This window comes from Apis florea, unplaced genomic scaffold (genome assembly GCF_048593485.1).
Source record: "Apis florea isolate Af1SG1 unplaced genomic scaffold, ASM4859348v1 contig_2495_pilon, whole genome shotgun sequence".
In the NCBI taxonomy this organism is placed as follows: domain Eukaryota; kingdom Metazoa; phylum Arthropoda; class Insecta; order Hymenoptera; family Apidae; genus Apis; species Apis florea.
In genome coordinates, this window is record NW_028256595.1 from 1 (window position 1) to 1,120,000 (window position 1,120,000).

Here is a 1,120,000-nt window from a genome sequence, read left to right on the forward strand (position 1 = left end):
TTAGGTTAGGTTTGTTTAGGTTAGGTTAGGTTAGGTTAGGTTTGGTTAGGTTATGTTTTCTAGGTTATGAGAGGTTAGGATAGGTTATGTTCTTTAGGTTATGTGAGGATAAGGTAGGTTAGGTTAGATTTTTTAGGTTAGGTTAAGTTAGGTTAGGTTAGGATAGGTTAGGTTATGTTTTCTAGGTTATGTGAGGTTAGGATGGGTTACGTTCTTTAGGTTATGTGAGGATAAGGTAGGTTAGGTTAGATTTTTTAGGTTAGGTTAGGTTAGGTTAGGTTAGGTTGGGTTAGGTTAGGTTAGGTTATGTTAGGTTAGGTTAGGTTAGGTTAGGTTTTCCAGGTTATGTGAGGTTAGGATAGGTTATGTTCTTTAGGTTATGTGAAGATAAGGTAGGTTAGGTTAGATTTTTCAGGTTAGGTTAGGTTAGGTTAGGTTAGGTTAGGTTATGGTAGGTTATGTTTTTTAGGTTAAGTGAGGATAAGGTAGGTTAGGTTAGATTTTTTAGGTTGGGTTAAGTTAGGTTGTGTTCTTTAGGTTATATGAGGATAAGGTAGGTTAGGTTAGATTTTTTAGGTTAGGTTAAGTTAGGTTAGGTTAGGTTATGTGAGGTTAGGGAAGGTTATGTTCTTTAGGTTATGTGAGGATAAGGTAGGTTAGATTAGATTTTTTAGGTTAGGTTATGTTAGGTTAGGTTTGGTTAGGTTAGGTTAGGTTAGGTTAGGTTAGGTTAGGTTAGGTTAGATTTATAGGTTAGGTTAAGTTAGGTTAGGTTAGGATAGGTTAGGATAGGTTAGATTATGTTTTCTAGGTTATGTGAGGTTAGGATAGGTCATGTTCTTTAGGTTATGTGAAGATAAGGTAGGTTAGGTTAGATTTTTTAGGTTAGGTTAGGTTAGGTTAGGTTAGATTAGGTTAGGATAGGTTATGTTCTTTAGGTTATGTGAAGATAAGGTAGGTTAGGTTAGATTTTTTAGGTTAGGTTAAGTTAGGTTAGGTTAAGTTAGGTTAGGTTAAGTTAGGTTAGGTTAGGTTAGGTTTGATTTGGTTAGGTTAGGTTAGGTTAGGTTTGGTTAGGTTATGTTTTCTAGGTTATCTGTGGTTAGGATAGGTTATGTTCTTTAGGTTATGTGAGGATAAGGTAGGTTAGGTTTGATTTTTTAGGTTAGGTTAGGTTAGGTTAGGATAGGTTAGGTTATGTTTTCTAGGTTATGTGAGGTTAGGATGGGTTATGTTCTTTAGGTTATTTGAGGGTAAGGTAGGTTAGGTTAGATTTTTTAGGTTAGGTTAGGTTAGTTTAGGTTAGGTTGGGTTAGGTTAGGTTAGGTTATGTTAGGTTAGGTTAGATTAGGTTAGGTTTTCTAGGTTATGTGAGGTTAGGATAGGTTATGTTCTTTAGGTTATGTGAAGATAAGGTAGGTTAGGTTAGATTTTTTAAGTTAGGTTAGGTTAGGTTAGGTTAGGTTAGGTTATGTTTTCTAGGTTATGTGAGGTTAGGATAGGTTATTTTCTTTAGGTTATGTGAGGATAAGGTAGGTTAGGTTAGATTTTTTAGGTTAGGTTAGGTTAGGTTACGTTAGGTTAGGTTAGGGTAGGTTATGTTTTTTAGGTTAAGTGAGGATAAGGTAGGTTAGGTTAGATTTTTTAGGTTGGGTTAGGTTAGGTTGTGTTCTTTAGGTTATATGAGGATAAGGTAGGTTAGGTTAGATTTTTTAGGTTAGGTTAGGTTAGGTTAGGTTAGGTTAGGATAGGTTAGGATAGGATAGGTTAGGTTGTGTTTTCTAGGTTATATGAGGTTAGGATGGGTTATGTTCTTTAGGTTATGTGAGGATAAGGTAGGTTAGGTTAGATTTTTTAGGTTAGGTTAGGTTAGTTTAGGTTAGGTTGGGTTAGGTTAGGTTAGGTTATGTTAGGTTAGGTTAGGTTAGGTTAGGTTAGGTTTTCTAGGTTATGTGAGGTTAGGATAGGTTATGTTCTTTAGGTTATGTCAAGATAAGGTAGGTTAGGTTAGATTTTTTAAGTTGGGTTAGGTTAGGTTAGGTTAGGTTAGGTAAGGTTATGTTTTCTAGGTTATGTGAGGTTAGGATAGGTTATTTTCTTTAGGTTATGTGAGGATAAGGTAGGTTAGGTTAGATTTTTTAGGTTAGGTTAGGTTAGGTTAGGTTAGGTTAGGTTAGGGTAGGTTATGTTTTTTAGGTTAAGTGAGGATAAGGTAGGTTAGGTTAGATTTTTTAGGTTGGGTTAGGTTAGGTTGTGTTCTTTAGGTTATATGAGGATAAGGTAGGTTAGGTTAGATTTTTTAGGTTAGGTTAAGTTAGGTTAGGTTAGGTTATGTGAGGTTAGGGAAGGTTATGTTCTTTAGGTTATGTGAGGATAAGGTAGGTTAGGTTAGATTTTTTAGGTTAGGTTATGTTAGGTTAGGTTTGGTTAGGTTAGGTTAGGTTAGGTTAGGTTAGTTTAGGTTAGGTTGGGTTAGGTTAGGTTATGTTATGTTAGGTTAGGTTAGGTTAGGTTAGGTTAGGTTTTCTAGGTTATGTGAGGTTAGGATAGGTTATGTTCTTTAGGTTATGTGAAGATAAGGTAGGTTAGGTTAGATTTTTTAAGTTAGGTTAGGTTAGGTTAGGTTAGGTTAGGTTAGGTTATGTTTTCTAGGTTATGTGAGGTTAGGATAGGTTATTTTCTTTAGGTTATGTGAGGATAAGGTAGGTTAGGTTAGATTTTTTAGGTTAGGTTAGGTTAGGTTAGGTTAGGTTATGTTAGGTTACGTTTTCTAGGTTATGTGAGGTTAGGATAGGTTATTTTCTTTAGGTTGTGTGAGGATAAGGTAGGTTAGGTTAGATTTTTTAGGTTAGGTTAGGTTAGGTTAGGTTAGGTTTGTTTAGATTATGTTTTCTAGGTTATGTGAGGTTAGGATAGGTTATGTTCTTTAGGTTATGTGAAGATAAGGTAGGTTAGGTTAGATTTTTTAGGTTAGGTTAGGTTAGGTTAGGTTAGGTTAGGTTAGGATAGGTTATGTTCTTTAGGTTATGTGAAGATAAGGTAGGTTAGGTTAAATTTTTTAGGTTAGGTTAGGATAGGTTAGATTAAGTTAGGTTAGATTAAGTTAGGTTAGGTTAGGTTTGGTTTGGTTAGGTTATGTTTTCTAGGTTATGTGAGGTTAGGATAGGTAATGTTCTTTAGGTTATGTGAGGATAAGGTAGGTAAGGTTAGATATTTTAGGTTAGGTTAGGTTAGGTTAGGTTAGGATAGGTTAGGTTATGTTTTCTAGGTTATGTGAGGTTAGGATGGGTTATGTTCTTTAGGTTATGTGAGGATAAGGTAGGTTAGGTTAGGTTAGGTTAGGTTAAGTTAGGTTAGGTTAGATTATGTTTTCTAGATTATGTGAGGTTAGGATAGGTTATGTTCTTTAGGTTATGTGAAGATAAGGTAGGTTAGGTTAGATTTTTTAGGTTAGGGTAGGTTAGGTTAGGTTAAGTTAGGTTAGGTTAAGTTAGGTTAGGTTAGGTTAGGTTTGTTTAGGTTAGGTTAGGTTAGGTTAGGTTAGGTTATGTTTTCTAGGTTATGTGAGGTTAGGATGGGTTATGTTCTTTAGGTTATGTGAGGATAAGGTAGGTTAGGTTAGATTTTTTAGGTTAGGTTATGTTAGATAAGGTTAGGTTAGGTTAGGTTTTTTAGGTTATGTGAGGTTAGGATAGGTTATGCATTCTAGATTATGTGAGGTTAGGATAGGTTATGTTCTTTAGGTTATGTGAAGATAAGGTAGGTTAGGTTAGATTTTTTAGGTTAGGTTAGGTTAGGTTAGGTTAAGTTAGGTTAGGTTAAGATAGATTAGGTTAAGTTAGGTTAGGTTAAGTTTGGTTAGGTTAGGTTAGGTTTGTTTAGGTTAGGTTAGGTTAGGTTACGTTTGGTTAGGTTATGTTTTCTAGGTTATGTGAGGTTAGGATAGGTTATGTTCTTTAGGTTATGTGAGGATAAGGTAGGTTAGGTTAGATTTTTAAGGTTAGGTTAGGTTAGGTTAGGTTAGGTTAGGTTAGGTTAGGTTTGGTTAGGTTAGGTTAGGTTAGGTTTTCTAGGTTATGTGAGGTTAGGATAGGTTATGTTCTTTAGGTTATGATAGGATGAGGTATGTTAGGTTATATTTTTTAGGTTAGGTTAGGTTAGGTTAGGTAAGGTTAGGTTAGGTTTTCTAGGTTATATTTTCTAGGTAATGTGGGTGCAGATTAGGTTAGGATAGGTTGTTTTCTAGGTTATGTGAGGCTAGGGTAGGTTATGTTCTTTAGGTTATGTGAGGATAAGGTAGGTTAGGTTAAATTTTTTAGGTTAGGTTAAGTTAGGTTAGGTTAGGTTAGGTTAGGTTAGGTTTGGTCAGGTCATGTTTTCTAGGTTATGTGAGGTTAGGATAGGTTATTTTCTTTAGGTTATGTGAGGATAAGGTAGGTTAGGTTAGATTTTTTAGGTTATGTTAGGTTAGGTTAGGTTATGTTTTCTAGGTTATGTGAGGTTAGGATAGGTTATTTTCTTTAGGTTATGTGAGGATAAGGTAGGTTAAGTTAGATTTTTTAGGTTAGGTTAGGTTAGGTTAGGTTATGTTTTCTAGGTTATGTGAGGTTAGGATAGGTTATTTTCTTTAGGTTATGTGAGGAGAAGGTAGGTTAGGTTTGATTTTTTAGGTTAGGTTAGGTTAGGTTAGGTTAGGTTAAGTTAGGTTAGGTTAGGTTAGGGTAGGTTATGTTTTTTAGGTTTTGTGAAGATAAGGTAGGTTAGGTTAGATTTTTTAGGTTAGGTTAGGTTAGGTTAGGTTAGGTTAGGTTAGGTTAGGGTAGGTTATGTTTTTTAGGTTTTGTGAAGATAAGGTAGGTTAGGTTAGATTTTTTAGGTTAGGTTAGGTTAGGTTAGGTTAGGTTAGGTTAGGTTAGGTTAGGTTAGGTTAGGTTAGGTTAGGTTAGGTTAGGTTAGGTTAGGTTAGGTTAGGTTAGGTTAGGTTAGATTAGATTTTATAGGTTAGGTTAAGTTAGGTTAGGTTAGGTTAGGTTAGTTTAGGTTTTCTAGGTTATGTGAGGTTAGGAAGGGTTATGTTCTTTAGGTTATGTGAAGATAAGGTAGGTTAGGTTAGATTTTTTAGGTTAAGTTAGGTTAGGTTAGGTTAGGTTAGATTAGGATAGGTTATGTTCTTTAGGTTATATGAAGATAAGGTAGGTTATGTTAGATTTTTTAGGTTAGGTTAGATTAGGTTAGGTTAAGTTAGGTTAGGTTAAATTAGGTTAGGTTAGGTTAGGTTTGTTTAGGTTAGGTTAGGTTAGGTTAGGATAGGTTAGGTTATGTTTTCTAGGTTTTGAGAGGTTAGGATGGGTTATGTTCTTTAGGTTATGTGAGGATAAGGTAGGTTAGGTTAGATTTTTTAGGTTAGGTTAGTTTAGGTTAGGTTAGGATAGGTTAGGTAATGTTTTCTAGGTTATGAGAGGTTAGGATGGGTTATGTTCTTTAGGTTATGTGAGGATAAGGTAGGTTAGGTTAGATTTTTTAGGTTAGGTTAGGTTTGATTAGGTTAGGTTGGGTTAGGTTAGGTTAGGTTATGTTAGGTTAGGTTAGGTTAGGTTAGGTTAGGTTTTCTAGGTTATGTGAGGTTAGGATATTTTATGTTCTTTAGGTTATGTGAAGATAAGGTTGGTTAGGTTAGATTTTTTAGGTTAGGTTAGATTAGGTTAGGTTAGGTTAGGTTAGGTTAGGTTTTCTAGGTTATGTGAGGTTAGGATAGTTTATGTTCTTTAGGTTATGTGAAGATAAGGTTGGTTAGGTTAGATTTTTTAGGTTAGGTTAGATTAGGTTAGGTTAGGTTAGGTCAGGTTATGTTTTCTAGGTTATGTGAGGTTAGGATAGGTTATTTTCTTTAGGTTATGTGAGGATAAGGTAGGTTAGGTTAGATTTTTTATGTTAGGTTAGGTTAGGTTAAGTTAGGATAGGTTAGGTTATGTTTTCTAGGTTATGTGAGGTTAGGATTGGTTATGTTCTTTAGGTTATGTGAGGATAAGGTAGGTTAGGTTAGATTTTTTAGGTTAGGTTAGGTTAGGTTAGGGTAGGTTATGTTTTTTAGATTATGTGAGGATAAGGTAGGTTAGGTTAGATTTTTTAGGTAAGGTTAGGTTAGGTTATGTTATGTTTTCTAGGTTATTTGAGGTTAGGATAGGTTATTTTCTTTAGGTTATGTGAGGATAAGGTAGGTTAGGTTAGATTTTTTAGGTTAGGTTAGGTTAGGTTAGGTTAGGTTAGGTTAGGGTAGGTTATGTTTTTTAGGTTATGTGAGGATAAGGTAGGTTAGGTTAGATTTTATAGGTTAGGTGAAGTTAGGTTAGGTTAGGTTAGGTTAGGTTAGGTTAGGTTAAGTTAGGTTAGGTTAGGTTAGGTTAGGTAAGGTTAGGTTAGATTTTATAGGTTAGGTTAAGTTAGGTTAGGTTAGGTTAGGTTAGGTTAGTTTTTCTAGGTTATGTGAGGTTAGGAAGGGTTATGTTCTTTAGGTTATGTGAAGATAAGGTAGGTTAGGTTGGATTTTTTAGGTTAGGTTAGGTTAGGTTAGGTTAAGTTAGGTTAGGTTAGGTTAGGTTTGTTTAGGTTAGGTTAGGTTAGGTTAGGTTTGGTTAGGTTATGTTTTCTAGGTTATGTGAGGTTAGGATAGGTTATTTTCTTTAGGTTATGTGAGGATAAAGTAGGTTAGGTTAGATTTTTTAGGTTAGGTTAGGTTAGGTTAGGTTATGTTTTCTAGGTTATGTGAGGTTAGGATAGGTTATTTTCTTTAGGTTATGTGAGGATAAGGTAGGTTAGGTTAGATTTTTTAGGTTAGGCTAGGTTAGGTTAGGTTAGGTTAGGTTAGGGTAGGTTATGTTTTTTAGGTTATGTGAGGATAAGGTAGGTTATGTTAGATTTTTTAGTTTAGGTTAGGTTAGGTTAGGTTAGGTTAGGTTAGGTTAGGTTAGGTTAGGTTAGATTAGATTTTATAGATTAGGTTAAGTTAGGTTAGGTTAGATTAGGTTAGGTTAGGTTTTCTAGGTTATGTGAGGTTAGGAAGGGTTATGTTCTTTAGGTTATGTGAAGATAAGGTAGGTTAGGTTAGATTTTTTAGGTTAGGTTAGGTTAGGTTAGGTTAGGTTAGGTTAGGATAGGTTATGTTCTTTAGGTTATGTGAAGATAAGGTAGGTTAGGTTAGATTTTTTAGGTTAGGTTAGATTAGGTTAGGTTAAGTTAGGTTAGGTTAAGTTAGGTTAGGTTAGGTTAGGTTTGTTTAGGTTAGGTTAGGTTAGGTTAGGTTTGGTTAGGTTATTTTTTCTAGGTTATGTGAGGTTAGGATAGGTCATGTTCTTTAGGTTATGTGAGGATAAGGTAGGTTAGGTTAGATTTTTTAGGTTAGGTTAGTTTAGGTTAGTTTAGGATAGGTTAGGTAATGTTTTCTAGGTTATGTGAGGTTAGGATGGGTTATGTTCTTTAGGTTATGTGAGGATAAGGTAGGTTAGGTTAGATTTTTTAGGTTAGGTTAGGTTTGGTTAGGTTAGGTTGGGTTAGGTTAGGTTCGGTTATGTTAGGTTAGGTTAGGTTAGGTTAGGTTAGGTTTTCTAGGTTATGTGAGGTTAGGATAGGTTATGTTCTTTAGGTTATGTGAAGATAAGGTTGGTTAGGTTAGATTTTTTAGGTTAGGTTAGATTAGGTTAGGTTAGGTTAGGTTAGGTTATGTTTTCTAGGTTATGTGAGGTTAGGATAGGTTATTTTCTTTAGGTTATGTGAGGATAAGGTAGGTTAGGTTAGATTTTATATGTTAGGTTAGGTTAGGTTAGGTTAGGTTTGGTTAGGTTACTTTTTCTAGGTTATGTGAGGTTAGGATGGGTTATGTTCTTTAGGTTATGTGAGGATAAGGTAGGTTAGGTTAGATTTTTTAGGTTAGGTTAGGATAGGTTAGGTTAGGATAGGTTAGGTTATGTTTTCTAGGTTATGTGAGGTTAGGATGGGTTATGTTCTTTAGGTTATGTGAGGATAAGGTAGGTTTGGTTAGATTTTTTAGGTTAGGTTATGTTAGGTTAGGTTAGGTTAGTTTAGGTTAGGTTAGGTTTTTTAGGTTATGTGAGGTTAGGTTAGGTTATGTTCTTTAGGTTATGTGAAGATAAGGTTGGTTAGGTTAGATTTTTTAGGTTAGGTTAGATTAGGTTAGGTTAGGTTAGGTCAGGTTATGTTTTCTAGGTTATGTGAGGTTAGGATAGGTTATTTTCTTTAGGTTATGTGAGGATAAGGTAGGTTAGGTTAGATTTTTTATGTTAGGTTAGGTTAGGTTAGGTTAGGATAGGTTAGGTTATGTTTTCTAGGTTATGTGAGGTTAGGATTGGTTACGTTCTTTAGGTTATGTGAGGATAAGGTAGGTTAGGTTAGATTTTTTAGGTTAGGTTAGGTTAGGTTAGGGTAGGTTATGTTTTTTAGGTTATGTGAGGATAAGGTAGGTTAGGTTAGATTTTTTAGGTAAGGTTAGGTTAGGTTATGTTATGTTTTCTAGGTTATGTGAGGTTAGGATATGTTATTTTCTTTAGGTTATGTGAGGATAAGGTAGGTTAGGTTAGATTTTTTAGGTTAGGTTAGGTTTGGTTAGGTTAGGTTAGGTTAGGGTTGGTTATGTTTTTTAGGTTATGTGAGGATAAGGTAGGATAGGTTAGATTTTTTAGGTTAGGTTTGGTTAGGTTAGGTTAGGTTAGGTTAGGTTAGGTTAAGTTAGGTTAGGTTAGGTTAGGTTAGGTAAGGTTAGGTTAGATTTTATAGGTTAGGTTAAGTTAGGTTAGGTTAGGTTAGGTTAGGTTAGGTTAGGTTTTCTAGGTTATGTGAGGTTAGGAAGGGTTATGTTCTTTAGGTTATGTGAAGATAAGGTAGGTTAGGTTAGATTTTTTAGGTTAGGTTAGGTTAGGTTAGGTTAGGTTAGGTTAGGATAGGTTATATTCTTTAGGTTATGTGAAGATAAGGTAGGTTAGGTTAGATTTTTTAGGTTAGGTTAGGTTAGGTTAGGTTAGGTTAGCTTAGGATAGGTTATGTTCTTTAGGTTATGTGAAGATAAGGTAGGTTAGGTTAGATTTTTTAGGTTAGGTTAGGTTAGGTTAGGTTAAGTTAGGTTAGGTTAGGTTAGGTTTGTTTAGGTTAGGTTAGGTTAGGTTTGGTTAGGTTATGTTTTCTAGGTTATGTGAGATTAGGATAGGTTATGTTCTTTAGGTTATGTGAGGATAAGGTAGGTTAGGTTAGATTTTTTAGGTTAGGTTAGTTTAGGTTAGGTTAGGATAGGTTAGGTAATGTTTTCTAGGTTATGTGAGGTTAGGATGGGTTATGTTCTTTAGGTTATGTGAGGATAAGGTAGGTTAGGTTAGATTTTTTAGGTTATGTTAGGTTAGGTTAGGTTAGGTTGGGTTAGGTTAGGTTAGGTTCTGTTAGGTTAGGTTAGGTTAGGTTAGGTTAGGTTTTCTAGGTTATGTGAGGTTAGGATAGGTTATGTTCTTTAGGTTATGTAAAGATAAGGTTGGTTAGGTTAGATCTTTTAGGTTAGGTTAGATTAGGTTAGGTTAGGTTAGGATAGATTATGTTTTCTAGGTTATGTGAGGTTAGGATAGGTTATTTTCTTTAGGTTATGTGAGGATAATGTAGGTTAGGTTAGATTTTTTATGTTAGGTTAGGTTAGGTTAGGTTAGGATAGGTTAGGTTATGTTTTCTAGGTTATGTGAGGTTAGGATAGGTTATGTTCTTTAGGTTATGTGAGGATAAGGTAGGTTAGGTTAGATTTTTTAGGTTAGGTTAGGTTAGGTTAGGTTAGGATAGGTTAGGTTATGTTTTCTAGGTTATGTGAGGTTAGGATGGGTTATGTTCTTTAGGTTATGTGAGGATAAGGTAGGTTTGGTTAGATTTTTTAGGTTAGGTTATGTTAGGTTAGGTTAAGTTAGGTTAGGTTAAGTTAGGTTAGGTTAGGTTAGGTTATGTGAGGATAAGGTAGGTTAGGTTAGATTTTTTAGGTTAGGTTTGGTTAGGTTAGGTTAGGTTAGGTTAGGTTAGGTTAAGTTAGGTTAGGTTAGGTTAGGTTAGGTAAGGTTAGGTTAGATTTTATAGGTTAGGTTAAGTTAGGTTAGGTTAGGTTAGGTTAGGTTAGGTTTTCTAGGTTATGTGAGGTTAGGAAGGGTTATGTTCTTTAGGTTATGTGAAGATAAGGTAGGTTAGGTTGGATTTTTTAGGTTAGGTTAGGTTAGGTTAGGTTAAGTTAGGTTAGGTTAGGTTAGGTTAAGTTAGGTTAGGTTAGGTTAGGTTTGTTTAGGTTAGGTTAGGTTAGGTTAGGTTTGGTTAGGTTATGTTTTCTAGGTTATGTGAGGTTAGGATAGGTTATTTTCTTTAGGTTATGTGAGGATAAAGTAGGTTAGGTTAGATTTTTTAGGTTAGGTTAGGTTAGGTTAGGTTATGTTTTCTAGGTTATGTGAGGTTAGGATAGGTTATTTTCTTTAGGTTATGTGAGGATAAGGTAGGTTAGGTTAGATTTTTTAGGTTAGGCTAGGTTAGGTTAGGTTAGGTTAGGTTAGGGTAGGTTATGTTTTTTAGGTTATGTGAGGATAAGGTAGGTTATGTTAGATTTTTTAGTTTAGGTTAGGTTAGGTTAGGTTAGGTTAGGTTAGGTTAGGTTAGGTTAGGTTAGATTAGATTTTATAGATTAGGTTAAGTTAGGTTAGGTTAGATTAGGTTAGGTTAGGTTTTCTAGGTTATGTGAGGTTAGGAAGGGTTATGTTCTTTAGGTTATGTGAAGATAAGGTAGGTTAGGTTAGATTTTTTAGGTTAGGTTAGGTTAGGTTAGGTTAGGTTAGGTTAGGATAGGTTATGTTCTTTAGGTTATGTGAAGATAAGGTAGGTTAGGTTAGATTTTTTAGGTTAGGTTAGATTAGGTTAGGTTAAGTTAGGTTAGGTTAAGTTAGGTTAGGTTAGGTTAGGTTTGTTTAGGTTAGGTTAGGTTAGGTTAGGTTTGGTTAGGTTATTTTTTCTAGGTTATGTGAGGTTAGGATAGGTCATGTTCTTTAGGTTATGTGAGGATAAGGTAGGTTAGGTTAGATTTTTTAGGTTAGGTTAGTTTAGGTTAGTTTAGGATAGGTTAGGTAATGTTTTCTAGGTTATGTGAGGTTAGGATGGGTTATGTTCTTTAGGTTATGTGAGGATAAGGTAGGTTAGGTTAGATTTTTTAGGTTAGGTTAGGTTTGGTTAGGTTAGGTTGGGTTAGGTTAGGTTAGGTTATGTTAGGTTAGGTTAGGTTAGGTTAGGTTAGGTTTTCTAGGTTATGTGAGGTTAGGATAGGTTATGTTCTTTAGGTTATGTGAAGATAAGGTTGGTTAGGTTAGATTTTTTAGGTTAGGTTAGATTAGGTTAGGTTAGGTTAGGTTAGGTTATGTTTTCTAGGTTATGTGAGGTTAGGATAGGTTATTTTCTTTAGGTTATGTGAGGATAAGGTAGGTTAGGTTAGATTTTATATGTTAGGTTAGGTTAGGTTAGGTTAGGTTTGGTTAGGTTACTTTTTCTAGGTTATGTGAGGTTAGGATGGGTTATGTTCTTTAGGTTATGTGAGGATAAGGTAGGTTAGGTTAGATTTTTTAGGTTAGGTTAGGATAGGTTAGGTTAGGATAGGTTAGGTTATGTTTTCTAGGTTATGTGAGGTTAGGATGGGTTATGTTCTTTAGGTTATGTGAGGATAAGGTAGGTTTGGTTAGATTTTTTAGGTTAGGTTATGTTAGGTTAGGTTAGGTTAGGTTAGGTTAGGTTAGGTTTTTTAGGTTATGTGAGGTTAGGTTAGGTTATGTTCTTTAGGTTATGTGAAGATAAGGTTGGTTAGGTTAGATTTTTTAGGTTAGGTTAGATTAGGTTAGGTTAGGTTAGGTCAGGTTATGTTTTCTAGGTTATGTGAGGTTAGGATAGGTTATTTTCTTTAGGTTATGTGAGGATAAGGTAGGTTAGGTTAGATTTTTTATGTTAGGTTAGGTTAGGTTAGGTTAGGATAGGTTAGGTTATGTTTTCTAGGTTATGTGAGGTTAGGATTGGTTATGTTCTTTAGGTTATGTGAGGATAAGGTAGGTTAGGTTAGATTTTTTAGGTTAGGTTAGGTTAGGTTAGGGTAGGTTATGTTTTTTAGGTTATGTGAGGATAAGGTAGGTTAGGTTAGATTTTTTAGGTAAGGTTAGGTTAGGTTATGTTATGTTTTCTAGGTTATGTGAGGTTAGGATATGTTATTTTCTTTAGGTTATGTGAGGATAAGGTAGGTTAGGTTAGATTTTTTAGGTTAGGTTAGGTTTGGTTAGGTTAGGTTAGGTTAGGGTTGGTTATGTTTTTTAGGTTATGTGAGGATAAGGTAGGATAGGTTAGATTTTTTAGGTTAGGTTTGGTTAGGTTAGGTTAGGTTAGGTTAGGTTAGGTTAAGTTAGGTTAGGTTAGGTTAGGTTAGGTAAGGTTAGGTTAGATTTTATAGGTTAGGTTAAGTTAGGTTAGGTTAGGTTAGGTTAGGTTAGGTTAGGTTTTCTAGGTTATGTGAGGTTAGGAAGGGTTATGTTCTTTAGGTTATGTGAAGATAAGGTAGGTTAGGTTAGATTTTTTAGGTTAGGTTAGGTTAGGTTAGGTTAGGTTAGGTTAGGATAGGTTATATTCTTTAGGTTATGTGAAGATAAGGTAGGTTAGGTTAGATTTTTTAGGTTAGGTTAGGTTAGGTTAGGTTAGGTTAGCTTAGGATAGGTTATGTTCTTTAGGTTATGTGAAGATAAGGTAGGTTAGGTTAGATTTTTTAGGTTAGGTTAGGTTAGGTTAGGTTAAGTTAGGTTAGGTTAGGTTAGGTTTGTTTAGGTTAGGTTAGGTTAGGTTTGGTTAGGTTATGTTTTCTAGGTTATGTGAGATTAGGATAGGTTATGTTCTTTAGGTTATGTGAGGATAAGGTAGGTTAGGTTAGATTTTTTAGGTTAGGTTAGTTTAGGTTAGGTTAGGATAGGTTAGGTAATGTTTTCTAGGTTATGTGAGGTTAGGATGGGTTATGTTCTTTAGGTTATGTGAGGATAAGGTAGGTTAGGTTAGATTTTTTAGGTTATGTTAGGTTAGGTTAGGTTAGGTTGGGTTAGGTTAGGTTAGGTTCTGTTAGGTTAGGTTAGGTTAGGTTAGGTTAGGTTTTCTAGGTTATGTGAGGTTAGGATAGGTTATGTTCTTTAGGTTATGTAAAGATAAGGTTGGTTAGGTTAGATCTTTTAGGTTAGGTTAGATTAGGTTAGGTTAGGTTAGGATAGATTATGTTTTCTAGGTTATGTGAGGTTAGGATAGGTTATGTTCTTTAGGTTATGTGAGGATAAGGTAGGTTTGGTTAGATTTTTTAGGTTAGGTTATGTTAGGTTAGGTTAGGTTAGGTTAGGTAAGGTTTTTTAGGTTATGTGAGGTTAGGATAGGTTATGTTCTTTAGGTTATGTGAAGATAAGGTTGGTTAGGTTAGATTTTTTAGGTTAGGTTAGATTAGGTTAGGTTAGGTTAGGTCAGGTTATGTTTTCTAGGTTATGTGAGGATAAGGTAGTTTAGGTTAGATTTTTTATGTTAGGTTAGGTTAGGTTAGGTTAGGATAGGTTAGGTTATGTTTTCTAGGTTATGTGAGGTTAGGATGGGTTATGTTCTTTAGGTTATGTGAGGTAGGTTAGGTTAGATTTTTTAGGTTAGGTTAGGTTAGGTTAGGTTAGGTTAGGTTAGGTTAGGTTAGGATAGGTTATGTTCTTTAGGTTATGTGAAAATAAGGTAGGTTATGTTAGATTTTTTAGGTTAGGTAAGGTTAGGTTAGGTTAAGTTAGGTTAGGTTAAGTTAGGTTAGGTTAGGTTAGGTTTGTTTCGGTTAGGTTAGGTTAGGTTAGGTTTGGTTAGGTTATGTTTTCTAGGTTATGTGAGGTTAGGATGGGTTATGTTCTTTAGGTTATGTGAGGATAAGGTAGGTTAGGTTAGATTTTTTAGGTTAGGTTAGGTTAGGTTAGGTTAGGATAGGTTAAGTTATGTTTTCTAGGTTATGTGAGGTTAGGATGGGTTATGTTCTTTAGGTTATGTGAGGATAAGGTAGGTTAGGTTAGATTTTTTATGTTAGGTTAGGTTAGGTTAGGTTAGGTTGGGTTAGGTTAGGTTAGGTTATGTTAGGTTAGGTTAGGTTAGGTTAGGTTAGGTTTTCTAGGTTATGTGAGGTTAGGATAGGTTATGTTCTTTAGGTTATGTGAAGATAAGTTTGGTTAGGTTAGATTTTTTAGGTTAGGTTAGATTAGGTTAGGTTAGGTTAGGTCAGGTTATGTTTTCTAGGTTATGTGAGGTTAGGATTGGTTATTTTCTTTAGGTTATGTGAGGATAAGGTAGGTTAGGTTAGATTTTTTATGTTAGGTTAGGTTAGGTTAGGTTAGGTTAGGATAGGTTAGGATATGTTTTCTAGGTTATGTGAGGTTAGGATGGGTTATGTTCTTTAGGTTATGTGAGGCTAAGGTAGGTTAGGTTAGATTTTTTAGGTTAGGTCAGGTTAGGTTAGGTTAGGTTAGGCTAGGTTAGGTTAGGATAGGTTATGTTCTTTAGGTTATGTGAAGATAAGGTAGGTTAGGTTAGATTTTTTAGGTTAGGTTAGGTTAGGTTAGGTTAAGTTAGGTTAGGTTAAGTTAGGTTAGGTTAAGTTAGGTTAGGTTAGGTTAGGTATGTTTTGGTTAGGTTAGGTTAGGTATGTTTAGGTTAGGTTAGGTTAGGTTAGGTTAAGTTAGGTTAGGTCAAGTTAGGTTAGGTTAAGTTAGGTTAGGTTAAGTTAGGTTTGTTTAGGTTAGGTTAGGTTAGGTTAGGTTTGGTTAGGTTATGTTTTCTAGGTTATGTGAGGTTAGGATAGGTTATGTTCTTTAGGTTATGTGAGGATAAGGTAGGTTAGGTTAGATTTTTTAGGTTAGGTTAAGTTAGGTTAGGTTAGGATAGGTTAGGTTATGTTTTCTAGGTTATGTGAGGTTAGGATGGGTTATGTTCTTTAGGTTATGTGAGGATAAGGTTAGGTTTGGTTAGATTTTTTAGGTTAGGTTATGTTAGGTTAGGTTAGGTTAGGTTAGGTTAGGTTTTCTAGGTTATGTGAGGTTAGGATAGGTTATGTTCTTTAGGTTATATGAAGATAAGGTTAGGTTAGGTTAGATTTTTTAGGTTAGGTTAGATTAGGTTAGGTTAGGTTAGGTTAGGTTATGTTTTCTAGGTTATGTGAGGTTAGGATAAGTTATTTTCTTTAGGTTATGTGAGGATAAGGTAGGTTAGGTTAGATTTTTTATGTTAGGTTAGGTTAGGTTAGGTTAGGATAGGTTAGGTTATGTTTTCTAGGTTATGTGAGGTTAGGATGGGTTATGTTCTTTAGGTTATGTGAGGATAAGTTAGGTTAGGTTAGATTTTTTAGGTTAGGTTAGGTTAGGTTAGGTTAGGTTAGGTTAGGTTAGGTTAGGTTAGGTTAGGTTAGGTTAGGTTAGGTTAGGTTAGGTTCGGTTAGGTTAGGTTAGGTTAGGTTAGGTTAGGTTAGGTTAGGTTTGGTTAGGTTTGGTTAGGTTAGGTTAGGTTAGGTTAGGTTAGGTTAGGTTAGGTTAGGTTAGGTTAGGTTAGGTTAGGTTAGGTTAGGTTATGTTTTCTAGATTATGTGAGGTTAGGATAGGTTATTTTCTTTAGGTTATGTGAAGATAAGATAGGTTAGGTTAGATTTTTTAGGTTAGGTTAGGTTAGGTTAGGTTAAGTTAGGCTAGGTTAAGTTAGGTTAGGTTAAGTTAGGTTAGGTTAGGTTAGGTTTGTTAGGTTAGGTTAGGTTAGGTTAAGTTTGGTTAGGTTATGTTTTCTAGGTTATGTGAGGTTAGGATAGGTTATGTTCTTTAGGTTATGTGAGGATAAGGTAGGTTAGGTTAGACTTTTTAGGTTAGGTTAGGTTAGGTTAGGTTAGGATAGGTTAGGTTATGTTTTCCAGGTTATGTGAGGTTAGGATAGGTTACGTTCTTTAGGTTATGTGAGGATAAGGTAGGTTAGGTTCATTAGGTTATGTGAAGATAAGGTAGGATAGGTTAGATTTTTTAGGTTAGGTTAGGTTAGGTTAGGTTAGGTTAGGTTAGGTTAGGTTAAGTTAGGTTAGATTAGGTTAGGTTAGGTTAGGTTAGATTATGTTTTCTAGGTTATGTGAGGTTAGGATAGGTTATGTTCATTAGGTTATGTGAAGATAAGGTAGGTTAGGTTAGATTTTTTAGGTTAGGTTAGGTTAGGATAAGTTAGGTTAGGTTAGGTTAGGTTAGGTTAGGTTAGGATAGGTTATGTTCTCTAGGTTATGTGAAGATAAGGTAGGTTAGGTTAGATTTTTTAGGTTAGGTTAGGTTAGGTTAAGTTAGGTTAGGTTAGGTTAGGTTTGTTTAGGTTAGGTTAGGTTAGGTTAGGTTTGGTTAGGTTATGTTTTCTAGGTTATGTGAGGTTAGGATAGGTTATGTTCTTTAGGTTATGTGAGGATAAGGTAAGTTAGGTTAGATTTTTTAGGTTAGGTTAAGTTAAGTTAGGTTTGGTTAGGTTAGGTTAGGTTAGGTTAGGTTGGGTTAGGTTAGGTTAGGTTAGGTTAGGTTAGATTTTATAGGTTAGGTTAAGTTAGGTTAGATTAGGTTAGGTTAGGTTAGGTTAGATTATGTTTTCTAGGTTATGTGAGGTTAGGATAGGTTATGTTCATTAGGTTATGTGAAGATAAGGTAGGTTAGGTTAGATTTTTTAGGTTAGGTTAGGTTAGGTTAGGTTAGGTTTGGTTAGGTTAGGATAGGTTATGTTCTTTAGGTTATGTGAAGATAAGGTAGGTTAGGTTAGATTTTTTAGGTTAGGTTAGGTTAGGTTAAGTTAGGTTAGGTTAAGTTAGGTTAGGTTAGGTTAGGTTTGTTTAGGTTAGGTTAGGTTAGGTTAGGTTAGGTTAGGTTATGTTTGGTTAGGTTATGTTTTCTAGGTTATGTGAGGTTAGGATAGGTTATGTTCTTTAGGTTATGTGAGGATAAGGTAGGTTAGGTTAGATTTTTTAGGTTAGGTTAGGTTAAGTTAGGTTAGGATAGGTTAGGTTATGTTTTTTAGGTTATGTGAGGTTAGGATGGGTTATGTTCTTTAGGTTATGTGAGGATAAGGTAGGTTAGGTTAGATTTTTTAGGTTAGGTTAGGTTAGGTTAGGTTAGGTTAGGTTAGGTTAGGTTAGGTTATGTTATGTTAGGTTAGGTTAGGTTAGGTTTTCTAGGTTATGTGAGGTTAGGATAGGTTATGTTCTTTAGGTTATGTGAAGATAAGGTAGGTTAGGTTAGATTTTTTAGGTTAGGTTAGGTTAGGTTAGGTTAGGTTAGGTTAGGTTATGTTTTCTAGGTTATGTGAGGTTAGGATAGGTTATTTTCTTTAGGTTATGTGAGGATAAGGTAGGTTAGGTTAGATTTTTTAGGTTAGGTTAGGTTAGGTTAGGTTAGTTTAGATTATGTTTTCTAGGTTATGTGAGGCTAGGATAGGTTATGTTCTTTAGGTTATGTGAATATAAGGTAGGTTAGGTTAGATTTTTTAGGTTAGGTTAGGTTAGGTTAGGTTAGGTTAGGTTAGGTTAGGATAGGTTATGTTCTTTAGGTTATGTGAAGATAAGGTAGGTTAGGTTAGATTTTTTAGGTTAGGTTAGGATAGGTTAGTTTAAGTTAGGTTAGATTAAGTTAGGTTAGGTTAGATTAGGTTTGTTTAGGTTAGGTTAGGTTAGGTTAGGTTTGGCTAGGTTATGTTTTCTAGGTTATGTGAGGTTAGGATAGGTAATGTTCTTTAGGTTATGTGAGGATAAGGTAGGTTAGGTTAGATTTTTTAGGTTAGGTTAGGTTAGGTTAGGTTAGGATAGGTTAGGTAATGTTTTCTAGGTTATGTGAGGTTAGGATGGGTTATGTTCTTTAGGTTATGTGAGGATAAGGTAGGTTAGGTTAGATTTTTTAGGTTAGGTTAGGTTAGGTTAGGTTAGGTTAGGTAAGGTTAGGTTAAATTAGGTTAGGTTAGGTTAGGTTAGGTTAGGTTGGGTTAGGTTAGGTTAGGTTAGGTTAGGTTAGGTTAGGTTAGGTTAGGTTAAGTTAGGTTAGGTTAGATTATGTTTTCTAGATTATGTGAGGTTAGGATAGGTTATGTTCTTTAGGTTATGTGAAGATAAGGTAGGTTAGGTTAGATTTTTTAGGTTAGGGTAGGTTAGGTTAGGTTAAGTTAGGTTAGGTTACGTTAGGTTAGGTTAAGTTAGGTTAGGTTAGGTTTGTTTAGGTTAGGTTAGGTTAGGTTAGGTTAGGTTATGTTTTCTAGGTTATGTGAGGTTAGGATGGGTGATGTTCTTTAGGTTATGTGAGGATAAGGTAGGTTAGGTTAGATTTTTTAGGATAGGTTAGGTTAGGTTAGGTTAGGTTAGGTTAGGTTAGGTTAGGTTAGGTTAGGTTAGGTTAGGTTAGGTTAAGTTAGGTTAGGTTAGATCATGTATTCTAGATTATGTGAGGTTAGGATAGGTTATGTTCTTTAGGTTATGTGAAGATAAGGTAGGTTAGGTTAGATTTTTTAGGTTAGGTTAGTTTAGGTTAGGTTAAGTTAGGTTAGGTTAAGTTAGGTTAGGTTAAGTTTGGTTAGGTTAGGTTATGTTTGGTTAGGTTATGTTTTCTAGGTTATGTGAGGTTAGGATAGGTTATGTTCTTTAGGTTATGTGAGGATAAGGTAGGTTAGGTTAGATTTTTTAGGTTAGGTTAGGTTAGGTTAGGTTAGGATAGGTTAGGTTATGTTTTCTATGTTATGTGAGGTTTGGATAGGTTATGTTCTTTAGGTTATGTGAGGATAAGATAGGTTAGGTTAGATGTTTTAGGTTAGGTTAGGTTAGGTTAGGTTAGGTTAGGTTAGGTTAGGTTAGGTTATGTTATGTTAGGTTAGGTTAGGTTAGGTTAGGTTTTCTAGGTTATGTGAGGTTAGGATAGGTTATGTTCTTTAGGTTATGATAGGATGAGTTAGGTTAGGTTATATTTTTTAGGTCAGGTTAGGTTAGGTTAGGTTAGGTTAGGTTATGTTTTCTAGGTTATATTTTCTAGGTAATGTGGGTGCAGATTAGGTTAGGATAGGTTATGTTTTCTAGGTTATGTGAGGTTAGGGTAGGTTATGTTCTTTAGGTTATGTGAGGATAAGGTAGGTTAGGTTAGATTTTTTAGGTTATGTTAAGTTAGGTTAGGTTAGGTTAGGTTAGGTTATGTTTTCTAGGTTATGTGAGGTTAGGATGGGTTATGTTCTTTAGGTTCTGTGAGGATAAGGTAGGTTAGGTTAGATTTTTTAGGTTAGGTTAGGTTAGGTTAGGTTAGGTTAGGGTAGGTTAGGTAAGGTTAGGTTAGGTTAGGTTAGGTTAGGTTAGGATAGGTTAGGTTTGGTTAGGTTAGGTTAGGTTAGGTTAGGTTAGGTTAGGTTAGGTTAGGTTAAGTTAGGTTAGGTTAGATTATGTTTTCTAGATTATGTGAGGTTAGGATAGGTTATGTTCTTTAGGTTATGTGAAGATAAGGTAGGTTAGGTTAGATTTTTTAGGTTAGGTTAAGTTAGGTTAGGTTAAGTTAGGTTAGGTTAAGTTAGGTTAGGTTAGGTTAGGTTTGTTTAGGTTAGGTTAGGTTAGGTTAGGTTTGGTTAGGTTATGTTTTCTAGGTTATGTGAGGTTAGGATAGGTTATGTTCTTTAGGTTATGTGAGGATAAGGTAGGTTAGGTTAGATTTTTTAGGTTAGGTTAGGTTAGGTTAAGTTAGGATAGGTTTGGTTATGTTTTCTAGGTTATGTGAGGTTAGGATAGGTTATGTTCTTTAGGTTATGTAAGGATAAGGTAGGTTAGGTTAGATCTTTTAGGTTAGGTTAGATTTTTTAGGTTAGGTTAGGTTATGTTAGGTTAGGTTAGGTTAGGTTAGGTTAGGTTAGGTTTTCTAGGTTATGTGAGGTTATGATATGTTCTTTTCTTTAGGTTATGATAGGATGAGATAGATTAGGTTATATTTTTTAGGTTAGGTTAGGTTAGGTTAGGTTAGGTTAGGTTATGTTTTCTAGGTTATATTTTCTAGGTAATGTGGGTGCAGATTAGGTTAGGATAGGTTATGTTTTCTAGGTTATGTGAGGTTAGGGTAGGTTATGTTCTTTAGGTTATGTGAGGATAAGGTAGGTTAGGTTAGATTTTTTAGGATAGGTTAAGTTAGGTTAGGTTAGGTTAGGTTATGTCTTCTAGGTTATATTTTCTAGGTAATGTGGGTGCAGATTAGGTTAGGATAGGTTGTTTTCTAGGTTATGTGAGGTTAGGGTAGGTTATATTCTTTAGGTTATGTGAGGATAAGGTAGGTTAGGTTAGATTCTTTAGGTTAGGTTAAGTTAGGTTAGGTTAGGTTAGGTTAGGTTAGGCTATGTTTTCTAAGTTATGAGAGGTTAGGATAGGTTATTTTCTTCAGGTTATGTGAGGATAAGGTAGGTTAGGTTAGATTTTTTAGGTTAGGTTAGGTTAGGTTAGGTTATGTTTTCTAGGTTATGTGAGGTTAGGATAGCTTATTTTCTTTAGGTTATGTGAGGATAAGGTAGGTTAGGTTAGATTTTTTAGGTTAGGTTAGGTTAGGTTAGGTTAGGTTAGGTTAGGGTAGGTTGTTTTTTAGGTTATGTGAGGATAAGGTAGGTTAGGTTAGATTTTTTAGGTTAGGTTAGGTTAGGTTAGGTTAAGTTAGGTTAGGTTAGTTAGGTTAGGTTAGGTTAGGTTATGTGAGGTTAGGGAAGGTTATTTTCTTTAGGTTATGTGAGGATAAGGTAGGTTAGGTTAGATTTTTTAGGTTAGGTTAGGTTAGGTTAGGTTTGGTTAGGTTAGGTTAGGTTAGGTTAGGTTAGATTTTATAGGTTAGGTTAAGTTAGGTTAGGTTAGGTTAGGTTAGGTTAGGTTAGATTATGTTTTCTAGGTTATGTGAGGTTAGGATAGGTTATGTTCTTTAGGTTATGTGAAGATAAGGTAGGTTAGGTTAGATTTTTTAGGTTAGGTTAGGTTAGGTTAGTTAGGTTAGGTTAGGTTAGGTTTGTTTAGGTTAGGTTAGGTTAGGTTAGGTTTGGTTAGGTTATGTTTTCTAGGTTATGTGAGGTTAGGATAGGTTATGTTCTTTAGGTTATGTGAGGATAAGGTATGTTAGGTTAGATTTTTTAGGTTAGGTTAGGTTAGGTTAGGTTAGGATAGGTTAGGTTATGTTTTCTAGGTTATGTGAGGTTAAGATGGGTTATGTTCTTTAGGTTATGTGAGGATAAAATAAGTTAGGTTAGATTTTTTAGGTTAGGTTTGGTTAGGTTAGGTTAGGTTAGGTTAGGATAGGTTAGGTTATGTTTTCTAGGTTATGTGAGGTTAGGATGGGTTATGTTCTTTAGGTTATGTGAGGATAAGGTAAGTTAGGTTAGATTTTTTAGGTTAGGTTAGGTTAGGTTAGGTTAGGTTAGGTTAGGATAGGTTATGTTCTTTAGGTTATGTGAAGATAAGGTAGGTTAGGTTAGATTCTTTAGGTTAGGTTAGGTTAGGTTAGGTTAAGTTAGGTTAGGTTAAGTTAGGTTAGTTTAAGTTAGGTTAGGTTAGGTTAGGTTAGGTTAGGTTAGGTTAGGTTAGGTTAGGTTAGGTTAGGTTAGGTTAGGGTAGGTTATGTTTTTTAGGTTATGTGAGGATAAGGTAGGTTAGGTCAGATTTTTTAGGTTAGGTTAGGTTAGGTTATGTTCTTTAGGTTAGGTTAGGTTAGGTTAGGTTAGGTTAGGTTAGGTTAGGTTAGGTTAGGTTAGGTTGGATTACGTTTTCTAGATTATGTGAGGTTAGGATAGGTTATGTTCTTTAGGTTATGTGAAGATAAGGTAGGTTAGGTTAGATTTTTTAGGTTAGGTTAGGTTAGTTTAGGTTAAGTTGGGTTAGGTTAAGTTAGGTTAGGTTAAGTTAGGATAGGTTAGGTTAGGTTTGTTTACGTTAGGTTAGGTTAGGTTAGGTTTGGTTAGGTTATGTTTTCTAGGTTATGTGAGGTTAGGATAGGTTATGTTCTTTAGGTTATGTGAGGATAAGGTAGATTAGGTTAGATTTTTTAGGTTAGGTTAGGTTAGGTTAGGTTAGGATAGGTTAGGTTATGTTTTCTAGGTTATGTGAGGTTAGGATAGGTTATGTTCTTTAGGTTATGTGAGGATAAGGTAGGTTAGGTTAGATTTTTTTGGTCAGATAGGTTTGATGAGGTTAGGTCAGGAAAGGTTATGTTTTTCAGGTTATGTGGGTATAAGTTAGGTTATGTTTCTAAGGTTATAGGAGGTTATGTGAGGTTTGAAAAATGATCGTTTGAATAGAATTAATGAATTGGCGTGTGAAAGGAAGGAATTGATAAATGATCGTGTGAGGAGGAATTGATAAATGTCCATGTGAGGAGGAATCGATAAATGACCGTGTAAAAAAGAATTGATAAATGACCGTGTAAAAGGGAATTGATAAACGACCGTGTAAAGTGCAATTGATAAACGACCGCGTGAGGAGGAATTGATAAATGACCGTGTGAGGAGGAATTGGTAAATTATCATGTGAAGAGGAATTAATAAATTATCGTGTGAAGAGGAATTGATAAAGGTGCGTGTGAGGAGGATTTGATAAATTATCGTGTGAAGAGGAATTGATAAATTATCGTGTGAAGAGGAATTGATAAATGACCGTGTGAAGAGGAATTGTTAAAGGTGCGTGTGAAGAGGAATTGATAAATGACCGTGTGAAGAGGAATTGTTAAAGGAGCGTGTCAGGAGGAATTGATAAATGACAGTGTGAGGAGGAATTGATAAAGGAGCGTGTGAGGAGGAATTAATAAATGACCGTGTGAAGAGGAATTGATAAAGGTGCGTGTGAGGAGGATTTGATAAATTATCGTGTGAAGGGGAATTGATAAATGGCCATGTGAGGAGGAATCGATAAATGACCGTGTAAAGAAGAATTGATAAATGACCGTGTGAAGAGGAATTGATAAATGACCGTGTGAGGAGGAATTGGTAAATGACCGTGTGAGGAGGAATTGGTAAATGACCGTGTGATGAGGAATTGATAAGCGACAGTGTGAGAAGGATTTGATAAATGACCGTGTGAGTAGGATTTGATAAATGACCGTGTGAAAGGGAATTGATAAATTATCATGTGAAGAGGATTTGATAAAGGAGCGTGTGAGGAGGAATTGATAAATGAGAGGGTGAATAGGAATTGATAAATTATCGTGTGAAGAGGAATTGATAAACGACCGTGTGAAGAGGAATTGATAAAGGTGCGTGTGAGAAGGATTTGATAAATGACCGTGTGAAGAGGAATTGATAAACGACCGTGTGAAGAGGAATTGATAAAGGAGCGTGTGAGGAGGTATTGATAAATGACCGTGTGAGGAGGAATTGGTAAATGACCGTGTGAAGAGGAATTGATAAACGACCGTGTGAAAGGGAATTGATAAACGACCGTTTGAAGAGGAATTGATAAATTATCGTGTATAGAGGAATTGATAAACGACCGTGTGAGGAGGAATTGGTAAATTATCGTGTGAAGAGGAATTGATTAATGACCGTGTGAAAGGGAATTGATAAATGACCGTGTGAAGAGGAATTGATAAACGACCGTGTGAAGAGGAATTGATAAAGGTGCGTGTGAGAAGGATTTGATAAATGACCGTGTGAAGAGGAATTGATAAAGGAGCGTGTGAGGAGGTATTGATAAATGACAGTGGGAAGAGGAATTGATAAAGGAGCGTGTGAGGAGGAATTGATAAACGACCGTGTGAAGAGGAATTGGTAAATTATCGTGTGAGGAGGAATTGATAAACGACCGTGTGAGGAGGAATTGGTAAATTATCGTGTGAAGAGGAATTGATAAAGGAGCGTGTGAAGAGGATTTGATAAAGGAGCGTGTGAAGAGGAATTGATAAATGAGAGGGTGAATAGGAATTGATAAATTATCGTGTGAAGAGGAATTGATAAATTATCGTGTATAGAGGAATTGATAAACGACCGTGTGAGGAGGAATTGGTAAATTATCGTGTGAAGAGGAATTGATTAATGACCGTGTGAAAGGGAATTGATAAATGACCGTGTGAAGAGGAATTGATAAACGACCGTGTGAAAGGGAATTGATAAACGACCGTGGGAAGAGGAATTGGTAAATGTCCGTGTGAGGAGGAATTGATAAAGGTCCGTGTGAGGAGGATTTGATAAATGACCGTGTGAAGAGGAATTGATAAATTATCGTGTGAAGAGGAATTGATAAACGACCGTGTGAAGAGGAATTGATAAAGGAGCGTGTGAGGAGGAATTGATAAATGACAGTGTGAAGAGGAATTGATAAATGACCGTGTGAAGAGGAATTGATATATTATCTTGTGAAGAGGATTTGATAAATTATCGTGTGAGGAGGAATTGGTAAACGACCGTGTGAAGAGGAATTGGTAAATTATCGTGTGAAGAGGAATTGATAAACGACCGTGTGAAAGGGAATTGATAAATTATCGTGTGAAGAGGAATTGATAAACGACCGTGTGAAGAGGAATTGATAAACGACCGTGTGAAGAGGAATTGATAAATGACCGTGTGAAGAGGAATTGATAAAGGAGCGTGTGAAGAGGAATTGATAAATGACCGTGTAAAGAGGAATTGATAAACGACCGTGTGAAGAGGAATTGATAAACGACCGTGGGAAGAGGAATTGATAAACGACCGTGTGAGGAGGAATTGATAAACGACCGTGTGAAGAGGAATTGATAAATTACCGTGTGAAGAGGAATTGATAAAGGAGCGTGTGAAGAGGAATTGGTAAATGACCGTGTAAAGAGGAATTGATAAACGACCGTGGGAAGAGGAATTGATAAACGACCGTGTGAGGAGGAATTGATAAACGACCGTGTGAGGAGGATTTGATAAATGACCGTGTGAAGAGGAATTGATAAATTATCGTGTGAAGAGGAATTGATAAACGACCGTGTGAAGAGGAATTGATAAAGGAGCGTGTGAGGAGGAATTGATAAATGACAGTGTGAAGAGGAATTGATAAATTATCGTGTGAAGAGGAATTGATATATTATCTTGTGAAGAGGATTTGATAAATTATCGTGTGAGGAGGAATTGGTAAACGACCGTGTGAAGAGGTATTGGTAAATTATCGTGTGAAGAGGAATTGAAAAACGACCGTGTGAAAGGGAATTGATAAACGACCGTGTGAAGAGGAATTGGTAAATTATCGTGTGAAGAGGAATTGATAAAGGAGCGTGTGAAGAGGAATTGGTAAATGACCGTGTAAAGAGGAATTGATAAACGACCGTGGGAAGAGGAATTGATAAACGACCGTGGGAAGAGGAATTGATAAACGACCGTGTGAGGAGGAATTGATAAACGACCGTGTGAAGAGGAATTGGTAAATTATCGTGTGAAGAGGAATTGATAAAGGAGCGTGTGAAGAGGAATTGGTAAATGACCGTGTAAAGAGGAATTGATAAACGACCGTGGGAAGAGGAATTGATAAACGACCGTGTGAGGAGGAATTGATAAACGACCGTGTGAGGAGGAATTGATAAATGACCGTGTGAGGAGGAATTGGTAAATGACCGTGTGAAGAGGAATTGATAAACGACCGTGTGAAAGGGAATTGATAAACGACCGTTTGAAGAGGAATTGATAAATTATCGTGTATAGAGGAATTGATAAACGACCGTGTGAGGAGGAATTGGTAAATGACCGTGTGAAGAGGAATTGATAAACGACCGTGTGAGGAGGAATTGGTAAATGTCCGTGTGAAGAGGAATTGATAAAGGTCCGTGTGAGGAGGAATTGATAAATGACCGTGTGAGGAGGAATTGGTAAATTATCGTGTGAAGAGGAATTGATTAATGACCGTGTGAAAGGGAATTGATAAATGACCGTGTGAAGAGGAATTGATAAACGACCGTGTGAAAGGGAATTGATAAACGACCGTTTGAAGAGGAATTGATAAATTATCGTGTATAGAGGAATTGATAAACGACCGTGTGAGGAGGAATTGGTAAATGATCGTGTGAAGAGGAATTGATAAAAGACCGTGTGAATAGGAATTGGTAAATGTCCGTGTGAGGAGGAATTGATAAAGGTCCGTGTGAGGAGGATTTGATAAATGACCGTGTGAAGAGGAATTGATAAATTATCGTGTGAAGAGGAATTGATAAACAACCGTGAGAAAGGGAATTGATAAACGACCGTGTAAAGAGGAATTGATAAATGACCGTGTAAAAGGGAATTGATAAATTATCTTGTGAAGAGGAATTGATAAATGACCGTGTGAAGAGAAATTGATAAATTAGCGTGTGAAGAGGAATTGATAAATGACAGTGTGAAGAGGAATTGATAAATGACCGTGTGAGGAGGAATTGGTAAATGACCGTGTGAAAGGGAATTGATAAACGACCGTGTGAAGAGGAATTGATAAACGTCCGTGTGAAGAGGGATTGATAAACGATCGTGTGAAGTGGATTTGATAAACGATCGTTTAATGTAGAATTGCAAAATTTTTTAGGAGAGGAATATTGTAAAAATAATCAAAATAAAACTTCAGTATCATGCTCTGGTTGTACTTTTATATTTTTTCGACGCTTCATCGATTCATAATTATGTTTCAAATGTTAAACAAATTAACAAGAATATGCAGTCAATGCCACTTATCGCCTTTATAATCGCAATTAATTCCTCCGCATTTAAATATATCAGGCCATTTATCCATCTTCACTCTACTCAAAAAAAAAAATTATATTTCTCTAGTTCTTCTAAATTTAAAGTAATCCAATGATAAATGATAAACATTTATATATTTATATATTGTAAAACAAAAATCAAAAATATCAACCAAAATATCGAAAAAAAATTATAGTAATTAAAATTATTTCGTGTTTCGTTATTGTTCACACTATAAAAACAATTAAAAAAAACGATAAATTTTTTAAAAATCTACTAAAAGATACCTTTAAAAAAAATTAAACTATTCGAAAAATATTCAAATTAAAAAAAATCTATAAATATAACGTAAAATAAAGAAAAAGGATTCGTAAATTAATAAAATGAAATAACGATTAATAATTTTACGAATATTATAGCGAACGTAATTCGCGGCAAGACGTTGCGTCGATTGTTATTGTACGTGTATCGACTCAACGTAGTCGGTTTCCGAACGCGAAACGGAACGGACGTATTTACTTCTTCTCTCCGAATCAAGATTTTACCGATATACGATATATTAAATACTTAAAATAATAAAATATTAAGAAAATGTAAATGATTGTTAAATAAATTAAGTATCGATATATAAAGATATAATTACAAATACGTAAATAAATAAAAAAGAGGACCAAATACTCATCGAGTACGAGGATAAATTAAAAAACGAAACGAATCGAATCTAAAAAAAAAAAAAAAAATTTCTAAACGATAAATGAGATTTAAAAAAAAAAGGGGAAGGATGTAATAATTGAAATCGATAAATAAAACAAAAATTTCGAATCATTCGATACTTTTTATTTAATTTCATTTTCAATTTATATATTTTTTTTCTTTTTCTCTTATATTTCAAATATTAATATATCAAAAAAATCGTATTAATTATAAGTCGAATTTAAAAGAAATAAAAATTAGAAAAAAAAGCAAATAACTTGAATAATCGTGTAACGTATAAGTATGTTTTCGAGAAAAAAAATGTACAATAATTGAAAAAAAAACGATAAAGGGAAATAAAAAAAAAGAAATTATCCAATCGTATTTATCTCGTTATCATTTTTCCTTCGTTTCTTTTTGCCTGAAACAACAATAGTATGATGTTAATTATACAATTATACGATAATTTAGAATTTTTAAAAAAAACGTAAAATGCGATATTTATAAGCTTTTTACCGTAAAAACGGAAAAAATATTTTATGATAATTTTATTGATAAAATAATGAAATGAAATAAAGATTAATATTTTTACGAATATTATAACGAACGTGAATCGCGATCATTATTTTATACGTATCGATTAAACGTACTCATTTTCCGAATACGGAGCGGAATGGACACATTCCTCTCTGCTCTCCGAATAAAGACTTTGTCGTTATGTAATATAATAAAATATTAAAGTGTAATTATTAATTAATAATTATTAAATGAATAAGGTATCCAAAATTGTAAAATTATAGTTATAAATACGTAAATTGATAAAATATTTATCGTATACAAGGATATGATGAAATAAAAACGAAACGAGTCGAAACATAAAAAAATTAATTCTTTGATCGATGGAATGAGATTTATAAAAAAGAAAAAGAAATATAATAATTAAAATCGATGAATAAGAAAAATTTTTCGAATCGTTCGATTCCTTTCTCGATTTTATTTCATTCTCGGTTTAAATATTTTTTTCTTTTTCCTTTCCATTTCAAATATTAAGAATTATTCAAAAATTAAAATTAAAATATTATTATTTAATCGATATTTAGTCGATATTTCGAATATAAAAAATAAAAATTTAAAAAAACGAATAAAACTTCGATGCAAAGAATAATCGAATAACCGAATATAAATATAAAACTTTCGTTTGCTTATTTATTTATTCTCCACGCAATTTTCACTTTATTTTTATTCTCGGAATTCGTTGGAATGTCTTATCTCTGTGATACGCTCTATATCCATTGGTTATACATCCATTCGCATATTCAAGAATATTCAAGAATTAACGCTTTCACGATTTGCGAGAAATTGTTAAATACGGTTAAATACAATTATACAAGATTATATTTATATAAAATATTGTAAAACGGAATTAATAATTTCGCGCGGCATCGTCCACGCATTATAGTTTTGAAAAAGAAACGATGAAAATACGTTCGATCGATATTCTGTAGTCTTGTCCTGTGATCATGTGCAAATGTGGACAAAATGTAATAAATAACGGGAGAGAATAGAAATAAGATAAAAATTTTTATATCATTTCTTGAATGCATTGATCACGTTTCTTTAAAGGTTAAAGAATAAAGTAGAGTATCGATATGAATGTATTGTTGAATTTCGTTCTTATATAAAATCATGTAATCGTATTTGTTTTTTTCATATATTGTTTCCATTCCATTTAATATAATCATCTAAAATGAGAATAAAGTGAATCATTCAAAAATTGTTGTCGTAATTTTACTTATTTGCATTTACTTACTACGGATAGATATTTTAAAACTTTTGCTACTAAACATACGGAAAATCACTATTGTCGATAAGTTATCGACTGAGATCGATAATACAGCGAACGATAATAAAACAATTATTGACCAGTCAGTTTTTCTTGATCGTTTATATTATACATTTTAGAAATTGTGACTTTTCAAGAACGTTTAAACATATTGAAAGGAAGATTGCATGAATCGTTGAATGATTTATTTTTTATTGAGAAATCTATAAATCGTAATATAAATACTGTAACGAAATAATGAAGAAATAATTCGCAAAGTCATCGTTTCCTCCCGTAAGTTACGTTGTGCATTTTTTTCTTTCGTCGCAAAAATTATTATGATTATTATTTTATCGATATCTATTACATATCATTTTGTGTATATTCGAAAAATAGAATGGATATGGATGTAACTAAAGAAAATTTCACTATAACTTTTACGAACACGCGTCAATATCGTGAATAGAGCGGGATTTTAAAGGTTGAGTGAGCAGACCGTAGTAAATTCGAGTACGATCGTTGGATGTAACCTGCTGGAAGGTTCAGTGATGCCGTATTGCGTGAAGCGTTTGGATTTCGAGTTGGAAAGAGAAAGGTCGAATCGCGCGTTATGGCTGACGAAATCGAACGGAAATTGTTGGAACAGGTGAAGGAACAAGAAGAACTTGTACGAAAACTCAAAGCTGCCAAAGCCAACGATGTTCAGGTATGATTCATTATTTTTATTCGTTATGGAAATTATTGTTCTTTTTTTTTTTTTTTTTTTTTCTCCATTAATTTCTTCATGCGACTGAAGCCCTCTGACGATACCTTCTGGTAAAATCGATGCTTTTTGCCTCCATGTGGCTCTTTGCATTTGGGAATTATTCGAACGTTTATAGTTTTAATTATTATTCGTGACGAATAGTTTTTTACGATCGATTTATCTTTAAATTTGTATTTTTTTCTCGCGAATAAATGTATCTGTTTCTTCTGTGATGAACGATATTTTGTCTGTACTTAACCTCTATCAGAGAGACTATAGTACATTCGGTTTCTATCCTTTAGGATGCAACGAATTTCTCGATCTTAGAAACGCAATTAGAGAGCATTAACCATGATTTTGCGGATGTCAGTTACGTGTGTGGTTGGATTCCTACCATAAAAGATACGAAATTTTTTGATTTTTGCGTCACTTTTATCGATGATCAACTACTCTCCAAGTGGCCACATTTGAAAAGATGGTTCACAAATATTCAAAGCTTCGACCAAATTGAACGTAACATGTTTCTCGAACCGAAAGAGTCGATTACCTCTTTGGTGAGAAAAGTCGATCACTTAAGGAACCTTTGCCTCTTCGACAGAAATGTGATTGATTTAAAGGTGAGGCGGTTGTTCACTGGCAAGCAAAATACCTATAAATTATATAAATATATATATATATATTATATATACGTATATATACTTGATAAAATTGGTTCTGTTTCGATCGACACTTACCATATATATTGCGTCGAATAACGTCTCTCTGTAAAATGTTTTAGCTCGAGAAACGATATTCGATCTTGCATATTTGAAAATAACAATATTGCGTGAACCATGTAATTTATAGCATTTGCTTGCTAGCTCACTTATATGGTACTGTTTGTTCTTTCGGCTAGTTTAATAATCAACATTGAGGCGGACTTTTCTCTTTCATTCTGGTTCTTCTTTTAAATCGATGGATCATTTATGATGTTGTGTTCGATGTGGACCAACGCCTTCCTACCTGCACGAAAATATTGCCATGCATCGATGCTTTCGAGGCTAAAGGTATGACAAATTATACAGGAAATTATCTTTGATGAACAACGATAAAAAAAAAAAAAACCGTACTAAATATGTCCCACTTTAAATGATAATTCAAGATTTCTTTGTTAAATCTACATTGATTGATTTTTATTTTGTGTAGATTGCGGAGGAAGTTACCAAATTATCGGAGTTGAAAGCTCAATTGGGAAATAAGAACGAGATACCTTCCAAACTTGTTCTTAAAACGCCTAAAGGTACTAGGGATTATGGTCCTGAACAAATGGCGCTACGGCTTGCGGTATTGGATAAAATAGTTACTGTGTTCAAAAGGCACGGTGCGGAAACTATAGATACTCCTGTATTTGAATTGAAAGTATGTAAGAACTGTAAATTATAATCTGTAATTGTTAATTTTAAGTAAACGTTTATCATTAATTTTTTAGGAAGTTTTAACGGAAAAGTATGGAGAGGATTCCAAACTGATCTACGATTTGAAGGATCAAGGTGGAGAAATTTTAGCTCTTAGATATGATTTAACCGTACCTTTTGCCAGATATTTGGCTATGAGAAAAATCTCTTCCATCAAGAGATATCATATAGCGAAAGTTTATCGAAGGGACAATCCATCCACGACAAGGGGTAGATACAGGGAATTCTATCAATGTGTAAGTCTAACGATGCGAAATGTAAGACGTCGCGTATTGTCTTTATCATCTTATCGAATTGAGAAATATGTCGTTGATTTTTCTTTTCTTTTTCTTCTCGGTCTAAGGATTTTGATATAGCTGGACAATACGATCCTATGATACCAGACGCGGAATGCATTCGCGTCATTTCTGAAGCGTTACAGTGTTTGAATGTGGGACCTTACACGATCAAATTGAATCATAGATCGTTATTGGATGGTATATTTGCTACTTGTGGCGTTCCAAATGATAAATTTCATGCTGTGTGCTCGTCTATCGATAAATTGGATAAGAATTCGTGGTCGGAAGTGAAACGTGAGATCGTTGAAGAGAAAGGTTTGAGTGAATCGAGCGCTGATAAGATTGGCACTTATGTGTCGCAATCTGGTGGAATGGAATTGATATACGAATTAAAAAAAGATAATGAATTAATGAAACACGAATCTGCGGTAAATGGTCTTGAATCCATTGAATTGTTGTTCAAGTATTGCAAAATATTCCAAGTGACGGATAAAATAATTTTTGATCTTAGTCTTGCCAGAGGACTCGATTATTACACTGGTGTAATTTTCGAAGCGATATTGACTGGTAAGTTTTCAGTAAGATTTTCGTTTGAATCGAACGAATTTTGTTAAATCGATGAATGTTATTTATGATTCCTTTAAAAATTTTTTTCTTTTTCCAGGCGATGAAGTTGGCGTTGGTAGCGTCGCGGGCGGTGGCCGTTATGATAATTTGGTAGGAATGTTCGATAAAAAGAAATCGATTCCTTGTGTCGGTTTGTCATTGGGCGTCGAACGTATTTTCAACGTTCTAGAAACGAAATTAAATCATGAAAGCGTGAAAACGCGAACCAACGAAGTTGAAGTATTTGTAGCAACTGCACAAAAAAATTTGTACGAAGAAAGAATGAAAATCTTGACAATCCTTTGGGATGCTGGAGTGAAAGCCGAACATTCTTACAAAAGAAACGTAAAATTGCTCGCGCAATTACATCACTGTGAAGAAAGTGGTATACCGTTGGCTATAATAATTGGTGAAGGAGAATTGGCGAAAGGAGAGGTTACGTTAAGAGATGTTGTGTCTCGTGTAGAAATTTCGATTCCGCGTGCACATTTAATCGATGAAATAAGGAAAAGATTATAGAAAATATATTACGACTTATTTTCGAACAAGTTTCTTAATTTATATAGTAATTAAATGATATAATACCATCGACAATTGTTTGATTTTTTGTAAAATATAGAATCACACATTTTTTTAACGATATTGCACGATATCTTCGTTTCAAGTTCAACGTACGAAATAATAAAAGAAAAAACAAAAAAAGTGTGGAAAGCTTCTGTGTAAACTAAGTAATAATAATACATAATTTATTGTATTTGTATGAGCGTTCGAATTCGTATTATTTCAATGATCATTAACAATTACTATATATCTAGCTTTCAAATATTCTTCCGCGCAAAAACAATGTTTCGTGATAATTTAAAATTTATTTTCGTTTTTGATTGTTTCGTTTCGAGTGGTTTGAAGTGAAGAGGTGAAACAAAAAACAAAAGCGAAAAAGAAAACGTTTCTCGTAAAATTTTAGTATATCGATGATATAGCAAAGAAAGAGTAATCGATCTACCTATTTTATATATATTTTTTTTCTTCGAATCCAACTTATTTTTAAATTCTTTAAATTCTTAAAGTTATATTAATTTATATATATTATTATTTATTTTTATGAAAGTGACATGCCGGGAATGGTCACGGGCGATTAAATTTTTATACAACGTAAGTAAGTACTTCGTATTGTCGTATCTCTGTGATGTATCTCGTGTGCTGTTCGAAATTTATTATTTTTTTCACTCGAAAAAATGATGAAAGAGAATCCCAGAATTAATTATATCGAAAATGAATACGATTTGCGATTGTTCCGATTATCGTCCGATTAATAAATGCGTTTTATGAACGAAAACTATGTGTCACGATTTATCGATAGGCAAGTGTGATTTATGCTTCTCGGTTTTGAACTCTGCAAGAGAATCTAACGAATGATGCGAAGAAATATCGGATGTAACTATTTTAAACGGATCAGAAATGATATTTGTACTGGGATCTTCTATTTTTACTTCCATCAATGGTTCTTGTGATTCTGCTCCGACATTAGCGAATAAATTATATTCAGAAATAGAATTATCAGTGAAAGAATCATTCGATGATACTCGTTCTTTTGTACTTATTCGAGAATCGTTGCATAAAGTTGATTCTATTCGATCGCTTAAACGAGAATTAGATATACATTCGTTCGAACGATCATCGACATTCTCGATAGGAATTGTGTGTACGATCGAATGTGATTGAAGTGGATCGATGATTCGTACATTCTTTTCCTCGAGACGAACAGAATTCGTAGAAATAATTTCTTGTGAAAGTGGTGAATATCGTTCCGAATTGGAAACCAAAGATGTAAGCTGACCCGAATTTTCGATCGATGGTACAAATTCATCGGTTTTAGAATTTTTACAAATTGTATCGTGATTATTTTTTTTATAAATAATATTGGATGACAAATGAAAAGGTTCGGTTCTTTCTCCGTGATCTTCGATATGAACGTCGCTCAAACTGAACGCTCTAGCTCGACGTCTAAGATTCATTTGACCAATTTGTCGTTGCAATATACCAGCTTTCCAACGAGGTGCAACTTTTTGCGTAGAAACGTTAGAAGTGTTACCTCCTTTTAAATTAACATTCGGATTTTGAGTTGGTCGTAACGAGAAACGACGATCGCTCGAGGTTGATTTTATCGGTGTTGAAAAACCTGGTGTTCTCTCTGTTAGAATAAGAGGTTCTTTAGGGGATTCGAACAAAAACGTTGACTTAGTTTTCTGAAAATAAAAAACAAAAAAAACAAAATAAAAGATTATTTTTAAAAAAAAAAAAACGATAAATTTTTTTTTTTTCTCTCGAAATGAACTGACCGATAAGAATGGCGAGTCATTTTTTGGAGGCGTCGGTGGACTGATAGGTGTTGCTACAGGTCTCAAAGAAAATCGTCTCGATTTGGCAGCCATAGTAGGATGAGCAAACGCTAAACTACCTCTTCTCGATTCTCGTCTTGTTGTTTGAAACCAAGGTAGTTTATCTTCGTTCCAGTTTATATTAGATTCTTGCGTAATAGTATTTTGATTACTTTGAGTGGTTGATACGGGTGGAGATGGTGAAAATAAGGTAAACAAGCTAGGAAGTTTTGGCGGTGTTAAAGAAGCAGTGCCTAATTTTCTTCGAGGTTGATCACGACGAATTTGATCTTCGTTCGTAGCAGAGGTCCAATTACCGTTGTTGGTAGCAACGCTAGCGTGAAGAACGGTAAGAGCTCTCAAAAAATCGGCCAAACTGGTCTCTTCGAGTAAATTATTATTAACATTGTTATTAAAATTGTTAGCCGCACCGGTATGCGTGTAATAATATCTTCGTGGATTTAAATTGGTCGGGATCGATTCTCGTCTATCGTCGATCGACAAAGATGCTTGTCCTGCCAAGTCTTTACCGTTAATATTGCGATCGAATTCGGAGATTTTTTTTTCCGAACTTATCGAGAAACGATTTTTCCAAGGGCCGGACGAGATCAATGCCTTAGGAACGTTTTTTGTTAATGCAAAATTCCGAAGTTTAGAAAATTTGGTATCTTTAACGTCACGTTCTTTGCCCGATGATTCGTTTACACGGGATTTCATCAATTCCTGAATCTTTCTAGCCGCTGTTGGTCCGGACCAAGTTCGTTCGATGTTTCGATCCTCGTTTTTCGTTTCCTGTATTCTAATTTCACTGGCCGCTCTCGAACGAGGTCTTACGAATCGCGGTATCTTTTCATGCCCGATTGTCCAGATCCTAGAATTGGACGCGTGATTCGATTCTCTTTCCAAAATCTCTTTATTCTCTTCAAGTTTGTCATTGTGATATCCAACTTGTTCCTGGCCAATATAAGTTGTCTGATTTGAACCATCGGCTCCCATATCTTCGGTAGCTGGCGGTATATAACCAAGAATATTCACCAATCTTGCCAACAATTCTGCTGGTTGAACCATTGCATGAGTTGCGAATGTTGCTGTTTTATCGATTCTTTGAAGATCGGTTTCAGAAACGACGCGCGTTACTTGATTTTCCTATCGATGATCGAAAAAAAATATTATATATATATATATATATATATATATATATATATATGAGATCGCTTATTTATTTAAAATTGAACAAGAAAGGAACGAGTAAAGAAAATAAGATGATAAGAATTGGCTAATAAAATACTGAAATTTTGAAAAGAAGAATCCAAATATAAAAAAATTTCGATAATGTTGATAAAAATCTTTCGCTATTGTATTTATATTGAATATTATCTTACACGTGACACGAATGGATATACGATCACCGCTTATCTATCTATAAACTAAATTTTGCATTCAAAATCCGTGTCGATCCGTGAAACAATTGGAATTTGTGGAATGTAAAAATAAAATGTAAAACAATTATTGGATGATTGAAATTACGATAATCAAAGTTACGATGATAAAATTGAGATATTAATCTCGGTTTAACCAGTCACCACAATGTATTTGTCAAAATAATAGATAAACGGCGATCGTATATTGACGCGCACATAATCACGGTATGTATACGTATAATAACGAGAAAAATTTTCATCGATATCTCGAAAACTAATAAATATTCGTAATTAAAATTTTATATTCGAGATATATCTTAGCTTCAAAATGATGATTTCAATATGATGATATCGTATCACAGCCGAATCGACTAACTTACCGTTGGAACCATTTCGCTATTGGCGCGTCGTCGAGGTCTCTGATACGTCTCATCTTTCTCTTTTGAGGCATACAACAAATCTCGAAGATCGGGAAAACTGTTACTACGGCAAAATTTAGACGGTGGAATCTCGTAATTGCATTCGTCAACGTATATTCTCTGAAAGCCGATTATTGAAAAAACCGATTATTAAATATTAAATTGATAAATTGCATTTATACGTACATACGCGTACAATAAGGATGCATCGGAACGAATCGAAAAGCAAGATAAAGAATAGGAGAATTTGTTTTACCTTAACTTTAGATAACTGCAACTCATTGAAAACACGGCGTAAATAGTTTATTTCCTTATTGAATTCATTCCATATTTTACTTTGCGTATGTTTCAAATTGATAGCTAATTTACGCTCTATTCTAGTAATCTTCTTACTTCGCATACCTCGCGTGATAAATGTCATGATCATGACAGTATATCCCAGTCCAAAGGAAATCCAACAAATTAGAAAGATCTTGTATAATATAAAGAAAAACCCGCTACCCTTGCTATTGTCCTGTCCTATCGAATATATGTATATTCAAATAATGATAAAAAATGATCATATCTCTCTCTCTCTCTCTCTCTCTCTCTCTCTCTCTCTCTCTCTCTCTCTCTCTCTCTCTCTCTCTCTCTCTCCTTCTGATGGATTATATAAGATAAAAAAATGTTTTCTCACCTGCCACGTAATCTCCAAAACCAATGGTGGTCAACGTGACGAAAGCGTAATAAACAGCTTCTTCGTAACTCCAACCCTCGTAATGAGAGAAAAGAAATGCTGGGAAAAAGATGAACATAACGAAACCTGGCAACAAGTGAGCAAATATTTGTGCAGCCAATCCAGCTTTTCCCGTTTCGAACGTTGTTAATTTTCTAGGATAATAATTGTCACGGCCATGCTTATAAGATTTATACTTTTGATGAGCTTTAACGAATACACGGCCAAAAAATTCTCCCAATTGTGTCAACAAAATTCCATTCATAGGTATGCCTATCAGACCATAAAATATCATCAGGATGCGACTGAGCCTGTTCGTTGGAGCCAAATTCCCGTAACCTATATATATTACATCGTGTATATTCGATACACGATTAAACAATGAGAATTATAAAATTTTTGTTACATTTCATTCGTGATATAAATCATAAATCGTATTAAATCGTAATTATAATTAGATACGATTAACCGATATTTTGAAAATTTATTAGTACGTACGTACCTATTGTGCTGACGACGGTATAAGCGAAATAAAAACTATTATAAAAATCCCATTTAAGGGGATAATCGCCTTCGGTATAATTGTAAACTGATTTTCCGCAGTATCGTGTCAAGTTCTCGAGAATTTCATCGTGATCGTGATTAAGATTCGGTACATAATGCGTGTGAAGCAAAGCTGAAAAAAACAACGTCGAGATGATATGAAAATTAATTAAGATAATTTGTAACGCGGTTAAAAATTGAGAATTTTGTTATAATTTTGTATAATGAATTTTGTTTTCGAATCACGATTCGTACTTAAAAGACGAATCCAATTTTTCGAATGTACATATATGTGTATATATAAGATTGAAACTTTGCTCGTTCGACAACGAGCTCTTTCGGAAGTCTGCATAATACTCTTCGTTCAAATTCAAACTATATATTGTTCCCGGGAAAATGTTATCTTATCGTTTCGGTTTATTCGTTTATCGTTTATGGTCTCCGTTCGCTTCGAACTAGTCGCACCGTGGAAACAAGTCACGTCGATACAGTTCAAAAGAATATATCGGATAAAAAGTTGGCGCGAAGGTAAAGTTCTTGATTAATTCTTTAAATTCGATTCAAACGTATAGTATTTCGTGTAGATTTCTTTCGATATTTCAATTCGATAGAACATGTATTTCCGATAACATTCGATAACGTGAAAATATATATCGTATTTATACGTTCGATCAAAGATTTTACTTTGATCGTTGTCATCCTTTCTTTACAACGGAAGTAAAAATCTATTCAACCGTCGTATATGTGTGTACATATATGTATCGTGATTATAGTACCTTAATTAAAAAATACTATCAATTTCAAATACTATTAATATCCATTTATCAGCGTTTACCGAGTTGATGAAGTGCAGAAATAATTGATTTTGTGATAATATCGAAATAATAGTTTAGAAACGTTTACGAAGTAATCGATGTTTATGAGAGGAATCGACAAATTTGCTGAACAATTTAACAAGGAGTGGTTGGTCCACATAATTTCGCATACAATTCGTTTCGTAACTTCGAAATAACCGATTCAATGAATTTATTCTCTATCACGATTGCTCATTGTAGAGAGAGAGAGAGAGAGAGAGAGAGAGAGAGAGAGAGAGAGAGAAATACGAGTTTTTTTTTAAACTTATTTAAATAAACAATAGGTGAAAGAGTTATAATAGATCATAGATTATATGTATTTATTGATATTCGCATCGATTTTACTATATTTGAATGGTGATTTGTCCGTAGATCGCTATATATGTATCGAATACATGCGTACATATATCGAATCGAACATTTTTTTGGGCTGCATTTTACAAATTTCAAACTATGGGTGTTGTTTGTTTAATTACACGCTCCATTATGCTCACCGTTAATTTTGATGCGTTCATGTTTGTCTTTTTCAATACGGTCGATCTCTAAGCGGCTCTCGATATGGTAGAAAATGGAAGCACCTAGTAACAAGTATGTCAAGAACAGCATCAACAGGACCAACCATTGCTTCTTCGACATTCTTTAACTGATCGTGTTTGAAATGGGATAAGAATGAGTGTCAGGAACAACAACGAAAAATCTCTAATAAAAATAACGATGCAAATTTTCGTTCCAGTTTCATAAATTTCTTCTTTCCGTTTCAAACATTGTCTCTATTATTTGATAATTGGAAAATTATGATGCTGCTGTTTGAAAGAAAAATTCTTATAATAATGATACAATAGAGCGACCGATTCGCGGATTGTCGTCGCGATTCTTACTACCACTGCACTAAAAACAGATTATGGACGGTCAAGCAGACTACGACATTATCGCGTGATAACTCTTTAGACTCTGATTTCGCGACCTTCAAAAGTCACCTTCTTCTCCCTCGATGACGACTCTGTTAGATATCCGATACGATTTTAAGTGGCAACAACTAACCATTTTATCGATAGGTAATGCGATTATTTTTTCATTTTTCTTTCAAATTTCTTCTCTTCCTTCGAGTCACGGAATATCCTGGAACAAGAATATCAAATGATGTAATTATTAGAATATACTCGTATAGCCGTTCCGTCGAAAATATAAAAGATTTACCTGCTTCTCTGAAATATCGAAATTTTCACAATTTATTTCAAAATCAACATCCACTTCTACGACGCTTCTTTCTTATTACTAAATATTTACGAAAGGCAAAAATCGAAACGCAAAAAACGAATTTATAGAATAAGAAATGTAGCGTCGCGTTGATACGTAAAAGAAAAAAAAACTCCAGTTGTACGAAAGATTTCTTCCGTTCAATAAGACGAATATTCTTCGAATTCGGAATAAGAATGAGAAGAAGAAGAAGAAGAAGAAGAAGAAAAGAAGTCGTGAACGAATTTAAATTCTTACCAGTCGCAAGAATGATGATTCTAACGAAACAAAAGATTCGAAACAAAGTAACTTAAACTATCCAAAGTGGTAGTCGTTAAACCAAATATTTTCTTGAATGTAACGCATTGTTTGAAAATACTGATCGATGATTGCAATTGGACTTAGGGACGTTTACCGTGTGACTACAATTTTCACAGTTACCGCGTAGTTGGCGACAAAAATGTTCCCTTTGACGATACTCTTTACGTAACTTCCACAATGTACTTTGTATAACGTAATATATATCGCGCTAGTTGAAAGATCGATGGAAAAAATCGATCAAACGCATGATTTATCGCGCAAAGAATACATATATTTTTTCTACTTATTACGTTTCCAACATGGTTTGTTATTTACTTCCTGGTATTCTATTCCTCTTTTTTTTTTTTTTTTTTTTTCATTTTTACGCGTAATATTTACTGGCCTGTAACATCTATATTTGAATATATATTTCCTCAACACGTAAAAAGAAGAAAAAAGTAGAAGATAGAATTAAAGGAAATTTTTTTTTTTTAAATTTTCAATTATTCATTCGCGTGAGAAAATTTGTGAGAAATAGATGCCAGATGTTAATATATCTGATATTATTTTAAATAAATTTCATCGTTTGTATATAAGAATGCATGAACTTATCTTTGTTATATATTGAAACAACGCTAAACCAGATATCGAGTAAACATCGATTAACGTGTAGAAACGAGAACGAAATATTTTCGATAATAATAAACTATCAAAAATTAAACGATATAATTATGTTCGATAACGATATAATTTTAATCGCAATTGAAATGAAGAAACACGATCATCTTACTTTGATTTCTAATATAATAAAAATACGCACCTTGATGAAGTAAAATATGTATAATGTATCACGACAGTTGCGATCTCAAGAGTACAAACACGTTTTAATACTGATAACTGCTACGTTAAAAACGTCTCCCGATATATCCTCGTTCATCCCTTGCCTTTTCCCTCATAGTTTGCACTTCTAATTAACTCTCTGTTTTTGAAATTTCCATTATTCTATGCACTCTTATTATCTATTGATATCCTTGTACGGATGTATATTTTTTGCTACAAACTTCGATTTTTTAATCGAATTTTAATGTAATTATAATATAAAATAATTTATAATTTCCAAAATGAAAATTATACACGCTATTCGTTTTAGCTTTAATATTCATTGGAAATTATTTATCGCTGCTTATCGCAATTAAAAGTTTGCAATCTTTACAAATAAGAAACATAAAAAAATTTTGAACAACATTCAAATATTACACATTAGTTTATCCTTCCCCCCTTCTCCTTCACCTCTTTCATCTTTTTAAATCATATAAAATTTAATCGCAATTTCAAGATTATACGTATATGTATATATATATATATATATACCTGCAAAAAGTATTTCTTCTTCGATGATTTTTCGACTTTCTAGTTTTTACGCAATTTGCTAGTACTTTTTTATCATTTTGCCGATAGATACGAACGTAAAAATTAATATAAGTTAGATTACGCTTTATCTAATTAATATCTGTGAATAAAAATATTTTATATTTTTATCAAATAAATTAATTATTACCTTATAACGGTAAAAAGAAATTAAACGATCCATCCCCTCGTGATTTAATAGTTAACACTTATCGAACAATAATGATAAAATCATTTTTTCAACAAACCACCGATATTCATATGTTTTACCCGTTATAACGCAACTTGGTCGAATAACTACGCACATTCTAAAATTTTTCTTTAAATGAAAGAACGAAAGACAGAAGAATGATCACTTCGTTGATCAATCAGTCACGTGCTCGAACTACTTTCGGAAGTAAACGACTTTAAACGATCCCTTGCTCAAACGTATGTCGTAAGAATGTTAAACGCCAAGGTCCACAACTTTATGTAAAGAAGAAAAAAATTAGATTCGTAAAATCAGTTAAAAAAAATCATTCTTTTATCTTATCGCAATAAATTCTAAAACGAAATTAAAGTTGTTTAAGAAAAACTAGAACAAAATTACTGAAAGCACGTCGAAAGAATATACGGAAGAAACAAGCAAGAAATATTAAGATTAAATAAATGAAAAAGATAAAAAATGGAACAGTGATATAGTGGGATGGCAAAAAGGATGAGAGAGAGAGAGAGAGAGAGAGAGAGAAGAAAAAGAAAGAGAGGGAGAGAGTGAGAAAAAGAGAGAGAAGATTGAATCTATTACGCGATTCGCAATATCGCGTCTTGACTTAAATTCCGATTCAATGTTCGTATGTAACTGGTAGAAAAATGATCTCTCTTCGAACTTCATACCTGGACACGTTAATATAGTTATTTGGTTAGTAAATTCGTGCTAATAACAATTGATGTTCTTCTCTGTACGCGGTCAACGCGGTACATAACTGCTTGAAAATAATTTACACATCTCGCAAAGTTTCGTTCTTTAACGAAATATACGATCAAATTCTTGTTCAATTTTATCGCAAGTTTTTTATATTATACGTATACAATGCATATGTATTTATGATGTCATATCAAATGTTAGTGATATTATAGAAAATTCAACGAGATTAATCATATTTCAAAAATATAGAAAAAAAGAAAATCAAAATATTTTTGTATTTTCTATATGTAATGTAATATATTATCGTAATATATTTATTATATATAGATAACATTTCTATAATTTTATATATTCGTCGTTCGAAATATATAACATTTTATGCGGAAGAAATAAAAGGAGATAAAAAAATTAATATGCATCGTACATATAAATAATTAATCTTGCAATAAGTTGAAAAACGTATTGCAATAAGAGAAACGTGAGTAGAGAATCGATAGATAGAAATAAAAGAAATAGAAATAATATGAAAAAGGAAATTTTTGATAGCTTTTCTGCTATCGCAACCATTATTAAACGATTAAAAATCCTGTTTATTTATTTATTTATATATATATATATATATATATATATATATATATATATATATATATATAATGATCAGATGTATTTTCGCGACGATACATTTTTTTATTAAATAACGAATGAATAAAACTTTTTTTTTTTACATCGATAAACGAAACGCTTCATCAATGACCATTCCCAATAATTTAATAAGCCTAAGTTATCTTTACTTCTCGATGTTGAAAATTGATAGTGAATTACAATATGTATATAATATATATAAAAAAAAAAAAAAAAAAAAGAACGGACAAAATTGTCAAAATAGACAAAAGAATATAATAGATGATTTATGTTTTCAATTAATATTCATTGAATATACTTCATTTTGAAGTAATCAATGCCATCCAAGTTCTATATCTTCGATTTTTATATTTAATTCTTCGAAAGAAGTATCGATACCATGCTCGTCGAATTCACCATTTAGTTCGATCTTCTGTAAATACATAAGATATAATAAATATTATCAGATATATTGCTATCGGATTTAACGAGGTAAAACAAATTGAAATAAAGTAAAGAGGAAAAAAATAAAGATATATACAATAAATATATAAAGATAACAAACCTGTAGCGCCGCGATATGCGAAGGATCACCGACTAATAAAATCTGCGTTTCATTATCGTTCAAATCGTCGATTGCTTTAGAAATCTGTATTTGCCCATCTTTCTCTGTAATCTTCGGTTATATACGGAAAAAAGGAACATTTTTTTGAAAATTGTTCTTAAAATGTATTCGAAATACAAAATGTCTTACCTTTAACGATGAATTACCATTGTCTCGTGTAATATTTCTTTTTTGTTTATCTTTGTTTCGACTAGATGATTCTTGAATAGAATTTTTACAAAGAACATCAACGTTATCATCGTTGTCTATTAACGCGTGAGCAGTTCTTTTGTGCATTACGAGAGTACTACTTTGTCTGTATCTCCTAAAACAAACTTTACATTCGAACGGACGTTGTTGCGTATGAACCTAAAAAGAAAAAAAATAAAATTGAAAAGTTAAAATCAATCGTCATCGGCAATTGCAAATAATGATAAAATTACTAACGAGATGATGCTTATAAAGACTAGAATATTCTGTAAATCTTCTTCCACAATTTTCAATAGAGCATACATATGGTTTTTCACCTGAATGAATTCGTATATGATTTTTATAATTTGTTGCGCTCGCGAATGCTTTGCCACATTTAGGTTGTGTACATTTATATGGACGTTCGCCGGTGTGCGTTCTCACGTGAACCTGGCATACATACATACAGAATATAATTTCTTCTATTAACTGTTATTTTATTTATTTGTTTATTTATTTTATTTATTTGTTTATTTATTTTTCCTTGACAACATTATATCATTTTAAAATTTTCTCTTACTTTCCGAATATTGCTCGTAGTAAAAGAACGACCGCAACCATTGAACGGACATAAGAAAGGACGTTCTCCGGTATGTGTTCGTACATGTTTTAATAAATCTCCGGATGTTTTGAAACTTTTATCGCATGTTTCATTTGGACATTTGTAAGGTTTTTCCCCTGTATGCGTGCGTAAATGAGCTTTTAAACTATATCCTGTTGAGAAACTCTTCTTACATTTTGGATGCGTGCATCTGTATGGTCGTTGACCGGTATGAGATCGTTCGTGAACCTGGTTTTATGACATTATTTTAGATATTATTATAAGAAAACAAAATATTGTCATAATATCATAATTTTTAACTAACCGTAATTAAATCTTTAAAAATCTTAATCTATAAGAATCAAACAGATTCATATATATTCATATATATATATTGTTATTATTTAAGTTTCCAAATATGCTTATGTTAATGAAATTCATATCATTAAAAATATTTTCCACTTACATCTATCGATGTAAATAACATTGAACAGGAAATGCTAATTGTGAATGGATCTGAATTGATTTACATTACAATTTGTAATTGGTATCAGAAACGATTTTTACCTTGAGATGGTGAGGCGTACTGTAAACTTTTGAACAACCCTCTCTTGGACAAGGATGTCTTATCCTCGATGTGGATAATTTGTTTAATAAAATTTTCGAATCCTTTTTCTTCAATTTACCATCTTCGATTTCCCACAAATCATTACTAACATCGATGTGACCAGCTACCATATAAGCATTACCATCGATAAATTCCACACGTGGATAGTTTTCAACGTTCTCTATGGTAGTTTGATGAGCTTGAACTAAAGTTGCTGGTTCCAATTCCAATTGAAGTGGTTTACCTTCGGTAAGTTCTGCTACATTGCGAAGCAATATAGTATCTCCGTTCTCCAATTCTAATGTTGTTTGCCTTTTTAAATCCATATCTAAATCGAACGTAGAATAGTACAGATAAAAAATTTGCAGAAATTATAAATAAATAGTTATAATACTTGACTAACTCTACATACTGAAAACATTTAAATATTATTCTATATATTTAAATGTTTTGTTATTGATACGAATAACTAAGTTTTTTAGGGTCCTTTTGCGTTGAATTATTAATTTCTAACCATTATCGTTGAAATTATTGGCAACGAATGCTTGCGTTCCATCGGGTAATGTTACTGCTGTCAATGTTGTGCCATCGCTTAGTAGATGTTCATCCAATGTTAATCCTTCTGTTTGATCATTCGCAGAGTTATTCTCATTAATTAAAACGGATAGACATTCCAATATATCCATACGATTATTCTGCAAAATAAAATGATTAATGACAAAAGATAAACTTGTGAAATAAAATAAATTATACCGTTTCAATTGAACGAATCGTTGAATAAAATAAAATGGTATTTACCTGTGTCTCATCCGACATAATTTCCACATCTCGAGTCACGAAACGATTTGAAAGTTCTGCGCCTTGTGTCGACATATTTCTCTATAAATCCAGAGCTGCGAACAAACAACGTTTCGCGATGATCGCCGATGATCCACGTCATTATTTTGTGTCTTAGTTTCGTGTCCGCAGGTAAGCATCTGTCTCAAAACAGGGGTCATCAGCAACTTGCTTGCGATGCATTGAAGATTCGCGTGTATTGTACCAAGTTATCTTTACCGACGAAAATGAATACTTGCACGAATTTTTCGAGGTATAAACATTTAGAAGAGATATCACGTGCAATCAGGAACATCCACCAATTGATTATATTGAATATCCGCGTAACGATTTTAACACAAATAACGCGCAAAGCATTATATCAATAACATTTTCTGTACCAATAATTATATATAGTCATCAACGATATTTAGAATCGATATTAATTATTATATTTACAAAGGCGGTTATAATGATGACAATCGCGATCACCATGATCGTGGCGAAATGAAAGGTACATAAGATTCATATACGAGCAATGTGCCATTTGTTAATCGAAAAAGATATAAATTATAAAACAAAATTTCAATTATTTACGATAATGTATGATAAAGTAACATCGAATAAAATTCGAACGTCTTTTGTTTCTCTCTCCTATTTTCTTTATCTTTCTTCCTCGTATAGCAAATTCAACTTTCGGTGTTTCGCGCAGCCTCGCAATTTGATACCAAAGAATCTTGGGAAATATTACCCATAAACTCGTATACCCGCGAAACCCCTTGATGGGTAGTACATGTTAAACAAGATAAAGATAATATTTAATACATTATATTAACCTAACAATTTTACGCACCGATAGATATGCGGTTTCAACGATCATATACTTTTTCTTCGAGGCTACATCGTGTTAAACCAAGAGACGTAATCGATAACCTTCCGCAAATTATAGTTATATGTTTCTAAGATTTTAACGCAATTACATAGTTTGAGCTTGGGGGGAATTTTCAGCTCTTATATTCGGTCTGTTCATCACAATTTCGGCATCTTTCATCAACATATCATTTTAAGAAACAATACTAGATAGAGAATATACATTCTTTAACCGCGCAACGACTCGTTTTTGAACGATCCTCCATTACTTGCTTAATCTTACTCTCTATTGGATATTTCTATTGTAACTGTGTATTCGTATAAAAAGATTATATAAACGTTATTCATTTTTTACTTCTTACGAAAGTATATTGCTAAATTTACGAATTTTATAAGTATATTTACTGTATGAATATATAATTAAGAGAATTACATATAAAAATATATGAGATTAATCTACATTTAAGTACATTACGCATGAATATGCATACATGAATATGCATGTGAATATATTCGTGTAGATGGCACATATGTCATTCTAAGGTGTAACCAAGTACTGGCTGAAATGTCTATGTGTGTTTTCTTAACCCATATTATTAATTATAAACAGGTCAAAAAACTGAACCAATATTAAAGATCAAAATTATTAATTTTGTTCATTTTTATCTGTTAATTATTATTAAGAGTTATAGATAAAATATTAAAATCTGTCTTTTATCTATATACAAAGTTGTAAGGAAATTTTGTTGAAGAATATCTATATAAAATATAATAATAGTTGCATGTAAGAATAGTACATTATTAATAAATTAATGCAAAAATTAGTTTGCATCGAGCTACTATCTGAGATTTTTCACTGAAAAATTTCATTATTTTGGCTTCGTACAAAATGAGAAAATTCGATACAGGTAGATTCGTTGATTCATATCAACATGGAATAATATACATATACGCTCATGTTTAACGAACGTATAATATGTGGTTGTTGATCGACGCTGGATTCCACTAATTCAGCGTCCAATGTATTTATTGAATAAAATGATTATATTGCGAAAAGGTAATTAATAATAAACAATAGAAAATTTTTTATATTGTATTTATAATTTTGTAATTTTATAATGTGTTTTCTTGTATTAATTTAAATTATGATTGTTAATTATTTAATTAATGAATTTAGGCTTAGAATGCAACAGAACCGATCGATAGATGTTTCACTTTGGACAACAAGGCCGATTTTAAAATTTAAAGATAAAAGGAATTTTAACGGACCACTCAAAATGTTTGTATCAAGGACACAAACATCAAACAGTACCTTTTATACTGAATTAGAACCTGACGAAGTAATGGATAGAAAAGCTGATCTAAATGAGTTAAAAGAATGCCAGGATAAAGATTTCAACCATTCTGATATAATAGCGGAAAGTGAGAGGCAGGAAAATTATGATGGACATTCATTTCGAAAAATTGCTTCCTTTGGAGGTTTTCCACGATTTCGATCGTTTGTAATGTCGACTGAAAATTCAATGGATCAAGGTGATACTCAAGAAGGAGAAGAGAATTCGATGGAAGTTCCATTCGTACGAATATCGCGCAATGTTTTGGAATATAGGAATAGTAGGTATGTTAATCAATTAGGAATGATTGTAATTTATTTCACGAAAATATTTTTTAAAAAATCTCTCTTTATGTAGATATTTAACTACGGATAGAAATTCTCATCGATATGCAGTGGAATCATTTGCGATAAGCGAATCCGAAAGTGAAGAGGAATCGGAAGGAGCAAAATCATCGGAAACAGATTCCGCGATAGTCGTGAGTCATAATACTGATGACTCCATTCTAGAATTAAAATCGGTTGATAATACAAATTATTTGGATTCCAAAAGGAAAAATGCACGTCGAGTTGCTGAAGAATTGTTGATTACTGAAAAAAATTATGTTAACGTTTTACGATTGATCGATCAAGTATTCCAATTCAAAATCGATCAAGAGAATAGAGCACATCCTATGTTTCCTCCAGAGACTGTTCAACACATGTTCTCTAATATCAAATCGATATATAAATTTCACAATGATTTCTTGTTACCTCAACTTCAAGAGAGAATGCAAAATTGGGATTCAAATCCTAGAATCGGAGACATAATGAAGAATTTTGCGCCTTTTCTTAAAATGTACACAGAATATGTAAAAAACTTTGATTATGCCATGAATTTGATACAGTCTCTTCAAACTAAAGTCACCAGATTTGCTGCGATTATCGATGAGATTCAAAAATTGGATGAGTGTGCCAAATTATCATTGCCTCATCACATGTTGAGCCCTATACAAAGATTACCAAGATACGAGCTTCTTCTGAAAGATTATTTGAGAAACCTCACAGAAGAAAATGCTGATTACAAGGATACTAAAAGTAAGGATCTTTCGAGTTCCATTCGATTCGATGAGTTACTTCCGCATAAAATAATGCGCATCTAGCAAGGACTTGCTTCTATTTAAACGTCTATTGAACGGGGCACGTTTAAATAGACGTCCGTAGATGGCGACGATTATAATCGTAAAATCAAACGAACAGACATGGCTTTCTTTCTCGTAGAGGCATTGGAATTAGTGTCTACTGCTGCTAATCACACGAATGATGCAATGAAGAAGATTGACAAGTTCAAAAAACTTCTTGAAATACAAGAGAGTATATACGATACAACGGATCTAGTCAGTGCTACGAGGGAGCTTATAAAAGAGGGTCGTATCGTTAAAATTTCAGCAAGGAGCGGTGATCATCAAGAAAGACAATTGTTTCTGGTACGTACAAAATAATATTGTACTTAATATATACACAATTTAAATATATCGTGTACACATGAAAAATTTATTTATATATAAATTTTTATTGATACGTGTAACGATGATATCCATTTATAATTAATATTACGCTTAGTTAAATGATGGAAATAATGATTCTTTTTTTTCCGTTTTTCAGTTTAGCGATTTATTATTACTTTGTTCAATAAGATTAATACCTGGGCCATTATATCGATTGAGAGCTAAATTTCTAATCGAAAATTTGCAAATAATCGAAGGTGATAATTTGGAAACAGCAAATACATTTTATATAAGAGACGAAGATAAAAGCGTCGAATTATATACACATGCAGCCGAAGAAAAAGCAGCATGGCTTAATGCCCTGTTCGATACTATGCAAGAAATGATGAAAAGGAAAGCAAGTTTAAAAACTGGTGATGTTAAGACACTTGTCTTAAAGAGTGACGATATATCTAAGTGTATGATATGCGAGGTGATTTTTTCTGTGATGAAACGAAAACATAATTGCAGAGCTTGCGGAATAGTGAGTAATTTTTCTCAATGATATATATCATAATTAGTTGAAATGAAAAAAAAAATGTTATCAATGATAAACTTATAAGGAAATATATTTATCGTTCTTTTTATTATTATTATTATTATTATCATTATTATCATCATCATTTAATGTATAATATTTTATTTGCTATATAGATTGTTTGCGGTAAATGTTCAAATCAAAAGTTATTGTTCGAAGATAATAAGAATACGAGAGTTTGCCGCTTATGTTATACCGCTTTAACGCAACCGCTTGTTAAATCACCTTCTTCGACGTCTACATCTGGACCGGTACCAAGTTTATTACAAGTTTCAGCAAGCGCATCTTCCGTTATATCTGGATATCTTATGTTAAAAACTCAAGCGAGTAAACCTTGGACGCGACGATGGTTTGCATTACACGCCGATTTTGTTTTGTATACATTTAAATCTGAATCTGAAAATATGGCTTTGACAGCAACTCCTATGCCCGGTTTTATTGTTACGGAAGGTATTAAATTATCCGACGAAGATCCTTTAAGTTTCAAGGATAGACCTAGAGCTCTTAAAATGCATCATTCTAGGAAAAGTTACTATTTACAAGCGTTATCGGATGAAGACAAACAAAAGTAAGTTTCATATGTTTCTCGTACATGCGCGTATATATGTATACATTTATATTACGTTACACATTATTAAACTCATAAAATTCAAATCAAATTTTCAGATGGTTCTATGCTTTACAATTAGCTACTAAAGCAGAACTACCTTCATTTGCAACAGTAGAAAACGAAGACGCACAAAAAGATCAGTCGATTGTTCAAATGCGATAAATTATTGTCGATCTTAAGTCAATCTTTTACTGCCGTTATCATGTAAGATCGCAGAACGATAAAATAATCTAATTAGTAGATAATTATTATATGGAAATGATGTTAACTTATGTTATATAGATACATACTTGCATAAAAAACTTGTTGTTGGTGTATTGTCGTCGATTTAATGATGATCATATTGCCAAAACGCTTGTTGTATTTTGTACCATTTTTGTTATAATATATTTAAAAATATATAAGTATATATATTTATATTCGATATGATTAACTCGGACATTGCACCTATACATAATATACAAATTTTATTTCAATGATGTAAAACACAAATTTATTAGATTTTATTAAATAATAAACAAAAATTAATTTTTGTATATATTATAATATATCATAATTTTTACATTTTAACTATAATATAGAATTATCTAATATTATTTAATACTTCATATGTTATTATATATCATTCATATATATATATATATATATATATATATATATATATATATATGAATGATATATAATAATATATATATATATATATCATAATTATAATCGTTTTATGATAATTGGTAGAGAATTAAATAAGAATATGATATATGAAAAAAGAATTTTGCCATTTCAAACTAATGTTTACATACAAAGAATATTTTCTCTTAATATTTTCTTGTAAACATTCAACAATATTTGAATGATAAGCTCAAACTCATTTTTCAAGCTTGATGGAAATCGAATGTGAACGGATCATTGAAAATATCTTTGTACTATAATTCTTCTTTGAATAACGATATAAATTTTGCAATATTTCAATATTTCAAGAAAAATGATAAATTAACAAGCAAAATATGTATAAAACAATTATTAAATGTTAAATGGTAAGATATATTATTTTGCTATACAATTTTAAAAATAATTTAAAAAATTCATATAAAGATCTATTCCTCTCATTGAAAAAAAGTATTATATTACTATTTTTATAGGAAAAATAAAATTGTTATTAATAATTGTTATATTTTCGATATTATTGTATTGATACATAAATAATTATTATTGATTATTTTTATTCTGTACGTATAGCAAAAAAAAAAAACCAAAAGAATAAATTATGAAATACGAAATCAACTAGGGATTTTAATTTTTTTTTCTTCTCTTAATAATGACGAGTATAGAATACTTACAAAGTTACTACAGAAATGTAAAATAACGGGAAATGATTAAATGGGGGAAAGAGTAAGATCTGTATGAAAAATTGGGTGGGGGAAGGAGACAAATACTTATAAACAAATCGCGAATAGGGAAATGTACATAAGTCAATTGTACATAACCTCGGTTCTCGGGATTTAATTCGCTTCGAGTTTCATATTTTCAATGCGTCTTGTAAAAATGTATACATTTCTTTTGGATAATGGCCAAACATACTAAATGTAACTAAATGTAAAAGAGAATAATGTTTGATCTATAAAAGAAGTTTAGAAAATTTATTTTTGTTTAAAAATCAACGTTTTTATGTGACATTATACGATATTTTTTGATGAAAGAATGAGCGATCGAAGATATAAGATACGATGAAATAGTTATGTTGCCTTCGACTGGTTATTTTAAAGCTATTAACTGTCCATTTTATGAAAGTGGAACGTGTGATAGACCTTATTGTCATTTCAAACATTCGAAACGAGGTAAGTCATTAAGTTGTTGTTTGATATTTAATGCACTTTATTTTTCAAGAAATTTATTTTCATTCGAATATCAGAATTTTTTCCATAAAAGATACATATATATACATACAATATATATATATATATATATATATATATATATATAAAGATCTGATTATTATTTTAGAAGATGTTGGAATCACCACAGAGGCGATCGAGACGGTGGAAAACCGTTCCACGGGTCAAGTTGAAGAGTCCAAAGGTGCTACAATGGTAATATCTGATTTTTATTTGGAATTTTACAACAAAAATTACGAAAATTACAAAAAAATCAAAAAAAAATCTTAACTAATCGAAATTTTAATCAGATGTAGATAATAAATTTTCTTGCCAGAATGTTGTTTCTCAGGTAGTCGAAGGATTAGACTCAACGTTAACTTCTGGATCAACTGGAACGATAAATAATGTTACAGCCGATATGATGGAAGAAAGAACGGATACATCAGCATCTGTTAATATGCAACTTCCATGTGTTTATAATCCAACACCGATTGCGGAATTAAAGAAACGTCATATACCAATAGTATCTTATATGCCAACGAGAAAAAGTAAAGTTGCTGTAAAGCGTAAATGTTCTCCAGATGGAGTTAAGCCTTGGTTAAATATAGGTAACGAATCTATGGAATCTCAAAATGTTGAAATTAAATACAAACCTACAATGATAATCAGTCCTGAATCTCGAGATACTATGCAAAGTTACATACCTACATGTAAATCGGATTCAGCTTCGTTAAATTCTTGCAAGGATGGTAGTTCGAACGAGTATTTATTTAAAATCAGGGAAACTTATTATCCAAAATGTAAGAAGAGAAGAGAAGAATATGTTCCAAAGAAAGTAAAAGCTCCGTTAAAATCTGTCGATGGATTAAACGAATCTGCATTTGATCATTTTGAAACTGAGCTTGATATGATGGACGAGGTTACTAAATTTACTAAATCGTCTATTAAATCGATTTCTGATGTACAATCTGACAAAATGTCTCAAGATAATAAATCTTCTATAAATATTGAACCGAAATTTTCTGATGACGATGAAGAAGAAAATAATCGTGATAATGTCGAAAATCATAGTCACAATGACACAAATAAAACCAATACTGCACAAATTGATTCCATAGACACGGAACAAATTGATTCGTATCGCGATACTGAGAAATCCGATTATTTGAAAAATAATCAGAAAATAGATGCACATTATTCAAAGTCAATTAATGATAATAATTGCATTAATGAAAATACATATAGTAACATTTTGAATCGAGATAGATTTCCAAATAAGGAAAATTCGAAAAACTCCTTGCAGTCTGACAAAGGAAATGTATCGGAAGTAGATTCGAATAAAGATACCTTTTTAAATGATAAGGAATATAAGAGCAGGGATAAAAATAAAATTGAAAATCAAAAAGATCATAATACATCTCGTAAGGATAAATATGAGTCGAATAAAAAAACTCATTCCACCTCGTGTAGTAAAAGTAAAAGTAAGAATCATTTGAGACACAAAAGCAAAGGATCAAGAGATAAGAAATATGATAAAGATAAGAATAAATATAAGCATCAGGATAAAGACAAAAATAAAGAAAGCAAACACAAGACGAAAAGTGATAGAAGGGACCATCATAGATCTGAGAAAAAACGTCACGGCTATTCTTCTGAGAAAAGAGAAGAACACGTTAAAAATAAAAATGATAAAAATTACAAACATTCGAAAATAGATCGTAAATCGAATGATATGATAATCGAGAAATTGCACGTACATGAACGAAATAAAGAAGAAATAAATTCAACTCACAAATCGGTAAATTTGATAGAAAATGTCCGTCTGAATTCGTTGAACAATAGCGATGAAGAGAACGAGGATCGTCAAAGTAGTATTATCGATAACGATATTGATGTAACTTTCAGTACATCTGATTCGGATCATGATGTACAAGAAGAATGTTTAAAAATATTTCAGGTATGCACATTAAAAATTGATCTTATCGAGATTCTCTAAAAATTGAAGAATAGTATCGAAGAATATATTTATATATATTTGTGTTACAAGGAATATCAAGTACCTGAACGGTCAAAAGAAATAGAGCCATCGAAAGAATTATCGGCATTCCACGAGAACGAAAAGGAACAAAAAGAAGAGATTGGCAGAAAAAGAGTGGCGCACCCTTCAGCTGCTGCATGTGTTACCAGACAAATTGGAATTAATCAACAGGCAAGAAAATTGATAAATCCGCAACAAAAAATGTATGAAAGGTGGCGTTTAATACGAGATACTGTAACAGAAAAACCTATTACCGCGAGCAGTAATATTTCTAAGGATGTACGCCGAATTTGTCCCGAAACGATAGGGATAGGAACGAGCAACAATGATTTAAAATTAAATGGAAATGGTAATATAATTGTTTTTTTGGGGAAATACACAAAAATATTTTAAATATTATAAATAGACATTGTGTTAATTAATTAGTTACCTATACGAGATTTATTTTGTTTAATAATATTTGTAACAGGTCGCGTTCGAATTGCTCATGTACCGTATGCTAAATCTCTAGCAATAGAAAAAAAAAAGGTGACGGAAAATTGCGTAGGAAAATTGGGAGAAGCAAAAATAACGGATAATTATAAAACAGCTGCGCAAACGGCGAAGAGCGGTGTACGCATTGCTCATGTTCCACAAGTGGTCTGTATTAAATATTTTAAGAGTAGTTATTAGGGTATAATATTTTGTTATAATTGTTGATATTGTTAATTGCCTTTTAGATTCCTCAATTAATACGCCCTGAACCATTGCAAGTAACCACGCAAAAATTTCCTTTAAATGTTCGTCAGTATTATGTGAATATGATGCATGACGTATGCGTATTAATTTACACAAATTCCGAGGATGCAGCTCAACGTGCAGTCAAAGAAGAATACGCTTGTCACGAAAGATGTAAAGCGCTAGCTGTTTATAAAAATTCTTGCATGCTTGCTGCTCATAGATTGAGAAAAGAAGTTGATCAAAATTCATCTGTGGATAATAATGCAACAACAATGCCGGGTAGCAGTACGATGTCTCACGAAGTAATACTTGCTGGGAAAGTTAAAGGTTCTTGGAGTGTTCTTAAGACAAAAAAATCTGTTATGGAATTTAGAGGTGCAATTTTATATAATATGTTAAAAAAATGGATAATGACGGAACAACAACTTCGAGATAACGGATTTCCTCGTCCACATCCCGATGGTCAGAAGGTAAAATATGATAAAATTTAATAAAATTCATCGAATTTATTTATTTTTTAATGTTAAATATTCTTTGAATTAAAGGGCCGTGCCAAAGTTTATGTAACCAATTCGCGAAATCAAAGTGTTCTGTCAAAAGTGCCTAACGAAAGAATTTGTAGTCGATGTGGTCAAACTTACATGATCGATAAACAAGGATTTGCTTTACAACCACAGAATTGTATATACCATTGGGGCAGAAAATTCACAATCAGAGGTGAAAGCAAATATAGTTGTTGTCAACAATATGGTTCTGCAACTGGTTGTTGCGATGCAAAAACACACGTTTGGGATTATACAGATTATGAAAATCTTCGTGGTTATGTAAAAACTTTGCCAAAAAGTAATTCTTAAATATTTATTCTTTTTTTTTATTTCTCTCTCTTTTTCTATTCTTTGTTTTACATTGTTATTATTCTTGTTATCGTTATGTTATCGTTATTGTTAAGATACACCGATCGAAGAACAAGGAGTATATGCGCTTGATTGTGAAATGTGTTACACTACTCAAGGACTGGAACTAACCAGGATAACAGTTATTGACGAGGATTGCAATGTAGTATATGAGACGTTAGTCAATCCGCAAAATCCTATAATAGATTATAACACAAGGTAAAAAAGTATTAAAATTTGTTCTTTCCTCTCCCTTTTTTCCTCTCATCTCCTTTTTATATGGAAAATATATATATTCTTCATTTAAAAAAAAAAAAGAAATATATATATATATATATTTTTTTTATTTATTTATTTATTTTTGTTCTTTTTTTGAACAAATAACAATATTATTCATGTGTGCAGATTTTCTGGTATTACGGAAGAAAATATGAAAAATGTTACAACAACGTTATTAGATGTTCAAGCGACACTGCTGACAATGTTTTCTGAGAAAACTATATTAGTTGGTCATAGTTTAGAAAGCGATTTCAAAGCTTTAAGACTCTTGCATGGAACTGTGGTCGATACAAGCGTAATGTTTCCACATAAAAATGGATATCCACAGAAGAGAGCATTAAAAAATCTTTGCTCGGAATATTTAAGAAAGCTTATTCAAAATGATGGTTAGTTGAAAAATTATTTATTTTCTATTTTTATTAGAAGTATATAATTAATTTGTTTCATAATTTTTTTTATACGATTATTGATGGAATAAAATTAACTGTTCCAATTAATCTTTTAACAACATTACAGTTGGTGGACACGATAGTAAAGAGGATGCCATCGCTTGTATGGAATTAATACTTTGGAAAGCAAAGGAAGAAGCAAAATTACAATAGATGATGTCAGACTGAATTGTGTATAGCTTATGGTTTTACGGATTATTAAACGATGATAATCGTTTTTTTTTTTTTTTCTAAATATTGTATGAATTGTATTATAGTTTTTTATGTATAAATGTGATATACATACGTCAGATAAATTGTGGAATCGATTATTATCACAATCACAACTCACCTTTGAATTACATTTACAATTTTATGATAGTACAAGTTTATTCTTTTGGTCGTATGTAATTCATACTTTTATAAGATTTCTTTATTATTGCGCTTTGATTTTTGAATCGTTCGAATGTAAATAGAACAATATATATGATCTATGTTGTATCTTTTTTCTTAGTTGTCTTCGAAACTATACAAGATGTAAACTTATTTTTGGAGATTAAAAGTCTTGCAATAAACGAACTTGAATATTTTGTACGTGTTCAAATATTTTCTTCTTCGATAATATTTTTTTAATTAAAAATTAAATTATAAAATATATTAATTTACTTTAATTATTTAATATTTATTTTAAGATAAGTAATCGACGATAATAAATAAATAAAAGAGAGAATATAAATAGAAATAATAAATAATATGTACACGGATAATAAAAAATATATTTGATTTTTTTTTGATCCAATTTTATTATATAAAACTACATCGATGTTTCATTCAAATGTGCGTTCAATCGTTTTGTACCAACATGGCATCTTGATTTCAATTTTACCATTGAAACACAATCGATCAACAATTTTTTTACTCGATTCGTTCGATTGAACTAAAACATTTTAGAATGCGTATACTTTGACGTATAACAGGTACCATGACGTGAATAAGCGAGCTTATTTCGTTATTTGCATCTATGGTTTGTATATAAATAGCTCGCAGCTACGTTTTGCTGTCATAAACGGACTCTTTTTCTCATTTTAGCACCGTATTGAAAAATAATCATCATTAACTTTTACTTTTTAAATTTACTGTATCCAAGATTATTTTGTCTCCTCTTTCTCTCTCTCTCTCTCTCTCTCTCTCTCTCTCTCTCTCTCTCTCTCATTCATTTTTTCTTTTCCCCCTCGTGTACATTATTTTCACCTCTTCTCATTTTCTCGTTCAAATTGCAATGAGAAGTAATTCGAAGAAAAATAATTCATGTTTCATTGACACACGTACATATTTACTATGTGTGTGTATCTCATTAGGAAATCTTGAACAGTATTCGAAATATATTGATAAAAGGACGAAGTATCTTCCTTCGAATTGTCTTAAAACGAAATGACGATCGATGAATTTATGTTATGAGTATGTGTAAAAGGAAGCGTTTATATTTTTCATTCGTGTTGGGTAAAAAATAGTTTATCTGTCTCCTTTGAAACAAACATTATTGTCAAGATATATTTATATCCTAATCTTTGGTATTTTGTATTTCTACTGGTTCTTATATTGAATATTTCTCAAATTTTAGGCATTTTACCGCATTCGCGTGTAAAAAGAAAAAAAGATAAAGAAGTACGTATTGCATCGTACGTGTTTCAATATACATAAGTAGCTACATACGTATATATGCATCGACACAATCCTAAAGAGATATCGAATATAATGTCGAATCATTTATATATATATATATCACAATATATATATATATATGTGTGTGTGTGTGTGTGTGTGTGTGTGTGTACATAGTGAAAATATATTTTAAAGTGTCGATAATAGGCTACCTTTGGTGGAAGACTATTCGAATTATGGACTATATTCGCGGGTTGTGTAATTATTATAGCAACATAACAATTTCCAAATATGGAAGCACCCCGATTGACTTTATCGTGTGATAGAAATTGTGCTAATACGTGAATAGATATTGCAAATTAAGCGAAAATGTTGAAAAATAGCTTGCTTTGTATGTGTGATTGTGTGATAATAATAATTATCATGGTATACGAAGGCAACTATTCAAAGACACGTATATAAATCGTATCAACGTAACGAATGATATCGAATATTATTTCATATTTCTCGATTATGAGGTGCCTTTTCTTTTTTCATTTCTCTATTCCTAATTATACTTTTCGGAAACGATACCCATTCGACATCGATTTAAAAAAATTGTTTATAACGAGACATTGCGTCATTTTGTATACATTTACATAATGAAATTTCTATTCTTTCGACGATTTGATGTGAAATAAAATAATAAAATAATTATCGTATAGTATAGAAAAAAGATTTTTAACGAAAAAATATTCATATTTAATTAATTATCACGAAAATATAATACAATATAATATATATTTTTATCTTTCCTCTATATATATATTGGCAAAAGTACAACTTTATGAGATTTTATTTTGGCATTGATTTTTTGAATTCGAATTGCACGTATTGCTTCGTTTTTTTGGAAAGGTATATATGTTATCTTTTTAGATATGCTGTGCTGACAAAATAATTATTTTTAAATTTTGCTTATGAGAAAAAAGAGAAAATATGGCACCATATATCTATTTAATAGCGATATATGTATAATAATTATAAAAACTATGACAGCAACAACATTGGCGATAGCACTGACGATAACGATGATAGGATGGATGTTGTTGGAAAAAAAAGAATCGGAGAAACATTTGCAGAATGCAAGTATACGTATGTAGATATTTTTTAGGGAGGGATTGTTCGATCGAAATCTTGATCTCCAACGAGATAAAGAAATTGAAAAGCGATCGCTAACAAACTGATGCCTAATAAATCTCCCATCGCTGTTAAATATGGAATCGCCGAATTGTCTGGATCGATTTTTCGTTTCCACATCCAATGTATCATTATGTAGGCAATGTACAGGAGAGCGGCAACTTGGAGCATGGCGGCGCACAAGTAAACAAAAACGAAGAGAGGCGTTAATGAAGTGTTGCCATCCTTCATATAATTAATTAGATAAATGAAAATTACGTGGCCTGGTATAACCATTGCCATTAGAACTCTGGTTGTTCTCGCGTGCATACCTGGAAGAAAAAGAAATGGAATTAATCGTTGAAAGATAATGGATAAAAAGAAGAAATTGGTGGACTCAAGTGAAATAAATTTTGCTTTTTACCTTTGCCAAAAAAGTTAGCGATAGGTGTAATAAAGATAACGGGATGCGTGTGACCAGGTGGAATTAGAAGAGTTCCCAGTTCGGCTTGTTTGTGAAGGGCTGTCGATATTCTGCTTGCTTGTACAGCTACCAAATTTCCACCGACGCCGTTGATCACCGGTTGGAAAACGGTCAAGTTTTCGAATCGCGAGACCATGAATTCGAGTATCAGACCACCGCAACTGTTTGGTCAACAATAGCGGTCGTTCGTGTTCACTTTTAATATGTACTCGGTTCGTGCCTTTTTTTTATCCGTTCTTTTATTCTCGACATTCGTAAAACGAAATCAAACGAAACGAAACGAAACGGAACGGAACGGAACGGAACGAAACGGAATGGAACGAAACGGAATAGAACGAAACGAAACGAAACGGAATAGAACGAAACGAAACGAAACGGAATAGAATGAAACGAAACGAAACGGAATAGAACGAAACGAAACGAAACGAAACGAAACGAAACGAGACGAGACGAGACGAGACGAGACAAGACGAGACGAGACGAAACGAACGAAACGAAACGAAATGAAAAGATATACACATATGAATCGGTACTCACCTGCTGATCAACATAGCGATCATGACAGGAGTCCATCCGGAGTAAAGGACATCGTTTGTGTACTTGTTTCTCTTGGCGATCCATACCCAGAGAGGTGTAATCAGGATGTAGCAAGCTATCACGAGGGGTGCGACCCAATCTTGTTTGTTTATTGATTCGTAAAGAATCGTAGATATCCATGAGAGTAAAGCCAAAGAGGTGATATCTCCAAGACTGGCTGCGATCGGTGTCGCGACGTTGTCCGGATTAATATGACAATGTCGGGAAAAAACGATCACACCTGCAGTTATCAATCCAAGGACGAACGAAGCCAGGGATGCGGTAACCAAACTGCTCGCGCACAATAGATATGCATGATCGAACGAGATGGTACCGTTTCGAGATGCTCCCATTACGATTGCCACCACAGAGCCGAGAAATCCAACCACTATCGCCTGGCACTGCCAACACGAACTGATTTTCTTTACACAAACGGTCATACCGAGCGGAAATAATGATTGAAAATGATAAACGTTCGATCGGGAAATATAAGGAGAAGGAAAATCTGTGAAAATTCATCGATATCCATTGATATCATGTATCGATATTGGGAATTCGTTGAATTCGACAAATTTTTTTTTTTTCCGGAAAAATTCTCGATCGAATAGAAAAAATTGTAGAAACGAATATGCATTTTCGCGATAAGTATCGTCATTGCATCTCCAGTACTCGATCAAGTAAAAGAGCGCGACGATAAACATCACGTTAACTCTCGAAGGTCGTTTACCGTTCACGCGTTCAATATCGCGTGTGAGTGTGTATAATCAAATAAAATCGTGACGCCAATGATAAGACATCGGTGAATCGCGTCTTGTCGGTAGAAAGCATCCGATTTTGCGAATAACGGTAAAAATATATTGGGGGGGGGGAGAAGAGAGGGGGGGGCGGAAAAAAAGAAAACGATATTTATATATTTACGAATTTAAAAATGAAGGGAAAAAGTAAAAATAGAATTTGAATCCGACTCACTTGAATCAAGACGAGATTTCCAACGATCATGTACCATTGTTGTTTCGGCGTGTCCATATGGCCGAGATTCGCTTGAGTCGAAAGACGGGATGCAAGAGTCATTTCTAAATTTCCTTTCAAACCCAATAACGCTGGGACTAGAATGATGAGTTCGCTCACTTTCTCGAACACGACCCAATGCTGTGTGGAATAAGAATAAGATAAGAAAGTAACGTAAGAATAAGATGTAACGTGGATGGTCGGTGATTAATGATGCACATAATAGATGAATTATCGATCGAAAGTAACAAAGGAGAAGAGAGGAAAAATCTGAATTGAACGAAAACGAAGAGAAGAGATTCATACTTGAACCAAGTCTAAAACTAATCCTGCCCCCACCATGCCAAGGCCGGCGATAAGAAACGGTATGAAAACTTGAATGGTGATCGCCAAATACGATTCGAGAGGTTCATCTTCGTTTACACCGTATATTTTACTCTGAGCGACAAGATCGGGAAGACGGCCGCTATCGGTGGTTCCCTCGTCGAATATAGGTACATCGACGCGGTCTTGTTCCGCGGATTTGTCGTTGGGATCGGTGACGGTGTCAACCCCGACAACCGTGTCCATCCATGCGTTCGTGCCCGTTCCTCCCCCCATACCCATCATCGTCACCGTAGTCGTGCCTGTGCCCAAACTCGTGCCCATGATCGTTGTGTTTACGATCGTTGATTCCGAGCCAGTGGTCGAACGAGCATCCTCCGACGTTATCCTGTGGCAAGTTTGCTTTTCGGAAAGTAAAGGTTCTTTGCATTGATCACTGTCGACAGAAAATTAACGTGATAAATCATGAGGCATATATCGCATAACGCGATATACACGTTCGAATATGCGAGTATTCGTAACATGGATATTTCGTGCATCGATAGATAATACGTAATAAAGGTATTTTTGATCTCGTTGCGGAAAAAAAAAAAAAAAAAACCAAGAAAATTGTATCTCTACGAATCGTATGAAAAAGTTTAGCACGTGCACGCGTGGATTTGAAAATTGAATATAATGAAATAATTATCGTGTAATAATTGTTGAACGTACTTTTCAAATTTGGATGTAACATCGATATGGGCGTTTTTGTCGGGAGGTAATCGTACCGGATGTTGATGCACCTGGTCCTCTATCATCTTCTACTGAGGATCCCGTGCGATTCGCTGCCACCGATATATAGCCATTCTCCTTTGAGAATGATAACGCTTGTCTAAATGTTCGCTCGTTGTAGTTGTATTTCAGGACAAGAATCGAGCAAATTACGTAACCAACGAGGGACGATATCTCTAGTCTGATTCGCTCTGAACTACATTGTAAGGCACATCGAAAATTAAAACCTATCCACTTTTAATATCGCGAACAAACGACAGATTTCGAATTTCGATATTACGGTTTAAACGTATCAAATATTTTTCTATCGTTCGATCGTGACTCGTTACTCTTCATTTCATTATCTCACCCTTTTTCTACCTTTTAATTAAAACTGAAATCTTGAATAATTTTTCATATTCTTCTTTACGTACATACATATGTCCATACACTTATTTGTTATTATTACTCGTTTAATGTTAAAAAAAAAGTCATTTCAAAAAAAAGAAAGAAAGAAAAAAGAAAAGAACCGATCTTTCTATCGAATCAATCTATATTTCGTTCATGTTATACCACGCAAAAATACGATGGTACGTAAGACGATATTGATCCTCGAGTTTCGATAATTGTTACGTTTCATTTGCGATACTTTTTTTTTTTTTTTTTTTATTTTAAATGATCTTATTTTCTTAAAAGATCGAGTTGAAAGTAAATGAAAATTGACCGTTAATTGTCGCCTTATGCAAATTATCATTTATACGTATTTCCACATAACGTACATGTTTTTTTTTTTTTTCAAAATTTTTCCGCGACATGATCGTCATATCGAACGTTTGTTTTTCATGTTCGATGACGATTTCGAAAAAAATACAGAAAATAGGAAAGAATAAGAAACGTGTACGTATATTCGTGCAGAAGCGCGCGCGCGCGAGCGTGCGTGTGTATGAGAGAGATGTAGAAAGAGAGAAAGAGAGTGGACAATTTTAACATGTATTTTGCCAATTATAGGATGTCGATTAGAGTCCCTGCTGTTTACGTAAAAGATATTAGGATTGAGGAGAAAAAAAATTTTTTTTGAACATAGAAAAAAAGTTACCTTTATCTTCGTAAGGGAATCCTCGATGATGTATCGAACCTTGACCAGATTCATAGACCCGAAAAACCTGATTTTCAATGTTCTCGAAACTGTGTTGATTCTGATAAAAAAGAAAAATTAACCGTCGTCACGCATTTGGTGGTGCAAGGCTGGTGGCCTGGTGCGAGGCCGTTTCACACTATGGTTACATCGCGACTGATCTCGATCATGCATCACGTTTGTCTCCTTAAAACTCGCTTAGGACTTTTACCGGGAACATACGCTAAACGGAGCAAGCGCGAATTTATCGATCGTCAGTCGACGAAGTAAACCTTGATTGCTCGCCTACCTTACCGTCTGCTTTTCCTCGCCTACCTAACTCTATATCTTTTCGTTTTCTTGCCTAACCGTTTAACTATCAATCTACCTACCTATCGCCCGTTTTTCGCACCTGTCTTTCTCTCTTAATCCTTTATCTTACTCATTCCTATTATTTACCTATCTGTTATCTCGTTCACGTAACGTGCCTACTATTTACATCTGTCTGATTAATTATTGGATTATTTCTTCGTTTAGCTACGATCTTTTTAAATATCGTACGGCCTCTTTCACCTCTGCCTCGTCCGTACTTCGAAGCGTTACTTCGCTTCATCGACCTTCTTAACTAAACTAAAAATCGCTACATCAGTCCATTTTAAATCTAATTTTCCGCTAACATTCGATATTTTTGGCGATTAATTGGCTAATCAATAATAATCGAATTGAATCAACGGTGATGATCATTCTAAATTGTTATAAAAAAAATCGAACGCATAAATTACCGAAGGAAACGAAATACGTCGAATGTTTTCTTTACATTTGACGAAAAATTGAATTTTACAATTTCGCTTACACGAGTTAAATCTTATACGAGTCGATATCCATTTATACGCGAAACGTGAAAATAGTATATAGTACTGATGATTGGTCGAACACATAATACATTTTTATTAAAAATTGCACGTTTCGTCGTTAATTTTACTTATCGTTTTATCGTTAATTTTAGCTTTATTATCCGTATACATTATACATAATCTGCGTATACTTGCAATATTTATTTATTATTTATTAACTATATTAATTTAATTACGATAACGTCTATATATAATAGTTTATATTTATAATATAACGTTTATATTTATAATATATATATAAATATTTTGCGTGTGTGCGCATGTGTATTATTATTATATATTTTTATCACACTTGTATGTATTTTTTATCTATATACTTCCTTAAAGATCGATTATGTAAGAACTTTGATAGTCGGTCGTCCGTAAATCGAGCGTTTCACTTTGACATTGAGTTTCGACTCACGAGTATCGCAACTCACCGCGTTATAACTGAATCGAGAGTTTCCTGCACTTTGTGACGCAAAGATTTTTTTCTCATTCATCGTTTAATCCCAATTATCATTTCTTCTTTCGATCCACGTTAATAGAACGAATCATTTTTGATACCTGTAATAATTGGCTCTTTGCATCTTATTATGCAATAAATTATATATTATAAATTACTTACACACACACACACACACACACACACACACACACACACACACACACACACACACACACACACACACACACACACACACACACACACACACACACACACACACACACACACACACACACACACACACACACACACACACACACACACACACACATTGACGTTCGATTGATCTTAGAAGTGTATATACATCGTATATGAACGAGTAATTGTAGAAAAAAAACTGTCAAATTTGCATAATTTATACGCAAGAATAAACGAAGAATATGAAATTAACTATAATGATATGACTGTTTCGTTCGAAATAAATATTTGAATATTCGTACACGTGTACGTAAGAACAGTAAATAGAAATATAGAATAAATAAGAATAATAGAATAGAATAAGATAGAAATGTGTAGAATATAATTAAATTTTCGATTTAAAAATTATATCTAAATGAGTATCTATTGATTACTATTGAAATAATAAGGGACGAGCGCGCAAATGAGTGAATTAATAATGATTTAGATTGGGAGGGAAAAAATAAAAGAAATAAAAGAAGAGTTGGACGATGAGAATATTATCGCGATTGTTATATTATGTTGTAATATCACGTGGAGATAAATATACGTACGTAAATTTGACGTGTTATTTTTTTTTTTTCTCCGTTGTTTTACACCCGCGATAATATACATATCTCTTAAAATCTAAATCTATCTTGTTGTTAACATCGAGTTTCTACGGATATGCGATACGTGTATGCGAATTAAATTCTTAGGTATGATAAATAATACTCGAGAGATTGTGCGATGCGTATGTATATAAATCGACGATCAAAATCACTCTATGAAGAGAGAAAATACTTGTTGAGTAAAATGAAAGGTAAAGTTGTTAATTATAAAAATAATAAGAAATAAAGTGTGAGTGTGAAAAATAGAAATTATGCACAATAGAAAATCAAACGAGACATTGTGATATTCGTGCATCGGGATTTGCAAACATTGCCGTTTAACGTTAACGGCGCGCGAGTACGAAGCACTTCCGTAACATATTCACAAATTGATAAATTACTCCACGTGTTTAAGTTCGACCATGAGGAGCAATAACTTAACATACGTTTTGATACTTGGTTCCCGTGACCCGCGAACCGTGCTTTCGATCCCGTTTCTTTCGTTTATCGTGGAAGGCCAAGAGTCGTTCGTTCCTTTATCCTTTATATACTCGTTTTTTGCTATATCTCGTAAACAAAGGTACGAGGTATAATTGGTTTGTATCATAATTATATTTATACACGGCTGTGATTATATCGCGAGATGAAAAAAAAAAAAACGAAGAAAAAAGATTTCATGAAACAAGGATCATTTGCGCGCGATCAGATAAAAATGTTTTTTATAATTCGCGTTTTTCCATAGATCATTAAATGCGTAATGTTTTCTTTCTTTCTTTCTTTCTTTCTTTCTTTTCCTATTTTAAGTACAAACTTAACGCATTATACAGCTCGATAATCGATATATATATATAGCAATTTAACTTTTCTTAAGCTTAATATTAATTTTTATCCTATATCTTGTTTTTTCTTTCCTTTTTCCGTTTCATAATAATTGACGATAGACAAACGAAGAATAAAGAATGGATTATGATATACGATGATATATATCACACGTATATATGTATGCAATGTACAAATAGAAGAACGACGAAACGCAAACGAGAAAAGAACAACACGGAGAGATTTGAAATATCGATAGACGAAGATAGATTCGAAGATTTATTTTATCGATTGATCCGTTTGTTGGAATCCGTTTGTGTTCAACGCGATTAAAAAAAAGAAAGAAAAAAAAAAAAAAAAAAACGTAGAAACGGGATATTATCTTTTGATAAATAAAAATAACAACCGACCCAAGATTCGCGGCACTTTCTCCGTTTATTCTCGACAAATAGAAGCTACCGCGACGGATGTAAAGAGGTCGGTATAAGAACTATTTTGAAAAAAATGACTCGATCGAGCAACGCGATAGATAAAATGTAAAAGGCTCCACCGAGAACGAGGCGATAGTTGGCACTGACAGATCTAACTATTTCATTGACGGAGACAGGCTGATGTCCCTCTCGACCACAACTTGGTCGTTTCGCGTTTGTACGTTGTGCATGTACGAATCGTTGACTGATGTTGATGTGCACGTGCAAGTATCACGATATACATTCGTTGAACGCACACGCTCAGATCTGCCTCGTTTATGCGATTACGCTTACAAACCTTTAAGCCCTATTCGTAACTCGATCGTATAATATTGTACGAAAGAAAAACACCGCGCATTCTCTATCTCTATCTTTCTCTCCAATCTCTCTCTCTCTCTCTCTCTCTCTCTCTCTCTCTCTCTCTCTCTCTTTCTCCCCTCCCCCCATACACACACACACACACACACACACACACACACACATTTGTAAAACTTTTATTTTATTACAATACTCTTTTTTTTCCTTTTCTTCGCTCTTCTCGTATCCTATCCTCTATTCTCTTTATTCTGCATCATGTATTACTGCATCATATGCATATATATTATCCCATTTATACTTTTTAAATTGACTCGAATTCGTTGTATAATGCGTAATAAAAAAGAAATATTTAAAAATTTAACGACATACAAGACGTATACGTATATGTATCTATAAGTCGAATTTATTTCGCATAAGTACATTATTTGGTACAAAATATTTGAGCATGTCTCGTTATATACGATATGCGGGATGTGTATTCGCTTCAAATTTAACAATTGAAACGAATACTGTATTCGTTATTATATATTTTTTTGTACGCACATGGACATTTAAAAATTATTATACGTGTAAACTTTACCCATATATTGCAAATTATAATATTTGATCGATGTTGAAACAATTTTTAAAATTTGTTTCAAAATCTTATAATTACTTTAATTACTCGTCATCGCCATCTATTTTTCTTTTTAGTTTTGCATTTTTCAAACCGATATGTACAAACATACACGCGAGCACGCATGCACGCAAGACTGTACAATGGAAAATATCGAAGAAAAACAGGAAAAAACATTGTAAGGACGTAACGTTGAAGAAAACAGAAAGAAAAAAAAAAGAGGAAAAAAAAAAAAAAAAAAAAAAAGTAAAAGAAAAAAGAAAAGAAAAGTGAATAATATCGATTCGTTTCAAATAATGTAATTTACAAGGATAGAAATAGCACGAAATATCTCGATATTTGATCAAATATCGCGCAATATAGTATCAATGATGAATATGAACGTTATGCTCGTTGCCCTTTTTTTTTTCTGTACATATTCGTTCTAACTTTAGACTTAAAGTTCCATCAATCTCCAACATCCGAATCTCCATCTCCAATTGCGTAAAGCAAGTGAAATGCGATTCCTAATAGAGCTGTCCCTATCAAATCACCCGCTGCAGTTAAATATGGTATGGCAGAACTATCTGGATCCATTCCTCGTCTCCACATCCACACGACCATTAATTGTGTGATATATAATAATAATATTACCTAATCAAATCAAATAAAAATGCAACCTTCTAATCGTCTGTTAATTATTTGTTTTATATCGATTGTATATTTATGATATTGGAATTAGCTATATGTACCTGTACCAAAGCGGCGGTTAAATAAACAATAAGAAATATAAGTGTAAAAGAAGTATGACCAGCTTGAAGATAACTGATGGTATAGCCGAATATTAAATGGCCTGGTATCACCATTGTTAACAAAACTCTAGCAGTTCTTGCATGCCCGCCTATAACGTAATCCTTTTTTTGTAGATAACGCAAACACACGTTTGTTTTTCAAGTTTGACCATCGTTGATCTACGTACCTTTTGCACAAAAAATATGGAATGGATTGAAACGGACGACAAGTATTTCTTGATTGTTGGATCGTCGTCCATCTTTATGTAAAGACGTTGATATTCTACTAGCTTGAACAGCGGCCAAATTACCGCCAACACCGTTTATTACTAGTTGAAATACTGCTACACCTTTGTAATTGGATACAGTGTAATCTAGTATTAAACCACCCACGCTAAAATTCAATAAAATTCAACCCACGTTAAGTAACGATATAATTATAAAAATTATATAGATATATATATATATACTTTCAGAATAAAAAACATGGAAATACCTGCTAATTAACATTGCGCATATTACAGGTGCCCAGCCATAATCTAATATTTCTCTGGTAAATGGATTTCTAGCTGCGATATAATACCAAATTGGTGTGACGATAATGTGAAATGTTATCAACACAGGTGCTATCCATGGTGCATATTCTAAAATAACGTTACAAATATTTGATTAATGGCAAATTAATTTTATAAATAATAACTTTACTTACGTTGTATTTATTGCTTGCATATATATATATATATATATTTACCTGATGCTCTATAAAGAAGAGACGCTATTCCTGAAAGAAGCATTAAAGTAGTTAAATCACCGAGAGAAGCTGCAATTGGCGTGGCTATATTATCTGGATCGATGTTTATCTGTTTGGACAATAATATGACTGCGACCATCACCAAACTTAATAGAAAACTTGCTATAGATGCAGTAACTAAGGCACTGGCACATAATAAAAATGCATGATAAATATCGAATTGCGCTTCTGGAATCCAACCGAGCACTATAGCAGCCAAAGAAGCCAGTAAGCCTACTACAGTTGCTTGACATTGTATCAAAGCAAGATTTCCAACGATCAAAGCCCATTGTTGTTTCCTTGTATCCATATGTCCAAGATTTACATGGGTCGAAAAACGTGAGGCTAATGTCATTTCTAAGTTTCCTTTTAAACCGAGCAATGCCGGTACTAATATGTAAACTTCAGACACCGTTTGATAGACGGGCCAATGCTATAAAAAAAGAAGAGATAATTAAATGAGATGATTTCGATATATACAATTATATGAATTTCTATTAAATTGAACATATCTAACATTACCTGTACAACATCCAGCAACATACTGGCAGCTACCATGCCGAAGCCAGCTAACAAAAAAGGCACGAACATTTGTATAGACATAAACCAAACATTTTCATCTTCAAATTGTCTAAATTGATTGTCTCGGGTAATCGATTTTTTAGCATTATCATTTATACATCGATGATCAATCGAAGATGGTATAAGTCGTTGTTTATGTTCTTCCTCGCTTTCCGTTTCTTCGTCAGTTTTTATTTCCACTTCCATAATAATATCGGATACATTCGATCGAAGCGATTCATCACTATCCAAACCAACCATTTCGTTCATGTAAAATTTCTTTTCTGATTTTCTGTGCCTTATATTTAATAAATTGTTTCCATATACTTTCATTCCTATATTAGCATGGTTCATTCTTGTTAAATCGCTTTCCAAACCGTACTATCGAGAACTGTAACGAAAAAATGATTATGCTGCTATTCTTTTAAACTTGAAAATCAAAAACTTGTATCTTAATGTGAGTGTAACTTTTGTAATTGATATCTAATTATCGAGCATTATATATTATTGTTGTTGATTTTGTTTAGATTAAGATCATGATGATCATCGTCGTTGACTATTCATCCATTTTTATTATCAAATATCCTTACAGTCATCTTTATTAATATCCTTATAATTCTCATCATTTGTATCTCTATTCTTCATTTCTTTTTTTTTCTTTTTTGCTCGTTTCCTCGTCCTATCATTATCATCGTCATCGTCGTTGTCCTGGCCATCATCATCATCATCATCACCATTACCATCATCATCATTATCGTTATCATCATCATTATCATCATCATCATTATTGTCGTCGATCTCATTGTCATCATTACCATCGTGGTCGTCGTCGTCGTCTCATCATCATCATCATCATCATCATCATCATCACCATCACCATCACCATCATCATCATCATCATCATCATCATCATCGTTAGCATTAATATTATTACATTGTTCGATCTGAATTCTGTTTTTGATATTCTTTTCCTTTTTTACGATACGATTAAAAATATCAATAAATCATTATATATCATTATATATTGGAATAAAAATCTTTTTCCACTTTTATACATACAATTTATTTTGGAATTTTGCTGTATAAAACTGTTAAACGAAAATAGTATTATACGCGAAATAAAACGCGTAAAAAAATAAAAAAAAATGTATTATGAAATTATAGCGAAAAGAAAAGTATTTGAATAATAATATTACGAATACTTATTTTAGAAGTATTATTTTTTTTTTTCATATTTCATACATTGTAATTGGATTAAATGTGTATCGATTATTATTTAAAAATTGATTTAAATATTTTTACAATTATAATCCATTGAGATGAAGTCAAACGCTTTAACTGTCTTATAATTAATTGTTTTATAATCCTAATCGAATCGAAAAAATTCGAAAAAAAAAAACAATTTATAGTTAATAAGTGAAAGGATAAAAATGTAAAATAACGTTCGTGAGGTGACGAGGTGAGGTTAACGATACAATAACAAATTAATTATTAAGATACGGATAAAAAAAAATATCGTAAAAATCAAAATACGATTGAATATGAAAATAATTAAAACTCGTTTAACGACACGTTTACATATATGCACAGTTATATATAAGTTTTAATGATATAAAAGTGTAATTAATAATATATGTAGAAATTCGTTATCGTTAAAAATGATCTGAATGTGGAAAAATTGTGAATACAAAAATTGTCGAATACAATTTTCTATAACGATATTTCATTACGAAAAAAAAGAATATAGTATCGTAAAGAAAATTTTGTTAAAATGGTGATAAAATTACGAATTGCGAAATTATTATATTTGTAAGCAAAACAGATATTCCCATTGTAATCGCGTAACTTAATATTTTTAATTTTACACACGAGATATTTTAATTAATCGATATGAATAATTTGGCTGTTTGTAGCGTTTTTATAAATAAACTTTTGGCAACGACGCGAAAAAATATATTGCCAAAGTGACGATACTTCAACGCGAAAACATAACCTCGATACCGTATAACCTACCTTGAACGTAGAATACGGCTCCATATTTGTTCGTCGTTCAACCACGTGGAGGCGTTCTCACTGTCGGTCAACAGATGAAAAACTATGAAAAATTATATATAATATAAAATTGATTGATATTACGAAACATGATTACAGGAGATTTTTGATTATATTTTTTTTTTTATTTGACGTAATATCTCGTATATCAGCACATAAATGATATGATATCTATGTCGACAGGTTCAAACATGTCACAAGCTCAAAATTGGAATTTCGGAATTTGGAAAAAATCGCAAAACGAATATCAAAAATATGAGATCACGTACGTACAATAAGAAAATAAAAAAATTATAACAACAACAACAACAATAATAATAATAATAATAATAATAATAATCGAGTTAACAAATTGTTCATGTATGGTACAAAGAAATGTATAAAGAAAAGAAAGGAATATACTTTATCGATAATTTTTGAATTTTTTACACAGAAGAAAGATTTTTTTTTTTTTTTTTTTTTTTTTTTATTTGAATTAAAATAAAAATGTACACATGTATTAGGATTAATATTTCACCGATTATATATTATAATATCGATATAGTTGTTTTAACTTTTGTCGTCCAATATTTGTAAAGAAATAAAATCAAAATAACATAACATTAAAAAAAAAATGTTTACTTTTCCTTTTTTTTTTTTTTTCTTGTTAATTTTAGTACGTATCTTAAAATAAAGAAAACGTACAACGAAAAGTTAAAAAGAAAAGAAATTGGTAAAAAAAAAAAAAAAAAAAAAAATAGGAATAATATTACAAGGATAGACGAAAGATAAATACGTTTTTTTACTTATATTATTTTTTTATATTTTTATATGTTCATGTATAGAGAATATCGCAATTTTTGTTGTGAAAAGAAGAGAATATAAAATGAAAAAATAAAGAATATAAGAAAGAAAGAAGAAAAGAGAAATAGAAAGTTTAACATCTGTAAAATATACGTAACGCAATATAACGGATTTGATTTCGGAGAAAAATTTAAATAAATATTCGAAAGAAGATATAAGAGAGAGTTTTATGTTAATAAATGTATACGTGCAATTGTAATTCAATTTAGATACGTTACCCCGGGAACAGAGGGTATATATTCAAGGAACGACGCTCGAAATACTACTACTTTTATCCGGGCACCGGGCATAGTGCCCACAAGTAAGCTCTGTCTTTTCGACAATGCAAGTATCTTGCGAGATTTCGGCCATGTAATTTAACGATTCATTATCGTGTCGTTTTCGCTTTCTTAAAGTTTCACAAAGTTTCGATTATACATTTCTGTTACTTATATATTCGAAATATATATATATATTTTTTTAAATAAAATCGAATAATTATTCCCACAATCGTAATCGACAAAGTTCATATAGTTCAAGAAATATAGAATATTTTTAGTATTATTTCATATAATTGCCGTGATATCAAGATTAAGCGTAACGTTTCAAGGTAAGTTTTCCACAAAAAATCCACAATCGTGATAAATTTTTAACAAAGTTTAAATTGCTCGTAAAACGATAATGTCTTTTCTCTGTCTCTCTCTCTCTCTCTCTCTCTCTCTCTCTCTCTCTCTATATCACTTTTTTTCTTTTTTTTTTGTTTCCGCATTTGTTTCCGCTTGTGTTTTAAACCGACATAAGATTTAACAGATATTAAATTTAACGTGGATATACGTGGTTGATCGACAAAGATTGGTCAAAAATGTCGAATCGTCGGTTTCTTTTTTTTTTAATTTTTTTTTCAAAATTACGAGAGAGAGAGAGAGAGAGAGAGAGAACGCGAAATACGGATAAAGTTGGAACAAATTTGCGATGAATTCAAAAGCATCGATGCGAAAAACTTTTAGATGGGGCGCAAAAAGCACGGGCGTCGAAGCAAAGGAAACGGGAGATTATCGTTGAGGAGATCGAAATGCGAGGATCTCGATTGCGTTGACGACAGGAACGCAGCGAAAACGGCGGAGGAGAAGGAGAGTGGGGGAAAGGAGCGGAAATTTTCGAGGAGCGGAGGGGAGGAGGAAGTGGTCCCGTCGAAGGTCCCGATCGATGCGCGTACCCGATCGATGGCCACATTTTTACGGGGCGACGATCCATCGGCGACGATTTGGCGGGAATCATCATCGAGCGAGGACGAGAACGAGGATGAAGAGAGAGTCGAGTTGAACGTAAGGCCGCGATTCGTGTTCGCGTCGAGCCTTTGCGCGATATGTATGGAGAGGTCGAAATTGTTTTGCGATCGTTGCCGAATGGTGTCTTATTGCTCGACCGCGCATCGAGCCCAAGGATCCACGAAGCACGGCGAGTTGTGCGAACCGTTGAACGAGATTCGTTCGTCGATGGCGTCCACGCTCTCCGACGGGTCGCGGCTCGACGCGGAACAGTATCGCGTTTACCGATTAAAATTGGCCGCGTTTCTCGAATCGAGGATCGGAAGGCCGTTGCAACTTTGGGAGAGAGAGATCGTCCTGTATCCGAGAGTTTGCAGGAGTTGTCGTTGCTTCGGCGAGAAATCGATTTGCTGCTCCCGTTGCGGAATGGAATACTTTTGCGAGGAGCACGCCGGGGAACACGAGAATTGGTGCGCGCAGTTTCAAATTTTGCAAAGGGTTTTACTATTCCAGCATAGATACGGTTGGGTCGATCCGAAAATACCGAACGAATACCGCCAAATATCCATTATCCGACCCGATCTCGATCTCGACCGCTTATTATTCGAGATATACGGCGATCGCTGTACGTACTATCGAAACATGGACGCTTACACGTACTCGACGTTATCCCAATTGTGCACGATCCCACTCACGGCACTTTACTCCACGCAAACTTGTTGTCCCGAGTGGGGGGATAAAATCGAGTGGACGATTCATCTGGTTGGCGCGGAGTTTCAATTCGAAGGTATGAATTTACGGGTTTGGGAAAAATTGTTCCTTCATTTTTTGCCAAATTTAAAGAAGCTCCGTTTGATCCTGATCGGGCCGGAGTTACGATTGCCGAGCGGCGTGCCACCGAAACTTTTATCCGCGGTTCCATTGTGCAAGAAGTGTAAATCCACCGGTAGAGCGGTCATCGTCACGTTTAAACCCGAGACGCTTTATCACGAGGCGTCGGAACGTCTGGTTGCGCCCGATCTAATTTGCGTCTACAATCCTGGCCTCTATCGAAGAACCGGGTTCGGGGGGAAAGATAGCTGGCTGGAAACGATACGCGAGTTTTGCAAAGCGTCGGTCCCCGTCACCGTCACCTCTTATACCAAGCGCGAAATCCTGTGGGAGATAGCTCGTATAAGTTCCGTCGCGGATGTACGAGTCGTTTTGCAACCGCGTGAAAATCCATTCGCATCGGTCAAACCGGATCGAAACTTTGTCAGCGACGATACCGATCCCCTTATCTACAAGAATTACTATCTCACCATCGTGAGAGGTGAATCGAATTTATCGATCAACGACCACTCGTAGGTGATGATCGATTCGTATATATACCACCTTTGAAAAATTCTTTATTTCCATTCTTTATTTCGAACAAAATGATATGGAAGAATGGGGACAGGAGAAGGGGACAGTTCGTTTCGTGTATGTTCGCGTATACGTATTTCGGCACGTATTCGTAAGCGCTTGAAATTTGGTCGAACGTCGAAACGATTGCCGTTTCCTTCCGGCAATTTCTATTTCTATTATCTAGCCGTGAATCACTGCACACAGTAATTTCGTTTGCAACTGAAGTGCGTTCCGAAAAGAAAGACAGATTATAATTATACAAAACCATTTGCGCCGCGTTGGATAAGATACATAGAAATCGCGAGAGCGAATATATATATTAATTAAATTACAATTAGGGATTGTACAGTTATTACGAGCTAGTTTTCGTATACATATCTATATCACAGACGAAACTGCATTAATCGGATATAAATATACGTATGCGTTCCGATTCGAACGATGGAACGCTTGTAAACGCGTTATACCTTGTATACTTGTGCACTTGTGTACGCATACCGATACAAAATATACCGATTATATTCGACTATGATATACGTACAATACAAATTGTTTACCTAAACAATATAATTCGAAACGTGAAAATTATGTACACGGTGTATCGTACAAGGTGTATCGTCCATCGCGTTTCAGATCGTACGATTAATTACTTAATGTATTCACACACGTCTCTTTGTTTGTGCGGTTTTGTACTGTTTTCAAAATCGAAGAAACAAAAGAGATGAAGGGGAAGAAGAAGAAGAAGAAGAGGAGGAGGAAGAAAAGAGGAGAAGCGAAATAGAAAGAAACGGAGCGTGTAATTTAACGCACTTGCTTATACGTACGTATAGGTATAAATTATTTAGATTGAGTGGGGAACAGGGATCGGAGATATTATTTGGATGAGAGAGAAGGAGGCGAATCAATTATATATATATATATATAGAATGTAGATCCTCGATGTATAGAATCAATATTGACGATTGGCGATCGTTGAGAGAAGCAGCAACAACATCAAGAGAGGCAAGACAATGGATGAATTGGTATTACGATTCACCGAGTTGGCCACCTGGTAGAAGTAACGATTGTAAACGTTGTCACAATGGGAAGGCCAGTCTTTGAAGCAAGCCGCATACGCCACTACGTGAGCGATATAATTTTGCTCAAAAGTACCGCGAATCAAGTGGGAATACGGACCTGTCGGGAAAAAATCGAAATGTAAATATCGATCGAAAAAATCGTCGGATTAATGGAAGAATATCTCGATAAATTTTAATGCGTTGTATCGCACGCATCGCTACGCGTACACACGCGTAGAGAAAAATAAAAGAGAGGATAATAAATAATTCTCGTTACCTATCGCGTAAACCCCGACATCTTCGCCCCCGTGTGTCTCGTCCTCCAAATATATACCAGCCATTTGAGTGTAATACGGATCACCGCGTGTCTGATCCCGATCGACGGGCCTCCACGTTTCGTTCACGTTGCTGCTATCGTTTCGTCGATGGTAAAAGAAGCCTGGACCGTTGATATAACTGAGCGTCTCGTAAGCCGGTACGTTCGGTTTCGATGGATCGTTGGCGAAACCGAGGATATCGTTCCCCCTCTTCGGATAACCGTTAATGGTGAACGCGTGGGAATGATCGGCGGTCACGAGCACCAATGTTTCTTCCAATTTGACCAGTTGAAGAGCGGTCGATATCGCCTCCTCGAGTTCCGATAATTCCCGCAACGCCAACTTCGCGAAATTATGATGATGGGCCATGTCTATCCTCCCGCTCTCGACCTGCGCGCCACCAGAACCGAGACATATTTTATTATATATCGTAGTTCACAACGGATATTTTCAACGGATGGAACTCACCATTAAAAGGAAACCATTGTCGTTCTTTCGAAGCAATTTGATAGCTTGTTCGGTCATGTTGGCCAAACTCGGGGTCTCCTCGGTTTTGACGGCGTGATAGGGGAGGTGGTCGGTAGCGAAAATGCCAAGGATTTTCGACGTGTTGGCGATATCGACGGAGAAAAGTTGTTCGGAGTTGGTCACCACTTTCCCGTCGGGGTTATTTTCCTCCCAGTACTTCGCCAAATTTTTCCCATCGCCCCTGACGCACGTATCGGGATCTATCGGTTCCATCGGCAAGCCTAAAAGTTGCGCTCCACCGCCCATGATTACCTGTCATGTTTTTCATCCGACGATTATCAATCCGCTCGATTCGTTCGGAGATAAACGTAAGAGGAACGTAAGTTGACACTTGCCTGAAACTTGTTTCCCGGTTCGTCCTCCACCAATTGTCTCCCTATATCTTTCACGCAATCTTTGTATTGTTTCGGTATCGAGGTATCGCATTCCCAATCACGATTATTCACGTGAGCGTACAATCCTGCCGGGGTGGCATGGGTCACCCGAGTCGTCGTTACGAATCCTATACGAATTTCAACGTATTGATAAGTTTCGATAAGAATACAGTATTTTCTTTTTTTCCTTTTTTTTCTTTCGAAAACGAACCACACGTCGATCGATATGTTTATTTCATTATATAACCGTGATAATGCGTGAAAAGAGGAGAAAAAGAAGAAGAAGAAGAAGAAGAAGAAGAAAAGAGATAGAAAGATATATATATATATATATCGCGACCTAGATAAAACGGAAGGTCGTAGCGTGTCGTTTTTGCGCTCGTCCCGGCAAGGTCTATCCGACGTTTAACGTTTAACACCGGTAAGTCGACCGTGAGTCGATCGTTGCTGCTACCGAGTCACGTTTGCGCGCGTGCTACGATTTATCTTCAACGTGTTCGATATTCGGCCGAGTTGTATACACGCGTTATTTACCTTTTATTTTTCTTCCTTCTAAGAAAAAAAAAAAAAAAAAAAAGGAAAAAAGGAAAAAACGATCGCTTACCCGTGTCCATGCCGCTTTGCTGAGCCCAATCCGCGACGGTCGTAACTTTGCTCGCTTGATTGATTTGCTTGTCGCATTGATTGTACGAGGATCTCGTGTCCAATCCGATAACCTTGTAGCGACACTTGACGCCGGAAAATATCGCTGTAGCTGTTCCAGCCGAATCCGGAACTTGCTTGTCCGTGTTGTAAGTCTGTAAGGAAGAAGAGGAGGAGGAGGAGGAGGAGGAGGAGGAGGAAGAAAGCGAGAAAAATTAATTGGATTTATGCGTATTATACGCACAAGTAGATGCATGATATATGACACGATACCTTGGCGAATCCAGTGTTGGGAAACATTTCGAACGCCAATTTATATTCTTCCCCGGTGTTACCCTTGATTTGGCCTTTGTAGATTCGGCCTGCCGTGATCGTAGAAATTCCCATCCCGTCGCCGATGAAAATAATAATATTTTTCGCGCGATTCTCGTTGTTTCGATGAGCTAGGATCCTTCGAAGATTCTCTTGACCAGATTTCAGCCAATAGGACATATCTACGAATCGTAAATGTAAATGTAAAATATAAAACGAGGACAAGATTTTTATCCGAAGAAAAAAGTGTTGGTCCGATCGAATAAAACTCGAAATTAAAGTTAAAGAAACGATACCTACCTTCGTAATCGGTCGCGTTCCGAGGTAGGGGTTTGACAAACTGGAGAAATCCCATTAGAGAACAGATTAATAATAAGAGCGGTCGTTTCATGCTTGCGTCGAACGTGAGAAATCTGTAACAAATTGTATACATCGTATCGCTAATCTTCGATGATGCAAACTGTCGTAAAAATCGTTATCTTTTATATCAGCACGTACGTATGTATGTAACGCGTGTTGAGAGTAGGCGACGAAAAAACAGGGGAATAAAAAAAGACGATGATATCTCGCGATGTTATGCGATGTTCGTCGCGCGATTTATTTATAAATTAAATAAACGTGGAAGATGAAGATGCATCGATGAAAACGGACGGAAGAGACGGATGAATTTTCTAATCGATACCTCGCCCTCGATACCACCCATACTTCCATACCGTACCGTATACGTGTGTGTATACCTAGGGTAGGGTATTATTTATACGGATAATAAGTAGCTATTGTAAGTGGATTATGATAGCTATTCTTCGTTCGTTCGTTCGTAATTTAAGGTTTCTTTGATTCGCGCGTATGCCGATTGGATAATGACAGGTTGGAAAGGAAATATAAAAAGCGACGTTTGAAGCGGGAAACGTTTATTCTCGGATTACGCGTGTTGGCGCGTGTCGAACAGGTTAGACAGAAATGATGGAAGGTATACGAGGAGGACGAGCGACGAAACGAGCGATGAAAAGGGGAAACGTTAATATTCGGGTCAGTCAGCGGGACGAGTTGCGTTACTCTAGAGTCGGTGGCAAGGCTATTGTGTAGGGTGTACGAGTGATATAATCGTTCGGAATACTCGAACGCGGGTATAGTATAGAATCGCATGGAATAGCGAAGGATAGCGGTCGGTCGTAAAATGGTACACGAGCAGGTAAGTAGCAATTTATTCGTGCAACGAATGATAATGTGACACCGGTGAAAATGAATTACCTACCTAGATTACGTTAATGCGAGAAAAGCGCGTATTTCCTTTCCTCTATCCCTCTGTGAGATACGAAGAAATAATAGATTTTATTCGTGTATATATATATATATATATATATATATGTATCTATACATCTATATATATATATATATATATATAGATCTCACGAAATGGTGTATCGAATCATCGTTGAACGGTTGAACGTTGACGGATGCGGAAGAAGAAAGAGTATCGATCGGTGGGTGGCGGTGAGCGATCGGTCGCGTGCGGTCGTCCTTGGAGATGGTGGTTGTTCGATCGAACGGCGCGCGATCGATGGTAAAAAGTTAAAGGAATCGTTATCGATTCGATATTACCGGAGCGAAACGCACCGAATACCGTATTAACGCCGATACAGCGCAACCAAGCAAGTTTGTCACTTTATATAGCGTTTCAAAGGCCCTGGTAGATTGTGTACACGAGGTGGAGAGCGTGCAAGGGACACTGAGAGTACAGATTCTCGAGGAGAGACGTGGTTTGGGGAGAAGGGGAACCCCTCGTGTACCGCTAATCCGGGCGTAATTGAACAGCTCGCTGCCATTATGTCTTACGTCCGCGAAAGATTAATACGAACGCGAATCTCCAACCGTGATCTTGTGCAACTTTCATCTTCCCTTCCTCCGTCTCCTTCGCCCTTTCTTCCGTCCTTTTCCTCCCCCTCCCCCACCCCACATCACCCCTCTTCCTATCACTCTCCTCTTTCGATAATCTTCCGATAAATCGTTTCGAAACGAAACACCGGGTCCCGTATCGCTCCTCCTTCCTCCTCCCCCCCCTCCCCCCTCCCCTTTATACTTGTCCTCGCTAAAATTCGTATCCGTGAACGTATCGTATCGTAACCATCCGATCGATCTTTATCGTCGATGATTGAGAATCTCGCGAGATCTCGTCGAGAGAAGGAAAGAGAACGAGAGAGAGAGAGAGAGAGAGAGAGAGAGAATCAAGGCCACCAAACCGACGACGCGATATAGTGGCATCCGTTTCTTTATTTTTTTTTTTTTTTTTTTTTTTTTTTCGTCATTTTTATCGCTCGATCGAATTTTGCACTCGCACTCGATCGGATTCCGGGAAAACGATTCCGCGCGAGCACGAGATCGATGCGTTCGTGCACGATGTGTCGAGAACAATGTAACGGTGACGTAACGGCGAGAAAGCTCGATCGACCAATCAACTTTTTGAAGTTGCCTCGAGCCTGAGAGAGGTGAGAGAAAAGCTTGATTCCTTCCATTGGTTCGAGATACGATTCGAGCGCGTGCTCGTTCCATCTCGATTCCCACGTTCTGTGCACGTGGCGAGCGAAGAAGAATAAGTAATTTTGAAATTTCTTGCGTCTAACGCGTGATCGCGTTCACGTTTCACCGATATAAAATTATGATCATTGCCTGTGATAATGATAATCACGAACACGATTATCTTCGATACCGCCGCGCTCCTTCTTCTTTTATTCGATCGATCGTATTCCCTTTCCCTCGCACGCCCGACTTTTCTTCCTTTCTTTTCCTCATCTCCATCTCCTTTTTCCTTTCCCTCTTTTCTCGCTCGTCGGGTATCGTTTTATCGCGCGCATTAACAACAGAGACGCGATTTAACGATTTACCACGATATCGAAAAATGTGCTTTTTCGAAACACATTTAAGATAACGTGTTTTATTAAGCGTGCAATAAGCGACAATTATCTTCTTTCTTCTCCTTTTTCCTCTTTTGTTTCGAAAAATATGGAATCGATGGAACGATATTTTCCCCGATTTGAAGGTATTAAAGGCTGGATTATTTTCTCGGTTCTTGTTGTTGTCTCGGGGAAATACGAGAATACGAAGCTTGAAAATAAATAAAATTTTGTTATTTCCTTTACGATCTGACAGAAGAGTTTTGAACGAGTTCTATGCAACCTTGTGTTTCTCGTTTTTAAAATAGCCAGGGAAAATCATTCGCTTACAAAAATTTGCGTTTTTATCTCGCTATTTTTCAACGATCGTAAAATCGTAATGAGATTAAATTACAACGTACGTATGTATCTACAACGAAATACGCGCTTATTCTTTTTTAACGATAATAATTAAATATATTGTATGCATCATATATATATATATCGATGCCGATTATACGATTATAAGGTGATGTAATCGTAAAGATTACTAAATTATATAATTATTATTAAATATTTAATAGAATCGATTATCCAATGCGATTATTACAAAAGGATGGAAGCGATCCTATCGCACATGATTCTATGAATAATTTCTCATACATTATGACGTGAGAAATTTTAAAAGATAACTGAAAAGAAACGAATCTTCACTAATACTTACTTACTTACTTGCGATTTAATTTTAATAAAAGTTTATAAAGCTTGCACTCTTGCTCGTTCGATCCTCGTTTACGAATACCCATGTTTATCCATCCATACCATTTTATTTAGCTCATGGCTCGCAGTTCGGAAAGATCAATTCGAAGTGACGATCTGAAACAACGAGAATCTCGATCAATTTTAAATTTTATAGAAAAAAAAAAAAAGACGAAAGTTGTTGGAAAAGTTATTCGAAAACGATTCGAGATAACGAAAAAAATCATGTTCGATCGGTTGGAAATGATAATTCGTTGATATTGTTTCATAATCCATTGCCAACTAGATACCGTGTCCACGAGATATCCACGAGTAATCCATAATCGGAACAATCTTTAATCGTTTCTTTTCATTTTCCTAAACCTTTTTTCTTACCATTCTCGAGTTTAATTCTATAATACGCGCATTCTATCGACCAAATTACAATTTTCATTTCTTTTACTCTTGTTTTTTTTTTTTTTTTTTTCGAACACGAGCATTGCGAGCAAATTTTTTTCCAAGTCTTTTATCATCGTGCATTCAAGCGTGCACGAACAGATACGCGTCAAGTTATTCTTTCGATCCGCGTAATTTTACACGCATATTTATCTACAACAGATTTTAAAAATTCTTACATTCGTTGTAACAAAACGGAAAGTAGAAGAGGAAAAGAAGGGAAGAGAGAAAAAGAAGAAAGAGAAGGGGAGAAATGAAAACGTAAAAGTAAAAATAAATTTGATTGAACGGTGTTTCTGTAACATTTCATTTATATATTCTATAGTTTCTCACGATCACCGCTTAGAATTATCGCGATTCCATTCTAGAGCGGGTCTCGTGGATAACAGTGAGCGAGAATAATACGTATTAACGAGGTAAGACGCAATTGTTTAAACATGTATTAAAATACAATGATCACAGAGCGACGGAAACGATAATTCGATATTCGCGTGCGCGATATGTCTCTGCTTATTTATAAAAATCTACAGATTATTTCTCGACAACGCAAATTATAATGGTTGTTTCCATCGCAAAATACTTTAGAAAATATATATATATATATATATACACACACACATACACACATACATATATATATATATATATATATTGATTCGCAGATTTTTATCCTCTCTATGTACATTGACCATTTTTCGCAAAATCGCTATACTTTCTATATCGTTTGCACCATTTGTTTTCAAATTTCGTTTCGAATTTTTGTTCGAATCGATTGCTTTGCTTAAAATTACTCGATCAAAATTACTTCTTAGATCTAGACGTGTAAATTTTAATTGGCACATGTTCACCATTATGAATAGATATACGTATATGTATGTCTTTTCGCAATTCGGAAATTTTTGTATAAAAATATCATTGAAATTATCCGCTCGAATCGAACGTCATCGCATCAAGTTATTATTCTATTCGAATATTATCGGTTCATCGAGATTTGAAACCGACGTTTGAAGCGACGTTCGCGTCCTCGCGAGGAGAGAGAGAGAGAGAGAGAGAGAAAGAGAAAAAATAACGAAACAAAGATGTGGAAAGAATTTTTTAAATAAATGATTGAAATATCGCTCGATCGATGATACGAAGCGAAGATGAGCGCAATTTGCGAATGAAAAGAATCCCGCTTTAATTAAAACATCCAAAATAAATCCGTCGTTATTTCGGACAGTAAGTCAACGCGATATGCAATTTCAAGTATACATTTTAAGATTTTAGTTTGTTCGTTCGTTCGACCGAACTCGCGACCTGCGCGAGTTTTTCCCCCCACAAACGTGCGCGCGCATTATTCGCGCATTATTCCTGTGATCGCGAACTAACGATAAAAGACGCGCGGCGAGTCAGTTTCGAGGTTAGGTTCGAGAGAAGGACGATCCTATCGTACAAATATTACGTGCACCATGGTAATATCGTTCTACGTATAAAACGTACGTAGTTCGTATAATACGTATGTAAGTAAAGGGAGTAACGGCCAGCCGTTGAGGAAAGGTAACGATAAAAGAAGAAAACGTAACGCCTCGTGTCGGCGATGATCGCAAAAATCGCCAACTGTTCGACCAACTGTTCGCCTCTCTCTCGACCGATGGCTCGCTACGTATCCGTCATACGCTCGTTGCCAACTCGTTCATTCGATAAATAATAGCCGAACACGATTCGAATCCAATTCGATTTGATTCCGTTTGAATCGTGTTACGCGACGATATCCATGTCGGAGGAAGAGTTGGGCGTGGTCGGCGCCAAACTACCGAGGGTGTCCTCGTCCGGCAGCCCGTGTTGACAACCAGTCTGCGTTGGACTCAACGGCGGTAGATGGGGCGAGGAGAGCATAGGATCGCCGCTATGAATCGGCCCGTTCCCATCGTCCTCCATCAGATCTTCCAGTTGGGACATGCTCAAACTCGTTGCTTCTTCGGTAACCAATTCTGGAATCTGTTCGAATACGAACGAATATATATATATATATATATGTATATATATATATATAGAGAGAGAGAGAAAGAGAGATATCGTGTTACATACGATGTTTCGAGAAAGAGCGCGGAGAATGGAAAACTAAGAAAATAAATCTATCTCGAGATGGATATTGAAATCCGCGAAAAAAGATCGTAATAATAGGAGATACGATTCAAATTTTCTCGTTATCTATGCGGAACGATCTTTCCTCGTGGTCGTGGTGGAAGGAAGAGGTGGAAGGAAGAAGAAGAGAGGGGGAGGGGGGGGAAGAAAAACGATAAGCGACGATAAATACGATTGGGTGATAAACGGGGGAACAATAAGTGGTTGGAAATAGTGGGAGTAAGGGAGAAGAAGAGTATCGTCGGCGGGTATATCGAGTATAAAATTGTCTATTTATGCGTATATAAAGTTGGAAAGAGAGAAGATAGAAGGACGAATAAAGGAACGATATCGTGGTAGTTACATAGTAGTCTGGTGATCGGAACAGATGCGAATTACGAAACCAGTCTCGGGAACGAAGCGAACGTTTATTCGGATCAAGGATCGTGAAACTGTACATCGGTGTAGGTATATCGGCGTTGATCGGGATAACCTTGACGAAAAATTCATAGGAATCGTGGTTAGACAGCACGAGAATACGTACGTTTCGTCGTTATGTAAAAACGGAAGCACGTACGTACATAACTTAAACCGAGAGGAGTAGTATCTCTCTCTCTCTCTCTCTCTCTCTCTCTCCCCCTCTCTTTCTATCGGGAAAAAATGGAAAAAAAAAAAGAAAAAAAAATAAGGAATTAAAGGTTGGATTACCTTGCGATGTTCGAGTTTGTTTCGAGCAAAGGCGTTTAACATGCTACCGGAAGTGGAGGCCCAATTGAAATCGGAAACCGGAAGGCCATGCGCTTTTGCTTGCAATTCCAACTCTTGAACTCGTAAAAGGAGTCGGCGATTCTGATGTTCCAATTGCTTGTGCCTCGCTTCGTTCTGTTTCATTCTTGTCAACTCGTTTTTCAACAATTTTATGTATTCCACCGAGGACTTGAGTATCGTGCCTTTATTCGGCCTAACGTCTCGAACGATTTCGTAATACCTGAAACAAAGCAACCAGCCATGAATCGGTGTTGTCGTTTATTACGTATAAGCATTCGTTCTCTCTCTTTTTTTTTTTTTTTTAAGGCGAAATTTTCTTCCCCTTCACGCGCCTCAGGCTACGATACACGCAGAGATTTCAAAACAAATCTCGAGCAAAATGCAAAATCGTTCCAGCTCGAGGCGCTGGAACAGAGAGGGGTTTAATAAATTGAAAAACGGAATATCTAAACGCATATATCGACGATTTTCGATTTTTCAATTTTCGATTCGAAGAATTATCCGTGTTCGATTCGTGTGTGAATTTCGTAAGAGAATATGAAAGCAAATACGATATATATATATATAATGTTTAACGAGTCGTAAGATACGCCGATACGTGGACGAAAAGAAAAACGGGGTCGTATGGGCATGTTTGCCATGTAATTAGACTCGTTTTGTTATCGAGTCGCGACACCGTAACTTGGTCTACTGTTATCGAGTCGTACTTGGATACTCGCGTCTCTTTCGCGCGACACATCCAACAGATTGAAAAGTGAAGAAGAAAATCGTTTCATTCATCCTCCTCGTTCATTTTTCCTCGTTTTGCAAACCGTATGTTTATGTTTGTTTAAAAAAAAAAAAGAAAAAAGAAAAACATAACGCAAACGTGTACGAACGCGTACATTACGGAGCGAAAGGAGAGAGAGGAAAGAAAATAATTGGATTCGGAAGGTACTCGATATCGTCGCGTTATCGTCGCCGTATTATCGTCGCGTTGGACGACGATATGACGAGATACAACGTGAGAAGACGCGAAGAAGAGGTAGGAAACGAAAATGTAAATTACTTACGGATCGTTAGTTTTAGGTAAAAGAGTGCCGAGCTCTTTGATCCTGTCGTTGATGTTGAACCGTCTTCGTCTCTCGACTGAAAATAATAATAATAATAATTAGCTATCGACGCATTTTGGGATATTTTTACGTGATTGGACAAAGAGGATGGATAGAAAAAAATATAGCATCGCGGTTTTCGACGGGGAGGAAAAAGAAAGGGAATCCTGGTGTTAAATCAATTATTGCAATTGGGACGAGAGTTGGTTTGGACGGTGCTGTTCTCTATCCGAGGAATACGAATAAATTATTACATGGTTTTTCGCATGCTGCTACTAATTGACAGTAACAGGGTAGCGGAGCGACGATATTGACGCAACAGCCGATCTTGCTTACTTACTCATATTATGATTATCTTTCTTTTGTCGATCTTTGGCAAGCGCATGTATCTCCGCCTCCGTAAGTAACAAAGGTTCCGGTTTGATTTGCAACTCGGGGATATTGGTCAGGCTTCCTGATTGGCTGTCCTTTAAATTATCACCTAGGGAGTTGGCTTCGAACGACAATATGTCGTCTAAGAGATCCTCCGCCTGTAATCGGACAACAAATCAGACGTGACCGAAGAGTAGCGAACGCGTGGTCCATCGTCGGATTCTAAACGACGGATGAAATCGAATGAAACGAAGCCGAGAGATGATAAAACTATCTCATCGATCGTATAACGCTTCGATTCAATTTCTCGAAATATTAACTTCAACATTTCCGTTTTAATCCGACATATACATTCTACATTCTGCGTATACATTAACATAACGCTGCTCGTTTCTTCTTCGATCGATTAATTTTTCGATCGATTTCGTTAATTTTGGGAAAAAAAAGTATCGAACGCGATATTTATTAGGGGATAACGACGAATTATTTATTTTTGAACGCAAACAGGGGAAGAGCAGAGAAGAAAGAAAGAAAGAAAGAAAGAAAGAAAGAAAAAAAGAAAATGACGAGAATAGGAAACGATGTAAAACGAACGGATCGTGGTGAGATCGCGAGCATCGACGCTCAACGAACGGCGCTTATGCCTGTTCGAGTTGCGTACGTGTACGTTACGTAAACATTACGTAACAATAATAACGAGTAACGTCTGTCCGTGGAAGAACGTGTCGATGGAGGAGCGTGGCACGTCACAAAGGCAACGAAGTGAAACGGAAAGTGAAACGGATGGAAAGATTCGAATTTGTAGTAGCGGAGAAAGTGAAAAGAGATGGGGGGAGGAAATGGAAAGATTCGATCGATTACCTTTCAACGAAATCGATGTTAAAATCGATCGTTTATCGCGCGTTGAGCAAATTATCGACGATAAAATCGACGACTAGAAAATACAATATAACATATACACAGGAAGGAATATACATTTACATTTAATCGCGAATAGTTTGCGTGGACGGAGCAATTATCATAACGGAAGTTGTATCGGGTTTTATGTTTCGTCGTTTCGTCGAAACATACCACGTTGTATCTCTACAGCTGTAGCGTGATAAAACGAGCGTATATCGGCGATATTCGATTTTATATAGATTTTTCGGTTTGGTTTCGTCCTCTGGAAACCAGAGGATGAATAATTTTTGAAGCGAGCGTAGGTCGGATAGAAAAATTGTGCTCGATATTGTACGTTCGTGAGGAATGAAACTGGAAGCTGTCCTTGGAATTAGTTGAGAACGATTAAACGAAACCGAAATGAACGAACGGTAGATTTCACGGTAGATTTGCTCCAATTTTTTCAACACGTACGTTTCATCGCGCTCCTCTCTCTCTCTCTCTCTCTCTCTCTCTCTCTCTCTCTCACTGACTCGCCGTTTGTTTCGCTATCTTTGTCGATATTATGCAAAGCAAGACATCTTTCACAAACATATTAACATCGAGCGAGAACGAATTCGTGATATCGTCGAGGTGTTTTTTATCTAGATAAGGCGTTATCTGGACGCGACTGTAATCGCTGCCTCTTATCTCGAAAACCTTCTTTTTTTTTTAGCCTTTGATCGAGAAAGATTTATTTTTCGTTTCTTCGAGCAATCGGAAGTGTTGTCGTTTATCATGCGTGTTTCCCTCGTCGATACACGATGAACGATAAAGCAAAGCAAAGAGAGAGAGAGAGAGAGAGAGAGAAGAGAGAAAACGAGAAAGTTTCGTAAGGTGGAAATTATTCGTCGTGTTCGTGGATTCGCGTTTCACGTAGCGATAACGGGATACCACCGAAATCTACGAAATATCACGGCACACGTAGTATCACGCGAGAGAAAAAGAAGGAAGAGATAAGGCGATTCTTCGTCCCGTCGCGACTTTTTATCTCTGTTCTTCGTTGAAAATTGATAAGAAGGGATACATATCCTTTGGTTCAAGCTCGTTGTTCTATTATATATCGATATCGCGCGCGATCGATTATTTTCCCTCCGAAAAAATTTATATTCTCTCTCTGCCTCTGATTTTGTCTCTCGAAACGACGTATTGCTACGTATTCGATTCATTTCATCCGCTCGGTTCGAGATATACGCGCGCACGTGTTGTGAAATGTAACGCCAATAATCGAATAGCGCGATAACGCAATAACGCGGTGCAATTAACGGGAGCGAAAAACCGCGTGGAAAAAGATGTACGCGAAAAATATACGGAATGAGATGCGGAAGAGAGAGAGAGAGATACACGTTCTACGGAGATCACTATCGGAGATGATATTTAAACGAATGGAATAAAACTCACCTTACACCTGCGGGTAATTATATTGAATACCGGCATGTTGTCGCCGCTTGAAAGAAAATCCGACGATGAAAAAGTAAGAAGAACCGTGTGTATTCGTATGCGGTCAGACCGAGAGAGGCATGCGCGGGCGGGTCTGCTGCATGCGTGCACGTGGTTAGGAGGCGCGCGTATTCGTGGTATGCGTGAGTGGTATTTTCGATTCGAATATGCAAACGTAGAGAAGAATGGCGACGAATGGAATAAAAATGTTATTAGTCCTCAACTTCTTCTTTCAACGTTCAAAAAAAAAAGAAAAAAAAAAGAAACCATATTTTGCATGTACGATCGTTGTTGCAATCGTTGGAGTTATTTCGATAGAACTGTATCGTTGGAACTGAATCTCTGGAAATTATCTCGTCTCGAAAATTTGAACAATAGAGATCCGGTATCGCCGTTATCGCGTTCGTTCATGTCATCGTCATCACTATCATCCTTGTCACCGTTCTCATTGTCACAGCCACTGTCGCCATCTTCGACGTCATCGCAATAGTTTTAGTTCTCGCTGCCTCTCGTTTCGTAATTATCATCGTAAGTAAGATACGATTAATCTTCTTTTCCTTCGTTTCCTTCTCTTTCCCTGTTCTCCCTCCTTCTTCGAAAATTCTCCACGACGATCTTCTTCTCTTCTTCTTCTTTTCCCTCGATGCGCGATATTCAAGGTGCGTAAAATATAAGAGGAGGCACGAAGGAGGAACGAGAAGGATTTGACGAACGATTCTTAACCGATTCAATGGTAGAGGAAGGTTGGCGACGAAACGAACGTGAACGCGAATAGGAATGCGGATGAAAAGGCGGATCGATCGAGGAACGCGTGCATTTTTGAGCAACGCGTCGCGCCGTTTCGAACAACGAACTTGCGTTTTCTCTTCGTATCGCCACTTCGTCGCGACTCGGCTACCTGCGATTAAGCGCACCTCAAGGTTGCGGTTACCCAATATCGTGTCTCGCGCGTTTTTCGAAACGGACAAGAATCGGGACAAGAATAGGGAAGGACGAAGAACGGAAGGAAGAGGTGCGAACGAATGGAAAAACGATGATCGGATGAGGCGAGGCGAATGTGTCGCGCGTTAAAAAGAATCCATTGTCCGAAAAAAAAACGGTCGGCTTATCGGCTCCAAATTGTGCGAGGCGATAAATTTAAAAATAGTGCTCATCGCAATAGTACGCATTACTTTTTCTTCTTTTCTTTTTTTTTTTTTTTTTTTTTAGAAAAAAAATAATCCGCAGATACCGTGTTACGAACAGAAACAACACGAGTTGATTAGAACGATCGAAATAAATAATATCGAAGTGTCGATGACGGGTGTTAATCTTTCAAGATGAGATATTTCAGCGGATCGGCAATTTTTCCTCTTGTCGTCGTTATCGGAGTGTTTTCCTCTCGACGAATCCGAAAATATTCCGCATTCGATGATCCGACGTGGTTCTCTCTTTCTCTCTCTCTCTCTCTCTCTCACCCCCTCGAGTCGAGTCGGTTGCGAAAAGACGTGAAATTACGTCGCGTCCGTCGATGGAGGCGATAGAAGGAAACGAGAGGAAAGAGAAGACGTGGAAATCGTGTCGCGAAACGAACATCGAACCACCAACGACGCTCCACGAAGGTTTGCTCTCGCGCGCGAACCTCCACCGTCGATCGGCTCGCTTCGGTACTGCTCGCTACTGCTCGCTACTGCTCGAATGCTCGCCACGCGCCACCGACGCTCTACCATGCCCCACGCCTGTTGCGCGCTATCGGCTATCGTTAACTTACCGTTTCTATCCGATATCCCCTACTATTCCGCTCCGCAACTATTGTGTTCACCGCATAACCACATTGTAGTACACGCGTTTTCGCTCTCTGTCGCTCGATTCGATATCCCATTTCCATCGTTCCTTCCTTCTTCTCTTCGTTCGTTCTCTCCCCCTCTTTCTCTCTCTCTCTCTCTCTCTCCCCCCCCACTCTCACTCAATCCTTCCATCCTTTTCTCTTAATCCATCTTAAAAATACTTTTCGAGTCGATTCGTTGCATCTCTCTCCCATTCTTTTTCACCGTTCGTTTCGCGACACACATTCTTTTCTATATCGTTATATTTCGTTGTAAACGATCGGTGACGAACGAAATTTTTGCGTTGCGTCAAATTTCTCTCGATTCTGTTATTTATTCTACTCTCGTCGAGTCGGTTGTACGACGCGTCTTAGGTATTGAATCGTGGTAACGGATTCGGTTTCTCCGTTAACCCAGTTGTTTGGCGTGCTCGTGGAATATTGCATGCAACAGACAGCCGAGCGTAGCTAAAAAAGATAGCAATGTAAAAAAAAAAAGTTTAACCGATCAAGCTGACGGAACGTATTTTATATTTTTCTTTCTCGTTTTTTTTCTCGAGAATCGTATCGCATACGGGATGTTTTTGCGTCAAAAAAACACGAGGATAGTGATATTTTTGATAGATCGATAATAAATCGCAGGATTATAGGTTATTATTGTAAATTATTATTGTAAATAGGAAAGAATTGTTTAACGAAAAGTTTTGCACGATAAGAAAAGAGTCACACAAAAATTCGCCAAATAAAGAAGGATTCGCAAGTCGTATCTATGTCGTGTGTAAAAAAAAAAAAAGAAAATATCTATTCTTCTTGTAGAGATACAACGTGGTACGTAACTATAATCGAAAACTATAGGCGAAAAACATTATATGTAAGTATATACGTATGTATGTTTCTGGCCGACTTTCGATGCCAGACGAATAACAAAGAAAAAGAAAGCGAGCGTACGATCGATTCAACCTTCGGGATGTCAAGTATACTTACGAATATGATCACAACTTCTATTTCGCATTCAACCTTACTCTTCAAATTGTGCTATGCGCATCTAGTTTTTCTTTTTCTATCCTAATGACACACTGTTACCGCTCAAACCGTATCGAGCAACCGTGCTTCTTCGTGGTTTCTTTTCTTTCCTTGTCTATTTCGATTCCATATATTTTCATTTTCCTATACGAAAATCGAGGTTTTCTTCCGTTTTCTTTCGATCATTCGACCCGGTTACTAGCCAGTGTGTATACGTGGAACGTATTTAGAATGAATGGAGGAAATTCAAATTTTGAGAGATAAATTACCTCGGAATTGCTGGTCGCGACACTGGAAAGACCCGGTGACATAGCACCGGTGGTAGGATCCGGACTGGCCGCAACCTGATTACCAAGCGGCAACACCGTGGGACCGTGTGGATACGAAGCCAGATGAGGATGCTGCGGCTTTGGATGATGCACCGTTGGACCCGGTGGTGCGCTCTGCACTATCATCGGTGCGGATGTCGGCACGCCTTCCACGGAATTTCTACCGAGAACGTTCCCGTCTCCAGCGCTGATCGTGCCGTTACCGCGAAACGACTCGTGAAGGTATTGCCGCACTTGATTCTTCTGCTTTTGAACGACATGGTAACGAGTCGGATTCTCCAATAATGTCCGCACCTGTACCGAGCAAAAATTATATACCTAATTTCGTTCCCTCTTTCTTCACCTTTATTATTATTTACAACTCTTTGGCCTTTAAATCGGTTTGTTTATTTGCGCGAAAAGGGAAAAAACACCGCTACTACACTTGTCCTTTTTTGATTTTTAAAAGTTCATGAACCGCTACACGCCAACTATTATATTATTATTCTCATCGTTCTCCTATATATATATTAAAGTAGAGATCTAAAAAGAAGAGATAAATAATCGGATGTATCGTTCGTGCACGATATTTCTATGTGTATGAAAGATATTTATATAAAAGGAACGACAGGTTATAAAGGTGACGATAAAATAAACGACGATGAAAGAGGTGGAGTGAAGTTTGGGATAGGGAGAAACGGTAATAAAAAAAAAAAAAAAAAAAAAAAGGATGCGCGACAACGAGATAACGAGATAAAATAAACATACTTGTAAGACTTGTGGTGGCACGTCTACGCCGATAGTCGAGAGTGAGGTAGAAGGTACTGGCCTGGGAGGAGCAGCGGTTGGTCTCTGTTGCTGCAAATTCTGACGAAATTCAGCTTCTCGCCTTTCCTGCTCTTGCAGCTGTTCTCGCATCAGCTGAAGTTTCAGTTGTGTACGCGAGGTGGGTGTTGCAGTCTTAAACGTTGGTGGACTGAAAACCATCGAAAACAAATTGATTTTATGCAAAAAAAAAAAAAAAAAACTTTATCTCTCTTCTTCGGACCGATATATATTTCTTATAATACGTTTTAATTGTATATTCTAACTAGAACGATCGATCGTTTCTTTTCAATTAGTACGAGAAATGATTTAAAATTTCAAAAAACCTGATCTATTATTTATATATATATACACGTACATTATAAACTAACGAGAATGATATACAAAAATATACCTTGCTTGTTGTACAAAATTCGTAAAAGAAATTCAAATTTACGAATTTAAAAAAAAAAAAATCTAATCCGAAAATATATAACTTGTAATATATTCATTAAAATTCAAATCTATGACTCAAGATGAAAATGAGCATGCAAAATAAGCATGTGAAGTTTCTTCGTGTTCGTGTTGTGTTAAAATTCTTTTTAGAAAAAAAGAAACTGTTTGTATCATTTACATCGCGATATTCGAGATGTATGTAGATATATACGTTGTCGTTCAAATTCTAATGAAATGTTTTGTGCAAGAGATAAACGTGTACAAATCGCGTGGCGATTTGACAGTTTATCAAGGAGGAGTGGTAGTAACGAGTCGCCTAAAAGGTATTCTCAATTTTGGAGCAAGGCCAAATTATAGCCATAAGAAAACCAAAATAGAGAGATTGTGCAATTTGGATCGAGATTCGATTCTTGTCCTCCGAGTCGCGATCTTTTCTTCCGGATAACACATCAAAAACGGTAACGTGTTAAAAACACGCTCTCCCTGTTCTCTATCTCTCGAAAACGATCAAGATCTCGTCCATTTTGTACATTTGTCGCGCAACTATATCACAAGTTATATAATCATCTTCGGCGAAAAAGTAAAGTAATCGAGTTGCTCTACATTCTTCGTTCGTTCTTTATTCCTCAAATTTTAAATTCGTTCTTACGCTCTTACGCTCTTTTTTTATCTTTCTTTTCTATCTTCTTTTTATCTTCGTGTCCACTTCACACGATACAAGAAGAAATAGAGATACAAATCTTTCTCAAAGACGACGAACATTAACGAATAACGAATTGAACGATATTATACGCTAAACGATACTTTATTACACATATTTATCGACGTAGTGTGATAAACGTAAAATTATTTTATATATATATATATATAAATTTGATTTCGTCATTGATCTTTTTTTTCGAAAAGGAAATAGTTTCGATACATCTCTTTGTTTTCTCTCGACAAACGAATCACTTTAATAAATAAAAATAAAAAAAAAAAAAATTAGATAAATAGAAAAAATAAGAAAAATATCGAAATATAAAAAGCAAGAAAACGACGAGAATCGTATATGTACGATGTATCGCCAGATTCGCGAAATACATTTACGTGTAAGAACCAAGGACGCGTTTATATTTAGATGCAATGTTTACGGTCGAGAAGAAGGTAGATGTGGCGGTAAACGGAACATACGGACACATACTTTGAGCTTTCGTTAAAAGAGAAGGATAATTTAACGAGAAAGATCTCGCTATTCTGCACAAATGTTGTATATAGTAAAGTAAAAAACAATACCGATGTATAGCGATGAAAAATAATATATATATATATATATATATATATATATATAAGAGAGAGAGAGAGAGAGAGAGAGAGAGAAAGATCGAATGAATGAAAAAAACAAAAGAAAGAGAAAAAAAAAAAGAATATATGTATGATAGAATCGAAGAGTTGATTTATAATAATTTGATATAAAAAATTGAAAATGAAGCGAACGTGAATCGATTAGATCTCGAACCGTTTTAACAATTCTGTACCAGCCTTGCGGGCGAGTTGATCGTAACGGCCGAGCAAACGCAACGTGACCATTGTTCCGAGAGTTGGCGTGCAATAGAGACGATGTGGGCATTCCGTCGACGATCGACGGATCCATGTCGAGGATCATGCGTAAATCCTCGTCGATACCGATATGCACGCGCACACGTTGTTCTTGTTCTTGTTGTTCTTGGCGTTCAATTTCTTCCTCCTTCTGCCGATGTTCCGAAATAGATGAACAATTAATCGTACGAATGGCGGACTTGACGGCGGTTCCGATGTGCGAACACGTGCACGAGCAGTTTGAATCTTGAACGTAGTGTCGCGACAAAGGAGCAGAGTTTGATTCCTGTTTGTTCAAAAATGGTAACGATACCGATACCGATGCCGATGCCGACGTCGACGCAGTCGTCGACGCCGGCACAGGCACCGTATCCGATTTCGATCCCAATTCCGGGGCTATAGAACGTGAAATTGGTAACGATCCACCAATATTTCCCCAATTCGACAACGTCTTTGTCGTTGTTGTTTTCGTTAACGTAGTCGTTATCGTTGTCGTTCTTGCTGCAGATATCGTTGTAATTACGGTTCCGATTTTGTTCTCGATAACAGCACCACCGATATTGTTCAATGGTCGCCCAACGTCGTTTATTCGATTCAATCGCGACACTAAATCCTCGAATTCGACGATTTGCCGCACTGTGTCGGATAACTCTTGCATGTCCTCCGAAGGAGGTGAAAAAGCTTTACGGCCAAACCAGGCCAGAAGTCGTGGCACTACTAAACCAGATGTCGCATCTTTTTGTTGTCACGGACATTGTCGACCACGAAAGCTGTCAGCTACGAAAAACCGACGCTCGTTGCTCTAAACCTGGATCCGTTATTCTTCTCTCTTTTCCACCCTTTCTATTTCTCTCGCGCGCCATTTTCGCGCATTCGCATATCCGCGCCAAATCTCGTTCGTCACTTAACCACCAATTATCAAATAGACGTCAACACTTGAGAATCGGCAAGATTTTTAGGATTAGAAACATGATAGTTGATTACCTTGTTATTTTCTTTCTTTCTTTTTTTTTTTTTTTTTTTTTTTCATATAATTTTCTCTATAATTGATTTGATCGAAAAGATCCCATTTGATTAGAAAACACGTATCCCTCTCAATATTGACATACGTACATAAGTCATGTATACATCCACGTGACACGTGAAACAGTTTACGACAGTTTAAGAAAAAAATTATTTACGAAACGACACGAGACGTAACTGTTTTGCGTAATGCCAAGAATGTGGAAATGTGCTTCGGAAATATTATTCGGATTTTTCTTCCGAGATCGAAATTAAGATCGAAGAAAGTGCAAGTGGAACGATGGTGGATAGAACCGAGGCCGAATCAAGCCGAACGTGAACCGAGATAAATCGATGTGTAACGAAATTAGCCGAAACAAGCCGAAGCAAGCTAAGAGCGCACGTATGACGGAGACGAGTGGAAGACTGCACATCGTAATCCAAAGAAATTACAAACGGTTAATCGATATCGAGATACGAGTTTAAAATTATTCGGACTATCTATTTTTAATCGTCGATTTCATTTATTTATCGCGATATATAGATTTTAAACATACAACGATACAACGTACCTGTCAATATTTGGGGCTCGGCTCTTTAATTCATAATACATGATGTCTTGTAGCGGCGTCGATAAAAAGGATAAAGCCTGTTCCCAATCATTATCGTGGTTATTCCTATCTTCGTTTTCCAGTTTATTACCACAACACGATTCATCGATACCAGTTATTCCATTTTGTTTGTCCTGACATCGACGATTGCACAAATTCGCTTCGCGATGTTCCAAATCAGCGGTAATAGCTGCCAGATCGAAACCCATGTCGATTCCAGATTCCTCCATTCTCGTATGTATATATACTTTTACTATTGGTAAAGATGCAATAAAAGAAAAATGCAACGCGACGCGACGCGGCGCGGCGCGAATTGTAGCGTCGCGACGCCACTTGTCGCGAATAAACTATGATTCTTGATATTTTTCTCGGTGAAAACGATCGCGATTACAGAGACAACGATGTTCTCGAGTTTTGCTTTCTAGTGTGGCGCCTCCCCACTGGTAGAAGCTAGGACGCGCGTGTCGAGCGATAATCGTAGCGAGAGACGGGAGAGACGGGCCTCCCGAGAACTTGTACCGAAAACTGTTAACCGATTGGTGATGAGCGCGGGATGCGTTTGTTACTCTCGACTATCCACGCTATCCGATGCTCGATGCCCGATACTTTCGATGCTCTATACTAGATCTCGGCTTGATGCCCAACCATTCAACGAGGGGACAAGAGAGATGAGTAGATCACGAGTTTCTCACTAACATCCGCGATCCCCCTCCTCCCCCATGTTTGCTATATGTCCATTCTTTACAACCGCATCACCAATACTATAATATGTAGTCCCAGCGAAAGCGAACAGACGAGAAACACTAATAAATTTGACCGATTGATCCTATACGCAAGCGCACTGCGAAACGATTTAACGAATCGTATATAAAAAAAAAAAAATTAATCGGATAAATTTAGAAATATCATAATGTTTTGTTGTAGGTTGATACGATAATGAAATGAATCGTAAACGAGAGTTACGGTAATTACGGAGTGATTATTTATATAAGAAAACGACGGGTAAATTAACAAATTAATCGTCGGTCAATGCACGAGTATGCATGGCCGGGATTATTTCTTCTCTAAAAGTACCACGATTTCTTGCAAGTACAGCCATCTCACGACAAACTCTTCAATCTTTCGCGTCGATCCATTATTCGTAACTTCATCGACATTGCATTCTTGTTCTCTTTTTGCTTTCTACTTTTGCTTTAAACGCATTTACTACTCGATGCAATCGATTTAAAACCGGAAGAACGAATGATAATTTTCTAACTTTTTTTTCTCTCTTTTTTTTTTTTTTTTTTTTTTTGCTTCTTTAAAAGCATAGAAAGATATTAGTTGTTTTTATTGCTTTTTGATTTTTTTTTATGGTGAAACGATAAACGGTATCAAGTAATGTCAAGTGCGGAAAAAGTTACGCGATATTTTGAGAATATATCTATACTGTGTGTGTATATTTGAGATGATGCAAATATTATAACTTATGCTTACGTAGCTACAAAATTTATTAAAATTGCTGACACAACCGTTAATTGTGCCACCGTATCGTTCGACACATCGAATGAAAACAATAGCAAGGCCCGTACCTTGATCGTATCGAAATAACGAATACTCGAATCAGTTGATCGAATCGTCGAAGGAACAAGATCGTCGCGTACGATCGAATCGATTTTCATTTTAATTCTCTCGAATCAAGGTATATTCGATGTATATTCGATTTTGCATTTTCCCAATTCTCTTTTTAGTCGCATGGAGCATCGATGGGATTCAAGTGTTCGGAAAGCAAAATCGTTTTCCTCAAGAAATATCGAAAAAATTGGACGAGTATTGGAACTCATACAAGGTACTACATGTACATACATCTACATACATACATACATGTATTATATCAAATATAATGGATTAACGTGTATGGATTAAAATATAGGATGCAAATCTGTTGTTTGATAAATATCCAATTTACCGTAATAATCATTATTTTGATATAATTTGTTTGTATAAATCAGGCCCGTTACAATAAAAGTTACTCCGGAGATCTCGAATCTAGTCGAAGAATGACTTGGGAAGAAAATTTAATAACGATCTATAAACATAATATGATGGCAGCTGCAGGCCACCACAGTTATACATTGAAAGACAATCATATTGCCGATCTTGGAACTAGACAATACATTCGAGATATGGTAATATACATATATATATATATATATGAATGATTAAAAAAATTTTGAGATTTACAAGTATAAATCGATATAAGATTTCATCAAATCGGATATATTTTTATTCGATATTTTTACTCGTGAAAAAGAAGAATTATTATTTATCGTTTAAACGATAATACGATCTTCTCTTTTTATTTACAGGTGAAATTGATTCCAAGTCGGAAGCGACGTATATCGAAAGAAACATTGGTTGGTGTAAGTTTATCCGATCACCAACGAGATATTCCACGAGAGCTCGATTGGCGCGAGAGTGGATTTAAGACACGAGCAGAAAATCAAAGGGATTGCGGAAGTTGTTACGCGTATTCCATAGCTGGCAGCATCGAAGGACAAATCTTTAAAAAAACAGGCATGTTGCTTCCATTGAGCGAACAACAATTAGTCGATTGCAGTACATCCACGGGTAATTTAGGATGTTCTGGAGGATCTTTGAGAAACACGTTGAGATATCTTGAAAAAGCAAAAGGTTTAATGGCTAAGAAATATTATCCGTACAAGGCGAAAGTACGTACTTTCTTTCTTTTCTTTTTTTTTTCTCCTTTCTCTTTTTCTTATTTTTCACTCTTTTCGCAAAAAAGAACGATAGACAATATTAATATATACGATGATGGGTATATTTAGCGCGATTTTTAGAAGATATTATATTCGTGAAATTATCGAAGGAAAGAATAATTAAATCATATTTATATTTTTGGAAAAATAGCAAGGTCCGTGTCGTTTTAACGAAGATTTGAGCGTAGTTAACATAACCTCTTGGGCAGTGTTACCGGCACGTGACGAGAAAGTTTTGGAAGCTGCAGTAGCGACCATAGGTCCAATAGCTGCCTCGATAAATGCCAGCCCAAAAACGTTTCAACTTTATCAGTGAGTATCCGTATCATTCTTTTTTTTCTTTCTTTTTTTGTTTCGAAACAAATGAAACTCGAATTTGCAAAAAAAAAAAAAAAAAAAACAAACATTCCATAAAATTTATTACACTACGATACGATTATTACCGATTATTATACGTACGAATTATATAGCATACGTATAGTGAAATACGTGAAAAATGAAATAGAGGGAAGAAGAAGGAAAAGGAAAAAGAGCGAATGATGGGTGAGAGAGAGAGATAGGGATAGGGTAGTAGCGAGGTAGTAGTAGAAGAATAACGAGGGAAGACGAAAAATGATGGAAGAAAAGGAACAAAGCACTTTTGACACGCAAATGATTCGTGACTTGGACGAGTGTTTACGCGAAAGTTAAGAATACGAAAACTCGTATCATCCCCCTCTGGTAGATATATTCGAAGAAATTGGTCCACTTGCACGATAACCTTTGGTGCATTGTTTACGCGACGATGAGCCTGAAACGGCAACGAACCGAAAGTCAGTGAACTTGCGTTTCGGAACCGAAAGGAAGTTTTACATTCGCTTCGATCATCGATATTCGCTCGTCGTTTTTAATCGCTCAGTCAATCAACGAGTCGGAAACGTAAATGTGCAATTCTTCCTTCTCCTTTCTATTCTTCTCTCTCTGTAATTATTATTTTTATTTTTTTCAAGCTATCGTACGGGACGATATTTAATATTTCCCGATTCGATCGATTTTTTTTTTTCCTTTTCACAGCAAAGGAATCTACGACGACGAGGTTTGTAGTTCGGACATGGTGAATCACGCTATGTTGATCGTTGGATACACGCCAACCGAATGGATCTTGAAGAATTGGTGGGGCGATGGTTGGGGAGAAAATGGATACATGCGTTTGGCAAAGAACAAAAATCGATGTGGCGTTGCGAATTATGCGGCGTATGCGAAAGTTTAACTCGATAAACTGGAGAGAGAGAGAGAGAGAGAGAGAAGAAGAAGAAACGATCCATCGTTGATTTACGCTTACACTGAAATTTACATTTTGCGAAATTTCTTCGATCGAAACGTAAACGCGATTGTGAGAAATATATCTGTCCATCGAAATCTGAAAGGATCGGTGAATCCAAATTCGATTTCGCATCGAATATCCCCTACCTCTTATTTTTGTTTTCCCATACATGCATGCATACATACATACACACGCACACACACACACACACACACATATATATACATTCGAATTAAAAAATTATCTATCTCGAGGTGTAAAATATGTTTGAAATTTTCGAAAAAAAAAAAAAAAAAGAGAAATCGTTAGACGGTTGGAACAATAAATCGGCTCGATCTTTCTCGGAAGCGATAAATTTGAGTTCTTAACCTTGAATTCTACCACCACCGTGGTAATCATTTTCTGGCTGATAATAATAATTCCTTTCGATTACCCAACGACCGCGTTGGAGAAAGTTTCGGCTAGGGGGGGGGGGGAGGTAAAGATTTATCGAGAAGAAAGATGATAGACGCGCGCGCATCGCGAATCGTCGATCGAGCGGAAGAAATTTACGCGGAAGAAATTTACGTATCGGCGTATATTTTCATTCACATCGAACTGTAGTAGTAGGGGGGGTGGGGGGGTAGGGAGGGGGGGGTATATCTTGGGGTATGTATAAACGATGCGATTAAACGGCGAAAAATAGGGGAGGTGGGCGCGTCCCTTTCGCATCGTTCGCGTTCACCCCGAATCGGACGAGGAGCTCGGAGAGAATGTAGGTGAGAAGGATGACAAAGGGGACGATGAAGCGAAGCATGTTCGTGACGCGTGTTTCAACCGGCGATATCAGTACGATTCGTCTCCATCCAATCCGCTGTATCCCCCGCTCATGGAGCAAAGTTCAGACTGTACCAAGAACCGATGCGTGACTGAAACCATCCCAACGATGTATCTTTAGTCTTGGCGGATAAGGTGGTTGAGTGAAGAAGACGGCTGGATCGATCGAAAAGATAGAATCGAGACAATCTGAGATCCGGGTCACTCGTTTATTTATTCAGTGGATCGAACGTGTTCCGATTCTCGTCGAACAAATATATATTTATATATATATTATAGAGCCGGGATTTCGCGATAAATAAAGGAAGTGAAAGGAAGAGGAGGAAAGAGGGAAGAGAGGGTGAGGGGGAGGGATGGTGAAAGGGAGGAAGGAGAGGAAGTCGGGAATGAGGGAGTAAGGGAGTAAGGTAAGGGTAGCGAAGGAAGGAAGGAAAGGAGAGAGAGAGAGTTGGTAAGGGGAAAAAATTGGTAAAATGTAAGGAGAGAAGATATATTTGGAAGCGAATATTTTGGATCGTTGATGGGATTAATCGGCGATAATTGGAATCGAATATCGAACGTTTTCACGAGGAAGGGAGGAGTCGATGGGAAACGAATGGACGATCGTTTGCACGAGATTGGTTGGAAAGAAGGTCGAAGATAGAAATCGGTGAATAAGAGAATAATTCGAGGTGGAGAAAACTCGTGAAAGAGGCGAGGGAGAGTTTAGAGGGATTTATCGATAACCGTGAAAGAAAAAGGAAGGAGAGAAGAGATATCGGAACGATGCGCCCGATTCAACGATTGTTGTTACTTTCCCTTCTGTTGTTGGATAACCAAGTGGAAGTTATTTTACCGAAAGTCACGAATACCATCCCTGTCGTTCGATGGAGCTCTTATTCGCGATCGACCAGCTCGACGTCTTCGTCCTCGTTTTTGTCCTCCCTGTCATCGTTCAAGGAAGAAGATTGCGCCGGATGCGCGCAAAACAAGGTTGGCCTGATCACCGTCACGGATCCAATTCTAACCGAGCTAAGAGTCGAATATGTCAAACAACAAATCCTCAAGAAGCTACGGCTTTCCAAACCACCCGAGATATCGATGCCGCTCTCGACCTTGCCAAAGCCTCTGATAAATGGCCGTGTGCTCGAACTTCGACCCGGAGCGCCACTCGAACCGGAAAAATCAGTCGACAGTTTTTACGGGAAAACCGATCAGATTGTCGTTTTTCCAAACGAAGGTCAGTCCCTGTTTAATTCCTTTAATTTCCATATACGTATATATCTTTCTCGCCAATACCGTACCTTCGCGTGTAATCCAATTTTCTAAAAAGGAGAGCAAAAAAAAGAGCAAAGAAAAATCAGAGAAGACGGAGAATTTTCGTGCTTAATCGATCGATAAAATTCGATAAAATTCGTTTCGAATCTCTCTCTCTTATATATATATATATATAATAAAGTCGATTTTTATAAAGTCACCGTTTCAATTTTATTCCCCGCATTTTCGTTGTTGCATTCTTTTACTCTTCGATCCTCGCTCGATCGAAAAGAACGTTATTCTTTTCTCCTTTTTTTAGGAAAAAAAAAAAAAGTGAAACAACTTCGTGCTCTCGCTTTTCTCTTTTCAAATTACATTTTGAATGATTCGAGTAATTTTGTAATAAAATGAAAAATGTTTAGGCAAAAAAAAAAAAAAAAAAAAGAAAGAAAGTTATATCTCGAATCAAACGCAAAAAAAGAAGAAGAAGAAAAAATACTTGTGGATCCGTGCGTTGGAACGATAAAACGGGGGATGATATAATTTCAGGTATCGCAGATTCGAAAAAGTGCCGGCAAAGATCGAACCATTTGACGGCGTGCTTCACGTTTTATCTACCGAACGAGATGCAATTCGTGGACGTGACCTCGGCGCAGCTTTGGTTTTACAAGGAGTACGACGAGAACGACGAGCGGAATCAAACGTTTGTATTGTCTGAACTCGATCATTGGGATTTGTACGGAAACTTTGAGAAGAACATGATCATGGCTATCTTCGAGACCGATATCAGAGGTGGGTCGGAATCGAGATCAATGTTTTTTTCCGCCCTTTCGTTCCACTTTCGAAGGATCTCGCGCCACGCCATCTTCGCCTTTCTCCGTTCCATTCGGAACGAAATTATTATATTGTCGGAAACAGGAATTTTGCCGTGTTTTCGAGGTCCAAAGAGCTCGAGCTGAGCTTGCTTGAACTTCACTGGATTGATAATCGCACGCGCGATAATCGCGAAAAATTGAACGGGGGGGGAAAAAACGGGGAACGAAAGAAACGGGAACAGGAAATGGATGAATCGATGGATAAAGCGGATAAGCGAAAGGAAGGAGGGGGAGGAAGAAGGGGTAATGCATAAAGATACAGGGAAAAAAGTCGGCAGAAGCAAAGCAAAACTATGCAAAGATAAAACGGTTTCAGCTTAACAAGGACTTTAGACCGTGCTTCTCGCTCAAGACTTTAGACCGTGAAAGGGTATACGAAAAAAAAATGCAACGCTGTCACGATATAAGCATTTCGTGCTGCATTGCTAAAAGATCGCGTTACAGAATCATATCGATGCGCGTTTATACTATGCTGCTACTATAAATAACACATTTTAACGCATTTTTCTCAAATCAAATTAAAAATCGCGAATTATAAATCGATCAGAAATTTCAAACCGAGCCGAGTGTCGTGTACTACTGCCGTACCCAACTCTCTTCTTCTCCTCTTTTTCTCGTTCACGCGAGGATGATCTCGTTAATATTGCACGATCGTAACGAGAAGAGAAGAGAAGATGAGATGGAATCGAAGTATCCTCGATTAAAACGAGTCGTTCGTTGTTTCAGAGGGATGGGTCAAGGCCGACGTGAGCTTCACCTTGAAGAAATGGGTGAAGGAACTTCGGTTAAATCACGCGATACAGATAGGTTGCAGCACTTGCTCGATCGATCGAGATACCGCGCCTGTATCCATTCGGCGAACTTTGAAACCTTTTCTCGTCGTGCACACGTCCCCGTTGCCGCAAAAGAACAGGCCGAAGAGAAACTCGAACTGCTTGCCGGAAATGAAGGAGTGCTGCAGGGACGAGTTGTACATTAATTTCGAGGACATCGGTTGGAGCGATTGGATCCTCCATCCGAACGGATATCACGCGTATTTCTGCCGTGGATCTTGTTCTTCCGCAGCTTCGTTGACCATCAGTGGATCTCTCTACAATAATGTGATCAGAGTGGGTATATTTTTGTTTCTTTTGTTTCTTTATTATTACTATTATCTCTCACGAGATATATTATCGTATTATCGTATCTCTTGTTTCAGAAGTTATTGAGCAAAAATGGGAATACGATACATCGAAAGAACGAGATCGTTCCATGCTGTTCACCTACGCAATTATCGCCGATTCAATTGCTCTACGTCGATTCGAACAATACGATTACGCAAAAAACGTTGCCGAACATGGTAGTCGAGGCGTGTGGTTGCATGTGATTTATCGAAAAATCGATCGGTTCTTTGTTCGATAATGCCCTAAAATCGATTTTTCCAAATTTTTCTTTCAATTTCAAACTTCGTTGTACCTGCCCCGTTCGAGTAGACACGCGCGTGTATACAAAATTCTCCCATGTTCTACGTTGAATGATGAGAAGAAGATGATTAAGAAAAATGTTGCGTTATATTTAAATAATTTGATAGAGGAAACACCGTCTTACAGAAAGATCAGAATTATTGTGCGAAAATAGAGCCGAGAAGAATGCGTAAATTGCCTTTGATCTTGGCTTTGATATCCAACAACGAATCGTCGCGTTATATTATATATACTATATATATATATATATATATGGTATAGTATGCAGAAATTTGCCATTTTTTAATTTTTCGAGAACGTTATTTATAAGTTGATAAGTTGAATACAAAGTTGCGAAACGTCGATCAGGATCACATGCTTATACGCGTACATATTGCGTACATATTGCGTACATATTGCGTAAATAATCGAAACAGTATTCATTTTCTAGCTATATTTTCCGTTATCGTAAAAATCGTACGTTTTAAACTATTACTTATTTCATATTTAATCCAAAGACAATTGTATAATTATGCGCGCACGTTTTGATAAAATATATTTATTATCGAGTCAAATCAATTATATATACACTAGAATAGATAAACAATCGCTAAAGTCTACGATGGAACTCGCTTCTACGATAAATTCAGTTCTGCTATGGTTTTTTTTTTTTTTTTTTTTTTTTTTTTTTTTTTTTTTTTATATATATATGAAAAAAATCGCGATACAATCGTTCCCACTTGTTCCCCTATTCCCATGTTTACCGAGGGAATCGATCGTAGGATGATGCTTCCGTGTGACTACGATCAATCTTCTCTTCTATTTATTTATCGTTTAATTGAAACAATAGAAAAAAACAAATGGTTGAACGATCGAATTAATTGTTATTGCAACAGATATATTTTTATTCTATATATACGCATCGATTCTAAAATATTTTGTTTTATTTTTATTTTATTTTTGTACCAAACGTCGAATATTAATAATAACTGAGAATTTGCAAGTGCAATTATTATGGATGAACTAATGAAATAAAAATAAGATAGAGGGGCTAAAATGTTTTATAATTACAAGTCGAATATGCGATTCTATTCTATTTCTGTAATAATATACTTTGTTCTCTTTATACAGATTCAGATGAATAAACAATTGATTGGGACGCTGATTCTGAGTAAATGTTAATGTAGTTTATATGTAATGTGATCGATTAAATGATAAAAAAAAAACGTGAAAATAAATTCAAGAAAATAATTCGTATTATAAATGATACGTGTAGAATTTTATAAACATCTTATGGACGAATGTTTCTTTATCTGAAATGTCAATTATTCGTATAAAAAAATGAAAAGATTCGATTAATCCTCTTTATGGTATAAAACAGAAAATTATTGTTAAAAACATTTGAAAATATTTTTTTATAATATTTTTCGCAAGATCGCCAAATTTTTGTTAAAATTTTTATTGGAATATATATTCCATATAATTTCGTTTATGATATTTTATTTGATATAACATTTTTTACATAAGATTAGATTCTATAAACATTGTAAAGATAAGAATATATATATATATATATATTTTTTATTACATTAAAGATTAAAATATATCTAATTTTAAAAAAAATATATATATTCAATTCATATTCCGTATTCGATCGTATGGTCACGTGCCAATGGTAAATGTAAACAAGGAAAACAAATAGTAGGAAAAGGATAGAGATAAGATTATTTATAGTTTCATCTGAGATATTCCAGAAATAGATTCTGATTCCCGAATTTTTATTCTTTTTCTATTCTTCTTTTGCTATTTCCTCTTCTTATCTATATTTATTTTGTAAAATTTATGCGTTCAAAAAACAACTCTGATATTTTATATAAAATATATTAAGATATATGTACGTTTGTTAAATTTTGATATAAAAATTTACAAAGAATATTGCTTCAATTCTTGAGTGATTGAAATAAAGAGGATTACCACATTTTGGCCAATCAAAAAATTGTTATTATGGCGAGATGAATCAGTGTTTATTCTCAATGCGCATGTCATCAGTTCATGATTGAAAATTGTAGTGACAAATTGTATTTCATTAACAAAAATATGTAATTATGTAAAATTTTTATCGAGTATTTATTATTTATTGGTCATTCAGCTTCATTATAGATTATTAAGTCTTATTTAAGTATACTTCCTTCTTTCCTTTAATTTAATTTAATCATATATCGGAATTAAATTGTTTTTTTTTTTTTGTTTACAAATTATCGTTTGATCGAAGTTTCGAAGGCAAGGTAGTTTTAAAAATGTAATGTTTTTTGAAATAATGATTTTATGTAAATATGATTCTATTTATTTTAACAGAAATATAGCGTTTTTTCTTTTTCTTTTATTTTTCTTTTCTATCATTAAATAGATCTTTCAATTATTCATTATATTATTAATTTTAATTATATTAAGGATTAAAAAAAAGGATTTAGATAATAAATAGGATTTACAAATATTTAATCGTAGATTGAAATTTTATTAGATAATGCGTAATATATTCTCGTTTCAGTTTATAAAGTTATGAAGTATATAAAAACAGATTTTTATTTTCTTTACTTTACTTTTTCTCTACGTATTTAAATTATATCATATTAGATGGCGTAAAAAATACTTTGATCTGTTTCTATTTAAGGTTGGTATTTTAAAATATGTGATACAAAATCTTATAAGATGTCGCATCTATTCAATTTCTCATTTATGGTTGAGTCTCGTTTATTTTCGAAGTCAAACTATACAAAATAACGTAACAAAGTTTATTTGATTTTGTATTGATATTTTAAAACATGAGATAATAGATGGGTTTTATATAAATTTATATAACATTTTATTCCGTACATCGTTTTTGTGCAGGTGATATGTACAATTTTTTCTTTTTCACAAATATTGTAAAAATTTGTAAATATTTAGAGTATCATATATATTTATGGAACAAGATGTTAATCTCGGACGAGTTATAATAAATATAAATATATACGATGTTAAAAATGTATGCAATATTTTAAATCAATGTACAGCTAAGCCTATGTATGGGTGAAATTTTAAAGAGTGGAATTAAAAAATTGTGTTTTCAACGCAATGCTATCCGAAGTTGACGTATTTATCAGTAATTATACTCTTGTTGATCCTGAAATATATCAACTTTGGGTTGATGGCCATTCTTGTAAGTTAGACGAACATAGAATTTTTTGTCAAATAAAATTATATTATTTTTGCATTATAAAATATAAATATAATTCATATGATTGCCTTTTTAATTAATTTAGCAAGCGAAGCAGTAAACATTTTACATCAACGAGGAATATGTCATCAAACAAATGCTCCGATTGAATTAGTGGCTTCTGATATTCTTGATCATTATCGGACGTATGCTCTTCTGGAAAAATTACTTCATACACCTACTAAATTAGCGAGTGAACAACTCGCGTTTCAAATAGAACCACAAACTAGTCAGATGCTTATCGAAATGTACAAACAAATTTATCTGTTGCTTGTATTCTTTACATACATTTTTATTTCTTTCTAATACATATATTCTTTTTCAATTACAATTCGCAGGTACTATGAATTCGATGATGTTGTTATTAGAGAATTATTAGGTAAAAAATTAACATCAAAAAGTAGAAAAGATATGGACGAGGTATCGGAAAAAACAGGTATAACTTTGAAAAGTTGTCGTCGGCAATATGACAACGTAAAAAGAGTGTTCAAGGTAGTTGAAGATTTGCCAGGTTCTTTGGCTGCCAATATTGAACAACATTTTTTACTCTCTGAAGATCTTGCTAAGTAACATTAAAAATATTATTATTATTATTTCTGTTATTCTTTTGTATTAATCTATGTGTATTATGTGTATTAAAACATATGTAAAAATTTGATTTAACATTTACGATCGATTAGGCGATACGCCGCTGTGGTATTCGTAGCATGCCTTCGATTTGAAATGAATAAGAGAAAACTTCAGTTTTTGACATTTCCTGATTTATATCATTGCGCCAACAGTATGATGTCATCATGGACATATCGTTGTGTTGGATCGGAATATTTTGATACTGATTTGGATAGAGAATTCTTGTTAGAGTTAGCAGAATGTAGGGTACTCTTGGAAAATGATAAACATCACAAACAGTAAGCTTATTATTCTTCTTTTTTTCGTAGAAACTATAATTATATTATATATTACACATTATGTACAAGATCGTATCTTATTTCTTTACAGTTTGGTATGCATCAAGCTTAAACCTTTACTCTTAGAGCGTTCAAGTATCTATCAAGAGATAGATGCAAATTTTCGTTCGTATACAAGAGCTATTCTAGGAATAGGATGTAATCTTCATCGTTCTAGAGATTTACGATTTTTCTTCTTGGAATTAGTAGAAAGATGTATAGAACCGTGGCGTCAAGTAAATTGGACACATACAGATCTCAGAAATTTTCTTTCAGTCTACACTCAATGTGCATTAGATATGGATGTTCTTAGGTAAAAAGAAAAAAAAAAAAAAAAAAAAAACATTGTTTTTATAACAGAAAAAAAACGTAACAATGTGTTTCCTTACGATTAATTATTTAATTTTTTAAATATTTTATTTATCAGAGACAATGAATTGAGGGATGCTTTTGAACGTTATATGACTGTTGTTACGTGCTGTTTATTGCGTATGTATCATACATGACTATTAACAAGTAATGAGGAAAATACAATGCAAAAAATAAATGCAATTGGGAATGATGATAAGTAAAATGTAGAAAATAAAACGAATCGAGAACGATGTAGCTATATTTATTTATTAAATTTTCATAATAAATAATTAATAAACAAATATGATATATTTATTCATTTGTTTCATATACATCAAGAATTTACAATTTTTTTATCTGTCTATTTATTTACTTATCGAATACTTTTAGAAATCCCTTTTGATATAATAATTTAAAATGAGTAATTGCTCTTACTAACTCTTTATATGTATTTATTTCATATGGCAGTATTTCAATAAGCTTTTTCTTTTATGTGCAAAGATATTAATTTGCCTCAATAGATAGACTTTAAAAATCCTATGTTAAATTGTTCAAAATTCTATCAAGGAATCAAAGTATTCAATTTCTTTTATACATAGTATTATCTCGAATCTCGACGCGGGTTTATGTTTTTACGCACCAGTATGTATAAATATTACTATACACATTTGTACATACTAACAAAATCAAATACTTATAATAAACACCATAAATTATTGGCAGCATGATGCCACAATGACATTTTTTTCTATGTCGCTGGCATTTTACAGTCAAATAATTTTTTATTTTTCGCTATATTGATGCTACAATCTAGCTATATCCTAATTGGACTATACATTTACGAATTTTTATATATGTACAATTATGGGAAGTTGAATTTATTTTCTATTAAGCAACTTCAAAACAACTTCCTATTAATTGTTAACATTTCTAACTTTTTACTCCCTACCTATATGAAAAATCTACAAGAGAAGATCGTAATATAAAGGAATAATTTGTGTAAAATTTGAGTGAGTGAGATTGAGAATGAAGAGAGAGAGAGAGAGAGAGAGAGAGAGAGAGAGAGAGAGAGAAATGGGAAATTTTAATTCTTTTACCTAATGATAGATATAAATAACTACTGTACCAATCCTAGTACTTTATTTACTGTATACACAATATCATTCGCTTGTGGCAGAGATGCATTTTCTAACGTTCTGGCATAAGGCATAGGTGTATCAACACCTGTAACGCGTATTACTGGTGCATCAAGATGATAGAAAGCTTCACCTGAAGAAACAAATGTAAAATACAAACGTTAAACATGCACGAAAATAAATTCTTTATATGGATAAAATGGATTAGGAGAACTTACTTTCTGAAATCCTAGCACTAATCTCCGCTCCGATACCACATTGCGGCCAACCTTGTTCCACGGTTACAACATGATTCGTTTTCGCTACTGATTGTACAATGGTATTTATATCTAAAGGTCTTAAAGATCTAAGGTTTATTACTTCCGCTTCTATCCCTTTTCCTGCAAGTTCATTCGCTGCTTCAAGAGCTTGTTCAACTGCTTTGGAATGTGCCACTAATGTAACGTGTTTGCCAACACGTTCAATCTTCGCTTTACCAATTGGCAAGATAAAATCTTTTGATAAAGCTTCGTCAGACATAGGATATTGAACACCGTATAATATTTCATTTTCTAACACAACAACTGGATCAGGATCTCGAATGGCAGCTTTTAATAATCCTTTTGCATCTTCGCTAGTATAGGGTGATACTACTTTTAAACCAGGACAATGACTATACCAAGCACCAAAACACTGTGAATGTTGTGCTGCCACTCCTGCTGCTGCCCCATTAGGTCCACGAAAAACAACTGGTACATTTACTCGTCCAGCAGACATATAAAATGTCTTTGCAGCAGAATTAATAATTTGATCGATTGCTTGCATAGAAAAATTGAATGTCATAAATTCACATACAGGACGTAAACCAGCCTAGAATATTTAATTGTACAACAAGCGTTAATAAGCATTAATAAAAGAAAAAGAGAAATCAAAGAAATGATTTATGAAAGATATCAATGATATATACCATAGCTGCTCCAACAGCTATACCAGCAAAGCCTGCTTCTGTGATAGGAGTATCGATAACACGTTTATCTCCATATTTTTTCCAGAGACCCCTAGAAACTTTATAGGCTCCATCGTACAATGCCACTTCCTCTCCAAGTAAAAATACTCTTTCGTCTCTTTCCATTTCTTCATCCAAGGCTGAATTTAAAGCATCTCGTACCGTCATCTATATCGAAATTATATAAATTAAGTGTAAAAAAAAAAAAAATAAATAAATAAGTTGAAAAATATAATTAATAAGCTTCGCTTTTTTTATAACAATCGACAATCATTACAAATGACAGTATATATACAATATAAATCGAATATCGTAAGTTTCAATGCATAATTTATCATCGAATAATTGATATCGAATATGGATGACCTTTATCGTCCTTCAACATGTAATAATCAGATTGCATGATTTATTGAAAATGATTATAATAAATTAGATAAAATCTTTCGTAATGCAACGAATAACTATATCTTTTACAAATGTTAAGTCTGTTAAAGGATTAGAAAAACCAATGGCGCGAGTATGATCGTGTCAAAGCAAAAATAGGTTATATTCGAACAAACGCAAGTAGAGAAAAGAATATTTGAATAATAGTCATTGTTAATCCTACCTGCTGCACGGCATTCCATTTCGACGTTGAAAACGAACGTCGGATAACTCTCGTTGCAATTGACTAAAAATAATAAATAATCAAAAATATGAATTTTTCATTTTGTTCCCAAACTATAAGCATGTCATATATTTTTTAAGATTTAAATTCAAGTTTAGACTCTTCGAGTCTACTCTAACATATATTTACCGAAAACATTGTAGCCGTCAAAAGATTGATAATAATTGATTAAATTTTAGATCGTTTCTATCGATTTAACTATTCTAAGTCGTTATTCACATGAATCGCCAGGGCCTCTGGTTCGTGACTCCGTCTTTACCATAAATCGAAATGCGGAACGGTACCAGAGCAGCTCAAGGTCAATAGGCAAACTCTTATGAAACGAACGCTATGATTTATACGATGATTTAAAACATATAATCGAAGGATAGATTATCAATGATGCAATTTTTTTTGCATTTTAACTATTTTTGACACTTTTTCTTTAAATTCTTTCGTGAAATTATTAAAAAAATGTAATTGCATTATTTAATTAATAACGATTACAATGATGACGACAATAAATAGGAAGCGCCACTTTTTCTGACCAATGATAAAACGTGGAGATTATGATCTGACCAATCACCGCTAATGAAGTAGTTTTTTTTCTATTGAAGAACACGAGGAGCATAGAACCGCGGTTAATTTGGAATACGACGAAGTATAAGTGAAGTGACAATGAGTACAGCACGTATATAAAATTAAAAAATAAAAACTATTTCTAATTTTATATGAATTATCCAAAATTATATCCAAAGATGAGAATAAATTTATTTTTCTTATTTCTTTTTTATTATTTATTTCGATTATTTAGACCCTTAAATTTTAATTATTTTCTAAAACATATAAATACATATAAATATATACATATATATGTATATAAATGTATAGCGTGTATTTGTACATACGTGTAATATATGTATATTATATATACTTATATATAGAATATATAGAATATGTTGTCCATTTTGTGATTATTTATTGTCAATTTCAATTATAGATAAAAAGAAGAAAGAAAAAAAAAAAAGAGAGAGAAATAGGAAAAATGATTGAATTAATAATTGGATTGTTGAAAATTATATTACATTATTATGCAATAATATCATTTCAGCGCTTATCGAATATCATGTCATGTCTTATACATATGTGCAACGTACGTTTGTTGCTTGTTGAATGTCGTAAATGAATAAAAAAAGATTAAAGAATTTTGATAGTTATAGAAATATATTTTGAATTTTGCGAACAATGTTTATGCGAATGGAAAATATGATTGAGAGATGAAAATAAATATTGAAAAAAAAAAAAAAAAATATATATATATATATTGAAATTAGCACGTGGAAATGTTACATATTAAATTTTATTTTTATAGAGAATATCAATCGATGAAAAATTTATGATTAATTATGATCGGATTATAATCGGATTAATTTTATTCTCGTACGAAATCATCAAAATTGAATTACGAATCCTTAGATCAAGGAGACAAAATACCAACATTAGCACATTGTTTATTTACAAAAAGTAATCATTCATGGTACAATGACAATGCTATGTGAAAATGCGTGTTGCGTGCATGAAGATTGCCTTTATAGAAAATGTATATTAACATACATATATACATACATATATATATATATATGTGTTAATATTCATACAAGAACATTGTATGCGAAGACATTGTGCATCGTGATTGTATTTAGATTCTCGCGTTCCAAATGTACGTAATATTAATTGCTGGAATAAACGAGGGGAAAAGAATGTTTCATGAAACGTAACGAATGATGTAATATGACTCTCCGTGCATCGATATCTCGAGAAGGAAATTAAATTTGGGTATATACGTTCTAGACCGTGATATTATTCTTTGTCGGATTTTTTATTAACGAGAGAACAACAATTGCATAGAAGTTTAATCGAATAAAATACTAACTAGGATAAAAGATCGTCTATTTAAGTTTTTAATTAAAATCACGATAACGCAATCGAGATCAAGTAAGATAACAAAGAGAGGATCGAAAAGTATTGGGATTTCGTAATTCCTTTACTTTGTAATTGTAAAAGTAATTTATCTGTAAAATCTGATATTTTGCTGAATATGCGTATGTCCGTATGTATACGTACGTTTTATATATATATATATATAGAGAGAGAGAGAGAGAGAGAGAGAGCTGTAAAATAGAATAGAATAGAAAAGAAAAGTAAAACGGGAAGAAAGAAAGAAAAAAAGAGAGAGAAAATGGATAGAAGAAGGGATGGAAAAGATGGAAGGTTGAAGAAAAGATCGAAGTGACTAGCGTATAATACTGGGATCGGAGCAAAAAGAGATCGTTTTTTTGATCGTCCTCTAGTCTAATTAGCCGTAGATAACAGGAGAATCATGGATAGTAAGAATGATCATAATAATCGTAGTACCGTTAGCATCGGCTGTAAATACGTTACAACTTGAGTTAACTTGAGTTTTTGAAAATGTTCACTAGTCTCGATTGTACGTTCGTTTTTCAATGTATCCGAGTTCCGATACAAATACCCGTCTCGTTGCGCATTATTTAAAAAAAAATATATATATCGTTGACAAATATATAAAAATTATAATCGCCATGATTTTATCAAATCATAAAGTTAATTCGTTTGAATTGGAAATATTGATATATCGTTATTCATTACGAAACGCACGTTTGTTTCGAAATGATTGATCGCTGTATTTACTTAATGATAAACGATCGCAACGAAGCGAAGTGAACCATATTTAAAAAGAGAATTGAATTGAATTTTCGATCGAATTTTAATTTAATACGTAAAAAGTAAATAATTTATCGGGATTGTTAGATTACCAATTACTGTATTGCCAATTGATCGTGAAACATCGTATATTTAGCTAACGATCTACGGGTATCGATACGAGAGAATACGTAAGGCATCTCTGATAAGAAATAGCAAAGAGATAATTGTGACGCGTTACCGCGTCAAGAGATTCATACCGAAATAATAATCTAGGAAATTTGTTTACACGAAAGAGAATCGAACAATAGAGTTGTATGTAGAGTTCTATCGGCGACACGGTTAAAAACGCTTGAGCACGGGCGCAGGCCTGGGTTCGGCGTACGTGTCATACGATTGGACGCATTAAGCGATGCTTATAAACATCATTTCAACGCGCTAATTTACACCACGATATAAAAATCTCCTTTTGTCTGTATCGTTTTCTCGCTAATATACATATATTGTATATATATATATGTACATTTTTTTATATATATACAATATATATATATATATACATATATATACACACACAAATAAACATTTATCAATAACTGTTCTTGAATGCAGCACGCATTCTCCTCGAGTAAGGTATATGTATTTAAATAGAGCTATCGCATTTCGTTCATCAATGTTTCTCTATTTAATGACTAACGTTTGTTTCCTCGTGCGTTGAACGGGAACGAAACGATTAAACGTATAAATGTATATGCATTTGTTCCATGCACATTGGAAATGGCCAAAGTACACATCGATCGGAAGACACACATCGAAATCTTTTATAAACAATTATTTTTTAATACTATTACTTTTGCTTGTACGTACGTACGTACGTACGTTCGTTCGTTCGTTCGTTCGTTCGTTTGTTCGTTCGTTCGTTCGTTCGTTCGTTTGTTCGACGATTCGATACATTCTCTATTTTATGCGTAACTTCGAATTTTATTTTCGTGTCATTGAGATATATCAATATGCGAACAATTTGAGGTAGACGAAATATTTCGAGGCGTCAACGATCGTTTGATTTCCTATTTAAATATTTGATATTACGAAAAAAAATCATGTATATAATCAAAAAGTCAACGTTTTTTTATATATCGAACAAAATATTTCACATAATACAATGTATATATATATATATATAAAGATCGAAGATTAATTTTGAATCGTCGTAATAACAAACGAAATTTAGAGACAAATATTCGTTGACAAGTTTTCGTTTATAGATGTTAAATATGCTTTATATAATATATGCATACTACGTCAGAAAAATAATCGAATAAATTATATCGAATAAAGATAGATATTTCTGTGATAAAGAATTATATTAATACGACGAGTGAAAGAGAAATTTGTAGATAAAAGAATGAAGAGAGAGAGAGAGAGAGAGAAACGCGAAAACGAAATTTAACGTAAATAAATATGATTAATATGAATATTGTATAGTAAAACTTTTTCTCACGCGAATATATATATATATATATATATATATATATATATATATATATATATATATGAAATTCTCGTTCAATCAAGATGAACGATTCCTGTATAAATCGTTTGGAGAAAATATTTTCAAAATAGATGTCAAATTAATAATTAAAACAGTGGATCGATAGGTTTACCGCACAAACGAGATATATTATTTCTATAAAAGTTTGATCAAAAGATATATATTAAGTAGAAAGTACATATTTATCGATGCACAGATAGAGAAAGACAAAGGAAAAGACCTTTCGACGTTACACCGATCGCGTTCGCACTCGTTCTCACGTTACTTGTTTTGACCAAACGTAAGAAATCGATAAAGACTCGAGATAAAAAGCGTGATGCTTTCGTTTCGGGACACGAACAATCGAACGTAATCGAACAACGAAACGAAGTTTTGTCGAAAAGTCTATATAGAATTCGTGAAATCTAACGATAAAAGGGTTGTCCTTTCGATCGATTGTAACGAATGACGATTCTTCTTCGAAGAATGCTTAATTCGAACAAATTTCTAAAGTGTACTATGGACAATCCTGTTGTCGAAACTTTTGTTTTGTTTATATACATATTTATAGACGAAACAATCTATTAGTTCGATATAAAGTTATTATGACCAAATGTTTAAAAGTAATATATATAACAATCGTAATAATCATGATGATTGAACGATAATAATGATAATAACGACAAAGATGAAAATAACGTAGAATAATAATAATAATAATAATAATCAAGTAACAATTAATCGTAAAAATTATAATTTAAATATAACAATAATAATACGAACAAGAGAAAGAAAAATACAAAGGGATAAAAGAACGGGGAGGGAAAGAAAATGAAGAAGAAATAGAGAATAGGAATATGGTAATACCGAATAATAAGAGAAAAGATAAAAATGAGGGAAAGATAGGCGATAATAAAATAGTAATAATAAGATAATATAAAAAGAATGATCAAAACCAGCTAGGTCCACCGAATTTTGTCGAAAAGCCACCAATGCCCTTGCCAAACATGCTCCCAACTTTTTCAACAACGTTCGAAGTAACGTTGCTGATAATATTCGCGTCCTCGCTGTTGACCGTTTCCACGACCGTTACCTTCGGTTTTGGTCGTTCTACCTCGTCATCGTTACCGTTCTCCGAAAGACCTCTACGGAATAAGAAAGGTGGAAAAAGAGACGTGTATCTTTGTCCTCGATAAGGTAAAAAGAAGATGGATGCAAAAAAAAAAAAAAAAAAAAAGGAAGAAAAAATAACGCATATAAAAAGAAATCACTCACTCTTCGTTCTGAACGCTCGTTAAGGCACAAGACGCTTCTTCCGTTTGCATCCTCTTAGATATAGTCTGATATGTCGTCGAATTGAGTTTCTCCTCTATAACACCTTGTAACTCGAAGTCCGAGTAAATTTTTTTTACGATATGGGCCAAACAGGTACATTGGTATAGATGTAAGCTATGGTCGAGCCTTTCCGAGAGCCACGTGCACAGCATTTGAATTTGCGCCGTGTACCATTGCTAAAGCGAAGAGAAAAAGTGTAGAATCACGCGTAAGAGGAGGGGGAGGGGAGGAAGGGGGAAGGAGGGGGAGGGGGGAGGGGGGAAGGAGGGGGCTCAACGGTCAGAGAGGAAATAACGTAACGCAAACGTAACATGATCCATCCTTTTTACCTCGAAGAACGTTAAAATCCATAATTCGTCCAAGACTTTTCCACGAATCTGGTCCATACAATTCCTCGTAAAGCTTACGTAGGCCTGTCCCATTTCCTTCCCACTTCCCGACACCTTCTAAAAAAAATTTTTGTAAGCGGCTCGATCGTCTGGTCGGGACGGAATTGATTAAATTAACCATGAAACGGGGAAGAAAGAAATACCGTCAAACTGAGAATGGAACCTATGAAGGATCCCTCGTCGTAACGGGACAATTTGGACAGGGTCGTCTCCAAAACCGTGACCAGCTTGTTGATCATTCCTTGGGTCATAGCGGCCGATGTTTTTTCTATCAAATCATCGATTTTCGCGTGATATTGGTGCTGAAAATAAATATAGAGATCTAGAGAATAAAGGTTCGAGATGGTAGAGAGAAGAAAAGAATTAATTAACGGAGGAGAGAAACGAATGGAACGTACCACGTCGACGCCATCGATGGTGCACAGTTCGAAACTTTGGTTTTTCGCGTCGAGAATAACGTTTACCATCGCGCACATTTCCGACGGTATGATATAATCGGTGGAAATAAAAGTTACGCCTTTCTTCAGCCACTGTTGAAACGCGGCATCCGTCCGTTGAATGCAAGTTTCGATCATATCGCAAGCCATTAACGTTAATCTTTGCTCTAGGTGCTGGCGAAATTCTTGATCCGGCCAATGAAGATCGCGGATGAACGATTGAAGAGCGTCCAATTTCCAAAATAATTCGCCGGAAGTCGCGCATCCGTTTCCCTTTATTTCCCAACGTTCCTTCTCGAAACCTTTGTAAATCGATTGTGCGATCGATGTTTCCATCAAATCCACGTAACGCACCACCATAGGAGAAAAAGTGTCGCGAAGATGCTGGTGAAATCTACCGTTCTTCAAATTATCTACAAATTAGGAACAAATATTTTTCTTTTTCTCTTTTAAAACGAAATAACGACAGAGAGAGAGAGAGAGAGAGAGAGAGAGAGAGAGAGAGGAGAAAGAAGGAAAAGAGATAACGATAAGAATAATACGTATTTGTTAAAAAGGGAAAAAAGGAAAGAAGGTTATTAAAAAAAAAAAAAAAAAAAAAGAAAATGATACGTACCATCTTCTCTCAGATAGTCGTTCAAGATTTTAAAGAGTGGAAAACTGTCCCAAGTATCCCGTGGTTGTTCGGCGAGCACTTTGTCCATATCGTCGGCGAACAAAGACCAGAAGATCTCGGCGTGCTCCACCATGAGATCGCTAAACCAGGCGAACGCCTGCGGTACAGTGTAGTAGGAGCGACTCGTGAAAATATTGGACGTCACACATATGTACGTATACGAGAGAGAGTATTATATGAAGGCGATGAAATCGTCATCCCTGAATCGAAGAATCCTCGAGTACGGTAAATACGATCAAGCTAAATCCTCTGTATATATGTATAATCTGATCTTTAGAAAGAATAGATAAAAATAATAAAATTCATAAAATTTAAACCAAAAAATAAAAATATACGCGATACGCGTTAATCATAGCACGCAATACATACAAGAAACGGAAGAATAAAATTTGAAAAATACACACGTTACAAATATTCCGTATCTTTTTAAATCATATCGATCGATTCGATCTAATGGTAGAAATGGTGCGATCGTACGTGATCGTGATTTACCGTTTATTTTCCCTTCTTACTCTTACTAACGTGCAATCTTACTTCTCGAGGATCCAAGAGAAGATGATACTCAGTTGTAGAAACCCAACTAATACCTTCGAATAGTGCTCCCCGTTTTGTTGAAGCAGATCGACGCACATATCGGCAAGGTGTATGAGATCTTCGAGTTTCTTGCTAGGCGGGACGCAAACCTCACCGCTGAAATCGTCCTCGATTTTCGCTTCGGCAGAGAGCTTCGTATAATTGACGAGAGCAGCCTTCTCGAGACAATTCTTGATCAATGTCTTCACTTCTTCTTGAGGCACAGGGCTGACGCCATCCTTCATCATTACTCGTTCCAACAGGGACAGGGTTGCCTTCAACGCGCCATCCGGCCGACCGAAAGGGAAACTGTATCTGTGTTTCACGAGATTGATTAACGGTTAACAACGAAACGGAACGAATCGTTGTTGAATGTTATGACATAAACGACGAAACGTTCGTCGTTTATACCTGAAATTGGTAATTTGTTCTTCGAGAATTTGTCTGAGTCTCTCTTTGATGTCTTGAAACTTTTCCTTCTCCTCGTGAGTAATGGAACCGACTCGATCCGTGCGATTCCCGTAAACGTGAGTGGCGCAAAAGGCGAAACTGAAGTGAATCAGGGTCGGATCGATCATTAAACCGCGGTCGATTCTATCGAGTAAGTCGTTCAAGTAGCACAAGTGTCGAAAACATCCTCGAACTCCGTATCTGTGAAACGAAACGAAATGGAACGATACTTGTTTCTTTTTCACGTATGTGGAAAAAATATTGTTGGATATTTTGCCGCGTTTTACCTCGCGCAATACTCGTCCAGAACGAATACTTGGCCAGGCGAAAACCAACCGAGGGAACAGTAGGGATCGTTCAATCGATAATCCAGAACCAAATTTTGCAAAAATTTGAAGAGAATGTGATGATCGAACTTGCAAGGATCCGCGCTAATGTAATCCTCCATTCCATGCTTTTTCGCTCGATCGGCATCTCCCTGTATCTTGCTGATGGTGGAATTTTTGTCCGCCACGGATACCGGCGGAGTCGGTTTGTGGGATTGGCCGGTCGCTCTGTACATAACCATTACCCAAGTTTGACACTCGTTCTCGTCATCCGCGGCAAATACTATGTTGTCCCCTTCGCGGACAGCGTTGAAATAAAATCTGTAAAGAAAAATTACGATCGATCGCAATTACAATTGGAATATGTTAAATAATTCGATCGATCGAATTCGATGATAAAGTCGTCCACGCATACGTATAACAGAATGATGGTTATACCTTCCGTCATCTAAATCCATACCGACCATTAGATTGGCCGAAAGAGGTTCGATATAATCGACCGTGTAACCGTCGAGTTGCATCATCTCGGATGGCTCGCTCCTTCTCTCTTTGTACGAGCACATCGCGAACGTGTATTGGGATACTTGAACCAACACGTGGTATCGTTTCTTCCACTTTTTCCACACGGATTTGCCCATCGCGTAAAGGTAGCCGCAATGTTTCATGTTGAACGGTTTGTCCATACGGCAGCCAACTTTGATGAGAAGTTCCTGGTCGGGGCAATTTTTCGGGACGGACATTCGATACCATTCCGGATGTTTACAGGAGAACGGTGTAGGTCGTAGATTCACCTTGCCCAATTCTTTGTCCTCGAGCGCGAGCATCGCCGAATTCTCGGTGTACAGTCGAACCTTGACCAACGGTAGAGGTTGCATGGTGGTGAAATCGCCTTGAGTGTCCCACCTGTAAATCGACGCGGCGAAAGAGAGAAAAAGAAAGACAGAGAGAGAGAGAGAGAGTGTGTGTGTGTGTGAGGAGAGGGGGAAGGAGGGGAAGAAAAGAACGAAACGAGGGAAACGAGTGGCGATGGATGAAGAAAGAAGACGAAAAGACGAAAAGAGGAGAAGAGTTGTCTCGAGTTTCCGCTCGGTGATCGAGTATTATTTTCGATTCGGTTGCTTTTCGAGGATGTACGTGGGGTGTACGTTCGTGTACTACTCACATAGGTTTCGAGGCTTCGGCGTGATCGGTTTGCAGCTTTTTACCACGATCGACTTCCATCGTGCAATACACGATCTTGTTGGGTGGTAAACTCTTCAAGCCCCTGACCTCTACAACCACTACAGCCAATTGAAAGGTGAGGCCTACGTCCATTTTGGTTAGCTGCGGTTCCGAGTCGGCGGAGTCGCTCTCCAATTTAACGAGGGAACCCTGACCGCGGCAGCGGGAGCGCTCACGTCGGTGATTGCAGCGCTTCAGCTTCTGCAGCCCGTATTTGCTGTCTGTCGAACCTTTCGAGACTGGCAACGACTCTAAATTAGCCATCAACAGGTTGATAGACGACTTTAGTTCCTCGATGTAGAGCGACTCCATTTCTTTTAAGAGAAACTTGGGCATAAGCTTGCGATTCTATACAAGGGAAAATATATATATATATATACGTACGTGACGTGCGTTTGAAGTTGAAAGAGATGGAAAAAGAGTAGAAGGGAGGGGTGGAAGGGAAGGGAAGAACTCGAGCTACCTTTTCCATTTCGTTGACCCTCTGGAGGCGACCATCCAGCTCCCTCCTGATGGCGGCAGCCTGTTCGTCGGCTGAATCCAACAGGAGGGCGTTGAACAGAAGCTGATGTTCGAACTTCTTGATCCCAAGAATTTGCTGGAACATGTCGTACAGCTGCTCCTTCGGCAGAATCATCTCCGAGATCAAAGACTGTTGTTGCATCCTGGAGGGCCTCTTGGTCTCCTCGTCCCCCGTACCTTTCATGATACAATCGAATTTGGCCAACCAGGACGTAAGTACAGTCTCTTTGCTCAATCCATCGATTTCCGGGAAGCGTAGAACACGAATCTTTATGTTCTCCTTGAACACCTCGCGGAAGTCGAGTTGCGAGCAAGCACCGCTTTGAACCATTTGCATCACGCGGTCCGACGTTAGAAACACATCGTAGTAATTCTGTATGGCGTTTCGAAACGCTTCATCCGCCATTATTTGCGTTTCTCCCTTTAGGAAACTCTGTAAATTATAATGAAATTTAATTAATCTCTCTCTCTCTCTCTCTCTCTCTCTCTCTACATATATATATTCTCTATCTTTAAGAATCAATTTATCGTTATTCTATCGGCCACCTGAAAGGTGAATTCATAGACGATGAATTCGCGCGTAAAATACGGTATACGGCTTCTTCCATCGCTTACGTTACATCTTATCCAAAAGGTTTCTTTCGTGCGATCTTTCTTTATTTTTTTCTCTTTTTTGATACTTCTATCATTTATATATAGATATTTATATACATACCATATTGAAATCGCGATCGTAAGAGGATCATATATAATTAAATAAAAAAAGTAATTGCGATAAGAAATAAGGAAAGAAGAGAGGAAAGAGAGAGGAAGGAAGGAAGGAAGGAAGGATTACCTGAAAACGAGAACATATCGTTTCGAGTTGTTGCTTGGTCACTTTTAGCGGACGTTTCGTCATATCCAATGGTTGTTTGGCGTTAAACGGATATGCAATGCATCTCGATACGAACACATACAGCTGTATCCTGGTCTTTCTCTCCTCTTCTTCTCGCTCCTGTTTGTCCTGTGTGAAAAACGTACGAAAATGTAAGAGAGAGAAAAGAAAGAAAGAGAATAATAAATAAAAAAAAAAATAATATATATATATATATAAACCTGAAGATCGGTTTCGGTTTTCTCGCTGGCGACAGAGGGCGAGGGGCTGGTAGGTCTCTGAGCGTAACTAGCCGCATCCTGGGCAGCAGACATCGACGGCGATAACGAGTTTCTCGCCGCGGAGAGAGAGGAAGATGCGTCGGCATCTTGGCCGGCGCCCCCGCCAGCTCGAGGTGTCCCGACCGGTCCGTGGATCGAGCCTCCTGGAGAGGCTAACGAGCTCACGCTACCCGAGACGGGACCGCTCGCGGTGGCGAGGCTCCCTCCGGGTCCAATCTGTCGCCGGGATCCGTACGAGCTACCGCTCCCTGCGCGAGCTCCACCGCTGCCTCCGCCACTACCGCCACCGACACTTCCGACGTGTTGAGAACTCTGGTCCTCCTCGCTTTCCGACTCCGACGAGCTCGGATCGATCATTCTGCTCCCTCAGGATATATACTTTTCGATATTTCCTTTTCCGATCAGTTATCAATCCCTTCTTCTTCCCCGTCCGTCACACCTACGATCAATTTCTTTTCATCTTGGAATATTCATATATATATGTATATATATATACACACACACACACACAAGCACACACGCGCATACACACACACATATACGCGCATGTTTTTGCGTGTACCGATGCACGCTAGCAATTAAGATAATTAAAAAATATTAGGAAGGGAGAGAGGAGATAAGAAAGTTGAAACGCAAACGAATATCGATTGCCACCATTCGTTCGTTCGTCTCCGTCCAGTTCCATTTTCTTTGTTGCTCTATCTATCGCGTCACTCTAGTACTTCCTTGTTCGATCTGAAGGATTGACTTGCGCGAGGATCGAGTCACGCGAGATGCACGCGAAACGAAACGCGGCGGTGGTCGATTCGAATTGGCGATCGTTGGCGAGCGCGACAAATGTTGCGAGACGAAATGAGATGTCGAGAAACCTAGCCTGGAGCCTAGTCGCGTGCTCGCTACGGGTATATCACATGTACATCAACTTCAACTAGTTATATACACGTATTTAGCACAGATATGCAAATATCTGCAACTTAGATAACGCTTGTAACGCGTGTCAGAGTACCAGTTTATATTCGAGTTCGCCGACTTTAACGATCGTGGCACGGTCACGCTTTATACGCTTCGTATTTCACGCGCGTTTTCGCCTTTGTTTTCCTTCCTTCTCAACGTCCCGTATTGGCCCACATTTCCGCGCATTTCCCATTCTATAAATAACACGTACACGTGGTTCCTCCTTGATACGTTTCGTATCGATTCTTCTTATTCTTGGTGCGTCCAATGTTTATACACACACCCTCTCCTCTCGTCGATTTAACTCGTTAATATTTTCCACGAGTACGTGCGTTTAAATATACAAATGTTCCAATTAAATTGCATATAGTATAATGTATATCTATTCGTGATCGAGGATCGCGTGTTTCTATTCCTTTCATTGTCGCATTCATTGTTTTTATGACGAAGAGAGCGATAACGAATACAACGTTAACGAAAAATTCGACCGGCCGATCAAGGATCGCTGTCAACGAGACGCATTATACACGCAGTTTATATCGACACTTCCGCATCGATATCAACGGGTAGAAACGCGCGCAACTACCGGCACCGGTACAGCTCATTATCGTAGATATTCTTTTCACTCGTAGATATCCCTTTTTCCAATTCTCGATATGCTAATCGTTTTTATCGTTTTTAATCCTTAATCGTTTTCGTCACATTCGATTCCCAATAAAACTTGCGTAAAAATCAAAGCTCTTTTTGCTACGAAATTTTATCGTATCAAACGAAATCGAATTTATGTTTGAACGCGGAACGTAACGTCGTCGATTCGATGCTAAACGAGAAAACGAAAGATCGTATCCAGTGTTGAAGGGTGTGTCGCGACACGCAGGAATACCGAAACGAATCTACTTGTTGGAGCGAATCTCTCGCTCTATCTCTTTCCCTCTTTTGCTTATTGCCATACAGTCGCTCGTGTCCTATCGTATTCCCATTTCCTCTTTTGCACTCTCGTTCTCTTTCGTGCATGCGCACGTGTCACAACTTTTGCGATCGTTATTACAAGCCCACTGAAACCAACCTTTTCTTCAAGCAATACGCGGCCACAGTGTCCCCGAATATCGACAGATCATCCTGTGTTCATGTTATCGCGCTCGAATGCACTCAGAAATCTTGTTTTGCGTTACAAATGTCAAATTATTCGTTATTTTTCTAAACGCGTCGTTATACGACAATGCGATCTATGGAAAAGAAAAAAAGAAAGGGACAGTTCAGGGTTTTCTCTGGTATATACGATTTACAAACTTGCCACCGTTATTAACAAGTGTGAACGAAGGTTAAAGAGAGTGGACGGATTGAACTCTCAATGATCACGACGTGTCCCAACGTACTCGACCGCCTTCGTTCGTCTACTAACCAACCACCGATATGATAGCGCCGACGCCGATAGTGACACCGACACTGATGTCCCGACGCCGACGCCGACGCCGACGCGGCCACTGACGTTGCACATCACTGGGGAAACACTCGCGAGGATAGAGATAAACTGTCAGCAACAAGGAGAAATAGATGGAAGAAAAAAAAGATAAGTGAATATATATTCCGAAACACCGTAATGTGAAATGTGTAGCAATCAAGGAGTAACGAAATAACGATGGAAAATGTCAGATCGTTCTGTGAAAAATATGATTATACGCTTACCTCGATGAATGGTCGGAAAAGAAGAGAAAATATTCCTTGTAAAAATAATCGCCTGTACTTTGGAAATCTAACTTGAAGTGGGAAGAGAGTAAAAATGGAAGAAAAAATAGTCCTCGATTAAAATAATAATATAAAATAGGAGCGAAAACGTGAAAAGGGAGCATAAAGTAAATCGAGTTGGAGAGTGGAGGAACAAATAGAGAATGGGGTGTGTCAAAGAAGGGGATTAAAAAGAGAGGTAGAGAGAAAGTAAGAAAGACGGGTTGTAGGCAGAAGCAAAGTGGCAGTGGGCCATCGATTGGTTGCGCGCGATTGTCAATGTTGGCGGTCATTCGACGTTACTGCCATCGTGTCGCAGCGCGCCGTCTTCTCTCTATATCGATGTAATATATGTATCTATCTATATATTTTCTTAAATAGTTTATTGTTTCCTTCTCTCTCTCTCCCCCTCTCTCTCTCTCTGTCTCTCTCTCTCTCTTCCTTGTCATATTCTACTTTAATTTGTATTTAAGCGAATAAATTTTTCGTTTATCAACGATTATTAGGTTAACTCGATCAACGATTGAACGATAATCAATGTGTTATAAAATAATTATTTTCCATTTGAGCAAACTCTCGTTCTTTTTTCGCAAAGAAAAAAAAATCACATGGTTTTTAAATCCAAATGAAAAAATTCTGATTGTCCATTCGTTAACAAACCAACACGCTTTCTCGGTGTTTTAGGTCAAGTGGATTCTCTCTAGAGTCCTAGTGTCTAGAGATTCTTGCTTTACTTAGATATTTTAAATTCTAAAAAAAAAAAATAACATATTCATCTTGTTATCATTAGTTGGATGTTTTCAAACAAATTTCGTAATATTGTTTTTTTTCGATTATATACATCGATTTAGAACATTATTAGTGCAAATTTTTCTTTGATTTACCAACTCTCGAAATCATTTCATTTTTATGCATCAAATTTAAAGTAAAGAAAAAAAAAAAAAAAACAAAGTTTCCTTTTGAATAAAATTATTCGATTGCAAGAAGGCATAATATTTATCCGAGGATTTTTATTTTTTATTATATTAATTTTGTTACTTTTATAAATACATTTATTCTTTTTGATAATTATATATATATATATTTCGATCGATACCTAAAAAAAAATGAAAATTAAATGAATCAATTCGATATATTGCTGCAACAAACCTGTTATAACGATTCGATAATTTCGATTCTATTGTTAACAATTTATCTTATTCAGTCAGCAATATTTTTTTGTGAAAACATTCTTGACCCAGGATAAGGTTACGCCATTTGCTTTCCCTTAGAGTAGGCGTAATCAGTTGAAATTCTGGCACTTTGCCAGTTACGAAAAAATAGGTTATCGATCAAGCGTTTGTATTTAACAATCTCAAATTTGTCGAAATACCTAGCAAAGTGTACATTTTTTTTTTGTCCTTTAATTCCTCCCATTTTTATTTCTCTTTATATTTTCTTATTTATTCGTTTATCATCTTTTTTTTTTTAAATTTCACGATATAAAATAAAGTATTTTACAATTATCTTTCATTTTATAAAACCCGATTACATTTAAACGACTCGAATCACAAATTTTCTAGTTTTTCCCAGTCAATCACAATGCAAGTAAAATTAATAATCTGATAATTACTTGCTAAAAAGAAAGATCAATCGCTTTCCCGATTTTTATAAAAATGGACGATCGAATGAAAATATGAAAGTAGCAACAACGACATCTCGAAGAGAAATCAGGAAATAGAAATATTCGATAGCGAAAAAAGTATCGTTCGATAAGTCTAGTTCAATCGAATATCTCGTCTCGAAACGAGTCTTGCGATTTTCGATATAAAGTCGATGATGATTGATGGATCGGAAATTCAATGTCATCGATATGAAATATGTCGATATTGTGGTAAAGAATAAATACAATGGCAGTGAGAACGATTCTTTTATCTTACGAAACGTATGAAGTTACGTAAATTCGTTTGTGTAAATATTAATCCATCTTTTTCGGATAGTTGGACTAAAAATCGTTGTTTGTCACCAATGTGTAACACAATGCATGAAAGATCAAGATCATATTTTGATTGAAAGATCAACACGGAGATTGTAAAAAAAAAAAAGAAGATTTTTAATGATTGCTGCTACACTGACCGACCATCTGTTCTAAATATACTCGATATCATGAGACGAAAATGAGAGAAAAATCGAAATATCTTTCGTATAATCATCTCATAAATGAAATAATATGAAAATAATCTCTTTATCTAAATACCTGTCAATTAGTTTTAGAAACATTCGGAAACACCGTTGTAGAGTTTGAAGAAACTCGTAACGTTGTTAACCCGATCGGATAGCATAACAATAATGTAGATGAAGAAGAAGGAAAAATTCGAAGGAACAAGCAAGGAATAAACGGGTAAAAAAAAAAAAAATCGCCATGTATCAATTACTACATTTTCGTAGTCGTTCTTTACGAACTCTTATCCTGGGATTGATTTGCTTGACTTTTTATGCATATTATCGTACTACTTATTACGATGTCTCTCAATATAACGTACCACGAAATGTCAGTGAGTATGCTATGCTGATATTCGAATAATATTTCATGTTTACTTGTCATGAAAAAAACAATGAAATTAATTTAACATTTATTGTTATCATTGATGGTATGTTTATTAATATATTTAATAATAATAAACTTTGTATTTATTATTCAGGTCGACCTACGTCTCAGGAAATTTATAAGCAACGATCAAATGTCACTATAGAGCCTCGTATAGGATCTTTATCCAAGAATGATTCTCCTGAATTATCAATCGTTGACACTTATAATGTACAAAATGTTAGTAATCTTTCAAATTCTTTGATTACTACGCAGTCAACATCTAGCTCTCAGACGACAAACGTATCGGTTCTTGTTTCCAAGCAAAGCAACGAAAAGTTACAGATACGAGTGGAAAAGATCATAAATGAGACCAAAGATGTCTCCGTTCCTCCAAATGAGTGCTCTGCGCGTGCTATTTACGAAGCTGGTCACATGGTACCAATTCCAGAAAAATGCCCAAATTTTGGTAAAGAAATGGATCTGGTAATCATAATAATGTCTGCGCCGACACATCTAGAAGCTAGGATGGCGATACGACAAACATGGGGTCATTTTGGTCAGAGAAGTGATATCAGTATCTTGTTCATGTTAGGTGCAACTATGGATTCCAAAGTGGAAACGATTTTGAGAAAAGAGCAAAAAACTTACAACGACGTGATACGCGGAAAATTTTTAGATTCTTATTCCAACTTGACGCTTAAAACGATATCTACTCTTGAATGGGTGGATAATTATTGTTCCAAAGTTAAATTTCTTTTAAAGACTGATGATGATATGTTTATTAATGTTCCACGTTTGCAAGCTTTTGCAATTAAACATGCGAGAGATAAAAACGTAATATTTGGAAGATTGGCTAAAAAATGGAAACCAATTAGAAATAAGAAAAGCAAATATTTTGTGTCTCAAGCTCAATTTAAACATGCCGTATTTCCAGACTTTACTACCGGGCCAGCATATCTCTTATCCAGTGATATCGTGCGTAAATTATATGATGCTGCATTGGATCAAACGTATCTTAAACTCGAAGATGTTTTTGTGACTGGTATAGTAGCGGATAAATTGGGAATAAAAAGGACACACGCTAATGAATTTTTAAATAAAAAAATTTCATATAGTGCGTGTAATGTTCAACGAGGCATTAGTATTCATATGGTCAAATACAGCGAACAATTTGATCTTTGGAAAAAATTATTTGATGGTAAAAGTAAATGTAAATGATAAACAGCGCTTAAAATAATTAGATATTCCATATCCTATTCGCGCGATACATCATTTGAATCTCATGACGATCGATCAAAATACACCATTCGACTATGCTCAGTTAGATGCAACAAATAATAAATTAACTTTTTTTATTCGAATATTTAATTAATCGTAATAGAAAATTTTCTTTTTCTTTTTTTTCTTTTTCCTTTCTATTTCTTTCTTTCTTTTTTTTTTTCTTTCAAATCAAGAAGGAACAGGAACCATGAATTGAAATTATAATTAATATACGTTGTATCTTTTATATTCGTGAATGGACAATTCGTGGTTTTATGCCTTAACTATCTAATATCTAATAAATATAATACTCGTATAATACTCATAGCGTACTTAATATTTTAATATTTTGTAATAGGATAATTAGAAAAGCTTCCTATTTGCTAACAATTTCGCGTTAATTTCGATTGAAGTTTGTGTATTGTGTATTCATGACAAAGCGAACGCTAATTGAGAATTTACGGCTGTTTCTGTTAAAATATTTTTCGGAGATAGGTTCGTGTTAGATATTAATAGAATAATGCAACGATTTAATATGATTTAATTACAGAATCGATTGTTTGTATAGGTAATGATATATACTAATATAAATAAATTACATTAGATCTTTTTTTATTTCTACGATGAGATACATTATCGAGCGATCAATAATATAATATTTAAAAGTTTTATCGATAATCTTGATAAACTTTAGCAAACTTGAGCAAGTTTATTGAATAAACAGCCTACATAATTATTAAAAATATATGATTTAACGCAAGATCTTTATTTCTCTTAAAAAAAAAAAAAAAAAAGAAAAGAAAAAAGAAAGAAAGAAAGAAAGGAGGAAAAAGAAGAAGAATAAATAATCGCAGTTTTAACATTCGAAGGTGTATATGAAAGAACGTATTTATCGTATGATTGATTGTGTATTATGCATGTACTGGTTTGCGATTGATCAAAATGCATTTTGATTTTCTTTGATCGAATTAATGAATTTTGAAAAATCACGAAAATATCATATTTGCAACGTATTATTCGAAAATGAATGTTTCCCGTAAAGAAAGGAAGACAGGAAACGAAGCAATCTGATATTATTTGGGAAGAATGAAATGTACAATATAAAAATTAAATTATATATACCATATTGTACTTATATACCAGTATTATTGATCGTGCATATCAGTACATAATACACGAAACAATGAATAATGACTTAACGATTGTAACATGCCTTCCGAAATGACCGATATCGATTTATATCAAGGATTGTGTAACGCGTATACGGTCATTATTTATCCACATTCCATACTTTTGCTAAAGTAATTAGTATTCTTGAACGATTTATATTTTATTCTTATACAAACTCATTACAAGTATTTTGCGAGATTAAACAAATGTATACATGACATATACGAACAATTTCCATATCGATTTTTCGATAAAACAATTGTTATTGCTTTACATAATTTATTTTATTTCGTAAACGAAATTTGTCTCGATTCAAAATTAATATAAAGGAATCACAGACACAGAATGTGCTATTATTTTACAAAACGTAAATATATCTAATTTTTCTAACGATATCCTGATTTACTGATTTCTATGAAATATTGCCAAATTTTTCACACTGACGCGTGAAAGCTCTAATTACTCTAAAAGCTCATAATTACTTCAAATATGTTACAAACTATGTAGTATTCAAAAAAAGTTTTTTTTTTTTTTTTTTTATTTATTTAATATCTTACACGGAATTTAGATACACGAATGATGATGAATGATGCTGAAATATGCTTTATTTTTTATCCAATATGTATCTTCTGTGTGTATATGTATGTCTGATATATGGCAAATTGAGTAATTGAAATTAATATCAATTATTTCTAAATGCCATAGATGAAATATATATATGTATGTATAAAAAAGGCAGGAAATAGTAAAAGGAGAATGTAAATGTAGGATATAAAATTGACTATCGACGCCATCTTTCGAGTATCAAGAACATATCTTTAAAAGAACTCAAACAGATGGCGCTATTATTATTTCTATACTTTGCCGCACTTTGGAAATGGCGTTGATTTCCAAATCTCTATCTTTCTTCCACTATTTCCCCTCTTTTTCTCTACTTGTTCTTGGCGCGTAACGAAGGAGAGAACATCAATTAAACGTACTTTCATCATTTCTTTTTTCTTAGGATTACAATGTCTTAATCTTTAATGTAAAAGAAAAGAAAATATATATATTCTCGACTTTACAATATGAACGATTACTTCGAAAAACGAACGTAACGAATCTCGATATATTCAACGAGTGCTATATATATATATATATATATATATCGTTATATAAGGATAGATAAGGCGTAGATTATACAAAAGAATCATCGAGTATAAAAATTTACATCTTTGTGAATGGAACGAAAACTTGGAAGATATTGTAATATTATAATATTATAATATTCTTAATATTCGTAATATTTTAGTTCGATAAAATATTACTAGTAAATGATTATTTTATTATGGTCGATCGATTTGATTACGTCATCAAATTATCAACAAATTTGAGTCGATATATTTTTTTCCATCCATTCCATTTGTCGATAAATAATAAAAATAAAAAGAAAATCGTGGAGATTGGTTAATATCCCGTGTTTCGAAGAGATGTAAATTATCGGCACAGTATTGGTAGCGTTTCGCAGCCAACTTTAATTCTATTGGCCATCTCTTGAACATATACACTTACATGTATATAAGGTGGAACGCAAACTCGAGTAGTATCAGTGGATGGAAAATGGCGACATCGAAAAGTCAGCGTTGGATGGTAGATTCGGGCATTCTGCGTAAAAGAAATGGAGAAGAGGAGCCACAGGAGCTGTTGGTGTTTGGATATAGCTGCAAATTATTTCGAGATGATGACAAGGCGAAAATGATTGATCAAGGAAAGCATTTGATACCATGGATGGGCGATAGCACGTTGAAAATAGACAGGTCCGTTTCCCTAACCTAGACAAATTTATCATCTAGGATATTTATTCTTACATAAATGCACCGTACATATAACCTTTAGAAGAACGATTAATTAACGAAGCTAAACGAAATGCAGCAATTTGGGAAAATTCAAGCATAAAAATGGTTTACGTACGTGGATAAGCAATTTGGAGACTGTTTAAGGTTTCTGCAGGTGTCTTGGCTGCTTGAACAGGCGGTGTGGAAGCGCGGTATATACGCGCTCTGCACGGCCGTAGAGCAACGTGCTCTCGTGACGTTGGTGTTTGTGGCTGACCGTCGGCGCAGCAGCAAGGTGAGACACAGCGTAGAGAGACAATCGGCAGCTGACGATTGTAGGTGTACTACAATCGTTCAGCATGGTATGTATTTTAGCGTTCTAGAATCGGGCGTATCGGTACATAATAATGTACATAATGATGTACAACGCAGAACGCGTTTCCTGTTGTTCGTTACCGCTTCTGGATCCGTTACCAAAATTGAACGATCATCGTGAAATTAGGTAGAAAACGGTCGTACGTGTAAGATTTCGGTCGTTGATCGAATTCGAAAACGCGAGAATTCGATATACGCGTTTCGTGAGATCGGTTAAGAAAAATTTCTATCGACTATTCGTGACAGGGTAGAGAACGATTAATGGATCGATTAACAATTATCGCCGTTGTTATGATTTTGTTATGATATTTGCAATTCGCATCGCAATTTTTGATTTTCAAATCGATGATATAAAAGAGAGAAAACGCGAGATAGACGGAATAGATGAATGTAAAAGAAAAAAAAAAAAAGAAAAAGAAAAAAAAATATGTGATCGAGTATGGTATAATTGTATTCTATTTCAGAGAAATTTTGACTTTGACTCAAGCAGGGTTCGCTTCGTGACATTAATTTCCAGATGCCGCAATCGGGCAAATTCTCCGAAACGCATACCATCCCTTCTACCTTTAAATTGATTTATGTATGTGTATAGATACGATGGACGCGGTGCTCTGGGGGACTTGCGGATATACGAACCACCGACAGGTGGGTTCGATCAACGAACCATCTTGACGGAAGATGAAATAAAAGTGGAACAATTATGCGACGAAGAACGGTATCGGTCTCTCTATAACAACGAAATGGAAGATTCCGTTTATCACGGTAGGCATACATAGAGATAATGTATATATATTCGAGATTATTCGTTGATAGAATGAAATTTAAAAATCGAAGAAATATAGGCGAAATATTACGAGGATATTACTTTATTGTCGTCTCGTTTTACAGAGGAAGAGATGAAACGATTGCATCAAGCTTTGGACTCTGAGAATACGTACAGTCAAGTGGCGTACGATTACAACGAGGAAGGAAACGGGTCAAAAATCGCGTGTGACGATTCGCAAAGTCCAAAACGATCGGAGGGATCTCAAGAAGAGGATCAAGCTTTCGTTCCACCGGCCGATCTAGAAATTCCAGAAGGCATTCCATTGGTTGGTAACAATAAATAAAAAAAAAAAATATAGAATGATGATCATATGATCACAAACAAGATATTTGTTTGTCGAGAAAATTTTATTACGCAACTTGTAAATATATGTATATATATATATATCGAGTGTATCAATGTATACGATATTTATTTTTCATTTTTTCATTGCACGAAATAGCCGGAAACGCAAAAACTGAACGCCATCATAACAAAAACGGCGTTGTTTATAAGTCGTCAAGGTGGACAAATGGAGATTCTGATTAAGGCGAAGCAGGCGAATAATCCACAATTTTCCTTCCTGTCGATAGACGGACGGCTTCATCAATATTATAGATGTATACTGGACGCGATCAAGAGTGGGAAATATAATCCCGAAAAACAGCCGGAGAAAGAAGAATCCGGTACGCATATTGTTTTTTTTTTTTTTTACTTTAAAAGAATCTCTCACATCTAATCGGAACATTTTCAAATTGTTATTGTCGTGTTAAAATAATCGAAGAGAGTTAAAGCAGGATTTATTTACCCACATCTACTTTGATTCTACTTAGCTTTTCCATCCGTAAGTACTTCCACGTTATATTTGTTGATCCGTATTAACCTTGTTGTAACACATAGGAATCACTTAGTAAACTTGTATACACCTGAACGTCCCGTTAAAACTTGTATTATTTTCAATGATAGAGCAAGAAGAAGGATCATCCGATCAAGACGACGAACCGTATCTTCATCCGAGCTTGGCTTCATCGTTCACCAAGATCGAGGCGGTGTGTATTCCGAATTTGTGTGTTCTGAAACGAAAACCTCTTCCTACATAATAATTCATCTCGATTCGAATCGGTCGGTATTACAGGCTCCCAGTATACCGAGCATACAATACAAACCATCGGCGGATTGTGCTTATTCGATGCTTGTAAATAAAATAACGGGGAAACCACCGCCATCGAAAGCACCGGTTCAACATTCCGAAACCACGATTCAATCGGCAACTGGTATAGGATATTATCATCACGTGCCAGGACAGGTATACATACGTGTATATATATATATATATGTATATATATATATATATATAGTATATAGGAAAAGTCTAATCCGAAGATGGAAAGCGATGTCTAAAAACGTGCAATTCTTTGTTTTTTTTTTTTTTTTTTTTTTTTTTTTTTTTTTTTTTTTTTTTTTTGTAGAGCTACAATGCTTATTCAAACACGGTTACGGGGACAGGGACGATGACGGCGGGAGCGGGGACAGGGATGGCTACGACAGCAATCACACCTGTACAATATTCCCATGGGCCGGTGATATACGGGCCAAACGGACAGATACAATCACCGTTACAAATCACCGTAGCGAATATACTGCCATCTGCGAACGAAATGGGCACGTCGCAAATCACGACGAACGAAACTCAGCTACCGTTGGTACCGTACGGATCCACGTCTCAGAAACAATTGAGCAGACCCTCCTTCATCGTTCCACCGGCGGATGTGCAAATAATTATCGACAAAATGGCGAGTTACGTTGCGAAAAATGGTAGGGATTTCGAGGCGATCGTGAAAAACAAAGGAGACCCAAGATTCAATTTTCTCGAATTGTCGCACCAGTATCACGGTTATTACGCGCATAAGTTGACGATATACGAGGGTGCGGTGAATCCGAAGGTATTGACGGAGGAGGAGTTGTTGCAGAAACAGGAGCCGCAGGAGGAGAAGCAAAAGAAGTTGGAGGAATTGCAGAAGAAGCAGCAGAGGATGGAAGAGGTTCAGAAGAGAGTGAAGATGATACAGGCGAAAAAGAAGTGCGAGCCCAAGTTGAAAGAAACGACGATATCGACGGCGACGGGCACCGCTACGGCGTTGGCAACGGGGGCAGGGGCGGGGACGACGGCGGCAACGAGCACGACGACGATGTCGACGAGCACGACGACGACAACGACGACGATGTCGACGACGACAACGACAACGACGACCACCACCACGACGACGATGATGGCAACGACAACGGCCACGATGACTACAACCACAACTATGACGACCATGTCGACCATGTCACCAAAGATGACCACGACGATGATTATGACGACGACCACGACCACGATGACGACGACAGCGGCAATGGCTGCCACGACGACGACGACGACGACGACGACGACGACGACGACGACAGCAGCGGCAACGACGAGCGCAGAGGGTGTAAAACAGATAACGACGGTGTCGTTCTCGATAAAGAAGCCAAAGGACGGAGAGACGGGGGTGATCGAGAAGCGAAACGCGCTTTTACTGGAGGAGAGCGACGAGGATATGGAGGAGGAGAGCAAGGAGAGCAATTCGAAGCCGAGCTCGCCCCAAGATTCGAACGAGCAGTGTTCCCTGCTCGTTCTCGGGACGTCGGTGGAGAAGGAGGTGGTCGGTGGAGGGTGGAAGCCGGAGAAAAAGTGGAAAAACGAGGAGAAGGAGTTGGTAGATCTTACGGACGAGATTCTGGAGGATTGTCAGAAGGAGATTAGGCACAAACAGGCCTCGGAAGATAGAATAAAGGATAAATTGGTCGCGGCGGCGCGTGATAAATTGGCGGCCACCTCGAGGGAGAGGCAGCTTCAGTTGGAGAGGAAGAAGAAAGCGGCCGCGTTTTTGAGCCAGATACAAAGCAGCGGTTTACCAAAGGGGGCAACGGCGACTAATGCAAATCAGTTAGGGACGAGGAAAGACGATTCGGACGAAGTGCATTCCGTTCCGTCGCCATCCCCCTCGCCCTCGTTGGAAGACGCAAAATCTTCCTGCGACTCGAGGAGCACGGGTGGAAATTCTTCTTTAATGGACAGATTGAAGAGCGCCGATTTGACCGGGAAAAGGTCTAGGCCGCGATCGAGGAGTCCGAGTGGAAGTCGAAGTTACACAGATAGGCAAAAGTTTCACAAGAAACATAAAAAGAAGAAAAGTTCTCACAGAAGGTAACGCGACTTTTTCGATCGATTTAGATCACGTGTAACACTTACGTTCGACGCGACGTAGCGACGACGCGATCATTATCACTTGGTTAATTACTCGACTCTCTCTCTCTCTCTATCTCTCTCTCTCTCTCCTCTGTTTCGTTCTCTTCTCTCATTCTTATTCTCTCTCTTTCTCTCTCTCTTTCTCTTTGTCTCTGTATCTCTCTCTCTCTCTCTCTCTCCCTCCCTTCTACTGCTCTCATTGATCTTCTCTCTTCCTCCGTTTCTCTCGCATTCATCGTTTGTTTGTCGCAGCAACCACGACAGTCCGAGCAGTTCTCGATCACACAGATCCAAGAAGAGCAAGAAGTCCTCTTCCAAGCATAGGTCTCCGTCGCGAACACCGTCTCGAAGACATCATCATAGCGCGCGACGAAAGGGAAGCAACTCCTCGTATTCGGATTCGAGTTCATCTTGAGAGCATCTTGCTCTCCTCGTATTTACATATAAAACGCGCGTAAAAACTTATCTACACACACACACGACACATATATACATACATATGTACGCATACAAGTTATATATAAGTGTGCGTGTAAATACGTATGTATACATAGTTTCGAGGATATCTATGTTGATAATTAATGAATGCGTCGGCGATAATCGAAGGGTTCGTAACAAAAACGATCCTTCGGTATTAACATATATTAAAATTTCAACGCAATTTCACGATCCGATTAGATATCGTTTCTTGCGCGATGCGATTTAAAAAAAAAAAAAAAAAAAAAAAAGAAGAAAAAGAAAAAGAAAAAAAAAACCGTGTGACGTTTGTTCGTTTATAACGTTCGATGTATGTAACAGAACGAGTATCATTTTGTAAGTAAATCGATGAAAGGAATCCGTTCTTTTGAAGAAGGGAAGAAGGAAAAAATCGGCAAGGGTCGTTTTTGATACGAATCCCTTTTCAATTTAATATAACTTTTGTCCAATGAGAAATAATAAAAAAAAAAAGAAAAGAAAAGAAAAGAAAAAAAAAATAAAACCAACGAAAAAAAGAAAAGTGGAAGAATAAAAAAGAAGAAAGTTTTAACAAGATATCGTACTGTATCGATCAGCTGTAATTTATTTATTGCTTTTCCTTTATCCGACTACGGATAAATACAAATATAACGCGCAATTGAATAAGATAGATAACGAACGAGGGATGAATCGATGACGATCACGGAAATGACGCGACCCGTGCGAAATCGTACTTGCATCGATCTTCGTAATCGTAAAAACATCTCGACGATCGCGATGTATCGCTCGTGAACGATGAAGAAATCGATTCGAGCGTATCTTTCTTTTTTTTTTTTTTTTTTTTTTTCTTTTTCAAATTCGGCAGAGCAACACTTTCTTAATTTTTTTTCCCCCGCGAATGGATAAATATTTTGTTACATTGCATATTATATTTAACATCAAAGGTTATCGATTCAAAGTATTCCACGAGGTTGAATATAACATAATATATACGCGCGGTATCGATGCGGATTGAAACGCAAACAAAGAGGGAAAAAAGCAAATGATGCAAAACGCGATTCTACCCGCGAGTATTCGTTTCCACTCCCCACCCCCCTCCTCGAACGTTTCGTATCGTCTAAATAAGTAAGCCAAGTAGCTCTTCCTCGGTAATTCGTGGTATGAAAATAGCATCGATGCGTTATGCATTTAACACCGATCGAATATAAACTGCCACGAGGATTTATTTGCGCCAAATCAATTGTCGCCTAATTGAGTTTAATAAATCGAGAACGGATCGTTTGAATTACGCAAAAGGCTACTCGGAAGGCTACAACGAGAAGAGGAACACCTGTTTAATAATGATAATATTTTCTTTCTTTCTTTCTTTCTTTCTTTCTTTCTCGCCAGAAAGTCGGTAAAGTCGGTAAAACGTAAATGTGGCCAACTATGGAGGATCGAAGACGAACGTTTTTTCTCTCTCTCTCTCTCTCTCTCCTATCTCTCGTTTCTTCTTTCCCTCCTGAATTCTATTCTCAAAGAAAGAAAGAAAGAAAGAAAGAAAAAAAAAAGAGGGGGATCATGGATGAAACAGAGTGACTTTTCACAAACGAATAGAAGGCTATCGTAACGCGTTCGTTATTTTTCGCATAGCCGAGTATTCCTTTTTTTTTTTCCCCTTCTCCTTCTTTTCACCGAATAAAGAATACCATTCACGCTATCCCAGATCTATCTTTGTGCGTCGCTTTTGACGCGATTACGTCAAATTATGCCTTTTGTCGCTTTATATAACGGCATTGATCAATTCGAATCGCGGAATAAGAGTATCTGCTTTCATAAAAGGAGAAAGAAAGAAAGAAAGAAAGGAAGAAAGAGAGAGAGAAGAAGACGAAGCGCGGACAAAGAGGAAGGGAAGAGAGGAGAGGGGAATCTGATTATATATCGAGTATGATCGGGTCGAATTGTCGTTGGAGAAGGAATGCAAAAGTTCGGAAGGAAAAAAGAAAACTTTCCCGAGAAACTGGGACGCGACGACGATGTATTGTTCGTGCGAGGGAGGGGGAGAGCGAAAATCCCGCGTTGAGGAGACGCGTCGATTGGGGTATCGGCGAGTGCATTAGTGTGGCAAATCGTTAATAATTCCACGATCATTCTTTCTTTTTTTTTTTTTTTTTTTTTTTTTTTGTTATTCCCGTCTGTTTAGAAACGCGCGCGAATGTGTCGGATCGAGATAACGGATGTATGGAATATTACACACGTGACCATACTTTGATCAAGCAGAGGTCAAGTGTGAATTGCCTCAGATTTATAAGTTAACTCGGTCGCATGGGATCGGTCAGTCAGTCAGTCAGTGTTGCATGCTCAATATCAGTCGGAATATAGCCATACAGATAGATAGATGTCGACGCAAACGTTGGTAAGTATATCAACAGCGAGAGATAGAGAGAGAGAGACTTTACTTCTTCTCTCTCTCTCTCTCTCTCTCTTCCTCTCGCGATGAACGGGGAAAAAATAATGGGAAATTCAAATTCTCTCCCCGTTGATATTTTACCTATCACCTGTTACTCGCAACGGGATTCGAAAGAATTCGAAAGATGGAAAGGAAGGAGGAGAGAGGGAGAGAGAGGGAGGATAATCAGAGGATTTGGGGGGGGTGGCGACGACAGTTACAGCCGCGACGAGAGGCGAGGATTTTGGATCCTTCGGACAAGTATCGGCCGGAGCCGGTTTACGCGGGAAAATTGAAAAGGGAGTTCAGGGATTACAGCGAGGATCGGAACGATCCGGTTAAGGAACGGGTGAGAAAGACATATCGCAAGATGCACTCGAATCAAACCGTCGAGTTCGTGCGATGTGAGTAGCCAGGGAAAGGATTAGTTTCTCGATCTCGAATCGATTTCACCAACCCCCTCCCTTTTTCCTCAGCGCGTATGAAGGAGTGGTTACGATTCGACAAGTTCAGAATGACGGTCAAGGAGGCATTGGCCAAGTTGAACGATCTGGTGGACGAGAGCGATCCGGACACCGATCTGCCCAACATCGTGCACGCGTTCCAAACCGCGGAGTTGATCAGGAAAGAGCACCCCGACTTGGATTGGTTCCATCTCACCGGTTTGATCCACGATCTGGGCAAGGTAAGGGACCGGCCGACGAAATTCCACGTTTTCCTCGATGACTCTCTCCTCGCGCAGGTGATGGCGTTCTACGGGGAGCCACAGTGGGCAGTGGTGGGCGACACGTTTCCAGTGGGATGCGCCTGGGCCGACTCGATCGTCTACAGAGACACCAGCTTCGAGGATAATCCGGACGGGAAAGATCCTCGATACAAGTGAGTAGAAGTTGGGAAGAGAAAGATCGGAGGCATTTTTGTCGTTTTTCAGCACGAAGTACGGTATGTACGAGGCGGAATGCGGGATAGACAATTTGCTAATGTCGTGGGGCCACGACGAGTATCTGTATCGCGTGCTCGTGCACAACAACTGCAAACTGCCCAACGAGGCTCTGGCGATGATTCGTTATCATTCGTTCTATCCGTGGCACGCGGGTGGCGATTACATGCACTTTTGCACGTCGAAAGACATGGAAACGTTGAAATGGATCGTCGAGTTTAAGTGAGTTAAGAGAGGGTTGTTATTACGTAAAATGAAGAGAATCATATCGAACTCGTTTTCAGCAAGTACGATCTGTACACGAAGAACAACGAGGTGCCCGAAATCGAGAAATTGTGGCCGTATTACGAGAAATTGATCGACAAATACATCCCCGGAGTGTTGGAATGGTAGAGGAAGCGCGAGCGAAACACGAGTGTTGGATCGAAGAAGACGTTGTTTTGGCGCGTGACTTGGCGCCGCACACGCGAATCGATGGATCTTCCGATTCCATGTTCCTGTCCTGTAGAGTAAAATAAAAAATGGATAACCACACATATCCATCCTTTAGCCAATAAGTACGAAGAAATCGAAATTTGTTTATTTCTGTAATTTTTTTCTCACTCGGTAAAATTCGCTCGATCGAAACAAATCGACGATGATCCAATGGGTCAAGGTTCTGCAACGTGTAGTTTACTCGAAGGAGGAGGAGGAGGAGATGGCGGTGTGCAAACCCATCCTTTCCTTTCCTTTCCTTCCTGTCTCTTTCGTTTCCTCTATCGATCGAGCTTTCGCCCCGATCGGTCGATGATTTCCCATTTTTAGCAAGAAACGAACGAGATAAAGAAACGCATCCCTCGTTTCAACGAAACGACGACCGAGGGAGAGGAGCGGAATTTTTAGAAGAATTTTGCGACGCGATGCCTCTGCCCGCGAAACGGGTTGGGAAGAAGCTCTATAAACCACTTCGGGTATGCGTGGTTTCGCGGGTAATCGAAAACCCCGTCGTAGTAGTCGTCGCCCACTTTCGAGAAGACCCATCCGTCTTTCCCACGTAGATCCCCATCCGATTCCAACTCTTCGACTCGAGATGGAGGGGAGCGGCGGAAGCGCACGAAGCGCTTCTGGGAGAAAATGACCGCGGAAACGCGTTTGGGAACCAAAACTCTGCACAACAGAACCAACTCTCTCTCTCTCTCTCTCTCTCCGTGAGTGGCGTTCGAGCGCAAAAACGTCGGAAACGACGACGACGACGACGACGACGACGGCGGGGCTACGATGAGGCTTCCTCTTTACGTTTTTTAAGAAGAGGTCGACGTCGTCCGTTCCATTCGATTTCGTTCGGGGTGAGAAACGCGTTTCTCTGCGAATCTCGCGTAGGTGGTGGTCGTTGGAGTGGAGGTTGGTTGCGGTGGCGTGGCGGCGACGAAATTGGCTTAGTCATCGCCGCGTTATTACGGGACATTACGGGGTATTAGCGAGCGACAACGATTGGAGGGGAGGGGGAAGATCGGCCTGTTCGTGAATCATTCGCTTCTCCTCCACCTTGCGAACCTCGTGCTCGAATTCCAGGAACGCGGCGCGAGGTGGAAACCGAGCGAATGGGAGGAGAAAGGGGGGGGGAGGCGTGAGATCGTACGGCGGAGCGTGAGAGGCAGGGCGCGTCGAATATCCCCGTTTCCAATCTCGTTAATTCCTTTCTCCGTCCCTCTTTCTCTCTCTCTATCTGTCTCTCTCCCTCCCTCCCTCCCCCCTTATTCAGGATCGATCGATCGACGAGGATGAGGACGGAGGAGGGTAGGCGCGAGGCCTATCTTTCCAATGATGCAAGCTCGCGCGAAATTCCGCGTGACGTGTCGCACGAAAACGCGATCTCACGCCAACTGTTTTGTTGTTCCACGAAAGAAACGCGCGCCACTAGCGGGAATTCGTTTCACCGATCGATCGATTCCCCGAAATCTCGTCGTTCTCCTCGTGTATAAAGCGATACCTCACCGGGGATACTTTCGAGGTGGTGTGGTGACGATTCGACGAGAATAGATCGGACGAGAGAGAGAGAAAAGAATAATAATTTCGTTCGTATTGCACGAGACGAAAGTGGAGTAAAGTGAATCTGAAGAAGTAAGAGAGTAAGAGAAGGAAAAGGAAGAAGAAGAAAGGGAGGGGGGAGGGGGAGGATTCGGTTTCGTTTCGAGGCGACTTTTGACCTGAACCAGCGCGATTACTCCAATCTCTCTCGGCTCCGTTCGTTCTCTACGATTTTGTTCCATTTAACGGTTCTTCCGGTGATAAGAAGCCACGGACGAGGCGGCGCCTCGTTGCTTCCGCGTCGCGCGTGAAACGAGAGGAAGAGAGAAAGAAAGAAAAAAATCTCGAGAATCGACGAAGGTGTACGACAAAAGGTATACGCGATTATAATTATTCGAGCGGGTTGATCGACGACGACGACTACGACTACGACTACGACTACGACGATCGAAGAACGAGAAGGAAACGGAATCGCGGTGGATCGCGATTGGAAGCGCGAGTAGAGCAGTCCCCAACCGGCGGGGAGCAGTAAATGGGATGGATATATACGCGAGTGTGCGTTCCCGAGTACGGTATTCGGCAGTCGGCGCGCGACGTTCGAACGGAGCGGGTCGCGTCCCGTTCCGTTTCAAGTTGTCTCCCTTCGATATTCGATCACCGTCGTCGTCGTCGTCGTCGGAAGGAGGGAAGCTCGGGTAAAAATCATCGATAAAAATCGTCGTAAATGTTGGATCGGCTCGTGTTTTAAGATGACCGCCTCGGCGTTGCCCCATTCGTCTTCTCCATCCTATCCCATCCGACTCGATTCCGCCTCGTCCTGGTCCACGCCTCCGCGGCCCCGATCCTGGTCCTGGCCCTCGCGATCCTGCTCGCCTCGTTCCCCGTTACGCAGAAAGAAGAAACCGAGCCGGTGGACCGTCCATCGTTGCGATCTCTATCGTTTGAGATTACGTCATTGCGCGATAAAAACGCGGGTCGAGAACCCGATTCTCGGTGGCGAAACGTCAAAATAAAAGAATCGCTCGAGGGGCGGGGAGGGGAGGGGGGGAAGGAAGGGTTTCAACGGGGGTGGAAGGAAGTGAATTGCTCGTGACGTAATACACACGCGCACGCACACGCACACACACACGTATACACACGCAGAACGTGACGCAGAGAATAAAAGAAGAAAGAAAAAGAAAAAGAGAAAAAAAAAAGAAAGAAGGAAGAAGAAAAGCGAGAGGGGCATGTCGATTCCAAGTGTCTCGGAGGATATCGTCGAACGGGAAATCAGAGAAACTCGGGAGAGGACGATCGAGACGAGGGAGGAAAGTGAGATATAAAATATTGAATCGAGGGGTGAAAGGTGGATCGCGAGGTTAAACTCGTGGATTGAGGAGCCGGCTATGAGAGGAAAGCTCGTGGCGACTCGTGGTCGACTCGTGACCCGTGACAACGAGGGACAAGAAGAAGAAGAAGAGAAGAAGAGGAGGAGGAGGAGGAGGAAGACATCGGCGCGGTCGCTCGAGCGTGATTCCGGCCGCGTCGCGCCGCTTCCTATTCGCGGGACGACCATCCCACGGATTGGACGGATCGAGGATCGGCCGAGGATAGTCCACCGTCGTCGAAGGTTCGAGGGAGATCGGAGAATCGTTGGGCAATGGACGAGCGAGAAGAAGGATGGGCGCCGGGTGGAGATCGATCGTGGATCGCCGATCCCTCGGTTGTTCGGGATAGCGACGTTGGTGGCGGTGGCGGCGGCGCTTTTCGTGCCGATCGCGTCGCCCGTTCCGCTCTCTGGAACCGGTCCCCGGGCACGCGAGGACGACCTCCACCGCTTCACCGGTCTCGAGGACGTCTACGAGGATGTTTTCCGAGAAGAGGATCGGGCGTCGAGGAGCGGCGACGAGACCGAGCTCGATATTATCAGGAGGAGCATAGCGCGTGGTCTCGGCCTCGAGAGGATACCCGACCCTTCCAAGGTGAGTAGTCTCGTCTCCCTTCCTTCCCCTCCCTTCCTCCCTCTCGCCGTTAAAACTTACTTACGGACGATCACGATCGATACGGGAAGGAAAATAAGGTATCCTCGCTCGTGGAGTGGAATAACGAAGTATGCGAAGAGAAAGGAGAGGTTACGTGTCGGTATAGAATATTGTACGTTGTACGCGCGAGGTGAGGTGAGGAGAGAAAAGGAAAGAAGAAAAATGGGGGAGATGAAAAGGACGAAAGAAAAGGATGGGAGAGAAATGGCGGGAATCGCAGCGATGGTGCAACGCGGTGGGTGGTCCGCCGTTGCCCCACTTTCGCTACGTATGCACGAGCACGTGCGCATTCCTGCTAGTATGCAGAACCGGCTACGCTGTCCACGTGCGTGTGCCAACTCGGCTTCTTCGTTTTCTCCAACCGCGATCGGTCGTTGCACCGTTAAAAAACTCCGTCGAGTTTCCATCTCCACGTTGCGATCGATCGTTACGACTCGAATTCCGCCTCGATTGGGTCGATGACGACGCTCGTTCGGATCGAAGCGCGGTGAAGAGGCGCGCAGAGGGGCCAAACACCTGTTGTCGCAGCCTCTATATCTCTGCGCCGTTATACGTGCACGCGACACGACCACAACGTCGATTCTTGGCCGTCCTCCAAACTCGAGGACATCCTCGAGAAACGCGTGAGAGCACGCGGCTCTCGAACCTATCTTATATATATATATATATACATATACGTATATTCTATACCTGTGGTTACATACGCCAAAGGGAAGATGATAGAACCAGTTATCTTTCTGGTTCCGCTTACGCGTACTATTCTCGTCTTTTACCTCGTTCCACTATCTGTCCACGTATCTATCTATCCATCCATTCTCCATTCTCGTGTACACGTTGTGACATTTTTTGGAAGGAAAAGAAAGGGGAGGGAGGGGAAATCTTTTCGACGGAATCGTCCACTTTCACTCCTCTCTTCGAACGCGCGACGAAGGCAGAGGAGGCAGAGGGTTAAGCGAAGAATGCGGACCGACTCGTCGTCCCTCGACGGATACACCTAGGCGTGGAACGCCGTGCCACACTTCGCGAAACGTCTTTTCTCTTCGATGAGATTTATCGCGTGGGAGGTAAGCGAGCGTTCGTTCAAGGTCGTCCGCATTCGTCGTGCCAACGTCGTCGCACGACGTCGCGCGAAACGGAATTTCGAATTCTCGAAGGGAATCGTCCGTTCTCCTTCTCTCCTCCTCCTCCTCCCTCTTTTTCACTCTACCGTTGTTATTTGCTCGCCGAGAAAAATATCATCTTGGAGTTTCGCGATAACGGGCGTCGTTGGGTAAGCGAGCAAAAGAGGCAAACCGAGACGAAAGACCAACGAACGCGACGAACGTGACACCGATGACCACAGCTGACCGACCTTTCGAACGAGTCAAGCGGTTGGGGCACCGGTCGGCAAACGATCTCTTTCTCTCTCTCTCTCTCTCTCTCTCTCTCTCTGCTCTTTCCATCGATTCACCGAGCGTTTCTTAATCGATTTAGTCGCGACCAACTTCCCTTTTTCGTATACTCTGTGTGTGTGTGTATGTGTGTGCGCGCGCGTGTGCGTGTGTGTGTAGCGCATAAAAGTGTCGAGTTTGAAAGAAAACGAACGGTCTCGACGAAACGGAACTCGTCCCAGCCGAGTTTAAACGAGCGGAGGCGTCTCCGCTGGATAAAAGAAGAAAACGACACCGTCTGTGTCCACCGAGTTGGGTGAGAATCGTGGTCCTTTGAGAACAACGCCGTCTCCTTTTCTTCGATCCTACGAGAGGGGATCTATTTTCCTCGGTCGGTTAAACGTCGGTTTCCAACGTTGCGTTTGTCCCCCGCTGCGTGCCGCGAGTAGCTAGGCCCACGCGAGCTGGTTAATTTTACCGGAAACGTCTAGCGTGTCTGGACTTTCTCACCATGGAAATTATATACCAACATCGGCGACGGCGAGAGTAAAGTAGCGAGAGCGAGGAAGGAGGGTCGTGTTTCGAGTGGAGGGGGAGGGAGGGAGGGAGGGAGGGAGGGAGGGACTCGAAAATTGCAGCAACCAGCCTGGAGGAACGACAAAGGAAAGGCTGAAGAATAGGAGAAGAAACGAGTGCGAAGGGGTGTTGGGGAAACAACGGAGAATGACGGATGAATTACGAGTGGCGGCGAGTGGCGAGTTGCGAGTGACGGACGAGACGAGACGAGACGAGACGAGACGAGACGAGAGAGAAGAGAGGAGAGACCAGTAGAGTCGTTGAGCTATTGACTAGCGACGTTGGAAAAAAAAAAAAAAGAAACGAGTAGAGAGAAACGATTTTCGTTTCGGAATCGATTCGAATTTCTCCAACGCTCGGATTTCGTTCCTAAAAATGTGAACGATCTTCTTCGCGTTCGTTCGTCGGACGTTTACACACCTCTTGTTTCTCTCCTTTTTTCTCCTGCTTGTTTTATCCTTCTTTCTTTCTTTCTTTTTTTCTTTTTTTTAGGCAAACGTCAGTCAAGCCGAATACGAGAGAGCGCACAGAGAGTACCTGATGAGAGTACAGCCCTCGTTTTCCAACGAAGCGACGACATTCGGAAGCGAAAAGAAGCTGCACGTGTTTCCCGCTACAGGTAATTGTACCACTCTTTTATCCTCTTCTCTCGAATCATCGATACTTTACTATCCGGTTCTTTCGAACCGGAGATCTTTGGAAACGCGAAATATCGTACGGTCTTTCTGAAAAAATATACATACGCACGCTATAATTACTACTCGTGTAAACATCTAACGTTCGAGTTTCCGCCAGTCTGGCAACGTCGGCGAGATTTTACCTCGCGTATCTGGAGTCGAGACACGCATCCCGCCGACACAACCGCGCGTCTCTATCCACCTTCCATTCCCCTCTTTATCTCTATCGATTCCCGTTCGATCGAGAAAAATAATTGCGAATCGAGCGCAAAAGGGCAAACGCGATTTTCGCGTTCCGAGTTTCGTTCCAAGTTCTAACCTATACGGATATCTCCGCGAGAAGCAACTACGTTATTATGAAAGAGAAATTCCGACCGGCATGGAATGCCGAGTAACGAGTTCCCGAATGCAATAAGAAGAAGTCGTGGAGGAAGAGCAATTTCTCGACGACTCTCACGCATCACTTTCGACCACCGATCATAGACTTGATCGTAATCGTTTTCGTCGCGACTTACTACTGCTATTTACTATTACTATTACTACTCGTCCGCGTATCGAAAAATTATTCTTGAAGACACGATTTTGTTTCGATGTCAATCGAATGTAAATGCGAATATTTTCTTCTCGATAACGATAACCGAGAGATTCAACCTCTTTCGATCGGTCACGCGTGTTAAAAAAATAATTACAATTTCTCTTTTCGCTCGATTTCGTAACCGCTAATCGCTCTACACGTGACGCGTGTAGCGACTTCTTTTCCCCCACTCTTATCGATTTTTAACGTACAATATGTGCATCCAACAAGTATCTACGTATCTCTAATCGTTGTAACGAACGAAATGAAAATTGGACGCGTGTCCATCCACAAATTTCCTCTGGAAGAGTTGATAATTCGACTAATTAATCGATGAAAACGGTTTGAGCTTTGATACGCCGGATACGTACGAGAGAACGTGCCTATTCCTTCTCGTACTCGTATACATTTGTTTTCATCGAATCTTCTGGTAACATCCAGGAGCCGATGATCGCGAAAGAAAAACAAAGGTACGGAGATGAGAGGATTAGTTAGAAAAAATCGCGTATTCGAGGATTCAAGGATTTTTCATTTACGTAACCGATTCAACGTCGTCGTTTATTCCGTTCCGATTTGATTGTGTGTTGCAGCGTATCCTGGAAACGTATCGACCGAGACAAGCGAAAGGGAAAAACCTTACCGTCATCGCTTGTTCTTCCCCGTGGAGAAGGATCTGGATCGCGCGACCGTCGATCACGCAACGCTTCGACTGTTGCTCCACGGGCCTACGACCGACCAATATTATTCCCAGTCTTCCGAATTGGACGTGTTGCTCTATCTCGGAGTATCGTCGTTCCCTCGTCGGTCGATAAGATTGATCGATCGTACAAGAATACGATCCGAGGATTGGCGAAACTCGAAATGGCTCGAACTGGACGCTACTTTCGCCGTTTCCTCGTGGATCGAAGCTCCTCTTTCCAATCTTGGACTCGAATTAGAATTTTTATTGGACGGAGAAACGGTGACGCGTACCTTTTCCTCCCCGGTTCTTAACGTGTTCACCGCGACTCCTTTCGCGTCGACCACCGCTCTCAGACGCAAACGTTCATCGCCCGAACAAGTGATGTCCCTTCACAGAGGTCGTAGAACCAAGTGCAAAGGCGAGGGTAAAAAGTGTTGCAGACACGAACTCACCGTCATGTTTAAAGACTTGAAAGGTTTCGAGTTTATCGTTTATCCGAAAACTTTCGATGCCGGATATTGTAAAGGACGATGCCCGCCTAGATACAATCCGGCTCATCATCATGCTCTTCTACAAAGTCTGTTGTGGAAAGAAGATAGAAAAAAAGTGCCTAAACCGTGCTGCGCGCCGAGTAAACTCGATCAATTGATGATCGTTTACTTCGACGAGAATAATTCCACTCGGTTGAAAGTTTCCGATTGGAAAAACATTCAAGTACTCGAATGCGCTTGTTCCTAAATATTTCTCTACTTTCTTTCGGTCTTATTTTTCGGAGGAAGGGATCAAACAAATCGACCGATGGTAATTTTTAGCCGTGAACCAACAACGAACTTACCAACAACAAACCGATGGATAGGAACGATCGATCGAACCGAAAAAATCTGCGCGAAAGGACCAGAGTTTTCATAGTTGTAGACGACTCACCAAAGAATCGTCCGAATGTTGTTCGTTCTTTCTGACAAATCCAATGTATTTCTTAATAACGCATTGCACCAATCTTTCTTTTCCCGTTCAGTCCCTTACTGTGCTTCATATATGCGTATGTATATGTATATGTATCTATTCCGTCGCGAACGTTTACGAACGTAATCGATCGATGAAACAGTCTTTTATGGAAAACGAAAACACGAAAGAAAAATTTGATCGTATTATGATCGTATTACTGTTCGACGGTCGATTCGATTCGACCGAGATATCGTCGAAAGCCCCGGTCGTTTGGTCCAGGCTTTTGCATTGACTGTGATATTGAAAAATGTCTAACCCTTAATGGTCGAAAGACTGCGCTTAAATCACGCATATGTTATAAAAAAATGTGTCGATCGTTAAGGGCTAATATCTCTGCTTATAGTAATAGTATTTCATACTTATATCCTTTACTTACCTATCTTCTTTCTTTTATTTTATTTTTTTTTTTTCAACTATTTTGTGTATATGTGCTGCCCTTCTTTTTCTCTTTTTTCCTATATATTTTTTTCTTTCTTTTTTTAAATAAATACCATATGCGTATACAATGATCATTACAATGACAACAGGGAATTCCTAATGGGAAAAAGTGCAACGGCGTTTTCGATCGTATGGTTAGTATCGTTTAAACGAAATAGTTTTATTCTATGTATTATTTATTTGATCAAATATTCAACGAATATAGTTCGTACATCAAAACATTATCGAACGAACTTTCGAGAGATCATGTATATATATATATATTTTCTTTTTTTTTAAATGAATTTAATTGAATAAACTTGCATATATATATATATATATATATATATATATATATAAAATTTTTAAAAAGATCGAAGGTTCGATCGAGATTTCGTAAACATAACTGACGATCATCTTTGCACGTCGAGAAACTTATTTACGGACTTACGGACGTAATAAATATTCATGGACTATTTACCAATAGATTTTAATAAATCTTGCTTCAATTTCGATGTAAATGTATACACGTCAAATACAATTCTACTGGTCTTGTTAGTATTAAATAATATAAATTAGTATAAAAGTTAGCCCTATTATTATATTGTATGTCGTGAATATGCGAATGTACGTTGTTCGCCAAGTCAATTTCGATCGCGCACCATAATGGACATTGTGACCTCGCGTTATATATTCTTTAATTGACTACTATCGATGATGTAAAATAAAATTTTATTCCTTATTTATACAATAATTTATGACTATTATTCGATTCGATAAAATAATATTCTTTATTCGATTCCCAACTTTCTTTTTCTTTTGTCTAATAAACCTCGTAAATATCATCCGAGTGCTTGTTGACGCAATGACGATACAAAGCGACAATAGACGTTATCCAACGCGACATATGTTTGATATAGGTTACACAGGAAGAAATACGAATCTACGAATAAGGCAAACTTTTCAATACCGTAACATGTATACAGGGTTATCACTGTGCGACAGCAATAAACTTTCATTGCTTACCCTACGAGGCCAAAGCTCATTCTACCGACATAGGATTATGCAATCCGAGACAATTCATTCATATTGTTGCGTTATCTTTGATCTTATTTAAAACCAAGTTATTTATGGTCACTGTATTATAATGATGATATCGATATTCGTGCGACAAACGAATCGACTCGATGAAAACTCGAAAAAAATTTTCGAAAATAAAAAGTAATTTCGTAATATCATTATCTCCTGTCCGTTTTGCCAATGCCTCGTTTTCCCGAGAATAAATGTTTTGGCATTTTCGTGCCGATGAATCGGTCTGCTTCTCCCTTCAACCCCTTCTTTACAATCTTTTTTCTTAAAGCTTTATGCGCAATGTTCTTCAATTTGCTCTTCATCGCAACATCTTTAATACCCATTTCATCGCGGCTTGGTTTTGAACTACTTCGTCCCCTAGATCGAGACTCAGATTGCAATCTTATGCGTTTCCTAGCTGGTTGCGACAATGATCTTGAACGTCCTCTCGTCTTGGTAAAGTGTGCCTGTTGGAATTAAACAAAACAAACGATAGTTACGAATCTTATACCTTATTATATATATATATGAATCTTATATTAGTTATATTTCTTTATATTTCGATGCGTTACTCACATTTTCACTGTCTTCCATATCGATACCCAAATCTTCCATTTCTTCTTTCAATTTTGATACTGATCTGTCGCGAATTTTAGCCGCAGCTGTACGCGGCATTATGGGTTTTGTAGAAGCCTTCTGTATTCGGGCTTCATCTTTCATGATGGCTTTCTTTTCTCGAATTTGTTTGGCCATTTGTACAATTTCTAACATCGTATCGGATAACATTGGCACTTTATAATCATACATTCCTGTCTCTTCGCGAAGTTGTTCCTCTTTTTCCAATTCGTTTAATTTCTACGGATAAATATATATGTATAAATATAAAGTTATATTCGAACAAATTATCACATACACATTTTGATCCAACGAATACAAACATTGAATATTTCTGGATCGATATAATCAGTGATATTATGTCCTTCCCAAATTTCTGGAATCACATCGTATTTTTGATCACCCTCGATATCGTAATTTTTCTTCAAATCAAGTACATAATCATCTCCCATTTCTTCCTCTATTTCTCGTTCTAGTTTTCGTTTTGCTTTTGATCTCTCTTCTATATTTTGTCTCTTTTTCAAAATGTTTTCGGGAATGCAAGGGGCACGAACTTTTTCATCTCTTGGTACCGGTTGCGCAACATGTAAACGATTAAGTAATCCCTCTACCTAAAATCGAAAATATCGCAAGATTTTATACTTAAATGTTACAAAATATTAAAATAAAATATTTAAAAACTATTCAACTTACTTTCTTTGTTCTTATTTTCTGATCGACACGATATGCTAACAAACGTTCACAAGCTTGTATCTTTACGTCCATTACTCCAAAATCTGTGATTGTACTCATTTCCAACAATGGAACATCTTTATCCTCCAACGATTTTAAAATTACTCGTTTCTCGGTTGAAAGTTCTTCCAAACGTAAAACGTCTACTTTGTTTAATATAACTGTCAAAGGCTTGTTAGCAAACAAAGGTTTAATCGATTCAAATAATTTCACCTACAAATTGAAACTATTGAATTATATTAAAATAAAATTTATATATATTCGCGAATTACAAATTCAGTTAAGCAACATTTTACCTGTTCTTCTAAACTATGACCACACTGTTCCGATATATCGCAAAAATAAAGTACAGCTGCTCGCAAATGTGCGAGTGCAGTTATCGCTTGCATTTCTATAACATTTCGTTCTTCGAGCGGATGATCCAGAATCCCAGGTGTATCGATTACTTGCCATCTTAAATATTTGTAATCCGTATGACCAACATATAAGGATTTTGTTGTAAATGCATATGGTTGAACTTCAACATCAGCACGGGTTATCTAAACACATTGACCAATATGATTTACATCTTTCCATTCACATGTAATCTAATTCAATTAATTATTTAAATTAAATTACCTTATTGATAAAACTGCTTTTACCAACATTTGGGAAACCGCATATTATTATAGTACGAGTATAAGGATCTATGCTAGGTAAACGAGCTAAATGTTGACGCACTTGTTCTAAATATGCTAGATTTGCTGCTTGTCTTTTCATTATTGTGGCCATACGACCTAAGGCAGCTTTCTTCAATTGTTTGCACCGATATAAAGAATCTCCATATTTCATCAGTCGAACATAATCCTTTGCTACACTATTGCAACGATATATATATATTTCATTGAAACATGATATTTAGACAATGATATCTCTATATATGTATACTTACTTATCGATTAAATGTCTTGCAATATTTATTTGACCAAGAGCCAATTTGTAATGATCTTTATCATAAAGAACATTCATTAAATCAGCATAAAATGGATGAACATCATCTAATTTGGGAAATTCCTGTATGATTTGAGATAATCTGTCATGAAAATTTTGTTGCGTAAATTTCACTTTACGCATGTAAAATGATCGTATCCTTGCAATTTTATAATGTTTATGTATAACGGTTGGAGTTTTCCGTTGAGTTTTTGATAAAATTATATCAATAAAATCCTAAGCGAGCAAAAATATTTATTAAATGGAACAAATTAATTATAAAATAGAACATTGAAGATATAACTAACCTTTGCAGTAGGTACAATCGCGATTTTTTTGAAATTGTATAAACCCATTATTATATGTTTCTTTTAAACTATCGTTTTACCAAAATTTTACACTATAAATTATATATTTAATATTCAATTTTGATAATAAAACTCAAATCAGAAAATTAATGAAGAATACAAAACCACGTGTATACATTATAATTTTACCTACGGATAAAAATACATTAAATAACGATATCAGCGCCATAACGGCAAAGATAGAAAATTAAGCTTATAATTGGTTATGTTACACACAAAAAGATTATAATATATAAATATATAAATAAATTTCTTATTTATTTATTTACTTTGTTTAATTAATCGTAAAATAATATCATTCAAAAATCATTTTCTTATAATTTACAAATATGAATACAAAGTTAGTATCAAACTTTCTGTTCCTTTTTAAATCTGTATAAAACTTAGTACACAATCTTATATATATATATATATATATATATATATACATATATATACATATATATATATATATATATATATATATATATATATATATATATATATACATATATATAATTCTCTCTTCAATCAATTAAATATTATATATATATATGTGTTTTAAGTTTAAATACATTATATATTTATTGTAAATTACAATATAATATGATTTGATGATGTAAAATATTTAACTATTATAGTTTACTGTTAAATTGTAAAAAAGAAAAAATTATAAAATATATATTATTTTTGTTATATTTTAATTTATTAGAATTCATAGAATATTCAAAATTTACCAACTATTTACATTGCAATAAATAACTAATTTATTTCAATTTTATAAATTACTTCATATTAATATTTTATAAAAAAAGAAAATTAAAATATAATGATAATCAAAAAATATCTTTTACGAGCAAAGCGCAAGCGCGACGGCGAGTATGTACTACTTGGAATTTGTCGAGACCGATAAAGAAGAATTGTTGACGAATGGGTAATTTCAATAACTTCAAAATCTTTTGAACAAAGTTATCGTTACTTTCGTATTAACGAAAAATTCTACGCGTCAACGTGTCATCAACGCAAAGCGAATTGAAATGACAAAATAGGGGCTACAAAGTGTTGAGAAGAATGTATCGCACAAGAGGTACCGTAGTTTACAAACGATCGTTAGCTAGCAAGAATTAACATGATTCGTCCTGCCATCTTGAACTGTACCATATTCTATCATTGCTAAATATTTTGTTCAAGAAACAAATATATATATATATATATAGTATTTATATGATATATACATCTATGAATATTGCACGTATTTTTTCATTTTTAAATTTAAATCCAACTAAAGATATAAAGTAGATTTAGAATTCAAATGTCACTCTTTGCCATTTATAACAAATTGATCTATTTAAATGATGTATGTTATAAACTATTGTAAAAAATACACGTAGATTGTAATTAATTTCGTATTCGCCTTAAACCTTTTATAATTATTAAATGATAAACAATGTAATGTTACGATAAAAAAAGAAAAGACGAAAGTAAAGAAAGTTCACTTCACTTTAAGTTTACGAATGAATTCGTTAATAAAGTTACCTAGTAAATCCATGTTTTAAAAGGTACATATCATTCTGCGATTTAAAAAATAAGAAGAAGATATTATTCGAAGAAAATATTTTTTCTATAAGTATTTAAAATAGAAAAATTAGATGAAAAATTAATATTTTTTAAATTAATAATTTTTAAAAAATAAAATTCTTTTAAAATAGCAGAGATCTTCGCTACTATCGATATTTCTTCTATTAGAATATCGATTACTGTCATCGATTAGTAAAAAAGAACAAAGTTTTTATTTTATATATTCACAAATAAAAATGTATTTATTTAAAATATAATACAAGATTTTTGGAAAATTTAAATTATTATAAAAATTATTGTAACTTAAAGGAAAAGAAAATATTTTCATCTAAAAAGAATCGATTTTAGAATAAAAAATCAAATTTGAAAAAAAAGTTAAAAAAAATTTGTTAAAAAAAATTTTTTTTAATATTTTCTTTTTTTTTTTTTTAAGAAAAGAAAAAAGAGACTTCTTAAATTCTATCTATTCTATTTATAGATCTATTCAAACTTTAAGTTATTTTGTCTAAATAATAATAAAAAATCATTTGATCTATCAAATCAATATTTTAGATGTTTTTATTCAAGATATGTTCAATGATAAGTTTTCAAGCTCCTTTGTTTTTCTTCTATTTCTTTACAGAAATATTTATTTAAAAAATCGTCAGTCGTGCATTATTTTGTAAAAATTATAACTTGTTATTTCGATATTTAAATTTTTTATTTTCATCATTAATAAGATATTATTATAATTCTATTTTTTAAGATGCTAAGATATCTTTGTAAGTACTATAATATCGATTATTTTTTTCTCCTTCATAAAAGTTTTTATCATATATAATATGAAAGTATATAAGTATATAATATGAAAAATTAAAATTATATATAGTAAATAAATAAATATATAGTAAATAAATATTGTTGCATATATAAAATTTGATAAGAAAATTTAAAACAATCCCTATATATCACAATATTTTTTAAATCTTTTTATACGCAACAATTTACTTTCGAATTGTAAATTTATTATGTATTTAAATTTCTATATATTATTTTGATATAATTATTTAAACATGTATAATTTTTTAAAAAATTTTTAGCATTATTGTAAAAAAATAATTTTTGAAATGATTATATTATATATATAATTATATACAATTTAAAACTGTTAAAACAAGATAAGGAAGGTCAGAAAATATATTTATAGGAAGGAGTAATTAAGTAAGTGCTTAGGAAAATATACTATTAGTATGTGTCCCTCTGGTGGCAAAAAGGGTTGCCACAAAGATAATGCGCGATGTGTCTTCATTGTATCATTTGTGTCTTAAAATTACTTGATAATTTGATTATTGCGTTTAATTATAATTTAAATTTCATATAAAGTATAATTTATAACGTGGTGATCAAAAAAATTTTTTGTGGAATACCAACTTTGAGGTAGAAGGCAAGAAAGGTCGTCCGATTATCTCAAAAATTATTGAACAGGTATATGACTGATAACCGCGAATTTATAATTTTTATTTAAAAATTGGCTAGTTTTTTTTTATACTTTTAATAATTTTTCATATATTTTAAATTCATTTTTCTGTTTTCATATTTATAATATATTTTATCAAAATTTAAATATTCGATATTAATAAAGTGTAAATGACATTTGTGATCTATATAATTCTTCCTTTTTTCCATTTTTTAATTTTTATGACATTGATAATTAGGAATACACATAAAATTATCTAATATTTTATGTACATTTATGATTAATAAATGATTATTTAAGAATAAATAATAGAAACAAATATCTTAAAGTATATAAATGTTATATATCAATTTGTCTTATATAATTTTATAATAACTTAAAATAATACAAAAAATATTTACTTGTAATACTTATAATAAAATTATAAACAACTCAAAATATAATTTCTTTTGTTCTTCATATTTTATTATTTATATCAATATATATCTTTTTTATACTATGAATTGTTTTTTTTTTTTTTTTTTTTGATATTTTAATTCACATAGAATTTCTACAGTTTTTTTTTTATAAAATATTTTTGTATATAAAATAATTAGAATTGATAAATAAAAATTCATAAAAATTCAAGAACAAATATAACGAACAATTATAAAATAGAAAATATAATATCTTGAACAAAAATATATTGCAGATAATTTTGAAGACATGAGATACTCAATGTTACAAGAACAAGAATATGGGGTAGCTTTACCTCAAAATCAATTGCCCAATGAAATAAATGAATCTGTGACAATTGATACTGATACCATTGAACCAGAAAATAATAATCCTATAGAAGAAGGTTCTATGGTATCAAATCTTCCTCTTTTATTTGCCAATGGACACCCAACATCGCTAGAAAAAATTACATTGGTATGAATATTATTTTTTATAATTATCATTAAATTATAATCCATTAGGCATCAAATTCATTTCAATTACTTTGAGTTAATTTGATTGTATTTGTTCTAACATGAACAATTATATTTTATTACAATGAATGAAATATTATTTGAAAAAGTTTTTTGAAAAAATAATTAAATAAATATAATAAAACCTATCTATATATATATTATCATGCACTTCGTGTATTGTTGAAAGATCTGTTTTTGGAGGATTAAAAAATTATATATTAATATAAAAAGAATTTATATTTTTTAATAAATAATAGGTAATAATAGTAGGTATAAATATTATAAAAAAATATTTAATTTTAGGCACAGTTAGAACGTTTTGTTACATTTATGGTACAGTGCTCTTTAGGTCATGATACCAATGAAGTGATCAGTGTACCACAATGGTGGCCAAAAGAAGTTAAATTTTCGAATCCCTTAATAAGACCTAAAAGAGTAAATGATGTAAGTTAACTATGTTATTCATAATGTAAATGTATAAATAATTGTTTTTGAATGATAAAGCATTTGATTTTCAAAATGGGCATTATATTTTAGAATTGGATGGCTAATTTGAAAAAATTAGTATTCAGATGTTATACATACCATAGAAGCGAATATCTCTTACGCTTTTGTTCATATCTTGCACGATATCCACAAGAAGATTTGGAATATGTCAACAATTGGGATTCCACAACAAGTTTATATCACAAAAATACTGGCAAATTATTAGTAACATTTCGAAATGAAAATATGGTTTGTTACTTAATTTATGCTTTGTTGTATGTAGTATATAAATTTTATAAAAATTAAATAAAAAATATAATTTGTTTTATTTATAGAATTATGACAAAAGAGAAAGAAGTCCTCGAAAAAAGTTATTATCTTGTAGTGGAGTAATTTCTTCTTATAATAAGTCAAAACAGCAGCAACATTCCATGATGATGGTTGAGCATCAACAAAATGTTGAGTTATCAACGGAAGATATTTATCTATGTGACAATTGTGATGCTGAATTTATAGGCCTAGAGAAAATGAAGGTACATTACGCGTGCCCACGTGTGCATATAGATTATAATAAAGAAGATAAATGAAATTAATGATAATTTCACATAGGAACACGAACGTGTATGTTATGAACAAGAACAAAACGGAAATAATTCGCGACCTACAACACCAGAATTGTCTATTATAGAACCTGAATTAAAACAAGATCAGTTCTTGGAATATTTTCAGTTGTGTTCAATAAACTCAGAATCTAAATCTGCTGAAAATAGTAATGGTGCTATAACAGTTAATAGTAATAATAATATTAATAATAATAATAATAATAATAACAACATTATTAGACGCACCTCCCGTCGTGTTCGCGGAGCTATCAATTTTACAAGATGTCCAAATATTCCTTTTTCTTCTCCCGCTGGTATATTATTAGCTAAAAAATCAAAAGCAATGACGGAAGAAACACAACAAGAAAGACTAGAAAGGATAGAAAGACATCTTATTGCTCCTGTTTTAAACAATTCATTTAGACCAAAGTGGTTAGAAGCAGATGTTGATCATGATAAATGGATTGTTACATATAAACCAAATCGAGAAAAGATGGCATGTGATTATGTTCATCAATATAAATTTGCAAATTCTGTTAAAAAAAAACCAAGTGAGTATTTAATCTTTGAAATAATTTCATAAAAATTCCCTTCTTCCTTTTTATATTCACATAATAAAGATCGTATTGTATTTTATACTAAGATTTATTTTACATTAAAACTTTTTTCTTTCTAGTGTTAAGCATACAATCACAATTATTATATGTTCTTTGTCGACCTGTTTTTGTTCTTTTAAAACGATTAACCCAAGAACAAATGCATAATCTTGAACGAAATCCGTCAAAATATCAGTGTCTTGTTCAAAATATTTCAATCGATAATAGAGGATCAATATCAGAAGATGAAAAAACAAAACCAAACATTTCTTCAAAACGTAAAGCTCCAAATGACGAAAGTGATTTAAACGAGACAAAAGAAAATGAAAAAGTTTCCAATGAAATTAATGTTATAGAGTTGATCGATTTTGAAGGTAAAAATCTTTGTGATGAAAATAATACGACTATCATTCATTCAATTAAAGAGACCACATTGTGTGTAAAATCGCCGAATGAAATTACGGTGATTGATCTTTGCTCTTCAGATGAAGAAGAAAATCCATGTATTCTTACATCTTCGGATAAAAATAAAAATTCGACGAATTGTGTATCTGAAGATGTAACAAATTCGTTATTAGAAAAGCTTTCTTCGAATAAATTCCAACTAAAATCTCATATTTGTTCAACACAACAAAAAAACGAATGGTTGTCGAATAATATTTTAAACGATGATAGTGAAAATTATACAAATAAGTATCATAGTACAATGTTAAATACACGTACAAGTTTATCCCCAATCCTTGAATCAGCACCATAAAATGTTGATTATTTGATATACGAAATTTTTCGTATGCGCGTTAAATTTGCTACAATATTTATTGTTTCAATTCTATATGATTATAAAATATGTAAAATGATTTTACACATATCATTTTTATTATTCACAGCATATTGTCATTAATTAAAAAGATTTCAAGTGTTAAGTAACAAATCGATCAAATCCTAGTATTTTTCAATCACGATTTATCAAATCAATCACATATAACAAATAAGGTACAACATTTTTTATATATTATATATAACAACAAAAAAAGAAAGAGAAAAAAATAAGGAAAGGAAAAATAAAATCGAAACGAATGTTTTTTTGTTTTTTTTTTTTTGTTTTTTTTTTTTACAGTTAATTTTATTTCTATTTTATTGCAAAGTGATCGTATTTATATTTTATTATTTTTTTAAATTTTTCTTTAATAACAATTTTTATCTTAGTAAAAAAAATCATATATATATATATTTATATATATATATATATATATATGTGTGTGTGTAAAAAATTCAATTTTGTCAAATTTCAATAAATTACACTATTTTTATTCTTGTTTTTTCTTTGGTTTAACGATTTTTTTAATTAAAAATGAAAACAGTTTCTCCTTCCAATCCATTTCAATACGTTTTAAAACTAATCTTTTAGTTGAAATATTATGGAGTGGTCCAAAGGCCATAGCAACTGCTGTACAAGCTAAACAAATTACATTGTACGGCATACTAAAATCAGGTGTAGGCAGGCTAATTAGTAAAGATTCAGTTCTCAATTGTACTATATATCCTTCTCTTGAAGCGTTAAAACTGAAAATTTAAATGCATCTTTAGCAAATAGTGAATATATATATATATATATATATATATATATATATATATATATATATATATGTATATATATGTATATGTATATATATATATGTATATATATATGTATATATATGTTGCGTTATATTGTGTTATTGATTAATATAGCCAATTTTTTAACCTTGACGTTATAGTACTTCCATCGAGCGGTAATGCACTATAATTCCTCGCGATCGGAAGTAATGCAGTGATTATAGCGGGACCCATGTAAAATCCATGATTAGCATCCGGTGGGTATTCTTGCCATTTAAGAAAAGAATATTCCATTTCTATAGAAAATTTAGTTACCGATTGCGGTGGTAAGCGTAAAATTAATTCTAAATGGTAAGGACTTTTCCTTTCTTTGCCTGGCAGATAACGTTGTGCCACTATATATAAAATTTTCATAGATCAAAACAATAAAGAATATCTCGCCGAAATGAAAAAGAACTACAAATTATTAAAAATAAATCACTGCCTATGATAATATGAATAGAACTACTCACATGGTACAATATTTTTTGTTCCACAAGTTATTGTGACAGAATGTAAATATACTGGCAAATACCATGGAATACTTTCTAATAAAATAATGTCGAGTGTTCGCCAGTAATTATTGTAAATTTTTGTTACTAAACTACCTCTTTCTTGTCCATATCCTATATGAAAGAATTTTTGTTTTTTTTTTTTTTTCCTAGTATATATTTTCTTTCATATGTCTATTATAATTTTATTATTTATACAAACCAATGACATATCTATTTGCAAACAAAATTGAAGGATAATTTAAACCAGCTGTGTGAGTAGTATTATATAGAACTCCAATATTAAATATTCCTTTTGTGGAATGTGATCTTATATCATAAACTGCAATTTCATTCAATTGTCCTCCTCGAAGACTAATGATTTTTGCACTTGGTGGAGGTACTAATTCATAAACTTGATTTGTACCATTACTAGATATGTCAATATATACATTGCTTAAAGTAGCAAGAGGGCATGCTCCTCTAATGCCTATTCCAAAGAATTTTCGAATTGACCAATCCTATGGAAAGATTCAAATAAGTACTAGTAATTTCTTATAATTTGATGTGAAAAATTTTCATCAATTTTACCTGTGATACATCCGTTATAGTATCATATATCAATGAAACAGACTGACGTAACTCTAATGATGTTTTAGTACAGATCATGTTAGAGCATATAACTCGAAAATGTATTCCAATGGAATGATAATTTGTATTATGAATATAAGCAGAATTTAATAAGGTTGCCAAACCTTTCTATTATAAAATATTATACATGTAAGTATCTGGTATACATAATATATAAATATAAGATTATATACCTTAGAATTACATGGCAGTAGTTTCTTAAATGGAGTTAAATTTTCAGTACAAACTATTTCTCTTGGTAATGATGAATAGCGTAAATGACTAGAATTGATACTATGTTCTACTACACCTGTAGGTCGGAATGTAAATTCTGGAGAGATACTATTCGCAGGATTAACAAAATTCAAGGAAGCACAAAATAAACCAGCTAAAGCATTTGTTAAACCTTCCCATTCCATATCAACACTGACAAAAATATAAAATAATATTAGTGTTAATATTATTTACATAATTTTTAAATTAATAATACATTTCATATGTTAAACTTGAAATGATATTTTACTTAGCAACATCTTTGTGAAACCATGTAAATATTTCAGCACCAGGACCAGCATCATGATAAGGATATCCCCATTTTTGATAATTCCATAAACCTTTGGTTAAAGTAAGATGTAATTCATCTACATTATGACGACTTATAATTTCACCAAGGCCTCTTGGAAATAAATGAGAATGTTGAACTAAAATATAAATTTAGTTGTAAAGAAAGAAAATGAAAAATAAATATTTTTCTCTAAAACATGCTAAAATATATATTATAATATATATATCTAAAATATATATTATAACTTACATGTCTTTATGTCTTTTGTAGTTTCCCATACCGTAGTAAATTGAAAATATGCATAGACATAATTATTTGATAATGGTTTTAACATTAATTCTTCATCAAAAAAGTCATTTTGAGAAGATGCAAATTTTATAGATATGACAAAGATAAAAAATAATATTTTAAAATATATCATATTGCGTGAGAACTGAATATTTTTAATATAGATACTTATCACTACTATTGTAACGTAAATTTTAATTCAATTTCCTTATTGTTGTGAGAAACATAAAGATTCGAATTAATAAAAATTATATGTTTTTTAATACATTATATGAATCCGTGTTTAATTCACCACGATTATCGGCGAATATTGATGAACAGAATATAAATATGAAGTAATACATCATATTACATTATTTCAAATATTGCTAAATCTCTTTCAAATTATTTACTACTTTATTAATAAACAATATAAAAGTTCATTATTTATAAATAACAACAGATAATGTACAGTTACAAAAACTAACTAACCAAAAAATTCATTTAATAAATTTATATCAACGGATAATGTCATGAAAAAGTATAACTATAGACTTATAACTGAATATGTATATGCGTATATATATATATTTCTTTTCTATCTTGAAGATTTTTCAAATTTTATAGTTAAATATATATAGACATATATAACATTTGAAAATTGTACAATTTTCATGTAACAATTTTATTATTAAACGAGAGAGAATAAAATAAACAAAATTAATTTAAACAAAAAAAAATTTCTTAAAGACTGAGCTTTAATTTATATGTTATACTTGATCTGTAAAATTTATGTATTTAAAATAACAATTTATGCATTTAAAGTATCTAATTAACTTTGCTATTTTTTAAAATAAATGTAAATATATATATATATATAAAATATTGAATCAATTAAAAAAAATAAATATGTATTAAAAGTTAGATAGATTAAAATTTTTATTTATTGTTTACGTATACATATATTTAAATACACTAAGCTTATTTGTTTATTAGCTTATTTAGCTATAATTATCAGTTTAATGTGTTAATAAAAACAATTGAAATAAGACTTGTAGCAAAAATTCAATAATTATAGATTTATAACTATATATAGTATATATAGTATATGTGGTATACATTCATGATATATTAAGGCGGATATATAATATTAGAAATCTGATGAAAATCCTCCTTACGAATCAATAATTGTGAATTTGTAATAGTGTTTGTTGCAGTGTCTGTTTTGTTTAATCATCGTGATACAAATGAAATAAGATAGTTTTCTATCATTTAATAAAAACGCAACGTGAAAAATATTAATTATTTGTTAAATATGGAATCGGAAGAAGGGGAAACATATCCAAAACAAGGAACGACAATACGTAGCGAGAAAAATACAACTATCGATTACGATGAAGACAGAGTAAGGTTAGATTTAATAAATCGTGTATAAGGATAGTATTTGTATTTGCAAAATACAATTAATTACAAAGGATTATATTAAGAGGATTGATTATAATCATTTCAGTTACACGAGATGACAGCCTCCTATTCGGAAATATCATTCGATTCACAATCATCACCACCGGTTTCTGAATTAAGATCGTTAATCGATTCTCCGGATATTGATGGAAAAAAGTTTTTGGAAGAAAGTTTAGATAAAATGAATGGAATTGGTACTAGACCAGATCAATTGAATTTAAGAAATAGAGAATCTAGTCCAGTTGAGGATGAAGATATAGATCCTCCAAGTTATCATAAAGCCATGGGATATTTGCAACTTGAGGGAACAGTGATGCAAGATGGCGATATGGTATTATTTGTTGCAGAAGATTTAGAAAACAAAATTAAATTGTCCAGTCCCGTGACAAAAAAAGGAGAAACTCCATCATTTCCTGGTTCTCGAAGTTCTACACCTTGTTTATATAGGCAAGCCCTAACCCCTCAGGTGCCTCTTCTTGATCATAATGTGTTAAATGAATTAGAAATGGAAGCGAGAAAAGTGGCTACATCTGTTGATGCATTAACAGAAAATTTGGCAGCTATTTTGCATAGTGTAATCTTTTGTGACAATTTATTATTTTTCATCTTTCTTTTATTAAATTTTTAAAAAATTTTATAATTAAAATTATTTTTAGGCTTCCGCACTCACGGTAGGTTGTTTAGAGACGTATAGGGATGCAGTTTGTAAAACGTGCGACGCGGTGGATCATAATATTAAATCGATGTATCAATTAATGGCAAAATGTGAAGAATTATCAAAATCAATGGGACCTGTATATAAATTAGCGGAAAAAATGTAAGTATCGGAATATTTAATCTTATACGTATATATTCCTATACTTCATTTTTCTAATTCATATTAATGTTTTTTCCTTTTTTTTTTTTTTTTGAACTTTTAGCAAAGAAATGAAAAGAATGTTGGAACTGTTTGAAAGTGCTATGAACTTATAATTTAGATATATACTGTTTGATTAAAGTTTTTGTTTTTTTCTCTTCCAATTTATTGGATTATTAGAAAATTGTAAATTCAGTTTCTCAATTATTCAATATTAAAGAAAATAATTTTGGCGAAATTCATCATTTCTTTCTTTTAAGTAAGTATTATTATGTTGAAACATATTATTGCACAAATATAGAAATCTTATATAATAATCTTTGATATAAATAAAAAACGATATATTTATTCTTTCTAATCTAATTATCATTTTGAATATCAATATATAACTCAATGATATAACTCATTTTATTTAATTTTTACCCACAGATGACATTGTATAAATTAAACAAATATTTTGTAATAATCTTTTCAGTAATTTAGATCTTTATATCTATACATATAAAATATTTCCCTAAAAGATTAAAGAAATGGATCTTTTGGAATCTCATATAAGTGAAAATTTATTATATATTATGTAACTGTTCCTATTCTTGAAAGGAAAATATTGAATCTCAACGATACGTTATCATCTTTCTCGTTAAATATAGAAATCTATCACAGCAGTTATTATTATTCAAATGTATATGCTTAAATTAAACGTTAGCGTTTTATTAACAAATTTCTTGAATGTATCTTTTTTAACCTTTGAACAATTAGTTATTAGATCTAGTATATTATTTTTTTATAATATATACAGTTTCATTCTTTTTTTTCGGTGATTATTTCTTAATTTTCATTTTCAATAACGTGAGGAATAAAGTTTACGAGAATACACGTTATATTTTGTATCTTTTTTGCATCTTTTGTTGTGAAATGATACAATGTAAAGAGTAATTCGCCGAGGTTCAGTGACGATCTATTATAAATCAAAGCTGTAAATAACATTATCAAAAAGCGACAGAGGTAAATGCGTCGCGACGCATGTCTCATTTAATGTATTCGGCCGACGTAATTATTAAAGACAGTATGATTTTAAACCGGCTTGGAAAAAAAAGAGCGGTGATCCCATCCGGACAAACACCTCGTTAATTTATTCTCCTGGCCCGACATCCATTGAGATGGCAGGTATGTGTATGAATCATCCCTCGTGTGTATATACTACATTCTACAAACATGCTCATACATTCGCTCTTTTGCACGTTCTGAATTCCCGCCGATGAACACTGATTCTTCCTCTCCTTCTTCTCTCACAATCTCTTTCCCCTTTACACATTTGTGTACGACTTCAATGGAAAACGATACGTTTCTCAGATTTTAAATAAAATGTTTGAATTATTAATATTTTCGATGCTATTATATCGTGCCTTTGTTTATCAATCAATTTAATTATTAATTTATCAAATAATCAAATAAATGCAATCTTATCGATCCTTTTCGAAAAAGGAAAAAGAAGAAAAAAGAGATCGTAATTCAGATCGTAATTCGTACACTTTTCGTCAAAGAAAAGATATATAATTTCGTTGCACAGTTTGTGCGATCGAATTTTGAAAAAAAAAAAAAAAAAAGAAAACTCACTTTATTTTATTTTTACGAATCGAAAAAGTGCTCTTTGTCTTTGAAATATGTAAATGATTTAAATTGCGTGATCGGATAGCGATCAAAAGAATGAAAATAAAAGAGACGAACGGAAAGTGTGAAAGACGCAAAGGAAAAAGAAAAAAAAGTGAAGAAGAAAGGATGAAAAGAAAAAGGAAAAATGTTTGGCAGATCACAGACCGTCTAATTAAAAAGCTCGCCGTCACGCAGAATCTTTTTTCTTTAATTTCAGCTAGGGCAGATAGCGGTAAAATCTCAGGAAACTAATATCTTTCTCTTTTCTTTACTCCTGCTTTAATTATGTATTCTCGTACACATATCCGTGAACGTTCGTTCGTGATTGTTCGATAATGAATCGAGGATATCCTCTTTCGAAACATTGGTGTTCTTCTTTGCAAGAATTAAGATGGAAGAAAACGAATGAATATATATGTATATCTATATACATGTCTTGTATAAAATAATAGGAAGATATAAATCTTTCGATAATCACACGATAATAAATATCGTGATATTTGCGTGATCTATCTACGCAATTTGTTTGGTATGATTATTTTTTCAAATTTCTTTTTTTTTTTTTTGTTTTTAGAAAATAGTTTTTCTTATTGTGCGTCTTATATGCGTGCTATTATATTTATTTTATTCGATCGATACGAATCGAAATAATTGATTATCCGTTCAACGCATTATTTTTAGAAAAGCATATCGAGCCTCTCATAAAAAAAGACCCTACTCCGTAGAAGACAAAGTTTAAAGAACCTTCAAGAACTGGCCAATTAAATTGCGATTCGCAAATTAACTTTGGTAATTATGAGTGGGCTTCTAGAGAGCAGTGCGGTGAGGAAGGGTTGGAGAGTTGGGATTACAAACGAGACGGCGGGCTTGGCAACTTTTCAGTCGCTTTTTATACAACTTTTCTTGTTAAGATCGTGATTATGAATTTTTCTATTTGATCACCCTTCACAAGCACTTATGACGTATTATTTATTTTCACGATTGATCGCGTTTATGTGCAAAACTATGCGCAAATTTGCGATTAATTAAAGTGCGACAAAATCGTGCGAGAAATGTGGGAAAAAAAGGATTAAAATTATAAAATATATATTTTCAACGTTTAATCGTATGATAAATAAATAAATTGATAAAAGTTATTTAGATATATAAAGAAATATATATAGGTGAAAAGAAAAGAGATCTATATTTACATACGTATATTTGAAAATGCATGAAATGTACGTATACGGATAGAAACGTATCATTATACAAAATGTGAATCAAACAATAGGTTGTAAGAGAATGTATCACTTGTGTTATCGCATTGCAAGCGTTGCAACCGGTAGTTTTGGATAATCAGCATTTGTAATGTAACTCTCTTTTAGTTTTGTGTCATTCGATCGTCTCCACGAATCGAGGCATCTCGTTCCATTCCATTCCATTCCGTTCCGTTCAATCCCGTCGCGTCTGTTTCTCTTGAAACCATTTCTCTCCTTTCCTCTCAGCTCCATTTCGTTACGCTCTGTTCCACACCACTCTACTCCACTCCTCTCCTCTGCAAGCCGCTCAACTCCCTCTAACAGTTGCAACCAGTGTGACTATGGTTTCCGACGGTCGGTCGCTCATCCTTTTGCCTGTCTCGATCTAACGCGATGAAAACTATTCTTTCTCTCTCTTACGCTTTCTTCATCCCTTCTCCGTCGCGATAATATAGCTCGATCTCGTTCTGTCGCACACGCGAGACACACCTCCCACTCGTAGCGCGCGACTGGCGTTGTGTTCAGTCGACGTCGAGCCGGCACGCGTGTTGGCTGAATATTTTTCTCGCGTGTTCCCGGGGTTGCGCCGTTTACCTTCTTTCACCTCGCCTCGCCTTGCCTTGCCTTGCCTTGCCTCGTCGTGCCGCGTCTCGTCTCGTCTCGCTTTACCTCTCCTCGCCTCTCTTCCTTTTTTTTTTCTCGCGTCCAGTTGTGAGTTCCGGAGAGTCTCTTTGTCAACGAGTAAATGCGAAAGTTGCGTTCGAAACGAGTAACCGCTCTGTTCGCTTTTGTGCCGTGAAACCGCAATGAGGCGTGCAGCAACGATGCTGGATCATTGGAGTGAGGACGATCTAACCGCCTCGTGTCGTGTGTGACCGCCAAGTCTTCGTCGTTTCGAACAAGTGGAAAGAAATGTCGAGTGGAAGGTTTGCCAGCGTAATTGCTTTCGTTCGATATCCTTCGCTTCTTTCTTCGAGTTTCTCGTACCACAGTAACACGCGATTGAAACTAAACACGTTTTAATTAATCTTAACTTCGACGTTAATATCTGCCATCAGTTTTTCATCGTAAAACATAATCAACTCGTGTTTCACCATCAGCTCCGGTCCTCTGAAACATGGATTTCGTAATTTTAAAGGTAAATAATTTTCTTTGATTCTTATTCTTTACGTCTTAATGCGTTCAATTTCAAAAGTCATGGCCATTCCATTTTATACATAATACGATTTAAAATGTTGCACTTCGTCTGAGAACAATTGTATATATAAGTACAAGTAGTATCTCTGAAATTATTATACATAAATTTTACAAAGAATATCGTTCAAAATAAGAAATAATCAAAATATTCGGAATTGTTGGATGCAAAAATTTTTCACCGAATCAAGCAACAACAATCATAAATTTTCACAAGTAAATGTGATTTGCTATGAATAAGATAATAGAAATTACGAGTTTGAAAGTCTATTAACCTTTGCGTTTAATTTTTAATTAGAATGATTTCCATGATTTGTCATCAATTATGAGAATTAATCTTTATTAATCTTTGTTAAATCTTATTCGATTATTTTTTCTGAAGTAAATTGGCACGTGGAAGATGAATATTTTTTCTTATATATATATATATATATACATATATACATACATGTAAGAGCGTGATGCAGAAAAATATAGATTCATAAACGAATTTATATGAAATTTTATATATCTAAAGAATAATTGCTTTTTTAAGAAAAATTTATAAAATTAACATTCTATTTTCTTTAACAACTTTGTTATTTGTAAGTTATGATCAATTGTAAATCCTTGGACAAAATTGGAAGAGATATTTGAATTTCTTAACACATTCGCGTTAGATAAATACGACGAACGGAATACGACGATAAGAAAGAAATTTCTACGAAACCTAATGGCCCGAAATATGCGTTTATCCGTTGGTCGGTTATCGAAAAAACTGGCCCTGTTGTACTACACATTTGTACATGTTTCGTTTAATTTTAGCATTCACGATGCGATCTAGGGGATGGCGTATTTCTTCTCTTCTTTCTTTTGGATCCTTTGGATCTTTCGTTTCCTTTCTGTTACGCAGAATATCGAATGATCCAAGTTAGAAGCATTTCGTTACGACAAAAATTGTCTTTAATTCGAAAATATACAGAAAATCATTCAAAGGCAAATATTAGCGAGAAATGACCGGTGATAAACGATGTTGATAAAAGAAATAAGAAATTGTTTCTTGTGCGATAGATAATAAAAAATAGAACAAAAGATTTGAACGCGATTGAATTAAATGAATTATACGCGAATGATTATGCGTGAATTTCATCAGAATAGAATATAAGTTACAAATTAATACGCAATTATGTTCGCGTCGAAGTGACAAAGAGGATCCGTTTAAATCGGTAAGCGTGAAATAACGATTGGGGAATGATTTCGCAGTGTCACAAAAAGTGTCATTGTGCATTTTCGACACGAATCGATGAAAAGATGAAAGTTGTCGGATTGAAGTGAACGTTAAGCGTTAAGATAAAAACGTTTAATAAGAAGTTGAAATGTTCGAGGAAACGAGGAATAAGACGCGCGGAGTGCATTTGTTTCTCTGGCACGGGACACGATACGATATAAATTTTTTTCTAGACATAACGAGTCTTTTATTCTTTGATCAATGATGAAGTATTGATAACATCGCTACCACTTTACGTGTCGTTAAACACGCGTCGCCTTTACTCGACAAAGCAGGAACTTAAGTTGCACTCTCCGAACTTTGTAACGTATCTATACGTATACATAGATTTAATTAGCGAAGGAAACCTGCGTGTCGCGCTTTAATATCGGAGCTTAATTTAAATGCATATCGTGCGACATGATGCAACACGCTTCTCTCTGCTTTGCTTGGTCGGAAGAGTGGATGGATTATTATCATAGACGAAAATAGCCTTTCTGATGGATGGCGTAAAAGGGAAAAAAGGACGTTGTTTTTTTCTTTCGATATCTCGAGATATTTATAAATTTCACTTAACCTTTCTCGACATAATCAAAAATGAAAAATGGATGAAACGCGATCCTCCTAATTTAATTTAAAAGTTAAATAAGATGAATATACGTTTTTTTCCCTTTTTTTTCCAATTTTGAAAGAATTTTGTTTCTTTCTTTCGTCGATTCGAACGTATTTGCGAACGTATTCGATTGATATTCAAAGCACGATTTATATTCTCTTTACTTTAGATCATCTCATACGGTTCATACGAAGCAATTACGAGAGTTTATTTGCTCGGGGTTTTCAAGATAAAGTAATCGGTGTTTGGTGGAGAGAAGAATAGAGGAATCACGTTTACGAGAGAACGTAGATCTCGCGGTAAAATGGTGTCACGATACTCGTAAGATTTCCAATTTAATTTGTTAGTTTTGTAACGATGCGATTGGATGGACGAAACGTATAAAATATTCGTTATAATGAATCGAAGAGAAGAGGAGAAGATGAAATCGCAAAAATTACTCGATAACTGGGAACTCGGTTGAAAATATTAAAATTTTTTTTTTTTTTTTTTTCCTTCGAACACTTCTCGTACTCGAGATAATTGCCATTTGCGCCAATAAAGTCGGAATCTCGCCAGTTTCTCGTACCTGCTGTACCTACTTCTCTTGCTCGTCACCGTTGTTTTCCCCCTTTTCCCTTTCTTCACCCTACCGTCGAACCCCCCACTCTGTTCTCACTTCTTGCTTTCGTTCGTACCTTCGTTCGTTCGTTCGTTCGTTACATGTTCGCTTGGTATGCACATTTCATGTGCGTTCCTAGGCCTTTTCTTTTCGATCGCTTTTTCTCCCCTTCCTCTTTTTCTTTTACCATCCGTGCGACATATCGTTCGATCTTATCTAACCACAACGAGAAATTTTACGATTATCGGTTAACGACCTTCTTCTCTTTCCCTTTAGCTGGCTGCTAGAAATATTAAAAATAAAATTACAAAAGGATTTCTTTAATTCTCTGTAATCGAGGACACGAATGTGGATGTACTACATAGTATTGCATAGTATATAAATACGTAGCATATTTATTGATCATATTTAATTTCAATTATCGATAAAAATATTTAAATGAAAAACAGCGTGTCTGGTGGCGTTGTATCGAGGATTCGTATCGAAAAGAGATAAAATAGAGGGCGCAGCGAAATCCATGAAATCATTGCCGTTGATCGCGTATTCGCCTTTTTCATTTTACACAGCTTTTTCGTAATACCTACTGTTTACAACGCGACATAGAAACATAGTCGTTACTCGATAAATTGATACGGAAATACAGTTTGATCGCACGTGTATTTTTATCGATCGATAAATCGAACACTCGTACGATGGGTTTTGGCACCGTAATAACACCGTTACCACCATATAAGTTCGTCGGGACGTTTTAATTAAACGATCGCCAATAACAGCGACAATACCATTGTCACCATCAAAACTGACCGTAGTTCTCAACCACGATTATTAATCGCGTTAATTTTACAAATCGTCGATAAGTATTCTCCCGTTAAAAAAATCTTGCCTAACACGTTCCGACTCTCTCTCTCTCTCTCTCTCTCTCTCTCTCTCTCTCTCTCTCTCTCTGCCCGTCTGTTTGGTGTGTGTGTGTGTGTGTGTGTGTGTGTGTGTGCGCGTGTGTGTGTGTGTGTGTGTGTGTGTGTGTGGTATCGATCGACGAAGAGAAAAGAGAAAGTCGAGATGGAAAGGGATGGAAACAAATTGGGTTTTTACGTTCGACAAAACTTTGTCAACAACGAAAGGATATGTCTTTATCCCAAATCGTTTCGTTACCGAGAACACAGCGGTAGCGTGTCGATTTTCGTTTTGCTTCTCGGATTACGCGGACACTCCCCCCCGAAAAGTGGACTTGGCGTTGCAGCTGGCAAAACTGAAACGGAAAGAGTGAAAAGTGACGAGAGTGGAACGATATCAGCATCGGGGAAATACATAAAAGGGAAACTTTTCAACCGAAAGAACGTATCGTGTGACCGTAAATGTGTACGCGCCCGCGCGCGTCTACACGTCTACAGTGCGTGTATACGTGTATATATATATACACGTATATTAAAGTCTGCCTGGTGGTCGCTATTTTCTCGCATCTCGTATTTCATCCACTCTCCACCGCATCGTGCACAACTTTTCTTACCAAGCATCGTGTTTTCCAATTCCCAAAGATCAATGCGCGTGAACCCGTTCCGTGAACGAACAATGCAAGATATCCATCGCGCGCTAATGTTTTCACACCGTGTTCGCACCTCACCATCGCTTTCCTTTCTATCGCTATCGCACCCCCCCCCCATTTTTCCCTTCCCTTTACCGTTATACCGAATTAATCGATGATACACAATCGGATATTTCGTGGCAAAATTTTTTTTATCCTTTCAATCAACTCGTTCAATTGTCAGCTTTTATGAACTGCGAACGAGAAGGAGACAGGTAAAATGAAAATACACGATGCGATTAATTATAAAGTTTGAAACAATGCTTACGCACACACGCGTATACCCGTAACTCTTGCTTTGCTTTGTGGGAAGGCAAACTTCTCGTTCGGATTCAATTCGAATCGATCACTTTTCTCGAGTTTCTCGAGTTTCTGGTCGGTCGGTCATCGTTAAGCGGTTATCGATCTTGGGAGAAATCGTGTTCGCTGTTTATCGAAAGTGGGTTCGTCGTGGCCGGAGCTCGTTAGCGTGCTAAAACTCGTTCGGTAGCGTGATAATAATGCGTGTCGAGCAGCGTAAAGAAAAAAAAGATGGTGGATGGAACAAAAGAAAAGAGGGGGGGCGGGGGGAAAGCGAAGCGAGAAGGGAGGAGAATTTGGAGGACGTACGTAGGAGTTTCGAATGGATTTCGAATCGATTTAACGATCGTTTTAACGTCGTTCCGTGAGAAAATCAAGAAACGAATACAAAAATCGGGGTTGAAAGTTGCAAAAATTTCTTTCTCTCGAATTCGTTAATTTTTTTTTTTTCCCCTTCTTCTTCTTCTTCCTCCTCCTCCTCCTCCTCCTCCTCCTTTTCCGCGTGTGATCCGTGGAACGAAATAGGTCGCGAGGGAGAGAGAGAGGGAGGGAGAAGAAGGGTGGTGGAGAGAGAGGGAGACAACAAACGTTGTAAGTGGTAGAATGGAATCGTTTGCGCGCGCAGATGCATTTATCGTCTTTATTACGAGCGTCGGGAATCACGAGTAGGTAGGCGGTTATTCAGTAACTATATTCGACCACGAAATCATTAAATAAAGTGGGCTTAACGAATGCACAAGTGTATAATCGTTGCGCCTCCCGCGCTACATTTGCACGCGTTTCCTCGTTTATTTCCCTCACACCATCGAATCCCGCCAAATTAATTTCGTCGAGCATCTCTACCTTCCATTATCGCGCACATTCCCACGGAACTGGAGGACACGCGAACGAACAAGAGAAACTGCGGGAAGCTATTCCCCAGAGCCATTTTCAGTTCTCGATCATATATATATATACATCCTCGCCCAGCTCGACCAGTTCTTTCGCCCTTCTTTCTTTCTTTCTTCTTTCGAATTCGGCGAAAATGTGTGTATCTGTCTGTAAAGTTGTCGTCAAAATGTCAAATATGCGACAACATTGCATTAATTCTCTTGATAAAAATCTAGACGTAGGTAGGATAGGATGCGTGGAAAGCTGTCGCCCTCGATGAATATTCAGAGGCGTGGTGCATCGTCCTTTCGAATATTCAGTGGGCGCTTCCTCGCTCCTCGCCTAGATATTTCGTGTAGAATACGGTGCACGTATATCATCCAATTTTTTGACCAATGTTTAACGCTCGCATCCCAGCTCTAATTGGGCCCGAAGATGCAATATCGTAATGCATCGTTTCGTTCTAGTTTTCTCCTTTTTACAAATAGGCGAGAAAGAAAAAAAGGAACGAAACGAAACGAGGGATACGCGCGGGGTCTTGGTTGAAACGCGTCAGAGATTATTAGAAAATTTCGGTAGGTATAGTATAGTAGGAACGCGCGAAAGGAAGCCGCGCCACGATTCGTTCGATGCGTATCGACGTTTCGAATAACGCCGTTTCAAACTTGGAAAGTGCTTACTCGGCCTTACCTGGAGGATATATAATTAATTTGCTTACTACATATATATATATATATATAGTCATGGTTTACGAGTTACTTTCTGTAATTTCTCGACGCCAATAATACTCGTGTAACGAGTTTCCAAGCGAGGCGCACGTTTTCAATGAAACAACGTATGAAACAACGCGCAGTTTTCGATCATCAGTGAGCCAAGAAGTGAATCAATTAGGAAGCGACGATTCAATTTATCCTACTTCTCAACCTTGGTAGCGAGAGAAGGCGAGAGATGGTGAGAGATACACGCGAAAAGCTGGGTACGTGGGTGTACATGTATGTATATATACACACATATATATATATATACATATACATACATATATACTCGTGAGAAGTACACGAGGCTCGAGTAGAGCAGAGAGGCTATGGTAACTGGCCGCTGGTTGACGTTGAATGCGGTGCATTCATCGAGGGAGAGGGAAGGTTCCGCGGAGATGAGCGGAGAAAAAAAAAACGGGAAGATAGCATCGCCGTTTGAAACGGTTTAAAAAGGAAGCGAGAACCGACACATCGTTTTCCGGCCCTTCTTCCACGCGAGATCGTGTTCGATATCTTTGATGCTCCCGGTATAATAAATCATAATCCGAAATAATTCGAATTTCTTCTCGACTTCGTTTCCACGCCCTCCCTTCACCTCTCCACCCGTAACCCGCAATACCGATTATCGATCGATTATCGTCACGCGCACAATAATAGGCAATTAGGGATAAATGGAAACGGTGGTGTTGGATTCGGTTTGCTCGTGTCGACGATGCGTCGTCGACGCGTGTGGACGGGGGGAGGGGGGAGAGGCAAAAAAAAAAAGGGAAGGGAAAAAAATCCGCATCGAATAAAACACGTGAGAATGATCAGAGTTTTGCGGTTTGAGGGGGAGAGACGAAGAGGGGGGGAAAACAAGGGGAGAGTGAAATTGGGCGAACGGAGGACACGGAGGAAGGAGGGGAGGCTTGGTTCGAATTAAACGAATAGCAGGTCGACGCGTTGTGCCAGACGTTCGATCGGGTAATTCGCTGGCTGTCGATCAAACGATGATGCATCGCTGCTCCCATCGGTAGCTGGCGCATCGATCGATGGCGTTACACGCCGTCCTTTCTTCCTTTTCCGTCCATTCGATTCCAACCATCCGACGGATGTAAGAAGAACGGAATGTCGTCGAACGCGTCGCTATATTTCGAACCGATGACCGAGCGCGTGTACGTGCGTGCGTGTGCGCGAACGTTTATCGCGCGTTCGACATTCAAAAATCGCGATATCCCGCGCAATTATTCAGCATTATTCTCGCTTCGAATCGTTCGTTTTTTATCGATCGATCTCGATCTTTGGATTATCGTGCCAAATCGGCTCGCTCTTTCCCGCTTTTCAAATTTTCGCCCGGATGATTAGCTTTCGATCTTCTCGAGCGAAAACAGATGCGTGAAAACAAACAACAAATTTCCTTCCACAAATTGCTTTGTAATTACCTCGTATATACACGTAGATGCGCGCATATATCGATCCCCCGTCCATTCTCTCCGCTATACCGTACGATAGAGAACGAAAATATTCGTTCGATCTATCCTTCTATTTCTCCTTCTATTTTCGACAGAGGATCGCTTTATACTCGAATTTATATTCCTTATATTTTTCTCTTCCAATCGTACCTGCGCGCGATCGCAGTCGAGAGTGCTCTCTTTTGCTTCGTTCGATTCGACTCGAAGGATCGAATCGAAGGAGTGGAATACGGGAAGGAAGAGCGTGCGCTTTCTTTGCACGCGTTTCTCGGCGAAGGTGGAAAATACGCGAAAGAGCATCGAGGTCGTTGTATTCCCCGTAGAAAGGAGGGTGGGGTCTTTTCGCAATGTCGAACAATCGCGACGCCCTTACTTTCCAACGTGACCGGGACAACGCGCGAACATTTCTTTCCCGCGAGCGAAAGAAGGAAGAATTCAAGAAAGGAAAGGAAAAATGGATCCCCTGCGTTTCATCCGCGTTTCAAAACGACGAGGGAGAAGGAGGAGGAGGATACGAGTTTCGAATCTCGGTCAAGTTTTCTTTCTTTTTTTTTTTCACCTCGCTCTCGCCTCGAAAAAATTCGTTTCGATTCGATCGCGAATGAGAAAAGAAACGCGCTCGAAAGAGAGAGAGAGAAAGCGTGTATCCACACTCGATATACACAGAGAGAAAGGGAAGATGGATAGAAAGAGATAGAAAGTGGAACGTATTCCGACGATGGTTGCCTCCATTGTCCATCGTAAGCGAAAGAATCAGGGCCTCTCTTTTTTCGTTGGTTCGTTCATTCGTATTCGTTTCTCGTCGCTTCTTTCTCCCATCCCGATTTCGCGTTCCCTTTGCTCTCGTATCCGCCTCTCTCTCTCTTTCTCTCGAGCCTTTCTCGTTCATTTTTTTCCCTTTTTTTTTTTTTTTTTCTTCATTTATCTCCAGTTTGTTCGACGTTGTCAAGACCGGTGACACAAGCCAAGACCGACGCCAAGACCAACGGCAACGCCGTCCCCTAAACACGGATGACTCGATCTCCCGTTCTCATTTCCATTCCCCGGCATTTCTCTCGCTGACCCGTTCGATATTTTTCTTCCGCCTTGGAGCTACGACTCTGGAGAAGGAAAGACGCGAGCAGTTTTCGATTACTGTTGGCAACGCTACTGGTGGCAACACCGCGACACGCACGCAACCGTGCTCATCGCTAGGCGATGACCGACCCACTCGCGATCACGGAGGGGAACGCGAATGGGATGGATTCTCTCGAAACGCGTGCCTTCCGATATATGGGTTACTACCGCGAGCACAATCATCCCCGAAAGCTTCCACGCTGATTTGCGTTCCCGATATTACTTCGCCTCTCGAGCCTCCCCGCCTTCCACCTCCCTTCCTTTTTCATCATCTCCAAGGATCGAATACACTGGATCGATTCCCCTGCATTTTCGTGAAACAAGGAAAGAAATTTGATCGCCTTTCTTCCGCGCGAATATCTCGTCAACGTTTCCTTCCCTCCCGATAAATAAATTTTTTTCGCATCGTTTGTTGAAAAAATACATGGGAAAATACACGGGACGAGCAAAAACGAGCGCGATAAAAAGAGGAAAAGGAACGTTAAATCGCGCGTTCGAGGTGTACGCGCGTGTTTATCGGAATTCCATTTACGCGTTTGCGGCGGAACAGTCGGCAATGTCGTTCGAACACGCTGCGTGGCGAGGAGTGGGGCGGACGAGAAGGAACGGAATCGTGGAGGGGGAATGCAATCGAGCGCGAGTTTGGTCGCGTATTAAAAGCTAATTTTTCCCCGGCTCGGTGCCGTTTTCGGTTAGATTTATTTTCCACCGTGAATTCTGGATTCTTGTCCAGCATCGGCGATACGTATTGTTCGCTCGATACGGATCCGCGTCTGTCTATTGACGTTGTCGTTTGTCGAACGCTTTCTCTCTTTCCCCTACTTCGCGTCTTCTTTTTCCTTTCTCTCCCTCCCTCCTCCCTCCCTCTCTCTCTCTGTTTTACGACATTACGTCCTTTCCTCCTCTCCCCTCTTCACAACGGCGAGCCGGTGTCGCCGTTCGTCGTCTATTATTTCTCTTTTTCCCCCTCCCGACTCCCCACACTCCCGTTGTAACGCGGCACACCGAGCGCATCTTTATTAGAATTTTATTGGATCGCCGCGACCGCTTTCATTAAGCTGGATGTAGCTAATTGAGTCGAGGCTTTACTTCCGTTACTCCCTTTTTCTCAGTGTCCCGCGAGCCAACTGCGGGCCGACATAGGTCGATACGAATCTCGTTGCGGCGCATCGTTTCGCCGGGAACGTCGTTTCTGCCACCGTCGCGCCGTCGTCGTCGCCGTCGCCGTTTCGATTCCATCTATTTCCTTCTTATCCCGTCGCCGCAACGACAGGCCTCTCGCCTCTTTTCTTTTTCCTCTCTTTTTCCTCCCCTCCTTCCTTCCTTCTCCCACGTCCGCGTTTAACCTTGGGAAAAGGCGAACGCGTCGGATGACTGGCGCGTTGCCACTTTTTTCCCTTTTATCGAGATTCAACCAATTAAAGTTCGTTGTCGCGCAGTAGATGGAACGATCGATTCGAAAAGAGATGGATGCAAGCGTAAAAACGGTTCTCGACTCGATTCGAGTGCACGGTGCAACGAGTGTACCGAGCGATGCGCTTGCACTCGAGTTGTTGAAACTCTTCTATCTCGCGAAAGATGATAGAAGCGTTGATAGGTAGCGGAGGAAAAGGGCCGATGTCTCTCTCGGTTAAGATCTTCGTACACGAATCTAACGATTTCCTTGAAAATCGATCGGCAAATATTGGCTCGGCTGTTATCGCTCTCGCCAGGGATGCTTTCGACGAGGGGGCAATTTCTTCGAAATTGCGAATCGCGTCGTGAAGGATGTAAGTAAGTAAGTAAGTAAGTAAGTAAGTACGTATCTATCTCGATCCTTGACAGAGAGAGAGAGAGAGAGAGAGAGAGAGATTCGATCTTTTTTTCTTTATTCTCTTTTTCGTTTTTCCATTCCGAAACGTGGTGGTTTGTTCGGATGATGGATAGGGGGGGAGAAAGGAAAAAAGTTGAAAGAAAGCGGCGAAGAAGATCGTGGCGGTGAACGCGGATAAAACCGATCGTAAATTATTCCGCGCGTTTAGGGGGTTAAGCGACTCGCGTCCCTTTCAGCCACTACCAGTCTTTCGTTCCTTTCGTTTTTTTCGACGGGGAGAGGCCATCCTTCTCCAACCGTTCCACACCAAACGCGAGTCGAAGGAATGAACGGAGGGTAGAAATCCGAGGATCGCGCTCGTCGCCACCATCGTCGCTATCCTTTTTCCCCTACCTCCTCCTCCTCCTCCTCCTCTTCTTCGCGTCGATTTTGATCCTTTTTACACTCGTATTTATATTTGAGAAGAACGTAATTATATCGTACGTGTAGAATGTAATTAATAATTTAACCAATGCGAATTATACGTATATAATTATAAAACGTAGGATGGCGATTATACGCGTTAAAATAACGCGCTTTTTTCCACCTCTCCCTCCCTCCCTCCCTCCCTTCCTTTCTCTCTTCCTCTTTTCTTTTCCTCTCGCTCGTAAACCGTCGCGTTTCTATCCTTTTCCCTCGAGCAATTAGATCCCTCCCAGGAGGGGGAGGGGAGCTCCTTTTTCAGCGCGCGCACAGAGAAGTCCAGAGAAGTCCAGCGGAGGCAAAAGTCGCGATAAACGTCCACGAGAGCGTCGCCCGTCGGCCCTTCATTTATGGTTCGAGACCTCGAGAAGTGGCACCTCGTTCCTTACCCAACCATCCATCCATCCTTCCTTCTCGTTCCTCTCGCGAAACGAGCGGTCAGGGAAATGGGATGGAAAATGGGAAGGAGAAGTTTGGCGGGCGGGGAAAGGGAGAAGGATGCGAAGCCACTCTCGGCGCTCGATGGCCGCGTGAAAGCTTTCGCAGACGGGAACGGGGGGAAAGGGAGGAGGCCAACCGATCCCTCCCTCCCTCTTCTCTCACGCATCATCCGCGTGTCGTCCCATCGTCTCGCGATAATCGAACACACCACCGCGACACTCGCAGCAGCCACCGAACCGAATCGACAATTTTTTCCGCTTCCACCGCCGTTTTCTCTCGAAGATGAAGAAACAAGTCGGCGAGCGAGCGAGCGAGCCAGTCGGGGACACGCTCTCTCTTTCTCTCTGCCTGTCTGTTTGGTGTGTGTGTGTGTGTGTGTGTGTGTGTGTGTGTGTGTGTGTGTGTGTGTGTGTGTGTGTGTGTGTGTGTGTGTGTGTGTAAGTGACCGAGAGAGCGAGAGAGTAAATGTGAGAGAGAGAGAGAGAGAGAGAGAGGTGGTGGTGGAGGATTTATTCGTTGGGAGGAGGAGAGGAGAGAGAGTGTAGGGTGAATGTCGTCGTCGTGATACGCGGTGGCCACCGTTTCATTCAATCGGGCGATCCAATCTCTATCCCAATCTCGATTCGGGAATCCAAGTCCCTGAAACTCGCTTTACGATCCCTATCCCCTCCCTCTTTTTCATCCTTCTCGCGATCCGACTTTTTCCTCCTCCTTTTCTTCTTCTTCTTCTTCTTCCTGCTCCTCGACTTGACGTCTCGTCTCACGGCGGAGATTTTTCACGTTTTTCGAAATCTTCGTCGCCGGGATCGTCACTTTTTGGGGAGGGGCCGCGTCTGGGTTTCGGGTAAAATTGCGGGGAAAATACCTGGTTGATTCGCATACCCTCGACGAACGGGGAAGAAAAAGAAGAAGAAGGAGGGGAAGGGATAAATAGACGGGGGGGTTGGCGGGGATAACGGATTTCTGAGAAACGGCGCGTTCGTTAATCGCGGCAATGCGGCGGCGGCATTAATTGCTCGCGAAGAATCGTTGTTCGACCCGATCGATCGAATCCTCTCTGCTATCTCGACGGAGTGGAGGGGGCGAGGAATTGGCGAATTTGCGAGAAGGTGAAGGGGAGGGGAGGGGAGATTGGGCGAATCTTACGGGAAGACTCGCTCGCCGCAGACTCTCTCGAATGTGTGCCGGCCGATTGAAAGAGTTGGCTCGAGTGGTTTCGCGCGTACACCTTGAAACGTGTACGCGGTCGCCCCTGGCTCTCCACCGTGATGACGGTTTAGATCCCCGGAGCGTGATAATATTGTGTGTCGAAGCCAGTATTTGCCGAGGGGGTAACCTCGCCTCGGCCACGAATCCGAACAAACTCGCCTCCTCCTTCCTCCTTTCGTAGCCAACTCGTCGTAGTCTACGTCGTGTCTACGTCGTCGTCGTTTCTCGTCGTCCAAAGAAATCCCTTTTCATCTCTCGTTCCTACTCCCTCCCTCTTTTCGAGATCCGTGCACGTCCCGCGTCGTCGTCCCGCGCGCGAGAAAAATCTTTCCCGCGAGATCGATTGTTCTTCGAAATGGATCGACTCGACTCCATTTCCCCCGAATATTTTTTTTAAGGGGAATGCATCATCGATCGATCCTCCGCACCAGCGAGAACGCACGGGCGGTTTTTCATCGCGCGTAGGCAAACAGTTGCTTTGTTTTTTCCGCTCATTAGCGAGGCCAAGAAGGGAAGTTTTTCATCCCGACCAAGAAGGGTTTAATCTCAAGATTCCACATAGCGAAGCGATACGTCCGCTTACGTATGGGAGCAAAGCCCTCGATACCCGTGCACCACAATACCGCAACCGCGTAATGAACCACGCGAGGTATTCGAGTCGCGAGAACCGGTAATTGCGAGCCTGGATGGGGTGAGTGGGAGGGAAAAGCGTTTGTTATATCGGTCGCCGTTGTACGGTCTCTCGTTCTCCGCTTTTCTGGGGGGGGGATCGAATCGTTTTTCCGCCCGAGAGAGAAGGGAAAGCGGCGCTGATCGGGGATGTAAGTGTAATTAACGAATCGACGAGAATCGTGGGAACAAAAGTCGGACGCGCGATCATCGAAATCTGGGGGAGGGGAGGTGGACGAAAGAAGAAGGAGGACGCGACGAAAGCTCCGCCCGCCGCTGGAAATTCTCGCATGGGCGAACATTCCAGCTGGGAACGCTCGAATTTCTGCTCGTCGACGTCGTTTACGTGTCGACGATTACCTTCCGCGTTCGCTCGATCGAGGAATCCTCCGTGGAGCGTGAAAACCGAGGGATTACCGGTTACCGTGGCGGAACGAGTTAACCGGATATCGCTTGCCTCTCCACTCGTCGTTAAACTCGTCGATAACTTTGGCCGTGAGTGAATCTCGGAATAGGAAGGGAAAAAAAAAAAAAAAATGGTTTGGATCGATCGATCGATCGATCGATGCTTCGACGATTTCGCTGCGAATAAAAGGACGACGAGTAACGCAAGGGCGGGATGCACGCTCGATAGGAAAACTTTGACCAGGAGACGAGAAGATTCGCAGACGCAAAGGGAAGGAGGAATAACGTAGAGAGAGAGAGAGAGAGACGAGTTCGATTAATTCGCAATCTTGCCGCGACGACACGGTAGTATCCTTGATCCATGACCCTTCCGAATCTTCCCTTTCTTCCAGTTCCACTTCATCCAATACGACAACTTTCCTCCCACGAGAAAATGATCGAAAAGTTGGTTTCCCCCTCCGTCTTACGAAACTCTTTATCGAGAGACGACGACTATTTTCCTACCAACTTTTCTACCAACTCTCTCTCTCTCTCTCTCTCTCTGCATTCGTATTCTCGATAAAATTTTATTCGCGTTAACCCTTTCGACTTCTCCGCCACTCCCGTTCAACGAGCCGCCGCATCATCAAAAATGTGCACGGCGCTCGAGAAAGATCGCCAGCAACCGCGTTTACGCCTCGCAATTCGAGTTTGCTTTGACGGTGTTTATTGAAAAAAAAAAAAAAAAAAAAAAATTGACGATAAAAATAAAATATCGATTTCCAGTGAAAGATACTCGATAACTTCGATCGCTCGTCATATCGTACAATACGCGCTATCTTATGCGGAGCGGCTATAATCGCCCCTAGTACCTCAGTGACATCTCGCGCAGAGCGACTATAGTCGCCCATAGCGCATCAATGGCATTTTAAGTGAGCGACTAAAATCGGCCGTAAATGCCCCAATGGCATTTTGTGCAGAGCGACGACTATAGTCGGCCGTAGCACATCAGTGACATCTTGCGCAGAGCGACTATACTTGCCCGTAAGTGTCACATCTTGTGCAGAGCAATTATAGTCGCCTTAGTGGCATCTTAGTCGGGCGTAGTAGCGAAAGAATTGACGAGGCGCGCGTAGTGGGGATCGTAGGAGATCGAAAAAAAGGAAAGAAGCGACGATCTACGTCCGATCGAGTCGACGCTCTTTCGACGGCGGATACTACGCGAACTAAACGCGACGATCGCGAGGCCGTCCGTCTCCCGTTACTTGGCGACAACGATTACGGCCGGAATATGATAGGTAAGATAACGGGTGTTGGATTCTCGAAAAGGAAAAGAGCGGCGGGTAACGATCGGCGGTGCGCGACGGAGGAGGGGGGAGAGCACGACGATTGGATAGATTTTCGAAAGGCGGGAACAATGGTGGTTGGAGCGAGCGAAATTGGATCGCGTCTGGATGCTCGCCCGATAAAAAGCGAATCGTTTTCATCGCTGGTGGACGGTCGGAAGCAGAAACAGCAACGGGAGGGGGAGAGGGAGAAGAGGTTTGGCATTTGCAAAAAGGAGAAAAAAAAAAGACGAGACTCGATTTCGTCGAACGATCCTTTTTTCTCCTCCCCCTTCCCCTCTTCTTCCCCGCCGACGCTTTCGATTCGATCGCGAGTTTCCCGTTCGATCGAAATCCGCGATTCGAAGGAAGAGTAGAAGAAAAAGAGTAGTCGGACGAAACCGATTGGACGAGTTGGAAAACTCGTTTCCTTCCTTCGCTCGATATCTTTTTCTTCCGGCCCCGGGACAATGGCGGGAAAAATTGAATTTCGCCCGCCCCACCCCGCGCGGATGAGCGGATGAGAAACAAATTGGCCGAGAATCCGTGAGGGGGAGTAGAGGGGGAGGGGGCGAAGGTGACCGAGCGGAGGAAAAATAAAAGGAGCGTGAAGGGGAAATGGGGAGGGGGAGAGGAAAGGGATCGGTTGCCGCAGGGGATGGTTAAAGAATGGGTCGTCCGTCCCCCTCTCTCTGTCTCTCTCTCTCTCTCGGTTGGTCTTCTCGGTAAACGAGAATGTTTACGCCAAGTGGCGCTAACAACGGCTATTATTAAGGAAAATCTTGCTCTCCTCTCTTCTCTTCTCTTCTCTTCTCTTCTTTTCTTTCGAAAAAAGAAAAAGACTCGGTCGTCCGCGCGACGCACGCCCACCACCTCTCTCCTTTCTTCACCTGGATGGACGCATTTCGCCGACACTTTTCTCTTCCTTCCCCACTCCCCACTCTTTCTTCTCCTCATCATTCGTGGTCGATTCGAAATTGCCGCGCGAATTCTCATGGAGGAGATAATAACGAGAGAGAGAGAGAGAATGATCCCAATTCGATGTTAAGGATCCGGCGTCAAGTGAGTTAAGGAAGAGCAACGCAGGAGAGGGAGAGGGAGAGAGTCTGGATGGAAACCGCGTGTATCGCGGTAACGAGCGGAGGGAGGGAGGTGCGCTCCAGACAGAATAAATTAATCGAGAACGAAGCGCTGGCAGAGGTCCAGTTAGCCGCGTTTCCATGGGAGTTTCCTCCCCCTCTTCCCCCGTCCCTCGAGAACGAACGGGGGACACGCGTTCTCCGAAACCCCCGTGGTTCCTTGGACGAGCGAGCGTCGAAACCCCTGTACGACCTCCCCTCCGAGAGGGAAGCGTGTGGATCACGGATGGCCGAGCGGAAAAGCAATGTTATCCGCTTCGCGAGGCCGCGACTCGACCGAGCGAGAATCGCGTGATCCGATCGTATCCGTTCGATTACGAGCGAGATGGGAAGGGAAAGGGATGCTCCTCCTCGCCCTATTTTTCCACCCCTCGAAGCTTGTGGCCGAGGATTTTCCACTGCCTGGATCGCGTCGCTCGCCACCCTCGTCCGAACACGGCTGGAGGATCGACGGAAGGGGAGGGGAATTATTGAAACGAGTCGGATTGAAATTTCTCGAATTTTTCATCGAGAGGAGGAATGGGTGAGAGAGCGTCGTTTATCCTCCCCCCCCCCCTTCGAAAAATCCTTTTTCCTTCCTGACGAAGGATAAATAAATAAATAAATAAATAAAGGGGATAGAATTTTTTCGCGCAATTTTGCCGGCGGGGCGGGAAAAAAGAGTAAAAACGAGTAGGAAGGAAGGAAGGAAAGAAGAAGAAGCACTTGACCGCGACGGTGAGTCGCGGTGGGAAAGGCGGGGAGGCGAATAAGCGACCCGGGATATCTACGCTTTTTTTTCCCTTCCTTCCTTCCTTCCTTCCTTCCTTACTTGCCGAGCGAGAAGGGAAAAAAAAAGTGGGAGGGGAAATCGAATCGCGCGTTGTAGTACGCGCGAACCTGTGCCTTCTTCGTCGGCAAGGGGACCGAGAGCGAGGGGGGGAGGGGGAAGGGGGGAGGAGAATGGGAGGGAGGAGGGAAAGGAAGAGGAAGAGCGGAAGCGAGGCTTTTCCCGTTAATCCGTGGCTAGAGTGGAGCTGGCGTTGCGTATAGACGAGCGCGAGATTCGCCGACGTTTTCACGTTTCTCGGCCCATGCGAGATACGCGGCTCGCCTTCCCCCCCCTCCCCCGCTATTCGTTTTCAATTTTCCTCTTCCTCTGCCCGTGGTTATTTTCGTCTTCCCTCCCTCGCTCCTTCTCTATCCTTCCCCCCCCTCCCCTCCCCTCCCCCACCGCCGTCCCCCGATGGTTGGGATATCGGTGGCGGGATCATCGACGATGTTTCTCCTCGTCGAAGGATCGATCGTAAAAATTCGACGTTCCTTTCCGTCGCTCGTATACGCCGTAAAAACGTGAGGAAACGCGACAAAGACAGAGAGAAAGAGGGAGAGAGCGAGAACAATCGATCTAGGATAGTTTTTTCTCGATTGGCTCGCGTTTGGTGGTAAACGATTTCGATGAGTGGAGAACAATTTGATGGATTGGTGAATTTTTTAATTGGAAACGCGATATCGATCGTTCCAGCGTAAAAAAAAAAAAAAAAAAAAAGCAACGTTATCATCGTTAATTTCTCTTCTCGCTCGAGCTCTTCCCGATTTCCCGTATGCGCGCAATTTCGAGCGAGGAGCAGCCTTCGCCGAGGAAACGTCTCGATTCGTTCCGCTCGTGAACGGATGCGGCGACGGCGACGACGACGACGACAACGTTGTCGGTTCAACGGACGACGATGTTTCAAGGAGAAGGGGGGGGGGGGGAAGAGAAAGATCGTACCGTTTTCGTATCGCACGCTTCTCGAATCGATCCATTTGCATTTTCATATTCGAGGAAAATATTTGTGCGCGCTTCCCTTCTCCTCTCTCCTTTGCTCCCTTCATCGACGATTTGCTTTACGAGCGGTCGTGTCGAATGCGCGAAAATATCCCGTTCTTTCTCCTTCGCGAAAGTTTTCAAAGTTTCGTTCCACAGGGATCAACGATCGAATTCCTTCCTTCCTTCTTTCCTTGTTCCTTCCTCCTCGACGGTATTCGTCCGAGATGTCGAGGAACCGAGGGAGGGAAGGTTCAAATTTACGATTACTATTAATACTTTGAAAGATTCGGGGCGCGTGCCGCGACGCGACGCGACGAGACGCGACCGGGATGGGATGGGACGAGACCGAGTGAAATCGGAGAAGCGGGGTTTTTCTTCGAGAAAACGTTATCCAAGCATCGGGATAATATTGTAATCGCGGCGAATTGTCGGCGATCGTAACGCTCTTGGTCGTGGTGGTGGTCGTCGACGTGGTCGATGTTCAAAGACCGAGCACTTCAGACTTCCGTGTTTACGGAACGCGAGCGACAGCTCGACGGCTCCCTTTTTTCTTCCTTGTACGCGATTCCTTCTCCGCCGCACTTCCCTCACCGCCTCTCGCGCTCACAATTCGCGCTTTGCCGACAGAAATGCCAGCTCGTTCGCCTCTTCCCTCTCGCCTTCGTTCTCGCCCTCGCCTTCCCCTCCTCCTCTTATCCCCTTACCTTTGCCCTCTCCCTTACCTTCCCCCATCCCCTTTTCTCTCCTCTCCGTTTTCTCCTTACCGCTCTTAACCACCACCACCACCACCACCACCACGATCACTACCACCACTACCACCAACACCATCACCCGGCCGATTCCAACTATTTTTTTTCCTTTTCCCGCGTCAACATCGCGATCCTCGTTTCCGGGACCGTGTTCCCCGCGACGCGAGAAATACACGATTTGTTACGGATCGACCGCGATCCGAAGAATTGATCAACCTGTGACCGAAACGATGAAAGTGAAAAAGAACTGTGGAAACGATTGGACGGGACGCAGACGCGATCCTCGTCGCGGAATGAAAAGGGGGAAGGGCAGAGGGAGGAGGAGAGAGGAGAGGGAGAGGTGAAGGCGAGCGAGCGTTCTTCGTAAAACGGTGGAAAGCATCCTTCGACCGTGACTAATGGAACGAAAAGATGGAGCGATTGTCGAGAGAGAGAACTAACCAGCGAACCAAACTATCGATCGGAAAAATTACAAAGAGACTTCTGGTTTCTTCGCTTCCTTTTTTTTTTCTTCTTTTTTCCTTGCGCCCCTTTCTTTTTTCCCTGCCGATTGATCGGTCGATTGAAAAGAACCAAGTCGGTGACGCGAGAAAACGAGATCCGTTTTATCCACGATGATATATATATATATATATATAACAATAGACGATGGCAAGATACGGTTGGTAAATTACTCGAAATGGGATCGAGTCCTAGTGGGACGAACCTAGGAGGCGCGACGAGCTTTTTCCATTTGAAGAAAAAAGTAACGATTAACGCATCGAGTGTTATCTCATCTTCGCCTCGTTTCCTAACCGCGTTTGAACGTCTCTCGAACTAGGAGCTCGTTCCTTCCACTCTTTGTTTCTCTTTGCGTTTTCCCTCCAATTGACCTAGTCGCGTTTATTATTGATACATATTTCCAAGCCGATTATTAAAAGAAAGGACTCGAATTTACCTCGAGATATCTACTTGGAATCGTTGAACGCGTAATCCATCCGCTCTCCTTTCTCTTTGACTTGATATGTGACTTATGATTTCGCTTGTTCGCAGGTAAATGGTCAAGACGTGTCGAATTCGAGCCACGAGGATGCGGTACGTTGTTTTCAATCGGCCCAAGAGCCGATCATCGTGGAAGTGTTACGACGTCAGCCGCAACAACAACAACAACAGCAGCATTACCACGGTCACCGAACGCATTGTGCTCAAGAGGAGAAAGAGTCGGAGAGACGAGAGCACGGAACGAGCAGCAACGCTTGGCCGAATCTCGTCTCGACCGCAGTGCAGACCGATTGGGCCGGGCTTATCGAGACCGAGGAAGAGGTCGTGGACGAGCAACCGAACGACAGTTTCGAAGATTTCCTCGCGCACGACATCGACTTTGAGGTAAGTAAGGAAAGATGATGGTAGGGGGCGCGCCACTACACGATCGCTCTTCCATCATCCGCCACACGAGTTCGGCGCAGTGTTCGCGCATCAACCGAAACTTGAAAAAGTTTATTGGTTAAAAAATTTCCAAAAATCAAATTCTCCTTGAATAATGAACACGTTACTATCATCGTACGATTATTATCTTATCTCGAACGACAAATTATCGAGGTAAATTTCGTTCGTAAACTTCGATTATCAAATTTTGCCCATCGACTGACTCGATTAACCGAGTTAACGGTCCCGATTACAGGAGGTCACGTTGCGGAAGACGGGCAGCGCCGAGAAGCTGGGGCTCACCGTCTGTTACAGTTCCGGTTCCGGGAGCGAGGACGCCGACACCGAGGTTTACATCTCGGAAATAGTTCCTGAAAGTTTGGCGGCGCGCGACGGCCGATTGCGGGAAGGCGATCAAATCCTCAGGGTAAACCCCCACTGTCCGACCCCCACGAATCCGAGTAGAAACCGAGTTCATTCGATTACCAACCGCCTTCTCTAATTCCAACCTGTGCGCCACCCTTCTAATCCCGTTAAAGGGGATCGTAATCGGCGGAACAAAGACTCGGCCGAAATCGGATCGAGGAACGAACGGATTTCCCCTTCCTCCCCCCTCTCTCTCTCTCTCTCTCTCTCTCTCCTTCATTGGGAGAAATATATATCGGGCGAGGGAGAAAAAATTTCCCCGTTTCGAAGAGATTTATTTATTAGAATGGAAACTATCGAACACTCGTTTGTTATCGTAGGTGAACGGGAAAGACGTGGCGAACAAGGAACAAACGGAAAATCTTTTCGCCGAAACGAAGAACGCGGTGACCATTCTGGTGAGCCGATGCCTGTATCAGGTAAAAATCTCGCTCTTACCCCTCCTCCCTCTCGAACGTTCCAATCCCCGCAATCTTTTTCGAACCAACACCGATTTGATCCGAATCCCCTCTGTTCCAGGACGACGATTACGAGGAGAGGCGCGCGTACCGTCGGGTAAGTGGGACGACGATATCGATACACCCTCCTCGAACGATTTTACCATTTTTACCATTTTTGCCATTTTTGCCATTTTTGCCATTTTTACCATTTTTACCATTTTTACCATTTTATTTTTCAGGTCTCGCCGTTGCTCTCCCCGGACCACATACCCTCCTATCAGAACAGTTTGATCGAGCAACTGATCCGGCAACAGCAACAGCAGACGGAGGAGCGGGCCAAAGACAGGGACGAGGAGGAGGGGTCTACGTTGAGGCCCCCCGTCCCTGGTCACACCCCCTCGTCCACGTGTTCCTCCCAGACCTCGCAAAAGGGAGGCAGGAACGGCGCGTCGCCGGCGCGAGCCGTCGCGGATCACGAGCGCGGCAAACAGGGCTGGGTGCAAGAGGCGATCATCAAGGATTGCTCGAAGAAGATGGAGGGACTGTGCGTGCGCGGGCAATCGCAGACGGCGGGTTCTGGGCCGGAGGGTGGGGGAGGGGGAGGAGGGAGCGGCGAGGGAGGGGGAGGGACGACCCCCTCCTCCTCCTCCTCCTCCGCCTCGGTCAGGCTGGCGGAGGCGTACTCGAATCACGTGTGGAGCGAAACGGAGCACATATACGAGACGATACCGGAGTCGGATAGCGAGCCGATCTACTCGTCCCCGTACGAGCACCACCGCCATCACTGGCATCATTCTTCTAATCACAATCATCACGGGTCGGGCGGCGGGTCAGCCACGGGTCAAACCACAACCGTCTCCACGACCGTTGGGTCGAGCACCGTGGTCCAATACTCGCAAAGCAGTCAGGGGAATCAAACGTCGGGCGGTAGTAGATGGTATTGCTCGTCGAAGAGCAATAGCTCGGGCGAGGAGAAGGACAGCTCGAGCGCTTACAACACCGGCGAATCGTGCAACAGTAATCCGCTCACGTTGGAGTTGCAACGCGGGGAGAAAGATCATCACAAGAGCACGCTGGTTCTTTGCCCTCCCAGAGTGTCCACGATTCACCATCATCAGCAGCAACACCAACAACAACAGCAGCAGCAACAACAGCAGAGATTCGGGTGCACGTGTTCCGCATTCACCAACAAACAGATTAACAGAAATTATTCGAACAAGAGAGTATCGAGCTCGCAATATTACAAGGATCGGGGAACGGATTCGACGAGCGCGAGTAATCTGCCCGCCGACACCATGTACACCAATATCGCCAATCTTCAACAAACGATGCTTTTGCAGCAACAATTGTTCAAACAGGCGCTTGATCGAAGAAACTCGACGATCGGTGGTTCGAGGGAGAGCAGTAGTGGCATGACCGCGGTCGCCGCCGTTCCAACCAGCACCGCGAAAAAGTCGAGATCCCACGGTAACTTTCAAGCGCCTAACTTGACGCGATACCAATTTGTCGGCAGCCAACAGGTGTGCACCTCGTCGAACTCGTGGATACCCCCGGAAGACAAAGGAGGGAACGAGGTGCAAATGGAATGGAAAGTGAAAAGGCGAGCGGACGGAACGAGGTACATCGCGAGACGACCGGTTAGAAATCGTATTCTGAGAAACAGAGCGATCAAGATATCCGAGGAACGGGCCGGTCACAGCACGGAGGACGACACTATGTCGGAAGTGAAGGTGGTTGTTCGAATTCCATCGGCATTTCCACACCTTTTCACACGTTTTCTCATTTCTTCCTCGTGTTTCAGGTCGGCAGATACTGGACCAAAGAAGAACGTAAAAGACAATTGGAACGTGCTCGAGAACGTAAGCAGAGGCAGCAAGAGTTTCAATTGCTGCAGCAACAGCAGCAGCAGCAGCAGCAACAACAACAACAGCAGCAGCAGCAGCAGCAACAACAGCAGCAACTTCAGCAAAGCAATGAGTTATTGACATCCGAGCATGGAGAACACGAAAAGCTCGCGAAAAAACCGCTCAATATTCTCGAGCTTAGTCACAAAAAAATGGCTCGTAAGAAAAACACTTTGGACGATTTTACCACGGTTCAAGAGATGTTGGTCCACGGGAACAGGGTTGGTGGAACGGGAGGTCCTGGAGGAACCGGAGGCAAATTGATGGGCCTTCTTTCGGTAACGACCGTTTGAATCGCACCCGTCGCCACTTCTTCGTGCTTCCTTTCATCCACCGTTTCACCCTCAATTCTGATCTCGTTGCTGTTCCTCCACTTTTTTCCACCGTTTGTCTTATCCTTTCGACGATCTTACGATTATTTTGCATGACACGCAACTCACGTGAACTACGTGAAATTAGGAATATGATCGTTTCACGAATTTCTATTCTATATTTGTTTCGACGATTTCGGCGATTTTTCGTTCGTTTCGATCGTGAAAATTAATAAACGAATCGCATCGTATCGTTGAATATCGGTAAACGCCAACACGGTTGTACATACTTCTTTATAACGATATAACGATATAAATGTATGTAGATTATTTTACACGAGTTAAAACTTGTATGGACTTGAAGAAAATTAATAGAATAAAAACGCTTTTGTAGATATGTACAATAACGATCGATTATGTAACGAATAAGACGCGGATAAAAATGGCAAATCAGGATTCTGTGCCCCACAAGGAAAGACGGAAGGATATTCGCATTGTTTCCTAGTAATAATGTACAATTTTTTTTTAAATTCTAAAGTTTTCTTTTTTTTCTTTTTTTTTTTTTTTTTTTTTTTTTGAGAACAACTCGTGATATCGAGTTGTCGTGCGAGCAATGTGAAACAGGTAAAAATGTGCCGTAAGAGAAAAAGATGAAATATATATGAAGAATCACATATTTTATTACGAAATTCAAAAATCCTTATCATCGACACGTGTATCTGTTCATGTATCTATTTAACGATTTATATATCCATCTATCTATTGCATGAACGATGCGTTGATGTTTAAGCTGCTTAAAACTTTTCGTTCCGGAATATTTAGATGCTGGATGTACGCTGGAAAGCAATGATGGGTCGAAAAATTTAATAAAAAATCTTGCAGATATTGACTCAAATTCAAGTGATAGATGGAATCTTGCAGCAAATCCGGATCGTCCTCGTCTTCCTCAGCTTCGTTCGCAGCTTCTCCCAACACTAAAATGATAATTTTAAGCGAAAATATATTATTACGTTAATAATATTATTAGCGATATAATATTATTCGATGAACATTTATTTGCAAGAAGAATTTCAGCGAATAAAAAAAAAAAAAAAAAAAACAAAAATAAAAAATACCGATGGTGCCGCGCATCCCACTTACGTAACATAGTTTCATAGCCTGGATCTAGATAGGCATTTTCACCGTCATCTTCGTCGTCTTCGTTGTCCGATTCCTACGCGTTAAAGACTGATTGATTCGAGCCATCGAACGAGAACAATATAATCGTGGAAAAAGATGGAAAAATTTGTTATACTAACGTCCGTGTCCTGATTAGCAGCGACCGCTTCGATGTCGTTCGATAACTCGTTAATTATCAGCTTGAATATCTTTGCCAAAACAGGTATAGTGGTCCATTGATAAGGCTGTGATTCGGCTTTACTCCTAGTCCTCACGCCTTCTTCGTTTCCTACGTATTCTCGAATTTTAATTAGTCACTCGCTGTTTTGGAATAAATATTTTATCGACATCTTGTATTGATTAAAATTAAAAATAAATATTCAAGAAAAGAAAAAAAGTGACAAAGAACAATGATGTCCCTATCAATTTATATATGCGAATGTACGAGCAAATATTTGTAAATCTCTTCCTAACTCGTTCGAATATTTTTTTTGCAAAAATGTATAAAACTGTACAACGACGGTTTCGAATACGAACCTGAAAATATTTCATCTCCTTTGACAGTGATCTCGTTCAATCGACTATCTCCGTGAGTAACACCGTACTCCAATATCTTGCAAAGCGCGACCGTTGCTACCTTTCGGTCGTATCTGCCGAAAAATAAATGTTGCCTGCTCACCCATTCAGAGAGCACAAATGCGAGAGCGCTCTGTCCTGTTGGACCGGGTACGGTCGACAGAAAATTTAGGACAGCGTCAAATTCTGTGTTTATCAGATGAGCGTATATCATGAGCAAACTCTGTACCACGGTCAACGTCTCGGCTCGCTGCATTTTACTCAGCACAGCTTTCAATAATAGATCGAGATTTTCTCCCAATGTGTTTCCCGCTTTTCTAATTAACGTCGTCACCAATCGTCCGACAAAAGTCGCTGTAAACTCGCTCGACTACAAATGCGACACGCCTCGTTAAAAAAATCAATTAATTGACATAATACAATTCGTGTGTCGAAATAATGAGACGGGATAAAATGAAAAAAAAAAATTATCGAGTTACCTGAGGATTCAACAGCTGAGCGATGATCTGCAGTATGTACTGCAGGCCTGTTTGACCATCGTTATCTCGATGTACCGTCACTTGTCGAGCCGCGACAGCTAGATAAGTCCGTATTACTTCTCCACCGCTTTGCAAGGTTTCGTTGTCCTCTGAATTCAAAATACAATGACAAGCGGCAGGAAACGCAGTTTCGACCAATGCGCTGCTCAGAGGTCTAGGAGAATATTGTACCAATACTTGCAAAATATCCAGAGCTACGTTTTGACATCTTTCTATTGTGATAAACAGAAATTCGAGCAAATAATTTCGATTCTTTACGCAACAATATTCGTGCTCACGTCTGGACGATAAGAATGTTACGTCAAATATAAAATAAAGATTTACCATCTTTTGATTTATTCATAGGAGTTACAGTCATCATGCTGGTTAACGTCGGTATCAATCGGGTTTGCAATGGTCCTATACAATCAGGATTTTGCGTTAAACTTTTAAATATGTCTTGACACAAATTCAAAATTTCAGGATCGCTATAAAACTTTAAAAATGCAGCGATAGTTAAGGGACAAATTTTATTCTCCATTGAAGCAGTAAATGCTTTGTCTAACTGTAAAAACAAGAAGCAAAATTAGACGTAATGATTACGAATAATAATAATAAAAAAAAAAGAAAGAAAGAAAGAAAAGAATAATGAATAAATAATAATGAATAATAATATTTTATTACCGAAACCAAAACTTGCAGAGTTTCCATTACTAATATTAAAATTTCCGTTGATGGTTGATTGGCTAAATTGAAAAGTCCTTGGAATATATTTGGCAAATGAGATCGTATAATATTGCCGAGGGTATTGTTATTTTCCATCATCGATGCCTTGCAGAACCAATAAATAGCTTTCACTGCACTGATACGAATACACGAAAGTTGATTCTCTTGCAACCCATTAACTGTTGCTTCTAAGAAACGTGAACTCATTTCTGGTGGCATTATTTCAGCATATTTGCCACCGATACATAAACAACGACCAAGAAGTAATGGTGGTGCTCCTAAAAGTTATCAGTATGATAAGAAATAACGATGGAAAAAATTAATTGTTTTTTCATGAATGAAAAATAATGAAGCAATATCTGAATACCTGAATCCTTTAAAGTAGCTAAAACGATTGTATCCAAAAATCTAATAATATCGAATTGAAGAATTCCAGTTTGCTGCCTTTCCACAACGGCATCTTTTGTTTTACTTAATGCTAAAATAGACGATTCTCGTAATTTCCACCACGTTTCATTATTCTCGCTTCCATTGTTTGTACTTTGTAATCTACTAGTTGCTTCGATATGACGAGTAACTACTTCGCAAAGTGCATTCACCGCTTTTTCCTCGGAATAATTCACTAAAGCCTACAAAAAAATCGATAAAAAAAATTCAATTTAAATATTATACTAATCATCAACGATATTAAACTGTTTCGTTTTATCATTTTCTTCTTGATAATACATATTTACCGTTAAAAGTTCCTGAGCTGAAATGCGAACGTTATAAGCAAATATATCGTCTTCTTCGACAAATTGATTAGGACTAGTCGTCCATAATTCGATTTGATCATCGGTTATTTGCATAAAAATGATTAAATAATACATCACTTCTTGCATTAAATTATCCAAAAGATTTGAAAATCGTTTACGATCTACGATAGAATGAATAAATTCGAATATCGCAATAATCAAATTATTAAAGTTAATTATTTCACCTGTAAAAAGATAAATTGTTTATTGCAAACATATTAATCCTTGATGAGTACAAATTGAATTTTTTAACGGAAAATTTACCATCTGAATCGACCTCTTTATCATTTGTATCTCCTTCTCCATTTACAGATCTTTCTTGATAGAGTTTAGCACTTTGTACTAAAGTTTCCCAAACTGGTGGTAGCATCTGAGGTAAAAATCTTGATATGTACTTAGGTAATTTAGTAACTAGGCAATTTATAGCTTTAATAACATCGGTTTTAAGCCCGCTATCGCTAGTTGAACCATCAGACAGTCGTAAACAGTGAACAAATTTTTCACAAAACATGGGGATAACCGGTTGTAGATATTGCTCTGTAAATCCTTTTTGATAAATTCCAGTAGCGGCAACTAACGTTGTAATTGTAGTAAAAATTTCGACAGCACGACCACGGGTTCTAATAGAATATTGCTATAAAACATAAATCGATATTGTCATAATATTATTATATGATAAATATTCAATATAAGATATTAACGAACATACGTTTTCACTTTGAAATATTCTATACATTTCTTGAAGAATTACTGGTCCCACATTAGGTAATTGATTATCAGTAAGATCTGAAGTAAATTCTGTTAAAACTCGCATTGCTCCGTGAACGGCATACTCGCTTTCCCCGCTTAAACAACTAACAAGTATATCGAATAAACCTGGCCAATTTTCTGGCCAATCCCAATGTGCAATAGCTGATATCGCATATGCTACTGCTGTACGTACCTGAATAATTAACGAGATAAAACATTTTTATATTTGATATATATAACATTCATAAATCAAATTATAAACATATATTACTTTACTAATGGATTCACGAAGTCCTAATGGCAGTAATTCTTTAATTCTTTCCTTTGTTGTATATTTTATTTCAGGAGGACGAAATTTCTCAGCCACAGAAGACCAATGAGTTTCAACATATTGTTTTAACAATACAGAAGCTAATTGTCTAATAGGTAAATGTCCATTAGGATCTACTACAAATTCTGTCAAATGTATACCAAATTCCTCTGTAACTTCCAATGCTTGTATTCTTTGTTCAGCTGCTTGTCTTGTCTCTGTATGAGGAGACAAAATTCCACTTAACGTTTCATACAAAGCTTCTCTCAAAGAACCTTGTACATCCATTGTGTTATAATTATAATAATCTCAACTTCCTTTTATTCCTTGTTTCCTATATATATATATATAATATTTGTTTATTATTGTTATAACAATTTAAAGGTTTTATTCTTAATCTTATTTAAATCACATAACATTTATCTTAACATATGTTAAATGGTTATTATTTTATTGGCATTTATTGTTTTCACAATTGCTTTAATCTCTAAAAAATAACATAACATAATTTTTGTAATTAACAGACTAGTCATTATAAGAAGGATTAAAAAGAAAAATAAATTGTATTATATAAGAAAAAAAGAATAAATATAAAATCAAATTATAAAAAACTTTACTAATAGCATTTACATATATATTGTATAATCTAATAAGCACTATTATATAAATTTTATAATAATGACATATTATAATAACATGATAAAATTATAAAAAATTTATTTAATATATAATATTTATTCTACTTTTAACATATTATAATTCGATGAAGCCGGCTTAACAAAATGACACAAAGGTTAGAGTTAAAGTTATTATTGTTCAAATGATACATAAATAAAAAATGAATATTTTTAAGCACAATATTTTGTAAACAATATATTTATATATTTAACTTTATATTCATAACAATAAATGCTTATTTTTAATAATTTTATGAATTTTTGTAAATGAACTCATACGTACATGTCCAAGATAAAAGTATCGAACGTATTGTATAATATATATACGCGTGCGCATATACATACTAGAAATTCAAATATTAAAATATTATATTATATATAAATAATATTACAATGATAATATGACTAACTACATGACAAACTAGATAAAATAATGAAAAATATATTTTAATTTAAATTTTCATTTTTGTATATTGCTTATGTGTATATGTATATTTTCATTTTTATTTTAAATGATATTAAAGCAATAATTAATTAATGATCGAAATTATCATAGTATATCAATTTTATAGAGAAAATGTAAATAGAATAAATAATAAAAGAAGAATAAAAATAGAATAAAAATTTGAGAATCAGTTCCATCTTCAGAATGTTGCAAACAAACAAAGAACAAAAATTAATGAGAGAAAAATAGAAATAGAATTGATTATTAGTGCCATTTCTTGAGTATCAAAGAATACAAATGAAATAGAATAGATGTGATTTACATACAATGTTTTTTCATGTTATAAATTATAATCAATCACTTTCCTTTACATTTCAAGTAATATTTCATTTCTTTTCGTGACAATATTTAAAATTAATTGTTTTTTTATTCATATTGAAACAAATATATAATAATTAATTTATTACTTGTTAAAAATTCATATTTCTTTTTTAAATTCCTTTTTTAAATATGTTTGTATAATTTACATTATCTTTATTTTTTATCTATAATATTTTCGAGGTATGAAAATATTTCTTGTTATATAAGCTTTTTAAAAAATTGTTTTCATATCATGTTTGACATGTTTCGACTTGTTAAATTATTCTTATTTTAATTGAAATAAGGAAATAAAAACAGCATTAAATTATCTTTTTTTTTTTATTCATTTGTTTGATGTTATATTATTTGTTTTTAAAATTGTAGATAGCTTACATATTTTTGAGATAAAATTATCATTTGATTATCATTTTATTTTAATATAATCGATTAATTCTATACATTTTAAATATTTATTTGAAAATATTGATTTTTTTGTATAGATTATTAATTATTGATCTATGTTCGAAAACGAGAAAAGTTTCAATATGAACGTATGAAAAAACAATAAAGTTTGATTTTTTCATTGCGGACAATTAGAACAAATTATATTGTATAATATTTTAATTTTCGCGCGAATTTGAAATAAAGAATCGCACAGCTCTAACCAATCAAAAAGCTGCTAAAATCAGCTGCGAGACGAATCATTGCGCATTATAATGCGCATGGCGTTAGTCTAAAGTTGAAAATCGTAATGACAAGCCGTTCAATTTCGGTTGAAATGCATAATTGTGTAAAATATTTATTGATGGGATATTACAATATGGTTATTAAGTTTAATTATTGTTTATTAGATCTTATTATTATTAGGTCTTGTGTAACTAATACTTATTTGTTTAATCATTATTACCAGAATTGAATATCTTTGTGCAGATTATTATTTGATTGTTTCGAAGGCAGAATGTGTAGTAATAGTATAATATTTTTGCATTATATGTGATAATTAAAAAATAATTCAACGACTTTTATGCAAATATGGTAAGATTTTTATTTATTTTACTAGAAATAAAATATAATATATAAAATATATATTATATATAATTTTTGTTTCTTTCTATCCACAGATAGAACTAATTAGATTATTATTATTATCAATTCAAATATATGCATATTTTATATTTTATCATATATTTATTTTTTAAATGCATTATCAACGTTTAACTCATGTATTATTTTATTATTTTTGTATTTGTTTTGATTTTACACTCAATCTCAATGCTGAAAACATTTTTTAATAATACAATCTTTTCTTACATATCGTGCTACGCTCGATATTTCGATTTATCGAATTATTGAAATTGTTGAAATGTATCCAAATATCTTCTCATTTATAATTCGATATCGCAACAAGACGTATAATTCTGTTGTCAAAACTCATGATGGCTAGACGTTTTATTTCAGATATGTGATCTACTTGTTTCTATAATTCTTATTTAATAATTATTCTTTTTTCTCTTATATTAAAATTTTATTAAATGTTTTTTCAATTATTTATTAAATATGAATATGAATATTATTATAATTAATAATTCTTTGAATAATAATTTATTATTTTTTTATATTTTATCAATAACTTATAATATGTTCATATATTACTAACTTATATTTTGAGCTTTTAAAATAGAATTTGTGTTTTATTTTTTAATATAATTACACATCAAAAAAAGAATTTATATAGAAATAAATTTTTGTATAAAAAAAGAATGAATGAAGATTCCATATAATTAATATCCCATATGAATAGGGTAGGTCTCCGATTCGCAGCAATCTCCACGCGGTGAGACCTGGAAATCATTCTTATTTTATATACTATTTATAATTATTTTATATATAGCTCTATGATATAATTATAAATTGTTATAATAGCAAATAAATGAGCTAATTGGCTACGTACGCCATTAGATCTAGTTAAAAGATTTATTTTATCATTCATGATATATATTAATGTATATATAAATTTTTAGCATGAAATATAGATTTTTATTTTTTAAAACAATTTAATCAAATCTTTGAATTAAAAATTTAAAATATAAAATTAAAAAAAAAATAAAATAATAAAAAATCGAAAAATTGTGAAATTATAGAAAATTATTAGACAAATTAAATTAGACTTAAGTTGATGAACTTTTTTAAATAAATACAAATTTTAAAATATAGGATTGATAATATAAAATAAAATTTATTTTAGTTTAAAAAATTGAAATATTCAAAAATTTAAATTCTGCAGTCTAGTAATTTTTCTAATTTCATTTATTTAATTCTGTTCGTACTTAAAATTATTAATAAAAAAGAAATATCTTCGTAGAAAAGTTTTTAAAATGGCTTTAACAATCAGTTCTTACTCTATATTTATCTTTCTCTCATTTTCTATTTTTTCTTCGTTTGTTTTATTCATTACTTTCTGATTTCTAAATTTTTATTACGTTTTTTTTTTGTACATATCTTTTAAAATCTAAATAATTTTAGAGATATTACTAATTACCCTTTAAATTTTTACCTATTTCTTTTTTTATTTTTATTTTATTAAATTTTTACTTTTCTCTTTTCTTTATCTATATACTTGTTCTGCAAAATTTATGCATTTAAGAGACGATTTCAAAATTTGATTAACTATATTTATTTTTAAAATAGAAGTAAAAATGTATAAAAAAATATATTGAGATATGTAAAAATATATAATATATGTATGAATTTGTGAAAAAAATACACATTTATTTAGAATATCTATTTATATATAAAAATTTTATGGATTAAAATTCGGTTGCATTTATTATATATATATATATAGATAGATAGATTCAAGATAGATATATATACAAATCTATTAATAAAATATTGGGCAATAGATTTGTGAAAATAAAAATTAAAATAATGAATAAGATTTTTCGTAACAAGTTTGATCAGCGATAAATTATTTTTTATTTCCATTTTATATCCCTTTTTCATATTCCATGTATAATTCACTATACATTATAATTCATTATAAATATAACATATATATTGGTGAACTTATTAACATAAACGATTGTAATAATTTTACTACCACCGATTAAATTGATGCATTATACAATTATACATTTTTTCTTATAATACAAATAATTGAAATTAAAAAAATAATTTTTTTCCTAAACCTTTTTACCATAATCTTTCGTAATATACACATCATAATGTACAGTATATGTATACATTATGTAAAAATTATAATATTTAAATATTTTATACAATAAAAAAGAAATAATTTAGAATAATTTTAAATAGTAGAAGCACCTAGTTCTAGAAAAAGTATTAAAGATTATATAATAAGTTATCATATAAAAATAAATTATCAACAAAAATTGATAGTGCCTGAAATCTGCAATAGTGTTGCTATTGATAGTAATGAATTATTTCTTACAAAAAACTTATTTTTCAGGTACTATATTACATTAAAATATCTTCTGCTTTCTTTCCAGTCAATTTCATTAAATCAGAATGAATCCTAAATTGTAATCTAGATTCCAATAAATATCCAGTAAAATTTTTTCTGCAAAAAAATAAAAAAATTTATTGATAATAATAATAAAAAATTATCCCAAATATTCTTAAGACAAAAATTATTTACTTAGCATCCTCTAAATATCCAAGAGCGAGTTGAATATTTCCTTGATCTTGTGCCAATAAAGCTAATTCTACTGTTGCATAAGGAAGTAAATAAGTATCTTCCTTGATTAATTTATCCAATTCGAGAACGCGTTTCAAACAATTTTCAGCTGAAAGAGGATGTTTCAATTGTCGCAAACAAGCACCTTTTAGAAGCGATAAAAGTGCTTCATTATCTGCATGAAATTCTGTTTTCCTAGAAATTATTTGATTTTTTATAGTTTATACTGTCAGATGATATGATTTAAATTAAAAGAATAAAATCGATCGACAAAAACTTACGAAGTTTTTACAAGTTTTTTTTCAGCTTCTTCAATTACTTTAAACATATTTAACATTAAATCTTGTCGTTTTCCTACTATGCGAAACAAATTCCATACATACATAAGTTCAAATATAGGAAGTACTAGGCTTTTCTTTTGAGCAAAATATCGTTCAGTTTTTTTTATTACAAATTTTTCCATTGGTAATGATTTACCCGCAATACGTTGTTTAAAAGTAGGCGCTTGCATCATTAAAGTATCTATCGTTTGTTTTTCTTCGCTTTGTACCGATGGATTTTGCATCATAAGTATCGCAGCTCTTTGATACAAATAAATTGTACGTGACCAATGTGATTCTTCAGCTAAGTGACCTGCGAACATTGCAGCTTGATTCCATTGTTGCAGCGAACAATGTGCCCACATTAATTCCCAAAAACAAATATGATGAAATTGAGGCCATAAATCTTGACTTTTCCAAGATTTAGTATACCATTCTAAAGAGTTTTCAAATTTCCCTCTCGTTAATTCTAATCTTCCTTTAAAAAATAAAAACCATACGCCATTTGGATAAAGACTCAATTCTTCTTCCAAAACTTTTTCACACCAATCTAGATCGCCGTCGGTATGACTTAAAACGAACGATACCAGCAGATTGTAAGATAAAAGAAACATTGCACACAATACATGTCGTAATCCTCTTCTTTCTTGATATCCTGCTTCTAATTCTGACAAACCATATTCCTAATAATAAAAACGATACATCATTATTATGAAATGATAATGTTTATAAAAAAATAATTTTTTTTAATTATTTTAATTATCTTATTTCATTACCTTATCACCCGAAAATCCAATAAATTCTAAAAGTTTAATGATTTTTGCTGGCAATAGAGAGATCATCTATAAAACTCAAAAAATAGTTATTACATCTTATTTTATTACAATAAAATCATTCTTCTACATACCAAATTAAATGCGCCAATACCAGTGCGAACTCCACTTTCAAAATGTATTTTATAAGCATCATTTTCCCATTTACGATTATTTAAAATTGTTAAACATTCTCTGAAATAGAGAAATATACATAAAATAATATATGGTTTTTCAATATATATAAGATCAGCATAAATAATTCACAAAATGATGATTTGTTTACTTATATGATAAAAAACAGGTACGAATTTTCAATCCAGCTTTAACAAAGCTGACCAAAGTTTCGTCCTCCACGAACGTGAGCATTGATTTTAAAAAAAGTGATTCAGCATAACAGAGTTCTGCATGCACTTCATCTGAAACAATAATTCTATATCATTTTTGTTTCATGTTTAATAATATCTAAAAATCAAGTATGTCATATCATATTATACATAGATAATTTATAAAAAAATATGAAAATTGTTTTTTAATGAATAAATTCATATAAAGAATAAGTTTTTGTAATTAATATAATATAGTATTGAATTATTTAGATTGGTATACAGAAAATTATATATGTTTATGTAACAAATAACTCTGATTATACTCTCTAATTTGTGCATAAAGTTAAAATAAAATACAGAATTTTTTTTTTAATGCTGAATTAAAATATAAGAATTAGATTGATGGAAATAAAAAGTTATTTGTTAATTAAAAAAGCTCTTTTTTCTGAGAAATAATAAATGTGATTTTTGAGGAATTTTATTTTTATGATGCAATATATATCAAAATAATAAATTGTATATACATTACCAATTGTATAAGCATCATAATTAGTCTTCTTCACCATTTTGCCAATATTTTGCGTTAATGTTACATGTTTACGTTGCTTCAAGCACACAGTCATGCATTGTTTTACAGCTCCAGCTGCCTTTTCAATGTATTTCTAAGCAACACATATTACAATATATTATTGAAAAAACATATATTTTCCAAATATCACAATTTATTGCGATTTAATACTTGTTCGAATGTAAGAATAGCCTCGAGGAATGCAAATATACTTGTTCCTAAAGAATGATACATGCTACTGCTTGCCCATGGTTCCATAATTTTTCTTGCTTCTTCAAAATCGTTATTAAAAAAATAATGTATCGCTTTTTTTGCTTCCATTATTGCTGTATCTAAATCCATAGAAGTAGGCCTTAAAAAAACAAACCATAATTAATTTAAAATATATATAAAATATATAATATGTTAAATTTATGTATGTACAGTAATATATATAAAATATACTTACTGTGGTAAAGATTCCTGAGCATCTTGAAACTAAAATATTATAAAAATAAAGAATATTGTTAATTATCATATTAATTATTAAAAATAGAATAGTTTTATTTTTGACATTGAACTTGATTCATACCTCATCTTCTTCGATGTCCGACATTTTGAATTAATATTTGAAATATGCTTAAAAAAAATAATATTGAATGTTATTTATTGAAATTATTTTCATTTAATTTATGTGTGAAATTTCTATTGTAATAAAAAAAATTCTCACATTCAATAAATATTTTGCATAGAGATTTTACAAGAATTATATTTTACAAGGATTCTTTTATGAACTAGATATGTTAATTACTAAATGTGAAAGTCATTCTTCAACACAGATTTCTCATGTGCTCCTTTTACAATTTTAAGCCAATAAATTCAATTATTTTACTAATATTGCAACAAAGACATATATTTCATAGACATATTAAAATTATGATTACAACAAATGAAAATAAAAGCAATTTTTTATTATAATATATATATATTATTCATTTTTAATATATTTTTATAAGATATGCTTTGCAATATAAAATTATTCTTAATAATCATTATCAACAAGTTCATAGATAAATATATAATAATAAAGAATGATAAGATAAAATTCTAATATCACAATAAAAATATTTCACAAACATATTAAAAAAAATTATATTTCACAGACATATTAAATTTTCAAGTTAATAATTAATCATATTTTCAAAAATAAACAAAACTGAATTTTTACCTCAAGTTATGTAAGATATAAACATACTCTTGTTATAGAATTTTATATTTATTACATTTCTAGCTTTATGAATAATATCTTCTTTAAATATATCCAAAAAAAAGAAAATATAATATAATACGCTAAAAATGAAAAATACATATAATATAATATACAAAAATAAACATATACATATGATGTATAAACGAATTGTATATTAATTTTTCTTAAAATGTATTCAAGTTCAGTTTAAAATAGAATATTAGAAGAAAACATAATGGAGTTATATCGCGATAGACCTAAATTTCTCAAAAAATCAATTTCGATAAAAATGTAATTAATAAAGTAAATAAACTATACGGTCAATATTTATAAATTAACAAAATAATAATCTTATTTCACATTCTATATCGTAATATTCTATAAATTATTTTGCACATAGATGATTCAAAGTAACTTACCATTAAACCATCAAATGTCAAAAGATAGAAGAATAAATTCACAAAAAAAGTAATGAAATTAATGTTTATTTAATAACATCTTTAAACTAACATGACCAGATTTTAGATACTTATAAATGTTATAACAAATTATAATTATTTTTACATTTTTATTCGAGATTTACAAGAATTCTTGAAACACGCCGCTACAAACATAACGGCATAAAATGTACGCAACCGACAGTATACTGATTATGACAGGTGAATCGAGTCGGATCAACATAAGTAAGTATATAGATATCTACTACTTACGATAAGGATACAACTGTACACGTGACATTATCTTCCATTACCACAGTGGTACTTAATATATATAATACTAAAAGTTTTATATAACATTGAAACAATGATTTGAAAAGAAACTAATCAGATTAAAGCCAGTCAAAATTAGTTCTCTCATTAACTCTCAGTTATATTTATAATATCAACATGATTCAATTGTTTTTAATATTTTTTATTCATAAAAAAAATAAGAAACACAAAAATTTAATCAAAGATTAAGAATCACTGATGATTATGTGTTATTTTTACAAATATTATCTCCAATCTAAAAAATATTAAAGTATATATAATTTGTATGATTAGATTGAAATTATATTATTCATATAAAATTTGAAAAAAAATTTCTGATTAAATTTGATATTCTATTTGATTTGTTATTTTAATTATATTTTAATTATATAATTAATATTTTTTACATTACTACATTATTTATTACATTTTTTGTTTGTATGAAATGACAAAATTTAAAATAATAATAAATTTTATATTTAAATGAAAATTTATAATTTTACGATTTTTCAAATTCAAAAATAATTTTTTATTTTAAAAATTATATACTTTTTATCTTTAAATTATAATGAAATAATATATATTAAACTTCTTAAATAATAAGTATCGCTAATACATTATCTTGATAAAGATTGCATTATTTTCTCTACCGCGAAATATAGTTGAGAGATATACTTTTGCCATTATATTCGTATTTTTAAAAAATATTCTTTATTATACTTTATGTTTGCAATTAAATATAAATTTTTTTTATAAAATCTATATCTTTCGTGTGGTTTAATTTACCATTTATTTAATTTAATGTGTGTGTGTGTGTGTGTGTGTGTGTGTGGAAAGTATGTAGTATATATATATATATATTTACATATTATTAATATTTCAAAAAATATTTATATATGTTAGAATGTATTTATGTATGAATCGATGTGTATATATAGTAATATGAATAGTCATGTATGAAAAATTTAATTTAGCCATTTCGTCGATGGCAGCACTAGTATAGACGTGTCGTACGTCAAAAACAGTGAATGTACATAGAACAAAATTTTTTATTACAATTTACTTCTTATATATTTGGTAAATCCTTTAATAGCCATCTTATGACGTATGTTTTATAGTAATACGTTTATTGTATCATTTATCATTGAAATTTCAACTATATTAAAACTAAAAATCTAAAATAACTCTTTTTATGCGCACAGTGTTCCATACTTTAAACATTATTTGATGATAATTGCTTTTTTAACTTGTTCGTTATTGATAAAATTATATCATTAAAAATTCTTAGATGTAAGAGTATGTTTTTTATACATTTTACTTATTAAAATCAAAATATTTATAATTTGTAACATAACCTGCTTTGAAAGTAAAAACTAATATTTATAGACCTCTCTCTTTGATAATGCAATATTTTTCTATAAATATCATGTATAATTCCTAATGTAATTTATATATATATATGTATATACATACAAGCATATATATATATATATACAGATATATAAGAAAAAAATTCTCATATATATATATATATATATATATATATATATGAGAATTTTTATTTTTCATAAATATAGCTATATATTATTTTTAACTATTAATATGCACATTTATCATGATAAACCATAAGATGATGAAATATATATTATATTGTATATAATATATATTATATAATATATTAAAGTTTACATAATGTAATATAATAGAAATTAAAAAAAGATGAAATAGTTACGTAAGTTTTATAATATTATCTATTATTTTTTTATGTTTTTATATAAAATGAGATATATGAACTTTGTAATTTAAAATGTTCATTGTAATGACAATATGATTAAAAAGATAATGATTAAAAAAAAGAAGATTTTAATAAACATATCATCAAATCCTGTTTCAGTAGTTTTTTCTAAAGGAATGAGGACCTTGTATTGTTTTTTCAATTGTCTAAGAAAGGTGGCAAATGCTAGTTAACACAATTTGTTATAATTATGGAAAATCAAAGTCACCAAGGTGAAATTTATCAAAGCCATCAATCTTTTTGGAAGAAAAATACCCGTGCTGTTCCAGGCAGGTATGTACAATGATATGCTTCTAATAATATTTAAAAAATAAATTTATAATTAAATTTTGATATAAATTATTAAATATAATATAATTCTTTATATTTTGCCCAATAAAAGACCAAGTCCCAAACAAGATGGTAAACTTAGTAAAATAAGTACTGCTACATTGATGTCTGGTAGTTCAGCTAATATAATATCTACCAGTGGAACAATATCGGGAAGTAGCGGAGGTTCTACATCGTTTCAAGATTTTCAAGAAAGCGTAGATGATGCTTGGGATTCTGGAGATGATGAATTTTGCACTGTCTCAGATGTAAAAATATCAAAACGAGTTAGCCATTCTGCTGCTATTAGCGTTATTAATAGTCATAGATCAAGAAAAATGTGCATAGATTCGGGGGGGACAAATGTAAAATCTTCGCAACGCGTTCAAGAAATTATTCCCGAGGAAAAACGAGCAGAAGCTCTTCAAAGATTAGCCGTGCAACCGTTACATTTGCGAAATGTTAATTTATCTACACATTCTCAAATGAATAATAGTCAACATTCTTCGGAAGATACAGATATTAAATACGGTGCTTCCCCGCAACATAAACCGACGCAATTTCCAGGCAGGCCGCAACCGTTGAGACAAACAATCGCACCTACCAAATTTTTTATACCTTCTAAAGAACAAGGTACTTATGGAACAATTTTTTTTATATATCCATTCGATCTCAACGTATTCTTAGTTTTGATTTGTTAATAATTGTAGATGGGGAAAGTAAAATAGATAAATTTCAGTCTCTTCTGGAAGCTTCTGTATTAAACTTAGATGAATTAAGACAATTATCATGGTCTGGAATACCTGCAAGATTGCGATCTGTTACATGGAGGTTATTGTCTGTAAGTAAGAAAGGTAAACTATGCTGTACGTTTTATATCTAATAACAAAACTTCATAAAAAAAATATTAAATCATCATTTGTATTCTGCATAATAGGAATATTTACCAGCCAATTTAGAGCGAAGACAACACGTGTTAGAACGTAAACGTTTAGATTATTGGAATTTAGTGAAACAATATTATGATACTGAACGAGATGAGGGATTTCAGGATACATATCGTCAAATACACATCGACATTCCAAGAATGTCACCGCTTATTTCATTGTTTCAGCAAACAACGGTACAATTAATCTTTGAAAGAATACTCTATATTTGGGCAATTCGACATCCCGCTTCTGGTTATGTTCAAGTATGTATTTTTCGCCGTTATCTTCATCTCTGATATCTTAATATATTATTTTCATCCTTGTTTTTTTATTTCTTCTAGGGAATGAACGATCTAGTGACACCTTTCTTTCTTGTATTTTTGCAAGAAGCAGTGCCTGTATCAGCATGGCAAGATTTAGAAAATTACGATGTTGCATCATTACAAAAAGAACAACGGGATATCATAGAAGCAGATAGTTTTTGGTGTTTATCTAAATTTCTGGATGGTATTCAAGATAATTATATTTTTGCTCAATTAGGCATTCAGCACAAAGTAAATCAGTTGAAAGAACTGATACAAAGAATCGATGGTATATATATATATAAATATATATAAATCAAAATCATTTAAAATTTTTTTTTTTTTTTTTTTTTTTTTTTTTTTTCTATTAATCATGTATATAATTTGTTTCTTTAGCGCCTTTGCATCAACATCTACATCAACATGGTGTAGATTATTTACAGTTTTCCTTTCGGTGGATGAATAATTTATTAACGAGAGAAATCCCTCTTCATTGTACAATTCGTTTATGGGACACTTATTTAGCGGAATCCGATCGATTTGCTTCGTTTCAACTTTACGTATGTGCCGCGTTTCTTCTTCGTTGGAGACGTCATCTTTTATTGCAACCAGATTTTCAAGTAAGTTAAAATTATAATATTTCTACAAATTAAATAGTTCGAGATAAAATTATTTTTTAATTATTAACTATGTGGAGAAAAATCTTTTTATTATTTTTAAAGGGACTGATGTTAATGCTACAAAACCTGCCTACACAAAATTGGACAGATTCAGAAATAGGAATATTAGTAGCGGAAGCGTACAAATTAAAATTCACGTTTGCAGATGCTCCCAATCATTTGCAAGCTCATGATACCAGGTGACCATTTTGCGATGCGTTTAGATAACGGTGTTATAATCGGGATCAGAAACATTGGCACAAGTGATTTTGTGCTAAATCGATACGCCTATTTTTACGATCATCGTTTACGTTATCATACACCTCGGTGGCTCATAATTAATTTTAGGTTGTTTTCTATCTGATTACAAGTTATGAATTTTTAAATGCTTTATCCTGTAGTTCAAAGAGAAAGTTCTATGCTTACGTTATGTTTTTAAAAAATCAAATGGTGTTTATAAATTTTATTATTATTATTATTATTATTATTATTATTATTATTATTATTTTGTTATTATTATTATTATTATTACCATAATTATTATAAATATTATCATAGCAATTATTTTTAAAATAATCGAAATTAAGTTTTCCCGCCATTTCTCAATTAATTAAAAAATATACATGCAAGTTGAATTATAAAAAATGTAACGCGAATCGATTATCACTCATTTGTGATTCGTATTACATTTGAGTAATAATATATTTAGGATTATTGTGTACATCAGTAACATAAATAAGCGAAAGGTTTTATAAACCAGCTATACAATTATATAATTGTTATTTTATGTAGCGATTACAAGTTTTCTTCTACTCGTATAAATTTTCAGTTTGTGTTCGCTCAACAATGGAATTGTGTTTTTAATTTAAACGAAACGAAAGTATGCAGAAGTATGTCGAAATATATACAATTTACAATATACAAAACACGTATAAATAGAATATATAAGCAACTACAATGATATTATTTCCGTTTTTGTCAATTTTTGTTTTTAAATTTCAAGATGTTTATGAAAAGCGATATTCGGAATTTAGAATCTCGTATCGGAGAAGATTTTAAAATGTGATCTTTGCCATGTTATGCATTGCCATAAAGATAAAGACATATAATTGGAAAGACTATTAAATACCTTTAAAATATTTATACGTTATTCTTAATTATTTTACGACCATCTTACAAAGTAAATTAAAAAGCGTGATATATTTATCTTTTATCGGTGATCCAATTGACGTACGAACGAATAATTTAAAATATCGTTTACGCACGATAATTTAATGAGATATTATAAGTGTATCAAAAGATGCATTTGTCTGACAACATATATACATATATATATATATATATGTTGGAAAGAACCAATCGAAAGTTATAAAAGGAGAGAAAAAAAAATAATGCCCGTTCTATAAGATAAATCATACCTTTAACCAATAACATGGATTATCATTATTATCATTCGATCGTTATGTTTTTATCGATTAAATCTAAAAGCATAATGTTCTTTCATTGTCCGATTATCAATTATTTAATTGCAAACTTGTACACACCGAAGCGTGTAGCGTCGTTGATTAATAAAAAAAACGAGACTGTCTTTTTCTTATCTATGCATCTATATATACCTATATCGAAACATTTCCTGGAGAAGATTACAATCGAATATCATTATACAGATATATGCAATTATTTGCTAAATATACGATGCTAATCGTTGACAATACGTATTGAATACTCATCGTCGAAAGATATGTATGGCATTACATTGATAAAAGTTTTTCGCGTCGAGTGTTTGTGAAACGAGGAAGGAATGATACGTTCATCCATTTCGTGATTCTTCAAGTGTCATCGATATCAATTTGACCGTAATCGATGTTCAATGGTTGTAGAGATGCCAACGAATCGTTGAGATTGAACATTTCCTAAAAAAAGAAAAAAGAAAAATATGCGAATCGAATATATATCGGATATAAAAATTGTGGATTAGAAAAATAGATGGTTCGAAAAGAAAAAACTCACATAATCGACGGAAATCGGAGTTGGATATATGCAGGGGATACATTCCATTCGTGTGACACCATTATTATCGGCAGTGCATTCACAGTTTTGACAAGGATTAGGTTGCGCGGTCAAGGCTACTCTCTTCGAGAAGACGCTGGCGAATTTTTTAATCGAGGCCAATTTATCGAAGCGTAATTTATCACCGCTGAATATGGTTCCGTTAATCTCCAAAGATAAAGGTGTACAGTAGCCGAGCGCGCTTTTCGGAAGTTTCACTTGCCTTCGTAAATCGGTATCGCCGGTTAACGTTCTAGTATCCTTCTTCGTATACGATTTCGTCGCGTCCAATCCGTAAAAGATCTTGTTCAGTCTCTCTTTTTCGAATTCGAAATCACCGTCCATCAATATGTGAAGCGTGATATCGTGTTCCAATAATACCTCGTGTACCACTGAATAGTCCAGCTGGAAGGGAAGAAAAAAAATTGTTCAACGATAAGAGAAAAAGAGGAGAGGCGACTTGACGAATCGTTTCATTCGTACCATTTGATTTTCCGGCTCGCAATGCGAGCAAGGCATTAAAATGAACGTCTTGGATACACCGGCACGGAACACGAGTTTCGAGGCGAACGCGATTGCCGCAAAAATATCGCGGCTCCCATTGCCAACGGGCACGTGGTCGAAGAAATCGATAAATCGCGCCACGTTTTTGGTGAATATTTGCCCGTCGAAAGCTATACTCCTCGGATGATCGAAAACACCGTTCGCTCCGAAAGTAACCAAAGACCATCGATTATCCGTCAAACCATGATCCCTGAATTCTTTGTTCAACTGGGTGATCAACTGATCGATACTACGATTCTCTTTCACGTTACGATTACATTCTTTTCCCTCGACGATGAACACGACGTCGGTCGAGCTGGGCACTCGATCGCCCTCCAATTTCACGAATTGCCCTTCTGCTACTTGATCACCGTCCATCATGCTGCAATTGCTGCACACATCCGGTATCCTGAGATACGTGTCGTGGAACATGCAAATCTGCATGTAAGACAACGCCACGGTACAAGCTTCCGACACACCTTTGCTCGTCACACACATTTTTGAATATTCCTTCGGCTTGATCACGTCGAAGCAGCTTACGAACTCTGAACTTTTGTTCACGAACAAAGTATCGCAAAACTGCAAGATCATCGGATCGTCTTTCGATTCAGCGACCGGACCGGCCTCCGTTTTCCCAACAGTGCAATCATCTTGCCGATCGATCGACCAACTTTCGCCGAATGCGGTCACGTTTCTCGTCGCGATTCCGTTCGAACCTGTCATATCGTCCATCGGCTCGTAATTCATCGTTCCAAGGATACCGGCGGTTTTCCCGTGATACCAGCCGGACAATTCTAGCGTGCACAAATCGAATTTTAAATTGCACTCGAGCCGAAATTGATCTTGCCTACGTTCCACGATAACCACGTTTTCCGCCTGATAAACGTACGTAGTCCCATTTTCCAGTTGGATCGGAAGCACGAGATTGTTCGCTTCGCCGGGCCATCTTTTCGAGGCAAGTTTGACGCTCTGCAAAAATATCGTTATTTATATAAATAGACGAGAAAGAGGATCGAATCGAAATTGAATTCGTCAATTGTGGGACTAAAATAGTTAATCGAACCACACACACACACACACACACACACACACACACACACACACACACACACACACACACACACACACACACACACACACACCTACAACACACCTACAACACACGTACAACACACACACGCACGCACACATATACTAACGTCGTTGAAAAAATCTATTTCGAGAGCGTCTTTCCCAAGCAAGACAATGATCTTGCGCGTAATTCGATCGGATCGTTGCTGATACTCGACAAGAATGGCAAAGGTATCTCGCACGAAATCACGAGCAAGCAAGTAGGTGCAAGAGCCGACGAAGTCCGTGTGTCGGCCGTCGAAAGTAATAAAGTGTTGCGAGCCGATGATCATAGCTTGGGCTGAAATTCAAAATTCATTGGTGAGCAAAAATTCATCGCATGGTGGAACGAGAAGCAAGCGTGGTTATGTTGTACCTCTGAACGGTGGTAGCCAGTTAAACGGATCCATGTACGGTTTGTACCGATAGAGACTCCAGAAGGACACATCCGAGAAAGTGAAGTACGACTTGGCGTCGGAAATAGCTCTGATTTCGGGAATCTCGTGAAACTCAGGCGTTTGGTTGAACGCATGCCACGACATGGGAAGTTTTTGCTCGAAACACATGAGACCCTGCCTAGGATCGAAGATGAACTTTGTTTTCGCTTCCCTGTACCTGTTTTCAGCCTGCAAAGCTGTCTGGCTCACGTCCATTAATTTCATGTGAATCAGTCGGATCGCGTTTTCGATCTTCGCCCGTATCTCGAAATATTCGTAAACGTCGTACGCCCTGTCGTAGATCTGTTGCATCTTTTCCAAACTGTACCGTATGGATGGCAGTTTCTGCAATTCTTTCAATTCGGACACGATCTCGTCAACCACGTCCTTCAACTCTTTGCCAAACGGGACGAAGGTGAAATATCTCTCCTTCAAGAAACGTATCGTCAAAGCCGAGTACTTTTGAACGTTGGTCACGATGTCGTTCGCCTTGATATCCCGATAAAACTTGTCGATGTCTTGGGTTAAATTACTGAAACGATCGAAATAGGGGGATGCGATGAGATCGTTCCTTCGATCGTAAAGAAAATCGACAACTTCTTTGCTCGCTTTCCAAACGACCGTCTCCAGATAGTGAATAAATCTGATGAAAAGCGGCTCCACGAGCAGCAAGAAACGATTCCATTGTTGAGAGATCGACTGGGACATCTGCTCCCATAGATTCCATATGTATTTGACGAACGACACGTGAAGATCTTTCACGAACTTGTCGTATCTCTCGAGCATCTTGTCGATTATGGTGGCCAATTCGGAGATCATGTCGCCTCTTAGAATAGCGGTGACGAACTCGGGAATTTTGTTAAACGTGTCCTTGATCGTTTCCATCACCCAGAGCAACGAGTTTCTAATCGCTTGCCCAGATTCCCCCATTATCTCCCATATCTCGTTCAAAATGCTCGGCAAGGATTCTATGTGGCTCCGTAACGACAACTCGTCGATCACGTATAATCCGAAATGCACGATATCCTTGATATAAAAGTCATTCGCGTTGTAAGAATCGTTTAAATATACCTTCAACTCTTCCAAATCCGTGCGAAGCTCGTTCAGATTGCTGCGATAACACGTTGTCGTTACTCGATGATAAAATCACCAATTATACATTTCAACAATAATGCAAATAGCAGAATGTTAAAATTAATTACTCACTTCCAATCTTGGAGAAATTCTTGAAGATCTTGCTGAGCGTCGTCCCACACGTCGGAAACTATGTTCACGGTTTCGCTTTTCACGTATTGCTTCCAATAATAGATATCGTTGTTTATACCGTCGTACGCGTCTATCACCGTTCCTTTCACGAGAGCCTGCAACGAAAACAGCTTGGAATCTTTTTTCCTTTTTTTCGAGAATCGAAATGAGGGAGGGGAAAAAGGAAAAGAAGAAAAAAGAAAAAGGAAGATCATGTACAACGATATCGGTCCTGAGCTCGGGTCTCCAGCGTAGCGTGGACGTTACGAGTCGGGAGTGGTTGAGCTTCAAGTAAAAAGAGACATCTGACACGGTTGGATCATCCTCGTACGTTCTCCAAATGTTGAACACAGCATTCCGGGCATCGGGAATTCTGCCGTGCATTCGTAAACTTTCCACGGCGTCTGTCGATCAATTTTTACGAATAAATTATACGATGAATTATGAACGAATGGATTATCGAAAGATTACGCTAACCTGGAGTGTAGTTGACCATCATCCACGTTAATTTTTCACTGGGATCGAGGAAAAAGGCGCCGGTGGCGTTCAAGTTTGGCGTATTCGCGACACTTCCGTTAACAACGTATCGGCCATCGAACGAATAATACCGAATGTTCAAGTATTTGGCAGCTTCGTTGTGCTCTCGTTGGAAAAACAGTTCGTCGCGAACTAAATCGAGCCTCGCGTTCAATTTTCCGGTATCTCCGGTTATAAAGTTACGTTTGTAATTTCCATCGTTCTTAATCACGAATAGCGTGTTGTTATGCGTTTTGAACACGAATCCGTACACGTTCAAATCGAATCTCGTGCTTGGATGCCTGCCCCTTATTCGATACGAGTATCTGTTGAAAATCGGTAAATTACTTTCGTTTTTCAACGTGGCGGACAGCACGAACAATTTGCTCGGATCGGTGGAATAATCGGCCGTGAGAGTGAAATTGATCGAATCTTTGGAATTAATTTTCGCTAACTCGCCCGTCAAACAGGCCCGTTTCGAAAAGCTGGGATGCTTCAAAGCGAGACTGGCTCGGTGATGCACATCGTTCTTATCGTCCGATGATGACAGTTTTCTCCAGTCGAACAGCGCCCCCACAGTTTTAGGGCTTTCCGTCTCTCTGTCCCAGTCGAGTTTCAACTCGGACTCGAGTTTCTCGCTGTTGATCCAATAAAAACCGTCGAGGCTGAAATTTCTTCGGGGATAAGAGACGTTCAGAACCATAAATTGATTCTCCACGTCCTCGGTCGTTTTGTTCAAAATGTTTACGGAATAAGAAATCCAAACGTCAGGAGCCAGACTGAACCAGCTTGTTTGCTCGAATTCACCTGGCAAAACTTGATACTCGGTCTTCAATTGCACGGTCTTGTTCGAGTGCATCGCCTTCAACCGGATATCTTGGCCGGTGTGAGTAGTTTTGATCCACGATTCACCCACCACGTTGAACGCCGTTTCGTTGTCCAATCGGTACAAGTTGACATGTTTGAATTCCACCGTTGGATAATTCGTTCCTTCGTTCCCCGCACTGTACTCGTACTTATTTATATAAACGATGCCTATCGGTTTATACGAGTTTTCGATCATGATTCGCGTATGATCTTTTTCGAAACCGGCCCTCGACACGCTCGTCGAATTGTATCGACCGTGAAGAACATTATTCCCGTTGTACGTTAATTTGGAATAACCGGTGGTCGTTTGTGGCCGTTTCTTGTAACCGTACGTCAAATGACCGACATGGCGCGTGTTCAAAGGAATTTCCGCGTGCAATATTCCTTCGAGATCCGAGTTCAACTTTTCGCTTCGATAATTGTAATCGGAATCGAGGATCGCGATGTTCTGCGGCCAATACACTTTCGCGTATCTTCTGTTTCGTTGCCTGCAACACGTAATTATTGATATTGTAATTATTTACGATCGAAAACGAGTAAACGACGAAAGATTCGACTTACAGAGTGGTGAACACGATGAATTGGCAGCCTAACTGGGAAATATTGGTCAAAGGTAAGATGGAATCTATGGTCCCGTTCACGTTCATCAAACTTTCGTACGATACGTTTGCCGAGGCGATGCGCGTGCTCGCTGGATAATAAAGTTTGGCGTTTATCGACCGTTTGTCGCTCGACTGGTCCATAGCGTTATAATCGAACAAGAGAACTAACGTTTCTTGTTGTTGAAATTTCGGAGTGTACAGCGAATATCTCAGTTCGATCTCTTTATTGTCGAAGCTTAAATTGAACACGTTATTCACGGATTGAACAGGCAACATTCCCCAGGAGGCTCGAATATGTCCGTTGATGTCTCCCGTATCCATGTGTATCTGTACAGACATATCATTATTACCATTTGATCTACATTTGATCTACCATATCGACCGAATATGAAAACACACGCACACACACATACACACACACACACACACGTACCGAGCCATCGGAAGCATAGTTGACTTTGGCGCGCAGAGCGTTGTAGCCGATCACGTAAGACGCATCTTTGACACCTTGGTTGCCGTGATAGCTAACGAGAAGACGATGATCGTCGTTGTTGGGAGGTGGTAATCTAACGGTGAACACTCCGTCGATATTCTCGTGATTACGAAATCCGATCGTCGCGTTCGCCGCGAATTTCCATTTCTCGCGATCGACGTCCAAATCGAAACCAAGGTCCACGTTTCTGAACGCGTGACGAGGATTCTTGAAAAATAATCGGCTGTCGACGACTTTATCCTCCGCGTTTTTCGATCCTTGATGTCCGATCAATACTCTTCCTAACAAATCTTCCATGTATAACAACTTCCATTGAACGGTCACGTATCGAGATTGCTCGTTCAACCAATTAATCAACCGAACGTCACCGCTGTTGTTCGACGTTAACACACTTCCCTCCAAACTCGCGTTTCGAATCTCGGCCAATGGTGTTTCAGCGCCAACGTACAACGTCGCGTTACCATTCTTCTCGATCTTCGTAAAAGCGATCAATCCAATTCGATTTTTTTCGCCTGACGATTTAAGGATATTCGCATCGACTCGCACATCCCAATTCAAAGAATCGATCAATTTTGCATCGATCGATCCGTTTATCGCGTGACCTATCAAATCAACGTTCAATCCGTGCTCTTCTTTCTTCAATTTCACAAGTAACATATTCTTGTTATCGATTTCGCCTTCCTTTGGCCACACTGTCACGTTAAGAGCGCGCAAACAACCATTTTCCGTCGATTCAAAGGTACCAGAAACATTGCGCGTTTCCATTGTTACGCGATTACGCAATTGGCCGTTAAACGCGCGCACTTTTGAATCGTTTGAAGCCATTTTCGCGGTTTCGCCGTGAAAATCGAAATGTGGCTTATTACTCGAGGCGGGAGTGTACAGCTCAACTTTCATGATACCATCTTTGCTATAATTCCCCGATAATTTATAATGGTGATTGAGCAAGTGTCTCGCTAAAATGTTCAAATTCGCGGTACCGTTGCTCGCGATCGTGTTCGAATAAGAAAGCTGGATTTCGACGTTTTTCAATAACTCTATCCAAGATTTGAAAGCAACGAGAGCTTTGATATGATTTTCCGTCGCGTACCAGTTCGATTGGAACGAAAGCGAGATGGGTTCGGCTATTTCACAGGTCACTCTCGCGTATTTTTCTTTCACGGTAAATTCACGTTTAGCGGTGACGGTGGATTTCGGTAACTTGAGCAACGGTGTATCGATTTCGACAACAAGAGTCGTATCCGTTAAAGTTTCTTCCGATTCGAGAGTTCCGGACAAATCGATCGTACTATTCGGCGCGCGAATATCGACTTTTGCCCTGTAAACGTTCTCATCGATGTCCAGGCTGGTACTCGTGCGCACGAACTTTATAGATTCCAGAGGAGTTTTCAAATTCAATTGTAACGCGTGCATCTGCGAGTCGTCCGATTCGTTCTCGCGATAAGCGTAAAGCACGAACAATCCGGTCTCGTACCAAGTCGTATTTTGTCGCACGTTTACGATCACTTCCATTTTATAATCGATCGTCTCTAGATCGACGATGAACGAATTTACGCAAACGATCTCGTTAACGAACTTGAACGGAACGATCACGTTCAATTCGTTTTTAATATTGAAGAGATCCTCCATCCAGAATGTGTCGTCCAATAGAATCTTTTTATCGAAATATCGCAAAGATCCGGCAACCTTGTAAGTCGATCCTTCTTTATCGACATCCAGTTCTCCTTCGACAGGCTCGACAATCGCGAGACAAACGTCGAATTCCGCGTGCCAATGAAGGTTAGTTTCCTCTTCCTCCTCCTCCTCCTCCATGATTTCTTCCATCCCCTCCTCTTCGATAATATCTTTTTTTCCTTCGGTCATCTCCCTATTAGTGTCATGTTCCTGCGAGTAATCCCGCGTTTCTCCAATTTTCGTGCGATTGTTCGCCGTGATAATAGGTATGTTGACTGGTGCAGGTTTTGGACCAGCTTTGGCTCTCGCACCGAGTTTCGTCTCGCCTAATCTTTTATCGGACAATCTTAAAGAGAATTCCGTATCGATTTCGAAATAATTATCTTGGGTGTTTATCGCGATCAATTTGGCAACGATTCCGCTCTCCTCGAAACCATCGAGCGGCGTAAATAGTACGTATCTGTAATGAAAATCAGTGATGTTGCGATAATGCCAAATACCTTGAAACCCACCGACCATACGATTGTATCCGACACGAAAATCGGCCTCTCGCTCGTTCAACTTGGCGATCGTGAGTAACCTGCGAACCATTTCCAACGGGGTTGCGAGCAATAGCTGGACGTTAAAATTGTGATTCGGCGTGAAGAATTGGCATAGCGCCTCGAAACCGATATCACCGACAGGTGTCACTATCTCCGCGACCACGTGTTTATTCTTCTCGGAGAGGCCGAATCTTCCACGCACGAGGGAGAACTTTTCCAACGGAGTGGTGACGTTGAATTCCACCATGGATTCCTTCAAAAGATGCAAATCGCCCACCAATCTTCCGGTATAAATTTTCTTGTCCAGATTCAAGTTAGCCGCACCTAAGAACTTCCAATCCGGCAACGCTTGCAATTGGCATCTCATGTCGGTCATCTTGTAACGAGTTATCGGCGATTCGAAATGCAAATTACCGGTCAAGTTGAAAACATTCTCCGATTCTTTGTCCAAATACCAAATACTCCAAGCGTTGATAACTTTATCCAGATGATATTTCGCCAATAGACGAGTGTCGGCGATTTCCGAATTGACTATTTTGTGGGTTATGTTGACGATAGTGGACGGAATGAATTGCACAGAACTGTTCAACCCATAATTGATCCTCCACTCTCTAACATCGTCGTGTTTTTCCGCGCTCCCGTCTAACTCCGCGATCAATCGTTGCGAATCCTTCCAATACGCGCTGCTGCTCACTTTTATCCGATTCCGTTCCTTCGTATACCTGCAAAACGATACGAACCGATTCATTATATACGTATATGTACGCATAGTAAACCCATTGTAAAAGTAACTTTATTTCAATTACTTATTAAAACATATATTCACAATAACTATCACAATCGATCCGCTTCTTATATAATCTCGGCTGTTTGCCGTTACAATTATTTGCAATTGTTATTACTGTTCGATAAATTATTCGAAGTAACTTTACTCGTAACTTCGTAATACACAATTCTTCGTCGTGGAGAAAATACACCGATCGAGATTAATGGGACAAAAATTTCCAACTACTTGCCTAGCGTTTAAAGCAGTTTTCTTCCAATTTTCAAAGGGTGTGATCAATCGTGTCTCCAAACTGGTAAACCTGATCACCTCGTTCACCTTGTACTCCGTCGCGATAAATAATTTGATCGTTTGTTCCGGATTCCAATCGAGCGAGGCGTCCACGATGTAATCGTAATAACCGCGCGCCGTTACCTGACACGAGCAAACAACGAAACGGCCCGGATACGTGAGGGTTGCTACAGCGCTAACGTTCCTCTCCGTTAATTGTTCCTCCGAGTTAGCGGCCGGCAGCAATTGAATCGTTTGCCAATTTAAGGAGGAGAACAGGGCGAGCTTCAACGCGGGGTCACGATTCGCGTCCCATTTCACTTCCGCCCCGAACCCTTTCTCGTTCCTCTCGTTGATGCCTGTCAACGCGAGATGCACGTCTCGCCACTTGTCCAAGTGTATCTCCATTCGGATCTCCCGCTCGGTGTTCACGTCGGTCGTCACCGAATACACGCTCCCCTTGTACCTTCCCTCCACGTACGATATCGAATTTGTCGGCGTGGCAACCGTGTGATTTAAGATGAACGCGTACTTATCCCGATCCACCTGCTCCACCCGCAAATCGATCCTGATGTCGCTGTAATTACGATACAATTTGCAATGGACGAGAATGTCGTTGGCGAAACTAGGGGATTTCAAGACGAGTTTCAAACTGTGGCTGACCACGGTTGCCACCGATCTGTCCGAGTAGGTGCCCCGTGCCGTCACGTTGTGCCCGCTGAACCAAGTTCCCGAAAGATCCAGCTCGTACATTCGCTTCGATCTCTCCGTGATTCGCACGTCGACCAGCATCGAGTTGAAGTTTGGAATGGTCAAGTTCGCGTGGCCCTCCACGGCGAACGTTGGGCCACGTGGCATCAACAAGTTCACCGTTAAACTGATCTCTTTTCCTGAAAAACAAATTGATTTTGAACGAATTGAAGGGACGCGATCGAGCAAGATGAATCGAGAGAGATATGGAACCGACCTGGAGCGTATCCTATCAAGAAGCTCGTTTTCGACTCTGCTCCCATAGAGTAGTGATTAACCTTCGCTTTCACGTCCAATTTTTGAATTGGTTTCGTTATGGCGATTAACGCGCTCACCTTCGTGTCTTGATTTTGAAAATACGTTTTTGAATAAAAGATGACCAATTGAGCGGTAAGTTTGTGACGCTCGTCCATAAGATACGGACTCGAATTCACTTCCGCGTGCAACTCGAGGTGGCCGAGCGCTTGCTGGTACCAGGCGATTATCACTGTATTTAATTGTGGATACGCGGTGGAGTGTAACTTCAGATCGATCGTTTTATGCGTCAAAGTTTTCGAGGAGCGATTCGAGGACGATAGCTCGAGACGAACGGTTTCCTTCTTCGGCATTGTTTGCAACTGATACTCCAAGTTGAAAACGCTGGTCAAGCTTATGTTCCTGCGGGCGATGTAACCTACCAGCTTGCTCCACACCTTCTTCGTTTGAAACGTCAGATCCACGTTGCATTGGGAAACGTTATTTTTCGAAGCGTTTCGGATCGTACCTTCAACCAACAGCCAATCATTAAAAATTGTGTTCTCTTCGATTTCTCGAAATTGATGAGAAAAAGATAGGGAAAAATATATATAGAGATAAAAAAAACCTTGAAGAGCGGCGATCAGTTCGTTGTTCACGATCAGATGCATTTGAGGGGCAAACGTGTATCCGTAGTGAAATCTTTTAATCGCGTAGCCGAAACTCGCGTCCAGATGCTTGGTGCCATTTATATCGAAACCAATGTCCACAACCGTCTCGTTTTCCGTGCTCTTGTAGGTACCTAAAAAACAAAAATTATAAATAATTCGTGTCTACATTTTTCGTTATTCGATCTCCTCGTTATTGCGAAGAAGCACAATTGCCACATTACCTTCAGCCACCAGAGAATTTCCAGCGGATCGCAATAAAACGGTAACATTGTGAGTTTTCGCATCGAAGGAAATCATCGCGCTTAATTCCCTGTTCACTTGCGACCCAGACGTGTCGTATGCGATTTTAAAAGTATTTTCATCCTGCGATAAAAACGAAAGGGAAACGTTAACGAGCTTTGTTCGTTGAATAGAAGGAAAAAAAAAGAAAAAAAAAAAAGGAGAGAAGAATACCTTGTTCTTCTCCCACGTATACTTGAAGAAGTAATTTTTGGCAGTCGGGTCGGCTTTGATCAAGGCAATCTTGAAGAGCGTGGGACCGTTCAAAATAAAGTAAGGCGCGTTAGGATTTTTGGTGACGTTCGATAATTGATAATCGAGGCACAGCTTCAACCCTACTAATCTGTCAAGAGCGGCCCAAGTGCAACTCGTGTTGGCGATCACGTTCTTCGGCAAGGATCGTGTCAAACTTGGTTGATCGTTGCTGTGCTGGCCAGCGATCAGAACTCCGAGCGGCTTTTCCTCGTGTTCGGCCCCGTTACCTCTCGTCAAAAGAATATCGGTGGCGATCGAGAACAATTCCGTCCTTTTATTCGGTAGGCCTAAACTGAGTTTGATCGAGCGCACACCTTTCACCTCTAGATGGATTTGAACGGCGCCCGAAGAGTACAGGTTTGTCCGCAATTTAGTTCCGGCCGTCTTGTAAAAGGCGTCCACCGTCATGCTACCGGTCGTGTCAACGTTTATGCTGTACACATACAGGGGGAAAGAGGAATCAAACGCGTAAACGTGATCGATCGATACGTATTACGTGTGTATGTTGTAAATATAACTATTCGTAATCATACCTGGGTGCAACGTTGCTGATAAATTCGATTTCCGCCTTGGAGATCGCTCTGGTATCCAATAATCCTGACATCTTGAAATTGCACGCCGCAGAGCCAGCAAGATCCAAACGTACAGGCAGCCCCGTCGTCATTGGAACCACGTAAGTGAAATCCAAGAACATTATTTCGTGGTGAATTTCTTTCCCAGAAATGATTTGTTTAAACTTCTCCCATGGATTCAAGTGTGTCAAAGCTTCTCTAATTTCACGATCGCCGTTCAACGTCGAATATTTCAAATCATTCCCGAACACCTGCACGAAACCGAAAAATGATCGTTTATATCGACGGATATGACGCTTCGTCGGACGATCGTCAAACGTTTTTTTTCCCCCTCCCTCTCACCTTGTAAGTAAGACTGATTCTTGGCTCGTTGAAATTATTGTCGATAATGTTCGGTATCCGTTTCACGCGTTTCCAATAATCCTCCTCCTGTTCGGGAGCTGCTCTGAAGCTTCGAAATAATTGAAGAAAGAAATTCGATACTTTCTCGTTGCTGTACGGTCCATCGGGACCGAAAAATTTCTCCGCGTAATATTCAAGCCCTTCGAGTCTGGTCGTCACTTCGACAACGTTTACGGATTCGCCAAACAGATCGAAAGTCAGGTTAAACGTAAGTGATCTAGGTATGTAGGATTTAGGAGAGAAGATTAGATTCCCTTGGTAATTGGCGCCGAAATTGTACTCCTCGGAAAAGAAGGAACCGTCGTAATTCCGCGAAAACTTTCTTCTGTCATTGTTGAACTTGTCGTTGAGATCGCGATCCGTCAACAGACTTTGAATTTCCACTTTGGTCGGCGAAGCGGAATTGTAAATATTGGTTAAATGGCTCCAAACGAATGTACCAACTGTGGGTAAAGAGTTTCGAGAATCGTATAATCGTAACGTGGATTTTTCAACATCGATTTCGATAAAAAAAAAAAAATTAGGAAAGAAAAGTACCTTGATTAATCTCCTCCAACTTCAAAGTGTGTTTGATCGTTTTCACGATGTTATAATCGGGACAACGCATCACTTGCAGGTAAGAAGCAATGCGTAATTCGGTGTCCATGCTAAAATTTCGATAGTAATTCAGAAAATAAAGGTCTCGCGTTCTCTCGCAAGATGGCATTCTACGATGGGCATCGATACTCGCTACGCGGATCTCCATCGGCAGAAATCCTCCCACGTCGTCTATACATTCTTTCAATAATTTTGACAATCTCTCCGTCTCTAAACCCATATTTCCGATCGCTTTCAACGCCTCTAATGTCTGTAAAATCAAAAGTAAAAAAAGGAAACGAAAACAATCGAAACGTTCCTCGAACTTTATTTATCTTGAAACGTACCTCCTTGTTCGTAGAAGAGGAATGCGTTCGAGGTGCGCAACCCTTCTCGATTTTTTGCTCTAAATATGAAAGAAATCGCGTCACTTGTTCGACGTTGACGCAACGTTGCACGCCCTGGTTTGAGCAAAAAGCGTATATCGTCGCGGAATAGCTCAATATGAATTGAGTTTCCGAAAGTTGGCGAAGCTCGAGTAGGGGCGATAAAATATTGATCGTGTTTCGATCCGGTTGCGGGATGAACGCGAACGCAATTATCCACATGTCGATCGTTGTTTGATCCACGTATCGTTTTACCATCAAATCTCTCATCACGTTCAGCGCAGCGTTGCTACCGACGAATGGCAACGCGTTCACGATGTGTCTCCTGGAAAGGAAGATGAAAGAAAAATGGAAGAAAAATCGTGCATCGTCGCGGGACGATGATTATCGATCGAAAAATCGATAAAGTGGCCGCTACTCACTTGCCGGTTTTGCAAATACCGTCCGCTCTTGCGAACAATTGCGACAACGAGGGATAATCGAGAAATCGCGCCGATTGAACAAACGCGGTGAACGCCTCGGAGAATCGTTGTTCCAACTCGTCCGTATTTATTCCTAACCTGCACATAACCTTCAACAAATCCCTCGAACTTCTCAACTCGCCGTGCATCGTCCTCGGCGTTTTCGAATAATCGTATAGCAAGTTGCTGCTTCTTTTCCCGCGATTCGATCTCTCTCGTCTCTCCTCCTCCTCTCCCTCCTCTTCCTCCTCATCCTCCCCTCGCTCAGTGGCCCCGTACTCGTCGCCCGCTTCATAACCGTCATCGAAACCGTGATACTCGTCCCTCGATTCCTCGATCAATCGAAGCGTGGCTGTGGACTCGGTCCTCGCGCCCGTGTCGCCGCTCGACAACGGCAGCAATTGGTGCAACTCCTTGCACGTGATCTTTTCGTAGATTTTACGATCGATTGTCAACTCGCAGTCGACGCGAGACGCGAGGAGCGGGTGGCGAGGAGACGCGCGAGAGTCGGAACGTGGACTTTTGTACGAGTTGGAACGGATCACGGAGAAATATTTGGAACCGTGGACGCAGTTCGACAAATCTTTCGTTCTCTTCACGATCAGGCTGGTTCGTTTCGCTCCGTGGAAGCGGTAATTCGTCTCGCAGACACCGTTCACGTCCAGATCGGTGGCGCGGTGATCCACGTCGAATCTGTGCATAGTGTTCTGCAGCATCGACAGCACTCCCCTCTTCAGATTCAACGCCCATATCGGCTCCCGCCTGTTCGGGCATAACTCGTCTATTCGACCGTCGTCGAAAGTGAATCTCAACGGGAAACGTTCCAGATTCGCCTTGAAATCCGCGCCGGCCCGATCAGGAAATTCTGGATTGTATGTTCGACGATCGTGGGTCAGGCTCGTGTTCTCGAATCTGAGGCTAGCCTCGCAAGGCCCGTTGAAACGAATCAACAAATCCGCGTCCAGTCGTAACGTTGACTCGTTGTCGGGAAAATCGGGCGACGATAAAATTGACGACGACGCGTTTGAATTCGCGGCCAGATTCGTGCTCACATCCACCGAATATCTATACCAATACGACACGTTCTCTTCGTATTTGAATTTTTCGCTACCCGTCGCTGTAAATATATATTTTTGATCAATCAGCTTTTCCTTATCCGAGATATTCTATCTTGGAGGATCTTTAGATACGTATTTGTTTACCTTTGCATCTCGTTCGGCCACACGATGTTGATTCTTTGACAATTTCTGTGAATGAGATTTTGAGTCATCCAGTGGAACAAAGCTTCGTTTTATTATATTTATTCTTACTTAGAAATCCAATATATATATATATATATATATATATATATATATATATATATATATATATATATAGTATATATGGTACAGATATTTGTTGCACTTTAGCGAGATAACGAGACGACCGATACGCATATATTCGTACACGTTCTAAGATATAAATTCTTGGAAAGAAAAGTTGAATAACACGCGCCATATAGATAACTGAATGATAAAAAAAATAAAAAAAATAAAAAATAAAAATAAAAATAAAAAATCGACCGATATTAACGAAACGATAAATTATTTTATAAATTTGATTTCGTTTGATCTTGAAAAAATTAATATTACCAGCTTGTGCACCGAGTACGAAACAGATCGTCGGGAGAAAAAAAATGATCCCTTGGCCCCACAATCCTGGTCCCTGATTCCAAATCATATTGCTGGTTATGGCAGCCGAGTTGAATATCTGATTATTCGTTCATCGATAAATCCCCTTCATCCCCTTGGACGAAAAATTTTTTTTCGTTGTAACTTTCAAACTGGAATGAGATCACGCGCGATTCAACACTAGAACACCTTTGACCGAAATACAATCCGATGTTTCCTTTCCTCTCTTCTTTTTTTCTTTTTTCTCTCTCACTCTTCGCGATCCCTTCAGTTTTAGCCCTTAGATATCGAATGATTTCGAAAATTTAATAAAAAAAATAATGAAATAAAGTTCGAAACAATTAAGATGAAAGATGAAATGGTATACCGAATCGAAGATATATAGATACTGTATCAAGGATTCACTGATCGAGCGGAAAGATCGAACTAAGGACGGAATTGGGGTGCAAAACAGGCCGCGGCGGTACTCGTTTGGTGGGAAGCACAACGACACGATAGATCGGTTAAGTAAGTGCTTCCTGCCCCAATCGTTTTCGCTGACCGAATGGACAACGACATCGAACTAACTACGCTTCTACTCTTTTCAGAGGGGAGAGGATCAGTACCAAAGGTCTTCTTTTTTTTCGTGTTTGTTAAAGGTTACGGGTCATAACTAGATAAGATAACCACGAAAACGATCCTTTCCGTCTATCTAAGATTCTTATATCGTATTTTGTACAAATATTGTTTACATTATGATCACTGTTCCTCGTAATTATACTTTTTTCTATTATCTTACTTTCTCGTTGAGAAAATTTTTTAACACTATTTTAATAGTCATAATAAGTAATAAACTTTTTGTTTTCTTTTATTTTAGAATTATCATTATTCGTATTGTGATTATTATCTACCAAAATCAAAATTTTTAAAAACAATCGAAGGAAAATCGAATATCTGAATTATATTTCTTAGAATTACGATTTAAAAATAATAAAAATTATTAGTGATAATTTTTTATACATTTTCTTTGCAAAATAAACGCAAATAATTGATCAATTACGAGTTGTTCAAGATCTATTATATATAAAATAAAGTTTAAAAGTTTAAAAGTTAAAAAGGTCAAAACTGCATCATTTACATAAATAAACTTTTTTGTATGTAATATAAATTCTCAAATAAAATATTAAATTTTTACAAATTGCGTACTATTTTTAAATTAAAAAATAATTAATGACATCGATTTATAAGAAATTTTCACAATCCTACAAAATTAATCCAATGAATAAATAAGACTTTAGATTAAACTTTGCTATTCATATTATACATATTATACAATCATTCTATCGTTAAAATATCTTCTTGAAATCATTATTCACATTTGATTAATGATAAATAGCATATTTTAAATCCTAGAAAATATATTTAAAAAGTTACTAACTAGAAACTAACATAAAAATAATGGCAAGATTTTTTTGAATCGCTTCGAATCTCGAAATTTAAATTAAAAGAAACAACGCATGCTATGTTTCACGACTGATTTCACGATATGTCGAATTTTAACAAACCAATCATAGGTTAGTTGCCGAATGTATTTTGGAAAGAACATAATTATACTTGTGCAAACTCTTTATATTGTATGGAATCACTTCTCGCTGATTGGATGTTGGAAAATGCGACATGCTTCTAACAACGAATCAAAATGAAGGACCTTCTACGCAGTAAGATGAAAGCGGTGGTGTGTACTAAACGTTTGAAGAACGTAGCGCGAGGGATGTGAAAAGTGTTTTTTCACAATCTGTGACTAACTGGCCTGTTTTTTTTTCTCATTACGTCTTGTTGGATGCGTCGGGCACTCAGCTGTGGTGCGGGTATGTGACGACGGAAGATGTTTTGATGGTAAAGATTCGTATACCGAATTTTCACCCGAAACACGAACTGTCATCCGTTCGAAGATCGAAACGGACTTCGTTACGTGTATCGGCGGAAAAACAAGCAATTTATGATGGGGACAGATCTCGAAATATCCCACGTCAAAGTTATCGTGATCGTTTAATCGTGACGTTGGGATTAAAGAACCAAAGTACGTTGTCCGAGAAACGCAAAGCTAGAACTGACGTTCTTTCAAAATGGGAAATTGTTTGAAACGCGCTGGAAGCGGTCAACAGGACAATACCACTTTGCTGAGTAACAATCCTGATCCTCCTACATTGACTAGCGGTTCTTTACAAGAAGGCCTTGGACCTCCGATACCTAACAATGTAATTTTCTTTCTTTAATTTGACCAATTGTAATTTTATTTCTTATTTTTTTCGTCCTTGTTATATTTATATTTTATATTTCATCTTTTTTCTTTGGTTTTACTTTTATATTTACGATGAGAACATTTTTTTTTATAAAAATGATATGACGATATATATATATATATATATATATATATATGTATAGATATGTGTGTGTGTATATATATACATATTAATCATAATAATTGATTTTTGTCATGAGTTTTGTCACATTTGACAGTATCCAGTTAAATTTCTATTATTCAAGAAGTTAACAATAAATTTTGTTACTTTACTAAATTTTATTAACTTTTTGAACTTGGTTAAACTTATACTTGATTTCACAGGAGGCTGTAACCTTTTCTTATGCACCAGTTTTTACAAGGGAACTTCATCTTCAACAAATTGGCATTGGTGTTAATCTAGGACCAGGTAGTGAAGAAGAACAACAAGTTAGAATAGCAAAACGCATAGGACTTATTCAACATTTGCCTATGAGAGAATATGATGGGACTAAAAAAGGAGAATGCGTGATATGTATGATGGAGCTCCAGGTGGGAGAGGAAGTGCGTTATTTACCCTGTATGCATACTTATCATGCAGTATGTATCGATGATTGGTTGCTGCGTTCCTTGACTTGTCCATCGTGCATGGAGCCTGTAGATGCAGCATTGATTAGTTCATATCATCCGACCACTTAACACCAAGGAGATGGAGAATGAAATAGCTAATCGGTAATCAAACTATATTATCGCGATGAAACAGAGAAATTGGAAAAGATTATTAATTTTATTATCACATATAATGGCTTCTAAGTAGCAAAAGGATATTTTCTTCTTGTTAATGGCTAAATTTGCCATTGTATTCAAATATATCTGTTCGCATGCTAATAATAATACTGTATTATAAGAAATTAGAAATTTCTTCTATATAGACATCATTCCCTCTTACAGGGTAATATTCTGCACATGGATCATAAAAAGAAGTAAAGTGTATTTACGATCAAAATGCAATCGCCATAGTTATTAATTTTCTGCTAAATCTAAAGTAGCTTTCCTTTCATATGGCTGCAAAAGATATCCTATTTTATGCTCAAGTAACTGGAGCAACCAAGAGATGTAAGATTTTGCTGAAAACACTTTAAGTTGAATAAAGAATAGCAGCTACTTGACTTTGGTGATTTGGTCAAGTAATTATAGACAATTATACGCATTGTGAATATCATGAATAATATTCATCACAAAATGTCACATTATGTACATTTTTAACTTAATAGTTGCAAAGGTTTCATATTTTCAAATATTTGATTTCATCTTTAGAAACGTGGAAAACAAAAATATTAAAATTCGAATCTTACGTATAATCCGAATTATTTTACACAAAAACTGCTTATGATTATATATTCATATTATTATTTATCATTTATATATACTTTTTATATATGCATTACAATGCATTTAAATTATTTGAAAGTTTCAATTCATCGGAAAAAATTTGTATATTTGTATAATTATGGTTATAGCGAGCATCATATGTATTATCGCGTTAATATTTTTCATCATAAGCAGTGCAATTATCAAAGTCTTATTCAATGGAATTAAATAAGTATTATTTTAATGTTTTTCCATTTATTTTTTTTGCTGTTAGTAATGAATACATAACACAATAGATATCTACAAATAAGAAGAAAAAAAAATCATTCTTTATTTTTATAAAGATATTCATAAAAATATACATCTTAAGATTTTTGTGAATGTTATCATTGAAATTCAAAATGCAATTTCAACTACAAATGAAAGAACGGGGCTCGCGTAATAGTTTAAAGTTGATCAATTCAAGTTCGATATAATCGAAATTTGAACAAAGAAATTGCACGATGAGTAAGTTATTCAATTTAGATTTTCACATGGACTTAAAACTCGTAAATAAAATTTAATAACAATAAAAAATTATAATAATTATTATAATTTTCCAATACATAAAGTTGATAATATATAAAAATTCAACGATTCGATCGATTTCATATAAAGAATGTAAATGTATATATATTCTTTTAAGAATATACGTACGCATATGCATACATATATTTCCTACTTGGACGAAAATATTTTAATGTTTTATGAGAGCTTCATGTGTGTAATGTTATTGATTTGTTTGGAAAAAAAGTGATGCTGTGAAATAGTGATTTATTGACAAAATATAAATATAAAAATAGTGATCTAATAATAATAATACAAATATAAGTATTTAGTAACAATTTATGATTTCTTCAACAATACCTACCCTTATTTATTAAATTTAATATAATATAATTAATATAATAATTTAAATAATTTATTAAATAAATTTCATTCTCTTTTGATCGTAAATTAAAATTCATTCTACGAGAATTTTCATATTATATAAAACTATAATGAAAAAAAATAATCATAGAATATTTTTGTGCTGAATATTAATTAAAATAAAGTAATCTTGAGATATTTCATAATATACATTTCATAGTATACATATTTTGCAATTAAATATATGTACATGTATAAACCAGTTTTGTAAATAATTCTACATATTTTACGATAGCATTAGAAATATTAATATATATTCATCGAATAAAAATATATAAGCTAGTGACAATTTATTTTGATTGTTTTCAAGTACTTTTTATATACAATGAATAATTTATTAACTTATGTGGAAAACTTAAAAGTAAATCTTGATCCTTATTTTTTATTAAACATATATGGTTCGCTACTATACTTAGAAAATATTACTAGCTAGGAAATAAATTTCTAGTAATATGAAGGTTGGATCATTGTGAAGAAATAGATACATGGGAAAGACAGAAAGAAAGAAAAAAAGAGAGAGAAAGAGAGAAAGAATAGTATCGCGCAATCAGTGAGGGAGTTTCGCATCGGTCCGTGGGCGTCATCATGGTGTGTAGGTTGAAGCGTTTTTAAGAGACAAGTTTGTTTTTAATCGATAGAACGTGGTAATTTTATATTATTACGGTGATGCTTTTACAAGAAATGTTGCCGTTATTCCACGAATCGCTATGGAGAAAACTATTAGTACGCAGTGTACAGTTACGAAATAAATTTTAAGCGAAACAGTACGACGGTGTATACAATGTCGAATACAGAACAAATTTTTTTCGATCATCGATTTGTGTGGAAATACAAATGGGCGATTGTTATATTATCAATATTATTTGTAACTTCATCAAATTTTATAAAAGCCAACAAGATATCGTATGGCAACACAAAGGATAATCAATGTCCTGTTGAGTGTGACTGTCTTGGAAATGTGGTGGACTGCATTAACTTACAATTGATTGGAGCACCCAGCGGACTACCACCATGGACAGAGATCTTGTAAGTAAATAATTGCATATTATCCTATCAAGAAAAATGTACATCATCATTGTATTATCATCACCATTGTATTGTCTTTCATGGTTTGTTTTAATTCGACTTGTTTTCGAAAATTCATCAGAACATCGTGATATTTAATATCGATAGTTTTGTTATTTAATGAATTATCATTAAAATTGTATTCTTTTTTAACTTCCTGTTAAATTGGTTCAAAATTAGATTAGAATACATTAGATATTCATTACTTAAAATTTAAACTAAAAACTATGTATGCAGTGTAACATGATCTGACAAGATAAGAGAATACATTGTAAATTTATAATAGAAATGTGAACATAAATGATAATGATCTCGATTTCATTAAATAAATCAATATAAATACTATATATTATTATTTTAATCTTGCAGACTCTTATTTAGAAAATTTATTATTGTTAATTTATAAATATTCTATAAAACTAACTTTTCTTTACTAAGATTATGTAATTTATTGAGTCCACTATGGATAAATACAACATTAATATAATCAAAATAAATAATTAATATATAATTAAATCATAATTTATTATTATTATAATATTTTAATATTTATCAATTAATTTGTAATTATTACTCTTTATTTATTATATACAAATAAAATATTATGTAGTTTTATTTTAAACATTAACAAATAAGATTGAATATTGAAAAACAAATTTTCTTTTTCAAATATACTTTTAAAGATTTAATACTTAATACTTGATGGAATTAAAGAGAACAAAATTGAAATGAAAAATATTTTTCTTTATATTTGTATCATTTATAGTTAAATTTTAAATATTATACAAATATATTATATATATAATATATATATTCATGAATGATAATTATTATATCCATGTATATATATTAAATTAAATATAAAATATATTGATTATGTTAGATAAGTAGATAAGTAGATAAACAATAAATAAAAAACATAAAAAATTTTGTTTTTTTTGCAGAGGATTAAAGGGGAACAATATAGCTAGTTTGGAGCCCGATGTCTTATTACATTTAACTAAATTGAAAGAATTGTGAGTAATATTTTTAAAAATAAAAAAATATTATAGTTCAAGTGATGATGTATCTTTAAAAAGAATTATTTTAATTAATATTTTGATATTATTACTAATTATTCAAGAGATCTCAGTGGAAACAAATTTGGAGATGACTTTAAAATTATTCTATCAGAAGGTACGCATTTACAAATGCTTAAAGTAAATAAAAACCAATTAACACAAGTGCCAGACATGTTTTTTGTTAAAAACATAACACATCTTGCATTGTAAGTATATTGCTTATATTATTATTATTATTATTATTATTATTATTAAATATTGTGAGGATAGTAGAGATTATAAGAAAAAAATAATATAACAATATAAAAATAAATAATATTCTGTTTTTATAGAGCTCACAATTCAATTACCGATATAAATGGAACTGCATTACTTAACTTGCAACGACTTCAAAATTTGGATCTTAGTGGAAATAAAATAAGTGTTATTCGAAACGGATCCTTTCTTGCACCTAATTGCCTTACACATTTGTATGGAACGACTTCATTATTCTTGAATGTATAAAACTTGTAATATAATTTGTAAACCTATTTAAAATTTTTCTTATTTTCTTACAGAAATTTAAATAAAAATCAAATAAAAGTCATTGAAAATGGAAGTTTAGATAATTTAACTTCATTGGAAGAATTACGATTGAATAAAAATCATTTGACGCAATTGAAAGATCTTTTTACAAACTTGAAAAAATTGCGTATATTGTGAGAAATTATCATATGATTTTTTTCATCATTATTGTTTATATCATTATTTATATATATTGATTATATGATTAATATACAATGTTTTTTTTTCTAGGGAAATAAATAGAAATGAATTGCAGACAATCCAAGGACTTAGCCTTAGAGGTTTAAAAAATCTAAAAGAATTACATTTAAAAAAAAATAAAATTGAAACATTAGATGATGGTGCGTTTTGGCCTCTCGAAAATTTAACGATTCTAGAACTTGATTTTAACTTATTAACTATGGTGAGAAAAGGTGGTTTGTTTGGATTAGAACATTTACAAAAATTAACGTTATCACACAATCGAATACGCACCATTGAAATACAAGCATGGGATAGGTGTAAAGAAATCATCGAATTGTTAGTAATATTTTAATTCTGTAATACACTGTAATAGAAAATTAACAAAATTTATCATTTTATCAATTTATTCGATTGTAATGAAAGATATATTTGCAGAGATTTATCATACAATGAAATATCTACAATTGAACGAGATACTTTTGAATTTTTGGAAAAATTGAAAAAACTTAAACTGGATCACAATCAGATTACATACATTGCAGATGGCGCATTTAGTTCAACTCCTAATCTACAGATATTGTACGTATAATATATCATACAGTAACGACATGAAGATTTATAAAAATCCAACAAATTCCTTATAATAATCATATTATATTGTCAAAGGGAATTGAAATTTAATAAAATTTCGTACATGGTGGAAGATATTAATGGTGCCTTTGATCCACTTGGACAATTATGGAAACTAGGATTAGCGCACAATAGAATAAAATCGATAAACAAAAATGCGTTTACCGGATTAAGTAATGTAACCGAATTGGATTTAAGTGGAAATAATATAACAAGTATTCAGGAAAATGCATTCGTTTCAATGACTAAATTGACTAAATTGAGAATGAATTCGAGTATGTATAAGTATATAAATATGTTTATAATGTTTTGTGATTTAATATTTGCATTCATTTTTATCTATTTTTATCTTTGTTGTGTAAAGGTGTTTTAGTTTGTGATTGTGGCTTACAATGGTTAAGTATGTGGTTACGTGAGCATAGTTATACCGATGCAGAAGTTTATTGCGGGTTTCCACATTGGTTACAAGGAATGTCATTAACTCAACTTCATCATAAAAATTTTACATGCGGTTAGTTTAACGATCTAAAATTATACTTTTAACATAATTTTATTTCATATAAATTCATTATTGATACAAAAATGTTGCAAATATATGGGATTCAGATGAATATCCAAAGCCAAGAATCATCGAGGAACCTAAAAGTCAGATGGGTATTAAAGGAGACAATGTGACATTGGTTTGTCGAGCAACTAGTACCGCTATAGCAAGACTACATTTTACTTGGAAACACGATAATATTGAAATTAATGATGAGAATTTACAAATAAACACTGATTCTACGGAGAATGGAGTAACAGAGGCAACTTCTATTTTACATCTCACTAACGTTACTCATGCAAATGCTGGAAAATATCAGTGTATGGTAACCAATACATACGGAACAACATATTCTACAAAGGCAAAATTAAGCATTTTAAGTGAGTTATATTAATTCAATCTTGAATTATTAACATATAATATCTCATCTGTAGAAATATATCACAAATAATAATGAAAATTTTTATTATAGTATATCCATCTTTTTCAAAAATTCCACATGATATACGTGTAATTGCTGGAAGCACTGCTCGCCTCGAATGTTCAGCAGAAGGGCAACCATCACCGCAAATAGCATGGCAAAAGGATGGTGGTAATGATTTTCCAGCGGCAAGAGAGAGAAGAATGCATATGATGCCGACTGACGATGTATTATTCATTGTCGATGTGAAAACTGCTGATAGCGGCGTTTACTCGTGTACCGCGCAAAATCTTGCTGGCTTAATCGTTGCAAATGCTACTCTCACAATATTAGGTAAATTTTTACATAATTGTTTGATATGAAAATAGGTATACGAAATTGCCGTTTCTTGGTAAATAATTTGGGATTATGATTTTTTTTTTTTTCATCTTTTTTCTTTAAAAAGAAACACCGTCGTTTGTAAAACCGATGGAAAATAAAGAAGTGACAGTTGGTGGCTCGATCGTATTAGAGTGTATGGCAAGTGGTATGCCCAGACCAAAGTTATCTTGGCGTAAAAATGGTAATCCTCTATTAGCGACTGAACGACATTTTTTCACTGCTGAAGATCAGCTTTTAATTATTGTCGACACTAGAATTAGTGACGCTGGTAGTTACGAATGTGAAATGAGCAATTCATTGGGCAGTGTTGTTGGTGCCTCTCATCTTACTGTAAAACCAGGTAAAATATTTTTTTCAGTTAAATATTTTGTTTTTCTTTTCTTCTTCAAAATTTAAAATAAAATGTAATACAAAAATGTTGCTTGTTCTATAGCTCCGATTTCGACCCCCAGCCCCGTGTCGGTAAACGAAGACGATATACTTGGTTTGATAATAATCACAGTTGTATGTTGCGCTGTTGGTACATCTATAGTGTGGGTAGTTATAATCTATCAAACTAGAAGACGATTGAATAATGTTGCTCAAGGTAGACCGCATGCACAACCAACGTCGACTTTAACAGGTACTGTAGCAGATACGCAAACACATATATATTTGGAGACGAGTTCCCAGCATAGTAAAGACAGCGGTACAGGAGATAGTACCAATCCTAGTAACGATCAATTACAATTATGTTTACCCGGTAAGTAGAAATATTTATATTTTTTTTTTTTCTTTTTTTTTCTTTACTATTATCCTAAAATTTATCTATTATATCTATTTTTAGAGGAAATCGTTACATGTTCCGTGAATAATGAGGAAGAACCAAGTGCAGTAGTAAATGTAGGGGCTCCATTGTTAAGATACACTAATCATGAACGAATCGTTCGTGAGAACAAAGACTGTGCCGTTTGAAAAAATGATAAAAAATGATTTTTTTTTCTTCTTCGTAACTGATTCGTCATGTTTCATGCATGAACGTTTTCACTTACAATGTGCAAAATAATTATTGAAAAACTATCAAGCAGAATCGTTCTGATCATTAAACAACAAAGTTAATAGTCACGGCAATCGTACAGTTTGATAAATTTATTGTGTCATGAACATTATTTTTGTGATGTATGATGATATGAACGTGATATGAACGAGATATGAACGAACGATAGCTTATTTTATTGTGTTTTAGTTTTCATGGAAAAAAAAAAAAAAAAAACTTCAAAAGAAGAAAACTAGAAAGTACTATTGACGTATAATTTGTAAATATTTAGAGTAAGAACTCGCCGCGATTGATGTGTAATTCAATTCATGTCGCCGAGGAAAGAGTAAAGTTAACACGAGTATGTTGACACCGGGAATAAACCCGTAACCCGCAAAAGCCACTTACTATGTAAACCAGTCTTTTGTGATAGATATTTATTTTTAGGATTACTTAATTACTATTAGATTATACAATGACTATATTTATAATGCCCCATGACGTAAGTTTGCCTAAAAAAAAAAAAAAAAAAAAGAAAACGAAAAAAACAGATGAAACGAGCAAAAGAAACGTACATAGGTCCACGCACAGGTATTTTGTATTCAACAAAGCGCGTTAATCATGTGTAAATATACATCGAAAAGAAAAGAAGTGTGCGTGCATACTTTCGTATACGTCTGTGTGTCTGTCTGCGTGCATGTATGTGTATATGTGTGTATATGTGTGTGCTGTGTGTGCACATTGTTATGCACCAAAGTGCTAATATGTAGACATTTAATAATTTGTCTTCCTCTTTATTTTTTATTCATAGCTAATCATTATGTCACATTTAGATAAACTAGTTTTGAAATAATTTAATCGATCAATAATGATTGCTCATCACGGATAAATATCAATATAATTTTTCTAATATTTGATTATATAATATCGTCACCGAATCAACGATTTTTCTTTAATATTAAATTTTTAGTGAAATTTCTCTCCATATAAAGAATAATTGTATTTTGTTAGTCAATTATATACAAGCGTCGTTACATACACATTTCATCGAGAAGAAATTTTCACAAAAGAAAATACATATTTTTCTTCTTTTTTTTTTTTTTTTTTTTTTTCCATCATTTTGTATAATTAATTTTTGAACACATATTTATACGTTTCAATAGTATGGTACTTTCAGTTGAAATGCACGCACGAGAATAGAAAGAATTGTGATTAGTTGAACGTGCGATAAAACGATGATCGTTATGTAACAAAACTCCAATATGAATATTATAGTTTCTGTGAGTTTTTGTAAGTTAATTTGTGATATTTTTATACCCCATGAATAATTTAAAATTCTCACACCAAGCATAGCACAAGAATATCGAACGACAGCGCGAAGATTGGCAAATGTCCGAAACTTAAATAAAAATTAATATTACGACGATCATTGTTTCGATGTCATGATGCTTTGATAATGATGATGATGATGGTGATACGTCTTATATATACATATATATATATATATATATTTTTAGATCTTGTATTTCGAGAGAATGAAAGAAAAAAAAAAACGAGTGACGACTATCTCTTTTGATGGATAACAAAACGTCGTATTATAGCATTACTATATTAAATGCGATAAATAATTATTTGGTTAAAGACGAAAAAGGATCGAAATGAAATTTATACTTCACTTTTCGAAGCATTTGCTCACTTTTTTTTTTTTCTTCCGTATTTCATCGATGAATGACTTTTGTGGTTCGCGCTGTTTTTACACGAAAAAAAGAACGGTATTTCGACATCGTTCATAATTGTTTCTCAAAGAAAAAAAAATGAAAATTCAACATGATCAATATGATCGACAATGAATTCACTAATTAATCGCGAATGATTGCGATTTAACATTGCGTCCAGCAATCTAATAGATTTAGCAAGATCATGCAAACTTACCAGTGACAAGTATTATACATCGTATTTTGCCAATAAACGAAGAAAAACTCTTTTGCGAAAACATCGATGGGGTTCGCATATGTGCGTGCGTATGTGCGTGCGCCTTTAAACAAGGCGCCCTCGTGTAATTCAGTATTTTTTCCTTGTTGTTACGTGGTATATTATAAACAAATACAAGTAATGTATTAGGATAATTAGATTTGTTGTAATCGCGATCGAAGCGAACAATCCCCGACTTTTTTTTTTCTTCTCTTTATTATACACTTTTTCGTTTCTTTTCTCTTTTTTTTTTTTTTTTTTTTTTTTTGAACTTTATTTACCAAACGAGCATACTTTGTTAAAATATAATTGCTGATACATGTACATATACATACGAGAAAGAAACAAAAAAAAGAGGGAAAAAAAAAAAAAAAGGAAACGAATTTTTAGTAATCTTTTTAAAAATTTTCAAATGATACGCCAGCGTATCATAATCGTTTATTTTTCCTTCTTTTTTCCTTTTTTTCTTTTATTTTCCCTTTTTAACGAGCATTATATCTGTCGAATGTACGCGCAGGTGTGTACATACTTTACGCGGTCACAATATCCCTCGATTTTCAATTTTCCATTTACAATCATGGTTATCGTGGAAACACGTATCGCAAGTATTTTTTACTTTTAAAAAAAAAAAAAAATGAAAAAATACTCGATTCGTGTCCAGACGAATTTAATATCGATTTTCTCTATATCATTAGATCGATCCGATCGATTGTAAATCGCTGAACGGATTCGAATCGTTCCATTCTAACCTATATGGAGGGATGGCGATCTGCGATTTGTTTACGAAAAGTGAACGGAAGAAAGAAATAATTCTTCAGAGAGAGAGAGAGAGAGAGAGAGAAAAAATCAATATTTGCTATCTAAATTTCCAAATATCACAATGATCAAAGTATCGTAACGCGTAAGAGTGTTTTCACGATGTTCTTACTCGGCTCTTTGTTACGAAGGACGAGAGACCGATGATCGATGATGAAAAACAAACGATTGGTTTTCCCGAAACGAGATTCCGTAAAGCAACAATAGGGAAAACGTGCATCATGATAAGTCAAGGGGGAGGGGGGGAAATATCTATAAATAAATAATAAGGATATGAGAATATTTAAATGAGATAATAAACGAAACAATAACGTCTCTCACGAAAGAGATTTCTACGACGTTGATTATTCGTTCATCCTCGTAAATGAACATCGTTTTTTTTTTCAATTAGTATTATAATGCATTTACGAAATAATATTTTTCTTTTTTTTTTTCTTCCATTTGTTCTAAGGAAATCGTTATGATTCTCGTTCTATTTTTTTTTTTTTTACAAATCGCGGCGACAGTTTTTTCTAAGATCCTGCTTGTCAAAATTGGCGCCCGTTTCATTGGCTGAAAATAACAGCGAATGATATCCTGCACGAACGAGATAACTAGAGTTTCCATCATCGTTGATGAAAACGTCAAAATAACAAATTAATTTGATCGCAATATATATATATATGTATATATGTACACAACAGATGATATCGAGACCTCGCGTAGAGATTTCGGGATACGCATACGAATACATAGAAATGGTATTTTGTAGATAACGAGAGACTTGTTATTTGAGCGTATCGTATTTTTCGTCCCCAGGGCGTAATCCGAGTAAAATTTCATCATTCGTAGCGTTCAACGAAATACCGCGATATCGATTCTTCACCGATCATTATTATTACTTAATTGATTCGCGGCAAAATCGAACGGTGCGTATTCGTTCACATTTGTAACACAAAATTCTCTAACTAATCTATTCATTTATCTATCTAATTAACTAACTATATTTATCTATATTTATACGTATGTATTTCGCGTTGTTCACGATAAAAGTAACAGTGCTTCGAACAGTGTCGAAAAATCATGAAAACGCAATGTTTGCTCGTTGATCAACGATGGCGAACCGTTCGATCCTCCATTTCTTTTTTTTTTTTTTTTTTCCTCTCCTTTCCTTATTTTATTCCCGCAATCGTCCGCGAATACGGATAATTATACAAAGAGTCTGTTTCTCGTATTTACGAACAGAGGAGAATACGTTACGTCGGCGAACGGTGCGCCATCGTCAGTTGTCGATTTTGACTAAATCGCGAAAGCGGCTAAACGGATTTATCTCATACAAAAATATCCGGAAAAATACAAGATTTTTATCGAAAATTTGTTATCTACACATCTCGAATCGACGATCGGTCATTTAAACGACGATCGCTCGTCTATAAACAACGTGACGTAAAAAGCGCTATCTCGTTGCTACGAGTTACACACGACGTTCACGACGCATTATTATGGATTTCGCTCGATCGTCCGAAATTCTCTTCGCTTCTCATCTTCAAAATCTCGATATCCGAGATTTCGATCACGGTGTCGAACACGCGATCGCTGTAGAGAAAAATGTGATTAGGTGTCATTAGGCCGGATGCGTCGAGAGGGGGAGGTGGATGGGAGGGAGGGGGGAGCTATCCGCACAGCGAGAGGAACGGCGAATTCGTTTCGAATTCGCGATGCCGCGCGCGTTTTCGAAAGTCGGGGAGGAAAGAAGGAAACGGTCGCGTTCGAAACGCGACGACCAATAGGAACGAGTCGGTACCGTGTATCACCGTGTCACCGCCGTTTCACCGTATCACCTTCCCCGCTTCCTCGCTAATCGAAACGCGATCACGATCGATTTATCATCGAAAACGGGGAAAGAAAAAAAAAAAATAAAAAGAGAGACGTCTGGTGAACACGCGCGAATCGCGACCATTCGAAGAGAACGAACGTTCGCGAGTGGAAAAACTACTAAATAATAGTAGTAGTAATAGTAGTAGTGGTGGTGGTAGTGGTGATGGTGGTAGTGGTACACACGCGGTTAGTGCACGATCGAATTGCGCGAGAACGAAGTATCGGCGAGTTTTGCACAGTGTTTGGTCACGGTCGATGATCGCGATCACGGCAGTCGAAGCAACAATGGGAAGCAAGTTCGACCAAGTGTTTGTTTATTCGCGTGTCCTTGTCTCGCCCCGCGTGCCGTTATCGCGTCTCGACGGTCGCTTCGCGCAGAAGCTTGAGCCCTCTAGAAAAGTAACGGTCGTCAATAGTTGTTCATGTCCTTGAGCTCGGTGTAAGCGATCCTCTTTCGATAAAGATTCCCACTCGGCGAGATCACTTTCCTCTTGTTCGGCATCGTGGACGGGCCCGGTACGTAGTAATGCCGCCTTTTGTACACCACCATTCTGTAAACGATTAGCAAACGATTATTGCCTTTTCTTTAATCTCTATTATTACGATCGACGAATCGTCGTGCATAGAACGAGAGTTGAACGAGTTTTATGAACCGTTCCGCGATATGCATTCATACCGTATATGTTGCGCGCGCATAATAAACGATAAATCAATTTAACGCGTTTAATCCTTCGTTCGCTCGTAAGTATTTTGCGTATATTCGATGATATCGCACGAGACGGGAAAAAGGTATAGATTTCGCATTCCAGGTTAATGGATCGGTTTGCCGCGGCGTAAAAGATAAAATCGCGGCGTTACGTGTACGATTGCGGCAACTTCCGGCGTTTCTCGAGTCGTTGTCGTCGTCATCGTCGAATTAATCGTAGTTTCGAAGCGAAGAATTGTGACTTTCGATCGAATTCCAAATGAATTTCGTTCTATCCAAGATGAGCGCGTTTAATTGCTGCGCGTTCGACGATAATCGAGGAGAGCGGAAGGAGATAAAGGAAAAATATTATACGAGAAAGAACGGTGTCAACGTTTATACAGTTGTTTATGCGAACTGTCAATACAATAACGAGAGTATCGTGTGCCGAAAAAATATATATATATATATATTTCGTTGGCATTGCAAAATATAACGGATAAAGGAAACGTTTGTAATATAATTCGTGAATATAATCGTTGGAGAACAGGTATCGGGTAGATTTTCTGATTTATACACTTTATTGAAATGTTACCACCACACAGGCAAGCAAACGTAGGTAAGGCATAGCGATATATATATATATATATCGTTGATCGAAACAAATTAAATTTATCGTCATCTACCTTTCCCTTGCGACGATACTTTTAGATATAATTTTGCTAATCTCTAATCTCTAATCCAGTCTTGTTCCGGTCGTCCTGCAACCCCTACTCAATCCAACCGATTCGTCAATTTTATCGATCGATCAACGATCCGCTGCGAAATGCGTCAACGATAATTTCTTACGTTCTTTTATTGTTATTACAGATATCTTAAAACGAGCGAAATATTCATTTTTGACGATAATAGGTAGGAACGTCGAGTTATCGCTATCTACACGGCAATAAGTATACACCTTTGTTAAAAAAAAAAAGTTTAACAACAATATTGCCGGAAAGCGTCGACTAATCTAAAAACGGGCATAAACATTTTTCACCTCGTTGATAAAATAATGCGACACGTCGAGATCTTGTAAACCCGGTGGTCCCCTTCTCCAAGTGGGAAATAACTTGGAGATCGTCGTACAAGATAAAAATTATACAAAAAAAAAAAAAAAAAATAAACTCCGTTTATCCGGAATGGAATAACAACAATAGCGAGCGAGGTTGACGGTTCATCCGAAGAATGATCCAAGATTCATTGGTACGGCCCTCTTTGGTAGTGTGATACGATGTAAGGAAGTAGACATGTTGGTTCGTTCGAGAAAAAAAAAATGACTAGACGAATACATATATATATATATATATACACATATACATATATATATTCGCTTCCTCGATCCTTCGAATAAATCGGCTTCGATCGAAATCGGTTTATCGATCGACTCGTCCTTTCCTTCTTGACCAACTTTGTTTGCGTGCTTCGCTTTTCGAAGCGAACAGAAAAAAAAAACGAACAAAAAAAAACAAAAACAAAATTCACTCCATAATACTGCGAGTTAACACACGCGTCCTTACTTAATCCTTACTTAGAAAAGAGCGATCCTCGACCAGCGAAGACATTACGCAACGGGGAGGGGACACGATTAAAAATCACAGAACACGTTACTAGAAAAACTAGAAAAAGAAAAGGAAAGAGAGAGAGAGAGAGAGAGAGAGAGAGAGAGAGAGAGAGAGAGAGAGAGAGAATCGCGAAATAAACGGGGAATAAAACATCGATTGTCCGATTTCCTCCTGAGACGTGGTAGACAGACTCCTTGTGGAATTCGGGGGAGAGGGGAGGAAGGAGGAGGGGAGAAGAGAGAAACGGGGGAAAAGGGAGAAAGCGAGATCGGCGCTTTTTTGTGCGCGCCCGGCGCAAAAAACATTCTCCCAGATAGACCGATAGATAGACGAACAGGTGCAAGCAAGGATATCTGAAACATAAAGCAAAAAACAGAGGAGAAGTTGGTTTATTGTATCGACGAGCGAGACAAAACTCGTATGTGTATATATATAGATACACACACGCCCAAGGGATGGACGACAAACGACTCACCTCACCCGATAAATCCCGCGGCCAAGGATATGACGAGGGCGAGAATACCGGTCATGACTTGGCCGGCGGTCGAGACGACGACCGGTTGAGGGGTCGAGTTGGAATGGAAAGTGGCCACGAAACGATCCTCGGCCGTCAATTTGTCCCCGTACCTGTTCAGCAAGTCCAAGATAACCCCGTTGCTCCAACCGAAACCTAGCTGGACCTCGTACTCGCCACCGCCTCCGTGCCCGCCCGAGACGGTCGCGTCGTACTGCGAAAACGATCGAGCGTGACCGAGTGTTGGCGACGAGCCAAGTAACCGATTATTGCGTCCTTTATTATCGCCTTCTTTATTACCTTCTCGAACATACTGTGCGTCTCGTTGTACGCCTTGTAGTTGCTTCGTACCCATCGCTCGCTTATCTCGTAGGCGAGCCTCTGTGCCCACGGGTCCTCGGTGTTGTTCAACGCCATGATCACGAAATATTGGAGGGGGGGCCAGGCGTTGGGATAATCCCATTGCTCGCCCGAGTGCTCGAGCGTGCTCGGTATACCGCCCAGATTCAACATTATCTTGTTCTTCTCCAGATACTTGAGCACCTTGGACACGTACTCCTCCCTCTTGGCGAGGTCGTAACAATCGGTCCACAGGGGAAGGATATTGGTCGGATAGAAGTAATCCCTCTTGATGTCGTTCAGCATGTCGTAGTCGAGCCAGACGCCGACCTCTTCGTGCCACAGCACAGCCGTGATCGCCCTCTTCCATTCGGCCGCCCTCTTCTGGTAATACGCAACCTTCGACTCGTTCCCCATCCTCTGATTGTACTTCGCCAGCAGCATCGCGTTCCGATATATTATCGTGTTCAGATCGACCGGGATAATGTATCTCGTTTTCAAGTTGGTCAGATTACCTGAAGAAGAAAGAGTAGGATCGATGATCGGGTGTCCAAGAGTTGGAATATTCGAATAAAGGAGGAGACGCGACGCGATCTCGTCCAAGGTTTAGGGGATCGATTTGGAAAACGAAAGAAGAGTAGGAGGAAAAAAGCGAGAGGAGAGATAGATAGATAGATAGAGAGAGAGGAAAAAAGAGGAAGCATTTATCAACGTGGTTATTAACAATCGCGTCGTATTACGTCGCGAAACACACGATTATTACATCGTTCCGAGTTTGCTCGAACCGTGTCGAAGATAGAAAAAAAGGAAACAAGAATTACCTTTGTTCGTGCCGTCCAGTATGAACCAACGGCTGGAAAAATCCCAACCGGATTCGGCAGCCGTTTTCAACTCCGCGTAATAATTGTCCTTCTCTTCGTTGGTGCGAAAACTTTGACTGGTGAGGTAATCCTCTCTGAACGATAAAAATTGAACGATTATATATGGGGAACGTGATCTACGGGGACTCGGTTACTACTTACTTGTAGGATTCCGGCCGAGGACCGGACGATTCCTCGTTGTATCTGGCCATTACGTAATTGACACCGTCCACCTCGATCTCGACCGTCCGATTGGTCATCCAAAAATCGAACTCCTTCTCGAGGAGGTAAAGATTGTTCTCGAGCCACTCGTAATCGTGAGTGGTCTTCAGATACTCGTCGACCATGGAGATCAACATGGGCGGTTGGGATCTCATCACGTAATATATCCTGCCTCCGTTCGGGATCAAACCGATCTTGTCCACCAGGGAGACGAAATTGCTCAACATTCCTTTCACGGTGGTGTACATCTCCGACAGGAGCAATCCTTTCACGATCCAATACGAGTCCCAGTAATAAAATTCACGAAATCGGCCGCCGGGGACGATGACCGGATTCGGCACGTAGATGATCGAGTACAGTTCCTCGTTCACTCGGACGTCGTCCTTCATCTTTCGTCCCAACATTTTCCAAATACTGTTCAAATCCGAGGCGAAGTTTCGGAGATCGTCGTCGAGAATCCTCGAGAGAAACTTGGGCCTGAACGTCCAATCGTCCGGATCCCATTCCTCGAACTCGGACCCTTCCGGGTCGAACGTGTCGTTCACGAATCGCTCGATCTGGTGCCTGGTGGGCATCTGATCGTGCCGATCCATGAACTCTCGAAACAACTTCAACGTCTCGTGTGGCGGATGTTTCATCTTCATGTCGACGAACGTTTTCGAGTCCTTGTAGATCGAGGCCATCTGTATCGTGTGCAGCAACTCGCCTCGGCAGTAAACGTCGCTGCAAGCCCAACACGCACACGTACACGCACACACTCTCGTCGTACAATCGTGTATATTCGAAACAATCCCGTTTCTTTCCTATCCGCTATCTAAAAAAACCTCGATAACCTATCGTCTCCCCCTCCCCATCCTCCTCCTCGGTGGTCCCGTTCTCCTATCGCGCGGATCTCGCATCCCCTCGCCATCTTTTATCCCCTCTCCTTTGCCTAATTCCTAATAATCAGCAATTATCGCGATAACGGAGAGACTCTGGATTTGTTTTATTATTTATTTTTTTTTTTTTTTACTTATTTATTTATCCCAACCGTTCGCGTTATCTCGATTCGCGAAACTCCTACAGCTTATCTGGCCACTTCTTCCCTCCTCCTCCTCCTCCTCCTCCCTCTCTTCCTTCCTCGTCAAAATCCGACTTCATTTCGTCGTCGAATTGATCTCGTGATAAAAATACGCACGATAAATACACGTATAAAAAGAAAAAAAAAAAAAAAACGAAAAACAAAGCCGTTTCAAAGATATTACTTCTTTCTCGGATAACGTAACGAGCGTCTATTCGTTTCGAACGAGGAAAGGAAGAATTAATTTCTCGAACGAAATTAACAAACTACTCCCGAGTTGTTATCCGTTTTCGCGTTACCGATGTTTACCGATGATAAACGGAGAGTCGCTCGAAATACCAGAGAACGTGCTCGCGTCCGTGGTGCGATCCGTGGACGCTGTAAGGTCACGTTCATTGTACTCGCGGAACACGATAATTTAAAAAGCCGGTGTTCCGTCCGTTGCCGTTTCGTTTCGAAGTTCATTGCTAAGGGCATATCTCTTAATTCTCGACGATTCTGCGATTCGCCGAGGAAGCTGCGGAACGCATGCCTCCTCGTTTGGCATTGTTGCGCTCGACGCGATGAATCACCGAGCAAGAACCGCCGGTGTGGGTCGCTCGCTCGCTCGTTCGTTCGTTCGTTCGTTCGTTCGTGCGCGTGCTCACAGATCGAAGCGACTGGCCAGCAGACACGAGATCGAACGCTCTATTCGATTCGTTTGGAAAGATTCCACTTGCCCTCGTGCTCGCCTCGAACAATTAATTTGGTCGAGAGTCACGCGTCGCCGTGCCACGTTAGCCCAGTTAGGGCAGCCGGTCGTCAACGTGACGACCGATGCGAGACACGAGCGACGCGCGTCATCGTTGTTACGCGCGTCTCGTATTACGCAACGAAACGTATAGGCGGGAAAACGATCCGAGAACGGGACGGAAGGACGCGAGGCGGGGCAGGGCGGGACGAAGCGGGGTGAGGCGAGGCGAGGCAAGACATGCGAGGCGAAAAGAGGAGAGAAAGGTGGAGAGAGAATTCGCGATTGGCGAGGAACGGCACGCGCCACGGGCTACCTCAGCGACATTGTACGCGCGTGTTATTTACTTGTACTCCATGTTGTGTGCTTTACTTACCTCTGGCACGGAGGTGGTTTCTCGGCGTTGGCGAAACATCGGAGAACGACGAGGAGCGCGAGGAACGTTGTAGCAGCATTCACCAGGATATTTCTCGAACCACACCGGATGGAACAGCTCGAGGCCATTTTCTCTTCACCGATGATGATCCCGCGATCTCTTTCTCTTCCCTCTTTCTCTTTTCTCTTACTTTCTTCTCCCTATCCTCTTTTCCTTTCCTTTTCGTCCTTCTCCTCCTCCCCTTTTATTTCTCTCTTTTTCTTCTTCTTTTTTCCTCTTTTAGGTTTACCTTTCTTTAGCTTTACTAAATTTCGAAAAAACGGAAGCGTGTGCGCGCGCGCGCGCAGCGAATCCTTTCTCTATTTTTTTTTTTTTTTTTTTTTTATATAATCGACTATATTTCGCGATAAAATATATATATATATTTTATATATACTGAGTTATGTATGGTGTCTATGCATCCTGTCTATCATCACTTTTTTCGGATAAAAGTATCCGTTCCCTTCTCCTTGTTCTCGTAGCTTGCTGCGTCCGTTTCTTTCCCCCTTTCTCTCACTCTTTCTCACCCCCCTTTCTCGCGCTTAAGCTCTTTTTTTTTTTTTTTTAGTCTTGCACTCACTTCGTATCGTTTTGTTCTATCTATCTTATGTGATATTATTAATAATCATTTGCGATTGCGCTAGCAACGAGTAAAAGACGAGACGCAAGACGATATTAGAGCTTTTCTTACTGTCTAGTGATTGGTCGTGGACGAGGAAAGGCCGACTGGCGTAGTCTACGGGGTGGTCTCAGCTGCGAGAACAGGGATGCATCTTCCCTGAAACAAAAGAAAATTCGAGTCACGGATTAATACACGTTTCGGTGTAGCGAGATCGACGCGATGAATCGTGGTCGAGAGACGGGCTGAATCGGGGTATCCACCGTTGAAAGCGGTAAAGAGATTGAACGGAATGTCGCGTGATCTATTCGACGAGGTTTTGAGCGAACGAAAGTTTTTGACGAAACGTACGTTGTTTAAAAATAACGAATCCCGAACACCAGGACCCTCCTTCTTAATACACCACCCAGTTTCTGGCCGCCACGAATTCGTTGGTTTAACGCCAGAATTGTTCGTTATAGAGAGAGAGAGAGAGAGAGAGAGGGACTAACGACTATCGTGTATCCGGGCGGCGCAGAATCGACAGTCGATGTTGGGCGCGTTACGCGGGATCGCATTAGCTCGATTAGGAAAATTTCCACGAGCGGCGAAGAGGCGCGAGCCGAAGCGAAAATCGTTTCGATGATTTATCTTACGACCGTTTCGCCCGTTCGATCGAAGAAATTAGCCCGACGGCCGCGCTCAAACTACGATTACAACAGCCAAAGTGTACACCTGCTATACTCGCGTCGCTTCGTTTATTAACCAACCATTCAAACGCCTCTTCCTCGAACCCTAATAGGTCCAACGGAGATTGGATTTGATTCACGATCTAATCATCGAGAGAATAAGTCGAGTAAATCGATCCTCCGCGTGACGGGGACACGCGATATCGTAAGACTATACATTTTCGGCGCAACGCAATACCTTTGAGTATAACGCGGACACGATTCTATAATCTTTGTTAACGATACCTTGCTACTTCCTTCCTTCCTTCCTTCCTTCTTTCCTTGTTTCCCTGTTTTTCTCTTTATTAAGAAGTTGGATTTAAAAAAAAAAAAGAAAAGAAAAAAAAATATGAATATCGATGCATCTTCCTTTTCGACCTATTCGTACTTACGGCGGCGATTCGGTGACGCAAATGCGAAAATCTTGGTTATCTTACGACTGTCACGGATCGTAATGATTTGTTGTTTGAAGAGAGGTTGAAAATCGAGAAGAAAAAAATTAATCGTTTTGGAGAATTTCGAGATAATAAAAGATCGCTGATATTCGTGCGGAGAAGGTATACGGTGTACGGTACGCGGTGAGAGATATACGGTACGCGACTAAATCGGTCGAGATGATACGCGGTCGCTTTATGAGCACGCGCGATCGGCTATGCGCGAGAAATACGTCAAGAATGCGCGAAGAACGCAAGAGGCGAGCCTCCAGCATCGAGAGTCCCGATTGGTCCCGATTGGTCCCGATTAGTCCCGATTAGTCCCGAACGGCCCGCATTGTTGCACGCGTCATAACGCACTGCTGCTACAAGACACATACCGTGTTACAGATTCGAACTTACTCTCATTCCCCGCCTCCAGTTGTGCTTGTCAACTCCTCCTAACCACGATAAGCCGCGAATTATCCCATTCTTCGCAACTCGTTCCTACACGATTCACACACGGTTATATTCGATCGGTCAAGGACACGATAATACGATTTTTATCCAATCTTATGCTTTAGAACGAAAAAACTCGACTCAACGCATCAATCGTAATTGCGATTCCATAAAAATATAATATATACGCGAACAATATATTTCTCTTTGAAAACAAATAAGGAAAAGAAAAAGAAAAAGAAAAAAACAAGACAAGAGTTTCTATCTTCGTTTCGGTTGATATTTTAAGATCAAACATCACGAGTAAATTTGATAGAGGTGACAAATTGCACATGTCTCGTTATCCATAGCAAAGAGAGTATCGTGATATGCATGATACCTTCGCGACGAAAAACCATGCGTTGGGATTGGTCGAAGAAAGAACGAGGAAGGGAAGGCAAAGGGAGTGTAAAGCCAATTGCGCGTAAGAAGTCTTCGAGTTTAATAGCGATATGCCGCGACCAAATGAACGTTGCTGTAACGACAATCATTCTATTGGCTATTTTTAGATGGAAATAGGTCGGAGCGGAGGGCTCGCGGTATCGAGAGGGCACACGGTGACGATGACGACAATAATGACAACCAGAAAGAAGCAAAAATTTTGATATCGCGTTCCTTCTGACTCTCGTTCGACCGAATTATCAAACAGAAAGATACCATGTATACATGGTATATGACAGAATGGAAGGTTAAGATATATAAACAATAAGCAATATATAATTATCCATCCAGTTACAACTGTGTACAAAATGTAATAAAGAATTAATTGTTATTCACGTAATGAGACTGTTATTATTATTATTAGATAATTCAGTAACGCACGTTTTATTTAAAATGTTGCAATATAGCTGCTGTATATCTGCAACTTACGAAATATGCATGAAAACGCACGTTCCGAATAATATCGATAATATCCATCTCTTCTTTTCTTTCGCGATTCAAACTAAATATTTATCAATGAACGTGACCCAATTGGTCAACGTCCACGCCAATAGATTGACCTTGACAATTTTACCGAATATTTAAAAGAATCTATACCGATTACGGAATATACGCAAAACTTAGATTATCGAATCTTAAAAGATTATTTTTCTCAATTTTAAAATCGTGCGCTTATTTGTAAGGAATATCAAAAATAATTTTAGTAAATTATACATAAAAATCAAAATTATTTTTTAAAATTAAAAAAAAAAAAAAAAGTTCGACTTCAATTCTAATTCAAATCTAATAATCGATTTCTATATTGATCATATCTTATGATTATCGTTATATACATGATGAAATAATTAAGAAAAAACACATCATATAGCAATGCGCACGAAAACTAATTATTTGTATATTATATTTTTTTCATTTGTATTATTTTGCAATATAACTGCATATATATATTATTAAAATATTTCTATATATATTCTTGATAACGTATTCTCTATTCAAATATGAAAAATCATTGAAAATATTAGTGCTTCCATCTTTTAAGAATATAACAAAGAAGAATAACAAAGTACATAGATCATTACTGATATTGGTAGTAGGCAATGACGGTCTTGGTCGATAATACGAACATGAAACGACTGTTGGTAATATGAAGCTTTCGATACACGACGAAACAAAAGAATAGATTTACGCAATAAAAAAGTATACCACAATCATGGATCGATGAATCAAATTCATTCATTAGCATTTAATACTCTAGAATAGCATTTTTTACGCATAAGAGAACCGAATATTTCGAATCGGTTTCTAAGAATACTTGCTTTAAATTTGACCACGTTTGCGATGAGCGATGTGGCGTGTGTATCGGCACGTATGCCGAAATATGTTCCGTTCTATGTTAAGAAATAAAGTTGAATTATATTTAATTATATCGCATTTTATATCATTAAAAAAAAGAATAAAAAAAAGGATTAGAAATTTATGAATTCGTTAAATAAAAGGAGACAATAAAATATTACTTTGATCTATTGTTTTTGCTTCTTACTCATCGTAAACTTAATTGATATAAGCCCATTTCTTTCGAAATTCATCGAAAATCTGTATGATCGACGCATGGATAAATCATCGCTTAAATTTCTCTGATGAACCTATTTCAAAACGGAGGATGTCATGGAAAATTTTTTATCGCTATTACGACTCGTCGATAACGTCTAATCACAATAATTCTGATATACCAAGATCAATTCACAGGGAAGGAACAAAATAATAAAACGCAATTGCGCGAGCCCCCGATTATTTCATTGCATGCTGACGTCAAATTACTCGTCGACCAATCGTCAAGCTTGCGTATCGATGAGCCCCTCGTTCGAAAAATCGACGAACACGCATACCATTTCCTCACAATTTTAATGGTCACGTTTTTCAATGACGCGTTAGCAAATTTAATAAAGTTTATGATGTCAAATATTTCCTTAATATTGTTCGCTAATTAATCGTTCGCTTTTGATTTTATCGAAAAAATTGAAGAACCAAATTTATGAATCTACAATAAGAAAACATTGCCGAAATGATTATTTTTTTTTACAATTTTTTGAAAATAACATTCGTTTTTCCGATTCAATCATTGTTTATTTTATTTATATTTAAATGCTATTAATCATAAAAAAAGAGGAAGTAATTCGAAACTTAGATCATTAATTAAATGAAATGAAGATACATCTGCTAAAGAGAATTTCATTTTCTTTGTTGAGATTTTCTTACGCGATTAAAATCGACATTTGTAATGTTTTTCTGGCGCTTTTTATGCATTTATATTTATATTAATTAATTTATATTGTTACAAATACAAATTAGATGCAAATTTACTCATTAAAATCTTAATGTTTATTTTTCATTTTACTTTATAATTTTTCCATTTTAATTTGTACTTATATGTAAAAGAATTTGGTTGTCATGACGAATCGCATAATAAGTCCTATATATATTTAATATACGTGAAGAGTAAAATATTATGGTGAACAATGATGCTTTTCATCATGATCGACAATCGTGAATTGGTTTCTGAAAGAGATAAGACATAATATCATTGGAAGAAAAACGAATTAGGCTATCAAATTGATTTGATAGCAAATATGATTTCGAATCGTATTGACGTCAATGAAATTTTTTTTCTATAATTTACATCTAAGAATAAGAAGAATTCTCGATATTATTCTAAAAAGAAAATATAACAATAATCGTCTATCTATGCAATTCTATGCATCTCGACATAATATTTATATATATATAGCATATGCTACAATTTATAATTTTAAACGAACATTCACTGCGTTGCAAATTAAGAGAATTAAGAAAATATTATTTCTTTTTGATTAAATTAACGTCAACAAAGTCTTTTACAAGTAATTGTTCTTAATTATACGAATCAAAAATTTTTTTACACAAATTAATAATTATACGCACTGAAGTTGCCGCGAATGAAATTGCAACGTCAGTAAGCATACATCTCATTCTCATTCGAGATTGTACAAAGTCTCCTAGCGTGTCTCATTACGTCACAAGAGTTAAAATAACTGCTTGAAACTAAATGATCAAAGTTTCATCACAACCATAGTATCGTACAAAATGATATCGCCAATGAAATGCGTGAAATCGGTAAATCCAATATATGTATACTTGATAGTATGACCTTTTGAACTTGGCATCGAACTTGAACAACACATTGTATGTAGGAAAATCAGTGAATGTGTGCATGTGAATTAAATGATATAATGTTATAATAACAAAACTTTTTAAATAGACAGATTCAATGAAGAATATCATCGCATTATTCCTAACGAAAACAAATCATAAATCACTGAATAAGAATAAAAAATTGCAATTGAAGAATATCAAGAAAAAGGAAAAGGAATGAGATCCGCTGGGGATCGAGCCTCTTGGCCGATGACCAGTTGAACCAATAGTAAAACGTCTCGGAACCAACGCCTACCAATTCAGCCAATCGCAGATTAACTTTACCGAAGGCGCGTCATACGTATCCGCTTTTTCTGATCATTGAGAACCAAACATCATTGACTCTTGATGAAATGACGCATGATTGAATAAATTTTATAATCGTTCTTTTCAATATCTATATTTTTTTTAAACTTATTGTGAGATAAAAAAATTTTGATTTGTATTGTTTGATAAATTTATTTCATTACGCGATTATTTCATTTTTACTTTAATTAATTTTGCTTCTATTATAATTAAATATATGATGAAAGTATATCCTCATGGGGGAGTAGCTACAGAATAAATTCATAATATTATAACACAAAATCTAATAATACCATTAGGTCGACCCTCTAACTTACTTTGAAATCAATTTTGGCAACTGCTCAATTGTGACATTGCCATACTAACATTATAATCTAACATTACTTAAGACAATGCAAAATTTCATTTAAATCGATTTAAGCTATATAGATCGATTGGTCGATAAATGGATTTCGTTACTGAACGATTGTTAATTTTGTCGGAAAAAATTTAATCTTGTAATAATATTTCGACATGTCTCTATATTCATCAATATCATTTTTTTTTCTTCCTTTATTATCTATTCTATGAATTGCACACTACCAAAACGAAAAACATTTCAATGTGACCCGGAGGAAGGAGGGAGCAGTAAACGCGCGCAAAATGCGAAATACCAAATTCAAGGCTATCTTTCATTTTTATTTTCTATGCAAAAAGCAGATATATGCGTATTAATATTAAATTAGTATTAATTAATTATATAAAATATTTTTGTTCGTCTAAAGTCATTTATATAAATTTAAAAACAAATTTAATGTCAAACCTTTAAAATTTTTAAATTTTATCTTGTCTCGCGTATAAAATATACGTATGAAAGATTCGAAAAAAAAAAAAGAAAAAAAAATTATATAAGATTATCTAAAAAAAAAAAAAACTTTCATCCAATAAGAATCAAATATATAGCAGTAAACGTCAGAACACGTGTTTTCAAATGAATCAAGAAAACGCTATATGTAAAAGGTTAAAAGAGTGCATCTCTTTTACGTAAATAAACGTACCTTTAAATATTTTATTATTGAACCAGATGAAAAAGAAAGGAAAAATTATCACATAATAAACCCACTTGCATCCTCGACTAATCACTCTTGATATCAGAACAACGAATCACACAATTTTAGAGACGAAAGCACACGCGATACGAATGCGAATCAACGAAACAGTACGAATAAATATGTAAAAATATAGTTTGATGACGAAAATTAATCAGTTTATTGCAGAGAAACGAAAATGTACTCCCCGTTCCGCGTTGCGTATGTGACTGACCGAGAGTATCCAAGTCATTCCAAGCGAACCTCCATCGTTCAGACACTCTTTTGCTCACTCGTTCATTCTCTCTCTCTCTCTCTCTCTCTCTCTCTCTAACTCACTCATTTCGTTCCATCCTTTTCTTTTATTCGACGCTTGTATTTTGCTCTCTATCTTTCATATCTCTCTCTTTCTCACATTTGTTAAATCTTTCTTTTTTTTAAGAGACAAGTATCATTCGTATGTCTACAGTGTTTCAAATAAAAGCAACTATATAAATTTTCGTATAAATCATAATAATAAAATCATATATATTTATTGCAGAAAATGTAAAATGTTAAATAGATATGTTAGAAGGAAATAATTGAAACATTTCCTGGAAGAACTTTCTTTTTTTAATCTTTTCACTTACGTTTAAACTCGATCTAGTCTCATGAACAACCCGGTATGAACTGGTTTGTAACAACGTATGTGTGCATCGTGACGACTACCTAAGCATCGAATTTGCGCGAAGATCAGCGAAAACAACCGAAGACAAACACGTGTTCATGATGCGAATCATTCACTAATTTTATCTCAACCATAAATGAACAAAATTTTCATTGTTATTATTATAAGTTTATTCAATTAGTAAATATGTTATAGAAAACTACTTTGCCAACATATATTATTCAGATAAAATATTTCATTTTATTTATCGATATTTCATATTCGATTTTTTTCATTTATGTATATGAATCTAATGTAATCTATACGAGTTTTTTGCTTACGACATCTCATAATTTTTTTTTGATAGATTAAACAAATTTGCCAAATAAAGAGGCGATACATATGTAAGAATGATTAAAGTATTTTTGATAATGTTCATTTTTTTATATTTTTTTCTGAGATAAGAAGATAATTTTTTAAAAATCTAAACATGAATTGATAATTTTTACAAAAATTTAACATACGAAAACTACCGAATCGATACGGAAAGAATCGAATGTATCACGTGTCACTTACAAGTATATATTCTTTCATCGTTACAGAATAATTGATGCTTCTGAACACTCAGATTTTTTTTTAATAATCAATCTTATGATCTTATTGTCAATGTTCGAAATTTATTATTACTGAAAAATATCATAGAAGTGATTCATTTCTTACGAATATGATAATTCTACAAATAAATATTCGCAGAATTAAGATTGATGATCGGAGGCAAAGAGGAGTGATTAATTCATCATGAAATTGATATCATTGATATATTGCAGATATATATATATATATATATATATATATATATATATAAACGAATGCTTGATTAATATAATATAGAGAATAAAAATTGAGTATCTGTACTATCTATCTTTGATCTGTGAAAGAATGTAATATATCATAAATAAAATTTTATCGTTACCAATCTTTTTCATATTCAATTTCATCCTTTAACTTACAAAATTTACCTTAGTATAATCATTATATAAACATATGGTTGCTTCAACGAAGGAATATCTTTTAGTAATTCAACACGATAACAATGACGATCGATTTTTTCTCGCTAAAGGAATGTATGACTTAAAAAATCGATTCGTTTGCTTGTACTGTTATCTTTAAATTGGTGATAATGAATCATATAATAAATGAAAAGCGCTAAAATTATGATCAAAAATAACGTACATATAGTAATAAAAATAAATAAATACCTAGAAAGATATGTATTTTTAAGAATATTTGTTTCCAAAAAAAAAAAAAATAATAATTGCTCGTTCGTCGATAATGAAAAATATTATATACATACCGTTTGAAATGACCTCAGATTCTTTTTTAGCGTCCTTAACCTCGATACTATTTCATCGATGAAAAATTCGTAGAAATCGAAACACAATAAATAAAATAAACATCAATTTTAAATTATTTGCATTTTCATCGGTAAAAAGTTTTGTTTCAAAAGATTTGCACCATATAATTTTAAATCATAAACATATCATAAAGAAGAATCGCGTGAATGTTGAACATCACACTATTCCAATACACGTGACTTCTTGCTTATAAGTGTTAGATATCTCTTGTCAGCAAACTAATATTGTTAGAGGTTAGGTATCACTTTTAGTTTTCAGTTTCACAATTATTCCTTAACTCAGTTGAATTGATTAAACCATTGATTAGCGAAAATATGCATGAATAACGATGTTGTATTTAATAAAGAAGAAAGTTATTATCCGAAAAATTAAAATAATAACGAAATAATGAAATCATACTGCAATGTACCGTATACGGCACTGGCAACAAGGGAGCGCAACCTTCGAAATGTACAAACTACACGACATCCAATCGCTCACTGACGTACCAGCGTGAATCGAAAAAACTTTTATATACTTTTCTTATCGATACGTTTTGCCGATAATTATATATTACTTACCTGTTATAATAAATAATATTTTTTGTTATTTTTTTGACTTTTAGAATCTATTTTTAAAAATTATTTATAAAGTTATTATAACTATTTTAAAAAATATATATTTTTTTACTAATTTAATGAGATATATATATATATATATATATATATACTTGTTAATAAAAATGATTGTCACAAATTCATATGACGCGATACTTTATAAGTTAAAATAATAAAAATATATAAATGAATTACATATACATATATACATTTCTATATTCGTTTTTTGTTGTTGTAATTCAAGAAATAAAAAGTATCCAACAATGACAAATTTTACTAACGTTTTTTTAGTAATTATTCAATTGTTATGCAATTGAAATAGTCCACAGATTAAGAAAATTAAACTGAAACACAAAGAGTTTAAACAATTTAAACAAACTTATATATACAAGTTATCACCAAATGTTTTTATCACAATATAATTATAATTTTATCTATGTGATCTAGGTTCGTGTTCATTGTAAGACCAATACTTTTATGCAGTCAATTTCAGTCAATTTGTCTTATATATACGTGAATTCGTCTTTCATTATGAATACAGTAAATAATAGAAATGGAAATATTTAATATCAATTGATATAATAATTATTTTTCAAAGCAAAATACGATTTAAACATAAAAATTAATCGATGTATGATCATTGACATGTATATATATATAGCGATTAAAAAATAATTGAAAAATAATCAAATAATGATTTGATTATAATATGTTTTATACAGATACATGTAATAATAATAGTAATTAAAATATATTATTATTACTTAATTCAATATATCATTCATTATCATAATATGCAAATCTTACACATATTTGATTTGAAATTATCATGAATGTTTGTAACAATGTTTTTAGCGGCGAAATTTTTCCACGATTAAACGATTCGATCAATTGGTCGGGTCAACGAGAACGGAGAATTACTGGGGTCCCTAAGTACGTTGACACAATGTCCAGAGTTCTGTACATATATACATGCGTATACGTAATACTAAAATGTGATTCACTAGCGCCGGCGTTCAATTGATTTAAAATGCTGTAATAAGTTCTTATATGCGTGCATTGAACCTTGGACCACAAGATAAGCAAAGTTATTTTCTAACGTCCATTATCCATTAGTCTTTGAATAATTAATTTGCATTAAAGAGTCTGCATTGGACGTATAGAGAACCATTGACTCAATATATAAAAAAAAATATATTAAAAAAAAAAAGAAAAGAATACATGATAAATAATATGTAAGAAAAAAATAAAATAAACCTCTGAATAATTAAATTATATATAAAATTACATAAACAATTTAACAGAAAAATTATTTCGGTAATTAATTAATTTTTACTATATTTATATTATTGGAAGAATGTGATCGGGGGAAAAAAAAGAAAAGAAAATGTAATACTATAAAATGAATGAAAGATTAAATTTGATCGATGAAATTGATTAACAAATTTATTGTATATATTAACTACGATTTCACAGACTTACCGGGTCCGAATTTGATATTTATCATCGATTGATCTATAATGAAGACGCAGTTGGTAGCCTTGATGAGTGCGCTGCCCGCTGCAACTCAGGCAACGGCGAGCTCCTTGCCAAACAAACAGCATCACTAGACAATGAAACGAAGATTCCTCAACCTCTTTATTCCAACTTTCTAATCAATTGTATGCTACATATAAAGTACTGACTCGCGTGTGTATGATACAAACTTGAAATCGTATTACGAAATAAAAATAACATATTTTTTTTTCAATTTTTATATATTAAATTGTATGTATAATGGCATGTTTGATTATAACAATGTGCTGTACAATTACGAAGTAATTTGTCATTGCAATAATTGAATAGAATCTGATTAAACTTCAAATTAAAATGTTTCATTATACGATTTAAAATTTTTTTGAAAACTTTATCTTTGATTTGATTTTTTTTATTTTCCATATAAACTTAATCAGTAATATTATCATCTATTATAATCCAAAATTATAATAAGAATTTCAATTCAAAATTTATCCGTTATCACGATATGATCCTTTTATAACTTTTTAAATAAATACATATATGTTTCTAAATGAAATAATTTGTCGCAAAACGATATTTCATCAAATTTGTACAAATGCATGCAAATGACGTATATCGAGTAATTTACAATAATAATTAATAGTTAATAAAAATAATAATAATTAATATTATTGTTATAGTTAATGAAAAAAATATAAAAAACAATATTTTACTTATAAATCTTTTTGTTCCATTTATATTCAAATTTGTTTTATCACAATCTTACATTTGTTACTATATAAATGTTATAATTAATAGTTTTGTCTACTATAAATAAGAAATGTATGTGAAATATTATATATAAAAGTTTTTATCATTTATATATATCAAATATATATATTTATATATATCATTTATATATAAAATTACAATAAACGTATAAAACATAAGTACAATGATATTAATATTATACTTGAAATAAAATTTTCAGAAATGAAATGTAACATAGACTTAACACTATGAAATTTCATGTTTCACCATTATAAAAATATATCACAATGATAATAAAACTGAATATCGATTTTGAATATTTTTTAAACATCGAAAAAAATTTTTGTTGTATATTTTACAATCTATATTAATAGCTATCACTAAATATTAATGCAATCAATAAAAAAATTGTTCATTAATATTATTTTTTGTAAAAAAAAAATTTAAAAGTAATTAATATTAAAACTAAGACTAAATATAGACTATACTTATATTGGATGCATTTTCTAACGAAATAACATTCTTATTAAAAAAAAAAACAAATAATTATGAGAATTAATATATTACGCATCTATTTTAATCGATGACTGAGAATAAATAAATCGCAGAATATAAGCATAAACAACATTGTAAAATTGCTGCAACAATGATAAAATTCAAATTTTTTAATTTTTGATATAGAAAAATTATTGTTTGTATTTCTTCCCAATGGAATTCTATAAGCAAATTTCCAATTTGATATTTTAAATCATAATTTTATGTTTTTGCTTTCATTGTTGCAGTAAATATGCGATATAGATATTACATTTATGTTGCAAAGAATACATGTATAATAAAATTGACAAAATACGCATGTTTTTCGGATGAAAATATATATATGTATATATGTGCAAGCATATAAATCTATAATTGAGCTGAATTGAACTGAAAAAAATATAATTTATAGCAATTTAATGAGTCTTAGTTTACAAAAGTATTTTTTTTTTTTCTTTCATCTCATTATAATTTTTTTACGTAATTCACATAAAATAAATATGACAGTTAAATACAATCTTATAATCTTATATAAAAATATTGAAAGTTTTTTAGAATTATAAATAATTAATAAATAATTATTAAATAAATATATATAATTTAGAATAAAATTTAAAAAATTTATAAGTTGTTGATATCATTGATTAACCTGATGCCACTTAACCTGATATATAGAACGAAAAGTTTACGATATTTTTAAATTATATACCATTATATATAATATATATATTGAAACAATATATGTAAGTACAATTTTTCTTTTCTTCGGTACTTTCCATTTATAATTTTGTTTAAATTAGTGAGTTTTCCCAAATGATTATTACTGGTTAACCTGATTTTTGACTGCTTTGTACTCCTACCTTAAACAGGCAATAAGAAGTTTAAGTATAAATGTTATTTTAACTTATGAATTATAAAAATTTTTATATTTTGGAAAGTGATACATTACTTTCACACACAATATATAATTTTATTCTGTTTTGATATTAGACATGATATCATGTGACACGAAGATGCATTGCATGTTAGAACTATGTTAATATTTCGATTAGTATATGTATATGTATTTACGTAAACTACAATATGTTATTTTAATTGATTTTCCGGATATTACATATCTTCTTTTAGAAGAAAATATTCATTATAAATTTATATGTGATTCAATATGTTTATTGATAGTATTTTACATGACAAATGAGAAATCATTATCTCAAATTTGAAAAATGATATTTTCATACGTATGCCAATCATTAATATTATAATCATTTTATTTAATATAGCAATTATACGCAATATAGTTTGGATTTAATTTTGAACTAAGAGAAGAAATGATGAATCCTCGTGATGAATCTATTTTAAGTTCAAAATAATATGTATGTAGAAATATTATTGCAAAAGCGGAAGTCTCTCTATAAATTATTCGTCAATAGTTTATATATACATTTCAAAAATATAATTTTATCGTCAATTCTTTCAAATAAAATATTATTATTAAAGTACGAAGAAAGGAAAATTTAAAACCTCCATTTTTTATTTTATAACATTTAAATTTTTTCTGAATTAAAAGTTTCATATGTTTATTTCAAAATAATTATTTTTAAATCAAAGATCTGAATGAATGGAAAAGCAAAATAAAAATATTATCGTAGTAAAAGTATTACTCGTATTAAATTTTCTACACATAGCAGTACAAAATATATATTTTCTTAATTTGACCATTTAAAAATACATACGATTTTACTTACCTTGTGAACGTGTGAAATACACGATAATGTCTTGAATGTTCCACGCGGTCGAAAGAAAGCAGTTTAAGTCCTAAGCGGTATTATTGTATATCACAATTTATTTTTTACTATTAATTCACTGTTCCACGATCGCTTCACGATTCATACACTATCGAAAACGCCATAAATTCTGAAATATTTTTTGTAGAAAAAGACACAAGAATTTGATACTGATTCGAACACAGATGTTGAACACGGTGAAATTGTTAAAATGTATATACACTTGTACATATTATTAATAACGACACAGCGAATGGACGGTCAATAAACGTTCTCGCGAGAACCTGTCAGATCAACATGAAATTTTACAAAACGATCAACACTAATCGAGGTACCATTGAATACTGCCAAGTATAGACAATCGCACGCATGCGCTCACATTCCTTTGCATTCTAAATTCAGCGGGAAATATGAAGTATCTTTTAACAGTTCAACTCATACATCGCAACTATATATAAAAGTTACAACGAATACATACTGCATGAATGTAAGTATGAAAACTATATAATTTAATTAATGGTATCTTACAATTAACAATTATATAAATCAACGATTAAGTGAAAAATTGTATCATTGATATTTGCCAATGAAAGCGATAATAAACAGAGCAATTAAACAGCAACAATACATGCATACCATATGCATGCGTGCGCACGCGCAATGTTTGTATTTCTTGACATATGTATATCATTGATTAGAGATTGTATATCATGTATTAAGAGATATACAAAAGGATTACACGTTTTATCGAAATGATAATAAATCACACTATAAAATACGTTAAACTTTTCTTTAGATGTATAAAATTTAGTTATTTGAATAAGTTATTAAATATTATCGTATATATCAAAATGAATATAATTTGGTATCAACTGAAAATAGTGATAAGTACAAGATGTAAAAGTAACGAAAAGCACATGATCAAAATGAAAATTTTAAATAAATTTATACAAAATATTATCCCATCTTTTTTGTTATCATGCAGCTATTATGCTGTATAAAATTTGTTACAGTTATTAAATAGTTAATTGAAAAAGATATAATATGCTACAGCCTCTTTACACTCGTATGGATCGATAATCTTATTCTTTTTTGAATTGTTAACGAATATAGTTTTAAAATAAAATCATCGTACATATAGAAGGAGCTTCTGCAAGCGTTCACTATAACATAATTTCTTGCCGAAGTAGTCAAGTATCAAAACATACAGTATATATTATAATATACGACGTCTTAAAATCAAATAGTACGATAATAAATATAAATATTTCGTTAAAAAAACGATCGCAATTTTAAAAACTAGATTCTTAAGACAAATATTAGATATACTACCTTAATGATTTCAACATATTTACATAGCAATGTACACCTATTACATTTTTTTTGTACACAAATGGAGAGAGTGATGTGATGTATGTATAGCTCATTGCGTTTTTGATTTTTTTTACTAGTTGTTCTATCTAATGCATCATTTTGTGAAGTTTCAAAATTTTTCCTAAGCGTTGTTTAGCCGTTTTCATCCCTTTCTTTGGTTTTCGTTCTGAAAATGTAGATTAATATTTTGAAAATTGATTATAAAAAATTTCGATAAAATGAAAAATATGCAAAGAAAGAAAAAATAAACTCAGAATTATATATTACCAACTGGAACCGGGGCTGCTAGTTTTGCTTTTACATCTTTAAGCCTATTGGGGCTAGTTAATATTGAACCGAATCCGATGCTTGTTTTTACAGTATTTTCTGAAGTTGTAGTTGATGTACCAGTTGTCGATGTTACGGATGGATTTTTTTGCTTCTTTTTATTATATGTCCGCTTGGTTGTGCTCTATTATTTTATATGCAATAAATTAATTTTATTTTAATTATTGTTCAATAAAACAAAGAAAGATATGACAATCGTAAGAAATTTATTGTTAATAAAATTAATACTAATTTATAAATAATTGTGTACCAAGAAGTTAAAAATTAAAATGTAAACAAAAATTTATTTATTTTTATAATTTTATATACGACGAAACACAAATATGAATCGAATGGTTATCAAAATACAATCATAAATATACATGCAACATACGTTATGAAACGAATAGTGAAACCGTAATATGCCTACCAATTTCTTCTTGGAGCCCTTATCCATGTTGTTATCCAGATAATCGTCCTATACGATATGAGTATGCAAGAAAGAAATAATTATGAAAATGCATATGAATGTAAATATAGAATATATAGTGTAATAAATGAGTTAATTTGTGTTATAAAAACAAATCTATATTATATGATATGAGTGTAATAAGTATAAATAAGTTAAGAATAAATTTAATTGTCAATTAATATAATAATCAATATTATGATGATGATGATGATGATGATGATGATGATAATGATAATCAAAAACAACGAAAAGAATAAAAACACCGACAACAACAATAATAACAATAACAATAATAATAATAAAAAGAAAATGAAAAAACAAAAAAGAAATTTGTATATACCGATTGTTTCGCGCGTTTTGCTGCTGCTGCTTCGAGTCCTTTTTCAACAGATGTTTTCTTGACACCCTCTCGAGCCGGACGATTCGTCTTTGGCAGGAGAGGTCCCACTCTGGCTTTTGGATTCCATGCTTCGTCTATTTGACTTTTCGCTTTTGGTTTAAAGAGAGAATCTTCGTCATCCGAAGCGTCAAGGGACGGGTAAACTACATCGAAAAATATATGATAATTATTATTAAATGTAATTTCATTCAAATAAAAAAAAATAATATTTTTATGGTTTTACATACTAAAATCATCGTCCTGGTGAACTTTATCGATATTTTCTATCGATTGATCGTCGTCTTCATCAGGTTGCACTTTAGTGATTTTTGTAGATTTCGATGTACTGTTCGATGTAGTTGAATAGCATTGTTCGCTGAAGGACAACATCCCAGCGATTGCTTCTCGAGTAGATGGAGATGCCCTACCAGAACTGGTTGTTTTCAATTTATAAATACTAAGACACCAAAAACATAAAACGTAACAATACTATACTATTGAAAAGTATAATAAAAATACGTGCATGCCCAAATCATATATAAATTATATGTTTCTTAATATGTTTATTTAATATTAAAAAAAAGAGGGAGAACGAATTGACAGGCAAATTAATAATAAAGAGATATTAAACATGCTTTATCAAATAAATTTTTCAAAGATGTCAACGTTTAATATCATCTTACCCAGTAGGTGGTGGTATAGGTTGATTGTACTGTGATATCATCGTTGTCCTATAATCAAGGAATATTATAAGGGATGAAATTATTACAATTTATTGAATAATTAATCATGTTAACTTACGTTACATCTAATCTTTGAGCACCATTTCCCAAAGTATAAGCCGAGGCTTTCAATAATTCTTCAATACCGTTTTTTGGTACATCATTTAAGACATCAACATCTCCATCATAGTCGCGTTTTAACCGTTTTTGCGTATTAATTCTGGGTGCCCTTTTTCGTTTCGGTGATTCATCGATAGTGAATCGACCATAATCACTTTCATTGCTACCATCATGAAAATCGTATATGGAAGTTTGCTTCCAAGTTAATTCTTTCGGTGTTCCAAGATGATGATCAGAGGTAAACTCATTATACGTATTTATGTCATCGTGTGTACTACGTACGACTTCGTTATTGCCAAGTTTAAATCTAATTACAGTTGGACTCTGTTTTCCTTGTTTTGACGATCGTTTATTACTAATGGAAGACGTATTTTTTTCCTCCAACGTTGCATTTTGAGTTTTGACATATGGATACATTATAGGTTTCGGTAGAGTTAATTTTAACGGTGGTCTACCCGATGAGGGTGATTCCGAGATCGTAGAACTCGTTTTGTTCGTCTCTTTTAATGTTGCTTTGAAGGGATTATCAGCCATTTTATCGGCAACATCATAATCTACGAAATCTTTGTTTAATGGTTTTTTTTTCTTGCGTTTACTCTCTCGCTCTGGTTTCGGAGGATTTAACGACATTAAGTATCGTTCCGCATGTCGTATTTCTTTACTAAAATCTTTTAGTAATTTTTGACTATTTATTGTTTCCGGTATTTGACCCCTGCTAATCATATTATACTGAAATAGAAATTAAATACATTCTGATATCTATCTAAATAAAATATCTATCATAGAATGATTTTTCCAGAAAGAAAATAAACATACATCTTTATCTGTGTTCCATTGTTTCAGAATGCTGAGTAATGCTTTAACACCCTGTAAGAGATATGTGGGACATTTCTTTCCCTCGTTATTTAATTCTTTCAATTCTTTCAGTAACTTTTTTGCTGCAAACCAATTGATTGTCTCAAAACCAGGATATTGAAATTTGGCAGGAGTCTTCATCTTTTTTTCTAATTCATATATTCTATAGAATTATGTTATGATGATTAAAATGGTCATTATTAATTGCATTTGCATATATAATACTTACTGTATTTGCGTTGGAATGTTAAGACTATGTACAAAGTTTCCACCAAAAACTAAAGAATCGATAGGTGTTAACACTGCGTGTATCCATCCCGTTGGAATCATCATGGTTTGACCTTGTTTTAAAACGCATTTGTAACACGCATCAGCTTGGTCTCCAAAAAAAGTTTCGCTCTGCGTTGAGCTACACATCCAATGTTGATATAATTGTAAATTTGCGGGAGTAGGCCTGATTAAATAAAACACTTTTTCTCCACGTAGCACGTGATACCACACAGATGTGCCACCAAAATCGATATGGAAATCTGTGAAACTGTCTTTGACCCCCATTAGGCAATATTTTTGTACTTCCGGACGTTTTATGTCACTATCCTCGGGCCAATCGCGTGGCCAAACGGAATTAACCCAGTCGAGTTTACGCGCGATGTATGGTGCCTCGACCATTGGAGAAAGACTGCAACGTTTATTTGTCAATTTATATATTATATTTATATACATATACTTCTTAGAAACATTTAAAGCCAATATGTGGCAAGGCAATTAATATTGGTATACCCAGTGTTTGTAAATTCAAGACTAATCACATTAAGAACCCTTGTTCGGCAAGGGGAATTGTAATATTCAACAAAGTCTCTTAATTTCATTCTGATATTATTTTGTCTTGTAACATCGATCACATCCATGTCTCGATCTCCACCTGAGAAGAAAAAAAATTTCATTCGATGCAATATTTTTATTATGTGAAAATAATAATATAATATTAATACTAATATCACAAAGAATCAATACCTATACAACTTTCTATATCGTAAACACTGAAGTTTGGAGGTGGAACGGTCATGTCAAGTCCATCTTTTCCGTCTATTATAATGGGACTCTCAAAGCCATTAGTTTGCAAATGTTGAAGAGTCAATTGCTGTCCTCTAACATGCTTAACAACTTCATCAGCTTTTGGAAAATGTCTGGATTTTAATTCTCTTATAAAAACTGGTGTGCCAGTTTGTACTGGTTTTGTATCCGCATCAGGTTCAGAATAATCGTGTCTATGCCAATTTAATCTTACTTTCACTAAAGTACAATCATTGTTAAAATGATAGGAAATTTATTACTTATCAAAGAATACAATGAAAACAACAAAAAAAAAAATATAATTTCTATATACTCACTAATCGATGGCCCGCACATTGCTTCACAACGCGGACAATGATATTTGTCAAGATCTATCGACATATATTCCTTTATGGATACACATCTATAAATCAAAAAATATATAAATTACTTTTAAACGATATTGGTAAGATTTTTCTTATATAATATAAAATATATATAAAAAGATTACAATTTTTATATATATTTTTACTTTTGTATCGAAAGATATCGCATCGTTCGGATAGGTTATGTAAGTATCAACAAAACTTGTCTCTGTAAAGCTATGTCGTAATTATTATTTTCATACAAAAAGTTAAGGGGAAAGAGAATTAAGAAAAAAATAATTAAATTACTTGAAAATTTTTTGCAGAATAGAAACCAAAATCTATGTTTACGTGTGTTTATATTTAATTTTACAAAACATAATCTTGTCACAGTATTTAGATCGTTGTTTTTAATTGTCACAATTTCTGGACGCTTACCCTCCATGATACCATTCTTTACAAACGTCACATTGTATCATAAATTGTTCGAAATCGTAAGAACGACCGCATAAACAATACGTAACTGGTAACTCCATTTTATGTGAATATTAATGCTAAATACTGCCGCGACTTCGTATCGTTAACATTGGATGGTAACTATAGTAGCCGTGATGCGTCGCTGAGGTGCCGCTCCGTCATCCTTTTTTAAACGTACTATTAAAGAAGCGTTTTCATTTTTTTCCTATAGAGATTCAATGAAAAATCAACCTTAAACTAGAAGCTAGTGTTTGGTATTTATTTTACAGATACATATAGATGCTTATGCACGAACATTTATAAACGGAGTCTTCCTTTAAAAACGAACCGTAATATTAGTTTATAAGAGATATAAGGTTAGTTTTCGGAAATGCGTCCTATAAAGATCTAAACTTTTTTCTTTATATACATCCGAATTTTATAGAACGTAAAAATGAAAGTAACACAAGCGAAAAAGTTAAGAATATCACAATTCAAAAATTCACAAGTTACAAGGAAAACCAAAGCGTAAGTAAATATCGAACTATTAGAATGCTTCTTAATAATTTTATCTGATGTAATTAAAATGTTGATTAGATTGCATCACAACGCAATATTGTTTTGACGAAAAAAATTGTAATTTTTTAATTTAGAAAATTGCCGCAATATAAAGTGCAAAACAAGTTAATCCAAGGAGAAAGAGTATCCTATTCGAATATGAATCCTTCTTTCAAAAGAAATAAAAATTATCAGAACAGTTCGTTAGTGGAAAGTTCATTAAGTAATAAACAATTAGTTTTGCAACGTAATTTGAAACGAAGAAAGAAAAAATATGCTAATATGAAAGGAACACAACGTAAGAAATTTATGCATTCTTTAATTATTGAACTATTTGAAATCGCGTGACTTGTGTTTGTACATCGGTGTAAACACCGCACGATATTTGCAGGTTGAAGATAAAATATGGTATAATACCTTTATTCAAGTAAAGAACACCATTATGGAAAGGGATTGCTTACATTTCAGATTCTATGGATCTTTCCTTAGAGTCGTGCGATGACTCTTCTGAAGCCAGGGATAGAAGTGACAAACGGTATCGCGACATTTTAGAACAAAGAAATATAGGTTTACCTGTAATAGTTGAAACACTGTCAGAAAATTTATCTTCGTTAAGCATACCTGAAGTATTTAAAGAGAGCGAACAATTGATAATGGGAGATGATATTTTTGATAATAATCCATCATGTATGGTGAACGATTTCAAAAAGGATGAAGCTTGTGTAGTTGTTGCCGAATCATTAAATCCAAATGATAATTTATACAATCGAGGAAACGATATTAAAATTATGTCATTATCCAAGAATAATCGTAAACCACGTGTAGATAAGAAAAAATCGCGAAATAGTAATTCAAATATTTCTGTTAGTCCGGAAAAGGCTAGTCCAGAAATGACTAGTCCAGAAAAACAATTAATAGTTTCCACCGAAGAGACTGAAAAATCATTCGATAGGTGCGAAGAAAATAATAGTTTCGATGATATAAGTGGAAGGAACGATACGTTCGAAGCGAGAACATTGAATAAAAATGATATTCCGTCTGTTGGACAACAACCAGTACGGTTTTATTGCGTTAAGAATAAAGTAGTCGCAGTGATGTCGAGAAGGGCACGATTTTGTTTTACCGGAAAATTGGTTGTAAAAGTAATATATGGAGCGATAGAAGTTTACGGATTTTTTATTACCACGAAGGACGATCCGATCGATATCTATTCACCAAGAGGATACAGTAACGTATCGATCGAAGTAACCGAAAAATCCGTGGAAAATGTCGAATCGGATATATGGACGTCTCTATCCACCGAAGGTATCGATCGAAATCAAAAGAACAAATTGGTCGACGAGATCGAGCAAATTCAACCTGGCATGGCTGTTCTTTTGTTATCCAACTTGGATAACAAATTGACTAGATTTTTACACGTTTTCTATCCATTTAGGCTGTTTCCAAAAATAAAGAACACACAACATTACTCTTGGGCCGATCCAAAAAGAGCCGAAACGATATTGCAATCGAATCTTTATATCGATAATTCCACGTGTAAGGAATTAATTATCGATCCGCGTATCGCGCAAGAAGTTAGCGAGAAAATGTTGAATTGTTGGCGTTCGAACGAATGGTCGTGCACTTTAATTGCCGGCGGGAAAGGTGTCGGTAAATCTACTACGACGCGTTATTTGATAAACAGCCTATTACCCGCCTCAAAAATGGTGATTCTTATGGACGTTGATCCAGGCCAAACGGAATGTACACCAGCCGGATGTATATCGTACAGTTTAATCGAGCAACCTTTAATGGGACCAAATTTTACGCATTTAACGAGTCCAGTTTTCCAATTGTATATCGGCGATGTGAACGTGTCACGTTGCATCACACGATATATCGAGGCTGTCAAAATGTTATTCGATAAATTGTTAAATTGTCCAAACTTGTCGCGTCTACCAATCGTGATAAACACGATGGGTTTCTCGCAAGGCATTGGTTGGGATATCATCATGTTTACAATTAAATTGATCCGACCTTCCTTCGTGATACAAATTATGTCCGAAAAGCCAAAGAACAATTATATCGGATACTTGAGCAAGCAAGTAGTAAATCGACAGGTATTCGATATCTATCTTAACGATTTGTATATTCGAATAATTTCGCAAAGACGGAAAAGTCTATTCTTTGTAGGAATTATCATGGACGACATGGAGCACGAACGTTGTCGCTTGGAATCAACCGTGCGATCACGAGTTATTCGTGGTACGTTCGCACGCGGAACGTAAACCTGGCCCAGGATACGAAACGTGGAACATGGAACCGTATCAGCAACGAGAACTCGTTATGATATCTTATCTCAGTGAAATTGTACAAAACTCTTCGAATTCTACGTAAGATTTGTGAAAAATGAAATTTAATATTGATATTGAGGTTATACGATATTGATTGATATTGATTATCATGTAACAATATTGTAGAAAGCACATTTTAATAATAACAATATTGTATTATTTTCTTTAGAACACGTTACGACGCTTTATCGTTGAGCATCAACAAAGTTGTGCCATATGTGTTAGTATTTTCTCCTCGTATACATGGAAGAGATCGTCTTCTAAATCATTCTAATATAGGGAAATCTTCTTACTTGCAGAACATCTTTTGCATCGTTGTTCATTGCAATTCCGCGGCCATCTACGTCTTCGTCGCACGTGTTAAACATAGTGAATGGCAATATAGTAGCATTGTGCGGAATCGATATGAACAACAACGAATGGCAAGAGGCTGGATCTGGCCCACATGTATTAAACAGATCGCCTCTTTGCGCCTGTTACGGATTCGGTAAGCATTTCGGTGCAATATACAATTTTTCTTTCCCTTTTTTACCGACCGATAATTTGAAATTTACACGTACAATTGGTTTCAAACGCAGGTATCGTTAGAGGGGTTGACATGGAGCGGAAAGAGATATTTATAAACACACCGTTACCAGTCTCCATAATGCGGTATGTGAATTGTTTGATGGGATGTATACCTGTTCCTATTACGCTATTACAAATTAATCAACACAGAAACGTACCTTATACCGGTGGAAATGACGTTTTACCAATGAGTCGAGAGCATCGCAGGGGATACTTCCGTATGAAATATCAAAATGTGCAAAATAACGTTTAGAACGATATGCTTTTTAAAATTTTTATCATTATCATAAATTTTACACATCGATATTCCTTTCTGTTACTTACTTCGAAATTAAACTTATAAATATAGGGGTTTTTTTTTTTTTTTTTTTTTTTTTTTTATACCATTACTTATAAGAAGAAGAACAACAAATGTACAAAAATATACTATTATGATATTTTTGAACCGTGAAAAATATTTCGTATATACGATATGCGAAAGGAAACTACGCAGAAAGTTGGAATAGAAAATTGGTATTGGAGAAACAGTTTGAAATGTAAAGAAAACTTGTTTGTTTGTTTCGTTTCGATTTGTCTGTAACAATGTTGAAAATAAATGGTTAAAAGGAAGAGAAGAAGGGAAAAAGGAGGGAGGGGAGGGATAAAAGAGAAAAAAGAAACGAAACGGTTGATTAGATATACTTGTCTCACTTTAATCACCTTTTGTTTAAATCCGTTTAGGTTCGATCGGTCCATCGTTCTTTTTCCCTTTAATCGTGTTTCTACGACTCGTCCTTCGCTTCTACGACATCGCACTCGAAAAATGGGCAAAGACATTTGAAAATGGCTGTCAATGTTTGCACGCTCCAAGATTTACCTATCAATCTCTGCCGTTTCGTCGCCGATAAATTCTTTACGTCCGTGTAGTGGCGAGGGAATCCGAATATCTCCTCGAGTTCGGTTATCCACAAGGAGTCGCTCTCGTCCTTCATAATAATTGGTTTCAACGCAAGTTTGCCTGTGAAAAAAGAAAAGGAAGAAGGGATTATCGAATCGCTATCGAAAGAAATGCATCTCGATTACCTTGCTTCAACGAGTTTACTTTCGTAGTGACGGTACGTATCTTTTTAACGAGCGAGTAACGTTGGCAATGTGGCGTAAGTATATCTTGCACGTCCTGCTCCCTTTGGGACGGCAACAAGTCTGGCTCTATAGGGAAATTATGCCAGTAGAGTCTCAATCTGTGCTGGGGTGAAAAGTCTGCCGAATCTATCACGTCTGGTTCCTGTCCTAGATGCCTTTTATTATACAAGAAAATATAGCCAATTTCGATTGGATAAAAAGCAGAAAATTTAAGGAAAATTTTCCATTTTCATTTACTTGTTAATCTCCAATCTGTACTCGCTGGGCATCGAGGCGACGTTTTCGTACAACCAAAACAAATGTCGTTCGTTATTAAGCTTCTTCACTAGTTTCAGAATTCGACGATACTCGAAGAATAGTATACCGGTTCCTTTCGGATCTGAAACGAGAGATTCGTGATACGCGTGCTCTTATACACTAATCATTAAACCTTTCCCGTGCTTTAACGAGTCTGATGTCGGGCCAAATGTAAATAGTCACCAAGTGTAAAAAAGTAGCTTTACATTTAACAGAATGTTATAAATATCGTATCGATCAGATTTTTAGAGTAAGTATTTTCCTAGATTTAGATATTGTTGAGCATTACTTATAATTAAATTTTTTTTTTTTTTTTTCTATTAATATTAACAACCCTTTGCACTCCAGGCCACAACCAACAACTCCACACGATTTCACCCGTTGATGAATTTTTTTCTTGGCTAACTTAAATTGATTTCACACACGAATTAACGTATAAAACTTTTGTATTTTAATATTTTATCTATCTTATCTATCTACATATAAAGAATGATAATTTATCGAGTATTAAAAATCTATATTATTGTGCGACTATTTTGACAATAAAAGTAATTACTAAGAAGCATTCTCAGTTTATCACAGGAAATATCGTAATAAAATATCGTTACAAATCCAATAAAATGCTCTCATTTATCATCTATTATTCTTATTTTTCATCTTCTTATACTATATCTCTATTTTTATCGCTATTTTCCTTCTCTTGTTGCATCTCAATTTTCATCACTATTTTCTTTCTCTCCGTCGTCAATTTCTCAGAACGAATAGAAATAATTTCGTTATTTAATAACGAAAAATCAAACTCACTAATTTCATTACAATACTCCATGCTTCCATGCATATTTAAAGAGGTTAGGAATCTTTCGTGAGGCGATATTTTAAAAAAAAATCGAACATAAATAAATATTGCCGTTGTTCCAATCGCTGCATCGATCCAAATGATGTCTGAGAATCACCCTTGGAGCGCAAAGGGTTGACTATTTATTATTTTTAAGGGTAGCGTATCGTTACATTCCTTTGAACAAAGGAACATTACTATAATTTCTATTAAACTATTTACGAAATATATAACAGTTCTAAAACTGTTGTTCGTCGTTCGTTGAAAAATAATAGAAACAAGAGCTGTGCGAATGGCACGGGCAAGGTTTTTAATATCATCAACTTGAACGCAAAATCGGACCGTGGAGGCCGAGTCGGGCCGGGTTGGCCAAACTGAGATCGTTGCACGGTGATCCGCCGATCAGAAGATCGATGGGCGCTATCTCCTTGATCGTCTTGTTCGTGATGTCCTTCACGTTGCCCAATTGAAGGATACGGTCGCCGAAGTGGGAGGCGGTGACCAACAGCGCGTCTGGATCGATCTCGCTCGCGTAATACGCGTCTACGTTGAAGCCCAGTTTCAGAAGCACAAGCAGACCTGAAAACACCTATCTTCTCGTAGAGATCGAAGAAAGATGAATAAATGGAGGGTAGAAGAGGGGAGAATCGGAGAGAAGGCCACTGTACCTGTGCCAAGGCCGTCGAACAGGGAGAGAACTCGTATTTTTCTCCTCTCTTGATTGTGCCCTGCGACCAAGTGTCGCCCCCCGTTCGACTCGCAACTCGTGCGAAACATATTAATTATCCTGTCCTTCCAATTAGCCCGCGGTCTCACGATCGTGTCGGTGAACGATCGAGGCATGGAGGACGTGCAGAGGAAGCACTCCCAAGGATCCTCTTGGAGCACTTGCTCGTAAGTCGTCGGGCATAACAGGTGTTTCATGCAAGCGGTGCAGTAAACCCTGGTGAAGAGGAAAGATTTGTCGAAGAAAGGAAAAAAATTTTTTTATCGAAAATCGAGGGGAGAACATTTACCTTGGGCAATCCTCTTTGTCGCAGATGATCACCATCCCGGAGGCGGCGCACACCGTGCAGTAAAACTGATCGATCGAGAGAAAAAGGCGGGAAAGGGGGTTGTTGATCATTAAAACGAGAGGAAACGGGGGGAAATACTTACGCATTTGGAGTCGTTACCGAAAACGAACATGCAGGGTTTGTACCGTTCCTGAAACGTGACCAAGCAAAGTGATTCGAGAAGAAGGAAAAAACGTTAGGCGAAGATCTTCTTACCGAGCAATCTTTGCACAAAGATCCCTCGAAGAACGGATGCACGTCCATTTTATCGTTGGAAACTCGAAGACACTTTAGGCACAACGATTCGAACGAGATTTTTCCGCTTATCGCCGACCGCAAATCGTCTGGATCGAAAGAATACAGTTTCGTTTTAATCTTTCACACCTTTGCTATCCATCAACTTACCACTGTTGTTTATATCGTTCGCCCGTTCGTCGTCCACGTTCGGATTATCCTTCAACTCGTTCAACTTTTCGGCGATACGAGGCGAATACTTGTCATAGATTTTCACCGAATTTTCTTCTCTTTTCGAAGCGTTCGACGGCGTTTCGTAACGATTCGCTTTGTTGGAAATATATTCGAACGCGTCGTCCAAAGTCCAGTTGGCGGTTTTGAATCCTAGACGGGAGCAATAATCCTGAAGAGAAGTGAGAATGTAATTTATAAATAATAAGTTAATAATAAGATCGAGAGAGAGAGAGAGAGAGAGAGAGAGAGAGAGAGAGACGAAGCGAGATAAACGATATTACCTTCGAGGCTTGGAGAACTCCGACGAGATAAATATGTTTTTTCGTGTTGTTTATGTATTCGCGCATTTTTTCCATCCCCTTGTCGAATCTCAAAAATAATTGATGATGCACCTGACGCACAAGGAAAAACTACGTACGATCATTTCCATTTCGTGATTTTAAATATATACGTTGGATAATTTTTACCTCTGACAGTTTGTAGTCGCCGTACCACATTATCCATTGGCAACCGAACGTTGGTTCTCGCATGCAACAATCGCGATAATCGATAATCATCGCTGCGAATCACAAAGGGCGTAGCGTGTTTTCATTCTCTTTTTTCGCTTTCGAATCGATTTTTCCATCGAATCGAGATCGATCGTTCTCGAGCGTTCTCGAATGAGCGATCGAATCGGCGCATGCGCCACTCCACGCGCGAGCCAAAACTTGAGAAATCGATCGATAAAGTGGAAAAAACGAAGATGTGTACGAAGCGTTTGTAAGGAAAGAGTATATAAAGGAAAAAAAATAGAAAGGATATTACCTGGCCACCAATTGTGCCCGGCAATTTTAGCCCAGGCTATAATTCCTGGATTCTGTTCTTTCAATGGCAAAAGCGTCAAATCTACGTTGACTTTTTGCGGCGAATCTTTCGACTTCTCGGCCAGTTTTTTCTCCTGATTCTCTCCTATCGACAAATTCACCCATCTTCATTCTCTACCTTCGACGAGGGAAGGAAAAACGAACGGACGAAGAGTATCGAATACGTACGTTTTTGATCCAATAAATATCTTTCCGTTACTTTTGCGTTTTTCTCTTTAAGATGGTCTAATCTTTGTTGCATTTTTACCGGATACGGATAAAACTTGATTTCGTCCAACACTTTTGCGCGAAAAAAAAAAAGGAATAAAAACGTTAATCAAAAAGAAAAGAAAAGAAAAGAATATTAAAATATTTCCATTCGATCGCTTACTTTCGATCATATTTTTTGGGAAATTGCTTTCGATCCACGTGAAATACGGCTTGGTCAAAGTACTGCCCAATTTTTTGCGCAACATCTGAAAGAAAGTCGTACGTTGAGCGCGCGCTCGAAAAAGGGAAAGGAAGATGAAAAGCGAAGGAGGAACAAGATGGAAGGAGAGAGAGAGAGAGAGAGAGAGAGAAAGAAAATGGAAAATAAAACCTGCATAGTTGCGTCAATGGCACGAATTCGCGGTACGTTTAAATTCTGCGTCAGTCTAGCCTTGAGGTTACACGAGAACGGTTCGATCTGCGTCTTTTCGTTCAACTGAAACGAAAATAATAACGGTGAATTTCGAGAGACGCGTACAAATATATTAAAGATAAAGATAAAAGATAGATAAATAGATAGGTAGATAGATAAATAGATAGATAGATAGATAGATAGATAAATAAATAAATAAATAAATAAAATATTCACTAATGATATACGAGCTTCTCCGATCCAGTAAACCCATAATTTCCCTTCCTCGGACAACATTCCTACATGGTCGGCATCGACAATTAACGCTGTAATATCACATAGAAACGTTTACTTAGGACTAAATGGCTAATCTCGTCTCGTCGCTTCTTTTCGCGGTAACGCGCACGATCCTAGTTGCAACTTTGTACAAACTTTCTGTACTTTTCGCGACCTTTTCGGTGCTGCGTCGATCTCAATCGGTTAGGATAATACCGATTTTACCGATCGAACGCGAATAGGAAACTCGTGCAGGGAGAATTGGAAAGAAACGTATAACGGGAAAAATCCTTGCCTGGCCACCATCCCGCGCAATAGCCCCACACCAATTTGCCGACGGACAGATCCTTCCCAATTTTCATCGATCCTCGCGTCACTCTTCTCACCTCCTGATTTTCCTCGTTACCTTTCAACATTTTCGCTCGAACCTTCTTCCTCTCGTAGGAGGAAACTTTTTTTACCGAATCTTTCTTTCCAGCCTCGTAAACCGTCGACTTCTCGACGTCCGTGTCCCGGCCATCTTCCCTCTCGTTCTCAACGCCGTAAACAGCACCGCTCTCGCGAAAAATTCTCTTCATCAAGGGAAGCGTGTGAATCTCGTCGAATCTCGTCGTCGATTCCCGATTCTCGTCCCGTTTCGAATCCTTCGACTCGAATCCCTTCTCGCGTTTAGAACGCGTAACAACATTCTCGATCGTATTTTCGTCGTTCGTTTTTTCGTGAAGCACAGTTTTCGTCGAACTTTTCCACGCACCGTTGTCGTCCCGAGATACTCGTCGTGGCTCGAAAGCTCGTGGAGCGTCCGTACCGTTGGCGAGAAGGACGTTATTGTTGTTGTTATTGTTGGCCGAGCGTGACCGAGTCGACCGACACGACTCGTCGGCCAAAATAGGACGACGATCGATCGAGGAGGATAGTAGATCTGCGGAACGTTTCTTCGGTCGGCCGGGCTTTCTCTTGCAAGATTTCCAAAATTGATCCACGGTGATCGTTGAGTCGTTCGCGTACATCTCCCTCCTCTTTCCACTCATTTTCCCAGATTTCGACGCTCGTCTCCTTCTTCTCCCTCCTCCTCGTTTCTTTCGAAACCGCGGCGTGGTTCTCAGCCGTGGTGAGATCCGTAAGGGTGATTTGCTCGCGATCTCCGATATCGGGCGAAACGAGACCTCGTTGTTGTTACGAGAGGCGGTATCCGATATCAAACCCAATTCCATCGCGCACACCAACGACCAAACACTTTTTCCCGCCCACTGGTCCAACGTGTCCTTCGTTGCTGCTTTCATTTCCTCGGAGATCTGCAACAACACGCGCTCGTTAAAACCCGATACACTCGTTGTTTCGCATAGGAAGCGAAGTAGGAAGAAGCAAGCGTGGTGGAAGCGCGACGGACGCGAGGAGAAGGATCGAAATCGCGTTTGAAACACCGTGGTGGAGGAGGGTTGAAAAGAAAAAAGAAAAGGGATAGGGGGGGGGAGAGAGAGAGAGAGAGTTAGGGAGGGGTATGCGATCCACGTGGCGCCTCGAAAGGCATTTCTCGAGGTCGCGGCGTGCTTTGCCGGGGTCGACCTGATGAATGGAAACGTCGGTATTATTGTGTTTACACGCGGGACACACGGGGGCCTCTCTCGCTCTCTCGCCACACTTGGCGTGGAAACATTCATTCATAAAGCGTTCCGCGCGTTCCTCTCACCACCGCGCTCTGTCCCTCCTCCCTAGCTAGCCCCGTTGCGCCTCTCACCCCTCCACTCTCCAGCCGCCGTTATACCCCTCTACGCGAGGGTACACGACCCTCCGCCGTCGAGTGTAGAGGGGTAGTACCAGTGACGTAGCCAGAATTACGACAACGACCTGCTGATTCGCTTATTTTATTGTCCCCCTCCACCCTCCGGATCGTGTCCACTCGCAGTCGGCTCGTCCATGACCGCGTGCTTACTCGCCTTCTTCTTTCCTTTGTCTCTCTCTTTCTCTCGCCTTCTTCTTTCCTTTGTCTCTCTCTTTCTCTCGCCTTCTTCTTTCCTTTGTCTCTCTCTCTCTCCCTCTATCGCCTTCTTCTTTCCTTTGTCTCTCTTTCTCGCCTTCTTTCCGAATCGATCGATCGGAGATCGATCGAGGAGGGAGGATGCGATCGTACCGACCGAATCGCTGGATTTTTCGAGAACGTTTTTTCTCGGGAACGAAATTCGTGAAAAAGGCGTGGAAAATCCCGTTTTCCAAAGAGACAACTCGTACACGCGATCATGCGTCGCGTGACCGACTTGCCGTTACGATATCATCTTGTGCGACAGTTTTTTTTTTTCCTCGCTCCACTAAATTTTCCACGTTCGTTCTCGTGGACGAGAGGGAGAAGAGAGTTTGTCGGGATTTGTAAAAAAAAAAAAGTTTCGTAAGAAAAAGAAAGAAAGAAAAAAAGAAACGACGAAGCACCGCTCGTACGAGATGACGGAACAAGGAACGATACAGCAATGTTTACGCGTACTCAGCTGATATGAATGGACTAGGAGCGCGAGCGAGTGAACGTATTTGTGGATTCGGTCATGACGACTTTCGGTATAAATTGAAACTTCTCGAGGGTGTCTCGCCGCCGCCGCTGCCGCCGCCGCCGTCGCCGCCAGTGGGAGAATGTCAAGGGGCGAAGGACAGAGAAAGAGAGAGGGTGCGTATGCGCGAGAAAGAGAGATACAGAGCGCGATACTCGAAGTAACAGGAATACCGGACAAAGATGGAAAGAAGCAGCGAAATAGAGGGGAGAGAGCGACCGACTGACAGAGAGACAGGGAGAAGGAGAGACAGAGAGAGAAAGAGAGAGAGACGGATGAGCGAAGGGTACAAAGCCACGAAGCTGGGTCAGTTCCGTTTAGTACGAGATAGGCTACGATTCCGTTTGGATCGGAGAATGTGCACGGATCGAGATCCACGAATCGCGCGATCCTCTATCGAACCAATTTCCATTCTCTATGATGATTCCACGCTCTTTCGACGTTCAACCAATATAACACGTTTCTTCACACCTTTTCAGAATTTATTCCCTTCTTTTTTCCTCTCTGTCAGCCCTTTCTATTCGCGTGATATTGCAATTACGCTATTATCCTTCCCGTATTTGAGTATCGGAAATCCGAAAAAGTCACTCCCTCGGTCCTTCATTTCTGAAAGCGAGAAAATGCGGGACCGAGAAAAGAGTGGTGGGAAAAAAGAGATTTCAAAGGGATAGTACCGGCAAAGCGGTGCAGATTGACGGACAGGTTGGTCGATCCACGATTTGCCTCGATCACACGCGCGCACCCGCGCGCGTGTCTTTTCCTTCCTTCGCTACCAATTTTTTTCGAACAAATGGTTTATCCGTTGGTAGGATACGTTACGTGACGTTTCACGTTTGCGTGGTGGAGCGCAAATAGAGCCACGAAAGGAAAAAAGAAAGGAAGAAAGAGAGAAGAAAGAAAGAAAGAAAGGAAGGAAAGAAGGAAGGAAAAAAAGAAGAAAGAAAAGAAGAAAGAAAGAAGGAGAAACTTAAGAAGAGAAAGAAGGACGAGAGAGTTTTACTCGCCTAGCGCAGCGTGGGCTTTTCTTGTATTCTATTGATTTTTCCGAAAGTTCGCGTGGTGGGAGTCTCTGGCAGGCAGCAGCAGTGTGCGAGCTTGGCCAGGAACGTGTTTGCGTGAGCTTCAACGATGGCGATATCGTCTTTTCCTTCCAACTCTCTCTCTCTCTCTCTCTCTCTCTCTCTCTCTCTGTCTTTCTCTTTCCGTTTCGTTCGTCGCGGAGGATGGTTGTACTCGACTCGCAGCGAGCGCTCTTTCTCTTTCTTATCCGAACGTTCCTCCTTTCGTTTCTTCGCCGATAGTTCTCTTTCCGTTTTGAGGATCAGTCCGTACGCGCTTCGACGCGAATTGTTCGCCTCTCGCTTGGTCGAGCGCCGCGCATTTCCTTCTCGCTCGCTCGGCTTTGCGTGAAATCCACCCTCGACCCCGCTCTCTGCCACGACTCGTTCGTGCTTAGACCCGGTGCTATATGTATACGTATGACCGGCCATGGCGCGCGTGTGCATACACACACACATATATATATACATATTATATATATATATACACACACGCACACGACATACATACATTGGTTACTCGAAACAGGAACGTGTTAAGAAATTTGACTTTGACATTATTTTTATCGCGACGCTCGATCGAAAAAATCGCGCGCGACACTCGTCGAATATCGACGCGCCGATCGAACTATCACCAATCAACATTCATCGTTTACAGAAGAGACGAGAAAACGAAAGGTTAAATTGCATTGTAACTTTTTTTTTTCCTCTTTCCACGAAGGAATAGGTTGAAAGTTGTTTTCCACCAACTTTTAAATAGCGATGCCCGAAGTTTAAGAAGAGAAGAAATCGCGGAGAAACGCTCGTTTGGAGCGTGCGCGAATTCACCGAACGGAAAGAGTTTATCCAGTCCATAGACTGGATCACGGTAGATCGCGTTCCCTCCATCTAGATGCGACGATCTAACGACGAGACGAAGCTTGCCCCTCGAATCGAAGAGAAAATAATATTTCTCGAGGGACGAATTATCGATAGGACGAGAGAAACGTCGCGATACGATATCTAGGTACAGCCCTGGTATTCCGTCCACCTACATCGCGGCAGGGTCACCGCTTGCACCACTACCACAGCGCGCGCTCGTGCATACGTGTACGCATACGTTCCCTTATATACCTCAGAGCTGTCTCCGTTTCTCCGTTGGTCGGTCCTTGTCTCGCAGTTGGTCTCTCGGCGATATACGCGCCAGCGCGAATGAGCACGATGCGTGTGTTACGTATATATGTGTGTGTGTGTGTGTGTGTGTGTGTGTGTGCATGTGTGTGTGCGTGCGCGTGTGTGTATGTGGACATGTGTGCGCGCGCGCGGGTGCGCGTTTCTCACCCACGGGTTCGCACACGGTCGTGCGCTCGCGCTCGAGCTCGCCTTCCCACTTGGATGTACACCCTCGCGGCGGACTCGGTCGAATGGATTGCACGCGTTACACGGACACGCGTGCACCGAGCCGCGTTTCGACGCGTGTATGCACGTACGGTGAAGCGCTGGGAGCGCAAGCCGCGCGCACGGTTCGCCGCCACCTCTGCCGTGGCCAGGCACTCGGCCAGCGAGCCAGTTAGACTGGCAGGAAATCGGCCAACCAACGGCCGGCTCAGCCGCGCGACGCTTCGATCGATAACGCGGATCGATTTTCCCCACGGAATCTACAACGACGGACTCCCGTTTGACTCGCGGCAACTGCCCACCGATGACGAGGATAATTTCGTCGTTCGTGCAACGAAACTCGAGATCGCGATTCTTAAAATTGCGAGAACGCGAAAATGAATTATCGGTTCGATGCTTCGACAGAATTTCGCGAAAAGAATCTCGATCTCTCTCGCCTCGAGAGAAGAATATCGCGTGCAAAATTTCTCAACGAGACTCGATATAGTCGTCCAACTCAATCGATATAATACTATCGATACCATCGCAACAATAAACGACGAGTATCTTATCAAAAATTCTACTTTGAAAGTAATTCGGCCTCGAGAGTCTAAAATCGATTCATCTCGATCGAATATCGATTAGTTTCGATCAACTATTACGTCTGACAAAAAGAAACGGTAGGCCGACTTTCTACACCAATCGAGAGTAAAATCGTTTCTATTTTTTGTTACCAACGTCGTCCTCGTCATCCTCGTCGCCGTCGTCGACGTCGTCGTCGTCGTCGTCGTCGTCGTCGTCGTCGTCGTCGTCGTCGTCGTCGTCGTCGTCGTCGTCGTCGTCGTCGTCGTCGTCGCCGTCGTCGTCGTCCTCGTCGTCGTCGTCGGTGTCGTCGTGGTCGTTACCGCCGTTGCCGTCGCCGTCGTCGTCGTCGTGATCGGCGGGAGGCTATGAAACCGAGCGAGACCGAACATAGTCGATGGAGGTCGGAAACGCACGAACCTCACGGCTCGAGCGACCGAACTAGCGACACGATCAAGCAGTGCGGTGCCGACTCTTGCTGCCGCGGCTTCGACTTCTGTGTTATTCGTGGACGAGTGTTTACGCGACAGAGGACTTCTCGTCGAAACGAACACGGAGCAAGGCGTGTACGATAGAGAATTAGGAGGGAGAGGATTAAAGAGAATACAGGGCAGAGTTGGGCACCGAAGAAAAACGATCCAAACGGTGATCGAACAAAGACGGCGAAGAGGACGAGGAGAAGGCGCGATCGTCGTAGTGTCGAGCACAATATCGAGAGAGGTTTAGAAGCGATACGCGTCGTCGTGTTATCGAATACGAAATAACTCGATTCGTCGTCCGGTTGGAGAAACGACTGAACCGTTCGACGCTCTCGTATTCGGGGAAATATAGGAAAAGACGGAAGAGGGAGAAGGAGGGAGATAGAGATAGAGAGAGAGAGAGAGAAGGAGAAAGAGAGAGAGCGAGAGAGAGGGAGAGAGAAAGGCGGAAGGCAGAGAAAAAAAGAGAAAACATCGTGCCGTCTTTATCGTTCGGGGCGTGGGTGCAACGCGAATGCGAATAATCCCTCGGACGAAACCGCTTTACCGTGAGCGAACGTGACGACCAGGAGCGAGGATATAGACGAGGGAGCAAGAAAATAAGAGAGACGACGAGTGGTTGGGAACGTGGACGTCGGTTGCGAGAGAGGATTTGGAAGAGAATCAGCGGGGAGGCCACTGGAGAGATCGGGATCGAGAACGGGGGACACGGAAGAGGAGAAACTGGAAAAAGAAAGTTTTCGATCGAGAGGAATAATCGGATTCGGCGAGCGATCGTTGCCGAAATAGTGGTCACGTGTGACCGCGTGCGGGTGAAAACCGTGAAAGACACTCTCGCGCGGACTCTCGAAAAGGAGGAGGCAGGGTATCGCGGTCTCGAGCCGAAAGTAGCGAGACAGCCGAACACCGTGGGTCCGGCTATCGTCCGAGCTCTGCCTCTCTGTTCCTCCTTTTCGCGTCTCCGCGGGTTTGGATTCGTCGAGGAGTCGAGGAGCAGAGGAAGAAGAAGAAAAAGAGGAGGAGGAGGAGGAGGAGAAGGAAGAGTTCCGACGGAGGATCGAGGCGCTCCCGAGACCGGCCGTCGGATATCCTGGAGGACGATGACGACGGTGGAAAGGAAGATCGCGAGCGGTAATCGGAGGACGAGCAGCACTACGAGGGGACTCGATTGAACCTTGATCGAATCCGCTCGATTCGCGGCGATCGTCGTCGTCGTAGTAGTAGTAGTCGCGTCGTAGTAGTCGTCGTCGTCGTCGTCGGCGACCGACCGAGGTTACCGTCGGTCTCGTCGTCGCGACGGTACGACAGATCACGTTTCACGTTCGGGTGACAGTGTTCCACAGTGAGTGTTGTTGGTGCGAGCGTTTTTCAGTGACGCGAGATCGCGCGCGTTTCTTCGTCTCGCGCTAACCTACCGACGGCTCGCGTTCTCTCCGCGAAGCCGTCGGGAACAGTGGACTTGCCTGCTTACCCTGCTACCTCTTCACTCTCGTCCGTCTGTTCCGATCATTCTCTCCCGGGAATTCCCTGTTTTCAAGCCGTATTGTTGGGAAAGTGTACAAAAGGGTGGCGAATCTATCTGTCGGGAGCGAAGGTGTGACAAGTCTAATCGAGGGATATAACGATCAGCGAGGATGCAGGTGGCAACGCTGTTTCGGGAGAGCGCGAATCTGCTGGGTGCCTCTAGCCTGGATCCCCCGCAGACTCACCATCACCAGGCTATGCACCCGCAGCAGCAACAGCAACAACAGCAACAACTTCAACAACACCCCGCCGAACTGCATTTGGCTCATCATATGCAGCATCACTACAAATTGTAAGTCCGTACCTTTCAACGGAAATGGTAGAGTCGCGAGATCGTCGGAGAAATCGACTTCCGTCGGCGGTAACGGAAATGGAAAAAGTGGAGGACTTTGTTCTGGAGCGACGATGCGACGGGAACGGAACGATGATTCTCCGTTCCAAGCTTTGTCGCGAACGCGCGTTATCGCGTTGTCACCGATACGGATATCTGTTCGCTATGCTCTGTCCGTTCTCTCGCTCGAGCTTTTTACGAATTTCGTCACGCGCCATCAAGGGACAGGGAGAGTAGCATTTGTATTCGTTGCGCAAGGTCCGGTCGTGCCCTCGTTCCTTAAACCGTACAATTTGTTTCCACCACCGCGTAGACGGGTGTGATCGATGTCGCGACGATAACCGTCCACAAGGTAACGCACCGATCCTTTAAAATCTCCAATCTAAATCCGTCGGTGAGCGAATATATATATATATATATATACACGTATACGTATACATTATATATATATATACATGTATATACGGCGATAGGAACGAAGATTTTTTATTCGGAAATGTCCGGTCTAGAAGCGGAGGAATGAGAGAGAAAGAGAAAGCGATAAACGCGTTTTACGCGGTGGCCTCTGGAGATCCGAACCGAACCGAATCGAATCGAAGCGAAACCGCGAGAAGTTTGGACCAGACGCGAGGCCGCCAATAGGTCAAGGCTAGATTCTGCGCTTCGACCGGTATCCGCTATCTCTCGCCTACCCGTTTCCCAGCAAATTCCTGACCAACTTTCCTCGCGATTCGATCACGCGCGTTTCTTCTCTCTATCCCTTTGGAACGTGACGAACGACGAGACGAGGATAAATTCTTAGCGTAGCGCGAACCGACGATCGCCACCGGAACGATTGCAACGAAACGAGAGCCACGTGGCGGGAAAGATACGGTAAACGATTTCATCGGGATAGCGCACTCGATGCGCTCTATTGCGTCTCGAAACCGAATGAGCGCGAACGCTGTCACGCGTCGCGAAATAAATCGCGTTAAATCATCGATAAAAATCGAAAAGATCGATAAGATCGAGCCTCCTTTTCGATTCTCTCCCTCTCGCTTTTTCGCCATCGCTTGGTCTGCGCCAAGTATTATTCATGTATTCTATAAGTTTGGAATACATGAATGGTCTACGAGATCCAAGTATCCGGGAATCGGCTTCGACAAAGCCGTATTCCTTGGCCGCGCCAATTTAACACCGTTTAAGCTTTTCTCGCGCGCGCGCAAAAAAAAAAAAAAAAAGAAGAAGAAAGAAAATCGATTCTTTCATTCTTCGCTACTATCAACCGTAACGAACGCATGGAACGTCGCGTTTCGGCGCCAAGGTCGCGTTTCACGCGGACAACTTTGATCGTGCACTGATGCACGCTTCCTTCGAGCGAAACCACGTTACCATCCGTGCAACGATTTCGCGTCAAGTTGCACGGATGGCATGAACTTTGCGACTCAACTTTGACGCATCGTCAGAATGATTGGTAACGATACGTCCATTGGTCGCGTCACGAAGAGAAACGTACGCACCGAATTGCGATGCGATGATTATCATCTTTGAGCGTTGGTTTCGAAACAATCGTACCTATATCCTTTCTTTTCGATGCGATAGAAATCGAAGAAAAATCGAAAGAGGATGGAGCATAAGTTTTGGAACGAACGATTTCGTAAATAGCAATTTTCGAGCGAAGCAAAATTCTAGCTCGGTTGGTTCCTCGCGCGATCGCCGCTTCTTTTTTCCTTCTTCCTCGTAGTTGGTCCGCGTTATACCTTTCCCCTCGACCTGCCTCCTCCTCCTCCTTCTTCTTCCTCCTCCTCTTCTTCCTTCCCTTCGCCCCGATCATTTTACGCGGCTCCTTCGCGCTTTTACACTCCCTGCTCTTTCTTTTCTTTCTCGGTACGATGGGTCGGACGTCTCTCCTTTCTCTCGCGTCTCGTACGGTTATCTCCTCGCGTTTTTATTTTAGCCCGAAGCAAACGTCGAGGTGGAAACGACGAGCCGGAGGAAGGAAAGGTGATGGTGGTGGTAGTAGTGTAGCAGTAGTAGTACTAGTAGTAGTAGTAGTAGTAATGTAGTAGACTAGTAGTAGTGGTAGTAGTAGTGTAATAGTAGTAGTAGTAGGAGAAGGAGGAGGAGGAGATGAGGAAAAGAGAGAAGAGAGTAACGGTAAAGGAGGAAGAAAGAGGCAAAGCGAATAAACGAGCGAGAGAAGGAAAAGTAGGAAGGTGGATGCGAAAGACGGGAAAGAGGCAAGGGGCGAGGGAACGGAAGAGGTGGCGGTCGAGAAGGGCGCGGGGCGAAAGGGGGTGGGCGGCGGGGGTGGCAGGAGGGATAGCAGGAGGAGGAGAAGGCGGCGGTAGCGGCGGAGGACGGAGGAGGTGGACGAGGAGGTAGCGGAGGAGGAGGAGGAGGAGGAGGAGGAGGAGGTGGTGGTGGGAGGAGGAGGAGGAGGATAGAACACAAACGGCCGCACGAAGAGAGCTCGTCGAACGGGCTCTGCTCTCCTCTTCTCCTCCTTCGGTTCTCGCAGGCTATGGTTTCGTAACACGCGTCTTTCCCGCTCTCCGCCTCTCTCCTCTTCCACGGTTGTTCGTTCGTTCGTTCGTTCGTTCGTGCAACGCGTTCTACCACGTTCGTGATACGCGTCTCTTTTCAAAAGTCGGGGCCCCGTTCCACCGAATCGTTCCGTAGAATCGAAGAGGGCGGTGATGAGAAACGCGACGAAATTTCAGGTGACGAGATTTCTTTCGCTTGGCGATTAAGAAGAAAATCGCGACGCATCACGGATAACGCGCTTACAAACTCGCTACGCCAAACAGCACCTAAGACACCGTCCATACGGAGATCTCTAGGGAGCTCCGTGATTATTCCGGGCGCAAATTTATTTTTATCAGCCTGTACCGGTCTGTTCTCGCTTTGAGGGCAACGTTGCCGGATTACGAGTTTTTCCCTCGATTTCTACAAAATTGACCAACTTTTGCGATCCGTATCGGTGACGATGGAAAGAAAAAAAAAGAAAAAAAAAATGAGAGAAAAAGTAAAAGAAAGAAGGAAAAAGATAGGAGCGATTCGCGTTGAAAAAAAGAAAAAAACGATTCACAGACTTGGTCGAGAAGAGCATTTCTCGAGGCGATACGTGATATTTTCGGTCAACGGTAGCAGTGAGAGTATCGAAATTGGGAAAGCTCGGAATACGAAACCCGTTTCGACTCTGTTTCCTCGGTATCGCGCGTGCGGAGAAGATAACGAGCGAAAAAGAAATTCCGTTGGCAACGGAACGTTTACGCGTTTTCGCGAGTATCTCGAACAGATCGATGGAACGAAAACTGCGATGGAACGAAATATGATCGAGGAAACGATCGACGCGCTTCAACTTAGAATATTTAAAAGAAAAATTAAGAGAATCGAAAGAGAATATATCCGAACGGCTTGGAAGTTTTACTCGTTACGTAATTTCATTAACGCGCTCGATAGACGTAGCGACGATCGAAACAGACGAATGGAGAATAAGAATTTCGAAATCTCGCGAACACGCAGGGTGAACACTTCTTCTTCGGTTGTTCCATCGGAATAGACCGAGACCGATCGTAAATAGCCGGCGCACCAGAAACGGTCGTAAGGGTTTCCCTTATCCGCGTCAGCATTTCTGCTCGCTCGATTACCTACGGTTTCCTTCGCGTACCGGAGAAGTCTGCCACGGAACCGCTTCTTTTTTTTTTTTTCCTCTCTCTTCTTCACCTACTTTTTTTCTCTCCCCGTCTTTCTTTCGATAATGATGCGCGCATAGGTGTGCACCTCGGCCGCGTGTATGCCGTTCGTGCGTATCCGTTGCGTTTCGGCCTTCTCCGGCTTCCCCACGGTTTTCGCTCATTTCGACCTTTTCGTCCCGACGACGGAGGAGTCGATGTAAGCAACGCCGGCCGCATCGTTTGCCAACGAGAAACGCTCGTTAAACACTCGCGCAACTTCGCCATGCCTGACGTATCCCACGTTTCATCCTTCTTCTCCGTCTTTCTCCTCTCTTCCACTCGACTCTTGTGCTTCGAACTTTCGAACGCGACGAGGAATATAACCATTCGTCTCGTCGATTATCGTTGTTCGATCTTCTCGATTGTCGCGCGTTCTCGTAATTTCAGTGTGTGTGTGTGTGTGTGTGTGTGCGAGAGAGAGAGAGAGAGAGAGAGAGAGAGAGAGAGAGAGAGAGAGAGAGAGAAATGGACGAAAAGAAACGAAGGAACGCAAAAGCGCACCGTTTGCCCGTGTTAATGAGACGCGTATCGAGTTCCATTTGACGAAGAACGCGATAGCGAGCGTTCGATGAGTCATCTTGCTTATCGAACGCGAAACAAATTGCAGAAAGGTGCACAACGAAGACGTTTAACCGTTGCATACGTTCCGTTACACTTCGTTCGTTCGTTCGTTCGTTTAGACGATTGCCTTATCTGTAATAAACGCGATGATACAGCGAAAGAATAAGAAACATTCGCGATACACGAAAAAAATGATATTCGTCGAACCGGTTTTCGCGAGGATAGGGAGGGGGGGGGGGGAAATGTCGCTTGTTTCGACCGCTTGCCGAATGACTTGGAAAATGTGTTTTCCATGTATCTCGTTTCGCCTTTATCTATCGGTCGAAGAACGAAAAGAGAAACGAAATCGAAATCGCAAAGGACAATCGTGGACGCGATCTTATTAAGACCGCAATTAGGCTATATTACCGAATTACGTTACAATTGAGAATAACGAACACACGCGGTAATAAATTACAACGGCTCGCGTAATCATTACCTCCAAGTTTCGTATAACAGCGTCCCTATCGGTTTACATTCGACTTTAATTGCATCGCGGAACGGACGGCGCAGCTTTTTAGAACAGATTCGCCTCGGACCGGACCGATAGTTATAATAATTCGAATAATTACGCGCACATTTGGTAAATTAATACAATATCGCTATTCGTTTCCCGGATATTATTTAACGCGTATTTAATTATATCTTGGAATCGTTACACAGGCGTTCGCCTCTCTCGCCCGACTCTTCTTCCACATTTTACGCCACGATCGTGAACGAGAGAGATCGTGGATAAGATCGGGGGATAAAGATTGGAAAAATTTCGAGGGGACGAGTTTTTAAGAAGAAACTCGGCATACCGTGCGCACGATTATTGTATTCTCTTTCTCGACGATTAGAGAGAGCGAAAAACGATTCGTGTCGGTTGACGCGTACTTATCTACTTACGTAGGTAGGTATGCGCGAAGAGACACCGAGGAAACGTGGATCGCAAATACTCGGTTGCATACGCGATGCGTGCATGCAACAAACGTACATAACGCTTTTTTCACGCCTCGCGTTTTTCGAGTTTATCGCGATATGATATAACGCACGGGAACGAGAGTTTTCCATTTGCAGGGAAAAAGGTTTTTGCTCGCGTTTCCCCCGATCACGACGATCGGCCAACGCGAAACCACGCGGCACCCTCGATAACGCGTAATCGCGGTACTCGCGAAATTGCCCGTTACCACCCGAACAATTTTTCTTTCTTCCCGAAAATCTCGACACCATTCTCCACCAGTAATATAAATAACGCGGACTTTGACGCTCGTCTTCGAGCGGATAAAAATCGAGCCTCTAATTTGCATCGATTCCCATCGATGCAACCTTCCTCTCTTCCCCCCCCCCTCTCCCCCCTCTTCCTCCGCGCAAACTTGGCGGAATTCGGCGAGAAAGTTGGAAACACGCGGCATCCCCATTTCCCCTCTCGCAACGAATTTTCAGCCCGGTTGTTGACAAGTTTGGGAAAGTCGTCCATGAATATCTCGAACCGATCGAAACTTCGAACCGTGTATATGCCCTCTCGGCCATCTTAGCTATGCTCCCTGTCCAAGATATCCAACGTACCTTTCCCCCACTCTTTGTTTACTACGCCTAGAGCATACCTACTACTGCTGCCTCGACCGTTCGCAGCCATCGGCTTTTCGCTTCGTCTCGGGGACTCGAAGGACGAACGGACGATCGATCGGTCGATCGTTTTCTTAATTTTTCTCGATTTTTCCTCGATTGTTGGAGGGAGCGCGCGCGAATCGTGACTGGTGAACTTTTGGCACGGGTAAATGGTTTATCGTCGGCTATGCGAGAAATTACGAGGCAATGCGAGGAGAGGAGGTCGTCTGGGAGGGCGGCGCGCTTTCTCTCTCTCTCTCTCTCTCTTTCTAGTTGGCGCACCTCGCACCCCTCTCACCGGCCCCACCAGCTGCGCCGCTCTCTCACCCTCTCGTCCTCGCGTCGCTGCTGTAGGAGTCGCTTCAAAACTCGGTCAAAGTCTCGTCGCCGTGGCGTCTCGCTTTGGGGATTCGAAGGAAGGAAGGAAGGAAGGAAGGAAGGAAGGAAGGAAGGAAGGAAGGAAGGAAGGAACGAACGAACGGAGGAAGGGTCGTTTCTCTTTCTCTTCGTCTCCTTCCATCAATCCTACCCACCAGTTTCGTCTTCTTTTCCTTCCCTTCTTTTTCTTCTTTCCAACATTTTGCTTTCCATTTTTTCCTCTCTCCTCCTTTCGTCCTTTTCGGGTCAAACGAGTCTTTCGTGGCCTCGTTTCGCACCGTCCGAAATCGACGATCTGGAGCGTGCAAGATTTTCGAAGTTATCGGGGGAGGGGCGGAGGAGGAGGAGGAGGAGGAGGAGGACGATTCGAGAAATCTTCGAAAATTGTCGGAAGTGTCGAACACTTCGTGGCCGACAACAACAACAACAACAACAACAAGGAAGGATGGTACGGTTGGCGTCGTCGGTATCGTTGTCGCTCCTTCCCCCCCTCCTCGTATTGTCGAGAGACGTGAAGGTCGATTTCGTTTCGTTTCGTTTCGTTTCGTTTCGGTACGGCACGGTCGCGACGCGTCGATAATTATCTGGCAACGGACACGAAGCGAAAAGAAGACCGAAGGTCGGCTCGCGATTAACGACCAGCGAGGTAGGGAGCGGTGGATGGAGGAGGAAGAGGAGAAGGAAGAGGAAGGAGGGGAAAAAAAGGAGAGATGATAGATGTTGATATTTCATTGACGAGTTATGCGCGAGGGGAGGGGTGGGGAGGGGGTTGAACGCGCGAGAAGAAGAATGAAACGAGAGGGAGGATGGTGCGGGGGGGAGGGAGGGAGAGGGAAGTTTAAAGCGTCGAATAGAAATTCGATTTATTGACTTTCGAAGTCACTCTCCCTTTTTTTCGCGGAGGTCGCGCGGCAGGGGACGGGGGGGGGGAGGGTAGGATGGAAGTACAGAGAGAGAGGGTTGGATTGGGGAGGGGAAAAAAGAAAAAAAGAGGGGCAAGAACGAAAAGAGCACTATCGGCGGTTGAAACGGGTGGCGGTAGGTCAGGATCGCGAGGAACGAGATGGATACAAATCATAAAATTTGATTGGGCCGACCTAGGCCGGGGAATACCACCACCAGCTGTGTGTGTATCCGATATATTGACTCACTTGCCGTATTCTCCGCGTATTTTCCACTGGAACACAGAGGAACAGAGAGAGAGAGAGAGAGAGAGAGAGAGAAACGGCGCGCGATTCATTCATTCTCGTTTTTTTTTCTCTTCCCATCCTCGAGATAAGAGGGGAGGGGGCAGCCAACTTGCCCTCTACCCATCAACGGCAGAAGAGACGAGTCGTTTCGCATCGCGATCCGATGTCTCGTCCTCGCGCTTCGTTTGAATTACATGAAAATCGAGTATGCTTCTCGAGAGAGAGAGAGAGAGAGAGAGAGAGAGAGCGGAGAATCCTCTCGATCGATCGCAACTGCACAGATTCGAGGCAAGATTATCGCGCCTCGACCGCAAGAGTTGTTGCTCCTCGAACGGCTGAGAGGAAGCAACGAGAGCGCGAGGGTAGGGAAGGGAAAGAGAAAAGAGAGACCGATTACTCGTTCTTGAAGAAGAAAGAGAGACGAAGACGATTTTTCTTGACTCGACCACCACCGATAACGATAGATCGACGGATTGCCTGCTAGAAGTGGCTTGAACGAAAATCGATTCGCGTTTGAGAAAGGGAGAGGGGAAAAAAGGGGGAAGAAAGAGAAAGAACTCGATTTATTATATCGCGTGAAATACATTGGAAGGGGGGGGGGGAGAAAAAAAAAGAAAAAGAAAAAGGGGAGGAGGAGGAAAGAAAGGTTTAAAAAGTGTGGCGGTGTCCTTTAGGGGGTTCCGATGCACGTGCTACGGCTCGAGGATTTTATGAATGGGGACCACACGTGGTTCGAACGCACGTTCCGATACGCGGTGTACGGCTCCTGCGAGCCAGTTAGGCGACCGAAGGGAAGAAAAAAGAGGAGGGGGGGCGAAGGAAGGCGAGAGAAAAAGAGGATGGACGGGAGGAAAGAGAGAAGGACGTCGAAGCAGAAAGAACGGGAGAAGAAACGGTGGAACTCGGTCGTCTACCCTGTAATTTATAACTGGAAACTTGGAACTACGACGCGACCTAAGGCGATACGTCGATTCCACTCGGGGGAATCCTCTCCCTTCTCCGTGTTGGCGAAGGTCGTTCGACCTTCGACCATCGTCGATCCTCCTTTCCTCCGTGTCTTTTCCTTCGTGCCGTTGCAAACCCGAATTCGGCTTTCGTACGTGGTTCGCGCGCTCTTTCCATCTCCGGTTGCCAACCGACTCGAGTTCGACACGGCCCAACGTCACCACCGTTCCATACGCGAGATAAATATTCATGGTACCGATGGTAAAAAATCGTTGGTTCGGTGCTGCGGACGCGGACCGTCGGAAGACAGTGGCGCCACAGACCCTCGTTTTCTCCGAGTTTGGAAATGTCGGCGAGCCTGTGCTCGGCTTTTCGGATTCTCATCCTCCGCCTCGTAAATTTTTATCGCGAACGCAGGACGCTTCTCTTCCTTTCTCTCTCTCTCTCTCTCTTTCTCTTCTTTTTTTACGAGGGCCGTTACGTGGGTCGCCACGTAAGCTTGCGTCACCGACTCTTTCCCCCTTTTGCCCGTTTCTCTCTTTCCAATGGATGAACGCGACGAAGGACGATGCGTGGCCCGAAATCACCGATCTTCGGTGTCGCGAGACGAAATCGGGCGTGAAACGTTTCTCGACGTACGTTCGGGAGAAGAATCTGGCGAAGATAGCGATCTCGTGGAAAAAGGGAGAATTTTTCCTGAAAAATGAATTCATCGCGCGCGAAAAATTCGAGAAATTGAAAAAATACTGGAAAAGAATATTGGCGCAATACAAGAACGATGGAGCGTGTGCGAACGAATACAACGATCGAGCGAGCGAAGGAACGAACGAACGAGCGAGCGAGCGAGCGAGCGAGCGAGTGGACGAACAGGCAGACGAGAAAGATGGTGAGAAAGAGAGAAGGGCAAGAGGAGAGAGCGAAAGAGCAGTGGTTTTTCGTTATCGACATTTTCCAGGACGCGCGAAGGTGTGCGTGAGCGTACGTGCGTGAGCTCCTCTCGTTGCCCCCTTTAGCGGCAAGCGTGTGCGAGCTGGCGACCGTGTCTGTGCGTAGTGTATAGGTGTCTCTGCCGGTGTGTGCGCGAAAATTTGTATGGGTATGCGTATACGTGTCAGCGGGCATACGGCCAGTGTGTGTGTGTAGAGTTTTCTGGAGGTTTCCCCTAGCAACGAGCAGCAGCAGCAGCAGCAGCACCAGCACCAGCACCAGCCACAGCCCGGCTTAGGGGTAGCTACGAACCCCGCGCGAGACCTCGCCTCTTTCCCTCTTTTCCTTTTCTCGATTTTTCTCTCCCTCTCTCTCTCTCTCTCCTCTCTCTCCCCCTCCCTCTCTCCCTTCCGAATCTTCCTTTCGCGTTCGATCGTTTCATCGATGAATCCGGGCAAACCAGAGAGGACGACGCAACTTTCCTCAACAACGCCTCCTACGTATTCTTTCCCCCCCCTCAATCTTTCGAACGTACAGTAGGACGCGCTGTACGAAAAACGGAGAGTCGAGATAAGAAGCGGCTACGTCTCGATCGCATTCGATCGTAATCACGGAATAAAGTAAGCAGTAATCCAGCGTCTGGCGTCGAACCATCGACTTGGAAGTTTCGATTTAGGAAGGATAATACGCGTAACTCGATCCGCGAAAAGAATTTCGAATAGAATTGCCCGAATGGATCGATTGTCTGGATCGACTCGAGAATTTTTCTCAATTATTCGACAATTATTCTTTTTTTCTTTTTTCAATCATTCTCGAAACTCCACTCCATCGAGAAAACGAACAAACGTCGTTTTCTTTCCACGTTCGAAAGAACGTTCTCGAGCAACGGTTCGAAGCTTTCCCTACGAAAGAGGAGGGAGTAAAGCGAAGAGAGATGGAGACGAGAGAGCGAGAGAGAAAGACAGAGTGCGAGAGAGATGCGGCGAGGGCGAGGGGAGAGGAAGAGAAGCGTGAGCGAGAACGAAGAGGAGGGAGGAAGAGAGACGGATAGAATCTCTCCATTCCCTTGCCTTCCTCCCTCGTCTCACCTCCCGTTCACTGCCCTAGTCGTTTCCAGCAAGTACTTCTATGTACCAACCATCTCCTACACGCTACCCTTATATACCTTGTATATTTACCTTGGTGGCATGTACGCGCGCACCTATATATATATATATATATATAGTTTATATATATATATATGTATATATAGCGTGTGTACATCGGGGCCCGCGATACATAGGTCCGAGCGCTACGTAAAAAGTACATAGACCACCAGCAGGTATAGCTCCTGCTGAAAATTATTCCCAGTATTTTCGAATTACCGTGCAAAAACGAGCAACGGTCGTCGCACGAAGAAAAAAAAAAGGCCGACTACGAAACGTAGAGTAGTATCCACCGATCCTTCGACGCGACCAAATATTCCTTCGCAAACGCCTACGCTTTGATCCCTTTGACCTTCATTTTTTCGACGAAATTTCACGCCAGCTATCTTCTTCGATGTATATATATATTTCGAGCAATACACGTTCGTGCGCGTTTTCGCGTTCGTCGATCTCGACTCGAACGTCACGGTCGTTTAATTCGTACGAGGTACAATGTAACGACGACGACATGTCGCTTGCCACGTCGTTTTCCATCGGACGGACGATGATTACGATGTACGAGCGGATTTTTTTTCTTCGCCTATGCGTTTCGGCTCGTTTTCTCTCCTCGCGATAACGAAGAACGCAGCTGCGGAGCGACGTATGGCTCGGAAAGTAGTTTCCAGCTTTTTCACTTTGGCCAACGGTTGCGGAGAAAAAAGGAGAAAGACACGGTGGACTACACGGTTTCCTTAAATGCATCGGAACGATCATTTTCCAGTGCGCGTTGCACCGTGAATACTCGACGCGTCGCGTCGATAGCACTACGAACGAGTGCATCCCATGGTCTTCCTACCTATCCATCCACCCACCCACCTACCTACCTACCTATCTACCTACCTACCTACCTACCTACCTACCTACCTACCTACCTACCTACCTACCTACCTACCTACCTATCTACGAAGCCACTTTTATCGCGGCTTCCTTTTTCCTTCCCCCGTCTTTTCACCCAACAGTATCGTCTCTCCGCGAAAATGAATTTACACGGATATCCGCGAGAGTAACGCGATACTCGATTTTCCGTATCGGCGTTTATCACCCCCGATTTTACCAACCGAGTTTACCAGCACCGACCACGGAATATCGATGAAACGATGGAAGGAAAGACGAGGCGATCGCTTCGTCACGATTCCTCGAAAATGCGAGGCATCCGCTTTCGTAGACGCTACGCTTCGCGAAAAGAGAAAGTAAACCACATCCTTCCTTTCTCCCGTGTCTCGATCGTACGCGTCGAAAATCGTACGTTTCTCTCGTCTTTGCCTAATTTTCAAACGTAACGTCTTCTCTCCCCCCTCCTCCTCCTCTCTTTCCTTGGATCGTAAACGCGAGACGAGGCGAGGCGAGGCGAGGCGAGACGCGTATAGTATCCCATCTCTCTCTTTACGTAACTCTTTCTCGTCCAGAGCATCGCGCTGTCTCGAACAGCGGGCCGTTCCCCACGTTTCTCTCGTCCGGAAAACGTCTCTCGACGGAAAAGTAAACGCTCGCGTTTCCCTACCACGTGACCTTTCCCGACCGATGGGATCCGCGAAGAAGAATCTTCTTTCTCCGGCGCGCGCTAAGAAACGATTTTACCGTCGGCGAAAATTACCTGGGGCGCGTGGTCCGCTATTATTAGAGTCAACCCCCTGCGCGACAATCGCGCGATCCATAATTCAAAGGTGGGAGGGGGGAGGGGAATGGAGGGAGGAGGAAGAAGGAAATTTTCAAGTTCTCGGGATCGAAGTTACGCACGAGCGGAAACATCGTATCGCGATTACGGTATTTAGATGGAAATTATCGAGTGATATCTGTATAATATAACCCTCTCCCTCTCCCCCTCTCCCCCCCCGCTCCTCTTACCGGTACCCTTACCTTTCTTACGAATCGACCTATACCGTGGGAAAAGTGTACGATGCGAGGAATATCGATTCGACGATCGCGCCGTATCCCTGTAATTTTCAATTTTAACGGAAACAAAGCATCGGCTGCGCCGTACAACGTTGCTCCGTACAAACCGGATTGTTTGTATTTAGTCTCGAGCGTAATATTTGTAGCGCGGAGACCCATTACGCGGCTCTTCTCTCTCTCTCTCTCTCTCTCTCTTTCTCTCCCTCTTCCTCTCACTCTACCGTCCACGTCCATCGACTTTCCCCGTGGTGTAGAGTGACACAGCTTTTAGACCGTTGGCTGGTAAACCGAACCGATCGCTCCAAATTCGAGCACGGTTACACACTTTGCCTCGTTCTTTTGCCCACCACCGATCCTCCGCAACGCGAGGAACGATTCGAATTGTCCGCAACTGTGCGACCCGCTCTCGCGGCAATCCAACGATGCGACTAATTTGGATGCGGCGAAGCGCGTTACCGACGCTCGTTTGTGCGTGTCACGCGAGCTTCCAAGATCCGACGATTACCTGCTCGAGAAAGATGGACGAACAAGGACGAGGGGAAGGAGGAGGACGCCTGGCGACGAACGGAACGATCGTAACCGACCGTTGGCTCGTTTGTGCGAAGTAATATAGATTAAGTAGGATACAGTTGCGACTTTTTTTGCCTCGCGGTTTTTTCGTACGCGATTCCTTCGTTATTTCTTCGCTCGAAATATATTTTGGAAATATAGTTCTCTTTCTAAAAGAGGCGAGAAAGAGAGAGAGAGAGAGACTAAGGGGAAGAATATTATCTTCGAAACGAGTTAAAATTACCTGTTGCTGGTCGATACGATGGAAAGACATATTTCCTCCCGCCGTTCTCCTTCTTTCCGTTTCTCTAAGAGAGAAAAAAAGAAAAGAAAGAAAAGGAGGGAACGGTGGATAGGTATATATATATATATATTCGAAATCGAGTTTCGATCGCGACTTGGCGGCTGTTGGCGAACTATGAACCGTATCAGCCGAGATAGCGATATACGCTGGTTGACGTAATTTCGTAATCTTTCTTTGCAGATCGTATCCGTCGCCTGTGCAAAACGGAGGGCCACCAAATGGGACACCGATGAATTGCGCTGGTTCTCAAGGTGAGGATTGTGGAATACGTATCGAACGATAGATAGATAAATGGATAGGAGAAGAGGAGATCCGATGAAATTGCGCATTACTTTTTTTTTTTTTCCTTTTTTTCCTTTTTTTTTTTTTTTTTTTTTTTCCGAATACGAAACGCGTATTTCGCAATAAAGGGAGAGAAACGCTGATTAATCGAGGCAGGGAAAAATTGGGGAAAACGTTCTACATATTAAATTAGCGTTGTATCAAATTTATCGGGAGAATTCTCTTTTAAAGATTGGCCGCGCATCGAATACGCGTACCACGCGAACAATTTCCCAACAACTATCAAACGGTGACGATGTATAAAAGCAACAACGACTCCGACGATATTTCGCAGAGAAAAGTTTCGCAACGACGGGAGAGCAGGAGAGAGAGAGAGAGAGAGAGAGAGAGAGAGAGAGAGAGCAGACAGACAGAGCGAGGAGAGAGCGCGCGAGAGAGAAAAAAAAAATAAAAAAAAAATTACCAGCCTCGTGACAATTTAATATCGCGCGATTACGCGGACAAAGGTATAACGAATCAAATATCGTTTTAATTTTATATATTGTAGCTCTCAAATGCGAGTGTACGCACACCGACCGGACGTAAGTGATTCGTGCGTTTGGCATCCCGCAAAAACCCGCGCGCCACCATCATTTTCAGATACGATCCGGAACGAGAATATTTCGCGTTTTCCCCCATCGAAAAATAATTATTCGAAGAAAATCGTTCGAAAACGCGCGGCGATCTTTCGATCTTCGACCCCATGCGTGAGAAACGGGCGTAGAAACGGGTATCGGGCGAAGCTGTAACGATAAGTTAACCCGCGAGAGCGCGATTGTACGAGCACGAACGATAGCGAGAGTGCGAACGCATGATTGGAAACGCGTAAAAAAAAAAAAAAAAAAAAAAAAGGAAAAAAAAAGGGAAAAAAAAAAAAAAAAAAAAGAGGGAAAAATGTGGAAAGCGTCGATTACCGAGGATATCACTGGGGGTGGCAAATATTTTTTTTCCGGACTCATTGAACAATCGCACGCGCCGTTGAGCATCGCTCGAACGCGTTCGCCGTTTCGACGAGATCCTCGGATTCGATGGATTAATAGAGTAACCGAGTTTATCCGTTACGGTTACGAGTTAAAAAGAAGATCAACGTTTCTTTTTCTTTCTTTCTTTCTTTCTTTCTTCTTCTTCTTCTTTTTCTTTACTCGCGATCAGGAGATACGTGGCCTTCCTTCGATGGAAGAAAGGGGAGGGGGAGGGAGGGAGAAAAGCGTGCGGTTTTATTCAAACTGGAGAGAAGAGATACTACTACTACTACTACTACTACTACGGGTCGACATTTACGTAAAAAAAAAAAAAAAAAAAAAAAAAAACGTTGACTCACCGCGTAAAAATATTAGCCGCGTTGCGAGTAAGAAGCGAGCCGAGAAGAAATAATAATAACGCGTCGCTCTTTGGGGATCGATATTATTAAAAGTATCGAAATGTAGCGGAAAAACGAGGGAGGGGGCGCGCGCGCGCGAAAAGGGAAGCTTTTTGGGGGAATCGGTTTGGGCGATCGGTTCGAGTTATCGAGGCGAGGATAGATGGAGGCGACACACAGCGTCGGGTACGACGATGTCTTTTTCCGTGTGCACAGGAGTGATGGTAAAGCAGGAAGCGAGGGATGACGGTTACGAGACAAGTCCGGACCTCGAGATGAGGAGCACCGGTGGTGACAGCAGTCAGCAGTACCACACGCCGCTGACACCGCACACACCGCACACACCGCACACGCCGCACACACCCCTCACGCCGATATCGGCGACAGCGCATCAACCCCAGCAACCTGCCTCCGCCGCTTCCACCCTCGGACAGGTGAGTTTTTTCTATTTTCTCTCTCTCCCTCCCTCTCCCCCCTCCCCCCCCTCCTCCCTCGACGCGCGTTCTTATCGATCGAACGGGATCGATATCGATTTAAGAAGATCGGATCGATCGCGAGATCGATGAAAATTTGAAACGAATCGGAGGAATTTCGATTGACCAAGGGCCCAAGAAGGATGGATTTGGTCTATTTCATATCACCTTCGATACTCGTCCTAACGTCCTATATATATATATATATATATATATATAGCAAGGTACGTATACCATCGTTGTTACGTAGAAGCGAGCGAGCGAGCGAGCATTCGATAGAATCGAAATTGCCGTTCGTTTCTCTCTTAACTTGGAACACGAGTCGTATACGTATATACGGCGGACTGTTCGCTATCGTAACGAAGATAACCCAAGATCGAGGCTATCGAGGCGAAAGATAATCGGTCGCGACGACCACCAGACACCGATAAAGAGTATATCTCTTCCTTTTGTGCTACGCTCTATATTTTGCTACTCGCGCGTATATACGCGCGTCCGGAGGTTGCGAGCAACAACCGGAAATAATGGTGTCGCTATCGGCCGGTTATCTGGTCGCGAGATCTAGACGAGAGTTGGAGACGATTCTTCCACGAAGAATCGATGAAAACCACCGATCAAAACCGCGAAGACTCGAAACGCGAGACTCGATTTCGAGAGAAAGGGAGAAAATTTTTTTTTGAAAACAAGCGAATTTTCGCGAACGATTGATTGATCGACAGGTGGCGATCAAATGCGAGACCCCGGTGGACCCGTACTCGTTCGTGGACGAGGAGATGTCGATGGGCGGCATAAGGACGGCGAGCAGTCCGGTCGGGAATCCCGAAAACATGACGTGTCCAGGTGGAGGGCAAGCGGTGCTGGCTACGCCTACGTCGACGCCGCCCGGCTCGCTCTCCGCACCGCAACATCTTCAAATGAACCTCGGCGTGATGAACGGCAACGTGAATCCCCAGTTGACGGCGCATCAACCGAAAAAGAGGGGCCGCAAGAGGAAATCCGAGATGATTCTCACCCCGGAAGAGTAAGAGAGAGAGACAGAGAGAGAGAGAGAGAGAGAGAGAGAGAGAGATGCACGCCGATACACGCCTTATATACGCTTCACTTTTCCGAAATCGATCGTGAATCACCTTTTCTTTCTTTCTTTCTTTTTTTTTTTTTTGCTCTCGGAATCGCGTATAGCATTTGGCAGACCGCGCGTCGGCCTGGTATTCGCGGTCAACGGATACAAGTTCATTTCTAAATAATAATTCGCGGTAAGGTCGATAGATGGTGGATCGATGCGACTAGACTCGATTATAGTCGTAGTCGGTCGACTGCAAACTTTGCTTTTCCACCTCCGTTGTCCTCCTCCGTGTCGAATTTCTCTCTCGCGAAATTATATTATTGCTTTTTTTCTTCCTTTCTTTTTTTTTTTTTTTTTTTTTTTGTTTCTTGGCGTTAATCGAGCGCTGTTTCTTTTCTTTTTTTTTTTTTTGACACAGAGCGGAGCTGGCCGAGGCGAAGAAACGAGCAAAGACGTACAAAGAGAGGAAGAAGCACGACAGATTCGACGGTATGCCGGAAGAGGAAGTGAGCAAGCGCGTACTTCCGGATCATCTTACCAACAATTTGGACATTATCATAGTAAGTGGCTTGCGAGAGGGAACGTTTCGTCTCTCTTATTTTTTTTCTTTCCTCTTCTTCTCCCTTTCCCTTGTTTCGTCTCTCCCCCCCCCTCCCGACCCTCCTTCTCTCCCCCCCCCGCGAGAAGGGAAGAAACGATTAATCGGATTAGCCGTAACGGGGGCCATAACGGGCGTCTGGTTAGCGAGAAAATTCGGGTGGAAGGTAGCGAGACGACAAATAGCCGTTTGTAGCGGGTTCGTCAGGTGTCGTAATCGCTTTAATGGTCCATACCCAATTCGGTTATCACGCTCGACGTTGGTAACGAGCGCGTTCACCACCTTTCTATCGCGGCCCGTTTCATCGGGCGCACCAATGTCGATCCAAATCGTCCCATTTCCAATCGACGACTCGCGTTTTCCATTTTCCCTCCGTTTGTCAAACTTCCCCCCCTCCCCCCTCCCCCCGACGACCTTGACTCGACTCGAGATAAGGTTACGATGCGATCGAGCGTGTGTTCGAGGAGAGAGGGGGGAGGGGAGGGAGGGGAGAGAGAGAGAGAGAGAGAGAGAGAGAGAGAGAGAGAGAGAGAGAGAGAGCGAGTTGGTTGATATTCATATATTACGAGTAGCGAGCGCGCGGTCGATCATCCGTCAAACGGTGTAAACGCTTTAACGGGCCGTGGGCAATTCGGTTATTACGGGCGTCGTTGTAATCGAACGCAGCGGGACACCGGTGTCGGCCGGCCTTCGTCGAGGCTCTCTACCCCTGGATCCCTACCCTCGTGCCGCCGCGGCCGCCCCTCTCTACCGGCCCCCTAACCCAGACCCGATCCGCTCTCATCGACAAGCGTTGTTTTCAATCGGCGACAATTCCACACCCTACTCTGCCTTCCAACCTCCCCGTGTCATTTTATCCTCGTTTATCCCGGCCGAAGCGCCATTCGACGCCGACCGACCGGCTAACGCATTGGCGTTAACGCGCTAATGCGATACGTACTTTATGTACAGAGGGAGAGGACTCGACCACCCGTATAAGCGACCAACGATATCGCGCCATTTTCGTCCCACCAAAATTTCCCATCCCACTCCTATTCTTGGCGACCGTTATTTCCGACTCTTCTTCTTCTTCTTCTTCTTCTTTCTCTTTCACGGACGAATGAAAAACGATCGACGGAAAAAGAAAAAAAACAAAACAAAACAAACACAAGAGGAGAGGAAAAGAGAGAAAAGTGGCGCGACGGTCGAGGATAGAGGATAGACCGAAAGCGGGTCGCGGATGCGAGGACGCGTCGCAACGTCCAACACAACACACGACGGCCCTGTCGCGTATCCTTGGACTTTGTCGTTATTAATTGTTCAACCGACGGAGCGAAGAGCGAAGATAATGTGGTTGCGCAACAGGTACTACCACACCTGTCTCTATCGCGTTGCATAATCGTGGCTAAGAACGGTGTATGCGAAATCCGTGTTCGCGTGTTCCGCGCCGGGAAAGGAATCGACCGTACGAAACGGAAAACTCCGACGCCACCGTTCACCGCGATCGTTATCTCGGACGTACGCGGATCGAGGAGAAGAAGAAACTTGCTTCGCTCGCTTTCGCTCTCGCCGTTTCCACACCGAACAATTCTGTATATATATATATATATATATATCGCGCTGGAAGAAATTGGAAGTAAGCAGCGGTGATCATCTCTTTAGAAGGAGAGATCGAAGCCAAAAGTATCGTTTTGGATCGTTGGGGTAAAAAAATCGATCGAACGCGATAAAGATAAATTAAACGGATCCGTGATGCGATTTTCTTTGCCCGTTTGCGGTATGTTTGCGACGACGAACGGAAGAACGAGTAATCGTTGCGAATCATCTATCCATCGATTCGAGATTAACGGGATCGATTTTTGTGTCGTAGATTGGAATCAACCCAGGACTGTTCGCCGCTTACAAGGGTCATCACTACGCCGGACCGGGGAACCACTTCTGTGAGTTGAACCACTCTCTTCTTCTTCTTCTTCTTCTTCTTCTTCTTCGTTTTCTTCTTCGTCATCATCATCTTCTTCTTCTTCTTCTTCTCGTCATCATCGCGTTGTCCCTTCGCTCTGGAAATCGGAGAGAACGCGGTAAGATCGGCGAATCGGTGATTAACGGTATAACGAGAGAGGCGGCTCGCTTGGAACGCAAATTATCCGAGCCGGTTCGCGCGTAACGCGCGCGCTCATCGAAAAACTCGGTCGTTCCCCCTATTTTTCCTTGGCTCGGTGCGTGCTCGACGCGATCGACCGAACAACGATCACCGGTTATTTTTAACGCGGTTTCCAACCGAACGACCGACCGACCGACCGACCGACCGACCGACCGAACCAACCGACCGACCGAACCAACCAACGAACGAACGAGGCAGGGAGCAGGGGGAAGGGGGGGGGAAGAAGGAACGACACCAACACTCACGAACGGAAAGAGAATAGTCGACGATTCGCGCGGCCCACGACCGATCTCACGCGGCCGAAAAACAACGCGTGCTCGACGCGGTCGAACGACGAAAGAGAGGAGGAGGAGGAGGAGGAGGAGGAGGATAAGGAGAAGGATCGTTGGAGATCGACCTTCGAACGATCTCTCTCGCGCGCGCTCTTCTCCGCCGCGTGTATTTTACGAGCGTATACAACGGTGCGCGTGGTATGGTCGCGCGTGCATAAGCACACAGGGAATACTACCTGGACTAGACGCCGTATAACAGCCGCTTGTACATAACTGTGTGTGCGCGGTCGCTCACGTTTCGTACGCATACGTTATATATATATATATATATATATATATATATATATACATATGCATTTATATTATATATATGCGTGTATATACACACACACACACATATATATATATACATACATATGTATACGTATAGAGGGTGAAGTTAGGTATACGCTGCTGGATTTTCCAGGGTTTTCCCGGGGTTGCGGTAGAGCAGTGGATGCGGGTGGTGGTGGCGTGCAGGAGGTGGGATACGAAGCGGGTTGAAGCGGACTGCGAAGAGCGGGAAAGGGGTGAGGGGGGATGGTAGTGTAGTGGAGGGAGCGACTATAATGAGTGGTGCGCGCGAGGGAGAGCGGGATAAAAACGGGGTGAGAGGAAGAGGAGGCGACTCGGGTGGGAGGGAGAAGAAGGAGGAGGAGGTGGAGGCGGAAGCAGGGTAGGTACGGGGTAAAAAGGTTGGAAGCTGTGGCGAGCGGTGGAGAGGAGCGGAGGCGAGGGTGGAGTGTGGAGCGCGAGGGAAGGAGGAGGAGGAGGGGGGGGTTGGTTTGCCAGCGCGAGAGGCAAGGGGAGGGGGAGGGGAGTGGGTGGGTGGGAAAGGAGGATGGGTGGTGGATCGAGAACGACGGGTCAATTTAAGCCGCGAAGGGAGGGAGAAGCGGACCGGGCCTAAAGGCAGTAAACCCCGAAAAATTCAGCGCGGTTCAGCCGATTCGATCGGTGGAAAGCGAACGCGGGGTCCCAGTGATCGGATCGAGGCTGCTCGCGCGCCCCGATACTCGCAGTGCGGTGCGGTACCCGCGTCGAGTTGCGCGCGATCCTTGCACGCCGCGAATGTTTTCGCATCGCGCTACGACGACCGCGACCACGACCGTTACGACCGATACGACGAGTAGTAGTGCTTGCTTGTGCCGCCGGGATAATCGTGTTTCGCGCGTGTCCCTCCAGCTGGGGAGAAGAGAGTTATTATACTGGCAAGTTGTTCGATCGATCGAGGCGTAACGCTCGACCACGCTCGATCGATCCCACGAGTGGGTACGAGCAGTATCGGTGGTGTCGATCGATCGGTGGACGAGAGAGAGAAGGGTCTCGCTCTCCGCCGTTTTTTCCCCCTTCACGAAATTCAAACTTTCTCACTGCGACGACGAGTGAAAGTGAAGAAGTTGGGAACGAACGCCGTGCGTCAACGCCTTCGACGTGACGAGAGAGAGAGAGAGAGAGAGAGACGCGTGTAAGAGCGAGATCTTTTCTCGCGAAATTTGTGTTGTTGATTGCGCGCGAGAAGAAGAGGAGAGAAAAAAAAAAAGAAATGAAATGAAAAGAAAAGTGCGAAAAGTCGTGAAAAGACGGTGTTTGGAAATTCGAAGAACGAGACGGAGCGAGATACGAGGAAAGTTTAGCCCGGGGAGGGGGGGAGGGAAGGAATGGGGGCGAGAAAGAAGGGCCGCCGTCGTATAGGTAGGGTAGAATCGCGGGGAGGGGAGGAGAGAGAGAGAGAGAGAGAGAAACGAGAGTCGGCCGGTCGGTGACCCAATTCGAGCGGCGGGCTTTTTCCAACGGCGCGAAAGTTGAACGTGACCGGGGAAACTTTTCGTGGTCGTGGCAATCGAGCCGTCGCGCCTCTCTCGCAACAAGGAGAAGGAGACGACCACCACCGCCGTTCCTTCACCCTTGCGCTCTCGCCTATACTACCACCGCGCCTGATATTCCACTCCTCCTCTCGCTACATTGTTCGCGCCTTCCTCCCTGTCGTTCGTCCTCGTCTAATCGTTCCTTCCATACTTTTCCAACGAGTATCGCGACACGAGATACTTGTCCTTATCTCTCCCGAAATCGCTCTCCTTTTACTTTTTCTCTCTCTCTCTCTCTCTTTAATCTCGCTCTTATCTCGTTGTTCACGAAGGAGAGAGAGAGAGAGAAATCAGGAGGGAAGTTGGAAAGTAAGTAAATTATCGCGATAACTCGGAGTTTGGTCGATCGATAACGATGACCGATTTTACCGTCTTTGCGGTATCGCCGGTGTTGCAAAGTAGAAAGTAAGTCTAGACGCTCGTTAACTTGAAAACTAGAGTTCCGACTTCCGCTCTCTTGCTCCACGTTACATCCTTCGATCGTCCAACGTACTTGCTTACTTACTTACTTACTTACTTACTCACTTACTCACTTTACTTACTTACTTAGTTAGTTAGTTGAGAAATACTTCGAATCGAGTTTTCGTACGCGGAACACTCTTTCTTCCCCGAATGGAATGTCAGCCATATATCGATCGTATCGATTATACGGATCGAAGATGTTAAGAAATTTCTATATCTTGGTCGGTTCGCGCGCGAGGCCGACGGTGGTCGAGTTTGCGGAAAAATTTGACGAACTTGGGGGCAATTTCTCTCTCTGGAGGAGGAAAGAAAGAAAGAAAGAAAGAAAGAAAGAAAATATCCGTGGGAAGGAAGGAAGGAAGGAAAGAAGACGTATTCAGCGCGTGGAAGAGTATCGCGGAGTAGCAGTGACCTGCGAAAAGATTGGGGAAGCCGGTTAAATGCGCGAGTCGGAGAGAGAGAGAGAGAGAGAGAGAGAGAGACGCGAGGTTGATGGTTGTCGATGTTGGTGCGAGTGGGAAAGAAGGAGGTGGCGGAGGTTAGGGTTGGTGGTGGTGGTGATGGTGGTGGTGGTGGTGGTGGTGGTGGTGGGAACAATAATGAGTGGCGGCTGTGTCGGGCGAGAAGGGAAGAGGGCGAGGATGAGGGCGGTGTGCTCGAGGGTGAAGAGGAGAGCGAGAATGAGCTAGGAGAGGAGAGAGGGAGAGTGGGGGGATGGACATGGTGGAGGAGGAGGAGGAGAGAGCGAGAGAGAAATATGGTGGGAGGGAGGGTGATGAAACGAGATGGAGGGTTGGCCGGTGGGAAAGCCTCCCCCTGCCCCTTTTCCACCCACCGGCCACCCTTCTGCCAGCTTGCTGCTCGGTCCAAAGGCAGGGGAGGAGGAGGAGGTGGGGAGGAGGGAGGAAAAAGGGAGAACTAGAGCTGGCCGAGGGGGGAGGAGGGGACAGGGAAGGGGTTGTCGCACGCCTATCCGCTCGATAGCAGCTTTCAGTCCGTGCACGTTTACCACGCTACCCCCTGCAATTTTCGTGCCCCATCCTTTTCGAAAAAATTCGTGCAGAAAAAAAAGAGGAAGAAGAGGAGGAGGAGGAGGAAGAGGAAGAAGAAGAAGAAGAAGAAGAGGAAGATGACGCTCGCGCGTCAAGTTTCGACGGCCGAAATCGGGCGAATTGAACGGCGCCGGCTATGATCGAGATCGAGACAACGGCTCGGATGATGGATAATAATAACAACGTCCCATCCCTCCCCGTCCATCGCACCGCCGCAATCGTTTTGCCGTTCGATTCCCTCGAAGAAAGAGGGGAGAGGGGGAGAAAAAAAATACCTCCCCTCCTCCTCCCCAGAGATCGCGGACCGGATCGGAATTCTCACGGAGGATGTCGTTAGAAACGCCGTCTACACGCCGGTTTTATACGTGCCTGTTCGCAAATTGTGGCAGTTGGATGGATAGCCGGCTGCTGGTTGTAGGTAGGAACGATAGAAATAGGGAGCATCGTGGTACACACTTGACGGTTTTCCTAGGTCTCCGTGAACGGGTCTTCGTCCTGGAAAACCCTGAAAATTGATTTTCCAGGCGCGGTCTCTCCCGCGGTACCCACGCACAGGTCTCTCTCTCGCTCTCTCGGTTGCATCGATTTTCACCTGACTCTCCTCGCATCCCCTGCAGCGAACTCGAATCAGCCGTTCATTCAGAATCGGAGGAAAAAGGACAAGAAGGAAAAATCTGGGTCAACGAAATTTCGAGAATTCGAAGGAATACGCTCGGAATCGTTCGATTTCTCGCTCGATCCCTTCGATTTGCTTAACTTCCTTTCGAATCGGGAACGAGGAACGGGAAGAAGAGCGCGCGAAACGTCAAATTCTCCGTAACGCTTCGGAAGAAATATGGAAGAACGGGAGAGCGAGAAGAGAAATGCAACGCCGAGGAGGATCCTGTTGCTCTGCCGAGAACCGTTCCCGGAACTCGGGTGAACGAGTTAAGTCGGTCAAACCGGAGAAAACCGAAACTTTTTCGACTTTGAAAGTTTCCGGATAAATTTACGAACGCCTGGGAAATCGGCAAACTCGAGTTTGCTCTCGTTTCGAGATTACGCATGGCAAATACTTCCCTATTCTTTTTTACGCGCTGCTCTATCGACGCGCCTCGTTCGAATTCGTTTCTCTTTGAGTCTTCAGAGAGATGGTATATAGATAATAATAAAAAAAAAAAAAAAAGAAAGAAAGAAAAAGAAAAGAAAAAAAAACGAGAGAAAGAAAATGATAAAAGTTTGAAAGACCGATAAGCCGAGATAAGGTGAGGTAAGGTAAGGAAAGGTAACGAGCGACGCGAAAAGGTCGAGGGAAGTCAAGTTGGGTTAGGTTAGCGGCGCGAACAAGGGAGGGAAGGAAGGAAGGGTCGCATTTCGCTTCGATAAAGTTTGTTCGATCGGTCGTTAGTCCTGTTCCTGAACAGACCAACAGGCTTGTCGCCTTCCCTCCCCCTCCTCCACGTGTATAGATGTAACGATCGAGCCGATACTTCCCTCCCCCCCCGCGAGAAAAGAAAGGAAAAGTTTGCGCGTCGAATTTAAGGGCACAAAGGAAGGAACAGGTCGTCCCGTTTCACCGCGAGAACCGCGATACCCGGCTACGACCAGAGAGAGTTACGACTCGGCGCGGGTATGGCTACGGCTTCGGGAACGGCAATGGCCACGGCAGACGAGCGTTTAACTTTGTTTCCAAGTTCTCCAAGGTCGTGTGGTGCGGTTGTAGGTCGGTGGTGCAAGAGGAGGCGAGACCGAGAGGACAAGAGGGAGAGAATTTCCGAGGCCGCGTCATAAATCTCTATCTGGTGGTGCTGGTTGTAGGGGTAAACGCTCGCTCGGGATATACTTGGCCGACGTCTGTAATTTCGCGCCATCAGACTTTACTCCCCGCCGCCTTCCTCCCATTCTTATTCTTCTCCCCTCCATCCTTCTTCTTCTTCCCCCTCCACGCCCGCCTCTCTCCGTTCCCCCCCCCTCCTCCCTTACTTTCTCTCCTTTTTCTCTTTCTCTTCCAAATTATTCCGATCCGTGTGACAAACCGATCAACGACGAACGGTATACGCGTATACCTGAACCTGAAATTTTCCCTTCTCTCTCGTTGCACGGAAGAAGAAAGTGACTTATGACTCTGAACTTTTGAAAGAAAAACAAAAGAGCGAGGCAAGCTTGACCCAGACCCGTTTAATCCGTTAAACGGTACTGTTTCCATTAACCGTCGCGTCGCCTGCGTTCGTTATTACCGACGAGTATTGTCGTTGTTGCCGAGGGTTTCCCTCCTCGAATTGCACGAAATTGAAAATCAATTTTTTTTTCACGAACGCGACGTTAATTGGTAATTAAAAGGAGATGGAAAATGCTGTTTCTCGTCGAGTGTCTACGATTCGCGAGTTTTCTACGAGACGATTTCGTTCGTAAAAATTCACGTTCCACGGATGAATAAACGGCGTGTAATTGACGATGACGAGAAGCAAAAAGCGAACAATTTAACACTTGTATACCATAACTGCGCCATCTATCGTCGAAGATATCTTTTCCCTTATTTCGACCCGAATCGATTTTTATCGTTTTCGAACAATATCTATTTGAAAAACACGAGCAATGAATTTTCAGAAGAATGAATTTGATTCGGACGATCAGTTTGATCGAACTCGTAGAAATTTTCTCTTTCGATTCGATTGCAAATCGATTGGAAGTTAATGAGGAAATGTTGGTCGACGATCTTTCCGCGAGTTCTTAAAAATTGATCGCGAGACGCGTCTTTTGACTTTTCTGACCACCACGATCGAACTGCTTCTTTTCCAGGGAAGTGTTTACACTTGAGTGGATTGACACCCGAACCATTGACGGCAGATGATGACTACAAGCTCTTACGCTTCGGTATCGGTTTCACGAATATGGTGGCTCGCGCTACCAAAGGCAGTGCCGATCTAACGAGGAAAGAAATCAAAGAAGGTCAGTATACGAGACGATACATGTACGCAAAGGCGAACGATCTCACGTGGGCGCGATATAATATGTACGTAGAACGATATCATCGTTGTTCGTATTCGTAAAAAAAAAAAAAAAAATATATATATATATATAAAACGATAAAAGATTATTTTCTTTCGATCGATAATTCTTTTTTTCTTTGAAATCGAAGAAATTGAAAATATAAATATTAAACGTAGAAAAATACAACGCGATTCGTCCGTTAATTAATAACTCGAGATTACGTTCAATTTCAAAAGAAGAACAAAGAAGGATTTCCATGTAAGATATGCGCGCGCACACACACACGAACATGCACACGCACATACGTATACATACGTATCTAATGTGTGCGAAAATTTTAAACGGATCGTGCACATATGGGCCACAAAAACCAGACTGTTTTAAACCGAGACGAACACACGTTTTAACGTTCATTGGGTTATTCGAATCGAGATAGATCGAGCATAGTTTCGAAGCTTATCGTACATAATATTCGCGAGTTGACGAAAATAATCGAATGCGATTAATTTCGCAAAGCAAAGCGTTGTTCGTTAAAATAATTTACCTATTCGATACTGGTTGTTTTATATTCCAATCAAAGAATAACTATATATAACATACAAATTATCTTATATTAACATAAACGCTGAATAATAATTTTCGTAAGAATAGCTTTTCCATTAACTGTTTCGAGCCGATCAAATTTTCTTAAAAATTTTCTTTTTCTTCGTCTTCGTAAAGGAAGAATCTTTTTCTACGTTGCTCGAGTTTGATACAGTTGAATACAATTTTATCGTTTTATGCGATTGTATTCGAACATTTAACCTCGAGAATTAACGCGAAGAATGAAATGAAACACTGATTCGAAACTGTACAAAGACGTAACGCGGAATTGACCTATATAGACGAAATGGACGAAAACTCGAGCAACATCGTACGTTTATCGATAAACGTTCGTTTACTTACCACCTTTGGATACCTGCCAGTGATGAAAAATTTCCCGAACCACAAGGTTCGATTCACGATCTATCGGATGTTACGAACACCAACAACAAACTGTTCTCACTTGTAAGCTAACCGGTGAAAAACGATCGTCGTTTCGTTTCGGTTAACGTACTGGGGGAGGAGGGGGGGAGAATTAACGACGATCACTGGCTAGATTATATTCGAATCAACCTTTTACTCTTACTCGATACTCTTCGCGATCGTCGTCGCGAGAAGACTGGCGGCACGCGGTATCAGTGTTACCAACCGAAACCGTTAAAATTCTCTCGGCCGCGCGAATGACGAGTCGACTTGGTCGAGCGACTCAACGAATCAAAAGACAAAATCCAGTGAAATTGAAAGATATTTCTAACGCACGTACACAAGCGCGCATACATCGTTCCTACATCTACGATGAAACTTTTCAAAGCTCGTTTCTGCTTTTTTTACAGGCAGTCACATCCTGTTGGAAAAATTACGAAAATACAAGCCGAAAATAGCCGTATTTAACGGTAAACTTATATACGAGGTATTCTCTGGAAAGAAGGATTTCGGATTCGGTAGACAACCCAACTTGGTCGAAGGTACAAACACGGTAAGAGAAAGGCGGATTTCGTAACGAATGAATTTTTATTCCGTATAACGCAAAAAAAAAAAAAAAAAAAAAAAAGAAAGAAAGAAAACGTAATGATCCATGTTGAATGTATTCGATTCCAGTACATGTGGGTGATGCCATCGAGTAGCGCGAGATGCGCGCAACTTCCGCGAGCGGCGGACAAGGTGCCATACTACGCGGCGCTGAAAAAATTTCGCGATTACTTGAACGGCACGATCTCTCATCTGGACGAGTCGGATATAGTGTTCGCCGACGCGAAGTTGAAGAAGAAGGAGCAAGAGGCGATCGAGGATAAGAAGCCCGCGTATTGCGAGGAGTTGACCAACGATGGGGAGAGCAGGATCGGTGAGATGAACGGTATCAAGCACGATTCTCAGATACCCGGGAAGAAGAAGAGGGGCAGGCCGAAGAAGATCAAGAATCCGGAAGATCAACCGCCCCCCGACCCCGAAAAATTAGACGCGAACGGGGAGGTGATAAAGAAGCGGCGCGGACGGCCGAAAAAGATTCACCAACAGCAGAAGCAACAGGAGCGGGAAATGAGGGAGAGGGAGCACCAGCAGCAACAGCATCAACAGCAGCACCCGGGTATGGGCCATCTCGGGGACGGTTACGGGGTGGTGCCCAACTGTTTCTCACCGCCGAAGACGTTCGCGCACATGGCCCCGTATCCCCAGCCGATCAACGATTCCGGATATTACGGTCAAACGTTGAACGACAGCCCGTACAGTATAAACGCGAAACAAAGCCCGGTACACTTGCAACACTACAGCCAAAGTCCAAAGTCGATGTCGCTCTCGTTCACCCATTCCGATCTGTCCTCGGAGATAAACACGGCCATCTCCTCGGAGAACAACTTGGAACCGTCGCCGTTGACCTCGCCGAGCGTGGAACACCCAGACTTCGAGCCACCGACGAGTATATCCCAGCAAAATATGAGCAACGATCATCGCCAGTACAATCCGGCCGGGAACCCGGAGAGCACGGGGCATCACGGCAGCCCGGGGACACCGTCCCACCCGAGTTACACGAGTTACATGGGCTATCACGAGCAAACGTCCGAGCCCCACAATCCTCATCCCCACCAAACGACGCCAACACCGTTGAGCCAAACCACCGACGAACATTCGCATCACTCCCACCCGACACCACCGCACACGCATCCTCACACGCCGACTCACGCCTCCATGTCTCCCCACCACCATCCGCACGAGCAGTACGCGGCCATGAAGAGGAGCGGGGGGGGAGGGCAGGACGTTGCCTCGAAAAGTTTAAGCGATCTCGAATCTCTAGTCGATCAGATACCGAGCATAGCCGATGGTGGTAGCCAACGTCTCCAGCACACCCATCCCGGGATGGGATCCGACGATGGGTCCCTCGCGGAGAAAATGGAAGCCCATCACCAGTCCTATCTGTCCGGATTTTCGGGCATGCCGAACGCGGGCATGTCCAACTACAGCCCTCCTTTGGCGCCCGCCGGTGCTATTTATCCAACTTCGTTGCATCACTCGCCCAACGACGGTTACGGTTCCCTTTACGGCATGAACGGGCGTCAACATCAAGATTCGCAACAGCAGCAGCAGCAACAACAGCAGCAACAGCAGCAGCAACAGCATCAACAGCAGCAGCAGCAGCAACAGCAGCAGCAACAACAGCATAGCAAATCTTACACGGTGGAGAATCTAGCGTCTAGCAATTACACGCCGAGCATGAGCCACGGGCATCCCGGTAATTCGTATCCGAATATTATTCCTGGACCTCATTATCCCGTGCCAATGGGATCGACGAACGGGTATCTTTTCGGTGGCCTTGAGTCAAGCTTGATGCAACGAACCTACGGGATGAGCGGTATGAGCGGTATGGGGGGAATGCATCCATCCCTCGGTCATATGGCCAATCCTTATTCCTACAATGGTTCGTACTCTAGTTCCTTCGACGCCTATCCGGCCCCACCGGCTGGGATTCACGCGCCCAGCGCCAATTATCCCGGCGGTTACACGAGCGTTGGCACCACAACGCCAGGTACTTCGCCAGGCACGACGCCACCGTCTTACCTCCCTTCCCATCACAGACCGTCGGTCGACCTCGCTTACGATGGTGTATGATAATCGATGTAAAACTATTCCACGTACAAACGCGCCGCTCACACACACACAGATACACACAAACACATACACAACAAAGAACACAGAGGCACGTACGCATAGTGGCCACACGAAATACTGGACATACGAATAGCACACACACACACACATATACACAACACATAGACACGCGCTTACGCTCACGCTCTCACTTCATTCGTATCTGCGCGTACCTGCTCGCGCGCGCGTGTCAATCCATAAAATCAGGCACACAAAGGTATGCACAGGCAACAGACGGAGAGACGGACGGACGGACAAACAGACGGGCAACAAGCAAACGATTCGAGCGCTACGTTTATCTTTTCTACGTATTTTTACACAGTTTAGGATCCGCCGGAACAATCGCCTCCTTCTGGCGTGACTTGGTACTGCGATTTGCGCGCGCATTTTCTCTTCCCAATCCTTCCTTCTTTCACCCGTTAATCTCTCTTTCTCTCCAACTCCTTCTTTCACTTCTCGATCCGCCCTTTCGATTTTCCCTCCGTTCTCTTTATATCCACGGCCGATTAACTGTTACCTAGATGAGTACCTATATGCCGCGAGTAGCAACGAGCGCACGGTTCGAAATTGCGTTGAAAAGTGGTGTGAAAGGGGAAGAAGAAGGGAATAAAGCGAAGAAACGAACGGCACGTGCTACGAAATCAGTTGATATTATTGTATGGAAACGCGTTAATAATTCGAAAGATGGCGTGCTCGTCGATATGCTATTCGTCTCTGTTCGCGGTGATCGCGCATCGATCCTCGATAATGGAAAATGTTCAACGTTGATCGCTTTTCTTCATCGTTTTCCGACCTTACTGTTACACGCTTTCGTTATTGTTGACAATTTTTCGGATGTTTCGCTTTGTAATGGCGAGCATGTGCGATCTGTTGCTGTTTCAACGAATCGGTATACATTTCTTTCCGAACGTGACTCGTTACAACTTGGAAAATTGACCGTACACGTACATGTATATGTACTCTTTATTGTTATTTTATCCTTTTCCCGTTCCTTTCGTTGTTTCGAGAAAAGGTACGTAGTTGGTTAGTTTGTACACGACGAATCGTTTACATCACGTTATTAGCTGTAATCGATGTATCCACAAGTGAGATTGCTATTTGATAAGCGGTAGCGTTCGACTTTTGTTCGAGCATTTTTTACAACCCAATGGACAAAATATATCCGAATTGATGGAATATGTATACGATACGATACGATACATAGTGGTACAGTTTGCGATTGGAACATTGACCGATATAATAATCGTCAGCGCTCTACGATCGGAACTCGAAAAATCACGAAAGTCGATCGATCGATCGAGAGACGAGAGGGATACGATACGTTCGATGATATTCCGAAAAATTTGGAAATATTTTCAGTTCGTGGTGTAAACAAATGCGATGTCGTTTTTTCGACCGCTGCATCGTATACACATAAGTATATGCGTGTGTTATACAGTGTATGATACGTTACGTCAAAACAATAACACGTGTACGCGTGGGCACATGATTAATTGAAAACTTTATATGTTTAATGCGAATCTAGTCAATTCGATTCGTTGAATCGTGGCGGTTTATCGCAATCGACCGAGCAATTTTGCACGCGGTTTAAATTGAAAAAGAAAACTAATAAATGGAATGGATCGTGATTAAAATTAGTCGATCGTGGACAAAGTCGATTTTAAATTAAATTCCAAAATATTAATTGTAATCTTGCGGAACGCTTCTAAATTCTATATGCGTTGTTTTTTTTTTTCTCTCCTCCGTCTTTGTTGTACGATTTAGAGAAACAAATTTGCTTGACTCGCTTCCGTTAGAAGAAACTGTTCCATCTAACGGGCAAGAAGCGACGGATCATAACCTATACGTACGTACACGGTATAGTATAGACTTACCAGATATAGCATGGAAGAATAAACGCTCACGATCGACGATCATCTTTTGAAATTTGTCGTCTCTTAGCTCCTACATCTACGTATATGTACAGTAGACGTATTCCGTTGCGTGTACACGTGATTGTGCCACAGGATGGAAACGACTCGATGCAACCATGATGATTTTATGATAACATGTTTCGATTGCATCGTTTTTATCGTAACATATACGGAACGAATGATCCAAGATCGATCGACCAAGCTCTTCCAGATAGATTTATGTCGTAATTTTTCTTCTAATTCGAAGAAATGTGTATAGAGAGAAATGTATTGGAAAAAAAAGAAAATGGCGGGAAGGATGGAAAGATTGGGGGGAAAATCCGAAAGATCGATCTGTTTGTAGATTTTTTAATATGGAATGGAAAGAAATCGAAAATGGAAATGGAAGAGAGATGGGCCGCGAATAAAATCTCGATAGTCGATTCGATAGACATCCTCGCTTTCGTACCTCGCACTCGCTACAGCCATAGCCATAACCGTTCTCGTTGCAATTTCTTTATCGGTTAATGCGTATCGGTTAATCGTTGACTATTGACGTCGTTGTGAAATATCATGCGTTACCGTGATTTTTATAGTTATCGCGTTATGTTGTTTCTCGTTTAATTGTATATTTCATTGCCGCATTTCGAGCAATCGAGAATTACAGTGTTTATCGATACACGATCACGAACAGTCGATATAGATGTATGCTGTAACCGACATCTTCTTTTGTCGCTAATCAACGCTGTAAAATTACGCATCTAGCATGATCTACATGCAAAGAAATAAATATATGCACGCGTACGTACGTATACGCGAACGTACCTACATAACAAAATACATAAATATGTATAAGTATACACACGTGTACGCGTCGCGTGCCTATACTTATAGGATACACATACAAAGTATAAATATTATATATTGACTATCTACGATAAGCGAGAAACATTTATCGAGTAATCACATAGGATGTGTTGAAACATTTAAAATGATGCACAGGGTATAGATGAGAAAATCGTTGATATAATAACTGATGTCTATATAATGAATGTTTCTTTTGTTCTATCGGCCTCAAGGACACAAAGCGCGTACGATCGACAATTAATCTATGGTAGATGTTTTTCAGAATTCATTCCGATTCAAAAAGGACGGTTCTAGTATAAGTGTCGTCGGTGTTAATCGTTCGTCGATAATGAAACGAAGAAGAAAAAAGAAGGAAAGAGAAACAGGGAAACGGAAATGAATGTATGCCGTGCCGAACGGAACGAACCATCGCTGCGAATTAATCGATCCTTTCGATTAATCGAATCAATCGATTGTAAATTGATCGCTAAGAATTAAGTATTAAGTATAAATATATTATACAGATTTAAGTGGTTTCGCTGTTGATCGTATCGAAATAATAATAATAATAATAATAATATTAATAATAATAATAATAATTATAATAATAATAATAATAATTATAATTATAATAATAATAATAATATAATAGTAATAATAAATATTAATAGTAAAGATAAATAATAATAATAACAAAATAATAATAATAATAATAATAATAACAATAATGATGATAAAAATAATAATAAAATCAGAAAAAGAAAGAAAATCGAAAGAAAAGAGAGGAAAAAAATTCGAGCGTAAGCGAGTAAGAGAGCTTGGGCCAAAACCGGCCTCTGACATATTTTTTAATCGCTTGTGGAACCTCTATTATTCTACCTTTTAAACTTAACGGTGTGAATGTCCAGCTGACCGACCGATCGATCGATCGATCGACCGACCGATCTGTCGATTCGTGGCCGAAACAGTAATCGACCGCTCGCTCGCTCGCTTTTACCTTAACCACTTCTCTGTCACAATTCTCATTATCAGCATCGTATCGATCGCTCGGATTATCGAGATGTGTTCTATATCGACCAACAATATACTTGCTGAGTATTTATAGCTGTTCGTACAACTCGGAAAAGAAGGGCAACGCATCTTTCATTATTCGCAATTTTTATTTCGTTTTAACATATTTTGCCCTTCTCTTCCTTTCTTTCACTTGTTAGATCGATTATTTCTTGCTTCCAAATTGATTCTCGTCAACCTGCCAAATGTTTCATCGAGAACCATACTGTTTGTTTTTTTCTTTTTTTTTTCTTTTTTTTTTTTTATTAATTTTACTCTTTTTTTTTCTTCTTTCTTTTAATTTTACATTTCTATATTTTACTCTTTCATCTTTCATATTTTGTTCATCTTCCTTTATTAGATCGAGATCACACGAACAAATCAATGTCGAAAACGTTTCGTTTGGATTTTTTACACGTGTGCAAAATTTATATATAACTTATGCATAATTCTCAATCAAAAATAAAAAGAAAAAAAAACAAACCAGAAAAGAAATAAAAAAGAAGCAAAAATTGAAAGAATATAAAAAAGAAGAAAAAGAAAGATTTGATCGTCTGTTCGATCGATGAGAAAGAAAGCAAAATCAATTCGGCATAGACCTTTTCTTGTCACTTTCTCTTATAATATAAATTTTTACGCCTTTTTATTGAAAATTTTTCCAATAATCAAAAATTAATTATTGACGATTAAAGAATATCATTAAAGATTCGAGTCGCTTATATTTTTATATATGATCGTTCGAACGAACAAAATAACGATAATACTGTACCATATGTGTTTACAATTGAAAAAGTGTTCAAATACGCTATGAATAAAATGAGCTCGATTGTCTCAATTTTAATTAAATGCATGCTATTCTTTCGCTTCTATGAATTTGAAACATCATTACTGGTTGTTCGTTCGTTCGTTCGTGATGTTCAAGATACGTGATAAATTCTATCTGCTTCTCTAATATTCGTCCGAAGGAACAAATCGATGTATTTACGCTTAACGATCTCATGACCGTGTAGCATAGCTGGATTCGTAATTCTAAATGTGCGTTGAATGTTACATTATTAATCTACCTTGGAAATCGGTCGGTAAACTAAACTGTATTCAAAGAGTGCATTGGTTATCCAACGATTTATTTTTTACCAACCGTGCACATTTCGATTGCTGATTCTTCGATCGAATTTGCGATCGTTTCCTTATTATCAATAAATGATACGTTTTTTTCCTTAAAACAAGGAATTTTCTCTAAAATACGTATCTCTTTTGCCATTTGTCTTTTCTTTAAGGAAAAAAAAAAAAATGTCATATATATTCAATTATCGATATCGAATTCCTTAAATTAATTAATTATAAATGAATAATTTATTCAGTTTGCGATATTAATCTCTATTGATATATTTATTCTTGTAGACAAGAAAAAGAAGGATAGCAGAAAAAAACTATTTACATGTTTATCAAAATTATTTAAAAATATACAAGAAAAAAATTTAAAATTTAAAATTTAATTTTATTCTTATATTTGATGTATTACGCTTAACATTGAATTATGATATTGCAATCATAAGAATGAATAATTTGCAATTAAAAAAAAATGCACGATATAAGAATTGTGTATTTTGTACAAAAATATGATTCAATGTTATTATATATATTTATAAATTACATATATATAAAATTAATTTATATACAAAAATTTGCATATGTTAAATTACACAACATTTACATATAAAATTAATTCTAATTGATATCTCGTGTTGTCTCGACTCTATTTTGACAGAATTTACATATGAAATTTAATTTATGATATTAAAGCTTTTTATTAAAAGCATATTTTTAATGATCTATTGTCATTTTGTTAGAATTCTATTTAATCTTTTTAACGATCATATTGCAATCCATTTCGTTGTTACTGTTCAAATATAATTATAACAATATTATCGAAGATCAGTGTCGCGCAAAACTGTCATTGATGAAAAAAAAAAAAATGCCGAAATCGCCAGTATGCGTTAAATTGTGTGGTATGTGAATGAATGAACTCGCATTATGCAATCCTTCTTGTAAATTTTAAATATAACGAATCCTGTGAAAACATTTTTCTCTTTTTGGGCTCAATTTACCTGAGTCATTGGCAGTTCGTGTCAAAAAATAAATTGATTCGTTAAAAGAAGATTCGTTCTGTGTTCATTATTTTAAGATAATCGTGTATCTTATATTAAAAAAAACCTAAATTACGAAGAACATTAAAAATATACAAATTTTTTATTTAATTGATATTTCTATATCAATCATACTTTAAAAATATTCGTTCATATGTTGTTTAAAAATATTATTATAAATTTGTTGAAAGAATTTTTACGATAAATCTTTAATACGAAAAAAATTCTGCCATCTATCGAGGAATTCTAGAAATATATATTTTCATGGTTTATCTATACATTATTTAGTTCATGCTTCGCAAAACGCAAAGTGTGGGTTAATTGTGTTTATCAGTATCTGTAATTATAATTAGAATTATTAGAATTTATAATGCCGTTGGAAAATTTGGAAGAAGAGGGTTTAGAGAAAAATCCCAATTTGGAATTGGCCCAAACAAAATTTTTATTAAGTCTGCCGGAACATAAGGATGATCCATATTTAAAGAACAAACTGTTAGATGCCATTAAAGCAGAAAGTGAGATTGCACTTTTTACATTTAAGTTAATTATTTCATTTTATTTATATAATATAAAATTTCAATAACAAATTAAATATTCGATATTTAAAATTTAATTGGTATTTTTATATAAACAGAAACTAAAGGAATTGCCATAATATTTATTTTAACCTTATTTCTTTTTATTATTAATCATTTCTTTCATATAGTTTTAATGCAATAATTTTCTTTTTCTTTCTTTTCTTTTATTAATATATATATATATTCATTATTCATTATTAGACAATCATATTTTTCATTATTATTCTTCATTTTCAAATTTTAAATCATATATTTATAAATATGTAATATTATATTATTAGAATTATTATTAAAATGATAACTAATAAGATATATGTTAATATTTTAATATTGTTTTAAAATATATAATTATTTTTTTTTAGATATGGCTCCATTTTATGAAGAAGTTTGTAAAGATTTGAATTGGCCGGTCGATGATACTCTTTTAACTTCTATGAAAACTAAGAATATGGAACAGTTGAAAGAATTAGATGATGCAATTGAAGATGCCGAAAAGAATTTAGGTGAAATGGAAGTGAGAGAAGCCAATCTTAAAAAATCAGAACATTTATGTAGAATAGGTGATAAGGAAGGTTCCATTTCTGCATTTAAAAAAACTTATGATAAAACTGTATCATTAGGACATAGATTAGATATTGTATTTCATAATATTAGAATTGGATTATTTTATTTAGATCATGATCATGTTACAAGAAACATAGAAAAAGCTAAAAGGTACATATATATAAATTTGAAAAAATTACTGATTCAATAAAATAATATATCTTAGTTACAACATCATATAAATATTACCTTTTTTATTTTAGTTTAATAGAAGAAGGTGGTGATTGGGATAGACGAAATCGTTTAAAGGTATATCAAGGAACATATTGTATAGCTGTTCGCGATTTCAAAGAAGCTGCAAATTTCTTTTTGGATACAATTAGCACATTCACTAGTTATGAGCTTATGGATTATAATACGTTCGTGAGATACACCGTATATTTAAGTATGATAAGTTTACCTAGGAATGAACTTAGAGATAAGATTATCAAAGGTTCAGAAATTTTGGAAGTGCTTCATAGTAATCCAGATGTCAAGGATTATTTATTTTCTTTATATAATTGTCAATATGCTGATTTTTTTAAAAATTTAGGTATTAAGATAATTTTTTTAAGTATTAAAATTTTTTAAATTAATATATTATTTTATTCTAATATTTGAATATATTTTCAGCACATGTCGAAGGTTTATTACGTAGAGATTACTTAATTTTTCCGCATTACCGATATTATGTTAGAGAAATGCGTATTCTCGCTTATACACAACTTCTAGAATCTTATAGATCTTTAACGCTTCAGTATATGGCTGAAGCATTTGGTGTTACAGTAGAATACATTGATCAGTAAGTTTTGCAATAATTTTTGTTTCTCTTATTCTATATATTTAGTTATTATATATTTAATATATTTTATTTTAATTATTTTTTACAGAGAATTATCACGTTTTATTGCTGCTGGAAGATTGCATTGTAAAGTTGATCGAGTTGGTGGTGTAGTTGAAACTAATAGACCAGATAGTAAAAATTGGCAATATCAAGCTATGGTTAAACAAGGTGATTTGCTACTTAATAGGGTTCAAAAGTTATCGCGTGTTATTAATATTTAAGTAAATGGAGAATAAATCATAATATCATATTTTAACATCTACTTATTGTCTGATGTGTTCTTGAAGTATTTTATTATTTTACCCTCTTAATTTTGTATCAAAGATTTAATATAATTTCCGATTTTTACAATAGAAATATACATCTTAAATGTCATCTCTGACAAATTCTGATTTTAATTATCCTATCTTTCCAAATTTTTAACGATTTTTTGATTTGAAACAATTTACAATCGTTCTTCAAAAGATGACACTGATTCTTTTTTTTTTGAATATTAACTATATTAACTATTCTTTGATATTAATCAATAATATATTTTATAATTTCCACTATTATTTGTATTCAAAATATAAAATTATAATATATTTGACAATATTTAAAGTAAGTCTTTTTTTTATAAATTTGTAAGTAATGTTAATTTTTTTATCAAAATATTTGTAAATATATTTTTATAATCTATATAAAATATAAAAAAGATTATATTTAAATTTATATATTGAACAAATTCAATAAAATATACGTACACACACACACACACACACACATATATATATATATATATGTAAATTATATGAAAAAGTAAAGCTCGATAAAAAAATGGAAGTATAATTTATATATCTACTTTGTAACTATAAGAAGTTGTGTAAAGTTAATGTAAGTTTTAGTATAACGTTCAATCGAATTCTCTTTAAAGAAAATATTATTGCATTTTGTAATGATTTTAGAGACAAAAGTCGAAATATAGCAAAAATTTTATCAGATTTATTTTTGAAAGAAGTTTGTCATTAAATTAATAACAATATCAATATTATCAGAATCTATTAATATGTATGATAATGAGTTGATACGTGTAATATTATCAAAACAAAATATTTGATACATTTTTTTAATTGTTGCTGTTCGTATTTAATATTAACGATTTATTTTATTTATGATAAAAGTTTTTGATAAATATTATATAATATATATAAAATTAATAAATATATTGTTGATATATGAAAAATTAATTGATCAAAAATTAAAAAAATGTTATCAATAGGAAATTAAAAAATTATATATTTCAAATGAACAACAATAAAATTTTATGTATAATATAAAAGAATTAGAGTTTAATTTTACATTTAAAATGATAATCATACTATATTTTAATCGATTTCTATATATAAATAATTAATTCAATTAATTAAATCTGAACAATTATTTAATTAATTAACAAAAATTCATTATTCATGGATTATCTGGAAAAATTTTAAAATACGCGCTGTACAACTTTCTCGAAATAAAAAATGACGTGACTTTTACTTACATTGTTCATCGATGTTTATCATGTATCAGAAGAGAAGTAAATATATTAAGAAATTAACATTTTTAAATTAATTTTAATGCAATTTATATGCATGATGTATATATTTGTTTACTGAGAAGAAAAGATAAAAATTAAATATCATTTCTTTTTTTAAAGAATGTGAAAATTACGATTAATCTAATTAATTATTTTTAAAGAACGATACGTTGATTTCATAAACTTTGCATGACGTCCGTCTTCGTCATCATCCAAAAATATCAAAAGACTTGTCGTGTAAAAATCGATTGATGTGTATTTTAAAAAATTAAGTTATTTAATTCAATTTAGAATTGTGTGTATTGCAATTATTATAATGGATAAAACAATATCGATAGCCGATGGATGGGAATTACCACCTCTTCGTAGTTTATATGATTTTCTTTTGGAATCCTCACGTTTTCAACTCCCTAATTTTAGAGATTTAGAAAAATGGGGTAATAGAGTAGCAAATAATCTTGTATATTATCAAACCAATTATCTTTATATGTGTATTGCTATTATACTAGTTATAGCGTAAGTAAAATGATTAAAATTTGTTTTGATAAAGGTTATAAATTTTTATGATATTGTATTTTTTTAATCATTTAGATCAGTGCATCCAGTGAAAATGATTGTTGGTATAACAGCAGCGATGGCAATATGGGGTGAATGTATTTATTTATTTAGTGAAAAAGAATCATTGCTTAAATTTAAACGAACATATCCTCAAGTTGGAGTAATTCTTACTATTATTTGTGGATCTTTTGTTATTTATACCATAAATTCAGTCCTTTTTGTATTATTTGGTATTTTATTGTCATTTTGTGGTAAGTTTTTTTTTATATAAAGTATAACATGATAGAAAAGAAAATTATATAATGATTTTATTTATAATAATATAAAACTATAATTAATTTGTATTAATGTAAAGATTTAATGTTAATTTTTTAGTGATTTTTATACATGCATCTTTGAGATTAAGAAACGTGAAGAACAAACTTGCTAACAAAATAGAGGGTATGGGATTGAAACGTACGCCAATGGGAGTTATCTTAAATTATTTTGGTATGAAAGAAGAATTCTTTACATAAATTGGTATTGATTCAATTGTTAATGAAAGGTATACTTTTGTGTGTTCTTTCAAGATTATAGAGATATATATATATATATATATATACACTTATTTATGACAAGATGTCCATTGTTAATCTTAGAATTAGTTAAGAATAGAAAAATTAATATATAATGTTACAATTTCTGATTACAATTCAGTTATTTTTATAATTGTATTATGATAGCATAGTTCATATGTAATATAATTTCCTTATATATACTCATTTTATTACATTTTATGTATAAATTGATAAGTTAAAATTTAAAAACCAATTAATGTCAATAATTGTAGGAATATATAAAATCTGTGATTTTATAATAATGATTTCATATTTTTTACTGTTAAATCTATATAATAATTTTACATAAAAAATTTTTCAAATCATGTATCATTTATTTAATCTATTTAATTATGTACATAATATATTTGTATTAAATATATTTATTCTTGAATATTATATATTATAATTATATATAACATACATAAAGAAAAAGGTTAAATCATGAATATTTTTAAGATTTCTATTAACTATTTATTGTTACATTAAATTTTGCATTATTATTTCTTATTTCATTACGCAGAACATACGAGTGGTATAACCTTGCGCACACAAAAAACCTGTAATCAATCGCTTCACTAATAATCAGCTTCATACAACAAATTGTAACAACGTTTGGCAGTGAATATGTGTCATTAACAGTCGGATGCTGCTAAAGTCACAGAAAAATGTTTGTGGATAATTAGGTGAGAATTATATATATAAAAAATTTTACATAGTTGCAAAGAACAGAACTACATTTTGAATTTACTCACACAAAAATTCTTTCTTACTATTAATATCTATATTATAAAATAATAATTATATTTAAGTATAGCTGCAACAAATATGAACTATGTAAATTATCCTAAAAATAGGTTGTCTATTTGTAAGTCATATGAATATAACTGACATATATTGTACTGAACATATACATGTAATATAAAATAATATAAATAAATAATTTTATGTAATTTGTACAAATCTTACAATATATGTAAGATAAAAAATTTAATATTATCCAATATAATTTTTCCATTGAAATATATAAATAAAACTTATTTATTTCAGTCTTTCTTAAACTGAAAACTTATAATTATATCGATATGAAAGTATAGAAACTTATTTTGTAATTGTTTTTAAAAATGAATAGTATAATTTCGTTTTTATTTATATAAAAGTCAATCGAATTTTTATAATTCATTCATTTTATGTAAAATATTTTAAGAATTATTGAATATTGACAAATATAATGATTTTGGAATTATACACAAATGAATTGAATATTTATGCATTTCTAAATACTTTAAGATTCATAATATTTATCGAACTTATAATATATTTTCTCCCTAATGTAATACGATAAAAAGAGATATTCGCGCTATAATGTATCATCTGCAATAGAGCATAACATATTTTTTTTATTTAAGTATCATTTAATTTTTTGAAACATACACAAACGCACTTACCTAATAAATCACTATATCTTTGTTATAAATACTGTATTTGCTGGAAATAAAATCGTATCTGATAAATATGTTTGTGGTGGAAGCGCTCCAATATTTGTTTTCGGAAATGGTACTAAATAAGTATGATTGGTTGATGTATAACCCATATCTTCCATTGTATTTATGAATTTCTATTAAGAAAAAAAAAAGGTTAACATGTATTATAATTTACGGCTTTTAAGTACATTGTTAACAAAAAATTTTATAATTACTTCTATTGTATCAGTGGAGGACATTGACACTGTTTCTTTCTTACCATTTGGCAGTCTTAAACAAAGTCTTATAACAGATTCATTGTCTATAAGAAAAATATATTTTTTATTAATCTAAAAATATCATTTATAATAAAGTTTAATATAAATTAAATTAATAATTTTTTACCGCTTTTAATTTCGTTAAAATCGGATTTCAATTTATACGATTGTTCATCCTATAACGATATATAAATGTATATTAATCTTAATTAATTATATATATTAAATTATATGCATACTTTAATATACCTTTGAACTTGTTTCCTGATTTACTTCATCTGATTCATTCATTTTCCTTTTTTTACTTATATTTTCAAATGTATCAAGAGATATATTTGTACTTGAACTTTGAATAGATGTTAAATCATTCTTAATACCTATATAATATAATAATCTCATATTATGTATAATAATCTAATAATATAAATAAAAGATATTAAACATTTTAAATATTTATAAGTATATATTTACCTGTGTCATTTAAGTTATCAATTGTATGTTTAAATGCCTTAATAGTACTATTACTACAATCCTATAAATAAAAATAATTATTTATGTAATAATTTTAAAAATAAATAAAAACCAAAAGATTTTAATTTAGTAAATTTAAATTTTCTTTTCTATACATACTGATGAATTAGATGAAGAACATTCTTTTGTTGTTGTGGCAGTGCAATTATTCCATTCTTTAGAATGAACTGAATCACTTGATACACATTCCGGTGATGGATGAGAGCTCAACATATCATTTAAAGCAGATATTAAAATATCTACAGTAATATGATTGTAAGTTTTCATACATTCTCCTGTCCTAGGATCTATTACTGCTAAATAAGGATATTCGTATACATCATATAAATGTACATAGCGACTTCCATCACTTGTATTTGACAAAACCTATTTAGAGAAATATAATATTGTATATATATATATTTATAAATATATTCTAAATATTTTAATAAAATTTAAATATAAATGTTTCAAGGTAACTTACTTGCCACAAAACAAAATGATCCTTTACGATTTCTTGAATTTGTTGATTGGACCATACATCTCTATTAAGGATTTGACAAGAAAATTCTTGAGGATTTTGAATATTTACAAGTAACCAACGATTTAATGATTTGGCATGTTCACGGGCTTCCATAAAAGAACCCAGAAAGAGAATATCACATGGTGGACGAAATAAATCTTCCAATCTTTTTGATTTGCAATAAGATATTTGTTTAACTCCAGCTACTTTTCGGGCCATTTCTTCTTCTTGTCGTTCTATATAATTATTATATAATTATATTCAATAATAATATTATACATTATTTATTGATAAAATATTTTAATATATAAAATGATAATAAATAAAATGATATTCACGAGTCTCTACAGCAAAATCTCTGAATCTGTCAAATACATTAGTGGACAATCTTGGAAGAGAACATATTGGACCAGATGGCACTAATACTTCCTGCATTGGTAAAATAGGAGGTCTCACTTCTGGTTCTGGATCAGGTGTACATAATGGTTCAGGTGCTTGACTACCATCAAACATTAAACTTATTGCAGTTTCTACATTTCCATCAGCTAATGATAAATATTGACGAGCTGTTGCCTCATTTTCTCCTAATAATTAATATAAAATAATTTATCAACAATATTTAAATATAGACTAATATAATAAATATGTTATTTGTAAATTTTTCAGCCAACAAACATTTATGTAAAATGTATTTGTGTAATTTTTCATATATTATTAAAATAATATGTTACTTACCCGTCACTTCTATAAATTTTTCAATAAGTTCTTGATCCATTATGTTTCTAAATTACAGAGATGTGGAAAATAAAATACATAAATATTAACATAATTTATAAATTAATATTAATTACACGACATTTCATATCGTTTAAGAAGCTGAATTGATTTTAAATTTAATATTCCATAATCTTTACATTGCAATGATGCGAAGCGTCGTTCATGTACTACGTTGAACACAAAAAGGTTGTCTGCACTGTGATTCAACATTCAACGATTTCAGAAATATTATAGTCATAAACGATATATAAGATAGATCTAACATCACCATATTTTTATAATATACTTTAGGTATATAATTAAGTTTATCTATTTATTTAATATGTAAGTAATTATCAATATTCATTATTTGACATATGTTACAATACCAGAGTTTAAAATTATAATTATAATTATAATCAAAACATTAAAAAATAGACTAAATAATAATAAAGAAAAAAAATATAAATTTATACAATGAACATTGAGTCCATCCTCTTTTTATTGTATTATATATCTTATAATAATTTACTAATTCTTTCAATTTTGTTTAATTATTATAAATAAATTAATTTCAAATATTACAAATATTAAATGGAGTTTCTTTTATGTTAAAATATTTCATAAAATAGTATACATATATATATATATAAAATAAGTATTATTGAAATGAGTTTCAATATCTGTTTATTTATTATTACATTATTACGTTATATTTTAAATTAGGACATATATAATATGTCCTTCCTGTTCTACGATATCTTGAAAGATTTATTTTCAATTCCATCATATATATTACATATATACTACAAATGAAATACTATATTGTATATACTACAAATGAAATACAACAGAAATCTAATTTCGAAAGAAACTCTGCGATTGCGCAAATTTTAAAAATAATTTCTTAAACGTATTTTCATAAATATATGTATATTAGATGAATTTATAGATTCTTTAATTACTGTAGGTAGTTAAGTATTAATAAACCTATATATGACTTTCTAGAACGGAAAAAAAGTAGAACAAGTATAAAAAAAAAAATAGCGAAAAAAGAATAGAAATTGATTAAAAATTAAGGAATCATTTAACCTATTTTTATCCTTCTCCCACTATTTTGTTTTTTAGTTGTTTTTTGGGCAATGACAATGTGTTTTAATCTTTAATATAAAAAATATAAATATTACATTTTTAACTTTATGATATATTTTTTTTAGAATGATAACTTCGTAAAAAAAAATTTTTTTTTTTAATATTTTTTCAAATATTTATATAAATTGTTTATATAAATAATAATTACATGTAAAATGTATTTCACATACGTTTATAAAATATTCTGTAATAGAATATTTATTCTGTTCTTATTTATACTTTATATTGAAATTTAATTTTAATTCCAGCTATTAAATAATTAAATAATAATGATTTCAATGTTTTGTAACTCTAAGCCGAATCGGTAATACTGAGAATGATATTAAAGTGATAATAAGATTTAGATAGAGACATCAGACAAAAAATATATTGAATATATGATTTATTTTGTATTTTGTTATCATTGTCTTTTTTTGCATTTGAATTTTGAATTTGGAGTGACTTACAGTTATAGTTATAATTGACAAAGAATGATTAGTCATGGAGGAATATTTGACTTTGATTCTTAAAGAAAATCGTTTAGAAGTGAACAAAGAAAAACTTGCAAGTAAGAGTTGCTATTTTGCATCTCTTTTCTCTCATAATTTTAATGATTCTCATAACAAGGAACATGTTATTAATTATGACATTGCTTTATATACTTTACAGGTTATTTTTATGATTTATATTAGATATTTATATTAGATAAGTAGAAAAATTTTTTTATATTATTATGGTAATTATGTAATTTTTATATTTTTAGAATTTTGTCGAATGGATCCATAATGAGCAACGTGTAGATATTTATTATCATTCCATAAAAGTGTCTATGACAAAGTTTTTACAAAATAATTTTATAGAATTATTGAATTTATTACAGTTGAGTGTATTATTTATCGTTGATGAATTAATAAATGATATTATAGAAATTATAGTTTTATGTTGGTTATTACCAGAGAAAGTAATTGATATATGGTTATTAGCACAAGAGTTGAACATAAAACCATTACGAGACATTTGTCTGTCTGTTTGTTTAGACCGTTTCAAGGAGCTTCCTTTATCTATGCTTATTGAATTAACTACAGATAATATTAGTCAGTTAATACGAAATATTAATGTGAGATCTAGTAAAAATTATTTGTATTTTGTACGAAACAAATGGATGAAACATCACACGGTAAATAATATTTTTTCATATTTACTTAGATATATATGTAACTTTTATAATATATAAAATTTGAAATATTTTAACTACAGATATCTGATACCATAGATATTAAAGAAGAAAGGGAATACAAGTTTATAAAGGGTACAGTTGTTTGTGAGAGAGATGATAACAATGATAACAAAATTGCAAATTTGTATATTTGGGACAATAATATTTTATGTAAATCCATACAATTAAAAAGTATTCAATATCCAGAGAAATGGATAAATGGAATGCAAGTTATTAGTAGAGGTGTGTTTAATGTTTACTAATGAGTCCTACAGATTATTAAAGAAAAAAATTTATAATCATCAGAAATATTGCTTTAGGTTTCAGTGTATATACAATTGGTGGAGAAGTAGGTTTAGAAGGTGGACAATTTAACGAAATTATTTCACGTTATTGCCTTTTATCTAAAAAATGGTATTATCAAGCAGAATTGCCAAATCCAAGGAGACATATGATTGCTGTATTTATAAGCAACAAATTGATTATAGTAGGTGGTGTGGGAAAGCATAGGGTGAAGTTACGTTCAGTTGATATTCTTGATATTCACACAGGTTAAAAATCGAATTGAAAGAAATATTTATAAAAATTTTGATTATAATGCACAAACAATTTCAGGTGAATGGAAAGAAGGCGCATATGTCCCTGAATGTTTTACAGAGGTTCCTCCTCATTGTGTTTTAAATGGAAGATTATTTTTTTTAAAATCAACACTCTATATTTATTATCCTGAAAATAATTATTGGCGTATCGTTAAGGGTTTGTACAATAATCCTAATTTGCAAAGAGTAAATGCACTTCTTACATATGATTCAACGTTATTTTTGATCGGTAAATATGGAAAAATATATTTAAATATAAACTTGTAATACTTGTCTATTTTTATGAAAACTTTTAACAAAATTTTCGTAAAATAATAATTTAGATGTGGCGATTCTTCTAAGAATCGATATTACGAGAAGAAATTCTATTTGTAAAAAAGAAGAATGTTTAAAAGGACGCGTTGATCATACTTTATTAAGTTTTGTCATATACAAAGATCGTTGGTGCGAGTTAAGATACGTAGAGATTGATCTAACTGGTATAATGATATTAAATGTTTCTGAAGACAATAATCAATTTTTGCACACAGAGATAAAAATGGGCCTCGAAGATTCTATTTCTCCCATGATGAACTGTTTTAATATCATAGATCCCCATACTTTATACGACACTGTTTAATAAGAATTTTTTGTACTTGAATATGATGTTCAATTATAATTTTATGAAATTATAGTATACTAATGATAAAAGGAAAATAAAAAAAATCAAATCAAGTTTTATATTTGAATTATTTTTTATTTATCTGAAATTTTGTAACGGAAGCAGTCTTCAAACATGTATAACACGACAGTGCGTACGATTACATGGAATAAGGACGTACATCTCGACAGTGTTAAATTCTATCGTATAATCATCTAGCAAGATAAAGTGTTGTTGTTTTCCACAATGTACGAGGATGCTGGTTATCTTGCTATTTGATTATAACGAAAATTTTGTATATTATACTGCCGTTTATGTACGATTGTGTATTTAAAATATGCTAATTCGTGTATACAGCAAAGCTCGTATTAGCGTATAGATTGCGCGTGCTATCCGTATTTCTTAACGCTTTGGATTCGTTTTTCATCATATAATATCATTTGTTTTTTTTTGTTTTGCGATATGATAAGCACACAAAAAGTAAATATAGCGTTCCATGATAATTTACATATAGAATAGCATGAATACAGTAATTTTCCAATTTTTCTTTTATACACGAGCATTATGTTGCTTATAACCGCAATTATTTTCAAGTTGCACATTTATACAATTCATTTTTACATTTTTTTTCTTATTATTGCCCTCCTGATAATATTTTAGAAACTGAAAGAAAATGTATTAAAAGAAATAAATGTTGAAACTAATATCGATATGCTACTTTATATAAGAAATGATATGGATATAAAAAGGAGAAATAGAAATTTTCGTCAAACCTTATTGCATCGTGACTTGTCATGTGTGAAATCAACGATTTCATTATTCATTAGCACTGGTAACATTCAGGGCGAAAGCAGCATTGGTCTCACCCTTTTTACCAATCGCACGAGCAATATACTGACCCACATCACTAGCTGTACATGATTTAATACGCAACTCAAACGATTTGTCACCATCTGAACTGAACAAGTATCTGCTGCTAGATTCTGGGAGCGCTTTTCCATCTTTCAACCACGTTACTGTAACATTACAAATATAATAATATTTAATATTTACTTATAAAAAAAAAAAAAAAATTATCAACGTCTTGTACACTAAATTTTTACAATAGAAAAAAATTTTTTTACTTACCTTTCAAAGGCGCGGTTTCAGTCTTGCATACGAATGTAACTGATTCGCCTTCGCTTACCGTTGCAGATTGTGGGAATGTCGCGAAGACTGGACTTTTCGGTTCCTCGTTTGGAACTATAAACAAAATTGCAAAATAAGAAGACATTTGTTTTATTAGTAATATAAACAAGTAAAATAAACCATTCGATTAATGATCAAATAACATACCAAGAACATTTAATGTGCACGATGAGAAGCTTTCTCCTGCATCATTGAATGCCTCACAGGTATAAGTACCAGAGTCTTCGGGGAAGATTTCGGCAATGTTCAATTTATAAATATTAGCTTCGTTGCTGTACTGGAAGTCTTTGCTAGGTTTGATTTCCTTATTGTTATGCAACCAGACTACGTCGAATTTTTTTGCACCGATTATTCTACAACTCAAAGTTACAGGTTCACCATCCTTTACGAACATACTGCTCACATGGTCTACGATCTTGGGAGGTTTGTCATCGGTCTTTTTCTTTGAAGATCCACTCGTCATAGCTAAAATGCACACATTTATACAAATATTCTTCTCTTATTATCTTACATATTAGCAGAATGATTTTTTACTTACGTTTTACCGTTAATTTGCACGAGGTAGTTACGGTACCAATGCTATTGCTTGCTTGACAAGCATATTCGCCCTCATCTTCGGGGAATACTTCGTTAATAACGAGAGTCGCGACACCGCCTTTATATTTTAAGCTCATGATTCCTGACGAACTCAGCGTCTAATGGAAAATGCTTATTAATTTTAAATTACATTTCGATTTCAATATATCATATACTTGCCTTGCCATTCTTGGACCAAGTTACTTGTGGTTCTGGATCACCGTCAACATTTACGCTAAGTTCTAATTGTTCGCCATCATTGATAGTGAGATCGTTCAATTTCTTTGTGAATTTTGGTGCTCTCATAGATTCATCCGGAGGATCTTAAAAAAAAAAAAAAAAAAAAAAACAAACAAACAAATTATCAGATTGTTTATTCGATATAATTATTTCGAAAAATATAAGATATTTTACTTACAGATTAATTCTTTCGTCGTACTTCTAGAACGAGATGGACTGCCGGTACTATCAAGTCCATACTTCTTGACACTTCGTTTTTCTGTACTGGACTCTGTAGCCTAAAAAAATTATATGCATCAAATATTTATCTTTCTTGCCTTTTTTTTAAGGAATAATACAATAATACTTTTTTTTCTTTAAACTTACTTTATAAGAACTCGTGGAAGTGTTCTTAGCGGAAGAACTACTGTAGTTGTAACCCTGAGTGGTTGTAGAACTGTATCCACTATATCCACCAGCTTTATGTACCGTCACGATCGGTGGTGGTGCCGGTTTCAACGGTTGCTCGATGAATTTTCGATCTAAGATGAAAAAATATAAATTTCTTTTTCCTTTTTTTGATAATTACAAATGGATTATCATCAGACAAAGAAATTAACAAGATTAATTTTAAATTGAATTGAATATAAGAAAAATTAAAAATAACAAGGATTACACTTTTTACCTCCGGAATGTAGGAGATCGTGCGCTAATTTAACTTGCTCCTCAGTTTCTCCAGTGCCTGCGAAAAAATTTTTTACAAATGAATATTTTATTGTAATAAGTGTATAAAAGTAAAAGGAAAAAAGAGAAAGAAAAATAAAATAACAATATATATTATACATATTTGATACAACGCTTATGAAAAATTGAATCTCTTCTGAATTACCTTCAACAATGACTACGCAGCTAGTTTCATCCTTTCCATGAATGTTGGTCGCGACGCAACGATATTTACCGCTATCTTCCGGTTTACAGTCAATTATTTCCATCGTGACAACACCGTCCGCGTGCGTCATCGGATAATGATATTTCGACAGTTCTTCTCTATCTTTGTACCACTTGACTGTTGGTGGTGGATTACCACTGAGACAGCAAAGAAGTTTGCACGTTTGCCTGACTTGAATAACACGTGGTCGAAGAAGGAAAGTAAAGTTGGGTGCCGATTCAATAGTTTCTAACCAAACGTTGTAACCAAGTGGCTCTCTTCTTCGAACTGGATGAAGTTCTGGCCTATACTTTGGAATCTCTTTAGGTAGAGCTATAAAAATAATCAAGAAAAATAATTTTCGATCTATCACTTGTACGACAACGAACAAGGCTTTTCAAATGCTTACGTTGCACATTCAGGAAAACGACTTCCTCTCTATAGCCATAATGATTCTCCGCTCTGATCACGTATTCTCCTCTGTCCTCTAGTTTCACCCTGTTAATAATGAACGTATAATCATCACCGTGATATCGTTTCATGAATTTCACGGATTGGCGGAGTTCTTGATTGTTGTGGAACCATGTAAGAGTCGGAGAGGCGATCGCGATCACGCGACACGTGAATTTGACGCTTTGTCCTTCATATGCGAACGCACTTGTTGGTTTGATAACGAATCTAGGTGCCGCTTGTCGTCGATCTATGTAACATTGATGACAAAAAAGTGATTTTATTTCAAGATCAAAGAAAATTACGAAGAAATTGTTCTCTTTCGACGATTGTTCTTACCGAAGCAGGAATCGTAGATCTTGTATTTGTCGATCAACAATTTTCTGAGTGAAGAATATTCGGCTAATCGGCCAATAGGAAGAACATATTTATCCCAGTTCTCATACTTGGCTCGTAGCCTGTCTCTAAAGTTTAGATACCGACTGCTTGCAATCGGTGTCGTACGATTGCTGTGATCGCCCGTCAACCATGGATGAAGGAGACATTCGTGGGCAGTCATACGCTTTCTAAATGCGAAAATACATTACTAAATATGCAACATCTATATAGAGATTGTACATTTTAACAATGTAACATACTCTTTATTCTTGATAAGTAATCGTCTAATGAAGTCTTTGCCTTCTTCGGACACATCGCGGAACGCTTCTTCGTCAAAGTCCCAATCGCAGGCCTTGACGTTCTTCAACGTCTCGATATCGTTGTCTCCGGCAAACGGCGAAAGTCCGCTCAACCTGTAAAATTCGTTTTTTAATTTAAAACGAATCGAAGTGAAAGGAACGCGCGAAAATGATCGTCTCAGGTATCATTCGCTTACAGGACATAGGCCAAAACACCGCAAGCCCACATATCCGTGTAGAAACCGACCGGTTCGCGTTCGACGATTTCTGGTGCGGCAAATTCTGCCGTGCCAGTGCTAATTTTCACCACCTCGTTGGGATCGAGTTTCGTGGCCAAACCAAAATCGATCAATTTCACGTTGGTACTGTTGCGCGTTTGGCACATGATATTCTCAGGTTTGATATCTGCAAAAGGGAATTTAACATCAGAGTCACTTTCTTACTTACGTAAACGTAAAAATGCGGGGTAACGAGGATATTTTTCTTTCACCTAAATGTATGATGTTCTTTTCGTGCATATGTTTCACGCCTTCGCAAATCTGTCTCATGTAGTTGATAACTTCGGCCTCGGACATGGTGTAACCTTCTGCCGTGATTCTCTCGAAAAGTTCACCACCGGATAAGCTGAAAAAACGAACGGTGAGATAAAAGAAATGAGCGAGAAAAAGGAAGAGAAAGGTAACGACGCTTTAAAATAAAAAATGATATTTACAATTCGAAGATCAGAACCATCTCGTCATCGTCTTCGAAGGCATCGTGAAGATTGATCAATTTCGGATGATGGAGTTGATTCATTATATCAATTTCCTTCCTAATAAGTTCCTTCTCCATCGCATGGGACACGGGAATAAACTTGGCCGCGAATATATTTCCGGTCGATCTCTCTCGGCAACGATGGACAACACCGAACGCGCCAGTTCCGATCTCCTCGAGAATATCGTATCTATCGTAGACAGAGATGTGTTTGATCTCGACAGGCTGCGGCACATATTTACTGTAAACGTCGAATACGAATTGATCGTAATCTCGCGGTTTCTCATCGCTTCGTCCACGAATCTTTTTGCCGGTCTCGTCCACTTTGTACTCCTTTTGTTTAAACTCTCTCTTGACGGTGCCCTTGGTCGTGATCAATGGCGTCACCTCGCTCGGATCCGATCTTCCGTAAATATTTTCGGCGCAAACTCGGAAGTCGTATTGGTGTCCCGGGCTGAGCCCGGTAACCGCCATGGAACAGAATCTGGTGTTGCCGACTCTGATCCAGCTGGTCATCGGATGTTCTCTCTTCTCGACCAGATAGTTGGTGATGTTGCTACCTCCGTCCCAAACGGGCGGTTTCCAGGTCAGAGCCAACGAGTCGTGGCCTACGTTGTCCACTTGAGGGAATCTCGGTGGATCGGGTCTATCGCTGATCTGTATCTTAATGATCGCGCTATCTTGGCCCAAGTCGTTCTCCGCCGTGATGCGGTAAGGGCCGGAATCGATACGATTTCCATCTATAATTGTGAGCACCGCGTGCCTTTCCTTCACCTCCACCGTGTAATGTCCTCCGGATTCGATCAGCTCTCCCTCCCTGACCCAGGTTATCTTCGGTTTCGGATAACCGGTGAACGGGATCTTTATCACCACATTGACCCCTTTGTCGAAGAAGGCGGTGTCGCGGAATCGTGGGGGCACGTTCAGTTTCGGCGGTGTCTTGATCAAAAGTTCACCCTTGGTCGATTTCACGCCGCATTTGTTCACGGCGCGGCAGAAGTACTCGTCCGCGTCCTCCCCGAATACGTCATGAATGATCAAGTTGTGCACGTCGCCCTCCGAATATATGTTGTATCGGGATCCGCTCACGATCTCCCGGGCACCCTTGAACCACGTGATCGTCGGTTTCGGAATACCGATGATCTTGCACTGGAATTGAGCGTTGTGGTTCTGCACGCAGCTCACCTTGTGCAACGGTTGAATCACTTCCGGTGCTTTGGCCGCTTGCGGATCGGCTATCTTGACCGAGGTCGAGGCTTTCGATTCCGGCCCGAGGCCGGCAGCGTTCTGGGCGAACACGCGGAACTCGTATTGCCTTCCTTCGATCAGATTCGTGATGTTGATCTGGGTGGGCAAGCAGATGATCACGTTGACGCGTACCCATGCCTGGCTACCTACTTCGCGTTTGTCGATCCAGTATCCTTGAATCTTCGATCCACCGTCCGATTCCGGCTTCTCCCACGAAAGGTTCACGAAATCTCCGCCAACCTCGGTCACTTTCGGCGTACCAGGAGGACCAGGAGGATCGAAAGGCGCCTTCGCTTTGATAGGATTGGTTCCCTCGAGAGGAGGTCCCATACCGTTGTCGTTCACCGCCATCACTCGGAACAGATACTCTTGTCCCTCGGTCAGACCCTGTACCATGAAACTACAATCCTTGCAGAAGGAGGAAACGATGATCCAATGGGTGTGGCTGACGTCCCGACGTTCCACCACATAGTGAGTGACGCGTACACCACCGTCGAACTTGGGTGGACGCCAGGACACGGTGCAGGTGTGTTTGTCAATGTCGGTCACCTCGAGAGGTTCGCTCGGCGGCCCTGGTAATCCCGTGATGTACACGTTGAACGAACCGCTCACGCTACCGCTGTCGTTCGTTATAGAAACGTCGTACACGCCAGCGTCGTCCTTCTCAATATCTTTGATGAAGATGATCAAGTACTCGTCGAACACGGTATACTTGATGTGGCTCGTCTCCACCACCTTTCGCCCATCTTTCTTCAACGTAACGTCCATCGGTTGATCGCCGCTGTAATAAATCTTGATCTTCGTGTTGTCGTTCTCGGCCAGATACAACACGTCGGGCATACGCTCGATACGGGGCGGAGAGCCGATCTTCAATCGACACGTGGTCGTGGCCAGACCGAGCGGATTCGAAATTTGGCAGCTGTAATCGCCGGTATCCGAGTCCGAGACGTCGGATATCACCAGCCTGTAAATTCCATCGAACGCTTCTGCACGGAAACGGCCGCCGATCGTGATCTCCCTGCCGTTCTTCAACCACCTAAAATTCGTAAGATAGAGATGGATCATCGTAAAATTAAAAATCGTTTGAAAAGGAATTTCGACAAACCTTGCGGTGGGCAACGGTTTCCCGGTTGCCTCGCATTCGAGCACCGAGGTTTTGCCGAGAGGTACGTTGGTACTGATCGGTAGAGTTCTGACGAATTCCGGTTTCTCGCCACCCTCCACCTCGCAGATCTTGACCGGTGTTGTGCACGAGCTCGGTTCCGATCTTCCAGCGGCGTTCACCGCGAAGATTCGGAATTCGTAATCACCGCGTTCGATCAGATGGAGAACGGTGTACTCGGTGTCGGTCACGTTGTACTCGTTGCACTTGGCCCAGATCGCGCTTCCGACTTCGCGCTTCTCGATCACGTACCCGGTGATGCGGCTGCCTCCGTCGGAGATCGGTGCTTCCCACTTCAGGTCGACGTAGTTCTTGCCAACTTTGACCACTTGTGGCGTGCCAGGTGGCGAGGGCACGTTGAACTTGCTCTTCAACTTGAACGGTGGCGAAGGTGGACTAGGTTTGCTGAAACCGGCCGCGTTCTTCGCGCGTATTCTAAACTCGTACTCGTGTCCGCTCAATAGATTGTAACAAATGTAAGTCGTGTCCTTGACCAAATAATCGTTCGCCACTCGCCATTGAGCGTCGTCGGCAGGGTCGCGGAACTCGATCTTGTAACCCTGAAGGGAAGGAAAACGGCCGATTTATTAGTTTCGAGATTTAACTGGGAATGCTCTGTATGCTCTGTGTATCTTTTACCTGGACACGGGATCCACCGTCGGATATCGGCCGAGTCCATACCAGGGTGGCGTTCGAGGTGTCCCAGTCGATGACGCGTGGCTGTCCAGGAGGATCGGGGACGGTGAACGGGAATTTGGCGGTGATCGGCTCATCTGCTTGCAACGGTTCCGATATACCATACTGATTCTCCGCGCGAACTCGGAAGTTGTACTGGCGATTCGGCTCGAGACCGATCACATCGTAATGAGTGTTTCTCACGAAACTGCTCAATTTCACCCAGTACTGAAATCGTTTCATAAAGTCTAGTCATCGTTTAGAAGAAAAATAGAGGTAAGGAAGGAAGGAAGGAAGAGAGGTGTACTCACGCCAGCCGGATCTAATTTTTCTACGATGTAATTCGTAACAGGCGAACCACCATCGTCGAACGGTGCTTTCCAAGACAATGTACACGTTTCGGGAGTAATATCGGAAATGTCAAGCGGTCCTTGTGGGGGAGACGGTTTATCTACGAGAAGAGTATATACATAATAGTGGAACAAAAAAATTAGATCTTTCTTGATAATGGTATTAAAAAGAAATGGAAGAATGGTTTCGCACGAATACTCACCGACGACGAGAACTCTGCACGAAGCGGAATCCGTGCCGACGGTGTTCGTGAGATAGATCGTGTATGTTCCCGTATCGGATCTCTTTGCTTTTTTGTTGATGAATTGCGACGCGATGTCAGTTGTGTCGAATTTGATTCTATCGCTGGTGAGCACTTCTTCTCCGTTGATGGACCAGCTCGGCCTTGGTTTTGGATTCGCCGTGTAGGGCACGGTAATCGTGAATGGTTCTCCGGCGATGACCGTCATGTCGCGAATACTGAGATCAGACGTGATTCTCGGTGGGACTGGAAAAAAAATTCGTAACAACAACGCGGCATGACATACATAGAATATTTCGATCAAACCGAAATGAAATATACTTACACGGTGGTGCACTGGCTCTGATAACATCCGAGTTGGAACTCCACGGTCCGCGTCCGGCTGCGTTTTCGGCTGCGACGCGGAATTCGTAGTCATGATTCTCTATGAGACCAGTGACCCTACAAAAATTGAAACGATTAATCGATAACAATACAGGATCGATAAGGTGTTCGATCGATCGAACGAGTATTACCTGTAATTAGTTTCGTGAACGAGGGATGGAGTGGCCTTCATCCATTTATCCTCGCTCAACAAACGCTTCTCGATGACGTATCCAAGGATAGGAGAACCTCCGTCGTGACGAGGCTTCGTCCAGGTAATCGTGATGCTGTCCTCCGTCGTTTCAACGCCCTTCGGTGTTCCAGGTGGTCCAGGCGGATCGAACGGATGCCTGGCCTTGATCGGATCCATCGTGGTTACAGGATCCGAGGTGCCATATTGATTTTCGGCCATTACTCGGAATTCGTACATGCTTCCGACAGTTAGATTTCTTACTCGGAAGAACGGTGTCGTCACGTAGCTGCTCACCTGTCGTAGGAACAGAAAGAGAATGAGCGAAAGATATCGCGAAACGAGGACGAGTTTTCAAGATCGTAACGCGCGAACCTTGGACCACGAGCCCTTCGGTTCTCGTTTCTCGACGACGTAGTTCGTGATGTCAGCCCCGCCATTGTCTTTCGGCGGGTTCCAGAATAGCGTAAGAGCATCTCCGCCAAATTCGTCGGCGTGAAGGTTCTCGGGCGGATTTGGCCGATCCAGAACCTTGACGTTCACAGTGGCGGTGTCGAAGCCCGAGGAATTGCGTAACTGAAGACGGTACTGTCCACCGTCCGAACGTTTCGCATTTTTCACCACGAGACTGCGAAGAAGAGAATTGGTTGCGTAATTGCGACAGATCAATTTGTAACAATTGTGATCGATAAGTGTACCTAGCATAATCGTCGCCCAATTGTTGATGCACGCGTGGTTCGGTCTCATCTTTGATAACGTCGTTGGCGTACCAGGTAGCGGTGGGTTTGGGGAAACCAATGTAAGGCACGTGAATGGAGAAATCTTCGCCAGCACGGACGGTAATGTCGCGAACTCCTCCGAGATCCATGACAGGTTTGTTGGGTTGTTCCTCGATAACGATCGGATTGCTCGGCCGACTGGGATCGCTGTTGCCCACATCGTTGACGGCGATCACTCTGAACAGATATTCTTCTCCCTCGGTTAGTTTTGGCACCGTGTACACGTTGGTCGGTATCAAGGCGCCGTTAACGTCATCCCATTCCTCCTGGGCTCTCTGCTTCATCTGAATGATATAACCTCTAATCTTGGCGCCACCGTCGCTGCGTGGCGGCCGCCAGCTCAACGTCACCGAATCTTTCGTGATTCTGTCAGGTTTCGGTGGTTCGGGAGCATCGGGACGAACTGAAACGCGATGATCGATAAGTTTTCTTCCCACGATTTCTTTGAGAAAGTTATATATATATATATATATGTTGTAATGTAACGTGTCTATGTTATACTTACGACGCTGATGTCCAGCGGTAATAGGCTCTGTTGGTTTACTGGGTTTACCAGGTCCGGCTTCGTTGACAGCGATAACACGGAATTCGTATTTAGATCCTTCGTGAAGATCTTGTACCGTGAACGTTGTATTCGGAGTAGGATAGTTGTTGACTTTGAGCCATTCGCCACCCCGTTCCCGTCTTTCCACGTAATATCCTGCGTGTGCATAGAGGTTAGATGATGAATCGGTATATCAACGTTTGATTCATTGAAGCACGCATTTCTACGAAACAAAAGGAATATCAAACCTGTGATGGGTTTGCCACCGGTATTGAGCGGTGGATTCCAGAAAAGACTGCAACTATTGGGCGTGTATCCAAGAATTTCGGGTTGGCTGGGAGCATCCGGTGGATCGTATGGGCTCTTGGCGATGACCGGTTTGCCTTCCAATGGTTCCGACACACCGTACATGTTTTCGGCTCGCACCCTGAACACGTATTTCTTGCCTTCGGTAAGACCTTTGGCGGTGTAGCTCGTTCTTGGACAATATCCGGGCGTTTGCCGCCAGTTGTCGGTTCCATAGTCGGATACCTCGACGATGTAATTGGTAATGTCGGATCCACCGTCGTCCACAGGTCGGTTCCAGGACAACGAAACGGATTCTTGCGTGGTGCCGGTGTATTGAAGCGGACCTTGAGGTGGTCCCGGTCTGTCGACCACGATCACCTCGATATCAGCGGAATCTTTTCCATGCTCGTTCGTTGCTGTAATCGTGTAAATACCGCCATCTTCCCGGACGGATTTTTCAACCAACAAGTTGGTGCGATCGCTCTTGGTTTCGGTCTGGAAGGTTATTCGAAAAAAAAAAAAAAAACAGTTAAAACTAATCGCTGAAACAATTGAAATTATCGGTAATCGCAAACTCACCGATATTCTGAGAGTTTCGAAGAGAGGCTTTCCGTCTTTCGTCCATACGATAGTGGGAGTTGGCGCACCGGACAATGGAATGTTAACGTTAATAGGTTCTCCGGCACGGACTTTGATCTTGCGTCCAATTAACGCGTCCAGATTCAATTTCGGTTTTTCTTTCATCGGTTTCGCGATGAATACGGCAGATGTGTCGCTAGGTTTGCCCGAGCCAGCTGCATTTATCGCGGTCACTCGGTACTCGTATTGATGGCCCTCGGTCACATGGTCGTCGTAATATTCGGCATATTTGGCCGGTTCCTTGGTCAATTTCAACCATCGACCAGTCGCACGATCGCGTCGCTCTACGTCGTAGCCAATGATCTTCGATCCACCGTTGCTGATCGGCGCCGTCCATTTGATCTTTATGTGATCCTTGTCCGCGTCCACGCATTCCGGTTTGCCAGGTTGTCCAGGTGCGACTGATAATGAAATAATATATGAACGATGATAATATAAGATTCTTAATCCCGACTACGCGTGATAAATGGTAAAAAAGTTTACCGAATTGGTTCTTGGCGACGATCGAGTGGTCAGTAGTGAGCGGATCCGAGCGTCCCTGAAGATTTTCCGCGCTTATTCTGAACTCGTAAGTCGTACCTTCGAGCAATCTCGGTACCGTGGCGTGGGTATATTTAGGATTGACGTGCGTTATTGCCGGAACCCAACCACCACCATGGGTCAAATCACGTTTCTCTATTATATATCCACTGTACAAACAAACGATGTTATTTTTCGTTTCTCATTCTCATAACCAATTTACGTCTTACGTAAGTATTTACTCACGTGATCTCGCTACCGCCATTATCTTTAGGTGGTTTCCAGGACAAAGTGACCGATTGACTGGTGATCTCTTCGTATTGTAGAGGACCTTCCGGCGGACCTGGTCTATCGAGAACGATCACCTGGAAGCTACCTTCGTCTATTCCGCTGCTGTTCTTCAATAACAAGTGATACAGTCCAGAATCGGATCTCTGGGCGTTGACGGTGTGGACGATGGTGTGATAACCTATCGAGGTAACGGTCGTTCTCTTGTCACTTTCCAATTCTTTGCTACCAACGGTCCAAGTGACTTCCGGAGTTGGTTCACCGATAAAGTCGATATCCACGTGGAAGATAAGGCCAGCCTTGACTCGAATATCTTGCAAAGGTGTCTTGATCTTTGGAGCCACTGAAATATTAGATCGCACGGTTGGATGAAACATGACTCGCTAACAACGAATTAAGTAAAATTATATTACTCACGGTAACGTGGTTTGGCAGTGACGAGATCGCTTGGCTCTGAGGGTTCTGATTGTCCAGCAGCGTTTACGGCAATCACGCGGAATTCGTATTCTTGTCCTTCGGTCAAATCGGGAACAGTCGTGTTCGTCTGATTTGGAGGTACGTGAATCGCGTTCACCCAGTACGGACTACCTTTCTCCTTCTTCTGAACGATGTATTCCGTTATTGGAGAGCCACCATCGCTGCTCGGAGCTGGCCATTGCAAGTCGACGTGATCTCTGTCCCAATCCGTGATCTGTGGTTTTCCAGGAGCATCCGGTTCGTCTGAGAGCCGAACGAATTGTATTTATAATAAATCCATCGATAGTATTGCGATACTACATTTTTAATTTCGTTTAGTGTAATACGAGTGTAATACCAACCGAATTCATTCTTAGCAACGATACTCTTGCTCGCTTCGAGCGGATCAGATTCTCCGATCGTGTTGACAGCTTTAACCCGGAAAAGATACTCTTTTCGATGGGTTAACCTCGCCACTTCGTGACTCAATATCATGCTCATTCCAGCATCGGACCAAGTTCCTCGCGACAAATCCATCTTTTCGATAACGTAGTGTAATATGGGGCTGCCTCCATCGTCCAACGGATGGCCCCAAGCCAAGTGACAACCTTCCTTGGTGATCTTGCTGATTTCGAGTGGTTTCTGCGGTGGCGATGGTCTGTCGAGGACCGTGACTCTCGCGCTTGCACTGAAACAATACATTCACTCTACTGATTTATCCCGCTCGTTGCACATACATTCGACGTATGGACGAGTAACGATTACCTGAACTTTCCATGCTCGTTTTCCAAAGTCAGAGTATATCGACCAGTATCGGATCGTACAGAGAATGGAATCTCGAAAGTGGTCTCGGTACTAGTAGTGTACATCTCGTGACGAGAATCGGCCATAATCACGGCTCCATCGAGGGACCAAGTAGCAGTAGGTTTGGGCGATGCTTGAATAGGAATGATGTAATTGATTTTCTGCCCAGCACGAACAACCAGATCGCTCAACGCGTGTGGATCGAAAGATGGGGCAACTGCGTATAAAAAAAAAAAAGTTATCGTAATTAATTAAGATAATTTAAAATGAAATAAAAAAGAGAATGAAAATAAGAGAGAGAGAAAAATTGATTACTCACGGAAACGTGGTTTTGCGATGATTGGAGAAGAGGCTTCGGATGGTTCGCCAGGACCGGCTTTATTCACGGCAATCACTCTGAACTCGTATTCTTGACCCTCGACCAGATCGGGAACTCTAGCGCTCGTCTTAGCTCCATCGATCTCCAAAGCTTTCTCCCATTGACCGAAACGAGGCTTCTTTTCGATGATGTATCCCGTAATCGGCGATCCACCGTCCTTTTTGGGCGGTGTCCATTCCAAATCGACGCGATCTTTATCCCAATCGGTGGCGACGGGTGTTCCAGGTTTGTCGGGCTTGTCATACGGATCCTTCGCTGTAATCGTGTCCATGCCAGTGAGCGGCAAGGATTCTCCTTGTTTGTTCACCGCACGCACGCGGAATTGATAGTCGTGGCCCTCGATCAAGTGATCCACGTGGGCATACGTGGACGAAGCTTCCGCGACGGGCACCCATCTCATGTTCTCCGTATCCATCTTCTCCACTTGATAGTAGAGAATCTCGGAACCGCCATCGTCTTTCGGTGGACGCCATTTCAAATTGCAACCGTTTTTCGTTACGCCATCGATCTTGAGAGGGCCTTCCGGTGCAGATGGCACATCGAGCACGTTCACAGTCAAGGTGGCGCTGTCTCTGCCGTTGATGTTCTTCGCTTCCAGAGTGTACACGCCGGAATCGGAACGTCTTGCCTCCATCACGCGAACTTTCGTGTTGTAATCTTCGTTCACGATCTTGATACGGTCATTGGACAAAAGTACCGTACCCTTTAGCGACCATTCTTTGGTCGGTGGTGGTTCGCCGATAACGGGAACGTCGAAGTCGTAGAAACCACCGGCTTTAACTTTTACGTCCAACATGTATTTTCTGTCGATCTTTGGTGGAACTGAAAACGAAATGTTAATTTTTTATACGTGTACGTATGTGCTATTCGCTGGTGGAAAAAAGTTTCGCGGGACTGTATAGGGGCAAGGGGAGATCCTTCGCTAGGACCGCCTATCCCCACTTCACACATTTTGTTGGCAATCCTGACACACCACACATTATGTAGTAGTAAAAAAAAAAAAATATAATTTGAATATTCATTTGAATATTAATCGAATAATTATATTTATAGATTAAGCTATCGTTACAAATCGTAATTAGCCTATACGTATGAGAGATAAAAAAAATTCTTTGTATCATATCGATAGAATTCTTTAGATATCTATGATGCCAAACGCTAATGTAGGCGTTTCCTTCCAAATTAACCAATCAGATTCGCGTGACTTCTTTCCAGTGAACGGTGAACAGTAGATAGAAAGAAATAGGTATATAAAAAAGAAGAGATAATTACGATTCTTGGGTCGAGCCAAGTGAGATTTGGAAGCATCGGACGGCTCACCAGGTCCGGCTTTGTTAACCGCTCTAACACGGAATTCGTAGTGTATACCCTCCACCAGATCGTTCACTTTTCCACGATTCACGTCACCCTCAACCTCGGCGCATTTCTCCCAGTTAGGATTATATTTGTCCCGTTTCTCGATTATATAACCAGTAATGGGCGAGCCACCGTCTTCCTGTGGACGATCCCATTGAAGCTCGACAAAGTCCGAGTCGTAGTCGCTGACCACAGGTGTGCCAGGTTTTCCAGGTTCGTCTGGAAAACACCATCGATCCATTAATCTAATAGGAAAGATCATCGTAAGTGTGTACAAGACATGAAAAAAATTGACTCACCGAAAGGATTCTTCGCCTCGATGCTTTGCATCGCTGCCAACGGTTCCGATTTACCCTGTTTGTTCACAGCCCGAACACGGAATTTATACTTGTGACCAGGAGTCAATCCCTCCACTTGCAAAGAAGTTTGCGGACCATCCGTTTCTCCTGCTGGTACCCAACGACCAGTCACTTCGTCCATTTTCTCCACGACGTATTTATCGATCGGTTGACCACCGTCGTCTTCCGGCGGTTTCCACGTCAAGGTGCATCCTTCGGCGTGCACGTCCGATGCTCTGAGCGGTCCTTGAGGCGGACTCGGCACGTCCAGAACCGTCACCTTCACGAACGCCTCGTCCACGCCGTTTATATTCTCGGCGATTATGCTGTACTTGCCCGATTCGGCTCTTGTAGCCATCCTGACGCTCAAGCTCGTGTTGTAATCGACGTGTTTCACTTTGATACGCTCGGTAGGCCGAACTTCTCGTTTGCCCAACATCCATTTCGTGGTTGGTGGAGGTTCACCGGAAACCTTCACGTCGAAGCTGAAATTTTGGCCAGCCTTGATTCTAACCTCTATCAAATTCGTACGATCGATCTTGGGCGCCTGGTTTCGCGGTTTGGCAATGATCGTTGGCGTTGGATCGGAAGGCTCGCCAGGGCCAGCTTTGTTTACGGCTCGAACGCGGAATTCGTAAGGTTGGCCTTCGATTAAGTCGGGAACGGTGGCCGACGTTTCATACGCCGGCACTTCTACAGCCTTCTCCCACTCCCCGTATTTGTCTTTCTTCTCAATTATGTAGCCTGTGATGGGTGAGCCACCGTCGCTTATTGGTGGAGACCAAGCGAGATCAACATGGTCTTTGTCCCAATCGGTGGCGCGAAGATCGCCCGGTTTGCCTGGTTCGTCTAAAACAATTTTCAAAACCAACAGAATTTTAATTTTCGTTCACCACGTTCAGAACGAGTGATTACGGGATTCGTACAATTCACTCACCAAACGGATTCTTGGCTAAGATAGCTTGTTCCGCTTCTAAAGGTTTCGATTCTCCTTCGGCATTCACCGCCGTAACCCGGAACAGATATTCTTTGCCCGGTGTTAATCCGGATACTTCCAGATCTAACGGAAAAAAAAAAAAAAAAAAAAAAAAAACAAGAAATAGATATTTTTACTCTTCTAGGGAAAATTTTTGTTTATCTAGGGAAAAAAGAAAGAGAACTTACTAGGCTCGGTAGATCGACCGCAAGGTACCCAGCAACCAGTTTCGGGATCCATTTTCTCCACCTGATAATATTCGATCGGTGTACCACCATCGTCCTTCGGCCTCTTCCATTTCAATTTGCATCCCTCTTTGTGCACGTCCGAAACTTGAAGCGGACCCTCTGGCGGCATCGGTTTGTCCGTAACCGTGACTTGCACCGTGACGGAATCCCTTCCCGACGAGTTAGTTGCCGTGATCGTGTAATCGCCGCTGTCGTCTCGAGCCACGGGACGAATGCTGAACTTGGTGTTGTACTCGGAATTGTCGATCTGCACCTTTCTGTCGGAGTGCAGGGGAATAGCGCCGTATCGCCACTCGATGTGCGGCGGAGGTTCACCGATAACGTTAACGTCGAATCTCAGCAACGAGCCGGCCGACAACGTAACATCCCGCAGATTGCGCCGATCGATCTTGGGTGCCACTGTCGATCGATACAAATTTATACGTGAGTCGATCGTTCGATAAGTGCCAAAAATCGAATTCACCAATCATTATTTATAGAGCGTTGGGTGTACAAACGGTATTTTTTTATCTGCTATCCGTTCGCAAACTATGTATGGAACTATATTTGCGACAAGGATATACGCTTATGTCAGAGATACAATGCGGTAAGCGAATAAATTGGATCGACGCCACGAAGCGTTTTGCTTATTATACAATAACGGAACGAAAAAGTTACTTACGGTATCGTGGTTTAGCGGTGAACGTTTTGCTCGTATCGCCAGGCTCCGATTGACCAGCTTTGTTCACGGCTATCACACGGAACAAGTACTCGTTACCCTCGATAAGGCCGTGAACCAGACCTTTCGTGGTAGGTGTCTCGATTTCCAAAGCCTTTTCCCACATCGTACTGTACTTGTCCTTCTTCTCGATGATGTATCCAGTGATGGGTGATCCGCCATCGCTCACCGGCTCCTTCCAAGACAATTCGACCTGATTGGCGGTCCAATCGATCGGTTCAGGTGCACCAGGAGGACTTGGTACGGCTAAATAAATTATATAAATAAATAAATATATATACATAAATAAATAAATAAATAAATATATATATATATATACACTTACTAAATGGATCTTTGGCCACGATCGAGCTGTACGTCTCCAACGGTTCCGACTCTCCTTCTTTGTTAAGCGCTTTCACTCTGAACTTGTATTCGTGTCCAGGTGTCAATCCTTCCACCTTCATTTCCGGGCCTGTCGTCTTACCGACTGGTAACCAAACACCCGTATCCGGATCGAACTTCTCCACTAGGTAACCCTCGATGGGTTCTCCACCGTCGTCCTTCGGTTTCTTCCATTTCAAAGTGCATCCCTCTGCGTGGATATCGGACACTTCGAGCGGTCCTTCGGGTTTTGCAGGTTTAGCTACAAAACAATCGAGTCGATCGTTATTTTTCACGACGAGAAATTTCTCTTGAAACGAACAGACGAACACTACTTACAGACAACGGTGACTTCCACTTCGGCGGTATCGGATCCATACTGGTTCACAGCCGTAATCTTATAAATGCCACTGTCCTTTCGTTCCGGTTTATCGTTGAAAAATTTGCTGTTGTACGGGACATTTTGTATCCTGCGGTACGTCGTTTGTTGGATACTCTTGTTGTTGATTACCCAAGTGACGTCAGGCGGTGGTTCTCCGATTATCTTCACGTCGAAGTGGAATCCTTCATTCTCGCGTACCGTGATATCACGCAAGTTCTTCCTATCGATCTTTGGCGCCACTGTCGGAAAACGATGGAGTCACGTTGAAAGGTTAGGATAGAGAAATCGATCTATCTATCGATTGAGAGGAATTATTTTCAAAAATATGTATCGAACATTAATTAAACTTGAAAATTCTCGGACACGATATTGCACAATGGAAATGTTTCGATTGGAAAAATTATTTTCGAAAATATAAAAAGAGAGACGTAAATTCAGATACGCGATAGGCAACAGATAGAAACAAATGTTGAAAAGTCATTTTACAAAAATATAAAAGATACGATCGGGCTTCAAAAACCATCAGAAAAAAAAAAATGTTCTTACATCGTCGGCTTTTGGCCGTGATCGGTTTACTGGTGTCGGATGGTTCACCGGGTCCAGCTATGTTAACAGCTTTCACACGGAACTCGTATTCGACACCCTCGTCGAGATTATCGACTCGTCCCTTGCATTCAGGTCCGGTTTCGCACGCCTTTATCCATCGTGGGCCGTCTTTCTCGCGCTTTTCGATTATGTATCCAGTGATTGGAGATCCACCATCGTTCAAGGGTGGAGTCCATCTTAGGTCTATATGATCCTTGTCCCAATCGGTTGCCTCTGGTCGACCAGGTGGACCTGGTTCGTCTAATGAAACGAAACGATTCATCATCATCATCATCATCATATTATTATTATTATTATTATTATTATTAATATTTTTCTATCAGATATATTTAAGAGAAAGAAAAATTGAACGCTAACCAAATGGATTCTTAGCTACGATTCCATGATCCGTTTCCAAAGGTTCCGATTCACCCTCCGCGTTCACAGCCGAGACTCGGAACTTGTACTCTTGACCTGGCACCAGATTTTCCACGACCATGCTCGGTTCTTTGGTGCGTCCAACCGGTATCCACCTTCCGGTTTCCGTATCCATCTTTTCCACCACGTAGTGATCGAGTGGCACGCCACCGTCGTCCAACGGCGGATTCCACTTCAACGTGCATCCCTCTTTGTGCACATCTGACACTTTGAGAGGTCCTTCCGGTTTACCGGGCTTGTCCAACACCAGAACCTCGATCGAGGCCTCGTCCTTTCCGGAACTGTTCTCCGCCTTCAGCGTCAACGTACCGCAATGAGCCCTCGATGCGGACGACACCAAGAATTTGGTTCTGTAATCCTCCAGCTCGATGGTCAACACGCCGCCCGAATCCTGCTTCGCTTTGTTCAGATACCACGTTTTCGTTGGAGGCGGCTCGCCGGTAACCTTCACGTCCAATCGAATATTGGTCCCGGCCTTGATCGTCAGATCCTTCAAATTCGTGCGATCGATCTTGGGCGCGGCGTAACGATCCTTGGCGACCAGGCTGTCGCTGGGCTCGCTCGGTTTACTCTGACCGCCTTTGTTCACGGCCTTCACGCGGAACTGATACTTTTGCCCCTCGATCAATCCCTCCACCCTACCCTCCGTTTTATTTCCAGGTACCTCGGCCGCCTTCTGCCATTTCCCGTATTGATCCTTCTTCTCGATTATGTACTTCTCTATCGGCGCCCCCCCATCTTTCTTCGGCGCTTTCCATTTCAGGTCGACGTGTTGCTTCGACCAATCCTTGAGATCCGGCTTGCCAGGAGCGTCTGGCTCGGCTGACGATCGAAGGAAAATTATTAAAATTTTCCCTTTTACCAGGTTTCGAAAGAAAATGAAACGCGCTTACTGTAAGGATTCTTTGCCGTGGTTGGGATCGCCGTTTCCAAAGGTTCGGATTCGCCTTCGGAATTGACAGCCTTCACCCGGAACATGTAGTCCTTGCCTTCGTTGAGGCCGGTAACGTCAGCTTCCGGTGTTTTGCTAGTCGCACAAGGTACCCATCTTCCTGTGTCAACGTCCATCCTCTCGATTACGTAGTGATCGACTGGCTCCCCGCCATCGTCGTCTGGTTTGTCCCATTTCAGCTTGCATCCTTCCGCGGTTACGTCCGACACTTCGAGCGGCCCCTTCGGTTTGCTAGGTTTACTCACCACCTGAAAGGATAAAGGATTTTTAGTTTCTTTTGTACGTAAATATTTAATCGCGATCATAATCATCATACCAGGATCTCAACGTCCACTTGGTCGGTACCGCTGTCGTTCTTGGCGACGACCGTGTAAGTGCCGGTATCGGATCTCTGCAATTTACTTATGACAAAGGTGGTGTGATAATCTTCGTTCTCGATCTTGAGACGATCCATGCTCTTCAGCACGGCGTCCTTCAGCTTCCAAGTAACGAGCGGCGGCGGTTCACCCTGTACATCCGCCTCGATTCGCAACAATTGGCCAACTCGCATAACCTTCTTTTGTAGATTTTTTCGGTCGATGCGGGGCGCCACTATACAAAAGAAAGAAGAAAATAGATATAGATAAAGAGAGTGCGATACAATATGTTAACGCCAGAATTGGGCGTTAACTCGGTGAAAAAGTAACTAGTTAAAAATTTCGAACGAAGTTACTTTAACTAATTACTTATTAAAATGCTTAAGTAATATTTAATCATTTATATTATGGTGGGACCGCTACTCATATAACCTCTTGCCTTTACAATTATTTGCAATTATTATTCAAAATTAACTTTATTCGTAAAACTATTAAATTTTGCCCATCGACGAGTCAATGTCAAAAATATACAATTATGACTGTCGACTAAAACGACAGTTCTCTTATCTTCTCAGATAACATCATCTTTTGTTTAGATTTAATAGATATTTAACTTGATTACTATTAAAATGCTCGAATATATTTATTCATTTATATTATAGTCGCCTTGTTTCTCATATCTCAATCTCATATAACCTCTCGCCCATTGTAATTACTTGCAAAACTTATCCAAGTAACTTTACTACAAATAATTGATTCAACTATTAAATTTTGCCCAATCAATGAACTGAAGTGTCTCAAAAACGAATCTTCTCAGATAACAGTTCATTCTTTGCTTAGATTTTTAATAAAAGTCTGAGAGTGATAATAACAGAAAAAGCAGTTTGTCTTTGTGAGCAAATCTCGCGAACGTATATATGTGTGTGTGTGTGTGTATATATATATATTCTTACAAAATCGTGGTTTGGCCACAACGCTTTTCGAGGTGTCGCTCGGCTCTCCAGGACCGGCTCTGTTCACGGCAACTATTCTGAACTCGTACTCGTGACCTTCCTCGATACCATCGGTGACCTTGGCTGTGGTGCGATCCCCAAGAACTTTCGCCACGTCTATCCATTGGCGGCCTTCCTTGTCCCTCATCTGCACGATGTACTTTTCGATCGGGGCGCCACCGTCGTCCTTGGGCGGGGTCCATTCGAGATCGACGAAGTCTTTGTCCCAGTTTTTGATTTCGGGCCGGCCCGGTTTTCCAGGCTCGTCGAACGGATTCTTCGCAATGATGGATTTGTCCGCTTCCAAATCGTCCGATTCGCCCTCTCGATTCACAGCCTTCACGCGGAATTTGTACGGTTTCCCTTCCTGAAGACCAGTCACCGTCACTTCCGGCTCCACGGATTTCGCGCAAGGTATCCATTGGCCTGTCAGAGGATCCAACTTTTCGATCTCGTAGTACTCGACCGGTACACCACCGTCGTCATCGGGCTTCTCCCATTTCAACTTGCAACCGTGCTTGTTCACGTCGGATATTTCCAGAGGACCCTGCGATTTAATAATTTTATTATCAGTAGCGTACATTAATTGGATAAAATTCTCAAATGTATGAGAAATAATCGTTTCCGTAATAATACCGTATTAGATTAAATAAAATTTTAAATCCTTTCTTTCAAACAGATTTTACAGATTGAACAAAGTGTATAGTGCAGACAATTGATGCGATGGTTGAGAAATATTTCACGAGAAATTTTGTGAATTGAACTTAAATTTAAGTATAATTACTTAAGTATTATAGAAATTCATTAATGTAATGATTTCTCAATGATTCTCTATATACACGATGAAAAGTGGAAACTTTTTACTTTTTTCAATATTTTTGCTATATTCGATTCGCAAACCTATATTAAAATTAATATTTATCAATTTTAAGCTAGCTTACATTGTAATATATGCATTTCTATCATTGTTTATTTATTATATCTTAGAAAAATAAGCAATAATAATATTTCTAACTTTGTTACTTGACAATTTTCTTATTCCTTCCTTTCGTTAAATTATTATCGTTTAGGCCTATAACTATTGAATAATTTATAGCATTGTTAGGAACCGTAGCAAATATATCCCATAACTTGTTCTTTTAATAAGCATTTCTTCTTTACAACATCATTTCCAATTCTCGTAATCCAACGTTTATTCTACAATTTTCTCAAATTCTTGTCTGCCACAAATCTTTCTTCCTACATCCACAGGAGGATTCAAATCAAAAATATTAACATTTGTGTGTTCGTAACATTATTTAAAATTTTTAAGCTAAATGATCAAATTCAAGATCTCGTACCTTTGGCTTGCTCGGTTTACCGATGACGATTATCTCGACATCGGCACTGTCCTCGCCCACCTCGTTCCTCGCTTTGATCACGTATTTTCCCGTGTGCGCTCGTCTAGTCTTCAAAATGAAAAACTTGCTGTTGTAGTCGATATTGTCGACGCGTATCGTGTCGTCCGACACGATCTCCTTGTCTCGGAAGAACCAGGTGACGGTTGGTGGCGGTTCACCAATGACGTTCACGTCCAAAGTGACGGTGAGACCGACTTTCACGGTTATCGGTTGCAAATTGGTCCGGTCGATGAACGGTTTCACTGTAACCGAAAAAATCAACGAACGTAAAATCCAATTTTCCCAAGAAATCGTTATATTAACTACTCACGCCAACGGGCCTTGGCAGTGTGAGGATTGGTAGCCTCGCTGGGCTCTCCTGGACCCGCTTTGTTCACAGCTCGAACTCTGAACTGATATTGATTTCCCTCCTCCAATCGTGTCACTGTTCCCGTACACACCCGCCCCTCCACCTCGGCAGCCTTCACGAACGTGGTACCAAACTTGTCCTTCATTTCGATTATGTAGCCTGTGATGGGTGCACCACCGTCCCGTATCGGTGGCTCCCACTTCAACTTCACCATGTTCTCGGCCCAGTCGATGATTTCTGGCAGACCAGGCGCCGAAGGAGGATCTGAAATTTCGAGTTTGCATTAGTTACCAATGAAAACGAATGTATAACGTGTATATGTATCGTTCATCGTTGAAAAGGAAGTCTCAAAGAACGTGCGATTCGTTTCCAGCATATATTTGTTACGTATAATAAAGCGGAATCGAAGTGGAGCAAGACTTCTTTTCACCAGTACCATAAGGATTCTTAGCGACGATAGGAACATCCGTCTGCAGAGGTTCAGATTCTCCCTCCTCGTTTACGGCTTTCACACGGAATTCGTATCGCTTTCCAGGTTCCAAACCAGTGATAGTCTGTTCCGTTTTGTCTGGATCGACTATGCCAACCGGTACCCAACGGCCGGTCGTGACATCCATCTTCTCGACCAGATAGCCGGACAACGGTAAACCGCCATCGTCCCTGGGCTTGTTCCACTTCAATTTGCATCCTTCCTTGTGTACGTCCGTCACTTCCAGAGGACCCTCCGGCTTCCCAGGCTTGTCTTGAATGATGATCTCCACGTCTGCCTCGTCCTGTCCAGAATCGTTCACAGCTTTGACGGTGTATTTGCCGCTCAGCTTGCGGCTGGTCTGGGTCAAATGAATTTTGCTCAGATAATCCTCGTTATCGATTTTCACGTTGGCACTTGTTTGGAGGAGCGCGCCTCCAAAGTTCCAGGTGACGGTTGGCGGTGGTTCACCTTCGATGTCAACTTCCAGTTTCACCATTTGACCAGCCCTCACTTTAATCGTTTTCAGCTTGTCGCGATTTATGTGCGGTTTCACTGGAAAATGAAAAATGTAGATGGTACGGATAGATGTATATTGAGAGAGATCCACAATGCATTAGAGAATTTAAAACGTGATCTAAAATTTGACATTATTTCTCATAATGTGTGTCTCATAAATTACGATTTGTTGGTTTAATTTATTTTATATTCGAAATAAAATAAAAATTGTACGTATACAAAATAAGGTAGACATATAGATCATGAAATAGAAATCTTCATATAATATAATTTTTACGACTTTGAGCGTTCAATTAATAACTCTTTTACTACCTAATACAGTGTGTGTAGCGTCAAGAAACAAGTGTTCGAAGAATAGACGGTGCCTCCTCTTAATTAATCTTTTGTCAAGACCTCTTTGTTGAGACTTAACTTTATTTCATAACACTTAACACCAATAGTGTAGAGATTATTTTTCATTTCACGTTAAGTCACGTTAGAATAATCATTTAAGCTGAAATATTTTTGTCAAATTATTAATTATTTTGACGTTGTTTTACGTCTACGTAAACTATAACGAATCGAAATTACATTTACAAATCAAACTGTTGTTACAAATCGTAATTATAGTTATGAGAAATTCTTTGAGCTTTATGCTTTTTTTATGCTGATGCAACGAGGCTTAGCTCGCTCGGCGTTTTCTTCCAAGAATTCTTCGCGTTCCAGCAATAAACACTTACGATGTCGCGCCTTTGCCACGTGCGGCTTGGTTGGATCGCTCGGTTCCGATTGTCCAGCTTTGTTAACCGCACGAACGCGGAATTGGTACACGGAACCTTTCTTCAATCCCGTGACACGCCCTTTCGGTTGGGGCGAGTCGGTTACAGTTGCCTCTTGCCAATTAGGCGACGGCTTCTCCTTCATTTCGATTACGTAGCCCGTGATAGGTGCGCCACCTGTACTCTTCGGCGGTTCCCATTTTAAATCGACACGATCCACGTCCCAATCCTCGAATTCCGGCACACCGGGCTTGCTCGCTACGTCTGAAGATCGCACAAGTGGAAACTTTCTTGGTATAGAAATATTTTTGTTTTAAAAACAAACAAAACGCGTCTCTCTCACCATAAGGATTCTTCGCAATGGTCGAGCTGTCCGTGACCAATGGCTCGGACTCCCCTTCTTCGTTGATCGCCTTCACCCTGAACTCGTACTCGTGTCCCTCTTGAAGACCTTTTACGTCCATCTCGGTGTCCGAGGGTCCGGCGCGGCCGACAGGCACCCATCTTCCCGTCGCTTTGTCCAGTTTCTCAATTTGATAACTGGTAATGGGTAGGCCGCCATCGTCTTCCGGCTTTTCCCACTTCAATTTCAAACCGTTCTTCGTAACGTCGCTCACTTTCAAAGGGCCCTTCGGCTTGCCAGGGGCAGCTGTTGTTGTAACATTTATGGATGAATTAATGGATGAAGGGAGTAACAAGCGTTGATTTTGTATCGCGATTCGACGACTTACAGAGTATCGTAACCTCGACCTCAGCCTCGTCCTCACCGTGAGGATTAACAGCTTTTATCTTCCACACCCCGGTATTTTTTCGCACGCAGTCGGTAATGTTCAGCTTCGTGTTGTAATCGACGCTTACAATTTCGATATTCCCGCCACTTTGAACCGCCTGGTTCGCGTGATACCAGGTGATCTCCGGAGCCGGTTCACCACGAACATCCACGTCGTACTTGATCGGCTTGCCAGCACGGACCGTGACAGGCTTCAAGTTCGTACGATCGATCTTTGGTTTCACTTTGGGATAAAAGATAAAAGAAGGTAAGGAGGGAATAATTACGACGAGTAGAGAAGGAAATACAGGCTACACTCACGCGCCTTGTGCTTGCATATCTGCATCTTCGAAGCGTCTGACGGAGGAGATGGGCCCGCTTTATTCACGGCTATGATCCTGAACTGATATTCCCCACGTTCCTTCAATCCCCCCACCTTGGCCTCCAATTGATCTCCAGCTACCTCTCCAGCTTTCTCCCAATCCGGTTTGTAACGATCCTTCTTCTCTATTACATACTTCTCGATCGGTGCACCACCGTCGAAATCGGGAGGAGTCCATTTCAAACTTACGGATTCGTTGTCGTAGTCGGTTATCTCGGGTGTTCCAGGTTTATGCGGCTCGTCTAAAAGAAAGTAGAGGGAAATTAGTGGATCGCTTGATGAGACAGCATCAAGAGAACGGTTCTTACCGTACGGGTTTCTGGCGATGATTCCGCGCTCGCTCTCCAGCGGCTCGGAATCGCCTTCGTCGTTGACCGCGGTAACGCGGAATTTGTATTCGCTTCCCGGGTTCAATCCCGTCACCTCGAACTCTGTGAGCGGCGCAGTGCCCGGAACTTTTCCCACCCTCACCCACTTGCCAGTTTTCGTGTCCAACCTCTCGATCTCGTACTCTTTGATCGGGACACCACCGTCGTCTTCCGGCTTCTCCCACTTCACCTTGGCCGAGGTGGCGGTAACATCCGTCACCTCCAACGGGCCTTTAGGCGCGTCTGGCTTGCCTGAAAGATGCGCGAAATAGTTCATTCGATGTTACGGATCGATAAAAGTGGTCGACAATTTTTTTTACCGAGAACCGTAAGTTCCACGGTTTCCTCGTCCTTCCCGTTAACGTTCTCCGCGACGAGGGTATACTTTCCGGTGTCTTTGCGCATCGCGTTCACGATCGTGAAGTCTGTGTGATAATCCACGTTCTCGATCTTGATACGTTCGGTGGTGGTGAGAGGTATGTCGTCCCTCCAAATCCACTTAACCTCCGGTGGCGGTTCCCCGGTGATGTCCACCGACCACTTGTGCGTGCGCCCGGCCTTGATAACCACAGACTTGAAATTCGTCCTGTCGATTCTCGGTTTAACTGAAATTTCAAATCGAGAATGCAATCACACGTGTATATATTATAAAGCCTCTATTTATACATACAGCATGCGTATAATACTTTTATTTATTTATCAATGTTGTTCGATAAAAAAGTATCGTTCAAATCAAGTGATATATATATATATATATATATACCAATAAAGTAAAACAAATATATAATTTTTTATTCCATATTTTAATTCTTTTGTGTAAAAAGAAATGGTCTGCTTTGAATTGTTGCGCGAAAAGAGAAATTCCATTTCTTGCGTTGCTTTCTTTGTAGAAGAAATGTTCCACAATTAGGGAAAATGTTGTTGGGGCAATCAAGATGATGAATTTCATCGTCAGCACGTATAAATATAGCCGCATCGACGTTGTCGAGAACGATCTTACGATTCTTGTGCTTGCAGAGATGATTGTCGGTGGGCTCGCTGGGCTGGCTGGGGCCCGCTTTGTTATGAGCCCGAACCCGGAACTGGTAAACCATCCTCTCCTTCAGACCTTCGACCTTCGCCTCCGGAGTGGCGTCGGTGGTTTTCGTTACCTCCACCCAGTCGACAGCGAACTTGTCCTTCATCTCCACCGTGTAATGAGTGATCGGTCTACCGCCGTCGTTCTCAGGCTTCTCCCACTTGAGGGATACGCTAACGTTGTCGTAGTCGAAGATCACGGGTTTGCCAGGCTTGTCAGGCTCGTCTGTGGAGGAGCGAAAGTAAGGATGAAGTGGATTAGAAAAAAGACAATCGTTATCATACCATAAGGATTCCTGGCGAGAATCGCTTCCTCGACTTCGAGCGGCTCGGACTCGCCCTCCTTGTTCACGGCTTTCACGCGGAACTTGTACTTTTTCTTCGGTGTCAACCCCGTGAAGTTGAAGCTGGTCTCGTCCGGCCCCACCTCGCCCGCTGGGATCCACCGACCCGTGTCCACGTCCATCTTTTCCAACACGTAGCCGGTAATTTCGGTCCCTCCGTTATCCTCTGGCTTCTCCCACTTGACTTTCACGTGGTCGGCCCGAACCTCCTCCACTTTCAACGGGCCGGTCGGCTTCGAAGGTTTGTCTGACGATACGATAATTCATGACATGAATCGAGATCCAGAAGCGAAACGATCATGTAATTACAAAAGTAGAGAGGTTTTTCTATACCGAGGACAATCACGTCAGCGTGGCTCTCGCAAGTCCCAGAGCTGTTGGACAGAACCAGCTTGTACTTCCCGGAATCCGGCCTAGTCGTCTTCCTCACGGTGAGCACCGTGTTCCTCTCGTATTTATCGATCGTGATCCTCTCAGCCGTGTCCTGGACCAGCTCCTTCTCCCCGAGGAACCAATGCACCTCCGGTTCAGGTTCGCCGGCGTACTTGATGTCGTACTTGATTATTTGCCCCTTCTTCACGATCAGATTCGTCAGCCCGTCCCCCACGATGTAAGGCTTGACGAAACGGCACTTGGCTATGATCGGTTTCGTGGCGTCGGACGGCTCGCCGGGGCCGGCTTTGTTCACGGCTCTGATCCTGAACTCGTACTGGCTACCCTCCTTCAGCCCGTCTATCGTCGCCTCGGTCACGTCCCCTTCGATCTCCTTCCCCTTCACCCATTCTTTCCCGAACTTCTCCTTGTACTCGATTATGTATCCCGTGATGGCCGCACCACCGTCGTTCTCGGGCTTCGTCCACTTCAAGTCGGCGTGATCCTTGTCCCAGTCGGTCACCTCGACGTTCGTCGGCTTACCCGGCTCATCTGTGCAAGTTTGGAGGATAAGTAAAAGGCTCGTAAAAGATCATTGTAAAAGGAGATCGAGAGGAAGGGTTTTATTTATTTATTACCCCACGGATCTTTGGCGAGCACCGGTTTTCCAAACATGGCGGGCTCGCTCGAGCCGAGTTTGTTCACAGCTCGGATACGGAACTTGTACTCCTTCCTTGCAACGAGATCTCGAACCTTGTACGAGCACTTCTCGCCGGCCGTCACTTCGCCCACGTTGTCCCACTGCGCCTTCAAGCTGAGGTCGAGACGTTCGACCACGTACTTGGTGATGGGCGATCCACCGTCGTCTTTCGAAGGTTTGAAAGAGACCACGCAGGAGTCTTGGAAGATCTCGTTTACGTCCACGTCTCTGGGCGGGGACGGCACGTCTGAGGAGAAAGAATTTTCAACGATTGGGCGTGGTGGTGCAAGGTGGTGTTTGAAGGAAAATTGAATACCTTGCATGTTGATGTTCACGTCGTTCACTTCCTCCCCTTGATTGTTGCCGATCTTCACCTGATAAACGCCGGATTGGTCGCGAGAAGGCTTCTTGATCTTGAACGTGATCTTGTCCTCGCCGACTACTATCTCCACGTCTTTCAACGGCAATGCTTTGCCGTCCTTCATCAGTTTTGCTTCCACCTGACTCTGCTTCGTCCCTTCGACTGCGAAAGAGGACTTCTTACACGATTATGAATTAACTAACTGCCGATTTATGTATTGATCCTTTGCACTCGGGCGAACCCACACACGTTGATGAATCTCTTACTAGCTGACTTGAAAATGATTCCAATTAATATATAAAAAAATCTTTACATATAAAGGAAGATCGAATTGTTGAATCTATGTTGTTTTATAATAAAATAATGTAATTATTAATTAAGCATCCTTGGTTCGTCAAACTCTCGTTTATTGTCCTCATTATTCTTATACTTTTTATCACTATTTTATTATCACACTTCTCTCTCATTGTCAATTTCTTAATACGAATAGAAATAATTTCATTGTTTAATAACAAAACTAATCTCACATTCACCGTCTATCATTCTTATTTTTCGTCTCGCTGCATCTCTATTTTCCTTCCTTCTATTCTTTCAATTTCTTCAAATGAACAGAAATATAATTCTGTTATTCAATAATAAGGAAAAATCAAACGCATCTCCATTTGAACTAATTTCATTCATACGGTATTCCATGCTTACTTTTGTAAGCAACTTAGGGATTTATTCATAAAGCGATATTTATAAAAAAAAATCAAGCTTAAATAAATAATTTGTCGCCGTTCGAATTGCTGCAAGTGGTGTCATCGTTGGAGCGCAAAGGATTAATTTGCTTCAATTATATCAATCATAAGAGGAGATTTATACGATATATCTAGAGAAATCAAATATATAATACGAATAATGTCGTCTCTCCGTCTTGGGTTACAGCATTTATAATAGAAAGTGAAGAGGAACTTACTCTTGTAAGGTACAACGAATACGAGAGGGGTGTTGCAAGGTCCTTCGACCTTGTCAGGGATTTCAACGATGGGTTTGCTCTCGCCCTTCTTCACGGTGAGTTTACAACTGCTCTTCAACTGTCCGCTCTCGCAACTGATCTCACCGTCGTCGCTCATCTCCAACCTGTTGAAGATCAACTGATGCTTTCCACCTCCCAAATTCTTGATCTCCACTCTCTCGTTAGGCTCGATTCGATTCCCGTTAAAGAAGAAGATGGCGGGCGCCGTTTGATCTTGGAGCTCCACATCCAACACCAATTTTTCCCTCTCCACCGCCACCGTGTCCTTCAACTTCTTGTTGAAACGATTCGCGTCTAAAGGAAAATATCACTTATTACTTTTCAATGAAAAATCTAACACTTTTGAAATTACCGTTACCAATTATTTGCAATATTGAAGTAGCTTATCCAACCAACTTTATTCGAAATTTTTTAACTAGTTTACCTCTTCAACAAATCGGATTAATATCCAATTTCTAATTTTCTTCTCATTAACATGAACACTCACAGTTTATAACTATTTCAGCTTCGGTCTTATCGGCATTGCTCACGCACGAGTATTGGCCAGCATCCGTAACCTTGGTGTCTTTGATAATCAGCTTCCTCTTTCTGCCATCCTCTTTGATCTGTACCCTGCACCAATTATTATTCCACCATTAGAAAAAAAAACTTTTCCTCGATAAATGTACAAAACACAGAAAAGGCGAAAATTAACTCCCCCACCTCTTGTCAGGTACGATCTCTTGATCACCTTTGAACCATTTTACTTCCCCACCGGCATCGTCCAACTCGCAGACCAGCGTCAACGTTTCTTTCTCCACGAGTTGCTGCGATTTCAACACCTTCACGAATTTGTACGGGTATTCTGCGCGGGAGGAACGAGCAGTATGAGAATTTTTATCACCAATTTTATATGAGAATTAGAATTTTCATCTCTTCGGATAATTGAACACCCACCTACTACGGTTAGAACCGTTTCAGTTTTGTCCGTTTGCTTGTTGATCTTGCAAACGTATTCGCCGCTATCTTCAAGGGTAGCGCTCTTTATGGTCAAACGACAAACGCCGTTCATATCCTTCGATATGCTGTACGTATCGCCATCCTGAAAAGTTATGCAAACAGATATATATAGATGTCTTACGAAAATTGATTCATAATAGAATTTTTACCTCGAGTTTGGTCTTTCCCTTGTACCACGTGACTTGAGCTAGATTCGAGCTGACGGTGCATTCCATGTAGACCTCGTGCTTCGTGTAACCGCTCGTCTTCTTCGAGAGCGGTTTGGTGAACGTGTAAGTTGGATCCGGTTCTGTCGAATGCAACGAATATCGTGATTCTAAATTCTCGACCGATCCGAACAAATCATACTAACCTTCGACGTTGAGGAAGGCGGTACTCGAGACGCCCGAGATTTCGATCGTGTATTTTCCCGTGTCCTCGACCTTGGGATTCAGGATGATGAGCTGGTAGCAATCTTCCTCGTTCTTGAACTTGTATTTCGACGAAGGGAACAGTTCCTGTTTTAGGAGGAAAAAGGTTTGAGAGGATAGGATAAAAATAAAGGAATTATTAAAAGAATAGAAAAGATGAACTTACGTCCTTTCGGAAGAACCATTTCGGTTTGCAATTCGGTTTCGAGAAATTCGCCTCGAACACGACCTTTTTGTCTTTGCCCTCTTTGGCATATTGATCCACCAGCGGTTTCAGGAAACTTTCCGGCTTCTGTGAAACACGACAAGCGTATCTGTTAATCGTTCATCTCTCGCCGACGAACACCTGGCCATTCAGATCTAAGAACAATAACGCCAACGTTGCTGGCCATACAAGGAAGATGAAACAGAGTCAAAACAATGTTTGGAAAAAAAAAAAGAAGGCGCCACAAATCACAAATCATCTCGCGAGAAATCTCTCGCGAGGGAAAAAAAAAAAAAAAAAAAAAAAATCTGTGGAAAAATGAATAAAATAAAAATATTTCGTTGTTGTTGTTGTCGTCGTCGCCGAGGACGAAGAAGCGTTCTCCCGAGAGGCGATAGCTAGGTGGAAAATTCTATATTTAAAAAAGAAAAATTAAACGCAACGCAAAAAAGAAAAATTCGTTCGTCGTACAAAAAAAAAAACAGATTGGACGCAAGATATATATATATATGTATCAAGGAGAAAGAAAGAGAGAAAGAGAGAGAGAAAGAATTATGGTGAAGAACAATCCGTACGAACGTAGAGAGATACGAGAAGAAGGAAGAACGAAGAAGATAAGAGTGCGTACAGGAGGAGAGAAGAGAATGAAAGAAAAAAGACTCGTGAATAATTCACACTTCGGTGAAGAAACGATTGCACGTACAGAGAAAGGTGAATCGCATAACCGATAAGAGAGAAAAAGAAAGAGAGAGAAAAAAATAGAGAGAGAGAGAGAGAGAAAGGAAGGAATATAAAGAGAAAGAGATCGATATCACGCGAGGTCGCTGGTCGATCGTTTGAAACTGTGTTTCAAGATGCCGAGGAATACGATCCCAACCTCCGTCTTGGTGAAATGGTGCAGGGTCGGCCAGTCGGGAATTAATTCGGCGAGGGAGGGTCTACGAGATCCACTATTCTATAAAACAACAAAAATCATCGACGATCACAGGTCTGATTCGCTACACGGGTATTATGCATATTCTTTTTTTTTTTTTTTTTTTTTTTTTTTTTTACACGTTGAGGCTGATGGCAGGCAAATCTCAAGCGCAAGAAACACAAAACTCTTTGCTTCTCTAATCGGATACACTGTGTGTATATACTTTTTTCTATATAACGAGCGAAAAATATAATCGATGGAGACGAATTATATTAGTCGTATTAATACGAGTGGTTTAAAGTAACGCGAATTTCCTATAGAAAAGAAGGAAGCGCAGGCCAAAGCAGGATTTATTACTTATTAAGATTTAGAAAGATTTTGGATCGCGAGAATTTCATCGTCCGTGCGAAGCAAAGAAGCTAAAAGAAGAAGAAAAAAACGCGACGAGGAAAAATCTCGCGATCGTAAAAAAAAAAAAGAAAAAAAAAAGAAGAAAATCAGAAAAATCTCTCGGTTTTCAGTTGTTCTTTCAACGGATGTCTCTCTGTCTTTTTTTCAGAAAGTTGAAGTCGTATTCGTTGAAGCTTTGCAGGGTGTATAGTACAGGCGTTTATATTCTCTTCTTCGAAGCTTTTAATCCTTTGGGGAAGCGATGCCAAGTTTCACCAACGTGACAACGCTGCGTTTATATTTCTCGATTGGCACGTGAGAGTGCGCTGAGGAAACGCGGAATTCGTTGGTTCTCGTTATCGAGAAAGCATCGCCCAAGGGATTAAAGTAGAATCGAGGGAGCGGCGAATGGATTGGAGAAAAAGTGTTGGAGTAAACAGTTTTCGCGAACCTTCTGCTTGACCCTCGTCGTTAATATCGGCCAGTCGACGATTAGCTCCTGCAAACTTGGCCTGCGCTGAATGTCGAAGACGTCCTACATGCCCGGTACACACACACACGTACACGTTAATCCCACTCTTTACATCGCATGTCGAGTGTATCGCGGACGACCCTGATCACGAATCCAAATATTTTTTTTAGAAAAAAGATGCTCGTTTTTTTTTTTCCCCAAATCGACATCGCGTATCAGAGCCTTCCGCCTTACAACATTTGAAACACGTTTTTTTTTTTTTTTTTTTTTTTTTTTTTTTTTAGAAACATTTAGAGATAATGCTTGCCGGTTACACATGCGTTACACATTCAGTTTCGATATTAATATCGTACAAGAATGCGATTTTATTCGAGACAAAAGATAGATATACGTCTACTCATGCATTGTGAATCAAATAACAATCTCTTATCGTTAACGATTAACATTCGAGTGAAATTAATCTTTGGTTAATCGACGATTGGTTAATGAATAAATATGAATGTGAATATCTACGACACGATACGATACGTTCGAGCAATACTCGAGAATACGAATTCAAGTGCAGCATTAGCTCTAAACTAGCAATCTGTACGCGAGAATATTAATTAGAAAACGTCAGTCATCAGTTTCGTCGCGTCGGTTTGTACGTATCCGCTTGTCCTCGAATTTTTTTTTCCTGATATATATAATAAACGTGTAATAACGTAACGGATTAGTAATAGAAATTTCTGTTTCCACAATTTCTTTCGTTCACCTTTATCTTTCAGATTTTTTTTTTTTTTCACGTGTACCAGTGCAGACCAGTGGAGAGGAAAAAACTTATCAAAGATAAGATCCTAAAATTGTAGAAAACAGAAGGGTAGGGATTAGTTCGTCCTTTCTTAGACAAGTTTTGTCAAAATTGTCGGGAAAATTATGTAATGGGGATGATGGCTGAAAACCTTGAGCCAGCTCCAGTTAGTTTCACCCTTCTTGTCTAGAGGAATTCGAAGGACCTCCTCACCCTCCGCCAAGATCACTATTTCATCCCCGTCTTGATACCAGCTCCTTCCGTGCATCTCGCTGTCGTGCAGCGACTACGAAGACAAACGTGTACACAAAGAGGGAACAGGAGAGCAAAAAAAAGAAAGAAACGACGTATCGGTCGATAACCCGCTTTTCTCTATTTCTCATATTACCAATCGATCTTCTTTCCACAAATGTTAAATCGTCTAGGTTTTTTTTTTTTTTCACCTACTTACCAACACGTCGAGATTATCGTTGACTCGTTCCACTGTATACGCTAAATATATTCGATCAATAACTCGCACCATAATGCGACAACGTATATATATATATATAATCACGCTTCAAGAAAATCATTTTTTAATTAAAGCGATATTTTCTATATTGAACGATACCATCCACGTAGCGTACCGAGCTGTTATGCGACATTTGACAAATACTATCGAGAATACGAATGAAGTGCAGCAGACTTGCAACGAATCATAGAGTAATTCATCATGCATACCATAATAAAAATAAACAAGCTCCGTCAAGACATACAAGAAGAAAAAAAAAAAAGAAAAAATATAAAAATTCGATATTCGAAGTATCGAACCACGTGATCATGAATCGAATAACGATATAAGCGTATAATAAATATACACGTACCTTTTCCACTTTTTTCAAAGCTGGCATCGGTTTCTCCACTTCCTTCAAATCTACCTTTTCTTGCTCTTGCTCCTCTCTTGCCCATTTCTGATACCTTCTCTTTTTCAACATAGCACGGAAGTCCATACCACTGGCGTCTGGCGAATATACGTCGAATATAAACGAATATAAAAATCGAGTCGAGATGGGGGGGAGAGAGGAGGAGGTTTTCCATACCGGAAACGTAAAGCTGCATCTCGGCGGAATCCTCGCCATGGATATTGCTCACGACGATCTTGTACGTGCCCTCGTCGTTGGGCTTCGTCTTCCTCATGCAGAGGGTGATCGTATTGGTCTCTGTGTCCGTAAGGAACTTGAATCGGCCACCTTCGATGATCTCGGTGATCCCTTTGTAGAATTTGAAAGTGGGCGCTGGCGTACCCTCAACACCAACCGTGAGGTACGCCGTCGAGTCTAAAAGGCAGTGATGAGCGTAAAATAATTGAGGTTACGAATAAGGTTAATTTCGATAGTTTCTCGTTCAAAATGTGATAACAATCGTAAATAATTGTAGTGGCAAATGGACGAGGTTATGTGAAAAGCGGATCGACTACAACAGTTACGAATAAAATGTTATTTTAATTAGTAAGTAATTATTTAAAGTAAACTTTGTTCGAAATTTTTAACTAGTTACTTTCTCAACGGGTAAAACTGGACTAAAAGAAAAGTGGTTGTTGTGTCGATAATTCGATCGGTCGATAAGTTAGTTAACGTACCTTCCACCGCGGAATACGATTCCTGGACATCGATGATTTGAGGTGGTCCCGGTGGTCCGACATCTCGAAGAGGTGTGCTCGGCTGATTGATCTTATTCTCGAGGTCCGCCACGCTGGGTCTTCGGACGTCCGTGCTCGGACGACGACGCTGTATCAATCGATCGTATTCATCAATCGATAAAGCGATTTTTTTCCATCATTTATCTTTTTTATTTTTTTTTTATTTTTTTATTTTTTTTTTTTTTTTTTCGTTTCAAGCATCGAAAGCTTTCGGAAGAAAGCGAACAAGCAGCAACGAATCAAGCGCGCGACTTTCGCCCACTCTTACCTGCTTCGTCGATTTCTCCGATCGAATAATTATTCCATATATAATTCGATGAACAGGGCGAAAGTTACGACTCGGTTCGATATTCGGGTGCATCTCATGCCGTATGCTATGTGCCGTGGTGCCGTGAATGATTAATCATGCCTTTAAATTACAAACTGTTTTAGTCACATCGTTAATCTACGTGGTTAACACGAAGCATTAAGATCGTTCATCGTTATTCACAATGTTAATGCAACTAAATCGAGGAAACGAGATACCAAGACTTTTGCTTGTCTTCTTTTATTCAGATAAGGGGGAAGGTAAAATGATAAATCAAAATAATAATAAATTGCAGCAAAAGTCTGGTGATATCATTCTGATTCGCTTCTGTGATACGAAGAGAATCGGAATAGTGGACGATTCGAGAAAGGGGGTATACAATATGGGACAACTCATAAATGAAAGGTTGTGCGAGTTACGTGGAGAGAGAGAAAGAGAGAAGGGTGTTGATTCGAATTCTCACGAATTCGACGCTTAATTTTCGCCAATTGATCAGTCACAGGGTTAAACTTAACGCTATTTAACGAGATTAAATCTGAAAAGTTTACGAAGTTCGTGTCGTGAGAAGAGCTTCGCTACGAAACGATAAATACGCATAAAAATTAATATAGGAATACGCATAAAATAAAGGGAGAGTATTGTGCACCGCGTCGATCGATGCATATTCCTTCGCGAATTTTCGACGAACCAAGTAAGTAAATATTGTTCACTGCTGGTAAAAAGTCTCGTGGTAAAAAGTGGAAAGAAACGTCTATTTTTGTTTCTACGCATTTTTGTTTCTACCATGATATTTGTCACAAAACGATCTATATCTATATCTCGATATATAGAATCCAAAGAATTTTAATGTATCGATATGATATAAAAATTTTATTTCTCATATTATTTCATATGTATAAGCTAATTATAATTTATAACGATAGTTTAATTTATAAATGTAATTTCGTATTCGAGTTGTTTAGATATTAATTGTATGTGTACAAAATAAGCTAGATATAGATATTAATATTATATCAAAATAATTAATATATACTTTATACTTTTGAAAATATTTTAAATCCACTTTCAGTCTTAAATGATTATTCTAACATAATTTCATAAAATAATTTTTACGATTTTGAATATTCAAATTATAGTTCTACTACTATGTAGCGTATGGTGTCAAGATTGTCAACAAAGCGTCTGAAGTGGGGATAGGCGGTCCTAGCGAAGGACCTGCCTCTTGCCCCTCCCTTGACATTCCCTCGACCTTCTTTCCAACAGTAAACAATAAGAGAGTAAGCGATTCATTTTGAATTATCGATCGATGCGTTTACAATCGCATAACGACGATACGTGCAAATAAAAAAAGTCGTTTGAACGGGATTATAAGTAGATTCGTTTAGTCACAAAAATCGCTTGTCCATTCGAAGGATACTCGATGCGGTATAATAAAAGGTATAATACTTTTGTGACGTTCATGAAACTTCTCGATCATCGTCACATCATCGCTGTTAGATACAATTGCGATACATAAGGCGTGGTTAATAAACATATATATGTATAGGAGAACGAGGATAATGAAGATAAGAGAGAGAAAGAGAGATAGAAAAAGTGAGAGAGACACAGTTGACAATTTATAAAAAATTGAGGAAAGGAGGAAAGAAAATCGCGACTCGATTACCGCAATATGGATTATTTATAAAGAGACATCAAAGTGTACATATAGATAATACACAATTAAATAAATAAACAAATTAATAAACAAATATAAACGTCGTATGATTACTGTATAAAGATTCGATTATTAGAGATGTGTAACGATATGAGAACGATCAATGATCAACATGTATCGATTACTTTCATTCGCGACAAATTAACATTAAGAACAAGCAACATTTGAGTTTCACATATATGTATCATATTTCAAATAGACCTGCCAGTATTGTTACAATGTTTTAAATTTCGTAATTCCGTATATAATAGAATTCAGTACAGAGATATTTGACCAAACCATCTCTTATATTGCGGTCCGTTTGACTTGACACGATAAACACATAAAACATTCGAAGGTTACTCACGAGACACGAAAAATAATAGAAGAAAAAGAAATATACATTTGGTCAAAATTCAAACATCGATTAAAAAACACGTAAATATTTCTTACCACCATTATCTAATTCTACTGTTTTCAGTACAAATAAATAAGTATTCGCTCGAATTAAGCAAAAAAGTATGTTGTAGTATACATAGCTGCGGAACGTTTCAATCGTAAATGAAATGTTTGATCGACAATTATCGGTGGAAAATGACGTAAAAATTCGTCAAAGACGAAACGCCCGGAAGCCTGTTGAGCGGTTTTTTGCAAAATATTTACAGACGCGCATTGCAACATGTAGAATTGAAAAAAAAGAAAAGAAATAGAAATAAATATTCGAGATAACGCAAGTGCAATTCGAAAGATAGTGAATATAACGCTAACCTCTTTCCCCTGCAGTTCACCAGGGCGGCCAGATTTATTCTGCACGTTGTGCGTGGAAAAATGAAAAAGAAAAAAAAAAAGAGAAAAAAAGAAAATGAAATGAAAAATCGACGAGAAAAAAAGTTTTTTTTTTTTTTTTTCGTTTCGAGAAGGGATTCGAGATATCTATAAGGGGAATTTTTATCGGAAAGAAGAGACGGATTTACATCTGATTGCCAGTGTACTCTCTCGAACACGTAGAAACAGGCCTCGATGGTAGAGATAGCGGGGAGTGGGCAGCAGCGGCGACAGCTTGAAAAAATATAACTAAAAAAAGATTGCGTGATCGCAAAATGAATATTATATCGGCTTTCCATGGTGGTATGCGGCATTTTCTGCATTTCCTGCGTCTGGGAATACAACATTTGGCTGGTTTTAGTTTATCGCTGTTAAATTGCTCTTTTTTTATATATATATATGTATTTATATATAATATAGCTTCAATTGGGAATTCGATTAAAAAATCCTTCGTGGTTGGGTCAGGTATATAAAAAATAGAAATAGAAAAACGGAGAAAGAAAAAAAAAAGTGTAAAAGTAGTAGGAGCAAAAATCGAGGTTCGATGAAGTGAGAAACATATATATAGAGAGTATAAAAAATTTCGCAGGTAAATGGTGTTCGGGCAGGTAAGCTTTGTGTTATAGCGAACACAAATCTCACCTTAGTGTCTAACACCTCGCCGGGGCGTAATTTTCCCAACTGCAAAAAATTATAGAGACGAAATGTCAGCATTCTTTCAGAGTTTTTCAGATAATCTTCGATCGCGAAATCTTCTAGTATCCTTTGCTCTTAACGTGATAGCAAACGTATCTTAATAACGCGTATCCGAAATATTTATTTTTTTAAATTATACATATTATAAAAACGCAATGAAAGAGAAAGAGAGAGAAAGAGAGAGAAAAAATTTTTAGGAGGAAAAATGGAGATATACAGTACAGGAAAAGTAAATAAAAAAAGAAAATAAATTTTTACCGACTGTTTTGCCGATAAATTCGTTCCTCTTTGTTCGTTCGTTCGTTTTCGCGCAAGCGCTGTTCAAATCAGAGGACATACCAAGTTTCATATTTCGAGTGTAAACACAAATACGTGTAGTTGGTAGCGACTCGTAGCGACGCGCGATCGTTTCGTTTACTTGGAAAGAATTTAAGGGAGTTATAGAACGATCGAATTTTTCTCGAGTCGAACCGTTGATAATTCGATGTGAAAATCCGTGGCGTGTCTGCGTGATTCGGCTAGAAATAAACGATCGAATGGCCGCGTTTGATTAATAGACGGCAAAGTATTAAATGTACAATAGCATAAGTCAAAGTCGTCCTTCGCGTCCGGCAAATTGATAGTTTTGTCCGACCGTTGGCAGAAAATAACAAGTGTTCGGATCGTGGAAAACGTATTCTCACTTACCATGTAAACGATATATACGTATATATACGTATAGTATATGTACACGAATACATAGATTGATAATGTTGGAAAGTAGTTAGTAGTAGATGTTTGTCTCTGGTCTAGGCATTTGTTAACGCTGATGCGTCTGTCCTTTCGGAACAATCCTTTTGCCAAAATGTAATCTATGAGCCGTAATGTATGTTAGAAGCGAATACGAAACCTTATACACCAATGATTTAAGATTTAAGGTGGAGAAGAGAATCCGTATCGCGCCAGACACGTCTCGAATCGTTTTTTTTTTCTTTTTCCCTTGTCGTTATTTTTCACGATTTGTTTGATGTTTTATATAAATATATATATATTAATTATATTATCTTATTAACGGTATTAATATTAAATAGCGATCGTGGAATATATAAAATGGTCAGAGAAAGAGAGAATCGGTTGCAACAGATCCGTGCCAGGTGCAGAGATGCGTTGGTGCAATGGTGCAATTGTGCATATATCCATGATCAATAATATATTATTAATTCATAAAAAAAAAAGAGGAGCCGAGGTTTTCTTGAATCGATAGAACCTCTGCTTCGAAAAAATCCGACAATCTTGCGCTCGATCTTCGTTGAAACGCTTTCCATTCGAAATTTATTAAAAAATTAAATATAAATAGGAAGCGAAATTTTTTCCCGCTTCCGGTTCATCGAGCGCAAGATGATCGAAGAAGATGAATGTAAATATTGTGCTAAAAAGTAATCGAGGTGAGCAGGCAGAGTCGAACGAAGAGATCATGATCGCGAAGAGAATAATATTTTAATTTCGCTCTTCGTTCGATGTTTATTCGATAAGTACGCGTATCGTAATAATAATTTGTGTGATACAAGATAAAAGAAATAACGTGCGAGAAAAAGAAAAAGAACAAATGTGAAAGTGAAAAAAAAAAATAAGTGCATTGGTAGTCGAGTAGTAAGGTTGCAGACGAGGCATTCGCTTTTTTTTTTCTCTCCATTTTCTCACCTTACGCTCATCCACCACCTCGCCTGGTCGCAGCTTTCTATTCTCCTATGAATCAAACTCTCCTTTACTAATTTGTTTGTATCGTTTCGAAAGATTTCGTTGTATCGTACACATATATCGCTCCTCGAACGAATTCCTTTTCTTTAGCTTCATCCCCCTCCCCCCTTATTGAATTACCTATTTATTTTTCACGCTTACACAATTCGGACAGCAATTTCTCTCGAAGCGTGAGAGAAAGAGAAAAAGGGTTTGTGTTTTGGTAACAAAGGGAAAATGATTTGGTTTCTCAGAAGCTGGGCTGTTTGGACGATTCACGAATAGGATGAGATGCTGTACTAGCATTGCTGACACTAACATCAACGTACACACCCGACACGTAATTTGGTGTCGTGATCAGACAAACACGTCGGGAGTTCACGTGATTTGGACATCTAGCTCTAAGACTATCACGATTGGGATCACTAAATCACTGACGTTGCTACGAAACTGCAAAATAAAAAAAAAAAATAATAAAAAAAAAAAGAAACTCCAATACAATTCTAGGGCAGTCAGCCGCTGGATCTACCTACGCTTGTATCTATGTGTATCTTTTCTTTACACGAGCTACCTACGATTGCTTTTTTTTTACATTACTTTCGAATCTTCATTTTTTTTCTTTTTTTTTTTTTCCTCTACGGGATACTCTCGATCGTCTTTCTTCTCCACCGTCTGTTTACGTACGTAAACATACGATTGAAAAAGATTTTTTGGAATCGAGGATCGCGAGTAACCAGCAAGGATTTACTCGCTTCTCGAGAGACGAACAATCGATCTGCTCTGGTTCAAATAAATTATCATTGTATTCCATCGATCCTGCCGTCTAACGGATTAAGAAGTTGAAGACACGCCCAATTAAGATCCGCGAATCAAAAATTAAGTAATGAGTAATTGCACGAAAATAGGAGCGAACGCGTTTATTTCTGGAATGGTATTAGACATCGCGGGCTATTAAGAACATTGCTTGGCAATTTGACAAAGGGAGGTTGATTAACGGGTATTTCGCGATAAAATTCCGTTACCATCCAAAAAATCCAAGAGCTTCCATGTTTTCCCACCCGGAGCAGATCGATCGCTCGATCGTTCGAGGCGGGGGAACGGCCGCCAGAATATCGATTTCTCGAGAGAGAACGATATCTTTTCGCAGCGTGTTCGCAAAAAAAAAAAATATATATATGTATATATAAAAACTGGATATGTATATATATATGTGTGTGTGTGGTATATATACATACACGTACGTACGTACATACATACATACATACGTACGTACGTACACTTTTTACAAGAGTAGAGAGAGAATCCTCGTAACATACCTCGTCACTGATGATCAGGCTGGGTCTGCGACCCAATTCTTCGGGCGGTATCAAGGAGCCCCGTCGACTGGTCGTGCCGCTACCAGGAATCAACGAACTCTTTCTGCTTCCAGCCGGCGTTACGTCTTTGATCACTTCGATCTTCGGTGTCTCTGGCGCTTTGATTTCTGGCACTTTCGGCTATACATGCGATCAGATAAATCGGTCAATTTTTTTTTTTTTTCTTTTTTAGGCAATGCGTGTACAGGCAAAGCGTTTCACCCTCGATTCGAAAAATCGTGTCGAGAGAGAAAGAGAGAGAAAGAAAAAAAGAAAAAAGAAAAAAAAGAGAAAAAGAGAGAAACACGGGCGAACACGATCGAATTTACCAGTAAATCGAGATTGGTCGTCGATGGGACGAATTCGCGTCGATGGTCGTGACGAGATTAAGCCCGAGTCGAGACTGATCCCTCTGAAATCGGTCGGGTGAAATCGAAGCGAAGAGATATGGCGGGCACGAGGCAGGAGGGACGTAATAAGACCAAAAATAGCGAACGACATTTTCTCCATCCTAATTTTCGAGTCGAAAAATCAGGGATCCGAGGGGCGTGATATACGAGCCGGTTATTTGCCAAAATATTCCCCCCTCCCCCCATCTCTTTGGTTGATAGAGGAGAGAGGGAGGATTCATCGGTTGCCAAACGATGATTTTATTCGTTCGATTATTAGTACGTGCGATCGTGTTGCGTTAATTAAAAGCTCGAAACCGGGTGTCGCTCCGGGTATTTCGACGTTTCGTCAAAAACCACGATCGAGAATCCGAGAAAAGGATTTAACGATCAACCGATCTCTCGCCGATCGAAGTCGAACCCGTTGAAAAAGTTAAAAATTTCGAATAAAGTTTGTATTTTGAATGAATGATTACTTGTTAAAATGCTCGAATAACATTTATTCGTTGCAGCTGTTACAGCCGATCCGATTTTCATAATAAATTTCGATCGTTTGCCACTATCAGTTATTTAGCAATTGTTATTACGATTTAAATTAACTTTAAGTAACTTTATTCGTAACTTCAACCATTGAATCTTGCACATCGCCCGATTTCTCCCGTTTTCATCGATGTTAAAAACCGATGGAGAATCGGTTACGAAATTCGAGGGAAGAAGACGCGATAGTATTTAACCGGGGACGTTGCAAAATCTTCCTCTGTATCTGATGCAAAAGCGAAGCGGGCAGCAATTTGGCAAATTTCGTTTTCTTATTCCCGTATTAATAATAACTGATCGATTGCTCACCTTGGATTCGAATTTCTGCCCGGCCGCGTGAAAAGAAAATTGATTAGTGTCCAGGTACAAATGACATATTTAATAAAATACGTGTAATCTCACTTAATCGATAAAAATAAGAAGAAAATAATAATATTCTTCCCTTACCTGCGTCGCTGGTCTTTCCAGCTTAGTCTTGTCTCGAGCCACGTGCTCCCCAAAGTCGAACTCCTGCGGCTTCTCCAGCACGGGCCGCTCGTAATCTGGAATCTCTGGAAGCTCGTAGCTCTTCTCCTTGGCCGTTTTCGCAACTTTTGTCTTCTTCGCCTCGACCTTCTCCGCCTTCTCCGTTTTCTGCGCGAACCAATCGAATTTAGGATTAATGCTCTCGAATCTCAATCGTTGTTCGAGCTTCGAGAACGAGGTTAAAGCTGTTTCCATGAAAGGTAGATAGATAGGCGACAGATAGAGCACAGATTGATTTCAACATAGAAAAAGAAAATTCCAAATCCCAGAAAATAATGTTTTTTTTTTCTTGTGGAGGCAGAGTCGAGAGAACACCTTAGAATTTTGTTATACATAGATTTATCGATGAAGTATTTTGGTATTAGAAGAGAGAGAGAGAGAGAGAGAGAGAGAGAGAGAGAGAGAGAGAGAGAGAGAGAGAGAGAGAGAGAGAGAGAGAGAGAGAGAGAGAGAGAGAGAGAGAGAGAGAGAGAGAGAGAGAGAGGAGATCGAAGATGGAGAAGAATCTTCGAATTATATTAATTTATATTACGACAATTTGTATTTCCAATCATTGTTACAGACAGTTGAGAAAGAAAAGCAGAAATAACGTTGAATAGAGAAAGGATAGAAGATGAGAAGAATATCGTACAAGAATATCGAAATTCTGTAAATTTGATAAGCACAGAGAGAAGAATTATTCAAGGTGTGTGTGTGTGTGAGAGAGAGAGAGAGAGAGAGAGAGAAAGAAAGAGAATAGAATTGTTTCCTAGTCACAATGAAGATAGAACGATTGTAAATTCGATGATAAGTATCCAACATGTAGCATAGACAAAGAAGAATGGAAGGAAAAGATATAGAGATGTAGAGATGCGAGAGAAAGAGTGCGAAAGAGAAAGAGAATATATACATATATATATATATATATATATACATATTGGATATATATTTAGAATCCCCTTCACGAAAGAGAATACCTTCAAATCGATACTGCCATTTTCAGCTTTTTGAGGTGTTTTAGGATCCCTCGAAACTGGTTTAAGTTGGATAGATTGAAAGTTGTCGGCTTTAATTTCGTATTTCGGTGGTTTGCGTAGTCCAGATCTCTTCTCGTTCGTCTCGGCTGCCACTGGCTGCATTTAACGTATCATTTATTCGAGAAAAAAATTTCAACTTGCGAATAACCAACCCGGCAAAGTTGTCTCGCAATTACTAACCTTTCTAATTAACTACGGAACATTATGATTCGCGAGAAAAAAAAATCTCACACTCACCTTGAGTTCCACCTTGTTCAGAGTCTTCGCTTCCTCTTCGATCTGTAATTTAAGAAAATCAATATATTTAGAAACGAAGCGATAGAAAAGCGGATGAAAATTTTATCTCTCAGTTGTTAGTTTAGTCCAATTAAATTTACCTTCGCTCCCGGCTTGAGGCTAAGCTTTCTGGTCTGTTCCTCTTCCTGTAAAAAAAACGAGAAAAAAAAGATTGTTTAAAAAAAATAGATCTCAATAGTTACGATCGATGAATGAAATTATGCTTCGATGAATTAATTGTTGTTACGTATAATTTTTTAGCGATTGCTGAAAAATAAATATGATTAAATTATGCGAGATGATGATCTGCTTCAATTTAGTTTGCTTCAAAAAAAATCTTTATTTAGTTTGCGAGATAAAAAAAATTGAAGTAGTGAAATTACGTGATATACACGCTTGTGCAAATGCATAAATGGATGAGTGCAATAAGAAGTAGTGTCATGTACGTATATGAACAAATTAACAAATTAACGTTGTGTTATACGAGTGAGTGATTAATTTCGTGTACCTTTGGTTGTTCGGGTTTACCAAATGTAACTTTAGGTTTTGGAGTAGGTTCTCCCTTCTAAAAAAAAAAAAAACCAATTGTGTGGCTATTTAGGATCGTATTTTGCGTAAAAATTGTGGTATCTAACTAAGCAAAAAGAGGCGCGATCTTATGTACCTTGGCTTCCTCAGGTTTACCAAGTGTGGTTTTAGCTTTTGGGGCAGGTTCTTCCTTCTAAAAAAAATCAATTGCGTGGCTATTTAGGATCGTGTTTTGAACGTAAAAATTGTATGGATCTAACTAAGAAAAAAGGGATATGATCTTATGTACCTTAGCCTCCTCGGGTTTACCAAGTGTGACTTTAGGTTTTGGAGCAAGTTCTTCTTTCTAAAAAGAAAATCATCAATTGTGTAGCTATTTATAGGATCCTGTCCTGGATATATTGTGGTATCTAACTAAGAGAAAAAAGGGGACGCCATTTCATGTACCTTAGCTTCTTCAGGTTTAGTAAGTGTAACTTTAGGTTTAGGAACAGGTTCTTCCTTCTAAAAAAAACCAATTGCGTGGCTGTTTAGGATCATGTTTTGTATCTAACTAAGAAAAAAAAAGGAATGTGATCTTATGTACCTTAGCCTCCTCGGGTTTAGCAAGTGTGGTTTTGGGTTTTAAAGCAGGTTCTTCCTTCTAAAAAAAACCAATTGCGTAGCTATTTAGGATCGTGTTTTGAGAAAAATTGTGATATCTAACTAAGAAAAAAAGGAATGTGATCTTATGTACCTTAGCCTCTGCGGGTTTAGTAAGTGTCTTAGATTTTGAAACAGATTCCTCCTTCTAAAAAAAAATCAGCAATTTGTGGCTATTTAAGATAGTGTTTTAGATGCATATAAAAATTTTGGTATCTAACTAAAAAAAAAAGAGGGGCACCATTTTATATACCTTAGCCTCCTCGGGTTTAGCAAGTATGGTTTTGGGTTTTAAAGTAGATTCCTCTTTCTAAAAAGAAGTATCAATTGTGTGGCTATTTCAGATCGTGTTTTGTGTAAAAATTGTGATATAACTAAGAAAAAAAGGAATTTTATGTACCTTAGATTCTACAGGATTAGTAAGTGTGGTTTTAGATTTTGGAACAGATTCTTCCTTCTAAAAAAAGTATCAATTGTGTGGCTATTTAGGATCATGTTTTGTGTAAAAAATGTGTGTATCTAACTAAAAAGGGGACATGATCTTTTGTACCTTAGGCTCCTCCAGTTTAGCAAGTGTGGTTTTGGGTTTTAAAGTAGATTCCTCCTTCTAAAAAGAAGTATCAATTGTGTGGCTACTTAGGATCATGTTTCGTGTAAAAATCGTGATATAACTAAGAAAAAAAGGAATCTTATGTTACCTTAGATTCTACAGGTTTAGTAAGTGTGGTTTTAGATTTTGGAACAGATTCCTCCTTCTAAAAAAGTATCAATTGTGTGGCTATTTAAGATCATGTTTTGTATAAAAATTGTGTATATCTAACTAAAAAAGGGACATGATCTTTTGTACCTTAGTCTCCTCGGGTTTAGCAAGTGTGGTTTTGGGTTTTAAAGCAGGTTCCTCCTTCTAAAAAGAAGTATCAATTTTGTGGCTACTTAAGGTCATGTTTCGTGTAAAAATTGTGATATAACTAAGAAAAAAAGGAATCTTATGTTACCTTAGATTCTACAGGATTAGTAAGTGTGGTCTTAGATTTTGGAACAGATTCTTCCTTCTAAAAAAAGTATCAATTGTGTGGCTATTTGTGTAAAAATTGTGTGTATCTAACTAAAAAGGGGACATGATCTTTTGTACCTTAGGCTCCTCCAGTTTAGCAAGTGTGGTTTTGGGTTTTAAAGCAGGTTCCTCCTTCTAAAAAGAAGTATCAATTGTGTGGCTACTTAAGATCATGTTTCGTGTAAAAATTGTGATATAACTAAGAAAAAAAGGAATCTTATGTTACCTTAGATTCTACAGGATTAGTAAGTGTGGTCTTAGATTTTGGAACAGATTCCTCCTTCTAAAAAAGTATCAATGGTGTGGCTATTTAAGATCGTGTTTCGTGTAAAAATTGTGATATAACTAAGAAAAAAAGGAATCTTATGTTACCTTAGATTCTACAGGATTAGTAAGTGTGGTCTTAGATTTTGGAACAGATTCTTCCTTCTAAAAAAAGTATGAATTGTGTGGCTATTTAGGATCATGTTTTGTATAAAAATTGTGTGTATCTAACTAAAGAAGGGACATGATCTTTTGTACCTTATCCTCCTCGGGTTTGGCAAGTGTGGTTTTGGGTTTTAAAGCAGGTTCCTCCTTCTAAAAAGAAGTATCAATTGTGTGGTTATTTAGGATCATGTTTTGTATAAAAATTGTGTGTATCTAACTAAAAAAGGGACATGATCATTTGTACCTTAGCCTCCTCGGGTTTAGCAAGTGTGGTTTTGGGTTTTAAAGCAGGTTCCTCCTTCTAAAAAGAAGTATCAATTGTGTGGCTACTTAAGATCATGTTTCGTGTAAAAATTGTGATATAACTAAGAAAAATAGGAATCTTATGTTACCTTAGATTCTACAGGATTAGTAAGTGTGGTCTTAGATTTTGGAACAGATTCTTCCTTCTAAAAAGAAGTATCAATTGTGTGGTTATTTAGGATCATGTTTTGTATAAAAATTGTGTGTATCTAACTAAAAAAGGGACATGATCATTTGTACCTTAGCCTCCTCGGGTTTAGCAAGTGTGGTTTTGGGTTTTAAAGCAGGTTCCTCCTTCTAAAAAGAAGTATCAATTGTGTGGCTACTTAAGATCATGTTTCGTGTAAAAATTGTGATATAACTAAGAAAAAAAGGAATCTTATGTTACCTTAGATTCTACAGGATTAGTAAGTGTGGTCTTAGATTTTGGAACAGATTCTTCCTTCTAAAAAAGTATCAATGGTGTGGCTATTTAAGATCGTGTTTCGTGTAAAAATTGTGATATAACTAAGAAAAAAAGGCATCTTATGTTACCTTAGATTCTACAGGATTAGTAAGTGTGGTCTTAGATTTTGGAACAGATTCTTCCTTCTAAAAAAAGTATGAATTGTGTGGCTATTTAGGATCATGTTTTGTATAAAAATTGTGTGTATCTAACTAAAGAAGGGACATGATCTTTTGTACCTTATCCTCCTCGGGTTTAGCAAGTGTGGTTTTGGGTTTTAAAGCAGGTTCCTCCTTCTAAAAAGAAATTATCAATTGTGTGACTAGAGTCGTGTTTTAGATGTATATAAAAATTTTGGTATCTAACTGAAAAAAAAGGGACACGATCTTATGTACCTTAGCCTCCTCGGGTTTACCAAGTGTAGTTTTGGGTTTTAAAGTAGATTCCTCCTTCTAAAAAGAAGTATCAATTTTGTGGCTATTTAGGATCGTGTTTTGTGTAGAAATTGTGATATAACTAAGAAAAGAAGGAATCTATGTACCTTAGATTCTACAGGATTAGTAAGTGTGGTCTTAGATTGTGGAACAGATTCCTTCTTCTAAAAAAAGTATCAATTGTGTGGTTATTTAGGATCATGTTTTGTGTAAAAAAAATTTTGGTATCTAACTAAGAAAAAAAGGGGCGCCATATTATATACCTTAGTCTCCTCCGGTTTAGCAAGTGTGGTTTTGGGTTTTAAAGTAGGTTTCTCCTTCTAAAAGAAAGTATTAATTGTGTGGCTACTTAGGATCGTGTTTTGTGAAAAAATTATATGTAATTGTGTAATGTAATTGTATCTAACTAAAAAAAAAAAGACATGACATCTTATGTACCTTAGTCTCCTCTGGTTTAGCAAATGTGGTTTTGGATTTTAAAGTAGGTTCTTCCTTCTAAAAAAGAGTATCAATTGTGTGACTATTTAGGATCGTGTTTTGTGTAAAAATTGTGATATAACTAATAAAAAAAGGAGCGGCATCTTATGTACCTTAGCCTCCTCGGATTTAGCATGTGTGGTTTTGGATTTTAAAGTAGGTTTCTCCTTCTAAAAGAAAGTATTAATTGTGTGGCTACTTAGGATCGTGTTTTGTGAAAAAATTATATGTAATTGTGTAATGTAATTGTATCTAACTAAAAAAAAAAAAGACATGACATCTTATGTACCTTAGTCTCCTCTGGTTTAGCAAGTGTGGTTTTGGATTTTAAAGTAGGTTCTTCCTTCTAAAAAAGAGTATCAATTGTGTGACTATTTAGGATCGTGTTTTGTGTAAAAATTGTGATATAACTAATAAAAAAAGGAGCGGCATCTTATGTACCTTAGCCTCCTCGGGTTTAGCATGTGTGGTTTTGGATTTTAAAGCAGGTTTCTCCTAAAAAAAATTATTAATTGTGTAGCTATTTAGGATCGTGTTTTGCGTAAAAATTGTGGTATCTAACTAAGAAAAAAAGGAGCGCCATTTTATGTACCTTAGCCTCCTCAGGTTTAGCAAGTGTGGTTTTGGGTTTTAAAGCAGGTTCCTCCTTCTAAAAAAAAATTATCAATTGTGTAGCTATTTAGGATCGTGTTTTGCGTAAAAATTGTGGTATCTAACTAAGAAAAAAAAGAGCGCCATTTTATGTACCTTAGCCTCCTCAGATTTAGCAAGTGTGGTTTTGGGTTTTAAAGCAGGTTCCTCCTTCTAAAAAAAAATTATCAATTGTGTAGCTATTTAGAATCGTGTTTTGGACTTATATAAAAATTGTGGTATCTAACTAAGAAAAAAAGGGGCGCCATTTTATATACCTTAGCCTCCTCGGGTTTAGTAAGTGTGGTCTTATGTTTTGGTGCTGATTCTTTCCTCTAAAAAGATAAATATGTTAAGGATTGTGTCTTACGTTATAAAAACGTATAAAAAAATGATTTTTAGTGTAGTGTTGTGTACCTTCACCTCTTCGGGTTTATCAACGGGTGTTTTGGATTTCGCGGTGGATTCCTAAAAGTTAATAATAATCTTGTGTTCAAAAAGTTTGTTACAAATATTAGAATTATTACCAAAAAAAGGACGAGATAGGTGAAAAGTGTACCTTGGTCTCCTCGGGTTTACCGAGAGTCTTTGATTTTGAGGATTCTTGTATCTAAAAATGAATCGTGTCGTGTGAAGTCTTTGTGTTGTACGTGAAAATATCGATAAATAACGTGTCGTATTCGTTTTATGTATACCTTAGATTCTTCTACTTTGAGTGTGGGTTTGAGTTCCTCCTAAAATAAATGAAAGTGAACTTAAACACTTATATTTGGTGTTGTTCGTTTTTATGTACGTGTATAGCATGTAAATTGCACGTGTAATAGATTTATACGTTCATTCTGTACCTTCTTTTCTTCCTTTCCAACAGTTTTAGCTTTAGCGACGACTTCTTCCTTCTAGAAAAAAGTACAGAAACGATAAAATTTATTCGCCGTTCGCCAATATGATTTTTCACGTTAATGCGAAAGGTTAACACACTTGATAAGAAACACATTTATGTAAGTACCTTTGTTCCATTGGAAACATTATCCCTTTCTTTAGAATCTGACGTAGGTTCTTCATCCTGAATAATATTCATACGAATGAATAAAACGTATAATAAATAAAAAATATAAAATAAACAAATGGAAGAACTGTAACAAATTCGTGAGATATTGCAAACTATTGTGCTCTCTATTCCCTGTACCTTAGACCCCTCTGTAGACTTTGTCGATGATCTACGTCTCGTAAGTGGTTCCTTTTTCTAAAATTGTAAATGGAGGGAAAAAATTATATAAAAAAAAAAAAAAGACAAATGTAATATATCGCGTGTTCGAATAGAATTAAATAGAATTTTAAAAAAAATAATAAAAAAATAAAATAATACCTTGCTCGCTTCGTCAAGTTTGCGAGAAGTAGATTTTGGTTTCGCGTCTTCTTTCTAAAACGATCAAAATAATAATTGTAGTTTCTTCATTAAACTATGTGTTCTGATAATGTTATGTCTTATGTATGTATGTATGTATGTATATATGTATGTATAAATAAATGTTGTATATGGTGTACCTTGCCTGTTCCAACTTTCTTACGAATTTTTTTTATTTTCGGTTCAACTTTCAACTCCTAAAAAAATATACTTTTTATTTTTTTTAGGTCCAACAAGGAAACGTGGACAGATATATATAATGATTATATTAATTATAATATTCTACCTCTACTTTATTAATCACGTCAACTAAGGGCGATTCCGATTTTTCTTTCAATGTTTCGGATTTGTCGTTTATTTCGTTTAAATTTGATTTCCAATTGTCCTAAAAAATGTTCGAGTAATGAATATAAACAAGAAGAATGCGTTACAATTTTATATTTTAAATTAATGACGCACATATGTATGTACCTCGGGTACTATGTGCTCTGTCCGTGACAAATATGTTCTTTGCGAAGCCTAAAATAATCATATATACATATTCAAAACAAAGAAAGAATAATTATTACGATTGAAATTTCAATTAAACAAATCCTGTGTACCTCTCTTAAAATTGACTTAATTTCTGGTTCTTGTGGTCTATCTGCCCAAATGTCCTATAAATTGTGCATTGTATATATAAATTTTATTAATATTAATTTAACCAAAAAAGAAAAAAAAAAAAAAAAGAAAGTACCTCTATATCATTGTCCAATTCTTCAATTTGTTCAGGTATAATTTTTGGCGTATCCTGTAAATGTGTATGCAAAATAATAATGCATAAATATGAAATCAAAATGAATCTAAAATAATATATCAAATGTAATCTAATATCTAATGAAATTTAAATTTATTAATTTGTAATCTGTTTGTTCATTCGTTAATTACTTCAGGAATTATTATATTGAATTTAAATTCATTTTATAAAATAAAACAAAGATCTTTTCATCAAAAAAATGATTATTGTATATATAAATATTATGACAAAAATTAATAACAAATATCTACCTCGTTATATTTAATCGATTCTCTTTTTTCTGTGCTTGGTCGTGGTTCAATGGAAACCTAAAATTATTACAATGGTTGATGATTCAATAAAGTTTTACCGAAAATACGAAATTGAATGTACAATTGTACTTTGTATACCTCGATATTTTTACTAGGTCTATTTCTACGTGACGTAGATTCGTTTGATATAAATGCATCCTAAAATTTATATTTTTATAAGTAATCATAAATTTAACAAAAAAAAAAAATTCATTTGTTATATACCTCGTAATTATCAAGCACTAATTCGTCACGATTGGTGTTATCCGGTTGTAATTTTTCCTACAGAAATATATAAAAAAAAATTTTAATTTTGATAAAACATCTATCTTCAATTTTTCAATGAAATGCACGTTTAATTGGCGAATATTTTGTATCTCGCGTATTCTATGATTATATCGCGATACAATTAAATGAAGTATTTCGTGATAAAATGAAAATTTTAAAATTGTGAAACTAATATGTTGTACCTCTCTTTTTATAATGGATCTTATTTCGGGTTCTCTTGGCACTGAAGCCCAAATATCCTACAAACGCCGTTTTTTTTATAAGTATTATGTCCTTGACTTTAATACGAAATTAAATATCTTTTTAATGAATCGTTTACCTCGATTTCATCATCAGATTCAGGCTCAGTACTATCTCTCGATAATATCTATAACGATAATGTGTATATTTTAATTGTATATATATATATATTTATCGAAACACCGAATATGAATTTAATGAATTATATTTAGTATTTTGTGTACCTTCGTGTGATGTGTTGGTGTTATTGTGGATCTAAAATTCGGGGTCTCTTTATCTACCTAAAAAATTGAAAATAAAAAAAAAAAAAAATTTCCGAAATTTCTTCGTTGAAAATAAATCGTAAATTGAAAAAAAAACGGTAAAGTTACAAAAATTACATCAAAAGAATAGCATTGAAATAAGATAAAAGTTACGACGAGGTTATAATTCGGATAGCGTGATATAAGTCAGTGATATACGTGACGTAAGTGACTACAGTCTACTATATCATTTAGAATAACTACTCTATTCGCATACACATAATATAGATACTTATGTCAAAGCAATTCGCTTCGCTTCACGCTAATCTTTCTCTAAAGAGTTACAATGCTAATTACGAACAAATTTTCATCAAATAGAACATTTATTGCGACTCTCTTGCCAAATTCAACGATTAATAGATACTATACGTACGTAAGTCACACACAAAATATTTATTGTTAAATGTTACTAGCCTTCTTGAGTCATTTGCAAGAAGGTTAGACTCACACATGATACTTACTGTTTACTATTCGTAAGAAAGAGATTATTTTCAAATTTAAACACTCGTAATAACTTTTAACACGTTAATATAATAAAAATTGTATATAAGATATATTAGAATTTTAAGTTTATGGAAATTACGCACAACAAAGAATTATAAAAAATGTTTTTTTTTTTTACCTTTTCGGTGATTACTTTCTTTTCAACGATGGAAGCTCGCCGGCTCTCGGTCTTCACTTCTTCGATCTGTTCAGATATACATAAAAAAAAAAAAACTGATAAATGTAAGAATGACACATTTTCTTAAGATAAATGGCATATGAGAATAAATATTATAAGAAATTTTAATATTCAATTATTTTATATTCTGTCGTACAAGTCTATTTATTAAAAAATAAATAAAAAATAATATGTAACCTTTTCGTCAGTTGCTATCAAAGAACTTCTTCGACTTTCTGTTCGTAATTCTTCTACCTGTTAACAAATCAAAAGAAAGCAAATATTACGCAAGTTTTCTTGCAAATATTTTATAAATAATTTTATAAAAAGTTGTTACTTACTTTGCTAATAGATTGTTTTCGAGATACTGTTTTTTCAGCTTTAAGCAGAGCTTCCTGTAATAGAAGAGAGAAGTAAATGATATAAATAGAAATGTAAAGATTTAAACGATAATAAGAATAAAAAAATTTATTCTTACTTCTTTCTTTTCCTCTTTCTTCGCAATTTTTTTCTGTGAAAATAAAATTGTTCAATTTCCAAACTAATAATTAACGTAACAAAGATTTCAAATTTGGATTAAAAATTATTACCTTTTCAACTTCTTTCTTTTCTTCGATTTTTTCTTCTGGTTTCTTCTACACAAAGATAAAACAATTTCAACTATCGATAATTAACGCACAAGAATAAACTATATAATTGCATTCTCAACCTTACCATCTTTTTCCAATTTAACGATTATAATATCGTTAAATAAATATACACTAAAAAATTTATTTGAAAGCCAAACAATATGGAACATAAAAAGAAACATGCAAACGATAAAACGAAAAAAGAGGAAGATAAGAATGGGATGAGAAGTTTTGAGGAAAATTTCATAGCCCAGCTTCTAAAGTAAAAATATTTTTTTAAATTTGAAGCATTATAGTGTGCAAATTAAAAATGCATAATTGATAAATGAGTTTAACTATTTCAATCTGAAACAAAAATAATCTTAACACAATTTAAAATAATAAACGCTGAAACATATTAAAGTTTATTAATTAAAGCTGCACGTATTGGTAAAGCTGTAAGGAAAGATCAATTCATTCGATAATAGCTGCAAATAAATTTTCCTATTGTAAACATGCGTTATCTCTTTCAATTTATTTTACTGAATTTATAAGCATTAAAAGCCATATGGAATAATCGTTCACAACCATGATTTTTTGCAATGCAATTGAAAAGTCGATTTATAATTCGAGCGCATACTTTATTCGAATAAAATTTTTGATATTCATTACTCACCTGTATGACTTCCAGTTTCTGAAACAAAAAAAAAACCAATCACGTTTAATTCTTGATTACTTTGCGGATATTGCACGTATATTATAATGATTTTTAAATAAATTTTCATATTATTTTGTTTATATAACACAAATACATGAAATAAGGGGACACATAACATTCACAAATACAACTACAAGGAATCATCGGGAAGCGCGTAATAGGAAATAATATTTGTGATATATTTTAAATGTTTACCGTGTGAATAAAAAGAATTTCACTCACTTTAATAAACGATAAAATAATCTTTTCACTTTTGTGAATCGAAATAAAAAAAAAAAGTAATCGTACCTTTTTAGGAGCAGATTTGTCGATACCGTTCGGTGTGTGGTCGGGTATATCCTTGAAAGTAGTTTAAAAAAAAAGTGTTGATTAATTTAACAGTAAAATTAAATAAAAATTCTCTTGATTAAAAGGAAAAAAAATAAAAAAATAACAAAGTAAAAAGATAGATTGACACGAAAAGATATTCAGTGAGTGAAAATATATTTTATATATTTGTGAAATATGTGTAACGTGTACGTGTATGTGTGTACCTCCATTTGTGATATCATTTCTGAATCTGACTCTTCGATAATCGGCTCTGCGATGCTGGACTCGATTACACTCACCACTTCCTCCTCCTCCTCCTCCTCTTCCTCTTCCTCTTCCTCTTCCTCCTCATTTTTTTCGAAAAGATTCTCTTTATCACGGTTTCGAATCGAGTTTTTTACCTTCGCATCGCAATATTGAAACGTATTTCAAAAAAGCCGAATTACAGTGTAAATGACAAAAAAAAAAAAAATAATTATATCATGAAAAGTCTTTCGATAAGTGTTAACTTTAAGTGTTGTTTATGCAAGTTTGTGTTCTTAATATGAAAAAGGTGGATGAGTATTGGTTATAGGCAGACAAAAGGATAGACAAATAGCGAAAGAAAAAATATCCTCTAGGAGAATTAGATTAATAGCGAATAATAGCTGTAATGATAATGTTCGCTACCTTTTCCTCTTTCTTTTCTTCTTTCTTTTCTACCTTCTTTTCTACCTTCTTTTCTTCCTTTTTCTCTTCCTTCTTTTCTACCTTCTTTTCTTCCTTTTTCTCTTCTTTCTTTTCTTCCTTCTTCTCTTCTTTCTTTTCTTCCTTTTTCTCTTCCTCTTTCTTTTCAACCTTCTTCTTTTTCTCTTCTTTTTCCTCTTCCTCTTTCTTTTCTTCTTTTTTCTACAATAAGGACAAGGAATTGCATGCAACATTCAAGGACAGATAGACTGTTTGTTTAACCGTTATGAATTTAATACCGGAAGGAATATCATTTTATAACGTACGAATAGGGGATGAACAAATCTAAACAGAGATTTATATCTAAACACACGGTATAACGACGTTGTAACATTAATATATATATATATATATATATATATATATATATATATATATATAAAGAGAGACGAACGTTTGACCATTTTCTAATTTCTTTTCTTACCTTGACAACCAATCGTGCCGACGATTCATCTTGACCGTATTCATTACTAACGACTACTTTGTACGTTCCAGAATAGGAAGTGGAAGCAGATGTGATTGACAATTTCATATCCACACCATTGAAAGATATCATCACGTCTTTGGAAGCTTTGACCACCGTGGAATCTCTGGAAGAAGATGAAATGAATGTACAGCAAATGACTCGAGATTAAAGAATAATCGGGTAGAGTTGAAATAATTTATTTAATACCTGTACCATGTGACGGTAACTTTACGATCCTGTTTGGAGAGACTGGCAACAAGTTCGATCGATTTACCTTCCTCGATCGTCTAAAAACGAAAATATTAACGATTATGGAAAATCGTTCAAAGATGGAACACGTGAAAGAAAAATAATTACCGCTGACTTCAAACCGGATATTATCTTAGGTTTCTCGCCTTCCTCCATAATTTCCGTGACTTCTACAACTTGGGACGTTGCCTCGCCTTTCTCGTTACGAGCCACTAACTTGTACACACCTTTGTCGGAGGCTGACACTTGTTCGATTTCTAACTTGACAGCAAATTCTCCCTAAAAGCATAAATTTTGTTAATTTCTTTTTCCTTCAAAATTCATCTTCTTATCTTCTCTTCTTTGGCATCTACACAGAATAGACGCACCTCCTTTACTTGCTCGACGTGGACTTTGTGCCTGTTATCCGCTTTCACAGCTTTTGTCTCTTTGAACCAAGTGCATTCAGGCGTAAATTTGGAAAGCACGTGGCACTCGACTATGACCGTTCTCTTCTTCACGATCTTCACGACCTTCGGTTTTTCCTTGATCACGGGTATAACTATAAAACAGAAATGGATTCGCACGAGGAATCGAGGAATTAAACGGGATTGAAAGGAAAATTCGAAACTCACTTTCAACGTTGAGCGTTAGATTGGCGTTCAATTCGCCAAGAGCGTTTTTGATGTTACACTTGTATAAACCTGAATCTTCGGCACCCGGATCGTTCAACGTCAATTTGATGTAATAGATATCTTGCTTCTCTTGAACAATACTGATCGAGATCTTGGACGACTCCTTCACTATCTTGCCGGCATGAGTCCATACGATTTCGGGTTTCGGATTCGCCTTCACCTTGCAATCCATGATCACCAGTTTACCCTGGTTTTGCGACTGTATCCGCGGTTTCTCGACGAAAGTCGGACCGTCTCCTTCCGGCTCTGGCTCCGCCTCGATGTTCAAGTTCAAATTCGCATTGCTCTCGCCATATTCGTTCTTCACGTGACACCTGTAAGTGCCGCCATCAGGCGCCGAAGGATCCTACCACATAATCGATAATCGTACATTACATATACACATACGCGCATACACGTATACACATATACGTTACCTTGATCTCCATGATCAACTCGTAAACGTCCTCTTCCACGGTCTTCGTCTTGATCGAAATCTTGGAAGATTCTTTGACGACACTGGCCCCACGGAACCACGTGACTTCCGGTTTCGGATTCGCCTTACACTTGCATTTCATCGTGATCAAGGTGCCGGTTTCGTTCGGAATGATACGAGGTTTTTCGACAAACGTCGGCGCGAAACCAGGTCCCTCTTCTGTATCTTAGAAAGATCAATGGTTAAGCACAGCTCGTCGAAAAATTTATATTCGATGATATTTGTGGCGATCGAAAAAAAATGAGGGAGTTGGGGGGGGGGGGGAAGATATTTAATCATCAATATCTCGATCCTTCTCGCTCGAAATTCAGCGCAAGGATCATCGCAGCGAGTTAAACAGTTTTAAGCAAACGAGAGAAGAATTAGTTAGCTTTATAGCGCAATCATGCACTTACCTACCTGTATATCTATATACACGTATAACGCGAATTTATTTATACCGCGATATAATATAATTATCTTTCTATCTTGACATCGAAACAAGGGAGAGAGAGAGAGAGAGAAAAAAAACGTGCTAGGAAAGAGATATATATATATATATGTAAAAAATAATCGTGGCGTGCGTCTGATTCGGAGGAGGACTTGCCTTGGAAGTTGAGGGAGATGTTTGCGTTACTCTCGCCGAAGTTGTTAAACGCGTTGCATCGATAATTTCCGCCGTCCGCCTTGGTCGGATTCGATATCTCGAGCGTGAGCAAATAAGTATCCTTCCCGGTCGCCTTGCGTGACATCTTCACGCGTTTGCTGTCGGTGATTGTCTTCTGACCTTGGTACCAAGTTATATCCGGGACCGGGTGAGCTTCCAAGATACACTCCATGATCAACACGTCCCCTTCTTGTCGAATTGTTGGCTTCTTTGGGAAACGCGGTGGTTTACCGTCCGGTATTCTGCGTCAGATCGACACGTCAGATCGATACTCGCCTCGATTCCTCGATCACGCGGACGAATTCGTTCCTCGAGTCGAGAGTCGTCAAGGCGTCGCCAGAAAAAAAATTCAATCATTCAAAATTCGATTCCTTAAAATTCAAATCGTTCGAAATTCGATCGTTGAAAATTCGATCATTAAAAATTCGATCGTTCAAAATTTGATAATTCGAAATTCGATTGTGCGAAATTCGATCATTAAAAATTCGATCGTTCAAAATTCGTTCGATATCTCGTTTCTATCCATTTCCATCGAGAGATCGAAGAAAGCGAAAGATTTGGCGACGCGATGACCATGCGCGGCTCGATAATAACGCGGCGTATGCGTACTTCAACTTGTCACCCCCCTCGAAGTTCAAGTTAATGGTCGCGACACCCTGGCCATGCTTGTTCTTCGCCACAGCTCTGTACTCCCCGGCGTCGCCTTTCGCCACGTTGTCGATTCTCAACCTGGCCAGATGGTACAGCTTCTGATCCAATTCCAACGACATCCTGTATCTTCCGCTTTCTTTCAACTCTTCGCTACCGTGATACCTAATTACGTACGCCCATCAAACCATCATCATGTATATACGCTGCTCGAAAGATAGTGGACTTGGAAGTACGTTGTACGTTGGAAATGTTTCGCTCGAAGTAATGTTCGAACGAAAACTGTGTGTGCGTGCGTGTCAAAAGAGAGAGAGAGAGAGAAAGAAAGGAGAGAAGGGGAAAAATATCCAAGACGTACTTCCAGAATGCGGATGCGCGCGTATAATCTTACCACTTGACGGTTGGTTTCGGGTCGCCGACTAATCGACATTCGAAGGTGATGGTGTTACCGTCGTCCGATTGCCTTATCACCGGTCGTTCGGTGAAAGTCGGTTTAATACCGTCGTCGGGTACGGGTGCCTCGTCGCCTATGTTCACACAAACGATCTACGTGTCGATATCCTTGTATACAATATCTTTTATCTGTCGCTTAATCCCTTCGCGACGGAAGGTTTAAGCTCTTCGATCCAAGGTCAGAGCTACGTATCGATCCCAAGTTTACGCCACGTCCTTTGCTTTTTTTTTTTTTTTTTTTTTACCTCTTTCACTTTCGCCGAACTGTGAAATTACGACTAAGATTTCGCCTATCAAACCGACATCTCCTTATTTAGGTTGCTTTCTTATCTCTCATCTTTTGCGTCCGTTCTTTCTTTTTTCCTAATTTCCTTCCCTCGTTCCTGTTTGTCCTGATCAATCGTCCATTGTTGGCGATGAAATGCCTCGAACCAAGTCGCGATCGAACGTAATTCGAACGTAAAAAAGAGAAGAAAAAAACTACTTTTTCTCTGTTATTCGCGTTATTTTTTTTTTCTAAGCTTGTGTACTTGTTTACCACTGCATAAAAAAGTCTGTGTGTAAGTGCGATTAAGCCGGTTAAAGAAACTTGTGATTCAAAAATGTATTTAGGTTTGTTCGGTTACGGTTTAAATTTCTTTTTTTTTTTTTTTTTTTCTTTTTAGTAAAGTCAAATTAATCTCTTAAAACACAGCAATACGCATGAGTATAGTATGCGTGTACGTCTATATCTACTACTTGTATCGCCTAACCAAATATTATAATATTACAACGTCAGTGATATTCACACGGCAAACGGTTGTTTGCACCGGTAAAAAGAAAAAAAGAAAAAGGTATACGCGATTTTAGCAACCTAACGAAGCGTCAGCATAAGGCGATCCGCGTTCCATCTACCGACGTTTCAAACAATACAAGTCGGATACGTGGAACGCCAATCGAAAAATTAATACGTGATTCAAGCAGCTTTTACGTTATTAATTAGAATTTCATCTGCGATCTATGCGAACTATCCTTTTCCTTTTAGTAGTTTCCTTGGGCTGTATATCGTCGCTCCGTCGAGCCGACAATCGATACGTGCTCATTGCTCGACCGAGATAAATCATTAAAAAATAAATATTACGCGGACGGATGGAGACACAGAGAGAGGATGAAAAAAATAATGAATAAAACAACAAAGAAGAAGAAAAAGAAGGAGAAGACAAAAGAAAAGACCGAAGAAGGAAAATGACGAGTTAAGAGGGGAGGAGGCTAGAGCCTGAGAATTGAAAAGAACCGGAAAACGTAGAAATAATAAAGGATCACCGATATACACCCCGAATTAATAAAGATAGAAAAAGTGAAAAGGTAAGTAACGATTTACGTTTATTTTCTCGAATCGTGTTCGATTTATCTATCGAAGAAAAATAAGCATGAACCGTAAAACATCGATGTTCGAGCATATGGATATTGAAGAAAATTTTCTCTATTATACTTACTATCGAAGTTTAAGGAAATAGTGGCGTTGGATTCGCCGAGCTCGTTCTTCGCGGTGACCTTATATTTACCAGCATCCTCAACGGTCACATTTTTTATTTCCAGTGTGGCGAAGTACGAGTGGCCGTCTTTGTCGACGGTTAGCTGAAATTTCAAGGTTGGTAAATAAAAAGAGAATAACAAACGACACGTAGATGGATCTACTGTTCCACTACTGCAAAAAAAGTCTCGCGGGACGGCACAGGGGTAAGAGGTTCTTCGTTAGGACCGCCTATCCCCACTTTGGATGCTTTGTTGACAATCTTGACCGCTAGTCAAATTGATGTGCTAGTCATGCATAGAAGTAGAAAAGCATAGTATATCAAGCTTACTCGTATACGTACAATTATTATTTTGATTACTCAAATACGAAATTACATTTATAAATTAAACTATCGTAAACAAATCGTAATTACTCTACTTACATATTATGAGAAATAACAAAATTTTTATATTATATCGATACGTTAGAATTCTTTTTTGACTTCTATGCCTACGCTAATGCATCGAAGTTCAGATACGGATCGTCGTTTGAATTAGTATATGTGTACAAATACTATGGTAGAAACAAGAATGCGTGTGAAAATAGGCGTTTCCTTCTTTAAAATTAACCAATCAGATTCCACCCGCGATTTCACGAGACTTCTTTCCACCAGTGAACAGTGGATATATAGATAGATAGAGGTAACCAACCTTGTGCCTCGGTGAATCTTTTACCATATTTCCATCGTGAAACCACGTTACTTTGGGCGTGGGATCAGCCGTGATGCGACATTCGAAAAGTAATCGTTTACCATCGTCTTCTTGTCTAATAGCGGGCTTCTTCGCGAAAGTTGGCGCGATTCCATCGATTTGTCTACAAGTGCGAATCACAAATTTTAAAGTAGATGCAAAACTGTTATTTTCATTTCAGTAAAATAAAATCACACTGCAAACGCTGATATCATTTCGACCATTATTATATAAACACATTGCGACGAGTTAGTACGGATGGCATTCGATTATCGTATTGTACAGATCAGTGCATGATTAGACGAGCCAAAAATTATAGGATTTTAGATAAATAGAGATAAATTTGACCTAGGATCACGTTTAATTCTAACTTTCGTTTCAATGATGGTATCGTACTGTAGACTCGTTGTTACCTATAGCGAGAAGAGAGACCCTTTGATGGCTCGTTTTAGAGACGCCTCAACCAATCAACGTCTTTAAAACGTCTAGTTCAACGACCTCTTTTCGCGCAAACTTATCTTGCATTCACGGCAAAATTTCCCTATTTTCTGCCTACGTATATCGCGTATATCGAACCTCGAGTAATAGATTTGTCAATGATGAAATGGCAGTTAACGATAAAGATGATAAAAATAAAGAGAGAGAGAAAAAAAGAAAGAAACGGAACGAAACGAAGCGATTCCAAAGTGTAAAAGCAACAAGATCGCGCGATCTGTAAAAGAAGGCAGAGAGCAGAAGGGAGGAACGTCGAAACTAACTTTAGCAAAGAAGTAGGCTGCAGCTGTTTCCTCCTGTTATACGCGTTACAGTCGATTACAACCGATTCGTCTCGCGGATCCGTTCTCTTCGCTTCTGCTATCCTGCTACGAGAAGAAAAGCGTTTCGAGGGGAATCACACACCCGATCCCGAATATCTGGAAAAAGTATGCTCGTCAATGGCTCGAGTTACTTTTAGAAATTCACGGGGAATCAAAATGTCTGTCGAACTGATCCGAAAATATAACATTTCGCCGAGCGGGCTTGGTCACGCGCGTCCAACTTTCGACCCAATTTCTACGAAGAAGAAATTCGAAATTCGAAGTGATTATTCGAATAAGAACGACGGGGAAGGGGAGGGGGAGAGAATAATCTAAAAATATTCGGATAACGCGCAGATCCATCCAGATTTAACTTTCCATTCCTCGATCGATCGTATCTGAACATTCTGTACGAGCAATCCGTTCCGATTTACACAAAATAGGTACAGATTTTTAAACGGAAGAAGAAAACGATTCGAATGGATGGAACGCGATGATTCAAGTTAAACGGATGTTCCATCGAACAAATGTCGTCGGTTAAAAAAGATCGAGGATGAAAATAGAGAAAGACAAAGAGAGAGAAAGACTTTGTCGAATCTATTTTCACGGCGGACAAGTCAGACTCACGTTATGCGTGGGCAGAAGAGGAAAATTGAGCGATCGGAAGAAGCATTAGCTGTCCGGTTTTCTCTTATCGGACGCGCGCGTGAACACACGTGAATACGCGTGCAAAAATAGCGAGCATTCCGCGACGATTATTATTAGTTAGCCGCATTCGATGCGCACCTATATAAACATCCACTCCTTCCTCCCATCTTCCCTCTCCCTATATCGTTGGTTAGTTTTAACAAACGGCAAACCGTTTTCGTTAATAACTCGCACACTCGTTTTTTCTTTTTTTTTTATTTTTTTTTTTTTTTTACGACGAGCAAGCGTTCGCGGAGGGGGGGAGGGAAAGGGGGGGGGAAACGAAAACGCAAATCCCTGTTACTCACCCTTCCCTGTCTGCCTCTTCCGCCGCTAAAATCATGGAAGAAAAAAAAAAAGAAGAAAGCGTGATAAGCGTAATAAGCAAACGAAAAGATGAGAGAGAAAAAGAAGCGAAAGAAAAGCGTTAAAAGAAGAAAGAGAGGAGGGGAGGGGGCAGAAGCAGAGCCTGGAGAAGCGACAAACAAAGTTTTCATTCGTTCTTTTTTTTTTCTTTTTTTTTTTTTTTTTTTTCTTTCTTTCTCTTTCGAAAACTTACTTCTCTCTAGGCTCATCGACAGCTGTAAAAAAAATAGAAGAAAAATTGATCAATTGAAGGAACGAGGAACACGTACGTGTGTTCGAATTAATCGCGGCGAAAATGATCTCGTGACGGAGGGGGGGGGGGAAGGGGAGGGATATTTTCGGGTTATAAGGGCAGGGGCAGAGCGAAAACGAAAGGGTCAAGAACGTTTCTATAAAAAGAACAATCTTTCGAAGCGCGGTGCACGCATCGAAACGAGCAACGCGTTGCGTTGCGATGCGTTGCACGATGGAAAGGAAAGGAAAAGATAAAATAAAACAAAATAAAACGAGATAAATATATATAACGAAGGGGAGGGGTAGAGGGAGGGGAGTGAGAGAGAGAGAGAGAGAGAGAAGAAAGAAGAAAGTGATCATCATGATTACTCACGACTGAAATTCAGGTTAATCGAAGCTGCGACCTCGCCCATCTTGTTCTTGGCCTTCACCTTGTAAAGGCCCGCGTCGGTCTCGATAACGTCGTCGAGCTCGAGCACGACGAGGAACTTGTTCGTCCCGACGCTCTGCATCCGGAAGTTGGTCCTCGAGTCTGGGGCAAGCTCGATCTCGCCCCTATACCACGATATCTCGGGTTTCGGCGAGCTGATCAGCTGGCACTCGAATATCAACCGATTTCCATCGTCCTCCTGCCTGAGCTGCGGCTTCTGGGTGAAGCTCGGCGCGAAATCGTCGGCGACCCCCATGTTGCCGGCTCGCCCCTCCGCCAATGTCTCGGGTGGCGAGCCACCCTCCGATCGGGCCTCCCCTCCCTTCTCCTCCTCAAAAGGGAATCGCCACCCTCCTTCACGCTGCTGAACGGTTTAAACGGCGCCGACCCGCGGCACCATCCAATCGACCTTGCCCTTCCTCCGCCGCCAACCAACTCCTCTCCTTTCTTTCTTTCGGATAAAAAGAAAAAAAAACACTTGCGTCATTCTCATCTTCCTTTCTGGATTTTGCAGGGGATTTTCCAAAAGCCAGGAAGAAGAAGCCCAAGGCGTATAATGACGCAACGAATCTCTATTATTAATTCAACTCTTGGCTCGAAAATATGTTGAATCGGTTATCTCGGTTGAATCGGTTATTATGCTTGGCAAGTCTGAATTTAGGAAAAATTTTAGGAAGAAAAAGGGGGGAAAAGAAATACACGAGAGGAGATGAGAAGAGAAAATCGGACGTGGAGACGTTGAAAATTTGGCAATTTGGGGAGAGAAACGGCTTACTGGCCTATTATCGTTAAGTATCGTTTCAACGTTTAACATTTTTCGGGAAGGCGAAAATGTTCGAACGGCGTATAGGCTTTCGAGCTGTGAGGGTAGGAAGGATGGGAAGTCGTAAAGTTCGCGTGTTCACAGAGCGAAGAAATGCGAATCGGGAGCGTGTGTGCACGAACGTTACAACGTCACTGGGTAAGACTTGGCAACGAGCCTCGAAACATTCCTTGGATTGCTCGGCTTCGTAACGCTCGTTCTCATTCTAATCCCTTTCCTGCGCCTCATTTTTCCTGCGTTCCATTTGACCGATAATTAAGACCGAATTGAATAATCTTTTTCTCGTCATCTAGAAATAAGCACAATAAGTTTCTCGATCGAAACTTCGTATTTCGATCACATTTGACGTATATGAAAAAAAAGGAAAGGAAAGAAGAAGTTGGTGGAGAATCGATTAAAAAATATGATATATTCGAAATTCCTTGTTTCTCCACGTTCGAGGAAAATAAAAGGGGAATTTCGATTTCACGAAAATTTCCGAACGGCAAGTTCCTTGCTCTTTGTTCGAGATGCGCAGGTTTGACAGGAGCGTTCTGTTCCGTGCCAAGTGAAGAAGGGAATGACCGAAGATCGGAAGGGATCTTTCGAACGCGACGTCCATCTCTAACCTTTCCTCGAGAAATTTCCTCGATAAATTCGAAAACTTGCTTGCTCCCGCCCGAGGATCGAGGATATATACGTATATATCTCTTCTATCGATCGAATCGTCGATGACAATTAACGCGATCGTGTTAACGCCATAGATTCGAAAGGACAATCGTTTGGCAATCACCTAGATCGGAGGTCGTGGTTGGCCATTTTATAAATAGACGATACCTCTATTTAGAGGAGAGATGGACATGGCATTTTTATCAATGGGAGAGGAGACGGAGATCAACCTTGATCGGCGATCGATGCGTTCGATCGGTGTCTAAAAATATTAAACGAAAACGGCCGTTCGAGGAGAAGGGAAACACGCGCGAAAATTCCGATCGATCGGAATGTGGAACAGGTGTTCCACGAACGCATGCCGCGATGTCTCGATATTTTTACGCTGTACATGTAACTCACTTGGCACAATAATTTTTTATCGTGATGATAAATGCATAGGTAGAAATATTGGACACGACACGGGCCGACCTAATTAACAAGTGGCACGGTGTACACACGTTGGGTTATAAAAAGCGATGGATTGAATGAAACGAATAGTTTGGCAACGATGGGACGAAAATATCGTTGAGGCAAAAATGATGTCGCCGATGTGTTATTGGAGGGGGAGGGGGGAGGGGGTAGAGGTAGAGGGGGGAGGGAGAGGGTAGGGAGAGGAGGGAGGGAAAAAAGCTCGTCGCGATCGGAATTTTCGCTTATTATATATATACGCGATGGCGATCGATCGAAGTTACGTATTCTCGCGAGAGGATGATTCACGCTTTGGGATTACTTGGGATGGAAAGAATATTAGGTCATCGTGGGGATAATACAAGCTTGCCGCGCGCTCTAATTCCGACCTAGAAGTTATAATTATTATAGTCGAGGCACGCGTTACATCTCTTCTCTTCTCTTCTGTTGTCTATAAGTACCACTATTTTCTCTGCATCGCTCTCGTCGCGGCTTCTATTTTCGTGGACTGACTCGAATCCACGGTAATCGCGAAATCCTGCTCGTCCACACACACGTCGAGAAATGTCGAGATACTTTCCTTTCGTTTCGAGTCAGACACGAGTTCGAGAAACCAGGCGAGGGAGATTAAAGATCGGATATTTATTTATAGCTTGCAATATCGCGAGGCGCTATGATGCAAGAAGGGGGTAAGGGTTTAAAAAAAAATCGAACGATATATCGATACGCGCATGATTCGACGATGACAAGCAACGATCCAAACAATGAATTAGTCATCCGTGCTAATTTCGATTTATAAGTCTGACGATCAACAGGTGAAATTTTCACTTTGTTAAACAAGCTTAATAATATCGCGGACATCGATTATTATTAGAGGGGAGAGAGAGAGAGAGAGAGAGAGAGAGAGAGAGAGAGAGAGAGAAGCGATGTATCGTTAAAACAAGAACCTTTAACTCATATAGAGAGACAGAAAGAAAGAGAGAAAAAAAGGACGAAACAAGAATGACACGAGGAATGACGAATCGAGCGAGGAGGAAGAAGAACGCGAGGGAAAAACGTTAAAATAGAAAATATATACGTATAGTTGGAAAGATGATCGGAACGTCGAACGAGACGACGAACCGTTCCTCCTCACGTTACGTTTTTCTAAAAATAAGTAGACTTCGAGCCTAGATACCTAGATAGTAGTCTACGAATAAGTTGGTAGTTGGGCGCGAGCAGACTCGTGGTAATTAGTCACCAACACGCTGCTAGATCGTTTCGACGATCAATGGTCGAATTACATTTCAAATATTCGCCGATCGATCTTTACCAACCTTCGTTATCTTACTTATTATCTCTCGTTCTTTTTTGGAAGCGACAACGCGTGTCAAGGTCGTGTGCCTTTCAATCGTCAACGTTTCGCGTAATCGTATCGTTTCGTATAATTCTATCCGAAGGATAGAAAGAGGACGAGTCGCCGGAGATTAGTCGTTGATCTATATCACTGGCGCGTTACGTTTCGTCGAGACTCGCACTGAACTCGCACGTCTTCCAAACTATTTATCTCGAATCCATGTAACGCGCACAAGAATCGAATCGAAAGAATGGCGACGCACTTTAAGCGCGGCAATCTGATCCAACTACGCGAGAGAAAGAACGAACGAGTACGCGACACTTGTTCGTGTGCTCGCGAACGAAACGTAACACTTGGAAGCACTGAACCACCAAAAACACCCACGTTTCACCATGAACGAAGGAGAAGACAGCATACAGTGAGAAAGAAAGAAGAGAGAGAGAGAGAGAGAGAGAGAGAGAGAAAGAGAGAGGAAAGGAAAGGAAAGGGTATGCACTATGTATACTATGTGTGTACGTGTATATCAACGATTCATTTTCGCACATTCGTCTCTCACTCTCTTTCGAATCGATCTGTCAGTCTGTCAAAAGTCAAAAGTGGGGAGAACTTACTTGCAGCGAGCGATGAAATATCCAAATAATTAGAAATCCTCGATTCCAGCCACCTTGGCGAGTTTTTTTAACGTTAATCTTTCGTTAGCTCGAGTGGCGCGAGCTCACGCGGCTCGTTAACGCCGTTCGCGCACTTTTCTTCTTCTTCTTCTAACGGAATTAGAAAAATAATGACATTAAAAAAAAAAAAAAAAAAAAAAAGAAGGGAAAAAAAATACAGGAGAAAGAAGTAGAAATTTGTGAAGAATATTCGGTCGTGTTCGTCGTGGTCGTCGTCACTGTGTGGTCGTCGCTCCGTTTATAATATATCCTGTTCGTTTCGCCCTGCCCTCTTGTCTCTCCTTTTATACGGAACGTCTATCTTGGCCGTCCCAGTCACCGGGGCCCCGCGCGCCAACTAACCGCACGAAATACCGCCGTCACACCTCGACGTCCAGTCCAGAGATTCTGCGTCGGCGCCACTTACTCTCGATAATTATTTCTCCCTGATCCCCTCCCACCGCCTGCGCACGCCTACGCCCCTCCTCCTCCCTCCCCCCAATTTCGAGGCTGACTCCTGACACTGAGTCGCCTGACCACCACCGAGTCCTGCGCGATCTTTCGCCTCCTATCAACTCCATCCTTCGCCTATCCGAGGTATCCACCCCTTTCTGCCCCTCGCGTCTGCGCTCACACCTTCCACCCTTATTCTTGGCACTTCCGTTGCTATTGAACTTGAAACCTTGTAATTAGTGGGGGAAGGGGCGAGGGGGATACCGATCGAGTTGACGCTACCGCGAAAATAACATGGTCGAATGGTCCTATTGTTCGTTTTCGTTACACGTTTCGTGTGGACAACGGTACGAGTAAAAACGGATAAACAATAGTCTCATAGCCGAGTTAATTATCATTGCAACCAAATTAGCCGGATGACGGAACGTCGAAGAAATCGGTGTGCAAGAATTTTACGTTTGTGTCCTTGGATTGAAATTAGATTACGCGTAGCAAACTTGATAGGTATTCTTATCTTTAAATATAACCAAAGTAGATTGAGTGTAAAAGTAAAAGATCGATGAATCAACGAGAACGAATTCGACGAATATAATACGCGCGAGGATATAAGACGCGATCAAAGTTTCATCGAAAGTCGATTCATTGTCATCCATCTCAAGAAATTTAATCGTTGAATTTGATTTAGATAGCGAACAATAGCGGAAAGGTATCAATGGTAATAGGAAATAGGACTTCGCGCGAACGAGAAGTAGGTCTTGGCCACCATTCTCGACGAAAATAAGTTTTTCACTAGCCATCGACAGTTTCGACGGTTAATCGATGTTTTTTTCGCTTCGAATGGCGCCACGTCATCGCTACAACTTAACGGATAATAACGTTCAATTTACAAATCGTCAAATTTGCAAACATATTTAATTTTGAACAGTGTTCGAAACATTTTTGGCCAACTTTCAAAACTTCGATCGAGTACACACTGTCGATATCTGCTCAAATTTCTTACAATTCTCGTCTGACTAATGCAGTTTATCTTTCCTCTTATTCTCTTTCCGCCAAATTGATCACACCGAGACAAATCGAAATAGATGTACGAACATCGACCCTTTACGAAACTTATTGGTCACTTTTTAACATAAAAATTTGTCTTCCTAATTAAAAATATACCTAAAAAGTCTAGAAAATAATGATGGGAAAATGACATTTACGTCAGAGAAAGTTCCTAGCCCCGCTGAATCATATTTGATACACGAACAGTTGCAATATGCGATATTACGTGTATAATAGATATAGAACATTTTTTCGTGTAAATAAGGAAATGTTACGATACGTTCTTAGTGAGTAACAAATGAGATATCGTGAGAGAGATAAAGAGGAGAAATCTCGCAGCCGATGTCGAGATACGAGTCTCTCTCAGTTCTGGCAAGCCAGGCACTTTTCTAAATATACACGATCACCCCTCACCGCTCAATCTATCTTTGCGTATTAGAATCTATACCTAACGACCTGAACACTCGCGCTTCCACGTCGTCGATATCCACGAATCCGATCTTATTCCAGAATCGGGTGATCAACAATAATGTTACGACAAAAATTCTTCCCTCTCTTTGTCATCCAATTACGACTAATTACTGAAAAGATTTAACAATTTAATAAATACGATAATACACGTCGTAGAAATAGATCATAATAATTAAATCTTAAAACCTAAGATTTAAATCTTGTCGATTTGCTCGATAGTTATTCCCTCATGATTAGAAAAGCGTTCTGCGCATCATTTTTCAAAGCGACCGTGAAAATTTTACCTGGAACGATCGAGACGAGAAGATCGATACGATTGAATCGGATGTTGCCGAATGATTTATGGGAAAAGGTATATGGTTCATCACGGGCAAATAAGCAAAGCCGCTATGTAAATTTCGCGTTTTCGCGGAAACAAAAACATCAGAATTAAAGAAGAAAAATGCCAGAGAACGTTTTAACAGAATAAGCGAGCCACACGAAGTTTATCTTTCCGTAATGGTACTCTGGTTTCGAAACTGCATCGTCAATGCTTTCGTTGTCCATGACGTAGATACTTTTCTCGCAAGTCTGGAACGAATTTTCCAGAATCAGTTGCGTCGAACATGTCAATCAGATTTATCTCAATTTAATCTCTTTACTGATTATTAGTTATGCACAAAGCGGAATACTTTCGGTATTCATATGTCATGTCAGCACACAAAATTTTATATGTACTCAAACGATCGAAAAAAAAACTTTCGTTACGAAACGAATGATCCATGCCACTAAAATTTCACACGTCTTATGCTCGAAATATTTTTAGGTTGCTTTACTTTTAGCACGAAAGACGAAAAAATAAAGGTAATCCGTGACTCTTCCAATTTATTAGTTTTCATCCAAGTTTTCCACATCGAAAAATATTGTTTGTTTAAGCTTACATCTTGGTATCTTTTTTATCTAGCATCGTGTAATCGTTTCGATTATTCTCGATACAAATCGATATATCTTGATCGATATAAATACAGTAACACGTGTGCAGATTTGCGTGCAGAACCACCAATATTTTTACAGTGCTACCAACTGCGTTTGTTATCGTTCATTGGTTAACGGTCGAAATGGCACTATGCGCGTACATGTTCCGCCATCTATCATCCTTCCGTCAAGAGAAGTAGAATTAAATGGGAAAAAAGGGATGTTTCGATAAGAATTGGAGTAATCACGAATCGTTTATTTGTACGTTTATCAGATTTTCCTGCGAGCAAGTGGACCCGAGTGGGCGAATGGCTCGAGTAATATGGAACAGCCGATCTAAACTTAGTCGTTGGTCCGTTCTGGAAATAGATGTTATGAGTGCGAGGACAAGACAAGATACCGGCCTCTATTATGCGTACGAACACGTATCGCGAACGATCTGCTTTCGATTCTCCCTTCGATCACGAAATTCTTTTAAAGCGATGATTTCTTCCTTCCCGACAAAAATTTCAAATATGTCAAATATATTGATGAGACAATTGACGATTTTCAATACGAACAAAGAATTTAAAATATCTATGTATTATCTTTTCCTTCATTCGTTAATATTAATAATATTTTATTCACTTTGAAACGTTTCGAAACATTGCGTGCTTAACTTTAAAATACAGTAGAACGTCAATTATTTAAAGATTAGTTATTCAAATAAATTCAAACACAGAATGAGAATGTATTTAAACTAGCATATCTCCCTATGTTTATATTCTGAAACACGTATTCTGAAAAACGATTAAAAATTTAATTGTAATGCAAATTCTCTTATTATGAATTTTTTATTTAATAAACATCCATGTTTGAAAATTGTTCAATTTTAGTTATTTGCGAATATAATTATTGAGAAATTTAACTCTTCCTTATCAATTATCTGATTTTTTTTTTTTAATTAATTCGATAATCGATATTTTATTGTATATAAATCTACTGTTTACAAGTTTCCATATCCTAACTAGACAGTTACTGTGCAAAAGTGTCAGCAGAGTGTTTATAACGTCTAGCGATGCATTTATTTAGCGAGCTGATATCTATTTTGGGAGAAATTGCATCTTGGAATAACGCGTTGGAAAGCAGCACAGTCAACAACGGATCATGTCGAGTTAAAATAACGTCAACGATTACCGAACATTTTGAAATGTTAACCATGTGTACAAAGCAAGGTATTCGAGAAATGAAAGAAGAATTGAGAATGAAAGAAATTGTAATCAAGTAAAATTTAATATATTTATATCGTAATTGATTTTAATTGTGAGCAAATAATTTCTTTTTAATTCGAATAAATTTGATTAAAATCAATGAAAAAAATTCCGTTCCTAAAATTCATTTTTATGTATGTACGAATGACAAATTCAAAAACCATTCTGCATTTCTTGCCTTTCTATTCTTAGAGTATTAAACTCCCACGCGGTTACTTAATGTCCCAGACTCATACTACGTAAGTATTCACTGATTTACACAATTTGATAATTTTATCATATAACAATATCATACGCACTTGAAATTTTATTTCAAAATATATCACTCGTTAACTTTCACTTGTTTTCCTTTTATTAGAAATTATATCGATTTATCCTCGATGTTCTTTAATGTCATCCCCACGTTAATGTCATATTAGCTAGTTATTCTACATTAACTTCCACATATCGAACTAGTATATAAAAATAGATAATAGTAAGAATAATTATACATTCCTTGTTTAAGGTTATGAAATCTAATGTTGTCACTATATATTTTCTTATTGTTTTTAACAATTATGTATCTTCAATTCCGAAATCGATGATTTGCAGCAATGGTATATTTGTTGTTAACGTATAACGTCAAAATCGTTTCAATATCGAGAGTGAACGAGACGATCGGCACAATTCCAAAAAACAGGCAATCCTCGATAATCTCGAAATAACGAGAACCGTATTCCTTCTCTCACGTAGCATTACAACGACACATCTTCTCTCCATCTTCGTCGTATAAGAGACGTATCTATATTTCTTCTTCTTCTTCTCACCTATACATAGTTGCACGACTGCCGATTATTTTTGGATGTGGCGCGACAAAGAAAATGTGATTTCTGAGTGCATACGAATGACCAAGAACGCTAATCGATGTGTCGGAAAGAGAAAGATCGTAGAAAAGTTGGATCGAGAGAGATGTGAGTGTATGCGTACGCGCGAGTTTGAGAAGGAAAAGAAGAAGGAAAGAGAAATAGAAGGAGAAGGAAAAAGAAAGACAGAGAAAGGATAAACGAAAGATAAAGATAGAGACGAAGGGAGGAAAAGAGAGTGGAACAAGGAAAGCAAATATCGTGAAAACGGTTAGCGCCGTCGACGTAACCTGAGAGCTTTTCGGACCCTGCATCCATATATGTCCGCCTCATATACTCTTTCTCACTCGCACTACATTCAATCCCGTTGTGCTTTCTTGCTTCCACTTATCAATCAAATAATCTGCCTTTGTAACTCTTTTTTCCCTATTTTCTTCTATATATTTATATGCTATTGACCTATTAGAATTCATTAATTATTTATTTTATTTTTTTATTCGCAATATTTTTCCTTTTTTCCATATTATCAATGTATTGTTAATGTAATCTTTTCATATACTGCACTGTATACTGTTCTACTATGCATACTATTTCCTTACAAATATCAAATCTATATACATTTATATAATTTACTATTATACATATTTTTTTCTAAATCTATACAATAGCAAATTTATTATTGATGCTAATACTAATATATTTTTATAATCGATAAATTTTAATTGATTAATTAGTTATTTTTGAAGAATTTGTGAAGAAAATTGTTTTACCATAAAAATAATTACATCCACGAATCAACAAGACAAGACAAGATATAGAAGTTTTTCGCATTTTAAAAATGATTAATTAAAATGAATATTTTATTAAAAGAAAATAAAATAAAAAAGTATAATAAATGTTTCTCATAATTATTCATCAAATCAAATATTTCATAGTAATTCAAATAAAGTATTAAAAAAACAAGTATTAAAAATATAAAATTTTAGATTTTTTTTTATGATTATAACATATCCTATTCTAAACTACAGACGAAATAAAGAATTTATATTAATATCTTTGCCCCGATCGTGCAAGAAATAAAGATTTTGATAAATTATCTATGATTTAATACATTGATTTTAGAAATTATATCATAGATATGATATCATGTCATATGAAATTTTTTATATTTTAATTTTAATCTTAAAAAAAACTTAGAATAATACAGATAAGAAATAGAATAGACATGGAAAATTTTGTCTTATATATTTTAAAATACCGATTATAAAAAAAAAATTAGTGTTTCTTATCCCCTTTAGTAAATTATAATCTAAACACATCAAATTTAAATTGAAAATATTGAAATATTTAAAAAAAAAAAGATTTTAGAAAATGATACAACTGATCAAATCTCACAAATTATCTACACTGTCATTTGTGAACAGTATGAAAAAGTAAAATAACTTATTAAAATTAATTTAAATATTAAATAATTTAAAAAAAATTTTAAAAACCAAGAAATCACAAGTAAAACAATGAAGTTAATTTAATCGATATTTAATCGTCTCAGAGATTAAAGAAGGATAACAAATAATATAAGAGATAGAGATAGGGTAAAAATTAGGAAATCAACGCCATCTCTAGAGTGTTGTACACAACATGTAATAGACAGAAAAGAAAAATAAATGACAGGGAAAGGATAGACATAGAATAAGAATTGACCATCAACGCCATTTTTATCAAATTTTTCTGAAAGTTATTAAGAAATGACGCTGATTGTTAATTCTTACTCTACTTTATCCTTTGAAAATTTTATTTTCAATTATCAAATTTCTATTCTATGTTGTATCACTAACCTTGAAATTGACACTAAAATGAATACAAGAAAGTTTTCGCGTTGTAATAGCGATAAATTCACTACTGTACATTTCTAATATAAAATTAAGTTACTTATAATTTCTAAAAAATAAATTTTATAAATAATATTTTTGCATATTAACGTTTATCTTTATTTAAAATTAGTTTTTTAAAGAGATGTAAAACCACATTCTATACTAAAATAATAATGAATATTAATTAATTATAAGTTTTCAAATGAATAGTAAAGAAGAAGGTCATAAAAAAAACATGAATAATATACATACATACAATACTATTTATACAGAGATGTATGTAGATAAACATAATTTGATGAATAACGTACAATTAAGTATTGTCATCGAAGCTAATTCTTAAAGTTATGCTTAGAAAATACATTAAACATGTGCAATAATTGTAACAATATATGTATTTAACTCTTAATTAGAGCATTTATATACATTGCAAGAAATCGGTGCAATAATTCGTATGAAAAATTAACACTTTAAAAAATTGTAAAATATAATAATATTTTGATTATAAAATATTACTTTGTTTTCAGTGATTACAAATTTGTGATTTATTTTTTTAATAGAATAATAAATTTTTATACCAGTAAAAATTTAAAAATACAAGTTTTAAGCATAAAGAATCATTGATTTAAATTTCACACTATGGCATAATATGCTATAAATATATTTTTCTGCAGTTTTATATTAAATTTTAATTGATATGAAAAATGAATAATTTCTTTTCCAATGATTCTCTAAATTTAAAACTTATATTTTTGTAATCTATCTAAATTGAATAATTATCAAAAGAAAATAAATAAAATATTTCTGATCGCTCAAAATGAAATTTAGGCTATGATTTCAAATTAGATACCGATACATTAATTTCATTTTTAAATTCGGATAATTTTGAATGCGTTATACAATAGCCGCCACACAAATTATTATGTAAAATAAGATATAATAGCAATAATAGGTTGCACCGATCTTGATACTCAGAAATTTAATATTTACAAAAATGAACATGCGTATACATCGAACTTCGCAAAAATATTGCGATAAAACGAAAAATATGTAAAAATTTATACAATACATATTCGATACAAAATATTAACCGATAGATAAATGAATTAGTTTTAAATGATCCGATGTTTTTAATCAAGAATACGATTGATTAATCAGTCGCTGTAGCATGCAGCGTTAACATTCGCAATTCAAAATAAAATTTGAATTCATTTCACATTGATTATTAGTAGAAGGCAAAAATACCAAGAAATTTGAATTTGAATTTAAATACAACAAAAATGATAAATAAATAAAATTTTACATAAAAATTATTTTTCTAATTGTAATTTTCTTACAAATTTTTTAATTTCTTTCTATAACAAGATTATTTTATTATATTTGCAATTTACGTAATTGTTCATTGTCATGACCACTGAACAATTTTCTATTTATCTATTTTCGATTTACGTCATAAAAAAAAATATATCTTTTTGCACATTATGAAATTTTTTTCAAAATGATAAGAGCTTTAACGAAATTATGGATAAAAGAGAACAATTATGTTTGTCGTGCTTTAGATAAGAATCCATACAATTACAAAAGCGTCTGATTTTATCTATTTCACAAAGATAGACGCATAGTACAAAATATCATTATTCTAAAAAATTATAGTTTAAAATAATATTGTTTAGGAATTCTGTTATCAATATTCATATTAGATCCATACGAAACATGATGGTTAATTAATTTATCAATTGAATATTAAATGCATTATTTTGATATTCATTACTTGACTAAAAATATATTTAGACAAAATTAACTAGATCTCAAATTTGCACAAAGTCTCTCAAAAAACAATGAGAAGATCAATAATAAATTATTCTCTTTCGTTGTAACATTTAATCAGAATACATGATAATAAATTTATCGATATTTATCATGACTAAAGAAATTATCGCAAGATGAAATGTATATCGGTACATATCGTGCGAAAAAAAAAAAACAAAACATCTAGTTTCCAAGTATTCACGTAAAATATGAAACACGACGCAAAAGGATCACGACGACGATAATTGAAAGTTACACAACAAGTTGTCGTAATATTTAGCAATGTTAGAGAATAGTTTCCTGCAAATCCTGCGACTTTCGGTTCGTCCCACACGCTATGTGCAACCTCTAATGGGACAAGGAAATTCGCCCAAATCTTCTCACTATTGTTTCGTCGCATTTTTACGCGCTGTTACATTCCTTAAATTACATAATCCGTATGAATGTTGGCAGAATCTTTACTGCATCAAATATCGATCGATTTTTATCATAACTTTCTTTGTCCATGTCGCAATAACTTCGAGATATCTTAGCTTTGAAAAAAATATACATTCTTTCAATGCACAATAAAAGAACGAGCGATATATTAAATTTAAAAAGAAATAATAGAAATTATCGATGACGCACACGTCACGCGACGCGCGTCGCGCAACGTCCTACACTTTCTCTCGCATCGTCGTGATCGTCCTTGATGCGCATAATTTTCGCTATAGTTAACAAGATTACTGTATAGTCTACTAGAATAAGAAACTTTTTTTCCAATCGATTGGATATGTTTCAACAATGTTCACACTTTGGAATAATTCGTAACATTTTGTTGTGCATTGTTCCCTTAATATTTATCAAACATTCATATTATTCAATTTTAAAGAAACTATGTGCACGTAATCTATATATATATATATATATATATGTGTGTGTGTTAAAAGTTTCGAAAATTGTTGGAAATTTGAAAAGATTGTGCGCATGCGTTAAGTTTAGCGCGTATAAACGTAGCCCGATGTCCATCCGAATAAAATCGACCACGACGTAAGGATTCTATCTATTAATAGCGAGATAAAAAGGAGCACCGCGCATAGTCGACAAATTATCAAACGAGGCAGACGAAATTGCCGTTATAACTTTTGTACGATGTCAAATTTGTCCTTGAAACCGATCGATTCTTTCTTCGGATCGTATTTCTTGCGAAGAGCTAGCTGGGCTCTAAGTTCTTTGGCACTCATTTTCAGGTTCAAACCCTGTCGTGACTCGTTACCGGTGACGTTCCCGTTTCCTGTACCGTGCACGTGCGCCATCGTCGTCGTATCGTTCTTAATACTGTTCCCGTTCTCTTGGCCAGTTTCCTCGCGTTCGCTCTCGTTTTCGTTATCGTTCTCGCTTCTGGTCGATGTTCTCGTTGCACTTGCCGATACCGTGCTGCTCTCGCTATGCAACGTATCGTTCGATCCACTTGATTTTTGTGCGTTCTGAAAATAAACATTCCTTTTATTCCCTTATCTACGTATAATATACGTTATTTTTCTTCTCTCTCTCTCTCTCTCTCTCTCTCTCTCTCTCTCTCTCTCTCTCTCTCTCTCTCTCTCTCTCTCTATAACGAACAAAGAGAAACAAAGCAGAATTCAGAAGAGGGGCGAGAGATAGCGGAAGACGCTCGGGTCACGTATGAAAGACGATCGCGTAAATATGCGTTCCCAAACAAGTGAGTCGCGGTCGCGCTGAAAGAAAAAAATATCAACTGAATTTTTTTCACGAATTGGTGTTAAACGAATGAGTGAGACACTTTTATTTTCCACCGTATGGCAACGGCAATATATTTCGCTTTAGATTAACGGAAAGTAAAAGCAAAAGGTAATTAACAAAATAGGATAAGCTTTTTTTAAAAACCAATAAATTTGGAAGAAGGTGGAGAGGGGGGGGGGGAGGGGAGAGGGTTCAAAAACGATGGACAAATTTATCTTATAAGAGATTCAAAATGACCTTGGCTCCTGATGCAATATTCCGAACGGTACTTAAAGGAATTCCATCGACTAAAGGCAAGCGCGACGGAAAACCGGTTCCAAACCACACACCGTTTAAATCTCTTCGAAATAATGTTAGTCCGTTTGTCCTTTTCTAACACACTCTTATCGTGTCCGAAATTGAAAAGAGGAAAAAAAAAAGAAAAAAAAAAAAAAAATTTCACTTCTCCAGAAATTGGACTTGGACTATTTGATGAAGTCGAATAATTTCAAACGTATCGTATCGTATATTTTCACGCGTAATAATTGTGATCGTAATAATTGATCATGACACATGCGCAAGAACGAAGAGAAAAAGCTCGCTATGAATGACTAATGCTAACAAAGATTAAAATAATGAAGTAATCTCTCCGTAAAAACTGAGAATCTATGCCGCGGCATTGAGATTAATTCTCTCAAACGAGTTTCTTTGTTTTTTTTTTTTTTTTTTTTATGCAATTGAACAGTGTTGTAACCAATCGTAATTAAAATCAAATGAATCGAGCAATCTTCTTAGATATTCGAATATTCTTTTCGAAATTATTCTTGTTGGGGAAAAACAATTGTATTTAACATGATATTAAAAAATTGCAAAACGAATATATCGATATTTTATACCGTGCATACCTATATATATATGCTTATAACAGTTTTTAATTAATTCGAACAACGAAACACGATATGCACCTAATGCCCTGATTCTTTTCGAGAGGGAATGACCTTATCTGCATATGCATATATTCGTCCCGAGTTTTTGGCACGCTTTCTTTAAAAATCGCTTGAACGATGCACACGGAAATAGAATAAGAGCGGATAACGGACTTTTAAGGCTAAGTCAGTCGTTGTCACGAAAGAATTTCACCCGATTTTACCCGTGACATCGTTACCATCTCTCCATCTCTCTCCAACCGATCGTGAAATATTTCCAAAGATCCTCGTTCCTTCCACTCGAGGTAAACGATTTTCCCTCTCGTTCGCGCACCGTGCACGCCACGCGACGGTTGCTCTATTGCGCAACTTGAAAATGGTGACAGGAAGTTGACCAGCAGCCTGCCTGTAGAGAGGCGATTAACTATGTATTTACTACACGAGTGATCGAACTGACGAATCGTGAATAACGCATTCGCGTAAAAGAAACATTTCTACAGACACGTTGTTGATTCATTCCACATTTTCTTTTACTGTTTTATCCTGGATAGACTGTACGTATGTATATATACACGTACACAAGTTGGTACGAACAAGGAGAAATTTACGTAACTTGACGCCGCGAAAATGAGCGGAAATCCGGTGAATCGTATCGACGGAGGACAAATCTTTGGATCGCGAGATAGTTGGCATGATCGGGTTCCACGTATCGCGGCAAGATGATCGAGCGCGGATCCCATGAAGGCGAATTAAGGCCAGCGACGAATGTGCCATTTTCTAAAGGAGCAACTTCCGCCGATTAACAACCGTAATTGTTACACGCGAGAATGGTTATGATATCGGTTCAATGAGAACCGATGGCCAAACAATTGAAACAATTTCCGATAAACTTCGTCACGCGTCTTGAAATTCCATCGAGAAAATTGATCGCGTGTAATAACTAAAGAAACGAATCTTGTGATATATGTTTTTTCTTTTTCTTTTTTTTTTTTTTTTGTACGTGTCTTATCGCTCGCGAACAAAACGAATGAGTCACTCGATGCTCGCGAACGCTTACCTTCTTGTGCTTACCGATGAATCGCAATGGAAACAAGGAAACTGATGCCGAAATAGAAAAATTACTTACTTTATAACTGCTTCTCGAACAAGAGACGGGAATGAAAGAGGGAAAGAGACAAAGCAGACAAAGAATAACTAACGAGGAAACAAAGTGGTTTTATACGATTTCGTGACCTTGAGAAAAAATTCCCAGTATTTGATTTTACTTCGTGATTTTGTTACCAAGTCAAGACATTTACGTCGGACATGATACGTTGAAATAAATAAGAAAAGAATAAAAGAAACGGTTGATTGCATCGTAAATTTCAATCTTCAATTCGTTTCCCGCTAAACAAAAAGAGTAATTTGTAGATCAATAGAATAGTATTGATCACGAGTTAATTGCTTAGTCTTTCTTAAATGACTTCAATAATACATTAGAACGATAAAAAAAAAAAAATAAATAAAAGAATTTAGAATTTTATTAAGGATAAAATAATAAAATAAAATAAAAAGAGAAATGGAAAAAAGAGATTTTTATAAAATATAATTAGCGATTGTAACTATGAGACACGCAAGATAAGCGGTATTCATGGAAGCTGCGATAGGAGTATCAACATCAAACATGTTATCGTCGGATGGCGACCAGAAAGAAATCAACGGATGTAGGTACTTACATTGTAGTTTTTCGTTCCTAAATACAACAGGGAATATTCAACGTATCGAAATATCATACAAAAGTTCGTAAACACTTGCTGTCATGTATTATACATATGTGCACTAGTTGCGCAACATCTGTTTGTGAAATATTAGTTTTAATATCGATAATTTTGTTACGATGAAAGATAATTTCATTATCGAATTGTAAATCATCGATCAAAATCTGCTAGACCGATGAACAAGTTATCCTGAATTGTGTATATTATTCAAATATCGCATTTCATGCAATCTATATTTTTAGAATACAGAATGAGAAATCGAAACTCTCCGCTTCTACTTTATTCGTTCGCATACTGTAATATATGGTAAAACGACGCAACATTCCCCACGTATGGCGCGTTAACTTTTTTCTTGTTTTTACTCTGCTGTAAATTGCAGCAAACACAGATGTTCGAAAACTTAGACCGGTGAAACACTTACTTAACTTATCTCAAAAATATATATATATATATAAAAAATGACATTTTTCTCTCTTTAAAAAACATTGTCACATATGTTGATAAGATGAATTGCGAACAGACATCATATAGTGATTATTTATAAAATCAAAATTTACTTTAATCCTAAGAAAGAAATAAGAAACAAAAAAACACGTTAGGATGAAACATGATTTACTACTTTAATTAAACCGTCGGATTTGATATCAAAAGATAATAAAAAAAGATAATAATAAAATAATGCTTTAACAAAATTATACAATGTATGATAGAAGATCATATATTTTAAAATTGTTAAAAATTATTTAGAACTTTTTAGAAGTAGAATAGAAATTCTATCATTATTTTTATGATATTAATTAAAAGCAGAATATTTCTCGAAGAATTCTTAAAAAAAATTTGGAAAAAGATATATAAAGATAACTAACGATTGCCTTCTAAAAAAACGTGTTTACATGACAGGTTATAACGAATTATCAAATGATAAATACAAATTATCGAAGCAACAGGTGGAGTGGACTCTCAATTCTAAGATCTTCTATGTTGAGCAATAGATAACTTTAAAAATAATAAAATGATTATGAATATATAAATAAACAAATAAATGATACACACCTCATCGGTGGAGGCATTGCTGCCGTTAAGCTCTTCTTGTTCGCTACTATTCGGATTCTTTTCTGGGGTCTTGATCACCTTGACGTTCGCCATAGTGCCCTTGATAACGATGTTGTTGGCCCTGAAATATTCGTCGGCTTCTTGGTCGACCACCAGAAGCTTCGTCTCATTAGGAAAAGCCTTTATGCGTTCAACAACCTGCTTATGAGTCTCGTTTGCGATGTTGATTTCATTAACCTCGATGATTCGATCACCTTGTCGTAAACCAGCGGCTTGACTAGGAGAACCGTCATCCACCTTACCAATAAATTGACCATTTTTTCCTTTTTCTGCGTGTAGATTAAATCCATAGCCGTCAAAATCATCCCACTTGACGATATGGCAAAGTCGGGCACATGGAATTTTATCACCCTTCAAAGAAGACATGTCTCACCTTTGTAGTTATGTAGTGCACTGAACGAAATAAAAAAACAACCGAAACAAATTGAGACCAATCGACGACTAAGTGACAAAAGAAAACAGAAAAGTAACACGTTACACAGATAGCTGCGCGAAATTTTGTATACCGTATCGCACCGCAATAGGTAACAAAATTTCTTGTGGAAAATTGAGGTGCGATTTCGTGGTTCGTCCGTACTTCATACGGCGACTAGTTGACTAGGTGATTGGATAGCTGGCAGGCTCGGCCTCGCCGATTTTCGTCTTCACCTGCCACGAGGCGATTATTCGAACCGACTGGCGGTATGCATCGTCGTGAATCGAAGTGAATCAGTAAGCACTAGCGTGGGGGATTCGAAACTTAAAGGTTGGTTCATGCGTACACGAGATCACGTGATCAAAACCGCGAACGAAATGACAGTTAGAATTTTTAGAAATATTATTCTAATAATGAATTATTCTAATAAGATTGAAAGTAACGCTTATAAAATTCATGCAAGATATTAAAATCTGACTTTAATCAAAAACTAAAAATATGAAAATAAAGTAAAAAAAAAAAGAGAGATAAATTAAAGATTCTGAGAAAAGGGGAACTAAAAGAACAAAGGTGAACCTGTACACCGATCGTGTTGATGTAATGGAATGGCTATTATTTGCACATAGCACCATCTATCGGTAAATTAAGAAAATTCAAGTAAATATATGATCAAAATATAAATCATGATTAAAATTTCACAATTTTATATTGTTATATTAATACGTGGATATATTGTTTTTCCATGATTGTTTATAACTATTATTATTTGTTAATTATGATTAAAATAATTGTTTAGATTATTGCTTTATGAAAACTATCAATATCTATTGCATTGTACATGTTTCATGAGTAAAGGATTGTGTTAATGCATAAAATTAAACGATAAAATTATCTTTATGAGATATAATATAATGTATCATATATGTTAAATGGAAATAATTTCAAGTGCATAATAATTGAGACAGAAAAATCATTGCATAATTTTTAATATTTTTTTAAAGAATTTTTTTGCATTATAGTTGAAATGCGATCTAATTGTTAAGTGACTTTTATTAATCATCAAACTTGACTTGGTACGCTTTGAAATTTTGTAAATATGCGAAGAACAATTGTATGAAATATTACTTTATACGTTACATATACGTTATACGACATTTGTTTTTAAAAATGCATAAATTTTTTAAATTCAATGTACCGTTTGAATTGTGACATTATGATAAAAAAGCATTATAGTACCAAATATTTTAATTCTTACAAATTTAATAGATATCTACATGTACATGAATATGTAATGAATACTATGTACAACCATGTTAATATTCGTAAAAATATAATTTTTTAATCATTTTCGAGATATTTCTATCGAAATAAAACAATAACATTTCGCATTTTAGCATTTTCATAAAATTTTAAAGAAAATTATGATTTAATATATTTAAAAAAATTTCAATATATATTTATATAAATATGTAATATGTAAATATGATTTATATATATTTATAATTATATACGCATATACGTATATAAATTAAAATTTTTTTAAATTAAAATTTATAGGATTTTAATTATATATGCATATTAAAATTTCTATTTATTTAAATTCAATGGATGAACAACAACATATAAATCATATGTTATAGTCGATATTGATTATAGATATTAAATGGTCTATAATATGCAAACATATATCATCGTACAATCGTCATAATGTTAATCTGACAAATAAATACTACGTGTGTGATAAAAAAAAATAAATCTTGCGATAACATAACCATGACGAATCTGTGATAAAATAATACATGATAAAAATATTAAACGATTTGATTAAGATGCATAATTCTTCGAATATTTAACAAACATGTTTTTTCTCAAAAAAAAAAAATTGTTTAATTGTCTATTTCATTTCATATAATTCATTAATACTTAAAACTGTTTTATCATTATAATATGTCTCATTTATAAAAAAATTTCAGTTATAAATATTAATCAAAAATACGTATTGTTTACTTATTTATTAGTTACAAAACTATACATACAATGTTTGCATATTCAATTCTCTAATTTCTATTTATTTGTGTATTTCCGTATTTTACCGATGACTAATCACAATGATTACACATTGATGGACTACTTCATATCTCTAAATATATACGATGTATATAAACTTCCTTTTAAAATAACAAAATAATTACTATTTGTGAAATATATAACAAAGAAATTGTTTATTTATATTTGAAGAATGAAATTGTTACTTCACAAAATAAGTTATAAAAATTTATAATAATTTTAATATTATATTTTAATATTATATTACTCGAATTTCTTTAAAGATAAAGAAATTTCTTTTAAATTTTCAAATAAATTAATTCATTATTTGTTTATAAATTAAATTAATAAAAATATGTATCAATAACATAGTAAGCGTAGGGCTATTGAAATATATCATACGATCCCGAAGCATGAGTGGATGCGCAAAACTGGATGCGCAGTAGTTACCGTAATGGTGCGCGATGCGCAAGGCGGACGTAGCGGTTGTTCGAACACTAGTCAACAGTACAGTTGTCGTTCATACATTGCATCGGTGGATAGTTTGTTAGTGTGGTTAATTTACGTAGTACGTAGAATTGTGGAAACCAAAACGCGTAATGCCAGTAATCGACATTAAAGTAGTGATAGTTACGTAGATTGGCTCGTCGTAGAAAGAACAACAGATGAATATTTGTGATCGCTGTAACTGAATCGAACAAAATGTGGAGTCCGACGCACGTTCAAGTGACAGGTATGTATACTAGGAACTTCGAAATAAGTTCCATAACGTAACGGATAGAAATATGATCTATGCGGCAGGTGGTTTATACTGAATATAAACCAATTAATGCTTACACGTAGACTAGGTTACGTATCCTTCAATGAATGTAGGCAATCGAAACCTTGCAATCTCGTTATAGCTTGTTAGAAATTTATTTACTGAGAAAGTAGATCTTTTACATTGTCTCTTAAGAATATAGTATATATATAACAGTTTTCTAGCGTGGACGATGTGTCTTACTTACCTCGATTTCGATCACGATATTTTTAAATGATTAATATAAATCAACTTTCGATGTATTCAATCCCTTTTGTTTACAGTTTATTTTTGTAAAAGTTTTAAAAAATAAATATCCAAGAAAATTTTCATCACATTCAAATGCAGTGTCCCGTAACGCGATAGTTAGATTGGGAAGAGGCGGTGAAAACTCAAATACCTTAAAAACACGAACATTGCTTGAATCAAAAAGATAGCGATCTTATATGTGCATTCCTATACACATTTTCATTAATTACGTGCACGAAGTACAGTACGAACTCTACATTCTAGTTCCTCGGCAGATATAAACATTTTCACTCTACACGAATATCTGGTATAAAAGTCATAACATTATATTTTGCGATGTGTTTGATCGTTGCCAAAATAAAGATAATGTATTTAAATCGCGCGCGGTTATTTACGACCCACATATTCGATGCATTAAATTTCGAAAACTGACTTACTTAATTTGCTTAGTAAAATTTATACAAATCATTGTACAAATCAAATCTTTATCAACGATTATTTTCAATAATTTTTCGTTTAAAAATATCATCGGATTACTTTTATCGCTAATGTTAATCATAAAAGATTTATTGCAAGTTGACAAACTTTTAATACTTTCGTTTCAATGCAAAATAGGTAGAGTGTGAAAGCATATGTACTTATGTAGAAGCAGCTGATGTTCCCCTTCTCATTCGTACATGTGTAAGTATATCCTCTGCTCAGGATCGTATATCTATTATTAAGTACCCTTTCCTTTTTTTCTATCTCGACAATTTTTTTTGGATTAAAAACAATAAACAATATTTTAAACTACACTTTTTACTTTATTATATAAAATTGTTGTCATTTTGAAGAAAAATAAAAGAAAAATTATATATATATATATATATATGTGCTAATTTTTTTTTTTAATTTAAAGATTTCTTAAATTTTTTTAATTTAAAGATTCTATGAAACTAATTATTATGATAAATCATAATAAATTTTTTTATTGATGAATAAAAAAATATTTTAAACCAATTAATTGGGACTTCGGACCGTTAAGAATGTTCCTTTACGAGTAAACGGTATTTTGATGCAGCTGTGGCTACGCTATGTCTAACCGACACATCTTTTCGCTTCGTTTAATCGGATCGTGGAAACACGTATAGAGAGAGTTGATTTTCCCATCTGAATCAATGTTATTTAGCGAGAAATCAAGAAAAATAATACATTTTATTCGATTCAAAAAATGATCACATCATGCGCTTTATGCATTATCGTCTCATGACTAAAATGAAACGTAATGGCAAATCTCGTTCATAATTATAAATTATAGATAATATAAATTCAATCTATAAATGTTGTTTCAAAAAATTATCAAAAAATTATCATTTCAAAATATGATGTAATAATAATAATAAAAATAAGAAAAAGAAGAAAAAAAATTCATACGTTAACGCTACGATAAATACATAGGAATTTTTTCCTGATCTTATATCCTGTGTGAAAAAAGATATTAGACTTGAAAAATAGCGGTGTAACAGTACGATAGAAGCGCGGTTTCACGGTAAGAATGCAACGAATAATAGCCGAGAACCAATACGTTTACGGTTTTACCATTATAAGAAGGTATGTTATTATGTTTCTCAGTTTTGATGCGACTCTTTATAAAATATTATCTAATTTATTCTAACGATTTCATATTCTGGTCAGATACATCTGGCATAATATTTTATCGTTCATAATTAACAATAACACGCGGATACGCCTTTCCTTCTTTATCTCATTTTTGAGTAGATTAAGATTTTAATGAAAATTTTCAATTTTGATATTTAAATAAATTCTTTTTTTTATTCTTTTCTTATTTTCTTATTTTATAGTGTTTAATGAAATTCCTTTTTATGTTCACAGTTCAAAGAGCGAAAAATTTGTTAACCAAAGGAAAACACAGTAAGTATCCTGATTGATCATTAAGATAAAGAATAGACCTTATATAATATGTTATAATAAAACATTTTATATATATATATATATATATACATATCAGATTTCATAGAACAGCATAATACAATTTCTCGATGTCAGTAAATTTGTTTCATCAAAGAGATTCAAATTTCAAAACAATGAAAAATAAGTTTTTGCCGCCATTGCGTCATTTGTGTTCCGAATATCGCGAAGTATACAAAAATGTTTAGTCATAAAATTGAACGACGTATATATAAACTTTGTAATATAACGATTCGCATAGTTGTCATTTTTTTAATACAGAATTACTAATAATCTTAAAAAGACACGTTCGTAATTTCAATTGTTGTTGAACAATCTGATATTATTATTATTATTATTACTATTATTATTATTTGTTGTTGTTGTTATCGTTATTATTAATATTAATATCATTATTATTGTCATATATTTTCCAAATCTGATATTCAACCAATGATGGAATGATCAACATTGTCTTGAATATAAGTATAAAAGAATTACAAAAATAATTCGTGTGAACGATGATAAGACAATTGAAATCTCGTTCCTCGCGAGATTTGACATTCGTTGTTTGACTTATTAATTTAAATTTACGGTCGACACCTACGTTTCAAATGATTTCCACCCACGTTTTCACTTATTTAATCTAATAACGCAGAATCCAACGATTGTTTCGTGACGATCGCGCTGGGAAAAGAAAAATATCAAACGTCTGTGAAGGAGAAAGCTTCGAAGGATGTAGAATGGCACGAAGAATGTGAGTTACTTATACCTGAGCAAGGAAACACTGCGGAAATTGTCCTTACGGCCCTCCATCGTAATTTCTTGGGAGTTGATGAATTTCTCGGCACCATCAGCATACCTCTATCCAGCTTTGATGTTTACGAAAGACCAAGGAACAGATGGTGCGTTTTTCTTTTCAACGATATTTAAAATCATATTAAATTCATAGTTTAAAATGATAAAATGATTAAAACAGTACTAGACTAAATATATTGTACATACTTTTACTAACACTTTTTATTACATTTAGGTATACACTCGGGAGTAAACCAGGCAAAGAAAATACGAAAGAGAGAGGTGAACTCGAAGTAAAGATAGGTTTCATTGTAAAAGCTGGTAGCTTAACTGATTTGAGTCATAAAGAACGCCACAAAAGTTCTCTTGGCCAATTATCCACAGCTGCTCATTCAATAGGTGGAAGTTTACTCAGTATAGGCAGTTTTGAAAAACGTAAAGGTTTAAGAAAATTGGCTAAATCGATTGGAAATCGTGTGAAAGGGAAGAGCAAACATAATATAGATAAAGGGGATGATTTAGACGAAAAAGAGGAATATAAATTTCGAACTACACGGCAAGAACCAGGTGAAGCCGATCCTGGTGTTATCAGCGAAGACGAAGATGAATTTACGGTAAATAAAATTTACTTATCAATATATTATTATTTCGATTCTTTGTAATAACGTATATATCAATTGTATATTTTAGTTCGACGATTTATCTCATAAGAGTTCAGCATCATCTTTAAATGCCCCAGTTGGTGGTAACAGTAATAGAGTAGGTTCGGTGACATCAATTACTTCCTCCAATAATAATTTTGAAACACATCAATTTCCATCAGTGCCAGCGAATTCGGTACCGAATAAACCACCACGATTCTCAGTGAGTTCTTCTGCTATCTCCTTATCCAAGGCGGATAACATCAAAGAAGATGAGTGGGGTTTAAAACTTTATGGTAAACAAGTTAATAATAATCTTAAAAGGTGTGTTAAAAGATTTAAATTAATTTTGCTGAATAAAAACAATTGTATTAATATATTTTTTTAAATATTTAGATGGGAAAATAAACCAAGTCCGAAAATTATAATAGACGAGCCAAAGATCGAACCTTGTGAAACATCACCTGTAAATTCGCCTTCTTCAACTTTAAAACATCAAGAAGCTTCAGAGACTCCGAATCCTGCACCACGTGAACTTTTACAAGCAAAGAACAAGATAGAAGAAAAATTAGGATCGAATAAAGAGAAGAATGTGAAAGAAGAAAAATTGAAAGAGAAGAAAGAAGATAAATATGGTTGTTGGAGTCCTAAGGATGAAAAACAATTACGAAAAGATAAGAAAAAAGAAAAAGAGAATAGATTCAAGGAATTTAATGATGATAATAATTTATCTTCAGAAAGAATTATCATCGGAGGTGAAGATGCAATTAAAACCACAGCAACAATGAAAAGCCATTTGCCACATGAAGTTCTGACACAGTTCGAAGGAAAATCAAGAGAGGTAATTATATCGTTACATTATATATCAATAATTTGAAGATATTAAAATAATATATGATTGTATGTAATTAAATTTTTTTCATATCAGGATCTCATCGAGCTAACGTTACAACTACAAGCGGAAGTAACAGAAAAGAAAAAACGTCTAACTGACTTGGAAGATTATATAGATGCATTATTATTGCGAGTAATTGAATGTTCGCCACGTTTATTGCAAAATCCATATCAATCGCAAAGACGTTTGTCATCACCTGGTCATCAGTAAAATAATTAAATGCTTTTTTGTCCTGATATTTTTAATATTGATTTTGAGGTTAATTACGACATTCGGAGGAATTAGTGATAATTGCACAGTATAATCTGTTCCAATCATTTTATATATGTTTAACTATACTACTTTGTAGTTGACGCGCTTTAATTTATTTTAACTAACAAATAGAACTTTTAAGTAATTTTTATGTATTTCTAAATGACGTCGCTTTTAAAAGTGTATAAACTCTTGTTGAATTTTTAATGTTTCGTTATTGTTTCAACAAAGAATGCTATTAAGATTAATATTTTAACGGGTAATGAAAAAAATATGGTGTTTGTGCCAACTATTGTAAAATAAGAAAAAAAAGCTACAAATGTTCCCCTAGTCTTCCCAAACGTAATTGTTTATCCAAAAAATGTTATTTCCGTCCAAAGTATGATCCCAACAAATATAATTACAATATCTGTATTTTTTAATATTTACATGAAAATTTCTTCATACAATATGTATCATATTTTCACAAATATATTTAAAATAAACTATTACATATAATAATCTTATTCAGTACATCAACACATCATTATCATAAATTAATGTATGTATATCAATAATCTTGAATTTTTCAAAAATACTACTATACTGTATATAGCATAATAATACCATAATAAATGATACAATTGTAACGAAATAAATCTGTATATTAGTCTAATCTAAATATCTAATAAGATATATAATTATTCTTCGTTATAATATATGTATAAGTACTTACACTTACCTATACAATAAAAAAATAACATTTCCCACTGAGAGATTTGTATATAATGCAATATATATAATGCAATAATATCTTACTGACAAGAATATTAACATTCAATGCATTTTTATCCCTTGTTTCGGAAATATTACATTGTCACATATTTTCAATGTCATATAACATATTGCTTCATATATCAAAATATAATGTTTTGTCAGGTTTTTATCCTAAAAATACATTACAAAAAGAATATAACATATATATTTATATATTTTTTTACATTAAAAATTAAAATGCATTAGTAGCATTATATATGAAAGAGAAATATTGAAAATATATTCAATTGACATACCATGTTTCATCTGTGATAAGTTGCAGTATAGATATAAAAAAAAAGATAGAAAGTAAAGGAAAGATGAAGATAGGATAAGAATTGATTGTAAGCGCCATTTCTTGACTGTCAAAAAATACACACGAAATACGTAGACAGAATAAATGTCTGAATTGTTCTTTTGTATTATTATTATATTAAGAATTTGAATGCTACAACCAATGACTTTCCTATATATATCATGAACAGAATAACTACTTTTTAACATTAGAATTACTTTTAATATTAAAGAGATAGCGCTGATAATCAATTCTTAATTCTTTTTTTTTTATTTTCTTTTCTTTGTATCTTTTATTTGATAATTTATGATTTCTAATTAATTCATAATTAATATTAATTCATAATGCTTATGAATCTATTTGATATCGTAATAATCAAAAGATTTATAAATATAATATATGTAATGTAAGAAAATTAAAGAAATTATTTTTAAAATTTTTTGATTTTTATCAATTTTTTCATTGAAACATAATTGTCATCATTGAAATATCTTTAAATTATAGAGGAGCCTGATTTTTTGCACAATCGGTATTTCAGAACATAGAATACAAAGTCTTATTAAATGTTAGGTCTATCCTATACCTCGTCTGTGGTACCGTTCGCTTATGTTTTCATTGCGATTTCTCTAGCAATTTCTTCGTAAAAAGTAACATCTTATTATTAGCTAATAATGACGACTAACATAAGTGACGCCAATTTGACGGATTTAAATAGAATATCTGGTAAGTTTTTATATTTTTGTTAATATTTCCTTTTTGACACCCGGCCATGTGAGGTTAAATTTCACAAAGTACATTTTATCGAGCATATATGTATGTAACGGTATCTCAAAATTTTTAAATAATTTCTTTTAATATTCTTACTTTTCATAAGACTATAAGTTTTATAGATTTATGAATAGTAAAAAATATCTTAACCTTATCTTGTGCTATTCGGAAATTTCTAAAATGAATCTTTTGTAGTCTTTATATATTTTATATATATATATATATATATATATATATATATATATATATATATATATATATATATATATATATATATGTATATATGTACATGTATCGTGTAATCGAAAGATATTTTTTATTTTTACATGTGGATTTAATGGAACGAAGAAAAATTAAATTGAACATGAGAAATCCCAACGATTATGAAATGTAATTTACAGCTTCATCCAAGATGGAATCATGTGAAGCAGGACCTTTAGTTTTATACTCAACTGCACAAGCATGGGCAGCTCAATTTCATCGCAGTCTTATGCCTACCAGGATATCAGAATCATCCGATGAAGAGGATTTTTCTCAATATCAGTTTGAAGATGACTTGGAGTACCTTAGATCATTGGACCCAAAGGAGTGGAGAGATCAAGATCATTATGCTGTTTTAGGCTTGAAAAAGCTTAGGCACAAAGCAACCGAAGATATTATAAAAAGGGCTTGTACGTAGAGAAAGTTCAAAGTATACTCTGTAAAGGAATGTAGGTGTTATATCGTTCATTGTCTTGCCTGACACAATGATTAACGCGGTTGAGGAGTATTTGATATGTGAATTACAGATAAGCAGAAAATTCTGAAACATCATCCCGATAAGCGCAAGGCCATGGGAGAGGAAATCCGACCAGACGACGATTACTTCACCTGCATAACACGGGCTTGGGAAATTTTAGGGAACCCTGCAAAGCGTCGGAGTTACGACAGTGTGGATCCATATTTTAACGACGAATTACCGGACGAAAAAGATTGTAAAAATAATTTTTACGTGGTTATGGGTAAAGCATTTAAGGAAAATGCTAGATGGTCTATAAAAAAGCCCGTACCGCGTTTAGGTGGATCAGATACACCTAGAGATAAAGTAGAAAAATTTTATTCATTTTGGTATGATTTTGACTCGTGGCGCGAATATTCTTATTTAGACGAAGAAGACAAAGAAAGTGGTCAAGAGTAAGTAATATCACCCATACAATATTTCTATTTCTTAATATGTTTTTACAATTGACCTTAATCTTTTTTCTAGCCGAGATATGCGTAAATGGATCGAGAAGAAGAACAAAGCAACTCGTGCGAAACGAAAGAAGGAAGAGATGGCACGTATACGTACATTGGTTGACATGGCTTATAATATCGATCCTAGAATAAAAAAATTCCAGCAGGAAGATAAGGATAAGAAAACAGCAGCAAAAAAAGCGAAACAAGAAGCGGCAAAAGCAAGACAGCAAGAAGAAGAAAGAATAGCACGAGACGCAGCAGAAAAGGAACGATTAGAAAGAGAAAAGCGGGAGATCGAAGAGAAAGCAAAACTGGATGCGCTTAAACAAGAAAGAGAAGCACAAAAGAAAGCACTTCGTAAAGAAAGAAAAGCGTTGAGAGATTTTTGCAAAGCTAACAATTACTTTGCTCAAAATTCGGAAGAAAATATTAAGCATATGGAAAGTGTTGAAAAAATTTGTGAACTTTTTAAATTAGTTCAATTGGAGGAAGCGATGAAGAAATTACAGGCTGAGGGTAGGATAGCATTTTTAAATATTATGGAAGAGACTGAAAAAAAAATAGAAGCAGAACGTAGAGCCGGTGTTATTTCAAACGATATGAGAAATACACCGGAAAAGCAAGTAAAATCTCACACTGCTCCATGGAATGAAAATGATTTACAACTTCTGATAAAAGCGGTAAATTTATTTCCGGCTGGAACAAATCAACGTTGGGAGGTAGTTGCAAATTTTATTAATCAGCATAGTACATCTTCAACCGGAATCACACGCGATGCGAAAGAAGTTCTCGCAAAAGCTAAGGATCTACAATCGACAGATTTTAGTAGATCTAGTCTAAAAGAGCAAGCAAACAAAAAGGCTTACGATAATTTTATTGCCGAGAAGAAAACAAAGGAATCGATCGAAGATAGAATGCCAGCAGTTACGGAACGTTTAGATCACCCTATTTCGAATGGTATTAATTCTGAACAAAAGAAAGAATCGCAGCCTTGGACTCCAGCAGAGCAGAAACTTTTGGAACAAGCTTTAAAGACTTATCCTACGAGCGTGCCTGATAGATGGGATCAGATAGCTGCTTGTATTCCAACTAGAACGAAAAAAGAATGTATGAGAAGGTATAAGGTATGTTTCGGAGAAATATCGTTTGAACATTTTTTTTTCTTCTTTTTTTTTTTTTTTTTCTTTTACATTAAAATTTATACGATCATTTTGCAGGAGCTGGTCGAACTTGTCAAAGCAAAAAAGGCTGCACAAGTAATGAAATAATATTAGTCTGTCCTTATTATGAAAATTTTTTTAACTTATTAAATTCGAATACAAAGAAATAAGTTTGGAAGACGAATTGAATTTTAGCTTTTTCCGAACGTCGGCTATTGTATATACTTGTGCCTTGTTTTAATTTGTACATGCACAGTTTGCAATAAGAATTCTAGAAATTTTCTGCTACTTATATACGCAAGAAAGCAATTTACCGCACTTAGTGACTGTACATTTATCGCAGGTGTTAAATGCATGGAAAATTGTGGTCCCAAGGTTCAAATTGACGCTCCTGAAAATAAATTTTTTTTTTTTTTTTTTTTTTCTCGACATAACAACTGTTTTACGATCGAACGATTGAAGTGTCTTGTAAGTAATGTAAAATACGATACTAAAGAGCAATTGCCATTTACGTCAAAGCGTACATACATACTTTATAAATAAAAAATGACCGATATTTCGAAAACGCGTGTTGTCTTCAATCTCCACTCGAATACACAACTAGGACGTGAGATGCTTGAAATTCTTATATTTTTAATTTGACACATTTTTTTTGACAACATTAACAACAACAATTTTTCTGTGTTAGTTCCTTTCTATGCAGCGAATACTATCCATGCAGTTCCTTCGTCGTTCTCGCCAGTTTCGTTTGCACAATATTCTCGGAACCACATGCACGTATTTAGCATTTCGAATGCATCTGCGCTCAACATTTCGCTTTACCCAACAACCGTTTAGAATTTCAATCAAGTTTGGAAAATCACATCGAACAAAAGGATTGATTCTTGAGTAAACGAGAAGCAAAGTATTGAGCGTAGGTTCATTGTAGATAAATTTTTTTTGTTTGAAAAAACGGAGAAAAAAAAATATGATTATCGTAAAGCGTAAGCCTAGTGGGTAAGTGAGTTTCGGATTTTTTAACTCGTTTGGCTATGTGCCTTTCGACATTTTTCTCGAAAGAAATGTAAATACAGAGTGACCGATGTTTTACGATCACGGAGACTCATTCGTTCGTTCAACCATTTACGTGTTAAATAAGTACCGTTATTTGGCTTCTTGCGAACGCAAGTGTCGCATTTTTTTTTTTTTTTTTCCCTATATAAGTATCACCAGGTGCAGAAAGAAACTTGGACTCGCATTTCCAATTTGCACCATGTATTTTTTTTACTTTTTTTTTTTTTCTTTTCTATTTATTTTTCTCCTTCTTTTTTCGAAGACACGAACAGTGTTGTAGCGCGCGATAAAGATAAACATATTGATTTTTCACATTGCATCACGTTTCCATTTCAACGAAGAATTGGAAAATCATTTGGAAAACGATAAAATCTTAAGAACGTGCTATCCCTTTTAAGTAAACACGGTGAATCGATTATCGTGCGCTACAAATCATCGAGGATTATTTACGAAGATAGGTGGGAAGAGAAATATTGTTCGATGAGTAGAAAGCAGAAGAGGAATAAAAGTGGAAAAAGAAAAACGGCAGTATATCGTGTGCGTGTCTGTTGGTTGTGCATCTTAAGGTTGTGGATCTTAACTCTGTAAAATTCCTAACGGACTAACGAGAGTCGCAAATGCTCAAGTAAGTGGTATACCCGTTTTATTTTTCGAACGAGATACGTCAGATAGATTGCTAGATCTGGCATGGGAGTAACGTTTCCTCGGAAAACGTAAAAACGTTTCGATCCTTTTATCGGCTTAAACATCGAAATATACAAATAATATCGTTACGCGTAATATGTTTATGGAACAAAAATAATTCAACTTTGAATCAATCGGATAAATTTACGATCATATATTCCGTCAAGTTTCACTTTATTTTCGACATTATAATTTGTATCATCGCATTAACCGTTAAATCGCATCGAATGGATAAATCGTATTGTGCGTATTATTCGAATATCGTAACGAAACTGTATTATTCGGAACCGGTTAATGCCAATAGTTGACTCAGCATCTGTGAGCTTCGAATATTTGCTTTTACTTTTCAACAAATCGAATAATAAAAAAAAAAAAAAAAGAAAAGCGTAATAAAACCGAAACAAAATCGAGTAATGCTCGGATCCGGGAATCGAAAGTCTCTTGCGAATTGGCACGATCATCGAGTTACAAAGATAATCGATCGAGAAAGTTTGTTGTACGTAATGAAAAACTTAATGTCACTAACAGAATGATGTACAAAGAAAGAAAGAGAAAGAAAAGGAAGGAGGAAACGCGTCACTCTTGGTTCGTATCGAACATCGATGATCGAGGCGTCTTTGTCAAAGTGCGTCAAGTATGATGTCTTCGAAAAACCGATGATAACTGCGTCTGCGCGAGCATCGTTTATTACCGTGTCGATATAAGAGGGTCTTAATAAAAATAAACGGTGCAAGTAGCGTGTGTGAGTGCCAAAGCTGTGCCACGAATTCGCCAGCACGTTTAAACAGCATCGAAGCGCAAGATTCGAATAAAACTCGAATTATCAGTTTGGTCGCGTCTTTTCGACTTTTCTCTCTTCTTGTCAGTAATTAACGATTCAAGAAGGTAGCAAAATAAAAACGGAATATAAAATTCAAACGATTTTGCGAAAAATCCTCGGATCTTCGAATGACGATATAAGCGTATATTTAATCTGTAATCGAGATGCAAAGTAAACGTACGAATCTTGCTCTTCGAACGTTTCACGCGATTGCTGACCGTTTTTCGATCTCGTGGTAAAAGATCGTCGATACCGATTATGTGCACCGTGTGTGTGTAGTGTTGAGAATAGTGGCACGATGAACGAGTAATACATAGATTTGGGTTCACTGGGCCACAAAGGCTAGCGAGACCGAAGAGGAAGGCATTAAAAAGGACCGGTTTCCCTCGAATTTCGCGTTGCTCGTCTCTCTCTCTCTCTCTCTCTCTCGTTCAGTATATATAATACGCCATATGCTTCGATGATCCTCAGTCTCGTAACATAGAAAACGTTGGTCTATTTTTCTCTCTCTCTCTCTCTCTCTCGCTTCGCTTCTCTCTCTCTCTCTCTCTCTCTAAACGCGTCTATCAAACACTTAAGCGACAACAGTGAATCGCGTGCCGCTATTTAATCCGACATTATGATTTAAAGGTAAGAATTATTTTTTCTTTTTTTTTTTCTACGCGTATATTCTACGGATCGGTGTAAACGCCACTTTACAACAGTATAAAAAGATCGCTATAGACAAATACATAATTGTTAAAAAGACGCTGGAAAAAACGAATACGAAAGGTCGACTATAATATATATAACGCGAGTAGCATCATCCTCAGGACGATTGGTAATATCGTGCGCGACTCGTCATGGCAGAGGTGTCGTCTTACTTTATTTATCCTTTCATTTTCTCTCTCGGTAATTGGATATCCGACGAAGCCGCGCGCGTTATTACCAAAGACTATCTCGGCTCCTCACACACACCACGTTACCTATATTACCGTACTTCTAAGAAAATGTCCAAAGACGTGTCCGTCGATTGGTTTATTCCATTTTAAATAGCGTTTTTTTTATAGTTTGTTTGGTTCCCTTGTTGACGAAGGGCACGCGTCGGCCGCGGCTCTCCGAACCTATTCTTACGTCTTACTCGAATGCATAAGTATGTATACGAATTTACCATTTACTATACGTATATCTAAAAAGATCGGCCGTAGATCTCGAGATCTAATTAGAAAAAAAAAGAAAAAAATAGAAAAGAAAAAATTGCGAATCAAGGAGGGGATACGAAAAGGGAAAGAAAGAGAAGAGAGAGAAAAAGAAAAAAAAAACAAAAGGAAACGAGATAGTTTTGAAACTCGACAAATGGGAAAGAAATACGAATAAGATAAAGATCGAAAAGGTGGGGGTAACGCGTTTGCGACGAGTCGAAGGAGTAATAGAATCTGGCTTTGTCGAAATAATGGCGAGAAGAGTTCCAGAGAACGTGGTTCTGAGAAATATCATCGATGAAAATTATTGTCCAAGTCGTTTCAAGGTACACGAGAGATTGAACGATTTTGCGTTGATCGTTTCGGGCGAAAATTCTTCTGAAAAATTTCGCGGCAAAACTCGACGAAACGAAATTTCGCGACCAGAGAATATCGAAAGGGAAGAAAGAAGAGTGGATCGTATTTTATCCGCGTTATCGACATTCGAAATTTCCCGACTGTTGCGCGTTAAGGAAGGTGAACACTTTTTTTTTTTAGAAAGTTACGCTATAGCGTATTTTCACGAATGTATTATTACATACATGCTCGATCCCAAATAATCGAGTGGAAATCGGTCGACAGAGTCTTTGCCGCGTAAAACGGGAATAGTCGGTGGAATATCCGCAGAACCACGTGTCTATTGGATGTGTTCCACATTTTTTTTTTAATTTTCCCTTGGAAATCGAATTCGATACTCGTCTTCGAAGCGCCTGCCCCTCATTTCCTTGTCTCGTGTTTTTTTTTCGCGAGGAACGAGTGTATACGGTAATCGACGAAGCGACGATCGGATGAAAGATCGAAAATCGCGCGATATTGTTACTCGATTTTGTGCGTGGAAGGGAACAACTTTTCATCGATCCATCGATGGAGAGTACGATAGCCCGATATATTCCTCTCTCGACCAAATGTATATCTCTTACGCTACCATCTCTCTCTCTCTCTCTCTCTCTCTCTCTCTCTCTCTCTCTTTATCTTCCTTTCTTTCTTCCCTTTCATTCTTCGTCGCACGTACGCACGCATACAAACATACATGCGCGTGGTTACACTATATATATATATATATATATATATGGGAGTGGAAATAATCGTTAAAAATGACGAGTTGGAAAGAGAGAAGGGCAGGATAAAACGATCGGGAACGTTGAGGAAAGATCTTGGTATCGATAAACGAAATTCGTGACCGATGAGCGTTTCAAATTCAGTTCGAAGTTCAGAATGGTGATATCGATTCGAAATATGGAACTCGAGTTTTGATCGAGTCGCGCGATTTCGTAGAAATATCGGCACTAGTGCGTACGTAAGTATGTATGTATGTATGTATGTATGTATGTATAGAAACGATATTTAGATTCGATCGTCCGGCGATCGTTTCAGCTGTGATCTGGATCGCGTCACGCTTGATCTTTTGGCAAGTCGTGCGCGTGTTCACCCTCCGACGTACAAACGAATATCGCAGCATTCGGCCATTCATCCTCGCGCCTCGATTATTATATTCGCAACGTAGTTTGTACAATTATATACGAGTAATGATAATAATAGTAATAATAATAATCATAATAATAATAACAAAATAATAATAATAATAATAATAATAATTAATAATCAATAAGAAAGGTTCGTGTGTGCGTGCGTGTGTATGTGCGCGCGCGCATTGTGTGTATGTGTTTGTATAATATACATATATAACGATATATGTGTATATATATATGTAGCTATATATACATATATCGTTACAAAATATCGTAGCATACATACTCGTTTCATAATTCGCGGTAATAGTATTTTTTTTTTTTTGTCTCAGTTGATAAAAGTCTTCTCTGGTCCGAAAGAAGTTACAGATACTTAGGCACTTGTTATCTCATCTAGTAATCCATCGTACGAAGAGCAATAGTGAGTTCAATTTATATCCTAAACAACGGTAATCGAAGGAATAAGTTATTAAGAACGAGAGCAATAAGGATTAATCGTTCGCGACGAGTTTCTCTCTCATTTCTCACGTCATCGTCGTCGTCGTCATCGTCGTCGTTGTCGTCGTCATCGTCGTTGTCATCGTCGTTGTCATCGTCGTCGTGATAATGTTTGCGCGACGCGCCATACTCTCCCTCGAATCGGAAAGGATCGCGCACGATCGATTTCCTTTCCGAAAAATAATCGATTCCAATCCCCATCTCCCTTTCTTGGACGCGTGAACGCTCGTTGCTCTCGTTGCTTTTTTTATTGCTTGCGCCCGCGTTCATTTCTTTTCCACAATCACCCCTACCCGACCTCTCTCGTTCCCCTCTTCGTTACGCTTCGTTACACACGTAACGAGAGAAAGGGAACATCGAAGAGATCGCGGTCACTGTTTCGTTTCGCTCTTCGTTCTAGCCGCGACGATCGATCCGGGACGAAACTTGATCTCGTTCGACGAAGGTGAACGAGTTAGGAACACTAAGATCTATCGGCCGATGGACGCGTCGCTAAGACGGCGGTGGCTGCTGCTGCGTTGTTGTTGCTGCTGCTGCTGTTGTTGTTGCTGGATCGACGACGGATCCGAGGTCGTGGTCGCTTGTCCACCACCGCGATAATACGATCGATATTGTCGCGGCTGTCCGGACGATTGTTGCTCTTGCAAAGGTTGATACCCGATTCCCGTCGATTGGCTTGGCTGATAGGACGACGTCCATTGTTGGTCCATTCCCTGCTGCAATTGATAGGACAACGGTTGCCCGCGACGTTCCTGAAGGAGAAGCTGGTGAGCCGCTCGATCCATCTCTTCTCGCGTCATGTCCAACGCTTCCTGCATCTCTCGCGACGTGTACCTCACGAAATCCGGATCGCAGTACTTGCCCAATCCTTGTTCCACCAGAACCTTATGTGTCGAGGGGAGGAAGGAAGCGAGCTTGTTATTATACGGCCAGAGAGAGAGAGAAAGAAAAAAAGAAGATGCTTACCCGGCCGACTAGGCTCTCCGCGCTCCCTATCACCTCGAAATTGGGCTTCCGATCGGCTGGGCTGCCTGGCAAGCTGTGGGACAGGCGCTCTGCGCCGATGCTTCCGTTACTCTCTCCAGCCCAGGAAACTGATGAACGAGGAGAGTCGTGAAGGAATTAAGCTCGTCGCGGTACGCTCTGCCTCTACTAAACTTGATCTGAACAGCGGATTCGAACAGCCATAGCAGCCGAGCGGTTGCATGGTTAGTTGCGTCAAGCGGATTAGAAAAAAATCGAGATTGAAAGTCGAGCGGGCAGAACGCATGCTTCGAGCGAGCAGAGTAGTCATGCGATACACACACCCTTTACCCCGACCATGTCCCTCTTGTTGGAGTGTATCGGTGATGTATCGCTGGTGCATCGACGTAGTGATGGCGTGGTTGGCGTGCGATAAACGAAAGAAGATGGCGCGTCGACGCGACGTTGATTCGCATCGTTGAACGAAAGAAAAAGAAAGAAGAAAAAAAGAAATATGGAAGAACGAATGGAGACGACAATATACGGATCGACACGAACGCGGATGGAGAGAAAGAGTGGTGTGGTTCGGTGCGATAAGTTGGTGCGTATATTAGTCACCTCTGCCGTGGTAAGAGGCCCGATGCGACAGGCAGGAGGCGCAGATTCGGTCGTGTCGCGAGTCCACGTCGGCAAGGAAGCCGGCCACAGCGATCGCCTGGGTTTGGGCGAGCTTGAGGCCGTTGGCGACACTGCGCGCGAATCCGGTGCTCGCGGACGTGGTCGAGCTGCCCGACTGTCCACCACCACCTGTACCCTCCCGCTTTCGAAAACTAGAGGGCGCTGACTTGCCGACCAACGGATCGCGTCCACTCTGAACCCGGCACCGAGACGCTACCGCCAATTCCTGCCTCAGCGATCCTCCCCCTCCTCCTCCTCCCCCTCCACCAATCTTTTCCGAGTTGCTCCAACCGTTGCTAGACACTCCGGAACCTCTCGAGCCTGCCGAGCCTCTCGATCCACCGGATTCTTCGCTGTACTCGCTCGTCGTAGCCGACGAATCCCCAAACTCCTCGCGATCTATGGCTGCCGATGGATATTCGGACGGATATACCGATTACGTTATTGAATCGACCGCTTTCGATCGTTCAGAAGAGAAAGAAAAGAGAGAGAGAGAGAGAGAGAGAGAGAGAGAGAGAGAGAGAGAGAGAGAGAGAATGTGTTTATCCTTATTTACCATGATTACTCCAGACGGCACAATCGACGCAGCAACCCCTGGTCGCGTAACATCGTATCCCGTTGGAGGACGATCCGAGGCTGGGGCTGCTGGTTGCGGTCGACGTGTTGGTGCACGTGGCGATCGAGGTGGTCGCGCTGGCCGACTTGCCGGACGAGACTTGCGCGGAGTGCAGCAGCGGAGTGCCGGTGCTTGCAGGATCAATGGAGTGGGGTTGTGGTAGTGGTGGTGGTGATGGTGGTGGTGGTGGCGGTAGGTTCCTTCGGGGTGGTGGCGTCGGTGGCGTCAGCTGCCGCTCGATTCCGTCCTGTACACTGGTTCGAGCAGCCGCGACGAGGTCGACGCGCATTGGACGCACCGCGCGACACGGGCAACACCAAAGAACGGGTAAAAACCACTCTCTTAGTTAGTTACTGACTTACGACATGCCGGCGTACACAACCCTCGAGAACTCGTCCGGCTGCTCGACGATATCGCGACATGATGTTGCATCATGGTACAGTTAGATCTCTCTTTCTCTCTTTCAGAGAGTCGCGAGATCGTCGAGGGCCGGTGGTTGGTTAGTTAATTGGTTATTATTACGCATGCAAGCGCGCAAGCGAAGAGAAATGCTATTCGATCGAGTGAAAAAGAAGAAAAAAAGCAAACTATCGATAAATAATCCCACCATATCCCCCATAACGTCTCTTACCATATTCGTTATTCGGATGAAGGTAATTACCGCTACCTGGACCGCTGAAACGTACAATTCACCGATCACTGACAACGGTTTATAAACCTATCCCTATTTTCCCAGATTTTCTCTCTACTTTTCCACGCGGAATCCCCGTGAAAATCTAGAAATCTAGTAGCCGCGTATCTTCTACCGCGTTGTCGATTACCAACGATTATTGAACACCAACCAAACGAAACTCTTAACGACTATCCTCTCCACTTACTCGAGTACTTTGTAGGAAGTGTGGTGATAGGATTGTTGCTGGACGGGATTTCCGAACACGGCCAACGGTCTCAGCGGTATGCTCTCCTCGATACCGGTCAACTTAGGGTCGATCCCCATTTGGTTCATCGCGCTGTCGCTCAAACCGCTAAACACGTTATTTTTTTTTTTTTTTTTAATTCGATTTCCAATTGTTATATATATTTTTTCGATCGATCTCGTTTCATCGTCCTTACGAAAAACTAACCCTGCTACGTTCGGCACCACTTGATGAGATCTCGCGGTAATTTGATTCGATGGATCCCCACCACCTCTGTGGAACGACGAGTACGGCACGAAGTCGATGGAATTTGTCGGGGAAGCCTGCAAATTGAACAATCAATATCGATCGATCCGTTATTCCTTTTCAAGCGATCCTTTACCTTGCTCGTCGAGTTCACCTTCAACGATCTGGCCCGATTGAAACTGTGATGCCCTTTCCTCATACTCGACCAAACGCTGCCGAACAACGAATGATTCCTCTGTGAAGCAAGAAAAAAGAACGTTGAAGCCGAAGTTGAAGATCATTTTTATTTGAATATTCAAATATCTCCTATACCCTGTGCATAGGTTCCGGATTGTCGTCCAAAAGTTCTTCCAAATTCCCTGAAATGGCCCTCTTCAATTCGGGTCCGGCCTCGTGCAAAGTTCTTAGACCGGCCTTAGAACGAAAAATATCGAATTCAATTTTCGATTCAATTTCCAATTCTTGAAAAATAAGATTAAATTACCTGAAGCGTGACGGTATTGTGACACTCTTTGTCGCCGTCCTTCATTTCTTGCTCTTTCCGCTTCTTGAACCTTCTGAAGTAGTCTTGGATCAAAAATGTGGCGTAAAATTTACCAACGGTCACCTCGTCGTCGCCTGAAAACCGTCATCGTTCCATTAATATTTTTCCAACGATACATAGAAAGATTCATAGAAAGAACAGGTATGATAAAATACCGCCTGGAGGCGGGACCACTTGGTCCAGAAGTTTGGGACTGGTTCTTTTCCAAATTTTCTTGATCACCGCTCTCAGCTCGGCATTCGCGTCATCGATATTCCCCTCGGTTTTGATCCTTAACGAGGTTCTCACCACGGCGAACAGTGTCGCGTTGAACAGAACCGTACCGTCGCTGTTCAACGGCATGTTCATCGAGACTAGTCTCTGAAAAGAAGGGAGATATCGATGAAGAACGAAGGGTAGATTCCAACGATCGGGTTTAGCTCGAGATACCAACTTTACATGCGACGCGGTGAGGGCAGAGTTTACCGAAACCCAACGGCGGAGATATCTTTCTGAGAAGAGTGACCACGTCCAGATGCTTGATACGACCTTTGGCGTCGGGGTCGTACTCGGACCAGAGACGAATAAACTCGTCCAAATGGTGGGGACCCAGGATGGACCAATCTCTCGTCAAGTAATCGAAATTATCCATGATTACGGCGACGAACAGATTGATGATCTGAAATTGGTTAGGAGTCAATTTCGAGACGCGGTATTCGACATTAATAAATGTATATAAATAAATGTATACTTACGAGGAACGAGCATAAAACGTAGAAAGATATAAAGTAGGGAAATGCAATGTCGGATCCACAGCCATTTGTGTTGAGCGCTTCGTCGCTGTTCGGATCGCATTTTACTTTACCCGGTTGCACCGAACAGTCCATCATTATTTCCTGCCAAGATTCGCCTGTGCCATGAACCGTTGTTTTTAATCGTTCAAATTCGTTCAAATCTTTAAAAATCTGTCTAAAGAGTCACGTACCTGTAGCCGATCGAAACAGGACCAATACCGCTTGCGGGAACGATTGAAAATTGTTGTTTCGATTTATCGACGTCTCATCGTCGATCGCTATTTTTCCAAATACCTGAAAAAGATATTCCCTCTCTCTTTACTTTGCCTTTTTTCATTTCGTTAATTAATTGTAAAAAAATAATAAGATTCCACATTATTTTACCTGCATGCCTATCACGGCATAAATGAAAAATAGCATTATGATTAATAATGCTACGTAGGGCAGAGCTTGGAAAGATTTGATAAATGTCCAGAGAAGCGTTCTTATACCTTCCCCTCTGCTCAACAATTTGACTAGTCGCATCACTCGAAACAACCGGAAAAAATTGATGGAAATGATAGTCGAACCAGGCTGAAATCATAAGAGAATGTAATAAAAATCCCGTGGTGCAGGAACGAAACAAGAACGAGAATGCTCAAACGACGTACATTAACCTCGGAGTAGACGATGTCGATGAAACTTCCGAGAACTATGATGAAGTCGAAAACGTTCCAAGCGTCCCCGAAATAGTTCTGTAATCGAGCGATAATATTCGTCAGTCGCAAAATCGATCGAGGAAACGAGTCGAATTTCTAACCTTAAATCGAAAGGCCGCCAATTTAAAGATAAACTCGAGGGCAAACACCGCTGTGAAGATCATATTAAGAACGTCTAATGCTTGCGTGTAGATTTCCGGTTGTCGATAAAACTTCATCGCCAGGGTCACGGTGTTGATCATGATCAGAGTGAAAATGGTGTACTCGAACGGCTGAGATGTGACGAACCACCACACTTTGTACTGTATTCGATGCTTCGGTATGTATCTTCGTACTGGTTTCGCCTTTAACGCAAACTCGATGCAATTCCGCTGTCGAATCACATTGAAAACATTTGTACATTTATATCCGCATTTGTAACGCGCGTAATATATCGTATGTAGGTATACCTGTGACACGAGAGCCGGTTCGATTCGGCAAACTTACCTGATTTTTATCGAGCTCGCAGTTTTTGTACTCTTGCTCACCCTCGTTCTGGAAAGTGACAATAACGAAACCAACGAAGATGTTCACCATGAAGAATGCTATGATAATGATGTAAATGATGTAGTACGCGGCCACTATCGGTCGAAAATTATGAATTGGTCCATGATCCTCCTTGTTAGAGTCGATCGAGTAGTCTAGTAATCTGTTGAGAGAGAAAATGCTAAGCGGTGTGCACCGTATATGATAATTGTTCTCCACTTGTTCTCTATCGCTCCTCTAAGCTTTTGCACTCTTGCCTCTCACCGATCCAAACTTTCCCCTAATTAATTTCGAATCGCGCGATTCCCGTTTTCCAACAATCAACGGAGGAAGATACAACGCCGTATTTTATATGCGACAGAAGAAAGAAACTAGGTATTTGGTTACTTACGACGGCCAACCTTCGAACGTCGACACGGTGAAAAGCGTGAGCATCGCTTTCGCAACGTCGTCAAAATGGAAACGTTGCTGGCACCAATTTCTCTCCTTCATGATTGGCTTATTGATATTACCGTTCTCGAATTCGAGATACGTACCCCTGAAATTAATAACAAGTAACGAGCGATATTATTGGTTGTGTCGATCTCTTCTTACCATCTGATTGGTAGGAATCGTCGATGTTGCCGTTACTGGAAATTCGACAATAGGAAAGAAACGTTTACGTATATTCTAGTACTGTCGTAGTAGCGACGACACCGAACGATACCCACCAAGATTGAGGTTATGTGTTTGTTTGCAAGATAACTTACTGGCATTCCTCCTTGGTCATTTTCGATGCATCGGTACAATAGAAAAATTTTCCCTATACAACATAAAAATTCCATTAATGTGAAGCAGATCATCGCTATCAATTAAAGGCCTCGCGAAACGTTTTTCAAGCTTGCAAACGTATCGATACTCTTGATACGCGATTTCATTCGCACGTGTCTCGCTACTTTTCCTTCGCAAGATAGATCGAGAAAAGAATCGAGAATTTCTTCGAGTATCACGAGTATCGATAAATACAGCGTATCGTTAATTGGCCATTCTCAAAAGCAAAGTTGTTAGTGGCGAAGTAGTAGCAAGTGATCGAGCAAAGTAAAGGAAAGAACAAAGAGAAATTAAAGAGATGATGGATAAAGAAATAATATACGCATACAGGTATAGATCATTCCATTGAACGTGCACGATATATCTATACGTGTAAGATGTGGGTCGAGGTGCAGGCTGTATCGTTTGGCCTAGAATCGAGAGTCCAGAAAATCGTTCTCTCAGATTATTCGAACGAACGATCGATGAATATTTCGTATCGCGTCGAGCAATTGAGAAAACAAAACTCGTCGAAGCATCGCGACGTCGTGTCCAATTCGATGGCCTTTTCATCTTTATTCGCAGGAATTTTACTCGCGAGTAGACATTCGAACATCGAAGATCGATTATTCGACTTCGAGTTGGTTCACATTTTCGACGGAAATCCTACTTAAATCTATATCTATATTTGAAACGAGAGGCAAAGCGATTGCTTCAACACGAACGAAGTTCCGCATTACGATCCTTTCCTTTTCTTCCTTTCAAAAATAGGTTAAATTCCACATAAGATGTTCAGATCAGATTTGTTATCATCTTCTTTTTTTTTCTTGTTTTTTTTTTTTTTTTTTAAGCGAATTACTATCGGCACGAGAAATAACGAGTTTCATGCATTTTGGCTGGCGATGCTGGTTGGGGCTGCGCTTGGAAGCTACGTATACTCGAATCATCTACGATCATTTGCGCATTTTGCGATTGATGCACTGCTCATTCCGGGAACGATATTTATATTCTTCGAAGATGGCTAAAAGGATAGCTAAAAAGACTGTTTGCAAGTGCGATTGAATACAAAAAGAAAAAAAGGAATAGAAATAGAATTGAATCGGGGCAATTGAATGGAAGGTAAGTGAAGGTAACTCGTTGCTCTCTATAGTTTGCGCGTTCCACGAACATGCACTACGATCAAAGCTTCATTCTCACATTTATTAGAGAAACTTGCATGCCTATTCGTTAAACGTGTCTCTATCTTTTGTAGTTTGTGATTCGTAAGCATCGGTCGAGTGACGAGTGGCTCGATATTACTCTCGATCGACGTTTTAACCACGGCAGCCTAGATATGTTGGTGAAGCGTTAAATCGTTAACAGAGTGTTACCGTGCTCGAGGGTGTTATCGCATTCGCATCGTGTACGCAAGAGATTCTCCGCAAAGGGTAATATTGGCAGCAACTAAGTATGTATCGTCAACTAGGTTGATCGATCAACGTCCCAGTTTCATGTTCAACGTTTACGATCCTGGCTAACGCAACCGATAACGGTGAGCTAACGCGCAACAAGGATCATGTCGGCTATCAGTTGCCGATATTCTCCTTTGTAGAGTCGAGAAGAAGAATCGAGAAAAGAAAATAATCGAATCGGGTGAATTTCGGTGAACGTTATCGGATGTGCATTGCGCATCGCGAAATTCGGGGTTCGGCCGAACAGAGAAGAGAGGGTTAAAGAAAAAAAAAATAAGAAAGGCAATGCTCGAATTTTTTTACCCCGTATTTCGCGAAGGAAACGAATATTTCCCGATGGTGCGGATCTCGACAGCATTCAAAGCTTCCAAATTGTTGAACGCGAGGCTCGACCAAGAGCAAACAAATTGAACCGAGAGAGAGAGAAAAAAAAACAAGAAAGAACGAAAAAGAAAACGGTTCAAGTGATAATTCTAATGGTAACGGAGTAGAAGAAGATAGAAGAAGAAGAAGAAGTTAGTAAGTAGAGAAAGAAGAAGAAGAAGAAGAAGAAGAAGTAATAGAAGAAGAAGAAAAAAGAAGAAGATGTAGAAGAAGAAAAGAAAGAAACGAGAAAAGATGTAATTATAGATAGAAGAAGAAACAAGTTCTCGTTGGCTTAATATAAACTTTCTAAGTGGTGGTAGTTGGCTTTACCTTAAACAGCTGTACCCCGATAACAGCGAACATGAACTGTAGGAGATAGGTGACCAACATAATGTTGCCAATCGTTTTAATGGCGACAATCACACACTTGACTACGTACTTTTTACGTAGTTGGTTGAGGGCAGGTGAGCAGGGCGTACGAGCACAGCGGGGAACACAGGATCGTGAGATAGACAGACAGAAAGAGAAAACAAAGAAAATACAAAGTAGCATTAATCAAGGGTCCGGCTGGTTTCGCTCGCGGAGCTAGGTATTTTAAAAAAAAAAAAAAAAAAACGGAGGGCTTTGAGGTTTTTGGGCGTTGGCAATTGTTATTTGGCAAATGTTATTCACATTTCTCGATCGTCCCGCGTTTCGTTCCTTCGTTCGTTGCTCGCACCCCATCTTCCCTTAATTTTATCACTCTTTTTTTTTTCTCTATACCCTATTTTTTTTTTCGAATCGCGAGAAAAAATACCACGCTTTCTCATCTACCGTGCATCGAGCCGTGATTTTGATCAATTTTTTTTTTTTTTCTTTTTTTTCATTTTGCGAAAAGAAACGTATTTCTCAATGCCCCATATATATCTCTCTCAAAGACATTCCTGTGCTTTTTCATTTTTCTTTTTCTTTTTTTTTTTTTTTTTCCCCCATTTCTTTTCTGTCATCTTTTGTTAATTTTTTTTGCGTGCCTTTTCCTTATATATGTATATATATATATATATCTCTCTCTCTTTCTGTTCATAATCGTGAACTAAGCCCTCGCCATCCATCCAACCCACCAGTGCTCGATGTTTTTCCTCGGCAATGCACCTATGGGGCCTCGTATACGGGATAACGGTATTTTCCTCGTCGAATCTAATCTCTTCGAGATTAATTTTCATCGTGATTATCTCGCTTTTCGTCGTCGACGATCGAGTGAAATAATTCTCGCCTCTTATCGCGAATTTCGATCGCAATCTTCTTCGTTTACGACCGATCGTTGCCACATACGCTGTTATCGCTTTCACAATTATATTTAACCGTCAGAAAAGAGTGAAAAAGGGATAATTTTCCGACAACAGCGTATATGACGTATATTCGTACAAAAATTTGTTATTCCTTGAAGCGTGTTTGGTTGGAGTGTTTTCTTTTTTGTTTTCTTTTTATTTTTTTAGTTAATGGAAGCATTGTGTCTCAAATATTCGAGCAAAACCAAACTAGGAGGGACGTTCTTTTCTCGTTTTGACGACAGACAAATCTAGTTCGCTTGTTAAAAAGGAAAAAAAAAATGATTGTTAGTATCGCAAACATGTTATGTGCAACTAAACACCTCGCGTGATATTTCGTTCACGATATTCTACGGTGGTATATTCTACGTTCCGTTTCAACGTGTAACGTGTTCCCACTACCCATCACGTGACGCGGCGAAACTTCTCTCGAGCGTTTCAAAACAGCGCCAAGGACACGTGTTTCCACTCGAATTTCCTTCAACAAAATTAAAACGAAACTTCAAAACACGTATCCTTGGGAAACTTGAACGATCTTTCTTTACGAGTGGAAGGAAACGGCGAAGAAGAGTATTCGGCGGCGATTACGATTGGGATTGGTCGTTGTGCGAAATCGAATTGGATAGACAAGGATAACGATGTTGTGCAAACTCGATGCGCGCGTCTCTCACTGCTACGGTCTGCTTATCTCTAATTCGATCTAGCTCTAATTAATAAAACGAAGCAACGAAGGTGGAATTACTATGCTACTACGACTCGTCTAAATTGTTCTCTAAAGCTTTTTTTTTCTTCCCGTCTGTGCGTGTGTGTGTACATGTGTGCTTTTCAAATCTAACATTTTAATCCGAATCTAATCATCGAATTATCGAAACTACCAAACACGAATCTATGTACATTTATATATATATTATATATATATAAGGGGAAAGCGGATATTGTCCTTCCTAAACGTGTCCTCGAAAACGGAAACGGAAAAATCCTGCGGGTAGAGATCGAATGGAGAGTGGTGAATAATGCCGTGATGCTTCGTTTCGAGGCAATTGCAAGAGACATCATCTCGACGAAATTCTGGCCTGGAATCTCTGAAAAACGGTGTGTCCTTTCCTTCCTTTCCCTTTCCTTTCTCTCTGTGTTAATAATAGCGACACACCACTGCAACTGCTCAGCCGACACAAGCATGCAAATTTTTTTTTTTCAAACAAATTCTCTACTGTCCGATTTTTTTCAACCACGCAGCCTGCATCAATCTCTCTGTATATCGTGTCGTGTCGTGTCGTGTCGTGTCGTAACCGTGTCGTATCGGTGTCTCGATACACGCGTACGTGTTCGAACAACCGTTGTCGATTAAAATATCCTCTCTCTCTCTTTCTCTCTCCTCTCTCTTTCTCTCGCTTTCGCTCGTCCAAATAATCGACAAATTCAATTTTTCTCCCCCATTTTGCAAATGTTCGACAACGGTTCTTCTTTTCGTATCCGCGTATCTTCGATATTCAGTCTTCCAGCTATATATATATATATAGAAAGAGAGAGTCTCGAGCGACGAAATAAATGTGAAAAAAAAAGAAAAAAGGGAGAGGGAAAAGAGAGAGAGAGAGAGAGAGACAGAAAGAGAGATAGAAAGAGTGGAAAAGAGAGATAGAAAGATAAAGAGAGAGAAAGAGAGGAAAAGAGAGACAAAGAAAATCGTAAATGTCCCGACAAAGGAGAAATAAACAACGAAGATACGGAAGCTAAAGTCGAAAGACCAAAGACCATATTACGATATAAATTCTTGCGAAAAAAAGCCAACTTTTATAAAACTTTTGTTTCCTCCTTAAAAAATGGTGACAATATGTATACACATACACATATACATATATAGATAATATGTAAATGTAATATGTGCGATCTTCCATTCCGCCTCTATCTACGTACGTCGTTTTTTTTTTATTTTTTATTTTTTTTTTTTTTTTTTTTGAGAGCTACCATCTCATCTCCTCCCCGGTTACTCGTCTACTACGTATGTATGTATGAATATACGAAAAATGTTCGATACATTACTTTTCATCGGCATGCCGTAACATAGCATAATATACACATATATGTGGTATATAAAATATCCGCTGCTCGAAATGGAACAAAAAAAGATGAAAAGTGAGAAAAAGTTTGATCGTCGGATATATTTGCTTCATCTCTCCTGCTATGTTATGTTATCGCGATAAAAAAAAATATATCGTCAATCCGTCGATTATCGATGATCTCGAACGATCGTTCGAATCGTTATCTCGAACGTATCTCGCGCATGCGCGAAAGGAAACAAAAACCTCGCTGCGCGTTCTCTCTCGTTTGTCCCGAACGAACAGTTAGTTTTCTGTACAGATCACGGTAAGAATCCACGGATAGAAATCTGACACGCAGCGTTCATTTATTGCTCATCGTCGCAATCGCCCCGAAATAATTAATTGTGTCGAAACGTGGTGAAACGAGACTCGAAACGGCTCGATTAACAAATGCGAATCGGTATATAGACACGTTAAAGATATTGTCTCGCAATCTATCGTCCCGTAAACCGAAACGCGTTAAAAAAAACCGTTTAAAATAGTTGTCGCTAAAATCCGGGAAAATCGTTAACGATCGTTGGATGATATATATATATATATCGGTGGAAAGAAAGAAAAAACGTAGTAGATGGAAATGAAGAAATCAAGGTAATCCCAGTGATAGGTATCGGGGAGATAGTGTCGAGAGAAAAAACCCAATGAAGTTATATATACGCAAACAGCTCGTTTTTTCAGGGAAGGTACCCAAAGGTGCATCTGTCGGAAAAAAACAACGTCTGCTTCGTGCCCGCATCTCTCGACGATTATTCCTTCGTTCGTAATTCGTTATTGGCTAGAAAAATGACTGGCTTTTTCGAGATTGAAAGAAAAAAAAAAGACTCGGAATCGAAAAAAGTGGCGAATATAATCGTCGAAGAAAAATGTCGAGGGATGTCGAGCAAAGGCGTACCGAGGTGGTAGACGAATTGGTAGTAATAGTAGTAGATATAATAGTGAATTTGGTGATGGTGAATTATTTCGACGTTGCATCAAAACGTATGTGAGGTAATGAATGAACGAGAATGATAATAATATATGCATATACGTATATCGGATCGAAAGAGGGCGGTATAGGGGGGGGTCTGAGGGTCAAGAGGGGGGGGGGGTAACCGGATTTTTTTTTTTTTTTTGGTTGTATATTATGCCACTCTAACAGTACTACGAGAGAATGGTTGGAAGGAATGTCCCAGGACCTGATTAGTGTGCGGGGCCTGGCAATCCTACCTTGAACAGTTGTACGCCAACGACGGCGAACACGAACTGCAGGAGGCTGGTGACGAGGACTATGTTTCCGATAGTCTTTACCGCTACGATGACGCACTGTACTACGTGCTGGGTTCAACATTAATCATAATATAGATTCGCTCTTTTACAGAAATCAGATTACGTGTGCCGATTAATTTTTTTATTATTATTATTATTATTATTATTATTATTATCGTCGGACACCGCTCGTCTTTTTTTTCTTATTTTACTTTTTTTTTTTACTTTTTACGTCTCGTTTCTGTTTATTTTCTTTTTTTTTTTTACTTTTTTAATTTTTTTTTTTTACGTTTTTCGAATCGCAAAGGAAACGCAAAAATAAATAAAGAGGAAAGAGAAACGAATTATCGATCTGTCAGATGCGTAATTTTAAATTCCATTTTGTCCAATTGATTTCCTCTGCGACGCGAAAATTGAAACGCATAAGATGTATGCACACATTATTGCCGCGTTAATTTTTAAAAACCGCGACTTCGGTCGCCGAAAACCAAAAAAAAAAAGGAAAAAAAATTCTTCACTTCACTCGCGGAAACGTGTTGCATCTACATCGGGGCTGCGTATGCTACTATTATCCAGGTTCGTCCGTTTTTTTTTTTTTATAAACGCAAGAGGAAAAGAAAGATACCTTTAATCCCTTGGCACGATTGATGGCGCGTAGAGGCCTCAACACGCGCAGCACGCGAAGAACTTTGACGACGGAGAATGCCCCGGAACTGGAAACAGATGATGAAAACAAACAATAATTATATATATTATCCCCTCGGTCGAGGAAGAGAGATTCCCTTACCTGAAAGACATTGAGATCAGAGAGGAGCACACGACCAGAAGATCGAGCAAGTTGAACGCCGATCGGCAGAATGCACCCTCGTGTATAATGAAACCGTAGGAGATCATCTTTAAACAGATCTCGATCGTGAATACAGTGGTGAAGAAATAGTCGAACTTCTGCAAAACCTACGAGCAACGAAAACACGATGGTGAACCGGTTGATTCGAGGAACGATCGTCTCTCCCTCTCTTTCTCTCTCTCTCTCTCTCTTACCAAGTTTCTGGGGGAGGAGGCGCGTAAAGGATCCTCGGCCGCCAGCATAGCCGAGGATATCATGATGCACACGAGGATCACGTTGCCGAAGTAGCTGTGATTGCACAGCCAGTGGCAGAATATTCGAATTCTGAAACAGTGGAGGGGAGAAGGGATGAAAAGAATTGAAAATTATTCAGAGAAATCAGAGAACATCGAGTAGAGGAGGAGCATATTTGTACCTGTTCGTTTGCGAGAAAATGAAGAAAGCCGAACCGGCCGGAATCGGTTGTTTCTTGGTGGCCATGTTAAATTCGGACATCCTTCGCGGCCTGGCAGACACTCCTTGCTCCGTCCCATCGTCTGGATCGATAATTTTCGTTACGAAGGATACGATTTGGTAAATAAAGATATATATATTTGAAAGAAAAAAAAAAAGAAGAAGAAATTAACCGTGCATCTCATTGTGCTCCACCTCCTCCTCCTCCTCCACCTCCTCGTCCGATTCTATGTTCAATCGTACCTTGGCGTGAGTATTCATGTCGTCGCTTTTCTCCGACCTGCATTTCATTTAATTGCAAATATTATAACTCGCGAGGCTGATCGATCCATTTAAAAAGTGTATATATAAACAGTGTTTATAAAAATGTGGGACGTATGTCTGATAAGGCTTCTGAATATATAAGGGTGAAAAATATTTCAAGACAGGAATTTTTATTCCAATTATCAAGAAAATCATGTACTAAAACTATCGACAAGTTCAGATTCGTATGTACGAAAAACTTGTCGGGCGAAAGATTACGAAAATCTGTTCGAGAAATATGTATACGGCGAGTGTATATTTGAGAATAAAATAATTTGTAAAAAATTACTCAGCGAAACTATATAAGATATATCTCTGTATAAATAAAAGTTAAATTTTTTTTTTCCATAAATAATTTTAGATGTGTTAGACTGTAAAGTCTGATTTATTAATTAGATATATTTCAGAAATCTTTCAGAAATATATGGGAAAAATGAAGTTTTGGTTTTTTATGTTTATAATTGAATAATAAATTAACCATTATCTATGTTAAATCATAAAAACTTTTTTAAGCATATTTTGACCGAGCGCGGTAGGAATAGGTATACGAGAACTGTCGGTAAGTTTAGTGTTAAGTTATAAGCATTTGTATTATAGATAGAACGAGAACGTTCAGCTGAGGCTGTGCGACAGTACCGTATTGCAATGTCGCTTGCGTAGCGGAGCCCCTCGATGAAAATAAATATATTGACGTTTTTTTGTATACAATTGATTATTTGAAACGAATTTCAATATAAGATAATATATAATATACATAAATATCGATTAAAAAAATTTTAATTATGCAAATTAAAATCTATCTATATTAGTTATTTAATAGAAATTTACCTCAAACAAATCAATAGCAAATTCCATGGTATTTGGAATTATATATGACGAATCTTATGGGAGTGTATTTTGCTTCTAGATAGATTTCGATAAGTAGGCAGATCATGAGCGTCATACAACGATTCAACTATGAATTCAAATAATATGTTTGTAATAAGGAGTTACATAATATTACATTACACTAAAATTTATTTGAAATAATCAATTGTACATGAAAAAGTATCGGTATATTTACTTTCATCGAGGGGCACCGCTACGCAAGCGACATTGCAATACGCACACCCCTGATCGTTCTCGCTCTTTCGTTGTCTCGCTCTATCTAATACAAACTTAAAATGCTTATAACTCTTTAATCAAGCCTTATCGGACAGGTGTATATGAACTTTTTTTATCGTTTTGATGTCTAGAATCCACCCTCCAAAGGTGTCCCACATTTTTATAAACATATATTGTGTACGTATAATACAAAGCTTACGTTTCAGTATCGACAGCTGCCTCGTAATCCTCCATCGTCTCGTTCGGATCGTGTTCAAGATCGGTCCCGCCACCTTCGTCCTCGGCCCCGGTTCCCTCGCCACCGTCATCGCCTTGTTCCCCGCTATCTTTGTCCCTGGTCGGCGAGGCGCTGTGAGATTTATTTTTCTCCGCCTGGAAATGAACCGATGGATCGAAATTTTATCGAAAAGCGAAGATGAATATTTTTTTTTTCTTTCTCTTTCTTTCGTTAGAACGGAACAAGTTCGATCTCGCGTTTATTCAAGACGATTTTAGCGGGGAAGACGTTGACTCGATGACCCTATTTAAACTGAAATGAGAAACGTCGTCCCATGGATCGCGATAAATTTGACATCGAAGGAGGCATCGAAGCATAATCGACCCCTCGAGGTTATTACTCGAGTGTTATTATCGATTTTTCATTAGTTTATCGAAAAATCACGAACGATTAAACTTTTAGCGCGAAGCTGTACAGGGGCCGTGATGAAACTTGGCAATAGGCTCGAGAATGATGATGATGATGACAACGCTCTCCCTTCTTCATCCTTGCTACGACTTTCACGTACGAATTATTCTATATATATATATATATATGGAACTTTTATCACGAAATATTGTGACAGGCAGTCTGATGGGATGAACAGAAGAGTTGACAATGATGGAGGGAACGTTTCCAGATACGTAATTGTTTTAATTTCCAAGTATCGGTATTCGATTGCGGTGACCTCGATTTTACGTGCGTACTTTGTATCTAACTCGTAGTTGGGAGCGTCCAAGCGTATCGCGATTAAAGAAGATGACATAGTTTTCATCGATCGGTTAAACGGTCAATTAAAAATCACGAAATGAATAGATACGGTGGTTCGAATATGTCGTTAAGATTTTAAATCGCTCTTCTCGAACAGATTAAACTAATCGGATAACTGATCGACCAATCTATCTATTAGGTAATTTATAAAATAGGATTATCGTGGACATCCCGTAGCAAATAGCCATATTTCTTGCTTTAATTTTTTCTTTATAATAATTTCTGTTTCTTTAGAATTCCAATTCTCATAGTGCAGTTTATTGTACATTATTCAAAGCTTTCTAAGTTGAATGCTTGCTACTTTTTTGCTGCATCTGCATCACGATATTTTATGCGATTATATAAGAGTTAACAAATATTTGTACATTTATATATTTTTTATTCTGTACTAATTAAACCCAACATTAATTTCTTTTGTATATTTAGTCACATATTTTACGTTATACACATTTTTAGTGAGAAAACAAATAAAAAGCAATATTGTCATCTAAAAATTAAATCTCCGTAATAAAAACTGTGAAAGAATAATTTTGTCCAGTCAGCTTGTATTATTCGAACCAACGAGAAATTAACCTTTCTTTTTTCAATTAATCCTTTTTCTTCAACTCCAACTAAAACCTGGAAAATTTGTCCGGCAAATAAAAAGTGGAAAATAGTTGTGGACGAGGAATAATGGTCTCACGTAGGACGATTAAAGCGAAGGAAACTATCCGTGGAGTGTAATTAAAAATATTTCCATCGCGTGGAAACGACCTAGATACACAACACGCCCGTAATTATGACACGTCGAATATTTCGCAAGGTATAAGGTTTAAGACGCGTATAGAAAAAGAGGTGATAAAAAGTCGAAGCAGGCGTCAAGGATGGCGTCAGCGTCGGCGAGGATGGCGTCGCGGCGTCGTCCATGATTACGAACGCCTCCTCCTCCCTCGATTCGAATCCCTCTTTGAGAGATGATAAAACGACCGGCGTTCTAATTTTCTTCGATACCTAATACTAACTAAACGCAAACGAGCAAACGATCCTCCTGTCGAACGGTTGTTCGGATTAAATAAAATAATAAACACGGCATGATTTCAATTTGATTTTTCGTGAAATTATTTTCAACCGATACAACATTTTAATAACACGTTCGTCGTTACCCAGCGTGAAGTTGAGCTTCTCTGATCCAACGGTAAATATATGATGTGCTCAGATGATAAATCCTAAAAATCGATAATATTGCATAAATTATTCCTAAATTTCCAAAAATTTCTTTTTTTTTCCACTTTCATTTATTGCAATGAGAAATTAATTTAAATCTTGGAAGAATTAAAATATAAAACTTAACCAAAAAATCAAGATAAATATTGATATAAAATTGGATCACCACTTCTTATTGAATCAAAAAATGATTAAAATTTCGATCGAATAATAATATAGTAATAGCACTACCAGCTAAAACTAATATAATTAATAAAATAGCCGTAATAAATACTGATCATGGAAATAATAAAATTTGTTTATAATTTAATGAAAAATTTTTTATTGTTATAATAGTTACTATTAAGTTTAATGAATCATATCTCACTGTCGAAAGCCTGAACGTAAACTGAAATAGTTTTAATATTTTTATTTTGTATATTTTAAAATAAAATTTAGTTAGGGTATACTTATATATATTTATCAGTTCTTAATTTTCATTAACCTGTAATTCTGAATCAATTGTTCTTAACATTTTTACTTTTACTTTTTCGCTCCTTACTTCGACCGTTTCAACGTTCTAAGACTTTCTAAAGTTGATTTTAAGTATTCTGGTCTGAATATAAGTCTCTGATTGGCTGTCAACCAACTTCAATTCAGTTCTGTATTATCGGCGGAAATTCGTAACAACACCCTCCTACGTTACTGCGTACGAGATAATTTTAGATTTAAAATTGTATAAAAGATGATTCGCTAACAGATCATACTTGTCCCACTTTTTTGTTTCTATTCTTCTTAAATTTCAAATTCTATGATTCCAATTTTATATTTTATATTTATATTTCACTGCTTGTTCCATTAAATTTCTTTTAAAATTCCGCTTTAACCTTTTGCACTCGTATGTCATCATATATAGTCGCTATCCTACATTCTATTATTATACATATATTTACATTAATAAAATATGGATGACGAACGTGTTAATAATAATAATAATTTGTAGGATTAATTGAAATATAATTGTATACTATATATAAAATAGAACTTAAGAATTTGAAGAAAAAAAATTTTTTTTTTCTTTTTGGAAACGAAAAAAAAAAAAGAATCGCTCACCTCTTCCTCGGCTTCCTTTTCGATGGCAGTTAACGATTCGGCGTCCGCAAGGTTGTCAACAGCGATAGCCAAGAACACGTTCAGCAGGATATCTGCGATATGTCTTTGGTCAAGGAATAGTTTAACGGTTTTTTTTTTTCTCTATCACCCTCCGTATACTTTTTGCTCGAAGAAGAAAGGATACAATTACCGCATATAAAGAGAATGATGAAGTAGAAACAGGCGAGCATGCCGAAGCTCGAAACACCGCCGTACGCTCTGATCCCATCGTACATAACGGCGTTCCAATCTTCGCCGGTTAGTATCTACAGAGTCGAACATAGAGAGAGAGGGGATGAGAATACGACACGTGCAAGGTTAAAGATGTAAACAGAGTTGGGCAGTGAAAAGGTAGAACTAAAGAACTAAAAATGTCGAATAAAGTTGCTTTAACACCTAGACTTTGAGACGCACCATACGGTTCAGGAATAATATAAAAAATATATATTTATTAAAATATTTCAATAATCAAAAAACTGAATTTCATTAGAACACTTAAAACAATATTGTTCATTTTTTTTTTTACTCTGCCTACTCTAACTTGCTGTTATAAATATTAAAAATTTGATATTAATGTGAAACCTTCTTTTTCACGATATATCTAATGATCTGGTAAAGTGTGATTCGAAGTATGGATATAAATACATAATCCTACATCATTTCTTATTTCGTAATGCGTTTTTTTGTTCTCAGATTTTTCCTATATTTTTCACGGAATATGTAACAACGAAATCAGCATTCAATTCACTTTCGTCTAAGAATTGAGATAAGATTTATCGGAATAATTATCGATAAAATTTTCAGGGCGCCTCACAGGCGGCTACAGTAGCCTAGGGGTTGAGTGATTACTTTTCGCACAATCTTTGTAATTATTATTACGTTTCGATCGAAATTAAAATTAAATTCAAATGACTTTATTCGTAACACTTCGACTATTCAAATTTTTCCCGTCACTGGTTATAAGGAAAGATAGAAAATTACCTGAAAGACGGTCAGCAAACTTTGCCAGAAACTGTCGAAATTGTGACGAGGTTTGTTCTCTAAAACGTTAAAATTGAATTTTCCGCCAAACACCTGTGAAAAAAATAAAAAGAAAAAGAAAAAAAAATATGTTTTGACGAAATAATTAATCAATAATAAAAAAATTAATATTAATAAAAATAATTAATTAAAATCTAAAAACTATGAAGATTGTATTACGATTATATCATACCTGCATACCCAGAAGGGCAAAGATCACGATAAAAAGGAAGAGCAGAAGCAACAGAGACGCGATCGATTGTATAGAGTTTAAAAGGGAAGCCACCAAATTCGACAACGACCTCCAATATCTACAAGATTGAATAACTTAAATCGAATATATGTAATATATTATCGTATATAGTATACATCGAATATATATATAATTCGTGATTAAAAACAAGGATTGAAAAAAAATTTATTTCGAAGAGGGAGAGAAAAAGAAACTTACTCACTTTGTCACTTTAAATACCCTGAGTAACCGGACGCAACGGAGAACGGAAACGCCGAGCGGTGGCATCACGTGAGTATTCGTGAGGATCATCTCGGTGATCGAGCCGATCACGACGAAACAATCGAAACGATTGAACAACGAGACAAAGTAACCCTGGAGTTAACGAGATAAAGAAAAACAGAGATTTTTTTCGTCGATCGAGATGGAACGATGATCGTTTTAAAAATTCGCGCGAAAACTTACTTGGAATCCTAAGCTATACATTTTCAGCATCATTTCCATGGAAAACAACGCGATGAAAAACATATTGGTGATTTCTGTGTGAACCGAAAAAAAAAAGAAGAAAAATAATATATCTTATCATGTGTACATATATATATATCGTATCGTGGATATATATAGAAGAGATATATAAAATTCGATTTATAGTTTCCATACCTTGAAAATCGTCCAACCAATGAGGTTGATTGTAGTGCTCGGTCGCAAGGACGCCGGTATTCAGGAAAACCAACACTATGATCAACCAATAGAAAACTTGCGACTTAACGGCTTTCCTGCAGGCCCTCCTCATCCTTCTGTTCACTCTGTGAATTTTCGTTACGCGCGATAAAAGTGTAAACGATACAAAACACTTTACTCTTCTCAATTCTCTTGTCTTAATGTCTTCGCACTCCAGGCGAACCAACATATAATAAAATATAACTTAAAATAAAACTTTTATATTTTGATATTTTACGTATAAAGAAAGAAAATTTGTCGAATATTAAAGTCTATATTGTTGTTGTTTCGCGTGAAGTTTTAATAATAAAGTAATTACCAAGTTGCGTCCTCGGTTCGTCAGGTATCAAGTTTCGCGATGAAATGTCGTTACAAACAACTTACAACAACATGTGCTCTCACATTCACTATATACTATTCTCATTTTTCATCTTTTTGTACTACATCTCTATTTTTTTTCTCTCTATCGTCAATTTCTTAACAAATAGAAATAATTTCGTTATTCAACTCGAAACTCAGAAACTTTGAAAATAATATTTCTATTGCCATTGATCGTCGAAACTAACCAGTGATCCGTGGATCACGGTCTAATTTGAGATAAAAAAATCTAACCGTTCGATAGTATTAGGGTGTCCCATAAGTTTCTTTCTTTCTTTTCTTTTTTTTTTTTGATACGAAATAAATACATTTGCATCTTAATCAGTGAAAATCTATATATATGTATATATTATCTTTTATTTATTTATTTTATTTTATATATACACATTTAAGCAGAAACTAAAAAAAAAAAACATTGTAACAAGAATCTCTCGAATGTAATACTAATGTAAATATATGTATTTATAATAATGAAATGTAAGATAGACGACTGAAAAATATTTCATAAACGGCTAATAAGTAAGCCTGAATGTTTATATAAATATAGCCACTAAAAACTCATTCCCATCGAAAGAAACTTATGGAACACCCTGATATTATTCTATAAGATTATACGCTTTATAAGATTATAAGTAAAGAAAAAATTAAACTAAATAAATACCGCCGCCGTTGGAGCGCAAAGAGTTGATCACAAATGCAAATACGAACGAAAGTGAAAAATTCGATCCTCTTACCTATCGAAATCCAGCTTTTTCCTTCTCCACAGAGATTCCTGTTGCACCCCTTCCTCGTCACCCTCCAATTGGTCCGTGCTCTCCATTTCGCTCTGTTGTTTCGCTGCAATAAAGTCGATTTTATCGATTTTTCTCCTCCTCCTCGATTCCTTTTCTTTTTACTCAAAGGAGTACGCACTCTTCCCGTCCTGCATTTTCGGCTCGTCGGTCTCCGGCTCGATGTCCTCCGCCTGCGTGATCCAGTCCAGATAACCTCTCAGATCGTCCTCGATCTGCTGTTTCTCCCTCAATTTGTGAAAGTCGCCCCTCGCCTTCGCCTTCTCCCTCTCCTTTGAGAACTCGCTGATGGTTAAAAAAATAAACGAAATTTTCGAATTCATGGATTTTCAGGGGTGAATAATTTCAATCTTGCCAGAGAATCGATACACTCACCCGGACAGAACACCGAGAATCAGATTCATAACGAAGAAAGCCCCAAGTATGACCATGGAGATGAAATAAATCCACTGCCACGAGCTTCCCATCGCGTCCTCGATCTGGGAAATGGGAGGGAAGAGTGTTTGAGAATGTTTGCAACAGGTCACGGATCGATCCTCCGCCACCACCACTCACGTTGTAAAGCACTTCGGTCCAGCCCTCGAGGGTGACGCATTGGAAGACGGTCAACATGGCCAGGCCGAAGTTGTCGAAATTCGTGATGCCCCAATTCGGCCCCTCCCAAAATTGCTTGCTGCAATAATAGTCGGATCCCACGTTGTCGCACTGGTAGCCGCCCGGCCCGCAAGGAACTGGATCGTCCATGATCGCATCTGTGAAAATTTCCACGATTGGAAAATATGGAAAAATTTTTTTTTTTTTTTTTTCATCAACGGTGATGGTGACTTTGATCTATATTACTAATATTATGATATAAGATATAAAATTCAGGATCACTTTTTCCTCTAAATTAATATAAATAGAGCTTCGTTTTATTTTATAATAATATGTATATTTATATTAGACGAGATATACAGACGAGAATTTTAATTTAGCAGCGTTTATAGATTATGTTTCACCTTGAGATGAAATATCATATTGAGGAGCAACAGCGATTACAAATTTATTATATATCCTTATATTGGCGATACAATTGAATCTGAAAGCTCTCGCGTCATAGGTACGTTGGACAGGTAATTGGCAAAATTCTCGTGAATCAGCTGTTTACCACGAAGAGATGCTGGCAGGCTAAGAATAATTAGAAACGGTGTCACTTTTGCCGCGGGTGAATCATATCTAAAAGAGCGGCGATGCAAATTCAAAGCGGGGAAGATTTGGACGAGGTTAATAAGGTTAATAAGGGGGGAGGAGCCCCCTCCCCCCGATTCGAAATTCGATTTTTCGATATCATACTCACCGGTCATATTGTGCCTGCACGTTTTGTGCATCTTGCCGGAGAAGAGCTCGAGGCCGATGATGGCGTAAATAATGATGACGAACAGAACGAGGAGAGCGATGTGGAGGAGGGGTATCATCGCTCTTAAAATAGAGTTTAGGACCACTTGCAGACCTGCACACACAGAGATCGACACACCCATTCGTCACGTCTCGTTTTTTTTCCCTATTCCCTTCGTCTCGCGGACGCGTAATTATCTGTCTCTTTCGCGCGCGCGCGCGATTTTACGATCTTACTTGGTACTCCTGAAACCAGCCTGAGAGGTCGTAGCACCCGAAATGCCCTTAACGCTTTCACGTCGAATCCTTCCTTCATCAGCACGGATAACACCGTGCTCACCATTCTGTAAAATAAAATATCAAATCCGATCGTTTTTCGTTCCTTAGATTAGAAAAATTCGATTGGAAACGATTCACTTTTATATTTATATAAAATGAATAAAACTTCTGTGAAGAATCTTCGCAAGATTTGAAATTTACGAATTTCGAATCGAATCAATTTTACTCTCACGTATCTTAGTTCGAGTTTTATCTTATATATTGATCGTTGAAAATCGATTTTACTTACCCTATCACTACTATCGAGAAATCTAATATGTTCCAGCCGTTTCGAAGATAAGCCCCGGGGTGAGCCACGAAGCCGTAAGCGATGATCTTCATAACGCACTCGACCGTAAAAATCACAAGAAATATATACTCTATTTTTTCCTGAAACATAGAGAAAGAGAGTAGCGACACGCGAGATACATTGCTCCCTTCGATGTCACCAACCAATCGTCATCAACCAACTTGAACCGTGCTCGATTCAATCCCCTAAATAATTCCGAAGAGAAAGTCTTCCGTTCGTCTGTTTATTTGCCTGTCGTTTCAATCCCTTTTCGATTTCGTGTCTCAAACAGTCGCTATTGTACGATATAGTAACGGGAGATAGAGATACGTATACGTATACTAGTCTCCACTTATGCCGCGTGCGAATTATCAATGGCCGATCAACACCGTTTCACACCCACTTGTCCGTTGTACGCTGTTCTTGGCACACGTTGGAATGAATATCGGAGTGGAGAGGACCCGTGACGTAAATTTTCCAACGGAAGAGGGAAAATCCTTCCTTAAATAACGAGAGAATTGAAATTCTCGTCGCGTTCAATGATCCGTCACGAATCAACGAACAACGTTGTAGAAGGTTTCGAAGAATATTAAAAAAAATTGCGTTTATGTTTACGAATTTTTCTGCGAAATTTCATAAAAAGAGAAGAAGAAGAAGAAGAAAAAGAAATGCGGCTAGTTGGCTGGCGTTCGTCCGTCGAGAAGTTTTTTCTTATATCTCTCAATAGCCTTGAAACGAAACTTTACGCCTCTCGAACGTATCGAATGTTTTTTGCCAAAGTTTCCGGGCTGACGCGGCGCGCAACCGTTTTACTATCTCTCTCTCTCTCTCTCTCTCTCTCTCTCTCTCTCTCTCTCTCTCTCTGGCTGCGGTAAACCCGTGGAAAAAGGCCAACGGTTTTTGGTAAAACGTTTTATACTTCGTCTCGAAGGCTAGGTCTTAACGTATTATCCATCCGAGGGAGAACCTTTTATCCATTTTCCAGAACACGGGCTCGTTAGTTTCGATTCTATCCAAGCTTGAATTTCGAACCCTCGAATTCTCGTACAACGCTCTTTCGACAAATTATCCTCGATCGTTTTTTTTCCTCTCTTTCAACGATCGAACGCTTTTCTTTCTTCTTCTTCTTCTTCTTCTTCTTCTTCTTTTAATAAATTAATTTCGCGCTTTTCGATCGAGTAGTGATCGATAAAAAAAAAAAAGGAAAAAAAAAGAAATACGAGCATTGTAAAGAGAAAACGTTAAAATTGATGGTCTGCGAACCGGAACACACAATCGCTACGAAAAACAAATGGCATGGTACATAAAGGTATGGTCTTTTCGTTCAAATTGTACATATATATATGTACACATTGTGTACTACGTGAATCATATTTTCCAATAATAGCGAGGAACGCGATAGATGGCGATGTTAGGAAGATTGAGCAATTATCGAAGTTTCACCTCGAATAAGTTTCATGCCATCAACCCTATCTCTTGGACATGGTGTTTATTCATCGATAATCCCGTGCTAGTTCGACGAACGGATCCGTTATTCCTATTACCTTCTTTATTATTAGGTTAATCGAAGTTCCTTGGACGAAGTTGGATCAACGATATTTTCGTAGTTAAATCGTGGTCGAAAGAGAAAAAAAAAAAAAAAAAGAGAAGAGAGAAATCGTTGGATCGTCAAACGGAGTTTCTTACGTTAGAAATTTTTTCTAAATCCTCCAAAGAAGAGACACGAGAATACACCGCAAAGCTGTCGCGTGTAGCGTCTCGAGCGGAATTTTTCAACGGTTAACAACAACGAAGGGGAAAGGGAGGGGAGAACAGATTAGAAGAGAAAGCGGTTCACTTACCAAATATTGGTTGGTCAAATTAGAATCGCCGTAGGGATACGGTGTGTAGACCGCAAGGGCGATGCAGTTGGCGAATATCGTCATGAGAATAAGCCACTCGAAAGGTCTGAAAAGTTGCGCGTGAACGCGAAACGATCTAGTTAAGGAAAATGGGAGGGAAAAAAAAAAAAAAAAAAGAAAAAACAAGAAGCGATCTCGGTCTATTCCGCGTTATGAGAAAACTTTTTTCTTCCACTTTTATTCCCCCCCCCCCTCCCCCCCTCCATCCAATCTTTACCGCATATAACCGATACGAGCGTTTCCCTTAATTCGAACGATTTTTTAAATACGAGACTAAAATGCGAGAAAAAATTATAAAAAAAAAAACTTTTTCTCGCGATAGTCGCATTGCGGATTAATCATATATCGTACATATTTACATATTTTTACGTGAAATTCCACTTTATAACGAAGATGAAAAAATAAAGAAGATCGAGCACGATCGATAAAGGATAGATTGTTCTATTACTACCACGTGAAAGAGGAAGAGATTGAACGCCTTTCTTTCCGGTAAAAAGAAAAAAGGATACTTCCATTCGACGACGTCGATGCACATTTTTCGAAGGGGATTCTTAAGGGGTAAACAAAAGAGGGTCCTGTTTGGTCTGTCGGGCGGCGCTTTACCACCTCTGCGAGCCGGCCTTTTGGTAGCAGATTTGGCCGCGGCGGCAGCAGCGGCGGCGGCGGCAGCGGCACCTGTGCTGGTCCCAAGAGTCTGCCCCGTCTGAGACTGCGCGGTGGCGGCCTGCTGTCCGTCCTGGCCAGTTTCGGGATTCCGGCCAAGGATGGGGGGGGTCGCGGCAGTCGGCTGGGCCCCCGCCAGCTCAGGGGGGCCCAACCCCGAGCCCCCATCCCCCCCCGCGCTCATCGGTCCCTCCTCCTCACCACCCTCCCTTCCTCTCTTTTCCTTCTTCTCCGCCCCCTTCTCCTTCGCTTCCGCTTACTTCCCCCTCCTCCTCCTCCTCCTCCGCCTCCGCCTCCGCCTCCTCCTCCTCCTCCTGTTATACTCGCGTAGGCACCCTTCCGCTGCTCGACCACGCAGACGCCCGAGTAGACGCCTGACGACGCCGATCGACGCTCTCTCTCAGAGACGCCCCACCACCCGCTGCAGCTCGCCGGCATGCTACGGCACTGAGCTCTTTCCAACCTCCCTCCGTGACCTGATGAACAACACATTTTTATAATACTATTTATTACCCGTTTCTATCTCTAAAGTGTGTGGCTTTATCGCGGCCGATATAAACGCGACCGGCCGACCAAAACTTCCAATCGAATACGTAATTTCCGCCGATCTTTCGTCTCGTTGCCTTCGTTCGAACAGGATCGATGGATCGTGAGAGAAAACCGAAATCCTCACTTTTTTCCCGTTGCGAGAAGAATTTAGAGAGACAGGTTTCGAGAATGAATTTGGCGGAATTCTCTTTTCGAAAGCGATAGCAGCCGATAATCCGAAAGGAACAGGGAGGGAGAGGAGGGGAGGGGAGGAATTGAACCGATTCGTTGGAAAAACCCATACGACGAGTCGAGTTTTGAGGCAAGTTTGGGAATCTGGGATTTGACAGTGGGACTCGTGCTATATTTAGCAGGCTTGAATACTAGAAAGCTCTATCCACGAACGAGTTTCTCGTCTCTCGTGGACGGAATCGTTGGATGGAATGAATGATGGATCTATCATTGCCTCGTTTAAATCGATGCCTATCGCACAATTCTTGCTCCCGCGATGATCAAATTTGTTTAATTTAAGCAGGGAAATAATTTCGAATATCGATCGTAGCGATAGTTAAGAACATTTACGAAATCAAGTGGAGATATATATATAAGGTGTATTTTTCGAGAAATCGATTGTTCCACGAAAATTATTCGAGAAGCTAATTTTGACACGCTACGCAATTCGTTTTCAAAATGCCTAAACAAGTGTATCATCCAAAAGTATATATTCGTATTTGCGATGAAAACTTTACTTTGCCTTTTACACGCATAATTAATCTTTGTAATTATAATTAATTACCGATCTTATTTTTCTTACAATTATTATAGATATTAAACAAAAAAATGAATGTACATTATATTCACTACAATTATAAATTTTAAATAAATTACATTTAAAATTTTTTTTTTTTTGACAACTACGCAATTCAAAACGCCCAAGTATTTCCTAAACAAGTGTATCACCCATTTATATTGAAAATATTCGCATATTCGCGATGAAAATCGCCTTCCGTTTTATACGCATAATTATCTAACCTTATTTTTCGTATAATTCCAACTAAATATACATTAGACGAGAAAATAAACTAAAACCATAAATTTTAAAAAAAGTTACATTTTAAAATGCTTTTTTGACATCTACGCAATTCAAAATGTCCAAATATTTGTGAAATTTATGAACAAGTGTATCATAATATTCGTATTCGCTTTTCGTTTTACACGCATAATTAATTTCGTAATTACCTAACCTTATTTTTGTTACAATTCTTATTGAATATACATTAGACGAGAAAATAAACACACATTACATAACTACAATCATAAATTTAAAAAGAAGTTAAATTTTAAAATGTGTTTTTTTACATACGGATCGATTACATAGTCGTGCAATTTTTTATTTTCATTGCTTGCATAAAGAAAACACCTGATTTCATTTGACCGTTCTTTCGTTCGAATGAAAAGATCTAATATCTAAATTCCTAACGACCTGAATAATAATAAAATAACGTTACGAGAAGAAAGAATTAACATTTATTAACATAATATCATTTATCGGTAATAGGAAAGATCAGAGATAAACGAGTTGAATAAAACGTTACTTCTTTAATTAGTTTAACGTTAAATGTATCGAGGATATCCTAGAAAAGATCCTAGAAGATTTACTCCTTTCACTTATTTTCGCTTTTACAAATTTTCGATCGACGTTAACAAAGTTTCCTCGTGTCAAATGGATATAAAGACACGCTCGTTCGTAAGATAGTCACCGACTACTGGCTAACGAGTTAAATTTAGTCCACCACTTTGCTCCCACGGAGGCATCGAGCAAGCTGGGCCGCTTACCCGTTTACCCGTTTACCTCCTGGCACGCGTTCGATCCTCGTTCTTTCTCTCCTTCCAAGTCATATTCGAGTCATATACTTCTCTTCTTTCGTTCCGTTCCTCCTTCCATCCAATCCCGCGCCAGATCGCCATCCACCACACGCGACGCACCAGTTAAACGCGAGCGATAATCCATGTATATAATAACAATAAGTACTATGGAATTTTTCACTCGTCCACTCGTTTCTATTATATTATACGAATTACGAAATCAGACGATCGAACTCGCTCGAGGATTTGCCCGATGTTCAGACAATAAAAAGAATTCGCGCGCTCGATCTCATTTAACTTTCCGTTGGGAAAAGAATCTTGAGGAATCAACGGAAGATATGTTAGAGCGAATATTTAAAAAGGAAGCAGGGTGGCGCTGCAATCTGTCATGGCGGTGTCATTTTACGTGTTCCAAAGTGTCAGATATCGAATTACGTTGACACGTTTCGTATGAACGATCGCGGGATCCGTGGCGAATGTTTACGTAACTCATTGAAACGAATTTTGGCAGCGAGGGGAGGGGAATGGAAAAAAATAAGTAAAAGAAGTACGTATGCATCGTAGAAAACAACATGTCAACTTGAAAAGATTGGTGGAAAAATATTGGGTGGAAAAAAAATTAGGAAAACACACCGGGAAGAGAGAATTCATAAAATATGAGAAGGAGGGAAAAGATGGAGGAGCGTTTCCGGCACAATGCGTCCCACGTATATAATTCTATTGTCCGTTAACTCGAGCCCAGTTTTCCAGGCTGATATCAATATTTCAGCATCGCCAAGTTTTCTCTCTCTCTCTCTCTCTCTCTCTCTCTCTCTCTCTCTCTCTCTTTCGGCTTGGTGAAAGAGAAGCGATCGCTCGTGAAATAAACCACCATTCTGTTTCTGTCGTCCTTTCTCTTTTTTATCCTACTCTATTCGTTCCCACCTATTCGTAATACGCTTGATAAACCGACCCGATCGAAGAAGGAAGAACGATACAAAATACGAGATGATTTCGAATCGCTATCGATCGATTTAAGATATCGAATCCATATTTCGAAATCGACAAGTCGTGGAAAAAAATCGACGACAATTTGTTGACGCGACGCAACACGTGCGTATGAAACAAGCTCGATCAAATTTTGTCCAAAACTTAGGTATGGTATATAATGACGAGCAAAATTTAATAGTTGAAGTTTACGAGCAAAGTTTACTTGGATAATTTCGAAATGGTTCGAAACATAATAATAATCGCGAATAATGTAATCGGTCGAAATTTATAGCTATACTATGAATAAATTATTATTCATTTTGAGTAATCAATGATCAACTTTATTCGAAATTTTTGACTAATTTTATTTTTTCAACGAGTCAATGCTCAACTCTGCTAGCCAGATTCTGTACGTGTAAAAACACGAACGATCGAAAATCGAATGTTTAAAATCGAATATCACTACTATAACTACCGCGATCCGTGTTAATTTCGTTTCTTCTCAAAACCCGAGATATTTTTACTCTTAGACGCGAAGCTCGTCGAACTCTTTCGTCTCATCTCTTTTTCGTTTGAAACGGCATAAGTTCGATTCGTTCCCGCTCACTTGTTATCCCCGTTTGGCGTGTTTGTCGCTTAGCACGAAACGGATGAAGAAAAAGGAAAGAAAGAAAAAAAAGAGCTTTAAAAATAGTTGACACTCTAGGTCACCGAGTCGAGTGCATTTGGGATGATATCCCAACATCGAATCTGCAGAATTGACGCTTCTTCCTCGAAAGAGACACTTGTGACACATCGATGACTCGCCCTCTCCCTTTTCCATTCCGCGCCCCAAGTGGATGATGCCCTTGCCGGCTCGGGCAAACGTGCGCTCGATAGCAAGCAACCCAGTAGTTCGTATACGCGATAAATCCACCATAACCGCGTCATCCATCTCGATTACACTTTTTCCACAATTCCTAACCGATTCCGCACCTTTTCCATCGCTATTATATTAATAATCTTTGCAATATCCTATGTATATATAATATTTTACATATAATACATAGGGTATTTTATATAATCATATATAATAACATCTTATTATTCTCGTTGAATAATGACTTTGCTCGTGATGTATATATATATATATATATATATATATTATACGTACACGTTATATCGCTCTAATCTTCTGATCTTATATATACGTATTACTAATTTCTTTCTCACGTTTCTTTTCACTCGAGATACATTAATTCGAACGAAGGAGATAAAATTTGGAGGGCGAAAGATGTTGTAAAAACGGTTTCGGATCGAGAAAGAATTCCATTCGATTAAAGGGGATCGATACGGTTGAAGCGAAACACTCGCGCCACTTTGGACGGAGAAAGGAAACGATAATTTCCTTGTCGCTAAAGCGATCCGTCGACGGAAGCGTTTTGAAACGGAAACTCGATCGAATTGAGGATCTCGAACGTCATCGCGCTAATCCTGCACAGCCGAGAAACGTTATCGTTCAACTCTCTTCTATAGGGCATGTCGACAAAAGGAATCTTGGGGATAATCAATCAATGATTTTTCCCTTTCTCTTATTTCGATTATTCACGGTTGTGTTTTGCAATATCCAAGCACAATTTATTTATATATATATATATATCACGTACGCTCAAACGTGACGATATCCGTTCGAAAGCAAGAATTAATTTAATTGTGGAAACTGTAGAGTGGAAATAATAATGCGGCCGGAATGAAACGGAAACGAAGATGGTCGTGATATCTGGTGGCACGTTAATGAAGTTTCTTAGGCGATTGGCCTGGGTGGCAACTTTCATTAGGGAAATGACAAGGTAGGATGGCGGCGGCGTTACCTTTTCGAGGAGAAGAATCAAAGTCGATCTCTTTGTGTGTTTCGCTCGCGTGACTAGTTCAGACGATACCGAATATCATTAGCTTGAATATCGAGCGAATACGAATCCAGCTTTTGTTTTTTTTCGTCGATCGGATCGTTTCCTGTTCCCTGTACAATCAACTCTTCCCTGTTAGTTTTTTAATAATAATAATGAAATTAGCCTTTCTTCAAGAATCTTCTCTGTTTTATCCTTCATTAATCTGCTTTATCGACTGTTGTATTTGTAGTCGGTTCGGTAATTACTATATACCTATATATATATATATATATACGTGTGAAAAACTTTCGTCAAAATTATTTCGAAAAATTATATGCCAATATATGTGACTGTTCACGTATTCGTGGATAATATTGGTAATTCGTTATCTGTTATCGTTCGATCTCGAATTATCAACCCTAGGAGAAAACGTACTGTGTGTCTTTTTTTTTTTTTTTTCAGATAAAATTGTCACGCAACTTCTCGTTACGACTCATGCGTCACGAGACATTTGAAACAATGTCGTTTGGTAACAAGTAACGCGAAACGATCGTTTTATCGATGTTTTACGATGACAATAAGTTGTAATGGCTGATGGTGGAGACTAACGGCCGATCGTTAACGAGGGAAGCCACGACACAAAGCGATAATAATTTCGTGGATAATAGTTTCCTCGAATACGTACCATCCTCTTTTTACGTATTACACTTTTTTTATGATCATTGAGGCGTGGTGTGTGATAATTAAATATCTACCACGTATGTATATATATATATATATATATTTTGTTCTCTGAATATTTCTCACGCGGACAGAGATAGAGGTGTGAAAAGAAACCGTTTTAGTTTGTTCGAAAGGACCGCGAGCGACGAACAGAGAACGGAATTCAAGACGCGATGACGTCTGTTTAACTAATAATCTACAGTTGGGAAAGGAAGGCAACGTTCCTGGCGGAATGCCTTGGAATGCCGACTGGGAATCCAAGGTAGAACCTGGTTACACATCGACCCGAATTTCCTTGGGATTAGTTCCCGATTTTGAACCGTGGGGAACGGATTGACATCCAAACTTGACGAGTTTTTCTTCGAGAAACTTCACCGAGACCCGTAGCAAGCCAACTTTTCGAACGATCGAAGATAAAACGAGAGAATGAAGTAAAAATGAAGCAGATCGATATTGTGTCGTGTATTATGAGCGGAATAATAAGGAATACGATGGAAATTTTTACGACACGTGTTCGAGTTGAAAAATGGATCCACGATGGATCGTCCGTTCCTTTTTTTAGATTAAGATCGTTAGAGTCGTAAGATCGATGCCAATTTTGGAATTTTCTAGGGAAACAGATTTCCAGAAAGGTCGTACGAAAGAGAAGATGAAAAGGATCGTTAACGATGATACTTAGGGGTGGTGGGATTCTAAAGGAAGAACACGATGCCCTTTTAATGGCATTTAGGTATTGTCCTTTTTAACTCGAATTAACGATCGAGAAGCTTTTACGAGAATTGGAGCATCACTGCCCTTTTCTAATTAACGGCAGACATATGCCGAGGCTTTTACAAATTTTTCCTATCGATTTTCTATTAATCAACTCGTGCCCCCCCATGTTAACGTTGCCTGTACACAACTCGTTAACATCTCGTGAACCCCCGAAAATCGAAAATTGATCCAAATGATGGGGGGAAAAGAAAAAGCTTGTATGAAAAATATGATAACAAACTCTTATATCAACAGATCTATCAAACTATATAATCGTAAACGTCGCGTGTGAATTGTTTACGAACATATTCCAAACGAATTGAAAAATCTCGATCGAACGCTAGTGTACACGGCGTACGCTCTACAACCAATATGTCCGTAGCTAACCGTTTTGTTGGCACGAAGAAGGCGGTAACTTTGAAACGATATATGTATACGTACTATAATTCTTCCGTGTGCACGTGCGTCCAAAACGTGAATTTAACTCGAGGAGAAAAATTAGGAAAGAGAAGGATGGAAATTCGATATAGGTATAACGCGTTAAGGAAAATTGATCGCGAGGAGGAAGATCGAGGAAGAGTAAGAAAGAAAGGAAGAAAAAGTTAAAGTTGAAAAATCTCGCGGGCGGAAAGTTTTATTAGGCGGAAAATTTGACGACTTACCGCATATCTTGCGAGAGATCGGTATATCGATGGTTACGATTACGTCGCGTATCACGAGAATCGGGCGTATCCTCTCGTCATATCCGCGTTGACGCACTCGCGATTCCTCAACACTTGTTCCACTCGAGTCCCTTTCTCTCCTCGCTTACTTCTTACTCTTTTCTCTCCTTATCCTCCCTCCTCTTTAACTTTCCTTTCTTACGGCGTTTTTTTTTTTTCACACCAGAGGACGATACACCATTCCTCGACGAAGATATCACTTTCGCGATTCACCTTTGATTTTTCACGCTCGTCCCCTTCGCTTCAATCCCTAATCGTCGTTTCCATCGAAGCGGGAAAATGAAATTTTTCTCGAATCGGATTCGATCCGGTTAACGCGCTAGGATTCGTCACCGCACGAATAACAGCATCACCGTGGGAGATTACACTGGCGGAGAAGATCACTAGCAGAAGCCGCGCGGCACCAGTGACCGAGCATCCGCTACAGATTCCCACCACTCCTTCTTCTCGCCCTGTGTTTAAACTTATAAATAGATATCTGGGTGCGTTCGATTATATTTATATGTACGCGAATATATGCATGTACGTATGTGTATAATAAACCCGTACGTATACGATTCTACACCCTCACGCATCCACGAACGCAGAATCGTACGAGCGTGCACTTGTTCACGAGCTGCGCGTATTATTCATGATGCACCTAGTTACGCGCTCGTTCGTTCGCTCGTCTCTCTTTCTTCCTCTCTCTCGCCCGCTCACTCGCTTTCTCTCTCTCTCTCTCTCTCTCTCTCTTCACCACCTTGTCCGCCTTCACCTCCACCTCTATCGTTGTTTCCACCGCCTCTTGCTTTATCCCCCTTCTCTACGCCATCCCAGCGAGCTTTCTTTAACCCTTCTCGTGGAACGTGTTCACGAGCCGAGCCACACACACCGATCGGATAAATCTTCCGTCTTTTTCCGAACAATTTTTACGATCAACGTACAATCGATCGAATCGTTCGAGGAAAATCACTACGATACGTACGATACCCCGATTCCGTTATTCTTTTTTATTCGTGTAATCACGGATGGACGACGATGATTTAGAAATAATAGATGTAAAAAAGGCGTCGTCTACATCGACGGCAAATCAATCGAGTACCTTACCTTCTCGCTGCGTGCCGCTCTTCTCTCATACTACGGTTATCGTCAGCTCGCACCCTCGCGAATCTTCTCGACGATTTCTCTTTTAAATGGATCGACGATTCTGATTGTTTCGTGTTGTCCCGTCAACGATATTTCGGATCACTCTTCTCTCTTCCGGGTTTCTCTTTTTTCCCTTTTCTTTTTCCTTCTCTCTCTCTCTCTCTCTCTCTCTCTCTCTCGCCCTCCCCTCTTTTTCTCTCAGCACACACTCATATACACTCTTTCACTCTTTCTTTCCCTTTCTTATCCTATTCTTTCTTCTTCTTCTCCTCTTTACTTATTTTTTTCCTTAGTTTGCCTTCCTTTTTCACCTTCCGTCTTGCTCACAGTGATGAAGATTTTGCCGTTTCAAGCATGGCCGTACACAAACTTTTGTCAAACTCCGCCGTTCCAGTTCGCTGTTACGCGTAGCCGTGGCCCCTGTTACGCGTATACTTCCTTCTCATCACGATTGTTCATCACGACCGGGAGCTGGGGCGTTATTTCGATCGAATTAAACTCAACGCGAATCTCTTAAAGAGGGTTTCATGAAAATTTTCACTCTTAACCGATAAATGGAAACCGACCAAGAAATTCGCGTGTTGAATTTTCAAAATTTACTTGAAGGAATACTGTTACGATAACGATAACGACCACGGTGGCGATAGCGACGGCACACGACACGTTCGTCTCAACGATATGCTGCCGGTTCGACGCTAGAGACGCCTGGCGTCGCGACGCCCCGTTTCCTTTCTCTCTCGCTCTTTCTCACCCTACCCCTTCCATAAAAGCTACGAGCACGACACCTAATGCTATACTCCACGTTACTTCGTCATGGTATCGATGGCGTTTCGGTTACCAGGATCGAGCGAGATCCATCCAATAGAGAAAATGAAAAATTAAAGAGAAACGTACTTATTGAGAAACAATCAAACATCGAGAATATATATATATATATATATACATACATACACATATTTAGAAATTATTCTGTCAAAAATAATTGATCTAACCTCTTACAAATTACAAAATATATTCTCTTGAAGGGAAAACTTTGAAAATTCTCTTTCGATATCATTTTTCTTACTAAAAATCATAACATTAAAGAAAATATGAGAAAACATAAGATATATATATATATATATATAAATATGAACATTTACGAACATATGTAAGTATTAGATAAATTATTATATCATTCACGAAATAAAAATATTCCTTGAACCTAGCTTACATACATACATATGTATTTATTTATCTTTGCATATAGATATATGCATCAAATATAAATTGTATATTTTGTATTGCGCGATGCTCGTATCTATTTATATAATTGATTACGGACAAGATTGTGACTTATTTCAACAACATATGACAATGCGTTAACGTATCCTAGAAAAGACGAAGAACGTAGAAAGAAAAATATAATCATTGTAATAAAAATAATACTGTCAAGGATAGATGTGATTGACATTGTTATATAATTAACAAGAATAAAATCTTACTCAAATAATTTTATAAAAGATATTTGTCAAAAAGATTTAGAAACTTATCTTCTGACATATTAACATCACATTGTTAATTCTTTATTTTTTATTTTTAATTAAATAACTTCCATGTATGATTTAAAATGTATAAAAATCAAAAGAACTATAAAAGAACTACGATTTTATATAGTGGCGCCATCAAGTGAGTTCATTAGCATTTATTTTCGTAACTGACTCGCGATAAAACAGTGCAAGAAGAAAAAACTTTTTACAATATATATATTAATGAAAATATTGATAAAAATTTTTATTTTGCAATTTCGATGTTTATATATATCGTTTCGCAAAATATTTTTTATATCATAATTTTTATATCTTTTTTGCAAAGGTACATATAAGAGTGTTCTATAATTAACAACAAGTCAGTCTATCCCGTAGAACCTTATTCTATTCTTAAACTGTTCGACTGAAGAAAAGATAAGCCGGGATTGCCGAGGGCCTGTGTTTTATTTATACAACCTTCTCTGTCTGACTATATTTACATATGTATTAAGAAAGCAGCGACTTTAAACGGTGCACAAACAAGTAAGAACACCACGTGTTCCTAAATTTTAAAATAAAAATTAAAAATAAATAAAGATTATCTTTTATTATTTTCGATTAAATATTTTCGATTATATAATCGATATCAATTCAAACAATTAATACGTTACTTGTATTTTAATTTTCATGCTTTATTTTATAAATATTCCAATACTTACTGATTGAATTGTATAAATCGTTTCGTTGCTTTTATACTTATACTTAAAGTAAAGAGTAGATAAATTATATATCGAATTTGATCGAAATGTGTGCATTATAATTACAGTGATTTCAGTTTTACAACTTCAAGAATATATTAAAATAACGTGATTGTGTAAATTAATTATATATATGTTCCAATAATTTATAGATATAGAATAACAATGATATCCTGCAAATTTAAACATCATTAACAAAAATCAATTTGACAACCTAAACGTTAACCTAACCTGAATCAATATTTATATGAAAAAGCAAAGGAAAAAGTTATTAATTTATGAAAAATATTATGATACGATTGTCACAATATGAATTAAAAATATGCATTTTTCAACGAATGAAAGCCCTGATCTCATAGTTAGGAACAAAGGTGTTCGTGCATTGTTCGGATTCAGCAATGTTCAAGGACTTTCGATAATCACCCATTACGTGAACTTAAAAGCATTATAAAAATAAGTCATAAATTTAAAGAACAAATAATTATATCGACATGTCAATTTTTCACTTTCTTGGAAAACTGATTAAAGTTAGTAATGAAATGATCACCGGAAATAAACTGGAATTTCCGGCAATGTCTCTTGGATCTACCATTGTGATTGGAGAGATGAATTGCGTCTCACTAGAAAGAACGAATAGCGTCATGTTAATACAGGCTTAGAGGGAATCGGAAACTGTTGCTGACTCTCTTTCTTTCGGTCGTAAGCCGGCACCGGTTCACCATAAGAACCGACTGTGACGCGTGCCAACTGCTCCGAAATTATTCTGGTGCGCAGTACACCGTTGCATTTACTGATCTCATCAGTTCGACCAGCCCACTTTATATTTTCTGACGTGATTTTAACGCGGTAAGCTCTAAACGATACACGATGGCGGCAGTTGACTGTTACCAGAATCAAGCTCAGAACGAGAGTACCGGCCAGACACAAACTCAACAACAGCAGTCTCAACAGCAATCCCAACAACAACAACAATCACAATCACAACAGCAACAACCACAACAACAACAAGCTACCGCCGGAATTCCAGGCAAAGATGACGAACGCAAACTTTTTGTTGGTGGCCTATCGCGTAATACTACGGACAAAGAATTACGAGATCATTTTAGTAAATTTGGTGAGATTGAAAGTATCTCTGTTAAAATTGATCCTTATACCGGTATTTCACGAGGTTTTGCGTTTATGGTATTTACTAATCCCAAAACGATCGACAAACTTCTGGCTTCAGGGGAGCATTACATCAATAAAAGAAAGGTTGGTTATATTTTCGAAATTAAAACTTAATATATAAGATTAAAAATTATTTCTCTTTTTTTTTTTTTTACATTTTATTTCCTCAAGATAAAAATACTTAAAACATGCTTTGTTTTGATATAGGTGGATCCCAAGCGGGTGAGTAAAAAGCCACAACATGGTAAAATTTTTGTGGGAGGCCTTACTCCTGAAATTACCGATGAAGATATCAAAACATATTTTGGACAATATGGTACAATTGTTGAATTGCAAGCACCATATGATAAGGTAAAAAATCAGAGAAAAGGATTTTGTTTCATAACATTTGACTCAAAAGAAGTTGTCTACAAATTATTAAAAACACCTAAACAAACGATAAATGGAAAAGAAGTGGATGTCAAAAAAGTAAAAGTTAATCCAGACCCAAGGAATCAAGGATTTTGGGGTCCAGGCTATGGTTACGGTTATGGCGGAGGCTATGGTTACATTCCTGAATATTGTAATGGCTATCAAGGGGGATATGATGATATGTACGCAAATTATGATTATGCTGGTTATGATGGATATGACAACATGGGATATGGGGTTCAAGGTAAGCCACGAGGAAATGGTCAGGGACCACGTCAATTTCAAAGACATCAGCCGTATTAAAAATGGATTTATGAATCCTATATACTCAAAATTTGGTGATAAAGCAAGAATATAGTAAGGAGTAGAACATCTTTGAATGCAGGCTAAGACTGAGATAGGGAAATTTGGGATAAAAGAGCTTATAGAGCCATTAAAAGACTCTTATGAAAGCCCCAAACTCCCTAATCTTTGTATGTTGGGTCTGTAAAATACTAGATAACTCTATGTACATTTACTAAAAAAAAGGGGGAATTTTCATTGATTTACAATTGGTGTAATTTAAAGAATCAAAAGGATCATGTCTTTTTCTATCTATGCACATTTTATCATTTATTACACAAAAATTATTGGTGAATTTATTAAAATAAAACTTCAAGTATTTTTATTAAAACCGAATACTTTATATAGAAAGTTGTTTTTCACACATAGGAACCATATACAAGTTGAAAATTTAAACAATTGATTTACTCCTATTTTCTTGTTATTCATGATTCATAATACTAACATGTATATCTTATAATTTAATACTCTAATTATTCTTTAGCATCTTAAGTTGCATTACTAAAGTATTGTTTATTATATGCTTGGTGTTAATCTTATTATTAGAAACACAATGTTGTTTACAATAGAATTTTAAGTTGATAAACAGTTTCAGTTCAGGAAGCATGTGTCAGTTAGGGATAATTGATAGACGTAAAACAAAGTACCATTCATGGACCAATGGTTCGTACTCCTAATTAAACGTACTTCTTCCTCATAAATTTGTAACCTATACGTATTATCTAGTATCATCTATGATTGTTTGTACACTAAAATAAGTCCTGTAACTTATACGAATCGTAAGGTATCGTAAGAAACATACGCATCTTCGTATGTTATATGTATATACGTGTACACATACATAATGTTGTACACGTGTGCGAATTAGTATATAATAAAGTAGGAATTAAGAGAAAGATAAAAATAATTAAAAATGAATATAATTAAAATATGAACGTCCTGGGTAGATACGCGAAGAGTGCGCGAGTGGTAGAAGATGGTTACAAAATATTCTAAAATGATATTTGAAATCACATAAGAAAAGCAATAAATATACTGTAATTTGCACTAAACTTTATGATAAATCATATACTATTTTTTCTGTTTTTATTTTTTATTCTATTTCTTTTTTCTTTTTTCTTTTTTTTTTTTTTTTTCCTTTTTGGTATTTGAATGATATTTTAATTTCTATGAGATATAGCTTAAAAAATATGATTAATATAATCAATGATTTTCAAAAGTTGCTACACTCGTGTACTCCTATGTCACATAGACCTCAAATATAAAATATAAAAATGGCAAAAATGATTGTGGGTTATTACAAAAATTTTGCAAACACTGAATCAACAGAATGTTTAAGGCATCGAAACTAATAAAAATATAACTTTTGTATAATTTAGGCTACTATGACATTTTTTGCATTTGCATCAAACAGTTGTTCCTGTCTGGTGTACAAAGACTGTTCTTCATATCGCAAGAAGACTGTTCATATGTAGAGTATCATTTAAAATGATACAGAATACTAGAGAATTTGACAGCCAATACATCTTGTGATTTTCTGGACTAAAAAAAGTTTAAAGGGGTGACAAAATAATTATAGAAAATGTAGATATGGCATTGTGGGAACTACATTTAGGTACATCGAAATTATATTATACACACAAGGCTGATAAGGCTTTAAACATTCAAGTTTTTCTCAGATGTCACAAAAGTATTGACAGTTTGGCTTAAATAAATTTCATAATATGCATGTACATGGTAAATAAATCGTTTTTTGAAAAAAATATTTTAAGCCAAACTAATTATACTTTTGAAAATAAATCTGTATACTGTGTATACCATATTTGCTGCGTGTGGATGAAAAAATATATATATATTAAAAAAAGAGATCAGATTGTGAAATTAAAGGAAATAACACAAATATTTTGTTACTATTGATTACTATTCGCCTGTTTCACCCATGACACAGTGTATATTTTAATTATAACAAAAAATAAAATATTCATTACTTGAAAAGTATTTTGTGATATTCTTCTTTCACAATGAAAGCTTAAATAAATGAATAGAAATGTATTCTCTTGTAAAAATATACAATTATCTTAAAAATGATAGTTTGATATAAATCCTTTTTTATGTTGATACACAATGAATTTTAATAAAATTATGAAATTCACTTTTAAGTGTTATCAACATTCGAAATTATAAATACTTCTTTTTTATTATTAGAAAAATTGTAAAATTAATATAAGAGTAAATATTAATTTTGAGCAATTGCGTATGTAAGAAATAAATAAATAAAATTTATAGCGATACCGAACCTAGAAATCATAAGAATAAGAATTGTTTTTATCATTTGATTTTTTAATATTTCATTATTAAAGGTTAATAGAAAAAATAAATGTGTGAAAATATGAATAATGTAAAAATAGATATTATAGATAGATTTATAAATAATTTTTGTATACTTTTACGTAATTAATGTAATTATGTAACACAAATTCATGAAAATATTTATATGTAGTATTCTATATATTGAAAATTTTTATATAAAAGTAATAAAATATTTTCTTCTATATATTTTTCACCGAAATATATTTCACAATATGAAAACATGTTAAGAATGCGGCTTAAGAATAATCGCTAATGGCAGTTGCATGCATTGCATGGGTGTAAACGGACGGACGTGCAGTCGGACAGACAGCTGCAGTGTCATCATCTTGCTGTGCATCTTATTGTACGGAAAGAGCTTAAAGTGTCGGAGGTTCGAAAAGGAGCAAATTGCTACTATGTCTCAGCGAAAACTATCAAAAGTCATATTACAATTAATATTGCCTCTTTGGCCAGGAGAATTCGCGATGTAGCCTATTACATACTCGATTTCATCGCGTTCGCGTTTATTCCTCATCGATGTACCGAGAAGTATCGGGAGCATTTCGTGCAACATTTTTGAAGTCAAGTCGCATGAAATCTCCTGTTGTTGTTCTCGTGAAAACATTCGTCTATTATTGTGTCACCCTTTGTCGTTATTCTCGACGTTTTCATTCTCGTTCGTATTTCCGTTGTCATTCTCAAGTGCCTTCTCTTTCCCTCTCTCGTCCTTTTAACTTACTATTTTCCGATTTCAATCTCGTGAAAACTAGTGTACGCATCGAATGACGTACTAATATGTTTGTTAATTCGGTAAGTTTAAATACATATTTTTTTAAAGTTATTTTCAAATGTACATATTCTATTCTATTTGTTGCGTAGAATTTTCCATAAGAGAATCATCCGCTTTCTCGCACATTGTTTATTTGTTGATTGCTGTTTCGTCATGACTTGTGATTTGTGACTTGCTTCACGATATTATTCTGCAAGATTTTTACTGTTTGTTACTTTTCGGATTAAATAACCCGCGAATACGATATCGTTTAAAAATTGATTTAGTTCTATGAGAAATATTTGTCAAACTTTCTTGTGACGGTTTGCCAAAAAGACAATGATAATTGACGCACATGCGATAAATGGTCGTACGATCGATGCAACGTTATCTTCCTTACTTATTTATATTATTTTGTTGATTCAAAATTATAGCATTTTTTCTAATGATAATTCTAAATATTAGATAAAAAGTTTAGATTTTTTTATTTTTATATTGATTTATTAAAAGATTATAAAAGTACGTATGTATAAATGATAAAACTTTTATCGAATTATATACACCAATTATCTTGTTTTTATATAAAATTATTTAGATAAAATACGAAAATATATTAAAAGAAAGTATATATGAGTATTTTAATAAAATATATATTTTTATTACAATATTATAAAATATATATAATTCGAACTAATTTTTGTATATATACATTTCATTAAAGTATTGGTTAAGTAGAAATTGATTGATTAAAAATGAAATAATGATAAAATGATAAAAAATAATGAAAATTGATAAAAATTTTTATTGCATCGTTTCAATGTCATTTGAATATAGTATATTATACATTGTTTTTTATACTTGAAAGAAAAAATATAGAATATTTTATAAGTAACAAAAATATAAAACCTAAAAAATATATTCTGTAAAGTTTTACTCTTATATAACTATGAATAATTTACTAACTGAAATAATTAAATATACCATTAAATATGCTTGTAGAATAATATATACATATATATATATACAAGAATTTATTTATTCTATATGGATAAAGTATGATAACAATGACACCATATAATCTTTCTTCATATATATATATAATGCAAGATAATTATATGTGTGTCAAATATATTTTTCAACATATTGAAATGACATTCATTTTATATAAAGGTATAGTTGTAATATTTAATTTTTTAAATTCAAAAATTTTTAAATATTAAAATTAAAAAAAAATTATATATAATACTATATAATATTGTTGAAATTTTAATAATTTACAGATATGAGGTGGATGGTTCATTCCAAAATGTATCGCATTTAATAGACATCTTGAAAATAAATAGATTTTTCTTATCAACTAAAAGACAAAGTGTTCTTATTTGATACATAGAATAAAAGAAAAAGATGTCTCAATTAAGTATTAGTACAGGAAAGAGAGGGAGGAGTGTTGCAAGCTCCTCTGCACCTACCGTATCATCTCTAAGCAGTTCAACCGATCTAGCAAGTCTATTTGAATGTCCAGTTTGCTTTGATTATGTTCTTCCACCCATCTTACAATGTCAGAGTGGACACCTTGTTTGTAGTAATTGCAGACCAAAGCTTAATTGCTGTCCTACCTGTAGAGGTCCACTAGGTATGTAATTAATAATAAAATTTGTATAAATAAAAGAAATTGTTAATATTAAAAATTTATTCAAGTAATATGATTATAATATATTCATAAATAACTGATTTGTAATGCTAAATTTGTAATGCAGGTAATATTCGAAATCTGGCTATGGAAAAAGTGGCAGGCAATGTGATGTTTCCTTGCAAATATTCAACAAGTGGATGCACAGTATCGTTAGTGCATACTGAAAAAGCAGATCATGAAGATGCATGTGAATTCCGTCCATATAGTTGTCCTTGTCCAGGTGCTTCCTGTAAATGGCAAGGATCCCTTGAACAAGTAATGCCACATCTTGTTATGAGTCATAAAAGCATTACAACTCTTCAGGGTAAGTTTTTTAAATAAGATATACATTTGTATTTTTTTTAATTATAATAAATAATAAATTAATAATAAAGAACATTCAGTTATTTAAATTTGCTTAAATTATAGGAGAAGACATTGTTTTCTTAGCAACAGATATTAATCTTCCTGGTGCAGTGGATTGGGTAATGATGCAGTCTTGTTTTGGTCATCATTTTATGCTAGTACTTGAAAAACAAGAAAAATATGATGGACATCAACAATTTTTCGCAATTGTTCAATTGATTGGTTCGAGAAAACAAGCAGAAAATTTTGCCTATAGGTATTTTATTATAACTAATATATTATATTTAAAATTTTATTTAAAATAATTAATAATATAATATAAATATTTATATTCTATAGACTAGAATTGAATGGGCATAAAAGACGTTTAACATGGGAAGCTATGCCACGTTCTATTCATGAAGGTGTTTCATCTGCAATTTTAAATTCAGACTGCCTTGTATTTGACACCTCTATCGCGCAATTGTTTGCCGATAATGGAAATCTAGGAATTAACGTTACAATTTCTATGGCATGAGGAAAGCTGGAAAAAGCAGTGTAAAGTGTGTTTTAAATGTATTGAGCAATCTTTTGATTCAATTTGTTGTATTATGGATTGCCCATTATGTACATATAGCATTTTTTTTACGTTACCATAGATAAATATTAGCAATATGGATGTTAGGAAATGTTTGGAATATTTGACAAAGCTCAGAAATCAAACAGCTCAGTTACAGAATCTCTTTTTTAGAAGCTTTAAAGTGTACTTGTATGTGATATTAACACCACACGTGAAAACAATAAACAATCTTTTTTAGTATATCTATACTGATTTTAAAGCTTTAGTACTGAGTATAACATCAATTCCAAAATGTACCTGACACCTATTGCATACTATTATCATGTTCATTTAGTCACTTCTTACTGTGTAAATTTTTATGAGCATAGTTTCCTTTTCAATTTTGATTTTTTCCAATGTAAACATTTTTTGCAGAAATAACGTCATATTTTAAAAAAAAAATACATATATAGTTTTCATCAAAAAATCAATTACAATGATACAAAGTATGGTATTATAGATAAAAATTCAAAGTACATACTTGAGAAAAGTATCCTCTATACGTAATTTTTTATCGTATAGTAATTAAATTCAATGTACTAAGCATATATTTGACATTATTTATTTTCATTTAGAAATTTTGTGTGCTCGCATATTTATTATGACTTTATTTCATTTATATTATAATTAAAAAGTAAATTCTTTTTCCAATAAATTTACTTATTTTAAAATTAAAATATATGTTATAGATTTTCTATATTTGATATTTTAGATTTTTTGTCACTATCGCAATAGAATTTTCATTATATTCTAAATATTTCATTAAAAAATTTACAATTTTAGACCATACAGAAAGTCATATCAAATCAAAAATTAGTAATACATTTGTAAATATGTTATTGACAAAAATTATTCTAACGTATTCAGAAATTTGAAATATATTACGATTTCTTTTTTATAAGAAATTTTTTAATTATATAATGTATTAAATTATTATCAAAGCGAGCATTATAATAATAAATAACATTATTTCTTTAATTTTATGAGAAAAGAAACTAAACTAAACAACATATATACATCAGCAATATATACGGGAACATGAAAGTAGTCGGTATACGATAAAGGTGCAAAATAACGGAATAAAATTGCGCGATTTCATTCTTTTTCACTAATACAAAAATGGACAAATTTATACGAGGAGAAGTTATAATTTCAAAAATATAGATCCATTAAATTATTGTATAGTAGTTTCGTAAGTAATGACGTTGTACACGTTGTACATAATCTTCAAATTATCGTCCATGTAAGTCTTCAATGTCGTGAATTAAATTTGACAAATAACAATGTAATTCTTAAACATTGATTTCGAAAAGATATATAACAAGTAAGAAACTTAAAATGTCAATTTGATATGATTGATTATATGAATAAAGAATTGATGCATTCAAGTGAAAAAAATTTACAAAATTGAAATTGCATAAGTTTGATCCTGATCAAATTTGAGATTCTCAATTGAAAAAAAATATGGAAAAAAATTGTTTTTATGTCATCATGAATTGCATGTAAATTTTTTGAACATTCCAAATATAGATAAAAAGTTATTGTAAATAGAACAATTTTACATGTGATAAAATTATGAATTGGTAATGTAAATTATCATATGTTAACATGCATATATATAAAGTTCAAAGGAATATGGGAATCAATTGCATGTTTATAATATACATATTTATAAGTATATATAAATATACATAAACATAATATATAAAAATATATAGAAATGTATTTATATATATGTATAGATATGCAAAACATTACATTATTATTTTAAGTTTATATAAATGTACGAAATTTAATTTTAATATTTTAAAAATTTCAGCAATTTTGGCGGTTACTAAAAAAAATAACATTCAAATGTATCACATAAATTGTTATACTATCAGACCTTTCTCTCTTATAGTTGTAATGCATCAATGGATCCGCATATTTTGCACATTTAGATATAATTAAAAACATCTATTGAAAACCTATTATAATAAAAAGCTTGATCATAGAATTAGAACAAAATTGATCAAAAAAAATATTAAAAAAGAAAATATACTAGTAATTAAATATGAATTATGGAACGCTTATGGAATTAGCGATCGTTTCGAATACTGAAATGCGAATTTTGTTGAAAGGATGATATATCCCTACATGTATATATATAAATATACATAAGATGTGGTATATATATAAACAATTTAATAATATTATTTAAGTATTTAGATATAAATTTAAAATTCATTACAATATATAATGTAAGGTTTAATTGTTCATTGTAACAATTTATTCTTACAGCTGACAGTATATAGATATTTGTATCACACGTAAATTATTAAAAATAGTTAATTCACTTCCTAGTTCAATAAAAAAAATTTTAAAATTTTGTAAAAATAAGTTAAATCCTTAAACGACGCATTTGCTATGAGATATTAATTAATAATAATTTTTCTTGTTCATTCTGTTTCTTAAAAATGTAATGACTTTTATAATGTTACAAAAATAATTTTTTGAAATTAATATTATATTAAGAATTGAATTATATGGAGATACTGTAAGCATGTACATTACATTATAATTTACAATTTGTTTCCGTTTACGATTTTTTATAATTCGATATTAAGATTTCCATATATTTCTATAGTTTTAAGTAAATAATTTATTCTCAATTATGTATCAAATTATCAATGTGAATACTTCGATATTGATAGAATTAAATGACACTACAAATCCTGTTCCTAAACATGTCGAATAAATTTGTTATTAAATTAATATTATATGAAAATTTTTTTATATCCATATTATATATAAATTATATAATTTTCCGCTTGTATATTATTTTTTTGAAAAAAAAATTTAATGATTAAAATTATATTGTATAATTAATTATATTATAAAATTATATAATATTCATATAAAATTATAATAATTAATAATATTCTTATATATTCTTCTTATATATTCTTATATATATGTAATATTCTTTTAAATATATAAATAGCATAAAAAATATTTATTTTCTTTGTAATAAAAGATATAATTTATATATATAATTATATATTATAGAAATTTTATATTATGAAAGTATAACGCCATCTAGGAGCAATAAAAAGCATTATTGGTACAAGCTACACGAATTTATAGTTTGAATTCTTTTCTATATTCAATATAAGTCAAGCTTGCGCGAATTCTACTTGTTGCTCAGAATCACATTTCGTGATCAGCACTTTTCCGGAGTTTTCTTAAAGCACAATTAAAGTTTTAAGAAATTGTTATAACTTATATAAAAAAAATGGCAAACTACCACAAACCAGAATCAAAAACCATTCAAGAATTAAAAGACATTGCAACAAAATTGAGAATTCACTCGATCAATGCCACACAAGCTAGCAAATCCGGGTATGTACATTATACTTTATAATAATAATTCCATTAATTTATTATTCAATAACTTTCATTACATTTACATAAATTAATATTACGATTGATAATTTTTTATTACTTTTGTATCCCAATTTAATAAAAAATCTAACATTTGCAAAATCGCGCGCAAATATTATCTTGATAAAAATAAGGTGAAAAACAGATTATTTACTTTAGAATCTGTTATATTGTACAATACAAGTATAATTTGTTCTCTAATATTTTTACTGTAAAAATTTTAATTTTAGAAATTTTTTATGTATTATAATATTAATTTGCTTTCATATAATTTGTTTTTTTCAAATAATGCCATCTTATTATATTACAATTCATAGTTCAAGGTAATTTTATAATTATATTTTTAAATGCATGTTTATGCATTTAATCAAGATCGAATTAACATATATATAATTATAAACAATTATTTATAAAATAGTTATTTAAAATCATTATCAGTTTATCTTAGATTTCATTTTAATTCTTTACTTTAAAATTTTAAATCGTTATTAACAATCGTTATTAAAATATTAAGAAAATCTTCATACCCTAATTTAGATAAATTATTGAATATTAAATGTATTCATAAACATGCATACTATCGTATCTATAATATTATAATTTAAAATTTTTATAATAGACTATATTTTTATATAATTAATAAGAATATATACTACAGTAGGTTAAAAATTTTCGAGTGATTAACTCTATAAAAAAAAGTTCTAAAAAGTCAAAGCCCAAAGATAGACAGGAAATCGTATCATGTTTTCTTATGTCTCCTTTTATATGTAGTAATCGCATAGCTAGCACGTGCATGATACCAAAATGCACGCTATGAAATATAGTATATAGTTACATAACGAATGTATGATAGTATTGAATAGATTGAAGAATATATTAAATATTGACAATTTTAATAAATATTTCGTTTAAAATTTTTTAGATGTAATATTTTGAACAATTTTTTAATATATGTAATTTTTTTTATATAATCTTGGAATATAAATTGTTTATTTATCTCTTTGCAATATCTATAATATATATGAATAAAAATGATAAAGAAGTTCATTAAAAAAATTATGACGTATAAAATAATGTGTATAAAAAAACATGCATTATATTTAAATTAAAATAAATTTCATTAATATATTACCACTATATAATATAATTATATAATATCTATTTATTTGTATATTCTTTACGAGCTAATTATTATTTTTAAAATGTAATGCTGATAAAAAATATCTACTATCAAATGTTAATATATGTGCGTTTTTCTCTTTCACATATATAAATATAAATTTTTTTCTTTTTTTTTTTTTCATTTTTTTTTTTTTGATATCAATGTAAGTAAATAGTTCTGGAATCATAAATTTCAAAGAGTTCGATTCAATTTATAAAATATAAATATGAACATTGATTTTGAAATCTACGATAACTCGTCTGGAAGAAAGTAGGGAGTTCCAGCGCGCAGTTACTGAGCAAAAGGCTGTGTTACTCATTGCCAGTTGTTATCGAACGCTCGTTGAGAAACGATTACAGAAAGGATTTCTCTGTAGTTTATAATGGTGCGCGATATAAATGTGGAAAATCTTCAAGATCTTGCGAACAGGCTTCGCATTCAGTGTATTAAAGCGACAGAAGCATCAAAAAGCGGGTATGATGCAGAAAAGTTGTCCGAAAATTTTCATATTTTTATCAGAAATTGTAAAACATATTTTTTGTATGATTTTTATTTTAAAATATTATTAAGATTTGTATTATTAACATATTAATATTTTTCCATAACATGCTTAAATGATTTTCTTTCAAATAATTATATGCGGAAAAATTTAATAAAAAAGAGTCATTATATATATATTTTAGTTAATTAATATTTTATTATAATAAGTGATGCTTTTATATCAGAATTAATTTTAAATTGCAAGATTATATTATATCTTAATACTTTAATTTTATTAAAAATCTTTACAATTAATTTGCAAATAATCAATACATGGTTTAAATATTTTAGAAAATCATTTATTTAATTGTTAAATAATGATTTAATTATATGAAATGATATACAATTAAAATTAAAATAGAATTTAATATAATAAATCAGTAAAATATGAAGAATATAAAAAAAAGCATTTATTTAATTATTAATATGAAATTATATAAAAATTATATATATGAACCAATGAAATTCAATAATATAAATTTCGCTAATAAAAAAATATAAAAAGAAACAAGAATTCTTGCAATATAGGTACTTAATGATAATTATTTACATTAAATACGGACTATATTACATAACGACATTTTATAATAATCATTTCAATATTCAACGATCGTATGATCGAGATTAATGACCTTTATGACCTTTGATAATAAGTTCATTATTATTATGAAATATATAAATAATTCATGATATATTTTACAATCTTAAATTTGATAATTCAAATTTTATACAATTTTTTATTTTATTTTATTTTATTTTATTTTTTTTTTTTTTTTTTTACTTTTATTTAGACATCCAACGTCATGTTCCTCTATGGCAGAAATTATGTCCGTCTTATTTTTTCATACGATGCGTTACAAAGTATCAGCACCACGTGATCTAAGTAGCGACAGATTTGTATTGAGCAAAGGTCATGCTGCTCCTATTCTATATGCAGGTAAACATTTTAAATATGTACATCGAATATTCGAGTATTTTACGAAACGTAAAATATCTAAATTATAATATATTATTTATGTAATTGTAGCATGGGCAGAAGCAGGACTTTTCCCAACAAGTGAATTGCTAAATTTAAGAAAACTTGATAGTGATTTAGAAGGACATCCTACACCAAGACTTAATTTTATTGATGTGGGAACTGGTTCCTTGGGACAAGGGCTCTCAGTTTCTGCAGGGATGGCTTATGTGGGAAAAAATTTTGACAAAGCCAATTATCGGTATGTTCTCAAATAATTATTCTTTATTGTTTATTTTAAATTTTTTTTCACAAGCAATATTATATTTTTATATTTCTTCAAAATATAATAATAAATTTATATTATTGCATATATAGTGTATATTGTTTGATTGGTGATGGAGAAGCTGCAGAAGGATCAATATGGGAAGCACTTCATTTTGCATCATATTATAAGTTGGATAATCTTTGTGCTATTTTTGATATAAATCGTTTAGGTCAAAGTGAACCAACATCTCTTCAACATAATATGGAAGTTTATCGCAAAAGACTTGAAGCTTTTGGATTTAATGCATTGGTTGTTGATGGTCACGATGTAGAAGAATTAGCCAAGGTATATTTGCATATTTATATATAGATAAAAATTAATAGCAAATTTGAAATAACATTTTATTTATAAGGCTTTTCATGAAGCACAAAATACAAAAGGACGACCTACTGCTATACTAGCAAAAACATACAAAGGTAAATATTTTCCTACTATTGAAGATCAAGAAAATTGGCATGGAAAACCTCTTGGCAATAAAGCAAATGAAATTATTCAAGTAAGTAACACAATTTTTAAAATTACAATTTTTATTTTTATAAAATAATTTTATGTCTTAAAAGATTAATATTTTTTCAATTGTAGCATTTAACTGGAATGTTGAAAAATCCTGGTCCTTTAGGATTACATCCTCAGAAACCATTAGTTGATGATGTTTCAGTAGTAGATGTTAATAATATTAAATTAGCATCGCCTCCGAATTATAAATTAGGAGAACAAGTTGCTACAAGACTGGCTTATGGTACTGCTTTAGTTAAGGTTTGTATATTTTCTTTTTAGGATATATGTATTTGTAGATAAGTATATATTTTTGTTGTATTTTTTGCTTCAGCTAGCGAAGAACAATTCTCGTGTCATTGCTCTAGATGGAGACACAAAGAATTCAACATATGCTGAAAAAATCAAAACGGTCGATCCATCTAGATTTATCGAAGGTTTTATTGCCGAGCAAAATATAGTAGGAGTAGCAATCGGTGCTGCATGCAGAGACAGAACTGTTGCATTTGTATCTGCGTTTGCAACATTTTTCACTCGTGCTTTTGATCAGGTAAAAATATGTTAATAAATAAATATAATAAAATAAATATATAAATAAAATTATATAGAATATATATATATATAATATAAATATAGAATTAAAATATTATTGTCAATTTTTATTTAAAATCTAAATTTTTATTTATTAAATTTATTATTACAGATTCGTATGGGTGCTATTTCACAAACAAATGTTAATTTTGTTGGTTCTCATTGCGGTGTTTCGATCGGAGAGGATGGTCCATCACAAATGGGTCTGGAAGATATAGCTATGTTCCGTACAATTCCTGGTTCTACTGTTTTCTATCCAACCGATGCTGTTGCCACGGAACGCGCCATCGAATTAGCAGCTAATACAAAGGGAGTTTGTTTCGTACGCACTTCTCGTCCTTCCACGGCAGTTATATATAAAAACGAAGAACCTTTTGTTATTGGAAAAGGCAAAGTGGTTAAATCTTCTGCGAAAGATCAAGTACTTGTAATTGGAGCTGGTGTAACTTTGCACGAAGCGCTTAAAGCTGCTGATGAATTATTTAAAATAGGAATAAATATTCGAGTGATCGATCCATTTACAATTAAACCACTCGATGCCCAACTAATTGTAAAAAATGCCAAAGAAGTTGGAGGAAGAGTTATTACAGTTGAAGATCATTATGCGGAAGGTGGTCTGGGTGAAGCTGTACTTTCAGCAGTTGCTTTGGAAAGAAATATTGTAGTAAAGAAGCTAGCTATTCCCGAAGTACCACGTTCTGGTCCTCCAACTGCATTATTGGATAAATATGGAATTAGTTCAAACAAAATTGTTGCTGCAGTTCAAGAGATATTAAAGTTATAATTTTAAAGATTATACAAAGGTACCGATATCGTTTTAATATAAAAATCTACTGCCATGTCAAAATGTACAGAAAATTTAGTATTTTTAAAAATATGAAAAAAAACCATTCCATATTGTTTTTAATGTGCATATAAAACATCGAAATGTTTGTTCGTGTTAATGTACAAAGAGAAACGTATGAAAAAATTGTTTGTCTTTATATATATATACATATATATATATTTTCAACAGGAATGTTTTTACATTTCAAAATTATATGAAATTTTACTATGCAAAAATGTAATTTTATATGAAACTTTGATACACATATATACTATTTATAGATTAAGAAATGTTACTATTTCGAAAGTATAATTATTCTGCATACAAGTAAATAGGAATATTTGTAAAAGGAATTTTTTATTAACTTTATCGATACCTACCTCAAGGGCGCAAAATCTTCCATGTTAAATATTATATTAAATATAAATAAATACTTTATGAGAGTGTAAATATGTTATATGTATTATTGAATATTGAACATGTAACTAAGTACATGTCCAAAAGGTGAAATATTCGACGAATAATAAAAAGTAGAAAAACCGATTTAAAAAATGCGCGTAAAATTCAATTAAAAAGAAATTATAATTCCTAGGAATGAGAAAAGTAAAGATTCGAAACTGAAAAAATCCCTAGATCATGAAAACAGTTACAGTAAGAATGAAATTGTGATTGGTTGAGAAATTTTGTAAAGACTACAGGAAGAGACGAATAAAGAGAAAGATAACGAATGAGAAGGGACAGCAGCGCCACAATTCCCTGTTAAACAAGAAACGTCAACCATTCCCTGTTCTTTAGTTCGGTGTCTGGATTGCCGTTCGCTATCCAAATATCCAGGCTAGCATGATTAGGTTGTATATGTATGCGTGCGCACAAGTGTCTCCCTCGCTCTTGATTCTCGTTGTTCGGTATTCGTAGTAGAGGACCATTGTGTATACATACATAAGCGGTCGCGCGTGAATGCATGTATTGGAGATATACACGCGTGTGCGTTTTCCGTTCCGCGATTCGCGTATCCCGAAAAGATGGCCGCCATGAAAGCGTACGGTGGTGATGTTGACGTCGTTCACAGCAAGGTCGCGTCACGTCCTCGAAAAGCGTGAAAAGAACGTGATTATTCGAATGCTTCCACGAGTCTCGTGGTGTTTTTATACGAGAACGCGATACAGTGAAAAAGTTGTTGATAATTCGAAACGTGAGTGCGGTATTCACAGAATCCCTCTCGCAGTATTCGACGAAAACGACGAACAGAAGAGAGGAGAAAGAAGAGAGGGAGAACGGGCAAGGAACGTGCCCAGCAAAAGTTTAAAGGGATTTTTATGTGACAGGGAGAGAAGTGGACGAATAGTCTGTCGAAGAGCAGAAGTAAGAAGGAAAGAAAGAAGAAAAGTTGGAAAGCGCGTGGAGAATACAACAGGGTGATACGGAAGTGAGTGATACGTAGAATCGCGGGTGGTTTATGGTGTCGCGAGTAAAACAAATGCGTGCAAGTCGTACGCGAACAAGTCTTTCTCTTGCCAACGATATTCCAATCAATCTGTTTTTAGCATTTCTTTGGGGTTGCATTTTACGTGTGACTCCAAACTTTGTGTCAACGAGGGACGGCCATATTAATCCGTAGCCCCCGCCGTCACACATATTTGAAGAATCTTATCTCTTCGAGGTGGTGCCTCTAGTTTTACAATTTTCGCTACTTTTTTAGTGCATATCCTGTTGCGGCGAATCCTATCTTACCTTACCGTGTCGTGTCGTATAGTGTCGTGTCGTGTCGTGCCGTATCGTGTTGTATCGTGTCGTGTCGTGTCGTGCCTTGCTTTGCTGTATCGTACCGTACCGTACGTATCGTGTCATGATCCTCGATTACTTGGATATAAGTGTAAAGTAATTGCCAGATTTTCGCCGAATGACAGTGTGTGTATATAGTGTATGGACGGTGGTATTTGTGCGTACGAGCAATACAAACGACAATCACTACGTGAGTTCTATGCCACCCGATGTTCATGTATCGCTTCGAAACAACTTACCGGTTCTCCACCACTGTGTCTATCCAGTTTGCCAACTGTACCACCCTTCCTAAATTCTGTATTACTCGCAGGGTAAGTTCATTTAATATATTTCTCCACATTCCTTGTTTTTATTTTAATATTTATCTTTGATAACATAGAATGAAAGTTTATTTTTAATTCAAGGTTACTCCAACTAAAAAAGATAGTAACATTTATTGGTTAAGATATGGTTAATGTATGAAGAATTATGATTTGAAATTGTATTTCATACAAAAAAATTGTTTGCAAGTTTTCGCGTAAAAGATATTTGGTAATAATATATTCTTGAAACAACTTATCGACAAGCTTTCCCAAGCCAATATTTTAAAATAAAGTAACATAATTACAATTTTTTAATCATTTGCCATCGCATCGATACATGCTAATCTTCCTTTAGAACTTATATAACAAAAATGATTTCAAATAATTCAAGTATTCTAAGTAAAATTTAAGATGTTTTGAAATTATTGATGCGTTATTATAGAACATATTTTAACATAATAATCATAAAGATAATACTTTATTTTAAACTTTCATATAAAATTTCATATTTTATTGCTTTTATCAAGTTGATGATTAGCATTACGTGATAAATTACATCAAATATTGTTGTTCAAAGTGATAAAACAATAGAAAGAAACAAGAACATAACCTTATTTTGAAATGACAGGAAAACAAAATATCCAACCTAACTGGATATAATGACTTTATAATATATATTTAGATTAGAAATGATTTCATTTTTAATAATTCTAATAATTATTAATATGAATTAATTTTAATTTTTTTAGAATTAACGCTTGTATACAAATTTTGTTTTATATATATACATATATACTTTATATATAGTTTCCTAATTATTTTTTAAATAAATATTATAAATATTAAATACTAATATTGAAATAAAAAAAAATAGAAATATAAAGATATATGGAAATATGAGAAAATATAAGTTAAAGTGATAGAAAAAAGATTAAAAAATAGCGAATTACTTTCCCTTTCTGGATATTACAAACAAGGATTGTTCGTGGATTGGATCGAAAGAGAAATAACAATATAGGAGAATATTAATTGATCGCATTTGTCATGCGAGTAATTTTTAAGGTGAAAAGACACTTTCGCGGTGATTAATCATTTCTCTTCTAGTAGCTCGGCCTATTTAATAGCGTGTTCCAGTAGCCTGTCGCTCGCCCTTTTTATACCGGTTTCAAAGGCGGTCGAGTGTACTTGGTATTTCGTAGCAGCGTGTCGTTACGATGCTACCGCGCGCGAGTGCGAGATTTTTGCCACTATTACCAACGCTACTGGATTTTTTCGTTTTTTCTTCTTCAAACAACAATGAATATTTCTTTGCCATTGTGATTGTACATCTTTGACTATACTCAATATTATCGTGTCTTCACGTTTGAGGTTTCACGTTTAAAAAGTAATCTCGATTAAAAAAGAAATCTTATAAGAAAAACTAGTATATAATATTGGATATAAGATATAAAGGATCGTTTTTGAAATAGGAGTCACAGTATGATTCATAAATATTTACATATAAGGTAGACAGGATTATTAATTTGGAAATTAATCGATTTACTCATATGTATCGATATTTATTTCTACTTTTTGTCATCATTCACCGATACGATTGATTGAATTTAATTTTAAAAAAATTATTAAAAAAAGATAAATAGAAATGAAATTTCAGTGAAATTGAAGTTTGATGTCAATCTCGGCAATGTAAATTCATACAAGATTATTGGTAAATAGTTACAGGTGAATTCATAATTAACACTATTCTTTTTTAATATACAATTAAATTGTCCTATGATAGTTGCATTATATCGAATGAATCATTGAACTTTGTTACCGTTTACGAACTCGATTTTATTTTATCTTATCTTGATAAATTAATTTTTGCCATAACATAGAATTATTGTTATGATTTCTAATAGAAATAACATTTAATTCTTTGAACGACGATTTCATTTATTATTTATATAATTTCGACTAGTCAAAATGGTCCATAATTAGCGCACTTTTTTCTTCTGTCAGTTAATATTAATTTCTTTTAAATCAAATTTCAATAAAGCTTTATCGTTATCGAGGAAAACATTACAACGATGTATAAAGTTTCAAGTTATTTATGACAAAGCATAAACGTAAAGTTATTAAAGGGACTAATTCGATCGACTTAAAGCTAGAGAGTTGTTAATTGACCGCTCGAGATAGATCGTAGAAAAGAAGGAGAAGGAAGGAAAAGAGAGAAGCGTAAAGTCGAGTCGGTAATAGACTGTTTTATTCGGCGCATAGGTGTTTTTCTTTCTTACATGTAACAACGACACTGTCCCGTGTTCCTCACATTGCCGTTTTCCACGAATCAAGTCCCTTGGAGGGTTCTTAACCGTAGCTTTTCAACAATACGAACTACATAAGATTCGTCTTACAAGTGCTTGTACTTACACTCGAAGTCGTATCGAGAACGACGAAAGCGTAGGAATCTTCTATATTTTCCGCGGCTTCGTGTCGAAACATTTTGATTCTTTTTTCTCTGCAACTCGCGTTTCTTCAACTCGAGTATGTAAAAAGATGACCCGGCGTTATTGATATTTATTCTATACACAAGTTGTACGCGATATTTATACGCTCACGTTATCTCATTCGGAAAACGTGGTGACGTGCTCTCTCTCTCTCTCTCTCTCTCTCTCTCTTTCTCTCTCGTCGGTTGAATCGAAAATCCATTTATCTTGGTGGCGAGGAAACTCACGTGGAAAAAAACCGTGAAATCGCGAGTTTTTCGCGAACGGTAGAAATTGTCCGACTAGGAGAACAGAATTTCGCGTGATGCGCCATCGTACCCGGTTACTTGCAATTGGCCTTGCCAATTTTACGCCAAATAACGAGACTTCTTCGCAACGTTTATTTCTCGGCCTCTACCTTCTCGTCGATTAAACGTTTCCAACAAAACTTTGAAGATTCGGTATATACTTACACGTCGAAGAGGAGAGAGAGAGAAGAAAATAGGAAATAAAGGAATAGGCAGGAAGCTTATCGACGAGCGAGACTTTAAAGGAAAAATACCGGAGAAGAACGAGCTTGACACGCCTGTTCAACGAATTATTAACCGGTTGCATTTCTCCTATATAAACGTCCACCTCGAAATCGTTTTCTCATCCGTATATATCTGCCTCGAATATCGACCTATTATACTATTATATTCTTTATTTCGAATTGAAAGAAACTTGAGGGGATCTCGCGGAATCGTCGAATTTAAATGTAGGCGGGGGGAGGAGGGGGGGGAGAAGAAGAAGATAAAAGTCGAAGGGACGAGTTTTCCACGAGTTTTCGATCGGCGTGCATTCGAGCTTTCGATAGTAAGTGGCCCTAAATCAGATTAGTTTGCTCGATGTAATTCCCGTTCGATTTCGATCGCTTTACTCGATTCAGATTATCTGGATAAAGTCGAGCGAACGTTTACCGGTCCCAAGCGAAACACGGCCCGCAGAAAAACACGAAATGAAAATACGTGTGTCGTTCGCATGACCGCCAACTAACCTACACGTGACGCATTATCCTTCTCTCCTTACCACACTGTGTCGATATTATCCAACGTAGATTCCGTCCTCTTGAACACTGGTCTCCCGTTTCTTCCTCCCTCCCTCTCTCCCCATGTTTGCTCTATCTTCTTCCCAATCTTTAAAAGCTTTTTGCTCTCGCCGTGCTCACCATCGAACCGAAATACCCATTGTGAATCCTCTAACTGAATTATTTATCTTTCTTCCCTTCCCTCCCTCCCTCTTTCTCTCACTCTCCCTCTCTCTCTCTCTCTCTCTCTCCCTCTCCCTCTCCCTCTCTCTCTTCACACACACGTTCGTCGTTCGTGTCTCGCGAGAGTTTACGTTTTAACCACGATGGAAGGTCACTCGTTGCCTTCGAAACGTGACTTAGCCGCATAGAAGGGAGCAATCGGTGGCGCTAGATTCGATTTCTATGCGATCGCCGATATTACTCGCCACCTACTCGCGCAAAATCTTTTCCCTCCCTTTTCGTTCTCGCGCGTTTCCTCGCGCACGGTGGATTCCTCCTCTTTGAAACTGTATACCGGGAGTCGAGCTGGGATACGTGCCAATTGGAACTTGTGAACGACGGTGGGGCGCGAGAAAAGGGGGAGGGGAAAAAAGAAAAGAAAAGAAAAAAAGAAAATAGAACGAGGAGGAAGCAAAGATCCAAGTATCGATCGAATGAAAAGAAACTTGTCCAAGACAGGGGGGGGGAGGTGGTTAGGGGGCGTTTTCCTTGTTTCTCGAATGCATTTTACGCGTTAAACGACCGAGTTATCCATAAGTTATTGGGCGAATTTCTAGATATTTGTTTTCGTCCATTCGCGTTGGAAAATGGGCGGGACGGAGAGGAAGAGGAAGAGAGGAAAACAAGGAGATATTTCTCCGCGGTTTCGAATGAACGTTCGCCAACTACGCGGATATAGATATTTTTATATATCCGCGAAACCTGCTCGCTGCCGTCCACGATTTTCTCTCCCCGTATTTTCTTTTCGTATTTCGGGAAGGGAAAGAAAAAAAAGAAGATGGACGTTGATCCGAAAATTTTTCGACCGCCGGCTCTCCTCGTTACGTCGCACGCGTTGGTGCCGATGAGTCACGCAACCGCGATATCAAGCGTTAGCCGGTTAAACTATCCTAGTTTAATCGTTTCCTCGGATAATTAAAACCGAAGGATGGAATTTTTCTGAGAATACTTAACGTTAGCCGACCACATTTATTTCTTTGCCAACGTATGGAGATTAAACGGGAAACGATCTAGGGTATGGAGAGAAAAAACTTAACCAAAAACGTGTAATAATGCATAACGTTTCGAAGCGACGAGAAATAAATAATGATAAAATTAAATTTTCGAATATATATACACACACACACATAAAGTGTATCGATGTTTCAAGTGATTAGAAGTAGAAAAGAAAAATTGCAAGTTTTTTTTCTCCGGGTATTTGAAATTTTTTATCGATCTTTCTATCGCAATTGGAAAAATTTGTGTCATTTTGTTATAATTTATTCCAATAATATAATTTCACAGCAAGTGCATTTTTTTGTTTTTCGTTATCGCTTGAAAACTGACTAAGCATTAAACGCACATTTTCAAATCAAAATAAAACGGTCGGGAAATTGAGCGCGAAACGCGAGTTTGACCGAAGGCGAAGAAAAAGGATGCACGTTTCAAAGTGACCATTATATATATATATATATACACTGCCGGGGAGGATAATCGAAGCGATGGTAATCGATGGATATCGAAGTTAAATAATCGATGCGGTTTTCGATCGAAGGAAGGATGGAGATAAAGGGATGGTCTCGTGAAGGATCGCGTGATTAATCGCGAATTAAAAACCGAAGTTGAAACTTTGTCGAATAAAGGCCAAAGTTAAAATAAATTTATAAACGTTAAATTTATAACTTGCTCCACTTATTTTCGAATTTTTCCATTGGAAAACGTTTCTCTCGAAAGAAGAGAAAATGGTCGAAAATAGAAACGATCACGTGATCTGTCAACCGCCACGATTCTTTTCTCTCCCTCTTTCTTTCTTTTCTTCGATAATTAAATTTCCTTTAACGAAGGCAACTTTTTTCCTCCTCTTCTTTTCCCCCATTCGAGCGATAACATTAAAACGAATTCCGTGTAATTTCGTAGGCCACTCGCATAAACGAATCGATTTTCCCTAAACGAAGAAATACAAAAGATATATACACGTGCTACATATCTTCATCGCGACGTTCTTCACTTTCCAAGTTTGGACCTAGTAAGTCTGTAAACCCCATCCTGCGGAATATCTTTCGAAACGAATCGATCGTCGTAAACCGATTAGCAATTTCGAAAACGCGTCGCTCTCGAAACACATTCCGCCGCTCGCATTCTCGTCACGGGAAAAGTATCGACGCGAACGTGACACGAGTGGGAATAGTTTCGCGTTCAAGCCGACCAATAGCAAGTTGCAGACGAAATTCCCGTCAAATAAATCGCATTATAAATTTCCAGCGTGATTAAACAGCCCTGTTCGAGGCGACGTTTTCGCGCGTAATATTCCAATTACGTGTCCCGGCAGCAGCCACGTGAAACTCCTCCGTTCGGATTGTATCGGCTAGGCAGAAGAAAGCGAGACGAGATGTCGCGGGAATGAAAGAAAAATAATCGATTCGATCGAACTTTCTCGATGGTTGTATTGCACATCATGCTAATTGTAAATAGGTTGAAATAATATTGCAATGTTATCGAGGGGGATCGTTGCGTTGAATTCCAGCCTCCGCTTCGCTTTTCATTTCAAAGGGACACGGAACGGTCGGTATTATCGATATTTATAATGAAGCCGCATCGAGAGCCGTTCAGGATCGAATTTCTTATTCGGTGGAAAGAATCTAGGATGAATATCGACGTTTGATATTCTTCCTAAAGAAGCAAAAAAAAAAAAAGAAGAAGAATTGTCATTTCTCAACATCATCGATCCTGTAATTTAGGACGACTTTTTGTGCCTCCCTTACCGTGGTTTCTAAGCCATTAAAAGGTACACGCGTAAGCGCGTATGAAGAAGGGACGAGCAGCGAGGCCGACTAATCTGGACAGCGATATAATCTCTAAACCGAAGGGAGAAAGCGGGTGCTGGTATGTGGAAAATATATAAAGGAGAAATCTTGCGCGCGAATTTCGAATTTCGAAGGAAACGACAGAGAGAGAGAGAGAGAGAGAGAGAGAGAGAGAGAGAGAGAGAGAGAGAGAGAGAATAACGGTCGGACGGGAAGAGAAAGAGTGTAATTAGAAGCGAGGACGAGAAGCGGCTGTGTGGTGTCGAGTGGCATCGATCGAATCGATTCGATGATTTTTGCGTCCCAGCGTGTCACGGTGCATATGTCGGACAAGCGAGCACGATGACGCCATGTGTTTCCAGCTGGATTACGAACGGGGGAGCGGGATAGGCGGGGCGAGTTGGGGTGGTGCACGAAATGTTTTGGGTTTGTGGGCTTTCGTGTGCGACGGGTCGAGGGTGGCCGTCCGGTGGTTATCTTCCGTCCTTCTTTCTTTCTTTCAGTTAATTTTCGTTTCATCTTTCTTACGGATCCAATTGCTCGAGAATTGTCCTAAAATTACGTTTTCTAGGATAATATTGGTGATAGTAATAATATCAATAGCGGTAGTTGCGGCGCTGGTGGTAATAATAGCGGCAGCAGCGTAACTGGTTGAATGGTGGTGGTTTCTGAAATTTCAACGGCACGCAGGGGCATTGTATTCGGAGTGTTCCAGTGTTGCGCAACTGGAACGTAACAGACGGTGGATTACCTCGAGTCGTATTCGAGTTTCCGCGAGAAGAAAGGATTCGGTCGAAAAGTCAAAACTTGTCCCCGATCTCGCGCCTGGATTAAATTCAATTGAAAAAAAATGGACCGAGTATTTTGCTAGATTTTCCCGGTGTGGAAAAAAACGTGGTTCCATCGAATTTACAATGATTTACATTCGAATATTTACAGTTTCGAGCGGAGACGGTCAATTGGAAGAAATTGCGCGAAGGTGTCGCGAAAGTGGCGCTACGCGTACGTCAAATAGGCAAACTGTGTGTATTCGCTCGAAGCGATCGCCACTCGAATAAAAACAGCGCCAAGTTTAATTACGCTTCAAGACGGATCGATATCGCGCGATATCTCGCCCCTGTCTTTTAAATATTTCACTTTGCGTAATATTTATTTTTCCACGTACGGCCTGGAAACGCCGTTTACCGTGCGTACGTACTTTCTCCACTCATCCCGTTGAATTACACGTTACGTTCGTCCGACCGATCTCCTGTGAGTATCCTGTTTACCCTCCAGATAGCGCAAGAGTTCGAGTCCTCGCGAACGCGAACACACGACGAGTCTATCTACGAACGAAGCGTGGCTCGAGAGATGTTTTTAGCGACGTTCAACTTTGAGATCGAGTCCGCGATTAACTATGAAACGAGTTTCTTGTCCTCGTAACCTCGTTTACGAGGTTTCGTTTCGAAAAAAAAGAAAAAGAAAAGAAAATTCGCACTCCTCTCCAAATTTTCGACCGCTCATCGAAGCGAAGTCGAAACCGCGCGAAGGTGGGTGATTTATTTACGAAACTTATTATCGGGGTGCGCGTCACACGGCAAACGTGTGACTCGAACATGAGCGTCGATTTCTTCTAGCAACGCAACGAAGAGCACGTGCGATAAGAACGCGACACCGCGCGATAGCAACGATCTACGCCACCCAGATCGCGGAGCCGAACGCGGGAATCGAAACGAATATAAACGAGATCAAAGTGCGCGCGGTGTCAGCGTATATAAAAAAATATATATACCGGTTTACGCTTCACAGACTTCATAGTGGAATACTTGTAATCGGTGTAACACGCGTATGCGTGTAATCGTTCGTTCACCGATGCGGAAACTTTTCGAGACGAATACGACGATTTTTTTTTTTTTTTTTTTTCGCCAATCCTTTTATACGCAACTCGTAAAACGAAACGAAAGGAAGGAAGAAGCGATTTTTATCACACAAATCGATCGAGTCACGATCTTTTCGTAATTCAGCATACTTTTTTAAAGGCTCAAATCGAAGATGTTTCCAGCGGTGTAAAACGTTGCCTATTTTATTTTCCTAGCTTTTTTTTTCTTTTTTTTCGTTAAAGGTGACTAATAAACGAATCCAATAAACGAATAATGGAGGGATGGAGAAAGGTTGGGAGAATAGTGGTGGGAATAGTTGGATTATAAAGGTTAAAGTGTCACCCACGTGCGATAAGTAACTTTCAGATTCGTTCAAAATCTTATCTTTCTAATCTAAGCGAGCAATTTATTATTTTTTTTTTTTAGATACGGATACGATGATAAACCGAATTTTGATTCCCTTTTTTTTTATCGGCACAGTATATGATATACACGTTTTATTATTCTCGGATACATATATATGAATGGTGAAAAATACTTTTTAAAGATTGCACGACTAATTGACTAAAAGTGCGCAGGTCATCCGGGAATATACTTCCGTCGTTCGTGTTTTTATTATAGCCTTTATTCCTGACGCGCGTATATACTCGATCGGCTCCCGTTCTAAGCCGCTGTAAGCTTAAAGGGGATGCTCTTCGTGCCTTTTGACGACCGATCCGGCCGCCCTCTCGTCCAACTGCCAGCCCACGATGATGCCACTTGATTCGTCCGGTTTTCGACAACGAATAATGAAAAAAAAAAAAAAAAAAAAAAAAAAACTCCTCGTTCATAACACGTTGATATTGATCACTCGTATCGATTATTTAGAGAAAAATAATACACGGCGATAAAAAATATTGATCGATTTTATCGGAAGTGTTTTTCGCGTTATATTCTCTCGTTCGATCGAAAAGCTTTAAATTGGATCAACAATTAAGTCACGGCGAAACGTTTTCGGATTAAAATCCGCTTGTTTGGCGGAAAAAAGAAAGAAAGAAATCTTATGTAAAGGAAAAGTGGGGAGAGAGACAACGATAAAAGGATTCTTGGATTATTCCGTCATCTTCTTTTACTCGCGTCAATTCGATACGATGAAAATTGAAAATGCGAAAACCTTCTATGTATAATAATTGCGGAAATCGAATCGAAACGGAGAGCAAGGGCAGCGAGCGAACAAGCTTCTTCCGTTGCCGATTCCAGCGGCGGTAACGCGACGCTGGCGGAGTTTCTCGGCCGGGATTCGAGTTTCTCGACGGAATGGAAATCTAATTCCGCATCCCGGCTTTCGTTATAAGGAAGACAGCGAAAGCGCGTCGACGTGGCTTCTTCGAGGAATTAGAAACAAAGCGGCTCTCTCGATGGAACGGCCGGCTTTATCGATCTTTTTTTCTCCTTGGATCCGAGAGGAGGAGGAGGAGGAGGAGGGGGGGAAGGATGATCTACGGCGATAAAAATGCCCTTTTCGAGGAGGAGCAAATTGAAATTTTTCACGCGTCAACAGCTTGGAATTTAACCCTTCGCGCTCGTATTGTTTGTATTCGAAAGAAGGTATTGCGATCGACTCGCAATTTTCTTTCCTATCCAATGAAAACATTTTTCTTGGATTATATTACGAATATATTGTAAGAAAAAAAAAAAAATTTTTTTTTAAATAAATTTATTCATTTTATATACGCAAGAGACAAAAAAGGAAACATTGTGACACGAGTCCCTAGAATGTAAATACTAAATGTACGTATTTATAACGATAAAATTTAAGATGGCGAAGGTGATCTTTTGGCAAATTGAGAAAAAATATTTTCGAAATCTTGAAAACATTTTTCATTATACCGTTCATTTCCCAGGAAATTATAATTGGAGAGTTGTTTGGCCATGTAAAAATTTCGACCGATTAATAGAGAGAGAGAGAGGGAGAGAGAGAGAGAGAGAGAGAGAGAGAGAGAGAGAGAGAGAGAGAGAGAGAGAGGGCATCGAGCGGGACGAAAATTTGATCGAAATTGCGGCCGTTGGCTCGGCCGCGTGGCTGTCCTTTTCGTTTCGAAGAGACAACAATAGCCCAACTCCCAGCGGCATCTTTTGTCTACCCGTCGTTGATTCGGTGCGCTGCCATTACGAGATCCGTGTATCTCGCCTCGGATTTCGTTCCGTCTCCCCGAAAATCCCCAATGGAAACGTTCTTCAAACCCGATGTTTAACGACACAATGCCTCCACTTTTAACGCGCGCCTCTCTCTTTCTCTCTCTCTCTCTTCGTTCTTTTCCTCCTCCTCGCCTAATGCACCGCTCTCAAACCATTTCTCACCGATTACCGGTGTCCAATTTGTCCCCCCAAGTATCCCCTTTTCGAATTTTTCTTCGAATTCGAAATCGCGAAGAAAATTCTCGTGCAAGAAATTTGTCCATTTGTCCCATTTAAACGTAAGGAGTACTTCCGTCTCCTTCTTCTTCCCTTTCCCACAATTGATGTACACGTTGGGTGGAATACGGAAAAATAATGAGAAATTTCGCGAAAGAAATTCAAGTTGAATTCAAAATTGAGAAGCGAGCAATGGCAAAATTGTATTGGTTTTGAGAGAGAGAGAGAGAGAGAGAGAGAGAGAGAGAGAGAGAGAGATGCACGAAAGCTCAAGTTGTCTCGGAAGCTCGTTACCCACCGCGATCCTCTAATCTTGGATAAACGAGAAGAGGAAGGTGTGCAGTGATGGTAATTGGAGGTTAAACACAGGCTTGGCGAGGCTCGTTCGATCCATTTCTTTAAAAAGCCCGCCAGCCAAATTAAGGAACGGAAGTGGCCCGCACGAGCTCGTGAAACTGCCCTTTAACGAAATTTCGAAAACTTTCCCACCTGTTATGCTGATATTTTTACCTCGATTCTTCGAAGAAAATTTTTAATCATCCTCGGATTACCGCGAGGATAATATCTGAACAAAGAAAGGTTTCGTGTTTGATTAAATTTTCGCAAAAATCGATAAATAAAGGCCTCGATTGAAAAATTCGAAAAGTCGCTAAACTTCGTCGAAGACGAATATCCTCGGAAGAAAATGGGAAAATACGAAAAATTGAATTGTTTCGTTTCGCCGTTGTTCGATTTGCAAAGTAAATAAAAAGCGTATATCGTAGCGATGCTACGAAAAGATTAAAGGCTCTCTGAATGGCGAGCGGTGGCAAAACGCGACGTAACGCGACCGAGCATTTTTGAATTCCGTGAAAAATGGGTTAACGTAGCCGCCGGCATCGGAGATTCGTTTGAAAAGAGAGAAATGGCGCTTGCTCCGCTGAGTAAAGCTCCTCCGCTTTATATCGCGCGTTATCGTCACTCGAGACGCGAGAAAAACTACGACCGCTTAACATTTCGAGGTCTGAATCTTCTTCTTCGCGCCAGGATTCGCGATTCGATTCTTCTTATTTTTCTCTCTATACTGTGACCGTTACCTCGCCAATATTTCGACTGCTTGTATATCATAACTTGTATCGCGAAAGAGAGAGCGGAGATAGAGAGGAAAATTTATAAAGTTCATTCTTGTTTCACAGTAAACGAATACGTGTAACGATATAGGTTGCAGCGTAAGCGTTGAGTTTGCAAACGAGGACGATAATTCTTTCGATTACGATGCTTTGCGCAACCGTGGTTCGAGAATATCGAAAATAAATAAATCGAAGACAAATCCTGTCCTTGGCAAATGCGGTTACTTATGGAACTAATGCCGGAAGAGAAAAAAAAACGTGGTTAATGAAAATAAAGGTAATCGCATGGCTGATTCTACACCGATGCATCACCTGTTACGTGGCAACAGGTGGTCTTTTGTCGAAATGAAAAAAACGGGTATAGTTTTTTAACGACTTTCCACTCGGTTCTGAAACGTCAGGCCGGGAAATTTAGGACACTTTTTCTCTTCGTAATTTCTACGATTATCGCATTCCAATTAGTTTCGCTTGAGCGTATCAAGAAAATTCTTTAAAAAAAGAAAAAGAAAAAGAAAATAAACGTAAACTTGTCGCATTTTTTTTTTTTTTTTTTTCATATTTTTTATTCTCCCGACGGACGGTAAGTACGTACGTATTTTGGTTGCGCAACACGGTCGTTATAGAAGATTTCGATTTGTCCTTGCGGACATGTATCGAGATTCTCCGCGCACGAATCGAGCGGCACGCAATATTCGACAAATTGAAGTAGAGAATACTCGTGCATTTTCTCTCTCGAGTCGAGTAAAAAGTGGCAAATCACTCGACGAATCCATCGGTTGATAGTTGGACGGTGGTATAATGGCCATGTTTTATGCGAGTAACGTGCCGGCCGGTGACCAACGCTGCTACAGAAATACGTCTATTTGCGTGGCCGGTCACGTGACGAATTTGCGCGCGGCGTAAAACGCGGAACGATGTCGTTCGGAATCCGAATACTTTGCCTGCAATATTTGTTTCCAAGAGTCGAATAGCGTTGTATCGTTAATTCGTACGAAGCGAAGAAAAATTTCAAAGTTTCTTTCCCTTCGAAACTCGATATTATAACAACAGTTGCCAATCAAGCCCTTTTTTTCCTCTCTCGTCCCGTTGGAAAAACGAATTTTTTGCTGGATAGAAACGGATGAGCGAAATTTGTCGCTCGATTAGAAAGATAACGAATCGTTCATTACGATATTGGAGATAAAAATCGGACTGTTAGTCGGTCGACGATTTCGTCCCAAATTAAAGCTGAATTTACACTTTTTCACTTTGAACGTTCATCGCGGATAATTTATCTACGATGAATCCGAAGGAAGAAAGCTGGAATAATTATCCTCGTTCAATGATCGAAATCAATTCACTAATTTTCAATTCTTTGTGCACGATTTTATTATTCCAAAGACGCTCGTCATTTCGATACGTCTTCAAAAATATTTCCATGCGCTTATTAAACTTTGCTCACACGATTATTCGGCAAAATTGCGCGTTAAATAGCTATCCATTTATTATTGAACTTAGTTTAGACCTGTCATTGCCACTCCGCCACAATTACTCATTCATCAAAAGCAAAGCTCTATTTTGTTCACTTTGGATGAAAACTTTACATCTTTCGTTATGAATCATTCATGATATCCACATCCAAAGTATGAAAAGTATGAAATTTTAAATTCGCCTTAAAGAGTTTTTCGAGATGCATAATGCAAATTCGATCTCGTCAGATATCTCCCGTTTATTCCAGCTTTTCGAATTCGTGATTTGGAATAGAATGTTGCCACTTTCGAAAGAAAGTGAATCCCGACGGAGGGATGATTCGGTGAGAAGTTGAACGCGTAGCGCGAAATAAAGCTCTGTACAAGATAGAATCGATGGATAACTCTGAACCTGGAGAGGGGGGGGCTCTAGTTTCGTCGAGAGACGTTGAACGGAGAATAATGGTTACGCGTCACGAACCGGTGCAGAAGCCTTCGAGAGTAATGGAAGCTCGGATTAATCTTATGCAAAACATCGAGAAGAGTCGACCGAGTCTGCCTCTTTTTTTCTCTCTCTCTCTCTTTTATCTTTCGATTTCGTTTATCCGGTCAACGTGGGCTACTGAATTTCAACCGACCAAATACTTTTTATCCGCTTATACGATAAAGGTAAACCGTGAATGAATGCTCGATATCGTGCTTTTTTTTTTCTTTCTTCTTTCTCTTCTTCCTTCTCTCTCCCTTTTCTTTTCACTCTTCCATTTGATCAAGGTTTCTTTTTCATCGATGCGTCAATTTGTTGTTCGATTGCCTCCGCTCGATCGAAGTTTTAAACGTTCTTCTTCCTTTTCCCATCCGAAGACGAAACGTCTTGCGACCGATGTAGAAGGAGAGGGGCGGATGGAAAAGCTGTTATTCTTCTCGAATAGTAGGCCAACTTTTCGTGCGCGACGATTCACCTATCCTTTTATCTTATAATTATATTATTTCAAATTATTTTACACGCATTCGAATCTTTCTCTCTAAATGACTTTAAAAAATATATATATATATATATATTACGACGGATCGTTTTTCGATCCGATATTCCTTTGAACGGGAATGAAAAGGATGGAAGTGGTTCGTTTTCTAAAGTGGTAGGGAAGAACCTGGCGGCAGACGATGGGACGCGCGGTGAAAGAGAAACACGGATAACAAAGCGTCGCGGGCCAATCTGCATGCCCGGGAAACCCCGGATTTCATCGGTGAAAAGTCCTCCTCTCGTGCGTGATTGTATTTCCTCCCGTTCGAGAACAAAGGTGTATAGGAGAAGGAAGGTACAGGAGAAAAGGGGGACGATCTTGTCCGACAGTTTGGACTTTCGTATCGGGCGGGGAGAGGGCGCCTCTTCGCGGTTAATCCTTTTCAGTTTTCGAACCCTCTCCACGCATGGTCGTCGCTCTAATTGGCTATCGGTTGAAGGAATTGGAAAGGTCGAGTGCCACGGAATATACAAACATCTCGATATTTCTCGTTTATTCGTTTTGATCCGTTTCGAGATATATATGTGTGTGTGTGTGTGTGTGTGTGTGTGTGTGTGTGTGTGTGTGTGTGTGTTAGCTATATAGAGAAGGACGAAAGGATGTAAAGCGCGAGAGAAAGAAAGAAAGAAAGAAAAAAAACCGACGGTGAAGCGATAAAAGGGAAAATAATGGAATGGTTGTTGTTTCGATGTTTTGCAGATGACAGTGGTACAGCGGGCAGCGACGACGGGGTACAGTTGGTAGTGGCGTGGAGAGCGCACCGCGCGAGAGGAGCGGAAGATAACTCGGAAGAGGCAGGTGGGGAGGAACGAGGGAGGAGGAGGAGGAGGAGGAGGCGGAGGAGGGGGTGGAGACGGAGGAGGAGAAAGAAGTGGGAAGACTGGCGGAGATAAGAAGACGGAAGAGGGAGAAAGGGAAGGAGGAAGCAGGCAGCGGGAAGGGGAAAAGGGGGAAGGGGAGTGGGGAGAGAGGAGGAGGAGGCCGGTCTCGTAGAGGGGCATCGTCAACGGATTTTCCGGTAATTGGGGATATCGTCGAACTTTGGGGGGCTGTGAAGGTCGCTGATGTCCGCTACGAGCCCTGCCCCTACCCCTGCCACCAGCTCGCCGTCACCCGAACAACAACAACAACAACGGAAGAGGTGGAGAAGGAGGAGGAGGAGGAGCGGAGAAGGAGGAGGAAGACCGGACGCCGCGCCGCGACCGACGCCGGGGAAACTCGCGCCACTCCTCACCTTATCCTTTGATCCGGGAAGGAAGAATATCTTTTACCAGCCTCGCCGACCACCACCAAACGTTCTCTCCATCCATACTTCGCTATTACTGCTGCTGTATCACCGATCAGCTCGACCACCCCTCTGAATGTCTTCGCACATCCAAAAGTCGTGCGTGGTGAGGATACTGTTTCACTTGCCTTCCCCTCTCTCCCCACCCTTCCTTCTTCCTCTACATAGACATAGAGAAAGAGAAAGAGAGAGAGAAAGAGAGTGAGATTCGTTTCACCCAGAGAAGGGACAAGTCTATTCTGTCATTAAGTTTTCTCTCTCTCTCTCTCTCTCTCTCTCTCTCTCTCTCTCTCTCTCGTTTTCCTATTACTCCTCGACCTGTCGAAACATAGTTTTTCTTCGATTCACGAATGAAAATCTTTTCTCGTGAGAATTTTATCAAGATATGGTGAATAGTCAGACGCACGATCTATCTTCGATTTTAATCCTTTGCACTCGTATGTCGTCCTGTAGTTGCCATCCTACATTTTATTATTATACATATGTTTAAATTACATTCTATGTGTATAATACAATTATATATAATATAATTACATTCTAGGAACTCTTGTTACCTTGATTGGTAACCTTCTTGAATATAAATACGAGTGCAAAGAGTTTTAAGATATCCGATTTGCTTAAATTCGTACGAAACGTTTAACCGTACGTGAGACGATAGATGGCGTCAAGAGCGATCATCGTGACGAATAGAAGAATAATCCGAATAATTCTTTCGAAAAGAGATCGTTTTCGCTGACTGTCGGTCGATTTCGAAGCTTTCGATTGTTTTCGATTCACAAATGAAACTTCTCTCCTGAGAATATTATCAAGGTGTTACGGATAACTAAATGCACAATCTCTCTTCAATTTTAAAATATTCCACTTGCTTAAATTCGTACGAAACGTTTAATCGTACGTGAGACGATAGATGGCGTTCTATGACTACGAATAGAAGAATAATTCGAAAACTGTTCTCGACCGATTTTGAAGCTTTCGATTGCTTTCGATTCACGAATGAAACTTCTCTTTTGAAAATATCATCAACGTGTTATAAATAATCCAGACGCACGATCCTTTTTCGATTTTAAGATATCCGAGCTGCTCAAATTCATACGAAACGTTTAACCGTACGTGAGCCGATAGATGGCGTTCGATGATTGCTAATAAAAGAATAATCCGTCGAAAAGAGATCGTATTCGCGTTTTCGCTGACCGTTCTCGACCGATTTCGAAGCGCATGCACTCGCATACGATTGACGCAATACGGTTCAACTTCCTTCCGCCACACTCGCGCCCGATGGACGTAAGCGAGTGGGCCAAGTCTTTGGAAAACGCGCTACTTCAAATTCGCCCTCGAGTCGAGTCTCTGGAGTGGAGTGAAGTGGAGTGGGGACGAGGCGCGCAAACATTCGAATCGGGAGAGCAGCGCAAGTTGCACCGTTCGGTGGTGGAATTCGATTTGATAACAGAAGGAAGTTGATAGAATTTCAGCGAAAGGCTGTGACGGGCCGCGTGTATAAGAATTGCATTATTGAAAAGTTCCGATGTAAAAGTTAGGTATCGGAAATCCTTCACGCGCGACATATCGTATCTCTCTCTCTCTCTCTCTCTTTCTCTCTGTTATGTCGGTTTCCGTTACAGGGTCACGGTTATACGTTACTTCGTTACTTCGATGAATTAGAGAAAAGTAGAGAGAGGAGAGAACGAAAAAGATCGATATCGTTCAATCTTCTCGATTCTCGAACGACTTTTTTTTTTTTTTTTTTTAATTTATACTGGCCAAGAAAACGAGCAAATTTGATCGAGGTGAGAGAGAAAGAGAGATGTAAAATTCGAGGGAGGGGATAGCGAGGAATAAGCAAAGAGATATATCGAGGAGGGGGAAAGGTTGGCTGCAGGGTGGTTGCTCGTGAACGCCGCGCGAAACTTGCAAATGGGGAAAGTTAGGCAAAAGTAAGATCGGCTGAGTTGGCTGTAAGTAACCGATGGTTCGGCCCGCGATGGTATGCCTTCGAAATTAACTCCTTTCCAATTGAAACTTTTTTCTTCCCAAACAATTTTTCCATCCATTTTTTTTTTTCTATTTCTTTTTTATTCGCGAAAATTCTGTACGTTTTGTTTCCTAATATCCGTTAATTCCTCTCTATCCCCCTCCCTTCCATCCTCTTTTCCCGTTTGTTTTCGGAACGTGAATTGATTCTTGTCGAGAGAGAGACGCGAAAACATCTCGAGTCAAGATTCTCCGCTGAGAAGCGAGCCCTTTATTTACAAATTAAGTAGCGCATTATCGGATAATTTCTCCTTTCATTTTCGCTTTTCGTATTCTCGTTAATTATCCCCAACTTGGACAAAACATCATTAAGAAACATATTTTCATTTTTACTCTTGGTTTAATTCCCTCGTGAAACTTTCGGAATGTTCGACTTTTGCCGATATTTATCGAAATAACGAATTAAATTTAATCGCTAATTTTTTTTTCTAAATTTCGTTCGTTGCTTCGATATCGATCGAATTTCTCCTTTCGTTTTTTCCATCCATTACTTACTCTTAATTTCCTTTTTTTTCAGCTGCCGATCTTTATCGAAGGAACGAATTAAATTTAATCGCTAATTATTTTTCTAGATTTCGTTCGATATCGATATTTAATAGAAAGATACATCGTTTCCACGCGTGAATTTGAATTTTGTGGCGATCGACGGATCGATCACATATATATAGGATCGAAGCGAGTCTGGAAAAAAGTTGATTCGTCGAATCATCCCCTCTCCCTTCTGGAAAAAAACCTTTTTTTTTTTTTTTTTTTTTCTTCGCTTGTGTGTTTAATCGACGGCCGATTTGTAGGGGCTTGAAGCGACATTGAGTGACAGCAAAAAGAAGTACGGCGACAAGGTGAATGCACTTCTGTCCGCCTGGGAGCATGTCACCAATTTCATTCCTGGGGCAACGCCAGAGGCCACCCAGTCTCTCATAGAATGGGCTCACAAGTGAGTATCCCCCTTTTCCCATTATTATTGTTATATTATTTATTAACGAACTTCTTATCCTCTCTCACAGGCACACGTTGAAATTGGTACTGCGCGGGGAGTGGCCCAAGTTGTCACCCGCGACGAAGACGCACCTCAGTGTTACGTTGCAGAGGTGCGCGTCCCACCTGGTGCAACACCCCGCTGCACCCTGGTGCACTGCCCTGATAGCTCTGGTGCACAATCCATGGACTCATCCCGCCCTCGACAGCATACTTAACGGCCAACCGGATTCCGAACATGAAGAGGGTAAAATCTCTCGATTCCAATTCGATTGGATCCCCAAGTTGAAGCTAGTTATTGACACGTTCGTTGGTCAGCGTGATTTCCTCAAATTGTCCAAATGTTACTGTGACAAGGCCGTAAGAACAGAGCGATAAACGAGAAAATAGTTTTAATATTTTTATTTCATATATTTATGTATATTATACTAGCTCTTAGTCTTCATTAACCAAGCCTCTACTTCCTTCGTTTCCAAAGTCGATTTTAAGTATTTTCGTGAATATAAGCCTCTAACTGGCAACTCCTATTCTATATTATCGGTGGTAATAAAACACCCTCCTATGTTACCATAATATACCATATAATTTTAGATTTAAAATTGTATAAAAATGCAGAGTGAAATTTTAAATTCGATTCCAAAGTTTTATTTTATATTTATATTTCAACGCTTGTCCCATTAAATTTCTTTTAAAATTCCGCTTTAACTCTTTGCATTCATACAATCACTGTCCTAATGTAATATAATGTAAATATATGTATTTACATCAGTAAATATACGTATAATATAATATAATATATTTCTAGAAGGCTCTTCTTACTTGATTGATAACTTTCTTAAATATAAATACAAATGTAAATGGTTAAAATCTTATTTTTTGAAGAAGAGGAAAGCGTCATCCATGTATGGGTGACGTGGCGGCGAACGTGTTAATAATAATAATAATAATAATAATAATAATAATAGTAATAATAGTAATAATAATCAGATCCGTTCTCGATCGACAGAATTCTGCTGTTCGGAGAAAGGCGAACTGCTGACAATGAGGCTGAAAATACTTTGCGAGGACCGCTGCGAGGACATAGCGGTGAACCTCGCCGCCGCCTGCGTACGCTCCCTGAGGCGAAGCGACAGGTTGCGCTCGCTCTCCGACTCTCATCACGTTCATTACATGATCGACGTTTACATTGTCCTCTTGTATAAATTGAAACGCACGCAAGATATATTCGCTCAAGTGAGTACACACTGTGGATCCATCGATGGATCCGTGTGCGACGGAGGACCGTTCTTTTTTTCTTCTTATCTTTTAACCCTTTGCGCTCCAGGCGATTTTTCTTTACGTATAATCTTGTAGAATGATGTATCAGGGTGTCCAGTTTCTTTCGCTAGGAATGAGCTTTTAGCGGTTATGTTTGTATGAACATGCAGGCTTATTTGTTAGCCGTCTGTATTTATATATATATATATATATATTTATATTACATTCTAGAGACTCTTGTTACAATTTTTACTTTCTGCTTAAATGTGTATGTAAAACAAATGTGAACAAGATATTAAAGATATATATATAGATTTTCACTGATTAAGGGATTGAGATACAAATATCGTATCAAAAAGAAAGAAAGAAAGAAATTTATGGGACACCCTGATATTATCGAATGGTTAGATTTTTGTTATCTCAAATTAGAACTGCATTTTCGGCGTTAGTCTAAGTTTGACAATTGCGGCGATAGAAATGTTATTTTCGAAGTTTCTGAGTTTTGTAAGCGGTGAGACGATAGAGAGAAAGGAAATAGTAGATGTACGAGAAGATGAATAATAAGAATAGTATCTGTGAATGTGAGAGCATGTTGAATTGAGATTGTAAGGTTTGCAACGAAAGTTTATCGCGACACTTGCCTTGACGAATCGAGGATGCATTCTGGTAATTACTTTATTATTAATCTTTTGCACTCATATGTACATTTTATTATTGTAAATACATATATTTACATAAGTATTACATTCTAGGAACTCTTGCTACAATGTTTTCTGCTTAAATGTGTGTGTATATATAAAATACAAGATAATAAAGATAATAAAAGATATATATATATATATATATACATATGTATACATAGATTTTCACCGATTAAGAGATTGAGGTGTAGATAAAATTTATGTATTTTTCAAATTTTTTTTACTAAAACGGCAAGTTAACTCGTAACATATTCCCAGAAAAATGTTTTCATTTTGTATATGAAAAAAAATGCCGAATTGATTGGTGCAAAACGAGTGCAAAAGGTTTAAAATATCACGCGAGATAACAACAATATAGACTTTGATATTCGACAAATTTTCTCTCTTTATACGATACGATAAAACATTAAAATAAAATAGTTTTATTAAGTGCGATTCGTGCGCGAGATCATTTTAACTTGGCTAAGAAATTCAGTGTGGAGTTGTTGATTCAGCCCGGAGCGCAAAGGGTTGAAATAATAATAAAAGCGCGGTACAAAAACAGTGTCCATTTTCAGTTAAAATTAATGGATCTAAGCGACGGATTGGAATTGGTCCAACGACTGAGCGGCGAGAGACCGACAAAGTATGGGACTGCACGGGTTTGGAGAAATTCTATAAAAGCTGCCGAATTGGTTGCACAATATCTCGTCACAGCCGGTATGGTGCGCCCCGTGCCGGAAACGGGGGCCAACATTTTGGAACAAATTCTAAACTCTTGGGCGTTGTTGCATTCGAAATTGAAGGACGTCGAGCCCACGTTACCCGGGATGATAAGGAAATTGATCGAACCAGCCGAAAGCGCTCAACACATTTATATCTTTTGCGCGGTACTCGTCAAACACGTAAGTCCATTTGCCCGTATCTATATCCTATATTCTCTTTTTCCCGTTTTCCTCTCGAAATCGAGAACGAGAAAAAAAAAAGAAAAAAGAAAGGTTTTATTTTTGTTTTGTTTTTTTTCTCTCTCTCTCTAATTACAGTTCGGCGACAGCGTAAAGACCCTGGTGATCGAGTTGTACATCAGGGCGTTGACCACAGACATGAACGAGTTGGAGAGTCAGAAAGCCAAATCCGACACGGAAAAGGTTCGCGAGACTGCGAAACGTTTGAGCACGCAGTTCCTTAAACTGGCCGACGTTGTTGGGAGCAACATAGGGATCGCCCGAGAATGCGTACTGACGGCGTTCTCGCTGCACCCGACCAGGGCTTGTTACGACAGGATCAAAGAGATGGCGGTCGCGTGCGGGAAAACGAAAGCTGATGGGACGCCGGCCGATGGCGGCGCTGCGGTCGTTAACGAGAAACTGAAGCACGCTCTGGCGGAGAGCGCCAATCACTCATCTAATGCTGGATCGATGAAAAGGATCGAAAGCGATAGGGAAAGGGACGACGACGTCGAGAAGGCGACGAGAGCCGATTCACCGCCCCCCTCGTTGTGCAACCCTTCGTTGTTTTCAATGTCGTCGTCATCGTCGTCGTCGTCGTCGCCATTGTCGGCCGGTATCACGTCGATGAAGAAGCCGAGCATCGACTTTCAAAACGGACAAGTGAGCAAGAGCTTCGAGCGCACCGATCAACTGTTGAAGAGCCTTCTGACACCCAAGAGGGGGGGAGAGACGATCATCTCGGCGAACAACGACAGATGTCCGTTGCACCCGAGGAGGGATCCGTTATCGAACGGCCCCCTCGGCGAGCTTTGCTTCAATTGCGGCGAGTTCACCGGCAACGATATTTCCAGGAGTAAAACGCCTGAGGGGAACGCCAGTCCCGGGAGCAGGAACGTGGAGAGGACCCTCGACGCCCTGATCCTGATCAAGGGCGACGCCGTGACCGGCTCCGCGAACTACGACGAGAAATCGGTGCCGAATCAGGTGTTGGACGCGGAAAAGCTCGGCCTCTCCCCCCAACTTTGCGACGATTTGGCGGTTGTTTTGAGCAGCCCCCGTTACCACATGCTCAGCTGGGTCCTCGATTGGAAAGAGTTGAACAGTCTGTGCGAGAGATACTTGGAGAACGCCGAGGAGATGAGAAACACGAACAAGGAGTTGAAATACCTCAACATAGATTATTCTCAGTTCAAGGATTGGCCGTCGGAGGACGATACGAAGGATATATTTTTCGGGATCGAGAAGGGATACGAGCAATGGGTCGATTTACCGTCGGACAACTCGGAACAGTTCGGCAGCTTTCAACCCGCGGGCAATTACAAGAGGTCCTCGACGAGGAGGAGCCTCGACGACACCACCACCACCACGGACTCGGACAGCGGCAGTGTGTTGCGGATAAGAAGGACGGGAAGACAGAGAAAGATTCACAGGTTGGAGTCGTCGGAGAGCGATTACGACAGCGCGGAGCGTAAACCGAAACACTTCAGGAACAGGATGAGCTCGATCTCCGATTCCGACAGCAACACGCAGGACAGCCAAACGGACAGTCTGGGCAGCGACGGGTGTCGAATGGAGGTGAAGAAGAAGCAGATAGGCAACAAATCGTCATCGTCGGGCAAGGAGGGGGGCAAGAAACTTCGTCCCAAGGGGTCGAAATTGACCGTCGAGTCGGTCTCCCATTTCCACATGCTCGTCAACGAGAACGTGCGCCACGGGAACACGAACGAAGACGCGAGCGGCTCGGACGTGAGCAGCAACGATATCATAACCTTGTTCTCGGCCGATATGGACGAGAGCAAACGGGAGACGATAAAGGGTTCGGCATACACGGCGGCCGCGCCTTTGATAATCACCGAGAGAAGGAGCGACCCGGCTGTGCTCAAATCCCTGAGGATGTTTAGGCCGCAGAACTCGAAGAAACCCACCAGGATCACGCAGATATTGCAGAAGAATCTTTTGAACAAGAGCAAAGACAATAATAATTTAGAGAATAGCACGAACAACGTGACGAAATTCGCCCCTATGCTGAGCACGTTGAACTTGAACCCGAAGATCGTGTTGACCAGGGCGGACGAGATCGACAGGAAGTTGATTCGGGCGAAGAAGCAGCAACGGTTGAGCAGCGGGGATATAACGAGCGAATTGATGAATATACAGAAAAACATGCCGTTCTCGCCCAACAAGAACACCTTGTCCACCACGTATCACCACCATCAAAAACAAAAGGGGAACGGAGCGACGATGATCGGTAAAACGGATTTAACGTCCGCCGACGGCCGGGATTTGAACTCGAAATCAAGTTTGGGCAAACGAAAGTTCGACATTCTGGCCAAGGCAGTCAGGGATTCGGACATCTTGGCGAAGAACGTGCCCGGCCTGAACACGTTGGACATGATGGTGCCGCCGAGAATGCGACCCACCGTGAACGTCGTCCAACTCTCCAGAAACATTCCGCAGAGCCCGAACTCGGGCTCGATCAACAGTGGCAATACACCTCCCAGGCCGAACAGAACTCCCAGCGTGGCAGGCAACATCCAATTGCCCGGCACACCCTCCTCCGGGGGCCACGACAGCGGTGTCGGCATGAGCCCGGCCGGTCAAACCCCCCCTCCAAGATCCTCCATCCTTCCCGACGTCGGCGAGGAGACAAATCAACCGCCTGACAACTCGCCCACTTCCTCCACGACCACCAACGTTTCCAGCCAACTCGAGTCCGACTCGAGCCCGCGAACGATACCGATCCAACGACGAAACCAGCAGAGTCAATCACCCAAGAAATCCCCTTCCCCGTGTTCCGCCGCTATCGCGACTACGACCGCGACGACGACCACGAGTTCGGGGATCCCCTCGACGAATATCGCGTCGGAACAGTTGCAGATCGTTTGCAAACCGGACGGCACGTATCAACTGGCCTCGGTGAATCCGAGCGTAGTGTCCAATCAGAGGAATCAGGTTCTCAACCTGCAAAATATCGACGACGGAGGAGGTGGAGGAGGAGGAGGAGGGGTCGCGAATTTTTCACAGAGGCAAAATCAGAGAGGCGAGAACGGCGGTGGGAACAGCAGGAGCACGTACGAGAGATTGACGAAGGCGAGCGCGCAACAAAATTCCGGGCAGAACGCCGGTTTGCCGAAATTTCAACAGGCCTTCGGTAAAACTATATACACGCTTTCCACGGATGCATCGGGTGCGAGTGGCGTGACGACGGGTGGCGCCGCCTCGGCGGAAACTTTGGTACAATCGGTATCTCCTCAAAAAACGGCTAATCTCTCGAAAGCTGTACAAACGTCTGTGCCCAACGCGCAACAGGCAAACACCCCGTCCACGGGGATAAACGTGCAGTCCATCGCGAACATTCCAAACGCGTTACAATTATCGACCACGAGCAGGCAGATATTGAACATCGTTCAAAGCTCCGGGAATAACGCGAACGTGGTGGCGGCGACCAGCCCGAACGCGAGTCAAACGTTGACGCAGTTGGTGCAGAACGCTTCGCCCGGTGTCATATACACGCACAAAATCCCCGTCACCATATCGACCACGAATCCAAGCCAGTTAAATATTATCCCCACCATATCGCACGCGAATTCGATACCAACCGGAAGGACACCTGTGGTCAAGTTGAACATCATTCGAGCTCCTTTGAGGCAACAAAATATCACGGGAGCTATACAAGCTGTACTGACCACACCGAGATTGCAACAACAGCAGCAGCAACAGCAACAACAGCAGCAACAACAACAGTCCACGGTTCGAACGGACAGTTTGCTCGGCTCCCCCATAGAGGTGCCGAATCAAGTCAGTTCGACCACTTTGGAACAATTGAGGGAGTTCGAGAGTGTATTAGAACAAGTGAAGGAGAGGAGCACGATTCAACCGCAATCCCATCAAACGATATCCACCTCGGCCACTACCACCGTACAAACGCAAACGACCACGCAGCAGCAGCAACAACAGCAACAGCAGCAACAACAACAACAACAGCAGCAGCAGCAGCAACAACAAACGCAAGCTGGTAAACAACAGCAAGTGTCGGTGAGCGCGCTGGCCCAACAACTTTTAATGCCGACGCAGCAACAGAGTGGAGGAACGAGCAACGAGTTCGCGAGCAACGGGAACGCGACGGTGAATTTCCAACAGGACGTTTTCTCCCAAAAAGTGTCTCTCGCTTACGTGAATCAGAATACGGGATCGGTGGTTGCGAAAACGCCGAACTCGACGCCGGTCGTGGTTGTGACCAGTTACTGTCAACCGGCCGCCTCGCCCGCGTTGAGCGTCACCTCGCAGAGCTCTTCCAGTCCTTGCGTAACGCCCGCCCCGGCCCCCGTACCTCCGGCAGGGAAAACACCGCCCACCCCGCCCTCCTCGAAGACGGTGAAGAAAGCGGCGCCGAAAACCGTGAAAACCAGCGCGACAAACACGTCCAAGTCGTCTCCGATACCGAAACCTCAACAAAAGCCGCAAGAGGACGAGCAAACAGCGCAGAGGATCTACGCGATTCTGGACGAGTACGCGGAGCAATTGCGCAACTCGCCCGATCTGAACAACAAGCCCGCCCCTCGGAGAAGATCGAACCCGCCCACGAATCCCAGCCAATCGTCGAAGAGGAAGAAGTCGAGCGCGAGCAAGGCGAAGTCGGTGGGTGGCCAGCAGAACAACAACTCCTCGGAGCTGAGCCCGAGCACGGACGATCTGGGCAGGACGATGGGCAGCGAAGACTCGTCGAGCGGCGTGGTTCACGTGCAGGACAGCCCGGCTGGTTTTCCCGCCCCCGAGGAGCAACCGTCGGCCAACGTAGGTGGCGCTGGCGAGGCGGCGAGCGCCGCTGCGGCCGAGGTTCGAAATCTGGCCACCGACTCGAACGATGGCGTTGAGGTGAACGTGAAGAGGCGAAATCTCATCTTCGCCGAGCCTGGATCCGGCCAGCCGAGGGCGGTGATCGTTCAAGAGGCGGTGCAGGCCGGTTCCGTGTCGGTGAGCGAGGCCCTCGCCTCGGTCACGGGCAAGGTGGGCAGCACGGCCGTCTTCGTCCCGGGCCCCAACTACATCCTGCCCATGAATCTGGTGAAGGGGGGCCAACAGTTCACCATAGTGTCGAGCGGGTCGAAGCTGTTGGCAACCGTGCCGGCGACCGTGCGCGCCACGGGCAACGCGGCCGTCTCCAACACGTTGGTGCTTCAATCGTTCCTGAATCAGGCGGGGAAGATAATCTCGCAACCGGCGCAGGTGAAACAGGTGAAAATACCAACGTTGCAAACGTTGTCGGGCAGCCAGGCGTCGTTGGGGACAGCGCAGAACGTTCAGGGGGCCTCGGTGGTGATACCTCAGACGGCCTCGGCCGGGAATCATCAGTTCGGTTCGGGCGACGTGGTCACGGAGAAGGGCGGCAACGTGATCGGTGACCTGGCGATGGCGAAATCGGACGCCACGGTCCCCGCAACCGTCGTCGAATCCGCGAACGCCGCGATCGTGGTCAACAAGAGCAACTCGGCGATCGGCTTGATCCAGCGCAACTTGAACGAGGGCGGGGAGGGGGGCCAACCGATCTGCGGGGTGATCACAAGCAATCCGAATTTGACCCTTCAAGGGGCAAGATTGTTCAACTCCTCTTCCATACACAAATTGACGAGCCCTGGGCTCAAGTCGGACAACGTGGTGTGCATCACCACGCCCACGGCGACGATCGCCCAGCACAGCCCGGAGAAGACGAGCCAGTCCCCCCAGGAGGGTCAAATTCACAACAACGACAAACACGTGTCCATACAAACGGGTGCAACGATCGCTCTCGCGTTCGCCACTCAATCCGACGTTTCCCTGTTGAACGATGCCTCTCAACACCACCATCACCACCATCACCACCACCATCACCATCAGCAACAGCAGCAACAGCAAAAGGACACGAAGGAGGCGTCGACGGAGATAATCCCTGGCGCCAAGATCATCTCCCCGAAGACGGTGAAAAGAAAAATCGAGGACTCGATGGGTATGTATAAGAACGCACGAGGGTGAAACTCGATGAAAACGTCGAGTTTTTTTCGAGCAGGTGATGAGACCAGTTCGATTCGAGAAATTTTAATATCCCTTTTTCGTTCGATTCGGTGATGTACGATCCGTTTCTTTTTCTTCTTTTTTCGCAGATTCGATGTCCACCACGATCGGAACGGTGGTGGGGAGCAAGCAGCCGGGAGGAGAGATGGACGGGGCGACGCAGTTCCTGGTGACCGGCGGGCCGAGCAGCTCGGACAGCCAGGAGTCATCTGTTCAAGCGTCGGGCGAGGGTATCGAGGTGTCGTGCAAAGTGGGGAACGGTCTGTTGTACGGGAACGCGAGGTTGCAAGAGGCCTGGGAGCCGGAGGGCAAAGTGTCGCCCGACACGCCTTGGCGCTACGTCCCCACGTCCACGAATTCATTGAGCATCGACCCCCTGAACTCGAGATACTCGGACAACACGGAGAACGTGCAAAGCGTTCTCCAGATCATCAACAAGGGGCAAGGTATCGAGATGTCCGCGGGCGGCCAGATATACCAGACGAAGAAATATTTCATGAATCACACGCTGGAACCGTTCCAACAGTACGCGAGCAAGGGGAACGTGATGAAAACGCCGTTGAACCCGAGATTGGATCGGGAGTTGTTGCAACAGAGGATGGAGAGGAAGGCGGCAGCCATGGAGAGGGAGATGAAGATGCAGAAAAGTTTGTCGGAGGAGTGCGAGGATTTGGGCGTGGACGAGCCAAGCACCAGCGACCTCTTCCCGGAGGCGGATCTACTGTTCGACACGAATCATTCCCCCTCTTTCGACCACTCGTCCCAGGACGCTTCTTGCAGCCAACCGTTGGGCATGAAATCGTACGGTGGCTCGTACTTTCGCTCTCTCGATTCGTCGAGCGGGAGCAGGGACGCCAGTCCCGTGGCCGATTTCAAAGTTAACGTCGAGCGTGGCAGAAAAAGCGGCGGCGGCGGCGCTGGCAATCAGAGGACAAGATCGACGAAGGATTCCGCGTCGAAAAGGTCGAAGAGGGAGAAGGCGGAGGAGTTGGAAAATCCGGCGAAGCACATTCGACTGACGTTGGATAACCTGAGCCAGGACGAGGCGTCGAACAGTAATTCGGACATCTCGAGATTGTCGCCGACCAATCTTGCCTCGTTGGAGAACGACTCGTCGAAGGACAGGGGGGGGAAGATGGCGTCGAGGAACGGGTCGAAGGAGGGGACGCCGAGCAGCGTGTCGAGCATCCCGTCGAACATGAAGCTTGACATTGATCTCGACTCGGAATCGTTGCCGCCCAGCATAAACGTAAACAACGCGTCGGCCGCTAGCTCCGGGGACGAGAGCTTAACACTGTTGAGCAGCAACACGGCCGACGTGACGATACCCTCGCCCCTCTCCCCGATCGCTGGCCCTATGTTGTCCACGCACAAGTACACGTACACGAATAAGAAACGGATCGCGTCCAAGGTGACGAGGATGGATTATCTATCCTGGGAGAGCCCGATGTCCGAGAGGACTAGGTCGAGCAGCGACGAGGAGGATTCGAGTATAAGCGAGTCGATCGGCAGCCAACCGGAGGAGAACGCGCTGAGCAACGGCCTCGAGGACAGTGTGCAAAGCCTCAAGTCTTTGTCGAACGAGCGGCGTTGCAATTACTTGAAAAAGAAAGACAAGTTACAGGTGAATGCGAGGGTGGTGTTGAATCGGGCAGATCACAAGGGTGGTGGCCTGTCGAAACGAATTAAGGTGTCGAGCGAGTCGATCCAAGATTCGGTTATGGTTTCCAGTGATAAGGCATCGGAGCCCTCCGACGACGAAACCTCCGGGAATATCGCTTTGGTCGAGCCGGACTGTCGGGCAAGACGGTCGAGCTTGCGCGGCCACGTTAAGAAAGGATGCGCCTGTTGTAACGGATCCCCGGAGAGACCTAAAAAGAAGTCGGTCAAATCCGATCATCCGAGGTTAAAGAAACGATTGTCGTCGAAACAGGCCGGGAAGAAAAGGTAGTCCTAGCGTTCGAACGCTCGACGGAGCATCGCGTGTTCGATCTTGATTCTAACAATGCTACGTGCTTGTCCATCGCGTTGGACGCGGTTCCCCGGTGACGAAGGAGCTTCCATAAAACGTATCCGGGCGTATCCTTGTAACCGTAACGCCATTGCGAGAAACTTAGGATTTTTCAATAGCCGAAAAGTTGAACGGATTATCCGAAACTGTGAGAAACGCACGAATCGTCGAATTTGTGTGTGTATGCGTGTGTATATATATATACATATATACCGGTAATATGGAAATGCCTATCCTCGTATTAGGCAAGTTTAATTTGCGTGACACTCGCAAGTTCTTCGTTCTTGGGCATAAACGTTGAACTCGTTTTATCAGAGACGGTAAGAGTAAGAGAGAGAGAGAGCGAAGGAACGAATGGTTGTTCTAATTAACGATTCTCGACAACAAGTAGGTCATCCTCTTACCACTAGATGTTATTGTAATACTAGATGTAAGATGAAAATTATAATGAATGGCAGACTTAGATTAAATCGTTAAGGATATTAGAGACGCAATCTAGTCAAAAAAAGATAAAGGTTTTACGGCGAGGAATAGGCGCGTGAAAGGGTAGAGAGATAGCGTGGAGGGGAATTTGGTAAGAGAAGGATGGGAAAAATTAAAATAGAACGCATCCGACTGTCGATAGATCCCTCGCAGACTAAAGAATTTATAATTAAAAGCCTGAATTCATAATTTCTGTCTACTGTATCTATTATGATGATAATGATGATGATGATGATGATGATGATGATGATGATGATGATGATAATGATGATGATACTATTCTACGTTCTTTTACATGGTATGGTCAGACTGAATAGACGAATTAATCTATAGATCTCGTTTGGTGAATTAACGTAGAAGTAACGAGACGTGCATTGAATTCTTTGCCTTTTGCGTAAAGTTCTCGATTATTAACTTATAGTATCTTAATCTCTAAAATCAAGATAGTCCTTGTAAATTATAATGTCGTAATATTATTACCTTATGATACAAGAGAGAGTAGCGAGAGAGACGATTGAACGGATTAGTGACAAAAAAAGAATAGGAATGAATAAAGGTGAAGATATTTGAAGGAAAAAAAAAAAAAAAAAAAGAAAAGAAAAAGGAAAATATCGAAAGAAGGACGTATAAAATGAGACAAAAGAAATATATATGTAATTAAGAGCAACCGTTGTGTGACGAGCCGACCATACCTTGTTTGTCACGGTGTATGTAAAAAAAAAAAAAAAAAAAAAAAAGAAGAAGAAAAAAAGAAAAAAAAAGGTATCCAAAAAAAAAAAAAACTGTACATTACGTAGATAATTCATTAAAAAGTATAGTATTATATCGCTGCACTTTAGTACAAAATCGCTTCACCTTGTTTCAGAATGACAAGTTTATATCATCTTTCGGTGTGCTGTCGTGACGCGTGAATGCCTGCAATTTATTACAAACTATAAGCAAAGAAGAAATTCTTGTAAAGGTTGTATAATTAAGCCATGAAACAACACTTATAAATTTCCGTACGTTTCTTTCGCACCTTCATCATCATGGGGTGGATTGGAAATTTTCCACGTAAAGATTAGAACTCGTTAATCGAAGCGTTTAATGTGTTACCTCTGGCGCAAAAACTAAGGATTAAGGATGTTGAAAAGTAATGTTCCTGTGAATAGTCTCATTTCGTGATACGAACCAAAGTGATTCCGTTTAGAAGCAAAAAAAAAAAAAAACAAAAAAAAAAAGAAAACAAAAAAAAACAAAAAAGAAACAAAAAGAAAACAAAAAAAAGTAATAATAATGATAATATTAATAATAATGATAATATTAATAATATTAATAATAATGATGATAAATAGTAAATAATAAATAATAATAATAATAATAATAATAATAATAATAAAGGAAGGAAACTTAAAAAAATAACTTGAAAGGAAAAAAATGGCAAATGGATAAAAAAGGAGAAATGAAGTACGACATAAGCGTATTAAATTTATTATTTTTCTTATAATCCAATTGTAAATTGTATTAATTGCTTCGTTTTGAACGTATTATTGTAAGATAATTATCTTCTTCATTTTCTTATTCTGTCATCGATTAGTAAAATCTCTACCTCGTGCACACGTCGATCATTTTTCATAATTCTCATCATGTTTTTAAGCAATTTCCAATTGCTATTATTTGTCGAAGAAATCGCCCGCTGTAACTTGAACGATTTCAAATAATATCTTTCACTTTGAATATCCTGTTTGCGCGAAGTGAAAGATAATATAGACAATCTAAGTACAATTGCTGCTCCTCGAAAATTCGAATTTCTGTTGGAAAATAAATCTTCGTCCAAATAAATCTTATTATGTCATTAGCAATAACAAAATGCAAACAACAAAGTTAAATTTAAAACCCAATATCTTACACACGTTGACACACGTTTTACCTAGGCACCCTTACTAGAATTTATCTGTTTTTCTAGCTTTCGTTGTCTATCTTCTTCCATTCTGATCACTCAGTGTCTTGTAAATAATGTACATTTAAAATTTTTCGACTCCCATTTGAACGATCGCTCAACGAATAATCCTAAAATCCTTTTTCAGCATAATCTGACGAGTTTCCAGCGGAGCGAGTCGACAAGAAAAATCAAGTTAATGTTATTGTCTAAATGTAAGTTCTTATCTTCCTGTACAGCTAAAGTGATGTAAAAAGAAAGAAAGAAGGAGAAAAAGAACGAAACACACAAAGAACGGAATAAAAATGAAATATAGAAAAAGTGAGACGAACAACAAATAAACGTAAAAACAAAGAGATAAAAAACGTTAAAGAAATGCATCTTTATGTGTAGATGTAAATTTTGAAAGAACGTTACATTAAAATAATAATAATAATAATAATAATAATATTATTAATAATAATGATAATATTAATATTAATAACAATAATAGTAATAATAATAATAATATTAATAATATTAATAATAATAATAATAGTAATAATAATAATATTAATAATAATAATAATAATAATAATAATAATATTAATAATACGTATTTTTTGATGAGATGGAGAAAAACATTACATGTAGCTTATACGTTAAAGCAAACGAGCGAGAAATAGGAAAAAAAAAAGAATGTGCATGTAGTATGAGTGAGTGAATGGAAGAGATAAAAACGAGAAAAAGAATACGATTGTCAGTGATAGCCTGGCCTTTTTCGCCAATCTTTAGTCGTACCAATCGCATTTATAATAGAGGGGTAACTGTAGTCTTCGTAAAAAAAATTCATGAATGGACTTAAATAAAAGAATAAAAATCTAGAAGAAACACTTAAGGATAAGCAAAGTTTTCCAGAATCGAGAGCTTTTCAGGTACTTAAAAAAAAAAAAGAGGGAAAAACAAACATAAAAACAGAGAAGACGAAGAAGAAGACAAAGAAGAAGACGAAGAAGAAGAAAAAGAAGAAGAAGAAGAGGAAAAGGAAGAAGAAGAAGAAGAAAGACAGATAAAAAAATAGAAGAGAAATCCAAATCGCTTCACACTGGCCGTTAAATGATTAACTTAGAGTTTTTGTATCGCATGTTGTTAAGACTACTGTTTTTTCTCACTCAAACCCTTGATATCAGTATTTGAGAGAACGATATTGTCGCGTCACTTTGATATCTTTAAATGAACAATATGAGAAAATAATATAGAAAAAAGAAAGGAAAATTATTAAAAAAGGTTTGGAAAAATAAATAAATAAGAAATGATAGAGAAAGGGGAAGAGAGAGAGAGAGAGAGAGAGAGAGAGAGAGAGAGAGAGAGAGAGAGAGAGAGAATATGTATAAACAAAACGGCCGTGCACTGCAAAACGTACATTCATTAAAATACATATTGTCGTTTAGCACAAATCAGTTGAAAATCGAGAGATTAAATAATTACAAAAGGATGGAAGAAACCGAAGAGAGACGAAAAGCCACATAAACCGAGGACGAAGTTGTTAAAAAAAAAAAATAAATAAATAAAAATAAAAAATAAAAAAAAAAACAGAAAAAAAAAGGAAAAAATAACAGACACACCAGTACAGTCATGTCCGAAAAAAGCAAGAGAATCATGAAGATGCTTCTCTGTATATACGTTTAAAAAATGCAGTAAAGAAAAAATACGAATGAAGGGAACATTTCTTTTCTAGACATTACCATTATACATATGTACTGTAATTATATAAAACATTAATAATACATATTTTCGAGATACACGACCAGTCGGAAAATGTTTGTTCAATGAAGACTACGGTTCGATCTAACGCATCATTAATTATATTTAACGTAGAATCGATATTTACATGTGAATACACCCGCATCAGCATTTATATGTAAATATTTGACTAGCGTTAAGTGAAAAAAATTATGCATAAACTTGCAAACTTCGTAGTTTTCTCCATACGATTATATATTATTCCTTTGTAACTTCGATGAATGCTAAAGGCCTCGTTATTTTCACATATTCTGATACACGCATGTTTCGAACTGAAACTATTGAATTTAGACTTTTAAGATTGTTCTGCTATTATAAATCCGTACAAAACAACATTGGTACAGTATAACATGGAAATTAAAGGATCATAAAAAAAATTATATGATCTTATACGATATTTTATGGATTGATTTTGCCATTCATTTTATTCATTTAAATTGAAAATTTATTTTCGAATTACCAGTACATTTTTTTTACAATTAACGTCAGAATATTAATATGTATTTTGTAGAAGAATATGGTTATAGTAATTTTCTTATTTTTTTTAATTGATTGTATAATTGTATGATTGAGAGTCTAGTCGTAAAGAGATGAAATTGTAACTTAAATTTATAAATATTAAATGATGAAGTACTTGTATACACGTCATACACATCTGAACGGACAACCAAAATATGATTATACAATGAATGCGTATAACTCACGAATTAAAATATTAATTAATTCTATAGTAAAGTTGTATGTTAGATAGTTTAAATATTTTTAACTCTTACTGTCGACATTGGCAATTAAACCTCTCTTAAATTTTAGTGAATAAATAACTATTTTCTTTTCTTTTCTCTTTCTTTTTAATATTTGATATATGAAATAATAGATATATAAAATTTATAAAAATTATATATCAAATTATCAACAATTAGATAAATCATTAAAAATAAAAAAAAGAATTGAAATAATATTTACAATTATAAAAGCTACCTATCAAATATTTTTCATGTGCAAATATATCAGGAAATGTAAAATGTAAAATCACAGAAATTGATAAGTATCGATCAATGTAATTGCTCGCTCTTGTTGTTTTTTTGTCAGGAAATAATGAAGAAAAAACAAAAAAATACTCCGTGGATATGACTGTACAGCGTATTAATTTGTCCGGAGGTACATATATCGAAAATCCTTTTTCAAATCGAAGTATTAAGGATTGCATATTGTACATAAACAAGATATTTTCTATATAAAGGACGTCGCTCGGTAAGGCCGATGACTCGAAAAATATTGCAATATTATGATAATTCTTTTAAGCGGTAGGATAGCCTTTAATCGTTTTATGTAATGTAATGATAGAAGAGGGTCTGGCAGAATAAAAGTGAAAGTTCTGTATTTAAAAATGTTTTTCAAGTGTACAATTATTCACTTATTTATTATTTTGTTTTTCAAATGTACATTAATCATGTTCCAAACTATTGGAATTAACATTTTCGAATTCTTTTCGTTGATTTTCCACCTCCTTAAGTTAAAAATATTAAATTAATTATTGATAAATAAAATAGTAATGAATAGTAACAAATTTTTTTTTGCAATTTTAAAAAAATTATAAACTTACTTGTTGAATAATGTCTAATAGCATTGTATTTTCATTAGATTGAAAAAATTCATTTATTTCTTGTGGAATACAAAAATGATTTGGAGTTTTTGGCTGAATACCAATTTCTTCACCAATAAATCTAAATTCTGGAGTACTTTCTACAAGATTTTCTAATTCTTCGTATGTAAAAAGTGTTCCTTTGACAACAGATTCATCCAAAGGACCAAAATCAACTATTTTTACTTTTTCTTTTTTATATCGTATAACATCAAATGAATCTATCACAATATATTAAATTAAATAAATTTTAATTTAACAAAGATATTATATAGATAATTACTTACAATTATTCAATGGAAATCTATTTTTAATACGTTCCATAAATAAGCTTTTGATATCTGTTTGAATATTATATTTTTCTGATTCATTATAGCTATGATATTGTGATATATCTCGTTGACTAATTGCTGAAAGAAATTCAAAATAAAATATTAATTCATTATAAATGATCAAATAACAAATGAATTATAAACATTCTAAATATTCTAAAAAATTTGTTACCTATAAGTTCATTTTGTATTACAAAACATCGAAATTCTGTACAGGGATTAATATCTCTCCATTTCTTTAATATAAGACAAGATTTTATGGGATTTTCATGATCCAAATAATTTTTTGCATTATTCAAATCTTTAGCAATCCTATCTGAACTTTTTAATAATAAATATATTTCTTCTAATGTTTTGCATTTTAATGTTTTAGTTGGTGCAACCCAAGTTGCATCCTAAAAATAGATATATATTAATAAAATTAAATATTTTTCAATAAAAATCAAAAGATAATATTTATACCAAAGGTGAACTCCAATTAGTTTTTATAAAAACTGCACCATATTCATCTATGACATTTTGAATTTGTTGACTAAATTGTGGAAACGTTGGTTGAACTTCAAATAAATGCTGATAGAAAATAATTTTCAATTATTCTTCATGTATATATTATAAATTTTAAATTTACCTCATCGTTTACTACTGGAGATCCATCCATCCATTCTGTATTTTGTAACATTGAATTTGTTGCTTCAACAGGTAAAATAAATGCATCATGTTCCAAATATTTAAGAACTTCATCAGGAATGTAAATAATTGTTGCTTTTAAAGAATCTTTACAAAATAAAGGATACCATGATGTAAAAGAACATTCAGGTTTTAAAATATTAACCATATTAATCAATGCCTAAATTGATCAAAAACATTTTATTAACAAATTGAAATTGAATTTTTAATTAACATATTTATTAACTTAATAATTTCGAATTTATTATTTACTTGATTTTAATATTTTTCAAGTTTTTTCGTTATATATAATATAGATTCTAAAATTTATTATGTTTTTTTTTTTTAATAATTTATTTCAAATATCACTGAAATAAAAATTAAGTTCACTTAAGCAGAAGTGTTTACTTAATAGTCATACATAATACATGATATGCAATATCAATGATACCACTATTAATATAATTAAAACTATTTTGACGTAACAAAAAATAATATATGAATTTCCATTAAAAAATTAAATTTATATAAATTATAATAAATGTTTGTGAAAATTTTTATAATTGAAAATAAAATTCAATTATAATCAAATCACTATATAGATTATGTAAAATATAAAATGGCAACTGTACGAAGATAATAGGCGTCGATTTGTTTGATCATATTTTTCGTTTCTGTTATAAAAAATATAATATATTCTTATATTTAATTAATAAAAATATTTATATTTATTGAATAAGTTTTTACAAACATCAATTTCAACAAATTATGTATCAACTAATATGATGTACAAGTATAAATAATTTTGAATAATAATAATTAACCTCCCATTATCGCGTAATTATTATTGTGCTTATTATTTTTATAAAATTTATAACGGAAAAATAATTTAAAAATGATAAAAAATATCATTTTAAACAAATATTTTATAATTAAAGGAAATGAAAAGAAAGTTATATATTCTATAATACATGATTTATTAAACGTGTCAACATTAACATTTTCAATTTCATGAGATTCAATTTGATTATATAAATATTCTAATTAAATTATTAGTGTACAATATCATTATATTTTTTTTAATAATATGGGTAAGCAATATAATTATTATAAATTGCATAATTACATTATTTAATTATATTTATAAATTATAACTAAATTTTTTTCTTAAGTGATGGCAGGGAACGAAAATACATCTGGATCTTTAGTAGAAGATTCGTTATCCACAAGATTACAATGGCTTCGTCAACGTAGAGAAGCATTGCAAGAAAAATTAGCACAAAAAAACAATGAACTTAAAAATCTATGTGTAGAAGAAGCTGAATTGACTGGTGTTTTACCACCAGAAATTCCATTAGAACCTGGAGAAAGTCCACCAATATTCCGTAAAAGAATTGGAACAGCATTTACATATCCACAAAATTTAATTAATAAATTAAAAACAAATGAAGTTGTATGTTTCTAAAAAATTTCAAAAAATTGAATCAATATCTTGTTATAAAATAAACGATTTATTATTATATTTTTTAGGAGGAATCTGCTTTGGAATTAGAACGACAAGTTCAAATTGGTATAGTAGAAGCTGCTTTAGGAATTGTGAATGATCCTAAAGAAAGCAAAGCAGTTCGTCGTAAACATAGGCTTGTCTATCAACAAAGTCAACGTAGACTTCAGGAATTGGAAGCACGTTTAAATTTTCTAAGACAAAGTCGTAATAAAACACATCATTCAACACAACTTCAACACTCTACCATTTGTAATGCTCAGTCACATTTACATGCTAATGTGAAGCATAGAACAAAGAAACCTCGACCACCATTAGATGGCACAGGTATAATAATTTTTTATTCCAGATATAAAAAAAAAATTATATTTGTTTAATTTTACTTTAAATATATTTTTTTCATAGTAAATGATGTAAATACTAAAATTACAAGAGGATTACTTCAAGAGAGTGGTATAAGTTTAAGTCCATTAGGATCTGAAGATAAGTGTAATACTTATCCTAATCATGGATATGATGATCAATCTCTAATACCTAATAGTTATAATCATAATCACATCAATCCTTATTGTCCAACAATTTCCGATCAGCGACAAAGTATCAAAATAATTGAACATGATCATAACGATAATCAAAATGTTTACATATTATCCGATCAATGTCGTACGCGAACATATTCTCATGGCAGTGGTAGTTCACGTACTCAAAACTTTTATCAAGATAGTGAACGATTGTATCGACCTTTGCCAAATACATATACCGAAGATGAGCGACAATTACGGTATCGTCAATTTCAACAAGATCAAGTGCATAATTATCAACAATATTCTGACCATAAGCATTTGGATAATGATATTCAACGAAGATCTGGACAAGAATATTATGAAAGAGATTTTCGTACATTACATTATACGCATATACCTGAATTCCCAGTATATCATAAAAGTAATTCTCAACCACAATCTGTAATAAGACGAGACCGCGATATTAACACAAATAAAAATTTACGATACACAGATTCACCAAGTGAATCACAATTACCATCAGGTTATTGGATGCGATACGAAGATGAAATTGTTTGGTGTACAGATGATCAATTTGCTTCAGATAGATTTGGCAGTTTAGATCGAAGAAAACGCAATGCCGTTCAACATAATAGTAATATTGTCACCGATATACAACCACGATATCGTACAGTATCTGTAGGGTGTACTAAAAATTCTTCTTACATTTCGTCTCAAAATACTTCTGTCCATTTACTTCCATTATCCGAACAATCGTCTAGTAATAATAAAATGTTACTACGTACTCAATCTTTAGGCAGTGTAGAAAAATGGCAGTCAAATCATTTGCATGATAATAAAGATACAATGGATAATATTGGTAAAAAAGGAAAAGAAAAAGAATGGTATGAAACTTCTTTGGATTCAGGTACAAGTCCAGGATCAGATATCAATTTAATATCATCGCATAAAAATATTCATTATCAATCTACTCTACCTGTTTGCTCCAAATCATCCACTGGTAATACTAATGAAGACAAAAATAATTATGTGTCTTCAGTTAATCATCGTAAAAGTGATATATTGATGGTTGAAACTGATCAACATTTGCAACCATTGTCCTCTCGTTACGAACCGACACATATAAAAGTGCTTGAAATTCCAGCGGAATCAAAATCAAATCAAGAAACGAATGAAGAAACAATTATATTGGGATCTTCACAAAATTGTACAATTGTACAAGCTGGAAGATATCAACCATATAGAGAAGTTACAAAACCTTTTGAAATGTCTGATTTCTATAAATATTCCACCAAATTTCGTAAAAGGAATGAAACGAATGGACAAAATATTTCAAATGAAACTCAAAATGATTCTCGAGGATCACACTATATTGGAACAAACGATATACTCGGAGAATCAGAAACAAATACTATACATAATGGTTCAATTGCTGGTTCAGTTCAAAAAAGAATTTATCAACCGGTTCAACGAATGACATGTCAACCTTATCTCACATCATTAAGATAATTTTTAATTGTCCATAAAATAGATGTAATTTAGAAATAGAATAATACGATACAAATAATATAGGCTGGACCTATCTGAACATTCAAAATATTTAAAATTCATTTTTAATTTTTAAAAAATTTGAATAATATTGGTATAAAAAAATATATGATATATTGGTGGAAAAATTTTTGTTTTAATATGACAATTATAATTTGAGATATTTTTCATAATTTATAGATTATAATATCCAAATTAACTATATTAAAATTAATAGAGAGACCTGAAAAGTGCCTTATTTTTGTTAAATTTTTTATTAAAATTACAACTAAAATTCAATTTGTAACAAATATATTATAAGATAAATTCTTATATAAAAAGAAATGTTAATGAATAATTTTTAACATATTGTATCAAGATTTTCTAACTTAAAAATTACTTAGAAATTCTATTCTAGAAATTAGATTTTACAATTGATAATCATGATCAGGCTTAAAAATAATATTTTTTATATAATAAAAAAAAAATGAAGTTAAAAAATGATCGTGTTTATTGTATATAAAAAATAAAAATAATAATCTTTTATAACTTTACGTAATATTTATAAGATATAGTCAAAAGTTACTTTTAAAATAATTTAAGAAGTTAAAAATACATTTGAAAGATAATAAAAATGTATAGTATTAAAACAATAAATTTTAAAAAGAAAATATATAAATAAGTAATAATTATAAGAAATAATTTAAGTATATTTCAGTATATTATACATTTATAAAAATATTTTATAAGAATAATTCTTTTAATAAATTTCTGTACAATGTAAAATAAGAGTAAAGATATAAAAGAAAAGATTCGGACAGAAAAAAAAATTTTTGATGTATTGATTCACATATTATACTTTGATTATATTTATTTAAAGAAAATATATAAACATAACAAAATTCTATTTAATTTTGAAATATATTCTTATAATACATTCTACTTAATTTCGCAATTTTAATTTTTGTATTTAATAATTCAATGTATACTCAAATTAATATTATTAAATTATATAAATATTATATCACATAAGTTCAATAGATATAAATAATTCTTAATTTCTCTCTTTTCATTTAATCTTCTTTACTTATTAAATACATTATCTAAAATAATATAGTAATTTTTTTTTTAAAAATAAATAAATAATTGATTGATTTAACTTTATCTTTAATATTCTTTAATGTTTTCATTTAAAAAAAAACAATGTTACATTTTTTTATAATTATAATATTTTATTTACAAAACAGTTATATTCTTTCAATGAAAAAATATTTGTGAATAAAAAATATTCTTAAATTTGAGAGTTTTTTAATTCCTATATTTAAATTATCACAAAAATTGACATTCCAAATTAAATTTACAATTTACATAAATCTCAAAAGATACATTCTTTTTTATTATTTATATGATTGATTATATTATTAAACATTAAATATTTAAAAAAAAATTCTTCCGCGATATTCTTTTACACATTTATTTAGCTAACTTAAGCGTCCATTGTCCTATTAATAAATATTTAAACAATTATATATTTAATAATTTGAAAACTATAATACATACTAATTTTGTTAATTTCTATATTAAAATATAAATAATAATAGAAATTAATATAAAGCTATTAATTTTGTTATATTTTTATATAATATTATGAATAACATCGAATAATGCTGATAGAATAGAAGACTAAGAAAAGAATTAATGTCTTGTTTTACAATAAGAAATTTTTGTTTGATTATTATTTGTAAAATCATATTAATTTAAAAAAAGTCATATAAAAAAATAGACAAAGGCGACATATCGATAAAAAAATTAAAACCAATCAATAAATAAATTAAACAGGATTAAAATCTACATTATTTGTTTCAGTCAAAGTATGTGTTTAAATTAAACTAATTAAAAAAACTATTATTCTTATAGATAACGCATATTTTTTTCTTTTTCTTTGTAAAATAAGATATATATTAAAATGAATAAAATATAATAAAAAGAAAATTAAATTTTAAATTATATAGTGAACAAAATCTTATCTAATAAATTTTTTTATAGTACGGAATAACAATCAATTAATTATACCTAAAATATAATTCAATATCAATTAATTAATTTCATCTTAAAAATTATCTTTCATACTATCACATAAATTATTATAAACTATAATTTTATACATTTAAATAGTGCAATTGCAAAAACATATACGCGTAACATATTATATGAGCGAAGCATTGTTTTTCACTTTACAACTGCACTTCACAAAATGAATTAAAATTGAACTTACAATCAGACCCATTGGCAGTGTATATTTCCTTGCTTTTTGGACAATAACGAGACATACATTATTGAAAAACACATTAGAATCCATAAATTACATTCAATGTTATCAAACAACATGATTATTATTCTTATTGATAACGCATAAATTTTAATAATAATGTTAAAAAAAATTAATACATAACACATGAAAGTTATATATTTTAATTACTTTCATATGCTTTTTAATTGTGATAGCATGTATTAGATGCATTAATATTATATTAAAATGTACATAATAGATAAAACAAAAATATAAGACAAGTGCTTTATATAGGGACAATATACAGAATATTCTAAATAGATTTATAAGCGACGTTAGCAATAACAATAAACACTTAATTATAACAATTCGCTATAAAATTAACAGTATAGAAATTCTATAGAAAATATAAACAATTTACATATTTTATCATGAAAAGATTGTTTGAAAAAACTTTCGATAATATTAGGTCTTATTGACGAACAATGTGATTATCTTATTCTTTAAAGACAACACTGAGGATAGATAATGTTGTTCAAGAGAAGAGTATCTTATCACTAAGTGTAATAATAAATGGATTTACATGTATGAAATATTTCTAAATAATTTGATAATCAAATATTCACTCAGAGCAATAGATTTAGAATATAATCTTTTAATAGAAAAAATCATTTTTATAAAATAACTAATAAAAAAATTGATACCATATTCTTTGGTTTTTATTTCTATTTATAAAGCTCTGATGGCCTTTTTTCATATCAGTGAAAATAATAATTTATTTTTGCAATATTATTTATTTAAAAAATTTAACTTAACTAAACTTTTAACTAAAAAAATGTCTAAATATACTAAATGTATATTTAATATATTTAATTGCAAATATAAAATGCAAAAAGATAAAATAACAAAGATTCCAAACAGCTTTGAATTCAATACTCGTTTATAAAATAAATTTTATTTGTTATTTTTTTCTATATCTGAAATCTGTTTGTGTATACTCGCTAAAAAGAGTTTTTTTTTTATTATATTTAGCAGTACACACATTCAACCAAATTTTCATACTATCGCCCAGACATACACTTATTATATAGAACACTCGATTTGCGCAATTTATCACGATTATCTTAAAACTATTAATTAGAAACTAATGCTATACAGTTTAATAAGTTAAGGAAATTTGTTAAGTGTTCGCAGAGCCATAATTGGAGGTAGGACAAAACTTGTTAATTGTATCCTCAATATGAATAATTGATACTCAAATAGATATTATATACTGATTATTACGAACAATAAATTGTTTATATATTTTACTATCTCATTAATTCAAATCAAAATTTTACATTCTATAAATTCTTCATTATCCAAGTTGAATAACAAATAAATATAATAAAAGTTGAGGTTTTTTTGCTGGCAATATAAGTACCCAAACGAAATTAAAATTAATTCTAAACTAATAAAGCTATATAAAAATAAATTTATATTTTTTTATTTTATTTAATCTGTTTTTAAGCAAACATTAAGTTTCAAGCCAAAAGTTAATAGTAAGTATAATATTTATGAAAATAATTCTATTAAAAATCTTAAACAATGATTCTCTTCAAAAAAAATAAGGATTTCTTAATAAAAAGTTTAAATATATAAATTTACTTTTGTTGTTATAAAAAACAGTATTTATTTATTTTATTTAAAAAAAAGATGTTTAAAGCCAAATTAAAAAAGGAAGAAACAAACTTTTTATTTTTATACTAGCAAATGATTATTATATTGATATATTCTATTAATCGAATTAATTTGGACCACTGATATATAATAGATTGATGCATATTTTTATGATTGAGTATTAGTTGTAACAATATTGGTCAAGATACATAAACAAATTCGATTAGAAAATAACTATGTAACATTTAAAAACTTGCCATTGTACATAAGACTGTAACCTCTTTGTTATTGTTTTTTTGTTGTTATTATCATTATTAACTTGATATTATTTACATATTTTTCACGTAAATATTATCAAGTAAAAGCACACAAATTTTTCATTAATGTAGTTGAGATGTCTTTAAATCATAACCATTGAAACAATTTATAAACTACTTGTCTATTCAGCCATTGAAACCACATACAAAGTGGTGGATGAGATAGATGATACAGTTAACAACAATAGTAGCAGATTACTAAATTAATACAACTACTCAATCTAAAATTCAAATTCAGACCATTCAGATTCTTCTGAACCTGAAAAAAGAGAAACAATATCTTCAAGATCTACATCATATATCCAACGAGTGTCTCTTTCTTCAAAAAAGTCCCACAAAATTATTTGCTGTAAAAATTTGGAAATTTTTTACATATCTTTAACAATTACTCAATCTTAAAAAAACTATATAATATCAATATAAATCAATTTTGATATTTTTTATTGGAAAATTTTGAACTTACTCGCAAAATATCATCTGCATCTGCATTACGTCGTTGACGAACAGGAGGACCAACGTCTGTTTTAGTGCCATCAGGAAGTGCATGTAGATAAAAGCACTTATTGCCAAATGGACATTTACCACGTCCTTTATTGAAGTACTTACAATCTTTAGTACTATAATAAATAAACAATATAGTATAATTAAATATTTTAAATGTATATAATTTATCTTACCTTAACGCACATTTATAATCCATTATTAATTTTTCTTTCTCTTCTTTTGTATCTACCCAATACATACTTGGACATACGAAATCAGAGGTAGCACGACATTCTGGACAAGCTCTTATAATTTTATTGTCAAATTGTTTAGCTTGTCTCCATTTTCTAATACAACTTAAACAAAAACAGTGATTACAATTAGGTAAAATACCAAATCTTTGTTCTCCAGATGCTTTTTCCATTATAACTTCAAAACAAACGCCACAAGATTTTTCTCTGCTACGTTGAATAGCAAATGAAAGCTCCATGTCTACTTCATGTTGTTTGACACATGCCTGGAACATTAACATTAATAATGATTTTACTAATAATTTATATATTGTTTTTAAACAATATAAACAATATAATATTGAATGTATAATTACATTTGTATGTTTCTTTCTAAGTTCCTCATTATATGGATGAAGTGCAGCACGATTACATAATTCACAAATATCTCCATGTAAATATGTACAATTACGTTTTTTGCAAATTCCAGTTGCTTCTGCATATGGACATAAAGGTTCTAAAGCTGGACTGGATGCTTGACCAGATGGATTTACAGCTTGAGCATAAGATATTGAAATTGAAGAATTTATAGATGTTCCTGAAGTTGTAGAGGCTTCATTTGTGGAAGATGATCCAGCTATATGTGAAGGTATAAATTCTGGTGCCTTTACCCATTCCTCAGCAATAGAAGTATTGTCTTTGCTGGAAGTACATAAATATATTTTAATACATCATATTTTTTATTATCTTAATTATTATATATATATGTGTATGTATGTATGTGTATATGTATATGTATGTATGTATATATATATATATATATATGCAGATATATGTCGTATATTTTTATATACCATATTATATAATTATTATGTGATATGCAAATGGTATTACGACTTAAATCTTGCTGAACTATAATGTCATCTGACGACAACATACACATTCTTTATTGTTGTCGGAGTTGAAATATTTGAAGTGTGTTGTCCAGGTGATGAACTTTCTATTGAATTTGCATTTACCAAATTGTTATCAACAGTTTCAGTACTATGACGAAAATAGCACTGATTTCCAAATTTACAGATACCAAGTTTAAAAAAACGACAAACAGTATTCATAGATGGGGCAGAAGAAGATATTATAGTTTCATTATTTCCATCATTCCAAATTCCTTGAGTATGTCGGTATCTGCAATTATTTCCTTCACGGCACATACCATTTTTAAAATAACTATAATAAGAAAAAGTGAAAATATTAAATTATTATAAAATATTAAACATTTTTACTTATCAATAAATAATAATAATTAATAAATATTAAAGCTACTTATGAATTTATACAAATCTATATTGTATTTATTTTGTATAAATACATAAAAAAGTATATAGAAATATGTAAAAGTCACTAAAATAAATTTTCAAAATTTAATTACTTAATATTTATATGTTTGTTTACTTATACAATATATCTCTAATTTTAATACATTTTTATTTACGTAAAATTAAACAGCAAATTATATTTTCATGATACAATTTCTTACAATTAATAAAATAATCATTAAAAATAATCACAAAATAATTTCTTACCGGCAAACAACGCTCTGTGTCCAACTGTCGGCCATTTTCTAAAGCTTCCACTTTAACAATAATCGACAACGCGTCCTAAAAGGATCGCGTACGATTTTTTTGGAGTACAGTTGAAGAATATTGAAAATTTATCAGAATAGATGTACACTTTTATGTTGCAAAATGTCTCATGCTATACTTCAATTTTATTTAACAAATAGTTTTTTTACAGATTTTTAAAAAAAGATATTTCTTACACACCGAGATTTTCAATGTTCTTTTTTTCTTTTTTATTGTTTTGACGTTTCTTTAAGTTTCCTTTTTTACTAAAATTTTATCCTTGTACATGTGTACAATCGTTTTTATGCACTATTGTATAAATATTTAACATATACTGTAACTCATTGACTTTATGCGTGAAAGCATACATATACGTCACGACTAAACAACAGGCAAATTCACATTTAACCGTTATACACAAAATAGAGCATGCGCTCGAAAGTTTAAAATATTTAAAAATAATTTGTAATAATAATTGATTAATAATAAAAATTAATGAATTTAATATTATATATAATTATTTAATATTATTAAAAAGAAATAGAAACAAGGACATAAGGTTATAAAATATTTATTTAAAATTAACTTTCATATCTTATTTTTCTTTTATATTTTTATTAAAACAATAATTTTATATTTGTTTTACTATATAGATATATATTATTTAATATTTTTATATTTATTTTTGAATTTTATTATATAATTTAATAATTCATTTTCATTTAAAAAAAAATTTGCTTATATTTAATGAATATGAATAATTAATCAATTAAAATGAATTTTTCTAAATACATATTTCTAAATATATTTATAAATTGATATATAGCAAATTTTCAATAAATATTATATGTACAATTACTATATTTGATTATAAAATACATCGTTCAAATACAAATCATTTCAATCATATGTTAATAGTTACGTTGATATAATGTTTTGTTCTTATTTAAAAATATTTTTATAACATATTCATATGAAACAAAATATTAATATAACGTAATTATGAAAACGAAGCTTTATTTTATAGTTTAATCCAAATAAAATTACAATCATATGTTGGTAGTGTATGTAGACGGATTACCGCCACGGTTGTTGTGTTTCGACAATGAATACGGATTTATATTTTTAACTAATTGAGACGAAGTGCTATTTAGCATTGAGAAAAAAAGGTGATATTTGCTTTTTAATATTTAAAGCTAATAACTAAAAATATTATATATTTTTAAATAGAATATTATAATTTTAAATGATGTACGATTTTGAATTGTACATTGTATTTTAATTTGAAATATTAAACTGCAATTATTTACTTTGTTATTCAGAAAATGTTATAATTAATTGTTCTGAAATGTAAATATAATTTTTCTTATCTATTTTTATTTATGTTTTATTGCCTCTACTGTCATACTTGATTAAATCACAAATGTAAAATACAACATGGCGAAATGAAGCTACTTTTTATAATAACCTCAATTTTTTATTATTACTATTATTTATTATATGTTTTCAGAAAAAATGCAATTTTATTTGTTTTTGGAAAATGTTTTATTATTTTTTTATTATATAATATATTATCAATTTATCTGATTTATGTTTATAAAATTCTATTTATATTTGTTAATTTGAAATGAATTTATATTATTTATGTATTTATATTAAATGAATAAGATATTTAATTCCTTATGATTTTTTATTTATAATTAATTTTCTTTCCCTTTTACTAAAAATTTATTTTATATTTTAATTTATGTTAAGAATATATTTTAAGGATTTAATTAAATTTTAATATTTTTTTCATCTGTATATATATTATATAATATTCATATAATGTTATTATTTTATATAGCTAATCACATAAATGAGCATGGATTCTAATATTGATATAGAATTATTAAGTCATCCAACTCAAAAAGATTGTCATATAGAAAAAGAAAATAAAACTGAAGATATAATTGAACCAAATAAAACAATAAATATTAATGTAGATGAAGTACAAAAGTCATTAATTTCAAAAGAAAAACAAAAGATCACTGAAATAAGTGAAAATACTGAGAAAATAAGCTTAGAAGATGTAAATAAAAAAAAATTATTTGATGAAAATTCAAAAAATATTGATTTATCAATTACTGAATCATGCGAAGAAAATGTTTTTGAAGAAGGTAATTTACAAACAAATAAATTAAGTTTACAAGATGATTTGCAAGATGAAAATAAGACAAATATTATAGTTACAGTTTGCCAAAATATACAATCATCGAGTTTAGATAAAAATATTACAAAAAATGTTTCACAGGAAAAAAATTCAGAAATTCAATTAATGATATCTAATATTATTGATAAAAATGAGGAAAAAAAATTATCAGACAATGTTAATATAGTAGAATGTATAGAATCTCAAAAATGTTCAGAAGATGTATCAGAGGAAACAGAAAGTTTAGAGAACGTCAATGTAGATACGAATGATTTAAATTTAACAGAAAAAGAAATTAATGATAATGTTCTGGAAAATTCACAAACAGAAAAACAATCTCTTAATGAAAAAAATAATTCAGATAATAAAAAGACTGATTCAAAAGAGACATTAGAAGATCATGATAAAAATATAACAGAAAAAAATATTATAGAACCAGAAAATACAGAATTTGTACAATTTTCTCAAGAAAAACATGGAGATGCACAAATTGAAAACCAATCTATCGATGCTGAAGATCCTTTTGGTGGAGATAATCTTATCACAGAAAATATTGAATCCATGGAAACTGAGGATCTGAATGAAACTAATATAGATTTTTCTAAATTGTGTAATCGAGCTGATAATTTGCAAGATGTTGTAAATAATGGAGACAGTAATTGTAGTACTAATAAAAATGATAACAATGAAGGAAATAAAGATAGTACTATTGATATTTTATCTCAAAATGTTATTAAAAATAGCAATAAAACTACAGTTCAATCAGAACATAATGAAAATTTAAATACAGAAGTTGAAGATTCAACTGAAAAATGTAATGATCAAACAAAAAAAACTGTCAATGAGATATCAATGGATACTGAAGAAGAACAATCTAATGTTTTACCAGGACAAGATGATGAGTTATGTATTATTCCAGATAGCATGAAAGTTATAATTCCTGAACAAACAGAAAAATCAAATTCTAATAATAAAGAATCTTTACATAAAAACCACGAAAATAGTGAAGATAAACAAATATGTGAAAATAATGAATTAAATACTGATACAAATAAAAATTTACAACAAAATCTAAAAGATCCAAATGTTGCAAATGAATGTGTTATAACAGATACAAAAAATATTAGGACAGAGAAAGAATCAATTAATAAAATTACGGCTATCTCTACAGATGTGATTAATATTGATGAGGAATCAAAAAATTCTGAAATTGAAGAAATAACAGCTAAAGAAATTTGTAAACAATGTAATGAAGAAAGATCATGTAAAATTAAAGTAAAAATTGGTTTTGATACTTACAATGTGTGTTCAAAAACTTGCAAAGCTTTATTTAAAATTGCTAATAATAGAGCAACAGATATACCCAGTGATGGAGTTAATTCTAAGAGAGAGAAACGTTGTGCAAACTGTTTGTTAATTGTTGAACCTAATGATGAACGTAATCTTTCTTGGGAAACAATGGAGTTTTGTAATGAGGAATGTCTAGGCAAATTTCAAACAAAATATGGAAGTTATTGTAGAAATTGCAATGGTTCGGTACAAGCAGTCAGTTTAGGGAAGTATTGTGTACGATTTGGTTATGATGTTAGACAATTTTGTTGTTCCACATGTTTGGAAGAATTCAAAAAAGGCTTAAAAGTATGCAGTTATTGTCAAAAAGATATAAGCTCTAGTACAGAAGGTTTTCTTGCACCAGTTGGTGATAAAGGCCAATTTAAAGATTTTTGTACACAAGATTGCATGGAAAAATATTCAAAAATGAGTTCTATTGAACCTCCAAATATGGAAAAAAAATGTTGCAGTGTTTGCCAAGAAGTAAGAAATCATTTCGTTTTTTTATATTTATATTTTTAATACATATCCAATAGAAACCTTCTAAATTATAGTTATATTTTTTATAACAGGAAAAAATTGTTCATTGTGAAGTTCAAATAGATAGATCTGATCCAGTAGCTATATGTAGTGAACCATGTTTTGCAGCATTCAAATTTGTAAAAAAGGTTGATCCTGATCAATGTTCCACGTGCAAAAAATTTTTTGAATTACCTAATAAAAAAAGTTCTGTTGTCTTTTATGAAAATGAAGCTCATATGTTTTGTTCTAAAACTTGTTTAAATATATTTATTATTACTAATAGGAAAATTGTTCCATGTAATTGGTGCAAAGTAAAAAAATATAATTTTGATATGATCAAAAAAGAATTAAAAACAGGACAAGTAATGATGATGTGTAGTTTAAATTGTTTAACATTATATCAGGTATTAAATAAATTTACTCTTTTCTTATATCATATAATATATAAAATTATATTTATCTTTAATTTTATATAGGTTTCTATTAATGCAGTTTCTGCAAAACGAATAAATTGTGACTTTTGCAAAGAATTTTCTCAAGCACAATATCATTTAACAATGTCTGATGCGACGATACGAAATTTCTGTTCATATCATTGTGTAATGAATTTTCAAGCCCAATATACTAAATCTCCAATTACAATACCGACAGGCGATGATCCTGTACCTACCGGTATGCCTAAAAGAACATTACCTCAAAGAAGCACAAATTCTAATAATCAAAAAGTTAATGACATACAAAACAAAAAGAATATGCCAGTAATTTCTTCAGTTACAAGTTTAGCTACAATTGGAAATGGTCAATCCAGTCCAACCTCACAACAAAATAATGTAAATAATATGTTAGTACCTTCAGTTGCTATTAGTCAAAATCAGACACCACAAGTAATTTATAAGCAGCATATTATAACAAGACCACCAAGTCCAGTCCAAATTCATAATAAAACAACTCAATGTAAACCTGTAATGCACACAAAAGGAGTTTCAGTACGTCCACATCCTTGTACAAAAGCTACACAAACGGATGGAATTCAACAAGCAGTTGTACCGATACCAGTTCCAATTTATGTTCCATTTCCAATGCATATGTATACTATGCCTTTTCCAATTCCATTACCTTTTCCATTACCAATTCCTGTGCCTATTTTTATACCCACAACGAGAAATAGTGCTAAGGGAATATTTAAAGAAATCAAAAGAATACAAGAAAAAATACCAGCAGATCCTTTTGAAGCAGAACTTCTTATGATGGCAGAAATGGTTGCAACAGAAAAGAAAACTAATGAGACTGATTCAGATTCTACAGATGATAGGTAATTTTAATATTAAAATTTTTTATTAAATTTTTTTTTCTGTTTTTCTTTTTTTTTATTTTTATAGAGATGAAGATACTGGTGATCGAGATCATTCACATAGTGGAGGTTTTAGTCCAGAAGCTGTTGATTCTAGTAATACATTTGGTGATGATATGTTACAAATGGCTTTAAAAATGGCAACTGGAGAATTGGATGAACCAGCTGTTGATTTAGAAGCTGCTTTAACTCCAAATACTATCACTGCTACACAAGCACAGACACAATCTGATGCAACTATAGAAAATGATGGTAATGAAAGTAAACAATATAAAGAAAAAAAATAGCGATAGAAAAATAGATAATAATTAAAAATTTATTTAACATTTAGTTCAATCAGAACGACTCATTGTTGCTACTCGAGGAAGAAAACGAATGGTTCCATATAAACCGCGATCTACGCCGAATAAACGAGGAAGACGTGTATCTAGTACAAATGATATGCCTTTGATGCCACCTCCTGAACCTCAACCTCCACCTCAACCAAGAATTATAGAACCTATAGAAAAACCAGATGCTAATATGGCACTTAAATATACATTCGGAGTAAATGCTTGGAGACAATGGGTAATTTAAATATATATTTAATTTCAATTTTAATTAAGAATTGAAATTAAAAATCATTTATTCTTTTTAAAATAGGTAGTAGCAAAAAATACTGAATTAGAAAAACAAAGTACACCAATGAGAAAAATGAAATTATTTAAAACAGATCTTTTACAACTCACAGCTGATGAATTAAATTATTCATTATGTCTTTTTGTGAAAGAAGTTAGAAAACCAAATGGAGCAGAATATGCTCCAGATACAATATATTATCTTTGTTTAGGTAAAATAATTATATTTGTTATTAATCGAAAGAAATTTTTAATTATTTAAAATTGTTCTATATTATAGGAATTCAACAGTATTTATTTGAAAATAATAGAATAGACAATATTTTTACGGATTCATATTATGAAAGATTTACAGATTGTTTGAACGAAGTTGCAAAAAAATTTTCTGTTCTTTATAATGATGCACGTAAGTTATTTTTTGTTTTTAAAATTAATTAAAATTATATTATATTATTAATAAAATTTTTTGTAGAATACATTGTTACAAGGGTCGAAGAAGAACATTTATGGGAATGTAAACAATTAGGTGCTCATTCCCCTCATGTCCTTTTAAGTACTTTAATGTTTTTTAACACTAAACATTTTAACCTTGTAGTATGTATACATTATTTTGATTTATTATATTTATATTAATATTTATATATTAAAATGATTAAAATTTAATATTATTCAGACAGTAGAAGAACATATGCAATTATCATTTTCTCACATTATGAAACATTGGAAACGTAATCCTGCTGCACAACCTGCTACAACAGGAAAAGTTCCAGGATCTAGAAATGTTCTACTTCGTTTTTATCCACCACAATCAGCATTAGGTAAGTATTTTTAAATAATTATTTAAATAATTTTTATATTTAAAAAAGTAAATAAAATGATAATATTTTTTTTTTAGGAAGTAATTCACGTAAAAAAAAAGTATATGAACAACAAGAAAATGAAGAAAATCCATTAAGGTGTCCAGTTAAATTATATGAATTTTACTTGTCTAAATGGTACATATATTTATTTTTATTTTATAAAAGAAAATTTCAAATAAATATAATAATTACATTAATTCAATTGTGTTATTTTAGTCCAGAGAGTGTTAAAACACGGAATGATGTATTCTATTTACTACCAGAAAGAAGTTGTGTACCGGATAGTCCAGTATGGTATTCAACATCTCCACTGGCTAAGGAACATCTCATAAAAATGTTATATCGTATTAAAATGGTTAAAGAGATCAATGTAGCATTATTAACTAGCTAATTTTATGTTTGCATATTTATCTTTTCTCAATTCGAATAATATGCAAAAAATAATTGTTTCCTTATACATCAGATAAGAATGTTTAAAGATGATGTGTAGTCATTGAAATTTTATAATTTCTATTGTATATTTTTCACTTCCTAATAAAACAAAAAATGTATTATTAATAATTTTTTTTAGAACTCTCAGTTTGAAACATATCCAAATGAATTACTATTATAACAAAAATGGGCAATACGTATATTTATAAATTATATATATGTATATCTATATTTTTACAAAATAATTAGAAATCATGTAAGAAAAATATGTACATTATATCATTTTTTAATATACAAATAATATTTAATTGGAAAAAATATTATTCATAATTTTAAAAAGATTTATGTAGTTCGTTTTTGTCTTTTTAACATATATTTGCGTTTTAATATATTCTTCTGTACTTCCAAGTGACGAAGTTCTGTATATACATCTGAAAATATTTCAATTTGTTCCTCTTCTGGAATAGTTTCTCTATTAAAACATAAAAATACATATTTATGCTTATTTTCTTCAAAATAATAAATAATTACTTATTGCTAATATCAAATTTTACCTATAGGTTTTCATCAAATCATATTTCTCCCATGGTTTAGAATGAGCTTCTGCTTTTTTTCTACGTTTTTCAGTAACAATCAAGTCTTTAACTCCTTTTAGATTTTTACGTTCCCATTTCTCTGACCAAGGTAATGGATTAAGAGGAATTTTAATTTTATTAATTGGAACAGATTTTGAAAATGTTGGTTCCATTTCCATATTAAAAGGAAATGTACTATATTCTAATGGTGCATCTCTAAGATAAAGTAATTCATCATCTAATCTTCTTTCCAATCTATAAATAAAAGAAATTTATAATAAATTATATTTTAATTATATTTAATTAATTTATAATATAATAATTATATTTACTTTAAACAATCAATTTTTTGAATAGCAGGATCATATAAATCATAAGATACTTCTACACCTTCTCCATTAACAACATTTCTTAAAAGAAATGAAGCTCTTAATCCACTACCCTCCCTTAATATACATATACCAACAAATCTATTTATTTTTTCACTTGCATGTAAGTCAGAATAAGTTACTGCTAATATTGAACCAACATAAAATTCAGGAATATTCAAAACCGATCTTCTATTCAACATATCCATACGTTCTAATTTTTCTCTCATACTGTTACGATATAATGGATTAGGATCTGGTAAAAATTCAGGATAAATAAATCTATAATTTACAAAAGACAGAGAATCGTTTGACTTATTATTTTCCATTTTAGAATTATTATCTTCTAATTGAGTTTTTTGTTGTCTCAAAGTTGAAAAAACTTTAAACTCTTTATCTGAAAATGATAATACAATAATAAACAAATAGAAGAATAAAAATATAGTAACAAGAAATACCTAAACCTTTTACAAAAGCTAATTTTTGCCATATTTTATCACATAAATATCTTGAAAAAATAATCATATTTCAATACTAATTTTAATATTTATACTTGTTTATAAATTTCGTTAGGTTATTTTATAATTACAATTTTTCCCAACAGAGGCAACACTATCACAATATATTATACAGAAAATGGAATAAAATAGATTTAATATTTATGAGATTATTTCAAAACATTCCATGTTCTAAAATATAATATCACGAAAAATTATTTTATAATAAAATATTTTTATTTTTATTGTCCAAATTTCTGGAATTCTAGAGCATTACTATTTTTATGTCATTCACAAATTACTAAAAACGCAGTAACAATGTGATTGTGATAGAATTCTGTTAGGAATTATAAATAATATAGCAAATAGATATCTCACGTCTTATAATAATATAAAAATAATAAAACAATCAATTATCTAAGATTATTTGCTGAAATAATACAATAAACAAGAAAGAAAGATTAGTGAAATTTTTTTAAATGTTTTTAACGATAATTATTATAAAAAAAATAATATAATTAATATATAATATTTTAAAATGATCATTATTGATTAAATAGCTATTATATAATAATATATATTTTTTAAAAAGAAAAAATAACTTTGTCATAATTTAGATATAAAAATCTGTGATTTCGTCATAGAAAAGATATAAAAATTTGTCTGTAAATACAAATATTAAATTGAATTCAATTACAAAAAATTAACAGTTTTTAAAAATATATTAGATAAATTCATAAATCTTTTAATTGCTATTAATAGTAAACAGATATATATTATATGAATTTCTTGAACAGAAAAATAAAATAAATCTTGCTACAAATAAAAAATCATATATAACACAATCTCTTTTTTAGAGATAATTATATTCTTCTATACTAACAATTTTTCGATTTACATGATTTATATTTGACCAATATTTTTTTGTAGAAAATATCGAGATATATCAATTTCACTTAATAGCATTTTAAGAAATAAGTATAATATAGAAATATATAAAGAAGTATATGACTTAATTAACTCTAGAATTAAATGAAAATAGAATTGTGAAAAAATTAAAATCCAAAAAAATTAAAAATATCAAAAAATGGCAGTTGTTATAGATAAATATGCAAAACTATTTCACAGTATTTTACATAAATATATAAATTTCTTTTTTCTTGGAAAAATTTCGCATATTTTTTATAATTTAATTTTTATTGAATTATATTTTCCTAATATATTATCGAAATTTTTAATCAATTTGTATGAGAAGAATATAATTCAAGCATATAAAATTTTTTAAAAAATTCTGAAACAGAAACTTTTGGCCAAATTTTTCGAAAAAATATAATTAAATAAAGATGACAAACAAAATTTTTTTACAATTTTTTAAAATTTTTCGTAATAAACTAAAAATAAAGAAAACAAATAGTAGAAGGACAGAAATACATTAAAAATTGGAGATTTAGCGCCATTTTCAGAGGGCCGCAGATAAAATATGTATAAACATAGAGTAGAGTAAATAGTGTGAAAAAGAGAGATATACTAAGAATTAATTGTAATATCACTTCTTGAATATTAAAAATATTTCTTCAAAGATAGGATAAAATAAAATAAAAATTGAAAATTAGTATCATTTCTTAGTTGTTTTTCAAAAAATGTTTTTGATATTCAAAAAATATGAAAATCATTTTCTATGCTATTTTTATCTTTCTCTCATTATTTATTTTCTTTATATACATATGTTTTATTTGCAACATTCTGAAGTTGATTTTTCAATTTTTAACCTATCTTTTTATATTACCTTTTTCTTATACTAATTATTTTTCTTATTTTTGATGCATAATGACACGATATTAATTGAATGTTTCATCTTTTTTTTTTTAAACTACAATATGTTTTAATTTTTAATATAACAAATATATTGCATTTTTAATTTTACAATATATTTAGATTAATAATCATAAATTTTTTCATAATAATTTATATAAGTTTATATAAATATAATTATAAATATATAAATTGTAATATTTCATATACTCTTACAAAATATTTATTCTATTTCTTATTTGTAATTTTATATTGAAATTTAATTTCAATTTTAGTTATTATCAACATTGCTATTTTATTTTAAATTGCTCAATAATGCTGAAAATGATATTAAAATAATAATGAATTTTAGAGACTTCATTTCTTCCAGGCACGAAACAAAAAATACAGTGAAAGTTAGATCTATTTTGCATCTTATCTGTGATACTATTTTTCCTATATAAAACAGTATATAATTAACGCTATTTCAACGAGTAATATTCGTTAATGTTAATTATTCGATTATTAATTATCAGAAAACATAATATTTGACACGTAATATATAAAGTAAAATTATATTACAATTACATTACATTACAAATTATAATTATTTATTTATTTGTTTAGAATATCTAAAAATATTAAATCGAATTCTGATTTAGTCATAATAGATTCTACATTTGGTAAATAAATTAATAATTTGATAAATTTTTTAATTAATACATTTTATAAAATCTATAAATATTTATATAATATCATTTATACAATTATTATATTAATTTATTAGTATATTATGATATTTTATTAGTATTAATTTATAAATATCTATGTTTTCAGATAAAAAAAAATAAGAAAAAATTTGAAAATTTTATTTAATTTAATAATATTAATAATACCATATGGGAAAAATTCATCATCAAATATTTTTAAGGTAAATTATTCAAATTTTTTATATTTCAATTTATATAAATTTATATGAATCAAGATAAAAATTTATTTTTGAATATAAAATATGATTTTTTCATTTATTTTTTTATAGTATTAAAGAGAAGAGAATGATATATATATATAAAGTATATAAAGTTATGTAATAAAATTCAATTCATATATTGGATTAAATTTAAAACAATGTAAAAAAGGAATTAATTACATTTATCAAAAAATTTTATTTTTTTAAAATAATATTTTTTCAAAATGATAAAATCCATAACATTAGAGTTAAGACCCAGACTTCAAATATGTAATGCTTTTATTCATTTAAATAAAAAAGTAAATTTAACAGAAATTAAAATAAAACTTTCAAAAGAAAGTATAGAAATAACAATAGAAAATAATACAGTAACTTTTTTAACAAAATTTGTAAAATTAATACCAGATTCATTATCAACTTTAAACATAAGAAAGAATTGGATTTGTTTTCGAGCTCAAATTGCATCTGATCCTATTCTTGGATCTTCCAAAACACAAATAATTAACAATTCAACAATAAATAACAATTTTTTGAAAAATTCTGTAAAAAATACTGAATTATTTAATGCAAACAAGTGTAATATAATGTGTAGTTGCTGCAAAAATATTCTTTCTCAAGATATACATATTAAAAGAGTTTTGCCTGTACCAGATATGAATTATGATCCAGATGAATGGTTTTGTTGTAAATATAATCATAAAAATATTATACATAATTTAATTCCATTACAATCTGATATCTTTTATGGATCATTATTTTTTATCATTCATGCAAATTTGTTTAATCATCATTTAAAAATAGAAGAAAATATTGTGATTTGTAACAGATGTTTACAATATATAGGAAAAATTCATACTGATACTTCATTTAAATTATGGAGTTGTGCTGTGGATTATAATTTATTAAATAACTCAGAAATAAAAAATGCAACAGATCCCTTTAATGATTTTTTGCTTGCTATTAAAACTTCAATGACTGGTATTTTTGGTGAAGAAATAGTTTTGCAATGTTTTATGGGAAAAGAAACTCACTCTCTCATTTTAAAACCAATGGATTGGCATTTAAATTTAATGATTGAACCTAAGGAAATTTTATATAATAATGTTATAAATTTGCAAAGAGTATCTGTTGTAAAAGTATTATATAAATATGAAACAAATAAAAATATTTCTAATTCTATAAATAAATCATATTGTGAAGTAAGTTTTTTAGTAATAAAAGCAGGTTTGAAACATTTATTAACATCAACAAAACGATTTCCACAACTTCATAGGGTTGCTATTGATTGCTATATTGGACATATATGTTTAGAAAATTCTATTAATAATAGTTAGTTATATTTTTAGAATATTGATAAATTTTAATATTTGTATAATCTTGTATATTTTTAATTCACTCTTACGCAAAACATTTTATACTGAATATGCATGTATTATTTTGATGCATGAATAAAGCTTTATTTTATCAAAAATTTACATATTTATTTGTATATTACATATTATATTGAATAGGAATATTTTACAATATTGATTCATATATTTATTCATATATTTGCTAATTGATTAGCAAAATTAAAAGAATTATAAATTACGATTGTATTTATATTAATATAAATATTTAAATATAATAACTTAATTAAATAAAATTAATCTCTTTGAGATATTCTAATATTAATACTATGGTTAATTAAAAAAAAAATAAAATAAAAAAAAATATGAAAAATACTTATAAATATTTACAGTATGTAAATGCTATGAATTTATATTCAATGAAAATTAAAAATAAATAATTATGTACATAAATATAAAAAAAATTTACATCATATATTATTTTTACAATTATGAATACAATTATCCAATTTTTATATTTATTAATTAAGTCATTTTATATATTACAAAATGATTATTTAAAAATATTCAAAGCTAAATCTTCAAATATACATATAATTATTATGGAATAAAAAAAATGTCTTTATGTAATGATGTTTAATCATTGATGATATCTAGAAAAAATATACTATGAAAAATACTATCAGAGATAGCAATTACTCTACTATTATTTAATTAAATTTTCTTATTTATATTGTATTATACTGTTTTTCAATTTTTGTTAACGGAAACTGTAAATCATCATCAGGAATATTATTTTTATAGCTATATATATTTTTTTAACAATACATAAGCTTATGTTTATATTGACATATAATACATAGTATAATACTATGCGAATATCTTTTCTTTAATGCAATAGCTGTCGATCATAATATATTATAAAAAATAATTTGCCTGCTATGAAAATATCTACATACCTTTAATGAAATATTAATATTGTATAGCATTTTAATATTTGCTATTGTACTTAATCAGGCTTATAAAAAAAAAATTTTTAAAGAGAAATTTATAATACCCTTTTAGTTTTGTTCTTCTCTATAACAAGGTCATTAAATTTAAAAATGATGAATGTTAATTATATATATTATTATATGTATTAGGCCTTAAATTTCTAGTACTGTGCAATATTTAAAATCGCAGCAAATCATAATGCAGGTCTATGCTGTAGCAATTTGATTGGAACAAAAATGTAATCTATCTGCAAGAGGTTGTATATAAATCCAACCATCTTTGGTTTCTTTGAATAACTGTCGACAAATAAAATCTTATGTAATTACTTAAGATAAGAAAAAAAATATATATATATATATATTTTATATATATATATAATTTGAAAAGAAGAATATACCTTAGTTTGCCAATTAATATTATTTTCTTTTCTAATACGTGCTTCATCACGTTGTTTTTGTTCAATTGTACACTTAGCTGCTGTTGCTTTTTCCATATCATTAATTTTTAATCCAACAGTTACATCTCGCCAAACTTTCCGTGATTCGTGTTCTTCTTGTTCACAGATTAATTTCACTAATTTTCTTTGAGTATGAAGTTCTTTAACATCTGCAAATATTTCAGTTCTCTGCAAAGATTGAATTTATGAAACAAAATGAGATAAAATAAAAGATCGATATTTTTTATAACTATTTTTTATATTTACTCCATCAGCCCATTTTGCTTCCATTGAACCACTCCATTCTCCATTTATAATAACAAATGGCTTTTTATCTCCTGGTTGTGTAATTTGACATGTAATACGATTACGTTTACCACCATAGAAAGGTTTTGTCAAAAATTCTACAGTAGCATGAAAACCAGTTTGTGTACAATGAATAGTTGCAGTTCCTCCTAATTCTATCCATGGTACAGTAAGAATAGATCTACCATAACCATTTGGAAAAGTTAATACATATTCTTCTCCATGTTGTAAAACATTTACCCAACCCTTTCCAACATTGTGTACTCCTATGCTTAATCCAAGAAATTTACTTTTTGTCCATACATGTGCTCCAAAACTAATCTTTTTTGCATAATGCTCAGCATAAAATGCACTTACTATAATAAAAGTTATATTAATTTCTTATAAAAAGATATTTATAAAGATTTTAATAAACAAACAAAACTTACTAGGAGGATGATGAGATACTTGTTCAGCAATAAATGAAAGCTGATTTTCTTTGCACCAAGGTACAGGACCTCCAACAACTAGTTTTGTATCATTAGGACTATCCATAGTATCATTAGAAATGTCCCAATAACATCTAAAAATTTCACCTAATATTGGATTATATGGTTTTTTAGCCACTCCTGACTTACGACCTGCATGGAAACTGCATAAATACCAACGAACTACTTGAACCATCCTATCTTTAGGTGTAGGCATATCTGCTATGCTAAAATGTACAATATTTTAATGTATTAAAAGTTTTAATAAATTTGTAAAAAATTTTTACTAAATATTTATTATATAAAATATACCTTACAAACTGATCTGGATGAGTAAAATAGTCTGCATACATTTCAAGAAGTGACCTGCGCTCTAAGATAAATGTAGGTAATGCTACTTTTGTTAAATCCATACCAATTTTTACTTGAGATAAAAGATGAGTTACAACAGATCCATGAGATTCCATAGAATCCACTAAAAAGCAACATAAAGATAAAGATTACATCTTATGCAGATAATTTACAATTTTATTAAAAATAAATGATTTCTTACTTTCTGTTTCACTTTCTTCTTCATAAAGAGCTGTAACAAAATTTTATAATAATAATTTTTAAGTAATAATGTTAATTAAAGTTAATTAAATAATGAAAAAGTAATTTTTATTCTTTTTAATTTTAACTTCTAATAACTAATTGTAATCAATTGATGCTTGTTGTATAAGTGTATTCAAAGAAATACATTTAATATTTTAATTGCTATTATTATTTGTTGAAATTTTCAAGTGTTGTGTTTTGAATTATTTTTTCACTTTTACTTTGACAATGCATAATATTCAAAAATTAATTGTGGATATATATATGTGCTTTAAATATAATTTAAAATATCAATTTTGTTGAAATCATTGATGATAAAAAATATTGTACATTTATTTATTTTATTATGAATAATGCAATATTACAAACTATAAGCGATTGATATTAATTGTTTAAAGAATATTTTTAATTATAATTGCTTAATCTACTTTTTAATGAAAAAAAATTATTACTTTTAGAAAACTCTTATATTCTAGAGTTAACACATCTATATTATTATAAGACTTACCTTTTTTCACTAATAAAAAATAAACGTATAATACAATTATTTTCAATGAAATATCTTTTCAATGAAAATTTGTAATAATTCTAAATTTAAATATATCATAATAATTCTAGATTTAAAATAAGCATTAATGGATTACTATTATATATTTGTATTATAAATTCAAGAATAATATATTTTATTATAATTCAGATTACGGTAATTAGTTTATTATTTAAATTATCCAATAAATATATCATATTTTTGTTAAAACTTTAATTCCATATATATTTTTCTAAATGTAATTATTATACAAAGTAAAATATCATTTCATATGAATTAATTCTTACCATCATAATCAACTGATCCATCACCTTTGGTAGGGGGTAATGGAGGCTGTTTCCGATTTTCATTTAATACATCCACATGTGATTGCGAACGTTCACTATCTCGTCTTCTACTGAATCGTTTAATTATTGCAAAATGCATTTCTTTAATTTTATATTAACCCATTAACGCCCGCTGTACTCAAAGAAGTACATCCGATATTTTAACTGGTGCTGTCATCTGCCGAGGAAATTTCAAGATATTGCATTTTGAATTGTTTCTTCACTTGTTATTTTGACAATATAAACATTCAAAAGTTTTATATATATAAGTTTTATATATATATATATATATATATACATATATATATTATTGAACGTTTATATATATATAACTTATATAACTTATATAATTTTAAATGAATAAAATTTTAAATCAATTTTGTTGAAATCATTACTGATAAATACATTGAATATCCATTTATTTTGTTATAAATAATGCAATGTTACAGATTAATGAGCGATTGATTTGTTTAAAGAATACTTTCAAATGCAGTTGCACAATCTATCTAATGAAATCAAATTATCTTTATGAAAAAAACATATTCGAGAAAATATATCGTTTTTTTTTTAAAAATAAACGCAATAGAATTATTTTTAAATATACGTCTTTCATTTAAGACTATTTCAATAAAATTTTACAACAAATATTATTATAATAATTGTAAATTTAAAACATTATTTAATTGTAAATTTGGGCGTTAATGGGTTAAAAATAAAAACTCTATAAAAAATAAATACTTACATACTGATATGATTTTGTATTGCAGAAGGAGGTGATATTTCATCTGCTGCATCATAATAATCTTCATCTTCATCCGAAGATGAATAAGAGAATTGGGGTACAGGAAGATCTCTATCCACAACAGCTTTACAAATAAAAATCAATAAAAATATACATCTTAATTTAATTTTTTTTATCCAATTTATGATTCTATTCTTTATGAAATAGTGTAATTTAATAATTTAATATTTTTTCTTAATTTAAGTAAAGGAAAATAAATTACCATTTGGCAATGTAGGTAATCTTAGTTCTACACATTCAGAACCTAATTCAATGCCAGTTTGTACAGTTGCTTCTGGTTCTCTAACAGCAACTATAATTTATTGTATTATATATTTTCAATTACTAATATATTTTACAAGTATATTTAAGTACATACCATGAGATAAAGAAGATGAAACATGTATTGAATCAGTAGGTCCTCTATATATTCCATTTACAGGTATAGCTGTATTCTAAAAATATTGTACTTGTTATAACTAATTATATTAGATATATAAATTTTAAGTATTAAAACATAAATATATTTCACATCATAAGTATTTACCTTTGCAATTTGTAACTGAACAATTGTATGTTTAACAGAATTAAGCATTGCATTAGCTTGAGTTAAAATTGCTGCATATTTTTGTTGCTTTTCTTCATCTTCTACAGCAACAGATCTTTGTTTTCCTTCAATTAATTTTATTTGATCAATTAACAATTGAAGATAAGCATCTGCTTCAGCTACTTTGCGATCAAAATCTTGTTTTGGAGGTGATTTTTTAGGATCCCATCTCTGAAATAATATAAATTTTATTTAAGCATTAAAATATATTTATTCTTATTGTTCATAACATTTAAATAATCATACAGCATGTGAATGACGTAATATAGTATCTTCCAATGCACGAATCCAACGTTCACGTTCTTCTGCATTTCTTGTTTGAAAATGAAATGTTTTTGAATCATCTTTATATGATGATGTAGTAATTGTAAATGTGCTATCATCTTCATCATCAATACCTATAATAGCACCTCTTAAACGTACACATCCTCTGCGGGCTCCTCTCATCATTTTTTCCTTACTCTAAAATATAATTAAAAAATAATAAAAAAATTAGCATATTTGAAATGTAATATTAATAGAAATTTTAGAGAAAGCATTATTAATATTTATAATTAAAATATTTATAATTTTTTTAAGACATATAATAAAAATATAATGAATAATATAATGAAAATATTAATAATTAGATTTTTTATAAAATATGAATTATTGATAATTTAATTATAATGAATATAATACAAAAATATTTATATTGATAATAATTTTTTTAAAATTAATTTCTTTTTATCATTTAATGTTGATAAATATTTTGTTAAATATAAATGAGAACAAGATATTTACTTGATAATGGCAAATATATAAGATATTTAAAGAATTACAAATAATTTTTTATAAATAATTGGTAAATAAGTTTAAAAAAATTTGATAAATATAATAATTTATATTATATTTAAATTATAATTTTAAATTAATTATCACATAAATATTTTAAAAGAAAATAGAATGTAACCTATTAATTAATAAAAGTGAATATTCAAGAACAAAAATTATAATATTCAAAAATTCTTACTGTATAATATGATAAAAGACCAGCATTATCGTCTAAAACAAACCAGCGATATTGCCATCCATTTACAACATTTGTCCATTTGCTAAGTGAACCTTCCATCGTCGACATTGTTATTTGTTGCTCACTGTTATTTACGACTATATGATATACATAAGTACAAATACATAGATATGTATATATAATGCATATGCGCATGCATAAGTACTTATATATTTTATATAAGTGTATAGAAGGGTAACTCGATAAGAAGATTGATATAAGACGAATTTTCAAATATCCTTATTCTAGTGAAAACAAATACTGTTTTTAAATTTCATAATTTAAAAAAACAAATATTTTAAATAATATAGATTTTTATTCGTTTTTATTTATTGCTCGTAATAAATAATATAACAATAATAAGTGATTTTATTGAAAAAAGTTTATCTATACTAATTTTCTTATCTTTCTAGTCTAGTTCTTAGTCTACGATTATAAAAGATTATATTACGATAATAATAAAGTAATGAATACAATATGTAACATATCGAAAGTGTATAAATGATTAATAACAACATTAATACAATGAAAGATTTTTATATCTAAATGAAATAAAAAAAATAAGTAAACTAATAAGTAAACAATTTATTCTCAATCTAATATTAAGGAGATAAATATTAAGAAGACATACATTCGATTTAATCAAAGAAAACAAGTAAGTATTGCCTATTCTGTCAACTTATTAATTACTTTGTCTTTTAGATGTTATGTTGATGTGAATGATCTGTTGTTAATAGTAATATAAATTGCAAATAAATTCATAATTCATAAAAAATATATAATTTCGAAATATATACATTCTCATTGTTTTTAGTTCACGATTAATAAAAGAACCTTAACATTTGAAAAAATATAACATACCATAAGTTTTGATTATATATAAAAATATAACATACCATAATTGATATTATGAACTTTTATTTGCGAAATAACAACTATTGAAATTTTATTAATAAATTAAAGATAATTAATCAATATGAAAATAATTATAAAAAAATGATATAAATTTATAATTTATTTATAATTTGATGTATAAAATCATAATAAAATTATCAATCAAAATATTTATAAAAAAGTAAATTATTTAAATTACTCATATTTTCACACAATTGATATTTTCAAGTTAATTTTTATATTAAAAATATTAATTTATATATTTAATTTATATATTAATATACATATTATATTAATGTGTAATATTTTTTATATATAGCATCAAATAAATATGGAGAAGAAACATGGTTCTGATGTAGTGGAAGATGAAGAACTAGAAGAATCAGAAAATATCATAATAAATGAAGTTGATGGATTACCAAATTTACATCCTAATTATCAACAATTAGAATTAGAATTTGACATAGAAAAAAGTCGTTCTGATACAAGATCTATTGAAGATTTAGTACGTGATGAAGATTTACCAACATCAGTCATTGTAACTAATGTAGACCCCAGAGTTTTTAAAAATGATGAATTAAAGGTAATAAAAATTTATAATAAAATTCAATGTAATAAATATACATTTTAATAGATATTTGTTTTATATCTATAGGATGAAATACAGGACCTTTTCAAGCAATTTGGGAAAGATGCTACATTTCAATATTTTAGATCTTTTAGAAGAATGAGAGTGAATTATAGTTCGCCAAATGCAGCAGCAAATGCTAGGATACAATTGCACCAAACTCATTTTGGTGAAACTAATATCAATTGTTATTTTGCACAACCTGTTACTCCAATAGGTTTGTATATTACATATTTATATATTATAAAAACAATTTTATACATTATAAAAATAATATATTTTATAGATGTAGAAGATCAACATCTTCAACCACCAGCACTTACTAAACAGTTCCTAATTTCGCCACCTGCTTCACCACCTATTGGATGGGAGCCCAGAGAGGAAAATGAACCTTTAGTCAATCATGACTTATTAGCAGCTATAGCAAATTTATCTGCAGGTTTTATTATTTGAATAATTTATAATATGCTTCTTCTCTATATATATTTATATATGTATATCAACTATATAAATAATTTTACAGGAGGTAGTCATGAATTACATCCTGGAGGTTCAGGACAACCTGGCATAGTTGTACATGTTTGTGAAACAACAAATCCTATAAAAAATGTTCCACGTATTCAACATACGCGTTGTCCAGAACATTCATAAACATCTCGATTAGAAATTGTCCATCTTTACAAATAAAATGAATTATTTATCCATCCAAGAAGCAATTAGAGGCATTACAAATAATGATATTCAACAATTTTGTATTGCAATATTGCAAAATTGATACTTTAATTTATGATTATAAACTCACAGGAAATAATCTGTAAATGTGTTTTGCTCAGACAAATATATGTGAGTATTTAAGATAAAATAAAAATATATAATAAATATTTTATCACAAAAGTTGTTTTTGTTTTCAGATAAATAATATTTTATGCAGACATTACAAACAAATAAAAATACGTGATATAATGACATAATTTAAAAATCATCGAATATTTAATAACGTACAAATAAAAAATTACATAAAAATCTACATGTTTCAAAATAACTTTATATTCTTATCCTCTTTTAATTTAAAAACATATTTTAAAATATTGTTAGCTGCTTACTTACAATAATAAAAATTAATAAAATTAATATTAAAATATCAAAAATAAAAAGTATCAAATTATCACTATTAAAATTTTACTCAAAGTATCAATGTTATAAATAATTTTAAAAAAGATATATAAAATTTATGATCATAGAAAAAAGGCAAATAGAATTAAAATCTTGGTACTATAATTATCTCAGAATTTCAAGCAAGATTAACTTAAAAAGTATCATTTGTTACAAAGTGAATGTGTGTGATAAGTTTAAAGAAAGTTATGAACATTGATGTATATTTAATGTACATATATATTGTTATAGAAGTATATTATGCAAACACATGAAAAGTGATATCAGTGATATTATTTCATGTCATATTTTAATTAACCAATATGAAAATTAGAAAATGATTTTTTTCATTAAAAAACTATTTTAAACTTTTAGAATATATATAATTAATAAAGTTAAACTTATAAATACTGTTGTTATTTTGAAAAAAATTGTTTGCAAATAATAAATCTATGTATTACTCAAAATATATTAATATTATGCGTTTTTTTTTGTAATTGTAATTATTAATGCATGAGTGTGTGTGTGTTGCGCGCGCGCGCGCATGTGTGTAATGTATATAATGTTCTCTCTTATATAAAATATATTTCATATTGATGTAAGATTTAATCTAATATAGATTTGTTGATAATTTATATGTTACAGCAAATTACTTTTGTGTGAATAAATATGTTATTTAAAACTCAATTTTTGTGTTGAAGTCTTTTATAAATAACATATAAAAATATCTTTTACAATTATGTAATATAATATAATTAATTATATAATTTATTTTAATTATTATTTTAAAATAATTTTAGAAAATGATTTATTTATAAAAATAATATTTTTGGGAAAAATGTAATAAAATACATCAAAAAATATAAAAAAATCTTATTTTTTAATTTCGAAATTGTTCACTTTTACAGTTGATCGCATATTGAAATAATATAAAAGCTTTATACACATCAATGTTATCAGTAATATTAAGTTAAGATTTTATCATTCACAATATAATTGTAAAATTTTTTAGGTACAGATATGATATAAGATTTTATTATTAAAATATAAAAAAATTAAAATTTTATATCCTTACATTTACATGTAACGGTGTAGGCCATTTTTTATATATTTTTTTTTCATATGAATTAATTTATTTTAACTTTTGTAATTTGAAAATTGTATTTGATTTAAAAAAATTGCTATGTATTTAATAAAAACAAAATATAGAAGTATCATAAAACTCTAGAAAAAAATTCTATAATTTAGTGCTTTTATCTGTCTTTAAACAAATTAATGAAAATAATTATGTTTAGAAAATATGTACACTTAAACAATTACACAATAAATAAACATATTCATGCAATTATGCTTAAACATGTATTAAAATGTATAATGTACATATGTGTACATACCATCTATAACATTTTCTCTCCAAATAAACTAATTTGTGACAAATTTATAGGATTTATAATTATTTTATAAATAACTTATTTTATTCTAAAATAGAATAAAATTGTCAGATTATATTAAATATAAAACAAAATAATAAAAATAAAATCAAAGATAAAGTTATTAATGAAATAGCAATGACACTAAAAATAAAAGACAAAAAATAATGGAAATATAATATAATGAATAGATTTTAAAACAAACATTTTTTTCCATAGATATGTTCAAATTAACTTTTTTTTTTTTAAAAAAAACTTTAATTTTTGAAAATTTAATAGATATACCTACTTAACAATGCACATTCCTATGGTCGAAGACAATATAATATTATTTAATTTATGAACGATATGACTCTGTATGACAGTACTATTTGTTTCAAAAAATGTTTTTTGTGAATATATTACAAACAACATTAATATCTTTTTATTATATTAGGATTTTTGAGCATATACTTGGTAAACAAGAACTGAATGTTTATAAAAATATAATATTAATCATGAGAATCTGAACAATATTATATGTATAATCCTGATCTATGCCATGTACACAAAAGTATTAATGTCATCATCGTGTCTACGTATATATTTATGCTCAATAAGCCATTCAATTTGTTCTTTTATCATCTTTTTACTCGGTAAAAACATATTTTTTAATATGTCAACTAATTCAGTTTGTAACTGTGCATTACTAATTTTTTTACGCATCTTTAAAATCTTGATAATTGCTTCCTGTTAAAAAATACGTTTATATTATAATTTTTACTTATTAGAGATAAGAATTATTTATAAAGATTTTTTAATTATTTATAAATTATTATAATTTAATTATTTATAATATTACAATAATTCTTACAATATAAAGAATATTACCTGAACTCTTAATATTCTAAGTTGTACAATAGATTGGTTGTCTTCTTCTTTACTCCGCTCAGTTGATAATTGAAGTCTACCTATTAAATTAATTTTACCTCGTTTTTGCAGTTTACCATTTTTTCTAAGAATTAAAGAAAAATATTAATTATTCTAGATCAAATCAAATTTAATTAATTTATATAATAAATAATTTATATGAAAAAGAAATATTACTAACACAATAGCAAATTCTTGATTAACCCAAAATCTTGTATCATTTGCAAAATCTTTGGGACTATGTGCATGTGGTTCAACTAAAAGAAGTTGACGTTTAAGTTTCGGAAAAGCACACAACGACCATAATGTTCGTCTTAGTTCAGGATCTGGAAGTTCCGTAGCCAATCGTAAATTTTCATATGATATTTTTTCAAACGGTCGTTGATTCCAAGCAAACAAAACTGCCATTTGAAATGTTGTTACATCCACATCGAAGCGTCCCACTTGGTTAGAAAATGTTATCTGGAACACCATCCAAATTGGTTGCAAGGTGAAGCTGAAAATTAGAACCGAGATATTGAATTTTTTGAAAAGTTCTACTCTATACCCACGTTTACTGCATCAGAAAAACTTATGATGTTCTGTTTTAAACATATATATATTTTCTTAATGTGGATAAAGAATTTTAATTAATTTATAATAATTTTTAAAATAAAACCCTTTTTAATACTCTTTGACAAGATTTTTCTTTCTTACCGTGCCATTTGACATATGATGATACCACTGTAATTTTCTTCCACTGTGTTTTTTTTTATAAAATTCTTCTACTTCAGGAATATAATCTTCTAATTGCAACGGTAAACTTACAGTGACGCGTTCACTACCTCTGGCCCATGCACCTGCATTTAGTATCTATGATAGATAATATTAATACACATTTCAATATATTTAACAGTATATGAACAATATATGAATATATAATAAAATATTATTATAAAATTTTAACAAATACCTTAATATTAATACTATCTGCAATAGCAGCTCTACATTGTTCCTTAAATTGTTGATTAAGATCTTGTGACACTTTAATATCTTGAAACATTCGAGCTAATTTGTTAACATAATCAGCAGGCATTCCAACCTCACGGAGCCATTCTACCATATTTTCTTCTTTTTCAGAATCAGCAGATGTATCTAATATTAAGCGCCTTGTTAAATGAGCTTTATGATAGCGCATAAACACATCTTTATTCTGAACATATTTTAACACTAATAACTAAAAAGAAATCAACATAAAATAAGTATGACATAAAATAATATTAAATATTATAAGCACAACAATATATATCACAATACATACCACATCTTTTAACTTGCTTTCAATTTCATCAGAAGTCAATTTTTTACTGAGTGGTGTTTTTCTAAGTAACATATCACAATAGTTAGCTAGAAGTTCTGGACATTTTGACTCTGGCTGTCCATTATTATTATTATTAGGTTTGTTATTCAAAATAGTTGTACCAATACCAGAACATTGACGTGCAGGTAATTCTAACCTGAATACTGTTGCATCATTTACAACAAGTTTATAAGCTTTATCTCGAGCAGTTAGAAATCGAGGATCATCATCAAATGCTTCTTTAACAAGAATTGAAAATCGACGAAAAAGATCCAATAATCTTTCGACATATTTTTCAGAATCTTGAGTAATAACATCCACAGCTGCCATCATATCAGCTAAACCTGCACTTGCTATATGTTCCTCTAAATTTCTTAACATTGGACCAACTCCTTCAGGAACTCTATCCATTAGTTTTAGCATTAACCTAAGTTCTATAATTAAAATTTATATTACATTATTATTTTAGAAATCAAAATATTGTAATTATTATACTTACTATCTGTTTGACGATGTTGAATCATTCTTGGACATTCTGCTAATATAGCTGGCTTAAAAGTTGCCACTAAAACACGTACACAACAATCAGTTAAAAGTTGTACACTAGCACTGTTTGGTTCTAAATATTTTTGGGCACGAAGTTCTTCTTCTTGTAATTTTGCATCTGCATAACGCATATAATTTTCTACACCATGTAATGATAACTGTTCAGGAGCTTTAACCCAATAAAAAGCTTCTGTTGCTTCTATATATGCTGCTTCAAAATTTTCTCTATAAATTTGAAGCTTATCTGTTGCATTTGAACATAAATTTACTGCAATTTAATTAAATACAATTTTAAAATTATAATGTGTACATTGAAAGAGCTTACATGATAAAAAAAAATTTATTACCATAAGATTCTCTAACGCCAATAACTAACTGTGAATCAAATGCTTCACCATTTCTTTCAGCACGAACAAGTCGCATAGCTGAATCTTGAAGTTTTTGTTTTATTTCTCCAAATATACTTTGATTCCAACTATCCAACATCAGCTATAATAAAAATAAAAAATTATAGAATTATACATTGAGAAACTAAAAAAGAAATTCTTACTTTTCTAACAATATCATCAGGTTGACTTTTTTTCTGAACACTAGATGGTGCTTTTCCAGCAAGAGATGTTTCTAATTGTCTAAATGGTGTTGGTAAATAATTACACTGTGCAAAAAATTTTCTCCATTCAGCTATATATGCTTTTAATAAGGCTTGTTCTTCTTGGTGTGCTAAAACTCTCTATAAAGTATATAAAATAATAATTTTTTTATTAATAACAATATATATCTTTTTATTTAGAAATATATAGAATAATATATACCTGCTGAGCTTGTTTTATAAAATCCATTATATCTTCTTTAAGTGCATCTAATAATTTAAGAGCACCTTTGTCATTCCATACACATACTGCATGAACAGAAAAGAATAAATCTTGCCACTCTGCTTGAGTAACAGTTTCTTGTTTGAGTAATTTTAAAATAGTTGGTCGCATACATGGCCATTTATCTTCAAACGTAAACTGACTTTTATCCTAAATATATAATTCAGAAAAAGATTAATTAATTAAACTTTTATATTTAAGTATCAAAGTTAATATTAACAATATTATATCAGTATTAATTATATTATATTATTTTTTTATAAATTTTTAAAGTAATAAATTCTTTTAATATACTTATTCTATTTATATTGTCAATGTATAATAAAATGTCAATAAAAATATTTTTATTATCTAATAATTCATGATTTTAGTTAAAAAGAAATATAATTATTATAAAAACAAAAAATTAATATTTAATTATTGAAGATTATGATAATATATAAATTAATTATTAGTAAATGAAAATAATAATTATATTATATAAGTATTTTTAAATATTTTTAATATAATACTCTTTTAGATATTTATGTACGGTAAATTTCAAAATGTTCTTTGACAATTCAAACATTGTAGGTTAGATGTATATGTTATATATATATATATATATATATATATACACATATATATACACATATAAGAATTTATATATAATTATTGAAAATAAAACAATATAATAAAAAATCTTTTAAATTTAGAAAATTTAAAAAATCATTTTCAAATCTATTCTTTAATGTAAATAAATTTTAAATATAAATATCATTATTTAATGACAACTAACCATCGGCACCTTCGCATAAAGTTTTGACATGTCCTATACCACAATGCGTCTACGCCAATGAATACAAATAGTACTGTGAACTGATTAATTATAATTCATTTGAACATTAATTTTATTAGTTTTATAAAATTTCAAAATTAAAATAAATTTCTTATGTACATATTACATATGCGTGTATATTATAAAGAAAGAATTATCAATGATATATTAAATTTATATTCTTTTATCTTATGTAAATATTGTTTTAATATATATATTCTTTTTATAAAATTTTATTTTTTAAATCTTGTAATTCAATTTTTATACTTTTGTCAAGAAATTTTAAATAAATAATAAATCTTATTTTAATATTTTTATTATAATTTATTGTTTTCAATATTTTATTATATTGATTACTGTATTATATTAAAAAATTATGTGTATATATCAAAAAATAATGTGTATATATGTTAAAATATAAAATCATTTCAAGATAATACTTATAGAAATTTAAAAATTATTTTAGAATCAGTGTAAAATGTGAGTAAAAATAAATCTTATTTAAATTTTACACAATTATACACAAATTTATATATCTTACAATTCATACAATCCATTGTTTATTTAATCTGTTATTGTATAATATTATGTATATTAAAATTGAATTTTTAGACTAATTTATTATTATTAGAAATATATTCAATATTAATATTTAGTTATATATACACATATATATAAATATATAATATTTTTAATTTTGATTTTTTTTATTGGACTATTAATTAATATTATATTACGTTTATATATATATATATAATTTTTTAATTAGATTTCATAATTCAAAAAAATTTTCGTTATAATTTCATTATAATATTTAAATTCTTTATTATGAAATTACAATTATATTAGAAAGATTACATGAAAAGGGAAAAAATTAAAAATTTTTTATTTTATTAAATTTTTTTTTATACATATTAAATTTATTATACTATTTAATAAATAAATGTAACAATTTAATATTAATATACAATATTTTTAGATATACACATATAATATATAAATATACATAATTTTATTATGTAGATTATAAGATAGATTATAAGTATATATAATCTAATATAAAATAATTAAAAAAAATAAATTCTTTTTCAATAATTAATTATTAAAATTTAATTTATTAAATGTTGTATTTTATCATTGTTATTTAGAATCAGTAACAAATGTTGTAAGTACACGTGGAAGCATAATATAATTAAATGAAAAGAGGGGACTAATATAAGTAAATAGGTATCTAGATACACATATATGCATATACACAATACACAGTGTAGTGTGATTTCAGTCACGTCGTTAAGATTAATCATTATAAGTAAAATAAAATATTTTAATTATTTGAAATATGTGTTATCTTTATTTAAATATATAATTATAAAAAAGAATATTTCTAAGTATAAGTAAATGTATGTATATTAGTAGAACATTAAACAATATGATGAAAGTATCAATAATGTTTGCTTTTGACAGAAAGATTTACGTTATTGGTAGCACGTAGACTAGTCGATGTTATAAAAAGTGGAAAAATATCGCGGGGGCGCGCGGTATTATTTTATTATCAATTTCAAAACGTAATTGAAAAGTATACCAGTGAACTTAATCATGAAGATTGAAGCCAATGAAAATATGTTTGGAGTATTGATACTATTTACTGTGTTTTCACCTTCTATTGTACATTCTAATTATTTTAATACAAACAATGAAAAGAATGATCAATGTTTCTGTAAGGTATTATTTTTATTGTTTTCTCGTTATTCAAATTTTTTCATAAAAAATATACATAACCTACAAGAATATGACATCTGTCATTATTAACTATGTGTATGCAATATATACATTAACATTATATAATTTAATATTGTTTTTATATTTTTAAATAAATTAAAATATATTTATAAAAATTTAGTTGAAAGGGTCAATAGATGATTGTAGTTGCAATGTGGATACAGTGGATTATTTTAATAATATGAAAATTTACCCAAGAGTTCAGAGTCTTCTAGTCAAAGATTATTTTCGTTTTTATAAAGTAAATTTAAACCATGAATGTCCTTTTTGGACTGATGATAGTAAATGTGCTATAAGATATTGTCATGTACAACCTTGTCAAGATGTAAGTAATATGTTAATTTGAAAAATATTATTTGAAAATATTATAATATTGTACATTTATATGATAATATGTACGATTAATATATATATATATATATAATATAATATTATTAAAATTTAAATTGTTAAAATTTATATATATCTTTATGTTTGTAGGAAGATATTCCAGATGGTTTAAAAGGGGATATATTGAGAAATATTCATTTCAATGAAAATCCTATGGATAAATACAAAATCAAAGCACAATATGATGATTGTTTATATAGTGCGAAAGATCATAATAAAGAACTTGGTTATTTAAATACAACAATTAGGTAAAAAAAGATTTATAGATTTATAACAAATCTTAATTAAATAAATATATAATATTTAATGTAATTTCAAATTTATTTTTATATATTTTTTGTTAGTTCAGAGAACTACAAGGATTTTGAATTGTGGCAGCAATATGATGATGCTCAAGATAATTTTTGTGTAAAAGAGTCAAGTCCTGGAGAGTATGTGGATCTTTTATTAAATCCTGAAAGATACACAGGTTATAAAGGTCCTAGTGCACATAGAATATGGAAAAATATTTATATGGAAAATTGTTTTAGGTATGTATTCTTTTCAATGATTGAAAATGAAATGAATATATTGTGAAATATATGTTTTCTTTCATATATATATATTTAATTACAGACCTGAAAATTCACCACATAATTTTATTCAATCTTCAAAAATAAATGGTACGTAATTTAAATTAATAAAATATTTCTAATTATTGGATATTATATTATAAATTCATTTTAATCTATTATTGCAGGGATGTGTTTGGAAAAGAGAGTTTTTTATCGTGTTATATCAGGACTTCATGCTAGTATTAACATTCATTTGTGTTCAAAATATTTGTTATCATCAAAAGACAATTTAGGGATAGTACCTGGTGGCCAATGGGGCCCTAATTTACAAGAATTTCAGAAAAGATTTTCACCAGAAGAAACAGGAGGTGAAGGTCCAAATTGGTTAAAAAATTTATACTTTACTTATTTATTAGAGTTAAGAGCTTTGGCTAAAGCTGCACCATATTTAGAAAGGGAAGAATATTATACTGGTAATAAAGCACAAGATAAAGATACTCGTTTGGCAATAAATGATATTTTAAATATTATTAAGTAAGATTAATTTTATAACTAATAAATAAAATGTTTATAGATTGTATGTCTAATATAGATATATTTTAGGTCATTTCCCGATCACTTTAATGAAAGCGTCATGTTTACTGGCGGATCTGAAGCCCTGTTATTAAAAGATCAATTTAAACAACATTTTAGAAATATTTCTCGTATTATGGATTGTGTAGGTTGCGATAAATGTAAATTATGGGGAAAACTTCAAATACATGGTTTGGGTACAGCATTAAAAATTCTCTTCTCAGGGAAGTTTGATAGATGGGAATCAACTTTAAATAATTTTAATAGAAGGAAATTTTTTTTAGAAAGAAGTGAAATTGTTGCACTTATAAATGCTTTTGGAAGGTAAGCATTAAAAAAATTAATAATTTTAATTATTTTGTAAAATATAATAAAATATTTTATAAAAATGACGAGAAAAATTATTAATCGAAAATATAATTATTTAAAAATTTTGCAGATTATCAGAAAGTATCTTTGAATTGCATAAATTTAGACAAATGATAAGATAGCAAAATATTGATTAATATATTATATAATTAACTCACTCTAGTAAAATACATCACACAAATCGATTTATATAACCTTTGATTATATAGTAAGTTTATAAAATAATGGATCTATATCAGTTACAAATTGCTAAAAAATATTATATTCATATTTAAAATACGGCATAAAGTCGCAATAAAAGTTATTAAGTTTAATATATAATCTTTTATATATTTTTTATTTAAGATAAGAATTAATTTGATATTAGTAAAAATTATAACCCAGTAATATATAATATTGATCGAATTAATAAAAAATAATGTCAATTCTTATATCATTATATTATCTTATTTTATTGCGATTTTATTGATAACTTCAACTCTATCTGTGATAAATATTTTGTCTTTAGAGAAGAGTCTTCTACCAGTTCTGAAAAGTATATAGCCTATTCAGTTTTTAAAAAACTAATTTTTATTCAACGAATGTTAAAATTTTTTTTAAAGATATATATATTTATATATATACATATTTTATATATATATATACGTATATATACATATATACATATAAATATATCAAGTCAAAGTTATAACTTGTTTCTTTAAATTTACTTCTCTTTTACTGAAAATTATTATTAATGTAAATTAAAATTACAATTACATTGTTCTATTCATAAATAATGTTGATTACTAAAATTATTATAAAAAAAGATAGAATATAATGTGTTATGTTCAATATGCATTACAAAAATCGAGATGAACCAATTTTATATAATAACGTATACATTTTTTAAAAAATCTTATATTCTATGTTTTTATAATATTGCTATAATGAAAGTGGCAAAGTTTCATATTATTTTCCGACAAATTTACATACAAAGAGAAAACACCAGTGTACTTATTATATTTCTATGTATTCATAATAATTCATAATAATTTGTACAATATTATTATATATGCGTAAATCTAATTTATTATTGGTACATTATCTAATTATTATTGGTACTATTTCCATATTATAAAAATAGTAATATTTATTTTAATTTCTTAATTAAATATATATATATATAAAAAAACAATATACATATATTTCAAAAACTTTAAAATAATCTTGAAAATATTGATAATTAGATATACAGAATTTATATGACTTATTTAGATAAATTTATTATTCAGTTTTTTGAAACCATATTAAAATCACATTAAGTTGTATATTATAAAAATGTATCGAATAAAAAAAATTTCTTATTAACTAATTATATGACTCTAAATAAATCATATATTATAAGAAGAGTGTGAAATTTCATTATATTATATAAAAATTGTAATACAAATTTAACTACACCGTTAAAAAAAATATATATATTTTACGTGTGAACATGAATTAATATAATTCTTATTATTTTATTTATAATTTGAACATTTTTATGTAATCTGCTTATATCTATGATTATAAAAGGTAACGGGTTTCAAATATAATGTATGAATGTAATGAATTCAAATATTATCGATATTATGTTTTTGAATGCAAACATAAATTATTTTTATCCCTTTTATCAAACATTCCATTCAATCATAATGTTTCTGCATGCAAATAATGAATAAATCTTTCCCTTCGATTTTTCTTCTTATCATCAGTTTTTAATTACTTATTTCTGCATTGCTTTTTTTAATCAATCATTTTCTAACTTTACCGAACATTCTTCTATAATTTATCATTTCTTTTCATTTTAATCATAAGAATCATATCAATGGTTAAGTTATTTTTAAGCTTCGAGCGAACATTGGTACGCAAAGTACGATGTAATATTAACGCATCGTGTCGATAATCTTCTCGGATAACAGACGCTTAGGTGTCCGTTATCCGAACCCATCGAACGCATCGCAAACGCAGTCAAGAAAAATCCTCGGCCACCCTGGTAACGATCTTGGTGAACGAGTCAGGTGTTTTGCAATAGCACATACATATTCTAATAATTCAGCAAAATCAATTAAATTTCCATCTTCAATTATTATCACGCTCGCGTTGGAACAAGAAACATTCATAAAATTGTGTATTTTTGAATCACGATCATCAATTCAATATTAAGATAAGTTGCATGTCATAATTACGACATTTAATTTATAACGTTAATTATTTAAAATCTTTTTAAAAATTTCACGAAAGTTTCAATAAGTTTTAATTAAAAAAAAAAAAAAAAAAAAAAAAAACATATTTAAAAGAGAGAAAAAATTGCATCGAAGAAAGAATTGTATAAAGTCGCGTGACATAAACGTGACATAATATACATTTACAAATTTTTCGGATACATTGTTAATTAATTTCTCGAATTAGTAAAGGGTATAAGCGTGAATAAAGAAGGAACATATAACGAGGAACAGTTCTGGCTTCTAATGCGTTGTGCCTTCTATCCTATCATTTACACCCTTTATCGCATTTCCGGGCTATATTATGTCTAGGGTATTCATATGTGATGTAAACAAATACTCCGTACCATGAACTGTCATCAGGCACTTCGGTTAGCCGTCTTGTGGGAGGTAGTGGATAAGCGTACGGGGTTTAGTCGATGGAACGTACGTCAAAACGTCCACTTCAAAAATTTTCTTTTTACGCTTTGAACGTTGAATGTCACGTGATTCATCTTCCCCGATTGTAAAAGGTAAATAAGTTAGTTCGCTTCGGTGTTTCTTCGACTTCGAGGGATATATATAGAAGGAAACATTCATATCTGTGAAAAATGTGTGTCGTGCTATCGGTAAGCAGAGTATAAGACCTTTGAGACGCGAAATTTAAAGTATTATGCTCCGTTTATCGTTGGTGCGGCGCGAAACGAACATCGCTTGGATCTCGACATGGTAATTTTTTTCACAATCACCATAAAGTTTTCGCGCGCTGACTTCCGCGATTCCCATATTCTAGCATAATATTGCCGAGCCGTGCAGGGGCATTATGCTAAGAATATGTGGTATCGTAAGTTCATCGTAATCTTCGAATATATATATATATATATATATTTATATATATAATATATAATATTATATATATATATATATATAAAAATCGTACAATTTTTCGGGCGTGTAACACTTTTCCACTCACTTTTGTGATCCTTGAACACGTCATTTAACTTTAAGGGAGATGAAAAATTTAGCGCAATAGTTGAGTTTTATGCACTATTTTATGATTATTATTTTTTAGTGATTTTAATTTGCGCGGATAATTAATCGATTTTTTTTTAATTTCTAATCTTGAAAAAACGTTTCGAGTGTTGAACAACAATTAAATATCGCGACTTATGAATACAAATATATCGTAATGGGTTATCGTTTAAGTGATTCGATATTTTATATTTTTATATTTTAAACGAACGTTGTCTCGACGCAGTCGCGTTTCGATACTCGCCGCGTTAATTAGATTTATCTTCAAAATATGCGGGTGGCAGTGGTAGGCGCCGGTGTGATTGGCGTAACAAGTGCGTTTGCGGTGAAAAGCGTATTCCCACAATTCGAGGTGGATATATTTGCGGACAAATTTTCACCAAATACCACTGGCGACGGAAGCGCCGGTCTTTGGACTCCTTATCTTCTCGGGATCACTCCTTATAATAAAATATCGTAAGTATTTAACACGCATTTCTCTGACGTCAGATATTTCCTATATAGTTGTAGAGCAACGAAGTTACGCATGTAAGTAATTACGTTATGCATGAAAACAACAACGCGTTCGAGTTCGAAAATCGAAGGAGAAACGTTGTTATCAGAGTTATTAAGATTAGATTTAATTTTGTAATTACGAATGTACCTGCTGATAGACAATGGGGCGGAATTACGCATCGATTGTTGGAAAAATTTTGGAAAGCGGGCTTGGCATCCGATATCGGGCTTTCCTTGCTACCAATATATCGCGTCACCAACAATCCTGATGGATTTCCCGATACGAGCTGGACCAAATTGGTATACGGTGCGCACAAACTGAATTCGAACGAACTGAAAGAATTGAATTCCGAGTGCAACGCCAATTATAAGTACAGTGTTAATGAAATTGATTTATAACATTTCGTTCGCTTGGTAAACAACTGATTCGAGTTATCAATTTGTAGACACGCGTGGATGTTCTTGACGTATACTTGCGAGCCTGTTCGTATGCTGCCTTGGTTAACGAAACGATTTCTCGAAGCGGGCGGAGAAGTTCGAAAAAGAAAGATACGTACGCTATACGAATTGATCGATAATGGATACGATTTGATAATAAATTGCAGCGGTTTTGGTGCACGTGAACTCGTGGGCGATAATACCGTTACGTCCATCAGAGGTCAAGTTGCTAAGGTTGGTAGCAAATTGCTGAGAGTGAGATACCGCGGTGTTATAATTTGTCAAATAAATCTTGTCATTTAAGGTGACAGCATCCTGGATAATGCATGGATATTTGGAAGAAAATGATCATGGAAATTATATAATACCGAAGTAAACGAATCACGAATGAATCTTGAATTAATTATTAAAAATTATTATTTTTTATTTATTTATTTATTTTTATATGTCTTTTTTTTGAAAGTATCGATAACGTAGTATTGGGCGGTACGCATCAAGAAAATGATTTGGATTGCACTCCGCGGAAAGAGGATTTCGAATTTATTCGTAACGGATGTTGTCGAATTTTACCCGCTCTCAAAGTATATAATTTGATTAAATTTATATTCTTGAACTTTGACGATGCGTAATAATAATTAGTTATATAATAATAATATTTATATTATTCAAAGAATGCGAAAGTAACAAAAGATTGGGTTGGTCTTAGACCTGGAAGATGCGAAGTTCGCGTCGAGACTGAAGTTTGCCGTTCTTCCAACGGGAGACAAGTTACGGTATCGAATTTGTACGAATATCGATTGTAAAGTTTTCGATTAATTGAAATTCATTTAATTCATTTACAGATAATTCATAATTATGGACACGGAGGAAGCGGTGTGACGTTGAGTTGGGGATGTGCTTTAAACATTGTGAAGATTATAAAGGATATGACAAGGTTGAAATCAAATCTGTAAAAATCTTAAAGAGAGATAAGCAATAGAGAATAACAAAATTTTTTTACCAAATATGTCATAGTTTTTTTTACATGTTTTTACCGCATAACGAAATTTTATTTATGATTGACACATTCATCGTTATATATATATAGTCATATATACATATGACTTCTTTTTATTAGTATACGAATTCTATGCAGTTATATTGCGCCGTAATTAAAGTAATGAAGCAATTCTCGAGCTAGGTTTTGCGTGAACTGAACCGCAGTAACATCGATTAACCTGCGTCGTCGCATGGATATTTGCTTAAAAACTTTCAGACTATTTTTACACTGAATTGAAATTAGAATACGAGATTCGGATAAAATCAAATTTCCGTCGAGTCTGTCTTCTTGCCTCGAGAAATGGAAAAACAATTGAGGCGAGAAGCGATATGTAAAACAGATTAATTTTGGGAGGGGAATTTCTGTAAATGGAACCGAATTTCGGTTTCTCGTACGCCAATAAATTGATCATAGTCGAATCATCTTTCTCACCAAAGATATTATTATAGTTTAATCTTTATCTAAGTAATCGATTTCACATTCGAAATAAAATTGACGGAGCCACACATTTGTATAATGCAGATCTGATTTGATTTGTAATCAAATTAATACCATGCAACGAGAGATCGTTTAAAATAATGAGATACACCGGTCATGAACGTCATCGAACGCAACAACAAACGTCCTTTGATGGTGGTGCGCGAGAACGAAATTGGTGATACAAAAAAGAGTGGCGAGATCACGTGTGAATCGGATTCAAGTACCGAAGTGCGATCATGTAAAACTGTATACAGAAACCGATGCAAGAAACTCGTGGTTGTATCTGACACTTCATTGAATATTATTTCATTTACCGATTCGAATAAAAATGATCGAAAACCAATTATACCCAAATGTTTAACGGATAAAAAAGATGAGAAAGGTATTTAATCTCGATGTCGACAATAGTGTTTGTGTCACGCAGTGTCCTGTAAAATTTTATAGGTGATTTGTCATTTGTGGATACCGACGATGTCGAGTCACGAAAGGAAGGAATTTCGGTCAAGAAAAAAAAGAAAAAACGAAGGTACGATTTTGCTTTTAAAGGTATCGCGAATAATATTCTTTCCTTTTTCTCTCGTATTTATTAATCGTTTATTTATTATTAAAGATATTTGACGATATGTACGAGTAATTGTAAATACGACGCGGTGAGACGAGTGGCAGCTCGTTTTGGAATGAAAGAAGTTACCGAAGATAGCAGTTGGAATCTTTACTGGACAGATTTGAGCGTGAGCGTGGAACGAGCGAAAGATATGAAAAGATATCAAAAGGTTAATCATTTCCCCGGAATGACGGAAATCTGTAGAAAGGATTTATTAGCTCGAAACTTGAACCGCATGTTGAAGCTTTTTCCAAAGGATTATAACTTTTTCCCCAAAACATGGTGTTTTCCTGCAGAGTAAGAACGTTTGTCTTCTTTTTCAAAACTTAACCTTATTTACTTGTTGTTCGATACGAAGAAAAATGTTTGCATTATTCGTCGATCAAAATGTTTAGCCACGGAGAAGCAATAGCCTATGCGAAATTAAGACGCTCGAAAACTTTCATCATTAAACCTGATACAGGCTGTCAAGGACGTGGCATTTACCTGACAAAAAATTTGAGAGATGTTAAACCGACCGAGCGCATGATTTGCCAAGTTTACGTGGCCAGAGTATGCGAGTATTTTCAATTTAACAGTTTGTTTATACTCTTCTTTTAATGAAGATCATTCCTGTCTGTAGCCTTTCCTGGTTGACGGTTACAAATTCGATCTTCGTATCTACGCATTGCTCACCTCCTGCGATCCTCTTAGAATTTATGTGTACAACGATGGTCTTGCGAGGTAATGATCACATCTATTTACATCTTTCCTTATTAATTGTAATTTTAAAATATATTTCGTTTCAGATTTGCCACGAGTAGATATAAGGAACCTACCGGTCACAACACATCCAACGTTTTTATGCACTTGACCAATTATGCCGTGAATAAACACAGCCGAATGTATGTAATCGACGACGAAATCGGTAGTAAAAGGTTAGTCCTTTTAAACGATATTTTGTTTTTTACTTTCTTTCGAATGACCGGAAATCTTCTGAATATAGGAAAATATCGACTCTGAATAAGTGGTTTAAAATGAAAGACATTGATGTGGATGAGATGTGGCGTAAGATCGACGAAATCATTATAAAAACGATTTTGGCGGCATATCCTATTCTGAAACATAGTTATCATACATGTTTTCCTACACACGATAAAACATACGCTTGTTTTGAATTACTCGGTTTCGATGTGTTACTCGATTGGAAACTAAAACCATATCTCTTAGAGGTAACGATAGTACACTAAAAAAAAAAAATATATATATATATATATATATATATATATATATATATATATGTATATATGCACACGTAGGCAAAGTATATTTATTAGGGAGAGGGGAAATAAATATGTTATAGGTTAATCATTCACCGAGTTTTCATACAGATGCACAAATCGATAAGGATATAAAGGAGGGTCTGTTGATGAATACGTTTGAAATGCTGAATTTTCAACAATGCGACAAAAAAAAAATTATCGAAGAAGATAGAAAGCGAGTTAGGGATAGGTTGCTTCAGGGAATAAATTCTAAGGATAGCAAGTGAGTTAACGATTAAACATTTAAATTTAGCTGTTATGAAACGAAGCTTACAAAAAGGATTATTTCAATCGTTGATTTCACATAGTACGAATGACTCGATCGGTACAACGTCGAAACCTGAAAAGTTGGAGGAAGATTATCTCCAGAAACAATTTAAATGGGAGGACGAACACATGGGCAATTTTCGTAGGATCTATCCATGTTCCGATAGTGAAAAATACGAACCATTTTTTAAACAAACTAACATATCCGTGTATCAAGATACTGCGGCATCAAGAGCTCGAGAAGAAGCATCGAGGATCCAAAAGGAAGAAAATGAGGTGTTTCTTCATTTTCACAAAATTTATTTGATGAACGAATATTGATTATTGATTTACAAGAAACTTTCATTCGATTTACAGGTGAAAATGAAGGAGCAAGAAAATAAGAAGATTTCTGGTAAATGCAGTGATTCGAAATTACATTCAGAGAGTTCAAACGCGACGCAGAAGAATACAATAACAAATGATCAAGAGAAGGGTAAATCTGCGAATGTATCGAAAAAGAATACTTGTGTAAATGTCAGTGTTTCAGAATAAGAAATTGTTGTAACACTCTGAAAATTTTATCTAAACGATATTGCAGATAAAGAAGTCGACGATTCCAAATAATATTTCACATTCGTTCGAGCCAGAGATTATCTGTGAATCTGAGGAAAGAGAACGTGTCACATCATTAGCACAACGGGATTTCTTGATTAAGAGTTATGGAATGTTGGAACAAATATATATGGCAATGAAGAAGAACGGTACATTACGAGCTATCGACGAGAAAAAATATGGATTGTACGGAAGACTTGGGTATACAGATAATATAAGCAGAAGTGCGTCTATTTGCAGACACAAATGTCACATTCATTCTTCTGGAATAGAGACAAGATATGAACCATGGATAAATCAATCATCGCAATTTTGCCTGAAAGCAAGTAAAGTAGATAATGTTCTATGAAATTTAATTGTTTCTTATATTAATGCTTATGTAAATGTGTCCTGTTTACTTTCTGTAGGGTAAAGTGATGGATGATAATTTTGCATTCATGAACTTAAAAAACAAAAAATTTTTATATGCGAGATGAGGTATACGTTTGAATTCTGGAAAAACGAATAAAAAAAAAAATTCGTTCGATTTACAGATTTCAAGGTAATTTGTAACGAAAAACCGGTTTACATTCGACCAAAGATACCAAAGAAATTTTGGATAAATGATCTGAATTCGAAAGATCGAATTACGAAAGCTCACATCGCTCGTACTTTATCGAATATTGTACGCCTTCATACAATCGAAAAACGACAAAAAGTCTATGTTAAATTATAATAAGTATACGTTATGATTTAATGAACATTTACATTAATGACACAATTGTACTTCATGATTGCTACTTCAAGTAATTTCTAACAATTCTGTTAATTTATAATATTAAATTGTACTACTTTTTTTTAAAAAATTTCATTAAAAGAAAAAAAAAAAGGAAAAATACTCAATTTTTATAAATAATAAGATCAAACATTTTTGATACATTAAATTAAAAAAATAAACTATCACTTTGAACTACTTGTGTTTTTAAATGAACGGATGATGTTTCACAAGACACACATACATATATATATATACACACAAGTATAATAATGTAAAAATCAATATGATATGGATTTGTTATTTAAAATGCCATATAAATATATACACGCTTCGGATAATCGAATATAGCCACACGCTTTTATAGTATTAATAATAATAATAATATATATATATATATATACACGTAATGTATATCTGCAATATAATTTTTATTGTTGACATGTACTATGTATATATACAAATATATGCATATATAGCTATATACTTATATATTTATATATACACGTATGTATACATATATGTCAACATTTACATGAAAAAAAAATCATCTATGAAAAATTTTATACGTATACCTTTCGATCATAATGATACGGACAAATTTCTTTGTCCATTATTTGTTGTTGATTTACATATTTTACGTTTAAAACAAAAAAGAAAAATGTTCTTTTTTTAAATTGTTTTCCGTTTTCAATTTGTTTCCTATAATAAAAAATTGATTTTCACATTGAAAATCAACAACCGATTCATTGTGATACATTTCTTAAACGCTTATTTAATATACAAAAGCGTTAAAATGAATAAAAATTCAATTATTAGTGGCAAATATTGATCTCTAAGATAGTAATGATACAAAAATAATAAAATAGTAGAATTAATCGTAATAATAATAATAATAATAATAAAGTATTGCATTTAAATCGCGTGTCTCGAAACGCTGAGATTTTCCTCATATTAAATCATATTCAAATTGTTAATTTAAATGTACAATAATTATTTAAGAAAGGAATAAAAAATTTTTTTTTTTTCTATCGCTTTTTCATGTGTCTAGCAAAAATAAATGATGCAACACGCATCCAACGTATTCTTGATTGCTTAACACGATACAGAAAGATATTTACAAATCTGATACAATAAATTGGAGGCACGCATAATTGATACGTTCATTTTGTATCGTTTTCAACATTGCTATGTTTACTTTTGATGAAAGAATATAAATAACCTATGTACACAAACGAATGGAAAGATAAATTCACCAAAATTTTACAAATATTTTAAAGATAATAAAAAAAATCGAATATTATATTCATATATATTCAGACACTTATCTAATATCGTATATCGCGCGATAAATATACATTTGAAATTTTTGATCTATAAATCGTTACGCTTAGAACTTCGGGAAAATATTCCATTTTTTGTTTTTGTTAGAATAAAATGCTGAAAAACAAGGTTATGGTGATCAAACTTAAAGGTAATATAATGAGACAAACATTCAGACACATATGAAATGCATTTGTTTTTAACAAATTATACAGGGATTAAGCTACCGTTAAATATAAGTCAAAGATTCTTTCTTTTCATTTAGACATAATGTTTTAGGCGTGCATCGTATTTGATGATCGTATAACGATCGTATAACGGTTTCGTTCGCAAACGATATAACTTATATAAATTATCTCTGGAAAATAGACACTACTAGTAGTTACTTAAATTACGATTTATTCGTTTGTACTAGAAAATCATTATCCTTGATCCTCCAATTATCTAGTATCATTTCCGGTTACACACCGTTTCCCCATCCCACGTTGAATAACATTTTCTCTCTCGTTATTCGCTTAATCCCCTGCATTCCCATATATAATTTTTCATAATAGAGAAAAAAAAGCAACGTTAACGATCTTTAGCGTGATCCACGACCCTTCGGCCTCCACGACATGACAAAATATATAGAAAGAAGATATGTGAAGATGGTATTCTATTCGTTGTAATACTAATATGAGCATTATGTAGTTATAGGATCCTGTGTACGTTACTCATGTATAATATTTGTTAGAAAGGATTACAATAAAATGAGATTAAAGCGTGGATTACACGGAGAGTAAACTTGAAAACTGAATAAAAGAATAATTATTAAAAAATTTTTCGTGTATCAGAAAAACCATTCAATCTGATATATTTAAAATTTTAAAAATCAGTCCTCCGTATAATGCAGGCATCAAACAGTAAAATGATAATTAGCTATATTTATATATATTTGTGTGTGTATGTGTATATATATCTATACATACATATATGTATGTATATGTATATATATATATATGTATATAACTATACAATCCGTAGACTTAATTTTGGGTTAGCTGCCGACGGAATTATTCTTTTTTTTTTTTTTTTTTTTTTTTTTTTTTTTTTTTTTTTCTCTCCATTGCATTTCACTTCGATCATTCACGTCGATATAATTAATACTCAGTTCTTCCTGAATATACTGACATCAAAAGTCCGTGGCAAATGTAACAATAAATCTTAACTTGAAGAAGAAGTGAATGTAATATGTGTGTATTTGTGTGAATATGTGCACAAATTTTATTATTGCAACTAAATATACGATTTTATTTGACATATATACGAAGTATCTTGAGTTTAATTCATATTTGATTTTGCTATTAAATTATAATTATTGCGTCAAGAAAAGATAGATTTGTTAAACATATGAATGAATCATATATTTTAGATACTTTCCTTGTAACAATAATTCGTTCCTCTTATTTTTTCAATATTTCTTTATACAAATTACTTTTTATTAATATCAAATGTTTCCTATGATTTTAAAGTTTATATTTTTGTATGAATAAATATAAAATAAATTTTTTTTTTAAATTTATATTATATTATTTTAAATATGGTACAAAGAAAACGCAAAAAGCCAATTTGAATTTCTGTCGTTTCTTTTTCAACATATATGAAAAACTATAAATAAAAATAAAAAATTTGTTACTTACACTTGTTGAATTAATTTTCTGCATAAATCATGGTAAAAAATTATATTTAATTCTGATAAAAAAATTTTTTTTTTCTTATCACATAAATGATAAGAGAAAAAAGATCTTTGATTGATTATTGTAAACATATAGAAATATTTCTTATATGTATAACGTTAAAATTTTTCATTAGTATTGGTTCTATTTACATTTTGAGTATTTCTTAAACTCTAATATATTTTGAAAATATATTATAAAATAACTGACCATGGTTTATACAAAAATATTTGCAATATAACAATACAAGAATTGTATTTTCATTTGTAATATTTAAGAACAAGAACCAATTTTGAGATATTTAGTTATGTTGATACAATATTCTAATCAAACAAGTTTTTTGAAAACTCAAAATACTTCGATGATATTTTAATTATATAAAAAAATGGATTTAGGAATTCTCTGATGTTCTGATATTCGAAGATAGATATGAACATTTATAATCGCATTAATTAGAAAAATTAACATTGTTTGGAATTTGTATTATTCTGTTTTTAAACAGTGTGCAAACTTCACTTTTTATAAAAGTACCACTTTTATCCTTTGGATTTTCTTAATCAACGTAACGAGCCTGATGATAAATGACAATGACATAACTAGAAATTATTAATAAAGTTAATATATACTGTTAATTACTTTTGAATAACAATTACAGTTTATCAGGAACGTTCACCCAAACCTACATAAAATAAACAAAGTATGTATTTGTTCAATTTCTTATTAATATAAAATTTCAGTAATTTTCATCGTCCATAAAACATGTATACGGATATTTTCTTATTCTTTATATGTATGCAGAAATATTTTGCACAACTGAGCGGAAGTATATAGTTACGACATATCTTTAAAATGAAAATGGAAAAAGATTTTAGAAGAGAAAATTAAATGATGTTTTATATATATAATCATAATACATAAAACATACAATATGATATCACTATTATATAAAACATCATTTATTTCTTGTAACGGAACAATTTTATTTCTATTTTATAAAAATATAATTCAACTTAGTTGTGTATAAAAAATCTGTATAATTATTTTTTGATTTTGAATTAAATATAATTTGAAATTGAATAATTCATCATTGATTATACAATATTTAACAAAATTTTTTGTTTAAATTAATATATTTTTTACATTCATTTTGTATATATCTGTGATTAGGACGATTGAAAATAGACTTGTAACATTAAAAATTAAATGATAAATAACTTTTTAAACAGATGAATCTACTTGTTATAAACATACTTAAAAAGTAATGCAACTTTCGAACATACCGTTTTTGCCATCTCATTCACCAATATGACTCATAGTGATACCCTAATGTTTCAACAAGTTAAAGCTAAGATATTAACAAACAGCATATGTTTATATTATATGCATGATTTCGCTCATGCATTAATGTATACCGTATGTGTTTATTTGTGTGCAATTGCACGCGCATGTGTGCGTGTACAAGGTGTAAACGCTAACAAAGAGTCACTCGTATGTCGCATATACGACGAGTTAAGAAGTGTTATGGTTTAAATTTAACCAAAGGTATATTTTTCGATTGTAAGCACTTGTCACACACCCATTCTGCATAAACTTCTGCAGTTAATAATTGATAGGCAGTTTCCGATAATCCTGTACATCCTCTACAATAAATTTTTATTATATTAAATATATATTTTTCATATGATATTAAATAAAAAGGAGAATATAATTTTTTATATACCAACCTGTGAAACCAAAAATTGCAACCTGATTCACAAAGAATTGCTTGATCGTTATCATGTACTTCTTTATGACACACTCCACAAGGATAAATAGGTGGAGCATTAGGATTTTGTGGATTAAATACCATTGGTTGATCTGGAGGATATATCTGCAATATTAAAATAACAAACATATTTAAAATAATAAATCACTTATTGAAATGTAACAGATTTTCGCAAAACGAAGATAAAATAATTTACCTTTCCCGCAGAAACTGGCATTGGTTTTGGTCCCATTCCCGGTGGACCTTGAAAACCATGAGGTGGTATCGAACCTCCCATATTAATAGGATGACCCATTGGCGGTCCGCCTCCTATATTACTAGACATTGTACCCATTGGACCACCCATATGACTCATTTGATTATGATGATTGATACTCATGTTAGACATATTATTCATTGGTGGTCCACCCATATTCATATTATTTATTTGATTTGGACCACTCATATTTAAATTGTTGGATACCATTGAACTTATGGTAGTCATAGGTCCATTCATCGGCCTTCCTAAATTATTAAGATTATTACCCATATGATTTGGATGTGTTTGAGATCCATTATGTCCCAATGGACTATTTACGCTGTTCATAGATGGTCCATTTAGAGGACTATTGGGCGGTATATGGCTATTAATATTGTTCATATTCATTGGCCCATTAGGCATATGATTCGATCCTCCCATTGTATTCATAGGAGATCCTAATGGACCACCCATAGGACTTCCCATACTGTGTCCCATGTTATTCATTGGACTACCCATTGGCCCACTGTTCATATTATTCATTGGACTGCCCATGGGTGGACCACTAAGTTGAGAATTACTCATGTGACTCATATTCATATGATTGTTCATAGTATTCATTGGGCCAGGTGGCATACTTGGACCCATATTATTCATTGGACTCATACCACCAATTGGTGCATGATTCATGGGAGACATTGCTCCCATATGATTCATGTGATTTGTCATGGGCGAATTTCCCATTGGACTCATACTTCCCATATTGTGTGGCATCATAGGACTCATTCCACCTATTGAAGTTAAAGGGCTCATGCCTCTCATAGGTGGCCCACTCATATGATGTGGGTGATGAGGATGCATGTGAGGTGGTCCACCATGCATCATTGGTGTTTGTGTGGTTTGCGGTGGTGTGTCATCAAAAGGATTACTAGCTACTATTGTGTCTCCATAACCAGTTAAAGGTGGAGGTAGTAAATCCTAAAAAAATATATTTTAAATATGTTATAAATGAATGAAAATTGATTATTATAGATACAAACTAATAAAAAATTACCTGTACTGTTGGAGGTTGTTGCGGAGGTGGTTGAGCAACATTTGCATTTGTACGTCTTTTCTTTTTTGGATTGGCACCTGTAGGTGGTGGTGGTGGAGGATGAGGGTGAGCAGAAGATTCAGGATGTGGGGCACTAGGACCCATATTCACACCCATACCCATACCCCCCAAAGGCATCCTTGCAAAGGGTGGCATGCCTGCAATATTGTGGCTCATTTCCCTCGTTCGCTTCCCTTATTTCAACATGCCGTATCAGCACCACAATAAATTTTGATGGTAAGTATTCACTATTTCTCCACTAAGATTTAAAAAAAAAATATTATATTTTGTTATAATGTTTAATTACCTTTAAATATAATAATTGTATGTAGAATATATTTTATTTTAATATCTTAAAAAGATTTTTAAATTTAAATAAAATAAATTTAAATAATTTATAAATCCATAGAAAAACAAAATCATTTATAAGTAACGAAAGGAATATTTATGCATATATAAAATATATATATAAAATTTAATCCTTATAAATATATCAATTATATTAAATGATTTTGTAGTTTATAAATATATTATGTATATATTTTATTTTTATTACTATTTATCTTTATTATTTTTATATTTGTTATCTTAAATTTTCAAATGTATGCATATGTAATTATAAATTAATGAAGTTTGTATACTAGTGTAAATATGAAATATTTCAATATTTTCTAGTTAACTAACTATCATTCAAATAAATTAATAAATAATATTGAACGAGAATGCATCGAAAATAATAGAAATAATGAAAAAAAAAAATTAGATTACATTTTTAAAAGAGAGCAAAATAAAATCTGCCGATGTCAATTTCTTTAGATCAACCTAACCTACACACTTCTATATCATTTATTACTATCAACAATATATAAAATATATGCGATTAAGGTAAATATAAAATATAAGAAATAATAATAATTCCTATATTTACCAGCACATTATAGTTTACAGGATATGTATGTATACATGGCTTTCCCGTTTTTTCGGCAGAGACCAACACCATTGAATTGTGTCCTACGACTAACTAACTTTAACGGCTGGCTCCGCACAATTTCTCGTTTTTTGTTTGTCTAATTCACTAGTCACATATTTTACGATAGCAAGAATGTATTTCACATTCACGAATATGAAGAAAAGATACAGTAAACAGTGGCGAGATGTCACAAAGTATATGGAGCAAGGAAGCGCACGCCAATGTTTCAGGTCGCCATTGTTGCGTTACGCGTGTCCCTGTAGTTGTATTGTTCGCATACAGAATGCTACACGATGTATTCCACAGATGGCGTTACCAACTACATTCCTGTAACATCGAAACAATTAAGATAACTTCATATTATCGCGATGATTTCCTTTTCATTTAATTTATAAAAATTATATTAGTTTTTATAAGTAAATAAAAATTAATCAATATATAGTTGTTCGTATCACATATACGAATCAAAAATAGTTTGCTTTCTTGAAATTATTTATAAAAATTATATTCATATGATTACAATGATATTAAATATACAATAATATAAAAAATCGACGAAGAATGAAGAAGCTTATGTGATTAATTTCTGAACTAAACGTTCACAATTCAAGCCAATAATTTGACAATAGAAGTATGTAAATGAGAAGTACGTAAATGAGAAGTTTACCCAAGATAGAACAATTTAGTTTGTTACGAATTATGTTACAAAACATATGTTATTTTGACAGTGCTATTACCAGTGTTTCTGAAATTCTCGTTCTCTTTCGCTTTGTCTCTCCTTTTCCCCTCCCCTCCCGATCTCACTCTCTCTCCCTCTTTCACTTACTAGTTTCACGCGTTATAGATATCTTCCATTCGCATTAGATCCAAGAGTTGCCCCTGTAACCTCAGAGTAGAGCCTGTACACGTCACTTTAATTATTTGAGTTACATTAGCAAGTTAGCGAGGTTTAACAACTGGAAAATGGATTTCGCGCGCGCGCATATCTACTGCGGATAGTTACTTCCTAGTTACTCGTAATATATTTCACGAAATTTCGATAAAGTTAAATTATTTTATTTTGATAAAGATTCATAGAAAGAAAAAAATGGAAGCGTTCATTATTGAGAACGATATATGGGACGAAGTAAAAGTGAAACTTAAGTATCGTTCGAGTTGAAAATTCCCATAAATTCCCGCGCTTTCGTAACAGTCAAGATATAATATATATTATAACTTTTGAATTTCGAAAAACATCTTTGATGTATTTATTCTTTAAATAGAAAGCTATAAGTGATTTTATCGATCCTATGATTAATGTTTTAAATGTTTATAATTTATTTGTCAGAAATGATACAAATCAAAAATAGTAATCGTGAGATACGAACACTTTTGATGAGAAAAAAAAAATGTAAAGAAAACTTGAAAGATGAATAAAAAAAGCAAAGATCATGAAACGAGGGAGGGAGGGGGAGAAAAGGGAAAGGATAAAAGACAAAGGATCGAAAATTTGTTGGAAGGTCGTGAAATGTGGCAATTGAAGAACGACGCAAATAGATTCTACAAATAGCAGCATTTCCCAAACAAATACGGCATGCCAATCAATCTGCCGTGCGCATACGCGTGTCTTGAATAAGAACGAGCGATTTGCGCGAATTATTGGAAGCCGCCAGTTACCGGTGAACATTTCATCAGGAGAATGCATCGAAGAATCCGCGTTTCGATCAGATTTTGCGACGTTCATGTTTAAAGTTGATTCATCCTCTATCTTGTTACTACATAAGTAAGTACTTACATATGTTTTCATTTCTTGAATTATTCATAATTGCAATCTTCGCAACGAATCATGTTTCGAACGAAAATATGAATCTCAACGAAGATTATTACTTTTGAAAGATTTATATTCCATGTTTTCTTAAATATATTTTTAGATTTATGGAATTATTTGGTCATTATTTTTAAAATCTAATCTAATCCGTTTCAGGTATAATAACGGTATCCATTAGTTGGGTCGGTGAAACGCGTTGAATAGAAAGATCGGCATCGAACGGGTATTTCGACGGAGCAATTTTCGTCCATCGCGTTAGAGATTCGGCAATAAAGCGGGAGCGCGATCGAGTGAAATTACAGTGGCGATTGTTCAAACTGACAGGAACAAGGCGAGCATTGCGGCTTGATGCCGGACCAATTTTTACGCGTTATCGTCTCGTGTCAGTGTCCATCGGCTGCGTTCGATTGCACTTCTGAAAGCATAGCAAAATACGTTTTCCGCGCGTGATTTCGATCAATGTCATCGCCGAAAGCCTCGAGAAATCAAAAACGCTTGCGCATCTCGAGCGTGGCCAGTTGATAGTCAACGTTTGATTTCCTTTTTGTCATTAATAATAATTATAGAGATAAACGTAGGCAACGTTCCTTTATGCTTTCAGCCGGAGGTTTAGACTTTTTCCACTTTCTCTCGTGGAATCAATAGACGCGCACGTTTAACGGACCGTAACGTATTCTATGAACTTTCATCTTGGAATTTCTAATATAAGAAAGTTTGGGATTGCATTAAAAACAATCTTATTAAAATATTTATTCTTTTTTCCTCTTTTTTATCATCAACAACATTTCGATAGAAGATGAACGTATCGATCTAAACATATATCAATTTTAAATAATTGAGATTTATTTTTAAAATTCATTTATTGAAGGGAAACTCGAACTCGTCATTTTTTATTATCGGTCTTATAACAACGATTCGAAAATTAGAAGGTTGCTTGAATGAAGAACGTATTCGATCGAATCTTACGCTATGCAATTGTTGTAATAACAACTTCGAGCAAAACGAGATGAGACGTTACGTCGTCGTTTCCTGTTTTAACCATACTCGGCGAAAGCAGTGAAAGTGAAGGAACAGTGATCCGTAAAGTTGCCATACTTCAAACGAAATTAACGAGAATCGATTCTTTTCTCCCTTAACCTAGGAGAAAAAAAATTTGTAAATCCTCCTGATTGAAACATCCAAATAGTGAGGAATCAAAGGAAGAAAAATTTTGATCTTCGTCTGTAATGGACAAGGATAGATCGATACATGCTTTGTTTTATTTGCCAGTTAATTGCCGGAATTTGGTATACGCGCGTCCTTCCAAGACGACACAACGGTTGAATTTCGTCTTGAATTTCAGTCAGTCACCGCGTGGTGCGTGACTTTGGAAACTCGATACTCGATGTCCAAACGTTTCGTATTGTCGAATTCGTATTTCCACATATCGAAACGAGATTTTCTTTTTCTTTTTTTTTTTTTTTCTTTTGCAAAGATATTTCTACGTTTCGAAAATCTTCGATTCTCTTTTCTTCGTATCGTTCGATCGGATCGAAAAGCGATCGATATTCAAACGACGAATCGTCGAAAAAGAAAGGAGAGGGAGAGGTCGGTGATGGAGAGGTGACTCTCTGAGAGATGAAAAAAGAAGGAGGGGGAGGGAAAAAAGGCGCGTGGAGGAAATTCTGTGGACGCCGCAAAAGCTTCGAATCCCGTCGGATCAAAAGTAGATCGACGAATGAATCCTGCCCGTGTAATCTTTATCGATACAAGGCACAATCTCTCTTTTCGGTCGCTGCGTCCGTATCGTTTCGTTTCGATAACGCGCCGGACTTTAGCCGATCCGCGCCGATCTCTCCGTCCTGTATCGGTATCTCGTTACACTTTCCTTCTCCCTCTGTCTACGTTCGGTGAGCAGCTTAATCGTATTTTACGGCAGATCACCCCGCCGTTATTCTTTTTACTCGATTTTTTTCACACCAATTCGCCGGCTGTTATCGTCGTGGACAGACACACACGTTTCCAACGTGGCGCCGGTTGCGCCGTCGGCTCGATCGTCCGTTAAATCCGCGGCTTTATCGGAATTTCTCTTTCTCCCTGTCGTTCGCCCGACTTCGTTTCGCCCGATTTTGATGGAAAATCGAAAGTCGGATCGTTTCCAACAACGCTCATCTTTGTCTCGTCGCAAAGAAAAAAAAAAAAACTCTTTTCTCCTTCCTTTTTGCTTTTGAAATGATCGATAAATCTTATCGAAAGATCGCGATACGAGCGAGAAATCGAAGGAATATTTTTTTCTCGATTGTAAGATCGAAAGTTGACCAATTCTTTCTTTTTCCCCGAAATTGATAAACCAAACTCGCCAAATCGTCGATCGACTCGAGGAACGAAGGCAGAGAGGCGAAGGGAAGGGTTCTTCACTGTTCGACGAGTGGAATGAAAAAAAAAAAAAAAAAAAAGGATGGAAAAGATCGGGTGGGAAATGTCAAAGGTGGAGAAGGAGGTGAAACGTTGGAGGAGAGCGCGTGGAGCGACGCGACTGGAGCGCGATCGAGCGGAAGAAAGAGAGAAACAAAAGAAAGCGCAACGAGTCGCAGGAAATTAAGGAGCAAGGTGGAAGAGCGAGAACGAAGGAAGGAAAAGTGGCAACCTGTACGGCGCACACTCACGCACGTCTCGGTTTCCCCTACCATCGTAACTGGCCGGTTACACGAGCGAGGTGGCCGAGGAGACGGAGAGCCAACGATATATATCATCGTAGCGTCGTCGCTCGCTACACACACTTTCGTATTTATCGGGCGAAGAAGGGGAGGAAAGGCCACGGGCGGTATCTTCGGGCCAGTGCGTCCCGAGATTTTGCGGTGAGAGGATCGCATAAGTTTTTATTTCGCTTTTTTTTTACTTCGTCTACACCTCTCGCCACCCTTCTTCGTTTCTTCGACGATTTTTCCACCATTTTTCTTCGCGCCGTTATCAGGAAATCCATCGTGCACGCCCCCAACACCCCCGACATGGCTTCGGCAATCAAGGTGAGTGAGTGACGAACGTGCAACAGGTAGATACACGCGCACCTCTGTGTACACGTACGCTCGGTGATTTAAAGTTTCGCAGTATCCGGAGGGATTCTCTCTCTCTCTCTCGTTTCCCTCTTCTCTTTCTCTTCCCATTCCTGTCGCCGCCATGGAACTCGCTCGGTGTTCCCGCAGGGGCGGTTGCTTCCGTACGCGACCAGCGAATTCGATACCCTCACCTTGATCGTCCCTTTTACCGTGAATATTTACAAGAGTATCACGTACTTGCAACTTTTCCCGATCAAACCCACGTATCGCGAATACCGATCGCATAGTGGTTAAACGGCCTATTATCGGTGATTTCGATGCTACTGTTGTTGTACGTACGAACGCACATTTCCTGCGATTCTACTTTCTACTTCTGCGTCCATATTTCTTTCCAAAAGTTCGCTTTCCTCGTATCGACTTTCGCGTTCTTTTTTACCGATCGATTTTCACCATCCAACGTTCGTTACATCGGCGCGTTAGATAATTTTCGCGTAACGCGAAAGTGTCGTTGCACGCAATATAGAAATCAAATATCAATTTTCTGAAACGTAATCTGGTTTGAAATATACTTGGTGGAAATGATAATAATCGCGACGACAAACTAATCGGAATAAGAGAAATGCTTACGGTATTAAAGAATCGATAAATTTTCAAAAAGGATACGGACTAGGTTTGCGCGAGTGCATTCCTTCGCTTGATGTACAAGTTCATTGGTGGAGAAAGAAGGAGCGCGAGTTTGATTGGTTAATTTGTAAAGGAAACGCCTATTTTCACACGCATTTTTGTTTTTATCATAATATTTGTTACATATACTAATCTAAAACGTCGAATTAATCCAGTGTGTCGATATAATATAAAAATTTTGTTATTTCTCATAATATGTATAGGCTAATTACGATTCGTAACATTAGTTTAATTTATAAATGTAATTTTGTATTCAATCAGCTAGGATGATAATCGTATGTACACGAATAAATTAGACATACTATTTAAATAATTAATAGCTTCGAAAATACTTCAGCTTCCAGTCTTAGGTAGATTAACATAACTTCATAAATGAAAATAATTTTTACGATTTTAAATATTCAGGTTATAGCTCTTCTACTATATTATGTAGCGTGTCAGGATTGTCAACAAAGCGCCTGAAGTGGGGATAGGCGGTCGTAGCGAAGAACCTTCCTTTTGCCCTTGCACCGTCTCGCGAGACTTCTTTCCACCAGTCCAAGAAGAGTACATATGCATTTACTTATTTACTATATTTACATATTTATTTACTATGTAATATCTCTCTTCAAATATTTCGAATTCTAAAAAAAAAGAAAAAAAAAGTAGCGTTTATATGTTCATTTCCCGTGGAAACGAAATAGTAAGTGAGAAGCGGATCGATTTTGCCATTTTCTTGTTTCCGATAAAAAATGATTAAATTCCGGCACGTAGTGCAACTCCAAGGACGAGCAAACTGATTTAAAACTATTTACCGACAGCATTGCTTACGTTATAACTTATGCGTGTCGCAATCTTGTATATTTACGTACACGGCATGGAAATGGCGTGCTGCACGGAATAACAAGTTGAACGAAAGACTCAATTACCTTGAACAAACCGTGATGCGCATCTTTTGTTGAAAGCTTATGGAAGAAAAATGGATTAACGATTCCTTCTATCCTCCTTCATCCTTTCCAATTTTGATACCGACCGAGTTGCGGTTTTACGATGGATAATACGACGACGATAATACTCGTAACACCTTCGATTTCGTAATTCCTTTGATCCATTTACCGACTAATTGTTACACATCGATTACACCAATAGACCATTCTGCGATTGTAAATTAATTTAATAACTGGAAACAACGCGATATTTCGGCCAGCGCCGTACACAAACGATAAATTATTTATTTATTTACCGTTTGAGCAGCAGGCGGTTTCGCGCTTGCGCGTGCGATAATTGCAACGGAATATTAGGGCGACAAACTGGTTGCGCGAGTTTTCCGGGCAACTCGTTTAAACGTGTGAATTATCATTCATAGACCGTGACGATAATTAACGGGCCATACGTAGGATTCGCGCGGAATTCACGTATATGAAGGGGAGGGATCGTCAGGATGTCTCGCTCGGATGTAATAACCCACGTATACAACGTTACGGTTACTATCGTTACAGTCAACGTGTGACAGCAATAAAATCTATATCACACCCATTTGCCATTTAGAGCGGCCCAATAATTCTTATAATCCGCATCGATTTGCGGAAGTAAGCGGTTTGCGTGCACGTAACCCGCATCCAATCCACAAATCATCCCTGGCCCGTGTATACGTATACAGCCCCGTGCCCCGTGATGATTTACCGAATCGTCGCGATTATTAGCACGAAAATCGAAACTCAGCCACCATCGATCCGATCTCCAAAGTATTTTTACCGATCGACGGCAACGCAATCCTTTCGATCCGAATATTTTTTTCAACCGTATTTACAAGAATCGAGGAGAAGGGGGGGAGGGAAATCGTACGAATAATAACGCGCCAGTTTTTAATTGCGTTCAAAGTGTTCTCGAGGATCGCGAGTAATTTAGGTGGTTTAATTGGGAAAATCGAAACGAAGCCGAATAGGGAGGGAAAAAAAAAAAAAAAAAGAAAAAAGAAAAAAGGAAGGATGGCGAATTGTGACGCGAGTTGTTTAAAAAACGAGCTCGATCGTTAGGAGATACGTGTATGTATGTGGAATCGAGAGGTCAAACAACGCGGCGAAAATAAAATGGAACTTTGAAATATTCGTCAGGGAGCGTGTCAAAAGAACGGAAAAAAAAAAAAAAGAGAGAGAGAGAGAAAGCAATATAGAACCTAGAACGCGAAAATATATTCATCGAGTCAAGTAGCTTCGATTTAAACTATTTTCCGTTGTAAACTCCTCTTCATCCCTTCATACATTTTACACAGAACGATTCGAAGCGTTCTAAGATTCTCACAAAAAAAAAAAAACTTGCTTAAAAAGAACTAATTTACCTCTGTGTTTTTTCAACCTTCATTTCGTTCGAATTAATTAACGATGGTGAATAAAAGAAATAAAAGAAGATTGGTCGATCATCGTGGAAGCGTGAGGAAACGCGGAACCGTGTCGAAGGGAGAGCGTGCAGAAGCAAACAAACGGAAGTTGTAGGATGCCTTCGTTACTCACGATGCTTCCTAACCCGTGTTAGCTTTGCCGCGTTTCGCTAGGGCAGCGAATGTCTGCACCTAACCTTAACCTCCCTTCCTGCCATTCCAGTCTATGTGCATACTTGTGTTTCCGACCTTTGCCGCCTTACAACTGCCAATTTCCTTCGTCTACCTGTTATATCCACCTTTATTTCTCGAATACATTCTCGAGTCTACTCTCAACGGATGAAAATACTTCGGTTCTTCCTTCACTTTATCATACGATTCGACGCGTGAAAAAAAATTTTCTTTCGACCGTTTTACGTTTTAAACATTCCCTTATTTCGAATTTGTTTTGTATTTCAGTTTGGTTTTTCTTTTTTATCTCGCGTAATTATAATTTCAGGCGTTGTTGATCGCTTGCGCTCTCCTCGTCTACACCGTTACGGCAGAAACGGAAGAAGGACAGAGTGGAAGATCGCGGGTCTCCGACGAGCAATTAAACATGGCCTTGAGCGACCAACGTTACTTGAGAAGGCAGCTGAAGTGCGCGTTGGGCGAGGCTCCATGCGACCCGGTCGGGAGAAGATTGAAAAGTAAATATTGTACTCGAACGAATTTGATCGAATTAAAAAAAAAAAAAAAAAAGAGAGAGAGAATCGAATATTTTCCTCGATTCGAGAATTGATTTGACTGAGAGTAAAAAAAAAAAAAAAAAAAAAAAATTTTTATCCTACGATAAAATGTGCAGTGTTTCGGACGAGGAGTCATCGAATTGTTTAGATCGGATTTATATCCGTATTTCGAGGGTCGTCCCGAGTTTCCCTCGAAGAGTTTGCCGATAAATTTCTATAAAGTTACCAGCAGAATTCGATTTAACCCGGCCGTTGTTATCCAGGTTTAGCACCACTGGTTTTGAGAGGCGCCTGCCCGCAATGTAGCCCCGAGGAAACACGACAGATCAAGAAGGTCCTTTCGCACATTCAACGAACCTATCCAAAGGAGTGGTCGAAGATAGTGCAGCAGTATGCCGGAGTTTCGTAAGGCCCCGGGATAATGGAAAGCGGCTAAGGAGAAAACAACTGGACACACCCTGTAAAGAGAAAAAATATGGGACAGCAGATCTGTTTAGAATAGCCGAATATCTAATGATATTCAATATTTAATCCCTCTTTATCTTTCGACAAAGATATCGAGCAACTATTCCGATATTATTCCGTTAAGCTTATATATATATATATTTTATATATATAAGCAGTATTTTATATTACACGTCGTAATAAAGCTTGTTTTTCGAAATGTACGATTTTTCTATTTTCTCTAAAAAAATAATTCTGACTCAACTTGGTGGTTTCGATTTGTAAAATTCTACAGGTTGAGAAATTTTACTACAGGTATCAAATTCGTAGAATTCACCACCAACTAACCGAATCTCATTTATTTGCATCAAAGCGTTCGAGAGAAGAACCACAAGAGTGGTGTGTATATATATATATATATATATATACAAGAATGAAAAGAATCGGGAGAAGAGTAAGAAGGAACGATCGTCTACGACCATGACGTCAGAAGCGAGGATAGCAATAATGGTGGATACAAATAGCGGGAAAGTATACGTATATACTATATAACATGTATATAATAAGCTAGATTCATATTTTATATTTTATTCCGGCGTCTCGACCGGTTTCAATCTCACTGTATTACAATAGATAGCTTTATCCCCTTATATATATATATATATATAAACTAAACGAGAAACTTTGTTCAAGCGGCGTTTTATATCGGTTGAATTCTCATTGAAGCGTTTCCACGTTGAATATTTCTCGTCCCTGGTTTTTACTACTTAACCGCAACGTTACGCAGTTTCACTTTTCATCCATTAACCACGAAAGTTCGTTGCGCAACGCTCGTAATAACGTGTATTCTTCTTCGTGGTGTGTCGCGTGGCTCGCCCCACATTCGAAATATTCCAACGATGCAAGACGATTGCGAATCAACGATTTCTAATTTCCAGCATATAACTATGCTCGAAACGATGCTCGACGAATTATTAATCAATTGGAATGTTATTTTAATTTGAATATTTGGATAAATTGATTAATTTCATTTATTTTTGTAGATTTTTTTTTGTGTATTGATTTTTTCACAGGTTTATATTATTTCGAATATCTTTGAACTGTAAGTCACTGTAATGAATGGTATTCTTGAACGCGTAGCGAGTGAATGTCTCGTCGTCGATTCCGAGGACGATCAATTCAATGGTCGAATCTGTGTCTGACCGATGTAAGTCAATTAGCCTGATGTTTACCGTCGTTAAAACCGTCGTGTACGCGTAGACCGTGTTATTTCCTTACAACGATTCAACACGTATCCGATCTTGGATTCGTTTCGATCCTTTTTTCCGTTTTTATTCTTATTAATTTCCACGAATATTGATATATTGTAATTCGTTTCGGAAAAACCGTGTTTCGTTAATTATCGAGAGATAAAAATTGAAGAATCGTGTAAAATCTAGCTGGTAATCGATCGATTCGAGATGTACATTGATATATGATACATTGTACATTTTGGCGACCGTTTGTCCTTTTTGATGGATGGACGCACGATGATACACTTTCATCCGAGAAATACAAATATTGAATCACATCGGAGGGAGTCCGAGAACCAATGTTTGTCTCCTCGGTACCTCATAGATGACACGGAGTATATGGATCGTATATACGTGTACATTCGCGTGTTTCTCTTCGAATTCATCGCCCCATTCATCGCTCGACTTTTATTATATTATGTAGTTAAAGAATTAACGAGATTAACTTTTCTTCTCCAGTTTCGCTTTTCTCGAAGCGAAAACGAAAGAATACGGTGTTTCGAGAAAGGTCGTTGAGAAAAAGGGAAAGAAAAATTGTAGAGATATGAAGGAGAAGAAAGTAAAGCTCGAAATGGGTGTTACCGCGATAAAATTGTAAGCGTCTTGACTGGTAACACGAGTGTGTTCCGTTACCTTGGGTAAACGCGACGCTTAAATATCTACCTTTCTCGCATAACGATGAAAAGGATAGATAGAGATAAGGAAAGAGTCGCGCGGTTGTTTGCGGTCGTTCGATCGTGACCTTTGTGTGTAATCCGTTATACGATCCAGATGGAACGATCGTCTTCCATTGCGCTCGATCCTTCGACTCGATCCACCGTATCGTTAAAACGTGCTCTCTGATTTTCCTCGATGCGCGGCTGGCATCATCATCTTGAGGGATTATCGATTACCGTGCGAGTAAAAATCGAGTCGTTTCGCTCGGCTGGTAAAAAAGGATAAAAGAGGAAAGTTAAGTCGGTATAGACGAACGATCATGCGACGATAGAAAGAGCGATTGAAACACGAGAAAAACGAGAACGAAGAGAAGGAAGGAAAGGAATAAATTTTGAAATAAGAGTTATGGAATAAGAATCCGTAGCAACCAGTTGGTATTTTCTCTACGAATGCATATATTTTCCTTCATGTTTATTTACACACGAAGAAGAGAAACAGGTTGACGGGAGTGGAGAAAAACCGTCCGTTTACTCGTGCACGTATCACGTATCGTAAACGGGCACAATCGACTCGATCGTATACTCGAGAATAGATGCGATCTACACACGGGCGAAGAAATAACTTTCACTCGTACGATACGTGGCGCGGATCGGACAGTTTTTATGCAACGTTACTACTAGTACTATTATTAGAAACGAATCGGTAATACAGGGAATGAAGCGCGAAATGGTTAAAAATATTGGCTGATTATTTACGCGATGCAAGTTTCGATTCGATTCGATTTCATTCGGTCGAGTTTGAAAATATGAAGCGTATTTAAATTCGGAACACACCGACAGGAATATCGAGGAGATATTTCGTTACTCGAGCATCGAGCCGGCCAGTGTATCGCGAATCGAAGTAATATATTCATCTGGTAATCTGGACGTTGGTGTCAATCATGCGATGCATATGCGAGCCTCTTATCGCGATTTTGCCACGCTTTATCGACGATGAACGAATTTGGTCACGTAACGTAACGTAACTTAATGCAGCACGCGTTTGTTAACGCGACAGGGACAGCGTGCGAAATTAAAGGAATTAAAAGCGGAATTGAGTCAAGGGAGAGCTGGAGCGTATCGAAGATAGCTTCGGAATCGGGTGATGGAATGGGAGCGTTCAGCGATTACAGGCACGTGGTTCGATAGAGATCGGTAGAAATTGCGACAGAGAAAAAGGAACGAAAACAACGGGACGGAATTAAAGGATAGAATGCTAACGAGACTAAAGCGCATAGGATATCCAATACGCTTCCGGCAATTCTTTCCGGAATACGGACGAATTTCGAACTCGTCGGTTAAATGCATTTCGTCCCAAATACAAACGCGATTTTTATTTTTTCATCTGTGTACACATCTACATAATATATACCGTTCTAAAAATTTGAAACGACGCTTTACACGGATAAGATATATATATCGAATCTTATCGAAATAATAACGATTATTTATGGAAAAATATTTTTATCGAGCAAAGAAATCGTGATTCCTCCCTTTCGAATAGATAGATGCGTTTTTAACCCAGTCTGTGTTTGCGAATCTCGATTACGTGGCGTGGGTGAGGGGATACGCGAAAGGGAGAAAGAAGAGGAGATAGACACAAGAGGAGAGTACTGGCTCGAAAAGGCTTAATGAAAGTTGCCTGTTGCTCTCGTACAAATCGTAGTGTCAACTGAAAAAAGAAGAAAAGAAGGGAAAAAAAAAACAAATTCTCGATTCCCCACCCTTTGCATCGATGTATAGACGCAACGATATAGACGCTGGTAGTAGTAAAGCCGGATCAATTCCGTCCCATACTACTCGTTCCATGCGACTCGTACCTAATTACGCGTATACGTTGGTCGCGATGGATTTTTTCCTTTCATCGGTACGATCGAAACGCGGTTTACCGACCGATCGAAAATGTAAGTACGCATGAAAAGCGTAAGCGTAAACAGAGGAATTCACGAGTCACCGATCTTTCATCTTTGAAAGAAATAAATTTGGTTAATCCAAAGAGTGACGTTAAACCTTGCGGGAAGGATTATGTCTTCCACAGGGCTGGTTGATATTCTTCAATGGCGAGCTTTCGGCTTCGGACCGACTTTGCGCCGTATTACCGGTGACGTGACTGCGGTATAAGCTGGTCCCCAGCGAGCACACCAGCTTTGTACAAGTTTCCATTGGAGACAACAGGAAACTTGGTGGACTTTCAGAAATAGTATTGTAATTGTATAACGTCTTTGAGTTATATACGCGACTAATACTATAGAATTCCATTTTGCGGTGTCGATAAATCAGTCTCGGTCGTCGGTGTGCGTGTTCAAACAATTTTTCTTTTCATTCTTTCCTTCTTTCTTTCTTTTTTTTTTTTTCCCTCCTCCCAAATTAAAACCGTGCGAAGACTCGAATTTCAACAACGAACAAATCGATTCGATAAATCGTCCACTCGTTCTTTTCGAATTTTCATTATCATTATGAAAAGCTCGACGATACGAAACATCTCTCTAACAACATTTCCATTTAATTGCTACGTTAAAGTCACGCTAATGGATGCGGTTGAAGAGGATTAAGGATGGGAAAGCCGAATCCGTTTCTGCGCCGGTGGTGACGTGCAGTGAATCTTCCGCGACCGCTGATTTTCGATAACGACGGCTACGATCTGATGGACTTCCGGGAGCGTGTCATATCTCTCAATAATGCGGTAAACACACAAAGACAGTCCCGTCCATCCCATGCGTCGTTTGTGTATACATAACACATATTCTTCGATGGGTTTATGCGCGAACCGACCGATTCGTCTCCCTCTCTCTCTCTCTCTCTCTCTCCCTTGGCCCGAACGGAACGGACGAAGACACGCAACGTGTATGGTTCCGATCCTACTGTGTGTGTGTACGCGTGCCAGGAATCCGAGAAGGATAGAGAAAGAGAGACAGAGAAAGATAAATGGAAAGAGAATAGGAAAGAGGGAGGAAGCAAACGTGAGGACAGCTGGACGTTAGGGGAGGAGCGGTGGGTGACGAGCGCGATTCGTGGTGGAAAGAGAGACGAGGAGGAGGAAAACAGAGAACAGGAGGAAGGAAGAAACGATTGAGAATGAGAGAGAGAGAGAAAGAGAAGGAGAGGAAGAAAAAGAGACGCAAAGGAGGAGAATGGATAGGGACGGAGAGATTGGTGTATGTATATATGGCAGATACATAGCACGGCTTGCGGAGGGCACAAGTTAGTGTCTATATACGCGAGAGATCGATAGAGGACAGAATCCCGGGACATCCCCAGCGATCCTGTTCTCTTATTCTTGCAAGAAGCATCCTTGGATAGCCTACGTCGTCGTCGTCGTCGTCGTCGTGCATATCTTTGGTTCGCATTAATGCGAGGCTGGTAAGCGAATGAAGGGTTGGCAAAGGATGATCCGGCCGGCCAATAAGCGTCTCTTACTACGGCGCAACAACCGTTATTCGGCACACATTATTCGACGTTCCAACTTTCTTTCTTTCTTCTTGCTCCCTGTTCGAAACTGTTTGTGTAAGATCGATCGAAATTACCGCGTTACGTTACTCAACAACTTTCTCCTCTCGAACCAATTTCTCAACGAGGAGAGGAAAGCTTCGCTACGCGAGCGAAAATAGATGAAACGTCGGATCGAGGAGAACGTCTTTATCGTTTTAATCGTTACGCGTATAATCGACGAAAGTGGAAGAAGATGGAGGAATGTTGTCTCTCGTCAAAGAAGATATGTTTTAATCCCGAGAGGAGACAGGTTTGTCAGGCGATGAAGAGGAATTTGTATCCGGCAACGAGTCGCCTATTATCGTCGCCTATACGCCTCTTCCCCGAGGCGAGATTTCCGCGCAAGATGCCATACTGATTGCATTATATCGTATTAGATTATGTCATACGGTGGTAGGTCTTCGAAATGTGAAAATGTAATTACAGGGGGGGGGGGGGAGCGTGGATAATAGGGAACTTGGCCAAATACAGGTGAAACGCGCGTTCATTATTCCTGGCTAGATTGGATTACCGGTATCGGTACAACTGGCCTCCCGTTTCTCAGTCTTCGCTGAATTACCAACCGAGTTGTAATTATCGAGAAGAACGAGCCGCGTCGTCACGTATCAGTCGTGACGGCATCGCGCGCTTCGGGAACATTCGTCTCTCATCCTCGCCGGGAGTTCGAGTAACGAGGTTACAAGGATCGAGAGATGGGAGGAAGTAGGGAAGGTCGGAGGTTCCTTCCTTATTCCTGTCGAAAGGATCATATTACCCACGGCACAACGGCGTGGCGGGGGGATCCTCCTCCTGCCGAGCAATTTTCCCCGTCCTTGATATTCACGGCTAATAATCGTCCTGGCAATCCCATTGTTCAATTCCCCTTAGCTCGCGTGTATATCTATATATCCACCGTTCTATGCCATTGCCAAATTTCCAAATGTACTTCTCTACCCTATATCTCCGAGATCATGCCTCGATACACCGTATCGATAATCGTGCAATTATAATCGATAAATCGATAAATATATATAAATGATTTTCTTTTTTTTTTTTCTTCTTCCTGCTCTTCTTCGGTTCGTGGACGAGTCGAGGGAAAGATTTAAAGTTGTTACGAAAGAAATTCTTATATATGGCGGGTACGGATAAGTACGGAGATGCGATATCGTTGTAAGAAGTACCCACGTTCCATACGAACTCGAGCATAACGTAAACGACTAAGATTTAGAAAACGTTCCTTCCGATCGAATCCGATCCGAAGAGGAAGGAAGAACCATTCGTTCCATCCAACTCTGAAATAACCGGTACATTCGCAGTTGCTTAGACCTTTATAAAATCGCTTTTTCCACGGAATCTATTGTGTTTCCCCCTCACCCCCCCCTCTTCCCACTCGCACAACCGGTGGCTGCGTCGCGGAATTTCTAGGAATTCCACGTTGACTTCATGCATTTTTATGCCCTCCAATCGGTGTAATTGTCCTCCGTGCTGGAGCGAACGTATCACGACGAACGGTTCGATCGTAACGGCTCGTAACAGTACAGACGAAATGGAAATTCACGGGTCTCGAATAGGTTCGTAGATTCACGCGTCGAACACTTTATCGCGGATGTCTGTCGATGGATCGATGTCATACGTACTACACACTTTGACGCGAGAACGAAAACTCGAACGTTGCTCGTATTCGATTTTCGTAAATGGCAACTGTGCATATTCGTATTATCTCTACGATCTTTCGTTAATTTTTTTCTCCTTCTCCTTCTCCTTCTTCTTCGTCGCAGATAATTGCGCGCTTCGCACGATGCTTTCTCCCATTCAACGGCATTTAAGGGAACTAGCGGCAATAGTCGGCCCGTAATAAACTGTAACCCGGGTGCAAATATCATTAAGTGCCACCTTTATGCTACTACTATTACCGCTACTGGCGTTGTATCGTCGTTCCGTGGATATTCGATCGATTCTCCTTTTATTACGAGCATTATTCCCTTTTCATTCTCCCTTAATATTCGAATAATAATATTTGAAATATCGAGGTATATATATATATAAATGTATAATCGAAATTTGAAAATATACGTATACGTAGGATATTTGGATCGAGTTGTCGGATTTTCCACTTTCGACATGGTGACAGGAGCCGTTTCGACAGGATCCACGGCCGTTTCCAAGTTATACTCGAAAACTCATTGGCGCTGCAGTCGACATTGGTGGCGTTCCCCATTCGAGGCAATGTTAATCTACGGCGGCCGAGCGCAGCAAGTGAATTTCATGGGTTGTAGCCGGGTAGGAGGATCTCCACGACGACGACGGGGCATACAATAAAGTTACTCGTTGCAATTACAAGGCGAAACTTTCCACTGAAACCGAAGCTGCTTATTGGAAGACTAATATAGTTAGTCTCTATTCACGGCCGGCCGTTAAACCCGCGATAACTACGTTATCACGCGGATGGAAAATGTGAAAGTACCTACGTCTCCTACGACCGTTTCCACTCGTCGAAACGTCGTGAAACGTCGAGAAAGCCGAGAGAGGCGTCGATACGCGTGATTGAAATTTTTAATTAACAAGAACGAAGAGGAGGAAAAAAGGTTCGCCGAGAATTTCACTTCGCTGTCGGCGAACTACAACGCCAAGTCGCGTGTGGCGCGAACCCGTGTCGAGGCAACAACGGCAACGTGGGCCGCGCGGGAAACCTCGCGGAGTCCCGCTGGACCGGATTCGAACGTTCGTCTGAAAGAATTTCTCTTCGCCTGCTTCCTATCGAAAGAAATTTTCGTGTACCAATAACCTTGATAGGTATCGGGGAAAGAGCGGAACGAGCGGCTGGCAGGCAAGCTGGCTGGCTGGCTGGCTGGCTGGCTGGTTGGCTGGCTGTCTGTATGTGTGACTGTATGGTTGGTTGGTTGGTTGGCTGGCTGGCTGGCTGGCTGGCTGGATGGATGGATAGATGGTGCTAAGAGCAGCTCGAAACAGACCGGCGTTACGGATCTTCGAATATTAATCCAGTGCCGTTGGAATGCATTATTCTCTTTTTAACCCGGATCCCACGTTGTGCGTTATTTTTATTTTTAATAAACATGACCGCCAGAGATTTGCTCACGAGCTATGATGCGGAGAGACATTTTCTTGATTAAAACCATCGATCTCGCCGGGATTACGGAAACGTACTTCCGGAAATGAACGCACGCGAACCGCACACGGGAGGGGGGAGGGAGAGGAGAGTGTCCCTTATCGTTAACGCGTATTTACATTAATTAGCTTTAGATTTCGATAACTCGATAACTGATCGATGGACGAGCAGCTTCTCTCTCTCTCTCTCTCTCTCTCTCTCTGAAAGGAAGAAAAGGAAATCGAAGTTTTCGAACGGGGAGGGTTGGAAACGAAAGAACGAATCGCACGATCGATTTATCGTTCCTTTATCGTTTTCAAATAAACTCGCCTCGCGGAGGTCCGGCGTGTTATTAATATTAATGCGAGCGAAATTGAAATAAATACTTAATTAGTATTCAAGCTGGGGGAGAAGGTGTTTTCCGCGAGCCGAGTTTCCGCAGCCGAGTGACGGTCTCTCTCCTAGAAACAGAGACACGGAAAGGGGCGAGTTTCGTCGCGTCTGTCGCGTCTCAGGAAACTCAACACTCGCGGGAAATTACTCGTAAAATGGTCGGTGAACGCGTCGAGAACGTTCCAACGTTTTACGACTTCCGAGAATTCATCGGTTGGCGATGTTTGTAAATATCCAAGGATAGTCCTTCCATCGGTCTTAACCGCGACACCACGCTGTAATCGTATCGCAAACAAACGGGCCGAGGGAAAGTGTACGTTCGCGTCAACCTACAAACCTTTTTTCTTTCCTCTTATCTCGTTTCAACGATCATCCACATCACCCTCGGTTCTCACTTTCCTTTTTAGTCGTCACTATATATATATATATATATAGTGACGCTCGTGTTTTATTTATTTTTCTTTTTTTTGTTTGACGAAGAAGAACGAAACTGATCGACCCGATTAGAACCGCTTCTACGGACACCGTTTATTACGACAAACATCGCGTGGCACGTTATACGTGTGCGGTATATTTTAAACGCGCGCACACGAGCGCGAATCGAGCATAGGCGCACCACGGACTGACGACACGCGTACGCGTAGTGGACAACGTAACACGTGTGGCGGCGAAGATAAGCCGGCGAAAATACGCGGAGTCACGTATTTTATGAAATGTACGTAAACGTTCGCCCCTTGCGCGCGAGCTAGGTATACAAGCGCGCACGTGGACTATGCTTCGAAGGTTCACCGGCATTAGCGCGACGCGCTGTAACGAATTTTCCAAGCAGGACGGAGCCTGAAAGAAAAATTTCGAAATTTCGCTTCTCTCGCATGGTCGTCGAATTCGAGAAAAAAGAGAGAGAGAGAGAGAGAGAGAGAGAGAGTTCGGGGAGTAGCTGGTGCGAATACTCTTTACTTTTTCTTTCCAAACAATCTCCTACATGGGAAGAAAAGAAAGGCGGAACCTTCGTCGAAATCGTTGTTAGCCGCGTCTTCAAGTGGCGAGCTTAACAATGAAGCGCGGCCAAAGTTTGCAGATAGCTGCCGTAACGTAAAACGATATCTATTACACCACAAATAGTTTCTGCGACTAAGTTTTAACTAGCTCTATACTTTGCAATATATACCGTTACTTTATCACCGCTCCACCATTTCTATCGACCCATTATTTCCCAAGTTCTGCCGGCGCTGCTACTCCGATATAATTCGAACTCGGATATAATGCAGCCTCCGATATATTATCGACGATTACGGCATTAAGATCCGTGCTTTCGAATCGCTTCGTTTTCCGAATCGTTTCTCTTCTGAAAAGGGGGAAAAAAAAAAGGAAAAAGAAAAAAGAAAGGTGAAAAAAGAAACGACAATAATCGAAGGGAAAAGGTTTCTTCGCCGATTTCATTATCACGGGGGATAGGGATAGGAAAAGTTTTCGAACCAATGAAAAGGAACGTGGTCCACGCGGAGAGAAAGGAGAGAGAGGGAAGAGGGTGGAGAAAATTGAAAGTAAACTCGAGTAATGACGCGGCCTCGAGCATAAGGTAATCTTTTTGCTCACGGATTACAGGATCGGTGAACCGAAGAGGCTGGGTGCCTAAAACGTATGGCGCGCGGATGTAAATTCTCCCCTGATGCATTGCGCCAAAGCATAATTCGATTCGACCGAAATCCAAAACGACTATTACGTCTCGAATATCCGTGTACCCGGCCGATCGCCGAACGGAACGCGTGTCATTTTGCTAATTGTATCTACCGACCACGGTAAATTATTTAATTGGTTAAATCCCGTTTTACCGGCTCGACCGCGCCGCGCACTTGAATCCTGTTGATTCCTATACTTTTTTCTCTCTCCTCTCTCTCTCTCTCTCTCTCTCAACAATCGCATACGATATATCGTACGTATCGATTATATACACGCACGTTCATCGTAAAATAAAAAATTCGCTCGATTTACGATTGGTCACAAGAGGTGTTTCGAATTCGTCGAATTTTTTAAATCTTTAAATAATATTTACGCGTATGTGATAAGTTTATATATATATATATATATGTATGTATTACTACGAGACCGGATCGGTGGTCGGTTTATTTTAAATTTAAGTCGGCGCATCCTCTTATCGACGAATCGCTTTATATAAGCGATGGAACGAGAGGATCATCGGATCCTCGCGCGCTCATAGAACGTTGGAAACGATCAAATCTCATAGCCGATAACCCATAGTTCGAAACATGTTTCTCGATGTTTTCTCGATAATCGTTGGAAAGTTAACGTAACGCGAATATCGGGGAAAAAGTTTATCGCGACTGTTCTCGCGTCGAATCCGGTAAATCGAACGGCGATCCCGTAAATAGGCGAGGCGTTCCCCCCTCCAAGACTCGTCTCTCCCTCGTTCGGCGGAGATAAACGTCAAATTAATTTAAAGCAAACGTCAAACCATCATCGGGATAATCATCTGGATTTTCCAGTCCCGGAATGAAATGTTTGCTTCGCGGTTGTTCGCGGATGTAATCCGCCAGGCAGGCAGAAGGAAGGAAGCTGCGGGAGGGAGGAGGGGGGAAGAAATTTTTCACCCAGGCGATGCCCGGGCCCCGCTGAAACCTTGGTTATTCCGCTTTTCTGGCGGAATCTTCTGAACCTTTTTTCATTCATCTTGCAGCTTAAGCGGCAATTTCGCATCGGTCCTTGCAACAGCGCTTGTGTGTTTCACCCGGCGAACAGCCGCCGGCAAACGCGTACTTTTTTCCCCCTCCCCTCGTTGTCGTAATCGAAGAGCGAGCGGGACAAGGCTCTCGAGGAATGACGCCTCTCGCACGGTCGATGTTCTTCGCTCGTAAATTTTCGAGTTTACCTCTCCCCTCGAAATTTACCCCTCCCCATCCCCATCCGAAAATCGTAGCAGGGATATTTTATTTATCGGTTCGTTTTTTTTTACGCGATATCTGGGAACAGGTAAGGGGGAAACGGAAATGGTTAGCTACCCCGTATTTTATCGTCGGTTTAACGTTTCGCTAACCGACAGTTTTTTAAAAGCTCGAACGTTTGCCTCTCTCCCCCCCCCCCCACGCCCCGTTAAAATATTCGATGATTGGCAAATACGACGGAATATGGTTTTCCACGTGGCTCGTCGAAATATTCGGACAACGCAAAGTATAGCGTTACAAACGGAACGGTTAAAACCGATCGTGACCGCGTTATTTTTCCACCGATATTTGCTCCCCTATTAACCAAAACCTGTCGTATCTATACATATATATATATATATATATATATATAAAAATAAATGTTATTTCGCGAAAAGTCAACTTTCCGTCCGATCCGTTGCGGAAAAATTTCGCAATTTTTTTTTTTTTCCTATTTTCGACTCGCGATCGAACGGCGATCGGAAAGACCGGAGAGATCGAGATCTTGAGAGGAGGAGGGAAGGAAAGGGGAGAAAAAGGATTTTAGGAGGGAATTTTTCGGGACCGAAAAAAGATAGAGGGAGGCGCAAGCGCGCCAACGATATTCGATCTCCTCCCCGTCTCTCCTCGTCTCTCCCCGGTTCAACATCGCGATCGGAGAATTTCTTCCCTCCCTTCCACCACCACTCCCCCCCCCTTCCCCTCGAAAAAGTAGAAAAGGCGAATTGTCTTTCCTCCCTGATCCTTGGAAACAACCTTTCCATCGAAGAGGGGGAGGGGAGGGGAAGAAGGGAAACCCGCGTCTCGATCGACGGCGATCTTCGACCGTCTCGATCTTCCCCTTCCTCTTCCCCCCCCCCCCCGCCCCCCGCCCCTCCTCCCTCACCCATATTTCCCCGAGTCCGACCGATCGGTGGACTCGCGGCAAATCCCTCCTTTCCCCCTGCCCCCTCCTCCTCCTCCGCTCGCATCAAAGCTACGTAATAAATTGAATATTATACCTTAACGGCTCGGTGTGGCGTGGAAGGAAGAGAGAGAGAGAGAGAGAGAGAGAGAGAGAGAGAGAGAGGGAGCGAGCGAGCGAAGTGGAAAGTGGAAAATGGAAAGAGGAAAGAAAGAGGACAGCAGGAGGGTCCTGGACCTGCGCCATGCGAGGCAAGCGTTCCGTGACGGAACGTTCCGACGCTCGGCTCGCCTCGACTCGCTGTCAGTACACGCGTCTCGATGCCCGGGGATGCGTCCGTTGCCGGAGGGATAGCGCGCCGTTCCCTCGAGCTCGGCCGCCCGATCGGGAGGATGTAAATCGGCGAGAGTGTGAGATCGAGAGTACGTCGAGAGAAGAGGAGGAGAAGAGGAGAAGGAAGGAAATCGCGATATCGATCGGGACACGCGTATGACGCTTCGCGAATATAATGCTACACGTTTCTCACGAGGTAATCGCGTTGAGCACCGCGTGGATGACTCGAGAATGCGACGGCCATCGATCGATAGACAGATCGATGGCGCCGTGATAAATCGCGGGGGATAAATCCGCGAATGGGAATCGAGGGGATGGATCGAGAGGATCGAGGTGGTCGTTGTATATACGCGCGGTGATCTTCCGCCGGGGACCCATAATACGTCCGAGCGATATTTTCGAACGGGATTCCCCGCTGAATTCCGAGGTGAATTATTAAGGATCGTATATAACGATTCGAGAATCGGGACGCGATGGTAATCGGCGATTCAATTTTCGATGTATATATCGTACGGTAAATCTATCGTTTCGACGAAAGGATCGAGGATCAAATTGTTGTACGATCAACCGTTAATCGATCGATCGGAGGGGGAGAAAAAAGAAAGAGAGAGAGAGAGAGAGAGAAAGAGTGGGGAGGGCGTGAATAAGAGGGATGGATATATTCGTATATGAGGCGTTTTTGCCTTTGCGAACGAACGGTCACCGTAGACTCTGGCGATCATAGCTAATGGCTTTGTCGTTGACTTTGATAAATTCCCCTTCCGAACGGGATTCGTTATTACGCGGCAATATAGGATAGAAGTATGAATTTTCAATGTCGCCCTCCTCCACGCGCCTTTCCATTTGTCTATAACCGCGTCCCGTGGATAATCTCCACGTCTCTCTTTACGTTTAAACACGTAATTTCCACGAGATTTCTCCGCGAAGGAAGATTAATCGATCGAAGAAGAAGAAGAAGAGGAGGAGGAGGAGGAAAATATCCGATTCGATCGAACGCCGTGGACGAGTTTAACGGTTTAATCCGTCCGATCTTAACGATCGAAGAGAAGAGAGGGATTGAGAAGAGGGAGATTGTTGGCAAAAACGGATACCGGTTGCTTTCGACACCGTTCTAGACGATTAATCCGTTTCTCGGGGGGAATAGCCGCCGTATTTGCATAGCTACACGTACGGGGATGATGTATGCATGTATGCATCCGCGCCTTCGCATACGCGACCGCGTCCCAAAATTATTCTTCGGATTACGGGGCGACACAACGATCGCGGGAATAAATCTTCCGGAAAGCGTGTAATCGGGCACGAGTTGAAACTGTGTCGACGATCGACGACATTCCGACCCGGAAACGGAGGGACAAACAGTCGAGAGGGAGAGAGAGAGAGAGAGAGAGAGAAAAGGAAAAGGAGATCTGTTCGTTCGCCTATTATTATTATTATCATTATCATTATTATTATTATTATTATTATAAGCGGATACACGTATTCTCGAAGAAACGTTGGCCGAATTCGAAAATTCAAAGTTCGAGACGATCGATTAATAATAATGTCCGTTAATTGACGACTCGATCCCTCGATAAAGGCGGGAGGGAAAGGGAAGGGGGGGGGGAGGGAAAAAATGATGAGTTGACGTTTCCCTTGATTATACGGGGAACGATATTCGGGGGGGGAGAAGAAAAGAAGTTATCGGTAGGAGAGCGGAGATCCTTGACTCGGTGATATTTAAGCCGCGCTTAACGCCGTCTCATCGTAACGAAGACAAAACGAGAAATTCCAATTTTTCGGGATTACCAAATTATCAAAGAGAGGCCATTCCTCAGGGAATGGATGCGCTCGGATTCATCCCCACCGAATCAAGATCAACTTATTTCCAGTACAATGCGAACCGAGCTATTAAGCTTTCTTTTCTCCCTCTCTCTCTCTCTCTCTCTCTCTCTCTCTCTCTCTCTCTCTCTCTCTCTCAGAGGTGGAAGCAAGCGCTCGCAAAGGCATTTCCCGACCATTTCGTCGACGAGGCTTTTAAATCGGTCATAACGTTTGCGCGATTCTTTTCTGAACAGAGACTATGTTTGCGAACAAACAGCTCATCACGGTAAACACACGGAAGACGGTCGGAAATGGAATTTTGCTTCGAAAAGTGAAATCTCTCACGCCCGGATCCTTGTATTATCAATCTGGAAAGCTTTTAACGGTGACGAAAATCCGATTTTCTTCCCGGTCCTTCTTTCTCCCATAAAATTGTTGGACCGTGGGGTGTAAACCGTGACTACGAGTGAAAACGATATCTATCTCTCGAAATTAAGACATTCGGAAAGTGGCTACGTGTTAACGCCGTGTTAATTCCACGATCTCTTCCCTTCCCTTCCCTTGCCCACGATCGAACCCGTGGATTCAGACGTACGTCTGAAAGAATTTTTTCTCTCTCCGTTCCGAGTGGATCAAGAGGGAATGGAAGGGAAGGTTGATTTTCAACCGAAGCCGGCGGCGGGCGGATTTCGTCGTTCTCCTCTCTCTCTCTCTCTCTCTCTCTCTCTCTCTCTCTCTCTTTCTCCGTTCTCGAAAAGCATCGATCACGCGTCAGCGAGATAAAACAAAGAGCTTATAATCTGACATGGAGGTTCGAGGCTTCGAGAAAGATTCGAGCCGATATGTATGGGGGAGAATCGTTGTTCGAGAATCGATGTTTATCGAGGAGAACCCGCCGGCAGGTGGAGGCGCTTTTTTCCACCCATTCCCATAATACGAAGAGACAGAGAGAGAGAGAGAAATTTTTCATTTAGTCCCGTCGTAAATAAGAGCGGGAGCGGTTGCGCGTACGTATAAGCTCTCTCTTCTCGTTGGGAGGTGGTAAATTCCGCTTCCCACTGAAATCTGCGCTCCTGCTGCTGCTAAATGGTCAGGGGGGGAGGTATAGTTATTTACGAAATGGCACGTGAAACAGATAATTGTTGCCCCTTCGTTCCTTTTTCTGGACGATAATTATTATCGCGCTCATAACCTGAGTATACCTGGCAAATCAGTATATCGATCGAGAAATGGAAGAAGGATGAAAGGAATCGCGATGATGATAAAAAAAGAGAAAGAAAGAGAAGAAGAAAAAGGAAAGAAGAACCGGTAGTGGTGGTGGTGCACGAGGAAAGAAATAAGCGGTAAAAGGAGTTTGGGGGATAGGCGAAACAGAGGGAGATGGAGGATCGTGGAGCGAGCGAGCGAGAGGGCGGGAGGGAGGGAAAGAGAGAGGAGTCATTATTATTGTTCAGGCTTCTTTTTCTTCTTTCACTTTCAGAATGAGGGTGGCACGGCTATTACTGTGCTACGTACTTCTCGAAGACTACAGTACCAATCTCGGCGGGGCTACAATTACCAGCGACGCCGCGCGCCAGGACGCCTCTGCGACGAATCCTACGTTATCAGGTACATGCATACACACGTACATGCACACGCGTATCGGTCGCCTTTTCTTTTCTTTTTTCTCTCTTTCACTCTCACTCTCTCTCTCTCTCTCTCTCTCTCTCTCTCTCCAAATCTAGCCGAGAAAAGGAGGATTTATCGAATTATCGAAATCAATTAACGGGAGGAGTGGAGTGGTTATTACGCGGCGATCAAACTCTCGGGAAAAAACTTTTTCGCTTCGCCTCGATCGAAATGTTTGCGCGGTGCCAAATTAATTTCACGCCCCTAATTACGCGGATCGAATCGAATTACAACTATTACCGAAACGCGTAGCGAAACGAGTTTTCGCGTGTACATCGGTGATAACTAACTTGGACCCAAATTCCCAAACCCGATGGACTCTGCCCGGAATTATTCTCGAGAGCTATCTCTCCCTCTCTCTTTTTCCCTTTGTTTCCTCTCTTTCTTCCTTTTTTTTTTTTTTTTTTCGAATTGGAGGACGGTGACAGAGGTGCTCGAACCAAGCAGGTACGCACGTCAAAGGGTTTAATTACCGGGGCGACTTGGCGTGGACGGCTCGGCCGGCTCGGATCACCTAATCGCGGTTTTTCATCGGTAGCTTCGGTTTCATCCTATTGCCCGCCGCGACGTTGCTTTTATTTCGTGCGCCGGATCACAGTTTTTTGCGCGTTATCAGCCGTCCTCGAGCTCGTCCTCGTATTTTACAGGACTAATCGCCACCTGCGTACGTATATATATGTACGGGAATATACGTATTTCGTTGGTGAACGAGAAAATGAAAAGAAAAAGAAAATGTAAGAACGTTTCCTCGTATAATATTAGTTTCGTACGTTGATCGACAAAGGGAGAGTAAAAATCAAAGAACATAATATATATATATGTATGCATACGATGCATGTTTTCGATCGTAATCTCGATGACAATGGGCCTTTGTTTCGGGGGAATTGATCATCCGCGCGATCTAGATTACTTAACCCTTTTAAACGAATGGAAACGAAATTAGAACGGAATTAACAAACGGATGAGAACGGATTATCGTTCGATCGTTCGACGGAACGGTTTTTGTTCATCGACTCGATAACTTGGAAATTACGGCAACAATCGATTTCATTCCGCCGAGAAGTTGGAGGAACAGGCTCCGATTCAAAGGATATATGTACGTTAAATTTAATTTAAACTTTGTCAGGCTTTAACGACGTCTCGGTCGTCGCTTCGTCGAGGACGAAGTTTCATTACGCGAGAAGAGAGAATCGCACAACGCATCTCAAAAAACTCGTCTTTAATACGCGTCTTAACCGTCGCGTCACGGTGGAGAGAGCCATCTTCGATCTCATTCGGGAACTTCGGTCGATTAGCGGTGGGGGGAAGAGCGGCGCGAGATCGGATAAAGTGGTTGGGCAAAGCGGTTATACGTATTCATCGTGGAACCGGGATAACGCGTTAGCTCGGAGGCTTGCGCACCGTTAAACGAGCGTAATATCCTTCGCGACTTGGTATGAGGGAGAGACGATAAGAAGGAGCCGAGGAAAGGATAAAAATTCGCGAGAAGGGAATAATCTACGTTGAATCGAAATAAGACGGTGGCGCCGCCGTTGAGAATCTTCCGAATCTCGAGTTTCGGACTCGTGGAAAATAGCGTGGGAAAGGAGAAAGTTTGCGGGCGGCGCAACGTACATTGAGAGACGAAAGAAAGGGATAGCCGCGAATAACGACGACGACGACGACGGTGTCCCTGAAGTTGAAGTAGCTCCACTCGGGCTCCACTCCTGCTGCCCTAGGTTACTTCACCAAGTTTTTCCCTTTGAGGATGAAAGATATTAATTAAACTGTCACAGACACGGTGAGCGGAGAGCTTCCAACTTTATTTCACCGCTTACAAGTTTACCGCTTAAACGGTTGTCGCGCGTGCGCCGATCTTATCCCATTCCGGGATCACGAAACGCGAACTGACCACACTTCATCTCCCTAATTTCAGTCTCTCCACTCACGTACGAACGCGTCAAAATTACTCAAGAAGCGAACAGGTGTTGTTTCATTGTGCCCTTCCTCTTCGAGACAGATTATTCGATCCGCGAAAGATCGGATCGTGGCTCGATACGCCAATGATCGTCGTTATTGGGGGAGGGGGAAGGAGTAATATCAGGATGGAGTCGACATACTCGAACCCGTCTAATATCGGAGGCATCCGCGTGGCTCGCGCTAGGATCGCGTTAGAGAGACAACGAGATTGGCATTAATTAGCGACAGGTAATGCGGATGCACGTGACCACGCGTGCGAGGTATGCGCGCGGGATTCGATGACAGTTTGGCGCGTCTTAAGCCACCTCGAGCGTGCCACGCGCGGAATAATACGCGCGAAACCCGAGCGTCGGCCCTCGCATACCTAAACATCGCGCGCCAAAGTTTTAAACGCAATTTCCGCACGCGGTGATCTCGCTCCTCGCTGAAATAGTTGCCCAAGTTGTTTCGGGTTTACGTCGCGAATATTCCGCTTCTTTTGTCTTCTTCGGCTCGTCGAAAATTCCACGCTCGACGCGATTTTTCGAAAACTCGAGGACAACTCTAGGAGCAACGGCGGCGGACGGAAGGAAGGAGCAAGGCGAAATTAGATTTTCGGATGAACGCCCCCGCGAACCTGCTCTCGCACACCTCGCATACTTTCCACCAACGCGCCCACCAACTTCCCATTCTTCTTCGCCCTTCCTTCGTTTATACCCCTCCCTCCCCCCCCCCTCCCCTTCGAAACGGAATCAACGGCTCGGAACGCGCTAATATTTCCTCCTCCCTTTCCTATCCCGAAAACGATCCCGATTTCAATCCGTTCGCAACGCGGCGCCAAGCGTTTAGTCGCAAATTTTCCGCCCTCCAAACTTTAATAAACCTTTTTCTCCCTCCTCTCCTGTGATGCAAGGAGCGCCGTCTATCCGGGGCGCATTAAAGGAGGAGGAAGCGTGACGCGAATAACGCGCGTCCAAGTATTCGCTCACGTATATACACACACACTCACATATACATAAACATATATAGGGCGCAGTTAGGAAACCTTCGTGTCCCGCATGTGCGATCTTACTAATTTCCGGCAGGATCGAAACCTGTCGTGGGAAGGAGGGAGAGGAAGGGGAAGGAGGAGGAGGATGGTGGTTGGTTGGCAGATCCCGGGGACACGGGCGCGAATTCGATTAATTAAAGCACGAATTCGCACCGCTTCGTGGGAAATGGAATTATCGCGGCCGTTAGTAGCCATGACGGCGGAGACGGTGGCGACTCCTACCCGCCCGTCTGGTCACTTCTGGTTTCAAAAGAAGCAGAACGGTGGCGAAGAGTCGTGCCGCGTTCCTAACGGAAATTCTAACGCGGTGGGAGAGAGGAAGGAGGAGAAGCCGTTCGAGCGAACGAGCGAGCGAGCGAAAAGAGAGAGAGAGAGAGAGAGAGGTTATATATTTACTCTATCGCGGGAGAAAAAGTTTCGGGCAAGGAGGATTCGAGCCGTGAGAATTTAAAGTCGCAGGAATCGGGGGGAAGGTAAAAGAGCGACCAACTTTTCCAACACCGTTCCTATAATCCGCTTTCCCATCGTATTCCGCTTAGTCCACCGAGAATACCCGCAACTCCCCAACGTTTACCCGCGAACGTGTCGCCCAATCCAGGATCGATCCGATATATCTATCCGACCGGTCGTCGTCCAGTTCGCTTTTCTAACCGATCCCCTCCTCCTCCTTTTCTAAAACAACATGGAAGAGAGGAGAGTAACGGTCGAAATAATAATAATAATAGTAATAATCTGGTTGTTTGTTGCAACGTTGCGAAACGTTGGAAAAACTTGTAGTATATATTATGTGTGTATATTCCCACGATACGAAACCGCGAATCAACTTGTTCGGACGGATTTCATCTTTCTCTTTCTCTCTCTCTATCTCTCTCTAGCTGCCGCGGAAGCTCTCGAGTGTTATTTTAGTAATCGGCTTTAGTTCTGCCCGCTGCGATACTCTCGCCGTTGCGCGGGTTCGAAGTTTCGGGGAGAGGCGTTTCTTGTACAACGAGATTCATCGATTCGTTAAGTTGGTCGGAATTCAGCTGTGCCCAGCTGTGCAACATCTAGACCGTGGCTCGAGGAATACGAGGCTCGATATTTCGGAATTTTTCTTCAGGAGGGCGATGGGCGAACGGGATTAAAAAGTGGGGGGGAGGATATAGGGCGGCGAAGATTGCAGAATGGCGAAGGAGGATACAACAAAGCGCGAGAAAAATTACGCCGATTACGAGGAGAAGATAGAGGAGGGAAATTTACGGCGTAGAGAGAGAGAGAGAGAGAGAGAAAGTTTTCGCAACGCGTAAAATCCGAGATTAACATCAGCTAATTTCCTCCATTTCCTCTATTTTGGAATCGATTGGGTTCTCTTTTTCGCGAATTCTTTCAAATTTGTCCCGTGTTTCGAGCCCTTCATGCGTCTTTCGACGGATTGAAACGAGCGGTAAAAAGAAAAGAAAAGAAAAAAAAAAAAGGAACAAGAAAACTCGTGTCACGCGAGTTGTACTATCTTCTTTTTCTTTTCACGACAAAGACAGACCACGATGATAAAAATCCTTTTGCGTCTGCATAATATCATAATAACTATGTAAATCAGAGCGACGAACCAGTCCACAAACACAATTGGGCATTCGTATGCTAACTTTCTCGCTCCTCCCCCGTCCTCCATTTCACTTTGCCTAGGTACTACCTATGTACATATATATATATATATAACATATACGTATGTATATATATACTATATATATATATATATATATCTAGTACGTACCTGGTTACCCAACTCCGATAACGAGTTCAGTTCTCGAAAAAAAAAAAAAAAAAAAGGGAAAGGAAAAAAAAATAATAAAAAAAAAAAAGGAAGAAAAGGGCATTCCATACCACCTACTTTTCGACCATTATCCATAGCGCTGTACAGATTTATAACGAAATCCTTTGTAGCAAAAACCGTTGGCGCGTGTTGGACGACGGCGGAGTTTCGCGGCGGAAATTATATCGTCGGGTCCGAGGTCGGCTCGATTTTTCCGACAAAAGTTTTCTTTCTGGATAAGTAAATAATAACGATGATTACGAGGAAATAATATACGGGTACAACGCAACGTATTGATATGATATGCAACGAAACGATCGAGGTAAGAGGTGGTGGTGGTCGCGTTTCAATACGGATACGCGATACGCGATTCGTGCGTTTAATGAATTTAATAAGCATCGTAAACGCGTTGCAAACGACCGAGCCAACGGGCAGGAGGAGGGGGGAAGGAGGAAAGGAGGGGGGGGAGGGGAGCGGAGAGTCGAACGAGACTTTAAACGGGCGGCCCGCAGATGGTGGCTCCCTCCTTTCGCCGAGTGTTCGATCCCGCCGCATTTATTAATCGTAACGGTTATATAATTGCGCCTTGTGTACCCATCGTCGCGGTAATAGCTTTTATTATTCGTTGGCTCGCACTGACCCATTTTACACGCCGATTCCTACTTTTCGAGATATTAACGTATCAAATATTATCTATCGCTTGCCACGGTGAATTTATATTGTTCGCGGAAAATGTAATTAAATTGATCGAATTACGTGGCGAGTCGCGATTAAAAGTCGCGCGTATTATGGAAGCGGCCGATTCGTTCCAACTGATGCGCGATTAATTAAAACGGCGCGGCCGGCACGAGATTGATTTTCTATACATATTTGTAATCTTTTATATTTCGAGTGAAATACGTTTACGATCATTGCCGTTTTCATTGCCGTCCTACCTTTTCCGTTCCGTTCCGTTCCCCCAGTGTAACTAGCTCAAACATTAATATCGTCCCTTTAATAAATGGATTCCTCTCTTTCTCTCTCTCTTTCCCTTCCTTCCATTTCTTCTCGTTCGCTCTCCGCGAGATCGCGAGATCCTTCCCTCGATTTTTATATCCTTTATTCCTTGGAAACGGGGGATAACGACAATGATACGACAATTCTCAGATTTACTCGTCAAATATGCCAGAGGATTTAATAAATGCAACGTCTCGCTAAAGTTTCGCGATGAAACTTAAATATCTCGGAAACGCGAGTTAAAGAGGAGGAGGAGGAGGGGGAAGGCCGCGACCGTGCCACGAAATTCCTATACTTTTATCTCTTCCTTTTTTTCTTTCTTTCATTCTTTCTTTCTTTTTTTTTTTTTTTTTTTCACAAATTAATGCTTTCGTCGGGATAAAAATTTGCCGAGCTCTGCTCCGAAAAAAAAAAAAAAAAAAGAAAGAGAGAAGAAATGTTTGCTCTTTCCGAAGCGAAGTTGCCTTCCCTTGAAAGTCAAGCTTCCTTCTGTACTCTCTCCCTCTTATCTTCAAAGTTCCCTGTTCCATCGTAATAACATGGAACTTTGTTAAACTCTCGTTTGAGGAAAATCCACGTCGCCGTGGATCTTCAACGTTAATAGCCGATTCGAGATACCCCTGCTTGCGACGAGAGTTAACGAGAAACGCATTCCGATACTCACCGGATTTCTTTTTCCACCGATCCCCCGCGTTTCGAACGCGCGTAACTTTTTACCATCGATAAAATTTACGGAACGCGCGTTCCTCGATCCTCGATCCATTTCTTTTCTCTTTTTCTCTCTCTCTCTCTCTCTCTCTCTCTCGATTGCAACGTCGACCATTTCTCAGATTCCGTTTTCCCCACGATTGCGCGCCTATCTTTCGATAAAAGTAACCCACCGGGAGAATAATTTGTCGAGAGATAGAGGATGCGTATTTCTACGCGAAACGAAACGATTCCTCTTTATTCGTGGTAAGTTGTAACGTAACGCAAAAAAACGTTGTTTCTCGCGCGGCGGGGAAGGGAGAGAGGCAGGTGTAGATATCGTGGACGACCGTTACCAGTTGCCGTCCGACGCGAGGCAACGAGTCTCTCTCTTTCTCGCCGCAAAGATCTCGCCTGAAATACGCGCTACGATATTTTATCCTGTCTCTACCGATGCTTCCTCTTCCCGTTCCAAACCTGTGCTATACGCGATTCGATTCGACCTTCGACGTTCCTTCCTCTCTTTCGTTTCCGCTTTCCAAAGTATCAGAGAAAAATTTCCCAATTTACGAGAGGGAGAGAGAGGGCGAACCGAGCGTGTCGGTTGGAGAATATTATTTCGCCGGACGTACACGGCCCTCTCCTTTCCCGTCCTTCCTTTTATTTACGAATATCCGCGTATCGATCCTCCCATCTTGTTTACTCCTTCGCGTTACTACGTCGTGCTCGAAACGAAATATGAAGATATCAACCGATCTCTCGGAATCGAGTCGAGCATTTCGTTTCGGTTTCCGTCCTGTCCTCGTTAATTTCATTTCGTTCCGTTACGAGATCGAAGCGAGCCAAAGGGATGGAAAAACGATTCGCTCTTAGATCGCGAAAAATCGGATTCGATTTTATCGCTGTACGATTTCGAATCTGTCCAAAGGTAAAAACTCTCCATTTCTTCCCGAGAAATCCCGACCGAGCATATCGGGATAAAACTCTAACGATAACTTGTACAGAAGCGGAGATTGAATTATTTTTCTGCCAGAATAATTTAGCCATAAAATAGAGGGGAGAGTGGCGGCGGCCACGACCGCCGCTCTCCATTCCCTCCCCCCTCGGTTCCTTTTCCTCTCAGCCTCGCCGCCTTCGTTGCTCGCCATTTTCTTCCTCCACGTTTCCTCGTATTACGTTCCGAGATACCGGCGCTGCAACCTGAAAATTCCTCCCCTCTTTCTCCCCTATTTCTCTCGGTGAATATCTTATCATAATAGGAACGGAACTGTTTTCCAGGTCCGCCGGGCCCAAACTCTTCGAATAGCAAGAACCTCTTTTCTCTCTCTCTCTCTCTCTTTTCATAAGCAGTTTCGAGTCGGATATACCTTGGAGTCTAGCTGGGACTCGACTCGACGCAGCTGCAGCCCCGCGTTTTTCCGTTCGATGCACACGATGCACACCGCTCCAACGCGGCGTCGCAGCGTCATGTTCCTCCCATTTTCGAACTTCGACTCGTCGTCGGATATCGCGATATCGCGCCATGTGGCCATCGCGCCCGATACCATCGCGCCGCCTTCATTTTCCCAAACCCGACCGTTTCCACTTATTCTTCCTCCTCCTCCTCCTCCTTTCCCCGTCACCGTCCTTTCGCGATTTCTCGTTCCTCCAACCGATTCTCGACCGAGAAACTTTCGAAACGAGAGATAAGCGAATATTCGTCCTCCCGTAATTTTTACCCTCCCTTCTTCCCCTTCGATTTCTTCACCTCGAGATCGATATTTTGTCATTTCTACTTCCATCGTTGCACTTTTACATCGACTCAAAACACGTTCGATCGAGGAGGAGATGGATGGATTATCGTCTTTGGCCGAGCGGATAACCGAGTGCGTTTATCGAATCTCTTGATATTAATCCTTTGCACTCGTATTATGTGTCATCATATAATAGTCATTCTACATTTTTACACACATAATATAATTACATTCTAGGGACTCTTGTTACCTCGATTGATACAACCTTCTTAAATACAAACACGAGTGCAAAGGATTAATATACGCGGCAACGAGCTGTTAATCGTCGTCGTTGCATCGTCACGTACGCTTTAACGAGGGGCGACGAATCACGGGGCTGTCGAATCTATCGTACCCCCCTCCCCCTTTGCGAACCACGTGAAATATGTTTCGAGTTTACGCGAAATATCGCCCCCGTTCCTATTTTATCGGGTCGCGCCCATTTTTCCATACATTTTTTCCCCCCCTCCCTCTTCCCTCCCTAAGTGTGGCGACGCGTGTTCGCGCCGATAAAGAACGGCGATCCACGTCAAGAAGAGAGAGAGAGAGAGAGAGAGAGAGAGAGGCGAGCTAATTCTAAATGGGGCGGGTTTCGTTGTAACAAAAGTTGTTACGCGTTGTTGGTAACGTTGTTCGCGAGAAGGAATGGAAACGTTGCGTGTATAACGAGACACCCTTTGACCGAAATTAACGAGAAGCTCGCGAAACGCGAGGATAATGAACGAAACAGGGAGGCGGAGAAGAGGAGAGGGGAGGGGAGCAGCGGCGAAAAGCAACGGCGGAAACAGCGAGTTCCATTCGTCGGACCTCCTCCCCCCGTTCCTTCCTTCTTTTTCTCGCAGTTTCTCGCGAGAATCGCGTTTTTGAAAAACATCATTCAACAACCGACAACGATTCAACGAGAAGATGATGAAAACACAAGGATGCTGGATTTTTGCAGATCTGCCGAGTTTCGCGGGGCCGATCGGTAATGTGACCGCGGCTATTGGAAAGAGGCCGTTCTACCGTGCACTATACGAAAGCTGGGGAGTCACAAGGTAAGGGATACGGAGAGAGAGAGAGAGAGAGAGAGAGAGAGAGAGAGAGAGAGAGAAGGATAGATTCGCGCGATCGGTGACGGCGCGACAAATGGGTCGCGTGGATGCTCGTGGCAGATGTCGCGCCGTCTTTTTCCCACCTCTCTCGTCCTCTCTCTCTCTGTTCCAACCAATTTCGCCATTCGCCTCTTCCTCCTCCTTCTCCTCTTTCTCTTCCTCCTCTTCTTCTTCTTCAACCGATTCTTCGGCAGTTTCTTCGCGTGAACGAGACGAAGGATCTTTCGAATTTTCACCGAAACTTTTCGTCGTCAACGGATAATTTCGAAAGGCGAAATATCCGTCATGCGTGTTTATTTTTTTACGTTTCGGTGTCTTTCACGCTACGTACGCAAAAGGGGGGAACGAAATTTTCAATTTCCAGCGAGTTAATCCGTCGTAAATCGTGATCTCGCTTCCGGATCAAACTTCAATCCGTGAACCTTCTTTCTTTTACCTTCCTCCCTCTCCTCCCTTTCTATACGCGCGTACATGCATGTAACGTGTTACGTTAATATTTTACGTATCTTTTACGTATAAAGAGAGAAAATTTGTCGAACGTTAAAGTCTATATCGTTGTTATTTCGCGTGATATTTTAATAATAAAGTAATTGTCAAGATGCATATTCGGTTCGTCAGAGCAAGCGTCGCGATAAAATGTCGTTACAAACCTTAAAATCCCAAAACGTGCTCTCACATTCAGTGTCTACTTATTCTTATTTTTCGTCTTCTTATACTACTATTTTTATTACTATTTTCCTTCTCTTTATCTTCTCAATTTCTTAACGAATAGAAATAATTTCGTTATTTAATAACGAAAAACTCATCTTGAACTAATATCCCAACAACGTGTTCTCCCATTCACCGTCTATTATTCTTATTTTTCACCTTTTCTTATCGTATCTCAATTTTCATCACTATTTTTCTTCTCTTTATCGTCAATTTCTCAATAGAATAGAAATAATTTCGTTATTCAATAACGAAAAATCTAAACTCATCTTCGCTCGAATTAATTTCATTATTGTATTCCACGCTTACAAAACTCAGAAATTTTGAAGATAATATTTCTATCGCCACGACCGTCGAACTCGGATTAACGCCGAAAATGTAGTTCGATCCGCGGATCATGGTCTAATTTGAGATAAAAAAATCTAACTATTTAATAATATATTATTCCATATTTTAAAAAAGTTAAACGTAAATAAATATCGTCGCCGTTCGAATTGCCGCATCGATTCGAGCAGTGCCTGGAAAGTCACCGTTGGAGCGCAAATGGTTAATAGTTAGATCGTTTTCTTGTAGCGGAGAGAAAAAAACTGAGCTGGCCGGAGCCGAAGATGGGCGCTCGCGGAAAGTTGGGGGGAAAGGGACGGGTGCCGTGTAGCTTTACGCTTTTTTGCACGACAACAACGCTGAAACATCGGGCTGAAAAAATTTCGAAAGTTTATTTGAACTGGTGCTGGGACTGCGGTACACCTCCCTGCAGTTCACAGATATATATATATATACACATATATATATAACCCTCCGTTAAAATAACGAGTAACAGTATTTATTACATCTATACGATGAGATTGAATATCGAATTCAACGAAATGGAAATTGTCGCGAAAATTTGTCGAGTAGATTTGTTAAAAAAGGAGAGGGAAGGGGGGGAGGGGGAAGAGGCGCGAAAACAACGGTATCCGGAGGGATATTTCCGGGAGATGGAAACGTTTAAACCGGGGATGGCCGATTCCGGCCGATGGCCCGAGGTTATTTCGCGTTATATATATTTCTCCAGTAAGAAGGTTTTCAGCGTGAATCCACCCTAGGCTGTTAATCGAACTTCGACTTTCGGTTCGAGGACGAGTTAAAAAAAGAAACGTCGGTAAACAAGATCTAGCCACGGGCGCGAAAACTGTAATTTCTTCTTTACCGTTTGCGTTATTTGTCTCCTCGTATATTCCGGCCGACCGATTTAATCGTCGAGATAAAAAAAAGTCTAGGAGCAACGTTACACGTTCTCGGTGTCGAGAATAACGTTTCCAACGAACATCCTCCCGTTTCGATCGAACGCGTTGAAAATCCGTTTTCCACCGGCGTCGTGTCGCTTTCCCGTTATTTCGTATTATTTTCGCAGGATAGGGGGCCACGCTTTTAACGCGCCCGTTCCATCTACGAACGAGATACTCACGGACACCAACTACCGAATAATACCCGACAACCGCAAATTTGCATTCGTGCGAATCCATTCCGCCCAACTACCCTCCTGGAACCATTGAACGCGTTGTTACCCTTCGACGAAACGACTCTCTCCCATTTGTCCCTTAACGCTAAACCTACCGACATCTATTCCTACCGCGCTCGGTCAAGATGACCGGTGATTAAAAAAGTTATCGTTTTTATGATTCGACGCGGATAATGGTTAACCGTTTGCACTCGTATTTATATTTAAAAAGGTTACCAATCACGTAACAAAAGTCCCTAGAATGTAATTATATTATATGTGATTATATTATACATACTATATTTATATTAATAAATATGGCGACTATATGGCGATATACGAGTGTAAAGGGTTAGTTTATTACCGAAGATATATAAAATAAAATTTTGATAAAATTTCGTCCAAATTTATTTTTATATAGTATTTAGTATTTCAATTATAAACTTAACAAAACTTCGTTTCTTTCATATAACATATTTCTGAATGATTTCGATGTATTGATTTCGAAGATAGTTTTCAATGTATCTTAAAAAAATTATCGTAGATAATGGTCAATTTATTACCGATAAAATGAAGAACTTTTATAAAAATTTCGTTCGAATTTATTTTTACATAATTTCAATTATAAACTTAAAAATCAAAACTTCATTTTTTCTATATAACGTATTTCTGAAAGATTTCAAAGATAGTTTTCAATGTGTCCAATTAATAAACCAGACTTTACATGGTGCATATCTAAAATTATTTATGGGAAAAAATAAAATTAAATTAATTATTTATACATCTTATTCAGCGAAGCTGAATAATTTTCTACAAATTATTTTATTCTCAAATGTACACAATTCACATATTTTTCGGCTCCGGCAACCTCTCCACACCGAACTTATTCGCGCTTTCGACCAGGCTCGCCCTTGATTTTTAACACTTGTAACGATTGTTTTTTTTCTCTCGGTTTCCATTTTTTAAAAGAATTAAATTAAACGACGCTATTTTCCATAAAATTACAATACAAAATAATTTATTCGTATGTCTAGTGTTTCTTACGAGTGTAATATTTTGTAAAACATTCATCGACACATATATCTTGTTTCGCTTCTTTTTTTTCGAGATTCTTGCGAGACTTTCGAGGATATTTTTTCTGGAAGCTACAATTTCACTAGAAACATCACTTTCTTCGTCACAGTTCATTCGATTCATTATCACTTCTTATGTCGAATAACTTATCTGCATAAATTTTCTCACGGATTTCCACATCTTTTCCGCCCTCCTCTAATTTTCACGATTACAAAATTACTAAAAAATACTACCTAAAAAGCAAAACTGCGCGGTAAGTTAAACAAACGTAGATAGTGCTACAACTAATTGTAACAAGAAAAAAACCCAATAATAAAAATGAAAAACTAACGCGGCGTAATAAAAATTCAGGCAAAAACGTAAATCTACGTGGCCCGTACATTAAGTGTTAAATTAACGCAAAGCGAATTGGAATACGTCGGCTTGTATCACCGGTTTCGTCGAAATTTAATCCTTTGCGGTTGTATTTATATTTAAGAAGAATGTAATTATATTATACATATATTTAATTAAACCTTCTTTCTTGCCTCGATGGTCGTTGATCGAATTAGATTAGGAGCGAAAAAAAATATTCGTTTGGATAATACACGATAAAAGGGAACGACGAAAGGGCGGATTTCATTCCAAAAATGCGTGTATTATTCAGATTCGAATAAGGTGGAATAAGGGAAATACGCGAGATAAATAAAGCTGCGCGCATCGCGATTTTACAGAGGCGAGAGAAAAGCTCGCGGAGAAAGCACGTAGCCGCAGTTACCTGCGGGAGAAATCCAATTCGAAGCAATGCCGGCAAGTTTAGCCGAGCAACGCGTCGTCGCCCCTCTGATCAAAACTTCACACGCGCCCGCCCTCTGACGCGTTTCCCGCGAAACTCCTTTGATCCATTGTTGCTCGCTAACACGCGCGAATTTAAGACGCCTCCCCGGAACAACGTTCCCCTTCCCTTCTTCCATTTCTTTCACGCGCGGGGCGGCCTCCCACCTCCGCTAAACCCACGGTTAACCGTTCATGAATATATAACGCGGATCTGCCGTGGGCCGTGCTCTCGAGAATTTCCAAAAGAATTTCCAAACCTCCCCACCCTCGTCCAAGGATATTTTCTCCTCGTCGCGGAAAAAAAACACCAAAGACGCGACGTCGAGAGGTCGAGGAATCGAGGTGTTTAACCGTTGACTGCTCTGAGTCGAAACGCTTCGCGTGAGCGGCACGCAGTTAGCGATCGTTGGAGACCGAATACTTTTTCGCGCAATATCGATCTCGTCGTATTAACACGTTATAATATAGTACGAGTTACGGTTACTATTACTTTGTCCACTCGAGAATCTAAACATTTTTTCCTTTTCTATACATATATACTTTTTATTCATCGATATTAAAGTAAATTGTTCGAAATAGCAAGATATTTTTTGTCGATGTATCGTTTCTTACGTTATATTAAGATACAGAGAAAATAGTTGATGAGAAAAAATTTTGTTTTTTCCTCGTTGTTAAGCAACCAAGTACGTGATTTCGCCGAACATTTGTGTCCATAAGTCACATCGATAGTTTTTGCAGGACGCCCATAGCACAAGATGTGAAGTAACGCGTTCGAAACGCGCCGTTTCCTTAGGCGATAAAACGACAGAGAATCTTTTCTCGTCCCCTCCTTTGTCGAAAGATCTGGATCTAGGGAGGGAAACAACGAGAAGACTCGAGTTATATACATATATATATATATATCCGAGTCGTCGAACGCGGTCATTTTTACATGACCGGCGGGGAATTTGGAAACGAGAATATGCCACTTCAAAGGCGTGATTCTCTTCCGTCCGACAGACGGAAAAAGACGTCTGGTTGAAGCAAGGAAGAAGATTTATGGCTTTCGAAACTTCATCGGACGTGCTTGGTTATACCCTCGTTCCATCGATCTACGTGTATTAAACAGTTTTTTTAACGCGATATAAAGGGAAGAGAAACGAGATGGACACGTTCGGGATGGATATTCCCTCAGTTTTCCTCCATCGTTTCTCTCTCGAGGGACGGAGAAATTCGAAAGCGAAGATAAAAACAAGAAAAGAAAAAAAAAAGGAGGAGACGAGAGATCGAAGGTCGACGCGATTGTAATCGGAATCGTTCCTATTCCCTTATTTATAGCCGACGAAATCCTTTCTACGTTCTCGCATAAAAAGCTCGTAAAACGGGAAAAAATACGATCGAGTTTCTCAGGGGAGATAGAAATTGGCGGTGGCGCTGCGGACGCGTGAGAGAAGTGACCGACCTATCGGGACGCGCCTCGAGCAGAAAAATTTCCTATTCGCTATTCACCTCTCTCGCGACGAGTATATCGCGAAACGAGAATTAGCGCGTTTCCAAACGTACGAACTTCCCGATCTCCTTTGAAACGACGATCGATCCTCAAATAAGGTAAATTAGCATGGAAGAAGCGGCGAAGCTTCGTCGCTGAATCGCTCAAGGCTGTTCGAGTTTGCCTCGAGATCCTGCAACTTTAATTGCCGTCGTTTCGTTTTCCACCGTTCCCCCTCCCTTCCCTTCTCCGTTCCCACTCCCCACCATCCTGCGACCGCCGGTTAATATTATCTCGGAACCGCGATCGCGACGATGTTCGACGCAACGTAACCGTAACGTAACGTAACCGACGATTCTCGATTCATCCGATCGTATTCGCATGGATTCGTATGTTCACGCTTCGCGACGCTTCGTCCCCGATTAATACCGGAAGTCTGGCAACTCCCGTATCTCTCTCTCCACGAGCCGGTTCCCATCGAGCATCGATGAACCAGAGTATTTTCGGGTATGGAGTCGCTGCCAGCCACCACCGATCCACTGGTGTGGAGGAAGGGCGGCGGAGGGAGAGAGAGAGAGCGAGTTGGCCGGAGTGGTGTTTCCCCGGGGTAAGCACGAGCATATACTTGCCCGGGGCTTATTCAGACAAATCGGTGATTGCTGCGGGAGAGGCGAGCGAAAGGGTAGCGCTCGCCACACCGGCGGAGCATCGTTGCTCCCGACATCGCCCGCCCACCCGCCCACCAACCCACCCACGCCACCTTCCTGCAGGAACGAAGACAGAACGGGGGGAGGGAAGGCGGGTTTAGCCCGAAATCCGCGATGGAGACGAAAAGAGAGGGACGAGAAAGATGAACGGATATAGATATAGATGCGGGAGGCGAGTTTTGGGAGGGAAGACGGGGAAGGGGGGAAGCGAGATCGCGGAGGTTAGAGCGAAGAAGCGTCTGAGGGAGGGGGAGATAGAGAGAGAGAGAGAGAGAGAGAGAGAGAGAGAGAGAGAGAAGAATGATTGTTTCCATGATTACAATGGAACGGAAGAGGAAAAGGGATGGAGCAGGCTGGCCTAGGAAAAGGGTATGGGGAGCAATCTCTTAGCGCTAACGTAGATTCGTGGCCCAGGGTCTGCTCGAAATATTACACCGAAGGGGGAGGGGGGAGGAGGAGGAAGGAGGGGGGAGGGTACTACGGCGAAAGGCCGTAGTACGACTTATCCGTCGTCGAGCGTTATTCCCACCCGGGGAATTTCCTAACTCCGTGGATAATGTGTGTCACCCGTCGAATCGTCAGAGCCGCGGAATCTTCCAAAGAAATCTCATCCGTTTATCTTCCGTGGTGTGGTAAGACGGAAACGCATACGGGCTACTAACCCAACTCGTCTACGTCTACCTACTACCAGCAGTACCCGTATCAGCAACGCCGATCTCTATTTCCGATTATCGCCTGGCTATTAGACGAGATATAGGCGAAACATCGACATTAAATCGCGATAATTACGAAGGAAGGGAAAGGAATTCTTTTCGAATATTTTTCCCGAGCAGGGATACTCTGGCCGGGTTACTTTATTAGGCGTGCAAACAAGTTCCCCTTCCCCTTTTTTTCTACGGTCGTAACTTCTGACTTCGAATTCGAATCGCTTGTACGTTCGTGGCGCCATCTGAAACAGCGTTCTTTTGTTTTTAAGAAGAGTCGTGAGGAGCGCTCTAATAGTTTCCAGTCATGTGCGAGTCGATTTCGAACGATACAGCGTGCGAGAAGCGTGGAAAAAGTCGTACCAAAGATTCAAAGCCGAAAATTTTAAAGACGACGATCGAATCGGTCGACGAAAATTCGACCAGATACGAGAAGAATTGGCAAAAAGATCTATCTTGACAATCTCGCGCATCTGATTTACGTAATAAAATCTTGAATTTGGGGGGGAAAAAAAAGGAAACTGAAAGAACTTATTTACACGCCTAATAATTGGACTGGTAATCCAAATAGGAGAGGGGGAAGGGAGAGAAGGTGTGAGAGTCGGGACGATGAAGCGACGACGATTCGCGTGGATTCAAAGACGAGACTGGAGATAACTAATTCGATCGAGAGGTTGAGGGGGGAGTCTCTCTCGTTGTTATCTCGGTTCGAGGGGGGGGAGGAAGGATCGATCGTAGGTATAGTTAGATACATAGACGATAGACGAACTGTGTGTATAGATAGATAGATAGAGAGAGAGAACAAGGGGAATTTCGCGGAATATCTGCGCACGCCTTGAGAACGGCGAACGCGTTAACCGATTCACCGAGTGGCAACGTTGGAGGTTTGCCGGTTTCTCGAGGCAAGAGAAGGGGGGCGCGCGCGTACGAATGCGGTCGGTGTCGCGTGACATCGTGTAACCCGACGCATACGGGCGCATACCTAGGCAATACGGGATGTGCGCGCCGCCACGACAGTCGCCTCGGATTAATTACCAAGTGCGGCGTTATAGATAACGCGTAGGAGATGCGGGAAAGGGGGAGGGGAGAAAGGCGAAGGGGCGAGCGATACCGACGACGTTAAATTGAACCTTTCGCCGGGGTTTGATTCCTCCCTAAAACCAATTACCGCCACCGGCCATACGTGCCAACACCTATCGGTCTTCGATATATCGGCTCGCCGCACGTAAACACGCGTCCTCCGATATCGACTCGAGTCGATCGTCTATCGCTCATCGTCCTTCCTTACCTTTATGGAGATGCGAATTAATTCGTTCTGGAAAAAAGAAAAAAAGAAAAAGAGAGAGAAAAGGAAGGAAGGAAAAAAGATGATAAAAGAGACAGCGGGGGGATGGGTAAATGGTATTCGAATTAGCTGGAAAATTGTTTACGTCGTTAGATTTCCATCGGTCCGTTTGCCCCCGCTTTGTCACCGCATTTAACCATCCCTCCGCACATCCGTTCCGTATATAAATAACATTATACGTATTTGAATAGAAACGTCAATGTAATTAACTGCGCGCACGTATAGGAGATCGTGTGCGTTTATTCGGAATACACGTACACGCGTACGCGTAAATCTGTTGGTTGTAACTAATATTAACGCAATTAGGATAGCGAGGGAGATAGAGATAGATATCGACGTATTGGAATTTTTTTGAACTTGAATTCGAACTGTCCCTCAGGTGGGATGGATTCGGGTGGAGGATAAGACGATACTGTCGTTGGGCCAACGAACGGTGACCCACTCGCCCCGATTCCTGGTCACGTTGGAGAACGCAAAGTCGAAGAATCAAAGCGAGTGGAGGGACGAGGAGGAAGCCACCTCGCGGCTTCACATTCGCCAACTTCGGGAAGCTGACCGGGGATGCTACATGTGCCAGCTGAACACGAAGCCCATGTTGAGCCAGCTGGGATGCGTGGATGTCCTAGGTATGCCTAATTGCGCGTTATACCGCATTCCTACGGCCAGATACGGCCGGGTGTTTGCGGTCGCTCGTATGCGCGCACGTCACGCACGCACGCACCCAGGTTTCGATTAGCCTATCTCTCGAGAAGGGATGGATGGAAAATATGCGCGCCTCGCCGCTAGAATACGTTTCAATGGGGACCCCTGTGGAACGGGGTGGCCCGTACCCACCATATATACATCCCGTGTTCCTCACCCCCCCCCGCTCGCTTCTATTCGTTCCACCATCGTCCGATTCCTATACTTCCCTCGACTTCCTCCCCTGTATAGTGGTACACGCGACCCAACCGTACATTACCCGACCGTCCCCCCTCCCCATTCCTCTCTCTCTCTCTGTGTCTGGCCGACTCTTGGTCTGGTGTACGAACGTATAGTCGTGCGTGTGCGTGGACACCAACGAGGGAGGGGGAAAAGGGAGAACGAGAATTCATCGAGAGTGCGTACGTATACTTGCCTCCTGGTATTCAACTCGAAAGAGCGATCGGCCCGAATGGAATGAAATTCCTTTGTGGGCAAACACAGGAAAGATCCCTTTTTTTTTTTTTTCTCTCTCTCTCGCCCAACCCCGAATCATTCCCCCCCTCCCCTCCCTCCATCTATACGATATTTGTCCAACCTGAATTGCGTGTAATTGAAATGGCCTCTCTCCTCCGTGGCCGTGGCTCTCCTCCCGAAAGAAACGGGGAGATCTCATCGCGAGAATGCTCCTTCTGTGTTACCCACGAAAGGATAGACGGTATCTCATTTTTCTGAGGGAGCGGGGGAGGGGAGGGGAGGGGAGCGATTTTGACTTGATTTCAAATCAAGGAGGGGTTGGGATTCCAGACCCATCCCTCTCTTCTTCCTCCTTTCACGTCCGTAAAAATTTTTCGATACAACTCTTTTTTCCGTTCTTTTTCTTTCCTCCTCTCTCTTTCTCTCCCTTCTCTGTTCACAGTTCCGCCGGATATACTTAGCTCTGGCACATCGGAAGGCGAGGTATCCGTTCTGGAGGGTGAGAACGCCACCCTCTCGTGTAAAGCTACCGGGAGGCCGGCACCTCGTGTGCTCTGGAGACGCGAGAAAAGTGGTTTCATACTTATGAGGGGTCTTCACGATCCGCTGATACCAGGTAAGATATTACATTTTTATCTCGAGTCGAGCACTCTCGCGAGCGCCGTCCCCGGTGACAAATAACGTTCGATTCTCTTCTTTTTATTAATTCTTAAGACCGCTCGAAACGTCCGCCGCCGCCTCTTCCTCCTCCTCCTCCTCCTTCTCGATATCACCCATCGAATATCGCCCATCCTCGAGTTTCCTTCTTCGATTCCTCCTTTCCGAAAAATTATCCCTCTTTCTCTCCCTCCTTTCCCTCCGATATTCGATTCGATCGCGCCCGATTCGATTAAAAGAAGAATGAAGATTTTCGTCGAGCCGTACACGAACGTTACGCTCTTTCCACGACTGATCATCAGAGATATCGGGGCGAGGAGAGAAGGGGGAAGGGAGAGGGAGACCGCGTCACGACTCTCGGCACGCCATCTAGGTTCTACGTTTAAACGGAACGTGAAGACATCGTAAATCCGGCCGACCTACGTGATGCCGATCGAAAGCAATTACGCTGGAACGCGAGTTCTCATCGAATGGAGATTAGTCCGTTCGAAACGACTTTCGATATATTTCCACGTGCACGTGCGCCCACCGCCACGATCCTGCACCGTAGTATCGTATAATTCGACGATTTTCTTTGTTCCTACTCGAGACGGATGAAAATAATTCGGGAGGGGGGAAAAATGGCGTCCAACGGTTTTTTCGCTCGGGCGCGTGGCAAATTCGTCGTCGACCGTTTACCCCGCGAGATATTAATGGTTACGAATTCTCGAACAATTGTTGATAAATCGATACGCAATATTTTGAGTACGTTGAGTGGACGTTGCGACAAAAATACGCGTATTCGTATTTTGAATCGAGAGAGAGAGAGAGAGAGAGAGAGAGAGAGAGAGAGAGAGAGAGAGAGAGAGAGAGAGAGAGAGAGAGAGAGAGTAGATCGAAACTTGTCAACGCGAATAATGAATCTTTCATTTTCGATGGATCTCATTAGGCGGGTTTGACACGTTTTATCGGTACGCGATGAGACGATGCGCTCGACGATTTGTGTCGTCCGCGATTTCCTCGATAATAATTTAATTACGGAAGGATTGGTCGATTTCGAAAGCGTTGCGTACGTATACACGCATAATTAAACGATAATACGATAAACGATCGTCAACTTTCTCCACGCTCTTGCCGCGCAATTTTCCCAGGAATTTTACGATAGGATCCTTCGCGCGGTTTTCGTGAAGTATCGATTTATCATATTCGCGATAGTAGTTGGCGAATACTTGTCGGTTGTACGTTTCAATTACCATACTTTTGCCCGACGTACCGTGTCACTCCCGTTTACCGATAATTCATCCTTAAATCATTCGTCCGATTCCTCGTTAACGAGTGTAATGAGATTTAGGCGGCATCGTAATAGGCGGTGGTCTCGTTGTTTTAACGCAAAGGACGTATTTCGCGTGTAATTTGGTGTAGTTGCGAACGTTGGCAACCGGCCAGCGATATGTATACGAGAGCTTTCAACCAGATATTCATACGATGCGAGATTTTATAGTGGACAACCAGTCCGGTGAGAAGCTGGAATTAACAAGAGTGGACAGGAAGCAAATGGGAGCTTATCTTTGCATAGCGAAAAACGAAGTGCCCCCGGCAGTCAGCAAAAGAGTCTATCTAAGGGTAAACTGTGAGTACTTTTTCGAATCCTCGATGATATTATTCTCGCGATGCTTATATAGGATAAGATCGATCGAATCGATCGGAGATATATTTGTTTTATTTGCTTTTTGGGATTTCAGTTCCACCTAGCGCAAAGGTTCCCAATCAAATATTAAGCTCACCTCTGGACACGAACGTATCGTTGGTCTGTTTGATCGAAGCTTATCCAAAGACGATTAACTTGTGGACCAGAAAGGAACAAGTTATTATGAGCGGGTATGTTATCACAGAACGTCTACTACACTTACTTACGTGTTTCTTTACGATTAACGCGCGGCGCGTGAGATCCACGACGTGTCGTCCAAATATGACCGAGACGCGAAATCGATTCCACGCACACACACATGTACTCTCGAACAGTAAAGTTAAGCGATGTGTCAACACAGTGGTAGATACGAAATCGACGAACGGGGACATCCGGACGAAGAATGGAAGACAACGAGCGAACTGAAGATAAGCCGTTTAGAGAAAACGGATTTGGGAGAGTACACGTGTTCAGCGTCCTCAAGCATGGGAAAAGCCGAGGCTACCCTTAGGGTTTACGGTGAGTCGGCACATACGTATACGATCGACGAACACTGTCATTTTTCGACGACTGCCATTCCATGGAAAATTCCCCTGACACTGACATCACGCGACTCTTGCCCTTCTTTCGAACCATCCACTCGAATAACCAACAAACTTCGATATCGAACTTTATACAACGTTCACGTGCCATCATTCGTTTTTGCACGTGAATCTAAGAATGCCCCCCTCCACTTCGAATCTTTCTTCTCGTTACACGATACACGATATAGGGGAAATGTTTTCAGAAATCGAACGAGCAACCATACGGACCACCTCGGCCAGTTGGAAGTTGAGCAAGGGAAAATCAAAGTTTGCTCAAGTTACTAAGAATCGAGTTTTTCATCAGATGAGTACACCAGCGATGCAAAAAAGTACCGTGAGAATCGTTTACAGCAAACACACGATCACTTCGACAACGGTAAATCCACGCGCGCCTTTCGTCAAAGACGAGAACTTATTCAAGAATCGCGACATCTCGAACGAGAGGAATTGTGCCAATGCGAAGAACGATAGCGGTATGCGAGTTTATGTCGTCTGCTTCCTCTTCTTCCTTACCATTCGATAAATATTATCAACCAATCAGAATGATCGCGAGAGAAGAACTCTGTCGATACGTTAGACGAACGAAATGCAAATACTACGGGTGTTCGTTCGCGTTTCACGCGTATTGGAGTGAACGAGAGATCGAACGATTGCGAATCGTCGAGAAATAACCGCGATTTTCAAAGTTCATATTTCGTTTCATTTCCAGCGACGATACAGCGAACAAATCGACCCCCCCCCCCCTCCTCTCTCTCTGATGTATATTTTTCGCCAAGATAATAATTCGTGGCGAATAATGTTGCGAATTTGAAAAGATAAATGCTTACGAATGTATTTTTTATGACCCTTTTATCCGTTTTGGAATACGGGGAAAAGAATAAAGTCGTGAGCGAAGTGTGTTCTTTAGTTCGACTATAATAAAATGTAACATTGTCGAGTATTTTTTTAACAATGAACAAAGTGAAAGAAATACAAGATTTCTCGTTGAAAATTATTATTTACGATTTGTGGAATTATTAGAAGTTACGATGTAATTTTTATAACTTTAGCATCGAAAGCCTTACACATGCAGGGTGTCTATCTCAAGTGGGCCACCAGTGTCATTCACGAGATCATCGTTCGACAAATACGAGGAAAAAAACTTATACTTTCGATTGATTAGTCCACACTTCGGAATTATTTCAACAATGGCAGTGGCGATCCAATTAAAATGAACATCCTTTATAATATCTCTTTACGTCGTAATATATATAATTATTATCAACGATTAATTATATTTCCAAGTTCTGCAAGAATCGCGCTTTATCGCGAATTGATGCTGTTTAATCAACTATTCGATTATACTCGAACACAGACAAATAATTAGCATACTAATTTGTACGTAAGGGGTAATGAGATAATATCTTTATTTATCGGTACGATAACAGAGTGAATTGAGATTGTAAGTGGCATCTTAACGAATGTTAAACACGTCATATCTAAGATTCATATCCGTAGGGCGCATAATACGGTATTATATATATTTTAGAAAGATATTAGACCTTACTTTTATTATTTTATGTATTTTTTTAATTATCCGTAGACACAAATAACGTACCTCATATGCCAACGATTAAACGAGACCACAATCATAAGTATAATCAATCGGGTTCACTGCGAGGAATCTATTTAAATTTTATCACGCGATCATCTTTAAACCATTTTTCATATATGTATCTCGTAATCGATTGATTATCGTTATTTATCGTTATTTAATATTTTTTCATTTTTTCTTTCTCAATTTTTTTTTTAATTCCCATATACATCTATATATACATATATATTATATAATACGTATTTTTTATATAAATTATTTGTGATAATATTACGAAGAAAATAATTTTCCTTCGAGAAATCGACAATAAGCGTTCCTAATAGGTTGTGCTTTCTATCATTTGTCAATGTTCCTCGCAAAACCGCAATTCATACGTTACTCTGTAATTATGATCTATTTGCGAAATAGTGCGATTAGAAAGTCTCAATGTCTTTTACCGGATAACATTTTTAATCCGAGAACGTTGAAGCTTTCTTCTTGTACCGTTATTATCATGAATGTCTTCTATTACAGAGTACAAACTTTAGTCTCAATGCGTGGCTTATTATTATTAATAATATAATAGTATTTATTCGCGAAATAAACAAGAAAACACATATGTTAAATACATTTATTTAACAAATATTGTATATCGTAAAACACTGCTCAATATAACGACTTTACAATAACTATAATAAAAGAATGTTGTTGTTTATAGAAAAAAAAAATATATTATAAAAATATGATGAAAAATGTGCTCAAATTGGATAATTATATAGCTTTGGAGAAACCAACATGTTGACAAATAAAACATACCATGCAACTAGTAGAGATGTTAGTTATTTTTTTTCCATTTTAAATTATTTATAAATAATTTCCATTGTCATTTAAATGATTTAAATGATAAAAATTCAAATGCAAATATATACATTTATTTATAGTAATTGAATAAACTTACTTTTTATTTACATTCAAATCCACAATTTACACCATTTTCCTTATACAGAATATATTTTTTTGAATTTTAGTTTTATTCGATAGTTTTTTTATAATATTATGACCAAAACAAAATATTGAAAGCCATAAGAAGGCAACTCACTGCCACATATGGACTTTTTCTTTCGCCAATTCTAGCACACTTCCAAAGAGTACCCTGAAAACTAAAAATAATATATTAATATTATTATATTAATGTATTATATATATATATATATAATAAAATTATCATAAAGTATACATACCCAACTTTTCCTAATCGACTGTCCAATAAACTGGGAACAATGGATCTAATGTAAGTACAGGTACATATCAATAACAAAATTACCGTCAATAGACTCTGAAAATTAAATAGGGCAGACTATGTCCCCCCCCAAAAAAAAAGATTTTAAAAAAAAATTACTTGATTTAACGCATTCTTTTTGAATGTCAAAGAGGTTATAAAAAGTTATAAGATTTAGAAATTGTTTATGATCAAATAAATATTTAAAATGTAAATTATACAATTCGAAAACTTATCATCTTACCATTATGATTTAATAACGATAAGTTTTGATATTGAATTATTGTAAATGATCAATTTGCATACAAGAAATAACTTCACGTAGATCAAAACAAAATTTCGCCATAATAGAATGAATATATAAGAAACGAAAACTTTTCAGAAGAATTAGTGTTTAATATAAAACTATTTTTATAATTATATAAATGATTAACTTAATTTTATATTATAATTTAATTAAAAAATGTATATTATCTATTGTCGAAGAATACCGATAATATATTTAAAAATAAGAACAATTATTATTAGCGAACTTAATCATCTATATAAATCCATTATGTTAATGGTTTATTAATTGTAAGAGTGCTTTTAAACGAAACGTTATTTGATACGTAAAATATTTATCTTTGAATTAAATGATAAATGAATAATTATAGAAACATGTTGTCAGTATTTAAGAATATTTAAAGTTTATGATAAATATAAGACAGACTCCCTCTATATACTCTACGATCAACGCGTGCAGTAGTAAAATGGCTGCCGTAAAACGTCAATACATTTTATATCAATAACAGCGTACTTTTGTAAATAATCGTGGTAAGGAGGATTGCAATAAAACGAATGCCGTTCAATTAATATTTTTAGTTTCCTTTTCATAGTCGTGTGTATGAAGGAGTGTGTGTGAACGGAAAATGGCAGAATTTGTGCGTGGAGGTCCGAGCGTGTCGAACAGTGCTAAGGTATGTACGAATATTATTCATTCTACTTATTCATCTAATATCATCACATTATTAAAAATTCGATAGAAAGAAATAAAATACAATTATATATTTAAAAACTTGCTATAACTTTTAAAATTTTAAAGATTTTTATAAATTCTTTATTATTTTTTAAATATTTCGACGGAAAAGTACTTATTAGACAAAGGTATTATTTATGAATAATGTTTTTCATAAGTTTATATATTTATAAAAAAATTAAAAAGCGGTATAAAAGAAGCATATAAAAGAAGTTATAAACAAATATGTAAACATAATATTTACGTTTTGTTGACAAAAGTATTATATGTTATCTTTGATATATAATATGACATTTTAAAAATAAAAATATTTATATAGTATATATTTAAATTAAAAAAATTTCTCTTATTATGTTATGTTATAAATATGTTTAAAAATTTTATCTATAGATGGATCACAATAGCAAAGGAGGTTCTCCTAGCACTGGTAGTGAAGATGGTGGACAGAATGAATCTATGAATGCAGAAAATGAATTTGATCCTTTTCTTGAAAATATACCAGATGATATTCAAGATACAGAAGAACCTGATAGTGCTAATGCAACATTATTAACAGCTCCACCAGAAAATCAGTGAGATTTAATATTAATAAAATTTTGATTCATAGAATAAAGACATTATTTTTAATTATATTTGATATTTAATGAATGTAAAATTCTTAATAAGTGAATAATTTGTAGATGGTATCATGGTAGATTAGATAGATTTACTGCAGAAGAAAGACTATGGGATGCAAGTAAAATGGGCAGTTATTTAGTGCGTGAAAGTGACAGAAAGCCTGGAAGTTATGTATTATCCTATTTAGGCAGAACTGGCATTAATCATTTTAGAATTACAGCTGTGTGTGGAGATTATTATATTGGTATTGTAAACATTTAAATTTAATGAATATTTATAGTTTTAACTGATGAATTAATATGTATTTTATTATAGGAGGTAGACAGTTCAATAGCTTATCAGATCTTGTTGCATATTATACTCATTGCTCAGATCTTTTAAAGAGGGAAAGACTTATTCATCCTACTCCACCTCCTGAACCAGTGAATGATAAGAAGCGAATAGTTGCAATACTGCCATATACAAAAATGCCTGATACAGATGAATTAAGCTTTCAAAAGGGTGACATATTTTTTGTGCACAATGATATGGGAGATGGTTGGTTATGGGTTACTGCACATAGAACTGGTGAACAGGGCTTAATTTTTCGTGAATTGGTGGAGGATTTAGATGATTCCATTGATCCTAATACTGTGTTCTCTTGGTTTCATCCTAATGTTACTAAAAGTGAAGCTGTTGACATGTTGGTGAAGGCAGGACCTGGTAGTTTCTTGGTAAGTTGTAATATAACTTTATGATTTATAATGATTAAAAATAATAATTTCTTTATTTTTTATTTTATTGTATAGGTCAGACCTTCAGATAATAGTCCTGGAGATTATTCACTTTTCTTTCATATAAACAATCAAATTCAAAGATTTAGAATTGAAAAAAAGGGAGTACGTTATCTTATGGGTGGTAGAACTTTTGAATGTCTTGATGCTGTTATAAACAGGTATGATATTTTTTTCTATTCAACTTTTATATCTATATGTTATTACGAAAATATTTATATTCGTAGATATCGGAAAGAGCAAATAGTTGAAGGTCATACTTTAGTTCAAGCAATGGTAACAGAGCCTGATGGTAGTGTAAGGGTTAATAGAGAAGTGCAACACGCAGAAAAAATATATGCAACTCTTAGAGAATGTCGGGAACAATCTGGAGCAAAGAAAAATAAGGGGATTAAAATGCAAGGATATTTAGAAAAAAAATCAGAAAAAAATAAAAAATGGAAAGCATTGTATTTTGTACTTTTAGTGGATGCAACTGATACTCATTTGTATTTGTATGACAATCCAAAAAGGACCAAACCTAAAGGTCTTATCGATTTAAGCTGTGCTTATTTATATCAGGTATAACACATTTTATAAACATAAAATATATTTCATTTTTCCATATGATTGTGTCAGTTTTCAGACTGTCTTTAAAATATATATATGTTGTATGTATGTAATTATACTAACATTGAAAACAGCAAGTAAGGATTGTAATGTTTAAGTTGTTATTGAGATTCATTTCTCAGATGTAGTTTTTTTAGGTTCATGAAAGCGTGTTCGATAGACCTCATTGCTTTCAATTAGTTGAACGTGCTTTACCATGTTTGGCCACGATAACATATTTGGCTGCTCCAAATTCAGAGAATGCTTTAGACTGGATTAATGCCTTGAAACCATTATGTGTATCACAACTTACTCGTGCTCCAAAAGTTGCTCGTCTACGTGAATTACGTTCATTACATCTGCATATTTTAGATGCTCATAGACTTCCATATAAACTAGTACCGAATCCATTCATCATAGTGGCTCTAAACAATGTAAAAGTTGCTCGCACAAAAGTCAAAACAGGATTGCATCCAATTTGGGATGAAGAATTCATTTTAGAGTACGTATATGTTTTATCTAAAATATTGGTAAAATATTGATTGATATTTAAATAATATTTATCATAAATTGTTCCATAGAGATGTGCCACCAGATGTTATGTCGTTTTCTTTAACATTGTACAATAAAGGAAAACGTAGTAAAGATACCGAAGTGGCAGAATTGACCGTTGAATTGGCGAGTTTAACTAATGGGGAAGAAATGGATGAATGGTATCCATTGTCAGGCCTTACTCCAATAGGCGAATGGGGTGTACTTCGTTTACGGATAAGGTGAATATAGATTTTTTTTAATTTTTTCTTTTTAAAGAAAAAAATTTTTTGTACATTGCATATTGCATTTTTAGGATATTAATATACAAATGTTTATACATATTTTCTACAATTATTACATTGCAGGTATCGGCACGATCTAGCAATGCCTCCGGAAGAATATAGTCCATTACAACAATTATTATTAGATCCAGAACTGCATGTTGTTAGGGCATTAGCAGATGTTTGTCACTTGGATAGAGTACCATTGGCAAATAGTTTACTTAGAATATTTAGGTATATAAACAAAAATATATAACATATTAAATATTCTTTCTTCTTTTCTTAATAATAAGATTATAATTTGAAATGTTTATATTTAGGCATGAAAGAAAAGAAGCAGATCTCTTGAGATCGTTAAATCAAGCAGAAGTATGTATATTGATATTTATAAAGAAATAGGTTTTTCTTTTTTTTTTTTATTAAATATAATTAATTATTTTATTTAGGTGGATAAAGAAGATGAAACACCAACACTTTTTAGAGCTGCTAGTCTTACAACTACGTTAATGGATTTATACATGAAATCAGTTTGTACCTCTTTTTTGAAAGCCGCTTTACGCGATACCATAGTGAAATTAATTGAAAGTAAACAGAGCTGTGAATTAAATCCAACAAAAATGGATTCTCCGGAAGATGCGTGCAGCAATGCAGAATTTTTATTACAAGTAAAAATAAATATAGATTAATATTAAATTATTTTGAATGATTCATATTTAATAAATATATTCTTTTTAATAAATATATTTTAGGTTTTAGACGAAGTGACATTAAGCATTTTTACGAGTCCTGATGCATGTCCAAGAACATTGAGATATATTTGTGGATGTTTACAAAGAGCAGTTGTTGCCAAATGGCCACATGAAAGACTAGTCAGAACACGAGTAGTCAGTGGATTTATATTTTTACGTCTACTTTGCCCTGCCATATTAAATCCTAGGTCATTTAATTTAATAGCTGAACCGCCACCTCCAGCTGCTGCAAGGTAGGGTAGGTCTATATTAAACGTAAGAAATTTTACGTTGAAATAAATTTTTCGTTAATTTTTATTAACTGATTCTGTAGATCACTAGTAATGGTTGCAAAATGTTTGCAAAATTTGGCTAATTTGGTAGAATTTGGTGGTAAAGAACCATATATGGAGGTAGTTAATCCATTTATTCTTAAAAATAAAGAAAGAATGGTCGTATTTTTGGATCAATTATCTGTAAGCAAATTTTAATATTATGTATTATTATGTAAATTTTATATATGTATCATTTTAAATATAAATTTGAATTTACATTACATAGAATGTAACCGAAAAACCAGAATCTGAAGGTGCAGATCCAAGAAATAGAAGTTATGTTTCGGATACAGCGAGAGATTTAGCAACACTGCATCATATTTGTGTTTCTCATTTAAAAGAACTTCAAGTTTTATCAAAAACTCAGGTATATTTTGCAATTTATTCTTAATATATATATATTATTAATAAATTATATATGTATTCATAATTCTGTTTTTTTTTCTTTAGCCAACAATAAAACAATTAGTAACCGTGACTGAAATGCTAAGCAAACATAAACAAAAATATATGGAAATGATACGGTAGTGCTAAAGCCATTTGCCATGACTAATGCCAAACATAACAAAACAATTCATAAGATTTGACAACAGATACATGGTAGTATTTAATAATTACTTTAAGTGGTTAAGTAATTAAACGTACAGACTGACGTGCCATATATATATATGTATACATACATACATACATACATAGATACATACATACATACATACATTCATACATATATATATGTGTCTGTATATACATATATATATACATATATATTATTGTATACACACAAGCCTACATTTACTATTTCGTATGTAATTAGAAACTAGCTTATACGTATAGTAAACAATACCATGACAGTGATATAGTTGACATACAGAATCATATAGGCGTATAACAATTTTATATTTACTTAGGTGCTCGAAAATAAATGCAAATTAAACCAAAAATATTGTGTTGTACATATAGTTTCCCAATTTTATTTTTATTTATTTTCCAAAAAATAGTAATAATCTTACTTTTCAAAGCGGGTTAAAAAATTACATTTTTTATATATATAAATGATTTATTAATTTTAATTATTTTATAAATTAATTATTACACTTGTATCGTTGCAATAGTTTTATCATGCCATTAAATGACGAATATTGTATTAAATTTAAGGTCCTAGTCAGTTAATACAAAAATTCTTAGAAAATCTGTTAACAAAAATATATATTAAATATCAAGATAAAAAACTAAGATGTATACGCACAATAACATTTGACACATTAAAATGTGTTTTTTTATATTTGACTAATGTATATAAATGGTGGTACTATGTTACGATTATATATGAAGTATATATTTTTGAATAAGGCTATTTTAAATAATGAATAAAACATGTCAAATCGTTATAAATTTATTTTTTGCTCCTGACATTAATGTGAACGAATCTATGAACATTGCAGTTCAATTATATTTTTTTACATTTACATTCTTATCTATTGATATATGCGGTTATTGTGAATGAATATATTTATAGAATATGTATTGAAAAAAAAAAAAAAAAGAAAAAAAAACATTGCTTTATAATTTGTACTTATTGTGTATGCTTGTATAATAAGTTTTTATTAAATGATGTATTTCAAATAAAAGAATAAAAAAATATTGGATAATGAATTTACAGGCTTAAGTTTTTTAATACGCGCCCGTAAAATTGTGATAATAAACTACGTAGCACGTAGATGTAGTATATGATATAGAGAATGATGAAATATAATGAATTTTGATTTAAAAATGTAATTCTTCAATACTTTAGTACCGTTTGATATATATATATATATATATGAAATATTTTGAAATGAAACTAATGAAACAACAATTTGTTCTTTGAATGTTATAAAACCAAACAGCATAGATGATTTGAAATTGATCTTTTAAAGATAATCATTCGAGATAGAATGAATATAAAGAACATTTTTTATACAAGATTTTATTATGAATTTGAACTACATAATAACACCTATGCTGTGCAATTTTATATATACACATATTCAATATTTGAAAAAGCTAATATTACAAATTTACGCATTTACATATATGTTAGGTATATAAGAATATTTGCAAATTGTACTATTTAGATCATTTAATAAAGTATTTAACCCTTGATTGTTCAAGTTCAGTCAGATTTGAGACATGATTATATAAGTTGAATCTTAAATATTTCATTAAATATTTTCATAGATTTTATTGAGAAAATTAATTTTTTATATTATAGATTCATGTCTCATTTAAATGAGATGATGTTATTGTCTGAACAAATATTAAAATGTTCATAATTACAATAAAAGTTTATTATTGATATTCAAAATGTCTTAAAATTATATATTTAATATATAATTATATATTTAATATAATTTATATATTAAATTTTCGTAATTTAATCGTGATTTTAAAAAATGACATGAAAAAAACGGCAAGATGAAATATAAAGGTGCGATAATAAAACGCAGTATCTCTTAATTACATAAAAATGATGACAGACATTTCAATATCAATTTAATAAACTTTCATTTCATTGTGCTTGATATAATCCTTAAATTATATAGTCTTTGTGTGTTTTTAATTGAAATAACAATGATTAGTAGAAATGACACTTACAATTGTACAATAATCACAATATGTAACTTCATACCTACCAATATTTCTCTACTATAAATGTATAAAAAAGTTACTATAAAAATTAAGAACTTGTATTATTTTCTACAAGAATCTTCAGTATGTGATTTAAAAAAAAAAAAAAAAAAAAAACGCAAACAAAACTATATATTCTTAAAATGATAAATAGGCATTTTATGTAAAATTGCATACTTAATTACAGTAATATCTAACTAGCATGGCATAAGAATACTTAATCACAGCACAAAATGAGTTATCCAGGTTTTATTTTCTTGTGTTTTATGGCTTAAATATATATATATATATTTTTTTTTTAGAAAAATGGAATTTTTTATTATGCACTCTAAAGTGTAGAAATAAAAATTAAAAATATATTTAATGAATGAATTAAATATATATTTAAAATTATGAACTAGACTGAATAAAACATGTATATAATATTAAATTTGATGAATTATATATTCTTCACACCCATAATACTTAAAACTACAGAATTCTTTCATTGAATAATACTTTTTCAAATTTAATAATAAAATATGGATGACTTTAAAAAAAAAACATTTTTTTGATACTGACTATTCTAGGCAATCAAGGGTTAAAATTTTTTTTGCTAATGGAATATTAAGAGTTATATGGCAGACTGTTGAACAAATAATGTATTTTATGAAATTTAACTTCAAGAATAAAAATGTATGTGATATAATACAATACTATTATATATTTTGTTTTTTTTTTTCCCTCCCAATGTATAGAAAAAATTGTGCTTGTAATATTACAATATTCTATAGAGGAAGCTGCAAAAAATGTGCGTAAAGTGAATATAATCTAATATTTTTTTACAATCTATTTCCATATTAATGTATCGAATGAGGGAATTAACGTGATTCAATGACTTAAAGCAAACAGCATCGATGTTTCCTACGGTTCGCGTTACCTGTCTTCATACGTTTCTTTTTTTCTTTACCTCTATGTTCTTTGTCTTTCCGTATTTCTCTCACCTATAATTTATTAATTACATTCTAATAAAAAAAAATCAATACAAAATTGAAATTGTAAATAAGAATATCAGATATAATAATGATTTCCAGTTTAATTCATAAAAATATATATATATAATATATATATATATATTTTTATATTTATATATCTATTTACCAGTGTATAAAAAGCATCATCTACTCCCATTCTCGTTTTAGCTGAAGTTTCAACAAAAGGCACACCATATTGACGGGCAACTTCTCTTGCTTGTGTCATATTTACTGCCCAAGATTGTTGAAGATCACACTTATTTCCTACTAAAACCATTGGTACTTCTTCTGCATCTTTTACTCTTTTTATTTGTTCTCTATATGTTCCAATATCCTATAACAATATTTTTTTCAATTTTTATGCAGAATATAAAAAATAATCTGAATAAACAAAAGAAAACAACATACTTCAAAACTTTTTGCTGAATTTACAGCAAATACTAATAAAAATCCTTCTCCAGTTCTCATATATTGATCTCTCATTGCACTATATTCTTCTTGACCAGCTGTATCTAATATATCTAAAAGGCATGTCTCTCCATCTATAACTACCTATATATAAAATATTTTATATAAATATATTATTGAATAATTAATAATTAATATAACAATAAAATAATTTATATATAACAACTTACTTGTTTTCTATAAGAATCTTCTATAGTGGGATCATATTCATCTACAAAATGATTTTGTATCAACTGAATTGTAAGCGCAGATTTACCAACACCTCCAGCTCCCACAACTACGAGCTTGTATTCTGTCATTATGTAATTTCTATTTTAACTAAAGCTGCAATTGCTTTTTGTCTACAAAATAAAAATTTACTTTTAAATCAATTATACAGTAAATATGAAGTAAATTACTAATAGTCAATTAAATAAATAAAAGGAGCATATATAGAAGCAAATAAATAAGGGGTTAACTAATATTAATTTATCACAAAATATAAATTACATGTATAAAAGATATAAAAAATGAAATTCCTATATTTTTAGAATTTTTCACGATAATTTTTTGTTGAGTTAGAATCATTCTGATAGATTAATTCTATATTAGTTCATTACGAGCAATACATACTCTGTGAATAATAATTTGTGCCAAGATCGTATGCACTTTAGCACGATCAGTCCTTAAGTCATTTATATTTTTAATTTGCCAATCAATATCGTAAGTTTGAAGGTAATATACAGTGACTTTATAACTTAAAAACAGAACGAGTATGGCAAACAAGCACACACAATAACATTATCAAAAAAACATGTGGATAGATATAACTGACGATTAAATACAATTTTAATATATTCTATAGTACGCATTTTTTTTAGATATGATTCGGTTAGAAAAGAAAGTGTATTATAAGATTTTCGTTTCAAATTCTTGAAATTACTGATGTTTAATGGAAGATATGTTTTCAAATAAACATCAAACAAATGAATAATGTTATCAATGTGAAAATAAACATTGTTTTAGTACAAAATCCTTTCCGTTCCTCATCTTACCAAAGTTTAAAAATTCATTTCAGGAACATACACCGGCTTAAAACCACTTTTCTTAACTTTGACTATTACGAGTTATTCACTGGAGAAACCATCTGGAAAGAAGCATCAGTGATGCCAATGTACGAATCAATGACATATCTTAAGGGTGTGGATCAAGGAATAATAAAAAAGTTATTATATTAAAAAAAATAAAAAATTTCATTATATTGCATTAAATTTTAATTTCTATTATAAATACACATTGAAATATAGAATTAAATTTAATAAATATAATTTGTAAAAAGAAAAAATTATTGCTTTTTGTTTATACAAAATTTAATAGAAAAACTTCATCTCGACCAATCAAAAATGAGTTTTAAATTTGTAATTTCGTTTTGTATGGTTTTTATAATATCAAAAAGTAAAAATGAGATAATATATTATTGAATAAAAATTTGAATAATTTTTATTTTATTATTACTATTATTTTTTATCAGGAGAGTTAAAAATTAATTTATAGTATATATTGCACAATAAAGTGTTGATTTTAAGATTCTTGTAACATAATTGAAAATTTTTAATTAATAGGATAGGTAAAGAAAACAATAAAATCGAAGTTGTTTCTTGAATAGAGAAGTAAAATAAATTTTGTAGAGCAAGTATAAGATAAAAAAAGCAAATACTACGAATTAAACAAAGATAGGATGAAAATTAGAAAATCAGCGCCATCTTTAAAGTATTGTAGATGAAACAAAACTTTAGATAGATATCCCTTAGAAAGGTATAGTAGAAGAATATGAATTAACAATCGGCGCCATCTCTTGGTTACAGATATCTCTTCAAAGATAGGATAAGATAGAGTATGAATTGAAAATCTTTTGAGTGCTTTTAATAAAATGCTTTTGATACTCAATAGATGGTGCATATAGTCATTTTTTATCCTATTTCTATTCTACTATTTCCTCTTTTTATCTAAATTTTTGTTTCATCTATGATAATTTAGAAATGATCCTGACAATAAATAATTTAAGGTTTAAGTTGTTTAAATTTTGCAATCTATTTATTGTATTCGATATATGGATATAATCTATGTATGATATATGAACAATTAATTATGCAATTAATGTAAAAGATACTATTATCCATTATATTATATTGTATGTTATTTAAATATTTAATTATTATTATAATTATTATTATTATAAATATTTATTTAATTATTAAATTTTTCTCTTATACTTCAGCTTTTTTTATATCGATATTTAAATTTCTGTATTATATTGCAGTTCTTTTTAATTTAATTACATTAAAAAAATTTCTTTATCGAATTTTTTTTTTCTATATCAAATTAAAACGTATGTGTATTTAATTCAATCTAATTTTATAATTTTTTTTCTTAAATATTTTAATCATGTAGATTGGATTGTAGATATAACTTTATTGACATTCGTAACAACTATTTAATTTTTAATTTTTTATTGTAAATGATGATTTTTTTAAAATAATTTATATGTGAGATCAACAAATTGTAACTAAAAGATTTATTTAAAAATTTATTGCATTTTATTTCATATAATTATTTTTATATCTTTTTGTTTATTTTTCAATTCCTTTTTAGTTTAATATTTATTTTAAACTAATTATTTTCTTTGATTATATTTCAGTATTTTTTAATTTATATATGTTATGTTGACTTCTTTCTTATATTATGCTATTTATATTTTTAATCAACATGTTTTTGTAAGATTTCAAATATAATAAAATTTATAAAAATTTACAATTAAAATATATTATATTTATATAATACATATTACACTTCAGTTTTTATATGGTTAAATAAAATCAAGGAATCATACCATTCCAGCCAATCAGAAAATCGCTAAAGCCCAGCGTTGGACGAATCAGTGTGCATGACATTAGTCTATTGTCAAGAATCGTGGAGAGAGTATGTGTTACACCGATACGAATATATATATATATAAAATTGAATATAGAATTTGATATTGTGATATAATTTGTGAGAATAATAGATTATTAATGCTTTTGTTTAATTAATATGTATGTGTTTAATCATTTATCAAGTAATATTACATCAAAATTGAATTTTTTTTTTTTTTTTTCGTTATTCATTACTCATACATTTGACAGTTACAGTTACCGATAGTTTGTATTATAAATGTTTGAAGTCTGATTTGAATTTATTAGTTATTTTATTTTAATATTATTTTAATTTTATATTATTGTTTTATAGTTTTTTTATTTAATTAATATTTAACATGATTTTGAAAATGCAATAGGTTATATACATGGAATGTTATAGAAATGTGATAAAATTTAATTTATTTTCAAAAATTATTTTCAAAAAATATAATAATTACTATAAAGTATAATAATTACTATAAGTTTCTTTTTTGTTTTTTTTGTTCATATCGAGATAAAAATAGATTAAATTCTAATCAATTTTATTTTACACGTACATTTATATTCATATTTCTTTTCTCATACTATATATATTTATATATATTACAAATTTCTTTTCTTATACTATATATATTTATATATATTACATATTTCTTTTCTTATATTTTTTTACGTTTAAGATTGAAAACGTATAATTCAATTTTCCTAGAAAATTGGCAACATATTATTTATTTTGATATTATGATCAAAGCAGAAAATATTTCTTATAATAAGAATCTTTCTGAAAAATTGATAGTTCGTGTTCGTGTTATATTTCGATTTAATATGTTTTGACTTTTTGCCAAATTTCGAGATTATTTTCTTCCTAATCCAATTCGATAATCGATATCGCGATGCAAGATATCATTCTTCTATCGAAACTCATGACATGTAGATGTTTTATTTGACATAACTAATCTTACGTAATTATTTCAGTAATTATCCTTTTATATATTATTATTTAATTATCTTTATTCTTATTATTATTCTTTAATTATCTTAATTATCTTTTTCATATATTATTATTTAATAAATATACTTATTCAATAATTTATTATTGAATATTATAATAAATGATAATTTTTCAAAGAATAATTTATTCAATTTTCTTTATTAATCTATTTCATTATTTATTGATGAAATATATATTAGCTTTCAAAATGAAATTTAAGCTTTATTATTGTCTTGTTTTAATATAAATGATTTTCAATTTCATATAATTTATATATTTATTTTAAAAATTTGATTATTTTTTTACAGATTAATAATTAACTATTAGAACAAAGCGGAAAGAAAGAATTTTAATATGGATACCATAAGAATTGTTTGACAAAATGACCAATCGAAAAAATGGTAAGATTTAATTTTTCATATCGAAACAAATATATTTTTATTTTCCTTTTATGGATCGTATTTCATTAATATGTATTTATTAAATAATTCATAATACATCAATATATGAATTATTAAAAATACTACAAATAAATTAAATTTATTCTCTCTATATTATTTAACTTAATTTATTCAGAAAAATAAAATTATTTTCTTTAACAAATGTTCGATAGGAAAAAAATATTTTGCTTTTTTTTTAATCCACCTATCCCTATTAATGCAAATTTTTTTTTTAGAGAATTATAATATATGCGTATATATAGATAGAATGAATGTTTGTTTTTTAATAATATTTTAAATATTTTTTAGAATACAATTGTTCTAATTGATTTAATTATAGCAATTATCTTTTGTAAAATTAGAATCAGTCTTTATTCGCCGATTGTAACCGATTAAACGAGCGCATTATGTAAATATTTGCATATATTAGAACCAGTGCATCAAGAATATATGATTAATCATCTATCACACGAAGAAATAATTTTTAATATTTTCATTAATTTAAAATTTCATTTTTTTTTATTTCAATTTTTGATTTCACGATGACTTTCCATGGATCAGCATCGATGGCAATGCAGATTCTTCACATCTAATAGTGAGTTGTATGCATTTTTCCTTCGGTCACTCAATCATGTCGTAGAATGAAAGGTACGAATCGACATGGGTGACTGGTTGTATACATAAAATTTTGCACGAGCACCATGAGTATTTATTATATTCGTGAGTAGTAATATTTTTTCGTATTTTATTTATTAGTTTACGATAGGTTTTCTTGAATATCATATTTTTAAATAATAAATAATACAGTAATGGATCATTTTTTTTTCATTTCATCTTTTTTTATACTGATATTTTTAGTGATATAATTACTTGATTTTCAAGATAGCAAAGATAAAATTTTTACTTTTCTCGTCTAAAAATATATAAATATATGTGCAAAAAGATATTTCGTGACAGACAAATTTTGATATCAAACTTACAAGTTTTGAATAATTTCATATTTTTAAAAATATACTTTGATGGAGAATATTTTCATTCATATTATTATTATATCGATCAATTATTTAAAATACAATCATTGAATTATATTTTAATAGATATATTATTCTTTTAATACATATATTTCTTTTAATTAATTACATAAAATCAAAGTTATTATCATTAAAAATAATTTATACCAATTTATGTTTTTAGCTCAGGAATTTAATTCCTTCCGTATTCATTGTCAGGATTTCACTTACAGATGCTACTTGAATGAGAAGAAGGTAATAGGCATTAAAAGATGATGAGTAACAATCTCGTTTCAATTTTTAATATTATAAGTATAGATTTTTATTTTTTGAATGATTTAATTTTGTGTATTACTTATATTCATAACATGGTAGATGGCGTAAAAAGCATTCTGGTCTTTTTTGAAGTCGGTATTTCAGAACATGTGACAAATCCCATGAGATGTCGCTTCTATTTCTCTGTTGTACAAGTCTGATTTATTCGAGGTTGATATTTCAGAATAAACGTGATATAAAAATCTACAAGATGTCACTTTCATTCTAGTATCACTCACATTTATTATTTCGTTTATATCTTTTTCGTCCCCTAATTTTTTTTTATTAATGCAATATCGTTTTTTTTTAAAATTTGATCCCCTAACGATAATCGTTATTTAATATTGAATCATTCTCCGGCAAAGCTAGTAGACATACTGGGTACACGTAGGATCAAAGGCGTGCAAGTTATTCGAGACTTTAGTGCGAGAAGAAACTCGGTAATTTTACGAGTTTTCCAGTGAAGCGAATTAAGATTTGCATAACATCGGTGCGCGGCTCGGACTTAAGTGTCGGCAAATGTAAATGTAGCCTCGTAGCTTAGAACTTTTGCTTCCTCTCGTTCCATCCCTTTTCCTCTTCGTCTAAAAGACGAAGAAATATGAGGCGAAAGTAGAAAGTATCGGATCTCTAAATTTTCGAGCCAAAAGTTGAGCACGATGCTTTGTCCCGGTAAAACAAGAAATCCTTTCCCTCGGTCCCATTATTTTTCACAAGTTGTTCAGAAAATTATTCACAAAACTCGATCTTTTCCTCGACTCGATACGATCCTTGTTTTATCGTTTGCAGACCAGTTTGCGGATTCGTTCACCGTTTCGTTCGAAACGGAGAGCAGTCTGGGAATGGGCCGAGAGAATCGTTGTGCTGGCGCTCGCGTTCCCAACGATATCGATATCTTTCGCCAATGTTAGTGTAAACTGGTCGCGTTACAACGTGTTCATGCGCGCCTCAGGTGCAGCTGATTACGTTAATAATGAACGCAATTGGTGCTCACCTGCGTGACTCGTCGAACGTGCGTTTAATCCGTTTAAACGTGCGAACCTCGTTGCGTATATAGTTTAGCTGAAAAAATTACCGATTCCACCAATTTCGATGCGATAACATTATCACGGATGAAACAACCTGATGAGTAAAATAGAAATTTTCTTGTGGAAAGATACGAAGAATTTTTAGAACGAAAAATAAACAAGCGTGTCGAATATAGTCGATAATTATCAAGGACTTAGCCGGGGATGGCGGTCGGATCGCGCAATGCGGTAACGTTCTTTCGAAGCACGTAGGAAAACTCGATGTCCACCGAAAGAGGGGGAAAAAAAAAGCGAAAGAAATAAAATAGCGGAAGCAGAGGGCTGGGATCGAGAGGGTAAGGGTCGTATTTACGGTATATTTTCGCATCGCCTACGGGCTGGTCAAACGTCAATTGAGCTCCGGTTCAACGTATTCCCGGCACGCTGCAGAATCAGTGGGAGGTGTATTTTCCGCGAGAAATCTCGTGTCCGGATAAAGTTGGTTATAGCGTGAACCCACGAATACAACGGATCGTGGCTTTCCTTTCGTTTCTCGCCATTCTCCCCTATTCAACCTTTCTCTCTCTCTCTCTCTCTCTCTCTCTCTCTCTCTCTCTCTCTCTCTCTCTCTCTCTCTCTCCCCCCTCTCTCTATACGAAGTTTTTCGAAATTTTTGCATTGTATCGATTAAATTCGAGGGAACGATGGATGTAGCGCGTTTGCTTTGAAGAAAATAGATTCGAATCTCTCGCGCGATTACGGGAAGAGATCGAATCGAACAGAATACGAACGGAGAACAACGTCTAGCTTTGCCGGCTAGATAGATTCAAATTTTATTGAATTATACAGTGTACCGGGGAAAATCGTTTAAAGTACAAGCAAATGCTTTCACGATCGAATTCGTTGCGCGGTTTCCGCCGGTGCTTCTCTCGTTCCGCGTAATAAATATTTATAAAGGAGAGATCCCAAGGAGAAGGAGGATCGTGGTTTTTTTTTTCCCCTCCCTCGATGAATGGTGCTAATTTTCAATCTTTCGAGGTCGATCGTGCTTCTTCCATTTTCGACCTTTCCTCGGAACATTTTTTCCTTTTTTTTCTTTTTTTTTCCCTCTCCTCCTCCCGGACTGGTCGAGTCCTTTATTTTTCGACGAGCAAGCAAGTAAAAATCAAATTTTCTAAAATCTGAGATCCGATAGCGAGTGGAAATATCTCAACGTGGCAGGGTGGAAAGTATTGCTGATATAAATTGAGAATTCTTGAGCGAAGCGTAACCCCTCGATGATGAGCTTCCCAGTTGACGCGACGGTTGAGTAGAGGTCTCGTTAGACGGGATCGTAATTAGTTATCGCGTGGATCGATAGATGGAGGTGGAAAGACAGACGAGGAAAGAAATCTAATCGTCGCGCGAATTGACGTTTTTTTTCCTCTCTCTCTCTCTCTCTCTCTCTCTCTCTCTCTCTCTCTCTCTCTCTCTCTCCCCCCTCCCTCCCTCTCGATAGAGAATAAATTACGGGGGTTTTGGAACATTTTCATTAAACGAAACGCGAAGCTCGTCGAGGAGCATGCAAATATTTTTATTCCGATCCACGGGTTGATGCAACCCGTGGCGTGGGTTTTGGAAAGTGTGTGTTTTATTCACGCGGCGCACATTCGATACGTGCCGTGATAAAATTTTGCTTCCGTCAATTGTGCGTGTATACACGTCCCACGCGTCTCTTTGGAAATTCGCTGGAAATTTGCGCAACAACACGCGAACGCGCCATTGTATCTCTCCCCGAGCTTTCGCGCGAACGCATTCCGCTCTTTTTTCCCCGCTCATTCCCGGTATGTTTTCGAAACCATTGAAAAAGAGAATCCACGCGATCTTTCGACGTCTTGATCGATGGATGAATTTCCATCCCTTTTTATATCCCTCGTAATCGCCTCGCTCCATGGAAATATTCGTCTCCATGGAAACGATAATCTTCCTTCCCCCCTCCGCTCCGTAAGAACACTTGGATCGTAAATGAACTCACGAGTTCGAGGCATCGTGAAATTTATTCTTAGTTATTAATCTTAGTTGTCTGCGAGAAAGAAATTGAGCGCGAGATTTACAAGCTTTTCTCCCTTTTCGTTTCTTTTTTTTTTTTTTTTTTTTCGATCGTTTGCTTTCAACTTGTACGCGTACCGTGTCGTCCAGTCTAGCTGAAAGTCGAGAATGTTGGGCGAACGTAACGAATTCATTAAAACGGAATCGGACGTAAGGCAGGATTTAAAAAGACGCCTGTTACCGAGTGGGAAGACAATGGCCCCGAGAACGTTTAATACCGACGCGTCCGTATGCCTTCGGTGCGCGATATGATTTATCGTTCTCTCTCCCCCAAGATGCGCAAGAATATAATGCCAATGATTTATCGTTCCATTATTCGCTCGCTCTCTCTCTCTCTCTCTCTCTCTCTGGTTCTGCCCCCGCGTTTACGACAAAGTGGCGAACGTTTTAGTTCCGTGTCACTCGTAAATCCCTAAAGAGGGCCGATTTTCTGCCCAACGTATTTCCCTCTGCTATTTCCCTGAAAACCAGACCGCGAATAATCGTCAAATATTTCGTTTCGCGTCGCGTCGCATCTTACTTGATCGATCAAACAGAACTCTTCCTTACCTGTCCTTCTCTGTCTTCCTCTCCCTTTCTTTCTTTCGCCACAAATTGAGCCACAGATATCGTTGAAACTTTGCATTGGCCATACAATTGCCAATTTCTCTCGAATCTTACTTGCTCTTACCCTTGCCCTTCTTCTTCTTGATACGCTGCCTTGGTACAATTATGGGCGGTGGTGGTCCGGGTTCGGGCAACGGATTGTAATTTCGTGCTCCCTTGTATTCGATTTCGACAGTGTTTTCCAATCCGTTGGGTATAATGTGTCTTATAGACTTCAACGAGAACATCTCTTCCTCGGGCTTTTTCAGTGGGGCGTACTCGTTCGGTATCACGTGAACTTTGGTGCAACCAGTTTTGCATTTTTCACCTGTGTGCGTGTATGTGCGTCGTTTATTTTTCTTCGTTTAAAAAAAAGGGGATATTACGCGTTTTACCTTCGGCATCGGCGCAATTAAAGTCAAAACTCAATTTTTCTTCCAGTTCCTGGTCCTCCTTCTCAAATTTCCTTTTGCATTTCGGCACCTTGACGGATATGAAATTATTGTTTATTTCTTGCGTGATTTCATCGTACGGCGGTTCCGCGTTGGGGAGGGGACACGTCGAATGAAGGCATCGCGGACAAACGCATTCGTTTATCGCGTTATCCGTTATCATATTATTGCCAATTTATGGATACAATTCTGAAATTCGTTACGTTTCCAAATTTTCTTTTATAATTTCGATTGGTCTGTCAAGTTTGTCGTCGCCATCTTGAGGAAACAACGAAAGGGAATATGTTATCGAATCGAATCGATCGATCAATCGTGCAACGAACTTTTCAATTATACCGACCGATTTGAACGGGATTGAAAATCGGCGAAAATTTTCATTTGTCGTTAATCTAATCTTGGAGAAAAGTTGGCGAATAACTTTTTCTTTTAAAATTTTTATTGGGAATTAAATTTTTTTTAAACGAACTCAAGCGCTCGTCGCCAAAACTATTCTCGAATCGAGATATCGAGGATACATCGCGCGGATAAACGCGGATGATAAGTTTTTCATCTCCGGTAATCCGGAGAAACGTTGCCTCGCTTTAAAAATGGTTTTATTCTTTTCCACGCTGTATAATTTTCCTGTGCTCAGACGTTTTATCGCCCCCCCCTCTCCCCTATTAATTAAATTACTTTTACTGAAATATCTCTGACGCTTCTCTATATTAAAAGACGTGTTTAATTAAAATTTACATTCCGGACTTGTAGTCGGTTTCCACGTGAACGGGGCGCCCAGGCACGTCCTCCAAAAGAGCGACGCGGGTAATTTTTTAAGGACGGTGTCTTTCCGTAGTAGGAGAGACTCGAAGAGTCAGCAGAGTAAACTAAATATCCCTTGCCTTACCGTTTAACCATTTGCACTCGTATTTATATTTAAGAAGGTTACCAATCACACAAGAGTGCCTAGAATTATATTATTATAGAGACTATATAAAATGTATAATAATAAAATGGGTAGGATGGCGACTATATACGAATGCAAAAAATTAAGTTCCAACAGCGCGCGCTATAAACATCAACAATATCGGTCACGCGTCGAGCCATTTCACGCTTCGACTGTTGCGCTCGAAGTTGTTCAAATCACACGTGTCTTTCGATATATGAATTCACGTGTATAAATTTATAATTTAATTTTATTTTGCAAGATGTTTAATAAATAATGATCGTTGAACAAGAAAAATTTATTATCTCGAAGCGAGTAATAAAATCATAAAATAAATATCTTGATAAAATTTACAAATATTTGATCGCTTGATATTTTTCACTCCCGCGTTGTAGAGCAAGTAAAATATCACCACTATCGCTATTTAAACCATTTATAAAATCATTTTTCGCGACGTTAGCAAAACTTTCAATATCGTCAACAACGTTCAATATATCTGCATATACGTTCGAATGCCAAGGAAGTTAGCAAAGCGTTTGTCGCGTATAACCCGATCGTCGTATCGCTTCTCTTACACCATTATATTGTAAGTTAAAGAGCTAATAAGCGAAATCCGTTTTTGTTACCTACTTTCTTTCTTTTTTTTTTTTTTTTTAATACGCGATCAAAGTTCGGGGTACAAAATCGAGTTATCGGTTTTTAAATGAAATTCTTTTAAGCAAGAGGGAGGGGGCCTCGCCACTTTTCTCGGAAACTTTTTAAGCTAACGCAATTTCTCGTGTAATTGGGGGATTAATTTGATGAATTAAACGGTCTGCTTGGAGTTCGTTTTAAGTCGTTACACCGTGCGCGCGCGTGTATAATCGCTTCAACTCGACTACTCTTTTCCTTCTCTCTCTCTCTCTCTCTCTCTTTCTATTTTCTTTTCTTTCTTCTCTCTTTATCTCTCTCTCTCCTTCTTCTTCTTCTAAGCGACGCACGTTTATTCCAGAGAAGCTCCGCCCGGTTCTCGCGTCTTTTCTTTCAACTCATTAACATAAGAACGTCTACTCGGGAAAATTGCGTGCAGTTTCCTTTAGAAACATGTTTCACGATTCTGGTTCACGCCGGGTTCTCGCTTTATCCTTTAAACGACACTCCATACGCCGTAGCAAGAACGTAGTACGGCTAAGAAATTCTCGCTGCCACGCGTATCCTGCTTACGACCAACGAGAGAAACAACAACACGGTCCGCTTAATACTTTTCATTTCCGTCTGCCGACGGAAAAATAAAAGAGAGAAAGAGAGAGAGAGAGAGAGAAAGGAAGAAGCAGGGATGTAAATGAGAAAGGACGCGTTCCCCCTGCAAAATTTCTTCTGGACGCGAGAACCGTTTCGTTTTCATTTCCAATTCGTCATCTTTGCTCGCCGCGTATTTTCTTTCATCGGTGAGCGAGCAAGAAGCGAGGGCGACATCTATCCTCGCTCGGATAAAATTTTAACCCAAGGCTTTCTCGTTCGACCGAACCAACGCGATCTTTCGCACCCGTTCGATGAATTTCTTAGTTAATTTAAAATGATTTCGCGCACAAATTAACGTATAAAACTTTTACATTTTAATAATATACGAATCTTTACGTATAAGGAGAGAAAATCGAATTAAAGTCTATATCGTTGTCAAGATATATATTCGGTTCGTCAAGGCAAGTATCGCGATAAAATGTGGTTATAAATCGTACAATCCCAATAACGTGCTCTCACATTCACTGTCTATTTTTCATCTTCTTATATTATATCTTTATATCTTATTATATTATATCTTCTTCTTATATCTCTATTTTTATACAATTTTTACAATGTTTTCTTTTAGTTTCTGCTTAAATATGTGTATATATATATATAAAATAAAATAAATGAAAGATAATAAAGATAATAAAAGATATATATATATTATGTAGATTAAGGGATTGAGATGCAGATAAAATTTGCTTTATATATTTATATATTTTATTTTTCAAATTTTTTTTACTAAAACGACAAGTAATATATTCCCGGAAAAATGTTTTCATTTTGATCGAATATGAAAAAAAATTCCGAGTTGATTGGTAACCTTCTTATAAATATAAATACGAGTGCAAAGGATTAATAAAACGAAAAATTCTTGAACTAATATCGCAATAATCTTATTTTTCATCTTCTTTTTATCATATCTCTATTTTCATCGCTATTTTCCTTCCCTCTATCGTCAATTTCTTAACGAATAGAAATAATTTCGTTATTCAACAACGAAAAATCAAACTCATCTTCGCTATATTATCCACGCTTTACGAAATTCAAAAACTTTGAAAATAATATTTTTATCGCCACGACTGTGACGCGATCCAATTTGAGATAAAAAAATCTAATCATTTAATATACTACATTGTTCCACGCTTCATAAGATTATACGTAAACAGTTTACGAATCTAAAATTCGTGAAGCGATATTTAAAAAAAACCAAACGTAAACAAACATCGTCGCCGTTCCGGTCGAGCGATGCCTGGAAAGTCACCTTCTCGAGTTACCGCGTCGAACCGAGTGTTGCCCGACCGTTGGAACACGAAGAGTTCTCGAATCGAATGCGGAGAAGGCGGAAAGTAAAAGAGAGAGAGAGAGAGAGAGAGAGTCGAAAATTCCATCGATCTCGTCGGCCGACGAGATATTTGACGCGCTATATCACCGAGAGATATGCCGCCCGCGCGAAAGGCTGATAGTATGCTAATGCTATGCGCTGTTTTCATAACGACGGCAAGTCGTGTTTTACTTTCACGAACTTCTTTCGACCGTTACAACTTTTGATAAAAAAGGAAAGACGGTGTTTTTCTCTCTCTTCCTTTTCCTTTTTCTTTCTTTCTTTCCAATGGCCAACTTTGTTCTCGGCAAGTTATATATATATATATACATATATATATAAAAAAAGAAGAAAAAGGAGGAGAAATGGAATTATTTTCTCGATATTTTCTGGAGAATTTACTGGGATTTTGTTGTGGGAAAAGAATAATCTTAATTAAAAGCGGACGTATTAATATTAATTCCAGCTTCCCACTCTCGACGACCTCTTTTAGGGGATATGCAATTTTTTTTTCTCTTTCTCTCTCTCTCTCGTCGAAACTTTGCTCGTTTTAATTTCTCGCGGATTATTCATCTCCGTGCACTTGAGTTTGTCAAAACATAAGCGAGCTTTATTTAACAGGGTTGCGGTTCTCCGGGGTATAATGTCATTGTACATCGACGTAGCTATCCATTCTAGCGGCTAACGAGCCGGCCGTAATATCGTTGGGGCGAGTTGGCAAGCGCTAAACAATTTTAATGAGATATCCGAAAGGGGAACAAAGTCGCCGCTCTAATTTCGTCGGCCCTGCTAATTTTACTTCAACCCTTTTTTTTTTTTACAAGTTGCCCAATTAACGTTATTTCATCCGCGTGAAAATAATTCGTTTCGTCCGTGGACGGGAACGGGGGGGAATCGAGGGAAATTCGAGCGAGTCGCGTCGACACCGCGTCGACGCTTCTTTTTTTCCCCCGAGAAAAAAACGCTAGTCCCTCGTTTGTTGTTGTCGGGATCGATCGTCGAAACCGCGCGCTTAATCAAAATAAAATTACAATTATTTGATCTCGACAACAATAACAACAACAACAACAACAATAATAATAATAATTATAATTCGCACATTTTAGATCGAAGGATTTTCGAATGAACGTTTGTTGTCGGGATCGATCGTCAAAACCGCACGCTTAATCTTCGTTAATCGAAATAGAATTACAATTATTTGATCTCGATAATAGTAATAATAATTCGACCACACTTTCGATTTTCGACTAGATTATCGAATAAACGTCTTCTAAATTTCTATCCCAAAACGCGGCAAATGATCGGAGACTTGTGTATCGTAGATAGTTCCCTGGTTCCCTAAAATCATCGAATGATGCATCGTAGGATTAATTGGTAATCAGAATATCGATGCCGCATAATGTTGACTAGCATATCGCTCGGCGATAGATATATCGCCCGCGATGGATATATCCTCCTATTACGTTGCTCGTTGAATATCCGCTTTCCGAAAATTTCTTCGAAATCGTTTCGCGTTATTATTCCAATTCAAATTATCTTCCCGTTATTATTCCACCCGTTCTTTCTCTTTCTTTCCAATATTTTAACACGCCAATTGATTAAAATATTGTTTGAAAAAGATGAAAATTCGAATTTCCAATCACTCTAAACTAATAATTAGGATAGGATTTTTGTTTCGGCGTATTTTTGCGAAATATGGCGTGTTTCAAATTCCGGAGAAGGATGGATAAAGAATAAACCATCTGTCCAACGATCGTTACTTGAACGAGAACGCTCGTGTACGCGGATTAACTTCAATAAAATCTCAATTTGAACTGTCGTTATGTGTGCGCACAGGTGGTATTTAGACAATTTACCTTTGGCAAACTTCAATTTTGTTGTACGCTGTAATAATCAGAGATAAATAAATTATCGTTGAACAAATAATAAACGACCATAGCGTTATATGCAGAGGCTGGGAGGGAAAAGGGGGGATATACGATAATCCGTTATAAATCTCGATATAGTTTAATGCCAAGGATTGTTTACAATCGATAATAATCCGACGTAACCGTACTGAAAATTCAACGTTCGTACAATCGCATTATCGATTCTATCGCTCTAATTGCGGCGATCTTTGTTTCGTCGATTGCACGCACCAATTCGCTTTTCTTCTCTCCCGAAGGATTAACATTTAACGAGGATAAGGATACATCGAGTTTTTAAACGTATCTCTCCTGGAAAAATTATTTAATTTATCACTCGTAACGATCGAACGAATCTATATTCTTTCCATATTCCTTAACCTAACCTAACTCGATAATCTCTCAACATTTTTCGCTCTTTGTTCTCGTCTCGCACACAGTTTCCCACACATTTTTTTCGCTAACCTGTACGACCTAACCAACATCCTCGTTTAATTTCTCCCTCTCTCTAATCTAATCCCTGACGTTTGAAAAATACACTCGTTCCATAGGCATATTACCGACGTTTGTTCCTGTCGTTCCGTTTATAGGCGGAACGTACAAGGCGAGCTTCACCGTGAACGTAGCCACGTTTGAGATATATCTGTCGATCGATCGAGTCGATTTAATTAAGTCGACCTAATACATTAGCGCCACCTTTGCGGTATCTCTTCGAACAGAAATTTCGCGGGATATCGATCATTTTGCCGCGTTCGAACACGGTCGAATATTTCTTCTTTTTTTTTTTTTCTTTTTTTACACGAGCATTTTCACCCCGCGTATTTTCAATACGATATTTTCAATACGATATTTTAATATCAAGTATATACGTAACGTTCGAGGAAATTCGTTTCGCGCCATTTATATTCCATTTACCGAATGTTTCGAGCGTTAAAAGTCGAAATAGTTTCTCGCGTAAATTACGAGCGAGATATCGGATAAATTCAAGTTTTCCATTCTATACGAATTTACTAAATAGACGCGGTTACAACGTATGCGTGGTTATTTTAATTTCCGGTTGGTCACCGTCTCGGAAAAGCGGAGTCGACGATAGGGCATTATCGTTGAACCGTGTCTCGTCGCCACGCTTCGTTTCGAAACTTCTCTTCGCGAATGTGCAGATTTACAAATGAATCGAACTTGTTTCGCGTTCTCCGATACCGCGATACCTCCGATACCAGAGTGAAATTCGACGAATAGAAAGTTCATAGAATCTAACGACTTTTGATGTAACTTTTGTTATCGTCCCTTAAAAAAATCGTCGAGAAAACAAAAGGCTAGAGAGTTAAAAGAGTTCCTTTTTCCTTCTCCACCTTCGCTTTTCTCGCAAATTATTTCACAACCTAGATCTAGAAAATAGGATTTGCTCGGGGATGCTCCTTAAATTCCCGTAAAGTTAAAAAATCCTCGACGTCGAAAACAACTTGCTCTCGAATATGCTTGTGTGTTTCCCTTTCGCTACTCCTCGCTGCGGATATATAAATTACTCTCTTCCCTGGTTGACTCTAAATATATTTACTCGATTCGATGGGGAGGGAGGGGGAAATTGCAAACAACCGGCGTAGACAAGGTAAGAAGTGGCGTAAAGAGGCGAGGAGGAGGAGGAGGAGGAGAGGAAGGTCGGTAGGGAGGTCAGCGCGTGACAAATGAGGCTGTTTGTCTGAGCCTCGTACACACGGATAACGAGCCCCCTCAGAGGTCTCCGCTTTTGCTCCCCTTTGCCCCGTCGACTCTCGAGAGCCGCATCTCTCGGTATTTCATCGCGCCACTATCCTCCCCCCTTCTCCTCCCTCTCCCCTTCCTTCCTCCTCGTTTCGCCTCGACTCTAGCCGACAAAATTGCGTACTTTAAACACACCTGGCCTGCCTCTGATCCTCGAGGATGTCGTTCCGTCTAATTGACGCGGTAATTAGCGACGAAGCGGACGATCTCGCGATTCGCGAAAACTTCCGGAAACCGGAAGGTGCGGTGAAACCGGCCGAGGAACCGAATTCACGATTCGTTGGAGATGGAAGAAGAAGAAATTTCGCTGATTTTGCGGGGTTTAGGGGGTTAGGGGACGTGCTGCCACGCTATGTTTCCTGAATTCGTAAAATTTCGTACGTGGAACGCAGAGGAGAAGGAGGGAGAGGAGGCCCTCGAACGTGTCCGGCATCGAAGAAGCCTCGTTAATTAGCCTCTGTTTCGCCACCAGATCCATCCGTAATTACCTATTACGCAGTCTGTCTGGCCTGGGAGCGGGAACTCGGCGGCTCGAGCATCGTTCGCAATCTTTAATTAGGCTGTCGATAAATCGAAGGTCGAGTCGCAGTTTCTCCCTTCCTTCGCGGATACGAATGCCGTTACTGAAAAATAATCGAGTTTCGTTTCACGTTTCCCCGTTCAATCTCCCCAGACATATTCACTCGTTCTGTCGAAATATTCGAAAATATTTTGTATCCGTCCGTTCCGGAACTCGATCGAGGATGGAGTGGAAGTCGAATCCGCTACGTAAGGAGAACGAGAATTGTTACCTTTTTATTTTAGTTTGTCGATCGATTTCAAGAGAGCGCGGTAATAGACTTACGTGAGGGCATATATTCAGCGAATGGAGGTCGGTGAATTGTCTGGAAATAAGTTCTTTCGCCTTTTTTTTTTCCAAATTCAAGATTTATTACACAAATCAGATACAATTCTTCTCGCGTCTGGGTGGTCGGATTTTCGTCGAGCCATTCTTCTAACTCACTGTCGTCGAACTTTCTCGGTGCACCTGAACGATCGTCGTCTTCCAAATTAAAATTTCTTTAAATTTTTGGTACGATCTTTTTTCACATTTCGTAAGATACAACACGTTCTCTCTCAATGGCGCGCAAACTATTTCGATAGCTTAGACGGCCTAAGCTAGAATGCAAAAAGTAAGCGGCAACGCGAACAACGTTTTTCGCACGCCATATTGCTTGAAATTGTCGCGCAAGACTGGAAACTATTAGAGCGCTCGTCGCGACTTTTCTTCAGATGGCGCCACGAACGATAAAGCGATTCGAATTCGGTTACGATCGTAGAAAAGAAGAGGAAGGAACATATTCGCATTTACGTAATAGAATATCGTGGACACAAACATTGTTTCGACTTCTGACGGATCGCGCGATCGTTTTCGGAATTGGTTATCGATCACGTTATAAATTATCACCGCGTGATATAAAATACATTATGCGATGCATATTGTCATCGTAACGAGGTGAGGTGGAGAGTGGTCGGCCCTGTTTGACTTGCAAATAGAAACGACACCGGTACGCAAATGAAATTAGCGTTAAATCCATTGACACTGATAAAGCGCGAATGGACTCGCTTCGGAGGAGTTGGGTCAATGGCGACCCGCGTTTTCTCTCTCCTTCGAGCGCATCGATTTTAATTAATCCTAGCTGTAATAGTCGTCGTTTCCGGAACGTTTATCGTGGAAAGAAAGAAAAAACAAGGATTCTATTTCCACTCGACTCGATAATATCGCGGCAATCGTTTCCAACCCGCGCTCGTTTCCGTCCGTAAAATATATATATATATATATAAACGAAAGGGAAGGGAGAAGGCAGAATCGATGGCAGAAAGAGAAAAAAAAGAACGAGAGAAAGATGATCAAGCGATGATCGATATCGGGCCGATAAAAGGATAAAAATGGTTCGGCTCGTAACATATGGCACGATATCGTAAGGAAAAAAGAAAAGATGGGAAGGAAATTTCAGATTCTATCGCGTTCTTTTTCTTTCTTTCTTTCTTCCTTCCTTCCTTTTTTTTTTAACCTTCCCCGAGCTTAGAAAGATAAGAAGACGAACCGTGATAACGATATCCGGGACTTACGCCACTCGAAATAACTGTATCACCGTTGCTTGCCCGACCTCGTAAACCTACCGTTTTCCCGTATCTTCTTCTTCCGTTCAATTTTCCCTTCTCTTCGTTTAATTTCCACCAACATTCACGAGCGATAGTTAAAAATGCGAAAAGAAAAAAAAAAGAAAGAAAAAGAAAAACTATATATATATATATATATGACGAAGAATACGCTTTTTGCTCGTGGGATTTTGATTAGATTCTTGATTGCACGTTTCGCGCACAGTCGGGATATGCAAATTGGATCGTAATATTTCAACCATGGAGACCCGGTGAATATCGGCACGGTAAGAAAAGTTATATTCGTTCGTTACACGGGAGGGGAGGAAAAATGGAGAGAAGCTAAACGTAAACGATTTTCGGTTTAAACAGCGAACGAAATGACGAAACGACTCGGCGATGATCAGCTTCCCGACTTCTTTCTCCGTCCTTTCGAGGATTTCGCCTGGAAAGGAATTTGCATGGCCGATCAAAGCACCCGTTTCTCATCGTCTAATTCAAAAACGCCGAGTGTCGCGAAAAAGTGAGGCAGGATGGGGGGGGGAGGAAGGGTAGACGGAATTCGTAAATATACATAAGGTGTTTGCAAAAATGTGGAACACCTTTGGAGGATGGATTCTAGACGTCAAAACGATGTTTGAAAAAAGTTCGTGTACACGTATATGTCCGATAAGGCGTTAATTAACGAGTTATACAAGCACATTTTACACGTCCAATCTTTCCAATTCGAAATCTTATAGAAGTTAGTACCTTGATTTTCTTCTATGGATTTCGATAATACAACAGAAATATGTAAGTTTCTGTTAAATATATAATATTACGTAGATTTCAATTTGCATTAATTAAAATTTTTTTTAAACGATATAAAAATGTTTCATAGTTACATTGTACATTACCTTATACCAGCGGTTTCCAACCTTTATGCCTACTGCGTCTCTCTAAAAAAGATTATATCACACACCGCCAATACGCTTCGGTTACGAGCGACGTTTAAATTTGAGGTTATTGTTTCGTGCAACTGGCGGTCGTTTCTTGCATTACAGAAACAGAGGCGGTATTTTTAAAATATTCCGCTCCGGATAATTTTTCAACAGGAATTAAACGAATGTATAAAATGAATGAAAAAAATAAAAATAAAGATTAAATTTGTATTGTTACATTACGATATGAAGTTTATTCATTTGTAGATATTACGAACGTTTTTATTAAATAATTTTAATTTTTTATTAAAAAGTTTCGGCACCTCCTCTGGGAAATCGCGGCTTTATAATGAAATTATATAATGAAATTCATTTGAAATAATCAAATTCCAGAATATTAACACTTTATATACATCACTTTATTTAAATTCATAGATAAATCATTTTATGGTACAAACGTATTATTTAAACCCATAGTTGAATCGTTGTATGATGTTCAATCTATCCACTTAGATTAGAAAGATCTCAGATTAGAAAGTATTTCCTTACACATAAACTTGTTTATCCTCAATGATACTCGAATCAATTTGAAATTCACAGACCAATTGATTGAAAAACCTAATTAAAATTTTTTTTAAACGATATAAAAATGTTGCATTACACATGATATTTATGTACATTGTATGTTACCGAGATTCATTTGAAACAATCAATTGTACATAAAAAGATATCGGTATATTTACTTTCATCGAGGGGCTCCGCTACGTTGCAATACGGCACTGCCGCGATCTAAGCTAAGCGTTCTCGCTCTTTCGTCGTCTCGTTCTATCTAATACAAATTTAAAATGCCTATCGTTAATTATTAAATGTACACAAACTTTTTTCATCGTTTTTACGTTTATAATCCAGCTTCCACGGAGTGTCCCACATTTTTATAAACATCCTGTATAAGAGTTACGCGAGAGAAATGGATGGAGGCGAAGACAGCGCGCTCCTCCGGCGCTGGGACGACATCGTATTACGGGCGCCGATCGAAACCGATAAATCACTGGACGGCAGTGGTCGGTCGGTCCCCGATGACGTTCGCCATCGATCATTCGCAATTCGCAAGAAGGGATCGTTGACCCTTCCATCACCGGCGAGGGGCGCACACCTAAACCGATCGATATTTGACCATTAAGTATAGAGACCACTTAATTAAGATCAATAAGGCTTTTGATATGACGTTAACGCCCCCATGCGATGTTTCGCTTCGACACAGTATTTCCAATCCCGATCTCTCGCGTTTTCCATCCTCGAATCATTATCACGAACCATTATCGCTTCGTCGAAAATAATACGCGCAACGAGCGAGAAACGTAAAGTCCGAAATTCACGTCGCGAATTCGTCAAGCTTTTAACGTTACACGCGCAACTTACTTTTATACGAGTTTCGTCTGCCGCGACGAGAAACGTGGAAACACAGTTTACACACGGTTTACACGTAGCTGCGAGCGCGACTTATGGGGAAGGGAAAGAGAAAGAGAGAGAGAGAGAGAAAAATCGATATTTTTTGAGATAAAACTAGCACGCACGGGACGCTAGTTTATCTTAATATTCGTGGCATTTCCTCGATACGTGAAATAATAACGTCTACTTACGGCCTTGGAAAACGTGGGAGGGGGAGGGGACGCGTTCGTTTCGCGCGATAAATTTCGCACAAACAAAGTTACGCCGTAAGTATATTCGACAAATGTGACGGAAGAGCTGTTCAAATTTTCACACAGGGGTGATTCAACAGTTTCAAGGGAGAAACCTCCGGTTTGCCAAGATACTTTCGCTCAGGAAGAAGGAGGAGGAGGTTATTCTTTACGATTCGCCTATCTCTCTCCGACGTTCAAGTTCGTATTCGAGATAATTGAGAGGATATTAAATTCGAAATTCGTCCACCTCGAGCACGAACATGGTGGCGTGACATTCGCGCACACTTTTGCGACGAAACAATTTTCTATTTATTTATCTCACTTATAGTATATATAAATTATATAACATAAGTGTAAATTCGAGGAGTAATTCGCGATTTCGTCGATTCATCGAGGGTGAAGAAGGCGCGAGAGATTACAGGCAACTTTGATCTTCAGTTATTCGCGGGTGGAATCGGGGCTAGCCGCAAGCTCGTTACAGCGGCGCATTACCCGAATTGCGAGCATTTCGTAGGGCCATTTGTTGGCAACCCTTTTCGCCGCCCAATTCATACCGTCTTCTTGTCCTCGTCGACGTAATAATATCCGTTTCCACGCCCGATATTTCCTCGCTCCGTTTCCTCCTCGCTTTTCCGATCCGATCCCTTATCTTCTCGTCCGCAAATCGTTCACGCGTCGTTACGTCGATCGTTTCGATTCAACCTCTTCAAGTTTCGCAAGGTCGAAAGCAACGCTTCTTCTTCGAGGGACGAACGAAGAAAAAGTTTTATTTCGAGGGGAGGGGGATGTTTGCACGAGTCGGATTAAATCGCGACGTTGGAAACTCGCGCTTTTCGTCGATTTAAACGGCCACGTCCAAACTATGCAAACTTACGGCCGTGACCTGTATATGAACCTAACCGGTGAGGCTGAAGTCGCGGGGATAAATCCAATTCGGTCCCGCGGGAGAGGAGACAGATTTATTTCTGTCGAGGAACACTGGAGTATTAGAGTTCTCGAGATATCTCTTTCGTCCACGCGTTTCTGAAAAAAAAAAAAAAAAGAAAAAAATTTTCGCCAAGAATTTTCATCGATGTATTCGTTTTTCTACGTATTCGTTTAAGGGGGAAATAAAGAGAGATTTCAGAGCAACGATTATCACGAAGCAACTGCGAATTTACGTGGGTGACGAAAGTGTTCGAAGGACACAGAAAGGAATTTGTTTAGAAACAAGGGGTACCACGTGTTAAATACTCCCAGAGTCCAAATATAAATCCCATTCATGGGCTGAAATAGGCAAAAAAATTAAATAAACTTCAAATATTCTCAAAGCGGGTGCTCGAAGAAAAGATTATAAAAATATAGAATTCCATCGATCGTAATTTTACAAAATCACTGGTTCGACGAATCATCAAAGATGTCTAACCAGGTGGTATTTATGAAGCGTTCGAATACTTTCGATAGCCACTGTATTATTCGGTGGAAAGCGCAGTTGCTTCGCGATAATCGTTGCCCTGAAATCTCTCTTTACATTTGCCGGAATAACAGATCTACGAGGCGAAATCCTACGTGATCTTGGGATGACGCTGGCAAACCTCATGGATACACAAAGCAAATACATATGTACGGGGTTATATCTTGAGCAGCAAAGCCACGGCGCATAAGAGGATGGAGAGGGAGAGAGAGAGAGAGAGAGAGACACGGGAAAACGGAAGGAAAGGAGGTGCGGCTATGTATACACGATTACCCGGCCACTGGTTGTAGAGAGAGCTAACAAGAGAGAAGGTATGGCAAGTTTGGTAAGCGTGCGAGGTTTCCTCCGGACGAGGACGATTCGCCTCGGTTCACCTCGGCTTGACCCACCACCACCACCACCATCACCACCACCACCGTCATCGCCACCACTACCTACGTGTGATTGAAGCTCATCCGATGAATGAAGCGAATCCGCGAACGTCCAGCCAAAAGGAGGCGAATCCGCTCCTCCATCCTCTTAAACTGTCCACACACTCTATCCCCGTCCAAGATAAATCCCTCGACGTGCCGCTCCTCCTAACTAACTTGATTCCTCGAAATAACGCGCTTCCCCTCCTTCCACTTTTGCTAAAATGCTCCCATGACGATACCCAAACGTCCTTTTCCTTCTTTCTTTCTTTCTTGCGAGATTCTGTCTCTCTCGTTGGACAGTCGCCGCCGCGCCATCTCTACTTTACGTACTTGTTTTATCTATAGGTTACGCCGCAAGGCTGTAATTAATTATTTCAATCTCGTTGAATTTTCCTCGAGGCCAACCGAGGAAACGAGGTATTTCGATTTACCATTGCTCCTTGTTCGATGCGAATGCGGTCTCTCGGTGGAATCGTTGTGGAAACATCGAAGGAAATTTACCGTTCCAAAACGCCACCAGGTAATTACAATACCCAAGATCGAACTGGTAGGTGGCGCTGCGTGTCGCCTTCTCGTTACGAACTCTTCCATTCTTCGAGCCGTAACGTTACGTTGAGGTTAAGACGGTCCGCGCTTTTCAATTCGCACGATTTCGGGAAAGAATAATTGATTCGTATGGAAGAGGCGACGATCGTTCGAAACGTGTAGACGCGGAAATACTGACGAAACGAACGAACGGGAGTCGACTGTCTCGTTTAGCGTCCGTTTGTTTTATTTTCATTTGGCCGCCCCGTGACACGCGAAAACGCTCGTAAAAATGTAAATTTTAACGGGCGATTAAGTTGGCGGGACCTCGATTAACGCGACGCCATCTCCGTGACGCGAATTTATCCCCTCGTAATTGCGATTTATTCTCAAGTTTCGCCTCCTCGACCATTCGGACCCGGTTCCACCATCGGTCCCACTTGCGCGGACTCTGCAATTTTAATCTCACCGTTTACTCCAAGCCAACGGATCGTTCGACTCGAACGTGCAAAGTTTTCCTCCTCCTCCTTCTCCCGTTCTCGAACGTTCTCAAACAATATTCCCCTCCGACTCCGTGCTTCGAATTCTACGCTTTTACCTCCATCTACGAGATCCACGAGAAATTTCAAAATGTATCGGTGAGACGAGTGTCTCGTTCCTGTCTCGGGGAATCGTCGAATCAAATTCCGAAACAATAGATATAGAATATATATATATATACAGGCGAAGAAAAGGCGAAACAAACAGAGCGGGAAACGCGAGCGAGCGGAGCGAGAGGAGCAACGACCGTTTAAACAAGTTCATCTTTGGCTACATCGTAAAAGTCAAGTTTCCGCGATATTTTACCACGGAATTCTCGTTTTTACAAACGGTCCCCGCCCACGTATTCTTCATTCATGGTATCGATATAGACCGCCTCGAGCTTCGTATCCAGATATACGCGATACATACATATACTTTTAAACTTGCGTTTATTTCGCGTTCACCGTCGATCGCGATTTGTAACCGTTTGATAAGTCGATCGGTCCACTCGTAAAAGACGGCGCAAGAAAAAAATTTCTAATTACACACGATTTTAAATTCGATCAATTCCTCTGCCGATTTTCCCCCTTAGTTAGCATTCGACGTATAAGAGAGAATCGTCGGCTTCCACGCTGACCGCGTATGCAAATGTAAGCCGAGTTAAGCGCGTTTTAATTATACGGAAAGACGAAATATAAATATATAACGATCCTTGCGCGTCGTATAATATTATTTTCCGAGCGTTTGTCCATCGTTACGTCGAATTTCACTTCGCGTAAGCGGAAGAATCGGTTTCCTTCTCGAGAGATGAATCGAGAGGATTTTACGACCCGCGGCGAGTGTTTGAATCCGGAAATAGAGAGCGTGGATAGCGCGCCTTCGGGGACAATAGCGTGCGATACACGTACGTATGTGCGTGCTATAGCAGTCAATGAAATGCTGATTTTTTTTTTTTTTTTTTCCTTTTTTTTCATCGAGTCTCAATTTAATCGAGCGCGATATCGAATTGTCGAAATGTATTATACGCGTTCCCTTTTATTTTTTCCCCCTCCCTTCGATAGAGAAATTAAAATGTCCGTCTTTCAAAAGTCGCGACGCGGAAAATGCGAGCTAGCTATATATTAGGTTAATACAAATAAGTTCTTTCCACCTTTTTTTTCTTTCAAATTCAAGATTTTATTACAGAAATCAGGTACATGAGATTACCTAATTGTGTCAGATGGATATCGCTTGTTTCGTGACTCCCGATTTTTCTGCCAATGGAAAAGATCTCGTGTCTGGTTGGTCGAATTTTCACCGACCGATTCTTCTAACTCACTGTCGTCGAACTTTCTCGATGCACTTGAACGATCGTCGTCTTCCAAATTAAAATTTCCGGCTTTAAATCTTTGGTACGATTGTTTTCACGTTCCGTAAGATACAGCGTTTTCTCCTAGTGACGCGCAAACTGTTTCGATAGCTTCGACAGCCGATTTTCTATAAACAGCGACGCTTCTCGCACGCCATATTGCTCGAAATTGTCGCACAAGACTGGAAACTGTTAGAGCGCTCGTCGCGACTCTTCTTAAAAACGAAAGAACGCTGTTTCAGATGGCGCCACGAATGGTGAAGCGATTCGAATTCAGTTACGATCGTAGAAAAGAAGGGGAAGGAACTTATTTGCACGTCTAATAAGAAGTATACTTGTTACAATTGGAGTCGAGTCATTGGATTATATCAGGTATGTCAAACGAGAACCATATTTAAGTGTTATATATTAAGGAAAGTTTCTTTTTTTCAATTTAACATTATTTAAATGAAATACTATAAAATTTTTTTTTGAAGAAACTTGGCAACGTTTTTCATTAAACAAATCTTCAAAATTTGGTCGAATTTGTTGAGCTGTAGTTATTTTTAAAACGAAAGAACGCTGTTTCGTACGACGTCACGAACGGGAAGTGATTTAGATTCTGTTGAAAGTTACGATGGTAGAAAAAAAGGGAATTTATTTGCACGCTTAATATTATGTCGTAGGAATTCGCAGGGAAAAAAGTGAATCGAATACGTGACTCTATGCGCCCTCTCGATTTTCTCGCTCCCTGTTTAAATCGTTAATCCTTACTTACTTTCATTCCCATTTTTCCTTCGTTATTTTTATCGGCTACCCCTCGATCGATCCCTCGTCCAAAGATAAACCGTGTTCCTTCCATTCTCCTTCGCTTTCTATTTTATTTTAAACGTTATCCGAGGTAGGAAAAATTATATGTCTCTCTCTTTCTCTCTCTTCCCTTGTTGGTTTCTCTCCTTCCGCGAGTTGTACAGAATCGTAGGATTCGTTTCTCCAAGTAAACTGTCCTTGACTACATGGTAACGTGGATTCTTACCGTGTCCTCGATAATTTCCTTTTCGTTTTAAACAGGAAAGCTCAGAGATTTATTTATGGGCTGAAAAAGTTAAACAAATTTCAAATATCTTCAAAGCGGATGCTTAAGAAAAAATTATAAAAATATGAAATTCCATCGATCGTAATTTTACAAAATCACTGGTTCGCAATATGGTATATATAACCAGTAATTATTACCACCAAAAGTGATCCAATAAAATATAAATCAAACAATACACGAAGCGTTAGAATACTTTTGTCACTTATTAATATCATAAATATAATTGATGAATCATTTTCAAATTTTGTTAACATAATCTTGAGATTTCCCTCTTATTATACTATACTATTTCGTTCATCAAAAATAAATATAAGCATTCGAATACTTTCGTTATCCACTGTACGTGTCCACGTACAAAAACGCACGAAAATTTCACGACCGCATAATGGCTAATAACGGAGAGAGAAAGAAAGAGAGAGAAAGAGAAAGAGAGAAAGAGAGATGTTTCCCTTCGCCGGAGTTTATTTATTCTTCTGTTCGGTCGATTGGGACGGATCGACGAAAATATACAACTCGAATGTACAAATATCTCGTTAACAACGGTGAACAGGTGAAACCGGTCGATACGTTTACGCGTATATCCTTTTTTCCTTCATTCGTTCGTTCGTTCGGTCCACGATTCGTTCCAGTTTTCTTTTTTCCCTTTTTTTGTTCTCGCCGGAGAACAATTTTACGCGCCCCCAGCTGTGTTTGCACACGTGGATAATACGTATTCTCCTCTGTTCAGAGGTAGACGGAAGAGGTAGAAACGTTTCCGCGGGAAATCTTGGAAAAGCGAAGGGCGGATTCGCACGCCCAGGGCAAACTTTTAGCAAGAAATATACGTGTATATATATATATATAAATACGTATAACGTCTTGAGATAAATTCCCTTCCACGTTCTCGATGTTTTTTTTTTCTTTTTTTATTTTATTTTCAAAAAAAAAATGTTCAGCAGCAGCTGAATAAACGCGAAACTACGTGTATATATATATGTATATTGGCCTCTGGTCCTCCGTCACGACCTTATTACACTTTTAATAAATCTTCTTCCCGTGTACCTTCGACGGAGCGTATAACGCTTTTGGCGGCGCGTGAACGGCCTTTTCACTCGGCGTCCATTTTTTGACTTTCAGATGAGCGCGCCACCCATGAATATTTTTCGTAGAACTACCGTTATTGAACGCGTACAGCTTTCGCTGCCCGCGCATAAACTTCTCCAATGGTGTTTGCCGTGCCTCCAATGGTGGAAACGGGAAAAAAGAAAAGTCGAAACGAACGCAAAGGTAAAAATCACGTACGCTGGTAGCATAGATTTTTTTCTTTTTTTTTTTAAAATATTCACGTGTTTTCCCTTTTTTTTCTTTTTCTTTTTTTTTTTTTTTTTTTTGATGAAAATCGACAAATTCCGTCGTGCCGGTAATCGATCGATAAAGCGGATGGAATTTTCGCGATGGAAACCTCTGGTCCATCTAGATCGCGCTGCGATCGTTGTTCAAATTCAAATTTTATCCTCCAACATTTAATACCTATCTACGTTTATCGATAATCGTAATTCGAAATTCGCGATTATATCGATTTCGTTCCCGATCTTTCGATCGAGCGGGAAGGGAAAAAAATTCGAAGCTCTTTTCGCTTGCCGTACGATTCAAGTTCCAATAGCGCGTGCCATAAACATCAAGAATGTCGGTCACGCGTCGAGCCATTTCGCGCTTTAACGGCTGCGTTCGAAGTTGTTCAAATCGCACGTGTCTTCGATATGTGAATCCACGTGTTTATAACAAATTTATAATTAATTTTATTTCGCAAGATGTTTAATAAATAATGAACATTTAGAAAGATTTATCACCTCGAAACAAATAATAAAATAAATGTCTTGATAAAATTTAGAAAAATTTAATAATCTTCGATCGTGTGATATTTTTCACTCTCGTGTTGTTTCGTAGAGGAAGTAAAATATCACCCAAATATCGTTATTTAAAAAACATTTACAAAATCACTTTTCGCGACGTTGGCAAAACTTTCGTTTTTCACCAACAACGTTCAATATCCTTTTTCACATTTTTAATATTTTTCAAGAAAATATATCCGTATACATCGAAACGTCAACAAAATTAGCAAGCGTTTGCCTCGTATAATTCGATCGACGTGCCGCGTCTCTCTCACACCGATATTGTAAGTTAAGAAAGAGAGAGAGAGAGACAAAGGTTGCAAAAAAGAAGAACGCGAACGACGAGCCGAGATCTCTTAGCGCGATAAAATGGTGCGCAGTTAACGTTAAGAGGGGAAACACCGTTCTCGTTTCGAAAACAGCGGAGAGCCGCTCGAAGATAAACGAGTCGAAATGTTGGGAGGAGGGAGGGAAGGGGACCTGAGCGTTCGCCTCGAGTCGAAAATATCCTCTCCCCTCCCCTCTTCTCGCTGCCCTTTCGCCGCTACGACGAGAGAGCGAATCGTCGGTCCTCCGAACGATATATCTTATCGATTACGCGGCGTGCGCAGAGCAGAAGCGTTAATGAACCGCCGCAACCACCCTTTCGCAAATGGGACCGTATATTATCAATGATTGGCCGAGGCGGTGGTCGCGGTCGAATAATCGAAACCGCGCCGATTGATCGAGCTGCAGCAATGCCGTCGGACCAAGGCTCGCCCGAAGGAACGACGAACGTGATCGCCAACGAGGAGAAGAATCCTTTTGAATCGTGCGGTTTCCAATCCAATTGTTATGCTACGCCTCTTTAAAAAAAGTTATATCTGTCAATGCTTCGGTCGAACGACGCGCTACGACGTTTAAATTTGAGGTTTGCCTTTTTTTGCGTTACATAGAAACAAAGCGTTATTTTTAAAAATCTTCCGCTACGGAACATAATCTTTTAATAGGAATTAAACGAATGTGTAAAAATTTGAGAAGAATAAACATTGCTTCTCCGAATTTCTATTGTTACGATATGAATTTTATTCATTCGTAGATATTATGAACGTTAATTTTTTATTAAAAAGTTTTGCCACCGTCGTAATGTACTCCCCGAGGGGAGAATTAGAGGGATATAGAATCGAGTGAGGGGGTTTCTCGCCATATTGACCCCTTCTCGATACGTGGCAACGGTTTTTCCAAGTGGAAGAAAAGGAGAAAATCTTGGGGGTGGATCGAAGGTAGGAACGTATGAATGAGAGGGAGGGAGAGGGCCATTAATTTTCATCGACGCGCCTCGTCGACAAAAAGCGGTCGGAAAAATGTGCCGGTGGATAAATAACATCGTCGCTCGTTTCGCGAGAGGATGATGCACGGCCGCCATCTCGCTCATCTCTCGCTATATCCTCGGCGCTTTCGTATTTCGAAAGCACGCTGCTCGTGTATCCGTTAAACGGATCATAATTGAACCCGCGAGGAGGAAAGAAGAGTCGAGTCGAGGCCTCGTCTCCTCGTGGAGGGGAAGAAGGGAAGGAGGGAGGAAAGAAAAAGATAATTGTATTTTATGAATTCGAGATAAGCCGAAAACTGTTTTCAAGTTGAACCTCGGGTGGGAGGGAGAGGAGAGGGGAGGGGAGGGAAGTGGAGAAAGTCGAGGAGGAGGTCGAGTGGGATGTACGAAGAAAGGGGTGTCCCGCATAACATCAACATAATTTTCAAGAGCCGCGAGAGGTCGCATTTCCATAATGGGATGCATCGAAAGCTCCGGGAGCTTGGCTGGTTCGCTTCCATCCTCTCCTATTCTCCTTCCTTCCTCCCTCCCCTCCCCTCCCCTCCCCTCCTTCCCTTCCTCTTTATCGCGGTAATTCGCTTCCAGCCTCCCCCATTCGGAGAAAAGGCGAAAAAAAGGGGTTGCGACACCGTCGCAAAACGTCCTCCCTCGCGCCTGATGGATGAGATTCCGCTTCTTTCTCCCTCTTTCTTCCGCCTCGAGCCAACCTCGATCTCGACTCGAAACCGGAGATTCTTCCGTTCGATCCCACCTCGCCTCGAATTATTTTTCCCCGGTAAAAATTTTTGCCAGATCGGTTTCCCTTATACCGATATCGACGCGCCATATGTCGGTGCGCTTTACAGATGTTCGGCCCCTGTTCCCCGATCGCCGCAAACTTCGCTTCGCTCGTCGCTGCGTCAGCCGTTTCCACGCCCGGATCCCGCAAATTTATTCCACGCGTTTTTCCCGATTTTATTCCCCCGCCTGTTCTCCACGTATTAATTTGCCGAGATTAATTTAATTGATATTAATAATTATTATATTATTAAATTATCGTAATTAATAATTACTAATAATTATTAATTACGATAATCCTGAAGATGCTAGATATATAATATTAGGTGGTTCGGAAAGTAATTTCGTTTTTTCGTCACGAGCGTCGCTCGTGTCGAACGTTTATCCACAGCCAACTTCGTTCTAAATCGTGTCGTTGTTATATGTTTTAAGAGTTGGCATTCCACGGTTTATTTATAAGAAAAATTCGTTTGATTCTGTTGTGCGGTTGTGTTTTTTCGTGCGCGATAACGAAGATGCGAGATCAAAAGAAGTTTTCAGCATATTTTACTTTTTTATCATCGAAAAGGTTAAGTTACGCGAAGTCAATGAAGAAGATGTATTAATGGTGTCACAACTGGTTTTCGAAATTTCGTTTTTACGATTTCGACGTTAAAGACGCGCCACATTCTGGAAGACCGATTGAAATCGATGAAGACAAAATAAAGAGACCGATCAAAGCAAATCGACGAATAATAACTCGAGAAATTGCTACGAGATCGAACTCGTCGAATTCGACTGTTTGTGATCGCGTGAAACGATTTCGTGTTTCATTGTTTGTGAAAAAAAAGAAATTAGTTTTCGAACAGTGAATCCAAAATCGATCCTTCGAATCGTCTAACGCGATATATATATATATATAGGGTGTTTATAAAAATATGAGACACATTTGGAAATATATCGTATATATACTGTAAACATACTGGTATTTTTTTTATATACAATTGATTACTTCAAACGAATTTCAGTATAAGATAATATACAATGTACATAAATATCGCGTGATGCAACTATGCAACATTTTTAACAAAAATTTTAATTATGCAAATTGAAATCTATGTAATTGGTTATTTAATAGAAACTCAGACAAATTATAGCAAATTCCACAATATTTGGAATTATACGATAATATATAATAATATTTAATTTAAAATCATAGATATATCGTTGTATCTGCCGTATTATCAGAATCCATAGAAGCAAATCAAAACACACTTCTAATAAAATTTCGAATTAGAAAGGTTGAATATATAAAATGCTTATAACTCGTACACGAATTTTTTTCATCGTTTCGATGTCTAGAATTCATCTTCCAAAGATGTCTCACATTTCGATAAACATCCTGTATATAATGTGGATTCTTAAGGATCGAAAAATAGTTTCGAGGAAAATTACACGCGGTCCTGCGCTTGCATCGTCGCGAGAGGATCGATCAACAATTTGGGTAACCCGATGTGCGCTCGCGTTCGTTCATCTCTCGAATCGGGAATCGGCGACCAATTTCTCTTCGATCGACCGACTTTTTTTTAAAGCGGAAAGGACGAGATCAACGAATCTCTTTCGCGGTCAACGTTTCCATCCGCAACCAAAGGATCGCATCGTAAACTGTTTAAAGGGAATCGTGCTCGATACGATCACGTACGCGCGATTGAAATCGAATCTATCCTTTTAGTAAGTCCTTTTCGTGTGGAATCGTCATTTCGGGAGGCGGGAAAGGCAGCCTCCTCCTCATACGTGCCCCGATATCCGACGCGATAGGCGGAGAGAAGAAGAAAGGAGAGGAAGGAGACGAGTCGAGCCACGACCACGATCAAGTTCTATTGGCTGGAAAATATCGATCCGTTGTTGCATTCGCGAATACAACAACGAATAATTGAAGGAGAAACGCGTCTTTTTCCGAAATGTTCGAGAAGGTGGAACAAGAGTGGTGGAAGGACAGTTGGAGAGGGAATTTTTTTTCGGCTGGCACGCTCGAGTGAGAGAAGGAGAGTTTATCGTTTCGAGGTATGTTACGTACGTCGGTTGGACGGTCCGATCTTCGAGGCCGGGGTCTCGAGTCTCAAAGACGTTCGAGAGAGTCTTCTTCGGTTCCTGGCCGGGAACCGCACCCGAGCAAATAAACTGTCGCACTTAAGAGCCTTTGGAGAGGACTAGGGTTCACCTAGCTAGGGTCTTACAGTTTGCCCAAGGTGACAGATAGAGCGAAGATGAAAGAGAACCAAAGTAATTACATTCGGCTCGTGGCGAGACTTTAATCTTGGGTCCTGGGATACCTCGTGCTCGGGGAGGGGGAGGGTGGGAAGAAAGTGAGGGGAGGTGATGTGTTTCGCGTCGAATCGAGAGAAAAAAAAGAAGGAGAAGAATCGAGCGTTCCTCGAAATTTTAAAATTTCAAATTTTAACCCAGTTATTCCAATATTCTTATTCTCCTATTTTCGTTTCGTTAAATCGCGATGAATCGCCGCTCTCCCGTATTTTCCCCACGGAAAAATAAATACGAATTTCCACTCGTCCCGTTTCAAAAAATTTTTACGTTCCATCTCGAAGATCGAATGGCAAGAACGCGCGTTAACAATATCGAGACGCGCGAGAGACGTGCACTGAAAACACTTTTAACTAATTTTCTTGGCAGATATATCTTCTCGAAAAATATTAAAAATATGTCGTCGAAAGGAATATTAAGCGTTGTCGATGAAAGTTTTGCGTCTAAAATTGCAAAAAAACGATTCGATAGATATTTCAAATAGCGATATTTTATTTCGTTCACGAAAACGTTGCGAGCGACTGTAGGTTGTAGAGGACAATATCGACGACGAACGTTCTGCCAAACCGCGAAATGGCTCGATTTGAATCGTAAGGCGAGATAGGTTGAGAACGCGGGGGTGGAGAGGATTCGAACAATGAGAAACGCTTGAGGGTGGACAATAGAACGGGTTCGATTCGTGGGTTGGAAGCAATTAGACGAAGGGCACGGCACCTCGTGTATTAATAACGAACGGTGACCGGATTTGTTAACCTGTTGGGAGCGATGCGATAACACGAACAACCGAGAAAGCCCGAGATTACAGCCCGGCCCCGCAGACTCGAAAGGGTCGGCATGAAAATTAGCCCGGGCTTCTTGGTCAATTTACGGGTTAAGATAGCATGTCGAAGTTGGCCAAGTTTACGACTTAGCCGAGGATTCACGGCCCTGTCCGCGATAACGGTTCACTCCGTGCCGCTCCAACGCCGAACCCGTGGCTGGGAACCACGGAGCACGACGACGACGACGACGACGAGTAGGAGCCGCTTAGGTAGCCGGTTTCATTAACAGCCGCGGGTATTATCAAATAATAACTTGAACCCTTCCTCCCCTCGAGGAATAGCGTTCGTTCCCCCTAAGGGGATATCGTATATATCTCTATCTAACATCGATCCTAGTTCTCCCTAGTTTCTCGTTCGACGATCACCACGAGATCCCTTTAAATCCCGTTGTAAATGGAAAGGTTGGATATACAATTTTTGTAAATCTTCTTTCCCGACTCGAAAAGAAGTTTTACATATTTCTAACATCGATCCTAGTTCTCCCTAGTTTCTTCCTAGTTTCTCGTTCGCCGATCACCACGAGATCCCTTTAAACGTTGTGAATGGAAAGGTTGGATGTAAAATTTTTGTAAATCTTCTCTCCCGTCACCGACTCGAAAAGAAGCTTTACATATCTCTACCTAACATCGATCCTAGTTCTCCCTAGTTTCTTCCTAGTTTCTCGTTCGACCATGAGATTCCTTCAAATATTGAAAATGGAAAGGTTGGATATACAATTTTTGTAAATTTTCTCTTTTGTCACCGACTTGAAAAGAAATTTTACATACCTCTACCTAATATCGATCCTAGTTCTCCCTAGTTTTTCGACGATTTTCACAAGATTCTTTCAAACGATGTAAATGGAAAGGCTAGATATACAATTTTTGTCAATTTTCTCACCGACTCGAAAAGAAGTTCTACATATCTCTAACATCGATTCTAGTTTTCTCTAGTTTCTCCCTAGTTTCGCGTTCGACGATTACTACGAGATCCCTTTAAACGTTGTGAATGGAAAGATTGGATATAAAATTTTTGTAAACCTTCTCTCCCGTCACCGACTCGAAAAGAAGCTTTACATATCTCTACCTAACATCGATCCTAGTTCTCCCTAGTTTCTTCCTAGTTTCTCGTTCGACCATGAGATTCCTTCAAATATTGAAAATGGAAAGGTTGGATATACAATTTTTGTCAATTTTCTCTTTTGTCACCGACTCGAAAAGAAGTTCTACATATCTCTAACATCGATTCTAGTTTTCCCTAGTTTCTCCCTAGTTTCGCGTTCGACGATTACTACTAGATCCCTTTAAACGTTGTGAATGGAAAGGTTGGATATAAAATTTTTGTAAATCTTCTCTCCCGTCACCGACTCGAAAAGAAGCTTTACATATCGATCCTAGTTCTCCCTAGTTTCTTCCTAGTTTCTCGTTCGACCATGAGATTCCTTCAAATATTGAAAATGGAAAGGTTGGATATACAATTTTTGTAAGTCTTTTCTCTCGTTATCGACTCGAAAAGAAATTTTACATACCTCTACCTAATATCGATCCTAGTTCTCCCTAGTTTTTCGACGATTTCCACAAGATTCTTTCAAACGATGTAAATGGAAATGTTGGATATACAATTTTTGTAAATCTTCTCTCCCGTCACCGGCTCGAAAAAGAAGTTTTCCAAGTTAGGAAGGGGGCGACAGGTAAGGTAGAAGTGTGGTAGGAATAGGCTCGTGCATCCAGCCTGTGGAAACATCGAAGGGTGGGAGGGATAAGAGGGGAGGATGAAAATAGACGGTGGAAAGGGGAGGAGGGACAGGGGGGAGGGGAGGCCACTCGCAAGATTTGCCAAGATTTACGTGCTCGGAATTTTTCGCATGAATGCTCCGGGTGTAAGAAATTCCTCGTATACCTTGGAACGAGTTACGACGATGCTGAAAACCCTGTTTCGCGTTGCCTCGCGTCGACTCGTTTCATCTTTGCGATTTAGTGAATTTTCTACCCCACGAGTTTTCTCCCACCTCCCTGTTCCCAGTGTTTTCCCCGTACGCGACAATGGCCTGACGAAACAAACACGCGATTCCCCCTCTTCTCCAAGCTAGAATTCTTTTTTTTTTTTTTTTTTTTTTTTTTTCAAAGCGAATCTCGTTGCATCTCGAGCAAAAGCCTGAGTGGCGAGGAGAGGAAGGGAATCAAGGTGGACGATTGTAGGAGTCGTTGTACAGTGGATAACGAAAGTGTTCGAACGCTTGTATTTATTGTTCATGAATGAAATAATACGGTATAGTAATAATTTGAAGATTAAGATCGGCAAAATTTGAAAATGATTCATCAATTTAATGTAGTAGGTATAATATCATAAACGAAAGTATTCGAATGCTGCGCCATCTGGTTAGATCAGCTTTGGTGGTGATGATTCGTCTCGATCGACGTTCCATACTTCGAACCAGCGATTTTGTAAAATCGATGGAATTCCATATTTCTATAATTTTTCCTTCAAGCATCCGCTTTGAGGTTATTTGAAATTTTTTTGACCTATTTCAACCCATAAATTTTCGATGAGATTTATATCTCGACTCTGCGGTGGAGTATTTAACACATAGGGTAGATTACGATCCATTCTTTCTGTCCTGTTGAAAGTAGAAGCCTTCCAATAATCTCAACTTATGACCACTTCGAGATTGTTCTTTAAAATATATAGATATTTATCGAGTATTTCGTCGATAACAGCCCAACACTATAACCGAACCACCGTTGGACGTTCGAGTTAAAAATATTAAAGTTAGACTCGTCACGTGGCTCGGCTGGAGGAAGGAAACGATAAGTTTCGAAACGAGTTTGGACTCGACTGGTTATCGGTCAACGCGCAATATTCGCCTCGTATTGTAAGATGGGACTGCAACTTGCCCAACTTCCGTGCAATTTCCCTCTCCCTACCCTCCGATCGTCAGCGAGTTAACACCACGGAGGTTGGCTCGATCGTTTCAAAACTCTCTCTCATCGAGGAATAACTTTCCAAACGCGAACAGAATCGAGCGATTGTACGGATCCATCCACGTGTAATTTCACGTTTTTCTTGTACAGCAATACCTCGCTTTACGGCCTAGATACGTTCTGGAAAAGTTGGTTCCGTAAACCGAAAAGCCGTATATAATAAACCAATAATATTTATTAAAATTAATTAAAATATAATTAAAACATACACCCATACAAATTCAATATAACGAAACATTGTGCGCGTTATAACGAAGTATAAGGCAAATAAATTCTTTCCCCTTTTTTTCCAAATTGAAGATTTTATTACATAAATCATGTACAATTTTTCTCGCGTCTGGATGGTCGGATTTTTGTCAAACTTTCTCGGTGCACCTGAACGATCCTCGTCTTTCGAATTAAAATTTCTAAATTTAAATCTTTGATACGACTTTTTCCACGTTATTTTCCAGCGGCGCGTGAATCGTTTCGGTAGATTCGACGGCCGATTTCCCAAGTTGGAACACAAAAAGTAAGCGGTGACGCGAACGACGCTTCTCGCACGCCATATCGCTTGAAACTGTCGCACAGGACTAGAAACTGTTAGAGCGCTCGTCGCGACTCTTCTTAAAAATGAAAGAGTGTTGTTTCAGATGGCGCCACGAACGGTAAAGCGAATTCGAGTTCGATCGAAAATTACGATCGTAGAAAAGAAGAAGGAAATTATTTACGTTTATCTAATTCACAATTTCACCCTTGTTTATCGAGAATAGAATTTAAGCAAAGGATTGGAAGATCGTTGGAGTTGTTGGGGAATATTTGCCACGAATTGGCAAACGATAGCGAATGGCCGGCACGAGAAGCGTGTCCGCTTTGTGTATCGCGTAGAGGAATTCTCGGGCAAACGGTGGTCGAAATTCGGATTCCAGAGAACTATCATATCACTCTGACGTTAACTTTTGCCTTATATATATCGAGAACGCGTATTTATCGTACATGTTAATATCTTTCGATCGGATTTCATTTCACGTTTCTTTCTTTCTTTCTTTCTTTCCTTTTCTTCGAATTTAAATGTAACGTGATTAGTCGTTTCCCGAAATACATATATATTCTTGATTTTCGATAACGAAACGATGGAATAATAGGATTGCCGTAGTAAACAATTCGTTTGAAAGTGGAATTATTTCGGACCTTTGAAATTTTAGTTTCTGTCGGCGGAATATGTTATGCGCGACGAGACACAAAAGCATTCCAATGGTAAAAGTATCCGCGTCTCTGTCAGAGGTATATATGTACGCGTAACGTTGTAAAATGAAAATTCAAATTTCACGAGATAACGAGTGTTAACGAAATGGGAAGAGAGATAGAAAGAAAAAAAAAATAGGGGAAAAAAGTGGAGTATTTCGATTCCATTCTGGAACGCTATTTGAATTAATATTCGTTCGATTACCGGGGACGTAATCTTCGCCGCGGGCTTGTCACGTACCTCGTCGAATTGCTCTTCGTTTTATTTGACGAAATTGAGGGTCGGACGAACGAACAATTCATAGAGAGAGAAAAAAAAAAAAAGAAAAAGTAGAAAAAATGAGAAAAGAGGGGAGGGGGAGGGGAGGGAAGAAAAAAAATAAAACGACGAATAAAGATTTCGAAGCGCGGTCAAAAAAAAATTGGAGATAAAGGGACGAATCGATCGCGATCTAATCATCCATCGATTCGCCGACACGTTCGCGATCGTTCGTCGATTGTTGATCGAAGATCAAATTTTTTCCCCAGAAACGCGACAGCCTGTAATTTCAATCGGTCGTTACATCGATATTCCTCCACGAAAGAGGGGGCGAATTTTCCGATTCGATTAATATTCCGTTCCGCGGCACGATTCGAATCAAATTTACTCGGACGTTGCCCGATGTTACCCTTCCTTCCATTCGAATCTCCCCCTTTTCCCTTTATCGATCGACGATAAATCAGCGTTGTAAAAGCCACGCGTCCACCGTTACACACACATATATATATATATATTTTATTTCGCTCGTGTCGAGTTTAACGAGCGATATCGATACGCGAATACGAACGCAATCGGCGTTGAAATTTGGCGCTAAAATTGCGATTGGGGACGAAAGGAGGATGGATCGGTGATCCGTCGTCTGTTCGCGACGCGTGAACCGTAAATTGCGGCGATTCGGCCCGAATCTCTCCACTCGAGTTCCTAATGCAAACGTAATTCAACCAAGGTCAGTGGACGCCTCGCCATTAATTCCCGAGGCGAGGAACCGCGAGAACCGCCGTCGTCTGGCCATCGCGTTGCCGACCATTTCCCCCTCTTCTTTCCTTCTTCCACCTTCTCCTCCCATCTCGCCGAGCGCAACGTTGCCAAAATTTCGACGCGAAGGCTGAAAATCGTCCACCGTTTCCCTGTCTAAAAAGTCGAACAGAAATAAAGAAATAATAAATTTTTGCAACGTCCCCGATCAACTTCGATCGAAATCGAAGGACGTAGACGCGATTCTTTTGCACGCCGTTTCGTGTTTCGCAGAGAATACATCCGTGGAATAGAACGAAATACAACAGAGACTCCCGTATCCGTATCCCTATTATCCGAATATCCTAATACACGGACGTTCTATTATCCGTATGTTCCGTTATTCGCGTTTCGTAGCGATGTTTACATACAACGTACTTAGGTTACAACGTAAACACAACGTATTCAGATATAGTAAATACTTTCCTGTGTTCGGTCGGTTAAATCATATTGATTCAGAGTGAAGCGGAGAACGCGATGAACGAAAATTAGCGTAGGTGAAGAGAAATACGAAATAATTAAAGATCTTGAAAATAGTGAAAGCGCAACGAAAATTAGCAAGAATATATATGGTGGACGGTTCGACCGTTCGAGGCGCAACGGGAACGGTAATTCTACGCAGCTGCTTACGACAAAAAATTTACGCGACTTAGCGGTTGAAAAGATATTGGATCCTTGGATGTTGAAACTGTTCATTTTTATTCTAATAGATATACTCTACTATAATACACAGAATATAAACTATTTATTTTTCGACTTAACATCATTTAAATAAAATATTATAATTTTTTGTTTTTAAAAACTTGGCAACGTTGTTGGCAATTTGTTAACCAAATCTTCAAAATTTGGTCGAATTTGTCGAGTTGTAGTTATTTTTAAAATTGCTTGCACATACTTGTCTTAATCTTGATCTTTCCATATCTTTTGTTATTTTTTAAAAATACTTGTTCATAGATAAAATACGTTTAATCGCTAATAATAAATCTTCTCGGTCGACATACACATTCACGCGAAATATATAAATGTTTTCTAAAAATACGTTTATTTAATTCATGTACGTGCTTATAATTTTAATCAAAGAATTCAAAAATTGTCAAAAGTTGAATAAACGTATTGGTTATGAATCTTGGCAGGGCGCGTGTTTGATCGACATGCCCGGTTTATAGATGCGTTTGCCCAAGCGATTCGACGGTATTAAAAACTTACGTACACAACGATCGCTTATCTTTTTTCCAATACGCGCTCCTGTCCCCACCCTGTCCCCACCCGAAAACATATCGAGAAATATAAACCGCGTCACGCGCGTGCTTTATCCTCCCTTCCCCTCCCCTCCCTTCCTCCGATATCATCGTTTTTATAAACGAAATCGTTCATCTGTGGGAAGGGGAGGAGAGGGAAATTGGTTTATTCATAACTCTCCACTTAGGGAAAATTGAGCCGGAGAACGTGCGAGATATATGAAAGCGCGGGCTTTGTTTCGAATCGCTTTCGAAATATAAACGCGGCCCCGTTGAAAAAAATCCGCGGCAAAAGTGACTCGTGAAACGCGACACTTTGCCCCTCCGATTTAAATAAATAGATATAATCGATTGGCCCACATTTATTACGTTACACGCGTGGATATCCGATATAGTAGAGAACTAACTTATCTCCCGTATCCGAACTAACTACGAGAGGCAAAAGTGGCAGGCTAGTGGAATTTTCGGATAATAGAACGATTAATTTCTTTTTCGCATTGAACTTCGTTTATTCGAGTAGAAACGAATCTTTTTATCCGCTAAGTCGTAAGCAGCTGTTGCTCCCGTTGCGTTTCGAACCGTCCACTATGTATTCTTGCTAATTTCCTTGCACTTTTGCCACTTTCAAGATCTTTAACTATCTCTCTTCAAAACTACACTAGTTTTTGTTCACTTGCCATCGCGATACGCGTTCTCCGCTTCACACTGTATCGATTACGAGCACAGTAAAATATTTATTACATCTGAACACGTTGTATTTACGTTGTAATCCAAGTACGTTGTATGTAAACATTGCACGGATAAGGGAACATACGGATAATAGAACGTTCGATTCTAACCTCTTCCTCTCTATTTTTCTTCTCCTTCGCTCTCGAGAGGTTATCTCGGATAAGAAAGAAGAATCATCGTTGCGTTCAACGCGAAGGATGATAAAAGGACGAGCAGATCGTGGCAGGCGGTCGAACGTGAAATTTTCGATCCCTCGTCGAGGAACGAAAAGGAAGAATTAAAATTATTCGAAAGAAATTCTCCGCCTCCCTTCTCCCTTCCTATATAATTTCATTTCTCTCTCCTCGATTTGGATTTCTCGCGGATGTATCGAACTGGTGATGGTGGTGGTAATTGGCTACGGTCGTCGGGGACTTTATCGGAAATTAATGGGCGCACGATCGAAGCTAAATCACGTCGCGTTCCGCGTATTATCGCGCGTGCGGGAAAATTCGATGAAGGAGGAAGAGGAGGAGGAGGAGGAAAACTGAATTCCATTCCGTGACGTAATATATCGCTTCGACGACTGTGGCGGCCTCCGCTTTCGAACGCAATCTGCTAATGGAAGCCGCGAAAGAAACGCTAATTTCGACGAGCGTAACGTCGAATCGCCGCGAGCGCGAAAGGAAGAAGGACGGCGCAAAGTCGGAATTCGTGATTCTCGTCGGTGGTGATGGTGGTTGCGTAGCCGCAGACTTTTACGTACGTGTACCTCGTCTTTTTTTCTTTTTTTTTTTTTTTTTCTTTTTCCTTCGTTTTAATCGCGTCGAGGAACCGGCGCACTTTTTTCATTAACATGAAAGCGTTTGTTCCATCCCCGGGCTGTGTGGATAGGTGTCGCGATTAAATCACACCGTCCGCGTTTTCGGGCGGGGAAAGGTATTCGATTAGAACGGGAGGAGCAAGGATTTTCAGGTGAGACTTGTTCTCGAGTTGAAATACAATCGGCTAATGGAAGAGAAGTAAGTAGATCGGGGAGGGATAACGAAAATAGAATTGGAAACGGGTCGAAAGCCGGTATTTTCTCCCCCCGTCGTTCCTTCTTCTTCGACAAAGCCTCCTATGTGTATATATATATATATATATATATCCACTTACCGGCCGTTGCGTTGTCGGGCCAGAAACGAATGGCTGTGGATTTTCGAAGATTCGAAAAGGTTTCAATCCCTCGTATCTTTTCTCCGCCTTGGATTAAATTCTACCTGCCCAGAGGCGCTGCAATCGCCGATAAAGCGCCATCTCTTCTCCCCTCTCCTTGGCAATCGAAAAACGCGATTCGCGAATTAACAACGCGCTTACGTTCCTGTTTCAAACGTTCCTGCGTTACTCGCGGAAGGAGGATGCAGGATCTCTCTCCGTGAACGAGCGCAAAGGGCGCGCCGGCGCCGCGCCTACACGAGGCGATACGAGGCAATCGGAAAGCCGAATTCAGGCCGGGATTACGCGAGTTTAAACCGAGTTTACCATATCCAGCTTACGCGCGAGTTGGAAACCTCGTCTCGCTACGCTTCGTGTCGCGTCTTCGCCACTTTCGCGAGTGCGAGAATTCGCGGTAACGAGCGACGAGGTTGAAAAAGAGAAGACGAGGTAGATAGGGAGTAACGAACGATGTAAAATGGATAATTTGGATCACGGAAGCACTTAGCCGCGCGTCGCGTTCTCCGCATCCTCGACTATTGTGCCGCATAATTTCTCCGATTGCTGCCAACCGAATATACCCACAGTCGGTAACGAAAGTGTTCGAACGCTTGTATTTGCAATTTTTCACGAACGAAATATATACACGTGAAAGCATTGCATGTCGTGAACCAGTGACTTTGTAAAATTATGATCGATAGAATTCCATATTTCTATCATTTTTTCTTCAAGCATCCGCTTTGAGGATATTTGAAATTTATTTAATTTTTTTGCCCTATTTCAACCCATAAATTTTCGATGGAATTTATATCTGGACTCTGCGGTGGGTATTTATCACCCACGGTGGGGTACATTGTATACGATCCATTCTTTCTGTCCCGTTGAAAGTAGAAGTCTTCCAATAATTCCAACTTATGACCACTATCTTTGAGATTGTTCTTTAGAATACGTAGATATTTATCGAGTATTCCGTATAGCTGCTCCACACCATGAATTATCGTGTTTTACTGTTGGATATACATTTTGGATGTTCAAATCCGTCTTCTCCATAATTTCGCCCATCATTTATCGCATATCATTTTTTTCCAAAAAGCATTATTTCTTGTTACAAATGTTTTTGCAAAAGTCAATTTCTTCTTTTAATTTGCTTATTAATGCTTTCTTCTTTGTACTCTATTGTGAAAATTATTATTTCGCACGATTTGTCGACATAATCGGAGACGAACGTCTTTGTCGAACGTTTCCGATATCGTATTTGAAAGTGTAGATGCAGATACAGGAGAATTTTTTCTTTTTATTTCACGAATAATAACTTTTTCCTTTCTTTCGGTTAATTTTCTTTTCTTCTCGATCCGAACGAGCTTTATTCCCGACTGCTCCTTCAATTTCTAATTTTTTTACGATATAACGTACCGTAGACGTACTTTTATGTTATTGACGACGGAACGATAATTCGACCTTGACAGAAAAACGTAAACACGCTCTCGCTTAGTACCAGTGTTTACATTTCTGGCTAGAATGTATAAAAACTATCAACAACGTTTCAGCTTTCGAATATTTTTGTGAACTTGACTACTAACCGTTATAGAATTTAAACTTTACTGAAATTTCATTTGTGATTTTATTATTATTGAATGTTGCCATCAGCATCGCTATTTCATAGTTGATATTTATTTGTTTTTCTTCGATAAACGCACGCTTCAAATATTTCTTTTTTTTAAACAGATACGCGCAATTACGTATAATTAAATACATTCGTTCAGCAAAATTCGTACTTTTTATTTATTGTTTTCATTGTACAAGTCAACATTAACGGTATTATAATAAATGCATTAACAACTGCTGCATAAATTGGTGAATTTATTTTCAAATTTTATACATTCCTCACCGTCTTAAACAAGTTCCTTTCGCGTGTACATCTCGTTCGTGAAAATTTGCAAATACAATCGTTCGAATACTTTCGTTTTATTAACATTTTTCGACGAAAATTTTCGACCGGTTGGATTTTTCGCCGTTCCTCGACAAAAGGGAAGAGAGAAGAAAGGGACGACTTTTCGAAAGCGTGTTCCTCTTCATCCAGACATTTGAAAGATTGATTTACGAAGTGGTGAGGTGGAAGGTATAAAATATCAACCGATCTGATTGCAGAGACTTTATACAGGATAAACCGGCGAGCGGAAAGCTGCGAGCGGAATATCGAATCGGCGATCGAATCGATTTATCGGGCTCGATCCGACGACTTGCTTCGAATCCTCCCGTAAAAGTAAATAATACGAACGGCTCGAATTGAATTTGCTTACATTAGCGGGCCTATTGTTGGCCGTAATTGCTGTAGAAGCCGGTCCTCGCGCCGCCATAGTCAGACGATCACCACCTCGAGTATGTACGTAATGCCGGCTTATTACGCGCACACCCGAATGCATAATATCGACGGAGCCCTCCTTTATGCCGTCCACGTACATCGTGATCACGCGCAAAACGCTACAATCTCCACCTAATTCCTCCTGCTAATCCCCTTGCAAATTGGTTTTTCCATCTATCCTCTTACCTACGAGTTTCGAACACACACACACACACACACACACACACACACACACACACACACACACACACACACACACACACACACACACACACACACACACACACACACACACACACACACACACACACACACACACACACACACACACACACACACACACACACACACACACACATTCGTTACATATTCCAGTGCTTGCATTTCGGTTGGAAAAATGAAAAAAAAAAAAAAAAAAAGGAAAAAAAGGTGGCATCGATAGACAACCTCGTCCGTCACGCGCAAAAATCACCCGACTCGTTTCGAGAGTCGCGTACTCGTCATTTTGACCCATTTGCGAACGACGCCGCTTCTTTTGGGGTTTTTTTCCCTCTTTCTCTCTCTCTGAATTCGGTCGAATCGAGTCGAGGCGAGACACGCGTCGATTCGAGGTTGCGTTAAACGTAAAAAAACATTCGTGTCGTGGACGGTCGAAGGTAGGCCGCTACCGCGATCCCGGAACCACGGCCGACCTGTTTTCGTTCGTAGCTCGTTCGCGTTTTTCTCTCGAATGGAACGTTTCCGCGGGAGACATTGGATATCGCGATTGAAAATATTGGCGAGCGAGGTAGTTTTTTTTGTTCCATCCTCGTCGCGTCGGTTTGAACAATGTATTAAAAATGGACAAAATTCAAATTTAGGAAAGATGATTGTTTCAATGTGACGTATAATAAATAAGTAAATTGCTATAAACAAAATACGCGTTTATAGGCAGAGAACTGATCGGTATTTGAGAAATATCCTGTTAAATTTATTAAGAAGAGTTTAAATTTCAATTTTTATAACATCTCGAAACATCTATTTTAATTTAAATCGTTATAAATTATCGATAAGTTTTTATTTTTTTATTTTTTCCTTGTAAATTAAGCTTAAAGTTGAGCAATTGGAAATTTACAAATGCGATGATTTTGTCAATGATTCTTTATACGTTTCACGTCGCGATAAGAATCGAATGTATGAAAAGTAGAAACTTTCTACTTTTTTTTTTTTTTTACCGCTGTATTCGGTTCGCAAAATTTTGCAAAACTATATGCTGGAATTAATTTTGTTTACAGACGCACTTGATTCTTCAATCTAACCACTGATATTTATGGATTAATTTCAAGCTATGTTATAATATGTTATATGCATTTCTATCATTTTCTATGTTATCTATTATATTTTGGAGAAATAAGCGATAATAATATTTCTAAATTTTTTTATTCCTCTCGATCTTTCAATATTCCATATATATTTTTTATATATCAATTTTTATGTTATATCGATTATATTTTCCTTTTTACTCTGTATCAATTGAATATCATTGAATTTTTCTTAAACATATTTAGTTATATATTTGTACGTTATTTATAGGTTATTTGTTAAAGAAATAAAATAAAAAATAATATATTCTAAAAATTAATTCTTCGTATAACCTCAAAATCGGACAAAAATAATTTTGTCCAGTTAAGCCTTCCTTCCAACCGGTGTGCGCCGTTGAAAAGTCGTCACGGACGGATGACGACCAACCCGGGAGGGGATTTCGTGACAGGACGACAGTCTCCCCCTTCCTAATTTCCCTCCTCCCTTGTCGATAGAAAGGATTTTCTCCTCCCTGCTCGACGAACGAAGCGTAAAAAGAAAACAATCCGCGAATCTTTCTTTTCCTTTTCGAGCTCGATCGATCGAGATTAACCATTCACAATACAACGTTCGCTAATTTTCTTGCCATTCGAACAAACATATATTTTCTCGAAAAATATTAAAAATCCCGCGAAAAAAGAATATCGAACACTGTTGATGAAAGTTTTGCTAAAAGTCGCGAAAAGTGATCTTGTAAATGTTTTAAATAGCGGCAGTAGTGATATAATTTTACTTCCTCTACGATACCATCTTTGAAAAATACCGCTTCGAAGATTTTTCTAAACCTTTCTAAATTTTATCGAGACACTTATTTTCGAGTTAACAAATCTTTCTTGATCTCAGTAATCATTGTTAAACATATTGCAAAATAAAATTAATTTTACTTTACACATCGTATCGATATTCACATATCCATAAAGACAAGACGTGCGATTTGAACAACTTCGAAAACACGTGAAATCGACATTCCATACCGCGCGCCATCTGAACTTGAATCCGTGAATAAGGCGCAAGGAGGTTTAAAAAAAGGGATTCGATTCGGTGTATGATTTTTTTTTTTTCCAACGCGAGAACGAGAGCGGTGTTGAAAGCGGTTGTTGAAAGGGAGCGGAGGAGAGGGGAGGGGGAAAGCTGGCGCGGACAGTTGGACGAATCGCGAGTGCGTTGCGGTGGTCGAAAGGTCGGTCGGTCAGTGGGTGATAAACGAGGTCGTTTGTCCGCGCCCCGGATGTAAGAAAATGAAGTTTCCTTCCTTCGACCATCGCGGTGCTTTGTTTCACCGGACGCTGCCTTTAACCCTCCCCCCGTTCCCCCCCCCCCTCTCCCCTTCGCTAAATTACACCGCCGGGGAACGGTGGCGTGGAGCTAAAGTGGTTACCCCCACCCCTCTTCCCTCGCATTTATCCGACATCGTTAAACCACGCCGATCGTGGCAGGCAGGCTATCCTTTCCCTCCCCCCTCCCCCCTCCTTCGAATCATCCGTCCAATCCAATCCCCGATATTGTTATTATTAAGGAGTGCGAACAAGTCCCTTTCCCCCTTTCTTTTCCGACGATCGTGACTTTCGACCGAATTCGAATCATTTTCCCGTTCGAAAGAACAGCCCGTAGTTGTATTTAAGAATGATTGCCAATCATACTCGATCGAAAAAATGAAAATATTCGTCTGGGAATATATTACAAGTTGATGATATATCGCCGTTTCGGTAGAAAAAAATTTGAAATGTTATCCGCATCTTGATCCCTCTTGATCAGTGAAAATGATATATATAATATGTGTGTGTGTATATATATATATTGATTTTTTAAAATTTTTAAAAAATAAACAAAACTAAACTCTTTTAAATTGGAAGGGACACGTAGGAATAAACGTTTCGATATTCGATGATCGAAAACACGATCTTGTATTACAATAGCGATAAAATATATAAAAAAAAAACAACTGTGTCGAGACCGAAAAAGTAAAAATGATACAAGTAATTTCGAAAAAATTATATTTTATAGTTTTGCATTGATATCGTTCGAAACAATCTCCAATATGTAATTCTGGTTTGAATGTCTGCCATTCGTCGCCTATATTTGTGCGATTGTGCGTGTATATAATAAAGTCTAATATATAATATTTATAAAGAAATTTATGTTGTCTTTTATTTTTTCTTTGAAGATTTCTTTATAAATAAATAATCTCGGGAACAAAATCAATAGCGACACGCGAGTGCAAAGGGTTAAGAAGAGTCGTGACGAGAAAGAAAAGAGCTGTCTTACGGAACATGCAAAAATATATTTACGCGAACAGCTATTTTTCACTTTAAAAAATAATAAAACGGAAAAATCGAGACTAACGGACAAGCGTATGCGAGCAATTTTAAAAATAACTACAAATTCGAAGATTTGATTAATGAAAAATGTCAAGTTTTTTAAAAAAAAAAATTATAGTATTTCAATTAAATAATGTTATATTGAAAAAAAGAAACTTTTAATATACAACACTTAAATATTGCCCTCGTTGGTTTGACATACCTGATATAAGCTAACCGCCGAAAGCCCCGCGACCAATCGTATACTTTTTATCAGGCGTGCGAATAAGTTCCTTCCCCTTCTTTTCTACCGATCGTAACCGAATTCGAATCGCTTTACCGTTTGTGGCGCCATCTGAAACAGCGTTCTTTCGTTTTTAAGAAGAGTCGCGACGAGCGCTCTAACAGTTTCCAGTTCCGTGCGATGATTTCAAGCGATATGGCGTGCGAGAAGCGTCGTTCGCGTTTCCACTTACCTTTTACGTTCCTCAACTCGGGAAATCGGTCGTCGAAACTATCGAAACGGTTCGCGCGCCACAGGGAGAGAACGTTATTTTACATGGAACGTGGAAAAAGTCGTAGCAAAGATTTATATTTGGAAATTTTAATTTGGAAGACTAGTTTGAGGAATTTTAAATGTTCGACGAAACAAGAAGAATTGGCGGAAAGATCGGGAGTCACGAATAATATCTATCCGACCGAAACAATCGGGTAATCTTCTATATCTGATTTATGCATGTATGTAAGAAAATCTTGAATTCGGAGAAAAAGGAAGAGGGGGAAAGAAGTTATTCGCACACCTGATATTAATTATCGCAAGGAGGCATTCGTCTCGGGCGGCGAGAAGGGAGAAAAAGCGGCGTGATTCGTTAGTCGGTGTTTGGCTTCTGGCAGTGGACGAAAAAAAAAAGGGAACCGAGGCGAGCCGAGAGTATGCAAAGGCAGAGAAATTATGTAAAGTAGCGGAGCGGGTATGGGGGATTCGAGAAGGGTGGAGGAGCAGGGGTGATATGAAAGCAAGGGAGGGAGGAGCGGATTGTTTTTGCGCGGCGGTTTATTCGGCGCGAAACTCTCCTAGGCGCCACCTTCGTTGAATTATCGAGCCACGAAGCAGGATTCCGAGGTCGAAACGCGTTAAATCTTAAGCTCGCTTAATTCCGCTCCGAGACGTTGAAACCTTCTCCCCCTTCCCCACCACCGAGCCGGACTATGCAAATTCTCCACCGAACTAGAATTCCAATTTAACGTATAATACACGTATACGAATTCTCTTGTCTCGCCGGCGATGCCAGATTTTTTCTCGTTTCTTTTCTTTTTTTCTCTCTCTCATCGAAATTAATCGTCGAAACTATCCTCGACCGACGTCCCCGTGTAAGTTTAAGCGGTTTATTCGGAGGGGGGAGGTGTATCTTGCCAGCGGCCATTTGTAATTTTCCGCTCGACGTGGCACGTGGCTTTCCGCTCCACGATTTCGAACTTTTAGTTATTCCCCTTTTCCCTCCTCTCTCCCCTATCCGTTTCCATCCGGTTACATTTAATTAGAAGGGAAAAATTGACGCGATCGGCGCGGTTCGAGAACGTTGAACGATGCGCGAGACTGGTATACGTTTAAACGTCGATAAAGCCCGCGAGTGGATCCGCGAATGGAAAACAGCGCGCGGTCGTGGAATTTGCATTGTAGAAAGGAAACGGCGACGGTGGGACGATTTCCCGTGGCAAGAAGGGGGATGGGGCGCGAAGATGGCGTCGGTGTATCCTCCTGATCGCGCATAATTCACCCCTCTGCCCCGTGATCCGCGCCCTGCCACCGGATAAACTCCGCCACCGGAGCATTATATCGGTTCGAGCCGACTCGTGCCGTTGAAAGTAATTTATGTCTCGAATATGCTAAAACTCTTCTCATAAATATGAAACAAGGGTCACGGTTGGCCCCCGTCGAGATAACGAATTTTACAAACCGGAGGAGGGGGGGGAGGGGGTGCTCCCCGATAATAACGCTTCTTTTCTTCCTTCGCTCCATCCATCCGCTCTGTGGATAACGTTCGAACGCACGAATCTCGTCCACTCGGGTTATCGTTCCTCGCCGCCAACTTTTTCAACGCGCGCTTTCGTTAATCTCGATTCGACGAATCGACGATCAAGCTGGAAAAAGATCGTGTAACGCTATGGAAGAGAAGAGCCTCTCCCCTCTCTCGAAGATACGAGGTAATAATTTTTGCTTAAGATCGTTGTTCGATTCGTGGCTCACAATCGATGACGAATGCGGGATACCGCGGGAGTAATCGGATTAAATAAATCGATAGACGGATTCCGCGGTGGTTTCTAAATCCCGATGGTGCGCGCCCTCTCTAACGCGCGTTGTGAAATAAATCCGCGGGACGGATTACATTGTGTGCGGTGGTCTCCCGCCTCGCATTAATTCTTGTCCCCAATCGTTGTTTACCAACGTCTCCGTCCGTCGATTCCTCATCCCCCCTCTCTCTCTCTCCATCTATGCCAATTCCCCCGTGAAAATTATTTCATTCCCTCCCCTCCTTTTCCATTTTTCCATTTTTCGTCGCGATTTCACGCGATTAAATCGCGAGGGCGTAGAGAGCGCGTATAGAGGATAACGTTCGCGTGTACTACTCCACGACCTACTAAATCAAGTGGGCGCGCAGCTGGTTGTTGCGCGCGCATGCTGTTGACAAGCTCAAAACATTCGGTAAATTATCGTCCTTTCGATCACCGTTTCTTTCGCGCTGGGTAGCGTGCAAGTGACGGTTCGCGAGCCGAGCTTACACACCTTTCGAACACAACCGTCCAAAGTGTCGCCTACTCGAATCTTCGAAAAATATGTATCTAACCGACGCTTGTCTACTTGGATCGAGAGAGAGAAAGAGATAGAGAAGAAAGAGACGCGAGTTTCGCCGTAATAAGCGGCCGTGTAACGTCGGGACGGGAACAAACGCAGCTGTGTACGTCGTTCGTTTTCATTGACCCCATAAAACATTGGCTAAGCCGCTCTAAGCGCATAGCTAACACGACGCGAATCCTCGCGTGTTATTTCCCCGTCCTTTCCCTTATCCGTAACCGCGATTTCTCCCGCCTAATGTCGAAACTTTGCCCGATACGACGCTATATTTTTTAATTTTTGTATGAAGAAGGGAGAGGGAGAAAAGATTGAAAAGTTGGTGGTACGATCCATTAGATATCTTTTACGATCGCGCTGAATGTCGATCCTATTCGTCACTCGTGTCCAGTGGGATAGCACTTGGTGCGTGTTCATCCCCGAGAAACGGCGACAGTCGCTATAAATTTATACGGAGTTACGCGAGTAGATCCATCGTCGGACAGATATCCAACTATTTTTCCGATTTTACCTTATTTATTTTAAAATGTTGTAAATCCGCGTCCATTCTAGCTTCTCTAGACTTTCTTTTTCGTCCACCGTTGCCACATCGTCTCGCCGGCAAGAAACGGTGTTGATGCGAGGATGCCGATACACGAGATAAAATTCGCTCGTCCGTTCTCCCGTCTTTTTCTCGTATTTTTTCCTTCCTTTTTTTTTTTTTTTTTTTTTTTTTTTTGCCACGAACGTCGCAGCTTTCGCTCGAACGGAACGAAAGAGGAGAAAAGAGGTCGATTCGAGATATACATCGGTCCGCGAGACGGGACGAACGAGATTCTTTCTCGATTCTTTCTTACGACTAGATCTGGGCCGGGTTTAATTAATCGGTTCTGGATCGGTTGTTGAAATACCACTTCGCCCAGGGCGATTTTCACATCGTGTTAATCAAAAGCTCGGCCGGCTCTTTGTTTTAATAGAGTCGTTATTCGACGGGATCGATGAATGTCGGTTTATCGAGCGGCGAGCAATTTCGCTTAGCAAACCGACAAATGAATCCCGCGGACGGGACGGGATAGAGAGAAGTCTGAGTAGATTGATTTTTCCCCTCGGCGGCGAGCTCGGACTCGGAATCATTTTCGGATTCAAGACTTTGATTTTTTTTTTTTTTTTATATCGCATCAATATTTAAGAGTTATTAGCGATATAGTAGAAGTAGGAAGTGATTACATTATTTGATTTATCAATTCTTTAAAAAATCAATCAAGTTTTGTTGGTTGATTCTTGAGTGCGGTTTCTAATTCGTGCTTGTTACGAAAAAATTTATATTTGGCACAGTGAAGTATTAGATGTTCAATGGACAGAAACACACTCTCCTCGCATCGAGGAACTGGCTTTTTTGCCAGTTTTTAAGCAATGTGTGCGACTCTAGAATGTTCAATTTTTATTCTGAAGAAATTATATTATTATAAATCGGAAATTCTTTCGAATCGAAATTCGCAAATCGCGTAATCCCGATAATAAAAAGACCCGATAAAATTAAAATTGGCACGAATTCGATCACGATTTGTGTGTATACGAGAGAGAAGGATAAATGCAAATCGATCGGAATCCGAAGGTGGGCAGGTTCGTTAATGAACAGAGTTCGAATTCGCTTTGGTTACTTTGATGTTCGAGGAGCGGACGGGAGAGGATAGAATTTTATCGATAAACTGGAATACCGTTGAATACCGGCCTGCTAATTCAACCTGAAATCATTTCACGTACGTACTGCGAAAGAACATCGTATGTATACCGCTTTCACGAATTACTTGCTCCATTCATTTATTAACTTGGATGGGCCATTCTTCAGCCCTCTCTCCCCTCCTCCCAGAATGAGATTACGTTACGCTTTGAAAAATTAAAAGCAAAAACATCTTCGATGAAACGTGATTTCGCCGTGTACGGTCATTACCATAAAATAATCGTTAAAAATTAATTCGACGAAGCGACGAGACTCGCATCGTCCATTTTTCCTGTTAAATTTCCAACTTTTTTTTTTTTCTTTTTCAAAAATCCTCGATCCCCTTAATTCGACTCCCGATCGATCTTTTTCTACAAGAACGGCTTTATCGACCGACCGAATTTGCAACATTTTAAGTATTAAGAAAAGAAACGATTTCGGCCATTTTTGATAACCTGACCTAATAATTTATGAGCATTTTTAAAATATTCTTCAGATTTTTAATTTAAACTGAGATACAACGATGCCATTCTTCGCATTTGTGGATCGTTTGCCTTCCCTTTCGTAAGTGTCCTCAAAATGGGAAAATTTGTATACAGACAATTGATTGAACATTTGGTCCAGTATGATTTTTTTCTCATATTTTTTAATTATTATCACAGTTACATATCAATCTCCAAATTGTTGAAAATCTTGCTATTTCTTTTAAATCTTATTAATTTTTGATCGAATTAGGTGTACTAGGTATGTATTATTGATATTTTTGGAATTATTTAATATTTTTTTATTTTCAATCTTAATCTTAAAAACGAGTTTAAGTGTCATCGTATAGGGCAAAGCCTTAGCTTTAAAATAAAGAAAGAAATTAGCTTACTGAGGTTAAGTAATTTTTATTAATTATCGATCCCGAAATGATCGATCGAACTTTTCGTATAAAATTATTAATTTTTTTCAAACGATAAACTTTCAAAACTTACTTTTTTTTATCGCTCTTTTCAAGTCAGTTGTGAATATCAGGAAAAAGTTTCAGTTTCCTGAAGTTTATAAAACGAAGTGGCTCTGGGAATGTATTCATATACAATGATAATGAGAATTTTAAAAATCTGTATGGATGACAACACACGTACTTGAAGATGTGAAAATCTTTTAAAGATGAATTTTAAAAGTGATCGGACAGATTAATTGATCGCAAGTTTCGTCTAAATCGTTGAAAGTTAATTTAATCATTATAGATTGTTATAGTATAGCAATAATAAATAATATAATAGTGTAGTGTTTGTTATAATTGATATTTAATTTAATTAACTTTAAGAATTAATAATTAGAATTTAGTTAGTTATTTATGCGAGATTTTATGAAATTTTGTTAATTGAACTAATTAATGATCAAGTGAACCAAACAAAAAGTTAAATTATAAAATCGTGATATTATAATAATTCATTTTAAAATTCAGGTGTCCACATCCCGATATTTTCAAAATTATAATGATATAGTTGTATAAAATCATTTTATTATCCCAATTATTTCTAACAATTTATTCATAAATAATCTTAAAAAACAAATTTTATTTAATATCCATAAGATCACAAATATAATAGCACAAAAAAAAAAAAATTAAGAATAAATACACGATCTCGGTCAAAAAATAATTTTTTCCGCTTTCGAGAGGCAAATACCCCCACTCGTGCGTCGAGGAGAAGCGAGCGCAAGGTCCCTCCGATCCTCTCCCCTCCCCCCTCTCGTTGTGCATTTTCAGGCAAAAGCAAGGATCGAAGGAAAAACCGAGGCTCGCGACAATCTTCCAGTCTCCAGAGTTAGAATGGAAGCAGAGTACAGTTCGGGTAGTAGAACTCGACGACGACACAGTTTGCATCGAAATACGGTTGGAATCATTTCAGTCGGCCGCGAAGAGTTAGAGTGGCGCGAAATTCGAACGTAATACGAACGATTATACGATGGCGGCATCGCGATATCGAAAGTCGTCCACCTTTAAAACGATTGGTAAGATCCGAAAAGGGGAAAGTAATTAACTTGGACTGGACGCGACGAGGCGAAAGGGGCAAGATAGCGAGTGCGTGGAGTGGGACATGTATCTTGTATCCAATCTACTTGGCACGCTCCTCGGGGATCGCGTAATATATATTGCACAATTTAATTAAACCTGTCGTAGCTGCGCGCCCCGCAGGTTACGTGGCGTCAACGTCAGTTTTAAGCATTAATCGGCTGCCACCGATGGAGAGACGGGCGCAAATTATTACTCGAAGAAAAGCGACGCATTTTCGATATTTAGACTCTGCGAACTTTCTTCCTTCGTCGATTTTGTTTCGAGTTATATCCGCGCCGCGTTCCCGACGATCTTGGACGATCGACGATTTAATCAAAAAAGTTCGGAAAGTTAATCGCGTAGCGAGCGATTCGACACGCGGAGAAAAAAATCTTCCCTCCCCCCCGCCGCAGAAAAGTAAACGGGCGAAAAAGTTGGTCGGTTGGAAAGTTGTCGGTCGGAATTCCATGGTCGGGTCGCTCGAACCTTTCCTCGCCCCACTTTATCGATAATTTACCTCGTATTTGGAGAGGTAGAAAGAGGGGAGGGAGAAAGAAAGAAAAAAAAAAAATCGCTCGAAGCGTTTCTCTTTATTTCGATCCTCATCCCATGATGAACGGTGAATCGACCGGGGGACGTACGCGTGTAATAATTTTTCTTGGATGGTAGAGTTTTATCGCGTTAATATATATAATATATGTGTGTATATATATATATAGGAAGAGAGGGGGACTAGTTAATACGAATGGACGGTCGTTCAATTTTCAAGTAATGCAGCTTTTGCCGGGGAATAATATTTATCGACGGATATTGAATCACGGCCGACACGTACATTCCGCATTAATGCACGATACTCGGTGAAAATATTTCGACGATGTAATCGGATTCCCTGATAAATTGCACCGACCGAGGATCCGTTCCGACCCTCATACTTGGAAGCCTCGTGTTATTATTTACTTTGGCCGGAACGACTCGTGCCTCGTTGAATCCTCGTTCCCCCGATCGCTTGGACACGGCAACTATTCCGTAATTGAGTTTACCATTAAAGTTTGCCCCATTAGGAAATAATATCGCGAACGTTCGCTCTTTTTTCCCTCCCCCTCATCTTATCTATCTTCCCCTCTCCCCCCTCCCCTCGTCTCCGAGTCACGCTCCCATCGCGTAAGCGACGACCACACGAGATCCTTGGCTGACTCGAAATTTTTTCGGAATGATGGTGGCCGCGATAAAAGTAACCGCGTTGCAAACAGCGTTTAAATGAAAAAGATACGAGACGAGGAGGTGGTTGGATAGTAGTTAGATGAGAGCCTCTTATTTTCCAGCCAACTCTTTCATAAACTCGTAAAGTTTTCTCGCCGCGTCTCTCCCCTCTCACCGTTTCCTCCTTCTCGCTTATCCCCTTGCTCGCTCTTCGTTCCTCCCCTCCCCCTTCTCCTCGTGCCCTCGTTTCGTTCCACACCAGTTTCGTTTACTCGTCGTAGCGAGGCAGTTTGTTCGGTTAGAAGCACGCGAAATAACGCGTTGCTTACGAGAGATAAAAGTTGGAAGCCGGGGGCAAGAGTGCTAGTCGCGATGCGTCTAGTTGAACAGTTTTTGCCCGTTTCGATTATTTGTAACGCGTTCTTAATACCCGTGGCAAGGAAATAATGGTCGGTTGTATAATTTTTGAGCGCGTTTTCATCATATATATATATATATATTTATTTTAAATGTTAAAATAGAATATAAATAAATTGAAAGTTATTTATTAATTTAAGATTATTGTGTATAATTAAACATTGAACGCGAGAGATACGTACGTACGTAGATAGGTGGACGTAGAGGTATCTTTTCCAACGATAGCGATTAACATCGTAGCCGGTAGCGCGTTTTTAACCTTACTTCCTTATACATTCTGTTATACCGATACCGATCTTCGAACAATCACAAAAGCAATTTGGACAACGAACGAGATTCGATAGAAATAAACGAGGCCAAACGTTACACGCGGAAAATTGTGGCGACGAGGATGTTCGATGCGCGTTTTCCATCCAAAAATGAAAAATCTTTTCCATCGATCATCTTTCGAAATCGATCGACTTTGTTGTTATTATAGCGAAAGAAGGAAGGGACGAGAAAGGTTTTTGATCTCGATCCGTTTACCCGTGATACTCGCGATAATCGCGCGCGTGTCGTTGAAGAAAACGGAGGGGGAACGGTAACCGTTTTCTGATCAATTTCCAGACGAAAGCGGGTGTCGAAAGCGGTGCAGAAAACGGATAACGGTGTTCATTGTTGCCGCCTGGTATTCATGGTATCCATCGTCCACGGTTGGCCCTTTGTCCCGCGACAAAAAGGACACGATTGGAAATCGAAATCGGGAGAGAGTGAAACGGGTAAGAATAGAGCGAGGAGGGAGGGGAAGAGTTAATATCCGGGAACTAACAGGGAAATGTAACAGTTGTATAGCTGTATCGGTCATCGATGTCCTTCAAAGAAAAGCTTGTACCGCGCTGCTGCCTTCTGCTGTCCTCGCAACCGATATTACCACTAGCAAAACTACGGCAATCCCTGCCGTATAATTTTTTTATCAATCGTCTCGTCTTTCTTTCTTTCTTTTTTTTTCTTTTTTTTTTTTTTTTTTTACGTACCTATAAATAATAAACGTTGGACGAAACCAACGGATCTTTATCTACCGACGTTGTTTCGTCGTTTTATACAACTACCCGTATATGACTATGTAGAGAAGGGAGAGGACAGGATTGGTAAAAAAAAAAAATAATGGATCGTGTTGACGTGGCTCGAACGAATCGAGAGTAAAAAAAAAAAAAAAAAAAAAGAAAAAAGAAAGGAAAAAAAAAGAAGCTAATATTTTCGCGTATACCTTTTCGCGGGATAGCAAACACCGCTTTGTTTCAAATCCGGTGCTTGCCCTCTTTTTCGATAAGTGTACTTACATATGCCTCCCTCCCCCTCCACCTCCTCCGGGAAACGCGTGACGCACGCTAGAAATAGAATCGTTCGCAAATTTTTCCGTTTGTCGAGCGCGCAATGATCGGAAATCGAAGCGGGAAGGGAGAGGCAGAGGGGAGGGAGAAAGGAGGAGGAGGAGTAGGAGGAGGAGGATGGTCGAGTGGTACAATAAACGCTCCATCTCGTTCCTCGAATAGCAATGGATGGAAAGTTGTGATGAACGCGTAACGGTGATCGATCGTAGATCGCGCGAAACCCGTATTCGCTACAGATTTCCATTAAAGTACATCGCGCTCGTTCGAAAGTGATATCGGATCGCTTATTTCCCACCCTGTTCACACCCGTTTCCTCGTTTTTCCCCTTCACTCCTCGTTCCTTTTCGAAAAATGGCCACGCCAACTTCGTTACGCGTACGCGTTATCGTCCTTGAGAGATTGTCACGCGATTGCCGCTAGAGGGATATTCGAGTGTCGTCGCGTTGCTCGAAGCCAGTGTCTCGAAGAAAGAGAGAAGGGAAGGAAGGAAGGAAGGAAATTTATCAGTGTTTCATTGAACAGAGATATACCGTCTTGTTAGAAAAAGGAAGAAAGGAAAAAAGAAAAGGTATTTCGATTGGACGGGAAGAAAGAGATCAAGTCGAAGGATTTTCGAAACGATGAAAGGAGAGAGAGAGAGAGAGAGAGAGAGAAACAGCGCTTTTGACTGTGTTTGGATCTGTCGCTCGCATTCCCATCGCTGCCCGTTACCCGTCTATCTCTTGGCTTTCGTTCCCACCGATGGGACACGACACCGCGTCTTCCCGGTTTTGGGACGAGTTGGCCGTGTTTCGTCCTGCGATCATGCATTAAATAAGCGTTTGCGCTTCGCGTCCACGAATCATTTCCTTCGCTACGATAATTCTCGTTCACGCGAGGCATAACCTAAAATCGATCGAATTCCAAAGTGTTTGTGCGTTCCAAGTAGTTCGACTCGTTCTCAACGTGTTTCGTTCGGCAAATGCATTCTACCCGCAAAAATCACGAGAGTGCGTATATGTGAAAACGATAAACGACTTTGAATATGTGATGCAGAAATGTGCCTGGATTAAAGGTATATTATTCGAAAGACCACGCGTACAGGATTGTGTACAATATTACGAGCTTCGAACGAACGAATGGTGGTTTACTTTAACCGTTTGATCGATGAGTGTATCGTTGCTGAATTCCATCCGATCTCAATTCCATTTTATTCTAACTGATTCGATCTAGAAGCCTGTCACGAGCCTTCGTTTTTCCTCGTCGATCATTACTTTTCGTGAAAATAAAAGGGAAGTTAGAGGAATAATGATCAGTAAAAAGTTACTTCTTAATAATTTATCGTTCAAAATACAACAATGATCGCGATTAATCGTAAAACGGCCGAGGCTACGAATAAATGTTATTTTAACAAGTAATTATTTAAAATAACTTTATTCGAAATTTTTAACTAGTTACTTTTTCAACGTTGGATTAATGCAACTTGCACTCGACGCGCAAATGTGAAGTGGCCGTTGCTGTTATATATCCGTTTAAATCGAGGAAAGCGTCAGGGAACTGTACTCGCTCCGTAAATTACTGTCAAACTATTGAAAATGAAATGAATCTGACCGCTTCGCGAATTTTTTTCTTTATGTTTTTATGAATTATCGAATTTATTCGCGTTACCTGCAAACGTGGCTTTAATATCCCTTTCTAGTATTGGATGGACTAGTTATGATAAAAGTAGGGCGAAATTTCCGTTTGGAATCGGCATCTCTTGCCTCGATCTTCCCGATAATTCGACGTGGGCGGAAACGGTTGGAAAGCGCGATAAGTAAAGTAGCTCTCATCCGCAAAGTTTGCAAAGTTCTGCCCGAATGGCAGAGCGGCACGCGACGCCCAACCGAATCTTGGCGAAAAAAATTTCCTTTTAACAAGTTCTCCCCTCGGTTTCCGATCGATCGGTCCTTGCGCTTAATGGAGCTTACAATTTTCTCCTTAACCTTTTTAAGCGGATGTAGTTTATAAACCAACATGTTAATTGCAAACTAAAGAATCTGAAGAATACTTTCTTAAATATTTAAATAAATATTTTGAATATTGTTGCGATGAACATAGCCATATTCTATTATGATTTGATTTTAAATATATATATATATTTTTTTTCAGCTGTGCCGAAAATACCCGAAGTTTCGAATTGGTCGAAACCCGATCTCGTATTTTCTCGACGACAAATCTTCCTCGAGACGAGGAGTCGGTTGGAAAAGTGAAGTACGTTGTTCGTTAAACGCGCGATTTGCCCGCCAATTATCAGGCAAAGGGACGGGGAAAGGAATCGACGTGGACGCGTTTGCGCGCGATGTCTGTCGGGACATCCGGACATCCGGCTAGGTTAGGTTAGGTCTCCTAGAGAGGGCGGATCGAAGAGGGGGAGGGAAGAGGCGGGAAGCGGGAAATTAGCTGTTCCCACGATAAATTGGAGTTTGCGATTTTCGTTTTGCGGTCGTCACGTCAACGTCACGTCCCCCGGTGGCCATCTCCCCCCGGCCACCTCCTCTCCCTCCACCCGACCTATTTACCAATTTCTGATAAATTGAGTTTCGTCCTCCGTATCGCATCCGTTTTCTGCGCCGGTGGACCCGTGAATCAGCCTCCTCCTCTTCCTCCTCCTCCTCCGGATTTATCGGTAAAACGTGAAGATATATTTAACCGGGCTATTATTTGAGCGAATAAATAAATAAATAAATATCGAGTCGATATTATTCCTCTCGTATTGACTCCTCGAAATCGGTTATAAAGTATTTTATGACTCGTTCCTTCGATTTTTGGTTTCGAACGTTCCCCTCACTTCGGAGATAAGATACGGTCGGTTTATATCCGATCTGTTTCTACCTTTCTCGATTTCGTTGCGAGATAATATTTTTCTTTTTTTTTTTTCTTCGTTGAAAATCGAGTTCGAACGAAGGAGGAGGAATTCGCAATTTTAGCGATGCGGCCTAGATTTGAAAATGTGGAGGAGCACATAACGTGGACGACGTTATCCATCCCCTATCTGCGCGAAAAACTGTGCGAAAAATATGAAGCACACACACGCGATTTCGAAAACGACCGAACGACGTAGTCGCTCGGGAATATTCGAAAGGATTTTCGAAAGGAAAAAAAAAAAAAAAAAGAAGGAGAGAACGAATTTTTAGAAAACGTGAGGAAAATGTGATTTTACGCGCAATAGGATCGAAATAGAATTTCTTTTTTTTTTTTTTTATTCTATTCGAATCCGCTTCGAATATCGCTTATTCGTTCGTTGGCCGAGATCGGTATCTTTCGTGGAAGCGCGCCGCTTTAATTCCGCGCTATCTCGGCGATAGAATTCGTGCTCACCGCCCCGCCACTGACTCGTAATTTAACCGACGGTTCGCTCGTACGCGTGGAAACATTTCGAATTTCGCGCGAAAAACTTGTTGCCGAACGAGTCGAGATCCAATTTCGTATTCTACGACTATTCTAATTTTTTCGCGAAGAAAAAAGGAGGGGGGAAGAAAGATCGATCGGGTTAATTCCTTCGGTGACCGAAGGAAGGAAGAGAAACGAGGCGATCGAATGATATAAAACTTTCGACGAGCTCAGCCATTAGAAACGGAACGGTTGATGAAACGCGCTTGGGCAATATGCCGTGGGAGATGTATGAAATTTCGCGTGTGTACACACGCGAAACGGGAAATTCCTGCGGAACGGCATCATTCAATTTAACGCGGTATATCAGGGCCGCGCGGTGATTTAATGCGTGCTCGAATGCGTTAATATATCGACAACCGGTTCGATTAAGGAAAATTGAATTCCCCCGTAGTTGCGCGGCTTTAATTTCGCGTCAACGGTTACAATGAAAGCGGCTCGGGGATTATACTCTCGACGATTTTGACGATCAAATTCGCGTTGGAAAATATCCTTGCTCGTACTACTTACTCTTACTTTACGGATTTACTCGGAAACGCAAAATGTTTCGCACCTCTCGCACGTATCGATTCTTTTTCCATGGATATTTCAACAAATTAATATTGGCCGAGCGAAATTAGCGGCCAACTGTTGGATGCGAATCGATCGAGGTTGAAACGCGTCGAGCCGATGCCAACGAAGCTTCTATGCACACACAGAATACGATACAACGCGAGCTATTTTTCGATCATCGAAGAAGGTAGGTTTTCGAGTAGTTCGGATGAAAATATTTTCTACTCTCAAAGTCTACGCCAAAGTCGTTCGTGTGCGTTTCTGTATGTTCGCATAGGCGAGTCGCTTTTCCCGGGAATTATTCGATTCGTTGGAAAAGGGTGAGGTGGAGGGGGGGAGAAGAGAGGAGGCTGGACTGGAAAACACGTACACGGAGAATAGGCGGGCGCGCACCTTTAACGGGCGAATCTTGCCGATCGGAATAATATTGCCGACGGTTTGAAACGCTATTCAAGCTGGGATATTAAAATTTGAAGAGCATTTACGGCGAACCTTTGTCGGGATCCTGACCGAGATTCTTCGAAGGAGGAAGATAGAGAGGAGTTATTTCTACGTGGACGACGGAACGGGCGCGTATAGCCTCGCATCTGCAAGTGGATAGATATCGCACACAGTCGTATCCGTTCCGTTATTTCATATATATATATATATGTTCCTTCGTGGAGAAGTATTCCCGCTTGTTCGAATCTCGCGGCGTAAAATTGTTAAGATAGTCGCGGTGGAGAGAATTTGCGGAAATATGGAAAAATCGTATCAAACTCCTCGTCGAAAAATACGGATATCATATATATTCTTCTTCGTTCCACTATATCTATAATTAAAATATTATTTCTTCGTTAAATTAAATCGATACCGCTCGTATCCGTTGCTCGAGCACTTTTTCAAGCGATTTCGATCGCGGTGTCCGGTTACAGATAAGCGTGCTGCGAGAAAGAAAGAAAGAAAGAAAGAAAGAAAGAAAGAAAGAAAAAACGAAATAACAAACTAAAAAACTTTCTTCAACTTTTAACGAGAGAACGCTCTGTCCGCTTTTATTTTCCTTCATACGACCAAGTATATTTAACGACCGAGCTCGGCCGTAAGATAGAGAAAGATGGAAGCCACGAAGTTTGTTTTTTTGCTATTTCGCCCAGCGAAACGTTCGCCTCGAGTGGAAATAAGGAACGAAGGACGACTGTCGGGTGATCCGAGGGGAGGAGGTGGGGGGACCGTGGCATGGTGGCACCGTATATTCGTCGGTTAATTAAACGATGGAGGGTTAAGGACAAGGAAGGTGGGATCGGTGAGATCGAGCAAACGTTTTCAGGAAATATCGTGAATCGCGGAGTTCGATGAAAGACAAACGGTTCGAACGTTTGGACGTGGATGAACACGGACCGGTAATCCCTCCGATCCGAGGAGCAGGGGGAGGGGGGAAAGAATATTTGTTCCAGGGATGAAGGCCAAATTACGAAAGAGCGGAGGAAAAGGAAAATCGAGACGACGCACGGTGGGGTTCGAGTAATAAGAGTAGACTGGACAAAATTATTTTTTCGAGCTTATTACGGAGATTTAACTTCTAGAATACTAGACACTGCTTTTTATTACAATTTATTATTTCGAATAAAAATAATACGAATAAATGTATGTACAAAAAATTAACGTTGCGTTTAATTAATGAGGAATAGAAAAGAAAAATACGTAATAATTGATATGCAAAAAAATATATAAATATTCGTGAACCGTACGAAATATCCGCGTGGCAGGTGTGGCAATTAATTTAGAAATTGAACGAACTTGACGAACGTACTGGATAAACTGGACCTCGAGAATTGGAAATGATATTGTAAAGAAACATATGTCGAGGAAAAAATGTTTATTAAAAAAAGAAGTACAGTGATAATTTGACGAAATAACGACAAAAACAAACTGAAAATTTATAAAATGAGAGAAACACCGTAAGAAGACGTATTAGGAACGATAGAAATGCGTATATTAGAATATAAGATAGGTTTATAAAATTATAAAGTTCATAAATATCAATGGCTAGATTAAAGAATCCGTGAGGGTGTTCGTTTGTGCTCGTATTATATATGGGCGGCCATAAACATTAAAAATTAATTTTTTTAACCCTTAGAAGTGCTATGTGGCTCGAAATCATATTTCTTACACCAACCCCAATATCGAGCTAGACTCGACATTATACGTTTTAATTTTTAAAATAATTTTTAAAATGTTTAAATCGAATTTTTTCCCTTTCAAATATTTTGTTATATTTCACACAATTAAGAAATCTTGCTAGGTAAAAAAAAAAACGGTTAATATCAGTTTTGCAAAGTTTCGTGAATCAAATATGGTACTAAAAAAAAAAAAAAAAATCATCGTGTAACATACATCTAATTACTCAACTTTAAGTTACACACAAAAGAAAGAAGAACTTATTTAAATTAAAATAAAATTAAATGTTTCGCAATGTTATAAAATTGAGACCTAAATAAAATGTTTCTCAACCCGATTAGTTCTTTTCCTATATACGCGTACTTTGTTATAATCTGTAAACGTTTAAAAAAAAAAATTTTTAAATTTTTTACGTAGTTTAAGAATTTTAACGCATAATTGTTACACGTTACATTGAACAACAATCGTTCTTTTATATACATTTGAAAATGAATTTCGTCCGGTTGATGTACATTATTCGAATCACTGTCGACATTTTAAGGTCCAATCTCTCTCTCTCTCTCTCTCTCTCTCTCTCTCTCTCTCTCCCTCTCTCTCCTCTCTCTCTCTCCCTCTCCCTCTCCCTCTCCCTCTCCCTCTCCTCCCCCTCCCCCTCTCCCTCCCTCCCTCCCCCTCCCCCACCCCCTCTCTCCCCCTCTCCCCCTCCCTCCCCCTCCCCCTCTCCCTCCCCTTCCTTTTCGAAACGAACGACTTTTATATTTTAAATTGGCCAGGAGAAATATTTTATGCCTTTAATACCGTTATTTGCTTATTTCGCCGACTGGTTTACCATCCCGGAAACTTGGCGGATTAAAATATTTAGCGGAAAGGGAGGAGGGGAGGGGAAAAATGGTTTAACGATTAAACCATTTCGACTTTTAGCGAAAAGATTAAAATCAAGATCCGACGCGAAACGCGCGGGAGAATGATTTTCGTTCTTGAAAAGTCTCTGAGAGGAGGGGAGAAAAATGCGGGCGATAATTTCATAAGCGGGGAGATCGAGGAGACGAGGACGCCTCCTCGGTGGGAATAGCGGATGCGTGAGGCAGTGAACGAGGCGAAACCGAGCTGGTATCGCGTTAAAATTTACATAACGCATCAACGACTAACTCTCCAACTCCTGTTGCATCTACCTCCTCTGAGCGCAAACACGGGCGTATAATATATTTTTATACCGTTTTACTTTCATCGCTACGCAATTTCGAAAAGGGTCATTATTCTCCATTTTTTTACCGTCCGTGATTCGAATTAAAACGACGCCAAAGCTGAAAGCCGAATTTTGCTGAAAAAGACGAGAGAGAGAGAGGGAGGGAGGGAGGGAGATGATTAAAGACGCGTTAGGCGTGCTCGAAGTTGACCGGTGCTTTAAATCGCGGTCGTTAAGTCAGTTCCCTTTAGTTTCGCTGAAAGCGGAGTCCTAACGAAGGAACGAAGCCAGACGCGCGGATTAAGTTGATCATAAATGATTAACGACAGAGAGTTCCGCACCGGTTCCGTCTTAACAACGAGCCCATCAACTGGAGCAAAGTTTCCAAACGGCGATGTTACTTCGCGAACGTCTGCCGCGTCTTGGATCGTTTCTATTCCCACAGCGCGCGAACCTGTCTCCACCGAGCGTCTAACAGTAGTCTGGCCTGCTTAACGTCGCGTTCGTAATATAAAATCTAAATTGTGCGCGTGCGCGAAACTTGCCAATTTTGTTTTCGTCGGACGATTATCCTGATGATAAAAGTGGAGGAAAGCTCTCGAATTCGCGACGGTTATTCGTGTACAGGGGGAGGCGAGGGGGGAGAAAAACGAGATTCGCCGACGTTTGAACCGAGATTATCTCCGAGGTTTTCCACCAGAGATAGAGGGAAACGCGGTTTCGGTTCATTAAGAAGCGTCTCTGGCGATGTCTCTGGCCCGAGATTGCGCGCCGCGGTGTAAAAATATCTCTAACGAGCGACCGTGTCTGTTGGACCGGGGATTTCCACTTCTCGGGAAAACACGATTCTTTCTCTCCTCTTTTCTCTTTTTTCCTTCCTTCCTTCCTTCTTTCCTTGCTTCGAACGATCTTTCAAATTTCAGAAAGAAGACTCGGAAGAAGGAGAGATATTCTCAACGGTCATCGATAATTCAAACGGGAGCGAGACTGGTTTCGAAAAAATGTCGGCCGTTTAGTCGAGAAGAGAGAATATATATATATATATTCTTGGTGGATATAAATCTTCGATATATATTTCGCGAAAACTCTGGGTCCGAGGGTTTGAAAGGAGAAATTTGTCGGTATCGATAAAACTCGTTTCTTATCGATGTTCGCGATGCTAGCCGACCGACCAATAACGGAAGTGCTCGTACAATACCGTCACTCGGACCGGACGAGATGCATGCCACTAGTCGCATTCGTCACCCGATCTCGTCTCTCGTCTGTCGCCCACTTTTCCAATACTCTTTCTCTCTCTTTCTCTCTCCCTCCAACGCGATACTCTTTCGGTTCCGTTATATCTTTTTGCCCCGTTCGGCTCTCGCGAGGTGAGATTCCGGTCAACCGATTAATTCGAGCACAGTCGAACGGAAATGATCGGAGGGCCGGTCCTCGGAGAAGGAAGTAATAACGCGTTCGAAAGGGAGGATTGGATACGTATTGGGATACGAAAATGGAGAATGGAACGGGTGCGTGGAGCGATCAGTTGGATGAAACACGATGCACGTATTCCCGTACGTGCGATGCTTGCCCATTCTGGACAAGAATACTCTGACAAATATCGCCGATATCGGAAGGGAAAGCGTACATGACATAAACAAGATTCGTGCTCGGCGTACGGGAACGAGAATAAAGACACGGATGCTCGTATTTCTTCGACTTTGCTTTATTTCTTTATTTTTTTCTTTTTCGAGATCACGATACCATCTTTCGATTTTTTTTGGTAATTTTTTTTTTTTTTTGCATTCGTGCAAGTGGCGAACGAGTCCATCGGAATTCGCGACTGAGCGGTGCGCCATACCGACGTCGAAATAAAGAGGGAAGGATCGAGAAAGGAGTGCGAACGAAGCGTAATAACGCGTAACGGTTCGCGTTGCTACCGCTTTATTGCCAATGCCGTAGTTACAAGAGCGACCGTTTTACGAGCGATGCGCCACCATCGCGACCATCCAATACCGAGCGAAACCGAAGTTATCGCCATTTTCTTTCCTTTCTTCTTTCCTTCTCTTTTTCTCGATAGGATCGGCCTACTTCGGTTGCTTCGAATTCCGCTCCGTGTGCCGAGAATTATCCCTCGTACCCCTCGTACCAGCCAATAAGCGTCCGCCGCCGCTCCCGTCACGTTTCGGACGAAACAAAAATCCCCTCGACTTTGTCGATCGTATCTCCGATGATACAACAATAGCGGAAATAATTTTCCCTCCGATCAGTGGCCAAATTAGCTCGAAGGTAAGAAACGGAATTGCAGTAGAATCGGTCCACGCCTTTATCCCGGAGGGAATTGATCCGTCGCCAAACGAAACGTCGTATTCGTACGACGAATTCGAGCGATGAATCGAGCTCTCTCTCTCTCTCTCTCTCTCTCTCTCTCTCTCTTTCTCCTTCCGCGTCGTTGATTCGTACCGATTCGGGAATATTTCTCCGCGCCTAGCCTCCGGCCAATATCCCCATCCCACGGTTATCGCGTATACTTAATACTTTACGATCCCGATAGGTGTCTCCACATCGAAAGCTTTACGATCGTTCTAATACCATTTTTCCATGATATCGTGATATTCCATTTCCCGGATATATAAACTTTCGATTTATAACGAACATCTCTCGAACGGAAATACAGGCGTATTTACATCTAACGAGTGGATTTCATCGGTTAAACTATGCGATCTAAACTGCACACCGTCGCGTTTTATACACGCGCGATCCGTTTAGCTAGGATGCGATTGTCAGGCTGAAGTGGCACAATCAGCACGGGCATTGGACTCGTTAGTTTCGCTCGCACGGACTGCTGCGGAAACACGCATCGAATTATTGTGTGTCCACCGTGACAATTTTATCGTTTAATTAATTTTTTTCTCTTTTTTCTTTTCTTTCTTTCTTTTTTTTTTTTTTTTTTTTTTGCATTCACAGCCCAGCCGTCGAATCAGCCTGCTTGATCCAAGCGAGAAAGTAATTCGAATCCGATAAACGATGGGATCGGTGGTACGCGATGTGTACGATACGAAAAGTCGAGACGTATTTACGCGAGAAATTCTCAGAAACTAATGCCTCCGTTTGTCATTTTCACCCGAGGCATTCGTCTCCCACGGCACACTCGCGGCACATTCGTCTTCTTAATCCAAGGTGGCGGCCACTCAAATTTCCCCCTATTCTCTCCCCTCTCCCCCAATATTTTTCATTTTCGAGTTCCGCGGATTTACTTATCGTTGTTTCGCAAAACGCGCACGAATACCCGGGGATTCCGCTCGTCCTTTCCGCCGTTTCTCCTCATCCTGACAGATCCGAACAGCGGATGTGTAACTTTTCTCGCGCGATAACCGTACCGTGAAACGAGCTTTTTTGACAGAATTGCCAGCGGCTGGCGTGGTTGACATCAACGCTTCACCAACGTGGATCAAAATGCACGTTCGTCCCAAGAGCTCGGATCGCCGAATTCTCCTCTCCTTCCTCCTTTGTTCGCCTGTCGGACGATCGAGAATTTTCCTTCGACCCAAGTTGACCGGTCTTTAATCGTTCTTGTCGACATTTTATTTGTACCGTGGTATCGGAAGGAGCGGGCGGAAAGGGAAACGAGAGTCGTCGTCGCGTTTCCAGGAATCGTCCGTTAAAGTTTCGCTACTTTTATTCCCGTGGATCGAATTAAATTTGAGAGAGTTGTTCGGAAACGTGGCGGAATAGCGATGGTTCTTCGTCTCCTCTTCGTCGAAGAAAACGCTGAAAGAATGGAAAGGAAACGGAATGGGAGGGGATGTGGTGTTCGACGTCTCGTCGAACATCGATCCGGGAGGGAGGGGGGGTGGGGGGAGGAAGTGGCGAAACTTTGAAAGTCCAGATCGATTTCGGGCCGCGAAATTCGTGTTTGCGCGCGATTGATGAATTTTTTTCGCGGCAATTTTTTTTTTTTTTTTTTTTCAATTCTTTCCAGTTTCAACCGTCCAATCCTTGGAAAGAAAAGGTGGCCGATGTTGCGGTCGACCATTTATCGATCTATACGCGCTGTCTCTCGCCCACCTTCCCTTTCGTTTCGCATCGCCTCCGCTTCGCTCTACGCGCCTCGAGACGGATACTTGCTTAATGCACGAGTTCCATTCGTGCCGGCAGTTTACGACCAGCTTAGAACCACGAGTACCAAATTCCACGTCTCGCTCGGCCAAATTGAATTCGCCCGTCCGAGGAAACGTCCGTCGCGTTCGCAAAGTCCAGTTCCTTCCATCCTAACCATCCTCGCTTCCAGAAACTCGATTATCAAATACGCTCCTCCGCAACATCCAAACCGTCTTACCTTTTCCAATATTCCATATATATATATATTTATTCCATCCACCATCAAATTTAATTAATCGAAACATTTTCATTCCTCCGCAAATTGTTTTCAGTCATAACGTTATTTTTCCCTATGAAACTTGGAAACGTAACCTCTTCCTCTTTCGAGTGGGGAGAATGCTTGTCTGCGTTTCGATCGCGTTTCGCCAGATGTCGTACGATCTGGCTCATACCTTTCACTGCTGGAAGGAAACGCCTATTTTTACGCGCATCTTTGTTTCTATCATGGACATTGGTATCCGAAATTCGTGTCTAAACCTCGACGCATTGGCGTAGAATCCGGAATATTCTAACGTATCGATATAAAATATAGAAATTTTGTTATTTCTCATAATAAAACTAATTACGATTTGTATTCGAATAGTTAAAATAATAATTGAATAAGTTAGACGTATTATCAAAATAATTAATAGTTTTGAAAATATTTCAAAACTCGGATGATTATTCTAACGTAACTTCGTAAATGAAAATTTTCACGAATATTGAACTTATATCTCCTCTACTGTATAGCTGTATAGCCAGGATTATGAACAAAGCGTCTGAGGTGGGAATAGGCGGTTCTAGGCGAAGAACCTGCCCCTGTGCCCAGAGTAAACAGTACGGTTTTTTTGGCCACATATACAACTAATCCAAAACAATCGATCCTCGATGCATTGGCGTAGAATCTAGAGAATTCCAACGTATCAATACGAAATATAAAAATTCTTTCATTTCTCATAATATAATTCCGATTTGTATAGTTAAGATAATAATTGTACGAATAACTTAGACAAAATAATTAACAATTTGGAAAATATTTCAGCTTCCAACCAGTTGGATGATTATCCTAACGCGGCTTCGGAAAATTTTTTTGAACATTCAAATTATTATACGTTTCTCGTTACTTATATCGGATACACGAAAGGTAGGAAAGTATCGAAGCGAAATCGAAACCGCGATTCTCTCCGAATAATAAACAAGGAGACGGAAAGGAAGAAGGAAAAGACACGACGGTTCTCGAGAGAAGTATTCGTTCGTTATTCGAATTACGGGGGAGGGGGAAGTCTCGAAGGAGGGAGTAAAAATTGCATGGAACGCGAAGAATTCGAGTTCGGGGCTTTACGCGACGGGCTTACAGCTCGCAATGACGGAAGGGGGAGGAGGAGGAAACGTCCGAGACGTTCCCCGAGGCGAAGCACGAGGAGAGTAGTAGTAGTAGTAGTAGTAGTAGTAGAATTTTGACCCCCTTGGGGAGCAAAGTTGTACTTTTGTTACGCCAAAAATCAACCTCTCCGACCGCTCTTTGTTTTTCTTCCCGGTGGTAAAAAATTCAACGGCTCGATCCCAGCCGTTGGCGAACGAACCAACCGATTCTCCTCCTTTACTCTCCCTCTCCTTTACTCCTCGATGGACAACCGGTAAATTTCCATTTCTCGTAATTCTGAATATCGTAATAAACGAGAGAAAGAGGAAGACGACCAAGAAAATCGACGTATCCATTCTTGGATCGGTTCGGTTTTTTCTTTTTTTTTCAGAGGCAAGGAGACGAAAGGAAGGAAAACTTCGAGACACAGCATGGAGGGGAGGGGAGCGCGATATTTCCTAGCGGATATCGCCCACTACCGAGTTTCCTATCGCATAAGGGATTCCTTTGAGCAAGGGAGCAATACAAGATTCGCGGCGGAGGAGAAAAATTACAATCCCCCTCCCCGGTTTCTTCCTTCGGGATCTCTCTTTCTCTCTCGAGCTCAAAGGTGCACGGAATATCCGTCGGATGTCTGACAGGTCGAGCTGGTAGCGGAATCCTAATACGATTTCGAAACCCATTTCGCAGAGGGGGGGGAGGGGGGGGGGGTTGGAGAGGGTTAAAGGTTGGCCGAACACACCGCCGCCGCTCCCTTCGAACGGCAACTTCTCCCGTAAATCAATCGAATCGCGCCGATCTCTCGCCAACGTCCCGGTAAAAAAGATTACTCCTCCCCCTCCCCTCCCCTCCTCCTCTTCCCGCCTCGCGTGTTCGCGCTCGATCAGGGGAGGGGAAAGACACCGATCCCAAACATTGTTCGAGGATCGTTAAAGAGGCCACGCCTCCTCTCCGTTCTCTCTCTCTCTCTCTCTGTCTCGATTCTCCCCTCTCTTTCATTTTTAATGCAAACCTCGCAACAGGTGAGCGGTGTTTTGTCGCGCGATTTAACGTAACGGGTCCCCTCCTCCATTCTCAACTTTCCCCTCCGATAATTTTCAATTTCGAACGAATTTTTGAACTTCGTTTGTGGGCGGCTCGAGTTGGAAACCCGAAATCGAGATTACGCCATCGCTTTTTCACGCACACGCACGCACGCACGCAGGTGAAAATTTCTCCTTCCGTTCCGGGAGGAGAACACTTGGAACAAAGTTAATTTCAAGAATATATTTACGCGGGTAGGGGAGGAGCAGGCGACGATTTCGGTGCGCGGGAACGATCGGAGGAGAGGGGGAGGGAAAGATTGTCCTCTTTGTGTTTCTTTGTGTTTCATCACAATTTTCCTCGATACTTTTTGAAACTTTTCTTCGCGCTTGGAGGGAAAAGAAAGGAAGCAACAATTTTTAAGAAGCTTATTCGTCTCTCTCTCTCTCTCCATCGACGTTGAAATCGAGAAAGGGAAAAAACTCGAGAGAGGAAAAAAGGTAACGCGGCAGTGTTGAATTGATCGCGGTGCGAGAAAGAATAGAGAGGAAGAATGGAAAGAGAGGAAAAAAATGTCAGCTTCCTCTTTGCGTTACGCGTTAACCCGTTTCCGACGCTCGAAGATAATTACACCGAGATATATCGTTGGTTCCGCTCGAGGCACGATTAACCGGCTTCAAAGGAACGTTTTTTTTTTTTTTTTCCTTCCGAGCTCAAAGCTCGCGCTCTAGTGTCTCTCGTCTCGTGGCCGGCGACAGAGAGAGAGAGAGAGAGAGAGAGAGGAAAAATTTTCGAAAAACGGCCCTGATTTCCCCTCCCAACCTCGACCGCCAGCAGGCATTTCTCTCGTCTCGATCGATTTCTCGTAGCGGAAGAAAACGAGATAAACTCGAGAAAACGCGCGTGTCGAAACAAAAAAAAGCGGGAGGATGCGCGACATGAATATTCAGCGGGAAGAACACGGATGAAGTTTTTAACTTGACCGACGGTCTATTAATCTTGCGGCGCCGTCGACTCTTCCCTGCCGCGACTCATAATGAACGGCAAGTCCGCCGATTATGCATCGTTCACGCGTAACGGCGCTCGTCGAGTTCACGCTTCGATAATATCGATCCTTCACCTCGAGACTCCGCCGAGACAATAGTCTCTCTCTCTCGCGCGCGCGCTCGAAAAATTCGAGCAAAACTCGATATATATATACATATACACATGTATGTATATGCGTGTGTGTATCCGTATATCGGTGTGTCGTGGGTTCGGAAGAGGGAAGGTTAGGTTTAACGAGATCGATCGAGCCGCAACCGAGCGTTCGGTTATCGAAGGAGTGGAAGGAGCGAAGGAGGAACGTGTTCTCGGAGACCCGGCGCCACCGAAGCACCGAGTCCAGTCGTGTTAACATCGGTTTAATGGCGGCCCGTTAAGGGGGAGCTTTAAGCGGTGAAATAAACCATCTTGATGCTCCCGGTTCACGGGACCGTCCTTTCTCGCTGAAACGCGCCTCGTCCCTCTTCCACCCGTTGTTTCTCTCTTCCTAAAGGAGTGGGGAGAGAGAAAAAGAAAGAAAGAAAGAAGGATGGCAAGTTTGGACAACTGCTAAAGTCCAAACTGACTTTTATTCTTCTTCCAAATAATATCCTTGCCCTTTGATCTCTCGCCGTTGCGCACGACCGTGGGTGGTCTCTGTTGCTTCTGTTGCTCGCCGTTGGAGAACAAGGAAATATCGGGGATATATACGCATAAAAGGAAGGGAGCGCCGGTCGTGTTAACATTCGCTTAACGGCGCGACATTTGTAGACGTTCGCGTAGCGCCACCTAGATCCTCTATCTCTTCCCGCCTGCGCCAGATATACCACTCTTTCCGACACATTGACTTTTATCGCGCCAGATATACTTCTCTCTCTCTCTCTCTCTCTCTCTCTCCATCCAGACGAAAAAGTTCGATCGAGCTCTCCCGTTTAAACGACGGCACGCCGTCGCTTTTACGCGTTTATCATCGAATCGCGAGGGCGACTCGTTTCGTTCGAGTCCGGCGAAAGGGTCGACGAACTTTGGAAAACGTGCCTCTTTTCCTCCGGACCCTTTGTCAATTCGCCGGAAAAACCGGAAAGAGATGGGATTTCCCGGGGATCGGATCGATCGTTGGACGAAACGGTTGGCCTTGACTCGAACGCTTCGATCGTTTTACCCGTCGCTCCACAGATACGAATTTGCCGAGGTTGCGATCGAATAAATAATCATCGTGTAGATCGAGGTTTTTCCAGATTTTCTGCTGAATTTTTAAAAATTTTAAAATTAACGTATAAAATTTTTATATTCTACTATTTTTGTACACGTATTTTTACATATGAAAAGAAAGGAAACTCGTTGAATGTTAAACTCTGTTTCGAATGCGATACGAAGCAATCGCCAAGATGCGGTTCTCGGTTTGTCGGTAAGCAAGCATCACGATAAAAATGTTATTTCGTTGAGAGCAAACATTCACCGTCTATTATTCTTATTTTCCGCCTTCTCGCTTCGTATCTCTATCTTCCCTTCTTCCATCGTTTCGTTCGACAACGAAAAATCAAATCTTTATCCTTCGCTACGCTTTATTCCTACGCTAATAAAAAGCGGAAGAAGACGCATCAAGTCCGATTCGAGAAAATACGAAAATTTACGTGCGACTCGACCGTGTATTATTCCACGAAGAGCTTAAAAATCCATTATTCGCGAAGCGATATTCCTGCAAAAAATCGGGCGCGAATAAATTATTGTCGCCGTCTCGAATCGAAGCATGGCGGCGGTGGAAAACGCGGCCCATGTTTTAATTCGACGCGAAAATCGAACGTGGTTTTGAACGTGGTTTTGATCAACTCCCATGTCTCGCGTTTCTCACCGTGACGCGGGCCGCCGACACTTCTTTCTTTCTCTCTCTTCTCTGACCAAGATTTATCTAGGTGTCGGGTGAAAAAAGAAGGTGAGGAAGGGGGGAAAGGTAACTTACGCTCGGCGCAACGATTCTTTCCGTACAGTTTGTTTCGAAAAACATGGAACCGTCTCGAGAAGAAGCCGTTCTTTCCTCGCGTCTCGTCCGAATCCCTTGTCTCTCAGGTGGAGAGGGACGAGGAAACGATTTAAGAGTTAAGTTGGCAGGATTTATGACTCGGGATAAACAGGGGAGGGGCAGGGAGGGGAAACTCGAACTCTATCGAGCCACTTTGCCGCTATCGATTATCCTCTTTTCCCCAACGCTGCCCTCCTCCTCCTCCTTCTCCTACGTACGTTCGAATCTGCCTCGATCCAACGACACCCGTCCTGTCCGTCCTCCGCTTTATAACTCGAGGAAAGGCGAAAGTTTCGGGAACGAATGGAATCTCTTTTCAGGACCGAATCGTTTCGTTAACTGGATTGGAACTTTCTCGAGAAAAAAGAAAGAAGAAGGGAAAAGATAGTGGTAGATGGTTCGAAAAGTCATCGATGGAATAAATCAAACGATGCAAGTTCGTGGCGAAATTTTCATAATCGGATCCTAGTCGAAATCTCGCTCGTTATTGGATGGAAGGAGGAATGTTTCGCTGGTGGCAACTTTCCCATCTCTTACTCACGATTCAGATCCGTAACCAGAGGAGAGGAAAATGATGTCGCGTTCGCAGTTTCGGTTTCACCTTCCCCTTTAATCCTTTCCCCCCCGATTTATAGCCATACGCGTCCAATAAATGGCCTTCCTTCCTTTTCTTTCTCGAAATCGTCCACTTTTTCTCGCGTGCAAAAGTTTCGAGTAACGAACGATGCGACGACGAACCGTCTTTGCTTCGATAATTCGGATGATCGTGATGATCCGGTTAAAATCGTGTTACGAATCGAATTACGCGCCCGATCACGGACGGATGGGATGGAAAAGTCGGGCGAAAAGTCGAAATGGAAAGTTGGCGGGTGTTATCGGGTGGAGGGAGGAACGCGGGGTTGGACAACAAAGTTGGATCGAGATCCGGATACAACGCGAAACGAGATACAAGTTTTTTTTTCGCTCCGCGCGATAACTTTTCCATCGATTCGACTGGAAGAAGAGGGGAAAGGGGAAAAGTCGAAGGGACGAGGAAAATTGGCGCGAGTCGATCTCGGAATCGAAGCGAGGAATTAGTAGGTGTTCGCGAGTTCTCGAGATTTATGAACAGTTCGTTCGGGAAAGTTGCCCAAAGGAGTTGTTCTTTCCTGTTTTTATGGCTGCCAGGTCTCTGTTAAACCTGAACAAAGAGTGATGATCTCTGCTATACCTCGGCCTGACCGTGCCGATCTCAGCGCCGCTGTGTGTTCCAGACACGGACGACTTAACGACCGTGGCGTTGTTCTGATTCGAGGAGGCCTGTGAGAGGGACACGCTCACCTGCTCTCGCTCGTCTTGGTATCTTTGTACACGGATCACTGTCCAAGCGAAGAATTTTTCTAGAACTTGGGCGTGTCGCGAGTCGGGCACTGACTATTGGCTATTGGCGTGCCCCACCGAAAAACCAAGATCCTCCCAATTGAACTTGGGAAGGGATTTTTACCTATCGTCACTTCCAAATAGAGTCTCGTGGTGATCTTTTCGACTGACGGATACAAAAATTAGATAGTTTGTGAACACATCGTGCTGCAATATTGAGAGACCCTGCTCATTAATAGACAAGCGCTCCGCACGAATAATTTATATATAGTCCACAACTAATATATTTGAAAGTATATTTGTTACGACTAATCGAAGAGCATTCGACAGTCATTAGCTTATATCCATCAAATCAGTACAATACTGTTAAGTGTGCAAATAAGTTTTTTCCCTTTTTTTCTACGATCATAAATTCTGAATTCGAATTACTTCCTATTCGTGGTGCCATCCGAAAAAGTCGCGACGAATGCTCTAAGAGTTTCCAGTTCTGTACAATTTCAAGCGATATAGCGTGCGAGAAGCATCATTCACGTCGCCGCTTATTTTTTGCGTTCCAACTTAGGAAATTGGCTATTGAAATAGTTGAAATAGTGGAAAAAGTCGTACCAAAGATTTAAATTTGGAAATTTTAATTCGGAAGACGACGATCGTTCAGGTGCACCGAGAAAGTTCGACGACGGTGAGTTAGAGGAATCGCTCGACGAAAATCCGACCCAGACGCGAGAAGAATTGGCGGAAAGATCACGGACGGAGTCACAAGTGCTATCTATCCGACTGAAACAATCGGGTAATCTTGCATACCTGATTTATGTACGTAACAAAATCTTGAATTTGGAAAAAAAGGGGAAAGAACTTATTTGCACAACAAATACTATTATACGGCAGTAGAAGATCTCTCTCTCTCTCGTTTCGAATCTAGTAATCGCACCCAGAACGAAGAACGATTTCGAGTCGATCGAAATGACGCGTTATTTAACGGCACGTTTATTCGTTGCATCGGTATCGTTTACGTATCCGGATCGCTTCGACGCCTGGTAGGATTTATTATATAGGGGGGAGGATCGTGGATGAATCGATTCGCGTGCATCGCGATCTCGCAACAAGATGATGGACACGGCCGGATACACGAATGGTCGACAATGTTTTTTTCGCTCCCCCTTTCCATCCGTCCTTCGGAAAATACGCAGGGTGTCTCGAAAATTGGAATTGGAGATTCCTTTCGTATCTCACGATTATTAACAACAAAAAACAGTAGCCAGTCTCCAGAACACGATCGAAGTATTATCGAACGAGACTATTAGCGAAACAATTCGATACAACTTTTTCATCGATGAAATATCCATAACGTATTTTCTACGACATATATCGCTTGGATTTCGAGATTGCAATAACTCGTTAACAAGAAGACCGTAACGAAAGGAGCGAAAAGGAAAAACGTCGCTCGAGTCTCCGGTTTTCGAAAAATGTTCCGACACTTTTGGGGACACCCTGTGCACACGTATATGTATATATAAACTTCGATAGCAATCGGAAATGTGGACGGAGTGTGCTCGAAAAAAAAAAAAAAAAGAAAAAAACGAGTTGGCTCGCGGAAGCTACGTATTTCACCTTGTGACATTTTCCATCCGCACTCTCTCTCGTTTCACTATAATAAAAACGTCGAAGCAATATCCGGCGAATAACGGATCGATTTTTATCTCGACCAAGCAACCAACCAAGTTTCTTCGATCCCCTCTCAAATTGTCCTTCGAACGGTTTAAAATCGGTAAACAAGATCCCTTTCGTCATCCGTCTCCGCGGTCGATAATCGCGATCGATCGAGTCGCGCGTGCCTCTTCATGCCTCGCGTCGCGTCAAACCGATCCGATCGGGCCACGGTGAACTTCCATTAGGAAATTAACCGTTTTGCGCGCATGCGAGTTGACGGAACGAAGGAGAATTTATCGGTGTGCGTCCGTGTTTCCAATGACAGCAGACCCGACCGTTGGAATTTTCGAAAGGAGAAACGACAGGGGAGGGGAACAAGGTGGGGGCAAAAAGATTTGCAATATGGCATTTCCAGTGGGTTGACAAGGGTTCTCGAACGAAAGGAGGAGGAGGAAAACAGACGTGGCGGGAGGAGGAAGGGAGCAAGAAGAAAAGAAAGAAAGGAAGAGGAAAAAATTGAAAGGAACGACAAAGTGGCGTTGAGAGTGTAGCTCGGTATCGGATAGAAAGAAACGTAATTACAAATAGTCGTTCCACCTTTCGTCCACGGTCGGGCACCGGCTTTTCCACGTCTTTCCCCCATCCTCTTCCTCATCTCCTCGTCCTTCTTCTTTTCGCCTTTTTGCAACGACGAACGACGGAAACCGCGCGACGGGTCCATCGCTGGATTCTCTCGTTCAATTTGATAAATGGCTGCACGGATTGTCCCGTCGTACAACAGGTAATTCCCGTGTTTGCCACCGGAGAGAAGAAAAATCCTTCTCGCTTTCGTCGTCTCTATCCGCCGCCCTAGATTCCTTTCCCCGTCTGCCCGATATCCCATTTCCCATTTCGTGAACCGTGACGCGATGCGTCCAACGGATTTTCCTCCAACCTGATTCGTTAATTCGAGCCAATCAGCCGTGAGGAAAGGTTGACGAGTTGAGCGAATATTCGTCTCGGGACGCGCATAATGCAAAGTTACAGAAATATAATTTTCGAGGCGCGAGATTAACGAATCGAACGTGTAAAGGCACGCGGCGCATCATGAACGAGCATCGGGTGACGTCGGTTCGGTGGACGAGCCGACAACGGGGGGAAAAGTCGAGAACACGGATATTTGACCCGCGAACGCGAAATTATTGCATGGAACGCCGTTCAACCGCAAACTTGAATCGAATACAAAGCAAATTGACGTATATAGCTCTAAACAATGGTATGACCAATTGCTGCAAATATACACAGCTATTAAATTTCATCGCTTTACTCGAATTCCCATCCCGTAAAATAAACGAAAAATTTAAAACTTCTCTTCTATCCTCTTCCTCTTTCTCTCTCTTTTTTTTTTATCCTCCGAATAATATTTCATCCCGTATCGATCATCAATGTCGCCCTAAAATTTTTAATCCGCATCAGTGTCGTTATATTTTGCGTGACGTTATTTGGAAACGAGCGAGTGAGAGAGAGAGAGAGACAGAAGTTTTATCGACCAAACGAAAAGTACGCGAAATAATGGAACGATGAACGTATCGTTAACCTGTCAGTCGAGACGGTTGTTGCCCCGATCGAACGGTTGCTACGCGTCAATTTTAGATTCGTTCGTACGCTGCTCGTTGCCCGTTTCGTTTCGCGAAATATTTGCAAACATTTTCCAAGCAATGATAATAATAATAATATAAACGCGAAATATACACGATTCGATTAAATGGAAGACCGTTCTCGTCGATATATTACGCGAAACGTGTCTGCCCTTCCCATCGATCGATGAAACCAACGATACAACCAACCCTTTCAACCTTGGGCCGAATCTTCGAATCGATCTTGGACCAAGTTTCGAATAGTTTCGAGCGCGAGTTTGACGCGAGTTTCGAACGCGCCTTCGTGATCGTCTCCCCTTCCTCTCCTCCTTTGGAAAAAGAAGTTCGAAGCTAACAGAAACAGGTTAAACGCTTTGCGTTTCTCTTCGTTCGGGAAGAGCTGACAGACTTTATCGAGTATAAGAAGCAAGTGAGACAGAGACGCGAAATGGTGGACGGCTGGGCGCAGAATAAATAAACTCGAAAGCGACGGATCCTTGAAAGAAAGATCCGATCACGATTTCGAAATTTCTCAATTTTCTGAGAAGAGCGTGTCTGTCGATAACGATGAAAGAATCTTTCCTCGTTGTCGAAGGAAAATCGCCGAAACGAACGAGAGAGCAATTAACGGAACTCCTCTCTCTTTCTCTCTCTCTCTGCCCCCCATTCTCTCACGTTTCATTTCTAGTCTCGTCCGATGCTCGAATCCGGTAATCATTATCTAGCTCTCCAACTTTTTCATTTACCCCTCCACACGCGCCACTTTCGAGATCGTCGAGCCCTCGTTTCGTTCCTCGTTTGATTTGTTACGCAAACGTTGTCGACCAATCTCGAAACGCGCATGCGCGAAACGCGCCCTCTCCTCTTCTCCCCCGAATGTCCGCTTTTTCCGTCTCGAGACGATGAATTTTATCCCCGACGATCTCGCCGGTTGTTCGCGAAACGAGAGGAGAGGGGGGAAAGCGTTATCTCGGTAAAAAATTTCAACCACTCTAACGATCCTCCACGTTCTTGACCACGTTCTTCGTATCTCTCCATTCCCGAACCTGCTCTTCATCGAGTTATTTATTTTATTTAAAATACTCGTTTCGTGAACCCTGATAATTGCTAAACCGAGAATATGTATATGTGTATATGTTGTGCGGAAAGTAATTTCGTTTTTTCACACGAGCGTCGCTCGTGTCGAACGTTTATCCACAGCCAACTTCGTGTTCTAAATCGTGTTATTATATATCGTATATATTTTGAGAGTTGAGACATTTCACGATTTATTTATAAGAAAAATTCGTTTGATTTTGTGCCATATTTTACTTTTTTATTTTTATCGAAAAGATTAAGAATGCCGTTCAGGCATTCAGAAAAAAGTTACGCGAAGTCTGTGTAACGCCAGCGTGAAAACTGGTTTTCGAAATTTCGTTCCGACGTTAAAGATGTACCACGTTCTGGAAGACTAGTCAAAGACAAAGTAGAGACACCGATCGAATAACAATTCGAGAAATTGCTAAACTCGAGATTGAATTCGTCGAAACGACTTGATCATGGAAAAAAAAAAAAAAAAAAAAAAAAACAAACAAACGAAATTACTTGTGAACCGGAGAGATTAATCAGTTTGGACGACGAGAAAGATCGATCTCGGTGGAGAAAAGAAGTTTGTTATGGAAGATCGGTTTATTCGCGGGAGCGGAGGAATCGAATGGAGGAAGGATTCTAATTGGACCGCGAATTGACGGGCGTCCAAGTTTATTAGATTTCGTTTTGACGGGGGAAAGAAAAAGTAACGGAATCGATGGGGAGCAATCTCCCCGTGGTTGGATGCGGTTTTCGAATTCGGCTCGTCCCCCACCCCACCCTTCCACGCGAACAAACTTGAATTATATTTGCCTGTAACGCGAACGTTAGCGCGAACGTTTCCCCGAAACGTTGCCTTCGAATAATTTAATACGTATTCTCACGCTCCAAGACTTTCTAATTTTCATCCTCCCGTCCACGTACGTTTTCCCAATATTCTCTCCTCCCTTTTTCCTCCCTCACACCTCCTGCTCAATCAGAAGCCATCTTTTATCCCTTATGCCGAAGAATGCCGGGCAAACCTACCTAAGCCCCTTTGTTCCGCTCGCGATCGATCGTTTTGGATAGAGAGATATAAAGAGATGTAACAATATTTCGAGGCTAATTACGGAATTATCGAATTTGCAATCGATTGAAGATGAAAGGTACGAATATTGTTAATTTTTTTGTTTTCGAGAGAGAGAGAGAGAGAGAGAGAAAGCTAATTTCCAGCGAAAAAATAAATCTGAGACGGGCGGAGGAAATTAACACGATGGAGGCGGAAACGAATCTTATTAACCCCGGCTCCTCGATGCATCCTTTCTCTCTCTCTCTCTCTCTCTCTCTCTCTCTCTCTCTCTTTCTCTTTCTTCGAGAAGGGGAAAAATTTGGAGAGCGACGAAGTCGAGTCGAAACGTTATGAATTAGTCATCCGTGGGTGGAGGAGGAGGGGAGGGATGGCAAAGTGGAGGAATTTGCGAGGGTAATAAGGCGGGTGAATTCGTTACGTTGGCCCGTGCTACAATCGGAATACGCGCAAACGCATAAACGAGTCGGAGAATCAACAAAGCGCGACACTGGTTTTCCACCACGGTGAAAGATATGCAAATTGCTCGGATGGTTAGAAACGGGCGAAAAGAGGGAGATGTAACGAGGGCGAGGGGGAATGGGATTGGGTGCTCGAACGGATATACTTGATCTAAATAGGCGTGCGCTTCGAGGACGATCGAAACAAGCGTGTGTAACGACGTATCTCCTTCCTTCTCGAGAGATCAATGCGTCGAATAATCGTTACATATACCCTCGTTAAATCAATCCTGGTGAATAGAAATTCTTTTCGTATTCTTCTTCTTCTTCCTCCTCCTCCTCCTCCTCCTCCTCCTTTCTAGCGTTGTCGGATCGGTTTATTTTCGACTACCATGAGAATATTTTCCGGAATCGAAAAATCCGATTTGTTGCGAATCGAGTGGAAACAAGTCGAGGAATTCGATCGAGAAAAGGAGGAGAAATGGAAATTCGCGTGTCTCGACAGCCGTCCCACTTCTGTCCTCTGTCCTGTGTTCCACAGTGAACAAAAGCGGACGACGTTTAAACGCGTCGAGATTGGACAAACGAGAGAGAGGGGAAAGCGAAATTCACCAAATTTTCTTTCCTCGCCTTGTCGTGAATCGTTGGATAAATTCGATAACGAACTTCGATACGAGCAGCCTCTCCTACGCGTTACGCATTAAGAGTGACAATTTTAAAACGCTGCTCGCAGTAATAATATTGTAGCTAATGGTGACGTGGCTAATGTTTGTAGAATGGTCTTCGACGAACGAATGTCGTAACGAGTGTTATATTTCTTAAAGACGAGTGGACTGTATTCGTGCGCTGCGCGTGCCTAAGAGAGCTGTGTCTCGCACAACGGTTAGAGTAGGATGTGTTTACAAACAAACTAATCGTCCAACGGTCAAACTACGACTTGTTCGCAACGAGACTCTACAAGTGAAGGTCAGACTCGGAGAATCCCTTCCTACTTCAATAGGGAGGATCTCGGTTTCTCGATGAGGCACGATAATAATCAATAATATAATCGGGCGATCGATGCTCTGACACTGCCAAGTTAGGGGAAAATTCTTCGAATTAGAACGATATCGAATCAACCGTGTTTGGAATACGTCACCTTTTGGATTCTTTTGCAGTCAGGTTGAAATGTATCAACACAATATACATTTATTAAGCGTGGATTAAATTTTTCTCAAAAACGACAGTCTTCTTCTCAACGTCGCCCTTTGTTCAGGTTTAATAGAGCGATAATAACGGAAAAGGATTTCTATGAGGAGAATTTCTCCGAATAAAAACAATAAAAAGTCGCGAATACGCGCGTTTTTCGTTTCTTTCTTTTCGCTCGAACGGATACGTATTCGATTCGATTCGACGAGGCGTGGAATTGTGTCGATCGATGAAAATTAAAAAAACGCAGCAAGCTCGATATAATTCGAGATCAACGCGTTGTTCACAGTTGACGGTGTCTCGCGTTTATGACACGAGACGCCTCGAGAAAAAGCGGCTTTCGTCAATTCTCGACGAATCAGAGGCGAAATAGAGGAGCGCAGAGGGGGAGAAGAGAAGAATCGAATTCGTTTCTCACGGTTAATTTTATTTCGAGACGATGATTCTAATTAGGGATTCTAATTAGACGCTTTGGAAACATTTCTCGAGATTCGCGAAAAAATCGAGATCACGCTCGACTTCCATTGAATTTGGTGAGAATTGACTCTCGTTACGAGCGCCGACTGTAGTCAAAAAGATTCTACTATACCTATAAAGTGTCTCTCGATTCTGGACGTGCAAATAAACATTTTTTCCGTTTTTTCCCTATTCGAATATTTGTACGGTGCAAAAGTATTAGAAATCTTTGTTAAACCGTTAGAAGAAATTGGAAAAGAGAGTGTTATTGGTATAATTTTACAGGTTTAGTTTCTTTAAAGGTTAGAAAATTTGTGTACTAGGTAGGAAAAAATTGTAACATCCGAAAGAATGCCAAGGTGCAATATGCACACTTTTCGCCCCGTTCGATGGAATTATTGCTTCGACGAAGGGAATCGGTTGAAAGAAATCGGATTTTCCTCGCGGAGGGGGGAAAGGGAGGGAAGGGGAGGAGGGTCTCCTCTCCTCGCGAAGAATAAACCGAGACACACTCCTTCCATCCGACCAACTTTTAATTAAACTAAATTTCGAACTGGTCGGGAAAACCCGCGTCCCTAAGAGTGGAGGGGGCGAGCGTCGTTTTATTAAACTCGCATCGGACTTCTTCGATGGCCGAATTCGAAGCGATCGTCCACCTCCTTCCTTTCGTGTAAACACTCGCGCCTTCTCCCTTCTCCTCGCCATTCACCGTGGTCTGAAAAGGTTGGCGTAAAGCGTCGTGCCCGCGAATGGCGGTTGCCTCCTTGGCTCGTTCCTCCCCTCTGTTCTTCTTTATTGCGACAGTTAAACAAGCGGCTTGAATATTTGATTGGCAATTTCACGCTACCACAAAAGATCAAGACTCCAGACTGACTCTCGAGAGGGTTTCCCCGCGAGGGCGCACGATCAACCGCGTATAATCAAACGTAAGCCCCCCTCCCCTTCCAACGTCTTGCAGAGACTCGGTGTTCATTCCTCTCCTCCTCCTCCTCCCAGGGGAATAATCTCCGATTCGTCGACCTTGAAATCGCTATCTCTATCCGACTGCTCGTCGTTACGGCTCTCCTCCGCGGGAATTAATTTCCCCTAACCTCTCTACTTCCTTTCGCGCGTTGTCGAGTCACTCGATTTCCATATCCCGGCGAAGTCGCCGGCAATTTCGAATTTCCTTCTCGACTACGATGACGGAGAGATGGAGAAGAGGGAGAGGAGGGTAGGAGGAAAAGAAAATTTTCCCCGGTTGACGATGGACGACGATGATACGACTTGTTTCGAGGAAAATTTCGTCTTTCGGGGAAGGGAAATCGATTTATGATTAATTTCTCACCGATTCGTGGCGAATACGTACATCTATACGTTACGTCGTAAAAAAATTGAAGGAACAGTCGGGGATAAAACTCGTTCCGGTTGATCGAAAGAGAAGAAAACAAGTACGGTATCGGGAACGTTGGTCCCCGATCACGTCGACGAGTCTTGCGAAATAATAATTTTGCTGAACGAGTGTATTTGATTGTACGTAATTGCGCGTATTTAAAAAAAAACATTTGAAGCGTGTGTTCAATAATAATAAAATCACAAATGAAATTTCAGTAAAATTTAAATTCTATAACGGTTAGTAGTAGTAGGTTCACAAAAATAGGTTCGAAAGCTGATACGTTGTTGATAGTTTTTATACATTCTAGCTAGAAATGTAAACACTGGTACTAAGCGAGAGCGTGTTTACGTTTCTGTCAAGGTCGAACTATCGTTCCGTCGTCAATAACATAAAAGCACGTTATATTGTAAAAAAATCAAAAACCGAAGGAACAGTCGGGAATAGAGCTCGTTCGAGCTCGTCGACCGAGAAAATTAATCGAAAAAGAGGAAAAAATTATTATTCGCCAAGTAAAAAAATTCTACTGTATCTGCACCTTCAAATACAAAATCGTTCGACAAAGACGCGATTACGTTTTACGAAATAATAATTTTCACGGCAGAGTTTCACCAAGAACCGTGCGTTTGTAAGACACGAAAGATAATGCTTTTTGGAACGAGTCTAAGTTTAATATTTTTAAAATCGAAAATTGAACATCCAAAATGTACGTCCAACGGTAAAACATAGTGGTTCGGTTATAGTGTTGGCAGCTATCGATGGAATACTCGACAAGCATCTACTACGTATTCTAAAGAACAATCTCGAAGACAGTGGCCATAAGTTTGGATTATTGGAGAACTTCTACTTTCAAAAAGAATGGATCGTATAACAATACCCCATATGTTAAATACTCCACACCGCAGATTCCAGATATAAATCGAAAATTTATGGGCATGAAATGGAGCAAAAAAAATTAAACAAATTTCAAAGCGGATGCTTGAAGATAAAAATTATAGAAATATGGAATTCCATCGATCGTAATTTTACAAAATTACTGGTCATCATCACCATCAAAACTGACATCCAACCAGATGGCGTTCGAATACTTTTGTTAACCTGGCGCGTGTATATAATAAATTTCATTATAACCACCGCATAAATTGATGAATCATTTTCAAATTTTGCCGATGTAATCTCGAGATTTTCCTATGCACTTCTCGTTGTCTTAAATTCCTTTCACACGTATATTTCGTTCATCGAAATGTAAGCGTTCGAATACTTTCGTTAAGGACACTTTCGTACAGTTAACTTCGATCGAAGAGGGAATTGCAATATCTTTTCCGTTCCTCGAAGTGAAACGATCACGGTTTGACCGTCCGCTTTTTACGAGGAGAAGGGGAGGGGAGGTAAACCAAAGACGATTAATATTCTCGCGAGACGGAATAATGGCGGAAGCGTTAAACGAGCGCGATCAAAATCGAGCTTATATATATATATATATATATGTATGCGTACATATACATATGGAAGCTCGTTTAACACCGAGGGCCGCGCTTTCCATTTATTTATCGCGGGGAGAGCGATATGTTTAACTTTGAAACAAAATTTCCCGTCCGGCCGAGTAACGGGTCGAAAGCAATTAATTCGCCAAGTAAATCGTTTAACAAAAATTCTCCCCCGTTTCTCTGTTTACCTTTGGAATCGTTAATGGGGCGGCGAATTCGTATCGGATTCGATCTCTCGATTTTCTCGCGAGGTAGGTCCTCCTCCTCCTCCTCCTCCTCCTCCTCGTCCCTTTCGCGTCGCGCGAAACTCGTTTAATAACTCGAGAGCTCTTCTTTCACGGACCGAGGGGAGAGGATATTTTAATTTTCGGTCGACGAAGAGGGAAGGAAAGTTTAAAGTCGGCGAGAGGTGTTGTTGGGAAAGATCGGTTGGAAATCGGGTCGAAAATCGGTTTAATTCCGATCGGTTTTCAATCGCGGGTCGGATTGGAGAATTGGGGAAGAAGAGGGAGGGATGGAGAGGAGGAGGATCGATGGAAACGAGGTTCTGATTAACCATGAGAGAGAGAGAGAGAGAGAGAGAGAGAGAGAGAGAGAGAACTCGTTCGCGTGGAAACGATGAGTCGCACCTGGCGGAGCAAAACTTTCCACCCGTTTTGAATATTGTTCGCGGCTGCGAGTTGGAGAAAGTCTCTGGAGAGGGAGAAGGGAGGAAGAGAGAGAAAGTCTCGACGAACGTCGCTCAACGTCGAAGAAACGTGACGCGTACGATTAACGGGAGGCACGGATGGCACAAACTCCCGAAAGAGAGACGATTTTAACCGGGTGTAATCGAGCTTCTCAATCGAGAACTTCGTCACTAGGGGACACTCGTCGGGCTTTTTTTCCAAAGACTTTTTGTCCAAAAAAAATTTCCAAAGCAAGGATCGACACTTTCTCGATGCCGTTTCCATCGCGACGTTGATCCGTTGAATAATTAACGAGCAGTCGTCGGGGAAAATGACGTCGTTTCGATCGATCGTTCGATCCGAAACATTAACGCTTTGAACTCGTATTTACATTTAAGAAGGCTACCAATCGAGAGTCCCTAGAATCCAATTATACGTATATTAGGATGAATAAAATGCAGGATGGCGGCTATACGGCGACACACGAGTGCAAATCCGTCGAGTTAATATCCGTTCGGTGGAAAAAGTCCGGAAATAAATCGATGGATCATCGATGGAGACGCCTCCAACCCAATTACAATCCCTTCCGTTACGAAATTTACGCGGCACGCGTTCTCGATCCCGAACCCCCGGGATCGAGAACGAGGTTACGGAATAACACTCGTCGCCCCCTCTTCCCCCTCCCCTATCCCTCCTATCGATCGATACATCCGAGATATATCCGGGATCGACGACGAGTTATCGCGTGGCGAGAAGAGAAAGAAGAAGGCGGACTACCTCCTCCTGAAAAATCCGCAGAATCAACCGCCACATCGCGATTTATCCGGATCAAGGTGGACGGTTTTCCGCGTGGACGGGCGGAGTTTCGGTTTCATACCGAGCGGAAAATTACAAATAGTGGCGTGGTGGTGGTGGTGGGAGGGGAGCCGAAACCGAGCGGAAACGGCCGAGAAACGAAAAATGGGCGGGCTCGGTGGCGCGTGCGACGATAAATAACGACCGACGGCGTAACTCCATAAACTCGTTCCTTCTGTTTATAGATGCGAATTCATTCGTTCTCATAAGAGTATCGTAAAGAGAGACGAGGAAAGGTTGATCGGTCGGTCGGTTCCTGGCGAATGGCGAAGAGGGACGGGGAAGGGCAAGGGGAAGGAAAGCTCGTAGAGATAAACCGAAATGAAATTGAATATTTCGCGAGCGAGCGCGCCGGTTTTTTGTTCCCCGCGAGGGAACAAAAAAATTTCCCCGTATCCGCGAGCATATACACAAAGGGGGGGGGGGAGAAGGAGGGGGGGGAGGGGGAAACGTTGCGCGGAGTCGAGTCGAAATAAGACGCCGCCGCCGTTGCCGCCTCCCTGCTCGGTGAACCTTGGTGGCAGACCCCCGGGTTTGGAACCCGGCCAAATAAGACGGTAAGAGGGGGATGGTGAAGGAGGAGGGGGTGGGGGCAAAATTTGGCAACGCGCGACAACTCGCTAACGATTCGCGCGAGGAAAAGGAGAGGGAGAAGGAGAGGAGAAACTCGAGAAGAAGGTAGGAAGTGGTGGGAGAGGTAAAGGTTTTGCAGGAAAAAGAGGGGGGGAAAAAAATGTCTGCTCGAGACCTTTCTCCCCCTCCCCCCTCCCCATCCCCCTCTCCGTTTCGCCGAGATAACTTGGCGAACGTACTATCTCTATCGATACTACGCCCGTTTCCAAACCGGGCAAACAGGGAGGTGAGGGGAAGGGGGAGGATGATGAAACGCGAAATCTCGGTACAAAGAGAGAGAGAGAGAGAGAGAGAGAGAGAGAGAGAGAGAGAGAGAGCGGCGAGAGACAAAGGGACTCGGTTAGTCGGTCGTTAAATCTTAACGAAAATCTTCCGGCCAAAGGGGAGAGAAGGGAGCATAGAGTATGTACAGGGTAAAAAGGCCGTCGAACTCTCGGACAGCCAATTTTCCATCCATCCCGATCCTTTTTTCCGATTCGTCCTCGAGATGGATCGATCCATCGATCGATTTAGCTTTGTGCGCGTCGTCGAGAGAGAGAGAGAGAGAGAGAGATTCGCTCGATTTTCGTCTAATTTGCCGGCGCGAATTTTCGAAAACGCGAGCATGATCGCGTTCGCGATGATGGAATGGAAATGAGCAACGCCCGACGGTGGATGGAAGCGTGCCGCGCCTCGTCTCGTTCGACTAGAAGAGAGGAGTGTGGAAAGAGGGAGGGAGGGAGGGAGGGAGAGGGAGAGAGATAGTTGGAGAGGCCAAAGACATGTCCCGCGGGATTAAAGCAAAGCTCTGCGAAATTGCACGAAAGCCACGGAGTTTCAATAAACCCGACCACCGGCATGGTTAAAGCTGGCTCGTGATGGATATTGATTTTAATTTGAAATAAATCCGCTCTCTTTCGCGCGTCGGTTAACACGCGACGAAAACGGATCCCGGGGCGCGCGAGGATATGGGAACGAGAGAAAGAGAGAGAGAGAGAGAAAAAGAAGAAAAACTGGTCGGTCACCGATTGGAAACGGTTCCCCTCCTCGAATAAACCGGAAACGAAAGGGTGAAATTCGATTCGATTCGCCCTATGTTATATATATATATATATAGTATACGCGAAAAGAAACGAGCGATAATCGATAGCGTGAGAATCAAAGAGAAACTCGGTAAACTCGGATCGAAAATTTATATTTTTTTTGCCGCTGGTTGTTTTCGATCGAGATCGATTCGCCAAGATAGATCGAAGCTCTCGATTATCGGCTTATTTGCAGGTTGAAAGGGGATGCAAATTGATCGGAGAGGAGGGGGTCGAATTGCCGAAGAAACCGGAGAAGAAGCTTACCGGAGATAATCCTCGCGATTCGCCGACAAAGAGAAGAGAATTCTACCTGTTGGATCCGCTCGATGCGATTCTCTCGTTCGACGATTGATTCTCTTTCGTATCCTCGTCCGTTACAAGGAATGGAAAATTATACCTATCGCGTCGAGAATTCGCGTAATTATCGAGGTAACGCGTTTGCAAGAGGAGGCGTCGACGTTTCGTATCTCTCCGTTCGCGTCAAACCTCCCCTCTCCCCTCATTAATCGTCTCTTTCCCCTTGAAGACCAAATTAGCCATTCTTTCGCTTCGAAGATCGAAACTCGTCAAAAACTTTCACCTTTCCCGACTTTCCTCTCCCGAGAAACTTTTCGACATCCTGTTTTTCCCGCACGGGGTTTGTCAACTTCGAAACTCGGCTCACTTCTTCGAGCCAAGCGTCAATTTTTCCACTTCGCGCGATTCCACGACTTCCCCTTCCCCATCGACCGACTGTACTCTTGCTGGCCAATCGTAGCGACTCCCGTTGTTCGCAAGAGGTGGACGAGGAACGAGCTGGCCGAGAACTCGAGAACCGGTGTTCGCTTTTCTTCGTATCCTGGCGACGACGAAATCGTGGCGAGAATTCGAATACTCGGGCGGCGGCGGCCGAGTAGGTGTCGAGGGTTGATAATTATTCTTGGAAGCGTAATAGCTGTTGCGAGGCAGAACGCGGTCCACCGCTATTACGTTGCGTCGCCGCCAGGATAAGAGCGAAGAGGGGGAGGGAGGAAGGAGAAGGGTGAGGGAGCAGAGTAAGGGAGCGAAGCGAAGAGGGGTGACGAAGGAGCTAGACAAAGTAGCTTCTCCGGGGTTTCCTTCCTATTATCCGTGGTTGGCGGTCCGCTCAGCCAGCATGCATACAAAGCAGTATTTATAGGCAACGTATAGCGGCGCACGGCCCGGAGGGACGAGTTGAACAAATATTCATCCTCCGGAGTCTAAAGTCGAAACACGATCGCCCCCTCTCCTCCCCCTCCACCCCCTCCCCCCGCACGTCCCTCCACGACCGCATCGCCGTCGTCGACATCTCCGCTTTATCCCCCTCCTCCCCGCCCTCGAAATCACGACCACACTCTCTCCGGTATTTTCACGATTATCACGAGGTTAGATTATATCACGCTCGCAAATTTTCCTTTCCGAAGAACGTTTCTGAATAACGAGAAACGATCGATTTCGTCGGGTTAGTTGCGCGCAGGGGAAGAGCTTTTCGAACCGTTGAGCTTTATCGAAGCGAAGAAGACTCGATCGAGTGGTCCGAAAGAAGAGAGCCCGTTGTAAGACGCGATGCACCCGATAAGGAATGGGTCCTTTTCTTTTTTCCACCTATCCACGAAATTGTTACGATTAGAGAGGGGGTCAGGTGACAACGGCGAGTGTAACGACACGCTTTTTCACGACGTCGATTCGATCGAGCGTCGCTTGAGAGAGTGTTCCTAGATCTCTTGTTGGAGAGGGGTATAAATATCGGGATAATAAGAGAGGATTTGCCCGATCGATTCGTGGCTCGTGGCCTGCGCGATTAAAGCAGGGTCGGTCGAGCAAAGAGGTTAAATTCGTGCGCGAACGGGAACCGAGATAAATCAACCGCGTGATAGGATTTCCTTCCACGAGAGATGCGAGCAGATGACTTTGCAAATTTCATGACTGGAAGCGAAGAGTCGCGATCCGGCGAAGGAAGGAAGATCGTGGAGGCCGATGTAAATCCGTGGCGTGGTAGTAATTTTAAATTTTTTAAACCGGTTATTTCCGGTATTTTATTTCTGGACTTTTCGAAGGGAACGAAGGGAACGAACGGTTAGGTTAAGGAGAGGAGAGGTGAGGAGAGATCTCGAACGACGAGTGCTACTTCGCACATAGATTCCAGCTGTGGAAATCTCCTTAGCGATGCGGCCAACGATCCGTCCTTCTTTGCATCGGTTTTACCACTTTACATCGTTTCACGGGCTAGCCGTCGGTTTGCTACCTCTAAATGCAATTTATCGGTCCCGAACGACGAGAACAAGCACGGACGCGCTCTCCTCTCTCTCGCTCTCGACCACCTCTCGTGCCAAATCTCGATTCGTCCCTATATTTCTCGTGACACCCTTTCTCTCGTCCCTTTGTTCTTCCCTTTCTCAAAGAAGTTCTTGCGTCCCGATCGTCAGCCCTAGAAAGTGATATATGATGAGCGAATGGAAACAGAGAGAGAAAGAGAGAGGGAGGGTTTGACGTCTCGAAAAGAAGATCAAAGAGATGGATCGCGGTAGCTCGCTTATTCTCTGACAGCTCGATTCGAAGGAACAGGAGAGCGACATACGCGAGGTCTCTCGAGTAAACCGAGCGAAAAGTTAACCGCTAACTCGCGACAAACTAGCGTCCAAATAGCTTTCCACCAAGAAATGCGCTCCATGCGCTTCTAACGGCATTCGATATCGATCACTCCTACATGTATATATATATTGGGTTGTTCGGAATGTTTTTTTTCATGACCGAGTCATTTCACGCGATCACGAACAATCGAATTCGATCTCGTAGCAATTTCTTCGAGTTATTATTCGCTTTGCTTCGATCGGTGCCTTTATTTTGTCTTCATCGGCTTCGATCGATCTTTCCAGAACGTGACGCGTCTTTAACGTAGGAAACCACAGTTTAGACACTATAAAATATGCCGAAAATACTTCTTCTCGTCTCGCATCTTCGTTATCGCGCACGAAACACACAATCACACTGAATCAAACGAATTTTTCTTATAAATAAACCGTGAAATGTCAACTCACAAAATATATAACAGCACGGTTTAGAACGAAGTTGGCTATGGATGAACGTTCGACACGAGCGACGCTCGTGTGAAAAAACGAAATTACTTTCCGAACATATATATATCGACGCAACACGATATCTCCTCACTTCGGAACTCACCACGCACCACGATCGCCTTCCCACGTTAATTATCCACCAGGCTCGCGAGAGACGAGACGATCGAGCGATCGTCGTCCAAGGATTACTTGTTTATTCAATCACGGGACAACCACGGCTGTGGCGATCGATCCACAAGGCGGGCTTTAAACCGGCGACGGGAAAATACGAAGCAACGAGAAGAAGTGGTCGAGAAGAAGAATCGTAAATACGAGAGCGAATCGACTCGGGACAAAAAAGACGTACTCCTTGAAGGATACTCGACGAGTGTCGGAGTATTCGCAAAGGGAGCGAAGTAGTCTCGACGAAGAAGAGTCTTTTTCCCTGCAAACTCGAGGAAGAATCCTCCCCATTCTCCGTCTCCTTCGATTCCTCCAACCTCCCCGAGTTAAACGAGGAACGATCGCTATTCTTCTAACGCGGTTCGCGTTATTCTTTCGTCTTTTCCTCGGATCGGATCGAGGAACGACTCGAACGCCGAGAAATCGCGCGTATCGCTCGATTTAACGATTTACAAAAGTTGGTCTCGCCCCGGTGTTTGTCCACCATGTTTACCACCGATTGAACGGAGCGAAGCGAAGAACAGGATTTCAATTAAATCGGGAATAAAACAAAAAACAAGAGAGAGAGATAAAGAACGATCGAAACAACAGTCGCTCTCGATCGATGAAAACTCTTCCCGCCCAATTTCGAGGACAATGGCTCGGACAAACCGGGGGCGGGGGGGGGAGGGGAAAGTAGTGGTTCTCGCCGAAAAATTCACTACACTCGTTCGACATACGACACTTCGACCGATTAATTTCGCTCTTTTGTTTCCAACGAGCAGCCATCTCGCGTTGTCGCCAATTGTCTCGATTCGATCTTCCCGCGCCGCGGATCGATCTGTCGGCACAGGCGATCGACCATTTCGGAATCCATGCGGAACGATGAATGCACAGCTGCCTATCATCTATCTATCGATCGATCTCTCGGAGGGAGGTGATGAAAAGAACAATGCCAGGCACCGTTGGTTTATTTCAATTTTATTATAAAATATAATAATGCGATGTAACATTTACTCCACCATATCGAATATTCATTTCGTTACTGTACCGTATAATATGTATAATATGTACAACGAGTAAACTTGCTCTCTATGCGAGTGGTGTTTCTTCGGATGGATCGGAATTCACCTCCCCTCCCCTCCCCTAGGAAAAGAGTGACGGCGATCCGACCGTGCGCGCGTATGCGTGTGCATGTGCGTGCGGTGTGTATGTATGTGTTGTGTACGATTTCCATCTACACCGCCGACTCTTCGAAACGTCCAGTTTCCGCGCGATTGATTCTCGAGCGAGCGATTCGAACAGAAGAGGAGGGAAGGAGGGAGGAAAGAAAAACAGAAAAATATAATACTAAATTTTACGCGTCGATGACGAGTTCGTTTCTGCTACGACTCCATAACGCATTATCGTTATTCGCGCGTTCCTTTTTTCTTTTTTTTTTTTTTTTTCTCTTTTCTTTTCTTTTTCCCAATCTAACGAATTCTCCAGCAGTCTTCGATCGGACGAATAACAAGAGAGAACAAAGAGAGAGAGAGAGAGGGAGAGAGAGACGCGCTACTCCTTTATTTTTCTCCGTCGTGTTCCCGTCGTGTCGTCGTACGGCCGGCAATTTACATGCAAATAAGGGAGGGGAGGAGAGTTACCGGTTACAAAACCGTCGCGATTCGAATTCTCTCCTCCCCCTCCCGATTACTCTCTCAAAGAGTTTACGAAAACGATCTCGCTGTCGGCTGAAACGAAGGTTGATCCTGATTTTCGAATCCTCCTCTTCCGCTCTTTCACCTTAAAGTTACGTAATCGCTGCCCGCTTTTCTCCATCGATCCACCTCCGACCGTCTAATTGGACATCGTTCCATCTTCGACGGTTCCTCTCTCGTCTCCGACCTATCTACACGCTTTATTCACAACTGTTCCTTTCTGATTTTTTTTTACAATGTAACGTAGATTTACTTTTGTTTACAATTCTTCCTATCTCGCTATACGATTTATGCAACCGAAGGATAATTTCTCGTTCACACTTTTTCATTTTCAATATCATACGTCGCTTAGCACCATTTTCGGCTATAAAACCATCGACAACGTATCAGCGCTCGAATACCTTCGTAACCTATTAATAACACGTAATAATATAACAAATGTGTCTGTATAACTACCGCATAAATTGGTGAATCATTTTCAAATTTTGTAATCTCGAAATTTCTCCTCCTACGATTCCTTTCAAATGTGTATTTCATCGAAAATTGCAAATACAAGCGTTCGAATACTTTCGTTAACCACTGTACGCGTACATTCCAAATTACGGAACTCGTTTTAATTGTTCGAACGATCGTCGAAGCGGAACGAGAAAAATATCGAACGAGAATTCTTTTCGAGAACAATCCCTCCCCCTCTCTCTCTCTCTCATAAAGTTAGGAAGTAAGGGCGGAAGGTTAAAGCGCGCGTCTCGAATTTGATCGTCGAGGCCGTTAACAAAGGGGAAATTTGATCCGGTGCGGCGAGGAGAACTATTTGGGGATTGCGTTGCATCTCGCCACGCCTCGATCTCGAGAGAAAAAAACAGTGCAGGGAAAATAATCCTTGCTCGAGAGGATGGAATTCTTCTGGCAACAGGTCGAAACGGGGAGGAAGGAAGAATAGGGGGGTGGGCGAACGAGTTTTCCAACTTTTGTTTCATCCCGACTTTCGTCGATAACTATCCCCGCCCCGGGGTTGTCCGGGGGATGGCTAGTAGTTTTCGTCCATCGATGGGAAAGGAAACCAAAGTCGCGCTCGTTCCTCCCTTAATGGAACTCCATCCGTGGCGGTGGCTTTACACCGACCACCCCCGTGCTCGAAATCGATCCTCCCCCTCCTTGTTTCCAGGGAGGGGGGAGGGGAGGGGGATCGATCAGATTTAAAAAAGAAACGAAAAATTCTCTCGCCGATATTTCGAAGAGTGCTTTACCGATTACTGGAGAGAAGGAAGGAAGGAAGGAAGGAAGGAAGGAAGGGGCGTAATAATTTTTGTTGGGGAGGTGACGAACAATGCGAGATTGATTCAACCGCGCGAGTTTTCGCGTTTTTAAATTCAACTTGGTCGCGCTTCCTTCCTCGATTACCATTTAAATTACCATTCGTTTAAGCCGCTTCTCGCAACGAGAAACGATCCTCTCGATCTCGGTTTAATAACAACTTGGAAAGAAAGGAAGGAAGGAAGGAAGGAAGGAATATTTTCTTCTCGAATCGACGGTACGCGTTCCGCGGACGAAAATTGAGCGCGCCGTGTGGTTGGAACGCACAAAGCGGAACGATGGAAGGGGCTTTCAGTCGTTTCACCGGCGTTTTTCAAAGGCTTTCCCCCCCCCCCCATTGTTTCTTCCAAGAAATCCCGATCGATCGAGTTTCGCGCCTTCCTCTTCCTCCTCGATCGTTCGATTTAATCCGGACAATCTGCATTTTTCGCGAGAAAATCCCTTTTCCCTCTCACTTTTTCGCTTTTCGTGTGCAAATTAGGAAGAGGAGGAGGAGAAGAGTCGCTTTGAATGAAATCTTTGAAATTCTTTATACGCATACGCGCTTTTCCAACCGAACGAGAGAAAGTTTTTAGCGTCTTTCGAACAAAGAGAAGGGAATCAAAGAGAAGTGGCGAAATGCCTCCAGTTTCTAGAGTCGCAAAGATCACAAGGAGAGAAGTTTGCGGCTGGGGTCTAACGAACTCTGTACGTTGTACGTCGTTACCTGTCCGAAACATTCGGTGTTCCAAACGTTTCCCTTTTTGTTCTCTCTCTCTCTCTCTCTCTCTCTCTCTCTCTCAAGTGGCAGAAGTTTCGAAAGCGCGTCGAGAGAGAAGCTCTCTCGTTACCATCGCGTAGAAAAAAAAAAGGAGAGGTCGAGGAATCGGAGGGGAGATGAAAATCGTGTGGATCGAACGCTCGCACGCTTTGCGCTACTCGTCCAAATTTCACGTATTTCGCGTCGAAGTTGATCGCGAAAAAACTGATGGGACACGGCGGTGAAACGTGGCAACGCTGCACGCACGAGTGGAGGGAGTAAAGTTTCGGTTCTTAGATAAGGTGAAACGATCGACGGGTGGGAAGCGTGCGTGACGCGTGGCTTGTGCGACGTGTGTGGTTTGTCGCGTGACGTGTGCGCGGTGTGCTCGTACCCGGATGATGCGCTTGTGGAGGTGATTCTCGATGCTTCTCCTCCTTCTCCTTCTGTCGCCGCTGCTTCTCTCGTTCCTCCTTCTCCCCGCCCTCCTCACGGCTCAACAGACCGTGACGAAGGAGAGGGTGGTCGTCTTCGGCGAGGCATAGGCGTGAATCGATTGAGAGTATCTCGATTGTCAAATGCGCAGAGGATCGGTGTGCGGGTTGGACGGCTTGTGTCGAGCGGCGCACAAGCTCAGCCCGAAGCACAGCATCAACAGCGCCACCGAGCCTACCAGCAGATAGCTCGACCATGAAACGGAACACTTTCCTGCAACAGATGCATCGTATTCTCTCCGTTTTTCTCAAATTTTTTGTAATTTTCCTTTCCCTTTTTCCTCTTTCCTTTCTCTCCTTGGAAGTTTCTTTCGAATTGCGAGAGAAAATTCGAAAGCGTTGGTGATGGTAGTAATCGCGCGTTCGTAAAGGAACTAATTCTTCCTTCTCCGTACCTCGTCGGTAAGGAAGTGTTATATAGAGTGCGTAACGAAGCACACGAACGATTTTGCAAAGTCGAGAACGCACAATTTCTCGTGGCGAGAAATTAGGAGGGGAGAAAGAAATACTCACCGAGATTGTACACGTTAGCACCCTTCCCGCAAGACTCCCGCACCTCCCTGTTGTCCCATCCTATGGGATACATGACCAGACCGCCGCATATCATCGCTGCTGTAACGAGAAAATGGGAATAAAATGGTTGACGAATTGGATTGAAATTTATTCTCCTCTCCGATTATTTTTTTTTTTCTTTTTTTCGACGCGAATATCGGCGCAAGATCGAGGACGACGAGGGAAAAACGGGTATTGGAATGGCGCGCGAGAGAGAAAATGAAACGCGTCAACGTTTCGAGGAAGAACGATATTCGAGTAATATCCGTTTGTCCGACTGTTTGCACGAGACGTCGCCGTCTTACTTCCCCCCTTCTCCTTCAAACGGCAGACGGTTTTCTCTATTAACGTTCTTCTCTTCCTCTCCGTTTATCCATGGAGTTCGCGATCGTTTCCCCTCGAAACTTTGAAAACGCAACGATAAAATATTATCGCATCTCTCTCTCTCTCTCTCTCTCTCTCTTCTTCGAGATCAGCCGAGGATTCTCCGTTTAAACGTATCTCACCGTATATTATCGAGACGTCGTTTTTAAAACCTTATATATACCTTATATATCTACGTATTATTACGAGATCCATTACGAGGGCGTTGCCACGCGTTCGAAGTCTCTCTTTTCCGGAGAGAGAGTTGAAGACGATCTTCTCTCTAGATCTACCGTTAAAAGTTCGTCGATCCTCTTTCTTACCCCGGTTATTGCTCTTCGTTTCTTTCTCCAGCGCGATGAGGTATTCGGTTACAAAAAAAAAAAAGACGAAAACTCGTCCGAAGACAGAGAGAGAATTTTATCCATCCTCGGTTGTTGCTAAACCGTAACCGATATTCGTCCACCGTTCGAAAGTGACGAGAGGAGGGAAAAGGGGGGGGATTTAGATTAAATCGTTGAACTTACCGGCGAGCAACTGGAGAGAGCCGAGCACCCTGGTGTGTTTCGGTGTTTTGAGGATGTGCGGGAGGAAGGTGGAGGCGGCCGCGAGCAGGGTGAGGGCGCCGATCACCGCGATCGCGACCCCGATCCCCATGGTGACCGTGCTCGCCTGCCACCAACCGCTCGGAATGTCCCAGAAGCTAAAATCAAATATCGCCTCTATTGTAGCGCACCACCGCATTCTCGTTAAACTGTATTGTTGACAAAATTCCGAGAAAATTGAATTTCACCGTTGTAAATTAACGGGCCCGGGCACCGCCGGGCGTAACTTTGATTTAAAGCTAAAACTGAACCCGCTTCCCTCCCCTCGTTCGTTCGCCCCCCCTCCCCCCTCCCCCGCTTAATTGGGAATCGTCGGGTTTTCACGCGAATCTTCGCTTCAATACGTAAGGTAGTAATAATAATAATAATAATAATAATAATAATAATAATAATAATAATTTTACACAACAGATTTTTCGATCGATTCAGATTATTATTAAACGTAAACCGATTTTTCGTTGATTTTTCGGAGGAAAAATCTCCGCGACGTGTTGCATATATCCGTAAGTGTTTTCCGTCCCTCCCTCTCCCCTCGTGCCACGGATACACGTACGATTGCATTAAGGTCGTCCCGTTCCCGTTGCATGCCGTGGCTGAACGTGGTGTTCCGGTTGAATTGAAACTGAGGAGGGGGAGGGGGAAAGGGAGGGAGGGGAAGGGGGGGCTGAAACGCGAAGCTTTTCCGATAAAATGTAAACACCGCGTGAAAAAACGCGTCAGAACGCGAAACCGGACCAACTTTTTCTCCTCCTCCCCCTCCTCCTCCTCCCCCTCCCGCTACATTTAATTAACGAGTTTGGATTCGAAATTTCAACCTCGGACACGGGTATCTCGCTCGAATCGCATATCTCTCTCCCTCTCTCTCCCTTTCATCCATCTCGGTGTACATAGTTTGGAAAAAACTAGCGCGATTCGCCATTTGATGCCATTCAATCTCGGATAACGGATAAACGGGAAGTAATCCGTTGCTGAAATGGCGGCGATCTGTAATTAGCTTTTTATGCTATCTTTTTTCTTTTTTTTTTTTTTTTCTACGTCGATTGATGCAATTGTGAGAGAGAGAAAAAAAGAAAAAACAACGAAAGGATCGAACGTTGGAAAAAAAAATTTGTATCGACGGCGGCGTAACGATACTGGCGGCGATCTATTGGTCGGATAAATTTTTCCCGGAAATAGGCAGCGTTACGTGTACGCCGGGGGAATTATGCTTTTTAATCGCAGCGTTCCACGATCGATTCAAAGGGTAGCGTAGGGCAGCAAATTGCGCAACGAGTGAGAAATCGTTTGGCCGAGCGAATTTTTTTTATTACGAAAAACGGGATCGATTAACAGAGGAACGCTTTGAAAGAGGAAGTTTTGGGCCACGGGCTCCTCGGGAAGCGAACAACCGACAACAACGAATTGTTCTTAAAAATTTGCGAGATCTCGCCTCTCGGGTGGAAAATTTGAATACGTACCTGGAATATCTGGCGCACTCGTAAACTATTTCGGGAGCGGTGTTCGCCGCCCTTATCCGTGGATAGTTGCACCGTCGAAAGGAACCAAAATACGCGTCCGCCTTTCCCAGTAGTCGTCCCTGAAATCAGGAAAGCACGCGCGTACTCGACCAACTAACTCGACAACCTCCGAAAGTCTCGAATAGTCTTTCGAGAAAGAAAGAGAGAGAGAGAGAGAGAATCGAGATATTTTTCGAAAAACGGTTTCCATACGCGCGTTGAACGGACGTTTCTTTATACACTGAGCTAGAGAGGGGAGAGGCAGGACAGTGTTTCTGTATCTGTGGAACCCTTGACTCGGAAGCAAAACCGTTGACCCGGTGCCAAGTAGTGTTTCTTCTTGGGAGCGAGGGATTAAGTTTTACCGAATGTTTCTTGCGATCGCGGGACCGATCGTAAAACGCTTCACTTCGCCTCGTTTCGTTTCGCCAGTGAAATAAAGCGGGTAAAAGTCGGACAGGATTTCCCGGTGTATTATTCTTGGCCGAGACACCGAGGCAAATTCGATGGGTCTTGCGGCGGTAAGAATCGGGTCTCGAAAGTAAGAAGCGAAATTCTTCCTCCCGTAAATCATCCTCCTGCGTTCCCCGGGAATTTCTTGGGATGTGAAAAAAAAAAGAGAGAGGAAGGGAGAGAGAAAGAGGAGAAAAAATCCTTAATTAATCCCCGCGCGAAAGTAGGAAAAGGTGGTCGTAACGATCGCCGCTCGTAGAGATTGTTTTTTCGCCGAGAGAGGAGGAAGAAACGAGAGGAGATTTCTCCTTAAACGAATGGATCCGACTGCTTCTTCTCTCGGACTGAACACGTAGAGGTGCTTCTCCTACGCGAGCGAAGAAGCGAGCGCAGGAAGGCAAATGTAAATTCACTTATGCATTTATTCATCCCGCTACTCGAGTATTTTCAAAGCCATTTAGAGCCCCCTTCTGCGTTTCGTTGCTCCACAAGGGATATATACGTGTGTGTGTATATACATATATATATTTCGAAGGGACACTCGTGCACGGATGCCGCGACGTTCGAAATTATTCATCGACTGTTTTTACGCCCGTTTCCCCTGTCGGTTTAATCACCAGCCTTGCCGCTAATTTAACCAACCGGTTCGTCACGATTCCCTTACTCGTCGTCGTCTTTTTTAGAAGAATCGAGGCTACGGTATGTAAAAAAAAAAAAAAAAAAAAAAAAAAAGAAAAAGAAAGAAAGAAAAAGATAAAGTACTCGGATCGGTAAATTTAATTTCGTCGAAACTATCCACGTACGGAATAAATAGGCAAGGGGGGAAGGGAGGAGAGAAGCGTTAAAGAAGACGAGTTTTTTTCCACGAGAAAGTTTCTTTCTTTCTCGTTGGACGAGAAGAAAGAATTTCCCCTCGTTTCCTTTTTCAGAGAGAGAGAGAGAGAGAGAGAGAGTACTCGAGCCCAATTTACGAAACAAGCATCGTTCCTCCCTCCGTTTCTCTTTAGCCGGGTTAAGTGGAGGAGGTTCGCGATCGCGGGGAGATCCACCGCGTCGATGACGTCGGGCGGTCGTCGCGAGCCCTCTCCACCCGAGAGGTTGGAGATTGCGAGTTGGTTTACGATCTAATTTGGCCGGGAGGGGGAGGGGAGAGGGGAAAGAGAAGCTGCCATTGGCCAGGTAACACCGACCTATTCCTACGAGTTTCAAAGTTGCCTCGTGTCGCTCTCTCTCTCTCTCTCTCTCTCTCTCTCTCTCTCTCTCTCTCTCTCTGTCCTACGGTAACGAAGGTAGTTCGTTTCGCCTGGCTGGATGACCGAAACTTTTTCCAAACTCGTCGTCTCGTTATCCCGAAAACGGGAGCGACGCGTGCACGCGAGAACAAGTTGTGGAGAGCGAGACTCCTCGAAACTCCTTCGTTTCGTTGGCTCGTTCGTTCATTCGATTCCGTAATTGGCCTATTTCGAAACAGGTTTCGTTGACACACGCGGTGTTCGACTTTCGTTGGACGGATGGACGGATGGGCAGGAGAATCCAAGACGATTTATATTGGACGGAACGAAAATTGTTGGGATTCGAAAATGGAATTTACCACCGTCACCGCTGATGAGCGTGGTTTCGGCACAAAGAGAGGGAGGGAGGGTGGGGGTGGGAAGAGATCGAATAGCAGTCGATCGAAATACGGGGGGAGGAGTATATCGGTCGCCGAGTAATCGGATCACGCTTAATTACACGGGGAAAATCAACAGTTAATGAAGAGAATTAGCGAACCGTTTTCAGGGGACGGGGAGGGGAGGTTAACGAGGTTCGAGGGGAGAGAAGTCTTGAATTTCGCGTGTTTCTCCAAGTTTCATCGCCGTTTCCGTTCGAGTCGGGAAGCGAAAAGTCGTTCGCTAATATCAAGAAAGTTGTACGCGTAATCTCTCCTCCCTGGCTGAAGCTCCTTCGTCTCCATCATCCGCGTTCATCATTTTCTTTCAAACATAATGATTTAATCGTTGGATCGTTCGAGGGAGAGGAAAAATTCATTTCCGGCGGCAGGTACACAACAGGGGCGAAGTTTGCGAAACCTATCAACGTTTGCCCCGCATCAGTGGAGACATTAATACGGGTTGTCGTTGGCGATAGAGTTGGCAAGCAAGTTGGACGGGTGGGTGGTTGGTTGGTTGGACGTGTCGCGTGCTGGGACGTTTTCGAAGCTCGAAATTGCCGGAGTTTTGCGGCAATTTAACGCTCCCACGATCGACGGGACAATTTTCCTCTCTCAGCCTTTTCCTCTTGCGCGAGCCCGATCGCGTGCATCGTTGTACGCGAAAACGTGCGCAATTCCTCCTCCTCTTTCTCCTCTTTCGCTTCGCGCATCCAGACGCCTTGTCGTCGTCGTCGTCGTCATCGGACAAAAACGATCTCGTACGGTTTTATGACTATGTATAGCGACGGCTAACGGCTCGATGAAAGCTCGATACCGTCAAAGAATATCGAGAAAACGTGGATGTCTTTTTAACATCTCCTTTCACCATCGACCGAATGCTTCCACGTAGCTTCTTTGTGTAAGACTTGTTCTTCCTCCTCCTCTTCTTTTTTTCAAGGTGACATCCTCGTCAACCGAGAAAGAAAGCAAAAAAAAAAAAACACGAAGATCGATCTTCTTCTTTCAACGACCAATCGCGAGGAAGGGTGATATAACGTTGTACGCGATAACCACTTAGCGGATATATTATATTTAACGGTGATATTCTGTCGAATCCCTTTGTCGAAGCGAAATGAAAAAAAGCGAAGCGTTTCACGAATTTGATGCGAATGCGAAATATCATCGTTTCTCTTTACACGCCGCGCTACGAAAATCCATCCATCGGACCGCTGTTTATTAATGCAACGAGTGTGTTCAATGCGTGAAACTCGTTGAGAACGATCGATCGCGCGTCGCAATTAATATCGTTGTCATCGTCGTCGTCGTTGTCGTCGTCGTCATCGTATGGAGACACGTACGCATATTCGATTTCGATCCACGCGCGTAAATTTCAAGGAGGGAACGAAGGAGAGAAAGAAGGCCAGCCGATCGAGGCGAGGCGATCAATTTTCGGGCAACAAACGACCGATCGATCGATCGCGAGAAACGAAAAGGAAGGAGAATTCCTCCCTCACCTGGATCCAATAAGGCAAATAAAATCCGGAACAGGCGAGGATCGATGCCACGGTGGACAGTGTCGCCCACAACGCGCACAACACTGTCATCTCATCGGTCGTTTCGAATCGTTCTCTCTCTCTTCCCGTTGTCTCTCCGCCGCTCGGTTCCTCGCCGATGTGTCCCCGCTCTCCTCTCCTCTCCTCTTCTCTTCTCGTCACTCGCGCATCGCGAGCGAATTCGCTATCCAACTCTCGAAGCCGGGATCCCCGACGTTTCCTCCTCCTCTTGCTCGATTCACCAAAAACTAATAAACCGAATACACTGAAAAAACGAACAAACGAAACTTCACTTTTTCTTTTTTTCCTTTCGTTACCGTACTTTTACACTTTCGAGGATCGACGCGCCCTCGCGCGCCCGTCTACGCGTATCGCCCGACCGGATAAAAATAGAAACGCGTTTAAACGCGAGAATCGGGAGAGGAGAGACTCACGGTCAAGGTTCGAGAGAAGGGCGAACGGTATTCGCGCTATTCTCTTAACGACGGCCACGATCCATCTGTCGGTCGACGTCTCACCACCACGTCTCGGAACGAAGAACGTTTCTCGAGTGGAGAGGTCGGTCGGAGGGGCACGCGTCGTTCGGCATGATCGCGAGACGAGAAGAACAACCGAACGCGTTACAAGGGAACGCGGTTGTTAATTATAGCCGAGTAGCGGAGAAGCGGCGGAACGCGTCGAGTCGTAGTCGGCGGTTCTCGAGAAAAATTCATCGCTTCGGTTCGGCTGCGGAGAAAGAAGGTAAAAAAGAAAAGGAAACGGACAAAGAGGAGGGACGCGCGTTCTCCTTCGTTCTTTCGACACTTTTGCTCCTCCACCGATGTTTAATTATAGACGCGCGCGCGCGAGCGCGAGAGAGAAAGAGGCAGCCGAGTGATGGTGCTCGGCGCCGCTTCGTGACTGCGACTGAACCGAAGGAACGGCTCGCTTTTCCGCCGGCTCGCTCCGCCACGCCGCTCTCTCTGCCTTCGTGCGCGTCGCCTCGCCGAGTGTCGGGACGCGCCGCGCCGCGGCGCGCGTTCCACTACCCTCTCTCTCCCTCCCACTCTCAACATGTGTGCGCTATTCCTATACCACTCTTCTATACTCGTTTTAACGCGAGTAGCAGCTTGCTTTTTTTTCCCCGTCTTCTCTCGTCTTCCTTTCTCTTGGCATCGATACGTTCAAGAAGAAAAAAAGAGAGAGAGAGAGAGAGAGAGAGAGAGAGAGAGAGAGAAAAGGGAGACAAGAAAAAAAAAATCTTTAATCAAGATGACCACCTCGTCTCCTTCCCCTTGGCTACCTGTTGATGCCTGTTCCTTGCCTTCGTCTCGCCACTCGTCTTTATATAGGAACGAGTGATCGGTAATCGTTAATCGTTAACCTGTTATACCGTTCTAATTTTACATCGTATCGATCGGATTCCGAAATAGTGTGGAGGGTCGCGCGTGATCCGTCCAAGAGAGCGTGTGAAAATATAGGAGGAAGGGGAACGTCGTTTTATTTTTCCACTATCCCCTCCACCCTGGCCGGCTGGTACGGTAGACTATCATAATATTTATCAACAAGCAGACGTGCATTTTTCTCTCCCGCAGAGATAGGTCCTGAGGCATCTGGAGGGCACGTGCCCGATCCCGATCCCTCCGCCAACACATCGAACGCCACCAGAATCGATCGTCCGTTGGACACGACCGAGCCGTCGGACGAGTTTGAAATTTCCCACCGCTTTATTAATCGCGACCTGCCTATCTCGCGAATGAAATTGAATCGTCGATTCGATCGAGAGCAAACAAAACGATTGGTTCACGGATATCTATTGCGAAAAAGATTCTTTCTTTTGATTGAAAGTTCGGTCGAACTTTTCCGCGCGAAAACTACTCGGCTTTGGTTTGGCCGCGAAACGAAAGATCGCAAGGTAACATGTATACGTATATGAAACAGAAACCCGTCTCTCGTTTTCACGGTGTATCGAGGGAACACGAGTCACGAGCCTATTGGATTCCTATTGGAAATGTGTCGCGGCAATGGTAAGACATCGACGACTGTCCGACTCGTCCAAATCCAAGTTGGCCGACCTAATGTCGAGAGTACTTTTTCCTCTCTCTCTCTCTTTCTCATTTTTTCTTTTTTCTTTTTTTCCAGGATTTTCAGATATACGCGGTTGCGTTGTCGGTTGTGTTTCGAGCGGTCGAGAAACAACACGGCTGGTTTTCCAGCTGGCGATCGAACCGTCGAATTTTCGACGGGAGAACGGTGTCGACGTAATTGGTAGGGAACTGGTTGGCTGGCTGACTGGCTGGCTGGCTGGCTGGCTGGCTGTGAGGGATTCTAATGAAAAGGCAAACAAGAAAGTGCGAAACGAAAAGCTTTTTCAAAGGGAAAAGGAGAAAGAGAGAGAGAGAAAGGGAAAGAGAAAAAGAGAAGAGCGCGATCGCGTTTAACATTTTTTTTTCCCCCCTCTTCCTTTTCCTCGATTTTTCGTGAGAAATTTCGAAAAACACGAAGGGAGATGAGATGAATTTTCACCGGGAAAGGGATTATTTACGAGCGACGTGGTAACTCGTCGGTCCGCGATCGGCTAAATGTTTCCGAGACAAAAGGAAACGCGAGTTACGATGGAACGAACGAACGAACGAGCGCATTATTTTCAGAGTCGCGGCACGCCACCGATGTTTCGACAAAGCGGCCGCGTGTCCGAAACAATATTTTGACGTTGTAACGCGACAGCGAACAACGTGACCGATTGAAAAGCTGACAAGCTCTGAATTCTTTCCGCTAAATCCGTGTACGTGTTCCTTCCGCTCTCTCTCTCTCTCTCTCTTTTTCATCTCGCTCTATCCCTCGTTTTTCTCACCACCCGACCACGGCCAGTTAGCTGAAAGGGACACAGACCAGCCGTCCCGGCGCACGCTTTCCACGCAACGATTTTCACCTTCGCATACACCTTATGTACGTACTTCTCCATTACTGTAAATTAAATCCCGTTCCGGACGTGGTGTATCCTGCAACGGTGCTCGTTGCAAACTTTTCACGGAACGGAAAAATAAAGCTACCGTCGGCGAAATTCCCCGACCGATACTTTTCACCGTGCGCTACAAATAGCGTGGCAACGTACACCTGCTCGTTTTATCCCGTCCAAAAGGGATTTTATCGATTAGGCAAAGTGTAGGGGGCGCTGTGTATCATCTAAGCAGCGATGGATCGTGCGGGAAAACGATAACCTTGGCGAGAGATCCGGTCGAGTTCTCGGGGCGGGGAAAAGAGGGAGAAAAGAGGAGGAGGAGGAAGAAAGGGGAACGGAAGAGAAGGTCTCGCGGAGGAAAGTTTGAAAGGGAAGAGGGAACGGAGGAGAGAGAAGAAAATGGGGTCCCCGCGGTCCGGCGGGAGAACCGGATGGAAACAAAGGTGGCGCGCAAGTGGCTACGCGTTACGGTTCCATTTTTCTCACGAATCGCCATCGAATAAAACTTTCCGCTCTCTCCCTTCTCCGCGTTCCTTCCCTCGTTTCGAGGCTCGCCTAGGTGACTCGAAAAAAAAAAATTCCAAATTCCAGTCGCGCCAATTTCATCGATTCAAAATCTTGGGAATCGCCGCCCACTTCTCGAGAGAAAGCTGCGAGAATCGAGTACTCGAGGGAAATATCAGAAGCGAGAGTTTACGAGACGATCCCTTTTTATCCCTCTCCACCGATCATAACCTTTCCTCTCCCGCGTTTCTCCCTTCGTCCTCCTCTCCCTTTTGTTAAATAAATATACATTCATTTAATGATTTATAACTGTTAAATAATTATATTAAATTTATTTAATCTATTTTAACATTTATATAAGTAAATATATATTCATTTAATAATTTATAACTTAAATAATTAATGATTACATCTATACATATATTTAATTATTTAAATAATTATATTAAATATACTTGATCTATTTTAATATTTATACAAGTAAATATATATTTACTTAATAATTTATAACTATAAATAATTAAATAACTTAAATAATTAATAATTATATTAGATTATGTTTATATAATTTAATTAATACTTTAATCTATTTTAATATTTATATAAATAAATATATATTTATTTAACAATTTATAACTATTGAATAATTATATTATAAATATACTCAATCTATTTTAATATTTATACAAGTAAATATATATATTTACTTAATAATTTATAACTATTAAATAATTAAATAACTTAAATAATTAATAATTATATTAGATTATGTTTATATAATTTAATTATTTAAATAATTATATTAAATATACCTGATCTATTTTAATATTTATATAAATAAATATATATTTATTTAACAATTTATAACTATTGAATAATTATATTATAAATATACTCAATCTATTTTAATATTTATATAAGTAAATATATATATTAACTTAATAATTTATAACTATTAAATAATAATATTAAATTATATTTAATTATTTATATAAATATATATATTACAGCATATTTATATATTAATTTCTTTTTTCCTTTTTCACCGCCCCGAGTGAAACGGACTGCCGGGAGAGTCGGCCAACGCTTTATCGCGCGGCAACGCGCCGCGAGAAATTGCAATCTTCCGAAACGGATTACCCTCGCGTCCGGATTTACCTTTACGACCGCCGCGATACCGTCCAAATACTTGGCCCCCGATAACGCTCTCGCCCTTCGACTCGATTACACTGTATCTTTGTAAGGCCGTTGTGGAAACGATTCGAGAATAAACGCTCGTTTCGGAAGGAATTTTGACGGAACGTTGGTTCGAGTTTTTTTTTTTTTTTTTTAAAAAACGATACTCCTCTTCGTCGTAATTTTTTATTCCGTTAAAAAAATAACAAGAATGTATAAAAGAAATTAACATTGAGTTTAAAAATATGTGCGCGGCAGACGTTTAGGAGGAAAGTTGTAATTAATTTAGAAAGCGCTTCGAATTTGACGAATGTAACTATAAATTGGAAGACTCGAGAATTCGAAATGGTATTCTAAAGAAACTCGTGGCTACGGGATGCTATTCCTAAACAATGTGAAAGTGAAAGATCGCGAAAAAGATCGAGAGGAATAAAAAAAATTGTTTCCAATTAAAGTTAGGAATATAATAAAACATAATAACAACGATAGAAACGCATATGTTATAATATAAGCTAGGTTAAAATAATAATCCATAAATATTAATTTTAACACAGTTTTGCAAAATTATTTTTGCGAATCGAATGTAAAAAATCATTGAAAAATAATTATTACGAAATAATTATTCAACTTCAAGCTTAATTTATAAAAAAAAACTTATATTTAAAAACTTAATCTCCGACTTTATTTAAATTAAAACAAATGTTTCGAGACATGTGCAAAAATGAAATTTAAACGCTTCTTGAAAAGTTTGAAACACTTTGTTTAAAAAGAGAATTCAACATTTTTCCTCCTTCCGTTTGAAAATGATTCTTTCGCATTTGATATATTCGAACCACGACGCGTGGTTCCTCTCCAATTTGGTAAACTCTGGACATCGAGAAAGAGAGAGAGAGAGAGAGAGAAAGAAGAGAGCAGTAATAAAAGATAAGGGTCGATTCGAACGCGACACCGGAGAGAAAAGTTCTCGACCGGACCACCTCTCTGCCCGCCATCCATTATTCATAATTCGAGGATTCGGAAACGCGACGTCAACAAGTAGCAGCCGTTCCTCTCCTCCCAAATCGGAGCGCACGATCGCCGACATCCATCGTGCTCGTTATCCCTCCGCTCCGCAAGGATAACACTTTCCATCGTCGCCCCGAGCTCTCCCCTCCCTTGGATCGTCGACCGAAACGGAGGACAGTTTTCGAAGATCGAGTATCATCCGATCGAAAATTGTTTATCACCCTTTGCGCTCGTATTTATATTTAAAAAAAGTTACCAATCAAGATAACAAGAGTAGAGTGTAATTATATTATTACACATATATAATAGAATTTAAATACACAACATGTATAACAATAAAATGTATCGTGTCGCCTGAATACGAGTGCAAAGAACAATTTTAACAATATTAAAAATAAAACAACAACCTGTTCCATGGAGAAACCTGTTTTAGCCCAGTTTTATCGCCGATCTCTTGCCAAAGATTTCGCGAGTGAAGCCGGCGGCCCGAGTAGAGGAGAGTCCAGATAAGATAGAGTTTATTGGGTAGGAAAGGTGGTTCGGTGAACCGGCAAAGGAAGGAACCTTCCTTATCGAGGGAGTTGGAAAATCCGGTGAATAAATAACCGAGTTTCGAGTCCCTTTTTCAATCCCTTTTTCTTCTTCTTCTCGATCGCGTCAACGAGTGTGAAACATTCGTGAGGAGGAGAGGATGAGTGGAAACGAATATAATCCCGCTTCGAAACGATCGTAACGCGTACGTCGATAGAAAATAAGCGGGAGGAGCGAGCGGTCGGTCGATCGTCCCTGGCGTCCGTTCCAACTTTTTCTTCGCCCCTCCCACTTTCGTGTAATTGGCCCAGACGGAAGAATTCATTCCCACCGGACGTTTAATTACCTACTTTTTCCTCCCGTGTCCCGAACAGTTACAGTTACCTAGCTGGCTACCTGTCGGGTGGGAAAGGTGGGTAACAAACGATCTCTCCATCCTACAGATCGATATACAGAAGCGATCTGGATCAGAGTAGGGCGGAGTTTTCGAGTTTCTTCTCCAAAGTAAGGGGAGAGGGGAGGAAAGGAGAAGGATATCCGATAAGATCGTGCGGTTTCCAGAACGAGAGATGATCAACCGTTCTCGGCGCATTTTTAATCGTAATATTTTTGTAATTTTTTTTTTTTTTCCGTTTCGTTTGTTTTGTACATTATTTTTTGATTTCTTTCTCTCTCTCTCTCTCTCTCTCTCTCTCTCTCTCTCTCTCTCTCTCTCTACTTTATTTTATTTTTCTACAGTTATATCCTTCGCGTTATCCATTCGTTTTTAACGAATTTCGTTTTAAATCTGAAAATATATCAAATCTTGGGGATATCTTCTATGGAGATATTTTACGCGCAACTGAAAAATCATAATTCGAAAGAATTGCCTAACAAAGCCACGATTTCTTTTTTTTTTTTTTCCAGGATTAAATAACTCGTGGACCGAAAGGATTAACCCCTTAACGCGCCAATTAAAAATTCAGAAGCGGTCGTTTTCTTAAAATAAGAAAGAACAAATCTTGAAAAAAAAATATTGTTTCGTGCAAAAAAAGACTAAGGTAATTGCACCTACTTCGCTCAACTCGACAAACAACAAAGAAAAAACTTGAAAAGGATAAAAAGAAATATCGAAAAACAAGCTTTTGGTCAAAATTTACGGAAAAATTTTAAAACACAACGAATGTCACGTTCAGCGCAATATATATATAAAGAAACTAGTATTCGATTTGTAAATAGATTCCTTTATTAGATCTTTTTTATTATTTATCCCTTTATTAAGAAACGTACGAAAAATCTCTTTATGCGGCGCAAAACTCATCCTCGAGCGTTGAAATTGTGCGCAAAAAAAAGGTGGAAGGCCGTATAATCGCCATCCTACATCTTGTCGTCATATATTTACATATATACATATATTTATTAATATTATTCTATAAGGACTCTCGGATTGATAACCCTTTTTAACCCTTTCGCTACAGACGACTTCTCCGTCGCGGCAAAAATGTGCTCGAGAAAGATCGACAACGGCCTCGAAATTCGACGGTATTTATTAAAAAAAAAAAAAAAAAAAAAAATTGACGACAAAAACAAAATATCGGTGCTACGTCTCGAGAGAAAGATACGATAACTCCGCTCGTATCGCACGTAACGCGGCAGAGCGACTTTGGCCGGGCGTAGCAGCGAAAGAAGAAAGTTAAATATAAATACGAGTGGCGAATGGCCGAGAGAAAGACAGAGAGGATCGATGAGAGCGGGCGGGGGGAGGGTCGTGAGGCGAAGTCGTGGTTGCGATTACCGAGGATGGGTTCCCGTCGCCAAAGGTCCTTGGACGGCGCACCGAGCATGCTAATCAACCCCTTTGCCCGCGCAGTTTACCGTGTACACGCTTTAATCAAACGAGAACCGGCAATTACAATTATCCCAAGGATTTGTAGCGATTTCCTCGGGCGCACGAGCGAGACGACGGGGGCGAACGTGGATGGATGGATTGGATGGATGGACGAACCGACGTTGTCGGTTAAACGATCGAGGAAACGGAGAGGGGGGAAAGAAGAAGAAGAAACGATCGTCCGCTCTCGCTCTTCTCGTTCGAAGAAATTTTTGAAAGGGGAGGGGAGAAACAAGTGGAGCTCGTAAGGTTGTTTGCCTCGCGCGAGACATCTCGCGAGCGAATCGTGCAACGAGGATGTGAAAATGTTTTTCCAGCCTGTTTGCTCACTTTCTCTCTGTTTCTCTTTGGCCTCGCGGTGAAAAATAAGAATACCAAAGGGAGAGGGTGGAGGAGGGGAAATGCTACGAGTTGGATTTCATTATTAAAGAATTGCTCGGGTCGAGGCACGTTTCAAGAGAAGATACTTTCGCTTCGCGCCGGTCGAAAGAAGAGCGAGCCCTCCCTCCTCCTTTGATGAAAAAGGCGACCGGCTCCTTCTCGCTTCTCTTTGAAAAAAAAAAAAAAGGAAAAACAGTCTTATGATACCCGCGGTGCGAAGTCTGTGCGAAAGGAGCTAAGACGAAAGCCTCCCCCCTCCACTGCCTCCCTTTAAACCCTCCACGCGATATTACCTTTGTACTTCCTTTTCTACTTTTATTTCTCCCCACTCCTTTCCGATCCCGTCGTCGTCGTTTGCGTGCGTTTCTCGAGAAAACAAGAAAACAAGAATCAAGAAGAAGAAAAAGAAGAAGAAGAAGAAGAAGAAGAAGAAGAAGAAAATAGTTGAAGCGATACGATATAGCGAGCCGTCACCGAGATAGATCGTGACTAAGAAACTTTGCCAACAATTTGAATATATCCAACTTAATCGGGCAAGTGTCGGAGAGCACAACGGGCGTAAACACGTCATCGGGCCGATTGTGCCCGATAACTGGGCTCTTCGAAGCTGGCTAGGGGATACGCCTCCCCTCCCCTCTCCCCGCCAAGACGCTTGACGCTTTAACGTTTCGCTCGCCGTTCCGTCTATTCCGTCTCTCCCCCTCTCTCCTTTATAAACTGCACCTCCTTGTATTCCGCTACTCGATTTCGCCCCGTATTAAACTTGCTCCCTCCCCCCTCCTCTCTCAACGAGTCGACTCAACACCACCGCGTATTTATCGCTTCGACGCCAAGTTTCCGATTAACCGACCGCTCTCTATCCGCGTCAATTACCGTCTTCGGTGGAGGGGCGGGCTAACGCGAACCCGCTCGATCCGAGGCGAGCACAGCTTTCATCGTCGTCGTCGTCGTCGTCCTCCCTCGAATCTCGAAATTCGATAATTATCGAGGGAAGGAAGTTGAGCGATTAAGCGAGAGAAATTTTGAAGCGAGAAAAATTCCCTTTCGATGGTTGTAAGGGAAGTCGTACGATAGTTGTAATCGAACGTGAAGTCGGGCGGATACACGAGTGAACGGTACGATACGATAATCCGTGTTTAAACACTCGGAGACACCGAGTGGCCAGTGTCCAACGCACGAGGGAGAAGCGAGAGAGATATTACGATAACCAGCCGCGGCGTAGCGGCAACAACGCGCGACGAAACCTTCGCGCTCGATAACATGAGTCGGTTCAGAGAGCCAAATCCGTTGACGCGGAACGTTGTCCTCGCGCTGATGGAGATATCGATAATTTTTTTTCTCCTTTTTGAAAGGAAAAAAATAGATGAAGGTTGATAATTTTCCGATGGACGGAAAAAGATCGGTGGAGAATATTATAATTCGCTTCGAGTCGAGTCGAAGAAAGAACCGTGTTGAACATCGCGCGGGAAATTTTGAAATTCCCTCGAACGGTAAAAAAGATTCGCAGCAATCGATCGGGCGATTCGTTTTCATTGCTCACAGAGGGAGAAATGTAATCGAAGAACGAAGAGACATCGGCGCCGTTTCGACGAGACGAGACGATATATTTCCGGTGACGAGGACGACACCAATAATTCACGGACAGTATTATGGATATGGGGAAGGAACTTATGAAGCCGGCCGGATGGGAAAAGTGAGCGGAGCTCCCTCGATGCCTCGAAAACGCTAAAGGGCTATGAATATTTAATGAAACACGAATATTCGGTGGAAAACGCGATGTGGTATATATATATATATTAATATCGCGCCTCCATCAAATGTACGAAGGGAGAAACAGGATACGGGTGGGCCCCGTTTTTACGCCGGATAACCCCGGCCATCGTCCACGAAAATCCCAAACCCAACGCGACCACGTGGCCGTCCGTTACCTTAATATTCGCTTTGTCCAACGCGTTATCTATCCGCTCCTACCACCACCACCACCATTACCACTACCACTATTACTTTCGTTCCAATCCACGCGCTCGTGCCCCTCCTCCTTCCTCGTCTTACAACGAATGGAATTTTACGGAGGTTGTCCGTTTTTAAAAGAGAACGAGAAACGTTCGTCGTCTCTTCGATCCGGGTGGAAGGAAGGACGGCCAGGTAAGAAAATTTCGATCGAGCATGTGATCGAAAATGTGAAGAAAAACGGCGACGGTCCTCGAATATCGGCTCGACCTATCGTTAAATGTATCGAGTACAAAGAAGGAGGGGAGGGGAGAGGAGGATGGAAACGTAGCTCGAGGCAAAACTTGGGGAGGGAGGGTTGATGAGGAGCTTTATGAATGTTTTATGACACGTTTAATATTCACGGACGCCCGAGTTTCGGGCGCTTTTCGCAATACTTATTTCGCGATAAAACTTTGCCGGCCCCCCTCTCCCCTCCTGGGCGTCCGGGCGTCACAAAAGTTTCCGGGAATCGTTTCATTCGGCCACTCGGCCGAAAATTGTAAACGCGTGTTTTTAGCACGCGTTCGTACTTGTAAAAGAGAGAGAAAAAAAAAATCCGTTTTAACGTTGGTGAAAAGAGAGGAAAAAGAGAGAAAGAAAGAAAGGAAACGACTTCGATACGAGTTTGAAGAAAAAACTTGGAAAAAAAAAATTGTCAAAGGAAATACGCTTTTGTTGGAGGGGAAGAGAGAAAAAAAAAAAAAAAAAAAAGAAACGTAAAGTTTTTGATAAGCCTTCCAAGTTACGATCGACTTCCCGCGAATACTTTTGGACTGGGGAAAAAGAGCACAATGCGGGGCTAACTTTTTCCTTTATGAATGTTACCTCTTTCTCTTTAAAGAGGTGAAATCGCTTGGATTCCATTGCATAAAAGTCTCCGACCCTCGAGGAATTTCAAATTTCCACGATCCGCTGCTCGAGTGCCTTTTAAGGGACGTTAAAATTCTGATTCCTTTCGGCGTTTCTTTCTTTCTTTCTTTCTTTTTTTTTTTCGCACTCTTTCGCCCGATACTCGAACGATCGATACAAATCTGCCAACGATTGTTATCGCACACTTCCGTATCGTCGATTCGTTCTCGCCGCGGGTGTCGATCGAATCCAATTTTTTCCAAAAAAAATCCGATCCGTTTAAAAAAAGTGAAGGATTCTATTCGTGACGACTCGTCTCTTCTTCTCTCCAGTTCGGGATAAAATCGGAACGATCCGCGTAATTCGAGAATCACTCGTATTATCGTCACCGTCGTATATTTCGCTTGGTTTTCTCGGTTTCGATTTTTCATCTCTTCTTTACCTCGATTCGAAGGGAATGAAATCGAGGGCAAATGGCCTTTTCAACCGTTACGTTTCACGCCCTATAAATTACGGACGATGGCAAATTCGTGGTGGCACGATATAATACGTGTAAGGATTAAAATCGGAAAGTTGGAGAAGTTGGAGCGAAAAGGTTTCATTGGCAGACGGCCGAAGCGACGTTTCGCGCCGTCAAAAATCGGAACGAACGTAATTCACGATCATCGGTCGAACCACCGAGTTTAACGTCTCTCCTCGCTGATTTTTCCCGAAAAAAAATGGAATTTTTTTTTTTCTCGATGCGACGAAAGATTTCTCGTAAACTTACGAAACAACGATCCACAAAACGAAAAAGGATTCTTTGCTGTTGTTTGATTACGTCCCCCTTGTCAATTTTCGTAAAAGTATATATATCACGTGTGCAAATAAGTTCCTTCTTTTCTACGATCATAACTTCCGACTGAATTCGAATTACTTTGCCGTTGGTAAAGTGGCGCCATCTGAAAAAGCGTCCTTTCGTTTTTAAGAAGAGCCGTGACGAGCGCTCTAACAGTTTCCAGTCCTGTGACAGTTTCAAGCGATATGGCGTGCGAGAAGCGTCGTTCGCGTCGCCGCTTACTTTTTGCATTCCAGTTTAGGAAATCGGCCGTACAACCTACTGAAATAGTTTGCGCGCCACTGAGAGAGAACGTGGAAAAAGTCGTACCAAAGATTTAAAACCGGAAATTTTAATTGTGCATCGAGAAAATTCGACGAGAGGAATTGGTCAACGAAAATCTGACCATCCAGACGCGTAAAGAATTGAACCAGATATCTATCCGACATTTATAGAATAAAATTTTGAATTTAAAAAGAAAAAAAAAAGAAAATACTTGCACATAATATATATCCGTGAAACAAGTTAATACTTCGCGCAGCTTATTCGTTGTAAACTCGCGAAATAATCCTAATTGAGATAATTGAATCGCGTTCAATTGGACGGGGGGATTAAAATTAAATAATCGCGGCGTAAAATCCAAGCCGGAATGAAATCCCGGCCCCAAGTTTCAAATCCCCTCCGCGAGGTTAAAGAGAACTCGCGTAACGCGCGCCATCTAACATTAACATCGAAACTTGCGACGTTGATTAAACCTTTTCTCCCTTCTTTCTTTCTTTCTTTCTTTTTTTCTTTCTCCTCTTCGAGGTGAGAAAAATTCGAAGATCGATTTCCTCGATCGTTCGATATTCGGAGAAAGATTCGCAGAGAGGATCGAGTTTGCGGGAGCAAGGTGTGGGACGAGTGTATAGCAACGACAATATATCTCGGCCGCTGGATGGCGTTGCTCGTTGAAACGGAGAGGGATTATTCGAAAAATTTATGAGAAGGGAAGAATCTACGAACTCGCGTCGAAAAATTTGGACGGATGAATGGATGGAACGGGGGGAGATGGTTTTTATGGCGAAGCTCGCGATTCGTTAACGAGCGACCAAAATATAAATAAGCGGATGAAAATTAATACGATGAATCAGCGGGAAACTGTTTATAGGAAACTCGACTTTTCACTCGGCGAGGGCGTGATAAAAAATTTTTGGCGAAAAAGAAGGATGGAGGGAAGATTTATCGACCGATTAATCTCGAGAAGAAAGGGGGTCAAAGATTCGTTCGAGTGCCGATGAAACAAGGGGGAAGAATTTTCACCGATCTCGTACCGACCATTCGCACCCACCCATTCGACCGTTTGCCGCCCTCGAATTGAATCAATACTTCGAAAACCAGCCCACCTCAATACAGAGTGTCCTGGAGTCTTGTGCACTCGAAGGAGAGAGAGAGAGAGAAAAAAAAAACCACCCAACCGTGATGGGTAAAAAAGAAAGAGCGACCGAGCAGGGAGGGGGGAGAGAAAAAATGAATTATGCGACGAATCGAAAAATGCTGCTCACTGGAGATGGAACTCGAGGCTATTGTCCTCTCTCTCTCTCTCGATCTCGATCTCTTCGTTTTTTGTCTCAGCGACTTCCAAGACAAAAGAGGGGGGGAGAGAGAAGAAAACGAAAAGAAATGGCGAGCTATGATTTGTAACGGTCCCGTCACGCGGTGTTCCTTCCTTCCGATGGATCGTCCGTCTCCCTGCTTCGCTTGCCTTTCGCCGGCGACCTCGCCAATCGGTTATACACCCGCGACAAAACCTCTCTTCTCCTCTTCCTCCGCTTTAATACGGACCGAATGGAGGTAGCCAATAAGCCGAGAGAACACGTTTCCCCTGGGATTCTCCTCGTAAGATAGGTATGTGTGTGTGTGTGTATGTGTATGTGTATAAATATATATATATGTATATGCGGGCAATGCATGGTGAAAAGAATGGTCGCGACGGTATATTATTATTCGGTATTGTGCGCGGAAACAGGTAGCGAGTTATGCATAAAAGAGAAGCCAGTTGTTTCGGCTCGAATTGCATTCCCGGGAAATTTAATAAAAGGGAACGAGGGTACACAGGAGGGGGATGGGTGGCTTACGGTTAATAGAGAATAATTCGTCGCGAAAAATTACTTTTTCTCATCTCTTCCCCGTCACGAAACCTCGCACGAACGCGCCACGTGGAATACGATATTATCAGCCTTCCTCATCGAATCCGTTCCGAATAATGCAAAGCTCGAACGTTCGCGCGAGATTCTTGCCGCGGACACGTTGGAAACACGTGAAGAGATATCGTCGAGCCGAGAAGAGCGTAATTAAAATTCCGATTCGTCGTTGAAAATCGTCGGAACAATCGTCGACAAAAAAAAAAGAATTCTCTCGGCATTATTTCCAGGGACGATGTTAAAATCCGTTGAAATATCGGGTTGTTTGGAAGGTAATTTCGTTTTTTTTCACGAGAACGAAACACCAAGTCGTTTCATGCGATCATCACGAACAGTCGAATTCGATCTCGTAACAATTTCTCGCGTCGTATTTGCTTCGATCCGTGTTTTTATTTCTTCATCGGCTTTTAGAACGGAACGTGGCGCGTCTTTAATGTCGAAATCGGAACGAAATTTTGGAAAACCAGTTTTGACACCGACGTACCGTTAATACACTTCGCGTAATTTTTCTCTTGCTTGAACAGCGTTCTTTTCGGTAATAAGTAAAAAGTAAAATATGTCGAAAATGCTTCTTTTGATCTCGCATCTCTGTTATCGCGCACGAAAAACACAACTGTACAACAGAATCAAACGAATTTTTCTTATAAATAAACCGTGAAATGCCAACTCTCGAACAAATAACAGCACGGTTTAGAACGAAGTTGGCTGTGAATAAACGTTCGACACGAGCGACGCTCGTGTGAAAAAAAGGAAATTACTTTCTGAACAACCTAATATATATATATACACACACTATATCGAAAGAATTCTTTTCCCGAAAAAATGAGAATACCGAGCTCTTTGATTTAGCGGTATTTAGTTGGCAAATGCTACGTCGCAGTATCCCGTGGAAAATCCTTCCTTTGTTCCGCGATATGCGGCAAAATCCGTTCAATCGCGTTTCACATATAGCTTACCGTGATCGATTAATGCTATCGCGTAACAACAATGGAAGAGAACTAATTTCGTTCCTCGAAAAGTAGGAATCGGAAAGGGGGGGAGGATCACCCTTACTTAATTCAATGAACGATTTTCCGAGAAAGACGATTCGGCGAGAGAAAAGGGATTAATAGAAAAGGCTGATTAAGAGAAGGAGAGGACGGGTGGTGGTGGTGGTGGGGGATCTCACGATTCCTCCCGTGTTTTCATTTGGTCGGATCAGTCGTCATTCCGCAGTTAATCTTGGCGAGTTGTGACCTAGGGGCGCAACGGGATCGTTAGTTTTAATCGTTTGACTGCTATTAGTTCTCCCCTTCCTTTTCTTTCGTTCTTCTCGTGAAGTTTCGTTTTCTTTTTTCATCGGTGATCAACTCTTCCCGGAATCACTTTTCTTCGCGTCGCGCGCTTTAAAAAGTACCAAACAAGAGAACCAACGATTCGAACCAACCAAGGATTCTTTGCACGCGTTGTTGAAAAATGATCCAGAGAATTTTCGAATCGCTTTTATCTCGATAAAGCCAAAGCTTTAAAAAATCGAAAACAAAGGATCGATCCCTGATTTTTTCTTTTTTTTTTTTTTTTTTTTCTCTCCATCGAAAAGTCGACTCGATTCCGACCACCGGAATGAAATAATCTAGGGTATGAATACGTACGTAACCGATGGGAAAATGGCACGAACGCGATACACGGCGACCGGCAACAATGAGGATAATACGAATACATTCGTCCCTCCCTCGTTCTCGTTTCCTATCCCATCCCTGGGACACGACGGTGAAATAGTTGTGTTCCGTTTATACACGGAAATCGGGGGAGAATATACACCGTGCAGGGACAGGTAGATCGGGGCAAAATTGCCGATTTAACGATTCCGGATCGATCAACGGAAACGGGGACACCCGTTTTTCCCCGTTCCCCTTCCCTTTTCCGATATTCGAAAACCCGACCGATTGTTCGCGACGCGTGAAAGTGAAAATTTTTGCAATCGGTCTTATTTCAAAATCATTTCAAAAGCGGTCGAATCGAAAGTGGCGTTAAACGATTATCGAGATCGTTCGAAATTCGCGATAAACACGTTTCTTTGTTTTTTAACGAGGTGAACGGAAGTCGAGGGATCTCGAAACCCAGGTGGGAACGGGTTTGAGAGAATCGAAAGAAGGTCGGGGGGGGGGGAGGCGGTTAGAGGCATTTTAATGCAAATGCACGAACATCTGGGATTCTCGTTGCGACTGAATCACGCGGAAACGGAAGATAACGGTTCTCGAGGTAAGTCCTTCCTCCCCCCCCCCTCCTCCCCGCCTTAGGTAAGCTACAGTTTCACGCAAATGCGGCTCGCTGAAATTACGCGAGCGAGGGGGGAGGAGAGAGGGGGGGGGGGTCGACCGCACGAGCGGAACGTTTAACGCTCCCCATGAAAAATTCATACGCTTTTATCCACCCGCAGGAATTACACTCCTCTGACCACTGTCTTGCCCCTTGCGGACGCCAACGACATTTTTAACCTCGTTTCGAGCCGTGTCCTTTCAAAATTAAAACGTTTAATTGAATGCGTTTCGGGGAGGGCCCTTCTTAATCCCCCCGAACTGGAGTTCAACCAACTCCCTTGGATTAAGCTTCTCCCTTCTTCCTCTTCTTCTTGAATTTCAGCTCCCTGCCACTCGAGCCTGCCTCGAAATATCGAGTCTGTACTATGTTCAATCGCTGTGCCATATTCTCAAAGCGAGGAATCGATTCCAATAGATTTTTCTTTTTAATCGTTCGAAGACAGAGGCACTGCACATTGCAAAAATTCATCCACTCTGCGTCGGAACCGTTTTTCCATCGAAAAGTCCGCTTCCTTCGAACAATTCTCCCCTCTCTAACCTAAATTCCGTTGTAATTTTGAACAGCGTCCGACCGACCGCTGTTTAACGAGACGCGGGCTACGAACAGCAACGAAAGAGGATCCCATTAATTATTTCTTCTCCCTTCGTGTCCCTTCCGGGAGGAGGAACGCGCACGTGTCCACGAGTTACAAATTGCATTGGTTTCATTCGCGTGCCACCGCCTCAACCTGCCGTGTAGCACGCATTTCGATCGCTCACTTCCAGCCAACTACTTTACAACGGCTTATGAAACGCAACGTTCGTATCGGTCGACAGAGTGGGGGGAGGCGAGCGACAGAAACGGCGGCAGATGGCGGCACGCGTGTTGGTTAATCCGGTTTTCTCGGATTCGCGTGCGGCGGCGTGGAATCACGGGCCCGGCCAAGGTCCGTCCGTTCCGGGATTTGGCTTACTGGCCACGCGCCCGCCCTAATTATCTCGCTCTCAATTTTCCCTCCACCCCACCAAAACCATTGATCTCGCGAGGTCAAACTCGCGTCTTCCCCCGCTTGAAAATTTCACGTTTCGCGCTCGAAAGGGGCCGAGACTCGGTGGTGGGCAAGAAAATTATTATTTTTCTCGAGCTTTGTATACGGAGGTTTAATTTTTTGGAAAGCTGGACACTGGTTTTTATTATAATTTAAGTTGAAAAGAACAACCAGATGTAAGACAAAAGAATTAACATTGCGTTTGATTAATGTAAAATAAAAAAGAAAATATGATGTAATCGATATATATAAAAATATATGGGAAAATAAAACGTATGATTTAAAATGAAATGGAAAAGGAATAATTTAAATAAAAATGTCGAATCTATTCTATTATAAGGAAAAGAAAAAAAAATGCAAAACGTGACGATCCTCGAGTCATTGGTTACTCTCAGATCAGAACCTTAAGTAACCGTGAAAAATATCTGCAGATGTAGCGAAAGCAGGCAATTAGAAAGCATTTCGAATTTAACGTACGATAAACTGGATCTCGAGAATTGGAAATGGTATTTTAAAGAAACAAATGTTGAGGGAAAAATGCTTATTAAAAATCTCTGTTTGCTGATGAGATATGGATTTAAACAGTAATATAATTGAATAAAATAACGATAAAAACAATGAAACTGAAAATTATAAAATGAGAAAAGCATTATTATTGCTTGTTATGATATAACTTTGCAAAGTTTTGTGAATAAAATATGGCGGTAAAAAAAAATAGAAAGTTTCTACTTTTCATATATGAAACTGTTAGTGAAACGTATAAAAAATCATTGACAAATCATCGTATTTTTGAATTTTTAACACGAAGTAATTACTTAACTTTAAGCTTAATTTACAAAAAAAAAAAAAAAAAACTTATTGACAATTTATGACGATTTAAATTAAAATAGATATTTTGACATGTCACATCATACGTTGTAAAATTGAAATTTAAACGCTTCTTAATAAATTTAAATACAGAATATTTCTCGATTATTGAAATGTGACCGATCACATATCGATTACATTTTATTACCTTGCTACTCTCTGCCTACATACGCGTACTTTGTTTAATCTGTAAACGTTTAAAAAGAGAATTTAAAATTTTAATGTATAAAAGTTTTAACATATTATACATTGGAAAAATTATTTTTCATAAATTTGAAAATATATTTTCTTCTTACATTGCTCGAACCACTATGCTAGATTTCGTTAAATCCAATCAATAAGATCCAAACTTATACTTTAAAATGTAAGATATTCAATCTTAAATCCCTCCAACGTTAGTTTCAGATCGTGGGAGTATAATAAAAGTAATACAGTTTCGTAAACCTTGAAAGCCCTAAAAAAGAAAAAAAAAAAAAATGAAAATTTCGAAAATAAAATTATTAACTCGATGAATTTGATTTTAAAAAACGAGATTGATCGTTCGATTCATTAAGAAATTAGTAGCCAAAGAAAATGAAAACAGCAAAGCGACGCCCCACAAGAATTCAAATAATTCAGACACGCGAAGAAATCGAATGATTTTACGTTATCCGTTGTAAAACATTCACACCGTGTTACAAAGGGAATAGATTCGATTTTTCTCATCGTTGAGGGAGCGAATAGCAAGGCGGCGAGGGAAGTGGCGCCGAATATTGCGCCATTATCGCGACGAGCCTAGGCATAGAGATCGATCACGGATATATATATATATATATATATATATATCCGTCGTCGATGCACAGCCGCGTAAATCGCATTCCGTCGCACGCGTTTGCGTGCAACTCGGCATGGCCCGCTCGTCGTCCCCCCCGACTCGCGGCTACACGCGTCCACCGCGCCGTTATTATTATTATTAAGCGGCGCAAACTGCGATCATCCTCCCCCCACCACTCTCTCCACTGACCCGCATCGTCCGTTATGACGCGTGATCGACCCCCTCCACGTGCGCGATGCGAAGGATACTTTTTTTGATTTTTGTCAATTCGACGCGTGACACGATACGGAAGGAATATAATATCGAGATTATTTTCGAAACGATCCGTGATCACGAGTCAAAGTTCAGATGTTTAATTTGCACGAATCGTGTGTCACGAAATTGCCGATATTCGATATTTATATATATAGTTATATTATACTATAGTACATACACATATAGTATATCGAAAACGGATAGGCGATACGGCGTTTCATTTCTCCGCTCGTTTAATTTTCTTCGGCTGTTCCCTGTTGTTATTGCTGAGTAAATCGAACGGCTAATTAAATGTTTGAATAATATAATCGAGCCACACGACGACGTTCAATATAACGAACGCTATTAAAATCGATATTAACAATATGCTCGATACGATGGGAATCGGTCACATTGTATTGTATTGCATGGGCGAAACCAATGGCGTTTCCAATTAACGATCTCAATTCTCAAAACCCTCTTCTCGAGTAAACCTCGATAATCTCGATCAAATCGATTCGAATCATCGAGAAGAGCCAACGATCAATTTTTGTCGGGGACTGTTAACTCCAGGCTAATTTTCTCTCGGGAGACTAATCTCTGCTATCTCCGCTATATATACGCGGGCGACGAGACAGGATGGACGACGAGCCGACTGTGTAAAGCTGGAATACGCAGCGCGCGCCGGCTATCGGCCGCATCCCGGCCGGAAGATCCTTGCCAGCCAGCACGTAGCGGCCATTAGACGAGATCGGGAGACACGGTGAATGCTCGACGAGCTGTAAACGTTTAGTAGAATGGTCAGTCGACCAATATTATCTTGAATCATCCTTAACGAGCTGCGAGCATCCTCCCGATAATGGTATCGCTCCCTTTCGATCTGTGTACCACGCGCGATACTCTCTCTCTCTCTCTCTCTCTCTCTTCGATCTCGATCGAGTATTCGGCCACGACACATACGTCACCGTTTCGAAATAGCCAATCTCCTCTTGCTCTCCTCTCTCCTTCCATCCGAAATCGATCCTTCCAAACTTCGAATTACCATTCTCTCTCTCTTTCTCTTTCGAAAAGAAAACGATCGTTACGAAGAAACACGTTGTGGATCATTACTCTTTCTCTATCTATCTCTCCCTTAATTTAATTTACGTCTTCCATCTCGAATATCTCGTCGAACATCGATTACCGTCGTGGCTGATTAATTTGGTCGACGAGCGCTTAGAGGGATGGTTACCACGCAAACAAGCGCGTCGCGATACCGCGTTGGGAATAGGGTGCGATCACGCGTTGGCCAAAACACGTCCGCGTTTTCACCGTCCTCGTACCTCAGATTTGGTTACGTAATTCGAAAACGTCCCGCTCTCCTATCGCGCCGCCCCGCGTTATAATACGAATGCAAATGCATTTTCCAGGATACGAACGAAACAACGTTCGAAGGTTTAAACCGTTGGGTGAAAAATTTTGGAAAAATTTCCGCGATTCGATTTTTTCCTACATCCCGATCACATTTTTGTCGAAAACTTCGTATTCGATCGATTTTTTTCTTCTTTTCGCGAAAAATATGTATCGAAATACGTTAACGATAATATATCACTTTTCGCGCGAAATATTGGATTCTTTTTTTTTTTTATCTTAATATTTTTTTACGCGAGTGTAAAGGAGAAAACGTAGAACGTTGGTGGATCGGTCGAGCAGAGACTTTCGCAGCTGGCCGGTAAGCTTGCTATAGAGGGCAAATAGAGAAGGTAGAGAAAAGGAAGATGGAGGTAGGATATGGAAAGCTTAACAACGTGATCACGGTTCAAGTACTCCCACAGGATCGTCGCATCGACTAGTCTACGTTTCTTCCTCTACCTTTCCCCTCGGCCCCCCGTATCCGCGGTCAAAAGATAGACACACACGGGTGCGCGCGCGTCCATGGACTTTCTCGGTCTCATAAGTCTCGCTCGCTTTAAACTCTATACAGGAATAGGCGGTTAAACAAAGGCGTAACCGAGCTAATCTAACGATCGAGAGTTTATTACGCGACACACCGTGAAATTGTTGAGAGATACGCGAGACGAGACGCGGAAATTATTCGAGTTAATCGCGATTGCATCCGGGCCAACACCACTCGTTAATTTCCAATCCCCTCGAATGCCGCGTTAAACTTCTTTTAAGCCTACCTGTTGCGTCTTCCATTCGACGATCCTTTCCCCGGAATCTGCTGGTAAACATATTCGATGGCAATTACTATCCCTCCCCCCTCCTGTCTCGCGTACCACTTGCTCGAAAACCGATCCTCCCGAGACCGAAGCGAGGGAAGCGTAACACCGATAAGTGGAATTCGTTTGTATAATACGAATAACAAGGGTTGGAGGGAAAACACCGGTAACTATTATAAATCTGAGATCCCCCCTCTCCCCCTTCCCTAATCTCTGAGACCGGTTACACAGCACAGGATTTACCACCAGACCGTCGAGTTTAGCACGCAGCGAGCCACGCCAGGCGTTTTAAAGAATCACCAAACCGCTCTAACTCCTCCCCACCTTTCCTTCGCTTCCGTAACACCTAGTTATCCTAGGGATTTACTCCCTCGCGGATGCGCGGTCGCAAACACCGGGTCTACACAGAGGTATATGCTACGTACACACGTAGTACGGTCACGGTGATTTGGTAGCTTATGCCGTCGGTGGAGAGCGCCGATCCTACGATACGCGCGACGTACACGCTAGCTAAGTACTGTTCACTGGTGGAAAGAAGTCTCACGAGAAGGCACAGAGGCAAGAGGGGTCGTTCGCTAGGACCGCCTATCCCCACTTTAGACGCTTTGTTGACAGTCCTGACACCACACCGCTGCGTATATTAGTAAAAGAGATACAATTCGAACATATAAACAATCGTGAGAAATTAGTTTTCCTTCGCGAAGTTACGTTAGGATAATCGTCTAAGACTGAAAATATTTTCGAAACTATTAAACTATTGTTACAAATTGTAATTAGCCTACGCATATTATGAGGAATAAAAAAATTTTTATATTTCGTATACGTTAGAGTACTTTGGATTAACATATGCGACAAATATCGTGATAGAAACAAAAATACGTGTGAAAATAGGCGTTTTCTTGCACATTAATCAGACCCGCGAGACGTTTTTTCCACCAATGAACGATATAATTTGTTCTGGGGGATTTACACCGTTTCTTGACAGTTTTCTTTTTTTACGGGCGAAAAATGAGGAATGGCATCGAATCCCTTCGCTCGACTACTCGGTTTCCGAGTCTGTTGACAGTTTCGCATCCGCAATCCGTCGGGAGTTAATTCGATTCCGTTGGTTTCGGAAAGTTAATGCCCTCGAAAATACCCGTCGCATCGATTGCGCTCACAGAGTCGAGAAACTCGTCTAATTCTTGAATTTATCACCAACGTTGCGTTGTACGTATGTCTGGTTTGCGTGCGATCTTCCAACGAGATTAAATATCTCGCTCTGCCAATTTCATCGATCTCTGGTAATCGTGATGTCCGATCGCTTCCATCACAGGATATCGTTCGATTTCGGATCGATGGATACGTCTAGCGATTCTTTCGCGTCACGGAATTCCACAGTAAATACGGGGATCCGGTTCACTTCTCCCTCTCTCTCTCTCTCTCTCTCTCTCTCTCTCTCTCTCTCTCGAGATCTCAGAGAGTGTAATTCGGTTCGTCTTTTATTAACGACGAATTAAAATGTTGTTTTCCCCACGGGGCGACGAATAAATTGCTACGTAACGAGATAGGCGGAAACTTGAAATTTTATAGTATAACAAGGTAGGCGAGTAGCACGAATAACGTTGCACGAAACACCGTGAAGCGGATAGAACGACACGGGTCGCGCGAAGAGGAACGTGTAACATTAAAAACATCACTCGAAATTTACTTTCTGACGAAACGAATGCGTGAATATTTTCTTCGCTCAGTTCCCTGGTTTCCGTTCCAACGATCGTTCGACAAGAATCATTGACCGGTGTTGTTCGATTTATGGATTCGAAAATGAACGACACACGCTGCCAAGCGTTCGAGTAACCAAGTCCGAGTGACCAAGATGGCTCAACTTTCGTAAGTAAGAGGGGAATTGATGGTCTCCACAGATGGCGTTGACCCGTCGAATTTTCGGTCGAATTGCGTCAGATGACGTTCGAGACGTCGACTCGACGTGTAAGCAGACGAGAGGAGAGGGGAGTGACGGGGAGACAGATCTAAGTTTTGCTCTAACGGCGGAATAATAAGGATACGTCTGTTACACGACTAATATTCACGATCGCCGTCAAGTAAATGGTACGGTATTATCCGGTGCAATTTAGACGCGTAGCTTGTTGCTCATTAGCACGGGTATATCCGGTGGCTGATTATTATTAATAGGATAGAGGACAAAGGCGACGTTGCGCGATCCAACCGCCTCCTGTCTCACCTCTACTCGTTTTTCGCGTAATCGAATATAAGCGCGCTGAATATATAACGAAAAAGCGAATCGGGAAACGGCACGATACCTCCATCGTGCGTGTAATCGAATATCGGCGAACGACACGTGTGCATAATTAGAGTAACGCGATGTTTTTTAATTCGGTCACCGCTCTCTCTCTCTCTCTCTCTCTCTCTCTCTTTCTGCTTTCCGCTCGGATTTAATGCGAAAATCGGAAAGAGAGAGCGATACGAATATATCGTTACGCTTATTAACACACCGGGAGCGGAAAAGCGATTCGTTTGTTTCGAACTCGACGATCGGTGGAAATATTTGGGAAACGAAACCGAGGCATTACGTCAAAAAGCATCCGGGCACGTCGATCGATTTCGTCGTCGAAACGGGTCGTCCACCTCGCAGGAGGATAGGAATGCTTTCGTTTCGACTAACGAGTTTTTAATTTTAGTTTCTAATTGAAACGAGAAAAAAGCCCGATCTCTGCCCTCTTCTCTCCCTCCCCTCCTCTCGCGCCGGCAACCGCGTATCATAAAAAGTTATCGTTGGTCGGGATCGAGTAAAAAAAAAAAAAAATAGCTCGATAAATTCGAACAACGCGGAGCCCCGAACCTCGTAAATTAAAACCGGAATATAAAAGTGGAAGGAAATTCCGTCGATGCTCGGACGACGAATATAAATCGGACGACGGTTATCGAATCAACGCGACTGGTCGAGAATAATCAAACATCGTCCGTGTTTAAACGCTGTCACGAGTCGATTACCACCTCGCCGCTGCTTTATCGCTCTCTCCCCTCCGTTCAATTTAAAATATGTTGTTTGGGGGCAAATAAGCGATTGCTCTCCGCCTTCTGCCGAATCATTACTTCTTCCAATTAGTCTTCTTCAATTTTCCGCAAAATTTTCGAATAGCATGGATACACGAGTATTGACATCGACGTTGTAACAATTGTCGTTAACGGGGGAGGGAAGAGGTGTTTCGAATCGGGGCGGAAATTACGGGAAATAAAATTGTTGTCCAAACGTGGAAAATTAGCGGAACAAGCGCCGTTGTTCTTCGCGTTATTGCCGATTAATCGGGAATTTGTTATCGCGTCGATGATTTCCTCGGTCGGAATCGGCGGCCGATTATTCCGGAATATCGACAGACGATAGATCGATCGCGATTCGAAAACCGACTAACTCCGGCCCGCTCGTTTCTCGCGTTATCGTTCGCCACACTCGATCGTAAGTTTTTTTTTTTTTTTTTTTTATTTCGTTGTGCACGAAAAACGCAACTTTTACCACCACCCTCCCCCACCACCATTTTTAATCCCCGTCGAGGATCGTTACATTCGTGGCCGATAGCTGGAGGTGATTGGAGGGGGAATTCGGAAAGGAATTCGAAAGCGAGATAAATAAACGAAGAAAAGGCTCGAGGGAAGAAGAGTCTCGTTTTTTTCAAATTCTCTTTGCAAGTAAACGGGCGCAATTATTTCATTGCAAGGACTTTTATAGCCAAGAACGAATCCGCGAGTGGAAAGAGGATACTTTTCTCTCTCCTCCAAGTTAACCGCCTCTTTTGTGCGCGCAATCTTTTCTTTCCTCCTCCCCTTTCTCTCTCTCTCTTTCCTCCTCTCTCCCTCGATAATTTGGAAAAATTCTCTTTAATATCACGCTTTCTCTCCTACAAAGTATCTCTCACACTTTTAATTAATTCGACGACGTCTCTTTTGTTAATTAATATACGAGAAGAGGGAATGGGGAGGAAAGAAGGGAAGGTAAAGGGTTAATCGACGCGTGTTCGATTTTACGCGGTTCATATCCTACAAAGGAAACTCGCCTCGTTAACGACTCCTCCCTCCCTTCATCGACAGAATGAACGCGGCAAAATTGGCCCCCTCCCCCCACGGCGAATTCTCAAATTTCATCCATTTCACCGTGACGAACGATTCAATTACGGTAATATAAAGTATAATACGCGAGCCTAACGCGGGCCGAAATTAAATCGATTTTACGACGGCGGGGAGAGGAGGGGGGTGTCCTTTTACGACGCCATAAAGTGGTCTCGTACACGACACCTCGATTACCGGAGGTATTAACGCTTTATCGCATCCGTGACGAAACCGAATATGCAAAGTTATCGTTTCGAGGCGACATCTTCGAGAAATCGAGGAGGTTTAACGCTTTCGCTACGGGCGAATCACCAAAAATGTGCACGGTGCTCGAGAAAGATCGTCAGCGATCGCCTTGCCTCGAGTTGCTTCGACAAATGTTTATTGAACAGAAAAAAAATTGACGATAAAAAGAAAATATCGACGTTTACTGAAAGATACTCGATGCGCGATAACTTCGATCGCTCGTCGTATCGTATAATACGCGGCATCTTATGCGAAGCGACTATAGTCAGCCGTAGTATCTCAGTGGCGTCTTATGCAGAGCGACTATAGTCGCCCATAATGTCTCAGTGGCGTTTTACGAGAGTGACTATGGTCGTCCGTAGTAGCGAAAGGAAAGAGAAGGAAAAAGAAGGAGGATTCTCTCGGTCGAACGAAAGATGAAACGCAGAGAAGCTCGCATCGCGGCGAAACGCTGCGTTTCGTCGATCCACGGTACGCAATTACTCATTATGTACATAAACAAGGAGCCGTGTTCACGAGTAGGGTATGACGACCGGTTAATTTGGTAGAGGTTTGCGATGTTGCGGTGGTTCGACGCGTGTGGTGGTAGTCGAGCGGCCGTTTATCCCTCGTCCACCATAAAATCCGCTCGTTGCCTCCCGTCTCTTAGTGGCCGAAACGCCTTCGTCGTAAGCGGATTCCGCCTTCGGGATCTATGGGTCTCCGCGCGCCCAGCCAAAGAATTTCGAGGAAAATCGCCGTGGAGGGAACGAAGTAATCGTTCGAGGAGGCGGCCAAGGAGCTGAGAACGTTGCGGTGATCGACGACTCGGGGAGAAAGGAGAGCAGAGGGTTGGAAAGAGAGAGGAAGTGAGAGAGTGGTGTGGGATCCCTGGCGTGATGCGACATGGTACGCTACGGATGCGCGAAAACCGACAGCGGTGGAGTCGAGTGCTTCGTCGAGTTCAGTGAGGCCACCACGTTGCTCGATAGTATTTCCTCTCGTTGCTGCCGTTCGTTTCGAATCCAAATCGCCAAACAGAGGGACGAAAGCGAAGGAAAAAAAGAAAAGAAAAATACGAGACTTTCGTATATCGAGACCGAAAAGAAAAGAAAGAAAGAAACGCGATGCCGTACGGTTCGCGAATTCCAAGCTCGCGGTAAAAGAAAAAAAAAAAGAAGAAAAGAAAACGCTCGAATTGAATCCCTCAGTTTTCGTCCTCTCGTTTCTTTTTCTTTCTTTTTTTTCTTCTTTTTTAGACCGATATTAAATCGCGTGCCAAAGCATCCTGCTCGGACATTTCGATCGACCCGATTTCATTATTAGATTTCGGCCGGTGAATTTTGAAGAGGTTCGGGAGAAAAGCGATGCGATGAAATTAATGAGAAAGGCCGTGGGGGACGAATTACTTTTCTGGCAGTCGTTCCATTTCACGCGCAATTTACCGAGAACGAGAGAGAAAGAAAAAGAGAGAGAGAGAGAGGCCTTTGCACGATCGCTTTTGCACGCGGTATCAACGAAAAGGGACACGGAAGGAAATCCTCCACCGGTATAATCGGTGACAAATCGTTTCCATTGCTCGGCGGAGAACTCGAAACCTTTTTCTCTTTCCCCTCCGCCTTCCCTCGCGAATTATCCCTTCGTCACTCTTGCATCACTTCACATCACCTTGTATATATCACCTTCCCTTCTTTTCTGCTCTCGGGGAGGAAACAGAGGAATCGTCGGTGGCACGCGGCGAGAAGAAGATCGGCGCGACGACTAGATTCGTCGAGTTGCTGGCAACCATAGGCTCGTTCCTGCTGGTGCTCGTCACGTTGCCCTTCTCGCTCTGCTTCACCTTCAAAGTCGTGCAAGAGTACGAGAGGGCCGTCGTGTTTAGGATGGGACGGCTGAAAGGCGCAGCTTATGGGCCAGGTAAACCGTATCGTGTTCACTGTGGTGGAAACAAATGGAAGGAAGCGCGAATCCCATTGGTTAATTCGAAAGGAAACGCCTACTTTTTTGTTTCTACCGTGGCATGTCACATATACGTAGTCCAGAGTATTCTAACGTATCGATATAGTATAAAAATTTTTTTTAATTTCTCGCGTAGATTAATTACGATTTATAACGATAGTTTAATTTATAAATGCAATTTCATATTCGATATAATTAGAATAATAATTGTATACGAATAAGTTAAACGTACCACCAAGATAATTAATAGTTTAGATAATATTTCAGTGGTGTGTAGTGTCAACAAAACGTTTGAAATGGGAAAGTAGGCGGTCCTAGCGAAGGATCCCTCTTACCCCTGTGCCTCCGTCTTGCGAGACTTCTTTCCAGCAGTGTACAGTACAGTTTCTATTTATTCGACTATTCTAAACTTCGATGCATTAATCCGAGTATCGATATAATATAAAAATTTTTTCACTTCTCTTAATAGGTTAATACGTGTAGGTTAATTACGATTTGTAACGATAGTTTAATTTATAAATGTAATTTTGTATAAATAGTTATAAAGTAATAATTGTACGTATACGAATAAGCTAGACATACTAATCAAAATAATTAATAGAAATAAATTCCAAATTAATTTCCAAAATAATTATTTTAGAAAATAATATTTCAGTCTTGGATGATTATCGATTTTGAATATTCGAGTTGTAGCTCTTCTATTAGTATGCAGTGTGCGATGTCAGGATTGTCAACAAAGCGTCTAAAGTGGGGATAGGCGGATCCCTCTTGTCCTTGTGCCGTCTCGCGTGAGGTCTTTCCACCAATAAACAGCAAGGAAACGTTTATTTTCACGCTCATTTTTGTTTCTACCGTTGGCATTTATCACCATATACCAATCCAAAACGATCTGTATCTAAACCTTAATGCATTAAGCGTAAGCATAGAGTATTCTGTGGTATTCTAACGTATCGATATAATATAAAAATTTTATTTCTCACAACATGTGAAGATTAATTTGTAACAACAACAGTTCAATATACATAATTTTCTATAAGTAATTAAGATAATAATTGTACATATACGAATAAGTTAGATAATTAGATCAATTTTGGACATTTCCATCAATTCCATCGATCTAACTTTCGCTTCGAAATCGACGAATTCTCCCTTATTTTTAATTTTCTCGATTCGCAATTTCTCCATCTATTTTTATCTTCTCCCATATTTTACTCATCGTTCGTTCTATACATAGGTACATTTTTCGTGATGCCATGCGTGGACAACTGCGTGCGCGTCGATCTGAGGACGGTTTCGTTCGACGTCCCGCCCCAAGAAGTTCTCACCAAGGATTCGGTGACGGTGAGCGTGGACGCGGTCGTCTATTACCGCATAAAGGAGCCGTTGAACGCCGTTATCAAGATAGCCAATTACAGGTATAGAAATACTTTCGATACTTTTTACTTTTCTTTTTCCCATCCGAGCTGGCTGAGAGATTTTTAATCCCACGTACGTACGTGAAAATTTTTGAACGATGCGGTGGCGATAACCGCGTGTTTACCCATGTTTTTCTCGCCGTTAACTCGGCGAAATGAACGCGGCGCGCGGCAAGCGTGGTTAATGGATGGCGAGGGAAGGAGCGAGCGAGGAAATGCGCGCTATCGCAAAAGAGATTTCATCCGCGTAATGCGAATGGTTGGCGAAAGGACCGGCGACAACTCGTTGAATGACTCGTAACATTTAGCTTTCCTTCCATTTCTCTCTCTCTCTCTCTCTCTCTCTCTCTCTCTGGAAGAAACAACCGCGTTCGCAATTTTAATCCGAACCAGCGCAAAAAACCAAACGATCGAGAGGGAGAGAAATAGAAGGAATCGAGGGATCCAAAATTGAAACTTTCGAATTTATTCTCGATTACGTAAACGCGAAAGAAAGAAGAAAGAGAAGGAGCATTCGACTTTAGATTAAGACCGGCGTCTCGGATAAGCGCCGAAATTGTCGGGACCCGGGAAATTAATTAGGGATTCCTCGGGCGACCGGGGTTAATTAACGCGGACACCATTTTCTGAAATTTTAATTAGCATCACGGGGCTCGTAGACCGTCTTCCTCGTCCTCGTCGTCTTCCTCGTCGTCTTCCTCGTCGTCGTCATCGTCGTCGTCTGGAATCACCGATGGCGGAGAAAAATGCGAGAGAAAGAGAGACGGCTCCTCTCGAGGAATTGCTCGGATAATTTGCCGCGCCACGCGGGGAGCCTGATTAATCGCGTGAAACTCGCATCGATTGGCTTGAGAGAAATCTCCGCGAGAGAGAGAGAAAATTTTCTCGATCGATAGAAAAAAAAAAGGGAGGGGGGAGGGGGGGAAGAAAGTATTCGTTGTAGCGAAATTAGAAATTGGAATGGGGAAGATAGAATTAACCGAGCGTCGAGGACAGCGTCGTTTTTAAAACACGGCACACGTGACAGTTTCCGCGAGGCGGACGACGTTTAATTAACTGGAGCGAGGGAGGGGGAAGGGAGGGAGGAGAGAGGGGCTCGATGTTTAATTATGGAAAAGACGACGGGTGTAATTGTACGGTGTATTCATTTCGACTCGACGCCAACTTTGATCAAAATTCCTCCCGTCCGCCGCTCCACTCCACTGATTACGACGTTAAAACGTTACCACGCTCGTTTCCTCCTACCTGCGCTACCAGGAGTTAGAGGGGAAGGGGAAAAAAGAAAAAAAAAAAAAACGATTTCACTCGCGCGGTGTACACGCTACACGCGTGAGATAAAAAATCATGGACGCTCGTCGAAACGTGAAATTTCGCGTAATTGGGTAAAAGCGAATTGGCGGGATATTTCCAGCCACTCGACCCGGCTACTGGCTGCCAGCACGTTGCGAACGGTGCTTGGGACGAGGAACTTGGCCGAAATTCTCTCGGAACGTGAAACCATCTCCCACACCATGCAAACCTCTCTCGACGAAGCCACGGAACCCTGGGGTGTCAAGGTCGAACGCGTTGAAATGTGAGTACATATATGTGTGTGTATATATGTATGTATATATACGCGTCTCGATCCTTCAACCGACGCTTCGAGAACGTGCTCGAGCGGGGAAAAAAGTTGGCGGGACGATTTCGCGTTTGCTTTCGAAGAAGATCGGTGGCAGTCGATCGAAAGAGAAATGGTCCGTCTATCGATCATCGCGGGAACGTATGGGAACGTATAAACGTTACGTTATCGTCGATAGGAGAGAATCTCGTTTCGTTGAACTCGGTGGGAAGAAGTGGATACGGTGAAATATAACCCTTGATCGACAGCCTCGATCATCGCTCGACTCGATACGGCGAGAATTTCGTATTTTATCTCGGATGTAAGGTGATCGTTTCCTTTCGCTTCTATTTCAATTTTCGAACCTTTTCTTTTCTCAGAAGATATTAATTCGATCGATTTTAAGTATCCAACGCGTATAGACGTATATATCGAGATATTAGAAAACACTCTGGAGAAACGCGTTACAAAAACGGGATGTTAAAACTGTATCAATGTTGCACAAATGTGACACGCTATTCGAAGCACCATTTACCGACTGTACAATCGTTTATTATTATGAGCGAACGAATATGGTTTGTTTACTTTAACTCGACACGACCGTAATAATTCCTCACCATTCGTATCGTTGCCGAATTTCATCTAACCGAACCGATCTAAAGACTCTCTTGACTTTTCCCCTCGTCGATCGGATTATTTTTCGTGAAAATGAAAACTAAGAGGAGCGGAAAAGCTCGCGTTGAAAATAAAATCCAGATTGGTCCTGGATCGCATTTCTTCGCCAATCTTTATTCTGACTTGTAAGAAATTGAAAGGAAAGAAAGAAAAAAAAAAAAAAGAAAGTGAAGAAATATACCTCGAAGAATAGGAAAAGTGTGGCGCGCGCGTGTTCTCGTCTCGGTGTACGCGGGCGCGCATAAACGCGAATACTGGCGATAGGCGTGCGGGTGAGGGGGTGGGGGGGATCCGTCGACGAGACGTATCCGAAAAGGAAGGGCCCTTTAGTCTCGATGCTCGCATCGTCTCCGCGTTCCCCGATAGTCTCTCCCCTCTTTCTAAAGGGTGGAAAAGATTCGAGTATCCGGTGAAAAGAACCCTTTGAAACACGCGTCAAAGAGCCGTGCGCGGAGATCGTGGCGCGGCCCAAGTGCGCTACTTATCGTCGGGAAAAAATGTTTCCCGTCTCTCGTTACATCGGGGAACAACCGCCCCGCTTCGAACCCCGCGAAAGCTCTGCCTCCGTGTGGAGGTCGTGGAGTCGATGATTAAGTAGAAGAAAGAAAAGAACGTTTGCGCGTTTCTTGCTGTTACCGACCGAACACGAGTGGCAAAGTGCATTTTGACAGTTGTGCAGAAATATATATATATACACGCGTCTTGTTTCTTAAAAAATGACCGATTCGCACGGCGAGTCGAAGCAAAAAGCGCAGACCATTTTTTACCTCGACTCAATCTTTTTCAACTCGTTTTCATACCGACGAAGGGTTACGCGAGTAGATAAAAGTTGGAAAATAAGAAGAAAGATCCTCTCTCTCCCTTTTCGAAAAACGAAATTCGTTCTTATCCAATCGCAAAATGGAAATTTATCCATCGCGACGAGAGAGGAGGAAACTCGTTTCCGCTTCAAATTCGAAACGACTGTTCGCTACGCGGAAACCATACGCTCCGATCTGAAAACAGACAGCGACACACACACACACACACATAAGAGGGCGCATAAAACAAAGGAATCTTCTTTATTCCGGCCGTGGCTGTGGAACTTGGCCAAGAAACTCGAAACCGTTCCTCGAATGTGTCCGCTCTTACACGACGTTCCACCTCTCTCTTTTAAGGCCGAGTAGAAAAAAAAAAAAGAAAAAACTAATTTTCCATCGATCCACGATCGTTCCTTTCCTCCCGTTTCGAGAAGGAAATCGTAAAATTATACGTAACGCGTGCATAATTTTATAGAGAGAGAAACGGAATAGAAAAAGCGAATATCTTGAAAATCGATGGGATCTCGTGAATCGACGTGTAGCAGTTGTAGAGAGACAGGTAAAGGTAGACGAGAAACGAAAGGAGTTGGAACGGATGTTCCTGATTTAGAAAGGACGTTCGGCTTCCGGTGCAGCTGCAACGAGCCATGGCCACGGAGGCAGAAGCCGCAAGGGAGGCTCGGGCCAAAGTGATCGCGGCGGAAGGGGAGATGCTGGCTTCCCGTGCCCTGAAAGAGGCCAGTGATGTCATTTCCACGAGTCCAGCCGCTCTTCAGGTACGTTCCACCTCCTGCCTTCTCGAGGAACGTCAAAGATATCTTTGTAATTCCATTCTCTCTCTTTCTCTCTCTCTCTCTAATTACCCTCATCCCGTTTGATTCGAGAAAACGAATTATTCCGCTCGCACCCGACCAATCCCCAAACGTGTCCCCCTCCTTCGATTATTCGTACGAACGAATATCGATCTCTCTCTCTCTCTCTCTCTATATATATATATATGTATATATATATTATATGTGTGTGTGTATATTCCATGACACAGTTAAGGTATCTGCAAACGCTGAGCAACATATCCGCGGAGAAGAACTCGACCATTATCTTTCCATTGCCCGTCGAATTCTTGACTCCGTTCTTCAATCGTAACTCGTCGAGCCAGATCGAGGGCCAGGGGAACGGAATTGGAACGGAATCAGGGGAGCAGGGATGCGCGAGCCGGCTCACGACTCAGCCCCACGTTCACTCGAACGGAAATGTGGCGGCTAACTGAAGATAGGTATAGGTAGGTACACGTTTGATCGTCTCTAGGCCAGAATTCTCGCGCGATCTTTGATACACGTTCGACTGGAAATCTGTTTATAAGCGTTTGCTCAAAGCGTCTCTTCGTCTTTCGAGTAGACGTCGTCTCTGATCAACGAGTCGCTCGTTAAATAAACCGATGTAATTCCCAAGGATTTATAGGGATTCGATCTATCGAGCATTCTTTATTGCGAAGCAGGAGCATAGAATGTCGCTCGGAAAGTAATTTCGTTTTTTCACACGAGCGTCGCTCGTGTCGAATACGTTTGTCCACAGCCAACTTCGTTCTAAACTTCGTGTTGTTATTATATGTTTCGAAAGTTGGTATTTCACGGTTGATTTATAACCGATAAATATAATTATATATATTTGATTCTGTTGTGCGATTGTGTTTCTCGTGCGCGATAAGAAAGATTAGAGACTAAAAAGAGCATTTTCGGCATATTTTTTATTGTCGAAAAGGTTAAAAATACAGTTCAGACAAGAAAATAGTTACGCGAAATCTATGGAGAAAGTGTATTAAGCGATACATCAGTGTCAAAAGTGTTTTTCCAAATTTCGTTTCGACATAAAGACAAAAATAAACCGATCGAAACAAACCGACGAATAACAATTCGAGAAATTGCTACGAGATCTCGAACTCGACTGTTCGTGATGATCGCATGAAACGACTTGGTGTTTCATTTTCATGAAAAAAAAAAATCGAAATTATTTTCCGAACAACCCAGTAAATAAGGATTGATTCGAATCGAAAGGCGAGCGCGCGAGGAGGATTAAAACGAGTCGTCGGGAGAGGAGTTAGTTCCCGGTCGTCACGTTCCAGGCGTTGAAGCGTGGCGCGAAAGCACGTGCTCGCTCCCCCTCTCCTTTCTCCCCTCGTCGTCGTCGCTCGTTTCCTCGCTTCGAGGAACTCGGGCTAAAGTAGAGCCGTACATGGCGGCCACGTCTGCCTCCTCTTTATGAAACGATGTAAAACGGAAATTGCGCGAGCCCCTCGCATTGAAATTTACGTATCGAATGATAACGAGCTTCCTGGAACAGCCGCGTGGACCGAGCATTTCCAAAGCGGAACACGGGCCGAGAGAGAGAGAGAGAGAGAGAGAGAGAGAGAGAAATTGGTCTAATGGAAATATGAAATAGGCTTCTCCTCGCGCGCCAGCTTTGGACCGGCTGCGCGAGACCTGTAGAGACCACTTAAATTCTGTCTGGTCGCGATAAAAATAATTAAATTCGTGTCAAAAACACGGGCGCTCGCGGTGGGTGGAGCGTAAACGGTTGTTGTGCCGGTGCATCGCGCAAACGAGAAACGAAAACGAACGGAAAGTATAAATTTCAATTTTATTTCTCCGCGTACGGACGCGTTTCCTTCCTCTTCTTTTCTTTCTTTCTTTTTTCCCCCCCCCCTCCTTTTTTAAAATTCGCGAATGGAAAAAAAAGGAAAGGAAAGGAAAGGAAACAAACAGGAATAATAATATCCTGGCCGTAATGTATGCAGAACAGTTTTTTTTATAAACAAGAGGGAGAGAAGGTTTAAAGGGGACTATTATTTACGCGGGAAAATTCCTCCGGTGAATTATGACGCTTGTTAACCGTGCCACGACACGACGCGAGCGCCCGGCCCAGGATTAAAAAGCCTCGCCTCCCCCCCTCCCTCCTCCTCCCCCTTCGTTGCGCACAGTCGCGTGTGCACAAACCGCGTTAAAAAAAAAGTAATTAATCGGATAAACGGATCGAGGGGTAATCGAGGTGGTTTTTTAAGGAACGGGTGGGGAGCCTTATAAGTATAAGACTCGAAGGCGATTAATCGTGGCGCGTGGCAAGGTAATTGCCTAAAGCGAACTACTTCGTAGCGAGTATAGTGACGGCTCGTATTTGGATCGGACTAATATTGAAGATCGTAATTAATAAACAGTGGCGCGGGATATTAATTCCTTTGCATCTCAAATATTTGTCGGTGAAATTAATTCGTGCCGTGCCGAAATGTCATACCGGACACGCGTAATCCGACCAAAGAGATAACCGTCGGGACACGCGTTGCCAATTAAGCTTATAACCGAAGCGACGTTCCAACCTCGTCCTATTTCGTACCGGTCTTACGTACCGATCGTTTCGGGGATCGTTTAAGGGAGAGATGATGAAAAATTTCCTAAAGGATAATGACGAGAGCCAGTAGAGGGGAGAGTTAATGGAAATATATATGGCTGATCGATTCGGACGGAAACAGCGTTGCTCTTTCGGACTGCGTGTGGAAACGAATGATCGAACCGCGAAATATAAAGCGAAAATTAATTTCAACTGTTCGAAATTCGAATTCGTTACGAGCAAGGAAATCGAGGATCCTATATAGGATACGTGAAAGAACGTGCGAAGAATTTCTAGCTAAAAGGTGACGCGAAAGAAACGGGGGAGTATTTCTATGTTAAAGTCTAAACTGATTTTGAATATGTGGCATAGACGTAGTGCTTGAATTGTTATACTGGAAGGACCATCTATTGTATTATATAATCAGTTATATTGGGTTGTTCGCAAAGTAATTTCGTTTTTTCACACGAGCGTCGCTCGTGTCGAACGTTTGTTCACAGCCAACTTCGTTCTAAACCATGTTGTTGTTATACATTTTGAGAGTTGGAATTTCACGGTTTATTTATAAGAAAAATTTGATTCTGTGTCGTTGTGTTTCTCGTGCGCGATAAGAAAGATTAGAGACGAAAAGAAGCATTTTTGGCATATTTTACTTTTTTATTATCGAAAAAGAACGTTAAGAACATTGTTCAGACAAGAAAAAAGTTACACGAAGTCTATGGAGAAAGTGTATTAAGTGGTATGCCAGTGGTTCAAAAGTGGTTTTCGAAATTTCGTTTCCACATGAAGACGAAATAAACCGATCGAAGCAAATCAATGAACTCGAGAAATTACTACGAGTTCGAATTCAACTGTTCGTGATCGCATGAAACGATTTGGTATTTCATTATGAAAAAAAAATAAAATTACTTTTCAAACAATCCAATATTATAAGCTTCGAGCGAATAATATGATGGTTTACTTTAACTGTTTGATCGACGACTGTAATGATGCGAATTGTATCGTTGCTATCTGATCTATTATATTTCTGTTTTAATTATCCGATCTAGGATAATCCGAAGGCTATTGTAAGCTTTGATTTTTCCTCCAATTCTCATTTTTCGTGAAAATGCAAACTGAGAGGAGGTTAGGGGAATCAATAGCAGCGCTGGAGGACGTCGCAACTGTGAAGTGGTCATTGCTGTCGTATCTCTGTTGGAAATCGAGGATCTGGAAAAATTTTGTATGAATTTTTAAATGGTTAAAATGATCAATGGATTTGTATATTGATGCCAATCCAGATAGTATGAGCTTAAAGAGCATAAAGAGGAATTTGAGTGAAAATTATATTATTAAATACTCAAATTTATTTACCTACCATAAAACATTCGATATATAGATATTAAGAAAAAGAAACGATAAAATGGCATCGTGATAACGAAGCTTTCCAAGTAAAAACGATATAACGATATATCATATATCTATTTTAAATATTCCTAATTCTTGTAGGAATTTTGTGAAGATGATCCATAAGCATCCGTGCAATCAATGGATTAATTATGCATATCGAATATTTGATAAAAATATTTCCACGTATACTTACAACAATTAATTAAGTGATTACGGATACAAATTTTCTGAAACCAACAGCTTGTTATGGGACGAAATATTATTTTTTTGAAAGAGGTAAAATTTTTTTCAATATATATACACATATAAAGTAGAAAGTTATATAGAATTTTTTTATATCACAGACTTAAATAGATTATATTATAATTAATCGTTGCCATTGTTTTGTTAAAACGAAAATGCCATTCGAAGATACTCGAGCCGTTGAAAATAAAATCTGACCGCTTCAACAAGCCTTGGATTTGCTTTTGCTTAAAATTCTTCGAAGGAGCAGAATTTCCAAAACCAATCAAACCTACAATTTCTGTAGATCGGTATATGCGAAAATTGTCGAGAAACAGGATCTGTCTTATCGATAGAGTTCGATATTGTAACGGGAGGTGGAACAGGAATCTTGAACCTAAAATCTCCACCGATCGGAGAGACTCGCCTCTTTAACACCCCCGTAATTTCTTAGACGATAATTAGCAACCGCTTTGCACCTCGGTCGACGCCGTTGGCTCACGGTTGCAATTAAAAATTTTTTAATTCCCCAGAGCCTAGCTTGTCCTTCGCCATCGTCGTCGTCGTATACGTGTACCTTGAACAAACACACGTAACCAACTGGCTACAACCAACCCAACGGTTTTCCACCCGGTGTACCGCCTCGTTTGCCGCGCTAACTTTTCAACGCTGTTCTTTAGCCGCACTTATTTCGCTCGAACTTGAGGCGAACTTTCACACCCTCCCCCCCCCCCCCCCTCTTCCCCTCCTCACACACCCTTTTCAGACTAATTTTTGCGCCGGAAAATTAACCGTTTTCCCGAGGAGACCAGTAAAGTAACCTCTCTCGACCTCGCTCGTTCTCACCATTCTCCTATAATAATTCGGTTTAACCGGGAGGCCAGCTTTTCCGCTAAATTCTAAATTCTCCTCGAATTTTTGAACGAAGGATTTCGGGCAACAATGTCTCTCTCTCTCTCTCTCTCTCTCTCTCGGATAAAAATCGACGATCGAATCGCGGTAGTAAATGGAGAGATGATCGTGATTATCCCTCGACGAAGACGCGACTGGGCGAATAATGGGAGGCCATTACCGGGTTAGAACGCAACAAGCTCTCGCCTATTCGATCGTTAATCAGATTATTTGCTACCGTCCAACCGCTACTTTGCTCCTCTCCACGGTGCCACGCTCCGCGTGGTCCAAACCAACGAAATCGTTTACAAAGCTGGCTCTCTCTCGGCTGATCGCCTAAAATCCTCTCCCGTGATCTAGCTTGGTTCGTAGTATTTTTACAGATTTCGAGTCGATAAACTCGTGCACGAGAAACGCTTCTTTGTGCAACGATTCGATGGAACTGTGTTGTTTCGACTGGAGGAAAGAAAGGAAGGAAGGGGTGGAGAGGAAGCGTATTGGTGTATCGGGATCGTGGACAAATACCGGTTGGGCGAGACGAATAAAACGGGCGCTGCCAATTTATCCGTCGAAAGGCACGATTAATGTTTGATCGAGACCGAGACTTGCCTTCTCTGGGGGATTTTTCGCGTATCCCCCCGAGACTCGAAGGTCTCGTACGAAGCTCGCAATCTCTCTCTCTCATTCTGCCTCCACGCGCGGAGAAAATACTTCTCCATCTCTCCAGAGCGGAACGTGTTCTCCTCCACCTAGAAAATAATTTCTCGAAGGGATAGTCTGGAAATGGGTGAGTTATGTCGTCCAAAGTTTTATGTTTCCAGCTCTGACTCTCGGCGAACGTTTGGATCCACCCTGCAACTTTGCGGGCAGAAGCGAGGAAGGAAGGACGGAGAAAGGCTAGGCTAGGCGTGGCGAGGCGAGGCGAGGCGAGGCGGGGAGCGAAGAAGAGGGAACGCGGAGATCGAATCGGCGACGCGTGTGGCGCTGCGCCTGTTTTTCGTTCGACGAACGAGGATCGGGGACGACCAATTAAAACTTACAGCCGGACGTCCCTCGTTAAAACGTTAACGCTTTTTTCCCAGGTTGGAACGAGTCGACTTCGCGATAAATATCACGCGTCTTCGTTTTTTTCTATTTTAACCGTTATTTTATATATATATATATATATATATATATATATATTGTAGAAATTGTAGAAATTGTAGGAGCGTAATAATAAAGAGAGCGGGAAGAAAGGTTGGCTTTCTGGAATAAAATTATTCCGGTGGTGCGAATGCCGGTTTCCAAAGAGGATTAAACGGGACGGGTGAGGGGGTTCAATGAACCGGAAAGGGCCGAAGCCGCGCGAAAAGTGCGACGTAATCGTGTTTTATGTAATGGAACTGAACGCTAGTTTACTCCCATTTTGCCACGCGCAAGGAGAACCTTTTTTTTTTTTTTTCCTTTTTTTTTTCCCCTCCGTTCCCAACAGTTATCGCTCCCGCTGGTTCCATTAAAAGCGACGAAACGACCCGGAACGGTTGCGAAATCGTCCGGATTCGAAACGCCGATCCCATAAATCTTCCGCGTAAATAGTTCGAACCGTCTAAACAATCCGTAAACAAGTCCGTGCGGACGAAAGATCGTCGAATTTGGAACGCGGGAATAGAAGCGTGGCTGGACCCAAGTAGCCCTCCCCCTTCGAGCAGTCGTGGGGAGGTTCTCGAAAGCATCGAGATTCGATCGAAGGAATGGACTTGGGACCAAAAATCGGCCCCTCCCGTGGCAAGCCAGAGCCCATCTGTCTGTACGGATTCGAACAAGGGTGTTAGATATTAGGGGGGGAGGAAAAAAAATGTAGATGCGATGTTTCGTGTATATATATAAAAAAAAAAAAAAATGTAAACCAAAGAGGCTGGAAAAGCAGAAGCGGTGTTACCGCGACCGAGTTTCATTATGCAGCCTCTTATAGTTGGCGTAACTCCCATTGGTCGTAAATATGAATTACGGCTGGCCGAAATAGCTTGGCGCACCTTACCGTACCTCCGCGTACGAAAAAACCCCTTTTCCCGGCCATTATTTATTCGAAAGAGAAGACCGAGCCCGATGAATCAAAATGGCCGTCAACCTTTACCGAGACCACCATCCTCCCCCCCTCCCCCCTCTTTTTTTTCCGGCCAATAACTGCCAACGGCAAGTTCCAGGCAGTGACGAGGCAGAAATTAAACGGGACGCGGAGGCGAAACGGCTGCTATCGTTTGAACTAACTCCAAACCTCCCCTCTCCACTCCTCGTCCCTTCCAACGTTTGTCTATTTTCTTAATCTGTCCGGCGAAAACTTGCTCTTCGATGGCCTACATATATTCTATGTATCGCGAGATATCTTTCCCCTCGATACACGAAATCATATCGTTTCGAATTGAGAAAATTGCGCAGCATTACGATTACATGGCAATTTATTATAGATATATCGGGATGCCAACTTTAATCAACGCATGGTAAAAATGGTAAAAATTGTTGGGAATTGAAGAGCGATATCGATTATAATTTTTCCGTGTAGAAATAGAAAAATCCAACGTGGGGAACATTTTTAACGCGTACACCTTTAATCGAACCAACAACGTTCTCCGCAAATTAATCGAAAGAAAGATATCGAGAGAGGAAGAGAAAGAAGGAGAGAGAGAGAGAGAGAAAAAAACTTTAGCATTATTGGCATGCAAAGCCTGTGCAAGAGCATAAAGAAGGATTTTATGTCCGCCATTTACAGCTTCTCTTTTGTAGATTTCCTATTCTTTCTATTCAATGAAATTTCCCTCTCGCTTTTTCCTTTTGTCGTCGATGGCCCAGATTCGAATAACATCGTTGGGAAAAGGGTATTCCCGCGAATAGCAACGGGAACGTACGCGAATTATGCTGTCCCGATATTGGCTCGAGCGACGGCAAAAGGAAAAACGTTGTAACGAGGGAAGAGAAATGAAAATTTCTCTATCAACCATGCAAAATCAATTTATCAAAGAGCCCTGTCATAAATAAACTTTAATTAATGGGCCATAGTCCGTATCGAGTAATTGAAAACGAATTCAGAAGATAAAACGAAATTACCTAGAATTAATTTACCTATATTAAAACGATTCCTCTATTTTCTTTGACGAAACGTCGAATCGTTACACGTACGTAGACCGACAAATAACCTTCCTTTGTTGGTCACCGCCTAATTCAATTTACGGACGGTCAAAGAGCTCGACCAACAAACTAGGAGAATGAAACGGTCGAAAACAGGGAAAAATTAATTTAAACTTGTCATCGAGGGCATTAAAAGATCACGCTCGTATCGAAATTACGCTCTCTTTGTTTTATTTCTTCGATTCAATTTGAAAGGATAAAAATCGTTTTTCAACCGATAAATCGTTGCGCAAGGTCTGAGAGCAGGTAGAATCCAATTATCGATATTTCGAGAGATCCGCTACCTCGAACTCGTTTCGCGTGGTCGGTGGGTTTGGTCACCGCTTGATTATGGTTTACAGCAAGAGAGAACTGTGGGGAACGGTGAATATGACAGTAGCTCGCAGGAATGTTGCGTATCGATTTTGAAAATTATCATGCAAGCAAGCTCGCCCTGTAATAGGTTAATTACCGAATCCAAGCCCCTCGTTAACTCCGGTTAATGTAAATTATTTTCGATTTCACTGACTTTGCAACCAACGCTCGTTTATAAATCGCGTGCAAACTAATTACATATTCTTTGTTCCGACCGCTCGCCAATTACCACGCGACCCATCCTATTGTTACGGCTAATTTTGTAATTATTCGTCCAACGAACCGTGCAAATTCACTGCGCCTCCATTTCAATCGAATCTGTTCCAATATATTTTCGTTCTGGTTCGATTCTTTCTCGATCTCGATAACCGTGCAATTGTGGCTGGGTTTTACATCGATATTGCCATCTGTTAGAAAGTGAAGCAAACGTTTCACGAGTAAAGAAGGGATCTTATATCTCTTTCACAATTTCAAACGGTGCTCACGGTCGATAATAGATACCATCGAATGGTCCAAAGGTGATAACCATGAAATAAATGTAACGTTCGACGAATTTTTTTGCAAATTAATTCCGTGATGAAAAATCGCATTGTACATGATGAAACGTATTGTACATTTCCAAAAATAAAAATGTATATGTTCTTCAAATATTTGAATTTACGATTGTTTCACAACGTATGGTCTTTTCGAGTATTTAGAAATCATTTACATATAAAACGATTACAGATTAGAAAGAATTAAAGTATACGATGAGATATATGTAACATCGAGTGAATGTAACATCTATATTTTTCTATTTAGTTAAAAATTAAAACACATTTTTAAAGTTGTAAGAGAGAAATGATAAAATATTTAGACAAATATGGATATAGACTAAAAATATGGAAATCAGCGCCATCTGTAGAGTGCCGCAAATGAAACTATTTAAATAAAGGACGGTGGAAGATAAAGATAAGATAAGAATTGACTATCAGCGGTATCTTTTGAATGCCAAAAGACATTTCTTAAACACAAGATAAAGTAGGATAAGAAACGATCGCTAGTACCATCTCTCAAATATTATTGAAAAATATTTCTACGAGCGCTTAAGAGATGGCAGTAACGGTCAATTCTTATCCTATCTCTATCTTCGTCCTATTGTTTTCTTTCCTTCATTTCCGAGTTTCATTTGCGGCACTCTGAAGATGGCGTTAATTTCCGAATTTTTATCCTATCGCTGTCCTTCTTCCGCTACAATGCACATTTTATACGCTGAAGAAATGGGCTCATCATATTTGACTTCAGTTTTGTTTCCTTTGTAATGATTAAAAATCTTAATAAACTTATTCTTAACAAATCAATTTTCATATATCGTACGGAATATTTATATCGTATACGAATATAATTTATATACAATATAAATTTTTGTTCCATATACTGCAGAGCACATATATATAATTTTATATATTACATAAATTAGATTTTCTATATCATCGGAGAATTTTTATACATATTTTTATACATTAATTTTATTATACGGATTTAATAAGGATTTTTGGGAAAAAAAATGCGACAAATTCACTTTAATAAAAATTTAATTTTGATTTCAATTCCTGTAAATTCATGTAAAGAAGCAAAAAATACGAGAAAAAGATTTTGACTGCAATAAAACGGTGTATTCGCTTGCTCGTCAAATACACTCTTTCGCATTCGTCTTACGCATCCTTTTTCTTCCAACTCATCGCTATCGTATCGATGCAACACGTGTTTGCCAATCAGATTGCATTCACCAATAATCGGAATGAATAAAGTGCCATTTGACCTGTTTCCAAATAAAAGACGTCAATGAAACGTCAATGAAGTAATTTTACAACTTGTCTCGGCAGAGATCGTTCGTTATATCCAAGCGCATATATAAAATTCGAAATTGGCCATCGTAAATACATACACGTGCGTTTGATTCTATCGGTCGAATCTCCCCTTGATTTCTTATTTCTCTTACTTTCGATGTTTCGCCAAAGTATCTAGAATTGCCCGGAGGGGGAAAATCGGAACATCTTTCGAACGGAATAAATGGATTTTCGATTTATCGAGAGCCGGGAAATCCTTCCTTATTCGAAAGTGAAGAAGCGTGACTACCGGTTGGACGGAGTCGGCCGGATGAACGCGGCGCGATATGGCCAGTGATTTTTCACGTGATGAGCTTTCACGTTGATGGGAGTAAAGTTTATTCCGAGTGGGGAAACACGGCAAACACGATGAACCGAAAACGGATATTTGTTCGGCAAATAGCGCTTCTTCGAGGCGAGTTGCACGGTAAAAATTTTTTGCCCGGCCAGAAACAAGGTTATGGTAGGATGATTTTCACGCGGGCGCGACAACGAAGCGTTCTCGTAGATTAACACGCGTGACAAAATTCAATTTCACGGAAATCAAACATGAAATGGGCGTGTGTAAATTTCGTAATCCCGTGCTTATTTATCAATCGCGTTAACTATCGATCGATCCGTTTACACCTCTCTATCGACGGATATTCTACGACGTAAAAATCGAAATGTAGAGCGCGCGCATCGACATTGGTGGTGATTTCAGGCCGCCAAGGTGAAATAACGAAGGTGTATATCCGTGTTTCGCACATTTCGTGTTGGCAGCTTCTAGAGCATTACGCGCGAAAGGAAGATTGATCTAAAAAAAACCTTGCTACTGGTTAAAAGCGTGCTCTTTTTACGACTATAGTTTTTAGAACGCACCGTAAAGCTAGAGGCAAATGATACCACCGTTTGATCATTCGTCCAAAGAACCAATCTCGAGAAACCTTAAACGCACGCAACCCGGCTTTCTTTCTTTCTTTCTTTCTTTTTTTTTTTTTAGATCGAGACTTTCCTCCACGCGTGAACGCAATTAAAATTGAAAATGAAATTTCACTCGAAACACTCGTTACACTCGCTGTTTGATCCAAATATATATACGAGACAAGAGGAATCGATATCGAAACGGCTTTACCTCTATTATTATTCTAAGCCATAAACGTTCTACAGGTACATTCGAAAAACTGAAACGTTCGAAGGCGGGTATTTTCTCCCATTATTTCCGTTTCGATTTCCAAGTAGGTCGAAATCGAAGATGCCGCTCGCAGTTCGGTGAAGGGACGGGGAAAGGGAAGGGGAGGAAACGAGGAGGAAGAAGAAGCAAGCGGTTCCAATTTTTTTCCTTCTATCCGGCTCCCGTGTGACCGGCATGCGAGATCGCGTAAAATTATTCTTCGCAACGCCTTCGAATATCCAGGATTAATCTCTCATCGGCTGTTTTATTCTTCCTCCGTGAAAGGACAAGCATGCTTTGACGAAGCAAAATTAGTCCATTGATGTACGAATTACGAACGAATTGTCTACGATCTGGTCAGATATCTCTCGCAATTGGAAAGATCGATCGTAGAGGTGGTTGAATATTATTAAGAAGCTAGGCGTTTATCTTTATCTCGCGGCACGGGGTAACAAGGGCGGCGGGGGGTCGAGTGGAAAATTTCGCGAAAACTTGCTCGAGAGCTATCTCGCCTCGTTACCCCGCGTTTCCGCCGCCGCCCGCCAAGTTTACGAAAGCTCGCGGCCCCTTTCGTCCGCCACTTCGCTCCCGCGATATAATTTTCGTGGCCGTAAGAGAGGCTCGCCTCGCCTCTCCGCTCCGGCCGACAATTTTGCCGGATAAAGTGGTCGAGATAACCGGGATACGACGGCCAGAAGACAACTCGTGGCGACATTCCGCAACGACTTTGTCTTTTTTTTCTCCCTCCCTCCCTCTTTCTTTTTCCTTTCACTCGCCCGCTATTTTTGTTTCCCTCCCGACCCTTGGTCGCAAGACAATTTCCAGTTCCAAGAATTGTTCTAATTACGACACCGACCGACCACTGTAACGGATTCGTCGTCGATAGACCCGTCGGATCTCTCGAGAGACGAGTGGCGATAATCGTTGAATTTCTACGTGCCTGTTTCGAGGGATCCCGTATTCTTCGTCTGGCGGCGTTGTCGAGATACGTCAACAAAATTCATCCTCCAATTAACGAATTACCAACTAATATAAAATCGAAATTTGGTATTTTATCGGTCGTTCGATCTCGAGGAACGAATTAATCGTTTCTTTCAAACTCGCCACGTTTCATTTTTCCCAGATATCCTCCCTCCTGGTGTATATTTACTCTCGATATTGACTCTCGGTGAAACGAGAGTAGCGAAGAAGAAGGAAGAATTCGCGACCGAATTCGAATTCAACCTAACTTTTCTCCTTTCGTTACGCGGTTCGTCAAGTTTCTCCACTTTTTTCCTTCCTTTCCCCCCTGCCCCTCCCCCAGACCTTGCCAAGAAACTCAGCGCGACGAGAATAACGACCCATTTTCGCGTCCTATCTCTTTCTCGTAAATTCGACCGGACGAAACTTGTGTTTACGTTTCTTTCGTCGAAGGTGAAAGAGAGGGCACGCGAAGGAAACAAACGAAGGAGCGATCGATGTGTAATCAGTTGGGCAGAGTAATTAGCTCCATTGGCGTGGTTGAAAGCGGTTGAATTTGCCCGCGAATGTTATAAACGCGAATCAAAAACTTGTTCCCGTTTTTTTCTTTTTTTCGGGCATTTTTCCAAGGAAAATTGCTTTTTTCCCTGCTCGTTCCCCGCCGACAGAGAGCAAGTCACGTTGTCGCTTTCTAAAATACGTTGGTACGCGCGGCGAATCGTTCCTTGCTTCCTTCTTCCATCGATCGATGGGCTCGACGTTCGATATTTTGTTTCCAACTCAAGGTGATAATTCTCAAGGTGAAAAAAAAACTCGATGATAGATGATCCTCCGTGGAAAGAGAGAAATATGCGGGTTGTATCGACTCGCGAGTAATCGAATTAGAAAGTTTTAAACAATGGAGGAAATTTTTATCCGTTAATCTTTCGATATCATTTTTCCTCGTTACCTTCGTAATTCTAGTTTATACGAATTTCGAAAAGTTTCGAAGTCGCGTTTCCTCGTGTGTTTTGACGTGGTTATACACGTCGGAATCGAGCCAAGTTTCCGTTAACGATCCGGTCGAAAATAAGGCGGATAAAAACGTTGGGCAAAAGACACGGGCCGGTTGAACGATCATTAATGCTTGTCACGTTTTCCGATTGAAATTTCTTCCCACAATCGATGGGCCGACCGAGCACGAGCATTCTTAATGGGCAAGATGTTTGGTCGATTAATCGAGCAAAAGATCGGGGAATATATTAGTAACGTACGCTTTCGATCGGTCATCGATGAAACCAACGAACGAATTTTTCACTACGAATACTGTCGTTTTTCGAAAGAAGTGCATTAATAAAGAGTCCGTTGGAAACTTACCCGGTGAAACACTAGCGACGAGACGAATTGTATATCTTTACGTCGGAATATCATGGATCCCAGTGATGGGAAAAATTTAATAGTTGAATTAATAATAATAATCGTGAATTGTAACAGCAAATAGCCAAGGTTATATGAAAAGTTACGAATAAGTATTATTTAAGCATTTTAATAACTTTTTAAGAAATCTTTGTCGTTTCGAACTTCCTTAAGACAAAGTTTCCAGATTTCCAGAACTGTATTCGTTAAGACTTTTATATAAAAAAATTATTCGGAATTATCGGTTCCCGAACCGAGCCGTAAATAGAAAGAAAAATGTTTGATATTTCTATCATAGCCGCGAAACAATATTGGACACGGATCGAGAGAGCGGTAAATTGGTGGAAAACCGAGGAGGAACGAAATGGGGCATAGGAAAGGACGATCGAAGGCGGAAACGATAGAAGTGAAAATCGAACGGAGATGCTCGAGCAAAGAGCCTGCGACTATCGTAAGCAATTACGAAGATAAGTTGAACGGGGATTCCGTTCCCTCCTCGAGAATTATTGGCCGATCGGTGTTGCGTCGTTTGCAAATTGTAGCGAAATTAAATATCGTTACACACACGCGCGCGCGCGCGCGCACGTTGCATGGCCGATCGATAAACGGACAACCGCGGGAGACGAATATGTATACACGAGCAGAACGTAACCCATTATTCAAAATTTTCGTCGAAGCGGGGATCCACGAGGTTGGATCGAAGACAGAATCCAAAAGTATCTCTCGTAAGTAATATGGCGAATTCTATCTTCCTTCTTTGCTGCTTCACTTTGATTCACTTATCGCTCAATTTCATCACCATTCGACGTTCACTGGCAAGATATCGAAACGCAGCTATTCTAATCTCGTATTAACGCCCTTCAGATTCACGAATAATTGTAAATAGTACGTGTAGCAGTCGCGGATTGAATTTTCGAACGAACTTCACGCCATAGTATATAAGTATCTACTGTTCACTTGTGAAAAGTCACAAGAGCAAGAGGTTCTTCGCTAGGATCGCCTATCCCCACTCCAGACGCTTTGTTGACAATCCTGACACTGCACGCTGCGTAATATTAAAAGAGATACAATTTGAATATATAAAAATCGTGAAAAATTAGTTTTCCTTTTCGGAAATATTTTCGAAACTATTAAACTATTGTTACAAATTGTAATTAGCATATTATGAGAAATAACAAAATTTTTATCGATACTCTGGATTAATGCAGATTTAAATACAGATTATCGTTGGATTAATAATATTCAGATTCTTTGTTTCTGACAATCCACACATCGCATGCTAGTAAAAGAGCTATAATTTGAATATTCGAAATCGATAATTATCTAAGATTGAAATATTTTCGAAGCTATTAATTATTTTGACACGAAATTACATTTATAAATTAAACTTGTATCGTTACAAATCATAACTATGAGAGATAAAAAAAAATTTTATATTATACGTTAAAATTCTCTGGATTCTACGTTCTAATGCATCGAGGTTTAGATACAGATCGTCGTTTCGTCGATTAGTATATGTGACGAATGCCATTGGTAGAAAACGCGTGTGAAAATAGGCGTTTCCTCCGCGAAATTTCTTCTCAGCAATGAACAGTACTTGGCATCTACTGGCATCTGTGATGCGACAGAAACCTTTTCCCTATTCACGAAGCCGGAATCGGATTAACTCGAGGAACCAAGTACCGTAGCCGAACATTTCTCGTTTCAACGTTAATCGAGTATAAAAGTATATTACGACTGTATCGCGTCGTTGGAACCACGAATTAATATCCGCCTGGTAGAATAGAAATTTTTCGGAGAGAAGGAAGGGAATAAAAAAAAAAAAAAAAGAAAAGAAAAATGGGAATAAAACTTTGAGGAAAGCAAAAGGAAGGAATGAATTTGGCGAGAGATGGAAAAAGAAATAACGCGATCCCGATGTAAGGGGAGGGAGAGAAATTTTTATTAACGTCTAGCCGGGGTGCAGTGCTGGCTTTTCGCCGAGTCGCAATGACGCGTTTTTTTTTCTTTCTTTTTTTTTTTTTTGCCGTTGAAATTCGAACTCGGTCTCTCGGTTAGGGCACGAGTCCCTGTGATATACGTACATATATTTGTCGTGTTATTCGCGAAACCTGAGCGCGAGGATGGTTATAGTTGGACCCGGCAGCGACGGTCCACGAGGAGTGAAGAAGCGGTTGATGAAGCGAGCTAGGTGAAGTTGGAGTAAAATCTTATCATCGATATCCACCGGGATTCCAAGTGCCAAGTAAACAGACTCGTATTTGAGATTTCCCATGCGGGGTTGACAGAGTGAGAGGGAACTAGTGGTGGAACGAGATGGAGAAAGATGTGGGAAAAAGAGGGAAAAGGGGGGACGGGATAAGGAGGATAAGTGAAAGGGGAAGAGAGAGAAGCGGTTGCGCCGGGAGAAGGAAGAAAGCGGAAAAAAGGAGAAAGAGAGAGAGAGAGAGAGAGAGAGTGTGTCCGGATGTTCGTGGACACGATGAAAACGAATAAAGCGGGCCCGGATGTCCCTTAAGAGATCTTCATCGAGAGAGCTTTTGTACGTAATACTGCGAGCTCGAAATTACGTTCTATCATCCCCTGTTCTTTCATATTTCTCGTATCCTGAGATGTTAATAATACTACACGCTCGGGCGTATTAGTAAGAATCGCCGTGTAATCGAGTCGAGAAATTTGATTTTGAAATTGTACACCTTCGCATCATTTTTTTTTTTTTTCCTTTTTTTACGCGCTCTAACGAAGCGTTTTCGTTTCACGAACGCGTGAAAACGAAGCTCGCGGTTCCACACGCGTCGACGGACTAACGGAGAGTAGTGTTCAGGCGTCGAGGGAATTTAGCCGAGTATTTACCGTCTCGTGTTTCGGTGTTATTAATCGAAAATCCCCCATGGTTTCCATATTTTCGGATAATTCTTCGGTGAACACGAGTATTTTCTTTTCGACGACGGGAACAAGCTCTCGTTTCGAATGGTGCAGGGGGGAAGGGGAGCACGGAAGGAATCACCATCGATATCGATCTTCCACGAAATCTTCCTCGATTTTTTTCCCCCCTCCCCTTTCGCATGGAGAATTCTATTTCCATGTGATTATTTTTGCGCGCGTTTTCGAGAATCAGGCGAGAAGATTGGCGAAAACGGACGGCGTTTACAATCATGTTTCTTCATTCCGTCATTTGTTTATTTCGACGCAACGTCAATGTCATTCGTTCTAAATTTTCAACGATATTCTGTTCAGTGACGGGCACGTCACGTCCAAATTAAGGGTTAGACAGGGAAGAAGTTTCGTGGTTCGGTAAATTTCACCGAAATTCGAGTTTCCACTTCTGCTTTTCTCTGTGTTTTCTTCCCCTTCGTTTTCGTAAAATCGGCGCGATCGACACGCATCCATACATCCGACGCTCGAATCGTCGGAAATCGGGTTGAACTTGATCGGATCGTGCAACAAGGGAGGGGAAGGAGGGTTGAGTGGATAATAAAAATCGAGGAGCAAAGGAAGGAGGCGTGCTTGTGACCAAGGGGAATTAATTAGCGAGGCTGCTGAGAACGAGAATCGCAAACATGCTGTCCGAAAGGATCAAATACGCCATGGGCCATTTGTCCCATAAACAGCACATTTCCCTGTTGGCACGGCCCAACTGGAGAAGAGTCCAAAAGAAACACGTGCACATTTTGGTGAGCTCTCTCTCTCTCTCTCTCTCTCTCTCTCTCTCTCTCTCTCTCTCTCTCTCTCTCTCTCTCTCTCTCTCTCTCTCTCTCTCTCTCTCTCTCTCTCTCTCTCTCTCTCTCTCTCTCTCTCTCTGTGTGTGTGTGTGTGTGTGTGTGTGTGTGTGTGTGTGTGTGTGTGTGTGTGTGTGTGTGTGTGTGTGTGTGTGTGTGTGTGTGTGTGTGTGTGTGTGTGTGTGTGTGTGTGTGTGTGTGTGTGTGTGTGTGTGTGTGTGTCTCTCTCTCTCTCTCTCTCTCTCTCTCTCTCTCTCTCTCTCTCTCTCTCTCTCCCCTAGCATAACTGTGTTGTTGGTTTGATGGCAGCCGCGGCCCTATAGCATCCGGCGATCAGCATTGAAAGCACGAGCGTCGAAAAGAATCAAAGTGATGGCCCAGCCGAAACACATTACCAAAAAATACGATCCAGCGTGAGTATTGGATTAAATAAAGATCTCTGACGGTCTTCCGATTCATATTCAGACCCGACAACACCATGGCGCTCACCCTCCTCTACTCGTAGAAAAGCACCGCCACTGTTCCCGCGAATCCATCCGAAAACTCTCGCAGCCAAAACCACGAAACGCATCAACGACTTGGCCCTTCCCACAAAGAGGTGGTGATCTTCCAACTCCCCCTCCTCTCCTCTCCCGGGATTAACGAGAATTAACGAATCGTGTTGTGTTAATCCGTTTTTTCCAGAACACTGTTGGCGAACATGAAGTTTCCGACAAGCGCCAACATAGCCGACACACTTTTGAAAGTACAAAAATCACGTTACCGGAGGTATCGATTCTTCTGCAACGCCAGGCAGCAGCGAGAGATGAAGAGGAAGTGAGTGATGCCTTCGGAGCTTAGTGGATCGGGATCAACAGGGGGAAAACTTTAACTTTAGTCGAAGTTAATTAAGCGATTTGATTTGATAATTCGATAATAATAATAATAATAATAATAATAATGATAATGTAATTGTATTATAACCGAGGAGAAACCGAGCCGAGTGATTTTTATAACCACTGCATAAACGTTATTCGATAAGTTGTTTTAACAAGTGATCGTTTAAAGTAACTTTTTCGATCCGGTTATATCGCCCGACTCCGACGTGGAAGAGAAGCAACCGTTCCCCTTGAACCTCGAGACAAAGGAGAAGGGAGGAATATTCTCTCCTCGAATACGAAATACTAGCATAATCGGATTGTCCTTCGAACCGGTCTTTTCCGATCTCGAACCAATCTGGATACGATCACGATCGCTCACTCGAGAGGATTTGCCGAGACATTCGATCCTTCCACTTTCTATGTCGATTTTCCCATCAAACTTGACGCGCGATTCGCAGTCACCAGAGTATCCTGGATATATGTAATTATTAATAGTGCCCAAGGGTGTCCCTTCGAAATTTACTCTCTCCTCGTCACCTTGCTCCTTCGTTCTCACGCTATCCACGTCAGGGGATCGAGAAGGGGGATATAACATCGATATGATGATCGATAAATAATTCGATTCTCGCTCTATAATTTTCCCGGTTCCAGGCAAAGGATAATGGCGAAATTGCGTCGAGCGATCAAACCGGACGAGTGGGAGCACCACATGGAGGTGTTGGAGATACTGTCCGCTCCGAAAGTCCCGCCCAAGCCCAGACCCGTGCGTAAGATTCGTCAAAATTGTCCAACGAATCCGAGACCGAGCTTAGTCGGGTAGCTTAGGAGGGGAGGAGTAGATAGAGACGCATTCCTCGTCGATAGATCGGCGATAACGGGGGAGAGAAAAAAAAAATAAAAAAAAAAAGAGAAAGAAAGCTCGGAGATCGATAGACAGAATCGCGTTGAATCGCAGATTAAGAAGAAGAAATGGAGGCCGTTTAACGTGCGGAGGTTGGAAGAGTTGGCAACGCCGCCTGCGAGAGAGATACCTTCGATCAGGGACCCGTTCAAAGTGCCGATAACCGCTCTCACCTACAAGATCAGCAAACGCCTTCTCAAGATCGCGTTCCCGAAAGCACCGGTGGAGATCATGCCACCTCGTATTCCCGGCAAGGTTTCCCCGGCCGCGCTCAAGGCCGTAGGTACCTACTTCTCCAATTTTTTCCTTCTCTCCTTCCCCCCCCCTCCCTCTCCTCTCTTCGCTTCCAACTTGCCACTCAACGCGGACGAATTTTCGACGGATCTCGCGTCGCGCGTGTTTACTTAAAAACACTGTTGGAGTTGGAAAATGGCCAAGTTTGGAAAATTCCCTTGTTCGAAAGTTTTCCACGGGATTTAACCTTTGCCTTTGGGTGGAGGAGATCGGTTTAATTCCCTTCTCCTCTTCCCTGTTCGGCGGGAGCCGCGAGATGGCCAAAGTGTAATTAGAACGATGGTTTCAGAAGCGATTAAACGACGCCTCACCGACCGGGTCGTTTCGCTTTCGAGCGAAGGCCCACTTTCCTCGAAAGGGCGGTGGAAAATGCGATTTCTGCAAAACAACAAAATGTAAATTTCCTTCGAGATTTTCTTTTCACGGTTAAGCGCGGCCAACCGCGGGATAAGCGGTTTGCGGCGCAAGCGTTCCCAATTATCCGGCCATTTTTCGCGTAGCGCCCTCTTACTAACTCTCGTTAGATTAATTCTCCCTCTTTCGAGGCTATTCGTCCGCGTCGAGTGGAAGCATTAGAGGAGACACACGGGATGCATGGTCTTTAATTTCGCAGCCTCCCCAAGGATGATAATCCTTGCGAAACCGGTTGAACGGCCCGCCGGGATGGAGACGGACCTAAGGGAAGACGCTTTCACAGTCTCGCCGATGGCGCTAAAAGCGAGATGCTCGAGGCGATTGAAAATGTTGGCCAGGCCCAAGAGGAGGAGATGATCGCTCGCGTTTCACAGCGACCGTGTCTCCTTAATCCTCGATTGTGATTCGTAAATGCATAGATTGCCGTCTTCGTATTATAGTCCTCTATCTATTTATATACACGCGTAAAATCGTGTTCAAAATGTAATTAATTTTAATATATAATCTAATCTCTCGACGAAATTTTCAATTCTCTCTACATAAAGAAAAGAAGAAAGTTCAACAATTTCTCGTCTCGGTAAAAAGAAATTTCTTCACCTAAGTTAAATCTATCCGATTTCGAAACGAGGGAAACCGCTATTATCGACACGAACCTCGGATCTACGGATCGGCGTAGTAAAGTCAAAGTTCCGCGTAAGCATATGCCGACTCGAATTAATACTTGATCTCCGCTGTTTCGCCTGGGAATCAAGAAAACTTATATATATATATATATATATATATATATATATATATATATATAATCGCACTATTGCTGGAAATTCCATGGCCGACGCGCGCCGATCTATCTACCATGGATCACTTAATTCCCAAGTAACTAGTCTCTTGCTTCTCTCCCTCCTAAACTTAGTTAATAGGATTCAAGGCGAGGGAGAAGTTCAAATATCGCGATCATACGCGAGATAACGATCGTTGCGCGTGAAATAAATATGATTAATACACCACAGCCACGAAGAAAGAAAGGAAGGAAGGAAGGAAGGATGTATATAAAACTAAAAGAAAAAGAGCGACGACTAATGGATCGAAGGGACTGTATTCAATAGCCGTGTAAAAATGTCGAAGATGGTGGTGGAGAAAAAAAAGAATACAATGGAGAATTGTGAAGCGACAGTTAGTGTGTTTACACCGGATCGATGTCTCGCGGTACGGGGGCGGAGGGGAAGAGGAGAAAGTACGGATAGTTCGATGCGTCACGTAGCCCTCTCGCTGCGAACGGACGTCCCGTGCCCGATAAAAATTCGATAGAAAAGAGTCTGAACGTGTGTGCAGTTTCTCTCCCTCCACCGATCGTTTCCACTCGTTCCAACGATTTTGTAAATAGAAGGTTGCTTTTTTTTTTTTGTTCTCGTTCTCGTTTCGACGCACCACACCTCCGTCTCCTCCTGACTGGGCAAATTTGCTCGATTTTCATTGCGGGAGGGGACTCGGTCAGAAACGCAAAAAGTTATCGTCTCCTCTGTTTTCGAAAAGCGTTGCTGCCACGCTTGATAATTTCGCTCTCAATTCGAATTGAAATTGTTCTCGAAAGAACGAGAGTGAAATCGCTCGTAAAATTTGCCCCGGCTTCCGAGATAAACGAATACATCGCTTATACTTATTATTAAATACTTGTTTTATATATAAATAACAACGTCATCGGAGCAGAATTTACACGACGATCTTATCGTTATCGATCGTCGTCCAAATCGTATTCGTTTCCGCTCGATCTCTGTCCCCTTCCATTCTCATTAGATTGGGAACACCAATCGTATAACAGTAGATATAAACACTCTAGGGGATCCCCGATTTTTCACTCCTCGAACTTTTTCATCTCGACGGGAATCATTATAGCGGGAAGAGAAATTTCTATTCCGAATTTTCGCGATTAGCCGATTGGAATGTATACACGCGGAAGTAGAAGGCGGTATCGACGCTGTATATGTCGAGTAACGAGCGGGAAATGTCGAATAACAATAGGGGGGAAGGACAAATATCGCGAACGTACAATGGGCTACGCGGGACATGAATCAACCAGCCGCTGGCTCCGCGTAGCGGAAAAAAAAAAAAGGAAGAAACGGATGTTAGCGTAGCCGTGGTAATTGAAGAGGTAGTTGGGCTAGAACCTTTTCGAGATACACTTTTCCCTCCTTCCTTCCCCTCACTGCCGCGTGACGAATGGAATGTAAATGTAAAAGGGTTGAGGACGAGTGAAATTCTCTTACGATTCCGTCCACGTTTGGACACTCTTCTGCCCGGTTGTCAGCTCGGACCAGTCATGCCTTTTCCCCCTCTCTTCTTCCGCCATGTCACGTGGAACTCTCTTTCTCTCTTTCACTCTTTTCACCCATCCTCCTCCCGGTCTCCTCGTTGTGTAGTGCAGCAAAATTTCAGCCGGACGTCGGAAGAAGTTAAAGGTTTTAACGGAAACGAACGTGTAATTGAAGATAAGCGAAATGTACGAAACTGAAAATAGTTATTAACTCGATATTAAACGGAGGGGAGGGAAGGGGAGAGGGGGAAAGGAATATTCCGCATTTCTGTAACAAGTTTGTATTAAAACGGAACTTTTCATCTCGGCCGGTTCGTTTCTTCAAAGGAGAGCGAAGGTATTAATAAAACGGGGATTCCAGCAATCAAGTTTCGAAAACTTCTCGATATATATATATATATATATGTATATATAACCGCGAATATTATAAAATCGAATATTATAATATCGAGTTAAATCGCGTAGAACGCGATGTGGTGGAACGATATCATTATATATAAAATAATTTGAAATATTTATTCGATAATGATTAATCGGTATTGCCTTAACGTGCAAACTTTTCAAATTAAAACGCGCAGGTATACACGCACGCGAGTATAAAATATATCGTCTAATAAATTCTCTCTCTCTCTCTCTCTCTCTCTCTCTCTCTCTTTCCTCTCTCCCTCTCTCCTTCCCCCCCCCGTTATTATTCCTTCTTTCCTTCTTTTGTTCTCACGCCTTTTGTTTCAAATCAAAAATTACATACGCATTCGTATCTCGCGTTAACATTCCTATGATGATAGAAAGAAAAACGAATTTCACGTCATATCGCAAATTACCTGTTTACGGCAGGCAGGCAGGCAGGCGTTTCTGCATGGTATGCCATTTTAAATCGTATCCAAGCGAAACATTCGCCGAAGTGAGGTCGAGGTTTCGGCTTTATTGGATATCGGAAAACGTCCCTTCGTCTCTCTCTCTCTCTCTCTCTCTCTATCTCTATCTCTCTATCTCTTTCTTTTCGTTCTTGCTGTAAAGGCTCGTTGATCCTTGGAGATCAACGAGATCCTGCGGCCACCTACGATCATTGTTCAGACCAACGGCCATTCCAGGTCAATTCCACGGGTCCCGTGGAGAAGCCGCCTTTGCGAGACCTCGCCCTCCTCCTCCTCGCTCCCCGCCCCCCACCCCCTCCCCCTCCCCCTCCCCTCCCAGATGACGAACGACACGCTGACTCCCGTAAATTTTCAAACTTCCTCTTCCTGCATTATGTATAGCCGTCCAAGTAGCGTTTTCAAAGCTTGGAAAAGCAAGCAATCGCCACGGATCGAGAGATTGAAAACCGACCTTTTTGCCGACACACGCCACTGATTTATATACAGGGGGCCGAAAAACGAAAGGGAGGTGGTGATCCATCTTGTGCCTCGTGCAAAAAAAAAAAAAAGATTTCGCAACTTCGATCCTTGTGAACAAGGTATCACTCGTCGATAGTGATGTCGATGGAAAGGTGAAAAATATGAGAAGAATTTTCTTTATTATATTTTACGATCATTCGAGTCGAGTGTTCCATGTATTTGCGTTTTCTAAATTTCTGCTTAGCGCCCCTCTCTCCAATAGGCCAGTTTCAAAGATGAAGAAATTTAAATCCTTTTTATACCAAATACGTAAGTAAAGTAAAAATGAGACAAAAAAGATTTCGTTATTACGCAACGATCCTTGTATGCTAGTGATTTTATATGAGAAAATTTTCTTTTATATTTTACAATCAGCCTCGATTTCAAAATTAAGAAAGTTACGATCGAGCGAGCGTGTCTTCGATACCTCTTCATACGAAATACATAGAATCATCGTAAAATAAAACGAGAAACAATGTAGCATGGAGCGCTGTCGCGATTCCACAATACGACGAGTGGTAACCGCAGATGGTAAAGTAGGATAAATAAAAAAAATAGGGGGGGAAACGAGGGACAAACATTAATTATCTTAATTAAAAAGCAATTTTTCGCATTCCCGTGGAAAAAATTGAAACTATCTTGTCGAGAGAACAACGGGTAAACCAGGTTGGGAGCCGATATCATTATGCGTTTCCATTCGCGGTATCGTCAAAAGAAGCAATTGGCGAAATGGAAGTTGACGGGAAATCAAATTGAGTGGCTCGTAGTGTTTCTTCGCCCGGTGCTTTTGTTTAAACGAATATTATTCGCTCGTCATCGAGTATCAATTTCGATCGTTCCTCTGTGTACTCTCGATAAAAAAAAAAAAAAAAGAGAGAGCGAGGATAGAAATTCGAATGCTTTCGGATCGATCCGAACACGGACAAAGGGATCCCGATGATTCTTTTCAACCCTCCGTTAAAATTAGCGAAACCTATATTCGCACGAGACGGTATTAACTTGTACGAGCGATTCTTTTTTTTTTTTTAAAAAATTTGACTCGCAACGATTTGACATAAGCATTAATGTAATCAATATCCGGTATAATCGGTTGCCAGGTATCGTTACTAGCGGCCCCGGGCTACGCTCGATAAAACCAGTGTAACAACTAATCCACTAACTTTTATACTTTCTCACCTGTATAATATATAGCGCGAGGTGTGGAGGGCTCGATTAAAAAATTGCACGTCGCCGACGCGGGATGATGATGGCCGCGTGAAAATCGATAATCCTGTAAATCGGGACGTGACGAAAAAAAAAAAAAAAAATGATGAGATTTCTCGATGATAGTTTATCAGGGATCATTGGTTAATGCGCGAGAATTAACGAGCGATTAATCGATTAATTAGGCCGCGACGACGAAAATAAAGTTAGAAGGAATGTGACCAAACGATTTCGAGGGAGATACGTTCCTTTCGTCAAATTTTAAACGTTGCCTTAAAACGGTGTCCTCCAATTTTCCGTAACGCGTGTATTTGGGTCAAAAGTGGGCGGGTTAATCGAGGAAAAGCTCTACGCGATGCTTTGCATAAAAAGGAGGCATAATTTTTTGCGCTGGATAAACTTTTTTTTTTTTTTCGCATCGAGAGTTTCGACTCGCATCTCACTGTAAACCTTTCTGCGCGAAAAAGTTGCTCATTTACGTAAATACGCGCAATAATATCTTTCTCATTACGAAATGCGAATGATACTTGGTCGTAAATATGTGATAAATTATTCAGTTTGACAATTTATTACGAGATTTGTAAATAGCTTTATTCGAAGAAATTCTTCGTATGGAAATTTTTTATTATTATCGGTCGCCGATCTCCATTAAGGTTGAACAAAGAATGACGTTATCTGAGAAGAATGCCTTTTTTGAGAAAAGTTTGGCTCACACTTATAATTGTATATTTTTGACCCACTTCAGCCTGGCTGCACCAGAACCCGATCCCAAGGGTGACATACTCCAGAGACACGGCTGACTCATTCACGGCAATCAACATTATTCTAATTCGAAAAATTTTCCTCTAAATTAGGCGTTTCGTGAGTCAGACACTGATCGCGATATTATTGATTATTATCGTGTCCCAAGAATCTGTAATTCTCCCAATTGAGCTAGGAAGTTTTACTTGTAAAGAAATTGTGAATAAGTCGTACTCTGATCGCTGGATACAATAAATGGATAGTTTTCTTCTAAGACCACGTCGTGCCCTGAAATCATTGATGGGAAAAATTTAATAGTTACGAACGAAAAATTACGAAGTTACGAATAAAATTGTTTCAATAATTTATCGTTCAAAACGTAGTAGAATAATCGCAAATAAATATAGCCAAAAGACGAGGTTATATAAAAAGCAATGAATAAGCGTTATTCAAATATTTTGATAAGTAATCACTTAAAATAACTTTATTCGAAATTTTTAACTTTTCAACGTTAATAGCCAACTTTGTCAGATACGATTCTTTTATAGACACGCGTACCGCACTTGTAACCGCTTATATAGTCCACTCATCTTTAAGAAATATACCACTTGTTACGACATCTGTCGAGCATTTTACAAACATCCATCTATTAGCTTCCACTCACCATCAGCATTACGATATTACGAACACTATATTTATCGAGTGCAACTTCTTTCCTTCGTACTCTATTCCAAGCTTCTTTTTAGTTTCGTTTTTTATTCATTTTTCTCCGTAGATATTATCATTTATTACGAAAGTAAAAAGAAACTTTTGATGAATTTTGATAATGAAAATACAGTGGATCGATGTATACCATCGTATACCACATTATTAATAATAGAAAACAATCGAGTTAAAAGCAACGAGGGAACAGACGTAAATTGCCATACGGACCGCCATTTACTTTTTATTTTTATTTAAATTCTATTTCTTCTTAAAAGAGCGCAGCAAGAAATTACACGAACAAAGGGTCTTACAAAGGGTTCGCGTGACCCTATTATTCATCGTGATAAGAAGTGCACCGGTAGTGGTTTTCGAATTATTAGAAATTCTCACGAAAGGCGGAAAAAGAGGGAATGAAATAGAATTCAGTTGCGAATGACACTAATTACTCCTTTTTTTTTTTTTTTTTTACCAACACTATTTTATTTTAAAAAGCGTATTTCACGGATATGCTTCAATTAAAGAAGCATCGCGTAATTTCAGTCTATGATAGTATACCTATCCTTTTTTAAATTGGAATTCGGTGTAACGATCGAACATCATCGAAGCGAAATTAGGCAGAAACTCGTTAACCCTGTTTGCGTTAAAGATCAACGAGGCAACGCCTCGCCTTCGACTCTTTAATTTATCATAACAAGTAAATTGATTCCACGCTGAAAAGAGCAGAGATATTAGCTTCGTTCATTTAGTGATCTTCTTTGATCTTTTGATCCAATTTTATTTACTGAAAAATTTTGAATCTTCGATTGAAAAAAAAAAATAACGAGATTCGATTCTTTATGCTTTATATTTTATACACTTTGGATATTCATAGCACACGATCGATCCACAGTGAACGTGAAAGATGAAAGCTGGAGTTCAGGATTGCTTCCGATATACTATTCGATTTTCTTTCTTAAAATTATAGTTTAATTGTTTAGTCACTATTTCACTATTAATCGAAATATCGGTTTGTTCATTTTTGATGAAAGTAAGATGAAAAAAGGAATCGTTCCAGATGCCCGATGAGAACTTAAATTATTTAACGAAATTCGAATTAACGAACAATCGAATATTAGTGGCAAAATTCGCATTACCGAATTCTAACTAGCAAACACAGCAACGACACATCTCGAAACTGCGTTTAATATAAACATTAACAGCGTGTACGTGTTTAATATTTCGCTGTTTCCCCGCAAAATCGAAGTAACCGCTGTGCATGTAGAATTTCGATTAATTCGCAGTAATATTTGGTGAAGCACGACTATCAAATAGATCGTGGAAAGTTTCTTCGCTTTCCCTGGATTTTTGGAACAAGATTGAGACAAAAATTAACGGAAATTAATCGAAATATGAAATAAAGAAGTTTCATTAAGAATCTTACTTTGAAGAATTGTAATTAAACGGTTAATGGAACATGGTAAACGAGAAATTTTCCTTCTTTTTTTCATCCTTTTACATCATTGTGATACGATTTAGAGAAAATCGTATAATGAAGCGATTTCAAAAAGGTTCTCTTAACACACTGATGACGGTATGCTTTGATAGCCTGAATTCCCATAGCATATTTTTCAATTATTTAAATAAATAATTGAAAAAAATTCAAAAGAGTGTATAGCATTTAACAAGTGTAATATTTTATTAATAATCAACGAGAATATTTGATGATATTTCTAGTAACAAGTTTTTTTTAGCGTGATATGCTTTCAAAAAGAATTTCTCCGATGGAGAGATACCAAGCAAAATTTACAAATGTATCGTGTCAAAAAATTTAACTTCATTGCCACTGTCGGTAATATTATTTTCACTCTCGGCATCACTTGTCACATCTGACGACGCATCAACAGATTGAACTTCCACTTTCGATTGCCTCCTCGCTAATTAGATAAAAGTTTTTTTCAAAAAAATTTTTAAAATATCGATAACGATTTCTTGTTATTCAAGCATGCAATGTAAAAACACATTCGTAATATTTCAGCATTCATTGCTTTCTTTTACTCTTTTATTTATTTAATATTTTTTTATAAGATATCGCATGTTAAATGCGAATCTTAACGTCTCTCGTCATCAATGTGTTAAGATACTCTTTATATAACGGAATTTTTTCGCGAAGAGGAGAAAGGATATTAAAGAGAACGTTCTTCAGGAATGCGTCAAATTAGAAATGCAATCGCGTACTGTTCACTGGTGGAAAGAAGTCTCGCAAGATGGCACAGAGGCAAGAGTGGGGAGTCCTTCACTAGGTGGGCTTATCCCCACTTTAGACATTTTGTTGACAATTCTGACACCACACACTGCATACTAATAGAAGAATTATAATTTGAATATTCAATCATCTAATATTGAAATATTTTCGAAACTAATTATTTCGAAATAATATTAATATGTCTATGGTATGTCTAGATTATTCGTATGCATACAATTATTATTTTAATTACTCGAATTTATAAATTAAATTTACGCATATTGTGAGAAATAAAAAAATTTTTATCGATAAAGAACTCTATGTTCACGCTAATACATCGAGGTTTGGATACAGATCGTCGTTTTAGATTAGTATATGAGACAAATACTATGGTAGAAACAAAAACAGTACTGTTTACTGTTGGAAAGAAGTCTAGCTGGACAAGGGCAAGAAAGGTGGAACTGCCTATCCCCACTTAAGACGCTTTGTTGACAATTCTGACACTACACATTGCATACTAGTAAAATATAGCTATAACTTGAATATTCAAAATCGTAAAAATTATTTTCATTTATGAAGTTAGAATAATCATCGAAAATTGAAAGCTGAAATATTTTCGAAATAGTACGTGTAATTTATTCGTGTACATGCAATTATTATCTTATCTACTCGAATACAAAATTACATTATTATAAATTAAATTATTATTACAAATCGTAATTAGTTTACACATATAAGAAATAAAAAAATTTTTACATCGATACGATATGTATGTCACGAATATCATGGTAGAAACAAAAATTTCCTTCCACATTAACCAATCAAACCTGCCTTCCTTTCGCGAGATTTCTTTCCACCAATGAACAGTAAAGAATTAGAAGCTCGATAACTCGATATATTAATCGGACCTATACTAATCTTTGGTATTTCCATCATTTGTGCACAATATGTTTTTCAATCTCGACGCGATACAACGACGAACGATCGTTGAAATTGAATCCTCCCGTTTAAGATCGTGGCTTCCCAAGGAAAAGTGAGCTCGCGTGCCGTGACCGATAACGCTAAGCTTGGAGGCTTAGCTTAAAGGAAATAAAGATAAATGAGGGCGTTTCGTGCGGGACAAATTGAAAGTGGAAAGATGCCTCCATATATCGGTATTTGTTCCCGCGCATCGCGAATAAGCTGGAAAACATATTTTTTCCAATTAAAAAGGAGGGAGGCGGGGGGGTGGGCAATCAAATTTCGTTAAAAAAATTCAGCCGGTCAGGCTGAAGAGCTTCCAGAGCTTCATCCTTCATAGCATGTGTCGCTTCTTCCCTCTTCTTCTTGTCGACGACGAAAAAATCCTGTGTCGATACTATATTCGACACAATGGGAGGTTTACAATAGAAGGTTTCGATGTCCATTGTACGTGCACAACGAACGAAAAAGATCAAACATTTCTTTCGATCGATCTTCCTTTTGTAAAGACACGTTCACCGCGAGAGAAGTAAGATAGGAGGAAACGTTTCTTCCTAAAAATACCCGATCGGATCTGGTGAGTTATATACCAAATAAAATCCGAAAAATTTGCGAACCTCCCTTTGCAACAACGAAGTAAAAAGTTATCAATCCGACAAAGACGAATGATCGTGCATGAAATAGAAGAAACGCGTAATCGTAAAGGTCCTTGTAGATATTCCGTCCAACGGATCGACGAAAATTATTCGATTCTCTTTCGTTTCGAATTGTTTCGCGTAAAGAAAGAGAATAGAAATATAAATCGCGTCGCACAAAGAATCGCAGGGTAGAGAAATTGTTGCGAAACTCGAATCGAATTGAAAGAGAAGCGTAGAATTATCCGATCGAAATCGACCGATGCGATTATCTCACGAGCGATCGCAGCTCAGTGAAGTTTCGTGAAAACAACGATCGCAGTAACGATAAACGGGCGTTTATCCCCGTTTTATCCGTTAATTCGACCGCGATAACGACGCATGCGCCCTTTCAGATAAATTTCTCTCCTCCTTCTTCTTCTTCTTCTTCTTCTTCTTCTTCTTAATTCAAAAATACGATTGGCGATCGATCGGCGTGAAAGGAGTATAATCGAATCGCCTCGATCAAACCGCCACTTCCTTCGTATTGACCGCTGTCAGTCCCCGGTGATATTAGATTACAAACACGTAACACGATTTTGAATCGACCGGTAACTATATTCCAAGTTTCTTCCTCGGTCGCGATACTCGATCTTTCCAGATGATTCGATGTTTCCACTCGTCGAACCGATAACTCGATCAACACACCTCGCGACACCTTTCGCCATTCTCGTCAACGTGGAGTCGTTCCAACGAGATGTTCGACGACGATGACGATAATTCGCGTATCGGAGAATATAAGGGAGGGTAAACAGAGGGGAGAAGTTCTCCTCTTTTTTTAACAAGAAAAGTTTAATTATGTTTCCGTTAAAGCTCCGTGACACGGCCAATTCCGATTACAAGGAACGAAAGTTTTCCCGCGGGGCGAGGGGAAAAAATGCGCGGGAAACTCGCGGCGCGACGAATGTCCGTTTTTTCCCGCTTTCGACACCGACCCATGTATGTATAACGCCGGGGATAATTTACATGGAAATGAGAATCGGCATTGATTTTACGTCGAAGCCAGTAACAGAGCCGGCTTCCGGTGATAGATTGTCCCGCCACCTGACGTCGATCAAGTTTTCTTCCGTCGAAAACCAGAAGGCATCGGAATTCCCTCTTCCCCCCCCCTCCTCCTCCTCCTACTTGCTTGCAACCTCCCATCGTCCAAACTTCCACGGATTGCGAATTTCTCTTGCGTGCGCCGATCCTCGAGGCGTCGAAACACGCGCGGCTTCCCTCCCCTCATCTTTTCTTTTTTTTTTTCTTTTTTTTCCGTATCATCGTTTTTTGGAACGAGGAAGGAGGCGATAGTTCCACGTTCCAAGTTTTCGACGGGCAAAACAGAGAGACGGGAGGAGGGATGGTGGGGATTTCGACGTAAATGAAACGAAACGCGCTGCGAAATAAATCTTCCCCGTTTTCCCTCCCCCTTTCCTTCTTATTCCACTCCTTTTTTTCTCCCCCGCCCGAAGGAAACGACATCGAGAGGAAAAGCAATTTCAAACCCCGTCCAGATGCAACCGCATAAATCTTAGAGCAGCGCAACGCCGAAAGAACAACGCGTCCGTCGTTCAGGTTGAACAACGTTATATCCAAGGACTTATGGAAATCGTGGCGAAGAAGAAGAAGAAGAAGAAGAGAAAAAGAAAAGAAAAGAAAAGAACGAAACACAACGACATATTCCGCCGATAATCCGGATATCCGGTGAGTTGCCGATATATTTTTCCCCCACTCTCTCCCCAAAAAGCCGAAAAGCACAGCGCACGTGTTGTGTGTGTTGTGCGTTTTTCGGGGGGAAACACAGCCCCGAAATTGCGCCATTAATTTAACCAAACGACGCGCCACGCGTCCCCTCTCCTCCCCGTAATTTCCAGCAGGGTCATTAAAGCGGCGCTAATATTTCTTCTAATCGTATCAACGGGAAAAAATCTACCGGAAATTGTATCGGCGGCAATCCTGTAAGATCCGAATTATTCGAAAGAAACGTTGTTTCGATGTAGAGATTCGTCTTGAAACGTGACGACAGTGAAGATTCGTATCGCCACGAATTTTCATTTTCAACCGTTCTTAACCACCACCTCTCTCTTAACCTCTCTTTCCTCTTCCTTCGTTCGTTCGTTTTCTCGACGATGAATAGTTCGATAAGACGAAGACGAGAATACGGGACGCGATCTTCGATCCTCGATCTTCTCGAGAGAGAGAGAGAGAGAGAGAAGAGACAAAGGCCGCCTCTTTCTCTCTCTCTCTATCTCACTCATCGAACGGATCGTGAAAATCGTGGCTTCGATGTTCCAATAAGTCCGCGAATATCTATAAAAATGTCGGACATGTTCCCGAAACTTTAAATCGGCCGGCTATTATTCCGATGAGGGGTGGACGAAAGTTTCTCGATAAATCATAGTGAAAAACCGAACCGGGACGGCTGAAGGTAAGGAAAGGAGGGGGGAGGGGGAGGGGAGGGGGAGGGAAGAGAAAAGGGCGGAGTTGTAAAACTAATAAATATTAATACCGCGCTGTTACTTCATAATCGATCGAAGGAAACCTTTATTTTTTTTCTCTTTCTCTTTTTCTTTTTTTTCTCTCCGTTCGATGTACAGTTTTCGAAATTATTTATCGTATAGTAATTTTTTTTTTTTCGAGCAATAAAAAAAAAAGAATTCGTCGTGTCAGACGCGCGATCGCAAAAAAAAAACCGAAACAAATTTGACGCTCGTGTATTCGTACGTGAATTCTTGTAAAGGTCGCCAGTGTGTGTGTGTGTGTGTGTGTGTGTGCGTGTGTATTTCTGCCATTATGTAATCTGGTGTCGGATGATATCATGCACATGGGTTACAAAAAAAAAAAAAGAGAAAAATAAAAAAAAAGGAATTAGCTCGAAATTGTAACGTATATCGAGCATATTGCGTCCGCGCTATTTAATCGGAGAACGATGAATTTTTATTCGTAATATATGGCGAACACACAACACCACGCGTAAATATGGTTGTTTTGAAAAACGTAGTACGAATAATTGTCTCGTTCCACGTCCCAAAGGCATTGGAAACCCGCGTGTAAACTTTGATCGAAACGTTGAACTATCGTCGCCTGCACCACTAGCTTGTACCTTGTAAACAAGAGAGAATAAACGAGTTATCCAAAATACCACCGTCAATTATCAATAATAAATTAATTTCTTAACAAAATTATGACGCGTGTCTAGCGCGCTCTCGTATCGAAAAAAAAAAGGAGGGGAGAGGAAGGGGGCGGAAGATTTTATGAAGAAATTTACGAGAGAGAAAATCGTTTGGTATCCACTTATAACTCGTGAAAAAAATATGGACGAGCCTATTACCTATCGTAATCCTTTCTGAGAAGCGCGTTTTGCAACTCGTTGTTGATCTCGCAGCACAATTTGGCCATGATGTTTGGATGATAGGACGTCACCGTCGACAATTTACTCTCCATCGTGTCCCTCACCATGTTATCGACCACCTCTATGTTAAAAGGATTAAACGATTCGAGCCGATAGGTATTCTGGTACTTGGGAACCTGAGCGTATTTCATCGAAACACATCGGTGTCGATTAATCACCTGTATCACTTGTCCCTCATTTCGATACGATATGTATTTTCGAGGGATGTTAGCTCGGTATCCTCTTTCTTACCCTTAATACCTTTTACGTACCTTCATTCGATCTGTACGTTTATGGAAAAACACTCGACTCACCGAATTCATACCAGAATTCTTCGAACCTAACCTCTTTTTACCCTGAAGAGGTGATATAAACGCTGTTAAATCGACGATGAACAATCAGATTGGTAATCCTTACCGGGGCTCGCCCCTTGATTTACCTCGTTAAATTGTACACCTCTTAAACTAAGAGGTTTTTGCAAATTGGGATTTGAAACTTTTGAACTTTTCCCGGATCGAAGTTCTGCGTTGATTTGCTTCCCTTGTTGTTGTTGTTGTTGCTGATGCTGCTGTTGTTGTTGTTGATTCATCGTTGAAAAATACGATTTAAAAACACAAGATTCGAGATTACAAAAAATTGACAACAAAAGAAATTGTATATATATATCATAGAATATGAAGTTAGATCTTAGTAGTTATGTCGTCGTGAGAGAGAAACGATATTCGGCCATTTGTTTCGAAGATTGCCACGTTCGCCACGCGCCACTTTTGGCGCTTCGCTACTCGTTTGCTTTCCTCGATTCGATTTGTTGATCCGTCGTATCACGGATATATATCTCTAGTAAATATAATTTTCCACAGTTTCGAACTAGTAGTAGTAGTAGTAGTGGATGCGATTCACGTTTTGAGGAAAGATGGTTCTCGATCGAAAAAAATTGGAACAACAAGAGATGGAGATAGAGCGCGTTCGTATTGCAGAGGACAAAGCAAACAATACGGCGCGCAACTCTTAATTTATATTGAATGTAAGAAGCTTAGCGAGGAAAAGAGACGCCGAAAGAAAGTCTTCGAGAAATCACCGTCTATTTGTATTCTATTTCAATTTTCCTCGTCTTATGCTCTTTAAACAAGGATTATCGAGATGACGAGCCAGAAAAGAAACAAGAAACGCTTTTTCTCCGTTCGCTTTTCTTTTCTCTTTCTATATATATAATATACGATATTACGACGATCGTTTCGAGAATTACTTCTCTCTTCAATTGCGATTCCCGACCAATCACTTATTCCAAAATAATATCACCGCTTGTCGAATAGGAAAATGAAGGAGAAAAAGCAACGAACTGAGCATCCGGAACGTAGAATAGGACGAGAATTACTTATCGGAGCGTAATAAACTCGCGATCTTGGAATAAAAAAAAAAAGAAAAGTTGAAAATTACATCGATTGATCGCATCCCGTTACTCTTCACGAAAAAAAGAAAGAAACTCTTTTCGGAATATTTCTCTTCGAGACGATGTTGGTAGCTTCGTTCCCAAGAAAAGCGAGAGAAGTCGTCGATTAATCGTGAAAATTATTCGAGACTCGAGTAATAGGAAAGGTAGGTGTACAAGAATGCAGCCTCTATCTCTCTTAAAAGGAAACCTGTCGATTCGAAAGCTCGATGCTTGGAAGGGAATGGAAACGAGAGGAAGCCGTGAACTTCGATTTTTCATCGAGATAAAATTCATAGTTGATTTATGCCAACGACCTTTATTGCGACCTCTTACGGGAAGAAGAAGGGTTGAAGGGGGCTCGTAAGAGCGAGCGACTCCTCTCGATAAAAACCGATATTTGCGTGTACGCTGCGTTCCTCGTATAATTCAACTTGCATTCCCTCCTCGCTGTTACGTGACACCCATCGTTGATCCCATTCCCAATGAAAACTATAGAATTGCCGACAATGGGGGGAGGGGAAGGAAAAAAAGGAATCTAACGATAAGAAGACGGAGAAAAATGGCTGGTTGTTATCGATTTTCTAGAAAACTTAAACTGTAAACGCGCAAGTTTCCATCGCTTCCTCTCTCTCTCTCTCCCTCTCGTTCCAATCTCAACTGCGCTCGATTGTCGTATAGAATACTTTGATCGATCGAAATAATTCGTAATCCTCTCCTGTGATTGGTGACGCTCTGTAAATTATCATCGCCCATTGTTCAAGCTCGTTAACTCGCAATCGTTCGAGATCATTCTCGCGCACAGCGAAGAGGGAAACTTAGAAACTCCAAGTCCATCCTATTCCTTCCCTTTCTGTAGCAAATTTACCAAAACTCGGCTCGATCCTATCGACCAATGGCTTCGACGGATCCTTCGCTTCGAGGGCTTAACTTCCGATACACTATACGATAACTATACGATAACAAACGTTCATTCTCGTTAAAGTTCAAGTTCGCTTAAGCGCGCGGGTAAGTAAGGAACGCTTTCTTCGGTTCATCCTTTATCTCTTTCGCTACTACGGCCGACTGGTCGTTCTGCACAAGACGCCACTGAGGTGCTACGTCTGACTACAGTCGTTCTGCAACAAGACGCCACTGACGCGCTACGAGCGATTACACTCGCTCTACACAAGATGTCGCGTATTGTACGATATGACGAGCGATTGTCGCGCATCGATATTTTGTTTTTATCGTCATTATTTTTTTTTTTTTCAAAGCAACGTGGCCGCCGACGATCTTTCTCGAGCACCGTGCACATTTTTGAAAAGGTTAAAGACGTAACGATTATCGTTTTTTATTTACGGAAGATTCAAATCAAACGAGACGCGTTTCGAATATCTTTCCATCGATTTTTCGATCCTTTTTTTTTTTTTTTTCAAGCTACCAACGATCGACGAGGAATCGCATTGTTGCAAAACTGCATCCCTTTTCTCTATCGCTTTGACAATCCGTTGTGAATGAACGCATGAACGAAATCTTACGAAATCGCAATTTTCGTATCACGTGTAAGATAAAAAAATGTTGAGATAATAACAATTAATAATAGCAATGGCGTAATCTTGCGGCGTCTCTCGTCTCTTAGGCGGCCGCCTAACAGATGCCTCTCCCTCCCGATTTGCATAAAATGAAAACTGCGACCCAAGGGCTGGACTCTCTCCCCATCCCTTCCCCATTATCGGAAAACGTGGCCGGGATTTAATGCGTATAAGCACGGTTAATCGTGCCAATGCAATCCGTTTAACGTTACACGAAAATTAACTTAAAATTGAAAAAAAAAGGGGGGGGGGAGAAAATCAATTTCGCGCGCGCCACGTTTCGTTTCCATTCGCATCGTTGAAAAAAAGAAGGGGGGGATAAGGGGGAGAAGGGGGAGGAGGGGATTGCGACGCGGCTACCTTCCTCGCGATATAATATAATAATCGAAATGGACGAAATGATAAGTCGATTGGAACAGATGTGTATCGTGTCTATTAAAAACAAATTCTTATGCTTTCTTATTTTTCTTTTTTCTTTTCTTCTCTTTTCTTTTCTTTTCTTTTCTTTTCTTTTTTTTTTTCTTCTTGTTCTTCTTCTTATCTCGTACACATATACGAACCGCGAAATATTTATTATTATTCTATATTAGAATATTACAGTCAGGCAGTTAGAAGGGCAACAAGTTCGACACATGTCGAAATCGTTGTTACGAACGATTCACGAATCTCGTGTGGCGTGGCCGGTTTTCGAATCTCGTGGAAAATTCGATCCGCGCCGAAAGGTAAACGTCGAAGCTCGTAAATCATCGGGGACCTCTCTCTTTCTCTCTCTTTCTTTCCCTTTCTCTGACGCGATTCCATCGATCGATTCGTCGATGTCGGGTTGACGACGATTTTTTTTTGACGAGAACAGCCATGGACAATGAAGAAATTCGTTCCGTTTCTTTCACCGAAATATCGTGTCCATTAGCAGAACCAGGCTGAATAAAATCACTCTCCTGTTGATGTTCCCGGTACCACCGTGCTGCATCGCCGCGGGATGTTCACCTGAAAGGAAGAAAAACCATGTCCGTGTTCATCGTCATCCGTCATCCGATCCATCCGCAGCTAGGAAAGAAAAGAGAAGGAGAAATTTTATCGAGTTTCAAGCGAAATTTGCATAACGAACCTTCCGATTTGATCACGTGTTTTCTCTTTCGTTCGAGAAAATTGCGCGTTTTCTTTTTTTGAATCCGTTCGAATCCAACTCGTAAACTTTCTTCCTCCACTTTTTATATATATATATAAAATATCATATATATTATATATATGTATATATATATACGATGAATTTTGAGGCACAATAAACCGATCGAAAGTGTGGTACACCGGTAAACTAGTTCTGGACAAGAATTTCTTTCGCGAAATATTCTTAAAATATATCTCGAATATCGCTTCAACGCTCGAACGACTCGAAAACGTCTCGAGGATGGTTTAACGGAATAAAGTAAGTTCTTTTTCTTCTCTCTCTCCTCAACGAAGGAGCTGTTCTTTGGAGAGAAAGAGAGAAAGAGAGGGGGGAATGTTTAACCGAGCGTGTCTTATTGCTCTATTTTATTTTATTATTCTCACCGTTCAACACATGAACCATCACATTCGCAGGAGCGACCTTGCTCGACACGCACGTGTAATTACCACTGTCGTCGAGCTGGGCTCGCGTTATTAGCAGCTTGCTGGTCGTCCCGTTCTTACCTTTCTCCGTTTCCAGGGAAACGCCACCCCTGTCAAAGGTAAAGACATTATTAAGGACGAATTCCGATAAAACCGATCGGATATCGATGACGCCTCTTCCCACTTTTATCCCCCCTTCCCCCTTTTTTTCGAAAGCAATCGACTCTTGCCTCCCTCTTTTCTTTTGAATCGAGTAAAAAAAAAAAAAAAAAAAAAAAAAAAAAAAGTAAGAAACAAGAAACGGAAAGACACACCTTGGACCATCGAAATCGATCATCGCACCGGCATGGTACCAAGTCACGTTGCTCGGAGGGATATCTTGCACGTCCACGATACAGGTCAAGCTGATCGTGCTTCCCTTTTTCACGTACACTTCCTCGGGCCCCGTGATCTTTGCCTGCACATCTGGCGTCGTCGCAACGCGATGAAGAAAAGCGAGGGAAAAAAAGTAAATAAATAAACAAGAGATCAACTAACAGGTTAACAATATACTATGTAGTCTGTATCTGTAGGCATAGAAATTCACGACAAGATTTGACGGACGAAACTTTCGAGCCGAGGTAAATGGTAATATGAATAAAGAATCAATGAATAAAAGATGTTGCGAGTAGGTGAAATTTATTCATAACCGTTTCGTTATTTTGGCCGGTAAAATAAAGGATAAACTGAAGAGAAGCTTAAAAAAAAAAAATAAATAAATAAATAAAAATAACGAAAGATAGCACCGCACGAACTTGTTGGCGTAGAGAGAATGATTTAAGATTATTTGTTATAATGGATTGGACAGAATAGGACAGCGAGTCCTACGTTTTTCTAACGAACGGACGAGCTGCCATTTCAAATAAAAGACTTTCCGCGGAGAATAATAACGTCCGTTTCTGGAGTCGGGGGAGGGACGGGGAGGGACGGGGAGGGGAGGGGGAGGAGGAAGAGTGGGGACGAAAGAGTGGGAGGTGGAAAGCGACAGAAACTCACCCAAAACTTTCAAAGTAATCGCCCTATATATCTTGGGCTCTGCATTAACTTGACACTCGTAAATGCCAGAGTCCCGTGGTTGAACGTAATCTATTCGCAGATTCCAGTCGTCGTGCTCCGGATTGCCGACTATCTTAAATCTTGCGTCGCTCGTATAAGTCACCGACATGGACGTTAAGATGTGCAAGTCCCTTTTTCGAATCCAAGACACCTGGGACAAATTCCGAATGAGACATGGAAATATTTCGCCGCCCGTTAACTGCCCGTGATATCGAACTCGTTTCGCAACTATGCGTCCTGTGAAATATGCACGAGATAGTTAACGATAACGTCATCGTATTTCTCGTTGTTGTATTTTTTTTTTTTTACGAATTCGATTTTACAAAATTTACAAAACGATCCCAGAATTAATGACCTCTGAAACCGAGACCTCTCCATGTACAAGTGAATTGAAATTATTGGGGAAAGATTAATTCTACCGCGAAACCAAGTTTCGAAAAGAAAAATATTTATATCGTAACGCGATAGTGTATCGTTAAACCAGGAAAATAGAAAATTACATTAGAAACAATTTCACGAGAACGAAAATTTTGCGTGATTCGCGGCGGCAATACCGTGTCTTATCTTAATTAACGACAAAAATAAATTGAAGGTTCGCGTAGAGAAACAAACGAGATACTGTTATTTCATATTTCGTCGTCTCATTTTTTTGATCTCCTCCGAGAGATCGAGAATTTCTCATCACGTTGCAATTTACGATTACTGAAATCTCTATGACAGACTATTTTAAGCAAATTAATTTCGTATATTCTTCTAATATACAATCATATCTTGTAATCATAGTTATAAAAGTTATACTTTTTAATTATTCGTTCCGAATAACACGGATCTTAATTCACCAATTCGCAGTGACAAGTTTTTGAAATGATTCACTTCTTATTATCATACAGTGAATGTAAAATATATAATTATGAAAAATTATACAATACGAATGGAAATACATCACGCACAATAATCGTAAGTGGCGCAACGTGACCTCATTGATATCCAACTGAACGTGTTGTAATAAAATAACGTTGTTTTATTCAAGTTCGTCTTGTTATTATTTCGAAAGTTTGCAATATAATTGCGAAGCGTGTAAAGCGACACTACTATTCAAAGAAATATGAAACTCACTGTTCTATTACCCAGATTCTTAACACGACACAACAGCACAACAGTTTGTCCCACAACGGCGACCACTTTTTGGGGCGAGTCTTTATAAAAATACGTCCTCTTCGCACCTCGTTGCGACCGTTCGCCTTTATCGGTCTTTTCCCCATCGAATCGTTGTACCGCTAAAATTCAAGTATTACGCTTGAATCATAGCAAAAATTTCATTTACTAGTCTCTACATCCAATTTCTTTAAGCAAAACAATCCAAGGATTAAAGTAGCGAAGAACATTTTCCATTTTTTTTTTTTTTTAATTCCAGTTTTGCCGATAAAAAATATTTTAATGTTCCGTTAAACGTAACACCAACACGTGGCAAAAAATTTCAGGAAAGGATACGTTAAAAAGATGAAATTAAAATTTGTTCATTTGTTCGATCGAAAATCTATCATCGATCGTACTTTTAATTCACGCTAATGAATTCGATCGAGAAATTCAAAATTTTTCAAATTGTACACTTTGAGATTAATTGTACCTAAAGTCCGATGACCGGATGGCGGTTCTGCGTGTAACAGGTATCCGATTCCAAGCAATATAAGAGCCATGCCATGGAACGGTGCCATTTTATTTACGTATGAAATTCTTTCATCTTCATTTGTTGCCTTTTCCGTTTCTTTCAAATTCTAACAAATCTTCAAAAATTATCGATGATCTCTCGATCATCTCTCAATCATTGCAATTTTTTGTCCTTCACCTTCTGAACAATTTCTTCGAGATATATATCATATAAATGATATTTTAACTTTTTATAAATAATATAAATGAAATAAATTTTCACTCGCGTAAATCATAAATATTTTAATTCCGTCGTGAAATAATAATTGTATTGTATTTTATACAATTTTACACGATTTCATTCAATCTTGATTATTGAAGTAATAGAGATCTCGATCGACAAAAAGAAAAGAAAATCAAAAAATAAAAATTGCGCATATTCAATGAAGAAATAAATTTTATTTCAAAGAAACTTATTATTCTTATACAACAAATAAGATCTGTTCATAGAAAATGAAATGATATTCAATATTCTTGTACTTATTTAAAAAATAATATAAAATGAAAAATATATAAAAAATTAATTTAACTTAATTTTTGACGATTATTGGAAATATAATAGAACACCTTCGAGAACAGCGCGCTTCGATAGCGTTTTCAATACTGAAAGCTACTCCTACTTGAAGGAAGGAAAAGGTTAAAATCAGGGTGCAGTGGCGCCTCGCGATGTTCCTAATATTTGCGATTGCGCCAACAACTCCATCCACTTTTACTAATCTTTTTTACGATCTATTTGTTCTTAATCGCACTTTAATTATTCTTAAGATTTTGTATCTTTTACCGAGATTATATTCAACAATTTTCTATCGTGTTAATTTTCGAAAGTTTAAAGAAATAAAAGAAATGATATTTAATTAAAATTGTTTTAAATTAAAGATTAAAATATTAGATTAATAATTTTATATATTTTAATAATTCAACAATCGTTTAACAAAATTATTATTCAATGAAATCAAAAAAATATCGTGTTACTTATTATATAATAATTCGGTAATAAAATATAGTATGAATAATATAAATCCTTATTTTTTATGCTTGCAGGTACATAAATTACATAAATATAACAAGATAATTTTTTTATAATATAAAATGATAATAAAAATATGATAAAATTCATATATTTTAATAATTCCTTTATCAATAATAATCATATAAAATTATATATAAATTATATATAATTCAATATTGAGCAAAATAAATTGTATAATTCTTTAAATCGTCGTTATTGATTATATATATATATGATACAAAATTTATATATTGTATTATATTATGCATATGTTATATGTGTATAATAATACACTATTAAAATAAAATATTTATTTTCTAAAAAAATCACCCTTTGTACCACCAGTTTTTGAAATTAATTCGATATCGGTTATTTTTATATATTTTGGGGAAGTTGCATATTTACACATATCATAAATTGTTAGAGCCGCAATACTTACGGCTGTTAAAGCTTCCATTTCTACACCAGTTTTTCCAGTGCATCTAACTTCTGCCGTGATTTCTATACGATGTAATTTTTCGTTTAAATGTAAGGATACATTTACATAAGATAATGGAAGTGGATGACATAGAGGTATCAAATCAGAAGTACGTTTCGCTGCTATGATACCTGCCAATTGTGCCACAGATAATACATCGCCTTTTTTTATATTATTCTCAACTATCAATTTGCTTATATTTGAATTAACTTGTACAATTCCTTTTGCTATTGCAATGCGTTTAGTTTCGTTTTTCGAATCTACATCTACCATGCTTGCTTTGCCACTTTCATCTACGTGTGACAATGAGGAAAATACTCTTATACTCATATCATTTTTAAATCGAAATCCCATGTAATCCATTATATATTGTCTCGTTATATCTTTATAATTCTTAAGATGAATACGTTTCTTTTTAACTGTAAGCACAAACAAGTAAAATTAAGCTTATAATCTCTTTAAAATCGGATCATTGATTATAAACAATTCGAGCGATAACGTTTGTGCTTCTTTTTGAAGTATTAATATATTATTTTATATTAATTTACAATTCTTATAATACTATATTAATTAACCACCAATCAAAATCATTGGCCTGTTTTCCATGCGGGATAGATTGAACATTCCTGAAACATACGTATTATCGAAAAGATAATAATATAATATAAATATAAACGTTATCGCCTGATAAAAAGCTTAATATTTTATTATACAAAATAATCTTATATAATCCTATCTTAATTATATAAATTAAAAATAAAACTTAATACCCGCATGTTGCTTCTTTTTACGTTGCACCGCTTGTCCAATCATTTCTTTCAAAATATCATTAGATGCTCCACTACGTAACGCATCTCGAAGAGATATTTCTCCCTTTCCCTCAAACAAACAAACTTTTAAATTTCCATCTGCCGTTATTCTTAATCTATTACACGAATTACAAAAATGATCACTCATCGATGTAATAAATCCAATTTGTCCTGTAAATCCAGGTACATGATATGCCTATAAAAAAGAATTAAATTTTTAATAAAATATATAAAAAATATAATATATAAATTGAATGAAATTTTTTAAATTATATACTTTAGATGTATCATTGTACTTATTTGGAAGACGTTGAAGATTAGGATATATATCTCTAATAAATTTTTTCATAGTCTCAAAGGAAACCATTTTATTCTGATTCCATTCATTTCCTTGAAAAGGCATATATTCAATAAAACGTATATCAATCGGGCGATTTTTTGTTAAATTAACAAAATCAATTATCTCATCATCATTGAAACCTTTCATTATAACACAATTCACCTACAATAAATATTACATATAATTATATTATTATATTAATTTAATCATATAAATTCATTTAATTGTTCCATACCTTTACTGGATTATAACCTAATTGAATAGCTAGATCAATTGCAGCCATAACTCTAGACCATCCCTTTCTACGGGTAAATTGTTCAAAACGATTTTCTTGTAAAGTATCTAAAGAAATATTTATTGCATCTAATCCAGCTTTTTGAAGAGATGGTAACTGACGTGTTAATGTTAATCCATTAGTCGTAATTGCAATTTGTTTTAAATTAGATAACTGTTTCAAACCAGCTATAATAATTATTTATCAGTATAATATTATTTATTAGTATAAGATATATATATATATATATATATATATATATATATATATGTATGTATGTATGTATGTATGTATGTATGTATCATATAACTTTATTATATATAAAATAATTTACCAATAATATCTACAATATCTTTTCTGACAGTTGGTTCACCACCAGTTAAGCGTATTTTATTTATACCTTCATTTACAAATAAATCAGCTATTTTGATTATTTCATCTGTTTTCAAAATACCATCATTCTTTGTCAACTTAACTCCTTCTGCTGGCATACAATATAAGCCTATAACATATGTAACACATCACAAAATTATTTTAATTAAAATTGCAAATATTACTTACATCGAAGATTGCAACGTTCGGTAATTGAAATACGTAAATATGTATGACGTCTTCCAAATGAATCTGTGAGTATATCATTGTCATGCGTATTATTTAAATGATCTCTAAATTGTTGTATCTAAATAAAATACATATAATTTTTATAAATTCTTTGCAATAGGCATCACGCAATAAATTGTATAGCTTTTATAAATATTATATAAAAATAATTGATATTTTCGATGCAAGGAAAAACTTACTCTACGTGAAACATATGGTGCAACAGATGATTCTGTAGATGAATACACAACACCGAAAAACGATTTCGTAATATTAATTTTTCGAAACATTTAACGTAATTAATAAAAACTAATATGATTTTTAATTAATAGAATATTCTATTTAATAGAATAATTTTTACGTAAAAAATAAAAAAATTATATAATTCAAGATTTCTCAAGATGGACGACGTATTTATGTTATCTCTTTCATCGTTTTGTTCAAACTGTACTTATGTACGTTCTAAAGTAGTTATCAGCCGAACAATAAAAGCCATTTTTCATATTCTTGGATTTAACAAAATCTATTTTTTACCGCGATAACTAACATTAATCTTATAATACAATTCAAATTTTTTTTGCCGCGTATTCATTTCAACCAATCATCAAACACTTTATATAAGCATTGTATAAATTTTCTGAATATATATATATATATATAGACTTACAAATTTTGCAGTATTGTTAAATTGTTTCAAAGCAGTGATGTGTTTAACCTATTAAGAAATAAAATGTTATTTATTTAATTAAACCTATTAGCAAATATAAATTTTATAAAAAATGTCTTTATTTCCAGCTTATTCTGAAGAAAATAAATCTACAACATCCAATGAATCAAAAAATTTGTTAAAAGGTTATTGAAATCCATCATAAATCAATATCAATTATAAAATAGTTTATGATACAATATTTATTTCTAATTACAGAAAATGACTCAACCAGTTGGTTATACAATTCCAGTTGTTTAGAACAAATTTCATCTAATAATTTTATTGATGTCTCTTCAGATTCTTCAAATGAAACTTTTTATTTGCATAAAGAAGAAACTTTGTATACTACTACTGTAAAAAAAGAAAAACTTCCATTGGAGGAAAAAAAACCATCTATAAAATCATCTATTAAAAGAAAAAAAAAGGATAAAAAAAAGAATGCATATGAAAAATCAGAATATGAGAAAGATGTAAAAAATGTATATTTTGAAGATAAGTATAAAGATAAGGGAAATAATACTGTTAAAACACTTTATTCTCGAATTAGACCATATTATAATATTAAAAAGAGTTCTCTTGGTTTTGTTTCTCATAAACAATCAAAAAAACATATTTATGAAAGGTATTATGTAAAAAATATTGACTATATAGAAAAAAACAAAAAAAAAGATACCATTATTAAAAAAGAATCTATTATCAATTCATTTAAAGAAGAAGAGATCCCTTCATGGCACATCAAATTAGAAGAATTACAAAAAATGAAAACTAAACAATATAATGAAAAATTAACAAATAATCCAAATGATATTCAATTATGGTTTGAATATATAGAATTTCAGGTATATCATATTTACATTTATAATAAGGAATATAATATATTTAATATATTAACTTTTTATATATATCATATATTATATATTATTTTAATATATAACTTTTAGAAAAATATGTATATATACATATATATTATATTTATATATCAAAATCTATGTAAAAAAAAATTTAAAAACAAAAATATGTTTTATGAAATTTTCCAAAAACTATTAGATTTAAAAATAGTTTAAATATATTATTTTAAATATATTATAATTTAATTACTTTTTTTTAAGTTTTTTTTTTAAGTAAGAAATTTAACAATGTATATAATTTATACAAAAAATTCATTTATTTAAATAATAATAATATTCCATAAAATATGTGTCAAATAAGTTTCATTAAAATTAATTTTATTATTTATTAAGAATATTAAAATTTAATTTATCAAAACTTTTTTATAGAATACATTACAAATATTTTTTTTCTAGGATACATTAGGATATTTTCAACAATATCAAACAACAAAAGATATTCGTAGAGCAATAACATTAAAAAAGTTAGCTATTGTTGAAAAAGCTCTAGAAAAAAATTTAGAATGCACAATCTTATTAAAATTAAAGTTATCTCTTATGGGGGAACTTTTACCTGCAGATGAATTTTCAAAACAGCTTGAAACCTTTGTCAATAAAGATTCAGGAAATGTTACTTTATGGCAAGAATTTATTATGACTACTCAAGCTTCAGTAGCAATGTGTACAGTGCCAAAAGTTTTAGATTTATATTCAAAATGCTTTTGTATTTTAAAACAAAAAGCAAGGACAAATCCTCGAGTATATGATGAAAGATTATTACGTATGTAAAAAATTATAAATTATTTTATTTCTCTAATATAGATTATATAAAATAATAATCTTTAATTTGTTATGAATAGAAATGATGTATTGGTGTCTAACATTTTTACGACATACTGGACTTTGGGAACAAATGTGGGAAACAATACGTTTAAATCTCATTCTAAATCTTAATTTAGATAAAGATAGTTTATCTTTCAAAAAAACAATAGATGAAAAAAAATTAAGTAAGATATCTTATTTAATTAATCCAAAATATATTATTTATATTCTATTTATTATCTTATTATTTTTATCAATTTATAGTTGGAATGGAAGAAGTAATATTGATGTCAAGATTACCACTAAATCAATTATGGCAAAGAACAGAATCATTAAGAGAGAATTGTCATTGGATTAGTGTCAGTAAAAGTGAATTAGATCTAGTTGGCGATTCTCGAAGATTTATTTTACCAGATGATGTTGCAGATTTTGTTCATCCAATACTTTCAAGAAATTTAAATTTTCGAATGGCAATTTATACATTACTTTTACTTAAAGTACCATTATTACCAACCCGAGATTATATGTTAAAGGTATATTTAATTAGGTATAATTTCAAATAATCTTTAATATAAATTCTAATAACTATATTACAAACTAAATAATGTTTTTTTTTTCAAATTTTATATATATTTAGACATTAACATTAGAGGAATTTGATTGGGGTATAGAAACTTCAGAAATGTTGCTTCCATTTGCTTGTCCTATGGTAGGTGAAATGAGCGGATATAACCAAAGAAAAGAATTATTAAATGGCATACTTGAAGGACATTTAACGTCAGGTCCTCAATATCTTATGTTTCATCCTGCCCAAGAATCATATTTAGATTTTATACGTGAAATATTTTTTACAATTGCTGAAAATTTACCTTCTTTGCAACGTACAAGTATATATGTTTGGTGGTTAAGATTTGAAAGATTACTTATTTTTCTTCAGAAAGATGATATATTAAAATATGATAATAAGTGAGATTCATTTCATATTATTTTATACATAAATAAAAAATGTTTATAAATAATTTATATATAAATATTTATTCTATATATTTTTTATAGACGAAAAAAATTAAAAACAATATTGAAGGAATTCTTGAAAAAAGATGAAAATAGAAATAATTTACATTTCTATAGAGAATATGCATTAATAGAAAAAGAAATGGGAAAATTTGATAATTGTGTGAATATTTTAGAAATGGCTATTAAATCACAAGATACATGTCCTTCTTTAATTTGTATTCCTGAAGAGAAGTCAGCACTATTAAGTTTATATCGAACATTTATTGAAACTTTACTTAATTTAGAAACTTATAAGAAAACACATAAAATATTAATATTAAATTTTATGAAACAAATAATACCAGAAACAAATGAAAATCAATTATTACAAGTGGAAAAATATTTCGAAAATTGTATACGAACTTTTTTACAAGAAGATTCTTTTGAGAATGAAGAAAATACATATTTTCTACCAAATTATAAATGTGATACAATTATATGCTATGCATATTTATTATACGTACAAGATCATGATATTAATAATATAATAAATATATTTAAAAATTGTATAAATCATTATAAGAATCAACATTATATACAAGTATTAAATTTTATTTTTTTGTTAATAATAAAATTAATAATAAAAATTTTTCTATGTATTTAATATATTGTATATTACAGGAAATATTACAAGAAAGTCAAATAGCACTTTTACAATTATATTGTAAACAAATTCAAAATGAAAGTTTTTTAAAAATGAAATTAGATGATATGCTAAATTTATATCCAAATAATTTTTTTGCTCTTTCAGTATTTGCATGTATTGAAGTAAGTATAATAATGTCTAAAAAAAAGTTAAATTTTTTTATAATATTATTTATAAATCATAATATGAAAAATTATAATATTTATTTAACAGAGTGAATTGCCTATATGGAAAACTAATAGTCGAATGATAAAACTTCAATTATGGAAAGCATTTGCTATGTGCTTAGCAAATCGAAAACGTATTCGTAAGTTACAAGAACTTAAAGATTATGTTAGTATGAATGCAGCCATTAATAAGTTACTCTATTTTCATCAAACACTTGCAAAGTAAGTTTTTAAATAATTTATGCAAATTCGCAATAACGTTTAAAAAAATAAAAAAAATATTAAACTTACAGAATATCAACAATTAAAAATTGCCCCCTATTATGGAGATTATATATGCTTGTTCTTAGAGAATATAATTTATGTGAGAAAAAAGGAGAAGAAGTATATCACGAAAGTGTTGCATTATGTCCTTGGGCTAGAAGTATTTATATTGATGCAGCTGAAGTTGCACCTCAACTTCTTACACAAATTCAAGATATGATACGGGAAAAGGAATTAAGAATGCATGTTACTCCGGAAGAATTAGATGTTTTACGTGGTTAATTATAATTGTAATTATGTGTTTTTATAATTATTTGTAATTATTTGTTTAGTTAATAATTCATGTAAATAATAGTTTTTTTATGTATATATGTAAATACACATATAAAAATCTTATAAAAAAATACAGATTGTCAATTTTATTAAAAATATAAATTATACAATTATCTCAATTTGTAATATTTTTCCTAAAATTGAAAGTACTATATATTGATAAATACATCATATATACTGAAACAATATTAGATTGTGGTTATAGTTCATAGATATCTATAAGAGTAATAAATAAATATTGTTTTTATATTATATTTATTATTTTTATATAATGTAACAAAAAAATAATATAATAAAATAATAATTAATGAATACAAATAATAATTAAATTTATATAAGTTATACTATAATTATGAGTAAAGACTTAGGTTAAATTAATCGTCGTGCAATGTAATGATTATATGAAAGTTTTTATTAATAATTTTATTTGTAATTGTAAATTTTTTTTTATTTTGAAGTGTTTAATCTTATAGTCTTATAATTTTTTTGTCAATTATTTAAAATTTTTTTATTCATTATTAAAATATATATTGACATAAAAGTTAAAAAATCTTGAATTAAAAACTAAATTTATTTCTTCAATATGGATTTGAAAGCTGTTGTTGTTTCGGGTGAAGCCCCAGAATCTGATGATGATAGTGCAAGCATTGTTACTGTATGTTATTTTTATATTTATTATAAAAATTATATCATATACGATGAAAGAAAATGAAATAAATGAATAAATTATATTTTCTACAGGGTATAGGATTTCCATTTGTAAGAACTCCCAATTATTGTGGTACAATTATTTCTGGTGAAGCTCCAGAATCAGATGATGGTATGATTTTATATTTAAAAATATAAAAGATATTTAGAATATATTTTATAATACTTTTTTTAAATCTAATATAATCTAACATTTATTAGATGGGACAAGTCTAAGCAGTGTTAGTGGAGCAGTTGATGCTATGACTTGTATACCAGAAATGAAAATACCAAAATCAAAAAAATGTTCTATAAAATATAATAGTTTGCTTCATAAGAAATTACGTAAGTTTAAATATTAATGCTATTAATTTCGAAAACAATTAAATAGATATATTTTTGTCAACATCATTTTATTAATACTTTTTTAATACAATATGCATTGCTATTGCTAAAGTATTATATAATAATTTTGGCGCAGAAAAATTTATTATAACATAATCAGAATAATGTAAATATTTTTTCTATTAGACTCAAGCTTATTTTATTCCAGCTAAAACTTTAATTATTTAGAACATGTAGTATATATTTTAAATATTTTTATACATATAAATAATATTCAATATCTAATTTAATTAATAAAAGATATTTAACATTTCAATTGACATATTTATAATAAAACAGATGAATGCAATGAAACTTTGGATAAGGATCTTATACAAATGGTTGATGGGACAATTGGTGTAGCCACTCAAGAATTAACAACTGTTAATAAACAATTATTAAGAAGTGAACTTATTCTTCAAGAAGCTGTCTCTCAATTACGTAGCGCTTGCAATCGAACAAAGGATGCTTCCAACACATTGCTTCAACTTATAAATGAAAATTTTATATCCTCTATTAAAACCTAATATGTGTAAATATATTTTATTATGTAATGTTATTATTTAAATATGTAATGAAAATATTGATATAATAATAATAATATAATAATAATAATAGCAATACTGCTTTAGTATATATTAAATATCAGTATTAAAAAATCAGTATTTTTAAAGGACATGGTGGGTGGGATATTATTGAGCATCAATTGTTTTCTTTAATTGGCAGTTCTATTAAATATCAACTGTTTTCTAATATGTCTTAAAATTTAAGTAAAATATTATTTTGTTCAATGTTTCATAAAGAAAGACCATTAGAAATTATATGTATATATGTACATATATATATATATATATATATATATATATATATATATATACACATACACACACACAGAACAAATTTGTAATTACTGACACATTTGGATGCTATTAATTATTAATATATCTATGCTGATCGTTGCACTTTAAATATCCAAATGACAGTAAATGTATTATTTTGTAATATTCAGATATTAAGGTATATATCAAAGAATGTCACGATGTTTTGTTTAAAGTATTTCTGTAAAGAATAAACATAAGCATTAAATTTGTTTTTTTCGCAATTTAGAACAAATATAATTATATAGATGTAAAATAATTAACATCTTTGAATATTAAAAACTTGATTTTCTTCTTGTAATAAGTATAAGTATAATAACAAATTTTATTTTGATATATATTATTTTGCATATGCATAATCTTTTCAGAAACACTTGTATATTTTCTTTTTTTTTTTGCAGTTTTTCTTATCAAATGCATGATTTTGGTATCAAAGAGCTGATATTGGTATTTCCTATTATCATGCTAAATTTAGTGTACAGTGAATTGATGATTATAATGAGGATGCATTCTTTCTCTATAAATTCAGTCTTAAACATTTCATCAATCTTCGTTCAACTAAATTTTGATATAATATATCTACATACAAAAATTCATAAATTAAACGAGTCGTCTTTTTTGCTAAGTGATATGACAACATCGTGACGGAATGTGTTCTTTGACATGATATTTCTATATAATTTTTGTTTATGTAATACATTCAGATTATTTAATGGCTAAATTGCATATATTTAACTATGCATGTGTATTTAAGATTTCATTTTGCATTAAAGCAATTCCTCACGTCATATTCTACAAAATAAATAATGCTAGAAAAGTATATTTATAAAATCTATAAAACTATAAAAAATAACATAAAAAAAAAATTACTATTAACGAAATGTAAATATACATTATTATAATATTAACTCATATTATAAACTATCAAGCATTGATTTCTGATATTTCTTTTTTGTTAATAAATTTAAATGTTCACATATTTAGCAATATTTGCAAATTTCAGAAATAAATTTTGACTATTCGTCAAAATTAGGAACTTATTAGTTCCTATATACATTTTTTTTCATTGCTTTTAAAATTTTGCATAAGAATCTTAAGATTTTCATTAAGAATGCAAACATTCAGTTGTTATGAGTAATACGATGGTGATAGATAGCGTAATAAACTTTGTAAACGCTATAAATGTTAATGATGGGCTCAATTCCAGAAAAGGATTAAAGTTTGTTGTAGTTGGCGACCTTTATAAAATATGCGACGTCGCACACGATACATGTTAGCCAATGTGAGGGCGCCCACCCCCCACATGGCCTACGCTCGCTCTATTTCTCCACCACTTGCACACATCTGAAGAACATCCAAAGATCCTTGAGCTTGTCGTTTTTCAGCCAAGAATCTGCCCGAAGCCTCTTTTAATTGTTCTAAAAAGATTCTGAAATAATTCAATTAAATAATATCATACAATAGTTTGATATATATTTTCACATTTTAAATTAATTTTTAAATCTTTCAATTATTTACTATGTAGAATAGATCTTTGTTGACAGCTTATGGTAAAAATAAGAAAAAAAATAATACTATAAAGTTTTACAGTATTATAAATATTTTATAATACAAAATAGCAATAAATTTTTCATTGCAATATGTGGAAAATCAACTTTATTTATTTTGTTTATATAATCAATTTATTATTAAATAATGATTTAGTTATTAATATTCTTATTAATAATTAATTTTCATTTATTGATTAAGCTAGTATTTTATATCAATGTCAAGTGTTTGTAAATAAAAAAATATATTGATATTTATTTTGTGTAAGATTTATATGGGGGAAATATTTAAATTAACAAATTTATAAAATAATATTTTTTTATATATTGCAATAGAGAATTCATTAATATCTTTTATATAGAATATTTACTTATTTCTAACTTTATTTTTAATAGAACATATATTGCAAAACTTTATATATATATTTTTTTTCATTTTTTATAATCTGTCCCAAAAATCTTTGAAATACCTTGTATAAAATAAATCTTTTAATATAAAAATAGAATAATAGCAAAGAAAGTAATATGTAATAATATATAATAAATATTGTCAAATAAAATAGCAACAAAATTTTTACAATCATATATATACTTACATATTGCCAGACACTATATCAGCTACACTATCTGGATCCATATCACTGAGCAATTCTAAATTATGTCCATCAAGCAATGATATATGTGATGGATCTCCATGCAATGATGAGACTAATGCTTCTATTGGTGGTCGACGCCTTCTAACTTCATCTCTTCTTTGTCCACATTCTATATTATCTACATCATCAACAACTATATAACGAGAAGCAGCTTTATTGCTTCCTGCTGCCACCCATTTCTGATTTCCATATAAAACCATTAAACTAGTATTTCTTTCTAATGTGGCAAAATATTCTTCATCATCTACCTCAGTTCCTAATATGAAAATAATATTCATTTATTAATTTATAAATAAAATCTATATTGCTAAAAACAAAAATGTTATCTTACCATCTTGTTCTAGAACAATTGTTAGTTCTGCATCTAAAGGTAAAGATAAACGATTTCTTGCAATACTAATCAATTCTTTTAAAGAAGAAGCAGTGATTCCCTTTCGTTTTTCTCTAGTATGATCAACAATTTTATAAGGATTTCCCAATCCCTGCGAAATTCCTGCTGTTTCTGACATATTTTTTTAAATAAAAAAACAATCTGAAAATTGCTCACAAAGAAATTTAATTTAATTTTGTATTTTCGTCGTTCGATCAAATGTCAATCAAATATATAAAATTTATGTCATCAAAAATTTACTTTCTTTAATAAGATTGACCGTTAGTAAGGCCTGATTATCGTTGCACATTGGTTTATCAATATTACTGATATTTTTAAATTAAATCGTAACACAAGATTCACATTCACTCAATAATGGGTGTCACCAATATCCATTAAATTTTTGTTAGAAAAATGTTTCCAGAATAATTAAAACACTAAATACATGCTGATAATTTGGGTGTAAAATTGTAAAGTTGGAAGATAAGTAAGAAAGGGCAGTGTTTTGGATTGCATTGGATTGTTGATTTTATAAGGACTTTTACTACGGTTATTAACAATTTACATACATGTATAAAACTTGAAAGACGTAAAACGAATTTTGTTCGAGTGACTGAACTGACCGTATGTCAACTCAACACTGGGTCAATGGTGCAACTACCCCTCCTATTTATATTCTCTGTAGACTACTGCGTATGGTATGTCCAAGAAACACCCACCATAGTATTCCCTCCCAACATGGCACCTACACAGAAATCAATAACTTACCCCACTCTAGTAATCATTTTTTTATTGTCGCTAAATGAATTGTTTACGTTAGAATACAGTAATTCTCATTCATAACTTAAGTATAATATATGTTCCAATAGAATAAATGTAATTTAATTTGAAATTTTTTTTTTATTATCCACTTTTATTATTTATATAAAATGATAATATTTAAGAACAAATTATATTTATTACATAAATGTTTTAATAATATTATATTTTATAATACATTTTATAATATAATATTAAAAATAATCACTTTTGAAAACATTAATTATTATATTAAAAATATCTAAATTTTGTATTTTTTTCATTAATAAATGAATATTTGTATAAAAATAATGTATGTTGCATAATAATAAAACTATGAAAATATATCAAATATAATTAGATAAAATTAATTTTGTATAAAAAATATCTATATAAATATATACATTTATTAAAATATTATATGTATATGTATATATATATATATATATATATATATATAAAAATATTAGTAAAGAAAGTAAAGAATATATATATATATATATATATATATATGATACATTAAGTCCATTAATTCAAAAGAATATAATTACATTTTACATAAAACATATAATTTTGCAAGAATTTAAGACACAGCACTGCAGTTAAATTTAGATCAATGAGACTAGATACTGCTTTAAGTTTAAAGTTAGCTCAGAGTTAGTCCAGTTAGGGCTTTTAGTAGAACCACAAATTTCATTTGAATATTATCAATTAAATTTCTTTAAAATATCATAAAGTTAAATTAAAAATGCCTTTGCCAAGTGGAAGTAAAGAATCTGATGATAGTCAAACATGGGAATTAGCAGAAAGATGTCTTCTTCCAATTGCATTTTCACATGCAATTGCAGTTATTTTAGCAACTATATTAAATACATTAAGTATATCACAAACATCTAGTTTTGTGCTTTTTCTTTTATTATTGGTCATATCCATAGGATTTACGTTATTTTATCACAACTTAAAGGTGAGTTATTAAAACACATATATTTATTTATCTTTAAAATTACATACTATTATTTTCTTTTATTTAATTATATTAATAATTACTTCTAAATTTTAATAAATATGAGTACATGTCTTACAATATTAATATTTAAAAGTATAATGTATCTTCTAGGTAACTGCTGCAGGAAAAGCAATTCTTATTACAGGTTGTGATTCAAGAGTTGGATATACTTTAAGCAAACAATTAGATGAATTGGTAAAATTATATATTATATATTAGTTTTTTGTAATTGTTATTACTTATTTCTAATATATATATATATTATAGTTAAAGGAATTTTAAAACAAAATTTATTTTTAAAGGGATTTACAGTATTTGCTGGTTTTAATACAAAAGTTGAAAATAAAGAAATAATGCAAAAATTAAGACAAGAAGCTTCTGGTAGATTACATATATTACAATTAGATGTAACTAGTGAACATGATATTCATTCAACATTTCTTTATGTAAATGAAAACTTACCAGATGGTGCTCCAGGTTTAAAATTATATTTCTTTATAAATATATAGATATTTATTATAATATTTAACATATTTAACATTGATGAATATTTTATAATAGGTTTGTGGGCATTAGTACATGCTGCTGCTTGGGTAACATTAGGTGAATGTGAGTGGGTACCTCCTTCTGTATTAAAACGCAGTATAGATATTAATTTTATTGGTCTCGCTAGATTAACTCAGGTAAATATTAATATATATTATTAAAAATTATATATTATAGTATATTAAATATAGTATTTTTATTAAATATACCAATAAAATAACTTTTATTTAAAGGTATTTTTACCTCTAATTAGGCGATCAAAAGGTCGTGTTGTGTTAGTTAGTAGTCTTTTAGCTCGTATACCAAGTCCTGTTCGAGGCATTTATTGTGCAGTTAAGGTAGATCATTTAAAATTATCAAAAATCACACACATATAATACTAACTAAATTATTTACATATTTTCCAAATATTTATACATTGTTCTATTTTAATCTTATATATATGTATGTTAGGCTGCAGTTGAAGCTTGGGGAGCTTGTCTCAGGTTAGAAATGAGAAGATGGGGAGTAGATGTAGTTATTGTAGAAACTGGTGAATATGTATCAGGAAATGCATGGTTAAAAGATAATAACTCATTATTAGAACAAGCTAGAGAAATGTGGATTCAACTGGACCCTCAAACTCGTAAAGAATATGGACAAGAATTATTTCAAAAAGAAATGTTGGCTCTTGAAAAATATACACAAGAAATAGATGTAGATATAACACCAGTAATTAGAGCTTTAATAGATGGAATAATAAAAACTTTTCCAATGAGAAGATATACACCAGTATCACGTAAAGAAAGAATACAAGCATTATGCAGTGATTATCTTCCAAAACCAATTTATGACATATTATATTTAAATTGAAAAAATACAAAAATATAAATAATCAAAAATAAAGAATTACATGTCAATCAAATTTAATAAATACTATCTATTGATCAATTGTTTATGATATAATATTATGAATAATAAAATTATTTACTATTTATATTTTATCTTTACTTCATATAATTATTTAATTTGAATAAATCTATAATAAGATAATATATTATATTTATATATTAATATATATTACTCATTGTTAAAATAAAATAAAAAAAGAATAAAAAATATCATTACCATAAATACAATAAATATTATAATTTATAAAAATATTGTTTTTTTAAAAAATTTCATTTTTTCATTGCAAATAAATATATTTTAGAAAATTTTTATTCATTGCAATGTAATCACAGATTGTAACTATAAAACAAGACAATATAATATAAATTAAAATGCAATGTTATATATCAATGTCATATATGTTATATATCAATGGAATGAGAAAATTTGAAAAAAGAAACTAAAAAAAAATTAGATTATGCTAGTGTACTTCGATACTTCGCGAGTAGTGCATTGAACTTGGATTAAAATTCTTACATATTATAAAACAGTCAATTCGCTAATTTCAAATTTTAAATTTGTTTTTTCTATATTTTCTAATTATTTTTAAAATTGATAATTATAAAATTAATATTATAAAACAAATAATTATAAAATTAAAATTGATATTTATAAAATTGATAACATGCGAAAATACTTATACGTACCTTTATAATTAAGTTGGACACGAAATAGATTAATTTTTTCGTAAAATAATGTTCTACTTATAAATAATAAGACGGTTAATATTATATTATATTCTGAGATATTGCTACAAATGTTCCGAAATTTCTATAAGCAACATGTAGAAAATTAATATTACGCAAACAAAAATAATCAACTAAATAATCCTTTTTTTTTGCAACCAAATTGTAATTAAATAATCACTTTTTAAATAATTAAATTAAATTATAAATCTCTATAAAACTGTTATTTTTGTCAACATTTTTGTCAACTATAATTTTTTATATGCATTGCATTACATTCAAGATAGATTGCGCTAGTAGTTTTAACGTTTCCATATTTCATAATGTCGGTAAAAATATTTTCATGAAACAAAGATATTATTCAAAATTTAAGAAAATTAAATGAATATTAAAAACTGATTATACGAATAAAAAAAAACGAAAATGCAAAAACGAATCATAATTTGTTAATATATTTATTGATAATTCTTCTCAAAAGAAAAGAAAAGTACGATAAAAAAAGAAAAATTAATTACTTAATAAGTTAATACTGGAATAATATTTATTTTTTCTTGAAAGCGAGTACATTTCTTTAATTATTATTATCTTTAATTATTGGTAATTACACTTAAAAATAATAAAATTCAATATTATATTATCTTGTTTGGTCATATATACAACAAAAATTTGGTAGATATACATATATATGTATATATACTTAATATTATATCTATATGTACATGTATATATGCGCGTGTACTTTCTATACATAGAGTATTACGATTGTGTTAAGAATTTTGTAGTGGTTGTATAGTGGCAGGGGGAGGTCCTTAGCCCCCTTCGTGAGGCACACGCCGGTAATGAGTGTTTATACCATAACTGCGGCGACACCAACAACGAGTACAATAATATCAACAACAACGGCGACGACAACGACAGCGGTAACAGTAACGACGACGGCTACGCCAACAACAACGGCGCCGGCGGTTGCCGTGTCGCCTGAAGCTGCACCTGGTTGGATAGAATTTTGTGAGAGACACGCCCGCGCTTCGGCTTCTGATTTTGCTAAAGCTTTCTGTACCTATGTCAGTTTAAATTTACCTGAAAGTGCTAGATTGAATCTTTCTCATCATGATTTTTTAAAAAAATTTGTTGAAAGTTTTTGTGAACACTTCGAAAACGAATATCTACGTCGTACAGTTAGGTATGCCATAATATTATGAAAAAGATATATTTTGTTATTTGCTTTCATAATTTTTTTAAATTTATCATAATATATATATTATGCAAAAAGATAAAAATATTATAAAAATTACATTATGTTTTGCAGATCACCATCTTTGTATGACACAAGACATAATACAACTAATGATAGAGATATTAATGCTATAAGTCAAAATAATAATGCTCCTATTCGCATATCATCTCATGAAGAATTTAGTGATTACTCTGAACATGATGGAGATGCAATATCACCAAAACCATCACACAAACCATTTTTCCGTCGTTTATCTTTTAAAGGACTTAAAAAAGGAAAAAGCCTTTTTCATAAACAACAAAGTGATGAAGTGGAATTATCTCATAGTGAACATCGTAGAGATAAACATTCAAAAGCTAAACTTTCTAAGATTGTAGTAGAATGTAGAAAAGAAGGCATTGTTAATTCCTTAATGGGGGAGAATATTGATGGAACTCAAAAATGGGAAAAGTCTAGACTTGCTTTAATAAAAGCAATTGGAGGATATATGTTAGAATTTTATTCTCCTCCAAAAGCAGTAAAACCACGCAGTGGTGTCTTTTGTTCTGCAATTACTGAAGCCAGGGAAACAACTGCATTAGAAATGCCAGATCATGAAAATACTTTTGTATTAAAAACACAAAATATGGAATTTGTAATAGAAGCTCATGATTCAAATGATATGAGATCATGGTTAGCTACTATTAAATATTGTATGCGTACAGTACAACAAAATTCTATTAATCCCAATTCTGGAGCAGAGGCTACTGGAGATTCTTTAGGACATGCTTCATTAGCTATTAGTAATGAAGGAGATAGATTAAGAACTAATTCTGCAAGTAAAAGTTCCCGATCTACTTCCCATGAACATGGAGATGAAATAAGTAGCAATCCTCCAGAAATACCTCCTAGACTTCGTATAAGAAGTAATAGTAATTTGGAATTATGTTCATCACAGCAAGATATTGAACAATGTAAGATAGATTTATATATAAGAGTTTTAAAATTATATATTTCTAATTATTTAATATATATATTAGAAATAATTAAATTTTGTTATAGTAAATGTAAATGATGGTGAATTAGACTTATCAAGTAGTTTAAGAGAATATCCATGGTTTCATGGAACTCTTCCTAGATCAGATGCAGCACAATTAGTTTTACATAGTGCTGCTAATGGTCATGGTGTATTTCTTGTTCGACAAAGTGAAACAAGAAAAGGAGAATTTGTATTAACTTTTAATTTTCAAGGTAGAGCAAAGGTAACGTTTTTTTAATTAAATTATCTTATATAACTATTTTAAATTATTCAAAATAATTTATTTTGTAATCTTTATTATAGCATTTACGTATGACATTAAATGATCAAGGACATTGTCGAGTTCAACATCTTTGTTTTCCTGCTATATATGATATGCTTGAACATTTTCGTCAGAATGCCATACCTCTTGAATCTGGTGGAACAGCAGATGTAACTCTCACAGAATTTGTTGTGGCAAATCATGCAATACGATCAGCACATCATAATATGTCTGGAATAAATCAACAACAATTACAAGAAAGAAGACCTCCAGCTGCTCCAGAGCCAAGAGAAGTAAGAGTCAGCAGTGGAAGTCTAACTCCTCTTGAGTGAACGCGAGTGGCCAACACCCACAGTCTGAAGTCTAATCTACAGACAGTGAGTAAATAAATAAAATGATGCACCCATTTTTTTGTGCGACTGGTAATATATACATTCTAAATTGATATTCACATCATTACAAAAATCCATATTCGGATTATTTTGTATTTAAATTACTAAATTTTTTTTTTTAATATAAATTATTTTATCGTTTTTTATATACAGATATACATAATATAAAGTTTTTAGAGTAGATGATATAAGCAGACAAATATATTTCTACATACAAAAATGAGTCAAAGAAAAGAATATTTTTTTATTTAAAACTTTTTAATTGTTTCTAAAAAATTAAAATTGAAAAATATATATAATTTATTTGACTGTATATTTTCAATCTTAATTTCTTTAAAAAGACTTAAACAACAAAATTTTATTTTACATTTTTTATGTATTTTCATATTTATGATATTCTTCTTGCTGATTAACTTATATCTAATAATGATTTTTTTAAATTCATTTATACTTAAAAATTTGATTTAATTATGAAAATTATATTTTAAAATTTTATTAACTTTCTTTTTAATTCATTTTTGTAATTCATTATGTAAAATACTCTCAATTATATCATCTATATCATTCATTTTAATACACATAATTATTTTTCTATTTATTTAATAATAATATGTAATATTTATAAGAATAATATTTTCTCAATTTAATATTTATTGCATTTTTTGTTGTAATTAATAAAAAGATTGCTTTATTTTTCTTTTTTTTAATTAGTATAAATTTTATATAATTAGTTTTATTATGTTTATTATTTTGAATAAAATAGTTTTTAAAATTAATATTATTTATAATATTTTTTATTAATTTTACATTATATATATGTGTACAAACTTTTAATCCGAATGTGGAAATTTAACAGAATTTAACTAAATATCATACATGTATATAATTGGTATTTTAATTAAAAGAATTCTCAAAATTAAAACATGATATATAATAACTCTTAGTAGTAAAGAGTTGTAATTAATGTATGAGATAATGGTGCTTAATATATATGACCGTGGGACAAGGAGCTCGCTTTTATATGTAAAATATTCTTAAAATTTCTGGTTCATTTTAATTACTATAATAAAAAATTATTTATTTATTAATATTTGATAATTTTTAAATCCAGAAAATTTAAGATAAAATTTAATGAATTATTGTTTGAATTGAATTAAATATTAAATGAATATTTATATAATACAGGTGCGCACATATGGAGGTTCTATAAGAACACGTACAGAATCACTGGAAAGACTGGAACAACAAAACACCATTACAGAACAACAAAGTTCATCATCAACTAGTGGTAGAGCAATTCAAAATACTTATAGTTTTCTTTGACGTTGGATCCATAATACTCTACCATCGGGTTACAATCCAGTTAGTCCTTTAGATTAAGTAGTTTCTCTATTAATTTAGAAAATCAAGATAATTTTTAGTTGAACTTATTATTGTTATTATAAACTGTCATTCTAAAGTGTACTATTTCACTTATGCAAATAATGTATTTTTCGATTATCAATTATTTTCGATTTTTTGAATTTTGCAAGATAAAAATTTAATTAGTTGTATTTATTAATCATCTTTATATTCAATTTTGAAAACAGGATTTAAATTTTAAAATATAATTATTTTATAGTTTTTGAAATAATATATATAGATTATTTTACAAATTCAATGAAATTTATAATAAAATTTTATTGATTGTACTTTTTTGCACGTTCAGATATATCAGCTCAAATTATCATTAACACATATTATAAGTGTTATAAGTATTATAAAATATTTCAAATATGTATATGAAACTAAAAGATCATGGCCTTTATTTCACTAAAGAGAAGAATATTTTAAAATTATAGCATATTCATTATGTCATCTACTTACTTAATTTACTTAAGTGTATGTACTTATGTCAGAATATATATATATATATAATATAATATTTAATAATAAATAAATAAATTATATATATATATATACACATATATATAAACATATATGTATGAATATAAGTTAGTCCTATTTTATATGTAAAATTATTATGGACAATCTCTTTACTTGTCTCTATGACTATTTTTTTTATAAATTTCAAAATATACTAAATAATACATGCATATAGTATTAAATATATATATCAGGAGGATTTAATTTAAAGAAATCAGAAACTAGTCTAAATGTTAGGTATAAATAATTCAATCGTAATAATTAATTAAATAGTTAAATCATAATATTCAACCTAAAAATAAGATTAAATAAAAAATATATCAAAACATATATATATATATATATATATATATATATATAATTCTATGTTATTTTAAGATTACAATATTTTATGATAAAATAAATATTAATGTAAGTATTATTATTAAACTGATAAGCACATAAAAGTTATTTATATAGATATAGAGCAATATATGACTGAATGTGCAAAATTAAATTATAAATAAATATACAATTATATTAATATCTCAGTATATAATAATTAGTATGAAGTATAAGAAAAAAATATTTTCATTATATTATATAAAGGATAAACTGATTACTGTGATAAGATTTTTTTTATTCAATAGTAATACAATTTTTATGAATTTTTTTCACTTGTATATATAATCATTAAGATAAAATATTTTTTTGGTTAAAATATTGTCCAAATATTAATTTTTAAACTTTTTTTTTTTTTTTTTTTTTTTTTTTTTATATATATATATATATTACAAAAAGTAATTTCTAAAATATTTTTCAAATGTAAATATTTAAGAAAAATCTATTTTTAAATAAAATTATTGAAAAAAACAATGATAAAATAACAAATATATGATAAGATTTGAGATAATAAAATTAAATTTATTTGAATGTCTATATAAATATACTGAATATTCATAAGTACAAAGTAAAATATAAATAAAAATTCAATTATTTTATTATTATATATATATTCTTTCGTAACATTTTATTTTAAAAAAAAATTGTGTTATTATTTTTTCTAAATTTTATAAATTTCTGAAAAATTTTGTTAATGATCGAATTGTATTAGCTATATATTAACCTCCTCTTTCGCAAAATTGCGAATTGTTCTAATTACTCATGTATATTTTTTGTATATGTATGTATGTTTTTAATAAATTATATGATAACAAATAATATATATTTTTAATAATAAAAAATCAACTTTTTATTGTATTTAGTATTAATCATATAGGTTAATAAAAAGTAGCATCAGCCATTGTAATCAATATGCTATTGGATACAAATAAATCTTGAATATTTGCTAAATATCCAATAAATAGATATTATATTATCGTTTAAATAGATAAGAGTTATTTCCGGTTCAATAAAAAAAAAAATTCTTTGTGTTTGTAATATACAATAAATAAATTGTAGTACGTTAATTTAACTCACAATTATCGACATGGCATCTCAGGTAATTTAATTGTCAATTTGCTACAATGATAAAATATTAATTAAATAATGTGAATTGAAGGTGTACGAATTCAATGTAGAAATGATGTGTGAAGGATGTGCCAATGCTGTAACAAATGTACTTAATAAGAAAGAAGGTATGATTCATTATATATTTATAAATTTATTTAATATTTATATATAAATTTTATTTTTTATTTTTTTTAATAGAAATATTATCATTAATTTGATATTTATATATTATTTTTTATTTTAATTACAAAAAATATCAAATATTAAATATTGATTTAAAAATATTTTAGAATTTATTGGATTAATTAATTAATTCAGAATTAATTTTTAGGTGTTAATGATGTACAAATAGATCTACAAGAAAACAAAGTATTTGTCACATCTATACTTCCTTCTGATGAAATATTACAGACTATTAAAAAAAGTGGAAAGGCATGCAAATTTTTAGGAATAAAGAAATAAATATAATATATATTTAATTATATTTCGTTATATCATAAAATTTATTTTATTCTATAAAATTATTGTATTAAATGTAGCTCTTTTTACATTAAAATTTCAAATCATGCATAAAAAAAATACTTAAAAATTTATTTTTATAATAACATATACTAAATATTATTTAAAAAATTTTTATTTTGAAATTAATCTTAGAAGATATTAAATACAATTTAAATATATATTTTAGAAATATTTATTATTCACTTATATAATCAAATAATTTTTTAAATAAAATATAAAAATTTATTTTCTTAACTCTTCTTCCAATACTGATAAACGTTGTTCTAAAATGGTAACAGCATCACTTAACGATTGTACTTGTTCATTAAGTGCATCTACTATTCTATTTGAACATGTTACTTTATTTAAATCAGGAGATTCTTTAGGTAAATGTGATATATTTACAATACGACCTTTTTCAAAAGGTCTTTGATTTCTCATATTTATTACTCTATATTCTAAATTTTCATTTAAAATTCCAGTATCTGGTATTTCGCAATGAATTCTTCCATTTTTTAAATTTGTAATATCATATTTTTCATCTAATGACTAAAATAATAAAATATTTTAAATTATAATTTAAATATTAGCTATGAATATTAAATTGTGCAAATATATATATATATATGTAATAGTATGTAAAATTGTTATTACTTCTATTTCTTCTTCTCCTACAGATATATCATCATCTTTATGTAATTTTTCATCCTTAATTTTCAATTCTACTTCTTTAACAGGTGAAACTAAATGTCTAGAAATTTTTCGAGCAATGTCATCCTTATCAAAATTTGTTTTCCACATTAATAATTGATGATCTGTTCCACCAGAAGCAAAAAATTCTCCATTAGAAGAAAATGTTACTGATGTTACACTGGTACCATTTGCATGTCCTTTAAGTGTATAAATTGGACGACCTTCTAACAAATCTAGAACCTATTTTATAGTTTTTGATAAATTCTAAATCTATAAAAAAATTATTAAAATATAAAAAAAATATACTATACTTTCATTGTTGAATCATCAGATGCAGTTAATATGAAATTTCCTTTTGGATGAAATTTTATCATATTTACTGAACCCTTATGAGTTGCATAATGTTGATACAAAGAACCAGTACGTATATCATATAATTTTACACAACCAATTGTGTTTGCAGATCCAATAACATAACCACTTGGGTGAAATTCCACATGTGTAGAGTAAGCTAATAAGACATTTAGTAATAGAAATTTTTTGATTACAATTTAAAAATCCTTAATAAACTATAATACTTTAAAGAAAGATAGACAATAAAAATTATTCATTTTTAATATAAATATAATTTATATATCATTATACCTTTTACATCATTAAAAGATTTAATACATTGTCCACTGATAACATCCCATAATTTTATTGTTTTATCATCACTACAAGAAACTATAAGTCTACCATCTAAAGAAAATCTAGCACATCTAACCCAATTTGTGTGACATACAAATGACATAAGAAATCTTCTTTGACATACCATCCATAATTTAACACTTTTATCATCTGATGCAGTAACTAACTATATATTAAAAAATATATATATAATATTTGATCAAAAATTAATTTATTTATCATTTATCATTTAAGATACAAATACCTTTTCTCCATCTGGACTAAATTGTACGGATCTAACAGCACCTGAATGTGCTTTAAAATCTAAAGATTGTCCTGTAACTTTAGGAACCCAAATTATGACAGATCTATCTCTAGAAGCAGTAGCTATCACTTCCCCTGATGGTGCATAAGTTACATCAAAAATTACATCTTTATGTCCAAAAAATCTATAAGCTCTTACAGATTCTTTCAGATTCCATAATATTATACTTTTGTCTGAACTACTTGATGCTAATTGAGTAGTTTCAGGATGAAAACATAAGCTTGTAATAATATTTTCATGTCCTTTAAAATGTTTTTCTATTGTGGGATCACAAGCAGTTTCAATCATCATTCTAATATAATAAATCGTATAAAAAAATGTTCATTTAACATTAAAAAATTATTAATATTCTTAACCTAAATAAACTTATTAATATACGTACAAAGTATACATGTAATAGACATATAATTATGATTATAATATATATAGCTATTTTAAAATATAATTAATTTTACTTTAATAAATTTAAAAAAAAAGTAAAAAACATTACCTCTTCTTAATCACATCGGTTATTATTATATATCTATATTATAATTGTTTTAAAGATATATTTGCGTTTTATTATATACGCAATATAAAATATATACTTAATATATATAATTTTATTAGAAATAATAAAATACTTTATATTTTATCAGTATTATATTAACTTACATATCAAACAAGATTTTAATCACGTTCAATTTAAAACGAATTTTGACTACGATAATCAACTAAAGTATTGTATTATAGATATAGAAGCGCGAAATTCGAATAGCTATTTTAATTATTATTATTATATATAACTATTTTATTATTATATTTATTATATCATTATAACTTAATTAAATAAAATAAATATTTATAATTTTACTAAAAAGAGAGAAAAAAATTTCAAAACAGACATTGTTAATAAAATATGATTAATCAAATACTTTATTCGATTTTTTTATTTGAGAACAAGCTGAAGAATGAAACGTTTCTCATGTCGACAATGAGTACGATACGTAGGCTAGTTAGCAGGGTTGAATTAGATCTTTATTTGGAAGATACATAGGTATTCATAGGATAGTTGAACATAACTGTAGATGGAGGTGATTAAACACAAATGTACAAACGAAATACAATACGATACTTTTCATCACGTGTTTGGCGGTGTGAGCGTGGCTTTTGTCAATGGCATATTGTACAAATATGCCTTCTTTACCTCTAGTCAGTAATTGTACACTCGACTTACATGCTAAAGCTCCGCACTATCGCTTCTTTTTTTTTTTTTTAAAAATAATCATATATATTTTGCGATAAAAAAAATCAGGTAATGTTGCTTTATAAACTTGACATTGCACTGCAATCTCTTTTACTTGGCCAAATGCATAGGCGACCGTAAAGAATTTTGGAATCACACAGAAAAAACAGTAAAAGGAGCGAAGTAATTAGTAGCAATCATGAAACATATTTCATGAAAAACGTCTTTATGTATCCACATATTACATTATAATCTTTCATTTTTCCAACTACTAAATCTCGACAACTTTAACTTTCTAAATACTTCATAGATTCATAGACCGAAAATGGAATATGAAGTCAAGAAGATATATAGCACTAGAAGAAGGCATTGCTCACTGTATCCTCTTTTTTCTGGTATTTTAAAAAATTCTCTAGAACGATGCGCCGCAAGACAAAGAGATGGTCGTGCAGTTCATCTATTCGTGTAATTACTTTAACGTTATTCGTTAAATACATCCTTGTGTCTTTGCGTGAAATGCTTGTATGAGTTCTCATTTTTTTTTTGTATTTTTTTATAATAAAATTATTTTTCTAATCTTTGTTGATCAGCTGTTGTTGCCCTGTGAAAACTGCCTTCTGTCACAACACAATAATACTTGCATGGTGGGTTCACGCCTCTAAATTTGGTTAATCTTTCCTTATATCACATTGTTACATCTGTATAACTCTTTGTCAATATTAATAGATCTTCTTTTGATAATTGTAGATACCAAATTCAAATGCAAAATTTTTATATTCAATGTCTCATTTAAGAAATATCCTAAGCCGCAAAAAAATATACCAAAATATCTTATTTCATTGATTAAATGAAATTTTTTTAAATTTAAAATTACATATATATTAATATTTTTTATGTTTTATGTTATTTGCTTAATATGTATGAATATAATATCGAATGAATATAATTAATTAATCATTTACAACTATTAAACAACGATCTAGAACAATGAAATTACTATTTTACATGTTAAAATTCTTGGTATAGTTTTTCCAAGCTTTTATACGTATTAAAGATACGACTTAGGTTTTTTCATAAATAGACAATTGAATTATGATCTTAAAACATTATTTATGGTTCATATGTGCATAACTCTATCGCATTTTATTACTGCTGCGTATGAGGTTTACCACGGGGCGCATAACCGCCACGATTTCCACCTCTTTGACCGCGAAACTGTCCTCGACCTCTATCCATACCACGCTCACCTCGTGGACCTCCACCTCTTGATCCACCACCGCCTCTTTTATAACCAGAATTATAACCGCTATTTCCTTCGCTATTTCCCCAAGATCGTTGTTGATAACCATTTTGATAGTTGCTGTCATTACGATAATATGTTCCTAAATATAAAATTATAATTTAATCAAATGTATTAAAATATTTTGTTTTAAGAATGATATAATACTTTACCTTGCCCTCCGCGACCATTTTGTTGATAACCACCGCCCCTACCTCTTCCATTATATCCATTAGAATTGCCCCTTCTTCCACCTCTACCTCTGTATCCACTACGTTGTTGATCACCCCAAGTTTGTTGAGATGTTTGTTGTTGTGTTTGTTGCGAATCTTGAGTAGATTGTTGTGATTGATCCGTTTGATTCCAATCATTAGTTTCAGTCATCTGACACCAATCTACGGATTCATTAGGTTGTTCTAATTCTGATTCTGGTGCTGTTGTTTCATCTTGATTCTCTTCAGTTTTTTCCTTAAAAAATAAAAAAAAAATAACATTTTAATATTCTGATTATTTTAAAATGTAATATTATTTTATTAATAATATAATATTTGTAATATACTTCAATAGTTTGTTGTTGATTTTCTTGTTGATGTTCAAAAGTCTGAGTTTGTGCTTGTTGTGATACTTGTTGTGAAGGAGCTTGTTGTTGTTGTTGTGGTTGTTGTTGCTGCTGCTGCTGCTGTTGTTGTTGGGGTTGCTGTTGAAAAGTTGTAGGATGCTGAGGACTATATTGCATATTTGGTTGTTGATGAGAAGGTGGCATTGGAATAGGTGGTGGTGGATTAGGATTAGCAAATCCAGGAATGTGGGACATATCCTGTGGCGGTTGATGCTGATATATAACTGGTTGTGCTACTACTGGTGCATTTGCAAAATTTTGATTTGTAAATGTTTGTGAAGGAATAGGTGCATTAACAGCAGCAGGAATGTGTGATACAATGGGTGCTTGAGATGTAACATCTGGTGAATCAAGTTCTGATTCTTGTAAGAAAAAGAAATTTGGTGTGCCTATAACATCATTAATTCTGGGAGCTTGTGGTGGTTGTTGTTGAGTTTGTTGAGATTGCTGTTGTTGTTGTTGTGGCTGTGGAACAAATCCTGTTGCATTTGTGTAATAAGATGTTTCAACTGGTGCAGCTGGATGAGGAATGGGTTGTGCAACTACAGGAATTGGACCAGAAACTGGTGTAGTGCCAGAAACAACAGGAAGAGGAGCAACTTGTACTGGGAAATTAGGAATTGGAATCATTGACTCAGGTGGAATGTGTCTGTCATTGGTATTATATTCTTCATTGACTTGATCTTGCACAGGAGTTTCAGATATTTGAGTTTCTGCAACTGCTTCCGTAACCTATAAGAATTTTAATAAAATTGTCATTACTTTTTCTTAATTTTTAATTATATTTTATTTACAAATTAACTACAAAAATAATACATTATATATAATGAAAATTAACATATAAATAACTTACTTCTTCTACTACAGCTTCAGTTTCATGAACTTGATCAAAATACCCACATTGATTAATAGAAGTAATAATTTCCTTTAATTTATTGTAAGTTGTGCCAACAACTTCTCTTTGTTTTCCATCAACAATAGCTACATAATGTTCTGCTACTTTCTGTACTTGTTGAAGGAATGTTGGTTCTCCTTCTTCTCGATGATGTTTCATCATAACTTCATTATACAAGCTGTCTAAAGATTTTAAATCCTCTTCTGATAATTTTACAGCACCATTTTTTCCAGCAAGGAAATCTTCTCTTACAGATTCTGTACCCATGTTCATTAAAGCATCTTGTATAAGAAGAACTTCTCTCACCTAAAATAATTAATAAATATAAAAAACATTCAATAAACTGAAATAAATTATTTATAAAATAAATAAAATTATTTATAAATTATTATAAATCCTAATATATAATATTTATAATACAAAATTAATAGTTAATTTACCTTTGCAATATCTTGTTGCATTCTCTCAATGGCTTCTTTTCTTGCCAATTTTTTTTGTTGTTTAACTGCATCATGTGCAATTCCAACAATTTGTTTATATAATTCTTTTGTAATATCCAATGTTTGTAAAACTTCATCATATTTGGCTACTGCTGTTTTTTGATCTGCATTTAATTCTCTTCCATTTTTCTGAAGATCCCTATATGATTCTAACTTTCCCTAAATGTAATATATACTGTTAATATTATTATATTTTTAAAATATTATAATTAATAAAATTACTTATATATAATAAAGAATTATAATATATAAATAATACACATAATAAAATAAAAATAATTAAAAAAAAAAAAAAGAAAAAATTTATTATCTTATATATATGTATTACTTATATTGCATATGTGCGTATAAGTAAACGTATATATATATATATATATATAAAATTTAGACAAATTAATTAATTAATTATAAACAGAATTACTTTTATACAATTGTTAACTTTGAATAAATAAAAATCTATATATATGTAATGATTTATTTTTGTATAAAAAATAAATTTTTATGCAAAATTTTAATTTCTTTATGAAATTGTATATTTTCAGAAAATTAATTTATCAAATATTATAAACGAAGACAAATAAATTTCTTATATATTAAAATAAATTTTAATGCAATTTACGTATTCAAATTTCATATTTAAATTTATAATATTTTGTTAAACGAAAAATATTATTACACAATGTAATATACCGGTAGCGGCTAGAAAGCGTGTCACGTAAAGTTTTGTACATTTCTTTAGAAGATACCGCCATGACATGAGATTCATAACTATAAACTCAGATGTTTGATTGAACTAAGAAAAATAATTTTGTTTTCATTTAGTTTTAATGAAAAATTTCTAGTTTCAAAATATAACAACAATAATTAAGTCTTCACAATATAATAATCAGATACCTACGAAATCTCAAACGTGAGCACATGGCGTATCCAATCATGGCGGATTGCACCGTAAAAGCTATCAACTGACAGGTAATTTTCTCGACACTATTTACATGCATATTATTCAAATACTTACTTTACGCTTTTCAAGATTCCGTATCTTATGTTCGATAACGATAATTGCTTGGCGTATAGGATCTACGGTCTCCGTAGAGGCCTGTTTTTCTAGTTTAGGGTTGGCAGAAGGCATCCTTCACGGGCAACAAACGCGAACTGGAAATCAGAATAGTAACGGAGTTGCGGGGAACGGGGAAAGAGAAGCAATCATAAGCGCATGCTCATTGTGATTTTGTACTTAACCTCTATACCAGTGCTGTAACTATTTTTTCTAGAACCTCTTGCATAAAAATCATTCAGTAAAACTATATAAATTATGAAATAATATGATATAGTTATAAAACAAAACAAAAAAAATTATTAGATTTAGAAATAAAAACTATTTATGTTTTATGTTTATGTTTTATAATTACAATGCACAAAATAAGTAATCAAATTTACGTATAGAATATTAGAATATTACATGTATATATATGTATATAAAATAAATTATTAAAAATAAAAATTTATAAAATCATGGATTTAATGGATATTGAATAATATATATAATAGCTAGATAAGATGTTAGTAATACACAGTCTTATAAAATTTTTCATTTTATTGAAAAAAGATTAATAAAAACATAAATTATCCAAGTAAAATTTTGTTATTTTTTTTTATCATATCTTCTTTTTTAAATCGTAGTAACAGAAATACTGTAACTTCATGATTAAGAAAGCATACTTGATCATGATTTAGAAAGTAATAAGTTTACAGTTGAAAAAATAAACATACACATTTATGTTTTAAAAAAATACAATATAACAATATTACTTTCTATATGCTTCTATATAACATTTTTAAGCTAGTGCTATATATATTTTAATTTTGTAATTTTTTGTTAATTTTTTTAATAAATTATTAATAATCTAATGATTAATGAATCTTAAATGATTAAAATTTTTGTATTAAATTTTTGTGAACAATAAATGAATATATACATAGCACCAGCTTATTTATCAATATTGCATGGCACATTTGCTAAAAAGAAAATATTTTGTAACTACATACATTTCTTTATTGCATCAGTGACCAAATGCCCGCATTTTTGCATGTTAGTAATTTTCTCCAATAATTTATTATACAATTCGGTAACCCGATAATAATCGCTAATACAATAATTTTATTTTACTATATAGCATATGAAAGATGTCTAAAATCCTATAATTTTATCATAGTAGTCACCTGTTCTTACCATCATATTTTCGTATATATAATTTACAAATATAATTTGATATATCATCTTTGAAAAATACATCGCGCCACACACGCATATCACCATTCTCATTTTTAGAGAATATTTTTTTCTTAAGAAAGCTAAAAACAGATTAAAAACTTAAAAACTTAAGATTTAAAGATTTAAACAATGATAACACAAAAATTATAATATAATAATTATTTTAAATAAGTTTTAAACAGTAATGATAATTCAATTTGAAGTATAACATTTAACATATAAAAAATTTGTTAGCAAATATTATTTTATTTTTAATTTTATATTAACTATTGAAAGTTATCTGTAAAAGTATTTTTAATTACTTTATCAAGATGTTTATATTTGAAATTCTTAAAAATTTTATAGCAAAGTAAAATTTTTTAAAATTATATTGTTAAATTAATATATATATATATAATTACTAAATAGAATAACTACTATTAAAATTATTAAGTCTTGAAAAAACATTAGAAGCTTAGACACTTCTAAATAATACAAAATAATTAATTATATTTGATTTAATTTTAATAATATGTTTTTTATTAACAATTTGTTGTTTATATTGATTACTATATAAGATTTGAAAAGGAAGATATGATGTAAACTCTGATTATATGTATTGTAAAAAATGTAATTTTGCTCATTAGATTATCTTAAAGCACTGATATTACCAAGATTTCTATGAAAATAGATACATTTTTTATGGAACATTCACTCATACTCCATACATATGCGCATGTTGCTAGTCACAGGATTATTCACAAAAATAAATGATCTAAAGTGATGTTAATAATTTGTTCATATTTTATAAAATGAGAATGGAATTATTTTATGAAAGTTATTTTGAGAAATGGAAGAACTTAGAAACTTGATATTGAATTATTAAGCTGGAATTATAATGGAAGATATAATACATATAGTTGAATTAGAAGTCCAGATATAATCCTAATCTTATTAAAAGTATTTCTATATACAAATGTTTTACAAAGTATCTAATGTTTTCTAGTAAGAAAACAATGTATATTTTTAAAATATTGCATTCATCATGAAGTATTTTATTAACAGAATGCTATTTTGGAACACTTCTGAATATTAATTATAATTATACTTATATTATAATTATAATTATAATTATACGTATTTCATACGTATAAATTTTGTAGTTGCATGATCTGCTTATATACAAATTAACATGCATATAAATATCGTTTACATTTGTTAAATTATTAAAAAAAGATACATGTAAACTAGTTCATAAAGAAAATGTTCGATTTTAAAAGTTATAATTACAGGAACAAACAATACAACAGTTTCTGCATTTTGCACAGAACTTTAGTAATTATAGAAAATGTGATGTACTTAAATATATTACAGAGATTGTGACGTTTTATATGTTTTATCACTTTATATTTTAAAATCATTTGTCTTTCGCATTTTTTTTCAGATCTTAACATATCAGACCTTATTATTACATTAGATTACCATGATACAAATCTAGAACTAGATATTTATGCACACAAACATTCGTAAATCTCTATTATCATGCTATTAAAATGGCAAAGTTTGGGCTCATTTCTAAAATTTTAACGTAGAGATGAATATTTTATATACATATGTCTGATATTTATACCCTTTTTAAATCACCTTTTTACTTACCTCATCATTCACTACTTGTTATCACTATAACTACAATTTCTTGATTACACATTAACGTTTATCTTCACCATTCGTTTCACAGCATATTATATTAACTCAATTTAAATATTTATCATCAAAATACAATATTTAAATGTTTGGTCTTCTTCACGTCCATTAAGTCAATACACACTAAATCTTTAATGCTCTTCAGGCATTGTATAAAACGGAACCAATTTCTATTATTGTAGCACCACTAAGATGGTATACTGCTTATTTGCACATCGCAAGACACTATTTCAGAAGTCTCTTCAGTTTTCTGTGTAGGCACCTGTGAATCCGAAATATTAGCAGTCATTTCAATTGGTTGTTTTATTGAAACATTTTCATTCATTTCTTCTGTATTTGCTATAGAAGAAAATATTGATTTTGAACTTGATTTTGTTTTTGCTTGATATTCCAAATTATCTATTTCTGCCCAGATTGTTCTAACTTCTTTAAATAACTGAAAAAATTGTTTTTTAAGTTATTCTAATAAATATTTTCATAGTATTAAAGTATTTTAAAAAATATTTTGACTTACTTGATTTAACCATGTTTCATCGGCTAATAATTCATTCAATATTATTGTGGTATCTTTATGAGGATCTGCTACTCTCTTATCTGCAACTCTTCTTGCACATTCCAGAAACATTAAATATTTCTGATGTGTAACCTTATTATATAAAGCAACTTTTGCTTGACATATTCGACACAATAAAAAATCCTAAAAAATTAATTAACTAATTATATAAATAAACTTTTTTAATATTAACTAAGAAAAATAAACAATAATCAAAAAATAACATAAGTACTTTTTCTTGAGGTATTCTTGGATCAGGTGGAGAACCTTCTAACGTAGTAGCATTATATGGTTGACCATACAATAAAACCCTAGCATGAATTTTAAACTGTTGGCATCCAGCACATGACTTTCCTTTATATTCTGTAAATGGTATATCTTTAAGAACGTTAAGACATGGCCAAGTTGATATTGCATTTATAACATTTGATCGCCATTTTGTTGTAGATAGAAGCCGTTGTTTCCTTTCTTCCGTTACTTCATCCACAGTTTTTACATTTGATAAGAAATAATCATCTACATACAAAATAGTTAAATAAAATTTATGTATACAAATCATATATGAAAAAAATTTTTTAATACATAATTATATTAAATAGAAATTATACCTTGTTCTTGAAATATTTCTGTTAGAAAATTAGAATCCAAAGCTTGTGATATCAATGTTTGAATATATACTTCAAAATTATCTTGATATTTTTCAGTATCCTTCATAGATTTATCAATACATTCACTAAAACCCAAAAAAGTATGATAATTTATTTATTTAATTTTTACATATTATTTACTTATATAATAATAATAATAATAATAATACTTACTTATTATCAATAATCATTTCATCCCTTAAAAACTCTACTATTGTTTCTGCTTTACCTTGTTGTAAGAATTTTACTGGAACTTGTTGATATACATGTCGATTTTGTGGTGCCCAACCCGAGTACTAGAAAATGATTGATATATATATATATATATACACATATATAATTTAATAGAAAATTACAAATTTTGTTTAATAAAATAATAATCTATTACCGTAGATATGTTTCGATATAAAGTTTTGCCATTAGATTTAAATGGTTCATATTTTTGTAATAATGTTTTTCCATCTATTCTCCAAAGAGGAGGATATTCTTCATTTAAATCTGTTTTGATTACAACAAATTCTCCAGACTGAAAAATATATAATAAAATAATGCTTAAAAATTAAATAATTAAAATATTTTATTATAGTTTTGACATAAATCTGATATTCTTGTATAACATCATATAATATTACCACATCATCTAATTCATCCACAAAATGCTGCATGCAATATACAAATACATTACAAATACAAAATATCGTGTGTGTGTGTGTGTGTGTGTGTGTGTGTGTGTGTGTGTAATACAAATATCACATATATATATATATATATATTTTATATATATATATATAAAATACATTGCATATTTATTTATTATCACAATTTTCATTCTTAATGAAAAAACCAAAGATATTAATAAATAATTTAATAAATAAATTAACAAATAAACAAATAAAAAATAAAAAAACAAAATAAATAGAAATATATAATTTTTAATTAATTTATTATTTTTAAATTTTTCTAAAAAAAAATAAAAAAAGTAAATAAATCATAAATATTATTTATTAAATAACATTAGTTGTTTAGATTATTTACTAAATAATATTTAATATAAATAATTTAAAAATAATTTTCTAAATAATTATTTACTAAAAATTAGTAAATAAATTATAAACATTTAATAAAATGAGCAAATTTATTATTTATCATACTAAAAATATAGAAATAGCATTATTAAATTATATACCTTAAATGGTGAAATATCAATATCTTCATCACTGATAGATGCTAAAAGTTTCTCATCTATTTTACAAGATAACTTTCCAGTAACATTAGAAGTTTTTGATGGTGTTTCATGTTTCTTTCTACTTGATTTTTTTGAAACAACAACATCACTAGGAGAATAATCCTCTTCTTCTAAAACTTTTCTACTTTTTTTAGTAATAACAGGTCTTCCACGTTTCTTTTTCTTTTCTTCTTCATCTCCAACTAATTTTACAGCAGGTGTCCAAGCAGGATCAGAATCAGAATCACCCTGTTCTTCATCATTATCAAAATAATCTATACCCTGTTGTCGATCTAAAAATTGTTTTACTGAGGTTTTTTCTTTTGCTTTTCTTCTAGATGTTTCACGTCTTGGAGGTAAAAGCAAAGGATCTACTATAAAAAAAGAAAAAGAAATAAATATATTCAATTATGAAATATTTTTTAATCTAATAAAAAAAAATAATATATATATTTACCTTCTTCGTATTTTTTAGAAATTTTATTAATTGTAGTAATCATTGCTGCTTCTGCTGCTGCAGCAGCTGCTGCTGCAGCTTTTCTTTTTCTATCTGTTGGTCCTCCAGGTTTTATTGGTCTTCCTTTTTTAGATTTTCCTTCTGATTTCACTGTTACTTCCATTATATTGGAAGTATTTGTATTTGTTACTTTTTTATCCGATTTTTTAGGAGGAAATAGAAAATCATCATCACTAGTAAAACCATCATCACTTGAATCAAAATTCTGTTTTTTCCGTTCTTTAGGTAAAGGAAAATATCGTGGATCATTAGTATAATCAATCACTGGTGTTTCTTTAGGTGGAGGTGGTTTTTCTATTTGTGTTTTAATTATTTCTCCATTTACTAAACTTTCTACAGATTTTTTAGGTTCTACAGGAATATAAGGTTTTGATCTATTCCAAGTTGCTTTTCTCCCACCACGTATTGCTGGAGGAGGTGAAGGTTCTCTTTCACCTTGTAAAAATTTTAAATAACTTGTCATAAATCCTGAATTAGGATCTTTATTAGATCGTTTGAAATCTTTATTTAAGATGCTAACAGTTTGAATTGATTGCTGATTTTGTTGTAGGAAACCTAATTCTTCTTCAATATTAGGAACAATTACTTTAGGTTGATCATCTCTGATATCTTGAGTATAATTAGGATTTTGATTTGCTGAATTTTCACCAAAACCTATAGGTGTAATTTCAACAGAAGATTGAAATTCATGTGAATGATGATGGCTTGAAGGAATATGAAAAGCTGGAAAATATGGAATAGGAGGTGGGGCATGATGATGAGATACCATCAAAGATTGATGTTGATGAGCTGGAGAACCAACAAAATTATTTGAATGTAAGGTTGATTGTGAACTGAAAGCACCTGATGCAGTAGGAAACATTTTAGCAGGAGGTGGAGGTAAATTCCATCTTTCAAAATCAAAATAACCATTTTGTTGCTGCTGATTTGTATTATGATGTGCAGGAGGTGGTATCCTATTTAAGTATTCTGTCATTGTTGTTGTTCCACTTATTTCATTTAAAGAATTATGTCCACTTTTTTCTAAACTTTTTCTTTTTTTATTAGTATCTGCTTTACGTCGTTCTTCTATTTGTTTTTGTTGTTCAGTTGGAACAACAGAAACAGTAGTTTGTTGTTGTACTTGACATGAACCTTGTAAAGTCTGTAAATTTTTTACTATACTCATAGGATCTCCTCTACAACTACTTAAATCTTGTAGGGTCACTTGGCTGGATTCAAAATATGATTGTTGTCTATCAGATACATTAAGCACTCGTTGTACTTGTTGTTGAATTGGCAAAGTTTGAGGATTTACTTCAGAATTTCCACCAGTATATAGAGTAATTGAAAATTTTCTATTATTTGGCTGTCGATTATCATTTTCCCAACAAACTTGTTTTTGAGTTTGTGAAAAATCTTGTTGCTGTCTATCATAAGTTTTACTATCTGTATTATAGTTGGTTTTATTTTCAGCAGTACCTAAAGCTCTTGTAATGACTGATGAATAAGCAACTTGACCTTGTGATGCTGGTCGTGGTACAGTAACATCTAATGGTGATGGTGGTGTAACTTGTTGTTGTACAGTTCCCTTATATGATGATCCACTTGCACATTGATTTGCATTTTCCGTATGTTGTTGTAAAGGTGAAGGAGAAGACATAGTAGCCATTGGACTATTATACATAGGATAAGCAGGACTTGGAACATGTCCCAATGGACTTGCTTGTGAATGTGCTTGTAATGGACTTGGCCTTCTTGGTACAACAACACTACAATCAGGTCCATTTTGTGTGGAATTGTTAGAAGAATAAGCAGAATCAGTAGAAGCTGCAGATTTTGATCTTGCTGAATGATGATATTCAGAATCAGCTGTAGATCCTGTTAGATAATGTCTATATGATGTTTGTTGTTGTTGCTGTTGTTGATTTAAAACATGAAATTGTTGCTGTTGCTGCTGTTGTGGTTGCTGAGAATGAGTTTGTAAGTTACTGTTTGATTGACTTCTTTGATTATTATTAAGTTTTCCACTAGTATTTGTACAATTTGTATTATTTCCAGTAGTATAATTCAAACTACGTGAATCCATAATGGAAAAACTGATAGGAGATGATTGGCTATTATCGTGAGATGTTTGTTCGTTTCGTCTATGTTCACTGTTATGTGTATTTAATTCTGGATATATTTTTGTCTGTGCTTTAGTTTGAATATTTTGTTGAGATGTAGAAGTTGCTTTATGGGGAGGCGAAGCGAAACTTCTAGTCGATTGCTTATCTTGAATTTGAGAAGATACGGATCTGATAGATGTATTTAAAAATATAGTTGTTGATGCAATTGATCTAGCAGGTGGTTGAGGAATTCTATATTCTTTATTGGCCGTATTATTTGTAGTTGAAACAATACATGATTGATGATGAAGAGAAGATTGTATTTTCCCATTTGAAGTTTGATTTGCATTACCAGTAGAATAATTATTTGCTAATGTTTCAGAATTGAATGTAGTAGATACTGGTTGAAAAAAATTTTGATTGCTATTTGTTTGTGTTGTAGAAACTACTGATTTAACACTTACTGTTGGTGATTGAGGCCTTATATTTACTGTCTTTTTACTATCTGGGAAATTGGATGATTTAAATTCAGCAACAGAAACCGAAGGTGTAGTCAATTGAGAGTTTAAATTATTTATAGTTTGTGTTGTAGCAAAATTAGAATTAAATGTATTTTCATAAACACCACTAGTTGGTTTTGTAGTAGATGATGGTCCTGGAGATGAAGGAACAACACTTTCATGAGGCAAAATACCAAATGGACTAGGTAATTGTGCATTGTTCTGATGAGTCCAAGCCAATGTAGATGTTGTAGGCGATGTTGCCGCACCTTGATGTTCAAAAAATGTTGATTGATGTGCTGAACTATAATTTTCTCTTAGTACAGGAATTTCAGATTCTGTTGTAGTATTTTGTTTTGTTACTGACACTTGTGCTTGAGCAAGAGCTTGCCTATGTTGAGTAACATAATGTGCTTGTTTAGGATTAGGATGATGAAACAAGGGTGTGAAAACATCATATCCCACAGGGGGTGGAGACAAAAACCCCCCTGGGTTGAATGGAGATGGTTGTCCCGCCAGAGTTGCAGTTGTATGAGCTGCTTGTAAAAGTAATTGTGATGTTGTTGAAGGAACTGCTTGAGTAGTAGCTGTTGCTAAGTGATGAGATACAAAATCACTGTTTGTGCTTGAAGTTGTTGGTTGAAATGTACTATTTGTACTACTTGCAGCAAGACGATTATATGTTGCATACCATGGACGAACAGGATCCATTACCCAAGCTTGGCACGATAGTGCCTAGCTTGTTTGATTTATGTACAGCAAGCTCTTATATATATATAAATGTTATATATATAGTTTCTGATATTCATAACACAACTTTTTGTTGAAACTTTTGTATATCCATTTCTTATATACAAATAGAAAAAATTAATAAAATCTCTTTCACTGTGTATATGGTTTATAAACCTTTATCCAATAATTAGGATTGATAATGTGATATAATAGTTGCCCCATCTTTTTCTGAAAAAATATATAGTTTTTATATATAATTTAATGACATATAAAATAAATATTATAAAGATGATTTATAAGTATTTATGTATAATTATTTATAGTAATTTACATGTATTACATATTTATATTATATAAAAAAAATTTTAATACATAATTTATTTAAAATGTTAATATAACAATATATTGTAATTAGGTTTTATTACTAATAAAGGATTTTGTGAAGGGAAGAATAAAATCATTTACACAAATATTATAATAATACAATGAAAAAAATTTTATGAAAATACTTTAAAAACATTTAATACATAATTATATAATACACTATTTAAATATTATTTAGTAAATAAATTGTCAAATGATCATACATCACAACAATAGATATATTAAATTTTTTAGCACATTTTCACTTTTTTGTGTTTAAAATATTGTAAATAAATAAATACATAAATTACTGAATTGATTATTACAATGGCATATAATTTAATAAAAAAAAATACTCACTTTTTTCGTAAAATCCTTAATGCACCACACAACACAATGTGTGCTACCAAGGATAACAAGGATACCACAAATAAGTTTTAAGATATTGCACGACTTGCACCGTTTGAAAATTATAAAAAGAGAGAGAGAAAGTAATTGTGGTTTGAAAAAGAAACAATCAATGTGCGCCGTTTTTGAAGAATTGAAGAGAACTCAGTGTAGCGTCTTTTCATGTCCTATTGTCCTAAGGTCCTTAAATGTTTTATATGTTATAATCTCTTTTTGTTACAGATAACAAAATCGTCACATTTTTTACAAAAATAAATGTTGAAATAATGATTTTACCTTTAATAATAAAGCCATATGTCTTCATTACCAATTACATTTGCCGGTGTATAAGATATAACGTCTTGCCGAATAACACAATAAATATGGCTACACAAACTTAGCCAATGCACGACACACGATCGGCTGGCACTATGATTGCGCTTACATGATTTAACCATTCGAAGAAAAGTGTACATTCCGGATACAATCTAGACTCAATACTCGCATACACACCAAGGCGAGTTAACTCTGAATGGTCTCATTTATCGCGGGGAATCGAACAATATTACCCCACAGTGCCCATTACAGGCCGCCATTTTGAACGAAATCAACAATAAACTGCGCCATCTACTGACTATGAATTAGAGAAAAGAATCAACAGGCGCGATTTTTTAAGAAAATCAAGAATGAACACTTATCCTCGATCTACACTCATTCTTACATTATAAACAATTTCATTTCCTAGAACTTCTGCATTATTCAGTATGATTGTATACATTAAATTTGTCACATTTTCATCTTACCTTATTATATGTACTTCAAATTTAAATATAATCTAAAGATTTAAATAATAAAATTTGAAAAACCTATGCATACTGAGTAATATATTCATGAAACATTTTTAGGAAATCGATTTTAGAGGCTAAAACAAACATAAAAATTTATATACAAAAAACATTAAAACTTATTTATTATTAAAATTATTAAAAATAATTGAAGTTCTGATTAAATAAAATGAAATAAAATGGAAAAAGATTTTATTATCAATTTTCGCAAATTTCAATTGCTTATAAATAAGTTTTATCTGACATTTCTGTTACCAATTTTTGTGCTTGATTTTTAGAATCAATTCTCCAAAAATGTCCCACAAATATTAACATCTTATATATTATATAAATACAACTATATATAATTTATCAATTAATAAATCTATTAATAAAATAATTTTAATATTTGTTAAATTTGTTATATTTTAATATTTATATTAATAAATTTGATATTTTAATAATAGAGGAAACCAATACTTTTTGAATAGGATATTAACTAAATACGAATTCATAATAATAACATTTATTATAATGATAATGCAAGAATATATTTATAATTGATATTGATAATGTAATAATCATTATAGCATAACTTTCAATTATGATCTTCAAGAGTCTTTACTGATTGAATTAAGTATCACTCATCTCAGTAACTGCCAAATTATTGCTACTATAGGGAAAGTGAGCAGGCAGTTTACAAAATCTCCTGTTGCAAATTGCTTTACCCAATAATATAAAAAAAAATAGGATTCAACAATTAAGACACTTAGTTGAGTATATCGCAGATATCATAAAAAGTATACTGATGCCACTGTATATAAATAAATTTTTAAGTAAAAAAAATTTGTTTCATTTAAAATACAAATTACATTATACAAAAAGAATTTAGACATTGTATATATATATATATCAAAAAGAAGTTTGTCATTAATATTGTCAATAATATAAATATTGAAAATATTTGTAATTTAGAAACAATCAAAGATTAAAACATTGAAGTTTCTATTAATATAGTGGCAATATCACAGTTACTTTGATATCATACAATAAACATTGCGCCTAACATGTATCTATCTATGTAATTACATTTTATAAATTTTAAACGTTTTATATGCAATCATATATAATTTGTCTGAAAATTTATAAATATTTATTCTACATTTTTTTTATGAATTTAAATTTTTGTTTTTAGCATCATCATCATCTTATATTAATGATCAAATAATATAAGATGTCCAATATGATACATAATAATCTATGGAAAAAAATAAATAATTTATGTGCTATATGTATTATGAAAATATTAATGAAATGAAGTTTCTCTTATAAATGAAGTAAAATAACATATTTATGAAAATTTTTTTAAACAATAATAAACACGATTATGTAAGAATAAATAAACAATGTGGCAGCATAGGATGCATGACACGATTTAGCTTTGGTTTTTGTGAAATACACCCATATCAATCCTTAATTACGGTAACATTATAAAATGCAATATATATAAGATGACCAATATTGCTCAACTTTATTCACGTTGCTTTCAATTATACGACAAATTATTTAATGGCTACCTCATTTGCATCTTACGTTGTTGCCAAACTGCAAATTTTCTATATGCTGTATTTAATAACTGATTTAAATGATTTGTCAAATGTTGACTAACAGCAGAAAAATCTCGTTGAACACGATCCTAGAAAAACAAAAATTTAAGATATAAAAATAAAATAGATCAATGTATATAAAATATATAAAACTTTATAAAATTTACTTCAAATGGTTTAAGTTTGGCAGAATGAAATCTGTGTAATGCTTCATGCATTCTAATGGCTTTTTCTTCAAGCTGTGGAGTTGTAGGTGGAAAACTTCTCCAAAAATGCCTTAGAAGTTCACATGTACATACATATACATTACGTAATTCTTTTTCTAAATCCTTTGGTATTAATTCTATATATAAAATAAATAATATATTACACAATTATTTTTAACTTAATTTATTTACAATTATCTTTAACTAATTTTTCATTAATCATTATCCAATCATAATCATAATCCAATAAATTATACATGCTTACGTCCAAGACTTTCCTCTCTGAAACCTTTCATTAAAGAACCACCAGGAGTTAATTCTCCCAGAGCCGAAACTGCTGCAGCTGGACTAACTAATGATGTTGCTAATTGCCGTGGTATATTATTTCCTGTCAACCAACCAGTTGCTTCTCTTTTTAATTGATTTAATGTTATAAGAAGTTCTTCAGATGTTGGTTCTATATTACTGTATCCTGGAACTGGACCATGTAAATACCTGTCTACATGATTTAAATTTAATGGTGTATTATTATTTGTGTTTATATCATGACTGGTATCAAGATCATCATAAGTTAATTTTTCTTGTATTCTAAGCTGAAAATAAAATATATATACATTATTATTAAATATATTATATATTAATATTATATATAAATATAAATCATATTATAATTTTACCTTTTTAGTCTTTGGTTGTTCATCTAACTGATTAGAGAATGCTGTAGTTTTACTTGCTGATGATGTTGAGCCATTTAATTGTGGTTGAATGGACTGTGTAGATTGTTTGGCAGTGCTGGCTTTTAAAACCATAATGCTATGTTGATTGAATCTCTTAATCATACTTTGATGTACAATATTTCCTGAAATTTTATCAGATTTACTGGGTCCATTTCCATAATTCTCATCTAAAGTTTGATCCTCAAAAGAACTTATATCCACCAATGGATCATCAATACCCGATTGAATATCTTTTTTGAGTTCTTGATCATCTATTTTGGCACATTCGGTAAAAAGATCCTTGGTCCCTGCATTGATACGATCTCGATGAAAATAATGTGATTGAAAGAACTTTGTCCAAAAATCTGATTCTGTCATTTTATGAGGCACATTTTCTTGATGTTTTCTTTTTACTGCTGGATAAGTCTTAAATATACATTCTATAATATCAACAGTTAAATTATATTTCAATCCATTACAACCATCAGTTTGTGGTTTTATATCAGCCTGTAAATAATACATTTATCAATTTTTTCTTTCATAATTTAATTTGTATTATTATATTAATTTAATTTTTAATGTATTATTATTAAATATAATTATATATTTATATAATAAATATATAACAAAATATTCTTACCAAGAAAGCACTATTTACACCAATTTCTTGTCTTTGACTTTTTTTAGCTTGAGTATATTCTGCAGCATGTTGTGACCAAAATTCTTCAGATGAAATAACTTGTGTAATAACTAAATCCCTATATAATTGAAGCAGTACAGGATTTTCTTGAAGCATCCTATTAAAAAATATTATAACTTATTTATATGAATAATATAAAAAAAAAACATAATATAAAAGATTTTACCTATTTTTTTCTTCCAATTCTTTATTTACTTTTCTTTTAAATTTTGGTAATAATTGTTGCAACAATTCTTTTACATCATCACGATCTTTAATTTGTGCTTCTTGTCCATTTCTGTTTACAAAATGAAATGTAGATGATGAACCATCATGCAATACAACTTGTAGTTGTATTTTTGATTTTCCTTCTGGTGATATTTTTTGTACTAAAAAAGAAAATATATTATAATATATTAACATTAAATCATTAAATCATTAATTGCATTCAAAGAAATATCTAATATATATTTTCAATAATTCATCCATTAGTTTTTTAAAATAAAAATAAATTATAAATATATATTTAATAGAAGTTAACATAAACAAATAGAGATAAATTATTAATATATTATTATGTTGAAAGCAAAAAAATGTAGTAAATTTATAGCAAAATGAGTTTTCTTCAATAATTTTTTTATTGAGCAATATTTGGCAAATTACACAAATTTTCTTACACTTAATATCGGCATATTTATGACTGACTGATACAGTATCTCTATTATCAAGCATCCAAGCTATTCTTTCATTCATAACATATAAAGTGCCATCTCCTTTTTTATAACGAACTTGTCCTACTTGCATTAGAACATCTTCTGATGATGTAGTCATGGTGGATGTAATATATAATATATATAATATAATTCTTCTAAAAATGACAAATATGATCCTAAAAAAAATAACCAGAATCTAAACTTTATATTCATAAAAATATATATAATATATACTTATATCATAATTATATATTATTAGAATATATTTTAAATATATAATAAATATATAAATAAGCATACTCTAAATAAATAAATATAAATACTTTAAATAAATAATTTTGTTACAAATCAATTTTATTTCTATGACTTTTTATATAAAATAAATCTCTATTATATAATATTAAACATTTACTTTTATAAAATATTTAATCCTTACAAATATTCAAAAAATAAATATTAGTATAGATAATTAGATATACATTTAATGAATAAACAAATTTCATTCAATTAAAAGTTACAAATTGCAAAAAAAAATAAAAGCAACAAATATACGTATATATGTAAAATATAATTATTTAGAAATATAATTATTTAGAAAAAAGCTTTAATTTAAATTATATTTAAATTTATAATTCGTAATTGTATTTAATGAAAATTTATGAAATAAATATTTCTCTAAAAAATATTATTACAATAACTTATACAAGTAATTTTTTAATGATTATAACAATAGAAATTTATATTAGTAAATAATTGAAGCACTAAATCTTTTAATAAGCTAAATATCTATAATTTTATTCATTTTTACAATTTCTGTATAAAATAACGTAACATATTTGAATCATACAATTTTAGATAAGATGTATTAATATATAAGAATTATGATTTATTTGTCGCTGTGCGTCCTTGAATATTACATTACAACGTAATGACTTAAAAAAAAATCTTCACTGATAAGATCTTATAACATAAAATTATATAAAATCGACTATAGTTTCATAAATAACGAGTTTTTTGAAAATCCAGGAAAAATGCTAACTCTATATCGCGAATTAAACACTGATGCGATATTACCAAAGACTCACTTTTTGACTCATTAATTATAATTATCGACACGAAAAACGTTTTTTGTATAGTTCAAGGCACAAAATACGTATTTTTTAATCGTTGGAATAGAAAATTTAATTATAATAAGTCCATTTACCGGTGATAAAGTGCGAAAAACTGTAGAACAATACAGAAGCCCGTTGGGCGGCACGGCCATGTGCAGAAACACACATCAGTGGACGCATCACGAAGCAAAGACGGCTGCAAACGAACCGTCAGTACGAACAGCACCATCGACCTGCTAAGACTACCGCACTCTGTTGTTCGACTAAACTTCTATAATGCTTCCTGTACTTTAAATATTTCTTTCTTCTTTCTTTCTTATTTGAACAAATATTTTAACTATAATTATATGTTCTATTCATTTATTTCAATCTTAAATTATTCATAAAAATTCAAATAGTAAATAATAATATTTTCTTTTTAAGAAAGTTGTGAATTTGACTCAAACTGCGTAAGTTAAATCTGTGCAATACAATATAAACATGCATTATGTGAGGGCGCTGAAATATAGATTTTATAATTATAAAATATATTTAGTATACGTTATATGATATATGAAGCAGAAGTTGTAATTAATTAAAATAAATAAAAATAAATATGAAATATTTTTTAATATATCACGTGAAAAAATATTTTTTTAAGTGTCGTAATAAAAGTGTATACAAAAAGATGCCCTCTATTTTCATTTCATAGAATTGAGTAAAATATAATTTACTGTACACTGATTGGTTATTTTCTTATTTTTATAATATAATATTATTATGAATATAATATTGATTATATGTATTTATTTGTATATGTAATTTTAATCTAAATTAATATGTTACATAAACATTACTTATAATTTATTATTTATTTTAAAATTATTTTCATGAAAACTTAATAATATAGCGCTTTACAAAAAAACTTATAAATTTTTAACATTTTTAATATTAATGAAAATAAAGAGCCTTGTTAATAAATTAAAAATTTATTTATAATTTTAAATTGAAAAAAATGAAAGATGTGATTTCTATAATAATATTATTATAGAAATATTATAAATATTAAAAATTATTCAATAATAAAATTGTAAAATTCAAATTTTTTATTTTATAATTTAATATAATTAGTTTTATAATATGAATTATATAACAAACAAATATATAAAAGAATAATAAAATCTTATGAATATTAGAGACATTTAATATAGCATTTTTCGAATATAGATATAGAAGTTCATTCAATAGATATATACTTATATATAGCATATAAGTTACTAATAATTATTGATTTTATTGATATAAATTTGAAATTGTAACATTTAAATTAAATATATTTCATAAATATATTTACATAATAATGACAGTTAGTAGTCAGGAAGGTATACATATACTTTATTAATAATATATTTTTCTTAAAATTCAAAAGTTTTTAAATATTTTGAAAACATAAACATTAATGTGGCTGTGTTAATTATTTTCAAATATTTATTTATTAAGACGATGTTATTTATAATATATAATAATAGAATTTTATAATAGGATTTAAATATATCATACAAAAACAAGAACAACAAAAAATATGTTTTGGATCAGGATGTCCTCGAGATGTTTCAAAAAAATATATGAATCCATTTATGAGATATTATACATTAGAAGATTATCCAAATGTAGCACCAAATTCATACAATGTTCTAAAATCATTTAAAGCAATTAAAACGAAGGTATAGTTAATTGTTAAAAAATATTAATTATTAAATTTTAATATCATAAAATAAATTTATATTATACATATATTTTTTTTACTTTATTTCAGCCTTGTTCTCATAGTATTAGTAAAAAAGGTTACAGCGGAATTGCTAGATTTAGTAAAAAAATTATGTTTAAAGATAGTTATCCATCACCATCACATTATGATACTTATGTATTTCCTAAATTAATACATAAATCCAAGTATCCATTTGATTCGAATAGTAAAAGACAAACATTTTTTAGTAATACAATGCCAGGGTATAAAATTAATATTGTTGCAATATTTATATAATATTAATTTAGCTGGTATAAATTAATATTATATAAATATTGTATGTAGTCCAGGAATGTATGCTAATATGAAAAAAAAAGTTAATATGGTACAGCATAGTTTTGGAGGTAAAGTCAAAATGAAACTTGGAGTGGAGCTTAAATGTTGTAATCGTAATACAGATTCTTGCAAAATATGTGGAAAAAAGCCAATTGGTGATTATTGGCATTTTAAAAATGAAGTATTTTTATGTAGATCATGTATGGATAAAGAATATGAAAAAGAAATAAAATTCAAAAGAAAGGAATTAAAAAAATTTCATGTAAGCATTTATTGTGAAAAATTATAATTATAATTATATATGAATGTATATAAATATATATATTTGATTTTTATTTATTTATATATTTATTTTAGAAAATACGTGATTGTTCAATTATGCATCAACATGAAACTACAACTGCAAAAATATGGTTGATACATCCTGCAAGAGCTGAACAATGGATACGTAAAGAAGCTTATCTTTCTATTTATTTTAATGAATAGATTTATACATATTATATAATTTTTATATAATAATAAAAATAAAATATATTATTTTAAAAACTTAGCAAAATGAATGAAATTTATTTTTAATATTTATTTTTCTCATGTTTTTTAGAAAAAAATATTTATTATTATTATTTGATATATATTCAAAAAATTGAATAACTGTTATAATTTATTTGATTTATTAATACAAATCTCTTTTATTTATGTATACAAAGATCATATAAAAAATAATTAAATTATATATATTTATCATATTCTAAACAATTTATTAATATTAATAATAAATTCTATATAATGTGCATTATACATTATATACTATTATATATATATAATAATTTCATATAAATATTACTTTTTTAACAAATTATAATTACGTATTATTTTATTAATGTGTATAAACTAAATATTTTAAGTATTATAATAGATGCATACACGTACGCACGCGCCCATATACACACACATACACACGCACAAACATATTATGCAATTAATAATTAAAACTTATATGCATATTATAAAAGAATAAACTATATTTAAAATTTAAACAATATATTAAAACGTATATAGTATTTTTTTAATGCTTATACATAATAAGAAAAATATTTTAAGATATTTATAGATTTTTTTTTTACTGTTATAATTATGGATATAATATAAACAAATTTGTATTAATTATACTTAATTATGAATGAAGAATTTCATTTTCTTGTTGTATAATTACTGATTTTTTATTATCTTCTATAGGATTACCACCATCAGGAGCTTGTCTTGGAAGCGCTAAATCTGATGTTTCAAAAGATATAGAATCACCATTTTCAATCATTTCTGAATCAATTGATTTTATCATTGAATTTGCAATCGATATGGTTGTAGTCGATTCCGTACTATTATTTATCAATTGGTCATTATAATTTGTATCATGGAAACCAATCAAATCAATACTGCTATCAATATTTTCCGATATTCCAGATGGTGTTGTTCTAAAATGTTCAGTATTTTCTATAGATATATTAGTTCCCCTTAAACCATGTATTTTGTTCAATTTATTTTTTGATACATTAAATTCTTTGCTATATCGATTATCTAATTCTTTAATAGTTTCTTCTTCCAATGATGTATGTGGGTAATATAAATCAGGCATTAAATGTTGATATAAAGATAAATTACAAATATCATTTAAATCCATATGACGAATATTTGAAGTTATAAGATATGTTGTTAATTCATCGCATTTAGATGTATTGCTATTTTCTTCAGCAATTAGTTCTTCACGAATTACTGTTGACATTTTATTAGCAATTTGTGAATGAAAAGATATATCTGATGAATCTTGATCAGATATATCAACTTCTCTGGACATAGAATTTGTTACTGGATTTACCGAATTTTTTATATTATCCATTTGTGTATGTGATGTAAATATTTTAAGTTCTTCATTACTATCTTGTAAACAACTATTATTTGGTAAATTTGTTAATACATTAGTGATATCTTTTTCCATTGGCATAACTTTAGTCAAATAAGATTGTGCAGGAAATTGTGAAGAGAGTTTATCAAGTAAATAGTTTATATGTGCTTTAGTTCCTTGTTTTGGATAGTCAATAAAAGTATCGTCTAATGTCTTAATATTTTGCACTAAATGTTCATTTTGTTGTTGTATATCAGAATTATCATTTAATAAATTTCGTTTATCGTAAGAATTCAATATTTTAGAATTATGTTTTATTATTTCGCAACTAACTGAATTATCACAACTGATATAAGTTTTTGATAAGAAATTTTGAATGTTAAATTTTGTTGTTTCATTTGATATATTCTCATTTTCATTTTCTTTAATATTTCTGTCTAAACATATTTTATTGTTATAATCCATTGCAGCAATAGATACTACTGGATCGATAATTTTATGATCGTTATTTCCGTTATCGCTGGTTAATTCATTTAATTCAAATTCATTTTCCAAGTCATCTTCGAAAGCTGTACTTGTGACATCATGTAATCGTGATTTTAGACGTTTTGTGATTTCATCTAATTCAGTTAATTTTTGTCTATAAAAAATATCGAGCTTATAATTACACAAAAATATCATTGTAAAATGAGAAAATATAATCAAATTTACTTACTTCAAGGATAAGGATAAAAATGACATAGATACATCTTCAAAATCAATATGAGTGTTCGAATCATTTAATTGATTTTCATTATGTAATAATTTCTCTTCTTTTTGTACAACTGTTGATAAAGTATAATTGATATTATTTCGTTCAATATCACGAGAATCCATTTCATGAGCATGTAATGGAATCTTACTTAATTGTGGCATGGAATATGTTGGTAATCGAGTTATTGATCTTCCAAATAGTGATAAATTATCTAATGGTGTTATACATACCTAAAATATAAATAGTTAAATAAAAAATAAAATAAAGAATAAAATAAATAATATATAAATGAAATATATAATACTTTAATTTGTCCATTGCATTTTCCAGTGAAATCCATTATATGAAACCAACCAGATACTGTTGGAAAACCATTTTTTAAAATAGAAAGATCAATAGCAGAAAATCCAAGAACAACATCATTTTCCAAATTTATTTGCATACTGATATCTGTATCTAATATCCGCCAAATTTTTAAAATTAATCTCTTTTTGTCCTAAAAAAAAAAAAAAAAAATATTTAAAATTAATTAAAAAAGAAGAAATTTTATTCACAAATCCAGAAAATTACATACATATAAAAGTAATTCTGTTGGTAATTGTGTGTCACATTTCCAATTCCATTTTGGATTACAACTATGTGGAAAAACATTAGTAATCATGTATGAATTTAAATGGTTTGCATGATTAGATTGATTGACCTGAAAGGATACATATGTACTAGGATCAATAGTTCCATCAATTTTTTCTATTTTTGGTAAATGTAATGCACACTCAATTTCCACAATAGCTCTAAACATTGTTTGACTATATGTGGAATTCGTTGATTCGTTTTCTGCTTGAATTATAGTTGATAACTCAAATGTTGTATTACTGTGATTACTATTTGGTTGTTGATTGATTTCTTCATTATATTCAGCACCAACTCCAACACTTCTATATATTTCTGTTGGTAAATAAAAGTTGTGCTTAATACTACTATTATCACTATCATCAAAACTATTATTAGAATTCATTTCGTTCGAATATATTCGTTCTGTATTTGTTTGTTTTTTTTTTTCCAAATCTATGTCAGTTTGTGTTGCTTGGTCTATTCTATTTTTATTAATATTTGAAACTCGCGTTAAATAATCAACTGTATGTAAAATCAAATGTTTTGAATTTGAAGTATTTTCTTGTAATTTTCCATTAAATTTTAATTCTTTAATAATGGATATATCTGTTTGACATTCTCGATTTTCCGAATTCGGAAAATATAATTCTTTTTCAATTGTATTAGTATCATCATGTATTTGAGAATTATTTTGTAAAATTGTCTCTTTATTTAATTGTGTTTTATACATGCTATGTTGCATATCTTGTGCATATTTTGTAAGATCAAAAAATTTATTTAAATTCATTATTTGAGATATTCCAAAAGATTGTAAATTTCTTGACATTTTTAATAATGTAATTTGTTCAACAGTTCCAAGAGCTACCAATGCAAGTAATTGACCACAAGATCGACCAGTAACAGGATCTATAATTGGAACCCATCCATCTACACTTATTACTGGATACTAGAATAATAAATTTTACAAAATTATAAAGCTATTAGAATTAAAAATTAAGAAAAATTATATTAATTTTAAATGATATACCTTAGATAATATCAAACAAGATAATACTCGTGGATCTCTATATGCAACATATAATTGATGCACAGATAATTTTGTCAATCCCAATAAATTATCAACATTATTATTTCTAGAATAAACTTCAATGATTATATAATTATCTTTAATACGTTCCAATAAATCATTATCGTAAATAAGAGGAATTAACTAGAATAAAAATATAAACAATATATTAATTATTAAACATATACACATAAATTTTAATTTATTAAATCTACAAAATATTTACTTGGCAAAATTGGTAAGATGGATTTTTTGTATTGTTACAAATTTGACTTTTAGTTTTATCTTCTTTCCAAAATGCTCTACATATTAAATATGTATTTAACTCTAACAAATCTAATCCTTCAAATACATATATTAAACCATGAAGTAAAACCTATAATGATTATTTTATTATTAAAAATAATCAATCTCTATGTATTTATAATATAAGTCATATTTTTATACCTTATGATCTGTTAGATCTGTATTTTTATAATTTTTTGTATCTATTTTTTTATCATCTATTATTTCTGTTGTAAATTGTGATACATTCTTTACATCTGAAGAACTATCTGTAGTTAAAGCTCCATCTAAAATTGGTAATACTTCATTATCATTCACAACCTCTTTAGATTGGTTTTCTATAATACTCTTATTACTTTTATTTCTAGATTCATTTAATAATTGTTGTGAATCCAAAATAGGAATGTTTTCTTTAGTAGAAATTATATTATCTAAAAAGATGTAAGAGATTTAAATTTTTAGGATAATTTATTTCTTACTTCATATATACTTACCAATATATTGTCTTTCACAATGATTAGAATCCGAACCTAATTCTATAATTATATATAATTCGCCTGTTTTTATTTCTTTATTAACTATAATTACATGTTGTGCAGATTTCAAATTTTCACTTTTTATAATATTATTAACATTAATAGTACCATTTCCTAATTCAATTAATAATTTTTTGTTAAGATGGCGAACAAATATTTTAAATTTTATAAATGATCTTCTATAACATTTTAAATTTGATATTTTATATATATTGCTATGATTAAAATAGATCACTATAAATATACAACAATTAGCTATAAAAATTATATAAAATTACAAATATTGTATATTTAATATAAATTTACCTTGATTTGCTTGTTTTTTGGAACATATTCTTACAGTTTTGTTTTTTTTTTCAAATTCATCAGTATGATCAAATATTATATCATATTGAACAAAATATGTTGCAGATAAAAAGACGTCATCTTTATCTATAAATAAATATATATTTACTTTGTAAAACAAAGTAGTAAATTCTTATTTATATATGTATTTTTTAAATTTACATACGTGATATTGAAGAAGATTTTACACGTCTATAACCTGCAGGACTTAAAGTAAATGATTCTATATTAATTTGAATATAAGTAATAAAATCAAAAAGTTTAGTATCTGAAATAGAAAATAATATTTATTAAATTAATAAAATTTATAATGCATTAATTATTATTATTATAAGCAATTAATTAACCTTTTGAATTAATATACAATCTTTTATCTGAAAATGTGTCTTTCATTAAAGAATTCATTCTTGTAGAAGATATATTATTTATTGTACTTTTGTTATCATATTTAGAAATTTTTAGACTACTAGATGTAAGATCTATTAAACTTGAATTCAAAGATGTTGATGCATATGTTTTGCTTTCATTAGATGACATCATATCTTTATTCAATTCATGTAATTTTACTTCATTATCTATAGAAATATTAGTTTGTAATTCATTATTTATCGAATTATCATTAAAAATTAGCTCATCTTCATCATAAGTTTTTTTATATAAAGCTCCTCTGAGTTGTTGAGCTTTTGTAACAATCTGAGCAATAATTTTATCTGTTATATCATTTTTCAATTTATTGACAGGTTCTTGAAACTCTGTTCTTTTCAATTTTAAAATAGATTTATAAGTATCATTTTCTTCTGTTATTTCTTTTTTATTGCATTTATTAGTCATTATGTTATCTTGATTTTTAAAACTATTACTATTAGTTGAGATTAAAATATTATGATCAGTTTGTTTTTTTTCATATTTATGTGTCTTTAATTGCATATTAAACGATTTTGTCATATATTTTAATTTCATAGAAATATGAATTTCTCCTATTTTAGTTCCATAATTAGTTATTATTGGTACATATTTAAAATATGATTTATATTTAAGAATCTGTAATAAATCTGTGATTTGTGAAGTTCCAATAATTTTATTGGTCTCTTTACTAATAATTATTACTTCTACAGGTTCACAATTTTTAATATATTCTTCAAAAAGACTTATATTTGTACGAATAGCATAAATTTCAGTTGTTTCCTGTTGTGATCTTATATCTTTTGTAATATCTATTGGTCTGTAAAAAATGTTTTTACATTTTAAAATATATACAATAAAGGATGAATTTAAAGATAACTAAATAATTTAATCTATTATTATAGAAAAAATTTATATAAACCAAAAAATAATATATAAATTAAATTAAAATAAAAAAATTCATTTAAAGATTTAAAAGTTATTATTAATGTAATTTAAATTTTTTTAGTTACTTTATTTAACAAAATATTTAACAAAAGATTTAACAAAATTCTTTATCTTACCTAAATTCAGTTCTATCAGTTTCTCCCCACCAAGTTAAAAATATTTTGATTTCACTAAAATTTCTTTTTGACCAAATAATTTCATCTATAACAAGTTTTAAGTAACCATGAATTTTGCCTTCAACTAATGGTGGTAAAGATTTTTGAAATTTCATTTTCGTACCCATTTATTTTCTGCACGCATTGTTATGTTGTACATTTATTTACATTTATCACTGGTTTAGGTTAGGTTTAATATTAATAAAATATACAAAAGTATAATTAGGAATTATTAATTTGGATTTTTCATCATGACTGATATATTAAAAAATTAAATATTAATATTGATACTATTATATCTTCAATTGTTGTTTATAAAATTAATAGAAAATAATTCACATTTAATCTTAATTTAAAAAAATATTTGCTGCCATCTATTTAAAAAAAACATAAATTATAGAACTATTTTTTCTGCATACTTAGGATTCCTTTATATTTAAATAAAATATTTAATAAATATTTAATTTCAAATGACTATTTGCATAATAATTTGATAATATTAAAATATTATTTATATATATCTCTCAGTTTTACATAAAAAAAGTGTATAGTTTTTAAATTAATATAACATAATAACCTATAATAATAAAATATAAAACCTAAAATAAATAACTTGTTTATTAAAAATCTTGATAATATGATTACACTGCTAATATTTGAAAAATATATAAAATATCAGAATATATTTAATACAAAATTTATTAAAAATAATTTATTCTTAGCAAATTCAAAATATTTGTTTCATATGTCATATAATTTTTCAACCTTGAATGATAAAAAATCAAAAAATCTTTATCATCATTTATATTCAAAAATATTAGCTTGTGGTCCTATTACAGTTGCTGATTATATGAAAGAGGTTTTAACTCATCCAATTATAGGATATTATATGAATAAAGATGTTTTTGGAAAACAGGGTGATTTTATAACATCACCAGAAATTTCACAATTATTTGGAGAAGTATGTAAGTCTAATTCTTTAAAAATTTATATTTGAATTATATTATTTTAATATATAGTCTTTGTTTTAATTATTTATTTTAATTTAAATTAGATGTTAGCTGTTTGGATGAAATATGAATGGCAAAAAATTTCAAAAGATTCTTTTCAAATTGTTGAATTAGGTCCAGGTAGAGGAACTTTAATTAAAGATATACTGCGGGTATGATTTTTATATTAAATATATATTAAAATAAATTATTTTATTAATTTATTTTTATTGTATATGTTACATAGGTATTTAAACAATTTAAATCTCTAAATGATATATCAATACATTTGGTAGAAGTTAGTCCAATATTATCCCAGATTCAAGCAAACAATTTATGTAAAACAATTATAGAATATGATCAAAAAAGAAATAAATCTAAAAATAATTCTATCAGTTACTATAAAGAAGGTATTACGGAAGATGGAATAAAATTATATTGGTATCGTTCTATTAAGGATGTACCTAAGAAATTTAGTATATTTTTAGCACATGAATTTTTTGATGCATTACCAATTCATAAATTTCAGGTATATTAAATTATAATAAAAAATTTAAAAATAATTTATTAATAAGTTATGTACATATATATTATTTACATCTAGAAAATTGACAATGAATGGAGAGAAGTTTTAATTGATATAATTCAAGGATGTAATGAAGAAAAATTTTGTTATGTATTATCAAATACACCAACTCCTGCTACCTTGTTTATATCGGTAATATTATTTGTATTTTTTTCAAGAGAATAGAATAATATGTAAAATAATATTTAATAAATATTTTGCAGAATGATGAAAAAAGAGAACATATTGAAATTAGTCCAGAAAGTTTGATAATAGTGGATTATTTAGCAGATTTTTTATGGGAATGTGGTGGATTTGCTCTAATTTGTGATTATGGTCATAATGGTGATAAAACTGATACTTTTCGTGGATTTTCTCAACATAAAATACATGATCCATTATTACATCCAGGAACTGCAGATTTAACAGCAGATGTTGATTTTGCAGCTATTAAAAAAATTGCAGAAAAAAATAATAGATTAATAACATTTGGACCACTGAATCAATCAAATTTTTTACAAAATCTTGGAATTAATATAAGATTGCAAATACTCTTACAAAATGCTTCAAAAGAAGAAAGAAAGTCATTAGAATCTGGATATCACATGATAATGGATAAAGACAAAATGGGAATTCGTTTTAAAGTTTTATCACTATTTCCTTCTATTTTGAAAGAATACTTTAAAAAGATACCAGTAGCAGGTTTTTTTTAAACATAAATAATAAAATAATATATTAAACGAAATATTGTGATATTATATAAATATATGTATTATAAGATTATATGCATTTATATATTTAAAATTAAATTATGTAAATAATATTTTACTAATTTAAAATGAGATTTTCTAAGATTAAAATAAATTTATAATAAAATTAAAACTTTATGATTATGATAAAAAAAAATTATTCAATATATTAATGTACCATACGTCTGAATAGTCAATTTTAATTAAGCTTAATCTTAGATTTATTAAGCAAATTATTTTATTATTATTTATATTGTTATTATTTTATTATTATTTATATTATCATTATTATTTTATTATTATTTATATTATATTATTATTATTATTTAATTATTATTTATAATTGTTATGAATGGATAAACTAACGTAATTGAGCGTTTAACTTCTGAACCCATAAGTGTTATTTGTTATAATTAATAATATTGCAATATAATTTTTAAACAATATTGACAATAATAACCTAACTAATTTTCTACTATGCAAATACTGTAATAATAAAAAAAAACTAGTAGATCAAATTTGCTAATAAGAATATGTATCTATTTTTACATGTAGTTTCATAATTAATTTTTTATTTCATATTCATATTTTTTCCATATTTTTAAAAATTTTAATACTTTTTCATGTTGCTGATCAACATTTTCTTTTTTTGGTTTCCGCCATATATTATGTTTTAAATCTAACATTCCGCCTATAATTTCCTACAAAAAATAAAATATTTAATATTAAAAAAATGATCACAAAATAATCATTTATCTATATTTAAAGTCATATTTAAAAAAAAATTACCTCTGCAAAATTCTTTGAAAACATATGCTCATCTTCAATAACATGAGCATATCCTTTATTTGTTTCAAATTCTACCATAAAATATGACAGACCATTTGGAATAGCTTGACGTATATCTTTATGTTCAAGATTTATTATTTTTTTGTTCATTGACCATTCTGTTTCACATTCTAATAAGGCTTTCTACAAAAAATATTATATTTAATAATTCAATAATTCAAATATATTTGTTATTTATGTATATATTTACTTTAAAATATATTGGCGCTAATTCACCAATTTCTTTTGGTATTGGAATACATTCCAATCGCATATGTGAAAATTTGTAAGAACTTTTGTATATTTCATAAAACACTGGATATTGATTTTGATCCATAAACATCTTGTATAAAACTCTTTTAAATAACTGAAAATAAAACAATTATAAGAAAAAAATTACATTATTAAAAATTAAAATTATATCAGATAACAATATCTGAAAAATGTTTTACCTTTAATTTTTCCCAAATATTTTCGTCTAATTGTAATTGACAAGCAATATGTTGTAAAGGTGTTATTATACAATGTCCAATAGTCAAAGAAGTATATTGAGGAAGACTTAAACAAATTTCAGAATCCATTGCAATAATCATATGTTTCAACATATATTTTGAATCAATACACCAGTGACAATCATCTAAACTTTTTGATAAATGTTTATGTTCTTTAATAGCAATTAAACGATCTTTCTCATTCTGTTTTTTATCTGTCTTAATATATGTAATATGTTCTTCAAATATCTCATCCATATCTAGACCCTACAATAAATTATTTTATAAATTTATCATTTTATAAAATATTTCTTAAAATAAATTTTATGATATACCTTACAAGCAGCTTTCATAAATGTTGCATCATCTTCATTTGTAGATCTTCCTTTTTCTTTTTGGAACTAAAAAATATTAATGATTTAATCAATATTATTAATTGTAAATTTTATTTTATAAGATTTATTAATTTAATTATTATTAAATTTTAATAATTACTAATTATTATTTATACATATTTTATAGAACTTACTAATTTTTGTAATGAATATTTGTCATCATCAAAATAATGTCGCACTTTCTTTCCAAGAACATGTGTCTCTGCATTTTTTCGTTTCATATTTTGCAAAGATTCTATAGATTGAGTTCTGGGTTCTAATGGTCTTGTAATACCTATTACATAATTTAATAAATTATTTATATTATATATAATGAATTTATTATTTTTAATACCTTTTGCATCAGTTTGTGTTAAAATTATATCTGGAATTTTTTCTATATTGCATATTTGTGTATTTTGTATAATTTCTCTAGCTTTTTGTAATTGCATTTTTAATTCATCAGCAAGTTTCTAAAAAAATATCATGAATTTCTATAATTTTTTAATATATATAATATTAATATTTATTAATATAAAAATCTAATATATATAACGTACAATATTACCCATTATTTCAGCTTTAACAATTTTTGCTCCTAGCTTATTCATTTCTGCTTCTGTCAAAGGTTTTATTTCTATATTTGTATCATCATTACAAATGTTTTTTAATATAAGATTATTTGAACTAAATTCTTTTTCAATATTATTTGATATTTTATATTTTAAATTTCTTTCAAGTAAATGGTTTATTTTGTTTGAATGATTATTAAAATAATCATCATTTATTGGCATTTTATATTTTTGTTTTTGATCATTTTCATATTTTGAAGTAATATTATCATTTTTATATTGATTATTTTTGTTTGAATTTTGTATATAATTTGAAAATTGTCTATTTTCATATTTTTCAATATTATTATATTGATTTTCAAATTTGGATGTATTTTTTATTGGCGATTCTTTTGATTCAGATATCATTGATTCTATCATTTCTAAAGGCTATATAAATTATTATAATATATTATAATAATATTATAATAATATTAATTATATATAATAATATTATAATTTTTATATTTTAAAATCAATTTTATTTAACTGATTTATACTTACACCCCATCTCTCAGCTACAATGTCTTTTAAATTTCTATTTTGACTTTCTGCTTGTTCCTTTGCTCGTTGGAGACCTTTTTTTAACCAATTTATATCTATTTTTTGTTGTGTATTTATTGAATTTTTTTCAGGGAGACCATTACCTCCATTTTTCCAATATGGATTTAATTCTTTCTTATTTTGAATCAATTTATTCATATCAGATTTATCAATATTTTTATCAGAATTAGAAAATTCTTTCTTTTTTTCACTAAACACACATGGAAATATACCTTTTATATTCATCCAATCCTCTCTTTTAGAAGATTCCTCTTTTTTTGATGTAGTAGATAGATTTTGTTCTTTGAATAAGAATTCACATATTGGTTTTTCTACCCATTCCTGTTCTTCTTCGTTTGTACTCTAAATAATTTATTAACAAAAATAGAAGTAAAATGTGATGCAAAAAATAAGTAAACAAGTACAATATTTAATACTTACACTATTAGAATCAGATTCTTTAGATTTATTTTTATGCCTTCTTTTTTCTTTTTTTTTTGATTTTTTTCTTTCATATTTAGATTTATTTTTATATTTTTTATGCTTCATTATTTTTTACACAAATATGCTTATAAAAACTCTAAAAGCTAAGATTCGTGATTGCTAAGCAATAAACATGTCATGTTTTCTATATAGTTATCAGGATTACCAAAAATGGGGAAAATATGGCTGCATAGAGAATATTTTTATATTCAATATATATATATATAAACTTTTAACAGAATTTTAATTTGAAAAAGTAATAGTTATAAATATAATTGTAATATATTAAAAATATTAAAAATTTTATTGATTTTTGTGATAAATATTTCTAAAATATATAATTTATTACAAAATGTTTAATCATTAAAATAATTTATTTTATTAAATAAAATTTATAACTTATGCATATAATAAAAAAGTACATATCGATGATATAAATATAATTCTGAACATTAATATATGAAATTTTTTTATGCAAATAATACTAAACTATACATAATTTAACCAATCAATAAAGATTACATACTTAGTTGCCGCGTAGATTTTGCCGCGAAAACGTTACATTCGTTGTTTATAAGATAGTAATTATAACGTTAAATATTTGTTGGTAATTTTAACATTGTAAGTTAAAAGTGATTTTTAATTGTTTCAATTATTTTTTCTATTGTAATATTAATGTGTTATAATTAATGTTAATATAAAATATTTCATATCAAAAAATATTTTGTATAATGTTTATTATTTTATCATTTTTGATATTAATTTACTTATTAATTAAATTTGTAAAATAAAAGCATGTATAAGAATGTAAAACATTTATTAATTTCTTTTATTTAAATATTTATTAATATCCTTAAATATCTAGTATTATTTACAGACAAGACAAATATAATAAAACAGATTCAAATTATTAGAATTATTTAAACAAAATTTCATTTATATTATTTATTATCAAATTTTATTGTCAAATGAAAAATATTAAATATAAATTAAAAATATAAATTTATTTATTGTAAAAGAATTATATCCTATAATCTTTATAATTATATTTTGTATTTGTTTTATGTATGTTTTATATATAATATTTTTTAATTTTAGATAAATTTATAAATAATGATTGAATCTGATCAAAGTGATAAAGAAAAACAGGATGAAATGTCACCCTTAGCAATTTCTAATAATTCTGTAGATATAAATGAACATGGAAAAAAAAGGTTACGAGAAGAAATGTCAGAAAATCAAACATTAAATGTACCTTCTAAAAAACTATGTGTAACCATTGATGGAACAAAATCTGATAAATATGACATTGAAGATATTTCAACATTAAATACTGAAGAAATAAAAGATAATATAAAGAATATAAAAATTGATAATAAAAAAGATAAAATAATGTTAGAAGAAAGTACAAGTGAAACAAAAGATTCATATATTGAATCTAATATTAAAAATAATGAAATATCAATTAATGATGAAACTGAAATTAAAAAAGAAGAAGAATCTAATATTTCATTAGATATAAAACAGCAGGTAATAAATTTAAATGAATAGATTATATTATTTAATTTCAACTCCTATAATTATTTAAGATGTTATATTTTAATAATTTTACATTAATTTTTTTATGGAAAAGGAAAATGTACATATGGAATCTATAATAAATCTCAATGTAGAAAATGTTACAATAGAAGAAACAATGGAAATGCTTGATAAGGAAGATAATGTTAAATCAAAAAAAAAAAATAAAAAGTTTCAAACTGAAGATGCTGAGGTTGTAGAAGGTTTGGAACTTTCTGTAGAATGTGCTAGTGATAAAGGATCTTCATCTTCTTCTGAAAGTGAAGATAGAAATAAAAGGCAATTTATGCCCAAAACTATAATTATCAAAGCAAAACCTAATGATTCTGAACTTGAAATTAGTTCTTCAGAAGAAGATAAATCAGATTCACAGAATATATCTAAACTGAAATTTAAGAAAACTATAAAAGGGAAAAAAAGAAATAGAACATCTTTCAGTGCAACAAAAAATACTGATTCTGAAGAAAATAATGATGATAATTCGGATGAAGATTATAGTCCAAAAACTAAAAAGAAATTTAAGAAATCTACAAAATCATCTATAGAATCAAAAAAAGAGTATAATAAACCAAAAAAGGAAATAAAAAGATCAAATGAAAATTTAGATGGTGAAGATGAAAATTCTAATATAACAGAAGAGCTAAAATCAGAAGAAAGTATATCTGATATAAAATCAGGAAAAAGCAAAAGTGAAAATGAAAGTGAAGACAGTGAAGATACTTCTAGTGATGGAAAAAGAAAGAAAAGTATAGTAAGTTTTATTAAAATATATATATTAAATTTCTTATATATTTTTAAATTGATGTTTCTGTATTTTTTTAGAAAACTGAAGATGACAAAAGAATACAAATGTTGAAAAAATACATTAGAATTGCTGGAATACATGTAAAATCTTATAATGATCTTTGGGCTAATTGTAAATCAAATACTGCAAAAATAAAGTGTCTCAAAGAATTATTGACAAAAAATGGAATTATTGGCAGACCAACTGTAGAAAAATGTAAAAAAGCTAAAAAAAGAAATGAAAGACTTAAAGATGTTGCTGAATTAAATACAAGCAATATTATTTCAGAAGGTTTGTAATTTTATAAACTTATCAAATATTATAAATATTTTAATGAGAAAAATTTTAGGACGTATCACACGTGCTCAAAGAAATAAAGATCCTAATAAAGAATCAATGAAAATATCTGAAACACCTACAAAACATCGCGAAACACGTAATACATTTAAAAGAGTTTTAACTGTTATTGACAGTGATTCAGAATAAAATATTAATGATTGAAATTTATTTTGGGGGACCATTAATGTTTTATCTATTTTTGTATCTATTGATTGTTTTTGAGAAAGAATCCTAGAATATTAGTTTTAGTTAGAATCTCATGATATTAAAAGTTATTAAAATTATTGTATATGTTAAATATAATATTGTTGTGTATGTTAAATATAATATTCAATGTTAATTTAATAACTGTTCTTTGTGTTTATATTTAGATTCTTATATCTATAAAGTAAAGTTAATAAAATTAGAATAATTTTCAGGTATTGTAAATCCAATGTAAAAATAATTAATTATTTAATTATATTGAATTAATTTTAAATAAACGTTTATTTCTTATTAACATTACAGATGACATACTTCACATACTTCATCTTATAATTTTTGATATCAAAATTAACTATTATTTTTGGATTCTCTTAAATCTATATTATAAAAATAGATAAAAAAAATTAATGCTTCTCTAAAATAAACTTAATCATATATTTTTGATTTGTTTACTTACCTTATTATGGTAAGTATATTCGCTGTATTTATTTTATGTATATTAAAAAAAAAACAATAATTTCATATATTAGTAATTAATAAAATAGGATAGGATAAATAATAAAATGTAAAATTACAATATTTTAATCTATTTTGAAATACACTAAAAAAGACAAAAATTATGTTATAATATAAAATTATATTATTTAGATATATATCATTATAATTATATATATAATTCTTATATATATAAGAATAATAAATAATTTTAATTTTATATATATAAGAATTATTTATAATAATAATATAATAATAATATAATAATATAAAAATCTTAAAAATTTTATAATTGATTTGAGTTGATATTTTAAGTTACCTAATAATGTCTTAATATTTTTGATTATGATTTTATTTAAAATTAATTTGTTTTTACACAATATAAAATATATAAAATATGATCAAAATCAAAAGAATAGAACATTCTTTATTATCTTACTAAAAATATTTAATTTTTAAATAAATGTAGTATTTATAGAGTTCTAAATATTATTTCTGAATTAAACTTAAATAAAAATAAATATTAAAATAAGTAATATAATTTTTAAATATAATTTATTTTATATATATTATTATATATAATAGCATATATATATTATTATTTAAAATTTTATCAAAAATTGACAGATTATAATTGACATAATACTTTAAAATAATTTTTGATTACATATCTTCTTTTTCCTACATAGTTTATATTAAACATATTCTAATAATTCCTTAATAAAAATATATGTAGATATCGTAAATATAATATAATGTAACATTTTTATTTAAAAAATATTATAAATTTTCAATAATAAAATATCACAAAAAGAGATTGAGATTAAATAATAAAATAAAAATTTAAATTTATATATTATTTTTTTTAAGATTTAAAATATAATGAATGTAAGTATGAATATTTATTTAAAAAACGAATTAGATATTTAATAAAAATATATTTTTTATTAAATATATTTATTTTAGATATGATTCTATCAACTCTGGTATGGAATATATTTTATAACAAAATTAAAAGAAAAGCAAAAAATATAAGAAAAATGAATAAAAAGTTATTAAAAATAGAGTACAAAAATACATATACTATTTTACTATTATTAATTTGCTATTTTACTTAATTTGTGAATGTAAAAAATTAGAAATGCATTCCTTACTACAAAATATTTTTTTCTCTTTAACTGCAAATTTGCTACTTAATAAATTTTTATTGCATATATAACAGCAAAAACAAGCTTCTGTTGCATGAAAATTTAAATCCTTAACAGCAACACCTTTTTGATCAGCAGCAATTATCTTCTTACATAAGTTACATGTTTTTGCATATGTTTTTTGATAACACAAAAGACATAATGGACGATCATTCTCTGTAATATATTGTTTTCCAGCTAATGGAACATCACAATCCCAACAGCAAAAATGTTTTACATGATAATTATGACCTTCTGCAACAGTATATTCTCGTACAAAAATAAGCTAAAATATAAAAATTATTTTAAATTATTAATAAAAGTAAAAAAAAGTTTGTAGTACATAGAGAATACTAAATAATAAATAGCAATATTTTAAAATTTTAGTTTGTATTATACTTACTTCATCACAAGCAAAACATCTAGGAATTCCTAATAGCGTTGCTAAATCTCTACCACAATATAATTTATTTTTATAATAAAAGTATACTAAATCTACTAGTAATTCATTACACATATTACATACAAAACATCCTGGATGCCATACTGTATTTTTAGCTTTTTCTGTAATTATGGCAACATCACCAACATGAATTTCTTCCTTACATTTATGACATTTTTGTAATTTAGAATTTATTGTTAATTGATCCATAACATTTTTAAGATGTTCTGCATTTATAAGATCTGATTGTTTTGCTATAGAAATAGTTTCATACGGAAAAATTTGGTTTTCCAGTTTTTCAGAATGAATAACGGTGGAAGGTGTTGTAAAGCTATTTAGTGTTGCTTGATAATTATTGATATTAGAAGTCTGCAATTGTGATGATGAAGCTGACGAAAGAAGTGGATTTTCCATCATTTTCGAAGAAGTTAATGATTTATTTTCTTTTGAATTTTCTATATTAAAAGTTTCTGTAGAATCACAAGTATTTTTTTCTATATTTTGGAGTTTTTCTTTTGATGGAATTAACATTTCAGAATTGTTTACAGTAATAGCAACTATTTGATCAGTTTCTTTATTAATATTTATGGGAATATTTTTATTTTGCAAATTATTTGAATCTAAATTCTTTGCAAAATTGGAAATATTGATTTGTTTTTGATTTTCTTGATTACTATATTTATTTGTGAGTTTTTCACGTATATACATTAGACTTTTCTCATCTAATGTACTTTTAATTACATCAGTTGTATGTACATTAGATGGTAATAAAGCATCTACTAATAAAGTTTCAACATCAATATTATGATTGATTGATTTTGAATTTAATGGAGAAGTAGATGGATTTTTGAACATATCTTTATATGCTTCTTTATAACATTCAGGTGGATTCCAAGGTAATGTTATTTTAGAATTTGTAACTACTGTATCATTTACATTCAGATTTTCAGTTGTTACATTTTTTATATTTTGATTATCATTTCTAGTACTTTCATTATCATTGCTGGTTATATTATATTTCTCAAAAATTTGATTATCTTTAATATTACTATAATTATTTGGTGTTTCTAAAGCACAAAATTCATGGACATTTATATTTTCATGCATATTTTTTTTATATGAACATTTTGGAGCAAAACTACTTGGCGTACGTAATTGTACAAAACTTGGTGATAAATTAAGTTTATTTTGTGGATTAAAACGTTGCATATCAGTAGCATTCACAGGTGTTACTAATGATCCATCATATGGACGAGCGCTTAATATCTATAGCATAAATATAAATATACTTATTAAGAAAATAAAATAAAATAATTAATCTTATATATTAATTAATAAAATTAATAATTTTGTTATAAAAAATAACTTATCTTTGTTATAAAAAAACAAATATAAATATACTTACACGTATAATATAATTCTTATATTAATCAATAGATTAAATTTGTTATAAAAAATAACTTACCTTTGTTACTATTCCTTGTCCTACATATCTTTTTATATTTTCTAAATATTTTTCAAACTGTTTTTTTTCTTGATCACTTAATTTATCACAACTATAATCTATATCATGAAGAGGTAATTGCTTTTGTAATAATTGTCTTCTTAGAGCTGCACCAACTGATCCTTTAATAGGTAACTTATCTACAGGTAAAGCTCTCATATAATCTATAGCAAGTTCTTTTGTTGTATTTGGTGGTATCCACTCAAATGCTTCTTCTATATATTTCTTTCCATCATTTATATGTAATACTAGAAAGAATTTAATACTAATTCTTTAACATATATTCTTTAATATATATTTTTTTTAAATATATATGATTTTTAATAATATTTACATGTTGATTTCTTCTTATATTTTTTTGAGGTTCCAAACAACAAATCAAATTGTGGGAAATCATCATCATCAACATCATGATCACCTTTATTGCATTTACAGTTTTTACAAATTTTCCTCCAAAAATGTAAATCTAAACCTGGGCATGCTGTTTTGCAAAGAACACAAGGTGCTCCAGCTCCAGCTTCATGTGCCAATCGTGGCTATATAAAATAATTATAATAATTTAAAAATTCTCTTAAACAATTAATTTATTGATAAGTAATTTTATTCATTAACTTTCAAAGAATTATAAATGGTTATAATTGATATATTCAAATATAATTTATTAAAATTTAATATAATAATAGTTATATTTTCTTTTTTAATAATTATAATAAATATAATAAATGACAAATATGATAAGTTACAATAAAAAATTATTTTGAAAAAAATATTCTTTTTTAGTATATTTAGAAATTATTTTCAATTCTTACCTTTCTTTTTCGATTTTCCAATTCTAGCAACCATTTCGGACGATCATTTATATCCATATTATTCATTTTTAATTAATTTTTTTTATTATATTATATAATATAAAAATAAATATTAAAGAAATAAGTATTTCTTGTAGTTACTTGACACTTGCACAAATGTGTGACTCATCACTATGATCCAGCAAGTACTTATGTTTTTCCCCCTCTACATACTATACTTGATGCTAAGAGAGATTCACGCATACTAAAATATTCTTTCAAAAAGCTTTCACATATACATACTATATACTAATATGTATAAGCTACTTTCATACATACACATGCTATACATATATTATTTATCATATATTTATCAATATTTTCATAATGATATATCAAATACTTTTCCTATTTGAAAAACAAATAGAAGAAAAAAATAATTTCAATAGAATACATTCAAATAGATTTCTTTAATATATATTTTTGATTATATATTACTTTTAATTTTCATGGAAAAATTTAATTAAACAAAAAAAAAATATATTTTAACAAAAATAATTTATTTTATTTTAAGTACTATTGTTATATTAGTAAATAAAATATACTGTAAATGAAGTATGATAATATATATAATAAAATATTAATGTAAACTACTTTAAATATTCTATTGTTTTCATGTACATAATAAATATTCTTATAAAATAATAGAAAGTTATAAAAAATAATAGAAAGATTTGTTCAAACATAATATTAGTATATAATATATATTGTTTACCTTTTCTTTATTTATTGATAATATTTTCTATATATAAATATACATAATAATAATATTTTTTGTAATTATTTATTTATTATTTAGTTTAAATTTTTTAGTCAATTCCAAAAGCAGCATCAAATTCTTCTTGAGAAATCTAAAATAATTATTTACTTAGAAATATATATTGTATTATTATAATATTTATAATAATTAAATTATAATATTTAAATAAATTTTTATTTCAAAGATTGTGTTAATATTACCTTCTTTTTTTTTAATTTCTTAATTAATGCTATATCTTTTGCTAGATCTTCAATGTCTTGTTCATTTATTTTTCTTTTTTGTTTTTTTGCTGAGTTTACTAACATTTTTTGTTTTAGTTTTTTTTCTTTTCTTCTTTTACGATTTTCTTGTCTTTCTAGTTTTTTCTTTTTAGCTTCAGACCATGGTTCTGTTTGTTTGCGTTTACTTTTATGTATCTTAGGCCATATTCCAGTATCTCGAAAAATTTTTAACTTTTCTAAGCGACTTTTTTCTTTTTGTTTATCTGAATATGCAATGGAATTTATATCAACATGTTCTTCTCCAAAACTTGATGTATCTTTTCCTTTAAGTTCTGGCATACGAGGCATTCGCAATAAACCAAAACTCATTGCAAGCTTTCCTAAATCAATATCTTTCAATCTTAATATTAAATTACATTCATGTTTATTATATGCTTGAATATATGATACAAATGCTCTATTAGCCTTATCAAAAAGAAATCGATCTTGTTTTTGTAAATCTCTCATACATTTTAAGCACTTTTCATATGAAATTATGGATGATTCCAAAACTATTTGTTGTATTTCTACTTTTTGATTTCTTTTAATAAAGTCTACATATGCATCTTCGGTTTCTAAAAGGAATAATAATGCATTTCCTTCATTACCTATCCTAGCAGTTCTTCCACATCTAAAGAAAATATAATTATTAATTATAACAAAATTATTAATAAATAAAAAGACTTAACCTAAATCTTTTACCTATGAATAAAATTACTAGCTGAACAAGGAGGATCATATTGTAATACCCAATCCACTTCTAAAATATCAATACCACGAGCCATTACATCTGTGCAAATTAAAATACCAGTTTTGATGTTTCGGAATTCATTAAATATTTTATATCGCTTATTTTTCATTTTACCATGAATTGCAAATACTTGCACAGATGGCAACATTCTAAAATAGAAATATTATAAGATTATAAGATTTATTTTAATTAATATTATTATTAATATTATAATGTTTAAATAACTTACGCTTGTACAATATGATTAAAATAATCAACACATGCACAAGTAGATAAAAAAATCATATACTTTAAATTAGTTCCCTTATGCTGAATAAAATCTATCATTGTAGAAAATTTGTATTCAGTATTTACAATAATAAAATTATTTTTTAAATTTGATGGTGTAGAAATATTTGGTTTTTCTTTAACAGTTATCAAAGATGGATTTCTAAGACCAGCTCTTATTAATTGTTGTAATTCTTTTGTTTGAGTTGCAGAAAATAAACCTGTTCTTCTAAGACGTGGTAAATAAAGAAAAATTGTATCTAATGCTGTAGAAAAACCTAGATCTAATAATCTATCAGCTTCATCTAAGATCAATATTTCCTATAAATAATATTGTTATAAATTCTTCAACAAAATTATTTTAAAAATGTTTAATGTTTAAAAAATTATATTTTAATTACCAAAGATTTTATATATGCTGCTAGATTTATAATTTTACAGTTAGATAATATATCTTCTAATCTACCAGGTGTAGCTACAATAATATTTGCTCCTGCTTTAAGTCTATCTGCATCTTCTGCAATTGTTGTACCACCGACAAGTAATATTTGTTTTAAATTTGGTATATTGTTTAAAAACTTCTGTAAAACTTCATTTATTTGTACAGCTAATTCTCTTGTAGGGCTAATTATTATTCCTCCAATTTCTGTAGGTTTCCATTTCTCTTTTCTTTTCTATTTTGAATTTAAAAAATATTATATATATAATTATAATATAATATTATATATATTAATATATATATAATATATAAATTTCATATAATACCTGTAATATTTCTAATAATGGAACTAAAAAAGCAATTGTTTTTCCACTCCCTGTTACTGCTTCTGCTGCAACATCTTTTCCTTTTAATAATAATGGTATAGAAGCTGCCTGTATATAATTAGAAAAATTATATTAATATTTAAGTTTAATTTAATTTAAATATCATTTTATTAAAAAGAATATAAATTTAAAATCTTTCTTTATATTTATTTTTTACCTGCACAGGTGTCATATAAGTAAATTTTAATTCTTCAATAGTTTTAAGTACAGAGTCGCTTAAAGGCAATTCTCTCCAATTTTGTGTTTTCATTATAAATTATAAAATTTTTTTGAATTAAGAAATTAAAAGAGATATAATTCTATTTTATTCTTAATATTAAATATTTATTTTTAAGTAATTTTGATTTATAGGTTATATTGAATATATCGTTACTAATATAGTTCATGAATGAGATAATACATAGGTTATCTTAATAATTTCATTATACATTTTTAGATTATTTACATATATGAATTTTTTACTTTTTCAATTTCTTTATTATATTTTATTATTAAAAGCTTTGTTCTATTTTAAATATTATAAATTATTATTAAACTGAATATGAAGGATACAAGGATATCTATATAATATAATAAAATATATATAATTTTTTACGATTAGAATTTAAATAGGACATCAAAAATAAATAAATCATCATATACAAATTGGCTTTTAACACATTGAGTTTATTTTGATGTTTTTTTTTAAATCTCTTCCATATAAAATTTGTGTCTAACGATGCCACACATTCAACTATCTCTCAGATAAGGATCGTCTTTGCCTTCATTTCTTTTATATACACGACTAGGTCTAAGGCCGTAATTCAATTTGTTTTTATGCCATAATATCTGACAGTACTCGTTTATACATAAGAGGTACGCAATTGATATAATTGTTATAATGATTTTAGATATTTAACGCAATGAATTTTTTACCCTATAGAGCAAAATATTATTTTTTTTTGTGAATTTTCTTAATATTTTCTTCAATTTGTAATTATCTATAAAAAAAAAATCAAACTCATCTATAAAGATATTATGTATATAGATTATGTAACATTTATCTAAATGAAGTTTGACTGTAAAATATTTCAATACTGAAGATTAAATTTTAAAATTAAATACAATTAACAATATTTTCTATATTATTTTCAAATATTTCTCTTTTTTTCTCTATTTAAAAATAAAATGAAAAATTTATAAATTTATATATTATAAGAAAATAAGATATTAAATTTATAAATGTTACGTTATATCGAAAATTTATATTTTAAATTGCTAAACAAAAACTAATTATTTGTACCTCTTTACACACAAAGATGCGTTTCTGTCATGATAGGATTGACTGGCGGAACGTTTTAAACGTTACTTATCAGATCCTTTTCTTCTTATACATTTTTTCTAATTTGACTTACTCTTTGCTTTGAGGACCTTATGTATTAGCATCTCATAACAAAATCCATCATCAACAAATTGCAAAATTTTGAACTTGATTTGAATTATTTTGATATCATGTTATTCATTTTTATATAATTAAACGCAATTCGATGAAATTTCGAAGAATTAGATCGACCTGTTCCCGTGCTTCCTGTTCACTGCAGTGAGATATCAAATATGAAAGCGCGAGCAGAAAAATATATCATATGCTCTATTTTTTACATTATTCCAATAATTACTTTGTGTAAAAAAAAGTTTTTACTCGTGTGATGTTCATTATTACTCCATTTTTGAGTACCCAAAAAAGTTCGAAGATACATATATCATTAGACTATTGGATAGCTCTTTATGTCAACCTTATAGGTTGAATTTTGGCTTAATAAATGTTTATAAAGTAGTTCGAGCTATAATAATCAAAAGTAAAGTTTCTTTAATTTTAATATTTCTTGCAGTATTTTTGTAATCACAGTCCCTCATTTCTTTCATTTCCTAATATATATTGCATAGGCACCACCTATCAATACAATTTTGAAGAATGTTTGTTCGCCAATTTTCTTTTTACATTTCATATGTCTCTATAAATTAATCTTAAAGATGTTTGTTTTTTGTTGTAACATTTAAATTATTAACATAACAGTATAGTGTAATAAATTGCATACTGAAATCTGTCTCATATGATTAAGATTTAAATACAACTTGAGGGACTAAATATTGTTGTGGGTCTTTGTAAATCACTAACCCACTTCAGTCACTTTCAAGATGATCAGCACTTCATTTTATATTACTACAATTTTATAAGTTTTTTTTTAATTACTAGTTATTATTTGAATTAAATGAAAAACATACTATTTTATCTGGAATGATACTGTTATTAAAAAAAGAAAAAATATATAAGTTTTACGACAGAAAGAAAGAAAGAATATAAGATTGCTTATAAATATGTTGATTCATATGACAAGCAAGGAAATGATTTTAAGTGCTTAATGCCATCATGAAAGTAACTTAAATTTATAAACTTTATTCTACCTCTGCAGAATACTAGTAGTTTTCTCTTTCTTCATCCATTTCTGATTGCAGCTACTGATTGTGCGGTAAAATCACTGGTATAGTTTGCTGCGCTCCTGGAGGTGGTTGCGGTGGTAGGTATTGCATATGCTGCGGTGGTATCGGTATATGAGGAGGAATTATAGGACACATTATTGGATAACTCGGAGCATGGCCTTGAGGAGGTGGTGGAGGATATGTGGGTTGTGGAGTACCAGGAGGATTATAAGTGCCTGGTGTGTGTGGTGGATTAGGATTAGCTGGAGAAGGAGTTTGACTTGGTGGTTGTTGAGCAACATGAGGATGTGGATGTGTATGTGGACCCATGTATTGAATACCAGGGGCTTGCGGTCCTGGTGAGTCATGATGATGATAAGGTGTTGCCATATGTGGCGGTGGTGGTGGTGCCTGAACCATGCGTACCATCTGTTGATATGCTGGTTGACCAGGATAAGGCACCTGGAATGGTGGATGTAGAGGGGCTGGTGCCATTAAAGGCTGTCCAGTTGCCGCCACTACTTGCATCTGAGAAGCTATATCTTGTGCACGATGTTGTGCATGCATTACTGGTACTGAAATCAGAATAATATACAATTTATATTATTATTACAAATGATGAAATTTGTACATATATTTTAAAATATTTGCTAATAAATAGAAAATTGAAAATAAGATGCGGATACCTAGATACTGACCCTTCCGGAACCTTGTCACAGGTTGAGCTGGTGGCTGACTGAACGCAGTTGGTGGTTGGCTAGTCATTACATATGCTGGCATAACTACAGTAGCAGGCATTGTTGCTCCAGTATACTGAGGTGTTTGTGGAGTATGTGGTCTACTTGGTGTTGGTGTACTTGGAGATCGCTAGAAATAGATATTTAAATCACATTTTAATATCACTCAATCGTTAATTAAATTTCTTATGATTGATAGCTTACCGGTGTAAAAGGTTTAGTATTTGGATTAAATTCTTTAGCATTTGGATTTAATGTTGATTTTTTGAAAGCTGTCGTAATTTTATCAACTGTAGCTTCTTGTGAAGCTTGAGATACAGTAGGTGTGCTTGTAGAAGTTTGTTGTTGTGATTGAGAAGGGCTTGTAGGTCGCAAAGGTAATGGACCTGGTGGTGGTTTACTAGTGACCACAGTTTCTTCTGAAACAGTTTGATTTTGATGTGATTGTTGTTGTTGCTGTTGTTGTGGAGGATTTGGATGTTGTTGTAATTGTTGCGGTTGTTGCTGCGACTGTTGGGATGTTGTATGTTGATGAGATGATTGATGATGCGTCTGAGTAATTTGTGGCGACGAATGGGCATCCTGTTGATGTTGATGTTGATGTTGCTGCTGTTTTCTGGTAACTGGCGTTGTATCTTGTGCTGGTGTTTCTGCTAGCTTGAAATCTGAAGCAAATTGCCTCAATTCTGAATGTTGTTCTTCTCTACTACGTGGCGTTGGAACCTTTAATGATATATTTGTTTCATAATTTTTTTAAATATAAAATATCTCAAATATAATTTGTAGGTAAAATATTACCTTTCTATGATCTGACTTATGTGAAACTATTTCACATCGTTGACCCTCGACCGAATTTTGCTGTTGTAATTGACCATGTTGTTGATGTGATGATTGCTGCTGTTGGTGAGAAGTAGTAACATTCGTTTGTGGAAATGGTGCTGGTGGTGCTTTATCGGCTTGATACACTTGTTGTCTACCAGGACGATCACGTTTTTCCGTATTTATTTTGGATGATGATGTTTGTTGTTGTTGTTGTGGTGGGAAAGTAACTTGTGGTACAGCAGAAGTTGTTTGAGATTGTGGTTGTGATTGTTGAATTACAGGTACTATAAATATAAATTCGTTTAAAAAAATATAATCCATATTTTCTTTATTTCTTTTATGAATTAATATAGCATAAATATGATTTGTCAATACCTGGTGGTGGTGGTTGCGTAGTTGGTGGAGGCACAAATGGTGGTGGAGGATTATTATATGTAACCACTACTCCACTGGGTGGCATTCCCATGTTTAACGATACCGAGTGTTGCACCGAAGGATGTGTATTTTGCATTCCAATAGGAAGATTCGAAGTTGGAGGAATGTTCACATTCACATTGGACGGAGATTGTTGATTAAAAACATTCTTATTGGCGGTTGCAGATCCTGGTGAAGGCGGAGGTTCACTAGATCTCATCAATTTTGCACTATTTCCATTTTTCTTTTTCAATGGAGGTGGGATATATTTACCTTCAGTGGGTCTCACCTAAAATTATGTGGAATTAATAGAAAAGATAATTTATACTTTTATTTTATATAACTATAATAATAATAAAAAACTGCACCACAGCTGCAAATCTTTCTTCCTCATCTCCATTTTCAAGTTCTAATCTAGCTTTGTAATTTGGTTGTGATTCTATTTCATTTGCAATTTCTGCAGCTTTTTGTTCTTGCTCTTTATAATCTTTTGTATCTTTTCTTTGAAGTGGCAAAGTATAAGCAGCTAAAGTTGGTTCATATGTTGTTTGAACTCCATATTTTTGTTCATTTTTGCGAAACATATCATCAGCATCCCATCCATTCTGAAATTAATTAAATAATTTTTAATTTTATATATATTCTTAAATTTATATTATAATATAAAAGATACTTACTGTTGTACCATCTAATTTTAAGTCATCTCCATTCATAGTAGCAGGAGGAGCATCCCAAGGTTCTAATTCTTTTTCACCAATTAAGCCATTATATTTACTAATAACAGTATCTGTTCTAAATGTATCACGTATAGCATAATCTAAATCAACATCCTTGGCAGACATAGTAATAATATCTTGTGGTTTAAAAATTAATTTTTCTACTACACTTTCCACACTAATTTTTCCTGAACCTTCTACACGATGAGCCATTTCTAAGACAACATCAAATTGACTTGAGAAAGTGCGAAAAATACCTTCATATATTGACCCATTCAATGTTTGAATCTGTAATAAAAATTCATTGCAACATAAAGAAACTAAAGAAATATATTATATTATATATTTTATTAATAAAAAAATTTATAAACACAATTTATTATAATAAAATTGCCTTTATTGTTATTATACTTACACAATAAAAAATTTTATTTATCAACTAATACTAATACCTGTACAATATTGCCAACATGACTGGTTATTGCATGCATGAAATGGGCATTATTGTATACACCTTCAGCAGCAACACATCTTTCTTGTGGACCACGGGCACGTGGTGATCTAAAAAGAAAATTGCATTTGGAAATAAAATCAGGAATATTAATATTAATATTAATATTATATATTAAATATTAAGAAAAAAATTTTATATTAAGATATTTAAAATTTGTTCAGTTTGAAAAAAAAGTTAAAAAAAATAAAGTAAAACAGAAAAGAAAAGGTACCTGTTTGTATTTGAACGGTTTTTTCTTTTGCTATTCATTTTGCCACTCGACGAGGATTCTTCGCCAGTGGTTGATGGATTTCTGCCGCCGGTTTGTTGCGGACCTTCTCGTTTCCTAGTGGGGACCGGAATTTTGACTAATTTCCCGGTGACTACTTAACGTTAAAAAATATTTTCGATTGAATATCCCAACGCAGGGAAATATAGAGGATTTTTTTCCAGAAACTTCTCGTTAGATATTGAAAATTTCAATTTCAAATCTTTTTCGACCCCAAAATGATTGACAGGAGATACTAGCTGCAACAACTACCAACATTCACGATCGCTTTTCGAGTCACGATCGTTTATAGGTTATGCGCCAATGCTACAGTTATCTAAACACTCGTTTGCGAAAGTCTAGCGCGTGCGTGACTTTCGGATTTTGACAAACACAAGAATAAAGTGTAAGCAAAGAAAGCAGGAACACTTTGTATTCGAGGAGACGTACGGGGGAACACGGTCTGCTCGACACACGATATCTTGCTGGTGCGTGACGTAACTCCGTTGTCTTTACGCAGGAAATCACCCTTATGGAATTTTTGCGTTGGCTGAATTAGGAAACGAGCAACGGTAGTTCTAAATAATGATTTCGGTCACAATATTGTATTCCTATTTAATTAATCAACATGTGGTAAAAGATAAAACTTAGCACAAGTCGCCAGATCAACCTGATCCCGGTGACTGTCAGACAGTCGCCACCTAGTGAGAAATTAATAAAAATTCTGATAAAGATCATCCGCAATTCCTCTCTTGGAGCACCTATTTTCATCAAGACTTATATTTTCTTTTCTAATAGAAATGCATCTTTAAGTATTGAGTATAGTACTAGATTAAAAAAATTTTTTGTCATTAAAGATAAAATAAAAAATTTGAAATTTTTTAAATAATTTTCCAAAATATTTTGTGTGTGTGTGTGTGTGTGTTAAAATAATCAGTTTAAATATATTATATTTAAATATAAAAAATAATTTATTATATATTTAATAATTTCTTTTAAATTTTACTCAAGATATCTATGCACATTTTTATCGTCGTTATAAATAATGTGCAATTTTCGAATAATGTTCTTCGTTTTATCAGAAATGAAATTGTCCACTTGATCTAAGATGTGCATGCCTTGAATTATCCATTCAAATCCCTTATTAATCTTTTTTTCTCTATTAGTATATTTATTTGAACGACTTGATAGAATATTTGAAAGTTCTGCCATAGCACTTCTTTGTTCTTTCGCAAATATTTTATCAGTTTCCATCATGATTAACTAGTGAACAATTTAATATGATTTATAAGATATATAATCTTGAAAATTAAATATTGAAAAAATACAATATTACTTACCATGGATAATATAAAAAGCAGCAATAATATTTTCATTTTTTAGAAAATAAGATACATTTCATATTCAAATTCGTCCATATGTATAATTGTATTTATAAAAAAAAAAAAAAATATTAAAAATTAAGTATTTATAACTGTAAGAAAAAAAAGAAGTTAGTTTATTATATTCTCAATATATTCTTTAGTTCTAGTTTAGTTTAGTCAACGTTGTTACGATTATTTAGTATGTCTTCTGACCAATTTATTCCTCTTATTCCAACATTTCTTATTGAATGGTATGCGCTGACGCTAAATAAATATTTGCATATTTAATATTAAGCAATGCATTAATTCAAACAATGAAGCAATTCATTTTATAAGCATAATTCTTATTTTATAAGCGATCATAGTATCCTTTGAGATTTGATCGAATAATAGTTATATGTTTGATTTTTTTTACATTTACACATTATTATATTCATAATGATAAAATTTGTTAAAATATTAATGAATAAGACAGTAATAAAATGAAAAAATGATCAAATTTATCAATTCTATATATATATATATATATAAAATATAAAATCTGATAATAAAAAAGGGAAATTATTAATTTATATATTATTTGAGATGAAAGAAAATATTTTTCTCAAATTATTAACAATTTTTTATATTTTTTTATTTTTCTTTATATAATTAATACATTTTCAATCTTAATAAGAAATATTAGTCATTTAACTTTTCTGAGCTGCGGCAGTTTGAAGTTGATTGTTTAGATTCTGTGTTGCTTCTACAGCAATATCAACTGCCTGTTTTGTGAACTTTGCAAGGTCTTCTTGTATTTTTCCAGAATGTTGGTTCAGAGATTTGGCAGCTTTGTCAGATTCTTTAAGTAAAGTTTGAACTCCTTGCTGGAATTTACTTTGTAATTCAGCGACTTGTTGCTGAGCGTTTGGAATTCCACTGCTAATATCATCGACGACTTTATTGAGCATGGTTTTAACATCATTCCATGATCTTTCCAATTCGGGAGTTTTAGTTTTGACCTAAAACAAATAATGTTTGAATTTTGTTTTCTTTTTTTCTTTCACTTTTTTAAAAAGTTTTATAAAAAAAAAAAAAAAAGATTTTTTTAAAAATTAAACTTTGAAATTTATTAAATCTATTTAATTAAAAAATATTTAATCATTACCTCTTCAGTAACATTCTTTATGTAATCTTGAATATTGTTAATGAAATTGGTGCTTTGATCTTTGACAGTTTTTACAATAGTCTCTTGATCAGGGATATTCCATTGTTCCTGAATTTGTTTCGCTAAATTGTTGATATTTGCTTGAGCCTGACTTATAAGTTCGGTTAATTGAACATCAGGAGATCCTTGAGAATTGGTACTGCTAGTCGGAGCAACTTTGGCCTCGGAAATCAGTACAATACAAAAGATGATCGTAAGGATGTTTTTCATTTTTCTTGTAGGTATTCACTGTGAAACAACCAGAAAGTGACTGATATTGTCAGCTGAAGAGCAACTACTTTTATAGGCGATTCTTATCGAGGGTGCACGAGGGCACAATCAACTATCTCACTTTGACGATGATGAATTCTGATTTTTGATTCTTCTTCAAATATTTTTACAAGAAAGATTTGGAAAAATTTTTTACCATAATTATTAATATGATTAAATTTTTTAAAAGCAATTTGTTAAAAAGATAACAATCAAAGGAATTTAATTAAAATGCAATATAAAAATATAAGATTAAGGAATAATTATTTGAATTTAATTTTTTATTCCTAAAAATTAAAAGTATAATTAAATAGATGCTGAAATATATTCATTAAACTAATAAATACGCCGATTTTACATAGATATCGACGAGTTAAAGTTCAAAATAAAAACGAATGTCACTGCATCATTATCTCTATATAAAGATAACATATTATCTCAATAAAGTACATAAATATGAAAATTATTAAATTAATATTTACATATCTTGATATATTAACCATTAGAAAAAAATAATTTGTATATCTTCTTTCATTCGTTGTCATCAGAAATATATGATATTTCCAAGAACTCGTCAATTATTTTAAAAAACGAGAGTTTACCAATATCTCATGATTTAATCATGTTGTCGCGCAATCTTAAAAGTTTATTAATGATTAAGAGTTACGTCGAGGGAACGAAGGTCCTATGGAAAAATTTAATTATCGATGCATTTGTTGATTTTTACGTTGCACTATTCATACCATCATTTTTTCCTCAACTCCGTATAAAACAGCTGGTTATCTATGCGTGTGCTGTCGGTCAATAGAAGCCTTGACCCATGACCATTTTGATTCTGTTACACATTATAATACATTGTAATATTTTATATATGATACATATTATTTGTAATACATTTTCATCCGATTTTCATTCTATGTTTCTTAATTGTTTATTCTATATTAAAACACCCATATATAATTACGTATTAATTAATAATAATTTAAAAATATCGATTCACGTTTATATATATATAAACGATATAATCTTGATATATAATTTCGTCTAAATATAATTAATAATAAGTTATATTTCATTTTTAAACATCAAGAATTTTTTAAATATATATATATATATATAAAGTTGAGGAAGTTAAAATTTTTTAAAGGATAAAGAAGGAAAAAAAGAATGGAAAATATATATCTTATTTATAATTTATTTCAAAAAAACGTTTGTTAAATGATATAATTATATTGTATTAATTGATTAAAATTCTTGACTTTCTTACATTGATTGAACATAATTTTTTTGTTTCAAAATTGTATCGAAATTATTAACATTGTTTATCAGAAAAATATAAGTACTTAATACAAAATTCGAAATAATAAATGTAACATGTTACGTGTTATTTGAGAAGTAACGAAAAAATATATATATATATATAAAAGATTAATGTTTCACAAATTTCTAAAAAATTACTGTTTGGATTAAAAACATAATTGTACTAAAAATGCACATAGATAGATAAGAAAATTGTCATCTCGGTCAAATTTAATCACGTAACTTTTCCGCAATCTTCTCTATTTCTTTACGAATATTTTCACCAGCCTGGCCAATAAATGATTTCGCTTTTTCCAGGGCATCATTCAGCTCCGATTTCTCGAGCGCTCCTTTCGCATCATCGAAAATTTTTTTTGCTTTATTCGTTAAATCGTCGAATTGGCTTGGCGCAGATTGTTCCGCATCTTGGGGCAAAGGATTAGCCTAAATATCAATCAACACCGTATTACAGCCAAAAAATAATAGCTTGTAATAAAGATATTATAAAAATCATCGACAAGAATTAATTAACCGCTTTATATCCTTGATATATATAGTAAAAATATTTATACTCACTTGTGAAATACAGACTAGGCAAACGAAGAGAAAAACGAATAGGAGAAGTCGAGACATAATATGATCGTTTAGCTCTTCGCGTTGAGCGTTTGGAAAAAAATGTTTGCGATAGTTTCTGTCAGAGAGACGGTAGAAAACTGCTATGGGAGCCTCGTGCGAACTATATTGCTACGATAAAATGAATCGAGATCAAAGATCACACTAATAACCACTTAAGCTTATATAGCTTGTTAGTTATTCTCAATTTCTTAGTCGTTACCTAAAGTCGTTCAACGTATATACGTATTCACATGCCTCGCTTCTTCCTTCTACTGGAACAAAATGAATCATTCTTCGGATAAATGCTCACTTTTAGTGGAACTAATTATTCCGTACTGCGTCACGATTTCTGCACCAAGTGTCTATCTTGTTTTCCGGAAATTGTGTAATCGAAATGTTATTTTTATTTCTTGGAATTTTTTGAAAAATACACCAAGTTTAGGTTTACTATTTACTTTTATCGTTTAATTTAACGATAAACTTTTATGTTGTTGAATTCTGCAATATCTATTTAAATGTTGTGCTTTAATTTTTCAAATTTTTCAAATTGTTCTTGTATTTGGATCTATATTTAAAAAAATATCATGGATCGTAAACCGTTTCGATCGGACGGAAAATTTATTGATAAAATTCAAAATTTGTTAAAAAAGGTAAACAAAAAAATTCCTTGAAAAATATAAATGAGGTTTCGGAGAATTATTTTTTATTCTTGAATTATTTTAACAATTTTGAACAATTTTAACAATATTTTTATCTTAGCATACATACATGTTTATGAATAATAATTTAAATATTTTAATATATAAATTGTGATTACATACGATAAATTTAGTAAATTATTGAATTGTAAAAATTTTAATAAACTTAACAAAATGATTTCGTATTTTTTGTAAATTGTTGAATTTTCACACAATTAAACGTGATACTTTATCTTCGTAAAAAATTCAATTTAAATTCAATAAAAAAGTGAAACAAAATTATCTGTAGAAAAAATCGAGAAGGGAAAATAACGATTAAAAATAAGAACAAAGAATTTTGAAAAAAATTTTCGATCTCATTAGTGAAATATTTCAAATCTTAAGGAACTGCTTAGAAAAAAAAAAATTAGAAAAAATTATTGAATTTTTTATTTAAAAAAATTGGATGAAAAGTTATACAAATTTGTGAAAAGTACGAATAATGACAATATATCATTTGTTTATATATTTTTTGTAAAAGATAACAAATACCGAAGATCAATAAATGAATTGCGAGACATAATTAAAATCATTTTTTAGAAATTATCCCAATGGATGAAAGTGACATTTATCCTGTAAAAATATATTTAATTATCATATTTTAAATTGATATTCTTAAGTGCATATCGATTTAATTAATTTATAGCAAAAATTAATAATTGTTGAAATTTAATAGAATCTGAAGATTTTTAATTGAATACTTATTAAATGACATATAAAAATTGATAAATAAATGATAATCATTATGTTCAGAAAATAATGAAAATTAATTGTTCTTACCAGACATTAATAGAACTCCTTATATCCTATTCAAAAATATTCAAAAATAATTAAGATATTAGCGTAGAGGCAATCGATGTTATCGAAACATTTAAATTTGTTTTTTCTTCATTCATTACAGGCGATTCAGATGTATCAATTATTTTGCTTAACGTTTCCGGAATTCCAGATGCATAATAACCATTAAATAAAGCTTGTAATATGTTAATACCTTCTTCTAAAATTACTATATACTGATATATTTTTTGTCGGATGCAATTCAACAAATCATTAAATATTGATTCTGCCCATACAATTGCGTTGAAAAATAAATTTTTTATTTCTTCTAGAGGATATAACGCGAAATTATAAAGGGAAGTTATTAATTGTTTGCCAACCTCAAATAATCTCTTTCCTATTTCTTTTAAATCTTCAATTTTCTCTAAATAATTAATATCAAAAAATTCAAAAAGAGTATGTATACAAGAGAAAGCCTCTTTAATAGAATTAACTAATTTAATTATGCCTTTTACAATAGGAATTAAAATAGGGACATATTTTTTTATATTATTAATTAAGGTTTTTATATTTTCAGGACTACTTAAAAATTCTTCTAATTGGGACAATTCGATATCTATTATTTCAGGTAAACTTTCATTAAGCGTAACCTCACTGTATGAAACTATATCTTGTACTGAATTCAATAGCCAGATCAATGGAGATTCAGATTTTAAATTCTTTACTGCGATTAAGATATAATGAAAAAGTTTGTTCAGCTCACAAAAAGATTCATGAATTATAGTTTCAATTATATGTTGGTGGCCATAATTTAAAGCTTCTGTTTTGCAAGAATAATTTTCCAACGTTTCCAGCAGAGATGAATTTGATGGTTGGAAACAATTAATTTGCGTTTCGGAAAATTCAGTACATTTAGATAAACTATTTTCTAGATAACGTTTTGGCAAGTTTTTTGAGTTATCTTTAATGCTCTGAAAATATTCAACTCATTAATAAATCGTTCTAATTTTATAAGATAAACAACAATAATAATAATAATAATAAAATATAAAAATCACCAGTTCTTTTTCCCTTGTCTCAGTTTCAACCTTTGGATTATCTTTGTTACGAAAACTTGGATCCTCCGAAATATCTTCTTTTTTATACGATCTTGATGGGATTTGCAAAGATTGTAAAATAATAGGTAAATTATGATGTAACGTGGATAAAGAATTTTCTACTTTTTCCTTTAATTCTATTGTTGCGTCACTTTTTTCGATAATAACGATGAATATTATGGCATTTAATACCACGTAAAATAAAAAGGCACTCGACACTTTACTCTTCATTTTTTCGACTAAAATGCACTTATCCAATTTGATCGGTGAAGACAGCTTCATATACTCGGAGAATTGATATTTTATTTTAAAAAATTGCACGCACAACGTGCGCAATTTCAAAAGTTGAGATTAATAATTAAGATAATTATGATTATGGTATGATTCTACGTGCATACACATATTCGGAAAATAATTAAAAAGCACGTATTTGAATCTTCAGAGATTACTTATACACGTTAATAAATAATATACGATAAGATATGAAAATAAGAAAAAATAAGAATAAGAAAAAAAAATATAATTATATTTATTGTATACACTTTCATATGTTCACTTTAGTTAGATAGATAAAAAAGTTTTGAACTTTTGATCACTTTTACATTTCAATATATTTTATTATTATTTTATTATTAATATAAATAATTCTGTTAATTGTTAAATTTATTAACATTGGCATGATGATGATGATGATGATGATGATGATGATAATGATGAAACTTCACAAGCAGGAACGAGAACTCGATCAATCCGAGATTGAAGTCCTTTCAGTCGTTGAACTTGTTTCATTTCGCATTCAGAATTACTATTGATATAATAAAAAAAAAAAAAAAAAAAACATTTATAACTACATTTATAAAAGATCAAATATTTGTAAATTAGAAATACTCACTAATTATTATTTGTCGTAATTGGAACGTTTTCGATTCCAAAGTTGTAATTTTTCAAAGATGGTGGAGAATTGACAGGAGGAACATAGGTATTGTACGCATAAACTTTACCACGTAAGGTATCTTCGACACACTTTTTTTCTAATGGCGATGGAGTACTACATGGAATGTCCAACGAAACTGGATATTCAATACGACGTGGCTGAATATACGTATTAGGAATCATTTTAAAATTCAATGACACTGGTATTTTTTCCTCTTTCTGAGGTGATTTAGGTCCCTGAAATTATTGTATACAAGTTATGAGAAAGTTTATTGTAAAATTAACAGATAGATATTTGTTATTAATTTATTACTTCTATCTGAAAAGGTAGACGACGAGTCATAACGCAAGGTTCACCGTAAGTCACTATTCTAGCACCATTGTAATCTAAACTGTAACAGCTTTTCAAGACACAAACTGAATAAACGATGAAAATCCAGGTTATTGTTTCTGAATTCATATCGATATTCTAAAATTCACAATTCGAAATGTAATTAAACTGCGTCCAACGATTTTACGTGCTTAATATACATATATTTATTAAAAACAATCGACCTTCCGGTTAATTACCAAATTAAACGATATATCGTATTATGCAATTTGTAAATATGTATAATTAATAAAGAGTAAAAAAGTATAAAAATTTTCATAAAAATTTCGTAACTTTTCAACATGTTTGAACAAGAGCAGTATGAAATTTCTACTTGCGGAAGTAAACTGCGAAAATGTTTGACAGTGAAATAAAACACGTAACGTTCTCTAAGAATTTTAAATATAACTGTTTTATATCAATCAGTATGAGAAAGTATAGATTACTAAGGTTTATTATTTATAGATTAAAATTTTTATACATACTTTATTGTATGATTTCGGCACATCAATTATTACTGAAATATCTCGTATGATTAATACAGTTTAGTTTTTAATTTTATCATATTATAAATGTTAAAATAATCGTGATAGTGAAATAGAATAGAATATTTATTTTATTTTGAATAAAATATATACAAAAATATAAAAAAAAGAAATAAAAAGAGAAACTTGAAGGCAATTATGAAATATACATATATAAAGCACATATATATGTAAATATACATCATCATTTTTTATGTTATATTTCGATTAAAAAATCCTTCTTTTTAAAATTTCACAAAGTATTGATAGATTCGCTTAAACTATGAAACTCGAAAAAAAAAATATTATTTTGATATAACAAACACTACAAAAAATTTTTATTCTAATAAATTCTAAAACAATAATAAAATATAATTTTGTATTTTAATCATTTCAAATTTTAACTTCAATGATTAAAATTTTAAAAGTGTAATTATCTCATAATTATTTCAAAAATAATCCTTTAGGTAATATATTTAATATATTATAATTATTCGAAAAAATAATTTTTTGAATAATTTTTTCTAAAGAAAAAATATTTTTTTTTTATATCATGGCTATATTAATAATTTTTACATTATTTTATTAAAATTATATGATTTTTAACTTAACTATTAAAAAAAAATAAAATAAAGTATTATTATATAATAATTATATGCTAATAATTACTAATAATAATTTTTATTATTATAATATTTTTTATGAAATATAACTGTATAAACACAATTATTAGAAAAACAAATTATACTTTTAATATAATTTATTATTATTATTTTTATTATTATTATTATTATTATATAAATAAACAATAAATAATTATCTTGTTTAAATTTCATATATACTTCATATAAACTTATATACTGCAGATATTATATAGAAAATTTTATTTATTTCATTATTCGATTATTTGATTTTTTTTTATAATTTCTTAAATACAAAATCAGTAAATATCACATATAGTTTTAAATAAATTTATTGATATAATATGATAAATAATGTATGTAAATGTAATAATAAAAGGTATAGAATTAATATTACAAAAATTTGTTTATTACAAGATACATATTTATATAATTTAATCAATTCTTTCAGTTATGTATATATTAGTAGAAATACAGTTTTCATTTATTAACAAAATATACAATTTTAATATAATTTGAAATTAAAAAAATGAAATCTTATATTATTTGATATATTATGTTGGACATGATTTAGATCCTGAAGTCTGAAGTTCCATATTTTCATTAAAAAGTTTTTCTTGCACTATTATTCTGCCTGGAATATAATCTGGTCTGGATGGCCCCAAAGATCCACATGATTCTTCTTCACTATTATCAATATTCGTATTACTCATGCCTTGATTATAACTTGTAGATTTTGGATAATTTGCATTTACTGGTGCATAGCCTAAATCTCTGTAAATAATTAGTGATATACAATTAATAATAATTATTACATATTCTTTAATATGCGCGGACATGCATATAAATACTAGTAAAAATATTAATAATTTTAAGTCATTATTTTAAATTCTTTCTTACTTGTAAGTAATAAGACTTTCTTGATTAGAAGTTTCTTCTTGTGTTATACTTTCACGTTCAATTGCTTCAAGTTCTGCTAGTTTAGCTTCTTCTTGTTCATCATAAGAACCAATAACAACAGTTTTTGGAGGTGCTAATTTTAATTCCATAACAGGTTTGTTAACTGTTACTAATTTTTCTTCTGCAATATCAGGAATTTGATTTTCATTTTTTATATCAGTTGGTAGTGTTCTATGACCAAAAGATAATTTATCTTCTGGAACAAATTGTTTTCCTTGTCTATAAATTACATTTGGCGCACGAAGATTTTTGTATGCAAGAGTAAGAGAAACTGCATCTGCTGGCATTGCTGGATATGAATTATGATCTTGAATTTCATCTGAAAAAAATATATAATAATTCTTTTTAAATTTTTATATTTTATTAGAAAATTACAATAATATATTTAATAATTATTAAACCTGTAATATAATCAAAACAATCTGAAGAAGTGCTGCTCATTTTTGAATATTGTTTTTGTCCATTTCCATTATTTAACTTAAAAATAGGTAAATTATTATACATTGCAGAATTTGTTTCAAATTTATTTCCATACGAATTAGAAGTAATAAATGATTTGAGATCAGAACTAGATGTAATTTCAGTTTTTCCAATAGCTGTGTTTATACATGCTTCATAAGGAATTGATGGAGGACAACATACAAGTTTGCCAGGATAAGCTGGTGTAACCTTAGTTTTTTCTATTAATTTTCCACTATTAGGTTCTATTGGAAGAGGATAACATAAATCTCCAATTGGTGAAAATCTAAAGATAAAAATTTAATATATAAGTTTTTATATAATTCTTGATTTTAAATATAATTTAAATTTTATCAGTTTTATAAATATTTATAACTTTATAAATATTATAAATAAATATTATAAACAAATTTATAAATTTATTAATAAAAAAAGAAAATAAGTACCTAGGTGCAACATTGCCATTGGAAGTATTAGAATCTTCCAAAGTTTCTAGATTTTGTTTAGATTCATTAGAATTAGTTGAACCAGAATAGCTTTCACTTTGTGTTTTTAAATTATTGTTATCATATGTATTTTCACTACATCCACAACTATTGCTCTTTGAATCACTGCTACTTTGAGGAATAGAGTTGCTATTACTTTGTGAATTAGAACAATCAATTTGACTACTTTTTGCATTTGCAGCATTCTTGATTTCTTGTGGTGATACATAATATGTAGGCTTTGGTAATTTTGTAGCTTTTACAACAACCTCATTAGAAGTGCAAGGATTTGAACCTATGGACAGTATAATTGAATTATTAATTTATTATCTTTAAAAATTATTGTATTACAATTAAATTTTCTGATTATATACCTTGTCCCAAGCTACCGCACGTACATTCCTTATTTTGTACTTGAACTATTAAATATGATATTGTTAAGATGAAAAGTGTATTCAATATTGAAGACTTCATACTGATGAACATCTTCTGAGCATTCTGACTCATTCTTTTTTTTTAAACGCTTTATATATACAAAAAAAATCTGAATTCAAAGATAAATTATGCAATTTAATAGCATACTGCGTTTCCTGTTACTTTTTAAAATACTATAAAAACTTCCTGTATTTTTAAAAAATGGGCATTAAATAACTTTTGAATAGTAAATATATTTGATTAAATTTTGATGGTAATATAAACGAATATATATATGTATTGAATATAATTTAAATTACGATACAATATGTTTAATGAATTGAACGTTGTACGTGATAATTTGATGAATCGGTATTTCCGTGTAACTTCCATGTTATTGTTTATATATATATATGTCGCGGGACAAAATATTTTAATTTTCGGTTTCGTATCAATGAAGACATTATTTTTTAATAAGCATTTTATTATAAAATATGAATTGTCATTTAGATAATGAAGATTTATTTTTTTACATTTGTTATTCTATTATATAATAATATATTTACAGTTATATACAGTACATTACATGTTTTTACATCTTACTTATTAAAAAAGTCTGCTGCTCTTTGCCTTTGAAGAGGCAAATTAAGTAAATTATCGGTAAGAACAGAATCTTGACACCGTGTATTGCTGTTTTCAAGATGATTTTCAGATTTTAAAACTGTATTTATTCGTGGAGTGCTGGGTGTTCTGATACCTATTGATGGTGTCTTTGAAGATGATATCCTTCGTGGAGTTGGTGTACTTGCTATACGAAGTTTTTGAGTAGCTAATCTTCTAGCAGCTGGAGACATTGTACTTAAACGATCCATGGTTGATCTAGGTGATGGACTAGATAAAAAAAAATAAAAATCAATATAAATCTTTTAAACAATTAATAAATAATACAATACAAATAATACAAGGATATTTACGTTGCTAATGATTTTCTTGCTGCTTCTAAAGCTTTATTTTTTCTATCTCTATGTCTTTCACCAGCTTTTTCTGCTAGTTGTAATGCAAGTTGTTCTCTTTTTGGTGGTTCTGCCATTCTAAATGATGGTCCTTGACTTGTTCTCAATAATGGTGTATCCCCCCCATCTAATCTAAATGGTGTACCTTCTATTTGACCCCATGTCATTAAAGGACTCTCACATTCTCCAGGTCTTGGACTTGGAGTTGCTACAAAGCTAAATCCATTTACTCTAGGTGTTGGATTTCTTACAATTTCTTTCCCATCAACTCCTATTTTTCCATCATTAGCCTTTGATTGATTTTTTGCTAATTCATTAATAGTTTCTTTATTCTGCTGTTCATTAAAAGGATTAATTCGAAGTCTTGTATTTTCATGTACTACTATTTGTTTTTTCTTAGCTAAATCTATTCTTTCATCAGGAGTTAATTCTACTCCATCAGGAACATACATAATGTAATTTTTATTTTTATAACTCCAACTGTCTAACTGATTCTTATTATCATTTTCAAGAGCTAAGATATCTGAATTTTTATCATTTTTCAATATTTTAGAATTCTCTTCAGCTTTATAAAGCCAAGCAAATTTAAGCTTTAATCTTTTTTCTGCTTCAATCATCATCTCTTCGAAACTTGCATTATCTTCACTTGTATGGGTACTTAAATATGCATCTAATCCAGATATAAGTTCCGTTTTATCTTTATCTTTTATAATTTTATCAACAGGTGTATCTTTTGATTCTTTTGAAGATTTAAATTGTTCATCTTCTGATTCAATTTTATTCATAGGTGTTTCAAATGTAGCTGGACTAGCAGGTCTTTCAGTTGTTGGACGTCCTGAACTATATTTTTCATAAAGTTCTCTCATTCTTTTCACATCATTTTGTTCTAATGCATCTAAATATTGATTTTGTGCTTGAAGTTTATCTAAATGTGGAAAAAAATCTCTTTGAATAATTTCTCCCATCCTTTTTATATATGTATCTTCATCTAGGATTTTTGGTTGTACTTTTTTATGCTTTTTTGCAACACCTAATGGTTTTTTAAATACAGCTAAGTCTTTCATATTTTTAGCCACTTCCAAAGCTTGAGATCCTGGAGTATCCATTGTTAAACTTAAAGTAATATATGCTTAAAAAAAAAAAATAAAAAATATTAGTAATTAGAAGTAGTTAAAAATATACACGTATAATAAAAATAATTTATTATATAGATTAAATAATTGACACATACATTTGTAAAAAAAATTAAGGTTATGTATTGGAACGTCTCTTAAACGTTTTTACTTTTAGATTTGAATTTAATTAGATTCATAGTTTATATTCATTTTTAAATAAATTATTGCTAATAGTTTCAATCTTTTTACAATTGTTCATACACTTACAAATGTACACGTAATACATATACATAGAACTTTAAACAAAAACACTACTTACAAAACAATTAGCACAGATGAAGTATAGAAAAATACCTAATATTCAAAGCATTTTGTATCATGCATCGAGATATTTTCTCGTTTTTAAAATTATGATTCGATTCGGAATTAAATCATAATTAGTAATGATTGGAATTAAAATTAAATTCCAATTTAAAATCAAAAAAAAAAATAGGGAAAATATTACAGAACTATTATAGAATTGCCACCACTGTTGCCAAGCGATGCTTGCTTCAAAACACTCATATCATATATCAAAGTATATGTTTTTTTTATAAAGTTATTATTCTAAAAATATATTGTAAAGACAAAGATGTAATATTTGTATTAAAATTTAAGACACGTAATGAGTTTTGAAAGTGAAATGATGAAAATACTTTCAATCGACATACCATACTTTCTTTGTAATCACGTGTTAAAGCAAGTATAGATAAAGAAAATAAATCCATATGAAAGAAGGATAGAAATTATAGAATTAGCGCCATCTCCAGAATACCACAAATGAAATACACAAGGAAAAGATACACATAGAAAATAGTGAGAAGAGAATATAATATCTATAAAAGAATCGATTTAGTATTATCTTTTGAATATCAAAAATCTTTTCAAAAATATTGAATGCTATTCCTTAATTTTTGCTCTATTTTATTTTATCTTTTTAGCACTCAAAAGATGGTGCTAAAGACCAATACTTATTATATTTTTATTCTTTTCTCGCTACTTTCTATTTTTTCCTTGTGTGTTTCATTTGTAACATTTTTGAAGATAACGCTAACTTTTATTATATCTCTATCCTTCTCATACATTTTGCTTTTTTTTTTATATTTATCAAAGATATTTTTTCAAAAATATTCAATATTGTCTTCAATTTTTACTCTACCTTATTCTTTGAAAAAATATCTTTAATACTCAAAAGATGGCAATAAAGATCAATTCTTATTATATCTCTATCCTTTTTTTACTATTTTCTATTTTTTCTTTGTGTGTTTCATCTGCGACACTCTATAGATGGCGTTAATTTCACAATTTTTATTTTATTTCTATCCTTCTTGTACAATTTGTTCTTGTTTCTACTTGTTTTATAAAACTTATGGGAATATTTGCAAAAAGATATATCAGAAAAATTATTTTTATCTATTTTTGAATTGAATATAATTCTTGCACTCGTTATTAAAGTTGTAAAGGGTATAATTAATTTTCATATAATTAGTATTTTATAACAATATGAAACATAAAATTAAATATTAAATTCATTTTATATCTTATCTCTGTAATTGTATCTAACCAACGAATGGTAATACATGTCTGCATTTATTAACTGTGTCATGTGGCGCCACTGTATATCTGTTAGACGGTTAGAATTTAATAAACTAATTGATTTACTTATTCTCTTATTATGTCGTTATTGTATCGTATATTTTACAATATTAGTGAATAATTTTTAATCATATATCTTAAACGGAACAGTTATAATATTAAGAAAAATTATTTGTGATATTTTTTTCATTTGGATTAAAAATTAAGAAGAAATGCACTTACAAAGAAAGAAATATGAACAAAAACAATAAATTATTAAAAAATAATTTTTCATTATTCTGTTATAAAATAAGATGTATTAAACGCATATATATATATATATATATTTTATAATATATTTCAAATAAAAATATCATTTATGATAATTATTTATGATTTTTTAAAAAAATAATTTTAGATTTCAAATTTAACAATAATTTTTTACAAATGTTACAAAATTACATAGCATAATATTCAAAATATTAAATGGTAATAAGATTATTTTTGCATAGTTATAGGTAAAAAATCAAGGCCGTTCGATGTGATCACATTACGCTACACAATAGAAATCAAGAAAAATAGAAGTTCGATAGGGTGATTGACATACCGTGCAAGCACGGCCCTGGTTTTGGCCACTCAGTAAGTAGTTGAAGTGATATTTTGGTCGAGCTTGGGACAGTGGGATGGGATATGATTGCCTTCTCGTATTGCCGTGGCTTGAGACATGGACTCTCGGAAGAAAAGAGGAAGAGAGACCGAGCAAAATGATCCGAGAGGCTCCGAGGTGTTGGAAAGGCACGATGAAAGACATATGAGGATTCCAGCGGCGAGATAGGATATGCCTGCCGACTCTCTCTCTATGTTACAGCGAAAATCTTTTGAGATTCACTTTATACGTATTACTTTTCGTTTGTCTGGTTTTTTTTCATAAAATTGGCAAGTATCGAATTATGACGAAAGAATTCTGCAAAAACATTGATTCGTTCACACATTTGATTGTAATTTTATGTCAATTTTTTTTTTTTTATAAAAAAATGTTACAATGTAAAAAAATATATCAACAATATGAATAAAATAGAATTAAAGTTAATTAAATAAAATTTAACATGAAGTTTAAATGGAAGATTGAAATTCTTCTGAAATTTTATAGAGCACGTGGTTCTTCGTGTCAACTTCGGGTGTAAGAAAGACGTCCTTCTATTTACGACATAAGGTAAACTTCTTTTAAGTCTTACGGTTCACGGTCAGTGTCTGTCTTCGGATACTTCGCTTGCTTGGACAGTTTTCATGGCGCTAACAGACATGTCCGTCTTTCTTCCTGTTTTCTTCCTACCATACATATTTCAATAAAATTAATTTTCATTATGCATTCCAGGAAGTAATATATATATATATATATGTATGAGAAAAAATAGGAACGTTTGCCATTTTGGCTCAAACTTAAATTTATGATCAAACCCAATTTTAAATCATATTTGTTCCAAGTTACTTGACGTCGTGCAATTAAGGAGGATGAGTCGACAACCGGTAATCTATAGTGATTTTATTATTGCTAATAAGTCTGTAGCATAAGCTAATTATGCTCGTTACTTTTCAACATAACATATTATATCCAATTTTAGTTGGTGTATAATAAATTTCGTTTTTTTTTTTTTTAAATTTGACGAAATATATTTTCTCTATAAATAAGACATTTAATTTGAATTTGAACACAATAACGCCGTTATTTTAATATAATTATCTTACAAAATGTAAAATATTAATTAATTGGTTATAAAAACTATTAAACTATTAATCTATGTTTCCCAGATTTAAATTCAATACTTAAATAAAAGACGAGTTACTTATGGCGCAAAAGAAGGGTGGTGATGACGAAGAAATTTAAGAAGTAGACAGAGACGAAGGTTGCAGACGTAAAGCATAAACAGTCGAGGTGCGATTTGACGCACGCTCGGCCCATCCAAGGCACATCTCGCTCGCTGAACGTACGCTTTAAGAATCCCGAAGAAGCGACCAGCCCGATGGCTGGAATCTGTAAATCTGTCATTGCGGCCATATTCGTGTGGCTGGTACCGCAGGATATGAACTTCTGCTCGTCGTATATGCCACCATCGTACGAGACTCTAGATCTACACGCTTCTCTTCTTTTGAGAGCTTTGCACCGAAACGGAAGCCTCTCCCTATTTCTCGAAATAACAAATATTCTTTTTGTCTTCACAAATTTTTTCTTTTTTTCTTACTTATATATATATATATATATATATAATAACAAAATAGAAAAGTATCTTTCTATTCTCTTCGCTTCACTTTAAAATTTTGAAGAAAGAATTATCTGATTATAATTATAATTCTTCTGTTCTTATTAATATTTTTCTATTTAACGCATAAATTAACTTTCACTTTTATCGAAATATTATGAAAAATAATTAAATGAAAGAAGTAGCACGAAGTAGGAAAATGGTTGCACTGTTGAATAATTGTTCATTCATTCATTCATCTACTTCTTTTCAGAGTTTCAACCTATTTTTTGTGAGCGACCAATGAACGTTCGAGAGTGGAGTGCGGTTCTTGTCGAACGTATAAAAACCCTTTGGTTGTATCAAAACTGCATGGAAACTATAAAAGCTCCTACTGGCAGTCGCTGCACGTATACGCAGTATTCCCTCTGGTAGCTAGCGATGACGGATTCATGGCCCGTGGGATAACGCAAGACCTCACCCCAAGATGTTTCGGTTTACGGATGCACGCTCTTCCTTGCTTTTTCTTCCTATTTCTCACCTTTTTTTTCTCCTATCTACTGAGCGATTCATTTGTCGGTCTTTGATCCGTAACCAACAAGCTACTACCGGAAAATTAGCGAAATTTATTTAGTTGCTTTCCTTATCCGTCATTTTATTCTTCTTATTTCTACTCCTACCTGTCATTTCCTCTTCTATGCACATAGAATTTCATTCAGCAATAATCCACGAATTTACTTATCTTTTTTCTCTTCCAGATAGGATTCAATTAAAAATGGTAATCTGTTGGAACATTGCAAAGCGATAATTTTTTTTCCAAATATGTATGTATCCCTTTTAATCGCCTATTTCTTATAAGTTTATTCGTTTAAAAAATATTTTTTTACTTGTAGGTAAATTGACAATCAAATTTATCGAATGATGAATTGAATTCATCGATTATCATTGCAAACGGATTATCGGAAAACACTGATTTCTTCGAATCAATTTCAAAAAGATAAATCTGCAACGACAGCTGATTCCCGCGAAGAAAGATCCCACCAGCAATGCAATGTCACCTAACCCTGGCCAGGGGTTAACTTCTACAGAGCTGGTACCCCTACGAGGAAGATGAAAGAATAAGCGAAGATAGGCCGACGGCAGCTTTTTATTACCGGCGCCGTCACGCGTCACCGATAAACGCGCTCTTTCTGTTGCCGAAAAGTCTACGCTTGCACCGGTTCTTCCGAAACACGAGATTTCTTCTTTTCCTCTTTACTTCTGCTATCCCCAGCCGAAAGAAACTTCTATTTCTTTTACGAACGCGTGCTAAGAATCTTGACACTTTTGCCTGCGAGAAGTTATGTTAAAAGTAACATAACAATAACGATCAATTATGTCTATCTTTGTCGATTGACTTTATCAATTTCTTTATTCTGATTTTATTATCAATTATTATATCGATATATCGATCGATATATTATTTTCAATGTTGATTTAAAGAGAAATAATTACTTTATTCAAATTTTTATTTTTGCAGAAAACAGATGCGCAGATTACGAACGACTGTGTTCTGTGAATGCACGAGGGAAGATGTTCACCAAGAGTCATTAAGGATACGGTATACTGTAATATGTTTACACAACGAGGTTCCTCGCGTCGCCATCAATCATTGTGCACGCCGGTCTATCCGTTTTTCTGCGCTTAGGAACCGACAAACTGCTACCTCGCTTTGTTGGCATTAGTTTGTCATTTCTAGCAATCTTGATGTCAAATCATGCGCTCCGCGTTCATTTACGTTGAACGTTTACCAAAATTACGTCACAAGCTTTAGCCATTTGGTAAACTTCTTTGACAAATTTTGACTTCGGGAAAGGATAGTTTAAGGGAGTGAAAAAGGAGTTATGTAGTAGAGAAGGGAGAGAATATTCGCAAGAGAGGATGTAAGTGTATAATAATACTTCATCTTCTTTATAAAGCTCTTATTTTTCTTTTTTTTAAAATACGTTACGTTTAACATAAGCAGGCAAAAAAAAAAAAAGAAATGTTTTCGAAACACAATGGTACATGATACTTGTCGAATAATTTATTAAGGCACTTAATAGCCGAGCTCTCTTCTCATGGGTTGTCACGGTGCGTTTACTTTCCCGTCTTGGCTCTCGAGAGCGTTTTAAGCTCGTTTGGCATTTCAGACACCCTGTATAAATAGATGCACTTTGCTCCTACAAAAGGCACTTTCTTTTTCGACTGACTCGCCACGGACCTACGACACTAACCGATTTGTATCGCGCAATTTTATCAACGTGAAACGCAAGTCGATCCCCATACGTTATACAATCTTCGCAAGAGTAAAATCATTTACATTATAATCATTCCTCTTATAGATCTTAATCATAAATATTCTAAATAACATCGAATCATCGGGTTCTATATATGTATCTTTAAATAAATAAAAAATACGATTTTATAAGATCGTATATATCGTAATAATTACTCGGCGATCTTGCATTCTCGAGAAATATAATAAACATATATTACAAACCTACAAACCGACAAACCTACGTTACATAATTTAAATACAACTCTAATAATCCCTTAAATCTAATTTAACATTACGTTACATCTTTGATGACAACTCCAACTCCAATGTCTCTTATTTATTCACTTATACATATATATATATATATATATATATATCTTATTATAAAACGTAACTCGTTAAATAACTCTTCGTGTAAAAAAACTTATCTTCTATCACCTGACATGTTATCACGTTGTTACTTTGGTATCGATTAAAAAAAAAAAAAAAAAACCACTCCCAACATTTCTCCCCGATTTAATTCTCCAATTTTAAATACGCAGACAATTTTACCACGTTTCTTTTTTCCAGCCACGATCACAACGATTCACGCATTGCCATTCGTTCAAAAAAAAATTCCCTATGATGCACCAATTACCGTGGCCCGTATAACGAAGGTGGTCCAGGATGCGAATGATGGTGCGCGGGATAGTGGATAGAATTCATGTGCGGTTGTCCATGGTGTCCAGAGTAAGCCCAAGGTCCCGCCGCCGCCGCTGCCGTAGCGCCGTAAAATTGATGATGCTCTTGGCCCGATATACTCGGGATTTGCACTGCCGGTATCGCGTTCACGTAGTTGGTCGTGGTTGGCAAAATCGCGGTGCCGGTGCCGCCGCTTCCCGTCGCGGCCCTCTTTGCCGGATTCTGCATGCCGGGAACCGTGGCCGACTCGCACTCGTCCGACTCGCAGTCCCGAAACCCTTTCGCGAACGGGTTACTCGCGATCTTGAGCTGGGTGATCCGGTGATTCTGATAGGCGGTCACCGCGGTGAACCGCGTCTCGGGGAAGGTGAACGTTTTGAAATTCTCGGTGCGCGGGTCGGGAGCAGAGCCCGGCGGCGAGGGCGCCACCACCACGTGGCAGCGTGGCTGGTATCGATGCATCGAGTTCAGGATTATCTGCAATCAATCGTGGAAATGAACGGTGCAATTAGGGTTTTTTTTTTCGCAAGATCATGATAGATACGATTGTTGAAGAAGGAAGAGGAGGAGAGAGGGGGGGGGGAGAAGAAAAAAGAAGAAGGCACACGTGAGGATGTTGCTTCTCTCGGAGGAAGGACTGCCGCAGGGGGGCGGTCACAATGTTTGACAGCCACAAGAGACTCGGTGACTAATTAGTGTAAAAACTAACCCCCGATTTTCTTCAGCAATCCGACACCCTCGTCCTTCCTCTTGCGGGGCACACTTACCGGGGCATATGCCGGGGCATGTGTTTCTTTGAATACACGGAAAAAGGGGCAGGCAAAAAGAGAGAAAGAAGAGCCATCCTCACAATGCGCACGGTGTGTGTGGCCTGAGACACACTGTGGTTTTAAAACCGAAAATCTTTGGACGATTGCGATTTTTCCTTTTCCTTCTTTCTTTGTTCTTTACTTTAATATTCATTAATATCATTCGATCATGCGCTTCTTCTGAATATATATCTTTTCTTTTTTCTTCTTGTTAAAAAGTTTGAAAAAACCAAAGCGATGATAACGTTGAAACATGTTATGTTCGTTTGCTTTGAAAATACGAAACCGCCAATTAAGGGAGTTAAGCGTTTCAACGCTGAATTCCAATTTTTTTTTTTATAAAACGCGGTGGGTACGCGTTTTCGAATACGCAATTAAGGGAACAAACTGTTTCGTAGTGAGAGAAGGGATCCCTTCCTCTCCACGAGTCAAAATTTTTTCCGCGTGGAAAGCGATAAATTCTCGAGTGGAACGCGAGCTACAAAGCTTTTCGAGTATTTTGACAGTGAGCAGTGTTCACAAAGGAACGTCCATTCGATCAAAACAATCTTGTTTATTTGTCTCGTATTCTTCGTCGAATAATTTATGAAATTTCTTTTTATATATAAGATTTATTAATAACAACAATTGATCGTTTTGCCTGTCAATTCTCGAATAGTAAATCTATTCGAATTAAAATTTATCGATCAACACGGTCGAATCGCGTCGCAACACCACACGCGCCACGTGCGAATTTTGAAGGAAACGGATCAGGATCAAGAGCAGCCAAATCGATAACAATCCTGAGAGGTTAAATCGTGACATCGCAAACCGCTTTTCGTGCACCGCCTCTTTCGCCATCGATGACGACAACTTGACTGAATCGATCGAGGATGAATTCATTAATCAGAATACGCCAATACGCCGAATCATTTTATTTGCAATACGTGCCCGATACGTTGAATTTGGCACGAATACATAGGAACGATTATTTTTGGCGCAGCAGTGCAGGTGCATTAGGACACAATGAAGAGGAACGAGGAGTTAAGAAGAAGAGCTTTCGACAGCATAAAAAAGAAATAATAAGAAAAATTTACTTTTCCACGCTTTCTGTAATTTGAATAAATTTTTCGAAATAATTCGATCCGATTCGATAAATTGTCACACAAATATGCTGATAAAATGTAAAAGTTTTCGAAACAAAATATTATATATTTTTCTCGTTGGCTAATATTTATAAATTTCCAGCGGTATCGCGGAGAGTGAAAAATATTCTTCCACGCTGGCAATCCTTTCGAAAAGTCGTAAACAAGTCGAAAGTTTCGCCGTCTTTTCCCAGGCTTCTAGGGTTCAGTTTATATTACATATGTTTACGTTACTTTACGGTGCGGTATAGTTTCCATTGGCCGTTTCTCGTGGCGACAGGAGAACAGGATTAATAAGGCGCGGACAAGGGAAGATCTAAAGAGTATACAAAGTGAGAGGTGTGCTCGCCTCGTAGAAATACGACGAAAGCTAATGATAGACTTTTGATATTAGCGATCACAACTTTAACCCTTTTTGCACTCGTATTTATATTCGAGAAGGTTACCGACTCGGAATTTTTCTAGGAATATATTACAAGTTAACTTGTCGTTTTAGTAAAAAAAATTTGAAAAATAAAATTATTATTATTATTATCTTTATTATTTTTATTTATTCACTTTATTTTATATATACACACACTAACTTTAAACAGAGACTAAAAGATAACATTGTAACAAAAGTCCCTAGAATGTAATACTAATATACTGTATTTGTAATAAAATGTAGGATAGTGACATACGAGTACAAATGGTTGAACCACTGTTAGTTACTGTTCCGTGAGCCTGCGTACATAGAGATACGTAGAAATCAATGGAACAACCGATTTGTTGAATCGATTTAATCGTGACTTTATTCGTGAAGAAATAACCATTTATCACGGGAAGGATTCTAAAGGAAGTAAGAGTCAATGGACTCGTTGGCCACGCGATAACGTTCCATCTGCCAACGAGGCATAAATCCGAGGAACGTGTTAAAACAATTATCGCTACTAATTACTCGTAGGACTGTAATAGCCTCTAATGGAACCATACCTCATTGTCATCGTACTTTGTAACCGCTATCATCGTCTTCATTCAACATTAATTTTTTCGTTAATTCGATTTCGAACGTATATATATATATATACATGAAAACGAAGCTTGATTATTTTACGATTAATTAATGGGGATGGAAAAGAAGGAAGGGCGAGACATTAAAAGACGAATCGTCTCGTAAAAATGAACAACGTGTCGGTCCCACCGTTGTAATTCTTCGCGGAAGACGAGGCTCGTATCTCAGGTCAATTAAGGCGAACTCGTCCGTAAACGACAAACACGTGGAACGCGACGTTGCCGTGAAAACTTGTCTCGTATCCCTCATTCTACTTTATCGCGCAGGTGTTTCTTCCTCGGTCCATTTTTAAAACCGCAGTGTTAAGACCAATTTGTCATAGAATCGATTTCGAAATCGTAACGAATTTAACAAAGCGTTTTTAACAAAGGAAAAAGTAATCACGCGATAGAGAGAAGAAAAAGAAACGTCATCAACTTACGTGCCCGTTGTCGTCGAGCTGATTGTTGGTTAGTTTCAACTTGTCGAAGGAAACCGGTTGCTTCATCCAATGAGCCCCGCTCGCAGGGCTGTCCGGGTGTACGTGAATCCTCGGGGGCGAGACTGGATCCGCTCGGCCAGCAACCACCCAAGCGCTGCTGTGGAAAGCGTATCTGTACCTCTTGTCATCGCAGGGCACGAAATCCATCACGAGCAGGTAATCGGTGGTCGGATCCAATCCGAAGAATCGACACTGCGAATCAAATATTACATATATATATATATATATATATATATATATGTTCTTTTTTATCGATCGTGTTATGAAATTTTAATTCGGAAAGCGATTTCTTTTTTTTTACATTTACGAAGTTTGTCAACTCGGAATTTTTTTTGGGAATATATTAGAAGTTAGCTTGCCGTTTTAGTGAATAAAATATAAAAAATAAATTTTATCTCAATCCGTTAATCAGTGAAAACAATATATAACAAGTGTATATATTACGTATATATTATTACAATCTATATATATATATCTTTTATTCATTCATTTTATTTTATACACACACTAAATTTAAGCAGAAACTAAAAGAGAACAACTTGTAACAACAAGAGTCCCTAGAACTATAATACTAATAATAAATATATTTGTAACAATAAAATGTATGACAGCTATGTGTACGAGTTGCAACAATTTAATCCCCACCTGAAAAGTGGGGAACATCCTTCTCCCAGCTTTGGTCACGATCATCTCTGTTCCCAATTGATGAAATTCTTCCCAAAGTGGTTTCGCTTCGAGGGCGGCTCCAGCCCCGACAAGGGCGGGGTGAAGAGGCCTCTTCGAGCAAATCTCCTCCGACGAGTTCGCGCCGTTCTCGCTCGACGAACGATGATGATGATTATGATGATGATGGTGATGGTGATGGTGATGATGATGATGATCGCCGTGATGACGATTGTTGTTGTTGCTGTCGTTACGGGACTCGGCCACGGCGGCGGCCGACGAAATCGACGACGAACTCGTGGTATTCGTGGGTTGGGGTGTCAGCGAATCTGTCTTCGACAGATTTGGGCTACGGGATCGCTTCACCCTTCCCGCCGATTGCAAACATGCTGATAATCGTGAAACGATTGATTAAAACGAGGGGAAGAGGGAGGGAGGAAAATTTCTTGAAAATTTACTTTAAAGGAATTACCTTCCATTTGTTGCATCGGGGACGGCAAGCTCGTCGTCACGGGTTGTGCGTGTTGGCTTTGATGATGAGAGATCCATTGTTGGTAACAACAATCAGCGGTGATGTCGTGTCGTTGATCATATTGCTGTTGCATTTTTACCGATTCTCGAGTCGCATCAAGGAGATCGGTTTGTTCCAAGTTTTATGGATTTATTTCGTTCATCGAGATGTGATCGAGAAAGACTCGGAAAAAAAAAAAAAAAAAAAAAGATCCGTTTATCTGCTTATTTCGAAATCGAGAATGAACGACTTTTGCTTGATTGATCGTTTAAAATTTATTTTATTTAAAAGAAAAAAAAAAAAAAAAAGAAAGAAAGAAAGAGAAAAATAAAAACGCGCAAAATCTTCCTTCCCTCTTCGACGATTCGATGATCTTGATCGCACAATTTAATCACTTCGATGCGACGAATAACAAAACTTTCACACAGCACGTTCCAAGCACTTGTACAACTTTTTCTTTCATATCGTTTCTCGCCGACACTTCTGCTTTTTTCCGAGGGGGAGGGGGAGGGGCGAACTAACTTCGATTCGCATAAAACAATCGGGCGACGCGCCGAAATACCGTCGTTGTCGTCGTTGAAACACACCGAGGAGAGGAGAAAAAAAAGGAAAGGGAAGGAAAGGAAAGGAAAAGAAAGGGGGGTAAAAAAAAAAAAAAAAAAAAAGAAAGAAAGAAATCGGCGAACGGAGATTCGTAGAATGCTTATCTTTCGTGACCGCTCATTAAGCGTTTCAAGGCAATCAGCGAGGTTCGAGATCCTGGGCGAATATCAGAGGTTGCTCGACATCGTGGACGGGATCTCACACCTCTCGTCAACAGGGCTTGTCCTCACCTCGAGATCCGGACGCTGACAAGGCTTAAAGCCGTGGCGTGGACGCGGCATCGGATGAATCAGAAAGAACTCCCCCGAGTCGACTACATCTCGTGGCTTATCATCGAGACATCACTCTCCGATCTACTGCCCTCTCTCTTTTCACAGAAATCTCCTCCTCTACTCTCTGCCGGTCTCTCCACTCCAAGGAGGAGGTGAATCGTGGATCGAGAAACGTGGAAGAGGAGGATCGAGGAAGGAAGGGAAAGTTTTTACGAGGGAGGAGGGGTTTCCCGAAGATCCTCCTACGCGGACACCCACGCTAGCCCAACTTGCGTTCGCGAGATGCTAACTAAGTACATCCTCTTCCTCCAAATCCCGTGCCAAAAGGCGGAGTCTTCGTGGACGGGGACAAAACACTCGGGGGTAGCTAACGGTACATTCCCAGGGACGAGGCTCGGATCTCATGCACCTCGTAGCTACCAGCCTGGTCGCCGGGGTTAATTTAAAATAACGTGCCGATTCCGTGTCGTATGCGATACGATGACACCGATGAGTCGATTCCCTTTCGACTGTTGTTATCTTCTTCGAAGAAATCTTTCTGACTTTATAAATACATCTTTTTTCTTCTTTTAAACGAACAAATGTTCATAATTGATCTTAGAATTTAATTTAATTTAATAATCGATTTAATAACATCTTCCAATTTATTTTCATTTTTATTCTCGATTGATTTTTAATGATTGGTGGTTTTATGCCTAATCTTTGTTCGAAGTTTTTTTGTATTTTTTTTTTTTTTTTAAAGTTAATCCGTTTCTTGAAAGAAAAACTTAAGAATTAAGAATTTACCAGAAAACTTTTATTCTTTGATAAAAATTTTTTTTCCCCAATACATAGTATCACTCTAAAAGAATGTCATTAAGTACAAACTATTTTGAAATTGTTATATTTTCAATTCTTGTAATTATTATTTATATATATATATATATATATATATATATCGATAAATTATATATAGATATATATATATGTGTGTGTATGTGTAATTCTATTATTTATTTTAAGATAATTCTATTATTAATTTTAATGATAAACGTTCATTTGAGAATCTATTTTAAAGATTTTTTTTGTTTATAATTTATACATAATATGTGTCGATTATATATACGAAATTTCGAATATCATCTTATATTCGATCACGAATACAGTTCGAGTTTAGATTATATATGTACATGTATTTGTTATTTTGACATTGATCTAAACTCATATCGATCTAAACTGTTAAAATATCCAAGAAATACTAAAAAATAATTGAATAGTGTATTTCGTTGAAAATGGATAAAATTGTACAATTAATTATGAACTTTATTCGATATTACTCGCAACATTATTAATAGTACCAGTAGGATTTTAAATATAATATTAAATATATGTACAAAAATTATATATGTGTGAAAAAATTAAAGATTAGGATGATTCTATAAAGTATGAATATATATATATATATATATTAAAGGCTCAACCAAAGATATATGTTAGAATATGAATGAGAACAAAAAATGGTGAATGAATGTTTTTTCGTGAATTTTATTTATAAGATAGAAATTAATGTACAAGTACAAGGGAGGCAGACATGATAGGTGTTTGTTGCGCTGATTTTTACAGAACAGTATCTTATAATGATTTCTTCTTATATACGATTCGTACCTGTGACATCACTGAAAAATAGTTTCTACATACATGATACACGAGAAAAAAACGTGTCAAAAGAATGAACAAGACTGATAACAAAATATAAATATATGTGCATGAAATTAATGAAATTATTCTCGACAAAAGGGACCGTTAATGTTTATAGGGGATCGTATTATGATAAAATCCTTACAAATCGGGGTTTCTTCTTATATTCCTTGTTTTTTGAATCTTATGTATACATACATATGCATAACTTTGCTACTTGCATTATACACATTTACAGCCTATTCTTATTAAATTAGCTCTATAATTTCCTCCCAGAAATTAGTAACCACAATGACATCATGAAGAATCCAATGAAACTTCACGGATACAATACTTTTATATATGTCATAAATTTATTCTGGCATACAGGTGTAATAAGTAAAGAATATATATATATACATAATTATATTGCATATATAAATATTATATACATATATTCTTTCGTAAGTCTTTTATCTTTTATTTTCTTTTCTTGTTTTTAAAAATATTCATTGAAATTGATTTCCACTGAACAGCTAAAACATTCTGTATTTTTTTTTTTTTTGCGGTTTATAAAAATTTAATTACAAAAGCACATTCTACAAAAACGGTCTCTTTACGAAAGTCGTATCTGTATGTCACTTACAAATTTTGTGCAATTTACAGAATAAATGTAATAAAGCCGAATTTACGTATCACATTTAAAATATTCGTCAAAAACCACTATATTCGATATTATATATATATTAATAATCTCATTAATAAGGTAAGTATGCATGCCATCGAAGCAAGGAATGGCATAATAAAATTGCCTCTTAAATTGTATCAATTATACCATGCCATATTCTTTAATCAGTGATATCGCAAATGATCTCTAAATTGTTTATTCTACAAAAACATCGAGGAAAATATTAAGCAAAGAATCGAGAATGAACGTGCCAAGAAGTCTCCTTACAGTTTGGAATAATATATTCTTCTAATAGAATTTCATAATAGCTGTGACGAATTTCTAGTCTATAATCTTGAGTAACTGAATTTATTTTAATTTCTTTATAGACACTCATTTAATAACTTCTTTTTTCTTTTGGTTTAAACTGTTCTATTAATAAAGAACTTTTTTTTTTTTTCGCTTAGCAAACTATGCCCCTCCAGATTTTTTTTCTCTTTTTTCTTTTTTACTTAAAATGTGATCGTTAATGTATGAGCAGAATACAAGAATAAATTCGAAAATAATATGGTAATAGCGTTGATAATAGTAATAGCGATACTAGGAGAAATAATAACAATAACATCTTTTCTCTTACAAGAAATTAATGTCTTAAAAGACTATGGGTTTTAAGGGAGTTATTTTAAAGTTCTAAACATTGCATTCAAAAAAAAAAAAAAAAAAAAAAGATGAGAAACAAATCTAAGGATTTCACTTCTTCTTGCTTTTGTTATTTCCACCACCTCGCGGAGGTGTCACTGGTCTATTTGCGTTCAAGCCTCCATACGTTAATTTCTTCTTGTCGGCTGGTTTTAGAATTTGGAAACTACACATTAGAGTTTCATCTACGGACATCATAGCTCCAGCATTATCGAACTCGCCACAATAATTTGGTGCCGAAAACAAGGTAACTAACTGTCTCTTTGCGAAAAATTCATAACCATCTTCTACTACCTAAAATTTTTTTTTAATTTTACAATTTTTTAATTAATAAATTACAAAATTATAAATATCATTCATAAATTGCTAATATTTCATGAAATTGAATAATTAGATTTAAAATAAATAATATATTAAAACTAAAGATATTTTATATTATAAGTACCTGATGGGCACGACATATGAGGTCAAAATCATGTTTGTGTAAAAATTTAGCAACAACTTCAGCTCCAAATGTAAACGATACGCCACGATCATTTTCTCCCCAGCCCATCGTATCTTTGTCTGGATCAGACCATAATAAATCGCATAATAAGCCTTGATCAGGTACATCTGTTGGTCGCATGATACGTCTGATCTGTTCCATATTTTGTAGATCTGGACTAAGGCCACCATGGCAACAAAATATTTTTTCATCAACTATTGCTGCGACAGGTAAACAATTGAAACAATCCGTAAATGTTTTCCATAATTTAATGTTATAACGTCGTTTACCTAAATAGATATTAGAATATAAATTTATATTAATATTTATATATTTCAAAATAATAAATTATTAATATTTAAATGCATTTTCTTACATTCATCATAAAATCCATATATCCTATTAATGGATGCACATTCATGATTTCCACGAAGTAAGAAAAAGTTTTCAGGATATTTGATTTTATAGGCAAGAAGGAGACAAATTGTCTCTAAAGACTGTTTTCCTCTATCAACATAATCTCCTAGAAATAGATAGTTACTTTCTGGTGGAAATCCACCATATTCAAATAGTCGTAGTAAATCATAATATTGACCATGAATATCACCTTAAAAATAATTTTAAATAATAATTTATATTATAATCAAATAAAAAAATAAGATCTAAATTATAAAACAAAATTAAAATTTACCACATATTTTAAGTGGTGCTTCAAGTTCTAACAGAATAGGTTGCGATAGAAAAATTTCACGTGACTTCAAGCAAAGTCCTTTTATTTCTCCTTCTGTCAATTGAACATTTTTTCCTGGCCTGGCTCCACGCACTAAAAGATTAAAGTTTCTTTGCTTAACAATATTTGCTTTGATCAAATTTATCTTCTATAATTTTTATTAATATTATTAATTAATTTATTTTTTCATTCAATTTGTTGAATATAAACAAATACTAAAATTTATACTTAATTTAAGCGATAATAATTAATATATTAAAAAAAAATCTTTTAAAAAAAGAAATAAATAATATATTGAAAAATATAAATTAAATATCTAATATATATATTCGTTTACCTGTTTAAAATAAGGAATTAAATTTTTTGTTTATAACGGTAATATTGAAAATTTTAAAACAAATTTTCTAGAAGATAATTCAATTTATTAATATATTTTAAAGACACATATAAACAATAAACAATACAGAAAAAGAAAGACAATATTAAAAACGTCAAAATATATGGTAGTAATCGTGTAAAATAGTGATAAAAATGTTCGAAAACTTCTATTACGCAGTGTTAATTTTATTTTATGTAAACAAGCAACTGCTAGTTCATTTAGAATATTTCAAATCGGTTATATTTAAAGAAAATTGCGTAATCGATCAAAGAAAACAGATAAGTAGAAGAAGATAAAAAAATAGTTTAAAAAAGATAAAAGACATAGTATCTTCGAAAAAATATTCATTCGAGTTGTAAAATACATGTATGAAAAAAGTATAACAAAGGGTGACGCGGGCGACAGTTTGTCTCATTACACCCCCCCTCAAGGAGGGCAAATGAGTAGCTTTACCTTCCAAGAGCCGAGCTATGATGTTGTCAATATTAAGTTTATCAGATTCAGCCATCGGGCCGTGGTATTGTGCGCGTCCCGGGCTTTACACGGAGTACCTTCTTTTAGGGATGACCTTTGATTTTCGTGGATTTCACTACTGTGGCACACAGCACTCAATTGCATTCGCGGTTTCGGACAATGTACCCGCAATGGCCGCCCGGACAACCGCGCACTCCACTCCCTTTTACCCCCTCTACAAGTTCGAGCTCTTCCTATTCGATAAATTTCGATCGGTCGATTTATCGAACACAATACGTACATATTCGTAAATATGTGTATATACTGAATTTGTAATTTTTATGAAAAAGAAAAAATTCATAATTCTGATATTTTCTGATATTAATTAATGGAATCATAATTTTCAATTATAATTGAAATAAAAAATTTATTTTAGTTATTAAATAATTTATTTATATAATAATTAGAAATAATTAAATATATTAAAATAATTGTTTCATGTGTGGTTTCAAGTAAACACAAATATAAATGAAACTAAATATAGGGAAATTTTGTGATAAAATTTATTATTAAATTCCCCATATCATTTAAAGTTATCTCATTTTTTGAAATATTTATTTTAATAAATTCGTAAACGATATATTTATAAATAATTTTATTTAAATTAAAAATTTAAAAATATTTCGGCATGTACTTTTTATACAATAGAAAACAGTGATTGTAAATGTCTTAAACATGCACCTATGAATTATCATGGAGGTCTATTATACAATATCACGGTTTACTATTAAGCAGGTTGAATTGGCGGTATTTATTAAGTGATTGGATAATTTCTTTTACAAAACTGATAAAAAATGCCAGAAAACGTGGTAAATATAATATTTTGTTTTTTATAATCCCATATTATTGTTATTAGTGTATTAATAAATAAGTTTACTATAATTATTTAATTAAAATTTTCCAAATGACGCTATAGGTTATATTGTCGCGTCCATTTAGAAACAAAACAGTATATCGTTCATATATCTTCATTTCGCTTGAAAAATATTTCATTTTTATCAATTAGAAATAATAGAATCTTCGATTATATAATTTTTATATTTTTTAATCTATAAATTATTTTAATTTACAGATAAATGGAGATCATGTTGATGTAAAGAGTGCTAATTGTGAAGCTCAAGATAATGACGAAGATAACAATGAAGCAGATGTACATTTTGAGCCAATAATTTCTTTGCCATTAATAGAAGTTTCCAACAATGAGGAAGATGAAGTTGAAATGATAAAAATGTAAAGCTTTATTTTTTTCTGAATTATTAACATATGTATATGTCATTGTAAGTTTTATTATATATTTATATTGTTTACAGGAGAGCAAAATTATATCGTTATGATTCTTCTAATAATCCAGCAGAATGGAAAGAACGTGGTACTGGAGAAGTAAAATTATTAAGACATAAAACAAAAAATACAGTAAGAGTTGTAATGCGTAGAGATAAAACACTTAAAATTTGTGCTAATCATTTTGTAACTCCTTGGATGGAATTGAAACCTAATTGTGGTAGTGATAGAGCATGGGTATGGAGTGTACTTGCTGATTATGCAGATGAACAACTTAAGCCAGAGTTACTTGCTATAAGATTTGCAAATGCAGAAAGTAAATATATTATTAATGAATAAATATAAATAGAAAACATAATTTTAAATATTAATTATAATTAATGATATTTTTTATAGATGCAACTGTTTGGAAAGAAGCATTTGAAAAAGCAAAGAAGATAGTCGGATCTGAATGTGAGATATATGCTGGCAAAAATAATACAGAAGAAAAACATGTTGAGAGTGATAGTGAACCTTCTAGTGATGTAAGTTATAGTGAAAGTACTGATAATGAAGAACAAGATAAATTGGCTGAAGGAGATTTAAAAATTAAAGATAATGAAAAAGTGGAAGCTTCTGAGAAACAAGTAAAAGATGAAGAAAGTATGGACAAAGTGTCTAAAGGACTTGAGCAATTGCAAGTTGAGGATGAGAAAAAGTAAAAATAAAATTTATATCTCTGAATTAGAGATGTTATCTATAAGTGCACATTCCAACATAAACATACATCTATGCATATGTTTAATATTTGATCAGTGAATTTAATGTAGGGAAATATTTTAACAACAACGTTAATAGATGAGTTAAACAAATTTTCAATATTTATACAATCGTTATATGTTGTCTGTGATTTCTTAATGAAGAATATTTTAGCATTTATACTATGATGAAGAAGTTAACACATTAAATTTAACAGGAATAAGAAATTAAAAAGTAGAACAATTGTTTAATTCTATATGTTTGAAAATTTACTTGGTTATAATTTTATTAAATTTTTTTAAACATCTTTCCTTCTATAATATATATTTTTATACATCCATGTGCGTTTCATGGAAATTAACATAATATTAAAATTTGAATGTTTACAGGAGGATATCTGTTTTTAAAATTTGAAAGAAGTTTTTTAAATATTTTATTTCTTTTAAATATTTTTCCAATTTTTTTACAGCTATTATAAATTGCAGTTTTGCATTACAAATTGTAGAGATATTGGAATGATTTGAAGTAAGGATTGACATCTTTAACTTTTTCTGGTTATTTTATGATGTAAAAAATTAATTGTAAAATATTGGATTTAAAAATGATTAATTATTCAATTTCAATATGATATTATTTTTATAAAAGTATGCATAACAAAATTTATAATATTATAATATGATAATTTCTTCATAATTCATCTCTGTATAAGAAAGAATGAAGGATATTACGTTTTTCTTCCATTGTGCGTTTCTTTTCATTTGATAATTTCCCTTTTAATATGCCTTCTATTCTTGTTTGTTCTGTTTGAACAAAAACATCTCCTTTTTCTAATATTTTTTCCATAGTTTTAACATAAACTTTTGCCGCAGCGCGTTGTGTTTCGGGTAATGTTTCTTCAAAGACTTTAGCTTTGTTTAATATCTCCTACGAAATAAAAAAAATAATTATAACTTATAAATTATTATTTACGTGTATATGTATATATATATTTACATATATATATATATATATATATATAGCACACATACGTAAATATATATTATGTATATAATATAATATTACCTTTCTTTCCGATTCTCCGCTAGTTCTAAATTCTTCAGCAAGTCTATCAAGTTGTTCCACACAACCGGGTAAACCAAGATATATTCCAGACTTTGTTTTAACAAATCGTTTTATATTATCCGCGGTAAAATCAGTTTCTTTTTCTGCAACGAATAGAATAGGATCTGTTTTTCCTTGAAGAAATAGAAGAATAGCGGGAAAAGCTTCGGACTTTATTTTATATCGACTAGCAAGATCAGAATTGTCTTTATTGCCATAATCTTTCACTCTCACTTCAGCTACCAACAAATCATGGGAATCTTTTGTTGCGGCAGCTATTTGCGCGTATTGTTCATGTTTTTCTCCATATGGAAATGCCACATCAAATTTAACAATTGCAGCTTTGAATTTCGGTATCACCTATATTATGAACATTACAATATTATTAAATATTTATACAATAACTTGCGTAATAAATATTTAAATCAATAATACATTTATAACAAGCGAATGTTTTTTATTCATCAAAATAATAATACTTATTATTCGCTTATTTTATTCACTTTGTATTAAAAAAAAAAAAAAACAAAATATATAAATATACTTTCATATGTATTAATATATATAATTTCTATTATATAAATTTTTATATTTTACATATATATATTAGATACATATCTATGACGTAACTAAGCGTCTTGTAACTATGGTAACAAATTATCTAATCAACAAGATAAAAAGAACAAAGAAACTTAAAAAAATAACTGATTTTTGTTTATTTTCAAATAACTACTTTTTAAGTCTATTAATCTAAGAATTAAAATTATATTTTTTTTATATCACTTTCAATGTATTCATAAGATACCTTGTCAAAGGAATAAGAATCCAGAGAAACACATCCTTTGCAATCTTCGGCAGCCGCAATTCCAATAAGAAGAAATATTACAATTGATGAGAGCATGTTATAACTGGCAGGAAACTATGAATAACTTTTTAGATGCTTTTTATCATTCAAGAAATGATAACTTAGTGAAAACAATTCTTTTAGCGATGTGCGCTACGTATTAACCAACTTCTTGATTATCGCACGTTTTCATAAAGTTGGCAACCAGTCATATGTAAATGTAACTAAAAGAAGAGAAATGTAAAAAGAGCTGAATAGTTATATCGAACTTCTTCTTCTAGTTACTACTTGAAAATAACCTCAAATGTTACAGTACGATGTGCTTGATTAAATACAGGTGAAGCAAATGCGGCGCTTTAGCGCTGACGAATCAGAAAAGGACACGAAATCGTACGTTACAGGACAGTATATACTTACTTTCTTAAGTATATGTGCTTATTTAGATGTTTAATTGCAAATATCATAATCTTGTAATAATGTATATTTAGAAAATACTTTAAAGTTTCTCTTTTATAGAAAAAATATATAATATTTGCTTCCTCTTATAGATATATATTAATTAATAATTCAAAAAAATATTTTATTAATTTTTTTTATTTTTAATATAAATCATTTTATAACATTTTTTGAAACATATTTATTTTGAAAAAAAATATTGAAAAGAATGTTTTATATTATCAGTGAAAATAATATAAATTGAATCAGTTTATTTATAATGATAGAATTTTACAATTGTTTAATGTGAATATATCAAAGATAATTAAATGCTTTTAATAAAATTTTAAGCATTACAATTATTTTATATCATTGATTGATTTCTGAAATTCAAAATAATGAAATGAATATTATAGTTTTAAATTATTAAAATTACGAAAAAACAATGAATGAACGAAAAATATAAAAACGTATGAAGAAAAAATAAATAAAAAATTAATTAGTATAATTATACACGTGTAAAGGAATGCGTAATTATTAAAAATTTATTAAAAAAAATTAATAATACAATATAAAAAATATTAATTATGTTCAACAATTTTAATGTTCAAAATCAATATAAAAAGAGGAAAAAGAATATAAACACGGAAATATTTCAGTACAAATTTGTTGTCAAAGAATCAAAAAATGTTTCTATTTTTATAAAATATGGTTGTAATATATACCATGATGTATAAAAAGCTCAAACAATATACACATATTTGACCTCTTTCAATTCAAACAAAATCATAGTACGCAATCGATTTGAGATCAAAGTCTTACTCAATGAGTAAGACATGTCTGTGTATATTTATGTTGCAAATGAGAAGAATATGCACAAAATTGAGGTGCAGTGATTTAAAAGGATGGATAATGAATGTTTAAAAAAAATTGTTTAAATTGGCATTTAATCGATTATAAAATCACAATTGAGCGAAGGATAAACTGTATGGGGTGCAAAAGATAGAGCGGGCAAGAGAGGGTGTTAGTTACTAGAAAACAGGTATCCGCCGTAGGCGTCGTACGTTCATTGATAAGCGTATAACGCCCCGTGCCTTAGTCTCGTGACGTCACTCAATCGCAAGGACGCCTGCGCTTCTGTCAGGGCCGTGCCTATCACGAGGTTCTTGCTCTCATATTTTTTTCTATCGGATACCAACTACGTAAGTCAGTTCTTGATGTCATTATTGATATTTAAATATGTATATCGATAACTTCGTATTTCGCACATTGCAATTTATTATACAATATTATAAGTTACAAAAGTATAATAATATGAAATAATGTTTTATAAAATATATCATGAATTTAATAAGACTAATATGATTACTTTGTATGTTATATAAATACAATGGCTTTCGAGAAGAATTTTTTTCTTAATGTTAGAAATTTTATATTGAATTTTAAAAACAAAAAAGAAAAGAAGAAAATGAAAAAAATCTTAATAATTAATAAATTTAAAATTTCACAAAACTTGATTTTTTTTTTACTTTTTTTCCTATTCATTCTGGATGATATTTATGTACACCCTAGATGATGTTTATACCATTGAAAAATAAAGTAAAATGAAAGACAAATACACGGAATGACGAAGAGAAAGAGAGAAAATAGATTCAACACAGAGACAGAATATAGTGAATATAAGCATACTGCATATATAGGTAAGTGAAAAGAGAGGATGGATAAATAGAGGAGAGGAAAGTCAAAAGAAGAAGGAGAGTGTATAAGAAGAGAAAAAAAAAGAGTAAGAAAGATAGTTAAAAGAATAAAAAGGGAGAGAAAGATCGGTGGATTGTCTTACGTGTATTGATTGGTCTTTTATAAAAGCTACATCCCCATGTAGCTATGAGATAAACCCTTCTTTAAAGTCACTAGACTTTCAAGGTGTATATATTAAATTTCGAGCTAGCTGTTCTAACACGCCATGTTTAATTTTCCCCGATTAAATCTATATTTTTCGAAATTATATTCAGAAAATCATCAATATTATATCAAGTTAATATCATCACGGAAATATCTTTGTTTTTTTATTTTTTTTTTTTAAATTTGAAAAAGACGAAAAAAAGAACTGTAGGTTAAGGTGCTATATCGAAGTAAAAAATGACGTAGGCGATCGTTCGTGATCCCTAGCTTTGAAGGGGTTCTATATCGGTATCGATCGTAAAGTGACCCATATCTGGTGGTGACGGGAGTTCCTACCCCTGGCTGCTTTTCCAGTGACAGCACCCCTACCTCCTCTCTCTCTCTTTCTCTCTTTTTCCCGGTCCTCTATCCCCTCTAAGTAACTATACTCCCGCCAGACCCGTGTCTACCCCCACTCGTTGCCCCTTTCTCCGGTGGGCGAGCGAATATACCTCCTCCCCCGTTTTCCAGCAGCCCTGCCGCCTGCCTTCCACGGCCGAGCAGATCTTGGGGCTTGTACGGGATGATAGCCGAGTGAAAAAGCTCGCGAGTCCCGTGAAGTTCGCTCATCAGCAGCAGCAGCCCTGGCCTGCCACAATCCCTTCGACTCGGTTATCGTAAGTGTCGTGCATCTCGTGAAAGAAACGAAAGCAAGCATCATGAACAGCCAGTACGAGAGTTTATATAAGATTGAATGGAAGAGAGAAAAGGAAAGAAAATAGAAGTTTGTTAGTTTTGATTGAAAAGTAAGAAAATGAGGGAGAATGAGAGAGAGAGAGAGAAAGGGAGATAGAAATAGAGAAAGAACGAGAGAAAGAGAGAGAGAGAGAGAGAGAGTGGAAGAGAATGGAAGAGTACTTGCGCGTTTTTGCTTAAAGAAAAATCAGAGAAATTCATTACGACGATATATAAGTGCTTAAGTGCAAATATAAATAAGAGTGAAGAAAAAAAAAGAGATTTTCATGAGATTTTTAAATGTGATTAAAAAGAAAAGATTTCGCATTCGAATTTTATACGAATTCGAAAAAAAAAAAAAAAAAAAATAGAATATTCACACGGTACCGTTGCAACTTACTTAGAAAAATAAATGTATATATGTGTTTCGTATTTTATAATATAAAATAAGTAAGGAGATGGAGGAACGTTAAAAACGTGGCCTGGTGAGGAAAATAACGTAAGAACGAAGTGTCAGTGAGGAAACAGACAACGGTGGTGACCGGTTGTCATTGGTATAATGACATATCGTAAAAAAACATATTCTGTTAGCTGTGTCGACGTATATAGCTGTTACTCGTGGTGATAGCAATAGGCAGTTCATAGTGATAGTGGATATATTACGTATTGTCGTGCAGTGATGTCCCGTGCGCACCGGGTGTATATGTATACTACGTACCATTGGTAGTGAGATCAATAAGCAGTGCCGTGCCACTCGACCCGTACTCATAGACAGAAACTCATTCTGAATCTCTCCTTCCTTCTGTTTAACTACCGCCCCCCAACTCTTCCTTTTCCAGCGACGACCGAATGTCGAGAGGTCACTTTCATTTGTTTTCCTTTTGAAATTTTTATCATGTCTCAAGCAGCTTAAAACGAGTGTCTTTCCTTTGAAAGGCCAAGTCATTGGTCCGCTCTTTCGATATATTTTCTATCCTGTTTCTCTATTTTCTCTAATTCGATTTTCAAATTAATCGGTAACTCTTATATTTTTCCTTGCGTTGCATTTTTATATCTTTTTATCCAATGAATCAAGTTTTATTCCCTTTTTGCTGCTAACTTCTGCGCTTTAGCTTTATCGTTTCTATCGGACTTGCGTATCATGAGCAAGTTGAAACATATTTCTTCTCGGGTAAAATATATATTCATTCCTAAAATGATGATTTTTTCGTACGTGAAAATTAATAAATATTTTTCAAATCTTATTTATGCTTATCATGCGTATATCATTTCTTAAATTGGTATAGCATAATAAATTCTTCGAATTTCTAAAGATAATTAATTACATTAAATAATATATATGTAGATGGAATGAAAAGACATAAAATAGAGAAGAAAGGAGATTTTATTGAATAATACTTATGCATATTATAAGTAGATATCGGTTGCTATATCCTACAGTTTTAATATTTGCGTTCGACTTTTTCTGGATTAACATGTCCCTTCTGACTACTGTGATTGGATTATTCGAACGTAGAACCGGTAAAATTGAGTTGTTGTCATCATATTGAAATTAAATAAATTTCTTAACTTCCGCCATCGAAAACAACTGTTTTGAAATATGATACATATTTGCATATTTATTTTTAGATTGCTCGAAGAATAGAAACACTTCTTTTTTTTTGCAACATATATTTATTATCTCAAATAGAGCACATGGATATTTTTATTAGAATTGATTCTAACAAATTCTTTTGAATTTTCTCTACGAATATTTTATTTTCATATTTTCCACCTTCCAAGACAAAATAAATCATAAATAATAATTTTTTTTATTTGTACCCATATATTTAAAATTTACTCATCATTCGCGTTTCTTTTCTAATTGTAATTCAACTTTTGTTATTTTATATCAATAAAATTTAACATATTCGCTTTAACATATTTTTCAAAATTGATACAAGAAAAAATCAATTTGATCTAATCGTTTAACAATTATTGATTGTTCGATACCACTTCAAATTAAATAATCAAGTTTTTATCAAAACTGAGAATGGGACAACAACGAATATTTTATTTCTTTTAATCTTTAAATCCATTAAAAATTAGAAGTAACTCATCCATTCTACGATATTCACCTCAAAAAAGATCTTTTCCTTCGAGAATTTTTTACAAGAATTCATACAAACTTAGATTCAATACGTACAACTTGTTGTAACTCTCTTCAACTTATTACGTTGGAACGTAATAACAAAGGCCGGATATTTGATCGCGTAGGATATATTTTGATCTGAAACATTCCGAATAACCTGTTGCCAGTAATCTCGTTGATTGAATTTCTCCCATTTGGAGGCAGGGTTATCGTGTAATTCGTTATCGAGTCTCGCGCGGTCCCGGTTTATATGCGTCGATCGTTTTTTTTTTTTTTTCTTTAAAGCAATGAAACGTGCAATCACGATAATTATAATAGGGAGCGCGCACGTGTCGTTCGATCGGTGAGATCGGTTGCAACGTTACCAACGTGACTTCTTTTTTTTTTTATAGAGCGCGGCGAATGGTGGCATGCTGATTCTTGTTTCCGTTTAATCCTCTATATATCAAATACCAATAATAATACATATATTATCGATTTAATGAATTGTTCAACATTCAGAGAAGAGATATATCCTATATAGGATTGTAGAGGGCCGTTGTTGTTCCGGTATACAGAGGGTTGAATGCGAAAAGCATTATCTTTTTTCACGGTTGTTACGAAGAAGTAACCGGCTGTTTTTCAGCCGATTCATCCACCTTTAAGGGGGTTAAGGGTATCGTGGGGTATCGCAATGAAAAAAGAATTCCTTTTCGCATCCAGAGAATCGAATACTACCTAATCGTGGGATCGTCGTGTGCAGCCTGGTAGGCCCCGCAAAAGCCGCCAATTAATTAAGATAGCTCCTAGATACACGGTAGATCGATAGGGACTGGCCGTGATAAAGACGGGCGAGGGTTTCAGACTTCAGGGATGTTGCAGTGCTGTGGTGTTGGAGGTGGCGCTTCCACGGCACCTCAGGCTCCGCAGCTGCAGGATACCGGATCTGCTGTCGGGATTACCACCTCCACGAAAACCACCATCATGCAGGACGCAGTTCTTGAATCTATCCTCGAGGTGAGATTCTTCTCCTCGATTTAACAAATTTTCCTAATATTTATATTCCATCATATATATTTCTTTCTACCTCTTTTTTCCCTTCTCTACTCTCACTCAGCGAGTGATATTGTTATTGTTACTTTTATTTTCTTTTTTTTCTCTTTTTTTTTTCAGTTGAAGTTTTTAAAATTTAAAACTCGACTTTTTTTTTTCTTTTTTTCGACTTCGAGAGCAAAAATTTTCATTTCTGTTGTGCGGCAAATATTACGTATGGAAATATGCAATGGGCACGTAATGATCATGTGTGTTGTAACGTGGATTAAAGATAAAGACTTTCGAGGATCGAAAAAAGCGGCGTTCAACGAGGCGTTCGTCAGCCATTAAATATTGATGTTCTAAGCGAATTTTGAAGCGGGGCGGAGCGGAAAAATTCGTTTTAATTAAAAAGATAACCTGCAAGAGCGTTTCACCGATATTGCGACTCTCCTTTTGCGGTTCGCAGATCAGTTTTTTAACATTTTCGGGAACAAACAAGTTTGCGTCGAGTAAGTTCGGCTCTACCTTCCTTCGAGGCATCCAGAATACAAAGGCTTCTCTCTCATTATTAATATCGAGCGGGTGATTCTCGTCGTGGATCATACTCCCAACCCAGGCGTCCCTTCCGGTTATTAAACGTGGTTCCCTATCTTCAGCCACAAATATTAAACGTAACTCACATTTTTCCATATCGCGAGAAAAATGATATCACAAACGGATTTATCGATACCCGTGTCCCTTTTTTTCTATACATGCGCTGATGAACATCTTGATAATTCCCCTCATAACCAATCATTTTTAACGTACGATATCGTATCCATTATTTCGTTATATTTCGAGGTTCATGATTATTTTCTTTCTTACAAAAGAGGATAATTAATTTTAGAAAATGAAAAAAATTAAAAGTAAAGTATAAATGATCTTTTCAGCAAATGCGTGAAACAGAAGCTCGAAAGGCGGACTTGGAGCGCCAACATGCGGAGGCACAGAATCAATTACGCGAAAAGATAGCGGGGCGGTATCAAGGACCGGAATCGGTTGAAGCGCTGCAGTCAAAAATAAGGGAGCTTGAAAAGAAGACAGAGTTGCAGATGGTCAGACACGAAGAATTGTCATTGGAATTGACGAGTCTGAGACGCGCGAGAAGCAGAGGGCCTATGGTGGGCCATTCCGTTCCAACTACTTGGCCTCCAGCCGGTTCTGAAATCGATAGAATAATAGCAAAGATAGAACAAGATAACAGGTACGTTTCCTAATACCGATATATTCTCCATTTTCGAAATATATATATATATATATACATTCTTACCTTCCCCGTAATATTATTCCACTTTCGAATAAATTTTTTAATTTTTAATTCAACAGCGCAAACAGAATGATACACGATTTGGATCATACCAGAGGAACCATTACCACGCAACAACCCTCGGTCACACAGGGTATTTTGCGATCTAGCTCCGAAAATCTTCCTAATCTCGGTCAACATCAACATCCACCTCATCCGCATGCTCTGAGCCTAGGAATGCCAACGCAGATGAGTCATGTATGAATAAATGATTATTCATTTTTTATTATATATATATCTTTTTTTCTCTCTTCTGATCTATATCTATCGTTTTATTTTTATGAAAGCGTTACGATCGCGATCTTTGAAACAGTATGCAGGTTCACCTATGCCCTTAACGCCAATGATGCCTGGTTGTCCACCATTGACGCCAAACGGACCGCCGTATTACAGCGAACCAATTCCCCCAGCGCCATCGCTCTCCACCAGCCAATCGCAACCTGTTTTCCAACAAAAGCTGCAACAGTATCAACAAGCTCAGCTAAGCCATACCGAGTTGCAGAGCACGCATTCCCAAAGTGTTCTGCAAACGCAACAACAGAAGCAACAACAAACGCACACCCATTATACGAGCAATCAGTATCAAGAGAGTTATCCGCATACGCAAACCTATCAGCAGCCGCTCCAACAGCAACAACAGCAACAGCCGCAACATCCGGCCTCTACCACGTACCTGACATCATCCAGCCAAAGCATAATACCTCATTATTCGCAGCCCACGCAAACCGCCCAAACTTTTCAATTGAATGGAAGTCAACAGGTAATGAAACGGGTTATTCGATTCTGTTTTAGATTTCAGAATCTTTTGTTACGAATCTTCGTACAATCTTTTGTACTTTTCATTCATTGAATTAATATCGGTCTCTGTATGTGTGTGTATATATATATATAGGCAACGACGTATCCAAGTTTATCCATTACATCGCATCCGAATGGAACGTATAGTACAGGAGCGGGTAGCTTTAGCACTCAACTGTCGCATCACAACTTTTCCGTTCCGCAGACAAGTATTCCGCAAACCACGTTGTCCTCGTTACCACCTTATTCGACAACCAGCTTTCATTCCACTTTGGGCGCGCTTACCAACGTACCACAATCCGCTCTTCCCTTCTCGAGTGTACAGAGCAGTTTCGCTACCAGCGGATCGACCTACTCCACCGTCGGGACCAATGCTTTTGGCACATCGGGCGTGTCTTCAGGTATCAATTTTTCCCCTACCAGGAAACAATTTTCTTTTCACACACACACATATATATATTTCTTTGTTATTTTTCTTTTTTCTAAAACCTATATTTTACGCTTTTTCTTTCTCACCTTTATCATAGGAACCACATCGACAGGCTTGTTACAAGCGATAAGTGATCCCCTTCAAGCGATGCAACAACTTTCTGCGCAGTCTCAAGCCAATCAACTTCAGCAGCAAGCCATTATTCAACAGATCCAACAAAGTTTACGTGCCAGTTCGCCGACAGCGCCCTCTACGACGGGCCATCACTTCCTTGGTTCAAGGCAGATGCCAAAGATACCTAGTAGTATACTTTCTAATCCTTTAGATCGACTGACCAATGACAATATCGTGCCCGAGGGTCAGGTGGATATGCTGGATATACCCGGCAAAGGACGGTGTTACGTCTATATCGCTCGTTTCACTTACGAGCCGTTTCAGCATTCGCCGAACGAGAATCCTGAAGCAGAGTTGCCCGTTCAGGGTGGTGATTATTTACTTGTGTGGGGGCAACCTGACGAAGATGGTTTCCTCGATGCGGAAACTCTTGACGGTAGACGTGGTCTTGTTCCAGCTAATTTTGTTCAAAAATTGATCGGTGACGATTTGTTAGAATTCCATCAAGCTGTTCTTGGCCTCAGAGACGTTGATGATTCAGCTTCAACTAACATTCCCCAAGTGAGCAATGTAAGATTATTAGAATAAATTTTATTGTGCTTCTCGTACGAGACATGGCTAATTATGATTTTTTTTTCCTTTTTTTTTTTTTTTTTTTTCTTCTTTTAGTGTTATCTACAAGATATCGATTTAGAGTTAGCGGCTTTAGAAGAGGGTAATCGAAATCGACAAGCCGAATTATCTGCATACGCGGAACTCGATAATATTGCGGAAGAAGACGAGCAAGAGCCACCAGGTTAGTACGTTTTCGTTTTATATGTTTGATTTTTCATTTTCAAGCATGTAGATCGTGATAAAGTAGATGTAGTATGTTTTTATAATTGTAAACAGCGTGAAAATTATGATATGTGATTCTTTTTAATGAATATATATATATATATATACACATATATATATATAATCGCATCGTATTTAGATGGTAGAATATTTATTTAATGTTTGCTTCACGAATTCGAATTGTTAAATATAATTTAAAGTTACTTTTAAGTTAATTTAAATGTTAACGAATTTGTAAAAACTCCATGCTTGATAAGTATTTATATAACGAAATATTTTATTACCCTTTAATAATTAGCGATTTGTGTAATGTGAAAATTAATATGTTGATATCAATATTTTCTATTTTATGATGACATTGTAGTATTAAGTTTTTTTGTTTCAACATATCTTCGTGCAGCTCTTCCAAGTACATAGAATGCTTCTTCTCAATAACCCCTTCTTACGTGATTCAACAAGGTATATGTATTGTATATTATATACACATATATACGCAATATCTATTCTATGTTTCTATGCTCCTCGAGATAAGAAAAATTTAATTAATTGTCTGTAGAATACATAATTTTTATTACGTTATTAATTATAATTTTTATTATTAATTAATCTTTGCTGTTCAACAATGCCGTTTGAAAGTAGAACATATGCATGTTGTTGTTATTTTTGTAGAGATTAAAAGAATGGTCTCTTCTCTCTGTTTTGAGAGGTTAAGGTAAATATTCTAATTTCTTGATGAAAGACGTAAACGGAATCTTGCACTGTGTTGAGTATTGGATGGACTTAGGCTGGATGGACTTAGAGAATTAGATAGTGAAAGATTTTTAGCTACAGCTAGGCTTGTCTTGTCTTTTTTTCCTGAAGAAGTCTACCTGTTTTCGGACCTAGTTCCGGCGCCACAGCACCTCACTCTCGAGCGGCAGTTGAACAAGAGCGTTTTAATCGGTTGGACGGCGCCAGAAAATACTCATCAATTGGAGTCGTATCACGTCTACGTGGATGGAGTGTTGAAGGTTACTGTCAAAGCAACGGAGAGAACCAGAGCATTGGTCGAAGGAGTTGATTCTACTAGGGTTCGTAAAAAAAATAAATTGTCATTCTTTAAAGTGATATATTTGTTTGTGACACTAGCTGATTATGATAGATAGAGATATATAATTCTTTATATCTTAGAACGGAGAATGTTTTATGTCAGTTTGTAGTCGTATCAGTTTCACGAAAGAAGAAATTGCGAGATTTATATAACGATGTACATAATTAAACGTAAAAGATTGTCAGGTTATTTGATTTCATTTAATTAATAATATAGCCACACAGAATAAGCGTACGTTCAGTGACACATTCAAGAAGAACGTCACGTGATGCTGCTTGTACGATGGTAATCGGTAAAGATGTCGCTTTGGGCCCAACTGCTGTCAAGGCATCGAATGTAACCGCCACTAGTGCAGTCATTTCTTGGATGCCGAGCAATAGCAATCATCAACATGTGGTTTGTGTGAATAACGTCGAGGTTAGGACGGTGAAGCCTGGTGTTTATAGACACACGATTACCGGTTTAGCACCCTCGACAATCTATAGGGTAACCGTGAAAGCAAAGAATTTGAGGGCGACGCATTTCGAGGACCAAAATACTCAAGCGGCAAACAATTTAGCCTGTCATGTCCATTTCAAAACATTACCCAAAGGATTACCTGATCCTCCGGTCGATATCCAGGTTAACAATTGTTTCGATATTTTTTTTCTATATTACAATCGATATCACATTCGATGAATAATTATACATTATATTTGCCATAGGTGGAGGCTGGACCGCAGGACGGCACTTTGCTAGTGACCTGGCAGCCTGTTGCCCTAAACGGTTCGGCCGTCACCGGTTACGCGGTGTATGCCGATGGAAAAAAGGTCACCGACGTAGACAGCCCCACCGGTGACCATGCTTTGGTGGATATACACAAACTTATGGGTCTGAATCCGAAACACATCACGGTCAGAACAAAAAGCAGGGAAAGTCAATCGGGCGATAGTTGTGCTACCGCTATTCCTTGCAGCGTTCTTCGTGGTGGAACCGCGACTCATTTGCAACATGGGTCTACGCACATGCAAGATCAAGGACAACCTCAACCCACCGTTACCGGACAACCAGATGATCCGAGTAGACATCGTTTAGGAGGTGTAGGTCAAAGATATCCATCGACTCCTGTACCTTCTCATATAAGAAGGCACGGAGGCACTAGGGTTGACGCTCATGGCCAAGTTATTATTGAGACTGATGAAAACTTATCTGATAAAGAAATTTATCCTGGACAGAGCATGTCCCAGATGGGTAAGGATTCTTATTATAAAATTTGATTTTTTATATTTAGATTATTCTCAAGTTACTCTATTGAAAGTATTTAAAATTTTGCACACTATTACTATCTAGGAGTTCCAGAAATCACCAAAGATTCGGCAAGCGAAGCGAATTACAGCGAGGAAGATGATCCGTCACGTAGAGGTAGAGGTATGCCGCTTCATCATAACCAACATCGATATGGACCTCAAATAGGGCAACAAGGGCTTCCTGGAACGCATCGACCAGGACGAATGGGTGGTCCTGCTGGTAGGCCTCAAGATCCTTATTACGATCAACCAGGTTCGTATAAAAATATCTCAAATATTTGCTTGTCATAATTTATTTATGTTCTACTTATTTTGCATATTTTATTACGATAGGAAGTCAAAGAGGTAGAGCTTCTAGCTACCGTGGAGGACGAGGAATGCAAGCTCAAGGTGGTGCGGGTCATTCGTCAAGTAGCGCTCAACAAATGAACAAAAGAACACGTTGGTTTATTGCCCTATTTGATTATGATCCGAAAAGAATGTCACCTAATCCGGACGCTTGTGAAGAAGAATTGCCCTTCTCCGAGGGTGACACTATTAAGGTCTTTACAAAAAGTTATTGCAATTTTCCGTTATGCGTTTTATGAAATATTAACTTTATTACGTACGTAAATTAATTTGATAGGTGTACGGTGAAAAAGACGCGGATGGATTTTATTGGGGAGAATGTCACGGTAGACGAGGGTATGTTCCTTACAATATGGTTGAAGAGATTAAAGATCAAAATCAGCCTGGACAAGGGCAGCTAGGAAGGAGAGGAAGATGGGGAGATATTTATGCTAGTATGCCTGTGAAGAAAATGATAGCACTCTATGACTATGATCCTCATGAATTATCTCCTAATGTCGATTCCGTAAGTTTTTTTTTAACAAATAGATATTTTTTTTATAATAGTTAAAAAGTTCAATTTATTTACACATTTTAATATATTTTAATTCTGTAGCAAGTGGAATTGGCATTCCAAACTGGGAATGAAATTTATGTCTATGGTGATCTAGACGATGATGGATTCTATATGGGTGAATTAAATGGAGTACGTGGTTTAGTTCCAAGCAATTTCCTTACCGAAGCTCCTGATCAACCGCCACAAGGGCAACTTCCTCCAGGAAATAGGAGACCGCCGGGACAAAGTCAAGGGCCAGGAGTAAGAGGACCACCTCCTCCGCCTCGAGAACCACCTCCTACTGGTCATCGACGAGGCAAAGGTAAAAGTTTCTAATTGATTATCTTTTTTATCACTATGTTATTCATGTCGATACGATGTCGCGAATTATGATATAAATAGCTCCTCAAGCCAAGTACACGAAGTAACTGAAATTTTTATATATTTTTCAATATTTTTCAACTTTCTGAAGAGAGAAAAGAAGCTAAATTTGAAATGACAGAATAAGCGACCAGCAGAAACTAGAACGCAGTGATAAACAGGATCGAAACTGAGAACGATTTCTACGAAGATAAAAAGCACTGGCTCGAGGAGTTGCAATAAATTCACACTGGCGCCATATATTCAACCAATGTGAATTAATCTGCTTGAATATCTGAACGATGGCGAATATTATAATATTGCTTTTAAAATGGAAGAAAAGAAGAAGGAAAGAAAATCTGGAAAACAATTGGACGTCAGTGTGAATAGAAAAAAAAAAAGAAAGAAAAAACATACAAACAGCAAGCAACACAAGACACGAAACTAGATGTGCCAGACGACAGGCAGAAGGGTCACACAAGTTTATGATTGATTGATCTTGCAAAGCCCAATCGTCATTGATCAGAACTTATTACTATTTTTAGGGACATACCTATCTTGCAAATTTATTGAGAAATTGCAATACAGGGTAAAGCAACATATCAACTATTTCTATAAGGCATTTTAGTAAGTCATCAGGTGCATTTATTCTTCAGGGAATTATTTTAAAATAGCATTTCAATAATACACACAAGATTATAGGAACTCGTACTAATTTATCGCAATATAAAGTCCGATAACGAGATTAATGTGTTCGCGCAATGTGTGAAAGCTACATATTTTGTATCTGCAAATCTTTTTAGGAACACGTGTATTGCCATATGCAAAATAATTTTCTATATTTCTATCTATCTATCTATCTATCTATCTATCTATCTATCTATCTATCTATCTTATCTATCTATCTATCTATCTATCTATCTATCTATCTATCTATCTATCTATCTATCTATCTATCTATCTATCTATCTATCTTCTATCTATCTATCTATCTATCTATCTATCTATCTATCTATCTATCTATCTATCTATCTCTCTATCTATCTATCTATCTATTTAAATATCTATCTACTTATACATATATGTATACATATATATATATATATATATGTATATATATATATATATATATTTATATATAACATATATATGTATATATACGATAAAACACTAAGCTGCTTTCAGTGTTTTCTTAAATACAAATACATACATATACATATATGTATGTATGAAATATTTACGTATGTATTATATTCGTATCTTTTGTTTCCGAGCACTTTACGGCTCCGTTACTTTTTTACATGCCTATCTTTTTCCTCTACGACATATATATATATATATATATATACGTATTATATTTACGCTATGTACATATATATATATATTTATAATATATATGCATGTGTATATGATATATATGTATATATATATATGTATATATATGTATATAACTATTGCGTGTATTCTATATATAATGACATAATATGTTTCTGTGTGCCTGAACTGGTCGATGGTCGTCGTGTCACATGATTGTCGTTCGTGTCGTGTTGTCATGCTGGCCATTTAGACATTTAAACAATTAATTTTTTTCGATAACTCGTTTTGAATTACGTTTGGATCAATACGATATGTTTTATCAGATTTCATGTCTTGAAATATAATAAAGTCGCGAGAAAAGTTTAACGATATACGCAAGTCCAGATTTTGCCAAGTGAATCAAAATTTTTTGTTTTTTTCCAAAATATTGAAAGTAAAATGTTATTTAAGAAAGAATGAAAATACAATTATACAAAAAAAAAAAGAAAAAAAAAACGCGAAAACGATATTTCATACACAGAGAATAGAGAAAAGGAAATGTGAGAGGAAGAAAAAAGCAGTTTCAAAATTTTAAAATAAAGAAATTATTACTTGGCATGATCGGCAGCGTGTCTAAATGTCCATTTAGAAGGTATAAATGTGCCATGAATGACAACACGGTCTTGTTCTCTTCTCTGTTGCTAGATGCCTGCATTGTGCCTGTGTCTGTCCCTGTCTGTCACTTAGACTCTAGACAACAACAACAACAACAACAACCATCACTAATGAACAACCAACAACATCAACTCCAACATCAACAAAACAATCCACCGCATCTAGCGTACCAACAAGCGAATCACCACAGCTACACGACTGTAACCACGTCCAATCAACATGGGCCCACACCCATGGGTGCCCATCAACAAGGTCCCGTACCACCCCACCTTCAACAACAGGTGAGTCCACTGCTCTATCCAGAAGTTTTCACTTTCGCTTTTCGCCATGCTTTTTATCTTCTTGTTCTTGCAAATCTTTCAAACAACTCTTTTCCTCCTTTGTTTCAATTCACTGTTACGCTTTTGTTTCCACTTATTCTTTAGTTTTTGTATTATTTTCCTTTTATAAATGAAAAGAAAAACCCCAAAGAGTCCAATGGCTTTAACAATTTAAGGATTAAAAAAATGATTCAGGTATGTTCTTAATGGCAATTACTTAACAATTCTAGAGGATTGATTAATTAATGATACGATAACGATATTCAATATTTTTTAACACAAATGTTTGATATTTATGATAAGTGCATATATTGTTAGAAGATCACTTAAAATTCGTATATATATTTATATATACAAGCCTATCGATGAGTCTTTTCTCAAGTAATAAATATGTATGATACCTTTCATGAAAATGTTAACACGCTTCTAACAGTAATACGAATCGAGAAATTTTACAATTGTATAAGAAAAAAAAAGAAATTGTAAAATTTTCTTTGAAAAAATCACTATTCAAGGAAATGATTTTCATTTCTTTGGTAAATTATAAAAAAAATTTGAATTTTTTAATATCTTTATATTAATAAAAATAAGTAAATTTGCATTAAAAACATTAAAAACAATAATGTTTGCGTTAAAAAAATCGTAGTATATCGAAGCTTATCATTAAATGCTTTTAATCGATAGACAGCTAAGCATGTATATTAGCGAATACGTAAATTGCACGAATTAAACGTAAATTGCAGTGAATTATGCTTCTTCGGTAATTAAAGATTCCTCGTCTTTCCATTTACCTCTCTTTTTTTCTCCGCTTTTGTCATTATTCATTTTCGCTTCCGTTCCGCACAATTCTTTTTAATACATACTCATTTCAATCTCATATTCAGTAAAATTTCAACGTTTTACAGGTCAACGATCAAAAGTAACAATCAATTAGATTATTAAGCGAATCGCTACCAAAAATCTTATTTAATCGCATATATAGAATACATTCTCATATTTTTGTCTCTTCATTTAGGTAACAATGTATCAACGTATTAGTACAAACGCATTATTTACCATGATAATCATAATAGCAATGTAGTAGGAAGAAGCGAGACATCATTATTATTAAACAATAAATAAGTGTATGAAACAATAAATTTTAATGTTCAGTTAGATAGTACGTTAACGAACAATGTTATCTTTTAAAAAAAAAAAAAAAATCTGTATCTTTTAGAATAAAAATTTGTTTAAACCTTTCAGGATATCGGGTACTACTTGAAACAATACTACATTTTAACACACTTGCCGGCCCAGAATGTTTGAGAACGTATACGTACCAGATAGATCTAAAATTTTAATGTTTATTCCATTAATTTGTGTCGCTTTAATTTTTAGGGGAAGGGGAGGGGAGGCGTGATCAATCGTGGTAGTAATTTACCAGGAGGTATGCAGGGCCTTGGACAACAACAAGACTATCCGCAACAAAATCAACCGTATCAACAACAACAACAACCGAATCAGCAAAACCAAAATTACCAGCAACAGAACCAAGGATATCAACAGCAAAGTGCAGGATTCGGTCCCCAAGGCCAACAATTCCAACAGCAACAGCCTCAACAGCAGCAACAACAACAACAACCGAATCAACCGTATTCCCAACAGAATCAGGCTTCTTCGATGCAAAGCAGCCAGAGCACGAGTAAACCGATGAGAGGAATACCGACAGTGTTGCCGACACCTCAAGCGAAGGTGCAACCGAATACCACGCAAGGCCAACAACAACAACAGCAGCAGCAACAGCAGCAAAGTACAGGGCCGAATCTGATGCAAAAATTCACGGAGATGGCCGGTGCGAGCGCTGGCGGCGATATCCTGTCGAAAGGGAAAGAACTGATTTTCATGAAATTCGGATTAGGCAAGTGAGTGATTACCTTGCCCGTGTCGCCAGCTCCGCTTCTTCTCCATTTCAGCCCTACCATGTTGTCGTGAATTCACGCTGAAAGCTCGAAGGATCAAGAGATTTGTTCATAAATCAGTATTACGGAGAAATGTTCGCGGAGAACAAGCGAGACGTCGCAGGCAGGAACGTACGAATGCGTCTCGTCCGATCAAGTCTTCGCGAATATCCCTGAACAAATACAAATGTGTGCTGCCATTGCTGCTGCTGCTGTTGCTGCTGCTAATAACGATTGTTATTATTTCCCTGCAATCATTGAAAAGATCTATCTATCACCTACGAAGAGACCGATATTTATTAATCTTTCTCGTTGGTGCAACTTCCTATATAGATATTAGTATAATAAAAAAAAAAAAAAAAAGAAGAAGAATGTTCGCTTGCATTTTGATATCTTTCGCGAAAATTGTTCGAGAAAGTTGTACGATTAATTATTCGTATTCTTCAGAGAATATAAGCAGAGAATATAACTGAAAATAATGAATAATCCTAGTTGAATTTTTTAGATTTTTTTCTTCTTTTTTTTTTCTTCTATCTTCTCGTTTTTACTTCTATCTTCTTCTTTTTCTTTATAGACTATAGAATCGTTTTGATGTCACGTAGTTTAAATGAAATAATAAAATTTTATATCATGATGGTAAATATTCGAATAAGATACAGGGACAGAAATAATCGAATTTTTAGTACGTAATCAGTTCGTTATATAAAAAAGTTACTCGTCAATTAGTTTAATGAACTAATTATTCTTATTATAAGTATAGATTAGATCGTTATATATCGTTAATATTTTATCTATATGTATATGTAAAAAGGTAGTGAGAACTGAAAACAAAAAGGAGGTAGAATTACTTAATTTTATAGTTCAGGTTATATTAGACTTTAGAAGCTATTAAAATCTCGCTTTTAACAGGGTTTTTTTTTTATCATTATTAGACGATTAATCTTCGTAACAAAATATTTTAGAAAAAATCAAATATCAAAACGTGACATACGTACATGACATACGTACGTGATTATTTACAATATCTTATTCTTTATTTATTATCTATTATTTATTTTTTTCTTTCTTCGTTTTTCTTGGCTCGACATATAATTTTCTCTTTCTAAAGTATGTGATCAAATTTTATGTTGATATTAGAGAAATACAAAGAGAAGAAACGAGTAAAAAATGTGATTATAACAATAACCAAAATAGAGTAACGTAATGCAAGTGGATCATTCGTAAAGAATAAACAGGAAAGTAGCTCCTTGTTATACTTGAGCAGGACTTTAAAATAAATAAATCATTGTATAAGACAAAGGTGAAATGACATCAAGAAATCGACAGAAGCATTTAAAATAGGGCGACTCGTGGATCAAATTGAACTACGTCATAAAATATATAAATATATAAATATATATATAAATAAAACAAATAAATAAATAAATTAAATAATATCGCTCCGAGGAAACGTAATATGAATTTGATCGACAAAAGAAAATATTAGGGAAACGAAAAAGGGATATGAGAAATCATAGCATACGTATAACGCCATGTCTTAATTAGATGTTATTATAACAACAAAATGATACAATCCAATGTTGTCAATACGACAATATCTATATACGGCCTGTCTTCTTTGCATTTGAAAAATCAATAATTCAGCAAAATTGTATATTTTTCTTACAGACGTCGTGTGACAATATTACATCACACGCAATTCTGATCATTAGAATTTTCTTTATCAATTTAATATTATACTAGTCGATCAAATGAACGACAACGATTTTCTTGTCGTACGACATCTATTTAAAACATGGCATGATACGCAAATAAGATATAAATATATACATATGCATATACATATATGCATGCATACGTATACGTATATATGTATTAATATATATATACGTAAAGGTATATATGCATACAAATATATATACACGTATATATACATATTATATTTAACTATTGCAAAGTGTTGTTACATCGCTACTTGTATCGTATTTTGTACAAAGTATCCTTACCTTCAATTGTTCTTTTTCTTTTTTGCCATAATATATATATATATATATATACATATACATATATATACATATTTATATATGTATATATATATAATATACACATATATATACATATTTATATATGTATATATATATATATATATATATATATATATATATATATATATACATATATAAATATAAATAAATAAGTACACAATAAGACACAATATAAAGAAGAATCCTTAGCAAAATAAAGCGTGACAAATTTCAAATGTCATTTTCCATCATACTTTGGAAATCATAAATACGAAATTGATCATAATTGTTATAAAATATCGTGGATATATCTGTTTAAAAACCGATAGTTGCCTCTCGTCCGTTTATGTTAATCGAGTGTCGACAAATATATTGTAATAAACGATGAATAATATATGCGATCTATAAATTAATTAACAATGTTAAACGCGCGGCCCAAAGATTCGTTTTGAAAAATTGTTGTAGCTCGATTAAATTTTCTTTTAGATTTAATCCTTTATAACCTATTTGTACACATTATTGAAAGATTGTTACATTATTTGATTTCAATTTTTCTTCCAATTTATTTTAATTTAATGCAAAAAAAGGAAAAATTGTATTTTTTCGAATCTCGTTCTTATCTTTCTATTTTTTTTTTTTTTTTTTTTTTTTTTATACCTACTTTCATTATCTTTCACTTTTGTCGCAATAATTATATTAGATCAGATTTGCTGGAATGCAGGATTGGGCCACACGTAGTAGCACCATCAAATTGATACAATATGATTTTTGAATCTTGTTTTTGCAATGTCGATCACGATGAATCGCATAACGTTTAACGAGCAAGAGTTACAGAAACTGTGTATACTATGACCATGGACCAAACTATATTTTTTCAAGAGACCAATTTGGCTATTCAAACGTAGATTCATTTTTCTTAGTTCTCTATTTAATATTTCTTTTCACTTTCTTCGCGACAGTGGAAAAGCTAAATGGATAAAAATGTTTTTATTAATATCTACAATTAAACATTTGAAAACTGTAGATATTTAAGCATGTTTCGATTGTCGTATTGTCATTGACAAATAAAAGTCGCGAAATATGTAAAGCTTGCTCGATTGTCGTGTTCGATTTAACGCATGAAATTGCAAACTCAATCATAGTCAATCTCGTTCGACCAGTATTCGCGCGAGCGTCAAAAATTTAAATTTTGTCTGAATCAAAAATTTATTGAAATGAATAGATTACGCTTTCGATGCTGTTCTTTGAAATGTGTTTATCAACGACATCGTTTGATCCATTGGAAATAAATGTAACATCATTTATCTTACATTTATTATAAGCATCTTTCAAAAATTCTACAATATGATGATTTGAAAATAAGTCAGTACGTAATATTATAATAATATATTTAATATATTGTATAATTAAACCGTTATTACGGAGGAGTTTGTTAATACTCCTCAGCATTCAATGATTCTCTATATCGATGGATTATTGTAATCTGCTGATCTAGAAAAATTTTCCAATGGATTGAGCCAAAAATATATTACTTTTCTTTGATCTTTGTCCTTATAGTACCTTTTGAGCGGAGTAAACTCGCGATTGTTGTCAGAATTCCTATAAATCTTTGCTGTGAACATATCTAATGTGAAATGTTGATTCAGGCGATTAAACGAAGAAAAGAAAAGAGAAAAAAAAAAAAAAAAAAAAAGAAAAAGACTGACGTGACATTTAAGATCTTTAAATGCTTAACACGTTCGCTACCAATGTCAGAATTGATTGATGAAAATATTTGAATATTCGGTCGATCCATCGAAAGACACGAACAAAACTAGTAATCAAAACTTACAACATTCACGGAAAATTGATGAACCGATCTATAGAAAAAGAAGAAGAAAAAAAAAAAAAACAGCATGTTCTTGGAAAAAAAATTCTTAGATAAAAATTTCATTGAAATGGTAGTGAATGTGTTAATTAAATATTTCTTAGCAAATCTATATCGTTCATCTGCCATCTCTTTAACATTTTTGCTTTTTTTTTCCTCGTTTTTCATTATTTAGTTTCATATTGACAAATCGTGTAGCGAAACGAGTTTAAAATGATTCAAATGAAAATGTATGTGAGAAAAAATCCAGAATCATTGTAAAACGTAGCAGCATTGAATATGTACGAAAGAAAATATTGGAACAGTTACGAAAAATCTTCATCTATTATTGTTAAGTGTTAGATATCATAAGCCAAAAAAAAAAAAAAAAAAAAAGATAAAAAAAAAAAAGATAAAAAAAATGCAAGTAGTCTTATAATAAAAAATGCAAAAAATGTAACGCGAGAAAAAAATCCATTTCAAGTATTCCACGTATCGAGAGCTAAATTCTGTCTCTTCTCTATTTGTGATCGGACTAAATCTTAGAGGATAATAATTTTAACAACAACAGGAACAATAAATTAACGCAATGCAACGGTCGAACACGATTAAGAACTAACAGATAATACTTAGACAAATCTTTATTTAAACATTTATCAGAAGTAAAGATATGGAACGGATGAAAAAAACAAGCGCAAATTAAATAACATTCTAAGAAATTAAATCAAGAATAAAAAAAATTATAAAAAAGTGTGAAAAAATATGAGAGAAAATAATGAGAGAAAATTGGATTCTCTTAGATACCTCGAAGTCGTTTCGTTTGTTATCTACGCTCATTTTTGTGTAGTATCTCACTTGTATATTGTCATTATTATAAATTTAGTCGTTGAATGAATTCGTATGAAACAGTCTTTTGATACAGCTAATACAATATGAATTGCAAATATAAGCCGTGCCGAAGATGATGCGTATGTGTATGTCCGAAATAAATGAACGAGAAATGATATTCGTTCAAACGTTGATCTTTTTTCGCTGAAAAGACCGTCTGAAGAACGTGGAAGATTCTTTTAATTCGATGAAAAAAATTAATAAGCAAAATAATCAATGTTAGGTCTCATACTGAAATCTCTCTTTCAGAAAAGTGTTTTCCACATCCTGAGAAAAAAATAGATGTACAAGCGTTATATCGATTTAGACAACGGTTAGTTAAATAATATACAATATTTCAACAGCTATTAGTGACGAGTATTAATCTTCTATGAGAGATTAAAACTCCCTTTGGAATTGTAGAACTTTATTCCATGAAAACACTTTATGGAAAGATAGAATAAAGAAAGAAAAGAGAAAGAGTGCGCATATGTACGAGTGGATGTGTATATATATCGATGCATATATGAGATGACATAATGAATAAAAAAAATCAATGGGGAGAGAAAATAGTTTGAAAAGAAAAGAGTTAAAAACATTGGATAGTGTGGAATAGAAGACATATTTCGATGGTGTTATTAGCTAGGCGCCAATTATTGTCATTCCTTCTCTTACATCGATACTCTAAAATTGTATAAACAGAACGTAGCGCATAAAAAAAGAAATCGATTATATATACTCATAAAACTTTTAATATAACAAATTATCGCATTGATTAAGCATGTCAAATCGTCAGCTACGTTTGTCATTCAGTAATCTTGTGCTTTGTTTTTTCTATGAATCGGAGCATAACAATCTATTTCTTGTTAGCCCAATTGAAATATCAGAAAAAACTGCTACAAAAGAAAAAAAAATCAACAAAAAACACAATGTTATTATAAACGATTAATTAATAAAAAACGAATCTTGTTTGTTGTTACTTTTTGTTTTTTTATCTCATCCTTTTCGTAAAGTTCCATTAAAGTGATAAAGGCATTTGCATATATCTTAAATTGAAACATATTTAATTAAAATATAAAATAAAGAAAAAATAATCAAATATAAAATAAATTATATATTATAATCCGAAAAAAAATATATAAAATATATAAAAACAATAAGAAAAAATAATATTACAAAATAAGTTCACATTTATTAGATGAAAGAAGTATTTTATTTAATGTGAACTATGACAGCAGAATGAGTATACATATATATAATTTAATTAAGCAATATATACTTAGATTAAGAGTATCATAGACTAACACAATATAAAGAGAATGTTATGATTTATGTATCCTCCTCCCAGACAGTTTCAGTCAAAATTGCAATGTTGTCTAATCCTCTCATCGGCGCATATTCCAAAGTCCACATTAAATTAGTAAATACAACTAAAATCAATATGATGAATATAAAATCAATTACCAATTCTTAATCCATTCTACTAATATGTATTTAAATTATTTAATAAATAACTTATTTAATAATTATTTATTAAATATTTATCTATACAATTAATTTTTCAACTTACGCATCTCGCCTTGATGCAAATCTGCTACTAGTTCAGGACAAGAACTATTACAAGGATTTATAGGAGTCAAACGAAGTTGCGTAGCTCCTCTTAATTGAGCTAGAGCTATAAGACCCGAATCTAGTTCGACTTTTTTATAACTCGGACTATTATAATCCGAAGACATAAGAACCCAATTAAAATGCGCTGGTGAGACAGTACTTGAAAGGAAATATGGACGTTGGTAATACTTTCTCAACACTTTCACCGCATTAATATCGCAATTTTGCCAATGGACGAACCATTTAGCTACTTCAGGTGAATGTACCCGACGCAAAAATGCTGCCAAGTCAGACGAACCAGTTCTCAAATTTGAAGTCAAGGCACATGGTACTGTTTCCATTAAGCGTTCATTTTCTAAATAAAGCTATTAACATAAACAAAATGTATAAATAAATTTCAAATAAATAAATAAATTTGTTAAATATAATGAAAATTTTTTTTGAATTGTGCATTTATTTTATCAAAGGAAATAGGACACGTAATAAATACAATTGTCGTGTAATAATAATTATACTTACATGAGTAATGTTATCAAACCAAAAATAATCTGTATTCATAACTGCCCAAGAATCCATTGCATCTGTAATAATTGCAGGTGCATCTCTACTCAGATAATTATCAACAAGATTCCGATATCTTACATCTGATAAACGATCAATAGTTTCCAAAGCTTCGCAAGTCTGTAAATATAATTTCTGATTACTTTAGTAATTTATTTTTAAAAATATTTTTGATATTAATAATCATACCACACAATCTTCTTCAGTTATCATATAATCATTATAAAAAGGATTATTAATCATACAATTTTCATAATACAAGGGTTGCCAATTCCAGATTGGTAGAACTTTGATAAGTAAAAGACGACTAATTGCAGTAAAATGAGTTCCAACAAAATCAAGTTGAGCTGCTAGACATGCTAAAGTACCAAGAACAATTAATACAAGTGTTCCTCTGATAACAAGTTGTAACCAAGAGCGCCGCATTGCAGCTACTAATGGTTGACAAATAATATCCATTTCTTCTTCTGTGAAGCCAGCTTGTTGACAATATCTATTAATTAATTAATTATATAAAATACAATCATTATTAATTAAAATGATTAATATAATAATATCACATTAAAAATATATTAATTTTCATATATAATACATAGAATAATACATAAAAAATGATTTTATAATATTAAAAAAAATAAAAAAAAAGTAATAAAAAAATTTTAAATAATGAATACGTACCAATAATAAAGAATATAACATTGTACATATCAAATAATTTTCTTTAAAAAAAAGTTAGCACAATATTAAAGAAAATTAAAATTATATACATTTAAAAAAATATAACAAGATAAAAAATTTTTTTAAATTTTACTTGTAAAATGCATTCAATTCATCATCTATCAATCGTAGTTTTTCCGAATGTGACATTTCTTGTTGATCTTTTACATAATTTTTGCGCAATTGTTTAATACATTTACTATTCGACATCTTTACTTTTAATTCAATATAAATTTCTTTACGTTATATGTTATATTTTTCGAAGTTCACTGTCTGAAATTGGAGAAATGAACTAGTTATATCGAACAGAAGTACATGCGCATACATCTGTACATGCGCACATTTTCGTATTATCCATGCGAACATATTGATTGTTTATTATTATTATTGAAAATACCGCGGGAAAATAAATGGCTAAGTTTTTACTGTTTCATGTAATGTAACAAATATGTAAAAAATACATTATATGTAAAAAATACATTTTTCATAGATAAAAAAAATGAGAAATTATTAATTATTAATTAAAAAAATTATTAAAGAAATTATGACTTAAAAAAGAAATTAAATATTAAAAATATAATAAATAAATATATTAGTAATTTGTTAAAAAAAAAATTCTTACAAATTGTATTTAAAATGAAAAGAAAATATAATGAAAATTTTTATATTAAAAATATAATAAATAAGTATATTAGTTATTTGTTATAAAAAAATCTTAAAAATTGTATTTAAAATGAAAAGAGAAAACTAATTTAAAAATCTATATCTTTTTTTTTCTATAATATCTATATTATCTTTTTTTTTAATAATATACTTTATTAATCAAATTGCTTTATAGTATTATAAAATTAAAATATTTTAAATAATATAATTAAAATATGATTATATTTATTCACACATATATAAAAAAAAACTTTAATAAAAAATTAATAGTATTATTATTTTAGTTATGAATTCTATTTGAAAAAAAAAATATATATATATATATAGAGAGAGAGAGATAATATATATATATATATATATAATAATATATATATATATATTATTTTAATTTTTATGAATTCTATTTGAAAAAAAAAATATACATTTTATATGTGTAATTTATATATATAGTCATCAATATATAAATACGTGACATATACATTATATATATATCTAAAGCTATTAATACATGATAATATTGTTGTAATCTTGTGCTATATTATTCAAAGTATTGAAATATCAATTTTAATAATTTGTTGCTTATATAAATAAATTTATCAATAACAATGTACAAAATAAGGTTATTTGGTAAGTATTTATTTAAAGTATATTATTATATGAATATGTATTATATAAAAATTTCACAATTTTTATTTTTTAAACCAGTTACACAAAATAAAACTACAATTTATAATAATATTATTCGAAATATTGTTACTCTTTCCATGTTACCAGAGACTCATCAAATGTTACACAAAACATGCAAGTACTTATCATTATATGTTTATAATATTTTATTTTTTTATTTGTTTTTCAATATAAATCATAATATAATGCAATGTATACCATATAATAAATATTATTATAGAGACTTTGCAGAAGAAGAATTAAAGCCTTTAGCAACAGAAATTGACAAAAAACATCTTTATCCAGAAAAACAAGTTAAAAAAATGGGAGAATTGGGTTTAATGAGTATAGCAATTCCTGAAAATTTAGGTGGAACTGGATTAGATTATTTAGCTTATGTTATTGCATTAGAAGAAATATCTAGAGGTTGTGCCAGTACAGGTGTCATAATGAGTGTACATAATTCTCTTTATTTAGGACCTATACAAAAATTTGGCAATAAAGATCAGATAGAAAAATATATTACCCCCTTTACAACTGGTACTAAGATTGGATGTTTTGCCCTTAGTGAACCAGGCAATGGTAGTGATGCAGGTGCTGCTTCTACTATTGCTAAATTAAATGGATCTAATTATTTAATTAATGGTACTAAATCATGGATAACAAATGCTTATGAGTCAGATGCAATTATTCTATTTGCTACAACAGACAAATCTAAAAAGCATAAAGGTATAAGTGCATTTATAGTTGATAAAACTACAGAAGGTCTTTTTGTTGGTAAAAAAGAGGATAAGTTAGGTATTTGTGGTAGCAGTACCTGTTCATTAATATTTGAAGATTGTAAATTACCAAAAGAAAATTTATTAGGAGAATCAGGAATGGGTTTTAAAATTGCAATGACGACTTTAGGTATGAAATGAATCCATGGTATTTATACAATTATAATATCTAAAAAAAGTAATAACTACAATATATAATTTCTAGATGCTGGTAGAATAGGTATTGCTGCTCAAGCTTTAGGCATAGCTCAAGCATCTCTCGACTGTGCAATCGAATACGCGGCAAAACGACAAGCATTTGGTAGTTCTATTATTAAATTACAAACAATTCAACAAAAAATTGCTGACATGTCATTGAGATTAGAAAGTTCAAGATTATTAACATGGCGAGCAGCTGCACTTAAAGATAATAATAAATCATATACAAAGGTGCGACGAAAAAAATAATTGAACTCAAACATAATCTAATAATTTTTTTTTGTTAGGAAGCTGCTATGGCAAAATTATCATCATCTGAAACATCTACTTTCTGTGCACATCAATGCATGCAAATTTTAGGTGGTATGGGTTACGTTAGTGATATGCCAGCAGAACGTTATTATAGAGATGCACGCATTACTGAAATTTATGAAGGTACATCAGAGATACAAAGATTAGTTATAGCTGCAAATGTTATCAAAGAATACAATTTTAATTGAAATATTTAGATGCGATATATATTTTTCTACTAAAGTTCTTCATATGCAAACAAAATATTTTTTATATATTTTATTAATTTTATATATATATATTTTTATCCTTTACGAAGAAAGACTAATAAATTTTATATATCATTATAATTACGTAGTTTTTTTTTTATGATTTAATGTCATAAAATAAATGTAAATATATATGTAAATATGCAAAACTTACATATTTAAATATGCAAAAACATATGCCAATATCTCATTATTAATTCTATAGCAATATTATAGAAATTTTTATTTATAATTTTCCTATACTTGCTCGTTATGGAATGATGACAAACTATAGATTATTTGTTAAAATAATGAATAGGAATGATAAACACTATCTATAATGAGATTTTATTTTAAAATCTCTATTAATTATATAAGTAATTTGATAAGATCGCATATCATACTTAAATGCTAAAATTCACAACTGAGTAGCATAAATTCTGATACTCCCTGTATTAAGATCCCAAAAAATTACAGTTTCTATTATATTTCTAATTATATTTCTATAACTATCTTAAATTCTACACTATAGATCCCAGTACAACAGATAACAGTATACATATAATTTGTGCAAACGACAATTACGATTTTCTTCAACTATATTTTTATCGAATTCTTTCTTTGTTTTATATAAGCAAAGATATTAAATATGACATTTAAATTTGTTGGATAGAGATCTATTGGAATGTAAAGAAATATATAAGTGAATATAATATTTCAATTTGAATTCCATTGGATGCTTCTTTTCTTATATACAATAGTGCATTTGCCGTTGTAACTTTTACATTAAAATAGTTTTTTCTTTTTTCATATGTATATATATATATATATGTATAATTCAATCATCTTATAAAATTATTTTCATATTTTTCACAAACAATATAGTGCCAATATAGTAATCAAAGATTTAATTGAAGTTTAGCAAATTGGTCCTAATTTTGATGCACATATTTTGTTTAATTTTTTCATTAAGAAACACAAAAAAGGATTTCTATAGTTTAATCATTATTTATCACTTTATTTGTAATATTGAATATTAGTAAGAGAGTAAATTATGACAAAATCAATTTTCTGTTTTGAAACTGTTAAAATAGTTTTGTTTAATTCTTCTGGTTATTATACAGAGTATAATTGGATTTAAAAATTTTCAGGCCATACTACACAAACTTATTAAAATAACCATTGTTACTATATAAATATAGTGATATTTTTGGTTTCAAATCATAATATAATAAATTTAAAATAATAAATTGTGAATATTTCGCAATTTTTATGTCTAATTTCATCATTTATATTATATAGCAAGCATTTCGAACGACTTATTTATAAATTTTAATATTGAACTACTATGGTGTTAAATAACATTACATATTTTTCCACCTAAATTGATTTTTATCGAACTCTGTACTCTTTTTTTGAATATTTTATACATTGTATAAGTTGAACTGATCTGTATCAGTTCTCTCTTATTATTTGCTATATTATAATCTTTGACAATAGATACATTTATCTAAAACGCTTGTAAATGTAAATAAATTAAAATCATAAGTAATTATAATAGACACTGAATCTAAACACTTAAATTCTGGAAATTGTCCCGATCCTGCAGGATCGCCTATGACAAAACATATGTGAGTGTATTTCTATAGGTATGCGTATGTATCTGAGACATATAAGGAAATTGATTTAACCATCCATAATAGAAGCTATCAAAGCTTCAATCATCAGCTCGCATACCCCTCACTTCTCCTTGATCTCTTTGCTGAAAAATTCAAATATCTTTAATCAAATTAATTAAATAATTGAAAATTGAAATATAATTAATATGTAACTTTTTATTTATACTTATACTTTAAATTAATATAATGTAACTTTTAATATATTATAAATTTATAAAATTACTTACCCTATCTAATTCTTCTTTCGTACTCTCTTCAATTGCTCTAATATCTTCCATAGTTAAACCATACCAACGATCTATCCAACAAAACACTTGCCTATGAAAGTTAGTAAAAAGACGCCTTTCTGCTTTTTGTATAAAACTTTCAACACGATTTTGTAGACCAAACCATTTAAATTCACAAGTAACTAGTTTATAGCATGTCATTACAGGTTGAACATTATTTTTCCAATCTTTACCAATAAGAGGACCTCGACCTGTTTTCACAGATTTAAATTTAGTTGGATCTTCATCCTCCTTATAATCAGCATTTGCAATTGGATCATTTGCAATATCTATGTGTATTACTTCTCTTATTTTTAATTTATCAGGAGGTAATTCATGAACCTATTAGTTAAAAAATAATATTAATATTTATATATAAAATAAAATTAAATATTTTTATAAATTTTTATACATACATTATGTTGATTTCCAACATCATCAATGTGAAATGATTCAATCATAATTACAAAATTTTCTTTCATATATCCAGGATTCTGCACAAAAAAACAAAAACATATTAAAATAGAAATTTCATAAAAAATATTTTTATTAACAAATCATACTTACTGTAATAACTGTTTTACAATAAGGATAAGCATTCCAAGCTTCTTCATGAATTTCCAAGGAATTCTTTGGCAGCATAATACGAATAAAAGCAGGCACTTTACTAGCTAAATGATAAATCTTGTATGTATATTGACCTGAAGAATATTTTCCACCAAGCAAAGGATAATCTGTGAATGGTTCATTTTTTAACACTTGTATTCCTTCTCCTCCTCCAGTATTATTTTTGCTAGCTTCTGCTACAGAATATAGCTGAGCCACTTGATACTGCCACGAAATAAATTATATTTTATAATATATAAATTATGTATAGAAAATATAAGATAAAGCAATATAAAATTTATTTTAATAAATAAAATCTATAAAATAAAAAATATCTAATCATATAAATATAAACATTATTTCTTCTTTTATAAAGAAATTTTAATATCAATAATAATTCATTTATTATATAAAATATTATTATTTCTATAACTTTAAATAATTTGTTTTTCATAAAAAAAAATCAAATATTAATAAAGGAAATACAAATAAAAGAAAAAAAATTAGCAATAAATGTAAAAATATGCAAATAACTAAAGATTAAATTAAGCAAGATATGAAGAAGATAGAAAATATTTATGCATTCTAAAAACATTTATTATATTCTAAAACTGAATAATAAATCTAACAATGAAATGAGCATGATAAGACAAGATTTGTCAGATATATTAAATTAAAAATTCAAAACATTCAAGATAATCACATGCTTCTATAATAAACTATAATTAAATGATTTGCAATTTTTGATAATTGCATAGTATTGATGTAGAAGTTAATTCAAGTTAGTTTTTATTTCTATTCTATTGCAATAATATATTTCAAAATGGGTCATTATAATGAGATCTTATTATTCATTAAATACATACCTCTTTCACATTAAGAGGCAAAGTGACACGACTGTAACAAAAATTAATAAATTATATTTCAATTACTAAATAAAAAGTAATCATATATTTATGAGCAACGACCTTGAATACACTTTAATATGAACTTAAGTATCACACTCCAGGTATCGAAAATTGAACGATAGATAACGTATGATGAACAAATTTCTTTTGAAAACGATACTTATCAGTTAAAATAAAATTATTCATCGCATGTTAAATATTATCCGTATGGATGACAAGGGATGAAAGTACATCCCTCTTTACCCCTCCAATCCCACCCGCCGTTAAAGATTAGTAACCATATCCCAAGAATTACTTTTAAATGTTCAATCAGTTTTCGTTTATCACGCTGTATTAAACTAATAATAAAAAATTTCGTAAGAACTTACAATTCTTTGATGAGCATTTTAACAAGCAGAGCACATGGGCTGCAGTAATTCAGTGCGGCCACACAGAACCACCCTTGCTTTAGCAAATTCACTCGTGTTATCTCTCAACCCGCAGTCATACGCATACAACGGCGTCGACTTCTCAACGGACTGCCACACACTTGAATCACTGAGTGCCACACTGCTACAGCCACTAAAAAGCACACTTACTTGCGCACACATGTGCATCGAATTTCCCCACTCTTATTTCACAGACACTTTGCAAAATGACGTCATGCTTACATATATCTCAATTCGCATGCGCATTTATCATCCATCAAGTTTACAATAATTTAGTCTGGGGATTTCACATAGAATTTATAAAAAAAATATTCAGTAATTATAAGAAATATCGTTGCTAATTTATTATATTTTATTACGAATCTATATTATAATTTTTATTTGATTTAATATATTAAATAAATATATCGAATGAAATTTTAAGTCTACATAAAATATTAAAAAATTCACTATGATTTTCATGAAAATTGAAAATAAAGACATATAACATATAAAAATACAAAATATATAAAAGAGATATCTTATTTAATATCCAATTTCATTAATAATTATAATTTATAATTTACAATATGTTCAATATAAATTACAAATATAAATTATATAATATAAATAATTATATAATATTATAAGTTATTTGTAAAACAATGTATTATAAATTTTAATATCACTGTGAATAATAATAAATATAAATTAAAATATAATTTTTAACAAAAGAAATTTCAAAACAATAAAAAATTATTTTTTTAAATATTATTTATTGAATAAAATATGAAAAAATTACAATGAGAAAAAATGTTTTGACAAATATTATATAATTTTATAAGTAGACATTTTTTTTTTAAATGTTATTTAAAAAAGGCTTTTTTGATTGGTTGCTTTTTATCTTAATATTAGAAAAATTGAAAAAAAATGTAAAAATATGATAAATAACTGTGAAAGTTATTTTTTATTTACAATGTACTTTATGTACAAAAAAGCTATTCATTTATACAATATTGATAATTTTATAATATAGAATATATAATAGAATTTATGATATATAACTTAAAAATTCCTAAGTTTCATATTTATATTTACATAAAAAATTAAAGAGTTATTCTATATTCATTTTTCATAATAATATTATATTGCTTATATGACAAAATTTTGAAATAAAAATAAGTATTATGTATTTGCAATAAAATTGGTTTATAACAATATTTGGTTATAAAATTTATACTATGTATAGATATATCATGCAACATTTGTTGGCTTATTTTAGAATCGACTATAATCGACGAGTCGATTGATCGATATGGTTTGGTGTGTGTGACGAAATATACTTAGATGACAGCGCTTATACTGACGCGCCTAAGAATATTTCGTTTAGAATAAATGGGCAAGTAGTTCGAAAGTTCGGAAAAAAATTCATTAACATGTTCATATATTTTTTCTTGAAGTGGGATTTTTGGTGGACTATTATAATTAAAAATCAAATTTCGTTATTACATGTTATATAGAAGATAAGTACATCAAATGTATGGTAGCTTGTGAATTCACAGAAGACAAGACGCGTGGGAAGATTAAAAAAATTGGATCTTAAACATAGACAAACAAATTAAAAAAAAAAAAAGATTGAACATTTCATAATATAAATCAGAATGGACGAATGTATGCTGAATGATTTGTTAGAATGTTCGGTATGTCTCGAACGATTAGATACATCGAGCAAAGTACTTCCTTGTCAGCATACTTTCTGCAAGAAATGTTTAGAAGAGATAGTTAATACTCATCATGAGTTGCGCTGCCCTGAATGTCGCATTTTAGTTGATGTTAAAGTGGATGATTTACCTCCTAATGTATTACTAATGCGTATTTTGGAAGGAATGCGTAATGCAGCCCCTAAATCTACAAAATCTATAATTAAAAATAATCCAGGATCTCAAAGACTCTTTGGTGGCCATCAAATTACTTCAGCTCCCATTGTAACTAATAATCCTACTCCTACTACATTCACAAATGAACCAATTCGACATGGTAATGCAACAGCGAAACAAGTTCAATTACACAATCAAACATATGGCAGAGCAATCTATGATTATGTATCAAAAGTTCCAGGGTAATTTTATAATCTTTTAAAAAAATTGAATCAATATATATTTAAATGATATTTTAAAAACTATTTTTAATTTCAGAGATTTATCTTTTAAAAAAGGTGACATTGTCATTTTACGTAAGAAAATCGATAATAATTGGTGTTTTGGAGAAAGTGCTAATAGTCATGGAGTTTTTCCTTTGTCTTATGTCCAAGTATGTATTAAAATGTATTTTATTGTTTTAATATAAAAATGTTAATAACATAATATAAAAAGTATTTAATAAATTCATATGTACAGATAATGACACCATTGACTCCAGATGTTCCTCAGTGCAAAGCTTTATATGATTTTAGAATGACCAATGATGATGAAGATGGCTGTCTTACATTCAATAAAGTATATATAGATATTAATGTTTTATATTCATTTATTTGATTTGATATTGCATTCTTTTTTTAAAAATAATTTTATAGGGAGAAATTATTAGTGTTATTAGAAGAGTTGATGAAAATTGGGCAGAAGGAAAACTGTTGGATAGAATTGGCATCTTTCCATTAGCTTTTGTGGAATTGAATAGTGTGGCAAGAGCTTTAATGAAACTTTCAACAAAGTAATTTTTATAATTTACCATTAACATTAGTATATAATTAGTATGTTTTTATTAATTATAATATATATAGTTTTTTAATTATAATTAATATTTTTTTCAAATAGCACACAACCAGGTCCATCAAGAGTAGCACCTCCTACTCCTACTAACGAAGAGACTACACCTTTAATACCAACTGATCATTCGCGTAATTTACAAACAAATCAATCACGACCACAACTTATGCAGGTATTATTAATTTATTATTAAAATATATTATTTTTTTAATATTTAAAATATAATAAAATATATTAACATTTAATATTTTTTTATTAGAATACAATTTTACCAGTTTCTGATTCAATTTCAAATGTATCATCAGGAGGTAGTTCTTCAACTACTACTCCAAACACTCCTAATAGTTCAACTACATCTAGCAGTTCTAGTACTGCTCCAAGTAGTCCTAGTAGTCCAGCAACATCTCCTCCTGCAGTTGGAAATAGACAGAATGTTAAGCGTCATAGTTTTACTGCTGTTAATACTGGTCATCAAGCTCATCCACATCATAGACATAGTGCAGAAATACTTAGTCCTCCAGTAGATAATGCTGTTGGTAACAGTAATGATTCATTTTCTTCATTACAGGTGAATAATATTTTACCATACTAATGTGATAAAAAAATTTCTTATTATATTAAATAAACTTTGTATTAATATTATAATCAAAAAATATTAATTTTTTTCTCTTTTTATTTATCAGACAACTACCACTACTGCAGATCATAATCTTCGTCACAGGCGAAGCGGTAGTAGTGATCTTGCTCTTGCACAATCATCACAAACTTTATCTGCTACAGTCGCAAATGCTCATTTACCAGCTGCATATATAGCTCTATATCCATATAAACCTCAAAAAGCAGATGAACTTGAATTAAGAAAAGGAGGCATTTATATGGTAACAGAACGTTGTCAAGATGGATGGTTTAAAGGAACTTCTAATCGTACACAAAAATGTGGAGTTTTTCCAGGAAATTATGTTGCACCTGCTAAGTATATGAATATATACTTATATTAAAAATTTATAATATAATTTCTTGATTTTAAATAATTTTATTTTCGTAGATGTCAGCGAAGTTTATGTCGAGGATCACCAAATACAGGGCAACATCAAAGCTTTCCATCTTCAACAAGTCAAAATAATACTGAGTCACGAATAACTGCAACTTATTCTAAAAATAAAGGATCCACTTCTCAATCTTATAATCCACGCACATTGTTACCACCAGAATTACCACCACGTGCTATTAGTCCATCTTTTATAGTATCATCATCTTGGCATGGTCAAAGTCAAGCGCAAAATCAAGAAAGTAGTCCTCCACGATATAAGGAACAAAATTCAGCAAATCCTCTTGGACGTAGTCACAGTGCTGTCATGTCATCAAATATTTGTATGTAATAATTTTAATAAAATATATTATATTAAAATGTGTCTATATAAAAAATTGTTTATTTTAGCTTCTCCTGGAAAACAGGTAACTTTACCTCAATCATTAATGACTACAACCACAGTTACTGGTATCAACAATAGTGGTACTATTGTTACTGGTGCTAGTTCTTCCATCATAAATGAAATGAATAAAAATCCAAATAGTGTTTTGCATGCTGTAGCTTCTCCTTCTTCCACTGCAGTAGTTTCTGTATCTAAAAATAGTGAAAAGGTATATAAATTTATTCTATGTAATATTACTTCTTTGTTATATGAACATATATATATATATATATATATATTTTTTTAATTACAGCAGAAAGAAAAAAAAGATAAATGTGTCTCTTTGATGCGACGATTAACGAATATCAAGAAATCAAAATCACCACCTCCTACTACTTATTCAATGGATAATCCTGTTTTTGAAGATGGCAATTCCATTAATCCAGTACATGTTCGGTAAGTTATTTTCTATATTGTTTGCAATAACAATGGTTTATATAAACACATAATTAAACATATCATTGAAGATTTTAAAAAAATAAATAAAATTTGCATGTTTATAGTATATTTAACACATTTTATTAATAATCTGCATGTAATTGTATTGTTATCTGATATTTATATTTTTATGTTACAATTTAAAATTTATACAATTATATATGTATTTTTATGATATGTTAATTGTTGAAATTTTTGCATGATTTTAATGTTCACATATGTATATAGAATAATTTTTATATATGCAAAATAATTGTTTTTGATCTGTTTTCCATTATTTTTTTTTTATTTTTTAACATTATATGAGCTGCATGTGTTGAATTATTTGTCTAATTCTACACGGGGATTGGGCGGATATATTTAAAATTAGATCAGGATCTTGCCCAAGTCAGTTGCTACAGGTGGGAGCTACACAGGAATTAAATGCTTCAAACAACTACCATCGTTTGTGTCCAGGCTCTGTGCAGGGACATGTCACATCTTCACAAAGACTTAAATACAAGGAGAGACCATCTTTACCGGTCTCAATTCTTCAAAGGTTAGTTATTAAAATTATATATGTTTGACAAATAAAATTATTTAAAAATTAGTATTTATTGTAAAAGGTATTTATCTTAATATATTTGCCCAGCTCATATATAAAATGAAAATTGTATTTAGTCTTTTATAATACTTTGTATGTAATAGTTGTGTGATGCATATATATTTAACTATATTAACATTTACAATAAATGAAGCAATATATAGGTAAGTGTTCTAATAAATATTGCAAAAAGAAGAATAGTCACGAATAGTATATTATAAATGCTTGATTAATGACATTAAAATTTTTATATTTTTTACCTATTTTTTAATTCTACTTTATAATTTTTATTGTTTTTTTTATTTCGAATACTTTCAAGAGTTTGCTTGTTAATTAAGTATGTGTATATTTGATGTATAATCACTGTATAAATTTGACAAATATTATTTATTATTATATAATATTATATAAGAAATATAATATTATATAATATTCTTTTCTTTTTGAAATTTTAATAAATCAATTTTATTTTATGTTTCTTATTAATATTCATAGATCTAATGAATCAGGTGGAATGGTATGTACACCAATAGGAAATCATCACCGTAAAAGTAATTCATTAGATGCTGGTATGGGCAAACAAGTTAAACAACAACCTACTCGTGAACGGTAAAAAAAAACTTTTATCATTTAATCATTTTATATTTTATTTTTGTTTTAATTATTTATTTTTTTTATGTTTTTATTTAAGTAATTAATATTTTTATTATATATATATTTATATATATAATATATATTTTATTATATATATTATTATTACTTTTTATTTCAGAGAACGAGTATACAGATTTCGTTGCATTGTGCCATATCCACCTAATAGCGAATTTGAACTAGAACTTCGAGTAGGAGATATTATTTATGTACATAAAAAACGTGATGATGGTTGGTATAAAGGTACTCAACCAAGAACTGGTCGTACTGGTCTTTTTCCAGCTAGTTTTGTTGAAGCTTTCTGAGATACAGCACAAAATCATTTCATATTAGAAACTTGTATATAATTTTGCACAAATCGAAGGTGAAATATTGCACATCACTTACTTTTCAAGTCTAATAATATAATTATTATTGTGAAGGTAAGTGTATGATTTAAATTGTGAAATTATTCATAATATAACGAGCAGTGCATTAAACACATATATGTATATTACAGTAGTAGTAAATTATATATTCTTGTCGTTATTACGACATAAAGAATTTTTTTAATTACATAATGAATGAAATATAGTAAAATCTAAAATGATACTGCCATTGATGTTATATTCATAAAATATTATTAAAATCCAGTAAGGGAATAAGAGATTATATTACATCAATACTGCCATCTCATAAAAAATATTACAGAAGAATACTGTTTTTTATTAATATAAAATCATTTCATAATTCACAATACAATAATACAACTTTATTAAGTTATTTTATCTATTTACATATAAAATTTTTATTTATGCAATAATTTTTTAAAATATAATATGACTGCTGTGAAGTTTTTATATATTAGTTAAATTATGTATATATTTTTTTTCAATTTTATACAAAAAATAGTTATTTAAATTTTTTTAAGAAAATAATTCTCTCTCACACGCATACCACACACATACACACACCTTGTTTAATTTCTTTGAATTGCTACTTTTAAAAAATTTGCATGTTATTTTTTACGATGTGTGAAAATTAATAAATTAAAAAAATTATATAATTTGAATTCAATATGGTCAGCTTGATAAATATTTTCTTTTATAGATATATAAAATATTTCTTTTTAAAAAATATAACTTTTATAATGCATAGAATAAAAAAATTTTATTCTAAAAGATATTTTAAATTAAATTATAATATACTTTTTTTTTATGAAAATATATTTAGATTAGCTTCTTAATGTTCAATGATATAAACTTGATCTTGTTAAATAGATAATTGTCAAAGACTGGCCTATATATCTAAAATTGTAGATATTTTAATTAAATAACTTTCTAAAAAAACTGAATTACATAAATACTTTTACTAAAATTAATTGTATATCTTTACTGTATAATTAGATGTGTATGTTTTTTTATTTATGGAATATTTACATGTCCATGCACAATTAAAAAATTATATTATTAACAGCCTATTTCACATAATATAATTGTAAGAAATTATTAATTATGAGCTTCCTGAAGCTGAATAATGATCAATATTTGATTATATTTGTTATATTGTCATAAAAGATATGATTTTTAATCATATTTAAGAAAGATTTATTGGCGTTGTTATTCTAGCAATTTTAATTGTGCTAATTTCAAAACATTTCAAATAAGACTACATAGAATAAGTCATATATTATTTTTTTTTTAATTTTATTTATTTAATTTATGTATTTTTGTCCATAATATTACAAAAAATTGTTTTATAGATTTTTATTATTTTTTAATATTATACTCCAAGTATAATTGATGGAAGCGATATTATGAGGTCATAAAGATATACTTTACAAGAATTAAAGAATGTAAATGAAAAGAAAAAATTTAGCCTTGTTTATGATATTAATATAAAATTATCTTTCCATCATAACATATTTTTAAAAATTTTTAACATGAAATTTGAAAACAAATTCTAGAAGCATAATTTGCCATTTTTCAAATGATGAAAGAAATGTTTAATATTAATTAATATATATTTGTAATCCAATATTCAAAATATTTAAGACATTATAAGGCTTTGTGCATCAATAAATATTAGTATGTATTCTTTATATAGTTGATTAAAATCATGAGTTCATAATATCAATTCAGCAAATAATTACAAATGTTTTGATTGTCAAACCAGTAATTTAAGAAATTTTGAGAATAATATATTTTATCTTTAAGGAATAATATAATATATGTATCTATATACATCTGTTCAGAAATATCAATCAGAAATAACAAATCAATGTAATGAAAAACAAAAAATGTTTTAATTGCTGAATATGAAACATGAAATATTAAATATGAAATATGAAATAAACAACATTACAATATATCAGCGCAGTACATTAGAGTAGAATATTATGTTTTTAAAATGAAATTATTTAGAATGAACTAACAAATTACATGACCTCTTTATAACATTTCCTTCAAATATATATATGTGCATTACACATAATATGCGCGTATATAATATATAAATAAGATAACAGAGGAAGAAATAAAAATATTTAATTTAATAAAATTATAAAAAAATATAAAATATAAATTTATTAAATTATTTTAATAAAAGTTTATGAAATATTATAGTTATTATTACTATATTTTATGTATAAAACAATTTTTTCAAATATGAAGAAAATTTTTGTCATAAAAGTATCTCATATTTTTTATTTTTCTAATTTTCTTCCTCTGTTGATATAAAAATTATATCTTCATATTTAATAATGTACACAATATAAAATGTATTTAAATGTAGGTGTTTTATATAATATAATATAAGATTAAATAATTATTAGTAATTATAATATCATAAAAAATAAATATTATACTCATTATTGCAAATTTTAAATATTGATATAAAAAAACAGTATTACCATATATATGATAATGATATGTGTGGTAATGAAAACGTTGAAATTTATAATTAATATGATTTTTATTTACTTTTATTTTAAATTACATTCTGAAATAAGTAAAATAATACATAAATATTTAGAATTGTAAATAAAATGTAATTCATCAAAAAATTCAAATTTCATTTTTTGTATCATAGAATTTATTTATAAAAAATTGAGAATTAAGATTTTTTAAAAAAATTGATTATGAATTTAAGTAGTTTATATGATAATTAAATTAATAATTATTATTAATAAAATTGAAATTAATAATTATATAAGTTTTCTATTTTTTTTAATAATAATATTTGCTTATCAATTAGCAAATATGTTTATTATTTAATATGTTTTATTTAAATATGATATTATATTATATCAAATTTATCTTTATACCATATTTATTTCAATTTAAATATAAAATTAACATTTAATTATTAAATATAATTATTAAATAATTAAAAATATAATAAAAAAATAATATAATTTATTAAAAAATATAAGTGATTTCTATTACAATATTTTACAATCTTTCTAGTACAATATTATTTCTATTGAATTGTATTATATTGTATTGTTAGGATAGAACCGCAACCTGGAATTTGATCTCCTATTTCCATTCTACCATTCTACAGAGGCAATTTTTCTGAAAATTCTGATTATAATAAATTTGAAAATATCAAAATTCAGCAGCAAATTAAAACATCAGACTAAATTACGGGTTTAATAATAAGATATTGTATAAATTTATCTATACATATATATATATATTCATACATAATTTTAATTAATAAATCAAATATTTATATCGCCAATGTCTATTTTTTTAATTAATCATGAATCCAGAACATAAAACCTTGAATAGTTCTTCAAAATCAGTTTAGATTGCATATTAAAAATCCAATGTCTAGTTTTAAGTTAATAACCTCATTAATATAAAATATATGATATATAAATATAAAATTATTTATATATTATTTATAAAAAATAATTTTAAAAAATTATTTAATAATTATAAAAATAAATATAAAATTGTATAAATATAAATTTTATATTAGCATAATTTATATTTCAACATTGCAATAAGTAACTAGCATTACTACTAATTCAATATCCGAAGTCTAAAAAGTCTCATTTTGTATATATTTTTATGTATGTAAAGATTTTTCATATAAAGATTTGTATATATAAAAAATTTTTTTATTTTATACAAACTAAATTTAACATATCTATTCGAGCTGATAATGAAAATTATAATTGATAAAATAATCAGTTAAAAGTCCACCATAATCATTTAAATTACAAAGTAACTGGATATAAAGAAGTGAACAATATCAGAACGACAATTTTACATATTGTTTAAGCAAGTATTCATAATAATATATTTTTCATTAAATAAATAATTGTATTAATATTACAATATTAATAACATAATAATTATGAAATATCATATGAAATTTTGTACAAATATGGAAATTTTTGCAGACTTTTGTAGATTAATTTTTAAATCGCTAATTTTTAAATTCTTTATTTTCGTATATTAAAATCTATAAAACATAAAAAAAAAAATAAAAATTTAATAATAATTTTAGTATTATAACAATTCGAATACATATGAAAGTAAAAAATTACTCTCTTTTTTTTTTTTATATAAATACTATATCGATATTATGTCCAAAAATAATTATCTTTAATAAATTTGAGAATTTATTTTCAATATTTTACAATTGCAATTTTCGAAAATTTGATTTGTTTATTCGCAAGTAATTCTATAAAATTATTAATACTATATACTATTAAAAGTTTAAAAATAAACAGTAGAAAGAAATATAAATTTAATTATTTTTGATATACTTAATATAGTAAAATGTCATATGTACACAAATAAAATTATATATCGCATGCGCATGAAATGCGCATGAATGAACGTTTAAGTGATATTATTTTTCTTGCTTTATGCATAATCATAATACCAAGTAAATAAAAATAGGAATAAAAATAAAAAAATAATTTATATGCATACATTAAAGAAAAATGACATTTTATATTATATGGATCAATTGATTTTAAATAATGATTATATTTTACTTAATTCAATTGATTACTTTTATAAATATATAGAGATTATTCCATTAAAAATTGAAATATAATATAAATCATATATATAATTTTTATTATAATATATTTTAATAATAATAAAATTTTTGTGATTCCCATTCTTATATATGATAAAAAATAAATATATATAATATTAAATTTTCATTAATTTTAATAAAATGATAATTCAATTTTATAAATTAATTTTCAAATTAAAAATATTCAATATTCAATATTACATTATTATTATATAAGAAATCTATATTTTAACAATAATAAAATATATTTTAATTAGCAATAATGGTAGTTGAAAGAGTAGTATTATCTACTTTCACAAGAATAAGATTGATTTCTTGTATAAAACCACAATTATTACAGCAGAAACAAAATTTGGTAATATTTATTTGTTATTTTTTAATTTATTTTTAAGAATTTAAATTTTAATAATTTTTCTTTTCTTAATTAGACTAACTTTCTATTGATGTGTAAATTATCAAGCTACCATGTTACAAAAAATATTGAACATATTTTGCATGATAATCAAATTAGAACTGATGTAATTATACAGAATTTTAATAATGAGAAAAACAGACCTTTGTTAATTTTACTTAGTTGGTTGTTACCAAAGCATAAACATATTATGAAATTTGCAAATTTATACATAGAACAAGGGTTTGATGTTGTTATATTATCAATTACACCTTGGCAACTAATATGGCCTACAAAAGGATCTAGGGTAAATACAACAATAATATATTACATATATTAATATTTATAATATCATAATTTAGTTTATAAAAGTTTCATTTTAGTTAGTTGCTTCAGATTTATTGGAGTTTCTAATACAACATCAAAATTATCAGCAAATAGTATTACATGGATTTTCAGTAGGTGGATATATGTGGGGAGAAATTTTGGATTTAATACAAAGTGATTATCAAAAATATAATAATGTGATTGAAAGAATTGTTGGTCAAGTATGGGATAGTTTAGCTGATGTGACTGAATTATCAATAGGTATACCACGTGCTATATTTCCAAAAAATAAAATGCTACAAAATATGTTTCAAAAATATTTAGAGTAAGTTTGTTAACTTTTGTATTTATTGTATTCATATTTTTTATAATATAAATTTTCAATTTAAATTATACAGGATTTTAAAATATTGAAGTTAAACTTCAATAGCAAATAATAAGATTAATTTTAAAGTTTTTATACAGATTTTGAAAGATTTCCACTAATCTGAAGATTTAAAATCCATCATAGTTACAAAAAACACTTCTTTACATGCTGTACAGTGACAAAGTTATATATATTTAAATAATAATTGATAAAAACATCTTATAATTTACTTACAATATAATATTTAATTTCATACTTATTAAGGTTTTTTTCATTTATTTTGATAAATATTACATGTCCTTAAATCTTTTGATTAATTTTTTAAACATCTTATATATATTAATATAATTTACAGATATCATATGAAAGCTTTTTATAAACAATCTACACAATATTATATAAGATCTAGTCAATTGTTTCATACAAATTTGGTACATAGTCCAGCATTATTTTTTGTAAGTAAAACAGATCCAGTAGGTTCACTAACAAATAATTTAAGAGTAAAGGATCAATGGGATACTGTGGGTGTAAAGGTAATATATATAAATATATATAAACCATAAAATAGTATCAGAAATATTTATATCTCTCTTTTTCAGACTTACATTAAAATATTTGAAAAATCTCCACATGTTGGACATTATCGTAAATATCCAAAAGAATATATTACAGAATTATATACTTTTTTGAATAAATTACCTTTAATACAATATAAAAAGAAAATGGGAGCACAGTTTTGAATGTTTTACTGCTGATATTTTTAAAATATTGAAGTATTCAATGAAAAAGTATTCATTGATATTTATTTTCTTTTTATAAAATAATTATTTTTTAAAACATGATAATTTTAATTATACAATACACAAGAAAAATATATTTTTCTTGTTCATGTATTATTACAATTGTATTATTACATTATTATTGTATTATTACAAAAATAGTTTGTAATTTATATTACTTATATTATATACACTTACTTATTATGTTATATATTTCAATGATAATAAAATCTGAATTACAATCACATTTTATTTTTATTATATGAATTCTTGGGAACTTTCTGTTTTTTTTCTAATTTATAGCATTTTTTTTTTTCTAATATTTCTTCAATTTCATCTGGATCTTTTCCCTCAAGGATAAGTTTTTTACGTTTATTTATTATTTTTTTTTCATAAAAATTCGTTTCATCCAATTTCATTTCTGCTTCTCGTTTAGCAACAGATATTTGTGTTAAAATTGTAATTATTTCTTTATCTGTACATGAAAAAAATATATAAATATATCCTGAATATTAATTTTATAAAATATAAGAAAAAAATTTATTACCATTGACTTTATATTCTGTGAGTTTTGTACCAATAATATTTTCAACTGCATGTAATAATTTAATATCATGTGGAGTTATTAAAGTAATTGCCATACCACTTTTGCCTGCTCTAGCTGTTCTTCCAACTCTATGAATGTATTCTTTTGGTACATTTGGTATAATATGATTTATAACTAATTCAACAGTAGGAATATCTAAACCTCTTGCTGCAACATCTGTAGCTATTAAAATTTTTATATGATTGGATTTAAATTGAACAAGTGCAGCTAAACGATCTTTTTGTTTTACCATTGAATGTAGAGCTACATTTTTAAATCCAACATCATTTAATGTCATAGATAATATTTGACAATGTCTAAAAAATTTAACATAGAATAAAATATTGAATCTTTATATTATATGAAATATCATATGTATATAATTTTAATTTACTTGCAAGTATCTGTAAATATCATTATAGATCCATTTTTGTTATTTGCTCGAAAAGTTCTAATTACTTCTACTAAGAAAGAATCACGAATATCACTTGGACAAAGTACATAATGTTGATTAAGTTCTTTTACTGTAGCTATACCAGATTCATCTTTAGATTCCCATATAAAGGTCTTTAAAAATATTTAAAGTTATTTTTCATCATATAATTTTTTGTTTAATTTTTTAACTGTTTATAAAATTTTATAATACCTTACTGGATACTATGTGTTTCACTTTGTGAAGAGTATCTGTCATTGTAGCACTAAAAAGAAGCATTTGTTTCTGCTTAGGTAAGGCCTCAAATATAGTTTTCAACTGATCATCAAAGTAACCTTCTAGAAGTCTGTCAGCTTCATCTAAGACTAAAAACTTAATTTGTTTCAAAGAAAATGTATTACAGCTTTCAAGATGATCTGCTAAACGTCCTGGAGTTGCAACAACTATATGTGGATGTTTTGATAATTCTAAACCTTGTATAACCATATCCATACCACCAACAATTACACATTTTTTTAAACCAATAGATTTTCCTATTGCTGAAAATTGATCTGCAATCTAAATAAATAAAATGTTTTGTATTAGATTGAATATATAAAATTTTTTTAAAAAATTTTTAAAAATTTTAATCCTACTTGGAAAGCAAGTTCTCTAGTTGGTGTTAAAACAAGCGCAAATATACCATATGGATCTTCAGACAATTTTTGTAATATAGGAAGTGCAAAAGCAAGTGTTTTGCCACTGCCAGTTTTTGCACAGCCAATACAATCATCACCAGCTAGAATTCTTGGAATACAATTTTGTTGGATTGATGTGGGATATTTTAAACCTAGAAATATAATAATTAGCAATAATTTTTATTTAACAATTTAATCAATATTTGAATACTAACCCATAAAAGTACATTGTTGGACAAGCCATAAGCTTAAATTTAAATCAGCAAATGTCATAATTGTTCTTCTAAAAAAATATAACTCATTCAGAAATATATGATTAAAATATTTTTGTTTAATTTTCTTTTGCAAATAAAATTTGAAATTTCTTAACACATATTTTAAGATTAATTACTCAATTAATAACTATAAGCTTTTATATAATTTTTTAAAATTATAAATTATATAATTTATAAATATCGCAACATCATTAACAATAAATAAAATTAATCATCAGATAATAAAAAGTAAAAATCACTTTAAGTAAAAATCAAAATATTTATTATGTTTTCTATGATTTAGAATGAAGAATAGAATTACATTCAATTCAATTACAAAAGTTAATAAATTTTAAAAATTTTCTTAAAAAATTTGATATATTCTTTCACAAATATTCTTTCTTTGTTTAAATTTGTATTTCATGTATGGCATTCTAAAAATTATATTAATTTTAAAATTTTTACTCTTTTTCTATTCTTATTCTATTGTATTCTTTTATTTGTATACTTATTTGTATTTGCTATTGCACATGGTCATAGATAAAATAGCTACAAGATAGTAAATTACCCTTCGAAATAAATTTTCAATTAGTTAAAGAAAAAATCATGTTTAATAACAAATTTTTAGAAAATTAAGAAAAACTTACTAATAATATAAGATGATAAACATTCACTTTTTAGAAATGCATATAGATCGTTTAATATTAAAGTATATTCAACAAATTTTTATTAAATACAATAATTTTTAACATGATAAAATTTTTTAGAATCATTTAGGAAAATATATTTGAGAAAATAGACACAGTGAGACATTTAGTGATAATTGTTCTAACTATAATCAGTTGTATTAAAATTAAAATTGAAAAATTGACTAATAAATTCTATCTTATATATATAAATGTAATACAGAGTGCACATATAATATGATTGATGATATAGTTGTAAATTAAAGTATGAATTTGACCAATGATTAATATATCCGTAACAATATAAATTTTATAAAAATATTCTAAATGTTAAATGATAAATGTTATTTGTGAATATTTAATTTACAATATTTTAATGAAAATTATAATATTAATTTCAATTATTTTTTATTTATTAAATTGTTATAAAAATGAGTATTGAATATAATTGCATTGGTTTTTAAATCTATATTAAATCTTGTTTGTACAAATAAATCATTTTCAAACGATTAGAATTGCAAACTATTAATTTAAAACATGTTATATCATAAATAACATGATAAAAAAATTAAATTTGTTCTTATATAATATCATATATGTATATAATGTCTATTCAATTGACTTTACGTATAATAAAAAATTAATAACATGCTCTTATGTTTACATATTAAATAACAACAAATTGCATAAGTTATTATTGTTATTATTATTCTTATTATATTAGGTTATGCAATTCATTTATTATTATACTTTAACTTGTAGAAAACAATCAAAATATACATTTGGTTTTGTTGATCAATAAAGATAATACAATCACAATAACGATAATAATACATTTATAGGTTATGTCAGGGCTATGAATTTTTTAAATTATTGAAATTAAGTCTTAATATCTAATCTACAATTAAAATCATTTTTTATTATATTTTACATATGATAAATTGTATTTATTATAGCTTACATTTTATAATTGTATGAAATTAATGACGTTATAATTTTACAATGGCAGTGAAAGAAAAACTACTCGATAACAGAAAGTTTTCATAAATAGAGAAAAACTGCAATTATTGTATGAAATATTGTTTTCACAGCGTGTCATGAATATACATAAGTACATACATTATTACATATTTAAAACTTAAAAATTTTATTTAATATCGATGCATATTTTAATCTATTATTGATTCAAATTTATTTTTTTCTAATGTAAAGATAAACATTGAATAATTTAATAACTCGCCATCAATTAATTAATTTCTTTCTTGATACAACTTCTATATCTTGTAGTTGCAAAAAATATGCGTATATAAGTAATTAATATTAAAATTTTATGCTAACATTTTTTTATAGTTTATGATTTAATATTTCGTTAATTTTACTAGAAAAAGTATACATTATTTTGTATGTAACTACATTTTTTATACATATGATGATAAAAATTTAAATTAATCCAAAATTTTTTTTTATATTAAAATTTTCACAATTTAAAATTCTGAAAATTAATTTTTCTCTTCTTTTTCTTTTTCTCCTTAATAAACATTCTCTGCTATTTTACAAGTCTAAAAATACATGTATAGTTTAATAATAATTCGGTCAATGCGACTAATATTTGTTAATTTGCTAAAATCTTAGAGAAAAACAGTTACTACAATACTATGTTAGAACAAGAATATTTAATAGAATAATATAATAGAAGTTTATCACAAATTTTATATTATAGATCAATTAACGGGCATATTATCGACTAAAATTACATCTTATATGATTACAATTGAAATGACATAACGTTTTCACGTTAATTAAATGCTTTATTACATAATGGAGAAATAGTCGTCATTATCAATTAATCTGAAGATGTATTAATTTTTAAATGAATTTTAGGAATACAACTTTTTTATTACATGTTTCCTTACCAATGAAATACTGATTTTCCAACTAGAATTCCTTTTGATGTATATATTTGAAAACTTTTTTTGTGTTGTCATGTGTATTTTACTAATAAACGCAAAATGGAAAATAGATACACCTATATGATATAAATATACAATAGTATATTCGCCAAATTTTTATGGCTATGATTATAAATATTCATTAGATAAAGATTTCATGATAAATAATAAAGAAAATATTTTGTTATGAATGAATAATATATAATCAATCTCAATTTATGAATCTTAATCGCTATGTAATTCTCGGACAATTTCCCGCGTTTTAAGCGTATTTCAATTTTTTTCGAAAATATATAATATAACCATTATTAAAAAATATATAATAAAATAATAAAATATTTTAAAGACTGTACCAAAATTTAATATACAAATCAAATAAAAAAAAGAAAACACATATTTAATATGTTAATAAACAATAGCAATTTGTACGAGTTTTGATTCGTACAATTTTATTTAAATTTTCATAAGTAATTTTAAATTCATATCTAAAATTAAAATACACTTTAAAGAAAGCGACAGATTAAAATGAATATCAAAAACAACATCATTGTATATGTGTACTAAAATGTTTATCTCCGCATATTATGAATATATAAAATATATTATTAAAATTACAAAATAGTCAAATAAATCAAACAACCATTAGAACTTTAAAATCTACTCGGCTTATATTATTTTTATCATGACTTCAATGTACAAGTCCAATTAATGAAAAATAAATAATAATTTTTTGTTATATTTTTTAAAGTAAATATTCACATCCAACATTTATGAGTCGTAAAATTTGAGAACAATGTTGTTCGAAAAATATGAATTATGAAAATATGAATCTTAACACAAAACATGAAATGGATTTCTTCTGTCACTTAAATGACTAAAGAATTTTTCTACTAAACTTTTTCAGATCTTAATGTTTGTAAAATTGTATATATGATTTCTACTTAAACTTTATATTTTGATAATTTAGATTGTTTTATAATTGAATCAAATTCAACAATATGTACAAATTTAACATAAAATATTGTTTCTTAAATTCAAACGTTAATTCAAAATCTACTGTCGAAACTCTATTGTAAAGATGATTATTTATTTCTTGTTTTCTTTATTTTTTAATTAAAATTTTTAATCTATCTCACTAAATGAAGTTTTCTTATATTCATTTTCATTATCGTATATAAACGATATATGTATTCGGTACACGATGACATTTACGTGCAATGCACTTGCTTTATACTCATTAGCATTAAGGCATTGTATTACATCGATATACGGAATACAACAATTATATTTCTTTGCGCACGCGCTCTCTATATATGTGTATGTGGTGTGTGTGTTCTGTGCTGTGTGTGTGTGTGTGTGTGTGTGTGTGTACGCGCGCGCATGTGTCGAGCAATGTACTAAGTATGTTTGCATGTATATCATTATGATACATACACATATATATATATTCGCACGCGCTTACGTACACATAAGCAATATTTACAATTTTTTCTCGGTAATCAATCACGCATTTTGAGAACAGCAATTAATATATGATATCTAGTATTTAACTAATTTAAATTGAATTATTATCATTATTATTATTTTATAGCTTATTATACATAATATAAGAGTATAGATTTTTCTCCTTTGTCCTTATCTGGAAATAGTATATAGATATAACTCAACTCAATATATTCTTTCCTTGTTTTTAAGACAAGGATGTATTTTATGTGTGAATTTTGCATATATAATATAAATATTTTATTAGTAAAAAATTGTTTAACAATATAAATTTATAATATTGAAAATAAGCAGAAAATGAAAGACTATAGGTTTTAAAACCTGTTTTATCAAAACTATGTTTGTATAAATACAATATTAATGAAGAAGCAAGTTACGACAACAATAAAATAAAATACTAATTTTGTTATGAATATAATAATCTAATTAGTTACGTATTATCTGTTTTAAATAGATCTATATAAAATTTTTAAATAAATATTTACTGAACAGCATACGAATCAATACACTTTTTTTTTAAATTTATGTTTACTAGGCCTTTAATTATTCGTTGTTAGAAGAATAAGAAGCAAGACAAAATTTAAGCAGTAAAAAATGACAAAAAATCAGAACACAATAATTTTATCATCAAATACCTATAAAGTTTAACGACAGTATATATCGTTTATAATTGTAAAACTACAAAGAAATTCATAATGTTACAGGACAAGGAGACCTGCTTTAACATGTCTAAATTATGTTTATAATTTATTTCAGATGATACTGAAAATCACTATTTATAGTTGTTAAGAATGTGGAAAGTCGATAGTATGTGTTTCATTGCCAAAAATTAAACGCAATCTTTTCATAGGTGGTGGAGGAGGATCAAGATTTAATTCGCGTTTCTTATGTCGTTTTTCACGATCTCGAGTTTTATGTTTTTTTTTACGTCTACTTCTTTCCACACCTTCTACACGTAATACTTCGTATTCAGGTTCATAACTATCTTCACTTAAACTCGTACCCGATTCTACGATGTCTTCTAAAACTGGCGAACGTTTCATGCGAAGAGTAAGTTTTAATCTGCCAGTTCTCTCTGGAGTAGTTGGACATACTTGACAATTAGAACTATTCATTTGCCATTGATATTCTGTAGGAGTTGTTAACTTTTGTGCATTATCATTACTACAAGTTGATAATCTATAATAAATAATTTTTTTATATGTATATTTTTTTAAATAAAAAGCCAAATACAAAATATAAAAATATTTACCTCTTTAAGCTTTCATTATGTATGGAATTTTCTCTTAATTGACTATTACTATCTGGATCTAACAATTGATTCTGATTGCAATTAATTGGTGGCCATGGTTCTTGCGGAAGTAATACTGGAGGTTCAACTTTATTGCATTCATCATTATATTGCATTTCTTGTAAATGCGACGTGAGTCCAGATGTATAACGAGTTTCTTGTTTACGTCGCATTATTGATGGTATTCTAATATCTTCCAAATTACTTTCTTTTTCACTAAATTCATAAATATCTTGAATTCCCGAATCATCATCAGCTACACCAATTTCAGTAGTAGCTAATTCCTTTCGATCTTTCTTTTGACTTCTTGTTAATCTACTTTTTGTTTTTTCTGTTTTATTGCGAGTTTTTGAAACAGATGCAATCATATTATCAGTTATTTTTTGTTCCGTAACACTTTCTAATTCTTCTGTTAATTCAGAAATTGCAGGTTTTTTTTCATTTAAAAGTTTTCTTCTACTTTTATGAGATCTTAATGTTGTATGTAATGAATCATTTTTTTGCACAGGTTGTTTTAAAATAGAATTATGAGTATCTTGTATGTTACATTTATTAATCTCACTATAATTAATAGTTTCCATTCTACTGAAATTTTTATTTTCTTTACAGGGATCTGTTCGGGAATCTTGATTTGTTTCAATCATTCCAATTTTATCAGATTTTATTTCAGACATTCCAATGTTAGTTACGTACATATTATCTTTCATGATTAAATCTTTTTGACAATTCCCTTTATTATTTTCTATAATAGTATTTTCCTTAAAATTTATTTTACCATGTTCAGTATTATTTGAAGATTTATTAAAGTCTGAATCAAATCTATCAAATTTATTTGTTTCATTTTCTATTAAATATTTAATCAATTTATTTGAATTCGTAGAATCATTTTTCTTTATGTCTTTGCTAGATTCAAGTATATCAAATGTAGGTGTTGTTGTATCAGTTTCTATATAATTTGAAATTTTAGGTGATTTCAAGTGAATTAAACATATTTGTTCTTCATCTTTGTAAGAATAATCTTTATGCACGAATTCACAATTTTTTTCTTTTTCTTCTTTTAAAATTTTTCTTTCAAATTCTAAATATTCTTTGACACAATCATTTGATTTTATTGGCGCAATAGAAATATTGTTTATATCTTTGCAATTTTCAATTAAAGACAAATTATAATGACTGATTCGTGATTGATGATTTTCTTTCGAAATTATATCGTTTTTATTAGTTTCATGTAAATCATTTAATCGATTTTCAGGCATGGAACTTATATGAACTGAATCACAGGAATTTGTACTATAGTGTTCTTTTTTAGAATTGGAAGTATTAATATTATCTACTGAATTAGAATTAATTTCTACAATAATATCAGGTATTTCTTTTTCATTTATCAATTTGCTATTTATTTCTCTATTGTTTTTAATGAATGTGTCTGAACATTCTCTTTGAAGATTAGAACAGGTTGATTGTTCCAATATATCATGACATGAAGTCTGAACATGGCAAATATTATTAGTTTCTTCATTTAAAGTACTCCTTGAATGAGTTTTATGTAATCTAGAATATATCATTTCTTCATCTACTCTATCAGAATCTTCTTTACGGTGACTTATATCTTCTAATTCAATATTTTTTATTATGGAACCATTTAAACAAGGAGATTCAATCTTTTCCGAAATTTTGTTTTTCTTTGATTCTGTTCTTTTATGAATTCTATATATGAAATTTTAAATATAATAATTTTTCTTATTTTAAATTTATAATTTTTTAATTATAAAATAAAAATCTTACCTGGACGATCGAAGCGTATGATTTTTAATATTATTCTGATGACCGTTATCACCATCAAATTTACATAATTGTTTATTTCGAAGATTTCTTGACACGGAATTTGTAGTAATAGCAGAAGGATGAGGTCGAGATGTTTGTAATACATTTTCTCCATTATTTATAATAGGTTGTTGTTGAGCAATGTCAGAAAATCGACAACCTTGTGCAATTAATAATTCTGCATCATATTTTGTTAAGCCCTTTCTTCTTAACTCTTTCATACTAAGACTTTGTGGTGCTATTGCAGCATTACCAACAAGAACTGCATTTTTTTCTGTAAGTGCGGTATCAGCTTGTTGTTTATTACGACTTAATGGTTGTTGTCTATGTTTCGTACGATTGATGCGATTGTCTGTTTCTCGTAGACGGTATCCTATAAAAATTTCATGATGAAAATATATAATATATTAATTATTTCAGATTCACCAGTATTTAAAAGTACCAGAGGAAAGTTCTTCTCCTGGTTTTTGATTTGCAAATGCTCCAGTTCCTCTCCTTTCACATGTTTCACATTCACAGTAACAGTTACCATCTCCAAAAAAATCTTCTCCATAAAAACAAGTAATTTCTTCTCCTACTTCAATATCACGAAGAACTTTAACACAAGCTGTATCTCTTCCTGTTGCCACAAACTGTATTTTACATAAATTAAATAAGTAAATTAATATTTTTACATAATTAACATAATTATAATAATAATAATTTATATAGATTCATTAACCTTGCAATTAGCTCTACAATCATGATTAATATATGCTGCTGGACCTAACCATAGTTGTGCACAATTTTTTCTGCAACTAAACATAACAGAAAAGTCATTTTTTCCTGGATGTAATAATGCTGCTTCTTCCTAAAATGGTTTTTCATAAATATAATAAATTAAGAAAAATTACTTTTTTTCATGTTTTATATATGTTTTAAACAAACCTTTTCACTAAGTTCAGCAATACAGCCAACAAGACAAGATATTTTATCATGTTTTAACCATTTTCGAGTTGCGCAAATTTTGGCACCTTTTTGACCTTCAAGACTATACCTATAACATGGTTCTATTGCAAATCCAGAATCCTTATCAAAAACTTTTAAATATCTGTAAATCTGAAGAAAATAAGATTAATTTACAAAAGAATTTTATGAAATTTTAAGAAATATTTAATCTGTATATATAACTCACATGTTTCTCTAAATTTATTTGTTGTTGTTTAGATTTTGTGTGAGGAAGTCTTGCACCCCAATCACCACCCATTAATTTTTTATAAGTTTTTTCATAATTTTGGGTTTGAATAAATTCACAAATAATTTTACGGAGTTCATCTTTATTTGCTTTTAATGGTCTGTACCTTTATTGTCAAATAAATTTTACATATGATGATCTCCTGTTACAAGTCTTGAAAATTTTAAATATTATTTAAAAATATATACCTGATATTCATTTTATGGGTGGTAAATCCAAGATAAGGATCTAATACGAGAGAAGTAGCTAGGTCATCATTGTCAGAAAGTTCTTTAGGTGTCATACCACCACAACTACCAACATTGTTAGGTTGCATCTTTGCAGCCACTAACCCACCTAATCTTCGCTCCTGCTTCCGTATTATAGCTGCTGAGCCTTGAATGGATAAACAATCCACCACCATTCTGTAATCTGTACTTTTACTATTGAAATAAAAAATTAGTTCAGTTAGTCTAAATAATTAATAAATCAATAAATCTTAAGCAATATTTTCAAATATATATTTTTAATATTTTTTATATTATTACTACATAAAAAATATTAATTTTCTTATTAAATCTTTCTATAATTTATATAGAATATTTATTTTTTCATTTTTTCTTGATATCAAAAATAACTTAACATATACTTTTATATTTTTATAGTAATAAAAATGAAAAACAATTTCTTGTTTTATATAAATATAATAATAAAAAAGAAATAATAAAACTGATAATTTATACCTAATCTTAAGATATAAAAAAAAATAAAAAAATGAAATAAAAAATATTATCAGCATTAATTAAATAATATATAATAAAATAAAAAAATAAATCAATTTCTATAAAAAAAAGAACGTTTTTTAGTAATTTTTAGTTGTGAAAATAAAAACTAATAAATTGGACAGGGATAAAAAAACGACAAATAATGAAAAAATATAATTCTTTTCAAAAGAATACACTATTAAAAATTTCGAATCACCGATATGTCATTTACTAATCAGTTGTTTAATTTTATTTTCGAACTGGAAAAGAATCAAACAATGAAGTAATGTAAGTAATAATAGTTCAAAAAAATGGTTCATCACAATAATATGCTATTTTGACAATATAATAGAAATATCTGGCGATCATGCCCTGAACGCTAATGGCGCAGACGAGCCAGAGCGCTCCTAGAGGCATGCTGCGCTCCAATTTAATAAGAAAATTTATCTTTTTATTATGATATTTAATAATGGTCAAAGTCATTAAATTTTCGTCAGACAATTCACTTACCTTTAAGAAGCTCTCCTGATAACAAAAATTACACATTTTGCTAACAATTTCTGACTTTTTTGGAATAAGATGAAGACGCGTTCGGATCTATCATGGCAGATCTACTATACCGTATACACTTTCCCTATTTTCGTAATATAAAGAGAATGATCATCGTATTGAATTTTGTAATTTTTTTACACCATAAATAAAATTTAATGTTTTCTTTACTAAATTAGATAAAAAAAGAATAATCATTTAATTGAAAATATAACAGAGAAAACCCATGTTTTGGAACTACAGACTGTCGCGTACGTCATACATGTATATCTTGAATACAATAATCTAGTAACTTTCTTGATTTACTAAACTATATGAATTTCAGTAAGATAATTTAGTTTAAATTTTGTTTTAAACATTTATAAATAATATATTTAAAATTACAATTTCACTTTTGTATATTAATCATTGTAAAAATGGAATATATACATAACAAAGAAAATTCTAATCCTTTTTTTTAATATAAATTTAAAATAATAAAATGGTTTAATTTAGTAATATAGAATTTAAATGTTGTAGTACGTTGTTTCCATGACAACCGGTTTCTAACATTCTATGCTAAAAATAATATTGAGATGGTTTCATTTACGGTTTTTAAAATGTTCTGATATTCATTGTATTTTATAATTTGTAATTATTTTATTTTGATTATGATTATGATTTTGATTATGATTTAAGTTTCAATATTGCAATAATAGATATTAAATTAAATATATTCTTGATACTTTATTAATAGTATATATTTGATATTATTATGCAATTAAAAATAAGTAAAAAATATAAAATAAATTCATGGCACAATTAAATAATTAGATCAAGATTTATTATAGAATAAAAAAATTTATAAAAATATAGAAATTCTTTATATATATGAATTTGTATATAAAATATGACTTTAAAATTTGTTATTAGATAATACTTCAATTGTTACCGATCAATGAATAATTTTTTATCAATTTGTCTAAATATAAATGCGCTTGCGCCAATATATTTGATGGCTGCAAAATGAGACAAATGCATTAATAATTGCATGGTATAAATAAAAAATTTAGAATACTAAATACAAATGATATTTTAATCTTAATCAACAAATGAACTTTCCTTATCTTTCTTATTCGATAATAAGTAATAGATTATAAGATACAAGACGTGCTAACTTGTCATTTTTCTAGATCTTACTAATTGATATTTATTAATTTAGATATACAAAAATGACATTTGAATTCAATGAAAAAAAAAATCAGCAGTTAAAAAATATTAAAAGTGGTTTAATTGACTTCGTTTCTGGATCACTTGGTAATAATATGATATAATATATTTAAATATAATATTAGACTCAATATAAATAATATATAAATAATTTTGAATTTAGTAAAAATAGTAAAAAATAAATTGCAAAATGAAATTCATTTATTATTCTTTTTTTATTATAATTCGTATAATTTTTTATTCAAAACATTTTATATAATTGAACTAACATATTTAAATTGCATTTAACCTTATTGCTATTATAAATATTAAAAAGTATTTTAAATATTAATAATAATTAAATAATTATCTTAAGTATAGATTGATATTTATATATATAAATAGAAATTAAGTTATTTAGTTATGATAAAAAATTAATTAAATTTATATATTTTTATTCTATATCATTGATTTACTTCTATTTAAGGTGGGATAGCACTTGTTTATGTTGGGCAACCATTAGATACAATAAAGGTAAAAATGCAAACTTTTCCTTTTATGTATAAGGGAATGGTAAATTGCTTTTTACAAACATTAAAGACAGATGGAATAATGAATGGTTTATATGCAGGAACTATACCTGCATTAGTTGCTAATGTTGCTGAAAATTCAGTTTTGTTTGCTGCATATGGAGGGTGTCAAAAAGTTATTTCTAATATTTTGGGTAAAATAGTTTTTTTTAAAATAATACAAAAAGATAAACTCATCACTATGTTAGATCTAAAAAAAATTTCATATACATTCATACATCCAATTTCATCTATATATATTCATATATATATATCCATATAGGTGTTCAAAAAATACAAGATTTGACATCAATTCAAAATGCATGGGCTGGATTTTTTGCTGCATTTTTTTCTTCATTAACACTATGTCCCACAGAACTTATAAAATGTAAGCTACAAGCAATAAAAGAAGTTCAAATAGAAAGCGAATCATCAATAAATGAAGTTAGTATAACTAAAATAAAAAAAAAGAAAAATTAATATATAAATATTCATGAAAATTAAATTTTGAAAAAAAGTATTTTGTTTAGAAAACAATTGGACCATGGGGATTAACACGTCAAATTCTTAAAGAACAGGGCATAAGAGGTTTATTTACTGGGTTGTCATCAACCATAGCACGTGAAATGCCTGGTTATTTCTTTTTTTTTGGAGGTTATGAAGTGACTAGAGAACTTTTAGCAAAACCAAATGAAAGTAGAGATGATATAGGATGGCAAAAAACCATGATAGCTGGTGCTGTTGGTGGAAGTATTTTATGGCTTGTAATATTTCCAGCAGATGTGGTTAAAAGTAGAATACAAGTTAGTTTAATTTTACATGATTTAAACAATCTGAATTATAGATATAAATTGATTCTAATTTTTTTTAAAGGTAAAAAATTTGAAAACTCCTCCATTAATAGTTATGAAAGATATTGTAAGAAATGAAGGTATCAATTCCTTGTACAGTGGTTTAAAACCAACATTAATTAGAACAATACCAGCAACAGCTACATTATTTGTAACTTATGAATACACTAAAAGGTTTATGCTCAATTTTTTTGAAAATAATTGATAGATAAAAATTATATTGTTTTATTTAAAAACTATAAAAATTATAAGAAAAAAGATAAAAATAAATTGGTTTGGAGAATATTTAACATAAAAATGATTTTTTTACATATTTTTCTGAAAAAAATAAAAGAATTTCCTAAAATAAACAAATTTTTACATATTATATTTGTACAAAATATATATATTTAAAATATTTATAACTGAATATTTATTTATTGAAAAGTGCTTACTAAAGAAGTTTAAAAAAAGATTATAAATAACTAAGAATTTACCTTTTGTTTTTTCTTTTTTCTCTTATTTTCAAATAAAATTTTTTTTTATTAAGAAAATTATATTTTTGAAAAATCATGATGAGTGTTTTGATAAATTAATTCTTTTAAATATTTTATTTTTTGATCTTGAGTATAAGAGTTCCATTTATATTCACAAATCTATAAAAATTCAAAGAATCTCAAATTAATATACAATTTATAATAAAAGAAAAATTTATATATAAAAGGATAATTTTGGAAATTACTAGAATTGGTTTATATCCAATAGCTTTAAGTTGTCTGAATTGTCTCTGTACATATCCATTACAATCATCATGACCTAATATCTTTCCTAGATATGGTAATATCATTAAAATTTTCCAATTTATGTTCTTCAATTTATCACTTTTAACACTTTTAATTGTGCCTGTTTGCATTGCTGATAAAATAGGTTCAATATTAACAGAATTGTTATATTTATCCATACCAAGAATAATTTCTCTGCTTGGATAATGAGGTAAAACATAATCAATATATATATTTATTCTCAATTTTTCCTATATTAAGATTAATATAAGATTAATATTAAGATTTATATATTTTATTATTTTAAGCATTATCTTTCTTTAAATAATTTTATATATATATATACCTTGCATAAAAATACAATTTCAGTCCTTAATTTTATAATATTATCCTTTCTATAAATATCATCATTATGACTAAATTTCTAAAATAATAAAAAATATTTTCAATATATTTAACTGGAAAAAAAAATATATTAATTTCATGTATTATACCTTTGTTAAATATTTATACATATTATTATTGAGCATTGGCTTTTTGTAACAAGGCATTTCTATTTCAATTGAGCAATGTAAAACTAACCATTCATTTGTTATTAATTTAAAATTATTTTTATATACTTTTTGCATAAATTTAGGTTCAAATACATATTGAATTAATTCTGGTATATATATATTTTTCATTGTTAAAAATGTAAGAATACGTACAAGTGTTGTTGGAAAACTACATTTAATATATAAAATAAATCATTAATCAATATAATTTCATTATCTATATATGTAACATAATATTTTAGAAAAAAAATTTACTTCTCAATTTCATGTGCTCTGCTTGTTTTATAAGTTGTTATTATTTCATTAATCAATTTTTGACATACATCAGTATAATAATTTACATTATTAGGAGCAATGGTACATATACTAAAAATAATTCTTTCAATATCTTTTAATCTTGCAACTTGTATTTGAGTTATTATTCTGAATTAAAAATAAATAAGTTAAATAAGTTAAATATGTTATATTATTTTTTTATTGTTTAATTTACCTTTCAATAATTTTTTTTGTTAAAATTTCATCATATACGTGTAAACTTCCAAATGCATGTGCTATGTGGATTAAACATTGTAATGATAATTTTGGTATTATATCATGTAGAGAGTTCAATAATATTTTAAATTCTTCTTTACAGTGAATACAATCACTATACCTGTAAAACATATATATAATTGTTATATAGTAAAAAATTATTTATGCATAATAGATTACTTACCTAATAAGTTTCATAATTGATGCTAATGTTATACTATCCAAATTATTAACATTTTGAGAAATTTTTTCCATTATAAGTGGCATCAAAATTTTATTTTTAATGCTTCTTTTTTGTAAAAAAAAACTTCTTGCTATTATACCTAATTCATTTATAACAAGATCAGGCATATGTTTTTCTAATTGATATTCAATTTCAAACATATTTATAGCTGATCCTACATTAGTTAAATTTAAATAAAATAATAATTGAACTAGTGATTTTGCAGAAAGTTTACTTGATTTTGAGCTTAATTTTCTTATTGCACGAAATAAATAATCAGAATTTCTATCTTGAAGTTGATAGAATGCATCACTCATTAATAATAATTCCTTAATATTTGATGAATAAAATCTTTTTAAACATTCTTTATTTAATTCTTTCATAAACTTTTTATATATACTTGTTTTTTCTATTACATCATTTAATACAATTAAACATTGCATTAATATCTTTATTTGTTGATTTTCTAATACTCTTAACTGTTCAATACAAGCTTTTAAAATGCTATCATAAACTGATAATTCTAAATGTGAACCACTTATATAAGAATATGTCAATTTTTTAATAGCATTAAAAATTTTATTTGCGGATTCATCGGACCAATTTGTAATATGCAATTTATCTATATCTTCAGACGTAACTTTTGCATATGTTTTAATACGTGAAAAAATTGTATCATTATAATGTATCGAATTTTCAAAATACGAATGTATGATTTGATGTTCACGTAAATTATGATCTTTTGATATAATAAATTCATTTTGAAAGGCTTCATTAACTGCAATTGTTGTAAACGTATGATACGGAACAAGGTATTTACAGTTTTTTACAATATTATTTAAAGTCCATATATAGTTATTCGTATCTGTATAGTATAATTTATTACATAACCTTAAAATTATTGTTTTCATACAATTGTAGTTATAATTTATAATAATTTTTGAGATAATATTCATTTTTTGAATTTTATTGAAATATATAATTTATATATATTATTATATTATATATAAATTATTAAATTTTTATAAATTTCAAACAAAACTCTTTACATAAAACAGAAACGAGCTAGATTTTTCTCATACCGTCAATTACAATGAACGAAGGAAATATATATATAAAATATTTACTATATGCTATGTTTATACATTGTTTGTCAAGATAAATTATCAAGAAATAAACAAATCTGTGAATTCAATTATTGGTTAGTAAAATCAGAATTAGATACTAAATTGTTATATTGATTGTTTATTTTTTGAAAGTATTTTTGGAAAGTATGAATTTTTATTTTAGAAGTAATTTATATTTTTTATTGCCCTGTTTATATTTATATTAATAATTTCATAAAAATTATTATTTATAAAAATTATTTATAAAGAAATAAGAATAATGCATCCCATTTCATATCTCAAGATTTTACTTATATGATGGTTTCAACTTGATTCATCTTGTGCATGAGGAATTGTTAAATAATATATAATTATGTAATATATATTATGTATATATTTAAATAATTATATATATATATAATTTTTTTAAGTAATTATATATATTATGTAAATATTTCAAAAATTAAATATAATTATTAAATGATTTTATTATTTTATTATTTTAAACAAAAATAGAAATTTTTAATTATTAAAATTTTATATTTTTACTATAGAGTAAAAAAAAAAATTAGATTATTTCACGTTTAATATTTTGCTTATTAAATTCATATTACTTACATATATATATTATATTAATTATTATATATATATTATATTATATATTATATAATATATATTAATTATTATTTATTATCATTTAAATATATATTTTATATTATGTACTCTCTCTCTCTATATATATATATATGTTTTTATATTTCATCGATGATTATCTACATATTTAATTTAAATTAAATATATAAATGAATTAATTGTATATTACAAATTTGTTATCATTTATAATATTGATACATTTTTTATAAATTGTAATAGGTATAGTATATAATATAAAATAATATAATATTTTAATTATGATAACAAATAATAATTAATCATTTGAAAAGAAATTATATTATTAATAATATATGCATAAAAATTATTATTAATATTATTAAAATTAATAAATTAATAAATAATTTTTTATTATATATTTTCATTATTCTTATTGATTTATTTGATTTCTTATTTATTTTCTTTTACTAAATAGCTTAAAAAATAATTACGGAATAATGTAATAATTTATTTAAATAATTATAAAATTCAAATTATAATGATATATATTTTAGTATTTGTACATTTTCGAACTTTATAAATACATAAATAAAAATTTTATACGAAATCTTTTAATATTAGAAATAAGTAACTTTATTAATTACATATTTTTTTTAAACTTTTCAAAATCAGTCTGTATTATCCCTTTTTTATGTTTATTTATATATAAATTCAATAAATAGTAACTATAGTATTATAATAAAATAATATTTCTAAACGATATTTTTAATTTTAATTTCTTTTTTTTTTTTAATAGGACAATCCAAGGAATTACTTCGAATTTCAAATGTACCTTTTTATGCTGCAACACGTGTGTATTGTTAGTAACATACAATATTTTAATTGTAATCCTGTTCAGAGGGACACCGAAAAAGCAATAATAATTATTTGGATTAAAGGAAAAGATAAAAAGATAAAAAAGTAAGATTTAAAAAAAAAAATGAAAAAAATAGAATTGATGAAAGGATTTTATTTTGTATATTTAGGGAGAGGGAGAGTGAAGAGGAGAAAGGAAGACAACGAAGATTTAAACATATATGCTTTTATACATTTTTGAAAGTTTGAATGATGAAAAATGGTTGCAAGAGCCGAGAAAATATGTATTTCCTGACCATTTCATTCAATAATTGTCCGAAGAATCCAATTGCGATAAAAAGTTTTCCATTAAAGCTGAATTTTGTTTAATCATTTCATCGTTCCTTAATTTATGGCGGATTGATCGCGTAATATCCTTTCGTAAATCCTATAACAGTTTGTATAGAAAATATTAAATGTAACAGTTAATAAATAAATATAGATATAACAATTTTTATTTGATTAACCTTTAATACATAGATAAGAAAACAATAATAGAATCGCTTACATCATCAAGCAAAGCGATTAAGAGTTTTGACTTCGATAACGGAATATAGGCAATATGATGTTTTTCTTCAAATTCTTTGATACAATTTATATTTCCTTTACTTTCCTCGCATCCTGATCCGTACATAATTGGGAACATAGCACGTTTCCTCGACATTGTACCTCTACAAGTATGATGGAATGGATACAATCTGAAGAAAATATAAAACACACAATTAACGTTCATTTTTATTACATGTATCATTATATCTGATCATTTAAATTTTATGTATGTTGTATATACGTACTCGCAATTCACGCTTTCGCTCTGAACGTGAAAATAACAGAGTAGGATGGCGACAATGATCATACATCGTTGAATGAAAATTACAGCCTGTAAATAACAATTTCGATCGTTATTATTATTATTTACAATAAGTTCGCAATAATTTTGGCTTGTTGTTTATTTATTTATTCTTTTTCTTTTTTCACATTATCGATGAAAAACTTTGTTGAATGTCGCTATATGTATGTAAATATACGATAAAAAAAAAGGTCACCTAGGTTATGTTTATGTTCAAGTCTTGTCAATCGGCGGGATGATTTCATTCAAAATCGATATCAGATCTCCATTTATTTTCAATTCGATGGAGAAAAAAGAAAGAACGTGTTCGCGGAGTATCACCCAATTTGTGCCAATTTCTTCTTTTCGACATCTGGCTCTCGTTATTTTTGCCAACGAATGTTTCGAACACACCGCTTAATAATATTGTCGGATGGAAAATATCGAACAGATTTTTCAAAACAAGTTTCAAAATAATAAGTGGTAAATTTTTTCCTACGAACGTTCATTTACTTAGGGATTAAAAGATGTACAAAGGAAATGCGTTTGTGTGAAATCAAGTTTCTCGTTGATTTTAATAGAAAACGTATCGCATCAATACGGAATATTGATATTAATATTCGTGGAATATTTTCGGGAAATTGATTATTAGAGGTTAAGACAAAAGTTGCTGTACAAAAATGTAGATCATCTATATATTAAGTTATAAACAATTCAAGTTTGCATCTCACTCTAAACTACAATTTCTTATAATCTAATAAATAATGAATATTTTTTATACTTCTTTTTTTTTTTTTAGAATCGATCTTCCAAAAAACAAAAACATCGTGATTTCATGCTTTTATGATTTCATCCTTGAAATATTAATAAAAAGATCCAGTCTGAGAATAAAATAGATCGATTCGATGTTAAAAAAAATTGTACGAATTTTTCGAATGATTTTTGTTGACTTACATTCAACATCGTAAATTTATGCTTTCGTGATTTTATTCTTGAAATACAAACTTTGCATTTATCCGAATATAATTTGAAAATAGATCGATTCGACGTTAAAAAAAATTGTACGAATTTTTCTTTTGTATGATTTTTCTTGATTTACTTTTAATATCGTAAATTTATGATTTCATTCCCTTGAAATATAAACTTTGCGAATGTAGTTTGAAAATAGATCGATTCGACGTTAAAAAAAATTACGATACGAATTTTTCGAATGATCTTTTTGTTACTTACTTACGAAATATCGTAAATTTTATCGAGTTTAATACTAATAATCATAATCACTCGCGGTTCCACACAATTTACCTCTGATTCCTTTCTAATCGGGGTCAATTAACCAATTTCCAATTCGCGTATATAGCACTTCCTGGGAGGATATGTGTTCCCGCGATTCGATTTAGATTTTCCCGAACGCTTATGTATGGCAAACGTCCCACCCAAGAATTTGTAAAAAGAATGTAAATTGGTGGATCCGGTTTATCGATTAAACTCCTATATACTCGTCGTACAAATAGATGTTTCACAGGGGTTGATACGCACAGATAAATTGTATCTTCCGGGTGTTTTGTCGAACAATTTTGCATACAATCAAGATGTAAACCGATATCTTATAAACTAAAACCAAGTTATGCTTATCTATCCGCTTTGCATTTTAATGTTTCTGAAACGATTGAACTTGTTCTCTCAACAAAGAAATATATATATATATATATATCTTCGAGTTTTTTTTTTTTTTTGGATACCTTATATTATGTTTACAACGTGTATCATGGATACAATAATTTAAATGGTTAAATTATAATAATAATCCGAGTAAGAGGGAAATATTGTTTCTTCTTCTTTTTTTTTTTTTTTTTTTTTTTTGTTTACAGTTCACAGTGAATTTTTTGAATTCGTGAAATTGTTCCAAAAAAAAGCACGTTATTTTGCAAACACCGTTGGACAAACATTCGTCTATTAATTTGAAATTTATCAAAGGAACCACTGAATGGAGTATAGATAGTAGGTGGTGACGCGATAATGTTGCACATGGTTAATTTTAGCTAATTGGTGGCCATCGCAATTGCAGAAATTATGCAAATTGATCGACAATTGATATGATACGACTTGAAAAAGCGTGTAATTTACGTAATTTAACTGACTTCCTTTTTTCTTTCTTTCCTCTTAAAGAAACACTTTAAGAAATTTTTAACTAATTTTTTTTTTAAATAATCATGTTTCTTCGAATTTCAAGGAAATTCCGCGTAGAAAGGCATAGAATCTTGTTAAATTCAATGAAAATTTGAATATAATCCGTGGATCATACCTTTCCACTTCAACACGTTAAATGATTTCGAAAGTATTTCCACTTTGACGAAACATGTACGAATAGTACGTTAAAACGAAGAAAACGGATTTTTAATTGAAAAACACTGCCTTTAATCTTCGAGATGCGTGTATATGTTCTCTACGAACTCGTATATATCACAATATTTCCATGTAAACGCGTGTTATCAACATTTACATCCTCGTTTATATTTCTTCATTTAAAGAAACGTGTTATCGTTGCGTCAGAAGAGGAATATTCTCCATAATGAACGATCTTATTACTCGATAAATGTAGATTAATTTGTCGTGTAATTGTCATCGATTTAAGGATTTTGTTGAATTTAATTTCGATTAAAAAGATAAAAAAAAATTAGAAAAAAAAAAAACCGATAATGGTAACATACGATTCACAAGGAAGAACGAAATATCGAAGTAACAGGTTTTTCGTGTATATTTCACGATACGATTGTCGCTCCCTTCTCTCTCTCTCTCTCTCTTCAAAAAATGCGATGGTATTTAAAATTGCCATTTTTTTTTTCTTTTTTTTTTCATTCGCCGTTTGCTTAAGGAAAACGACGAACAATTCGTCGACGATTATAATAAAGTTAACGTCCATCCACGATTTATTAGAAATCAACAAATTCGTTCGAAGAATGAATATTATAAGAATTAATATTGCGAAAAAGTTGGTTGTCTCAGAAAGAAAATATACGTTCCATCTATAAACGTTCGTAAATGTGAAATTTCTGATTATGAAAAATGTAGTTTTCTCTATTCCTAGAAAAAACAAAAAAAAAAAAAAAATATGACGTTTCGTTTAGCAGTCAATTTTTTTTTTTTTTTTTAATCATTCGTTAAATCCATCGAAATATTAAAATTCGAATCGCAATGGAAATTTTTTTTCCCCTCAAACATCGATATTTTCTTTATTCTTCCGATCGTTCCGCGTATCTTTTTTTCATTTTGGCATCGAATTTCTCAAAGCTTTTCAATATCCGATTTCATTTATCATTAGTGGGAAGCTTATTACAATTTGATTCACGATATGTAAAAGTTCGACGATCGTTTACGTAAAACATTTCAACACCTACATGCCGATACGCTTTTTTCCGTAAAAAAATCTTCTTCACTGTCCTTCTTTCTTTTTTCTTCTCCCGATTTACACGATTTTTGTAAATTCTCGAAAGATACCAGAGAAATTTTCTTATAAAAATAAAGCGATATAAAAGTGTATACCGAGTAAATTGTTTCCAATGTAATCTCGAATTGTTAACAAGTAGGTTTGGCCAAGTACGATTGTCCCCTTCGTTGGGAGAGATTAAACAAGAAATATGAGGAGAGCAAATAGTTAATCGGGGAGGGGGAAAGTGGACAGATGGGAGCGGGATGGGAATTAAAGAAAGCGAAATAGCGAGGGGGAAAAAGTTAGAAACCCACGATTTCTCTAACTCCTTTGCTTGGAAGTGGGACGTCTTGGCGTCTCTCTGTCTCGTGGCATAGAAAAAGCTCTTCGCTCTTCCCCTCCTTTTTTTGGCTTTTTGACCGCGGTTTTCGTTTCGCACGTTCGAATCCCCCCAATAGTGCAATTAATCGAATAAAATTGCGACATAAATTATTAATATTCTATTCTTGGATAATAATTCACGTACACGATTTTCCTTTTTTTCCCGTAACAGATTTTCACGAATATTTACGAATTGGCTAATTGATCAATTAAAAAAAAAAAAAAAAAGAAAGAAAGACTCGACCGAACATTATGAAAGCGAGTGATATCTGTTAAAATGTTCCAAACATGGAATCGTCATTTTCGTTACGGTTCGATCTATCATTCTTTCACGTCAGACTGTCGACTACGAATTCGTATATATATATATATATATAGTTATTTAAAATGCACGATCGAGAAAACGAATTATTCATAGTTATCGCCAGCCGGCTTTCCCCGGGAAAAAGGAGGGAAAGATATTCGATAATTAGAGTCGTGAAAAGATGATGACACGACTACCGACCACGGATGGCATTGATGAATCTTCATGAACGCGATATAATAACGAGTATGCGAAAATCCGTGGCGCCGTGGCGCTATGGATAAATCGTAAATATTCTCCTCTCCTGCAAACAAGAAATTTTATGTATTCGCCGGCGACACGTCGAGACTCTATGTTTCCGAAGTGACTAGATTTTCTTTCCTTCTTGTATTATTCTGTTTCGTTTCTACTTCTCTCTCTTTCTCTCTTAACGCGCAATCGTCCAATTGTTGCACCTCTTAAAATTGAAGATATCGTGGCGAGAAAAGTAAATCGATCGATTGTATATGGCAATTTCCTTCATCGAATAATAACAATTTTTCCGACGACGTGAAATTCATAAGGGACACAATCAATTATTATTTGATTGTAGGATAAAAGATTCTCGATATAAAAAAACTGTTAACTGTTTGCGATAGTGATACATAGAAATTCTAACTTGCGTTTTCTTTAACATTGCATTCAATAGATCTACATTCGTATAAGTGTATAGTTTTAAATTATAGGAAAGTTCACGAGAGAAGAATTTGACAAATTTTTTTTCTCGATTTTTGATATAGAATCAGTGTTGTTCGTCTTATTTCGTTTACGTACTAATTCAAAATATAGTGTTTGGTAAGCGATAAAATCTGTAATTTGAGGAAATCGAGGATAACCTAAAACCGGTACATTTTTAAACTCGTAAAGGTTAGAAAATTCATGATGAAACTCTCAAGATTCTTTACATATATATACATTGAAATTTGTCGATAACAAGATATCACTTTCGATTTATTAAGTGTTTTTTGTGCGACAGGGAATATTTGTAATTCGATTAAAAAATATTTACAATACCGGTAAATTACTTATCGTGAAATGTTCGATCGAATAGATAGATACATATCTCATGCTATTGAAATTGATACGATTTTCAAAAACATTAAACGTTTTATGCGTTTATGTATTTCGTCTACGACAAAAGTCAATCGACAATTTCATACACGTTGAAGATCGACGAACTGTTCGAGTTCAATGCTTCCACTGGATATATCTCGTCATACCTCTATTTCTTTTCATCCATATGTGAAAGTACGCGTGCACAAAACTTCGAATTAATATCGAGCGTTCATCGATGAGAAAATTCGTCAAGAAATTTTCGAATCGATCGAACTCATATTTTGTCAAATTTTTAATTTCATTTTCTAATGGATTTCTCAGAATAAAAAACGGTACAAGGGACAAGAATAAACGGATATTAATTAAAATGCTTCGGATACACTTACCGTTGCCATGTCTACGAAGAGAGGAAGATATCGCGAATCGAAGAAATAAGTTAAATCGTTCTGTCACGTACGAAAGGGAGAACGGTTTTCGATTATTTTTTCAAATCGTGGAAGCCAATTTAACGGTGATTCTCGACGATAGGGAGATCCTCGGCGAAGATGGATTCGAATGGCACCACGCGGTGGTCACGAGGCACGAGTTTCGATGCCAAAGCGTTGGTCTCGTCTCTTGATCGTACGAACGATTGAACAAAGAGGGGATGTTTGGTACCACGAGAGCTTAGAGTTTGGAGGTCAGAGGGCGAGTGATTGGTGGAGCTTGCGCGGGCTACATTTATACTGCAACCACTCACCCCTCTTCTACGTTCTTCTTCCGTACCACCAAGAGTACCAAAGCTGTATCCACCACTATTGGTACCAGCATCACCGATGTGTTCCTCCTCCACGTTGTTACGCCCCATATGCGTTATATGCTCCCTGTTTCATTACGTCATTGGATTTAGTCTCCACCCTGAAACGATATCGCACAGGAAATCTTTCAACGAAACTGGCCGCCGCCGATTCCACGAAAAACTATTTTTCCAATGGACGAAATTTTTTATCTAGATTCATGAATGAACTTCTGTGAATGGAGCCCGAGTGGAAGGGGTAGAAGACGTCGATTTCTACGGATACACGATATAACACGATGACTTTCGATTCATGGACGAGTAAATAATACCTTCTTCTCTCTTTCTACTCGAAATTCGCCTGAAACAAATTCGGAATTTTCTGAATTTTTACAGATTTTGAGAACGAAAGTAAAAATAAGTGCAAGATAAACATAAAATAATTCATATATATATATATAAATATACAGTTACAATATTCGAGGAAGTTTAAATTTCTTTTTTAAATGATTCCAAATTTCAAAGTTTCTTCGCCTATTTTTAAAAATTTTTTTCCTCGAATCCTTCCTCGCTTGTTCATATCATAATACCCATTGTCAAAATGATTTTAATGTGAAAAATCAATATATAGTATATATCGAAATAAGGAAAAATGGAAGATAGATTGCTTTCGCAACCTTTAGATGAGATTGCAATTGATATTTGTATACTGAAGAATGAATTTCGCTCTTTCGAATGGCCAAATGTATACCGCTGTTATATCTGAGCGTATTAAAATCTTTCTACGCTTATTTCAGCGTAGAGAAATATCCCTCCCCCCTCCCCCTCCCTCCTTTTTTCACTCCTTATTCTTCTCGTTTTTTTAATTTTCTAGTTTCTTCAATTATTGTTCACGATTCTCTACGCTTAAGTGTGTAAAGAGAACTATTACACATCCTAATGTGATCGATGTTCGACGAAATATACACATAACCTATGAAGTGTTATACAGAATTAAAAAAAAAAAACGATCGATAAGATGTTGTTATACGTAAATGTTGACGAACCTTTAATGAAACAGTGGAATTTAATATCACTGTTCGAAAGATGTTCTTGGAAATTTTTCAACGATGGTTAACGAATGTTAAGAATTACAGCAGCGAGTTTTTTTTGAGGAATAATTAACCCACAACGCCCGCGTAGGCCTCATTAAAACGATAGGCAAGACTTGGCAGGCAGGTATCTGTTTAATGTGAAAAAGCAGTCGTTCACTTTTTCTTTTTTTTTTTATTACTTCTTTTTTTTCTCTTCTTCTTCTTCTACTTTACTTTTACCGCATGGCAAGCGGTTAAGGAAAGTTCGTTCAGAATATCGTTTCGTGAATAGGTTAAACATCACTCTTGTTGTGCATTTAGATTTAATTCTTTTTCTTCTACCATCACCATTATATCTTTACACTTATAAAATTGTATCAGCTGTACTCTCATAATCGAATGTATAATCAAACTGATTTGCTGTAAAAGAAATTTAACTTGTCTCATTGATAGATTGGATTTCTTTTCGTTTTGTTGCTGCAATTCAATGAAATCATAACAATCATTCTTGCGTATAATTTTTTTTATAGAACATCCAAAAGAAAATTGTGAAAACATTTGATTCTCAATTAATAGAAATTATCTAATTCGATGTGTAGACGAGAAAGAAAAAAAAAAGATTCGAAAATGTATTGATAATAAGAAGAAAAAAAAGGAAGTTGGAAGAGGTGCGGAGGACAGACATAGTGGCGCCTTCGGGGCGAAGGATCTGCGTAATTCGGCATTTATCACCGCAACCATTACGTAGCATAGACTGGCTATATTGATGTGCGTCATCGAGAGATTTTGTTTCTTCTTGTGATGTCACTATTTTTTTTATCTTTAAACTTTTCGCTTCTTTGAATTGCAGCCAAACATGTGCGTGTGCCGTATTTCATGTTTCTTAGAAATTATTAAAAAGAAAAAGAAATACTTAAGATAATTTTAATTAAAAAAAAAAAAGAACAATACCATTAATAATCCTAGTTTACAGTAGATGAAATTGAAATAATGAAATGTAAGATTTTTAGAAAAAAAAGTTGATTTCATTTGAAATAAATTTTAATAAGGTTTCACGCTTGAGAAAGATGGGGTGAAAATCATAGCTTTTACGAACGATTCGTTCTTGAAAGATGTAAAGGCCAGATCAAGTTATTTAACAGAAGTAATCTTGTTAATATTATTGCGGTTACGATTGCCCTTAATAGTTACGTAAGGTTTATAATCTTTGTCTTTCTCAAGCTCGTTTACCTTTCCTCTCTCTTATTTTATATATTGAATTGAATGTAAAATTCGTTTCTGGAACTTTAGTAGCTTCTTTAATTATTAGTGATCCTGTTCTTCGATATTTCTTCAACATTCATCATATTGATAGAACTGTTTCATCGAATCGGAAAAAGGAATATTATTTATATATATATAATTGCATGTTAAAATAGATTATAATTTAAATCAATTTGTGAATTTCGATGGATTGATGTTTTGTTTTACATTTTAAGTAAGCACTTTATATAAATCTTAAAGTAATAATTTTACATAAAATAAATATATCAATATATCTCGATACTTTCTATTATATTGTCATCCTTATTGAAAATAATATGAATTTTCTTTCATTCTTTCTTTCAATTTTACTTTCTTGATAGGCCTTTTCATAACTTTTCACTTCATTTCATTCGATGTAACGGATTGAAACGTTACGACTTGTACATTTGGCCCGCTTCGAACAAACTAACTCGAATTAATGCACCTTTCGACTCATCGATAGTAAAACTCTCGTGAACACCTTCTCGTTCTACAAATCGATCGGTAGGAAAATCAAATGAACTTTTTGTCAAGGTAATCAAATCACTAGTAACATAGTTGATATTTTGCCTGTAATAACTCTATTTTTTATGTGACAATATTTTATTCACAACTTTTTAATCTATAAATATAAAATAAAAAATAAGAAAAAATAAAAAATAAAGTAAAATTTAATTTTTTTTACCATCTGTTTCTATAAAGAAGATACTTGAAAATAAAAATAATAGAGAGAGGGAAAAAAAGGGAAAAGAGATAGATTATAATAGAAAAGGATAAGGGATTATGCGTAGGCTATTGGCGTCTATATAAGCATCTTTGTCCACATGGATTCATTCTTCTGGTCGTTTATGCATTCCAACTTTCATAGATTTCCAACAAGAATCGTTTGAGCAATAATAGGACATAATTTTATGGTTTGAAATGATGGGGTCAAGTTCGCCCTTATTTTTATTACGGTTACTAAAAATCAGATGGATTATTATGGCAGAAAATTACTGTGCAATTTTTTCTATCCATTCATATAATACCTTATAATTTTTTAATTTTAGTATCCGATGATGTATTCCTCGACGCTATGGTTCGAATAAAAATTAAACACCTTTTTTTATATGGTTTTAAACTTTCTTATTGTAAAATATTATTATTAAATCATATTCATCGAATAATAAATGATAATTGATTTTCTACAATATCTATAAAATAATATATTTCTTTTTAGCTATGCAAAGATATTTTTTTGGCATTTTTTACCAATAATTTTATTTCATAAGTGATACTAATTGTGTTTCGTAATTGAATATATTGAACTTATGCAACTTTTTAAAAAAGATTCTTAAAAATTGATTGGTTCTTGAAATTGTATACAGTAGTTATGTATATATTTATTAAATAAGAATGTAATTTTATTTTGATTTATTAACTATTGAATATGAAAAAGATTATATATTATAATTATATATAAATTACATTTCATTGAATATTTTATTATTATGACTTAAATTAACAAAATGTTTTCTTCTATAACGAATCAAATTCTCTTACGCGATTACACGGTATTGTAGTGCCATCTCGCGCCAGCTTTAATGTATTATACGGAAGTCACGTTCCCTCCATACCAGAAACTACGAAGTGGAAAAAGAAATAGCAGAATAAGGACGTAAATAGGATTTCGACGCATCGAAAAGGATAGAAAACGAATATTAAGTTGGAGCGAGAGAATAAAAACGGAGCAATAGAAAGCAGGAGAACAAGTGCCTTCTGCTGATCAGCGGTGTAGCAAATTATTCGATATTTCTCTACATTGTCTACAACAAGCATTTTACGGTGATTATTTGATTATTTGACAGTTAGTTAAATTTAAGTAACAAATACTTATATATAATATTGTTCTTTATCTTTTAAAATAGTTAATATTTTGTTTACATAATTCGTTACAAGAAAATGTCGTTTAAATCTTTTATGGCATTTCTTATTTGATGAAGTTTCTTTCTCTTTCTAAAAAGAGATTAAATTTGATTATAACTTATTGATATATAAAAAAAAAAAGTTTTAAAAATATTTTTCTAAGAATAAATAAATCTTATGATATATATGTTAAGAATAAAATATAAGAATATAATAAAAACATTAAGAATATAATATTAATGCTAAAATTAGAAAATATTTTATTTTTATAGAGAAAAAATTTTTTGAAGTAGGATATTTTGATTCATAAGTATATTGAAAATGGTTCTTCAAAATTTATTCTAGATGCCTAATATCAAGCTACAGAGCTCCGATGGTGAAGTATTTGAGGTTGATGTCGATATTGCAAAATGTTCTGTTACAATAAAAACTATGTTGGAAGATCTTGGAATGGATGAGGATGAAGAGGAAGTTGTTCCCCTTCCAAATGTTAATTCTGCTATTCTCAGGAAAGTGATACAGTGGGCAACTTACCATAAAGATGATCCACCTCCTCCTGAAGATGATGAAAACAAAGAGAAGCGTACTGATGATATAAGTTCTTGGGATGCAGATTTTTTGAAAGTAAATATTTGATTTTTATTAATACACATTTATTTATTTATTTTGCTTTTATATAAATATTTGAATCATATTTATAGGTTGATCAAGGAACATTGTTTGAATTAATTTTGGCAGCTAATTATCTTGATATTAAGGGATTGTTAGATGTAACATGCAAAACTGTTGCTAATATGATAAAAGGTAAAACTCCAGAAGAAATTCGGAAAACATTTAATATAAAAAATGATTTCTCTGCATCGGAAGAAGAACAAGTTCGTAAAGAAAATGAATGGTGTGAAGAAAAATAGATTAAAATATTCATAAACATTTGATTTCTTAATTTTTGAAAAATTCATTTCCAGTGTGTTCAAAAATTTAATAGTTAATACACTATTTGCATTGTTTTAGATAATTCATAAGAATGATCACAATGCTTTACTTATAATACTTTCAGTGCACCAAATAGTGATTACATTACATAAATGGATTATTTCTTCCAAGAAAAAGTTGTATTAATGTGTTTATTGTTTATTTATTTCAAATTTCTAGTACAATATCAAATAATATTATATTTAGCGTGTAATAATGGAAATTTAACAAACAAATTATTATTTTAATGATTATTATTGGAATTTAGGAGTACATTAGATCTGAATAAAAATTGTTTCATTTATATAAAATATAAATTACTTTCTATTTTTAACACTTTATTTTGAATAATGCTTACATTGTAGGTTATAAATGTAAAACGAAAAATTGTTTAAAAAAAAATGCAAATTTATTACAAAAAAAATTATTAGGATTCGTTATTAAAATTCACATACTTTGTAACATGTAACACCCTTAAATAATGTTTAATGTTCACATTTTTGAAAAGTATATACATTTAAGAGAGAGCACGCGCGTGCGCAAATACATATTGTGTTACGTTTTTTTATTCACGTGTATAAATTAAATACACAATGTACATCTTTGTTCTAACAAAGAAAAATTATATATTATTTTATATTATTAATTGTAGTGATTAAAAACTATTAGTAAATAAAAAAATTATGATTTATATTTATATATTATATTAAAAATATGTAACATAACCTATGATAAAAACAAATAAGAAAATTGTTTCATGAATTAAAGAATCAATATAGAATAACATTTAATAAAAATGAGTAAGTATAAATATACTATAATTGAAAAATTCAATTACTTATTTTTAAGTAATACTTATTGAAATATTAATAATTATTTTAGATAAACAAAAAGAAAATTTTACATTTTATTCCAATGAGTCTGAAAGTTTTACAAAAAAATTACATGATATTTGTAATTGGAATCAACTTGATAATGTGGCTATAGAATACCATAATTTGCAAGAAACTATATATATACATTATAAAGAACTTTTTCATATGAAATCTATGATTTCTGATTATCTAAAACATATACAAAATGTTGAATTTATTGGTATAAATTTTGATATTCCTGAATACTGTGTAATTTCTTTAATACTTGGGTAAGGAACTTAATTTTAAATTATATAAAAAAATTTAATATTTTATATAACAAATATAATAATTAATTTTTATTATTTATGATTTTTTTATATAGAATTTTAAATAGTAAGCATAGTTTTATAAATATACCTGTAGATTCAACAGAATTTATAAATTTAAAAAATCATTTAAATCTATGTTATTTATTTTGTACACAAAGTAATATTGAAGGAGATATTGTTTGTCAATTTGAGATACATAGAGAATGTATTTATCTTATAAAATTGAAAAATGTACGAAAACAAGTTATACAAAATGCAAAACAAAATTGTCATGCTTATGCAATTTCTACTTCTGGTTCAACTGGAGTACCAAAGGTGATCAGAGTACTCCACTCATGTATAGTTCCTAATATTTTAGATTTGAATAAAATATTGGCAATAACAAAATGTGATAAAATTTCTCAATTTACAAATTTTACATTTGATCCTAGTATTATTGAAATTTTTCTTGCCCTCTCAAATGCTGGAACACTGTTTATGGTTTCAAAGTCATTAAAGAATAATCCAGATAGGTAAATAATAATTATATATACATATAGAGAGAAAGAGAAATAAAAATATAAATTTTATATAATTTATTTTTACATGAACATTTTTTTTTTCAGATTGTTGAAAGTAGCTTATTCTAGTCAGATTACTATATTACAAATAACCCCATCAGTTTTTATGTATAATTGGTCACCTGAATCTTTAAAAAGCAGTATTTTAAGTAATAACACTTCGTTAAGAGCTATTCTTTTTGGTGGAGAACCTTTTCCAAAACTTGAAGTAATTTCTGAAACTATGCACCCTTATAATAATACTAAAATTTATAATATCTATGGTATTACTGAAGTATCCTGTTGGGCTAGCATTAATGAAATTTTAATAACAGGTGGACAATTTAATGTACATTACTTGGGACAGGTATTATCACATACTTTGCTTCAAGTTAGAAACAAAAGAGGAGAAGTAATAACAAGTGGTACAGGTTTTCTTTATATAGGTAATTTTATAATACATATATTTAATTTCATTTTATTAATTTTATAAAAATATTGTTATTGTTTATATATTTTTAAATAGGAAGTAATCAAAGAGTGTGTCTAGTGAATGATGAAAATATTGAAGATTTAGAATTACCAGTATTTCGTGATTCTGGTGATATTGTTGATGTAAGTTTATATAAATTTAAATAACACATAATAATAAAGAAATTATTAATAAAAATATATTTCTATTTTAGATTAACGAAGACGGTAAAATATTTTACAAAGGAAGAAAGAATAGTTTTATAAAAAGATATGGAAATAAAGTAGATTTGACAAAACTTAAAGAATTTATATTACAAATAGATTTTGTAAAAAATTGTTATGTCTTATGGGATGATAGTTATCATCATTTACATTTGTATTTTTCTCTTAAAAAAGACGTGATTAATTATCATAATATAAATATTAAAATAATGAAATATTTATATAAATTAAATCCTTTATATAGACCAGATAAAATTCATTTTATGAATCATATAGAATTTACGTCTAGTGGAAAAATTTCTTTGAAACATTCAAAAGAACATTATATACAAGAAAAAATAACACATAAAGTAATAAATAATATTGACTTACAACAAATTGAAGTTGCGTTTAAATCTATTTGGGAAAATAATCTACAACATAAAAATATTGGATTTGTAAAATTGGGAGGTACATCTATAGTAGCACTTCAGATATCGAATGCCATGTCTGAAATATCAAACATAGAATTTCCTAAATTAATTGGCATGCTTTTAATGGATTCTACTATTGACGAATGTCTTAATTATATAAAAAGTATTATATTAAATAGTCAAAATGGAATAATTAATCTTAAATCTCATAATAATATTAGAGAGTTACCTTTAATCACTGCTATTACAATAGAAGATGAAAAATTTTTTAGAGATTCTAATGAAAAAAACAAAAAATATGATTCAATAATTCAAATAAATGACATTCATTTATGTGAGTGGTACAAATGTAGAGGACAAGTATATAAGTATGTATCAGATATAAATGAAGAATTTAAATTACAATATGATACAATTTCAAAAGTAAAAATACAAAAGACATATGATATGAAAAAATGTGTAGATGCATCACCAACTATATTTCGTTATTCAGAGTAAGTATATTTTTATTAATCAATGATTTTCAATTCTAAAATTTTATTAATAATAAATATCTTATATAGTGGAAAAACATATGCAACAGTTGGTTCTCACTCTGGTTTTATTTTTACCTTTGGATTAGAAAAAGAGTATCATAATCCTGTATTTGAAATCAAGCTACCTGATAGAATTGAATCTTCAGTTCTGATTTTGGATAATTTTAGAGGTATAGTAGGTAAGTTTCTAATGTATATAAAAATTATATTATACATAATATATATAATGTATATAAAAATTATTCATATTGTTATATTGTCTTTTTTTTTTTTACAGGATGTTATGATGGTAATATATATTGTTTTCATTTAAAAACGGGAAAATTTATTTGGAATTATAAAACAGGAAATGTTGTAAAAAATTCTGTGATATTTTGTAAAGAAAAAGGAATAATATTTGTTGGTTCTTATGATTGTTACATATACTGCTTATCAGTCAAAGTACATGTCTATAATTAAATTGCATAGTATAAAAAAATAATAGTAATGATAGAAATAAAATATTTTCATTATAGGATGGATCTGAAATTTGGAAATTTAAATTCGGAAATGGAAGCATTAACGCTTCTGGTTGTTTACACTTTCAATCAGATACTGTATTATTTGGAACTTTAGATGGATTTTGTTTAGCTCTTCAACAATTATCAGGAAAACTTGTATGGAAATATAAATTATCAGATCCAATTTTTGTTGCTCCTGTGTCATTGAATAATGGACTCGTTTTATTTTGTTCTGTAACAGGATTATTATGTTGTTTTGATATTGAAGTTAATGTTAAGGTAATAAATATATAAAAATATATTTATTTTTTTGTAAACATAATTATTCTCTATTTTTTAATTTTGCAGATGTGGACGTACAAAATTAATGGTAATATATTTTCATATATTGTGAAACAAAATGATGAAAAATATGAAAATATTATTTTAGCTAGTCAAAATAAGAATTTATACTGTTTAGAATCGAAAGATACAAACTTTAAAACTAAACCTACATTGAAATATGTATTAAATTTTCATTCGCCAATTTTGGCCACACCTTGGTGTGAAAATAATTTTTTGTTTGTTGCATGTAAGGATGGTACTTTAAATATTTACAACTCTATAAAAAATAGAATGATAAAAATTGAAAAACTTCCTGCAGAAGTTTTCTCATCACCTGTTGTTAATAATAATGTTGTAATTATTGGATGCAGGGATAATAATGTTTATGTTTTAGAACTTGTTTAAATTTTTTCGGTAAGTAAATATATGAAATATTTTTTGAATTGCAATATAGATAGGAATACAAATTAATGAAATTAATATAATACGATTTATTTTTTTTTTTATGACTGTCACATTACAGTTACGTGAATAACGTTTTAGATAAAGTAATAGGAAATCACATACTTTTTTTTTGTTCAATAAATTTTATACATAATACAAATTCACGGTGCGCTTACAGTTTGAAGAGAAATGCAAGCGAAATAAGAAATTCTGAAAAATAGCCAATCACTCAATAACAAAACATTCACGCATACGCAAGTGCACACGTATAATAATTTTTAAAGTAATTCTATACATAATTATCCTTTTTAAATTTATTAATGTGTTTTTTAAATTTATATTAATGATCTTGTAAATATTAGACAAAGAAATATTCCAGCTCTCAGGCTTACATAAAATAACAACATTTCAACGATTCCATTTTTTTTTTTTTATATTCTCATTCATATTTAAGAATGAGAAAGTATATATATATATATATTGTATATATAATATATCTATTCAATATATATATTTAAATGGTTGGCCGCTTTTTTTTCTTTCGTTTTTTTTGACATCCATTTTTTGTAATATTTCCTATTGCAAGCAAATTAATCTTTGCGAGCGTTTCAATTTATACGTATGTACTTTGAATTCTTTAACGTATGTGTTTGGAATTTATATTAATATCATAACTAAATGTGCAGAATCAATATGACAGATCTTCTAATTCTATACTGCGGCATGCTATTTATATAATTGCGTGTAGAATTCATTTTTTTAAATTATCTCTATCTTGTACCTCGTGTCGTAACGCATTTTTACTACTGCAATATAGTAATATAACTATAGGACTTTTTAACATTTACAATCTCAATAAACAATTATATTCTTATGTTTTAATTTGATAATTAAAATATGATACATTTATAAAGTCACGATAATCGGCTCTGTCATGTTTTATTCAATTCACGTTATATCCATGATGAATACATGGGCACACTTAACCACACAATATCTTGTATTTTGAAATTTGTTTAAAATTTATCGACGAATATCCAAATGACAAATATTACAAGCTCTAACATCTTCATTTTCTGTGAAAATGGTTGTACACGTGTACTTTAGACATAATGTAAAAAGGGCAGTTTTTAGAATTAGATTGGAATAAATTTGAAAAATAAATTTTTAATAACGTTTCTTATTGAAGTTCTCTGTTAAAGAGAATCTAGAATTAGGCATAAATTTATTAATTGATCTCTTTCGAGATTTCGATAAACGCCGACGTTCGATATACACACATTAAATTATATTCGCTCATTTTTTCAATTCAGCATGAACTATTTTTAAAACTGACCAATAATTATCTTATGGTTACTGATCTTCATCGCCTAGATCTTGCTTTACTTTATTAAAATCGAATTCCTCTCCAGTAGCTCGTTTAAATATATCAAGAACATCTAAACAAGTAGTTTCAAAATGCGTTGTGGCATCATAACTCGTTGATATAAAAATTTGACTTTCCAGACCAGTGTCTGTTGGTTCCAAATAATCAGAAACTGATATGAATTTTTGTTTAATTGATCCGAGTAAATCCAAACCTGGTTTGATTTCGGCTTCTGGATTTTTTGTCTCAACTGTAGTGGAAACCATAGCTATGAACCAACCCTTTGCTGCTACTTGATGCGTATGTGATACCAAAGATACATAGATATCGGAATTACGATTAACCTTAAAAATAAAAAGAAATGAATATAGAAATGAATCAATATCTTGATGTATGGAGAATGAAAGATAAATCTATTTACTTGTTTTTGAGGAATAATAATTTGTGTTGAAAGAGCATCTGCTGTATTTGGTATTGGATGGTCTAAAAGACAAATACATCTTATGACCTGACCCACTTTTTTCACGCGATCAGGTACATATGTGGGATCACAAAATACTTGTTTGCATTGGGCCACCTCGTCTCCAGAACGTACACCAACAACCTGTAATGAAAATCGATAATTAATTATTAATCAAAAAATTTTCTATTTTACGAAAATCGATCGATTATTTACCTTTCCATCCTTCATTACAATTTCATCAATCGGTTTGTCTAACATGTATGTTCCACCATAAATGGCACTAAGTCGTGCAAAACCTTGAGGAAGTTCACCCAAACCATACATAGGATACAAATATGGAGATTTTCCATAACGTGCTAAACTATCGCTATATAATTTAATTCTTCTTATAGTAGTAATTGCGCTTTGACTTATATATTCATCATCTCTGAAATAGTACAAATGCAATATATTAAATATCAATCAATGATATTTTAAAATATATTTTAAAATAATATTTGTATCTATATTTTTTTTACCTGTAAAGACCTAGTGCATGCCCAGTAAAATCTTGAGTGTTTTTATCAAGATTAAACTTATTGTATAAAGCACTCATACTATTATTAAATGGATCGAAGCCGTCCCAAGTTCTGGGATCATCTTCTTGCATATTTTGCACCCATATAAGGAAACTGCGAAAACGTCTTTTTTCGAAAAGACCCATTAAATCACTAGATAATGCTTCTTGTTGATCAATCGGCACTTTCGAAATCTTGCCCGATTTATAAACATACGATCCTTCAACGCATTTGAATTCCAAATAACGCGTCACGCCTGTGTGAATTAGAAGTTTTACCAACAAGCCATTTGCCATCAGGAATTTTGGAATTAAATCTACGTTCCAATCGCGACCACGACCATAAGTTTCATCCGGTGATGGGGCTTTGAATTTCCTAAACAAGATATAAATATAAAATTAAGAATATATATTCTATAATAAAATATATATAAATAATATATTTTTTCATTTATTTTTTTAAATTTTTAAATTAAAATTTATCAACAAATAAAATTATGTGTGAAATGATATAGAAATCGTCAAAATATATTAACATTGTTTTCAAATGTTCTTTAAATTGTATTATACAAGTACAATCAAACAATATACTGTTATAACAGATGGTAGTTTAGATGCGTATTACAATTTATTGACTACAACCGAACATACGATAACCGTGTCTTCTCGATGAACCAGAAGCGCAATCATGCGGATGTTATCGTTTTTCATTTCACATACAGTAGAAATGATATTTAGTTCCGTTATATCATAATAAATTTTTGTTACATTGCAAGAAATGATTTCAAAAAGTATTAAATAAAAAAAAAATCCTTTTTACATGAAAAATAAAAAAAAAATATTTAAATAATCAAAACAACCGTTATTTGAAATTTGAGTTTGTGCAGAAAAAGACAAACACCATATGTTGAATTTTATAGTAAATAACTTAAGTTAACGGTAATATTTAGATATTTAATTTTTTTTAAATTTTTAAACAAGATATATTTGATAATGAACTAATTTTATATATTCTGTGTTTCTATTTAAAATGATTTAATGAATATATATAATTTTTCCAAATGATATACGAAAATATATATGTGAAAGTAGGTGTGGAAGAGAGATGGTTGAAATAGACGAGTGAGCGGTAAAGAAAAAGTATCTTAAAGAGAAACAGTGCGTTGAGCTAACTCTACGAAAGTTAACAACCGATTTATTACATTCGATCGAGCGTATATTTCGCGGGGCGGACCCCTCCCCTTTCTCTTATCGAGTAACATTCTAGCCAACTTTTCGATAAAATTGTTTAGAAAGAGATGAAATTTGGAAGTAATCACAGCAACGACGCATCACTGTAGATGACGACATACGTCACGTTTTGTCTTTGAACAACACTTGACGGAAAAATTTAACCAAATAATAAGAGACAACAAAGATAGTAAAATAAAATGGAGAAAAAATCAATATTTAAGACGAATCATCGTATCATATAGTTGTCGATTATAACTTGAAATACCAATCTAATACCGGCAATAGTTGATTGACGTTGAAATAGATCGACGTTATTCATCGAGATAACTTACGCAAACAAATCCTCCAGAGGCGTGATCGAGGCAGATTCACCGCCGTAATATTTATTACGATCTACATGGAGCACTTTCTTTCCACTGACCGACAGCATACCTGAAAGTATGCATTCCTTGAGTCCAGTGCCTAACACGATCGCGTCGTATTCTTCATTCATATTCGTCGAAATGTAAAGAAATTGATCACAGCACTAAACGTATGAACACGAAGTTCTTGTAAGTTTTTCTTGGGAATGCTATAAAAATCGAAAAAAGATAATCCACGGTCGCGCGTCTGCCAACTCGCACGACTATTATGCCGGAACGGAAGACCTTATTCTTTCGCTTGCTACCGATGACGGAGCTGCTGGCAGAACGAAGGTAGTGGTGATGGTGGTATTACTACTGATGGAGTTACTGCAGCGTTACACTCTCCCTAGGTTTTTCTAATTCCCCATTGAATAATTCATTAAAAGATATTCTCAGATAATAAAATTGCAAATTTTTAAATTTTACATATTGTTATTTTATTTTTGATTTCATAATTTTAAAATATTAGTAAGTCTATTGAATCATTAGCTAATCATGAAAAAATTTATGCTATATAAGAATACTAACATTCACCTGTTATTATGTATTTGTTTCGTTGAAAGTATGTGAACAATAATTATAAAATTATAAGTCTGATTACGAATGAAGGATGACTTTCAAAAATCGCGGAAGTTGTATTCTAGGGATTTGAAAAACTAGGGATTTTGTATTTTCTACGTTAAAAAATTTGAAAACAAGTTGTGACGGTAGATGGCGATAATGAAAAAGCTTGTTGCGACTTGTGACGGTTTTACTTGATAGGTCGACCGATAGGAATTGTCAGTGCGTGCACGACAGTAAGGTCATTCAGTTTGTTGCCGCGGAACGCGAATAAGCATCGAGACGCGACAAGGAGCGTGTTTGCAATATCTCTCTGTATTTCTCAAGACGATCGTGAACAGAACAATGTAATTGTTATAGAAATTATTTCATTGAGCATTAAATATTTTAACATGTAAATATGTATTAAATTTAATATTTCGGTAGAAATACTCTGAGAAACGCGCTTCATTATAATATATTCGTTATTTTTCTTTTAAGAAAAGACATGTGTAAGTAAAAATTGTTTTTCCTGATTCGATTTAGTTATATATTCAATGTGTTAAAAGTTCGGGGACGTGGGGGATAACTGTGAGCCACCCCTTGGGCTTCCACAAGCGTTAACCAAGGCCACGTGGACCACGTTGGGAGCTTGGAAAAATGTAAGTTCTAGATTTTTTTTGTCCTATTATCGTTTTTATGTAATTTAATTTTATTTAAATTTTTGATAATATATCTTGATATGTATACTATTAAAATTGAAAAGATATTTGTGTAAAATAAGAGATGTTTACCAGAAAATGATACATTTCCAATTCATTATTTCGTTTTTGTGCGACATAATGTTTAATGTTAATGTCAACAAATGCATATTGTACTTTCTAGTACGTCATCAAATTCAGAATAATTTTCATGAAAAAGCGCGATCCTCGGGTAAACGTTGAACTAGAGATAATCCTTAAACGATCTGCAATTGTCAGACATATACGGTTTGACATAATTTATATCGTATTCGAGATTTGAAATTTTGTTTTCGCGTTTCATAATTTCCAGTACTCTGTGTTTTTATTATTTACTTATATTTTATGAGAAAGTTAAAATGCGGAAGTATGTATAAAGCGTTCTAGCGAAACGGTAACGAGATAGTCCGGAAAAGCAGGAACGATTAAATTGTTTATGATAAAAAAATCCATGATAGAAACATTAAGATATGATAGAATAAAATAAAATTAATTGAAAAAAAGTATATTAAATATATTAAATCAAGAAAATAAAATAGTTATGTTACGATCGTTTAATTATTTTTTCTAAGTTGAAAATCTACATATATATATATATATATATATATATAATAGAGATAAAGTCGATCAATTAATTCCAATATGTTTGTGTATGTTATATTGTCGAATATGGATCGAAGTTACTTTCGGGAATCGGTTGTAGTTTTTTTTCAAAGTGACCGACGGTCGTAGTCTCTGGTCACAAAACCGGTTACGCTTACTCTGAGTATTCCTGAATAGTTTTCTAAAGTGAAAAAAGAAATAAGTTTCATCCCTGTTTCGTTATCCGTCCAAGAGAAAAATATATATATATATATATAGTGCGAATGATTCGCTCGTACGGAAATTCTGGTGCACATGAAAGAACGCGTAGAACGTTGCTGACGTTGCTTTTGCATTGACAAAATAGAAGAGTGCCGCGACAGAATTAAAATAAATTTGTTCGATATTCGCAAGTTAAAAAGATGAACTTGATCGATGAAATTCGAAACGTGTAGGGCATCGAGTAAATGCATGGAAAATATATCGCATTTTTGCGTATTAGATTGTAGTCCATTTGGCGAGTGGTGAGTTGCTATCTGAAACTAATCGACCGATAGATAACAAGGCGTATTATTAACGTTTTACCTTGGGCGTGTACGCGTTGTTTATCTTTTGCTCGTTATTTACAATGTTTATTAAACGTGAATGCTTTCCTCTTATCGTAAATATTGCTAATGTTTCCTATCATTAATGTTTCCTTTTCGGCGAAAAGCTTTCGTTAGGCTAAATATAATGTTAACGGATTCGAAATCCATCGTGGTATAAACGATAGCTACGATAGCTTTTACGTGTACTTATATTAAAGTAAACCCGATATCAGGTTCGACTGATAAAGGAATTATTATTTTTTCTATCATTAAGTTAACAAATGATAAGCGATAAACAATTCGAAATCATTATTCGAAGCGTACGTACGTATCGTCATTTTATATTTTGCGTTCGAAACAGGTAAAAATCCTGCTATGGTTTTATGAAGCATAGATATTCGCTTGACCCAATTTCATTCTTCAACTTTTCTACCCTTGATATTACCCGTATAGAACTCGAGAGAGATTTACGTCGACACTATGTAACTGTTATTGATCACCAACGGAATCCTTTGGTTTACGTGCACGGCAAACAAGTTCGTTTTCTATGACCGTCGATGAGCAACTCGGTATCTTTGTGTATTCTTTCGTTTCGATCGTATCAAGTTTCTGGTTCAAAGGTACCAGGTATTCGAGCCAATTCTTACGTGATAAAATCTTGCCACGGCCTTGGAATATTAGCCTCGAAAACAATCGAGGTATCATCGAAATAGCAAATTGATTATTTTAACTTTTGACGTCTTGTTCGAGTCTAGTATCTTTATCTTTTAAATCCTTTTCCTCGAGATTATTTTTGAAATAAATTTCCATTCGATGATGACATCGAAGAAGGTTCGTTCAGTCTTGGATCACTTCCCGATAATGTAATTCTGCACAATTGTGGCTATCATCGTTTCTAAATTAAATACAATTAATACAATTCGTGCCAATGCAATTTATCTCGAGGTATTTTTTTATCTATCGATTTTTTTTTCTTTTTTAATTATTTGTTTTCTCTTTAAAATCTCTATAAAAAATATGCTTATATTGATCTAATTTTTAAATAATTTTTTGAAGTCTAGTTCGCGAAGTTCGTACGATGGTAAAAAGAGGAAGAGCAAATAGGTGCGAAATCGAGAGAGCATTTTCGTTAGTCTTCATAAACACATAGTTGACAATTGATAGGTTTTCGAACATAGAAATTTACACGTATTCATCGGTAGTACAAATGCGGTTGCGAAGAGAAAGGAACAAGAGCTTGATATTGCGTAAAATTAAAAAAAAGGAAAAAAGTCGACCGATTGCTGACTGAATCGTCCGTCGATTTCGCTTCAGCCTGACTTCTCTGACTTTTTTTTTTTTTTTTTTTTTTTTGGATCTTACAGACGTTATTAGAATTATTGAATTCGTTTTAAAACTTATCAAGAAACATATATCATTTTTGTTGAAACGGATTTTTGGATTATTAACGGTACAATTATGGGATTAGTATTTGCTTGTTTTAGATTAGTATATTATACGAGAACAATAAGAAAGAGGAGAAGAGGAGAGGGCATCGCGAATAAATCTTACTTTTTCGAATCGTTTCCGGAGATTTCGATTCATTTTTTTTCCCTCGATTTTCTTTTTTTTTTTTTTTTTTTTTTTTTTTTACATTACATCGAAGTCTCCAAGGTTTGACAGACGGAACAATATAAAGCCGATCTTGTGAAAAATACTATTGGATTATTTAGTATAAGATGATTAACGTTTTGCATTTTGTAAAATTTTCAGAAGCACTATCGACGACTTTAATCGATCGATTTGCGTTGTATTTGCTCGATAAACTTTTTTTTTCTTTTTACAATCTTATTAATAGCAGTACATCTATGTTGGCCTAAGTGCAAGCGCACTCGCGACAAGGAGAGAGCAGTACAATTAGATTGGAAATGGTATCGCGTCATTTCCTGCAAATCCTTTACAGTTATCTCTCCTCTCCACCCCTCCCCGTCCCTCTTTCTTCGAATAAATTATCATCATTATATCGAATTTCATTTTTTCGGAAAATTTCAACGATGCAAAAAAAAAAAAAAAGAATCGACCGTCAATTTTTCCTTCCTTCGATTATTTACACTCTGCGTATTTTTTCTGCCTCGGCGTTATTTTCATCGAAGCAAGATTCGAACAATGCTCGTTCCCCGCACATTCGTCGTCCCTGAACATAACAGATAACACTTATTCTTGGTAACTTGTCGGCAGATGTGCAAGCATGTCCGAAGCCGGTACGCCAGAAGCAGCGAGCAACAAGATCGACAGGCAGGCGTCAGTTTACGTGTTCCCGGGTTGCCAACATTACACCGCTTCGACGACTCAGTCGGCACAGTCGGTGGCCGCCACGGCTGTACCCGATGCCCCGGCCTCCATCGTCCCCGCGCCCACGAGCGCGACGCTCGCAAAGGGGAAGACCGAGAACGAGAACGCCGCCGTGGTCGACGAGGATCTCGGTGGGCGAGGCAGGCGGAGGCCGTTCCCGAGGACCCACGCGAGATCGGCAAGCCACGGTGGAATGTTGGCGGAATGCTTGACAGGATTCCAGCCTTACGCCTACGGGTCCCATCGTATGGGCCCTTTGTCCCAGATCGATGGCGGCGCGAGGCCCTCGGCCTTGAAGAAGCCCGGCCACCAGAGAGCGTTCAGCCAGGGTCAGGTGGTCGACGTTCAGGGGCACTCGGTCACGGGGCACAGCCGTGTCGGGTCGAAAACGGATTTTATACTTCCCCCTGGCCACAAGGAGGATTCGAAGCCGCCCACAGCTGGGAAAGTGCCCTCTTTCAGGGGCCATTCGCGACAAGCGTCCAGGTATCGTATTTCCGCCTCGAACGTACGATGTTTTTAAGTAATCCTTCCATAGATCCATCTTCGTTGATCCAGTCAAAATGGATCTACTCGTCTTAGTATCGTCCGACGGATCGACTGGTCGCTGTAATTCGGTTAAACGTTCAAAAATAACTTCTTTTTTTATTATCCGGAGAGAGAGAGAGAGAGAGAGAGAGAGAGAGAGAGAGAGAGAGAGAGAGAGAGAGCGATTAGTATGTATACCATTTTTATTGTGATCACGTAGCTCGCCCAAAGTTCGCAGCATTTCGCGATAATACCGCAAGTTTAAAACTGTAAAACATTGTGAATATTGGTCGTATTTGTTCGGTTATATATTCCTTACTTACCGAGCGATTTTCTTTCTACCATTACCGACGGTTCAACGCATTATCTGTGATCTAATTTTTACTTGTGAAAGCGTGCATTACTATTTATTTTTTAAATATCTCATCGTCATCGTTTCTTTTTTATCTTGCGTGTTATTTATAGATCAGAGTCGATATACACGATAAGACGTAGCGCCGAACCTCCTTGGTGGAGAAAACTTTGGGCTCGTTACTTTGGTCCGTTACCAGAGGAACCTCGTTTAAGGACAATAGTACCGAATCATTTAGTGCCGCCGAAAACACCACCGAGTCAACATCCCAATGGCAAGAGAGTGAATAACAGGTAAATTATCATTTAAATGCTTACTTCCTTCCTCGTTTTATACGTTGGCGAAAAGTCGTAGTCTACTCGGAGACGAAAGTGAAAATTGTACATACTTGTCATACTTGAATTCCGGTTTATTCGACATGCTTTCAGAGTACGTACGACAAAGTACACCTTGCTGAGCTTCCTACCTCGCAATTTTTTCGAACAATTCCGCCGTGTGGCCAATATATATTTTGTATTTATCGTTCTGCTTAATTGGGTGCCAGTCATAAATGCCTTCGGCAAAGAGATTTCCGTGATACCCATCATTTTTGTGCTCGGCGTGACGGCGTTGAAGGATTATTTCGAGGATCATCGGAGGCTTATCAGCGATCGCCGTGTAAATAATTCTACTTGTCGTGTCTATGTTCGGTAAGTAACGTCTTTAACGAGCGTTTTATAATACTTTTCAAGTTGTTGTTTTGCATTAATTAATTAAGAATCTGTAACAGGTTTGTTAGATATTTAGTAATTAGATACTTAATAATAAGAAGATTTTTATAAATTGATTAATATTTAGAATAGTATGGATATCTTTATTTTGTATGAAGGAAATTATTTCGAATAAGAATAAGAAAGCATTTATCCGAAAAATATGTACTGGGAGGACACTGCTTAGTTTCCTCTACGATAAATACTGACGTCATGTAGATTACGATCTTTTTCAACGTTAACCTATCAACAGACAATGTAAAAAAATAAGTAATACTTTTTTTAAAAAGTACTTTTTTCTAAAATTTATTAATATCTTGTGAATTATTGAATATCCGTCAATTAAAACGACTGAATATAAAATAAATAGGCTTGTGTTAAGATTTAGGTTAGGTTATTGAATCATGCGTGTACCCGTTCATTTCATCAATTCTACTTTATAGAATTGAAAAACTTTATGTAATCTCGCAGAATGAATCATTCGAATAGAAGGGTTCAAGGCTGAGTGAGAATAAAACCGTGCCAAAATACGCATTTGATATTTTTGGTGACAAATTTTTAGTTTAAAATAAGCGTCGCTTTTTTTTCTTCTTTTTTTTTTTTTTTTTGATGAATATATTTTCGCGACGAATGGGTTTTTGATGAATACAAATTTTCATATTTTAAACAATTCTCTTTTCGGTATGGATGTTTTGAACGTTCCTTTACCTCTCTCATTTACCGTTTCTTTGACCGAGGAATTTCGATGGCATTGGTTGTTAATCGAAGGCATGCGGATTGAAGCACAAATGGTCGGCCAAACGTAGAAAGGAAAGTGTTCTCTCTTTATTCTATCGCGGAAGAGAATTATCGTGTTTGGAACTTTAATTTTCCGATCGATCTTGTCCCTGAATTTACGAAAAGGTTTTATCAACCGTGTGATTCGATCAAAAAATGTAATCGGAGAGTAGTTTGTAAAGAATGGAAGATAATAGTGGACACGAAACGCGTTTTTAGAATTACGATTATCATCTTGTTTTATTTCTTTCCTTATTTAGCCATCGTATACTGCAAATCCAATTTTATCAGTATATTTGTTTCCTTGTGCCGAGGAAGAATTTCAAGGTAGTTATAATAGGCGTGTGCCAGAAGATCTTAAAATAGCATCATATTTTAATAAACAACATTAAACCTAAGTCTCGAAATAGAATTACCTTCGATCAATCTGCATCTACATTTTACGAGAACGTACTAGAAATGTTAGGTTAGTTGATTTTTTAGGTTAAGGGAAGGGAATCGGACGATTTGAAAGATATCATCGTTCATTCTCAAATATCTCGTTTTCCATTTCCATCTTTATCTTTTACCTTAATTTACATCTACTTTACATCATTCTCTAAAATTACACGGATAAATACGTGAACTCAAAGCAAATCATTACTAGCTTCATAGAAAGAATTTTGCGATAAGTATCGACTATCGAAATCCGTCGAACGATTCGATTCAATCGAGATCTCTTCGACGTATGATAATTACGATAAAAATATTTATGCCCAACTTGTAATTGATATCGATCAATAAATAAATTACAACTTGACAGATCGATTATCGTTAAAAAATTATATCTATATATAGATAACATAATCGATAACAATTATTAAAAATTGTTAAAAATGTTTGAATAAGATAAAACTTTTGAAATTGTTCAAGAAAAATATATTTTCCTCATTCGCCAAGTTTTCAAGTAATTATTAAGTAATTCTGAACCTAAGTGATTAGGATCTAATAAAGATTTGATCAGAAAGACGTAAGATTCTTAAATATTGTATTGTACCACTTATGACACAAAAATGCGAAAATAAATATCGGTTGGTAGAAACGACTATTGTACGTCATTTATAATATAACTCAATTTCGCAAAACGATCGATGTGCAACAATTCCAGCACGCAATAGAACGATTTGTAAAATAATACAACGTTCTGATCTTGTCCTTCGTCACGCCACTCAATTTCTTCTAATTTTTCCCTTTGTTCAAAGTTATCACTTCTCGAGAAAATATGGTAGACTATAAACGAGTCGTTGCTGATTTATTAATGCACTTCTGTCTGCTTAGAGTCTGATCGTGGCCTTCGATTGAAATCACCTCGATATTTCTCATAGCTAATACTTTTTTTCCTGTCCCGGATATTGCAGAATTATAGAATATTATCGGTATTGTCCTGTATCGCGATTATTGAATTAATAATCGTCAGTTTTTTGCAATCATATTTGATGTATTGATTATACTCTGCATATTAAATCAATGATATCTTTAATTAATGAATTATGATAAATTGCATTCCATTATCATTTTTTTTCTCCAATAATCTCCTTTTTTTAAAATTTTTTTTTTTTTTAATTATTCACTTCGTATCGTTAGGTGATATTTGCATAACTAATTACAATTTAATCATCAATTAATTAGTGATTAATGTAAATGAATTTATAGAAATGTTCATTATATATTTATATATATATATATATACTATACATACATTACTTACATTCAAAAGTTTTAGAATTTATTTCTTTAATAAAAATTTAATATTTGATAAAAGTCATGAATTTTAATTACATACAATTTTTAATAAATTTTTAATTACGTATATAAGTAATAAATTTGTCAAGACTTTAAGGGATATACTATATACCTATTTCATTGCATAGTAAGATATAAGATATATTATTAATAAAAATAAATTGTTTAAAATCGTAACGCTTAATGATCTCCATTTTATCGATTTCCTTTGTAATATATCAATTTATTCATTTACATCGATCGACGTTTTCTCGTGAAAAGATCGGCGGAAACGGCAGTATTAAAGAATGTTCAAGCAGACGATGCTAACGTAAGTTCGAAAGCGACAGAGAGAGAGAAAGAGAGAGAGGAAGGGAGAAAGAGAATTCACCGTCATTGAAAGAAAGCTAACGGGGCTGACAGACGTTTTCGAGAAGCGCAAAGGAAAGGAGGTCGAGGGAAAATTGCGAACTGTGTAGGTTGCGTGCTTTCCCGTAGAAGAGTCTGTTATTCTCCTGTTCAAAATCGAACAACGATCAGTATATATATATATATACCTACATTCCGTTATTTCGATCACAGTGTACCATTTCAACCGATACACGTAATTAACCAGCGTTACGATCTTGAATTAACATAAACCGATCTACGCATATACCGGAGATATGCATCGCGTCGTTACGATCGTGGTTCGTTTCGTTTCGCCTCGTTTCCTTTTTAAAGATATATATAATTCACAGAGCAATGCCAAAGATATCGTCCCTTTATCGTTACAGATCAAATTTAACATTGAAATTTAACATTGTTAAAAATAGAATAGAAAGATCGACACAAAAGTGTTTCACCTATTTGGCCTGTTTCCTTCGCGAGAAATAGACGTGACGAACTTAACCTAGAATTTTCATACGCGATCGATTTGATCAGTCATACCCACAATTGTTAATCGAATCTCGTTAACATTTAAGCGGGGGCGTGTTTACGTGTTCAACCGTAGTTAAAAGAATTGGCATGAGCTCGAGCTTAAGCAGATACAGACTGATACGACGAGAAGTTCTTTCTTCCGTGGTTACGTGTGTTTCTTGTGACCTTTACCCACTTAATACGCGGTTACACGCATGCGCTCGATGACCTTCTTTAGGCCTCTCGTTTAATTTCGTTCAGTGACGAGATCGACAGTCGGTCACACCGTTTTCCACGCGATGTACTTTGCAATGTCAAGAACGAGCAGACCTTCGCCACGAATTCCAGTTCGATTAATACACTTTGACTGGTTCGAGGTTATGTGGGTCGCGAGCTCTCGTATATCGTTATAGCGCAACGTGGCATTCGCCCGCGAGATATTGTCACGCGATTCTAATTCCATGCCCTTCTCAAATTGTTATCTGAATTTATACGTTAAATCGTTTCGATAATTACACTAAGAGAAAAAACTTTCTACATAGATTTTTACATAGAAAAATAATTGTCTGTAATATATAGATTGCAGACGAACTTTTCAAAGTAGTTATTATATATATTTTAAAATCGAAAGAATATACGTTTCTCAATACCTGCAAGAGTCGCGTGTGATACATAAAATAAATGTCGTGTATCGTATATGGATATAATTTATTTAATCTAGTATAAAAAAATTAATTGTACAAATATCCTTGTTTTACAAATTGGATTCGATCATTTTTTTTTAAAAACATAATGTAGTTCACGTGGAACTACAGGTAAGATCGATATCTTTTATTTACCACATTGTTGTCGTTATCGCGTCAAATAACTCGTAATAGAGTTTCTTAAAATATGAATGTTCGTAAAAACGTCTTTTTCTCGGAACGATTACCATTTTAGAAAGAAACTTAACAAAAATCTAAACGAAGTAAAGAGGTTCGTAAAGATTGTCGTTTCGTTGTAAAAGATTTTGTTTGTAAAGATTGGAGATTTGCGTTAATTGAAAACGTGAAGAATAAAAAAAAAAAAAGAAAGAAAGTAAAGGAAAGTTTACGAATAAAACCGGTTGTCATAATCTTTGAGCTATTTTCCTCGATCATTTCCTGGATACGAATAACACGAGAGATGATGGCACGTTCATCGTGACAATGAAATTTGTCGATAATTACCCATTTCTATGTCTTTCTATCCACCTATAACGTTGAAACGTATAAATATTTGTGATTAGTTTATTTCGTTCTTCAATCAGTTACGAGAATCTTAATAACTTTTCCCAGGTGCATCGTTTCATTTTTATCACGATTAAATTTTTTATTGTCACAAATAATGTCGCGATAAATAAGATATTGCAGCAAAAACGTAAATTGATTTCGTGTAATTAAATAGATATATTTCGATAGCGTAACGCGGAAAGATTCAAGGCTTTATTCCTTTGCGATAAGGATTCGAATCTTTTAAAATGATCATCATTTATTTTCAAAAAATTAAATTAAAAATGATAATATAGATATCTCAAAAGTTAATACATATTTATTAACGAGTTAAAATTATTATCAACAATTTTTTTGCATAATTATAATGATGTCAATGGAATTGATAATTCAATGGAAGAAAAACAATATACATAGCGATATACATAAACAAAAACGGCGGAACAGCTTTAAAGAAACTATTTTGTTGGAATTCTTTCCTTTAGTTAGATAACGTGATCGATTGAGAATAACGAATCCTTTGAAATTTTTTTGTCGTATACATTTCGCGTGTTAATTCGCGCGTTGGAAAATTTTTATTAAATTATTCACAACCAAACAAACATGAATAAATGTCGTTTTAATATCTTTTCAGAATAATTATTACAGGAGAAAAAAATTGTGTGAAATTATTATTATATATATATATATAACAAAAACGTGTTAGATGAAAGAATTTCTAAGGCTGCCTACTCGCTGTCGCCATCGTGTTCGATTCATCGGCGCCTCGTTATTATTAAAATTTAAATCGTCATGAGTGGCGGAAACGTATTTGTAATAAATTGAATAATCCATTTGCTTAAAATATGCCTTCTATAAGTCGATAATTAATATCGAATGCCCGTGAATAAATAACGTGAGAAACTATTTTAAATAATACGAAAAGTGATAAGACTTCTTTATAAACTTACCGTTAAATTAATAATCCTCGAACAGTAACAATATTAATCGGCGTTTCTCCCGAATGACCTCGAAAGAAATGCAAATTCTTGCGCGTGCAATTTTCATTCATCACCGTTAAAAAAGACGATTATTTGAAAAACATGGTTTATTCAGATGAGATATTATAAATTAAAAATACATCGAATTTTTTTCTTCTCTTGACGTCAGATACAAGTTATGTATTTATATGTATATATAAATCTTTGTTCTCAAACAAAGTACAGGTTAATTTAATTCTAAAAATTGAGATGATGGAACGAGTTGCTCCTATCTTTGAGAATTTTCAATCGTTTCTGCAAATACTTCGAGCAATTAAAATGCAAGAACAATTTTTTTTTTATTATAGATTAAAAAAAAATAAATTTAACATTTTACGTTTATATTACGTTTCGATCTCGTTCGTTTCTAATTATAGATGTATTTCTCTATATATATATATATGTATATTTCTTGGAGCATATATGTATTTCGATTGAAACAAGTGGAAGAAAATATAAAGTAAATGGTTACAAAGGTTACAGAGATCAATGATTCTTATCTGGCGACAAAAAAGGACGCATAATGGCGACCTCTTAAATGAAAGTCTAGGTCAGATTTATTCGTTTCTTGTGTATAAACGAACGCAAAGAGAAAGAAAAGAGAATCTCGTTCGGTCTTCAAAAGTGTTGAAATTATTTATCTTCATCGTTTTATCTTAATCGTATTAATCTCTGTCGAATGTATCCAATTTTTATACATTTCGAATTAATAAAATTACACGTTCATCCCATTTTCTGTTAAAATGGCACCTCATTCTACGAATATTAAAAAAAAAAAAAAAAAAATGCAACAAAGAAAATTGTTAATTTAACAAGGGCATCGTGGCCTCGTCGTCTAAACCCGTTTAAATGGTTGCTTTATGAATCTAAAAATATCTGCACGTTCTCTGCAAATGCAAAAATGTAATGATAATAAGATCGAGAAGTGGAAATTTACAATTTTGAATAATGTATTCATTGAGCAAGAAGAAGAAGAGGAAGGAAAAAAATTATGATTAAAATTTAATCTCCGTTTTACTTCATCTATGTTAATAAACAAACGACTAGCATTAAGTTTGTCTTTTTTTTTTTTTTTTTTTTTTTTTTATATTTTTATTTTTCGATTTACACACAGAGTCGAACCCTACCATTCGACAATTTCTCATCAATAAACATCTTGATTAGAAGCGGTGAACAACGATGACAATCAATTAAGAAATAATAGACGTTTGACCGCTGTGACAGTTTGGTTATTATTACATATATATATATATATATCGTCGTCGATTGCCAAGATCTCGTACTCGAATAGTCCAGTAGTCGCCTACTGGAAGCAAATAATCGTCTAAGTTTAAACTTAGAATATCGAGCACTTGATATTTTAGAAAAAAAAAAAATATATATATATTTCGTTTGTAGAAAAAAAAAAGTTTTTGCGATTACAGCGAGGACGACAGGTATGCAAAGGTAGCGTGGAAAGATGTGAAGGTCGGTGACCTGGTTCACCTCTCGAACAACGAACTCGTGCCGGCTGATCTGCTGCTTCTACGAAGCAGCGATCCTCAAGGCGTAGCGTACATAGATACGTGCAATCTGGACGGCGAGACCAATTTGAAGGAGCGACAAGTCGTGAGAGGTTTCGTGGATCTCCAGGACACGTTCCAACCGGCCAAGTTTCGTTCCGTGATCGAGGTCGATCAACCGAGCACCAGGATATATCGGTGAGTTCTGTTCCTTTATACCGTCCCTCTATTCGAGAGCGAGTAATCAATAAGATAATAAATTGCGTATAGGTTCCATGGAGCTGTTGTACATCCGAACGGTGGCAGAGTACCTGTCTCTACGGAGAACCTTTTGCTCAGGCAGTGTTTGTTAAAGAATACGGATTTCGTCGAGGGTATAGTGATATACGCCGGCCATGAGACGAAAGCGATGCTCAATCATGGCGGACCCAGATACAAGGTATATATATATGTAACAAAATTTATCGATCAAAAATTATGAACGAAACGATGAAAGTTTTGAAAATGACGATGAAAAAAAAGGTATTAAGAGGGAAGGGATATTTTTTTCAGCGTTCAAAATTGGAGAAACGGATGAACAGTGACGTTATATGGTGTGTGGCGATTTTAGTTGTGTTATGCTTGACAGGCGCGACCGGTTGTCGGTTCTGGCTCGCCGAGTTTTCCGATTTAACATTTGTCCCGTTCATACCGATCCTCCAGGATCCGAATTACGAAAGTATGCTAACGTTCTGGACGTTTGTTATTATACTTCAAGTGATGATACCTTTAAGCCTTTACGTCACTCTTGAAATGGCGAAAGTCGGCCAAGTTTATCACATTGGGCACGACATCGCCCTCTATGACGCGGAGACGGGACGCTCGGCCGAATGTCGCGCCCTCAATATTACAGAGGAATTGGGCCAGGTGGGTATACCGATCGATCGATCGAGTTTTTTTTTTTTGTTTTTTCACTCCCCCCTCCCCCCATCAAATTGATCCCGATGGAAGGATGCAACGTTTTTTTTTTTTTCTCTTTCTTTCTCTATCTCTCTCCACTTCAATAGGTGCAGTATATATTCTCTGACAAAACTGGCACGCTCACTGAAAATAAAATGCTGTTTAGACGGTGCGCCGTAGGAGGGCAGGATTATTCGCATGGCGGAGATGGGAAAAATTTGATACCTTCCTCGCGATTGAAGGAAGATCTTCTTATAGGTACATTTAGGCAACATCTACAAGAATTTCTAATCGTATTAGCGATATGCAACACTGTTGTGGTCAATTCCCAACCTCATTACGATACCATGAACTCGAGCGGGGTGATAGAAGATACTCGGAGAAACGAAGAAACTGGAAGGTATTCGATTTCATCTCTATCGATTATCCGATTATTCGCAAATACTTTATTTCGTTCGTATCATTTCAGGTACACGAGAATGATAGATTCTCGAAGTTTAACACCTTCGCCAATTATTCCTTTATCCGCGCTATCTCGTCCGACAAACAGCCTCGATGAAAACGTGTCGTCGATCTCCTCTATGGTCGAGATTGAATCTGCTCTTCACAATTCTACCAAGCTATCGAATAAATTGTCAAGGTCTCGATAATTCTTTTTTTTTTTTTTTAAAGATATAAATTTTGGAATAACAAGTAAACAATTGTTTGCAGGCCAAAATTCTTAAATGTAACGTCGATATCAAGCTTGGGAATAGGATTGCTTGGAAGAAAATTGTCTCCGAACGGTGAACACAAAAGACGCAGCCCACTAAGTCCCGTTATTGATGCGAGTGGAAAGAGCGGAGACGAATTCTTGCCTGCAACTGCAATTTACGAAGCGGAAAGTCCGGACGAGCTTGCTTTGGTGAATGCAGCGCGTGCTTATAACGTGAAACTTCTTAAACGAACATCGCGTAATGCGATTGTTTCCTTGCCGGATAAATCTATCCTTAGTTTTGAAATTCTTCAAGTAAGTTTATTACGAACGAAATTGTGCGCGCGATTATCTATCTTGTTTCTTCTTGTTCCTTTTGTTTTTTACACGTCGACTACATACTTTTTTTTTTTTTTAACATGAATTATTAATAACAACATATTTATTTATAGACTTTAAATTTATTTTTAAAATTTAAATTTCAGATTTTGCCATTTGACTCGAATAGAAAATGTATGTCCATTTTAGTACGACATCCTCTTACTAATGAGGTAGTGTTATATAGCAAAGGTGCCGATACAACGATACTATCGTCTCTAATTCCTCAAGATGAAAATTCTATAACCACTATCAAAATTCGACAATATCTTCAATCGTATGCACGGCAGGGTCTTCGAACTTTGGTAATGGCTAAGAAGTCTCTGACAAATCAAGAATACGAGAATTGGCGTCAAAAGCATTCCGAAGCAGAACTTGCAATGGAAAATCGTGAACTTCGTATTAAAGATTCTTATGCAAATCTGGAATGTCATTTGACCCTGCTAGGTGTTACTGGAATTGAAGATAAACTTCAAGTTGGTGTACCTGAGACTATGGATACTTTAATGGCAGCAGGAATTGTAGTTTGGGTTTTAACAGGTATTTTTATTTGTAATAAAACTCACTTGTGTGTAATCTTAAAACGATTATAATTATTAAATATATTAAATTCAAAGGAGACAAACCAGAAACCGCGGTTAACATTGCATATTCAGCGCGTCTTTTTTCGCCTGCGATGCAATTATTGTGGTTACAAGCAAGATCCAAGTCTGTTGCCGAAGCTTTGATTCATGGATATTTGGAATCTACACGTAAAAAAAATACAGTTCAGGGAATAGAAAATATTAGGGAAATTACAATGCTTAATCGTGATGCAACGGAAAACGAGGCGTATAGAATAGATAGTTCTTGGCCGAGACAACGAGCGCTTGTTGTTGATGGCAAAACTTTAACTGTTATTCTTGATCCACGATCAGGATTAACCGGATTATTTCTTGAGTTAACAAAAACGTGTTCTAGCGTATTAGCTTGTAGAGCTACACCTCTTCAAAAGGTAATGAATCTTGATTTGTTTTGCCTCTTTTCAGAATTCATTATATCCTGAATTTTTACCATATTATAATATGCAGGCATATATAGTACGTATAGTAAAGGAACAATTGGGAATGAGGACTTTAGCGATTGGTGACGGTGCTAATGATGTTAGCATGATACAAACTGCAGATGTAGGAGTTGGTATTTCTGGACATGAAGGTACACAAGCTGTCATGGCTGCAGATTTTGCCATTTCACGATTCTCAATGCTTAGCAGACTTCTTTTGCTGCATGGTCATTGGTGTTACGATCGATTGTCTAGAATGATCTTATATTTCTTTTACGAGAACGCTACCTTTGTTTTCGTTCTGTTCTGGTACCAGGTATATCTTATGTCTATTTTATTTTTAATGCTAGTTCAATGCTCGTGTAACGATGATTTTGTTGATAGATTTATTATTTATTTATAGATTTATTGCGGATTTACTGGAACCGTTATGATGGATCAAATTTATTTAATGCTGTATAATTTATTGTTTACATCTATGCCACCACTTGTATTAGGCATATATGATCGAGTGGCTTCATCCGGTGTTTTATTGTCTATGCCTCACGTGTATAAAAGAGGACGTCTGGGATTAGTATATCAAGCGCATACATTTTGGATAACCATTGCTGATGCTTTGTATCAAAGTGTCGTAATTTTCTTTATAAATGAGGGTGTTAGTATAGTTTGGAAATAGTTTAAGATAATATAAATTAATATAAATTAATACCGATTTAATTAAATTGTGATCTCTTTCTTTAGGTATACTATGATTCGGTTATTGACATTTGGGAATTTGGAACTACTATAATGACATGTTGCGTTGTTACTATGTTGACTAATATTGCCATAGAAATTAGATCTTGGGTAAATTACATATGAAACTATTGTATTTCAAAGATTTATTTTAAGTTATAGATATATTACACATTATATGATGTGATTTTAGACTATAATACATCTCTTTGCCGTAATGGGATCATTGGGAATATTTTTTGGTTTTTGTTTGATTTATAATATAGTTTGCGTTAATTGTATGGGTCTTCTATGTTCATATTGGGTAATGGAAATAGCTGTCATGAGGTATACATATTGGCTTACAATAATACTTACCTGCGTTTTGGCATTGTTACCTAGGTATGATTTCTATATTTTTCGTATTAAAAACTAAAAAAATATAATAAAAATTAAATTAAAGATATCTTATTATCATTTATTTAGATTATTTTATAAAACTATAAAATCAACAATAAATCCAGATCTTATGCAAAGTGCTATATTTAATGCACCATCGAAAAGTGGCAGTCATAGACAACGAATCGCGGAGAGAAGAGAGAATAATTTTATTGCAGGTTGGTCACGTTCAACGCAGCATGCTACTATAAGGTATGAATACAAATTTGTTTTTTAAAACTGAATTACATGTATTTTTTGATTTTTTTTTATATTTCAGAACGGGGACTAAGCACGATACATTGACAACTATCGTTGCATGACATATCCTGAAGAATCAAATAAGACTGTCAGCACGTTATAACAGAATAATTAAAACTGTTAATAGTGCTATTCTATTAAAATTATTGGAAAGAAGCGATATCCTTTACCGCATTTCAATCTTTATTGTTCCTAAGAATTGTAAAAGTATTGTCAGGACATGTATTATTAATTTTAATATGCATTTTTTCATGAAAAAATGCTATAGTTTATGGAAATTATGTTAGTTATTATTTAATATTAATTTTTATTATTCATCGAGTGGCCTTAAATTTAGACTACTACTGTTTATTGCATTTGATGGCTGTGACTTTTAGGGACCAAAACTTTTAATCCAATAGTTACGATATCGATTAATGATTCGATTGAAAAGTACGTTTATACGTGTATGCTTCAGTTGTATATCGAATCAATTTATTTACATCACAATTTCTCATATAAGTGTAAAAGAATGTATATTGTAAAAAAAAAAGGAAAAAAATATATGTAAAATGTATATTGCCTTTTATGAAATTCATATTATATAAATTATATAACTTGTGCTAGTAATATGTACGAGTATATAATGCATATGCATTTTATACTCGTGATTTGTATAATAGTAATTTTGGAAACATATGTATGATCTGCCAGCATAAAAGTTTTACTAAATGTGTAGGTATATTGGACATATGTTACAAATGTTGATATAGTATTTTGATAAACGATAAAGAAAAAAATGCATGTATATAATAATTTATCAGTAAAATCAAGTGTTCTTCAAATATTTATATTTCATTGATGTCAAATATCTGTCTTTTTTTCCTAGAATCCTTTAATGTATAATATAAGATTAATATATACTTTCATTTATAATTTCGAATTCATATTTATCTTTATAATTTTTATAATTTTATTGATATGTTTCAAATTGGTAAATTTTAATTATCATATTTTTAAAAATAACTATCATTAAGAATACTCCATTATTTGTCATCAAATTTTTTCATCAATCATATTAATTATAACTCATAATATAATTATTTCTTTTTTGTTTTTACTTTTTTAGTTATTCTTTCATTTTGGCGGATTAAACATAATTTATCCGTTGATAATTGCAATGAGCACCACTGGTTAATGCGGAAACATGGAATCTCTAGTGGGGATAGGCTGAAAGGTTGATGATGGGTTAGGAGAGGGAAAGGAGAGAGGGCACTTTTAGCGTGCTGCAGCAATGATTATCTCGGCATATATTCAGTATTCTTTCTGTCAAAGACAGGTGGAGTTTACGTTCATGATTTGCTAGCCGCTTTATTTGGTCGCGATTGTGCCTAGTATTTCGGGAAACTCGCGACCAACCGTGTTGCGAATTCGGTAGTATGGTTGTACAAAGCGTGTACAGAATAGAAGGACAAAGTGAAAAATAAGATGTTCTTAAGAATTATTTGAGTTTCTTTGTCATGAAGTTACGGTTTACTCGAAAATGCGGTATAATTTGAGTTTTTTGATCTGAACAAAATCTGTAACCGGATTTATATCACAGTGTTTTTAATTTGTTTTTAGAATAGTGAAACAAACAATAAGAAAATCACGTGATAAGGAAATAGGCTATTGTATGTTGTGTTAACAAAGGCCACATATTCATTACTTATTACATTATATTATTAATTATAAATTGCAAATCTTTGAATTAAAGAAACAGTTCTTATCGAGTTTTCAATATTTTTTTTTAAAAATAAAATTTTTTCCATCCACGAGTGTTACTCACATGATATCCTTGGTTTTACGCTAAATGATTTTTATAATACGCTAAATATACATACAATAAAGTTAAATTAGTACTAATTTTTTATATACAAATGAATGTTCCACGTTTTCTCTTTTGCATAATTCTAATTTCTTTCTTAGAATAACTTATACATACATATAATTGATATCATTTTAAGGATGGAATAGAAATCTCTAAAACTATGTATTAAAAGTAATAATTAACAAGTGTTAAATGAATACAGAAGTGAACCGATATTTTATGAGAGTAACAATTGCATATGTAAGTTACATTTATACATATTGTATTTATTAATTGAAATTTTCTTTCGAATGTCTATATTTTAAAAGATTTTTATGTTTTAAATTTTTACTCTCTCGTAAAAATCAAGAGATATATGCGAGTTTGTAGTTACCGATTGATGATATCAACAATTTATACGTATAATATATTTAATATATTTATACATATAATGTCCAAGAAATAATATTTATTATTATATAATATTAAATTTATATTATAGTGAAATACTTGTACAAGGCCATCTATGACGTTATCACAATGTTAAATGTGCGAAAGGAATGATATATCTTTTTGTATGATTCGGTATAAGTGTTGTTCGTATATGACAAAAACTGGTCGACATAGTAAGAGCGAGAAATATGACATTTCGAATTTCATGAGTTCGATATCGTGAATGTAAAGCAGGACAACGGCACGATAACGGATTGCCTATAACATGATAACGATCTATACACAAGGTTACTAATCCAGTTTATTCTTATGATTACCACAATATGTTACTAGCAAGAAACGGTTAGAAAACGCGACTTGCATAGAATCCGTAAAATATATATATATATATATGTAGAACGTAAATGAGTCATTGCACCGAAAACGGAAGTGGTTGAGCATTGTTCGTTAACAGGAATCAAGAAACGTGACAACAAACGAACTAATTTGATAAGGCTGCTATAGATTAGAGAAAAATCAAAATTATCAATATCGTATAATAGTATCAAAAGATCTTGATGTTTGAACAATGGAACATTCTAGTGTAGTATATTTGTATATACTTGGTAAATCATATATATATCATTGAATTTTTTAATTTTTTACAGATAAGAATGATATAGATAATGAAAGTAAAATGAATTTTTATAGTAATGCTATAAAATAGAGAAATCACTCTCTACGAGTATTAATGAATCATCAGTTGATCGTTATCGTTTGATAGGTTTGACATTCTAAATTCACTTCTTGTGAACTTCATTAATTCATGAGGACAAAAATTGTGACACTTTGGTATCGCTAGTCAACCGGCTTCTTAAACACGTTATGGTATCATTCTTATAAATAGTGTATTCATACGAAGTGTAAAAGTATAATAAGTCGGAAACATAGCTGTCGAAGATTTGAAAGGAAGCATTGAGGTGGTGCAGTGAATTATTAATAACAAAAGTAAAGTACAATCGCGTTAAAAATTTAGAAACAATATAATTACTTTGAAGAAACTAGTAAAAAAAAAAAAAAAAGGTAATTTTAAACGTATTTAATGTGCATATTCCGACAAAAGTGTGTCAACAAGTAAGATAATGTACGAAACGACATTTTCAACGAAAATAACAAATTCTTAACAAAGAAAGAAAGAAGTGACTCGAACGTGATTGCTTAAGATTTGGATAGTGTTGATCATTGAAATATTTTGATTACTTACGTCGATCAAAGGAATGAGTTCCCGTGGGTTAATGCCATCCTTTTCGAGCATCAAGAGCAGCGCGTAACAGGTAAATCGAATCGAAAGTGAGCCGTTTCATTGAGTAACGCTGTTTTCGCTATTATGCGATTGCCACGAATTACGTAATTGAACAACAGAGAACGAAAGAGGGACGAAGACGTAAAAAAAGACGTGTATGAAAAGCGTATTGAGAATGACCTTCGAAATCTTCTCGACTGTCCGTCCATCGAGAGGGAAGAGTTCGGAGATAAGGTCGAAAGCAAAAATTTAATCCTATATCTAGCTGTGATTGTTCCAAAGGTATCGAGCCGGGAAGAATCGAAGAAAAGGATGTGGTGCGGGAACAGAAGATGATCCTAGCGAGACAACGCATTCTGGCAAGAGTATAGAGATCTTTTAAAGCAATTATAGTTGGTTATGCCGTGTCTCTCAGCAGAGCAGGTGTATCGTGAGAGATGACAGTCACTTATACCGCTGAAGTCGCTACCTGCAAAGGTCTCGGTTGCTTTCTAAAATTACTCCTAAGGTAAGCGGTTTGGCTTGGTAGTTCGATTCACTCGGTTGACACGTTATGTGCGAAAAAAGAAGATCACGGGCGAGAAATATATTTTCTCTTTTGTTTTTGCTTTCGTTCGAGGTTTTATATACCGATATTCGCGTTATAAAATTATCTATTCTGCCGCAATATCGCGTTATTTTATACTATTTGATCGAAGATAATCGTAATGGTAGATCATCATTTGGTAGATAATATTCAGTATACAGAGTAAACGATAGATTTTTTTTTTTTTTTTGAAAAATCAAAGTGTAGTCCGCTAATAGATCGTAATCTATTTTTAAAATTGTGGACTTTATATTTTTTACTTTTAACGCAATTATCAGTTATTAGATAGATAATTGAAAGTTTGTTGAATGATATTTCGAATACTTCCGTCATAATGTTCCTAGAAGAAAATGTGTCACATGTATACTTGTGCGTGAAGGATATTATCAAGAAATGTAACTAAGATTGTCTTTCGAGTATATATACTTGTATACATCGAATGAAGATCTTATCGCTAATGCCCCGATCGTTCGGAAAAGCTAAAAAAATTATTCTCATCGTTTTTATTTATATGAATCTAAAAATAAATAAACATCATTCGAAGGTATATGGAATATTATTAATCTTTCAGATTCTTTTTTCACACTTTTTTATATATTCTCGATTTTCATTAACTTTTCCATTCTCTCACGCTTATATATTCCGTGCTATACTCTTGATATTTTATTTTATAATTATTCTTACAATTTATACATTATCTTTTTGAAGAAATCAAACGCGAAAAAAATTCCACATGCGATTTTGCTTTAGCTATTTACGCTTTTTTAAAGTATTCACTTTACTTTACTCGTTATCGAAACGCTTATTGCGATAACAAGTTTTTAACGATCAAATGACCCGCGTTTAATAAAATTATTTTACGTCCAGGAAATAAATTTTCGATTACGAGAGGATAAATATAAAAATTAAACAAATCTCCGATAATATGTTGAAGTCTGCGGCACATGTGGTAATTCATTTTCGAGAATCGCTCTGCGAGAATCGATTCGCATTTTATTCGCCCCCGGCTTAGTTACAACTCGGGTCATATTATTTCGAACATAATATGATGGCGCGTAAACACCGACTTTGCTTTCGATTAGAGTGCGTGAGAACAATGGAGGATTGTGCGAGGCTTAGCCACGCGGATGCGAATTCAAGGATGTTATGATGAAACTGATTTTGACATAATTCGCGAGATTCAAGGCGATTCCTCTTAAGAAGTGACGATCTCGCGATTCGTTTGGAATGCTTCTAACGTATCCCGCGATTGAATAGGCAGCCAACACTCGTAATTAGACGATCCATTAGACGAACTACATTTCTTGGAATTCGTCTCGATTAAAACTGTCTTACGTAAATTACGATAAATATCGATTGGATATTTTTTTTTTTTTGCAACAAGTCATTATTGAATTAATTTAAGAAAATTCGCATTAATCGATCGTTCATTATATTATTGTTTATTTGCTCATCAGATGGCGAGCCAGCATATACAAGCTGGTCTGGTTGGACCTGGCCCTCTTCCTCTTCATATATTATTCGCTTTCGAGTATCTACCGATTGATACTGGACGACGAGCAGAAGAAGATCTTCGAGGCTATAGTGACATACTGCAACGAGTACAGCGATCTGATCCCTCTCTCCTTCGTGCTGGGCTTCTACGTTAGCATCGTTATGACCAGATGGTGGAATCAATATATGGTGATACCGTGGCCAGACTCGATCGCCGTTTTCGTATCGGCCACCATTCACGGCAACGACGAGAGAGGTCGATTAATGCGGCGAACTATCGTCAGGTGCGCATTTCTATAAACAAATAATCCGATCGATATTTGAACTAACTAACTAAGTTTCGCAATCTATTCTCTTCCTTTTCAGATACGTGTGCGTCTGCCTAACGCTGGTGCTGGCCATGGTGTCGCCCCGTGTGAAGAAACGATTTCCCACGTTGGAGCATTTCGTGGAGACTGGCTTGTTGTTGGAGAACGAATTGGTCATATTCCAAAGTCTGAACGCCAAGTTCCCCAAGCCTAGCAAGCATTGGCTGCCAATAGTATGGGCGTCGAGTATCGTGACGCGGGCGAGGAAGGAGGGCCGTATTCGTGACGACTTCGCCGTGAAAACGTTGATAGACGAGTTGAACAAGTTTCGCGGTCTCTGCGGCAGCCTCATGCACTACGATACAATTAGCGTTCCTTTAGTTTATACTCAGGTATACGCGCGACAAAGTCGTTCACTATATAGAATTTTATATACGGTATATAAGATAAACCTTTTTCGCAGGTGGTAACGTTGGCTGTGTATACGTATTTTTTAACGAGCGTCATGGGCCGACAATGGGTGCAGAATTCGTCCACGTCGACGATCGATCTCTACTTCCCGGTATTCACGACGCTACAATTCTTCTTTTACATGGGTTGGTTGAAGGTAGCCGAGACATTGATTAATCCATTCGGCGAGGACGACGACGATTTCGAAGTGAACTGGATAATCGATAGGAATTTACAAGTATTTTACACACGGCTTTCTAATCGACCCTTTCGCTACGGCAAAAATGTGCACGGTGCCCGAGAAGAGCGCGTTTACGCTTCGAAATTGTTAAAAAAAAAAAAATTGATGATAAAAACAAAATAGGTGCAGAGCGACTATAGTCGCCCGTAGTATCTCATTGATTATAATTGACCTGTAGCAGTGGTATTTATATATAGAACGACTATAGTCGCCTGTAATATTTCAATGGCATCTTATACAGAGTGATTATAGTCGCCTGTCAATAGTATTTTATATACAAATTATAGTCGCTCATAGTAGCATTTTAGGCAAAGCGATTATAGTCGCTTGTAACACGTTAATTATTTAGAGCGACTATAATCAATAACATCAATGCCATCTTATGCAAACTGACTATAGTCGTAGTATCTCAATGGCATCTTGTGCAGAGCGACTATAGTTACCCATGGCACATTAGTGGCATTTTATGTAGAGCGATTATAGTCGCCTGTAGCATGTCAGAGCGATTATAGTACTTCAGTGGCAACAAAAATGACTATAGTCACCTATATCAGTGTCTTCTTATGCAGAACGACTATAATCGCCAGTGGCATTTTATGTAAAGAGACTATAGTCATGTATATAGTACAGTGGCATCTTATACAGAGCGACTATAGTACTAAGTGGCAACTTATGTAAAACGACTATAAGTCGTAGCACATGTCAATGGAATTTTATATTAAGCGACTATAATCGCCTGTACTACATCAATGGCATCTTATATAGAGCGACTATAGTCACCTGTACTATATCAGTGACATCTTATACAGAGCGATTATAGTACTTCAGTGGCAAAAAAAATGACTATAGTCACCTATATCAGTGTCATCTTATGCAGAACGACTATAATCGCCAGTGGCATTTTATGTAAAGAGACTATAGTCATCTATATAGTACAGTGGCATCTTATACAGAGCGACTATAGTACTAAGTGGCAACTTATGTAAAACGACTATAAGTCGCCTAGTAGCATGTCAATGGAATTTTATATTAAGTGACTATAATCGCCTGTATTACATCAATGGCATTTTATACAGAACGATTATAGTCGCTTGTAATATCTCAATGGCATCTTGTGCAGAGCGACTATAATTACCCGTGGCACATTAATGGCATTTTATGTAAGACGACTATAGTTGCCCGTAGTGGCATTTTATATAGAACGATTATAGTCGCCTGTAGCATGTCAGTAACATTTTATATAGAGCGACTATAGTCGCCTGTAGTACCTCAGAGCGATTATAGTACTTCAGTGGCAACAAAAATGACTATAGTCACCTATATCAGTGTCTTCTTATGCAGAACGACTATAATCGCCAGTGGCATTTTATGTAAAGAGACTATAGTCATGTATATAGTACAGTGGCAACTTATGTAAAACGACTATAAGTCGTAGCACATGTCAATGGAATTTTATATTAAGCGACTGTAATCGCCTGTACTACATCAATGGCATCTTATATAGAGCGACTATAGTCACCTGTACTATATCAGTGACATCTTATACAGAGCGATTATAGTACTTCAGTGGCAAAAAAAATGATTATAGTCACCTATATCAGTGTCATCTTATGTAGAACGACTATAATCGCCAGTGGCATTTTATGTAAAGAGACTATAGTCATCTATATAGTACAGTGGCATCTTATACAGAGCGACTATAGTACTAAGTGGCAACTTATGTAAAACGACTATAAGTCGTAGCACATGTCAATGGAATTTTATATTAAGCGACTATAATCGCCTGTACTACATCAATGGCATTTTATACAGAGCGACTATAATCATCCATAATACCTCAATGACATCTTATATAGAGCGACTATAGTCACCTGTACTACATCAGTGACATCTTATACAGAGCGATTATAGTCTGTGACATTTTATATAGAACGAATATAGTCGCTCATAGTACCTTAATGGAATCTTATATAAAGCGACTATAATCACTACATCTTATACAGAGCGACTATAATCACTTGTAATATCTCAATGGCATTTTATATAAAGCGACTATAGTCACCTGTACTACATCAGTGACATCTTATACAGAGCGACTATAATCATCCATAATACCTCAATGGCATCTTATATAGAGCGACTATAGTCGCTCATAGTACCTTAATGGAATCTTATATAAAGCGACTATAATCGCCTATTCTACATCTTATACAGAGCGACTATAATCACTTGTAATATCTCAATGGTATTTTATATAAAGCGATTATAGTCACCTGTATTACATCAGTGGCATCTTATATATATATAGTCGCCCTATATATGTTTCATCTTATGTAGAGTGACTATAGTAGCGAAAGGGTTAAGATCGCGTTTTATTATATTATATATTATATATATATTTTTTTAATTCCATATCTCTGTAATGTCAAGGTTAGCTACCTGATCGTTGACGAGATGCATCACGAACATCCAGAATTGATCCGTGATCAGTACTGGGACGAAATCTTTCCTACGGAGCTTCCATACACAGCTGCAGCGCAAGCTTTCCGTGAAGAGCATCCGCAACCGTCGACGGCTGGAATTCAGTTGTCCGCGGCGCAGCAAGAACTGCAACCGTCCACAGCCAGGATCGATGACATGGCAGCGGATTTCCCGCAAAAATTTCGTAGCGACGTGGCGGACGATGCCGAGTCTGGTATACACTTTACAGCTACTGGAAAAATGTCAAGGTTGGTGGTTCTCAAATTAAACGCACTTACTTTACACAAATATATTTTACTTTACGCAACGTTGGTTTCTTTTTCTTTTTTTTCTTTTTTTTTTTTTTTTTCTTTTTCTTTCCTCTGTAAAAATTTTAAAACGCTTAACCAGGAGTGCTACCGAAAGTGGTAAAATAGCAAGGTAATAAAATATTATACATTTTCTTGCATCGAATATCGTGTATCACGATTTAGAGATTTGAAACATTATCACAGAAGAAACGCGTATATTTACTCGTAGAAGCGCGAGCAGAGTGAGCACACGGGATCGTACACTGAGCGGTGGCTCTACTCCGAGTATCATCGGGGATTCTCTGACGAGAGTGAACAGCGTGACCAGTGTGCTGAAACGATTATTCAGCAAGGATGACAGACCGGACGGTGGGACGTCGAGCGGTACTAAAACTCCTGGTAGACTCGCGACTTCCAGTTCTGCCGCTTCGTTGCAAAATCGAATTGTCGGTACGTTCAAATTTTCATCGCAATATTCTAATTACATTGTTCCAATTATTCTTCTGATCAAAAAATTTCCAGCGGGAGGGGGCTCGATGAGGATCGGAGTGATCAAAGAGGAAGCCGACGAGCAGATGACTTTGGTATCGATGAAGTCGGACAAGAAGCCTCATGTGCAGAGCATATTTTCACCGGGACCACCGCCACCTAGCGCCCCCGTCGCTGTTCCCGGCATGGAACATTCGCGAAACGGAGAGATATTTTCGTGCAGCGCTCCTATAACAGGTGGCGTGTTAGAAGGAAGTAACGGTGAAAGTACCAACGACAGACGATACGTGCCTGATTCAAGGCTGGTATTACACATACACACACTTACATATATATAAAACTTTAATTGTAATTACGATTATAATTTTCTTCCTTAATAATAATAATCATGGACGATTCTTTTCTAATAGAACGCAACGGACCACGCAATCGGCACGTTCGAGCATTATTTATGAACCAGCAACGAGCTACGTCGGAAGTGGAATCGGCAGTGATCTCATCAGTACTCGTACTTCGTCATGTAGCAGCATCAATTCGGACGACGAATTCTCAAAACTGAAATCGGAAAGGGAGAAACAAAGGCGCGAGAAAGTGGTACGAAGACTGGCTAGAAGCACCAGTGGGCATAATAATTTGATCGGTGAACATTCGAGAGGCTCCTTGGACGAGCATCTTCTGTTAACAGATATGGCGAATACCTCGCGTTTATCCATGATGCATGGAGAAAACGAGGATACGGGCGTAAACGAAAATGATGGTGTTTAGCAGGATCACAATTATCGATGGTTTATTATCGATGTTTAGTTTCAATAACGCGAACGAATGTTGAAAGGGGATGAATGCGAAGGAAAAAATAAACGTTGTAAACGTTATTTCTATGATATTTAAACGAGAAGACTACCGATCAATCGAAAGATCGAAGAAAAAAGTACTTAAGCGAATTTTGACGCCCTCTCTTATTTCTGTCTGAGATTGATTCAGATGATCATAATAGCTCTACAAGGTATTATGTTTATATACGAATTTTTTTTTACTAGAATGATATTGTAGAAAGAAATAGAGAGAAATGATGATAAGTCAAGTTTAATCATAATTTGTGATTATAAAAAAAGAGTGAAATTGAATAGAAGAGTGAAAGTATAGAATTAATAGATGAAATTTATAAGCATTTTCATTGTAAAGAAAAAAAAAAAAAAGAAAAGGAGAAATTACAACAATGTTTACATATACGTAAAATAAGCAAGATGTGCTAAGTTGCTATTATGATTTTACGTATATTGTAAATCTTGTTTTCCATTTTGCAAACAAAACTTTTCTATCCTATGTAATTTCTAAATGATTTATATTTAAAATGATTTATATTAATATATTTAGAAATATATAGAATGGACAAGATGTTACAATATGGATAAGATATTTGACTTTCAATAAAAGATACTCAAATATCGTATTAAACATCCAAAGATTACGTATATAAGTGCAAACATCGAAAATTATTGTTGCTATATTTAAACAATGAATTTATTATATATATATAAATATATATATATATATATACCGGTATACCTCTCACTTCAAACTCTACGTATGGTAAAATGACAAGAATTTGTAAGATCATTGTCATCAAAATATTGCCTTATATGATAGTTTTCTACATTTGCGTTTTTACAAATGAATTATAGCTGCCTAATGTTTAAAGAAAAAAGAAAAAAAAAAGGCTTATAGATGAATTCTTATTTTAATTGATTATTTAACTCTTATTTTTTACATATTAAGTAGTTATTAATATAAAAAAATTGAAAAGAATTCAAGCAATAACAGTATAATAATAATTCAAGTTAATTCATTTTTTTCAAACATTATGATAGATTATTTGCACAAGAGATTTTCAATGAAATATATAAAAAAGTGTTCAGGATCAATTAAAATCTTTGTTACAAAATGTTGAAGTGCCTGTCTTGTGCCTAATCTTATTCAATCAAAAGATAGTAGTATTCACTTGACGAATTGTTTCTTGTTAATTTAAGTTTCGATTACTTTGAATAATAATATGTGATCAATGTTATGCTCAAAATAAATATTTTTACAATACAATAATATAATGCGCTCGAGCACGCACATTCCAGGAGACGGAGAATAAATTTAGATCGAAGACAAAGTCGATAAAACGATCGCACGTTGATAAAATTAAGTTGATATTTTTCTTACGTTTATAACTTGTATTTATAATGTCGCACATATTTTCGACTAATTACAAATCTATATGTAAAGAATAGGAGAGAGATAAAAATTTGAAAGAAACTTCGAAACGAGTAGCACGTCGATAATAATATAGAGGAAAATTAGCGAAAAATTAACATATGAATTCTGTATATTCATGTATTGTGTATATACGCGTGTACAGAAAGAAGCTTACGTAGCATATTCAACATTCGGTACTGCCTATATATAGCTTACGTTAGACAATGCATCTTTTATTTTGGAATTACATTCCAGGACGCGAATAAATCCGATGGTGCTCATCGTTTAACAGTATTACGATGTACTAGAAATAATATCCTCTTGGATTGTCATACAAAAATTAATAATTTTTCTGAATAAATAAAAATATATTACAAATCAAATGGTTTTATATAATATATATATATATATATATATATATATATACACATATATATATACACACTTACATACGCATGTGCGTACTATTATCTACCAATATTTTTCTCTGCATATTCCCGATATCTTTTAACGGGAACATTTGAAATTGGACTAAAAATTATAATTGAATTTGTTTCAATTTTCCCGCTAAAAAGTAAAGATCGAAACGGCCGTGATGTGTCGCAAGAGGCGGCCGAATGGTTAGATGGGAAGGGTGTTCGTGCATGATCGGAACATTTCGATATCTTTCGGATACTGCCGTTTAGTTTCGGAGCAGGCGTCGGCAACTTCGGGAGTGGGGGTCGTCAGTGGGTAGCTGTCGGCGAGAGGTGGCGGTGGTTTTGTAAGGTGAAGAAAAGAGGGGTTAAGTGAGCCGTGCCGGGCCGTAGAATCGAGCTAGCGGTGGCGCGGCCCGTGCTCGTGCTATAGGGCCTCTGCCAGGCAATAGTGCAATCGTTTACAAGATGGCAGACGGTCCGTCCACGGAAGACGCGGCCACCGACCTAGGGGACAGTGATTCTCGTTTAACGAGGGAGAGACACAAACGTCAGGACGCTTCGTCTTCGATGACGTCCTTGAGCACGGGTCAGGATATCGCGAGACGCATCCACGAAGACGCTTCGATACTCGAGAATCATCCTCATCATTGGCAACAACATCAATATCGTCCTCTCCGTCGTAATTGTCATACCAATCCTCATCTTTCTCGTCGGCATTCTAGTAACGCTAATAACAGTAACAACAACAACAACAACAACAACAACAACAATAACAATAACAACAACGACAACAATAACAACGGTAATATCAACCATAATAATCATCATCATCACTATCATCGTCGCCACGAGCACGAGGATGAAAATTTTGATGGCAGCGAGCGCATTAGTAAGAATGAAAATGGTAGTAGTGGTTGTGTTAACACAATGTGTGTTATTCCGTTTACGTCACCGACCAGTGAAGATTACGAGGAAGAAGAAGAAGAAGAAGAAGAAGAAGAAGACGATGACGACGACGACGACGACGACGATGACGATGACGACGAGGATGACGATGAAGAGGATGAGGAGGAAGAGGAGGTAGAAAATGGAGTGAAGAAGGGTATATCGAAAAAGTGTCGCAGCGGTGCTCGAATCGATGTCATAAAGACAGGAAAAAATGAAGAGAGCGATAGCGATAATGGTAATAGTAACGGTAACGGTAGTAGTAATAATAATAGTGGTAACAGTGGTGATGAGGGTGGCGCGGTGACCGGTCACGCGACGCGCGGTGACAATGCCGGGTGCTTGGTCGGCGACGGTCGACGGTCGAGATGTGCGGTCGTCGGTGCTTTTCTCAATTCGAATGCTCCAAAGGAGAATGCGAGCAAAATGAACGAGTGCCGTGTAAATCCCGACAACGACGATGAGGACGAGGACGGGGACGAGGACGAGCGCGCGTTAGAAAAAGCGAGCCGTCTCGGATGCGATAAGAGTAGCGAGCCCGATAGAGATGACGAGGACGCCGCACGAAAAACGACGGACGGCATTGCTAGTGATGGTAGTAGTGATGGTGGTAGTAGTGGTAGTGGTGGTGGCGGTGGTGGTGGTGGTGGTGGTGGTGGTGGTGGTGGTGGTGGTGATGGTGGTGGTGGTGCTGCTGCTGCTGCTGCCGCTGCTGCTGTTTCTGCTTCTGGCGGTGGTGCTGCTGGTGCCGCTGGTGTTACTGCAAATGGCCTCGTTGCCGGCAGGCATCAGGGTAGCCCTTTCAAGGGACAGGTTAGGACGGCCGAGGACACCCTCGTCGGCCCTTGCGGGAAGAAGCGGTGCGCCGATCGATACGATAGCTCCGAGAGTTCTGACAGGTGAGTGAGCGAGAGAGTTTCTCTGGTCTTCGACGGACGCCTCGAGGAACGAGGCACGAGGCGGTAGGAAAAAATGAACGAACGAGAGAAACTAGACGACGAGAACTAAGTATGAGAAAACCGTGTATATATTTGCCTTCGTTTCATATTCCCCGATGCCCGATTTCTTTCCTCGATTTGAAATATTTTGCGTTTTTACCTATATAATATTTACGATCGTGAATCGAGAGCATTTGGTCAGTCGTGTATGTTATGTTTACGTTTCTTCAGACTAGTTTTTTCCTCGGCGAGTTCCGCATTGTCGGGAGGAGCCACTTATATTCCACGAAAGAACGCGAAGGTGTACAAAGTGTACAAATAAACATTACACGAATTACACGACGAATCTCAATGTTTTCGATCGAATAATCTGGACGTTAAAGAAATATACTTCTCGATCGGTGAATAAGTCTCGGTCCAATGTTCGGGGATCGCAATTAGCGCGAAGGCGCGTTCGACAGCAGGCCAGAGGTCGTTGTACCGCGGTTACGAGACCGACAACCGTGGCTGCGTTCGATCTGTGTGCACGGCGTGTTTATAGGTTCGTAGATGCTGCCAACTCGCCCTCTTGTTCTTCCTTTCTCTCTCTCTCTCTCTCTCTCTCTCTCTCTCTCTCTCTCTCTCTCTGCTCCCTCTTCCTTTTGGTGTTTCGTTCTTTCTCGTTTTGGCCTCTCCGTATCTGGTCTTCGTTCTAACTTATATTATATATCACGGTAGAAAAGAGTGCGTTTCACGACTCTGTTGCTATCCGAAAAAAAAGTGACAATGAAATTTCCGTTTTCCGGTCGAAAAGACCAACAATATTTAATTTCGTGACTTTTATCTATTTCAAATATGGAACTTGTTACACTCGCGCGTGCTAAAACGTATTAAACGTATTTTTCTACATTTCTGAATTTTCTAATTTTCTTTGCGACGAGTTTATAGCCTTCGTGCATTCCACGACGGATGCGTTGAACTTCGATTGGAACGTAATAAAAATTTAGTATCCTAACGGTTCTTCTCTAGAGGTACTAAACTCGAGCGTTTAGAGAAGAAAATATAATCTTACGATTGCGTTATTATTCTTTCTGTGTTTCTATTATAAGCGTAGCACCGTCCAGACGAAACTTCCGTTTCGTTAATCGATTGGGGAAAGTATTACGCGTTGTCCGCCTAACCTTGCTGCTGAATTCACGATTATTTTTCTTCTTTCTGTTTCTTCAGCTGTTATGCATTTCCGAAATATATGCGATTTGAATTCATTCGTATATTAATCTTCTTTCGAATTACTATCGTTAAGTAGGAAATTCTGTCAGCCAATATTTTAAGCAACAGTTTATCGTAAAGAAAGCAAGTTTATTTTTCCTCGCGAATCTTGAATCCGGTTGTTTTAGCAACTCGTTGCGTTTATCTCTCTTGTATATTTCTTCATGCTTGCTTTTCATTAGGTCGCCAGTGTATTTCACTCGGCTACGATCCCTGCTTGTTAAATTACACCTGGCATCCGCGCATAACAATGTTTTTTTCGTTTGGTTTAATCGCTCGCCTAGAGATAGTTACGTTTAACTTCGATAACGATTATCTAGTTACTGAGAAACCTAACGTGAACGTGCTTTTTTCCTTTTTCATTTTTTTTTCCGATATATCGAGCCATTCAGAAGTCAAATCGATTAATTTTATTTTTTACAAATTTTATAGATTTTTAGATTACAAGAGTACTTGATTTCGCGCTCGATCGATTTTCAACCAAAATGATTATAAAAGATTAAAATATAAAAATGTTATTTTTTTTTTTTTCATTTATCGTATAAGCTTTATCAAATATATCGTTTGAACGCGAGGATGTGTGGTTCGAGCGAGAAAGATGGTCGATCGTTAAATACTTTCACCGTGAAATAAATTTGTCATCGGTTTCGTCTTATCAACGAAACATGAAAACTAGTCGAACGAGTCGCTTCGAACGAATTTCTCGTTGAAAGTTTGTGCTCGCTCATGTGATTCGAGATACGCGTTCGTGTCTCCCTTTGTTTTAGCCCTTCTTCGACGATACCCCCGTTATCGCTCCGTGCACTCCCTTCGTCCTTTCTTTCTTCCATTTCTTTCTTTCCAAACGATTAATCGCAAACGATCGTGGACAAATTTAACTCTCCCGAGGATGATGACGAGGTTCGTCCTCATCTCCGTGCTTTTCTTTTTTTCACATCGACACCGGTTCATCATATCAACATTATTATCGATCGATGTCTGTCCACGGACCACGTGATCACTGACCGAGTAAAAGGTTGGAGCACGTTCGCTTCTCCTCTCGTCGAGATTATAAAGGGAGAACAAAGTAATAGTTTCGGTAGACGAAACACGAAGCGACGTGCTCACTCGTAATCGTGTCTATAACGGAGGGAACGGTTTGCACAAGCGTCACGTATCGAGAACAACGAATCGAGGCAAACGCGATACAAAACGAACACGCGCGTCTCTCGAGTGCAACGCACGCCCGTAATTTACGAGGCACTCGAGGACCGCCGCATCCTTTCGACTCGTAGTCCCGGGTGGTTCACGCCGCTAAGTACGGGGGCCATCTACGGTCCTTCTGGTAATATTTTCATGGCCGAGGGGAGAGGCGACTCCCGCTGCGGCCAAGCCCAACTGGGTGGATGAGGCTGTTTTTCGTGTTGTAATCGGCGGTGGCTGGCCTGGCATCTCGTACGGTTCACGGGCCGTCCCGTCTTCCATACCAGCCTTATCGCGCCTCCAATGCGTTCGGATAATCGGCCGAATTCGGTTCGACGCTCGTTAATCTTCGGTCGCAGATAGCCGACCGACCGACTTCGCCAACCAAATCGCTGCCCTCTTCTTCTCCTGTTTTCGTGTCCCTCCCTCCCCCTCCCCCCTCCGTTTTTCGATCGAAAAACTTCGCGTATTTTTAACCTTCCCGTTTTTAACGTTCGAATCGACGACAACCGATGATGGAATCGGTTGACTTTCGCTCGATGATCCGCGATATCCATTAATATTATTAGAAGCGAAGAAACGGAGCAGTGGGGGAGGGGAAGAAAGGCTGGTTCGAAACGCACGTAAGTATTTAATCAGGCCGGTTGGAAAAACGTTTGGAAACGCGTTCCTCGGTTTATTTTTTTCTCGGTCGGCCGAGGCTGGGAAGGCTCGAAACGAAGCGAGAGGAGAAAAGAAGCAGCGGGGGCGATCGGTCGCGACGCGAATCGCGTGGCCATGGCCGTGGCCGTGAAAGTGAAATTCGTGAATGAAACGAGTGGAACAGCCGGCAAACCGAAGTGAAGGTAAAGGTTGGCCGGTTTCGGTTTCGGCGGCCGTCTTCTCTTTCGCCCGCTCCTCCTCCCTGTATTTCTCTCCTTCGCCTTTTCGCGCCTTCCCTCGATTCTCTTTCCAACCGTATCTCCCAAGGTCGGATACGTTATTCACGCGCGCGTTATTCCACGATCGCTGCTGGTATCGGGAGCGGTTTTTCACGAGGATGACACGGTTCGGCCGGTGGAGTGGGGGGAGAGGAGTGGATCGGCGAGGCACGTGGGCGGCTGAAAAGCGGCGCATTGTGGCGCGGCGTAAAATGCGCCGGTTAACGAGGAGGTGGACGGAGGCGGCGGGCGAGGGGGGAGGGTGAGCAAAAACGCAACTGTGCATGTCGCAACCGCGAGTTTAGAAAGCTTCGAATCGAATAGACGAGCTATCCTTCGGCCTCGAGCGCGCGGCGTTCACCGTTTACCCAATCGAACGAACGATCGTCGCGAGCATTTACAATGCTCCTCTTGTAAAAATTCGCAGCGGGAGCGTGGGTGGGTTAGAATCGACCCCGTTTCCTTCTCCCTCGGCCAATTCCAATTTCTCTGTCTACAGATTTTATCGTCGAAAGGGGAGGGCGGACAATTTGTCAAAATTTCCAGTCCTTTTTCCCGCCATGCGTCACGCTCGATCGAAGGAACGCTTCAAATCTCCGCCAGTCTGAATTGCGTTGAACGCGTTCCAAAATTCTTCCTCTCTAGAACTTTAAAGAAGAAAAAAAAAAAAAAGAAAGAAAGAAAGAAAATCCATCCATTCCGTTTCCTTCATCGTTTTCGATTTTCATCGATCGGTTGTGCATCGCGTAAGAATCGCGAGGCGTTTCGTCCAACAACGCTCGTCGAGAAAAAGAAAAAGGAGACGAGTGCGCGGTGGTTTTTTCAGCGTGACGAGGAAGAGGAGTCGACCGTTTGGGGAACACCGGTAGCGCAACGGACGGTTGTTGGATCAATACGAGCCAGGGCTGGCGGCCCTTTTCGAGGGCTTGCCTCTCCCTCGATTCGCGCAACAAGTTCTCTAACGGGTGTCCCGCGCGATCCCTTCCCCTTCCTCCTCTTAATCCAATCAACGCGTCCAACCAAAACCAAAATCGTCTCCCAGGATTAATAATTACAAAAATTCCAATTTCAACAGAATTCCTCTTCGCTTCACTCCTCTCCTCGAGAAAGGAAGAAATTTTAATTTAGGGAAAACGATCGATCACGTAATCGGGTGCGGATCACGTGGGCGGTGATTAATCGCGACAACGGGTAAACACGCGCGCGAGAGGTCAATGGAGCGGGGAGGACACGCGGGGGGAGGAGGGCGGTCTCGTTTTCGACGGGAAAAAGTCTCTCGCGAACCGAGGAGCGAAAAGAGTGGAAAGAGCGGCGGGCTTGCTCGGCTGCACCGCACGCACCGTTTCCAGACGGCTCTGCCTATCTCGAGGACGGCCGGGCGCAGGCGCGAGCCGGCCTGCAACCTAGGCCTAGGGTTCCTGCCACGTTTCGCAACGCGCCGCTTTCGTAATCCAATGCTCTCTATCGCGACGACCGCGTTTCTCGTTCGCAACGGGTCGAGCGCAACGGCAGAAGTGCTCTCCGGTTTCGCTCACTCCTTCTCGCGTTTCCATTTCGCGTCTCTCTCTCTCTCTCCTTCTCGAAGCGATAAAGGATCGAGTCGAGGTATCCTGTAGAAATATTTTTGGACTTGTTCCAAGTGGATAAGTTTCGAATTAGGGAAGAGGGGAGGGGAGGAGCAGGATGGAAGGAGAGAGAGAGAGAGAGAGAGAGAGAGAAGCGTTAGAACGCGATTGGCGCGTTGGTATTACGACACGGAATGGAAGGAAAGGGAAGGTAAACGTTGCCTTCGATCTGTGGCGGGGCTCGCGACTCTCGGGCAGCGCGTTACGTAGGCAGTTTGTCATCCGTAGGCGCGCAGCCGTGACCACACACCTTTCTCCTCTGGCGAATAATCGCCACGCGACCTTTACTCGCGTGCGTTGCCCCGCACTGGGTTACCGGTGCGCCAACTGGGACGCGATTTTCCACTAAAAATTCGATCGATCGCCTCGAGAAACCGTCTCGATTTATTCTATTATATCGTAATAGTGTAAAAGTTTTAATGATAATAATGATGATAAATATTCGAGGCAGAGAAATGTTGAGCGTCTGGTTTAGGGACGAGCAACTAGACTGGAAAGGCGGCAGAGGCCGGGCCGACGTTCCCGTCCGGCATGAAATACTCGATTCGATTAACTCGTATCCCTCCCCCCTCTTTTCGTTTCCTTTCCGGAGCGCAACGATATTTCCTTTCTTTCTCTCTTTCTTTCTTTTTTCAATCTAAGGTAAATAAAGGCTTGCGCGATAAAATCGATTCCTCTTCCCCTTCCTTTTCGATTCGGAGAGGACGTGTTTTTATTTCCCTCTCGGCGTTTCAATTCGCGTTTAATCGTTGCGTTTGTACCGTTGGCCAGCGATCGAAGAGGAGAGAAGAATTCACGCGGGTCCCGGTTCAGAGTTCCACGCAGAAGGTTTAGTAGGTCGAGATAGTCGTCCGGGAACGAGTTTCATTTTCTATCCCGTCGAGTCAAAACCGAGGAGACGCGTTCGTTGTGTGCGTGCGGGAGAGAAGAATAGGGGAGGGGAGGGGAAGGGAGGAGAGGAGGAGATCTCTCTAACTCCGCTATTTATCCCTTGAACCCGCTCCCCGGCCCTCCACCTCCTCGATTTCGCGGTCAGAATTTGCGGAATGTCCGAGGCTGGAACCAGTCCATCCGGTTTTTTAATTGCAAAAAGGATCCGCCCGGACCGTGGAGCGAAACCTTGCTCCTCGAGCCTAAACTTCGCAGACAGGACTCCCCTTTGCACGCTCCTTCCAGATCGGAAGCTCTCCGTGTGTGTGTGTGTGTGTGTGTATCCTTTATCCTCTCCCTCGTACTTCACCGTCCAACTTCGCCAACCCACGCTTATAACCATGTCCTTTCTCTCCTATCGTCTCTCCCTCCCCGTTTTCCGTTGTACGCGTTTCTCCTTGTACTGCGACCCCCCACCCGGTGTTGTTCGATCGAGAACAGCTGATCGAGAACGAAAAAGGCCGGCCGTGCGAACTTCGCCTTAGATAAGTTTTCTCTTTCTTTCTTTCTTTCTTTCTTTTCTTTTCTTTTCACGCAGCGATAACAATTATCGTCGTTTCGCCTCGATAGGCGATGCGCTCCCTCTACCCGATCCATCCGTTCGCGAACGTTCCTTCTGCCGAGGAGAGGGAATCGATCGCGACCCCGTTCCACGTTTCTAATCCTATTTGTCGCGCGGCGAAATCGATCGACGCGCCCTCACCTCCGCCCGACGATTATTTAATCCGACGGTCAGCTGTGCTCGACGACAGCTCCTCCCTCCTCTCCCAGTGTCATTGATAAAATCGCTGATTTCCTCGAGACGAGGATTTGCGCCGCGAGAATAAGCCAGATATCGATAATCGCCTCGACCCGATGCGCTACCGGATGCGCGCGTGTAAACAAAGTCGAGTGAAAAAACCGCGAGGGAACAATCTTACGTTATTACGAGATATTACGCTTCCTATTTTCCACTCGTTTAATAAGTGGAGGAGGTTTTAAGGTCTATTTTTCGTCGATCGAAGGAATTCGTTCGTTTCGATCGTCCGGTTGGATGGATCGCGAAACGAAGCCAGACCGTTGCGAAACAAGAAACTCGGAGAGAAGTGGAAGATGGTGTGGTTGGGAAGAAGGGGCGATCGATGGCGCAGGTGTCGATCGACGCTCTCCTCGGGACGACGAATATGCGTATTTGCTGTATCGTATTTACAAAAAGGACAGGGAATTCGAGAAAGAGAGGAAAGGTGAGGGGGGAAGGGAAAATTCAACGATAACAATTAATAATCGCGCGGGCAAGTCACGCGCGAATGCGGACCGACAGCCCGGCTTGATTATGATTTAACGATTTCGTCACGGCTCGCCACTCGCTCTCCGCTCACCGCTCTCCTTTTCACCACGGGGGGAAAAAGTAATTCGCGTTTGCGCGGACACTGCCAACAAACGACTGCCCAATCTTCCCTCCCCAATCCCCTGTCGAACCTGTGCGCTCGACACGGCCGCAACGAGAAACGAGCAACCGTGAATTCTTTTTCTTTTCGTCTCTCTCTCTCTCTCTCTCTCTCTTTCGTGTAACTCGATCCGCGACACCGGGTCAAAGACTGTGTTTCGCGAAAATGCCGTGGACGGAGCGGAGAGCAGAGTAGAGTAGGGGAGGGGAGGGGAAGGAAAAATAAGAGAGAGAGAGATTTGAAAGGGGTTTCGCGTTCACAAAGGTCGGTGGAGGAACACCCTGTGACCTGGAAGAGCACGGTGTGGTTTACAAAGCAAAAGGAAAGCACCGATAGATCGTAGCGTCAGGCTCCTGGCCCTACCGCTCTTACGCTCCCTAAAACTGGTTTCGTCATTTAGCAACGCCCCTTTCGTGGGCCCTTTGCCTCCTCTTCCTCCTCCTCCTCCTCCTCCTCCTCCCTCTTCTTCTTCTCTTCCTCTCCCTCCCCCGGAGAACCATCGCGGATTTTAAATACCCTCGGAGAAACACGAGAAACCGTCCCGGCCGCTGTATTATGCCGCTCTTTACCTCTCGAATAAATCATGCGATTCCACGTGTATTAAACGGTCGGCCGGGAAAGGAGGCCGTTGTTGGTAAGACCGAAAGAGCGAGGTCAGGCGCCGCGCTAAGAGAGAAGTTGCTGGGTGTGTCGGACCGATTAGCAGGTCCGATCAATTTCCGATTTAATTTATCGCCGATTCGTGCAACGATGCGTCGATCCGACGCCCTTTTTAACAAGTTACACGCTTCTAAGCATTTTTGTAAACACGGCCTCGATTGTCGTCTCATTTTTCCCTCTCGAAACGTATTTTAAACAACAAAGAAAAAAGATTACGTTTCGTCGTTTCGACTCTATCGATTTTTGTCCTAATACGGTTTCGCGTCCTTCTTCGTTTCTTCCATTTTGTTTTTTATCGCTCCCGACCGAGCGATCTTTTTTCTATCCACTTCGCTCGCGACGTAACCTATTCGCTTCGGGGGGAGAAGGGAGGAGAGAACGGAAGAGACGAACCGTTGGTTTTTTTCTCCTAGAAACGACCGTTTCTCGTCTCGCTACGTTTGTAAAGATCCTTCTTTTTTCTTTCTCTGTCTCTCTCTCTCTCTCTCTCTCTCTCTCTCTTTCTCCATTTTCTTCGACTTCTTTCGCCGCGACCGTTACTAATTTTCAGTAGACACGCGAACAAAATTCCCTCACGATCGTTCTCGCGAGACGACGAGACTCGAGAAAATTCGAAAACCACGAATTTTGTGAATTTTCATCGGGAATAGCTGGCTGGATAATCCTGGCTGTCCTGAATCTTTTCAGTTTTCCGGATGAAAGAAGAGCTGTTGCGAAGAGACGGTTGAGGAGGAGTTCTATTTCGCGCGTCACGTTTCGAAATACGAGGTTTAAATGGGTCACGTGTCAATCTCGGCTCATTTAAATTTCATCCGGCAGCTGCATTATTCCGAAACCGCTTAAATTCGCCAAGTATATATATATATAAGTGGAAGAACAACGGCAAATTTGATTGGTGAGGACATATTTGGAAGAAAAGATTCGATGTATTGATAGATTTCTCGGTCGTGTGAATTGTTCGTAAAAGTTATCTTTGAAAAGCGACGTAAATTGCAGGTACGAAACGAAATCGTTCTTTTTAAATAAAGCAAGGCAACCGTTCGAGATCGAGAACGTTTCCCGTCCTGTTTTGCAACGTCGAAATTTTCAACCGCCACACGACAATAACAGCTCTTCTTTATGGAACCATTATCTGCCATTCGACGTGCCAGCTGGTCGCCTCTAATGAAACTGCAACATCCGGTACAGCTTCGTTGGCCGTAGGGTACGGACCGATTTTTCCTCCTTTTATCAACATGGACAGAAAGAGAGAGAGAGGAGAAGCTCGTCTGGTTAAAATTGGAAAGACACCTGACGCTCCGAAAACTGGCGATATTTTTGTTTGAATCTGTATTAACGTGTATATATATATATATATATAAGTAACTTTCGTAAATAATCCTTCTCCTTTGTTAAAATATCCATAATCTATATCCATCATTTTCCAAGATAAAGTTTCCTTTGCTTTTTTATAATTAAAGCGTGCAAAATTAGAAACGAAACGGTGTATTTATTCTAATAATAGTCCAAAAAAAAAAAGAACGTTTTAACTAAAGAAGACAGCGATGGCGGAAATTGATTAATAAGACGCGGAGCGGGCCAAATTTAGCGATAGATATTTCGATAATTTCGACGATAATTTATTATATTCGAAAATATAAAAAAATTTATAGGAAAAGAAAGAGTCTGTGGTCGATGCTTCGTTTTTACGCGTTCCCTTTGGTTCTCCTCGAGTTCGGAAATTGGAAGCTCGTGGTGGAATCTTGTAATTCTGCCCGGAAGGCTCTTCCGTCGATCGCGTCCAGTTTCGGTAGCGTAATTGCTAACCGCATCACGGCCTCGCGTCTTCGTGTTCCCTTTTTTCCTCCGTTTCGATCTCAATTTTTTCTCTCTCTCTCTCTCTCTCTCTTTCCCTTTTTTCTCTTCTTCTTCTTCTCACAGCTCTACGAGGCTCCCGTCGACTCTCGACACGTTTCACCACGACCTCTGACATTCTCGCCGATCGAAGTTCGTTTCCCTCGAGCCCGATCAATAGAAGGTTTCTTTTGTTTCGTCGAGTTTCACTCTATATCTATCTACCGGGTTAACCTCTCCTTTTCCCTCCCTCCCTCTCTCTCTCTCTCTCTCTCCACAATTTATTCCGAGCAAAACGGTTTCGTTCGAAAAGATGGAAACGGGCTCGATAACCGCGAAGAAGATTGAGAGACTCGTATCGATCAACGCGAAATTTGCACGTGAAATTTCATTAATGGCCATGAACCGGTAAAATGGACCGGCAGCGTTTGATCTTGCAAGAACCGGTGGCCAGGGTGCATAGAAAATTACGTCACAGTAGAACGGTCCGCCGACCTCGGGGCTGACGAGGAGGGGAGGAGGGGGGGGGGGAGAGGAAGGGGACGTGTAGCACACCCGATATCTCGTTCCTTCCCTACTCACTCTCTCTTTCTTTTCGCTGCAACGAAGGAGGGGGGAGGGGTGGACGCGTACGAGAGGGAAAAAAAAGCCACCCTCGCTCTCTGCAAAGTATTCCCGCTCCTAGGAGGCTGCCCTTTGGACACGACTAATCGATACAGCCGGTTCGATATGGACCTCGGTGGCGTACAGCCACCCGCAAAACTTTCCTCGCGCCCCCGATTCTCTCTCTCTCTCTCTGTCTCGTATTTTTCAGAGTCAGATTCGATTTCACGGAGAAAGGCGCGAATTAAAAACGAGTTCGATCAGAGATCCATCCATAAGGTGGTAATATATAACGACGAGAGGATGTAGGATAAGTGGATGTTGGTATTTATTTTCTCGAGGATCGAAAGTGGAAACTGATTGGGAAGCGATGTTTCGCTTATTCGCTAATAAAAACGGACGCGCGCGCGCGTGTGTGTGTGTATCGTGCAAAGATTCCGAGCAGTCAAATTACAGGTACAAAGTTGTAACACGAGGGCGAACGGAGACGGAGATGGAGATATCGGAGGAGCAACACCTGGTTCCCGCACCTTGCAAACTGGTCTCTCGCGCCTTTCTCCCCACCCTTCCGCTCCTTCTACGGAGTTACACCGACTCCTCCAGCCCGGATCTTCTCTCGCATTCTGTGCACGCACCTTTAATTTCGCGCCTCGCTGACAGACCGCGACAGACAAAAAACGTGGCCCTCTATATTCTCTTTCCTTCTCTATCTTCCTTCCTTCCTATCCTATCCTATCCTTGTCTTAAATTGCGCTCGAGCTGAAGCGCGAACAACTTCGGGATGCTCGGTCGAGGGAACGGTTAATACGCTGTCTTTCTCGCTTCGTCTCACGACGTTTCGTCGTGTCGCGAGACCCGATGTTTTTTAATCCATTCGTATATATATATATATATATTGTTCTATCGAGTGCAGTGGTATTAGGTTCGTGAAGTTGGCAACTTTAGATCAGATCAACCGAGTGGTTGTAAACTCTGCTTAACCTGTATCTTACATAGCGTTATATTTTCTTGTATCGGTTTAAGTTTGTTTTGATTCAAGTTTTTCGAGAAGCGAACGAATTTTAGAATATTCTAATTTTAGTACGAGTTTAAGCTGGGCCAACCATCGTACGATTGAAACGTATCGAAATGTTAGGTCAGTTTTCGAATTAGATTACGAAGATTAATTGAAAGTGGAAGCAACGGACAATTTTCAGACATTCGAGTGAAATGAAGAAATTGGAAAAGGAGAATCAAAAGTTGCGGTGTTTGGTCGAATTTTGAATAGAATTATAACTTGTGACGAGAAACGGATACTGTATGATTGATGATAGAACAGTGAAAATACGTAAACGCAGTGAACGAACACGTGTTTAATAAATTATTGCGCTTGTCTGTTACAATATATTTGAAAGTGTAAAAGAAATAAAATACAAATAAAATTGTGTGATTTCAGTGAACTTTAAATAAATATTTCTAACACGATTACATCGACGACTGTATCCCACTGCCAAGAAATTGATTAAGAAACAACCTCCGTTAGTCGATGGACACACATCATAAACCACCAGATATTTCATCAACCGATCATCACTCGTTTTGCCATTTACAGTTGTTTTCAAAAAATAGAATCGAAGAATTTCTCTTAAACAATAAAGTTTTATAAAAATGGAATAATTAGAATCTCGTTTCTTCGGGAAATGGTCGTTAAACGTGCACGTGTTTCGATCGAATAAAGATTATAGTTTCGAAAACGCATTATTTTTCTTCGTCCATGGCAATTTCAACGATGAACACGACAACACCCTATATAATATACACGTGTTCGAATACTCGACTCGAATATATTGGGAAGAAGAGAGAGAGAAAGACTGTGAAAAGAAAGTGACGCGAAGGATCGGTCATTCCGCAATTTAATATCGTTGCTCCCCATCGTTACACGTCGATCTCCCTCCACGGCTTATCTCGCTCTTAAGGGACGAAGAGTTGGGGAAACGTTGTGCTCGGTAGGGTGTTAAATTCGTGCATCTGTGAACCAAACCTCCCGCTTCCTTCCATATTCCATCCAAACTTTTGATCCTACCCAAACCAAGCTCGAGCGAAACCTTAAAAGAATCGAATCGTGAAGGAGCGGCGTGAACCAACGACGATTCAGGCTCGGCCTCGAACAACCTACGAGATAGATGCGTATCCAGGACGATTACAGGACGCCGCTCACCCTTGCCAAGCACGAGTATCCAGCGGAGACGAGGTGGATACGGGGAACAGATGCAGGGTACATTAATCGTGCGACTAGCATGGGGGTTCCTACCCTCCTGATCGATATTATTGCAATCGCCATTGCCCCGTGGCCCACCATTGTGTTTGATCCAACCACGAGCCAAGCTTCTTCTTCCTTTCTCCCGATTCCTCTCCTTCTTCTTTTCCTTTCTCTTCCTCTTTTTTTCTTCCGCGCCAGGGCGTAATAAAATGGAAACGAATAATTGCCCCCTCTCCCCTCTCCCCCTTCGTATCTACGTTGGAATAGAGGAGAGGAGGGAGGGGGGACGACGGGAGGAAAACCGTGAAGGGGGCAGCCTCGCTGACCATCGTTTCGCCCGGATCCCCTTTCCATCTCGTTTCGTTTATTCCACGGGATCCTCCTCCCCACGAGGGGGTCGCGTGCAACGCGCGTGAGTCATGCGTCATGCGGCGTGGACGCGTGCACCACGACCCCCCGTCTCTCCCTCCCTCCCCTCCCCCATTCTCTCCCCTCCCCCCTCCCCCATAGAAGAAGAGGAGGAGGAGGAGGAGAAGGAGAAGAAAAGAGGAGATTCGGATCTGAAAAATTTATCTCCTATAAAGATGTTGTCCACGATGATTTCGACGATTCGAACGACGCTCCTCTTCTCGTGGGGCTTTCTCGCTACGACGAGGGGTGCGACAAAGGGGTTAGGTTTATAGGGGGGAGGGAGAGGGTGGAATCTGCTGCAGCGCGACACGGAGGGGGAGACGGGAGATGATGTCACCGCAGGGGATGGCTAATTTAATGACTGCTGATTGGCTATGCATGGGATACATGAATGGGTGGCCGACCGATTCTCTTCCCACGTCTCCGCTCGAACCGGGACGCGGATCACGGCTAATTTTGCCCCGATTGTGCTTGCTCCTCCCTCTCTCTATTCTTCCTCGAGAGAAGAGACATTGCGTTCTATATTTAGATTATCGATCGACGTTCGCGCGATCCTTCGTTTCTGGAGGAGGAGGATTTTTTTTCAAATCTGTTACAGTCTCGCGGGAGAATCGTTGCTCGGCTGTAATTACACGCCTATTGCGCTACTCTGCACGATGATGATTCGACCCCCGACGAAACTATACGCTACTCCTCTTCCCTCCGTATACGCGTGCACGAAAGAAGAGGTATTTGTTTGCGCGACGATTACCCTCGTTTAGCCCGGAGGAACGCCCTTGGAGATTCCCTCCAACTCTGAAAAAATATATATTTTGGAAGAAGAGGAGTTTCGAAATTCGTTCTCCTCCATCCCCTTTTTTAATCTTCGCAAAATGTTATTTCTTCGCATGGGAAGAGTCATGTCGATTGGAGGAAAAAGATTTCGAGCATTTCGAATATTTTTTCGAACGGCAGCGAGAGAAGGGCTTTGCTGCGTGTGGGAGGAGAAAAATCGATCGATGGAACGAGAGAATAGCGTAAAAGCGTTTCCGTTTTAATGCGAGTTGCACGTGATGGCTCCCATGCGTTTCGCCGTGATACGAAGGGAAAAAAGGAAAAAAAAAAAAAAAAAAAAAAAAAAAAAGAGGAAGAAAAGATAGTGGTTGGTCGAAAAGGGGGAGGAGAAGCGTTTGGTTCGAAACGCTTTTCCTTTGACGCGACTCGGCACGATCGAAAAAAAAACGCGTAATTTTCCTCGCGAGAAACTGTTATCGATCTTACGTGGCACGTGTATATATACACATATGCACGCTATATACGTGTGCTGGTTGCGCGTGTCGACCGATCGAAACCTCGCCCCTCGCCTCGTCCCAGGGAAGCGATCGCTTAGCGGATTTTTCCTAACTTCCGGTGGGCTTCTGCCGAGCCGTCCGCTCTCTCGACAGCTGAACGACAAGTCGAACACATTTTATGCGTAACGCGTTACGTCCTCGCGCGATACGCCGTCTGCCACGCCTCTCTCTTTCTCTATCTATCTTTCTCTCACTCTCTCTTACTCGCTCGCTCGCGCGTATCCTCTCTCTCTCTCTCTCTCTCTCTCGACCTTTTCTTGCATCCGTTGCTGCGCCGTTGCGTAAGAGTGTATGTACGCGCACGAGGCACTCGCCGTTTTTTCTCTCGTTCAGCCGTGGCACGTGCCAACAGCTGACGAACGGCCGAAGATCGCCTGTTCTCGCGCGACACGTTGATCGCGTTTATCGCCGTGTCCCTCGATTATTTATCCATCCACGATTTTATTCCTTTTTCCCGTCCCGAGGACGAAAAACGACGTTTCTCTTTTATGGAATATAGAAGTCGATCGATTACTCGATACATATATATATATATATATATATATTATTTTCTCTCGCTAATTTAACCAATTCCAGCACGGTATCGTTCGCTCTTTTTCGCAGGGTTTTTCCTTTCGAAAAACGTCAGCGTTTTCCCTCGAAGGCAGAAGTCCTCTCGTTCGATCACCCTTCTCACGCTCCCCTTTGTCCTCGGGGTTCGCCAACGTCGGCTTTTTCTCGCGCGACACGCGCTCTTCTTCCTTTATCTTTTATCTCGCCTGACCACGCGTCGGGGCTCCCCCTTCACCGCGCGCGTCCAATTCTCTCCTCCCTTCTTTCGCGATGCTCGCGATTCTCGCGAGGATTTAGAATGGACGAGGGGATTAAGCCGCTTTAAATCTCGATCGGGTTGGAGTGGCCCTTTCGATGCAAATCCATCGAGTTAGGAGGAAACAAGAGTTAGGCGGTTGGACGGCGGAGCACACGCGCCACGGAAAATGGTGAAAAATGTAGGTAGGGCGGGGTCGGGAGAGCTGACTCGGCCGTCGAATGATAAATAAGTGAAACGGGGCGGAACGAGAGAATGTTTAACGAAATGCTCGACGGTTTTTTTAAAAAAAAAAAAAGCGTCTTGAACGGTGGGCAAAGTCGAAGGTCGGAAAAACGTTTCTCCTCCAATGTTATTATTCAAATATCTCCGCAACGTATAACGGATATTAACGTGAATTTCCGCGACGAGTACGTGGAATAAATTAACTTTTTATCGGGTAAAATTGCTTCTTAAACAAGCAATTATGAAGAATCGCGATGCCCTGTTCGTTTCAAATATGTGACAAATATTAACGCAAATTTTGAATGATGGATGACACGGTATAAACTACTTTAACTTTTCAGCAAATAATCGTTTCCTAAATTAATACTAATCTAAATTTACTTAACAGTTTCAAGCGTCAATTGACCGAGATAGGATTCCCTCTTCGATTCAAATATCTAGCAAATTTTGAATAAATTAACTTTTTCATCGAGCAAAGCAATACCGATCGTTACTTGGCAGTTTGAAGCGTCGGTTGAAAAGGATGGGATCGGTAAGATGGTCAGTCGGTTGTAACGTTACGATCCAGAGTGGAAGCGTTGACCGGGCCCGCCGCCCCCGGCGCGACGGAGAAACAAGCGGCGGGGGGAGGGGATCGTACGGCGTGTTTTTCCTGCGGTGAGAAGGTTGTCCGGTATAAACGGTCACGCGTTGGATTCCGGACTGGCGAGTCAGCCACCCGGTTTACACGCGGGCCCGAAGAAAGCGACTTTGACGTTTTCCTCGTCAGTGGTCTGAGAAACGCGCAGGTGCTGTACGTACGTACCTACACAACAGCCAGCTTACTACTCTTCTCCCTCCCTGTTCGACTGCGCGCACCTTTCTACCCGCTATCTCCTTCTTCTCCTCCTTCTTCTTCTTCTTCCTCCCCCCATTGCCCCGTCCAATCGAATCGAGTCGAATTCGTTTTGACACCGATGTCGCCACCAGAGACCAGAAACTCTGAACGCCAATCCGCTCACCCCGACACGCTCTTTCTTGCTCCGTCTACCATACGTTTTACCATCTATTCTTCTTACATATACTATACATTTTACCATGTATTCTTCGTGTATATATATATTATACATTTTACCATGTATTCTTCGTGTATATATATTATACATTTTACCATGTATTCTTCGTGTATATATATTATACATTTTACCATGTATTCTTCGTGTATGTGTATAAAAGTGTAGTACGAGAAAGTACGAAGGGGAGTTTTCGCCCCAAGCGGGATTGGAAATCGCGGTATAATTAATAAGTATACGTTCGGGAAGGATCGGATGGGGAGGGATCTAATTCGATTTTTGAGATCAATGGAGCCTCTGTTCCGACGTAGGTTAGCCCGTTTCTACTAAAAGCTCCACCTAATCACGGGCCCTGTTACTTCCCCTGTTGGCTTCCTTGCGCTATGGCAACTAATCCCACCCTTCGCTCTTCCCTGCTCTCTTTTCTTCTCGTCGAAGCGTGGCTGGCATAAGGTATCGCGAGCTATCATGAGCTCTTGGAACGTACGAAACGACTGGATGGATTCTCCGTTTCCTTTGTATTATCCACCGATGTTACGAGTTTTATTCTCTCTCTCTCTCTCTATATATATATATATATAAAATAGATCTTATTCCTTCGATTTCGATCACGAACCACGCTTTGATCCTTCCCTTTCTCGAACAGTTTCGAGGTAGAGATTGCTAATTGGCCCGCGAATATTTCCCCCCTGCGCCTCGAGGGGGGAGGGGAGGCGAAGTTTGTAAGGTTTCGCGGGGGAAATGGCCGTTGAGCGGAAAAATGGGTGGCGAGACGTCAAGAGGGGGACGGAGGGGGCGGAGATAAAGTCTGCGCGAGTCCTCTATTCTCGTCTTGGCGACGGTACACCGTCGGGGGGAAAGGCGAGAGGACAAAAGGAGAGAAGATGGAGACGTTAGGAATTCGGCGTCCTGGAAAAATTCCATCGACAATAAGGACGTTTAATCGCGCTTTACGTGGAAAAAAGAGGGCGGGGATGGCAACGTTGAATCGCGTTTCTTCGACGGCAAGAATGCATCTCTCTCGTTTCGCTTCTCAACTCCTCAGACATCTTTCCGCGATAAGCTTCTTTCCTCGTTTCTTCTTCCTCTTCGTTTCTTCTCGACAGCAGCGTCGAACGAATTACTTGTACGCTCGCGGATCTCGATCGTTTCCGGAAAATGTTTACTTTTCGAAATGATATTTCGAGATAGAGATGGCTCTCTCTTATTGGAAACATTCGAATAATACTGAATCGAACAAAATTATTTTTCTTCTTTTTTTTTTTTTTTGAGTTTATACTTAGGAGATTTAAGTTTTTGGAAAACAATACGTGCTTTTTATTATGATAGTTATTATATCTCGTTAAAAATGTGTGTAACGTGAAGATAGGATATTAAATGATATAAAAGAAATCAACAATGCGAATATATATATTTGTGATTTAAACCCTTAAACGAAAAAAGCAGGCAATTAACTTAGAAAACGCTTCCAAAATTACATTTGACGAACGTACGATAAATTGGACCACGAGAAATTAAGGAAATTATTATGTAATTAAGGAAAAAAATGTTTATTAAAAAAAGAAATTATTTGCTACGAGATATCCTCGATAATCCTATCCTACAAATTATCCGATATGGGCCAGATACGAGCCTAAATCAGTGATAATTTGACAAAATGACGAACTAAAACTAAAAATTATAAAATGGTAAAGAAATAAAAAAATTCCCAATCAAAATTGGGAATATTGTTATTGCCTGTTCCTTCAAAATATAATAAATAAAACAAATGATAGAAATATACATATTATAATAATAAACTTAACATAAGTATTAATTTTAATATAGTTTTACAAAGTTTTGAAAGAATCAAATATGGTAGTAAAAAAAAAAAAAAGTAGAAAGCATCTACTATCATTGACGAATCGTTGCATTGTGTGAATTTATATCTACGAAGTAATTCCTTTAAGTTTAATTTACAAAAAAAAAAAAACAACTTATCGATAATTTAAATTAAAACAGACATCCGTTATAAAATTTAAATGCTTCTTAACAAATTTACATGCATCATATATCGATCAGTTGTCCGCCTATATGTTCTTTAATCTTTAAACTTTTAAAAAAAAGAATTTAAAATTTTAAAACGTATACTTGTTACATACACACGTTGAAACAATTATTTTTCGTACACGAAAATTGAAAATCATCAGTTTCAACCATTTTAATATCCGATTTATTCGAACGCCGTTTCCACTTGCTTCGGAACTAGTTCCTCGTCCGCGTGACTCGTCGTTCGCAAAAAGAAAAAAAAAACGATCGCCGCGCCGCGCTGCGGCGCGCGTGCGACTAAGCTTTCTCGCCTCAACTTGAAATTAGATGCGTCGGATTTGCGCGGAAAAGGATGGAATCATCGCTTCGCGGCGAGAGGGACCGGGAAGGGTTCGAATAGGAAGTCGGTGACCGACGAGTTATCGCGTGGACGGCCTGTTCTCGCTCTCTTTATCGCGTTTCCTTATCGAACGAGCGAATATTTTTTTTCGGCCTCTCGAACTTGCCTCGAACTTGCCTCGGTCGGTCGTCGGTCGATCGATCGATTGATCGGCAACGAGGCGATAACGAGCAACGTCGTTGTACAATGGATATTACGAGGCGGTCTCCTCACCAACCAAGAATTATCTGCAAACACGCGCGTTTCGATGGTCGCGAACGGAATGCGCGCTTCTTCCACGCGGATGGTGGTCGTTAATGGCAAAGGTCGAATCGCGTTGCGTCCCCGTTCCGTCGCCTAGCACGTATATATCTCTAGCATCGTTGGATATTTATCCGGGAACGGAGATGGAAAGTCTGTCTATCTCACTTTCGAAGGAGCGAACAGATAATAATTCCTTTTCACCACTCTTATCCTTGGAAACGAAAATTACGCGCGGGATTATTACTCGTTCGAAGACCGAGTCGTCGTAATTTCCCGATTATGCTCGAGCAAGGGCAGCTGGCGATTCGATTATCGATCCTCGATCTATCGAATGGTCGATCTATCCGGCGACGCGAACAGCTGGAGGAAATGTCAACGACGCGAGGAGAAGTCGCGCGCGTACTGTAACCGGTCGGGGGGGAAAAGATGTAACGAACGATGCAACCTATTCCCTCGCAGGACGACACTGTGCTCGACCAATCCGGCACAATGAAGTAATTTAATTGGTGCGTCGTTTCCATAAATAGCCTGGCGGATTGCTACGTAAGCTTGCCTTTCTTTCTCTCTCTTTCTCCCCTCTCCTTTCCCTTGTTGCGCGCGTCGATGGATCGAACGTTCGAACGAAGATCCACTGTGGATAGAGGCACGCCAGCACCTTATCCATAGTTTACCCTGTTCCTCCAACGAGCAGGAATGCCAGTCGGTGGAAAACAGCTGTGACACGGCATTCGATCGTTGCCCGCTCTCGTCCCACGTCACCGTTCAACGATCAAGATTATATATATATATACACACACGTATTCGAGCTCGAGCAAGGCGATGAACGCTCTCGTCCTCCCAATTAACTTTGTCTTTCCTATTCCCAGAGCAGAGGAATTTTTTGTTATGCAAATTTTTTTTCGGCACGCGTCCAAAGGATCACGTTTTTTATCTCGCGGATCTCTCTCTCGTTCTGGATCGTGCTCATCCTCCCTCCTCCCTCTTTCCGTCTTACGAGGAAAACGGTTGCGTGTCAAGAGGAGGAGAAAGAAAAAGAAGGACAAGCGGTGCACCGGTACCTCGATGATAAATCGAACGGGTTAATCGTTTTCAATTAATCGGCGGGTAATTTCGTAATTGGGCGAGTCGATAAACGGCGACAAGAAACCGGTAAGATTTATGCGCCGCGCCTCGCGTCAAGGTGCACGGGACGATGCTCGTCAAAGCCACTGGTTCGACGAGCCGCGCCTTTCCCCACTCGCTCTCGTAAATTAGTTTCCCGGCGTGGCGCTTAATAGAACGAGGCCCGGTGTTTATTTGCGAATCACGCGACGCTTCCGAGAAAGGAAAAATTCTATACGATGTTACCTTAGAATTTTTCTTATATCCATGTGTGTATGTGTGTGTGTGTGTATTTATATATATGTATTTGTCCGCAGCTGCGTAAGAAAGAAACCAGCATTTATTTACCTGTTGACGTTGATCGCATGTTCGCGATTAAAATGTATAAGGGCTGAACGATTTTCTTACGATGAAAAATGATCTTTCAAAATCGAGCTGCACGTTCGAGAAGGACTGGGTTTGAGATATTTTTCTTGCATGTCCGCAGCTGTACAGTAAGAGCACAGTCACGATTATATAAAGGCTGAACGATTTCCTTAAAAACGACGTCTCTCGAAATCGAGCTGAATATTCCGCGGATACGAAGGACTGGATCTCACATATTTTTCTTATGCTTACATGCCCGCAGCTGCGAGGAGCGAACTATTCCAATACACGGATGGACGAACATTCGGAAGGGATTTGGATTCGAAATATTTTAAGAAGCTTTTTCGCTTCGGTTTGAAGGTAGATACGTTGCGATACGATAACTCGTTCTCGCGATAAAGGTGTTCAAAAATGGGCGGGACCCTCCTTGTTCCCAACGATTAGCAATTCGATTTTTCCGAGGCGTGATAAAAGGATCGGTGGTGGACGAGACGAAAGGTTGAAACGATTTGTAAGAAGGAAGGGGGAAGGAGGAATCACGGGGAATGAAAGAAGGAGGGTCGGTGTCGGTTATTGCGCGCGGGGGTACGTTTTATGGGATGTAACGACTCGGGGGGGATGTACTTAGGGGTCCCTCCTCGTCTAGATGTTATCTAAACTGGCGGCTTCCTGGCGTGCTTCGTTTTCGTACGCACGCAACCCGAAATTAAAGGAGGAACGACCTTCCTCTTCGTTAATTGCTTTCTCATGATCGCGTTTGCAGCCCGTCCGACCGATAACCAAATTCCTACGTAAAGTCGCGCGTCTCGTTGCATCGAAAACGAATTTCATGGGTGGGGGAGGGATCGGATAGCGGTTAAGATAGGTGAACGAATTTTTTCCCTCGCCTTATTCGCATCGACGTCTCAATCGTAGCGAGGGCGGTTTCAACTTACGTCCACGATCGTCTTTCGGACCAATATATTCTTGACTTATATTATAAAAAAAAAAGAAGAAAAACACTTTGTTTTTTTATTAGAAGAAAATGGAAAACGAGACGACGCACAGTGGTTCGAACGATTTATGTATTGATTGGATAGAATTTATTTTCAATGTATAACAAGTGTGTAATTAATAAATTCTTTTTTTTAAACGTTTACAGATTAAACAAAATACAATATCGAAATATAACATTTCGAAAACATCTATTTTAATTCGAATCGTTAGAAATTACCGATAAGTTTTTTGTTTTTTTGTAAATTAAACGTAAAGTTAAGTAATGATTTTTTATACCCTCCACCTTATCGTTCCAATATCGTTATTTTGTTAAATTATCACTGTTTAGATCCATATCTATCGGATATAATTTATAGGATAGGATTGTCGTGGGATATCTTTTTTTAAATAAGCATTTTTTCCTTAACAACTGTTATTTCAAAATATCATTTCCAATTCTGGAGGTCCGGTTTATCGAAGCGCTTTCTAAATTAATTGTCTGCTACAACTTTTTTGCTAAATCTCTGTCATGCAGATTTTTTGCCAAGCGCGATTAATTAACGTTACGATCTGAGAATAACCAATGACTTGTCACGTTTTGCATTTTTTTTTTTCCAATAGAATCTCAATTTGTAATACAAATTATCTCATCCTTTCTACGCGAGCCATTGAATTCAAATTCAAATAGAAAATGATAAAACCAACACATTTTTAATCGCGTAAGTATATTTTCATGGTTACAGTCCATATTTGAAAAACTGTAATTTTCCTTTGTTCTTTTCATTCTATCCCCTATTTTATTTATAATATCCATATATTTTTTATATATGTATTTTATGTACCTTTTATTCCATACTAATCGAATGTTAATTCATTTTTACGTTATACACATTTTTAACGAAATAAAAAGCAGTATTATTCTCTAAAAATTAAATCTCGAAGTATAAACTCAAGAAAAAAAAAAAAACAAAGTTAGCTTCCATTATTCCAACCACTGTGCGACCATCGTTTCAACAAACGATGGAAACTGGAATAACAGTCGTCGAAAGTGGCGCCATTCCGGAAGATACCATACCATCTACGTCAAAGTAGGGACAAAGTTTGCAGGGAGCGCGAATAACTTACATATACATATATATATAAAGCGTATATCCTTTCGAAGACATTCGTAGATGGCCGTTCTCATCGGTATTCCCCGAGAGGTATTGCCGAGAATCGAAGTTTTCTCGTTTCGAAGGCGCGATACCTGGCACCAATATCGACTAGGCCTTCTGGGCAAGAAGGGGAGAAGATAAAGTTAAAGGGAGTTTGTTCGGGAATATCCCTGTAAATACGAAAATATCTGTATGGAAGAGAGTTTAGCCGTTACGAGGCGCGCCACCTGATCCGTGCCGGCAAACCTCTCCCCCTTCCTCTCCCCCGACATTAGATTCACGCCGGCCGGGCAAACGGTCGTTCGTTCGTTCGTTCGCTCGGTTGTCAACAAAAAACTGTTGTCTCTTTCGTGGATCGCGACGCGCGCCATCTTCCCTCTCTCTTCTCGAAGGTGAACGAAGGTGAACGGTGTTGAAAAGCCGAGCGCGTTTCTTTCACGGAAGTGCCCGCGGCTACGACGACGAAGGATAGAGCCTTACCGCCGTTTCTCGAGGACTCTCTCTCGAGGCTGAGCCCTTGTGCAATCTTCTCGACGACCGTTCCTTGACCGTTCTCTCTCTCTCTCTCTCTCTCTCTTCTCCGTGGCCTATATCCGTGGATAGACTGGTACGACGCGTAGTTGCCGCCTTTCGCGAAAATAGAGAGATATTTCGAGGGGATCGATGAGTGAAAACGAACACTATCTCGTCGAGAGAGAGAGAGAGAGATTATTGTTTCGTTCGATGCGTCGATTAACCTTAGAGTCTCCTTCTCTCGAAGAGAAGGAAGGAGAATTGGTTCGACGCGCGTTTCGCGGTGTACCAGGCAGCTCTGGTACACGCGCGAGAACAGGCGTGACGAGAGAGGGCGCGGGGTTGGTGTACTAGACATATCGACCAGGTTGGCAACTCTGGTATTGTGGGGCTCTCGACGTGAGAGAGAGAGAGAAGCTCGTGCGTGTGTACGTGTTCGCGAGACAGAGAAGAGAGATAAGATGGGGATGGTGGAGGGAGGGACGAGTCAGACGGAGAGAAATAGGGCAGAGGAAGAGGAGGGAGAGACGATGCCTCGAGTTTTCGACGAAGCCCACTTCGCTTCCGACTCGTCGAGTTTTCGTTGTACTCGATGGACGACTTCGAACGCGTATCGCATCTAACGCGAGTCGATTCGAAATCGAGAGAGAGAGAGAGAGAGGAGGAAGGATGACGGGAGAGAAGAGAAGAAGAGAGGGGAAAAAAAGAGAAAAAAGGAGAAGAAGAGGAAGAAGTACCCTCGAGGCGCTACGTGCGCTACTTTGTCCCCGTGGAAGGGTGTGCGGAAGCGAGATATCACGAGGACCCTCTTTCACCTCTTCGCCCCTGTCCTCCTCTTCCACCCTCCGACCCGTTTTCCGCGCTTTTGCCAACCTCCACCTTCCATCCGGCTACACCTCGCTGCCTTCGGGGAGACCGAGCCAACTCCACGGATCACCGAGCTTTCCTCGCGAGCCTCGCGTCCACGAGATGCAACCCATTTTCCCCTCCGCTCTTGCGTAACCCTGTCCTGGAGGCGAGAGCTGGTCGACAACCTATGCGATCCGTCGCGGGCGAACAAACGCATTTCTTTCGAGATATTTCTTTTCTTCTCTCTCTCTCTCTCTCTCTCTCTCTCTCTTACCTTTCTTCCATGGAGAAATGTTTTCCCTCGCCAAAGGTATTCTATCCGATATCGTATTCGTGTCACGCTCGATCGTTTACGACACGGGCGACAAGTGGAACGGCACCGGAATCGAGAACGTTTAACGAATGTTTCACGCGTGATCGATAGCGGTAATTAGCCAAGGATCGACGAACGATCGAGGGAAGACCGGGTACATACGGGCGGATTCGATCGAATATTCCTTTTCTTTTCTTTCCTTTTTTTAAAGAAACGCGACGATCTATATGTAATAACGTAGCGAAGAGAATGTCGCGTTTCGATTCGGAACGCGTAAAGAGGAAAAAGGGCCGGTTTTAGGACGGATCCCTCGCGGTAACGTTGACGGTGGGGCAGGGGTGGCTTTGTGGGAAGCGTGCATACAAGCGCCACGTCAGCGGGACTAATGACGCGAAAGATGAAAGAAAGGTGATTTATGTGTCGTGCGGGCTAGGAACGAACGAGGGCACCACGAACGCGCCGACCGATCGAAAAACTCGAACAATAACCGTACCTACCCACCGTACGTCCTGCTCTCAACGTGTCCCAATTACTTACGAGTTAACTAACTCGTCTCGAATTAAGATATTCGCATTCTATCCCCTCGATCGAGGGGAATAGATGCGTTGGAAATGTGTTCTCGAATTGGCCTTGAGGGACGCGTTCCACGATTCCACTATGAATCGTAGAGTGGCGGCCGAGGACGACACGCGAGAATGGCAATTAGTCGGAACGATGTCACCGCGGTTAATTAATACACAGCCGGCAACGCCCCGGCCCGTGACGACCACGCGTTACGCGTTTCGTGACGATCGAGAGCCTTCGCTTCCGAAGCCTCCTTCCTCCTCGGCGGAGGGGGGAGGGGGCGAGAGGGGAGGAATAACTCGTGGAGAGGACTCGTCTCGCTTCGAAAAAATGGACGATCCTTCCATCCTCCGCGTGTTGCACGTTACGTGTTTTCATTTCCGCGGATAATATCGCGGTGCATCGTACGGGAACAACGTTGCGCAACAACGTTGTACATCGCCTCGCGAGAAAGGATCGATTCACGGTTTGCGCGAAATTTACTCGCCTTCTTTTTTTTCTCTCTCTTCCTTTTTTCCGCTCGACGAGCACAATAATACAAAAGCGGTTCGCGATGATTCAGTGGTTAAACACGCGGCACGAGACAAAAGCGCGTTTTCTTTGTCCGCGAGAGCAATTATCTTTTTCCTCCTTAGTCATCCGTCCACGTGTCGCGCATCTCTCAAATATCGGTAAACGAACGGCGAGAAAAGATCTCGACTTTTGCTTCTCCTCCCGTTTCGCGTGTTTTTTCCTTTTTTTTTTTTTTTTTTTTTTTTTGAGTACAAGCGAGAGAGCCCCGCGTACGCACGCTTATAACTCGTACGTACGGGTAAGTAACAGGTGGTTTCGGCCGGTGCCACCTGTAATTACCGGTTACGAGCACCACCCGATAACGATTAAGGCTGAAGTCGGGTCAGCTGCGACCCTGCGACTTACCTGCATGCGAACCGGTGACAAGATATAGGCAGGCACGCACGATCGCTCGCGACGATCGCGCTCGCCCGTTAATCGAGATGTCGCCCTACGCGATACGAGTCTCGTTTGTAAAGCGTCGACGAACCGGGCGCACCTTGTGTCTGCGTTCTTTTTTCTTTTCTTTTCTTTTCTTTTTTTTTTTTAATTATAACCGCGATTGCGAGGATACCAATTATCTTTCCAAGACGCTCGAACAAAACGTCTTAATTCGGTTCGTGTCGAGCGACGATTCGAAAATTATTGGCGAGTCGAAGGTAAAGTTAGATATTCGGGTGAGAAACGACGAGTGCACGGATACCGTTCTACCGTTAGAAAGAAGTCTCGCGGGACGGCACAGAGGCAAGAGGGGTCCTTCGCTAGGACGGTCTATCCCCACTTCAGACGCTTTGTTGACAGTCCTGACACCACAGGCTGCATACTAGTTGAAGAACTATAATTCGAGAGCTATATTTATCTAAATATTTTCGAAACTATTAATTATCTCGATATAATATTAATATAATTGTTTATAAATTAAACTTGTATCGTTAGAAATTATAATTAATCTACATATATTGCGAGAAATAAAGATATTTTTATATTATATCGATACTTTGGATTAATGTATTTAAGTACAGATCGTCGTTTCGGATCAGTATATGTGTACAAATACCGCGAAAGAGAAAGAAAAATTCGACGTTTCCTTTCGCGAGATCTTTTTCCAACAATGAACAGTAAATTGACAATTCGTCGACGACGTTTTTTATTATATCGTTCATTTATACCGTCAGTTTTCATTCTTTTTTTCTTTTTTTTTTTTTTTTTGCGAACAAAGGGTGACATTGGTTCGATTTACCGTTAGCGTAATTTCCATTCGCAACGTGGATCGTTTTAGGCATTTCCGATCGGAAGACGATATACGCTCGCGGCATCGCGTTTCGCTTTACTGTTAGCCAGTCGGAGGTGAGCGAGCGCACGAAGAGGAAGACAAAGCCGCTCATTGGGAATGTTCGCCGCGACGTTGTCGCGGATACGTACTCCTCTGCATTCGTTCGCCTCCTTTTCTTACCGTTTCTCCGCGAGCGGAACGCCTTTTCTTCGAATCGTTCTCGACAGGACTCGCGACGAGCGCGGCAGGTTTGCGCGTCCGCTCACGTATCGCTGCGAAACGTCGTCTTCTTCTTTTTCTTTTCTTTTTTTTTTTTCTTTCTCGAAACGATCGAACGAAGGAAATCCATCGATCCGCGCCAACGACTCGAAGTCATATCATCGCTTTTTTTTTACGTTCTTGCGTATTCTTGCGTCTCGATTTCTCGAGAGAATCCCCTTTTTCTTCGCGCAAAGAAAAAAAGAAATCTTCTCGTTTCGAGAGTCTCGTCTCTTTTTTGTCTCTCTCTCTCTCTCTTCCATCTTTTCAAGTTCGCGTTTCGTGCTCGCGAACGTTTAGAACGTGTCTGTGGGGAAGGTAGGCAGTAGGCCGACCTTCTCGGACCTCGTCATCGAGTCGACGCGGAACCAAGGAACCGTGACTGTAATTTCCAAGTCGCGTACACAACGTCGGCTCGGAGACCTTCTTGAAAAAAAAAAAAAAGAAAAAAAAAACGTTCCAGATTCTGATTCGAGAAACGTCGATCGATTTCCACGCTTCGTTTCGATGCGTGCGCTTTCTTTTTTTTTCGGAAAATCCTTTTCGGAATATCGATCACCTTCGGAAAGATTTTTTCGGGAACGATGGCGGCGAGAAACAATGGATCGTCCGCGAAGGCCGCCGTTACGCAAACGCGTTTTGCACCTTTTGCCACCGGTGTTGGTGACGTTCGTAAGCAGCGGCGAGGCTGCACGTAGGTATTATGTAAAAATGGCCTTGGACGAGTGCACGGGTTTAATTGGCGCTCGGGATTGGACGCGACGCGTTCCTCTCCCGTTTTCTCTCTCTCTCGCGACGCCTCTCGGTCTCCGCGCCGCGATAAAAACACTCTCTGCGCAACTGGATAAATTACCGTGCATAATTATTACGCGGCACCGACGATACCGGTCGCCCCCTTCGATCGACTCGCGCACACGTGTGGACGGCGACCACGTGTTCCCTCGCGCTTTGGTCGAAATTCACGCCGATTGTGTGGCGGAGAAGAAGATCGAAAAAGAAACTCTGCTCTTCTCCCTTCTCGGCGAGGCGTCGTCATTAGGCACAAGGCTAGCCGTGAACGCACAAAGGCCTGGCACCGATCGAATACGAAGGGGGAGGGGAGAGCTGAGCCGAGCGTGGACCGCGCGTAATATCGTTAAAGGCTAGCCAGCCGATATCCGATAACAAGGAGGAGAAGGATGTCCCATTTTCCGAACAGCTTCTCTTTCTTTCTTTCTTTCTTTCTTTCTTCGAGGAATGGCGAGGCCAACGCGTGGTGACGTCACACCCGACGTTTCCCGACCTTTTGCCGCGTTTTCCGCGACGCGGTTTCTTAAAGAAGCACACCTGTTGCCGTGCGTTCCTGCGTGTATGTGTGTGTGTGTGTGTCTCGATTCTTAAGAGGACGATTTTATCATCGCGGAAAGAAAATCAACGCTATCTTTGTCGTTGATTCGTTATTTCCGGATTGTTTAACGATTATTTATTTCACGGTTTTCGATCGAGTCCAGAGCGAACGAAGCCGAGTGTCGTTGAGAACGGAGAAAAGGGGAAGCTTGGGCCAGGAGCTAGCAGTAGCACGGAGGCCAAGACTCCGTAGGAAATTGGAAAATTACGAGCTACGTCTGCAGCGCCTAGGAAATGAGAAGCTTTCGTTCGAGCTTCCACTTGGTGGAATTAGTTACTCGCGAAACTACCCGGTACGAGGCCTACTACTCGAAATCAACATGAATTCTCTCTCGTCCCTCCCTCCTACCCGGCTCTTCCTTCCTCGCCCGGCGGGGCGGGAGAGGGGCGGGGAGAGGAGACGCTGGAAAGCGACGATCGATCGCCCGTTCTTTCCATCCTTCCTCCCTCCTCCCTTCTCGAAAATCGCCGTTTTTTCTCCTCGAACGCGTTGTCGGTTACCGACGGAACCGACGTTTCGACGCGAAATTTTTCAAACATTTCCTTTCCTTTCGAGCTTCTTTCCGATAAATGTGTGGGATTGTCTCGTTGGTTTCTCGCGTCTAATTAAACTCGTGTTTGTCGTTGACCGACAAAATTTTCAAAAAAATTTCCTTTCCTTTCGAGTTTCTTTCCGATAAATGTGTGGGATTGTCTCGTTGGTTTCTCGCGTCTAATTAAACTCGTGTATGATTTCTTTTTTGTTTTTTAATAACAGCTTTCGATCTCTGTTACAGGTACGTAACTACATCGATCGATGTCGACCGGCCACCTTTACGTAAGTAATCATGGTCACGGACGTGTTTTTTTTTATCGATTGCTCCTCCCCTCCTCTCCCGCGCGACACACGAGCTCTCGCTGTTCGAGGATCGAGTTTTCTTCTTCTTCTTCTTCTTCTTCTCCTCCTCCTCCTTTTTTTCACGCTTCTCTCGATCGTCTCTCTTCTGTTTGATTGTCAATGGGCTTACCTTTCTTTCTGGAATCGAACGACGATGTTGGTGACACGAATACGTCGCTCTTTGTGGGGTGGCTTGCGGAGATGGGCGCGTGGCCCGTCCATGGGGTATGCGGCACGGGGGCTCCTCGTGCATGGCGCGGACAAAAATAAAGCCGGCTGCGGCCCGATTCCGAAACGCGGGTCTCCACGTGGGGCCAGTTGCTTCGAGCCTTCCGTGGAACGAGAGAGAACGGACGCTGTCAAGTCGAGTGGAGAGTGTTGATCGGTCGATCGATCAATCGTCGCGGTTCCAATTAGTTTGCGCGAATCGATACGGCGAGGAGAGGTGGAAAGTTCGGTGCGGCATGAAACGGAGAGCCAAGTGAGTGTAAATCGAAACGGTTTTCTTCTTCCTCCTGTCCTCGAATAAACTCTTCGTTTCGGATCGATGATCGATCGTCGCATCCAGTCGCGTGTTGAGCGCGTGGATCGAAAAGGTTTTCATCGTTCTTTGAAAATTTATAAACTTATAAATTCTACGTTTGGAATCGATGATCGATCGTCGAATTTCAGTCGCATGGCAATTCGCGTGAGAAATATAGCGCGTTGAGAGAAAAAGCGATAAGCGCGTGGATCGAAAGGATTTTTATCATTATTCAAAAATTTTTAAATTTGTAAATTCTCCGTTTGAAATCGATCATCGATCGTCGATCGCGGTATTTAATCGCACGTTGAGAGAAAAAAACAGAGAATATGTGAATCGAAAGAGTTTTCGTTTTTTGAAAATTTATAAATTCTCCGTTTGAAATCGATCATCGATCATCGATCGCGGTATTTAATCGCACGTTGAGAGAAAAAAACAGAGAATATGTGAATCGAAAGAGTTTTCGTTTTTTGAAAATTTAAAAATTCTCCGTTTGAAATCGATCATCGATCATCGATCGTGGTATCTAATCGCACGTTGAGAGAAAAAAACAGAGAATATGTGAATCGAAAGAGTTTTCGTTTTTTGAAAATTTATAAATTCTCCGTTTGAAATCGATGATCGATCGTCGATCGTGGTCTAATCGCATGTTGAGAGGAAAAGCGGAAAGTGGATCGAAAAGGAGTTTTCGTTTTTCGAAAATTTATAAATTTATAAATTTCGAAAATCGAAAAGATTTTCATCGTTTTTTGAAAAAGCGTGGATCGAAAGGATTTTATTTAATTCTTCGAAAATTTATAAATTTATAAATTTTCCATTTGAGATCGATGATCGATGATCGATCGTGGTATTTAATCGCATGTTGAGAGAAAAAAACAGAGAGTATGTGAATCGAAAGAGTTTTCGTTTTTTGAAAATTTAAAAATTCTCCGTTTGGAATCGATGATCGATCGTCGATCGTCGTATCTAATCGCGTGAGAAATATAGCGCTAGGAAAAGCGATGAACGCGTGCAAGCGTTCCTAACGAAAACTTATAAATTCCTCGACGATCCATCATCGAATCAGTCGCGTAAGAGAAAGAGAAAACTCTTTCGACTCTCCGTTTTTTCTCTCAACATGCGATTAGATCGATGATCCATCATCAAACGGAGAATTTATAAATTTATAAATGCGTCGAGAGAAAAAGCGGAGGAAAAGCCTTTGCTCTTTACCGCGTGGATCAAAATTTATAAATTCTCCGTGTGGAATCGACGATCAATCGTCGTATCTAATCGCGTGAGAAATATAACGCGTCGAGAGGGAAAGCGAAGCGCGCCTGGATCGAAAGAATTTCCAATGAGTTCTTCGAAATCTTATAAATTCCCCATTTTGAAATCGATGACGGATCAATGGACAGTATTAGGAAAAATTTAATCAAGTTACGAATAAAGTTACTTACTATAATTTATCGTTGAAAACGTAAATAATAAATAATTGACAAGATTTATTTTAACGAGTGATCGATCAAAGCAATCTCTATTTTTAATACTCCCCAAGTTGGAATTCCAATCGCGAAATACAGCGGGAAAAAAACCGCAATTTCCCTCCTTTCGATCGAGATCAATATAGAAATCAATCCCCCCCTCCACGCGAACAATGCCTTTCTTCCGCGCGAGAAACGTGTCGTCCGTGATGCGAGGAACACGGCATTTATAAACCATGGCTGTCACGCGCATCGATAAAGCTAATTTATTGGACAAGATGTAGAGGCGCGGCGCATTAATTACCACTGGGCAGAGAGGCGAATACGCGACCGGTTTACAAGCGCGGGCAAAACTTGAGTCGGGACCGTTTCGAGCGCCCCGTTATCGACACCTTGAACTACGCATCTGGCCGCCGCGACAGATATATAAATCGCGATAGGTTTGCGAGGGGTCGAATAGGCGTTGAAAGAATTGGTCGCCGCGAGATTCCATCCCCAATTAGAGAGAAGGTGGCGCTCGTCGAGCCGCGAGGCGAACGAATAGGAAAAGCGAATCGGATCGCTTCGTCCGGCGGGAGGGCGTGTCTTGTCGAGATCGAAGTCGGTTGTAAGGATAAATTTCAAAAGAGTCATCCTACATTTTATTATTGTACTATGTATAATGTATAATTACATTCTAGGGACTTTTGTCTACCTCGATTGAAAATTTCGATGTTGTAATCTCCCTAACTCGCTTTCGCCTAACGTGAGAATTATCTCCGATAATTTTATTTCTATGAACAAAAATTTTCCTACTCGGCAGGGATGACGCGTTGCCGCTTTGTCGCGACGTTGCAACGAATCCACGTTCGAATCGAGCAGCTCGATCGATTTTCAGAAGGTACAAGGTGTTTGTACACGAAGCGATGGAACAATTGTGATGAAAAATATTCTCTCTATCTCGGGGAGGAACGATATCGGCCGCGATATTACATCGGCTCAATCTAATCGAGTATCGCGCAAACGTGACAGTTTTTATCTCGCGGCGCGCGAGCATCGTTGAATCGGCTCGCGACAATGGGGACGAGGTGATTCACGTTGGGATTAGCTATCTATCTATCCATCCATCCGCCACAAATCGCCTATTCGCCTTTCTCGCGTCTCTTTTCCAAGAATATTTCTCGTTCGCCCAAATAATTTTTCCACGAGAAGAAGAAAAAGGAAGAAGAGAGAAGTGGATTATTTCTCACCTGTCCTCCGAGAGGAGCGTAAGTAGGCCGGCTTCGCGTATCTTATTTCTATCGATCGATCGAGGAATGGGGATCACAATTGGGAAAAACTGCAAGTCGAGGATGTCGAGTTCGCGTTCATCCACCCACGATGGAAAGCGGTTGGAGAGGGAAATGACGAAGGGAGTGGGAGGGGATAGAGCGAGGCCAATGTGAAGAGAATCCATCGGCGCACAATGGTCACGCGGTTTCAATGGAACGAATGAGAGAGAGAGAGAGAGAAGGGAAAGATTTTCGCCGAAAAACCTCGATACACAACCATCCATCAAACGTCCATTTTCCCAAATGACGATGACTACCTCCCGTTTCGCTTTTTAATCTCGTCCCTTGCGGTAATCCGCTTCGTTACTTTTCCATTCCGTTCGAATCGTCCCCCCCTTTTTTTTTTTTTTTTTTATTTTGTTTCCATCGTCCACCTGTATCGATTTCGCACACGTCACATGTGTATCTCGTTCGTGAAGAGACGATTTGAAGAAGAAGAGGCGGTTTCGAAGGATGGGACAGCTGTTCCCGACCAGAGAGCATCTGCGAGGCCCGAGGCGGTCTTAATATCGGGACGCGTGCTCGTCAACACGCGTGGCTGAGATCGATCCCAAGTGTCTCTCTCTCTCTCTCTCTCACAATGTTTATCCAAAGCAAGTTTTCCAAAGTAACTTGCTCGATTGCCACTCGACCGAACCTTCTTACTTCTTATCTTCATCTTCTATCCGTGTAAAATTGTTGGTATACGGACAGAGAGAGAGAGAGAGAGAGAGAGAGAGATAGTTTCGGGGTGTTTAAAGATGGCGGCGCGTTGTTTACCGCGTCGTGGTATCCGTGGGGCTTCTCTACCTGAGCGAAGCTAGGAGAGGCGGGAGAGAAAGAGAGGAGGCTCACCACCAGGCGAGGCTGTGTGCGCTAGAGCCGAGGAAACGCGTTCGTCCACACAGCTGTGCGTTCGCTCCGTGTGTTGCTGGTGGCTGCATCAGCTGTCGGCCTTGGTAGGGTGCAATTACCCCGGCAGAGAGCAGCGAGGAGGAGAAGACGAGCGGCGAGAAAGAGTGAGAGAGTGAGAGGGAGGGGGGGCTTCGAACCCAGGATATGGACCTGACTGCTCGCTTCGTCTATCCGTCCCGCTCTCTCGCGCCTTCTTCGTCTACTTACTCCTCGTCCTTATCTCCCGCTGCACGACGCTCTTCTTCCCCTCCCTCCCCGCCACCGTCCCTCCGCGCGCTCCCCTCCCTCTCTCCCCCTCCCTCTCTCCCCCTCCCCGCTCTCCTCGTTTCGGAGAGAAACACTCCCTTTCGCGGCTCTTAACCTCGGTTAACGTGACCGCGGGTCACGTCGGGGTCAGCTGGCCACGCATACGCGCGCCACCGGGTTAAGGAACCTTTGGTCCTCCCTGGAAATGGGGAGAGAGGGAGAGAGAGAGAGAGAAGGGTGGCGACGACGCCCGATCGGGTTCGAAAGCGCAACTCTCCCTCCCTCCCTCCCTCCTCGAAAGGGGCGCAGACGCGGCGAACGCGGATTTCCGTCGCCACCCATTGTGTCGTTCCGTCGGTTGTTCCACTTTTTCCTCCGTGGGGAGAACTCGATCGACCCGTCGATCGTCGAAAAGGAAAAAAGGAGGGAAGGAAAAAGAAAAAAAAAAAAAATAATAATCGCCGTGAATCATTCTGGATAATCTCTGTCTTGGCAGCGAAGAAACGCGACCGCGATTCGTATTTTATTGTTGTACAGCGAAAGAAAAGTGGCGCTCGGGCCGGTAAAGGAAAGTAGGGAAGGAGCAAAAAAGAGTGAAGCAAGAAGAAGAATGGCGCGGTTGCGCGGGCGGGTTGAAATTTGTGGTCGAAGTTGGCGATCGAAGCGTGGAGAGCGGAGAGGACAACACGGCTTGTAGAGAGGACGGGGTTGCGGCACACGTGCGCGCGTTGCATAGATCGGGAGAAGAGAGAAGAGAGCGTGCGGTGTGCGTGGCTGCGAATGGTCGATGCGCGCCGGGAACCGACCGCTGCTCGCCCGCCGCTCGTCTGCCCGCGCATCTCTCTCTCTCTCTCTCTTTCTCCGCTCACACAAGGAAGCCCTCTGTGTGGGTCTAGAATGTGTCCTTGGCTGAGGTGCGTTGACCTTCTTGCCGTAGCCGCGTGCTCGACTCCGCGCTTCCACTCGGAGAGGGCTAAATCTCCGGCCTGGACCTTCCTTCCCCCTCCCCTCCCCTTCTTCCCTCCGCACCCGCCGTACGCCCGCCAAACTTTGCATTCCCTCGGCCGATTCCCGCCTCTCCTCCTCCTTCTCCTCGTCCGATTCGTATTTTACGCCGTGCTCGCGATCCCTATCTATCGCGTATTATCTCGTTGGTTGATTCACTTCCATCGGCTGGATGGAAACGGATGGAAACCGCGTGGAAACCTGACCTTTCGAGGTAACGCACGCGAGGCTGTTTCTCCGCGCCAGACCGTGGCGTTCCCTCGCCAATAATAACCGACGATCGTCTTCCACTACGTGTTACGATGGTACTAGCCGCGCGCGGTTTACTGCTGCGTATGCGCGGCTAACAGCCTATCTTTTCGCCTCGATCCACGGAGGAAACGGAGAAAATTGTGCGACGACGAACCTGTCCAAGCGTTTCCAATCGCTTTTAGCGGGAACGAATACGCAGGTACGATGGTCGTCGTGGCACAGGCACGCCTATAACGCTTCGCGACATAGCCTAGCTGCGACAGCGGATTCGCGTACGGGCTAACGGGTGATCGATAAGTGTATATATATATATATATATATATATATATATATATATATCGTGAACGCTTACGCGTGCTTAATAATGATAGACGGAGAAGGGGGATCGCGAGACGAGAATTTTTCTCTGTCTCTGTACGGGAACGGAAAAGTGGATACAACGAATCGTCACGAAGAGAGAGAGAGAGAGAGAGAGAGAGAAACGCGGCGTTAATCTTTTCTTCGTTTTTTCGCTCGGTGTAACTCGAAGTAACGGGTACTCGATTGCATAATTGATCCCTGGGCAGAGAGGCTGCGAGCGTTGTGATGCGCACCGCGAAATTAACTCGACGTCGTTCACCTTGGACTCGATGGTTGGGCGCGATCGTGGTTTCAAAACACGGACGAGGGAAAATGGAAGTTTTTTTGCCACGGCCGTTGTTTACGATCGCGATAGCATAGGCGAGGAAAAAAGGGGCGAGCGGAGCACGAGCGACGAAAGGTGGAACGAGCATACACGGATAATTGGCTCGTGAAAGGGCCGGGAGAGCCGGTCGATGGAGTGGAACGAGAATTTCCCACTCGCGCGCCACTCGTGCTCGCGTTTCGAAGCGAGCTGCGCGCCTACGATCTAACCGATCGTTGCGTTTTGCCATTGGCTACGGTTACGCAATTGCGGATGGAGCTTACCTACGCTATATATGGGCCAGGGACAACTCTCGCGATTCGCATCGCGAGAACGCCGATAAAGCCGAGTCATCGTTACAACCTTACAAACGTTACGAACCTTGCGTCCAGGGATTATATACCACGGTCGTTCTCTCTCCTCGATTAGGAGAGAACGAACGAGAAATATTTGCGAGAAATTCGCCGATTTACATCGTAATCGATTTCCGATATTTTGTTTTGCCCGAGATTTTCACTCGTAATCGAATCTGAAAACGTTACGTCGCCACTTTCGCGTTCGCACGAAACAGTTGGAGATCTCTTCTTATTGTATAAATTTTCGAAATTTCCTGGAAATAAAAATCCTCGAAAAAATCTACGCGAGTATAATTGGACGAATCGATAATAGAAGGGATAATAAGGATCGTTGATCGATGATAATAAATAAAGGAGAGGATTCGGCATGGACGAAGGCGGCATCGTGAAGCGGTAGGCAGGCCGTTAACCCAGGTCAGCAACTGCGAATCCGCGGTCCTGTTGCCCGTGTCGACACCTTTCTTTCGCTCTTTTCTTCTTCCCTCCAGCCCGCGGCCATTTCCGTCCTCCGCTTTCGTCTCTCCCACCGCGCTCGCGCACATGACCGAACCTGCCTCGTGACGCAGTTCCGCTCCAACCGGAAGCCCGTCGCTCCGCTCCGTTTCCGACACGCTTCGCGGACCACGCTTCGCCGAGCCAACTCGATGCTTCTTCGTCCTTTTTCCCCCTCTTTCCATCTCTTTGGATTTTTTCCATTCGATTTCTCGAAGGATCGTGATCAGGATTAAAATGTATAAAATTATTTGGATTATTCGAACCGAATCGAATACAACCATTCGTCGTTAAAAGCGTCCCCCTATCTCGTCCCTCTCTCGTTTTCTCCGGCTTGATCGTCGTTTCACATCTCGTGGCCCATTACGAACGCTCGACTATCTCACGAAGTATACGAAGTATAGTTCGATCGCGAACCGGTGTCATTCGACGGAACGAGGAGATACCTCGTTTCAACAGTCACGTTAATCCCGACCGAATAGTACTCTTTTTTACCACCGTGCCTCGAGAGCGCTTCGAGCGCGCGAAAAGAATCCTTCGTATTTCCGTGTAAATAACTATATATCTATATATACGGACGATCGTTGGCACGTGTCGGACGTTTCGACTGGACGTTTGTTCCGGCGCGGAGAAAACGGAGGAACAAGCGGGATCCGCGTAACTGACTGTCGGCAAAGAAAGGTGCAGTGACACAGAAACGAAGCGAGAAAGAGAAAGAGACAAAGAGAGAAAGAGAGAAAGAGAGAGGCAAAGGATGCGTCAGAGTTGGAAATAAAGAGGAGGCGTGGGCCGTGCGGCTCGGCCGTGGAGAAGGGAAAGGTGAGAGAGGGGGAGGAAACGATCGTAAATGGACGCGTATGGGAGGTTATCGTGAAAGCCGGCTGTTCTGTGAATGAAGCACCCACTCCGATTCCCCGTCCTGGCATGTACAGTTCACCCGACCGACGAACTTGCACGTATTTGCATTCGATTAAACACACCGTCTCACGGGTGCACCGGCCGGAGTCGATGCACTTTCGACCTTCTCCACGCCGCTTCTCTCTTCTGCCTCTTTCCGCCCTCACCCCCGACACCTCCCCTTCCCTTCTTCCCTTCTCCAAACGAATTATCCTCGCCGTTGAAAAAAAAGAAAAAATACAATAATTTAACTATCGATCGTTTAGAATCTTATCCATCCCCCTCCCATCCCCCCCCTATTCCGTGAATAGAGGTGAATCGCGTGGGTCGTGGCTTCCCTTCGCTCAAGCGTGGGTGTCGACCCGTTCTCCTCGAAAACGTTTTTCATTTCTCCGCGTGGAACGAACCGTTCGTTCGTTCGTATCCTTTCATACCATCCTTTCGCCGAAAGAATCGCGCGCGACCAACGCGCGTATGACGAAGGAATATCCGCCGAATACCAACCGAAGGATATTCGGGGAGGATTATTCGTGGAACGAGGCGAGCGATACACACACCGATGGTTGGGCGAGCCGCTTAAGGAGTTGTTGGTGTACGCGCTTTGCCGACGATAAAACCGGCACTTTAAAACTCGTTTAGCCGGCGCGCGTTCGCCAATAAGGATACCGGTGCAACCTGCTCCCGATTTTTGCTCGGCCCGTGTTCGGTGCCGCGAATCCCTTCCGAAGAAAGGAAGGGAACGGAAAAGGAAAGGCGAGCGTCGAAAGCGAGGCCGAGTCGTGTCCAACCGCGTGATATAACGCGACGTAATATCCGAGATCTCTCTCTCTCTCTCTCTCTCTCGATCGCAACCATTTTTACCATCGTGTCTTATTCTTCGTTTTTCTTTCTCAGGATCCGCGTCTCTTGGATTGAAACTGAGTTGATATTCCTGAGTTGAATATCGTTAGAATTCGAACAAAAGTGCCAATTTGTCGGACAGATCCCCTCTCTCCCTCCCTCCCTTGCTCGCCTCCAACAATAGACTATGGATATATCCTGGCGAGTAATAATCGCGTGGATTACACTAGGCGTGTGTGTATGTGTGTGTGTATACGTAGTCGGGAAGACCCGGACAATTGGCCCTCCGTGTCCACTGTTCATTTGTCGGCCGATAATTTCTATATATCTTCCATATATTCGCAAGATTCCATTCTTCGCGAGGTGTCGATAATTCGAGCGCTCGTCTTTTCTCTCTCTCTCTCTCTCTCTCTCTCTCTCTCTCTGTCTGTCTGTCTCGTTTCATCGCCACGTACCACCCACGTCGCGTAAAGGATCGAAAAGCAAAACGGACCCTTTTTCTCTCGTCCTGGCCGAAACGACACCGACAAAAAAACTTCTCCGGGTTTGCGGGTTGGCAGGGCCGTGTTTGTTTTTCCCTTTCGGGCCCCGATGAAAAGCCGCGCGAGGGTCGTGGCAACACGCTACCCCTCTCCTCTCCTCTCCCCCTCCCCCTCTAATCTCGTTCCCGTTTTCGATTCGTTTCTCTTTCCTCTTTCGTGCCGCCTCGTCGATTTCCAATTACTTCGAACGACTTAACGAGAAACGAACGCAACCGCCTTATCGGCCATCTCTTCATCGCGAATAGCACACACGTCACGCGCTATCTCGACCACAATTATCGCGATCGCTATCATCTCCCCGAGATATCGAACGTTCCACGCGTTTCCTCCACACGGTTACGCAACCGTGACGATTGTCTGAAACGCACTTTTTTCCAACTTTTTTCTTTTTCTTTTTTTTCTCCGCCTCTCTACACTTTTCTTCAACCGATCGTTCCGAGACCCCGGTTTACGGTACTAACCACCCCCTCTCCCCCTCCTCCACGTTCTCCATTACATCGTCGACGATCTTCGTTTTTTTCTTTTTTAACCGCGAAACGAAGATATGGGATGGAATCGACGACCGTTTTTTCCGCTTTGTCACGCGACTCTCTCTCTCTCTCTCTCTCTCTCTCTCTCTCCCTTTCCCCCTCCCTTTCCCCAATAGGTGAGCCCGTCCGAGTGGATTCTCCCGGCGCCACGCGATTACGGCAAAATTGCCGTTCGCCTCGAGGAATGCGCGCCTTCTCAACATCGCCGCGTTTTTTCGCTGCGAGATGGCCGTGCGATCGCCACCCTTATCTCGTCGGGATAATTTCATTGGCGCTCGTTCGAGAAGTGAGGGGAGGGGAAGGAGGATATCGTTTCGGAGAAGGAGAAATGGAAAGAGGGAATGAAAACGACGAGGAGTTTAATTACTCGGAGTGACCGGCGCGTTGGTCCGGCGCCACCTACCCTTTCACACGACACGACTGTCGTCGTCGGCGTTGTTGAAATTTTAATCGAGGCTCCACTCTCGTGGATACGCGCCTCCCCCGAGGATTGAGGCGCGATAAGGAGCTCGTCGAAGGTGGAACGAGTAGGAGGAGGAGGAAAAAGAAAAGAGAAGAGTATTTGCAAAATAACGATTTATTATTTAAATATCGTCGCGTGTATATCGAATAACCATCGCGTGCTTTCATCGGATCAACCGACAACATGATAAATTTTCACAATGTTGACAAAGATGAATCAGGAATTGTTGTAATTCGTGTCGTGCCAAGATTTCGAGTCGGATTCTGCCGTTTATATCGGCGGTGGTGTTACGCCAATGTTTGATTTACAAATCGAACGGTAATTCGCCCATTCTCCGGGCCTGCCCTACCAGAATGCCGAAATAAAGGAGGCGCCGCAGCCACCCCCGCCACCGTGCCAACTTCATCCCCGGGGGACCCCTTTGTGTTTACATATCGGCGTTCCCGCTGCTTTCGCCATATCTCGCCAGAGATGAAATACCTCGAAACGGTGGGGACCGTTTGATCTCGACCGTGCGTTGTATCTCCTCCTCGTTCTCGTGCTCGCCATTATCTTTATCTTCGCTCGAGAAACGCCTCCCTCCAAAGTGGCCGAAAATTTTCACCGTGGGGGGGGGAGAAAAAAATTTGAGGGGGAAAGATTTCCCCCGTTCAATTATCGACACCCTGACACCAACAGCAAACAGAGCGGAGGAGAACCGTACGCTTTCGAAATCGTTCCCCTAATTAATCCCCATTCAGAGGATCCAGGTTTGTTCGAAATTAATCGGTTAGCCTCGCTCGGTCGGTTACCGATCGAGTCAGTCGGTAAAAAAGAAAAAAAGAAAAACTTCCTCCACTTGACTCGAATAAGACGACACGTGAAGCAATTATAAAACGGTTACAAGTTATATCCTCGTTTTTATAGCTTGTTTTCGTTCTCGGACGAAATCCCCGTTTGCGAAAGCGTCGTTTTAAAACAAAGCGCGGTCGAGACGGGATACCGCGTTCGCAGCCGTAAATAATGGTTGCGTGGTACAGGTGCATTAACATTCTCTTTCTCCATTACCATTTTCCACGAGCGAAGAGTCTGTTAATCGGAGGCGAAATTTCTTACGCTGTTGCGTTTTACTCGCGTTTTCACTCGCGATTCATAAAACTCTTCCCGTCGTTATATCTACGCGCTCAGCTTGGAAGATTACCAAAGAATAAATTTCCTTATTTTTAACCAAACACCATCCATTCCTTCCATTCCGTTTCCGCAGGGACAATTTTCCAATTTCGATTAATTCTTTTTCCCTTTTTTCGAGTCGGTCGGAGGGGAGAAGTGGGCGAGCGGAAACGATCGCGGCCGAGCGGAAACGCGTTACGTTGCGTTACGTCAAGTTAGAAACGAGCTCGTTGCATCGACGAGCGCACGTGCGTGCCTGCTCTCTCGCGAGCCGAGCGCCACTTCTCCCTCCCTCCCTCTTTCTCTTTCGCTCGTTCTCCTCTCCTCCTTCCTTCTATCTCTCGACTCACTGGCCGAGCCACGACACACGCGCGCGCGCACGCACGCACACTGCCTCGTCCTGAACCGTCTTCCCACTCTGCTACGTGCGCTCGACGTTCACTAATTACCAGAATGTAGATTAGATTAGGTTTTGCGGAGTAATAACCGAGAATATTTGTGCATCGAGTATATTTCTTACGCTTTTTCCTTTGTAAAAGGAAATTTGCTTTAAATTTTCCGATCTCGAGGGAGGGGAAATTTTCTTGCTCGAACGAGAAAGTTTCGGGAAAATCCCTCTCTACCTGGATGGAAAATCGTGGAGGGGAAAGTGGCGAAATTATTACCTGTTTCCAAATTACCTATATTTCAGCCTGGCAAGGCCAATTGCCTTTAGCAATTATTCCGCGTGCCGTACGATTTTTCGGAGGAATTTCGAGCAACAAATTTGTCGGGGGCCCCGTTCGGCATCGATATATACAACTTGTTTCCCGTGTGCTCTGGGGCCGGTCGCAGGTTTTTCTACCTGAGGGCCCCGGCCTCGTACCCCGAGGGTGAGTCAACGAGTGAACCACGAGAGGAGGGAAGGGATCCTATGGGACACCGAGGATAAACGGACCCTCTCAGTCATCGCCACCCCTCCAGGCCTTCCCCTTCCCCCGGTTTCGGTAAGAAACCCTCTTCACCCCGTCACGTACGCACCACGAAGGGACCCCTACAATTCGGTTTCCATTCCAGTCTTCCTCGTGCCCCGCTCTCGGATAGATACGCGCGTCCAAGGGGTCGCTCCGGGACCGTTTTCTCGTTTCTTTTCGAATTTCTTTTACGTTATTACAATTTCTTTTTTTTTTTCCGCGAAATTTTCGCGAAATTTTGTGAAAAATTGTGCAAATTGTGGAGAACGCACGCGAGAAACGAGCAGGATCGAAAGCAGGCTGCTCGTTCTCTCCCGCGAGTTTCCACCATTTCCACCCTGTTGATGGATGACGAGAGCCAGCTGCTTCCGAGGAGGAGGGTTAACCATTTCGAAAGGTTGCCACGAAAGGTTGTCCCGTCGATCGATCGTGGCGTGTAAAGGACGCGCAGAAACACAGATCCTCGCCGGGAGGGGAGGGAAAAAATTCCTGCCAGGATTCCTCGCGACTTCGTGGTATGCCGCTAAAGTACGTTCCTTCTTCTTTTCCTGTTCGAGATTTCGATCGATCGATCGATCGAGAGGGGGGGAGAGATTGAAAAGAAGGGAAAGAAGATGAAAATAAAAAAGTGTCGTAAGTAGAGATACGGGATTAGAAAGGATTTGGAATGGATTTGGTAAGGGAAAAACGGTATTCGATCGTGTTCTACCTACGAAGTTTACTACCGGCTCTTGTCGGAACAATGCGTTTCTCCGGCTACCCTAAACTAATAAAACCCACCCCCTCCATCGTCCTTTCGAATCTTCCTTTCGAACAGTTTTAAGGAAGAGCAGCTGTTTCCCTCCTTCCTTTTTCCTTCTATTTTTATATATACCACCACCACCACCAGGTCAGATCCCTGAGTGTCTCTGCTTTTCACTCGATTTCCTCGAGAGAGAGAGAGAGAGAGAGAGAGAGAGAGAGAGAGAGAGAGAGAGAGAGAAGTTTGAGGTCGAGATGAATTCTCTCCTCTGTTTCTCTGAAACGAAAGAAGAGAGAGAGAGAGAGAGAAGGAAAAAATAGATCGCGAGGAAGGGAAGAAAAGACGACAAAGTCTTGGTTTTGTCAAGGCAAAGTCGGGGAGGAGGGACGGGCGGAAGGCAGGAAGATATCCATCCTGTGATCAGGTTTAGCGTGCTTGAAAATTCAACGGCTATCTACGATCTTCCGGGTCCTGACCCCGGTTTAATTCCGAATTCGAGGCATGCCCAGACCCGTGGATACGAAACCTGGAAGGAAACGTAACTTCCTTTCTCCCGAGCGGTCGCGCCACCGCTTGTTTACCGTGTCGTCAACGTGACTGGCTCGGATTCGTTTATTCGTTCCATCGAATTTCATTTCGAAATACGCCTCTCTCTCTCTCTCTCTCTCTCTCTCTCTCTCTCTCTCTAGTTTTTCCTTCGTTCGATTATCGAGCGTTGCAACGAACGGGCAATGTCGAGGCAACCTTAATGCGCGGTGTCGAGAGGTCGATCGATCGCGGTCTCGAGGGTATTGCGGATCAGAGATATGCGGATACGTTCGTTGTCCTCTTCGCTATTATTTCAGGGGAGAAAGAGGATTCCCCTTCCTTAATCAGTTAAAAATTTCGAATAAAATTATCAAAATGCTTAAATAATATTCGTAGTTGCATATTATCGATTAATCGATCCGCTTTTCGTAATAATTTTCGTCACTGCCTCTCTTTCTATCTCTATCTCTATCTATCTATCTCTCTCTGTCGTGCGCGCAGCCGTGCAGCGATCATTAACACACACACTCACGCACACACACGAGTTAGAATTCGAGATGGCTACTGGAAATGCTGTATGCTCGTGAATTTTTAGATGGCTGGCCGGCATCGAGTAGAATTGGCGGAGCGCGACCGTGTTCCGGGCTGGTTTTCGTTCTGCGGTTTCGAGCGCGGTTTCCTCCGTATATCCCAGCTGTTTCGTGTCAAAAACCTGATGCGCGTAAACCCCTCGCGTAACGGGAACGCTAGGTCCTCACCTTCCGCTCGTTTACCTGTCCCGATCTCTAGTTCGAATTTCGACAGCGAATCTCGTACGAGAACGAGGCGAGCGTCGTTTTGCGCAGCCGCCAATGCTGCGCGAGGTTCGCCTCGACGCAGCGAACTTGCGCGGAAGTTTCGCGACGTGTAGGAGAGGAGCAGGCGGCGAATAATGGGAATGGGCTCGCTCTCGGCTCGACCACGGAGTAATGACACCTTCCTTCCTTCCTTCTTTCCTTTCTTCCTTCTTCCTCCTTCTCCTTCCTCCCTCCGCCCGAGCGCCCCGCTGCTCCTTTTGCCGCTTGCTCCTCGCTGTTCGCTCGAAGCAAACTTTGGGACAAGGTTAGTGTGTCGAGACCGAAACGCCACGCTCGATTCGGATGCCTGTCTCTCTCGGTTCGAGGGGAGGATGGGACAGAGAGAGAGAGAGAGAGAGAGAGAGAGAGAGAAAGGGGGTAGACCGGAATAACGTGTTTATAAAGAAAGGGCCATCGAAATCGAGCTCGATAGAGTTCCTTTTTGCGGGATACGGCCGAGCGTGCGATATTTCCGTCCCGGGCCGATAATTATTTCTCTTCCCCCCTTCCCCGGGGATTTATCGTCCCGATTAATTCCACGGCGACGTCCACTTTTCTTCTTCTCCTTCTCCCCTTTCGCGCATCCGTTCGCGATCCTCCGCTAATCGGAATCTTTATGCGCCGTATTCGCGGAACGAAGGGAAAAAATTGTTCGGGGAAAAGAGGTAGGAATGGTGCATCGGTATTCCGATCGTGACGCGCGCGGTATTTCGCTTTGACGAGTGGTGAAAAAAACGCGAAATTCGAAATCCGACGTGTTCGTTCGTTCGAAGCGAGAGAGTCGGTCGTGGCTTCGTTCCGGTCGAGTTATTACGCGAGTCGTCCGTCGCTCGCTGGCCAGCTACCGCTCTTATCTCTCGCTGATTGGTTTATATAGCGCGTGTCGAGTTACCTTGTACGTACGAGCGTATAAACGGGCTTTTTACGCTCGCGACACGCACACGGGCGTACGTGTACCATCTGTGTACGTGCGCCGGGCCTCGAGAATGTCGTTTTCTTCCACCTCGCTCGCGTGTTCCCACATTTTCGATCTTAACCGTCTACCCTGCCCTCTACATTGTGTCGCTGCAATATGGAACAGGCAGCCCGCTACGAACCAGTCCGCCGGTGTTCGTCCAAGCATCGGTGCGCGCGGGGAGCGGGGAAGAGACACACACGGGTAATGGAGAATCGAGCAACGAAGATTTCACAGAGATTTCGGACGAAGGCGGAGGTTTTTTCGAGCGGCGTTGTGTACCGGTTAAATTAACGCCCCGGGATTTTGAGTTTCCCGCCGAAAAGGTGATCTCGCGAGAGAAAGCGTACGAAGTCGATCCATGACTCGCTTCTCGGCGAATCGTTAATTACGAATCTTTCCTCCCTCGTTAATATTATTATTATTATTATTATTAGCGAAAAGGGATTGGATATTAATCCTTTGACTGCTATGGGCGCATATATGGGCGTCCCTGCGAAAGTTACCTATGGACGCAAATGCGCGCTCGGCGAAACCACATACCTCGTTGTTTAGCAAAGAGAAAAAAACAAAATCTTGTTTATCTCGTCGGTCATTCTCTTAAACTCGTTTCATCTGTAGCTAGATAGTTGTGATTGTTGCATTAGCATACTGTAATATCGTAATGCACGTGATTTTTAACGTAAGAAGCGATGATCCATTAATACATATACGGCCCATATTATATAATTGATGTTCTCGAGAACTCCTTCTCACGATCGTTTTATCCGAGCATTTAGCAGTCAAAGCGTTAAAATCCGTTTAAAAAGTAACTGGTCAAAAGTTTAGGATGATGTTACCTCGAGCGATTATACGAAATGCTTTCGAATAACATTTATTCGTATGTTTTAAACGAATTTAAACTTTACTCGTAGCATCGGTGCAACGAAGAATCCTAATTCCTCGTTGAATATGGTACTGCGAGTTCACAGTACTCGTCGCGAAGAGATCAAATTCGTGGGTGGTGCGGGATCTTCGCTTGCGCAAAGGTTGTTTCTTCCAACTTCGTTCTCGATCCGAAATTTTTCCGAAATACCCACGAAACGGACGCGTTGTTGCCAATAACGGAAGGATTTACGCGAGAAGGAAGAGAGGGGGAATAAAGGAGGGCGTGGAAATGGAGGGAACGGTGATTAAACGTTTACGGGAGAGAAGCTTTTCGAGGTCGTTTCGACACCCCTCCCCGCGCCTCGCCCCCTATATATTCAAATCGTTGTTAATGGCGAGGACTCACGCGAGGTTCGCGCGTTCCCCTCCCCCCCGAAACTCTTGCCAACGCGCCTCGTCCACGGGTCAAAGTCCCGGACGGGGAAAATGGTAATGGCACCGACGCGAATAACGAAAAGTTCTTCCCGTTTTCCTCCCGTTTTCGACTCTCGACCCTCCTCTTATTAACTCTTCCCTCTTCGCTTTGGATGGGGAGGGCGCTTCCCGATTTATCTCACAAGTTTTTGGAAAGGGGGATTAGAATTCTGGATAGGCTGGATCGTTACCGACGCCACACCTGTGCCGTTCCTTCTCCACTTGTCCAAAAAGCGCGAAATTTTCCATCTCCTTTCCCTTCAACGAACTCTTTATTTATCGTTCCATCTCTCGTAAACGTGGAAATACGTTCCTTTCCTTTTCCAAATTCAAGATATCGTGAAACAGGATACAAATTCGTTACCCGTTTCAGTTTCTCTTCAGTCAAGCGATTCCTCTAAACTCACCGTCGTCGAACTTTCTCGATGCGCCGTCGAACGATCGTCGTCTTCCGAAATTAAAATTTGGACGGATTTCTCGAATCTTCGCTACGAGTTTTTCCACGTTTCGTGCGGCGTTCCCTCTCGGTGGCGCGCGAACCATTTCGGTAGCTTCGATTTCCCAAGTGGGAACGCAAAAAGTAAACGGCGACGCGAACGACGCTTCTCGCGCGCCATATCGCTCGAAATTATCGCACGGGACTGGAAACTGTTAGAGCGCTCGCCACGACTCTTCTTAAAAACGAAAGGACGCTGTTTCAGATGGCGCCACGAACGGTAAAATAATTTTCGAATTCGATCGGAACTTACGATCGTAGGAAAAAAGGGGAAGAAACTTATTTGCATATCTAATAAATTAAATTGAAAAAATAGAATATTTTTTTTAATAACGCAATTTTTATTGAAACGTGAAAAGGATCAAGGATATTGTTTAACATTAGGATTTCTATATCGAGTGTGTGGCTCGACATTATATGTCTTAATAATTTAAAATATTTAAATCTAATTATTTTTTTTTCCTTCAAATACTTTGTAATACATGAACAAAGAATTTGTTTCGCCATTTTAAATTCCTATAAGTATTATTATATTAAGATCAAAACCTTCTTTTCGATTTATTTTGCAAATGAATTAACGAATTGTTGCTAAGCAAAAAAAATTAAGGAATTTAAAGGATCAGAAACGAAAGAACACTGTTTTGGACGGCGCTACGAACGAGAAATGATTCGAATTCGGTCAGAATCGTTACGATCGTGGAAAAAAAGAAGACAGAACTTATTTGCACGTCTAATAATAAGAGCGCGGTATCGATTCGTTCCTTTATTATCCTCCCTTCTCGATCGAGAACATAATCGATCCTCCCAGATACGAAAAGAGGGCCGACGACGAAATTTGTATTCGACGTGGAGCGAGGAGGTGAGCAGAGACCTCGATCCCGACCTTTTATTCCCGAATTCGAAGGAAGATTTTTCGGCTTTCAGAACCACGAGAACCGTATCGCCTCCCCGCCCACAGAAACAGCTAACGGCCACTGCAAAAAGTGTCCTTCTCCACGGGGAAGTCGATGACGCGACTTCGTCATCGGAAGGATGATTATCTTCCTTACATTAGAAACAATTATCTTTCCGTTTCTCTCGATTTATTTACGCTCTATTCGAGAGAAAACGAAATCGAGAGTCGAGGCTGTCGGTGGACGAATAACATTTCTTTCGTATCTTCTTCCATCCATTGTTTCTCGATTTTATATGTACACACTCGTGCTCTTTTCGAGAAAGAAAGAACGAAATCGAGAGTCGACTTCCCTCTCTCTCTCTCTCTCTCTCTCTCTCCGCGGAGAGAGGCTCGACTCAGGGGTCACCCGTATATATCGGATCAAGTCCCACGATCTATTATACGGCGAAAAAGCAGGGAAAAAAGGGAAAAGGGAGAACGAGGGGAGCGGATAAGAATGGAGGGGGTAGAAGAGTTTCGAATTTCAACGTTTTTCCCCCGGCGGCCTCGTATCGGCCCGATTTTTGTCCCGCTCGAGCTCGAGGGAAGGCTCGAAGGAACGCTTATTCGAATATTTCACGGGTTTCCGGTTGACACGGAGACAAGAGAGTGTCGGGCCTCGCGTATCCCCGACGCGTCACGTCGTTTGTCACGTTGAGTTTAAGCTCGCGCAATCTCTCTCTCTCTCTCTCTCTGTCTCGGGATGGAGAAACGTTAACCGAGATATCTTTCCGTTATTACCGGCAAACGGTATCGCGGCGTCGAATCGTAAACCGTTTTGATGGCCACCTTGATGGGATAATAACGAGTGGCGAAACGAGTGGCAGCTTAACCGCGAGGTCCTGCCTCGCGCGGGGATCGGGGGCTAATTGGCGTCGTTAGGCTGTCGATGGGGGCAGAGGGGAGCGGTAACGGGCGGGAAAGCGGTTGGATAATGGATAAAAGGCGTCGAACGACAACTCGCCGATCCTAGAAACGATCGCCTCGAGCGATATCGCGCCATCTTTTTACATTTCCGTTCGCTCGTCGATTCGTGTCTCTCTCTCTCTCTCTCTTCGAGGGTTGAAGCAAACGAATAAACGATCGTTGCTCCTCTCGCCTTCGATCGATCTCGATTGTTTCTCCTTTCGAAGGAGAGAGAGAGAGAAGAACGCTGTTTGCAAGGAAAAGAAAAGAAAAACGATCCTCGCCGATATTTGAATCTTGCCCAAGGTATTCCCCTCGGGGGATACGAGGGGAGGAACGCGTTCGTTCCTTTGTTCGCGTGGAAGATGAGGGAAGAGGGGGAGGAAAAACCGAAGGAAGGGAGGGAGTTCTTTTTCCCGAAACTCGAGCTTCCTCCAGCTTCCTTCGAATTTTCGAGGAAATGAATTCGCGAGGAGAAGAGAGGTTGACCAGATTCCCTCCGTCCTCGAGGGAAAGAGAAAGGGGGGAGCAGACTCGGTTCTAAGTATAGGGAGACAGAAAAAGAGAGAGAGAGAGAGAGGAGCGTGTGCGAGAAGCGAGCTGGCTAAGGCTGTGGTGGCGAATACCAAGTAGCAGATTCTGCGATCCGTATGCAATGACCGCGACGTTGATGCAGATGTCGATGCGGTTAACGATAGCCTTCGATCGCGCACCATCCGAAGGATCGATCGATTTCTTTCCTCCCTCCTCCCCTCGATCGAGGATGTTTATAGAACGAGAACGAGATCGAACGAGCTCGCGGTTGGACAAACGTTAAACGCCACGTCACTCGGAACGCACGCGAGCCTTTTGTTTTCCTTCCACCTCTCCTCCTTCCGACGCCTTCCTTCCGACTCGCCATTCTTTCCCGTTCGTTTGTCGCTATTCACCAATTCCTCTCTCTCTGTCTCTCTTTTTCTTCACCTCGCTCCTCTTTGCACGGTCGAGCAAACGTTAGTCACGTTGGTTGTCGAGCAGTCGATAACGCGTCCCGCAAACCTCGGTCAATTACGATCCAAACTCTAATTAAACCGATGCGCCTCGGTCGAACACGGTTAAACTCGGCGGATCGTTCGAAGGGAAAAACCGAAAGGGATCGGTTCGATTCCAGGATTCGTTCTTGGAATTCGCTCACTGCGCCATCGTCCCGAATTTCCGCAGATTCGGCACGGGGGAACATTTCGTAGAAAGACGTTGAGAAACGGCCCACTAAACTGTCAGGTCCCGATTGTTAGGCGGGAGGGATAATTTAGAGATCACTAAATGCGTACGCGCACGGTGGCGAAAGTAAGCTCTCGAGACGGGTGGTGTATAATCCGTGTCGACGACCTCTCTCTCTCTCTCTCTCTCTTTCTCTTTCTCTCTCCCTTTCCCGACTAATATTACACGTTTCGTGAGTGACCGTTCGACGTCCACTCTTCTTCCCCCTCGCGGGAGGAGAAGATGAAAGAAAAAAGGAATTCGACGGAGAAGTTTATCGACGGAGAATCTCGCGGAAAGAGCAGCGAGCGCCTCCTACCCCCTCCACCGCTCGATCCGATCCCGGCGACAGTGGCGACGCTTTCGCCTCAACGTGGGAAAAACGTAGCGAGGGGGGGAGTTTGCTCGGAGTTTACGATCCCGGAAAGGGCGAGGAGAAAGAAACGATAAACGCTGTAGAAACGATGCTGTACGAAGCTATTAATACGTTCGCGGCCTCTCCACCGTATGCTAGATGTAACGCTATTAAAGAGATTAATATCGCGATAGGGAACGCGGCCGGTTAACAGCCGTGAGTTAATCGGCGCGCACCTATGTCGATAAGTTTTCCTCTCTCTCGCCACGCGTACGACTCGCGTATATACGACTTGCAAATATATATAATCGAGTCGAGGATTTCCCGAATTAACTTGGAAACCGTATGAAACGAATTCGAGATTTTCCTCGACTATTCCTTTTTTCTCGATCGATGCATTCCTTCGTTCGAAGGAGAATTATTACCACGAAATAGACGGATCGATGAGGCGACGTAACCACCGGATAACGTTGTCGTAAATCTGATTTTACACGCGATTAAACGGCGGTTGTACTCGGTTAAACGGGCAATTAAAAACAACCGTTCGATTCGAATATCGACTCTCTCTCTCTCTCTCTCTCTCTCTATGCGTGCGCGTCGTTTCCCACGATTCAGGGTCGCGATTCTTCGAGGCTTGAGAGAGAGAGAGAGAGAGAAAGAGAGTCGAGGAGCGATTCGGGCGAAACGATCGAAAGGGGGCGAACATTTTCCTTTTGAATCGATCGAAGTCTTGGCGATGTTATTATACGCGCAAACGTTGAAATATCCACTCGAGCGCCGTCCACTCGAGGCGAAGCCGTTACATAGGTATCGCGTCGGGATGCCAGGATCGTTGTTTATTGGTCGCAATAATGACGATTAAATTACCCTCCGCGGCGGATTGTTTTCAAAGCGGCCAGCTGTTGAGCCGGCATTCAAACATCGCCAGTTAAAATTACGCCGCCACTGTTTTGCGTTTATAACCGATATTCCATTATCATTCGAACGGTTCATCGGTACGACACGACGTATTTATTCGTTCATTTCGTGAACGGGAGGGGAGGGGATCGAATCTAAGATTGATCCGATGCAACGGTTATTGCGACGGTCGGGAAATCTTTTTAAATTTAGCACGGAGAACATCGCCGTGGACGGAAGTGGAAGCCGACAAAACCGTTATTTTTAAACCGAGCGAGCCGAGCGGCGCGTCGAACCTTGACCCCTCCAAGTTGCCGGAAGTTTCGGTCGAGTCGATTCGCGGCGATTAATTCCCTCCTTGAACCTTTTCCTTTCCTTTCGCGATCCCTTAGAAGAAGCTGAAACGGGTATTAACGCCTCGAGATTATGGATTAGCCGCCCTCCCTTCCCCCCCGAACGATGGCTGGAAAAAGGGATGTCGATCGACTTGACCCTCGAGAAGTGGCGGAGGCAAGAGAGCCAGGCGGGGAGGGTCAACGGTCGCTTCGTAAATTCGATGCCACCTTCCCTCGTCAACTTTTATTCCCGAGCCTCGAGAGTCATTCCCAGTCCTAAAGAAATTCTTTTCCCCGGGAAAATTACGTAATCGGGCACCCTACCGAGTTACCAGGGGACGAGACCCCTCCCTCAACGGGCCGAGCGGTGGAGGGACGGAGACTTCGTGTGCCGGTATTGTGCGTGCGTCGCGTGACCGTACCGAGGATCAGCGGATTGGGCGTAGGTCAGTTACGCAACGCTGTGCTGCCCATCGAACATCCATCTCCCGACGCGTCATGCCTCCTCGACCCGTGATCAAAAATTATCCTTTCCTCCTCCTTCGACGTTACGTTTCGTCGTGTTCCCTGGGAAAAAGTCCCCTCTATATCGGGAGGGGAGGGACTCGCTTTCGTCGGTAAATGTAACGAAAAATTCGATAGGATCGAGAAGAGAGAGAGAGAGAGAGAGAGAGAGAAGAAAAAATGGTCGAATAAGAGAATGAGAGAGATGGAAATATCTCGTATCGTTCATCGAAGGGGAATTTTTTCGATGGTTTATACGTTTTTTTAGATTTTGGAAAAATTTCGATCTCTCGAAATTAAAACGAGCAACCGCGGGGTATATCGTTGCTTGTCCGCGCGGTCGGTTCTAGTTGTGAATATAACTCGAGGTATTTAGGTGAGCATGCATTTCCGCCGTCGTACGTTCGACGAGGATAGAGAACGGTTCCCCGATAGAGACGAGGAAGGAGACAGTTGCGCGAATACCATTTTCCCCGACCTGCGACCGACAGAGACGGACCGAGAAAACGTGTGCGTTTGTGTGGACGCGCATGCGCTAGCGATGGGACCGATACAAATAAGGTTCGGAAACCTTCGACCAAACGGAACGTCGGGGAATGCATGATTAATCCGTAGCCTTGTTTTGCAACCTCGAAGCTCTTTGGTGCATTTTAAGGAATGAATAATAACTTTAGTCACGCTAGAAACGGCGATTACCCTAACCGAAGATCCCTAAGTAAAGATAGCATCGAGAAATTAAAATCCGGGAGAGAAGTTGGCGCGCGATCGATCGTCGAGTAAGAAGATCGCGAAGAGTGGAGGAGAGGAGAGAAGGGGGAGAGGCAAAAGATCGCATCGTACGCGGATATTATCGAGTGGTAATGGGCATGATCGGAATCGTAATCGATACGAGCAAAACTGTGTGCGAGGGCATCATTCCCATCGCTGGACGCTGCTTCCAAGCCCACGGCCTGCTGATAAGGAAGGGGAAGAGAGGCAACGTCGGAGGGCGAGACAGTGAGAAGGATGGGGGGGAGGCGGGAGAGGAGAGAGAGAGAAAGAGCGAGAGAGAGAGAGAGAAAGCGCACGCGAGGAACGCGGCCCGAGTTGGGGGGAAGGGAGTGGAGAAGGTACGGTGCGCGCGAGCGAGAAAGGGCGAATGGAGCTGAAAGATACGAGGGGAACGAGAATAAAGAGGGAAAGAGAAACTAGCTTCGTGGGGACTAGCGAGAGTGAGCGGCGAGAGGAAAATGAGAGAGAGAGAGAGAGAGAGAGGGAGGCGAAGAAAGGAGCGAGAAAGCGAGCGATAGAAGGATCGAGAAAGGAAGGAGAGCGAAGGACGCGGTGGAATTAGAAGGATGGATTTCCCGAAGAGGGACGAAGAGCCACGAAGCGGAATTCTAAGAGGTTAAACACGAGTGGGACGAGGATGACTGTGAAGAGGCGCGCGCGTTGGGGAACGGGACAGAATTCGGGTCTGGGGGGGTGTGCGGGGGTCAGGATAGAGAGGGATGAAGCGATTTAGCAGAAAAGAGAACGATGGACGATGTTTCAGCGACAACCGAGGAAGACATCGGATGAACTTAGGGGTGACGAACAATCTGCGAAGGGCTGAGGGGCCGCGACACAGGGAATTAAAGAACGCGAGAGAGAGAGAGAGAGAGAGAGAGAGAGAGACTAAACAAGTGGATGCGCGACGAGAGGGGACGCGGTGATGTTCGTCTGGTTCGAGGAATAAAAGGGCGGAAAGAACGATGGAATAGTTGAAGTAATTTTTCGATAAGTGGAAGCAATGGGAAAAGAAGGCGCAATTTGTTCGATTAGTTTCTATAATTGGATAACAGTTGCAAGTTGTTCTCAAGAAGTCCGTTGCGATCGAGAAACAGCTACGCAAAAGGCTTTGTCTCTTGTCGAAAGAAGCTAAACGGTGTTGCGAGAACTTTGTCGGACGACACTAGCGCCGTTTGCTGCTTTGAAAATTTGTTCGCGCGTCGGCATTGGTTTCGATGTTGGAAAACGTAAACGAACAACGATCGAGAAATCGACGAAAGTTTCGAAAAGTTTCGATCGTTTTCGCTTCGCTTAACCAACTAATGCTGCTCCCGCTGTTTAATCTCGGTCGCGGAGAACAGATGTTTCGGCGGTCGGGAAACCTAGAGGAAATGAGGGGGAGGGGGAGGGCGGAGGGGAACGAATGTAGGGAAAAGAGCGGCGGTAAAGTGGACAAGAAATCCCGAGAGTGAAACGTGCACTTCGCTGGTAAATAGTACGTTGGCAAAAAGAGGAAGGGAGAAAGGCTCGGTGGAGAATGAGAGAGAGTTAGAGAGAGACGATAACATTGGCGAAACGGTGTGTAGGAAAATAAGAGTGGAGCGGATACGCGAGGAGAGAGAAAGAGAGAGAGAGAGAGAGAGAGAGAGAGTGAGGGAAAGAGAGAGAATGGCTTGGTCGAGTGGATGGAAACGCGTGGATACGTGTTTGTGTGTGTGTATGTGCGAGCATCGTCCAAGCCTTGGTGCACCTCCGAACGGAGGAGCCACCTGCAAGGACAATATAATCTACGTAGCGTGATCCGCAAGAACTTGGCCTCGCGATCCTATCGCCGCATAGATCTCTGGATCGATCGATACGACTCGCGAAGAAAAATTGTCAAAAAGCTGTTCCTTTCCAAACCACCGAAGGAGGTGGTACCGCGTGCCGTTGTTTCGTAATAAACTTTCGAGTTTGAAAAATTTCGTCGGCTCGTGTATCGCGTTACCCTATTTCATTCACGTCTGCGAATCACGCAGTTCGATTACGCGGTTGGATGGGAAATTTTCGCATTTTCGATAGGAATTAGAATAGAGTTGAGAACGTAGGAGAGAAATGGGTCGAGACGGGGGGGGGGGGGATTCGTATATACAGGTATAGGAGGAGAGAGGAGGCGACGTTGTTCGGTCGGTTGAGGAGGGCCCTCCCGACCCGGAGGAGATTCTCGAATCGATAAAGGAGTTTGATGGCACAATGACCGTCATTCACCAGCCGGTCGAGAGTTTAACGAACGACCGCGCGACTTGGTTTCTCCCGGTTGGTCTCTCGCCCTCGGCCGACAGAGCGCGTCGTTGCGTAAACGCAATGTCGGAAAGGAATCGTAATGTGGAAAGGTCAGTGTCTTTCTTTCTCCGGTGACGTCGACAGCACGGCGCACGATCGCGCCTCCGAAAATATCCGCCGTGGCGAAAAGCATGGAGAGCGGCGTGCATGCCTCCGTCGGGTCGAGCAGCGAGCCCGCGTCCTCCTTTCCCTCTCCTCCCCTCTTCCTCCTTCCTTCCCTGAAAACTAGGATCGCGTTTTATCGTCCGGGAGAATTTACGCCGTCTCGGTCACTGCTCGCCGACGAGACGCGCAAAATCACGAGAAATCACGCGAACCTTATAGAAAACGCTCGCTTCTTTCCGTTTCGTTTAATTTCCTTTCTATCCCTCGGATTCGTTATCTCGTCTCCTTCGATCTTATCACCGCGGCGAATGACAACAAGGGCATCGCGGAACCGGAATCGTTTCGATCGAATCGAGCCGACAACGATCATCACGGGAGGAATTAAAAATTAAGCAGGGAGGGAAGGGGTTGCCTCGTTAACGAGCATCAAAGCGTGCATCACGCACGCGTTCGACTTTGCTCGAGCGCGAACCAATTATCGGTCGCCAACTAACGAAACCGTTCGTTCGATCGATTATCGGTTACGATCGATGTCGTGGGTGCGAGGCAGGTGCGAGGAGAGAAGAAAACTCTTCTCTCTCTCTTTTTTTAATCAATCTCGAGCGAACGGGTAATCGATCGATTATCGTGAAATTAATCGGAGAGGCGAGGGCGCTCGCGGTGGATTTTTCAGACGGAGGAACGAAGCGACAACGGGTGGACGAGGTGGGGGGAAACGGAGAAAACGGTATTCGGGAGGAACGGCGTCGATGTTGCGCGCGCGCGCGCGTAAATTCAATCCTCGTTCCAGAGCGGAGCGCAAACTTCATTCCAACGAGCATTCTTTTTCGCGGCGAAACGCGAACTACTGCTCTGGCATGCGATACGATTGCTTTTGCAATACCGTTCCCGTAACGCAGGTGCAAGCACCGGCTCGAGTCTAGGTTTTCTGTTTCGCCAACTAAACAGAAATTCGTGCTCGCATTTCCTTCCATCCGTCCGTCCGCGTAAAATTTCGTCAATTTTCCTCTCTCTCTCTCTCTCTCTCTCTCTCTCTCTCTCTCTCTCTCTCTCTCTCTCTCACTCACTCACTCACTCACTCACTCATTCACTCACTCTTTCACTCTCACCAACACCAACTTCGCGCTATTTTCGTTCGGTGAATTTCTTTAGCTAATTTAAAATGATTACACGTTGAAATTAACGCGCGAAACTTTTATAATTTAATATTTCACGCATATCTTTACGTGATAGAGAAAGAAAATTTGTCGAATATGTTAAAGTCTATATCGTTGTTTTTCCGTGATATTTTAATAATAACGTAATTGCTCCTTCATTGTTTGTTATTGTTATTTTTATCACTATTTTCCTTCCCCCTACCGTCAATTCCTTAACGAATATGTATCCTTATTTTTCATTTTCTTTTCTCCACAATAATTACACGCTGTTCGTTTCGATTCGCATGGAAATAAATAAATTATCCAAATCAAGGGCGTCGATATAACAGTAATAAGATTATAATCACGTTTGCAATATATATTTTTTCTTTTAATGCATTAACAAACCTCCGAAATAATTTCGTTATTCCACAAAACTGGAAAACCATGAAAATGATATTTCTACGATTGTCGAACGAACACAGTGTTCGATCGAAGCGAATACACAAATAAATATATCGTTTCACCTTTCCCCCTTCGCTTCCCCTCTTCTTCACTCGAATAGTAGATGAGAACGATAACGTCTCGAGACAATTCCTCGCTGCGAGGACGAACGAGCGGAACGCCTCTCGCGGCCCCAATTGCCAGTGTCTGACCCTGTAATTAGGTTTGCTGCTAATACCGTTACCCGGTAAACGTGCAATTTCCCTCCCTCCCCACCCCTAAACCGCAGAAACGCACACGCGACCAAAGGGCTAAAGTACACTCCCACTCCCTATTTTGAAAAAAAGAATACACTCTTTGCACCCCGTTTTCGATCCCGTTCGGTGAATATCTAAGCAGGCTTAAAATGGTTTCGCGCACAAATTAACGCGTGAAACTTTTATACTTTGACCCTTTCGCTACTATAAGATGCCGCGCGTGTGTGTCGAGTTATCGAGTATCGTTTTCTGGAAACGTGGCATTGTAAACGCGGCCGTTGACGATCTTTCTCGGGCATTAAAAATCTATAACGTGCTCTCATATTTACTATATTCTTATTTTTCATCGTTATTCTCCACCGTCAATTTCTTAATTAGAAATTAGAAATTCAAACCAATTATTCCATTTATACAAAACTCAGAAACTTTGAAAATAATATTTCATACTATTATCGAACCAACGCCGAAAAAACCTAACCTCAAAGTGTCGACAAATATATATATATATCATTTTCCTTATTATTTTTCATCGCTATTCTCCACCGTCAATTTTTCAATTAGAAATTAGAAATAACTTTGTTATTCAATAAAAACTTTGAAAATAATATTTCTATCATACTATATATTATCGAACCAACGTCGAAAAAAACCTAACCTCAAAGTGTCGACAAATATATATATATCATTTTCCTCATTATTTTTCGTCGCTATTCTCCACCGTCAATTTCTCAAGTAGAAATTAGAAATTCGAATCAATTATTCCATTGAAAATAATATTTCTATCATACTATTATCGAACCAACGCCGAAAAAAACCTAACCTCAAAGTGTCGACAAATATATATATATCATTTTCCTCATTATTTTTCATCGCTACTCTCCACTATCAATTTCTCAATTAGAAATTAGAAATAACTTTGTTATTCAATAAAAACTTTGAAAATAATATTTCTATCAATTTCTCAATTAGAAATTAGAAATTCGAACCAATTATTCCATTGAAAATAATATTTCTATCATACTATTATCGAACCAACGCCGAAAAAACCTAACCTCAAAGTGTCGACAAATATATATATAACATTTTCCTCATTATTTTTCATCGCTACTCTCCACCGTCAATTTCTCAATTAGAAATTAGAAATAACTTTGTTATTCAATAAAAACTTTGAAAATAATATTTCTATCATACTATTATCGAACCAACGTCGAAAAAAACCTAACCTCAAAGTGTCGACAAATATATATATCATTTTCCTCATTATTTTTCATCGCTACTTTCCACCGTCAATTTCTCAATTAGAAATTAGAAATAACTTTGTTATTCAATAAAAACTTTGAAAATAATATTTCTATCATACTATTATCGAACCAACGTCGAAAAAAACCTAACCTCAAAGTGTCGACAAATATATATATATATATCATTTTCCTGATTTTTTTGTGCGCTAATTTCTCAACGAAATTAGAAATAACTTTAATTAGAAATAAATGAAAAAAAAAAAAAAAAAATCTAAGCTCACAATGTCGCCAAGTATACATATACATCATTTTGCACGATATCATTGCTTCGTGAGATGATAAGCCGGAGAATCAAGTCACGAAAAAAGTGTTTAACCACGATGATCTTTCCCTCCCGCAGTGGCGTCGCCGTGTCCTGCGGGGAATGCAGCAGCAGCGGTACCAGCGACATCACGGAGCCCGGTTCCCCGTGCAGCACGAGCAGCGACGAAGGGGTAGCGGCGATACGGGGCGCGTCAGCTAGCCCACTGCCCTCCCTGCCCAAGCTGGCGCCCTCCTCGCAGATCGGCACCAGGCCCCAGTGGCCCTGGACCCCGCCCCTCGCGGCCACCGCCTGCTCCACCTACAAGAGGCTGAAGGGAGAGCCCGAGGCAGGCGCCCTGCCGAGGTCCGGGGCCGCGGACCCCGGCTCGAGGGGAGGCGGCAAGTCCGGCGGCAAGCCCAGCCACCACCACCACCATCATCACGAGTCCCAGGGCAAGATCACCGAGTACTTCAAAACCCAGATCAAACCCCAGCAACCCAAGGTGAGTTGCTCCACTCCTATTATTATTATTTCTTTTCTTTCCTCGATCGACCAACTGAAACGAATGCTTCCCCCCTTCTTTCGAGAAGATCAAGAAGAGCAGCGAGGCGATGTCCGTGCTGGTAGCGAAGAGCTCGTCGGAATTTCGGAGGCCGGCCACCGTGCAGAGGAGCAAGGCGGGCCTGGCCAAGTACCTGGGGGCCGTGTCGCCGAGCGGGCGGGCCCCGGCCAACGACTGGGAGGCGAGAAACCTCGCCATGTCCCCGCCGCCCACCAAGAAGCCGCCGCTGGTCCTCGTGCCGAGGAGCAACGGCAAGATGGAGAAGAAGCTCGCCAAACCTATCCCCATCTCCAACGTCGAGGTCCTCAAGAACATTCCCCCCTGCAAGATCTCCTCCCTCAGGTATGTGTACACATCCTTCGATTTTTCGAATCAGTCAGGAACGATTCTAAATCACGTCGTGATCCAGGCTGGCGTCATCCGAGGCGAGCGCGGACCCGTCCCCGCCCTCGCCGCCCAGCCCCGCGCTCAGCAACGAGGCCGCGGCCCTCAAGGGTTGCATCCTCGCGTCGCACGTGAACGAGAACAACAACGTGACGAGCGGCATCCTCGGCTCGCTCAGGCCCCAGCCCGACCACCACCACCCGTTCCAGAGGCTGTCCGTGGCCGAGGAGGGGGGGAAGGAGGGCAAGGACGAGGACGACGTCGAGGAGGAGGAGGAGGACTCGGGGAGCGGCGGCTCGAAACCACCCCTTTCGCCGATACTCTCGGCCCCGACCACCATACGATTCCCGGCCCGGGAGCCGGAGAAGGACAGGCAACAGGCGACCGACAGCGGCGTGTGCCGGTGGGACAAGTGCGAGGAGAGCTTCGAGTCGAGCGGCGAACTTCTCGAACATTTGCAGGTAAATTAGAATGCGAGTCCAGCTCGATTTTTCGAGCTCTCGTTTCTAAGGAAGGGACAGAAGGCGAGATGGGACAATATCCGGTGTAGGCGATTGATCGTGCATTGAAAACGAATTTTCAGGTAGCTCACATCAACACCCAAACAGGGAGCGACAACTTCGTGTGCCAGTGGCAGGGTTGCAAGGTGCAGGGGAGGAGTTCTTGTTCGAGGAGGTGGTTGGAACGGCACGTGTTGTCTCACGGAGGGAACAAGCCCTTCCGGTGCATAGTCGACGGCTGCGGCAGCAGATTCAGCTCTCAGGTAACGGCTCTCTCTCTCTCTCTTTCTTCGATATCGAAAGTCGAGTCTCATTCAATCGCGTCCGATTTCTCGTTCGTTCGATTTCTTTGAAGATCGGTGAGAGATTTTCCAGCTCCTCTTTCCGTGTATATCCGTGCATATCGAATTTCGTACGAGGAGAGCAATGTGTGAAGCAAACTAATGAAACATGTTTTTCTACTATGTTTATGTCGAGCACGAGCATCAACTAGTACTTCAACGAGCCTCAACGCTAATTGAAGTATCCCAGATGCAGAGACGAATCGTTCTTTCTTCTTTTTCTTCTTCTTCTTTTTTTTTTTTTTTTTTTTTTTGCTATCGATGCCGAAACTGGATGTTAGGTAATGTATCGTTGCAAACGAGGGACCTTCGTCCCGGGCGATCTCGAATACGAAATTTCTCGTTCGAAATTGTTCGAGCTGTGCCTCCCTGGTTTCTCTTAGAACGTAAGACGTAGAGAGACAAATCGATTCGAGTTAATCCTTTAACTGCGACTACTTTAGCACGGCAAAAAAAAAAAAAAATATTTCAGTAAAATGAAATCGTGATACCAGATAATGTAATCATAGAAATCTAAAATCTCAAAATTTATAAATCTTAAATCTTCCATCAACCATATTTTGTTCACATTTTGTTCAACGTGCCTCTTTCTCGAGCTGAAAGACTTATCCATATTTCTATTTATCTTATGTTTATTTTAGTATATATATATATATATATAGCCACAGCTATTCGATATTAGCAAAACGTAACACGTTGTTTATACACCACCTTTTCCGGCTATAATTTCAATTACACGATTTATAAATCACACTCGCAGTTGAAGGGTTAAGAAGGTTAACCTTCCCATTCCATCCCGCTTTGGCAAGCAGAAGAAAAAAAAATTGTAACTCTCTTCTTTACCGTCATCTTCCGACCGTTAACCGCGAGGGCGCGCATAAGTATGCGGTCGAAGCGAAGCGAAAAAACCGAGAGTAGTTTGTTGCCTCGCTCGATCCGTTTCCCCGGGAAAATGGCGGGCATTTTCCAGGGACGGCCGAGATAATAATAATAAAAAAAAAAAAAACTGTCCACCCGCAACCGAGAGAACCTTTTTTGACTCGTCCTCGTCCGGAAAAGAAGGAAGAAAGGAGTTCGATCGCGAGTTTTCTTCGCGGTTAAACCGACCCGATTAGATTCATCCGTAACTCGCCACCAGAGGGCTAATGGGATCGGAAGCCATATTGAAAATAAACTTCAACTACGAGGCGAAGTATCTCATCGACGTTTTTTTTTTCTTTTTTCCGCGAGTGTCCATCCATCCGCTTATCTGTCTATTTATCTATCTGTGCCAGTTACAGTGTATATATACCGTGGCCTCGAAGTTCGAGTCTTGTTTATTTATTTATTTCTTTTTTTTTACGAATCCGTGCTCTCCCTGGAAGGTGCCCAATTCCGGCCGTTAATTCGTACGATAATGCTTTGCAGACGGCTCTCGAGAGGCACGTGAACGGACACTTTAATCAACCGGAAACGAGCAACAATAACGCCAGACGGAGCTGCGAGAGCGGAGGGAAATTAGTAAGAAGGAACGGTAAACGACTTCGATATAGGCGGCAGCCATGGTCAGGTAGGATACTTCCTTCCTTGTTGGAGATTCTCGCTTTTCGAATTTTCCAGTTCATTGTTCTTCATCTTGCAGCGAGATTGTTCGATTACTTCGATTCGGGAGTGATGGAGGGTCTTCAGCACAGGTTGCTTCAATTGGCAAAGTCGAGGACGCAAGGCCGTCTCGCTGAGACACCGGGAAATTCGATGGCCCTAACTAGTCAAGTAAGCTCGACGAAGCGAGGAAAATTTCCTTTCCCTTCGTTTTTTATTGGAATTTTCATTAGGATAAAATCTTTTCGATCTTTTCTTCTTTTTCTTCTTCTTCTTCTTCAGGTATTAGCCCGAAGAGTAGAGATGGACGGGAAGACTAAAGTATTGTTACGATGGTACCCTCAAGATATGTGAGTAAATCGTTTCCTTGGATCACTTTTATTCATTTATTTATATATCTTTCTATCTTTTAATGATCCATCGTCCATTAACCTCAATCTCCATTCTCAGCGAGCCGGACGAATGGGTGTTGGAGTCCGAAGTACAAAGCACGAAGAACGTGGGTATACGAAAAGTGGCGGCGTCTCACCCGGAGGAAGTGAGTTTGGCCCTGTTCTCGGCGGTGGGCGGCACGGAGCCGTCGATTCGGGTTAAACAGCGCCGGAAACCGGCCAAGAACTCGTGATAATGCCGATCGGCGATGATCGGGGGCAAAGAAGCGTGACCAAGTAGCGACGATCGAGCCAGAGAACGGAACATAGGGACGAGTCCTGTACGAATCGGGATTGATTGCGCTTTCTGGTATGGAAACGGGGGAAGAAAAAAAAAAAAAAGAAAAAAAAAGAAGCCTAGCAAAATTAACCGGAACCTGCTGAATCGTAATCGAGAAGAGGAAGGGTAGTAAGATGCCCTCTCGTTTCGAGAGGTGGATGGAAATGCATGGATGAACGAAGAATCCACGAGAATGGATTCGAGGATAGAAGAAGAAAGGAGGGGAGACGAATGAAACGGACGTAGCTAAGAAAATGCCCAAAGGAGAAGAAGGAAGAGAGTAATTACATTCTAATTTATTTAGCCTAAATCGAACGAAATCGTTAGGTGATATATTTAGTAGTCGTGGATAGCGATGAAATGGATATTCTTGTTGCCTATCGATACCAAATTTTGAAAAAGGTTGGGGTCGATTCCTGCCACGAGTGCCTGTGATAACGAAAGCTGCGACACTCGTCGGACTCGGAAGAGCTAGGCTTGGGCCTCAAAAGTGCCTCACCGTGGATACCGTTTTATATACGTTGACCGTCGTCACCAAGACCAATCGAGAGACGGTGGAGTTGAATTAAAAATGAAGAAAAGAAAAAAAAAGAAAAAAAAAAATACGAAAAAAAATACAAAAAAAAAAGAAGAAGAGGAAGAAAAAAAAGAGGGAACGATGATAAAGCAAGATATGGGGGACGAGATAATTTTACTCGAGATTAAAACTCGATACCACGAGATACCGTGATTTGCATTGATCACGAGCGAGGAAAAAAAAAAAGAGAGAATGACGATGATGAAAAACAAAAAAAAGGAGAAAAAAAAAACAAAAAAAAAAACCAAAAGTAAAAAAAAAAAAGACAGAGAAGAGAAGTAAGGGGAAAAAAAAAATGCAAACTATTAAATGTTAGTTAACGATTGTAAGGAGATAATCACTCTGGTGGCCTTAAGAATCAATTAATATCTAACAACGGCCCCTTGGCACTTCCGGGCCCTGTTCAACTACCCCCCGAGATAAGAGAAGAGTCGACGAAGAGAGAGAGAGAGAGAGAGAAAAGGGGTGTGAAGAAATGGAGACGCGAAACGTGAACTTGTTTCGGCTCACCCTCGACCCTCGACCAACTTTTAAAAGGAGATGTATCTACCTCGATCATCAACTCGGTAGAAATTCGTGCAGGCCGTTGTCGTGCGACGTGGAGATAAAGAGAGATGGAGAGGGAGAGAGAAAGAGAAGAAAAAAAAGGTAGGAAAGACAGGAACTTGGAGGGGGCGTGTATGCATGGGCGGTGTGTGTTATCGGATAAAGGAATCTTGCGAGAAGACGACAACAGAGGGCAATAGCCAAAGACGAATGTAAATGGTATCACCGAAGAATAGACGAAAAAAAAAAGAGAGAAAAAGAAGAAAGAAGAGAGAAAGAAAAAAAAGATCGATACGATTCGCTGTTACTTTCACACGAGAATAATGTATAATAATAAACAAAGGTTGACGCGAAACTTGAAACGGTAAGAGACGAGAGTCGAACGACCGATGTGCCAATGTGGGATTTCTATCGAGATTTATCCGTTTTCCCCCCTCTTCGAAAAGAAAAAAAAAAAAAAGAAAAGAATATTGTGTACAAAATGAGATAGAAAAATAGAGAGAGAAAAAAAAAATAGAAAGAGAAACGAGCTTGCTTTGTTCGTGCCTAAAACTTGTTTCATTTCTCGTCTACTTCATCGTCAACCTATTTTTATCTTCCTTGCCAAGTTACGTGCAGCAAAAAAAAAAAAAAGAAGAAGACCACAAAAAAAAAGAAGAAAAAAGAAAATCAGAATAAAAGCAGGAAATGATTTTTCATTTCAAAAGCAATTGTACGTTATAACCCTCTCAGTTCCAAGTCTCTGTATCGTCTCAACGTTTTTCATCCGATTCGAGGTGAAACTTCGAGATAAGAAGGGAATATATCGCGTCAACAATTTTGCACGGCAGATCAGCTATCGGAATCGCGACGAAAGAGATACAATCACTCGGTCGGTCGGGGATACCTGCGATAAAAAAGGAACAGCTCTAAAAAAAAAAAAAAGGAAAGGAAACGGATAAAAAAGTCTATTCGACAGCGTGAGGAGAGCATCGTGCTGTAACGAAG

At 36.1% G+C, this 1,120,000-nt stretch overlaps 117 protein-coding genes and 21 long non-coding RNA genes across 346 annotated transcripts; 65 read left to right on the plus strand and 73 right to left on the minus strand.

Annotated features, from left to right (window-relative positions):
* Positions 1 to 29,741: 29,741 nt before the first annotated feature.
* HisRS (histidine--tRNA ligase) lies at positions 29,742 to 33,079 on the plus strand. 3 transcript variants are annotated; one of them, XM_003696927.4, is made up of 6 exons: positions 29,813 to 29,948; positions 30,290 to 30,604; positions 31,173 to 31,385; positions 31,456 to 31,677; positions 31,785 to 32,286; positions 32,384 to 33,079. In XM_003696927.4, exons 1-6 carry the CDS (start codon positions 29,853 to 29,855, stop codon positions 32,842 to 32,844), a joined length of 1,809 nt encoding a protein of 602 aa, XP_003696975.1. In that variant the 5' UTR covers positions 29,813 to 29,852; the 3' UTR covers positions 32,845 to 33,079. The 3 variants fall into 3 exon arrangements, with proteins under 3 accessions (XP_012346629.1, XP_003696975.1, XP_086763061.1); XM_012491175.3 differs by lacking the exon at positions 30,290 to 30,604 and having other exon boundaries at positions 29,742 to 29,948; XM_086906935.1 differs by lacking the exons at positions 29,813 to 29,948; positions 30,290 to 30,604 and adding an exon at positions 30,891 to 31,033.
* On the minus strand, positions 29,950 to 42,742 carry Ork1 (open rectifier K[+] channel 1). 6 transcript variants are annotated; one of them, XR_015291725.1, is made up of 9 exons: positions 41,750 to 42,741; positions 39,150 to 39,774; positions 37,761 to 37,934; positions 37,220 to 37,597; positions 36,800 to 37,062; positions 36,505 to 36,663; positions 34,665 to 35,849; positions 30,722 to 34,571; positions 29,950 to 30,636 (listed from the first exon to the last, which is right to left on the minus strand). XR_015291725.1 is itself a non-coding variant. In XM_086906933.1 (8 exons), exons 2-8 carry the CDS (start codon positions 39,697 to 39,699, stop codon positions 33,669 to 33,671), a joined length of 3,129 nt encoding a protein of 1,042 aa, XP_086763059.1. In that variant the 5' UTR covers positions 39,700 to 39,774; positions 41,750 to 42,742; the 3' UTR covers positions 29,950 to 33,668. The 6 variants fall into 6 exon arrangements, 5 of the variants coding, with proteins under 5 accessions (XP_086763059.1, XP_086763056.1, XP_086763055.1 ...); XM_086906933.1 differs by having other exon boundaries at positions 29,950 to 34,571; positions 39,633 to 39,774; positions 41,750 to 42,742; XM_086906930.1 differs by having other exon boundaries at positions 29,950 to 34,571; positions 37,220 to 37,531; positions 41,750 to 42,742.
* A 526-nt stretch (positions 42,743 to 43,268) lies between these two features.
* LOC100865398 (uncharacterized) lies at positions 43,269 to 47,007 on the minus strand. 4 transcript variants are annotated; one of them, XM_031918588.2, is made up of 9 exons: positions 46,794 to 47,007; positions 45,923 to 46,101; positions 45,639 to 45,819; positions 45,085 to 45,452; positions 44,497 to 44,766; positions 44,175 to 44,366; positions 43,878 to 44,096; positions 43,689 to 43,799; positions 43,269 to 43,556 (listed from the first exon to the last, which is right to left on the minus strand). In XM_031918588.2, exons 2-9 carry the CDS (start codon positions 45,995 to 45,997, stop codon positions 43,458 to 43,460), a joined length of 1,515 nt encoding a protein of 504 aa, XP_031774448.1. In that variant the 5' UTR covers positions 45,998 to 46,101; positions 46,794 to 47,007; the 3' UTR covers positions 43,269 to 43,457. The 4 variants fall into 4 exon arrangements, with proteins under 4 accessions (XP_031774448.1, XP_031774450.1, XP_086763076.1 ...); XM_031918590.2 differs by having other exon boundaries at positions 45,923 to 46,017; positions 46,794 to 46,948; XM_086906950.1 differs by having other exon boundaries at positions 46,201 to 46,939.
* A 112-nt stretch (positions 47,008 to 47,119) lies between these two features.
* Positions 47,120 to 51,355, plus strand: LOC100865275 (FYVE, RhoGEF and PH domain-containing protein 4). Its single transcript, XM_003696924.4, has 7 exons — positions 47,120 to 47,867; positions 47,988 to 48,428; positions 48,502 to 49,220; positions 49,404 to 49,609; positions 49,788 to 50,153; positions 50,324 to 50,775; positions 50,874 to 51,355. Exons 2-7 carry the CDS (start codon positions 47,995 to 47,997, stop codon positions 50,977 to 50,979), a joined length of 2,283 nt encoding a protein of 760 aa, XP_003696972.2. The 5' UTR covers positions 47,120 to 47,867; positions 47,988 to 47,994; the 3' UTR covers positions 50,980 to 51,355.
* A 764-nt stretch (positions 51,356 to 52,119) lies between these two features.
* On the plus strand, positions 52,120 to 57,639 carry LOC100865157 (uncharacterized). Of its 2 annotated transcripts, none has more exons than XM_086906926.1 (10): positions 52,120 to 52,652; positions 52,819 to 52,904; positions 53,026 to 54,648; positions 54,739 to 55,078; positions 55,199 to 55,368; positions 55,449 to 55,919; positions 55,995 to 56,292; positions 56,399 to 56,561; positions 56,748 to 57,007; positions 57,138 to 57,639. In XM_086906926.1, exons 1-10 carry the CDS (start codon positions 52,553 to 52,555, stop codon positions 57,221 to 57,223), a joined length of 3,597 nt encoding a protein of 1,198 aa, XP_086763052.1. In that variant the 5' UTR covers positions 52,120 to 52,552; the 3' UTR covers positions 57,224 to 57,639. The 2 variants fall into 2 exon arrangements, with proteins under 2 accessions (XP_086763052.1, XP_086763053.1); XM_086906927.1 differs by having other exon boundaries at positions 53,041 to 54,648.
* A 1,789-nt stretch (positions 57,640 to 59,428) lies between these two features.
* LOC100864801 (solute carrier family 41 member 1) lies at positions 59,429 to 67,839 on the minus strand. Of its 5 annotated transcripts, none has more exons than XM_086906936.1 (8): positions 67,520 to 67,835; positions 64,105 to 64,204; positions 62,970 to 63,107; positions 62,241 to 62,694; positions 61,896 to 62,075; positions 60,888 to 61,327; positions 60,291 to 60,511; positions 59,429 to 60,198 (listed from the first exon to the last, which is right to left on the minus strand). In XM_086906936.1, exons 3-8 carry the CDS (start codon positions 63,053 to 63,055, stop codon positions 59,858 to 59,860), a joined length of 1,722 nt encoding a protein of 573 aa, XP_086763062.1. In that variant the 5' UTR covers positions 63,056 to 63,107; positions 64,105 to 64,204; positions 67,520 to 67,835; the 3' UTR covers positions 59,429 to 59,857. The 5 variants fall into 5 exon arrangements, with proteins under 5 accessions (XP_086763062.1, XP_086763063.1, XP_086763064.1 ...); XM_086906937.1 differs by lacking the exon at positions 67,520 to 67,835 and adding an exon at positions 66,737 to 66,845; XM_086906938.1 differs by lacking the exon at positions 67,520 to 67,835 and adding an exon at positions 65,354 to 65,432.
* Positions 66,746 to 70,551, plus strand: LOC147657817 (uncharacterized). The gene is made up of 2 exons (XR_015291726.1): positions 66,746 to 66,870; positions 69,419 to 70,551. It is a non-coding gene; the product is annotated as an uncharacterized LOC147657817 (long non-coding RNA).
* Positions 68,279 to 72,785, minus strand: LOC100864682 (solute carrier family 41 member 1). Of its 4 annotated transcripts, none has more exons than XM_086906948.1 (8): positions 72,648 to 72,712; positions 71,225 to 71,605; positions 70,596 to 71,025; positions 70,035 to 70,506; positions 69,780 to 69,927; positions 69,472 to 69,677; positions 69,245 to 69,393; positions 68,279 to 69,146 (listed from the first exon to the last, which is right to left on the minus strand). In XM_086906948.1, the coding sequence occupies exons 3-8, from the start codon at positions 70,986 to 70,988 to the stop codon at positions 68,961 to 68,963; spliced, it is 1,554 nt and encodes a 517-aa protein (XP_086763074.1). In that variant the 5' UTR covers positions 70,989 to 71,025; positions 71,225 to 71,605; positions 72,648 to 72,712; the 3' UTR covers positions 68,279 to 68,960. The 4 variants fall into 4 exon arrangements, with proteins under 4 accessions (XP_086763074.1, XP_086763073.1, XP_003696969.1 ...); XM_086906947.1 differs by lacking the exon at positions 72,648 to 72,712 and adding an exon at positions 71,694 to 72,645; XM_003696921.4 differs by lacking the exon at positions 71,225 to 71,605 and having other exon boundaries at positions 72,648 to 72,785.
* LOC105736430 (uncharacterized) lies at positions 71,773 to 77,487 on the plus strand. Of its 2 annotated transcripts, none has more exons than XM_086906944.1 (4): positions 71,773 to 72,443; positions 72,548 to 72,951; positions 73,511 to 74,118; positions 74,516 to 77,487. In XM_086906944.1, exon 4 carries the CDS (start codon positions 74,516 to 74,518, stop codon positions 76,121 to 76,123), a length of 1,608 nt encoding a protein of 535 aa, XP_086763070.1. In that variant the 5' UTR covers positions 71,773 to 72,443; positions 72,548 to 72,951; positions 73,511 to 74,118; the 3' UTR covers positions 76,124 to 77,487. The 2 variants fall into 2 exon arrangements, with proteins under 2 accessions (XP_086763070.1, XP_086763071.1); XM_086906945.1 differs by having other exon boundaries at positions 71,886 to 72,093; positions 72,870 to 72,951.
* On the minus strand, positions 76,159 to 81,343 carry LOC100864563 (Alkaline phosphatase 4). 2 transcript variants are annotated; one of them, XM_086906942.1, is made up of 8 exons: positions 80,649 to 81,343; positions 79,694 to 79,806; positions 79,355 to 79,575; positions 79,044 to 79,236; positions 78,401 to 78,567; positions 78,006 to 78,317; positions 77,498 to 77,927; positions 76,159 to 77,338 (listed from the first exon to the last, which is right to left on the minus strand). In XM_086906942.1, the coding sequence occupies exons 2-8, from the start codon at positions 79,782 to 79,784 to the stop codon at positions 77,112 to 77,114; spliced, it is 1,641 nt and encodes a 546-aa protein (XP_086763068.1). In that variant the 5' UTR covers positions 79,785 to 79,806; positions 80,649 to 81,343; the 3' UTR covers positions 76,159 to 77,111. The 2 variants fall into 2 exon arrangements, with proteins under 2 accessions (XP_086763068.1, XP_086763069.1); XM_086906943.1 differs by lacking the exon at positions 80,649 to 81,343 and adding an exon at positions 79,892 to 79,965.
* CtsL4 (Cathepsin L4) lies at positions 80,073 to 102,144 on the plus strand. Of its 2 annotated transcripts, XM_031918739.2 has the most exons (6): positions 80,073 to 80,585; positions 99,466 to 99,563; positions 99,727 to 99,903; positions 100,084 to 100,446; positions 100,646 to 100,806; positions 101,548 to 102,144. In XM_031918739.2, exons 3-6 carry the CDS (start codon positions 99,775 to 99,777, stop codon positions 101,741 to 101,743), a joined length of 849 nt encoding a protein of 282 aa, XP_031774599.1. In that variant the 5' UTR covers positions 80,073 to 80,585; positions 99,466 to 99,563; positions 99,727 to 99,774; the 3' UTR covers positions 101,744 to 102,144. The 2 variants fall into 2 exon arrangements, with proteins under 2 accessions (XP_031774599.1, XP_012346399.2); XM_012490945.3 differs by lacking the exon at positions 80,073 to 80,585 and having other exon boundaries at positions 98,697 to 99,563.
* Positions 83,751 to 98,766, minus strand: Mitf (transcription factor Mitf). Of its 2 annotated transcripts, none has more exons than XM_031918735.2 (7): positions 97,697 to 98,766; positions 94,053 to 94,260; positions 93,246 to 93,599; positions 87,760 to 87,949; positions 87,381 to 87,456; positions 86,269 to 86,548; positions 83,751 to 85,434 (listed from the first exon to the last, which is right to left on the minus strand). In XM_031918735.2, exons 1-7 carry the CDS (start codon positions 97,963 to 97,965, stop codon positions 85,195 to 85,197), a joined length of 1,617 nt encoding a protein of 538 aa, XP_031774595.1. In that variant the 5' UTR covers positions 97,966 to 98,766; the 3' UTR covers positions 83,751 to 85,194. The 2 variants fall into 2 exon arrangements, with proteins under 2 accessions (XP_031774595.1, XP_031774594.1); XM_031918734.2 differs by lacking the exon at positions 97,697 to 98,766 and adding an exon at positions 96,062 to 97,106.
* Positions 102,145 to 102,450: 306 nt separating the features above from the next.
* On the plus strand, positions 102,451 to 108,285 carry daw (activin beta chain dawdle). Of its 2 annotated transcripts, none has more exons than XM_003696917.4 (4): positions 102,451 to 103,832; positions 104,399 to 104,641; positions 105,451 to 105,833; positions 105,923 to 108,285. In XM_003696917.4, the coding sequence occupies exons 1-4, from the start codon at positions 103,379 to 103,381 to the stop codon at positions 106,088 to 106,090; spliced, it is 1,248 nt and encodes a 415-aa protein (XP_003696965.1). In that variant the 5' UTR covers positions 102,451 to 103,378; the 3' UTR covers positions 106,091 to 108,285. The 2 variants fall into 2 exon arrangements, with proteins under 2 accessions (XP_003696965.1, XP_086763077.1); XM_086906951.1 differs by having other exon boundaries at positions 105,926 to 108,285.
* A 391-nt stretch (positions 108,286 to 108,676) lies between these two features.
* Fibp (acidic fibroblast growth factor intracellular-binding protein) lies at positions 108,677 to 111,022 on the plus strand. Of its 3 annotated transcripts, none has more exons than XM_086906954.1 (7): positions 108,677 to 108,837; positions 109,220 to 109,365; positions 109,469 to 109,670; positions 109,761 to 109,988; positions 110,103 to 110,330; positions 110,422 to 110,682; positions 110,797 to 111,022. In XM_086906954.1, exons 2-7 carry the CDS (start codon positions 109,281 to 109,283, stop codon positions 110,873 to 110,875), a joined length of 1,083 nt encoding a protein of 360 aa, XP_086763080.1. In that variant the 5' UTR covers positions 108,677 to 108,837; positions 109,220 to 109,280; the 3' UTR covers positions 110,876 to 111,022. The 3 variants fall into 3 exon arrangements, with proteins under 3 accessions (XP_086763080.1, XP_086763079.1, XP_003696964.2); XM_086906953.1 differs by lacking the exon at positions 108,677 to 108,837 and adding an exon at positions 108,852 to 109,055; XM_003696916.4 differs by lacking the exon at positions 108,677 to 108,837 and having other exon boundaries at positions 108,883 to 109,365.
* Pdhb (Pyruvate dehydrogenase E1 beta subunit) lies at positions 110,967 to 114,049 on the minus strand. The gene is made up of 5 exons (XM_003696915.4): positions 113,638 to 114,049; positions 113,449 to 113,511; positions 112,803 to 113,009; positions 112,075 to 112,705; positions 110,967 to 111,989 (listed from the first exon to the last, which is right to left on the minus strand). Exons 1-5 carry the CDS (start codon positions 113,644 to 113,646, stop codon positions 111,838 to 111,840), a joined length of 1,062 nt encoding a protein of 353 aa, XP_003696963.1. The 5' UTR covers positions 113,647 to 114,049; the 3' UTR covers positions 110,967 to 111,837.
* Positions 114,050 to 114,548: 499 nt separating this feature from the next.
* On the minus strand, positions 114,549 to 129,194 carry Cadps (calcium-dependent secretion activator 1). Of its 4 annotated transcripts, none has more exons than XM_086906958.1 (16): positions 128,652 to 129,194; positions 127,464 to 128,252; positions 124,764 to 125,262; positions 124,504 to 124,671; positions 123,610 to 124,101; positions 123,088 to 123,494; positions 122,364 to 122,828; positions 121,887 to 122,246; positions 121,561 to 121,800; positions 121,164 to 121,464; positions 120,517 to 120,673; positions 119,862 to 120,313; positions 119,607 to 119,765; positions 119,404 to 119,517; positions 119,015 to 119,250; positions 114,549 to 118,884 (listed from the first exon to the last, which is right to left on the minus strand). In XM_086906958.1, exons 3-16 carry the CDS (start codon positions 125,178 to 125,180, stop codon positions 118,689 to 118,691), a joined length of 4,164 nt encoding a protein of 1,387 aa, XP_086763084.1. In that variant the 5' UTR covers positions 125,181 to 125,262; positions 127,464 to 128,252; positions 128,652 to 129,194; the 3' UTR covers positions 114,549 to 118,688. The 4 variants fall into 4 exon arrangements, with proteins under 4 accessions (XP_086763084.1, XP_086763081.1, XP_086763082.1 ...); XM_086906955.1 differs by having other exon boundaries at positions 119,404 to 119,520; XM_086906956.1 differs by having other exon boundaries at positions 119,404 to 119,520; positions 126,844 to 128,252.
* LOC100864256 (beta-1,3-galactosyltransferase 5) lies at positions 129,184 to 132,894 on the plus strand. The gene is made up of 2 exons (XM_003696918.4): positions 129,184 to 130,036; positions 130,184 to 132,894. Exons 1-2 carry the CDS (start codon positions 129,904 to 129,906, stop codon positions 131,287 to 131,289), a joined length of 1,239 nt encoding a protein of 412 aa, XP_003696966.1. The 5' UTR covers positions 129,184 to 129,903; the 3' UTR covers positions 131,290 to 132,894.
* su(w[a]) (suppressor of white-apricot) lies at positions 131,495 to 139,801 on the plus strand. Of its 4 annotated transcripts, none has more exons than XM_086906959.1 (8): positions 131,495 to 134,297; positions 135,283 to 135,452; positions 135,579 to 135,781; positions 135,959 to 136,181; positions 136,462 to 136,544; positions 136,631 to 136,801; positions 136,965 to 138,727; positions 139,022 to 139,801. In XM_086906959.1, the coding sequence occupies exons 1-8, from the start codon at positions 134,053 to 134,055 to the stop codon at positions 139,182 to 139,184; spliced, it is 3,021 nt and encodes a 1,006-aa protein (XP_086763085.1). In that variant the 5' UTR covers positions 131,495 to 134,052; the 3' UTR covers positions 139,185 to 139,801. The 4 variants fall into 4 exon arrangements, with proteins under 4 accessions (XP_086763085.1, XP_086763087.1, XP_086763088.1 ...); XM_086906961.1 differs by having other exon boundaries at positions 133,558 to 134,677; XM_086906962.1 differs by having other exon boundaries at positions 133,558 to 134,610.
* Positions 139,802 to 141,023: 1,222 nt separating this feature from the next.
* On the plus strand, positions 141,024 to 143,150 carry Miox (Myo-inositol oxygenase). The gene is made up of 6 exons (XM_003696912.4): positions 141,024 to 141,620; positions 141,871 to 142,057; positions 142,130 to 142,338; positions 142,396 to 142,532; positions 142,585 to 142,815; positions 142,878 to 143,150. The coding sequence occupies exons 1-6, from the start codon at positions 141,603 to 141,605 to the stop codon at positions 142,984 to 142,986; spliced, it is 891 nt and encodes a 296-aa protein (XP_003696960.1). The 5' UTR covers positions 141,024 to 141,602; the 3' UTR covers positions 142,987 to 143,150.
* A 2,703-nt stretch (positions 143,151 to 145,853) lies between these two features.
* Positions 145,854 to 152,676, plus strand: mav (TGF-beta domain-containing family member maverick). The gene is made up of 3 exons (XM_031918642.2): positions 145,854 to 146,561; positions 149,060 to 149,186; positions 150,409 to 152,676. The coding sequence occupies exons 1-3, from the start codon at positions 145,986 to 145,988 to the stop codon at positions 151,236 to 151,238; spliced, it is 1,533 nt and encodes a 510-aa protein (XP_031774502.2). The 5' UTR covers positions 145,854 to 145,985; the 3' UTR covers positions 151,239 to 152,676.
* On the minus strand, positions 152,397 to 155,858 carry Non1 (nucleolar GTP-binding protein 1). Its single transcript, XM_003696909.4, has 8 exons — positions 155,618 to 155,858; positions 155,272 to 155,546; positions 154,959 to 155,196; positions 154,637 to 154,879; positions 154,302 to 154,553; positions 153,932 to 154,219; positions 153,570 to 153,848; positions 152,397 to 153,460 (listed from the first exon to the last, which is right to left on the minus strand). The coding sequence occupies exons 1-8, from the start codon at positions 155,663 to 155,665 to the stop codon at positions 153,161 to 153,163; spliced, it is 1,923 nt and encodes a 640-aa protein (XP_003696957.1). The 5' UTR covers positions 155,666 to 155,858; the 3' UTR covers positions 152,397 to 153,160.
* Positions 155,859 to 156,580: 722 nt separating this feature from the next.
* On the plus strand, positions 156,581 to 164,843 carry ova (ovaries absent). Of its 3 annotated transcripts, XM_086907004.1 has the most exons (8): positions 156,581 to 156,743; positions 159,382 to 159,602; positions 159,947 to 160,087; positions 160,181 to 160,378; positions 160,465 to 160,662; positions 160,739 to 161,282; positions 161,408 to 161,701; positions 164,644 to 164,843. In XM_086907004.1, the coding sequence occupies exons 1-8, from the start codon at positions 156,728 to 156,730 to the stop codon at positions 164,661 to 164,663; spliced, it is 1,632 nt and encodes a 543-aa protein (XP_086763130.1). In that variant the 5' UTR covers positions 156,581 to 156,727; the 3' UTR covers positions 164,664 to 164,843. The 3 variants fall into 3 exon arrangements, with proteins under 3 accessions (XP_086763130.1, XP_012346391.1, XP_012346392.1); XM_012490937.3 differs by lacking the exon at positions 164,644 to 164,843 and having other exon boundaries at positions 161,408 to 162,637; XM_012490938.3 differs by lacking the exons at positions 156,581 to 156,743; positions 164,644 to 164,843 and adding an exon at positions 158,461 to 158,698 and having other exon boundaries at positions 161,408 to 162,637.
* Positions 162,476 to 165,613, minus strand: PIG-T (phosphatidylinositol glycan anchor biosynthesis class T). Its single transcript, XM_003696908.4, has 8 exons — positions 164,898 to 165,613; positions 164,607 to 164,784; positions 164,278 to 164,509; positions 164,045 to 164,212; positions 163,677 to 163,974; positions 163,436 to 163,588; positions 163,072 to 163,318; positions 162,476 to 162,890 (listed from the first exon to the last, which is right to left on the minus strand). Exons 1-8 carry the CDS (start codon positions 165,067 to 165,069, stop codon positions 162,635 to 162,637), a joined length of 1,704 nt encoding a protein of 567 aa, XP_003696956.1. The 5' UTR covers positions 165,070 to 165,613; the 3' UTR covers positions 162,476 to 162,634.
* Positions 165,614 to 165,931: 318 nt separating this feature from the next.
* On the plus strand, positions 165,932 to 167,956 carry BORCS6 (BLOC-1 related complex subunit 6). 4 transcript variants are annotated; one of them, XR_015291743.1, is made up of 5 exons: positions 165,932 to 166,320; positions 166,426 to 166,953; positions 167,036 to 167,196; positions 167,300 to 167,494; positions 167,711 to 167,956. XR_015291743.1 is itself a non-coding variant. In XM_003696907.3 (4 exons), the coding sequence occupies exons 1-4, from the start codon at positions 166,231 to 166,233 to the stop codon at positions 167,349 to 167,351; spliced, it is 831 nt and encodes a 276-aa protein (XP_003696955.1). In that variant the 5' UTR covers positions 165,932 to 166,230; the 3' UTR covers positions 167,352 to 167,956. The 4 variants fall into 4 exon arrangements, 2 of the variants coding, with proteins under 2 accessions (XP_003696955.1, XP_012346648.1); XR_015291744.1 differs by having other exon boundaries at positions 166,104 to 166,325; XM_003696907.3 differs by having other exon boundaries at positions 167,300 to 167,956.
* A 2,113-nt stretch (positions 167,957 to 170,069) lies between these two features.
* Positions 170,070 to 191,200, minus strand: LOC147657818 (uncharacterized). Its single transcript, XR_015291727.1, has 2 exons — positions 190,775 to 191,200; positions 170,070 to 171,236 (listed from the first exon to the last, which is right to left on the minus strand). It is a non-coding gene; the product is annotated as an uncharacterized LOC147657818 (long non-coding RNA).
* Positions 171,128 to 194,729, plus strand: Slip1 (SLo interacting protein 1). Its single transcript, XM_012490964.3, has 7 exons — positions 171,128 to 171,264; positions 190,870 to 191,202; positions 191,498 to 191,668; positions 191,988 to 192,086; positions 192,187 to 192,222; positions 192,347 to 193,837; positions 193,909 to 194,729. The coding sequence occupies exons 1-7, from the start codon at positions 171,244 to 171,246 to the stop codon at positions 194,302 to 194,304; spliced, it is 2,547 nt and encodes an 848-aa protein (XP_012346418.2). The 5' UTR covers positions 171,128 to 171,243; the 3' UTR covers positions 194,305 to 194,729.
* A 251-nt stretch (positions 194,730 to 194,980) lies between these two features.
* On the minus strand, positions 194,981 to 200,156 carry Ipo9 (Importin 9). Of its 2 annotated transcripts, none has more exons than XR_004225501.2 (13): positions 200,115 to 200,156; positions 199,116 to 199,488; positions 198,804 to 199,037; positions 198,359 to 198,728; positions 198,035 to 198,279; positions 197,668 to 197,929; positions 197,259 to 197,578; positions 196,920 to 197,139; positions 196,536 to 196,807; positions 196,018 to 196,426; positions 195,621 to 195,801; positions 195,463 to 195,535; positions 194,981 to 195,296 (listed from the first exon to the last, which is right to left on the minus strand). XR_004225501.2 is itself a non-coding variant. In XM_003696906.4 (13 exons), the coding sequence occupies exons 2-13, from the start codon at positions 199,440 to 199,442 to the stop codon at positions 195,082 to 195,084; spliced, it is 3,096 nt and encodes a 1,031-aa protein (XP_003696954.1). In that variant the 5' UTR covers positions 199,443 to 199,488; positions 200,115 to 200,156; the 3' UTR covers positions 194,981 to 195,081. The 2 variants fall into 2 exon arrangements, 1 of the variants encoding a protein (XP_003696954.1); XM_003696906.4 differs by having other exon boundaries at positions 195,621 to 195,769.
* A 1,497-nt stretch (positions 200,157 to 201,653) lies between these two features.
* Positions 201,654 to 213,921, plus strand: Tbc1d22 (TBC1 domain family member 22). Of its 9 annotated transcripts, none has more exons than XM_086906871.1 (8): positions 201,654 to 201,671; positions 210,234 to 210,407; positions 210,517 to 211,076; positions 211,154 to 211,284; positions 211,381 to 211,635; positions 211,714 to 211,963; positions 212,071 to 212,294; positions 212,397 to 213,921. In XM_086906871.1, exons 2-8 carry the CDS (start codon positions 210,325 to 210,327, stop codon positions 212,535 to 212,537), a joined length of 1,644 nt encoding a protein of 547 aa, XP_086762997.1. In that variant the 5' UTR covers positions 201,654 to 201,671; positions 210,234 to 210,324; the 3' UTR covers positions 212,538 to 213,921. The 9 variants fall into 9 exon arrangements, with proteins under 9 accessions (XP_086762997.1, XP_086762992.1, XP_086762988.1 ...); XM_086906866.1 differs by lacking the exon at positions 201,654 to 201,671 and adding an exon at positions 209,312 to 209,416 and having other exon boundaries at positions 210,237 to 210,407; XM_086906862.1 differs by lacking the exon at positions 201,654 to 201,671 and adding an exon at positions 209,315 to 209,416.
* LOC100872738 (tetratricopeptide repeat protein 39B) lies at positions 203,594 to 208,454 on the minus strand. Of its 4 annotated transcripts, none has more exons than XM_086906859.1 (12): positions 208,010 to 208,317; positions 207,570 to 207,691; positions 206,934 to 206,980; positions 206,811 to 206,839; positions 206,534 to 206,714; positions 206,324 to 206,456; positions 205,752 to 205,884; positions 205,561 to 205,660; positions 205,430 to 205,495; positions 204,615 to 205,336; positions 204,295 to 204,528; positions 203,594 to 204,216 (listed from the first exon to the last, which is right to left on the minus strand). In XM_086906859.1, exons 3-12 carry the CDS (start codon positions 206,955 to 206,957, stop codon positions 204,114 to 204,116), a joined length of 1,725 nt encoding a protein of 574 aa, XP_086762985.1. In that variant the 5' UTR covers positions 206,958 to 206,980; positions 207,570 to 207,691; positions 208,010 to 208,317; the 3' UTR covers positions 203,594 to 204,113. The 4 variants fall into 4 exon arrangements, with proteins under 4 accessions (XP_086762985.1, XP_086762987.1, XP_086762986.1 ...); XM_086906861.1 differs by having other exon boundaries at positions 207,597 to 207,691; positions 208,010 to 208,135; XM_086906860.1 differs by lacking the exon at positions 207,570 to 207,691 and having other exon boundaries at positions 208,301 to 208,454.
* Apoltp (Apolipoprotein lipid transfer particle) lies at positions 213,004 to 230,265 on the minus strand. Its single transcript, XM_086906844.1, has 22 exons — positions 229,683 to 230,265; positions 229,254 to 229,298; positions 228,013 to 229,168; positions 227,552 to 227,915; positions 227,166 to 227,475; positions 226,569 to 227,071; positions 226,188 to 226,477; positions 225,574 to 226,087; positions 225,342 to 225,483; positions 225,078 to 225,251; positions 224,433 to 224,978; positions 223,428 to 224,355; positions 220,136 to 223,133; positions 219,662 to 220,029; positions 218,195 to 219,588; positions 217,937 to 218,121; positions 217,679 to 217,833; positions 216,412 to 217,583; positions 216,125 to 216,336; positions 214,866 to 215,894; positions 214,344 to 214,787; positions 213,004 to 214,246 (listed from the first exon to the last, which is right to left on the minus strand). Exons 1-22 carry the CDS (start codon positions 229,768 to 229,770, stop codon positions 214,163 to 214,165), a joined length of 13,101 nt encoding a protein of 4,366 aa, XP_086762970.1. The 5' UTR covers positions 229,771 to 230,265; the 3' UTR covers positions 213,004 to 214,162.
* Positions 226,257 to 234,236, plus strand: Rnf11 (Ring finger protein 11). The gene is made up of 4 exons (XM_012490969.3): positions 226,257 to 226,327; positions 231,406 to 231,958; positions 232,327 to 232,713; positions 232,933 to 234,236. The coding sequence occupies exons 2-3, from the start codon at positions 231,827 to 231,829 to the stop codon at positions 232,678 to 232,680; spliced, it is 486 nt and encodes a 161-aa protein (XP_012346423.1). The 5' UTR covers positions 226,257 to 226,327; positions 231,406 to 231,826; the 3' UTR covers positions 232,681 to 232,713; positions 232,933 to 234,236.
* A 609-nt stretch (positions 234,237 to 234,845) lies between these two features.
* LOC100872194 (leucine-rich repeats and immunoglobulin-like domains protein 3) lies at positions 234,846 to 241,476 on the plus strand. The gene is made up of 14 exons (XM_003696900.4): positions 234,846 to 235,347; positions 236,331 to 236,402; positions 236,510 to 236,653; positions 236,780 to 236,917; positions 237,005 to 237,145; positions 237,243 to 237,530; positions 237,630 to 237,773; positions 237,861 to 238,099; positions 238,189 to 238,335; positions 238,431 to 238,745; positions 238,838 to 239,119; positions 239,232 to 239,507; positions 239,601 to 239,909; positions 239,994 to 241,476. Exons 1-14 carry the CDS (start codon positions 235,103 to 235,105, stop codon positions 240,119 to 240,121), a joined length of 2,868 nt encoding a protein of 955 aa, XP_003696948.1. The 5' UTR covers positions 234,846 to 235,102; the 3' UTR covers positions 240,122 to 241,476.
* Positions 241,477 to 243,609: 2,133 nt separating this feature from the next.
* On the minus strand, positions 243,610 to 266,128 carry LOC100872434 (trehalase). 7 transcript variants are annotated; one of them, XM_086906851.1, is made up of 8 exons: positions 265,739 to 266,128; positions 262,674 to 262,797; positions 251,947 to 252,033; positions 248,991 to 249,773; positions 248,790 to 248,923; positions 247,930 to 248,483; positions 247,596 to 247,843; positions 243,610 to 245,377 (listed from the first exon to the last, which is right to left on the minus strand). In XM_086906851.1, exons 2-8 carry the CDS (start codon positions 262,793 to 262,795, stop codon positions 245,236 to 245,238), a joined length of 2,070 nt encoding a protein of 689 aa, XP_086762977.1. In that variant the 5' UTR covers positions 262,796 to 262,797; positions 265,739 to 266,128; the 3' UTR covers positions 243,610 to 245,235. The 7 variants fall into 7 exon arrangements, with proteins under 7 accessions (XP_086762977.1, XP_086762983.1, XP_086762984.1 ...); XM_086906857.1 differs by lacking the exons at positions 262,674 to 262,797; positions 265,739 to 266,128 and adding exons at positions 252,828 to 252,881; positions 252,974 to 253,099; XM_086906853.1 differs by lacking the exon at positions 243,610 to 245,377 and adding an exon at positions 245,894 to 247,468 and having other exon boundaries at positions 247,591 to 247,843.
* LOC116414970 (uncharacterized) lies at positions 253,421 to 254,273 on the plus strand. Its single transcript, XR_004225524.2, has 2 exons — positions 253,421 to 253,916; positions 254,002 to 254,273. It is a non-coding gene; the product is annotated as an uncharacterized LOC116414970 (long non-coding RNA).
* LOC100872312 (histone lysine demethylase PHF8) lies at positions 265,819 to 272,027 on the minus strand. 6 transcript variants are annotated; one of them, XM_012490961.3, is made up of 13 exons: positions 271,862 to 272,027; positions 271,397 to 271,482; positions 271,020 to 271,298; positions 270,786 to 270,927; positions 270,235 to 270,684; positions 269,967 to 270,168; positions 269,110 to 269,879; positions 268,992 to 269,039; positions 268,557 to 268,732; positions 268,270 to 268,472; positions 267,888 to 267,935; positions 267,419 to 267,602; positions 265,819 to 267,317 (listed from the first exon to the last, which is right to left on the minus strand). In XM_012490961.3, exons 1-13 carry the CDS (start codon positions 271,957 to 271,959, stop codon positions 267,238 to 267,240), a joined length of 2,766 nt encoding a protein of 921 aa, XP_012346415.1. In that variant the 5' UTR covers positions 271,960 to 272,027; the 3' UTR covers positions 265,819 to 267,237. The 6 variants fall into 6 exon arrangements, with proteins under 6 accessions (XP_012346415.1, XP_031774558.1, XP_012346414.1 ...); XM_031918698.2 differs by having other exon boundaries at positions 268,557 to 268,741; XM_012490960.3 differs by having other exon boundaries at positions 268,557 to 268,765.
* On the plus strand, positions 271,456 to 275,946 carry LOC100872071 (polynucleotide 5'-hydroxyl-kinase NOL9). Of its 3 annotated transcripts, XM_003696899.4 has the most exons (9): positions 271,456 to 271,524; positions 272,170 to 272,256; positions 272,325 to 272,407; positions 272,533 to 272,735; positions 272,906 to 274,536; positions 274,610 to 274,809; positions 274,940 to 274,990; positions 275,070 to 275,257; positions 275,349 to 275,946. In XM_003696899.4, exons 3-9 carry the CDS (start codon positions 272,334 to 272,336, stop codon positions 275,588 to 275,590), a joined length of 2,589 nt encoding a protein of 862 aa, XP_003696947.3. In that variant the 5' UTR covers positions 271,456 to 271,524; positions 272,170 to 272,256; positions 272,325 to 272,333; the 3' UTR covers positions 275,591 to 275,946. The 3 variants fall into 3 exon arrangements, with proteins under 3 accessions (XP_003696947.3, XP_086762976.1, XP_012346417.2); XM_086906850.1 differs by lacking the exon at positions 271,456 to 271,524 and having other exon boundaries at positions 272,243 to 272,407; positions 272,477 to 272,735; XM_012490963.2 differs by lacking the exons at positions 271,456 to 271,524; positions 272,170 to 272,256; positions 272,325 to 272,407 and having other exon boundaries at positions 272,482 to 272,735; positions 272,829 to 274,536.
* Positions 275,947 to 276,008: 62 nt separating this feature from the next.
* Dnmt3 (DNA methyltransferase 3) lies at positions 276,009 to 286,845 on the minus strand. 4 transcript variants are annotated; one of them, XR_015291722.1, is made up of 18 exons: positions 286,540 to 286,843; positions 281,150 to 282,149; positions 280,816 to 280,904; positions 280,558 to 280,662; positions 280,348 to 280,432; positions 280,146 to 280,256; positions 279,919 to 280,062; positions 279,582 to 279,673; positions 279,396 to 279,506; positions 279,052 to 279,283; positions 278,863 to 278,990; positions 278,750 to 278,797; positions 278,608 to 278,672; positions 278,260 to 278,534; positions 277,934 to 278,180; positions 276,697 to 276,838; positions 276,400 to 276,614; positions 276,009 to 276,334 (listed from the first exon to the last, which is right to left on the minus strand). XR_015291722.1 is itself a non-coding variant. In XM_086906845.1 (18 exons), the coding sequence occupies exons 1-18, from the start codon at positions 286,777 to 286,779 to the stop codon at positions 276,099 to 276,101; spliced, it is 3,555 nt and encodes a 1,184-aa protein (XP_086762971.1). In that variant the 5' UTR covers positions 286,780 to 286,824; the 3' UTR covers positions 276,009 to 276,098. The 4 variants fall into 4 exon arrangements, 2 of the variants coding, with proteins under 2 accessions (XP_086762971.1, XP_086762972.1); XM_086906845.1 differs by having other exon boundaries at positions 277,934 to 278,170; positions 286,540 to 286,824; XR_015291723.1 differs by lacking the exon at positions 278,750 to 278,797 and having other exon boundaries at positions 286,540 to 286,845.
* Positions 276,539 to 277,377, plus strand: LOC147657819 (uncharacterized). Its single transcript, XR_015291724.1, has 2 exons — positions 276,539 to 277,006; positions 277,105 to 277,377. It is a non-coding gene; the product is annotated as an uncharacterized LOC147657819 (long non-coding RNA).
* Position 286,846: 1 nt separating the features above from the next.
* On the plus strand, positions 286,847 to 318,540 carry Tdg (Thymine DNA glycosylase). The gene is made up of 9 exons (XM_086906847.1): positions 286,847 to 288,682; positions 302,181 to 302,251; positions 303,898 to 304,115; positions 304,874 to 305,175; positions 305,636 to 305,777; positions 307,665 to 307,734; positions 314,427 to 314,576; positions 316,034 to 316,176; positions 316,299 to 318,540. The coding sequence occupies exons 1-9, from the start codon at positions 288,501 to 288,503 to the stop codon at positions 318,300 to 318,302; spliced, it is 3,282 nt and encodes a 1,093-aa protein (XP_086762973.1). The 5' UTR covers positions 286,847 to 288,500; the 3' UTR covers positions 318,303 to 318,540.
* A 5,990-nt stretch (positions 318,541 to 324,530) lies between these two features.
* On the plus strand, positions 324,531 to 326,655 carry Rpn7 (regulatory particle non-ATPase 7). The gene is made up of 5 exons (XM_003696895.4): positions 324,531 to 324,791; positions 325,217 to 325,568; positions 325,661 to 325,989; positions 326,070 to 326,238; positions 326,327 to 326,655. Exons 1-5 carry the CDS (start codon positions 324,647 to 324,649, stop codon positions 326,499 to 326,501), a joined length of 1,170 nt encoding a protein of 389 aa, XP_003696943.1. The 5' UTR covers positions 324,531 to 324,646; the 3' UTR covers positions 326,502 to 326,655.
* A 1,104-nt stretch (positions 326,656 to 327,759) lies between these two features.
* Positions 327,760 to 329,948, plus strand: Jwa (PRA1 family protein Jwa). Of its 2 annotated transcripts, none has more exons than XM_003696898.4 (4): positions 327,760 to 328,357; positions 328,433 to 328,650; positions 328,775 to 328,888; positions 329,519 to 329,948. In XM_003696898.4, the coding sequence occupies exons 1-4, from the start codon at positions 328,158 to 328,160 to the stop codon at positions 329,575 to 329,577; spliced, it is 591 nt and encodes a 196-aa protein (XP_003696946.1). In that variant the 5' UTR covers positions 327,760 to 328,157; the 3' UTR covers positions 329,578 to 329,948. The 2 variants fall into 2 exon arrangements, with proteins under 2 accessions (XP_003696946.1, XP_003696945.1); XM_003696897.4 differs by having other exon boundaries at positions 327,763 to 328,357; positions 328,775 to 328,943.
* Positions 329,447 to 333,023, minus strand: LOC100871509 (UBX domain-containing protein 7). Its single transcript, XM_031918706.2, has 11 exons — positions 332,684 to 333,023; positions 332,505 to 332,551; positions 332,108 to 332,353; positions 331,731 to 332,005; positions 331,367 to 331,633; positions 331,208 to 331,268; positions 330,986 to 331,113; positions 330,864 to 330,912; positions 330,695 to 330,780; positions 330,444 to 330,613; positions 329,447 to 330,369 (listed from the first exon to the last, which is right to left on the minus strand). Exons 2-10 carry the CDS (start codon positions 332,542 to 332,544, stop codon positions 330,455 to 330,457), a joined length of 1,311 nt encoding a protein of 436 aa, XP_031774566.1. The 5' UTR covers positions 332,545 to 332,551; positions 332,684 to 333,023; the 3' UTR covers positions 329,447 to 330,369; positions 330,444 to 330,454.
* An 8-nt stretch (positions 333,024 to 333,031) lies between these two features.
* On the plus strand, positions 333,032 to 336,185 carry LOC100871747 (uncharacterized). 2 transcript variants are annotated; one of them, XM_086906924.1, is made up of 6 exons: positions 333,032 to 334,325; positions 334,420 to 334,833; positions 334,914 to 335,115; positions 335,193 to 335,423; positions 335,488 to 335,700; positions 335,795 to 336,185. In XM_086906924.1, exons 1-6 carry the CDS (start codon positions 334,158 to 334,160, stop codon positions 336,088 to 336,090), a joined length of 1,524 nt encoding a protein of 507 aa, XP_086763050.1. In that variant the 5' UTR covers positions 333,032 to 334,157; the 3' UTR covers positions 336,091 to 336,185. The 2 variants fall into 2 exon arrangements, with proteins under 2 accessions (XP_086763050.1, XP_086763051.1); XM_086906925.1 differs by having other exon boundaries at positions 333,615 to 334,224.
* Position 336,186: 1 nt separating this feature from the next.
* bent (projectin protein bent) lies at positions 336,187 to 405,586 on the minus strand. 50 transcript variants are annotated; one of them, XM_086906923.1, is made up of 147 exons: positions 405,136 to 405,586; positions 401,211 to 401,718; positions 400,797 to 400,818; positions 398,715 to 398,877; positions 397,985 to 398,126; positions 396,448 to 396,583; positions 396,018 to 396,221; positions 395,349 to 395,650; positions 394,704 to 394,921; positions 394,228 to 394,633; positions 393,982 to 394,154; positions 393,722 to 393,892; positions 393,572 to 393,651; positions 393,323 to 393,488; positions 392,842 to 393,060; positions 392,397 to 392,573; positions 392,152 to 392,202; positions 391,822 to 391,839; positions 391,128 to 391,172; positions 391,016 to 391,048; positions 390,879 to 390,932; positions 390,736 to 390,792; positions 390,499 to 390,564; positions 389,799 to 389,855; positions 389,654 to 389,701; positions 389,517 to 389,573; positions 389,272 to 389,328; positions 389,146 to 389,205; positions 389,008 to 389,064; positions 388,697 to 388,750; positions 388,563 to 388,616; positions 388,420 to 388,479; positions 388,247 to 388,345; positions 388,101 to 388,157; positions 387,922 to 387,975; positions 387,742 to 387,798; positions 387,562 to 387,618; positions 387,401 to 387,451; positions 387,251 to 387,289; positions 387,115 to 387,165; positions 386,973 to 387,023; positions 386,834 to 386,890; positions 386,673 to 386,729; positions 386,518 to 386,574; positions 386,367 to 386,420; positions 386,215 to 386,271; positions 386,039 to 386,095; positions 385,887 to 385,943; positions 385,712 to 385,768; positions 385,556 to 385,612; positions 385,410 to 385,466; positions 385,254 to 385,310; positions 385,104 to 385,160; positions 384,958 to 385,014; positions 384,810 to 384,866; positions 384,659 to 384,715; positions 384,511 to 384,567; positions 384,360 to 384,416; positions 384,210 to 384,266; positions 384,064 to 384,120; positions 383,779 to 383,835; positions 383,631 to 383,687; positions 383,482 to 383,538; positions 383,334 to 383,390; positions 383,184 to 383,240; positions 382,878 to 382,931; positions 382,728 to 382,784; positions 382,589 to 382,645; positions 382,431 to 382,487; positions 382,278 to 382,334; positions 382,122 to 382,178; positions 381,715 to 381,759; positions 381,575 to 381,616; positions 380,244 to 380,429; positions 380,106 to 380,120; positions 378,832 to 379,011; positions 377,480 to 377,524; positions 375,746 to 375,784; positions 372,219 to 372,366; positions 371,680 to 371,916; positions 371,464 to 371,600; positions 367,994 to 368,119; positions 367,770 to 367,914; positions 367,567 to 367,706; positions 367,355 to 367,499; positions 367,121 to 367,262; positions 366,906 to 367,030; positions 366,359 to 366,712; positions 365,356 to 365,562; positions 364,978 to 365,286; positions 364,301 to 364,891; positions 363,909 to 364,214; positions 363,547 to 363,849; positions 362,867 to 363,151; positions 362,487 to 362,798; positions 362,118 to 362,420; positions 361,759 to 362,040; positions 361,371 to 361,676; positions 360,989 to 361,291; positions 359,718 to 360,305; positions 359,243 to 359,545; positions 358,873 to 359,174; positions 357,494 to 358,079; positions 356,501 to 356,775; positions 356,126 to 356,432; positions 355,173 to 356,054; positions 354,756 to 355,055; positions 354,167 to 354,448; positions 353,790 to 354,089; positions 353,408 to 353,710; positions 352,687 to 353,145; positions 352,460 to 352,582; positions 351,484 to 352,371; positions 351,101 to 351,403; positions 349,769 to 350,650; positions 349,411 to 349,666; positions 349,008 to 349,333; positions 348,607 to 348,909; positions 348,148 to 348,532; positions 347,866 to 348,071; positions 347,323 to 347,783; positions 346,704 to 347,238; positions 346,417 to 346,611; positions 345,831 to 346,314; positions 345,508 to 345,760; positions 345,095 to 345,429; positions 344,905 to 345,020; positions 344,541 to 344,825; positions 344,299 to 344,438; positions 343,952 to 344,215; positions 343,256 to 343,872; positions 340,862 to 343,186; positions 340,640 to 340,773; positions 340,347 to 340,554; positions 340,111 to 340,263; positions 339,812 to 340,038; positions 339,432 to 339,722; positions 338,984 to 339,355; positions 338,780 to 338,836; positions 338,482 to 338,636; positions 338,294 to 338,393; positions 338,056 to 338,198; positions 337,838 to 337,994; positions 337,447 to 337,764; positions 337,240 to 337,353; positions 336,885 to 337,127; positions 336,187 to 336,774 (listed from the first exon to the last, which is right to left on the minus strand). In XM_086906923.1, the coding sequence occupies exons 2-146, from the start codon at positions 401,521 to 401,523 to the stop codon at positions 336,928 to 336,930; spliced, it is 28,896 nt and encodes a 9,631-aa protein (XP_086763049.1). In that variant the 5' UTR covers positions 401,524 to 401,718; positions 405,136 to 405,586; the 3' UTR covers positions 336,187 to 336,774; positions 336,885 to 336,927. The 50 variants fall into 50 exon arrangements, with proteins under 50 accessions (XP_086763049.1, XP_086763001.1, XP_086762999.1 ...); XM_086906875.1 differs by lacking the exon at positions 375,746 to 375,784 and having other exon boundaries at positions 401,211 to 401,714; positions 405,136 to 405,285; positions 405,354 to 405,584; XM_086906873.1 differs by lacking the exon at positions 375,746 to 375,784 and having other exon boundaries at positions 405,136 to 405,285; positions 405,354 to 405,534.
* A 6,718-nt stretch (positions 405,587 to 412,304) lies between these two features.
* On the minus strand, positions 412,305 to 420,087 carry LOC100871076 (uncharacterized). The gene is made up of 2 exons (XM_031918711.2): positions 419,324 to 420,087; positions 412,305 to 415,334 (listed from the first exon to the last, which is right to left on the minus strand). The coding sequence occupies exons 1-2, from the start codon at positions 419,747 to 419,749 to the stop codon at positions 414,984 to 414,986; spliced, it is 777 nt and encodes a 258-aa protein (XP_031774571.1). The 5' UTR covers positions 419,750 to 420,087; the 3' UTR covers positions 412,305 to 414,983.
* A 2,196-nt stretch (positions 420,088 to 422,283) lies between these two features.
* Positions 422,284 to 427,926, plus strand: Rip11 (Rab11 interacting protein). Its single transcript, XM_003696891.4, has 7 exons — positions 422,284 to 422,577; positions 424,765 to 424,803; positions 425,498 to 425,744; positions 425,873 to 426,251; positions 426,328 to 426,602; positions 426,675 to 427,119; positions 427,207 to 427,926. The coding sequence occupies exons 1-7, from the start codon at positions 422,547 to 422,549 to the stop codon at positions 427,381 to 427,383; spliced, it is 1,593 nt and encodes a 530-aa protein (XP_003696939.1). The 5' UTR covers positions 422,284 to 422,546; the 3' UTR covers positions 427,384 to 427,926.
* LOC147657820 (uncharacterized) lies at positions 422,744 to 423,546 on the minus strand. Its single transcript, XR_015291737.1, has 2 exons — positions 423,330 to 423,546; positions 422,744 to 423,043 (listed from the first exon to the last, which is right to left on the minus strand). It is a non-coding gene; the product is annotated as an uncharacterized LOC147657820 (long non-coding RNA).
* Positions 427,821 to 429,098, minus strand: LOC116414969 (uncharacterized). The gene is made up of 2 exons (XR_004225523.2): positions 428,478 to 429,098; positions 427,821 to 428,352 (listed from the first exon to the last, which is right to left on the minus strand). It is a non-coding gene; the product is annotated as an uncharacterized LOC116414969 (long non-coding RNA).
* LOC100870955 (dnaJ homolog subfamily C member 2) lies at positions 428,772 to 432,226 on the plus strand. Of its 2 annotated transcripts, none has more exons than XM_012491070.3 (5): positions 428,772 to 429,238; positions 429,685 to 429,993; positions 430,072 to 430,456; positions 430,530 to 431,625; positions 431,719 to 432,226. In XM_012491070.3, the coding sequence occupies exons 3-5, from the start codon at positions 430,116 to 430,118 to the stop codon at positions 431,767 to 431,769; spliced, it is 1,488 nt and encodes a 495-aa protein (XP_012346524.1). In that variant the 5' UTR covers positions 428,772 to 429,238; positions 429,685 to 429,993; positions 430,072 to 430,115; the 3' UTR covers positions 431,770 to 432,226. The 2 variants fall into 2 exon arrangements, with proteins under 2 accessions (XP_012346524.1, XP_003696940.1); XM_003696892.4 differs by having other exon boundaries at positions 428,782 to 429,238; positions 429,685 to 429,954.
* Positions 432,227 to 437,015: 4,789 nt separating this feature from the next.
* Ca-alpha1D (Ca[2+]-channel protein alpha[[1]] subunit D) lies at positions 437,016 to 464,557 on the minus strand. The gene is made up of 43 exons (XM_086906843.1): positions 464,220 to 464,557; positions 463,651 to 463,756; positions 461,771 to 461,910; positions 461,440 to 461,546; positions 461,165 to 461,317; positions 460,384 to 460,580; positions 460,204 to 460,307; positions 459,950 to 460,113; positions 459,772 to 459,874; positions 458,600 to 458,745; positions 458,405 to 458,478; positions 458,163 to 458,314; positions 457,901 to 458,018; positions 457,669 to 457,761; positions 456,839 to 456,953; positions 456,649 to 456,740; positions 453,526 to 453,698; positions 452,093 to 452,199; positions 451,882 to 452,002; positions 451,661 to 451,790; positions 451,407 to 451,573; positions 451,245 to 451,332; positions 450,581 to 450,688; positions 446,302 to 446,409; positions 444,115 to 444,167; positions 443,757 to 443,903; positions 443,327 to 443,528; positions 442,942 to 443,211; positions 442,793 to 442,876; positions 442,527 to 442,715; positions 442,334 to 442,436; positions 442,104 to 442,258; positions 441,803 to 442,027; positions 441,525 to 441,729; positions 441,310 to 441,443; positions 441,138 to 441,239; positions 440,962 to 441,060; positions 440,787 to 440,902; positions 440,541 to 440,687; positions 439,603 to 439,916; positions 438,987 to 439,451; positions 438,372 to 438,499; positions 437,016 to 438,289 (listed from the first exon to the last, which is right to left on the minus strand). Exons 1-43 carry the CDS (start codon positions 464,555 to 464,557, stop codon positions 437,876 to 437,878), a joined length of 6,756 nt encoding a protein of 2,251 aa, XP_086762969.1. The 3' UTR covers positions 437,016 to 437,875.
* A 9,568-nt stretch (positions 464,558 to 474,125) lies between these two features.
* LOC147657821 (uncharacterized) lies at positions 474,126 to 474,577 on the minus strand. Its single transcript, XR_015291715.1, has 2 exons — positions 474,412 to 474,577; positions 474,126 to 474,298 (listed from the first exon to the last, which is right to left on the minus strand). It is a non-coding gene; the product is annotated as an uncharacterized LOC147657821 (long non-coding RNA).
* Positions 474,574 to 475,413, minus strand: LOC147657822 (uncharacterized). Its single transcript, XR_015291714.1, has 2 exons — positions 475,155 to 475,413; positions 474,574 to 474,997 (listed from the first exon to the last, which is right to left on the minus strand). It is a non-coding gene; the product is annotated as an uncharacterized LOC147657822 (long non-coding RNA).
* Positions 474,782 to 479,111, plus strand: LOC100870713 (RNA-binding protein squid). The gene is made up of 3 exons (XM_086906797.1): positions 474,782 to 474,978; positions 475,346 to 476,444; positions 476,568 to 479,111. Exons 2-3 carry the CDS (start codon positions 476,061 to 476,063, stop codon positions 477,072 to 477,074), a joined length of 891 nt encoding a protein of 296 aa, XP_086762923.1. The 5' UTR covers positions 474,782 to 474,978; positions 475,346 to 476,060; the 3' UTR covers positions 477,075 to 479,111.
* Positions 479,112 to 479,736: 625 nt separating this feature from the next.
* On the plus strand, positions 479,737 to 491,637 carry LOC100869761 (E3 ubiquitin-protein ligase Siah1). 5 transcript variants are annotated; one of them, XM_086906796.1, is made up of 11 exons: positions 479,737 to 480,272; positions 481,512 to 481,864; positions 481,989 to 482,228; positions 482,333 to 482,525; positions 488,784 to 488,929; positions 489,020 to 489,209; positions 489,326 to 489,560; positions 489,628 to 489,771; positions 489,858 to 490,031; positions 490,105 to 490,320; positions 490,474 to 491,637. In XM_086906796.1, the coding sequence occupies exons 2-11, from the start codon at positions 481,636 to 481,638 to the stop codon at positions 491,143 to 491,145; spliced, it is 2,439 nt and encodes an 812-aa protein (XP_086762922.1). In that variant the 5' UTR covers positions 479,737 to 480,272; positions 481,512 to 481,635; the 3' UTR covers positions 491,146 to 491,637. The 5 variants fall into 5 exon arrangements, with proteins under 5 accessions (XP_086762922.1, XP_031774570.1, XP_086762920.1 ...); XM_003696885.4 differs by lacking the exons at positions 479,737 to 480,272; positions 481,512 to 481,864; positions 481,989 to 482,228; positions 482,333 to 482,525 and adding an exon at positions 485,992 to 486,248; XM_012491066.3 differs by lacking the exons at positions 479,737 to 480,272; positions 481,512 to 481,864; positions 481,989 to 482,228; positions 482,333 to 482,525 and adding an exon at positions 487,574 to 487,926.
* A 16,972-nt stretch (positions 491,638 to 508,609) lies between these two features.
* LOC100865209 (uncharacterized) lies at positions 508,610 to 524,352 on the plus strand. Its single transcript, XM_086906789.1, has 7 exons — positions 508,610 to 509,030; positions 511,744 to 511,886; positions 511,957 to 512,174; positions 512,934 to 513,160; positions 514,443 to 514,769; positions 514,908 to 520,797; positions 520,952 to 524,352. The coding sequence occupies exons 1-7, from the start codon at positions 509,001 to 509,003 to the stop codon at positions 522,811 to 522,813; spliced, it is 8,697 nt and encodes a 2,898-aa protein (XP_086762915.1). The 5' UTR covers positions 508,610 to 509,000; the 3' UTR covers positions 522,814 to 524,352.
* Positions 524,353 to 528,432: 4,080 nt separating this feature from the next.
* Positions 528,433 to 530,341, minus strand: LOC100865088 (translation initiation factor eIF2 assembly protein). Its single transcript, XM_003696996.4, has 7 exons — positions 529,970 to 530,341; positions 529,659 to 529,877; positions 529,493 to 529,600; positions 529,203 to 529,425; positions 528,986 to 529,108; positions 528,660 to 528,919; positions 528,433 to 528,563 (listed from the first exon to the last, which is right to left on the minus strand). The coding sequence occupies exons 2-7, from the start codon at positions 529,863 to 529,865 to the stop codon at positions 528,501 to 528,503; spliced, it is 984 nt and encodes a 327-aa protein (XP_003697044.1). The 5' UTR covers positions 529,866 to 529,877; positions 529,970 to 530,341; the 3' UTR covers positions 528,433 to 528,500.
* On the plus strand, positions 530,110 to 534,547 carry sstn (stepping stone). The gene is made up of 4 exons (XM_003696886.4): positions 530,110 to 530,787; positions 530,869 to 531,149; positions 531,227 to 531,527; positions 531,606 to 534,547. Exons 1-4 carry the CDS (start codon positions 530,784 to 530,786, stop codon positions 533,231 to 533,233), a joined length of 2,214 nt encoding a protein of 737 aa, XP_003696934.1. The 5' UTR covers positions 530,110 to 530,783; the 3' UTR covers positions 533,234 to 534,547.
* A 1,929-nt stretch (positions 534,548 to 536,476) lies between these two features.
* Positions 536,477 to 540,258, minus strand: LOC100869998 (putative E3 ubiquitin-protein ligase makorin-1). Its single transcript, XM_003696887.4, has 6 exons — positions 539,814 to 540,258; positions 539,170 to 539,457; positions 538,608 to 538,932; positions 538,195 to 538,517; positions 537,981 to 538,134; positions 536,477 to 537,864 (listed from the first exon to the last, which is right to left on the minus strand). The coding sequence occupies exons 1-6, from the start codon at positions 539,846 to 539,848 to the stop codon at positions 537,739 to 537,741; spliced, it is 1,251 nt and encodes a 416-aa protein (XP_003696935.1). The 5' UTR covers positions 539,849 to 540,258; the 3' UTR covers positions 536,477 to 537,738.
* A 650-nt stretch (positions 540,259 to 540,908) lies between these two features.
* On the plus strand, positions 540,909 to 547,498 carry woc (zinc finger protein without children). 4 transcript variants are annotated; one of them, XM_086906792.1, is made up of 12 exons: positions 540,909 to 541,021; positions 541,699 to 543,858; positions 543,948 to 544,301; positions 544,374 to 545,209; positions 545,277 to 545,500; positions 545,580 to 545,815; positions 545,891 to 546,077; positions 546,146 to 546,271; positions 546,338 to 546,459; positions 546,539 to 546,683; positions 546,761 to 546,860; positions 546,942 to 547,498. In XM_086906792.1, exons 2-12 carry the CDS (start codon positions 541,711 to 541,713, stop codon positions 547,114 to 547,116), a joined length of 4,653 nt encoding a protein of 1,550 aa, XP_086762918.1. In that variant the 5' UTR covers positions 540,909 to 541,021; positions 541,699 to 541,710; the 3' UTR covers positions 547,117 to 547,498. The 4 variants fall into 4 exon arrangements, with proteins under 4 accessions (XP_086762918.1, XP_086762916.1, XP_086762917.1 ...); XM_086906791.1 differs by having other exon boundaries at positions 540,916 to 541,021; positions 541,699 to 542,011; positions 542,081 to 543,858; positions 546,761 to 547,286; XM_086906790.1 differs by having other exon boundaries at positions 546,761 to 547,286.
* Positions 546,825 to 548,996, minus strand: mRpL19 (mitochondrial ribosomal protein L19). Of its 3 annotated transcripts, none has more exons than XR_015291712.1 (5): positions 548,559 to 548,996; positions 548,065 to 548,497; positions 547,712 to 547,987; positions 547,431 to 547,629; positions 546,825 to 547,256 (listed from the first exon to the last, which is right to left on the minus strand). XR_015291712.1 is itself a non-coding variant. In XM_003696888.4 (4 exons), exons 1-4 carry the CDS (start codon positions 548,623 to 548,625, stop codon positions 547,500 to 547,502), a joined length of 906 nt encoding a protein of 301 aa, XP_003696936.1. In that variant the 5' UTR covers positions 548,626 to 548,996; the 3' UTR covers positions 547,343 to 547,499. The 3 variants fall into 3 exon arrangements, 1 of the variants encoding a protein (XP_003696936.1); XR_015291713.1 differs by having other exon boundaries at positions 548,565 to 548,945; XM_003696888.4 differs by lacking the exon at positions 546,825 to 547,256 and having other exon boundaries at positions 547,343 to 547,629.
* A 1,780-nt stretch (positions 548,997 to 550,776) lies between these two features.
* LOC105736464 (uncharacterized) lies at positions 550,777 to 555,200 on the plus strand. The gene is made up of 4 exons (XR_015291716.1): positions 550,777 to 550,943; positions 551,016 to 551,071; positions 551,226 to 551,319; positions 555,045 to 555,200. It is a non-coding gene; the product is annotated as an uncharacterized LOC105736464 (long non-coding RNA).
* On the plus strand, positions 551,438 to 552,829 carry LOC116414965 (uncharacterized). Its single transcript, XM_031918707.2, has one exon. The coding sequence runs from the start codon at positions 551,583 to 551,585 to the stop codon at positions 552,690 to 552,692; it is 1,110 nt and encodes a 369-aa protein (XP_031774567.2). The 5' UTR covers positions 551,438 to 551,582; the 3' UTR covers positions 552,693 to 552,829.
* LOC100869523 (oxysterol-binding protein-related protein 9) lies at positions 552,794 to 558,944 on the minus strand. 2 transcript variants are annotated; one of them, XM_012491061.3, is made up of 13 exons: positions 558,777 to 558,944; positions 558,011 to 558,226; positions 557,705 to 557,935; positions 557,537 to 557,612; positions 557,381 to 557,470; positions 557,119 to 557,242; positions 556,338 to 556,444; positions 555,463 to 555,492; positions 555,222 to 555,384; positions 554,871 to 555,136; positions 554,404 to 554,798; positions 554,098 to 554,325; positions 552,794 to 553,996 (listed from the first exon to the last, which is right to left on the minus strand). In XM_012491061.3, the coding sequence occupies exons 1-13, from the start codon at positions 558,882 to 558,884 to the stop codon at positions 553,907 to 553,909; spliced, it is 2,124 nt and encodes a 707-aa protein (XP_012346515.1). In that variant the 5' UTR covers positions 558,885 to 558,944; the 3' UTR covers positions 552,794 to 553,906. The 2 variants fall into 2 exon arrangements, with proteins under 2 accessions (XP_012346515.1, XP_003696931.3); XM_003696883.4 differs by having other exon boundaries at positions 556,338 to 556,447; positions 558,777 to 558,943.
* Positions 558,945 to 559,008: 64 nt separating this feature from the next.
* Positions 559,009 to 562,176, plus strand: sra (RRM_RCAN_like domain containing protein Sra). 2 transcript variants are annotated; one of them, XR_015291746.1, is made up of 6 exons: positions 559,009 to 559,470; positions 560,029 to 560,292; positions 560,365 to 560,554; positions 560,624 to 560,776; positions 560,861 to 561,180; positions 561,249 to 562,176. XR_015291746.1 is itself a non-coding variant. In XM_086907002.1 (5 exons), the coding sequence occupies exons 2-5, from the start codon at positions 560,041 to 560,043 to the stop codon at positions 560,986 to 560,988; spliced, it is 723 nt and encodes a 240-aa protein (XP_086763128.1). In that variant the 5' UTR covers positions 559,154 to 559,470; positions 560,029 to 560,040; the 3' UTR covers positions 560,989 to 561,231. The 2 variants fall into 2 exon arrangements, 1 of the variants encoding a protein (XP_086763128.1); XM_086907002.1 differs by lacking the exon at positions 561,249 to 562,176 and having other exon boundaries at positions 559,154 to 559,470; positions 560,861 to 561,231.
* Positions 562,177 to 562,350: 174 nt separating this feature from the next.
* Cul5 (cullin 5) lies at positions 562,351 to 567,416 on the minus strand. Of its 3 annotated transcripts, none has more exons than XM_012491057.2 (11): positions 567,364 to 567,416; positions 566,526 to 566,735; positions 566,264 to 566,443; positions 566,061 to 566,202; positions 565,667 to 565,981; positions 565,129 to 565,601; positions 564,781 to 565,044; positions 564,525 to 564,680; positions 564,010 to 564,290; positions 563,790 to 563,913; positions 562,351 to 563,648 (listed from the first exon to the last, which is right to left on the minus strand). In XM_012491057.2, exons 1-11 carry the CDS (start codon positions 567,391 to 567,393, stop codon positions 563,454 to 563,456), a joined length of 2,370 nt encoding a protein of 789 aa, XP_012346511.1. In that variant the 5' UTR covers positions 567,394 to 567,416; the 3' UTR covers positions 562,351 to 563,453. The 3 variants fall into 3 exon arrangements, with proteins under 3 accessions (XP_012346511.1, XP_031774560.1, XP_012346512.1); XM_031918700.2 differs by lacking the exon at positions 567,364 to 567,416 and adding an exon at positions 567,118 to 567,184; XM_012491058.3 differs by lacking the exon at positions 567,364 to 567,416 and adding an exon at positions 567,098 to 567,184.
* Positions 567,417 to 568,627: 1,211 nt separating this feature from the next.
* On the plus strand, positions 568,628 to 572,697 carry Ero1L (endoplasmic reticulum oxidoreductin-1-like protein). 2 transcript variants are annotated; one of them, XM_003696880.4, is made up of 9 exons: positions 568,628 to 568,802; positions 568,867 to 569,124; positions 569,303 to 569,506; positions 569,662 to 569,819; positions 569,916 to 570,101; positions 570,187 to 570,233; positions 570,311 to 570,659; positions 570,729 to 571,022; positions 571,138 to 572,697. In XM_003696880.4, the coding sequence occupies exons 2-9, from the start codon at positions 568,999 to 569,001 to the stop codon at positions 571,187 to 571,189; spliced, it is 1,416 nt and encodes a 471-aa protein (XP_003696928.1). In that variant the 5' UTR covers positions 568,628 to 568,802; positions 568,867 to 568,998; the 3' UTR covers positions 571,190 to 572,697. The 2 variants fall into 2 exon arrangements, with proteins under 2 accessions (XP_003696928.1, XP_086762931.1); XM_086906805.1 differs by having other exon boundaries at positions 568,675 to 568,802; positions 568,871 to 569,124.
* A 1,242-nt stretch (positions 572,698 to 573,939) lies between these two features.
* LOC147657823 (D-aspartate oxidase-like) lies at positions 573,940 to 576,954 on the plus strand. 4 transcript variants are annotated; one of them, XM_086906809.1, is made up of 8 exons: positions 573,940 to 574,021; positions 574,551 to 574,780; positions 574,978 to 575,190; positions 575,266 to 575,491; positions 575,562 to 575,629; positions 575,721 to 575,838; positions 575,929 to 576,030; positions 576,100 to 576,261. In XM_086906809.1, the coding sequence occupies exons 2-8, from the start codon at positions 574,596 to 574,598 to the stop codon at positions 576,208 to 576,210; spliced, it is 1,023 nt and encodes a 340-aa protein (XP_086762935.1). In that variant the 5' UTR covers positions 573,940 to 574,021; positions 574,551 to 574,595; the 3' UTR covers positions 576,211 to 576,261. The 4 variants fall into 4 exon arrangements, with proteins under 4 accessions (XP_086762935.1, XP_086762934.1, XP_086762932.1 ...); XM_086906806.1 differs by lacking the exon at positions 573,940 to 574,021 and adding an exon at positions 576,819 to 576,954 and having other exon boundaries at positions 574,521 to 574,780; positions 576,100 to 576,191; XM_086906807.1 differs by lacking the exon at positions 573,940 to 574,021 and adding an exon at positions 576,819 to 576,954 and having other exon boundaries at positions 574,521 to 574,780; positions 575,929 to 576,024; positions 576,100 to 576,191.
* Positions 576,463 to 580,494, plus strand: LOC100864852 (Tubulin tyrosine ligase-like 6B). Of its 5 annotated transcripts, none has more exons than XM_086906803.1 (12): positions 576,463 to 577,158; positions 577,221 to 577,302; positions 577,387 to 577,677; positions 577,776 to 577,932; positions 578,003 to 578,103; positions 578,169 to 578,297; positions 578,366 to 578,591; positions 578,723 to 578,904; positions 578,990 to 579,224; positions 579,306 to 579,464; positions 579,529 to 579,868; positions 579,950 to 580,494. In XM_086906803.1, exons 1-12 carry the CDS (start codon positions 576,891 to 576,893, stop codon positions 579,952 to 579,954), a joined length of 2,175 nt encoding a protein of 724 aa, XP_086762929.1. In that variant the 5' UTR covers positions 576,463 to 576,890; the 3' UTR covers positions 579,955 to 580,494. The 5 variants fall into 5 exon arrangements, with proteins under 5 accessions (XP_086762929.1, XP_086762926.1, XP_086762928.1 ...); XM_086906800.1 differs by having other exon boundaries at positions 580,076 to 580,494; XM_086906802.1 differs by having other exon boundaries at positions 579,529 to 579,864.
* A 3,307-nt stretch (positions 580,495 to 583,801) lies between these two features.
* Positions 583,802 to 587,665, minus strand: pygo (pygopus family PHD finger). Its single transcript, XM_031918704.2, has 5 exons — positions 587,359 to 587,665; positions 586,392 to 586,689; positions 585,296 to 586,315; positions 585,059 to 585,204; positions 583,802 to 584,974 (listed from the first exon to the last, which is right to left on the minus strand). The coding sequence occupies exons 2-5, from the start codon at positions 586,605 to 586,607 to the stop codon at positions 584,854 to 584,856; spliced, it is 1,503 nt and encodes a 500-aa protein (XP_031774564.1). The 5' UTR covers positions 586,608 to 586,689; positions 587,359 to 587,665; the 3' UTR covers positions 583,802 to 584,853.
* A 1,399-nt stretch (positions 587,666 to 589,064) lies between these two features.
* On the plus strand, positions 589,065 to 596,674 carry CSP2 (chemosensory protein 2). The gene is made up of 4 exons (XM_003696879.4): positions 589,065 to 589,162; positions 591,675 to 592,212; positions 595,782 to 595,971; positions 596,274 to 596,674. The coding sequence occupies exons 2-4, from the start codon at positions 592,195 to 592,197 to the stop codon at positions 596,417 to 596,419; spliced, it is 354 nt and encodes a 117-aa protein (XP_003696927.1). The 5' UTR covers positions 589,065 to 589,162; positions 591,675 to 592,194; the 3' UTR covers positions 596,420 to 596,674.
* A 14,585-nt stretch (positions 596,675 to 611,259) lies between these two features.
* LOC100868622 (lachesin) lies at positions 611,260 to 637,148 on the plus strand. Its single transcript, XM_086906810.1, is given in 10 exon segments — positions 611,260 to 611,451; positions 612,865 to 612,992; positions 622,226 to 622,273; positions 622,276 to 622,322; positions 631,061 to 631,307; positions 632,282 to 632,455; positions 633,977 to 634,105; positions 634,218 to 634,353; positions 634,524 to 634,681; positions 634,950 to 637,148. Coding segments are annotated over 10 exon segments (1,437 nt in total). The 5' UTR covers positions 611,260 to 611,401; the 3' UTR covers positions 635,270 to 637,148.
* Positions 637,149 to 637,235: 87 nt separating this feature from the next.
* On the minus strand, positions 637,236 to 638,372 carry ksh (transmembrane protein 167A-like protein ksh). The gene is made up of 3 exons (XM_003696877.4): positions 637,843 to 638,372; positions 637,561 to 637,676; positions 637,236 to 637,479 (listed from the first exon to the last, which is right to left on the minus strand). The coding sequence occupies exons 1-3, from the start codon at positions 637,843 to 637,845 to the stop codon at positions 637,374 to 637,376; spliced, it is 225 nt and encodes a 74-aa protein (XP_003696925.1). The 5' UTR covers positions 637,846 to 638,372; the 3' UTR covers positions 637,236 to 637,373.
* Positions 638,288 to 643,414, plus strand: vap (RAS p21 protein activator vap). Of its 4 annotated transcripts, XM_012491055.3 has the most exons (16): positions 638,288 to 638,414; positions 638,477 to 638,557; positions 639,007 to 639,188; positions 639,297 to 639,478; positions 639,550 to 639,947; positions 640,023 to 640,168; positions 640,235 to 640,568; positions 640,754 to 641,097; positions 641,177 to 641,368; positions 641,495 to 641,644; positions 641,731 to 641,779; positions 641,857 to 642,075; positions 642,160 to 642,392; positions 642,473 to 642,614; positions 642,700 to 642,840; positions 642,924 to 643,414. In XM_012491055.3, exons 2-16 carry the CDS (start codon positions 638,510 to 638,512, stop codon positions 642,999 to 643,001), a joined length of 2,838 nt encoding a protein of 945 aa, XP_012346509.1. In that variant the 5' UTR covers positions 638,288 to 638,414; positions 638,477 to 638,509; the 3' UTR covers positions 643,002 to 643,414. The 4 variants fall into 4 exon arrangements, 3 of the variants coding, with proteins under 3 accessions (XP_012346509.1, XP_086762924.1, XP_086762925.1); XR_001112636.3 differs by having other exon boundaries at positions 638,340 to 638,557; positions 642,160 to 642,397; XM_086906798.1 differs by having other exon boundaries at positions 638,340 to 638,557.
* A 2,349-nt stretch (positions 643,415 to 645,763) lies between these two features.
* On the minus strand, positions 645,764 to 647,796 carry Ras85D (ras-like protein 1). Of its 3 annotated transcripts, none has more exons than XM_003696875.4 (5): positions 647,656 to 647,796; positions 646,792 to 646,962; positions 646,562 to 646,705; positions 646,281 to 646,487; positions 645,764 to 646,123 (listed from the first exon to the last, which is right to left on the minus strand). In XM_003696875.4, exons 2-5 carry the CDS (start codon positions 646,918 to 646,920, stop codon positions 646,019 to 646,021), a joined length of 585 nt encoding a protein of 194 aa, XP_003696923.1. In that variant the 5' UTR covers positions 646,921 to 646,962; positions 647,656 to 647,796; the 3' UTR covers positions 645,764 to 646,018. The 3 variants fall into 3 exon arrangements, with proteins under 3 accessions (XP_003696923.1, XP_012346566.1, XP_086762937.1); XM_012491112.3 differs by having other exon boundaries at positions 647,234 to 647,783; XM_086906811.1 differs by lacking the exon at positions 647,656 to 647,796 and adding an exon at positions 647,111 to 647,255.
* Positions 647,797 to 651,507: 3,711 nt separating this feature from the next.
* On the plus strand, positions 651,508 to 652,535 carry LOC147657824 (uncharacterized). The gene is made up of 3 exons (XR_015291717.1): positions 651,508 to 651,580; positions 652,180 to 652,250; positions 652,371 to 652,535. It is a non-coding gene; the product is annotated as an uncharacterized LOC147657824 (long non-coding RNA).
* A 2,799-nt stretch (positions 652,536 to 655,334) lies between these two features.
* LOC105736075 (uncharacterized) lies at positions 655,335 to 656,769 on the minus strand. The gene is made up of 3 exons (XM_086906812.1): positions 656,386 to 656,769; positions 655,955 to 656,318; positions 655,335 to 655,865 (listed from the first exon to the last, which is right to left on the minus strand). Exons 1-2 carry the CDS (start codon positions 656,603 to 656,605, stop codon positions 656,062 to 656,064), a joined length of 477 nt encoding a protein of 158 aa, XP_086762938.1. The 5' UTR covers positions 656,606 to 656,769; the 3' UTR covers positions 655,335 to 655,865; positions 655,955 to 656,061.
* A 5,169-nt stretch (positions 656,770 to 661,938) lies between these two features.
* Positions 661,939 to 664,854, minus strand: LOC116414972 (uncharacterized). The gene is made up of 2 exons (XR_004225526.2): positions 664,464 to 664,854; positions 661,939 to 664,383 (listed from the first exon to the last, which is right to left on the minus strand). It is a non-coding gene; the product is annotated as an uncharacterized LOC116414972 (long non-coding RNA).
* Positions 664,855 to 667,078: 2,224 nt separating this feature from the next.
* Positions 667,079 to 670,787, minus strand: LOC147657825 (uncharacterized). Its single transcript, XR_015291718.1, has 3 exons — positions 670,661 to 670,787; positions 670,255 to 670,568; positions 667,079 to 669,386 (listed from the first exon to the last, which is right to left on the minus strand). It is a non-coding gene; the product is annotated as an uncharacterized LOC147657825 (long non-coding RNA).
* A 69,912-nt stretch (positions 670,788 to 740,699) lies between these two features.
* On the minus strand, positions 740,700 to 772,775 carry LOC100864730 (LHFPL tetraspan subfamily member 6 protein). 5 transcript variants are annotated; one of them, XM_086906818.1, is made up of 6 exons: positions 772,564 to 772,775; positions 750,592 to 750,895; positions 746,956 to 747,074; positions 745,421 to 745,596; positions 744,492 to 744,590; positions 740,700 to 744,192 (listed from the first exon to the last, which is right to left on the minus strand). In XM_086906818.1, the coding sequence occupies exons 2-6, from the start codon at positions 750,679 to 750,681 to the stop codon at positions 744,059 to 744,061; spliced, it is 618 nt and encodes a 205-aa protein (XP_086762944.1). In that variant the 5' UTR covers positions 750,682 to 750,895; positions 772,564 to 772,775; the 3' UTR covers positions 740,700 to 744,058. The 5 variants fall into 5 exon arrangements, with proteins under 5 accessions (XP_086762944.1, XP_086762943.1, XP_086762945.1 ...); XM_086906817.1 differs by lacking the exon at positions 772,564 to 772,775 and adding an exon at positions 767,451 to 767,466; XM_086906819.1 differs by lacking the exon at positions 772,564 to 772,775 and adding an exon at positions 751,065 to 751,552 and having other exon boundaries at positions 744,492 to 744,587.
* Positions 772,776 to 773,936: 1,161 nt separating this feature from the next.
* On the plus strand, positions 773,937 to 790,207 carry LOC100864614 (band 7 protein AAEL010189). 2 transcript variants are annotated; one of them, XM_086906813.1, is made up of 7 exons: positions 773,937 to 774,189; positions 778,363 to 778,563; positions 779,840 to 780,020; positions 781,432 to 781,593; positions 783,703 to 783,868; positions 784,135 to 784,371; positions 789,780 to 790,207. In XM_086906813.1, the coding sequence occupies exons 2-6, from the start codon at positions 778,530 to 778,532 to the stop codon at positions 784,357 to 784,359; spliced, it is 768 nt and encodes a 255-aa protein (XP_086762939.1). In that variant the 5' UTR covers positions 773,937 to 774,189; positions 778,363 to 778,529; the 3' UTR covers positions 784,360 to 784,371; positions 789,780 to 790,207. The 2 variants fall into 2 exon arrangements, with proteins under 2 accessions (XP_086762939.1, XP_086762940.1); XM_086906814.1 differs by having other exon boundaries at positions 789,794 to 789,848.
* Positions 790,208 to 801,015: 10,808 nt separating this feature from the next.
* Positions 801,016 to 804,574, plus strand: Theg (Testicular haploid expressed gene). Of its 2 annotated transcripts, none has more exons than XM_003696868.4 (7): positions 801,016 to 801,538; positions 801,893 to 801,996; positions 802,089 to 802,181; positions 802,268 to 802,399; positions 803,095 to 803,206; positions 803,399 to 803,627; positions 804,252 to 804,574. In XM_003696868.4, the coding sequence occupies exons 1-7, from the start codon at positions 801,425 to 801,427 to the stop codon at positions 804,407 to 804,409; spliced, it is 942 nt and encodes a 313-aa protein (XP_003696916.1). In that variant the 5' UTR covers positions 801,016 to 801,424; the 3' UTR covers positions 804,410 to 804,574. The 2 variants fall into 2 exon arrangements, with proteins under 2 accessions (XP_003696916.1, XP_012346548.1); XM_012491094.3 differs by having other exon boundaries at positions 803,399 to 803,623.
* A 12,161-nt stretch (positions 804,575 to 816,735) lies between these two features.
* LOC100867906 (dynein light chain 2A) lies at positions 816,736 to 818,525 on the minus strand. The gene is made up of 4 exons (XM_031918715.2): positions 818,050 to 818,525; positions 817,883 to 817,966; positions 817,551 to 817,747; positions 816,736 to 817,322 (listed from the first exon to the last, which is right to left on the minus strand). Exons 1-4 carry the CDS (start codon positions 818,197 to 818,199, stop codon positions 817,157 to 817,159), a joined length of 597 nt encoding a protein of 198 aa, XP_031774575.1. The 5' UTR covers positions 818,200 to 818,525; the 3' UTR covers positions 816,736 to 817,156.
* A 2,537-nt stretch (positions 818,526 to 821,062) lies between these two features.
* LOC100867295 (irregular chiasm C-roughest protein) lies at positions 821,063 to 825,623 on the minus strand. Of its 3 annotated transcripts, none has more exons than XM_003696866.4 (6): positions 824,926 to 825,623; positions 824,415 to 824,575; positions 823,239 to 823,449; positions 822,518 to 822,668; positions 822,165 to 822,313; positions 821,063 to 821,600 (listed from the first exon to the last, which is right to left on the minus strand). In XM_003696866.4, exons 1-6 carry the CDS (start codon positions 825,011 to 825,013, stop codon positions 821,500 to 821,502), a joined length of 861 nt encoding a protein of 286 aa, XP_003696914.1. In that variant the 5' UTR covers positions 825,014 to 825,623; the 3' UTR covers positions 821,063 to 821,499. The 3 variants fall into 3 exon arrangements, with proteins under 3 accessions (XP_003696914.1, XP_086762685.1, XP_086762686.1); XM_086906559.1 differs by having other exon boundaries at positions 824,426 to 824,575; positions 824,926 to 825,610; XM_086906560.1 differs by lacking the exon at positions 824,926 to 825,623 and having other exon boundaries at positions 824,426 to 824,672.
* Positions 825,624 to 825,890: 267 nt separating this feature from the next.
* On the minus strand, positions 825,891 to 829,152 carry Mocs1 (Molybdenum cofactor synthesis 1). Of its 3 annotated transcripts, none has more exons than XM_086906552.1 (7): positions 828,716 to 829,152; positions 828,477 to 828,594; positions 828,250 to 828,417; positions 827,877 to 828,103; positions 827,579 to 827,803; positions 827,263 to 827,497; positions 825,891 to 826,911 (listed from the first exon to the last, which is right to left on the minus strand). In XM_086906552.1, exons 1-7 carry the CDS (start codon positions 828,803 to 828,805, stop codon positions 826,325 to 826,327), a joined length of 1,650 nt encoding a protein of 549 aa, XP_086762678.1. In that variant the 5' UTR covers positions 828,806 to 829,152; the 3' UTR covers positions 825,891 to 826,324. The 3 variants fall into 3 exon arrangements, with proteins under 3 accessions (XP_086762678.1, XP_086762681.1, XP_086762679.1); XM_086906555.1 differs by having other exon boundaries at positions 825,891 to 827,118; positions 828,716 to 829,145; XM_086906553.1 differs by lacking the exon at positions 828,477 to 828,594 and having other exon boundaries at positions 828,716 to 828,922.
* Positions 829,149 to 833,512, plus strand: LOC100867784 (nuclear exosome regulator NRDE2). The gene is made up of 10 exons (XM_003696870.4): positions 829,149 to 829,367; positions 829,441 to 830,063; positions 830,529 to 830,892; positions 830,972 to 831,118; positions 831,198 to 831,466; positions 831,571 to 831,899; positions 831,990 to 832,530; positions 832,611 to 832,757; positions 832,849 to 833,024; positions 833,096 to 833,512. Exons 1-10 carry the CDS (start codon positions 829,295 to 829,297, stop codon positions 833,346 to 833,348), a joined length of 2,922 nt encoding a protein of 973 aa, XP_003696918.4. The 5' UTR covers positions 829,149 to 829,294; the 3' UTR covers positions 833,349 to 833,512.
* LOC100867416 (uncharacterized) lies at positions 833,205 to 835,091 on the plus strand. The gene is made up of 4 exons (XM_003696867.3): positions 833,205 to 834,054; positions 834,141 to 834,219; positions 834,309 to 834,431; positions 834,771 to 835,091. Exons 1-4 carry the CDS (start codon positions 833,983 to 833,985, stop codon positions 834,995 to 834,997), a joined length of 501 nt encoding a protein of 166 aa, XP_003696915.1. The 5' UTR covers positions 833,205 to 833,982; the 3' UTR covers positions 834,998 to 835,091.
* LOC100872765 (DNA fragmentation factor subunit alpha) lies at positions 834,483 to 841,989 on the minus strand. Of its 2 annotated transcripts, none has more exons than XM_086906562.1 (5): positions 841,849 to 841,989; positions 838,491 to 838,666; positions 837,883 to 838,083; positions 837,492 to 837,807; positions 834,483 to 836,777 (listed from the first exon to the last, which is right to left on the minus strand). In XM_086906562.1, exons 3-5 carry the CDS (start codon positions 838,058 to 838,060, stop codon positions 836,657 to 836,659), a joined length of 615 nt encoding a protein of 204 aa, XP_086762688.1. In that variant the 5' UTR covers positions 838,061 to 838,083; positions 838,491 to 838,666; positions 841,849 to 841,989; the 3' UTR covers positions 834,483 to 836,656. The 2 variants fall into 2 exon arrangements, with proteins under 2 accessions (XP_086762688.1, XP_086762687.1); XM_086906561.1 differs by lacking the exon at positions 841,849 to 841,989 and adding exons at positions 840,188 to 840,352; positions 840,515 to 840,580 and having other exon boundaries at positions 837,883 to 838,666.
* Positions 839,095 to 841,247, plus strand: LOC100867064 (D-beta-hydroxybutyrate dehydrogenase, mitochondrial). 2 transcript variants are annotated; one of them, XM_003696864.4, is made up of 6 exons: positions 839,095 to 839,683; positions 839,837 to 839,920; positions 840,028 to 840,202; positions 840,287 to 840,408; positions 840,505 to 840,609; positions 840,725 to 841,247. In XM_003696864.4, the coding sequence occupies exons 1-6, from the start codon at positions 839,468 to 839,470 to the stop codon at positions 841,121 to 841,123; spliced, it is 1,101 nt and encodes a 366-aa protein (XP_003696912.1). In that variant the 5' UTR covers positions 839,095 to 839,467; the 3' UTR covers positions 841,124 to 841,247. The 2 variants fall into 2 exon arrangements, with proteins under 2 accessions (XP_003696912.1, XP_086762684.1); XM_086906558.1 differs by lacking the exon at positions 840,505 to 840,609 and having other exon boundaries at positions 839,305 to 839,683.
* A 200-nt stretch (positions 841,990 to 842,189) lies between the features above and the next one.
* Positions 842,190 to 846,124, plus strand: Lnk (SH2B adapter-like protein Lnk). Of its 2 annotated transcripts, none has more exons than XM_012491071.3 (5): positions 842,190 to 843,070; positions 843,197 to 844,077; positions 844,166 to 844,365; positions 844,446 to 844,781; positions 845,982 to 846,124. In XM_012491071.3, the coding sequence occupies exons 1-4, from the start codon at positions 842,727 to 842,729 to the stop codon at positions 844,734 to 844,736; spliced, it is 1,716 nt and encodes a 571-aa protein (XP_012346525.1). In that variant the 5' UTR covers positions 842,190 to 842,726; the 3' UTR covers positions 844,737 to 844,781; positions 845,982 to 846,124. The 2 variants fall into 2 exon arrangements, with proteins under 2 accessions (XP_012346525.1, XP_003696911.1); XM_003696863.4 differs by having other exon boundaries at positions 844,446 to 844,697; positions 845,982 to 846,119.
* Positions 844,402 to 848,321, minus strand: LOC105736465 (uncharacterized). Of its 2 annotated transcripts, XR_015291674.1 has the most exons (3): positions 848,181 to 848,321; positions 846,017 to 846,185; positions 844,402 to 844,635 (listed from the first exon to the last, which is right to left on the minus strand). It is a non-coding gene; the product is annotated as an uncharacterized LOC105736465 (long non-coding RNA). The 2 variants fall into 2 exon arrangements; XR_001112641.3 differs by lacking the exon at positions 846,017 to 846,185.
* Atox1 (Antioxidant 1 copper chaperone) lies at positions 847,477 to 848,792 on the plus strand. 2 transcript variants are annotated; one of them, XM_003696872.4, is made up of 4 exons: positions 847,477 to 847,884; positions 847,981 to 848,202; positions 848,263 to 848,338; positions 848,545 to 848,792. In XM_003696872.4, the coding sequence occupies exons 2-4, from the start codon at positions 848,191 to 848,193 to the stop codon at positions 848,673 to 848,675; spliced, it is 219 nt and encodes a 72-aa protein (XP_003696920.1). In that variant the 5' UTR covers positions 847,477 to 847,884; positions 847,981 to 848,190; the 3' UTR covers positions 848,676 to 848,792. The 2 variants fall into 2 exon arrangements, with proteins under 2 accessions (XP_003696920.1, XP_086762689.1); XM_086906563.1 differs by having other exon boundaries at positions 847,579 to 847,884; positions 847,967 to 848,202.
* Positions 848,793 to 848,833: 41 nt separating this feature from the next.
* Poc1 (Proteome of centrioles 1) lies at positions 848,834 to 851,293 on the minus strand. Of its 2 annotated transcripts, none has more exons than XM_086906557.1 (6): positions 850,892 to 851,293; positions 850,342 to 850,693; positions 850,053 to 850,263; positions 849,719 to 849,918; positions 849,369 to 849,647; positions 848,834 to 849,263 (listed from the first exon to the last, which is right to left on the minus strand). In XM_086906557.1, exons 2-6 carry the CDS (start codon positions 850,690 to 850,692, stop codon positions 848,958 to 848,960), a joined length of 1,347 nt encoding a protein of 448 aa, XP_086762683.1. In that variant the 5' UTR covers position 850,693; positions 850,892 to 851,293; the 3' UTR covers positions 848,834 to 848,957. The 2 variants fall into 2 exon arrangements, with proteins under 2 accessions (XP_086762683.1, XP_086762682.1); XM_086906556.1 differs by having other exon boundaries at positions 850,784 to 850,925.
* Capr (caprin family member) lies at positions 851,287 to 856,550 on the minus strand. The gene is made up of 6 exons (XM_012491065.2): positions 855,935 to 856,550; positions 854,860 to 855,078; positions 854,378 to 854,725; positions 853,465 to 854,256; positions 853,079 to 853,373; positions 851,287 to 853,008 (listed from the first exon to the last, which is right to left on the minus strand). The coding sequence occupies exons 1-6, from the start codon at positions 856,046 to 856,048 to the stop codon at positions 852,773 to 852,775; spliced, it is 2,004 nt and encodes a 667-aa protein (XP_012346519.1). The 5' UTR covers positions 856,049 to 856,550; the 3' UTR covers positions 851,287 to 852,772.
* A 1,404-nt stretch (positions 856,551 to 857,954) lies between these two features.
* On the minus strand, positions 857,955 to 866,511 carry LOC100866350 (uncharacterized). Of its 3 annotated transcripts, none has more exons than XM_086906549.1 (11): positions 866,183 to 866,511; positions 865,859 to 866,089; positions 861,757 to 865,363; positions 861,261 to 861,670; positions 860,707 to 860,733; positions 860,463 to 860,600; positions 860,249 to 860,370; positions 860,036 to 860,160; positions 859,660 to 859,943; positions 859,389 to 859,571; positions 857,955 to 859,310 (listed from the first exon to the last, which is right to left on the minus strand). In XM_086906549.1, exons 3-11 carry the CDS (start codon positions 865,112 to 865,114, stop codon positions 859,062 to 859,064), a joined length of 4,896 nt encoding a protein of 1,631 aa, XP_086762675.1. In that variant the 5' UTR covers positions 865,115 to 865,363; positions 865,859 to 866,089; positions 866,183 to 866,511; the 3' UTR covers positions 857,955 to 859,061. The 3 variants fall into 3 exon arrangements, with proteins under 3 accessions (XP_086762675.1, XP_012346505.1, XP_086762676.1); XM_012491051.3 differs by having other exon boundaries at positions 861,261 to 861,673; XM_086906550.1 differs by lacking the exon at positions 860,707 to 860,733 and having other exon boundaries at positions 861,261 to 861,673.
* Positions 866,512 to 867,219: 708 nt separating this feature from the next.
* Positions 867,220 to 871,980, minus strand: Tfb1 (transcription factor B1). 2 transcript variants are annotated; one of them, XM_003696862.4, is made up of 8 exons: positions 871,835 to 871,980; positions 870,595 to 870,806; positions 870,105 to 870,306; positions 869,879 to 870,035; positions 869,200 to 869,745; positions 868,788 to 869,115; positions 868,484 to 868,659; positions 867,220 to 868,405 (listed from the first exon to the last, which is right to left on the minus strand). In XM_003696862.4, the coding sequence occupies exons 1-8, from the start codon at positions 871,969 to 871,971 to the stop codon at positions 868,283 to 868,285; spliced, it is 1,881 nt and encodes a 626-aa protein (XP_003696910.2). In that variant the 5' UTR covers positions 871,972 to 871,980; the 3' UTR covers positions 867,220 to 868,282. The 2 variants fall into 2 exon arrangements, with proteins under 2 accessions (XP_003696910.2, XP_012346522.1); XM_012491068.3 differs by having other exon boundaries at positions 871,716 to 871,932.
* An 895-nt stretch (positions 871,981 to 872,875) lies between these two features.
* LOC105736459 (uncharacterized) lies at positions 872,876 to 874,354 on the plus strand. The gene is made up of 5 exons (XM_012491107.3): positions 872,876 to 873,103; positions 873,264 to 873,445; positions 873,538 to 873,731; positions 873,814 to 874,066; positions 874,162 to 874,354. Exons 1-5 carry the CDS (start codon positions 873,082 to 873,084, stop codon positions 874,288 to 874,290), a joined length of 780 nt encoding a protein of 259 aa, XP_012346561.2. The 5' UTR covers positions 872,876 to 873,081; the 3' UTR covers positions 874,291 to 874,354.
* A 98-nt stretch (positions 874,355 to 874,452) lies between these two features.
* Positions 874,453 to 881,195, minus strand: LOC100864057 (uncharacterized). 5 transcript variants are annotated; one of them, XM_086906565.1, is made up of 13 exons: positions 880,932 to 881,195; positions 880,769 to 880,853; positions 879,650 to 880,524; positions 879,469 to 879,570; positions 879,264 to 879,389; positions 878,916 to 879,191; positions 878,584 to 878,852; positions 878,363 to 878,512; positions 878,098 to 878,280; positions 877,033 to 878,016; positions 876,763 to 876,954; positions 876,420 to 876,688; positions 874,453 to 876,344 (listed from the first exon to the last, which is right to left on the minus strand). In XM_086906565.1, the coding sequence occupies exons 1-13, from the start codon at positions 880,933 to 880,935 to the stop codon at positions 874,979 to 874,981; spliced, it is 4,881 nt and encodes a 1,626-aa protein (XP_086762691.1). In that variant the 5' UTR covers positions 880,936 to 881,195; the 3' UTR covers positions 874,453 to 874,978. The 5 variants fall into 5 exon arrangements, with proteins under 5 accessions (XP_086762691.1, XP_086762692.1, XP_086762693.1 ...); XM_086906566.1 differs by having other exon boundaries at positions 876,420 to 876,528; positions 876,607 to 876,688; positions 880,769 to 881,057; XM_086906567.1 differs by having other exon boundaries at positions 878,584 to 878,708; positions 880,769 to 881,057.
* On the plus strand, positions 880,758 to 883,243 carry LOC100866231 (protein arginine methyltransferase NDUFAF7 homolog, mitochondrial). 2 transcript variants are annotated; one of them, XM_012491088.3, is made up of 6 exons: positions 880,758 to 880,901; positions 881,647 to 881,768; positions 881,862 to 881,969; positions 882,044 to 882,325; positions 882,401 to 882,514; positions 882,586 to 883,243. In XM_012491088.3, the coding sequence occupies exons 2-6, from the start codon at positions 881,658 to 881,660 to the stop codon at positions 883,072 to 883,074; spliced, it is 1,104 nt and encodes a 367-aa protein (XP_012346542.1). In that variant the 5' UTR covers positions 880,758 to 880,901; positions 881,647 to 881,657; the 3' UTR covers positions 883,075 to 883,243. The 2 variants fall into 2 exon arrangements, with proteins under 2 accessions (XP_012346542.1, XP_003696905.3); XM_003696857.4 differs by lacking the exon at positions 880,758 to 880,901 and having other exon boundaries at positions 881,430 to 881,768.
* Positions 883,244 to 883,628: 385 nt separating this feature from the next.
* On the minus strand, positions 883,629 to 886,656 carry LOC100863941 (CWF19-like protein 2). 2 transcript variants are annotated; one of them, XM_086906572.1, is made up of 11 exons: positions 886,399 to 886,632; positions 886,191 to 886,320; positions 885,919 to 886,088; positions 885,364 to 885,804; positions 885,159 to 885,276; positions 884,959 to 885,098; positions 884,765 to 884,830; positions 884,391 to 884,696; positions 884,150 to 884,305; positions 883,900 to 884,082; positions 883,629 to 883,811 (listed from the first exon to the last, which is right to left on the minus strand). In XM_086906572.1, exons 1-11 carry the CDS (start codon positions 886,504 to 886,506, stop codon positions 883,674 to 883,676), a joined length of 1,956 nt encoding a protein of 651 aa, XP_086762698.1. In that variant the 5' UTR covers positions 886,507 to 886,632; the 3' UTR covers positions 883,629 to 883,673. The 2 variants fall into 2 exon arrangements, with proteins under 2 accessions (XP_086762698.1, XP_086762697.1); XM_086906571.1 differs by having other exon boundaries at positions 885,919 to 886,320; positions 886,399 to 886,656.
* Positions 886,243 to 890,132, plus strand: LOC100866115 (uncharacterized). Of its 2 annotated transcripts, none has more exons than XM_086906573.1 (5): positions 886,243 to 886,378; positions 887,539 to 887,970; positions 888,074 to 888,769; positions 888,841 to 889,093; positions 889,152 to 890,132. In XM_086906573.1, the coding sequence occupies exons 2-5, from the start codon at positions 887,554 to 887,556 to the stop codon at positions 889,286 to 889,288; spliced, it is 1,503 nt and encodes a 500-aa protein (XP_086762699.1). In that variant the 5' UTR covers positions 886,243 to 886,378; positions 887,539 to 887,553; the 3' UTR covers positions 889,289 to 890,132. The 2 variants fall into 2 exon arrangements, with proteins under 2 accessions (XP_086762699.1, XP_003696904.1); XM_003696856.4 differs by lacking the exon at positions 886,243 to 886,378 and adding an exon at positions 886,868 to 887,061.
* On the minus strand, positions 889,917 to 894,006 carry Tes (testin LIM domain protein). Its single transcript, XM_003696989.4, has 5 exons — positions 893,783 to 894,006; positions 893,308 to 893,509; positions 892,935 to 893,221; positions 891,431 to 892,735; positions 889,917 to 891,313 (listed from the first exon to the last, which is right to left on the minus strand). The coding sequence occupies exons 1-5, from the start codon at positions 893,846 to 893,848 to the stop codon at positions 890,951 to 890,953; spliced, it is 2,223 nt and encodes a 740-aa protein (XP_003697037.1). The 5' UTR covers positions 893,849 to 894,006; the 3' UTR covers positions 889,917 to 890,950.
* Positions 894,007 to 894,526: 520 nt separating this feature from the next.
* On the minus strand, positions 894,527 to 897,430 carry LOC100865994 (putative ATP-dependent RNA helicase DDX55 homolog). The gene is made up of 7 exons (XM_003696855.4): positions 896,842 to 897,430; positions 896,625 to 896,732; positions 896,261 to 896,533; positions 895,822 to 896,180; positions 895,544 to 895,741; positions 894,782 to 895,472; positions 894,527 to 894,672 (listed from the first exon to the last, which is right to left on the minus strand). Exons 1-7 carry the CDS (start codon positions 896,932 to 896,934, stop codon positions 894,631 to 894,633), a joined length of 1,764 nt encoding a protein of 587 aa, XP_003696903.3. The 5' UTR covers positions 896,935 to 897,430; the 3' UTR covers positions 894,527 to 894,630.
* LOC100865682 (uncharacterized) lies at positions 897,330 to 903,320 on the minus strand. Of its 2 annotated transcripts, none has more exons than XM_086906569.1 (9): positions 902,556 to 903,320; positions 902,283 to 902,391; positions 901,792 to 902,118; positions 901,483 to 901,719; positions 901,076 to 901,403; positions 900,677 to 900,984; positions 900,083 to 900,601; positions 899,840 to 900,008; positions 897,330 to 899,716 (listed from the first exon to the last, which is right to left on the minus strand). In XM_086906569.1, exons 1-9 carry the CDS (start codon positions 902,591 to 902,593, stop codon positions 899,178 to 899,180), a joined length of 2,574 nt encoding a protein of 857 aa, XP_086762695.1. In that variant the 5' UTR covers positions 902,594 to 903,320; the 3' UTR covers positions 897,330 to 899,177. The 2 variants fall into 2 exon arrangements, with proteins under 2 accessions (XP_086762695.1, XP_003696900.1); XM_003696852.4 differs by having other exon boundaries at positions 899,828 to 900,008.
* Positions 903,321 to 903,543: 223 nt separating this feature from the next.
* Positions 903,544 to 904,224, minus strand: LOC147657826 (uncharacterized). Its single transcript, XM_086906575.1, has 2 exons — positions 903,932 to 904,224; positions 903,544 to 903,854 (listed from the first exon to the last, which is right to left on the minus strand). Exons 1-2 carry the CDS (start codon positions 903,965 to 903,967, stop codon positions 903,594 to 903,596), a joined length of 297 nt encoding a protein of 98 aa, XP_086762701.1. The 5' UTR covers positions 903,968 to 904,224; the 3' UTR covers positions 903,544 to 903,593.
* A 340-nt stretch (positions 904,225 to 904,564) lies between these two features.
* A4 (apolipophorin-III-like protein) lies at positions 904,565 to 906,337 on the minus strand. Its single transcript, XM_003696854.4, has 2 exons — positions 905,103 to 906,337; positions 904,565 to 904,956 (listed from the first exon to the last, which is right to left on the minus strand). The coding sequence occupies exons 1-2, from the start codon at positions 905,370 to 905,372 to the stop codon at positions 904,645 to 904,647; spliced, it is 582 nt and encodes a 193-aa protein (XP_003696902.1). The 5' UTR covers positions 905,373 to 906,337; the 3' UTR covers positions 904,565 to 904,644.
* A 251-nt stretch (positions 906,338 to 906,588) lies between these two features.
* On the minus strand, positions 906,589 to 907,709 carry LOC147657827 (uncharacterized). Its single transcript, XR_015291675.1, has 3 exons — positions 907,546 to 907,709; positions 907,287 to 907,454; positions 906,589 to 907,154 (listed from the first exon to the last, which is right to left on the minus strand). It is a non-coding gene; the product is annotated as an uncharacterized LOC147657827 (long non-coding RNA).
* An 812-nt stretch (positions 907,710 to 908,521) lies between these two features.
* On the minus strand, positions 908,522 to 910,218 carry LOC105736456 (uncharacterized). The gene is made up of 3 exons (XM_086906574.1): positions 909,898 to 910,218; positions 908,843 to 909,810; positions 908,522 to 908,635 (listed from the first exon to the last, which is right to left on the minus strand). The coding sequence occupies exons 1-2, from the start codon at positions 910,216 to 910,218 to the stop codon at positions 908,893 to 908,895; spliced, it is 1,239 nt and encodes a 412-aa protein (XP_086762700.1). The 3' UTR covers positions 908,522 to 908,635; positions 908,843 to 908,892.
* Positions 910,219 to 910,440: 222 nt separating this feature from the next.
* LOC100865562 (uncharacterized) lies at positions 910,441 to 911,630 on the minus strand. Its single transcript, XM_003696851.4, has 3 exons — positions 911,183 to 911,630; positions 910,829 to 911,106; positions 910,441 to 910,741 (listed from the first exon to the last, which is right to left on the minus strand). The coding sequence occupies exons 1-3, from the start codon at positions 911,327 to 911,329 to the stop codon at positions 910,603 to 910,605; spliced, it is 564 nt and encodes a 187-aa protein (XP_003696899.2). The 5' UTR covers positions 911,330 to 911,630; the 3' UTR covers positions 910,441 to 910,602.
* A 1,161-nt stretch (positions 911,631 to 912,791) lies between these two features.
* On the minus strand, positions 912,792 to 915,118 carry LOC100863586 (uncharacterized). Its single transcript, XM_012491082.3, has 5 exons — positions 914,683 to 915,118; positions 914,270 to 914,603; positions 913,766 to 914,109; positions 913,305 to 913,683; positions 912,792 to 913,178 (listed from the first exon to the last, which is right to left on the minus strand). Exons 1-5 carry the CDS (start codon positions 914,813 to 914,815, stop codon positions 912,959 to 912,961), a joined length of 1,410 nt encoding a protein of 469 aa, XP_012346536.2. The 5' UTR covers positions 914,816 to 915,118; the 3' UTR covers positions 912,792 to 912,958.
* On the minus strand, positions 914,957 to 917,887 carry LOC105736455 (ess-2 splicing factor homolog). 4 transcript variants are annotated; one of them, XM_086907006.1, is made up of 4 exons: positions 917,561 to 917,887; positions 917,170 to 917,456; positions 915,697 to 916,864; positions 914,957 to 915,613 (listed from the first exon to the last, which is right to left on the minus strand). In XM_086907006.1, exons 3-4 carry the CDS (start codon positions 916,839 to 916,841, stop codon positions 915,322 to 915,324), a joined length of 1,437 nt encoding a protein of 478 aa, XP_086763132.1. In that variant the 5' UTR covers positions 916,842 to 916,864; positions 917,170 to 917,456; positions 917,561 to 917,887; the 3' UTR covers positions 914,957 to 915,321. The 4 variants fall into 4 exon arrangements, with proteins under 4 accessions (XP_086763132.1, XP_012346535.1, XP_086763133.1 ...); XM_012491081.3 differs by having other exon boundaries at positions 917,170 to 917,678; XM_086907007.1 differs by lacking the exon at positions 917,170 to 917,456 and having other exon boundaries at positions 917,561 to 917,676.
* A 1,814-nt stretch (positions 917,888 to 919,701) lies between these two features.
* LOC105736468 (uncharacterized) lies at positions 919,702 to 923,266 on the plus strand. The gene is made up of 3 exons (XR_004225538.2): positions 919,702 to 919,991; positions 920,274 to 921,525; positions 921,595 to 923,266. It is a non-coding gene; the product is annotated as an uncharacterized LOC105736468 (long non-coding RNA).
* Positions 922,648 to 929,742, minus strand: LOC100863465 (T-box transcription factor TBX10). The gene is made up of 4 exons (XM_031918754.2): positions 928,282 to 929,742; positions 927,792 to 928,198; positions 927,087 to 927,338; positions 922,648 to 924,158 (listed from the first exon to the last, which is right to left on the minus strand). The coding sequence occupies exons 1-4, from the start codon at positions 928,412 to 928,414 to the stop codon at positions 923,634 to 923,636; spliced, it is 1,317 nt and encodes a 438-aa protein (XP_031774614.2). The 5' UTR covers positions 928,415 to 929,742; the 3' UTR covers positions 922,648 to 923,633.
* A 957-nt stretch (positions 929,743 to 930,699) lies between these two features.
* On the minus strand, positions 930,700 to 934,508 carry LOC100865037 (serine/threonine-protein phosphatase PP1-gamma catalytic subunit B). Its single transcript, XM_003696846.3, has 5 exons — positions 934,264 to 934,508; positions 933,393 to 933,524; positions 933,078 to 933,308; positions 932,663 to 932,991; positions 930,700 to 932,511 (listed from the first exon to the last, which is right to left on the minus strand). Exons 1-5 carry the CDS (start codon positions 934,316 to 934,318, stop codon positions 932,269 to 932,271), a joined length of 990 nt encoding a protein of 329 aa, XP_003696894.1. The 5' UTR covers positions 934,319 to 934,508; the 3' UTR covers positions 930,700 to 932,268.
* Positions 934,509 to 934,794: 286 nt separating this feature from the next.
* On the plus strand, positions 934,795 to 937,082 carry LOC100864800 (ran-specific GTPase-activating protein). The gene is made up of 4 exons (XM_003696844.4): positions 934,795 to 935,132; positions 935,396 to 935,553; positions 935,634 to 935,920; positions 936,001 to 937,082. Exons 1-4 carry the CDS (start codon positions 935,118 to 935,120, stop codon positions 936,303 to 936,305), a joined length of 765 nt encoding a protein of 254 aa, XP_003696892.1. The 5' UTR covers positions 934,795 to 935,117; the 3' UTR covers positions 936,306 to 937,082.
* Positions 936,932 to 942,481, minus strand: wbl (endoplasmic reticulum protein 29-like protein wbl). Of its 4 annotated transcripts, none has more exons than XM_086906582.1 (4): positions 942,057 to 942,481; positions 938,249 to 938,511; positions 937,405 to 937,803; positions 936,932 to 937,266 (listed from the first exon to the last, which is right to left on the minus strand). In XM_086906582.1, the coding sequence occupies exons 2-4, from the start codon at positions 938,342 to 938,344 to the stop codon at positions 937,030 to 937,032; spliced, it is 732 nt and encodes a 243-aa protein (XP_086762708.1). In that variant the 5' UTR covers positions 938,345 to 938,511; positions 942,057 to 942,481; the 3' UTR covers positions 936,932 to 937,029. The 4 variants fall into 4 exon arrangements, with proteins under 4 accessions (XP_086762708.1, XP_086762710.1, XP_086762709.1 ...); XM_086906584.1 differs by lacking the exon at positions 942,057 to 942,481 and adding an exon at positions 942,002 to 942,052; XM_086906583.1 differs by lacking the exon at positions 942,057 to 942,481 and adding an exon at positions 938,705 to 938,796.
* Rbp (RIMS binding protein) lies at positions 941,126 to 957,114 on the plus strand. 7 transcript variants are annotated; one of them, XM_086906577.1, is made up of 17 exons: positions 941,126 to 941,280; positions 944,331 to 944,465; positions 945,413 to 945,726; positions 945,849 to 946,026; positions 946,142 to 946,588; positions 946,721 to 947,027; positions 947,154 to 947,740; positions 947,840 to 947,966; positions 948,893 to 949,077; positions 949,314 to 949,718; positions 949,802 to 950,327; positions 950,427 to 950,636; positions 950,717 to 950,925; positions 951,009 to 951,236; positions 951,327 to 951,588; positions 953,628 to 953,878; positions 955,295 to 957,114. In XM_086906577.1, the coding sequence occupies exons 2-17, from the start codon at positions 944,433 to 944,435 to the stop codon at positions 955,820 to 955,822; spliced, it is 4,797 nt and encodes a 1,598-aa protein (XP_086762703.1). In that variant the 5' UTR covers positions 941,126 to 941,280; positions 944,331 to 944,432; the 3' UTR covers positions 955,823 to 957,114. The 7 variants fall into 7 exon arrangements, with proteins under 7 accessions (XP_086762703.1, XP_086762702.1, XP_086762706.1 ...); XM_086906576.1 differs by having other exon boundaries at positions 941,142 to 941,280; positions 944,313 to 944,465; XM_086906580.1 differs by lacking the exon at positions 941,126 to 941,280 and having other exon boundaries at positions 943,732 to 944,465; positions 948,869 to 949,077.
* LOC147657828 (uncharacterized) lies at positions 945,295 to 947,277 on the minus strand. The gene is made up of 5 exons (XR_015291676.1): positions 947,143 to 947,277; positions 946,920 to 947,042; positions 946,155 to 946,285; positions 945,793 to 945,999; positions 945,295 to 945,683 (listed from the first exon to the last, which is right to left on the minus strand). It is a non-coding gene; the product is annotated as an uncharacterized LOC147657828 (long non-coding RNA).
* Positions 957,115 to 961,781: 4,667 nt separating the features above from the next.
* LOC100864681 (uncharacterized) lies at positions 961,782 to 963,944 on the minus strand. 3 transcript variants are annotated; one of them, XM_086906581.1, is made up of 6 exons: positions 963,575 to 963,944; positions 963,442 to 963,482; positions 962,953 to 963,256; positions 962,722 to 962,883; positions 962,162 to 962,567; positions 961,782 to 962,021 (listed from the first exon to the last, which is right to left on the minus strand). In XM_086906581.1, exons 3-6 carry the CDS (start codon positions 963,220 to 963,222, stop codon positions 961,921 to 961,923), a joined length of 939 nt encoding a protein of 312 aa, XP_086762707.1. In that variant the 5' UTR covers positions 963,223 to 963,256; positions 963,442 to 963,482; positions 963,575 to 963,944; the 3' UTR covers positions 961,782 to 961,920. The 3 variants fall into 3 exon arrangements, with proteins under 3 accessions (XP_086762707.1, XP_003696891.1, XP_012346544.1); XM_003696843.4 differs by lacking the exon at positions 963,442 to 963,482 and having other exon boundaries at positions 963,575 to 963,942; XM_012491090.3 differs by having other exon boundaries at positions 963,442 to 963,938.
* Positions 963,945 to 964,425: 481 nt separating this feature from the next.
* Arc42 (Activator-recruited cofactor subunit 42) lies at positions 964,426 to 966,427 on the plus strand. Of its 3 annotated transcripts, none has more exons than XM_003696839.4 (5): positions 964,426 to 964,770; positions 964,849 to 964,948; positions 965,051 to 965,718; positions 965,794 to 966,017; positions 966,074 to 966,427. In XM_003696839.4, the coding sequence occupies exons 1-5, from the start codon at positions 964,749 to 964,751 to the stop codon at positions 966,284 to 966,286; spliced, it is 1,227 nt and encodes a 408-aa protein (XP_003696887.1). In that variant the 5' UTR covers positions 964,426 to 964,748; the 3' UTR covers positions 966,287 to 966,427. The 3 variants fall into 3 exon arrangements, with proteins under 3 accessions (XP_003696887.1, XP_086762711.1, XP_086762712.1); XM_086906586.1 differs by having other exon boundaries at positions 964,522 to 964,770; positions 964,849 to 964,944; XM_086906585.1 differs by having other exon boundaries at positions 964,514 to 964,770; positions 964,849 to 965,718.
* Positions 966,428 to 967,392: 965 nt separating this feature from the next.
* Positions 967,393 to 970,392, minus strand: vib (phosphatidylinositol transfer protein vib). Its single transcript, XM_003696845.3, has 6 exons — positions 970,153 to 970,392; positions 969,743 to 969,773; positions 968,838 to 969,101; positions 968,687 to 968,764; positions 968,232 to 968,612; positions 967,393 to 968,087 (listed from the first exon to the last, which is right to left on the minus strand). Exons 1-6 carry the CDS (start codon positions 970,167 to 970,169, stop codon positions 968,043 to 968,045), a joined length of 816 nt encoding a protein of 271 aa, XP_003696893.1. The 5' UTR covers positions 970,170 to 970,392; the 3' UTR covers positions 967,393 to 968,042.
* Positions 970,393 to 971,495: 1,103 nt separating this feature from the next.
* Positions 971,496 to 979,823, plus strand: POSH (SH3 domain containing ring finger posh). Of its 8 annotated transcripts, none has more exons than XR_015291677.1 (14): positions 971,496 to 972,310; positions 972,387 to 972,501; positions 972,588 to 972,686; positions 972,764 to 972,900; positions 973,005 to 973,128; positions 973,216 to 973,524; positions 973,640 to 973,929; positions 974,002 to 974,327; positions 974,395 to 974,597; positions 974,682 to 974,824; positions 975,237 to 975,404; positions 975,945 to 976,058; positions 976,222 to 976,522; positions 979,590 to 979,823. XR_015291677.1 is itself a non-coding variant. In XM_003696837.4 (13 exons), exons 1-13 carry the CDS (start codon positions 971,853 to 971,855, stop codon positions 976,403 to 976,405), a joined length of 2,670 nt encoding a protein of 889 aa, XP_003696885.2. In that variant the 5' UTR covers positions 971,496 to 971,852; the 3' UTR covers positions 976,406 to 977,145. The 8 variants fall into 8 exon arrangements, 3 of the variants coding, with proteins under 3 accessions (XP_003696885.2, XP_086762713.1, XP_086762714.1); XR_015291681.1 differs by having other exon boundaries at positions 975,323 to 975,404; XR_015291678.1 differs by lacking the exon at positions 979,590 to 979,823 and adding an exon at positions 976,600 to 977,145.
* A 62-nt stretch (positions 979,824 to 979,885) lies between these two features.
* Positions 979,886 to 983,252, plus strand: l(2)k09913 (transmembrane protein 53-like lethal (2) k09913). 2 transcript variants are annotated; one of them, XM_012491096.3, is made up of 6 exons: positions 979,886 to 980,371; positions 981,401 to 981,498; positions 981,572 to 981,841; positions 981,918 to 982,186; positions 982,584 to 982,761; positions 982,828 to 983,252. In XM_012491096.3, exons 2-6 carry the CDS (start codon positions 981,406 to 981,408, stop codon positions 982,966 to 982,968), a joined length of 951 nt encoding a protein of 316 aa, XP_012346550.1. In that variant the 5' UTR covers positions 979,886 to 980,371; positions 981,401 to 981,405; the 3' UTR covers positions 982,969 to 983,252. The 2 variants fall into 2 exon arrangements, with proteins under 2 accessions (XP_012346550.1, XP_012346551.1); XM_012491097.3 differs by having other exon boundaries at positions 980,125 to 980,375.
* Positions 982,794 to 986,660, minus strand: Dbp45A (putative ATP-dependent RNA helicase Dbp45A). Of its 4 annotated transcripts, none has more exons than XM_012491083.3 (7): positions 986,605 to 986,660; positions 984,919 to 984,986; positions 984,662 to 984,855; positions 984,240 to 984,584; positions 983,988 to 984,160; positions 983,555 to 983,910; positions 982,794 to 983,482 (listed from the first exon to the last, which is right to left on the minus strand). In XM_012491083.3, the coding sequence occupies exons 2-7, from the start codon at positions 984,974 to 984,976 to the stop codon at positions 983,250 to 983,252; spliced, it is 1,359 nt and encodes a 452-aa protein (XP_012346537.1). In that variant the 5' UTR covers positions 984,977 to 984,986; positions 986,605 to 986,660; the 3' UTR covers positions 982,794 to 983,249. The 4 variants fall into 4 exon arrangements, with proteins under 4 accessions (XP_012346537.1, XP_086762715.1, XP_086762716.1 ...); XM_086906589.1 differs by lacking the exon at positions 986,605 to 986,660 and adding an exon at positions 985,605 to 985,922; XM_086906590.1 differs by lacking the exon at positions 986,605 to 986,660 and adding an exon at positions 985,423 to 985,504.
* Positions 986,661 to 988,144: 1,484 nt separating this feature from the next.
* Positions 988,145 to 995,258, minus strand: Hmt4-20 (Histone methyltransferase 4-20). Its single transcript, XM_003696838.4, has 9 exons — positions 994,698 to 995,258; positions 993,633 to 993,866; positions 993,385 to 993,550; positions 993,138 to 993,308; positions 992,932 to 993,060; positions 992,653 to 992,842; positions 992,172 to 992,583; positions 990,348 to 992,093; positions 988,145 to 990,274 (listed from the first exon to the last, which is right to left on the minus strand). The coding sequence occupies exons 2-9, from the start codon at positions 993,845 to 993,847 to the stop codon at positions 989,881 to 989,883; spliced, it is 3,423 nt and encodes a 1,140-aa protein (XP_003696886.2). The 5' UTR covers positions 993,848 to 993,866; positions 994,698 to 995,258; the 3' UTR covers positions 988,145 to 989,880.
* A 206-nt stretch (positions 995,259 to 995,464) lies between these two features.
* On the plus strand, positions 995,465 to 997,745 carry LOC100865327 (mitochondrial ornithine transporter 1). Its single transcript, XM_086906594.1, has 5 exons — positions 995,465 to 996,032; positions 996,412 to 996,648; positions 996,777 to 996,937; positions 997,024 to 997,296; positions 997,367 to 997,745. Exons 1-5 carry the CDS (start codon positions 995,948 to 995,950, stop codon positions 997,547 to 997,549), a joined length of 939 nt encoding a protein of 312 aa, XP_086762720.1. The 5' UTR covers positions 995,465 to 995,947; the 3' UTR covers positions 997,550 to 997,745.
* LOC105736416 (non-canonical pre-mRNAs endonuclease FASTKD5, mitochondrial) lies at positions 996,142 to 1,000,656 on the minus strand. Of its 2 annotated transcripts, none has more exons than XM_086906593.1 (8): positions 999,375 to 1,000,656; positions 999,150 to 999,311; positions 998,915 to 999,082; positions 998,600 to 998,828; positions 998,452 to 998,529; positions 998,066 to 998,356; positions 997,821 to 997,979; positions 996,142 to 996,886 (listed from the first exon to the last, which is right to left on the minus strand). In XM_086906593.1, the coding sequence occupies exons 1-7, from the start codon at positions 1,000,367 to 1,000,369 to the stop codon at positions 997,878 to 997,880; spliced, it is 2,025 nt and encodes a 674-aa protein (XP_086762719.1). In that variant the 5' UTR covers positions 1,000,370 to 1,000,656; the 3' UTR covers positions 996,142 to 996,886; positions 997,821 to 997,877. The 2 variants fall into 2 exon arrangements, with proteins under 2 accessions (XP_086762719.1, XP_086762718.1); XM_086906592.1 differs by lacking the exon at positions 996,142 to 996,886 and adding an exon at positions 997,546 to 997,662 and having other exon boundaries at positions 999,375 to 1,000,529.
* On the plus strand, positions 999,882 to 1,002,473 carry LOC147657829 (uncharacterized). Its single transcript, XR_015291682.1, has 3 exons — positions 999,882 to 1,000,225; positions 1,001,928 to 1,002,091; positions 1,002,157 to 1,002,473. It is a non-coding gene; the product is annotated as an uncharacterized LOC147657829 (long non-coding RNA).
* LOC105736460 (uncharacterized) lies at positions 1,001,741 to 1,009,019 on the minus strand. 4 transcript variants are annotated; one of them, XM_012491116.3, is made up of 4 exons: positions 1,008,448 to 1,009,019; positions 1,002,820 to 1,002,905; positions 1,002,534 to 1,002,723; positions 1,001,741 to 1,002,413 (listed from the first exon to the last, which is right to left on the minus strand). In XM_012491116.3, exons 1-4 carry the CDS (start codon positions 1,008,454 to 1,008,456, stop codon positions 1,002,291 to 1,002,293), a joined length of 408 nt encoding a protein of 135 aa, XP_012346570.1. In that variant the 5' UTR covers positions 1,008,457 to 1,009,019; the 3' UTR covers positions 1,001,741 to 1,002,290. The 4 variants fall into 4 exon arrangements, with proteins under 4 accessions (XP_012346570.1, XP_086762723.1, XP_086762721.1 ...); XM_086906597.1 differs by lacking the exon at positions 1,008,448 to 1,009,019 and adding an exon at positions 1,005,157 to 1,005,421; XM_086906595.1 differs by lacking the exon at positions 1,008,448 to 1,009,019 and adding an exon at positions 1,004,088 to 1,004,258.
* Positions 1,009,020 to 1,011,461: 2,442 nt separating this feature from the next.
* On the minus strand, positions 1,011,462 to 1,012,482 carry LOC116414976 (uncharacterized). The gene is made up of 3 exons (XR_015291683.1): positions 1,012,222 to 1,012,482; positions 1,011,879 to 1,012,153; positions 1,011,462 to 1,011,683 (listed from the first exon to the last, which is right to left on the minus strand). It is a non-coding gene; the product is annotated as an uncharacterized LOC116414976 (long non-coding RNA).
* Positions 1,012,483 to 1,012,751: 269 nt separating this feature from the next.
* On the plus strand, positions 1,012,752 to 1,014,761 carry SkpA (S-phase kinase associated protein 1 SKP1-related A). Its single transcript, XM_012491114.3, has 3 exons — positions 1,012,752 to 1,013,017; positions 1,013,444 to 1,013,722; positions 1,013,800 to 1,014,761. Exons 2-3 carry the CDS (start codon positions 1,013,444 to 1,013,446, stop codon positions 1,014,007 to 1,014,009), a joined length of 489 nt encoding a protein of 162 aa, XP_012346568.1. The 5' UTR covers positions 1,012,752 to 1,013,017; the 3' UTR covers positions 1,014,010 to 1,014,761.
* A 15-nt stretch (positions 1,014,762 to 1,014,776) lies between these two features.
* On the plus strand, positions 1,014,777 to 1,020,728 carry Aasdh (Aminoadipate-semialdehyde dehydrogenase). 4 transcript variants are annotated; one of them, XR_015291684.1, is made up of 12 exons: positions 1,014,777 to 1,014,870; positions 1,014,953 to 1,015,214; positions 1,015,310 to 1,015,768; positions 1,015,862 to 1,016,241; positions 1,016,322 to 1,016,410; positions 1,016,482 to 1,017,398; positions 1,017,468 to 1,017,619; positions 1,017,718 to 1,017,881; positions 1,017,956 to 1,018,096; positions 1,018,182 to 1,018,219; positions 1,018,289 to 1,018,678; positions 1,018,788 to 1,020,728. XR_015291684.1 is itself a non-coding variant. In XM_003696981.4 (11 exons), the coding sequence occupies exons 1-10, from the start codon at positions 1,014,867 to 1,014,869 to the stop codon at positions 1,018,667 to 1,018,669; spliced, it is 3,072 nt and encodes a 1,023-aa protein (XP_003697029.3). In that variant the 5' UTR covers positions 1,014,777 to 1,014,866; the 3' UTR covers positions 1,018,670 to 1,018,678; positions 1,018,788 to 1,020,728. The 4 variants fall into 4 exon arrangements, 2 of the variants coding, with proteins under 2 accessions (XP_003697029.3, XP_086762726.1); XR_015291685.1 differs by having other exon boundaries at positions 1,020,215 to 1,020,728; XM_003696981.4 differs by having other exon boundaries at positions 1,017,956 to 1,018,219.
* Positions 1,018,736 to 1,023,150, minus strand: Gdi (GDP dissociation inhibitor). Its single transcript, XM_003696840.3, has 5 exons — positions 1,022,659 to 1,023,150; positions 1,021,056 to 1,021,469; positions 1,020,751 to 1,020,964; positions 1,020,496 to 1,020,678; positions 1,018,736 to 1,020,418 (listed from the first exon to the last, which is right to left on the minus strand). Exons 1-5 carry the CDS (start codon positions 1,022,817 to 1,022,819, stop codon positions 1,020,062 to 1,020,064), a joined length of 1,329 nt encoding a protein of 442 aa, XP_003696888.1. The 5' UTR covers positions 1,022,820 to 1,023,150; the 3' UTR covers positions 1,018,736 to 1,020,061.
* A 336-nt stretch (positions 1,023,151 to 1,023,486) lies between these two features.
* On the plus strand, positions 1,023,487 to 1,041,638 carry LOC100863783 (phospholipid-transporting ATPase VD). Of its 4 annotated transcripts, none has more exons than XM_003696836.4 (19): positions 1,023,487 to 1,023,638; positions 1,023,817 to 1,023,932; positions 1,027,397 to 1,027,996; positions 1,028,504 to 1,028,683; positions 1,028,819 to 1,029,079; positions 1,036,271 to 1,036,546; positions 1,036,619 to 1,036,787; positions 1,036,901 to 1,037,254; positions 1,037,395 to 1,037,687; positions 1,037,757 to 1,037,927; positions 1,037,999 to 1,038,296; positions 1,038,467 to 1,038,899; positions 1,038,977 to 1,039,353; positions 1,039,430 to 1,039,717; positions 1,039,805 to 1,040,056; positions 1,040,143 to 1,040,247; positions 1,040,330 to 1,040,517; positions 1,040,602 to 1,040,766; positions 1,040,834 to 1,041,638. In XM_003696836.4, the coding sequence occupies exons 3-19, from the start codon at positions 1,027,407 to 1,027,409 to the stop codon at positions 1,040,874 to 1,040,876; spliced, it is 4,443 nt and encodes a 1,480-aa protein (XP_003696884.2). In that variant the 5' UTR covers positions 1,023,487 to 1,023,638; positions 1,023,817 to 1,023,932; positions 1,027,397 to 1,027,406; the 3' UTR covers positions 1,040,877 to 1,041,638. The 4 variants fall into 4 exon arrangements, with proteins under 4 accessions (XP_003696884.2, XP_086762725.1, XP_086762724.1 ...); XM_086906599.1 differs by having other exon boundaries at positions 1,023,840 to 1,023,932; XM_086906598.1 differs by having other exon boundaries at positions 1,023,502 to 1,023,782; positions 1,023,840 to 1,023,932.
* Positions 1,025,414 to 1,028,508, minus strand: LOC147657830 (uncharacterized). The gene is made up of 2 exons (XR_015291688.1): positions 1,028,237 to 1,028,508; positions 1,025,414 to 1,028,117 (listed from the first exon to the last, which is right to left on the minus strand). It is a non-coding gene; the product is annotated as an uncharacterized LOC147657830 (long non-coding RNA).
* On the minus strand, positions 1,029,695 to 1,030,680 carry LOC147657831 (uncharacterized). Its single transcript, XR_015291686.1, has 2 exons — positions 1,030,333 to 1,030,680; positions 1,029,695 to 1,030,272 (listed from the first exon to the last, which is right to left on the minus strand). It is a non-coding gene; the product is annotated as an uncharacterized LOC147657831 (long non-coding RNA).
* On the minus strand, positions 1,040,268 to 1,044,518 carry LOC147657832 (uncharacterized). Its single transcript, XR_015291687.1, has 2 exons — positions 1,044,339 to 1,044,518; positions 1,040,268 to 1,040,547 (listed from the first exon to the last, which is right to left on the minus strand). It is a non-coding gene; the product is annotated as an uncharacterized LOC147657832 (long non-coding RNA).
* On the plus strand, positions 1,043,145 to 1,053,335 carry LOC100872906 (bestrophin-4). Of its 3 annotated transcripts, none has more exons than XM_031918594.2 (9): positions 1,044,743 to 1,044,885; positions 1,046,421 to 1,046,741; positions 1,046,824 to 1,047,157; positions 1,047,229 to 1,047,453; positions 1,049,887 to 1,050,185; positions 1,050,328 to 1,050,357; positions 1,050,457 to 1,050,677; positions 1,050,750 to 1,051,021; positions 1,051,127 to 1,053,335. In XM_031918594.2, the coding sequence occupies exons 1-9, from the start codon at positions 1,044,815 to 1,044,817 to the stop codon at positions 1,051,169 to 1,051,171; spliced, it is 1,818 nt and encodes a 605-aa protein (XP_031774454.1). In that variant the 5' UTR covers positions 1,044,743 to 1,044,814; the 3' UTR covers positions 1,051,172 to 1,053,335. The 3 variants fall into 3 exon arrangements, with proteins under 3 accessions (XP_031774453.1, XP_031774454.1, XP_012346572.1); XM_012491118.3 differs by having other exon boundaries at positions 1,050,750 to 1,051,017; XM_031918593.2 differs by lacking the exon at positions 1,050,328 to 1,050,357 and having other exon boundaries at positions 1,043,145 to 1,044,885; positions 1,050,750 to 1,051,017.
* Positions 1,053,336 to 1,053,681: 346 nt separating this feature from the next.
* Positions 1,053,682 to 1,119,682, plus strand: jing (AE binding protein 2 jing). The gene is made up of 9 exons (XM_086906618.1): positions 1,053,682 to 1,055,220; positions 1,113,908 to 1,114,313; positions 1,114,402 to 1,114,715; positions 1,114,783 to 1,115,218; positions 1,115,341 to 1,115,520; positions 1,117,006 to 1,117,147; positions 1,117,220 to 1,117,350; positions 1,117,462 to 1,117,529; positions 1,117,630 to 1,119,682. Exons 1-9 carry the CDS (start codon positions 1,053,842 to 1,053,844, stop codon positions 1,117,802 to 1,117,804), a joined length of 3,231 nt encoding a protein of 1,076 aa, XP_086762744.1. The 5' UTR covers positions 1,053,682 to 1,053,841; the 3' UTR covers positions 1,117,805 to 1,119,682.
* The last annotated feature ends 318 nt before the right edge of the window (positions 1,119,683 to 1,120,000 follow it).

Excerpts from the sequence above, each read along its gene's own strand:
- HisRS (XM_003696927.4), top strand. The coding sequence starts at position 29,853 with ATGGCTGACGAAATCGAACGGAAATTGTTGGAACAGGTGAAGGAACAA. Across the intron at positions 31,386-31,455 it reads CTCCTGTATTTGAATTGAAA|GAAGTTTTAACGGAAAAGTA; the intron begins GTATGTAAGAAC and ends TTAATTTTTTAG. Across the intron at positions 32,287-32,383 it reads TTTCGAAGCGATATTGACTG|GCGATGAAGTTGGCGTTGGT; the intron begins GTAAGTTTTCAG and ends TTCTTTTTCCAG.
- Ork1 (XM_086906929.1), bottom strand. The coding sequence starts at position 39,291 with ATGTCGAAGAAGCAATGGTTGGTCCTGTTGATGCTGTTCTTGACATAC. Across the intron at positions 37,598-37,760 it reads TACCGTCGTCAGCACAATAG|GTTACGGGAATTTGGCTCCA; the intron begins GTACGTACGTAC and ends TAATATATATAG. Across the intron at positions 37,063-37,219 it reads TTTTGGAGATTACGTGGCAG|GACAGGACAATAGCAAGGGT; the intron begins GTGAGAAAACAT and ends TATATTCGATAG.
- LOC100865398 (XM_031918588.2), bottom strand. The coding sequence starts at position 45,997 with ATGTCGACACAAGGCGCAGAACTTTCAAATCGTTTCGTGACTCGAGAT. Across the intron at positions 45,820-45,922 it reads TTATGTCGGATGAGACACAG|AATAATCGTATGGATATATT; the intron begins GTAAATACCATT and ends TTTATTTTGCAG. Across the intron at positions 44,097-44,174 it reads GTCTTTATAAGCATCATCTC|GTTCATACGCAACAACGTCC; the intron begins GTTAGTAATTTT and ends TTTTCTTTTTAG.
- LOC100865275 (XM_003696924.4), top strand. The coding sequence starts at position 47,995 with ATGCAACAGAACCGATCGATAGATGTTTCACTTTGGACAACAAGGCCG. Across the intron at positions 49,221-49,403 it reads TGATTACAAGGATACTAAAA|AGGCATTGGAATTAGTGTCT; the intron begins GTAAGGATCTTT and ends TCTTTCTCGTAG. Across the intron at positions 50,776-50,873 it reads TCGGATGAAGACAAACAAAA|ATGGTTCTATGCTTTACAAT; the intron begins GTAAGTTTCATA and ends TCAAATTTTCAG.
- LOC100865157 (XM_086906926.1), top strand. The coding sequence starts at position 52,553 with ATGTTGCCTTCGACTGGTTATTTTAAAGCTATTAACTGTCCATTTTAT. Across the intron at positions 52,653-52,818 it reads TTTCAAACATTCGAAACGAG|AAGATGTTGGAATCACCACA; the intron begins GTAAGTCATTAA and ends TTATTATTTTAG. Across the intron at positions 52,905-53,025 it reads AGTCCAAAGGTGCTACAATG|AATGTTGTTTCTCAGGTAGT; the intron begins GTAATATCTGAT and ends TTTTCTTGCCAG.
- LOC100864801 (XM_086906940.1), bottom strand. The coding sequence starts at position 63,055 with ATGATAGAGGACCAGGTGCATCAACATCCGGTACGATTACCTCCCGAC. Across the intron at positions 62,695-62,969 it reads GTTACATCCAAATTTGAAAA|TGATCAATGCAAAGAACCTT; the intron begins GTACGTTCAACA and ends TTCTGTCGACAG. Across the intron at positions 62,076-62,240 it reads TAGTTTTAGACTTGGTTCAA|CATTGGGTCGTGTTCGAGAA; the intron begins GTATGAATCTCT and ends TATTCCACACAG.
- LOC100864682 (XM_003696921.4), bottom strand. The coding sequence starts at position 70,988 with ATGAACCATGCTAATATAGGAATGAAAGTATATGGAAACAATTTATTA. Across the intron at positions 70,507-70,595 it reads TGTTGCTGGATGTTGTACAG|CATTGGCCCGTCTATCAAAC; the intron begins GTAATGTTAGAT and ends CTTTTTTTATAG. Across the intron at positions 69,678-69,779 it reads TGCGCAATGTTAATTAGCAG|CGTGGGTGGTTTAATACTAG; the intron begins GTATTTCCATGT and ends ATTGAATTTTAG.
- LOC105736430 (XM_086906944.1), top strand. The coding sequence starts at position 74,516 with ATGGGGCGCAAAAAGCACGGGCGTCGAAGCAAAGGAAACGGGAGATTA.
- LOC100864563 (XM_086906942.1), bottom strand. The coding sequence starts at position 79,784 with ATGAAACGACCGCTCTTATTATTAATCTGTTCTCTAATGGGATTTCTC. Across the intron at positions 79,576-79,693 it reads GAACGCGACCGATTACGAAG|ATATGTCCTATTGGCTGAAA; the intron begins GTAGGTATCGTT and ends TACGATTCGTAG. Across the intron at positions 77,928-78,005 it reads ACAATGGTTTCCTTTTAATG|GTCGAGAGCGGGAGGATAGA; the intron begins GTGAGTTCCATC and ends GGTGGCGCGCAG.
- Mitf (XM_031918734.2), bottom strand. The coding sequence starts at position 96,780 with ATGCAAGAGTTATCCGACACAGTGCGGCAAATCGTCGAATTCGAGGAT. Across the intron at positions 94,261-96,061 it reads TCAACTCGCCCGCAAGGCTG|TCCACCAACGTTTAAGACTG; the intron begins GTACAGAATTGT and ends GATGGTTTTCAG. Across the intron at positions 87,950-93,245 it reads TCGCGACCAGCAATTCCGAG|GCGGAGGATCTCTTAGACGA; the intron begins GTAATTTATCTC and ends GTCCGATTACAG.
- CtsL4 (XM_012490945.3), top strand. The coding sequence starts at position 99,426 with ATGTATATTCGATTTTGCATTTTCCCAATTCTCTTTTTAGTCGCATGG. Across the intron at positions 99,564-99,726 it reads AGTATTGGAACTCATACAAG|GCCCGTTACAATAAAAGTTA; the intron begins GTACTACATGTA and ends TGTATAAATCAG. Across the intron at positions 100,447-100,645 it reads ATTATCCGTACAAGGCGAAA|CAAGGTCCGTGTCGTTTTAA; the intron begins GTACGTACTTTC and ends TTGGAAAAATAG.
- daw (XM_003696917.4), top strand. The coding sequence starts at position 103,379 with ATGCGCCCGATTCAACGATTGTTGTTACTTTCCCTTCTGTTGTTGGAT. Across the intron at positions 103,833-104,398 it reads TGTCGTTTTTCCAAACGAAG|GTATCGCAGATTCGAAAAAG; the intron begins GTCAGTCCCTGT and ends ATATAATTTCAG. Across the intron at positions 104,642-105,450 it reads CTTCGAGACCGATATCAGAG|AGGGATGGGTCAAGGCCGAC; the intron begins GTGGGTCGGAAT and ends TCGTTGTTTCAG.
- Fibp (XM_086906954.1), top strand. The coding sequence starts at position 109,281 with ATGCTATCCGAAGTTGACGTATTTATCAGTAATTATACTCTTGTTGAT. Across the intron at positions 109,366-109,468 it reads TTGGGTTGATGGCCATTCTT|CAAGCGAAGCAGTAAACATT; the intron begins GTAAGTTAGACG and ends TAATTAATTTAG. Across the intron at positions 109,989-110,102 it reads CTCTCTGAAGATCTTGCTAA|GCGATACGCCGCTGTGGTAT; the intron begins GTAACATTAAAA and ends ACGATCGATTAG.
- Pdhb (XM_003696915.4), bottom strand. Across the intron at positions 113,010-113,448 it reads AATGGAATGCCGTGCAGCAG|ATGACGGTACGAGATGCTTT; the intron begins GTAGGATTAACA and ends ATTTCGATATAG. Across the intron at positions 111,990-112,074 it reads TAGTGCTAGGATTTCAGAAA|GTGAAGCTTTCTATCATCTT; the intron begins GTAAGTTCTCCT and ends TTGTTTCTTCAG.
- Cadps (XM_086906955.1), bottom strand. The coding sequence starts at position 125,180 with ATGATCGATCCGAGCTCGTCGGAGTCGGAAAGCGAGGAGGACCAGAGT. Across the intron at positions 124,672-124,763 it reads AAACCGAAACCGATCTTCAG|GACAAACAGGAGCGAGAAGA; the intron begins GTTTATATATAT and ends TTTTTCACACAG. Across the intron at positions 118,885-119,014 it reads ACGAGCGTTCAGAACGAAGA|AGGTCTTTCGGAGAACGGTA; the intron begins GTGAGTGATTTC and ends CTTATTCCGTAG.
- LOC100864256 (XM_003696918.4), top strand. The coding sequence starts at position 129,904 with ATGTATCAATTACTACATTTTCGTAGTCGTTCTTTACGAACTCTTATC. Across the intron at positions 130,037-130,183 it reads TAACGTACCACGAAATGTCA|GTCGACCTACGTCTCAGGAA; the intron begins GTGAGTATGCTA and ends TTTATTATTCAG.
- Miox (XM_003696912.4), top strand. Across the intron at positions 142,058-142,129 it reads AACCGTCGAGTTCGTGCGAT|CGCGTATGAAGGAGTGGTTA; the intron begins GTGAGTAGCCAG and ends CTTTTTCCTCAG. Across the intron at positions 142,339-142,395 it reads TGATCCACGATCTGGGCAAG|GTGATGGCGTTCTACGGGGA; the intron begins GTAAGGGACCGG and ends CTCCTCGCGCAG.
- mav (XM_031918642.2), top strand. The coding sequence starts at position 145,986 with ATGAGAGGAAAGCTCGTGGCGACTCGTGGTCGACTCGTGACCCGTGAC. Across the intron at positions 146,562-149,059 it reads GGATACCCGACCCTTCCAAG|GCAAACGTCAGTCAAGCCGA; the intron begins GTGAGTAGTCTC and ends TCTTTTTTTTAG. Across the intron at positions 149,187-150,408 it reads GCACGTGTTTCCCGCTACAG|CGTATCCTGGAAACGTATCG; the intron begins GTAATTGTACCA and ends TGTGTGTTGCAG.
- Non1 (XM_003696909.4), bottom strand. The coding sequence starts at position 155,665 with ATGGGTTTATACAATTTCAAAAAAATCGCGATTGTACCTACTGCAAAG. Across the intron at positions 155,197-155,271 it reads GCAAGACATTTAATCGATAA|TGTAGCAAAGGATTATGTTC; the intron begins GTAAGTATACAT and ends TCGTTGCAATAG. Across the intron at positions 154,880-154,958 it reads AAAGCAGTTTTATCAATAAG|ATAACCCGTGCTGATGTTGA; the intron begins GTAATTTAATTT and ends CAATGTGTTTAG.
- ova (XM_012490937.3), top strand. Across the intron at positions 160,088-160,180 it reads GACCTAAAAGAGTAAATGAT|AATTGGATGGCTAATTTGAA; the intron begins GTAAGTTAACTA and ends ATTATATTTTAG. Across the intron at positions 160,663-160,738 it reads TAGGCCTAGAGAAAATGAAG|GAACACGAACGTGTATGTTA; the intron begins GTACATTACGCG and ends AATTTCACATAG.
- PIG-T (XM_003696908.4), bottom strand. The coding sequence starts at position 165,069 with ATGATATATTTTAAAATATTATTTTTTATCTTTGTCATATCTATAAAA. Across the intron at positions 164,510-164,606 it reads TTTCACAAAGATGTTGCTAA|TGTTGATATGGAATGGGAAG; the intron begins GTAAAATATCAT and ends TATTTTTGTCAG. Across the intron at positions 163,975-164,044 it reads CTATAACGGATGTATCACAG|GATTGGTCAATTCGAAAATT; the intron begins GTAAAATTGATG and ends ATCTTTCCATAG.
- BORCS6 (XM_003696907.3), top strand. The coding sequence starts at position 166,231 with ATGGAATCGGAAGAAGGGGAAACATATCCAAAACAAGGAACGACAATA. Across the intron at positions 166,954-167,035 it reads TGGCAGCTATTTTGCATAGT|GCTTCCGCACTCACGGTAGG; the intron begins GTAATCTTTTGT and ends AATTATTTTTAG. Across the intron at positions 167,197-167,299 it reads TATAAATTAGCGGAAAAAAT|CAAAGAAATGAAAAGAATGT; the intron begins GTAAGTATCGGA and ends TTGAACTTTTAG.
- Slip1 (XM_012490964.3), top strand. The coding sequence starts at position 171,244 with ATGGATTTCGTAATTTTAAAG. Across the intron at positions 191,669-191,987 it reads AAGGCGATCAAATCCTCAGG|GTGAACGGGAAAGACGTGGC; the intron begins GTAAACCCCCAC and ends TTGTTATCGTAG. Across the intron at positions 192,223-192,346 it reads AGAGGCGCGCGTACCGTCGG|GTCTCGCCGTTGCTCTCCCC; the intron begins GTAAGTGGGACG and ends TTTATTTTTCAG.
- Ipo9 (XM_003696906.4), bottom strand. The coding sequence starts at position 199,442 with ATGGATGTACAAGGTTCTTTGAGAGAAGCTTTGTATGAAACGTTAAGT. Across the intron at positions 196,427-196,535 it reads CTCAGCTGTTGAATCCTCAG|TCGAGCGAGTTTACAGCGAC; the intron begins GTAACTCGATAA and ends TCGCATTTGTAG. Across the intron at positions 195,536-195,620 it reads CTGCTAATCAGGACACGGAC|GAATCGGACAACGAAGACGA; the intron begins GTTAGTATAACA and ends TTTAACGCGTAG.
- LOC100872738 (XM_086906860.1), bottom strand. The coding sequence starts at position 206,957 with ATGTCGGACATCGAAGAAGATGAG. Across the intron at positions 206,457-206,533 it reads CTATTCTTACATTCGAACAA|AAATACATTGAAAAGGCAGC; the intron begins GTATTAAATCGC and ends TGTGTTGCTTAG. Across the intron at positions 204,217-204,294 it reads GGATATTTAGAGGATGCTAA|AAAAAATTTTACTGGATATT; the intron begins GTAAATAATTTT and ends ATTTTTTTGCAG.
- Tbc1d22 (XM_086906871.1), top strand. The coding sequence starts at position 210,325 with ATGGAAAATCAAAGTCACCAAGGTGAAATTTATCAAAGCCATCAATCT. Across the intron at positions 211,285-211,380 it reads TTACATGGAGGTTATTGTCT|GAATATTTACCAGCCAATTT; the intron begins GTAAGTAAGAAA and ends TCTGCATAATAG. Across the intron at positions 211,636-211,713 it reads CCGCTTCTGGTTATGTTCAA|GGAATGAACGATCTAGTGAC; the intron begins GTATGTATTTTT and ends TATTTCTTCTAG.
- Apoltp (XM_086906844.1), bottom strand. The coding sequence starts at position 229,770 with ATGATTTGGAATCAGGGACCAGGATTGTGGGGCCAAGGGATCATTTTT. Across the intron at positions 229,299-229,682 it reads CGTACTCGGTGCACAAGCTG|AAATTGTCAAAGAATCAACA; the intron begins GTAATATTAATT and ends TCTCATTCACAG. Across the intron at positions 217,834-217,936 it reads AGCTCAGGACCGATATCGTT|GCTCTCGTGAAAGGAACGGT; the intron begins GTACATGATCTT and ends TTTTCGTTGCAG.
- Rnf11 (XM_012490969.3), top strand. The coding sequence starts at position 231,827 with ATGGGAAATTGTTTGAAACGCGCTGGAAGCGGTCAACAGGACAATACC. Across the intron at positions 231,959-232,326 it reads GACCTCCGATACCTAACAAT|GAGGCTGTAACCTTTTCTTA; the intron begins GTAATTTTCTTT and ends TTGATTTCACAG.
- LOC100872194 (XM_003696900.4), top strand. The coding sequence starts at position 235,103 with ATGTCGAATACAGAACAAATTTTTTTCGATCATCGATTTGTGTGGAAA. Across the intron at positions 236,654-236,779 it reads AACATAACACATCTTGCATT|AGCTCACAATTCAATTACCG; the intron begins GTAAGTATATTG and ends CTGTTTTTATAG. Across the intron at positions 239,120-239,231 it reads TGCTACTCTCACAATATTAG|AAACACCGTCGTTTGTAAAA; the intron begins GTAAATTTTTAC and ends TTCTTTAAAAAG.
- LOC100872434 (XM_086906851.1), bottom strand. The coding sequence starts at position 262,795 with ATGCTGTTTGTTTGGCAAGGAGCTCGCCGTTGCCTGAGTTGCAGCGGG. Across the intron at positions 252,034-262,673 it reads AAATATCAAATTCGGACCCG|GGAAGATGCATCCCTGTTCT; the intron begins GTAAGTCTGTGA and ends CTTTTGTTTCAG. Across the intron at positions 245,378-247,595 it reads TTGGCCGCGGGATTTATCGG|AATGGTGGTGTACAAAAGGC; the intron begins GTGAGGTGAGTC and ends AATCGTTTACAG.
- LOC100872312 (XM_012490960.3), bottom strand. The coding sequence starts at position 271,959 with ATGGAGTTACCAGTTACGTATTGTTTATGCGGTCGTTCTTACGATTTC. Across the intron at positions 271,299-271,396 it reads AATGTGCGGGCCATCGATTA|TGAAAGTAAGATTAAATTGG; the intron begins GTGAGTATATAG and ends ATTGTACTTTAG. Across the intron at positions 269,880-269,966 it reads AATGGAACACAGATAAAGAT|TATAATATGATTAGCAGGGG; the intron begins GTATGTTTATTT and ends TTTCTATTTCAG.
- LOC100872071 (XM_003696899.4), top strand. The coding sequence starts at position 272,334 with ATGAAAGTAACACAAGCGAAAAAGTTAAGAATATCACAATTCAAAAAT. Across the intron at positions 274,537-274,609 it reads AGCAAGTAGTAAATCGACAG|GAATTATCATGGACGACATG; the intron begins GTATTCGATATC and ends TATTCTTTGTAG. Across the intron at positions 274,991-275,069 it reads AACAAAGTTGTGCCATATGT|AACATCTTTTGCATCGTTGT; the intron begins GTTAGTATTTTC and ends TCTTACTTGCAG.
- Dnmt3 (XM_086906845.1), bottom strand. The coding sequence starts at position 286,779 with ATGTTCGGTCTCGCTCGGTTTCATAGCCTCCCGCCGATCACGACGACG. Across the intron at positions 278,991-279,051 it reads GAACGATATAAACAACAGTG|ACGATTTGCGGTCGGCGATA; the intron begins GTAAGTTGATGG and ends CTTTCGATCCAG. Across the intron at positions 276,839-277,933 it reads GGCCCGACTCGGCCTCCACG|ATCCGAAAGGAACCGGTATA; the intron begins GTCCGATTTTGC and ends CTCTCGTTTCAG.
- Tdg (XM_086906847.1), top strand. The coding sequence starts at position 288,501 with ATGCAGGTGGCAACGCTGTTTCGGGAGAGCGCGAATCTGCTGGGTGCC. Across the intron at positions 305,778-307,664 it reads ACAATTTGGACATTATCATA|ATTGGAATCAACCCAGGACT; the intron begins GTAAGTGGCTTG and ends TTTGTGTCGTAG. Across the intron at positions 307,735-314,426 it reads CGGACCGGGGAACCACTTCT|GGAAGTGTTTACACTTGAGT; the intron begins GTGAGTTGAACC and ends CTTCTTTTCCAG.
- Rpn7 (XM_003696895.4), top strand. The coding sequence starts at position 324,647 with ATGCCGTTGGAAAATTTGGAAGAAGAGGGTTTAGAGAAAAATCCCAAT. Across the intron at positions 324,792-325,216 it reads AGATGCCATTAAAGCAGAAA|ATATGGCTCCATTTTATGAA; the intron begins GTGAGATTGCAC and ends ATTTTTTTTTAG. Across the intron at positions 325,569-325,660 it reads AACATAGAAAAAGCTAAAAG|TTTAATAGAAGAAGGTGGTG; the intron begins GTACATATATAT and ends TTTTTATTTTAG.
- Jwa (XM_003696898.4), top strand. The coding sequence starts at position 328,158 with ATGGATAAAACAATATCGATAGCCGATGGATGGGAATTACCACCTCTT. Across the intron at positions 328,358-328,432 it reads GCTATTATACTAGTTATAGC|ATCAGTGCATCCAGTGAAAA; the intron begins GTAAGTAAAATG and ends TTAATCATTTAG. Across the intron at positions 328,651-328,774 it reads TATTTTATTGTCATTTTGTG|TGATTTTTATACATGCATCT; the intron begins GTAAGTTTTTTT and ends TTAATTTTTTAG.
- LOC100871509 (XM_031918706.2), bottom strand. The coding sequence starts at position 332,544 with ATGGATCAAGAACTTATTGAAAAATTTATAGAAGTGACGG. Across the intron at positions 331,634-331,730 it reads ATCATTTTGTTTTGTGGCAA|GTTTTGTCAAATACAAGTGA; the intron begins GTAAGTTACCTT and ends TTCTCTAAATAG. Across the intron at positions 331,114-331,207 it reads TGATAACTTAAATGACACAG|GTATTAAGAATGATTTAACA; the intron begins GTAAATATATAC and ends TATATTATATAG.
- LOC100871747 (XM_086906924.1), top strand. The coding sequence starts at position 334,158 with ATGGAGGAATATTTGACTTTGATTCTTAAAGAAAATCGTTTAGAAGTG. Across the intron at positions 334,834-334,913 it reads AATGGATGAAACATCACACG|ATATCTGATACCATAGATAT; the intron begins GTAAATAATATT and ends TTTTAACTACAG. Across the intron at positions 335,116-335,192 it reads AATGCAAGTTATTAGTAGAG|GTTTCAGTGTATATACAATT; the intron begins GTGTGTTTAATG and ends ATATTGCTTTAG.
- bent (XM_086906923.1), bottom strand. The coding sequence starts at position 401,523 with ATGGGGGTCGCCGACGATTTCGCGCCGAGCTTCACCCAGAAGCCGCAG. Across the intron at positions 388,751-389,007 it reads AATCGATTAAATATAACGAG|GATACGCCAAAAATTATACC; the intron begins GTAGATATTTGT and ends ACACATTTACAG. Across the intron at positions 348,910-349,007 it reads CGTTGCTAAGAATGAATTCG|ACGAACCGGATGCTCCTGGA; the intron begins GTTGGTATTACA and ends TTCGGCTCTCAG.
- LOC100871076 (XM_031918711.2), bottom strand. The coding sequence starts at position 419,749 with ATGTCTTCTTTGAAGGGTGATAAAATTCCATGTGCCCGACTTTGCCAT. Across the intron at positions 415,335-419,323 it reads GCAATGCCTCCACCGATGAG|AACGCACAAAAATCAAGTGG; the intron begins GTGTGTATCATT and ends GTTTATTTTCAG.
- Rip11 (XM_003696891.4), top strand. The coding sequence starts at position 422,547 with ATGTGGAGTCCGACGCACGTTCAAGTGACAG. Across the intron at positions 422,578-424,764 it reads GACGCACGTTCAAGTGACAG|TTCAAAGAGCGAAAAATTTG; the intron begins GTATGTATACTA and ends TTATGTTCACAG. Across the intron at positions 427,120-427,206 it reads TCGAAGGAAAATCAAGAGAG|GATCTCATCGAGCTAACGTT; the intron begins GTAATTATATCG and ends TTTTCATATCAG.
- LOC100870955 (XM_003696892.4), top strand. The coding sequence starts at position 429,187 with ATGACGACTAACATAAGTGACGCCAATTTGACGGATTTAAATAGAATA. Across the intron at positions 429,239-429,684 it reads GGATTTAAATAGAATATCTG|CTTCATCCAAGATGGAATCA; the intron begins GTAAGTTTTTAT and ends TGTAATTTACAG. Across the intron at positions 430,457-430,529 it reads GACAAAGAAAGTGGTCAAGA|CCGAGATATGCGTAAATGGA; the intron begins GTAAGTAATATC and ends TCTTTTTTCTAG.
- Ca-alpha1D (XM_086906843.1), bottom strand. The coding sequence starts at position 464,557 with ATGAGCGCGGGGGGGGATGGGGGCTCGGGGTTGGGCCCCCCTGAGCTG. Across the intron at positions 444,168-446,301 it reads TCGGGGTACAGCTGTTTAAG|GGAAAATTTTTCTATTGTAC; the intron begins GTAAAGCCAACT and ends TATGTTGTATAG. Across the intron at positions 440,688-440,786 it reads GTGGTGCCGAACGTAGCAGG|CGGTTTGAGCGACAGCGCGA; the intron begins GTTAGTTTTTCG and ends TAACGTGTTTAG.
- LOC100870713 (XM_086906797.1), top strand. The coding sequence starts at position 476,061 with ATGGCGGCAGTTGACTGTTACCAGAATCAAGCTCAGAACGAGAGTACC. Across the intron at positions 476,445-476,567 it reads ATTACATCAATAAAAGAAAG|GTGGATCCCAAGCGGGTGAG; the intron begins GTTGGTTATATT and ends GTTTTGATATAG.
- LOC100869761 (XM_086906796.1), top strand. The coding sequence starts at position 481,636 with ATGTCTCAATTAAGTATTAGTACAGGAAAGAGAGGGAGGAGTGTTGCA. Across the intron at positions 489,210-489,325 it reads TTTGACAAAGCCAATTATCG|TGTATATTGTTTGATTGGTG; the intron begins GTATGTTCTCAA and ends TTGCATATATAG. Across the intron at positions 489,772-489,857 it reads AAGCAAATGAAATTATTCAA|CATTTAACTGGAATGTTGAA; the intron begins GTAAGTAACACA and ends TTTCAATTGTAG.
- LOC100865209 (XM_086906789.1), top strand. The coding sequence starts at position 509,001 with ATGTCTTCGCACATCCAAAAGTCGTGCGTG. Across the intron at positions 511,887-511,956 it reads CTCATAGAATGGGCTCACAA|GCACACGTTGAAATTGGTAC; the intron begins GTGAGTATCCCC and ends CCTCTCTCACAG. Across the intron at positions 520,798-520,951 it reads AAAAATCGAGGACTCGATGG|ATTCGATGTCCACCACGATC; the intron begins GTATGTATAAGA and ends CTTTTTTCGCAG.
- LOC100865088 (XM_003696996.4), bottom strand. The coding sequence starts at position 529,865 with ATGGTTAATATTTTAAAACCTGAATGTTCTTTTACATCATGGTATCCT. Across the intron at positions 529,601-529,658 it reads CTCCAGTAGTAAACGATGAG|CATTTATTTGAAGTTCAACC; the intron begins GTAAATTTAAAA and ends ATTTTCTATCAG. Across the intron at positions 528,920-528,985 it reads TAGATTTCCATTGAATAATT|ATTCATTTGATGTTATACGA; the intron begins GTAAGTAATTAT and ends ATATTGTGATAG.
- sstn (XM_003696886.4), top strand. Across the intron at positions 531,150-531,226 it reads AATTAAAAACAAATGAAGTT|GAGGAATCTGCTTTGGAATT; the intron begins GTATGTTTCTAA and ends TATATTTTTTAG. Across the intron at positions 531,528-531,605 it reads ACCACCATTAGATGGCACAG|TAAATGATGTAAATACTAAA; the intron begins GTATAATAATTT and ends TTTTTTTCATAG.
- LOC100869998 (XM_003696887.4), bottom strand. The coding sequence starts at position 539,848 with ATGGCCGACAGTTGGACACAGAGCGTTGTTTGCCG. Across the intron at positions 539,458-539,813 it reads ACACAGAGCGTTGTTTGCCG|TTATTTTAAAAATGGTATGT; the intron begins GTAAGAAATTAT and ends TTCTTATTATAG. Across the intron at positions 538,135-538,194 it reads GATTATAAATGTGCGTTAAG|TACTAAAGATTGTAAGTACT; the intron begins GTAAGATAAATT and ends TATTTATTATAG.
- woc (XM_086906790.1), top strand. The coding sequence starts at position 541,711 with ATGAGCATGGATTCTAATATTGATATAGAATTATTAAGTCATCCAACT. Across the intron at positions 544,302-544,373 it reads ATTGTTTAACATTATATCAG|GTTTCTATTAATGCAGTTTC; the intron begins GTATTAAATAAA and ends AATTTTATATAG. Across the intron at positions 545,210-545,276 it reads TCAGATTCTACAGATGATAG|AGATGAAGATACTGGTGATC; the intron begins GTAATTTTAATA and ends TTATTTTTATAG.
- mRpL19 (XM_003696888.4), bottom strand. The coding sequence starts at position 548,625 with ATGATTATTTTTTCAAGATATTTATGTGATAAAATATGGCAAAAATTA. Across the intron at positions 547,988-548,064 it reads CAAAAAATTGATTGTTTAAA|ATTGGAAAGAAGATTAGATG; the intron begins GTAAATATAATT and ends TTTTATTTATAG. Across the intron at positions 547,630-547,711 it reads GATTTGATGAAAACCTATAG|AGAAACTATTCCAGAAGAGG; the intron begins GTAAAATTTGAT and ends ATGTTTTAATAG.
- LOC116414965 (XM_031918707.2), top strand. The coding sequence starts at position 551,583 with ATGATAAAATCCATAACATTAGAGTTAAGACCCAGACTTCAAATATGT.
- LOC100869523 (XM_003696883.4), bottom strand. The coding sequence starts at position 558,884 with ATGTCGACGATGGAAGGTTCACTTAGCAAATGGACAAATGTTGTAAAT. Across the intron at positions 558,227-558,776 it reads GTCTTTTATCATATTATACA|AGTAAGGAAAAAATGATGAG; the intron begins GTAAGAATTTTT and ends ATTATATTTTAG. Across the intron at positions 557,243-557,380 it reads ATTACCTACATTGCCAAATG|CTGTTGTGGATAGAGATCTT; the intron begins GTAATTTATTTT and ends TTATTTGTAAAG.
- sra (XM_086907002.1), top strand. The coding sequence starts at position 560,041 with ATGGAGAAGAAACATGGTTCTGATGTAGTGGAAGATGAAGAACTAGAA. Across the intron at positions 560,555-560,623 it reads ACAACCTGTTACTCCAATAG|ATGTAGAAGATCAACATCTT; the intron begins GTTTGTATATTA and ends TATATTTTATAG. Across the intron at positions 560,777-560,860 it reads TATAGCAAATTTATCTGCAG|GAGGTAGTCATGAATTACAT; the intron begins GTTTTATTATTT and ends ATAATTTTACAG.
- Cul5 (XM_031918700.2), bottom strand. The coding sequence starts at position 567,153 with ATGTTTGAATTGTCAAAGAACATTTTGAAATTTACC. Across the intron at positions 566,444-566,525 it reads TTATAAAACAAGCTCAGCAG|AGAGTTTTAGCACACCAAGA; the intron begins GTATATATTATT and ends TATACTTTATAG. Across the intron at positions 564,681-564,780 it reads CAGATAGTATTAATATTAAG|ATACTAAATGCAGGTGCATG; the intron begins GTATTTGTTAAA and ends TATCTATCATAG.
- Ero1L (XM_003696880.4), top strand. The coding sequence starts at position 568,999 with ATGAAGATTGAAGCCAATGAAAATATGTTTGGAGTATTGATACTATTT. Across the intron at positions 569,125-569,302 it reads ATGATCAATGTTTCTGTAAG|TTGAAAGGGTCAATAGATGA; the intron begins GTATTATTTTTA and ends ATAAAAATTTAG. Across the intron at positions 570,234-570,310 it reads TCAATCTTCAAAAATAAATG|GGATGTGTTTGGAAAAGAGA; the intron begins GTACGTAATTTA and ends CTATTATTGCAG.
- LOC147657823 (XM_086906806.1), top strand. The coding sequence starts at position 574,596 with ATGCGGGTGGCAGTGGTAGGCGCCGGTGTGATTGGCGTAACAAGTGCG. Across the intron at positions 575,191-575,265 it reads GAGTGCAACGCCAATTATAA|ACACGCGTGGATGTTCTTGA; the intron begins GTACAGTGTTAA and ends ATCAATTTGTAG. Across the intron at positions 575,839-575,928 it reads GAATTTTACCCGCTCTCAAA|AATGCGAAAGTAACAAAAGA; the intron begins GTATATAATTTG and ends TATTATTCAAAG.
- LOC100864852 (XM_086906800.1), top strand. The coding sequence starts at position 576,891 with ATGAACGTCATCGAACGCAACAACAAACGTCCTTTGATGGTGGTGCGC. Across the intron at positions 577,678-577,775 it reads ACATGGTGTTTTCCTGCAGA|CCACGGAGAAGCAATAGCCT; the intron begins GTAAGAACGTTT and ends CAAAATGTTTAG. Across the intron at positions 579,869-580,075 it reads GCAATTTTGCCTGAAAGCAA|ATTTCAAGGTAATTTGTAAC; the intron begins GTAAAGTAGATA and ends TTCGATTTACAG.
- pygo (XM_031918704.2), bottom strand. The coding sequence starts at position 586,607 with ATGAGCCACAATATTGCAGGCATGCCACCCTTTGCAAGGATGCCTTTG. Across the intron at positions 585,205-585,295 it reads TGCCAGTTTCTGCGGGAAAG|ATATATCCTCCAGATCAACC; the intron begins GTAAATTATTTT and ends TTAATATTGCAG. Across the intron at positions 584,975-585,058 it reads TGCAATTTTTGGTTTCACAG|AGGATGTACAGGATTATCGG; the intron begins GTTGGTATATAA and ends AATTTATTGTAG.
- CSP2 (XM_003696879.4), top strand. Across the intron at positions 595,972-596,273 it reads GGTCGGGAGAAGATTGAAAA|GTTTAGCACCACTGGTTTTG; the intron begins GTAAATATTGTA and ends GTTGTTATCCAG.
- ksh (XM_003696877.4), bottom strand. Across the intron at positions 637,480-637,560 it reads AGTCGATTAGGAAAAGTTGG|TTTTCAGGGTACTCTTTGGA; the intron begins GTATGTATACTT and ends TATTATTTTTAG.
- vap (XM_012491055.3), top strand. The coding sequence starts at position 638,510 with ATGGCAGAATTTGTGCGTGGAGGTCCGAGCGTGTCGAACAGTGCTAAG. Across the intron at positions 641,645-641,730 it reads AGTTTACTTAGAATATTTAG|GCATGAAAGAAAAGAAGCAG; the intron begins GTATATAAACAA and ends GTTTATATTTAG. Across the intron at positions 642,615-642,699 it reads TATTTTTGGATCAATTATCT|AATGTAACCGAAAAACCAGA; the intron begins GTAAGCAAATTT and ends TACATTACATAG.
- Ras85D (XM_003696875.4), bottom strand. The coding sequence starts at position 646,920 with ATGACAGAATACAAGCTCGTAGTTGTGGGAGCTGGAGGTGTTGGTAAA. Across the intron at positions 646,706-646,791 it reads AAGATTCTTATAGAAAACAA|GTAGTTATAGATGGAGAGAC; the intron begins GTAAGTTGTTAT and ends TTTTATATATAG. Across the intron at positions 646,488-646,561 it reads ATTCAGCAAAAAGTTTTGAA|GATATTGGAACATATAGAGA; the intron begins GTATGTTGTTTT and ends ATATTGTTATAG.
- LOC105736075 (XM_086906812.1), bottom strand. The coding sequence starts at position 656,605 with ATGATAACGGATAACGCGATAAACGAATGCGTTTGTCCGCGATGCCTT. Across the intron at positions 656,319-656,385 it reads TAATTGCGCCGATGCCGAAG|GTGAAAAATGCAAAACTGGT; the intron begins GTAAAACGCGTA and ends ACACGCACACAG.
- LOC100864730 (XM_086906818.1), bottom strand. The coding sequence starts at position 750,681 with ATGACAGTGTTGTGCGCGTTGTGGGCGACACTGTCCACCGTGGCATCG. Across the intron at positions 745,597-746,955 it reads GAGTGCGCCAGATATTCCAG|CTTCTGGGACATTCCGAGCG; the intron begins GTACGTATTCAA and ends ATTTGATTTTAG. Across the intron at positions 744,591-745,420 it reads CTCTCTCCAGTTGCTCGCCG|CAGCGATGATATGCGGCGGT; the intron begins GTAAGTTCAACG and ends TTCTCGTTACAG.
- LOC100864614 (XM_086906813.1), top strand. The coding sequence starts at position 778,530 with ATGGGACGGCTGAAAGGCGCAGCTTATGGGCCAG. Across the intron at positions 778,564-779,839 it reads AGGCGCAGCTTATGGGCCAG|GTACATTTTTCGTGATGCCA; the intron begins GTAAACCGTATC and ends TTCTATACATAG. Across the intron at positions 781,594-783,702 it reads AAGGTCGAACGCGTTGAAAT|AAAGGACGTTCGGCTTCCGG; the intron begins GTGAGTACATAT and ends TTCCTGATTTAG.
- Theg (XM_003696868.4), top strand. The coding sequence starts at position 801,425 with ATGCTGTCCGAAAGGATCAAATACGCCATGGGCCATTTGTCCCATAAA. Across the intron at positions 801,997-802,088 it reads ACCAAAAAATACGATCCAGC|AAAAGCACCGCCACTGTTCC; the intron begins GTGAGTATTGGA and ends CTCTACTCGTAG. Across the intron at positions 802,182-802,267 it reads TTGGCCCTTCCCACAAAGAG|AACACTGTTGGCGAACATGA; the intron begins GTGGTGATCTTC and ends CGTTTTTTCCAG.
- LOC100867906 (XM_031918715.2), bottom strand. The coding sequence starts at position 818,199 with ATGAATCAACAACAACAACAGCAGCATCAGCAACAACAACAACAACAA. Across the intron at positions 817,967-818,049 it reads GAGGTGTACAATTTAACGAG|GGTAAAAAGAGGTTAGGTTC; the intron begins GTAAATCAAGGG and ends TCACCTCTTCAG. Across the intron at positions 817,748-817,882 it reads AACGTACAGATCGAATGAAG|GTTCCCAAGTACCAGAATAC; the intron begins GTACGTAAAAGG and ends AAATACGCTCAG.
- LOC100867295 (XM_003696866.4), bottom strand. The coding sequence starts at position 825,013 with ATGGCACCGTTCCATGGCATGGCTCTTATATTGCTTGGAATCGGATAC. Across the intron at positions 822,314-822,517 it reads ATCGATTTCGATGGTCCAAG|GGGTGGCGTTTCCCTGGAAA; the intron begins GTGTGTCTTTCC and ends TACCTTTGACAG. Across the intron at positions 821,601-822,164 it reads GATGGTTCATGTGTTGAACG|GTGAACATCCCGCGGCGATG; the intron begins GTGAGAATAATA and ends TCTTCCTTTCAG.
- Mocs1 (XM_086906552.1), bottom strand. The coding sequence starts at position 828,805 with ATGTTTCGAAAAATTAATATTACGAAATCGTTTTTCGGTGTTGTGTAT. Across the intron at positions 827,804-827,876 it reads TAGGTTATAATCCAGTAAAG|GTGAATTGTGTTATAATGAA; the intron begins GTATGGAACAAT and ends TATTTATTGTAG. Across the intron at positions 826,912-827,262 it reads TAAAAAGAAGCAACATGCGG|TTAAAAAGAAACGTATTCAT; the intron begins GTATTAAGTTTT and ends TTGTGCTTACAG.
- LOC100867784 (XM_003696870.4), top strand. The coding sequence starts at position 829,295 with ATGTCTTTATTTCCAGCTTATTCTGAAGAAAATAAATCTACAACATCC. Across the intron at positions 830,893-830,971 it reads ATATGATGAAAGATTATTAC|AAATGATGTATTGGTGTCTA; the intron begins GTATGTAAAAAA and ends TGTTATGAATAG. Across the intron at positions 831,467-831,570 it reads CCCGAGATTATATGTTAAAG|ACATTAACATTAGAGGAATT; the intron begins GTATATTTAATT and ends ATATATATTTAG.
- LOC100867416 (XM_003696867.3), top strand. The coding sequence starts at position 833,983 with ATGGATTTGAAAGCTGTTGTTGTTTCGGGTGAAGCCCCAGAATCTGAT. Across the intron at positions 834,220-834,308 it reads AGCTCCAGAATCAGATGATG|ATGGGACAAGTCTAAGCAGT; the intron begins GTATGATTTTAT and ends AACATTTATTAG. Across the intron at positions 834,432-834,770 it reads TTTGCTTCATAAGAAATTAC|ATGAATGCAATGAAACTTTG; the intron begins GTAAGTTTAAAT and ends ATAATAAAACAG.
- LOC100872765 (XM_086906562.1), bottom strand. The coding sequence starts at position 838,060 with ATGTCAGAAACAGCAGGAATTTCGCAGGGATTGGGAAATCCTTATAAA. Across the intron at positions 837,808-837,882 it reads AATTGTTCTAGAACAAGATG|GAACTGAGGTAGATGATGAA; the intron begins GTAAGATAACAT and ends TTTTCATATTAG. Across the intron at positions 836,778-837,491 it reads GATATAGTGTCTGGCAATAT|AATCTTTTTAGAACAATTAA; the intron begins GTAAGTATATAT and ends GAATTATTTCAG.
- LOC100867064 (XM_003696864.4), top strand. The coding sequence starts at position 839,468 with ATGCCTTTGCCAAGTGGAAGTAAAGAATCTGATGATAGTCAAACATGG. Across the intron at positions 839,921-840,027 it reads GCAAACAATTAGATGAATTG|GGATTTACAGTATTTGCTGG; the intron begins GTAAAATTATAT and ends TTATTTTTAAAG. Across the intron at positions 840,203-840,286 it reads CTTACCAGATGGTGCTCCAG|GTTTGTGGGCATTAGTACAT; the intron begins GTTTAAAATTAT and ends ATTTTATAATAG.
- Lnk (XM_003696863.4), top strand. The coding sequence starts at position 842,727 with ATGAGTGTTTATACCATAACTGCGGCGACACCAACAACGAGTACAATA. Across the intron at positions 843,071-843,196 it reads TATCTACGTCGTACAGTTAG|ATCACCATCTTTGTATGACA; the intron begins GTATGCCATAAT and ends TATGTTTTGCAG. Across the intron at positions 844,366-844,445 it reads ATTTTCAAGGTAGAGCAAAG|CATTTACGTATGACATTAAA; the intron begins GTAACGTTTTTT and ends TCTTTATTATAG.
- Atox1 (XM_003696872.4), top strand. Across the intron at positions 848,339-848,544 it reads TGTACTTAATAAGAAAGAAG|GTGTTAATGATGTACAAATA; the intron begins GTATGATTCATT and ends ATTAATTTTTAG.
- Poc1 (XM_086906556.1), bottom strand. Across the intron at positions 850,264-850,341 it reads TTAGTCCAGATGGAGAAAAG|TTAGTTACTGCATCAGATGA; the intron begins GTATTTGTATCT and ends TTTAATATATAG. Across the intron at positions 849,919-850,052 it reads ATCTTTTAATGATGTAAAAG|CTTACTCTACACATGTGGAA; the intron begins GTATAATGATAT and ends ATGTCTTATTAG.
- Capr (XM_012491065.2), bottom strand. The coding sequence starts at position 856,048 with ATGCCTTCTGCCAACCCTAAACTAGAAAAACAGGCCTCTACGGAGACC. Across the intron at positions 853,374-853,464 it reads ATCAACAACAAACTATTGAA|GAAAAAACTGAAGAGAATCA; the intron begins GTATATTACAAA and ends TTATTTTTTAAG. Across the intron at positions 853,009-853,078 it reads AAATGGTCGCGGAGGGCAAG|GAACATATTATCGTAATGAC; the intron begins GTAAAGTATTAT and ends TTTTATATTTAG.
- LOC100866350 (XM_012491051.3), bottom strand. The coding sequence starts at position 865,114 with ATGGATCCTGTTCGTCCATGGTATGCAACATATAATCGTCTTGCTGCA. Across the intron at positions 859,944-860,035 it reads AGAAATATTTCAAGAACAAG|ATGATTATTTCTTATCAAAT; the intron begins GTATAATTTCTA and ends TTTTGTATGTAG. Across the intron at positions 859,572-859,659 it reads CAAGAATACCTCAAGAAAAA|GATTTTTTATTGTGTCGAAT; the intron begins GTACTTATGTTA and ends TTAATTTTTTAG.
- Tfb1 (XM_003696862.4), bottom strand. The coding sequence starts at position 871,971 with ATGGTGCTGTTCGTACTGACGGTTCGTTTGCAGCCGTCTTTGCTTCGT. Across the intron at positions 870,807-871,834 it reads TTTTTCGCACTTTATCACCG|GATCATATTTGTCATTTTTA; the intron begins GTAAATGGACTT and ends TATTTTTTTTAG. Across the intron at positions 869,746-869,878 it reads GTGTAAATAGTGCTTTCTTG|GCTGATATAAAACCACAAAC; the intron begins GTAAGAATATTT and ends TATTATTTACAG.
- LOC105736459 (XM_012491107.3), top strand. The coding sequence starts at position 873,082 with ATGACAGTTAGTAGTCAGGAAG. Across the intron at positions 873,104-873,263 it reads GACAGTTAGTAGTCAGGAAG|GATTTAAATATATCATACAA; the intron begins GTATACATATAC and ends ATTTTATAATAG. Across the intron at positions 873,446-873,537 it reads TTAAAGCAATTAAAACGAAG|CCTTGTTCTCATAGTATTAG; the intron begins GTATAGTTAATT and ends ACTTTATTTCAG.
- LOC100864057 (XM_086906564.1), bottom strand. The coding sequence starts at position 880,935 with ATGGGTACGAAAATGAAATTTCAAAAATCTTTACCACCATTAGTTGAA. Across the intron at positions 878,853-878,915 it reads TTGTGAAAGACAATATATTG|ATAATATAATTTCTACTAAA; the intron begins GTAAGTATATAT and ends ACATCTTTTTAG. Across the intron at positions 878,017-878,097 it reads CTTGTTTGATATTATCTAAG|TATCCAGTAATAAGTGTAGA; the intron begins GTATATCATTTA and ends TTATTATTCTAG.
- LOC100866231 (XM_003696857.4), top strand. The coding sequence starts at position 881,445 with ATGATTACACTGCTAATATTTGAAAAATATATAAAATATCAGAATATA. Across the intron at positions 881,970-882,043 it reads TAATTAAAGATATACTGCGG|GTATTTAAACAATTTAAATC; the intron begins GTATGATTTTTA and ends TATGTTACATAG. Across the intron at positions 882,326-882,400 it reads TACCAATTCATAAATTTCAG|AAAATTGACAATGAATGGAG; the intron begins GTATATTAAATT and ends ATTTACATCTAG.
- LOC100863941 (XM_086906571.1), bottom strand. The coding sequence starts at position 886,506 with ATGAAGCATAAAAAATATAAAAATAAATCTAAATATGAAAGAAAAAAA. Across the intron at positions 885,277-885,363 it reads CTGAAATAATGGGTAATATT|AAACTTGCTGATGAATTAAA; the intron begins GTACGTTATATA and ends ATATTTTTTTAG. Across the intron at positions 885,099-885,158 it reads AACACAAACTGATGCAAAAG|GTATTACAAGACCATTAGAA; the intron begins GTATTAAAAATA and ends ATTATGTAATAG.
- LOC100866115 (XM_086906573.1), top strand. The coding sequence starts at position 887,554 with ATGATTGAATCTGATCAAAGTGATAAAGAAAAACAGGATGAAATGTCA. Across the intron at positions 888,770-888,840 it reads GAAAAAGAAAGAAAAGTATA|AAAACTGAAGATGACAAAAG; the intron begins GTAAGTTTTATT and ends GTATTTTTTTAG. Across the intron at positions 889,094-889,151 it reads AAGCAATATTATTTCAGAAG|GACGTATCACACGTGCTCAA; the intron begins GTTTGTAATTTT and ends GAAAAATTTTAG.
- Tes (XM_003696989.4), bottom strand. The coding sequence starts at position 893,848 with ATGAATAATATGGATATAAATGATCGTCCGAAATGGTTGCTAGAATTG. Across the intron at positions 892,736-892,934 it reads GACAAGGAATAGTAACAAAG|ATATTAAGCGCTCGTCCATA; the intron begins GTAAGTTATTTT and ends TTTATGCTATAG. Across the intron at positions 891,314-891,430 it reads GATGTTTTGCTTGTGATGAA|CTTATTTTTGTACGAGAATA; the intron begins GTAAGTATAATA and ends TTTATATTTTAG.
- LOC100865994 (XM_003696855.4), bottom strand. The coding sequence starts at position 896,934 with ATGAAAACACAAAATTGGAGAGAATTGCCTTTAAGCGACTCTGTACTT. Across the intron at positions 896,534-896,624 it reads CATTATTAGAAATATTACAG|AAAAGAAAAGAGAAATGGAA; the intron begins GTATTATATGAA and ends AATTCAAAATAG. Across the intron at positions 896,181-896,260 it reads CAGCATATATAAAATCTTTG|GAAATATTGATCTTAGATGA; the intron begins GTAATTAAAATA and ends TATTATTTATAG.
- LOC100865682 (XM_003696852.4), bottom strand. The coding sequence starts at position 902,593 with ATGAATAGCAAAAGAAAAAACCGTTCAAATACAAACAG. Across the intron at positions 901,404-901,482 it reads AAGAAAGATTTGCAGCTGTG|GTGAGACCCACTGAAGGTAA; the intron begins GTGCAGTTTTTT and ends ACATAATTTTAG. Across the intron at positions 899,717-899,827 it reads CCGGAAGGGTCAGTATCTAG|TACCAGTAATGCATGCACAA; the intron begins GTATCCGCATCT and ends TTCTGATTTCAG.
- LOC147657826 (XM_086906575.1), bottom strand. The coding sequence starts at position 903,967 with ATGAAAATATTATTGCTGCTTTTTATATTATCCATG. Across the intron at positions 903,855-903,931 it reads TGCTTTTTATATTATCCATG|TTAATCATGATGGAAACTGA; the intron begins GTAAGTAATATT and ends ATTGTTCACTAG.
- A4 (XM_003696854.4), bottom strand. The coding sequence starts at position 905,372 with ATGAAAAACATCCTTACGATCATCTTTTGTATTGTACTGATTTCCGAG. Across the intron at positions 904,957-905,102 it reads TAAAGAATGTTACTGAAGAG|GTCAAAACTAAAACTCCCGA; the intron begins GTAATGATTAAA and ends TATTTGTTTTAG.
- LOC105736456 (XM_086906574.1), bottom strand. The coding sequence starts at position 910,218 with ATGAAGCTGTCTTCACCGATCAAATTGGATAAGTGCATTTTAGTCGAA. Across the intron at positions 909,811-909,897 it reads AGACAAGGGAAAAAGAACTG|AGCATTAAAGATAACTCAAA; the intron begins GTGATTTTTATA and ends GAATATTTTCAG.
- LOC100865562 (XM_003696851.4), bottom strand. The coding sequence starts at position 911,329 with ATGAATTCAGAAACAATAACCTGGATTTTCATCGTTTATTCAGTTTGT. Across the intron at positions 911,107-911,182 it reads GTCTACCTTTTCAGATAGAA|GGACCTAAATCACCTCAGAA; the intron begins GTAATAAATTAA and ends CAATAATTTCAG. Across the intron at positions 910,742-910,828 it reads ATTACGACAAATAATAATTA|TAATTCTGAATGCGAAATGA; the intron begins GTGAGTATTTCT and ends TTATATCAATAG.
- LOC100863586 (XM_012491082.3), bottom strand. The coding sequence starts at position 914,815 with ATGAGTCAGAATGCTCAGAAGATGTTCATCAGTATGAAGTCTTCAATA. Across the intron at positions 914,604-914,682 it reads GTGCGGTAGCTTGGGACAAG|GTTCAAATCCTTGCACTTCT; the intron begins GTATATAATCAG and ends TACTGTCCATAG. Across the intron at positions 913,684-913,765 it reads TTGTTTTGATTATATTACAG|ATGAAATTCAAGATCATAAT; the intron begins GTTTAATAATTA and ends TATTTTTTTCAG.
- LOC105736455 (XM_086907006.1), bottom strand. The coding sequence starts at position 916,841 with ATGGATACTCCAGGATCTCAAGCTTTGGAAGTGGCTAAAAATATGAAA. Across the intron at positions 915,614-915,696 it reads GCAAGAAAATCATTAGCAAC|TCCATCACCTAGATCAACCA; the intron begins GTAAATATCCTT and ends TTTTTTATCTAG.
- LOC100863465 (XM_031918754.2), bottom strand. The coding sequence starts at position 928,414 with ATGCAACAGCAATATGATCAACGACACGACATCACCGCTGATTGTTGT. Across the intron at positions 927,339-927,791 it reads GGATGTTCCCCACTTTTCAG|TGTCGATTCTTCGGATTGGA; the intron begins GTGGGGATTAAA and ends TTTGATTCGCAG. Across the intron at positions 924,159-927,086 it reads AGCTCGACGACAACGGGCAC|ATAATCCTGAACTCGATGCA; the intron begins GTAAGTTGATGA and ends GATTGATTGCAG.
- LOC100865037 (XM_003696846.3), bottom strand. The coding sequence starts at position 934,318 with ATGGCTGAATCTGATAAACTTAATATTGACAACATCATAGCTCGGCTC. Across the intron at positions 933,309-933,392 it reads AGCACCACTTAAAATATGTG|GTGATATTCATGGTCAATAT; the intron begins GTAAATTTTAAT and ends ATTATTTTTAAG. Across the intron at positions 932,992-933,077 it reads ATATGGATTTTATGATGAAT|GTAAACGACGTTATAACATT; the intron begins GTAAGAAAATGC and ends ATATCTATTTAG.
- LOC100864800 (XM_003696844.4), top strand. Across the intron at positions 935,554-935,633 it reads GAAGTTGAAATGATAAAAAT|GAGAGCAAAATTATATCGTT; the intron begins GTAAAGCTTTAT and ends TATTGTTTACAG. Across the intron at positions 935,921-936,000 it reads AAGATTTGCAAATGCAGAAA|ATGCAACTGTTTGGAAAGAA; the intron begins GTAAATATATTA and ends TATTTTTTATAG.
- wbl (XM_086906582.1), bottom strand. The coding sequence starts at position 938,344 with ATGCTCTCATCAATTGTAATATTTCTTCTTATTGGAATTGCGGCTGCC. Across the intron at positions 937,804-938,248 it reads ATTCTTATTCCTTTGACAAG|GTGATACCGAAATTCAAAGC; the intron begins GTATCTTATGAA and ends TTCATAATATAG. Across the intron at positions 937,267-937,404 it reads GCGGAGAATCGGAAAGAAAG|GAGATATTAAACAAAGCTAA; the intron begins GTAATATTATAT and ends TTTATTTCGTAG.
- Rbp (XM_086906580.1), top strand. The coding sequence starts at position 944,322 with ATGTTGCAGTGCTGTGGTGTTGGAGGTGGCGCTTCCACGGCACCTCAG. Across the intron at positions 950,637-950,716 it reads TCCTTATTACGATCAACCAG|GAAGTCAAAGAGGTAGAGCT; the intron begins GTTCGTATAAAA and ends TTATTACGATAG. Across the intron at positions 951,589-953,627 it reads TGGTCATCGACGAGGCAAAG|ATGCCTGCATTGTGCCTGTG; the intron begins GTAAAAGTTTCT and ends CTCTGTTGCTAG.
- LOC100864681 (XM_003696843.4), bottom strand. The coding sequence starts at position 963,690 with ATGTCGAATAGTAAATGTATTAAACAATTGCGCAAAAATTATGTAAAA. Across the intron at positions 963,257-963,574 it reads GAATTGAATGCATTTTACAA|ATATTGTCAACAAGCTGGCT; the intron begins GTAAAATTTAAA and ends ATTAATTAATAG. Across the intron at positions 962,022-962,161 it reads TTTGCATCAAGGCGAGATGC|TTGTATTTACTAATTTAATG; the intron begins GTAAGTTGAAAA and ends TATTGATTTTAG.
- Arc42 (XM_086906585.1), top strand. The coding sequence starts at position 964,749 with ATGTACAAAATAAGGTTATTTG. Across the intron at positions 965,719-965,793 it reads AATTGCAATGACGACTTTAG|ATGCTGGTAGAATAGGTATT; the intron begins GTATGAAATGAA and ends TATAATTTCTAG. Across the intron at positions 966,018-966,073 it reads ATAATAAATCATATACAAAG|GAAGCTGCTATGGCAAAATT; the intron begins GTGCGACGAAAA and ends TTTTTTTGTTAG.
- vib (XM_003696845.3), bottom strand. Across the intron at positions 969,102-969,742 it reads TGCCTCTTAATGTGAAAGAG|TATCAAGTGGCTCAGCTATA; the intron begins GTATGTATTTAA and ends ATTTCGTGGCAG. Across the intron at positions 968,765-968,837 it reads ATTGTAAAACAGTTATTACA|AATCCTGGATATATGAAAGA; the intron begins GTAAGTATGATT and ends TTTTTTGTGCAG.
- POSH (XM_003696837.4), top strand. The coding sequence starts at position 971,853 with ATGGACGAATGTATGCTGAATGATTTGTTAGAATGTTCGGTATGTCTC. Across the intron at positions 972,311-972,386 it reads TATGTATCAAAAGTTCCAGG|AGATTTATCTTTTAAAAAAG; the intron begins GTAATTTTATAA and ends TTTTAATTTCAG. Across the intron at positions 975,405-975,944 it reads CCGGTCTCAATTCTTCAAAG|ATCTAATGAATCAGGTGGAA; the intron begins GTTAGTTATTAA and ends TAATATTCATAG.
- Dbp45A (XM_012491083.3), bottom strand. The coding sequence starts at position 984,976 with ATGACATTTGCTGATTTAAATTTAAGCTTATGGCTTGTCCAACAATGT. Across the intron at positions 983,911-983,987 it reads ATATTTACAGATACTTGCAA|ACATTGTCAAATATTATCTA; the intron begins GTAAATTAAAAT and ends TAAATTTTTTAG. Across the intron at positions 983,483-983,554 it reads CACAGAATATAAAGTCAATG|ATAAAGAAATAATTACAATT; the intron begins GTAATAAATTTT and ends TTTCATGTACAG.
- Hmt4-20 (XM_003696838.4), bottom strand. The coding sequence starts at position 993,847 with ATGGTGGTGGATTGTTTATCCATTCAAGGCTCAGCAGCTATAATACGG. Across the intron at positions 993,551-993,632 it reads ACCCATAAAATGAATATCAG|GTACAGACCATTAAAAGCAA; the intron begins GTATATATTTTT and ends TTGACAATAAAG. Across the intron at positions 993,061-993,137 it reads TTGCTGAACTTAGTGAAAAG|GAAGAAGCAGCATTATTACA; the intron begins GTTTGTTTAAAA and ends AAACCATTTTAG.
- LOC100865327 (XM_086906594.1), top strand. The coding sequence starts at position 995,948 with ATGACATTTGAATTCAATGAAAAAAAAAATCAGCAGTTAAAAAATATT. Across the intron at positions 996,649-996,776 it reads AGTTATTTCTAATATTTTGG|GTGTTCAAAAAATACAAGAT; the intron begins GTAAAATAGTTT and ends ATATCCATATAG. Across the intron at positions 996,938-997,023 it reads GCGAATCATCAATAAATGAA|AAAACAATTGGACCATGGGG; the intron begins GTTAGTATAACT and ends TATTTTGTTTAG.
- LOC105736416 (XM_086906593.1), bottom strand. The coding sequence starts at position 1,000,369 with ATGAATATTATCTCAAAAATTATTATAAATTATAACTACAATTGTATG. Across the intron at positions 999,083-999,149 it reads ACAAAAAAAATTATTGAAAG|AATAATAACTCAAATACAAG; the intron begins GTAAATTAAACA and ends TTTTTAATTCAG. Across the intron at positions 998,357-998,451 it reads AAATTGTATTTTTATGCAAG|GAAAAATTGAGAATAAATAT; the intron begins GTATATATATAT and ends ATCTTAATATAG.
- LOC105736460 (XM_086906595.1), bottom strand. The coding sequence starts at position 1,004,129 with ATGATTATTAGTATTAAACTCGATAAAATTTACGATATTTCG. Across the intron at positions 1,002,906-1,004,087 it reads ATAAAATTTACGATATTTCG|GCTGTAATTTTCATTCAACG; the intron begins TAAGTAAGTAAC and ends TGTTATTTACAG. Across the intron at positions 1,002,414-1,002,533 it reads TAATCGCTTTGCTTGATGAT|GATTTACGAAAGGATATTAC; the intron begins GTAAGCGATTCT and ends AAACTGTTATAG.
- SkpA (XM_012491114.3), top strand. The coding sequence starts at position 1,013,444 with ATGCCTAATATCAAGCTACAGAGCTCCGATGGTGAAGTATTTGAGGTT. Across the intron at positions 1,013,723-1,013,799 it reads GGGATGCAGATTTTTTGAAA|GTTGATCAAGGAACATTGTT; the intron begins GTAAATATTTGA and ends TCATATTTATAG.
- Aasdh (XM_003696981.4), top strand. Across the intron at positions 1,015,215-1,015,309 it reads GTAATTTCTTTAATACTTGG|AATTTTAAATAGTAAGCATA; the intron begins GTAAGGAACTTA and ends TTTTTTATATAG. Across the intron at positions 1,016,242-1,016,321 it reads TACAGGTTTTCTTTATATAG|GAAGTAATCAAAGAGTGTGT; the intron begins GTAATTTTATAA and ends ATTTTTAAATAG.
- Gdi (XM_003696840.3), bottom strand. The coding sequence starts at position 1,022,819 with ATGAATGAAGAATACGACGCGATCGTGTTAGGCACTGGACTCAAGGAA. Across the intron at positions 1,020,965-1,021,055 it reads CATGCACTAGGTCTTTACAG|AGATGATGAATATATAAGTC; the intron begins GTAAAAAAAATA and ends GTACTATTTCAG. Across the intron at positions 1,020,679-1,020,750 it reads TTGTAATGAAGGATGGAAAG|GTTGTTGGTGTACGTTCTGG; the intron begins GTAAATAATCGA and ends TTTTCATTACAG.
- LOC100863783 (XM_003696836.4), top strand. The coding sequence starts at position 1,027,407 with ATGTCCGAAGCCGGTACGCCAGAAGCAGCGAGCAACAAGATCGACAGG. Across the intron at positions 1,037,928-1,037,998 it reads CTATCGAATAAATTGTCAAG|GCCAAAATTCTTAAATGTAA; the intron begins GTCTCGATAATT and ends AATTGTTTGCAG. Across the intron at positions 1,040,057-1,040,142 it reads TTTTCTTTATAAATGAGGGT|GTATACTATGATTCGGTTAT; the intron begins GTTAGTATAGTT and ends CTCTTTCTTTAG.
- LOC100872906 (XM_012491118.3), top strand. The coding sequence starts at position 1,044,815 with ATGACAGTCACTTATACCGCTGAAGTCGCTACCTGCAAAGGTCTCGGT. Across the intron at positions 1,044,886-1,046,420 it reads TTTCTAAAATTACTCCTAAG|ATGGCGAGCCAGCATATACA; the intron begins GTAAGCGGTTTG and ends TTTGCTCATCAG. Across the intron at positions 1,051,018-1,051,126 it reads CGATACGTGCCTGATTCAAG|AACGCAACGGACCACGCAAT; the intron begins GCTGGTATTACA and ends CTTTTCTAATAG.
- jing (XM_086906618.1), top strand. The coding sequence starts at position 1,053,842 with ATGGCAGACGGTCCGTCCACGGAAGACGCGGCCACCGACCTAGGGGAC. Across the intron at positions 1,115,521-1,117,005 it reads GCAGCAGATTCAGCTCTCAG|ACGGCTCTCGAGAGGCACGT; the intron begins GTAACGGCTCTC and ends AATGCTTTGCAG. Across the intron at positions 1,117,351-1,117,461 it reads CGATGGCCCTAACTAGTCAA|GTATTAGCCCGAAGAGTAGA; the intron begins GTAAGCTCGACG and ends CTTCTTCTTCAG.